Below are 948,330 nucleotides of genomic sequence, written 5' to 3'. Positions count from 1 at the left end.
ACTCTTCACGTGGAAAAGGCATGGAAGTTATTTTCAAAACGACTTCTTGGTCCTTCTCTTCATCACTCAACTGTACTATAGACGTCAACCTTGACAACCAATCCGCTGCAAAGTTCTTCACTCCTGGCTAAAACTTGACCACGTAATTGTATTCTTGTAATTGAGAAACCCATCTCCTGATTTGAGAAGGAAACTTTATCCAAACCTTTTGATATAATTATCTCTATAAGAGGTTAGGGATCAGTGTTGAACTCAAAACTTGTGCCCCAAATAAAATTCCTAAATTTCTCTGCAGACCACTTGATGGCCAGTGCTTCTTTTTATCGTAGCAAATGCCTTCTCAGCCTCCTTCAGATATCTGGATGCAAAGGCTATGAGGAATTCCTTTTCACCTTCCTCCTGTGTCACCACAGCGCCTAAACCAACGTTGTGGCATCTGTCATTACGATGTCTTGCTGCCACTTCTGAAACTCTGCAGCACAGGAGCTCTTGCCAAGGCCCTCTTAATGAACTTGAATGCTTCCTCGTATTTTTTTTTTACAGTTCATGCATGGACACAGTATGTTTCGCAAAATCACAAATGAATTTGGAGTAATAGTCTGCCATACCTAGAAAGGTTCGAACTTCTTCACGACATATAGGTTTTGGCATATTTTTAATGTCTTCTGCTTAGGATGTATCCCTTCAGCAGAGATAATATGTCCTAGGTACTCAATCTCTTGTCTATTCATTTTGCTTTTTTTTTTTACTCAATGTCATACTTGTGGCATATAGCTTCTTGAATACAATATTCAATCTTTCATTGTGAACCTTAAGATCATCTGCATGAATTAAGATGTCATCTTGAAAGCATAAAATTCCTTCATCTTCATCAAATAGTCTGTGCATAACCTTCTGGATGACTGGGGCTGCCGAAACTAGGTCGAATGGCATCCATTTGTACTGAAACAGCCCTTCAGGAATGATGAAAGCCGTTAAACACTTGGGGCCCGATTCATGGAAGTGTTTTATTATGGCGCAATCCCATAGGAAAATGTTCCATGAATCAGGCCCTAGGACTCATCATATAATCTCTATTGATGGTAGGCAGAAGTGAGATCTAAGGTTGATAAGTATTTTGCAGGACCTATAGTCGATATGATCGCTTGAAGGTTGGACAAAGTGTGTCTCTCTGGAACTACACATTTATTGAGTTCTCTCATGTCCACACTGAGTTTTCCTGTGTTTTCCCATAAAACGACTTAAGGCAATACCCATTCTGCTGCATCTATATTCTTTATGAAGTCTTGATCCTCTAATTTCTTCAGCTCTCGTTTGACTTCTTCTCTCATAGATAAAGGGACATTATGTCATTTCTGTGCAACTGGTACGCAGTTATCCTTCATTTTTATCTTATGCTCAAATCCACGTAAGCAGCCTATCTTATCCTGGAATACTTCATCTATTACTTTTTCTCCATTGTTAACATTTTCAACAGCCAGTACTGCCTCCTCTTCATTAGGATCTAGTTTTACTTTAAGTTTTCTTTGGTGTGTCCAACTCAATATGGCAGTTTTGCCCTTTTTTCGTTATGTAGACTTTTCTTTTGGCTTCTCTATTTTTTAATTTTAGAGTGGCCGAGAACCACCTAATTAACTCAATTTTTGCTCTTCCATATGCTCTGGGATTAATGTCAACTTAATTTAGATGGTCATGTCCTTGTTTTTCCCATTTATTCTGGGGTAGGAGTGTATATTTGTGTTGAAACACTGTCAACAAGCTGTGAAGCTTTAGGACTATATATTTCTTCTTGTCTTCATCTACTATAATCGATATGCATTCATCGCCCTCTTGTTCACTGTGGTCACTATCAATCCAAATGGTGGAAGGTTTCTTGCTCCTGCAACATCTTGCAAGGTGACCTTTACCCTTAGATATCCGGCAGATGATTTTGAGAGGAGATTCTGGGTTATCTGCCCAATGATCCACGCCATCACACCTGAAACATCTCCTTGGGCTGATCTGTCTTGGACTGTCCCTTCTCCTTTGTACGAAAGGTCATTCTAAATCTCTTGTCATCTCTCCATGTGGATTTCTGCATTCTCTCTCCTGTTTTCTTCCTCACATAGGTATTGTTGTTAACTGTTGATATAGCATCATTTACTTTCGGTATGGTTGCAGGCTGTGGTACAACTTCTGTCTTTAGGTTAGTGTCTTTTATTCTGTTTTCTAGGACATTTACACATTTTTCTGAGTGCTCTACTTCTTTGGCTACTCTCAGGACTTTATCTAATGGGGGGTCATCTTCAGACCATAGTTTTTCTCTGACTTTTGCACTGTAGTACTCCAGCATGAATGGATCCCTGAGGCGTTCGTCCAGTTGGTTAGTGAAATTGCATCTTCTGGCTAACTTCCTTAGTCTTATAATGTACTGCTCCACATTTTCTCCATCTTCTTGTATCTTTTTCCAAATTTGTAACGTTCTAGTATTGTGCTTAATTTCTTCTCGTAGTGTTTGCTCATCTTTTGATCGCTTTTATGTATTCATTTAGGACTTCACCCTCATTTTATGGAAGATCTGGTCGGTCTTCAAATGTTTCTTGCCCTGCAGTGCCCAGGCAATGTAGTAGCAGGGATTTCCTTCTGTCAACGCTGTAACTGGTTCCACATATTACACTAGTATAGTGCACAAATGATGTTATCCATCTCTTCCAGGGTATTGTGGGTTCCCCCATCTCTCGTAGGTAAACGGGGTAGGAAAAAGGTTGGTGGGGGAACACTACCAAACGCCATTGAAGTGGTGGAGGGAGTGATGCAGTGATGGCTAGTTGTGTTTGTAGTCACTGCATGATTGATATATTGAGGTTGGCTGAGAGAATGCTAGTTGAATAACAGGATTGCAGTTCACTTAGCTGTATTGTCCCAGTATGCAATAATAAAGAATTCTGCCTGCTGTAATGTTTGTTGTCTGTACACAGTGAGTAATACGGTAATGCTGGTTCGCAGTGAGATAATTATCGGAAGGGCATAATAGCAGTATTATGGTCATGTTCACAGTTCCTTAGTCTGATGTCCGTATACGTAGAGTAATACGGTAATGGTCCCTGAGCTCTGCAGAGTGGAGCGCGAGCTCAGCCAGTCCCTGTTCGAAGAGTGAGAGATCGCAGCACTGGCATTGCACCGTCTCATTCACTCTGAAGAGTTCAAGAAGGACTGGGAAGGGACAGTACGGCTTACCGTTCGACTCGGCTCACAGTTCAGCTCTGCTCATTGTCGTTAGCATACAATGCAGTAAGGGTGGCCGCGGGGCTCATTGTGTTCTGGACGCCTCATCGCCATATTTGTAGTGATTGAGGAACACAGAGACGAAATGTGGCGGTTTGTACAGGACTTATTTAAGTTAACAGGGTATAGAGCCCAGCCAGCCTTCGCCCTTCTCTCCGTCATCTCCCAACCATCTCCACTCGCTTCACTCGTTCTGCTCCCCGGATCCTCAGCACGTCACCTGAGGGATACACGCACAACCCTGCTGGCAGGAGCGACTCCAGTGGGATATGTGTCGAAAGTCCTCATAAATGCCCCCTGTGTGGTATCTAGTCCTCGTATTGGCCCCTCTAGTCCTGATGTGTTTCTCCTAGAGCTTCTGGGAGTGCTGCCTATAGCTGGGCTGATTTGCGGGTTTGCCATGTTTTAGGTGTATGTGGGCCATGGACAGCTCATCTGGCCACGTGTTTACTCAGATGTTCTGTACCCTTGTTGCTAGACTGCGCTCTACACGCTCTCACCTCTTGCAGAACGGCGTGTATGGTGATGCCTGTGGCCTCTGGCGTAGTACATTGATGTGCTGGGGCTATGATGCTGTAGGGCCTGCGGAGACCAGGCAGGGTCTGTGGCGTGTTGCACTCGCCTCCGTAGTCTCGGGCATGGCCGATGGAGCTTGGCAGCCGCAGTGATGTGTGTTGATGCGCACTATAATATCATACATGCCAACATTTCAACCACCTGTGAGTGAGATTTTGTCCGAAAAATCGGGAGACAAAGATTTTGCCATAGGAACGCATTTTGCACAGATTTATTTCAGGTGGGAGAATGTTAATGTTAAAGGATATTTGTACTGTGCACTATCACCACCGGAGTGGTCCCCTGGTGCTCTGAAAAAGGGTAGGAGGGGGTGAGTTAGTGGGAATAAGCTGGGAAAGTGCAAGAGAGCAGTGATGTGCTGTTGGCAGCCTCAGCCCGGTGGGTCCGTTGGCTGGGTTTGGGGTGCTTTCCGTTCGTTAGCCGTTGTGTACTGTTGTGCGAGTCTGTGTGTGTTTGTTTTGTTGTTGCAGTGTGGTGAGGTTTGTGCGGTTTGTTGTGTTATAGAGTTGTTGTGTTTGTTTGGAGTTTGAGAGGTGTATGCATCGGGGTGAAATTGTTAGTGAGTCGGCTATTGATTCATAATTGCACTAATGGTCCAGGCATGGCCGGCGAATCGAATGTCAATCATTGAATCGCATTACTATCTAGATTTCGACGCATGCTAGACTTAGGAATTCCATCTATGTGTGGCACATGCTAACATTTACAATTCTATCTATATGCGACGCAGGCTAAACTTAAGAATTCCATTTATGTGTAATAGCAATATTTTTCACGGAAAAATCGGGAGTCTCCTGCCTAAATCAGGAGGGTTGGCATGTATGTAATATGGAAGTGACTGGGCCCTGGTACGATGTTTACCCCGACCTCCAGATGACGGCGGTGAGTTCGGGGTGAAGTAATAAAGCGGCGTGCACATGCACATAGGGAGCGCAATTAAAACACGGCCACAAGTTTGCTCGTTTCACTCAGCTCTGCCCGTTTCCGGGCAGTACCGCAGTCACGTGCTTAAGTGACCCGGGATGGGTACACACACCACACCTTCCTCACTCAAAAGATGCCATATCAGCACCCTGTCTCAAGAAACCATCACTAAACCCCACACTCTGAGATCTACCGTTTTTTCGTTAATGTTAAAGAATAATATTTTCTGTAATCTTCCCTGAAAATGTAATTCGTTAACAAAAACTATAGGAGCAAAATACAGACTCTGGTACATGATTATATACTTGATCGCCAAAATTACAATTTATCTTAATACACTGGACCTGACTGCCGGTTGCCGCATAACTGGTTTCCAATGTGATGAATGCGGATTCCCCATTAAATGAAATGCTCGGCACAGGAATAGGTTTAGCCTGATGCGCACAGTGCCAACGACTTCTTCTTGCACAGAAGAACATAGCTCAAAACAGAAGAAGGATACAGAGGGGATCAGATCTAGTGAGTAAACTGTAGCATTAGTGGAAACAAAAAGAGGACAATGCAAGATGTGCCCGTAATACCTCCATTTTTAACAAGAGCAGCGGCCATTTTAAAAGATCAGTACTTCCACAATTTTGTACAAAAGAAGAAATAAACAACGTCAGTTTGCTAAACACGTTATAGAAGCATTACTGTTTTATAGTTGCCAAATCAAAGAAAATATACTATTGTATAACGGAATACGCGGAATAAAAGAGTGTTATATATTTATTCTATTTCAATAAATAATTTCTAAAACGAATGTTTTCTTTTGAACTTTGACACATCTCTTTAATGTTCTTCAATATCATTTCAGTTGCATTGTCCTTCTAATCAGACCCTAGTTCCATTCCAATGTGGCCGGCATAGACACGCTACTAAGGGACCCATTTCATCTGTCAAACGTGCGTCTCTTCCGTGGACGACAGTTCCCTGTTCTCTTTTTCGGCCCACACAATCCTCGCCTGCCTTGATTGACGGCCCTGGCCCCCCCTCCTTCCTGGCGGTGGCTGGGGGAGGAACGACTTGGCTCGGCAAACAGCAGTAGCGTTGCTGCTAGTGCAGACGTGGTGTTAGTTGCCGTAACAGAGGGAGGAGAAGGAAGGGAAGACACTGTACACCGTTGTAGAGGAGGCGCCGCAGCAGCCAGGCCCTGGCATCCGTACCATGGCTATCCGTAAAAAGACGAACAAGAATCCGCCTGTGCTCAGCCATGAGTTCATCATACAGAATCACGCAGACATAGTGTCCTGCCTAGCTATGGTCTTTCTGCTGGGACTAATGTTTGAGGTAAGTCGGGGCGATGATATTGCCTTTTTGTAGGTTGGAGTTCAGGGTAAAGAAGGAGACCGACAGTCGTGGAAACGATGGACAGAAGGTATTGGGTTGGGTGATTATAATGCCTGCAGTATCGGTGGACAACACCCCAACTCCCTGGAGACCCCATCCCAGGGGATTTCCCCTTGAGTATTATGACCTTATACGTGACAGAGAATCCTATATACACGAATTAAGATAAGATTCCAATGGACCCTCCCCAAAACACTAAGCAGAAGATGTGTGTCGACAGCACGATTAACGGTGACATGTATATCGTTTCCGCCAGGGTGATTAATTTACAAGCCAGTTTATTTATTCGCATCACTGTACATTTAGTTCTTTGAGCGCGTGTAGCGCTTCCCTTGAATATTGCCTTCACGGGGCGTAAAGTTTCTTTGCCAACTAACTACATGCACAAATGTACAGATGTGGACTTGAATTCGTCCCACCTCGACGTGTCAGTGGTGAATTTTATTGCTGGACTCGGTTCCAGCTGTAGAGGGACGAGGTGTAGTTTAGTGTCCCGATCCTATCCCCACGGTGCTTGGGTTTGCTGTGAATGAACCCCTGTTGGATAAAGGGGTGGGCGAGGAGGAATTGGGTTCTACGTGGCATGGAATGTTCAGAAAAATGAAAAGGCCTTACTATTGCCTAGTCGAGAGGTTGTGCTTTCTATTGTGTCTGCGGTACTGTATTTACTAGGTTTGCGCCATATGGAAAAAGCATTCTACATGGTCCTTGTTATCGTGCATCTCCGACAATCTTTCAGTATTGCACGGAACTAGTATACCCATGTGGCAGCTTATTCCAAAAGAATAGCTATGTTTTCAAAAGTGAGGATTCCTGGGATAGGTTCTGCTTCTAGCCAGTGACACGCTGCCTTTCCTGGGACTGTTACTCCCAGCAGGCGCCGAGGATGGACAAACATTGCCTCCAAATGGAGATGGTGAAGAATGACGTGTACCTGCAGAACGAGCCTTGTTGGCAACCTTGGCCCTTGGTTTTGGCAGCACGCGCGCACACACCGACGTTCTATTTTACAGGAGAACATACAGAACTGCCTTCTTTAGCCAATCTGTATCGGTGCCCAGAGTATGTAACTGTCGGAAGATACTGTAACTAACTGACTTAGAGATTTAACTGGCTCTGGATGTGATGTAGTGCTTTGAGGAGCCCCATCTCAACTTCCCTCTCTTCCCCCGATAGAAAAAGATGTTTACGGTCAACCGTTGCATTGACTGCTGCTGTTGGGTGGCCTCCATTGTGCTGGCCGCTTGACAGAAAAGTGCGTTCACTGCTATAGCCGACGATCGCTTCTAGTTTTTGGGGTCACAGTACCAAAAACAAAGAAGGCTGTGGTATGAAAACTATGATGAACGTTCTCCTATTGGAAGTACTCGTACCTGTAAAGTTCACCAATGTGAACATTGACTCGGGGGCGTTTGGCCGTTTAAAGGCTTAACTAGTGTTAGTATTGACATAAATAGTGGGTGAAACGCCTCATGTTATGTATTTAATTCTATGCATAACCTTGACACACTTCCAATTCCACGCATTAACACAGAGGTAATAATTTGGAAATCAATGAGACCACATATCCGAATAGTGGAAACGTTTTGTGGCTGCATACATATTTAGAATAAAACACAAATTGTGATTAAAAATCGGATCCATTATCAACCTTGCTTCAAACTGTGATGCTCTTTAGCCTTTCCTCTCCTTCCCCCAGAAGCTCATGGTCTTCAAAGCTCTGGTTCTCTCTAGGTTGAACTATTGTAACAACCTCTTTCTAAATCTACCTGCCTCTACTCTCCGCCCTCTGCAACTAATCCAAACAGGACTGCAATACTTGTCCTTGGCATCAAGCCCTTGGATCGTATCTCTCCAGTTCTGAAATCTCTCCATTGGCTCCCAAGGGATGCAAGGATTAAATTCAAAACCCTCTGCTTTCTGGTGCTTGGGTCAAAAATACCTTCAGCTATCCCTCCCTTCTCGAGCTCTTCGCTCCTCTACCGCTAACTCCCTCAGGGTATGTCTTTCAAAGACACAAGGTGGGGGTAGATCTGTCTTCGGCTGGGGCCTCCCTCTGGAACAGCCTCCCTGCCGCTCTAAAACCTGAGGAGAACCATCTCCGGTTCCGGAAGCACCTCAAGACCTTCCTCTTTCCTTCTGCCTTTGCTCCCCCTCTCCGCTGCTGATCTGTTGTCTCTTGACACCGTGCACCTGGCCACCCTCTGTCCTCTGGGCCCAGGTACCTGCTCACCCTCCCGCACTGCCTCCAGGCCACCCCTTACACTGGGGTCTGCATCTGTACCCATACAGCCCCCCCCTTTTTTTTTTTCTTCCTTCCTGTACTTGCCAAGGTCAGAGTCTGATATTGACAGGTTAAAAATCAGATGGAAGGCAGAGTTTCCAACTTTCTGTAATTGGCTGGCTGAAAATCTGCGATTCCCAAATACACGTAATTGCAGTAATCTAATTTAGAATTGACAAAGGAACTAGCAACCGTAGGGTAGAGTTTGTCAACATACAGAATAATCTTCTGAAGTAGACAGGTTATGCCAAAAATAAGTTGTTTAGTTGGGAATTCGTATCCTGCTCTTGTTGCCACTAAAGTCTAGATTGGTGTCAGTTTATTGCTGGAAATTGCTGGCGCTAGGCTGTAACCAATTGCTCAAGTACTTTTTGGTGCCAAGGAAGGCCAACCACCGTTATTCAGAACAGATGGATTCGACGCTTGCTTTGAGTAGTGGAGAATTGATTGAAGATTTCAAGGAAGTCAGAACTAAACCTTTACTTAAAGATTAATTAATACATGTGGTTTTGTGTTGCACAATTGAGTCCACAAAGTATTTAGCTGTAATATCCGGAAGAGCAGCATAATGGCGAGAGATGGTACTCCTCTCCAAAATTAATATATAAAAGAGGCAAAATAAACCTGGATTTATTCTTCAGGAGGTATTCATCTAAACCGTTTTACTATATTTGTATGGTTACCAACAGCTCTAATACAGAGGTACTCGCCTACTTCAGTTTCACATAAGTTTCATAAACTGATGGCAGCCGCCACTCCCAGCAAGTTCTTACAGTAGTAGTTTGTCACTGTCCATTTCAATAGTATTAATGTCCAAGTATTTCCTGTATCTCTTAAGCCTGTGCTGATTCCAATCACGTCATTAGTATCTTCGATGTTGCACCCTTACGCTTGTGTAGAGCTAAATAATGTACATAATAAAGAGCACAAATTCAGATCGTAATAGAATTTAAAACACATTTCCCAATTTTTCATAACTAAGGTACTTAAAACCTTGATCTTTGATCATGCTATAAACTAAAACCCCATGTTCACACATTGATGTGATGGGTAATGAATAGTTTTCATGTTCGTAGCAGGGAAAAATGTGCATTTTTGTCAATTCTTAATGTTCACATTCCTCTTTGATAGAATTAGCCTAGGCCCTACAGGTAAGGTGTGTATTGGCCACTTTTGCTCCTTAAAAATTGGCAAAGACTCCTAGAAAATAAAATTGGGAGTAAAAATGCGCCCTTACTCTCACCTGCACAGCTCCATGGAGATGTTTGGACCAGTACTGTAGGTAGTACCACACGAAGAAACTATTATTACTGCCTGATCCGAAGAGGTAAAAATGTATTCTTTAATGAGTATGAATAACTAGCTGCAAATAAATATTACAAAAACACTTCTGTTTAACAGTGCAAACATTTTTACTCGCTTATAAAATTCTCCCATTGGGAATGGGACTTTGTTACTCCCTAAAAATTACTTTATACTTAACAACTTAAAAAAAAATGAGTAAACTACTCCCACTTCAAAATCTTATCTGGAGCACTGATTAGCATTAATAAGTAAATCTTGGGAAAATTAGTTCATAATTTGTAAAAGCTCTACTTTTATGTAATGGATGAAATACAATGAAATGTAACGTTTATTTTAGGAAGTCTTAATTGATGTGTAAATTTACGATAAATGTTGCGATACACAATGTAAACATGAACTGATAAATATGAGGTTCTAATTTTATGTAATGGAACCAAGAACAAATAAAATAAAAAAATTCTTAACAAATCTGAAAAGATGGAGTCTTATTCGAATGACAAAGTTGGCTCATTGCATCAGAGTGGTCAGAATTTGGATTTTATTATGTATAGTTACATTTAAAGTTGCCATTTACTGAGTAAGGTTCTCAAACTGAAATGTCTTATTAGTAACACTGAACTAAAAATATTGTTTAGGTTCCAGTATTAAGTCTACCGTCGAAGGTAAATGTTGTCCTAAGTACTTGGGTTATGAAATATGGTTAAATTCGGTCATTTGAGTTTTTGCTCTTTTTAAAGTTTGATTGTTGGCTCTATCAGTGTTGACAGGGCCCATATTGCAAGTACGAATGATCTGTACAAGTGTGGTCTTTATAATCGACCAAGAGGAAACACTTGGCCATTAATATTATTAAATGGACATTGACGACAAACTACTGTAAGAACTCATCACTTGTAAAAGCAGCTGCCATTGGCATTGCATGTAAAATGGGAAGTGGGGGGTACTTCTCCTTTCGAATAGCTGTTGGTAACCAAGAGTATATATTGACCAATTTAATGTTGTACTTCTTTGGTTATCAATGTTCTCCTGATGATGGGGCACAAACCCTATATATATTCAAGGTTAACAATTGTTTTTACTGCCTCCGTTATGTATTGATTTTGGCTAGTTTTGAAATATAATTATCAAGATTCTGCTGAGTGCATTATTGACTACTTTATTGCATGTTCTGTATTGTTTTATTGAGGTTTATTTGGCGCTTTCACCAAGTGCAGCACATGAAAAATGATAAAATGCACTATGAAGAATGGTAGTAAGGAGCATATATCAGGATTTGAGAGAGGAAAATATGATTCAAGATGAGAGCGAAATGTAGCTAAAGAGTGAGAGGCATGAATTTAAAGGAGAGTGTTCCAGTGTTTGGGGGCCAAGAATGAAAATGAGTCGATGCGAGTTTGGGCGCAGAGGGGTTTATGGTCAGTAAAATGGAATTGAGCTTAAGAGCAAAGCGGACAAAGAGGTAGACGGCAGAAAACAAAAGTAGAGCGGTAGGGTTGTGCAAATCGATAAGTGCATTCTTACATCATGCCGAGTAAATGGGAAAGAAGCAGTCAAAAGAAAACCAGGAAATGAAAGCATGGCAAACGTTGTTAGAAGTATGAAGTGAAGGCAAAGAGAATCCTTATGGGCGAATTGTAAATGGAATATAGGGGAAAAAGTTGTCTGGCAGGGAGTCAAAGTAAAAGGATGGAGCAGTATGACAGAAGAAGCTTTGCAATACAGCTGTTGTTGTATGTGGCAGAAAAATGGGAATAAATTGAGTGTGGAGAGTCAAACCGGAATCAGAGGTTCCGAGCAGAGGAGGAAATGCAAAGGTGGGAAAAGAGAGAAAGGAGAGTGAGGAGTGCAATTAGGAAATGAGGCAGGAAAATGGAGTACTTCGGTTTTAGTTGGATTCAGGTGAAGTGAGCATTTACCCAATCCTGGATTGCAAGAAGGCAGTGTGGTGAAGCAGGACTCGTACTAGATGTTGTCATGAATCAAGTTTTATTTAAATAATTTTAAAAAAAAGCCACCCGACTAATCCCATCGCTATAAGGGAAGTTCCCTACGTAACCAGTAAAACGAAGGGTGCTCATCAAGTCGAGGTAAAGATGTCAGAATCCTGTAGCTAACTGGCCATACCACTTTAGAAAAATACATGACAAACAAGAAAAGGGAGGCTAATTCAATAGCCTTGGTTTGGACTTCTGACTGGCCCACTTGTAGATGACTTCAGTCTTAAAGTTCTTGTAGATTGTCTCCACAATTCTAGTACCAAATCCTTTTTGAAAATCAACTACTAACTTCTGTAAGAGTTTCCCCTTACCTCTGATAAGGAAACTGTTTATTTTTTTTAAATGTTACTATCCCTCCAGGGTGACTTGAAAATACACTTCTTTCCCACCTTCGTAGCGTTGGGACTTCCAAAAGTCTGTTAGCTCTTATCTCTCAGTATCCAATTTAGCTTTGGGTTGTTGCCCAGTAGAATAACACTTCTCACTGTGCTTTATGCACTATGCTGTCCGTGTTGTACAGTATTTTGCTTTCTTTTATTATGTCTCATCGTGGGACCTCTGCCTGTGGTTCCTTGACCCTTTTGATGGTTACTTCAACTTTGATATACAGTTTCTGTATCTTTTCCCACTGTTATTTAGTGAGGGCTGTGTGCCCCTCTTACTCTTACCTTGACATACTTTGTCCGCTATTCCAGCCTTGTATTACTTTGTTTATAACCCTTTTCTCTATGGATTAGAGGGGAAGGGTTTGCTCTCTGGTTCACGATGGCCATGTGCCCGTTAGATTTGTTCTACGTTACGTACCTGCATCGGTTTCTGTGATCCCAGAAACCTGCAGTTCTGTATTTAGCTCACCTACACAGGTCAGTAGCGTCTCTCTCCCTGTCAGCGCCTCTTGTGGCAGAGAAGACGCTTGTCGGCTGGAGCTCTGGATCACTGCCTCCTCTTTTCTCTCAGGCCTTGATGTTGGTTGCTGGGTGCCAGGTCACGCCACCTGGGAAGGGCGGGCGGGGGTTGTCTCGCCTTGAGCGGAGTCTGTTCCTCGGTTAAGGCACCCGCCATCCAGCCTGAGGGTTGCTTGTTCTGCTTGTCGCCACTGCCTCCGCGGTTTGATGTAGCTCCACCCCTCAAGGTCTTAGATGCTCCAGAGGCTCGCCTCTGCGTAGCACTAGCTTGCCTCCCACTGATGGAGTTCTCTCTCTCTCCATTCACAAAACGCTTACGTCTTTTACACGTCTGCCATGATTATGGCACTGAGGCAGGGCTTACTTACCATTACCTGAAGCCAATAGGGTCACAGAAGGTTCTTTGTGATTCATGGTTGTAGCAGGGAATGCAACTGTTTTTCCGACATCCATATATGCAGAAAGGATAGTTTGGACTGGGAGATCCATGCTGGAATGGGAGTGCTTGTCCCCAAGAGAGGAGTCGCTCTCGTTGAGGTCTCGCTTGCCCAGTCCCCTAGTGATGGTCATACGTAGCAGGCTCACCTCCCTAGCCCCAAAGGGGTGTCTCCCCTCTGGGGAGAAGGGGCAAATTGTCCAGATTTGTTACAGCAGGTAGAGTGAATCATGTTTATCAAAAAGAGCGAGGAAAAAGAATGAGTCTTCACCATAGATCCAGCCTCTCCCCTTTTGATCTTCAACCTTCACATGGCGTTGCTCAGAATCCTCTTGCTCCACACAATCGACACATCCACCAATACACGGATGATACACAGCCCCACCTCCAAGATATCCTCCATCAATGATGTCCCCATGCTCAAGGGATTCCTCAATGATCCAGCCCTGGCTGTCCAGTGCTTACCTGAAGCTTAAACCCTTCAGATTGAATTACAACTGCAGACCAAGAACACTGAACACCCCAAAATCCAGGTCTGGATCTCTACTGTGAACCACAAGGGCTTCACAGCTCATCTGAACACCTGAGCCAAGACCCTTTGGTTGTACATCTCCAAGACACCTCTCCTTCAAGGAGCACATAATAAGGACTATACAAACTTACTTGGTAGCAAACTTTCCTGCTGTGGAGAATTATTCATTCCAGCTACCTTGGTCCTCTCCCACCTGGATGATGGAAATTATTTCAGGCGATAATCCTTGCATTCCTGAAGGGTTTTATGCATACTGAAGCACGACTCGTAGGATTCAGTAAATTCGGCCACATCATCCTACCCCCATCAAACTGCACTGGCTCTCATTGCACACAGGCATACATCACCTTCAAATCCTGCTGCTTCTTCTCCAAGGCAGTCGCCCTCAATTCTCCAAGCTACCTGGCTGAAAATCTCTGCGTCGCCAGAGGCCTACAATCCACCAGAAGCAAGGACATTTTTATGATTTGTTATTGTGTAAAGGACAGACCTAGCAAGAGAGCAGTGGAGCGCTGCACAGGGTGAAGGAAGGCAGCACTTGCAACTGATTATTCTTTTCACCTGCTTTCAGTAATAAAGGTTTAGGAGCTTTGGTGAATGGGGTCCTAAAAATAGTAGCTTTTTCTTTCTTTGTTTTGTAAAACATTTTATTGTGCATTTAGTTTACAAAAGCAACCTTGCACAAACCGTACAATAATTAAGCCAGAAAAAGAAAATGTAAGAAATCCAGCAGAATTGTTCAAATATTTGAAGAGGCCAAAATTGGGATTGGGCAAACAGATTTAGGGACACAACTGCGGCACTGGACCTCTAAATCCACAGATCCAAATGGCGAGAATTGGACCAGTGATTCGAACTGACAGAGGGCATAAATAAAGGCAGAATGTCAAAATATTTCCTCCTAAATAGGTGAAATCCAAAAGGCCAACTGTTCTACATGACTAGTGGGCTGAGGACCTGAGCATTGAGATCAGTCCCGACTCATGAGCTTGCATAAGGGCTAGAGCGCAGAAAACCTTGAGATGCTCCATTTGAAAAGAATAAAAAAAGTTATATGCAAGATCCGTTTTCGGTGGTACCTTTGCCCACACCATCTAGATACATTTCTTTATTGGATGGAGAGGTAATTGGAATGTTGTACCATCTCTGACGGATCAAAGAACTCTGTGATATGCAAGCGCCTCTAGACCCACGAGTACTTGGCAACACAAATGAGAAAGGTACAAACCCTATAACTGGTCATCTGGCCACTAGTCACACGTTTGTTAAAGGCAGCTAGGTGGTCTACTAAAGGGGAAGTCCACTCAGAAATTGTATTGTCCAATCGATCATGCACGTACTTTGAGCATACATCCATCTATCACAAAAAATGTCCAATGCAGCTTCGCTTAATTTTTCTCACATTTACACATGCAAAACTGACGGTTCGGGTACTGCCATCTTGTCCTAAACGTAGCCGTTGATCCTTCGCCCTAAGTTCAAGTGCCCTCACGGCAGTAATTCACATCACCTGCCCCTCAAGCTGATATCACTAGTCAAAATGATATGTACCACCTATTCTCATGACGTTAGTGGATAGTGTATCCAAACGTCCCCTGTCATTACCCACTTCATAACGCTACCTAACGCACAGCCAGGAAGATTAACCAAAACGTTCACACACAGCGCAAAGTTCTTTCTTTCCATTAAAAAGAGTACATTTTGAAGAAAATAGCAGTTGGGCATGTAAAATAGTTATATTTTTTACATAACGCTAAAAATAGAAGATTACATCCACAAAAACATTGATAACATTTGCAAATACAAGTCATAGCTAAAAAACATTGCATGCTTTGAATTCTTTCTATAACTGTCGACTTCCAACAAATATATTGCTGATTGCATTGATTTAATCCCTGTATTTGCATTCTTTAGTCAAAGTTCTCTGTGGTTAAATCGAATGCGCTTCTGTTCTCCATCACCGATGTTTCATCTACGCATATGGTGTTAAGTTGGTGGGAAGAAAGGAGTCCTTTCACTTTGAAATGCAACACATTTCCATCTGCATGTATTCAGACCATAAACGCAGGCATGTTGCTCCTTACTACGGTGACTGTACATCGACAAACTTGCCGGACGATCGTCCCCAAATATTGATATTTCAGATGCGTTGTTGATGGTTACTGTCCAATGCGGGTTGAAAAACCTGGCCAGGGGAAGATAATATCCATGACAAACAAATGCACATGCTCGTATCTATGTACATTTGGGAATGCAAAAATATATTTCAGTGTCCATTTAAAAAAAGATTATATACACAGTAGATAAATGTCAAGTAACCATTTACAGTAAAATGTACACGTACGATGTCTTCTCTTTGCTTTGAATATTAATTCGGCACATTGTTAATAATCAAGCATACAGCACACATGCCAACTTTAGTCGCATAAGTATGTAAAACTATGCTTATATTTTGCTATTTTTTTCCATTGTCTCTATGTAAGGATGAGCAACAGATCTCAGTAATAGAAACCTAGCTTTCTTTTTTTAAATTTTTTTTTTAAATGTTTGTTTTTACAACATAATCCAAGCTCTTGCCACCAAGATTTCACATTTCATGTATGACTCATTCCCTCTCGTCCCTCCATAACCCCATCTCAACCCAGAACTGTAAACACGGCTAACATTTCCCAAAAGTTCTCTGGCAGTCTGTCCCATTAGTTATCCAAATTTTCTGGTGAACTCTTGATTTCTGGCCCCTTTTATTTAGGTTTACTAATTGAGATTAAGGCTTTACTAATTGAGATTAAGGCTATCTACTCAGGGGGGTTTGTCATTGGGCGAGGTGAAAAGCACATGCACTAGGGCATTCCAGGTCATTATATCATCCAAGCTTTCCCTTCTTTCCAGTTGGAGTGATTCATATCACACTACAAATTCCGCCCTGCACCATCTTTTTAGGTCCTCTCACCACCTCTTATGTGTGGTCCATCCCGTGACTTCCATGCCATTCCTATTCTTCTCTTGGCTAGTACCAGGCCAGATCTATCATCTTATTCTCTGGTTTTGATTTTTTGGGCGTGTATACACTCCAAGGAGGCATGATACTGGCGACCATTCATATCCTGTAATATCCCCCTTCAACCTTGCTTCCATTCCCAGCCAGAACCCTCTGATCATTGGGCCAGACCAGAACATGTGCCCCATACCTGCTTTTTCTGCTCCACATCTCGGACACCTTTTTACTTCGGCATCTGGAAAACGCGATACCAACTGAGGGGTCATGTATGCTCTATGGAGTGTGTAGTATTGGGTTAGTTTTAGTCTGCCATTTCTTGAAAACTTTTTGGGGTATAGCATTGCTTTCAACCACTCTCCTTCCTTGGGCTCCTTGCCTATCTCTGATTCCCATGCTCTTTTCCTTTTGAGTAGTTCATTGGGTAATGCCTCTAGCAATCCCTGGTACAGTCTTCATACTGCATGCCCACCCTCTTGACACATCGTATAGCAATCCCAATATCGTATCCCCCCCCCCCCCCCTCTTTCGGGATTTCCGGCCATCTTTTTTTTGTTTATTTTGTAATGCATGTAATAGTTTAAAATATGTTATAAACTGGCCCTTATGTATCTCAAATGTTTCCCTCTAATCGTTAGGAGCTTGTCTACGGTGTAAAGATCCCCAATTGTTACTACACACTTGACTTCCCAGTAGAGTCTACTATGTGCTAAATGTTCTCCAGTATCTGCGTATATGGCTGCCAGAGGGATCTGGGGGGAGTAAGGTTCTTTGAGTTTTAGTACCGTCTTGGTTCTAGACCATATCGAGGGTCCTCGATCCTTCTTTCTCTAAGCCACAAAACACATCTTTTAGGAAGAATGGTGCTATAACTGGTCTCATCCAGGTATGTCTTGTTCCTGAATCCGCTAACCACCCTGCCACATGTTGAAGCTTTCCTGCCAGGTAGTAGAGTAAAAAGGGCAGGAGGCGCAGCCCTCCCACTACGTACTCCCTAAATAAAACGTTGAGCTACCCTTCTTCTGCCGCCTCCCCGTATGATTCTGCCTATCAATGAGGTTAGGTCATTAAAGAAGGCCATGGGTATGAGGTATGGAATGTTTACAAAGTGGTAAAACAGGCGAGGGATGGCCACCATTTGTAAAAGTGCTATTCTGCCCATCACTGAGAGGGGCAGTTTTCCCCAGAATTTTGAGGCTTCCAACCAAGATTTCACCTTCAGTGTATATTGATAGTGCCTCTTGTGTCATAAATATCCACTCCTAGGTATCTGAAGGTGTCGACCTTTCATTTTAACCCCAGACCTGGGAATCTCGTCTCCTCCACCCCCATCCATCCCGCTAGTGGAAATAGGCAGGATTTTGTCTTGCTGATCGTGACCCCTCACAGTGCAGCAAAATTCTCCAACATCTCGAGATACAACTCGAGGTTGTCTTCGGGCTGTTTTATGTATAATAACATATCATCTGCGTATAGGGATATCGCATGATGTACCCCATCTACACAGAGCGCGTTGTCTTTGAATGTTTTGCTCATAAATACTGCTAGGGTGCCAGAATATACAGTAAGAGGGATAAGGGACAACCCTATTAAGTGGCTCTGTGGATTGGGAATTGTTCAGATTATGTATCTGTACAGTGCATACGCTCGCCGTCGGGCTTGAGTAGAGTATTTGGACCCACTTCATGAAGTTCTCCTCGATGACAAAGCTTGGTAGGAATGCAAACAGCCATTCTCACCTGACCAAGTCAAATGCTTTGATGGCATCTAGTGCCACCACTGCGCAGCCCTCCGGCCATTTCCATGTTCTATTGATAACTGCATGTAACTGCCTTAGGTTTTCTGTTGTTGCTCTGCCCAGGACAAAACCCATTTGGTCCGGTTGTATCAGTGTTGTGATCACTGTTCTCAATCTCTCGGCTAGCACTGCTGCAATGATTTTGGTGTCTTGATTAATTAGTGATATAGGCCTCTAGGATCTGCAAAATGTCCCTACTTTTCCGGGTTTCAAGATCAGAAGTATTACGGATTCTTCCATGCTATCAGGTAATTTGCCTGTTTCATATGCCTCAAGTAATTTTGGGGCCACTACATCTGCAAATTCTCTATAAAACTCTGCTGGGAGGCCGTCTTCCCCCTGGAGCTTTGCCTTTTGGGAGCGTGGCTATCACCTCTCAACTCTTCTGCTGTGAGTGGTGCATCCAGCATTTCCCTTTGCTTTGCGTTCAGTGTGGGCAGACCGATATCCGTTAGGGTCTCTGCCGTTTCCCTACCTTTGCTGTCTCCAGATTTCCCCATAGAGATTTCGGTAAAAGGACCGAAAAGTAAAATTTCTTTCTTTTGTGACCTCATCTCTCATCTCGACAATATCTTCACAAGCTCCTGTGTCTCTAGTTAGCCAAGCCAGCATCCTACCTGGCTTATCTCTCTGCCCGTGCAATTTTTCAGTGTACTTTGCATTGCTGTATCTCCCCAGAACTTCCCAGTGCTCTGAGTTCAATAAGTTTACTCTCTGATTCCATCGTCTTGGTCTTAAAACCCTTTATCTTTTTAATCTTAGATTCTGTATCTGCCAGTTGTTCCAGTTCTCTCCGAACCCTCCCTCGCCGAATTCTCCCTCGCCCTATCTTGTCTATGGCTGCGCTTCTTATCACTCACTACCTTGAAGGCGTCCCATACGGTTTGCATTCCCTTAATGCTCTCTATAGTGAAGCTGAAGTATTCTTCTATCTACCGTCTTAGTTCTTCCCTGAAGGGGCTGTCTTTTATGGTTTCTGCTCTCAATTTCCATGTGGGTATTGGGGCGGGATTGTTGCTGAGTACCCACTTAACCACTAGGGGTGAGTGATCTGAGAGAGTTCTTCCCTCATAGAAGGCATCAACAAAGTTCCCCAGCTGGTCTTTCCCTGTGAGAATGAAATCTATTCTTGTATATACTTTATGCAAACTCAAATAGAATAGAATTATTTTTTCGGTCCATGTACCCATCTCCAGATATCCTGCAGCTCCTCTATCATCATTCATTGCTCTGGTTGGGGGATGGGGGGCTTGGATAGGGCCTTGTTGTCTGACCCGTCTAGTTCCGGATCCATGTGCAATTGAAGTCTCCCCAGATCCATGGCATACCTCTAAAGGTTGCTAGTCTAGCATATAGGGAGCGGAAATGGGTGACTGTGCTATGGTTGGGTGCATAAGTATTGATCAAACAAACTTCCTTTCTGTTGAGGAACCAGTGTACCAGTACCTTTCTCCCCTCCGTATCTGTTTGAACTCCTATCCGTTGGAAAGGCACAGTGGGGGCCACCCAAATGAGGACTCGCCTTGCATAATTATAATACATCGATCCGTACCCTTTCCCTCCCCATTTTCTCAATACTTGTGATTGTTTCGCTCGTGTAAAATGCGTCTCTTGCAATAGGGTGATCTGAATCCCCTTAGGATGCAGGTATGTAGCCACTCTTATCCCCTTGACATAGAGGAGATTTTAAGTGTCTCTGCCATCGGGTGTTGCCATATCGCCCACTGCACTCCCCTTTCCCTCTGGAGAGCTCCCACCTATTCTCCTCCCCCATACAGCTGACATATGGGTTTCTGCCATGTTTTCACCTATGCGATTAATGATGCTGTGTTGAACACATTTTCCCCAACATAAACTTAATACCGCCAGCAATACCCCCGTAGAGGCCCAACCACCATTTGCCCCCTGCGCCCCTCGGGGTTTGTTGATAGAGTACAGTACTTGCAGTACTCAAACTACTCCTTGGCAGAGAAGTACAACAGAACTCCCGGACCCATTGGGTTAGGGAACAAGACGTGGAGGTGGAAATTCCAGTCACTGTACTCATCCCAATGTCAAGTAATTATCTTGATGTTACCTTTCATGTGGTTGCACCTCTGATGTCGTCTTTTCTCTCTGGCATCTGCTCCATGCAATGTTCGTCCATCCAGGCGTTCACTTCTTCCGGGGTTTCGAAAAAGAGGGATTATTAATTTGTGAATTATTCTTAAAGTTGCAGGGTACAGGAACATGTACTGTATGCCCTTTTTCTCAGAACAAATTGGCCTCTTCTCCTCTGGACCGAAATGGTATAGTCCGGTTAGATCGTCAATAATGCTAATTCCCAGCGGATCTCTGCCTCAGCCTTGGAAAAGGCCAGGATCTTCTCCTTGTCCCGGTAAATTAGAATTTTTGCTATAATGGGCAGCGGGGGTCCCCCATGGGTGGGTTTTCTCATTAGTGTCCTGGGCTCTTTCCACTGTGAACCCTTGCAATAGAGCCCCCGGACCTATTTCCTATTACCTGGAGGAGCATGTGTTCAATGTAGGTGGTGGGATATCTACCTTCCGCCCTCTCAGGCAGCCACAGCATTCAAACGTTGCTTCTCCTTGACTCCCCTCCCTCCACCTCCCTTCTGGGTCCTTGGCCCGGTCTTACAGCATCCAGACTCCTGTCTTCAAATCTTGGACTGTTTCTTGCAATTCCCTTGTGGAGACTGAGACATCCTACAGTTTCTTTTCCGTTTCACCCACTCTGCCAGCTAGGTTGCGTACATCTTGACGCAGGAGGCTCACATCACTTTCTACTTCTCCTATGTGGGTCTCCATGGATTCTCGCAGTACAGCTATTGCCTCTAGGATTTGGTTGTCTTGCTGAGGTTCCTGCTCCCTTCCCTGTAGGTGTTCGTCCAAGGCTTTGGCGTCTTTGGCGTCTAGTCTCTGGTGGTTTTTTATATATTTTTTTTTTTGTGCAAATGTTTGCATTGTGGTTTGTTTCGGCTGCGCTACTATCTTTTTCCTTCCTGCTTCCGGCATCTGACTCCCTTGTGTTTTGTCGATTGACCTGCGATTAAAATCGGATGCCGCTATTTCTTCCTCAATCCCTGGGCGCCCTTGCCATTTATAGCAGGCTTGTATGTCACCCGGCTCTGCCGTCTGCTCTGTATGTGGTTTGCCATCGCACTGGAGTGCCAGGTGGCCTCTTCCTCGAATCTGTGCCCTTAATGGGCGTTGTACTAGGGCTCCAGTCGTTGTGATGTGGAGGCAGCCTATACACTCACTTGTGCCAGCGCGTCCCGCCTAGCTTGAGAGGCTCTTCATGAGGGGCTTATTCCGCAGCTTTTCCTTCCGACGAAGTCGCGCCTGCCTTTTTGGTGGCGGCTGTCTCCATCTTGAGACTGCTGATTACTCCTCTTCCTAATGGCTAATATCCAGCGAGTGCTGCTGCTGTTGCTTAGTATCTGTGTAAAAGTTTGGGGGTTTCTGGAGTATTTGGGGCACAAAAGTACCTAGTTTCGTAGGATCAGGTGTGGAGCTCACACGGAACACGTCTTGCTCACATTGTGGCTAGCCACGCCGCCCCCAGAACCCTAGCTCTTGGATGTTCGGTTTCATTAGAGTGAATCTCATCAATTATTTGTGGATATTCAACACAGTTGGCCTCATAAGTGAGCTAGTCTGGAAACAACGGTGCTGGTAAGGTTATCGGCACTGTTGTTTCCAGACCGGCACACTACAAGTCTGCGGGAACCATCCCCCCCCGCTAGGTCAGACCTGCCGGGCGGGACGGCACCCGCCCAGAGTTCTCACGGAAGCACTGGCACCGTTAAGAATGGTGTTGGTGCTTCTGCGGTCCACATTCCCATAGTCCCATACAATTTACCAGCGCCTGACTTCCCTGGCCGCCAGGGTTGAAATCCCCTGGTGTTACCGGGAAGTCAGGCACTGGTAAATTATGGTTCCGGCGGCAACTTGCCGGTAGCACCAGCACAGTTACCGCCGGACCTGTAATGATGCCCATTGTGTCCTTCAAATTGTTAGTACGGGTGATTCAAGGACAAATAAGAAAAATACCCTTTGTGTTTTCTCGGCCTGCTAAAGGAAGGTTTAGTTTTCGGTAACAAATGCCACACAAATTAACAATATTATTTTCTACTTTCAATTGCAAGCTGTGCAGTGAAACTAATGAAATATTGAAACTATTCCACATAACACAATATTTACTTCCATTTTAACGGTCTCAAGGGGCGCTGTGCAGCACCGCATTTTGTTACTTCATCACATGCGGCTAAGGGAGGTGCGGGACACAGAGACCACAGATTGCTGTGTGCTAATGGTCACAACAAGTTATGTGCCCGGGCATGTATTTATTTTTATTTATTTTATTCAGATTTGTAGAGCACACTTCAGCCCGGGGGCATCAAGGCGCTTGTTGCAGACAAAATCTTAGTTACATAGGATACAGTAATTACATGTTATACAGAATTTACAGTAGACATGAATACATTAGCAATGCAGAATATTTACATGGATTCCTGAGAGTTTCCTAATTATTTTGTAAGGAATGAGGTTTTTAGTTTCCTGTGAAAAATGTGGAGTGAGTTTTCCGCTCTATCTGTAGGAAGCGCGTTCCAGGTTTTGGCTGCAATTTAGGGGAAGCTCAGACCTCCGGCTTTGGCTTTTTTGATGTGTGGAATGCAGATAAGGTTGGAGTATTGCGTCCTGGTGGGACGGGAGGAGGAAGGTTTGAGGATGGTTTCTGATAGATAGGACGGGGCGGAGAGAGAGAGGCATTTGTGGGCGAGGGTCAGGATTTTGAGAGTGATCCGTTCTTTGACTGGGAGCCATTGGGCTGAGTGCCTGGCCTGAGTGATATGCTCTCTTCTTGGGATACTAAGAGCGGCCCGGAGAGCATTGTTTTGTGTGACTTGTAATCTGTTTTTGGCTGAAGTGCCTGCTAGGAGTGCATTGCAGTAGTCCAGTTTGGCTCCAATGGTTGCCCTCGCTATAGAGAGGCAGTTGGGTTTAGAGAGGTAGGGCTTGATGGCGTTTGAGTTTGGTGGTGTGTGCGGATGCGGAAGTGATTGCGCTGACTTGTCTGGTCATCGAAAGTGAAGAGTCAAGGTATACTCCCGGTGTCTTTACGGCTGTGGATACGGGGATGATGGAGTTGTCAATGGAGAAGTTAGCGTAAAGTTTGTCAAGTTTGTCAAGTTTGTCTAGGGTGTTCTGTTGACCTAACATCATGATTTCAGTCTTGTCACCATTGAGGCAGAGGCCATTAACTGCCATTCATGCCTTAATGACGGAGTAGATTTTGTGGAGTGCCTTGTCGTCTTCGTTGTAGGATCCTGAAAGGGGTAGAAGTACTTGTGTGTCGTCCGCGTAGTTCGTGTATGTGATGCCGTATGAGTCAAGTTTGTCAAAGAGGGGCTTGGTGAACAAGTTATAGAGTGTGGGTGCAGTGCAGGATCCTTGAGGGACCCCGCAGTGGATTGTCGTGGGAGTGGCGTTGGCGATGTCCGAGAAGACTTTCATGGCTCTTCCCTCTAGGAAGGAAGTGATCCAGAGGGCTGCTTCTTTGGAGAAGTTGGCAGAGTTGGTGAGGTGTGAAGTGAGAGTCTTGTGATCAACCAGATCGAAAGCGGCTGAGAGATCTAAAAAGGAGCAGAAGAGCAGGCTTGCCTTTGTCCATGATTTGGGTGATCTGACTCTTCAGATCTACCAGGGCTGTTTCTGTGCCATGTCCTGTCCGGAAGCCTGATTGCCTAGTCCCGAGGATGGAGTGGGTTTCCAGAAAGTGTTGGATTTGGCAGTGTGCGGCTTTGTCCAGTAATTTCAGCAGGAAAGGCACTGTGGTTATTGGTCTGTAGTTGTTTGGTTGTGAGGGGTCGAGAGTAGGGTTTTTTTTTAGGAGGGGCCGGACCCAGGCCTCTTTGAGGTTAGCTGGGATGATGCCTGTTTTAAAGGACGCGTTGATGAATGCAGTGAAGAGCGGCGCAAGGCAGTCTGCGCAGTCTTTGATGAGTTTAGGTGGGGAAATATCGCCTTTACAGGGGGAGGGTTTGAGATTTTTTAGTAGGTTAATAACTTCTGATTCAGTGACATCTCTGAAGGAGAAGTCGGGTATGGTGGTCTTGGATGAGGTGGGTGGGGTATTAGTAGGTTTAGTTCCTGTCTGATGAGGAAGTGCTTTGCAGTGGTCTTTGATTTTCTTTTGGAGAAGGTCAATTTTGTGTAGCATGGAAGCTTGAATGCTGGTACACCAAGCTTCATCTTTGATTATTTCGTCCGGTGTATTAGGGGGGGGAGATGAGCTCATTAAAAATGGCAAAGATCTCTTTGGAGTGCGATTTGGCATTGGCGATTTGTGTGTTGAAGGCATTGGCTTTGGCATTGGTGATAGCTATCTTGTATTGGTGGGAGATTAAATTGAATTTGTTTTTGGTATTGGTGTAGGGGTCAGATTGCCAGTTTTTTAGTGCTGCTCTTTTGTGGGATCGCATTGAGTACAGTCTTCAGTAAACGATGAGTCGGTGTGTAGGGATTTCTTCTTTTTTCCATTCGAGTGGTGCGATTTCATTGATAGCTTTGGAAATGACATCTTTGTAGATGTCTGCTAGGACATTGGTGTCGTTAGTGAATGGGGCAGCTAACTCGGGGGTTTTGAGGTATGGGCGCAGGTTCTCCTTGAGTTTTTTAGAGCTTCTGATTTGTGCAGCGCAAGCAGGGGTCGGAGTTTTGTGGTTTGTGTTGATAGGAATAGAGAACTCGATGCAGTTGTGGTTAGCTCAGGCCAGTGAGGAGATAGAGGTGATAGTGGAGAGGCAGTTATGGTCTGCAATCCAGTCAAGAATGCGGCCTTTGATGTGAGTAGGGCTTTCTACTTTTTGGGTGAATCCCAGGTCAATCCCAGGTCATTGAGTTCCTTGGTGAGGGTGGCTGCAGTTTTGTCCTTAGAATCGTTGAATCCGAGATTGAGGTCTCCTAGTAGAAGGGTTTTGGTGGAGCTTTTGATATTATTGCTAAGGAAATGAATGTTGTTGTCCTGGGAGTCTGGGGTGTTGCCTGGGGGGCGGTATAGTAGGTGAATGTTGATGGTGCTGTTGGGTGACAGTGTGAGTTTGGCCGATAAGAGGTCAGAGTTGTTGGTCGAGGGGTGGCTGACAGGTTGGAGCTGGAGGTTTTCTTTGTAGATGAGGGCTACTCCGCCTCCTATTCGATCTGGCCTATCTTGTCTGAGTATGGTGAAGCCAGGTGGTAGTGCAAGTGCAACGGCAGGGCCTGATGCTTCATGTAACCATGTTTCAGTGATGGCTAATAGGTCAATGTTATTGTTGGTTATGAGGTTGTGTATATCAGATGCATGGGCTGGGAGTGATCGGACGTTGAGGAGGGCACATTTGATGTGAGGTGTGTGTGGTTTGTTTGTGGAAGTGTGAGTGGTGGTCGTATCTGATATGTTATGTGAGGTGGTATTGTGGGGTGTGGCGAGGTTAGTGGGAGGTGGACTGTGGGAGAGAAGGTATCCTGTGCGGGGGCAGCGTTTGGAAGTGGTGCGGGAATGTATGTACTGTTTGTTATAGATGCCCAGAAGGGAGGCCATCCTGCAGCAGTGTGGATGGGGTGCAGATCTGTCTGCCCATACGGTTCAGATTGGGCTAGGTGGTGGTTGCATTACTGTCGCAAGAGTTTTTACAAACACGTGGCGGTCTTTTCTTCAATTTACATTTTTTTTATTTGTATTCAGTTCCAAAAGAACTTTATACAAATTTCAAAATGACGAAATCACAGAATCCCAAAGTACCTAATACTAAATCCATCAAGTCATACTCCTGCTATACACAGGTTATCATATTTTTATTCCCTCTTGTTTAGTGACTACTGTGAGCCAACTAAACTCCATCACAATCCCATCACGGGCCCAGCGTGGTCGGGCCCAGGTAGAGGTGTGAATCCCCCATGATAGAGTAGGGAGGTGGGCCAAGACTATAAAACCACACGCCGGGCTGCACTCAGTGCTTAGCGTTTCTTCTGCTCTTTACAAGAGCAGTGTCTTGCTCACCGCTCCTGCTGTGTATCAGCAAATGCCCTTACGTGGATGGGGAGCAGTGGAAACTCACCTGAAGAAACTCTCCTGAAACGAGGATCCACGCCCCCGCGTAAAAAGACTGTCTGTGTTCGTTTTTGTTTTTGCCCAAACAGCGCACGGAGTCGTCCGGTGTGGTGGGGCTGCTCATCTTGGACATTGGTTCTCCATCGCCTGTGTCTATATTGTGGCAAGGCGGGCCACATCCTGAAAGACTGCCCTAGTAAGCCAAGTAAACAGGCCTTGGGTGCCATTGGGGAGGCAGTGACCAGTCCTGAGGATCCTGCATTGCCGTCGGAAAACTCCCGGACTCAACAAGAGTAGGGATGTACGCCCTGGAGGCTTATATTGATTGCGGGGTCATCAGCAACTACATCGATAGCTGAGTAGCTCAAAGACTGGCCATACCGGGGCAGCCAAGGGGGCAGATGGACAAAATTGTTTGTGGACAGATCTCCACTGTCATCCTGACCCGTAATGCAGTGCACAGAAGAAGTGGAACTATTGTGCAAAGACGGCCACCGAGAACGCATGACTTTCGACTTGATCAGTGCCCCAACTTTTCAAATCATATTTGGCATGCCATGGCTAGAGCAGCATAATCCCATCATTAATTGGAAAACCGTGATCTTTCCGTCCGAATGCCTGCACACCGGTTACCCGTACCTACCTCCAGTCCATAGAGCACTAAAGTTGGGGGCAGCGGCCTCGCCCAGCACGGCAGGACAATTACCCCCCCAAGAGTTCGAGGACGTGTTTCAGAAAGAATCGGCCAAAACCCTTCCACCACATAGACCATACGCTTGCCAAATTGATCGAATACCAGGGTCCCAGCCACAGTGCAGTCGCATCTACGCGCTCACAGAAAGAGAACCAACATCTGCGGGAGTATCTTCTGGCCAATGGGTTTATCCGGCCGTCCAAGTCCCTTGCATCCTCAGCCCTGTTTTTCATACCGAAGAAAAAAGGGGACCAGGATGTGCATCGACTATTGAGGGCTCAATAAAATCACAGTGAAGAACCATTACCCCTTACCGTTGATTCCCACGCTACTGGACCAAGTTAAGGACGCAAAGATATACTCCAAATTGGATCTGCGTGGGGCATACCACTTGGTCCGCATTAAAGAGGGGGACGAATGGAAGACAACCTTCCGCACGAAGTATGGACTGTTCAAATAAACTGTAATGCCCTTCAGCCTGTGCAATGCCCCGCCGGCCTTAGTTATTCATGACGGATGTGCTGCAGGAGTTATTGGACGTCTGCGCCATGGTCTATATAGAAGATGTACATGCTCCTCTTGGGTCATTAATATATCATGTTAGGGCCGTCCTAGAAAAGCTCTGCCAGCATCACTTGTATGCAAAACTGGAGAAATGCCTTTTCTACGTAACCATGGAGTTCCTCGGCTTTATACTAACCCCACATGACATCCAAATGGATAATAGGAAAGTGGAGCCAATTTTGAATTGGCCTTCGCCTACATCGCTCAAGACTGTGCAAAGCTTCCTGGGCTTCGCTAACTTCTATCGGCCGTTCATACCTGGGTTCTCGGATATTGCACAGCCTATCACCTCGTTCCTTAGGAAGCGCAAGGCCTCGGAAGCTGAGCGAGCTCGAGACGCAATTCCCGACCGCACCCATCTTGAAGCATCCAAACCCTGAGTTACCGTTTGTAGTTGAAACGGATGCCTCCAGTGTCGCGATGGAAGCAGTGTTGTCTCAAAGGGACCCGACGACCACCCACCTACATCCCCTGGCGTTTTGATCGAAAAAGTTTTCACCAGCGGAACTAAATTACTCTATAAACGACAAAGAGTTACTGGCCATCAAGGCAGTGTTGAAGGAGTTGCGCCACCATCTGTTAGGCGCGCGACATACTATCATGGTGTACACTGACCATCCGGATCTGCAGTACCTGCTAACGGCACAAGCCCAGTCCCCACGCTAACTTCGGTGGGCCCACTTTTTCTCGGAGTATGACTTTGTCATCACGTTCCGCCTGGGGGTTCAAGAATGGGAAGGCAGACGCCCTATCGCGCATTGGATGGAGCCTCGAGGGAAGAGATACCTACGCAGTTCCAGAACTCGTGTCCATCCCAGGGAGCAAGTTGCTGGGCTCGACCAGTTCTACTTTACTGCCCTTAGACCAGTTCTATCGCTGCATCCAGCAATCGAACCCAGAACAATGGCAGGAATGGGTTACCCAAGATCCGCAACGAACCATCGTGGGCGGGTTCCCTTACTACCAGGGACGGTTGTATGTCCCGAAACCCAGAATGAAAGATGAAATACTACATAACTACCATGACGTCCTGACAGCGGGTCATCGGGAATCGCCAAAACCCTAGGGAAGATTCAGCAACATTATTGGTGGCTTACATGGCAAAAGGAAGTGAGTCGCTACATCAAGACCTGTGATGTATATGCACGCAGCAAGATGCCTAAAACCAAACCTTGTTTGTTTATTTGGTAATGTGCACCGAACCCTTGGGTAGCTGGGCTCAACAGGACAAGTAAACTTAAAGCTTAGTTACAAAATACGTTGGGTGCATACATACAGAAAATATACATTTTCTGCCACTTCCAGGTTACAATAAAGTGGTGGAAGCTGGCGGTCACATATTTCATATTAGTCGACTAGTGCAGTGGGTAGCAAATACATGTATGTGGTAGAGCATAACAGTTATCAGGTAGCAAGTGCAGTCTTGGTACAGGACAGAGCGAGTTAGGAGCCATTTGTTCGTAGCCAATTTAGTATGTTGCGTCTAAATTTAGGGTTCCGTTCTGAGATGTGGGGAGTGCGTTCCAGCATTGCGCTGCGTCAACTGGGAAACTAGAGCCACCAGCTGCGGTTCGTTGGGATCTCTAGAGTGTGGGCATTGGCAGATCTCATAGGGCGTGTAGTGATTCTCCTGTTTATTCTTTCTGAGAGGTAATGGTGATGCTAAGTTGTTCAGACACTTAGGCGTGAGTGAGGCTGTTTTAAGGAGGATCCTGGTTATTTTTAACCAGTGGACATCTCTTCTAAATTTGGAGATGTGCTCTCTGTTGGGAATATTCAGGGCTGCTCTTAGGGCATTATTTTGCAGTCTTTGAATTTTGTCAGTGATGTATTTATTAGCGCCCAAGTACAAGGCATTACAAAAATCCAATCTGGACATTTAAGTGCATTGGCCAAGGTAATGCAACTAGTTTTGGAGAGAAATGGTCTGCAAGCTCAGATGAGTTTGCAGGTGTAGGCTTTTGTGGATGCTAGTGAGTTAACTTGTTTCTTAAGGGTAAGTGTGGAGTCAAGGTATAAGCCTAAAGTTTTAACTACGGGCATCACCTTGATGGAGTTATTGTTGATATTGAAGGAGGCATAACTAGGGCTATCCTAGTGCCATCCATGCCTGAATGAGGAGGTATATCGTATTTACTAACGCAGTGCCCTCGAGAAAGTTGCCCAAAAGGGGAATGAGGATCTGGGTGCCATCTGCATAATTTGTGTAGGTGACACCCAATCTGTCTAACTTGTCAAACAAAGGCTTAGTAAACATGTCGTACGTAGTAGGTGAGACACAGGATCCCTGAGGTATGGCGCAGGATGTTTGTATGGGGTCAGCGGAGGCTGAGGGTAAAAAGACTCATTTTACGGTTAGCTAGAAAGGACTGGATCCAGGTTATGGCATTACTTGAGAAATGGGCAGCCGACCTAAGGTGGTTGCATAAGACTACGTGATTCACCAGGTCGAAGCTGCAAGGAGGAGTAGCATAGCTGTTTTCCCATTATCTTTCAACTCGTCAGTTTGGGTCTTAAGGTCTATTAAGGCTGTTTCCGTGGCATGAAGAGGGCGGAAGCCAGATTCCCATGGTCCTAATAGGTGATTTAGCTTTCAAGTCGTCCTGAATTTGAAGGTAAGCTACTCTATCGATGATTTTAAGTAAGAAGGGGACTGTGGTGATTGGTCTATAGTTAGTCGGGATGGTGGGGGTCTAGTGTTTGTTTTTTAAGCAGTGGGAGGACCCAAGATTCTGAGGTTATTGGGCACTTTAAGTCTTGAAGGAGGCATTAATAATCTTAGAGATGAAAGGGGCTAGGTCTCTAGCTGCACCCTTTATAATTTGGGCTGGGCAACTGTCTCCCTTGCAATTTGAAGGTTTTAGGGAGAGTATGAGTTTCTCTTTCTCAAGGATAGAAATGTTTTTGAAGCTGAAAGGTATGGTAGTTCTGTCCAGTGTGGATTGGTGGGGTTGCTGCTCGGATGGGTGCAATGAAGCCACCTTATTGGCTATTTTGAGTTGGAGGGATGCAATTATTTTTTTTTTGGGACAAAGCATTTTTTATGTCAGTACACCATGGCTTATCTTTAGGGACATTGTCAGCCGGAGGGATCAGTGATTCCATTTCGCGAAGGATAGTGAATAGTTCCTTGGTGTCAGATTTAGCCTTTGAGATTCTATTGTTAAATGTGTTCTTTTTTTGTGCGAATTATTTCTTTTTTGTAGAGTTTGGAGTGGTCAGTTAGCTTGACTTTGTTCTCATCAGTGGGAGAGTGACGCCAAGTGTATTGGAGCTTTCTTTTTTGGAGTCTTAATTCTTTGAGCTGGGGCGTGAACTAGACATTAAGATGAGATTTCTGTCTGCCTTTACGAAGTTTGATAGGTGCAATAATGTCCAGTGCCTTAGTCATGGCATTATTGAAGACCTCCACTAGTAGGTTGGGGGTCTGTGTTGCTGTGAAGGTTATTGATGGAATGAAGGAGATGAGGGAGTAATTTTTCCGCTGTGATTTCCTTTTTCTAGTTGAGAGCGGAAGTGCCATAGCAATAGTTTTAGGGCTGAGGAGATCTAGTGTGGCGGAGAAGGTAATTAGATGGTGGTCAGTCCAGGATTGCGGGGCAATGCGTTAATGGCAATGTTGCAATTCAGATTGGCCACCCAGTCGAGGATCCTTCCTTTTGATATGGGTAGGGGTAAGGACTTTTTGTATGAGCCATAGTTGTGGGTCTATTGATCCTCGTGGTAGTTTTCGGAGTAGTGGAGGCATGTGCAGAATTCGGGTTGTTATGCCTGTTCTCCTGCGCTCGCCTAGTTGAGAGTTCATAGGCTTGGGTGGCATTCTGTATGGGAAGGCTATTTTTGCTATTTATTTTTGGTTCATAGAGACTGGGCAGTCTTGATCTCAGTCTCATGTTTCGGTCCTTAGGTGGGCATGTTGGGATAGTAGCAAGGGCCATTATAGTGAAGAGGCTGAGTTCGAGTAGGATTGACTGGTTCCTCTGGGTTTTACTCTTGTTCATGGAGTTGGCTTGGTCAGGCAGGGTAGGCTACTCAAATTGTCACGGGATAGGCTAGTTTCAAATCTGAATAGTCTATTTCAATAGACACAAAATAGGCTATTTTCAGTTCTCACAGAATAGGCTAAACACAGACTAGGCTAATTTCAGAATCTCGCAGAATAGGCTATTTTCAATAAACAGCAGAATAGGCTAATTTCACTTTTCACAGAATAGGCTAATTTCAATAAACACAGAATAGGCTATTTTCACTTTTCACAGGAATTGGCAGACTTCAACTTATATGGTGGACCTGTTTCAGTTATTCAGAGTAAACAACCTCTGATAGGATAGAGTAGGCTAGTTTCAATTATCCGTTTTCGTATCTGTTCAAAAGTATACAGACTGGAGGGCCTTAATTGGAGGCATCAAGTGGTAATGGGAACAGTAGGCTAGTGCACATCTGATCGGAAGTGTGTAATGTGCTGTTGCATTAAAGGTGTGGAGGACCAGCATCGATATGGTCCGATAGTCTAGGTTTGCAGTGATAGGAGAGCATACATTAACAAAATTACAGATGCATTAGCATTAAGACATAATATCATACCAATTAAGCAGTCTACATTCATAATATGGCGGGCACATTATAACGGCGGCCTGAACATGTTGTCTCCCAGAGTATGTGATAGCCAGTGGTTCAGTGTTGCTCCACCCCTTACCTATACTGCCAGCCTCATGGCACACCATTTCTCTGGACTTCATCACGGAATTCCCCCCGTGTAATGGGTACAATATCATCATGGTGGTCGTGGACCTGCTGACCAAGATGGCGCACTTCATAGTCCTGAAAGGCCTAACAAACGCAGGAACCCTTGCGGATACCTTTTTAACCAACATAGTGAGAGTAGATGACTTCCCTTCAGTCATAATTTCGGATAGAGGAAAGCAATTTATATCAATTTTGGAAGCTGCACCAAGGCCCAAATTGATATCCGGCTGTCCACCAGTCACCACCCGCAAACGGATGGACAGACCGAGAGAACAAACCAAACCCTGGAACAGTATTTGCAGTGTAGGTTTACTCAAGCCGACGATGGGTGGGTAGATCTTCTTTGGGCAGCAAAATATGCCTACAACAACATCCATAGTTCCACTGGGTTCTCACCTTTCTACTTCCTCTGTGGATGAAACCCACGGTCCACAGCCCTCGATCCACCCACAGATCTGGAAATGCCTGTAGTCACATTGTTACACACCAACATCCAAGAAACCTTACGAAAGGCCATCCACACTACGCAAAACAAAGAATGCCCATAAATTCCCGAGTGCCAAGTGGGCGATGGGTTTGGCGCTCTACCAAGTATATTTGGGTTTATAGTGATATTACCGAATTACATTATGTCTAAAGTCATAATGTCGAGGAAAAAAAAGGTTTTTCCATCCCAGTGCGTGGTGTGCTCACCTGCTCATTGAGTCCAGCTCTGTTCCTTCAACATCATTGAAACACTTGTGTATGGGCGCGTTATATATGCCATATCATCCTATTATATCATCCTATCATTGCGGTGTCGGCCTTCAGTCAATCAGCTCCTGTGAAGAAGAAAGACCGACATTGTAAAAGTAAGCTCAGTCACTGTATAGAACAAGTTTGCAAGCACATCAAGTTTGACACCCATGTTTAATCAAGACTTACCTGTTCACCGTTGTATCCTGTGTGTCGCAGCCGGCCTGGACCACGCACCTTTAGTGAAGTAACTGGAGGACGATATGTACACTAGGACCACGACCGTAGTCGCAAACATTACGGTGAGCAGCGCTCGCTTTGCGCCAGCCGCCAACCCATGTGCCGAAGGGGAGGGGCAGAAGGGAAGGCCCTGCACTTGTACTTACCCTGTACTTAACTTTAGGTCACCCTGACCCCAGAACGATACATCCCAAAAGTCCCAAAACCACCCAGGTCCCTCCCAACCTCCCGGTACCCTGGGAGTTGAACCCCAGTCGACCAGTGGGGGAAGGAGTGACTGGGGCGAGTGTCGGGGTGAAGGCAGCCAGCGAGGGGGCTACACATCGGTACATACCGGACCAGGGGTAAGCGTGACATATACCTACCATATCAGAAGTGCTTAATGTACATACATTGTGAATATAAAAATCTAGTAGACATAATTACCATAAAATAGACAGGAGTTAGCTCATCGCAAGCCAACCCCATAAAATCAAATCAATTAGAATTAGACAAGCGTTTTTGATGATACACCATAACCGGTACAAATCAATGTGCCCGCTTTCAGTCTCAGTATTGAGGCAGTAGTTCCAAAATGCGTCCTGCCTTATTGACTAACAGTTGTGTACCATGCTGCCCAAGGTGGTTATGTATGCGTTACCCAGAGCTGCACATTTAGTGAAAAGGTGCTTTGCTGTCTCCAATGTGCCAGGCATTTTACATATACGACAGCCCATGTCCTGGAACGGAAGCCCAAGTTGGACATCACGAAAAATGAACAATGGTAACTGGTTTATACAAAGCCAATATAACTTTCCAACTAATTAGTCTAACTTCTCTTCCAGTGCCTATGGCAAGGGCTCTGGCCAGACCCCGGCAGCAAGAGTAACCAACTTTTTCGGCTTGGTATGGATTTTCAAGTGCAAATGTCCCTGTCTGATCAACATCTGGCCCTTGAGGGAGACCAGCCCCAGCTCCAAATTGAAATATTCAAGTGTAGTAGAGGGGCTTAGCCTCAGGATGCGCTTCCAGAAGGAACCCTCAATCAAATCCAGCCAATGGAAGTACCCCATGGCCGGTACCTCTAAACCATATAAAACCATGGAGCAAAAGCATTGGCTGTATAGGGTAATTATCCCTTCCAAAGAAAACCCAGCAGTTTTTCTTGTGAAGTTACCAATCAATTGAGTTATGCGTTGTGCCTTAACCGTCTTAACAGATTTTATGTAAGGGTATGTTCTGCTGGCTCTCATTTCCACTCCTAGGTATGGGTAAGATGCCACGTAGTCTCACTTGCCAAGACTGGTAGTGAGACTGAGACACGTCACCTTTTCTTTTGGGGGACACCACCATAACCTTAGTCTTCCCCATATTAATACTCTGATCATTTTCAGCCGCGTATTTAACCAGTATGTGAAACATGGCTTTGGCTCTGCTATATGTGTCATTCTAGCATAACTAAGTCATTGGCGTAGGACATACAAAGAATGGACCTCCCACCTCTATTGGGGCCGCAGCCGATGCCTGGAACAAATCAGGCTGGGAGATCTGACCAACATCTGTAGAGCAGTGGCACAATTGTGCATCCCTGCTTCACCCCCTTTACATATCATAATTGGGGCAGACACTCCCCCGCCAACTACTCCCGTCTCCCCCCAACCCGTTCATTCAGTCGAACGCGTGCTTGAGTTTTCGAATGAAGACCCTTTAGGACATTGACAAGCCATTTCAGACACCCCCAGGATACCATTTTACAGCAGAGCTTCCGACGGTTGACCCTGTCGAAGCTACTCGCAAATCCACAAAGGTGACTTATAAGGTAGGCCCACCAGGTTCAGTCGCACCCCTAATCGGGGAGTCCAAGATCCTAAGGTTATGCAACGTGCTGCACCCTGGGCGAAAACCCATCTGCATTAATTGTCGCACTTGGGTTTCTTCCACCCATGCCTGGAGAGCCTTTGGGACAAAAGTGGTGAAAATGTTTTCCCCGTAACATCTAATAAAGACAGCAGTCTGTAGTTCTCCGGCAGCAAACAGTCGCCTTTTTTGTATACCAGGACATGGACCGACTGCTGCCATGATGCTGGTATTTTTTGTGCCGCACATAACTTGTCAAACAAAATTTTAAGTATACTGGCCCACTGATCAGGGTTCTGTTTTTAATACAACATTGGCTAAGCCATTTGGTCCTGGGGCCCTTGAATTTATAAGCTTCAGGATTGCAGGTTGGATGTCGACTTCGTCAATGGCCATAGCTACCCCCGATCATATAATCCAGTGTGACGCTCCAGTGCCTGCTCCACTGTTCCCTCTGACGTACCTCGTCCATTCCAACTCCTGTATAGGATTTAGGATACGTTTCCTACGATCCCCTTTGGCCTCAGCCAACATTCCCCATATCTTAGGGTTACTACTTCTAAGTGCCATAATCCTGCTCTGCCAGCGTGTGTTGAGGATCGAATACCTCCAGCGCCTGAGCCATCCTTTATAGTTTTTATTATACCCCTCACTCGTGAGGACAACTCGGGAGCCGACAGCCCTTGGCTGCAAAGCACTCGTAGCTCTGTGCATCTCTCTTGGCATCTCGAAGGGCACCATCGAAGGTGTGACTTTCACTACTTGAATTGACCAAGAGTGCCAAAAGAAAAAGGCAGCAAAAAATATATACATGAGCAAGGTTCCTACACAATTGGTTCTTCGCATACTGCGAAGTGTCTGACTCGATTTTCAAGTAAAGGCATTGCACAAACACAATCATGAAAGATACCACTATTCCTATACAATTGCCATGTTCCTACACAATTGGTTCTTCACATATTAAGAGGTGTCTGACTATTTACAATTGGATGCATTGTACAAACACAATCATGAAAGATACCAATATTCCAATACAATTGCCAACACGTGTTTAGACCTACTATTGGGTCCTCGTCGGGGCATGCACTAATTGATTATTGAAATACTGAATGTGAAACAACCGACAAATACTATTTGCATTGTTCAAAGATTATTGGCTCGGATGCATCATTTATTTCTTTTTCATAATATATATATATATATATATATATATATATATATATATATATATATATATGTATATATATATATATGTATATATATATATATATATATGTATATATATATATTTATTGGCATTTCTCTAAACATAAACTTCGGGACTCAACATCGTCCCCAACCCCCCTCTCCCCCTCCCCTCCCTCCTGGTGTTAGCTCTTTTTGCAGAACCTTAGTGTCCCTTGTTTGCAACAGTTCTAACTTGTGAACATATCCAGAATGCGGATGTTGTGTGGGCACCACTGTATCATATAGTAACTTTGAAGGAATTCCATTATCTCTCCCCAATCTGTTGCACATCCTTATCTGTCCCCTTGGAGGTTATATGTGATTCTCTCCATTGCTACATAGGTCCATATCCTGTGGAGCCATTCTTGTGTAGTTGGGGGAGTCTCTTTTTTTTCCAATTCTGGGCTATTGCCAGCCACGCTGCTATTAGGAGCCCCATAAAGTTACGCTTTTGCGTCTTCGAGATTGTCCTGTCTCCGGGGGCCCACATGCCACACATCCAGATTTCTTCTGCTAGATTCGTGGTTCCCTCGAACATTTCCTGCATTTGCGTTTTCACTTCCGCCCAGAACGGTTGTAGTTTTCCACAGTCCCACCATGTGTCTCCATGTGCCTATGGTGTCGCACCCCCTCCAACATTTTCCTTGAGCTGTGGGGAACATTTTGTGGAGTCTTTCTGGGGTGTAGTGCCATTGCACCATTACCTTGATCCATGCTTCCCTTGTTTGAATTGCCCGGGTCCACTTGGGGATTATTTGCCACAGATAAATCCACTGCTTCCTCGTGATTTGTTTTCCCAGAGTGGTTTCCCATTTTTTCATGTAAAGCCACGTAATGTTTTCATCTTGTGCGTTGATAAATTTATAGAGGGTTGATACGAATTTCTTTTCTCCGGATGCATCATTTTAATGAGATATCAATGCACTGAGAAAAGAACGAGGGGAGGAAAAAACAAAGAGATGCATGTTAATCTATTGGTCTGCAAGTCCATAAACATAACAAATCATTTACAATGTAAAAGCCTTGTCAATCTGTACTTGCTTTACTATTTAGCTCCCTATGACCCGTATTGTTGTATGATTGATTCATGAAACATTCAAAATATGTTGAGCAAGCGAGTTGCAGGGTGCAAGGATTAAGCTGCCCCAGGGAACCAAATGTTCTAATTTAATAAATTAACAAACATTATTCTTTAGGTATACATGACTGCTTAACCTAAACTCTGATAACAATGTGTTTCAAACGCGCATGTCGCTGTCCCCCAAGAAAATGCTGGATATGTTTGTAAACTGCGAGTTGGTAATTGTTCTCGCACAATGATAAACTAAAATACGTTGTAATGGAGCATCCAAATGTAACATTCAAACCAGACAGATGCTGGTTTTGAACTGAAAATATGAAAAGGAAAAGAAATATAGCCATCGGTTCATTTAGAGGCTGGGAGTTCAGACTTCAAACTATTCAATCATGGTGCGGTGAAACATGGTTGCTTACCAATTAGTCTTGAAAAGCAATCTTGTTCTAAACGCGTCACATTTAGGGCATGCTTGCTGTCCTGCATTTTCAAACCTAGATATCCTCTGGGGTGTCATATACGCCCTATGCGTAATATACAGTTGTATCTGTTTTAATCTCGAATTCCTCAACACCTTCATATGGTACCCCTGAACTCGTTCCCACATCCAGTCCTCCATCGGGGCTCCTAGTTCCGCTTCCCAGTCTTGTCTCAATTGTGTTACCTCCTTCCCAACCTTAGACATCATCATTTCGTATATTCTAGATATCTCATGTCCCCCTTCGTTATATAGTATATTATATCTATGGTAGCATCTGGTTCTTCCTCTAGAACAACTTCGGGCCATATTTTCTTGATTCTCTGCGCCTTTCGATATGTAATATACTGGCCCGTGTGCAACCCACTTTCCTCACCCAACACCTCAAAATCTATGATAGAGCCCTCGCCAGATATTACCTATTGTTGCTAACCCAGTTCCCAGTAACCCAGGTTCCCAGTGGTTCCTGACTATCATCCTTAGCTGCTTATCCCCCCCCCCCCCCCCCATTAGTGCGACTAGTGGTATCTGCAGGGAATATGGGGATGGGTACACCATCTGGCATGCCCTGCGCCACATCTTGCATCCAATTATCATCATCTTAGGGCGCCCTTCAATTTCTATCTTGGACAACCACATCATCTCTTTCAGGTAAAACGGGGCGCAATCATGTCCAAACAACCTGGATTCGGATGTCGCTTCATCTGAAAGCCATTTGGCAACATACTGCAGTTGGCTCGCTACATAATGGACCTCATAATTAGGCAGTTTTATCCCCCCTTTCTCATAAATGTTCTGTAGCTTCCACAGTGCCACTCTGTTTCGCGTGCCATGCCACAGGAAATCCCTACACATACTGTTCAGTTTAATGAAGAACTTCTTGGGTATCAGGTGCGGTGTAGGCCCAAAATAGTGCAGGAGCCTAGGTAGGACCACCATCTTTAGCATTGCCCCACGTCCCATCATTGCCAAGGGCAACTTCACCCAGAATCTCATGCAAATTTCAAATTCTTTTTTTTAATGGCTACCTCCGTGTTGTTCCTATGCTCCTCTTCCACTGTGTGGTATACATCTATCCCTAAATAACGAAATGCACTAACCACCCATGGTATCTGTAACACCGGTAACTGTTCCATTAGAATCCCTTTATATCCTCCCAATGTAAACGTGCTGGACTTCTGAGGGTTCACTGCTATACCAGACAACCCCGCATATCTCTCCATCACTTCTAGAATGTATTGGAGAATTTCTTCCGGGTGCCGCAAGTACAGCAGCATATCATCCGCATATAGGGAGATCAGATTTTGTTCCCCTCCCACCACAATGCCCATGTCATATTGTTGTCTCAAATATATTGCTAGGGGATCCAGGGCCAATATATAGAGAATTGGAGACCACGGACATCCTTGTCTGGTGCCTCTGCGAAGCTGCCATCTTTCCGATATCACTGCTCCCGTTTTAACTCTGGCCAGCGTTCACTATATAGCATTTTCGCCAACAGCCATGGCCACTTGACCGAGTCAAAGGCCTTTATTGCGTCCAAGGATACAATTGCCATTTCACCCTTGTTCTCGCTCCCAAACTCAATGACCCGTTGGAGTCGTCTATGATTGTTGGATATATTCCTATTCGGGACATAACCCGTCTTATCAGGGTGTATTAGTTTAACAATAACCCTCTTCAGTCTATTTGCCAAAACAGCTGTCGGTATCTTGCTGTCTTGATTCAACATCGACAAAGGTCTATAGGAACCGCAGCTATGCCCAGGCTTGTTGGGTTTGGGAAGCGGTATTATAATCGCTTCTCTAAGTGACTCTGGCAATCTTCCCAGCTCAAACGCTTCATTCTGCATTTCTAACAGTGGGGGAAGCACCTCTTCCTTATATATTTTATAAAATTCACTTGGGAGTCCATCACCCCTAGGGGCCTTACTAGTGGGCAAATGTCTCGCCACCTCTTCTAGCTCCTCCAAAGTAATCGGTGCATCCAACTCCTTTCTCTCCTCCGCGCTTATCTTTGGCAGTCCTATATCCTCCAATGTTTATCGTCGCGCGACTACTCTCCCCATCATCTCCATATAGTTGCCTATAATAGTCTGCAAACTCTTGATTAACTCCCTCTTGGGTGTCAGCTACACTACCGTCTTCCCTCGTTATTGTTCTAATCGTGGGTCTGGGGGTTTCGCTCTTATATAACCACGCCAAAAGCCTTCCTGGTTTATCCCCTCCCGCGTGCTGTCTCTCTATATATTTTTTATAGTTGAGGTTACACAGTCTTTCCCAGTGATCCACGCATTTCTGCTGTAGCCAGAGTATCAATTCCATTTCTTAGTAGTACTTCCTCCTCTCAATTCCTTTTCCAGTTCCCCTTCTGTCTCCCATCGGTCAGCCAGGATCCCCCCCTTGCAGACCTTTTAGATTTTGCTATGGCTACCCCTCGCATCACAACTTTAAAGGCTTCCCACAGTGTGCCCGCTGAGTCCACGCTGCCAGTATTCGTCTCAAAATAGGTTATAATCTTCTCCCTCATATCCTCTCTAAAAAAGGGGTCTCTCAGTGCTTCCGCTCGGAGGCGCCATGTCATAATCCTTGCTCTGGGGGGGGGGGGTTTGGGGGGGCAGTATTGGCATCTGAGGATCAAGGGCCAGTGGTCCGAAAGGACCCTTGCTTTATATTCTACTTGTGTAATCTCTGTTATTACCTCTGGTGTAGCAAAGGCACAGTCCAGCCTTGTATGTAACTGCTGCGGGGCGGAATAATGCGAGTATTGCCTTTCCTGAGAGTGTCTCATTCTCCACACATCTCCCAAACCAAAGTCATCCAGCAATGTCTGCAGCGCTTTAGCAGCTGGGGCGCATCTGTCCATCTTCCCGTCTGATGTATCTACAGTAGGGTTTAGTACACAGTTAAAGTCCCCTCCCCAGATCACCGCGCTCCCCATGCACATGCTAAGATTAGTACACAGCGTTCTGAAGTATGCCGCTGTATTCTGATTCCGGGCATACGTATTTACAATGCTTATCTCCCTATTTTCCACCAATCCCCACAGAATAACCATCCTCCCATCCCTCTCAGCTATCTCCTGCAACCGCTGAAAGGGGACATGCGGCACCACCCAGATAAGCACTCCCCTGGCATAGGCAGAATATGATGAGTACACCACCACTCCCTTCCATTTCTTAGCAATTGTCTCCATTTTATCCTGTCAGGTGGGTCTCCTGCAGCAGAGCAATGTCTATCTTTTGCCTATGCAGGTACAACATGGCATTTTTCCTCTTTAAATAACTATTAAGCCCCCAACATTCCAGGTAAGGTGGATCTCAGGCACCCCCGCATCTAGCTCTTTCTGGCAATAGCCTGTACTCGCAGCTCAGCAGGGTGAGGCCGCCCTAGTGGCTATACTACTACTACTACTACTCCTCCTCCTCCTCCTCCTCCTCCTCCTTCTCCTCCGGAGGGGCAGGGTGTCTTTGTCCTGCCGCTCCAATCCACTTCAATTCAACCACGCATTGCTACTCAATTTACTTATGTACTCGGCTTCTATATTCCAGTCCATTAGGTTCAACAAAATCAAGGATATCATAGCCCAGTATCAGAATTATCCGTCTGCACCCCTCCATCATTATCTCTATCATAGTCTCTACTGGGGTGCCCCGCTCTGTGTCAGTTCAATATACATATAATATCCCAATCACTTATCGTGCTCCTCATGGGCCTGGTCCGCATCTCGTTCCAGGCAGCCCTGTAGGTCCAGCCATGTCGCTGCTTCCTCTGGGGTGTCAAAAAAGAACTTTCTGCTTTTGTGCAACACTTTGACTTTCGCGTGGTACAGAAGCATGTATTTGATTCCGGCCACGTGTAGCCTCCTCTTAACTGCCACATAGCTGTACCGTTGCCTCTGGACTAACATTGTGTAGTCAGGATACGCCGTGATGGTGGTTGAAGCTCTTTCGATTGTTCCCCCTTTTATGAAAGTACTCCAAGATCTTCTCGCAATCTTAATAGTTCAGTATCTTCGCAATTATCGCAGTGGGAGGGGCTCCATGCTTCGGTTTCCTCATGAGGGCTCTATCTACTGTAAATCCTTGCGAGTTTGTCGGCCCCTTTTTCTTGCAGGATCATGTTCTCCACATAGTCTGTAGGGTCCTGTCCTTCTTCTCCCTCCGGCAGGCCGACCACCCGGATGTTGTTCCTTCTCGCCCTCCCTTCAGCTTCCTCCGCACGGTTCTCCAGGTTAGCCACCTGTTGCTTTAATATGTGGACCTCCTTTGCATTATTGGTGCTGGTGTCTGTGTTGGTTTTCACCGCACTCTCCAGGCTGTCATTATAGTTTAAATAATAAGCATGTTTAGAAAGATGGCTCTGTTTCAACAATTGGTTACAAACATACATTTCTGGTCCCGCAGGTAAGTTTTCCCTGCACCCTCCAGATGGTTAATGAAGTACCAATTTAGGTAACAAACATAAGGCGAATGAAAGTAATTGAATGATGCAATCTAAGGGTAAAATCCCACCTTGAAATTGCCAATCAAAGCACTCTTGGCCAGTTCAAGAGTAGCTGAGTACTACTTGAGTCAGTGTGGAACACAGTGCCCAATGGTGGTTTTCACATTATCTGTCGCAAACTATCACCAAGTGTAATAAATGTCGACACTGTTCTTCACAAAACCTTTTTCGCTTTTTCGTTCAAGAATCAGTTTGTCTGCCAATATATGTGAGGGTTTCTTTAGCGTGGGTTGGGAAATCCACTTCTAAAGCTTATTTGAGAAAGTGGGTTGGGGGAACCCAATATTCCCCATATACCGCTGCTGTAACCCACATCAAATACAGTTGCATCTTCACTCTCTTGGGCTCTAGTGCACAAAAAAATAAGTACCCCATTTTCAGCCTACTGAGCAACCGTTAACTGGAAGAAACAAGGTGAGCTTTGGGACTTAATGTTGCATCAATACTCCTCAGTATTGTTTTCTTTCTTGTCTGTCTTTTGTCCGCAGTTTTGGCTTGCTTGATTTGTTTTTGCAATTCCACGTATGAGAGAAGATTCCTTCCTTGGCAATCACTCAAATCATATCCATATGGTAGTAGTTTCTCACGTTGATAGAGAATTGAGTTTTTAATCTCGTTTGATCGCATGTGTAAAATGACCCAATCCATCTTATGCTCTTTGACAAATTCGATCACTTTGATGTCATTTGAGGATATGAATCTTAATTGTGGCACATCTTGGAACAATTTCATTATGTTGCATTGATTTTAGTATGGGAGCTTTTGAGCCATTGACAATTCGCTCTAGATGAATTTTGCACAAATCTTCTTTTTGGTTCTTTAAAGCTCACCTTGTTTCTTCCAGTTAACGGTTGCCCAGTAGGCTGAAATTTAGGAATATCAGAATGGGTTGCCCATTTTCCTTTTTGTTCAATCGTTAAGAATGTTCTATCACCACCCAGCTAACAGTGGTCAATGATCTACTTCATGGGGACCGTCAACTTCCGCACATCAAGGCGGAGATGTCCACCATACAGGGCACCCCACCATCCACCACATTATACCAGAACCTCCCCAGGTCCCCGCCACAAACTACCTCCGCACACACCGCAGTCACTTGGAGGCAGACGCATACACACAGGCTGGGGCAACAGACTAACACTGGCGCAACCACTATGGCACAACTACACGCTCTCTGAAGTGCGGAAACTCGCAATAAGGGCCCGGTGGAAGCTGGGATATCCACAATTGGGGACGTAGTGTCTGATGGTTCCATTCTCCCGTTTGAGTCGCTGCAACAAACTATTTCAGAATCCCCGAGAATGAGCGGCATCGTTATCTACAATTGAGACACGCCCTCTGTGGTCACAGGCAGGCACTCACGGACGCACCCGAGTGCACCCCCCCTGGAACGTAACCTACTTCCACAACACATCCCCAGCAAATTCACGTCAATTTTATATAAAGCCATAAAAGCATTAGCTACCCCGGAATTGGCCTGCCTTAACGCTAAATGGGAAAGGGATGTAGGTCCCATAGAACCGGAGGACTGGATTCAAGTACTTATGCACCCACGTGAGATTGCCGTAGACTCAAATCTGATTGGTACAGCTCAAAATATTGCACCAAGTCTACTACCCCCGATGGCCCTGTTCAGATGGGGGCGAGCCTCTGACCCTAACTGCCTGAGGTGCCAAGTGAGGAGGGTACCTTCTTTCATCTCCTTTGGGAATGCCTACGGATAAAAACTTTTTGGACGCAATGCTGTCAAAGTCTGACGAGGGTCTTGGGGCGCACAGTGGCACTGGAACCAGCAAGGCTGTTAGGGGTCCCAGATGATAATACTTAAATAAATGTGAGGGTATATTCCTGTCTAACGCAATGGTTTGAGAAAACATGATATTGCACAAAAATGGGGCGCCCCGGACTGTCCAACCCGGGCCCAGTAGTCCTCTGAAATGGATGCCTGCGCCGTGAAGGAACACAGAATATATACTGCACAGGGTGCCCAGCCAAGGCCACCAAGATTTGTGGGAAGAGGGTGTGAACTGAAAACCGGTGTGATGAAGTGGGCGATGAAAAGGAGAATATTCAGAAATGTAGCATTTGGTTACACAAGAAAATCAGACCGACCCGATATGGTGGCAATAAAGGGGGGGGGCAGAGGGAGATGTTCTATGTTGTATATTGTTATTAAAAGCAATAAAATGTGATATTAAAAAAATAAGAATGTTCTATCACAAGCAGTCACTTACGTTCTTCAAGGCTGGTCCGTTGTCTGCCCTTGCCATTTCAATTCGGTCACACATTTGAGTTGCCAATCTTTCAATTTCCTCCCATTCTGTTTTTGATAAATTATCCCAATGTTCATCCTCACAATCTTGTTCAATAATCTCCACTGAGTCTCTGAGACAAGTGTCATCAGCTGACTCGTCTCCCCACTGGAGAGATGGCGAGTTTCGCCACACTTGGATTCGAGTCTCCAGATTTTTCCACAATATTGAAGGATGTAGGTAGTTCTTTCCTCAGTCTCTTTCATGATTGACTCATAGCCACGGGAGGGGGTGTTCTCAAGTTCCCCAGAACAGCCTTAAACTGTTTTTCAGGGTTTGATTTTTATTTTATTTTTTTCTTTTGATTGGAGTTTTTCTTGCTGCATGTTACCTAGCTCTTTGTCCTTCCCTGAAAAAATTGAAAATACATTGATTTCTTTTTCCAGGGTCCGTATTCAGGAGCTTGATTATTTTCATTCTATGAAGCTGCTGGTTTATGTGGTGCTATGCTTTTATCATTGCCGATGTTTTCCAGGCAGCACGCATCCACTTGGAGTCTTCAAGTAATGCCTTCATTAATGTGGATTTGTCAAGAGAGATTTGGCTGTCTTCTAGCCAGGTCGCATAATCGATTTTTACCATAATGCTGATGTTTCGGCCTCTTTATTGAGCCGTGCTTACATTTTTCCTGACGGGCCCTCTAGTGACCCCAATTTGACAAGGATCGCTGATCACGTATAGAATCATTGAGCGACTCATATAATTTGGTGAAGGGTGTCAACGTAATTGACAGGGATGCCATGATTGGTCTTTGTAGCTCACTCAAATCAACATTCTTTCGTTGCCCTTGGCTCACCATACTCTGCTGCTCCCATTCCGAGTGATCCTGAGTTTCATCGGATGAGTCAGCTGTTATCCATGGTGCAGTTATAAGGGGGGGCGTTTATAGAGTGCTGACTCGGAAGTAGCGGAGGGAAGACTGTGTCTTCAGAGTCTCTAGCATCGTCCTCTTTATTTATCCCACAGTTTTCCTTGTGGGAATTGCACTAATTTAACAGATTGCAAAGGAGTTACATTTAAATCCTCCCGAGACGTATTCGCCTCTAAGGAAGACCATCTTAATTGGGATAAGGCTAACCGATGCCTTTTTTGCGAGGACATTTTTTCTGTCAATTCCTTATGGTCCTTTACCAATTGGCCCGCTATGTCTACATTTTTACAAGGGACGATTGCTGGAGAAAGAAGCATTTGTTTCTGGTTGTAATGCTAGCATTACAATGTCTGTTTTCAGGAGTGTTTAATGGGACTTGTGGAGCTATCCACTGACTCTCTGAAGGTGAGATGATATCTAAAGGTCGTATTTCCATTGCGTCCGCACTTATTGAAATTCTTTTTGCATCCCCTTCAGAGTTCGCTTCCGACAATTTCTCTTTTTTTTTTTTTGCAGTTTGAGATGGAACTCGATTCGAGTCCTCTTTCTCCAGATTTCCCCCATTCACTGCATGACTATCGTGAGCTTTGCCTACTGCATTTGATTGAGTAGTGGTTGACTCAGATGCCACTGATCCCAGTTAGTCATTGACTTGGAGGAAGCTTTGCCCAATTGGCGTGTTCTCATTGTCCTCGTTTATCAGCTTTTCACGTTTACAGGCACCCGAATTCCAATAAGCTTGGAGAATTCTGCGACCTGTCTCTGTTTAACAATGTTGGTATGCTCTTGCAATGAATAGACCCCCGCAGTGGGGCTATAAGCAGCTGAAAGTAATGATCAATAAGGGACTCCACTATCCCACACTTCACAATGCGCACAAGTCAGACCTTGTACTTGCAACGGAGTGTTCCTTCAGATATTAATATAAGTCTTGTGTGTGTGCATTTAGTTAATAACTCGCCCTTTGGGGATGATTTCACCAGCCGCTCATAATGTCATCTCCCGACGTTGGACAAGAGTGGTTGTTTCAGATTAGGTACGGCTCTTCACCTCCCAGCCAAACACGGAACACACTCTGCCAAGACACTCCGCGCAAGGGCTTTGCGTTTGCGCTGAGTTTTTGGAAGGCACTCCCTGCCTCCTGCATTAAAGGGGACTGCACGCTGCAATACTCTGTAGTGTTCATCAAGGTATATAGGATGCAGGAAATGGATCCAAACTCATGTCTTTCGGTTTTCAATTCACTCCTTCTGCCACCAGGAGTATAGTTGTCACAACCACACCGAAAAGCTTTCCACTTTCCAAAACACAGCTTCTCATCACAGAACACACTCTGCCAAAACACTCCTCGTTGGACTATTGCAATAGCCTCTTTCTAAATCTTCCTGCCTCTATCCTTCGACCTTTACAACTTATTCAGAACAGGACTGCAAGACTTGTCCTTGGCATCAAGCCCAGGGATTGTATCTCTCCAGCTCTGAAATCTCTTCAATGGCTCCCTGTGGCTGCAAGGATCAACTTCAAGAACCTCTGCATCGTCCACAAGGCTTTCTGGGGCCTGGGACCACTCTACCTCCAACTTCCTCTTCCAAAACGTCTTCCTTCTCGAGCTCTCCGCTCATCCACCTCCAACTCACTGAAGGTCAGATGCTTCTCCAAGCAGAGTTTGGGGCAGATCTATCTCCTCTGCTGTGGCCTCCCTCTGGAACAGCCTCTCTGCCGCTCTCAAACTTGACCAGAACCACCTCTGATTCCGGAAGCAACTCAAGACCTTCCTTTTTGCTTCTGATTCCGGAAGCAACTCAAGACCTTCCTTTTTGCTTCTGCTTTCTCTCTTCCTCTCCCCTGCTAATGCACCTGACTGCTCCGCGCACTGGTCACCTGGTAACCATTGGAACTCAGGCCAAGGCTCCTGGACATCCAGTTGCCCTTGCGCTGCCTCCGGGCTCCCCAGCACTTAAGGGTCTGTATCTGCAACTTTACAGTCCCTTCTCTCTGCACTTATGAGCCACTCGCTGGCTGCACTTGTGAGTTAACTGCATTTCCCCTGCCCCCTGGCACTTCTCTCATTCCCTCTTCCACGCACTTGTGCGATCTGATTGAGACAAGGTCTAGTAAGATCGTTATTTTGTCCTCCCTTTGTTTTCCCCCCCTCCATATCGTGTCGCACCTAGAATACTTGTGTGCAGGCGCGTTATAAATGCTATATCATATTACATATTGTATCAAAGGCAGCTGATATGGCCAGTAAGTAGTATGAGGGCAGATGGGTGTTGTCTGCGTTCATCTAGGCCTTCCCATATGGAGAGGAGTGCTTATTCGGTTCATCTCATGGGGTCTGTAACCAACCTGGGATTGGTCAAGTTGTCCATTGGATTCCACATGGTTGAGCATTTCTTTGTACACTTGGTTCTCCAAGTTTCACCAGGTACAGTAGGTTTGATATAGGTCTGTAATTGGCAGCCTCCTGTTTTTCCTGCTTGTATGATTTTGGTACTATTCCGTTGTTCAGAGGTTGGTTCATTAGTAGTTTGGTGTAGTTGGCCCCACAGATGAGAGCTGTATTGGCCACTTTTACTCCCCAAAAATAAAACTGAGTAATAATACTCCCAACTAAAATATGAAATTGACACATGTTTTCACCCTCATAGCTCCATGGATATCTGGATCATTAGGGTGCATGGTGCCCTTATTATTTCTGCCTGATCTAAAAAGTAAAAAATTTACCTTTTTTTTTTAAAATTTGCATGAAAAATGTGGCGCAAAGAAATATTTATTTAAAAACCTTTTGTATTTTACATTTAAAACCTATTTTTACTCTCGTTAAAAACTTCCATTGGAAATGGCACTTACCTTTTTACTCCCAAAAAAAAAAAATCATTTTACTTCCAACTTTAGAAAATGGGGAATAAAATACTCACCCCAAAATCTTATCTCGAGCACTGGGTCTAGTGGGCTGGTGTTTTATGGGTGAGTAGCTGTTTGTAGATATCTGGTGGCCATGGATCGCTGGCGGATCTGGCCGTGTGTTTCTTTTAGTAGGTTGCTGAAGGCTTCCTCGCTTATTGGTTTGAGTTGGTTGAATGTAGCGCTGATTTTTGTGGTTCTGGATGGGTGCTGCTTGTGGTCCCATTGGATGTGTCCATAGCCGTTACGTGTATTTGTGCTCTATGGTGGTCCATGATGCTGTCACATACCATTTGCGAGGGTACGGTGGGGTTCTTGCTGCAAGAGGTTTCCTTTTTTTTATTCTTTTTCTTTTCTTTCTTTTGTAATTCTGTACTTTTGTTTTGTGGATTGGATTTGTGTGGCATAGTGTGCTTTCTTTGCTTTCAAAACTGTTGAATTTGTCGTTTAGTTAATTTTGTCCAGTTGATTGTAGTCCATGTCTTTTCTAGTTTACGGTTTGTTTTCTCGAGTCCTCTGAGTTGTCTCTGAACTATCTGGCCGCTATTTGTTTCAGTGTGGATTTGAAAGTTTTTAAGGGTGCCAATTGGTCTAACGTGTCTGTTATCCAGTTGTTGAGGTTCTCTTCAACTGTGTCTGGTGTCATTTTGTTTAATTGGGAGGTATCGGGGTTTAGTGGTTCCAGTTTCTTTTGCTTGTCGTTGTTTGCTTTGTTTGTGGGTACTGTATGGGCTGGGGTTCTGACGGTGAAAGGGATCATATGAAGGTTGTTCCAGATTACTGGTCAAAGTGGGGTGGTAGTGGAGAGCCCATCCCTTCAGAAGATTGTGTCAAGGGTGTGTTTATCTCTTTGGGCGTTTCCTTTCACCATTTGTTTAAGATGGAGGGTTTCCAGGAGGGTGATGAGGGAGTTAGTTGTGGCTTTTTCTCTTTCAAACCAGATGTTGGAATCTTCCAGAACGATGCTGCCATGTATTGCGGATTGGCTAGCTATGGTACCAGTCAGTTCTGTGACATTGAAGTTGGGTGGTTTGTAGATGAGAAGCAAGAGTAAGTTTAATTGTTTGGGTTTGAGGTTGACTAAGAGTGATTTGCAGTCTTCTATGTCTGTTGAAGGTAAAAATGTGGAGCTGAGGTTTTTGTGAGGAATGGCGATTCCTCCTGTCTCCTGTGCTAGATTAGCATGAATTTAATTCTAAAAACTGATTAGTAGGTTGCTAATTAAACATTTCTTGATTAGCAAACAAACATATTCGATTTCGCCAGAGGTTATTTGTATCCAAAACATAAATTGAGCAACAATACAGCAATTTTGTACCCAAGACATTAGTGAGGCGAGTACCTATAACATGTAAAGGTTAGCTGCATAAATAAATACATATGATAAAAATGCTCTGAAAACAGTTTTCATTGCAAGGCTCTGTGCAGCTGGGTGCAGTTGGTGTTGTACAGGGCAGGGTCCAATATACTATATGCTTGTCCCATCATTTGCTGTAAATGGAGAAGTTTCATGAATCAAAAGTTCACAATGTTAAAGGAAAGTCTTTGCTGGAGAGACCAAGTGCATGGTATGATGTTGCAGCATACAGTGCAATTGTGAACTTTAGGTGGACAAAGATGGCCCTTGCCCTGTCATTGAGATCAACTGTTTTCAATATGACTTTAAATACCACTTTCGTGGGAAAGCAGGCCTGGTAACAGCACTTAAGCTCGAACCAGGCAGAGCCAAACACAGCAGTTCAGACCTTGAGTGCCCACAAAAGCATTCTTTTTCGCTATTGGCACTCTGAACACCATCTGTGGTGCTGATACTATTTGTTTTTAAGGTACCCAGGCTTTGAACAATTCATGCTTCATTTAAAAAGAAATTACAGATGTGTCTGGAATCCGAAACAACTGTTTGCTGGAGGTGGGGCCAGGATGTGCGCAGATGAGAGTGGTTTGGGGAGTTGACTGGGGCGCTCTGGTGGGGGGGGGGGGAAGGTGAGGCACTCCAGTGGAGACTTAGCCTGGGGCACCGCCTCCACGGACAATGTGAAGGCTGGGCAGAGGTGCAGCGGGCCTGCATGATATGCGGCTGGTTACTTGCGGATTCTGCTTGCGTTCCCCGCCTTCTAATTGGCCAGCTCATTCCCAAGGTGCAAATACAGGGATCGAAATTAACGCTGCATAAGCAGGAGCTAAAATAATCTCCTGGGTATCCAGCATTACACAGTGACCAAGAACTACCACTGGGGAACCAGGAGCTAGTACATAGCGCTCCTCAAATCTAACTTCAACATAAAATGCAAACGTTACATTTGCTTATTTTGATTAAACCTTATGCTTTAAATGTCATATAGATGTGTCGTAGTGCTTAGTGTCCCAAATGCATAGTTAAATTCCCATAGGTCTGTTTGGCATCAGTTGTCCTGGGGAGCCAAAAGTAGCTCCTGGTAGCTGTTGATGCCAAGCTTACCAGGCTCTTCTAAGGTAAAAGCAGGAGATAAATGGCTCCCAGCTCCCCTCTATTTCGCACCCTGTAATATACAATGCAATCGTAATCTTCGAGCAAAGTGAGTTGTTGAGACTAACTACAGTGTATGGTGTTGTAGTAGGTCTGTAGATGTATGGACTGGATGGAATGATTTGTTACTTTGCGTAAACATCTAGTTAGCTTTGTGTATTCACTTAAGAATTTGTGAGAGTGGGTAGTCGCACAGAAGAGCTTGAGGGCACAACAGTATTGTGGCAGGATAAACCCTGAGAATAGCCAATGGAGTGACATTTTCAATGTACTAACCATCCTGCTATCTCCCAACCTATTACAAGTACTATGCAGGCCCTATGGGCTTACCAAAGAAACACGCAACGTAACAAACGCTCTCATACAACAAACCATCCTAGACACTGGGCCTCACCCTTAAGGATACAACAAGCCAGTGTACGCAATCAAAACCACCAACTAATCCACACCCCAAACATACCCCCAACATAGCTAATCTTTGCATAAAACAAATATTCCCAGAGACTCGGCCTTACCCTTAAGGATGCAAGCCAGTGCATGCAATCAACCTCATTTAGGAAGCCAACACACAAAGATGTTGGTTTCTCCTGGTCCTAGCCTGTCCGTCCTGCCTCACTAACCCATCCCACCGTCAGAGCCACGTGAGCACCTGGAGACTGTGGCAGTGTTAACGGTGCACGGTACAAGACAACTTAACATAACCTGGGAAAGGAAAGGAAGTAAGACTAAGCAGAGTGGATGACGTAGCAGGCAGAGAACTCAAACTGGGTGTAATTTTGTAGTTTACGGCCAGCTCACTTTTAGGGTAGCTGGTATAAGCAAGAGGTAATAAGATGCAATGTCAACGAGTTTAGGATCAGCTTATGGGTTGAGCACCAGATGCAGATGTATACAACCAGCCGGTCAGAGGACTAGGATTTCCTTCAAAAGCATATGGTCGGGTACATTTTCAAAAGTGTTCGCTCGTCAATATGATGCACCTTCCCCAACGAAATGAAATGTAATTGACAATGAGATTTAGATAAACTAAACTTTACTGAAAAACATGGGGACAAAGCCGAGTTTTACAATGGAATTGCTGTAATTATGCATTATATAACAAACATTTTAGGAATGCAATTGCAGCTCTATCTTTTAAAAAAAAAAAGGAAAGTTAACATGTGCTGGTCTTTGCCAAACAGAATAATAATGGCTTGATATAACTACCACCCCTATTTACTTCTGGTTTGCAATTATTTGAAAAAGAATTACATTTTCTTGACTAGCACTCCCACACAGGCCTTTGGCACTAACAGTGGAGGTGATGAGCACTGTTGCACCCACTCTGCATCAGCCCCTTTTATCTTGCAGTGAAAAGAGAACTGAGGGGTAGGGAGAGCACTGAAGGCAAGAGAGTAATGTATGTATTTATTGGATATTTGTAAGGCACCTATGCAACAAATGGTGTTTCATGGCACCACAAGACAAAAAAGGGGGGGAGGGGCAGTGGCAAGGGAGAAGTTAACAATACTGGGCCTACTAGGCCTTGTGACATTCGGATCATGCAAGTGCAGTAACAAGAAGTGCATGGAAGGGGTTGAAGGGGCTAGGGGAGTGCCGGCCTACTTGAAATGCTAAGTGCTAGGGTGGGGAGTGCAGGGTGAAGAGGAGAGAGTGCAAGTGAAAAGGGAGGTGAAGGGGGGGCACAGGGGGGTAGGCGAGTGTTAAGGGGAGGACAGGAGGGCAAGTGGCAGGGATTGCAAGGGGTGACGGTCCACATGCTAAGTGTGAGGAGGGGGGGGTGAACTGAGCAGGGAGGGGCCTTGTGCCCTGTAGAACTCGGACTGAACCAGGCATCCAGTCACTACCATGGTGTTCGCAGGGGAGGGGGAAGGTAGAAGAGAATAGGAGGGCCTTGAGGAGCTTCCGGAACTTGGGCAGATCCGGCTCAAGTCTAAGAGGGGCAGGGAGACTATTCCAGATTTAAGGCTACCTGGGCTTTCATTGAAAGTGGTACATTTAAATAGCCAGCTGTGCTACACAAGTGTCAATTTAATAGACAAACCTACCAAATTAAAAAGCAAATTGCTATGCGACAATGCTTATTTTATGCCTTGAATATTAGTTGGTAGTCGCCAGGTATGGCTTCATGGGCAATAATTTTGTAGCTGTCTGGTAGCCATGTTTCTGTGAGGGAGGCCGTCGGTGCCACCTTCGCTTAGGAGGTTGTAAATTTCCGTTTTGTGCTTTGCCATGGATCTTGAGCAGGATGTAGTGTGACTTGTTCAATGCTTTCTCTGGCGGCCCGCTGGGGGTTGGATGTGTGGGTTGTTTGTCCACTATTGCATTGGGGTGGTTGTTTTTTGGGTGTGCGGCTAGATCTGTCCCTTCATTTAGGCGTTTCAGTAGGTTGTGTGATGGGTGTCTGTTTTGAATAGTCATAGGGCCTCTTTACAAGTCCGGCTGTGTTTTTTTTTTTTTTTTTCTTTTTTTTTTTTTTTTTTTTCTTCCAGCACCTTGCTCCACGGAAACACTGCTGTATTACGACCCCGGTGTTCCTGGAAGTCAGGCGCTGGAAACACGTCAATCCCCATCCCCATCCCCATTCCAATCCCCTAGGACTCAATGGAGATGACTGAAGCACCGGCACTGTTGATAACGGTGCCGGTGCTTCGCGGAAAGTCTGCGGGTGGCTACCGTCTGCAGATTCAGAGTGTGCCGGTCCGGTAACAACAGTGCCGGTAGGCTTACCGGCACCATTGTTGCTGTTGACTGTCTGAGTAGCACGTTTTCCCGTCTCTCATTATGAAAGGAGTGTTGGTGGTGGGGGGGTACCAGTTTTGCACTGATTCTTAAAGGCGTCTTTTTCGATGGAAGTTTCTGCACTGCAGGGTTGTGTGTTTGGGTGAGACATTTGTTCTGGCTAGTGTAGTAGAGCTTCCTCTAATGTCACCTGGATCCATTTTGTGGGTTGTTCGATTTCTGATCTGGCTGGTTTGTAGGTGGAGAGGTAGTGAGAAATGTGTGATGTTTTTGCTCTCGTTTAGTCCAGATTTGTAGTTTCTGGAATGGGGGTGGGTTGGTGGTTTGGAGGTGTTGTGAACTCCGATTGGTGGTTCCAGTCATTCAGTGGAAGTGTGGCGTTTTTTCCATTGCCTGCTTCGTCCATTCTTATTAGCTCTTAGTCCTGCCAAAGGGGCGATCTACCACCTAATTAAACTGCCATTAGTGTGTTTTTTTTAAAAGATCATTTCTGGCACTGTAAAGAGGTAGACGGCTATCTTTTGTATGAAGTATTTTTGTCAGCGATGGGCGACTATGAACTCGGCTTGCTCCACCAAATTACACGCTCTTACTATTTTAGGTTTGTCCTGTTTCAGTTTACCTGCCTACCTTCTCACCTTTTGTTCGTCTAAGTGGGGGAAAAAGCTGCTATATCCACCACTTTGAAATGGCGAATAAACGGGTAACGATAAAGGTAACGCTTTTTGTTGAAATATTTTAAGGGTTTCCATCCCCTTCTCAAATGTGTTTTTTGTTAAGAAATATTTATTAGAGACTGGTGGAAAACCTTACCGGCACAGTATGTCTGGCTCAGAGGGATATGTTGTTCTTGCCTCCTTTCCACCACTACTGTGTATTGTATCCTATGATTTCAATTTTTTAAATGTTTAACTGCTTCACATCCTTCGGTGACGAGCCACCCTCCACAAACAGCATTTTTCATTGAACTGTTGAGTGCTTTTATTGATGCTACAATACTGAAACGTTTCTTTTTACGAATGTTGACCATTTCAAAGTGATCACTTGTACCAACTTATTAAGATGAGCTGATGTTGTGAGCATTATTCTTTATGAAGCTGAGCATGCCCGTCATGGTAATTAGAAAGCTAATAAGGAATCGTGAGATCTATGTGAGAAAGTAGCCCCTACTGTACTTTCCCGAGTGCTTTTATTAGTTGAAAATGTATTCCCCATTACTCTACTTTCACTTTACTTGTGGCCTTTTCTTATTTGGCCACTTTACCTGTGGCCTTTTCTTATTTGGCCGTATTGAAATTTAAAAGGTCAGTTGGCTCCAATGCAGGCAAAGCTCTGTAATAAAATTCTTTCAGAAAAGTAAACTATTACTCCACATACAATAACTTTGTTGTACTGGGACAATGGTCTTTTTGACATTGCTGTTTTTCCATGTACGTCTATAGTGTACTTTTTAACACATGCTGTTAATACAATTGATTTAATAATTATTATTTTTTTCTTCCAGATTTCAGCTAAAGCAGCTGTCCTTTTTGTTACTGTTCAGTACAATGTTACTCTTCCTATCACAGGCAAGTACTCGGTGTTTTCACTGTTTAGATATCGACTGGTAACAAAATGCTAATTTGACTATAAGCACGTTTGTATGTTTGAAGACCAGTTCAGCTTTTCTTCCAGGTAGGGTCACTTAGCATATGCCGTAGTATGAAGAAAAGTCTTTATCACCACCTTTCTGTACCCACTAAAGAAGCCTAACCGTCTTTCTTTACAAGTTGAGTAATCCTGGGGATAGCTGAAGACTTGCTGCCAACCGCATCATTGGCTCCAGCTGCGCTGCTTTTCCAGATCTTGCGTTGCAAGCCAATCCTAAGGCAAATAAGGGGTTCATGCAGACACGGATGGTAAACGTGCGTGATTTGAAAGGATGGTTTTTATTGTTGCTCTCCACCCTACCTATCGGGCAAGAGAGTCTTCTATATTATATTCTAAAAGGTTATGCAGTGATCTACGTTTGTGAAATCAGTTTGCAGGGTTCGAAATTGCTGTGAGCTATTTGGCTCCTGCTTCTAGCACAGAAGAACCGGATTAGCTTGACATCAACAGCTACCTGCAGCTACATTTGGGTCACCAGCCAACTGGTGCCTTAGAAAACCTACATGTGATATTAACTTTGAGTATTTGAGAAGGTTAATGACGAATAATTAGGACACATCTAGTACACATTTAAATATAAAGGATCATGTGTAATGTGCAAAATGTTAGTTTGCTTCATCTGTAGAAGTTCGATATGCAGTGTGCTGTTTACTTGCTCCTAGTTCCCCAGTAGTAGCTCCGGCCTAGTGGGTGATACCCGACACCAGGAGCTGGTTTTAGCTCCTGCTCACTAACTTAATTTCGAACCCTGGGGTTGGTTTGTAGGTTCATGACCATACTAGTTGAATTGTTCTGTTTGCATTGATTTGTAGAACTATCTTTGCAAGTTGGGTTTGTGAGTTACAGGTGATTGATTTGAGGACCGTGTAGCAGTCAGTCGGATTCTGCAGAAGTACAGCGCTTGGACAATTACAAGATGGATGTTTCATATAAAAAAGGGCTCTGCAACCTTTAACCTTCCAGACATTTGGGACTACAACTCACATCAGCTCTTGCTAGAATAGTAATGGTGAGTGGTCATTGTTGGGAAAGATTTTCTTTTTGTACTTTTCCCTCCCTAGATTTGCATGAACCCCATTCTTTTTGTTTATTTTGAGCCGTTATGACTTTTTGGAAGTCAGTAAAGCCTTCTGCTTTACTGCCTTTGCCTGTTTTGCTTATTCTAAGGAGAAACGGTCTAGTGCCAACAACTGTCTGTACTGAGAGACTGTTTCTCTTTATGGCTTCTTGTATTTTTACAATTGCACACATGACCTTACAGTGAAGTGCAGTCAGGATACTTTGTATCATTTTAACTTTTTATAAAATGGCTGTTTGGTTATTTTGACCATGTGCATATGGCAAGTTGATGGCAGCTGAGCTTTTTAAAAAAAAAATCTATTTAGCTTTTGTGATATTTTTCTCGTGCACTTTTGCATTTATCGTGAATGGCTACTAAAGGTGGTTAGAATCTAAAAATGGCTGTGCCATGAGTTTTTTTTTTTTTTTGCTTGTTCTTCTCTGGACAGAAAATGCCTTGTATTGAAACCCTTTACTGGGGAAAGATGCTGCTTTCGCAGGGCAAGGGGGCTTTGTGTGTGAGCCAGAGGAGGGAGATGGGACTGTCTGGTCCCAGTCCTCATCCTATGGAGCCCGAAAATCTATTGGTGGACGGATGTGATGACCAGTGTGTGTGTCCATGATTGGACACCCCTGGGCTGTTTGAATATTGTAGATCGTTCCCATTGGCAGGCTTGCTCCGAGCCTGAATCTTGGATAAAAGGAGGGCTCTGACAACTGTTCATCTGGTCATAATTGGGAAACAAGACTTCTATGAAGAAGAGCAGCCCATTGACGATCCCTGCAGCTCACCAGCATAGACTTCAGTGATTAGCCCGGTGAAGCCCTGCTCCTCTGCCTGTTCTCAGAAGACCTTAGTTGGTGCTTCGACCCTTGGACTGGTGCGAACAGCCACTCTCGGACCCTGCTCAAGGATCTGTGCCTTCGGAAGCGTGCATGGACCCACCCCTTGGACTGACGAGCTCTCTCCTGTTACCTTGGTGCAACCATGGTCGTTCCGAGCATAGCCATAGAATTTAGCAGATATTCAGCTCATGCTACAAGTCTTGTGCTCCTGTATTTTCAGCTGTCTCACTTCAAGGGAACCTTGATGTAGCTGCTTCTGTGTTCGCTGCTGTGCGATTGCTTGTTGCCACCAGACCAGGGTGACCTTCGTTGGAACACCCCTTAAATCCTGTGAGGTATCCTGAGGGGGGTCTGCACAGCAGAAGTATTAATCTTTCTTCGTTTGGGGTCTTCTTCTGGAATCTGACTGGAACCGTTTGCTGTGCAATGCGTCAGACTCCCGACACGGAAAGTGACCTCTGAAGGTGCGATCTATGGGCCTTCCTCCCAAACTAATTGCAGAAGATTGGGTCTCCAAAGAAATCCGGAAGACCTGCAGTGTTATCCAGAAGAATTTGAGACAGTGGGGTAAGTTAACATACCTGTTTCTATCCCCATTTTACCCCCCCCCCCCCCCCATGACCCTTCCACAGGGTAACATTGGGCGAGAAGTCCTGACCCTAACTCACTCTGACTTGACCTGTGATGGTGGTACCCGGGTTAAGGATCATTTCCTAGGCTTAACTTGGTGAACTGGATTGAGTTGAGTACTCCTAGGAACTTTGCTAAATACTTACCTTACTTGGAAAACTGTTTTAAAATACCACCACAGCCCACTGCATCCTTTTTTTTTTTTGAATACTCGCCTGTTGAAGATCTACTTTAGGGTTGGATTTCGTTAAGATTGATTGAGGGAAATGATCTTGTGTTGATTCTGCCTATTCTTCTTGCAATTTAAGAATAATTAATATTGTTAAATGTCAACAATTGTCTCGATAATTGATCTTCCTATGGCCGGCGACTACCATCTGAAGCTTCGACAAACGTCTCCTCCTCGACGGCCGGCTGTGGCCTTCACCAAGCTTTGGCCTTGCAGCAGGGGAGAGCCAGGGGGTCCTTACATTTACATCCTTTTACTGAATTACTATTTCCACTTTCTTCTCTACTGATTCATATCTCGCTGCAGCAAAAATTATACAATATGGTACGGATGTCCTAATAATTCTATCCTTCCTGCAATAAAACATTTCCCTGGAAAGATACACACTGGCTGCGTAACAGTTGGTCTGCCACCCGAGTACGCCTTTGCGATTCCTGCAAACCGTAAGGACGGGCGCATCAAGCAGTGGGCGGCCTATGCTATGCAGGCCGAATTCCATTTCCCCCCCACAGTCGCTGTTGAATCAGCCAAGGAGGACTCTGGCAGCTACGGCTCCGTTTTGAGGCCGAAGACTTACTGGAGGAGTCGTTAGACTCCTGTGTGCCTGTCCTCAGCCCCACTAGGCAGCTCTGCTGTGGTGAAGTCTGCTTTCGAAAAGGGCGCCCACACAAAAGCACCCAACCCCAAGTCAGCGTTTATTGGGATCGTCGAAAGGAGCTTCAACAGCAACCAAACTTTCGTCTAAAGTGTCGTCAAATTCTATTGAACCCTCGTGTTCAGAGCCCGTTGAGCGTTCGCGCTTGCTACATGCATCTAAACCCAAAGAGAAATCTGTTGCCACCGATTCAGATGTGTTGAAACTGCCATCGAAACATAAGAGCAACGTGGGGGTGGGTGGGCAACATACCAAACTAACACCACAGGCACCTACGCAGTCCTCTAGGTGCCCTTTCACTACATCAGTAACCTCCTCTGCATATAGTGCAGCTACTGATACTTTATCAAAGTCCCTGCAGGGTAAAAGATCTGTAGATCCAGAGGAAGTTGCATTTCCTCTTCATAAAGCCCCTAGAACAGGTACTTGTACAAAAGAGAAGTTGGAGAAGACTATGGATAGGTTGTCTGAATGTGTGTCCTTTATGGAAAAGTACCCAATTAAACATATCTTTTCATAGATGAGGGTGAGCCACCTGCCAAGAGTCCCAGACTTCATCACTTGTCTCAAGACGCCTCAAATATTTTTCAATACATTTATACTTTATCCCAGACAAAGGGGATGATGCACTAAATATTTGGGACGGGGATGCTGATCAGGGTCTTGGCCAGCAGCTCCCACTCATGATACTCTGGATGACCCAGATGTTTTGGACGATTGCCATGAGAAGGGCTCAAGAGACGGGGGGGGGGGGGGGTGGCGGGGGATGAAGGGGAAGGGAAAGTCGGTGAAAGAAGAAGAAAGATGGGAGAAGAAGGTGGGGGAAGAGGATTTTTGCTTTCAATGTGTGGATGAGGAAACTTATTTTTGCCCTTGTTACCCAAATGAAGCAAACAAATGACTTGTGTGCCATGCCGGCATCTGCGGCTAAATGGTTGGCGGCTAATCTTCACAAATGTTGTGATGAACGGTGTAATAAGTCATTGCAGGAGGGTCCAGTCCCAAAGGCCCTGAAAAGAGCATTGGTGAGACCATTATTAAAAAACCTAATTTGGACCCAGAAACTTTAAAGCATTATGGTCCAGTCGCCAATTTGATCTGGCCAACAAAGATGCTAGAGAAGGTAGTATGTGCTCAATTCCAGGCGTTCGCGGATAAGGGAGTGCCTGCTGGATAAGCTTCAGTCTGGGTTCCCACCCAAATGGGACAGAGATGGCACTTTGTCTGCGGCCTTCAAAACAGTGGATCATCGGATTATGCTGGAACGCATTAGGAATGTGTGGAAGGCATCGGAACAGGTAGCACAATGGTTTAGATCCTTCCTGAAGGGTAGGACGCAAAGTGTGGTGCTTGAAGGTTTCACCTCGGAGATGGTGGGCCTTGACTGTGGTGTACTACAAGGTTTGTCTCTGTCCCTCTTATTTTTAATCTGTACTTCCGTCCAGTATTCAATATTTTCAGGAGGCATGGTCCACGGTTTCATTCCTATGCTGATGACACACAGATTTACATTGAGATAAAGAACATTGAGGATGTTTGAGAAAATCAATCTGTGTATGGTTGAGCTCAATAACTGGACAGCATCTAATCTGCTTCAGCTTAACGCAGCTAAAAGAGGTGATACCGGTTGGTGAAAAATGACAACAGAGAGCCAGAGGTTACCCCCCTCTGATTTTAGGGCAACAACTCCATTATGCAAAAAAAAAGTAAAAATTTGGGCTGCAATTGGCATGAGAATCTTGGTAGTCAAGCTCATTTGGGGGCCAAGGTTAAGGCAGTATTTCATGCACTCTGGTTGCTGAGGAACGTGCTCCCCTTCATCCCGGAGGAAGATCATGCAGTGGTGATGGGGGCAATGACTAACCCCCACCTGGATTACTGCAATAGCCTGTTGGCAGGGATCCCAGCTAAACAAATCACCAGATTGAAGAAGGCTCCGAATGCTGCAATCGGCTGATCAGACATCTCAGAAAGACGGAACATGTATCCACTCTACGGAGATCCTTCCACTGGCTATTGGCGGAGGACAGGAGAACATTTAAAGTGGCGTGCCTGAATCACAAATGCTTGAATGGCCTTGCGGATAAGATCGTACGGTACTGCCCGAGTAGAGATCTTCGCTCAGGGGACAAATTACTGATTTGTGTACCATGCTCCAACTTGGTCTCCAGGGGAGACAGGAGATTCGGAGTGTTTGGGCCAAACTCTGGAACCAACTCCCTTTTGAGATTAGAGATCTTTGGTACTGTTCAGATGGATCGTCCCTTTGACAGAATACATAATTAATTCATACACTGCTAATGTTTTTCAATAGTTGTCATCTGCGCCCAAATATAGTTGAATCTGTCTGGTGCGCTTTAGCAATCTTCAAAATCAACAGCAACCCTCTACAGCAGCCCACAGACTAGTCTCCTATCAACTCCTCTTTAATAATTTACTGTAAAGGGCAGCAGAGCATTTTCAGATACAAACTCTGGCAACTGTCTCTGATCCTGACGTTTGTAGTGGACATCCTAAAGGAGAAAAGGTGGTTAGCCAGTCTATCCCACCTCTTAAAACTGTCTTAAGAAAAGGATTCCATCGTCCTTTCTTACACCCTCCCTCACACACGTGTGTAGAAAATGTTCAAACCTGCTCCAACTGACCCGCTATATATCTGGGGTCATGTAACACCTGACTCACTATTAGTAGGTCACAACCACTAGGAAGCGTGCTGGAGTGCCACTTTCCAATATGAAGCTCCTCCAAACGAAGAATGTAATAGAATTTACGCTTTGGGCAAGAGGGTCACTGCTTCAGCCGCTTACTCGGCATGCATTGCCAGTAATACTAAGTTGTTGGCAAGCTACAGCGATGTTCAGTGGGGGTTGCTCCAAAATAACTTGACTGACATCATGAGCCAACCAATTCCCAATTACTTATCATTAAAGAGGGTAGGCAAGTTATCCACAATATCTTAAAGAATACCCTGGACTCTGCAGAAAGAGCAGGGAGAGTCCTTGTCCAGGGAACTTTAAAGAGGCACTCTTGGCTGCAGAACTCTGGCTTCAAACTGACTCTACTGATGGGGAAGAACCGGCTAACTCGACTCCCCTGCTACCTGCTTACTGTGTGGTTCGACACCTCTGAAGTTCCTGCAGTCCTTGAAGTTCGGAAGTCCTATTTCTGCTCCGCCTGTCCACCGAGCAAAGCCCATAAACGCACTGCGCACCATAAACACACTGGGCATGTGCGCTGTGCAAGCTGTGTTTGGTGTTCGTTGGGAGCGTGAAGGTGTGGCGGACTCCTTATTGTATTTTCTGGATCGTCCGGTGAGTTCTTTGCCACTTGGAGCTTGCCAACTACATCGCCATGTTCCTGCCCTGTGCGTTTGCTGATATCTTGATGGTATCCAGTCATTTTTTCGAAAACATTGTTTCGAATGACAAATGTTTCGAAAAACATGCATTGGAAAAAAAGCATTTTTTTTGTAGGTGGTTATTTTTTTTTTTTTTTTTTTACTAAAATGGGTGTTAAGGGGTAAAAAAAACGGGTTGGGATGGGGAACCCCCATTAAAAAAAATTAAATGGATTTTTTCGACGTATTTTAATTCAAAACTTTGCCATTCGAAACTATGGCATCCGAAAATATAACTATAAACCATCTTCATTTATGCACTACTCATTCTAACTTGCCAACGCGTAGATTGTAACTTTGTTACTGTCGGAGAGACCTCACCTTGTTTCTGCGCCAGCTAAGCCATCTCCGAGCTTGGCTGAATTGGAGTGTTTCCATATTTGTTTCAAACTGTACTTTTGCTGTGGAACTCTTCTACTTGGCTCTCGCTTGAAAAGTTGTTTACCAAGCTGCGAATACCTTTTAAGGGAACGCTAAACTAGAACCCGTGCATTGACCGTGTGTTCCAAGTAAAGTGTGGCGTAGCGACAGTGGGCCAGTGAGTCTGGGAACAACGTGTCTTCTTAGGTTGTGGTGTGACTAATTTTGGACTCCATTGTGTATGCCGCGGGAGCGGCCGAAGGCGCTTTAAGATACGATAGCAAGCCGCTTTGGAAAGAGTCTGCGACAAGAGCCAAGTTCCGCATAAGGTCTGCTATCCTGGCAGATGCAGCCTTGAAGTATTTCTCTGGACTGTAGTGCCTCTGTCTTCATCTCCACAGCTGCACTTGTCAGCTCCTGCTTGGACACAGCCTTAAGGGGTGACTGCGGGCCTTGGAGCCTTTGAACCCCAGAAGGCTGAGGAGTATCAGTCAGGTGTTTGCTATTTTGAAATCTGTATTGGCTGAAGTGTGGGCGACTGTCGGCACTCGGGCCTATGAGCCTGTATATGCAGCAAATCTTGCTCTTTTGACTTTGGCTATTTCTTTGTACCTGCTGTGTCCTAGGGGGTGACTGCAGGCTGTGGAGCCTTTGAACCCCACTAGGCTGAGGCGCTGGATAGGTGATAGCCTAACGGAGACCCCTTTTCTTGGTTGAAGTGGGGGGGTCGACTGTCAGAACCTGTGTTATTGAACTTGCGCTCCAAGTGGTTTTTGTCCACGTTTCCCTGTTTCTTTAGGGGTGACTGCGGGCCCTGAAGCCTTTGAACCCCTTTAGGCTCATGCGCACTAGTTGCGCTTGTGAACCGTAGCCTCTCTGATCCCATCACTTTTGTCCACAGGTACTGATTCCCGGTCCTTGTGATTGTTCCTCCTAAAAGTGAAGCAGGACAAGTTGGGAAGCAATTCACAAGTGCCTTAGAGAGGTCCTGTGTGTTGGAGTGCGGGTTTATTTGGTAGAAGGGGGGGTGGGGGTGTGTGTTTTGTGTTGGAGATGCCAGTTTTAGATTAATTTTATGTCTTTTTTCTTACTTTGTTGCAAAAAGGTTTTCGCAGTCTATTTTGGTCCTTTAAGTGTGAATAAGTGCTTGTAAACTTGTATGCTTCATACTTACGCTGATATTTATCACAAGCATATAGTTTGGAATTTTTCTAATCTTGATTGCTTTACATTTTGTTTGAGTTGATTTTCTATTTGTGCGCCAATAAAATTGTTCTGATCTTGCTTTTTCCCAACCTTGGTCATGAGTAGATCCCTGAGAAGTGGTAACCGTTTGTGCGAAGCTGCGAGGGGAACAACTAAGGGCATGGCTGGTAAAACAGTTAATATAACTCTTCCCCTGCTTTCACCAAGTAAAAGGTCCCTTCTTTCTATGCCAGTACTCGCACTCTCTGTCCCAGGGCCTCCAGATATAGATGTCTCGACCTTGCCACCTGCCACTTTATTGGGACATGGGCATGGAAGTTTACTTCAGAAGCCAACATTGACCAGATCTTGCCCTCCTTCTCGGTTAAAGATGCAAATTATGATGAAGGAAATCTGACTAAGCGTCTAACCGGGTTGAGTCGAGCTGCACACACAGATGTTCAGGGAGGATTTGTTTGTTTCGGACACCGCGATGCTTGCTCCGGCCATCTTGAATGAGCTGGGAAAACGCGTTCGGTTGTCCTTTGGCCCTTCCTTTCCGGCGTTCCCACACTCCCCAGGAGCAAGTTCACTTACATTTACTTACAAAGACTTCACTGTACCTGTTAGGGAGTGTTTCGGCCTGAGCTCTCATGATGCCGGACCTAGTAAACATCTCCTGCATAGGGACATTGACTCTCTTCAGCCAGAATTATTGTGGGGCAAAGAATCTTTATGCATGGCACAAATTCCAAGTGGTTCAAAATGTTCCCGAAATCTTATTCCTACAAGAAACCATGTCAATGACCGACATCTTCTTGGAAGGCTGTGCATCATTTTGTGTGCACGCTTGTCGTGCTTCCGTTGGCCGTCCTAGTGGCGGTCTTGCGATTCTTATTAGGAATAACCTAAGATTCACGGCTAAGCTATTGGACCACACGGACTTCTTTGTGATGGTTGAATTAACATTGAAGCAACGCCCATCCAGAAGATATTGCTTGTCTCAATTTACTCTAACCCGATGACAGTATCCCTAGAGATGATCTTCCAATCTTTAAATGTAGCACTGACAAATGCTACGTTGCAGCACTCCGATCATGACATTTTGATTGGGGGTGATCTTAATGCATGCTTGGATATGGAAGGAATGAGCTCAGTTTCCAAGGATGCTACAACCTATGCAAAGCAGGCAGCAGTTAAGGATAAGCTATGGTCTGACTTCTTTGAAGCCTGGGGTATTTATCCACTTCCCCTAGCAGTCCATAGCACTAAAGTCTCTTGGCAGTGTGGTACCCGATGCTCACTAATTGATTACATCTTGGCATCGAGCGAGTTATCTGGTTTCCTTGACCCGATTTTGATTACCAACTTGGGCCTCGGCAACCACAGTACTTTCAGCACCGATCTCCACTTCACTTGTAACACCTTTGATAAATCTGATGAAACTGCGCTTGTTGAGTGTGATAGATATGCCCTTTCTGTCCGCTGGAATCCAGGCACGTGCAGGAAACTTGTGTTTTGGGAAAACGGGGACATTTTGGTATGTGCTGATAACCCAACATCACCTTTCCATCTAGAAAAGGTCCCTGCCATTAATTTAAAGATGATACGTAATCATCTGATAATTCTATCCAAGTAGCCCTCTAGGCACCTGGACTCTAACTATTCTCAGAGCAGTTGTCTGATAAAGTGCTTCTGAGAAGCATAAAGAAATCGTGATCTCAGAGCTGTGAAACGTTTGTATTCAACTCCCGCACTTTAACTTCTAAAAATGAAATTTTGGCTATATACAAGAAGAAATTGAAAGAATTGCGCCATGTGTGCCATACCTTGGACAATCGGAAGATAATTGATTGCCCATGTAAGCGAAACGTAAATTGTGGCCAATCCCCAGAAACCATTCACGTCCGCCAACAAATGATTTGGTTGCTGCAATAAATGGACACACTTGACAGGAGTATTTCAAGGAGAAGTATGCGCTGCCTCCATGCCATGTGGACCAAGAGACTGATCCTCCCCTTATGACTGCATGTACATGGGTGCTGAAGGATGTAATTTGGGCGATTTCCAAATTGACTTTTTCCAAATCGGGTGGCCTTCCACCTTGCGTCATCAAGGACGATCTGCACTTTTGGGCAAAGCAATTGCTTACTCAGTTTGAATTGGTATTTCACTTCGGAGTAATTCCTCCTTCATGGTTGATGGTAATAATCCTCCCCATCCACAAAAAGGATCCCCTAGATCATCCGGCCAACTTTAGGCCCATCGCCTTAATTGATGTAGCAGCAAAAATATTTGCTAGTCTTAAATGACCTGGAAGCTTGCATAGCAACATCTGCAATTTTTCATCAAAAGCCCATGTTGGGTTTCGTAAGGCGATGGGCACTCATTTGAACGCAACCATCCTTTCACACCTACTGATGTAATCACGCAGCTCATCCAGTGGGCCCATTTATATGGCCTCACTAAATCTATCATCAGCGTTAGACAGTGTTCTTCGAACTCTATTATGGAAGAAAATGTTGGCATATGGAATTCCAGCACATTTAGGAGCGCTGATTGCGCTCCTACACAAAAACACCTCATATAGGGTACGCATCAACTCTGCCGGCCTACTGTCAGACAAAATTCCCACTAGAATTGGTGTGAAGCAGGGATGCAACCTTGCAGCGGTACCTTTCAACTTATACTTAGCAGATATTGACACCATATGGGCTGCCAATGACCTCTTCCCTGTTAAACTGGGAAAGCTTTGCTCATCTTTGTTAGCCTTTGCAGACGACGTTATCTTCTTTGACCCTACACCCTTTGGGCTGCAAAACAAGTGGGACTATTTTCACCAGTATTGCTTATTCAACAACTTGGTTGTTCAGCTAAATCGAACATCTTAGTTTTTACAGCAAAGGGGGCAACCTACCTAGATTTAGGTGGCACATCGACCCAAATAGGTCCTCGCGCTTTTTGTGATTATCAGCTTTCTAACATCAACTCGCTTAATAAATGGCAAACATTCTTGAACACCAAAGTCGTACAACTAAGAGCGCAGATGAACCTAATTTATCACTGCTACTGCAAGTTCTCCTTGCTTCCCCTGATGAACTACTATCAGTTAAAGATTGAGCCGACACTATTGTATGGACTGGGCCTTTGCCTGTTGGACATAGGCCCTACACTGAACAAAACCCAGGGAAAAGTGTGGAAAGCTGTATTGGGGTTTCCGGGATATCTTCCAAATCCCATTCTGATTCATGAACTGGGCCTTCAGGCTCTCGCTGATAGATTTAAATGGCAAATGTTAAACGATTTCATGAAGATGGTATCTCCTCCACCAAACTCTTTATATGAGGATCTTCATGCGATGTTGACCGCCGATCGCCCACTTTCACACAAGTATGAATAAGGTTCTCCTAGCTCTTAATCTAACCAAGCAAGACGCCATCGAGCGCCCAGGGTTGGTTAAAAAAAAAACGATTACATCTGAACGCTTGTGCCTGCAACTCGACCTAATACCGGGCTATGCCTCCTTTAGACATGGCCAGAAACCACACAGTCGCTACCTCTTGTTCTTTCCCGACAAAGCTCTGGTAACGTACATGAGATTTCGACTTGATCTAATTCATACTTGCTTCCGAATTAGTAAATGACACGTCCATGGTGCAGTCTAACTTGGGTCTGACTGCCGATTCTGTGCAAAATCGAATGATGCGGAATCCGTTCAGCACCAATTCTTGTACTGTCCCTTTTTCGAATGTGAAAGACAACAATGTTTAGGTGCTTACATAGGAATAGTTTCGAATCAAGCTTGTCGTACTGTCTGGATGTGTTGTATGTAGGGAAGTAGCAACCCCATAATATTGGCCACCGTACGACTTGTGGGCAAAATTGAGGCAGCTCTAAAAGTAAAAAACGTTGGCTTAATAAACTTGAAGTAGCATGTAAATATGACAGCACTGTTTGGGGAACCATAATTTGTAATGGAAAAGTTGGTGTTTTAGGCATGCCAATTTTTCATGTTTGTATTAAAGATTATTTTTCCATACATTGAAAGCGGAAGACGCTATTGGATGTTTTGACTTGGGTAGAACTTTGGGAAGATAGATCCTTTGGGCTATTCTTCCACACATCGAAAGCAGAAGGATCGACTGAATGAATCGATCCTTGGATGCTATATGAAAGCTTTCAAAGAGGTCAATGTGTGAAGTATCTGGTGTCGAGCAAAGAGACTGTGGCATAACTTGGATTGTTTTATTCTAAACCCAAGTGTTTTTAAGTTTTTATGTTTTTATATCATACGAACATCTTTTTATAATTATTGTTGAAAATGCTTTGATTGGGGAATAAACCGTGATTACTATGTAATGAACCCCTATGAGAAAAAAGGGGCAATTTGTTTTAACTGTGGTAACTAATTGTGGTATTCATAATGTGTAATTCCAGTGGTGTTGAACAAATGCAGTATGTAAATCATTGTTTAGGAACCTTCTGAATTGGCATAAATGTGAGTTTATTTGTAAAGGTGTACATTTCGTTTTTCACCCAAAAAAATAAAAAAAAATAACAGGGTTTCATTCCACCTTAATTAACAAGCCCATTGAAGAATCGTCTTGTTTGGCAAGGCTGTGGATGAGGCTTTGGAGACTGCTAAGAAGGAACACGCGTAAGACCCTTAGTCAAATTTCGAATAAGATGTCTGTCCAATGCTCAATTTTCAACACCCGTTGTTCCTTTCATAACCAAACCTTCTCCAGACCCACTCATTCAGGGTTTTATCCAGGTCGTCTTCGTTGCACACACACCAGTGTACAAAATCCACTTACCAAATGGCAAGGTTTTAGACGAGGCAAGGGTAGAGGTCGGAGTGCAGCCTCTAGAGGCTCCCCTGCTCTACCAGCAAGTGACTTTCACATCAAGTGTCCCTCCCCTGCATCTCCAGTAGGTGGTCGAGTATTATCGTTTTCCTACGCATGGGAAGAAATACCCTCAGTCCAGCGGGTACAGACTACCGTTGCAGATGACTCCAATCGAATTTCTACTAAAACCCTGTTACCATATGCCAAAGAACAGAAGGATGTCGCAAGAACATCTACTCATCCTGCAAGCAGACGTCGAGACATTACTGCAGAAAGGAGCCATAGAACCTGTCCCCTTTCTAGAGGTAACAGAGGGTATTTATTCAGTGTACTTCCTGGTGCCCAAAAAGGACTTAACCATGCACTCTGCGTCCTGCAAATATGTCAAGCCACAAAAATGTAGGATGACTACGCTGCAGGAGGTAATCCTTCTTCTCAAACAGGGATTACATGGAAAAACTAGCCACGAAAGATGCATACGTTCATATTTTGATGTTGCCAGCGCACAGGAAGTTCCTAAGGTTCACAATGTGGGAGACACTATCAGTTCAAAGTGCTTCCATTCAGCATGGCCTCAGCGGCCAGAGTGTTCACAAAGGTTCTAGCAGTGGTGGTGGTCCACCTTTGCAGAACATCCATTCCAATTTATCCTGATTTAGATGGCTGCCTAATAACAGGAGCCACCTCAATCATGTCTCAAAAAGACCCAAGATTCCATCAGCCTACTATTCCATTTAGGGTTCTCAATCAACGAGAAAACAATCAAGTCTTGTGCCCAATCAAGTAAAACAATTTCGAATGGATTGTGTCCTCCCACGTATTGATCATCTTTGATATTCGATATCCAACTTTAGCTGCTTTGGAATTTTATTTTTGGGCAGAGGGCGCTGTGCGTCGATGGCATCTGTTCTATGTCCCTCGAGGGCCTCTGTCTGGAAGATGTCATTGAAGGTATATAAAGCACGAGCAGCGGCCATTGGCTTCAGTTCAGTTTTTCCCGAATGCTATCGTTTCGAGAAATGCAGCGTGCTACTTTACTTTAAAAAGCTTAATTGCTTTTGCTTTGAAAAATGGAGTATGTCTTTGTCGACACAGACTACCCCGAATATCTGGTTCAAGAAGTGTCGAGATTGCGCGTCGAAAATGTAATTTACCAATCTTGACCGTAGATGTTTGTGGTGCCTTGGAGTGGAGCAGAACACCTCAGACTGCTCCAACTGCTGTCGATGACCGCAAAGGCCTTAAAGGAACGAAAGGGGAAATTGATGGAGGGTTGTAACCCCAAATCATCTACCCCGACCAAAAAACCTTCGACCGACCAAGTCGAGAGGCCACACTCCTCAGAGGAAGAGGTTGATATAGTGGCTCTCACCACTTCTCATCGTCCAAGAAGAGGAACCATAGGTCGCCTTCTTCGACTTTGTCTGATGCTTCCCCAGAGTGTTGATTTGGACAGAAGACAGTCTTGTCCTCCCCTCCAATGTGAGGGTCCAAAACCAGCTATTGCAAATTCCACAATAGCGGGTTGTCAGATAGCCGTACGCAAGGCAATGCGCATGCTCAGAATTATGGCGTCCTGCATTTGCCTGGTTCCTAATGCTGACCTGCACATGTGTCCAATGCAAGAGTGGCTTGCAAGACAATGGTCTCAAGCAAGCGGTCAGTGGGATGATCTAGAGGTTGTCTCACAGTCTTTAGTTATGTCCCTGCAGTGGTGGTCAGGGGAAAACCTCAAGGAGTACGGGGTCCGGTGTCCTCAGCAAAGGACAGACGAAGACTTGAAACAAAGAATAGTCTTTAAATCGCTCTGTCTTGTTCACCGGGCATAGTACCAGGCTGGTGCCGATTTCTTGTGGGATAAATTAACTCGTTATATTCCTGGCCGCCCTCTTCGGTCAAGCAGCGACTGTCTGGTCGTTGTCCCTCAATTGCGTCTTAGAATGGGCGGTCGAGCCTTTTCGGTGGCCGCAAGTAAGTTATGGAATGGTCTGCCTTTAACTTTGAGGCTGACCACGAACCACCTACACTTGTTGCTTGTTTAAAAACCCTGGTCTTTCATTAGTCCCCTAGATTGATGTTGTACTACTGTGACTATCCTCGCGCCAAGATGCCTTTGGGGGTACGTGCGAATTATAAATCAAGGACCTCACCTGTTTGTGCCTATTCGGGGCTGATGGGGCAAAGGGCCTGACCCGCTATCCTGCATTTCACCTACAAACTAATCTTTACTACAATTCACCAATGGACATCACAATGTGTCTCCTCCCTCCACAGCCCATCCCCGCTCTCACTAGGGTTAGAGTGGTCAAGTGCCCTGGCCAGCCCCGGCAAGCTACCCTAGCCTACCTAATCAATATTGTCCTTGCCCCCATCCAACACCCACGGACCACATGTGCACGCCCTCTAATGTTGATCACTGCTCGCTCAGCATGCGCTCACGCTGCAGAGATCGCGGACCTCATCTTGTAAAACAAACTTGATGCCCTGTACATCACTGAAACATGGTTTACCCCATCCTTCCCACATGTTTTCGATGACATCCTACCCCGAGGCTATTGCATCCAACATGCCGACTGGCCTGGAAGGGCAGGATGCAGTTTGGCAATAGTCTACAGGAGTGATTGGCCAGGCTCCTTCATCCTCTCTCTCATAACAAGCTTGTCTAAATCACTTGCCTGCCGGTTCCCTCTATCACACTAGGAATCTGTCACCTTCCACCTCATCTACAGATCACCTCACAGGAGTCACACTTTCATTTTAGATAGCTCAAACTTGCTCTCCTCTGCCAGATTAGCATATTCGAATATTCTATGCCAGTCTGATAGCACAGCGAGTAGAGCGCTTGCTTTGACATCTGTGCAGAGCCTAGCCTGCTGATGCAGGTTCGAATCCCGGCAGGGCCAAACTCAGCCTTTCATCCTTCCGAGGTCGATAAATAAGCACCACACACCGTGGGTAATAATAAGCAGCGCTCAGATAACTGAGGGTTTGTAGCACTATATAAATGCAAAATTATTATATTAAAATGTCTTTCTTGGTGATTTTTAACATCCCAGAGTCACAGGCTGACAACCACACTTGAAGCACGCTTTTCGCACTGACCGCTTCCATGGACCTTAAGCAAATTGTGCTCTTCCCCCGCGCACAACAAAGGCAACACCCTAGACTTAGTCTTCATATCATCCCCATGCATCACCTGTGCAGACCCTATCCCACCTGCCTTGTCTGTCCACGCTGCCATCCCATGATCAGTCTCCCACTCGAATACAGCTCACAAAGGTCAGGCTAAACGCCCCCTCTCTCAACACTGCTCATTTCAAACCTTCACAGTCAATGAGCAAGGAGCTAACTTTGCAGACTTCCTCGCCACAGGGAATAACTTGGGCATCCTGAAATTATTCAGCAACGCTATGAAATTGGTGGACACTCATGCCCCCCTAAAATCCAGCCGGGCTAAAACCAAACCATCCACCCCATGGTACACCCCTGAGCTAGCCTTCAACAAACATTCAATCAGAGTCCTAGAGAAACGGTGGCATGAAAAGCATAACTCCAGAGACCTCACTAACCTCAAATCTCTGTGCAAACAATAGGATTCTGATTACTGAGGCCAAAGCTGCTTACTACTCCACCATTGCAGCACCCTCCAATAGGAGCAAAGCCCTCTTTGAAGTAGTAAAGCATTGCAACAAACTCTCACCCGACCCAGTCGTACCAGTAACTTGGGAAATGTGCGAAGGAAATCAACTGCACCCTGGCATGCACACTGCCCCTCTGAACCGAATTCGCTCCTCTTTCCCCCAGATCTCCTGCAAATTATTTCCTCCCTCAAAACGACTTCTTACTCCGACGTTATCATTCCAGCACATGCGCTCCTCAGCATCAATGCCTCCCTCGCAGAAGGATCATTCCCAGACACCCTCAAGACTGGTCGCATACAAACTCTTTTGAAAAAAGCAACCCTAGATCAGACAACGTGGCCAGCTACAGGCCCATTACGAACCTCACTTTTTATTGGTGAAATCTTGGAAAAAATAGTTGCTACACAACTACTCGCCAGAATCTAACAACTCACCCTCCTAAATGACTGAGTCAGGGTTCTGCCCCATGTGTAGCATCGAGACAGCCAGCATCCAGGTGGTGGATGATGCTCTCCAAATCATGGATAAAGGTGACTCGTACCTCCTTGTCCTCACGACTGCATTCGAGCACTGCATCCTACTCTCCCTCCTGCTGACCGGATGGGTTTCTCTGGCACTGTCCTGAATTGTTTTACCGGCTACCTCTCGGGTAGACGCCAGGCTGTCCAGAAGAACTAGTTGCGTTCTAACCTACTCCAGGTCTCCTGCACAGTCACCCTAGGCTTCATCCGCTCACCAATCCTTTTAAACCTTTACATGGAGCCTCTGGCACTCTCCTCAAAGATTCCAATCTAGCCATCCATCAATACACAGACGATACTCTGTTGTACTACAAAGAATTATGGGGCTAAACCAAGTGGATATGGGCACTTGGGTATACAAATAAACAGAGAGAGGATCCCTCTTCATCAGGAAGGTAGTATATTCTTAGATGGCTGCAGATTCTGGCACTTCTAGGCCTAATAAATTGACAATGACAAGACATAAAATGGGTGCCGTCATCTAATGAGCTACTCTAAAAGTGTCACCTTTTCTTTGCTTGATGACCTGTTATCTTAACAAAACCTCAATCAGTCGATATCAAGATTCTTGATTTTTAATTGTCAAAAAAGAAATGTCTCAATACATGAGTTGCCATATAGTGCCGACGCGTGTTTTCAAGGCAAAGCTTAGTTTAACAGCTCCCTTCCTTATCAGTCCGACTTCAAAGTGAATAGTGTATTCCCTTTAGAAACAAATGATTCGTTTTTACTGGTTAGTCTTTAATGTTGAGAACTATCACAGAACTTGATTAACCGTCCTTAGTCCCTCTATAAATTGTCCGTCATATTTCTTATAAATCTTGTATTCATATCTCGATGAGTCCTTTCGGGTTTCCTCAATCTTAAGACCTTGCTTCGTCCGGCATCAGCATGCTTCTCGCTCTCGTACTCCGTTTTACATGGGAGTAAATAGCACACAGGACCTCATTCGTCTTCGTGATCATCTAGCCATTATCCGGTCCTGGACTCGATGCGGCTATCATACCGCCCCCCGACCGAAGTTCCAGCACATATCATATGTGCTCATCCAAGCAGAATACATGTCTATTGCAGTGCAATCATTACTCTATTTAAAGCGTCCAGCGCACTGTTCAGCATGGAGGTTGAGCTTACTGGCCACCCCCCACCGTTTCGCGTACAGCGGTTCTTATGAAATAATACATTGACGCTAGGCATTATACATATCTGGCAATTTGTGAAGTTCTGCCAAGCAGTCAGTTTCAGGACAGTCGGGCTTTATATGCCAGTTATGTGTATCACTTGGAAATGATCAATAATTTAATTCCTTAGTTGGAACAGATCAATGTATGTATTAGTATGTTTACTAACCCTCTATTCTTGCTGTGAAGCGCATCCAATATGTACGCTGTGGTTCCAATATAAACATAGTGCATTGTATTATTTCAGAACTCAAGTAGTTATTTGTGACCAACTCGAGTGAGGCGCCTGGTATGAGTGTGTTGCACCTTGTTTACCAGTCCTGGATGTTGACTGCCTACCTCAAACTAAACCCATCCAAGACTGAATTTGTCCTCATCGGCCCGCACCCTAAACAACTTATGCACCTAAAAGGATTTGATCCCCAACTCACTGTAGTGCAGGCCCTTGTGGTCCTGCACATCGATGGGGGGGCAGGGGGGGAATGCTCTCCAGACAGGGCTCCCAGCTACCCACTTGGGTCCTCTAAAAGCAGCCCACCACGCTGCAGCACGTCTTATTACAGAAACACAGAAATGTGACCGAATTATCCCCATCCTACGCGAACTACACTGGCTTCCACGCCAAGCCAGGATGCTATTCAAGACTGCATGTACCATCTACAAAGCAGTCACGAGTAGCACACAGCGTACCTGGTGGCTAATCTCCCCATATATGGTGGCACACGCTCCTCGCGCATTAAAACTACCCGGCTTGAATCGCAACTCATCTGCAAAGAGGACCTGCAAACGATCCTCCTCTTGTCATGCACCTACCATCTGGACCTCGATCCCGTTGTAGGCCCAGAATGCACCCACTATATTTTGCAAATCTCTCTATACCTGACTTCTTCAACAACACCTGACCAAGGACTAATTCCAATGGACACTCATACTGTCGCGCAGACCTCACAGTACTGCGCAACTGTTAAAAGATGCCATTCAAAATGCCGGCTACCCATACTCTGTACAGTGCTCCGCTGCTCTCGAGCTGCATCCGTGCTTTAAATAAAATAAATGTAAAAAATAATTCACCACACCAGCAATAGAGGCCACTCTTAACACAGATCTTACCTGTCAGGGTGGGGAACACATTATCCCCATCATACAGCGTACAGAGTGTGGACTCGGATAGTAGCAAACAAGCACATCAACCTATTGGAGCATGTAGCAGTGCTCAAAGCTCTATCATTTGAGACCAGCTACAAGGGAAGACAGTTCTAGTCCTAACAGACGGCATTACAGCCATGTTTTATATAAACCAACAGGGCAGGACACTCTCAGGTCTGTCCAAACTAGCCCAGTACATTGGGAACTCGGTTCTGAGACACATGTTCCTCTTGTCCCAACATGTTCCAGGGGATCACAATCGTCTAGCAATGTCCTCAGCAGAAATGTTCTACTTCCCATAGAACACAAATGGCAGTTGCATGCCGACATTTTAGTCTTCACAGAATGGGGCCATCCACATATGGACCTCTTTGCAACACTGGAGAGTGCGCAATGCCAAACTTCAGCTCTAGTTATCACCAAACGGAAAACGAGGGGAACACCCTGTGGATGAATTGGGAAGGGAAATTTGCATACGCTTTTCCCTCCGACTCCTCTTCTCAACAGGACAGTACACAAAATGCACCAGGAACAATTAGAACTTGTCCTGATGGCTCCAATGTGGGCCCGGCAGACCTGGTTCTTGCACCTATTGAGAATGCCTTTGTCCTTCAGTGATTCCATGCTTGTTCAACATGCTGTCACAAGATCAGGGATCAATGCTGTATCCATATCCTCAAACTCTGAATTTAGCAGCTTGGCTTCCCGAATTCATAGAGTTTGGGCATTTAAATCTAGCTTAAAGATGTATGGACATTCTGAAGGAGGCATGTAAATCTAATACTGACACTGCAAATTCAGTAAATGCAAACGCTTTGTCATCTGGTGTAGATCAGGTGGTTCCATGTGTTAATATCCCTGCAAAAATATCCCGATACAAAAATATCCCCATATTTTTGCTGCAATATTGACCCAAATGGACCCCACGGGGGACACCCCTGCAACCACCGCTCCCACAAAATATCCTCCCCAACAATATCGCCAATGCCGAGACAAAAGGCCGTATGTATGGTGATATTTTTGGTGGGGATATTTTGTATGGCTATCGATCAGGTAGCATCCATCCTATTGACTGCACACCTGCTCACATTGTTCTATACATACTTTGCTTTTTGGATTTAGCTGCTCTTTCTGCTTACACCACCTCTCAGAAGAATGTCTCTTGGTGGAAAGTCCCTGTCATTAAAGCCTTTATGGAAGGGGTCCAAAGATGACACCCTCCAATTTCAAATCCAACTCCTGTAAATTGTGACTTGAATATAATCCTTATTAAATTCATGGGCCCTCCTTTTGAGCCAATGCATAAAACTGGTCTTCAGTGTCTCACTTATAAGACTGCTTTTTCGTGGCCATTACATCTATGAGGGTGCGTTTACTGCAGGCGCTCTCAGTTCAAGATCCATTTGTCAGCATTCACAAGGACAACATGGTTTTACGCACACATCCATCGGTTTACGACCGATTGACATGGAACTTGGGCGATTCATTTAGGAGGGAGGGGAAGGGAGAGGGAGGCAAAGGGTGACTGACGAAAAAAAAGGGGAGAGATAGAATACAGACATACTTTGTTATTAAGCAGTATATGCCCTCTTGAATGTCTGGTTATGAAAACAAAAGGCCTCGCTCTCAGAGCCATGATTAATCACAAGGAAAATGGAAGGCTCCCTCCCACTTTCTCAGTCCACAGGGTGTTCTTCCTATGCATGCACCGAAGGGGCCGGGGGCGGGGGGGGAGAGGGGAAGGGAGAGGGAGGCAAAGGGTGAGGGAGGGAAAAGGGGAGGGATAGCTTGGGAAAGGGAGAGGAAAGGAACTGAAAATAGAATACAGACATACTTTGTTATTAAGCAGTATATGCCCTCTTGAATGTCTGCTAGATCTGTAAAACCAAACACGTGGAGGGAAGCATTTAATGAAATTTACAGCCCTTGGCAATTTTGGCTTGAAGTTGCATGTTGGCACAGTAGCAGGTTCTGTAAACTGCAGGCTGTGTGCCACTGTGCGTGATTGAGAGTTTAATCAGCCGGCAGAGGCTAACCACTCGTATAGGACACGCGATGACCACCTCTTATAATCCCATGTCCTCTGTTGGGCTGTCACAAGTCAATGCCTAATAAATGTAAAATGGGATGCTATGATATGATAGTTATTTATATAGCGCCTATACACAATGGGCCGCATTACAAGGAATGCAGTAGAGGGATAACGGCGCTGGTAGAGCTGCCGGCCCCGTTATCCCTCTACCGCCCCATCACGAGGTCTGCTGGTGGGTGCTGCTAAGGACGTCTGGTAAAACCAGGCGTCCTTAGTGGGACCCGCTAGCAGACCAGGATGCTAACAGGCCCGTTGTTGGCATTCTCCCCATTCCCATTGAGCCCTATGAGGGTTCGAATGGGGATGGTCCGGGTTCCTGGAATGGGGAAGAATGGGCCCTCCAAGGTCGGAATGGCCTGATATTTCCCCATTCCAGGAAACTGGACACGGTACCCGGTATGGGGGTCACCATGCTGCTAAAAGTGGCATGGCTACCTCTACACTCTTAATGAGGCCCAATGTGTTTCAAAGCGCTTCAAGGCAAGGGAAAAATATGACGTAAGGAAGGAAGGAATGAATCCAGGTCCAATTCTGATAGAGTAAATGCGGAGGAGATGGGAAAAGGGAGAAGGGAAAGGAGGAGAGAACAGAGTTAGCAGTCAAGAGTGGAGAAGTAAAAGGGGAGAGTGAATACAATTGCAGAAGTCCGTAGTAACACAATGTTGCAAGCCAGGGTACAAGATGAAGATGGGAACAGCATGATTCAGGGCCACCATGAGTACAAGATGCAAAGGAAGTCCAGCATGAGAGTTGAGAAAGGGTGACGCAGCATGAATGAATGAAGTCCATAAAAGTCAAATCCAGCATTGGCCACAAGACTGTGATGGTGATAGAATTCATCAGCACCGACTCCTGCAGAAGTAGGCTTGAGGGGGGATCAAGATAGAAGAATAAAGCAAAACGGGCAACACCTGTGTGCAAGAATGGTGGGGGCACAAGGAACATCACGGGGGACCAGAGGGTGTGGGGGATGGCCTGTGGGGACAGATTATATACTGTAACAAAGTTTCTCAACAAAGGTAAGTTATGGAGTAGTATTATATTGGCTTCCTTACGCCCCACAGGCTCCTTTCCAACTGACACTTGTTTTGCCATGGAGCATGGAATAAGGTGTAGTATCATGATTCCATGTTCTGTAGGATGCACAGTGAGAATGCTTCACACCCCCTTCCTTTTAAACAGAGGTGCATAACTAGCAAAATACTGTCAGTGCTGTCCAAACATTGTGTATAAAAAAAACAAAAGGGAACATACCATACTGGAGGACACAAACTTCTGCACAATTCTAAATGTGCGGGTGGACACATATAACACAAAACTCAAACAGCATACAAACATTACACTTGTGAATAACCCTGCAGAAAGTGGTTAATTCATACTGAATCAGTCAACGCTTTCCTCAAGATAGACTCCTCCTTTTCCCTTCTGGGCCTATTGGGAATCCTATTTCCATACCACCTCTCATGACACTGGTCATGTATGCTGTTCCTACCAAGAACCTCCCTGCCACCGGTTTTTGACCAAAGTGACAGCTTTTCACGTGTATTCAATCTGCCCATATTCTCCAGCATTAGATCTTTCATGGATTCACATGCTTTGAATAGTCAGGCTGTGAATCCTCAGTAACCTCAGTAATACACCACATAACGCTTGTTTAGCTCCCTTTAGTAGCCCTTCACTGTCCTTTTGGGTGTATTGTGTCCCAGCCAATGGGCTGTAGAGTATGTAGCTCCACCCAAGAGGACCGATTCTAACCGCACGTCATGCTGATGTCCTCTGAACCATTTCTCCTGTGGGAAACATTCATTTGACAACATGATTGTGACATTTGTTCTACTTTTAGCACGGAAACACTTAAAGATGGGCATAGGCACCTAGCATGTGGTTAAATGGGTGTCAATACCCCCTTCTGAGGCGGAGTGTTCCAGAAGTGTTGAGTGCCAAGATTGACAAACCCTAAGCTCCTAAGAGGGCCGGGTGAAATGTGAGATTACCATCTCTCTAAGAAGAATTAACTGTCCGGCCATCATCGATCGCATCACTGACGGGCTCGTCCATGAAGAAAACAGCCTACTGGCCACATATAACAAAAATAGAGAAAACCTCTGTCAAAGGCAGTTACCACGTCGAAGTCCCCAATATTAAAGCAGTTCGTACCGTCCATGACAACCACCGCAACGACTACCTCGCTGACCATAGGAAAAATCTTTTTGACGATGATGACTGAGGGGCACTAAGACACTATTCTATCACCCACCATTCATGGTATATCGCCGATGATACGATCGTCGATGGGACAATCAAGGACAAAGAAGATGTCTGAGAAATTGGCCTTGACGACAGCAACCTTGTCCACCACAGGCAAACGCATGGTAACCCTCCCCGACAAGAAGGCGGCTGTCAACCCCCTCTCCCCCCGACCCACTGTTGATGGACCATAAAATAATCACACACCTCTAAGAAACAGCCGTCTACGACGTTGACCAGCCAAGTACAGAGCAGGGATACCTCTCCTGCGGAATCACTAGTGATAAAGATCCCGCTAACAGCTTTACAACAGCCGGTCACCGAGCAAACCCTGACAACAAGCAAGAAATCACCACCTATTTCACCAGTCTCATAGGTGCCATCGGAACAAGTCCTTGAGCACCACATGGACTGAGCTTGGACAGGGTTATTTGCCCGAATTCTCGGAGGATGATTCAGGCCCAACCCTCTACCACCACAAAGGAAACCAATACTTCCAGTGGCACCAGCACCGCATTTGCCGACTCGACTGACCCTCCAACACTTCACTAACCAGATGCTCTCAATCCACAATCTCTTCTGACCCTTCACTGCGTGTTCTCAATGTCACTGGGCCTAGTAAGATCGTTGATTTTTTTTTCTCCCTTGCCTCGTGGCGCTCTGAAACACTTGTGTACGAGCGCGATACAAATAAAATATCATATCATGCATCATATCATAACCTTGCTGCAGTCACTAATGGAACAACTAGATAAGAGAGTACCTCTCACACAGGAGCAAAGAGGACAGGATACCATCATTAGAGGATCTTCCAGGTCTGTCGGAGTCACTGGATTTCCTATCATGGGAAATAAATGGTTTCACAGAGAGAAGAATCGGAACACAAGGGTTCAAGTCCTCCATCGGTAAAATCTCACAGGAAGTTACCTCTCAGACCGGTGGCACCTTGGTACAGGGCTGCATCAAGGAGCCGGTTAAAAGAAGCACAAGGCTCCCCAAGAAATTCACAGTGGAGGCCACCCGATGCTCCATATTGCGAACAAGGAGAATTACAAACCACAGATACAGATGGAGGCAACCCAGATACTTCTACAACCACCTAAACCCCACCTCAAGATGACTGGGATGACGGCGATGCAGGTATAGACCCATTGCTGAAGGAACCCACCAAGCAGTCTGCATCGGACGAGGTGCACTCATTCCTTGCCGTAATGGTGAAGGCGTGTGAAGAATTTTGCCTTGTACCATCCGAGCGGAAAAAGGATTGCTTACCTTTTTATCTGATGCGCAAGCTACAAAAAAGTCATGGCCACGCCTACGTAGACCACGTTTGGGAAGAAGGCTTGCTGCTGATGAAGAAGCCATTGGATGGCGCCATTGTTGGAACATCTCCCGGACGACAAACGCAAAGAAGCTATGGCCATCTTGCACGAGGGTGAGGAGGCATTAAATCATTCTATAAACATTGCTGTAGGCTTGGCAGAAACGCAATTTAAGCAGAACGACAATGGGGTGCTATTGCGGAGACCAGCATGGCTGAAGTGCGCGTACTTCGGACCGGATGGATGTACAGGCAAAAGTGATAGAAATGCCTTTGAGTGCGATCAGCATTTTGGGCCAAAAATTGAGATGCCCTAAAGGCAATCAAAACTTAAACACTGTGATAAACCTGAAGGTGCCTCACCCGCTAGAGCCCAGGGTTTGTCATCCAGGTGGCCAGGACACAGTCATCGCTATTGGATCCAGTTCCTGGGGGTGGACCAGTGCGGGAGGATCACCTGGATGGGGGTCCTCCGGAGTGGAAGTGGGACACCGAAGGTTGAGACGCAGTATCCCCTTCCTTGTGACACCTATTCCCCATCCTGCCTAGTAGGATGAGTAGAAACTCTACAACTCTGCCCACTTTTCCAATACTAGCACTTTCTCACAGCGTGAAGGACAAGAGACCAATACCCGAGCCGTTTACTTGACATGTCCTAACACAAGGGTCAGGAGGCAGAGTCGGGCAATTACCGACAACTGCACACACTTGACTACCTTTTCCCTTCCCCATAGGGATAAAAGGTGGAGCACAAGAGCACACTCCGAGCAAGGTCGAAGACATGAGGAAACAGCCATTCCATGACGGCAGTTTAAATGGAGGAGAAAGGCGGCAAGACTTGAAAGGACATCAAGGAGGGAGTTGCCCTTTTCAACCCAGACCCTCAAAGCCTCTGAAACCTAAAACTGGGAATCGCAGCTGGCAAATGGAGTGATGGATGTCAGCGGTACATGGCACCTTCCTGTACTGATAGCCAGGATGGGGAGAAGTGGTTGCCGATATCCGGTTAATTTTTCTAAAACATATTTTCAAAATGCAATTTTGTCAAACAAAATGCAGAAAAAAAATGTTCAAATGTTTTTTTTATTTTGTGTTTTGGTTTAGTTAGTAAAAATAATTGTTAATAAAAAACAGGGGTTTTGGGGGGGCCCCCCCATTTAAATTTTTTATTTATTTAAAAAAAAAAACATTCTGCTAAATTGTGTCGAGAAAATTGCATTTCCAAAATATGGCATTCAAAAAAGTCACTATAAACCAGGGTTGCCATTGTGGTACCGCCCTTGACTCCAGCGGCAAAGGAACTGCCAACAAGTTGAGCACAGCTGGTTAATCAGAACTTGGTAGTCAACTGGACTGTTAGGCTCAAGTTTACAGTGGCAACGTTCAAAGATAAATTGACAATGGGTCTTTTGTGAACAAACTCTATATCAGAGATGGAGTGGTCCGGCGCCATGTGGGCGCTCAGTCGAAGGAATCTGGCTGGTACCCCTCTACTGAACTAAGAGACTGTGTTGAACATTTGTGAGTAAAGAAACGACAAGTACTAAGAGGCCATAGGGAAGGCCGGTATACAGTGTTAAGCTGGTCGTACAAGGGTCAAGCCAAATCCCTTGTATAATCGAAAATCCTTAACACGTAGCAGGTGTTTTGTTATTTTGGAACTGGCGTTTGCGCCCGGCTGAGGGGAACTCAGTGTGTACTGTGATGGTATAAAGCCTGCGCTTGCCATAGGCTAACAGTGACCCAGCGAGACGAGATCGCCCTTCGGAAGTCTGTTTGAATTGGCAAGCGTTCTGGTTGGTCTGAGCCCGACTGATGGAGGCTGACGACGGAGAGAAGGATCGGAGCCTGGCTTAGGGCTATCCAAGGGTGAAGGGTAATCCCCGACGTAAAGGTTAACAGAAGGAACCTTGGTTTAGTTGTTTGCATGAGAAGAGATTTGGACACAGAAGGCCCTGATACTGAGAAAAGGAGCTGTAAGCTTGTGCCAGAGAAGCCCAGGAGTTTTCTGTGCTCAAGAGTCCCGCCTTGTCCCGTGCTAAAAATGTGGTGACGGGAGACCCGGCCATAACATCCTGAATTTGTGAACACTTCTTTCTTTTCTTGTGAACATTATCCCACACTTTTGTAGCATAGCGGTACGGATTGGTAATAGGTTTTTTAGTATAGGCCCTTTTTATTTCACTTGACTCCACTAGGACTGTATATTATTTGATGGCCGTAGCTTGCTCCCATCTTAGATTTTGGTTTAGGCTAGGCGTTTATCTCACCCACTTTACAGTTTAATAAAGACCCTTGAACTGTGATCACTTGTGTCGCTTACTTTATTGTCATGCCTTCCTTACAACGGGAACAGCAAGATCGCTGACTTCACTTGCGTCAAGGCGCATGTTTCGTGCCTTTTTCGGGGCTTCGTGTAGATCAGCAGCTTCGGACAGGGGGACCAGATCCTACCACAGGGGATCATCCTATTCACAAGGGTATTCCCAGGGGTACAGAAAATCGTACTCCTACAAACGAAAGGACTACAAGGTGCTGCCAACAAGGCACTGGGAACAACCTCCCAAAAGGGGAGGCAGCAGAAGCAACCCTGACTTGCAAGGTTTCCAGGCCCCCACAAGAATTCACAGAACATCTCATATCAAACAAACACAAGCGGGAGCCAATCTAAAGTTTAATGGGAACAAGTTACAAACAATAGACCTGATTAAAAAAGGTAATGTTTTGGAGTTCAATAGGAGCACCACTCCAGGTCCACCAAGCGTGCAAAAAACCTCCCACACCTGCGCGTCTTGCAAAACGAAGTGGAGTAACTGCTCATCAAGCAGGCCATAGAAAAAGTGCCAAGAAACCAATGGGGCAAGGGAACATACTCCTGCTTCTTTGTTGTGCGAAAACCAGACAAATCTTGGAGACCAATCTTAATGAAACTTCAAAATGGTCACCCTGTATGAAGTAATAAAAGCAGTACAGGAGGGCGAATTCTTAATGGCTCTCTCTAAATTTCAAAGATGCATAATTTCACACTCCAATTTACAAGGCTCACAGGTGGTTTCTAAGGTTTGTCGTGGGAAACAACCATTATCAATTCAAAGTTCTACCATTCCGGCTGCGCTCTGCACCAAGGGCATTCACAAAATGCTTGGCTCCAGTGGCAGCGTTTCTAAGGAGGGAAGGGTATTGCGTATACCCCTACCTTGACAATTTGGTTGATAAGAGCATCCTCAAAGTCATGAACACAAGACACAGTCCCTTGTGTTATTCATATCCTCACTTACCTCAGCTTCACAATCAACTCTGACAAATCCTTTATCGAGCCATCCAACAACTTGGTGTTCTGGGGGGGGGGCACAATTCAGCACACAGGGGCTGGCTCCTGTGAGGAGTCAGAAATGAAGGCCAGACACAAAGTTGTCATGTGTTTGGTTATCGACTTTTATTCAAATGAAAAGGGTTGTGCCTCTTTGACCCACTTCTAAAGATTAGTTTCCCTACCTAGTAACCAAAAATAGTGATCTGTCTTTGTCAGGATGTCCTAAATAAAAATAAAAAAACTGTCCTTGCATCCAAAACATCCTATCCTGACCTTCACCCTAAAACAAAACAAAATAAGGGAAAAGTCTACTACCTGCTATTTGCAAAAATGTGGTTTTAAATAACGGTAGCATGGCTTCAACGTAAATGTTCTCCAAGATTCAAAAGACCTTAATTCCAAATGGGGATTCCCTTCCCCTGGAGTCTTGACAGGTTTCACAAATGTCTCTGAGACTAATAGTTCTTTATGCCTTCCTTGGCCCACAACAGACCTGTTACATGAATACGCCTCCTTCAACCTGCTTCTTATTCACATTCTAAGCACCTCACATTAAGAACCGGCAAAAATGCTTGAAATATTCCAGAGTCAATCCACCTCTTCTTCCACCTCATACGTTTTGACAAACCGGGCATGTAATAAGCCCTCCCACTCTCTATTTCCTACTGGGACGTCCACCTGGTCTCATTGTCGTGCCTTTTTCCAGGCAGCCGTCTCTGCTCTGCCCCAACGAGACGGATCCCTCCACCATTCATCTATCCCCAGGCCCTTAAATGATTTCCATGCCATGCCTTTTTGGTGCGTAAAGCAACCCAGCAAACATGCACCGGGAGAGAGCACATCCAATTCCACTCCTGCCTTCACTAGCCTGCTTACTACCCCCTGCCAGAACACCCCCGCCAGTGGGCATGCCCAGAACATGTGGAGCATTCCCGCCTTCATCTCTTTACACCTAGGGCAATCTTTTGACCTGTAGAGGTGTCAGATAAGCCCTGTGTGCCACCAGCAATTGAATAAGCTGTAGTCTCACATTGTGTGACACTTTCTTGTGATATCCTAGTATCTTCACCCATTGCGACTCGGTAAAGGACACATCTAAGTTAGTAGGTCGTATATTCACGTATATTATGCCCACCCCAAGCAATATCATATAGAATGTCCACAATCGTGTGTTTCTCCGTCAGCCCGCTACATGCAGGCCACCTACTTGTAATCTCTTTTTTAAGGGTGCTATGCAACATGTATTTTTTTTTTTTATCCCCCTGTGCGCTCCCGTCTGTTGTACCATGAAGGGTATGAAAGCTGTGTCTTGCAACAAATCCCCTATGGTGGCCACCCCACTGATTTCCCAGAACTGCGTATGTTCATTCTCGCCTGGGGCGACGATGTACCCAGTGATGCCATGGCAATCTGCTATGACGCCGGGTCTGTCAACCTCATCATAGCCATGGCTCTCACACACTTACTGGCTCTCACACACTTACAACCCTAAGGACACCAAATGCGACTTCTGTCCAACCTGAGGTTTGAGCCACAGTAACTCCTTCCAGTAATAGCACCTATCAACGGCTTGTAACATCAGTGTGTCTGGGTTAGTGGGTTAGGGTCTTCAGCCAGCCAATCTACCACAAATTGCAGCTGTCGCGCCTCATAATACAATTCAAAATTTGGGACCCGAATGTCACCCTCTTCATGGGTCTATACAGTGTTGACAGTGCAATCCTACTCCTCTTATTTTGCCACAGGAAACTTCTGCAGATGCCTTCTAAGGTCTTGAAAAAGGGCCTTGTGACGGAACATTCACACAAAAGTGTAATAGTCTAGGCAGTACTACCATCTTCAACAGTGCCGCCCATTCTTCATAGAGAGGAGTAATTTAGTCCAGAACCTCATGGAACCCCTAATGCCCTCTGACGTGTTTGTGTTTGACCCCTGGTTCGTGATACACATTGACTCCCAGATATCTAAACGTGCACCCTTTCCACTGCAGAGCCAACACCGGCAGCGCTCTCTGCTCCACCTGGCATAGCCCAGCTATTGGGAACAATGGCGATTTTTATTTTATTTTTTTTCTTCTCTCCCAATGCGAAAGGTGATCTCCGATAGTTTAGCAAAAAGCGCCAGGCCTCCAACAGCAGCTCCAAATTATCCTCCGGGTTCTGGATATAATAGTGTATCATCCGTATACAGGGATATCAAGTGTCCGACCCCGTCTATTTCGATACCCATTTCCCGATATTCCGCCCCGAGTTATTGGGCAATTGGTTCCATAGCCAGAACATACAGCAACGGTGACAATGGGCAGCCCTGCTTCGTGCCTTTTTCTAGTCACCATGCCCCTGAAAGGTATCTGCCGGTCTTAACCCAGGCCATCCACCTAGTGTACACCAGTTGCACCCACTTAATGTATGCCTGTCCAAATACGAATCTGCGCAGGGTTTCATACGACCAATCCCAACTCACTGAATCAAATACTTTCACCGCATCCAGTGTAGCTATGGCGCACAGCACTACGTCCTGGAATGTACCCCATCTGATCTGTCTATACTAACTTGCAAATCACTTTTTTTCATCCTCGCTGCTAAGACAGCCGTCAAGATCTTATTATCCTGGTTCAACATCGAGAGCGGTCTATTCCGTCATTTTATGGGGCTTGAGCAAGGGAATGATTATTGACTCTCTCAGGCTAAAGGGCAGGACTCCCTCTGCGTAAGCATCATAGAGGCACTTAGCAAGTGCGGGGTTAATACTTGTGCATATTCTTTGTGAAATTCACTTGTCAGCCTGTCTGAGCAATTATTTAAAAAAAAAAGAAATTGTTTTAATACCATGAGGTAACAAAAACCGATATCATTAGAGATTGGTCAAACATATCAGAGTAATAACCACAAACGCAACCCACCCTCCTCCGACCCCCAAGACCACGGTTAGTTCACTGTTCCTCTCGAGTCCATGCCCAGGTCCGGGCAACCCTCTCCACCCAGCTCACGATCATCCACCTCAGGGTGGAGCAAGGTCACCGTTAGGGCCACCCAACAGTGTAGTTCCTCGCTGGAATCTACTCTCTGCACATGGATAGCCGTTTCCCACGCTGCGGTTTCAGCTGTAATCCACTTCGTAAGGTCTCCCCACCATATGGACATATGCATATCTCTGGGGCTTTCCCACCCCATGGCAATACGTCTTTTGGCCGTTATATATATAAGGTCTGTGCTTGGTTAGAGGTTTGTTCGTTTCGCCTATATCTGCCCAGGATACAGGCCGTAGGCTCGTCCACCTCAACTTCGATGTCTGCGCCGGCCACTTTTTCCTTCACTTGTGACCAGAATTCCCTAATCACTGGGCAGCCCCAGAACATGAGTCATTCCTGCCCTGGGCTCACTGCATTTGGGGCATAATTGGGTTCCAGCACCTGTGAATCTTGATATGGCTTCAGGTGTGAGGTACGCTCTATTGGTGATGTACAGCTGGATAAGCTGCAAGCGGGCGTTTCTGGAAACTTTCTTATGGTAGTGGGTATATCACCCCAATCTTTGTCTACTAAAACAAGGCCCAGTTCAGTTTCCCACTTACTCCTGCATTTAAGGTCACCCCTGGTCGTACCCCACAACAGGGCCTCGTAGATTCGTGAGGTTTCATGGCCCGCCTCAGCGGAGTTCAGTATCGTTTCAATGCATTAATTTTCCTCGGTCAGGTCGGCAGCGACCGGCCATCTCTTGTTCAAGGCCTGTACGACCACCCTGTGCAACAGGAACTGTCCTGCCGGAAGGCCCGTGGCCTCACAGAGTTCCGAGAAAGTTAAGATTTCCTGTTCTTGGATCAAGTCCCCAAGTGTGGCCACCCCGAGGGGCTCCCATTGTGTGCGTGTTTCAAGTTGCCCCCAAGAGTGATTAGCCATAAGTGTAGCAATGGGGATCTGTGGTGAGAACTGGTCCTCCGACCCAACCAGCTTGCAGGCCCTTTTCCAAAGCCGGATCCCGAGCTTGGCGAGGTAAGGGCAGTGTCTCATAGCACCTTCCCCTGCCCACAGTCTGTCTCTTAGTAACAACCGGGGAAGGGCCGGTTGGAGGAGGCGAGTGTCCGTCATGCTCTCATCGGCCATCCATTGCGTGACATGTCGCAGCTGGCTAGCAAGGGAGTAAGGCTCAAAATTGGGGATCTTCAGTCCGCCCCTTTCATATGGTCTTTGGAGAGTCTCCAACGCCACCCTGTGCCTACCTCCCTGCCAGAGGAAGCCCCTACAGACTTTGTTGAGATCTTTGAAGAATAAATGGGGGATGTTGAAGGGGACGTTGGTGAAATTATGTAGTAGGCGGGGAAGGGTGACCATTTTAAGGAGACCAGCCCTCCCGGCCATTGAAAGCGGGAGCCGTCCCCAGAATTCCATGGATTTCGTGAGTTTTTGGCCCTTAGGGTATTAAGGATATGTTCTGTGCCGGAGTTACGGTGTATGGTTATCCCCAAATATTTGAAAGATGTTGCCTGCCATTCGAGATCTAGAGGGGGAGGGATCTGTATTCATCACTGTAAAGTGCTGCAAGGGGGTAAAGGCAAGGTTTGCTCCTATTAATCTGGATCCCGGTGTGCTTGTGGAAGCAGTCCAGGGTTTCCAAGATGTAGGGTAGGAGGTGCTCAGGGTCTTGAAGGTACAAAAGGGTGTCATCAGCCTCCCTCCCCGTATTCCTGTCTCAGGTAGGCCGCCACTGATTCCGGGGAAAGAATGTATAACATGGGGGACAGAGGGCAACCCTGGTGGGTGCCCCTGTGTAAGGACCATTTAGCGGAAATAGGTTTTGTTGGTGTGTACTCTCGCGGTGGGGTTAGCATAAACTAGCTGGGTCCACTTTAGAAATACAGGGCCTATCCCCATTTTGGCCATGGTAGCATATAACCAGTCCCACCTCACGGAATCAAAAGCTTTGGTGGCATTTAATGATGCCACTGCAAGTTTCTGCAGCCTTCCCTCAGTACTGTAAATGACAAGATGTAACCTGCACAAGTTCTCAGTGATGGAACGCCCCGGAACATATCCAGTTTGGTCTTGATGGATCAACAGTGGGATTACTCTGCGCAGTCTATTTGCAAGCAGGGCATTAAGGATCTTGTAGTCTAAGTTTAGCATAGAGAGGGCCTGTATGAACAACAATCTGCCCTGTCCCTCCCTGGTTTGAGTAAGGGTATAATCACGCCCTCACTCATGGAGTCCGGGAGGGTACCACCCTCGAAGGACTCATTAAAAACCTGGGCCAATATTGGGGCGAGTGTTTCCTCATAGGTCTTGGAAAACTCCCCCGGGAGACCATCCAAGCCTGGGGTTTTCCCAGCTGGTAGCGATCTAATTACCACCCTGACCTCGTCGGGGGTGACGGGCTCGTCAAGGGTCTCAGCCATTTTGAAGTCTAATTTAGGTAGGTCAAGGGCGTCCTCGATCCTGGTGTCAGAGGGGGGGGCGGGGCTTCGGAGTACAGGCTATGGTAGAAGTCGGTAAAAACCAAATTTATTTCTTGTTGGGTATGCACGGCGGTGCCGTCAGGAGTGAGTATGTGGCAAATGGGTGGCCTGGGGGTCTCCCTTTTTATAGAGCCAAGCTAAGAGTTTCCCTGGCTTGTCTCCCAGAGCATGGATTCTCTCTGTGTGCTTGGTGTAGCTGTTTACCGAGGGATTCCCAATGAGTTAGACAGGTTTGTCTAAGTTCGGCAATTATTTGTAATTGGTCAGGGGATGGGTCAGCCCTTCCTTCGAGCATATTCTGGTCCCTCTCTGCGCACTCTAGCAAGGATGTAATGGATCTCTGGGCACCCCCAACAGGTGCGATCATCTCGCCGCTCATGACCACCTTGTATGCTTCCCACGTAGTGCTCAAGTATTTAACGCTATGCAAATTATTTTGCTGATCTTCCTCAGTACTATCTTTTATGCATTCCCGGAATGCAGTATCAAGTAGGGCCTCAGCCCTCAGCCTCCAGGTACAGGGGGTTTAGGCGGGAACACCTCCCAGGTTACCAATAGTGGAGAGTGATCAGACCGCACCCTAGACAGGTAGCGCGCATCAACAAATATAGACTGTTGTGTTAGGCTGAGAAAAATATAGCCCAGCCTGGTGTGTACGGCATGAGGTGAGGAGTAGAAGGAATACTTGCGTTGCTCCGGGTGCTGGACCCTCCAAAGATCACTGAGTTGCAACTGTTGGATTAGTTTGGAAAGTATTTTGGCAGGAGGGGAGGGGCGATCGTGTTTATCTGACCTTTCCAGTAGAGGGTCAAGGGTACAGTTGTGGTCACCTCCCCCCCATATCCTAATTCTGTCCATATACGGACTGAGTCGCGTATAAAGGGAATGGAAAAAGGTAGTCGCGTCATGGTTGGATGCCTAAGTGCTAACCAGGCATACCTCTTTGCCCTCGATGGAGCCGCACACCACCACCATCCTACCCTTGTTGTCTGTTTTAGTGCTAGTAAGTCTGAAAGGAACAGTGGGGGCAATCCAAATCCGAACCCCTCTGGCGTAAGAGGAGTAAGCCGAACCTATAAGGGTACCACGCCAGGTTTTGGCCAGGGCTTCCAGTTTCTTAGCAGTTAAGTGAGTCTATTGCAGCATGGCTATTCCGACCTTGCATCTCTTCGGGTAGGTTTGGACACGCCGTTGTTTAACAAAGCTGTTCAGGCCTCTGACGTTCCATGTAACGACCCTTATTGTGTCAGCCATAGGCGTTATGTGGTTTGTTGTATGTAACGGGTGGAGCTCGACGTCTTAATGGTGCTGCATTGCGTGTGCATGGTTCCCGTGGTCCCGGTATGTTGCCAACTTGTGCAGAAACTCAGATTTCCCCCCCCCCCTTAACTGTGAAATCCCCAAACATAGAACTGGCTCAGCGAGGTCACCCTCGTTATGACTGTCCCGTTTCTGCTCCGTCGGACCGTGCATTGGTCTCCAGGTGCCCTACGGGCGGGTATATATACCCAAAAGGAAGAAACATTCCAGGGGGTGGAGTGAACTTGGACTCCGGGTCTCCGCATGGAGGATCCATTCAGCTGTGTAGAGGCTCAAGAATGTATAATTCCCACCAAGATGAGAGGAGGAGTGTTATCTCGGTCTCTGCTTCTTTTCTTCAATATCAGGGATCTGTAAAGCGTCCATCCAGTCCCTGGCCTGAGCCGGAGTGTCGAACAGGTGCGCCTTATTGTTATGCAGCACTTTAAGTCTAGAAGGATACAGGAGCATATAACACAGCCCGGCGGCTTTCAATCTGGCCTTCGTGTGTATGAACTGTGCTCTGTTCATTTGGACCTGAAATGTGTCATCAGGGTAAATGGCAATTTTAGCAGAGTTCCATTGGATTTGGCCACCTGCTCTGGGAAAAGGCCAGAATACCTTCTCAATCCCTGTAGTTGAGAACTTTCGCTATCACTGGCCTGGGTGGGGCCCCAGGTGGGGGTTTCTTAGCCAGGGATCTGTGGGCCCTTTCGATGGTGAAGCCTTCGGAGAGTTTTCCTGCTCCCACCTCCTGTAGCAAGAGGTTCTCTATGTAGTTAGTGGGGTCGGAGCCTTTCGGAACCCTCTGGCAGCCCGAGGAGACGTATATTGTTCCGGCGAACCCTCCCTTCCACCTCCATGGCTCTCTCCTCCAAGTTTTTGACCCTTTGCTGAAGCTCATAGATGTCTCGAAGGAGGTGAGTTTTGGATTCTGTGTTTTCCCAGACTTGTATTTCAAGCGCCTCGGCCCTGCCGGCCAGGGATTGGACATCCTGACGCAGGAGGCCCAGGTCTGTGGCAACGGCATCGATTTTGTTTTCCATCGTTGCCTGGAAAAGCTTGATGGTTTCGAGAATCTGGATGTTACTAGGTTCTGTAGCCGCAGCTGCCGTGAGGTTAGGTTGAGCGTCCGAGGCCGCCTTGTTTGTGCCCTCGGAATTAGGGGATTTGCTGGCTGCAAAGGTGTCCTTCGTGGTCTGGCGCTGCTTGGGCCTGCCGTTTCTCCCGGACATATAGTTAGCGCAGGGCACCAGCGGGAGGCCGCCGGCTGCAGCCGCGGAGGGGTGCCTCTTGTTACCGCCGCAGGACCCACAAGGCAATGATATGAAGCTGTCCTGGTGCCTCAGGGGGCCGCTGCAGAGAAAGGAAAGGAGCCGCTGCGCTGTCTGAAGGGCGGCTGCGCCAGTCCCCGGTGGCGAGGAGAGGCAATGTGTGGTCGCCTATTTTGCAGGCTGCCCGTGGGTGCAGGCGTTCACGCTCAGGCCTTCCACCGCTCTGTGTGTGCAGGGTACCCACCACCGCGGAGAGTAATCCGTGAAGGCCCCTTGGCGCTGATTATGGACAAAGGCAGAGGCCTTGTGCATCCACGGTGCCCAGGGTGGCAGGTCAGAGAAGGTGCGCAGGACTCGCACCTCGAACTGTTGGCGCAAGCGTGCGTGAGATGCCGATGCGGGGCAGCAGGCCAATTTCGGGAAGCAAAGGGTACCTCTGTTCCAGCGGGCGCACTGTGCGACGGACGGCCCTCCCAGTTGTCGGCTGTGGAGCGGGAGACGAGCTTGGATGGTGGGGGGAGCACGGGGACTCCCTGAGTGGGCCTCGCGGTCCGCCGGAACGTCGGGCTGCAGGTAGGGGCCAGGTGTTTTCGCCTACTCAATCCCCCAATGAAGGTTCGTTCAGGCGGGGGGAAAAAAAAGCAGCCGGGGTCTCAGCACCCCAGGAAGGCAAGCCCAAGTTCTTGCGTTGCCGTCAGCGGCGAAGTCAGGTGCAGGGGGGCAGAGTAATGCGCGGCCACGGGCCCCACGCACCCAGCCACCAATGTGTATGTCCGGGCTGGTCCTCCCCCCGCGCCCGCCTACCTCCGCGGCACCGGCCGGCCGCTGCTCATGCCGGGGCCCCTCACGCCTTTTCAGAGCACTCCTCAGCCCAGTCGTGTGCCGCAGGCAGGGCGCTGTCCGGCGGGGGCGTCGGGGTCGGTCCTCTCAGTCGATGAGCGCAGCCGTTTTGCTCCCTCCTCTCGGCCCGGCACAGGTCGGCAGCACAGGATCCTTCCCACCCACCGGCGGGCAGCGTCCTCGACGGTGATGGTGTACTCCGGTCCTTCGAGGGATCAGGGCGCGTGACCCGCCATTTTGGATCTGCTCACTGGCACTTTTCGCACGCCGGGTAAAGGCGTTAGCCGTCACTTCTCCGCCTGGGAGACGGTTCGAAAGGTTGCTGAAGAGGTTCTGCGGCGGATGGTGCAACTTGTAGGGTTCCAGAGCACGTTAAAGTCACTTAAAACCGCTTATAATGGCACATCAGCACGGAGCTCTCGGGAGACACGTCCGCTCTACATGGCAGTTGGCCACGACCCCCTGTCCAAACAATTATATTGTGTATATTCTCCACTGTTATAGGTGCCTCTAGGTTATCGCTTTCCTCTTGGGACAACCCTGGTAGATCCAACTCCTCAGGCAAGGAGGAACTAGGTCCCAGGAGTCCCTCCTTGTATAATTTTTGGTAAAATTTGCAAAACGCCTCATTAAACCCTTTTTGAGTGTGGAATATTTCACATTGTCCAGTATTTATCGCGTGCATGGGGCTTAGTTGCACTCCCTCTTGTACAGTCATGCTAGTAAGCGGCTTGTCCCCTTGTATGTGCTGTCTCTGTATATTTGGCGGACTATGCTTGCCTAACCTCTCCAAGCAGTCCATACATTTCTGTTGTAACTCCCTAATCTTCTCATCCTTGTCTGTTTGCTCCGGTCAATTCCCTAGTAATATTTTCCTGGGCACTACTAGACCCCCGCTATAGCAGCCCCTCTGACCACCACTTTCAATGCTTCCCAAAATGTTCCAGCGCTGGGTACGCTACACAGATAGTGCGATACATAGTCAGAGATGCAATCCTTTAGCAATTCCAGAATGGGGGCGGGGGGGGTCCTTGAGCGCTTGACTGCTAAGTCTCCACGTGAGTATCTGGGCCCTGATAGGTGCATATTGCCACTGCAGGCTGAGCGTGGCATGATCGGACAAGGTACTTCCCTCATATTGGGCATGTGTGACATGATGTACTAGTTCCTTTCCCACAAAGAAGTAGTCAATCCTTGTCTGTACTGCATGTGGCGCTGAAAAAATGTGAGTAGTGTCGGATATCTGGGCGAAGCACTCTCCAGACATCTTCTAAAGCAAAGGATTCCAGGAGCATCTGCAACGTCCTAGCCGGCGGGTGCTGGTTTACTGTATTTAGCATCGGACCAATCTAGGCTTGGATTCAACATGCAATCAAAATCCCCCACTCCCCATACCACATTGCTATCCCTGTAAGGGCCTAGCCGTGGATACAAAGTCTGAAAAAACTCTGCAGCACCATGATTGGGGGTATACATATTCACCAGACACGTGTCCACTTGCTCTAGGAGTCGACACCTGCTTATCTGCTGTGAGATATGTTTCTTGCAACATGGCTACATCCACTCAACTCCTCCTAAGATGTTGTTACGCTCACCTGGATTCCACAGGGGCGTCGAACGAAGCTGGACTGCTGCGGTCTCCACCAGTGTGACTCGTAGCGAAGTGATGATCGACTGCACTTGCCCATTCAGTTTCGTCTGCCTGGCCCGCAGGAATATTTTCCTAAAAGCAGTAAAGGGGATTAGCCACCCATGGTAGAGAGGTTACACTAACACTATTTTCCCTGAAAACTTCCAGTATTCCCCTTCATAAAGTCTCACCTTATTGTTTGGAAGGATGAACTCTCCATCATGCGTGGAGTGCAGGGGCGTGTAGAAGTTCAGTTACTTCACTGATCCGAAGGTATTTGGCAGAGTTCCAGACAACAATGACTCCGAGGTGAGTAGTGTGTAAACCGAATGTATAGTTCTTTTAGAGTTCAAATGTCTGTTAATTCACTCTTGCTCCTTTCATATCTTTTCCCTTGCAGTGTGATCCAAGGAGTGAGTTTGCCTCGATGGATGCAGAAAGCGCTTAGGTAAAAGTCAGTTTGTACGAAGCACTGTCTAGCACATATTATTCCAAATGTAATTAACCAATAGTTCTCTACCTTCTTTGCAGTTGCGGCGCCTTGCCAAAAATGTCTCGCGTAGGATGGTGACCAGCGCTGCCTCTAGCGGTAAAATTCCGAGTAAGTATCTTGCAGTAAGTAAAAGAATGTCTTTGGCGGAACCACGCTCACCTTTTGTTTGTTCTGGTCTTTTCAGATGCTAATGTTTCGGGCGGCGATTCAACGGGTGCTCCGAAGACAGGCGAGTATGGCGTGGCGCTGCAGCTGGCAATGCAACGCAGTTTATTTTAATGTCTTTTTCCTTTATCCACAGGTGTGGCTGCTCCAGGAAAAGATGATGAACAAATGGAAATCTCCTTGTTCTAACCTTCTCTTCTTTCCTTTTCTCTAGGACCGGCTCTGGACACGACGATTGTGGCTGTAGACTGGATGTTGGACTGCAGACACAGTGAGCATTACTCTAAGATGCAGAATAACTCGAAGCGTGTGCTGCTCTTCGGGCATGGTCTAAATAGCATCAAAAAAGTAGTTCCCAGGTAAGAAGTTCCAGTACCACACCCAAGCAGCAAATAGTTCCTAAAGGAAAGTAGTCCCTTCATGGCCTCATGATGGCCTGTACATGAGTTCTTTGCAGGATGACCTGCATAGTTTAAAGTTGGCATAGGCGCCAGGACTGAACCCATATAGCCCCTAGGCGGGGTTTGGGGAATTCCTGTGTCTTCTTGGGTGCCTGTTCCCTGGACAGATGGACCTGTTCCGGATGTCTGGGGACAGGCATCGTGGCAGATATGGAAACACCCGGTTATGTTTTACAAAAGCGTTCAGCCCCCTCATGTTCCAGGTAAGTACCGTTAAAGTACCCGCCATTTTTGTTTGTCTACTCTCCCTCCACCAGCCACCCCCATTAACCCCCTTTTCGTTTCCCCATTGTAACATTTCAGTCCAGAATTCAATACCGCTGATCCCATTCAACATACTTGCAGGCAAACCTTTCCGTTTCTGAACCCACCAACTTTCCCCATTTAAAACAACTGCCCAGCATTGTGCCCTTGCACGGGCCTTCCCACTTCCCGCATTCACCCTATGCAATCCTGCATGAGGCTGTTGTACAGCAGGTGGGCACAAAAACAAGTGCCCCCAAAAAACAAAACAGAAGGTACATGGTAGACACGGCCATGGGCCTGATCTGCTCCACTTTGTCATGAGCCATTTATCAATGACCCATGGTGTTCTCTGCGATTTATACAGCAAGACAGTTGTGACTGCTGGAGCCTGATCTACACAACAAACGATAGCAGCATCCTTTTGGCTCCAGGCTATTTACATGCCTGTTTCATTGTCATGTATGGTCAGACCATTACTTGTGGACCAACTAGTCGCTGCCCCGTAGGGTCTACGACTGGGTAGAACATCCATCATGGGTCCCTCGCCCATCCTCCCCTTCACCCTATCCAGGGCCAATATTTTCCCTGTCCATCCATGCTTGTGCCTCTTCTCTGGGAGATCAAAAAAACCAGGTCTTGTTTTTGTATATAATCTTGAGTCGTGCAGGGTAAATCAACATATATTTCAGGCCAGCCCGATGGAGCCTATCCTTCGCTGATGAGAATTGTGATCTGCTCTTTTGCACCTGAAACGTATACTCCGGGTAGACCACCAGATTTGCTGAGGCCCTCTTCAGTTCTCCCCCCTTGCTGTGAAAATGGCAGGATCTTTTACCTGTCTATGTAGTTTAGGACTTTGGCGATGCTTGGTCTCGGAGGAGCCCCCAGAGGGGGCCGCCTAGTTAGTGCCCTGTGCACTCTTTCAAATGTGAAGCCCTGGGTTCCCAGGCCCGATATCCTGGAACAGCCTATTCTTTATATATGTCGTCTGGTCAGTCCCTTCCTCTCCTTCTGGCAGGCCAACAATGCATATATTATTTCTCCGGGTCCGTCCTTGTGCTTCTTGAAATTTGTTTTCTAGTGGCTGACCTTCTGTCGTAGAATATGGACGTCTACTTGTGTTTCCTGGAGTGTGCCAGAGTGCACCTTTACTTGCGTCTTTAGAGTCGTGGTTCGTTCTGCCAAGCTCTGCACATCCTGACACAGGAGACTCACATCGACTTTCACAACGTCAATTTGTCCCCCCAATGATGCTTTTAAATTATCTATTACCAACATCACCTGGTTGTGCAATTTCAGGACCCCATCTCCCCTCCCCAACTCCGGCTTCATATCCTTCTCAGGTACTTGCTTTTTTGGTTTGGTGAAGGCGTCCAAGGTTTTTATTTTTTTTATTTTTTGAAAAAAAACTGTTTATTGAACATTTAACAAACATTACAAACCAAAACTGCAGTGGATACAGTAACTTTTCACATGTACATTATTCAGCCGTGTTCACTGCTTCCCTCTTCCCACCCCCCGTTCCGAGCCTACCACTCCTAATGTTCAGTTCCTGCCTCTTGTGGTGAGGTTTCCCCTTCCGTTATATCCAAAGGGTCTTCAATTGATCCAAATAGTTCCGCTATGAGCAGTCTCCAGGCCATCAGAGTCTGTTTCCTCCCCTCCCCCCCAGTGTTACTGGCTTCCTGCCATACCATGGTTTCAGCCTCTACCCATTTCTGCAGGTCTTTCCACCACAACTCCATTCGTGGTTTGTGGCATGCCTTCCACCCCATAGCGATCCTCCGCTTTGCAAGCGCATATGCCAGATCTTTCAATTTGCCTACATGCCTAAGTTTCCGTGTCCTAGGGAACCCTCCTAACAGGCAGGCCCACACAGTGTCCACCATGAGCCTGATACCCCTTGCTTCCAGTTTGTGTGCAACCTCACCCCAAAAGCAAAGGCATCCAAGGTTGGTTGGGTAGCTTTGTTTTTGGCCGACTTGGGAGGCATTCAGCCAAATGTCTGTTCCCCTCTTCCAATCCCAAGCTCCCAGTAGGCTGCCCCTCGCCTCTGCAGGAGCCCAGAACTTGGTAGCTCCAATATGTGCTGTCTCAAGGAGCGCAAGGATCTAACCACCACTGCCCTTTTTGTGTGGGCTCAGCACAGGTAATATTTTGGAATGTAGGGCCGTTTGTGTACCGCCACAGGTGCCAGGCCTTCTGTTCTCCTTCACGCTCACAAATACGGGTGATAATCTTGCTGCATTCGTGTCTGTATCCCCTGCCACCGGCCCACAAATGCACTATGCCTCATCTGGCAGCCGCACTGCAGGCACTGTCCAGGACTGCACACAGGCTTCTCCCCATAAATCCGGTGTGCGCCATCCACCCTTCCGTGGATTCTGGCCCCTGGGTCACCTGTCCCCCACTTGACCTGGCACCTGCCGGGCCCGTTTTACCAGTGACTGGGCTTTCTAGCATGCCCGCCAGCTCAGGATTCAGTTTTCACCACACTGCCTTTTCCTGCGCCACACCTTGCTCCGGCCCGATACCGCCCAGGTCTTGCCCCCAGGATCCCCACGCGTTCCAGGGTCTTGTAGATTTTCCATCAGTCACTTCCCACTTTCTAAGCCCAACACTCTCCAGTCAACTTGGCTACTCAATTTCCCCTCTTCAACTCTTCCTGAACCATCTGCTTTCACCCCTGTGCCTGGGTTCTGGTCTTTGTCTTTCGGCCACTGCCTTGTTTCCCTTCATAAAGGGGTCAACGCACCCCCGAACGCCTGTACCTGTTAATGAAGCACCTTGTGCACTCTGCTGCATCCTGCAAATCCACGCTGCAGCTCCACGAGCTTACAATGTTCAGTTGCCGGAGGAATTCAATGACCCAGCAAGGGATCTTACTCTGTGTAGGTGCTCTACCGCCACCTTCCTGGGCCTCACCAAAGCTTGGGGAAACCGCTGGTTCACGGCGCGCCGGTCCCGGAGCTGCACTAGCCCCTCACCGAATCCTCAGAGCATGTCCTCGCTCCACATTCACTCAAGTCGGGCAAGCGGGCCAACTCCACTACACGCAAGTCCAAAGGACAACCTAGTCAACTCCACAGTGCTCGCGCCACTCCTGGACAGCACCGTTCTCAGTGCCTTCAATCGGTCACAACAGCTGTCACCACTCTCATCGCATAGTCTGCTGCACGGATCCTCCGTAGCTGTTGCTTCTTGCTATTTGTATTGCAATAGCTATAGCCATCTGCGACGCTCCGCTTCCTTCCTTGACGACTCGTCCCTCAGGGCTCCTCGCTGCAAGTTAGACAGGGCTGTCATCCCCACGGATGTCTAATATTTTCTTTTGTCCTGGTCATCTCGCATCGGCCATCTTTCTTTCGGACTGCACTGAAGGGGCGCCCAGCTTTGCCACACTTATCCCCCTTGCCTCTTTTTCATCTTACTCCACACTGCGCCCATGCTCTCCTGAGCCACTCGTGCAGCTGCTTGCGAACCTCTAAGGCTCATATATGCCTGTCTAACACGGATAAAGTCGGAACAGGCAGAAACGATCTCAAGAGCAGACCTACTCCATCGATCACCAAGCCACGCCCCCTCTTATACATCTACTTGATAAACAATCTCTGCTTTTACTTTGCTTTCCACAATCTTCAAGAAAATCTTCTGCCCTTTTATTCATACAGTTGTCTTGCCGTTTTTACTTTTGTAACTTTCCAATGTTCTAATTGCCTTCAACGTGGTCGCTGAAACGTCCTGAGGTCCCCACTCTGCTCTGGCAGACTCTTTCACTGTATCGTTTCCAGGCTTCCTTGCGCTTACAAAGCATACCATTGCTGCCGATTTCACACTCTGCGTGGCTGTCTCTCCAGGCCTCCTCGCGGCTCCACTCCTGCACGCTGGCTGCTCTCTGGCTCCCGGTAAGGACAGTGCTGCTTCTCTTGACTGCCGGAAGCCCAGGGACCCTCTTGTGGATCCTGGCTTCTCCACGTCCCGCCTCGCTCGCACCATATTTCTTTCGTTCCCCTCTGCCGGTGAGCCCTTTCACCTTGCCACACTGGCTCACCCCTGCAGCTTCTGCACGCCGACTTGTCCCTCCAGCTTCTACCCACCGGCTCATGCCTCCAGCATCTGTCCGTCTTGCCTGGAGAGATCACGTCCTCCCCTGAGCTCTGAGCTCCATCTCTCAACGCGATGACCATTTTATAAAGGTTACATGCCCCAGTGCTTTCTTATGATGCATGATTCTTAAAAGGTCTTTAATGGGCTCACATGGACGATCAGTTATACTTGAAGGAGAACTAGAACTTCAGGGGAGGGTTTTGGAGCGTTTACTTTCCAGGTTAGGCATGGAGGTTTGGCCTAAAGGGTACTGGAACAGGGTTTCCTTACTTTGCCTATAGGGGGAAACTGATGCATGGTAACGAGCCATCAGTGTCTTGGGCAACAGTTTTTTTCCTCATGGGGAAATGGAGTCCACCTTCTATCCAATGAAGCCAGGCCCTCTTCCCGGTGGCTATCTCCTGCCATGTGATCCTCTCTCATAAGGCCACCTCCAGGGTCAGGATCAGGTAGCGGCTGCCATCCCCTTGCCACATGGGAGGAGGTCACCTACGGGGAATCTGTGATAACTCCATTGGATTCATCAGAGTCAGTCCCTCTCAAAGGGCACTTCCCCCATCAGCTAACCAAGTGCTGTCCCGGAAACCGCTTTTCAGTGAGAACATGCATGCATTTGTTGGGGACAATGTCCTCCTGTATGCCGCTGTCTCCTCAATGCAGGCTTCACATGCGGCCATTGCAAGAATTTCTGGCAGACCAGTGGTCTGACAAGTGACTCATGTTAGACATGACTAGGCTAGCGCACCAGATGACATGGTGGGCAGTAGGGATGTAACGGTATAACGGTATACCGTTAAAGATACCGTGAACCACTTAATTGAACAATAATAACCGTCACATTGTTTATACCGTTAAGTGTGCTTTTCAATCTGATTTGGAAAGGCTGCAGTAAGCAATTGCTGTGCAGTCTTGGTTTTGCACTGTTGGATGTGCCGTCTACCAAGTAGTTTCAGTTGGAGCAGTTTTTAATGCCATTCCATAAACCACACGTGCCTTACACAAAATCAATATGTTAGCAATAGGAAGAATAGATAGTGCCAAGAAGGAATAGGGTTTACTTTGGGGTGGCGGCTTTGGGGTTTATATATTTATAATGGATAATATTCTCTAAACATATGGCAATGGGGGATTTCGCTGGTCTAGTCTATCATTGAATTTACATATAATAAGTCACACTGCGAAATTCACTCACCTCTGTGGGTATTCCCTGCTGCCATACCAAAGGGTAACATGTCAGTGATTACTGAACACCTTTTGGCCCGCAAGTAAACTAAAGGCTGTAACGTAAAGAGAAAGTGTGTGTGCATGTGCACAAGCGTATACTACCATCAGCCTCCATTGATCTGTGGCATGCAGGTTATCAAGATGGCAACATGTTCATCTTCACCAGTAGCCAGTGGGGAAGCAAAAAGCCTAAATGACCACTTAAGAAAAGCTATTCAGTTTGCTTTGCCAGTTGCAGCAGGCCTCCACCCCACCCCCTCCTCTACACACGTGTGTTTGTGTTTGGTGGAAGCAAGGCATTTCAGTGGAAAGTATGTTGAAAAGCCCAATTCTGGCCCTGGGTTTTGTTTGTGATGATACATCTGTCAATTTATGACCTTTTAGAAAATATTTGTTAAGATCAGTTAACTCCACCTGCTATACCGTCATTTGGCAAGAAGGTTATTGTACCGTCATAAAACGAATACCGTGACACCCCTAGTGGGCAGTAGCCTGTCACATAACCATAGGAATGCCAATTCAGGAGTTACTGGTTCAGGAAATAAGACGCATCGCTCACAGGATGGGGCCTCACTTACCACACTTATCCATCAAGGGCCTATGGAGTGTCCAAGAGTCCAAAATGCACATCAATGTCCTGTAGCTGAAAGCAGTGTTTCAGACTCTTCGATATTTCCAACCAGTACTCAAAAACAAGGTGCTGAATGTTAATAGACAACACACCACCATGTGTTACCTATGGAAATAAGGTGGCACGAAGTCGAGGGCATTATTGCAAGAAGCATAGAAATTGTGGCATTGGGTGAAACACAACCAAATAAAGCTCCAAGCCTTCCACTGTTAGGCAATGTTTGAATGCAGTACCCTTTGGGACCACTACAGACAACTGACTACAGGTGTAAGCAAAACCAACCTTTGGTATAAGTCTGTACCACACCATTTTGGTAGCAGGACTGAGTAGCCAGGCTTATCTCAAGATGGAATGTGAACTGTATTGTGACAGAGGTCTACGATCACAGGTGTTCAAATAAACTCTTACTCAAGGTTTCTTGGTTAAAAATACTTCTTACTATTTTTTTCATAACATTTTGAGTTTACAAGATAGTATATTTCGTGCAACAATACAATACTTGTCAGCTTAAGCATCAAATAGTGTCTTTATAGGCTTTTGTGGGTTGGGGGTAAGAGATGGTGGGTTGATTCCTGGCTGTGGCAGTTGGGTGGCTTGGTCCCGGGTGATTGTCCGATTCAGTTCCGGCGTGTTTGGGGGTTGATCAGGGGTCAGTAGAGGGGGCTACATTGGAGCCACCTTGTAAGCGGGGGCCTCCTGGTGAGGGTTGGGTATTTGGCCGCATAGTCCAAGAATGGGTCCCATATATTCAGAGTTCTATTTAGGGAGTCTGAACGTATTGCTGTGATTTTTTCTGATACTGCTATCGCCCACCATAGGGCGATCGAGGGGCCATTTTTGTCTTTCCATAGTCTGGCCATTGCAATTTTCGCAGCTAGTATTAGGTGGTTGCATAGGCGGGATATGTGACCTGAAATCGGGAATGCTCTGTCACCGGTTTCGCCCAGGAGGACAATTCCTGGGTCCCAAGGGATTGAGTGGCCGGAGATTTTTTTGATGTGTTTCAGCACTTCCTTCCAGTATACCTCTGCCTTTGGGCAGGCCCACACTAAGTGAAAGAGATCCGGGGGCTTGGCAGCCACGCCAACATGTCGGGAATATCCGGGTTGGCCTTATGGATTTGGGTGGGGGTGATATAGTACCTATAACACAGTTTATAACTGCCTTCCTTATTCGTGACGCACTGTGAGCTTTTGTGTAATCTGGCACATATTTTCTCCCAGTCTTCTACTGCTATTTCCCGGCCAATGTCCTTTTTCCATTCTGTCATGTATCTTTCTTTCTTTGCCGAGTCAGATCTGTCTAGGAGCCAGTATAAAGTGGATATTCTGCCTTTGCTGGTCGGAGATGATAAAGTGAGTTCCAATGCTGTTGGTTCTCTCGAGCATTTGTCTCGCGTTCTCCTGTGTGACATCCAGTGCCTGATTTGAGTGTAACGGAATCTTTCCCGTTCATCCACTCTGATTTTTATTTTGCACCTCTCAAAGGTGATGGGAGAGCCTTTTTCCAGAAAGTCGCCAGTTTTTTGCCAGACCCCCTGCTATCCAGGCATGGAAGTCCCGTGGAGGGTTTCCTGGTGTGAATTCTGGGTTGTTCCAGATGGGGGACATGGGACCCAAGGTGCCTCAAATTCCCCATTTCCGCGCTGCGGTTTTCCAGCATTGGGTCGTGACTGTCGTGGCAGATAAGGGCCCAGTGTTGGCTTGTGGTTTTAACAATGGCAGGTGTGGGAGATCGTGTAGTGGGACCGGATGTCACGAGTGGCACTCTGGAAAGAGTGGCACAGGACACCCAGGAAGGGTTTTGGGTGGTTGTGCCGAAGGAAGGAGGAGAGATAAGTACACACACAGCTGAAGGTAATGAGAACAAAGAGTAGACAAGTGTAGCAAGGAATAAGGTACAACAGAATGGATTCCCTCTAGGGGTGTATGCAGATAAAGGAAAAGAGTATTCTACGGACCTTAGGAAAAACTCTAGCCTTCTGCACAGTTTGCTATAACGGAGGCCCACGCTGTTTGCTCATGGCTTGGAACAGCTATGGGTGTCTGTAACGTAGAAACGAGACAAGGGAAGGGGCAGAGGTTGCCTGACGGAAACCAACAGACAAGCTCTGTACAAAAGGGTCTACAAACAGTACAAGAGAAGATACTAACAGACAAATCCAGGCAAAAGGAAGTCAATAGCAAACTAGCAGAAGGGAAATGAAGGGAAAGTCGTATAACAGGATTGGATAGCAGAGGACGGTAGGGAACAAGGTTGAGAGCTCAGAGGAGCAGGGAAAGCAATGAGCAAGCCCACAGGAGCAGGGCTGTAAGGTAGGGAGCCCAGAGGGAAAGGGCTTGGGGCAGCGGAGTAAAGCAGGCTGCACGGCAAGGAGCCCAGAAGGGCCCGGCAGCAAGGAGTGAGCCCAGGAGAGCAGAGCCGCTGACTGTAGAAGGCTGCAGAGGACTGTAGAGGGCTGCTAGGCTGAGAATCCAGCGGACAAACGCTGTAGGTAGCAAGCAGCGGAGCTTGAATCGGCTGCAAGTTAGGAAGCCCCGAGGACAAGGGCTGTTGGCAGCGGAGAGAAGCAGGCTGCATGGCAAGGAGCCAGAAGGACCGGCAGCGAGGAGTAAGCCCAGAGGAGCAAACTGTAAGCTGCAAGGTAGGGAGCCCAGAGGACAAGGACTGTAGGCAGCCGGAGTGAGGCAGGCTGCAGGGCAGGAGCCTGGAAGACCAGGGCGGAAGGTAGCAGCTGAGCGTGATCGGCTGCAAGGCAGAAGCCCGGAAGGGCAAAGGCGGAGGCTGGGAAGCAGCAGAGCGAGATCGGCTGCAATGTAGAGAGCCCAGCAGGGCACTGGATCCAAAGCCGGAGTAAGGAGGAACCGCATATAAGATCCGTAGCTCGAAGCAAAAGGGTGCTGGAAGGACTCTTAATGCAAGAGACTGAGCCCCTGCAGGCAGCAGCTTTTATACCGCCCTGCCCAGCACAGAGGCAGGCTAATTGGTCGCACCTGGAAAATCACACCTGCAGACAATCGGCCACCTCCCTCACTGTTCCTGAGCTGGTGGAAGCAGAGCAGATCCCTAGGGCTTCTGGAGATTGTAGTTCCGAAGGTGGCGAATAGGAATGGCCAGGAAAAGATGGTTATAGCCAAGTGCATTGTGGTAAGTGTAGTTTGTTGGGAAAAATAGAAAAGCACCTAAGTCTCGCAAATGGGAAATGGTCCATATTGATCGTAAATGTATGCGCCCATGGCGCAGGCATGACACCGGACACCAGGTCTCTTCGATTTGTCGCCATTTTGGGGGGGGTCTACTTCCTGCACCCAGGAGAATGCGTGAGATAGCTGAGCCGCAAGTGAGTATCCGGCTAGGTCAGGGACTCCCAGTCCCCCTTGTGATTTTCCTTTCTGCATAATTCGTTTGTTGATCCGGGGCTCCCCCCCAGACGAATTCCATTATTTTCTTCTGTAGAACCCGTATGGCAGGGGAAGGGATCTGTAGCGGTAGTGATGCACATTGGTATAGCCATCTGGGTATCAAGTTCATTTCGACGGCAGAAATTCGGCCAAACCAGGAGATTTCTTGTTGCTTCCACCTTTTGAGGTAATTCTGCAGAGCACTGATTAATTGTGGGATGTTATTTGAATACAAACGCATTGGGTTTTTGGCGATCTGGACTCCAAGGTATTCTATGGCCTCCTTGGCCCAGGGAATTGGTGAGAGTGGTGCGAGCGCGACCTCGTCCTGGTGGGAGAGGTTGGTGGGTAATGCTGGGGATTTGGATAGGTTGACCCTGAATCCCGATAAGGCGCCAAACACCTCGATCTCCCTCCACAGGGCCCCCAGGGAAGTTGAAAGGTTTGTCACAGTTAATAGCACATCATCGGCATAAAGTGCAATTTTATACTCGTGGTACCCCACCTGAATTCCTTTTATGCCTTCGTTTTGTCTAATTCTGGCAGCAAAGGGTTCCATGGACAAAGCGAAGACCAGGGGTGATAGGTAGCCCTGTCTGGTGCCTCTTGTGATGTGAATGTAATCAGACCTGGTGCCATCAATTCGGAGTTGTGTTGTGGGGATTTGGTAGTTGGCCATGACCCATGACCTGAAGTTGGGGCCGAAGCGTTGAAGGACCGCACGGATGTATCCCCAATCCACCCGGTCAAAGGCTTTGTGGGCATCTAGTGAGATTACTGCCATCTTTGTTTTTGATTTGTGGGCGCACTCAATTAGGTTTATCGTTCGCCGAACGTTGTCATGGGTCCCTCTATCAGCGATAAATCCTGTCTGGTCTTGGTCGATTTAAGCCTGGAAGGGTCGGGCCCAGTCTTCTGGCTAACACTTTGGCGAAGATCTTCCCGTCATTGTTCAAGAGCGATATGGGGCGATAGGAATCGGGCTGTTCGGGGTCTTTCCCGGGCTTGTGTAGCAGGATCGTGATTGATTCGGCCATGGATTTCGTGACAGATCTTGTGGATAGGAAGGAATTGAATAAGGCGGATAATTGAGGGGCCAGCACCCTGGCGAATCTTTTGTAGAAGTTTGTGGTCAGGTCGTCTTGGCCTGGAGCGGAGGATTTGAGGGCTTTGATGGATTTGATGACTTCATCTCCAATGGGAGCCTCCAGATGTTCTAGGTGAGGGGGGTTGCGGGGCGGTAGCGCCCTAATGTATTCTGGTAGGTCTTCTAGGTTGGATGGTTCGCTGGACATTATAGATGTATGATATCTCAACAGTTCATTAATTTTATCCGTCTCGGAGAGGAACAGTTTTCCATTTTCCCCTCGTAGTTTGAGTATGTTGTTCCGACTGCGGATCGCCCTTAACCTCTGCACTAGTATCCTGTTTGCTTTGTTCCCTTTAGCGTAAATACTTATTAATTTATTAACCATTCAATTATAAACCATTCAATAGGAGACAATATCATACACAAAGATTCACTTCAATACCAATTTAGAAATACTTTTCAAGAGGAGTAAAAGGCAAAGATTATTAGAACATTAAAGCTTGCAATACTCTTTAGACAGTGCAAATATTTAGAGTTCACCGGAAGGGTCAGTTCAATTCAATAGGCTAGGCCAAAGTCAATGGGCTAGAGTCTTGGATAGAACAAAGCAGTTCTGGTGGTTTAAACGGAAAAGTCTCTGCAAAAGTTCTTGGGAATAGTTTGTAGCAAGAAGAATCATATGTTGGGTCACCAGCTGATTAGGCCTGTGTGTTGGGAAAGTTTCAAGCACTTTCACCGCGAGAGGTAAGTACTCTTGTCTGGTTTTACAGTACCTTACAACGGAAGAAAGAGGCAGCTGATGACGTCTGTTCCTGGCAGTTCCTGCAGATCTCGCTGTTCCTGGGCCTCAGTCGTGGGGACAAGAGGGAGGATGTCAGACTCCTGCACTTCACTGGGACTGGTCAAAAAGCTTGCAACTGGCAAATATTCGATTCTGGTAGCTGTAGGTCAAGCACACACACTGGTGCCCCTCTCCCTGGTTAGTCGGTTTCCTGCAGCACTCTGAGGAAAATACAACCAGCTCTGAGAATGGTATCCAGGTGACTTAGTGTCGAGTTGATTGGTCCCACCAACTCAAAGGGAGAAGTCGTCATCGTGGGGACTTCTCAGTTGAGGTTAACTTGGCGATTCGGACCTGAAGCAGGGCTTCACCGGGCAAACCAAAGGTCCCGGAGTTGCAGCAGCCATCCTCTTCAAGATCGTCTTCGGTTCTTTTGTTCCAGTTGTCGACTCTGCCTTCCAAGCCAAGAGACTCGCCTTTTTATCCAGTTCTTTCCCATTCATTCCAGCCTAGTTGTCACTCACCCAGCAGGGTGGCTGTCCTTGCAGGACAGTCAGCCAGCCAATCACGCCAGAGTACATTTGGGTCTCCTTGGAGACTAAGCACAGGGAGTTTCGGGTACCTCCCTCACTTCCTGTACACCCCAGACACTTGGGCGCCAGAGGCAGTCTTCAGTCCTGAGGCCCGCCAAAGGTGAGGGACCAAAGCTGGTTTGGCACTCAGAGACAAAGTCTAGAAGGACCTTTCAAAAAAGAAATGGCGAAAAAAGAAGACTGGGACCTGTTTAAACAAAGGGGGCTCAGACGCCATCTTGAAAAACATGGCTCTCGCGATTTAAGGCTACCGGCGCTCGCGGTCAGGAAAAATCATGGTAGTTTGTTGTAAAACCACTGCCACCAGCCGCTCTGAGAGGAAAGGGTAGCATTTGACTGCTACATGAGTATCTAGACATGGGGGGGGGGGGGGGGACACTAGATAACCCCTCCAGCACTCTATTGTAAGATAGGGTGTGCTGGGTATAGGAATTTAAAACTAGTAAAGTCAATTTCACTCTACTTTCTCTGGGAAACAGTAGTTTATCCCAGAGAAGGTATTTAAACCTTGGGAAAGTCTAAAAGGCTTTGCTGTGCCACTGCACTACGGGTGCTGTGTGACACAAATGAAAAAATGCCTATGGAGTTGTCTAAAACTTCATAACCAAAGAAAACGCGAGTAAAACTCATATCAAAATATATGAGAGAGTGGAAAAAGGGTCACGCTCTCTCCAGGTAAAAAAAATAAAGTCCTCAAAGTCCAGCAAAGTTTCTGGGGGTCTCTAAGGTGAAGGGAATAAGCACGTTTTTGAGAATTTACCCTAACATCCACCTACCAGGAAAGCAAAATGAAATGGCAGATCTACTCTGCAGAACCGTCAATCAGTACCACAAATGGCAACTAGCAAACGGACAGCTCGACAGGGTATTCCAACTGTGGGGAGCTAGGGAGAACAATAAGTGTCTGCAATTCGCCAGCAGATATTCACAGAAGGGAGCGCCTTCACTTTATCATGTGAAGGAGTGTTGGCTTGCGTGTTTCCATCGATTCCGATGAGATGCAAGGTCCTGATGATAATGTACAAATGCAAGATCATGCTAATAGTACCTGCATGGCCAAGGCAGCCCTGGTTCTCGTATCTCATGCATTTGGCTCAAGATAAACCGATTCTGCCCCCCTTCCCCCCAAAATCGCCCAATAGGGAAGAATCCAGACCTGCTCTCAACGTGCAACCAACCTGTTCTGCACCACGATCCAGAGTCCCTCAACTTAAAAGCATGTCTCCTAACATCATAGAATTCAGTCATGCCCCAATTTCACAAGACTGCAGAGAGATCCTCGCAAGCAGCTGGGGCAGTCTCTACAAACAAGTCATATGGGGACAAATGGGCTTGTTTCTGTAGGTGGTGCACCCAGCAACCGCAAGATCCCCTCGACATCGCACCACATCACCTGTTGCCATATTTGTTGAAACTTGCAAAAGACAGTCTTTCACACTGGTCCATTAAAGTAAACGTGATGCCACTCTAAAGATATAACAGGAGGGAGGGTGATATCTCTCTATGGTGCAAGAATAATGAAGCATTTCATGAGGACTTTTTGCAGTTACACTCCTCCAAAAGAAAATGACTTAACAAGGTCTTCCCTGTGTGTGTGTGTGTGTGTGTGTGTGTGTGTGTGTGTGTGTGTGTGTGTGTGTTTTTGCTAAAACTGACTGCGTTTGGTGAACTTTAATTGAAATTGAAGTACTTTTGTATTTACTTGTGAGATTCCATCACGTTTTTGTGGATTGTGTGCCTGGCTGCATGTGAGGTTAGTCTACTCACAGAGGGGGACCTTATTCTAGGTGGGGACTTTAACTCAGTGGTTAACCCTCTGGTTGACAAATCCTTACCCATAACCAACAAAACATTTTTTTTATAGCGCTCCCCATGCTCCTGCACGAACACTCGCTCATAGCGACTATACTGTCGTCTCAGCCGTACACAAGGGGTTCTCTCGACTGGACATGTTTCTCATTTCTGACACTCTCATCCCACAGACAATCACTATCGAGATTCTCCTGAAAGCTTTGTCAGACTATGCCCCAGTAATGCTCTCGATCAGTGGTCAAGTGTACAAAAAGAAGTAGAGCTATGTTTCCTGCTGGTCTGCCCCTGCTCTCCACAAACCCCATTGCTGTGGCCCTCCCACATACAACCCATAGCCCCAAACAAACACCTGTTATTTAAGGGAATGTTCAGTGCAGTGCACTGAATTGCAAGCTTCAACTTCTTCCTACACTTTTATTTTAAAACTAAACCATTCCAGAACGATTTCTTTTTAAAATAAAAGTATATTGGAACAGTAAAACTTAAAAATAAAAAGTATAGGAGCACCGCTCCCGCCCACTTCGACTTCTGCTCACGATGTCCTCTCCTTGTGCGACCCCACTCCGCTCAAGCCACCTTAGCGAATGAACGAACTTCTGCTGAAAGACCCTGTAATTCGCTCCTACATCTCCGAGGCTATAAAGCTTTACTTTAGTGAGAATGACACCGGTGAGGTGGGATATGATAGTGTGGGATGCTGGGAACGTGGTTTTTCGGGCCATATTATAGATCAGGTAGTAGCGAGAGGGAAGGCCAGGAAGCAGCTTTAGGCCCAGTTGGAGGTAGAGGTCCAAAGAAAAGAGGTGATAAACGGGGGAAAAAGGATCTCGGCGCTCCCTCCGAGACCTGCTTAAATGGAAAGCTTTAGGGGCGCATCACATGGGACGAGCAGCGTACTCTCTAATGCTTATGTAGCAATATCTGGATACGAGGGGGAACAAGGCCAACAAGCCTTTTGGTGGCAAAACTGAGCCAGACGTAACCGTATAGAAAGCTTATGAGATGCTAATGGGAGGTGTGTGTCCTCAGAGAAAGGTAAACTCCTAATTGTGGAGGACTTCTTCAGGGAACATCCCCCCCCTCCCCCCACCCCCCAACACGTCGGACTGCAAGCTACTCAAGAATGTATACTTAATGCGCACCTACCACAGATTGCTCGGGGACATTGGAACTCTTTGGAAGAGCCCATATCCAATCAGGAAGTTGAACTTGCAATCTGATCCCTTCCCCTCGGAAAGGCTCCAGGTCCCGATGGTTTCACAAATAAATTCTATAAAACCTTTATCTCGGATCTGATTCCTCACCTGACGAAACTCTTAAATTCGTCTTGGTCCATCACATAATACATGGCAGAATCCGCCACTACACTGATTCTGAAACAAGGGAAAGACCCCACGGAAAGTGTGTCATATCGCCCTATTGCGTTGCTCAACACAGACGCGAAACACTACAGCAAAATAATAGCAAGATGTCTTGGGGACGTCCTCCCAACACTAATGGATAAGCACCAGACAGGCTTCATCCTAAACCGGTCAGCACACAACAATATTTGCTGCGCAATGGACCTGGTCGCCCTAGCCCCCAAATCCCGGGCAAGTTATCTCTGCTATCCCCAGATGCTCATAGAGCCTTCGATAGCATGTCCTGTGAATATCTGAAATGAGTCCTAAGGGGATTCGGCTTTGGCCCGTGGTTCTCAAAGTTAATCCTCTCCAATTTCCAAATCCTGTCGACCACGTCCAGGTCAACTCCCAATGGTCTCCCCCTGTAGTTCTGGGCAAAGGGACTAGACTGGGTTGCCCACTGTTACCCCCCCCCCCCCCCCTCCCCCTGTCAACCCCCCTCCCCAACCCCATGGTATTCACTTCGGCAATGGAGCCCCTAGCCCAGCGGATCCGCCTCCATCCAAATATCCAAGGTTTCGAATATGGGGGTCAAGGCCATAAAGTTGCACTATATGCGATGATGCGCTCTGATTTTTATGTAATGCACTTTGCTCTCTCCCAACCCTAATCGAATTATTAGTCCAATTTACAGAAGTCTCAGGGTTTGCGGTGAACTCAGCAAAATCTGTGGGCATGGGCCTGACGGAATCCCCCTCTGCTCTGGCAACCCTTCACAGAACATTCCCCTTTTGCTGGTCGACCACAGACATCCCCTATCTGGGAATACGGCTGACCGCTACATACTCTGGGTTATCGAAGGCTAATATCCCGATCTCCTGAAAGAAAGCCAGGCATGGCTTCAACAGTGGTACTCCCAGGAAACTTCATGGCTGGGACGCATCAGCACAGACAAGATGACTCTCCTTCCGAAGCTTCTGTATATCTTTCACGCCTTACCAGTGATGATTCCGGAACGGGATCTCTTCACTCTACAGAAGGCAGTGGCTAAATTTGTGTGGCAGGGCAAAAAAAAAAAACAATCCCCTACAGGCTTCTTACAAGAGGGAAAATGCTGGGTGGCCTGGGGCTCCCCTCAATCCCACGGTACTACCGAGCGGCCCAAGTCACTGCAATGCTGGGTTTGGCGGGAACAATTGAAGCTTCCAAATGGCGAGACATCGAGCAAACCGCAGCCCCCTTGCCCCTGGGTCACCTCCCATTCCTCCCTAGAGAAGCTCGTCTGCAACGAGGCACTATGCTACTTACCACCTTTAACGCTTCAGAGCTGGGATAAAGCATGCGCGCAGAGGGGATTCCAAGTCGGGCCTGGGACCACTCTCCACCATTACCCAAAATCCAGCCTTTACCCCAGGCCTTCAGGCTAAATCGTTTCGGCTCTGGACATTGGACAAACCCCTAAGACTGAGACCTATATGAGGACTGAGAACCCCTGACCTTCGTAAAATGCAAAGAGAAATTCAAGCTGCTAGAATCCAAACGATTCAGATACATACAGCTCCGCCACTGGCTGACCACCACTGTCATACGACAAGCAGCCTCTAGAGTCCCAACGGGAATAGAACTCAAAATCCTTTAAGGACAGCAGACCCATAGACTGGCCACTTTCTATAGGCTCCTGGAAAGCTCCTCGTTGGAAGCGAAACTCCCCTATATGGTGGCATGCGAGAGGGAACTGGGTTTGGAGATCTCCGGGGAGTCTTGGCAGAAGATATGGATCAAAGCCCAGAAAAGCTCCCGCTGCACCGCCCTTAAACTCTGTTTCCGTTGGTATCTATCCCCACAGCGACTACATGCGATGAATCCCGCCTACCCTGATGAATGTCGGCATGGGTGTGGGGAGCAAGTCGACTTAGCCCATAAGTGGTGGCGTTGCCCAGTCATACAACCATTGTGTTTGGAGGTTTGCTCCAAAATTAAAGCAATCACTGGCGCCTTGCTCCCGACGGACCCACGGGTTCTGCTCCTGAGAGATGTCCTGGATGACTGGTCGTTCCCGAATGCAGTTACCAGAGCTGAATTGATCTGTCATTTGCTTATAGCAGCTGGAGTAACTCGAGCACGCTTCCGGAAATATGTAAATGGACCACACACATCCTACTGGTGGGTGACGGTTTGGGAATTGCTGGGGATAGAGAAGCTCACAGCAACGGTAAAGGGGAATTTGCCCAAGTACTTGCGCATATCGAGGCCATTTTTGGACTATGTAGCAGGCAAAGAGCGGATGTATTTTCAGCCGCTACTTCTGAAACACCTTATGAAACCATGACGACTGTTACTGTTATCCCCTTTTCCCTTCTTTTGTAACTTTTGTTTTATTTTTCTACGTCTTCTGTTCTTCGTTCACTTCATTCTCTTCTTTTCTAATCCTTAAACTGCATCTATTGATCGAACAGCTGCGTTAAACAAAACCGTTAACCCAGTTGCATGTTTATAAAAATGAGATTCCAATGTCATGTTTTCCATGTGAAGTGACATGTACCTCATGCTAAAAAACAGCTTTTGGCTTTGTGCACTCTGCTTGAGCAACCTGGCCAGGGAAACTACATTTCCCTGCCGGCCCAGGCTCCTCAAATCACTTGGTCTGGCTCAACTGCACCGGCGCACCCGAGACAAGCCCATTCTTCCCCAGCTACTTAATCTGCTGTGGGGCACGCTTTCAGGTTTGTTCTTTTTTGCTTCTGTGTGTTATCTTGCTGCTGCCAAAACAGAATGTGTTTGGTGCGCTTTAATTGAAATTGAAGTACTTTTGTAATTACTTGTGTAATTCCATTACGTTCTGTGGATTGTGTGCCTGGCTGCATGTGAGGTTAGTCTACTCACTTTAAAAGCAGCATTTGGCTTTGTGCAATCTGCTTGAGCTACTTGGCCAGGGGAAAAAAAAATTTCCCAGCAGCCCCAGGCTCCTCAATTCAGTTGATCTGGCTCACCTGTTCAGTTTAAAAGTGACAAAAGGTCCTGTGTAGCCTATACCGCTCACTGGATCCACCCTTAAAGTGACCCTCAGGAGCAAGGGCGAGGAGCATCTGTTTGGCTGTGGCGAATGAGCAGCGTTTGAACATTTCTCCCTCCAAACTACGTCTGTTTCCTGGGCTTTTGCTAATCAGTTCGTGGCACCTGGAGGTGTTTGGAGGTGCGTGTGCCTTTAATCCCATCAGTGGGTTAGCCCATAGAAGGCCGCCTCCCACGCCCTTGCGGCGTAAGCCCTCGGGAGCAAGGGCGAGGAGCATCTGTTTGGTTGTTTGGCGAGTGGCGTGTGGAGTGGGTAACTTTGGAAAAGATGGAAACTGTTACACCATCTTCAAGGACTAGAGCTCAACTAAAACGAATGGCTCTACAGGACAAGCACCCAACCAAGCTGGCTCTTCGGCAACAGACAAGCCTATTCTACTCCTGTGGTTCTATAGCGGATATTGTGGAGGAACCAGAGTCGCCGGTCGTAGAAGAGGTATTTGAAATACTTCCTACATCTGCTACTGCAATATTGCCAGAACGAAACCCCCAAGAGAAGGACACGCTGGTACAAGCAGTGCTGATGCAAGACCTTCCTGCATCAGTGCAGTCGGAAACACACAAACGCACTAGTACTGTTGGGGGTGGCAAGGCTGTCCCTGCGGGGGCTGGGGCTGGCTCGCCGTGCTCGCAATGGTCTGGTGGGTGTACTGGGGACCCGCGGGACCTTGGTTTGCCGTCTGCGGGAGCTTGACTAATGAAGCCAGTGGGCTCTCCCGCGGTCGCGCCCGATGACATCGATGGGCGGGGCTGTGACGCGGATGCGTTGTGCTCTATTGAGGTAGCTGCGGCATTAGTGTCGCTTAGACTTGGAAGAGGCGCGCCAGGCTAGCCAATGAAGGGGCTTGGCCGCGGTGGCACTGTCTGCCGATGCCGCGACTGCTGTGAGCCCAGGAAGGGACGCAATCTCATCGGAGATGCCTATAGAAGGGGAACACAAGAGTGAGGTAAGCGTGACTGCTTTCCCGCAGGCAAAATCTAACACAAGCAAAATAAATAGCCCGATGATTTTACAGAAACAGGAAAATGTGCACACATTGAGCTCAGTAAAAAGCGCACCTAGTGCCTCATGTCTGACGGACTCAAATTTAAACGACACAGTATTCAATGAAGCAACAAGGGTGCAAGGTGAAATTGTGTTAGGACAAGAAGTGTACTAAAGGCAGAAGAAACACCTTAGAGGTGGTCTCATCAGTCCTACAAAATCTAATTGATTTAAATAAAGTATGTGCTAGTAAACAGACCTCTGAGAGTACTGCAGCTCCAAAAGAGATGGCAAATATATACCAGAAAAGGCAATGCCTTAATATGACTAATGTCAACCAGGACATTTGGGGATCTGCTAATTACAAAAGAGTAAGAACACTAGAGGACGGATCCTCTGACGATTCCTCAGTCATCAAGTGGGAAGGTGGTGGACTCTCAAAGGCCTGACACCCTACCACAAGTTAAATCAAGGTACTATTTTGTCACAATCAGTCCAAATGCCGTTGAATGTAAACAGTGACGACTCCACGTCCAGAGATTCCTTATTTGTAGAGCGAGATTTCCCGAAAGTCCGAAGAAAACAGTCAGCATTTAGTCACACTGCACCTGGCACGTCAAGGCTAGGTAGAGATGGGGGACATACCCTCTGTGTTCATGTGCCTTCGAATGAGCTATTAATAGCTGTGACCGCTGCAATGACTATTTCATTGGCTCCTTTTACTAAACTTTGAGTCACCAAATGAAAATGTGAAGGACGTTACAACTTTGCTGGCCTTAATGAATTCAAAACTCCTACATATAGAATCAATGCACATCTGCCAAAGCTCAAAACAAGATGATTTAACTCAGAATTTATTGGCAGGTCTGGCGTCGATTAACGATGGCAAACGTAATGACATGCTTGATAAAAAGTTGCTCGCAGAAGTAGCAAAGGAAGCTCTGTCTCTGTTTAGGAAGGTTCTGCCTGACTTAAAAGGCGGAGGGTCACCTGGAGTTGGTACTAAGTTACAAACGCCAACTAATGAGTTGACAAGTGTTGTGCCACAGGCGGTGAAAAGAGTAACGACCAAGGAGATCGGTTCACCACAAAGACAAACAGGGCACCTAGGAACGAATGTTGCTGAAACTAATGCTGATACGGAAATTGAGGAGTCCGTGCTCCCAGTGGTAATTGACGTCTAACTTTGTCGTGAAGCTGGCGAGCACAGCGAAACACTGGACACATCTTTTCACACAGCATTTATACAAGCCAGAAGTTCAACCAATCCGGCCCTGTTGGATTCCCAAAATGCGTCTGACTCATCGTCTCAATTGCCAGGTGGGGAGCAAACTCCTGGTCCAGAAGCGGCTGACAGTGTTGGCGCAAAGTCTGCAAGTTTGTTTCCAATCTTTGGAGGGCCAGATGTAGAAGCACAAAAAAGGGCAGGAGACAAAAAAGGAAAGGTTTCGCAAAGCAAAAAGCAAAATAAAATGCCAGGACGCAAGCAGAGCAAACAAAGGTGTCCGAAAATTTCTCCGCAACATTAACATGTTACAATTTGTAGATAAAGCAATCACCACTTGTCTGAAATTGAAAGAACCAACTAATGAGCCGATAAAGAGTACTGGAGAAGAACAGCACATAATTTGAAATCGGCAAGCCGTTGCCTAAGCAAAGGGGAAAAGGCAAAGCAAGATGAGCTGCTGGGCCTATCGGTGTATGAGGATTTTGTTGGGGAAGAGGAGGCTGCAGGGAACCAACCGCCTGAGGTTGCAGCAATTACAAAAGAGGTCACAATACCTTCCAGGCATGTGGAATTCACCTCTCCTAAGAATGCTGAAACAGACCAACTACATCCTAAAATGTCTGGGTTACAAGAGCCCCTGAATCAATTAAAAATTACAACATCAGAGTTAGGGGGCAGGATTTGCTCTATTGAGCAGGTAGAAACAGCGGCCGTAAATGAGTTGACTCCAAAAAGTCCAGCCTTTGCCACCTTACAAGAAAAAAGAGAACGTCTAAAATGTATTGTTGAATTAAAACATGCGGTGAGTGGATGTAAGAGCGAGTTCCTGACAAACTGTTCAAATTTTTAAGGAAATCGCTTTGAACCGGAGGTGGTCTCGAAAAAGGAGGTTGCATGTCCATCACGAAAAGCTGAGTATCAACAACCCGGAGGCCGGGCGATTACACAGAATAATAACAATAAGAATGAAACAGTTCGTCCTTTGGATGCTACTTTGATGTTCAAATTGATGTTGGCGAGGATTGAGTCAGGTGATCAATTAATTTTGAACCGCACCAATGTAATAAGATTGTTCCATCATGTACCCCGTGTAAGAGCGCTAGGTTCTAAAGACCTAAAAATAGTGGAATTTCCCGATGAAACTTGCAATGATAAGGTTATATTACATGTAGTATGCAGCATAATTGCAAATGCTATTTTAGAAGCTGGGGAAGATCTCTTGTCTTTGGGGTTTGATATCTATAAAGTAATTGATCCTCCAAACTGTGACACACGTGTGTGTATGGCAGACACAGGCAATGCCTTGCTTACTCATTACATCAATTCCAACTCCAGCAAGCTGTCATTTAAAAATAGATCATCTAATCAAACTTCGAAAGGAGAGTTGTGCGTGATAGAGGCGTCTCCCAAAACAAGCTGTGCTGCTCTGACAGGTCTTAGAGTGACGTCGGTTGACCAGAAATTGTCGCCCAGTAAAACTCCAATGGAGACTATTCAGATTACTTTAAATAACGCTATTTCAGGCAACAGGAGTGTTTCCAGTCTGGCAAACAACGCTTTGGATAGAGAAAGCAGCCAAGACTGGAATTGGCTGGCTAGTGTTTTGAACACTAAAACTTCAAGTTAATGCCCAACGAACGAGGAATCGCAGCTCTGCTCTTTTGCGTCATGGAACACACATGGCTTCATGCACTTGCTAAATAACGACTGGCTTCTCAATTTGCAATTGGTGTGTCTGCAAGAAACCTGGATGTTAGAAACACCAGTGATCTCAGACTTTGAATGTTCACTGAATCCTGCCACTAGAGCCAAAAAGGGGAGACCGATAGCTGGCCTGCTAACTATGATTAAGCGATCCTCAGGGTATTGGTTACTAAACTCAAAAAATTACACCTCTTACATTCAAGTCTCTGAGATAAGCAAATTAATCATGCAGGAAAGGAGGTAGATCTAATCCATTTAATAAACCTGTACTGGAATCATCATTGGAGAGGCTCTTACCTGTTTCTTGATCAAGTTACAATTATTGACAACCTTCTTGAAGCAAACAAAGGGGCGGGAATGATAATCTGTGGTGATCTAAACATCGATTTCTTTAAGCCACAGAATCCAGCTAAATCACAACTGGCGATAGACTGGTTGGAAGAACTGAATGTAAGAGACTTAACTATGGCAAACGGCTGCACGCATGGGGACATTCCAGCAAAGTCTACGTGGCATCGTGATGATCAATCTTCAACGATTGATTATATTTTCATTTCAGATGCTATGCATGACAGGATAAATCCTTCAAAGTTCGGGCAATTGTTCATAGTGACCATGAACTGTTAGAGCTGAAATTTCAAAACTTGATAGTTGCTCAACTACGACAATGGAGAACTAAAGTGCGGGTCTAATCTAACCGCTTAAGAGTAAGGCTGGATGAACGAGAGGTGTTAAATTTATGCAACCAATTTAAGAGCAGCCCAGAGGAGGTCGAATATGCTTCGCTACTATGTAGTTTTAAAGTAAAGAACATCGGTTTAAAACGCCTATCATTTCATAACAAACATTGCTTTGATTTAACAGTGATGCAGCGCAAAAGACGAATGCGAGCCGAAATTCGGAGTAACAACCAAGGGCCAAAGTGTGAAATAGCATCAAAAAAACAGAATTGCAAAACAAGCCTATAAAAATTGTCTAAAGCCATAAATTTCTATTACATCAGCAAGAGGCGGAGGCCATGCTGAAAACCCTAATAACCAAAAACAGTGGAGAATTTTGGCGTGTCATTAATCGCATGGAATCATCACAAGAAGCAGTGTGTCCGGTAGCCAAACTCGAGTGGGTGAAGCATTTTACAACACTTTACAACAAAGACCCGTTGTTGCAGCCGCTAACAGTGATTGACCCTACTCCATGGGACTTACATTTCCCGAGAGAAGACCTTTGCGAGGTGATCAAGAAAGCCAAAAACTCTAGGGCACCCGGTCTGACGGGTTGTCGAATGAAATGATCAAACAGTTTCCTGACCTTTGGGATGATTTATGTGTGGACTTATTTGCACGAATAATCATGTCTTGGCAGTCGCCAAGTTCCTGGAAAACAAAAAGGTGACAGAAGGTCACCTCAAAACTATCGGCCAATTGCATTGCTTGATGTTTTAGGCAAGATCTACGCAACGCGATTACAAATAAAATGGGTTCTCCAGCATGGGGTCTGGCATGGATTCACATGCTCATGAATATTCCCCGTCGTCGGGCTGGGAATCCTCGGTAAAGAAAAAACCAGTATCAGTTTCGCTTCTGATCTGTCTTTCGTAGTAATAACCAATCACTGGTCTCTGCGTCATACTGACCACAGCCAATGACTGCCCTCTACCTAAGCACCGCCTCTGGCAGCCATCTTCAGATTTTTACCGCACGTTCATGTGTTGGGATCCTCGTGCTATTGCTCTCGAGCGTTAGTGCTATTTTTTTCACGTTTATTCTCAAAAACTTCGTTTTTTTCGGTCAAAAGAGCCTCAAGCTCCACCGACTCTCCATCTGATCAACGGGGACCCGTGTCGGATTCGTCTGTGCCCCTCAAGGGTGAAGATTTCGTCGAGCTACGTTTTTGGAGGACTCCAGAAGCTTCTCAGGCCCGGACATGGCCCTGGAGAAGGGAAGCTCGACGCCCGGAAAGCTGTTCAGGGTCTGCCCTGGATGCCAGCTGCAGAACGTCTTTAAGGAGGACGAACACTCCTTTTGTCTCTACTGCTTACATGAGGACAAGACGCACGTGGAGAAGGACTGTGCGTTTTGCGGCAATATGTCGGAGCGGACCATGAAGGACCGCCATCAACGCCTCGCCAACTGGCTGGAAGGGAAGAGCCCGTCAGGCGAGAAGAAGAGGAAGAAATCCGAGCGGTCTTCTAAGACCTTTGAGGGCGCCCCGGCGACGGGGGTCCAACACAAGGCCAAGCACCGCGAGTCCGCTGGCACCGGGAGCGCCGAACGGTCGGGATCTACGGGCGCCAGGCAGGGCGCACCCTCCCCGGCACCTTCAGCCACGAGCCAACGCTCTGGGTCGGATAAGAGGAAGGGCGAGCACCCGGCGAAGCTCCTGGAGAGGCCCCGGTCGAGCTCGAAGGCCCCATCGGAGGGGGAGCGTGGCAGTGTCCCACCCCCCCCCTCAAGGATAAGGCCGTGAGCGCACCTAAGGTGGTGAAGGCCTTAATCCATCCGGCCAAGCCCTCTATCGATACTGTCGCGGCGGCCCTGGCTCAGCCTGTGGAGGCTACACCAGTGGTGGCGATCTCGGGGCTCAGAGTCTCCCTGCCACCTCGGAGGCAGTCCTCTTTTGTGCCCATCGATAGGACCCCCGTGAAATCCCCGGCGGGGAAGAAAAAGGGGGGGCAGGGCGTCGTCGTAGATTCGGCTTCAACCTCGGAGGAAGAGCTGATCGAGGTCTTAAGCCACGGCCTTGGCGTGGATGAAGACCGGCCCGTCGGGATGGATCCCGACGCAGGTGACGACGACATCGTCGAGGGTGCCGACGGGGCCCCTGATCGCCCGTCGGATTCCCCTCTGCCAGCGCCGCAAGACAACTCGGCGGCCATTTTGTTGGCTATACAGTCCTTATGCTCAGAGATAAGGACGAGACTACCGTTGCCGACGGAGGAACCTCTCCCGTCGGGGGATCCTGAACCGGGACCTTCTGGTGTTCCCCCGCCCAAGAAAAGAAGGATTCACCCTCCACCTCCTTTTCAGCCGTCGCGACCCGTCCAGCCCTCCTCCCCGTCCACCCGAGGGGATGATACGGGGACTGACACGGCAGCGACGGGTACGGACGACGAGGTATACGTCGTCACCTCCCACCAGGGCTTCTCCGCCCGACGAGATTGGATCGTTCCACTCCATGATCGCCAGGGCATCCGAGCTTTTCCAACTCTGCCCTGAGGAGAAGAAAAAGGAAGGATTCCTTTATCAACGGCGCGAGGCCAAGAGGAAGACGGTCCTCGCGGTGCCTCTACTCCACCCCCCCCCCCCCCCGTGGCCAGGAAAGAGCTTCACATCCCTCAGCTTCTCCTGGAGGTAAAGGCGATGCTCAGGAAGGGCGCCATCGAACTCGTCCCAAAGAGGCTTCGGGGCTCCGGAGTTTACTCGAGATACTTCCTCGTGAAGAAGAAGACTGGAGTATGGCGCCCCATCCTAGACCTGCGACGTCTGAACAAGTTCATCAAGGCGCAGAAGTTCTGGATGGTCAACCTCCAGCACGTCCTGGGTCAGCTGGAGGAAGGAGACTTCCTGTCGTCGTTGGATTTGGAGGATGCCTACTTCCATATTCCCATCCTAAAGGGGAACCGAAAATTCCTCAGGTTTGTGGTCCAAGGGCGTCACTACCAGTTCAAAGCCCTCCCCTTCGGACTACGGTCGGCACCCAGGGTATTCACCAAGTGCCTTGCGCCGCGAGGGGATCCACGTCTACCCCTACCTGGACGACTGGCTCATCCGAGCCAAGACGAGGGAGCTCGCCGTGGAGCACACGGCAAGGACCGTCCAACTTCTCACGGACCTGGGATTCTCCGTGAACTACGCCAAGTCCCACCTGGTACCCGCGCAAAACTCACTGTTTCTGGGAGCGAAGCTCGACAGTGTCCCTTCTGGCCTCCCCGTCGGAGGAAAGGACCAGGTCCATCCTGGGCAAGGTACAGCGGATGTTGGTTTCCGACGCGGCCAAGGTGAGGTCCATCAAGTCCCTCCTCGGAATTATGTCTTCTTGCATCTACCTCATTCCCATGTGCAGGCTCCGGATGCGCCCATTGCAGGAGTTCCTGGACGCGCGCTGGATCCAAACGACGGGCAGCTTCGAGGAGAGGATCACACTCAACGAGAGTTTCCGCCGAGCGGTCCGGTGGTGGGGCACTCGCGCGCATCTGACGGCGGGCATGGACTTCCAGACCACCAGGAGACAGTGACCACGGATGCCTACCTGGAAGGGTGGGGAGTGCACACCGAAAATCTGCACGCGAGAGGCTTTTTGCTCCCGACGGAGAAGTCCCTCCATATCAACGTCCTGGAGCTCCGTGCAGTGTTCTGGGCCCTCAGGTCCTTCCTTCCGTCCCTCAAGGGCAAGGTGGTGAGGATCTTCACCGACAACACCACCACCATGTTTTACATCAGGAAACAGGGCGGAACCAGGTCCCCAGCACTGTCCAAGGAGGCGCAGGACCTGTGGCATTGGGCCGTCGCCCAAAGGATGTTTCTGGTGCCGTTTCATCTGGCAGGGATAAAAAACACCATCACCGACTCACTCAGCAGGGAGCTGCGCTCGTGCCACGAGTGGGAACTACGGCAGGATCTAGTGGATCACCTCTTCCGACGGTGGGGCACACCCCAGATCGACCTGTTCGCGACGGCGACGAACTCCAAGTGCCGGAGCTTCGCCAGAAGGTTTCCCCAGGCGAGGAGCATGGGCGATGCTTTCTCGTTCCCCTGGGAGGGCCTGTTCCTCTACGCGTTCCCTCCTTTGCCACTGCTAATCCGGCTCGTCACCCAGCTCAAGAGGTCACGGTGCAGGATGATCCTCGTCGCACCTGCGTGGCCGAGGCAGATATGGTTCCCGGACCTTCTGGACTTGTCAGCGTCCCCGCCAATCAAGCTGCCGGTGGACGCGGATCTACTCTCCAGGGAAGGAGGCGCCAATCTCCACCATGACCCGAAATCGCTTAACTTGCAGGCCTGGCTCCTGCAGCGCTAGAGTTTGGAGGATACGACATACCGGCCGACTGCAGAGAGGTTCTTGCAAAGGCCAGGGCGTCCTCGACTCTTAAATGCTACGGACACAAATGGAAGAGGTTCTCTGTCTGGTGCCACGCACAGATGATTAACCCTCTATGGAATACGGCTCCCCAGGTACTGCCGTACCTGCTGACGCTGGCCAAAGCTGGACTGGCACACGCGTCCATCAAGATTCATCTTGCTGCGATCTCCCGATACACCAGAACCACGGGCCGGACGTCCTTGTGGTCTCATCGTCTGGTGAAAGAGTTCATGAAGGGACTGTTCAGATCGTTCCCGCCGGTGAAGGCTCCGGCCCCGGCGTGGGAGCTCAACGTGGTGCTGACCAAGCTCATGGGACCTCTGTTCGAGCCTCTGCACTCGGCCCCGTTGAAGTTTGTCGTGGAAAACAGCGTTTCTTGTGGCCATCACCTCCGCACGACGGGTGGGAGAGATCCAGGCCCTTTCCTGCAAGGCCCCGTACATGACTTTTCACGACACGAGGGTAGTGCTCAGGACGCACCCCTCCTTCATGCCCAAGGTACCGTCGGACTTCCATCTCAACGAACCCTTGGTGTTGCCTGTGTTCTTCCCGTCGCCTTCGTCGCCGGCTGAGAGGACTTTGCACTCGCTGGATGTGGCTAGAGCGCTGAGGTTCTACGTGGACCGCACAAAGTGTTTTCGGAAGACGTCACAACTCTTTGTGAACTTTGGACCTGTCAATCAGGGGAAGGCTCTCTCGAAGGCTTCCAATTCCAGATGGCTCTCCGGCTGTATCATGTACTGTCATCGGTTGGCAAACCGACCGCTGCCTGGCCGTCCGAGAGCCCATTCCACCAGAGCGATCGCAGCTACCACGGCGTTCCTTTCTGGTGTGCCCCTGCTGGACATATGCAGGGCTGCTACGTGGAGGTCGACGCACACCTTCACGAAATTCTACTGCGTCGATCGGGATTCCAGGGAGGAGTCCAGGGTCGGCCAAGCAGTGCTGCGCAACCTGTTCGCCTGAGGTGAGCCTGGTGAGGAGGTAAGATGCTTAATGTTGAGTTTGATGTGATGCTTAATGTTGAGCCTGTTGCCACCTCCCGTGGTTGTGCATGTGTGTACTGCTTTGTATTCTTTATTCATGAGCATGTGAATCCATGCCAGACCCCATGCTGGAGAAGGAACAAGTTACTTACCTGTAACTGTTGTTCTCCAGCATGGGTCTGGCATGGATTCACATGCGAACCCTCCCGCCTACCCCTCTGCGGCTCTTCACTTGGTCATACTGCCACTTCACGTGCTTCCAAATCTGAAGATGGCTGCCAGAGGGCAGTCATTGGCTGTGGTCAGTATGACGCAGAGACCAGTGATTGGTTATTACTACGAAAGACAGATCAGAAGCGAAACTGATACTGGTTTTTTCTTTACCGAGGATTCCCAGCCTGACGACGGGGAATATTCATGAGCATGTGAATCCATGCCAGACCCATGCTGGAGAACAACAGTTACAGGTAAGTAACTTGTTCCTTATTTGGGCTCAATCAGCAAAAAGGATTGATGAAAGACAAGCAGGTTTTGTCAAAAATGTTGGGTGTCCGCTGAACGTACTCATCTTGAACCTTTTAAAAATGGAAGCACAGCGCACAAACAGCAAAAATATACCTTGCGTTTGTGGACTTCTCCTGCGCCTTTGATATGATTGATCGAGAGCATCTCTGGCAAAAGTTAGTTGCATGGGGCTGCCCTGCTGGTTTATTAGCTGCCATCAAAGAACTACACACGGATACATCGATCACCATTCGTTTGGACCAGTCTGGCTCTCTATCTGCCCAGATTAAGACACATAAGGGTGTCAAACAAGGTTGCCCACTGGCAGCAGCAATTTTCAGCCTCTTCATATCAGATATTGGTGACGAAATATCATCAGTGAGGACATTTCCGCCTAAGCTCAACTCGTCGCCAATAAATTGGATGTTGTATGCTGACGATCTGGTCATCTTGGATTTGACTCCGATCGGCCTACAACGCAAACTAGAGGCCGTACAGAGGTACATGAAGCTAAACAACTTGAAAATGAATGCCACAAAGAGTGAAATACTTATATTCCTTAACTCTAGCATTACCTTGAGATCATTGGAGACCAAATTTGTGTGGAAATTTGGGCAAGACAAATTACGCATATCAAAAAGCGTGAAGTACTTGGGCATGATGGTAAATTCCAGCATTTGCGATGACCCTTGGACACGTGAATCAAAGAGGAAATGTTGTCAGTTAGCATGCCAGGGGCTTTTGATTCACAAAAAATTTGGAAGATTCTCGATGCAACCCTTGAGAAATGTTTACGAACAAAAAGTGTTGCCAATCCTTACGTACGGAGCAGAAAATGCCTTTGGATGCCCATCAAATCATTGGGCATTGCTCGAACATATGTTCTGGACTAAAGCTCTAAGTCTTCCAATTGGAATTTCAACAGCATGCATAAGATACGAACTGGCGTCAATTTTGTTGCATGCTCGGATCATATGGAACCAATTGGCTTTATACCGGAAAACTAGAGCTCAGGAAGGAATTCTGCAATTTCGGATACTCCACAACGCTACCCCGAGGGGGAACAGATATGGTTTCCTTATGGACAAAACGCTGTGAAGATCTTTTACTCGCATATATTAGCCTGGTCACTCTACATGGAAATCCCACGGCAGCAAAGGTAAAGATCTGGCAGGCAGTCTGGGAAGCCACGTGTAGTGAGCGTCTCGTAGCTAGAGCAATGAAAAACTCACCTGCAGAAGCAAGAGGATACAATGTGCTATAAAAATATCTGCACTTATTTCCGAGTCCAAAAGCCTGCAGACTTTTTCTGCTGTTTCGCTTAAACGCCTTCAAAACCAAAGAGCGATTCAGTCACTGGTCCGGCAATTCAGGAGTGAATCCTGTCTGTTGTTCTGTGAGAAGGAAGTGGAATCACTCAAACACTTGGTGTTGTTCTGTCCAGGTATAAAAGATGTTCGATCAATTCACCTGGGCCATTGGAATGACGAACATCAATTTGTGTGTGCAGAAGAATGGTGGATGAGAATGTGTAATGGTACCGACATGAAACTAATCTTGCCATCAACATCCTTTTTGGCGGCAATAGAGGAGAGGCTAAATAGGGATGTTCAGCATCAGACTGTTCAACCCCAAACAAAGCCACGTGGAGTCACACTAGCTGACTAGACGAGTAGGACGACAATGGAGTATGGGAGGGAGGTGTTTGGGGTTTTGTATTTAAGTTGATGGATCTAATTTGATTTGAGATTGTTTTTGTAATATTTTAAAGGTTTGAATTTAAACCAGTAAAATTTAAAAAAAAGAAAAAGTGACACTTCTTAACACTAGGTCACTTGGTAGTTCAGCCCTAGATGTTCATGACTTCATCCTGGACCATGCATGGATCTCTTGGCTCTAACGGAAACTTTGCTCCAAGAACACAGTGGCACCATTATTCCAGCAGCTACCCCCAGAGGCTTCACTTTCTATGTACAAAATATAGAGGCTGGCATTGGTGGAGGGGTTGCGCTTATAGCTAAGGAGGAACTCTGTTTCTTCCATACGTCTACCATATGTGAAGGCTGCGAGCTGTTGCATTCGAAAATCAACTCCTCTCCTTTTCACTGTACACATCATTTTGTGCTTTAGAACCCCCCTCCTCCCCCACCCCTCCATGAGATGCACAGTTTTAATGAGGACGTTTTGGCTATTTTATCGAATTTTAATACTGTGAATAAATCTATCCTTCTTATAGGAGATTTTAATAGGTGGAAGGGAGTCTTTTCTGTCAGGCAGAATGTCTAGAGTTTGCTGGGGCCAAGCATCCTCGGGGTCTATTGCAGTCTGTTCTGCTTACTGTAATAGAAATAGTTACGCCGCTTCACACACGCGCAGGCAGCTGCACGAGATTTCTCAGACATGCCAGAGTTGAATGCCAGTGATCTGAAAAATATTTGCTCCAGCCCAGCAGCAGACGATCCAATTTCCTGCTGTGATCAGTACACAGGGACCCCCGGGAACAAGAAAGATCAGCATTGCGCCATCTTCTGCACCCCAAATTTGAAGTGGTTTTTGAAAACACCGTGAAATTACAAGAACACGAGGGAAACGGAACCCCATTATCTAACTCTTCCTCTACGTCCTAATGAAGGCCATCCATCTCTGAGCTGAACAGATCAGCTCTTAATTGGCCGAAAGACGGTTGTGTTGACATCCCCCCTCCCTCCACCCCATGTTAAATGTCAACACTATAAATGTTGTAATGTGATTTTACTTTGTTGTTTTGTTGTGTTCAATTTGATCACCATGATCCTAAGTGACTTCGTTGTTTTTTTTAAATGTATGTCCAGGCCAAAATGCCTGGACAAAAGTATTAATGTTTCATGTTAGGATACTGTCTTCTTTAATGTATGTCCTGTCGTAATTTTGTTCTAAAACTTATGTATGCATTCAAGCATTTGGTAAAAACTAAAATTCATTTTACACAACCTCAAAGAATGGCATCCGTCATATGAATTGAATGATTATTTGAAGAAAAGACTTATACTGCATTGCCACACTCGGATTTCTTTAAATCCCCCTCAGGAATCCTCTGATGTAGGGAGACCGTTTGGGTTATTACAGTATGGAACTCAATCAGTGTCTGAAGCATTGATATCGGGGGATTCACGCATGAAGAACTTGCAAGAATTCCTTCATGAGGCTAGTGGGATAGACCCCTCTCCAAAGGTTGAATTTGGCAGAGCAGACCCTGGTGACCAAGCTGAGGTGACATACAGACAACTAATGTCAAGGGTCATGGACTACATGGGTTGGTCAAGACCTACACCAGCCTTTGAACAAGATGATCTCATAGATATTTTGGACAAGGGGCCACAGGAGGACCCAATTGTCCCCTTTCATTGAGCCTTACAGAGGCATGTTGCTAATAATTGGGACGCACCAGAGGTTTTTCTCAGTTGTAAATAAAAAACCGATGGCTAAATGCAGAGTTTCCAGCTCTGAGCCTTTTTACCTCTCCAAGCATCCAACCCCCGAAAGTCTGGTAGTTCAGGCAGCCACAATCACGAGTAGTTAAAATGCTTATCCTACGATACCTCAGGATAGAGACAAGCGTTGCGACGCCATGTCCAAAACGTTTTTATTCAGCCTGGAGTATGGCCTTCAAGTCGGCCAATGCTACATGCACACTAGCAAGGTTCACACACACCCTTTGGGAGTGCATTTCCATGGTGGCTGACCATATCCCCGAAGGCGAGGAGCGAGACGGATTCCTTAACATTGTCAAGGCCAGGAAAGATGCAATGTGTGAATCCCGCCAGACTGGTCTCGACTCTGTTGACCGCAGCAGTAGAGCTATGGTGGCTAGTACAGTTTTGCACAGATTTGCCTGGTTGAGAAAGTCAGGATTTGACCCGACGTACAATCCAGGCTGCTCAACATGCCCTTTGACGCCACTCATTTATTTGGAAACAAAGTTGATGAAAGTTTGGAGAAGCTGCAAACTTTCAAGGCAGCAGCCAAATCCCTTGGGGCTGCAAGAAGACAAACTCCAAACCACCACACGGGTACGCCCTGGAGGGGTTGGTCCTTTTGTCACTACTCCACATTTGGAAGAGGCAGAGGACATCCAACTCAAAGAGGACAGAGAAGATTCCCCCGTGGTGGACAGGGTACTAAGACCGCAACAGCAGCGGCTGCCTTACCTTCAGCCACTGCGGCAGCCGCTCCAAAACCTCTGTAAGGACTTGATACACAAGACTGCAGTAGGAGGTAGATTGTCACAGCATCTGACAGAATGGCTGGCTATTACTTCAGATGCTTGGGCATTGAAAACAGTTGGCCATGGTTACTGCCTCCCCTTTCTGCAAAAACCTCAGGGTCATCCACCGGGAAACAACTCTCTGAAAGTTCCAGAGCATGTCGGGTGAAAAGTAGAGCACTGCAGTAACAGTATGGAGAGGTAAGAGCAGTGTTGACACGTACATGAAAGGGGTAGACCTATATCTCACTGACACTGCTCAAGTGTATAACATGTGTTAGAAGCAGAAGACTAAAGTAGGTAAGGAAACGCCCGGGGAGAGCTATTTTGTCTGCTCATTAATCACCTATGACCCGAGTGCGTTCAGAATGTTCATAGCAACTGAAATACCAGCTGCAAGACCACAATGCTTTAATGTATCTCTCGATGGTGACAACTAGAGGAAGGTTTCAAGGGAAGACGGTGACATTAAGTTGGATGTCCAGAGCAACGTTCCCATATGAAGATAATTACATAAAAACATTAGACATGAACAATTATTGCCATCTAGAAGAAGCTATACAGTATATAACTGATGGGCCTGCCAAAGGCGAAACAGACCATCACCCTGAAGGAATTGCCATTTTCCTGGACTAGAGTAAAGGAGATGGGAGGAGAACCTGGCTGCTGAGAGAGACCGCAGATACTTGTGTATGGCCAAGTATACACTGAAGACGAACTGACGGACGGATGGAGTGGTGGGAAGTAAAGCACTGATAGTAGCACAATCGCCAGTAAACAAGGTACAGGAAGTGCCTGAAGGAATGGGAGGCGAGGTTGCTGACATGGGTAGAAAATGAAGCTGGACTGGTGGCAAGAATACCCCTGAAGACACAAGAAGAGGTCTGTTTGCCAGGAGGCCTTTATCATGTTTACCATTGTGAGTGTTGGCCTGTATAGCCGTGTAAAGTCCTGAGACACTGGTTCCCGACCGGGTGGACAGAGCCATGAGGCATGGCTGTGGTGGAGTCTCGTCTGGGAACAGTGGCCATCTAGCCTTAAAGGCCATTCTCATTCTGTGATATTGTAATATCTTCAACTGGTCTCTCCCCATCCCTGTTTTGAACTCTTCTAATGTTATAAATCTACTGTTGGGGAAAATGTCTCTGATTTTAAATTTTCCCTCCGGGTCCCATGTTTTCTGTACATCTGGATTGTATGTGGGTGCTATACCTGGGAAGTTCCAGAACGGGGCCTCTGGATAATATATCGTGCCTCCAATCCAAGCCTACGGTAGATCTTGGACCATGCGTGTACTGTTGTACTGACTGGATCAAATGGACATTCATCCTTGTGTTCATCTTTAAAGATGACGGCCCTTAAGTCGGCCGGATGTGCTGCGTGTTTATACAGCTGTTTGGTGAGGTATCTTGTTCATCGTACCAGTGTCTGACAAACTGGGCCTGTGCCACCAGGCAATACAATTCAAAGTCTGGGGCTGCGATGCCACCTTTATTGTAGGGTTCCACCATATTTTGCCCATTTCATTCTGCCCCCCCCCTCCGCACTAAAACTCTACAGCCATGGATCTAAGAGTATCAAAGAACTGTCTACCGGGCCATATTGGGATATTAGTAAATATATATAATAGCTTTGGTAAAATAACCATTTTCAGTATAGCGACCCGGCCGATAAGCGAAATGGGAAGCTTAGCCAATAGGCGAAGTTTAGTGGATATCGTATTTAATGAGTCATGGTTGTTCGAGTATAGGGATGCTTTGTCCCCCGACACAATAATACCCAGGTATCTTATCTTAATAGGGGACCACTGTAGGCTGTGCGTGTTGTTCGGACATCTAGTGGCAGGGGTCAGGGGAAAGATTTCACATTTGGAGCAGTTGGTTCTATATCCTGAGTATTCTGCAAACTCATGTACGGTTTCCATTGCTGGCCCCAGGTGTACGTCCGGCTCTCAGATGTAGAACAGAGTATCATCTGCGTATAGTGATATTGACTGGGTTAGGCCAGCCATCTTTATACCCCTCTGTCCCTGGTGCTCCAATTGCTGCTGCGACCGGTTCCATTGTAAGGGCAAACGGTATGGGGGAGAACGGGCAACCCTGTCTCGTACCCCTTCCCAGCCCGATCCATTCAGATATGGTGTGATTAGTCAGTACCCTGGCTCCCGGGTTAGTGTATAATAGCCTTACGCATTTTAGAAAGTATGGGCCTAGTCCAAATTTCTCATGTACCATCCATGACACCGAATCGAATGCCTTTTCGGCATCCAGGGATACGGCTACTGCCTGGGCCTCAGGTTTAATCTGGGCCATGACACCGAACAGCCTTCGGAGATTTAGTGCCGTTAACCTGGTGGGAATAAATCCACATTGGTCTGGATGCACCAACATGGACATGTTGGGTAGTTGTCTCGTGGCCAGGAGTTTTGCAAATATTTTTGCATTGCAATTTATTAAGGATAGGGGCCGGTAAGAGGACATCTCATTCGGCGGACGCTTGGACTTCAGGAGCACTGTTATTATGGCCTGTCATGGATTGTGGAAGTGTTCCTAAATCCATGGCCTCCTTCCACACACAGTAATACCGGGGCCAGCTCCTCAATGAGCTCCTTGTATAGCTTGGCTCCCAGTCCATCTGAGCCGGGTGCCCTTCTGTTAGCTAATGATTTTATTGCTTCTGTTATCTCGTCAATCGTTAGGGGCTGGTCCAGCAGCAATCCTATTCTCCATAGGCATCGTCGGGAGTGTGATATTGTCTAGATAGTCTCTAGTGTCAGTGGCTGATTTCAGGTCGTGATTAGCATATAATTCTGAATAGAAATGGGTGAATTCTCTCTGTCCTCCTCACTTGTGGTTACTGTGCCGTCCCCCGCTATTATGCTTGAGATCAGTGTATGATGTCTCTCGGCCTTTAACAGGTTGGCCAGGGTACGACCCGCCCTGTTCCCTTCGCCATATCGGCGTGCTCTGATTGGAGTTGCCATATATAGTAGTTCCCTGGTAGCTAATCTATTGAACTCTTGCAGGTTGCTATTGATATATGCCAGGGTGTTGTCTTCATGTGCGGCTGTCTATTGCGTTTCTAGCTCTCCCAACCGTTTCTCCACTTCCGCCAGTTCCACCCTTACAGACCTCAACAGCCCTGTGGATTTGGAAATCATGATCCCTCTCACCCATACCTTGAAGGTCTCCCATAGGGTTGCATATCTATTGACTGAGCCCTTGTTGGTTTCAAGGAAGTATTCTACCTCTGTATGTAGCGCGTCCGCTACTGCTGGGTCCTTAAGGATGTCAGATGGCATCCTCCATCTCCTGACCGGGGGTTTTAGGTTTCCTAATGTCATATCTAAAAGGATGGGGGAGTGATCCGATAGGGTACGGCAAAGTATTTCACTATTATCGATTTGATTCATAAGAGATGCGGACACCAGCCAGTAATCTATAGGAGATTCGGTGTCATGTACTGAGGAGTAAAACGAGTACTGTCTTTTATGCGGGTGTAGTGTTCTCTAGGCGTCCACCATTGCCAGTTGTGATAAGATGTGTTGTAGGATAACCGATGTTTTTGTGGGATTTCTGTGTTTAGAGGTGGAGCGGTCAAAAGTAATATCCAAGATGGTGTTGAAGTCTCATTCCCACGATATCTGCTAGCCCCAAGAGAAGCCTATCTCGTGTATCACATTTGTTTAGAAATCAGGGTCGTTCACATTTGGACCATATGTATTCACCAATATTAGTTCTTCCCCAGCAATACTTCCCCACACTATAACATAGCGACCCTGAGAGTCTATTTTACCTTTTTCAAATTGAAAACGAACGGAGGGGTGGATCAGGGTGAGTACTCCTCTTGCCTGTGAAGAGTATTCAGTGTAATATCTATGCTGCCCCCACCCTCTCAAGAGCTCAGTGTTGACCCTCTGGAGTGCATGCGTTTCTTGTAACATGATTATCTGGGGGTGGTGTCTGGTGACATAAGTTCCCACCTTCCTCAATTTAGCGCGGTTGTTCAGACCACGGACGTTCCATGTAAGAAGTTTTAGCTTCAGCCCTTGAGCCGTCACATTAGTTTGAGCCAGATCTGTATACCCTCATTATGTGTCTTGTTTTACTGTTGCTCATGAGTGTTCATGTGCTGCGATGCAACCACAATTTGTAACTTTTTAACTGAGTCCCAGATCTCAACACCCCCCTACCCCCATTCCCACACTGCTCAACGGAGCTGAACATCCTGTAATATTTTGGCCCCCCACCCACATCATCTCACCCCAACCTGACAATGCTGCCCTTCAGTTTTCATTCCCTTGAACTGGTGGAGCTTTCCTGAGGGTTGCCTGTTGTAGCCATCTGGCTAGCCCTCACGGAAGCTCACGGCTCGATTAACCATAAGTCTTTGTTCAGGCCATCCATGGTAGTGTACTTTTATTCTTGTGGTGGTAGGTAGATGGCATGTTTTTGTCAGTCTGTAGGGTCTTGCCTCTCATCTCTCGGTTGTGGTCTCACATTTTGGTCAGTCGCCCGATTTCCAGGAGGCAACGGATGGAAGCTTCCATATATGCCATAGCTTCTGTGGGGTTCTTGAAGAAGTGAGCTCTTCCCCAGTGTTGTATTCTCATTTTTGCCGGGAACATGAGAGCATAGGGTACATTGTGCATCCGTAGCTGTTTTTTAACCATTTCATAGGATCTCCTTTGTGTTTGTATATTAGCTGAGAAGCCCGGGTATATGTAGATTCTATTCTGTTCGTGATGTAAAGTTCCTTTCTCCCTGGGTAATCAAAGTATGGTATCTCTGTCCCTGTATTTAAGGAGTCGTGCGATTATGGTGCGATGGGGAGTTCCTGGTTTCGGAGGTGGTGCTAGGGTACAGTGGGCCCTTTCAATTAGAAAGTGTTCCGAAAAAGAGTCAGCTCCTAGGATATCTTTCAACAGAGTTTCCACTTGTCTCTCCATGGTTCCCTTACCAAAGGTCTCCGAAACCCCAACAATCCGGATGTTGGTCCTCTGGGATCTCGATTCGAGGTCCTCACACTTGTTTTGAGTTTTATGCAGTTACGTTTTAAGTTGGGCTATGTTGCGGCTGTCGTGTGAAATCGTATCCTCGTTCGTGCTTATCCTGTTTTCTGCATCCGTGATACGCACGCTCTTTCTCCACTCGTGCTTTCAGGGATCTGATTGTCGCCACTATATCATCCAGCTTTACATTCACCGCCATGAACCCATTCTGCACCAGTGTTGCCTGGTGATTTATTGGATGTCCCTCGAGCCTATCCAGTGCCCGCGGTGCCCCTCCCCGGTCGCCCCGTGTGGTTGCGAGCTGGCGAAGGTATCCATCGGGCCAGTCGTTTTCCCTCCTGTGCCCTTCTTCTCGTTGCGGCCCATGTGTTGTGTCTTGCGGTTGAGGGTGGACTGTGTTCTCCCACGTATCGCCACCAAACGCAATGTTGTACAGTAGAAGATGGGGGTGTTTCCCTTCACGCCCGCTCCTAGCTCAGGATATTTTGCACGTGCACCAGTAGTGGCTCTGTCGGTCCTTTAGTGGCCAGATCACCCCCGGTTTATCTCCAAGCCTGTTTGAATGATTGCATTGTTTGGGCGTTTATTAGCGCTTCTGGAGCAGTTGGGGATCTCACCTGCGGGGGCTATCTGGTTGTGTCTGTTTCATTTAGGATGCATTAGGGTTGCGGGCAGTTGTTCCGCGCTTGAGGATTTATATTGATTCCACTAGTCTATCAGGGTTCAGCTTGGTGTGCTGTCTGGGATCCCAGTTTCAATATATATAATGTAGGCCTCCCCCTCAGCGGCTTCTACCGTGGTTCGTGTTGAAAGGTGCACCTCCCCGGGCGTTTTACGTGTTGACGGGGCCTCCTCCCCAGGGCTCGTCTCACTTAATTGGTGAGGGGGTGGCGCCCTCCCCGCGTGTTTCTGGCTCCAGCCAGCTCTTCGCCGTGGAGCTGCGGGTGGTCGCTGTGTGGAGATGCGGGCACCCGGCGGGAGCGGCACACGGCCTCCGGATTTCCTCTCCCCTGCTTCTCTCCTCCTCCCGTCACCTTCCGCAGATCTTGAGAGGCGTCGGCCAATGTCGCTTTAGTCGCTCCAGGGCAGGATGGCCACTCGGCGTCCTTTTCCGGCCCTAGGGTGTCGCAGGCAGCGTGGCGCCCCTGCCCCCCAGCACGGCCTGCAGCTGATGTTCTCATGGAGCTGCCGGGCGGCCGCGCAGAAGCCTCCCGGCTGCCAGGAGTTTCGGAGGCAATATCTCAGCGGTGTGCACAACAGCACCCCCTTAATCGCCACTTTTTGAGTAACATTCAGTATGTAGGCCCATTCTTCCTCTGGGATTATGCTTCCAAGCATTTCTTCCCATCTTTTTGGCGCCTGAGCAAGCTGGGTTTGATTCGCTGATGAGGGCTCTGTAGATGTTTGCCACCAAATGCCCTTCTCCTTGGGCCTGGATTGTATTGTGGAGTAGTGGCAAGACTGGCAGTTGTTGTGGAAAGGTCGGGATTGCTGCCTGCAGTCTGTAATAGATGAAGGTGTCGAGGGCGTTATTGCTCCCTCTGTCTTGGGCTTGCTGGAAGGACAGAATGTACCTTCTGGGAAGGGATCATTCATGGTGCTTAGCTGTAGTTTTTCCGTCCAAAGCAGGAAGACCTTTTCTGTTGTGATGCAGATTCCTGGGATGTGTTTAATCGGGAGAAGAGGGGAGAATCTGGATGTAGCGTTGCTTTTCTTGGCAATTTTTTTTCCAGATTGAGTACGTGGTAGCGACAGTGTTCATGGATGGATGATTGCCCGGGAATTGGCCGAAGATATAGGAACGGTGGAGATTTGGTGTTACCAGCGCTCCCTATCTGAACGTGGGGTCTTATGAAATGCGTCATGTACCAATGGCTAAGGAAGTGGGCTTGAACTGCGCAGTAATAGTTCCATGTCGGGGAGGGCTAATCCGCCCTGTCGCGTTGGTAGAATTAGTGTGGTATAGGCCACTCTCGCTACCTTGCCTGCCCAGATGAGGTCGAGGACCATGCTTTTGATCCGCCGTAGGAGCTTGTGGCAGAAGTAGAGGAATGTTGGCGAAGAGGTACAAAAGTTTGGGTAGGATGATCATCTTCACTATTGATGCCCTGCCCCAGATGGTAAGTGGTAGGGATTTCCACCTGTCGATTTTGAGTTGAATAGTGTCCAATGTGGCTTCGTAGTTATCCCATATGATGTCTTTTAATCTGGACATATGAATACCGAGGTATGTTGCGTGCAATTGTTGCCAGTGGAAGCCAAAGTCGTCTGCGAATTCGGTAGTGGCAGCGGTAAGTGGGAAGATGACTGATTTGCTGCTGTTGATTCTGAGTCCCGAGAAATGGCCAAATTGGATTATTGCTCTCATGACTGGATTCAGGTTCTCATCGGCGTTCTGGAGAAACAGGGCCACGTCGTCCGCGTATAGCGAGATGATCATTTTGTGTGGCCCGAATGTGAGGCCTCTGTGGAGATGATGCATGCGCAGGTCGGAGGCCAGAGGTTCTATCCCTACGGCAAACTGAAGTGCGGAGAGTGGACACCCTTGTCTGGTCCCTCCTCTTAGATGGATTTCAGACGAACGGATACTGCCCAGGGTGATGTTCGATGTTGGTTTTTTGTAAAGCAGTGAGACCAGTTGTATGAAGCGTTTGCCCAGTCCCATCCTTTCAGAACTATGAAAAGGAAGGGGCATTCGACAGTCGACGGCCTTTTTTCGGCGTCTAATAGTACCGCCAGCGCCTGGCGTTCTGGGTCGAGGGCTTCTTTCGCTCCGAACCTTCTTCTTATCCCGTAGGATGTGTTTCTCCCCGGGATGAAGCCGGCTTCGTCGGCCAGTACCATGGCGGGCATGAGGGGCAGTAGTCTTTTAGTTAGGATCTTCACAAAGATTTTATTGCAGATTTATCAGTGATATTGGTCTGTATGAACCGCATTCTGTTGGGTCTTTGCCGGGTTTATGTAAAAGGATTATGTTGGCCATGTAGTGTGTTGGCGGCAGTTGGTTGTTGGTTAGGGCCTCGTATACTTGTAGGAGTAGTGGGGCAAGGAGGTCCGCATAGAATTTATAGATTTCTCCGGACAGGCCATCTGGACCCGGTGCTTTTGTATTCGGTAGTTCCTTGATGACTTCCTGGATTTCTTCAATGGTGATTGGAGCGTTCAGCAGTTCCCTCAGCTCGAAGTCTGTCCAGTATAGTTCGATGGTGTCTAGGTATTGTCAGTTTGGCCAGGTTTGCGGAGTAGCTTGAGTCATACAGCCTTTGGTAGAAGTTGTGGAATGCTTCTACGATGTTGGTTGCGGACAGTGTTGCCCGTGTGGTTTGTCACTGATTCAATCGATGTGGGTTTCCTGTCGGCGGCTAGGAGCCTTGCAGGAGTGCCCCGGGTTGTTGTCCCTCACCGTACTGACGAATTTTGTGGTGGTGGTTTAGGAATTTCACTTCTTTCTGCTGTGGTGTTGAACAACTCCAGTTCTTTTTTGATTGCTGCCAGAGTCTGCGGGTTATCATTGGTTCGGAGTAAGCTCTCGAGTTCTTGGAGCCTGGTTTCACTGGCGTTCAGTTCTCTTCGCAGTAATTTAAGGATTCCGCATTCTTTTGTTATGCATACTCCTCTGGTGAAGCACTTCAGTGTTTCCCACAGTGTCCCGACGGAGGTCACTGATTCTATGTTGGTGTCTAGGAAGGACTTTATCTCTGTTCTTCTGCGAAGACAGTGTCTTGGAGTGCTCTGGGTTTGAACCTCCAGCGTGGCTTGGTTTTGGTTGTTTGTGACGTGTTACATTCTAGGGTCACCATGGAGTGGTCTGACAGATCTCGGTAAGATGTGGCAGTCGCCCCACTGCAGGTGGCTGCGGGCGGACACAAGAAGGTAGTCTATTCTTGAACTGGTGTTGTGCACCCAGGAGTGAAAGGTATAGTCTTGGGTGTTCGGGTATCTATTTCTCCAGATATGGACAAGGTCGGAGGCTTTGCAGATTTCTACAATTTGCAGGCTCGCTTTGGACGGGGCCGACGTCGTATTGTGTGACTTGTCCATGGATGGGTTGAGTGTTGTGTTGAAGTCTCCGCCCCCATATGATTGTCGACCGTATGGGCGTGTTTAAGTGGGTCATCACCCATTTGAAGTTGCTGGAGCTATCTGTATTTGGGCCATATGAGTTCACTAAAATGACTTCCTCACCTTCGATTATTCTGTGCAACAGCAGTGATCTGCCTTCGGTGTCTTTTTTTTTCTCTGAAATTAGTCTGAAATTAGTTGCTTTATTAATAAGGATGGCTACTCCCCTGGCATACGACAAGAATGATGCGAAGTAGCAGTGACATCCCCAGTCTTTGGCCCATGGGTGTTCAGTCGTTGGACGTAGGTGAGTTTCTTGGATGAGAGCTGTATCTATTTTATGTCGGCGGATATATTATTTTTCTCACTTTGGCTGGCTGGTTCCCTCCTTTAATATTCCACGTAGCTACGGTGAAGGCGCTGTCTCTTTATATCTGTGTGTAAGCGAGTTTTTACACTTGGTTGCTGGGAGGAGAAGGTCGTAGGACTTGTCACTACAGTGATGGGTGGGGTGCGGTGGTCTTGCGTGCTGTACATGTAGATAGCCTTGGTTTCGGTAGAACTTGTTAACCCCCAACTTGTGTAGAGTCCCAACTGTTTCTCACGAGCAACCCCCAACTTGCTCGTCGTCCCCTTTTCCCTGAACATGTGATTCGTAAACTTGGGTAACTGTGCTGTGCAAGGGGTGCAAGGGCCTCCCAGGCTGCACGCCCTCGGAGTACATAGCTCCTATCGTTCTTCCGGTATAAAAGCTGTTCTGTACTTGCAGGACTCGTGTTTTCACTCTTGAATGGTTGGGTTTCTGTGGGATCTTTCCCTCTGTGCGCGTGGCTGATTGGGATTCGGTCTGCGGCAGCCAGCACGGTGCAGGAAATAGTTTGCCTCTTCCGGTGTCCGGACAAAGTGCGACCTGCCATCATGTTGCACCCTCAGCCAGGCAGGGAAGATCATGGAGTAGGGTATTTGATTTTCTTTGAGCCTTTGTCTGACCGATGTCAAGGATCTCCTTTGTGTCTGGACTGCAGGGGAGAAGTCAGGGGGGGGGAGAGTGTTTATCTTGTCTCCGTCGTGTTGGATTCCCCTTTTTCTCTGGCCAAGCGAAGGATGTGTCGCGATCTCTCTAGTTAAGCAGGTTGGTTATCGGCCTCGAGGGCGCGCCTGGAGCGGGTTTGGCCGATGGGACTCTGTGGGCGCTCTCCACTACGAACATGTGGGAGAATGCCTCTCTGCCAAACAGGGTGGTGCAGAGTGTCTCGCTGAAGTCTTCCATTTTGGGTTGCGTTGTCTGCTCTCGTACCCCGACAATTCTGATGTTGCATCTTCTCGACTGTCCTTCCAGGTCCTCGCATTTAGCAATGGTTGCTTTCATCTGTGTTTCTAGTTGGGCAACTTTTGCCGTAAGGGTTGTAGCCACATCGTCTAAATTGGACACTCGTTGCTCCACTTCATTCAAGCTTTCGGTGTGGGCATCCATGCGGTGCTGTAGGAGATCTACTTTGGAGCCGAGGCCGTCCATTTTATTGTTAAGCTTCCCAATGCCAGCTTTCAGATCGAGGAGGAGCGCTTTGATGTCGGTGGCATAGGCTTCTTCGTCGATTTGGTGTGACATGGCCATCGAGGGTTCCAGATCATCTTGGAGCCTGGGGGTCTTGGGGACCGTTCCAGATTCAAAGTTTAGCTTCCTTTGGGATCTGTCCATTTTACCCATTGGATACGGGTGACTGGGGGTGACCCTGTGTAATCAGTGGGTGTCTCTGCTGAAAATCGGGGCTCCAGCGGTGCCTTTATGTTGAGATGGGGTGAGGACTGCCTGGAAGGTTGTTGCTAGATGAGCCGTGGCCCTTCGGGGCACAGTGGCAGGTGGAGCGTGTTGGTCCGGCTTGTCTCGCAGGCCTATTATTTTCAAGGAGGCTCAGGACCCTGGGGTGCAGTTCTAGGCAGGGAGTACGCTGTTGTCTGGTGTGGGAGAGAGGCTCGGAGGATCTTTCCCCGTGAGGGGGGGAGGCTGGGGGCCAAGGGAGTCGCTAAGCTGCGCCTGTTATGGGGGAGGATAGCACAGCGCTGCATGACTTTATGCTGGAGCTCGCAGGTGGTTTTGGAGTCGAGTTGGCTGGGTGCTGCGGGGACTGTGCAGGAGCGCGGGGCGTGATGCCCGTGTAAAGTGTGCTTGCGCTGTACCTGTGCGCCCCTCTGCAGGGGGTGTTTGTTGTCAGGCCCCCTCGGTCTTCATGCGGCAGGTGTTTGATGGTTTTGGTCTGCGGGGGGGCCTGCGATCACCGCTCCCAGCACCTTCACGTGTGTCTCCCTCTCGCACGCGGGGAGCAGGAGAGCGCCGCGGCCAGCCCAGCTCTGCAGGCGGGAGGAGCGCAGAGGAAGGGGAGGTCTCTGGGAGGAGAGCACCGCTGCGACTCGACTCCTGTCTCACTCTGCTGCGGTTGTTGTGGTGGGGTGGGGGGGAGTTCTGTTTTGCTTGGCCTCGATCCACGGCCCGCCTGGGGCCGCTGCTCTCACTGGCCCACGGCCTCAATGCTGTCTCCGTGGGCGGGGAGGAGGGGGAGGGCGGGGGCTCAGCACCGCAGCCGCTGGAGTTCATGATCCACACCTCCTAGGAGTTAGTCGGAGGTGGGGAGGGGACGGTCTGCCAGTCGGGTCTCCGCTCTGCTCGGGACCGTAGCACGGCAACCCGCGGTTTATTGGCCTCTCTCGTCTCCGGATGGCGTTGGAGGTGGTGAATCGCGTTGGGTCCTCACTGCCCCGTTTTTGTTCCGGATTAGCAATGTGCCAGCGCTTTCCCAGCTGGGATCTTGATTATCAGGGCGAATTACGGCAGGATTTCGCAGGATTTATTACGGCCGTGCGGGAGCTCGCTAAGAAGCGGCCATCTTGGGTGGCCCTCTAGCGCCCTCGTTTCTCCAAGTTTATAATCCATTTCCTTATGCGAAGCAATACTTTGTCTAACCCTTTGGAAGTTAAGATCTCCTTTAACGGTCTGTGATCCGGTCTTGGCACAAACCTTGATCCCCATAAGAGCCGCCTGAACTTCTCCACAGCCCATTTGATTGCTAGGAGCTCCCTTCTCAATGGTCTAATAGTTCACCCCTGATTGCTTCAAAACTCTAGCCGCAAAGACCACTGTGAAATCCTGATTCCCCCCCCCCTCCCCCCCCCCCCTGGTGACAGAACTGCACCCAAACCCTTGTTGCTGGCATACATTGTCACCACATTCACCCTGGATGCATTATAATTACTCAGAACTGGCGTTTTATTGCCTTCTTGAATTCCGTCAACTCCATTTGACAAAGGCCATCCCACTCAAGTTCACTCTCTTTTTCGCTAGTTACCTTATGTGAAAAGTCTTACTCTCGAACGCCGGAGTACATTTTGCATAGTATTTGGCGATACCCAGGATTGATAATTGTTCCTTTCTGTGGGGACTTTGAAACCAACTAATACTATTTACCAACTCTGCTTTAGGCTTAATCCCCCGTTTGTAAACTTAATTTCCTAAATACTGTATGGATTCCTTATGTAACTTGCATTTTTCCTTGCTCTGTGTCATACCAGCTGTCTCAAGGATGTTTAACGCTCTCAAAAGTCTCCTGTTATGTTCCGCTAAGTTTTTCCCATACACAAGTACATCACCCTGAAAACAAATCATTCCTTGTTGATCAATGAAAATCTTATATGTCCACCTCCTGAGATTTAACCAAATGCATGCACACACATTGAAATAGGCCCGAATGCGTAATAAAAGCAGTCCGGTTCTTTGATAGGTGTAACTTAATTTAATGGTACGACTTCAAGTCCAAGGTGGAAAACCACTCCGCTTCGCCAATAGTTCCCAGCATTTCTGTGATATTGGGAAGAGGATGTTTGTCGGGCACTGCACAGCTATTAACTGCCCTCAAGTCTAGAACTCCCTGCTTCTCCATGAGTAATAATTAGTTCTGAACTTCACCCCTTAGAGCAATGGGGATGCTCTTCACCGTGTGCGCTACTAGAACAGCATTCTACTTTTATACTTATTTTGTGTGCAAAAATGTGGAGGCATCCCAACTCGTCTCTGAACATTCTGTCTCACTACTTCCTGTCCCATTCCTGATGTTGCAGCAAACCAACATTGCAACCCGGTTCACTTCCAAACGCATACGCAGCTTCTGTCCCACTCGGATTGTATTTAATGTTGAGTCTCTTCTCTGGATGACCAACGAACAAGCAGAGAGCTTCCTTTCATCCACACATATATATTTCGCCATTCCCTGAGCTTTGTTTGAACTCCATGGAAGCACAACACCATCCTATCCATTCAATGCGTTTTCCTCCATAAGCAACAGGATTTATGCCTCATCTTTTCCAATGACCCCTTTCCCTTCCGTAACCTGTCAAACATCTTCTGCGGCATGAGGGTGTACTTGTCACCGGAGTCTGACCATCTCCACTGTTATTCCTTGAAGATGTATCTGCGCCATGGGTTTCTCAGTAGCTGGATCACTGTCCTGAATTGACCTTATTACAGCCATCATTTCATCAATCATATATATGTGGATTCTTTTAATTCCTCACACAGCTCATCCAAATTGTCAATGGATTCTACTTTTTTCCTGCAACAATTTGTGAAATGATCCTTACAATCACGTTTCTTGCATAGAGCCTTCAACCCTTCACATTTGTCACTGTTGACCAAGTGAAACAAACTGTTGCACCAAAAACATTTTGTCCCGTCCACCTTAGCTTTGCGAAATGTCTTCTTCCTCACCAATGGCTTATTTTGTTCTTCTTTGCTTGAACCACGAATACTTCCGATGAGCTGAATGGTTCACTCTTCTATGGTGGGATCCTCCTCCCCCACCCCCCAGCTTCACACTTGCTAGTATGTTCCACTTCTTTAGCGACTGAACTTCATGTAAGCATGGGTTTTTCTTTGACCACAATGCTACTCTCACTTTTCCAATCTTGCATTCCAACATGAACTGATCTCATAGTCGATCCTTCAGTGTACACCCAAATTCGCATGTCATGGCAAGACCCCTGACTGCAGGTTGTTCAGTTGTCTCCCCCTGCTCCAGCACCCTTTTCCAAAATGATAGATCATAACCGACAAGTGTCATTATTTATTAATACTTTAACCAACGGATAATGGTTAGCTTAATCTTAAATTTTATACATTTAGTCTTGTTTCTGTATTTTTGACCGATTTTTCTTTTTACAACATACATAACAATCGGGGTTCAATTTCAGCAATTTCCAAGAGAAGTTTTTTTTTTTGCGTTTTAAGGAGGCTATTTCAGCATTAAATAGATCTAGGTGTCGTGTGGAGGAAATTCCAGTGCTTTTTGTGATGGAGAGTAGGTGATTTTTGATTATCAAAGCATTCCATGCCTCTCGGAGCTCCGCATTATGTCTTATGTCGCCTTCTTCAGGAACTCTCCAGACATCCCTGAGTACCAAATAAGTCAATTGTCTGCAAATCGGTGGATGCCACCCCACTGAAGTTTGAGCACGATGATCTTTATCATTTTGAGTATTGAGTTTGCTTCCAAGGGAGAAGCATATATTCTGATTGTGGCTTTTCATTACTAAGGCTGAATTAACAGCCTGCGAGTAATGACGACTAAAGTCCATTAAAGTAATTAAACTGCCACCAGCCACTCAAGGAAACTGGCAATTGTAACAAATTGTAACCAGGTAAGTAAGAAAGGGGATACATTGTATCCCTCAGCACTCCACATAAGGTGGGGTGTGGTGGCTCACTATATAAAATGGAAAAGGGTATGAAAATCCCTCCTTTGCTACTTGGGAACTGTAGTTCACCCAAGTACATGAAGGAAAACTTAACAGGGGAGCCCATAGGGGCAACCCAGCCTAAGCCCAAAAGTTGTCAAACTATAACTTCAACCATACACTATAGAGAGACATAAAGTCACCCATGAAAAGTGTAAAAGACTAGTTGAGAGGGGAAAAAGAGCCCCCTTCACCTAAGGACAAGGTAAACTAGTTACCTAGTCAAAGCAAAACGGTTCTGGGGTTGACACAGGTCAGGAAGATGTATCATTGATCTGAAAATCTTACCCAACACAAACCTTGGACGTTCCAGGTCAACATTCGAAGAGTCTTCCAACTGGGTATCAGGGGGGCCTGTCATCGAATGTCCATCTACTGAGGAGTCCTACAGTCCAACAGCAATGTGACCCATCTGTCTCCACAATTTTCTCCCTAAACACTGTCCTTCCTCCCCTCCCCAACCCCAAACAACCCACCTATTCCCAACCAACAGATTGTCATTGATGCCATCATTTGAAACATCTGGCAATCTCAGAGCCCATCTGGGGATCTGGGCACGGGGGCCGTCAACTATTAACCTCAACTAAACATTTTGCTCAGTGTGCTACTTGTTAAGTAATATTTTTAACAGTCAACCACTTGCTAGGAAGCTCAGAAAATCACCTTTACCGTTCAAACTGGTGCACAGTTCAACTACTTCGCTCAGGTCAGACCAGTCTGATCTCACAAGGGTTTTCCTTGCTTTGCCGCTCCTTCCTACTTTCATCCATGGGCGCACCCTTGCGACACTACGGTTAACTGAAGAGGTTGGCGAGTCTGTCCCAGCATGGGTCTTATAGGTCACTTGCGATAAGTTGTTAGGCATTTTACCAATTTTATCACCCAGTTGTGGTCAGAGTATGACAACAGAAGTGCCATAGGGAAGCCCAATCTGCAACAGAGCTTTCTCACAAAGCCATTCCGGAGAATTTGTTTGGCCAGTGTAACTGCTGCAAGGTCCTGATATAACGTGATTGTCACTCCCCTGAAACGTATCTCATCCAATTGCCTCACTTTCATCCATTCCCTAAGTGTGTAGAAGTGGATCCATTTGAGGACATCTGGAATAAGACCTTGCTGAGGAAGACCAGCAGGTCGTACCCGGTGGGTTCGGTCCAGCGCCACATCTTCATTTTCAGGGGAGTCAAGGATGTACTGAAAAAGGTCCTTAATATATTCCCCGAGGTCAGGATCTGCTTTAAGTACCAGGAGGCCCCTAACGCTCGCAGTGTTTTGGCATGAGCAGTTCTCTGCATCCTCCTGTCTAGATTAAAGGTTTGCTCTGGCTACTAAAGCTTCAATACCCCTGGCCCGTTAGCCAACCTTGCACGATTGCTCACTTAAGGTCGTCTCGGCCTCTTCAATTTACTGCTCAGATTCATCTGTAAGTTTATCCAGCGAGGGTAATTTTCATCAAACTTCCCTGGATTTCCGACTCGATTTCTGATAGCCAATGTTGGAGATCTGATTTTGTAGCCCATTTTTACTCTTCCATAGTCTTTTGCCTTCATGAATCTGAGCTACTGTGGTCACTTTTTATCCTGAGCCTGCAGAAGGGATGCAATGTCGGTAAGATTGTGTCCTTTTCCTGGCTTCACCATTGTGTTTCCGTCTTGGCCAATGCAAGCCCAGGAGTGCTCTAGAATAGGCTAGTTTGGCCCAGTAAGGTAGTGGTGGGAGGCCCCCACACCAAGGGTGGGGGAGAAAGAATGGCCACGCTAAAACCACTGCCAAGAGGAAAACTTGCTTCCCCGCTAGAACCACCACACCTCCGGCTCAGGCCAGATCTAGTCCCAAAAAAAAGGCCCTGCCATCCAGGGTGCCACTGTACAATCCTCCTCGGAGCAGAGCTCCACGGATGGCTTTGGGACGTGCGTCTCCCGTGCAGCCTCACCACAGCAATGCCGAGGAGGGTCCCACTTCAGCAACTAAAGGGTTGCCGGACCTCAGTTGACCTCCCATTGCTCCCAGGTTCTCACTGTTATGGTAATTCATACTTTTTTGTAGGAGGCTCCTATCCTCAATGCACTTTTTATTTCCTGCGTCAGATCGGGTATACCTCTTCAGTCCGCTCTCGATTGGTAGGAACTGGCCTGTTTTAGATCGAGGCCTGCTTAGACACTGAAGCCAGTGTTAGCAGGTATGCTGCAGTCTGAGTGGGTGGTATAGCTGTAGACCAAGTTCTGCAGTGCCCTGAAACCCCGGCTATGTCTGAGACCGCATTGTAGGGTCAGGGTAATCCTCCAAGCTCCTGGCCACTGCTGGTCTGTATATTATCGCTGCCTTCTCGTTCAATGCTGGTTACCGGTTGCTGAGCACAGCGAGTCGCAGTCCCACCAGGGCAACTTGCCTCAGCATTATGGCCGGGTTTGTACAGCCTGGTTATAGGACCATGGAAGAGGGGAAGACCAAGCTCCTCATAACTCATTTGGTGCGTGGCGTTACCCAGGGGCTCAGTCGGCATGTCCACGTCGCAGCTGGCCCCCGACCCGAGGTTGTGACCGTGCAGCAGCACCTTCATCAAAGCCTGCCACAGATCGCGAGTTGAAGTCTATGATTTCGTGTGCCGCCGCTCTGCTATTCCTGCTAACGATCAGGTCAGATGTTTAATTGAGGGTCAAACTACTTAATGCAGCCCTGTGTTGCTCGATCTTGCGGATGCAGTCAGGCAGCCATGTTGTTCCTAGGCTTGCTAGGCCAAACACCCAAAATGCTTTTTTAGGGAGTACCAGTCCTGTTTTTAACTGTAAAACAGTCATGTTTTTGTGATAAACAGTTCTTTGCGTTATTTATGCACATTTTAGCACTTTGGTTTATCGTAGTAATAGTTTATTTTTCCGACACGTTCAAACCATAATCCATGGAGCTGTCTGGGTGTGCGCCGGGGTATTGGGTCCTACCTGTGTCAATTTCCTATTTCTATGGGAGGATTTGTACCCCCCATTTTAATTTTTTAGGAGTGTTTGCCTATGTGTAGGGAGTAAAAGTGGCTGATACACCCCTTATCTATAGGGCTTTATACAGGTCTGTGCCACTTCCAAAATCTTCTGTTTCATGAGTCAGTAACACTCCCTTAAACAGCAGTTTGTAGCTTGCAGAAATCAATTTGAGAAGATTGTTACTTTAAAACATAGGTTTGTAGAACACATACTCTGATGGTGCTTCCCTTGTCCAAGACAACCGCTCTACATGCAGTCTTAAAAATGCAGACTTCAAAGATTCTCTTACAATAGTGCTGATTGCGGCACATCCAGTGTCGTCTGCAAGAAGCAGTAGTTAACTCCCTCCTGCTTGCATCCCACTGCATTATCCCTCACGCGGGTAGGTGCCTGTCCTTCATGATCGATCCTTACCTTAATCTGTGCTTCACTGATGGTGCGCATGGCTCAAACAGGGATTCTTGAAACAATCACAGGAACACCTTGCTGAAATGATTGCAGGAACGGCTCACCATATTTGCCACCATGGTAACGGACTGCACTCCACCCACTCCAGACAGCCTGGGTGAAACGCTGAACTTCCCTTCCTCATGAAACACGCAGTGGAAGCGCTGCAACTTGGGGTGCTGCCTGTTCGTGCCCGCTTGTCGCCAGTGTTAACAAAGTTGCTCCACAATGGGAAGTTAAGGAGTAGTATTTTATTAGCCTCCTTATTCCCCACCGGCTCTTTTCCAACTGACACTTGTTCTGCCATGAAACATCGAATCGGGTGTATTTAATTGTTTTATTTTTCCTCCTCGCTTCACCTACTCTATCAACCCTTATTTTCTTCCATTGTTGGTCATTTTACTTCTCTGCCCCTTCAGCTCTAGCTATTCTGGTTATCGCCCCCCCGCCACCCTCTTATTCATATGGGGCTTTTTATGATGGGTTTGATACTGTCCCCCCGTTTTTCTTTTTTCCATTCATTCCCTTATTTGTTGTTGGGTACTATAACATTCATATGCCCCAAGTGCATTGTTTGTCCTTTACTATTCAACTTTAGCTGCAATTTCTTTACTTTTTTCACCTCCGACCTAAAGGGGGAATTCTGGACTTAATTTTAACTTCTTAATTTATCTCCAATGTCTTTTATATAGACTCATGCTTTTCCTTCTGCTGATCACCTTCTAATGTCTTCTTTCAATTTATCTTATGATGTTCCTTACAGTGTTGTTCTTCGTGTACCTTTTCTTTGTCAAAACCTCTGCACTCTTGCTCCCTGTATTCTTAATGATTCTTTTTCTTACGTTTTTTTTAACTTTCTTGAAAAATCAAACATTCACATTTCATGTCACCTTCCAAATAAAAACCATAAAGTACATTTCTCGGTCTCCATCTGCATACATGTATTCTTGATATTTTTGTCTGCCCTTTTCCCTTTACCCCACCCTTCCCATCCCTCCCCCCCTCCCCCACCCACGCCCGCACTTTTCTTTCCAGTTACTGTGCATCTCACAAGTTTAAATTTAGGGTCTGCTTTGACTGGCCCTCCCTCCAACCAAACTCTATCCCATCTCCCCTCCATGGGGTAACTGTTGGGTGGTATCGCCTCAGCGTCACGGCATGTAGATTATGCTGCTAATGTGAGCGCAGATTCGTTTTTTTTTTTCTTTTTAACCAATTATTTTATTTTGTGAGACGGACCAGAGACGGCGCATTACCAATGTCAACGGCTTTCATTACATTTAAGAATTTAGTAAAGAGAGATGACGCTTAAATCCAGTAACGGGTGAGAATATATGCCAGTCCAGACAAAGGCCATGTGGGCATCCAGGGCTATAAATCCTGCTTGTAAACCAGTTACGCCGTTTCCACTAGGTCGAGGGTTTTCCTGATATTATCTTATGTGCTACGCCGGGAAATGAAAGCCATTTGATCCTGGTGGATGAGCGACGGTAAAACTGTCATAAGGCGGGTTGCCAGATGTAAAGAAGACGGGAGGCTGGAGTGCGGTAAAATGAAATGAGTCCTTTATTTTCAGGAAGCAAGTTGAAAAGGACAACATCAAACACAATACACTTAATCAGTCCTTCTTTTCAGGTTGGTTATCCCTTTTTCCAGTTAAGGATGTTTTCTCCTTTCAAACACAGCTTGAACAAGGGTCTTAATAGACCCATCAAAACCTTCCTCCTCCGGTCGGTGTGTCTGCTGCAACAATCGGAGACAGAATGACACAAAGTAACAAGTCAGCCGGTCTTTATAGTACCGGCCCATATCCCTAACCAATTAGTCCTGGCTGAGGGGTATACGTTTCTTAGCACCGCCCCCTTTTTGCACCATGCCTCCTGAGTCGTCCTCGCTAGACCGGCCAAGTGCCCTGTCGCGCGACTGTCTGTTCAGGGCAGAGAAGCCATTGTTGATCGCGGAGTATGCTGCTGCTTGGGATAAGTCGGTTCTTCCTGTCTGTTAGACGCAAGACCAACCCGGATGGTTTCCCCACCATTCATGACCAAGGGGGCTAACAGGACCAGTCTCGGGCCAAGAACCTGGGGCTCCACATGTGCAGGGGACTGCGCACCGCTCTCCCGCAGTCCATTGGTGTCCTCATGCCTCTGTTTTCGCCCCCCTCCAGCAGCAGTTCTCTGTCCCTCCTTCCCATCGGCATAGTCCTCAACCCGGACCAGCGGTATCCGGTCACAAACCCCCACGGAAGGACCCAGCCCCTCGGAAGGAAGCTGAACCATGTACAGTCTGAAAGGTAAAAGGTTGAAGTGTCAAAAACCACTGCAAAACCTGGTGATTGGAGACTTCTGGACGGACAGCTATTGTAGGGGTGTATGGTCGGTGAAGATCGTAAAAGGACGTCCCAACAGGTAATGGTGCGTCGATTCCACTGCCCACTTAATTGGCAAACACTCCTTTTTATATTGTGGAATAATCCAGCTCATGGGGAAGCAGCTTCTGGCTAATGAAGGCCACTGGCCACCATTCTTTATCGGTCCCCTGGGAGAGGACAGCTCCCAGCCCCATACCGGATGCATCCGTCTGCAAGAAGAAGTGTTGAGAAAAGTCCGATCATCACCGGGCGTGAGGAGATAATGGAGTTTAGAAAAGGTGTCCACCGCCTTAGTGTCCAGAGTCAGATCTTCGGAACGCATGGATTTAAGTGCATGCGTAAGAGGTACCGCTATGGTCGAGAATAAGGGGATCCATCCTAGGAATACCCTTATCTTTCTTTGTGGTGTGTAGTCACAACCTTAATATAGTTTCGCCTTTGTCGACTTGCGGATGGATCTCTCTGCCTCCCACAGTATATCTCAGATATTTTTGGTTGGTTTGCAGGATTTCTTTTTTCCAGATTAATGTGTAGACCACTTTCTCCCATGGTGGCAACCCGTTTACGGAGGTGCTCCAGATGTTCGGGCCATGTGCGACTGAACACAATGTCATCTAGGTAGGCAGAAGCGTAGGATGTGTATGGTACCAGTATCTTGTCCATGAAGGATTGGAAGTAGCAGCGGCTCTGTGTAGTTCGAAAGGAAGGACCATGAACTGGTATAGTCCCTGCGGACTGGAGAAGGCCCTTTTAGGCCGGTCTTCTTTCAGGAGGGGGAATCGGCCAATACCATTTGATAAAGTCTATGCTACTCAAAAAAAGTGTAGGCCCTAATCGTTCCACCAGTTCATCTATGCGGGGCATGGGGTAAGCTTGGTAAGTAGAGATAGAATTGAGCTGGCGAAAGTCCATGCAAAACCTGATGGAACAGTCTGGTTTGGGTACCAAGACAATTGGGGAACACCAGGGTCTCGGAGGGTTCGATGATGTCTAGTCTGAATATTTCATCAATTTCCATTTGTACCTCCTTTCTCTTTGCTTCAGGGATATGATATGGTCACAGATGAACGATTTTGTCATGATGCCTACCTCCAAGGAGCCAGGTCCGACCCAGCAACCCCAGAGGCAGACATCATTCCCCCCACGGAAGTGCCACCGGGCCCAAGCTGGGGCCCTTTGGACACAGTCCTGGCGCCTTAGGCGCCAGGCTCATGGTAGACCCCTGTCCTGGCGCCTTAGGCGCCAGGCTCATAAAGCTAGAGATGTGTTCAAGTGTTTTAATGTGCACTTACCTGATGCAGACCATGCTGCTACATCCAGGCCCTCTTGAGGCCTCAATGGAACTACTTTACCTGTGGGACTACTTTCCACCTGGGTGTGGTTGGGGAAGGATACATACCTGGAACTTCTTCCAAAGCTATTTAAACCACGTCTGATTAGCAACTCATGCTTCGCGTTGTTCTGCTCCTCGCAGCTGGACGCTCACCATGTCAGCTCCTGCATCTGGACTTCAGCCACGCCTGTCAGCATCCTGGGTCGCCTGCAAAGGGAGATAAAAGAGAATTGGTTGGAGAAAAAAGACCTTACCAGCTAAAGCTGCATCACGGAGACATCACACCGACGATCCTGAAAGGGAAGACATCATTTTAAAAGCATTTCGCTTCGATCGCTGCAGCGCTGCATTTCACTCACCTTTCCTGGGCGCCTCCATCTTCAGCAGCGATCATCCGGATCCGCACCCACTTCTCAGAGCCTAGAGAGAAAAAGACAAGAAAACAAGGTGAGAGAAGGAAGGGAATAGGAAAGGCTCAGTTTCCTTCTAAGACTTACCTGTTGGGTTATTCCCATTTCATTTCGGGTCCTGCTGCTTCCTGGCATTCCGGACCCCGGCCCCTATGGGGAAAAAAAGACAAGGACATTGAATGAGCGAATGCAAAGACATTACCTGAACGCTCATCCAGAACTTACCTGTCATTTACTGGAACTGCACGTTTCACTTCGGGTCGGCGCCATATCTCTGGCATTCCGAACCCCGGCCCCTAAGGGGAAAAAAGACATAAGCATTAGCGCTTGCTGCAATAAGACAATGAACATTATTATTAAGTTTGAACTTGCAACAGAACTCTTACAGCGCCTCACCTGAATAGTCAAGCTTATTTTGAACTCCCATCAAACCTCAATCCAGTGAAATAACTGGGTTTCAACGCGCCCCTGCATCGGAAGCAGGATGGAGAACTCATCCTTCCAGACCCTAAGGTGAGACTTCACGGGGAATCGTGGAAGGGTATCGTGGAGGGCTGGAAGGGAGTGGGAGGCTTGAGCATTATTCCATCAGTAGGTAATACTCCCTTTTCACGCACAGGGGAATATTCCTGCGAGCCAGAAAAGACCAGAGTAGAGGGGCCCTTCCAGTCCATCTTCAGAGTCCTGCGCTTCACCACTGAAGAAGCATCAGCACTCGAAGCCAGACCTGCGCCTCCGTGGGAATCAGGTGAGCGTGACAGATTTCCCTTGTAGGATCCATTCCACTCACGGGGAGGGGGAAAAACAACAAAGGAAGCAGCCTCTGCCTACTTCCACACCTTTAAGACACTCCACTCCTCATAAACAGACAGACAAGTCCAAGTCTTCTGCGATCACAAAGACCCCTACTCAGACCACCAAGTCTAGTCAGGATAAGTCAGAGAAACTTCCAGAAAGAGTCATCCCCAGATCTAGAGAATGGTCTACTGATGACATAGACAGGGTCATGTCAAGGATGTCGTCATTGGCAGATTTTTACGCAAAAAACCCTGAACACTTTCTCTCTTATACTCCTGACGGGTCAGCACCCTCAGGCTCTAAGGATCCTATACCTCCAAGTAAAAAGTCCCGGTTTGAAACACCAACACGGTCTTCAGACCCCTTCTATGTACAGCCCACTCTCGGTATCAAGGAGAGACATCCTTTTGTGAGGATCCAGATTTGGGTATGTTGGAAGAGCAAACTGGTAAGGGCTACTATGGGGATGATGAGGACCAAGAAGAGGATGAGGACGACCCAGAAACCTACAGAGTAGATTCCCCGGTAGAGCAGGAACCCCCGGTTACAGACTCCCCTGTCGACAACCAACCTCTCCTGAATGAAGTTCTGTCTCGAGCAGCTGAACATTTCCACATTGACACCCAGGGTGCTCAAGAGGAGAGGGACTTCGCCGAACGAGTTAGTGAGAGAAAGGAGACCTGTTGCTCAGGCCATCCCTATCCTGAAGTCTATTCAGAGGAGAATAGACCCTTCACTCATAAATCCTAACCTCACCAGAGCATTGAACCCCAGGATTGAGAAACTTTTCAGGGCAGCCCAATCAGACCCACTGTATATAAGGGGGCATCTGAAGCCGGACTCCCTGGTTGTTACAAACACCCGTAAGAGGGCTGGAACACCCTGGTCATCGTCGAAGCTCCTCCGGACAAGGAGAGCAAGAAACTGTATGGTTTGGGCAGGAAAGTAGCCTCCACTTCCGCCTACCAGGCAAGGATTGCCAACTCCACCACCCTGTTGGCCAGCTACAACTGCCATCAGTGGGAAGAAGTTGCGGCACTCATAGACTCCGCCCCAGAACCCTTAAAGAGCCAGTTGGCATGAGTTTCGGCAGAGGGAAGAGCCGTTTCCGGTTGCATTTTAAAGGCAACCTTTGATGCCGTGGATAACGCCGGCAGATTGATAGCAGAAGGAACTGTTATCAAGAGACACGCTTGGTTAAGGCAGTCTGGATTCAAAGCTGAAACCCAAGCATCATTGTTAGATAAACCGGTGGAGCCGGATCTGTGTGGTAAGGCGGTCGAGGACGCACTGAAAAATGGCAAGGACGAGTATGAAACACTCAAATCCCTAGGCCAACTAACCAATAAAACCCCTAATCACAGAGGGAATGGCAATTTTCGTCGGCCATGCGGCCAACATTCCCAGAGAGGATCTAACTATTCCCAGGGGCAGGGTACACCGTGGAGCAATGATAACCAACAGTCTACCCAGGGTTACGGCAGGGGTAATAAAAGAGGACGCGGAAAAGGTAGAGGCAGCCCCAGTAGAGGAGGTGGCACGCCTCCACCAAAACAGTGACGCTCCGTTCAGGCTCCCTTCTCACGCAACCCCAGTAGGGGCATGCATTTCCAACTTCACCCAAGCTTGGGAAGGGATCACATCAGACAGATGGGTGCTGTCCACAGTATCTGCAGGGTACTGCATAGAACTGTTGGAGCGTCCCAGAAACCATCCTCCACGACAAAAAATACATTCCTTGGACCACCAGAAGATCCTCCACGAGGAGATCGTCAATCTGCTAGCAAAGGACGCGATAGAACTCGTCCCGGGACACCAGGTAAACAAGGGTATTTATTCAACTTTCTTCCTTGTGACAAAAAAAGATTTGACAATGCGCCCAGTATTGGACTTACGGCCTGCAAACAAGTATGTCAAGCCCCAAAAGTTTCGCATGACTACTCTCCAGGAGGTAATCCAGCCTCCTAAAAAAGGGGATTACATGGCAACATTGGACATGAAAGATGCCTATTTTCATATTTCCATGTTCCCAGCGCACAGAAAGTACTTGTGCTTCAAGGTGGACAGTCGGCACTACCAGTTCAAGGTACTGCCCTTCGGGATAGCTTCGGCTCCAAGGGTATTCACCAAGGTACTGGCGGTGGCGGCAGCACACCTACGCAGGGAAGCAATCCCAGTGTACCCTTACCTGGATGACTGGCTCATCACGGGGGAGATCCCAGTAATTTGCAGAGCAAACATTCAAAGGACTATCGACTTCCTCTTCGAATTGGGCTTCTCAATAAATGAGAAAACGTCAAGTCTGGTGGCAAGCACATCCAAACAGTTCCTAGGAGCTATCCTAGACACTCAAGAGGGGTTGACCTTTCCTTCCGAGAAAGAATTCGGAATATACTGCTGCAAATTCCGCAATATCAGTCCGGTCACCAGATAACGGTACGCAAAGCAATGCGTTTGCTGGGCATGATGGCGTCCTGTATTTACCTGGTCCCTCACGTGCGCCTGCGCATGCGTCCCATGCAGGAATGGTTGGCGAAACAGTGGTCTCAGGCAAGTGGTCAGTTGGACGATCTAGTGGTCGTTTCGCCAACACTTGTACAAAGCCTTCACTGGTGGACAAGAGAGAATCTTTCCAGGGGGAAACCCTTTTACGATCCCGAGATACAGGCGGTAGTCACAACCGATGCATACCTGACTGGGTGGGGAGCTCACCATCTCCACCACACAGCTCAGGGTCTCTGGTCGCACTCAGTGGCCAAGAATCATATCAACCTGTTAGAGCTTCTGGCAGTATTCAGAGCACTTCAAGCGTTCGAGCCCTACCGGTTAAATCTGTCAGTGCAAATCCGGACGGACAGCACTACAGCCATGTTCTACCTGAACAAGCAAAAAGGGACTCGATCGCCAAATCTGTCCAAGCTTGCCCAGAAAATCTGGATATGGGCACTCAGACGGAACATCTTCCTGTCATCGCAACATGTTCCATGGGACCTCAATTCCCTAGCGGATGCTCTGCGCAGAGACCCCCTCCCAGAGGAACACGAATGGTGTCTACACAGAAGTCGTAGAAGATATCTTCTCTCAGTGGGGTTTCCCCACTATAGACCTATTCGCCACAAGCGAAAACAGACAATGCCCACAATTTGCATCCAGGTTCCCCCAACCAGACTCCCAGGGGAACGCCCTGTGGATGAACTGGTCAGGGATGTTTGCGTACGTTTTTCCACCAACTCCTCTAATCAGGAAGGTGGTCAACAAGATGAACGGAGAATCGATGACGCTCGTCCTAGTTGCTCCCATGTGGGCAAGACAACCGTGGTTCCCACACTTACGCAGATTGGCGGTGTGCGAACCCATCAAACTTCCGGGCTGGTACAACCTACTGTCCCAGCACCAAGGTCAAACAGTGCATCCTCAACCCAACTCAATGAACCTGGCAGCATGGCTCCTGAGGTCAAAGTTCGGACATCTCAATTTACCACAGAGGTGTATAGACATCCTAAAGGAATCTAGGAAACCTAACACAAGGAACTACTTTGACAAATGGAAGAGATTCGTTATCTGATGCCAGAATAAACAAATCAACCCAGTTGATTGCACTCCTTCCACTATTGTTACATACATGCGCCACCTGCTGGACGCAGGACTGGTTTTTAACTCACTGAAGGTACACCTGGCAGCCCCGTCGGCATACACCACTTCCCATAACAAGGTGTTGTGGTGGAAAGTACCAGTAGTTAAAGCCTTAATGGAAGGAGTAAAGGGACTTCACCCTCCTATTTCAAACCCACCACCAGGATGGGACCTTAACGTGGTGCTATCTAAGCTCATGGGCCTCCCATTCAAGCCCATGCACAAAAGCAGTCTCAAACACCTGACTTACAAAACGGCCTTCTTAGTAGCAATTACATCTATAAGAGGCAGTGAAATTCAGGCTCTTTCAGTGCAAGATCCCTTCTTTACTATCCATAAAGATAAACTGGTTTTATGCACACACCCTAGGTTCTCACCTAAGTTTATTTCAAAATTCCACGTGAACCAGTCGATCGAGCTTCCGGCTTTCTTCCAAGACCCACAAAGCTCGGCTGAGGTGAAACTACACACACTAGATATGCGTAGGGCGGTCCTCTAATATGTAAACAAGACCAGACCGCTAAGGAAAACGGATCAGCTGTTTGTCTCCGTAGCTACAGGCAGAGAGGGGATCGCGTCTCTAAAGGTGCCATCTCTAAGTGGATTATTAACTGTATCCAGCTGTGCTACTCACTTTCTGAAAAGACTCTGCCTTTCACGCCTAGGGCCCACTCTACAAGAGGCATTGGGGCCACTCTGGCTTTCATTGCAAATGTACCCCTTGACACCATTTGTAAAGCAGCTACTTGGAGCTCTATTCACACTTTTACTCAGCAAGACAGATACACAAGTGGGACAAGCGGTTCCAAGACCTTTATTTGCTCATGACCCTTCTCACATCCCACCTCCTTCAGGTACTGCTCACTAATCTAGGCACAGCATGTGATCTAAGCAGATTCCACAAGCCTCAGAAGGGATACATTACTCACCGTAATCGTATTTCTGATGCTTGTATCTGCTTAGATTCACATGCGACCCACCCCTCCTCCCCTCTGAGAGAAGGCACATGGATGCTTGTAGTCTTACCTTTCTATCTATCTGCTTGGATTATCTGTACTCGCGCAACTCCTCATGCTACCTCATGTCAGAAAAAATACAATCTGAGGGTCCTAGACGCATGAGGGATCATGGGTACAGTGGACGTCACACTAGGGATAGTATTACTGGCACGCCCTGTGTCGACGCCCTTTTTGAGTTTTGAAAAACAAACTGTAATACTCCGCAGCTTCCACTAGATGTCAGCCTATGCACAGCATGTGAATCTAAGCAGATACAAGCATCAGAAATACGATTACGGTGACTAATATATCCCATTCAACACAGTTCTAAAACATTCACTAGAAGGAGGCAGTCTATATCACACAAAAATATACTTTACACAGTACGGGTCTGAGGCATTTAAACTACTTAAAAGGAGGAGCAAAAAGACATAGGTTAATAAAAAGAATATTAGTTACTCTTGTACAGTGCAAATTGAGTTCACCAGAGTAGCTGACTCAATGCAATAGGCTAAGCCAAAGTCAATGGGCTAAAGTCTTGTATAGGATCAAGCAGTTCTGGTAGTTAAATGGAAAAGTCTTTGCCAAAGTTCTCAGAAGTAGTTCGTAAAAGAAAGATTCATATGTTGGGTCACAAACTGACTAGGACTGCAAGTTGCCAAAGTTCCAAGCACTTTCGCAGTGAGAGGTAAGTTCTCTCGGTCGGGTTTTCACAGTACCTTACAATGACGAAAAAGATGCAGCTGAAGACTTCTGTTCCTGCCGATCTCGCTGTTCCGGAGCCTCCGTCGTGGGGACAAGAGGGAGGACGTCGGGGACTCCTGCACTGGGACTGGGACTGGTCAAAGCTGCCACTTGTCAAATCTTCAATTCCGTTAGCTGTAGACAAGCACACAAACTGGTGTCCCTCTACCTGGCTATTCGGTTTCCTGCTGCACTCTGAGGAAAATACAACCAGCTCTGAGAATGGTATCCAGGTGGCTTAAGAGTTGATTTCTCCCTTTCAGTTGATGGGACCAGTCGACCTTGCAGGGCTACTCTGTCGAGATGAACTTAGCAATTCGGACCTGTAGCAGGGCTTCACCGGGCAAACCAACTGTCCAGGAGTTGCAGCAGCCGTCTTCAAGCTCTTCGGTTCTTTCGTTCCAGTGGTCGACTCTGCCTTCCAAGCCAAGAGACTCGCCTTTTATCCAGTTTCCTCCCATTCATTCCAGCCTAGCTGCCACTCACCCAGCAGGGTGGCTGTCCTTGCCAGTCAGCCAACCAATCACGCCAGAGTGCATTTGGGTCTCCTAGGAGACTAAGCACAGGGAGTTTTGGGCACCTCCTCACTTCCTGCCCACCCCAACACTCTGGCGCCTGAAGCGGTGTCTTCAGTCCTGAAGGCTGCCAAAGGCGATGAAACAAAGGGACCAAACCTGGATTGGCATGCAGAGCAAAACTCTAGAAGGACCTTTCCACAAAGAAATGGTGAAAAGGGGGCTCGGACGCCGTCTTGAAAAACATGGCTCCCGCGATGTAATGCTACCGGTGTTTGGGGGCAGGGAAAAAGCATGGTTCGTTGTAAAACCACTGCCACCAGCCATTTCGATAGGAAAGGGTAGCATTTGACAGCTACATGAGTATCTAGACACAGGGGATACTAGGTAACCCCTCCAGCACTCTGTTGTAAGAGAGGATGTGCTGGGTCTAGGAATTTGAAAAAAACTAGTAAAGTCAATTTCACTTTACTTTCTCTGGGAAACAGTAGTTTATCCCAGATAAGGTATTTCAACCTTGGGAAATCCTAAAAGGCTTCCCTGTGCCACTGCACTGAGGGTGCTGTGTGACACACTTGAAAAGATGCCTATGGAGTTGTCTAAAAACTCCGTAATCAAAGAACACAAGAGTAAAACACATCAAAATACATAGGAGAGTGGGAGAAAAGGGTCACACTCTCTCCAGGTAAACAAAATCAAGTCCTCAAAATCCAGCAAAGTTGCTGGGGGTCTCTAAGGTGAAGGGGAATTAGAACATTTGTGAGAATTCTCCCTAACAGTGAGGACATCATAATAGGTTTTTATAAAATTATGAGGTGAACCCATCTGGTCCGGGAGTTGTTGGAGTGTTTTGATGGCCGCCACAACTTTCGCCTCTTGCATTGGTTGTTCCAGTTGCAGAACCATTGCTGGTGGGAGGGATGGATGGAAATTTGACTTGGACGCAGGTAGTCACTCACCGCCTCCACATCTGACGGAGCAGTGGATGCAACATAGTATTTGTGAACCTAGGCCAGTTTGCGATCTTCTGCAAAATATAGGTAGCCCTCATCTTGTAAGGCTATGATATTGTTGCGTGTTCTGGTTAGCTAATTTGCGAACTAAAATTGTGTTAGCCTGGTTGCCTCTGGTGCAATAGTATTGTGTGACCGTTAATAAGGCCTGTGATGATCTTTCTGCAAGATTTATTTATTGTGCATTTGTAAGGCGCTTATACAACAAGTAAATTTGTTTTCAAGCGCCCACAAGGCAAAGGTGCACCTCAAACTTGGCTCTGGCTGTTTTTAATTGGCATCTTGTTCTGAGGGACCCAGAAGGTTTATGTGCAGTTTCCCTTATGCGAACCTCCACCTCTAGATCCTCCCTGAAGCGAGTTCTAGCTTTTGAGTAGGTAGAGGTTAGCTTCAACAGCTCCCCCATGATCACAGCCTTCATTGCGTCCCAAACTGTTTGGCGCAATATCATCTTTGTGGTTGTTTTCAAAATGTGATGATTGTAGCTTTGATTTCCTGGTTTATCACTGCATCTTTAAATATGGGGTTATACAGTGTCCAGGGTTACGACTAGGGGCTCTTAAGCCTGAGACTGACAGGGATAGTGAGACTAGGGCATGGTCCAAAGCGCTCTTGCGTGTATGGTGGCTTCAATAATTGAAGGGGCCAAGGAGGAGGAAGCCACGACAGTGTCAGTTCGTGGAACCCTCTATGAACATGGGAATGGTGAGTGTAGTTGCGTATTGCCCATATGTCTACCAGGTTCATGTCTCAAAGGATTTTCGTGAAAACCAGCGAGTTTCTAAAGTCGCCTCATGTAGCAGGCAGTGTTTTATCAGTTCTGGGGCCAGATTAAAGTCCCATTCTCCCCCCTCCCCTCCCCCCCCCCCCCCACTCACCATCCTATATTGATCCTTCTGCAAAGGTCTGGAGTCGACTCAGCAAGTCAACTAGGTCTTTTCCTTCATTAGGGGCATATAATGAGATTAATGTGAAGGTCTTCCCCATGACTATCCCTTTGACCCTTCTAGGTATCTCCCATTAGGGTCCTGTAATATTACCAAACCCACATAAGGGGGGGGGGGGGTTCTGTCAAATAGAATTGCAATACTCCTCTTCTTAACTTCACTAGAGTCAAAGAACCCAGGCGAAAAGCATCTGTGTGTGAATCTGAGTTGGTGTCCTCAGCGCAAGCCATAAGCGTTGCATATCAATGCTTTAGAACTGTCAATTCCCTCAGTTCCCTTTCTGAATTCGTAATATGCAGTCTTCCCTCCTTCCCACATGTTATCCCTCAAAAAATATAAAGTGTAGATGGGGTACCTAGTTAACGGTGCGCTGAAGGCCTCCCCTAATTACAAGCTCAAGATGTACGTTGGAAAAAGGGTCTGTATAAAATAGCTTAGTGTGGGCTACGGTACAGGTAGAAATGGTGGGATACCCCAACCCACCTTAACAGAGTAAAATGATTCAACTATTCTCCTCTTCCATGCTCTACACTCCTCTTGAAGTAGACCATGAAATAGTGCTGCAATTTTAGTTGCCTGCGAACAGTGCAATATTTTATTTCTATGGTTTCAAAACCTATTTGCTCACCTCCAATTTTGGTAAGAGACTAAGAATATATATCTTGGGAGAAATACATATGTGGAAATGTTACATAGATGACGTGTTAATATGGAACGGATCGCCAGAGAGATTTGAGCTCTTCCTACAACATCTCAATCATAACTTTGGGATCGAATTTACGGGCCAGATTCATGACTCGCACATGGTGCTTTTGGACTTCAACATATCCATTGAGCAAAATAGACTTCAAACCACCACACAGAGGAAACGCACAGTGGTGAATGCCATACTACATGCATCAAGTTGTCATGAACAACATACCTAGAGGAGAGTTCTTCCGAGCGCGCTGAAATTGTAGCACAAATGTGGCTTTTAACTTAGAATGTGAGCTAATTGGCGACAGATTCAAGGAAAAGAGGTATCCTGCCAAAACCATTACCAAGCAAGAAGCACAATCATTATTCAGATCGTGAATCACTATTGAACAAGGAGATTATTACAAAAAGTACATATCCAGAATTGGTCAACTTTATTACCAAATATTCTAGTGACAGCAGTCAAATTTATAACATGCTCAAGAAACATTGGTATATTTTGAAATTGGATAGGGATATTTCACTATATATTTCTGACAGCCCAAACATAATTTATACTAAATTACCAACACTTCGAACAAAACTAAGTCCCTCTTCCTTGATATCTGAACCCAACAAGCAGATAACCTGGCTTAGTAGCCCAAGCAAAGGAGTCCACAAATGTGGTAATTGTAATTTCTGCAAGTTTGCCTCATCACCTACAAAGATTTTTTCCTGCCATGGAGGACTACAGGTAGAAATAACAGACTTCATTAATTGTAAAACTAATTTTGTGGTGTATGGAATTGTGTGTATGTAAAAACGTATATATAGGTAGCACCATCAGGGATATCGGAGTTGGAATCTGTGAACACTTGGCAAATCTGATCAATCAAGATCCCAAACTTTCTCTGGCTGTTCATTGGCAAAGACAACACCGACAGGACAATAGTAAAGATAGATGCTTCGTGGGACTACAGCAAGCAAGACCGCCATCTACACTTATGGCAGTTAGAAGCCCACACTATTTGTAAAGTTGGATGTTTAAAACTTGGACTGAACCAGGAGCATGAGTTAAATGTCTTTCTTTAACCAAGGACGTGATATCGGGAAACTGCTTGTCTATATGCGTGGTGAAGTGCACTAATCTATGTAACATATGGATACAAAAATCAGACACTAAGGATAATGGAATGAAACTAGGAGATGTACATATTCATGCAATGTGACATTAGATCAGCATATTCTGTTGTCCAAGAGGTTGTAAGTGGTAAGGTGGTACCTAATCTGATGTGCGCAACTAATGCCACACTAAACGCAAGAGTTAATACACAAGTCAGTAATACCAGTACACCACTACTTTTTAATCAACAGTAGGTGGGGAGCAAGGTAGAGCCTCCGGTATAAGTGACTATCCATCATCGGATGTCACAATTGTATTGTGTATATGGCATTAAGCATCTATTATGTATTCAGCCAACAAACAAAAGATCAGGAGGGCTCATATTAAGTATGTATTATCCCTCCTAGGTCTGTTTCAAAAGCACCGTTCGACTTAAGGACTCAGCGTGAACTTAATTTATCTCAAATTTAAAGCGAATGATGGAACGAGATGCTGTCATCGGAATAAATAATGTTTAATATCAAACAGAGTAAATGTTGCCAGTAGGACTAAATTACTCATTTGTTGAAGCACGTTAGTGGAATCAATTAAACACATATTTAACACATTCAACCTGTACTGTTTTCAGGCAATCATTTACTAGTTGCGTTAAAACAAGGTCCGGTGATTGATCACATGACTTTATCTAAACGTATAAATTAAGGGCTCAAAGCACAGTCCTGGCTTTGCCGGAGCAGTGGCAGGATTATCGCATTTACACACAGATTTTCAATTACTTTATTGAACACTTTCAGGTAAGCGCAGCGTGAAACATTCCCTCTCAGATAATTTGGAACGTATGTTAAGCGTGAAATCTTCCGCTCACTAGCTATGGCAAATAGAACAATATCTCTTAACTTTGTTGCTGCTACGAAGCAGTGACGGGACCATCCCACTTACGTGTAGACTTCCATTTACTTTGACTACCATTCTCAGGTAAGCGTAGCGTGCAGTATCTCTTCTAGTAACTTGAAGCGTATATATCAAAGTGAAATATCCTGCTCACTAACTATGGAAAATAGAACAACATTTTTTAACTTTGTTGCAGCTATGAAGCATTGCGCACATTCTCAGACAGACTACCAAAGGCGGTGCCTTTGACAATAACGCCGCAATTTAGTGGGACAAGTAAATAATGGTCTGACTATTAACTTGCAAACATGGTCACCACGGTATCGCTTTAAAATAGGTAAGATGTTTGTCGACGCTGATTATTGACCTAGTCCTTATAAACAGAATGAATCTATTAGATACAAACAAGTGCTGTTGTACGTATCAGATGGCATAACACGGTGGCACCTTTACAAAACTAAACAGTGCCATCTTATCCAACAGAGGAAACGCCCAGCTCGAGGTAGCAAACCGTAAGCAACTATATTGCTGGTATCTTAAGGATTGCACCAGATGAAAATAGTATGCATCACGATCAGTGAGATAGTGAGACAGGTAACCTACTTACCATCTCCTTTAATCATTATTCTTTTTTTATGAAATGGCTCCACATAATGTGGTGTTTCGCTATGTCTTTAGTTACACGTAGGCTCCCTTGTGTAACCATCTGATGTTGTTTTTCAATTACTATGATGATTATTTGTGCATTCTAAGTAAACTAGGGTCATTCAGACCAGTTTTCATGTAGTTATACCATCCATGAAATACTATTGCATATTTCAAGATTGAACAAATTGATTTTTATTGGAGATTTTGCAACATTTTAATAGTTGTTTTTTCCACCTCTCCCCTAATTGACGTCGTCATTCTTGGCTGATTATCATATGACTCATGTGTTCTAGTGATTATATGGACAGTACATTAACTAAACTCAAGCGTTGCATTGTTTAAGTATGCCCTGACGAGGACCCAACGGGTCGAAACATGTGTTGGCAAATCTGTGTTCGTTATCTTATGTTCTAGTGAGATTTCCCATAACTTTGTATTAGCAAATTTAGAGAATTTCTATAGAAGATCTGACAATTTTTTGTGAATTGAATTTCCATGTTAGAACATGTAGTGATCCTTGTGCGTTTGAAACACGTTGAATTGCACCTGCAAAGAATGAATGGATCTCAATGCTATATATTCTTAGTCTCTTACTAAAATTGGAGGTGAGCAAATATGTTTTAAAACCATAGCAATAAAATATTGCACTGCTCGCAGGCAACTAAAATTGCAGCACTATTTCATTGTCTATTTCAAGAGGAATGTAGGTCGCGGAAGAGGAGAATAGTTGAATCCAAGCATATAAACCCTCACCCCACATCCCCAACCCATGAAAGCCAAACATCTAAATTAACTTCAATGTAAATAAGTAACGGGTCACTATATCACCAAGCGATAACTTCGGGGTATCCTGCGACAGGGATAAACGGGTCAATGAACATGTAGTGTAAACCATAATTGCCCTTAAATAGGCCTAACATAGTAATGAGAGCCCAGCGGCTGAGATGGTTATTCAGGCCGGCACGACCCAGACTGCCAGTAGGAGGCAACTGGGTCAGTCCAGGTCTGTGAGGTTATCACAGAGGGTCATCTTGGGTGTGCCAGCCTCTTATTGTGGCTATTACGGCATGATCGATTCTCTAAATCTTCATGTTTTGCATTGAGGAGGTTAACTTTGTCCCCTAGAGCTTCTATACGCAAAGCCCACTCACTGACCTTGTAGGACTGTTGGCATAGGGCAGTGTCAACCTCTTGGATGCGTTGCCTGGATTCACCAAGTCTTTTATCCATAGAGGCTAACTTGCTCAATATCTCAGTCAGACTTCCCTGGCTCTCCAGCTTGATCTTCGAAAGCTGCTGCTGCAGTGTCTTGAACTTGGGCCACAGTTGTGAGTGCTTTTTTTCCTCATTTCTGGATGTGCAGCAAGGAGGCGATATTGCCGGCTGTGTGCCTTCCCCGCCTTAACCATGATGTTGATCTACAAACCCAATTCGACCTTCAGAGTGAGGCTTGCAGTGTTGGAAAAATCGCCAGGTTTAGTAATCCTCTAAGTGGGAATCCTGGACCCGATTTCTGTTTCCTTTTAATACAATCTCCTCCAGGGCTTGTGTAGTGAATTGCGCAGGCACTCAGAAGCTGGGCCCCATCTCTCACCTGACCACTCCAGCACAGCCCGGTTAAATGATGCTGCACAGTAAAAGCCTCTCCCTGTGGTTGTGTGAGAAGCCACCCAACACCAGCAGCAACCTCAACCAGGTTCAGCCCAGGTCCGGCGCACCTAGCGTTGTAGTAGCCCCTAGACAATATTTAGGTTTGTTACAGCCAGCGGGACCAATCGGTCCAAACATTCACGTGTCCAGGGGGAACAGCAGGGCAGCACCCTCCCGTTAGCTGCTCTGTTTTGATACTGGGGAAAACTGGGTGTCGGGCTGCTTGGTAACGGGTACTCCCCGGGGGGGGGGAGTGGGCAGCTCCAGAGCGTACAGGAAATGGGCGACAGGAGGCTGAGGCAGCCGCCAGGGACTCAGCTCAGGAGGCTGACTTGTCCCCTTCAGCCCCACGCCGATCTCAGCGGTTGTTGCACACATCGCAGTGAGGCACAGCACCCTCTGCTGCAGCCAGCCAAGACATTGGGGCAGAGCATCCATGCCACGTCTCCAGCTCCACTCAGCAGGTGGCCCAGAGCACGCTGCTCACCACAGCTTGTCCTGGCCACCGAGCTAGATCGGAGCCCTCCCGGGGCGTCTCAGGATATTCCCCCACCTGCCACTGCAGTCGAAGAGGCGATCATGGTTCCGCAGCTGGGGCAATAAACGTATTTTATCCCCATAGTCGCAGGCAGCTGTCAGGCGGCCATGTTTCTTCACTGCTTGCCAGGCCACGCCCCTGAGCGCAGATTCTATTAATGATTTTCACTCGCCTGTCATCTTTTGATTCTCTAGCCACTATCAGCTTTTACTATGAAGGGTTCCCCACCATGTGTGTGGCTGTCCAACTCCTTTAAACATCAGCGGGACCCTTCTTCATAGATCAGAATGGAAATGGTTAAAACACTAGACTGAGGCAAAGTTTCAAGTCTATTCTTCCCATAGCGCTTTTATTTCCCCCTCTTAGTCAATTTAAAGCTAATTGTTTTCTATTTCTTATTTAGTCAGTGGTGTTCTCCTAGGTTTTTATTTTCCACTATTAACTCATCACCACCTCTACCTAATGCTTCGTTTAACATTTGATTCTGATGACTGCTAGTAGATCTTCCTTGGATCATTCCAACTCCTCTGCGGCATCTGCGACATCTTACTTGCTACTGTTTGTGATAATCCTACTTCTGAGCCACTTCCTGCTTTTTTTTATTAAATCTTTTTTATCTTGATTTTCTTCACTCTGAACTACTCTTAACAATATCCTTTAACCATCTGGGATTTTTTCTGATTCCTTTAAAGTGGCTACTGTTATCCCATTATTAAATAACCTTCTCTGGATAATACTGAGTTAGTTCATTTCCACCCCATATCTCTTTTGCCTTACTTAGCTAGGCTTTACAAATGCATTGTTCACTCTGGTCAGAACTGGTTGGCATGGCAGACTTGGTACATATTGGGGACATCTACGAGGATTGCCCTCTCCTCCTTCAAAGAGCTCTCAAAGCGAACAGAGTGCCCAAAAGGGAAATTAAAAGGCGGAAGGAAACCTATTATCAAAGCGTGAGGACCCCCAGGCTGTAGAAGGAGACATAATTTAGAAGGGCAAACTAGAGTAGGTTAGTCAACAATTAAGACTAAAGAGAGACTCACCTACCTAGTGTATTATAAGTTGCGACAAACCTAAATGATGACATGATGCCTCTCAGGACTGAGTCCATAGGTCAAAAATTCTGCATGGTGAAAATAGGCACAACAAAATTGGCAAAAGCGACGGACCTACACCTCCGAAAACATGGGCTTAGCTAAGGAAAAGCAGACGTTACAGAAGACCAACAATCCAACGATCAGAACACCCAAGAATAGAAAAATCCCCAAAAAGGAAAAACAAAGAACATCGAAAGCAAGGTACCAAGTCCACAATACGAATCAATCCAGTAAGGGTAGCGCAACTCTAGTAATCATTGCGTTGAGGCAAGAAGAGAGTTGGGGAAGAGGGAGAGAAACAACGGTAGGGGAAGAGTGAGCAAAAGTCACTGAAAGTGGGGAAGGAAGGAGCAAGGAAAACACATTGGAAGGCTGTCAGACTAAAGTATTCCAGCACAGAACCTCCAACTAGAAGGGGATCACATACTTGTTGCAGAGCGAGGGTCCCGTTGTCTGGCCGTCGGAGCGTCATTGCCGGGTCAGCTGATTGATGCGATGTTCCTTGCTGCGTGTTGGGTAGTGTAGTTCCTCCGTGCACCTAGCTGCCACAGCAAGCCCAAATGCTGTTATGTTGCTAACAGTCGGCGCGGAGCGTGCACTCTGACAACTGTCAATTTATTTCCTATTTGAGCTTGCATCATCTACTTCGGTTCCGTCTCAATCTGTTTTTCACCCAGGCCATTTGACGAAAACTGCCTTTCTTTGGGTTTCAAATTCCATCCTCCATGGCCACCATTTGAAACGGTCTTCAATATTGGTTCTGTTAGATCTCAGTGCAGAATCCACCGTTGCTTTTTAGTCCATCTTCACTGGGTAATTCTGGCATGACTCTTCAGTAGTTTTCTTCTCATTGTAGCATCTTGGAAGGGTTCATGTTCCAATCCTCTTTCCTATAGAGTTCTGCAGGGTTCTGTTATGTTGGTTCTTTTCACTCTCTACACTTCCCCTTTGGCTTCTTTCATTTCTGATAATAGCTTACATATACATTTTTACACAGATGACTCAAATCTTTTCTTTTGTTCTTTTGACGACACTGTTGATCAACTTCTTCCTGATTGTCTTCTGGCTGTTAAATCTTGTATGTTTTCACATTTCGTATGCCTTAATTCCAAGAAAATAAGTTTTCTTTCCTGTGTCTTCTAGCATTTTATCGTCTTTTATTTCTTTTCCTCTGCTATATTCACTAGTAGGTCTTTGTTCTCGTAAACTCAACTTTATTTTTGACTCTTCATTTACTTTACAGACTCGTATCTCTTGGAGTTGTATCTTTTCGCTTTCATCTTTTTAAAATCAAGAACATCTTTGAACTTTGCCTCTACGAAATTACTATTACAAACTACTGTGTTCTCATCTTAACTATTGCTCTTCTCTGTACATTGGCCTTCCTTGCTTTGCCCTTTTTCCTCTTCGTTCTGTTATTCGTTCTGCTGCTAGGTCATTGTTTGAACTTCTATATGCCCCTAATATTTCACCGTACATGATCAAATTGAGTTGGCTTCCGTTTTTAAATCTAGATGAGTTTAATTTTCTTTGCCTGGTATTAAAGTGTGGTTTTTTTTTTTTTTTTTTCCTTGTCTGGTTTAAGCATTCAAGTGTATTCACATATTGGCTCCTAGCTATTTGTTCCTTGGTTTCTCTGTATCTTCCTCCAAAGGTTTCTTCATTCTGCTTCCCAGTTCTCTCTTCCTCGTCCCCCATCTGTTTTGTTACATTAATTTATTAATGCCTACAATTTGGAATTCCCTTCCTCTGGAAATTCATTCCGGTTTTAATTTGCCACTTTTTAAGAAATGGCTCTGTTTTCACTCTGTGCTTTTTCTTGACTTTTGATTGCCATGACTTTTATTTCATTGGTTCATGATTTTAACGTTGAAGTACATTTGTACAATGCCTTGGTTAAAGGTGTTTCATAAATGTTATAAGAAATAAACAAACAAAAGGTGCAAAAGCCAAGCCTATTGTATTTGTCAATAAATGTTTAAATTGCATTCCTCCATGCTTTGCTTTAATTTGTGGTCCTTTTTTTCTTTTTGCTTTACAGAATTGGGTGAATCCATTAACCTCTATCACTATGGTGTAAAAGATGTGGCCACGGTTTTTTTCTACATGTTGGTCGCCATTATCATGCATGCCATTATTCAGGAGTATGTACTAGATGTAAGTATATATTTATTTTAATTGATATAAACCTGGCCCTGTTCCTTGCACTAAATCTTTTGAATTGGCCACGCATTGTATTGTATTGTTTATTTATAGTGCGCACCTAACCCAAAGGGTAGCAAGGCGCAAAAGTATCAAGCGTTTTGTGAAGCTTAGTTACATAGCAGCAGGAGGTGTGTTCCAGCAGAGGTTACATTGCTGGTGGCACCTGGACAATAATGGACAATCAATCAAGTATCACACAAGATGTACAGTATATACAAATATTCTAGCATGTATCCTCTAATAGGCAAAAATAGACATTAGTATGTACAATTCACAGGGGTTATGGTGAAGCACAACCTAGCGAGATATTAAGTATCGTGTTCCTTAAGCCAGTGGATAATCTTAGCTCTAAATTGTAAGTAAGTGAGGTCCTCCCTAAGTGGTGGAGGTTGTGAGTTCCAACATAGGGCTGCTTTGACGGGGAAACTGTCACCCCCCCACCCCCAGACATCATGTGTTTGAATTTGGGCACAAGGAGGATATTGGCGTTGACCTTTCTAGATGGGCGGGAGGAGATCGGTCTGGAAAATCTAGTTATTAAATATTGAGGAGCTGCCTGGTGGAGGCACTTATGCGTCAGGGAGACCGATTTAAGGAAGATTTTGTCTTTGGTTGATAGCCAGTTGACAGATCTTCTAGTATGCGAGATATGTGCTTTTTTAGGGATGCTCAGGGCAGCTCTTAGAGCGTTGTTTTGAAGGATTTGGATTTTATTGGTGATATATTTGTTGCAGCCTACATATAGGGCATTACAATAATCCAACTTGGACAGTATTAGAGCTTTAGCTAGTGTAATGCAGTTGGACGATGAGAGGAAAGGTTTAGCTGCTTGTGCGGTAAATGTTTTTGATTTACCAAATGTTGATTTTTTGTTACCATCAATTTGCACAGGAGCTGCCACCAAAGTAAGCAGTGTGGAGTGTATGAGGCAGGACCTAGGAAAAAGATGAGGAATTTGAATTGGATCTAGAGAAGTGCGCCTTGTACCGCCTTTGCTATAAAAAAAATAGTGTGACAGGGTTGTCTGTAAAGTAAAGGAATCGGTGCTTTTTTGTTTAGTTAATGACGATGACCCATCATATTCGATGAAAAGCATTTTAGGGTTATCGTCCTGAGCTATTGCTGTCGCATGAGCCCCTTGATCTTTTTGATTGATCCTATATGGCTCACCCCCCCTCCCCCCCCCCCTTTTTTTTTTTTTTCTTTTTCTACGAAGTCCTCACTAAGGATGTAACTTTTCCCAATGTGCCACCTCTCCTAGGATTTTCCGGCTAAAAGGTAACCAGTGTTTTACAAGTCTGGTAACCTAGTTGCGTGCTACATAAGATGGCGGCAGTCTGCTACTCTGGCATGCAGATCAAGTGCATTGTTGTAAAAGCTCAGTTATGCTAGCATTCATTTATAAAAAATGCTTTTTTTATTTTTAGGAAGCAAGTTACACTTTGTAAGTTGGGGAGAGTTGTTGAATGTTGCTGCCGATGCGTTGTTTATTACATGTTTGTGCTGTCTTACCTTTATGCTGCGTGGAAAAGAGATTTTATTTTTTGGGTGTTCGGGCTTGCCTTTTTTCCGCGGCTGCCACTGTTGGTCAGGTAAAATAACAAGATCAGGTGCAATTCCAAACCAGCCAGCTACTCTTTGATGCAGTGTGTTCCTTTCTTTGGGACTTTGCATATTAATTGGAGCAGTTTTTCAAATCACCATCTACGATTGGTAGGATATGCCAGTTTCTTGTGCTTGTCGCCACTCTGTGGGATTTGCTTTTTCCTCGTTTTACAAAATCTTCATCTGCAGTATCTAAATAGGTTGTAGAAATGAGTCACCTTCTCATTGTGGGCCAATCGTGTATTCGTGGCTCTTGCATTAATGGGCAGGAAAGGGACAAAATCGGGACTTGGAGATTAGGGTTGGGGGGAATTCATTGCAGTGCAACCTTACTAACCTAGGCAACCACCACAGATACAGATACTACGTATGCTCCATAAGGAGGAAAGGGGGGAAAAAAATCAGACCCCAAAAATACTCCTTGTAGGATGTTGGGAAACATGTTTCTTTTTGCAACTTTCCTTCCAATGACATCCATGAAACCCCCAGCTTTTTGCTGTGGATTGTACTCTGTCCCGATATTTTGAGATGAGGAAAATATTCAGCTCCACTTCGCTTGCTCAACTCCCCTTTTGGGGCACTCGTCAGGCCTTATGGTTATCATTGCAGGGGAACACTGTCGCTTTTGCGAGATTACTTTGTTTTACTGTAGTACACCTCACCTTACAGTGAAGTGCTACAGGAGTACTTTTCTTTTGTAATACTTTAGTTACTTTTTTGTTGTGTCCAGGTTTGTATAGTGACAGTGGATACTTTTCTACTGTTTTCTTTTTTTGAGGGTGGGGGTATGTTTCTTGCGTGCATGTTTATGCTTTACCGAATACTGCCATTTTGAATATCATCTGCTCACAATGGCCATGATATAGGTTTTCCGTCCTGTCATTTGGCAATCTTATCCCTTAGTCATCTAAACACCATATGTTGCATACACCTTTGCAGGCTCCAGCTTGGAGTTCCTGGGAAAAGTGGAGGTGTGTGCATTCTGGCTGGATATGGGGTTGGGACGGTCTTGCCCCAATCACATTCCAGCCAGGGTTTGTCTGTTGCTGGACAGCTGTGGGGACAAGTCTGTCCATAAGTGCACCGATTTTGCAGTTTGAATGGTGCTTACCTTACAATTGTTTGGCGGGGAAGCCACAGTCCACATTTGGGCTAAAAGGACAAGTCCTGCAGCAATTCCCCAGATCATCGACTATAGCCAACACTCTGAAGAAGAGGAGCATTACGCTGAATACTACCAACGTTGCCTTCGGCCAAGTCTCTGTGAAGCCCTGCCTCTTACAACAACCTAAGAAGACCAGCTTCGTTGGTGGTTTGACCCCTGGGCTGGTGAGACAAACCTTTCGGACCTCTCTACTAGAAACCTGCCACTAGCAGCCTGGGGAAAGTGTCCTGTAACCATCCTGTGGGCTGACCAGCTTCATCTAAGGCATCTCCAGTGCATCGGTTGCTGTCCGAAGTTGCAGTTTACGGCTCAGCATGTCGTCGACTTGTGGCCTAAGACCCATTGTGTATTGTATAGATATATCAAATTTGCACAACTGCGCATTTATTTTGTGTATTGTGTAGATGTATCAAATTTGCAGTTTCTATTTAACTTTCAAAATGGGAGGTTTTAGCGATACGAAAATTATTGGTTTACAAGGTGTAATTTTCTGGATGATTTATACAATTGATTAAACTGTAACAGAGATCTGGTATTAAGGTGTGTTCATTATGTGTGGCGCATTAGGGGTCTATTGTGTTATGGTATATCTTAACAAGTGCGCTTACCAGTTGGGTCCAGATTAACCCTATGCTGCCATATTTAGGAAGGATACATTTTGGTGTTTGAGTACCATTAGTATAGTGCAATTGTCAGCACAAGTTGGATCACTTGAGGGACCTGAATTAGTACTTTTTATTTGTTTCAGTATTGCTACTGTTTTAAGTATAGGTGAGATCACGTTGACCTCACCAACTGTGTATATGCTTGTTTCGAAGGGATTGTGTCCTCCGACGTATTCCTTATCTTTGATAATACGTTTCCAGCTTGCTGGCCTTGGAAATTTTTTCTGTAGAGGGCACTGCGCGTCGACGTCCGCCGAGTCGATGTCCCTCGACGGCCACCGTATCGGCGCCGACGTCACATGCCCATGAATAGCCACGCGCTGCGTCCGTTGCTCAGTTCTGTTTTTCCGCGCTTCGTGGGGCCTCGGAACGTCGTTGCTCAGTTCAGTAAGGATGATCTAGATCTACTCGAATAAATACCTACTCGTTCTCGATGGCATCTTCATCGGAACCGACAACGCCGCGATTCGGCTTCAAGAAATGTCGAAACTGCGGTAAAAAAATGTCAACGGATCCACACAGGATCTGCTTGGGAGCCGAGCACCATTGTTCGGAGTGTGAGGACTGCATGACGGCGGAAGCTTTGAAGGAGCGCAAGGGGAAGCTCGAGAGAGGTAAGTCTGTCAAAACCTCCTCGAAGGTTTCTTCGGCTGAGTCGAGGCATTTGTCTCCTCGCCGTCCAACATTACCATTCTAGATCTCGAAGTAGCTCCCACCATTCATCGAGATCAAGACATTCAAAAAAGAGACGTCGAAGATCCCCTTCCTCGTCGTCTTCTGTTTCCCCAGAAAGGGTCTCCTGTCCCACAAAACACAGCTCTCAGGCTGAGTGGGAGGAATTCATAAAGAAAATGTTCAGCGTCTTTGAGAAAGCGGCCTCGACCCCCTCGAAGACAGCTGAGGGTGATACCCCGGGTGAAAAACCCAAAAAATCAAAACGCCGTGAGTCGCAGCACCCGGCGAAACATTCCACGCGAGAGCGCCTCGAGCCATCGGGTAAGAAGGCACCATCTTCGCAGTCGTCGAAGATTCCTTCGCATGGATCGGCACCATCGACGTCGTTGTCGAAGGGTTCCTCGACGCATCGGTCGATCGACTCGACGCCGACATCGACGCCGACATCGACGCCGATGAAAGAGAAGACCAAGGCTACTCCACAGCCAACAGTGATTTCAAGGGCCTCCGGCGCGACGCCGAGACCGTCGTCAATGTCCTCGAGTAGGATCCCGATCCTCTCGAGTTCTTCGAGACCCCTTCCAGTTTTTCCGACGCCGTTCTCGGCGCCTTCGAAGCCTGTCACATCGGCGTCGACGACATCAACGTTTTCTCGCCCAATAATGATGAGTTTGGCTGCTTCAGCCTTAGAGATGGGTTTTACACCATTTCAGAGGTCGGAATACCCTGGACTATCTTCAATTTATGAAGAGGGGGAAGATTCTGACCAGGAAACATGTGGGTTACAGATGACCAGACTGCCTATTTCAGAGGATTTCACCTCTGAGGAAAACGACCTACAGGAGTCCCTAAATGAGGCAAGTGGGCTGGACACTTCCCCAGAAGTGGAATTTGTTAAGCCAGACCCAGGGGAACATGCCGAAACACCCTATAGAAGCCTTATGGCAAGAATTATTGAATTTATGGGTTGGTCTGCGCCTTTGCCTGTTTCAACAGGATGACCTAACAGACATATTAGACAAAGGTCCACAGGAGGACCCTGTGGTCCCCTTCCATGCAGCCTTCCAAAGGAAAATTACATCTAATTGGGAAACTCCTGAAGTTATCCCTGCGGTCAATAAAAAATTGTCAGCCAAGTATAGGGTAGCGGCTGCTGACCCTGAATACTTATCAAAACACCCGACTCCAGAGAGCCTGGTGGTTCAAGCGGCAACTTCATCTAGCAGTAGGACCGCTTACCCTACTGTCCCACAGGATAGAGATGACTAGGTACGATTCTATGGCGAAGAAAGTCTTCTCTGCTTGTAGTATGGCGTTGAAAACCATCAACGCCACCTGTACGCTCGCCAGGTTCAGTGTCACACTGTGGGAGTGTGCTTCATCAGCGGCTGACTGCATACCCGAAGGAGAGGAAAAGGAAGCCTTCCTTAACATTATTAAAGATGGCAAAGATGCCATGTGCGAATCACTTCAAACTGGCATCGATTCCGCTGACGGTATCAGCAGGGCCATGGCGGCAAGTACAACAATCCGCAGGCATGCGTGGTTGCGAAAGTCTGGCTTTGCTCCAGATGTACATGCCAGACATTTGAATATGCCCTTTGACGGCTCTTCACTATTCGGGAAAAAGGGTGATGACAGTCTGGAAAAGTTGCAGACTTCTAAAGCAGCAGCAAAATCTTTAGGAGCTGCTATCCGCCATACTCCTTTTCGCCCCTCAGGAACCTCTGGGAGAGAAAAGTCCTTTCGCTATTATTCCGCATTCGGGAAAGGCAGAGTACAGCCGGCTCAAAGAGGCCAAAGGAGATCCACCCGAGGTGGACGGGTCAAAGGTACTAAGGCCGCAGCAGCAGCAGGTGCCTCTTTACCTTCGGCATCTGTATCAGCCGCCCCAAACCACTCTGAGGCCTTTCCACACAATACACCTGTAGGGGGCAGGTTAACTCACCATCTGACGGAATGGCAGGCTATAACGTCAGATGATTGGGCATTGGAGATAGTTGCCCAGTGTTACTGCCTACCCTTTCTACACATCCCTCAGTCATCCACCGGGGAACAGCTCTCTAAAAGTTCCAGATCCGCTCCTCTTGCAGGAAATTATAGACCTGCTAGAGAAAGGTGCCATAGAACCGGTACCTGTAGCGGACAGGAACAAGGGCTGGTACTCCCCCTGCCCCCCCCCCTACTTTCTCATACCAAAGAAGGACGGAGGACTGAGACCCATCCTGGACTTACAAGAATTGAACAAGTTCCTCAGGAAGGACAAGTTCAAGATGGTAACTCTCTCTCAGATCCTTCAGGCCCTCCAGCTCCAGGACTGGCTGGTATCTCTGGACCTTCAGGATGCTTATTTCCATGTGCCAATCCATCTCAAACACAGGAAATACCTGAGGTTCGCAATTGGCGACTCTCATTATCAATTTCGAGTTCTGCCATTTGGGCTGACCTCCGCCCCGAGGGTCTTCACCAAGCTGATGTCGGTAGTGGCGGCGAGTCTGAGGGAAGGGATCCACGTCTACCCCTACCTGGACGATTGGCTGATCAGGGCTGTATCTTCGAAACAAGCCCAGGCCCAGCTAGATTGTCGGCCACTTCCTTCACAAACTGGGCTTCTCCGTCAATTTAAAGAAGTCACAGATGATACCATCACAGAGACTCCAGTTCATTGGAGCGATCCTGGACACTTCCCTGGGAAAAGCCTCGCCACCAGAGGTGAGGGCTCAAGATATTCTACAGATGGTCGCCAAATTTCAAAATGCCCAACGTCTCCCATCCTTCGACTTTTTGAGGTTGCTGGGCCTCATGGCATCCTGCATCTTCCTTGTGCCAGAGGCTCGCCTGAGAATGAGATCTCTTCAGTGGGCACTGAGAAGTCAGTGGTCGCAATTCTCAGGGAGAATTACAGATCTCCTCCGGATTCCGGACAGGGTAGCCCGCGACCTTCAATGGTGGGCCTATCCAGAGAACATCTTGAAAGGAGAACTGTTTTGGCAACCATGGCCGGAGATAACAGTAGTCACAGACGCCTTACTCACGGTGTGGGGAGCCCATGCCAACGACTTGACAATCGGCGGTCGTTGGTCTCCATCGGAGTCCAGACTACACATCAACCTATTGGAGCTGAGAGCGATCAGACTAGCGCTGAAAGCTTTCCTGCCATCAGTACAGGGGAGAAATGTCCTGATAATGACGGACAACACGGTGGCCATGCACTACCTCAACAAAAGAGGAGGTGTAGGATCACTGCCACTGTGCAGAGCTCTGGTTTTGGGCAATCCAAGAAGGAATCTCTCCATCGGCAGTCCACCTAGCCGGAGAGAAGAACTTGACAGCGGACGCTCTGAGCAGGCAGAGCACAGTCTCCCAAGAGTGGGAGCTAGCTCAGGAAGTCCTTCAAGAGATCTTGCCCTTTGGGGAACCCCTCAGGTGGATCTGTTCGCCACAAGCACCAACAGGAAGTGCGATCTGTTCTGTTCAAGGGAATTTCCCCCGAGAGGAGCTCTAGGGGACGCGTTCGTAGCGGACTGGGAGTTTCCACTCCTTTACGCGTTCCCACCAGTCCCTGTTATTCCTCAAATGATCAGGAGGTTGAGAAGATTCTGGAAAACCATGATCATAATTGCCCCGGATTGGGCCAGGAGAACATGGTACCCGGACCTTCTAGATATGTCCATCTGTCCTCCAATCCGTCTTCCACTCAGAGAATCTTCTCTCGCAGAAGGGAGGTCAGGTTCTCCAACCAGACACCAGAACCCTTAACCTTCACGCTTGGCTTCTGAAAGGGTGAGGTACAAGGATTGGGATCTCCCTGATGACGTCATGGAGGTGTTGCTTTCGGCCAGAAGGCCAGCCACAAAGTCTATATACCGCTGCCGTTGGAACAAATTTTGCAGCTGGTGTAGGGAAGAGAATATCGACCCTTTTTCATGTGGTACACCAAGAGTGTTATCGTTTCTACTCTACTTGGCAAACTCAGGCCTTCAAGTTGGCACTGTAAAAGGCTATCTCGCAGCGCTTTCTATTTTCAAGCGCACTGCGGAGGAACCATCGCATTTCAAACTTCCTCTAGTGATACAATTTCTCCAGCATTGGATCTTTCATGGATTCACATGCTTAGAATATTCCCCGTCGTCAGACTGGGACCCCTCGGTACACATATATAGCCTTTTCCTATAGGAAAACTTCCAACACTTTTGTGTCCTATCTACGTCCTTTTAGGACCCGCCTACGCACGCTCCGTAGGCCGTCCCAATATAAGAGGCCCGCCCCCGCGGCTCCCTTTCAGATTTCGGCCCCTCCAAAGTAGGAAGGGTTAAACTTATCAAGCAAATACATTGCATTCCGGGGAGGCTGGCGGGCGCATGCGAATCCATGAAAGATACCAATGCTGGAGAAATGGAGTTACAGGTAAGAAACTATTCCCTTCTCCAGCATTGGATCTTTCATGGATTCACATGCTTAGAATTGATTGTATAGCAGTAACACCTGAAAACGGCGGTGAGAATGTAATGTCATATACCCTCACCACAATACACAATGCATAAGTACACCAGAAATAAGTTTACTCATATAACCGTACCCCCATAAAGCATACGGTCACCAAAAGGTAGAAAAACAAAACTCTCCACAGTGTGGAGCTTACCTTATTGAAACAGATGGCGCAGCACTGCTCTTCCCATCTGCACCTTGTCCGCATGCTGCCTGGCAAGGCAGTAGTGGCGGGTAAATGTGTGGGGCACTGACCATGCCGCAGCCTGGCATATGTCCGTTAGCGGAATTCCTGCCCATAATGCTGCTGAGGAGGACGTTGATCTAGGGTGCCCTTGCAGCGGCCTTCCGGCCTTGAGTGGCAAAACGCAATCGTCGATGAGACCCATCGAGCCAATCCTTGCTTAGAGATTGCTTTCCCTCTTGTCGACGGGCCATATGCGATGAACAGTTGTCGAGTAGACCCGAGTTCCTGTGTACGATGTTGGTAAAATTTCAGGGCCCTCTTAACGTCCAAGGTATGCAGAGCTTTTTCTGCTGCCGATGATGGGGTCGCGAAGAAAGTAGGGAGAATAATGGACGAGTGTTTGTGATACACTGTAGGAACTTTTGGGACGAACGTAGGATTAGTTGCTAGGACCACCTTGTCTTTAAAGAATCTTGGGTATGGCGGGTCTACGACCAACGCTTGCAGTTCCGAGATTCTCCTAGCTGATGTGATAGCAAGAATGCTAACTTCCACGATATGAATTTCATGTCCGACGTGGCCATAGGCTCAAAGGGTGGTTTCATTAGGCCTGCCAACACTATGTTGAGAATATTCTAAGCAGGTGAATCCATGAAAGATACCAATGCTGGAGAAATGGAGTTACAGGTAAACTATTCCCTTCTCAAAACAATAATGAAAACGAGCTTGTGGGGCAGATGGCCCAATTCCGGGATGCCTGGTCACTCTACTTGGGGGGGGGGGGGGCACGGGGGGGGGGGGGGGAACGGGGGGGAGGGGACAGGGGGGGACGGGGGGCACACCACAGCTGTGTTTGTGTTGGATACGTTTTACTCTCTTGCAGAGGAGAAAACTCATTTTTACTCTCTTGAAATTGCATTTACTCTCTAATTTGAAAAAGCATGCATAAAATACTCTCACCTCAAAATCTTATCTGGAGCACTGGGAAAGACGTACACAACCTGATATGAATAGTCGCCAAAGACTATTTAAAAATGATAAATTAAGAAGTTCTTAAGATAACCAGTGCGGAAAGAACCAAGCAAGAGAAGGGAGTCTTTCTCCTGCCCTTATTTTCGTTTCTATAAGTGGTTTTGTCAGATGGTATTAGTTTCTTGGATGGTGGACTTGTTCTTTTTGGACATTCAGAGATGACTGACATGCACCTTTAGTTTGCAAAGTAGGTAGGGAACTCCCCACAGCGATAAGGAAAGATGGACCTTATTCTTATTTCTTTGTTAAAGAAAAGATAAAATGTCCTTCAAAGAGTGTGCGTCCTTCTGACCCTCCACAATACCCTTGATCCGTTTTGATTTTTGCAATAGCCTCTTTCCACTGTTTGCCACCTGGAACACTTCCACCACATACGCACCAGTTCACCAAACTCTCCAGTTAATCCTGCATAATTTGGCTTTTGGCAAGACCATCTTGTGTGCCCTAGTAGGTGTCACTTACTTCCTTGAACAGATTTTGTAAGCACATCGGTTTTATACATTTGGTTGTTTTTAATGTGGGCCAACCCTATCTAGTAGTTGTTATAACCAGAAAGCCTACCCCTGTGGAATGCCACCATCCATTAAATTGGCTAACCAGCACTCCCCCCTCCACATCCAGCCAACCCCCAACTGCTCGCCCCCTCCCCCTTCTCCCAACAAAAGTCCCTCTTCTGAAGGGGCACAGGCTTATACGTTCATCCCTGGAGAAAATGTGAGAATACCCAAAACTGCCAACAAAAAAAGCTGTCTTCCTTGCACATCCCATAACTTTGTCACTTTGCTCTAATAAAATAGAGGTTTTTCTTGAATGGAGTAAAGGTTTGTCCAGAGTTGTCTCCAGAGTTCACAAATGGTAGGGGTCCCAATGGAATGCCAATTACTCAATTTCCACCAAGTGAGCCTTGCCCCTGAGTCATCCAAGTAAAGAACAAGGGCAATATGAGCTTCCCAGAAGTACCTCCGAAGTCATGGGACTCCCAGACGCTCTAATTGAACACTTCCTTTCACTGAACCTCGCAGCCTGTGGTCAGCCCAGATGAATGTATACATCTTTTGCTGTAGCTTATTTAGTTTATTCAAGGACATTTAGATTATGAGATCCATACAGGTGTAAATGAATCGAAGAATGAGGTTAATCTTCATTGCAGCTATTTGCCCCATCCAAGAAATAACCTGCTGCTGCCTTCTTTCTAGCTCTTTAGCGAACTCTTCAAATAATGGATGAAAGTTTGCTCGAAATAGATTCTCCAGACACCGAAATGATAACCCCCCCCCCCCTCCCTAAATGCTCTTAAAGGACTATTGGACCGTTGAAATGATTCTCAATAGCTGCCATAATTTCAGAGGATTCCAAAATATCCAGACTCCTCAATATAACAATAGTAAACTTGTAAACCTACGGCTTCATCAAAGGTCTTTAGTTCAGATGTTAGCCCATCCTCGACCCCTACTGAGGGTCTCCACTTTGACGCGGACTCTGTGACAAGAGTAAGCCTACCCGACCACCTCAAGCAGTGTGTCCTCACTTCGCCCTGCTGCACCCATCGGCCCATGAAACCCAGTCACCCTTCTTGCAGGATCCGACCGCCTACACAACAGATGATCCGTGTATTCGCTGTCATTACCCATGAGGAAACCTCTAAAATGTCTGCCAACTGTTTTTCTTTATAGGTTGCTTAGCAACCTGCTCACGCCCTATTGGCGAGCTCCTTTCTTCATTTGCAGGGCCGCGGCACCGGAAGGCACGAGCCGGCTCCTCCCTAAGGCACTCTTAAGGCACACAATGCCTGTCCGTGCCTGTCCGTGCAGGTCTGTGTCCTGCCTATGTTACCTACACTACGCTGTCTCTACGACCTGCAACCGGACTGTCCCAGGTACCACGTTGCCCTAAAGGTACGTGGAACATTTCTCCACAGGTATGAGTACACCCCCCGCAATCTACTCTATTCATATAGCCTCCTTTGTCCCCAGACACTGGTCCTTTTGTCAAGGTCAATACAGATTGTACTCAACCCCCTGCGTCTGATCTTTGTCCCGCGAAAACCTTCCAACTTTGTCAATATCAACTGACTGTGCCCATTTTTGGCACCTACATTCAGCTCCTTTGGACTTCTATCCCTTATCGCTTGCACTGATTGGTGCTGTGTCTCAGCACTTGGCATACGACTACGCCCTTGGTTGTCATTTGACTTACTTTTAACTACATTACTTGCACCAGTATGCTGTGTCGTGCCTAGCTGCCAAATCTTGTCCTAGCCCTTCAAAGCTGTAGCCTTAGCTTTAACAACACTAGTACTTGATCTAGCCGACTCTGCACTGTACTGTGCAACTAGCTATTCGCTGAACTAGACCATCTTGCAATGTATTGTGCCTCATGCCTTATCAGTTGAACTAGCCCACTTTGCAATGTACTGTAACTATAAGACTGCAACCTCAAATGTTATTGTGCCATGCTTTGTGATTATATTCCCATGAAGGTGCCCCTCACGCTATACTTGGCGGCCCTGCTATGAGCGGTTATGCACTCTTTAATTACTGCTTTAGTGTTGGTCACACACACACACACGTGTGTCCCCTCTGCTTACATTGCACTTATCACACTGAGCCCATACTGATCTTGGCCTACTCTGCCTATGCTGAATCTAGTCCATTGCAGACCACTATGCCTATGTTAAACTTAGCCTACTGTGCTCATGTTGTTGAATTTAGCCTACTGTGCCTATGTTAAACCTAACTTACTGTGCGTAGGTTGCTGAATCTAGCCCACTGTGCCCACGTCGAATTCAGCCTACCCCACCGATACTGAATCTAGCCCATTGCAGACTACTGTGCCCAGGCCGAAATTAGCCAGATGTGCCTAGGTTGAACACAGACCATCGCAGCCTACCATACCTGCTCTGAACTTAGCCTATGCCAACCAGGTATTAGCTTCAGCTTACTTGATCCAGCCTGTACCAACTGCCTCAGTATGTATGTGAGCAAAACCTTGACGTTCTCCTTACTACTGCTGCTCATACAAATAATCTTCATAACCATGGGTCAAATTAAATATGCCCCGTGTCCTACACTGAACAGAAATACTAGGCTTCGAGCTGGACTCTCCTCCCTCTACGAATCTAAAATGACCAGCAATACCCACCTAAACCGCTGCACCAACTTTAAACGTACCACTATGCATATGGCGCAAGCCCACATGCAAACTACTTCAGATGCTAAAACCAAAGAACACATACCAATAACATTGATTCGAGGGGATTGAGTCCTCCGACGTATTCCATATCTATGACAGTAATGACAACAGCTGTGCTGCTTCGGAAAATCTTCGGCTCCTGCGTCAATGACGTCGATACGCCACCCTCGAGGACCTACTCCGACGGCCGACGTCACTGGATGTTATAAGTAGGACACTCGACGCCCGTAGCCTCAGTTAAGTTTTTACCACGAACGTGTTCGCTTCGGAGATCTCGGCGCGCCTCGACTCTTTGGAGTTCCTGTTCTTTCTCGGTTCTTCGAACTTGTTTCGTATTGTGACATCTTTCTTCGTGAAGATGTCTACCTCGTCTTCCACACCGTGTCCGGGCTTGTGCGGGGACTGTGGGTCCAAGATGTCGGTTACGGACTCGCACAACGCCTGCCTCTGGTGCCTCGGGGAGGCCCATGACACGGATGACTGTCAACTGCCAGTCGCTCATGTCAAAAGCCTTGCGGGAGCGCAAGAAGAAGTTATCGGTAGGTAAGGTGTCTAAGCCATGGAAGTCTAGGTCTGCGGGGCTTTCGACGGACGATTCGGGTCTCGGTCCCGAAGTCGGTCCCGCCACTCCTCTGCCTCTTCGAGGCACTCCGGAAGCCCCGTCATCGTTCGCCTTTCCCGTCCTCTTCCGAGGACTCCGCCTGTCGGTGGGTCGCTTACCCCACCAAGCATGCGACGCCGGAGGAATGGGCTTCCTTCGGGAAGAAAATGTTGGCGATTCTGGAATCGCAGGGCACTGGTCCGTCTGTGCCTCCGAGTGGGGTCGGTCGTGATCGGTCGAGAGACACTGCTTGCATGCCTTCGGGGTCCGGTGGTTGTCACGATACGTAGGAAAGGTCCCGCTCGGACAAGGGGAATCGTTCTTGGCATGTCCGTTCCAGGTCCCGGTCCTCGACGCGTTCGAGACCGTGTGAAACTGTGGTGTCTTCAAGGAAGACGTTGACGCAGGTGGCGCCGAGGTCGTCGACTGACTCTTTCGAGGCCCCGCCTTCGAAGAAGTCGTCGATGCCATTGGCGCCCGGCTGTCGAGGGACACGCTCGGGGCCCCAGCCTCGAGGACTGTCGGCGCCATCGATGCTGTCGGCGCCGCGTTCGGCGTCGATGCCGATTCACTCGACGCCTTTCGAGACTGTTTCGACGGGGATTCCCCAGGGCTCGGTGGAACCGCCAGGAAAGGCTCTGGCATTGGCCAAGCATGGCTTTGTTCGCATTCTGTGCCTTCTTTCCGCCAGCTTGAGTTTATTTTGGAGGTGGATGAGGGCTCTGATGATGGCATGGTTCCAGATACGGTACCAGACGAGATTTTCTCGGGCCATAGCCAAATTGAAGACCTGCGGCAATCCCTGCACAATGCCAGTGGGCTGGACACTTCTCCGGAGGTGGAGTTTTGTAGGCCTGAGTCTGGCACTCATGCCGATTCCTTGTACCGGTGCCTTATGTCCAGGCTCACCGAGTACTTGGGATGGTCTGCTCCCCCAGGGGATTTTCTTCAGGATGACCTTACGGATATCCTCGACCAAGGTCCACCAACTGACCCGGTACTGCCGTTCCATATGGCTCTACAGAGGAGGGTGGCGGCGCCGGCTTGGACTGCTCCGGAGAATCTCCCAGCAGTGGGCAAGTCTTTGCCGCGAAAATACCGCCCAGCCACTAGCGACCCCTGCTACTTGACCAAGCACCCCACTCCGGAGGGTTTGGTGGTGCAGGCGGCTACGGCCCCGGCAAAGCAGGCATCGTATCCTACCATCCCTCCTGATGGGGACGACAAGCGTTTTGAGGGCTGGGCGAAGAAAGTGTTTTCTTCAGGGGGTATGGCGCTTCAGGCGGCCAACTCCGTTTGTGCCTTGACACTCTGTGGAACTGTTTCCTTAGCGGCTCAACATATTCCCGTAGGGGATGAACGGGATGGTTTCCTTGCCATGGTTCAGGATGGTAAGTATGCCATGTGTGAGGCTGTTTAGTCGGGCTTGGACATGGCAGATTGCGTCAGCCGGTCCATGGCGGCGAGCACCGTGATACGCAGGTTTGCGTGGTTGCGGAAGTCGGTTTTGCTCCTGATGTGCAGGCCCGGCTCCTCAACATGCCCTTTGACGGGGAACTTCTTTTTGGCAGCAAGGCTGACAAGCGCCTTGAGAGGTTGCAAACCTCCAAAGCTACAGCAAAGTCGTTGGGCGCTGCAGTTCGCCAACCTCCACCTTTTCGTCCTGGGGGACAGCAATGGAGGGGAGGTTCCTTTCGTTATTACTCGTCCTTTGGTAAAGCGAGAGGAGCTGCCTGTCAAAGGGGCCACCGTAGGAGTGCCAGAGGTGGAAAACTAGGTACTCGAGGTGCCAAGGCCGCTCAGGCTGTTGCCTCTTTGCCCTCAGGCAACCCTGCAGCCGCTTCAGCTCAGTCATGAGGCCATGTCCCATGGTTCGCCGGTTGGGGGAAGGCTGGCGCAGGATCTTGCAGAGTGGCGCGCCATTACTTCAGATATGTGTTTTCTGGAGATCATAACCCACGGCTACTGTCTTCCTTTCCGGCAGAGGCCTCAAGACAATCCACCGGGGAATCTCTCTTTGAAGAGTCTGGATCCGCTCCTTGCGCAGGAAATTCAATCCCTGCTGGAGAAAGGCGCCATAGAACTGGTGCCTGTAGCGGAGAGGAACAAGGGATGGTATTCCCCTTATTTTTTGATTTCCAAGAAAGACTGGGGATTGAGACCCATCATTGACTTGCGCGGTTTGAACAAACTCCTCAGGAAGGACAAGTTCAAGATGGTTACTCTCTCTCAAGTCCTCCAGGCCCTTCAACTTCAGGACTGGTTGGTGTCTCTCGACCTCAAGAACGCTTATTTTCATGTGCCGATACATCCAAAGCACAAGAAGTACCTGAGGTTCGCGGTTGGCGACTCGCACTTTCAGTTTTGGGTGCTGCCGTTTGGATTGACCTCTGCCCTGAGGGTCTTCACCAAGCTCATGGTAGTGGTGGCAGCGCACCTCAGGAAGGGGGGGGAGGGATTCACGTCTAACCCTACCTGGACGATTGGTTGATCAGGGCGCGCTCTCCCGAGCAAGTCCTGGATCATCTGCCAGTCACCCGCCACTCCCTCCACAAGCTGGGCTTCTCCCTCAACTTAAAGAAGTCCCATCTGACACCAACTCAGAGGCTCCAGTACATCGGAGCAGTGCTCGACACGTCCCTGGGGCAGTGTTTTCCTCCCCAGGTGAGGGATCATCACATCCAGCAGATGGTGCACAAGTTTCAGCTTGCCCAGAGTCTCCCAGCGTTCGAGTTCTTGAGATTGCTCGGCCTCATGGCATCCTGCATTCTTTTGGTGCCAGAGGCCATGCTGCGGATGAGATCTTTGCAATGGGCACTCAAGCTCCAGTGGTCTCAGTCCTCCGGCAGGATGTCAGACCCTGTTCAGGTGCCGTCCTCAGTCGCCCAGGACCTTCTGTGGTGGGCCGTCGAAGACTTTCTGGTGAAGGGGGCTCCATTTTGGCTATCCTGGCCGGAGGTGACGATCGTGACGGAAGCATCCCTCACGGGATGGGGAGCTCATGCCAACGAGTTGATAGTCAGTAGTCAGTAGTCAGCAGTCGTTGGTCTCCGTCGGAGTCCAGACTCCATATTAATCTGTTGGAGCTGAGGGCTGTCAGGCTAGCCCTGAAGGCTTTTCTGCCGACTGTGCGAGGGAAGAATGTCCTGATCCTGACGGACAACACGGTGGCCATGCACTACCTCAACAAAAAGGGGTGGAGGCAGGGTCACTTCCTCTGTGCAGGGAGGCGATGCAGTTCTGGTTCTGGGCAATCCAGCAGGAAGTTTCGATCATGGCAGTTCATCTGGCCAGAGACGAAAACGAGACGGCGGACGCTCTGAGCAGGCAGAGCGCGATCTCTCACGAGTGGGAGTTGGCTCAGGAGATTCTCCTGGAGCTCTTCGCCATGTGGGGAACCCCTCAAGTGGATCTCTTCGCCTCCAGTGTCAACCGGAAGTGCGAGAGGTTCTGCTCGGGAATTTCCTCCAAAAGGAGCCTTAGGAGACGCGTTCGTGGTGGAGTGGTCATTCCCACTGCTGTACGCATTTCCTCCAGTCCCGGTCTTCCCGCAAGTACTGCGGAGGTTATGGAGGTTCGGTTCCCGGATGATCCTCGTTGCTCCGGCGTGGGCCCGGAGGACGTGGTACCTGGACCTTCTCGACTTGTCCATCTGCCCGCCACATCGTCTTCCCTACCGAGACGATCCCTTCTCACGGGAGGGGCGGGGGGGGGGGGGGGGGTCAGGTTCTCCATCCAGAGGTCAGATCCCTCAACCTTCCTGCTTGTTTTCTGAAAGGTTGAGGTATATGGATTGGGACCTCCCTGAAGACGTGATGGAGGTGTTGCTCTCGGCCAGACAGCCAGCAACAAAATCCCTGTATCGTTGGTGTAAGTTCTGCGACTGGTGCAGGGTTAAGAATGTGGATCCTATTGCATGTGACATTCCCATGTTTCGTGTTTTTTCTGCTTTCTTTGGCCCACAGGGGCCTGCAAGTGGGTACCGTTAAAGGTTACCTGGCGGCGCTGTCCATATTTAAGCTCTTGTCTGAAGAGTGTTCCTATTTTAAAATTCCTTTAATTTCTCAGTTTCTGAAAGGGTTCACTAATGTGTTCCCTCCGTCACCTTTCCTAGTGCCCTGTTGGGATTTGAACCTTGTTCTCAAGTTTCTGATGGGTGCTCCGTTTGAGCCTTTGCATTCATGCCCTTTGAGACTGTTAACTCTTAAAACTGTATTTTTGGTTGCGGTCACTTCCGCTCGCAGAGTGAGTGAGTTTCAGGCACTTTCAGTTAAGCCACCCTTCACTGTGTTTTATAAGGACTGGGTTGTCCTTAGAGTTCGTCCTTCCTTTCTTCTGAAGGTGCTGTCAGAATTTAATTTAAGCCAGAAGGTTGTTCTTCCGGTGTTTTTTCCTCTTCCACATCCTGGTAAGGAAGAGGAGAGGCTCCATAGGCTTGATCCTAGGAGAGCGTTAAGCTTTTATATTTCACGCATGTCCCGGGTCAGAGTGGACGATCAACTCTTCATTGGTTATGCTGGAAAGCGTTTGGGACAAGCGGTTACGAAACGGACTTTGTCTCGCTGGATTATTTTGGCTATCTCTGAGTGTTACTGTTTGGCGGGTAAGGATCCACCTGTTGGTTTACGGGCCCATTCTACCAGGGGTATGGCTGCCTCTGCTGCCCTACAGAGGGGGGGGGGGGCTCCTATTCGTAACATCTGTGATGCAGCCACCTGGGCTTCGGTACATACTTTTGTACGTCACTACTCCCTCGATTCCATCCGTGGGCAGGATTTGGCCTTTGGCAATGCGGTCCTTTACTCTGCAATTTGATTGGGCATTCTAAATTTCTGTTTTCTTAATTCTTTTCCCACCTCCTTGCATTGGTACTGCTTTGGGAGTCTGTCAGATATGGAATACGTCGGAGGACCCAATCCCCTCTAAGAACAAGTTACTCTCTTACCTGGTAACGTTCTTTCGATGGGATGGTCTGACGACGTATTCCATATCGCTCCCTCCCTACCTTCCCCGCTACAGAATTTCTTATGCGATTGCAGCTTACGTTTCCGCAAGGCTGTGTGTCAGACTGGCTGAAGACTGGTGCCACACGTTCTGGGGGAAAAAACTACAACTGAGGCTACGGGCGTCGTGCGTCCTACTTATAACATCCAGTGACGTCGGCCGTCGGAGCAGGTCCTCTAGGGCGGCGTATCGACATCATCGATGCAGGGCGCAGATTCCGAAGATTTTCCGAAGCAGCACAGCTGTGGTGATTACTGTCATAGATATTGAATACGTCGTCGGACCATCCCACCGAAAGAACGTTACCAGGTAAGAGAGTAACTTGTTCAACTCCAGAGATCACCTAATACAACTATGGTAGCTGGTGCGCTGATCAATGCCAGATCTGTTGTAGCTCACGCCACAGAAATAGCCGATATTCTAACATCCAACAACCTTGACCTCCTAGCGGTCACAGAAATCTGGCTGCATGAGGCAGCAGGCCCAGCGCTCACATTAGCGATACCAGAGGACTATCCACTCTTAAGAATGGACAGACCCAATATTAGAGGAGGTGGCTTAGCTATCATTGCTAAAGCTAACCTGGACTTCAGATTATCCACGCTACCCCACTAAAATCTTGCGAACTACTCTTGGCGAAACTGCCTATATCCCCATGTCACACTCTAACTATCTACCTTATATATAGGCCACCAAGACCTAAAGGCTCATTTGAAGAGGACATATCTAGCCTCTTAGCTAACAATTTAAAATACTCATCCCAGATAATTATCTTAGGTGACCTCAATTTAGGATTTAACGATCCGGATGACAAACAAGTACAGGCGATAGCTACCATGATCGCTGAACATAGCCTCATCCAAAGTCCTCTTCCCCACCCATGATAAATTGAGGACCCTTGACTGGGTAGCCACCTTAAACTGCCCAACTACTATCACTAAAATTACACCCCAACTTTGGACCGACCACTACCTAATTGACTTTAGCTTAACACTAAACAAACGGATAAAGTTAAAATTATGGCACCCCCCCATTCCCACCAGATCAAAGAAAAACCTCACACCAGACAACATCCTACCTCTCCTCCTTCCTACGATTAACGCCCTGCCAAGCAATTCCGACCCAGATACCCTGGTGGATTCCTATAATGACACTATGGCCAAGGTCCTAGATACCATCGCCCCACTTAAGGTATGTAAGAGTAAAAAGACTCACCTTAATACCTGGTTCACCCCTCACCTCAAAGAACTTAGATTGGAAAAAAGGAAACTAGAAACCATATGGCAACACTCCCCCACAGAAGAAAATAAACAAACTCTGTGCCAATAACTACAAGAAAGAAATTATTCAAACAAAAAGTCTTTAATGAAAGAATCTCAAAAGCATGCTCTAACACCAAGGAACTGTTTGTGATCCTTCGGGAATTAGAATCGCCCATATCCCCGCCGGATAACGTACCCAAAGACCAACAATGGTGCACTAGAATTCAAAATGCCCTAGCAAATAAAATAAGTATACTACAAACTAAAATTACAGCAAAAAAAAGCCTCTTCCCCCTTGCCGAATTACCAACCAATACCACACCCAATGACAAATCTGACTTGGCTCCATTTAAATTCTCCAAAGTTTCCATTCTGGAATCTGAAAGAATCCTTGCATCCCTAAAACCGTCAAACTGTAAAGGAGACAACTGTCCAGCCCAAATAATTAAGGATGCGGCCAGAGGTTTAGCCCCCTTCATCTCTAAACTCATTGCCTCCTTCTCATCCAATACTGTCCCAACTAGCCTAAAAGAATCCTGGGTTCCACCCCTTCTCAAAAAACACACTTTAGACCCGGCCATTCCAACAAACTACAGACCAATCACAACGGTCCCATTCCTCCTCAAGATAATAGTGGCCTATCTTCAAATTCAGACCTTGAGACCAACTAACTTCTAGGCTCCCTTTAATCGGGTTTCAGACCCCAGCATGGCACGGAGACGGCATTAATAGACCTTCAAGCGCAAATTGACGAGCTAAACGACAAAGGAAACACAGCTATGCTGCTTCTCCTTCCTGTCTGCAGCGTTCGACTTGGTGGACCATGCAGTGTTATGCAAACACTTTGCATCGGCTGCCCACTTTTCAAGCAAAGCCATAGCTTGGGTCCAGTCATTTTTAGACAACAGAAATACGCACGTCTTTTCCACTTCAGCATCGGCAGACCCAATGCATACATGTGGCATCCCACAGGGCTCCTGTGTCTCATCAACCACGTATAATATATTTACTAAGCCTTTATTTGACAATTTGGATAGACTGGGTGTCACCTACACCAATTACGCGGATGACACCCAGATCCTCATTCCCCTTTCGGGCAATTTCACTTCAGATATAGCCTTAGTAAACAAAATATATATCCTCATTCAGGCATGGATGGCAACCCATGGCCTCTGCCTGAATGACGATAAAACAGAGATCCTGATCCTTGGCTCGGCTAACAACCTAAAAAAACTACTAATACAACTATAGCACCTTCAACATTGACGGCAATATAAGTAGTCGCCAAAGAAGTGAAGACACTTGGATTCTATCTGGACTCCACACTAACCCTAAAAAAACAGGTCAACTCCTTGGCCTCTCCCACTGCCTACATTGGCACTCATTAGAGCATGTAGACCCTTCCTCTCACTAGCAAGCTGCATTATCTTCGCTAATGCTCTCATTTCATCAAAACTGGATTAATGTAATGCATTGTACTTGGGAGCTAACAAATCTCATCAACAAATTACAGAAACTGCAAAATAATGCGCTCAGAACAGCCCTGAACCTCACTACAAGAGAGCATATATCCAATGCTAGGACAAACCATCACTGGCTGAAAATGTGTGATAGGATCCTCCTTAAAACCCTTTCACTAACTTTCAAATGTCTTAATAACGCAGCCCCTCCATACCTAAGGGAAAGAATAATTAGAAAAACTTCTGTACGACCTTCCGGGACAACCAATTCCTACTGCCTTCAAGTACCCAGATTCAGACTAAAAAAAAAAAACAGGAGGCAACAGTTTCCCAGTAAAAGCGGCCCAGCAATTGAATTCACTACCAATTGAGCTCAGAAGGGATCAGTCCCATTACAGTTTCAGACGCAACACCCTCACATGGTTACACCTTAACGACCATTAAGACTAATGATCGCAGCTGTATGTATATGTGTATGCTTCCTACCTGTACCTCTCTACATCTGTAACTAAGCTTCAAGTATTCTTGTTATGTCATGCGCCCAGTTACCTAAGAGTTTGGTGTGCCTTACAAATCAATAAACAAACATTATAGCGGATGGGATCTGGCTTATGTCATACATCCAAAACAGGATGTCTGCATACAACACAATTTTAAGGAGATTCTTCAAGTCTGGTAACCCGTAAATATTATCCTGTTCTGTTTTTCTGAGAACAAAACTCCATAGAAGGAGCGGATTTGTGGGACAGAGGGTAGCTCTGGCAATTTCCCATAGATGGTCTAACTGTCCCCATAATGATCTATGTAATGTAGTCTTGGGAATCAGGACGTTTTCTAGTATATTTGATACAATGAGCGGACCAAGGCCAAAGGCTTGAAGTGTTAATCAAATATAGTGCAGATTAGCCTGTTGCATGCTTTAGTCACATCCAACACCAATAAACCTGTTGGAATTCCCAGAAAGTTCCCTGTTAGGGACTCTTATATTATAGTTTGTACACCTACAACCATAAAGCCCATCTGATCTGCGACTATTAAGGAAGGAGCATCTTGGCGTCCGTATACAATATACCTATGGGTTAATAAGAGCAACATTGTGATGGTTTCCTGTTAGGCTACAGTAGCAGATGTGACGGTCTGCCTTGATGAGTGTTGCTGTGAACGAGTGGAGTCAAAACGTTGCTTCAAAGGACCCTGAAGTTGAAGCCATATTGGCCAAAGCCTTATTTGTTTTTGGAGTCTGGAAATTGTTTAATCTGTTTCATTTATAGAAAAAGGGAGCTCAATCTCCTGCCGTTTGCTTTCCCCCAAACGGGAAATGAGACCAATTCAAGATAGAACTGTTGCTCATTCTGTGATAGGCTGCGTTTATTCATGAGGGGTGAAATAATTGTGAAAAAGTAACACCCTTCCCTTCTTTCTCTTCATACTGCATTACCATCTTACTATCTTCCAAGCAGATAATCTAATTTCTTGTGCATAGCTTTTGCAATTTGTAAGATAACAAGTGGTTGGCCTCGATTCCTTCGAAATAGTATGTATGTTTGTTTTGTTCTTAGCAAATATTAGACAGTTCTGCCAAATGAGATCCCAGGCAAGTTGTAGCAATTCCTCTCTCTGCCTACAAAGTTCCACTGCATTTGCATGCTACGAATGTCACAAGGCCTAGTAGGGCCGCTTTTGTTTTCTATTTATTCATTGTCAATTCCTTTGTTTGCTCTCGTGTTCCATTTCCTTGTGCCTTGTGGTGCTTTGAAACACTGTCTTGCTGTATAAGCGCCTTATAAGTATCCAATAAATAAATACATTTTCACTGACTCTTTTCCAGATCCTCTCTTCTTGTCGTATGTGGTAGTGCGACTTAAAAAAAAAAAATGTCCTTAAATCCACCACAAATTTCTGCCCACTCACCATTGAGGATGTAATTTTCTTAAAGTAGTTTATTTACTTGCGCAATATGGGGTCCCTAAGTATTGGGTCAACTAAAAGGTAATCGCAGAGGGCCCTCCCATTTTTATGTGGGAAAAGAAAGTGGATATGCTAATAAACCCTAGTTCACGAAGTATTCTCGCCAACACATTTTAAAAATATGCATGTGAGAGGGGCAAAGATTTGTCCACTGATGGATCTGGGAAAGAATGAATGGCCCCTTCCCTCTTCTCCAGTCAAAACCTCTCCTTCTATGAATATTGCAATCCTGAAAGATATGTCTTGAAAGATATGTAAGGAACTCATTCTGCTTCTCATGAAGGGCATAACCGAACAAAGGGTAATGAGATGCCCAAATAACCAATCCTTCCCAAACAAAAATCTTCCTCCTGGATTTTTGAAGCTATTAATCATCATAATCTGTGTCCCTCTTGAAATACGAATCGCAGTTCCACCCTTTTTGTCCCCAGCAGAAGACGCACACAGTAGTGGGAATCCTATGGGTGGTGGTGCATGGCCGTTCTTAGTTGGTGGAGTGATTTGTCTGGTTAATTCCGATAACGAACGAGACTCCTCCATGCTAACTAGTTATGCGACCCCCAGCTGGTCAGTACTCTAAATTTACGTCTGTACTGAAGCAAAATTTTAATTTCTGATTTCATTATTTATTTATGCTAAGTCCATTGAATTTTGTCATATGTAAGTTGTTTATAAATGCTTTCTTTCTCTTTTTTTGAATGTTTTTTGTTTTAATACAAACCACGTTTATTCACAGCCTTTGTTGTGAGTTTCCTTGTTCAACCCTCTTTTTCTTTCTGGACAATCCCATGGGGTTGTCCAGAAAGGACAATGGACATGGGTTACAGATTTAGAGATTTTACCTATTAGTACCTATAACACCAGGATCCCCAATACCAAGACATAGTTGTTTCATTTATTGACAAATATTGGGGACAAACCTGGTCAGTAGCAGCTCTACCTCTTTGGTTTTTGTATTTCCTATGCCCGAGTCTGCTACGCGTCACCAAGGGCATACCGAAGCTCTTTGTTTACGTGGGAATCCTATGTGGCAAATTTGAAACTCATCTCTAGGGCAGAGGTGGGTTTTCTGAAGCATGACTACAGATGCCCCCAGTTCTGATGAATGTTTCAAAATGGATTATCGTTTACCATGTGAAATGCAACAAACCTAAGCCAATAATGCGCAAGAGTCATAAAACCAGCTGTCTGTCAGAACTACTCTGGAAATGAGTCTCCACGGGTGGATACCCGTGTTTCCCATATAAGTTGCTTGTTGTATTTTAATGTATTTTCACATATGGCATTTCACATGGTGCTTTTTAATGTATTGCATGATTTTTCATCCCCCAGTTTTTTTCATCTTGCTGCCAGTTTTACAACCAGTTAATCACCTCTTCCTGTAGAACTCTTCCCCCTCCCCAGTTCCTGCCTGTGTACCCAGTTGTCCCCATCCTGTGACGGCCTCCTCCCCTTTCTGTCACTTGAACTTTCCTGCTCTCCCAAAGGGGGAGGGAGCTGCCTATGCTCTGTCTTCCACCCCTTCCTCCCTGCACTCAGAAGAGCTGTGGTCACCACAGGGGTGATTGAGGGGAGCCCTTTCGTGTCCTCCCTTTGCCTTTGTGGATGTTTGCCCACCTTTCGTTTCCTTGCCCACTTCTTCATTAGTCCATTCATCCCCCTTCCTGGGACAGCTGTGGAGGGGAGCTGTGCCTGCAGGTGTCAGCCTACCCCCCCACCATCTCCACCCTTTTTTCATGTCACTTGGGCCCTGGGAAATATTTTGACCTCCTGAGAAACTCTTCTCATCCCCTATGGAGGGGGCTGAGTGAGTGACAGCTGTGGAGAGGGGACCTGTGCCTGCATGTGTCACCCTATACCCTGTCATATTCCCTGCCCCCTCCTCTTTGGACCCTGTGGGTGGACTCTGCAGGGGTGGAACAACAGACTTGTAAGTGGCGGGAAACCAGTGCTGGGGCCCTTTCTTGACTGCAGTGGTGGATGCATGGGTGGGGGCACAGGGGCTACAGAGACCAATCAGGTACACCTTTCCCAATCTGGCTTGCTCCCTCTCGCTGGCCCGCGCTCCCTCTCGCTGGCCCGCGCTCCCTCTCGCTGGCCCGCGCTCCCTCTCGCTGGCCCGCGCTCCCTCTCGCTGGCCCGCGCTCCCTCTCGCTGGCCCGCGCTCCCTCTCGCTGGCCCGCGCTCCCTCTCGCTGGCCCGCGCTCCCTCTCGCTGGCCCGCGCTCCCTCTCGCTGGCCCGCGCTCCCTCTCGCTGGCCCGCGCTCCCTCTCGCTGGCCCGCGCTCCCTCTCGCTGGCCCGCGCTCCCTCTCGCTGGCCCGCGCTCCCTCTCGCTGGCCCGCGCTCCCTCTCGCTGGCCCGCGCTCCCTCTCGCTGGCCCGCGCTCCCTCTCGCTGGCCCGCGCTCCCTCTCGCTGGCCCGCGCTCCCTCTCGCTGGCCCGCGCTCCCTCTCGCTGGCCCGCGCTCCCTCTCGCTGGCCCGCGCTCCCTCTCGCTGGCCCGCGCTCCCTCTCGCTGGCCCGCGCTCCCTCTCGCTGGCCCGCGCTCCCTCTCGCTGGCCCGCGCTCCCTCTCGCTGGCCCGCGCTCCCTCTCGCTGGCCCGCGCTCCCTCTCGCTGGCCCGCGCTCCCTCTCGCTGGCCCGCGCTCCCTCTCGCTGGCCCGCGCTCCCTCTCGCTGGCCCGCGCTCCCTCTCGCTGGCCCGCGCTCCCTCTCGCTGGCCCGCGCTCCCTCTCGCTGGCCCGCGCTCCCTCTCGCTGGCCCGCGCTCCCTCTCGCTGGCCCGCGCTCCCTCTCGCTGGCCCGCGCTCCCTCTCGCTGGCCCGCGCTCCCTCTCGCTGGCCCGCGCTCCCTCTCGCTGGCCCGCGCTCCCTCTCGCTGGCCCGCGCTCCCTCTCGCTGGCCCGCGCTCCCTCTCGCTGGCCCGCGCTCCCTCTCGCTGGCCCGCGCTCCCTCTCGCTGGCCCGCGCTCCCTCTCGCTGGCCCGCGCTCCCTCTCGCTGGCCCGCGCTCCCTCTCGCTGGCCCGCGCTCCCTCTCGCTGGCCCGCGCTCCCTCTCGCTGGCCCGCGCTCCCTCTCGCTGGCCCGCGCTCCCTCTCGCTGGCCCGCGCTCCCTCTCGCTGGCCCGCGCTCCCTCTCGCTGGCCCGCGCTCCCTCTCGCTGGCCCGCGCTCCCTCTCGCTGGCCCGCGCTCCCTCTCGCTGGCCCGCGCTCCCTCTCGCTGGCCCGCGCTCCCTCTCGCTGGCCCGCGCTCCCTCTCGCTGGCCCGCGCTCCCTCTCGCTGGCCCGCGCTCCCTCTCGCTGGCCCGCGCTCCCTCTCGCTGGCCCGCGCTCCCTCTCGCTGGCCCGCGCTCCCTCTCGCTGGCCCGCGCTCCCTCTCGCTGGCCCGCGCTCCCTCTCGCTGGCCCGCGCTCCCTCTCGCTGGCCCGCGCTCCCTCTCGCTGGCCCGCGCTCCCTCTCGCTGGCCCGCGCTCCCTCTCGCTGGCCCGCGCTCCCTCTCGCTGGCCCGCGCTCCCTCTCGCTGGCCCGCGCTCCCTCTCGCTGGCCCGCGCTCCCTCTCGCTGGCCCGCGCTCCCTCTCGCTGGCCCGCGCTCCCTCTCGCTGGCCCGCGCTCCCTCTCGCTGGCCCGCGCTCCCTCTCGCTGGCCCGCGCTCCCTCTCGCTGGCCCGCGCTCCCTCTCGCTGGCCCGCGCTCCCTCTCGCTGGCCCGCGCTCCCTCTCGCTGGCCCGCGCTCCCTCTCGCTGGCCCGCGCTCCCTCTCGCTGGCCCGCGCTCCCTCTCGCTGGCCCGCGCTCCCTCTCGCTGGCCCGCGCTCCCTCTCGCTGGCCCGCGCTCCCTCTCGCTGGCCCGCGCTCCCTCTCGCTGGCCCGCGCTCCCTCTCGCTGGCCCGCGCTCCCTCTCGCTGGCCCGCGCTCCCTCTCGCTGGCCCGCGCTCCCTCTCGCTGGCCCGCGCTCCCTCTCGCTGGCCCGCGCTCCCTCTCGCTGGCCCGCGCTCCCTCTCGCTGGCCCGCGCTCCCTCTCGCTGGCCCGCGCTCCCTCTCGCTGGCCCGCGCTCCCTCTCGCTGGCCCGCGCTCCCTCTCGCTGGCCCGCGCTCCCTCTCGCTGGCCCGCGCTCCCTCTCGCTGGCCCGCGCTCCCTCTCGCTGGCCCGCGCTCCCTCTCGCTGGCCCGCGCTCCCTCTCGCTGGCCCGCGCTCCCTCTCGCTGGCCCGCGCTCCCTCTCGCTGGCCCGCGCTCCCTCTCGCTGGCCCGCGCTCCCTCTCGCTGGCCCGCGCTCCCTCTCGCTGGCCCGCGCTCCCTCTCGCTGGCCCGCGCTCCCTCTCGCTGGCCCGCGCTCCCTCTCGCTGGCCCGCGCTCCCTCTCGCTGGCCCGCGCTCCCTCTCGCTGGCCCGCGCTCCCTCTCGCTGGCCCGCGCTCCCTCTCGCTGGCCCGCGCTCCCTCTCGCTGGCCCGCGCTCCCTCTCGCTGGCCCGCGCTCCCTCTCGCTGGCCCGCGCTCCCTCTCGCTGGCCCGCGCTCCCTCTCGCTGGCCCGCGCTCCCTCTCGCTGGCCCGCGCTCCCTCTCGCTGGCCCGCGCTCCCTCTCGCTGGCCCGCGCTCCCTCTCGCTGGCCCGCGCTCCCTCTCGCTGGCCCGCGCTCCCTCTCGCTGGCCCGCGCTCCCTCTCGCTGGCCCGCGCTCCCTCTCGCTGGCCCGCGCTCCCTCTCGCTGGCCCGCGCTCCCTCTCGCTGGCCCGCGCTCCCTCTCGCTGGCCCGCGCTCCCTCTCGCTGGCCCGCGCTCCCTCTCGCTGGCCCGCGCTCCCTCTCGCTGGCCCGCGCTCCCTCTCGCTGGCCCGCGCTCCCTCTCGCTGGCCCGCGCTCCCTCTCGCTGGCCCGCGCTCCCTCTCGCTGGCCCGCGCTCCCTCTCGCTGGCCCGCGCTCCCTCTCGCTGGCCCGCGCTCCCTCTCGCTGGCCCGCGCTCCCTCTCGCTGGCCCGCGCTCCCTCTCGCTGGCCCGCGCTCCCTCTCGCTGGCCCGCGCTCCCTCTCGCTGGCCCGCGCTCCCTCTCGCTGGCCCGCGCTCCCTCTCGCTGGCCCGCGCTCCCTCTCGCTGGCCCGCGCTCCCTCTCGCTGGCCCGCGCTCCCTCTCGCTGGCCCGCGCTCCCTCTCGCTGGCCCGCGCTCCCTCTCGCTGGCCCGCGCTCCCTCTCGCTGGCCCGCGCTCCCTCTCGCTGGCCCGCGCTCCCTCTCGCTGGCCCGCGCTCCCTCTCGCTGGCCCGCGCTCCCTCTCGCTGGCCCGCGCTCCCTCTCGCTGGCCCGCGCTCCCTCTCGCTGGCCCGCGCTCCCTCTCGCTGGCCCGCGCTCCCTCTCGCTGGCCCGCGCTCCCTCTCGCTGGCCCGCGCTCCCTCTCGCTGGCCCGCGCTCCCTCTCGCTGGCCCGCGCTCCCTCTCGCTGGCCCGCGCTCCCTCTCGCTGGCCCGCGCTCCCTCTCGCTGGCCCGCGCTCCCTCTCGCTGGCCCGCGCTCCCTCTCGCTGGCCCGCGCTCCCTCTCGCTGGCCCGCGCTCCCTCTCGCTGGCCCGCGCTCCCTCTCGCTGGCCCGCGCTCCCTCTCGCTGGCCCGCGCTCCCTCTCGCTGGCCCGCGCTCCCTCTCGCTGGCCCGCGCTCCCTCTCGCTGGCCCGCGCTCCCTCTCGCTGGCCCGCGCTCCCTCTCGCTGGCCCGCGCTCCCTCTCGCTGGCCCGCGCTCCCTCTCGCTGGCCCGCGCTCCCTCTCGCTGGCCCGCGCTCCCTCTCGCTGGCCCGCGCTCCCTCTCGCTGGCCCGCGCTCCCTCTCGCTGGCCCGCGCTCCCTCTCGCTGGCCCGCGCTCCCTCTCGCTGGCCCGCGCTCCCTCTCGCTGGCCCGCGCTCCCTCTCGCTGGCCCGCGCTCCCTCTCGCTGGCCCGCGCTCCCTCTCGCTGGCCCGCGCTCCCTCTCGCTGGCCCGCGCTCCCTCTCGCTGGCCCGCGCTCCCTCTCGCTGGCCCGCGCTCCCTCTCGCTGGCCCGCGCTCCCTCTCGCTGGCCCGCGCTCCCTCTCGCTGGCCCGCGCTCCCTCTCGCTGGCCCGCGCTCCCTCTCGCTGGCCCGCGCTCCCTCTCGCTGGCCCGCGCTCCCTCTCGCTGGCCCGCGCTCCCTCTCGCTGGCCCGCGCTCCCTCTCGCTGGCCCGCGCTCCCTCTCGCTGGCCCGCGCTCCCTCTCGCTGGCCCGCGCTCCCTCTCGCTGGCCCGCGCTCCCTCTCGCTGGCCCGCGCTCCCTCTCGCTGGCCCGCGCTCCCTCTCGCTGGCCCGCGCTCCCTCTCGCTGGCCCGCGCTCCCTCTCGCTGGCCCGCGCTCCCTCTCGCTGGCCCGCGCTCCCTCTCGCTGGCCCGCGCTCCCTCTCGCTGGCCCGCGCTCCCTCTCGCTGGCCCGCGCTCCCTCTCGCTGGCCCGCGCTCCCTCTCGCTGGCCCGCGCTCCCTCTCGCTGGCCCGCGCTCCCTCTCGCTGGCCCGCGCTCCCTCTCGCTGGCCCGCGCTCCCTCTCGCTGGCCCGCGCTCCCTCTCGCTGGCCCGCGCTCCCTCTCGCTGGCCCGCGCTCCCTCTCGCTGGCCCGCGCTCCCTCTCGCTGGCCCGCGCTCCCTCTCGCTGGCCCGCGCTCCCTCTCGCTGGCCCGCGCTCCCTCTCGCTGGCCCGCGCTCCCTCTCCCTCAGGGATTGGCCTTCCCCATTTTGGCCTGCCTTCAACTTCCATCGTTTTCTGGTGTCTGGGACTCGGATCCAGAACTGAGTCTAGGTCCCTGATCACATGACTAGCACCTTCTCTGACTAAACTCACCCCTGTTCTGCTGCCTGCACTCATCTCCTCTGTCCATTTCCTACCTTTTAGTAACCGCCCTTTTTAGCCATGTGGCTTCCAATGTTCCCCTTTTCCAGCAATCTATGCACCAAGGCCTACTAGTCCCTGAGAAAAGGTGAAACCTGCCCTCCATTCTGCCTGCTGTACCAGAGTCTAGCTGCCTGCCTGTCGGATAGTAAGTTAAGAACTGCCACATCAGTCCCACACATTGACATTGCCAGCTTGTAGCTTGAGGGGAGGACTCCTAGTCTCTGAGGGGGATGGTAACACTGAGGGTAGATCGGTGTAACCATCCAGTTAAAACTGGTCTGACTCCCACATTAGTGGGCGCTGGCACACTGCCACTGTCAGAGGAGGACCTGCACGCCCATACATTACACAATTGTACTGCCAAATTGTTGCGTGTACCTTTCTGGAGAATCTACCCAACTAGTCATAGCATCCAAATTTCAACCCCTAATTCTATCTTGTGTTCGGGTTTAACCCTCAGAGTTCCTCAGGAGAGGGGAAGTCACCTACCCCATAACAAACTCCCCTTCTAGGCCCATACTGGAGGGTGAACAAGGGTAGCTGTGACTCATTGCTCACCTTAGGGACCGGTCCGCCTATTGCCTCGTTTCAGAGAGCGCACACTTCATGTTGCTTAAGTAAGTTTAATAGTTTGCTTGAATAGGAATACAGAGTGGTGAGGTGGCATCTTTATAGTAAGTCCTTCTGTAGATACCTTTTGTGGAGTGTGCCATGATACCCTTCTGTTTGCATGTCTTGTTGGCTGGAGCCCTCACCCCGTGGTGAGGTTGCATCTTTATGTTAAGTCCACCCTTGGCAAACTTTCTGGAGTATACCCTTGGCACCCTTCATTTTGCTTGTCTGGTGTCTGGAGCCCTCACCCCACTAAAGCATTGGGGCAGTTTACTTGTACTAGAGCTACCTAGTCTGTACCATTCTCATCTCCTAGACACTCACTAGGAGTGAACAGTGCTAGTAGAGGGCCCAACCTAACCCACTTAGAGTTTGATTGTGTCAATATCCTGGTCGTGAGAGCAGTGTATTTCTTTAGGACCATGAGAGTGTGCCTTGAGATAGTCTTTGCCTGGAACTCCTTTGTGCGGAATGCCTGTCCTGCCTGCCTGAATCCGAGTACTTTTCCAGGGATGCCTGGGAATTGAACCTGACACTCCTTTTTGGAAATGGACCAATAACTTGGCATCACTGCACCACCTGTCTTGAAACAATTCATCACCCAACCCCTGCCCTATTTTAGCGCCTGTGAGAGTGCATCTGTGAGTGCCCATGAGCGATTGTGAGTGCGTTAGAGTAACCCTGTTTGACGGACTTGGATAGTAGCTACTCAGTGGTGCTCACCTATGCCCTGTAGTGAATTAGTATTAATCAAGAAATGTTGCCCCATTTATAGGGATGGCCCCCCTGCCTGTTCCCAGTAACCACTTCTGCCCCAGAGGATGTCCTAGATTATTCTGTGCTTGGTCCCCCACCCAGCTATTTTGCTCCCTTCCCAGTCCCTGCCCTTTGGGGGTATGCCCCTGCTGCTTCAGCCCCTGTACTATCTGACCCAGATAAAACTGCCCTCCAGATGGTGCACGCATCCTATGGTGGCCAGTATGGGGCTTCTAGAGGGCAGCATGGATTTAGCATGGGGGGGAGAGGAAGAGGGGAATAATTAATCACTCCCAGATGCCCCCTCTGAACCCCCTGTACTGGGGCTGTTTGAACCCTAGGTATATGCCTCAGCATGTCCCAAGCCAGTATCCACCCCCAGCCGTGTGCTCATCCCAGTTAAGTTTCTGCGTGCATCAGGACCTATTGTAAGGAATGGGGCCACTGTTCTCTGAAGATTCAACATCAGCAGAACAAGATCACATCTGTCTGCTCAGAGCCAATCGTAGTTACCTGCAACATGCCCACCTGGTCCCATTCAGCTCCCCGCTCAGTCTAGACCCCCAGATCAGAGTGCTGGTTCATGCCCGCACCCCAGCCTGGACAACCCCAGGCTGTATACCAGACTAATGCCTCTCGTCTCCCAGCCAGTACAGCCAGGATGCCTCTTCTGGCACCACCTTGCAACCCTGGCCCCAGCAGCCAGGCCAAGGTCCCTTCAGTTTCCTCAAGCTTGACTGGAACTGGACTCCGACTAAGTGCCCTGGAACCCCACCTCCTCGCCCTAGCAATCCTCCTTCCCATCCTGCGGCTCCCTCCTCTACGTGACAGCACAGGTAAGTAACAAGCTTGCCACGATGCTGGTGGACACAGGAGCCACCCCAGTGTCTGGCCCGACTGTCATAGCTGTAGGGGATAAGAAGAGGACATCCCGTCTAAGGTGCCTGGTTTTTTGTGGTGCACTGCATTCACTGGCCTACTACAGCACTCCACTTAACCCTGTCGCTGCTGCCCTACCCTCATGTCTGTGCGCTGTTGCAAGTTTTGTGTCCCTGGTCCTTTCTCCCCATTCACCAGAACAAGATCCTGAAGCAGAACTGACAATGTTGCTGCACAAACTACAGGCTAACCTAGGGAAGAAAAAGAACACAAAGTTTAGGGAAAACAGAAAAGAATGAGGGCTACACGCTGGCAAATGTGTGTGCACAGACAGGACTAAGCTGACTAGAAGCGTTGCCCCTTGCCCTTATGCTCATGAGGTATGCCCAGCCGCTTGCTTGACTCTCTCCCTTTGAGATCATGATGGCAAGACCAATGCCCCTGCCGGCTGCTGCTCCTCCCTCTGTGAAGAGGTTGCTTTTGGCACCGACCGATGAATCGGTGCTGGCATATTTCAAACACCTTACTTCAGTCATAAGACCGGTCTGCAGATCTGCAGTGAGTCACAACCTGTGGCAGGCTAGCAAAGATTACATTTAGGGATGGAGGTAGAGCTAGGACGCCGCACCCCAGAGCCTGGACAATTCTTTCCCAAATTCTGCCCCAACACTGTACAGAAATTGTGCCGTAATGGGAACAGGGTATCTTCTCCCGTCGTCGGGATGTGACCAGTGTTTGGAATACAGCACTGGCAGAACAGTGACATTTTAATTATTATTTTTCTTTTTAATTGTTTATGGTTTCAAATAAACCTTTACATGAAATACTAAAAAATTCATTCATGGTAATCCATATTCTTTAAAATCAACAGCTCGATTTAAAGAAAATGTACACAACTATAATAATTACGTATTTCAATTAAAACATGCACTTTATCACAAATTAGAATAATTATTGAATTAATACACACATTACAATTCATCATTCAGATATTTTAAGAGAATCCAAGTAAGCCGCAACTGCTAACCTATCAGAGTTCATTGTCCCCCTAAGACAAAATCTCCATAAATTGTCGTCATTTAACCATTTTATATCAGTAAGCATTGGGGCAATATACTTCATTCTTACACTTTCCTGTGCTGTGCAATAACAAATTAGATGTTTAGTTGTTTCAATACCATCTTCAGCAGATCTAAAACGTGCTGCCTCTTTTAATGATTATTCCCCTTCTTAATAGCACACTTTTAGTCGAAAGCAGATCCCATCGGAAGCGTAAATGCCTAGAGCGATAGTGCCGATTAGGAAACACTTTACTAAGGTACCATCTTTTGTTCATGGATCAAATGTGGAAGAGAGGAATCGCTATGAAAGCTTTACACTGTAATTATCCAATCAGCATCATATAGCGTTGCCTTTACTCTAGTTGGCGTTTTTTTTAAAAATATAATTTTGTTGCCATTTTTAGGTTATTACAACAAACATATCGTTTTGATTCCATTCCCATGAAGAACATTCTAACAATAACCCTTTACCCCCGCACCCCATAGCCAGTGAACAGGTATCGATTTCAAATTTGTCTTGCAGGCTCGCATCATACATTTTCAAGTTCGGACTGTCGAATAGTCTGGTGCGCACATAGTCTTGTGCCCGACTTAGTGGCGCCCCATGAGGGGGCGTGTGCCTTGTTCAATTGGTACCTATGATGACCCCAAGCTTGTCCTGCCCTGGAACTTGGACAAGTCGGTGGGTCAAAGGTTCACCCCTCAGGCCGGATGCTCATTTTTCAAAGAAGGGGAGCCAGAGTTCCTCAATGTTAGATCTGGATTCATCCAGGACATGGGTTAGAAACTCCATGCCGTATATCGCCTGAACCTTTGTAACCCATTCCTTCTCTTCAGGCATGTGCGGGTTCTTCCATTTCTGTGCCAGGCAGCTCCTGGCTGCCACCAGCATAACCTGTAGCATGTTACCCTGGGTGTCGTCCTGATCGTCTCCTACCTCGATGCCAAAGAGAAGCAACCAGGGGCACAGGGGTCTACTGACTCAATCCAGCCCCCCTGATCCAGGACAGGACCTTTCCCCAATATGACTGCACCCTTGCACAAGACCACCACATGTACATATAGTCCCCTTTTGCCTTTCGGCATTTCCAACAGTGAGGGTCGTAGCCCGGGCCCATTCTGGCAATCAACTGCGGAGGGTAGTGCCATCTTTGTAGGACCTTTAGAGCTTGGTGTCTATACTGGGGGGAGGTTAGTTGGTGTTTTAACCAAATCTTTGTCATCATTTAACTCTTTCAGAATGCTTACACTCATCCTTTAGTTGAGTCGCACCTTTTTTTGGGCCACACTAGGGGAAGCTATCCATGTTTTTACACAGTTGCGAGTATAATGTATGCTTTATTGGAGAAACAATACTCCTAAACAAAGAAAGCAGTCGCCAAAGTATTGTCACATGTAATGACATTAGTCCCAATTAAAACCATATGGCTGCCACCGGCACTGCATTCGGGACCTGTAGAGTGTCTCCATATCATGGCTTCCATACAATTGAGTAGAACATCCTCAAACCATAATTCAATGCCACATATAATCTTCGGGACAACCTTTCTTTCATAAAAAGCAATGGCAGGCTTAACTGAAAACTTTACGAATTTACGATCAACTTTTAAGAGTTGATTAATAAGGCTACAAAGCAAAAACAAAGAGGTGATGGCTGGAAGGATTAGAATGAATCTTAATCACTGGCATTGCTCTGGGCAACCCTCAAGACTATCGTTCTTCGACTCCCAAGCCATTACAGAAGGGTAAAGACCATATGCAAATCAGGCCTGGTCCCACCCCAAGAGGGGCAGTCAAGACCGAACTGCTAGGTCATATCCCTTCTGCAAGTTACTCCTCACTGATGAGGCCCAACAAGACCGAAACATCTTTCCCCTTCTGCAATCTGTCACGCGTGCTAAAATAGTGTACATTTAAAAATGTCTTCCTGTTTTCCCCCAGAAATCTTCTCTTCCCTCGTTCTGAGTAAATCGTACACTCCCGTTAATTCTCATGTGCATCCTCTAACCCATCCCAACATCAATGCAGAGGATGTGGTCTCGCTCCTCGCGTCCAGCCAGGACCACCACCGTATGGCGATCACCAGTAAATAACATCAACATTCTTTCAAACACTTAGAGAAGTTACATTATAATCGGGGGCGTGGCTTGGAAGCCATGTGAAAGGACGTGCCTGTACGGGAGCTCCCGCTGATCCGTACATAATCCGACTGATACCGCGCAAGGACCGCTGTGATTTGGCAGAAAGTGGGAAGATTGTGAACATGAAGTCCGGCTGCACGCGAGGACACATTTTTACACTAGTCCGTGGTGCGCACGTGTACTTAAGAGCCGAATGAAGCACTGGTGGCGAGATCTCGACTGATGACAAAATGGCCGCCGCCGCTTGACGAGGGGACAAAGGAGCAGTAGATTGGGACCACAGCATACGTGCGCCCTCTCAGCGGAACGAAGGGGGCAGCGCGACCCGGCCCATCTGGGGTGAGCGCCGTACAACAGCGGTGCCTGAGGCTGTTGGGCGAGCTGGGACTCTCAACTGAGTCGTGGTGTATGGGCACGGTGCCTCCCTGGCCTGGACCGGAGCGCGGCCAGAAGGACGCTCCTGACTGGAGATATGTCGAACAAACCTCTGAGGGCGAAGAATAAGCAGCCTACGCTTGACGAATACGCCAAGACGTCGCCCGGCCTGGAAGGTGCCAGGAGCAAGGATAAAGCTCAGACCAAGGAGATGACCGCCGGGGGTGCGACCCAGGAGGTCCTCGCTGCGATCGCGGACCTGAAGGCGACGTGGGAGACCAAGCTCTAACTTGCTGTGGTTGAATTGAAAACTGCGTTGGAACTACAGGTCGGGGCGGTGCAGGAGGACGTGAACCTCCTGAGGCAGGATGTACGAGCCCTTGCTGAGCGCACGGAAACTCTGGAAAAGGAGATGGGCCCTACTGTGGTGGACTGCACTGCATATAAGCGTGATATCCATGCCCTGGTGCAGCGGGTGGGTAACTTGGAAAGTAGGGCCGAAGAGGCGGAAGGATGCGCTCGGAGAAATAACGTTCGCATCGTGGGCCTGCCGAAGGGGGCTGAAGGCCAGAACCCCACGGAGTTTATTGAGAACTTGCTGCTGCAGGAGATCACTGGGGGAGCCCTGTCGCAGGGGTTTGCGGTGGAGAGGGCGCATAGGGCCTTGAACAGAAGACCACCGCCGGGGAACCCACCTAGGCCTGTGATTGCCAAGATCCTTAACTATCGGGATCGAGAAAGGATCCTTGAGCACTTTCGTAAGGGGGGCACCATACAGCGAGGAGAGGCGACCATTACTGCTTACCCCGACTACACCCTGCAAGTGCAGCGTAGTCACATGAACTTTGGGGCGGTCAAGAGGCGATTGCGGGCAGCGGGGTACCAGTATATGTTGCTTTACCCGGCCAGATTGAAGATATTCTTTAAGACTAAGACACTGTTTTTTGACACTCCGGAGGAGGCCATGGAATGGCTCGATGCGCAAAATTGTCCTCAAGAGCCAGATGAGCGGATGGCGGATGGAACGGGAAGAGATAAGTGACGCTGCGGGCCCGGTTGGGCTATGAATATTGGGACTGGAATATAGTCGGTGGGACTTTGTTATGGTAGTGTATGCGTTAGGACTTCGAAACATGATCCATGTGCGCAGATACGGAAGTGTGGGAGGGGAGCCTCCGAGGACTGTTCTTTGTACCCCAGTTTGAGTTTAGGTTAGTCACGGTGTGTGGTGACACCCTGTCGGGTTCTCTACTTGGGTTCCAGAGAGAACCGAACACAGGGATGCCTGAGATCCAGGGATGGAGCTGGGCAGTTGGTTGGGTTAGGGGGGTGGGGTGGGTCAGTTTTTATATGAGCCTGGGAGAGAAACTGGGGATGGGGGCCCTTGCGGTAGGGGGGAGGCGAGTGGACCTGGGAGAGGGATGGGAGCCACTGATGCATCATGGGGGACCTTAGGATACTAACGTGGAACGTTAGAGGGCTTAACAGTTACCTTAAGCGTATCAAGGTCATGTTGTACCTAAAAAGACAAAAGATAGATATCGCCTTGTTACAGGAGACACATCTGACACGGGATAAACTGGAACTGGTGGGGAGAAAGTGGAGAGGGACTGTAGTTGGATCTACATATTCTGCCTATGCTAGAGGTGTGCTGATTTGGGTTGCACCACATGTCCCGTTTAAGCTACTTGGGGAGGTTGTGGAGTCTGATGGGAGGCTGGTCATGGTAAGGGGGCTTGTGGAAAATAAAGTAGTGTGCATTATAAATACCTATGCCCCCAACCGTGACACGGCGACATACTTTAGGACACTGACCACTAGACTGGGTGAAGGGATGGGGGGTCCTGTGATTTGGGGAGGGGACTTTAATTGTGTACTAAACCCCAAGGAGGACAGGTCAGATGACAGGGTGGACAGGCCCAGCCCGGCGGCTAGGGTACTGCAGGCGCTGCTGGTAGACCTTGGCCTGGCAGATGTGTGGAGGACGAGACACCCTGGCGTGAGGCAATATTCGCATTACTCGGCCCCGCACCAGTTACACACAAGGCTAGATTACTTTTTCGCCACGCCGGACGTTGTCGCGGAGTGTGACCAGATAGACTACAGGGCAAGAGTCCTTTCGGACCACTCGCCCCTGGTCATGCGTTGGCAGCTTTGTCCCCCACGAGCACGAATTCCAACATGGCGCCTTAGGGCGGAAGCGCTCAGGGACCCAGTCTTCAGAGAGGAAGTGAGGGAGGAGATAGTTGCTTACTTTGAAGCGAACACAGGCAGCGTCAAGTCGGCTGGTACTTTGTGGGAGGCCTTTAAGGTTGTAATGAGGGGGGTTGCCATTGCTAAATCCAAAGGATTAATGGGAGGAGTCCTGGCAGATCTGCGTAGAGCCGAGATTGAGTTGGAGAGAGAGCTGGGGGAGGGGGGGTCGGACACGGGGGAGGGGGGGTCGGACACGGAGGAGGTCATTAATCTGCAACAGAGGTGCGCAGAACATTGGGACAGGCTTTGTAATCTGAATTACAGGAAGTACATCGAGAGGTTGCATGCCGGGGGAGACGAGACGGGCAGGCTTCTTGCTTGGTTGTATAAGAGCGAGACCCCAAGATCCCCGATCCGATCAGTCATCACTGGAAAGGGAGTGGAGGAGGACACCCAGGAAGGGGTGAATGGAGCATTTGCGGAATATTATCAAGCATTATATGAGGATCGAGAGGGGGAAGCCGGGAGGAGATAGAGGTAGTACTTGAAGACATAGGCCTGCCCAAGATAAGTGACGAAGAGCGAGAGGAGATGGATGCTCCGATCACTCTGGAGGAGCTGCAGGAGATTGTGCGGCAGCTACCCACTTGTAAGGCCCCAGGAGCGGATGGGTTCCCCAGTGAATTTTATAAAGCGTATGGGGAGGAGGTGCTCCCGCCCATGCTGGAGATGTTTAATGAAGCGTTCGAGGTGGGGCGGCTGCCGGAATCACTCAGGGAGGCGATTATAGTACCGCTCCCCAAACCCAATAAACCGGGGCATGATTGTGGCTCCTACCGGCCCCTGTCGATGCTGAACCAGGACAGCAAGATCCTGACAGCGGTCCTGGCAGCCAGAATGCGGAGGGTAATAGGCAAGCTGATCCATCCTGACCAGACGGGCTATGTCCCGAACAGGAATATTACTCACAATCACAGACGCCTTCACAGGGTGGTGGAATGGGGGGGCAGTGAGGACAGCGAAATGGCAATAGTGGCGCTGGACGCGGTTAAAGCGTTCGACTCCGTCCGATGGCCATGGCTGCTGGCGGCTTTGGGTCAGTTCGGACTGGGACCATGCTACATGAGGTGGGCCGAGTTATTATATAGTGCGCCTCTTGCTAGGGTCCGTACGGGTGCAGTGGTGTCAGATAGATGGCAGTTAGGCAGAGGTACCAGGCAAGGGTGCCCTTGGTCCCCAATGTTGTACATACTGGCCCTCGAACCCTTAGCAGTTTACCTCCGGCAGCAGTATGATCCGGTGGGCATAGAGGTGGGAGGAGAGTGCCATCTTATATCCCTGTATGCAGACGATATGCTGTTATACCTGAAACATCCGGAAGAGAATTTGCAGTATATTTTGGAGGTATTGGAGAGGTACGCCTGGTTGTCCGGCATAGCGGTTAACCCTCAGAAATCCGTATTATTCCCGCTAGGCAGTTATGTGGGGATACCGGCGGAGTGGTTGCCGGTGCTGCGGATTCCGTGGGCAACGAGCTCCTTCCGGTACTTGGGCATTGACGTGTATCACACGACCGACGATGAACACAGGTATAATACTGAACTAGCTTTGGGGAAGATTGAGAGGTGCATGAGGTTCTGGGAAAGATTGCCTTTAGCTATGATGGGTCGCGGAGCTATGCTTAAAATGGTGGTGCTGCCCAGGCTCCTGCATTACTTTAATAACATCCCGTATATGATACCTAGGAAGTTTTTCGCTAGGTTACATAGTGTGTGCAGGAATTTCCTGTGGCACGACACGTGCAACAGGGTCGCATTATGGAAATTGCAGAACTCTTACGAGAAAGGTGGCGTGAAGCTGCCGAACTTTGAGACCTATTATATTGCGGCGCAACTGCAATATGTGGCCAGGTGGCTTTCAGATGAAGAGACCCCCGAACATAGGCTGCTAGGGAAAGACTGTTCCCCCTTCTATCTGCGGGAGGTGATCTGAGTGACTGGCTCATGGATGAGAGAGCGTCCTAAGATGCTATCCCTTGGCAGGAATATATGGCGGCGTGCCTGTCGGATGATGGGTGACCCCTTGCCGTGTATGCCGCAGTTGCCTCTGATCGCCCTGGCAAAGGAGGACGGGCAGCTGAGAACTTTTATCCGGATGTATTGGGAGTCAGTGGGATTGATCACTGGCGACATCTGGCAGGATGGGACCCTGATGGAGTTCGATGAACTGGAGGCAGGGTCGGGGCTACACAGAGGTCAATATGTAACATATCATAGGGTGGTCCGGGAGGTCCGGAGCACGTGGCCCGAAACTACTTTGGCCGATGAACCGGATGCCACGCTAGAGACGATGTATGACGCATCAGATGGTGGACACGAGGTCTCTAGGCTGTACGAGATGTTGATGACAAAGGTTGGGAAGGATTTGGGGCACCTGAGACTGGAGTGGGAAGCGGAGATGGAGGCCCCGATGTCGGATGGGATGTGGGAGCGCGCCCTGGGGTACCACAAAAAGGTATCGAGGAACGCCAGGTTCAGGCAGATACAGCTCTATATTACGCACAGGGCATATATGACCCCTCTTAGAATTTCCAAATTTCTAGGTAGTGGGCGCCAGGCGTGCCCCAAGTGTAACGAAGAGAATGCGGACATGATACATATGTTCTGGGCGTGCCCAGTGATCGCAACTTACTGGGGTGAAGTGGCGCGGAGGCTGGCAGGGAGGGGGATCACACTTAAGGTGGATTCGGCTTGGGCTTGTCTGCTGGGAGGGTATCCCAGGGCGCGTAAGCTGCGACATGTTGAGAAACTTAAAGATCTGGCCTATGTGCTTGCCAAACGTAGGATAGCCATGGAGTGGAAGAAATGTCACAAGCCACAAGTGGAGGTCTGGTGGCGGGAGCTCCAAAAGTGGGCGGATGCCGAAACGACAGCGTGGCACGATGGCAGTATGGCAGGGGATGGGGAAGAAATAGGCTCTCTCACGGCATGGAAGTTATTGTTAGCTGAGCTGTTTGGTGCGGGATCGGCCTCGGCTGGACTTGAGAGCGATGAGGCCCCACCGCACGGAACGGACACTGATGGCGGACACTCTACAGGCTCATAGGGGGGAGGGATGGGGATTGCAGTGCCTTACTTTTTGTTTGTTTGGTTTTGTTGTTTGAAGTGGTTTATTTATGTTTCGTTGTAATGTTGTTTGGTTGAGATAAAATAAAAATATATTTTAAAAAAAAAAAGTTACATTATAATCGAGCAATAACACAGCAGAGATTCCGAGGTAAACCTGCTGATTCGGTTCTGCGGTCTGGAAGCTCTCATTTCCCAATAACAGATATGCTCTTGTGCCAAAGTCCCCTCCTAAAGGACCATTGTCTGAGAAGCCGATATATCAAAGCTAAATATGAGTATATATTTAATGTCATTGGTCCGGTCTTTTCTTCCCTCCACAGGCAGTCTGCCATGAGCTCCCTTGGCCAGCATCCCCCCTACCCCCCTGACTTGGATCGTGTCCTCTCCATCCACGGTTTGTGTGAGGCCCAACAACCGATTTCCATCCTCAACAGTAAAAATCATCCGAGCCCCTTCCTAAATACACTTCAGAAATACACTCAGTTAAGTAGATACCCTTTTGGGATGACACACACACACACTTCTTACACCCTCGGGTGACTTCAATAGCTAGGAGACTGTGGATATTGATATATGATATATTGTATTTATATTGCGCCCATACACAGGCGTTTCAGAGCGCGACCAGGCAAAGGGACTGGGAGCAGGAGCGAAAAAACAAAAACAGAACAATCTTACTAGGCCCAATGACATTGAAACCGCGCAAGTGCATGGGAAGGGAAAGGGGGAAAGTGCAAAGGAAAAAGGGAGGGGGGCAAAGAAGTGCAAGGCATAGGAAAAATATAAGTTAGTGGATGAAATAAGTGAATAAATAAGGTGATGAGAGCAGTGGTTGGTGCAGCCAGTGAAGGGAGAAGTGCAGGGCAAGTCAGATAGTGTAACATCTGATAAGTGCAGGAGATGAGTGGGGGGGACCTGTAAGGGTACAGATAATGGGTCCCAGTGCAAGGGTGGCCAAGAGGCAGTGCCGGAGGATGTCCGGGAGGGCAGGTAGCTGAGTCAAGGGGGCCCTGTTGGCAGGTGAGGCAATGCTGAGAGAGAAGGCAGATCAACAGGGGAGGAGAGTGGCAAAGGCAGATGCGAAGAGGAAGGTCTTAAGGAGCATCCGAAACCGTAGATGGGTTTCCTCCAGTTTCAGGGTGGCAGGGAGGCCGTTCCAAAGGGAGGCTCTGGCCGAGGACAGAGATCTGCCACCTACACGTTTCTTAGAAAAGCGGCTGACCCTGAGGGAATTAGAGGTAGAGGAGTGAAGGGCTTGAGAAGGGAGGTATTTACGGAGGGATAGTTGAAGGTATTTTAGACCCAGGCCCAAGAAAGCCTTGTGGACAATGCAAAGGGTTTTAAATGTAATCCTTGCATCCACTAGGAGCCAATGGAGGGATTTCAGTGCTGGAGAGATACGATCCCAGGGCTTGAGGCCAAGGACAAGTCTTGCAGTTCTGTTCTGGATTAGCTGTAGAGGTTGAAAGGTGGAGGCAGGTAGCTTTAGAAAGAGGCTGTTGCAGTAGTCCAGCTTAGAGAGAATCAGAGCTTGGGAGACAGTGAGTTTCTGTGGGAAGGAGAGGAAGGGAAAGGTACCTCCTGAGCAGGTGTAGTAAGAAGTTGGATTTTTTTGAGACTTCAGAGATGTGTGAGGAGAAGGATAGTGTGGAATCAAAGATGACCCTGAGGTTCTTTCCTTCGCAGGTAGGTGCAGAGGGAGGCAGGCCAGAGAGTAAGGGGGAAGGAAGGAGAGGGTGTGCCGATGTGGAGGATCTGTTTTATTTGCATTTAAACAGAGATCGTTAGCGGTACACCAGTTTTGAATGGCGATTAGACAGTCAGTTATGAGGGAGGGAGAGGAAGTGGCAGAGGGAAGCCTGAAAATGAGTTGTGCGTCGTCAGCATAGCACTGGAAGTTTGAGCAGAAGATGGAAATGCAGTAGGCAAGGGTTGCCAAGTATTGGTTGAAAAGCCAGGGCGAGAGATTAGACCCCTGGGGAACACCACAGGTAGAGGGAGATGGAGGAGAGGAAGGATCCAAGTTGTACCTGGGAAGGTCGATTAGAGAGAAAGGAGGTAAGCCAAGCCAGAGCCCGATCAGTGATGCCAAGGTTGTCATGGAGACGGTTGAGCAGGATGGTGTGGTTGACCGTATCGAAGACGGAGGAGAGATCAAGTAAGATAAGGAGAGAGGGAGTGTTAGTCAAGGTTGGAGAGCAGATCTTCACGGATGTTCAGGAGAGCAGTTTCCGTACTTCTGGAAGCTCTGAAGCCAGATTGGTGGTCATGGAGTGAGCCGACAGTCAGAATGAAGGTTGAGATGAGGGATTGCAAGCTTTTCCAGGAGCTTACCGAGAAAGGGGGTGATGGAAATGGGGCAATAGTTAGCTGGACAGGAGGGATCAGCTGAGGGTTTCTTGAGTAGAGGATGCACAGTAGAGTGTTTCAGAGAGGAGGGGAAAGAGCCAGAGTCAAAGGAGAGGTTGCAGAAGTCTGCAAGGGCAGGTGCAAGGGTGTCCATATGGTCCTTAATGGTTTTAGAGGAACAGGGATGAACCTGTTTTGATGAGGCTTTCATTGATCTGACTTGTCTGGCAACCTCATCTGGGGAGAAAAGAGGAAAGGAGGAGAAAGAGGAAGGAGGGGAATCAGAGGGAGGATCAGCAGGCAGAGGAGGGGCTGGGGAGGGGAGGGCAGAAGGAGAGGAGGAGAGTTAGCTTTACAGATGAAGTGTGAGGCAAGGTCATTGCAAAGGGCCTGAGAGGCGAGAGGAGAGGTGGATACTGCGGCAGGGTTGGCCAGCTCCTTGCAGATTTTAAAGAGTTTGGCCGAGTTGTTAGAGGCTGCAGAAACACGGCCTTGAATATGAGCTTGCTTCTTGGTTCGTACAGAGAGGCGATACTGCCTTTGGAGCAAGCGACAGGCCAGTTTTTCGGGGGATGAGCAAGAGGCCCTCCATTTCCTCTCAGCCACCCTACACTTAGGTTTAAGTGAGGATAGGTCGGAGTCAAACCAAGTGTTGCACTTAGCTTTGGGCTTAAGGCGGATCCTCATGACTGGGGCAAGAGCGTCCAGGGTGGCAGTAATAGAGGAGTAGAGCAGGGAAAGAACTGAGTCAGAGTGAGAGTCAGTCTGAAGTGGAGGAGGGGGTGAGAAGGAGGCAGCAAAAGCTTCGACTGACGCACGCTTCATGGGTCGGATGTCCGAGATGTCCGAGTTGAGAGGTGGAGGCCAAGAGGGCTGAGGAGAGGTCAGCCCACTCTAAGACAAAAGCGGTTGACTTGGCCAGGGGGGCCGGTAGAGAGTAGCGATAGTAAAGGAGTGGCTGGGAAAGAGAGACTACAGACGAGGCATTCAAAAGAGGAATAGGTCTGAGTGGGGATGATAGAAGTAGCAATCCACTCAAGGAAGATAAGGGCAACACCCCCTCCGGGCCGGGTAGATCTGGGTGCTGAGAGGATCTTGTAACCATCGGAGAGGAGAGTGTCAAAACTCGTGACAGAGCTGGCAGTGAACCATGTCTCGGTAAGACCGAGGACATCAAGGTCAAGTTCTTCCAGAAGGTGGCAGATGTCAGAGGAGTGTTTGACAGCAGAGCGAGGGTTGAGAGTGGCAAGAGGAAGAAGGTTGCCAGCCTTGAAGACCTTACGAGGAGGGCTACAAGGCTGAGGTATGTCCTGCGTAGGTGAAGAGGGGGTGAGAGAGAGGGGAGGAGGTGGAAGAAGACATGGTAGCCGAGGGGGGGGTGGTGGGACAGCAGGAGAACAGAGGAAATTGATGCGTCAGGGGATCCGCCTGTCAGAGACGTAGGTTGGCCTTAGGGCCTTGCACCATGACAGTGCCATTTAGGTAGACATTAATGAAGACTCTGGAGGAGTCAAAGGAATCCATGCAGACTTCCCAGCGGGTGCCACCATTAATGGGAGAGGAAGCTAGAGGACAGAGCATAGAGACCATATGAGGGGTCCAAAGATCAGGTGAAGGAACGACAAAGTGGATGTCAGTGAGGGTTTGTCTGGCAGAAGCACTGGAGTAGGTATCAGCGATGGGGAGACAAGGGTTGGAAGTCAAGATGTCCTTTTTAAATTTCTTCTTGCCATATTTAGTGAGAGAGGAGGGATAGTTGATAGTAAAGCAGTTAAGAGTAGATGGGAGAGACCAAAAGCGCCATGGGGAGGGAGGGAGGGAGGGAGGAAGAGAGGGAACCCAAATTTGAGCTATTGGCGGAGAGTGGGACAGCAGATTGGTGAGATGTGGTAAGAGTACAGTTGAGTGTAGGGGGGGAAGGTTAGGTGATCGATCTTGGAGGCAGCGAAGAGGGGAGAGAGAGAGGAATATAGGGAGGAGAGACAGTCGGAGTGGTTAATTGGGGAGACTGTAGTAGACCAAGTTCAAGGCTGCGTGACCTGGAGGGCTTGTGTAGAGAGGCGAAAAGGTGGTTGTTGCTTGGCGGCATCAAGAAAATATCTCGGAAAGCGGACAGGGAGGGCCTTAGAAAACAGGCCGGCTCCCCACCTCCCGGTCCAACCAATGGGAGGTTATAGAATGGAGGAACCAATCACAAGGACTCATTCCCCCAACAGAGGGTGAATTAGGAAGTCAGGCCCCCTTCTTGGAATGGTTGCAGGGTGCTGCTAAAATGGAAGTCCAGACACACAGCAGCATTTTCTGGTGCAAAAAAACACATGCAATGCAAAGTGCTTCTCAAGCAAAGACAAAGAGCTGCTTATTAAACGTGTGCTCTAACATACAATGCCTTCTGCGCACTCAGAAAAATGATTTTGCACAAACAAAACAAAACACTAATTCTTCAGGTGAGGCAAAGGTTTTCATGTACTTCACTGTTGAGCAGCACGACTAAATCCAAATGCAAAAGGGGGGGCCAAATAGCACAAAGAAGGGGCCACAGGGCTTACCTCTGGTAGTGAGCAGCTGTTCCTGGGAGCATGATCGAGTGAGGGTAATCCACAGGTGGGATGCACACGTGAAGATCTCAGGGCTCACAGCTGAAACGAAATCAGGAAGGTGTGCTGTGCGCTGATCCGTGTGCGCGAGAAGCAGGTTTCATTTTCTTTATTTGCTTCCCCACGCACGCACAGCCTCAGAATGCCAGAGCCAAACAGCTGATCCCAGGAAACGGAGCGCGCCCGAGCGCGAAGGAGCTGCCGGTAGGCTGGAGGCAGGCCCGTGCAGCCGTGCCTGTAACAGCTGGTTTGGAGGAAGTGGAGCGTCCACGGATGCGTGAAAGCTGCAGGCCAAGAGTGGAGGCAGGCCAGTGGAGGAGGGGCCACACGGGTTGCGGGGAGAGCGAATATCACTTTGATACTTAAATGCAATACTGGAGGCAAAAAGGAAAAGGTCAGGGAAGAAAACAAAGGTGAACGGGTACGCGCTTTTTAAATCCCCCATTGAAATATAGGTTAACCCTTTCCCAGCGATACAAGTAGCTTATGTATGACTTTTTGAGGGACAGATAAACAAAGTCAAAGGGTCAGAAGAGTCTGCAAGTAGCCAGGACAGCCAATGTCAATTGAGCAAAATCTCGGGGGGGCTGAGGCACTTCTGGTAGATGGCACAAAAGTCTTGCACAATGTTATAAAGAGTTTGTAGAAAAGAATCCCTGTTGGGCCACAAGCTATAAGACTTGTGAAAAGGCAAAAATGCAAGCAACTCTGCAAAAGGCAGCTACTGCAAGTTTCCAGTGAGAACAAGCAAGCTACCAACAACAAGAGGTAAGGACCCCTAGTTAGACAGTACCTTAGGTCTGAAGAAAAGGGGTCCAGCTGGCTTCTGTTCCTGTTGCAGTCCTGCAGATCCTGTGTTCCTGGGCCTCAGTCGTGGGGACAAGAGGGAGGACGTCTGGGGACTCCAGCACTGTGGTTTGGTCGATGGCAGCAACAGGCTTACTTCAGATCAACAGCACTTTGCGGTTTCAGCTACCGGGCAATAGCACCACTGTGGTTCTTGGACACCTTGTGGGCTCCCCTTGCTTCTGCGGTCCAGCACTCTTTTGAGGTGGCTCAGGCTTGGGTCGTCCTGCTTTGAGGGAGTCCTTACAATCTTCATGGAGCTCGGGTCCGGCTTAAAGCCGATGCACTCGGTTCTGACCCCGGCACTCAGTTCCAGCAGCAGCAAGAAAGTACAGCCAGCAGGCAGAGGGGTTCCAGGCAAGTTCGTCTTAAGGTTGATTGGTCCCACCAACCCAAAGGGAGAAGCCGTCCTTTCCAGGCTTCTCTAGTCAATTTGAAATTTGGAGCTTCAGCACTGCATCAGGGCTTCACTGGGCAAACCAACGGTCCAGGAGGGTGCAGCAAGCTTCTCTTCCAGTTTCTTCTTTGGTTCCTTCATCCAGTCGTCAACTCTGCCTTCTCTCCAAGAGACGTCGCCTTTTATGCAGGTTTTTGCCATTAATTTGCAGCCTAGATGTCACTCAGACAGCAGGGTGGCTGTCCTCGAAGGACAGCTGGCCAGCCAATCACCTTTGGGTGCATTCCTGTAACCAAGGAGACTAAGCACAGGGAGTTTCGGGAACCTCCCTCGCTTCCTGCCCTGCTAGACGCGCTGGATCCAGAGGCAGGCTTTAACAGTGAACCCCTCCAAGGACAAAATGAACAAAGGAACCAAACCTGGTAGGCGCACAGAGTAAATCTTAAGGAGGAACTTGCATGCAAGAAATGGCGAGAAAGGCAGACCGGGGCCATTTTGACAAAATGGGCACCAATGGGTGCAATACTGCTGCTGAGGATTGAGCCTGCGGTAAAAATGCACAATGGTAGGAAAATTAAATCACTGCCACCAGCCATTAATTGTAGTGAGGGTAACATAAAAATCTTACATGAGAAAGTAGACAAAGGGGATACTAAGTAACCCCTCCAGCACTCCACATAAAATGGTGTGTGCTGGGTCTACAAAGGGAAAAAGGGAAGTAAAGTCACTTTCACTTTACTACTCTTGGAAAAAGTAGTTTATCCAAGAGAAGGTATTTAAACCTTAAGAAAACCCTGTCGAAGCTAGCTAAAGCAACCAAATCCTCGGACATCTCCACCATGCTGCTAGCAGCGGACAAGACAAAGAAACCGGACCCCCTCCCCTAATCTAACCCCACAGAAGGCCCCTGAGGAGCAGGGAAAACTGGCTACTAAGGAAGACATCCAGGCCTTCACGCAGGACACTAAAGCGGAGTTTCGGTCCTGCATGAAAGAGCTTTCCACGCGGATGGAACAGACAGATCGACTCACGGAAGCCGAACAGAGGCTGGGTGAGGTTGAGGATCTGACCCAGAGTCACGACGCCACACTAATAGACCTGAGACGCGAGATCCAAGCGTTGCAGAATAGGAGTGAAGTGCTGGAGTTTAAGCAGGAGGACCTAGAAAACAGGGCACGACTAAATAATCTGCGCCTTCGAGGGGTCCCATCAACGATCCAAGACAAAGGGCTGCCAGAATATATAAGCAATTTCTTCCAAGCGCTCCTCCCAAGCATGGACAAAGCCAAACTCATCCTGGACCGCACCCATAGGCTGCGCCCAAGACGAGGAGTGGACGCGATCGCTCCCCCGGATGGAATTACCAGGGTCCATTTCTATGCCACTAAAGAGGCCATCTCGGCAATAAGCCGCGCCAAGGATGAGCTCTTGTTCATGGGTACCCAGCTCCAGATATTCCAGGACTTCTCGCTGATGACCCTGCAGAAAAGAGCCCTTAACCCCTTGACCCTATTCCTGCAGAACCAGCAGATACGCTACCGATGGCTGTTCCCCCTCCACAATTCAATTCACATTCCAGGGAACCCAGCGCAAAATAAGCCATCTAGAGGATGCAGAGTCCATCCTACACCCGAACTCTCCGGAGCACTCGCCCGCCCATAGTCCACTCCGTCCGCCGGGAGAGTCGGAGCAGCTGCCTCAGACCCAGCAACAGCAGTCCTGGTCTAAAGCACAGACGCCGGAAGGTAAAATAATCCTGCCACGACAGGCGGTCGCGAAATGACCGATCCTATAACTAAAGACGAAATCAATGATGCTGCGGGTCCCGAGCGGCCCATACCCCACTCCAAGGAGTATGTCACCAACCCGCCCTTGGAGACGAACCCAATTAAGTGGTTTGATCCTAGCCCCATTGGCTGGGAGGCCCAGTTGGCCGTGGGAAGGACCGAATCGGAAAATCCGGCCCCCCGCTCAATTAGAAGTTTACCTTCCCGTTGGAGGAAATGTAAAACCCAGCCGCAGGAAAACCACGCCGAATCGAAGTCTCTAAGTCCCTAGATGATGACTGAGAACCTCCATCCTCCCCCCTCAGATCAGCTCCCCCCACCAGAGGACACCCAGGAGACTCCCCCTCCCCCACCCAGCCCCCATGCACCCACCCCCCCGTCCACACCAAAAAATTGAAATTCTTGACCATGAACGTCAGGGGTCTCAACGCCTCGCAGAAGAGGAGAGCGATACTGCGGCGCTTACAGAACGACGAGGCCCCAATAGTCTTCCTCCAGGAGACACATCTGACCCTGGCTCATTTCACCCGGCTCCGTGACCGGCAATTTCCGCTACAATTTCTGGCATCGAACGGCATGAAGGGTGGTACAGCGATACTGTTTGCCAAGGGCCTCAGGCTGCAAATCCTAGACTCCTTGCTTTGCCCAGATGACCGCTTCGTAGCTATGAAATGCCAAATTTACGGCCAACTTTACACACTGATCTCGGTGTATGCTCCTAATGATGAGCAAGAGGAATTCTATTCAGCCCTAGAAAGAGCCCTCCCACCATTTGCTGAGGGCCAGACTATCATAGGGGGAGATTTCAACCGAGTTCCTGATCCATTGACAGACAGATCACATCCTCCTGCTCGTAGAGATTTCGGCCTGGCGACAGCATTACTCAAACTATTTAGAACCTTGGATGTAGTGGACACCTGGAGAGTCCTCCATGCTGAGGTTCGAGACTACTCGTTTACTCATACGTACATAGAACGTATTCACGCATCAACCTCCTTCTGGCCTCCCCGCAAGTCTTAGCATTTACAGATGAAGTCCTCATTGGTCCTAGAATTCTCTCAGACCACGCCCTAATAATTTTAACGCTCAGGGCCCCTGACGCGGCCCCGCGACGCAGATGGTCCCTCTATGACCCGATCTTAGGAGATATGTCAACAAGAGACGTGGTGGCTAAAGCAATAAAGGAGTTCTTTAAAGAAAATAAGAATGAAGATGCCTCCCCAGCGAACACGTGGGACACAATGAAGGCGGTGGTGAGAGGGGTGTTAATCTCCCAAGGAGCAGCCTACAACAAACAAAAGCAACAGATCCGCCGAAACCTTGAGAACAAGGTGCAGGAGGCTGAGACAGCGTGTAAAGCCAGGAACTGGTACCCGATAACCTACCGAGTCTTGCAGGCAGCCCGGAAGAAGTTGGAGGCCCACTATGCAGAGGATACAGCCCAGCTTCTAGCCAAAACAAAGCTACTACGCCAGAGATAATAAAGCAAATAAATTCCTGGTGGAACAATTGGCGAGAGTCAAGAAGAGGAACATAATTCTAGGCCTGCGGGATCCCCAGGGTACAGTGCAGTTCGCTGATCGCGATAAACTGTGGATCGCAGAGGCCCACCTTGCAGATACAATGTTGGCAACCCCGAGATCCAGTCGAGAACAGCAAACCTACCTGCAGGAGGCAGCCTTAGCTCAATTCATAACCACAAGAAGGGAAGAGTTGGAAGCCCCGATCACCTGCGAGGAAGTCAACGCGGCCATTAAAAGCCTGAAATCCAGAGCCCCTGGACCAGACGGGTTCTCGTCTCGATTTTACAAACTCTTCCGGCCCCAGCGGCTGGCCCCCATGACAACGCTCTTTAATTCCTTCGCCATCTCGGGATCTATTACCCCGTCGATGCAAGAATCAATCACAGTTCTCGCTCTCAAACCAGGAAAAGACCCCAGAGATATCGCGGCATACAGACCCATCTCCCTATTAAACCTAGACGCGAAAATGTATTCGAAGGTCTTGGCAAACCGACTAGCAAAAATACTCCCGGATAGTATAGATCAAGACCAGACAGGATTCATAATGAATAGAGCAACCACAGATAACACACGCAGGGTCCTCAATCTGATCGAGATAGCTAAACGAGACTTGCGAAAAATAGCCCTGCTGGCCTTAGATGCGACCAAGGCCTTTGATAAAGTAGACTGGTCGTTCCTCCGACTCACCCTAGAATCCTTCCATCTTGGACCCTCCTTCTTGAAGCTTGTCCTAGCCAATTACCAAGCTCCGAATACCCTCCTCCGGGTGAACGGCCTACTATCCAGCTCAATCCCCCTAACATGCAGCACTAGGCAGGGGTGTCCTCTCTCCCCTCTTCTCTTCGCCCTGGTAATGGAACCCCTAGCCCAACGTATCCGCCTCAACTCCAGAATTAAAGGCCTCCAAGTAGGCCCCTCCCAACATAAGATCGCGCTATACGCGGACGACGTGATGCTGACCATAATGGACACCTCCCAGTCACTGAGGGCCGCCCTAGCAAAAATCCATAGATTTGGAAGGGTCTCGGGATTTTCCATCAATTTCGCAAAATCAACAGCCTTGGGAATAGGCCTAGAATGGGGAGACAAAGAGTCCTTTTAGATCCTATTGCTCGATCCCACTAAGCGAAAAGTCAATCCCTTACCTTGGGGTCCAGATCCCCGCCTGCCCCGAAGATACCTACCGGATAAACTTCCCGCCACTATTCAAGACCTTGGAGAAAGACCTGGATCGCTGGCTCTCACAGGAGATTTCGCTAATAGGTCGCATCGCGGACTGCAAGATGAACCTCCTACCACGATTCCCGCTTCAGCGTCTTCAGAGGAAGATATTCAGCTTCATTTGGAAAGGGGGAAAAAAGTCCCGTATCCCACAGAAAATGCTGTGTGCCCCAAACCTGGGAGGCCTCAGGGTCCCTGGCCTCCAAAGATATCAGATGGCGGCGCAGATAGCTCACACTCGAGCCTGGACCATCGCATCAGGGCGCCCCAAGTGGATGGACATAGAACAATCCAGACTACCTCTCCCCCTCCGCTTTCTGTTACACCTGCCAGCCTCCCTGCGGCGGACTTGGCCATCCATCTTATCGACCAAACGGACACTAAGGGCATGGGACTGGGCGCACAAATCCAGAGGCATCCCGAGAGACCTAAGCCAATTCCACCCAGTGTTCCACAATCCGGCCTTCTCACCCAGGATTTGTCCCTCGAACTTAAAAAACTAGATCGCCGGGGGCCTCTGCTCCCCAAGTCAGCTATTCGAAGGGACTCTGCCGCTGACTTTCGTCCAATGTAAAAGCGCCTTTGGCCTTTCGGTGACCGGCAGGTTCTCTTATATCCAAATCAGACATTGGTGCTCGCACCCCCGGACCCTCATGGCGGCCACACGGGAACTAGACTCCATCGAATTAACAGCCGCAGATCCTCCGAGGGCGAATCTCAATGCTATACAAACTATTGCAGAGGAACTTGCTTGAAGCTAAAGCAACTTGTATGTCACAGTGGAAATAGAGCTAGGACATCCGATACAAGACCAATCTTGGGCTGACATTTGGTCACGAACTCATTCGTCCTCCTTCTGTATTACCAACCGGGAATGTGTGCATAAACTCCTGTTAAGGTGGTATTACCCACCGCTTCGGCTACACCACTTCAATCAGTCCCTGAACCCGCTATGCTGGCGCCGCTGTGGCATGACGGGCATCTACCTACAAATGTGGTGGACATGCCCGATAGTGGCGAACTTCTGGTCCCAATGTATAGCCACCATAGCAGACATCACCCAGACCACGCTGCCGGAACCAATTCTACTGGGGATCCCGATCCCGATCCCGGGCATATATCTGAGAACTGGTAAGCAGGCGGCCCTCATAACACAACTGCTCCTGGCCGCTAAAATCACAGTGACCTGAACTTGGAAAACCCCGGAGGGCACCCTAATGATTCTGTGGTGGTTAAAACTTTGGGACATCTTCATAGCGGAAAAGATCATGGCGGCAAACGGAGGCCACCTTCACTGCTCCGCAAACATTTCGTCGCCACTAGACTTCGGTTTCCCTTGGAATTTACCCTTATTTTGTTTGTGGCCCTCTTTTGGATGGTTGGAATTAGAATTCTCCTTTCCCTCTTTCTTGTGCTACTTCCCCTCATCCTTTTTGTGAGTGGACCCAGAATCCTTGAGTGGCCCAGTTGGCTACCCACAAGTCCACAGCCTTTGCTAACTTCTAGGGATCAATCTCTTGTGAGTCAGCCAAATGCTGTCAGCTCAGGAGAGGAGGCATCAAAAATAGATTCTAACAAAATCAGATTTCTCATTCCTTCAAAGGTGTTCACTTTGTAACCCTTAATCCAACCATCTACATTTTTCAAACATTCACACCCCCAGGAAGCCCAAGGGGTACCAGTAGTTTTTTTTTCAGGGTCCTAAACCTGTTAAAGTACTGGGTAGGAGTTTTCCCAAATCTGGCTATTAAGGCCAGCTTCAAATGTTCATACTATTACCTCTCAAGGACATGCCAATCCGATATAGCATCATTTGCAATCTGAGGTATCCTAGACAAAAGCCAAGGAATTAAATGAAAGCTAGAAAAGCCAAACCTACAACACACAACTCCTGGTTTACATCTGACCTACAAACGTTGCGCGCAGCCAAAAGGTCTGCTGAAAGTAACTGGACGAAGTCACCAAAGTCTGAAAATAAAACAGTCTTCCATACTATTTCCAACAGTTACAAGGCAGCCATCGTCGAGGCCAAAAGTGATGTCTACAACCAAAGAATTCAGAATTCCCAATCTAACTCCAGAGAACTATTTGCCGTTCTCTGTGAGCTTGAATCCCCTGACCACTCCACCGAAGACGCACAATGATGCTCTAATGTACAAAATACATTAGCTAACAAAGTCTCTTTATTGCAAAACAAAATAGTAAAAATTCACATTCATGCCCGTGTCCATATTGGAAACCATCAATATCATCAAGGTTCTCCAGCCTGGGGTCTGGCATGGATTCACATGCTCATGAATATTCCCCGTCGTCAGGCTGGGAATCCTCGGTTAAGAAAAAAATCAGTTTGCTTCGTTTCTGAACTGTCTTTCTACTGCCCTCTTGACACACTCCTACCTGACGGTTACAAGATCCTCTCCGTGCCCAGGCCCAACCGTGCAGGGGGGGGGGGGGCGTTGCCCTGATCTTCCCTGAGTGGATTCCTGCCACTGTCACTCCTACACAGACCTATTTCTCTTTTGAATGTCTTGTCTGCCGACTCTCTCTCTCTCCTAGCCATTCCCTTACCGTGGCTATCTATCGGCCACCTGGTCAAATTTCCTCCTTCCTCTGAGTGGGCTGACCTCTCCTCCTCACTCCTGTCCTCAACCACTCAACTCCTCTTTCTTGGTGACTTCAACATCCACCTGGATGCCTCCTGTCCCACGACTGGACTCTTTCGTGACCTATGCGACTCTCTCACTCTCTATTCTCCCGTCTGGGCCGCCTCATTCTGCAGGGCACTCTTGAGGCTCTGATCTCTTCTGACCTTCCCCTCTCCGTCCCTCTCTCCACTCCTCTCTCCTGGAGTGATCACTTTCTCATATCCTCCCACCTCACCCTCCCTACCCCACAGGCAAAGCCACCCTCATCACTGCCACCCACCTTCTCGGTCATCCGACCCATGAAGCGCGTCTCAGTTGAGGCTTTCGCTGCAACCTTCTCGCCCCCCCACCCCTTCGGCTGACTCCCACCCAGACACAGCCCTCTCCATGCTCCACTCTGCTATATCTGACACTCTTGATATCCTTGCCCCCGTCATGAGAATCCGCCTGAAGCCCAAAGCCAAATGTAACTCCTGGTATGACTCGGATCTCGTCACCCTAAAACGCAAGTGCAGGGTGGCAGAGAGGAAATGGCGTGCTTCATGTTCATCCTCTGACAAACTGGCCTGCCGCCTGCTCCAAAGGCAATACCGTCTCTCCGTTCTCACCAAGAAGCGAGCCCTTATCCAAGCCCGCATCTCTGCGGCATCTAACAACTCGGCCGAACTCTTTAAAATCTGCAAGGAACTTGCCAACCCTGCTGCAGTCTCTACCTCTCCTGTCCCCTCCCAGGCCCTCTGCACTGCACTGGCCTCTCACTTCATCTCTAAAACTCAGGACATCCTGTCCTCACTCTCCTCCTATCACCTACCTCCCTCTCTTCCCAGCTCTTCCCCTGGCCCTTCTGCAGCCACCCCCCCCTCCCTCCTTCTCTGCCTTTCCCCTTTTTTCTGCTGACGATGTTTCCAGACAAGTCCGATCTATGAAAGTCTCGTCTAAACGGGTTCACCCCTGTTCCTCCAAAACTATCAAGGACCACATCGACTCCCTGGCTCCTGCCCTGGCTGACTTTTGCAACTGCTCCTTCGCCTCTGGAGTCTTCCCTTCCCCCCTCAAGCACTCCCTTGTGCACCCTCTTCTTAAACCCTCTTCCGACCCCTCCTGCCCGGCTAACTATCGCCCAATCTCCTTCACTCCCTTCCTGGGCAAGCTCCTGGAGAAACTGGCCATCTCCCAGCTTAACCTCCATGCTGAATCTGTTGGTAGTCTTCATGACCATCAATCTGGCTTCAGAGCTGCCAGAAGCACGGAAACTGCTCTCCTGAACATCCGTGAGGACCTGCTCTTGAACCTCGACTCCAACACTCCGTGTGTTCTCATTCTGCTCGATCTCTCTTCTGCCTTTGACAAGTCAACCATGCCATCCTGCTCAACCGTCTCCGTGATAACCTGGGTATCACTGGTCAGGCTCTGGCGTGGCTGACCTCTTTCCTTTCCAATCGACCCTCACAGGTCCAACTGGGGTCCTTCCTCTGACATCTTTTTCTCCACCTGTGGTGTCCCCCAGGGATCTAATCTCTCTCCCTGGCTGTTCAACCAGTATCTGGCACGCCTTGCCCACCGCATCGCCGCTCTCTGCCCCAACTTTCAGTTCTATGCGGACGATACCCAGCTAATTTTCAAGCTACCCTCAGCCTCCTCCTCTCCTTGCCTCATCTGTCCGCTATCCAGGAATGACCGCCAATGACCTCTGCCTTAATGCCAGTAAGACTGAGATTCTACTCATCGGCACACCCACTCCCTCCTTCCCTGCAGCCCTCTGGCCAGCCTCTTGGCCTTCCTCCTGCTCCTACCTGCAAGACAAAAAACCTTGGTCATCTTCGACTCCACACTCTCCTTCTCTCCTCATATATCTGACGTCTCTAAGAAGTCACACTACCAGCTGCACCTCCTCAGAGGTATTCTTACCTTCCTCTCCTTCCCCCAGAAGCTCACTGTCTCCCGAGCACTGGTTCTCTCGAAGCTGGACTACTGTAACAGCCTCTATCTTAATCTGCCTGCCTCCACTCTCCGCCCTCTGCAACTCATCCAGAACAGAACTGCGAGACTTGTCCTTGGCCTCAAGCCCAGGGACCGTATCTCTCCAGGACTGAAATCTCTACACTGGCTCCCAGTGGCTGCGAGGATTAAGTTCAAAACCCTCTGCATTGTCCACAAGGCCTTCTGGGGCCTAAATACTTTCAACTCTCTTCCTAAATATCTTCCTTCCCGAGCCCTTTGCTCATCCGTCTCCAACTCCCTCAGGGTCAGCCGCTTCTCGAAGCAACGAGCTGGGGGTAGATCTCTCTCCGCAGCAGGGGCCTCTCTCTGGAACAGCCTTCTTGCTGCCCTGAAACTTGAGGAGAACCATCTCCGGTTCCGGAAGCACCTCAAAACCTTCCTCTTTGCTTCTGCTTTCTCTCTCCCTCTCACCTGCTAAATTCTTCACTGAAACTGCACTGAATCTGCAACTGGGCCACTCTCACCGACCTCGGTCCTGGGCCCAGCCACTCTCCACTTGCACTGCCTCCCTGGCAACCCCTGCACTGCGGGACTGTCTCTGTATCCCTACAGCCCCCCCTTCCCAGCACTTGTGTGCACTTACCTTGCACTTGCTACCAGCTGGCCCTATTTATTTATCCTACTTACTTTGTACTGCACTCCCCCCCCCCCCCCCTTGCACTTTCTCCCTTCCTCCTACCCCTGCACTTGCACGATCTGAATGACACCTGGCCTAGTAGGATTGTTGTCTGTCTTCCCCTTGTCCCCCCCCCTCCTGCCTCGTCGCGCCTTGAAACACTTGTGTATAGGCGCTTTACAAATGCCATATCATATATCATATCACTAGTAACCAATCACTGGTCTCTGAGTCATACTGCCCCCAACCAATGACTGCCCTCTACCTAAGCCCCTCCTCTGGCAGCCATCTTCAGATTTTTACCGCACGTTCAAGTGTTGGGAGTCCTCGTGCTATAGCACTCAAGCTTTTACTGCATTTTGCGATTTTTTTCAAAGATTTAAACATCTTTTTTTCGGTCAATCGAGCCTCAAGCTCCACAGTTTCTACTTCCAATCAACGGGGACCCGTTTCGGAATTTTCTATGCCCCTCAAGTGCAAAGTTTTCGTCGAGTCCCGCTTCTTGGAGGAATCCATGAGGATTCTTTGAAGCCTACCCAGCGCAGACATGGCCCAGGAAAAAGGAGCACGACACCCGGATACAAGCTGTTCAGGAGCTGCCCTGGATGCGGATTGCAGAATGTTTTCAAGGAGGACTAGCATTCTAGATGCTTTCACGAAGACAAAACGCACGTGGAGAAGGACTGTGCGTTTTGCCAAAACATGTCGGAACGGGCCATGAAGGATCGGCGGATCCGCCTCACCAACTGGCTGGAGGGTGAAGTGCCCAGCAGCAGGTGAGAAGAAGAGGTCCGAGCGGTCTTCTAAGACCTTTGAGGGCACTCTGGCGACGGGGGCCCAACAAAAGGCAAAGCACCACGAGTCCGCTGGCACCGGGAGCGCCGAACGGTCGGGCTCCTCAGCTGCCAGGCAGGGTGCACTTTCACCGACGCCATAAACCACGAGCCAACGCTCTGGCTCGGGGGGGAAAAGTAAGTCGGAGAACCCGGTTAAGCTTCGGGAGAAGCCCCGGTCGATCCTGACGGAGAAAGCCAGGGGGGAAGCGGGGCGGCGACCCTCCCCCCGCAAGGTGAAGGCCTCAAGCGCGTCCAAAGTCGTCAAGGCTTTGATTCACCCGGCTAAGGCCTCTATCGAGGGTAGTCGTGGCGGCCCTGGCAAAGCCTGTGGAGGCTACCCCTGTGGAGACGACCTCGGGGCCCAGTGTTTCCCTGCCAACGTAGAGGGAATCCTCGTTTCAGCCCATCGATAAGACCCTGTGAAAACCCTGGTGAAAAAAGAGTGGCGGCGTTGGCCATCACAGACACGGACACAGCCTCTGAAGAGGAGCTGGCTGAAGTCATGAAGATCCTGGACAAGAGGTCCGAGGAGGTCCGGTCTCGCGGGAGGGAACCCGGCGAGGCCGATGAAGAAAGTAACAGTGATGCCGACGAGGTTCCTGTGTAGGCGGAGGATTCCACTCCCCAACCGTCGCGCCCGGAGGACAACTCCGGAGCAATCCTGATTGCGATCCAGGCCTTGTGTACCGAGAGAAGGACATGGTTGCCCTTACCCCCGACGGACGACCCAGCAGAGCCTGGACCGTTGGGAAGCCCTCCAAGCAAGCGGAGGAGAACTCATCCCCCCACCGCCCTTCCAGCCGGTGCGGCCCTCACAGCCTTCATCTCCTTCCCCGGATCCAAGGGATGACACGGGAACAGAGACGGCCACGACGGGGACGGATGACGACGGAGGAGACGGGATGGGCCTTCCATCATAACCACCCCCCCCTCCCCACCCTCCGGGCTTCCCCGCCCGACGAAATTGGCTCCTTCCACGACATGATCGCCAGGGCATCTGAGCTCTTTCAGCTCTGCCCTGTAGAACAGAAGGAAGGTTTCCTCTACCGGCGGGAGGCCAAGAGGAAGACGGTCCTCTCGGTCCCGTTGCTTGATGACCTCGGACGAGGGGCTGGAGCTCCTGAAGAACCCTTCCACGACCCCTGCCAAGAGACCAGTACGAGAAGAAGTACCGGGACCCGGATTCCGCCCACATGTGCCTTAGGGCGCAGCCGAACCTGGATTTGGTCGTCTCGGCGGCGGCCAAGAAGAAAGCGGCGGGGGCGACGGCTTCATCTTCGACCTCCCCACCGGACGGCGAAGGGAAGAAATTGGATGCCATGGGACGACGGGTCATCTAATCGTCGGCAGCGATGACGATTAAAGCGGCCGTTGCCCTCGCGATTGTGGCCAGCTATGACAGGGAGCTGTGGTTTAAGATCGCTCCTCTGCTGGACTTCCTCCCGGACAACAAGAGGGCCGAGGCCCTGGAGATACTGCAGGAGCGCAAGTTGGCGTCGGACCACACCATAACCGTGGCCACGAACATTGCCAACACTGGCTTCCGCAACGGTGTTTGCCTTCGCCAGCGTGGTTGGCTCAAGGCCACCGATTTCCGCCAGGACGTGCAAACCAGAGTTTTGGACATGCCTTTCGACGGAAACAACCTGTTTGGCAAGACGGTGGACGAGTCACTTCAGGCCATCAAGACCTACACAGAAACGGCTCCGGCCTTGGGAGTTTTGCAACGACGACGGCCGCCCTTTTGGAATTCTGGAGGCAAGCAAGGTGCCTCCAAAGGATTCGGCGGTGGCTACTCGACATATCGTCGCAGGAGGCCTACAGAGGACGTCGCAAGTCAGGAGGATCCCATCGTCAAGGTGGCAAGGCCACTACCAAGCAAGACTGAACCGACCGTAGCGTCGGGCCCCCACCTGAGCACCCCGGTGAGAGGCCGGCTGGCGAAGTTAGTCAGTGTGTGGGAGTCCATCTCCACCGACCGATGGGTGCTGGATACCCTGGCCCTCGGGCAAACTCTAGAGTTTCTAAAAAAAAAAAAAAAGTGCCCCCGCATTCCTCCTGTGGCGAGGAAGGAAAACCATGTTCCTCAACTGCTGCTGGAAGTAAGGGTGATGCTGAAGGAAGGAGCCATCGAGCTCGTCCCAAAGAGGCTCTGGGGCTCCGGAGTGTACTCATAATACTTCCTCGTAAGGAAGACCGGCGGCTGACGACCCATCCTGGACCTTTGTCGCTTAAACAAGTACATCAAGTTCCAGATGGTCACTCCAGCAGTGCTGGGACAGCTGGAGGAGGGCGACTTCCTATCGTCGCTGGACTTGGAGGATGCTTACTTCCACATCCCCATTCTAAAAGGACATCGAAAGTTCCTCAGATTCGTAGTCCGAGGACGGCACTACCAGTTCAAGGCCCTCCCCTTGGGATTCACCAAGTGCCTAGCACCGGTGGCGGCACAGCTGCGCCTGCAGGGGATCCAGGTCTACCCCTACCTGGACGATTGGCTCATCCGAGCAAGGACAAGAGAACTCGCCGTCGTACACACAGCGAAGACCGCCCAGCTGCTCACGGATCTGGGATTTTCCATCAACTACGCAAAATTCCACTTGGTCCCGTCACAAGTCGCACTGTTTCTGGGAGCCAAACTCGACACAGTGGCGCGATTGGCCTCTCTGTCGGAGGAAAGGACGAAGGCCATCCTGGGCAAGGTGCAACGTCTGTTGGCCATGGACGTGGCCAGGGTGAGGTCCATCAAGTCCCTGCTCGGCATGATATCCTCGTGCATCTACCTCGTGCGCCTGTGCAGGCTGCAGATGCGTTTGCTATAAGAGTTTCTTGATGCCCGTTGGATGCAAGCGGCGGGCAACTTCGAAGACAGGATCTCGCTCGAGACCTTCCGCCAAGTGATCCGGTGGTGGGGCCCCCGCGCATCTCGCGGTGGGGATGGACTTCCAGACCCCCGCACACCAGGAAGATTGTGACGACCGATGCCTCCCTGGAGGGATGGGGAGCGCACACTGGAGATCTCCACGCAAGAGGCCTTTGGCTCCTGGAGGAGAGGTCTCTACATATCAACGTACTGGAGCTCCGGGCCGTGTTCTGGGCCCTCGGGTCATTCCTTCCGTCCCTCAAGGGCAAGGTGGTGAGGATCTTCACCGACAACACCACCACGATGTTCTACATCCGGAAGCAGGGAGGTACCAGATCCCCAGCCCTATCCAAGGAGGCGCAGGATCTGTGGCGCTGGGCTGTCTCCCAAGGGATGTTTCTGGTACCCTTCCACCTGGCAGGGATAAAGAACACCATCGCCGACTCACTCAGCAGGAAGCTGCGCTCGTGCCACGAGCGCGAGCTACGGCAGGATCAAGTGGATCTGCTTATCCAACGATGGGGCAATCCCCAGATCAATCTATTCTCGACGGCGACGAACACCAAGTGTCGGAGGTTCGCCAGCAGGTTTCCCCAGTCGGGGAGCATGGCCGATGCCTTCTCATTCCCCTGGGACGGCCTGTTCCTGTATGCATTCCCACCGTTTCCATTGCTGCTGCGTCTCATCAATCAACTCAGGCGGTCCCGGTACAGGATGATCCTCGTTGCACCGGTGTGGCCGAGACAGATCTGGTTCCTGGACCTTCTGGACATGTCGGCGCCCCCTCCTCCACCCCCCAGTCAACTGCTGATGGACGCGGATCTCCTCGCCAGAGAAGGAGGCGCCATCCTCCAACACGACCCGGGGTCGCTGAACTTGCAGGCCTGGCTCCTGCAGCACTGGCATTTGGAGGGTACGATATCCCGGCAGACTGCAAGGAGGTGCTTGCAAAGGCAAGGGCGTCCTCGACTCAAGTGCTATGGACATAAGTGGAAGAGGTTGGTGCCGTGCACAGAAGATTAACCCTCTATGGATTATGGCCCCCCAGGTGCTGCTGTACCTACTGTCGCTGGCCAAGGCGGGGCTAGCCCACTCCTCCATCAAGATACTTCTAGCAGCGATCTCCCGCTAAACCAGAACTCCAGGACGATCATCTCTGTGGTCCCATCGTCTGGTGAAGGAGTTTATGAAAGGATTGTTCTGATCATTGCCGCTGGTAAAGGCTCCAGCCCCGGCGTGGGAGCTCAACGTGGTGCTGAGCAGGCTCATGGGGCTGCCATTCGAGCCTTTGCATTCGGCACCGTTGAAGTTCCTCCCGTGGAAGACTGCGTTTCTTGTGGCCATCACCTCCGCACGATGAGTGGGAGAGATCCAGAATCTCTCCTGTAAACCTCCATACCTGACTTTGCACGAGACGAGGGTGGTGCTGAGGACGCACCCCTCCTTTATGCCCAAGGTGCTGTCGGACTTCCATCTCAACGAGCCCTTGGTGTTACCTGTTTTCTTCCCGTTGCCTTTGTCGCCGGCTGACAGGACTGCCCTCGCTGGATGTAGCTAGAGCGCTGAAGTTCTACGTTGACCGCACGAAGAGTCTTATGAAGACATCACAACTGTTTGTAAACTTTGGACCTGTGAACTAAGGGAAGGCCCTCTCGAAGGCTTCCATTTCCAGATGGCTCTCCGGCTGCATCATGCACATCATGTCACCAGTTGGCAAACTGTTGCCCGGCTGTCCGAGAGCCCACTCAACCAGAGCGATCGCTGCTAACATGGCGTTCTTGTCTGGTGTACCCCTGCTGGACATCTGCAGGGCTGCTACATGGAGGTCGATGCACACCTTCACGAGATTCTACTGCGTCGACCTGGATTCCAGGAAAGAGTCTAGGGTCGGCCAGGCAGTGCTCCGCAACCTGTTTGCCTGAAGGTGGGCCTGGTGAGGAGGTAAGAGTTGCTTAATGTTGAGTTGATGAAATGCTTAATGTTGAGCCTTGCCACCTCCCGTGGTTGTGCATGTGTGTACTGCTATGTATTCTTATATTCATGAGCATGTGAATCCATGCCAGACCCCATGCTGGAGAAGGAACAAGTTACTTACCTGTAACAGTTGTTCTCCAGCATGGGTCTAGCATGGATTGACATGCGAACCCTCCCTACTGCCACTTTCTGTGCTACCAAATCTGAAGATGGCTGCCAGAGGAGGGGCTTAGGTAGAGAGCAGTAATTTGGCTGGGGGCAGTATGACCCAGAGACCAGTGATTGGTTACTAGTAGGAAGACAGTTCAGAAACGAAACTGATTTTTTCTTTACCAAGGATTCCCAGCCTGATGACTGGGAATATTCATGAGCATGTGAATCCATGCCAGACCCATCCTGGAGAACAACAGTTACAGGTAAGTAACTTGTTCCGTCTCAAACCTTCAAGGTGTAAAGGTGACACTTGTCCCGCAACCTTGATAAAAGAATGTGCCAACAAACTAGCACCATTCATAACTTGCCTCATCAATAACTCCTTTGCCACTAATACAGTACCAGTTGACCTAAAAGGAGCATCGGTACTACCTCTATTAAATAAAACCACACTAGACCCCAACATCCCCACAAATTACCATCCCATCACCACTGTTCCTTTTCTTTTAAAAGTTCTCGACTGTGCAGCCTGATCCAAAAATTCTTGGAACTCGACAATCTCCTAGGTCTGAGACCATCGGGTCACAGAACTGAAACATCGCTTTTGGAATTAAAAACACAAATTGACCAACTCCAGGACAAAGGAGACCTCTGCATTCTCCTGTTAGATTTATCAGCAGGCTTCGATTTGGTTAATCATTGAATCCTATGCCAACACCTCGAAACAGCCGATCACTTTTCACTTGCAGCAATTAAATGGATTGAATCCTTTTTGTCAAACCCGCTCCATGAGGGTCTTCTCTACCACGTCAGCAGCTCCCCCAGTCCTAGTGACATGTGGTGTACCACACGGCTCTTGCGTATCCCCTACCCTGTACAATGCTTTGACAAAGCTTTTATTTGACAAACTTGACAAAAATGGGTATCACTTATGCAAACTACGCAGATGATATTCAAATACTTATACCAATCACAAGGTGTTGCAATACAGACACAAAGAATCTTAACACCATCTACCTCGCAATCCAGGCTTGGATGGCGCAAAACAAGCTTTGCCTCAACGACATAAAAACCAAGCTAATTCTAATCTGTACTAAAGCTAAATTAAACAACCTCTTACAACAATACAAAACTTTCAACATTGATGGCATCGCTAACGAAATAAAAAACGCTAGGGGTCTACATTGACTCTACCCTCACCTTAAATGGACATGTGAATGCCATTATCTCATCCTCGACCTATAGCTGCACATTAATCTGAGTTAGTAGGCCATTCTGATCACCAGACAACAGTATCACATTAGCCAGAGCCTTGATACTATCTAGGATAGATTATTGCAACTCACTCTTTGCTGGCACCAGCAATAGAAACATTAGACAATTGCAAACTGTACAAAACAACGCCATCAGAATGGCACTAAATATACCGAAGAACGAACGTATCTCAGCCACTAGACTAAATCTCCACTGTTTCCCACTCCAAGATAGGATTAAATTCAAAATCTGCACCTTGACGCACAAATGTCTCACCAATAACTCACTGATCTACCTCAGCAACCAGTTTAGTAAAACTCAATCAAATAGGCTAACATGATCCCAGTACACCAACCTCATTAAAGTGCCCAGATGGAGAAAACCGGCGGATCAAACTTCCCTGTAGTAGCTGCTAAATCATGGAACACTCTTCCCACATACCTGAGAAATGACACTTCCCTATGGTCCTTCCGTAAAAAGCTAAAAACCTACCTGTTCATCAGAGTTCTAACAAGAATCCTAATAGGCACTTTCCCCTACCAGCAATGTCTTGCCACTCATCTTGATTTCAACTCAATGTGTTTGCCTGCTTTTGGAGCACATTAAGATCTCATGTCAAACCTTAACTGTAACCATTATTGACTAATCCAAGCGTATCATTGATGCAAAGCCTAACTTTGCAAATGTAATTATAGCTGTAGCTGCAACTGACTAATGTGACTGTATTACTGAAGCACAAACTGTAACTAAGTGTGTAACCATGTACCATGCTCTTAAAGTTATAGCGCCTAGATGCCTATGGGTTGTGTGCGCTCTATAAATGTCAAAATAAATAAATCATTCTCTGAGACCTTGTATCTCATGATTGTAATCGAAAGCACTCAACCAATCCAAAATATCAAGTTTCACATCATACATACTCGCTGCTTCTTTGGGCAGACGAGAGCTCTTGGGACTGGAAGACCTAGAGGACCCTGGGACGGGAAGCAGATTCAATAGACAATCTTTTCATATCCAGTGCATGCTGCATTGCCATTTCTCTGATTCTGATGTCTTGATGTTTGGCCTCTCTTTGAGCATCTAATCTTTTTTTGGTTTGCAATTCAATTCTCTTCATTTAAAGAGAAACATTCTCTGGGCTCAATGTTGGACCTTGTGGGGTCCCAGTGGAAAGGAGTTGAGGAAACAAGGCAGGTTGTGGCAGAATTAGATCCTCATCCTGAGACTCTTCTACTTCTCCTGACCCTATACTGTCATCCTCATACTTTTCCACATTCCCTGGGTTAGTAGGGGTTACAGGCCTACTACTCAAACTTTGGTGATTCACCAACCTTGTAATTAACTCCTTTTTCTTTCCTTTTACAGTAAGACTCTTCACTTTACACATTTATTTCAGTTGATCTACTGTTAGAATGATCGGGGCTTCCCGACTGAGGTTATCCATATTTGGCATGTTACGATTTGCTTTTTTCTTTCTGACGGAGCGTAGCCTTGTGGGGGTTTAGTTGAACACAAGCACAGAATTAATCATTGAAACAACTATACACAAATCCTCACCGCCTGCCACCAGTGTTAGTCAAGATTGTATGTAGTAACCCTGTGAGAGACTACACCAGCCTTGTCCTCTTGGCAATAGGAAACCCAACCTTTGTTATAGGCATGTACTACACAGGTTGGTAGTGACTGAGCAGCCAGGCTTATCTCAAGAGGGTTTACTGTGAGCTGTAGAGGTGCAACATAGATATTCACAATGACATTTATTCAAATAACACTTATTAAAACAATTATTTATTAATTTAAGCTTTTAAGTAAGCTTTCTTTAGAAACGGCAAGATATAACAATTACTTCAAAGATTCTCCTTCAGTTTCAGTTAAGTAGATACCCGTTTGGGATGACACACAGACACTTCCTGCAACCTCAGGTGACTTCAATAGCTAGGACACTGTGGACATTGATATATCACGTTGATATTTAAATGCAATACTGGAGTTATGGAAAAAAGGAAAAGGTTAGGGAAGGAAACAAAGGTTAAAAAGTTCTCGGAACCGGTAAGTGCTTTTCAAATCCCCCAATGAAATATAGGTTAACCCTTTCCCAGCAATACAAGTAGCTTATGTAGCACTGTTTGAGAGACAGATGAACACAAAGTCAAAGGGTCAGAAGTCTACAGGGAGCCAGGACAGCCAATGTCAGTTGAGCAAAGTCTAGGGGAGCTGAGGCACTTATGGAAGATGGCACAAAAGTCTTGCACAATGTTATAAGGAGTGTTTGTAGAAATGAATCACTGTTGGGCCACAAGCTGTAAGACTTGTGAAAAAGCAAAGATGCAAGCAACTCTGCAAAAGGCAGCTACTGCAAGTCTCCAGTGAGAACAAGCGGTATCAGGTAATAATATCGCCATATATATGGTTGCCGTAAATAAATCGCCGGGAAAATGTTGTGGCAATATTATTTAGGTGACCATATATATGGGGACAGGGAAAAAAAAATCTGGGGGTTGCGGGGGTGTCCCCTGCATGTTCCATGCAATAATGTCGCCACAAAAAACAGCCATTTTTCGCCGATATTTTTGCATGGCGAGATTTTTGTGGCGACATTATTACATGGAACCGAACAAGCAAGCTACCAACAAGAGCGAAGTACCCCTAGTTAGACTGTACCTTAAGTCTGAAGAAAAGGGGTCCAGCTGGCTTCTGTTCCTGTTCAGCACTGCAGCAGGGCTTCACCGGGCAAACCAGTGGACCAGGAGGGTGCAGCAAGCTTCGCTTCCAGTTTCATCTTTGCTTCCTTCGTCCAGTCGTCGACTCTGCCTTCTCTATGAGAGACCTCGCCTTTTATGCAGGTTTGTCCCATTCATTCACAGCACAGCTGTCGCTCACACAGCAGGGTGGCTGTCCTCCAATGACAGCCAGCCAGCCAATCACCTTTGGGTGTATTCCTGTAACCAAGGAGACTAAGCACAGGGAGTTTCAGGAATCTCCCTCGCTTCGTGCTATGCCAGACAAGCTGGAGCCAGAGGCGGGCTTCACCAGTGAACCCCGCCAAAGACAAAACGAACAAAGGGACCAAACCTTGTTTGGCGCGCAGAGTAAAACCTAAGAAGGACCTCACAAGCAAGAAATGATGGAAAAAGATTTACATTTTTGGCATGATGACTTAACAGATGCCATTACTAGATCACTTGTGGATGCTTGTAGCTCCAATGGTTATGCACAAATCGTGGAACACCCCACAGATAGCTCAGGTCATACCTTGGATTGGCTATTGGCTCACCAACTCTTTGACCTCACTAGTCATTTCCTTGTATTTGGTTGGACCATTGCTTGTTATCTTTTGATATTATCCCTCCAGCTCCCCTGGCCAAACTGAACCTTAATCCTAGGAGAGAAATCGGGATGCGTAACCTGAAAGCCCTGACACCAGAAAAGTATGCGCCTCTTCTGTCAAAGACACCGAGTCCTCTTGAGGAGTTTGAAAGCGCAGACAACCTTGCCAACCACTTAACTAAATCACTTACCGAGGTTACTAACCTGCTGGCACCTTTAAAGAGCCGTATTATTCCATCAGAAGCCATGAAAAAAACCTGGTTTAATTAGGTTATCTCCATTAGAGAGCAGAAACGTGCCACCCAGCGCGATTGCCATAAAAATCCACCTGCTCTCACGTTGGCTACATGCAAGACACTAGCTAAACAATATAAGGAGGCAATCACAAAAGCCAAGTCTGATTGTTATAATAGCAGAATTCAGAATGCCAAGTCTGACTCTGAGGAATTGTTCTCAATACTTAATGAGTTGAAAAGCAAACCTCCCCCGCATCTATCCCGGTAAACGATGAACACTTGTGTCAGGTCATTCATGATGTGTTTGCTAAAAAGGTTATCATGCATCTATATAACTGTTTTATGTTCTTATTGTATTTTTGTTTTATGATTCATGCTTTTGTTTTGTGTAAAGTCCTAATTTAGGATTATATCACAAAGTAAATATATATAGAACACTCTACAGGTTAAGGGCGCGTGCTCGCAACAGGAGATGGCAGCCGTAGCTTACAAAGCACTGAATTTCAATAAACAAACTGTCTTCCCCACAGGCCCATACTCCTCTTTTATTTTTTTTATTTATTTTACTTCATCCCTTGCTCCGAGGCATTTGTCTCAAACCATCGCGTGATGAAGCCCACATCATGTTATAGCTATGCCTGTCCAGCAAGTCTGTTCATTGAATATCGAGAAATACGAAGCATGTGGGTCACTAAATTCATTAATTGCTCCTTCATTGAAGGTAGTGTCCCACTCTTTTTAAAAGAGGCCTGGGTAACTCCCTTATTAAAAAAGGAATCTTTGGACCCCTTCACCCCAGATAATTATCGGCCTATTACAAATGTGCCGTTTCTGCTGAAGGTGTTGGACAAAGTGGCTCACTTGCAGCTTCAGAATCATGTCGAGGTCTACAACATTCTTCTCCGTCAATCTGGGTTCTGGAAAGGCTTCGGAACTGAGACGGCTATGCTGGATCTTAAGGCTAAACTACTTGAGAATCTGTATCAGGAGCTCTTATCAGCTCTGATGCTGTTGGACCTGTCCTCAGCATTTGACCTTGTAGACCATGGTCTCCTGGCCGGAAGACTTCAATCAGTTGCGGAGTGCTAGTTCAAAGAAGCTCTCTGGATCTCATCATTTCTTGACCCTCGGATCGCTCGAGTCAGTGTGGGCGATGACCCCTCCCCTCTCGCCTGCGGCGTTCCCCAGGGCTCTTGCTTCGCTCTGATGCTATTTAACATCTATATGATCCCCTTCCTGCTCCTGCTCATTAGTCTATTCGCCTGGGCGTGCTAGTGGCTATTCTGACGACACTCAAGTTTTTGTCACTCTCCGGCTCATACTCTGCAGATTCGATAATTCTGAGCACCATCTACAGGTCCATCCATGTTTGGATGGCTGCAAATTCTCTGGTATTAAACACTAGCAAAACAGAGCTTCTCATTGTCGCCATAAACTGAGATCCCTGTCGGGAGAATATGCAAGGATTATAATCATGGACACGGCCATTGTGGTACAAAAAAAGTAAAAACACTAGGAGTGATTCTTGATGCTGAACTATCCATGCAACAACATGTGACCACTGTCGGGTCCTCCTGTGGCTTGATAAACAAATTGTTACACAACATACACCTATTCCTTACTCGAGAGAACCTGGCGACCTTAGCCTTAGTTCTCGTAAATACACGGCTGGACTATTGCGACAGTTTGCTTGCAGGTTGTGCCGTTTCTGTCATAGCCACGCTTCAGGTCACGCAGAATGGCGCAGTATGGGCAGTTTCTGGCCTTGCCAGACATTCCCACGTCACTCTGGCCAGAAGGGCTCTGAACTGGCTGCCAGTGAAGCATTGCATCACCCTCAAAACATTAACCTTAACTCATAATTATGTGATAAGTGCCGCCCCGGAATACTATACCTCAAAGCGTGCATCCAGTCTTACACCCCAAGTCGCTGACTCAGATCACAACAGCACCAGAGTCGAATCCAACCAAGGTTTAAGCTGGCGACGGCAGGCCTTAAACGCTTTGCCTCACAAGGTACTTGCGCTTGGAACGCACTGCCACCCAGTATTAGACTGATTGACACACCGCTAAAGTTCAAAAAAGGTCTTGAAACCCTACTTCTTCAACCTTTCATCTGATTAGCAGTACAATACATTTGGTTGCCCTCCTGACTCTTGAGCTTTGCTACTGGCTTCTCCAGACCTTTCTATGTTCATCATTGGTCATGATTGTTGTCCGTCTTTTTTGTTTGCGCGCCCTGAGGCCTGTAGGCTTGTGGCGCGATGGACTAAGAATTTTAAATAAAATAAGTAAAATAAAAGAAGACGAGGCCATTTTGACAAAATGCGCACCCATGGGTGCAATACTGCAGCTGAGGATTCGGCCTGCGGTAAAAACATGCAAGGGTAGGAAAATTAAACCACTGCCACCAGCCATTAATTGTAGTGAGGGTAACTTTTAAGGAGAATTCTCAGACATGTGCTAATTCCCTATACCTTAGAGTCCCCCAGTAACTTTGCTGGATTTTGAGGGCTTGATTTATTTTATTTTTTTAACCTGGAGAGAGTGAGACCCTTTTTCCCACTCTCATGTAGTTTAATGTGATTTTGTACTGTTTCTTTTTGTTTTGGAGTCTGACAAACTCCATAGGCGTCATCTTCTACATTGTCACACAGCACCTTCAGTGCAGTGCCACAGGGAGTCTTTCAGATTGGCCAAAAGTTTAAATACCTTCTCTGGGGTAAACTACTGTTTCCCAGAGCAGTGAAGTGAAATTGAGTTTACTTACATTTGTAACTTGCTAGACCCAGCACACACTATCTTACCATAGGGTTCTGGAGGCTTTACTTAGTATCCCCTTTGTTTAGCTTCTCATGTAACATTTTTGTTAGCCTTTCTCCGCTGAATGGCTGGTGGTAGTGGTTTACTTTTTAGTACCATTATGGGATTTTACCGCGGGCTGCATTTGCAGCCACGGTAAAGCACCCATGGGTGCCATTTTTGGCAAAATGGGCCTGGTCTTTTTTTCTCGTCATTTCTTTGTGGAAAGGTCCTTCTTGAGATTTACTCTGCACGCCAACCCAGTTTTGGTCCCTTGTTCGTTTTGTCTTTGGTGGGCTTCACGAGTGAAACCGCCTCTGGGTTCAGGGTGTCTGGCGGGGGCAGGAAGTGAGGGAGGTGCCCGAAACTCCCTGTGCTTAGTCTCCTAGGAAACCCAAATGCACTCTGCGGTGATTGGCCGGCTGACTGTCCGGCAAGGACAGCCACCCTGCTGGGTGACTGACAGCTGGGCTGGAATGAATGGGAGCAGCTGCATAAAAGGCACAGCTTTTTGTCTTGGAAGGCAGAGTCGACCACTGGATGAAGGAATCTGAAGAAGAACTTGAAGAGGACATTTGCTGCAACTCTTGGACCATTGGTTTGCCCGGTGAAGCCCTGCTGCTGTGCTAAAACTCCAAATTTGTATTGACAGAGAAGCTCCTGCAAGGACGACTTCTCCCTTTGAGTTGGTGGGACCAATCAACTCCAAAGTAAGCCACCTGGACATCCTCTCACCGCTGGTCAAGTATCCACTGCAGTCGCTGCTGGAACCGGATAGCCAGGGAGATGAACACCAGTTTGTGTGCGTTGCTTTTAAGCTGGCCAAGAGCTCTGGGAAGATTCTCCGGACTCCAGGAAGTAGGACTGACCGAGCCTGAGCCCCATCAACAGAGTGCGACACCCCAGATGCAAGGAAAGCCCATCTCAACAGCCAGGAACCGCAGTGTTGCCATTTGCGGTAGATGCGAGGAGCTGAAACACCGAACAGCCACTTGTTTGAAGTTTGCCAGTTGCGAGCGGTGACCATCCCATTGCAGTGCAGGAGTCCCCAGACATCCTCCCTCCTGTCCCCACGACTGAGGCCCAGGAACAGCGAGATCTGCGGAGCTGCACAGGAACAGAAGTAATCTGCTGCACTTTTTATTCAACCTAAAGGTACTGTAAAGTCTAAGAAAACTTGCCTCTTGTTGTGTAGCCACTTAGAGTTGCTGTCAGCTTCTTTACTTCACAAGCCTAATCAGCTTGTGGCCCTACTTTGATTTTCTTCAATTCTAGAAAGACTTTTTAGACATTGGAAAAGACTTTCTACTTACCTGCAAGAAGTGCTTTACTCACCTTGACTTTTGCTAACTTAACATTGGCTGACCTAGGCTCCCTCAATGACTCTTCTCTCTGCTGCTTATGTGTTTTGCCTTCCTTCCAGGAAAGGATTAACTGACTTTGCATTTGGGGTTGTATTGAAAGTACTTAGCTGCTTGAGAATATCTGTGTGAATACTTGTTTCATTCTGAACTCTTCTTTTTAACACTGCTCCTTAGACTTCTGTAAATGCAACAGTTCTATATTAATGTCAACAGCACCCTAGCTATTGAAGTCACCTAAGGGGGTAGGTAGTGCCTGTGTATTATCCCAAATGGGTATTTGCTGATTAGATAACTAAGCGTGTTTATTTTTTAAGTATATTTGTGTGGTGTTTTATATTGCTCCCTTCTGAAGAAAACTTATTCTAACTGACAAATTAATAATTGTTTTAGCAAGAAACCTTGTGTAAGAGTTGATTTGAATAATTGTCACTGAGAATCTCTGTAACTCCCCTATAGCTCACATTGACCCCTCTTGAGATCAGCCTGGGTACTCGACCACACTACCAACCTGTGCAGACTTATACCAGAGGTTGGGTTTCATTGCCAGGAGGTCAGGGTTGCTGTAGTGCACCCAAAGTTTACTGCATACAATCTTGCCTAACACAAACATGGTACACGAGAAAGAAGACAAAGGGGATACTAAGGTAACCCCTCCCACATAAGATGGTGTGGGCTGGGTCTACAAAGAGAAAAAGGTAAGTAAAGTCAATTTCGCTTCACTACTCTTGGAAACAGTTTATCAAAGAGAAGGAATTGAAACCTTAAGAGAAATCCAAAGGACTTCTCTGTGATACTGCACTGAAGGTGCTGCGTGTCAATGCAGAAAGGTGATGCCTATGGAGTTTGTCAAACTGCAAAGTCATAGAAACACAGCGTTCAAATCAAAATCACATGAGTGAGAAAAGGGGCTCACTCACTCTAGGAATTTTAATTTTTAATCCTGGAGTCCAGCAAAAGAGCTGGGGTTCTCTAAGGTTGAAGGGAATTAACACAGAAATGAGAATTCGCCCTGAGAGTCCCTCCGTGACCTGCTCTCCAGGTCATCCGATTTTGACCGTAGGGACTCATTGCTGTCCTGCAAAGTGATGATTGTATCTCACATCTCTCTAATCTGAGCCTCTATTGTGATCAACCCTGTCCCCCCATCGCTCCCCGATCCTTCAGGAGTTTGGTAGCGGAGTCCATTTACTTTCTCAATTCTGCAATTTCAGAATGAAGAGTCCTTAATGTTCCACCTGAGAGCATCCAGAAATCTAACCAGAAAGTCAGACGTGATCTGCGGTACTGCAGTCAAAGGCCCCATTTCCTCCTTGCCCCCGATTTTCCTCCATATGCGAGTCCTAGATTGCTTGTGGGTCGGTGCCAGGAAGGTCTGTATACCTGCAGCTCTCTGTATTTGTGTTTCTTAGCCTTGGACATGCTGCAAATTTCTGCCAGCAAAACCAGTATGCTCCAGGACAGGTTCCCTTGAAGATAGGAAGCTGGAATTTCGGGAGATGTCGACTTGTGGCACACGCTGGCAACCACCTTAGTTCTGGGCTTTAACTCAGAAAGCAATGTTTCTGGTGAGGTAGCCCATGAGGGAGATGGTCTACTGTGCAGCCCAGGAACATATCCGAAGGCTCTAAGGGGCTGGATACTCGAAGGTGTAGTCTAGTTGGTCCCACTATTTCAAGGGCTGAAGCAATGTCGAGAGTCTTCAGGGATCAGAGGAGCAGGGCTTCACCGGGCTTGTCACTGGAGAGGTTGCTGGGCCACTGCAGAAGTAGTCCATGGGTTAACAACGGGCAGCTCTTGGATTCTTGGCTCCAATGTAGATTTGAAGACTGGCTGCAGGATTCGCCTCTTATCCAAAATCCGAGCTGAAAGAAAGTTCAATCCCACCAATGTTAAGGATCTGCACCATTCAAACAGCCAGTAGTTGTTCAAACTGGTTCCACATCCTCCACAGTAGCAGCCTTTCTGCCACCAGTGATGTGGAGTAGGACTAGACAGTCCTAGCCCCATTCCTGGGTATCACACACATGGCTCACTAGTCCGCAAAAGCAGCAGCTTTCCTGGGAAAATGCATGACCTTTATAAGGACTTTCCTGACCTGCGAAGGCAGGAAGAAGGCCAAACTACAATATGGCCAAAGAATTATTTTAGGGCATTAGCCACTTTTAGTAGCCATAAGTGATAAACAAAAATATGCGCATCAAAAATAATGTAAAAACCTAAATTTAGCTGCTGCCTCCAACATTTCTTTAGGCACATAGAAAAGTAATCAAAATCCGATGTGTTAAAAGCTAGAATGGTATAAAGTATCCCCCATTCCACTGTTTTGCATTGCTGTTTGCAATGTAAAAATTGAAGAATTTAAAAGCGAAAGTTTCCCAGTCCTGATGGTCTGAAGGAAAAATCAGTTACCTCATAATAAATTAGCAAAAGGCTTCACTTAACTTAAGTCGGGACAGGATTAAAAACAGAGCAAAAAGAATGGGCTTCCATAGGAATCTATGGAGGGAAGGTTGCGAAAAAGAAAATGTTTCTCCAGCATGGGGTCTGGCATGGATTCACATGCTCATGAATATTCCCCGTCAGGCTGGGAATCCTCGGTAAAGAAAAATCAGTATCAGTTTCGTTTCTGATCTGTCTTTCGTAGTAGTAACCAATCACTGATCTCTGCGTCATACTGACCACAGCCAATGACTGCCCTCTACCTAAGCCCCGCCTCTGGCAGCCATCTTCAGATTTTTACCGCACCTTCATGTGTTGGGATCCTCGTGCTATTGCTCTCGAGCTGTAGTGCGTTTTCGTGCTTTTTCATAGGAAAATTCTCTTTTTTCGGTCAAAAGAGCCTCAAGCTCCACCGTTTCTTTATCCGATCAACGGGGACCCGTGTCAGATTCCACTAGGCCCCTCAAGGGTGAAGATTTCATCGAGCCACGCTTTTGGAGGACTCCAGAAGTTTCTCAGGCCCATCTCGGACATGGCCCAGGAGAAGGGAAGCTCGACGCCCGGAAAGCTGTTCAGGGTCTGCCCTGGATGCCAGCTTCAGAATGTCTTTAAGGAGGACGAACACTCCCTTTGACTCTACTGCCTGCATGAGGACAAGACGCACGTGGAGAAGGACTGTGCGTTTTGCAGCAATATGTCGGAGCGGACCATGAAGGACCGCCATCTGCGTCTCGCCAACTGGCTGGAAGGGAAGAGCCCGTCAGGCGAGAAAAAGAAGTCTGAGCGGTCTTCTAAGACCTTTGAGGGTGCCCCGGCGACAGGGGCCCAACAGAAGGCCAAGCACTGCGAGTCCGCTGGCACCGGGAGCGCCGAACGGTCGGGCTCTACGGTTGCCAGGCAGAGCGCATCCTCCCCGGTGCCATCAACCACGAGCCAACACTCTGGCTCGGGTAAGAGGAAGGCCAAGCACCCGGCGAAGCTCCTGGAGAGACCTCGGTCGCGCTCAAAGGCCCCATCGGAGAGGTAGCGAGGCAGTGACCCTCCTCCCAAGGAGAAGGCGGTGAGCGCACCTAAGGTGGTGAAAGCCTTGATCCACCCTGCCAAGGCCTCTATTGAGACAGTCGCGGCGGCCCTGGCTCAGCCTGTGGAGGCTACACCAGTGGAGGCGACTTCGGGGCTCAGTCTCACTGCCACCGTGGAGGGAGTCCTCTTTCAAGCCCATCGACAGGACCCCCGTGAAACCTCCGACGGAGAAGAAAAAGGGGGGGGGGCAGGAGGTTGTGGATTCGGCCTCAACCTCTGAAGAGGAGCTGATTGAAGTCTTAAGCCACGGCATTGGCGTGGAAGAAGACCAGCCCGTCGGGAGGGACCCCGACGTAGGAGACGATGAGAACGTCGAGGGTGACGACGAGGCTCCTGACCGTCTGTCGGAATCCCCTCAACCAGTGCCGCAAGACAACTCGGCGGCCATTTTGTTGGCTATACAGTCCTTATGCTCTGAGATAAGGACGAGATTGCCGTTACAACCAACGGAGGAACCGCTCCCGACAGGGGACCCGGAGCCAGGCCCTTTTGGGAGCCCTCCTCCTAAGAGAAGGATTCATCCTCCATCTCCTTTTCAACCATCGCGCCCTGCTCAGCCCTCCTCCCCGTCCACGACCCGTGGGGATGATACAGGGACGGACACGGCCGCGACAGGTACAGACGACGAGGTTTACGACGAGGATCTTCCGTCATAACCTCCTCCCCGGGCTTCCTCACCCGACGATATTGGATCGTTTCATGCCATGATCGCCAGGGCATCCGAGCTTTTCCAGCTCTGCCCGGAAGAGAGGAAGGAAGGTTTCCTTTATTAACGGCGCGAGACCAAGAGGAAGACGGTCCTCGCTGTACCTCTACTGGACGACATCTGGGATGAGGGTCTCGCCCTCCTCAAGAACCCATGCACAACGCCTGCGAGAAGGGATCGGTACGAGACGTACCGGGTCCCGGACGCGGCCCCCTTGTGGCTTCGGGCACTGCCGACCCCGGACTCGGTCGTCTCCGCGGCAGCCAGGAAGAAAGCGGGGGGGGGCTTCGGCCTCTACGTCAACCTCCCCCCCCCCCCCCCCCAGACGGCGAGGGAAAGAAATTGGACACAATGGGACGCAGTCATCTCATCGGCAGCGACGACTATTAAGGCTGCCAACGCCTTAGCTATCGTAGCCCGCTACGACAGGGAGTTGTGGTACAAGATCGCCCCCCTGCTGGACCTCCTACCGGACGACAAGAGGGCAGAGGCCCTAGAGATCTTGCAGGAAGGAGAAGTGGCATCGGACCACGCCATTACGATAGCGACGGACATCACTGACACTGGATTTCGCCAGTTGGGCAACGGCGTGTGCCTTGGATGGCTCAAGGCAACAGACTTCCGGCAGGACGTGCAGACCAGAGTTTTGGACATGCCATTCGACGGGAGCAACCTGTTTGGGAAAACAGTGGACGATTCCCTACAAGCCATCAAGACTGACACGGAGACGGCCCGGGCTCTTGGTGTTCTCCAGCAACGACGGCCGCCCTTTCGGCGCGCCGGTAGCAAGCAGGGTGCCTCCAAAGGTTCCGGCGGCAGATATTCCACCTACCGTCAAGCGGCCCGTTCGTCGTCACAGGAAGCCTACAGGGGATGAGGCAAGTCGGGCGGACCCCGCCGTCGTCGCCAGGGAGGACAAGGCGGCAAAGCCTCGTCGAAGCAGGACTGAACCGGCCGTGGGGTTGGGCCCCCACCGAAGCATCCCGGTGGGAGGCCGGCTGGCAAACTTCGTCAGCGTGTGGGAGTCCATCTCCACCGACCGTTGGGTGCTGGACGCCCTGGCCCAGGGTCACGCGCTCGAGTTTCGAAAGAAGTGCCCGCGTCCCCCCCCCCCCCCGTGGCCAGGAAGGAACATCACGTCCCTCAACTTCTCTTGGAGGCAAAGGCGATGCTCAAGAAAGGCGCCATCAAGCTCATCCCAAAGAGGCTTCGGGGCTCCGGAGTTTACTCAAGATACTTCCTCGTGAAGAAGACAGGAGGTTGGCGTCCCATCCTGGACCTACGACGACTGAACAAATTCATCAAGGCACAGAAGTTCCGGATGGTCACCCTCCAGCACGTCCTGGGTCAGCTGGAGGAGGGCGATTTCCTGTCGTCGTTGGATTTGGAGGATGCTTACTTCCATAGCTCCATCCTAAAGGGACACCGAAAGTTTCTCAGATTCGTGGTCCAAGGGCGTCACTACCAGTTCAGAGCCCTTCCCTTCGGATTGAGGTTGGCACCCAGGGTGTTCACCAAGTGCCTCGCATCGGTGGCTGCGCGGCTGCGCCTGGAGGGGATCCACGTCTACCCCTACCTGGACGACTGGCTCATCCGAGCAAAGACAAAGGAGCTTGCCGCGGAGCACATGGCGAGGACCGTCCAACTACTCACGGACCTGGGATTCTCCATAAACTACGCAAGTCCCACCTGATGCCCGCGCAAGACGCACTGTTTTTGGGAGCGAAACTCGACACAGTGGCGCTTCTGACCTCTCCGTCGGAGGAAAGGACGCTTGCAGCGGATGCTGGTTGCGGATGCGGCCAGGGTGAGGTCCATCAAATCCCTCCTCGGAATGATGTCTTCTTGCATTTATCTCATCCGCCTGTGCAGGCTTCGGATGCGCCCGTTACAGGAGTTCCTGGACGCTCGCTGGATCCAGACGACGGGCAGCTTCGAGGACAGGATCACACTCGACGAGAGCTTCCGACGAGCGATCCGGTGGTGGGGCACCCGTGCGCATCTGACGGCGGGCATGGACTTCCAGACCCCGGGCCACCAGAAGACAGCGACCACGGATGCCTCCCTGGAAGGGTGGGGAGCGCACACCTAAAATCTGCACGTGAGGAGCCTTTGGCTGCCGATGGAGAAGTCCCTCCATATCAACGTCCTGGAGCTCCGTGCAGTGTTTTGGGCCCTCACGTCCTTTCTTCCGTCCCTCAATGGCAAGGTGGTGAGGATCTTCACTGACAATACCACCACCATGTTCTACATCAGGAAGCAGGGCGGGTCCAGATCCCCAGCCCTGTCCAAGGAGGCGCAGGATCTGTGGCATTGGGCCGTCGCCCAAGGGATATTTCTGATGCCGTTTCATCTGGCAGGAATAAAAAACACCATCGCCGACTCGCTCAGCAGAGAGCTGCGCTCGTGCCACGAGTGGGAACTACGACAGGATCTAGTGGACCGCCTCTTCCGACGGTGGGGCACACCCCAGATTGATCTGTTCGCGACGGCGACGAACTCCAAGTGCCAGAGGTTCACCAGCAGGTTTCCCCAGCCGAGGAGCGATGCTTTCTCGTTCCCCTGGGAGGGCCTGTTCCTATACGCGTTCCCTCCATTGCCGTTGCTGATCCGGCTCATCAACCAGCTCAAGAGGTCACGGTGCAAGATGAGCCTCGTCGCACCTGCGTGGCCGAGGCAGATATGGTTCCTGGAACTTCTGGACTTGTCAGCGTCCCCGTCAATCAAGCTGCCAGTGGACGTGGATCTTCTCTCCAGGGAAGGAGGCGCCATCCTCCATCACAACCCGAAGTCGCTGAACTTGCAGGCCTGGCTCCTGCAGCGTTAGAGCTTGGAGGTTACGACATACCGGCCGACTGCAGAGAGGTTCTTGCAAAGGCCAGGGCGTCCTCAACTCTTAAATGCTACGGACACAAATGGAAGAGGTTCTCTGTCTGGTGCCACGCACAGAAGATTAACCCTCTACGAATTACGGCTCCTCAAGTACTGCCGTACCTGCTGACGCTGGCCAAGGCTGGACTGGCGCACGCTTCCATCAAGATTCATCTTGCTGCGATCTCCCGATACACCAGAACCATGGAACGGACGTCTTTGTGGTCTCATCGTCTGATGAAAGAATTCATGAAGGGACTGTTCAGATCGTTCCCGCCGGTGAAGGCTCTGGCTCCGGTGTGGGAGCTCAACGTGGTGCTGACCAAGCTCATGGGACCTCCGTTCGAGCCTCTGCACTCAGCTCCGTTGAAGTTCTTGTCGTGGAAAACAGCGTTTCTTGGGGCCATCACCTCGGCACGACGGGTGGGAGAGATCCAGGCCCTTTCCTGTAAGCCCCCGTACTTGACTTTTCACGACACGAGGGTAGTGCTCAGGACGCACCCCTCCTTCATGCCCAAGGTGCCGTCGGACTTCCACCTCAACGAACCCTTGGTGTTGCCTGTTTTCTTCCCATCGCCGGCTGAAAGGACTTTGCACTCGCTGGATGTGGCTAGAGCGCTGAAGTTCTGCGTGGACCGCACAAAGAGTTTTCGGAAGACGTCACAACTTTTTGTGAACTTTGGACCTGTAAATCAGGGGAAGGCTCTCTCAAAAGCTTCCATTTCCAGATGGCTCTCCGGCTGTATCATGTACTGTCATCGGTTGGCAAACCGACCACTGCCTGGCCGTCCGAGAGCCCATTCCACCTCAGCGATCGCAACTACCACGGCGTTCCTATCTGGTGTGCCCCTGCTGGACATCTGCATGGCTGCTACGTGGAGGTCGACGCACACCTTCACGAAATTCTACTGCGTCGACCGGGATTCCAGGGAGGAGTCCAGGGTTGGCCAAGCAGTGCTGCGCAACCTGTTCGCCTAAGGTGAGCCTGGTGAGAAGGTAAGAGATGCTTAATGTTGAGTTGTGGTATTGCTTAATGTTGAGCCTGTTGCCACCTCCCGTGGTTGTGCATGTGTACTGCTGTGTATTCTTTTATTCATGAGCATGTGAATCCATGCCAGACCCCATGCTGGAGAAGGAACAAGTTACTTACCTGTAACTGTTGTTCTCTAGCATGGGTCTGGCATGGATTCACATGCGAACCCTCTGCGGCTCTTCACTTGGTCATACTGCCACTTCACGTGCTACCGCTGCCAGAGACGGGGCTTAGGGAGATGGCAGTCATTGGCTGTGGTCAGTATGATGCAGAGATCAATGATTGGTTACTACTACGAAAAACAGATCAGAAACGAAACTGATACTGATTTTTCTTTACCGAGGATTCCCGGCCTGACGACGGGGAATATTCATGAGCATGTGAATCCATGCCAGACCCATGCTGGAGAACAGTTACAGGTAAGTAACTTGTTCCTTACGAAGTCTGCCCTGCAGATGTTTTTTTCTTTTCGTCATTTGGCTGTTCTGCTGGCATCTGTCCGAAACCGATTCCTAAGCACCGGGACTGATAAAACCAAATCCTGCATCAGAGTGACCTCTGCACCCACAACTCCATGGCATTCCTCAAGTGGACCAAGCACAGAAAACCTGTCTCCAATGGAATCCAGAGCCTCAGCAGGGGTCTCTGGAGAAATTAGGCAGGAGGTGTGGAGAAATTAGTTAGGGGGTGGGAAGTTGACAAATCTGTTTCTGCCCCCTCTCCCCACCCCCATTCTCCGTATGGTTACCTGGGCATAAAGTCCTGTTCCTAAATCACTCTTTCCAGACTTTGGTCGGTGCAGACCTGGGCAAGGATCCCTTGCTAGGCCTATCCTAATGACTGGGATTGAGTGAATATACTAACCTGAATTTTAACTTGACTGGCATCGTCAATCTGTGGTAATGAACCCACCAGTGAAGTGTACTTTTGGAATTGGTGACTTTTGGGGGCACAAGACCCCAAACCATCTTAGAGATGAGTTCTATGGTTGTCTTTTCCTACTTCTAATGCATCTGCGTACTTGCAGCTTAGAGGCAATGCGTTTGTCTTGGAAGCAAGACAACGCAGAGCAACAGCGGTTCAAGTCACTGGTCCCACACTGAGACTGGTGTCTGGTGTTAAGTGAGTTATAAAATATTAATTACCTGTGTTGCGATGGTTATTGAATGAAATTCTTTCCTATATCTCCTAAGGGTGAATCAAATGTATAGATCTGGTTTCGATTTGGTACGGCAGTATGTCTAGAGGTTTTTACTTGCTTATGTGTATTTTAAAGGCATAATAAATCCTTGTATATTTTTGTACTTGGCTGTCCAGCTGGAATTCTTGGTGTCCTGTGTGGCCTCCTTGTAGCCCTCGACCATTCTCACACCCCTCCCGAGACTAAGCCGTGCCGCTCCGTTACCTACCTTGATTGGATTTGGCCAAAACCTCAGTGTCTCACTGTTCCCCATAATAGGGTGGGCTTGCAAAATCCTTCGCCAGGACTGAGTTTGTAAATCCATTTTAACAATCGGACTACTGCACAGGCAAGGGAGAGTTATGGAATGTATAGGTGTGAAGTCCACTCCCTATGGCCTGTTGGGGGTGGAAACTCCTTACTCTATTTTCAGAGGGACCACCCCTAGGGTCCTCAGACTCACACTGCCCTATTAATTCTGTCAGTTCAGGGGCTATGGGTTCAGTCATTGTTTTAGGCATAGGGTTTGGGCCTGGCTATAAAGCGCTTCTGCACTCTGGCAAGACTATTCCCAGGCAACACAGACTAATGGGCTCTGCAGGTCCCACAATGCCAGGAGACCCCAGGGCACAACAAACGGGCAGCAGTGAAGATTGCCCCAATGAAGGGGTGGCGACTAGCAGCGCTACACCCCAGTAAGGCCCCCTTTCATGGAGGGAAGCATCAACTGCAGGAGGACTGGTGTTGGGCCATACGTGGATGACATGCTGAATTCACAATTGGGTCTGGTGTACAGGAAATGCCTTGGATGAAGCTGGTCAGCCACATAATGATTCTGGGACAGTTCTGAAGGGTAACTGGACAAGTTGGTTGAAGCAGCAACAAGGGTTTTTGAAGATCAGTGTAGAAGGGCAGCACTTCTCCGGGACTGGACTGGAGGCAGTTCTGGTCATTTTATAAGTTAGTCTTTGGGATTTCAGTGGGCTTCTCCTTGTTGTAGGGGTTTTGGCTCCAAACGACTATCTGGGGAAACTGATGCAGAACTCCTCCTTTTTATACCAAATTTGAACTGGGTGCTGCCCCAGCCCACTGGCAAGGATCTGTGCCACTCAAACTGGCAAGGGCTGTCCAGTCATAGACAGTCCCTTGCCCCACATCTTCCCAGCAACAGATATCACCTAGTTGGAATGTCCCAACCCCACTTCTGGCCAGGATGCACACACCAATACTTTGCCCGGGAAACTTGAGATTTTGCCTGGGTAAGGTATTACCATTTAACATTCCCTAACCTAAGATGGCCAAAGGACAGGATGAAAAAAGCATGACACAGCTTTTTTGAGTATTTGTACTAAAAATGGAATTATGCAGTAAAGCATAAAAGTGCACCCCGTAAAAACAAGAACACCGGGTAGACATATATCCGCTGCCAGCAGCCAGTCTTGGAAACATCAAAAAATGTGACAAATAGTCTTGCAAGGAAAAAAGAAAAGGGATATGAAGTAACCCTGCAGCACTTAACGGTACGGTGATGTGTACTATGGTAAAACAACAAAGAAATCTAGCAAAGGGGGACATGAGGCCTGACCAGCGGTGCCAAGACAGATGAGCTGATCAAGGAAGGTAAAGCAAAAAGACTCTATCTGCCTCCAAAGATCCGGGACCACGTTCAAACCATAGCAAATGTTTGGGGTGGCTGCCATTGATGCCAAGGAAGGGAAACTGTAAAAAGACATTCTTTACCAACAACGACATATACAGAGAGGCCTTGCAACCTAGGTGTACCTTAAGGGTCTAGCAAAATCAAACACTTTAAAACATTCGGCTGCTACCCACTCAATGGTCTGCATATTCAAAGTTTCTGGCGTTTCTTCCGAGGCAGACGCACAGGATGTGAATTGTTTGTGACTCCAGAAACCGGGTCCCCAGTTTGGCCACATCTAGTGTTAGCTGCTAGAAGTGGTGTTCATATTGATGCCTTGGATTAGGATTTACCAGTTTGTGAACAAGTACAGAAAAAGCTAAACTGGCTTGTGCCTAAATCACGTTTAGGGCTTTCAGCCTAACATCAGTATTTGCCCCTCTTCTCTCAGTAGTCCTTTCAAGCTGCACTGTTGCACCGCTTTGTGAGTAACAGCAATAGTGGTGCTGTTGTGTGTCTGTGTCCGGCAGTTAGATCAGCACTTAAAGGACCGTCATTGTTGCAGGTCTTATGTCAATTAAACTATGCCCACCAACACCATTTATCTTGCAAGAACCTTGTCTAAGCTGAAGGCAGGGTGGACAGTCTTGTTGCATTTACTTGGAGGGTGTTCCAACTTTTATCATTACATCTACACTGGCAGTTACCCTAGGTTGAACCTGAGGCTCCCGGCGGTGCAAGTTTGAAACCTTCTGAAAAGGTGCAAGGTTGGATTGGTCTTTTGACATTCTGAGTGATTTTTAGTAATTGCCTCCCTCTAAATTTTAAGGTACTGCATCCATAACATCCCAGTTTTGTTGGCTTTGTTTAAATGAGAAGTATGTTAATTATTCAAGGGATAAAGGGTGCCTAAAAAAGGCACTGAGAATTGATTACCCCTCACTACTTCTACTCTAGAGAGGGTAGAGATTGAGTGATTATAGTCACACGCAGTTTAACATAGCACAAACATTTATCACTGAACACACAGACATGATTTTAAATTGGCAGCTGAAGGCGAACTCAACAAGGAGAAATTCATAAAAATGTAATATTAATCACATAAATGTTAAAATGAGAGATTCATACACCAATGCATCAAAAATGAGATGAACAACTGAAAGACAAAGAGAAAAAAGGAGTAATTAAATAAACCCTATTTTCAAAAAACGGTTCATGTAACTATACTGCCTATATTTAGACATTATTTGAGACATAGGGTGTCGACATGTTTTGGCCCAAAGACGAATTGGATATTTGCTCAAATGTCCATTCGAAGGTAAGTATTGTGGCCATCTTCAGGACAAGTGATTTCTTCATACTAGGTCTTGTATATGATGTAGATGAAACATCGTGGATCTAACTGATCCCTCTAGAGAGGGTGTATAACGCTCACCTGATTCCCACGGAGGCGCTGGTCCCGGCTGAACTGTTATAGTCTCTTCAATTGAGAAGCGTAGAGCTCGGATGACTCTCTGGACTGGGCTTCCTCTTATTGACCGTCTGGCTTGCAGGGTAAGGTTTCTGCAGGCAGAAGAAAAAAAGGTTAATGACCGTTTGGCTGGACTTCCTCCTCACTAATCGCCAACTCTCCGAAAGTCCAATGTCCTGGTGAGCTCTCACCTTAGGCGTATAAATACTGGGCTCTCCATCCTGCGACTTATGCAGGGGTGCGTGGGTTCCAGTTACGTCACTGGAGGTCCTCAAAGTCTTTTGTGGCCTTAGAAGTGGCACAGGTGCTGAGATGCCAGAAGGTGATGCGCCGTTACTGCACGAGCGGATGCCAGTAGGTATAAAGAGTTTATAGTCTTGAAGAGATGGGCACCTTTAATGAAGTCTTTGCATTGTCTTTTTCAGGTGCCTTGATGCTGAGGGCGTGGTCACTGAGAGCACGACACGTGCGGTTGTACGTAGGTATGGGAATTTCAATGACGCCTCAATAATGTCCCTTGTTTTCTGTTTTCAGGTCTTGAGATGTTGCGGGCGTTGTTCGTCCGTTGCCATTGCACGTGCGAAGTACGTGAGTATAATGATCTGTGACCTTATTATAGCACCTCTAACAATGTTCTTTTCTTATTTGCAGGTGTCGGGACCTTGCGGGCGTTTTCCCAGTCGCGGATGCACGTGGGGAAACACGTAAGTGTTAGGCTTTCTTGCAGTCTTTAATGGCACTTAAATAATGTCTTTTCTTGTTTTCAGGTGCCGGGCTGCTGCGGTTGAAGAGATAGTAATACGCGCACAAAAGCAGGTAAGAAAAGTAAATGCGGCCGCCTTCACCCGATTCCTACTTAACAATGTTCTTTGTCTTTACAGGTGCCGTTAGGCTGCTGAAGAGAAGGCCGCGAAGAATCCATGAAAGCACAGATGGATCAGGTAAGCGAGCGCGGCTGCGAACGTGTTGCAACTTGCTAACCTTTTTTTTTTTTTGAAAAATTTTTATTGGTTTTTCAAAACATATAACAAACAGTGCGTGGCATGGCGGTGTAATATGTGTAACACCCACACAAAAAAAAAAAAAAAAAAAAAAAAAAAAAAAAAAAAAACCCCAACAACCTCAACAATCCCTCCCCACCCGTTCCGCCCCCCTCCCCCCGAGACCACAGGTCAGTCCCCAATCATTCAATGTGCTCATGTGTCGAGCAGGGACTACCAGGACTGTTTGGAGTGCTGGCCGATGTCGCTGAACGGAGGAGCGGCTCAGTCAGTTCTACCCAGCGGAGAAGATCTGCACTGGAGTCAAGTTTTTGTACCTGGATGGCCATTTCCCAAGCCGCCGTCTCCGCGGCGACCCATCTCTTGAGATCGTACCACCAAAGGGCCTCACCAGGTCCTCGTGCGCTCTTCCAGCTCATGGCTATGCGCCTTTTTGCCGTTATGTAAATCAAGTCCAGGAGTCTATTTAGGGGCTTGTTCTTGGTGCTTCGCTTGTAAGCCCCCAGTATGCAAGCTGCTGGTTCGTGAATTTCGACTTCTATCCCGGCCAGCGCCACCCTATCTCGTACCTGGGTCCAGAACCTCAGGACCATGGGGCAGCTCCAGAACATATGGGTCATTCCTGCTTGTGGCGCATGGCACTTGGGGCATGATTGTGGCGAGGCCCCCTTGAACTTAGATATGGCGTCAGGTGTGAGGTAGGCTCGGTTCGTGATGTATAGCTGTATTAATTGGAGGCGTGCATTTCTGGAGGTCTTTTTGTGGTAGTGGGTAATCTTTTCCCATGCGTTGTCCTCGAATACAAGGCCCATTTCGCTCTCCCATCTCTTTTTGCATTTCAGTTCATTCGTTGTTGTTGCCTGTAACAGGGCCTCGTATATTCTGGAGGTTTCGTGGCCTCCCTCGGCTGTGTCCAGCAAGGTTTCGATGGTTTCATTCTCTGTAAATCGATTGTCTGCCTCAGGCCATCTCTTCCTTAAGGCCCGAGTTATTGCCCCGTGGAGCAAGAACTGCCCGATGGGCAGGCCCGTCGACTCGCAGAGGTCGGAGAATGTAGAAAGTTCGTGTTCGTGCATGAGGTCGCCCAGCGTCGCTACTCCGTGGGGCTCCCATACCGAGCGAGCCTCGGTGTGCCCCCATGAGGGTGTCGCCATGACTGCAGCGATGGGGATCTGTGGGGAGTACGGATCTCGCAGCCCCACAGCCTTACAGGCCCTCTTCCAGAGCTGGGTTCCCAACATGGCCAGGTATGGGTGACGTTGTGGAGCCCCCTTCCCGACCCACAACAAGTCTCTAAGTAGCAGTAGTGGCAGGGCCGGCTGGAGAAGTCTGGTGTCAGTGGTGGTTTCATCCGCCATCCAGTGCGTTACGTGTTTCAATTGGCTGGCCAGATAATATAGTTCGAAATTAGGGACTTTCAGTCCGCCCCTCTCGTAGGGTCTCTGGAGGATGTCAAGCCCCACCCTGTGCCTGCCTCCCTGCCACAGGAATTCTCTGCAGAGTTTGTTCAATTCTCTGAAAAAGGCTGAGGGGATGTTGTAGGGGACATTGGTGAAGCAATGCAGTAGGCGTGGGAGCGCTACCATTTTGAGGAGACCCGCCCTCCCCGCCACAGAAAGGGGAAGTTTGCCCCAGAAGGCCATGGAGTTGGTGAGTGCGTCCTTTGATCTGGCTGTGTTGAGGATGTGTTCTGTGTACGGGCTACGGTGTATGACAATGCCCAAGTATTTAAAGGACGTTACCTGCCACTGGAGAGCCAGTGGGGGCAGGGGTCCGCCCTCATTGCTGTGTAGCGCTGCGAGGGGGTAGAGACACGACTTGTCTTTGTTTATCTGGATGCCTGTGTGTTTTTGGAAGCAGTCCAGAGTCTCCAAGATGTAGGGCAGGAGATGCTCAGGGTTATTGAGGTAGAGGAGGGTGTCGTCCGCGTACATGGAGATGATGTGAGTCACTCCATCAAGTATAATGCCTCCCCCACCGTATTCCTGCCGGATGTACGCGGCCACTGGCTCAGCAGCAATGATATAGAGCATGGGAGATAAGGGACATCCCTGTCGTGTGCCTCTGTGGAGGGGCCATTTGTCAGAGTACGTCTTGTTGGTACGCACTCTAGCCTCGGGGTGTGTGTAAAGCAAATGGGTCCATTTAAGAAAGGCGGGTCCAATGCCCATCCTGGCCATGGTGGCGTACAACCATTCCCAATTAACCGAATCAAAGGCCTTGGTGGCGTCTAGTGATGCCACCGCGTATTTCTGGGTGTCATGCTCAGTGCGGTATATGATGTGGTGCAACCTGCGTAAGTTTTCAGTGATAGAGCGCCCAGGTACATAGCCAGTTTGGTCGTGGTGAATCAACAGGGGGATCACCTTGCGTAGCCTGTTGGCGAGGAGTGCCGAAAGTATTTTGCAGTCGACATTGAGCATGGAGAGAGGTCTATAGGAACCGCAATCTGTTCCATCTTTGCCGGGCTTCAGCAAGGGGATGATTACAGCTTCCCTCATGGAGTCAGGGAGTATGCCGCGTTCGAAAGCCTCATTGTACACTTGTGCCAGCAGCGGGGCGAGGGTCTCCTCATATGTCTTATAGAATTCCCCCGGGAGACCATCCATACCTGGGGCTTTCCCAGAGGGTAAAGATCTAATGGTTGCCTTGACCTCGTCTGGGGTGATTGGGTCTTCCAGGGTTGCGGCCAACTGTGGGTCTAGTTTGGGTAACTCTATGCAGTCTAGGGCGTCCTCGATCCCGGTGTCTAACGGGGGCGGGGCTTGAGAATATAAGTCCTGGTAGTATTCGGAGAAGACCATATTAATATCAGCCTGGGTGTGCACCGCAGTGCCATCTGGTCTGAGGATGTGGCAGATGGGGGTCCTAGGGGATTCCCTTTTGTACAGCCAGGCCAGGAGTTTGCCGGGCTTGTCTCCCAGGGCGTGTGTCCTTTCCGTGTGCTTGGCGTAGCTTAGTTTCCCCAGGGACTCCCAGTGTGACAGACAGGCTTGTCTCTGCGCTATTATTTCCCGTACCTGCTCGGGGGTCGGGTTCGCTCTATTCTCCAGCTCCCCCAGCTTACTTTCTGCTTTTGCCAGGGCGTTCGTGATGGCCTTTTGGGTTCCCCCTACCGCTGCCAGCATGTCCCCTCTCATGACCACCTTATACGCCTCCCAAGCGGTGCTGATGCGATCTACGCTGCCTAGATTGTGTAGCCAATATTCGTCTGTGCTGTCTTGTACGTGGTCCCTGAAGGCCGCGTCAAGCAATGCTTCTGCTCGCAGTCTCCATGTAGGGATAGGGGGTCTGGGCGGGTGTACCTCCCAAGTGACCGACAGGGGTGAGTGGTCTGATAATACTCTGGGTAAGTATTGTGCCTCGCTGAAAGTGGCTTGCTGCTCCAGGCTGACTAGCATGTAGTCCAGCCTAGTGTGGACGTTATGTGGCGGGGAGAAGAAGGAGTATTCCCGTCTCTCCGGGTTCAGTTCCCTCCACAGGTCGCTAAGGGACAGATTGGAAATCAGTTTGGATAGTATCTTGGCGGGGGGGGACGGGCGGGAGTGTTTGGTGTCTGACCTATCTTTGAGGGGGTCTAAAGTGCAGTTGTGGTCCCCGCCCCAGATCATGGTGCTGTTTGCGTGGGGGCATAGTCTAGAGCTCAAGGAGCGGAAAAAAGCTGTGGCGTCATGGTTGGGTGCGTATGTGCTAATCAGGCATAGGTCTCTTCCCTCCATGGTACCCTGCACCAGCGCCATCCTACCCTCGTTATCCGTTTTTGTGTCCGTGACTTTAAAAGGGACTGACGGGTTAATCCACACCAGGACCCCCCTAGCATATGAGGAGTAGGAGGATCCCACCAAGGTCCCCCGCCAGGTTTTGGCTAGCGCAGTCAGTTTAGCCTCCGTTAGGTGTGTCTCCTGAAGCATGGCGATCCCTACCTTGCATCGTCGCAGGTATGCTTGAATTCTTCGCTGTTTCACGTAGCTATTCATGCCTCTGACGTTCCATGTCATCACTTTCACTCTCTCAGCCATAGTCAAGGTGGTGTACTCTCACTAGTCCAGGTCCCGGTCGAGGCCTCATTGGAGGTGCTGTGGTATTGGAGGAGTCCTGCGGTCTCGGTGTGTCAACTTTAGGGATCCCAACTAGGGTGCGGATATCCGGCACCCCTTTCCCTAAGAAAAAACTTCCCCAACAAATAACTGGTCTAACAAGGTGCTCCTCGTCGTGACTGTCCCGTTTCCGCTCCCTAGGACCTGGCATGGTCTTCGGGTGCCCTACGGGTGGGTAAACGTACCCTGAAAAAACAGAAAAACACAAGCTCCTGGGGGGTTGAGGGAGCTAAAACCTCGGTGTTCCGCGTGGTAGGATCCCTTCAGCTGCTCCTGGGGTTGGATTGCAGTGTTCTTATGGTGCGGTATAATACAGTAGTCTTAGGTAGGTGTATCAGCGCGGCCTGCGCCTCTTGTCGTCTATGTCTGGTAGTTGCTGCTCGTCCATCCAGTCCCGGGCTTGTTCCGGTGTGTCGAATAGGTGGGCTCTGTTCTTGTGTATTACTTTCAACCTAGCAGGGTAAAGGAGCATGTATTTCAAACCAGCGGCCTTCAACCTGGCTTTGGTGTAGATGAACTGGGCCCTGCTCATCTGCACTTGAAAAGTGTAGTCGGGGTAGATGGCGATCCTGGCCGAATTTCTCAATATCTGGCCCCCTGACCGAGAGTACGCCAGGACGACCTCGCGGTCTCTGTAGTTTAACACTTTAGCAATCATGGGCCTGGGTGGGCCACCTGGCGGGGGCCTCTTGGCAAGCGACCTATGGGCCCTTTCGATGGAGAACCCCTGCGATAGTTTCTCTGCGCCGATTTCCTGCAGCAGGAGGTTTTCCACGTAGTTGGTGGGGTCTGGGCCTTCGATGCCCTCAGGCAGTCCGAGCAGCCGGATGTTATTCCGGCGGGCCCTCCCTTCGGCCTCTTCCACCTTGTTCTCGAGGTTTTTGACCGTTTGCTGGAGGCCTTCCATGTCATGGAGAAGTTGGGTGTTCGCTTCGGAATTCTCGCGTACTTGAGTCTCGAGTGCCTCCGTTCGATTAGCCAGGGAGCGGACGTCTTGGCGGAGGAGTCCCAGATCTATGGCCACTGCGTCGATTTTATTCACCATAGTCGTTTGGATTAGCTTGATGGCCTCCAAGAGTTGCAAGTTAGTGGGTTCAGGCGTCGCTGGAGTAGCGCTCGTGTCCCCTGCGGCAGTCGCCATGGTCGGGCACTCAGGGCTGGGGGGTTCGGGGGCTGTGTAGGCATCCAGGGTGGTCTGCCGCTGTTTAGACCTGGTCCCCCTCCCCGCTGACTTATCCGGGCAGGACATCCCCTCACCTCGCTGTGGAAGTTGCCCGCTTGATGTCCTCCGGCGCTCGGAGGGTTATGGTCCACGCTTCGGGCCCTCCCGCGGGGCGTCAAGCGCTCCGGCGCCGGTTCTCAAGGGCCTCCAGGCACCGCGGGGTGCGATACGGCCTGGCTAGGCCTGATATGGTAGTTCGTGGAAAGTCTTCGCGTTTCGGCCCGCGCTGCTTTTCTCGGTGCCCGGTGGGGGGGGGGAACTCCTTTCTGTAGCTGCCCGTTCCGAATGCCGCGGTTCCAGCACTCCGCCCCCCGTGGCGCAATTCGGGCAGGGGTGCGCAGCTCCGGTGGTATCGCCAACCGGGGCAGCGCGAGGTGGCCGGTGCACTCGCACTCGGTGTAGTGCGCGATCTCTGGGCCTCGGTTCCAGCCGGGCCTCCGTCCCCTGCGGTTCCGACAGCGGGGCCAGCAGGCGCCCTCGTCCGCCTCAGTCGATCACTCGTTTTCGGGCTTGGGGCTCCCGAGCCTACCGCAGGGGTGGCCACCGGGGGGTCAGCAGGGGCACCCCCTCGCCGTTCCGCTCGGCGGCGCAGGGCGGCCCTCTCTCGGATGGCTCAGCAGATGTGAGCCGCCATCTTGGCTGTCCGCGTCGTGGGGTGTGCGATCCTCTCAGCTCGGCTCCCGGGCTTCCACCCTCGCGTGTGAAGGGTCCAGGAGGTTCTCGTCGCCGCCGGCGGCTCTCGGGATGATTTGTAGGCGCTGAGGCCGGCTTAAATACAGGAAAAACAGCTTATCGATGGCTCATCTTGCGGAGCTTGCCGAAGTCGCGTCCGCTCTACATGGCGGTTGGCCACGCCCCCGCAACTTGCTAACCTTATGTTTCTTTTGCTTGCAGGTTCTGCCGGTGTCTGGATTCCTGGTTGGTAAGTATAGTTCTCGTGTCTTTCTTCCACAGGTTGCTGAGCTGGAGATGTCACTGGAATGCTGGAGCTGACTCAGTGAGCGTCCTGCTGCAGATGCAGAATAACGCGAAGCACGTTTTCCCAATCGGGTGTGGTTTAAATAGTGTTGGAGTGATTGGGTGTCTTCTTCCTCAGCCACGCCCAGGTAAAAGAGTTCCTGTGTTCCAGAGCTAAGGAGTGGCACCAGCCCCACCCCGGTAAGAAAGTAGTCCCAGTACAGGGAATAGTTTCTCCCAGCAGAAGGCTGGGGACTTCATCCTGCCAGCATTTGCAAAGGTGAGTATGCAGCATGGTCTGCTACAGGTAGGTCCACCCAAGCACCTTTGCAAGAATTATGAGCCTGGCGCCTCTGGCGCCGGGACTGAGGTTCCTTATGAGCCTGGCGCCAGAGGCGCCAGGACATGGTCCAAAGGGCCCCAATAGGGGTTTGCTGGAGCCGGGGACGAGGGTCGTGAGCCTGCTTCCGGGGATGCTGGGCTTGACTTGGCTTCTCGGGAGCAGTGCTCATGACAGCACCCCCCCCCCCCCCCAAGGCCCCTCCCAAACTTGTCTTCCCCGGAGGTCTTGGCCTATTGGGAAAAGTTCGGTGGAATTTTCTTACTAGACGAGGAGCATGGACGTGGTCAGAGGGTTCCCATGATCGTTCTTGAGGTCCGTAACCCTTCCAGTCGATCAGATAGTATAATTTTGACTTGATGATCTTGGAGTCCAGGATGTTTTTAACCTCAAATTCAGGTTCTCCATTTACTTGAATAGGCTCTGGAGGTTTATTCAGTCTGGTTCCAGGTTGCATAGGTTTTAGTAGAGATACGTGAAACACCAGATGTATTTTCATGTGGGATGGCAAACCCAATTTGAAAGCCACTGGGTTTATTATGGCTGTAATTGGATATGGTCCCAGATATTTTGGGTTGAAGGTGTGAGGTCCTTTAAGTGATAAATGTTTGGTGGATAACAAAACTTGATCTCCAACCTGGTATTGAGGGGCGTCTCTTCGGTGTTGGTCTGCTCCCCTTTTGTACCGTTCTTTAGCCTGTTGTAGGTGGATTGTCGCTTCTTTGAAAGCTTGTGTGATAGCATTGTGAAGTTGATCCACGGCAGGCGTTCCAAGATCTTGGGGCGGGTCGAGATTGGAGGTTCGAGGATGAATCCCATATAAAATGTAAAAGGGACTTTTTCCGGTTCCTGAATGGATCGAGTTGTTGTAAGCATATTCGGCTATCCAAAGGATATCTTTCCAATTACTTTCCTACTGCTGTAGCATACAACATAAATATTGTTCCAGAGTTTGGTTTGTCCTCCCGTCGGTCTGGGGATGATGGCTGGTTGAAAGTCTCACATTGATTTGAGCTAAACGACAGCAACTTCTCAAAGTGAGAGATAAACTGGCTCCCCCTATCTCAGATCAAAACCGAAGGGAAGCCGTGCAATCTTACAATATTTTCAAGGAATTCCCGTGCTAGAACTGAAGCTGAAGGTAAGCACTTTAGTGGAACGAAGTGGGCCATTTTAGAAAACAAATCTACAATTACTAGAATAGTGTTGTATCCGGAACAGGAGGGTAAATCGGTGATGAAGTCCATGGAGAGGGTATGCCAGGGATGTGGCGGGATGTCTAGCGGATGCAGGAGACCCACTGGTCTTTCCTTCTGACCTTTGTTTTGGGCACACACACCACAGGACATCACAAACTCCTTTATGTCTTTTCTCCATGACGGCCACCAGAAGTGTCTCTTGACTTTTTCCGAGGTTTTGGCAATGCCTGGGTGGCCCTCCATCAAGGAATCATGGTAGCAAGAGATTATCTGTTTTTGTAAATCGGCATGTGGTAGGAATAGTCGTCCCTGAAAATAAGGCAGGTCTTTTTTTATGATGAAGTCCTTTCCCTTCAGTTGCCAGTTTTGTAAGTCCGAAGGGGTCACAAGTTGTTTAACTTTTGCTTCGATATCTTCGATGGATTGTGAAGAAATCAGGCCCGGGATTCTCTGTTCTGGAATTATTGGCACAGGTTCAGGATTGACAATATTATCTCCCATTCCAATCCGGGAAAGGGCATCCGCTTTGCCATTATTGATAAGTAATTACAAAGTCAAATTCGGCAAAGAAAAGTGCCCAGTGAAGCTGTCTGGAGGACTGAGCTTTGGCGGTTTTCAGGTATTGTAGGTTTCGATGATCGGTGATTACCGTGACAGTGTGTTTGGCTCCAAGGAGATAGTGCCGCCAGGCCTTGAAAGCGGACTTAATTGCTAAAAGCTCTTTATCTGTGATGGTGTAGTTAATTTCAGGCGCCGAGAACTTGCGAGACCAGAATGCCATGGGGTGCAATTGGTTAGTTTCCGGATCTCTCTGTGATAGAACCGCCCCCATTGCTAAGCTGGAGGCGTCTGTCTCAACGATGTAAGGGAGATCTGGGCGTGGGTGTTTCAGTATGGGTGCTGAGGTGAACTTGGCTTTTAGCTCTTGAAAGGCCTGTTCTGCTTCTGTTGACCACTCGAAACGTTTGTTTTTTCTTAAGAGGACGATGATGGGCTGCACCACTCGTGAAAACTCTGGAATAAACCTGCAGTAAAAGTTGGCGAAACCTAACATGCTTTGGACACCTTTCACGGAAGTAGGTGATGGCCACTTGATGATAGCATCCACCTTTCTCGAGTCCATGTGGACTCCTTTGGGTGTCAGAATAAAGCCTAGAAATTCGACCTCCGTGACGTGAAAAACACATTTTTCGAGCTTAGCAAAAAGCTTATGTTGGCGGAGTTTTTCAAGGACGGCTCTAACATGTTTCCGATGATCTGCTTCTGAAGAGGAGTACACAAGGATGTCATCTATGTAGACTACGCAAAGATCTATGAGTTCTCTGAGGACATCATTCATAAAATACTGAAAAGCGGCTGGTGCATTGCATAGTCCGAAGGGCATCACTTGGTATTCAAATAGTCCATACTTGGTGCGAAATGCCATCTTCCATTCATCGCCTTCTTTAATCCGTACCAAGTGGTAGGCTCCCCAGAGATCTAGCTTTGTATAAATGCAGGCGTTCTTAACTTGGTCAAGGAGTTCCGGGATCAGAGGTAGGGGGTATCTGTTCTTTACCGTTATCTGGTTCAGGGCACGATAATCAATACAGGTTCTAAGGTTACCTTCTTTTTTAGGTACGAAGAACAGAGCCGAGGATGCAGGAGACTTTGATGGGCGGATAAATCCATTGGCCAGGTACTGGTCCAGATACTGTCGCAAATGAAGATTTTCAGGCTCGGTAAGCGCGTAAATTCTACTACAAGGGGGAGTGACTCCGGGTATCAGGTCTATTTGACAGTCGTAAGATCTGTGGGGAGGCAGGGTATTAGCCTGTTCCTTCTGAAAGACATCTTGGAATTCTTGATACTCTGGAGGCAATTGCGGTCCTTTGGATGTTGCTACCGCTAGGCCAATACTGGGTTGAGGATAACAAGTAGGTGCACACTCTGGGAACTGTATCGTCTTTGCTCGCCAATCAATTTGAGGATTGTGTTTCTCCAACCAAGGGATCCCCAGAATTATTTGCAACTGAGGGGCCTTGATCACATCGAACACGATTACCTCCCGATGTCCATCTTGGCCTAATAACGTCACTTCTGTGGTGGTATGGGTTACCGGTCCGGAGGCTATTTCCGTACCATCCACTGTGGTAATGACATCTTTAATTACCTTAGGACAAAGGGGTAGGTTCATCCTGGAAGCCATCTCGCGGTCTACATAATTTCCAATCGCTCCGCTATCAATGTATGCTTTAATGGCTAGCGACGATCCTGTCGTTCTGGATTTATGAGGACCATTGACATTATGAAGTGCGAGGTCAAAGAACTGGTTTTTACGCTCGGCAAGCAGACCTCTACACTTGTCGGGCGAGGTCGTTTCCCGGCTCAGGCTTTTCGGAATTCTTATCAGAAGCTCCCAGTGTCTTCTTCGGAGGTTTCACCGGGCAATCTCGGAGGAAATGTCCTGAATTTCCACAATAGAGACATAGCTGCAATTGTCTCCTGTCGCGTTCTTTCTGGGTTAGGGGACCCTTTACAACCCCTATTTGCATAGGTTCTACGGCTTAAACTCCTTTGGTGTGAGTTAGTGGCTTAGAGAATACTCGAGTTTCGAACCTGGAGCGGTCTGCCTTTCTGTTTTGCAGTCTATGATCCAATTGGACCACTAAATCAATGTACTCTGAACAATCTTGAGGGGGATTCACGACCTGGGCTAATACGTCTTTGAGTTCGCCACGCAAACCCCTGTGGAAAAGCGTGATCCTCTTGTCCTCGGGCCATCTGGTTTCTACGATTAGTCTGTTAAATGACGCAATATAAGCCACAAGATCCTGATTGCCCTGCCGTAGGGAAAGGAGTTCGTTGTCCAGGGCCTGCCCCTGGGAATGTCTTGCGAAAAGTCTTTCCATATTGGCCTGGAAGGTCTGGAAATTGCGAAGAATCGGGTCATCCTGTGTAACCAGAGGGATCGACCAATCAGCGGCGCTGCCGCTAAGATACGAAAGCACAAAGGCTACTTTAGTCTGATCAGTCGGAAAAGCAGCTGGTCTACAAAGAAAGTGCAATCGGCACTGATTTATGAACACCGCAAACCTCTTAGGGTCACCAGAGAAGCTTTCGGGCAGAGCCAAAGGCACATTTCCGGGCAGATTGATTGGAACAGGATTGGCTGAAGCCGCCGGGGTATAGGTCTCTCCTGAATTAGGTAGAGGGGTTTGCCCGGCTTGTGTTTGTAATAACTGTCTGGCGAGGTCATCAGTTCGTTCTTTGGACATAATCAATTCCCTCCTCAGGGCATTTGTTTCCTGGCGGGCAGCATGTACTTCGGCTCTTAATTCCCCTAGTAACTGGGCCAGTTGATCAGTGTCGGAAGTTTCCATAGCGCCTGGGTAGGAGGTTATTGGAGGGCTTCGCGTTCTGTAACGCTCACCTGATTCCCACGGAGGCGCTGGTCCCGGCTGAACTGTTAGTCTCTTCAATTGAGAAGCGTAGAGCTCGGATGACTCGCTGGACTGGGCTTCCGCTTATTGACCGTCTGGCTTGCAGGGTAAGGTTTCTGCAGGCGGAAGAAAAAAAGGTTAATGACCGTTTGGCTGGACTTCCTCCTCACTAATCGCCAACTCTCCGAAAGTCCAATGTCCTGGTGAGCTCTCACCTTAGGCGTATAAATGCTGGGCTCTCCATCCTGCGACTTATGCAGGGATGCGTGGGTTCCAGTTACGTCACTGGAGGTCCTCAAAGTCTTTTGTGGCCTTAGAAGTGGCACAGGTGCTGAGATGCCAGAAGGTGATGCCGCCGTTACTGCACGAGCGGATGCCAGTAGGTATAAAGAGTTTATAGTCTTGAAGAGATGGGCACCTTTAATGAAGTCTTAGCATTGTCTTTTTCAGGTGCCTGGATGCTGAGGGCGTGGTCACTGAGAGCACGACACGTGCGGTTGTACGTAGGTATGGGAATTTCAATGACACCTCAATAATGTCCCTTGTTTTCTGTTTTCAGGTCTTGAGATGTTGCGGGCATTGTTCGTCCGTTGCCGTTGCATGTGCGAAGTACGTGAGTATAATGATCTGTGACCTTATTATAGCACCTCTAACAATGTTCTTTTCTTATTTGCAGGTATCGGGACCTTGCAGGCGTTTTCCCAGTTGTGGATGCACGTGGGGAAACACGTAAGTGTTGGGCTTTCTTGCAGTCTTTAATGGCACTTAAATAATGTCTTTTCTTGTTTTCAGGTGCCGGGCTGCTGCGGTTGAAGAGATAGTAATACGCGCACAAAAGCAGGTAAGAAAAGTAAATGCGGCCGCCTTCACCCGATTCCTACTTAACAATGTTCTTTGTCTTTACAGGTGCCGTTAGGCTGCTGAAGAGAAGGCCGCGAAGAATCCGTGAAAGCACAGATGGATCAGGTAAGCGAGCGCGGCTGCGAACGTGTTGCAACTTGCTAACCTTATGTTTCTTTTGCTTGCAGGTTCTGCCGGTGTCTGGATTCCTGGATGGTAAGTATAGTTCTCGTGTCTTTCTTCCACAGGTTGCTGAGCTGAAGCTGGAGATGTCACTGGAATGCTGGAGCTGACTCGGTGAGCGCCCTGCTGCAGATGCAGAATAACGCAAAGCACATTTTCCCAATCGGGTGTGGTTTAAATAGTGTTGGAGTGATTGGGTGTCTTCTTCCTCAGCCTCGCCCAGGTAAGAGTTCCTGTGTTCCAGAGCGAAGGAATGGCACCAGCCCCACCCCGGTAAGAAAGTAGTCCCAGTTCAGGGAATAGTTCCTCCCAGCAGAAGGCTGGGGACTTCATCCTGCCAGCATTTGCAAAGGTGAGTATGCAGCATGGTCTGCTACAGGTAGGTCCACCCAAGCACCTTTGCAAGAATTATGAGCCCGGCGCCCCTGGCGCCGGGACTGAGGTTCCTTATGAGACTGGCGCCAGAGGCGCCAGGACATGGTCCAAAGGGCCCCAATAGGGGTTTGCTGGAGCCGGGGACGAGGGTCGTGAGCCTGCTTCCGGGGATGCTGGGCTTGACTTGGCTTCTCGGGAGCAGTGCTCATGACAGGGTGTGACAGTCGGTGAAGAAATCTCATCCGTCTTACAGAGTTATTTATTTGACATCCGAAGGCGTATTATCTGATTAGATCGTCAACTCAATGGCAAGGATCACCTTGTCTATGAATGACGTATTGTCCACACTAATAGATGTGTGCTGCTTGTGTACTGCTCTGTCTGCAGTTATCCCGAGGACCCACATGGGACGCTGCTAGACTCCTGACTTTAGTTGTAAAGATACAGGGGCCGTAGACTTGATTCTCTGTATTAATAAGAGAAGCTTAGAAATTTCCAGATCTGAGCTGTCAAGGAACCCTGGATAGACAGACTGCAATGGAGTGGTTCGCAGTCATGCAAAGTAAATATGCAGACCAAACTCGTACGAGGGAAAGATGAACACCTCTCAGACGGAGGAGCACCAACGTCCGCTGCATTTGGAAAAATAACACTAGCAGCACACATCTACAACTTTTTTAGATCCACAATGTTTCATCTACATCATATATAAGACCTAGTATGAAGAAATCACTTGTCCTGAAGATGGCCACAATACTCGCCTTTGAATGGACATTTGAGCAAATGTCCAATTCGCCTTTGGGCCGAAACATGTCGACACCCTATGTCTCAACTAATGTCTAAATATAGGCAGTATAGTTACATGAACTGTTTTCTGAAAATGGGGTTTATTGAATTATTCATTTTTTCTCTTGATTTGTCTTTCAGTTGTATCTCATTTTTGATGCATTGGTGTATGAATCTCTCATTTTAACATTTATATGATTAAAATTACATTTGTATGAATGTCTCCTTGTTGAGTTTGCCTTCAGCTGCCAATTTAACATCATGTCTGTGTGTTCAGTGGTTAATGTTTGTGCCATGTTAAACTGCGTGTGACTATAATCACTCAATCTCTATCCTCCCTAGAGTAGAAGTAGTGGGGGGTAATCAATTCTCAGTGCCTTTTTAGGCACCCTTTATTCCTACATATTATTTGTCTTAGTTGAGAATTGCTCCCCCTTTAACAAAAAATTGGGACTTTGCCAATCTTGTATTACTGTTAATTATTCAATACAGCTCACACCAATCCTTTTCTATCCTTTCCCATTCAGAAAATAAACAGACGTATGCACTTCTCCAAAACAAAACACAGCAAATTCAACGAATCTGGTCAGCTCAGTGCCTTCTATCTTTTCTCTTGCGTTTGGGGAGCCAGCATTATAGTATCGGTGAGTATGCTTTATTTGTGTTTTAGCATTGCATTTTCTTATTTTATATTTAATTCACTCTGCGTGCCTTCTGTTTTGCCTGAATGCAAAAGATGAGACTGCTTTACCACACCCTTCAGGTTTTACATGGAAGGCAATGTCAAGTTCTTTCATTGACGTTATTGCGTGCTTTTGAGTATATTGTCTTTTGAGTTTGGATCATTAACTTCTAATGTCTTACTACAGGAAGGGTGGACCTTGCTCTCTTGAGGATAACTTTTTCATCATAATTTGTAAAGCAGACCTTTTTTTATTTTTTATTTTTTTATTTTTTTTTTAAGTGTTTTGGTTCAGACATAAATTGTATAAACCTTTCACTCATACAAAAAAACAAAGACCGGACAATGACCAAAACACTTTTACATACAAAATTTAAAAGAAAAACATGCAAAACTTTAGTTTCCCTTCATTAAATCAGAATTCATAAGAACGTATGACATCAGTGCTTATTGTACACTGTTTTCCCGAGTAAGGTAGTGAAGACTTAGTATGCACCATCATAGTAGCAAGATTATTTTCAATAACAAGGCATGGAAGCCACATAAGGCCAAAATCAGCGACTGTCCCTGACCAGCCATTAAGCTTGTCCAGGTAAATGTATTAACACTTTCCATTCCCAGATGAGTGGCTTTCCTTTGGCAATGCTGGACAATCGGCCACCAGATGCTTGATTTTTTTTTTTTTTTTTACCGTGTTTTTACAAAATCTACAGCTCTGGCTGCTGGTGCCAAATCCCCACTTGCTTGTCCTTTCCAAAGTAGGGATCTGATTTAGCCTAAAACGTATAGTCCTACTTTTAGGACAGGGAAATATATGAATGTACCTACAAAGTTCTTCTCTTTTAGTGAGGAATTTGCTGTATTCAGTATACATTCTATATGTCCCCACCTGAACTGAGGAGATCGCCCAGTCGTATTTATGTAGCTTATTCTGGGCCATGGCCAAATTATAGGAAAGATCTTCTTTGGATGACCCTATCAAGGAAAGTGTTTCGCTCATTTCTACCTTTAACTTTGTGATGGAGGCGCCAGATTCTCTATGTTGCTCCCCCCATCCCCCAACTCTGGTAGAGAGACATAGCTAGTGGATTTAATCATTTGGCGTATTCCAGTGAAGTCCTTTTTTCAGTGACGAGACGAGCTTGGTGTTCGTAAAGTGCACCTTAGACTGTTTAAGCAACTTGGCACTAAACCAACAATACAGCACACAACTCGGAGTAGAAACAGCACAGTCTGATTGTGTACAGATATTGTTGACACTCGACTTTTTTGTCTCTCGCGTGTTTAGATTTAGATTTTCCTCTGTCACTTTTAAAGATCAGAATTTTCCTCGACGATGTCCTCGTCATCTACTCCCACAACACCCAAGACGGGGTTAAAAAAATGTCAGAAGTGTGGTAGGAAAATGTTAATAACCGACCCCCCCCCCCCATCGGAATTGCCTCTGGTGCCTCAGCCCAGACCATCAGGTTGACGAGTCCGGTTCCTGCCAGGCCATGTACAAAAAGGCTCTTGGGGGAACGTAGAGGTAAACTGGCGGGGGGAAGAAACCTATAATTCTTCCAAAAGACAAAAAGATTCGGATGAATCTAGTTGGAAATCTCAACATGAGTCGAGGAGGTCGAGCTCAAAGAGTTGCTCGGGTAAATCTTCCTAGTCTTTGACTAAAAAGTCAAAGTGACATCACAGGTCTTCCTCCTCCTCCTCCTCTTCTTCTGAGAGGAAAGTAACTTATCCATCAAAGCACGATTCCCCAGAAAAATAGGAGGCCTTTAGGGCTTCGATGCTTAAATATTAGAGAAAGCGGCCCAGACACCCTCGAAGTTGCCGCGTGGTGATCATGCCTCTACCCACTCTAAAAGTGACAGCGGGAAATCAAAATCTAAACACGCGAGAGCCGAAAGAGTCGAGTGTCATCAAGGGAAAGTTCCCCGATGCCTCGCACTAAGTCAAAACCTCTGGTGCATAAATCGGTGGTAGCGGAATCGCTGTCTAGACAAGTGGTCGACTGTAAATTGGTCGAAAGACATTTGGTCGAAAACCAAATGGTCGAATTTTTTTTAATATTTATATATGTATTTTTTAGGTTTTCGTTTAGGGAAAAAGGGTTTTTTAGAAAAAAAGGGGGTTTGGGGGGGACCCCCAAAAAAAGGTGAAAATAAAAAAAATTCGACCATTTGACTTTCGACCAAATTGGTTCGACCATTTGTCCAGTCGACCAAATTTTTTCGACCAAATGTCTGGTAACAGGCGGAATCGACATCGGCATCAAAGTCGAAACTCGAGACTAGACAGTCGACGACTACTGCGTTGAAGCCACCAATGAAAATGGCGTTGACGCCTTTAAATTTACCCAAGCCTTCTTCGACAGTATCAAAGCCACCTTCGAAAACGTTGAAGCCAGCATCATCATTATCGACTCCTTCAACGCCTTTATCGAGGCATTCATTAATCCCGATACCCAAGTTGATACCACCCTCTTTACCTGAAAGTTTTCCACCCTCAACCCAGAAAGGAATTTTCCAGATCCATGTCATCCATTTTTGAAGAACACTCCTCTGAAGAGGATGTCACTTCAGCTGGAGTTAGGTTTGGAACCAGTGAGGTCCCTGAAGAACTAGTGGACACAAATTCCAAAATAACAGATCTTTATGACTGTCTCCAAAATGCCAGTGGCCTAGACACTTCACCTGAAGTGGATTTTGAAAGGCCAGACCCTACAGTTCATGCGGATCCTAGTTATAGGAATCTTATTGGGAGGGTCATTGATGTTGTGGGTTGGAAGGCAGCTTCCCCAGATTTCAACCAGGATGACATGACAGATATCTTGAGTGAAGGTCCTCTAAAAGATCCTGTTCTTTCATTCCATAAAGCACTTCAAAAGAGGGTGATGGTAAATTGGAATACTCCCGATTCTATTTCGGCAGTAAACAAGAAATTTGTACCAAAATACAGGCCATCATTGTCAGATCTGGAATATCTATCTAAACATCCCTCCCCTGAAAGTCTAGTGGTTCAAGCTGCAACCTCCACTAGGCAATCAGCTTACCCATCAATACCATCAGACGGGGATTATAAAGATGACGCTTGGGCCCGGAAAGTTTTTACTTCGGGTAGCATGGCCCTTAAATCGACATGTCACTTGCACTTTAGCAAGATTTACATATACCCCGTGGGACTGCATGACATCAACGGTTGAACGCTTCCCGGAAGGTGACGAACGGGATGGTTTCCTGACTATAGTAAAAGATGGTAAAGAGGCTATGGAAGAATACCTTCAGTCAGGATTGGACACTGCGGATAGTGTAAGCAGGTCCATAGCATCTAGCACGGTCGTACGCAGGTTTGCATGGCTAAGGAAATCTGGCTTTGCACCTGATGTGCAGTCTAGATTACTTAATATGCCCTTTGACGGCTTGAGGTTGCTTGGCAGCAATGCAGACGAGAGCTTGGAGAAGCTGTAGACCTCAAAAGTGGCAGAAAAATCACTTAGTGCTGCTATAAGAAACACACTTACGCAGGCTCATCTTCTTGGAAGAGTCGCCCCTTTCGCTTCTACTCCTTTTGGAAAAGGGAGGGGGCAAGCCAGTCAGAGGCCAACAGAGAAAACCCTTTCGTGGTGGAAAAGGGAAAGGTGCTAGATCAGCCACAGCAGCGGCTACTACCTCCTCAGCCACTGCTGCAGCCGCTGCAAAGCCACTTTGAGGTCTTTACCCACAAAACCCAGTTGGAGGCAGAATCACTCGGTATCTGGACGAATGGCGGGCATTATGTCAGATGCCTGGGCACTAGAGTTAGTGACCCATGGTTACTGACTTCCTTTTCATCAAAGACCTAAAGATCATCCACCGGGAGCCAACTTTGTAAAAATTCCAGACCTGCTCCTTTGTGCAGGATATTTTAACCCTACTAGAGAAAGGTGCAATAGAACAGTAGCGGAGAGGAACAATGGTTGGTACTCCCCTTATTTTCTCATCCCCAAAAAGGACGGAGGATTGAGACCCATCTTGGACTTAAGAAACTTGGACAAGTTGAAGATGGTGACCCTTTCTCAGATCCTTCAGGCTCTTCAGCTTCAGGACTGGCTGGGTTCATTGGACCTTGACAAGGGGGGGTCCTGGGAGTCCCTCTGCCAGACATTAGTCCTGGTTACGAGAGACTTACCCAGAGTCTGTAGCTCACTATATTTCACAGAGAAGAAATATCCCAAACATCAGTCTTTGGCCTGCCCTGGGGCAGTCCAGCACCGAAATGCTAGGCAATTCTCCAATTCTCCTCTGAACAAGAGTACCAACAGCATCCCCAGACACGTGTTTCGGTCTGGTTGGACCTCATCAGTATGTAGGAGCTGTGCCTCTCTAAGAATAGTGAGCAAGGGTCCCACTCCATCCAAGGCCCACGACTGCAAGGCCATTTCCTGTTTCTTGCCTGTGGTCATTGCCACCCTCACAACCTAGGAGCAGGAGCTCCACGCCCAGGCCTAGCCACTGCAGGAGCAGGGGGCACCTTTCCTGCAGGCCGCTCGACCTGCACCGAATTTCTCCACCAGCCCTCTGGCCTGAGCGCCCACACCCGCGAAATCGCACCACGAGCGCCAGAGCCTCTACAAATGAAGCTACGCCGACGCATGGAGGAGGAAACAGGCTGCCGAGCCTGAAATAGTGAAAATCGCTATCTTTGTACCTGTCCTCCACTCAGGTACATTAGGACTCGCCACATTCAAAGATGGCCGCCCGCCCCTTTGTTATTAACCAAGGAGCCTAACCAGGCCCACATCAGCCACTTGCTGCAGCTGATTGGCTGCCACCTTCCTTTAACGTTCTGATTGGTAGCCGGCTGGCGTAGCTGGCCCACTCCATCCAAGGCTCACGACTGCAAGGCCATTTCCTGTTTCTTGCCTGTTGCTTGCCGGAGCTGCCGTCTGCCAGTCCCCCTGGCCCACACAGGCAGGCAAGCTCTACAGTGAAAGTGCAACGCGACATCGCTCGAGGCTACATGGTAAGCGACATACCAGCATTCTTTTTGGCACCCTCTTGATCCCATAGCCTAACGCCATCCCACGTGCTAACTCTACAACAGAAGGTCCGCAACGTTCAGTGCCCCTGGCGCAATGAGTGTATTAGTAGTGCACCCTGCGCACATTCAGTTGCCCTACACACGGTCACCATTCATGTGCGCCTCCCAAAGGCACGACCACGCAGATGCTCTCACGTGACTCTCTATCTATGAACTTGGCCCCAACGCCCCCACCTGCTCACCCCAGCGCCGCTCGCTGCACCTAACTGCATAGCTGTCTGAGTGACGTACTAATGACTTGAAAGCTAATATAACAAATCTGATTGCTTATAATATATTTATTATTACTGCCACGGAATGATATTGCTCTGTCCCTTGATCCATCCGGCATGCCCAGTCTGTGTCACCTAACTCCCTATCTACCTGCCAACCTGTGAGCACTAGAACTGTTCCTTAATGCCAGTGACCTGTATACTGCACTTGTGCCATATGCCCGCTTTTGGACCAAGTTGGATTGTTACTGCCTATCTGCATACTGCATCTGTGTTGCCCTGCTCTGACTTGAATTGCACGCGATTGAACTGCATTTTACCCTGTTTCTAGCCGCCACATTATTGATTTGCGCCCTGCCCTGAATTGAATTGCTTGTGATTGTCTTGCATTTTGCCCTGCTCTGAACGGCCATGTTACTGAATTGCCATATCGCTGAACTGCCATTTCACTGTACTGCAGTATCCCTGTGCCCTAACTGCCACACCACTGATTTGCATTATCCCCCGCTTTATTACTGCACTGCAGTACCCCCGTGATCGGATCTGCCTTGCGCTCTGAATTTAGCCATTATTGCACCTCTGAACTCCACTGATTTATAGTTGGACATTTAGACTTTCACCCTACCCTATCAGACCTGACTATCTCCTAGATAGCAGCCACATTGCTATTCCCGCTCTGCTCACATAACGCCAGCGCTGATTTGCAGAAAATGCTAACTGTATTACTTATCTTCTGTGCGAGGGCCACGCTCGCATCCTCTGATATTCCCACTCAGGATACCGACTCACGAGTCTCCCCCTTTCAGCTAGGCACCAGTCCTCCTAATGATTCCTACATAGCAAGTCATTATTCTGACCCTTCTTGCCCAAGGTATCGTCGCAGGTCAGGACTAACAACCCTTGCCTCCCAGCCTTGCCCTACCACCGAAAGAAACAACAAACTTCGCTCTAGACTCTCTAAACTATATGAGCCGCCCCGAAGACTCCTCTCTGATTCCAAATACGAATCCAAAGGTTACCATACTAGAAAAACCCATCGCCCTAAACCACCCGCATGCCACACCTACCGCAAAAGGCCCCATCATTCCCAGAACCAAGTCCAAACCAATCTCTTATACAAACATTTCGGTAAAAACGGATGAACACTCCTACAAAGGAGCCCTCCTTAATACAAGATCACTGGTCGCACATGCCCTTGATATAGCAGACCTAATTATTAAAGACAAATTAGATTTCATTGCTCTAACTGAAACCTGGCTACACAACGCAGCAGGCCCATCTCGAATGTTGGCCATCCCAGATGGCGATACCATATCCAGGCAGGACCGGGTAGGCAACCGTGGCAGCAGCGGCAGCAGCGGCTTCACCATCATTTCCAAAGAAAGTCTAGCTCTCAGACTAGCCCCCGACTCAAACCCTGCAATCATGCGAATCCCTCACTGCCAAACTCCCTATAAATAACACCCAATCCCTCACCATCCACCTGGTCTATAGACCACCTGGTCCGCTCGGGACATTCGAGGATGTTTTGCATAGCCTAGTATCTAACAATGCGAAAACTACCTCACAACTACTGCTATTAGGTGACTTCAACCTAGGGTTTAATGATCCAGCAGACATGCATGCCTCCACCATAGCCAATACTCGGACTCTCACAAAAAGTCAACCTACCCACTCACTTGAAGGTAAGAACCCTAGACTGGGTTGCTGATGCTATCAGCGGTCATCTCCTCTACCACACCATTACCTTGGACCGACCACTCCCTGGTCTCATTTAACCTACTGACCTCCAGACCACCCACCACAACTGTGTCACTGGCACCACCCTGCCTAACAGGAAAAATATAACAGTAGAAAGAATCATCCCAGCCATCCTTCCAACGCTAAACGCATTGCCAGACAATCTAGATCCCAACACATTAGTTCACGAATACAACAAAATGATGTTGAATACCATGGACAAAATTGCCCCACTCAAACTTCGCACCAGCAAGCTCAAAACCCATTTAAATAAATGGTACACACCTGAACTTAAAGCCCTCCGCCTAAAAAAGAGAAAATGTGAATCTGCTTGGAAATTATGCCCTTCCAGTGAAAACAAAGCTATACTAGATACGATTTCTCGAAAGCTGAAATCTGTTTAGCTAAACGGAACTCCTACAACAACCGCATTGCCAATTCCAATTCAAGCATGAAGGAGCACTTTTCCATATTGAAGGAACTTGAGTCAGCCATTGCCACACCCGACACCTGCACCAAGAACCAGACTTGGTGCACAGACATTCAACAGGCTTTAGCAAATAAAATAAACACCCTACAAAACAAAATTCGACTAAAAAAAGAATGCTTAAACCTCACCAACCCTCCCACACCTCCGCCCAATGCTTTATCAAGCACACATACCAATTCATTCTCCTACTCTAAAATTACCACCCTGGAGGTCGAGAAAATCATACTTTCTCTCAAACCCTCAAACTGCAAAGGCGACATCTGCCCTGCACACATAATCAAGGACGCAGCCAGAGACCTATCGCCCTTCATTTCCAAACTTATAAACTCATCCTTCTCCTCAGGTAGCATCCCCTCTAACCTAAAACAATCCTGGGTGCTCCCCCTCCTTAAAAAGCAGACGCTTGATCCTCTCATCCCCACTAACTACCGCCCAATCACCACAGTACCCTTTCTACTTAAAATTTTGGACAAAGTGGCCTACGTCCAGATCCAAAAATACCTAGAACTGCACAAATTACTAGGCTCCAGACAATCAGGTTTCCGCCCATTACACGGCACAGAAACAGCCCTCATTGACTTGAAGACCCAAATTGATGATCTGAGGGACAAGGGTAAGACAGCACTCCTCCTCCTACTTGACCTCTCCTAGACACCTGGACTCAGCCGCTCATTTCTCCCCAGAAGCCATCAGATGGATTGAATCCTTTCTGAGCGAGAGAACAATGAGTCTTCTCCCCATCAGCAGCAGCAGACCCCTCTCCTATTACTTGCGGAGTCCTGCAGGGCTCATGCGTCTCCCCCACATTATACAAAATCTTCATCAAACCTCTGTTCGACGATCTGGATCATCTGGGTGTCACCTACACCAACTACGCAGATGACACTCAGATTCTCCTCCCACTTTCAGGGGATCACAGTAAGGACAGAGTTGGTGAATAGGGTCTATCTCATCATTCAGGCATGGATGGCATCTCATGGCCTTTGCCTGAATGATGACAAGGCAGAGCTCATCATCCTGGGTACTCCCGCTAATATCAATAAATTAGGCCTTGAATATGCCGAAGTCATCATAGACGGCAACATTATCAAAGTAACCAGGGAGGTAAAAACCCTCGGCTTCTACCTGGATGCCTCTGTCATTCACTAAACAGGTCAACTCACTAGCATCTAACTCTGCGTATACCTGCAAATTAATAAGAGCAGGAAGACCATTCCTATCCAATGATAGCTGTATGATCCTGGCAAGAGCACTCATACTCTCCAGGCTCGATTATTGGAATGCCCTATACAGCGGTGCCAACAAAGCCATTACCCATAGGCTACAAATCCTACAAAATAATGCCTTGAGAGCTGCCCTCGGCATTAATAAAAGAGAACACCTCTCCACTACCAGACGCCAACACAAATTGCTCTCTACCTGCAACAAAATCAAACTAAAGTTGGCCTCCCTAACCCATAAAGCCCTCAACAATGCTGCCCCCAGTTATCTGATGGATAAAGTAAAGGGAAAGTCATCCATCAGACAAACGAGAACTATCAATTCCAACTGTCTGATAATTCCCAGATTCAAACTCTCCACCATTGGAGGCAACAGCTTCCCTGTGAAAGCTGCTACATTTTGGAATTCTCTGCCACACAACCTGAGAGCCGATTAACACTATTTGCACTTTAGAAGGAATCTCATCATTCATTTGAGCTCCAACCACACCCGTATTTAATTGTACATTTTACAACTCTGCTAGATACTGACACTTTCTGCTTGAGGCCTTTGTTCTCGCCACAAACAGCCCCTGTACATATCTGTATATTTCACTCCTTTGTATAGATATTGATATTATGTGTGAAGATTTGTACATTCCTTATTCCTGTAATCCTTAATGGCATATGTCTATAATTTTATCTCAACTGTATATTTCTGTAACATTGCAAGCCTTGCATAATCTTTCTGCCTGCTCCCTGCTGCCCCTGGGTATGGTGCACCAAATAAATAAATAAACAAACAAACTAACAAGGGGGGGCTAAAGACTCTGGGTAAGTCTCTCGTAACCAGGTCTAATGTCTGGCAGAGGGACTCCCAGGACCCCCCTTGTTAATTTGGGTTCATTGGACCTTCAGGATACACTTTAGTGTGCCAATCCATCTCAAGCACAGAAAGTAACTGAGGTTCGCAATTGGTGGTTCTCTATCAGTTTCGCGTTCTACCATTTGGGCTGACTTGCGTCCCGAGGGATTGCACCAAACTGATGGCGGTGGTGGCAGTGAGTATCGGAAGAAGGGGGATTCACGTCCACCCTTATCTGGATGATTGGCCAGTCAGGGCGAGTTCATCCGAACGAGCCCAGGAACATCTGGCCTTGGCCAGCCACTTCTTACACAGACTGGTCTTCTCCCTCAATTACAAGAAGTCACAAATGATTCCAAGCCAACGACTCCAATTCATGGGAGCAGTCCTGGACACTTCCTGAGGGAAAGCCTCGCCTCCCGGGGAGAGAGCTCACCACATTCTGCAGATAGTAACGAAGTTTCAAAATGCCCAACATCGACCGGCATTCGACTTTCTAAGGTTGCATTATGAGGTTCTGACACATGGACCAGTGCGGTATATAATTGTTTTCATTCTGCACGTTGAATTCTGAATATATTGACAATGGAACTGGTGTTTAGGTTAGATCAGATCTAGGGTTATGCCCTGATGGAGTTTTGGAACTCTGAAATGCATTGGCAATTCAACCCTATATAAATTCAAGCTAAGGCTGGCCTCTGATTCAAGATTAAATGATTATACTTTTGAAGAATTTTTTATTATTGATTGAACACAATCATTTCACTATATAACCAAAGAATATCCACAGTAAGCCCCTTGGGGGTAGAGTTTCAGCGACTGATAGCTGGATGTTTTTCATCCAGCTTCCTGCTTTGCATTAACTGGATAGAAAACAGATACATTTCAATCTGTTTGTAATGTTCCAGATTATCTTCACATGGAGGCCCAAAGGCTGCACGTTTCGCTTTGCTGTACTTCCAGTCCAAGTGTCTCTGGACTCTTTTCGTAGAAATTATGCCTACAGAATCACTCTGGTGATAAACAACTACGAATCACTTGACATGAATAGTAAAAAAACGACGTGGTGCCCACCTATCTGCATAGCTATTCTGTCCATTTAATGTCAGATTACTGTCAGAATTGGATTTTCTTTTATAAAAACTGTATAGGTTTTAATTAGTAATGTTTTGTTCTTCTTTGTTAATCTCTATAAGATGTGTGGGTTGCTTGTGTTTCTTTCGAAGGAGTGTACACTGGTAGTATTGACAAAGCAAACCCCAATATTTATAGTGCAGTCATGGGCATCCCTATATTTGGCACAATTACAAAATAAGGTATTTCACTGGCCATACTGTCTAGTAATTGTTCAGTCCTGAATCTGCCCAACTCGGGCTGCTGACAAAAAGCTAACCGCATCGGGAGGCAGCTTCAACCAAATATAAGCAGAGCAGCCTTGTTGAAGAAAAATAAAATCAAGAAAGGAATTCATGCTATCTAGAGTACTCTTGCAGAACTCCCGTAGGAGTAGAAGGTAATTGCCAAACATTTAGTGTCCAGTTGTTAACCATTTTTGAATATTTTAGCACTCCCGATGTTGGAGCGCTAACATTTTCATCCAGTAATTTTTAAATATAAATTGACAGAAGGGGGTGTTCCTGGTCACCAAACATGTTATAGATTTGACTTGGTGCATTGTAACTCTTAGGCTTTTCAGAAATTAAATCTGCGTTTTTTCTTTTCCACTGCTATTAACCCAGTCTCCCAAATATGTCATGAGTCAAGGTATTCTAACATTTCCGCTCCCACCATGGAATCCAACCTTTCTCTTTCCCCTCGCTTGTGGCAATACCATTTATTGGAGAGATCTTTCCATTTATCCTGAGGCCATTATCATCAAAGTACATTATTAACTTGTTCAACCTTCTGCAGGCCTATCACTGTCTGATCTAGGTTGACTATGTTGTATGCCTAGAGGATCTATGGGATTGGTTGACCATACATTTTTGGAGGGAACGCTTTCAGCTTGGCCTGGCTTGCCTCCATAGCCGACAAAGATTTAATATTGCTGGTGCCAGGAGGCATCCCTGTTTCAGTGCCCTTCAATCTTATCTGAGAGCAGCCCATATGTAGACGATCTAACCCTTATTCTCGTAGAAGAGTCCAGGTTCTTGATTGCCTCCATTAGATCCACAGGACAACCCCAAGCAGATAACTTCCCCATTACCTCTCCCTGCTGACACTGTCAAAGGCCTGCTCCAGATTGATGAATGCCAGATACACTCTTGAATTGGTCCTAATAGTTCTGGACTTGAACATATTGAGCAGGAAGAGGTTCAGGCTTCTTCCTACCCCTCTGACAATACCAGTTTACCTATTGTCAATTATCTCGTTATCTCTGGCCCAATTCTGCAAATGCTGCATTAAGATGGAAGCGAAGATCTTTCCCAAAGTGTTTAGAAGGGCAATTGGCCTATATTTTTAAGGATCTTGAACACTGGTACGATTTAGTGCAGTTTTCCAAGACGTCGGGATCTCACTAGTCTTCAGGATTTCGGTGAACAAGCATAACTCAGCCCATAATTTAGGATTCTGCTTCTGTATGTTATTTAAACCATCTGGTGCCGCAGCATGGGAGGAATTGAACTTCTTAATCAGATACAATATCCTCTTTGTCAAACTCATTGTTTATCCCCCATTGACAGGCCCCCAACATCTGCGTATGCAAAAGTTTGGTGAAATGACAATTTTTCTCTAGTCACTGCTGGCACCATACTCGCAGGCTGATATACTTCGTTATTATTAAGTAGGGCCCATAAGTCTCGCGTGTTTCTTGATATTCATTTTATTTCCTCTGCATCCCACTGAAGCAGTTGCACTTTAGTAGTTAGTTGACAAGTTCTATATTGCAGTTTGCTTTTTTTAATTTGGGCATTTCTATCTTCAGTCTTGCGTCGACTAAGCCTTCTCAGGTCTGCACGAAGCATGATCCTACCCTCTACTAATTCCTTATTGTAATAGTGCAGCCTTGTTCTTCCCTGTCGGGGCCAGTCCCGGGCTTCAGATGAAATCTCATTAACACCCAAGCATAATTCAGCATTGCCTCTTTTTTTAATCATGGAATATTTATATTCATTCACAATTTTAGGGACATCGCCAAGGGGGGATTCTCAATCTGTTTACCTCCTTGATTTACCTGGAGTCGTTAATTTGTATCCAGGGACTGGACTTTACCACCATCATTCCACCTCCACTCCAAAAAGTCATGGTCACTATTATCCATAGGTTTCACTGTCAACGAAGTCACCCAATTGTCTATTTTCCGGGACATAAAATTATCCAGACACGATTTATGGTTACCCCGAACCCATGTGGTTTTAGGTGGATGTCTATTTTTGTGCACCCATTTGGCATATATGTTATGTTCATTCAACTCATTTATCCATAAGCGTGCTTTTCCCTCCAGATTAATTAAGGAGATTATCCTCCCTTTCAAATCCACACATTTTAGATGAAGGTCACCACAAATTATCACATGGGGATTATTTGTACACCTCATCATTTAAGGACGTCACCGTACTAATAAAATGTCATCCCAACTGGGTTTCAATATAAATTGACTAATATTAAGGACACTGGCAGGGCATCCTTTGACCTTTCCCAGCTCAGCGTGGTCATTTGCATAAAAGGTTTGGGGCTAATAGCTTCCAATACTTTTAACACCCTTCCCAATTCTATCAAGGTCAACAACCCTGCAGAAGGATGCCCTTTTACATTCTTTTGCGCTGGATTACAAAATACCTCAAAACTATCAAATTGTGGCAGCCAAAGCCCCTCGTGTTCCAACAGACCCATGAGCCGAGTCCCAGGCATTTGGATGTTACTTGGTCTGGTCATAAACCAGCGCACCCGCCAGCCATGACCAGTCCTGAATCTTCTCTTTCAGTGCTACTTTTCCTTCCCTCTCTTCATCTTTAGAGCAGCCAACGTGACTTTTATTAGATGTATATCTCTTTTTACTAGCAAACGGTCTATGCCCTCCATTATGATCTTGTTCCAACGGAGCACCATCACCAGTATGATTCCACTTTTGCTCCAAACTGGCTACCAACCTTCTCTGAAGTGGACCAGAATACCCATCGAGGGCCTTAAAAGCGATAAATGGTTTTTCCAACATGTCAAAGCCAAATGGGAGTAAGTCTGTTGCAGCTTCAAGCAAGCTTTTCTTTTTACTTTACTTAGATGAAGGATCACTCAGTCCAGTCGACTTTCATTGACAAACTGGACTATTTTAATGTCCTCAAATTTGATGTTTTCGTTTCGGAGCACAGTGCAGCAGTCTCATTATATTACTTTGATTTAAGATTAGTTCATCTCTTGTGGGGCTCAATCTTTCAATTGCCCCTAAGCAAGTACCAGTCTCTCTTCATGAGTAACTCTGACACCACAGGATCCTTCATCTTGTACCTCATTCAAGGATCTCGCTTTATTTGGCGAGGTACTCTTTCATGTCACTTTCCCCATCAATTTTTGTGCCTTTTTTCTCTGAGTTAGGAAACATCCTGTTCCGATTTCCTGGAGTTTTCACTTCTGGAGCTGTTCTTTGAGACCACCAAATAGTCTAAACTATCCACAGGAGGCAGAGATTCAACCAAAACATCCTCTTCCTCCACATAGAGAATCATCTACTTCCTGTACTTCATAGTTTATTTTGTCCGAGTAGGTCGATAAATCCATCTCTTCAGATGCTCATTGTTCCTTTCGGCATTATGGGATGATGTTGTCTCCTTAATTTCCATTACAATAATTTTCTTCCCATTCTTTGGTCTCTTTTTCGAGCTGGAGGGGTCATCAAGTTCCGCATAAACGCTTTTGACCCATTAAATTTCGTTTTTGGAGCGAGTTGTTTGCTTTCTTCAGTTGGTTTGCATCTGTTTTTTTTGATGGTTCTTTCCATTTACCTTTCTCAAATATTTCAAAGGGTTTCATATTCCCTAGGCAATCTTTAGATCTTTGCAGCACTGGTATAGCTCTCGCCTCCTCCTGGCTCTCCATTTCTTTTCCCATTTGTAGATTACCACCCTCGACAGCCGCATTTAAACGATTCCGTTGGAAATTCTTGGCCGCCAGGCATTTAGATGCATCATTAATTTGCTGGGCCCTTTTGGGTGGCGCCAGTGGGTCCATTATTGCCTCCTCTGGAATACCAGCCTTCAGGCCATGTTCTCCTACCGAGAGATCCATACCACGTGGCACCTTTACAGTTACATTCTGCCCGTTCACAGAGCTGCTCTTTAGATTTTTTTGCGCCAACAAGTGCTAGTTATGTACTGTGCCATTTTCATGTGCCACTCTAGCCCATTTCATTGCCTCAAGAATTGAGTTCATCAGCATGTTATTTTTCGGCTTTCTCCTGTCTGGCTAGATCAAACCGCCTCCCCTGTTATTGACGGTTCCTGAAAAGGACTCCAGAAATATTAATTTGGTATGGATCATTGCCAGCATGGTTGCCTGATCTACGATTGCCTCGTTCATTGCTTCATACAATTTCAGAAAAGGATTTGGCCCCACCGCCAAGGCAGGCATTACAGTATTCTCTGTGACCCAGTGGCGGGACAGGATGGTTGAAATCCTTTGCCTTCCTATTTGAGGAATGAGATGATCCTCTTGTTGATTGCGTAATTGAAGACGGAGGGAGGAGTCCAAGATCTGAATAATCCCCTCAGCCACTGGCAGGGATATCATGGGGCAGAATTCCCAGTTCAAGGTTATCCATACTCATTTTTAGTAGAGAGAAATGCACTACTCTTCTTGGGAAGCATTTTACGAAAACCAAGACCAAAAATAATTCAGATTCTCTATGATGAATTACCCACTGGTATCTCAAAATCTGGGTCAAAAAACATCTCGACCTGTTAGTAAAAATCGGAAGCTCAGAATGGGAGCTAGAGTTCATTCCCGATAAAGTTAAGGAAAAAATGAAGATCTGGGACTGGATTGTCACCCTAGACAGAGCCAACGATTGTAAATCATCTATGGATCTTATTTGGGACTCGCATAAAGTCAACGAAACCAGAAAATATCTAAAGAAATTCCCTGATGAAGGACTGCGAACAACATTGTTGAGGGCACGATTAAATCTTATGAAAACAAATGAAATACTGTACCGGCGAAATCAAACAAAGGACAACAGCTGTCGATTCTGTGGAATTTCCACATCCACCGAAACAGTGCGCCATCTCATTACCCATTGCCCTGGGACCGCACACCTCAGACTTACTCATCATCAAACGTTTAGACATCAACTATCAACACTACCTGAAGAAACTTGGTGGCACTGGTCCATGAGTGGTGAGAACGTTTCATTGACAATAGCCACAGCTAAATTCCTTTGGGATCTAGACTTGGGAAGTAAGAAACACAAGTTTTTCTTCGATCCAAACAACGAAGAGCCCAATTTTGTAAAAATGGTCTAGTCACAATAAAAACAAAACAAAAAAAATAATAATAATTTTTAGTGTGGTTCCACTGTTATCGCGCACCCCTTGTCCTTGAACCAAGGAGTTACATTTTCTTTTCAATTAAAGTCTGCGCCTCTTCACTTCTAATTTGCCCTATTGGAGTTGAGCAGGTCTTTTACTAACATCACGGTCTTCTCTGTTCGTTCATTGTATTTTTAATATCAGCGATGTCACGCGATATATGTGCAGCCAGATTGGAGTGTTCGTGTTCTAGGCTACTGAAGTTCAGGTCGAGTAACGCACCCTGCGTAGACCTGCTGCATTCTCATGCAAGTTTATCCGTGCATATTTCAGAGAATCTGGGCATTTAAAGACCACCTCTAGGAATGTATTATCTTCCTCGAAGTCAGTAGACTTATAGGTAGGTATAAATCTCTGCTCCCTCTCCATTTCTCTTCCCTCCTTGTCCTCTATATTAGAGGGCAGTCGCACTTGATCAGGAATATCTGGTGCCAAAATAAACATATTTCTCCTGTTTCTCATGAGAGCAGGCTCTTTATTTGGCAGTTCTACTGCCACAATTGCCAGTACTCCATTCTCTGTATTCCTTGACTGCTCCAGGCTCCTTAATTTCTCTATCCCTGTATGTATTTGGCTCTTTTGTACCTAATTGTTGGGAGAGTCAATACGGTTGCTAAGAGTAATAGTTGTACCCAACGGTTCATTGGACACAGACAGCGGGGTTGGGAGAGGAGTCTGGGGAGGCGGCTGGTTGGGTTGCTCAGGGTTAATTGTTGCCTCCTCATGTTTTTCCCCTTGGAAGCGGGTACACGGGTCTTACAGCGTCAATAAGACCGCCTGCCTTCTCTAGCCGATCCACTAGTATCCAGAAGCGTTTTTTGCTCATTTCGCTCACCAACCCTTCAACCAATAGGCCGCACCTGTCGCTCAGTCAGTTTCCCTTAGATGCCCACCAGTACACCAACGGCAAGTTTTCTAGTCTAAGAGTTTCTCCAACTTCCAGCTTCACAGCCTGCATAGACTGCACCACTCAGCTGCACCACTCTGCAGTGCGCTCCGCGCTAGTACTGATGTTTTGTAGCCTCCAACTCACACCAACTCAAGGATAGTAAGTGTATACCGACTCATGTTGACTGCCAGGACTGCACCACTGCGCCCTTTTGCAGCCCACCAATGCAGGCAGAACGCAAAACAGATGCCTCACTCAGGGTGGGGAGCACATTACCTACATCAGACTGTGCACGGCTTGTGCACACAAGAAGAAAAACCTAGAATTGCTATAAGTACTCCAGGGCCTACAAGCTTTCCAACATCATTTGGCTGGCCAAACAGTTCTAGTCCTCACCGTATCATTGCCATGTTCTCTTTCCAAGTTAGCCCAAAAGATTTAGAACTGGTCTCTCCAACACATACATTTCCTACTATCTCACCACGTTCCAGGTGAACACAATTCACTTGCAGACAACTTGAGCAGAAATCTGCAGCTTCCCACAGAACACGAGTGGCACAGTCACACAGATGTTTTACACAATGTCTTCGCCCAATAGGGGCAACCAGACTTGAATCTGTTTGCAACTCAGCAAAACACATAATGCCCAGACTTCGCCTCCAGGTTCCCCCAAATAGGGTCGACCTGTGGATTAACTGATCAGGGAAATTTGCTTTTGCTTTTCCCCCCAGCAACACTCCTCAACAAAATAGTTCACACGTTGCACCAGGAACAAGTCACTCTGATCCTAATAGCACCAAAGTAGGCTCGACAACTATGGTTTCCACACCTACTTAAACTGTTTGCAAACCTATGCTGTCCCAACACCAGGGAACAACACTAAATCCATATCCTCAAACTATGAACTTGGCAGCTTGGCTCCTGAAGTCAGGGTTTGGACATTTAAACCTTCCACAAAGCTATACGACATCCTAAAAGAGACACAAAAACCCAACACAAGACACTATTTTAAAAGGCAGCGATTGGCATTTGGTGTAAATCGCGCAACATCATTCCAATTGCGTACACTATCCGCTTTACCTTTTAGACTCAGTCTCTAATTCCCTTAGAGTGCTTTTGGCAGCCCTCACTGCAAACGCCACCTCACAGAACAAAGTGTCATGGTGGAAACTTCCTGTAATTGAAGCTTTCATGGAAGGAATAAAGAGGTTATGCCCTCCAATTTAAAATCCACCTCCTGGGTAGGACCTAAATGTTGTGCTCTCAAAACACATGGGCCCACCTTTTGAACCAATCCACAAAGCTAGTCTTAGACATATAACATGCAAGAATGTCTTTCTTATAGCCATTACATCAATAAGAAGGGTCCGTGAACTACAAGCACTCTCATTTCAAGATCTACTGTGGGTATTCCTGTAGATTCAGGAAGAAGAGTGGGACAGACTCTTGGATGAAATACATGAGAAGAATATAAAGGACTTTACTTGGTTGAAGAATGGGTTGAAATATTGTGCGAAACTCCAACTGAGAACAGGGTAGACCAGTCATCCTGAATAGGAGAAGAAACATAGATACTGCTCTTTGGGTAACCCTTTCTGTTGCTCCATTGGTTTCCAGATGGTAGCCTGAGGAAAGGGCTCTTTTTATTCCCAGAGAATGACAGTGAATACTTTGATATGATAGTCTATGGTAAGCCATGCAGTCTAAAGATGTCTGTCAAAAAGAATTTAGCCATTTCGGGGGCTGTAGGAATTTTTGGTGATGGGGCGAAATGTGCCATTCTTTTTTTTTCAACATGTTTTTATTGCATTTTAAAAGGGAACACTTAGGAGTAAACTGTGGGACTCAATGTCCCTTTACCCTCCAACCCCCCCAATGCCCCCACCTCCCCCCCACCACCGGCCAATAGATGGTTATCCAGATGACGGTGTCCATTTTACCTGTTCCCTCATGTGAACATGTCCAGGATTTTGATTCTATGTGGGCACCATTGCAGCATATAGTCACTTTGGAGGTATTCTAGTACCGGCCCCCAGTCTGTTTGGAAGTTTTGTCGAGCCCCTTTTAAGTTGTATGTAATACGCTCGAGTGCTATGAGTTGCCAGACTCTCTTAAGCCATTCTATCGTGGTTGGCGGTGATTGCTGTTTCCATCTTTGGGCTATTGTTAGCCAAGCGGCAATCAGAAGGCCCATAAAATTCCTCTTCTGGGTTTTTGTCATCGTTCTATCTCGGCGGTCCCAGAAGCCACCCAACAACACCTCATTTTTGATTAATTCAGCCCCTTTGAACATCTCTTGCATTTGGGTTTTTATCTCCGACCAGAAGTCCTGCCGTTTCGGGCATCCCCACCAGATATGTCTCCAGGTGCCCACCTCATTGCAGCCTTTCGAGCATACTTTTCGTTTTGTGTTGTACATTCGGTGTAGCCTTTCGGGGGTGTAATGCCATTGGATCATTATTTTTGGCCAAATTTCTCTTTGGAGGATCGCCAGAGTCCATTTGGGGATAATTTGCTAGATGTAATCCCATTGGTTTCTCGTGATCTCTCTCCCCAGTGTTTCCCATCTTTTCATGTATTGCCATTTTGTGTCTTCTGGCCGGATGTTTATGTATTTGTATAGTATTGAAACAAATTTTTTGTCTCCTGTGTGTGACGTGACATATGTAATTCAAATGGGGTAAGATCTCTCGTGGCCGCCAGACGTATCCTTGGTGTAGAGAGACAATGATGAAGCTGGTCATATTGGAATTTGTCTTTTTCCGTGAGACCGACGAGTGAGCGGCATTCCGCGAATGTTCTGATCTGTTGGTCTTCGTACATGTCCCCTGAACTTTACTTTCCCGGTGCCGGGTTTGAACTCCGGGTTCTCGAACATCGGCATAATGGGGGCCAGATTTATGGACAGTTTCTTTTTTTTTGTCGCCATATTCCAAATGTCGAGGGTGGCGCTCATGATTTCGCTGATCCTGAGGTGTGGGTGCCTGTGTTCGGGGTTGGTCCAAAGTAGGTGTTGGGGGTTTTTCCTTGCCACTGCCCATATCTTCTGTGATGCATTGGGAATCCATTCTTTCAGGACCCACAATTGGGCCGCCTCATAGTATTTCTGGAAGTGTGGGAGTGCCATGCCTCCTCCTGACTTTGGGGCTGTGAGCGCTATGCTGGAGAGTCTCGGGGTTTTGTTTTGCCATAAATATTTGTTGATCATTTTGACTAGTGTTTTAAAGAACGTGGGCGGGATTCTGATTGGTAGAGCTGGAAAGTGGTATAAAATGCTAGGTAGTACTGTCTTTTTTATCACGGTTATTCTTCCCCACCAGGACGTCGATAGAGGGGTCCATTTGTCTAAATCTCTTCTCACTTTGTCTAGCAAGTGCGGGTAGTTCCCTGCGTATAGGCTTTTGGTAGAGTTGGTGAGGTTGACCCCCAGGTATTTGAGCCCTTCCTCCGCCACTCAAAGTTTCAGCTCACCTGCGCGATTCTGAATTGTGTGTTTCTGACTTTTGCCTGTTTATCTTCAAGCCCGAAATCCGGCCAAAATTCTTCTATTGCTTGTATTAGTGGTGGTAATGTGTCTTCCGGTTCCGCTAGGGCCATTAGCATGTCGTCCGCATAGGCAGCTGTTTTGTGGGACATGCCCCCCATTGAGATGCCTTTGATTTCGGGTGTGTTTCTTATTTTTGACAGCAGCGGCTCCAGGAAGATGGCGTACAGGAATGGGGAGAGTGGGCACCCCTGTTTTGGTACCTCTTTCATTTTTTGTGTCGGAGTTCCCCGTTCACCGCGATTCTGGCCGTTGGTGTGTTGTAGTTGGCCCTTATGTCTATGTAGGTTTCCCTGAGGTCAAATTTCTCGAGTCTGAAAGAGCATGGACCATTCCACTCGGTCAAACGCTTTTTCTGCGTCTATTGCCAGGAGGGCGGCCGGGGGGTTTGTGATCCCTGTTTTCTCAATCAGGTGGATAATTCTTCTGTTATCGTGTGGTGTTCTGTTGAGGATGAAACCTGATTGATCCTGGTGTATCAGTTTAGGGAGTAGTGGGATGAGTCTATTGGCTAATATTTTGGTGTACAGTTTGGCATCTAGGTTAATTAGTGCTATGGGACGGTATGCTCCTGTTGACTCTGGATTCCTCCCTTTCTTATGGAAGATCAAGATTTTTGCCTCGTTCATTGTCCTTGTGATGTTGGCGGAGTCTTTGAAGGAGTTGAAGAGATCTGTGAGGATTGGGCTTAAAATTCTCTCGTAGGTTTTGTAAAAGGTGGCTGTAAAGCCGCCTGGGCCCGGAGCTTTATTTTTTGGCAGCTCTCTTATCGCCTTTAAGACTTCCTCTACCGTTATCTGCACGTTGAGTACCGTTTTCTCCTCTGGAACGATAGTTGGAAGTTTCATATCTTTTAGATAGTTGATTTGGTCTATCTCTTTTGGTTTGACCGAATAATATAATTCTTGGTAGAAGTCTCTGAAGACTTTTATGTCTTTTGCTTGCGTTTTCACTTGGTCATTGTGGTCCTTCAGCGCTAGTACTGTTTGCCTTTGTTGTTTTCCTTTCAGCTGCCTCGCCAGAAGGTTTTCTGCTTTGTTAGCTTTCAAGGCGTACCAATGTTTCAAGTGTAGTAGTTGGTTCTCTGCCCTCTTGGTTCGGATCGCCTCCAGTTGTCCCTGTAGATGTCTATAAACCCTCTTTAGTTTCTGGGTTTGCTTTTGAGCTATTTCTTCTCTAATCTTCCCTAGGTTATTTTCTAGCTCCTCTTCCCATTTTCGGGATGGTCCATCTTTCTGTGCTTTTAAGGCTATCATGTGTCCCCTCATGACTGCCTTGAAGGCTTCCCATTGTGTATGCTTGGTCACTTCAGGGGTATTGTTTTGGTCAAAATACTCTATGTAGCCACTGATTGATTGCTTCATCACTGGGTTGTGCATAACTTCTCTGGGAAGGGTCCATCGCCACAGTCCGATTGTTTGCAGATGGCTGGTAAAGTAATCCAAATGGGGGCGTGATCTGAGATTGAGATGGTGCCCGTCTCTACCTCCTGTAAATCTCCCAGAAGACCCACTGACGCCCATATATAATCGATTCTGGAACTTGAACTGTGCATGTGGTAGTGATAAGTGTATCCCGGTGTCGGGCCTCTAAGTTTCCGCCATACGTCTTCTAATGCTAGATTTTGCATGGCATTCCTTAGTGCTTGTGACGGGGCGCTCTGTTGTGTGAGGTTGGGGTTTGACCTGCCCTCTCCCGTTTTCCAGGCCAAGTTGAAATCTCCTGCCAAAATGATCTCTTCATGGGAGAAATCTTCCAATTTGTGAACATTCTTCCAAGAATCCGTCGTGGGCCATATTGGCAGCGTATACTGTTACCATAGTCGGAGGACGGTTCCCTATTTGGATCTTTGTTGCTAAGTATATCCCTTGATTGTCTTCCATGGTATCTCGAATTTGGATGTTGAGAGAGTCGGCGAAGGCTATTAACACCCCCTTTTTTTTCTTTTCCCGGTCGTTTGCTTGTAATATTTTGTTATAGCCTTTCAGTTGGATTTTCCCCTTATCCTTTTTCTGTATATGCGTCTCTTGTAGCATTACAATATCTTATTTCCCCTGTCGGAGATGGTGGTCGACTTTTTTTCTTTTTACTGGGGAATTTAGTCCTCTGATGTTGTGTCAGGATTTTCAGCCCCATTCTGTTGTATGTTCATCTGAGCTTTATCAATCTTTTTGTTGGACTGCTGTGGATTCTTCTCTGCGTGCCGGTGGGTTTTGCTTTCTTCTGCAATGTTTGCGTTGCATTCTTCCCTTTTAATGGTTCCTTCCCCCCCATAAAGATCCCCAACTTCCCACCCCCCTCCCCTCCTCTTGAACTTTCCCTGAGGAGGGCCCTGGGCCCTATGATCGCTTGGGCGTGTTGCCCTTCGCGCCATGCCCTCTCAGACTCCGGGGTAACTATAGCGTGAAGAGTCCTAAACCTCACTAAACGTCTTAGGATTCGTTTGCGATGTCACCTCGCCGCGGCTACGTGTTGCCGGTGGTCGCCTTTCATTTACTGTGATGTCGGAAGTCTGGTGGTCGTTGTTTTGTCTTTCTGGTGGTTGTGGCCATTATTTTTGTCTTGTTTCTGTGGCACGTCTCGATTTTGCATTAGCAGTAGACAAGCCTTTTGGGGTCCTTTTCCCTTGTGGTGGTTCTCTGCCATTGTTCTGCGACCCCTCCTCCTCTTGTATATTCAAGATCCGCTCCCCCTCCTCACTCGTGGTGATCCTTTGCTGTTTCCCGTCCCACGTGAACAGGAGCCCAAAGGGGAACGTCCATTTATAGCTTATTTGTTTTGCAGTCAGTTCTTTTCTAATATGTGACATCTCCCTGCATTTTTGCAGGGTGGATTGTGCCAGGTCTTGATACAGTTGTATTTCTGTCCTATTCATTCTGATGTGATCCATCATCCTGGCTTTTTGTAGGATCTGCTCTTTTTGAAGGTATGAAGCCATTGCTATCAGGACGTCTCTGGGGTGGGCGCCTGGTACACCGCTGCGACGGGGGCCTACTCTGTGGATCCTATTGATCTAGATGACCGTTTCCTCCTCCTCTTCTAGTATTTCTCGGAACACCTGTTGGACTGCTTGTTTGAGATCCTTGTCTTCCACTGTCTCAGCCATATTTTTGATCCGGATGTTGGATCTGCGTGACCGATTTTCTAAGTCCTCGCATTGGGATTCTAGTTCCTGTGGAAACTCTCGCTAGCCTCTCCTGTACTTCCGCAAATTGTTGTTTCTTCATGCAAGTTCTGCACCGTCTTTTCTAGTATGTCTGTTCCTTCTTCTAGGTTCCCTATGTCTATTTTCATCTCCTGGATCGCCTGTTTGATTTCTCCTTTCATGGTCTCGAATTGGGAGTGCCTGGAGGTCATGAATTGGTCTTGGAATTCTTTGAGCCATTCCTTCAAGTCCTCTCTGGTGGTCATATCTGTGTTGTCGTCCTCACCTGAGTCACTTCCCCCTTTCTCGCTTTGGACGGTTATTTTCTGGTTCGATGACTTGTTCGTGCCCCAGAGGCAGTCAAGGTTTTGATCCGGTTTCACCTTGTTAGATGTGGCTTGTACTTGCCTGCCCCTGGATTTGGACATGTGTGCTTCTCCTGTGTTATCTTGGGTTGGATACTTTGGAGTTCCTCCAAATGTGACTAGGTCCCTTGCTGATTTACTGTTGCGTGTCTGACGCCCCATCTCCTATACTCCTTTCCGGTGCTGTTGATTTCGCCCTTCCAGTGGGAATTATCCTGCGTGGGATTGCCGCCTCTGGGCTGGAGACTTTGGGGAGAAAATGGTCACTGGCCACTGGCCTCTGGCCCCACTGCTTTGCCTCATGCTTGAGCTATTGTTGGCGTGTGCCTTGTCACCTTCCTGTGCCTGTTAGGGGAGGCTTGCCTTTGATCCTTTTCTTAACTGGATCTGTGATGTGCTGGGGGGGGGGGGGGGCTACCCCCGCGTGATTGTGAGGCGCTATGCTGGTCCTGGGTGGGTTGTATTGTGGTGCCTTGCCCCCCCGCCCCCCCCCCAAGCTGTCTGCAGGGCTATTGGTGAGGTTTGTGGGCTATGGCCTGGTTCCCTGGGGGCTTTTCATTTGCCCCTATGGCCCTCTACGCTAATCTCACAGGGATATGTTCTGCTGTGGGGGGTGGGAGGGAAGGGAGGTGCAGCTCCTCTCTGCTGTTCACCTCTCACTGGGCCCGGGCCTTCCTCATGTGCCCCTGGGGTGTTGGCAATGTTAGATGTGGGTCCCCCCTCGCCTGCCTTCTCCTCCTCTCCAGTGTTGTTGCTGGAGACTCTCGTGTGTTCCCGCGGAGCAGCGCTCAGCTCCTCACTCACTCGGTTCCCGGCGCCGTCTCTGGGGGCGAGTCTGCAGGGGCTCTCCCGGTTTTCCTGTCGGTTGTTGCAGGGCTCCCCTCAGGTTGCGGTGGTGCATCGGGATAGAGAATTCCTGTTCCGACGTCTCCGACGGCCGACGTCACTGGATGTTATAAGTAGGACGCACAACGCCCGTAGCCTCAGTTCCGTTTTTTCCGCGAACGTGTTTGCTTCGGAGATCTCGGCACGCCTCGACTCTTTGGAGTTTCTGTTCTTTCTCGGTTCTTTGAACCTGTTCGTATTGTGAAGTCTTTCTTCGTGAAGATGTGTATCTCGTCTTCCACACCGCGCCCGGGCTTTAAGAATTGCAGGGACTGTGGGTCCTAGATGTTGGTAACAGACTCGCACGACGCCTGCCTCTGGTGCCTCGGGGAGGCCCATGACACGGATGACTGTTTGCCAGTCGCTCATGTCCAAAACCTTGCGGGAGCGCAAGAAGAAGTTATCGGTAGGTAAGGTGTCCAAGCCACGGAAGTCAAGGTCTGCGGGGCTTTCGACAAATGATTCGAGGGGCAACTCTCCGCGTCGTCGGAAGTCCAGTGGATCTCGGTCCCGGAGTCGGTCCCGCCACTCCTCTGCCTCTTCGAGGCACTCCCGGAAGCGCCGTCATCGGTCGCCTTCCCCGTCCTCATCCGACGACTGCGCCCGTCGGCGGGTCGCTTACCCTCACCAAGCATGCAACGTCGGAGGAATGGGCTTCCTTCGGGAAGAAAATGTTGGTGATTATCGAATCGCAGGGCACTGGTCCGTCCGCGCCTCCGAGTGGGTTCGGTCGTGATCGGTCGAGAGACGGCGCTCGCACACTTTCGGGCTCGGGTAGTTGGCACGATTCATGGGAGAGGTCCCGCTCGGACAAGGGGAATCGTTCTCGTCATGCCCGTTCCAGGTCCTGGTCCTCGACGCGCTCGAGACCGTGTGCACCTGTGGTGTCTTCGAGGAAGACGTTGACGCCGGTGGCGCCGAGGTCGTCGACTGATTCTTTCGAGGCCCCCTCCGAAGAAGTAGTCGACGCCATCGGCGCCCAGGCTGTCGAGGGACACACTCGGGGCTCCGGCCTTTAGGACTGTCGACGCCATCGATGCGGTCGGCACCGCGTTCGACGCCGATTCATTCGACTCCTTTCGAGGCTGTTTCGACGGGGGTTCCCCGAGGCTCGGTGGAACCATCTACAAAGGCTCTGGCAAAGGTCAAGCATGGCTTTGTTCCACATTCTGTGCCTTCTTATTGCCAGCTTGAGTTTATTTCAGAGGTGGATGAGGGCTCTGATGATGGCATGGTTCCGGATACGGTGCCGGACGAGATTCTCTCGGGCCATAGCCAAATTGAGGACCTGCGGCAGTCCCTGCACGATGCCAGTGGGCTGGACACCTCTCCGGAGGTGGAGTTTTGAGGGCCTGAGCCTGGCACTCATGCCGACTCCTTGTACTGGCGCCTTCTGTCCAGAGTCACCGAGTACTTGGGATGGTCTGCTCCCCCAGGGGATTTTCTTCAGGATGACATTACGGATATCCTCGACCAAGGTCCACCAACTGACCCAGTACTGCCGTTCCATATGGCTCTACAGAGGAGGGTGGCGGCAGCTTGGACTGCTCCGCAGAGTCTCCCAGCAGTGGGCAAGTCTTTGCCGCAAAAATATCGCCCAGCCACTAGCGACCCCTGCTACTTGACCAAGCACCCCACTCCGGAGAGTTTGGTGGTGCAGACGGCTACGGCCCCGGCAAAGCGGGCGTCGTATCCTACATCCCTCCGGATAGGGACGACAAACGTTTTGACGGCTGGGCGAAGAAAGTGTTTTCTTCAGGGGGTATGGCGCTTCAGGCGGCCAACTCCGTTTGTGCCTTGACACTCTGTGGAACTGTTTCCTTAGCGGCTCAACATATTCCCGTAGGGGATGAACGGGATGGTTTCCTTGCCATGGTTCAGGATGGTAAGTACGCCATGTGTGAGGCCGTTTAGTCGGGCTTGGACATGGCAGATTGCGTCAGCCGGTCCATGGCGGCGAGCACCGTGATACGCAGGTTTGCGTGGTTGCGGAAGTCGGTTTTGCTCCTGATGTGCAGGCCCGGCTCCTCAACATGCCCTTTGACGGGGAACTTCTTTTTGGCAGCAAGGCTGACAAGCGCCTTGAGAGGTTGCAAACCTCCAAAGCTACAGCAAAGTCGTTGGGCGCTGCAGTTCGCCAACCTCCACCTTTTCGTCCTGGGGGACAGCAATGGAGGGGAGGTTCCTTTCGTTATTACTCGTCCTTTGGTAAAGCGAGAGGAGCTGCCTGTCAAAGGGGCCACCGTAGGAGTGCCAGAGGTGGAAAACTAGGTACTCGAGGTGCCAAGGCCGCTCAGGCTGTTGCCTCTTTGCCCTCAGGCAACCCTGCAGCCGCTTCAGCTCAGTCATGAGGCCATGTCCCATGGTTCGCCGGTTGGGGGAAGGCTGGCGCAGGATCTTGCAGAGTGGCGCGCCATTACTTCAGATGTGTGTTTTCTGGAGATCATAACCCACGGCTACTGTCTTCCTTTCCGGCAGAGGCCTCAAGACAATCCACCGGGGAATCTCTCTTTGAAGAGTCTGGATCCGCTCCTTGCGCAGGAAATTCAATCCCTGCTGGAGAAAGGCGCCATAGAACTGGTGCCTGTAGCAGAGAGGAACAAGGGATGGTATTCCCCTTATTTTTTGATTTCCAAGAAAGACTGGGGATTGAGACCCATCATTGACTTGCGCGGTTTGAACAAACTCCTCAGGAAGGACAAGTTCAAGATGGTTACTCTCTCTCAAGTCCTCCAGGCCCTTCAACTTCAGGACTGGTTGGTGTCTCTCGACCTCAAGAACGCTTATTTTCATGTGCCGATACATCCAAAGCACAAGAAGTACCTGAGGTTTGCGGTTGGCGACTCGCACTTTCAGTTTTGGGTGCTGCCGTTTGGATTGACCTCTGCCCTGAGGGTCTTCACCAAGCTCATGTTAGTGGTGGCAGCGCACCTCAGGAAGGGGGATTCACGTCTACCCCTACCTGGACGATTGGTTGATCAGGGCGCGCTCTCCCGAACAAGTCCGGGATCATCTGTCAGTCACCTGCCACTCCCTCTACAAGCTGGGCTTCTCCCTCACCAAGAAGTCCCATTTGACACCAACTCAGAGGCTCCAGTACATCGGAGCTGTGCTCGACACGTCCCTGGGGCAGTGTTTTCCTCCCCAGGTGAGGGCACATCACATTCAGCAGATGGTGCACAAGTTTCAGCTTGCCCACAGTCTCCCAGCGTTAGAGTTCTTGAGATTGCTCGGCCTCATGGCATCCTGCATTCGTCTGGTGCCAGAGGCCAGGTTGCGGATGAGATCTTTACAATGGGCACTCAAGTTCCAGTGGTCTGCCCTCCGGCAGCTTGTCGGACCATGTTCAGGTGCTGTCCTCGGTGCCAGGACCTTCTGTGGTGGGCCGTCGAAGGCAATCTGATGAAGGGGGCTCCATTTTGGCTACCCTGGCCGGAGGTGACGATTGTGACGGACGCATCCCTCACGGGATGGGGAGCTTATGCCAACGAGTTGATAGTCAGCGGTCGTTGGTCTCCGTCGGAGTCCAGACTCCATATTAATCTGTTGGAGCTGAGGGCCGTCAGGCTAGCCCTGAAGGCTTTTCTGCCGACTGTGCGAGGGAAGAATGTCCTGATCCTGACGGACAACACAGTGGCCATGCACTACCTCAACAAAAAGGGCGGGGGCAGGGTCACTTCCTCTGTGCAGGGAGGCGGTGCAGCTATGGTTATGGGCAATCCAGCAGGAAGTTCCGATCATGGCACGTCATCTGGCCGGAGACAAAAACGAGACGGCGGACGCTCTGAGCAGGCAGAGCGCGATCTCTCACGAGTGGGAGTTGGCTCAGGAGATTCTCTTGGAGATCTTCGCCCTTTTGGGGACCCCTCAAGTGGATCTCTTCGCCTCCAGTGTCAACCGGAAGTGCGAGAGGTTCTGCTCGCAGGAATTTCCTCCAAAAGGAGCGTAGGGAGACACGTTTGTGGTGGAGTGGGCATTCCCACTGCTGTACGCGTTTCCTCTAGTCCCCGTCATCCCACAAGTACTGCGGAGGTTCGGTTCCCGGATGATCCTCATTGCTCTGCCGTGGGTCCGGAGGACGTGATACCCGGACCTTCTCGACTTGTCCATCTGCCTTCCACGTCGTCTTCCATACCGAGACGATCTGCTCTCACGGGAGGAGGGGGTCAGGTTCTCCATCCAGAGGTCAGATCCCTCAACCTTCACGCTTGGTTTCTGGAAGGTTGAGGTATAAGGATTTCTGACCTTCCTGGAGATGTGATGGAGGTGTTGCTCTCGGCCAGACGGCCCGCAACAAAGTCCCTGTACCGTTGCTATTTGCGCAAGTTCTGCGACGGGTACATGGTTAAGAATGTGGATCCTTTTGCATGTGACATTCCCTTTTTTTGCTTTCTTTGGCCCACAGGGGCTTGCAAGTGGGTACTGTTAAAGGTTACCTGGCGGTGCTGTCCATATTTAAGCGCTCGTCTGAAGAGTGTTCCTATTTTAAAATTCCTTTAATTTCTCAGTTTCTGAATGCGCTCACTAATGTGTTCCCTCGGTCACCGTTCCAGGTGCCCGGTTGGGATTTGAACCTTGTTATCAAGTTTCTGATGGGTGCTCCGTTTGAGCCTTTGCATTCATGCCCTTTGAGACTGTTAACTCTTAAAACTGTATTTTTGGTTGCGGTCACTTCCGCTCGCAGAGTGTGAGTTACAGGCACTTTCAGTTAAGCCACTCTTCACTGTGTTTCATAAGGACAGGGTTGTCCTTAGAGTTCGTCCTTCCTTCTTCCGAAGGTGGTGTCGGAATTTCATTTAGGCCAGAAGGTTGTTCTTCCGGTGTTTTATCCTCCTCCACATCCTGGTAAGGAAGAGGAGAGGCTCCATAGGCTTGATCCCAGGAGAGCGTTCAGCTTTTATATTTCATGCATGTCCCGGGTCAGAGTGGACGATCAACTCTTCATTGGTTACGCTGGAAAGCGTTTTGGACAAGCTGCAACAAAACAGACTTTGTCTCGCTGGATTATTTTGGCTATCTGAGTGTTACCGCTTGGCGGGTAAGGACCCACCGGTCGGCTTGCTGGCCCATTTTACCAGGGGCATGGCTGCCTCTACTGCCCTGCAGAGGGGTGTTCCTGTTCGTTACATCTGTGATGCAGCCACCTGGGCTTCGGTACATACTTTTGTACGTCACTACTCCCTCGATTCCATCCGTGGGCAGGATCTGGCCTTTGGCAAGGCGGTCCTTTACTCCGCAATTTGATTGGGCATTCTGTTTTCTAAATTCTTTTCCCACCTCGTTGCATTGGTATTGCTTTGGGAGCCTGTCATAGATATGGAATACGTCGGAGGACCCAATCCCCTCGAAGAACAAGTTACTCTTACCTGGTAACCTTCTTTCGATGGGTTGGTCCGACGACGTATTCCATATCGCTCCCTCCCTGCCTTCCCCGCTACAGAATTTCTTATGCGATTGCAGTTTACGTTTCCGCAATGCTTTGTGTGTCAGACTGGCTGAAGACTGGTGCCACACGTTCTGGGGAAAAAACTACAACTGAGGCTACGGGCGTCGTGCGTCCTACTTATAACATCCAGTAACGTCGGCCGTCGGAGGAGGTCCTTGAGGGTGACATATTGACGTCCGCGACGCAGACGCCGAAGATTTTCCGAAGCAGCACAGCTGTGGTGATTACATGTCATAGAAATGGAATACGTCGTCGGACCATCCCATCGAAAGAACGTTACCAGGTAAGAGAGTAACTTGTTCTTTGATTGAAGTTGAAAAGGCAAAGGTCCATCCTTTTTACAAAAAGGTAATTTGGCAGTCTTCTGCTGAGCCTGGTTCAGGAATGGTTGTATGTAGAATAGAAATATTTTGCCTTGTTGAATGGTGGTAGGAAGTATCGTACCATCATCCAGTAAGTCGGTCCTGCGAGACAAGGCCTCTGCTAGAATGTTGGTATTTCCAAGAATATTAGAGGCGAAAATTATATTGATTGAAAAATGACACCCAATGTGCTAATCTGGTATATTTGCACTCCAAATATTGTAAGGCATGTACATTTCTATGATCCGTCTGTAATTTTACAGTAGACCTGGAGCCAAGGAGATGTTGCCACTCTCTAGGCATGCTTGTTAGTTGGCGAGCAATTCTTTTTCTAAGACAGTGTAGTTCTTTTCACGGTTCTGTAAGAACTCATGGTGGCAACAGTAAAGACCGACACAAGTGATCACAGTTCAAGGGTGTTTATTAAACTGTATAATGGGTGAGAAAAACACCAAATCTAAAGCTAAATATAAGATGGGAGCAAGCTACGACCATCAAATAATAAGGCAGTCCTAGTGGCGTCTTGTCAAATAAAAAGTGCCTATACTGAGGCCGCCAACAGCACATCACTGCTCTCTTGCACTTTTCCAGCTTACCACTAACTCACCCCCCTTCCCTTTTTTTCAGAGCCGCCAGAGCACCAGTGGACCACTTCGGTGGTGATGGTGCGCAGTACAAATATCCATTAACATATTCTAAAAATAAAAAAAAACTATTGCCAATCCTTACAACAAGTTACAAAGTGGTGTGTGATAATGTTGACAAAGAAATAATTGTTCACCAAATGTGAAGTCAGGATGGTAGAGCTGGGGTCTCCCTTCCCCACGTTTTTAGCACGGACAAGGCAGGACCTTAGAGCACAGCACACTCCTGGGCCTCACCAGCACGAGGTTACAGTTCCTTTCAAGGATGCCACGACCTTCTGGGGCCAAGTCTCTTTCCGCCAGTCTCTTGCCTTGGATGGCCTGGCGTACAATACACAAACAAAAGTTCTGTTCAAATCTTGCAAATTGGGCGATTGCTCTCTGCCCCTTTGGATTCCCCTAAGCCGGGCTCTGATCCTTTTTGCAATGTTAGCCTCCCTCAATCGGGTTCACTACAGCCTTTGACTCAAAACGCATCATTCAACAGTCTGTTTCCTTTTAAACAACTATCCATTGTGGACATCCCTCAGCCAGGTTCACACTTGTCGTCGCAATGTTCATGGGTATTTCCCTGTTTACCCTCAATTCACAGGCATCCCTCTTTGGGTTCACATTTGCCAGTTTCACAGTTCAATCAGTTTTCTCCATTGTGTCAGACGTTCGAGTATACAAGGGTTTGTGCTTGACCCTCGTAGGACCACTTCACACTGGCTTCCTCTAGGGCTTCCTGGTTCTCGTTGTTTCAACAAACACAACCCACAAAGGCTTCAGTCCGAGTCCTTCAAATGAGCGCCCTGCGGCGCCTGACCACTCTGCTTCTGAACCTTGTACTAGGGTTTCATTAAAGTTCAATTTCACAAGTTCTTTGTTAAACAAGGTTGCCGCCTGCAACCTTGGGCCCAGCACATATCAGTTTTACCATCTGTCTTCTTCGACTCACCGGCTGTGCGGAACTGTCAGTTTTATTGTCTCGGGAGTTAAGGGCAGCACCATGGCGGCAAGTGCTTCCTCCTGCTTTGGCTATCAGCACGGGGGAGCCCCGTGTGCCGTTGATACCTGTCACACCACACGCCAGCTGGACTTCGTGGTCTCATAATTTCCTTTTTCGGAGGTTTCGCGGGTCTGAGTTGAAAAGGGCAAAGGCAGTTCCCTTTTGTCGTCCCTCTGGGTCTCGCTGCATTGCTCCTCCTTTTGAACTGCCGGTCTGGTGTAGCTGTTTCCTCGTCAGTTCAACTTTGATGAACGTGTGCTCTAGTGCTGCACCTTTTAGCCCTTTGGGGAAGGGAAAGGCCGTCAGGTGTGCGTAGTTATTGTCAATCAGTGCTTAATTTGTAAAAAAATGTGCCAGTGCCCAAAAAATCTTGGCCCTCTAATGCCGGTCCGGGGGTCGGCCCATGCCGGCTCAGTGCTAGACCTAGATGCTAGACAGCCAGAAAGAGCATGCTTTCTGGCCTCACCTATCCCGCTAATAACATGTGGGATAGTGCTCCCAATTTTTGGCCCTCTAGTTTGGGTTGCTACCATTATTCGGTGGTGGAATAGAGCATCCAGAAATTGGATCTGGAGAAAGGCGACGTGTTGAGGGTGTCATTTTCAGTGTTTGTTTCAGAGCATTAAGAACAAAAAGGGGCCAGGGGCAAGGCAAATACAACATTAAGTAGATGGACGTCCGCTCGTCTCTATTCCAACAAACACCCCAAAACCCTACCCTCAAGAACTTTATATCAATGCTGTCATGGGAGGAAATAATTACCTCGAAAGTACGATCACAGGGCTCGAGTGTACCAATATATTGCTTTGACTTATGCTTAGAGTCTTGCTAGGACTTGATGCTGAGCTTAAACCACTTTGCATTCTGGTCATTTTAGTTTGACAGCACTCACGACTGCCGGAGTACAAATGGCAAAATTGCAAATCGATTTAAACTAACGACCCACACCATTACACCCACACTTTACATCTAAGCCATGTGAAGGTTCTTCTTGCTCTCAGAAATAGAAAACAGGCCCTTGTCGGGTGCATGCAGCACATCCAGACTTAACATTTTCTATGCATTCAGCTAAGGGTTCACCCATCCCTGATAAAGAGAGGGAGCAGGAGTAGCGGGGGTACAGAATATTGCATACAGAGATCCTGCCATGCGAGGTTCCCCTCTGGAAAAAGTTTCTGCCAAAGCGGCATTTCCACCATAGAGGCGACCGCCCAGATGTGTGGCAGGCACAGCTGGCCGCACTTAGAATTGGAAAGACATCTCAGCGGGTAAAGCGGCTGTTGCATCGAGCACGGTAAGCTGAAGTTTGGAATTCTGAGTGGGTACAATATTATCAATAGGTTATCGTGTAAAGCAAAAGGAAAGCTGCATGCCTGGGATCTGTACCCATATTAACATTTAAAAGGGAGAGGGGCTGTAAAACGAAAACAGCGGTGCTGTGTGAATACTGCATATGTGGGATACAAAACAGTGACGTGAAGCACTTCAGAGAGGTGCTATGCTTTTCTGTATTGCAAAAGCAAAAAAGAATGACTGTGTGCAAAGCTAGGGTGAGGCGGGGAGTAGTGCTTTTATGCACTCTGTTTCAAAAGGCAGTGTGCACAGTAGCACACAAACCCCCCCCCCCCCCCACAAGAACTAAAACTCCCGTGAAAAGTGGTGGCGTCACTTGCCGTTTCCATGGCATGATCAGGAATTTCAACGTGTGCCTTGCCAATGCACCACACGGTGCTTTATTGCCAATGCACTGCACAGCTCTTTATTGCCATGAGAGGGCAGGCGGGCACTGCCAAAGTTAATACCCGGGCCACATCACACGGGTCGAAAAAAGCACAGTTGTGTGCACGGCCTTTCCAGGCTGTTTCCTGGGAAGCGCACTGGGGAAGAGGGGGTGGGGGGTCCGCATTCCTGGTTGGAAGGAGCGCGGCACTGCAGGCCTACGCCTAGGCTTGGGAGTGGCGTATGAAGATGGGGAGGGCAAGTTGGGTTGGGAGTGAGGGGGGCTCTCGGGAGGGGGGTGGGGGAACTCACCAGAACCCATCTTTTGCGTGTAAGGGGCAGCAAATGCCGAAGGGAGGCGGGGGAGATGTCTACATGTACTGTACAAGGTTTATCACTGGGGTAAGCAGGATTTCAGCGGAGGAATGAATAGCAAAGCTGGAGACCTGGTAGCTTATTCTCCGATATAGCGCTGCTTGTAACATCCTTCACTGTTAACAGCCGCCTTTCGCGTCCGGGTCAAGGTTTTGGGGACACGTGCGATAAAGAACAGCCGCATCGCTGACAGGCTTCATGGTAAAGGGCAACACACCCCTGTGATCGTGGGCACATCTTTTCATAGGATCCCCATAATCCCATATATGACCGCCCGAAGTGGTGGACACCACCTTTCAACCTCCCGAGAGCGGTGAAATGAGTACCATTCAGTTGGCTGGTTATAACATCTACTACCACTTATACAGACAATGCATAGTTCAATGCAATGCATATGCCTGGATTATCCTGCTGTTAAAAAAAAAAAAAAAAACCTTCCTTGGACCCCAATATTCCTACCAACTACAGGCCCATTACAACGGTGCCATTTCTACTAAAAATCCTTGACCGAGCCACCTACTTACAGATCCAAGAATACCTTGAATCTAACAAACTGCTGGGACTAAGGCAATCTGGATTCTGACCACATCACGGCATGGAAACGGCCCTCATTGACCTTAAGACCCCGATGGAAGACCTTAGAGACAAGGGTAAACTTGCCCTATTACTCCTCCTTGATCTATCCTTGGCTTTCGATCTCGTCAATCACAAAATACTGTGTTGACTCCTCAAACAGGCGGCACACTTCTCAGATAAAGCCCCAGCCTGGATCAGTTCTTTCCTGGACAAAAGATCAATGCGCGTTTTCTCCCCTTCTGCAGCAGCCTCCCCCTCACCCGTCACTTGCGGGGTACCACAAGGTTCCTGTGTGTCCCCTACCCTTTATAACGTTTTTACAAAACCCTTATTCGATATTTTGGATTATCTGGGTGTCACCCACACAAGGCAACTCTTAAAGACCTCACTCTTAAGACTGCTTTCCTAGTAGCTATCACCTCCATTAGGAGAGTAAGTGAACTACAGGCTCTTTCTGTTCTAGACCCCTTCGTAACCGTTCACAAGGATAAGGTGGTTCTACGCACACACCCAAGGTTTGCACCGAAATTCATCTCGGAATTCCATGTACACCAGTCAGTAGAACTACCAACGTTCTTTCAAAACCCTTCCAACTTGGGAGAAAAAAGTCTGCATACACTGGATGTACGCAGAGTTGTCATGTTCTACATGGAAAGAACCATGCCACTGAGAAAGACTAATCAGTTCTTTGTCTCGGTGGCAGCAGGAAGAGAAGGAGATGCAGTCTTACTAAGAGAGAACTACCCTTCAAGCCAAGAGCACATTCTACTCGAGGCACTGGGGCTTCCATAGCGTTCATTGCAAATGTTCCCCTTGAGTCCATCTGCAAAGCGGCTACCTGGAGTTCTGTGCACACCTTTACAAAACACTACTGTCTAGATGCACACTCTAGATCTGACTCCCAGGTGGGACAGGCAGTATTAAGACATCTTTTCTCTTCTGTTCCTTCTCATAACCCACCGCCAACTCCGGGTACTGCTCGCTAGTCTATGCACAGCATGTGATTCTAAGCAGATTAACAAACATCAGAAGACAATGCATTACTTACCGTAAAAGCATTTCTGATGGTTGTATCTGCTTAGATTCACATGCGCCCACCCTTCCTCCCCGCTCGGATGGAAGGAACATAGACACCTTTCTACATCTCTCTCTATTTTCTGTACTCACTCACGTATAGAAGGCTCCCTCAGGGCAGAAAAAATACAAACAGAGGGACCTCGACGCGTGAGGGATTGTGGATACAACGCACGTCACTATAGGGATAGTGTTACAGACACGCCTTGTCGACGTCCCCTTTTCGACTACGAAAAACAAAATGCAATACTCCGCAGTGACCACTGGATGTCGGACCTATGCACAGCATGTGAATCTAAGCAGATACAACCATCAGACATGCTTTTACGGTAAGTAATGCATTGTCATACTTTGTCATCCAAGCCTGGATGGCGCAGCACAGACTCTGTATGAACGACGAAAAGACAGAGCTCCTCATCATCTGTTCCCCCCCCCCCCAAAAACTAACTAAACTCGACCCTGCTTTCAAATCTTTCATGATTGATGGTAATACTATCAAAGTCTCTAAAGACACACACACTTTAGGTATTTACATCGATACCACCTTATCCCTGGTCAGACAAACCAACGCTGTCGCATCTGCAGCTGCTTACACTTGTAAGCTCATCACAGCTAACCGCCCTTTCCTATCAACTGCTAACTGTATCACACTTGCTAGGACACTTGTGCTTTCCAAAATTGATTACTGCAATGCACTTTACTTGAGCACCAACACAGGTAACCTAAGTAAGCTACAAATTATCCAAAATAATGCGATCAGAGCAGTTCTCAACATCCTCAGGAACCAACGCATCTCAGACACCAGACGTAACCTACGCTGGCTCTCAGTCCCACAACGAATCTCCCTGAAAACTCTCACACTGACCCACACATTCCTTGCCAACCAAGCACCCTGCTACCTAGCTAACAATCACCCCACACAACCCCAATAGGCCCTTCAGATCCGCCCAGACTAACTCACTCTCCATACCTCGTTTCAACCTGCAGAGATCAGACGGCATCAGTTTTCCAGAACTGCCCGCCAAACTATGGAATGAACTCCCCAACTTGCTAAGAGCGGAACTCTCCTTCCATAAATTTAAAAACATGGCCAGAGTCTGGCTGTCCACCCAAGATTCACCCACTACATTGTCTAAGCTCCCCCCCCCCTGCAATTACCGCTATCCTCTCCACTGTTTTAGCTGCTCGCGTTCTGTTGCCTAGCCCGCTATGTGCCTTACAGATACTACTGTAAACTATACTGTATTGTATTATGCCTTCATACCTGTATTATATGTATATAATTGTAATTACTGTCTTGCACTTTCCTGTAACAAGATTACTATGTTGTATTAAGTTATGCGCCCGGTTGCCCCTGGTGCGCTTTACAAATAAACAAAATACAAATAGTGCTAGCGCATCCACTTATCTGTAACCAGTGCCTCACTGCTCTACTCTGACTAGCGCTTTCAAACTCATGCATGATGCCCTATTTTGGTACTATGTATGTGATTTTGAAAGTCGCCGTTCAGAAATGAATACGGGAGTGGCCATGAAGACTAAGTAGTAAGCTAGTCCTCATCGCCACTCCCGTTCGTTACCGTGCAGCTTTCAGTAGCCGGAGCACCCATTGTATTCATTTTTAGCCCTTGGAAGTCTGCGCTTAGCGCTATAACAGAATAGCCACATAGAGGCGGAGAGCGACCTACCTGAGGATTTGCAAGGCCACGCGCTGGTTCCAATCGGTGCAAGGAGTCCTGCCTCTGCTCTGCTGCACACTGGGAGGGTTGGCACCACACTGAAAGGGATTTGTTTTGGTTGGAGAGAACGGAAGGAGCAAAGGCCGCAACATGTGCATGAGCTCACACGCCCCACCCACAATTTGTTGTTGAGCGAGAGCGTGGCTGCCTCCTGCCTGGCGCCATGCAGGCGGATGGCTGGGGTACTGCCAACAAGGATTCAGCTATTGTGTTGCATTATCAAAGAAAGTTAACACTTTGTGTTAAACATTCTTTGATGAATGCCTCCATCCCTGTCCACAGAGAGCCGTGATGAAGGGAAGCTGCAAGAAAGAATGCCGGTGCCGAAAAAAACAGTGCCGGTGTTGGCCACTGCCAAACACCGGCCCAAATTGGGACATGTCAGTTAAAAGGCTCTGGTGTTAGTCCCTTGTCTTTCACGGTGTAGGAAAGTGTTTGTGTCAGAAAACAGGGTTGGGGGGTTAGAACTTCTAAGTATCCTACGGGGTACGATGGGGGGGGGGAAGGGGTTAGAAGGAGAGGGTACCACGTCTCTCATGTCTGTGTCCCAAAGACCCCCACCCTCCATCCAGGTGACCCTCCCCCACTGGTCCACCACCAGGAACTGGATCCAATAGCGATGGCTCTGTCCTGGCCACCTGTATGACAGATCTCCGGGGACTAGCTGGTGAAACGCCTTCAGGTTTCTCAGTTCTCTTACAGCCCGTTGTTTGTGAGAAACCTAAGTGTGTTCTACCGATTAGACCCTGAGAATCCCTTATTCAGGTGGCCTGGGAAGGGTTGCGCTCTCAGATCCCAGGCCTGGGGGCGGACATGCGAGGGAGTATCACCTGGGTAGGGATGCTCGGGTTATGCGAAGGGGAATATCCCAGGTGAGACGCTGTTTCACACCGGGGAAGAAAACAAGGAGGACGAAGTCCCTGAGGCTTTTATAGGCTATTCCAAATCAATTTCCCTTACCAAAAACCCCTCTGCATCTGGTGAACATATTAGGAACCCAAACCCTTTTGCAGTGGGAAACATCGCCCAGAATCCCTATTTTCCTGTTGCCTACCCGAGTACTCTCATTCTTCTCCCCGTCTACTTTGACAAAACACTACAGTCCCACAATCCCCCCTATTCATTTCACGACAATAATCCTGGTCATTCCCTCTACCAACCTCCAAACTATTTTACGCATTTTTCCCATTCATATCACAACCCCTACAATTTTCACCCTTCCGAGTTTACCAACCCCCCCTAAGGTGAGGTTTGATGAACTAGGAGGTAGATGGAATCCCCTTGAGAATACAAGGGCTATAGTTTCCTTTGAAAGCCCGCCAGGTTGTCCCAGTTTTGAGGCCATGCAGAGTCAGGAAATGGCCGATAACCACACACACCTGGCTTCCCTTTCTGTTCCCCATAGGGATAAAAGGCAGCGCATAGGAGCACACTCTGAGCAAGGCCGAACACACGAGGTAGCAGCTATTCAGGGCGGCAGCTCAAACAAAAGAGAAAGGTGGCGAGAACTGAAAGGACGTCAAGGAGGGAATTGCCCGGAGTTGCCCTTGCCCTTTTCAACCCAGTCCCGCAAAGGCTCCGACAAAAGAAACATAAGACCGGGAATCGCAGCTGGCGAATGGTGTGACTGATGTCAGCGGTACATGGTTTTGTTGCTTTTGGAATATCGGGCCCTCTGAAGCAAGAGACTTTGCATGAGAAGAGGCTTGGGCACACAAGGCCCTGATATTGAGAAAAGGAACTGTAAGTTAGTGCCAGAGAAGACCAGGAGTGTGCTGTGCTCAAGAGTCCTGCCTTATCCCGTGCTAAAAACATGGGGCAGGCAGACCCCCGGCCATAGCATCCTGACTTATCATTTTATGAACACTTTCTTGTCTTATGAACCTTATCCCACACTACATTCTAGCATATCGGTAAGGATTGGCAATAGTTGTTTTTTAGTTTAGGCCCTTTTCATTTGACTAGACTCTACTAGGACTGTTATTTTTTTATGGTCGTAACTTGCTCCCATCCTAGATTTAGATTAGGTGTTTATCTAACCTGTTTTACAGTTTAATGAACACCCTTGAATTGTAATTGTTTATTTGTAAAGCGCTTATACACAAGTAAAGTACTTTAAAGCGGGAAGGGAACAAGGGAATACAGTCGTCATTCTTAGGCCTTTAAGATTCAGAAAGATCTAACAATAACTAGCATACTAGGCCAGAAGCAATTCTACTAGTGTTAGTGTGTGACAAAGCGTGGAGGGAGAAAGGGGCGGGGGAGAGAACATACAGAACAATAAACTACTGTACTAGGCCTGGCAAAATTTCAGATTGATTGGCGGTTGATCTAATGCACCTATGCATTAGTATTTCTAGGCACAACCAAGCTAGGTAGGGGGGGGACGGGGAGCAGAGGACAGACAAACTTGCTAGCCCTAGTACATTCAAAGTCGTGCAAGTGCGCAGAAAGGAAGTGTGGGGAGGGGGGACAAGTGTGCCCAGTTCTGCAGGGGCCTGGTTTAAGTGCAGAGTGGTTGCCCCTCTCATGGAACTTACTCAAGCGCAGTAGTTCCAAGCAGAGTACAGAGGCCCGGAGGCAACTGCTGGACTGACGGGGGGGTGGGGGAGGGGTGGGGGTGTTTGAGTCGGGGACCTGTGAGACTCTGGAGATGCACCAGGCAACCAGTAAGTGAACTGAGCAGGTTTTGGGAAAGAAAATAGGAGGGTAGCAGGAGAGAAGAGAAAGAAGGTTGGCAGGGGGGAGGGAGAGAGAAAGAGGAAGAGAATAGTAAGGTTTTCAGTTTACGGAACTTAAGGAGATCCGGCTCAAGACTGAGAGAGGCGGCATGGAGACTTGAACTCTGATCACTTGTGTCTCTTACTTTGATACTATGCCTTCCTTACATATGGTGTGAGAAGTGGGATATGATTCAATTGATACTAATTGGAGAGCCCACTTATGACAAGAGACAGAATAGGCTTTTTCATGTTCTACCCACAGTATTAGAACAAGAGCGAATGAACGACACTCTCCATGGGGAATCGGAAATCTTGGAGTCCAGAGGCAAACCCAATCAAGCCGCTTTTTCGATCAATGGGGTAAGGTCTATAGAAACTGACGTAACCCTTCAAGCCCATGGAAAAGAGGATGGGAATCCAGTTTTTTTTTCCTCCCTAACCTCTCAGGCCATTTCACCTGTCCGAAAGAATGTTGAAGGCAGCACTTAAGTTTTTTGCCCTCAGAATTATTTACTACAGGAAAGGGACACAGTCTTAATCTCTTTGCGAGTAAGATATCCCTTGGGTTGGTCCTTTTTTAAATTTTACCCTGCAAGGAGGGTAAAGTGAAAAGGCTACCACTTCTTCTTTTTTTTTTTTTCTTGCAAAGTCAAATTAACCTTTTTCCTGAACTTTTCATCAAACCCCGTTAAAAAAAAAAAATATATATATATATATATATATATATATATATATATATATATATATATATATATATATATATATATATATATATATATATATATATATATATATATATATATATATATATATATATTTATATAGTAGTGGCCATGTAGTTATGGTTAAGTTGGTGTTTCCATAGGAAGAGTACTTTTTGGATGGCTTATAACTTCGCTCTCCCTGGACGAATCCTCACCAAACTTTGCAAAAAAAAGTATTTCGGTCACTCTGATTTTTATTTTTGCAAAGTTTGGTGAGGATTCGTCCAGGGGGTGCAAAGTTATAGGGGGGGGTCCCAAAACTTTATTTTCCCATAGACTGAATGGGAATTTCTTTTTGCTCGCGTCTACAGCCCAAACCGCTGGACGGATTTTCACCAAATTTGGACCAGGAGCAGCGGCTTGGCCCCGAAAGCGTGCTTTTGCAAATTTGGTGAAAATCCTTCCAGTAGATTTTTTTTAAAATGTCCAAAAAGTAGGTAAAAAGAAATTAGTGATATCTGTGTTCGGTCCGCGGACACACTTCCCTGTTCGCTCCGCGGACAGTGTCCTGATTGGCCAATCGGCTTGCATGATGTTCGCGGACATGCAACGTGTTCGCTGATTGGACAGCGTGGAGCGGGTCAGATTTTCGGTAGCGCCCGCCATCTTAGATTCGCGGTCGTCCGCGGACAACGCGGTGAAACTTTGTTCAAAATTTGTATTTAGTAGAGTGTGTTGGTGTGTAGGAGTGTTTGGGGAGGGTGAGAGGGTATGAGATAGGAAGGATGAAAGCTGTGTTTTTTTTATGTGTTAGACGTACTTTTTGTGTTCGATTTGTCTGCGGACATCACAGGTGTTCTGAAATGTTCTAAATAAACTGAATGGGGGGTGTTCTGAGGACTCAATATGTGTCCGTTTTGTTCGCAAGCAAACAAACACTCGCAGTGTCCTGAAATGTTCGCAAATAAACAAAATGGGGGTGTCCTGAGGACGCTGTCCGTATTGTTCTCTGTCAAGTTGAATGTGTTATAAGAACACTCATAATGTCCCCGGACATTCAAAGTTTCCATAGACCATAGTTGAAATGTTTGACTCTATGGATGTGATATGCTGCGGTGGTTGTTGCCAGGGCATAGAGTCTTGGGTGCATGGCCACTTGGCCATGCACCCAATGTGCCCTGGCAACAACCACCGCAGCATATCACATTCATATTTGCTTATAACTTGGGGTGAAAAACAAATGTATAAGGAACAAAGGTATTAGATACTATGGATGTGATATGCTGCTATGGTTCTCCTTATTATTGTATACTTACTGTTTGGTCTAGTAACCGGAGTACATGTATTTCTTAATTTCTGTGATAAAAGAAAATAGCATGTTAGTATTAGTATTTTGTAATGACTTATTACATTGTATAATCAATATACTTTTTTTTGTACCCTCATATTTAGTAGATTACAAATCAGAGTACTGTGCAATTTGCTCAGTTTCTGTATTTGTTGCTAAAATCATTGGGTCTGTGGGAGAAAAAAAAATCCATGTTGGATTAAAAAAAAACCTTTGTTATGCTACAGTTTGTTTGTTTTTCAGTGAACACTTGTTTCTGGCTAATGCTTTATACTTTGGCTTGTTGTATTTTTTTGGAGCAGAAACATATTATTTATTTGTTTTGATATTATAAAATTTTGGAGCAGTTGGATACCAGTTGGCGTATTCTAACTGTGTATTTTATGGTCTAATTTAGTGGTATTCATTTATCTTAGTTGTTGTAGAATCTTTGAGCAGTTAGATAGCTTTTGGAGTATTCTAACAGTTTATATTTTTTTAACACAAGTTTACTTAGGGTTTAAATACAATTTAGTTAACAAATTTTGGTTTTAAGAACATCAAATAAGTGTTTGTAAGATTTCCTGGTAATCCCTGCTTTAGAGTAATGGTACTATCATTACATTCAAACCATCCACATTTCTTTTTTTATATATGCAGTGTAGTGCCCTGAATTGGTTGTGGCTCCTGTGTGGTAGATTATACCTATTGTTGTGAAGGTTTTCTTACCAAGTGATATTTGACCATGTGTGAATCCATTCAGCTTGCAGTTGTTTTTGGTACCATCTGCATTGTAACGTAGAAGCATTAGTATTAAGTATTTACTATGTGTTTGTATTACTAACGTGGAGCGATTATCTGAATTGCAGGTAGAGCATAATCTACCATGGTTTTCATTTTGTACAAGTTGCTGAAATGGAATGGATTCACAATTTGGTATTGATATATATATATTCAGTGAAAAAACTTTGTTAAAGAGACGTTATGGTTAAGTTGCGCTACTAAAAAGCTATGAAATTCAGTGAAAAAATGTTGTTAAAGGGACGTTATGGTTCCAAGTAAAACCGAAAAACCCTTGAAATTCGCCAGTTATGATAAACTAAGCAACCATAACTCGCGCCACCACCGTGCACTGCTAAGACTAACACCCAGGACATCAAAGATGACATCACAAATGTCATTGATGACATAACTGGTGAATTTCTAGGGTTTTTCAGTTTTACTTGGAACCATAACGTCCCTTTAACAGTGTTTTCACTGAAAATATATATATATATATAGATGTATATATATGAGTAGGAATCCTAGTATATGAAACCCTTGGAAAACACCCATATATGTGAGTGTATATATGTGTGTATATATATATATATATATATATATATATATATATATATATGTGTGTGTATGTATTACATGGACACGGTAGCGTCCATGTAGCTATGGTTAAGTTGGTGTTTCCATAGGAAGAGCATTTTTTGGGTGGCTTATAACTTCGCTCCATCTGGACAAATCCTCGCCAAACTTTTCAAAAAAAGTATATGGCCCACTCAGAATTTTTCTGCAAAGTTTGGAGAGGTTTGGTCCAGGGGGGGGCAAAGTTATAGGGGGGTCCCAAAACTTTTTTTTTTCCCGTAGACCTAATGGGAAAAAATTTGCGCACACCTACAGCCCAAACCGCTGGACGGATTTACACCAAATTTGCGGCAGGATTGGGGGCTTGGTCTCAAAAGCGTGCTTTTGCTAATTTGGTGTAAATCCATCAAGTAGTTTTTTTAAAATGACCAAAATGTAAGGCAAAAAAATTAGTGATATCTCTGTTTGCTCCGCGGACGGACTTCCTGGTTCGCTCCGCGGACAGTGCTCTGATTGGCCGAGCAGCTTGCGTGATGTCCGCGGACATGCAAAGTGTTTGCTGATTGGACGGCGTGGTGCGTGAAGCGCGTCAGATTTTCTGTGGCGCCCGCCATCTTGTATTAGCGAACGACCGCGGACAGCGCGGTGAAACTTGGATTAAAAATTGTATTTAGTGAAGTGTGTTGGTGTGTAAGAGTGTTTGGGGAGGGTGGAGGAGTATGTGATGGGTTCAATGTTCTGTTTTTTTTATATGCTAGACACTTTTGGTGTGTTCGATTTGTCTGCGGACAACACGGCTGTTCTGAAATGTTCTATATAAACTAAATGGTGGGGTGTTCTAAGGACGGAGTATGTGTCCGTTTTGTTCGCAAGCAAGCTAAAATTGAGCTAAGAACACTCGCAGTGTCCTTAAATGTTCGTACATAAACAAGATGGTGGTGTCCTGAGGACGCTGCCCGTATTGTATTCTGGCAGGTTGAATGTGTTCTAAGAACACTTGCGGTGTCCTGAAATGCTCTGATTACTTACCGGTAATCTTCATTACTCCTAGTCCTACTCTTCCTCGTCACAGTACTAACGACCCTCACCCTCCCTGCGGGGAAGGTCCCATGCTCCGGCTTGGTAATATGAAACTGAGTGATGTGGATGTGGGGGAGGAGTTATAGGAATTTAAAGAAATAGAAGAAGGTCCTGTGTCGGAGGCAGGGGCCTCATGAAGTAAGTACTGGGACGAGGAAGAGTGGACGTGGAAGTTATGTTTGCAATTAAACAAAATGGGGGTGTTCTGAGAGCGTTGTTCGTATTGTTCGTTGTCAGGTTGAAAGTGTTCTAAAAACCCTCCTTATGTCCGTTGACATTACAATTTCCTATGGGCCTTACCCGACTTTTTGTCCACTAAACAAACTATAAATCAGGCTGCTGTGCGCCGACATTATGTGATAATCCTATCACTTTGCCCCATCGACCTGGCTGACCTGCTTTTGCGATCCTAATCATCTCTCCAGCCCCTAAGCCTGACATTATCAAAGCATTCATATTCCCCGTCTCTCTCCGTGACGGTACAGGGTGCGTAGCCAAACGCGCCCAGTCGTCTCCAGTCCTACACGACTTTACACAGAACCCGGAAAACACAGATCATCTCACAACACAGCGCACCACAATTCGGGATATGAAACTGTGATTTAAAAGCAAACAGCAACATTGTACATTTCGTAAAGTACTTTTATTTGACATCAAATGTTTAGAGAATATTCAGCGATTTACATTTGCTGTCGATCCGCAAAAGTTCATCTTGAGTCACGCGCTGTCCCTTTGCGGTACACAGGATGTTGGTTTATGATAAAGAAGCACTATGGTGGCACTGAAAATCGGAAGGCTGTTCCAACAACGAGGCATTAGACCACCATAATGGTTGGTATGTTGCGTCTAGCCGCTAGTACCTATTGGTCCTTGGCGATTGTCCCATAAAATGGTGAGGGTCATGAAGTTGTTTAGAAGTAGCTGCACCTGGCAGTTAAAAAATCCGTCGGCCGGGTTCTGAAAATCATGGCATTGACAGTACGGAAGGACGTACCTGTTTTAAAAAACATAAATTAGTCTCACCAGCCGATCCTCATTAAAAATATTCATTTTATTTATTAGGGTGTGAAACTATTTGCTAGCGAGGATAGTGCAACGGAGTATGTTAACTTATTCCCATTAACCCACACTCTGTCCTCTGCCTTTTTCAGAGCCCTCTAAGCGACAGGGGACCAATTCGGCGTTGATAGTGCGCGGTAGAAAACACTATGCCACATTGAACGAACAAGTACAACTGAACCGGGCTTTAACGCCACGCTATTATTATATTTCGGTATAAAATAATCTAAAGGGTTACTTATATTATATTGGCATTTTCCATTGTCTAAGCGTAGTGCAGTCCCAAAATACGACTCCGTCTGTGCCAACAATCTTTCTCAAAGTGATATTATATATAGAAGTGGTTTTGTTTCAGAAATTTCATCCTTATGTCTTACGTTTTTGCAACACTCCTTCAAAAGAAGTCTTTTAGCATGATCCCTGTCTGTCAAGGTAAAAAAACAATAGAACCTTATAGTGCGAGCCGTGGGCCTCTCCGGCACACGAGCAAAAAATGGAAGTAGCTGACCTTCACTGTAAACGACCATAAATTCTTAGTTTGCAACATTCTGTGTACAGCCATCTCTGAGAAATAGCTTTTTACACTCCATCTTTGTATATTGTTTGCGTGCTATTAAAAAACCTTTGTTAAAGGGACGTTATCGTTCCAAGTAAAACCGAAAAACCCCTGAAATTCGCCAGTTATGGTAAGCATTCTATTATGGGGTTCTATCTAGTGTACTAAGCTACTAATGCAGAAACATAGCATTGTGTGCAGCGTACAAGTTGAAGGTATAATATTCGTAATGTTAATATGTTGAATAATTAAATAATTGTTTTATTAATAGATTTTTGTGTACTGTGAAATATGTAATAAGTACCTAATAAAACCCATGTATTACATAATTGCATTACTATAGAGAAAACACAGAGACAAGAACACATACCAATGTACATAGGGTAAATGGCAGCTTTGAAACAGAGATCATCATTTATTTGCTTGAAAATAATACTGTCTTTAAAGCTTGTGTCTTCCCCTATGTATATGTGTCATATGATGTGACTGGACTCTTAAGGGAATTACTATAAGAACCTACTTAGGATACGTCTACAAATAAAATACAATTTTTAGTTTGACTGTTACTGAAGAAAACCATGTGGCCTAGATATGTCAGCAAAAGAAAAAAGTGAGTCAGAAGAACACTTGCGGTGTCCTGAAATGTTCGAAAATAAACAAAATGGGGGTGTTCTGAGGACATTCTCCGTATTGTGGGACTGCTTAGCTGTATGCAATGAGGGAATGGCACAGAGTGAAGTGGAAATGGTAGAAGGGCTGTCCAAGAGTTGGTCGGTCCGCGGACACCGCAGCGGTCTGTGGACAGGGCGTGCTACATCCGGGGTTTTCCAGCAAATCCAGCATGGAAAGAAGACTGTAGGGATCAGCCAATCAGATGTTGAGGTTGTGGATTTGTGTTGAAAGAGACTGTGTGTAGTGAAGATGGCAGAGGTGGAGAAAGTCAGGGTGTTGGTGCTCGGAGATATGTTTGTGCATGGTTTACAACAGTATGCTCAATGCAGGCATGTTGCAAATAATTTTGATGTTAAAGGAGTGGAGGTTGTGTGGAGCACTGTGCCTGATTGCAATGTACAGGGAATTGTACAAGTTTGTGAAGATATGGGCAGGATCAACAGTCCCCATGTGGTAGTTTTGCACTATGGTGCTTTCCGTTTGGGCTATGTCAGTGCCCCTACTTTGTTGGCAGATTTGGAACACTTGGTTGAAACAGTAATGAACATCCTTCCAAATGCCAAAGTAATTTTTTCTGGATTACTACCTAGGGCAATATGGGACAATAGTTCAGTTTTTTGTCCTCAGCAAAACAATGCTAGGTGTGTAATCAACCGAGGCATGTGTGCCTTCATGCTAAGAGCTGGTATGTTCTTCTGTAATAATGAGAATATTGATTCCAGTAATGCTGTTTATTTTAAAGAAGATGGCATTTCCTTATCTTTTATGGGAAATGCCATGCTGTTTTGGAATGTAAGGGTTGCTTTGGAGAAGGTTGTGTGAAGATTTTAGGAGTAAAGTAAGAAAATAAAAATACAAAATACCAGGTGTCTGTCAAGCATCTGCAAAAAAAACAAAACAAAACGCGCTCTTTTCAGAGCCAACCTCAAAGGGGAAAAGGGGCACACTATTTAAATTTACATTCACCACGCTGAAATTTTCAACAAAGTTTTTTTTTACAGAATTTGATAGGTTTTTAGTAGCGCAACTTAACCATAACGTCCCTTTTAACAAAGTTTTTTCACTGAATATATATGTGTATATATATATATATATATATATATATATATATATATATATATATATATATATATATATATATATATATATATATATATATATATATATATATATATGTGTGTGTGTGTATGTGTGAATGAGTAGGAATCCTAGTATATGAAACCCCTTGGAAAACACCCAGAGAGAACCTAATTTGAGACCTTGGGGGGAAATATCCAATAAAACATTAGGAGGAGACCTAGAGACCCCTTCTGCAGAGAATACTATCCCAGAACCTCATCCTTATTATTCTAAAGGAACATTAGGGGGCGAGTAAAAGGCAAACCCTATAATGGCAAGGAGGAACAAAAACTAAAGAACAATAATGCACTGAAATGTATTTTTATCCCCCCGACTAAGGATAGGAGAGGGATCAACATCCACTGTATCTCTAAATGAATCAGAAGCCTCTCATATAGAACAATGATTATTCTGTGGTGAGCTGGGCCATGTTATAGAGATCTGCCTTGAAAATATAGAGGTAGAGTTGATGGCAGCTCAAGAAAGGGATAAGAAGACGGAGAGGGAAAGAGAAAGGAGAGAACTCTTAAAATCGTCTCCTACACAAGCCCTGGTCAACCGGGAAAGGGTTGGAAGCCCCAGCAAAAATTATCTTTACATACTTGAGGAGACAAACCCAGTTTATATGCTGGAATGCTTGGACCAGCAGCCTGGATGTCCATGGGGAAGTCTGCAAGTGAAACACTGCCGTCCAACCAGCATGGTGGATCGGTATGTGAGAAACCTACGGGTGTTTTCCCCATTAGACCATGAGAATCACTTATTCAGGTGGCCTGCGAAGGGCTGGTGCTCTCGGATCCCAACCCTGGGGGCAGAGGAACGAGGGAGGATCACCTGGGTTGGGGAGCTTGGAGTTATGCTCGGGTGCGGGGGGGAATTCCCAAGGTGAGATGCGGCATTACACCGGGGAAGGGGACGAGGAAGACTAATTTCCTGATGCTTTTATAAGCTGTCCCAAATCAACCTCCCTTCCACCCAACTAATCTCCCTTGCCAGAATCCAACAACCCCTCCGCATCTGGTGAACCTATTAGGAACTCAAACCCTGTTGAAGTGGGAAACTACATCTCTCAGAATCCCCATTTTCCTGTTGCCTACCGAGTACCCCCAGTCATTCTTCTCCCCGTCCCTCAGATTATTATTTCCCGAACTCCAGTCTACGTTGACGAAACACTACAGTCACCACAATCTCCCCTATTCATTTCGCGACAATAATCCAGTCATTCCCTCGACCGACCTCCAAAGTATTTTTTAAGGATTTTTACCATTCTTATCACAAACTCTACAATTCGAATGGATTGTCTCTTACAATGTATTCCACATCTTTCACATGTAATGTCCACAGCTGTGTATTTTGGAAACTTTTATTCGACGGAGGGCGCCCTGCGTCGATGGCGTCGGGTCAATGTCCCTCGAAGGCCTCCGTTGAGGGCGACGTCACCATATGTTATAACTAGGACGCACGGCGCCCGTAGCGTGCCTTTTGTATTCTTTGTGAATGTCTTCAACCCCTCCGACTCTGCGGTCTGGCTTCAAGACTTGCCAGGACTGCAAGTCGAAAATGTCGATTACCGACCCGCATTGCATTTGTTTGTGGTGCTTGGGCGAGAGTCAAGACACAGACGACTGTTCCAAATGCCAGTCGCTGACTGCCAAGGCCTTGCGGGAGTGTAAGGGGAAGCTTCAGGTAGAGGAGATGACCACTGACGATTCAAGGGGCGACTCTCTGCGTCGGGAGAAGTCCCAGAGATCTCGGTCCCGAAGTGGCTCCCGCCATTCCTCGTCTCGGCATTCTAGGAAGCGCCGTCACTGGTCACCTTCCCCGTCGTCCTCAGAGGATGGAGCCACTAGGAAAGTGGCTTGCCTGACGAAGTCCTCGACTCCGAAACGTTCCAGCCCTCGGCGCCTTATCGACTGCGATGCCAAAGCCTTCGACGCCTTCGGGCCTTTTGCCCGAAATGTACCGTTTGAGATCCCCTATACTGTGGATCCTCCAAGGAAGGCTTCTTCTAAGTCTGTGAGGCTAGTGGTGGACTCCAGACACTATTCTGTCCTGAGGCAGGGCTTTCACCTCACTCGGGATGACGTATATGAGGAGGAGTTAAGGTCAGACTTTGATATGGACCCTGTTGGGCCTGATGTGGCTCTTTCTGGAGACCGTCAGAGGAGTCGAGGCAAACTCCTCATGATGCCTGTGGTTTGGACACTTCTCCGGAAGTGGAATTTGGCAGGCCTGAGCCTGGGGCTCATGCGGAGTCGTCCTACAGGAGGCTCATGACTAGAGTCACGGAGTATCTGGGCTGGTCCAGTCCTCCTGAAGCTTTTGTACAAGATGATCTAACAAATATCTTCGATCAAGTTCTGCCGGTGTTACCTTTTCATCTGACATTACAGAAAAGGGTGGCGGCTGCTTGGCAGTCCCCAGAATCTCTTCCGGCTGTTAACAAATCGTTGACCAAAAAATTCCGCACTTCCGGTAGCGACCCCAGCTACCTAGCTTCTCACCCCACTCCCGAGAGTTTGGTGGTTTTGGCAGCTACGGCCACCTCAAGGCAGGCGCCGTACCCTACCATCCCTCCTGATAGGGACGACAAGCGATTTGACGGTTTGCGGGGAGTATGACGCTTAAATCAGCCAACTCCACTTATGCCTTGGCAAGATTTTCACACACTCTGTGGAACTGTTTATCTTGCGGCTGAGCATATTCCCGAGGGGGAAGAACAGGATGGGTTCCTTGCCATCTTGTGCAAGATGGCAAAGATGTCATGTGTGAATCCCTTCAGTCGGGTTTGGACACAGCCGACAATGTTAGCCGGTCCATGGCTGCGAGCACCATTATACACAGGTTTGCATGGTTGTAGAAGTCAGGTTTTGCTCCGGATGTGCAAGCCTGTCTTTTGAACATGCTCTTTGATGGCACGCATTTGTTTGGCAGCAAGGCTGACGAGAGCCTTGAGAGGTTGCAGACCTCAAAAGCTGCAACAAAATCTGTAAGCGCAGCTGTGCGTCAGCCTCTGCCTTTTCGTCCTAGGGGACAGCAGTGGAGGGGAGGCACTTTTCATTACTACTCCTCCTTTGGTAGGACGATGGGGGCCGCCAGTCAAAGGGTTCAGTGAAAAAGTACCCGTAGTGGTCTGGGAAATAGGTGCCAAAGCTGCTCAGGCAGCTGCCTCTTTGCCTTCAGGTGCTGCCGCAGCCGCTCCTAAAGAGTCACGAGGCCATGTCCCATGGTTTGACGGTGGGGGCACACTGTCTCAGCATCTCGAAGATTGGCGAGCCATTACTTTGGATGCGTGGGTTCTGGATACAATGGGCCACAGCTACTGCTGTCCCTTTCTAAAGCGGCCTCACCACAATCCACCAGGGAATCTCTTTGAAGCTTCCGGATCCGCTCCTTGTTCAGGAAATCTTGGTCCTGCTAGAGAAAGGTGCTATAGAACTAGTGCCTGTAGCGGAGAGGAACAAGGGTTGGTATTACCCATATTTTTTTATCCTAAAGAAAGACTGGGGATTGAGACCCATCCTGGACTTGCGTTGGTTGAACAAACCTCTCAGGAAGGACAAGTTCAAGATGGTTACTCTTTCTCAAGTCCTCCAGACCCTTCAACTTCAGGATTGGTTGGTGTCTCTGGACCTACAGGATGCTTAATTTCATGTGCAGATTCATCCCAAGCACAGAGTACCTGAGATTTGCGACTGGCGACTCGCACTTTCAGTTTCGGGTCCTGCCTTTCGAATTGACCTCCACTCCGAGGGTCTTCACCAAGCTAATGGTGGTGGTGGCAGCGTACCTCAGGCGAGGCAGATACAAGTCTACCCCTACCTTGGACGACCGGCTGACCCAGGTGCGCTCTCCCGAGCGAGCGTTGGATCACCTCGGTCTCACCTGCCGCTCCCTTCACAGGCTGGGCTTCTCCCTCAATTTCAAGAAGTCACATCTGACACCTTCCCAACAGCTCCCGTACATCGGGGCTGTGTTACACGTCCTTTGGTAAGTGTTCGCCTCCCAAGGTAAGGGCTCATCACATTGTGCAGATGGTGAAAAAGTTTCAACATGCCCAGAGTGTCCTGGCTTTCCAATTCTTAAGGTTGCTCGGCCTCGTGGCATCCTGCATTTTCTGGTGCCAGAGGCAACGCTGAGGATGAGATCCCAGCAATGAGTTCTCAAGATGCAGTGGTCGCAGTTCTCAGGCAAGATGTCGGATCCTGTTCAGATTCCAATCTTGGTCTCCCAGGATTTTCTGTGGTGGGCCGACGAAGGGAACCTGATGAACAGGGAGCTGTTTTGGCAACTATGGCTGGAGGTGTCTGTAGTGACGGATGCTTCCCTCACAGAATGGGGCTAGCCCTGAAGGCGTTTCTGCCGTCTGTGCGGGGGAAGAGTGTCCTGATCATGACGGACAACACAGTGGCCATGCATTACTTCAACAAAAAAGGGGTGTGGGGTAGGGTCACTCACGTTGTGCAGAGAGGCAATGCAGCTCTGGTTCTGGGCGATCCAGCAGGGCATTTCGCTCTCTGCGGTTCAGTTGGCCGGAGACGAAAATGCGGCAGCAGACGCTCTGAGCAGGCAGAGCACGATCTCTCACGAGTGGGAGTTGGCACAGAAAGTCCTTCTGAAGATCTTCGCCCTTTGGGGAACCCCACAAGTGGGTCTCTTCACCACCAGTGCCAACCGGAAGTGTTAGAGATTCTACTCAAGGGAATTTCCTCTGAGAGGAGCCTTAGACGCATTCGTAGTGGAATGGGCATTCCCACTGCTGTATGCATTTCCTCCAGTCCCGGTCATTCCTCAAGTGCTACATAAGTTCGGCTCCCATATGATCCTCATTGCTCCGGATTGGGCCAGGAGAGCGCGGTACCTGGACCTTCTAGAAATGTCCATATGCCCTCTACCTCTACCGAGAGGATCTGCTCTCGCGAGTGGGGCGGGGGGGGGGTCAGGTTCTCCGTCCAGAGGTCAGGACTTTAAACCTTCACGCTTGGTAACTGAAAGGTTGAGGTATAAGGATTAGGACCTCACGGATAATGTGATGGAGGTGTTGCTTTCGGCCAGAAGGCCAGCAACAAAATCCCTGTACCGTTGGCGTAAGTTTTGCGACTGGTGCAGAGGACAAAATGTCCATCCTTTTTCAGTGTTCCATTCCTATGGTTTTGTCTTTCTTACTTTCTTTGGCCCACAGGGGTCTTCAAGTGGGTACCATTTAAAGGTTACCTGGCGGCACTGTCTATATTTAAGCGCTCGTCTGAAGAATGTTCTTACTTTATGATTCCTTTTGATTTCTCAATTTCTTAAAGGACTGACTAATGTATTTCCGCCGTCCCCTTTCCAGGTGCCGGTTTGGGACTTTCATTACGTTTTGAAATTTCTAATGGGTGCTCTGTTTGAACCTTTGCACTCTTGACCTTTGAGATTGTCTTTCAAGACAGTGTTCTTGGTTGCGGTTACTTTCACTCTGCGAGCGGGTGTATGGCAGGCACTTTTATCTAAGCCGCCCTTTACTGTGCTCCACAAGGACAGGGTTGTACTTGGGGTACGTCCTTCCTTTCTACCTAAGGTAGTATCAAAGTTTCATTTGAGCCAGAAAGTGGTTCTTCCTTCTTTGTATCCGCCTCCTCATCCTGATGGAAGAGGAGCGGCTACATTGATTGGACCCTAGGAGAGCTCTGAGCTTTAATATTTCTAGGATGTCCAGGGTCGGAGTGGACGATCAACTCTTTGTGGGGTATGCTGGTTATTGATTGGACCAGTCTGTGTCAAAACAGACCTTGTCCAGGTGGATTATCCTTACCATTTCTGAATGTTACCGTTTGGTGGGCAAGGACCCTCCGGAAGGGTTGCAAGCTCATTCCACTAGGGGTGTGGCTACTCCCATAGCGGGGAGTTCCTATAAGGAACATTTGTGATGCAGCCACATGGGCTTCTATCCACACCTTTGTTAAATATTACTCCCTGGATACACTCCATGGTCAAGATATCGCCCTTGGTAAGGCAGTGCTTTTTTTCTGCCATCTGATTGGGTACTCTAAATTATTTTCCCTCCTATTTTCTGTTACTGCTTTGGGAGTCTGTCAAAGATGTGGAATACGTTGGAGGACACAATCCATTTGAAGAACAAGTTGCTTACCAACTGGTAAAGTTCTTTCGATCGGATGCCAACATATTCCACATCATCCTCCCAGCCTGCCCCTGTGGAGAATTTCCTATGCGATTGCAGCTTACATTTCCGCAAGGCTATGTTCAGTCAAGCAGGCATTGGATATGTGCAGGTCACACGTTATGGAGGAAAAAACATAAACTGAGGCTACGGGCGCCGTGCGTCCTATTTATAACATCCGGTGACGTCGCCCTCGACAGAGGCCTTCGAGGGACATCGACCCGACGCCATTGACACAGGACACCCTCGGCCAAAAAAAGTTTCCGAAGTACACAGCTGTGGACATTACATGTCAAAGATGTGGAATACGTTGGAGGAACATACAATCGAAAGAACGTTACCAGTTGGTAAGTAACTTGTTCTTCTCACCCTTGAGTTTACCAACCCCCCATCCCTCTAAAGCGAGGGTTGATGAACTAAGAGGTAGAAAGAATCCTCATGGGAATACAAGAACTATAGTACCCTATGAAAGCCTGCCAGGTTGTCCCAGTTTTGAGGCCAGGCAGAGTCAGGAAATTGCTGATAACCACACACCGGACTTCCTTTCTCTTCCCTATAGGGATAAATAGCAGAGCATAGGAGCACACTTTGAGCAAGACCAAACATACGAGGAAGCAGTTATTCCTGGACAGCAGTTCAAATGTAGGAGAAAGGCGGCGAGGACTGAAAGGACGTCAAGGAGGGAGTTGCCCTTTTCAACCCAGACCCACGAAGCCTCTGACAAAAGAAACACAAGACCGGGAATCTCAGCTGGCGAATGGTGTGATGTATGTCAGCGGTACATGAGGCCCTCCGGCACTGATAGCTAGTGCGGGGAGACGCGGTTGCTATTGTGGTACCGTCTTTTTATAAAGCGCTTATACATGGGTGAAGCGCTTCAAGGCGGGAAGGGAACTAGGGATTACAGTAGTCATTTTTAGGCCTTGAATATTCCAAATGATCTTAACAACATTAACTAGCAAACTAGGACAGAGGCATATCTACTAGTGTAAGTGCATGATAGAGTGACGGGATAAGGGGGGGGGGGACAGAAAGGAACGTATAGTGCAATAAACTACAGTACTAGGCCAGGCTAGAGAGGGGAGACCGAGACCGAGGGCGGATGGATGGATGGATGGATGGATGGATGGATGGATGGATGGATGGATGGACGGACGGACGGACGGACGGACGGACAGGCAGGCTTGCTAGGCATAGTACATTTAAGGTTGTGCAAGTGCACAGAGGAAGTGCGAGGGAGGGGGGGGGGCAAGTGCGCCCAGTCCAGCAGTGCCCAGTGTTAAGTGCAGAGGAGTTGCCCCTCTAATGGAGCATAATGCAATAGTGCCTAGCAAAGTGCAGAGGCCCGGAGGCAAGTACAGGACTGGTGGGGGAGCCTGGGACGTGTAGGGCTCTGGAGGTGCACCAGGCGACCAGTCAGCAAACTGAGCATGTTGGGAAAGAGAAAGGAGGGAAGGGAGTGAGGAGGTTATCAGGGGAGAGGGAAAGAGGAAGAGAAAAGGAAGTTCTTGAGTTTCCAGAACTTGGGGAAGTCCGATTCAAGACACAGACGTAGGGAGGCTCCTGCAGAGGATAAGGATCTACCCCCAAATCTCTTTTTGGAAAAATGGCTCACCCGCAGAGGGTTGGAAGAGGCTGAGTGGAGGGCTCTAGGAGAGTATTTGGGAAGAGAGCGTTGTAGATGGTGGGGGCCATGTAGCGTCATGGTTAGGGGCATAGGTGTTAATAATGCATATTTCCCAATTCTCCAATACCCCATGGATTGGTGCCATTCTGCCTTTGTTGTCCGTTTTAGTGTTTAGAATTTTCAGCGGCATAGAGGGGGCCACCCATATTGGAACCCCTCTAGTGTATTCTGCGTATTCAGACCCAATGACCTGTCTGCCCCACTTCTGCACCAATAACGTCCTGCTTTGCCCTGGTGAGATGTCTCCTGCAGCAGCGCTATTTCTATCTAGTTACTCGCCAGGCCAGACATAACCCTATTCCTTTTTATGTAACTATTAAGACCTCGGACGGTCGTTAAACCAAGTGTCAGCTATAATACATACGAGTTCCTTCAGGGTGTTTTGCTGTCGCTGCTAGTCTATCCCCTCTAGGGCTTTACTACATGTCTCAAGTACATATGACCGTCTAGTTACTGGGACACATCATAGATAAAACAGGCCAACCTCCAAAACTAGTTAACTTCCCCCTTCCCTTCCTAGAGGAGTAACTGTGCTTCCCTCCAACCCACAAAGACCCAACAACCATCGGCTCATTCAGGCCCGTCAGCATCTCCGGTTCCCATCCCTCTCCACTGGGGCTACGTGCTGCGGTGGGTACCCTAAAACTGGAACCCCAGCAAAAAAGTCAACCTGGATGCGGGAAACCCCAGTCAATGAAGCCGAAAAATTGTGGCGCAGACGCCAAAATCCCTGAAGTTGGTTCCTGCATCTAGCGTATAGTCTATGCATGCTCGCTGCTGTTTGGGCAGTTGGCCATCTTTATCCATATCCCCCAGGTCTGTTATTCCCCCTGCCTGGGATTGGCTCCAGGCCGATGGTATTCAACCAATCATGTGCCTCCCTTTCAGAGTCTAAGGTGTGTCCTCCCATCGTGTACCACATGGAGCTTGGCCAGGTATAGTAACATGTTTTTCAGCTTCGCTAAGCGTAGCCTCTTTGGCGGGCTCAAATCGTGCTCTGCTCTGTTTCAAATGTAAAGTATAGTCCAAGCATCTCAGCCTTTCCGTCAGTTCAGTTACGTTTCACATGGTGCTCTCTATGTTCACCTTATTTTCGAGTACTGTAATCAGCCTTTCCGCAATTGCCCGTAGGCCGACGTCCACTATGAGTCTATTTTGTTTTCCAGGGAGGCCTTTAGAGCAGCAATGGCTGCCAGTATCACTCCTTCACTCTGTTTCCAGGGCCGCCATCCGCATTTCCTTTGGCTCTCCCATGCTTGGCTCAGGTGCCGGCGCCCCTTTGTAATTTTCTATAAGCGTCTGCTTGCCCTTCGCTTTGGGTGTCTGCTAGGCATGAGTGCTGCCACAGCTGGTAGAGCCCACTCTGGCTCTGTGCAGGGTTCACCCACGTCAGTGGACCCCTGCCGCCTTACCTTCCCGCCAGCTGCAATAGGACATCTTCCGTTTCAATGGGACTGGGAGAACTGCCCTTCAAGACTGCTGCCGTATGTATATATATATGTGGGGCAGGCCTGTATTTTTGCCCCCTCTTGTGCCTTCTATGGCTTGGGAGCTGATGTGCAAGCACTTAATGTATTAGTGAGGCCATTCGCCCATTGCCTGCCCAATTGCCTGGTGTTTTGAGATGCCGCAGGGCCATTGTGTGTAGCGCCTCAGGGTCCTTCCTGGGGCCTCTTCCGATCCCATTTATTTCCTCTGATCTCGTACCCCAAGGGCAGCAAGCAGTTTCCACCACCCGTGGCCCGGCACCTCTGCCGTGCCTTCCCCGATGGTTGGGGGTTTGTGAGAGATCGAGGAAGGGGGTGGCCAGTGACCTCCGCTTGTCGTTGGCTGCTGTTCCTGTTCCCCGTGGCTGGCTGGCGACAGCGGTGTCTGCGCGCCCGCCTCTCCAGCCTCTCCAGCCTCTGCAAGTTCGCCTGGTGGTTCCAGCTGCGTTTTAAGATGTCTGTGAATCGCTGTGTCAGGGGCTGGATTCTTGTCGGAAGGAGCGCCTCTGCTTTCTCTGACCCTCCTGTCCCTCACGTCTCAGGTCCCTGTATCTCTCAATTTAGCTGCCATCTTGAGGTTCTAAGGCACTGCCTCGTCCGTCTCTGCAACTCTGCAGGGAGGGCGCCTTGCGCTTCCAACTTTTCACGTCGCTGCCCCAACTCTTTCTCTCTCTGGCAACTCTGTCAGTGCTTGGATTAACAAGGATTAGTGTGTGTTTATGGTCGGATCAATGACAGATCTTGCAGGAGCTTCCAGGTTTCGCGTTTCACGTCTTCACTCCATAGCTTGTATAAGGTCAGCCAAATCAGAGTCGTACCAACAGTTGCACTTTTTGGGAGGCTTCGGTCCGACCCTCATGACAGGGACAAGGATGTCTAGAGTATTGGAGATGGAAAGGTGAGAGGGCTGTGTTAGGGTGGGAGTCAGCCGCAGGAATAGGAGGGGGGCGGTGGAGGCAAAGGCAGCCACTAACACTTTTTTTTCATTGGTTGGAAGACCTTGTAGGTGGGAGGCAGTGCAGGGTGTGCCGGTGTTAGAGAAGAAAGCTTCAAGTGATAGGATTGAAGAGTGATCAGTCCATTAAAATGAAGTAGTGAGAGGGATAGAGAGTGGGATGTCTGTGGCGATGAGAGCATCCAAGGTGTGGCCAGCCATGTGCATCAGACCAGCGGGTAGAATGGAGAGTGCGAGTCGCATAGGTTGCGGAAAGCTCCTGAAGAGTGAGGAGAGTCAAGGTGGATGTTGAGATACCCAGCAGGAGGAGTTGGGAAGAGGGGGAAAGGAGAGAAGATGCTAGGTCTGCCCATTCGGAGAGGAAGAGGGTGGACTGGCCTGGCAGCCGATAGAAGGTGGCCAGAGTAAGAGAGGAGACAGGGGAGAGAGAGCCTCAAGACCAGGCTTACGAAAGAGGAATAGGCCTGAATGGGAATGGTAGAGGCAGTGATCCACTCTGGAAAGATCAGGGCAATACACCTGACCCCCTTTCCACCCCCTCAGCCTGTTAAGCCTGGGCTCAGAGAGGATCCTGTAGCCTTCACGGAGAAGTGTCAAAACTCGTGACAGAGCCGTCCTTAAACCAGGTCTCCGTGAGAGCAGGAACATCAAGGTCCAGGTGTTGAAGCAGGTGGCAGATGTCAGAAGAGTGCTTGACTGGAGAGCAAGAGTAAGTTACAGGAGGCGTTGCAGGGGACTGAGGTCCCACTCGTAAGCAGCGCAGGCGCCGAAGATGGAGGCACAAAAAGGCAGAAGGGAGTGCAGGCAAGAGTACTAGGACAGTAATCGATGACAAGGGTGCTAGTGAAGGCGGGGCCTCAGAGGGCAAGGGAGCCCCAGATGTGCCGGTAGTTGGGTGACCAGGGCACCAACGTGGGCGAGGCTGACAAGGATGTCGGTGTAAGGCAGCCAGGATAGTAGAAAACTTACAAGGAGCCATAGTAAGAGCGGGTGTGTTTGTGACCAGGTGGAGGCAAGGAGGCCAAGGTGTGCCTATCAAGCAAGGGAGCCAGGGAGGCGTAGGTGCAGTTGGCAAGGGTGCCAGTGAGGAGGAAGGTGGAAAATTGATAAGGCGAGGGAGGAGCCTATCAAAAAGTAGGTTGGTTTGAGGCCCTTGAACCAAGACAGTACCATTATGATAGACATTTATGATGACCTTGGAGGTCGAGGAGGAGGCAAGGAGGATCTCCCCACAAGTGCCATCATTGATGTTTGAGGAGGAGTAGGGAGAGAGCAGAACAACCATATGAAGAGCCCATAGGTTGCGGTAAGGAACGACGAAGAGGATGTCGCGAGAGAGTCTCTGGCGGAAGCACTGACGTAGGTGTCCGTGATGGGAAGGCCTGGGTTGGAGCCAAGTGTGTCCTTCTTAAGTTTCTTCCTGCCCGACTTGGCAGAGAAACAGTTGGAGAAAGTAGGAGAGATGGAGAGTGCCTTAATGAGGGGGCGCAGAGAGTGCAGCACTTAACCAGACTGAGAAGCTGAGGTACATGGGAGGGAGATAACAGGAGGGCACGCGCAAACATGGAAATACAATAGGAATAGGAATGGGAACAAGGAAACACAATAGGAATGGGAAGAAACAGTGGGAGCTAAAGGTGGGTGGGTGGGTGGATGCGTGCAAGGGACAGAACAAAACAGAGTGAGGGAGTAAGTAGGATTTTAACTAGCAGAACTAGACAAATGCAGGTTGAGAGCACACCTAAAGTCCATTAATTTTGTTTAACGAACAGTCACAATCAAGCCAAGAAGAAAGCACACCTAAATTCAGCACAGCAGTACAGAAGTGTGGGCAGTGTGGTAGAAGCTCCAGAAGGAAGGAATCAATTTAAGTGGTAGATCGTCCTTATAAGGGAATTTAAGACAACCGCGATGGGGCGATGAAATGCTTGGAGGGAGGAGGGTAGAGTCCCGAAGAGTTGATACAGGCCACGAAGCAACAGTCAAAACTCACGTGATTGCAGGAGGGATGCCACAGTCCAGGGGCGCTAGGATGTAACGTTCAGCATAATCCATGTCTTTGCCAGAGGTAACAAGGAATGGGTGTCCATGCCCAGCAAGGCCCGTACATGCACAGACGGGGCCTTAGATGAGAGCCTTTGATGCTGGTGCTGGCTCCCGCCTCCCGGTGCACCCGAGTGGGTGAAAAAGGTTACTGTGGCCAATCACAGTGGCCAGGTAACCACTGAGGAAGGGCTCCACTCTGTGCAGGAATGGCCCTCTTGGCAAGTGGCACGAACAAAGGGAAACCGGCAGAGGGTCAACGAAAAAGTAATTTTTTCCAGCAACATCAGCAGGATGAATAAAACCACTAAGTGATTATGCTGCTACAGCATTTAGATTTCAGATGGTCAAGTGTTGCTCCATGTCACGCACACAATACATATAATGCACAGACTTTGGATAAAATGCAGCTTTACTGTTTAAATGCTGGAGATGCTTCCAATACTTGTCTTGGGCTCGATGGCCTTACCTTCTTGTTGATTCCATGTCGAGATAAGGGCAGGAGGCAGGGGGGGGCTGTAGAGCACACTGCTCTGCTGCTTCTTGCCGACTGATGACCATGTGGGCGCTTATCTGGAAGTCTCTGGCTGGAAACCCTGTCCTGAACAAAGAGGCTGTGTTGAAGTATTGAAACTACAAGTACCAAGAGCCCATAGGGAAGGCCGACGTGAGGTGCTGAGGTGGTCATACAAGGTTCAAGCCAAACCCCTTGTACAATCGAAAGTCCTTGACACGTTGCTGAAGTTTTGACGAATGGGAAAGTGTGAACCCGACTGAGGGAATTGTGAAACAGGTGTTTGTGCCCGGCCGAGGGGAACGCCGTGCAAACTGTGATTGTGTGAAGCCTGCACTGGTGACCCGGAGAGACGTGATCACCCTTCGGAAGTCTGTTTAAAATTGGCAAGTACTTTGGAAGGTTTGAGCCTGGATGAGGGGGACCTAACCAAAACTAGCTGGTTATTTAAAAAGACATTGAGACTTTTGAATAATACAAGTGAGGAGATTGTGATTGAAAGGCGGTAGTGAACCCCACTGAATGATGTCAAGAGCAAAGCTAAGAGAAGTGAATCCCATATTGTGAAGAAGCTAAATGAACTACATTGTGACGGCAAGTATGAACCCAACCGGGATGTCCACAGTGTTTGACGGAGCCCGACTGAGAAGGATCAGAGCCTGGCTGAAGGGGATCCAAGGGTGAAGGGTAATCACCCGACGTGGAGGTTAACAGAAGGAACCGTTTGTTTTGTTGTTTTTGTCTTATCAGGTCGTCTGAAGCAAGAGACGCATATGAAGAGGCTTGGACACAGAAGGCCCTGTTATAGAGAAAAGGAAATGTAAGTTCGTGCCAGAGAAACCCAGGCGTGTGCTGTGCTCAAGAGATCTGCCCGTGCTAGAAAACGTGGGTAATGGAGACCCCGGCCATAACCTCCTGACTTATAATTTTGTGAACACTTCTTTCTTTTCTTATGAACATTATCCCACACTACTTTGTAGCATAGCAGCACGGATTGGCAATAGTTTTTTCATAGGCCCTTTTTATTTAACTAGACTCTACTAGCACTGTATTATTTAATGGTCGTATCTTGCTCCCATCATAGATTTAGGTTTAGGCGTTCATCTCACCCATTTTACAGTTCAATAAACACCCTTGAACTGTGATCACTTTTGGCTGTCTTACTTTGATACCATGCCTTCCTTACATGTTATATCGGGGCTGTTTTACTGAACTTACGTTGATCTTATGCATACAGTGTTTTTTACCCAAAAACTTTAGCACCAGTGTTAGTGTATTTTGATGCCAGACTTGTGCATTGCCCATCAGGACGCTTTGTGGTACGAAAGACCACCAGTTCTCTGCTAGGACAGTTTGGACACTTCCGTTTGATTAATTGGGTGTACAATAGGTTTTCATTGATATGCTTTCATGTGATGCATGTTTACGGATCATCCATTTGATTTTTTACATTTATGTTGATTGTTCTTAAATGTATGAATAAAAATGCTTTTATTCTTTTGATTTATGTGTTGGAAACTAGTTGACATGTTGCCTTTTTCTTATGTGTAACCTATGTTTCGAGGGGTTTGGGTCCTCCGACATATTCTATATCTATGACGGGTAATGTCCACAGCTGTGCTGCTTCGGAAAATCTTCAGCGTCTGCATCCTGCGTCGATGACATTGATGCGCTGTCCCCGAGGACCTCCTCCGACGGCCGATGTCACCCGATGTGATAAGTAGGACGCACAACGCCCATAGCCTCAGTTCCGTTTTTTCCTCAAACGTGTTCACTTCGTGAATCTCGGTACGCCTCGACTCTTTGGAGTTTGCTGTTTTCTTCTCGGTTCGTTGAACCTGTTCGGTTTTTTGTGAAGACCTGTTCGTGGCGATGTCTACTTCATCTTCAACCCCGCATCCGGGCTTCAAGAAATGCGGGGACTGTGGGTCCAAGATGTCAGTCACGGACTCGCACAACGCCTGCCTCTGGTGCCTCGGGGAGGCCCACGATACGGACAACTGTGTCGACTGCCAGTCGCTCACAGCCAAGGCCTTGCGGGAACGCAAGAAGAAGCTGTCTTTAGGTCAGGTGTTTAAGCCCCGGAAGTCGAGGTCTATGGGGCTTTCGACGGATGACTCGAGAGGCGATTCTCCGCGTCATCGTAGGAAGTCCAGTGGGTCTCCTTCCAGGAGTCGGTCTCGCCACACCTCTGCCTCTTCGAGCCATTCCCGGAAGCGCCGGTATCGGTCGCCTTCCCCGTCCTCTTCTGAGGACTCCGCCCGTCGCTTATCCCACCATGCAAGTGACACCGGAGGAATGGGCTTCCTTCGGGAAGCAGATGCTAGCGATTCTTGAATCGCAGGGCACCTGTCCGTCCGCGCCTCCGAGTGGGGTCGAGAGACGCCGCTCGTATGCCTTCGGGCTCGGGTGGTCGGCACGGCTCGCGGGAGAGGGCTCGGACAAGGGTAGCTGTTCTCACCATGCCCGTTCCAGGTCCTGGTCCTAGACGCGCTCGAGACCGCGTGATCCTGTGCAGTCTTCAAAGAAGACGTCGACGCCTGTGGCGCAGAGGTTGTCGACGATTTCTCTCGAGGCTCCGCCTCCGAGGGGGGTCGTCGATGCTGTCGGCGCCTAGGTCGTCGAGACACGCTCGGAGCTCTGGCTTCAAGGCCTGCGTCGACGCTGTCGATGCTGGCGGCGCTGCAGCTGACGTCGACGCTGATTCCCTCGGCGCTGACTCGTTCGACGCCTTTCGAGGCGGTGGTGTCGGAGAGGCACCGTGGCATGGGGTTAGCCCCTAGAAAGGCTCTGATTTAAGGTCAGGCACAGCTTTGGTCCCCAGATGTCTTCCTCTCACCGCCTGGAGTACATTTCAGAGGGTGATGAAGGCTCTGATGAAGGCTTGGTTCCGGTTATGGTACCAGATGAGATTATCTCGGGCCATAGCCAGTTTGATGACCTGAGGCAGTCAATGCATGATGCCAGTGGACTGGACACCTCTCCGGAGGTGGAGTTTTGTAGGCCGGAGCCTGGCACTCATGCCGATTCTTCATATCGGCGCCTTATGTCTCGAGTCACCGAGTACTTGGGTTGGTAGGCTCCCCCAGGGGAGTTCGTTCAGGATGATCTCACGGACATCCTTGATCTTGGTTCCCCCACTGACCCGGTATTGCCTTTTCATATGGCTCTGCAGAGAAGGGTGGCGGCGGCTTGTACTGCTCTGGAGAGTCTCCCGGCAGTGGGCAAGTCTTTGTCGCGAAAATACCGTCCAGCCAGTAGCGACCCCTGCTACTTGTCCAGGCGCCCCACTCAGGAGAGTTTGGTGGTGCAGGCGGCTACGGCCCCAGCAAAGCAGGCGGCGTATCCTACCATCCCTCCGGATAGGGACGACAAACGTTTTGACGGCTGTGCGAAGAAAGTGTTTTCTTCAGGGGGTATGGCGCTTCAGGCGGCCAACTCCATATGTGCCTTGTCTCGTTTCACACACACTCTGTGGAACTGTGTTGCATTAGCTGCTGAACATATTCCCGAAGGGGACGAACGGGATGGTTTCCTTGCTATGGTTCAGGATGGCAAGGATGCCATGTGTGAGGCAGTTCAGTCGGGTTTGGACATGGCAGATTGTGTCAGCCGGTCTAAGGTGGCGAGCACCGTAATACGCAGGTTTGCGTGGTTGCGGAAGTCTGGGTTCGCTCCTGATGTGCAGTCCTGGCTCCTCAACATGCCCTTTGATGGTGAACATCTTTTTGGCAGCAAGGCTGAAGAGAGCCTTGAGAGGTTGCAGACCTCCAAAGTTGCAGCGAAGTCGTTGGGTGCTGCAGTTTGACAACCTCCGCCTTTTCGTCCTGGGGGACAGCAATGGAGGGGGAGGTTCCTTTCGCTATTACTCGTCCTTCAGTAAAGCGAGAGGAGCTAGCAGCCAAAGAGGCCACCGTAAGAGTGCCAGGGGTGGAAACAAGGGTACTCGATGTGCCAAGGCCGCTCGGGCAGTTGCCTCTTTGCCCTCAGGCAACTCCACAGCCGCTACCACTCAGTCATGAGGCCAGGTCCCATGGTTCGCCGGTTGGGGAAAGGCTGGCGCATCTTGTAGAGTGGCGAGCCATTACTTCAGATGTGTGGGTTCTGGAGATCATAACACACGGCTACTGTGTTCCCTTTCGGCAGAGGCCTCACGACAATCCACCTGGGAACCTCTTTGAAGAGTCCGGATCCGCTCCTTGCGCAGGAAATTCAAGCCCTATTGGAGAAAGGCGCCATAGAACTGGTGCCTGTAGCGGAGAGGAACAAGGGATGGTATTCCCCTTATTTTTTGGTTTCGAAGAAAGACTGGGGATTGTGACCCATCATAGACTTGCGCGGTTTCTCCCTCAATTTAAAGAATTCCCATTTGACACCAACGCAGCGGATCCAGTACATCGGAGCAGTGCTCAACACATCCCTGGGGCAGTGTTTTCCTCCCCAGGTGAGGGCTCTTCACATTCAGCAGATGGTGCACAAGTTTCAACTTGCCCAGAATCTCCCAGCGTCCGAGTTCTTGAGACTGCTCGGCCTCATGGCGTCCTGCATTCTTCTGGTGCCAGATGCTCGTCTGCGGATGAGATCTTTGCAGTGGGCACTCAAGCTCCAGTGGTCTCAGTCCTCCGGCAGGCTGTCGGACCCTGTTCAGGCACCGCCCTCGGTCGCCCAGGACCGTCTGTGGTGGGCTGTTGAAGGCAATCTGATGAAGGGGGCCCCATTTTGGCTGACCTGCCCGGAGGTGACGATCGTGACGGACGCATCCTTCACGGGATTGGGAGCTCATGCCAACGAGTTCAGTCAGCGGTCGTTGGTCCCCGTCGGAGTCCAGACTCCATATCAATCTGTTGGAGCTGAGGGCCGTCAGGCTTGACCTGAAGGCTTTTCTGCCGACTGTGGGAGGAAAGAGTGTCCTGATTCTAACGGACAACATGGTGGCCATGCACTACCTCAACAAAAAGGGGGGGCAGGGTCACTTCCTCTGTGCAGAGAGGCGATGCAGCTCGAGTTCTGGTCCATCCAGCTGGAAGTTTCGATCTCGGTTGTGCATCTGGCCGGAGACGACAACGAGACGGCGGACACTCTGAGCAGGCAGAGCACGATCTCTCACGAGTGGGAGCTGGCTCAGGAGATTCTCCTGGAGATCTTCGCCCTTTGGGGGACCCCTCAAGTGGATCTCTTCGCCTCGAGTGTCAACCGGAAGTGCGAAAGGTTCTGCTTGCAGGAATTTACTCCAAAAGGAGCCTTAGGAGACGCGTTCGTGGTGGAGTGGTCATTCCCACTGCTGTACGCGTTTCCTCCAGTCCCCGTCATCCCGCAAGTACTGCAGAGGTTTACGGAGGTTCGGTTCCCGGATGATCCTCATTGCTCCGGCGTGGGCCCGGAGGACATGGTACCCGGACCTTCTCGATTTGTTCATCTGCCCTCCACGTCGTCTTCCCTACCGAGACGATCTGCTCTCACGGGAGGGATGGGGGGGGGGGGATCAGGTTCTCCATCCAGAGGTCAGATCCCTCAACCTTCACGCTTGGCTTCTGAAAGGTTGAGGTATAAGGATTGGGACCTCCCACTGATTCTCCTGAAGACGCGATGGAGGTGTTGCTCTCGGCCAGGTGGCCGGCAACAAAGGGCTCACTAATGTGTTCCCTCCGTCACCTTTTCTGGTGCCCGGTTGGGATTTGAACCTTGTTCTTAAGTTTCTTATGGGTGCTCCGTTTGAGTCTTTGCATTCTTGCCCTTTGAGACTGTTAACTCTGAAAACTGTGTTTTTGGTTGCGGTTACTTCCTCTCACAGAGAGTGAGTTACAGTCACTTTCAGTTAAGCCACCCTTCACTGTGTTTCATAAGGACAGGGTTGTCCTTAGAGTTCGTCCTTCTTTTCTTCCGAAGGTGGTTTCGGAATTTCATTTGAGGCAGAAGGTTGTTCTTCTGGTGTTCTATCCACCTCCACATACTGGTAAGGAAGAGGAGATGCTCCATAGGCTTGATCCTAGGAGAGCGTTGAGCTTTTATATTTCGCGCATGTCCCGGGTCAGAGTGGACGATCAACTTTTCATTGGTTACGCTGGAAAGCGTTTGGGACAAGCTGTGACGAAACAGACTTTGTCTCGTTGGATTATTTTAGCTATCTCAGAGTGTTACCGCTTGGCGGGTAAGGACACTCTGGCTGGCTTGCGGGCCCATTCTACCAGGGGAGTGGCTGCGTCTACTGCCCTGCAGAGGGGTGTTCCTATTCGTCACATCTGTGATGCAGCCACCTGGGCTTCAGTACATTTGTACGGCACTGCTCCCTCGATTCCATCCAAGGGCAGCAGCTGGCCTTTGGCAAGGCAGTCCTTTATTCCGCAATTTGATTGGGCATGCTAAATTTGTGTTCGGAATTCTTTTCCCACCTCCTTGCTTGGTACTGCTTTGGGAGTCTGTCATAGATATGGAATACGTCGGAGGACCCAATCCCCTCGAAGAACAAGTTACTTTCTTACCTGGTAACGTTCTTTCGATGGGATGGTCCGACGATGTATTCCATATCGCTCCCTCCCCGCTGCAGAATTTCTTTTTTGTGATAGCAGCTTTCGTTCCTCAAGGCCTGTGTGTCTGACTGGCAGAAAACTGGTGGCACGCGTTCTGGGGGAAAAAAACTACAACTAAGGCTATGGGCGTCGTGCGTCCTACTTATCACATCGGGTGACGTCAGCCGCCGGAGGAGGTCCTCCGGGGACGGCGCATCGACGTCATCGACGCAGGACGCAGACGCCGAAGATTTTCCGAAGCAGCACAGCTGTGGACATTACCTGTCATAGATATGGAGCACGTCATCGGACCATCCCATCGAAAGAACGAAACCAGGTAAGAAAGTAACTTGTTTATCCCTGTTAGTAGGCGGTGTCTGAACACCTTCAATATAAGGGTGCTTCCTGTTTCAAATTGGAACCCCAAAATCACATACTCAAAAAAGAGCATGTGAGGCAGTCCCTGCTGCATGAGCTTTTGTCGTGTCACCTGCACATGCACCGCCAGTATCATTTAGTTCTTGGTAGTCTAGGCACAGCATAGTGGTACCACTGATTCTCCAGCATGGGGTCTGGCATGGATTCACATGCTCATGAATATTCCCCGTTGTCAGGCTGGGAATCCTCAGTAAAGAAAAAATCAGTATCAGTTTTGTTTCTGATCTGTCTGTAACCAATCACTGATCTCTGGGTCATACTGCCCCCAGCCAATGACTGCCCTCTCCCTAAGCCCTGCCTCTGGCAGCCATCCTCAGATTTGGTAGCACGCCAAGTGGCAGTATGACCAAGTGAAGAGCCACAGAGGGGTAGGTGGGAGGGTTCGCATGTGAATCCATGCCAGACCCATGCTGGAGAACAACAGTTACAGGTAAGTAACTTGTTCCTTCTCCAGCATGGGATCTGGCATGGATTCACATGCTCATGAATAAAAGAATACATAGCAGTATACACCTGCACAACCACGGGAGGTGGCAACAGGCTTAACATTAAGCAATACAACAACTCAACATTAAGCATCGCTTACCTCCTCACCAGGCTCACCTTAAGCGAACAGGTTGCGCAGGACTGCTTGGCCGACCCTGGACTCCTCCCTGGAGTCCCGATCGACGCAGTAGAATCTTGTGAAGGTGTGCGTCGACCTCCACACAGCAGCCCTGCAGATGTCCAGCAGGGGAACACCAGACAGGAACGCCGTGGTAGCAGCGATTGCTCTGGTCGAATGGGCTCTCGGACGGCCGGGCAGCAGTCGGTTTGCCAACCGGTGACAATGTATGATGCAGCTGGATAGCCATCTGGAAATGGAAGTCTTCGAGAGAGCCTTCCCTCGATTCACAGACCCAAAGTTCACAAACAGTTGTGACGTCTTCCGAAAACTCTTCGTGCGGTCCACGTAGAACTTCAGCGCTCTAGCTACATCCGGTGAGTTCAAAGTCCTCTCGGCCGGCGTCGAAGGGGACGGGAAGAAAACTGGTAACACCAAGGGCTCGTTGAGGTGGAGGTCCGACGGCACCTTGGGCATGAAGGAGGGGTGCGTCCTCAGCACTACCCTTGTGTCATGAAAAGTCAAGTATGGAGGCTTGCAAGATAGGGCCTGAATCTCTCTCTCACTCGTCGTGCAGAGGTGATGGCCACGAGGAACGCTGTCCTCCATGACAGGAACTTCAAAGGCGCCGTATGCATAGATTCGAATGGGGCTCCCATGAGCCTGGTCAGCACCACATTAAGCTCCCACGCCGGGGCAGGGGCCTTCACCGGCGGGAATGATTGGATTAGTCCCTTCATAAATTCCTTTACCAGGCGATGAGACCACAAGGACGCCCGTCCCGTAGTCCTGGTATATCGGGAGATATACTGATTTTTTTTCTTTACCGAGGATTCCCAGCCTGACAACGGGGAATATTCATGAGCATGTGAATCCATGCCAGACCCATGCTGGTGTTATACTTCAGGCTTCCCCGCGGGCCTCCTTGCAGAGTACGACTTCTTTACAAGCTCCTCTATGGACCAGATACAGGCTACCATGGCGTCTGTACAAACTTCGACGGACTCCGGGTCAGCTGACACGTCTTGTACGTGGAAGACGTAAGGCAAGACACGCCCCTCTTACGACTATAAAACCACCGTCTTCCAAGGGGCTCGTTGCTGCTAATTAGCATTACAAGCTACACGCTGTTTCGTTTGTTACTACTTCGTGTCTTCCTACACGATTCCTCATCTGAACTCCTGGTTTTGACCTTTGCCTGACTACTGGATTGCCGCGTCTCCGCCTTTATTCCTGTCGTGCTCGTCTGGTTGTTTGACTCGGAACGTTGCTGGATCCGGCTCCCTTCTGTCTCTTGCGGTACTTCATTCAGGTTGCCGCTTCTGAACTCTGAACCAAATTGCTGTCTACCATCTGGAACTTTTCTACAGCTACTCTGGATACATGTGTGCTCAGGTACATACTTAATTGGTTATCCCCATCTCTGCTACTATTTATCTCCATGACTTGTTTGGATATTTGTCTTCTGTTGGATTCTGGGACATTGAATGACTTTCCTGTGAGATTGTCCTTAAGTGCATATAAACGCTTTCCTGAAAACTGCACCAACCCGGCACTAGTGCGACCCTCGTGCCGTCTGGGGCTACTTCCCTATACTAACATCCCTGTTTGTTATTTTCGCCTGTCGTTGTCTTCTATTTCCTGGATTCCTTTCCTCAATATATCCTTAAGGTTAGTTGTTATCAATTCTATATATAGTATAATGAAAACGGGGGTAGGAATGCGCTTGACACTGTTAAACTAAAGTAAATCAACAGTCTTGCTGAATACAATGTTTTTAATAATAAAACTTTCTTTGAAGAACAGCCGACACGTGTTTCGACACTTAGGTCGTTTTCAAGGCTGGTTAACACACATCGTAAATAAGAATAATATAGATATTCAAAAAGATAACAAAGAAATAATCATTGAATACATAGTAGTGGAAAAATAATCGTTAAAATAAAGTACACATCGATATTCCAAAAAGGTAACGGAAATGCAAAATTAAAATAAAATGAATAAACATACCAGGAAAACAAGCAGAGGGCGAGGTACAGCAGTTGTGGATCAGTAAAAACACAGTGAAATCAAAAATGACAAGAAGAGAAACGATTTAGAAAAAGATATAGACAATGTTTAGATGAGAAATCATCCATACGTATTACAGTATTACATACGTATTACAGTTGGTACTCAAATATCATCTTAAAACTGACTGTAGCCAGCACCCCGTGGCACAACCACATGCGAGCCCAGACACCAGACAAAAACAAAGTGCTAATCACAGTCCAGAATAACCCAAAATTAAATGGAGGGATATTGTAAATACAGCATCAGCTAATATTACGTGATACTAAATGATTAAAAGATACCAATAATATAGAATAGCATAAGGATAATGCAAAATTCCTTTCGATGATGATATAATACAGAAAAGTCACTTACCACACAAAACTAAAGATCATCAATTAGCTGGTTATATCCTATTCAAAGTAAAAATATATAAAACAAAAATAGAATTCAGTACAGGAGCTATGGAATCAATTGAACAAAATGATGAGGACTAAAATAAAACACTCACCGGATCAAAATATTGAAAAAGTTCCCATCACTTGGGAAATATGGCGAAATGCAAAAGAACAAGGTACTAGTTGCCGTATTGGCCGACTGAATTATATAGCCTGAAAAGAAACCGGATCTAATAAGAAAGCTGTCGATTTCAATCAGTTAAAGGTTAAATATTCACAAAGAGGAAATTACTTACTCGATGTATCGAGTGAGAAACATATATACCAGGATAAATTCAACCGTCAATGATCGAAAGCTTCCAAAATAAAGTGTGTCGCTAAAGACGTCACAGAAGTGACGGCGACGTAAGTGGAGACGCGTTACGTCGCTCTAGTGACGTATTGTATCAACAAGGTGACGGTGGCCGTACGTGGTGCGCCCCGGTCGCAGGCTATGACGTCAGATATCAACATAGTTTCGAAAAGGTGACTTACAGTGCCCGATAATTGCCGGAAAATCCTCACCACCATTTAACGTGAACTCCATGAATATTGTATACAAACAGATTCCAAATTAGACTAAAGAGTAATATAAAATTTACTGGTGGTCGGACACGCATGAGAGGTGAGCCACGGTGATAACTGGCCACAATCAGATAGATGTTCAAAACAGTGATGCACATGCATGAAAAAAACAACCTTTCTGCTCACAAAATTCAATATTGATAAGGTAAGCCTTATTTAGAGAAAAACATGCATCTCATGATCTGAATTCAACCCACGTGTTGTGCATCTCAAAAGACAAATTAATTTGGCTTCCATCTGTCGCAATTTAAGCTGGAGATTGCCGCCTCTTTTCCCTTTATGTGCTTTCTGCAGACCAATAAAGCGCAAATCAGTGATTGAGTCCAATTGATGCTCTACTTGCCAATGAATTGCTAATGGTGATTTGGGTTCACACATCCTGAGGCTGGCCAAATGTTCCCTGATGCGTATTCGAAGCTGACGGATGGTGCTGCCCACATAGAGTTTGCCACATACACATACAATGGCATATACCACATGGGTGGATCTGCAATTAATGTAGTCCTTAATGGACACTCTAGTTCCAAATTTATCAGTGAAAATTTCACACTTGGGAAACGCCCAGGAACATTGATTGCAATTTCCACATTTACGAAAGCCCGTCAGTTGTTGTAACCAGGAAGTTTCTGTGGTTTTGTTATCAAAGAATGAAGGACTCACCCGTGATTTAATAGTTGGTGATCTTAAAAAAGTAAATTTCGGTTTAGGAGTCAGGTATGGCTCCAGATCCTTATCAAGTCTCAGGATGTGCCAATGTTTGGCAACCAATTTGTACATCATGGAAGAATCAGACGTAAATGGGGTAACAAAAGAAATATGGGGTAAAGAGTCTTTAGATTTGGCTGCCTTGTTCAAGAGGTCTGGTTGAGTGACACCAATGAATTTAGCATGTGCTTCATTGATTACAGAGGCTTTGTATCCTCTGTTCAAAAAACGTTGACTAATAATATTAGATTCTTTGTCAAAGTCGATAGGGCGTGTACAGTTCCGCCTGGCCCTGTGAAACTCACCCGTAGGGATATTATTAATAGTAGTTCGTCGATGGTTGCTCTGTGCTGCTAATATGGAATTCACCTCAGTAGGTTTCCTGTAAGTGCACGTGTAAATTTGTTGATTCTCGACAAATATATGTAAATCCAAAAAGTCAATTTGTTTACAATCAGATTTGCCAGTGAAATTGATCCCAAAGGTATTAGTATTGGCATAAATAAGAAAGTCATTGAAGGTATCCTCAGTGCCTTTCCAAATCAAAAAGATATCATCAATAAAACGTCGCCATGTAACAATGTTGGCATGATACTGATTTTGATTCAAAATATGGGTCTCCTCAAAGTATGCCATAAAGAGATTAGCCAGGGAGGGTGCAAACTTGGCTCCCATGGCTACTCCCTTCAGTTGAAGATAGAATTGGTCATTGAAAAGAAAAATATTATTGGCTAGAACAAATTTGAGAAATTGTTTAAGCATAGAGACATGTTCAATATAAGATGCCGAACAATCTTTAAAAACATAATCTAATGTAAGTGATGCCAGATGGTGATCAATATTGGTGTACAAAGCAACAACATCAATGGTAGCTAGCAAAAAGTCTGACTGCCAAGTAGTGGCAAAAAGGTCCTGAAGAATATGGGTACTATCTCTAATGTAAGAATTCATTCGTATTACATATGGTTTCAGCACTTCATCCAAATATTTAGACAAGCTCTCTGTAGCCCAATGAATACCGCTCATAATAGGTCTGACCTCAGGTAAAATCTCATAAGGTTTGTGAATTTTAGGTAAAAAATACATAGTTGGTATGGTAGGATCAGTAATTAACAAAAAATCTTTTTCATCATCAGTTAAGAATCCTTTAGAATGCCATGGGAGCCAAGTTTGCACCCTCCCTGGCTAATCTCTTTATGGCATACTTTGAGGAGACCCATATTTTGAATCAAAATCAGTATCATGCCAACATTGTTACATGGCGACGTTTTATTGATGATATCTTTTTGATTTGGAAAGGCACTGAGGATACCTTCAATGACTTTCTTATTTATGCCAATACTAATACCTTTGGGATCAATTTCACTGGCAAATCTGATTGTAAACAAATTGACTTTTTGGATTTACATATATTTGTCGAGAATCAACAAATTTACACGTGCACTTACAGGAAACCTACTGAGGTGAATTCCATATTAGCAGCACAGAGCAACCATCGACGAACTACTATTAATAATATCCCTACGGGTGAGTTTCACAGGGCCAGGCGGAACTGTACACGCCCTATCGACTTTGACAAAGAATCTAATATTATTAGTCAACGTTTTTTGAACAGAGGATACAAAGCCTCTGTAATCAATGAAGCACATGCTAAATTCATTGGTGTCACTCAACCAGACCTCTTGAACAAGGCAGCCAAATCTAAAGACTCTTTACCCCATATTTCTTTTGTTACCCCATTTACGTCTGATTCTTCCATGATGTACAAATTGGTTGCCAAACATTGGCACATCCTGAGACTTGATAAGGATCTGGAGCCATACCTGACTCCTAAACCGAAATTTACTTTTTTAAGATCACCAACTATTAAATCACGGGTGAGTCCTTCATTCTTTGATAACAAAACCACAGAAACTTCCTGGTTACAACAACTGACGGGCTTTCGTAAATGTGGAAATTGCAATCAATGTTCCTGGGCGTTTCCCAAGTGTGAAATTTTCACTGATAAATTTGGAACTAGAGTGTCCATTAAGGACTACATTAATTGCAGATCCACCCATGTGGTATATGCCATTGTATGTGTATGTGGCAAACTCTATGTGGGCAGCACCATCCGTCAGCTTCGAATACGCATCAGGGAACATTTGGCCAGCCTCAGGATGTGTGAACCCAAATCACCATTAGCAATTCATTGGCAAGTAGAGCATCAATTGGACTCAATCACTGATTTGCGCTTTATTGGTCTGCAGAAAGCACATAAAGGGAAAAGAGGCGGCAATCTCCAGCTTAAATTGCGACAGATGGAAGCCAAATTAATTTGTCTTTTGAGATGCACAACACGTGGGTTGAATTCAGATCATGAGATGCATGTTTTTCTCTAAATAAGGCTTACCTTATCAATATTGAATTTTGTGAGCAGAAAGGTTGTTTTTTTCATGCATGTGCATCACTGTTTTGAACATCTATCTGATTGTGGCCAGTTATCACCGTGGCTCACCTCTCATGCGTGTCCGACCACCAGTAAATTTTATATTACTCTTTAGTCTAATTTGGAATCTGTTTGTATACAATATTCATGGAGTTCACGTTAAATGGTGGTGAGGATTTTCCGGCAATTATCGGGCACTGTAAGTCACCTTTTCGAAACTATGTTGATATCTGACGTCATAGCCTGCGACCGGGGCGCACCACGTACGGCCACCGTCACCTTGTTGATACAATACGTCACTAGAGCGACGTAACGCGTCTCCACTTACGTCGCCGTCACTTCTGTGACGTCTTTAGCGACACACTTTATTTTGGAAGCTTTCGATCATTGACGGTTGAATTTATCCTGGTATATATGTTTCTCACTCGATACATCGAGTAAGTAATTTCCTCTTTGTGAATATTTAACCTTTAACTGATTGAAATCGACAGCTTTCTTATTAGATCCGGTTTCTTTTCAGGCTATATAATTCAGTCGGCCAATACGGCAACTAGTACCTTGTTCTTTTGCATTTCGCCATATTTCCCAAGTGATGGGAACTTTTTCAATATTTTGATCCGGTGAGTGTTTTATTTTAGTCCTCATCATTTTGTTCAATTGATTCCATAGCTCCTGTACTGAATTCTATTTTTGTTTTATATATTTTTACTTTGAATAGGATATAACCAGCTAATTGATGATCTTTAGTTTTGTGTGGTAAGTGACTTTTCTGTATTATATCATCATCGAAAGGAATTTTGCATTATCCTTATGCTATTCTATATTATTGGTATCTTTTAATCATTTAGTATCACGTAATATTAGCTGATGCTGTATTTACAATATCCCTCCATTTAATTTTGGGTTACTCTGGACTGTGATTAGCACTTTGTTTTTGTCTGGTGTCTGGGCTCGCATGTGGTTGTGCCACGGGGTGCTGGCTACAGTCAGTTTTAAGATGATATTTGAGTACCAACTGTAATACGTATGTAATACTGTAATACGTATGGATGATTTCTCATCTAAACATTGTCTATATCTTTTTCTAAATCGTTTCTCTTCTTGTCATTTTTGATTTCACTGTGTTTTTACTGATCCACAACTGCTGTACCTCGCCCTCTGCTTGTTTTCCTGGTATGTTTATTCATTTTATTTTAATTTTGCATTTCCGTTACCTTTTTGGAATATCGATGTGTACTTTATTTTAACGATTATTTTTCCACTACTATGTATTCAATGATTATTTCTTTGTTATCTTTTTGAATATCTATATTATTCTTATTTACGATGTGTGTTAACCAGCCTTGAAAACGAGAAGTGTCGAAACACGTGTCGGCTGTTCTTCAAAGAAAGTTTTATTATTAAAAACATTGTATTCAGCAAGACTGTTGATTTACTTTAGTTTAACAGTGTCAAGCGCATTCCTACCCCCGTTTTCATTATACTATTGTTAATTTTTGCCAGCCTCTGTGGATGGGTTGGTGGGTATGGAATTGCTGCTAGACACGTCTTTTCTGAATATAGTAGTGATAAATAGCGCACAAGTACTTTGTTTGTGACTCCACACATTTTCTTGTCACAATTCTATATATAGTTGGGACCAATATTGAATTAGACCATTTCCACTCATTTTGTTTTATTCCTTGTAGATCCACCCCGGGGAAGCTCCACTCCAATACCTATCTAGGTAGTTGCCCATTTAATTCAACTGTTCTAATCACTTGCATTTACCTCAACACTGTCTAATATCTTTGTATTCCTTTGCAGCATTGGTATTGGCGGTGAGTGTTCTCCCCGCTCTTTTATTCAATTGACACCTCTGTCTGTCTCAACTGAAACAGCAGAGAGGTACATTGTGCAAAAGAGCCCCTCTTTGAGGAAGCCTGAGTATTGTATTCAGGGGAACTGGGATGGAAGGCTGAATATCGATTCTTGTACCACCACCATCATCTCAAAGGTCACGTCTCTGCATCTTCGGCCTATTTCGGAGTGGTGAGTAACAGCTGGAGAACAACAGTTACAGGTAAATAACTTGTTCCATCTAAACACTCACAAGCCCCAGAATACAAATTTTACTCTGTAATAGTATGTCTGGTGATTCTATCAGTTTAGAATCCCATGCTCCCTCCCACCTCCATTTTCGGTGTGTAGGTACTCCCTCATACAATGCTCTCAATCATGTCACAGAAAACATTACTCTCATGAATTGTGTCCTCCCACAGGGGAGATATATATTTCTGAGGCTTGTGGAATCTGCTTAGATCACATGCTGTTCATAGGCCGACATCTAGTGGAAGCTGCAGAGTATTAGTTTGTTTTTCGAAACTCGAAAATGGGCGTCGACACAGGGCGTGCCAGTAATACTATCTTTAGTGTGACGTCCACTGTACCCATGATCCCTCACGCATCTAGGACCCTCAGATTGTTTTTATCCGCCATACTGATTGGAAGCATCCCGTGGAGTTCCCTGGCCTTAGCCATAATTCTTAAGAAAAATCTTAATATTTCAACATTTCTCCACCCCAACGTCGAGACACCGACTTAGACACTCGACGCCGGAGAGAAAAATCACCCGTCGACAGCTGCACGACGGACTTGGGCATCGGAAGGCCTCTGGTCTCTGCCCGGGCCTTGGAAGGCCTCTGGCCTCGGCCCTACAAGTAGGGAGAGTGGGGGGGTGGCACACATCTCTACATTATATATATATATATATATATATATATATATATATATATATATATATATATATATATATATATAGGCACTTTTCCTACACACACTAGCCCGCTGCCACAAGGTGTGTATGGAGGGTACCCCTTTCCAATGTTGGCCCAAGTGCAACTGCAAGTAACCTTGGGTTGACAGACACGCCACGTGCAACCTCTCCTTGCTGAGGGACCACCCCGAGTCAACCTGCAGAGCGTGTAGTAGGTTTAAACCGAAAACACTAAAGGACCGTTCGATCAAGTGTTGGGCCCACCACGCCAGGCGTAAAGAGGCCATGGCAGCGGAGGGCGCCTTCAGCGATGGCAGCGACACAGTGCTTTCGGACGGCGAGGGCAACGTGGCGTCGAGAGACAGCCAAGCGCAAGTCCCCGACCTCGGAAGGTCGTCCGGCAGGGTGGCTATTGGGGAAAACCCCCGGCGACACAAGCACTACCCACAGCACTTCCAACAAACACGCTAAGTCCCACCGAGACTCGGCGCGCATGTCGAGTTCTCGGAAAGAGGCACACAGAGAACGGTCCACCGAATCGGTGTCCTCTGGGCGTTCTCGATCTAGATCGCTGCATGACTCCAGGCAGCCATCCACTGTTGCCAAAAGTGCCTCGCTCCCTAAGGTAACAGAGGTTTGATCGTCGGAAGACTAAGCCGACCTCTATCCCCAGGCTGCACTCCAGGAGTCGGCGTCAGCAGACCGCGTAACGGCGGTTCCCGAGTCCCAACCTCCACACTCGAGAGATTCGGACACTACCCCAAAACTCAACGCCATACGTCGAAAAGCTCCGAAGGGGCGAAAAAACAGGGAAAACTCTTCCGTCCACGGGGAGGGGGGAAAAACAAAAAAAGAAGCATTCTCTACCTTCTTCCACACCCCAGAAGCAGTCAGAAAGGTCAGTCTTCTACTCCACAGAAACAGACCGGTCTCAGTCTTCTGTCATTTTAAAGACCCCTGCACAAACCCATGGGTCCAGTCAGGATAGTACAGGGAAACTCTCCCAGGAAAGGGTCATTCCCAGCTCGAAGGAATGGTCTAGTGACGACACAGACAGTTATGTCTAGAATGTCATCATTGGCAGACTTCTATGCCAAGAATCCTGAGCACTTCCTCTCGTATACCCCTGATGGGGCATCACCCTCAGGCTCTAGGGACCCGCTACCCCCAAGTAAGAAGTCCCGGGTTGAAACACCAACACGGTCTTCGGACCCTTTCTGTATACAGCCCTACTCTCAATATAATGAGGATCCACCTTTTATTGAGGATCCATATTTGGGCATGTTGGGAGACCAAACTGGGACGGGCTAATATGGGGATGACGAGGACCAAAAGGAGGACGAGGACGACCCAGAAACATACAGGGTAAACTCCCCAGTAGACCAAGAACCCCCGGTTACCGACTCCCCTGTCGACAACCGACCTCTCCTGAATGAATTTCTGTCCAGGGCAGGAGAACACTTCCACATTGACACCCAGGGAGCACAGGAAGAGAGGGACTTTGCCGAGCAATTAGTGGGAGAAAGGAGACCTGTTGCCCAGGCCATTCCTATCCTCAAATCTATACAAAGGAGAATAGACCCTTCCCTTGTAAATCCTAACCTCACCAGGGGGGGTAAACCCCAGGATCGAGAAACTATTCAGGGCAGCCCTATCAGACCCACTGTACATAAGGGGGAATCTGAAACCGGACTCCCTGGTAATGACAAACACCCGAATGAGGGCGGGAACGCCCCTATCCTCTTCTGAAGCTCCTCCCGACAAGGAGAGCAAAAAGATTTATGGTTTGGGTAGGAAAGTAGCCTCCACTTCCGCCTACGAGGCAAGGATTGCCAACTCCACCACCCTACTGGCGAGTTACAACTGCCACCAGTGGGAAGAAGTCGCAGCACTCATCGACTCCGCCCCAGAACCCTTAAAAAGCCAGTTGGCAAGGGTTGCGTCCGAGGGAAGAACCGTGTCCGGTTGCATCTTAGCAACATTTGATGCCGTGGACAACGCCGGCAGATTGATAGCAGAGAGCACTGTTATCAAAAGACATGCTTGGTTAAGGCAATCGGGGTTCAAACCCGAGACCCAAACATCTTTAATAGACAAACCGGTGGAGCCCGATCTACTGTTTGGCAAGGCGATAGAGGATGCGCTAAAAAATGCCAAGGATGAGTACGAGACTCTTAAATCCCTAGGCCAATTAACCAACAAACCCCCGAATCAAAGGAGAATGGCAATTTTCATCGCCCACGCGGCCAAAATTCCCTGAGAGGCTCCAATTATTCCCAGGGGCAGGGTACACCATGGAACAACAACCAGCAGTCTACCCAGGGTTACGGCAGGGGTAACAAGAGAGGTTGTGGTAGGGGTAGAGGCAGCCCCAGTAGAGGCAGCGGCACGCCTCCCCCAAAACAGGGACGTTCCGTTCAGTGTCCCTTCTCACGCATCCCCAGTAGGGGACGCATTTCCAACTTCACCCAAGCTTGGGAAGGGATCACATCAGACAGATGGGTGGTGTCCACAGTGTCCGCAGGATACTGCATAGAACTGTTAGAGCTTCCCCGAAACCACCCTCCATGACAAAAAGTACACTCATTAGACCAACAGAAGATCCTCCCCGAAGAAATCGACAAACTTCTAGCAAAGGATGCGATAGAACTCCTCCCGGGACACCAGGTAAACAAGGGTATTTATTCAACTTACTTCCTTGTGCCAAAAAAAGTTTTGACAATGCGCCCAGTATTGGACTTACGGCCTGCAAACAAGTATGTCAAGCCCCAAAAATTTCGCATGACTACTCCTAAAAAAGGGGGATTACATAGCAAATTGGACATGAAAGATGCCTATTTTCATATTTCCATGTTCCCAGCGCACAGAAGATACTTGCGCTTCAAGGTGGACCGTCAGCACTACCAGTTCAAGGTACTGCCCTTCGGCATAGCCCCGGCTCCAAGGGTATTCCCCAAGGTACTGGCGGTGGTGGCGGCACACCTACGCAGGGGGGCAATCCCAGTGTACCCTTACCTGGACGACTGGCTCATCACGGTAGAGACCCCAGTAATTTGCAGAACAAACATTCAAAGAACGATCGACCTCCTCTTCGAATTGGGTTTCTCCATAAACGAGAAAGTCAAGTCTGGTGCCAAGCACCTCCAAACAGTTCCTAGGAGCTGTCCTAAACACACGAGGGGTTGGCTTTTCCATCAGAGGAAAGAATTCGGAATATACTGCTGCAAATTCCGCAATATCAGGCCGGTCGCCAGATAACGGTACGCAAAGCTATGCGTTTGCTGGGCATGATGGCGTCATGCATTTACCTGCTACCCCACGTGCGCCTGCGTCCCATGCGTCCCATGCAGGAATGGTTGGCGAAACAGTGGTCTCAGGCAAGTGGTCAGTGGGACGGTCTAGTGGTCGTTTCGCCAACACTTGTAGAAAGCCTTCACTGGTGGACAAGAGAAAATTCTGTCCAAGGGGAAACCTTTTTACGATCCCGAGATACAGGCTGTAGTCACGACGGACGCATGCCTGTGAGGGTGGGGAGCACACCATCTCCACCACACAGCTCTCTGGTCTGACTCAGTAGCCAAGAATCAGATCAATTTGTTAGAGCATCTGGAAGTATTCAGAGCGCTTCAAGCATTCGAGCCCTACCTGTAGAATCTTTCAGTGGAGATCCGGACAGACAGCACAACAGCCATGTTTTACCTGAACAAACAAGGAGGGACTTGTTCGCCAAATCTGTCCAAGCTTGCCCAGAAAATTTGGATATGGGCACTCAGACCGAACATATTCCTGTCATCTCAACATGTTCCAGGGGATCTCAATTCTCTGGCGGACGCTTTGAGCAGAGACCCCCTCCCAGAGGAACACGAATGGTGTCTACACAGAGAAATCGCAGATCTCTTCTCTGTGGGGTTTCCCCACTATAGACCTATTCGCCACAAGCGAAAACAGACAATGCCCAGGATTCGCATCCAGGTACCCCGAAGCAGACTCCCAGGAGAACGCCCTGTGTATGAACTGGTCAGGGATGTTTGCGTATGCTTTTCCACCAACGCCTCATCAGGAAGGTGGTCAACAGATGAACAGAGAATCGATGACGCTCGTCCTAGTTGCTCCCATGTGGGCGAGACACCCGTGGTTCCCGCACTTACGCAGACTAGCGGTATGCGAACCCATCAAACTCCCGGGCTGGCACAACTTACTGTCCCAGCACCAAGGTCAGAAGGTGCATCCTCAACCCAACTCAATGAACCTGGCAGCATGGCTCCTGAGGTCATAGAGTTTGGACATCTCAATTTACCGCAGAGATGTATGGACATCCTAAGGGAATCTAGGAAGCCAAACACGAGGCACTGCTACTTTGACAAATGGAAAAGATTTGTTATCTGGTGCCAGAATAAGCAAATCAACCCAATTGATTGCACTCCTTCCACAATTGTCACATACATGCTCCACTTTCGAAAAAGAAACTGTAATACTCCACAGCTTCCACTAGATGTCGGCCTATGCACAGCATGTGAACCTAAGCAGATACAAGCATCAGAAATACGATTACGGTGAGTAATGTATTGTATATCTATCTATCTCACAAGTATTTCGACACCAGAGGGTACTGTGTGGCATTAACTTGATGTCACCCGACGGTTACCATTCCTGCATCCGGATGTGACGTTTGACAGTAAAAATAGCATGCAATGCGCCCGTTGCCTCAGTTAAGTTTTTCCACATGCACAGCTTGCTCTTGGAACGGTTCGACTCGCCACAGCGAATCTCTCGACTAAGTCTTTACTCTTTTTGAGAACATTCTTCACGATGTCTATGCCAAAAAAAGGCTTTAAGGAGATTTGCAGACTGTGATTTGAAGGTGTTGATCACTGATCTGCACAGGATTTGTTGCTGGTGCCTTTGGCGAAGAACCTGACATAATAGTGTGGCTCCTGGCAATCGATGATAAGACCTTGAAGGAAAGCATATCGAAGCTCACAGTAGGTCTGTCGGTTTTCACGTCTGTCTTCCACACCTTCGAAGAGGAAATCTTTCAAAGGTAGAAGTGCCACTGGAGTCAAATCTCCAGAAGGGCCCAAGAAACGACATTCTAAACAGTCAAGATCCAGGGGCTATTCCTGTCCTCATTCCTCTTCGTCGTCACGGAAGAAGTCAAAGAAACCCTTGTTCCTTATCCTCCATCTCCTTGCCCGACACGTTTTCCAGATAAGACTGCTTCTGTGACAGAGTGGCAAAAGTGCATAGAAAAGATGGATGTCAAAAAAGGCGGCCTCTCTTGGTCCCTCGAAAGATCCATAAAATGCTGTTGAATCCACTGTGTCTTCCAAGACAGGCAGGGAATCCAGCAAGGCTTTGACCCGCAAGCCAAAAAGCCTGAGTCTGAAGACCTCAGGCATGTTGTGTTAAATGCGTCGACCACGGAGACTTCATGGAAATAAAAAGCTTTTATGACTTCCTCCTCAAAGGGCCCTTTGACATCGGCATCAGAGGCAACTTTGAGTTTTAAACCCAAATCGAAGACCTGTTACTTCAGATCTTTTGGGTCCATCTAGGAGGAGGAAGATGACAACGTGCCCTTCAGATGGGAACATTTTGGAACTCCAAATGTTCAGAGGAATTGGTCTCGGACCAATCCAGGCTTAAACCTAGCCATTTGCCTAAAAGAAGCAAGTGGTCAGGATACCTTTCCTGAGGTTGAATTTTCTACACCAGACACTCACTTTAAAGCGCTATATAAAAAACAAATTATTATAATCAGCATTTAGGGTGGTCATGAATAGGGTGATTTTGTATTTGGGTTGAGGGCGTCCTGCAAAGGACATTAACTAGGATGGCCTTAAAGACATTTTGGATAGGGGCCTTCCAAAGGAGCCTGTGCTGCACTTCCATGTAGTGCTAAGGAACCTTATTCTGGAAAACTGTCAAAAACCTGACACCACTCCTGCTGTGAACAAGGAGTTTGAAGAAGTACAGACCTTCTGTTGACCCGGACTTCCTTTCCAGGCACCCTTTACCAGAGAGTTCGAGGTCACCTCAAAGGCCGCAGTTTATGATATGATAGGTTATTTATAACGCGCTTAATACCCAGAGGTTTCTAAGCGCGGACCCGGGGATCGAAGCTGTGTTGCTTCATGTCGTCTTGCTTCCAAGGCAAGCACGTTGCTGCTGAGCTATCCTCCCGGGCCAATCTTATCTGACCATCCCCCCAGTTTGGGATCAGAAATACTGGAAAAGCATGCTGGAAGCATGGTACTGAAAGCCATCAATGCTTCTTGTGCTCGTACATATTATGGCATGTCATTTCCCAGGCAGCAGAAAACATTCCTGAACAGGCGGCGGAGATATGGCTTCAATAATCTAATCAATGATGGTAAGGAGGCTTCCTGTCAGTCCCTTTAATCAGACCTTGATGCTTCAGACTGTGCCAGACGGTCTATGAGCTTGAGTGCAGTGATCAAGAGATTTGCGTGGTTATGCAAGTCTGGTTTTTCCCCTGACGTCCAATCATGGCTCCTACCAATGGCCTTTAGTGGATCCAACCTTTTCGGACCATAGGCAGATGACCGCATAGAAAAACTACATGCTTCAAAGGGTGCAGTGAAATCTTTATTGGCAGCCATTCGTCGACCACAAAAACACCCACCCACCTAGGCATGTTTGGAGAGGGCATTCCTTTTGCTACTACTGCTATTTTGGCCAATGGGGAAGGGTCAGGCTACCCAGAAATGGAAAAGGAGGTTCTTGCGGGTCCCCAGAGGCCATGGAGGAAAGACTGCTCAGACAGCCACCTCCTTACTGCCCTCTGCCAGAACCCCAAAACCTCTGAGCCTTGGGACTCCGGTGGGAGGCAAGTTAACCCAGCATTGCAAGAATGGCATTTCATTGCTTCAGATAAATGGGCACTACAGACAGTGGCCCGGGGGTACAGTCTCTCATTTCTATAAAGGCCCCCAGATTGTCCCCCGAGTGAACACTCTTCTGGAACTAGACCAACACAGTGGCCATGCGTTATTTCAACAAAAGAGGTGGTGTAGGTTCACTACCACTGTGCAGGGTGGCAATGCAGCTCTGGTTTTGGGCGCTACAAATCGGGATCTCTGTCAGCAGTTCACCTAGCCAGAGAAGAGAATACGGCGGCAGATTCTCTGAGCAGGTAGAGCATGATGGTGGAATTGGCTCAGGAAGTCCTTCTAGAGATCTTCACCCTTTGGAGAACACTTAAGTAGATATGTGTGCGTCAAGTATGAAACGGAAATGTGACCTGTTCTGCTCAAGGGAATTTCCTCAAAGGTCTGGGGCACGATTTCGTAGTGAACTTGGAATTTCCATTCCTGTACACGTTCCCACCAGCCCCTGTCATTCCTCATGTCATCAGGAGCTTGGGGAAGTTTTGAAAAATCCATGATCCTGATTGCTCCGGATTAGGCCAGGAGGACGTTATCAGGACCTTCTAGACATGTCCATCTGCCCCCTATTCTGTCTTCCCCAGAGAGTGGACCTACTCTCACAAGTGGGAGGCTGTCTTCTTCACCTAGGAATCAGAATTCTTAACCTTCAACCCTGGTTTCAAAGAGGTTACAATATAAAGATTGGGACCTCCCGGAAGACATGATGGAGTTGTTGTTTTCGGCTAGAAGACAGCAACAGTAGCACTACCGCTGCAGTTTTGCATCTGCTGTAGGTTTAAAATATAGATTATTTTTCTTGCAATACACTAGCATTGCTTTCTTTTTTACTGCACCTAGCCCATCAGGGGATTCAGGTGTCTGTCACCTGGCGGCGTTGTCAAATTTTTTAAAGCACGCCAGAACAAGGCTTGTACTTTAAGATGCTGATTGTCAAACAAATCCAGAAAGGGCTGACAAATACATTCCCACCGGTACCATTTCTGGTTCTATCCTGGGATTTAAACCATGTACTAACCTTTTTAATGGAAGCTCTATTTGACGTCTCCATTCTTTTCCTCTCCGACCTAGAAAAACATTTTTGGTAGCCATCACTTCTGCTCGCAGATTGAGTGAGCTTCAAGCTTTGTCATATAAACCACCATTCACTATATTCTCCAAGGAGAAGGTCGTTTTGATGGTTTGTCCCTCCCTCCTTCCTTCCCAAGGTAGTGTCTGAATTCCATCTAACACAGAAAATAACTTAACCACCTTTTTATCCACCACCTCACCCTTGTAAGGATGAAGAGGTTACACAGGCTTGACTCTAAAAGGGCTCTTAGTTTCGTTTCTAAATTTCTAGGATGGCAAATGTCAGGCAAGAGGATCAAATTATTTATTGGTTGTACCAGCCACGGGCTAGGGCAAGCCGTGCCCAAACAAACTTTATCGCGTTTGATCATCCTATGCATTTCAGAGTGCTTACTCCATTGCGGGAAAAGATGTCCCTTAGAACGTAAGAGCCCATTCCACCAGAGAGTGGCAACCACTTCACACTTCAACTCTCCAAAGAGGTGTTCCAGTGCAGGACATTTGCAATGCCGCAACTTGGTCCTCACTCAACACTTCCTCAAAGCATTATTGCTTCGACACTCTGGCTAGGACGCTCGATTTGGAAGAGGGTTTCTGCACAATATTACTCAATAAGAAAATTATACAAAAATCCACTTCTCTATCTCCAAAACTGCTATGGGAGTCTATCTAAGACTAGGAATCTATGGAAGGAAACAATCCATTAGAAGAACAAATTACTTAGCCCAGATAATGTTCTTTCGAAGTGATTGTGTCCTCCGACGTATTCCTTATCTTTGATAATTCGTCTCCAGCTTGCTGGCCTCGGAAATATTTTTTCTCGGTAGAGGGCGCTGTGCATCGACGTCCGTCGAGTTGGTGTCCCTCGACAGCCACCATATCGGCGCTGACGTCACCATTCCCATAAATAGCCACGCGCAGTGTCCGTTGCTCAGTTCCATTTTTCCGCGCTTCGTGGTGCCTCGGAATATCGTTGCTCAGTTCTTCAGTCAAATATACTTAATTATTCCTCGAATACCGACTCGTACTCGATGGCTTCCTCATCCGAACCGACGACTCCACGGTCCGGCTTCAAAAAATGCCGAGACTGTGGAAAGAAAATGTCGTTGACGCAGCCTCACAGGATCTGTTTGTGGTGCCTGGGAGTCGAGCACCATTGTTTGGAGTGCGAGGACTGCATGTCCATGACGGTGAAAGCCTTGAAGGAGCGTAAGGGGAAGCTCGAGAGAGGTAGGCAGTTAAAACTTCTTCGAAAGTTTCCTCGGCGAAGTCAAGACATTAGTCTCCTCGCCATCACAAGACATTCTGGTTCTAGGTCTCGAAGCAGTTCCCATCACTATTCGAGATCTAAGCATTCAAAAAGACGTCGAAGATCCCCTTCCTCGTCTTCTTCCCCGAAAAGGGTCTCCTACCCCACAAAACATAGCTCTCAGGCTGAGTGGGAGGAATTCAGGAAAAAGATGCTTGGCGTCTTCGAGAAAGCGGCCTCGACCCTCTCGAAGACTGCTGAGGGTGATACCCTGGGTGAAAGACCCGAAAAATCAAAACGCAGCGAGTCGCAGCACCTGGCGAAAGAAGCTACTCGAGAGCGTCACGAACCCTCGAGTAAGGGCAAAGTCGCGTCTTCGCCGTCGTCGAAGATCCCTTCGACGCATAGATCTGCGTCTTCGACGCCATTATCAAAGAGTTCTTCGACGCCATTATCGAAGGGTTCTTCGACGCACAGGTCAGTCGATTCAACGCCGTCTTGGACGCCGAGAAAGGACAAACCCACGGCCACCTCACAGCCAATGGCCATACCCAGAGCCTCGATCACGAGAATGTTGTCGACAACCTCGAGTAGAATTCGATACTCTAGAGGTTCTCGCGGTCTCTACCAATTTTCTCAACGCCTTTTTCGATGGCTTCAAAGCCTTTAACGTCCGCGTCGACGTTGTCTCAGCCAATTATGACGAATTTGGCCCCTTCTGCTCTGGAAATGGGATTTGTACCTTTTCCAAGATCTGATCATTCCAGAGCCTTAGCATCTATTTATGAAGCAGGGGAGAGTTCGGATCAGGAGAGACCTTTTGAGTTGCAGGGATCTGCAACTCCTGTTCCAGAGGAATTTACCTCTGAGGAAGGTAGGTTTTAAGGACCTCCAAGAATCCTTACATGAAGCAAGTGGTTTGGACACTTCCCCAGAAGTGGAATTTGCCAAACCAGACCCAGGGGAACATGTTGAAACCCCTTATAGAACCTTGATGGCAAGGATAATGGAGTTTATGGGGTGGTCTACACCCTCACCTGCTTTTCAGCAAGACGACCTCAGACATTTTGGTTAAAGGTCCACAGGAGGATCCTGTGGTGCCATTTCATGCGGCATTACAAAGGAAAATATTGGCAAACTGGGAAACCCCTGAGGTTATCCCGGCAGTTAACAAAAAAATATGAGCCAAGTTTAGGGTGTCTACTGCTGACCCTGAATATTTATCCAAACCAAACACCCAACTCCGGAGAGTCTGGTTGTTCAGGCAGCAACTTCATCAGGTAGTTAATCGGCTTACCCTACTGTTCCACAGAACAGGGATGACCAGAGATATGACTCTATGGCCAAAAACGTCTCTTCTGCATGTAGCATGGCGTTGAAATCCATCAATGCTACTTGTACGCTCGCAAGGTTCAGCCACACACTTTGGGAGTGTGCTTCATCAGCGGCTGACTGCTTCCCGGAGGGAGAAGAAAGGGAAGCGTTTGTGTCTTTACCATCCTTAATGATGTTTACTATGTGCGAAGATTCTGCTGACAGCATCAGCAGGGCCATGGCAGCAAGTACAACAACCCAGAGATTTGCTTGGTTGCGAAAGTCTGGTTTTGCTCCAGATGTGTAAAGCAGACACTTGAATATGCCCTTTGACGGCTCTTCTTTGTTTGGTAAGAAGGTGTATGACAGTTTAGAAAAGCTTCAAACATCAAAGGCAGCAGCAAAATCCCTGGGAGCTGCAATCCGTCAGACACCATATCGCCCTTCAGGAACCTCTTGGAGAGGTAAGTCCTTTCGCTTCTATTCCGCATTCGGAAGAGGCAGAGGACAGCCGGTTCAAAGGGGTCAGAAAAAATTCACCCGAGGTGGACGGGTTAAAAATACAAAAGCCGCAGCAGCAGGTGCCTCTTTACCCTCGGCATCTGCATCAGCCGCCTCCAAACCGCTCTGAGGACTCTCCTCACAAGACCACCAGTAGGGGGCAGGTTAACTCCACATCTGACGGAATGGCAGGCTATTACGTCAGATGCTTGGGCATTGGAGACAGTTGTCAAAGGTTACTGCCTGCCTTTTCTACGCATCCCTCAGTCATCCACCGGGGAACAGCTCTCTGAAAGTTCCAGATCCGCTCCTCTTACAGGAAATTGTAGACCTGCTAGAGAAAGGTGCCATAGAACCGGTACCTGTAGCGGAGAGGAACAAGGGCTGGTACTCCCCCCCTACTTTCTCATACCGAAGAAAGACCGAGAACTGAGACCTATCTTGGACTTAAGAGAATTGAACAAGTTCCTCAGGAAGGACAAGTTCAAGATGGTAACTCTCTCTCAGATCCTTCAGGCCCTCCAGCTCCAGGACTGGCTGGTATCTCTGGACCTCCAGGATGCTTATTTCCATGTGCCAATCCATCTCAAACACTGGAAATACCTGAGGTTCGCAATTGGCGGCTCTCATTGTCAATTTTGAGTTCTGCCATTTGAGCTGACCTCCGCCCGAGGGTCTTCACCAAGTTAATGTCGTAGTGGCGGCAAGTCTAAGGAGGGGAGGGATTCATGTCTACCCCTACCTGGACGATTGGCTGATCAGGGCTGTATCTTTGGAACAAGCTCAGATACAGCTAGATCATGTTTGCCACTTCCTTCACAAACTGGGCTTCTCCCTCAACTTGAAGTCACAGATGATACCATCAGAGAGACTTCAGTTCATCGAAGCGGTCCTGGACACTTCTCTGGGAAAAGCCTTGCTACCAGAGGTGAGGGCTCAAGATATTCTGCAGGTGGTGACCAAGTTTCAAAATGCCCAACATCTCCCAGCCTTCGACTTTTTGAGGTTGCTAGGCCTCATGGCATCCTGCATCTTCCTTGTGCCAGAGGCTCGCCTGAGAATGAGATCTCTCCAGTGGGCACTAAGAACCCAGTGGTCGCAGTTCTCAGGAAAAATGACAGATCTCCTTCGGATTACAGACAAGGTAGCCCGAGACCTTCAATGGTGGGCTTATCGAGAGAACATTTTGAAAGGAGAACTGTTTTGGCAACCATGGCCGGAGATGACAGTAGTCACGGACGCCTCACTCACGGGGTGAGGAGCCCATGCCAACGACTTGACCATCAGCGGTCGTTGGTCTCCATCGGAGTCCAGACTACACATCAACCTATTGGAGCTGACAGCTATCAGACTAGCGCTGAAAGCTTTCCTGCCATCAGTACGGGGAAAAAATGGCCTGTTAATGACGGACAATACAGTGGCCATGCACTACCTCAACAAAAGAGGAGGCGTGGGATCACTGCCACTGTGCAGAGAGGCAATGCAGCTCTGGTTTTGGGCAATTCAAGAAGGAATCTCTCTATCGGCAGTTCACCTAGCCAGAGAGAAGAACTTGACGGCGGACGTTCTGAGCTGGCAGGGCACAGTCTCCCACGAGTTGGAACTAGCTCAGGAAGTCCTTACGGAGATCTTTGCCCTTTGGGGAACCCCTCAAGTGGATCTGTTTGCCACCAGTACCAACAGGAAGTGCGATCTGTTTTGTTCAAGGGAATTTCCCCCGAGAGGAGCTCTCGGGGACGCGTTCGTAGTGGACTGGGAGTTTCCACTCCTGTACGCGTTTCCACCAGTCCCTGTCATTCCTCAAATGATCAGGAGGTTGAGAAGATTCCGGAGGACCATGATCCTAATTGCCCCAGACTGGGCCAGGAGAACGTGGTACCCAGACCTTCTGGACATGTCCATCTGCCTTCCAATCCGCCTTCTACTCAAAGAGAATCTTCTCACAAAAGGGAGGTCAGGTTCTCCATCCAGACATCAGAACCCTCAACCTTCACGCTTGGCTTCTGAAAGGTTGAGATACAAGGATTGGGACCTCCCTGATGTCATGGAGGTGTTGCTATCGGCCAGAAGGCCAGCAACAAAGTCTTTATACCGCTGCCGTTGGAACAAATTTTGCAGCTGGTGTAGAGAAGAGAATATCGACCCCTTTTCATATGGTACACCAACAGTGTTATCCTTTCTACTCTATTTGGCAAATTCAGGCCTTCAAGTTGCCACTATCAAGGGCTATCTCGCAGAGCTATCGATCTTCAAACGCACTGCAGAGGAGCCATTGTATTTCAAATTACCCGTAGTAATACAATTTCTAAAGGGATTAACTAATGTCCTCCAAAACCAAGTTCCCTTATGGGACTTAAATTTAGTCTTACATTTCCTGATGGGTACTCCTTTCGAACCACTCCACTCTTGTTCGCTAAGATTTCTCACCCTTAAAACTGTATTAGTGGCACTAACATCTGCTAGAAGGGTGAGCGAATTACAAGCTCTATCTTGTAAACCCCCCTCATACAATTTTTCATAAAGACAAAGTTGTCCTACAGGTGAATCCTAATTTCCTCCCAAAGGTGGTTTCTGAATTCCACATCACTCAGAAAATTACCTTACCTTCATGCTATCCTCCTCCCCATCTGGGGAAAGAGGAAGAAAGGCTACACAGGCTGGACCCAAGGCAGTCTTTAAGCTTTTACATCAGCAGACTTGCTAGGATTAGGCAAGCAGACCAATTGTTCGTAGGTTACTCAGGGCACAAATTGGGACTACCGATAACAAAACAGACCATTTCCAGATGGATTATTTTGGCCATTCTGGAATGTTACAAACTAGCATGGAAAGAGCCTCCTCAAAATCTTAGGGCTCATTCAACCAGGGGTATCGGAGCCTCTTCGGCCCTCCAAAGAGGGGTTCCAGTTCGAGACATATGTGCAGCTGCCACATGGTCGTCCGCACATGTCTTCACAAAATTTTACAACCTGGATTCCTCCTCTAGTCAAGAGAATAGGTTTGGCAAAGCCGTATTACATTCGGTTCATTCCTAAAGGGAAACATGACGTTTTTACTCCCACCTCCAATTACACACCACTGCTATGGGAGTCTATCAAAGATAAGGAATACGTCGGAGGACACAATCCCTTCGAAGAACAAGTTACTTCTTACCTGGTAACGTTCTTTCGATGGGATGTTCCTCCGACGTATTCCTTATCGCCCCTCCCATCCATCCCTGCAGTAATACTTCCCTTGTGGTTGCAGCTTACGCTCCTTCAAGGTCAATAACTAATTCATGCATGACTTATCTTATGCTACAAAACGGAACAGAGCAACAGACACTGCGCGTGGCTATTTATGGGCATGGTGACGTCGGCGCTGATACGGTGGCTGTCGGGGGACACCAACTCGACGGACGTTGATGCGCAGCGCCCTCTACTGAGAATTTTCCGAGGCCAGCAAGCTGGAGACGAATTATCAAAGATAAGGAATACGTCGGAGGAACATCCCATCGAAAGAATGTTACCAGGTAAAAAGTAACTTGATCTTCTACTGGATGTTCCTCCCACGGATTCCTCATCGCTCTCCCAGCCAACCCCTCTGACTGTGATGAATTTTTTAGTATACTTCTTTCAACACCGATGTGGGTTATCTATTCTCGAGACAGCTGAGCAGAAAGCCGAAAAACTATGAACTAAAGCAACGTATGCAGTGCATGCTATTTATACGGTCTTTGATGTCGCGTCCGGATGCAGGAATGGTAAACGTCAAGGGACATCGACTCGATTCTGCACAGCGCCTTCTACTGTTGAAACATTTTCGAGACTGCAAAGCAGGATATTGATCTATCTAAGATGCGGAATCTGTAGGAGGAACATCTAATAGAAAGATAATGACCAAGGCTAAGTAATTTGTTGTTCTGAGGAGGGACTCGGGGTCAGTATGGGGAACTTGCACGTGTAGGTTAGAGTAATGGGAATGCCCATGTCTACTGTTAATTCTGACGTAAACAATGTGTGGTACTCTGGACCTACCACTAAATAGCTGAATATGCCTAGCTTGCAATTCTAAACAGATACAAGCACCAAAAACACTATTACAGACTAATGCTTGTCTTATGCATTCATATATATTTCTGAGGCTTGTGGAATCTGCTTAGATCACATGCTGTGCATAGGCCGACATCTAGTGGAAGCTGCGGAGTATTAGTTTGTTTTTTTGAAACTCGAAAATGGGCGTCGACACAGGGCGTGCCAGTAATACTATCCCTAGTGTGACGTCCACTGTCCCAAGATCCCTCACGCGTCTAGGATCCTCAGATTGTTTTTTTCCGCCATACTGGTCGGAAGCAGTTTGCGGAGTCCCCTGGCCATAGCCATACTTTTGCTAAAATATTAATTTATTTACATCCTTCCCCTTCCCAACGTCGAACTTCGACACTCGACGCCGGCTGGAGAAGTAATCGACCGTCGGCTGCTGCATGACGGATTTGGGCCTCTGAAGGCCTCTGGCCTCGGCCCGGGCCTTGGAAGGCCTCTGGCCTCGGCCCTGCAAGTAAGGAGAATGGGGGGTTGTACATACTCTACACTCTTGGTATATAGGTACACCTTATACATTTCCTACACTAACAGCCCGCTGCCTCAAGGTTCGTATGGAGGGTACCCCTTTTCAATTCTGCCCCAAGTGCAATCGCAAATACCCTTGGGTCGACAGGCACGCCACGTGCAATCTCTGCTTGCCGAGGGACCACCCCGAAGCGAACTGCAGAGCGTGTAGTAGGTTTAAACCTAAGACACTTAAGGACCGTTCGACGAAGCGTTGGGTCCACCACGCCGGGCAGGCGGCCATGGCAGCGGAGGGCGCCTTCAGCGACGGCAGCAACGCCGTACTTTCGGACGGCGAGGGCATTACGGCGTCGAAAGACAGCTGAGCGCAAGTCCCCGACCTCGGAAGGTCGTCCGGCAGGGCGGCTATGGGGAAGACCCCCGGCGACACAAGCGCTTCACACACCACACACACTAAACACATGAAGTCCAACCGAGACTCGACGACGTCGAGTTCTCGGAAAGAGGCACAAACAGAACGGTCCGATTCGGTGTCTTCTGGGCGCTCTCGATCGAGATTGCCGCATGACTCCAGGCAATCATCCACTCTTACCAAGAGTGCCTCGCTCCCTAGGCTAACAGAAGTTTGATCGTCGGAAGACGAAGACGACTTCCACCCCCAGGCCGCGCTCCAGGAGTCGGAGCCCGCAGTTAAAATCAGCGAGGTCCCACGCTCGAAGGACAGGGACCCTTCCCCCGATCCTCGACGCCAGGCATCGAAAACCTCTGGAGCCACAAAAGGACAGGGAAAACATTTTTCCACTCACGGGGGGGGGGAGGGAACAGCAGAAGAAGCAGCCTTTGCACTCTTCCACACCTGAGAACCACACCACTCCCCCTAAACAGACAGACAAAACCAGGTCTGCTGATATGTCTAAAACCAGCAAATCTTCTCAAGATAAATCCGAGACTTGCTGAGTCATTCGCAGTTCCAAAAAATGGTCGAGTGAAGACATGGATAGGGTCATGTCAAGGATGTCTTCTTTGGCTGATTTTTACGATAAAAATCCAGAACATTTCCTTTCGTATGATCCACAAGGGGTGACACCCTCAGGCTCTAATGATCCTATCCCCCCGATAAGAAACCCTGGTTTGAAACACCGATGAGGTCTACAGACCCCTTCGAGGTACAACCATACTCCAGACCATACTCACTTTATCAAGGAGAGGCCTCCTTTGGTGAGGACCAAGAATTTGGCATGGTAGAAGAGCAAACCTGGACGGGCTACTATGGGGATGATGAGGACCAAGAAGAGGAAGAGGAGGACTGGAAACGTAGAGTAGATTCCCCGGTAGAAAACGAAGCCCCGGTTACCGACTCCCCTGTCGATAACCAACCCCTCCTAAACGAGGTTCTCGCACTTGCAGCAGAACATTTCCATATTGACACCCACGGTGTCCAGGAGGAGAGGGACTTCGCAGAGGAGTTAGTGGGAGAAAGGAGGCCTGTTGCCCAGACCATCCCTATCCTTAAGTCCATTCAGCGAAGAATAGACCCATCCCTGGTGAACCCGAACCTCACCAGAGCAGTCAATCCCAGGGTTGAAAAACGTTTCAGGGCAGCCCATTCTGACCCTCTCTATATAAGAGACATCTGAAGCCAGACTCCCTAGTTGTCACTAACACTCGTAAGAGGGCTGGAACACCCTTATGGGCCGAAGCCCCTCTCGACAAGGAGAGCAAAAAACTATATGGTTTCGGCAGGAAAGTAGCCTCAACGTCCGCCTATCAAGCAAGGATTGCAAACTCCACCACCCTGTTGACCAGCTACAACTGCCATCAGTGGGAAGAAGTCGCGGCACTCATAGCCTCTGCTCCTGAACCTTTAAAGGGCCAGTTAGCTCGGATTTCCTCAGAGGGTAGAGCCGTGTCTGGTTGCATTTTGAAAGCAACCTTTGACGCCGCGGACAACGCAGGCAGATTGATAGCAGAAGGCACTGTTATCAAGAGACATGCGTGGTTACGGCAGTCTGGTTTTAAAGCAGAAACCCAGGCATCATTATTGGACAAACCGGTGGAAGCCGATCTGTTTGGTAAGGCGGTCGAAGACGCACTGAAGAATGCCAAGGACGAATACGAGACACTCAAGTCCCTTGGCCAGTTAACCAATAAACCCCCTAACCAGAGAGGGAATAGTCATTTTCGTCGCCCACGCTGCCAAAATTCACAGAGGATCTAACTATTCCCAGAGGCAGGGTTCACAGTGGAACAACAGCCAACAGTCTACCCAGGGTTACGGCAGGGGTAATAGGAGAGGTCGTGGTAAAGGCAGAGGCAGCCCCAGCAAGGGAGGCGGCACGCCTCCACCAAAGCAGTGACGCTCAGTTCAGGGTCCCTTCTCAAGCAACCCCAGTAGGGGGACGCATTTCCAACTTCACCCAGGCTTGGGAAGGGATCACATCAGACAGATGGGTGCTGTCAACAGTATCCACAGGATATTGTATAGAACTACTGCAGCGTCCCCGGAACCATCCTCCATGACAAAGAGTACACTCTTTAGAACATCAGAAGATTCTCCTCGAGGAGATCGCTTTTCTGCTAGAAAAGGACGCGATTGAACTCGTCCCAGGACACCAGGTAAACAAGGGTATTTATTCAACTTACTTCCTTGTGCCAAAGAAAGATTTGACAATGCGCCCAGTATTGGACTTACGGCCTGCCAACAAGTATGTCAATCCCCAAAAGTTTCGTATGGCTACGCTACAAGAGGTAATCCCCCTCCTAAAAAAGGGGGATTGCATGGCAACCTTGGATATGAAAGATGCCTATTTTCATATTTCCATGTTCCCAGCGCACAGAAAGTACTTGCGCTTCAAGGTGGACAGTCGACACTACCAATTCAAGGTGCTGCCCTTCTGGATAGCTTCAGCACCAAGGGTATTCACCAAGGTACTGGCGGTGGCGGCTGCACACCTACGCAGGGAGGCAATCCCAGTGTACCCTTATCTGGACGACTGGCTCATAACGGGGGAAACCCCAGGAATTTGCAGGAAAAACATTCAAAGGACTATCGACCTCCTCCACGAGTTAGGCTTCTCAATCAACGAGAAAAAGTCGAGCCTAGTGCCAAGCACCTCAACAGTTCCTAGGAGCAATCCTAGATACTCAAGAGGGGTTGACCTTTCCTTCAGAAGAAAGAATTCGGAATATACTACTGCAAATTCCGCATCATCAGTCCGGTCAACAAATAACGGTACGCAAAGCAATGCGTTTACTGGGCATGATGGCGTCATGTATTTACCTGGTCCCCCACGCGCGCCTGCGTCCCATGCAGGAATGGTTGGCGAAACAGTGGTCTCAGGCAAGTGGTCAGTGGGACGATCTAGTGGTCGTTTCGCCAACACTAGTACAAAGCCTTCACTGGTGGAGAAGAGAGAATCTCGCACAGGGGAAACCCTTATACGATCCCGAAGTACAGGCAGTAGTCACTACCGATGCATGTCTGATGGGGTGTGGAGCTCACCATCTCCACCACACAGCTCAGGGTCTCTGGTCTCCCTCTGTGGCCAAAAACCACATCAATCTGCTAGAGCTTCTGGCAGTATTCAGAGCGCTTCAGGCGTTCAAGCCCCACCACTAAACCTGTCAGTGCAAATCCGGACGGACAGCACAACAGCCATGTTCTACCTGAACAAGCAAGGGGGGACTCGTTCGCCAAATCTGTCCAAGCTTGCCCAGAAAATATGGATATGGGCACTCAGACGGAACATCTTCCTGTCATCACAACATGTTCCAGGGGAGCTCAATTCCCTAGCGGATGCTCTGAGCAGAGACTCCCTCCCAGAGGAACACAAATGGGTTCTACACAGAGAGGTCGTAGAAGATATCTTCTCTCAGTGGGGTTTCCCCACTATAGACTTATTCGCCACAAGCGAAAACGGACAATGCCCAGGATTTGCATCCAGGTTCCCCCAACCAGACTCCCAGGGGAACGCCCTGTGGATGAACTGGTCAGGGATGTTTGCGTATGCTTTTCCACCAACTCCTCTCATCAGGAAAGTGGTGAACAAGATGAACAGAGAGTCGATGACACTCGTCCTAGTTGCTCCCATGTGGGCAAAGCAACCGTGGTTCCCACACCTAGGCAGGATGGCGGTGTGCAAGCCCATCAAACTTCCAGCCTGGTACAACCTACTGTCCCAGCACCAAGGTCAAACAGTGCACCAGCAACCCAACTCAATGAACCTGGCAGCATGGCTCCTGAGGTCATAGAGTTTGGACATCTCAATTTGCCTCAGAGGTGTATGGACATCCTAAAGGAATCTAGGAAACCAAACACAAGGCACTGTTACTTTGACAAGTGGAAGAGGTTCGTTATCTGGTGCCAGTAGACAAATCAACCCTGTTGATTGCACTCCTTCCACTATTGTTACATACATGCTCCACCTGCTAGATGCAGGACTGGTTTTTAACTCGCTGAAAGTACACCTGGCAGCCCTGTCAGCATACACCACTTCCCATAGCAAGATCTCGTGGTGGAAAGTACCATATAAAACGGCCTTCTTAGTAGCTATTACTTCTATAAGAAGGGTCAGTGAAATTCAGGCTCTGTCCGTGCAGGATCCCTTCTTTACTGTCCATAAAGACAAACTGGTTTTACGCACACACCCTAGGTTCTCACCTAAGTTTATATCAAAATTCCATGTAAACCAGTCCATCGAGCTTCCGGCTTTCTTCCAGGACCCACAAAGCTCGGCTGAGGTGAAACTACACACCCTAGATGTGTGTAGGGCGGTCCTCTACTATGTATATAAAACCAGACCGCTAAGAAAAACAGATCAACTGTTTGTCTCCGTAGCTAAAGGCAGAGAGGGGGATCGCGTCTCTAAAGGTGCCATCTCGAAGTGGATTATTAACTGTATCCAGCTGTGTTACTCACTCTCTGAAAGAACTCTGCCTTTCACGCCAAGAGCCCACTCTACTAGAGGCATTGGGGCCACTCTGGCTTTCATTGCAAATGTACCCCTTGACACCATTTGTAAAGCAGCTACTTGGAGCTCTATTCACACTTTTACTCAGTATTACTGCATTGACACCCATTCCAAGGCAGATACACAAGTGGGACAAGCGGTTCTAAGACACTTATTTGCTCATGACCCTTCTCACATCCCACCTCCTTCAGGTACTGCTCGCTAATCTATGCACAGCATGTGATCTAAGCAGATTCCACAAGCCTCAGAAGGGATACATTACTCACCGTAATCGTATTTCTGATGCTTGTATCTGCTTAGATTCACATGCGACCCACCCTTCCTCCCCTCTGAGAGAAGGCGCATGATTGCTTGTAGTCTTACCTTTCTGTCTATCTGCTTGGATTATCTGTACTCGCGCTACTCCTCATGCTACCTCATGTCAGAAAAAATACAATCTGAGGATCCTAGATGCGTGAGGGATCTTGGGTACAGTGGACGTCACACTAGGGATAGTATTACTGGCACTCCCTGTGTCGACGCCCATTTTCGAGTTTCGAAAAAACAAACTGTAATACTCCGCAGCTTCCACTAGATGTCGGCCTATGCACAGCATGTGAATCTAAGCAGATACAAGCATCAGAAATACGATTACGGTGAGTAATGTATCCCATATATATATTAATTACACAGCCACGTTAGTGGCCGTTTAGTTATGGTTAAGTTGCTGTTTCCATAGGAAGAGCACTTTTTTGGGCGGCTTATAACTCAGCTCCCCCTGGATGAATCCTCACCAAACTTTGCAAAAAAGTATATGGGCCACTCTGATTTTTTTTTTTTTTTGTTGCAAGTTTGGTGATGTTTGGTCCAGGAGGGGAAGAGTTATTGGGGGGGGGGGGGTCCCAAAACGTCTTTTTTTTCCCCATAGACTGAATGGGGGAAAAAGTTTGCGCATGTCTACAGCCCAAATGGCTGGACGGACTTTCACCAAATTTGCGGCAGGAGCTTGGTCCCGAAAGTGTGCTTTTGTAAATTTGGTGCCAATCCGTCCACTACTTTTCTTTAAAACTGCCAAAAAGTATGTCTGAAAAAATTAGTGCTATCTATGTCCGCTCTGCGGACACACTTCCCTTTTCGCTCCGCGGACAAGATACCGATTGGCTAATTCGTAGCATCATGTTGGCGGACATGTGGCGCATTCACTGATTGGGTGTTATGATATGATATGATATGGTATTTGTAACGCGCCTATACACAAGTGTTTCAAGGCACGACGAGGCAGGGAGGGAGGGAAAACAAGGGGAAGACAGACGAACGATCCTACTAGGCCAGGTGTCATTCAGATCGCGCAAGTGCAGAGGTAGGGGGAAAAGGAGAAAGTGCAGGGGGAGGAGGTGGGGGGGAAAGTGCAGTACACGGTAAGTGGCGTAATAAAATAATAAATAATAAATAATAAATAAAAGGGCCAGCTGGTGGCAAGTGCGAGGTAAGTGCAGAGCAAGTGCTAGGAAGGGGGCTGTAGGGATACAGTGACAGTCCCACAGTGCAGGGGGAGCCAGGGAGGCAGTGCAAGTGGAGAGTGGCTGGGCCCTGGACCGAGGTCGCTGAGAGTGGCCAAGATGCAGGTTTAGTGCAGAATTTCAGTGGGGAGTTAAGCAGGTTTAGCAGGGGAGAGGGAGAGAAAAGGCAGAAGCGAAGAGGAAGGTTTTGAGGTGCTTCCGGAGATGGTTCTCCTCAAGTTTCAGGGAGGCAGGAAGGCTGTTCCAGAGGGAGGCCCCTGCTGCGGAGAGAGATCTACCCCCAGCTCCTTGCTTCGAGAAGCGGCTGACCATGAGGGAGTTGGAGACGGATGAGCGAAGGGCTCGTGAAGGAAGATATTTAGGAAGAGAGAGTTGAAGGTATTTAGGCCCCAGGCCCCAGAAGGCCTTGTGGACAATACAGAGGGTTTTGAACTTAACCCTTGCAGCCACTGGGAGCCAGTGAAGAGATTTCAGTCCTGGAGAGATACGGACCCTGGGCTTGAGGCCAAGGACAAGTCTCGCAGTTCTGTTCTGGATAAGTTGCAGAGGGCGGAGAGTGGAGGCAGGCAGATTAAGATAGAGGCTGTTACAGTAGTCCAGCCTTGAGAGAACCAGGGCTCGGGAGACAGTGAGCTTCTGGGGGAAGGAGAGGAAGGGAAGAATACCTCTGAGGAGGTGCAGCTGGTAGTGGGACTTCTTAGAGACGTCAGATATATGAGGAGAGAAGGAGAGTGTGGAGTTGAAGATGACCCCGAGGTTTTTAGCCTTGCAGGTAGGGGCAGGAAGGGGGCCAAGGGAGGCCGGCCAGAGAGCTGCAGGGAAGGAGGGAGTGGGTGTGCCGATGAGTAGAATCTCAGTCTTACTGGCGTTAAGGCAGAGGTCATTGGCGGCACACCATTCCTGGATAGCAGACAGACAGTCGGAGATGAGGGAAGAAGAGGAGGAGGCCGAGGGTAGCCTGAAAATGAGCTGGGTATCGTCCGCATAGTACTGGAATTGGGGGCAGAGAGCGGCGATGCAGTGGGCAAGGAGTGCCAGATACTGGTTGAAAAGCCAGGGAGAGAGGTTGGATCCCTGGGGGACACCACAGGTGGAGAAAAAGATGTCGGAGAGGAAGGAGCCCATTTGGACCTGGGAGGGTCGACCGGAAAGGAAAGAGGTCAGCCATGCCAGAGCCTGACCAGTGATACCCAGGTTATCACGGAGACGGTTGAGCAGGATGGCATGTTTGACAGTGTCAAAGGCAGAGGAGAGATCGAGCAGAATGAGAACACAGGGAGTGTTGGAATCGAGGTTCAGGAGCAGGTCCTCACGGATGTTCAGGAGAGCAGTTTCCGTGCTTCTGGCCGCTCTGAAGCCGGATTGATGGTCATGAAGATTACCAACATATTCAGCATGGAGGTTAAGCTGGGAGATGGCCAGTTTCTCCAGGAGCTTGCCCAGGAAGGGAGAAATGGAGATAGGGCGATAGTTGGCCGGGCAGGAGGGGTCGGAAGAGGGTTTCTTGAGGAGGGGGTGCACAAGGGAGTGCTTGAGGGAGGATGGGAAGACTCGAGAGGCGAATGAGTGGTTGCAAAAGTCAGCCAGGGCAGGAGCCAGGGAGTCGATGTGGTCCTTGATGGTTTTGGAGGAACAGGGGTGAACCTGTTTAGACGATCTTTCATAGATCGGACTTGTCTGGAAACCTCATCAGCAGAAAAAGGTGGAAAAGCAGAGAAGGGGGGCGGAGGGGCGGCTGCAAGAGAGCAAGAGAAAGAGCCGGGAAGAGAGGGAGGGAGGGAGGTGAGAGGAGGAGAGCGAGGACAGGATGTCCTGAGTTTTTGAGATGAAGTGCGAGGCCAGTGCAGTGCAAAGGGCCTGGGAGGGGACAGGAGAGGTAGAGACTGCAGCAGGGTTGGCCAGCTCCTTGCAGATTTTAAAGAGTTCGGCCGAGTTGTTAGATGCCTCAGAGATGCGGGCTTGGATAAGGGCTCTCTTCTTGGTGAGAACGGAGAGCCGGTATTGCCTTTGGAGCAGGCGGCAGGCCAGTTTGTCAGAGGACATCGTGAAGTGCGTCAGATTCTGTCGCTGCGCCCGCCATGTTTTATTCGTGTTTTGGTGTACGCGGACATCGCCGGTAATGCATATAAAACACAACAATGCACTTGTTAAACTTATGAAATATTGTATTGGAAGGTGATGGTTAATGAGGGTGGGATGGGATGTGGAGCAGGAAGGCAAAAAGTGCTGTTTTCTTGTCATCTAAGTCATATGGTAAATAGTGTCATAGAGTTTGAAATCTGAGGCAGCCACCTGCAGTGTTTGATGGAAAGAGCGGGTTTGCAAGTGTATGGCAGTACCACTTCTCATGAATGCATTGAGACATGTTGTTGAAAAGTCAGAATGTATTTGCATTCTGAGCGAAGGTCACTTGCTTTGCTTTTGTGGTTGCGAGCTCAGTAGGCTCACGCATCCGACTGTACCCCTAACGGTCAATTGTTTTTTGACCTTGAGCGAAGGCTAAAATTAGAAGAATGCAGGGAGTGCAAGTTTGGGAAAAATAGCATTTGATAAGGTTATGTATTCAAAACGTTTGTTAAAACGTATGTAATATCAGTTGAAGATTTTTTGCTGCAAGTACTTTGCTGTCTGGGTTATAACGAAGACAATGGAGACGGTAAATATTGTGTAAGTTTACTTTTGCCCACTCTGGACCGGAACGAGTTTTCATTTATTACCAGAACAGTCATTTTGGCATTATAACTGAGGTACTATCTTTCTGTGTAGCTGTCAATTTTTTTTAACGTTATGGAGAATGCAGAAACTCACCATTTGTAGGCTATCATTAGGTTCACCCAATTGCCACGCTATTATTTCTTTAAAATCTCATGTATGACCACATCGATTTGTGTATCAGTTTCCACGTTCTTTTTTTTAAAATTTTTTTTTTTCTTTTTTTTTTTTTGCAATGGTTTGGTAAAGGTTTGGTATTGATGCATATTTTCTGTTACGTTTTCCGAACAGCTACATTCTGCCGTTCTGTGATTGCCATGGATTCCAGATGCCAAGTGATAGGTTCTTTGGACGCCAAATGCACATACTCGTGACCGGCTGCCTAACCGTGACTGTATTGTGGGACGATCGGGCCGGCCCCATTTTTTTCAATACTCTGGAGTGGCCATTAGGAGTAACATAACATCTTTTATGGTGGTCTAGTCCAAAGTTCATGCCGACATCTTGGAAATCACTGTGCGACCGAAGCGGTTGCTTTATCAAAAGCGAATACTTTGTGTATGCGAAAAGATCAATGTGTGGCTCACGATTAACATTTTTGATGACGACGTAACAAACAAAGTTAATTTTTCTTTGCAAATGGGAATATTCCGATGGTCTCGGACAGTTTATTGTGAAATTAAAGTACTTTACAAATTTTAAAATTGTTAATGTTTTCCTTTAAAAAACAGTTTATTATTTCAAAATGTAAAGTGTTACGTTCTACGTCGCTGTGTTCTCATTTGCAGGTTCTGCGTCACGGCACGTAGGTGCTTATGGGCGCATTTGGCTACGCTGAAGAGGAACGTCATCCAGAAAGGTGTTGAATATCACTAGGGTTGGTTATGTGACGAGATGTGGGAGTGTTTTCGTATTACACAAGTTTCGTAATGTAGTTAAAAAACGTCGCAGTATACGTTTGGCTAAGGGGTAGGCTGCAGCCATGGGGACTGGGCAGAATGTCGGGGTCATGGTATAAGGTCATGATCCGCACAATGTGGCTACTGGTCATGACCAGAAGGGAGAAAAGATGGGATTAGTGGCCATGTCCACCTGGGACTGGCTTTGTGGTAAAGTTGTTCGACATTACGATACATTTGAAAGGGAGGAAAAAGTGCTGGTGGTAATGTTAACAGCGTTTCCTTTGTGCTATTTGCAGGCTGCCATGGAAAGCGAAGAGGGGCCATGTATGGAACAACTGCCTTTCCTTTCTATGGTGGCCATGTTGGAAAAGGATTTTGTTTTGTATGCAATTTTTATTTATTTATTTTTTCTATTCTTAAACAGTGACGGGTAGTTCTTACAGGAACATTTAATTTGTTTATGGATGGGTTTTTTTTTTTTGGAAGGACAGCTAAGAAGGAAAGTTGCTGACGGAAATGAGCAAAGAGGCACCAAACAGTAATATGGGGGGCGAGGCCGACGGGGGAAAATATAGTGCGTGTGTTCTTTCTAAGGTAGGGGCAATGTTTCTCATGCTCCATCATTACAGCAGTGCTGCTGTTTTTTGGGGAGGAGGGATGGCTTTAGCTCATGTCGTTTTCAGATAAATAGTATTTTTGCTAAAAGTATGTACTGTGTGCTACACGGTTAATGGCTCACTATGAATAGGTGTTGGAGCTGTGCAAGGGAAATGTTCAAGGTGGCAGTTCCTACATCAGTAAAAAATGTACTTCCACACTGTCCATGCCGGATACATCTTATTGTTAAGTGTGTACAGATTCTCGGACACGTCACCGTGCTCTGTGCCAGTATATGGTCATGTGCTGGGCCGGCCTTAGGGCGAATTGGCGCTCCCCCCCCCCCCCAAGCTCCCTCCCCGTGCGCCCCTGGTCAACGGGGGCCGTGGCTACAGTTTTTTATTTTTTTATTTATTTTAGTATTTTTTTTTTTTAAATCTCCTCGCTCCGGCAAGGAGGTAATTCTATTAATGGGGTGCATTAGCACCCTATTGTTCCTAAATGCGCTCCACTGCCGCAGACGCATTGACCAACAATGAGCCGCCTGCCGCCACTATGCCAGCTCGGGTGAACCATTGAAGGACTCCCCCGAGCTGGCGTGGGGCCAACGGTCCCTTTTCTTGGTTATGGCGCCTGCGGCAGAGGGGGGAATTTTATGTCAATCGGGTGCTAAGCACCCGATAGACATTGAATGCACCCGCCTACTGCGCCTTCTGCCGCTACGCCAGCTTCACGGAGCCCTTGAAAGAGTCCCCCAAGCTGGTGTGGCGGGGGGCTAATGGCGCTCTGGGGAGTGTGGTGCGCCGGCGGCCGGTCGGCTCGCCCCCCATAGGACTATTCTGGTCATTTGGCATTCTCGGCAAGGTGTGCAATGAAGTCAGATGTTACTTTTCATTATGGTTACGTGCCACTACTGGAAACCGATGACCTTTATTAAAGAAACTTTGTTACAGGGACGTTATGGTTCAACATAAAACCGAAAAACCCTTGAAATTCGCCAGATATGGTAAAGTAAGCAACCATAACTCGCACCACCACCATGCCCTGCTAAGACTAACACCCAGGACATCAAACATGACATCACAAATGTCATTGATGACATCACTGATGACATCACATGTTTGGCTCCCCCTTTTTTCCTTTACTGACAGATCTAGGCCACATGGTTTTCTTCAGTAACAGTCAGGAATTAAAAATTGAAAAGGTACTATATTTGTAGACTTATCCTTCAAGTATGTTCTTACAGTAATTCCCTTACGGTCCAGTGAAATCATGTGAAACATATGCATAGGGTAAGTAGCAGCTTTGCAACAGAGCAATCATTTCTCTGCATAAAGGTAATGAGTTAGGTTATGAACACTTTCTGCTACTACTGCTCCTTTTTTCCTTACTTTAATTTCCTTGTATATACTCATATTTGTATGTGTTGTTGTCTCTTTGTGTTTTGTCTGTAATAATGCAATTATGCAGCAAGTGGGTTTTATTACCTACTTATTACATGTTTCACTGTATGCAAAAATCTAATAAGAAAGCAGTTATTTCATTATTAAACATGTCAAGGTTATGAATAGTGCACCTTCATCATGTATGCTACACAGAAGAGCTATGTTTCTGCATGACTAGCTTGGTATACTGGATAGAACTTCGTAATGAAATGGTTTTTGTATCAATGCATTGCTTATTGCACTGATTACTCATGATATTTATTCCAATGACCCGTGACACTTTTTTATCCACATTATAATAACAATCCCTTGTGGTGTCATCAGTGATGTCGTCAATGACATTTGTGATGTCATGTTTGTCCTGGGTGTTAGTCTTAGCAGTGCACGGTGGTCGGTTTTACGTTTAACCATAACTTCCCAGTAAGTTATTATTTTTTTTTTTTTAGTGTATTTTTTTTTGTGTGAATTTAATAGGTTTTTAGTTGCGCAACTTAACCATAATGTCCCTTTGTGTGTGTAAGGATACAAATATTGGTAATCCTTTGTGCTAAACGAGTATGGCAGTCAAAGGGTTACATTTCACTTTCATTTTTGCTGCATCGTTCTGAATGTCTATCTAAGTGCCATTGTTCTTATTTGGTCACTTTATTTTGTGTATTTCAGGAAAATTATGCATCGGATCCAACGGCTTTGTGGAAAGACTATCCTCATGTCTTGATTCCGTAAGTTGTACCTTTTTAAATAATCACACTAACCTACACAAGAACATATGTGAAAATTCTACTCTTCCTCGCATGGTAGTGACATGGTTTGGTGGTCATTAGAGGTCATCGATGGGATTCAGCATTAACAACAAACTTGCATTTACTCTGGTCATTTAAAGCAGTATTCTTTTTCTATTTCAGAATTTTGTTTTATTTAAATCCCACAAAACCTAGACACAATTGACATGCATAGAGAGATTTTCTGTGCTCCCTGCTCGCTGCTAGCAACAAATGTAGGTTAAAAAAAGACGCATGAATTAAGGCAGCTACCATGCATAATTGCTTTGTGTTTTGATGAATTGTCAGAATCGACCCTTTATACAGGGCATCCTGTTCTGATGAACAGAGAACAAGACTAATATAGCCAAACTCTATCTGGATATTATGTGTTGGGACTGATTTTCTGCACTCTGGCTTGGTGGACAGAGGTATAGAAGGCCAACCTAGTTTAGTTTCAGGGACAACTTTGGGAGCTGTAGCCAAACCAGTTCAAGGTAGGTGGACGAGTGGTCTAGGCCAAGTCTCACGAGGTGGTGAGCTTGTAAGGGGCCCTCAATGAGGAGTATTTGGGAGATATATCATTTTTATGCTTCATCCCCTCTCCTAGTGAGACCACCAGCACTTTTTGCTGGACTTCTGGAACTTTTTCTGAAATCCTGATTGGGGCCTTTTTCCACTCATTCATTCTTATGGGCTCTGTCTTTTGGAACTCTGGTCTGTGTTTTACCTGTCCCATGGAGTCTACTTTGTTCCAAACCACTTTAAGGCATCTGTATTTTACTATTGCAGCACACAGCTCCTTATGGGCAGTGTTGCTGGGGACCCTTTGGGCCCTCCTTAGAGATTTGTTTCTTTATCCTAGAGTAACTACAGTTCTTAAGGATAGAGAGAGACTTTGCATTTCTCCTTAAACTTTATATTCTGAGAGATTGGCACACACCACCTTATGTGGAGTGCCAAGGGGATACTTCGTATCCCCCTTCTCTCTGCTCCTGTGACCTTTTAGTAACATAGGAAACCTCCAAGTTATGGAGGAGTTTTCCACCCCCATGTCCTTTGTCTGCCCGAGTGCCTGAATGGGATCCGCTCACACTGGGGTTCTGGGTGTTCTGATTGGACAAGCACCCACCCCTTTCTGTAAACTGCTGAAAGATTGCAGAGGAGTGTGTGCTGGAACTGTATGAAAGGTGAGGCTCCTGGTGTGAAAAGCAAGTCGACCACTGTAAACTGAAGTAACCGAAGAAGACGATGACCAGAGACACCTGCACACCCTTTGCAACGCTGTGAAGAGACACTGGTGTCCTGACCCAGTTTTCCAAGCGACAGAGGAACCCCAAAGAGAACGATTCCTTCCCTTTGACTAGTGGGAGCAACCAGTCCCAAGACTAACTTTTAATTGAGCCATCTCCCGAGGTGCTGACTTTTTGCAGAGCCGCGGAACCCCAATACCGGAAGTCCGGCAACTCATTTTAAGTGCACTGTCGTGGAAAGGCCGAATTAGTCCGTCTTTGAGTCCTCAATGACACTCAAGAGACAGTCCAACTCGTCCAAGTCCCCTCAGCAGTGTGCAGGACTGCAGTAACTGAAGATTGACCGGGCAAATCGCATCCTTTGTTGGTGCTGCAGAAAAGGTGAAAAAACCGTAGATTGACCAGATAAGTTGATGAAAGCCATGCCAGAGGTCCTCCTTCGAGACTGCTGCTGAGAGATCCCATCCATTGTCCTGCCTTTTGTCACCAGACCAAGGAATCCAGAGGTCTGGTCCAGAGGTGCAACATTGAGGAGCATGCAGCCACAAATGTTTTCTTCTAACCAAAGGTACTTTGGGGAAAAAGTTATTGCTTACCTTATTCCAGAAAGTCGCTCCACAGCATTGGGGTGTAAGTAAAGGTGTCCAGGGCAACCCCCTCTTTAACTCCAACCGAAGCTGCTGCTTGTCCTCAGTGAGTCCTCTAACAGGGTAGCCATCGTTGGTTAAGCCTTCTTGCATATTTTATCCTAGAGACTACAAAGTATCCACAGGAACATTTGAATTGGGCTGCTGTTTAAGACTTTAAACCACTCCTAACTGCGTTTAAGCTATGGTTGCGTTTTGGACTTTAAAAGACAGGCTGTGCAAAGAAACTCCCTCTAGAACCTTAAGCTTTGATAGTGTAACACTAACCAACTATTTTCCTTTCTACAAATTCGTATCTTGTATGTCTTTGCTAACTTAATTCAATTGCTGTATTACTTTGTGGGTGCGCATTATTACCAAAATATGGTAGACTTGTCAAACTTTAACAATTGTAAGCGTTCAGCAACTACCAACCAAGTAGTGCCCTTAATTGTTTCTTTGATGTGCATTACTAACTAGGTTCAATTAGTACCTACAGCTCACATCTTGCTCTTAGGATAAGCATAACTGTGCTGCCACTTTACCAAGGTTCCTGGGTACTAGGGTTGGGGGAAATCTACAAACCACTGGGATAGCTTATTTAAGTCTTACCTCCAAGTGGGACTTTAAGAAAACTCCCCTAACAATCACCCACAGCGAAAAGCCAAGGAATACACTTAGACAATCGGTTATAAAAATTCTTATTTCTTTATGGCCATATAACAATATGAAAAATGACTGTTAGCATGTAATATTATCACACAAGACCAAATAAAAGATACCGATGTATACAATCACTGGTGTTTAGGGCAAAATAAATATTCACGCCTGTAAAGGAAGGTAAGTATTAGTATGCAGCACTACAGATCATGAGAGATGCAACACTAACTTTAGAAGTCCATCCCGAAGACGTATGGAACTTTTATGCCCAAAAGTTCACCAAAGTTGTGCACAGTTTTGTGAGACGGGGGAAAATGTGTGTAGGGCTTCTAGGATCCAATGGGAGTTCCACTGGTAGAGCACACGTTGTTCTAACTAACAAAAGTGTCCCCAATGTTCTGAGTGAGTGAGTGTGTGCGTGAGCAAGCAATGGCAAAGCCAAAATGTTGTAAAGTTTTCTAAAAGTTAACAAACTTTTTTAAAAGTGGAGATATGGGTTCGGTTAAGTATCGTAACACCCGCCCCCGTACTGAGATTCTTCTTAGGACTTGTCAGGTCTTCTGATTTGGGTCCGAGTTTGCTTTTCCTGCCGTCGGCTTCAGCACCTTGATGCCCGGGGGCTGCAGGTTCGAGCACTTCTCCGGTCGGCGACAAAAGCTGGTGTAAGGTCTTCAGGTTGGAGAATGTGTAAGAACTCAATGCAGGGCCCCTCTGAGCACAGGATTGGATATGCAGGCAAGCTGTTTCGGATGACTGCACACAATGCACAGCAATGCAGGGGGGACCCACTTGCCACAGTCAGACTTCGTCTCCTATCTCGGGTCCCTGTGATGCTGGAAACACAATTTGGCAGAGGTTAGTCTTGTAGCAAAAACTGGCGATGTCCCCAAGTTCAGGCCTCAACACGGAAAGGCGACATCTGCAGCACATTACCACAAACTCTGAGCTTGTCAGCCACTTGGCAGTCTAGGGGCATTACCGAAGGCTCTTCTTAGCAGGACTATGACCTGATGTCGAGAATGGATGTTCCCTCCAAGCCAAGAGTCACAGCCCCTTCGCAGGACTGCTGGAGATCTTTAACAAGACTGGGCTCTTCATGTTGGTCGCCAGGCCTTCTTCCAATGGGTCCACGGTCTCCTTGCAAGTCTTGCAACTGGACAGGATACTTGGCTCATTCGGTTTCTTCCAGGATCTCTCTAGAGTAAGTGCTAGATAAGAGTGAAAACTCCCACTAGCCAGTCACAGATCTGGCCTACTCCCACACCCCAGCAGTGGTCAAATCGGGACCACTGGTGGGACTAATAATAATAATAATAATCTTTTATTATTTATATTATTTTTTCTTTTTATTATATTTTTATTTTTATTAATAAAAATAATAATTTAGCATTTATATAGCGCTACAAACCCTCAGGTATCTGAGCGCTGCTTATTACCCACGGTGTGTGGTGCTCATTTATCGACCTCAGAAGGATGTAAGGCTGAGTTTGGCCCTGCCGGGATTCGAACCTGCGTCAGCAGGCTCTGCACAGGTGTCAAAGCGAGAGCTCTACTCGCTGGGCCACTTGAATACCATTCATATACACTGAAACCACTTTGTGGATTGGGGCCACACAGTCCCAGCCCACTTCCTGACAGCAAACGCACATGGCCCTGCTGTAGCCTGTGAAAAGCCTCTGCTTTCCGGGCACTGAAAGTCCATATAAGGGAAAAAGGTTTAGGGACCAGATTGCATTGTGTTGTTTAGCATTTATTAAGTGCAATATACGCCCAAAGGCACCTTGGTGCTCTGTGCAGAACAGTTCAAAGGTTCCCTATTATTCTAGATCAGATGAGTCTTCAGAGCTTTACGAAAGGCAGAATGAGCAACTGTGGCTCTAAGAGGAAGATAATTCCAAAGACCTGATGTAGCAACCGAAAAAGACCGCCCACTAATTCGGCAATACCGAATCGAGGGGATTGACAGAAGATGAGCCCCAGCCGAGCGCAAGGCACGGCAGGGGACATAAGAGTGAAATGTTGCCACAAGATATTCTGCTCCTAGGCCATAAAAAGCCTGGTGGACCAGGCAAAGGGCCTTGAAATGAATACTTTTGGCCATCAGGGGCCAATGGAGCCCTCGAAGAGGGGAAATAAGCAAGCAATGTGGGATAGAGGTTGCCAGACGGGCGGCAGAGTTCTGCAGAACTTGCAAGCTTTGCAGAACATAAGAAGGCTGGGCGAGAAAAAGGTAGTTGCAGTAGTCAAACACAGAGATACCAGAGCAGAGACTACTGGTGCCCAAAGATGTGTCGGAATGAAAGGAAGAACCCGATGGAGAAGTTTCAGTTGAAAATGGCTCTGTTGACAGAGAGTTTACCTGAAGTTCCATAGACAAGGATGACATAAGCATCACTCCAAGATATTTAACAACCAAAACTGGCATGGGAAAGGAACCTAGAGAAGCAGGTCAGAAATTGGAAGTCCAAAAAGACGCATAAGGGGGACCCACCACCAAGAACTCCATTTTTTTTTTTGCCGTTCAACTTGAGCCATTTGTTCTGCATCCATAAACCCAACGCTTCCTACGGGCATGAAAACTGGCTGCCGACTCAGGAATGTTAAGGTCGAGACGAACCAGGATTTGTGTCTCGTCCGCATAAGAGTAGCAGAGGAAGCTGTGGGAGAAGGTTTGGCCAGAGGTTGAACATAGATGTTAAAAGTGGGGAGATGGCGGACCCCTGAGGAACCTATAAGCAAAAAAGCAGTGTGTCACACCCTGCTAGACGGTTGCTCTCTCCTGTACCTCTAAAAGAGGTTACTAATGGTCGGTGAAACAAATATATATATTTGCATGTATATATGTTCATGCCATATGCAGAACAAAAGTGTATCCAAATGTGGGCTGTCTTGGCATAGTAGATATTTCTTCAATTCATAGTTAATGTACCACTGTACTTAGGTTAACCTTTTGTTGGAAGATAGCAAATAACCAAATTAGGTAGATGTAATAATGAGAGCTTTTTAATATTGCCAATGCATTTCAGAGAACATTTTCCTCCTTCGTCAGGGCTGTGCTCTTTTCACAATCAACTTTTAAATATTTAGGGTAAGTAGATTTTAACACCTCAAAATAAATAAAATGTATGTAGGAACATTTTGTAAATGCATAAGTTACAAGTTACATACCACAATTCCCATTGTTGATGCGAGAAATTGTTCAAAGTGATAGAAGGTAACAAAGGAAAAATCAAAATAGAAAAATCAGGAAATGGTTGAGCATTATCAGCGTTGCGGATTGTGTTAATCATAATTTTGAAAGTGTTTACCAATCTCAATACCTTAATAATGTCTCATGTAGAATCCAATGAACTGTCAAGTTCAAAGCACCAATTCCTAAAGCGAAATATGCTTCTGGTTAGAGGTAATACCAACAAGCCGCTTAAGCTAATTTGCTAAAATTAAAATGTGCAGCACTTACTTCAATGCTGGCGTCCCTGTCATGCACACGGTACGGTAACAATAATCTGGATGAGTTCTTAAACCCTTATAGTAAATCAACAAATGTAACGTTACGAGCATATCTATAGAGAAACCCCTAGAATGTTTCTAAAGATGGTTATAGTTAGCCCCTCTCTGGCAGAGCCTTCCACTCGCCTTCCTTATCTGTCCCGTGTTTCCAAGCTGTGAAGAACGCGCACGCGTCCTTCCAACAGCTGATTTTATACATTGCCATGGTAGCAGCTGCAGACTCCTGAGTCAGACCCACCTGTGGGTGTGTCATGACTCAGCTGTCTCGCGTCCCAGCCCCGCTCGAAGAGCAGGAGCTGGGACGTGCCGCACACCGTGAAACGTTTACTCAGTGTGCTGACTTAATAACATACTGTTATGTGCAAGCTCATTTACTCACTTCCCTGATGTTCCTTAACCCATTACTGTTATTCTGACTACGCATTACGTAATGGAAAAAGATTACCATATTGGTTACTAACGCTGAGTCTATAGCAATAGGTGACATCACGGAACGTGATGTTCAATGCTGATATATATCTGTAGAGCTTGCATAGTTTTAGCCAGTACTCTACGGGTAATGATGGAGGAGGGGGGGCTTGGGGGATGGGATTGTTGTACATTGACCTAACCCTACTTGTGTATGTAGCACAAATGTACTGCGTACTAACCGATATGAATGTATATTTCATAATGTTCGTTAAAGACAACATTATAAGACATTAATAACAACTAGTGCAAACCTATAAATCCATCTGCTAATATTAGAACATTTACAAGTAGCATTGGTAGTTAATCTCTTCATGCCGGATGGATTAAGGCATCCTAATTTATCAATCCAAAATGTTTCCCTTTGGTCTAATTTAGTGTTCACATCCTCATGTGGCTTTCTTGTTTTCACCACTTCCAGGATTTGGAATCTTATCTGTGACACATCGTGTTTATTTTCTAGCCAATGCCTCGCTACCACTGAGTTCATATTAGCATTCCTTATGCATGAGGGATGCTCGTTCCATCATGTTTTGGCCATCTTCTTGGTTTTGCCCACATAATGCATGCCACATGGGCATTTGATCAGGTAAATGATGTTCACACTGTCACATGTAGCATAGTTTTTGAGTTTAATCTGTCCAGTTTTTGAGTGACTAAGTGTCTCCTTTGGTGACAAAGTTACAGTTAGTATCTCGACTAAGAGAGTTGATTCTCTCCCATGCTTGACAGATATCACTTTCTGTATATCCCCGTGCTTGGAATTTCTTACACATCTGTGTACTGTCATATTTGGTGGGGTCGCTAATGATCCTTTTGATGCGTAACATCTGGCTAAATGGTAAATTCTTAAGTAGACTCGGTTGGTGAAAACTCACAGTGAAGTAAATTTCTGTCAGTTTCTTTACGGTATAGAGATGTATCGTATCCCGTCTTTTACTTACCAGTAAATCATGGAAATGAATCTGTGTCGTTGAACATTCGTAAGTAAACTGGATCCGCGGGTCTATTGTATTGAGATACTCAAAGAATGCATTAAGTTCCTCTACAGTTCCTGTCCAGATTCCAAAAATGTCATCTATGAATCTAGTCAATAGGTGCATCAATTTCTTCCATCTCGCATGCATCAGTATATGGTCGGTTTCAAACTTAAACATGAAGCAATTAGCATATGTGGGGGCCATAGTTGCTCCCATCACTCGGCCGGAAACGTGGAGAAAAAATAGATTTTTAAATTGAAATTAGGAATTTTCTGTTATGAACTGGAGTAGTAACAGGATGAACTCTTTCTGAGCCTGAATGTCTGGTGATAACAGTATCCATTCAATTGTTTCTTGTCCCATTCATGAGGGATTGATGTGTATAAACTTGTGGCATCTATAGTAAACAGAATGCTATCATGTCTAAACACGTTTTCCATCAGTTTCTTGAGAAAATGGGTAGTATCCTTTAGGTAAGTGTGGGTTTGTTGAATAATTGGTTGAAGAAAAAAATTAATGCATTTCCCAATGGCTGCAAGATGATACTGTCAATGCCTGCCACAATGGTTCTTCCTGGTGGGTGCAAGGCGTTCTTATGTATCTTTGGGATAGTGTAGAAATTAGGGATGCAGGGATGTTGGTACAACAAGAATTTGAAAGCATTGAGATTGATCCATTTCAATTCAAGTGCTTTATGTAAAAGTTCATGGTTGCTTTGAATACTTACTGTTGGGTCCATATCTAGTGTGGCATAAATATTAGTGTCTCTAAGTTGTCGCCAGCATTCTTCATATTTAATCGTGTCCATTATTACCAAAGCTCCTCCCTTATCCACTGGGCGTATCATGAGCTCCTTAGTGCTATATAGACTTCTGATCAATTTTAGCTCATGTGGTTTAAGATTCCTGTGGATAGATTGTTTAAAGAATTTGAGAATTTGAATTTCAGTCATTTTAAAATCTCAGCTGATGGAACAATAATGGGTGCTGTAAATAGGCTTTTGGTTTTGAATTCCTGGTAGTCGCACTCATCTTCAGTAGATGTTACTCGTTCATCCGTTTCTAATTCTTCAAAGAACACTAAGTTTCCTTATGAATCTAAATAATTCTATTTTACTATCAAACAAGGTGGTTCCACACGTAGGAACAAAACTTAGGCCTCTCTGTAAAGTGTTGGTTTCAGAGCGTGTGAGTGGGCTGCTTGAAATATTTACCACTAGATTTTCTTCTGTTGCAGCCTCGTCTGGGGACCTTCTCTTTGGCTTCCTTTTGCCCCGTCGCGTTTTTTGGCGTGCTCCTAAACTTCTGGGCGAATACTGGATTGTTCTACCCTACCAGAAGGGTGAATCCCAGTACTGGTTGTGGCTCTTGTCTTCCGTCGGATTTGGTGTATTAATTTGGTTGTGTTTCTTTTAAAGAATCAGTGTCTGAGCTAGAGGTGTTATCTGACTGGTTATGGGTGTTTGTTGTAGGCCTTGTAGTGGGTTTTGGTCCACATTTTTCCATCCACGTATAGACTTCTTAATTTAAATAGTCATATATGTCTCTTTTGAATTTACGAATCTTCTTTTGTTCCAATTCTCTTTTGTAACTTTCAAGTTTATCATTTATCTCTGTAAGTATCAAATCGTAATCTTCTTTTCCCAAGCTCTCCACCAAGAGGAACACCACAATTGAGATCCGCTGCCACAGACAAAAAAGGTAGAAGGGAGAGAATTTGGCAGCAATCTGAGAGAAAAGAACCATGCCATGATGGTCCGAGAGGCTGGTTCCTGCCAGCCGCGCCAGCAGGACCCCATGATTAATATCAAAGGCGGCTGACCAGTCCAGTAAAACCAGAGCACTGACTCCGCCTGCGTCACGGGTTTGAGCAAGGTCGTCCATGACCGACCAGGACACACTCAGTACCATGTCCTGGATGGAAGTCTGACGGCTAAGAATGGAAAAAAGAGGAATCCTCAAGAGAGGTGATGAGGAGAGGACATGGCAAAGATTTCAAAAGCTTTCTAGAAAAAAGAAGACATTTGTAAAATGTTTGCCAGAACCGGGGGGTGGTGGGGGTCAAGAGACTGCTTTTTAAGACTGCTTTTTAAGCAGTGGAGCAACACCTGCATGCTTCGAAGGGGTAGTGATCACCCCAGTAGAAAGAGGTGTTGACCGCTTCCGTCAGATGTATAACCTGGGGCAGAATATCCTGTATTATGCGTAGAGGAATAGGGTCCAGAGGGGAGTAAGATTTAAGTTTTATGGTTGCACTAGCAACCTCCTCGGCAGGGAACGGAGGACAAGATGTCACCGGAGGCGACTCCATCGGGGGTAGAGAGTGAACAGACTGGAGGAGGAACTGATGTTCAGCCGAATGCTACTAGTTTTGGCCACAAAGAAAGGGGCCAAAGAATCAGAGGTCCTGTCAGGGAGAGACTGGGACTGACGTAGTCACAGAGAGATTGCAAACAATTTTTAAAAGCTCTCTAGCTTAGAGGCGTGGCTTAGCGCTGCAGCTGATGGAAGCTTAATTTCAGAGCTCCCGCCTCAAATTTCCCTAATACTTCATTCCGAGTTTCCCACATGCTGTGCTGTGCTAAAAATACCTTTTTTCCCGTCTATTAATGTCCCAGCACCGTTTTGGGTGCAGAGAACGTTCATTTTCGTAGAACAGGAACACTTGAGAAAAATGCGAAGTTCCGGAGGTGAGGCCTGTGTGTCACCGGACTCTCTTTGAAACAGTAGCTAATGCCCAGTCAGCTGCTCGGCAGAGGTATTCTGGACGCTCCGGTCGGCCTTGGAAGCACGTTTGCTTCAACACAGTCACCGCTCCTCATAAAAAGGCTTGACAGAAAGTATTACAGCATTCTTCACTCACGGTGAGCAGTATTTTCACTGTAAAATACTTCCTCTAACAATCCTCTTGGAAATAAAATCTCTTAAACCCTTCATGGAGGCTACTGCAGCTAAACTACAAATGATTGATGACAAATGGTCAACGTTTGAAACCGGAATAAGTGAAGTGGAAAGAAGGGTGTGCAACTCTGAAGATGTTGTTGGAAGGGTGCAATCTCTAGAAAATCTCTAGAAAATAGTTGTCATTGCAGAAATCAACGGAAAACCTAGAATACAGAAATAGGAGGAACAATCTACACATTGTGGGCCTTCCCAAGACTATTGAGAAGGATAATACCACTCAATTTCTGTACCACATGCTAACTGCACTCCTATATCTTCCAGCACATCCACAGTTCAATATACAAAGAGCCCATCTGATTGGTCCCAGAAACCATGTTCGCAGTACCCCGTGAACTGATTCTTGCTATACTTGATTATACTCGCATTATGCTCATATTAGATAAAGTAAAACAAAAGAAAACCCTTACATGGGAATGCTTTAAAATCTTCATTACTCAAGATGTTTCTAACAGCACAGCAGCTAGAAGGAAAACTATTGGCATTTAGACTGGTGCTACGACAACTGAACGCCAGATATGGTGTTCTTCATCCAGCATCACTGAAAGTTACTCTTGGTGATCATTCATACACCTTTCAAGACCCCAAGGACCTACGCACCTTCATCCAAAGTCACAAAAGGGAAGAAATGGACACCACTAAACCACATATATGAAGTAGGAATTCACTTGGAATGGTTATGCTTATAAAGGAAAGTTCAGTCGAGACAGCTTGGAATGGCTCGTCTTGTTTTGGTTCCCCTCCCTCCCTACCTAATTTCTGACTGTATATGAACATGGTTTGGAGTGGCTGTTTCCAGTTAGCCACTACTTCTTCGCATGCAAGTTTTGTGATATTCAAATTACTACATTCCATGTTCTTTTTGTGCGTCCCCCCTTCCCCCTTGTGTTTTCCTCCCGTACATGTGCAACTTTCTGGTAAATCGGGCACCATGAGTGTATATATATTTCTGAGGCTTGTGGAATCTGCTTAGATTCACATGCTGTGCATAGCCCAACATCTAGTGGAAGCTGCAGAGTATTAGTTGTTTTCGAAACTCGAAAAGGGACGTTGACAGGGCGTGCCAGTAATACTATCCCTAGTGTGACGTCCACTGTACCCATGATCCCTCACGCGTCTAGGTCCCTCAGATTGTTTTTTTCCGCCATGCTAGACAGACGCGTATAGCAGAGTTCCTTTCGGCAAATTAGCCATTGACTTTGTTGATTAAGAGTTTTTCTTTCTATCCTTTCTTCGACTTCGTAATACCACGCCAAAGAATCAGAAAGAAGACTACCGTCGGAGACCATCGCGACGGACTGTACGGCCTTGGAAGGCTGCCCCGGGCCTCAGCACCCAAACACTAGGGAGAGAGGGGGGAGGCCATTGTTAGGCCATTTGTAGAATGCATATTCTCCCCTTCCTACACTTTGCTCGCCCAGCTGCCATCATCTTTACCCAGTATTATGGAGAACACCCCATTTAGTTTTGCCCTAAGTGCAATTGTAAGTTCCCCTGGGTAGAAAAACATCTCGTTTGCAACTTGTGTCCCCCTAGAGATCACGTCAAGACGTCTTGTCGAGGCTGTAGGCTCTTCAAGCCGAAGACGTTGAAGGACCGTTCCACTAAGCGCTGGGCCCACCACGCCAGGCAACTCGAGGCCATGGAGGTGGAGGGAGCCTTCAGCGATGGCAGCAACGCCACACTTTTGGATGGCGAGGGCACCGGAGTAGCTGTAGCTACGCAAGCCCCTGGCCCTGTAGGACAGGCCGGTGGCCATGTGGGGACTGCACCCGGCGGCGGTAGCACTCCAAGTACACACACCACAAAACACACAACCACCAGTTGACACTCGACAGATGAGTCGGGTACTCGCCAACGCTCGGCACCCCGTGAATGGTCCACTGAATCACGGTCCTCTGGGCAATCTCGTTCCAGATCACCGCATGACGAGACAAAGATCTCGAAAGACAGTAAAATGTTGAAAGACGGTAAGATGTCAAAAGACTGCAAGGGTGCCTTTTGCGAAAAACATCCGAGGGTCATTCGTCCGCAGACAAGACCTTGGCCCTCACACCCGAAATTCGACGTTCTTCAGCAAGCAATACGTCAGGCCCCAAAAAGTTAGTTTCACACTCCTGGGACCCAGGGTGGAGAGAAACACCATAAGACACTCTAAAACCTCCCATACAGAAGACATTCTATCCAAGGGGAGACCTAAATACTCTAGGCCTAAGCCTAGCCCACCCACTAATGAAGACATGGGCCTTCCCGACTCAGAGCCGGAAGTTGTAATTCCAAGCTCAAAAGATTGGTCCGCAGAGGACATCGGCAGGGTAATGCGTAGGATGTCCTTTATTGGGAATTTCTTTGAAAAGAATCTCACCCAGCTTATAAGCCTTCAGACCACCCCACCCACCTCAGCCCCTTCAAGCTCCCGACCCCGTCTCTCAACCCCCTTCTCAGAGGGTTCGTACTGATGTCCCAACTCGGGGCATAGTTTTAGATCTGTATGACCCTAAAGTCCATCCAGAAGAAGAACAGGAAAATCTTGTGTTTTATTGATGCATCTGATCCTCAACTTATGGATGAGGACTTTCATTCTATGATGGGGACTATGAAGAACCAGACCAGGAGGCAAACATTTACTCCTTGGATTCGCCCATTAATCAGGACCCCCCAGTATTAGACTCCCCTATAGATGACCAACCCCATCTCAACGAAGTTCTAACTAAAGCAGCACAACACTTCTGCATAAATACCCAAGAGGTGCTAGAAGACCGACTTCGCTGGGCAATTGTTGGGAGATAAAAAAAACAGTAGGACAATTTATTCCAATACTAAAGTCTGTACAACGCAGAATCCAACCTTCTTTGGAGGCACCCAACCTCACACGGGCCGTTAAAAAATGTTCATTACATATTCTTAGCAGCAAATCGTCCGCCTTTTGTCTGTCATTGGAGGCAAGGAGCAGCCACCTACCTCTGGGATTTCCTTCTGCAAGCCTAGTTTACAACCTTTTCACACGTCCATTTCCTGGCCTGGAGAATCTGCCATTGTTCAGTCCTTGGCTGCAGACAAGTCTGGCCTACCCCACAATTATCATGTCAGTGAGCATCTGCTGAGAGGAATGCCCTCCCCTTGAGTGGAAACCTGTTTTTCAACTTCTTGCAGGCCCAGCCAGCCTAAGTTAAGTTATTAATTTCTTGACCTAAAAATCAGAACAAAACAATTTGTTTTGATCTTGTTGCATCAGATAACATAGATAAATTACATTCTTAGATTTAAACCTGTGGGATCAAAATAACTGAGATCCGTGTTCCTTTCAGCAACAGTCCTTTTATATTTGCTAATCCAGCAGATCTTTAGTTTTAGACAACTTTAAGTGTAATCAGGAGAGCCCATTTGACAGGGGCTGTCACTCACAGGTAGCCCGGTGTGGCTGCACAGATTTTTGACAGGAATTGTCATTCACAGGCAATCCAGTTTTGCGGAGAAAACGTTTTGCTTTTAACATTTCAAGACCTTGTACATTCATAGTGCTTCATTAGATTAAATGGATCTTAGCGCCAAGCAAGATTTCGAGTGTTGGACAGTGTTATTTACAGGTATTTTGAAGTTTTAGCAACAAAGTAAATGTCATTTACAGGCGAATTTTGGAGTTTTGCTTGCAAAGCGCTGTTGCTAACCTCTGTACTGTTTATTTGTCATGGAGCCCACTGGCACTTTTTCTGCATCGTGTGCCATGAGTGGCAGATTGTGCAGCCATCTTTTTGTGTGTTGAAAAACACGGTTTTGGAGGTTTTGGCGCACACAAGGGTTTTGCCGCCATTTTGCTGTTTCTGCACCATAGATGGCAGAGTGAGACCACATAGTATAGCAGAGTGGGTCAATACATCCCACAGGTAGAGGATCTGCAGAGTCCCAAGGATCAACTCTGTATGATGAACGAGACAGCAACATAGCTCAATTTTTTTTTTTAATTCTTTTTATTTGTATGTGGTTTAAAAAAACTTAACAGCATCTTGCATTACATTTTAAATTAATTCATTATAAGACCATACAAAATACAACAAAGAAATTATATCAATTAATATAAGGCTAGAAGTAGAATCAAGATATGAGAACAATAAAGATGTTTTCATTAGTCCAATTATAAATTATAGAGAATTCGATTTCGAAAAAAATATGCAATTGTTAGCACATCAGACATGTTTGGTGAAATTAAGCTTCTTTGCCACAGTCGGTATTTACCCAATTTACTGAGAGGAACATTTTCCCTAAATAGTTCATGCGCTGGACATTTAAAGCCGGGCAGACTATGATTCAGTGTTTAGTTGTTTCAATGTTTTCATGAATTTGACAGAATCTACAATACTGATCATCCATTTCATTCTGTCCTCGTCTTTCTAAAATCTCACGGCTTGGAAGGAGATTCCATCGAATACCTAAAAATATTGCATTGTGAAGAATGTAGGGGAGCAAAGTAAGATATGACTAATTCCTCTTTTTTTATATTCGTGCCTCAAATGGCTCATAGACTGATAACTGTGACATTTTTCAACATCTCAACCCAGTCCAAGTCATAAGAGGGGATTTTTTACCTCTACAGGATTACCAATAAAACTGTGTCCATGTTCAACTCTTCTAGAATTAAATTGCCATAAGTGCGCGAATCGGACAAGAAATTCACCAGAGAACCACTTGGATTAAGGAGCATAGCTTTACCTAATTAATTATAAAGTGAAGGTTTCATAGGGGATAACAGTTTCAAGTACAACTGAAGGCAATCCCACTTTGAGCTCTCAAAGAGGTTAACCCCAACTCAAATCCGATAGCTGAGATTGGGACACTATTAGGAATTCCCAGTATTATCCTCCAAAGTTCAGCCTCTATTCGAGCCAACCATTTAGATACAACACCAAAATATAATTCAAGAGCATAGATTTCTGTGATGAATTTTCCTTTGTAGAATTTTAGTGCTGGTTTGATCGAGTAGCAACCAAATTTCTGGTTCACACTCGCTAATTGATTTGATAATATTAAGGTCTTTTGAGTTGGAGTTTGTTGGAGCAGAAGTGTAGATGGACTAGACGAAATGACAAAGCCCAAATAAATCATTCAAACGGAGGGTGTAAGAGTAGCCCCTTCTGCAGGCTAAGGTAACCAGGCTATTTACTTCCCTCTACCAAAATGAAGGATTTTAGTCTGTGATTAGTTAATTAAGAGGCCATTCTCGAACGCAAATTTAGAAAAAGCAGTTAGTAGCCTCCTCATGCCTACGCGTGTGTGATCGAACAACAAAAAAAATCGTCCGCGTTTGCCAGCCAGGTAATCTTCTCGGTGCCCAGCTTAGGAGAGGCCATATAGGCCTTATTTAGGTACACATGTACATCTGATACATACAAAGTAAAGAGAAAGGGGGCAAGTTTGCAGCCTTCCCTTAGGCCGGATGGAGTTGGAATAAAGTCTGACATCAGACCATCTCTAGTCAGACAAACTCTCACCCCCGAGTTCTCATGAAGGGCCATTATCAGTTTTAACATGCCCTTCGGCATACCCCAAGAATCCAGTTTTCACCATAGGCGCCTCCGATGCACTCGATCCAAGGCCCCAGAAAGATCTATAGAAGCCACATAAGTAGTAGCCGATTTATCCGACCAGGATCTTTCCTGGATAGCTCTTACCACTAGACCATTAATGTTGGTTGAGTGTCCTCTTATGAAAACCTGTTTGAAAAATAAAGAATCTGTTCACAGAATTAACCCAGGCCTCTATTTGAGGCATCAAGAGAGATGCAAATATCTTACTGTCAGAATCCAAAAGAAAGATTGGTCTATAATTGCATGGATCCGAACGTGCACCCCTCTTAAAGGGACAACAATGGCTGTATGCCAAGAAAGCGGGAGAATATTTATTTTGATTATACTATTAAAGAGAATTACCAGTGCGTTTGTCCAATTAAAGGGGTCCCCCCCCTTATGGTACGGTTAGTTAGGCCATTCGAGTTGGCTGCCCTAGAGAGGGCTTACATGATTTAATTAAAGCTCCCACCCTCTCAATATCCACAATCATTTCAAATTCTACTGATGTTCAATGATCTAGCATCTGAGGATTCTTGTTTTACATTCCCCAGAGAGTCGAGTTTTGAGAGTTGGATAACCCAGTCCTTCTCCAAAACTGTATTGGTTTGAGAGGGCAATGGTGGAGCATCAAGTTCATTGATCAATGACCAAAATGCACTCACATCTTTACTAATCGGTGCCTGGAGCATGTTTTCCGCATCCCTTTTGCAAGATCTACTTTGATTTGTTTGCAGAAATTCTTATACCTTTTTGTTTTAGTAACCCAATTCTTTCAACTAGCAGGGAAGTGGGTTGCCCATCCCCCCTCAGTATTTTAAGATCACGCCTCATCTCCTTTTGTTATAGGCAAGAGTTGTATACATGTAAATGGCGTCTAGGACACTGCCTCATCCTAATACTCCCTTCTCCTACTGAGCTTATTGTTAGGGAGAATTGGGGCGTGGCTTAGCAGCCATGGAGTAGGCTGTGTTTCCCATGAGCTCCTGACCATCCTATAATGATCCTGAATTATGGGACGATTAACCGTGACTGAGAAGTGTCCAAATAGACTGGCAGCTTTCTGAATGCAAAAGGCTTGTAACAAACCTCCTACGGTGTGCAACTGTGGGGCGGAAGAGAAGCTGTGAGACTTTCAATGAAAGACCAGATTGGCGAAAGTGGAGTCAAAATGGCGGACGCCCGAGAACAAAGTAAGGCACTGGTATGAGGAGCTGGACGTGAACGGTGCCCGCCATACAGCACCCGGCAGGACGAGTGTACCCGCTGAGGAACCGCAGCACTTTGGTGCCTGAGAATGCCTAGACTCCGGCGAGCCCTAGAGATACGAGGGCCGATACATTGTCGCATTATACTGCGGTGAGACATTGTTGCACGCAACAGACCGAACTTCAGTAAAGCCAGAGGAGAAGCTATTGCGGCATGCCGGCGGACGCCGTGCCAAAGAGCCTTGACACGCGATCCGCCTGCACACACCGCGGAGACAAAGGGCTTGGGAGCCAGACATACTGGTACGAGCGAATGAACGAACAGCTAGCCAGCGACAGTCTGTGCAGGTGGCAGACATATATAATAGGAGGCCCCTGGAACGAGGAGGCCACGGAATACTTATACATTGTTACGACACACATGAGACGACATCAGAGGTAGCGATCCGTGTGAAGAGCCAGTGCTAAGCACCAAGAAGCCTGGAAGGACAAAAGACACGTGCAGCACTGCAGATAACTAACGCAATGCACCAAACACTTGGACTGCAATGAACAAATGCCGAACTCAAGTATAATGGCCCGTGGGTGATGCCGCTATATTGAGGAGCGGTCAGCCCCGGTTGATGCCGCGAGACCGGAGTGCAGCAATGGGTAAATGTGCCATCGAACGCTACAATAACCAGAGATTCCAGATTGTGGCTGGGCATTGACGCGACTGAGGGGCGCCAGCAGCAACAAGGAGGCACTTGGCAAGTGCCCAGTGGCACAGTGGACTGGTCCTTTGTGCTGTATCCATTGATCCATGCTGCACTGTCTGAAAACACTGGCCTAAGCAGTACCACACGGGTGCAATAGAGCCCATAAACGCCTGCATCCTGATCACATATGAAAATAAGGGTGTACGAAGCGTGACGGGTGCGAGATCAAAACGCGGAGTAGGTTGCACACATGCAAGCCTGTGGGCCAGTGACCCACAAAGAACATCATTAAAAACATACAGACAGCACAGAAAATACTTAATGCGGATGCTACCAGGACAGAATAAGGGCAAGATTGCTTGTGCCACACAAAACCCAGAGTGGCCCCTCAGTGCCCTGCGCTAAATAATTACGGAGCTGCCCTTGAAGTGAACTAGGAGAAACTGGTGACCCCATGCCCCGCGGAAAGGCCCCCAAAAGTGTCATTGGTCAGGGAAGGAAACGACATGGCATAACTACAACATCAGAATGCCCACAATACGGAGGAGCACATCCTAACCCTTCCTGGCTGCGCCTTCAGTCCATGAGACAGTCAGGGTGCCATATTGCAATTGATAGAAATCAAACCCCAGCCATTCTGAACTGGAACAAACTTAGACATTGTGATGGCATCCAAACCCTCAAGATTAAAGCGAAGCAATCCACACTAGAGTAATTCACGAAGACCCCACAGCCATCGGAGGGGGCCAGGAATAAAGACAGGAATCCACAAATAGACACAACCCCAACACGCAATGATCAACAGATCCTGGACGCAATTGTGGACTTGAAAGCAACGTGGGAAACGAAACTAGAGGCAGCCATTGCCGAACTCAAGGCAACGCTGGAGCTTAAAGTGGGCGCAGTATAAGAGGATGTGAATCTACTCCGACAAGACCTACTAACAATAGCAGAATGCACAGGCGAGCTGGAGAAAGAAGTGACCACAAATACTGCTGCTCGTGCATCCCGTGCCTGGGAGATCCATGCACTGAAGCAACAAGTAACCTGGAGAATAGAGCGGAGAAAGCGGAAGGATGCGCCCGGAGGAACAACATACGCATAGTGGGTCTTCCTGAGGGCGAGGAAGGACATAACCCAACGGACTACGTCGAGACCATGCTGCTTCAGGAAATGGGAGGAGGGACACTCAATCAAGAGTTTGCAGTGGAGAGTGCACACAGAGCCCTTACAAGAAACTCCCCCCAAACCCCTGGTGCCCCTCCGAGGCCAATAATTGCCAAGATACTGAATTACCGAGACAGAGAAGATCCTGGAATACTTCCGGAACGGAGGCACAATACAAAGGGCATCCGTGTCTATCACAGTGTATCCAGATTATACACTTCTAGTGCAAGGACGGCGACTGAATTATGCAACAGTGAAGAAAAGACTGCGTGAAGCAGGCTACAGATACATGTTGATGTACCAGGCGAAATTGAAAGTGCTTCACAAAAACAGGGCCCTGTTCTTTAAGACCCCTGAGGATGCGACAGTGGTTGGATGCCAAGAATTGCCTGTTGAGAACAGCCAGCCAAAAGGAGGGCGGAACGGAAAAGTGAGGTGTGATCCCAGAAGCTGAGGTGCTGTATAAACTGTGACATTGGGACTTGAATATAAGATAGGGCAATGTAGACCTGGAAGTAACGGGCTGGGGGATGAGCATGTAGAATTGAACAAGCATAGCATAATGAGGCATAATAACAGGAGGCACAATGGACTCACTCTTATACCCCTATAGATAGTTTAGTTGGGTTGCCGATAGTGTGGCAACCCCCTACTGGGTCCCTAGTATCGGAACTGCTGAATAGGTACTAAATGCAGGAAGGCCTGAGATCGGGGATGGAGCTGGGCAACAGTTGGGTACGGGAAGGGTGGGGGGTGGTTTATAAGGGAGTTGGAGGGTGTGCTGTGGTTTTAATTGGGGAACAAGCTTACATCCATGCGCCGACTCACAAGATACAGAAGATGAAGGGGGACAAGAGCAGAACTGGGTATGGATAATGATGGGGGGGACCTTAAGAAAGTTACCTGGAATGTCGGAGGGTTAAATGAAATAAAATCGTGATGTACCTGAGGAGGCAGAAAATAGATATTGCCCTACTACAAGAAACCCACCTCACAAAAGAAAAACGAGGTGATAGGAAAGAAATGAAAAGGGACCACTGTGGGGGCAACATACTCTGCATACGCTAGAGGGGTAATCACCTGGGTGGCACTGCATGTCCCTTTTCAGCTGCTACAATCTGCGGTGGAGTCGGATGGGAGGATGGTGACATTACGGGGACTAATAGAAAACAAAAGGGTGCATAGTTAACACATATGCCCCAAACCAAGATGCTGTGGCCTACTTTAAGACCCTATATAGTAAACTAAGCCCATATTTGGGGGGTGCGGTCATATGGAGAGGTGACTTCAACTGTACGCTAAATTCCAGAATGGACAGGTCAGATGGGAAATTGGACAAACCCACCCCTGCAGCTAGAACCTTGCAGACCTTGGTGAAAGACTTTAAGCTAGAAGACATTTGGAGGTTACACCACCCATATGATGGACATTACTCGCATTACTCTGCCCCACATAATTTGTATACACGGTTAGATTACATGTTTGCCTCCCCGGAAATGATAGGAGAGATGGTACAGACTGAATACAGAGAGCGAATCCTTTCAGACCACTCACCATTGGTCTTAACATGACAGTATCAAGCCCCTAGAGCCAGAATTCCTACGTGGCGGTTGAGAGCGGTAGCATTAAAGGAAATGGTGTTTAGAGAGGACCTGAGGAGGGAGGTTGTCAAATATTTTGAAAACAATACTGGAAGCGTAAAGTCGGTTGGCACCCTATGGGAGGCATTCAAAGTGGTGATGAGGGGGGGTCAGTGATAGCTAAATCCAAAGGACTACAAGGGGGCATATAGCAAGAACTGCAGAAGGCAGAGGAGGAACTTGAGGCAGCCACGCGCAGTGGAGGTGACTCCTTAGACTAGGCGGATAATATAAACCATTTACAGCAAGTATGCGAAAGACACTGGGAGACATTTAGTATGCAACCTAAATTATAAGAAATACATAGAGAGGCAGCACGCCGGTGGAGACAAACCGGGGAGGTTGTTAGAATGGTTGTATATAAGCAAAACACCAAGACAGACTAGGGCTATACAAGGGGAGGAAGGACGGATACTCTATGCCCAGGAAGGAGTGAATGAAGGGTTCCTCGAGATTTACAAATTGTATGCAGATACAGATGAAGGAAAAGGCAGCGAGATAGTGGAAACACTAGAAGATATTTGGCCTACCCAAATTGAGTGCTTAAAGAGAAAACTTAGATACCCCTATCACACTGGAGGAATTGGAAGCAGTGATCGAGGAATTGCCCCCTTGCGAAGTCCCGGGGGCGGATGGACTCCCTAGAAAGTTCTATACAGCTTAAGACAGAAGTGCTTCCCTCACTACTGGCTATGTTAAATGAAGCTTTCGATCTTCTGAACGTTGCCAGAATACCTAAGGGAGGCGATAATCATCCCGATCCTTAAAACCAACAAGCCGAACATGGATTGCGGATTGTATAGAACGCTATCCATGCTGAACCAGGACCGCAAAATACTCACGGCTGTCCTGGCCGGGAGACTGAGACGGGTCATAAGCAAACGTATACATTCTGATCAAACTGGATACGTCCCACATAGAAGTATATCAGACAATCTTAGGAGGCTTCATCGGGTCATAGAGCAGACAGAAGGGGAGGCGCCAGAAGTCGCAATAGTTTCATTAGATGCAGTGAAGGCCTTCGACTCTGTTAAATGGCTGTGGCTGATAGCGGCTTTACAGGAATATGGTATAGGACCTGAGTACCTAAAATGGGTTAAACTGTTGTACAGTTCACCACTGGCCAGAGTTGAGACAGGAGTGGTTATCTCAGAAAGGTGGCAACTTAGAAGAGGTACCAGACAGCGGTGCCCTTGGTCCCCGATGCTATATATCCTTGCATTAGATCCCCTAGCGATCTACCTCAGACAACAGTACGAAGAAGTGGGCATCTTCACGAAAGGAGGGCCACACCTAATATCGTTGTATGCAGATGATATGTTGTTATATATAAGATACCTGGAGGAAAACCTGCAATACATCCTAGTAGTAATGGAGTGATTTGCGTCGCTCTCGGGCATCGCAGTCAACCCCAAGAAATCGTGCATCTTCCCCCTGGGAAGATATAAAGGGATCCCGCGGGAACATCTACCCATACTACAAATACCCTGGGAGACCAAAACCTTTAGATACATAGGGATAGATATCTATCACACAGTGGAGAATGAGCATACACACAACACAGAGAAGGCAATAACAAATATTGAGAATAGCATGAAATTCTGGTCTAAGCTCCCTATGGCCACGGTAGGGAGAGTGGCACTGTTGAAAATGGTTGTACTACCAAGACAGATGCACTTTTTTTGAAATATACCATACATTATACCTAAGTGATTCTTCAGAGCATATGCAGAGGCTTCATCTGGCACAACACTAGGAATAGGATAGCCCTGTGAAAACGGCAAAACACCTATGACAAAGGAGGCATAAATCTTCCCACTTTGAGATCACTGGGCCAGCCAGCTACAGTGTGTGGCCAAATGGCTATCGGAAGACCTGACAGCGGAGTCCAGACTGCTGAGGTTAGAGTGTACCCCATTCTTCTTGAAAGAATGGATATGGTTGCCCAAATCTGAGCTAAAGGGATGTCCGAGAATGTTGGCATTGGGATGGCAAATGTGGCAGAAGGCTTGTCTGGCCATGGAGAACCCAACCCCGTGCCCCCTGCAGATAGATACCACTAGTAGCACTAACCAAAGAGGACGTGCAATTGAGGAAAACGATACCCATGCACTGTGAAACGGTGGGTATTGCACCAATAGGAGACATATGGCAAGATGGGAAGATACTGGAATTTAACGCATTGGTAAGGGAAACGGGCCTACATCAATGGCAATACATAACATATACAAGACAGGTACGACGGGTGAAAGAAACATGGTCTGAAATAGTGCTGGAAGACCAACCAGATACAACCATTGAAACAATCTGACATCGCAGAGGGAGGGCATGAAGTTTACCGAATCTATGAACTACTGATGAGCATGATGGGTAAAGAGGTGACCTAGCTAAGACGGGAGTGGGAAGAGAAAGTGGGGGAATGTATGAATGATGGGCTGTGGGAGAGATTCAAAGGTACCATAAGGTGTCCAGAAATGCAAGGTTGCAACACATTCAGCTATATGTAACTCATGGAGCATACATGAACCCCAGAGGATAGCCCGATTTTTAAAAATGCAAACATACAATCATGTCCCAAATGTGGAGAACTGAATGCAGGAATGACCCACATGTTCTGGGCATGCCTGGAAATTGGTAAATTCTGGAAAGAAGTGGCACACTGCCTGACAGAAAAGGGATCACGCTAGATGAGGAATCGGTATGGGCATGTATATTGGGGGGGGGGGGGGTTCCTAGACCACGCAAGCTAAAGCATGTGAGCAAACTTAAAGGCGTGCTTACATACTGGCCAAGCACAGGGTTGCCATGGGTTGGAAAGCGTGCAACAGAGCTAAATGTGGAGGTCTGGTGGAATGACCTCAAGAAGTGGGCTGAAACCGAAATGGTGTTATGGACTGAGGCAGCCAATAGAGGAGGGGGGGAGAGGCGGATGCATTGATGGCCTAGAGGCACTTAGTGGCCACATTGTTTGGGTCCACCCAGGTATGCCTAAGCGGGATGATACCTCTCAAAGTACAGAAGAGGGAACACCCAGAGAGGATGTAATGGCGGAAGGTGAAATGGAATAGGTTCAAGTTAAGGGGGTGAGGGTAAAGGGTAGATAGCGGTATAGGCTAATATTATAATAAAGATTCAAAATGTATAACATGTACTTCTAAGTTTGTTTCTGTGTGTTGATTGGTTGTTGTAAAAGTTAATAAAAATTGTTTAAAAAAAGGAAATCCTTGCCCATTTGGTTTCTGGGTCTGATTGCTGCGCAGAGATGTTAAGTCTCCAAAGAGATCTCTCTTTTGGGCAAGTGCAGGGCAGACCATGATCAGATTGTTTCCGGTGCTTTCGGATCCAGACAAAAGCGGTCAAATTGATCAGACATAGCTATTTGTCTGGCTTTCGCTAGTCTGTATTGTGTCAGAATGATATTCAATTGGATTTTCATGTACAGGTCACAGATTTTTTGGTCTGGAAAAAGAGTCGGGTATCTTAGGGAGTTAATTGATAGCGTGAATGTCGCTATCACATTGAAGATTTGAGATATTTTGATTTCTCCTTGATTGTCTTTATCCAGTCATTCCGCAGGAACATGATTTTGGTGCGTTGTGGTAGTTGAACCAGCCTTTCAATAGAAATGTCTTAATTCATCAGTTGCTGTTTTAACTCATGTTTCCAAGCTTTCAACACAGTATTGTTCATTGCGTTAGGAATGGATTGAAGTATTTGAATGGCTGGCTTTTTTTCGTCAGACATCAATTTACAAAGTAAATCTTGTTGTTTCCATACAACAATGGATACTAATGACTGTTTAGCTACTTTGTATCCTATTCTAGCCATTGGAAAATTGTTGGGAAGTCTCAAGATTTTCCACCAAAAAGAAGCTTTGAGCCTTTGCCAATTGATGTAAGCTGCAGTAATCATTGATTCGCTTCCATAGGTTATGATGGGAATTACTTTTTGTCTGTGGTACGCGATTATGGGTTTTAGTGAGAACTTTCCATATTTTAGATGGAGGAAACAACCTTGTCTGGCAAAGGACTGCATTTTCGCTTCTAAATTGGTTACCCGTTCTTTTTCGGGCCTGGATTGGTTGATTGTTATTCCAAGGTATTTAAAGGTGCTCACTTCTAGCAATTCTTTGGCATCTAATAAGAGCTGGAGTCCACGGTTTTTCTTAGTCGGTTGGTTCTTCAGTCATGAATTTTGGTTTTTTGACATTGATTTGCAGTTCGTTGAGTAGACCAGATGTTTTTTCTAGTAACACGATCTCATCTGCGTACATCATTGAAGGGATAGGGACAGAATTAATTTTAGGAGGATTTAGAGAGTTGTCTTTGAGATGATCTTCGAAATCTGCTGTGAAGAGATTGTATAGGGTTGCGGCGAGGGGACAGCCCTGTTTCAATCCGTTCCATGTCCTTATCGGAGTGGTGGTATCTCCTGCTTTTGAAAGTCTGATGCTAATTGATGTGTTGGAATACAAAAGTTTGATTGGTTCGATAATCTCCATAGGGCACTGCCAGGCCGTTAATTTGTTCCAGTTTTTGTCTATGGCATCAAGACGTGTAGGTCAACGAAGGCTACATATACGGTGGTATTATTCCGTAAAGCTTCATGCTTGATAAGATTTAAGATGAAGAGATTCACGTTGGTACCGACATTGGCCGTGAATCACGTTTCTCGTTGCAAATCAGTTTGTTTGGCCTACTGAGTTTTTTTAGTAGAAAAGTAGCAAACAGTTTGCCTAAGGGGTCGAGGAGAGCTATGGGTCGATAGTTAGACGGCTCATCCCTGTTTCCCTGTTTAAAGCTAGGAATCAATGTGGCCATTCTCCAGGAAGTAAGGATCTGATTTAATTTGTCAATTAGGGCGAATAGTTGGTCCGCCAGGTTCACCCGGTTCTCAGGGGCCTGTTTGATGATGGCGTTAGAAAGATCATCCGGACCGGGGGCACGGGAGGCATTAAGGTTGTTGATCATCTCCAATATGTCTTGTTTTTCCCAGGATATATTCCATTTCTTCATCTGGGATATTTCAGTAGTGCTGTCATCCGAAGGTCGTGCTTTATAAGGGGTAGAAAAGTGTCAGATCCATTTATTTTCTGCAACATTTGACACAAGTTGATTCTGATACTGTGAGATGTTAAGCAGATTCCAGAGCGCTCTCAGATTGCGGTTTCTAAATGTTGCCAGGATGGCTTGTGCATCCCTTTGTTGTAATGTCATTGTATGAGGTTTTTTTTCTCCAATTTGAGTATGATTGTTGAGCTGTTTTTATTTTTTTGTCTGTATTGTTGGTTTTTCTCAACAATCGTAGAGTTTTCTGCAGAGCTTTATTTTTGTCCGCCAATTCAGGATTGTAATGGTGTTTTTGCATCATTTTTCCTCCCATGGGCCCCTTGTTTCCAGAATGGAATCAGGGGCCATTCATAGTTCCATTATTCGATGTCTTCCATGTTCGAGTTTTGAAAGAGATTAGGTAATTTGGTAGCTTGAGTTTGGCTTATTCTCAGTCTTAAATTCGTACCGTTTAATTGAAGTTGTGGAGAGGGTTGTTTATTTCTCCGGTGAGTCAAACCTGAACCATGTATTGTAAGTATATAATGATCGCTCTTCAGAATTGAAATTATTTCTGCTTTCACTACTGGATTGTTGAGTCCAGTAGACAGGTAAATGTAGTCGATCATTGCACTGGAGTTCCCATGGACCCAAGTATGTATGATATTATTTCGATCGTCTATGGTTTGACCTGTGAGGATCAGGTTTCGAATATTTACTTCTTTGATCCATCGTCCAGATTGTATTGAAAGGTCTCTCTGTTCTAAAGGTTGACCGTTTGGAGAAAACAAATGGATATTCAGATCCCCACAAATGATGAGTTCTATATTTTGATATTTGGCGACTAAGTCATCGATAGTCATGAAAACGCAGTCGAGAAAATTGTCATCGTTGATGGCCACCGGGTTCCAGTATAGATTCATAATTGATAAGAATCTGTGTTGAAATCTGCTGGAAAAGGTTTGGTTTCAATGGTAGGCATCGTTCTGGATCTTTATGATCATATTTTGGATCCATGGATTTATGTTCATGGCATCAACTAGACTGCTGTTTGGGTCAATTTTGATCATGGCGAGGAGACCAGAGGATGCTTTTCTTTGCTTTCTTTGTATAGCTGGTTTCAGAGAGGTTAGAAATCCGTCGCAACATGGTGTGTTGGTCATCCACGTTTCTTGAAAACATAAAATTTGAAATGGTTCGAGTTCTGGAGCTGGTGGATCAAACAGATGGGTATGCCCTCTGGTATTTCAAGAACAAAGAGACCAACTAATTTCAGTAATGGGTTTTGATGGCTATGAATTACAATTCATGTCATGAGTCCTATTTGTTCGGTTTAAATCATATTCTCGCTGTATGGGATGTTTGATAGAGTTGGTTCTCGTTCTATACTGTGGGCTTCCTCTCGGGGTATCTTGATCACATATTGGAAGACTCGCATCTCCCTGGGGGCTAAATGATCTATGTTGTCGATTGTTGCTCCAGCACTCTTCTGAACGTTGGGACTCTGTAATAGGATTTTTCTGTCTTCGCATTTCATGCTAATAATTCTCTGTATTTTTCCAGCATTTGAATCCTAGCTTTGATAGTTTTTCCATCAGTATAATACGGTTCATTACATCTAATTCGTAATTTATCTAGAAGATGTTCGTCGTCGAATATCGCCACCTTGATGTCCTCTGTGCGAATGGTCTTTAGTTGGGGTTTTGCATGCAGCAAACGCAGGACGTTCGTCGGTCGACTCTTGTCGAGCTGAGGGTTTAGTGTGTTCTCTGAATCAATGGGTCCACAAATATGGGTAGCTTTAGGTTGTCAGGCGCTGTAAGATTCAAGGTATCATTCTGTGATCCAAGGTGGTCCTTGTGTGTTGAATTTGGTTGGTTTCTTCCCATCGAGCTCCAATCGTCCAGCGATGAGACATCTTCATCAGACCTCGCTGTTGAAGTTCCTAAATCTCTTGATGAATAGTTACAGGACAAATCTGAGATGTCCTCACAAGTAAGGTCAGATGAGATAGATGTCTCAGAGGGTTCGCTGACGTATTAATCAATTACTATAAGCACAGTCATTCAGAAGTGTGAAAGTACCGGGCTCCTCGGGCTCTAGCGGATACATATGAGTGAATAAGTTGATTAAGTCCTCTAGTTGTAAGTAGATTTGTTCTTGAAGGGCTTTAGGGAGGTGAATTGGGGGATGCTGTGTATTGCAGGTTCTAGTCGTAGTACTCTTGTCATTTCTCTCACCTGGTTCTTGTCTCTTCTGTTGACTTTTTGAACATTCTTGTTGTGATGGCATTAAGTTCCTTAGAAAAGCTCTTGAGCCAGTTTGCTTGTTAGTCTTTTTTTTTCTTCACTTTTCCTTTAGTCAATTTAGGCACACTTGTTTTGAGAGAATATTTGAAAAGTGTCAACAGGTTTCAGCACAGGATTATTTGCTGGAGGTTTCAATATTGTTGGTTGTAGAATTGAAGGATTTAGTATGGTGTCCGGAGCAACCTGCTCGGTTCTGGTAGATTTTAGTTGCTCTCAGATTCCTGGAGAGCAGTGTGGCAAGGCATTAATGTTACCAGGGTAAATGCCATTATTGGACTGCGTGTTCGTCTGTGTTTGAGGTAAGACTTTCAACCACATCAGTTGTATTTTTCAGCTCGTTCTCCCGTCGCAATCTCAAAGTCTTGATTGCCATATTCTGGTTTGTCCGGCTTCTGTATCCAAGCGCTTCTCTGTGGTGTTAATAAAGTTCTCTATATGGATCTGCTTAGTATGGATGAATGCTAGGAGTGTTGCTTGGTCTTTGATATGATCGTCGTTGGTTTCATGAAGTTTAAGAAACTGAATCATGGATTGAGAAGTGATTGCGATGAGCATGTTTTGCAGTTCGATCATGTTTGTTTGTATTCTCTGTTGTTGGTATTCCTCGTGTCCTTCAGTCATGCATTTGTTTTCTTTATTATCATCATCATGAAACTATGTTGGTGGAGTAGCCTTCTGGTTCAGACTTTTCCATGGCGGAGAAATAAATGTCTCTTCTATTTCATAGGTGAATTGATTTGGAACTGTTTTCTTGTACTTCTTTGACTTCTGTGTTTCAGGATTAGTGTGGGATGTTAGTTTGGTATATTGAAGACTTCTATTAGAAGGGGTCGAGGTGACTTTGATGTCTTTTTGCCTTGTATGTCACCGAAAACGTCCTTCCTTTTCTCTAGACTCTTCATCAAGGATTTGATTTCCGTGATGTCTAGAGAAAGGCGGGCGGCCTTGGTGTTTGGTCGAGCGAGTAGACTGGAGGATGACTCTTCAGTGATACTCTGTGCATTATGTAATTGTTGCCATTTCCATTTGGCCAGCTTGGCTTTTTCTGTTTTTGAGATCGGCCTTGGATGATCGAGCAGTCTTACTCTGGGTAATGGAATTGGAGATTTGATGAGCAGATTCTGTCAGCAAAGCGAGATTGTCTGATATTGCCTGCTCAGTTTACTGTGCTCGTTGGAATTTCTCAGTTGTAGTAAATGGTCTGGTGTATTAACTTTGTTGAGCGCTGCTTCATGTTTAAAGAGCCTTTGCATTGTAAGTGGGTCAGAGGCATATGGTTGATAGTTCTCTGGAAGGCTGGTTGTGGAAGACTTTCGTTCATATCCTTTAACGTACTTTTCTTAGCTTTATTCTGAGTATTCAGATTTGTCTGAAACTTCTCTTTCTTGACCACGTGTAGTGTAGAAGCAGCGCTGGCTCTTAGATGGTGTGCTTCATCTTGAATAGGATGATCACACTCCACTATCAAGGAAAAAAAGGGGGTCAGAGGGGCAAGTGCTATCACATAAACTGACATCTTGAGTGGTAAGGACCTCGCCTGACAGATCTAGGTTAAGCCTCCGTGGGGATTTGGGGGGGGGGGGGGTCATCTTTATCATCGCAGCCAATTCACAACAAGGCGGCCATGGGCTGTGCATGCACCTTTACGGATGTTTGTTCATCCTGAGAGAGGCATGGCTCTGACGTACCTGTGAGTTTTGTTAAGGAAGGGGAGGGTTCCGCCAGATGGGAATTGTGCAACTCGGGCATCCTTAGTATGGATTGGTCAGTGTGTGAGCTCTGTCCAGCGGATGGATGTACACCTTTCTTGGATTTTTGTTTAAGCAATACTTTTTTGATTGTTGCGCTGCTTCATGTATGGGCAATGAGATAGTATTCATACCAAGTTTCCCACGCTGTCTTGTTCTGGGTCCTGCTGAGTTGGCCGTGTTCTTCAGATGGGTTGATGATGTAGCACTTGTCCTCGAAGTCATGACGGCGTTGTATGCGGGCGCTAGGTGGGTGTGAAGCAACCAGGCGATATCCAGCAGCAATAGCTGATCTGCTCCTATACACACATTCAGAGCTCTCAATTCTTTTTTGGATGAAGGTTGTCAAACGGGATAAACTGGGCACGCCCCTGCAGTTTCCCGTTAGCCCCCCCAGACAAAGTCGGATGTTTGTGTTGCAAGGAGGATTCACGGTAATGAGCAAGCGCACTGAAAGGGTTAACAGTTTTGGAGTCAGAATCGTGAAAGTGATCAGTTTATCAAAAGGAAAGGGAAGTTGGGGCCTTTGATCAGTGGCTTCGGTGTGCAGTCAGCGAGCTGTCGGAGCAGACACAGAGGTACTTGTTGGAGGTTAACAGATAAAGAGATTCTTACCGCTGTTGGAGGCTTTGCTCGCTCACGCGAATCAAGTGAGTGATTGTAGATATGAATATTTTTCGCAGCTGTGTCCTGTCTGCATAAGGGGGAGTGGTGCCCAAAGACCAAAAAACTCTGCAACCCGACTCTGCGGCCTGCTCCGCAGTGAGTCTGGGTATTTCAGCAGACTAGGACAATGATCCTCAAAGAGAGCAGCAGCAGTAGGCACTTCCAGGCAGTTCCATAAGACTCTGCAACCTGACTCCACGGCCCGCTCCAGTGATTCTGGGTATTTCAGCAGAATGTTAGTAGACAGGAAAATGGGACAATAATCCTCGGAGAGAGCAGCAGCAGGCACTTATAGGCAGTTCCAAAAGACTCTGCAACCTGATTGCATCCACTCTCTCCGTTGCATCCACTCTATCCCACCTAATAAAACCAACCCCATAGCACCGCTGTGCCCAACAAGAAACAAACGAAACATCACTGCAGAGGCAATCATGCCCCTAGTGATCCCCACCCTAAACTCTCTCCTGAACACCACAGACTAGTAGACACCTGCAACCTTTCATGTCCAAAGCCTTGGACGTAATTGCTCCCATGAAAATGCGCAAAGGCGCAAACCACGAGCCCACTTTAACTCCTGGTTCCCCCCAGAGCAAAAAACACTTCGATCGGAAAAAAGAAAACTCGAGTCATTATGGAAACACACCCCAACCTTGGAGAACAAAATCAACCTGGCCAACCTCTCAGCTACATACAAAGAGGAGATCATCCGCACTAAGCGTGATACCTACAATAACAGAATTAACCAAGCTGGTTCCAGCACCAAAGAGCTCTTAATCATCTTGAGAGAAATGGAGACACACAAACTCTCCTACTGACTCATGCCTAAAAGACAAGCCCTGGTGTACAAGCATCCAGAATGCTCTCACCAACAAATTTGCCACCCTGCAAACTAAAATAACAAGTGGCGCAACCTCACCAACATAGCCTCAACTACTCCACCTCAAGAGCATCTTATTCTTCGCTCCCAAGGCTTCACATTCTCAAAAGTATCTGTACCAGAAGTGCAAAAAATAATCGCCTCCCTGAAACCCACGAGATGTCAGGGAGATAGCTGCCCCCGGCAAAGATCATCAAAGATGCTGCCAGAGACCTAGCCTCCTTAACTAAATTAATCAATGTCTCCTCAACAGGCATTGTACCCAGCAATTTGAAGGCATCCTGGGTGCTCTCATTAGTTACAAAAACAAACCTTAGATCCCACTATACCCACCAATTACAGGCCTATTACAAAGGTCCAATTCTCGCTGAAGATTTTAGGGTTGCATACCTGCAAATCCAAGAATATCTAGAGACGAACCAGCTCTTGGGGACTCGACAGTCTGGCTTTAGACCTCAACATGGGACCGAAACGGCCCAGATTGACTTAAAAAGCCAGATTGATGAACTCGAGGACAAAGGAAGAATTGCAATCCTGTTCCTTCTAGACCTATCTGCCGCTTTTGACCTGGTGGACCATAGAGTAATTTGCAACCACCTCGCCACAGCAGCCCATTTCTCCCAGTCGGCAATCACATGGATCAAATCATTCCTCACCAATAGGACCATGCGAGTCTTCTCACCGACTGCAGCAGCTGACCCCATACCCATCACATGTGGCGTGCCACAGGGTTCATGCATGTCCCCCACCCTGTATAATAGCTCCACAAAGCCTCTGTTAGATGAACTGGACCATCTGGGTGTCACCTACACGAATTACGTGGATGACACCCAGATCCTCCTCCCTCTGACAGGCATCTATGACACGGATGTACGGCTTGTGAACGAAATCTACCTAATCATTCAGGCATGGATGGCCACCCATGGCCTTTGCCTGAATGATGACAAAACTGAACTTCTGCGCCTAGGTTACCCAGCCAACCTAAACAAAATTAACCCTAGCTATGAGTCTTTGAATAAAGACAGGAATAATATCCATGTAGCTAAAGAAGTAAAAAAATTAGGTTTTTACCTGGACGCCACATCCGATTTGCACAAACAAGTTAACGCGACTGCTTCTGCCACTGCCTACACGGGCAAACTAATAAGAGCATGTAGACCACTGCTCTCAACCGAAAGCTGCCTTATCCTAGCCAGAGCACTTATACTGTCCAAACAGGACTATTGTAACACTCTTTCGAGGGGATTGGGTCCTCCGACGTATTCCATATCTATGACAGTAATCACCACAGCTATGCTGCTTCGGAAAATCTTTCTGCGTCCTGCGTCGATGACGTCGATACGCTGCCTTAAAGGACCTCGGCCGACGTCACCGGATGTTATAAGTAGGGTGCACGACGCCCGTAGCCTCAGTTCCGTTTTTTCCGCGAACTTATTCGCTTCGGAGATCTCAGCGCGCCTCAACTCTTTGGAGTTTCTGTTCTTTTGGTTCTTTGAACCTGTTCGTTTGTGAGACGTTTTCGAGATGTCTTCCTCTTCTTCCACCCTGCATCCGGGCTTCAAGAAGTGTGGGAACTGCGGGTCCAAGATGTCCTCGCGCAACGCCTGCCTTTGGTGCATCGGGGAGGCCCATGACATGGATGATTGTGTGGACTGCCAGTCGCTTACGTCCAAAGCCTTGCGGGAGCGCAAGAAGAAACTGTCGGTAAGGTGTCCTAGCCACGGAAGTCGGTCCACGGGGCTTTCGACGGACGATTCGAGGGGCGACTCTCCGCATCATCATCATCGGAAGTCCAGTGGGCCTCGGTCCCGGAGTGGGTCCCGTCACTCCTCTGCCTCTTCGAGGCACTCCCGGAAGCGCAGTCATCGGTTGCCTTCCCCGTCCGAGGACTCCACCCGTCGGCAGGTCGCTTATCTCACGACTCCAGAGGAATGGGCTTCCTTCTGTAAGAAAAGGCTAGCGATTCTCGAATCGCAGGGCACTGGTTCGTCCGCGCCTCCGAGTGGGGTCGGGCGTGATCAGACTAGAGACACCGCTCGTATGCCTTTGGGCTCGGGTGGTCAGCACGATTCGCGGGAACGTTTCCGCTCGGACAAGGGCATCGTTCTAGTCATGCCCGTTCCAGGTCCCGGTCCTCGACGCGCTCGAGACTGTGTGTACCTGTGACGTCTTCGAAGAAGACGTCGACGCCGGTGGCGCCGAGGTCATCGAGGGACTCTCTCGAGGCTCCACCTCCGAGGAAGTCATCCACGCCATCGGCGCGTAGGCTGTCGAAGGACACGCTCGGGGCTACGCCCTTGAGGCCTGTGTTGACGCTGTCGACGCCGCGTTTGGCGACGACGCCGATTCACTCGATGCCTTTTGAGGCTGTTTCGACAGGGGTACCCCGGGGAACGGGGGAACCCCCTAGAAAGGCTCTGGCCAAGGCCAAGCATGGCTTTGTTCCCCATTCTGTGCCCACTTTCCACCATCTTGAGTACATTTCCGAGGTGGATGAGGGCTCTGATGAGGGCATGGTTCCTGATACGGTGCCAGATGAGATTCTCTCGGGACATAGTCAGATTGAGGACCTGCGTCAGTCCCTGCACGACGCCAGTGGTCTGGACACCTCTCCGGAGGTGGGAGTTTTGTAGGCCTGAGCCTGGCACCCATGCCAACTCCTCGTACCGGCGCCTTATGTCTACGGTCACCGATGACTTGGGGTGGTCTGCTCCCCAGGGGATTTTCTTCAGGATGACCTCACGGATATCCTCGACCAAGGTCCACCAACTGACCCGGTACTGCCGTTCCATATGGCTCTACAGAGGAGGGTGGCGGCGGCTTGGACTGCTCCGGAGAGTCTCCCGGCAGTGGGCATGTCTTTGCCGTGAAAATACAGCCCAGCCAGTAGCGACCCCTGCTACTTGACCAAGCACCCCACTCCGGAGAGTTTGGTGGTGCAGGCGGCTACGGCCCCAGCAAAGCAGGCGTCGTATCCTACCATCCCTCCTGATGGGGACGACAAGCGTTTTGATGGTTGGGCAAAGAAAGTGTTTTCTTCAGGGTGGTATGGCTCTTCAGGCTGTCAACTCCGTATGTGCCTTGTCACGTATCACGCACACTCTGTGGAACTGTTTCCTTAGCGGCTGAACATCGTCCCGAAGGGGACGAACGGGATGGTTTTCTTGCTATTGTCCAGGATGCCAAGGATGCCATGTGTGAGGCCATTCAGACGGGTTTGGATATGGCAGATTGCGTCAGGTTTGCTCCTGATGTGCAGGCCCGGCTCCTCAACATGCCCTTTGATGGTGTCCATCTTTTTGGCAGCAAGGCTGACGAGAGCATTGACAGGTTGCAGACCTCCAAAGCTGCAGCAAAGTCGTTGGGCGCTGCAGTTCGCCAACCTCTGCCTTTTCGTCCTAGGGGACAGCAATGGAGGGGAGGTTCCTTTCGTTATTACTCATCCTTTGGTAAAGCGAGAGGAGCTGCCTGTCAAAGGGGCCACCGTAGGAGTGCCAGAGGTGGAAAGCAAGGTACTCGAGGTGCCAAGGCCGCTCGGGCAGTTGCCTCTTTGCCCTCAGGCAACGCCGCAGCCGCTTCAGCTCGGTCATGAGGCCATGTCCCATGGTTCGCCGGTTGGGGGAAGGCTGGCGCAGCATCTTGTCGAATGGCGTGCCATTTCTTCAGATGTGTGGGTTCTGGAGATCGTAGCCCACGGCTGCTGTCTTCCCTTTCGGCAGAGGCCTCACGACAATCCACCGGGGAATCTCTCGTTGCAGAGTCCGGATCCACTCCTTGTGCAGGAGGTTCAAGCCCTGCTAGAGAAAGGTGCCATGGAACTGGTGCCTGTAGCGGAGAGGAACGAGGGATGGTATTCCCCTTATTTTTTGATTTCCAAGAAAGACTGGGGATTGAGACCCATCATGGACTTGCGCGGTTTGAAGAAACTCCTCAGGAAGGACAAGTTCAAGATGGTTACTCTCTCAAGTCCTCCAGGCCCTTCAATTTCAGGACTGGTTGGTGTCTCTCGACCTCAGGGACGCTTATTTTTATGTGCCGATCCATCCAAAGCACACGAAGTACCTGAGGTTCGCGGTTGGCGACTCGCACTTTCAGTTTCGGGTCTTGCCGTTCGGATTGACCTCCGCCCCGAGGGTCTTCACCAAGCTCATGGTAGTGGTGGCAGCGCATCTCAGGAAAGGGGGGGGATTCACGTCTACCCCTACATGAACGATTGGTTGATCAGGGCGCGCTCTCCCGAGTAAGTCCTGGATCATCTGTCCATCACCTGCCACTCCCTCCACAAGCTGGGCTTCTCCCTCAACTTAAATAAGTCCCACTTGACGCCAACTCAGAGGCTCCAGTACATCGTAGCAGTGCTCGACACACCCCACGGGCAGTGTTTTCCTCCTCAGGTGAGGGCTTGTCACATTCAGCAGATGGTGCTAAAGTTTCAACATGCCCAGAGTCTCCCTGCGTTCGAGTTATTGAGATTGCTCGGCCTCATGGCATCCTGCATTCTTCTGGTGCCAGAGGCCAGGTTGCGGATGAGATCTTTGCAATGGGCACTCAAGCTCCAGTGGTCGCAGTCCTCCAGCAGGATGTCGGACCCCATTCAGGTGCCGCCCTCGGTCGCCCAGGACCTTCTGTGGTGGGCCGTCGAAGGCAATCTGATGAACGGGGGGTCCATTTTGGCTACCCTGACCAGAGGTGACGATCGTGACGGACGCATCCCTCACGGGATTGGGAGCTCATGCCAACGAGTTGACAGCGGTCGTTGGTCTCCGTCGGAGTCCAGACTACATATCAATCTGTTGGAGCTGAGGGCCGTCAGGCTTGCCCTGAAGGCTTTTCTGCCGACTGTGCGAGGAAAGAATGTCCTGATCCTGAAGGACAACACAGTGGCCATGCACTACCTCAACAAAAAGGGGGGCAGGGGTCACTTCCTCTGTGCAGGGAGGCGATGCAGCTCTGGTTCTGGGCAATCCAGCAGGAAGTTTCGATCTCGGCAGTTCATCTGGCCGGAGACGAAAATGAGACGGCGCACGCTCTGAGCAGGCAGAGCGTGATCTCTCACAAGTGGGAGTTGGCTCAGGAGATTCTCCTGGAGATCTTCGCCCTTTGGGGGACCCCTCAAGTGGATCTCTTTGCCTCCGGTTTCAACCGGAAGTGCGAAAGGTTCTGCTCGTGGGAATTTCCTCCAAGAGGAGTCTTAGACGCATTTGTGGTGGAGTGGTCATTCCCACTGCTGTACGCGTTTCCTCCAGTCCCCGTCATCCCGCAAGTGCTGCGGAGGTTATGGAGGTTTGGTTCCTGGATGATCCTCATTGCTCCGGCGTGGGCCTGGAGAACGTGGTAACCGGACCTTCTTGATTTGTCCATCTGCCCTCCACGTCGGCTTCCCTACCAAGACGATCTGCTCTCACGGGAGGGGGGAGGGGGGGGGGGTCAGGTTCTCCATCCAGAGGTCAGATCCCTCAACCTTCACGCTTGGTTTCTGAAAGGTTGAGGTATAAGGATTGGGACCTCCCTGAAGACGTGATAGAGGTGTTGCTTTCGGCCAGAAGGTCCGCAAGAAAGTCCCTGTACCGTTGCCGTTGGCGGCGCTGTCCATATTTAAGCGCTCGTTTGAAGAGTGTTCTTATTTTAAAATCCCTTTAATTTCTCAGTTTCTAAAAGGGCTCACTAATGTGTTACCTCGTCACCTTTCCAGGTGCCCGGTTGGGATTTGAACCTGGTCCTCAAGTTTCTGATTGGTGCTCCGTTTGAGCCTTTGCATTCTTGCCCTTTGATACTGTTAACTCTTAAAACTGTATTTTTGGTTGTGGTCACTTCTGCTCGCAGAGTGAGTGAGTTACAGGCACTTTCAGTTAAGCCACCCTTCACTTTGTTTCATAAGGACAGGGTTGTCCTTGGAGTTCGTCCTTCCTTTCTTCCGAAGGTGGTGTCGGAATTTCATTTAGGCCAGAAGGTTATTCTTCCAGCATTCTATCCTCCTCCACATCCTGGTAAGGAAGAGGAGGGGCCTTACAGGCTGCTTCCTAGGAGAGCTTTAAGCTTTTATATTTCATGCATTTCCCCGGTCAGAGTGGACGATCAACTCTTTATTGGTTACGGTGGAAGGCGTTTGGGACAAGCGGTTACTAAGCAGACTTTATCTCGCTGGATTTTTCTGGCAATTTCTTAATTTTACCGGTTGGTGGGTAAGGACCCACCGGTCGGCTTGCGGGCCCATTCTACCAGGGGTATGGCTGCCTCTACTGCCCTACAGAGGGGTGGTCCTATTCGTAACATCTGTGATGCAGCCACCTGGGCTTCTGTCCATACTTTTGTACGTCACTACTCCTTCGATTCTATCCGTGGGCAGGATCTGGCCTTTGGCAAGGCGGTCCTTTACTCCGCAATTTGATTGGGCATTCTAAATGCCTGTATTCTAAATTCTTTTCCCATCTCCTTGCGTTGGTACTGCTTTGGAAGTCTGTCATAGATATGGAATACGTCGGAGGACCCAATCCCCTCGAAAGAACGAGTTACTCTTACCTGGTAACGGTCTTTCGATGGGATGGTCCGACAACGAATTCCATATCACTCCCTCCCTGCCTTCCCCGCTACAGAATTTCTTATGCGATTGCAGCTTACGTCTCTGCAAGGCTTTGTGTGGTCAGACTGGCCGAAGACTGGTGCCACACGTTCTGGGAAAAAAGTACAACTGAGGCTACCGGCGTCGTGCGTCCTACTCATAACATCCCGTGACGTCAGCCGTCGGAGGAGGTCCTCGAGGGCGGTGTATTGAAGTCATCGACGCAGGACACAGACGCCGAAATATTTTCTGAAGCAGCACAGCTGTGGTGATTACTGTCATAGATATGGAATACGTCGTCGGACCATCCCATCGAAAGAACGTTACCAGGTAAGAGAGTAACTTGTTCACCTGGGTGCTAGCAAGTTTGTGACCAGCAAACTACAAATATTGCAGAACAAGGTACTTAGAGCTGCCCTAAATCTACCAAGAAGAGAGCAAATTTCAGCAATAAGAAAACACAAATGGCTCTCCATAAAAAAAAATTCAGCTAAAAACCTTGTGCCTTACCTTCAAATAACTGAACCACACAGCGCCACCTTACCTAGCAGAAAAATTCACCATCAGATCTACCACTCATGCCACCAGATCAGCTCACACGCCCGGTCTACTGGTCCCTAGATAGAAACTAAAAAGATCAGGAGGGAGCAGTTTCCCCGTCATGGCGGCCCAACTATGGAACACCCTCCCACCAGCTCGCAAGACAATCCATCCATTCTCCAACTTCTGCAGAGTTGTCATTTCATGGCTGATTAGCAACAACTGACTAAGATGAGGAACTCTCACCCTCATTTCCTTACAAATGCATCGAATTGTCTACGTCATGCCTCTTGTCTAATTCAAATGTATCACCATGTTCAACTGTATCCCTGTCATATGTACGTCCACCTATGTAACCGCAATCTGCCTACTGCCTATGCCTGCAACCTTATTATTGTGACCTAATTGCGCCCAGATACCTCGGGGTCAGGTGCGCTATAGAAATAAAATAAACAAACATCCATTCCATCTACTCAATTCATTTCATCCATTCCATCCGCTCTATCCACTCTATCTATCTCATCCACTCTATCCATCTCATCTATTCCGTCCACTCCACCCAGTTCATTCCACCCACTCCATCAATTTTACCCACTCCATCCATTCCATCCACTGCATTCCACCCGCACCGCCCACTCCATCCTCTGTCAGTTCTCTCTTATATCTTCCAAGCATTCCGCCTGCATCCAGGCCATCCATTCCATCCACATGCACCCATCCATGTCATCCATCCCTTTTATCCATCTCTTGCGTCCATCCAGCATCCATTCCATCGATCCTCCATCCATTCACTCCATCCACCCATCTACTCCATCCACTCCATCCATCAGTTCTATTGATTTCGTCTAGTCTCTCTATTTCACCCACTCTATATACATACTTTCCATTCATTCCAGATGCATCTGTGCCATATGATATGATATGATATGATATGGTATTTGTAACGCGCCTATACACAAGTGTTTCAAGGCGCGACGAGGCAGGGAGGGAGGGAAACAAGGGGAAGAACAGACAAACGATCCTACTAGGCCAGGTGTCATTCAGATCGCGCAAGTGCAGAGGTAAGGGGAAAAGGAGAAAGTGCAGGGGGAGGAGGTGGGGGGGAAGTGCAGTACAAGGTAAGTAGCGTAATAAAATAATAAATAAAAAGGGCCAGCTGGTGGCAAGTGCAAGGTAAGTGCAGAGCAAGTGCTGAGAAGTGCTGGGAAGGGGGGCTGTAGGGATACAGTGACAGTCCCACAGTGCAGGGGGAGCCAGGGAGGCAGTGCAAGTGGAGAGTGGCTGGGCCCTGGACCGAGGTCGCTGAGAGTGGCCCAGATGCAGGTTTAGTGCAGAACTCAGTGGGGAGTAAGCAGGTTTAGCAGGGGAGAGGGAGAGAGAAGGCAGAAGCGAAGAGGAAGGTTTTGAGGTACTTCCGGAACCGGAGATGGTTCTCCTCAAGTTTCAGGGAGGCAGGAAGGCTGTTCCAGAGGGAGGCCCCTGCTGCGGAGAGAGATCTACCCCCAGCTCGTTGCTTCGAGAAGCGGCTGACCATGAGGGAGTTGGAGACGGATGAGCGAAGGGCTCGTGAAGGAAGATATTTAGGAAGAGAGAGTTGAAGGTATTTAGGCCCCAGGCCCCAGAAGGCCTTGTGGACAATGCAGAGGGTTTTGAACTTAATCCTCGCAGCCACTGGGAGCCAGTGAAGAGATTTCAGTCCTGGAGAGATACGGTCCCTGGGCTTGAGGCCAAGGACAAGTCTCGCAGTTCTGTTCTGGATAAGTTGCAGAGGGCGGAGAGTGGAGGCAGGCAGATTAAGATAGAGGCTGTTACAGTAGTCCAGCCTTGAGAGAACCAGGGCTCGGGAGACAGTGAGCTTCTGGGGGAAGGAGAGGAAGGGAAGAATACCTCTGAGGAGGTGCAGCTGGTAGTGTGACTTCTTAGAGACGTCAGATATATGAGGAGAGAAGGAGAGTGTGGAGTCGAAGATGACCCCGAGGTTTTTAGCCTTGCAGGTAGGGGCGGGAAGGGGGCCAAGGGAGGCCGGCCAGAGAGCTGCAGGGAAGGAGGGAGTGGGTGTGCCGATGAGTAGAATCTCAGTCTTACTGGCGTTAAGGCAGAGGTCATTGGCAGCACACCATTCCTGGATAGCAGACAGACAGTCGGAGATGAGGGAAGGAGAGGAGGAGGCCGAGGGTAGCCTGAAAATGAGCTGGGTATCGTCCGCATAGCACTGGAAGTGGGGGCAGAGAGCGGCGATGCGGTGGGCAAGGAGTGCCATTCAATCCCTTCATTTCACATGCGTCTGTCTGTTTCATTCATTCCATCTTCTCCATCCGATAGTCACTATGTCCTATATTCTTCTTTTATAGCTTTCAAATGAAGTTTTTCTACATCTCACAGCTGGCATATTGGTTTCATGCTTTTCCGGAACTGTATTTTCAAAAAACCAGGAAGGTAAGCCAAGTGTATTTCTCAGATGTGTTACACTGTTACTTTAAATAGAGGCATAAATATATTTGCTGGATCCTTGATGTTTGTAAACATAGTCTCAAGAGACCTGTTGCTATTTAGGTTGTTAGTTGTGGAAACATGTTGAATTTGCATGCTATGCTGCAGCTCAGGTGCTCAGGGATGCCACCATGCATTAAAGGTTTATTTTGGGAATTACAAAGATATTTCCATAGCGCCACATACAAATACACAATTAAAACAATGTGTGAACCTCTCCTTTCCCCTCTCATATTTTGAGCATTTTTTAATTTTTAAAAATGTAGATTTTAGCCTAGATCCTCAAAAAATGGGACATCTGAAAATAGAGCACAGGATATTCTATTTTTAGAGAACCCATTTTGGGAAATGGGCAGGTGACCTTATTCTAAAAGGTGACCTGCCCGTTTCTGCAGGGCTGAGCTGTAGTGCAAATGGGGTGTAGCCGTTGCCTTGAATACGTTGGTCTCGGAAGTGCTCTCCCAACAATGTTATACAGGCTCCCAGCGCATTTCACTGTGACAGAACCTTAAGGGGCCTCCCACTGTAAAATAAGACCCAAAAAAGGCATTTCTCTGCCGTTTGAGGAACAAAATGCAAGTGAGACAGCAGCGGCTCATACCACTGCTGTCGCACTTAAAAATCAATAAAATAAAAAAAGGTCTAGGACACTGTTAAAGGTGTTCTCGCAGCATTTTGCAGGATCGCAAAACGCTATGAGGTTGGAGGTTCTATATCAATCATTAATGTATAATGTGCACTCCTAACTCCACTGCGGAAAAAGGCACTAAAGTGCCCATTCACCCCTCACACACGCCTGGGTCGAATGATGCAGTCTGATTAAAAGATGTATTCATGCCAAAGGGCAATTCATGGATCCGAGCACTCGCCACATCTTTTCCTGATTTAACTTTTTTCGAAAGCTGTGCTCGAATCCATGAAGGCAAAAATAACCGACTCCTCTTTGACAAACAAGGGAGGAGCTATTCTAGCATATACATTCAAAGACTGTTCAGCAGTACCCTGGCCTACTCTAAACCCTAACTGGATGGGAGAAAGAATGTCATTTCCAACGGCCTAGGCTTCCAACCTTGCTAAAATAGCATGCCCAAATATATTTTGAAAGAGAATGTCAAAGATGCCACCATAACGTCCAAACCTTTGAAAATGGCCCATAACAGTAAAACTGCAAAATGGTATTTAAGGAGACTCTGTACACTGTGAAAACAAATGGAACTAGCATTGGCCCCGCCAATAGTTTATTTTGGTGGGATGTATATTGAACAGTTCTTGTTTTGCAGATATATTGAATACAAAATTGATGTAGGGAAAAGGAGCACATCAGAAGGAACCTGGGAGTGGGACAAAAGATGCTAGAAGGACAAGAAGTGCACAAAAGGCAGATTACAATATTTGCCATAGCATTTTAGCTTAAGCTATTTCTATAAGGTAAGCCCAATATTTGCTTAAAGTAATTCCTAATGGGAGCTGAGGCAGCGTAATCGGATACCATATCGCTTGTAGAAGTCTTCACTCAGTTTGCGGAGGAAGAGTTTTACCCAGAGGGCAAGGAGGAGGTCCAAGAGGAAGGGTGTACATCGTAAAGCTAAAGATTGCCTACCCTTTTTCCTTACAGGCATTTACAGGGTTTAGACCTTTATCGCGTTGACACCAGTGACGGTATATATTTTACTAAGTGTGTTTGCATCGTGTTTTTACTGTGCGTTCATTTTTCACTTGTTTATTCTTGGGCCTAATAAATTGTACATTTTCTTATACTTGTGTTTAATGGTAAATCTTGGTGTCTTATTGTGTGCTCATCAAAGACCTCTGATCACCCCCACTCTTCCTGAGACTTGACCTTGACTGCTCTCCAAGCTACTTTGAATTGGTCTGGCTATCTTCCCAAGTTTCACTAACAAGGGTGGCCTCCTAAACCCCTGTTCACCAGAGCAGAATTTAGAAATCGATTGTAACATGCATGATGAAGTTCAAAAAGGGACATCAACAGCTGTGTCTGTAATACTATACATAGTGTAACGTCCATTGTATCCGTGTTCCTTCACGCGTCTAGGTCCCTCCGATAACTTTATTTCCACCATAAGGGTCTGTAGCATGTTGCAAAGTTTGTGGCTTATATCCTTTATTCTCTTATCGCTGGAATCAATATAACATCTTATCTTCGACGAGCAACGCCGCAACAGACTTCCCAGTAGTGTTTTCGACAAAGAAGCTGTTCGACATCCATTCGGGCGACTGTCTGCTTCGGCCTATGCTAGGCTGTGGCCTGTACTTTAGGGAGAGAGGGGTTGTTGCATTGGGGTGCTTCATGCTAGATCGAAACTCTGTGTATCACTTCTCCTCCATTCAAGGGGGAAAGTCATTTTATTCTTGTTACCTGGTAACTGGGGGGCTGTCGAGGTGGGAGATGACCAGGACATGGACCACTGTTATGAAACTCTGGGCAGGGATGAAAGACTTGACTTTGAGGAGGAACGCGGGTACCATGCAGCATGGGTCTTTCTGGTGAGTTGTTTTGAAAGAAAGTCACAGATGACAGTAGAGCATAGATTTTGTATTGGCCGAGAATTGGTCTGGACATGGGCATTCTTGGTGGGGTTTCCTAGGAGAATAAATTTGTTTTTGGTAGGGTTCAGCTTCAGGTAGGTGCTTGGACATCCAGGCTTGGATGAGGGACAGACAATACTTTAGTCTATGGATGTTGTCTATGCAGTCAATCTTTAGATAAAGTTGTGTTTCACCGGCTGTATCTTCATTTCTGATGCTTGTTAATCTGCTTAGAATCGCATGCTGTGCATATGGTCATGGTCCGACATCCAGTGGTAACCGCAGAGTATTGCATCTTGTCTTTCGGGGACCGAAAGGGGACGTCGGCATAGGCATTTCTGTAACACTATCTGTATCGTGACGTGTAGTGTACCCAAAATCCCTCATGCGCCGAGATCCCTCAGATTGTTTTTTTCCACCCAGATAACTAGTCGCCCTATAGCGGAGCTCTTAATTAAGAGACATTGTTTAATATCCTAACCGACTTGTCGGTTATTTCCCCCTTAAGTCATTTCGACGCCAAGAACAACTTAGATGAAGACTACAGGGAACTTGTCTACGGCGGTGGAGTTCCGCGCCTATGATCCGGCAGCTGAAGCATCCACGTGGCTGGGCCTTCTGGCCAGCCTGTACAGTAGGGAGAGTGGGGTCGGGGTGGCCATATTTATGGTATGGCTTTCCTCTTTTCCCCCTCTTTACCGTATAGGTCTGGTCATCTTCCCCTTTGGCTATGGAAAGGACTCCTTTTAGGTTCTGTCCATAAATCTACAGATAGGACACTGTTGGTTTATTTTTTTTAAAGATTTTTCTCCCCTTAGATCACGACGAAAAGCGGTGTGCGGCTTGCAAACTCATTTGGCCTAAGACCCTTAAGGAGCACTGTGTAAAGCGGTGGGCGCGTACTGTATGTTGTGGGTGGAATCCCTCACCGCCACACCTGCCAAAAGTGACGGAGGCACCTCCGGTGACCAAACATCCGTTGCGGATGTGATAGACCTCGAGGCGGACACATCTAGGTCCGTCACACCCGTCCCTGACCCTTTAAGGCCTGACTCTGGTCTCGCTTCAGGGACAACACCCGGCGACAGGGGCGTACAAGCGCATTACATTAAGCACACAACCCCTAGACCTATTTCAACAGATACGTCGAAAAAGGTAAAAGCGCCAGCAGGGCCGTCGAAAATGTTGGCGCCGTGAATTCCTCGGATCGGTCTTTTGACTGAGCATTCCAAGACAAACAAGGGCGCTATCCGTAAATCGGGTTTACACGTCAGCGCGGAAATCGGACGCTACGCTGATTCCGAAGGCTGCGTTGGGCCCAAAAAAATCACAACTAGGCCTCACGGTGAAAAACCAACCGCTAGGCCACCTAACACCGCAGAAGGCAGTAAGTCTGCCGATAAACCTTCGGGGCGCCTAACTCACGCCGATTTGGCGGTAATCGAACAGAGCATAGGGAGAATTACTTCGGCGGTTGGGCTTAATCCCGTTCTGCCGGAAAACATGGGGCAGGCTGCGGACAAATCTTTAGATAGGTCAGGATGCCCCGATTCTCACAATACCTAATGAGGACAGTCAAGAGCCTCTTTCCAACACCCTGAGACAATTTTTGACGCCAAAGGGCGGAAGACGACGATTTTCCACACGTAGGCCCTTATGGGTCCTCTAAATGGGCTAGAGAGAAATTTGAAGGGTGTATGGATCGTCTTGAAAGAATTATCAACTTTTCTGTCCATCCTTCCCCGAAAAGATCTCTGGGTGAGCCTACCCTTCAATCTGCTTCGCATTTCTATGAAGATCAGCCTTCTGTCCCCATCCATCAGGAAGACATCGTCCAGATGGATACCGATATGGACATCTACAGTGAAGATGAAGAACCTTCCTTCCTACAGAATTACGATGAGGACCAGGCAGATGCCACGGACAATTGGGAAGAAACCCAGCAATTGGTGACGGACCCATGGACGCTTCCACATCAAGATCAGGACACTGATGTATTGTGCCTGGATTCCTCCCTGTCCACCCCGGCTCGTCAGGCCTCGCCTGTATGGATGGCCTTCAATACCATGTTAAAGAAGGCAGCTGCATAGAGATTTGAAAATGCTCAAGAGGCAGTGCCTGAGCAGGACTTTGTACAGGATATCCTTAAGGAGAAACCTCCCACTAGCCAGGCCATTTCCCTCCTTAATTCTATTAAGAGAAGATTGGCTCCTTCTCTAGTGTCACCAGCTCAAACCCAGCTCAAAACCGAGCAGTGAATCCGAGAGTAGAAGTTGTTTGCACCTCCAGATAGAGAATCCAAAAGGTTATATGCCCTAGGTAAACGGGTTACCTCGGCTGCCGCATATACTACGCGCATAGCCAATAACACTGCGCTACTGGTGAGTTATGCTGATGCTCAATGGAACCTAGTACAAGGTCTCCAAGAGGTGCTAGGGCCCATCAGGTCCAAGCTTCTCACTATTGTGGCCGAAGGCAGGCAAGTGAACCAGAATGTGATAGAACACTCTGGACCCGGCTGAAATAGCAGGCAGGTCTGTGGCCCAAGGAACCTTACTCAAAAGGCACGCTTGGGTGAGTACCTCAGGGTTTAAACCTGAAACACAAGCCTTGCTCCTTAATAAGCCAATTGAAGAAGCTAACCTCTTCGGAAAGGCCGTCGATGAGGCCCTAGAAACAGCCAAAAAGGAGCATGAGACTCTTAAGTCTCTGCAACAAATCACTCAAACACCTCCCCCCCCAGAGAGGAAATAATTCTCAGTGGTCTTTTCGAGGGCAGTCCTGTGCAAGTCAGAACAACTATGGCACGGGAAATTTCAATGCCGGACAAACATCAGGAAGCCCCTCATACTACCATCCAAGGGGTCAGCGACACGGCAAAGCCAGAGGTAAAGGCCCCAATCCTTGAGGAGCCGCAGCCTCCGGTCAGAAATGACCATCAGATCCAGGTCCCCTCCCATGTCACCCCGGTCGGGGGGCACTTAACATCTTACCTCACGGCATGGGAGGGGATAACTTCAGTCCAGTGGGCCATAAAGACAGTCGCCCACGGGTACTGCGTGGAATTCGCCCGACCTCCACAATTCAGACCACCACGCTCACAACGCCTTTCACCTGACCATCTGGAGATCCTGAATCAAGAGGTGGAAGCGCTGCTGGGAAAGGACGCAATAGAAGCCTTTCCTATTCTTCAGGTAAATGAGGGTATTTATTCAGTGTATTTCCTTGTACCCAAAAAGGACCTCGCCATGCGCCCTGTTCTAGACATGCACCTAGCGAACAAGATCATAAAACCTCAAACGTTTCGTATGATACTGCTACAAGAGGTGATCCCACTGTTGAAACAAGGGGACTAGATGGCAACATTGGACATGAAAGATGCATACTTACATATTTCAATGTTGCCAGCGCACAGAAAAATATCTAAGGTTCATGATAGAGCACAGGCATTACCAATTCAAGGTACTCCGCTTCGGCATTGCCTCGGCGCCAAGGATGTTTACGAAGGTCCTGGCAGTAGCTGCAGCACACCTGCGCAGGTTCAGTCCCGTTTTACCCTTACCTCGACGACTGGCTCATAACGGGAGACTCGTACGACACGTGTTTTTTAACGAGAAGAAATCCAGTCTAGTCACCAGCCAAATAAAGCAATTTCTGGGACCTCTAATCCGGACGAAAGACGGCCTAGTCTTCTCCCTCCAACGAGAGGGTTCAGAACATGCTTTTTCAGATCCCTCAATATGTAGCCAGTCGGGAGGTGACGGTGCACAAAGCCATTCGTTTGCTAGGAATTATGGTGTTGTGCATATACTTGGTTCACCACGCATGGCTGCGCATGCGTCCCATGCAAGAGTGGCTCAACAGCCAGTGGTGTCAGGCCAGCGGACCATGGGAAGATCTAGTAGTTCTCACCAGCCCTCGTTCTCTCTGCCGTGGTGCTCAAGAGACAACCTCTTGAAGAGGAAAACATTCACCACCCCTGCAGTGGAAGCCACTCTCACGACAGACGCATCTCTCACGGGGTGGGGGGGCCCCCCCCCCTCACTTGCTTCAGCAGACAGCACATGAAGTGTGGTCCCCTCAAGTAGTGTCCAACCATATACATTTACTGGAGCTATTGGCTGTGTTCAAGGCATTAAAGGCCTTTCAGATGCAACTACAAGGGAAGACAGTGCTGATTCTAACAGACAGCACTACAGCCATATATTACCTGAACAAACAGGGGGGCACTCACTCTCCACGGCTATCCAAGCTGTCCCAAAACATTTGGATATGGGCTCTCAAACACAAGATGTTTCTTTTGTCCCACATGTTCCAGGGGAACTCAATCTTCTGCCAGACGTGCTCAGCAGAGATTTTCCTCTGCCCGAAGAATACAAATGGCGTCTGCACGAAGACATCGTGTCCAACATCTTCGCAGAATGGGGCTTCCCAGAGATCGACCTGTTCGCAACTCAAGAGAATGCCCAATGCCAAGACTACGCCTCCAGGTACCCCCAGAACCGCTCCAAGGGGAACGACTCCCCTTATCAACAAGATGGTGCACACAATGCACCAGGAACCAGTTACCATGATACTGGTGGCCCCTATGTGGGCCCGCCAACCCTGGTTCGCTCATCTGATGGAAATGTCCCTCTCCCCACCAGTAAAACTACCCTTCCCTTACAACATGTTGTCTCGGGACAGGGGAGGAAACCCTACACCCATGCCCACAAACTTAGCAGCCTGGCTCCTGAGGTCATAGAGTTTGGACACCTACAGCTCCCTCAGAGGTGCATGGACATACTCAGGGAAGCTAGAAAGCCTAACGCACGTTATTGCTATGCCAGCAAATGGAAACTTTCTGTCATCTGGTGTAATTCCAAGGGCGTCAATCCTATTGATTGCTCACCCACACACATTGTGTTGTACCTTACCCATCTGTTAGACACTGGGTTGGTCTTCAATTCCCTAAAGGGTCATCTGGCTGCTCTCTCAGCCTACACCACATCACAACAAAAGGTGTAGTGTTGGAAGATGATTGAGGCCTTTATAGAAGGGGATAAGAGGATTTATCCTCCCATTTCTCACCCAGCTCCTGGGTGAGGACCTAAATGTGGTTTTGACCATGCTCATGGGAGCTCCCTTTGAGCCAATGCATAAAGGAAGTCTAAAAGACCCGACTTATAAAACGGCCTCCCTAGTGGCTATCACTTCTATTAGAAGGGTTAGCGAATTACAGGCACTTTCTGTTCTAGACCCCTTTGTTACAGTCCACAGGGATAAGGTAGTTCTGCGCACTCACCCCAGATTTGCGCCTAAATTCATCTCGAAGTTCCATGTGAACCAATCGATTGAACTACCTACCTTTTTCCAGAATCCTACTAGCATGGCCGAAAGAAGCCTTACATACACTAGATGTGCGCAGGGCAGTCATGCTCTACCTGGAAAGAACTAATCCACTGAGGAAAACAAACCAATTTTTCTTTTCAGTGGCAGCTGGTAGAGAAGGGGATCCTGTCTCTAAATCCACTATCTCAAGGTGGATTGTCAAATGCATCACACTGTGTTAAACTCTTGCTAGGAGAGAACTGCCTTTTAAGCCTAGAACACATTCTACTCGGGGCACTGGGGCATCCATAGCATTCATTGCAAATGTTCCCCTTGAGTCCATTTGTAAAGCAGCAACCTGGAGTTATGTACACACCTTTACAAATCCCTATTGCCTAGACACTCATTCTAGGTCTGATTCTCAGGTGGGACAAGCAGTATTAAGACCTCTTTTTGCTACTGTTCCTTCTCACAACCCACCTCCAACTCCGGGTACTGCTCTCTAGTCTATGCACAGCATGTGATTCTAAGCAGATTAACAAGCATCAGAAGACATGCATTACTTACCGTAATAGCATTTCTGATTATTGTATCTGCTTAGATTCACATGCGCCCCTCCCTACCTTCCCGCTCGGGGTGGAAGGAACATAGACATCTTACTACTTCTCTCTTCATGTACTCACTCACAATAGCCTTGGACTCCCTCATGGCAGAAAAAATACAATCGGAGGAACCTTGACGCGTGAGGGATTTTTGGTACATTACACATCACGATAGGGATAGTGTTACAGGCACGCCTATGCCGACGACCCCTTTTGGTCCCCGAAAGACGAGATGCAATACTCTGCGGTTGCCACTGGGTGTCGGACCATATGCACAGCATGTGAATATAAGCATATACAATCATCAGAAATGCTATTACTGCAAGTAATGCATGTCATTTGTGTTGAAGAGTTCCCCCAGAGGTTCCATGTAGAGGTGGAAGATGACAAGGGGCAGGATGAGCCTTGTGGAACTACACAGGTTACTGCGTGGTGCAGGGATCTGTTTGATTCCATCTTGACTAGTCTGTCTCTGTTCGAGAGGTCCGGGGTTGAATCGCATCAGAACTGATAGGTTGACACCCATGCGGGAGGCTGCATAAGTATCAAAGGCTGGGAGGTCGAGAAGGAATAAGCTGGGGTCTCCCTTTTGTCCAGGATGTATAAAGCATCATAGGTAATTTGCATGGTGGCAGTCTCTGGCTGTATTGTGGTCAGAAACCAGATTGGTACTACTGTAGGATATTGTGCTGAATGATCCTCTCGTGACAGTGGATGGAGAGTGTCTTCTCAATCATTTTGCTGAGAAAGGGTAGATGCTTGATTGGTCGATAGTTGGCCAGGTCACCTAGGTAGAGTGTGGGTTTCTTCAGCAAAGGGAGGTCCGCCCGTGGTGAATTACTTTTTCACCTCGACAGAGATGCTCCGGACAGAACGACTTCTCCCCTTGGGTTAGTCGGGCCAACTAACTCCAAGATGAACTCCACTGGACCACTATCCCCGAGTTGTGTGCCTCTCCGTTGCTTTGGAAGCCCAATGCCATGGGTCGAGTGTACGTAGTCGAGTGACATGTCTGCAGCGGTAAGAAATCCGTCCGGTAGCCTCCTAAGGTCCCTCCAGAAGCAAGACCTCCAGATCCAGAGTCCCCTCACCAGAGTGCAGGACCGAAGGAGAGAAGGAAGTCCAACCGGTATCTGTGATCTCCATTGGGGCTGTTTGCTAAGCGCTGAAACCATGAAGTGCTGCTGAACCGAAAAGAGCCCATAGCTGCCGACGACCTCCCAAGTACCGCTGCAGGAGCCCTCCCGATGTCCTCCCTCTTGTCCCCACGACTGAGGCTCAGGAACAAGGGTCTGCACCGCTGTAGCAAGACCGAATCCAGCTGGACTACTCTTATTCTAACCAGAGGTACTGTTTAAGCTTTGGGTACTTACCTCACTGCCTGTAGCCGTGCTTTACTCTTGCGTCCCTTCCCCTTTCCTCTGTGCTGTATAGGTGTCCCTTCCAAGGGACAGGAGACTGAACCTTTTTCACCAGGTAAAACCTTCTTCCTCTTTAAATTGAGGTGCGGCTCAGGGAGCACGCGCTGCCCTCCGCAGCACACCCCAGTCCCCTTTTCCGCGTCGACGAGAACGGGCCGAATTCACCAGCGCTCCTTGGTTTGGCTCCAGCCATGTAATTCCACTCGGATACTTCTTTGTCTTTTATGTCTTTTCTATCATTCAGGTACTCAGTCCTCAGACATCACGCTCCTCCCTGGCGCATGTCGACTTCTACAGGGTTCAGCAGGTGTCCATCCTGCAACAGGCTCTTCCCAACTTCAGACCCCCAAGCCCTCTGCCTATGTTGCCTTGGCCCAGACCACGGTTGGCAATCATGTTCGGCATGTGACTCTCTGTCCTTGAAGGCGCTGAAGAACAGACTAGCCAGGTTGTTAGGGAGAAATCTCTGTATAGGCTAATTTCCCAAACCTGGTGAGTCCCCCAGCAGCTTTGCTGGATTTTTGGGGTTTATTTTTTCCCCTGCTAAGAGTGAGACTCTTTTTCTCCCACTCTTAGGCATGATTTGAGAATGTCCTTTGACTTTGTAATTTGTTTTATGGGCTATGGGGTCTTTTACTCGATAGGGCTTCATGTGTTTTTGGTAAGTGTTACACAGCACCCCCAGTGCAGTAACACAGGGGTGTCATAGTGACCCCCAAACATAGACTCCATACCCTGGAACTGACTGTCTCCCAGGGTATGTAAAGTCACCATTGACTTTACTAGTCTTAAATTGTGAACAGAACCGGTACAAACCATCATATTGTGGAAGTACTGGTAGGGGTAATTAGATTGCCCCTGGGTCCGTTTTTCGAGGGGGCACTGTGCAGTCCCCCCTCATCGAGTTTCTGGCTGGTGGCAGTGGTTACCGCGCAAAATATTCCCCCAGAATATTTCCTATGGGATTTTCCCATTCATTTTAAACGCACCACTTTTTTGGTGCAATGTTAAAGATATCGCCTGGTTAGTTATTTAATATTTATTCCCCGGTTGGGTCTTTTTGCCAGGACTCGGTTTTAAAATGGCGTTTGTGTTCGCCTCTAACTCCAACCCAAGTCGAGCCCTTTGTTCCACTTTTGGCGGGCTTCTGCACAGAAGCCTCCAAAAGTGGTGCCACTCTGTCGGTCTACAGGATGTGTGGGAGGGGGTGGAATAGGCACCCTGGACTGAGTTGCCTCGGCAACTCAAGTTGCACTCTTGTGTGATTGGCCCAGTGGTGAGCCGCCCGGCTCACCACTTAGCATGTTTGAGTGACAGCTAGGACTGATGAATGGGGGTTTTCTGCATAAAAGCAGGGCTTTGGGGGGGGGCGCTGTTGCGCACGGCTAAGATGGCCGCCTAGGTGAAGAGCTCCGGCTCGAACGTAATCCTTTTTATTAATAAATCCTTCCAGGTTAGCGTTGGCCGACGCGCTACTGCAGAATATTGCTGGGGAATGCCTTTGGAAGACATCCTGCAAAGGCTGTGTGAGTGGATCTCGAGACGGCGGAGCAATCATCGATTGTATCGGCAGCGCCTGCAGAGCGGCGGCCTGGCCACTGGTGGGCTCCGGGCGATTCGCACTCGAGCCCCGGGCTTGAAACGGCTGAGCGGCCTTGTGGGGGAGGAGCAACCTGCCTGAACACGGACGCTGCCTGAGGACGGCGACGCACCACTCATCCTCCTGCTGGACCGATCGGCGGTGGGAGAGCAGACCCCCTCGCTCCGGACTTCAGGCCACAGGATAGACCGGGCGAGGAAACGCTGCGACGACGACACCAGCCCCCTGATTCCGGTCCCGCCCGCGGCAAAGCCCAGCTAGGACGTAGCTGGTGAAGTAAGTGGGCGGACCGGGGAGGTGGACGGACAGGGGGCCAGCGCCCCCCCACAGGGAACATCCGTGCCACGGGAGCGGGGGCGAACGACACAGGCGCCAGGAATAAACATCCTATTCACGGGACCCCCCCGGGAGCATACACTCCCCGCCGTTGTGGTCTTGTGGGGGTACGTGCTACGGACGGCAGCAAAATCTGCCTGGACGCCAAACGCACAGATTACCCGTGCGAAGGGACAGCCCCGTGCTCCCATACACGCTGCGATACACCTTGAACAGTGAGGCCCGCCAGGCCGCTTAATTCCAACACTCATCCGCCCCTACACGGGGACTGCGGTGTGGACGGTGGGGGCACTACATTACATCCCGGTTGAGCTGCAGGCCAGAAGTTCACCTGGATCCCCTCGATGTAAAGACAAGGCAACGGCTGAACGCCAACCTCTTGCACTCCCGACATACTCAAGGCCGAGGCTTTGCTTTATACGGGGACCGCGGAGGCCCACCACAGCACCCCGGGGACGAGATTGTATATCCCGGTGCCCACCCCCCAACCTACATCGCAACAGAACCGCTGCTGGTGGTCATTGGTGGCCGGCAGCATACAGACGTGGGAGAGCACAATTCACCCTAGAAGTTGCAACGCCACCCAATGGGCCGCACTGAGAAAAAAACTACGGGGGTGAGAAAGACCGGCCCAATGGATTCCTACACAAACTCCCAACAACAGGAGACGCCAGGAGGGGCAACACAAGCGTCTGATGCTCAAAACTCGGACCCCTTGGACCGCTTGGCTACAATTGTACAGAACGGGTTCCTGGCGGTCAATGTGAAATTAGACGACATTGTGGCGACGATCGGCTCCTTAAAAGCGCGAATGGAGAAGGAAAGCGCACGCATCTCGGAGGCAGAAAACAGGATAGGTGTAAATGAAGACGTGCTCACACAACATGGTCGTGACATAGCCTTACTCCAGACAGAACTCCGCAAGACGCAGAATAAGTGCGAGGATCTCGAATCTAGATCCCGCAGAAACAACATCCGTATTGTTGGAGTGGCAGAGTCGTTTGGCAAGGGCTCCATGGAGAGAAGGGTGGAGGAGCTATTGAAATCTGTACTAGGGGAGGATTCCCTGTCCGGCCACTTCCTTGTTGAAAGGGCCCACCGCACCCTGGCACCAACCCCCAAGCCGGGCGCCCCACCCCGAACCATCATTGCGCGTCTACTCAACTACAGGGACAGAGATGCGATCCTTCGATCAGCAAGGGAAAAGGGGACACTACACTATGAAGACAACAGAATACATATATATCCGGACTTTTCTGCAAATGTACAGGCACAACGCAGGTCCTACGAGATGGTCAAAAAGCAACTACGACTCCGCAACACACCCTATGCCTTAATATTCCCTGCAAAAATGAGAATTCAACATGGCGGTAGAGCCCACTTTTTTGAAAACCCCGTAGAGGCACTGGCATACGTCGAGGCCTCCATCCCACTGCCCCCAAGAGACCGCGCAAGAGACCCGAATGCAAGACCCTGCCCGGGTGAGGGTAGAGGCGATCCGGTGGATGGATGAGACTCCCCCCTACCAGTTGCAGTTTGTTTCTCTTTTCACTACAATGTCAGCACAGCTAAACTGAACCGAAATCCGACGTAATCGGGCCGTAGAGCCTCCCGCATGGGCGGCCAGACGGCTGAGCATTGCTTTGCGACGATGCACCCTCAGGATTGTTCCAATCAGTTACTTGGGCTCATCGTCAAGTTGGGGCAGATGATGTGGGTGGTGGGAGGGATAGGGCCAAAGGGTAAGTTCTTTTGTTGTGATCACCGCCCAGACGAGTTTCAGTTTGGGAGGGAAATGTGGGCAGTTGAAGGTTGTGGTTTGGTTGGAAAACGGTCTCACAAGTGCTGGCATCGCTCCAGTCCTGAATACATGTGCATTAACGGTTGTCGAAACTTAACACAAACCACACGCACAGATAATGGGTGATGGGTTAAAGGTTAAACTAATGACATGGAATGTCCGAGGCCTAAACAATCCAATGAAAACCAGAAAAGTAGGCAATTATGTCAGTAGGCACGGGCCCCAAATTTTAATGCTACAGGAAACGCATGCGCAGAGCACGGTTAATGATCAAATACTGGCGAAATGGGGTAAGCAGCGGTTCTCCACGAACTACTCCTCACAATCCAGGGGGGTAAGCATTCTGATTCACAAATCACTGGGGTTCATTGAAAAAGGCCACCTGTTGGACTCGATGGGTAGATATGTACTGGTCTGGGGGGAAATTGCTGGCGAACAGATAACCCTGGTAAATACCTATGGCCCTAATCTTGAGGACCCAGACTTTTACTTGCATATATTTGAAATCCTTGCTAAGCATGAGGCAACAAACATAATATGGGGAGGTGACTTCAACGCTGTGCTGGACCAGGCCCTGGACAGGTCAGCCAAGACACCTAGACCACCATCTAGGACGTCGCTAGCTCTGAAACAGATAATGCAGCAGCTGTCCCTGCTGGACGCCTGGAGGGTGCTGTATCCAACAAGCAAGCGTTACACGTTCTATTCCTCTGTGCATGACAGTGAGTCACGCATCGACTATTGGTTTATCCCCTCAGGCACTTCACACGCCTTACAGAGCTGCGAAATCCTTCCCCGTACACTGTCTGATCATTCCCCAGTGACCATGGAAATTATTATCAGGGGTGCCCCTAAGCCGGCCAGGAGGTGGAGAATGCCTACCGGTATATTAAAAGATCCAAACGTAGTAGAAAGCCTGCACACAGACATTGCCGACTTCTTCACAGACAACATTGGGTCTGTGGACCATATCTCCTCAGTCTGGGAAACATTCAAGGTGTGGGCAAGAGGGGTCCTAATATCCAAAACAACGGGCCTACTGAAAGAGGTACGCCGAGACCTGGAAAGGGTGGAAAGGGAACTAACCGTATTGGAGGAGACATATAGCCGAACACATGGTGGAGATACCCTCTCTGAAATACATAAATCTCTTAGGGAATTCGATAAATTGGCAATGAGGGAGGTTCACTATATAGCAGCCCCTTCCAGAGCCCGGAGATACGGGGAGGGGAACAAGGCTGGGAAAATGCTGGCCAATCTGGTCAAGCAGGAAAACAAAGTGGCCCCGATTGCGTCTATACTCACGGCGCAAGACGTGATGGTAACAAGTGAACAGGGAATAAATGATGAATTTGTACAGTTCTATAAAGCACTGTACGCGAACCAAGATAGGAAATCCCCTGATGAGATCAAAGCCTATTTGGCCGCCTTGGATCTCCCTAAACTCACAGAAGAAAACAGGCTCATACTGGAGCAACCAGTCACGGCAGAGGAGCTCACTGAAGCGATCAAGGGGCTCACGTCTGGTAAGGCACCGGGCTCGGATGGCCTGGGAGTGGAATTTTACAAAGAATTCCGGGAAGAACTGGTCCCAGTTCTGCTGGAGGTGTGGGGGGAGGCTCTGGGTAAACAATCCTTACCACAAACAATGCGTGAGGCCATAATAACGGTGTTGCCCAAGCCCCGCCGCCCGCCTCAAGACATGTCATCCTACAGGCCCCTGTCCCTAATAAACGTGGACGCCAAAATCTTCGCGAAAGTGCTGGCAAACCGTATGCTACCCATCACGCCAGCACTAGTACATGCCGATCAAAGCGGGTTCATTCCCCAACGGTCCACCGCCCTCAATTTGCGTAGGCTATTTGGCATAATGTCACAGATCAACCCGAACAAACAAGCGGTGGCGATATCCCTGGACGCTGAGAAAGCGTTTGACTCGGTTTCCTGGGAATATCTGTTCTCGGTGTTGGAGGCATTTGGGATTGGCCCATTTTTCATTCGGTGTGTTAAACTGCTTTACACAGCTCCATGTGCGAAAGTACACACAAACAGAACTATGTCCCAATTGTTTGAACTAGGCAGGGGTACCAGACAAGGGTGCCCCTTCTCCCCTATACTTTTTGCCTTAACAATCGAGCCCATGGCGTCGGCGATACGATTGAGACACGATAATAGAGGCATAACACTGAAGGGAGCCACCCAAATAATATCATTATATGCGGACGATACGCTACTCTATGTTCGCGAACCCGACAAAAACATTGTTCCCATCATGACAGATATTAACGAATTTACAGAATATTCTGGATACAAGGTCAACAACTCCAAGTCAGAGGTGTTCCCGCTCACCCCCTCCACAAGATGCCCGGCTCATATTTGTGGCCTTAAATGGTCTGCACACCACATCAGATACCTCGGGGTACTGGTCTCCTGCAACAAACAAACACTATACATCGACAATCACGATCAGGCGCTACACACACTTAATGTTAAATTACAGATATGGAGGCGTCTCCCAATTTCACTACACGGTAGAATTGCCATTCTTAAAATGATCGTACTGCCGAAATTGTTATACCTATTTGTAAACATCCCCATATGGCCAGGGAGAGAGTTCTTCTCTAGACTTCGTTCTATGGTGGTGTCCTTTCTGTGGGACGGGAAGACAGCCAGAATCAGCTGGGAAAAGATGACAGAACCCTACGAGAAGGGGGGAATGGCCGCACCAGACTTTGAGCTCTATTATACTGTGTCACAAGCACAATTTGCAAAGTACTGGTACGATGATTGTGACAACTCCCCTCACGCGCAAATAGAGGAATACACTACCGAGCCCACTAACATTGGATCAGTGATCTTCAACACAAGACATAAAGACTCTTGCGAGTTCGACCCTGTGAGTTGCACAGTAAAAGCCTGGGGAGCGATATATAAAAGGCTGAAAATAGAGACTCCATATAACCCTGAGGTGCCCCTGTGGAAATACCCTGGCCTCCCCCCCACGTTCGATACCGATATACAGGAAACCTGGGACCCCGGCAGGGAGATGAAAATAGGCGATATGTACCTAGAGGGGAAATTCGTGACCCTGGAGGTGTTCACCAGGGGCGTGGGAGGTGGGCAGCTCAAGACATTGCAGTACTATCGAATGAGATCAGCATATCACAGTCGCTGGCCGTCATTCCCAGACGAACCCCCTTCCCACCCGTGTGTGCAGTTGGTTACAGTGCGGGGTGGGCTGGGAATCTCCAGACTTTACAAGGCAATGCAGACTCACTCTGCAGTGGTAAGCCAGGTGAGGGAGAAATGGGAAGTGGACATGAAAATGCCAATACCAGAAGAAAAGTGGGCGAGATACTGTGCACTAACAAAGCGAGTCTCCCTCAATGCCGGGCTTCGACAAATACAATTTAAAATCCTCAACAGACTGCATTACACACCCGCCAGGATAGCTACATTCACACCAGATGACCCAGGCAAATGTCCCAAATGTGGGTCCCCGGCAGCGGGGTCTTATCATATGTACTGGGAGTGTCCAGTTGTGATGCGTTTCTGGGAGAAAGTAGCGGAAATGCTAAATGAAGTCACACAGATTCCCCCGCACCTGACCCCACAAAAATACTTATTTGGTGATATAGGTAAATGCTCCGAGAAGCGTAGAAGATTGTTCAATGTGTCGTGTGTTATAGCTAAAAGATGCATATTGAAGTTGTGGAAGAGCCCGGCTGCCCCCACCATGGACGTGTTCTTACGTGAACTAACCTACATCAATGAATGCGAGGAACAATTCGTGCTGTCCCAACCGAGCATGAGCAGGCCAAAAGACATTTGGGGCCCATTCAGGACATACCTCTGTGACATGCTTTCTGATATCGAAACAACTGTTTAAATTACTACTGTTATTTATGTATTTAACAACAATATTGTTATGCATACTACTATATATTGTGTTTGCTGGGCGCTGCTGCAATTGTCGAGACCTCAATAAAAACATGTTATAAAAAAAAAAAAAGCAGGGCTTTGGGGACTGGAACTTCAGAAGCTGCCACAGGACCTAAAGAATCCGAAGAGGTAGAAGCTGAACCGACCTGCAACGACAACACCACCGGTGGAGCCCTGCTGAACAGACTCACCACTTCCCAATGACAGAGGAGATCTTCTTCCTGGAGAGTCTTCTTCCTTTGAACTGGTGGGGTTAACCAGTTTGCCCTCTTTTCGCCTTTCTGGATCGTCTCGTGGTCGAATCACCCGTGCCAAGCACCCCGGCGGCCGGATAGCCACGCTTCACCACTACTGCGAATAAAAGGGTAGTAACTTTCAACCAGGAAACTCAACCGCTGCTTTCTTGCCTGTGCAATGACCTCCAGCTTTCCTCTACATCGAGATCTTTACTTCCCCTGGACGAAGCACCGATTTGCACCCGCTGCCAGGAACAACTGCCCCGCTGGAGCTTTCTTTCAGGTACTGTGTCCCGCCTGGTCTCCCTTGCAACAGACTGTTCAAGGTGTCCTGTAAATCCTTGACTCTCTATCCTGGGGTGACCTGCGACCTGTTAACTAACTTTTCTGAACTGATCCAACTCCTTTTTGAACTATCTGCAAAGACTTTTAAAGTGTACTTCAACTGTGTGGTCTTGGGCACATACCGCCTTGCTCTCCAAGAGTGGGCCTGGCCTATGGACTTTCTTTCTCTACAGTAGATTCTTTCTTGACTTGCTGTGGTTCTTTTAAAAGTGTTGGTATTGTGTGCTTTTGTAATTCTGCCTTTTCCCTCCCTTTTTAAATAATTATTGGAGTGCCATCTTGGTTAAGCGCTCACCTCTGTATTGATAAAAAGTGGTGTTCTTTTCCTAAGACTTGTCGAATAATTAATCGGGGAGGTGTATATATTTCTAGTGACTGTGTTTGAACTTGCTTGACATATTAGTGCCAGTGTATTTTTACAAGTGTGATTTTAATAAATAATTATATACTTTTATACCCAAGCTCTGGTCAGTGTTTGCTTGTGCTACTGTATTTTTGTACCTAATGTGTGTACTCTACATACTGCCTAACTCTTCTTGAGAGAGGTCTGACTGCTCAGCCACAGCTACCATGTAAATCTGGGTGGTAGACTGCTACCAATTGGGTTTACTGCCAACACCTGTAGTCTTAAATTTTTTGCAGTGGTCCCTAAGGGAACTGCACAGGTTTCTGCCTAACACAAATGGAGGGAGCTCTTCCAGAGGTCGCCTCCTGAGGATCTCAAGAATTTCGTGAAGCATCGAACCAGGCCCAATTTTCTCCATCGCACCCCGCAAGGGGGAGACTCCTTCCTAAGGACTCTCCCGCGCGGGAGGTACCAGTCAGGTCCTTCTACCGGCACGTGCACCAAGGCTGCTTCAGCTATTAACCTTCGGGTCGAGGGATCCTTGGATCCTCCCGGGCACAGTGTTGAGGGACCGGAAGGATTTTACCGGGTCTACACCCGAGGGGCTCTGCCCTTTAACGGCTCCATGGCCGAGGTACTACCCCTAATACCGGCAATGCGTCTGAGGGGCTATGCCCTAATACCGGCAATACGTCTCAGGGGGTGCCTAAACGCAGCTCTACCGACCCGGGCCGAGGGTGTCACACCTACCGGGCCTAGGCCCGAGGAGCAGGGTAGGCCTTGTTGATCCACATGCAAGTGTCTTGGACGAGGCCGGGCTCAGCAAGCTGAGCACCACGTCGCAGGTACGTGGCAGGCAGCTTGACAAAATGGCTGCCGCGCCAGAAAGAGGCACCACGCCCGACGCCATTCCAGGAATTCGGTGAAGAATGAGTGTCAAGGAGGGACTGGCCTCAACCAGGTACGTGGCCTACAGTCTACCCCTCAGTTGCGCAGGACGGCTTTCCTTTGCGTCCATATGGACAGGATACGCAGCAGCGCATGAAGTCCCCTAAGATGGGGGTTATCAGGGAAGTCATTTCTGCCATGCTCCGGCTCCAGAGCCAGCTCTGCAACCTCTGCTGCCTCCTCAGCCTCCGGCGGTGGTCTCTGTCCCCCAGCCTCTGGCGCCAACTACTCCTCCTCCACACGACCCTCCAGATAAGGAGGATACGGATGAGGATCATCCGGACGCGCCATCCTCAGCCAGGGCCTTCCACGAATGTCTTGCTGGTTTGGCGGAGTACCTGGGTCTCCCCCAACCTGAGGTCGAGCAGCCAGAAGAGGGGGTTCTGGCTGAAGTCCTCACGCGACGCTCCTCTGCCAAATCGGGGGTTCCTATGCAGACTGTAGTCAAACCCCACTCAGCCCAGCCGGTCAATCGACGCCAAGTACAGGCAGGTGGAGGAGGATACACTCTTGTTTCGGGCCATCCTCAGCCACACTCTTCGGTGATCGCTGCGGCATCACTATACTCCAAGCTTCAGTCGTCCTCGGCCTCTTCCTCTGCGGCACTGCGAGGCAAGGAGTAGAAGATCTTGAGGCATAGGGCAAGAAACTCTATTACAAGTCCTCTACCTCAGGCCGATGCCATGCTGGCTGCTGCCAACCAGAGATTATGGCGGGAAATCGCAGACTTCCTCCCTGAACTCCCACCCAGAGCCAATCACGCTTTAAGGCGGGGCTAGCTGAAGCCAAGCTGCTGGCGCATGACCTCATGGAATCCACAGTGGCTCATATCGATACCTCAGGTTGTGCCATCTGTATTGCCACAGACATGAGGAGAACAGCCTGGCTCCGGGTAACAAAATTCAACCATGTCCAGGAGCGCATTCTAGATCTACCATTTGGGGTTGGGGGGGGGGGGGCCCTCTTCCACTCATCTACGGACGAGGAGCTGGACAAAAAGAAGAACATCTCACAAACGGCAAAGTCTTTATCCATCCTTACAAAGACCACGCCCAAATCGTACACCCAATCTCAGCAGCGCTTGGAAAGGGGTCGTGCATATGGAGGGTGCCGCGGCTACCAGGAACGCAGATCCAGGCAGCCGGACCGCTCGCCGCCTCAGAGCCGACTCGAGCAACTAAAAGGGGGGGGGGGGTAAGGGCTTTTTCCAATCCCCCTCCTCAGCAACAGCCTCCGAGGGAAAGAAAGCATGACACGCCCCTTCAGGTCCACATGTCTCCGGTGGGGGGCAGGCTTGCCCTCCATGCACATTTCTGGCACCAGAATTTCGCGGACCCCTGGATCCTCTCCGTAGCATCCACGGGGTACCGCCTTCCTATGCCAGCCTCTCCTCTCCTCCCCTACCTCCCATAGGTTGGGATAGCAACTCTTTTGGCGGAGATCCGGTCGCTTGTAGAGAGCCAGGCAGTGGAGGAAGTCCCAGCCTCCCAGCGAGGCTTTGGCTTTTACTCCAGGATTTTCACCATTCAGAAGAAGAATCAGGTGGGCCTGAGTTGTGCTGGATATTTCCACCCTCAACCTCTCCTTACCCCTGCAAAAATTCAAAATGGTCAGCTTTTATAGCGGAGACATTGGACAGGGGAGACTGGATGTGCTCCCTGGATCTGAAGGACGCGTACCTACACGTCCCGATTTGGCAGCCCCATCATTCTTTCCTACGGCTCAGGATCATGGACTACCATTTTCAATACAAGGTCCTTCCTTTTGGCCTCAACTCGGCCCCCAGGGTCTTTACCAGACTCATGAATGCCGTGGCGGCCCTCCTCAGAGCGCAGGGTCTCCACATCTACCCATACCTCGACGACTGGCTCGTCAGGGCTACATCTCCGGAATCGGTTCACCACTCTTCCCATGCCCTTATGAACACACTGCACGATCTGGGCTTCTCGCTCAATCTCAAGAAGTTTCAGCTGCAGCCCAGGCAGACTCTGACCTTCCTAGGCCTCATCTGGTACACGTGCTCCGAGAATGTCTTCCAGTCGGAGGACAAAATCTCGGCCATCAAGAGGGCTACCGCCCACTTCCTCAGCAGAGAGGTGACCTCGGCATGGTGGTACTAACATCTCCTGGGTCTACTTGCAGCGGTCCTATTAGCCGTTCCGCACACGAGACCAAGGATGAGGAGGATTCAGCTGCAGTTTGCAACCTCATGGAACCAGGAGAGGAGACTCTCAATCTGAAATGATAAATGTCCCTCCATCTCGACACCCAGACAGAACATGGTGGTCCAGGGACTGCAACCTACGGACGGGCAAGCCCTTTCGGCTGCCCTCCCCCGCAAGCCACCATCACCACAGCCTCCTCGCTCGAGGGCTGGGGAGCCACCCTGGGCGGCCTCTCCGTCCACGGCACCTGGACTCGACAGGAGCAGGAATAACAAATCAATTGGTTGGAGCTGAACGCCATCTGGCTAGTGCTGGCTAGCTCTCAGAGCATTCCTACCACTTCTCAGGGGCAAGGTTGTCCTCCAGACAGACAACTCGACCAGCATGTACTAAGTCAACAAGCAGGGAGGCACCAGATCCCATCCTCTGTGCAGATTGGCGATCAGCATGTGGGAGTGGGCCCTAGAAAGCGACATTTACCTTGCAGCAGTCCACTGCCCAGGGGAATCCAACCTGGAAGCAGACAGCTCAGCAGGCTGGGAGCGGACAGTTAGGAGTGGCAGCAAAACAACCTCGTTCTTCAGGAGATCTTCAACAGGTGAGTCACCCCCACTTGGATCTCTTTGCCACCTGGCACAACAAGTGTCCCCAGTTTGCATCCTGGCAAGGTTAGGGCTCCGGCTCTCTGGGCGATGCATTTCACTGCCGATGGACCGGCATGAAAGCCTATGCCTTTCTGCCCACTCCCCTGATCCACAGGGTAATTTACAAAATCAACGAGTCTCGGCGGCTCCTTATTATTCTGCTAGCTCCATGGTGGCTGACCAGGCCATGGTTTTCGGAGCTTCTCAGCCTCTGAGGTGTCCCCGATTCACCTCCCGACGGGCCCAGCACATCTTCTGGCGCAGCAGGGGGGGCAGAGTCATCCACCCTGCCCCTTGGAAACTAGCCCTCACAGCGTGGTTCCTGAGCAGGTAACGCTTCGGCACCTTAGCCTCTCACAGGCCAATCTGGAGATAATACAGGGCGCCAGGAGCAAAGCCACCAAGGCCCAGTACAAAAGCAAATAGACCAGATTATGCCACTGGGCAGACTCCAGGGCATCGACCCCTTGGCGTGCACTTTGGACAATGTGCTCTCCTCGCTCATTCAGGCATGCAGGTGGACACCTGCCGCACATACCTTGCAGCCATTGGGGCTTACAGGAGCTCAGAGGAGGGCATTTTCTCCTCCAACCCCGCAGTCAAACATCTGACTGCACCCTGTGTGGGACCTTAACATAGTCTTGGGCGCCCTCGCACACAAACCATTCGAGCCAATGGCGTCCGTCGACATTGGGCTGGTCACCATCAAGACAGCCTTACTAGTCGGTCTTACCTCGGCTCGCAGAGTCAGCGAGATCCAGGCTCTAGTTGCCTCTGAACAATAAAACAATCTTTTACAAGGACATGGTAGTCATGCGGACACACCCGGCATTTCTGCCCAAGGTTCAGTCTGCGTTCCACTTGAACGAGGAAATAGTCTTCCCTACTTTTTTTCCCGATCCCAAGGATGAAGCACAGATAGTGCTGCACTGCCTGGATGTCAGGCATGCCCTATAATTCTACTTGGACAGGACCAAGGGCTTCCACAAGTCAGACACCCTGTCTGTCACTTTTGGAGGCTCAAGACCAGGCTATCGGGCCTCGAAGGCTTCCAGATCCCCCCTGGATAGTCTGTGCCATCAAAGAAGCGTACGAGGGCCAGCATAAGCCACTTCTGGCCAACATGCATGCCCACGCAGTCAGGGCCAAGGCAACGGCCATCGCATTCCAGTGCCATGTCCCTTGGCAAGTCATAAGCAGGGCGACCACTTGGGCCTCTCCCTTGGCTTTCTGTAAGCATTACTGTTTGGATACCGGCTCTAGATCGAATGCGGCCTTCGGACAGCCGGTTCTCAGGAACCTATTTGCTTAAGGAGTGTCTCCTCTCCACCCTAGTGCTACGTTCAGTTGTAATCGCCCATACAGTATGGAGGAAAGGGGACGGGACGTAAGAGTAATTAGAAGTTACTCACTGTAGTGACTAACGTACTCTTAGTCCATAGTCCCCTTTCCGCCATACGTCCCAACCTCCCACCTAATACTGGTGATACTAGTCCATGTTAAATATATTGTCGATGCGTCCATGAGGACTGAGGTGTGGCGTCGGAGGGCGGAGTCAGGGCAGCGCATGCTCCCTGGGACGCACCCGCCTCTAAATTTAAAGGGGAAGGTTTTCTTTCTGGTGAAAAAGGTTGTCTCCCGTCCCATACAGTATGGAGGAAAGGGGACTAAGAGTATATTAGTCACTACGTTGAGTAACTTATAATTTCTCACTTGGGAATTGCATTGGCTTACCTTCTTTTTGAGTTGATTGCAACTCCCTTCCAACAAGTTTACAGCGTGTGACCCTACAGTGATTTTCTTGAACCTCTTTAACTTTGTGCAAGACTTTGATCTAAGAAGTGCATCAGCTCCACAGACTGTCCCAAATGACTTTGGCTGTCCTGGCTCCCTGTAGATTCTTATAACTCCATTGACTTTGATATTGTTTGTCCCTCTTAGGTGGTAGCCTGTTGTGTACTGGTGCTGTTTGGAAAGGCTTACTAGACTACATTGGAGGATTAAGTTGTCCTCTCATTTGCAGAGAAACTGTTCTAACCTTTTTACTTCCCTGATCCTTCCCTTTCTACAAACCTCTGAATCTGCAAAGTTTACTAGTGTGATGTATAAATGCCAAATGAATAACGCATCTCCTTTGTTCAACTACCCGCCCCCATTTCCGCATTCTGCGTCGCTTCTAGACAGAATTGTGCATGTTGGCAGGTACCATATTTAGATGCAATGTGAAATTTAGCCTGCACCGAACCCAGACGGAATTGTCAATGATAGTAACTGCCCCTTAAGACTGTCACATCTAGATATTGTGCCCAAAGATACTGTGCTGCATGGCATATCCAATCTAGATGGTGCACTAAATAATTTACTGTATTATATTCGGCCTCCGAATAGTCTGCTCAAAGATGAGTGTTGTACTCTGCCTCTTAAGACTGTGTCACATCTAGATGGTGCCATCAAAGTTTACTGGAAAGTTTAATGAGCAGTATTCTACTGTGACCTGTATCACATCTAGATAGTACGCTCCATGATTCCTGTGCTGTACTCTGCCTCTTAAAACTGTCACATCTAGATATTTTACCCAAGTGATATTGGGCCTCATTACAAGTTTGGCAGTAGCCATGCCGTTATTGGCAACAGGGCTGCTGCCAAACCGGGTCCTTTACCGGGTTTCCTGAATGGGGAATTACCGGGCCGTTCCGAGGGCCCGGTAATTCCTCCCTCAGGGAACCCGCACCTTCCCCATTCCCATTGAGCCCCGATAGGGCTCAATGGGAATGGGATAGGGAGCCAACAACGGGCCGATTATGACTGGCCCGTTGTTAGCTCCCTCTTCCCCTCGCAGGACCCGGTAACAACGCCTGGTTTTACCAGGCGTCCTTACCGGGTCCCGTGAGGGGACCTCGTAATCGTGCGGAATGGTGTTAACGGGTCCGCATCCATTAGCGGAACCCGTTAACCCTTTCCGCGCGAGTGGTAATGAGGCCCATTGTGTTGCATTCCACCCTCTTAGTAAATCTCAAATCTAGATAGTGCACTGAAAGTTTACTGTGTTGAATTCCACCTAGTAAGACTGTCAGATCTAGATGGTGACCCTGACTCGCAGGTATCCACCTCACACCCATCCAGATCCCTAGAACCCCCTGCTACCTCAATCCTGCCCCCACGGCTCGCCACCCGCACACTAGCACCCTCCTTCCCGAGCCCCCCCATCATTTCTTACCCGACCACATCCGTACTAATCCCCCCGCCCACCGCACTTGAACATAACGCCACTCGACCAATCGCCTACCACCACCTTGCATCCAACTCCAAAATCAGAGCCGCACTCTGGCACGCCAACCACCTCACTCCTTGGAAGCCCATTCCCCCATGCCTTTCCAACCCAGACTCACCGTTCCCCATCCTCCCTCTGCCCACTTCTGAGAATGCCCCAATACTCCACACCATGACACCCCGCCCCCTATCAATCTCCCAAGCCAGAGGAGCCCGCTGGAGCTCCAAACAGCTCAAACACTCACCTCCTCCCACCCACCAGCAATCATCCCTCCCCTCCTTCCCCCCACCCCATACCCTGGAGTCCCACACCCGAACCCATCTCAGAACTGCCCAGCCTCCAGTCCACAACCCCCTCCTCCTCCTCACACACCCCCATCCTCCCCTCGACACCTGCCAACAACCCACCCACCATATCCCTTCCCCTCTCTAAAAGCAGCACATCTCGCACTCGCAAGAACAGTAGCTGCATCTCCCTCATCCCGCTCGACAGACCTTCAAGAGAAGGCGGCGTGGCAGTCCTCTTCAAATTTCACTTCTCTGTATCACTTGTTGATACCCTGACATGCATTCCATTATGCGAATCCCTTCTTGTTGAACTCTCTCTACCTCCGACATTCTCCCACAGCTTCCTAATCATTTACAGACTCCCTGGTTACGACACATTTCACAACCAACCTCTCTGACTCTGTAGCCACCATTCAAGTAAATCACCCCTCCCTGACTCTCGTAGGAGACTTCAATATCCGGTTGGACATTCCCACCAACCCCATGACCCATTCACTGGTCAACAGTCTTGATGCGTTCAACCTCGCCCTTCATATGAATGGTCCAACCCATTCCAAAGGGCACACCCTAGATGCTATCTTCAGCTCTCATCACCCAATACATCTAGGCCCCCCCCCCTACCACTCATCTGGTCCGACCACTTTGTCGTCCCTTTCTCCATCCTCTCCCTTGCCCCTATCCCCATCTCGCCTCACCCCTTCACTGCAAATGCTGGAACAAACAAAAGATTGTCCATGACCTAGCCGCAGCACTTCTAAGACCCCCTTCAACACCCCCACCCCCCCTTGACATATCCTTAACTATTGACTCCTTCGACTCATGGCTCAATGATTCACTAATCCCTCTCGCCCCCTCGCGCCCCTCTTCCTCATGCCTCGAACCATTTCCCAAATGGTTTACTCCCGAACTCAGGCATGCCAAAAAAACTAAATAAATCGCTGGAACGCAAATGGGAGGAGAAAAACAGTCTTGGCAGATCCACTTTCGCCTTGCATTACCGCAACTACAAAGCAGAAATCCAGAAAGCCAAAAATATCTACTATAACAATCTGATTCTCAACTGTGGAAACAGCAGCAAAGAACTCCACAGAATCATATCTGAATTTGTCCAACATACTTGCACCTCTTCACAATCCGCCCCAGCACCATCGCTCTGCTACTCTCTCTCCCTCCACTTCTACACCACCGCTCTCGACAGGATGACTTCCCTTAACATCTCTGCAGCTTTCAGAACTCTACACTGGCCTCGTCGGACGAAGGGCTACTTTCAAAACCCTGTGCATCACTCATTGTGCAGTGCACAAGACCGGGCCAATGTACCTGCAAGATGAGTTAGAACCCCATCTCCTGCGTTGCACTCTAAGATCAAGCTCTACCCTACCACTAACTATGGCCCCCGTGCTGTTGCTATGTATCCATATGCCCCCTCCTTTCACCAGAAGACCAAGCCACTGTCGCTGTGTCTCAGTATGTCTATTTTCCCTGCCATACTGTGCATTTGCCTGGTCACAGGCGCTTTAAAGATGAACCATCATACCACATCACATCACTACGCCTACTCGACTTTGCACCATCAGATAACTAGAACACCGCTATACCCCTGATAAATTCGACCTAGCTGTTCACATATGGACACTACCCCATGAACACCTGATCGCCCTAATAAAACGCAGCTTTCCCATGACATTCCGGCCCAGCTGCTCACATAAGCGTCCCTTAGGCCTAACACAGCCAAACCCAGTCTGGATGTCCACTGACCAGACTGCAAACACATTCAACTAATACCTTCAACAACACACCTAACGCTAGGATGCAGCTACCATCTGACAATTACATCAGCTACCCACATACCAGGTGTACCCACGCACCCTATGACACCAGCTCTTTCTACTGACCTGAACTACATTTCCCGAGGGTGTTCAACCTACCAGCGCTTTGAAGTCATACCAATGATATATAGAGCGCTATATAAATGCCAAGTAACATAACACAACATTACTGTCCTTGTGATTGAAGTCACCTCAGGGTGTAGGAATTGTGTAAGAAGCATATCCAAAGATTATCCACTAACTTGTTTTGATTTTGAAAAGTAATTCTAAATTCTATTTACCTTGTTACAACGAATTGCCTTTTTAATGAATGCTTATTTAAAAATTGATGTTAATTAAATAACTATTTATAACTTAAATCTTGCGTAGAAGTGTTTCTCGGTTACTTGTATTGACAAACTTCATTTGTACAGCTTTACAGCTCACTTTTACCTCTCTGAGGTAGGTCTGGCTGCTCAGTCACACTACCAACTTGGTAGTACAGACCTATACCAAAAGGTGGGTTACCAAATACCAAACAGATAGGTGTTGTGTACTCTCACACAGTGTGACTGCACCAATTCTTATCTAACAGCAACTCCTTCCCCCAGGGTTCCCACAGAGCAGAGGGGCCTGGGAAATCTTCCGGCGCACTCTGGGGGCAGATCTGAGGCCTTTTAGGCTACCAGCCCCCAAGCTGAGGTGCTCGGGGGTTCCTATAGAGCTGTGCTTGGAAGGACAATCAAGTTAGTCGTCCTCTTTGCCCCCAAGGGATAAGGGATTGTCGAGTGCCACCTCCAAGAGTCTGTCCTCGGCTCGATCCAGCATGGCTGTGGCACAGGTGCCAAGGGTGGTCATCCTACTGGAGCTCGCTCCGAGGTCGTGAGTCAGGGCGTCACGATGTCTGGCCGAGGGCTCAGTGCCTACCAGAGTGATCTGAGGTAGATGCTTCTGCTCCGGGTGCAGGACCCAAGGTGTATCCTCCCATGTCAGAGGCCTCTCTTGGCTCAGGGCCTTTGCGCCCTCCCGCCCAGACCGTGGCACAAGGCGTCACACTGGCAAGGAGGCCTGTGGCAAAGCATGCCAGGCAGGCGGCCATCTTGGATCCAACTCTGGGACCACCCATGTGCTCTGCCATTGAATGCGCTCTGCCAGAAGATCCCAGTCCCCTTCCCTCTGGAAGTAGTAGTGAATTGCACGGTACAGGCAGATGGTCTCATTGGGGGGCTGGGGGGGCATCTACCCATGGCTACATGCCTCGGGTGCCTTGGCGCTTTGACCAGGAGCGGAGACCTAGTGCCTTGGAGGGCCAGGGTCCAGGGGCAGCTTGCGAGGACTGCTTCTTTGAGCGATACCTCTTCCTCATGCGTTGCCCTCTGAGGAAGGGGCTCCTGAAGGTCATCCCTCAGGTAGCAGCTCCCCGGTTGCTCCTCTGGGTACCCTTCCCGTTCCTCCAGTGCTGCCTGTTCCAGTGCCGGTACCTCCTGGGTCCAGGCCCTACCTGTTGTTCAGACCACTCCTCCTGTTCCACCATCGCCTCCCCCTCAACAGCCTTTGGACCTGTCTTCAGCTCCGGACTTGGGGGCAGGGGAGGGCCTCGTCCGCACCCATCTCCTAGGACCTGGACTTACCTCGGCCTGTAAAGAATAAAGGGCGGGGGGTGGACGATGGGGACAATGATGTCCAGGTCGATGAACCCTCTGCATTGGTTAATGACTTTCCTGACTGCCTTCAGGGACTGGCAGAGTTCTTGGGGGGGGGGGGTTAGGGGGGGATTTGGGAGTGGAGTTCCCTCTGCCAGCATGGCCCCCCAATAGTCGGGACTGCTAGCAGAGGTTTTGGGTAAGTGTACCACGGTCCGGCATCCCCCTCCAGGTGGTGCGGAAGCTCTGAGAAACCCAGGGCAATGCCAAGATGAACAAGAAGCTGGACAGCAGGTTCCTGCTGATAGACTGAGACCCCAATCCCCCTGGTCTCCCACCCACAGCTGCATTCTTCAGTGGTGGCTGCAGCCTCATTATATTCTAAACCATAGTCTTCGTCTTCCTCCAGGGGAGCCACCTCCAGTAGTTTCAAGGAGGACAAGGTCCTCGAGTCTTTGGGAAAGCGCTGCTATTCCATCTCAGGACTGCATCTGCGGCAAGCAAACACAGATGCCCTCTTGGCTGCAGCTAACCAGAAGCTGTGGTGGTAGCTGTGGGAATTTCTGCCTGACCTCCCTTCAAGGCTTGTCTGGCAGATGCCCGGGCTATTGCGCAGGACTTCATGGAGTCTTCGGTCTCCCACATCGACACAGCTAGCAGAGGACTGTGCCTGGGTGTCGAGATGAGGACAGCGTGGATGCACGCCACGAAGTAGGTTTTCATCAGACGTGCGGGAGCGGATCCCGGATTGCCCTTCGAGGACGTTGACCTTTTTCATTAGTCAACCGATGACGAGTTGACAAAGACCTCCACTCAAATTGCAAAGTCCTTGGCCATCCTGACAAAACCTAGACAGAAATCCTTCCCTCAGTCCCAGGGCAGGACCGAGTTCAAACCCCACGCTTTCTCCGGCTTCAAGGGGTTTCTGGACCGCTGTACACAGATGCCTCACAGGTCACCCAGCGACAACAGGAGGAAGCAGCAGAGGACTTTGAGCTGGTTTTTCCGCTCCCCCTTTTCTGCCCCCAAGGGGTGTTGCCTTTATCTTCCCTGAGTGGATTCCTGCCACTGTCACTCCTACGCAGACCTACTCCTCTTTTGAATGCCTTGTCTGCCGACTCTCTCTCTCTCTCTCCTAGCCATTCCCTTACCGTGGCTACTATCTATCGGCCACCCGGTTAAATTTCCTCCTTCACCTCCGAGTGGGCGGACCTCTCCTCCTCACTCCTGTCCTCAACCACTCAACTCCTCTTTCTTGGAGACTTCAACATCCACCTAGATGCCTCCTGTCCCCCCCCCCCCCCCCCCCCCTCTGGACTCTCTTGCGACCTCTGCGACTCTCACTCTCTATTCCCCCGTCTGGGCCGACTCATTCTGCAGGGCACACTCTTGATGCTCTGATCTCTTCTGACCTTCCCCTCTCTGTACCTCTCTCCACTCCTCTCTCCTGGAGTGATCACTGTCTCCTATCCTCCCACCTCACCTGCCCTACCCCGCAGGCAAAGCCACCTTCATCACTGCCACCCTCCTTCTCGGTCATCCGACCCATGAAGCGCTTATCGGCTGACTCCCACCCTGACACAGCCCTCTCCACTCTTCTATATCTGATACTCTTGATATCCTTGCCCCTGTCATGAGAATCCGCCTGAAGCCCAAAGCCAAATGTAACCCCTGGTATGACTCTGATCTCGTCACCCTAAAACGCAAGTGCAGGGTGGCAGGGAGGAAATGGCGTGCTTCATGTTCATCCTCTGACAAACTGGCCTGCCGCCTGCTCCAAAGGCAATACCGGCTCTCCGTTCGAAGAGAGCCCTTATCCAAGCCCGCATCTCCGCGGCATCTAACAATTCAGCTGAACTCTTTAAAATCTGCAAGGAGCTGGCCAACCCTGCTGCAGTCTCTTCCTCTCCTGTACCCTCCGAGGCCCTCTGCACAGCACTGCCTCTCACTTCATTTAAAAAACTCAGGAAATCCTGTCCTCACTCTCCTCCTATCACCCCCCCCCCTCTATTCCCTACTCTTCCTCTGGCTATTCTGCAGTCATCCTCCTCCCTCCTTCTCTGCCTTTCCCCTTTTTTTTGCTGATGAGGTTTCCAGACCAGTCCGATCTATGAAAGTCTCATCAAAACAGGTTCATCCCTGTTCCTCCAAAACTATCAAGGACCACATAGACTCCCTGTCTCCTGTCCTGGCTGACTTCTGCAATCACTCCTTCGCCTCTGTAGTCTTCCCATCCCCCCTTAAGCACTCCCTTGTGCACACTCTTAAACCCTCTGCCGACCCCTCCTGCCTGGCTAACTATCTCCCAATCTCCATCACTCCCTTCCTGGGCAAGCTCCTGGAGAAACTGGCCATCTCCCAGCTTAATCTTCATGCTCAATCTGTTGGTAGTCTTCATGACCATCAGTCTGGCTTCAGAGCTGCCAGAAGCTCGGAAACTGCTCTCCTGAACATCCGTGAGGACCTGCTCTTGAACCTTGACCCTAACACACTGTGTGTTCTCATTCTGCTCGATCTCTCTTCTTCCTTTGATACTGTCAACCATGCCATCCTGCTCAACCGTCTCCGTGATAACCTGGGTATCGCTGGTCAGGCCCTGGCATGGCTGACCTCTTTCCTCTCCAATCGACCCTCCCAGGTCCAACTGGGGTCCTTCCTCTCTGACATCTATTTCTCTACCTGTGGTGTCCCCCAGGGATCTAACCTCTCTCCCTGGCTTTTCAACCAGTATCTGGCACTCCTTGCCCACCGCGTCGCCGCTCTCTGCCCCAATTTTCAGTGCTATGTGGATGAAACACAGCTCATTTTCAGGCTACCCTCAGCCTCCTCTTCTCCTTCCCTCATCTCTTGACTGTCTTTCTTCTATCCAGCAATGGTGTGCCGCCAATGACCTCTGCCTTAATGCCAGTAAGACTGAGATTCTACCCATCAGCACACCCATTCCCTCCTTCCCTGCAGCTCTCTGGCTGGCCTCTCTTGGCCCTCTTCCTGCTCCTACCTGCAAGGCAAAAAACCTCGGGGTCATCTTGGACACATTTCTGACGTTTCTAAGAAGTCACACGACCAGCTGCACCGCCTCAGAGGTATCCTTCATTTCCTCTCCTTCCCCCCAGAAGCTCACTGTCTCCAGAGCCCTGGTTCTCGCTAAGCTTGACTACTGTAACAGCCTCTATCTAAATCTGCATGCCTCTACTCTCCGCCCTCTGCAACTCATCCAGAACAGGACGGCGAGACTTGTCCTTGGCCTCAAGCCCACTGACCGTATCTCTCCCGGACTGAAATCACTACACTGGTTCCCAGTGGCTGCGAGGATTAAGTTCAAAACCCTCTGCATTGTCCACAAGGCCTTCTGGGGCCTAGGGCCAAAATACCTTCAACTCTCTCTTCCCAAATATATTCCTTCTTGAGCTCTTCGCTCATCCGCCTACAACTCCCTCAGGGTCAGCCGCTTCTCCAAGCAACGAGTTCGGGGGAGATCTCTCTCCGCAGCAGGGGCCTCCCTCTGGAACAGTCTTCCTGCCTCCCTGAAACTTGAGAACCATCTCCGGTTCCGGAGGCACCTAAAAACCTTCCTCTTTGCTTCTGCTTTCTCTCCCCCTCTCCCCTGCTAAATCACTGAATCTGCACTGAATCTGCAACTGGGCCACTCACCAAGCTCGGTCCGTGGCCCTGCCTCTCTCCTCTGCACTGCCCCCCTGGCAACCCCTGCACTACGGGATTGTCTCTGCATCCCTACGGCCCCCCTTCCCAGCCCTTGTCTGCGCTTAACTTGCACTTGCCACCAGCTGGCCCTTATTATTTATCTTGTATTTACTAACAATATACTGCACTTTCCCCTCTCCCTTTCCCCCTTGCACTTCTCCCTTTCCCTCTACCCATGCACTTGCGTGATCTGAATGACACCTGGCCTAGTAGGATCGTTGTCTGTCTCCCCCTGTTCCCGCCTCCCTGCCTTGTCGCGCCTTGAAACACTTGTGTATAGGCGTGTTACAAATGCCATATATCATACCTCTGACGCCAAGAAGCAGTGATGTCAAGATCAGGGAACACAGTTCGCCTGTGGGGGGCCATTTGGCTCTTTTCCAGGACACCTGAAAGTGTCTTCAACAACCCGTGGATGCTATCCTTAGTCTCCACAGGCTTCAGTCTTGCTCTTCCTTTCCCTCTACCATCCTCTCCTCTTCGTGAGATCAGGTCCACCGGCTTTTACGGGAGGTCCTTTCACTCTTGGAGATGCAGGCGATAGAACCGGTTCTCTCTGACGGGGGCTACGGGTAGTATTCCAGGATTTTTGCGGTACCCAAGAACAAGAAGGCTGGCCTGAGGGTTGTCCTGGACGCTCCCTTTACAGCACGCTCGCCTCAAGATGAGGCGCCTCCATCTCCACCAGGTGGCCAATTGAGATCAGGAGACAGCGTCTCAGTCGGACAGTATCCCAATCCTACTGCGCCTACTGCCCAATCTTTGCTAGTGGATGATGGGTGGCAATGTTCCAGTTGAAGCCGCCTTCACCCGACCACAGACTACCCTGGCGGTGACGCTGGACTCCTCTTTTGGGCTGAGGAGCTAATCTGGATGGCTGTGTGATTTATGGAGCATGTTCCAGGACGGAAGCCCTCCTGCATATCGATCTGTTCGAGCCCAGGCGTTTTGGCCCTCAATGACATGCCTGTTCTGGTCAAGACAGTTAAATCTACTATGTTTTACCTGAACAAGGAGGGTGGCACCTTTTCCTCCCACCTTCAGCCCCACCCCCTCCTCTGCATGGAGGCAGTATCGATCCGGGAATGGGCCCTGACAGAGGGAGTTTGGACTTCAGCAGTCCACCTTCAGGGGGACAGCAATGCAGAAGCAGACCAGCTGAGCCACTTAGGGTTCAACACCTACGAGTGGGAGTTGCACACTGACTTCTTGTTTCCCCTCTTCCAGCGTTGCAGGTTCACAGACCTGGATGTATTCGTATACCCTCTGAATTCCAAGTGCCCCCAGTTTGCTTCGTGGGCAGGACAGGGTTGGGGGTCTCTGGGAGATGCCTTTCAGATCTGTTGGCAGGGCCGCAGGTGTTGTGCGTTCCCACCCCTCTGCTCCAGTGGATCCTCTGCAAGTTCCAGGCTTCAGTGGGTTACAGCCTCATCCTGATTGCCCCCCACTGGCCTTCAAGATTTTGTTTTTTGGATCTCCTGCAGTTGGGCTCCCAGGGTCCATTCCACCATCGGATCTCCAGCCGGGGCTTCCTGACGCAGCAGGGTGGGGCAGTTGAACAGCCGCACCCAGCCACGCTGGCCCTGGCGGCCTGGTTCCTGACCAGCTGAGGCTTCAGCATGCTCAATATTTGGATGACAACTGGGACATCATTCAGCAGGTCAGGACGCTGTTGAGTCGATCCCAGTATAAAAGCAAATGGACTAGGTTCTACCATTGGGCTTGTGACAAGGGTCTGTACCCAGTCACCTGTCTTCTGGTTGATGTACTGCCTTTTACAGCACACCTGGCTCGCTCCGAGTCTAGGTGGATACTTGCCGAACTTACTTGGCAGCCATTGGGGTTTACAAGAATTCCCCTGAGCATGTTTTTTTGGCAGCCAACCCCGGTGGTCAAGGCCCACCTTAAGGGGTTGTCTATGCTGGGACTTCAATGTGGTTCTTGCATCTTTGCAGCGCAAGCCTTTCGAGCCAGTGACCTCTGTGGACATCCGCTTGGTGACACTAAAACAGTTCTACTGGTAGCTCTCGCTTCTGCGTGCAGGGTTAGTGAGCTGCACGCATTGTCTTTGTGCAAGTCCTTCACCACTTTTCACGACGACCAGGTCATCTTGCGCACTCACCCAAACTTTTTGCTGAAGTTGGTCTCCATTTCATCTGAATCAAGAGATCTACCTGCTGATGTTCTTCCCGAACCAACAGTCCGAGGCAGAGGGGGACCTATATTCCTTGGACCTCAAGAGGGTCCTCAAGTGTTCTCTCTCTCAGACAAAATGCTTGAAGAAGTCTGAGGCATTGTTTGAGACTTTTGGGGTCTCCGGCTCTCCGCCTTCCAAGGCTTCCATCGCCGTTGGATGATTAAGGCCATTTCGGAGGCATACACGGCCATGGGCAAACCATGTTCTTGAAGGGATTCAAGCACATGCAGTCACAGCGAAGGCCGCGGCTGTCACGTTTGAGACATGCTTCTAGGGATGTCATCAGCAAGGCGGCTACTTGGGCCACCCTGTCGGCCTTCTGTAAGCATTACTCGCTGACACTAGCTCCAGGCACAATGCAAAGTTTGGTGAGGCGGTTCTGAAGAACCTTTTTGCTTCATCCTATAAATGAGGCAGGTTATCACAGCTCCACCCTATGTTCTTGTTCGGTGGTATCACCCGCAAGTATGGAGGAAAGGGGACAGGACGTATGAGTACTTAGTTACTCACCGTATTGACTAGAGTACTAAGTCACCTCTCCTCCATACGTCTCACCCACCTTACCTCGCTAGTATGCAAAGGGATAATATGTACTAAGAGCAGCCGGCTATCTAAGCATCCGATGTGTTCAGAGGGGACTGAGTTAAGGCACTGGATGGCGGAGCCTCAGTGGGGCTTTGCCACACCAGAGGCCACGCACTATACAAAATTTAAAGGTGAAGCTCAATTGTTCACTGCCAAGTGTTCCGGTACCGTCCCCATGTTGGGGGACACCTACAAGGATGGAGGAAATGGGACTATGAGGACTCTAGTCACTCCGGTGAGTAACTTTAATTATTGAACCAGAAGTATGGGAACAACCCTAGCTTTCCTTGCAAATGTCACCCCTCGAGGCCATTTGCAAGGCAGCTACTTGGAATTCAGTACACACTTTCACACAACATTGTGTGGACACACAATCAGTTAGACCCACGGGTTGGTCAAGCAACATTTTCACCCCTACTCCTTCAGCTCACTTCACCTTCACGAAATACTGCTTGCTAGCCAATGTGAATCGAAGCAGATTCACAAGCTCCAGAAGACCAATGTTACTCATCAGTAATAGTCTTTGAATGTATTGTCTTCCAATGTATTCCTCATCAATATGGATTGGCCACAGCTGTGCTGCTTCGGAAATACTTTTGGCAGAGGGCGCCCTTGCGTCGATTGGTGGGTCAATATCCCTCGAGGGTCTCCGTCGAGGGTGACGACATCCGATGTTACAGGTAGGACGCACAGCACCCGTAGCCGCAGTTCGTTTTTTTTCTGCAAACGTGTTTGCTTCAAGAACTCGGCGCGCCTCGTGTCCTCAAATTCGTATTGTAAGACTGTCTTTTTCTTCCACCCTGACGACCCTGCGGTCTGGCTTCAAGAAGCGTCGGGACTGCGGGTCCAAGATGTCCATCACAGACCCGCCCTGTGTCTGCTTGTGGTGCCTGGGCGAGGACCACACCATGGACGACTGCTCGAAGTGCCAGTCATTGACTGCCAAGGCCTTGTGGGAGTGTAAATGGAAGTTAAAGGTAGGCCGTGTTTCCAAACCCCGTAAATCCACCTCGGCTGGGAGGTCGACCGAGGTGTCGAGGGAGTCTCCTCGTCGGAAGCTGTACGGCAGGTCTAGATCCCGGAGTGGTTCATGCCACGGGCTAGGCGGTCTCAGAAGCGACATAACTGTTTGTCTTCCCCGTCCTCGTCGGATGACAGATACCCAAAAAGGGTGTCGTGCCCCAGTAGGTTCTCTACCCCTGAGGAACGGGGGGCTTTTCGGGAGCAGATGTTAGATTTTCAGTCTCACGGCACAGCCCTGTCCGTACCTTCAGTTGAAGTCGGCGAGGGTCTGTCTCGGTCCGATACTCGTATGCCCTTGGGCAAGCTGTGCGAGAAACACCAGGAACCGTCGAGGTCCAATTCGGACAAGGCGTTGGGCGATCACCAGAGACATGCCAGGTCCAGGTCGTGGTCTTCGTCACCCACTAAACCTTAAAAGCCTGAGAAGCTGTCGAAGATGTTGACGCCTTCGGCGCTGTGCCCATCGATGTCTGGTCTCTCCATGGGGTCGGGCCTACGAAATCTTCAGCGCCTTTGTCGACGTCGATAGTCGGAGCCGTCGGCACCTGCTGGGCTGGAGTTGCCGTTGGATGCCCCTGTGGCTCCTGGACCTCCTATAATGGCTCTTACTAAAACTGTGTAGCCTGTTTCAAATAAGAGGTCTACTCCTCTCCCTAGGAAGGAGTTTTTCCAGTCTCTCCAGAACATTTATGAGGAAGATGATGATGAGGGAGAGGTCTAATGGTGATGTGGTGCCTTTTGGTCTGCCTTTTGGGACACTTATGTTCCAGAATGTCTCATTGATGAGGATAGTAGGATTGAGCATTTGCGTCAGTCCTTACATGATGCCAGTGGCCTCGACACCTCCCATGAGATGGAATTTGGGAAATGCGATCCGGGTAAGCATGCAGGATCCTCCTATAGGAGACTGATGTTGAGAGTTGCTGAGTACATGGGTTGGTCTAGGCCTCAGGTAGAGTATGATTAAGATGATCTTACGGACATCTTGGATCGGGGTTCGTCCACTGATCTGGTGTTGCCATGCCACGTGGCCCTACAGAAAAGGGTGGCTACTACTTGGATTTCCCCGGAATCTATTCCAGCGGTTACCAAGTCTTTGTTGAAGAAATACCTCCAATCAAGTGGCGACCCTGACTACTCATCCACCCACCCCACTCCCGAGAGTTTGGCGTTTTAGGAGGAGAAGGCTACGGCCACCTCAAAGCAAGCAGCATACCCCTCCATCCCTCCGGACAGGGACAATGAATGCATGGATGGGCACGCAAGTTATTTGCTGCTGGGACTACAGCCCTGAAATCTGCCAACTCCACCTGTGCCTTGGCGAAGTTTACGCACACTGTGTGGAATTGTATTTCACTTGCGGCTGAGCATATCCCATAGGGGAAGAAAGGGAGGGAAGAAAGGGATGGCTTTCTAGCTATTGTGCAAGATAGCAAGGATGCCATGTGTGAATCCCTTCAGTCTGGGTTGGACACTGCGGATTATGTTGTGCACTCCATGGCTACGAGCAACGTAATGCCCAGATGTGCGTGGTTGTGGAAGTCCGGTTTTGCACCCGATGTGCAGGCCCGTCTGCCCTTTGACGGGTCGCATCTTTTTGGCAGCAAGGCTGACAAGAGTCTTAAAAGTTGCAGACCTCCAAGGCGGCCGCCAAATCTTTGGGTGCGGCTGTCCATCAACCTCTGCCTTTTCGTCCTAGGGGACAACAATGGAGGGGTGGTTCCTTTCACTATTACTCCTCATTTGGAAAGGCGAAGGGGATGCCCAGTCAAAGGGGCCTCAGTAGAGACACTTGTGGTGGATGAGGTAGGGGTGCCAAAGCCGCTCGGTCATCTGCCTCTTTGCCTTCCGGCGCTGCCACTGCCGCGTCTAAGCAGCTTTGAGGCCATGACTCATCATTCTTCGGCGGTGGGCAGGCTGTCGCAGCATCTCGAAGAATGGCCAGCCATTACTTCCATGACCTCATCACCACCCTTGATCTACTCATGATCTCAGAAACCTGGCTTCACGAGGCCTCGGGCCTCGCGCTCTCCCTTGCACTGCCCTCTGGTTACTCCATCACTAGACAGGATCGACTCTCTAAAGGGGGAGGTGTAGCAATCATTGCCAAAGACGCCCTTTCGATTAGAAAGGTAGAGAAATCCCTACACAACAGCAGCAACTACCTCCAAGTCAAAATCAACATCGCTCCCCATTGTACCATTACTATTCACACTGTCTATCGCCCTCCAGGCCCAACAGGAGACTTTCAAGCCTCTCTCAACCACCTCCTCGCCGACAACCTCAAAAAACACACAAAAGCCATTCTCCTTGGGGACGTCTACCTAGGCCTCCTGGACAGCAAGGATCCAGCAGCCAAATCCCTTGACTCAGCCCTCAGGGCACTAGGATACAAAAACACCATCTTCTGCCCAACTCACACCCAGGGCAGAACTCTCGACTGGGTCGCACAGCATAACTGCCCACTCATCACTGGAAACACTCCCACCCCCTGGTCCGACCACCACATCATCTCTTTTAGCATCCTTACTACCAGCCCCTCCACTCCCGCACCACAACCCCTGCCTCCCTGCCTCGCAAGAAGCTCCCGTCAGCTCACTAAGGAAAGGCTACTGCCCTTCCTCCAAGGCCCAGCCTTCAGACCACCTTTTTCCACAGACCCAGAAACCCTCGCAACAGCCTATGATGTTGCCATCAAAGCAGCTATCAACTCCATTGCACCACTCAAACCCCGGAAATCCAAACCAACTACCCACTCCAACTCCTGGTTCACCCCAGACCGTCTCATACTCCGCAATGAGAAAAAGGCTGCACTTACGCAGTGGCATACATCCCACTCCGACAAAGATAAGCTGATCTTTAAAACCCGCTCCACCATATACAAAAAGGCAATCACCCTAGCAAAGTCCAAATCCTTTGAATCCAGAATCTCAGAAACCCAATCTAGCTCAAAAGAAATCTTCGCCATCTTCAGGGAGCTAGAGACACCCACTCCCGCCCCCCAGAACTTCACCAAAGACAAACCCTGGTGCGATGAAATACAAACGGCCATGCAAACCAAATTGAAGACTCTCCAAAGCAAAATACTGGCTACCAAACTAGCCCTGCCTAATACACACATCCCTGTCCCACCACCAGCCTCGGACCCCCCCCACCTTTTTCCTTCAAACCCATACAGGAAAAAGATATCATCAACATAATGAGGAATATCAAACCCTCTAACTGTAAAGGTGATGCATGCCCAGCCACCATCATCAAGGACTGTACTGAAGCGCTGGCTCCCTTCCTGACAGCCTTTGTCAATGCGTCCTTTGCCACAGGGAAAGTCCCTGCTTCCCTCAAGGAAGCCTGGGTCCGCCCTCTCTTAAAAAAAAAAAAAACACAACTCTTGACCCAACATCCCCTAACAACTACAGACCTATCACCACTGTCCCTTTCCTCCTCAAAATATTGGACAAAGCAGCCTACCTGCAGGTCCAGCACTTCATTGAAGAGAACAAACTCCTGGGACTCCGTCAATCTGGCTTCCGCCCCAGACACGGGACTGAAACCGCCTTACTTGACCTGAAAAACCAGATGGACGATGCCAGAGACATGGGCAAACCAACACTTCTCCTACTTCTTGACTTATCCGCGGCTTTCGATCTTGTAGATCACGACGTCCTATGCCACCACCTCTCCTCCACTGCCAAGTTCTCCCCTGACGCCACTGCATGGATCACTTCCTTCCTACAAGACAGAACCATGCAAGTATTCTCTGACCTAGCCTCCGCCTCACCCTCCTTCATACTATGTGGTGTGCCCCAAGGCTCCTGCCTCTCTCCCACCCTGTACAACATCTTCACACGGCCCCTCTTCCTCATCCTCGACGCTATGGGTATCTCGTACACCAACTATGCTGACGATACCCAGATCCTCCTTACCCTCACTGGCAACTACGACACTGACTCCTTGACCCTTAACAACCTCTACAACACCATTCAAGCCTGGATGGCAGACAATGGACTATGCCTCAATTCCGATAAGACCGAACTCCTCCTGATAGGTTCCACCGACACACTAAGATATCTAGACTCCCAATTCAGTCACTTCACCATCGACACCATCAAAATACCTGTCTCGGACTCAGTCAAAACCCTTGGAGTCTATTTGGATTCCAACCTATCCATGGAGAGACAAGTCATTGCAATAGCCTCCTCAGCTGCATATCACGCTAAACTAATCAACGCAGTCAGGCCCTTTCTCTCCAAAGAGAACTGCACAAACATAGCCAGAGCCATCACTGGCTCCAGGCTAGACTACTGCAATGTACTCTTTCTAGGAACCTCCAACTAAAATCTGGAAAGGCTACAAGTCATACAGAATAGTGCTCTCCGTGCAGCCCAAGGCATTGCTAAAAGAGAACACATCTCTGAGGCTAGAAAGCTAGCCCACTGGCTCCCAATTAAGGAAAGAATCGTCTTCAAAGCTCTTACACTGACCCACAAGTGCATTCACCTCACTGCTCCCGTTTACCTCTCGGAAAGGATCCACCCTGTCTCCTCCACAAGGCCAACCAGATCACCCTATACCAACATGCTCTATGTGCCACTAGTAAAAAGAGCCAGAGCGGGTGGTTCCAGCTTCCCATATCTTGCACCCACACACTGGAATGCCCTACCTCCCACTATCCGAGGTGAGGCCTCCCTCATCACCTTCCGTAAAGCTATGAAAACCATCCTCTTCACATAAGGTCCCTTGCATCAGCATGAATACTATACATTTGACCCACTGCATAAGCTGGAATGTAATGACCAATCGCATAAGCTGTAAGTATTGTATTATGTCTGTAATACTTATAATGTACCAACAACTGCTACCATTCCTGTACCTCTGTAACTAAGCTCTCACAAGCAACAGCGCCTCAATGCCCGTGGGCGGCTTGCGCGCTATATAAATTAAAATAAATAAATAAATACTTCAGATGCGTGGGCTCTGGGTGCATTAGCCCACGGGTACTGCCTCCCTTAACTCCGACAGCCTCATGGCAATCCACCGGGGAAACACTCTTTGAAGGTTCCGGATCCGCTTCTTGTGCAGGAGATTTTGGCCCTGCTGGAGAAAGGTGCTTTAGAACCGGTGCCTGTGGCGGAGTGGAACAAGAGTTGGTATTCCCCTTATTTTTTTCATACCCAAGAAGGACGGTGGACTGAGACCCATCTTGGACTTGCGGTACTTGAACAAGTTCCTCAGGAAGGACAAGTTCAAGATGGTCACTCTTTCTCAGATACTTCAGGCCCTCCAACTTCAGGATTGGTTGGTGTCCTTGGACCTGCAGAATGCTTATTTTCATGTGCCGATCCATCTCGAGCACAAGAAATTCCTCAGATTCGCAGTCGGAGTCCACTATCGGTCTCGGTTCCTGCCATTCGTGCTCACCTCTGCCCCAAGGGTTTTCACCAAGCTCATTGTGGTGGTGGCAGTGCATCTCAGGAGAGGGGGATTCATGTCTACCCCTACCTGGATGATTGGTTGATCAGGGCGCGTTCTCCCGAACAAGCCTTGGATCATCTTAAGCGTCGCCTGCCACTCACTTCACAAGCTGGGCTTCTCCTTCAACTTCAAGAAGTCGCATATGACACCATCCCAACAGCTCCAGTACATAGGGGCGGTTTTGGACACGTCCTTGGGGTTGTGGTCATCACCCAAGGTCGGGGCTCATGATATTCTTCAGATGGTCGCAAAGTTTAAACAAGCCCAGAGTCTTCCGGCTTTCACGTTCTTAAGGTTGTTCGGCCTCATGGCATCCTGCATTTTTCTGGTGCCAAAGGCCCGCTTGAGGATAAAATCCCTTCAGTGGGCTCTAAGGACTCAGTGGTCCTAATTCTCGGAAAGGATGTCGGATCTCCTTCATGTTCGGCCCTCGGTCTCGCAGGATCTTCTGTGGTCCGACGAGGTGAATCTCATGAGAGGGGAGCCTTTTTGGCAGCCATGGCCAGAGGTCACGGTGATGATGGATGCGTGCCAGACAGGGTGGGAAGCTCATGCCAGTGATCTGTCCATCAGCAGTTGCTGGTCTCCATCGGAGTCCAGACTTCACATCAATATTTTGGAGCTGAGGGCCATAAAACTGGCACGGAAGGCTTTCCTGCCATCTGTACGGGGGAGGAGTCTTGATAATGACGGACAACACAGTGGCAATGCATTACCTCAACAAAAGTGTGTAGGGTCACTGGCTCTGTGCAGGGAGTCAATGCAGCTCTGGTTCTGGGCGATCAACTAGGGAATGTCCCTATCGGCGGTTCATCTAGCCGGCAAGGAGAACATGCCGGCGGATTCTCTGACCAGACAGAGCGCAGTCTCCCACCAGTGGGAGCTAGCTCAGGACATCGTTCAGGAGATCTTCGCCCGTTTAAGGAGACCCACAGGTGGACCTGTTTGCAACCGAAGTGCAAAAAAGTCTGCCTGAGGGAATTTCCTCCGAGAGGAGCTCTCGGAGACGTGTTCGTAGTGGAGTGGCTCTTTCCACCACTGTACGCTTTTTCTCCAATACCCGTCATCCCTCAAGTTCTCAGGAGGTTGAGCAGATTCGGGACCTGCATGATCCTCATGGCCCCAGATTGGGCCCGGAGAGAGTGGTACCCAGACCTTCTGGACATGTCCATCTGTCCTCCAATATGTCTGCCCCTCAGAAAAGATTTTCTCTCGTGGGAGGAAGGTCGGGTTCTCCATCTGGAGGTCAAGACTCTCAACCTTCACGCATGGTTTCTGGGAGGTTGAGATATAGAGATTGGGACCTTCCGGATGATGTAATGGAGGTGTTGCTTTCGGCTAGACGGCCGGCAATGAAGTCCCTGTACCGTTGGCGTATGTTTTACGACTGGTGCAGAGGAAGGAATGTGGATCCTTTTCAGTGCTCCATTCTGGAGATTCCCTTGTCTGGGCCCACAGGGGTCTTCAGGTGGGCACCATTAAAGGTTACTTGGCAGCACTGTCTATATTTAAGCGCTCTTCAGAGGAATGCTCTCTTCCACTGATCACTCAGTTTTTGAAAGGGCTCACTAATGTGTTCCCGCCGTTTCAGGACCTTAATTTGGTTTTGAAATTTCTTTTTTATTTTTAAAAAACACACACACACACACTCACACTCTCTCTCTTTGGGCGGTGAGTGTGCTGGGAGCATTGTCAAGTATTCCTCCTCGCAGGTGAGTACGTTGAGCCATTTCTGGACGGTCGTGGGAACGGGGCTTTTCCAAGCCTGAAGTATACATTTCTTGGCTACCATACAATTTAAGTCAAGAAACTTGGCAAACCGCTTGGCGTCAGCAGATCCCCAAATTCCAAACAGGGCTTGTAACGGGCTGGGGTCAATCCCCACCTTGGTGATATCCGAGAGGGTCCTCACAATTTCTTCCCAAAAGTCCACCAGATTATGACCTGACAGAACATGTGTAAATGGTCCGCAGCCTCCTGTAACGCTCACCTGATTCCCACGGAGGCGCAGGTCTGGCTTCGAGTGCTGATGCTTCTTCAATGGTGAAGCGCAGGACTCTGAAGATGGACAGGAAAGGCCCCTCTACTCTGGCTTCTCTGGCTCGCAGGAATATTCCCCTGTGCGTGATAGAGAGTATTACCTACTGACTGAGTTATGCTCAAGCCTCCCACTCTCTTCCAACCCTCCACGATACCCTTCCACGATTCCCCGTGAAGTCTCACCTTAGGGTCAGGAAGGATGAGCTCTCCATCCTGCTTCTGATGCAGGGGCACGTTGAAACCCAGTTACTTCACTGGATTGAGGATTGATGGGAGTTCAGGTAAGCTTGACTATTCAGGTAAGGCGCTGCAAAAGTTCTGCTGCAAGTTCAAAAGTCCAAGATTAATAATAATGTACCTTGTCTTGTTGCAGCAAGCGCTAATGCTTATGTCTTTTTCCCCTTAGGGGCCGGGGTTCGGAATGCCGGAGATATGGCGCCGACCCAAAGTGAAACGTGCAGTTCCAGTAAATGACAGGTAAGTTCTGGATGAGCGCTCTGGTAATGTCCTTGCATTCACTCATTCAATGTCTTTGTCTTTTTTCCCCATAGGGACCGGGGTCCGGAAAATGCCTGGAAGCGGCAAGACCTGAAATGAAATGGGAATGACCCAACAGGTAAGTCTTAGAAGGAAACTGAGCTTTTCCTATTCCCTTCCTTCTCTCACCTTGTTCTTGTCTTTTTCTCTCTAGGCTCTGGGAAGTGGCTGTGGATCCGGATGATCGCTGCTGAAGATGGAGGCGTCCAGGATAGATGAGTGAAATACAGCGCTGCAGCGATCGTAGCGAAATGCTTTTAAAAATGTCTTCCTTTTCAGGATCGTCGGTGTGATGTCACCGTAATGCTGATTTAGCAGGTAAGGTCTTTTGTCTCCCTTTGCAGGTGACCCAGGATACTGACAGGCGTGGCTGAGGTCCAGATGCAGGAGCTGACACGGTGAGCGTCCAGCTGCGAGGAGCAGAACAACGCGAAGCGTGAGTTGCTGATCGGGTGTGGTTTAAATAGCTTCGGAAGAAGTTCCAAGTGTGTATCCTTCCACCTATCAGGTATGTATCCTTCCCCGACCACACCCGGGTGGAAAGTAGTCCCACAGGTAAAGTAGTTCCATTCAGGCCTCAAGAGGGCCTGGATGTAGCAGCATGGTCTGCATCAGGTAAGTGCACATTAAAACACTTGAACACATGTCTAGCTTTATGAGCCTGGCGCCTAAGGCGCCAGGACAGGGGTCCAACATGAGCCTGGCGCCTAAGGCGCCAGGACTGCGTCCAAAGGGCCCCAGCTTGGGCCCGCTGGCACTCCCCTGGGGGGGAAATGATGCCTGCCTCTGGGGTTGCTGGGTCGGACCTGGCTCCTTGGAGGTAGGCATCATGACACCTTCCTGCATCGGGCACACGTATGTGTATCAGTACTAGTGAACCTGGAGATTCTGCTTGCGGTCTAATAGTCTTTTAAGCAATTTAAACTGCATAACCCAGTGGTGGAAGTTAAGGGATACCCTTTTGGTATGTGCACATCTTAGATGGTCAGAAATCTCGAAGCCCACTCGGTGCGGGCCCTGGAGGGCTGGGCCGGGATACCAGTCAGTAGTAATTTGTACAATGAGGAGACAGTGCCACTGGTGCCGCTTGAGTTGGCTATAAAGGCAACCTCAAGGTTATCAGGAGGTTCGTCAGGAAAGGTGGGCCTCCTGGCCCGGAAGGCGGCACAGAGCCTGTAATACTGTAGCACCTCTAGCGCAGATCCAGATTGACCCGGTCTCAATGATTGTTGATCGATGAATTTCCCCTCAGGTAAAAAAATCTGAGATTGCATGGTAACCCAGGACTTCCCAGTGTTGAGTGAGAGCTGTATCGTATGTGGGTTCCAGCCCCGGAAACCCCCAAGATGGAAGCCACTTGTAGTATAGGCATGCATCTGTTCTGGCCCCAAGCAAGAAGGGTAGCCGCAACTGGGTCAAATGGAGAATCGGGGGCGTAATCACGCTGGAGTATTGGAGTCATAATATTGGTCTCAGCTGCAGCCAGTATCTCTAATTTAACGTGCGGTCGAGTAAGGGGGCTCGGGTATCAAGATGTTGCGTATTAGGCTTGTGCTGCCGTCCAGTATAACATAAAGTCAGGTGCTGTGAACCCTCCTCTCTCATACAGGAGCGAAGTGTATTGCCATTTCTTACAGACCGCACCCGAATGATGGAGGAATTGTGCGCATGTTTTGTGTAGTTTAGTAAAATACTGTTTCCCAGGCCAGATTGGTATATTGCTGATGACATATAGCATTTTGGGAACCATAACCATTTTGATAAGGGAAAGCTTTCCAGCCAGTGAGAGCGGAAGAGAACGCCACCTGGTCATGTTTGACTCAGCAAGGTGTGCAGCAGCGACATAATTATCTGCCAATAGGGTAGACTTGGTCAGGGACACTTGGACGCCCAAATACTTAATGCCGCCGGGGACCAGCGGAGTGGGTACTCTGAGACTGGTTGTTGGATGTTACTAGTAAGCGGGAACATTTCCGATTTGGAGTAATTGATCGTAAAGCCTGAGCAGGTGCCAATACGTGTGATGTCCCATAGGATGGGGTCAAGGTTGGTGGTGGGATCTCTAATGTACAAGAGGATGCTATCAGCGTACATGGTTATTATTTCAGGGTTATCTTTCAAGTGGATCCCTCTATGGGCATGTCAACCTCTAACGTGATCCGCCATGGGCTCTATGACAAGGGCAAACCGAATCGGGGAGAAGGGGCAGCCCTGACAGGTGCCCCTGAAAAGTGTGAAGATCGCAGAAGTCAAGGAGTTGACCCGAACCCTGGCCACCGGGGCGGTGTACAGTAGTTTAATGAATTTGATAATTTCAGGACCGATTCCCATGGTTTCCAGGATCAGCCATGTATACTTCCACGAAACAATGTCAAACGCCTTCTGGGCATCAAGTGTAACAGCGATGGCAGTAGTGTCCTGGTCCATTCTGGCTATGACATTAAAGAGCCGACAGATATTGTGGGGGAGGTAGACCTACCAGGCACAAACACCCCCTGGTCTTTGTGCACTAAGTGGGTCATGAGCGGGAGAAAATGGTTAGCTACAACTTTGGCGAAAATCTTAGTGTCGACATTCATAAGAGAAAGGGGGTCTATATGAGCCACACTCGTCTGCCAGTTTACCTGGCTTGAGCACCGTAATGACCGCCTTGCGCAGGGGAGGAGTAAGGACGGCAAGTCGGAGGGATTCGTCCCAGACCTCCAAGAGTCTGGGAGCAAGAATGGCGAGATGCCCCTGGTAGAACTCTGGGGTTAGCCCATCGGGGCCGGATACCCTACCTTTCGGAAGGAAAGCTCAGGCCCGGCCTTATCACTGGCCATCCCACCTGGATATTCCATTTTTTTAGGAAAGACCGCACCTTCCAGAGAGGTGGAGGCGTTGCCCTCATGGCCAGGGACACCCAACCGTCCTGGGGAACTACAGGCCCATCACGACTGTACCATTCCTGCTCAAAATTCTGGACAACGCAGCCTACCTGCAAGTCCAAAAGTTCCTAGAGGACAACAGTCTCCTCGGCCTGCGGCAATCTGGGTTCCACCCCCGACATGGCACTGAAACGGCCCTCCTAGACCTAAAGAACCAAATGGATGATCTCAGAGATGCAGGCAAACCTGCCATCCTACTGCTCCTGGACCTATCCGCAGCGCTCGATTTGGTTGACCACAACACCGTGTCGCCATCTAGCCACCCAAGCCGACTTCTCCCCTAAAGGTTGCCAGTGGATCACCTCCTTTCTCCAGAAAAGGGCCATGAAAGTATTTTCTGAAGTTGCCGCCGCCACCCCTAGCCTCCTCACTTGCGGTGTCCCTCAGGGAACCTGCATCGCACCCACACTCTACAATCTCTTTACTAGGCCCCTGTTCAGCATCCTGGACTCCCTTGGTATCTCATATACCAACTATGCGGATGATACGCAGGTACTCATCCCACTCACGGGCGATTACCTAGCAGACACCAACACCCTCACCTCTATTTACTCTACCATCCAATCCTGGATGGCGGAGAATTGGCTTTGCCTCAATAGCGAAAAGACCAAACTCCTCCTCATTGGGTCACCCTTCACTCTGGGTAACCTCGGAGATCAGTACGCCTCCTTCACCATTAATAACATTCGAATCAAGGTCTCGAACCATGTTAAGACACTCAGTCTACCTTGACTCCGACCTGTCGATGGATAGACAGGTCAATGCTATCGCTGCATCCTCAGCCTACTACTCCAAAGTCCTCAACGCTGCCAGGCCCTTCTTGGCCCGTCAAAGCTGCCTCACAATTGCCAGGGCAATTATCGGATCAAGATTAGACTACTGTAATGCCCTTCTAGTGGGGACATCCAACAAAAACTTGGCCAAACTGCAGCTAGCCCAAAACAATGCACTAAGGGCAGCCACCGGCACCGCAAGAAGAAACCAGATCTCCGAAATCAGAAGGCAAGTACACTGGCTCCCTGTCAAAGAGAGAATTGTCTTTAAAACTCTTGCTCTCACCCACAAATGCCTCCACAAACTTGCCCCTCCCTACCTGACTAACAGAATTACCAGGCACACGGCCACGAGACCTCTCGGATCCCTTTATGCCAACTCAATTGTCACGCCTACTACACGTAAAGTGCGCGCTGGTGGCTCCAGCTTCCCCACCCAAGCAGCCACGCACTGGAACGCTCTGCCACCTCACCTAAGACTCATTGAGTTCCACCTAGCCTTTCGTAAGGCCATCAAAACAAGACTCTTTGTCTAACTTGAATCTGTATCATCCACTGCATATATGCCTGCCAATCTGTAACTAAGAGCCCTCCTGGCACCTCTCTGTAATCTTAAGTCTGCGTATCCTCTGTAACGGCGCCTCGATGCCTGTGGGCTGCAAGTGCGCTTAACAAATGCAAATAAATTAAATAAAAAAATAAGGTCCGAGATCGCCCTGACCATCTCGTCCAGCGAGATTGGGGAATCTAATTGGTCCCTGGTGGAGTCAGAGAAGGAAGTCATGGGGATCTGTGTTGACTGCATTCCGGGGGCAGCGTGTAAAGGCGAGTGTAGAACTCTGCGAATACCCCCAGTATTTGCTGATCCGACCATTGTGATTCACCATCGGCATCTTTAATGGACACAATCTGGGTCTGAGCTCATTCCCCCCTCATCAGCCTAGCAAGGGTTTTCCTGGGCCTATCGCCCTCCCCATATTTCCATGCAGCTTGTGGACCGCTGAAGTAGCGTAACTCCCTGGTGGCATGTGTCTCAAAGACTTCAAGTTCCTCGCTAATTAGTGCAAGTTTAGTGGGATCAGGCGCAATCACGCTCCAGGTCACGCAGCCTGGACCCGGACCGGTTAAGGTTGTTTCTTATAGTCTTCAGCACCCCGGCCTCCCTGGAGATGGACATCCCCCTAACATACACTTTGAAAGCTTCCCACCGGATCCCAGCGGCAGTGTCCTGTAAGGTATTTTATTCGAAGAAGGACGCGATATCTGCCAGTATGTCCGCTTTGAATACTATATCTAAGAGGGCGGCAGACTTGAAACACCAGGTACTACATTTGGGAACACGCGATCCCAGCTCAACAGACAGGGTGGTAGGTGCATGGTCGGATAAGGTGCGAGTCAGAATCTGGGTTTCGGACACTTTTCCAATCGGATCGCTCGACAGCAAGAAGAGATCTATTCTGGATGAGCTGTTGTGTACTGTTGAGTAGTAGGTGTATTCACGTGAAAGGGGATGGTGAGCCCTCCAGACATCACAGATGTCAAGAGCGGAGCTATGTGCATGCAGTATTCGTGCCGCCTGTGACAACGTCCTGGATGCGATCCAGTTCTGTCCAACCCAACATCAAGTATAAGATTCAAATCACCTCCCCAGATGATCTGGACCCCCACATAGCCCAGTAGAATTGTGGCCACAGTATCAAAGAATTCAGGGGAATAGAGATTAGGTCCATAGGTATTCACTACAAGGTATTCCCTATTTACCAGCGTGCAATATAATATGACATACCTGTCATCTGGTTCGATGTAGCTTTTCTTAAGAGCGAATTTAATGGATTTGTGAATGAGTGTACATACACCCCTGGCCTGTGTGGAATAAGTTGTATAGAATCTGTTGGGTCCCCAGGACGGCGCAATAGTAGTTGCTAGATGGGCACGAGAATGCGTCTCCTGCAGCAGAAGTATCCCAACCCCCGTGTCTTTGGGTGTAAGCAATAATTTTGTGAGCCTTGGTATAATTGCTCAGGCCCTGGATGTTCCAGGACCTCAACTTAGTGGGCATCTTGTAGTCCTAGGGTACATCCCAACATGTGTGAATCAGTGAGTATTTTTCATAAAGAAAGTCACTGTTCTGTAAATCATGTTGTGAAATGCTCTACCACCACTGCCATTTTTCATGTAATCAACCTGAACCCATCCACCCCACCACCCAACATCCAGCGGCGGTGTCCCCATCCACCCCCACCCGAAATTGCCAACAACTCCCCCAAACCAGATGGCGGTGGACCCAACAAACCTCGGTCCAACCACTCTGTGGGCCCAACCGTGGCCAGCAGCCAAAAAACCTTCAAATTGAACCAACTGCAGTGGGGTGTGCTGTTGCCTTGCAGATGACTGGTCAGGAGAAAAGAGGTACAAAGGGCGGTTCATTGGCAGGCGTTACACATTACCAGTAAACAGTCACATCTTAATGATGTGTGTAGTGAGAAAGACAACATAGAGAATTTGAGCACATGCAGTCAATCGGTACTAGGCAACCGTTAGAGCAGGTGGTTCTACTAAGGGGCAGGGCAGTACGTTGCATCACACAAGCAAAGTAAAGCACTCAACTGAGAAGGACCGGGTCGAAGCATGCAGGCGAGGTGCGCCACATTTCCGCAGCCCACACATGAGATGTGTGGGGAGCCGATGCGGCGATTACTCCCATCAGTAGTACAGCAAGTGGATAACAATATTCGAAACATGGGACCTGCAAAAAGAGCGAGATCTCGCCCGAGTCATCCATCATATCCTCAGCAGGCTAGTGGATAGGTATTTGTGACTCTTAATAACTTTTTCCAGAACTCCGACAATCCGATTGTTATTCCTACGTGATCTGGATTCCAGGTCATCACACTTCGCTTTTATGGTCTTCATATCACGTGTGAGGGAAGCAACGGTATCCTGAAGGGTATGTGAGCCATCTTCATTAGTACTCATTCTGGATTTCACCTCAGTAATCCTGGTTCCGGCCTGGTCGATTTGAGCAATGCGACATTGGCATTGATGTCGTTGAGTTTTTCATGGAACGAGGCAAAATTCTTAGCATTGGACTCCATCGTAGCAAGGTCTGGGGCCGGCATACTCGAGTGTGACTCAGACTCTTCCTGGTTAGAGGATGTGTGGCTCGGCTCCGGCCTAGGGGTAGCCTTAGTGACCTTAAGCTGACCCTATGTGATCTTTTTGGCATCACTGTTTTGTTGAGCGCATGGGGGTACACAGGTGGTGGGCCACGCGGGCCCACTCGGTGCAAGCCAGGGTAACCAAGACCCTGCGGTCACAGCAAGAGTCGATGGGGAACCTGGGAGAGACCGGGAGAGTGGGGCTATGTCGCTACAATCCCGGATCAGGAGGTGTGCAGGTGGGAGCTCCAATGTAGCAGAGTGGCAGCATCTGTTCCCGGACCCTCGCCAGGTGGAGCCAAGAGTGATGCAGGATGTGGCTACACCAGCACAGGCAATGGGCCCAGTAGTGATGGCAAAACATAGTATAAAAGCATGAACAGGGTGATATATCCAGCTGGGAACCACTGGCAGCCGTGGAGATTGAGCTCTCTGGTAGCACTGTGAGAGCGCACTGAGGGCAGTGCGTATGAGTAAGTGAGGCCCGGTGTCACTAGTGCTTAGAACAGCATGGACGATGTAGCACCAGGAAGGAGACCTAGCAAAGAAGGGAGATGCAGCTGCTAGGGTTAATCAGGCGACTTGCAGCAGAGAGCCTCAGTTTGGCAGGCTGGCGGTGGCAATTTACCACCCCCTGATAGGTGGAGGAAGGGATGAAGAAGGCTGTGGTGCAACAAAGGTCGGTGAGGCCAGTCCCAGTAACCAGAGCAGCTTATGCGTGCACGCAAGGCACAAAGTCGAACAAGTGAGTAGCTGCAGCCATGGGGGGGTGACACTAGGAGCAATGCTGAGAGTTTGTGCGAGTGAAAGGAGCCAGCCCCACTAAAGTTCAGAGGTAGGCAGCATCGGGACTGAGTCCACCGGCCGGAGAGGGATCTCTAGCCCCAGCACAAACCGAGGGAGCAGGAGGGGATGCCAGTTGGCCTCCGCTCAGGATGCACCAGCCCCGCAGGCCAGTGCGAGGAGCGGACAAGGCGCAGTTGGTGCGCAGGATCTCACAGGCCCCGGGGGGCCATGAAGAAAAGGTGCAGGTACCCCCAAGACCACGCCCCTGGAGGCCCCAACACCCCCCACGCCGTCTCACCTGCGTGTTTGCCGGGACCGCACCAGCCGCGTTACACGACAGCAGTCAGGCGGCGGTGCACCCTCCCGAGGTACCGCACAAGGAGAGATCCGGGGCAGGCCAGCGGGGGCACACGGCTGGCCGCAGCCTGCGACAACACTGTGCCCCCCCCCCCCCCCCCCCCCTCAGCGTGTGATTGGAACAGGTCAGGTACACAGCACCGGATCCCGCATCCGCTCCAGGGCTGCAGAAGCAGCGGGATGCCAACGCTCGGCACAGTCGATGGTCTTTTTTGAATCGGGCAGTTCGGCCGACGATTAGGAGCAGGGGTGGGCCCCAAGAGGGGAAGCGGGGCAACCACAGCACCTGTAGATGTCGGCTCCCCGTGGATGGGAAGCCCAGCAGGCCGCGGCTCTGAGACGGGCGCAGGGAAGTCCCCTGTAGTTCAGGTGCACAGGCCGCAGCAGGCTCGGATAAGCAGCAAGGAAACTTCAGTCGCAATAGGGTTCTGGAGCAGCAATTCCACCCAGGATTGGGAGCGGATATGCCTCAGGATTCCAGCAGCACACAGCCGTAGGTACAATTAGAAAATATCGAGTGAAACCGCTGATGATGCCAGATTCATATCATTGCTACATGGAGCTTAAGTGATCGGCAACCATTTCCTAGGCTGCTCAACAGCGCACCCCTGGTTTTGAAATTTCTGATGGGTGCTGCATTTGACCCTTTGCACTCTTGCCCGTTGAGGCTTTTGACATTTAAAACTGTTTTCTTGGTTGCTGTTACGTCTGCTAGAAGAGGGAGTGAGTTGCAGGCACTTTCTTCTAAGCCACCCTTTACTTTGTTCCACAAGGAGAGGGTCGTACTGAGAGTTCCTCCGTCCTTTTTGCCTAAGGTTGTGTCAGAATTTAATTTGAGTCAGAAGGTTTGTACTCCCCGCTTTGTATCCTCCCCCTCATCCTAGTAAGGATGAGGAACGGCTCCATAGGTTGGATCTTAGGAGAGCTTTGAGCTTTTATCTCTCCAGAATGGCCAAGCTCAGAGTGGAGGACCAGCTCTTTGTGGGATATACTGGATACCGTTTGGGACAGACTGTTTCTAAGCAGACCCTGTCTTGGTGGATTATCCGCACTATTTAGGAATGCTACCGGTTGGCTGGTAAGGACCCTCCTGTGGGTTTGCGTGCCAACTCCACCAGAGGCATCGCCACTTCGACAGCACTCCAGAGGGGTGTGCCAGTTAAGAATATCTGTGACGCTGCAACGTAGTCTTCTATACCCATATTTGTTAAGCATTACTCCCTGGGTATGCCCCATGCTCAGGATGTTGCCTTTGGTAAGGCAGTTCTGTACTCGGTCATTTGAATTGGGTTTGTCTAAATTCTTTTCCCTCCTCCGCTCATCTTTACTGCTTTGGGAGTCTGTCATAGATGAGGAATACGTTGGAGGACACAATCCGTTTGAAGAACAAGTTACTTACCAAACTGGTAACGTTCTTTCGACTGGATGTTGTTCCAACATATTCCTCATCGCCCTACCAGCCTATCCCTCAAGAATTTCCCATGCCATTACAGCTTACGTCCTGCAAGGCTAAGTGCAGTCGGCTTCGGACTCTAGGCATGTATGCCACACTTTGTGAGAAGGGGGAAAACATAAACTGAGGCTACGGGCACTGTGCGTCCAACTTGTAACATCCAATGTCACCCTTGACGGAGACCCTCGAGAGACATCGACCCGACGCAAGGGTGCCCTCTGCCGGAAAAATTTCCAACGCAACACAGCTGTGGACGTTACATGTCATAGATGAGAAATACGTTGGAGGAACATACAGTTGAAAGAACGTTACCAGTTAAATAAGTAACTTGTTGTTGATATTGATATTTTTTTCTATTGCGCTCGTACACAAGTGTTTCAGAGCACGACAAGGCAAGGGAGGGGAACCAGGGAGAACAAAACAGCGATCTTACTAGGCCCAGTGACATTGAGAACGCGCAAGTGCATGGGAGAGTTGGAGGGGAAAAGTGCATGCAAGGGGGGAGAAGTGGAAAGTGCGAAGCAGAGGAGAAACAGATAAATAACAATAAATAAATAATAAAGGCAACAAACAGTGGTAGTGTAGCCAGCAATTTGCAAGTGCTTGGTTTAAGGCAGCAGACAGGGTAGGTCTAAGTGCAGGAAGAAAAGGGCGGGGGGCTGTATGGGTACAGATACAGACCCCCGTGCAAAGGGTGGCACGGAGGCAGGGTGGTGGGGTGACCTGGGCCCGGAGGACAGAGGGTGGCCAGGTGCACGGTGTCAAGAGAGAACAGATCAGCAGGGGAGAGGGGGAGCGAAGGCAGAAGAAAGGAGGAAGGTCTTGAGGTGCTTCCGGAACCGGAGGTGGTTCTCTTCAAGTTTGAGTGGCAGGGAGGCTGTGGGAAAGAATGGTGAAGGTGTGCTGATGAGGAGGATCTCCGTCTTGCTGGCATTCAGACAAAGATCATTGGCGGCACACCAATCTTGAATGGAGGTTAGGCAATCAGATGAGCGAGGGAGAGGAGGTGGCAGAGGGCAGCCTGAAAATGAGTGGAGTGTCAGCGTAGCACTGGAAATTTGAGCAGAAAGTGGCAATGCAGTGAGCGAGAGTTGCCAGGTAGTGGTTGAAAAGCCAACCTGCATCTTGTATGTGCCTAGAAACGCATGCACCCACCCATTCTCCTCATGCGGGAGCAGAAGGGTAATTAAAAAAATATATATACTTCACATGTCAGAAAACAATCCAAGGACGTCTATGCGTGAAGGATCATAGGTACGCGTATTGTGGGGCAAGCATTACAGGTATGCCCTGTCGACACTCGAATCTGAAAAAAATCATATGTAATAGTCTGCACCAACCACAAGATGGCGGCCTTGTAAAGCATGTGATTCTAAGCAAATGGCAAGATACAGAAAGAGGATTACTGGTAATATTGGTCTCCTGCAGATTGATCCATTTTATGTGCCTGTGCCAATTTCTGTGCTTTGCATTGGATGTGAAGGTGGGGGGTAAAACCGGAGGTGTAAAACGCTTCTAAAAGAACGCATTAAATGTGGAGTGTTTTTTATTGTTTTAGATCGGGGGGACTGCCGCCTTTTACACTCGATGTTTTGGACTACAAATCCCACCAGTCCTAGCCAGCATAGTCAATGGCAAAGGATCATGGGAATCACAGTCCAAAACATCTGCAGAGCAGCAGGTTGCAGCCCTCTGGTGTATATAATAGCATTTTTAAAATGTTGTTTACTTTATGAACGCGTGAATACACAATAGTGAATCTGAAATCCAGTGGTTGTCAGTTGATCTATTTTTTAAAGATGTGTATTTAAGGTAAGGGAGCAGTGGTTGGGAAATGGTTGTGTTTTGTCAGTGTGGGGGGGGGTTCTCTGAAGTTCAATCATACTGATTGTATTACTTCTATCCCATGTTTTTGTCTTTACACCTATTGTTTTTTCTCCAATAGGAAGATATCCTTCGACAACTTGTCTACACTGGACTTTACCTTTTTCACATTGCAGGAGCATATGTGCTAAAGTAAGTAGATTATGATTTAAATTGTGCTATTGATTTCAAGACCATTTAATAAATTAATTACTCTTTTAATATTCTATTTTATTTAGTTTAAATCGCCTGGGCCTAGTACTTCTGGTGCTGCATTATTTTGTCGAGTTTCTTTTCCACATCTCCCGTCTTTTTTACTTCAGCAATGAAAAATACCAGAAAGGGTAAGTAGTTTCCATTTTAGCTCCTACATTTCCATGTATTGCAAATTAAAATTGTGTTAGGAAACTGTCATTTGTTTTCATTGTGGAACATATTTGAGTCTGTGAAATCAAACACACTAAACAAAAAATGTTTAGAATACACATTTGGACAAAAGCTTCATCCCATTTTATTTATTTATTTTGTATTTATAATGCGCCTATACAGCAATTGTGTTTCAAGACACAACAAGACAAGGGGTGGGAACAAGGAATAACAGAAACAGTCCTCCTAGGTCTTATGAACATTCGTATTGTGCAAGTGCCGTAACAAGAAGTACAAAGAAGAGGGGGTGGGGCGCAGGGCGGGGGAGTGTGCCGGTCAGAGCGGTACACATGTTGGAGAGAATTCTCAGAAATGTGCTAATTCCCTCCACCTTAGAGACCCCAGCAACTTTGCTGGATTTTGAGGACTTGATTTTTTTAACCCAGAGAGTGAGAGACCCTTTTTCCCACTCTCTCGTATTTTAATGTGATTTTGAACTGTTTGTTTTGGTTATGGAGTCTGACAAACTCCATAGGCATCATCTTTTACATTGTGTCACACACAGTCAGTGCAGTGGCACATGGAAGTCTTCCAGATTTCCCAAATAAATACCTTAAATACCTTCTCTGGGATAAACTGTTTCCCAGAGTAGTGAAGTGAAAGTGACTTTACTTACATTTGTAACTTTCTAGGCCCAGCACACACGGTCTTACCATAGGGTGCTGGAGGGGTTACTTAGTATCCCCTTTGTCTAGCTTCTCATGTAACATTTTTGTTACCCTTTCCTCACTGAATGGCTGGTGGCAGTGGTTTACTTTTAACTACCGTGGTGTGCCTTTGCCGCAGGCTGCGTTCGCAGTTGCAGTAAAGCACCCAAGGGTGCCATTTTTGTCAAGATGGCCCCGGTCTTCTTTTTTCACCATTTCTTTGTGGAAAGGTCCTTCTTGAGATTCTCTGTGCGCCAAACCAGGTTTGGTCCCTTTGTTCGCTTTGCCTTTGGCGGGATTCACAAGTGAAGCCCGCCTTTGGCTCCAGGGTGTCTGGCGGGGGCAGAATTGAGGGAGGTGCCGAAACCCAGTGCTTAGTCTCCAAGGAGACCCAAATGCACTCTGGTGCGATTGGCCGGCTGACTGTCCGGCAAGGACAGCCACTCTCCTGGGTGACTGACAGCTAGGCTGGAATGAATGGGAGAAACCTGAATAAAATGCAAGGCTTTTGGCTTGGAAGGCAGTCGACCACTGGACGAAGGAACTGAAGAAGAACTTGGAAGAGGATGCCTTCTGCAACTCCTGGACCGTTGGTTTGCCCGGTGAAGCCCTGCTGCTGTGCTGAAAACTCCACATTCTTATCGACAGAGAATCCCCTGCAAGGACGACTTCTCCCCTGGAGTTGGTAGGACCAATCCACTCCAAAGCAAGCCACCTGGACATCTTCTCGGAGCTGGTTGAATTTCCAGAGTTGCTGCCGGAAACAGAATAGCCAGGGAGAGGAACACCAGATTGTGTGCATTTCTTTTAAGTTGACCAAGAGCTCCAGGAAGATCCTCCGGACTCACAGGAAGCAGGACCGACTGAGCCTGAGCCCCCTCAACAGTGTGTGTTAAGCTCTAAGGACTTAACTCATAGCTCCCCGCCCACATCATTTCTGAACTTGTTTTTTCGTTCTTTTTTCTAGTTGTTTTGCCCTGCCTCCGGCATGCCTCCCAGCCTGTTCCGGCCCACGCCACGTCCTATAACTGCAAGGTGCGCGCATCCGAAGTGGGTGTTACTAAGTGGCTGTTTGGGTGTGCCGGGGAGCAGGGGCAGCAGGACCTTAACCATTGATTGATTACTTTGGGGTAAGCAGTCCTCTTTCTCCTTTTTTATAAAGTTATACCTTTTGGGCAGCATGGCAACCGTGCTACGCAACGGGAAAATGTGTACAAAAGACCCCAAGCCATCCATTGACCCTGGAAAATAATCTGGTCTCTCAATGTATTGGGTCTTAGATAACATCCTTCAGGGAAACGCATGAAACCTCCCAGATGAGGGAAGGGACGGAATCACAAAAACCTGAGGTCCATCCATTGGACACCATTATACAAGAAGAGAATTTCTGGGGAGCTAATATGGAGGAAAATGAAAAAAAGATATTAAACAAGAGGTGGAATTCTCTTATATGCACACACAAAAATGGGTGCTCAATCTCTGGGGGAGGAAGATATATTCTTCGTGCCTACTGGCTTGTCCTTTGAATCTCAGATCCCAATCCAGTCGAGCTTTCTGAGTGTAAGGGAGGCACTAAAAACTAGTTGAGGAAGCAGACAACATGCCAAAGGATATAAACCTTGATGTATCTATGATGGGGCAAACAGTGAGGATGAAACTGGGGAAGCATGCTAGGCTCTCAAGGAGCCCGTCCACAGCTGTTAATGCTGCTCGAAATGGGATTGATCATGTGCACCTTTTTAATACACTTCCCCAACTGAGGCCCTTAACACCTCCTAGATAAAGGACACAAGCTTACCCATTGGGAGATGATAGACCTGAAAAGGATTGTTCTTGATACCCAACTAAAACCTAGTGAAGTGGAGGCTTTTCTCATGGGTAAAGATGATGATAGGGCCCCCCCGATTAAGACAGATATCCCACTAATACGATCAACAACCAACTCACAAGGATCCCAGACCATTGTCAATGGAAAGGAGGGCCCGAGTTTTGCAAGTGTGATATCCCTGGGAGTCGGGATAAATACGTCCCAAGGAGAAAAATGAAAATAGTGGCCAAAAATTCGAACTAGAAGGGGGAAAATATTATTATAGAGGCACTCTATGAACTATCAGCAAAAATCACTAAATTGGAACAAGGTATGCAAGTACCATCTCCACAATGCCGCTGGGACTGGTATTGCAAGTTCATGAAAAAGAAACTAAATTTAGTGACACACCGGACAGTCCATCCATCCTAATTAAAATTATGGACTCTGCTGATGTTCTAGGGGAGCGAGGAGATGTAACAAAACAACAAGAGAATGAGGTAAGTGTAGGTGGCACTGACTTTTTTCTTTCAAGGCGACAAAAACGATTGACCTGCAAGGCAAAAAAAAGGCTGATTAAGAAGGGATCGGTCCCCTCTAAGTTAGAAATCCCTAAAAAAAAAAAAAATAAAAAAAAAATAAAAGAATCTAAGGCGCCCCTGAATGAAGTTGCCCCATCTGACCTAATGCAACTAAATGAGGAAAGTAGGATGGCCCTCCAACTACATAATATTGACACTCTGAAACCAATCCAGGGAAATAACAAAAATCTGAAAAAAACAAAAAATACAAATAAGGTGCAGGAGGGAGATATGAGTCACATTGCAGGTGATGGGACAGAAGCTATTAATAATGAGAAAGCCCTGTTGCAACAAATGGGTGGGGGGGAACAAGGAAATACAACAGTTACAACTCTCCAACTTCTATAAGGTTCTAGAGAAATCGACATCTCGCCAGATATTGTCACAGGATCTCTCCAACCTTATGGCTGAACGCCCAACGACCTCAGCTGAATTTAATAGACGGGGCTTTTCTTCCATACCCGCAGCTATGACTTCTGCCCCATCACCTTCAAGGGTCTCAAAAATCCCAGGTCCAGATGTAATGGAGGGGAAAATGAAATCTAACACCGATAAGTCTGTCGGATGGGGCTGTGAGCGAGGGACCGATTCCACATTTGAAGGGAGACCTACAGCCCCCGATTGGGAATGAAGGGGGAAATTTGAGTCTTCCAGACACCATTAAAAGGATTATGATGGATGTTTTACCTGACCTGGCATTGCTTGGAAAAAAGGTCATGATGGGTGGGGGATCAGGTGAAAAGGGGAAATCCATTCTGGGCTCCCAGTGAAATGCCCACAAAATCTTTGTCTAGGGGAGTGGGCACTGAAAAAGAGCAGTTGCATGGGGACCGGTGGGGACAGAGGGAGGAACACGAGAGGGTTCCCACACAGTCCACTGATCTCCATGTAATGTCCCAACCTAAAGGTCCACAGGAAATGAGAAATGCACTACAATATGAATCGGCCAGGCCCCTTCATATTAAGGACAGTGACCTCAGGAATACAGTGTGGCGAAATGTCTCATTTCCGGAATATCCTAGTATCCTTCTCTACAACCTGTGACATTGGAGGTCCATCCTCTTTGAACAGACCTCGCGTTCTGTCACTCTTTAACGAGGTCCCCTGCCTGAGGCTGATCTCTTCTGCCGATATTTGTTTGGTGGACTTTATCCATCCGTCACGTCTTGATCATGTCCGCATTGTTCCTAACTCCCAGAAGATATTTGACACGATAATACAGGAGACGGAACAATTCAACAGAATGGGATATGATATCCTGATTTTCAGTAATGGATGGGAGAACAGAAATGCCTTCATGCACCAAAAAGTAAATTCTAACCTACTCAGGGAGGAAGTAGACAGGCTAAAGGAAAATAATATGGCTCATAAGGGGGAGGAGGTTCAAGATTGGACCTGGCTTGCCCAGTCCTTAAGCGAGTCAATTTCTCAAATCCAAAATATGAAACAAAAACTTTAGTTGTATAAAAGAAAAATCAATGGAAACTGCTTTCATGGAACTCAAGGGGCCACTTAAATTTGGTGAACTTTGGGATATAAGATGAAAAACTTAAATCATTTGACCTGTTTTGTATACAGGAGACTTGGCTCACCTTTCCTCTACAGCTAGACGGTTTTGTATGTGAACATCTTTTTGCTAAAATGGGGCTTCGTGGCCGACCGGTAGGAGGTTTACTTACTGCGGTCAAAATTGCATCCGTCACACAAGTCCTAGAATCACTGAACTTTGCTCTTGCTGTTGTATTGGAAAATGGAAGCAATTTATATCCCCTGTTGATTCTTGTGCTAAATATTTAATGGAATCCCCAGGTACCACTGGGTAATGTCACTCCACATTTGAACAATTGCATCTCTTCCATGTTGCTCAAATATGGAGGAATAGATATTATAATTGCGGGGGATCTCAATTCTGAAATTTAATACAGACAAGGCATTGGGAAAAAAGATGGGTGTGTCAGTAATTGGACCTATGCTGACCATGAAAAATGTTGAGGGTGGTCCCTTTGCAATTAAACAAAGGATAATTAATGGTGAGATCGGGAGGAATCTATTTGATTATTGGGGCCTGAGCCACATTAACGGTCTTCAACTCCTCTCTTCATGAGCATACATGGTCAAATGGTGTTCTGATCATATTTTTATGTCAAAATCCCTTTCCGCATAATGATACCAACATGAGTGACCATAGATTTCTGGAAACTAAAATGGCATTTAATACTATAACATCCAAACAAAGCTTAATTCAGATGAAATCAACAGTGTCTTGTGGCACAAATCGTATAACCTGGCATGAGGGAAATGTTAACAAATTTAACACCGTTTTTGTCCATGAATACCTTAGTATGCCATTGTCTACTAGACTTCTTTGTTTTTCTGTACCTCACTTTACAGAATATATCCAAGACATGATAGGTAGGGCAATAAAACAAAGTAAACAAGGTATTATGAAGCCCTTTCACACATATGCTTAAGATCCTTTGGTAAGGCAAAAAAAAAGTTTGCCAACCGTCAAATTAGAGCAACCCTGAAGACCAATCTGACTCAGATAGAAAAAGGGAGGCAAATTCTCCAAATCAAACAAGCTAAAAAAAACTGGATGAAAAATCTCAAAATGGTCTTGCAGAACAATGATAATTTTAACATGCTCGAAGCATTAAGGGGTTTGTCGGGACGCAAATTCTGGTGCTTAGTAAATGCATTGGAAAAACTTCAGGTTATAATCCAATCGGTAAATGTACAGGAAGATACCTGGGAAAAATATTTCTCAACCCTTTATAAAGGCAAAATGAAAATGACAAATGATTTACTAGTCATAAAAAAGGGGCTTTGGGATTTTAATTTCTCAATTGCAGACATTGAATCTCAGATTAAGAGGGCAAACACTTCAATGGCGGCTTGACCCAATGGGCTGACAAATACACTGAAGAGGAGCCCCAAACACTGGGAAAAATCGTTATCTATTCACTTGTATGACATTGTACAGTCCAGGGTAGTTCCTCAGTCTTGGAGAATATCTTATGTCGTTCCCATATATAAAAAGGGGGATAGAACCTGCCCGACTAACTACGGCCCGATCTCGGTTATGGATGCCGACTCGAAGATCTTTGCAGGGCTGGTACTACAGGGAATTGAGGAGTGGGCTGAATCTAATAAGATCTTTCTGCCCCCGAAGTTTGGCTTTCGCAAGGGGATGGGCACGGAGATAGATGGACTGATTATCTGTCTACTCTTGGAGAAGGCTTGCAAAAAACCAACTCCAATATATTTGGCGTCAGTTGATCTTTCGCTTGCCTTTAAGGTGGACAGGGTGAGACTCTGGACAAAACTTGCCCATATGGGGCTCCCTTCAGGACTACTGGCTATTCTTATCAATCTACACGAGGATTCTACAATCCAAGTAAGAATGAATATGTCAGGTGACCTCTCTAAACAATCCAAACAAATAATGGCCTTAGACAAGGGTGCTTGTTTGCCCCAACCCTTTTTAATCTCTACACTGCAGACGTAAATGTACCTCTTACAACCTTTTCCCTTGTCTCTCCTAAGATGGAGGGTATAAAAACATACGCTGACAACCTTCTACTGGTCGATAACACCCCCGTTGGCTTACAACGAAAGCTTACGGCTCTGACTTCATACGTACAGGAAAATGCACTGGTCATAAACTAAAAGACATCTGTAGTAATATCCTTCATCAGGAAGAACATACATTTTAAGTGGGTAATCGATGCATGCCCTCTAGCAAAAGTAAGATCTCTATGCTACCTGGCCTTTCCGGTTTTCGGGATTTCTTCTGCACAGTCTTACTGGAATTTCTATTTGGAGAAGGCCGACCAGCTTATCCTCCAAATGAGGAAGGTTTCCAACAAATACTGTAAATTCTGTTATTCCCCTGATCAGGTTTTATAATATGAAGGTGGTACCAAAATTACTATACGGATCGAAATTCTACCAGCGTATGGTACAGAAAATGGAATCTAAAATATGGAGGAATTATTTTTTACCTTCCCCAGAGTGTCCCCGTATCTGCAATACGATATGAGTAAGGTCTCATGTCCTTAAATATGAGAATGAAGTGGAAAAAAATATTATATTGGAATCTGGTTGTCTCTAAGAATAACTCCTTATATACCCTGTTGGGAAGTAGACTGAGAAGTGGCACCAGCGAATCGAGGTGGATGTTGAAACTACAAAAAGACTGTGTAAACCTCCTTGAGTCCATTAAGTCATTGCATGAAATGCGGATTCTCAACCCTGTGGGTGTGAGAAAAGCGGCTGCAATGGTTGGATTGGGCGAACACCACGGAAATGGTGTCCGCTTCTAAGATCTATAAACAACTAATTGCCGAGGGGAAAGAATTAGGCAGGTTGGAATCTTACCTGATTAAATTCCCAGATCCAACAAGGAGAGCAATTTATTTACGCTTCCGCTTTAATGTTCTTCCTACGGGGGAAATTCTTGAAATTAGATCTGTAACTCGTCAAAATATCCCCTGTCGTTTTTGCCATTGTAAAACGACGACTGAATCACTTGAACATCTACTTCTGTATTGTGAAACAATTGCCGCACAGCGACTAATGGCCTTTGGCAGATTTGTCCATGACCCCTCCAGGGTATTGACTGAAACATTGTTGGTATATGCTGCACGGGAAGTTAAATGCATTAAAGTTGGCAGCGGTAAGATTTCTAATGTGTTTTGGCAACTATAGGAAGATAAAGTAATACAACAGAGATTCTTCACTTGATCCCTGAAGTGTGTAGTTTGGCAACTATAGGAAGATAAAGTGATACTACAGATTTTTTTTTTCACTTGATCCCTGAACATACATGAATGTAAAGTGTGGCCTAATCTTTTCTTGTCTGGTTTTTGATCTCGTATGTTTTTTTTTAGATTTAAAAAAAGGAAATGCTGCAGAATCTATATCTGATTTCTGAACTGAGAAGAAAATAAATTGTGGCATTTTCCTTCTTTTCTCTTTTGGTTTTGATCTTATACGTTTCTCTGGTTTTAAGATGTTAAATATTTGTAATGAAATTGTATGTTTTAGTTTGGCTAAATGCTTTGAATGAAATTGTACATTGTTTTAGTTTTGTCAAATATGTTAGTTCAATTTTGTAAAGGTTTATTTTGTATAAACCAGATACAATTTTTTTTTAAAAAGTGTGCGGGACCCCAGAAACAGGGAAAGTGTATCTCGACAGCCAGAAACCGCAATGTTGCTATTTGCAGTAGTCGCAAGGAGCTGAAACGCCGAAGTGCCACTTGTTTGAAGATTGCCGGTTGCGTGCGTTGACCTCCTGTTGCAGTGCAGGAGTCCCCAGAAGTCCTCCCTCTTGTCCCCACGACTGAGGCCCAGGAACAGTGAGATCTGCAGAGCTGCACAGGAACAGAAGTAATCTGCACTTTTTCTTCAATCCAAAGATACTATAAAGTCTGAGAGAACGTACCTCTTATTGTAGAGTTGCTTGCATCTTCTACTACTCAAGTCTAAACCGCTTGTGGCCCTACATTGATTCTTCTTTTCTTCAAAGACTTCTAAAACATTGTGCAAAGACTTTTCTACTTACCTACCAGGAGTGCTTCAGCTCATATAGCCTTTAGCCCATTGAATCATTGAATTTGGCTTAACCTGTTAGACTGAATGACTGCTTGGGGGATACAAAAGTATTTGCCTGCTTAAGAATATTTGTGATCTCTTGTTTGTTCTAATAGCCTTTTCCTTTGACCAATTCCTAAGTATGTTCTAAATGCAACAGTAAGATATTAATGTCCCTAGCACCCTAGCTATTGAAGTCACCTGAGGGTGTAGGATGTGACTGTGGGCCATCCCAAAAGGGTCTTTACTGATTTAGAAACTAAGAGTGTGTAGTTTTGGAGTGTATTTGTCTGTACTTGTATATTGCTCCCTTCTGAAGAAGGCTTATTCTGACTGATAAATAACTTGTTTAATCAAGAAACCTTGTGTGTTTATTTGAATACTTGTCACTGTGAATCTCTGTGCAGCTCCCCTACAGCTCACTTTGACCCCTCTTGAGATGAGCCTGGCTGCTCAACACGCTGCCAACCTGTGTAGTACAGACTAATACCAAAGGTTGGGTTCCTATTGCCAGGAGTCCAAGGTTGTTGTAGTGTAACCAAAGGGTACTGCATACAATCTTGCCTAACCACACACTCATGCTATTTATTTATTTTAGCAGCGCCCAAGACAGTGATGCATCACGGCGCAGGTTACATTAAGTGCGATTTGACAAATGAAAGCAAGCATGCTGTGGCAAAGCTGTGCCCCATGGTAAGTGGGGCTACATCAAAATATGTAGGTACAAATAGGTAAAAAGCAACATTAGGATCGGTGCACAAATTGGGAAAGCCTCACCTCCTTTTGCAGGGAGCTATATCAAATATGCAGGTACAAGTAGGTAAAATACAACGTTAAGATGGGTGCACAAATTTGGAAAGTCTCACCTCAAAGGTAAGGGGGCTGGATCAGGCAAACAGATACATAGGTAACAAAATGTTAGTAAGTGCAAATCTGGAAAAGCCGTGCCTCATGGTACGTGGGACTACATCAGGCATTCAGATACACGAGTGACAGAATACTGGTAAATGCAGAGTCTGGCAAGACCCCATGTTGCCAGGGCTACCTCAGTTATTCAGGCAAGCAGGAGTGGCAGCGTGAGGAGGCAAGGTAAGATTAAGACAGCTAAGGCGTAGTACTAAAATGCAGCAGAGAATGGTACTAGTTGAGTTGTATGCAGGTAACGTCAATCGAAAGCAGAATGCTACATAAATGTCAGGTTGGGAACAAATAAAAGTCAAGTTGTGAGATGTGCAGCAATTTCCAGAGGAGCTGCACCCATGGGATGGTGACCAGAACGAAGGGAGGTGGTCACCGGAGGTAAGGTCCAGGGTAAATGGAAATGAGGGATTGAGGTGGAGTATAGAAAGAGGCAGGGCTAGGCAATATCGAGGTAGATTCAGGGGAATGGAAGGAGCAAGGAGACATGTCCTGTGGTTGATGCAAGATCATATGGGCTACAGGCAACGACAAAGCTTACCTAAATAGTGCAATGGGAGGCATATCGACATCAAAGGCCAGAAAGGGCAGGACAGTTTGATCCACGGTGGTAAGGATGGCTCCAGAGGAAGAGGGTAGTGAAGACTGGAAGCAAAGGGCCATCCCAAGGAGACAGTCTGGTCAGCAGCAGGCGGCTTGCCCGGTGCAGTCAGGCAGATCAAGAGTGCCTTTGGCTGTGCCTTCGCCACGGGCCGGCTTCGCCTGCTGGCATGTAGGAGGCAGGACAAAACATGAAATTGGCCAATCGAGTCATGTGGTGGTCGGCACATCTAGCCAATGAAGCTGGGTGCCGGCAATGTTGTAGGACCGGTGGTGGGGTCCTTCATCTTGAGGTGCAGCTGTGCACCTGCTTCGGTATATGCTGCATATCTACATAAAGTTTCTAGCAGGCCTCAAGAACTCCAAGAAGCCTGGTCCAGGTATTTCTTCCCAGAGGAGCCATGGTTCAAAACCCTCCCTCATTTACAAATATCCATGTTTCCTACCAGTGTGTTGTCTATAGGACGTGATGTGTAAGTACAAGGGCATTTTCCTGCTGGTTTTTTTGGGTATGGTTTCATCATGCCCAGACTCCTAATGAATAGATTCATCGGGATGTTTAAATCAGAAATGTATTCAAATTTAGCAGAGGATGATTTCTTATTTAAAAGGAGATTCCAGTAGCAGAGGCTGGAATACTGAAACGTAAGTTAGTTTATTTTCCTCTCTCGCAAATGGGTAACCTTACCATAATCCTCAGGCTATGAATCCCCAGGGGAAATAACTATTCAGGTAAGGATAGCACCAATTAAGCAGCCAGTTGACCTTTAGGCACATGTCAATCTTTTGCTAAAGCTGTGCTTTCGGCATGAATGGTGTCACTATTTAGATTTGTAGGTTTATGTAAATAGTGTTGCTGTCATATGACATACAAAAATGAGTTTTGTTTCTCTTCTTCTGCTCCCTTGTCCTATTAAGGTTTTTCTAGACCCCATGTGTTGAGTTACTGTCAAGAGGACAGCAGGGTAATGGAGAAAGGTAAAACCTGTAGTAATCCACAATAAGCGAATGGTCACAGTTTTTATGTCAAATGCTTTTAGGATAGAATTAAGGGCAGTGGCATGCAGATGCGGTTTGTTTTTTTGTAATAACAGCCGCACCGTCACTGGGCGCACAGTGAAGGCTGATTGGGAGGCTGCAACCCCCTGTAACACCTCAGTCGGGTATTTGGACACTCGTGCCGGGGAGGGTTGAGTGCCTCCTGCGGGAACGCACAGCTGAACAGATGGTGGGGGATGTGCATCAGCACCCCCCTTTGGAATAAGGTTTGGAGCTGCTGGGACGCGCTCTGACGTGGAAGGAGAAGGAGCCTTGCGAACGACCGGTATATGGTGGTGGAGGTCCGCGATGTGGCGCATACGATCCTGGGACTTTGTCTCCTCAGTGGGGCTGCGGCAAAGGAGGTGGCTGCCCCAATAAATGCCCGGTCTGAGCATAGTCTGCCTCTGATGCCAGCTTATTAACACAGAGGGCTTGTTGTGGGGCTTCGCCTTCTGTGTCAACTCGGCACTCCAGGAAGGGGTCATTGAAAGTTTTAGGCACGGATTACTTGGCATGTGGAACCTGATTGAGATTGCTGGGCACATCCATACACTCAAGATGGGGCTGTTGGCCAGGAGGTGGAGGAAAGACTAACTGTGCTGCGGCCACTGTGAATGAGGGAATGGCAAGTGCACCCTGGGAGCAGTGAGGAGACGAGCGGCTTTCTTGAGAAACACCCACAACATCAAGAGATAACTGGTGCCGTCGCGGCATATCCCAGGAACGCACAAGGAGGTGCACGCCGCAATGATCAGAAGAGGTTGCTGGAACGAAGCAGGCATACAGACCCAGAGGCAGAAACAGAGAGCTGGCAGCAGGTGGGCAGTGGCATGCGGTCCCCCGAAACTGTAGAATGGCAGCAGTCAGGCCTTATGGGTTGGGCTCACCCAAGTGGGCCCGGGCGGTGCGGCACTGTTAAGAGGAGGTACCCCTCCATGACAGAGAGATCGGAGAGACTGCAGTGCTCGACGGCTGCCCTGTTGGGGGAGTGGCAGCAGCTCCAGAGGGCAAGAGAGGAACGGCCAACTGCGCACACTCAACGGTAACAAGAAAGAGGGCTGATACACTGGCAGCAGGTGGCAGAGAAGGCACACACAACAGAGGATCTACACAGCGCAAAGCTGCTGCCCAGAACACTGTTAATCCCAACGGGAGTCCCGTGCGCCCTGGGGGACTCGGACGCCTTGCGCTGCGCTCCACATCATCTAGCGGCGCAGAGCAGGCAGAAGCCAGTGGCCTCCCAGATAAGAGGCTGCAGTGCCTGCCTGCATGAGATTGCAGAGGGCAGACACTTGGGAGGGAGGGCTGCGCATTAGGGCCAAGGGATCGACGGAGAAGGGAACAGTTGGGGCACACTCATAAAAGACTTACCTAGCACTGCATCAATATCCCAGATAACCGACGCCTGCAGGAGGTCCGCACATCCTGTGGAATCCGGATACAACGGCCAAAATCTGGCCCCAAACCTTGCCAGCTGAACTCCGGGTACAACATTTGAGGACCAGCAACATGGAGCCCTGCTGATCAAATGCTTCCTAAACCTGGTAAGATGAAAGCCAGACAATCGTCCATAGAAAATTATGCTGAAGTAATGCAACAGGACCCAAAAGGAGATCTAGAGCCCCTGCAGGCGACCATTGGAGACACTATGGAGCTGCACAACCAAGTCGTACATGCTATTTTATTTTTAAAGTATTTTATTGGCATTTAACTTTTATTAATATTTACACAATCTGTTAAAGCTTAATTTTCTTAAGAGGGAGGGAAGTGGGGGATACAAAAAGAAATTGGAAAGGGAGAAAAGCAAATACACAAAAGTCAATAAACTAAGTAATACAGGCTATTGCGGACCTCAAGACTTCGTAAGGGGGCGCGGATAGAGGTTTTACAGCTGGATGTGGGTCTACTGCGTCAAGATTTGTGTTGCCTTGCAGAACGCACCACTATGCTAGATGCTCAGGTGAAGAACACCACAGACGAGCTCCAAGAGACGCATACCAATATCTACGTTTTGCAACAGAAGGTCAGCCTCTTGGAAAACTGGGTAGAGGAAGCAGAAGACAGGGCCCGGAGGTACAATATCCGTATAGTGGGGCTGCCAGAGGGAGAAGGCGCGGACCCCACCGCATATATAGAAAATGTTACTCAAGGAAATTGGGCCCTGCAACCTCACGCACGGTTTACTATTGAGAGGGCACATAGTGCACTAACTAGACGTCTGCCTCCTGGAGCGCCTCCAGGCCAATAATTGCGAAGGTCCTGAACTACAAAGATGGAGAAGATACTGGCCTACTCCAGACAAGGAGGGGAACTGAGGAGAGCCTCAACTGATCTGGCGGTTTACCAGGACTATACATTCCAGATGCAGAAAAGCCGGGAACAATTCAGGGCAGCCAAAGCCAGACTCAGGGCTGCGAGTCTAAAATATAAGCTCATAACCACAGCTAGATTGAAAGTCCTACATAAAAACGGGGCCTGGTTCTTACTCACATTACTCTGCACCACATGCGGTGCGCACTAGACTACCTCTTGTGCAGGAAATAGCCCATCTTATTGCTGAGCGCAATATGAAGGGAGGGTTCTGTTGGATCACGCTTTGCTTTCTCTACTATGGCAGCTAGGGCTCAATTAACCACATGGAGAATTAGGGAGGAATCCCTGCAGGACCGCCCCATTTAGGGAAGATGTTCGGGCAAGCATAGTGGACTATGTCGCACACAATGTGGGAAGTGTAGCCAGCGCAGGAAAATTCTGTGATGCCCTGAAGGTAGTGGTTAGAGTGGCCGCCATAGCTGGCACTGGGAACACACAGGCTTGCATCAATAGGGAGTTAACCTCACTGGAGGAATAACAACCAGTACTGGAACAGTCCACCACAGGATTGAGAGGGGAAGCGGCGAAGATAGTCGCACTAAAACAGAAATGTATCGAATGCTGGGAGCGGCAGGGCACGCACAGTTACTCTAAATATATCGAGAGGCAACACTGGGAAGGGGACAAAACGGGCCTTCTACTGGCATGGTTGTATAAAAAAAAGAAGCTGGACCAATTCATTCGATTTGTACGACAATGGGAGGCCTCTGCAGTACCCAAATTGGAGTCGAGGACCCCTGATACTGCAGGAGCACTTGGATGAAGTGCTAGATGAGCTAGACATCCCCCAATTGGACCAAGAGACCATGAACAATCTGGAGGAACCTATCACTTTAGAAGAAATTCTGGAGACGATCAGGTCCCTGCCGACAGGGAAGACATCAGGCACAGATGGACTGCCGGGTGAATTCTATTAGGAATATGCACAGGAGTTGGCCCCGCACCTGCTTAACACCTTCACTGACTACTGAGGCAGCTGTCCTTCCCGCAAACCTTAGGGAATCTGTTATTATACCCCCCCTCAAACCTCATAAGCTAGCGATATGATATGATAGTTTATTTATATAGCGCCTATACAGAATGTGTTTCAAAGCGCTTCAAGGCAAGGGAGGGAAAAAGGGGAAAATACATTCTTACAGGCCTTGAACAGGAAGGATGTGAAATTAACTATCGTACTCGGCTTGACGACATTTCAGATAGTGCAAGCGCTAAGACATGGATAAGGAAGGGAGGGGGGAAGGAAATGGAAACAGGCAGGCAACTACTAGGCCTGGCGACATTTCTGGTATCGCCAGAGAAAACAAAAGGTGAGGGAGAGTGGTGCAGAAAGGGAGAGGAGGAACATAACAAGTGACCGTCGTACTAGCCTGACAACATTTCAGTTAGTGCTGGAAGGGGTTGGGGGGGGTTAGTGGGGGGGAAACAAGTAAGGGGAGGGGGAGGAGACAGACGAGGTTGCTATCATACTAAGTCCAGTGACCATTCTGATAAAGTAAGTGAATAGAAGAAAGTAAGGGGAGGAGACGGGGAAAAGGGAGAGGAGGAGAGAACCGAGAGTAAGCAGTCAAAAAGAGTGGAGAAGCAAGAGGGGAGAGCGAATACAAATGCAGAAGTCAGTAGTTACACATAATATTGCAAGCCTGGATACAAGATGAAGATGGGAACAGCATGATTCAAGGCCACCATGAGAAATGGTGACTCACCGTGACCAGAGGGGTGGGGATGGCCTGTGGTGACAGAGGGAGTAAACACATGTTGCATGCTTACTTGCTGTCTGAGCAGGGACTCGGGTCCTGGATCCTTCTGGTCCGAACAGATCCAAACAGGAATTGCCCTTTTCTTTGTCTGCCCTGGTGACCAAGATCCACTTGCACCTGCTCCCCATATAGGCCTTTATCTATGCTTAACCAGGATAATAAGATTCTGCCGTCTATACTTGCAGGAACAATGAAGAGAGTAATACGTACACTGGTGCAGCCGGACCAGACCGGCTGTGCCAGGCCCTAATATGTCCTGGAATTTGAGGCGGTTGCACTATGTGATAGCACAACAACCTGGGAGACCCCATACGCCATAGCCTCGCTGGATGCAGTGAAGGCATTTAACTCTGTGAGATGGGACTGGCTGTGTGCAATACTGCGCAGGTTTGGATTTGGGGAGGCATACATTAGGTAGGTTAAGCTAGTGTACACTAGACCGAACGCAAGAGTGAAGACAGGCAGATGTATCTGAGGCATGGAAACTGGGTAAGGGTACCAGGCAGGGCTGCCCACTATCTCCCCTGCTTTATATCCTCGCTATGGAACCAATTGCGCAGTACCTCAGGAGGGAATACAAGGGGGCAGGTATTGAAATAGATGGAGTTACGCATCTGGTATTGCTATACGCTGATAATACGTTGTATATACAGAACCCTGAAGACAATTTGGAGTTATTATTGGAGGCGTTAGAACGGTTTGTGGGATTATCAGGGATCACGATCAGCACTGTCAGGTCCGCGCTGTTCCCACTGGGAAGACTGTGTATGGTAGGGAGGGAGGTGCTCCCCGTTTTGGCATTGCTAATGAAAGAACCCACTTTCAGATACTTGGTGGTCAATATATATCATGACCCAGGAATAGAACATAAGCAAGAGAGTAGGGCAGAAGAGCCCAGTAGGACACTGCGCTCGCAAAGTAAATTGGTACAGAAGAGGCAGCAAGTGGCTGGAGATTGTGGGTACATTGCCCTAGTACTCCACAGGATTAACAAAATTTGGCAATTGTTCCAGCCTCACTGCACCAACACACAAAGGAGTTAAAGATACTGCTTGAGTTGCAGGATTATTTATTTAGAACATATGCAGCCTGACTCGTGTTTCAAGCAGTCCTTGCTCTTCCTCTGAAGTTTATATTGAAAAGTCTGGTGTAGTAGGACGTATTATTGAATGTTATAGCTTGTTGTTCATCGCGGATGTGGAATGCATATTACCGGTGGTCTGCTGCAAATGCAACTGGTCCCTACTCGGTGTAGGGACCAGTTTCATTTGCAGCAGACCACCAGACTGCTCGAAACACGACTGCTCAAAACACGTGTCAGGCTGCATATGTTCTAATGAAATAATCCTGCAACTCCTACAATATCTGTAACTCCTTTGTGCGGAGGCTGGAACAATTGTCAAATACAGTAATAGAACATGTACATAATACACAGACGGTCCTAGAGGGTATCCAAAGCTCCATGAAATTCTGGACTAAGCTGCCCCTCTCCTTGATGGGGAGAGCAGCATTACTGAAAATGGTGGTGCTGCCTCGACTCTTGCACTTCTTCGTGAACGTCCCATATTAAATACCCAAGTCCTTTTTTTGGGAAGCTCGATGGTGTATGCAGAAGCTTTTTGTGGAAGTGGGAGGAATAGTATACCACTCTCCACGTTACAAGGGCAGTGTGATGAGGGTGGTATCAGGGTCCCGCATTTTGACCTATACTTTAATAGCAGGACAGCTGCAATTTGTGGTTGACGGGCTTGCAGACGACCCAACTAACGACACATTGCTGTTGCAACCCAGGGAGTCCCTGTTTTACCTAAAGGAACTGGCGTGGAAGCCTAAGGGAAAATACGGGTCGCACCTAGTGACCCTAGGGGTAAGAATGTGGGATGGAGCATTAGGGGTGATGGGGCTCACAGACCCATTCTCTGAGCAGATCCCCCCCCCACCCCAAACCCCCCCTTTTGGTTGCGGTAATGGCTGCCTCGACGCAAGCATGCCAGATGATATGCGTGCACTGGGAGCCCCAAGGAGTGGCTATGGTTGGAGACCTATTGCGGGACACCTCATTCATACTCTTTGTAGAATTGGTTGAACATCCGCGCCTGCATAAGGGCCAATACATATTGCACAACACTATTAGGAGAGAAATAATGCAGCAGTGGCCGGCATATAGTGAGTTGAAAGAACAGCATGCCATGGTGGACATTTTGTATGATGTATCTGAGGGAGGCCACACCATAGCCTGGATATATAGTGTTAGGGAGAATTCTCATAAATGTGCTCATTCCTTTCTACCTTAGAGACCCCCAGCTCTTTTTTCTGGACTTTAGGACTTAACTGGAGAGAGTGGGACATTTTTCCCACTCCCTCATGTATTTTTCTGTGATTTTGACTCTTTACTTTGGAGTCTATCAAACTCCATAGGCATCATCTTTACATTGCAACACACAGCACATTCAGTGCAGTGACACTGGGAAGTCTCTTAGATGTCCGAACGTTTTAAATACCTTCTCTTGGCAAAACTACTGTTTCCAAGAGCAGTAAAGTGAAATTGACTTTACTTACATTTTGTAATTTTCTAGAACCAGCATACACAATCTTAAAATAGGGTGCTGGAGGGGATACTTAGTGTCCCCTGTGTCTAGTTTCTCATGTAACATGTTTATGTTAACCTTTCTACAATTAATGGCTGGTGGCAGTGGTTTACCTTTTCCTACCGGTGTGTGTTTTTACCACAGGCTGCAATTGCAGCTGCAGTAATGCACTCATGAGTTCCCATTTTGTCAAAATGGCCCGGTCTTTTTTTGCCATTTCTTGTTGGAAAGGTCCTTCTTGAGACTTACTCTGTGCACCAAACCAGTTTTTGGTCCCTTTGTTCGTTTTGTCTTTGGCGGGATTCACTGGTGAAACCCGCCTCTGGCTCCAGCGTGTCTGCCAGGGCAGGAAGTGAGGGAGGTCCCAAAACTCCCTGTGCTTAATCCCCTTGGTTACAGGAATGCACACAAAGGGTGATTGGCCTTGGAGAACAGCCAGCCTGATGTGTGAGTGACAGCTAGGCTGCGAATGAAGGGGAGAAACCTGAATAAAAGGTGAGGCTTTTGATTAGGAAGGCAGAGTCGACCACTGGACGAAGGAATCCCAAGAACTGGGAAGAGACGCTTGCTGCAACTCCTGGACCGTTGGTTTGCCCGGTGAAGCCCTGTTGGATTGCTGAAGCTCCGATTTCACCTCAACTAGAGAAGCCCTGCAACGGACGACTTCTCCCCTTGGGTTGGTGGGACCAATCATCCCCAAAACCAACTCGTTCGGACATCCGCTCGGAGCTGGCTGTACCTCCATTGCTGCTGCAGGAACCGATTGCCAGGGAGAGGAATACCAGAATCGAGTGTCTTGTTTTTAAGTCTGACCCGAGCTCCGGGAAGATCCTCCGGACTCCCATGAAGCAGGACTGACTAGACCTGAGCCACCTCAACAGAGTGCTGGACCCCAAATGCGAGGACATTCCATAAAGGTATCCGATAATTGCAGTGGTGCTGTTTGCGAGAACCGCAAGGAACTGAAACAGCCAAGTGCTGCTGATCTGAAGTTTGCCTATGCTGCCCCTGACCTTCAATTCATAGTGCAGGAGTCCCCAGACTTGCTCTGTCTAATCCCCACGATTGAGGCCAAGGAACAGCAGCAGTATCTGCAGACCTACACAGGAACAGAAGCCAGCTGGAACCAATTTCTTCAAACCAAAGGTACTGTAAAGTTAAGGGGACTTGCCTCTTGTTGGGTAGCCTTGCTAGCTCTCAGCTGATAGTTGTCTTGGTTGCTTTTGCAGAGTTGCTTGCAGCTTTGCCCCTCACAAGCCTCCCAGCTTGTGGCCCTTCATTTTCTCCAACGACTTCTAAAACATTGTGCAAGACTTTTTATCTACCTACAAGATGTGCTTCAGCTCACCTAGACGTTTGCTCAACTAACATTGACTGTCCTGGCTCCCTGAAAGGCTCTACTTACTGCTGACTTGGTACTTTAACTATTCCACAGGGAAGGATTAATTTACTTTGCATTGGAGGGTTAAAAAAGTACTTACCTGTTTAAGAATATTTGTTAAACATTGTTGTATTCCCTCTTTTCCTTTTGACACTAAACTCAGTATTGCTCTAAATGTATCAGTGATATATTAATGTCCAGTAGTTATTTGTCACCTTTGGTTGTAGGAAGTGTTGGGTTTCTATTGATTTATTGAAACAGTGTGTACTTTTTAAGTATATCATTGTTACATATTATTCCCCCTTCTAAAGAAGGCTTATTCAACTGACTGTTAAATTAATAAATAATTGTTAAACCAAGAAACCTTGAGAAAGTGTTTATTTAGATACTTGTCACTGTGAATCTGTGTCATAGCCATACAGCTCACATTGACCCCTCTTGAAATAAGCCTGGCTGCTCGGTCACTCTACCAACTTGTGTAGTACATGCTTATACCAAAGGGTGGGTTAACTATTGCCAAGAGGACAAGGCTGGTGTAGTCTCCCACGGGGTACTGCATACAATCATGCCTAACATATGACTTCCTGCTAACTAACAGGACAACTACCCCCTTGGTAATAAGGAGTTAATGGGAGGACCTAGAGGTCCCATTCACTGACTCACAATGGACAGGGGTACTGGGATATCATAGAAAGTGTCACGGAACACAAGGTTGCAATTGATACAGTTGTTGATTGCACACAGAGCATACATGACACCCCAAAGAATTTCTGGGTTCCCAGGTGCAGTACCACAGTTATACCCCAAGTGCAAAGGTAGAGAAGCGGGCCTGTTCCATATGTTTTGGACTTGTCCAATAGTGGAGACATACTAGCGGGAGGTGGCGAGGAAATTGAACAAAGGGGGCTTGGAGTTGAATGCGAGTTCCCCAGTAACTTGCCTTCTGGGCCTTTTTCCGCGTCCCACTGGCATGAAACACATTGCCAAATTGAAGGATTTGGCGTATATACTGGCCAAACGCAGGATAGCCATGGCATGAAGTTCCCCAGGGTTCCAGATGTGGAGAAGTGGTGGCGGGAAATGAAGAACTGGCCAATGGCCGAGACAGCAGTGTGGAGAGCGGCACTGCAACTTCAACATGGCGAGCGTGCAACGGGTATCATGGAATGGGAGATTTTATTACAGGCCCTGTTCGATGCAGAGACCATTCAAGCAGAGAGGGGATTTAAACCGTGATAACGCTTGGAGGCAATGCATTTTCATGAGTAAGAATGGCATTGACACCAAGAGGGGGTGCTGGACTTTAGGCTGGGAAGGAACAGGGTGGGAAGGGGGAGGGAACGGGGAGGGAACAGTTGGGAGTTGGATTTATGAACATTGTGATTTGAACACTGCAAACACTGTATGAGACAGAGTGGTGGAGTTGTTTTTTGTTATCTTCTTTGTCTATGCAAAAACGAATAACTAGTGGGATTTATTGATAATGAAGGATCTATTCTGATACATAACTTGTAGCGGCAGCCATCTTGCATTAATGACACCACACAGGCCCTCTGCCCCAAATACAGACAAAACCCCATTGTAATACAGGATTATGTGCTTCATTTACAATGCACCCTTCGTATTAATAACTTCCCATGATTCAAAATCCCACAATTACATATGCCAATCAACTAATAGGTGAGTGATGCAAGTGTCCAATGTGGGAGCCAGTGTGTGGGCTTCGCAGTGTTAAGTTAACACTTTTTACGATGTCCTTCCAACAACATTGTGAACTAGGCAACGGATCAGGCAGCTTCAGAGAAAACCACATACAAAGATCACTAATGTGGTACTGCCCCGTGAATAGTGCCAACCTTGCCTAGTTCTTTGGTTTTTGTAATCCCATGTATGCCTGCAGATATGATTGCATCCCTTTTTGACATGCTAACTAGTAAACTTTCTTTTTCTCATCAGATTTTCACTGTGGGCTGTTCTTTTCGTTTTGGGGCGACTGCTTACCCTGATTCTCTCTGTTCTTACTGTTGGTTTCGGCCTTGCCAGAGCAGATAATCAAGTCTTCGATATCAGCCTTGGGAACTTTAATGTGTTGCCTGTCAGGTACTTGTTTAATAAAGTGTTTGTTTGAGTCTGCGAAATACATTGTTTTGAAATTTAAATCAAACCTCCTCTTCATAAAGATGAGATCTTTTGTTTTAGAGCTCCGACTGGGGAAGGGATTCAGTACTCAAATTTGGTTTTGTGGACTGATTTGTAATGCTTAATGGCCTTTAATTTGAATGTTTGGCTCTGGATTATGTGAACATAGTTGAAATTGTGATATCCTCTAATATATAATGTGTATCCGCATTAGACTACGTACGCTTACATGAAAAAGGTTAATATGAAACCTCATACACATTTTTCTCTGGTACTTTTAATTTTGTGGCTGTAACAAAAAATGTAATCCAATGAGGTAAATTTGCTTTGCAGAATAAGTGTATTGGCATCTATATGCATAACCCAGGCCTTCATCATGTGGAAGTTCATCAACTTTCAGCTTCGGAGGTGGAGGGAACATACTTCTACGCAGGCACAATCTACAAAGAAGAAGTCGGTCACAGCAAAAGGCAAACCCTCCAGAAAAGAAAAAGGTTTGTTGTTTACAGTATTTAACATTGCCATTTTTAAAAAGTTATATATTTTTTTAATTGCTGGTCATCAATGCTTTCATTCGTGGACCCACTTACTGATTGTGAGCCTCATTACAAGTTGGGCGGTATTCTGGCAGTTAATCTGTTGGAAATACCACCCAACAGAATTACCATTACCGCCACTTTGTTGGGCGGAATTACTGCCGGATTACAAGTGACAGTGGCACAGTGAATCCCCATTTTTATAGGGTCCATTGCACTCTATGGGGCATTTTTAGCGTAATTACTGCTGCCGTAATTCTGCCAAATTTGGTGATTTTTGGCATAAAGGGGGTGGATTTAGGTAAATCCCTTACTCCAGGGCCATAGCCGTAGTATAGCGGTGCAGGAAAAGTGGTGGTAATTCCGTTACTGCTAATTTATTCCTGCACTACCATACTTGTAATGAAGGCCTGTGTGTGGACATTTTATAAAATATCTTTCTTTTAAAAGAAAAAAACTTTGCTCAGATCCATTTTCTTATGATGCACTCTGTGTGAACAGTGAAATTATTGCAAATTTCAGCGAGGCACGTTAAAATGAACTTTCAGCATCAACCCTGGGGGTGGACTCTGAAAGGCCAACTTATTATGGTTAGCAGAAAAGATACTGCAATCTAGCCAAAGCCAGTTAAGGTAGGGAAGCGGAGTGATCCGTTTTAGACTCGGTAGGGTGTGGTAGTGATCTAGGGCTACAATGAGACAAATGGAGCACTCCCAATAATTCCAGTTGGAGAAGTATACAATATACGGTTCCATGTGTTTATCCCTGCAAAAATATTGCCAGACTAAAATATTGGCATATGTTTGCGGCGATTTTAAGGCATGGAACCTGCGAGGGACACCCCCGCAACCCTTGCATTATTTTTAAAGAAGCAGGGGGACACTCCTGCAGCCCCTGCTCCCAAAAATGACCCCCCTCCCCCCTGACCAAAATATCGCCCATGGCCGTTCCAGACAACCATATATATGGCAATATTTTTGGTGGGGATAATATGTAGTGATACCAAATATACTACTAGGCCTTTGAATGCACTCTAAACATATGACAACTTTTGAGATAGTTAACAGCATAATCATAAACAATACTTTCAGTAACTGTGAGTGGTAAAGCAAGGCAAGTTAGACAAACAGTTGATATAAAACCAGTAGAGACAGGTAAGTACTCAAGAAGAAAGATGTAGTAAAACACTTCTGAGCAATCCTAGAATGAGATACCTTTACTTAACTCTAGCCCTGATAGTGCCCAAACGTCACCAGTTTCACAAATTATACTTTTCAGGTAGATTTACTGTTGGATTTCAGCAATGCCAGTGGTTCAGTGGTTACGGTTAAGATTGCCTGAAATCAGGAAAAGTTCATGTGATTGTCCATACCAGTCGCACCACACTATCGGTTTGAGGGAGGTCCAGGGGTAACGAGTGCAGTCAGTTCCAGCGTCTGTATTGGGTCTGGCTAGTACCCTGTTTAGGCTCCGGTGATAGTTCTGAAGACTGGGCAGCTGGACATCCTTGCAGACTTCTATGAGAGAGGTGACAACAGGAGACCTCCAGGGCATGTAGAAAGCAGGATTTGGCATAAGTCGCCACAATCGGGCGGCATCGGGCAATCTTCGATTGGTGAACAAAGTAGCAGGCCTTGCATGGCTTCAGTTTAGACTTAAAGGCTAAAAATTTAACAGCAGGCGACTTGTAGCACAAGTTGAAGATACTCGAAGTGCCAAGGATGCACTTGGAACAATGGCTACTGCAACGAGCTAGCCCAGGAGAGAGCTGGTCAGGCCCCAGGTTGTCCAGGGACACTTCCTAAGGCTCAGTAGGTATGGATCCTCAGGCATTGATCAGGACTGGTTGTTCCCACCGTACCAGGGGTCAAAACACTGAGTAGGGCCTTCTGGAGATCAGGACATAGGAGCAGAGCTTCAAAGGGACTTCACTGCTGTTGATGCTGGTCAGCTGCAATGGTTGTCCAAGGGTCTTTAGCTGGCTGCACTTCAAAGGGTTTTGGTTCCATCGATCTGTTGAATGGCTGCAGGAGTCCTCCTTTGATCCAGGATTTGGACACGTTGTCTCCAGGTCCACCAATGGGTCTGGATCATTCAGACCGGCAGGGGCTGTGCAAAGTGTTTGGCCAGTTGCTTTTGTAAGGGTGTAGGAGTAAGAGATCAACACAATGGTGGCATTGTTGATTGCTGAGGGTTGGAAAATGCTTAACTATCCCTGATACTAAGAGGGGCCTTCCTGCCTCAAAGGAATAACTAAGAGGGTCTGTCAGGATGTCCAAAGAAAGAAAGGTCCACTGTCATTTTTTTTTAAAAGAACTTTATTTTGATTTTAAACTGTTATACAACAATTACGCCCACATTAGGGCGTGTTCATCGTGCAATTAACCCAGACCCCCCCAAACTCTCCTCTCTCTGTTCATTAAGTTATAATGCTTAATTCGTCCTCCTTGTATATCAATTAGCGTGCTGGCTTGAGTGCTAGGAAAGGTCAGACTCAGCATCCTGAGAGCTGTGGTGTTCCGTTGAAGAAGCCTGGTCTTCGTCTGCTTTTTTTTATTAGAAATGCAATCACTGGGCCCCATATGTCAGGGGTGGAGGGGGTGCATGTTGGAAGTAGTGTCTTGATGAAATCTGATTCTATGTCTTGACAGTAGAGAAGGTCTTTCCGCCAGTTTGTGACCGTGGCGACTCTTCTGCACGCTAGGGTTAACAGAAGCCCAGCCAGTTTCCTCACAGCTGGTGCTAGTCGGTTAGTCAGGCCTAGCAAGGCTATCACTGGAATCGGTCGTGTTTCCTTTCCTATGATTGATGTTGTCATTTGAAGGACCCGAGTCCAGAACGGTGTCAGTTTCGGGCAGTCACATGCCAGATGCATGAAATCCGCTGTACGGCATCCACAGCTTTCACATTTTGCGGGGGTTTCTGGTTCTTGTTTGTTCTTTTTAGCGGGGGTGATGTACGTTTGGTGGAGGAAATTAAAGTGGATTTGCTTGAAGCGAGAATTGAGGGCGATTTGTGTGTTTGACGTAGAATAAATGTCCAGTCTTAATCTGGGAGTGTGAGTTGGAGGGCGTTTTCCCATCTTGCTTTTGTGCGTGGGTTAGCTGGCACAGTGTCTGTTAGGATGGATTTGTAGATAGATTAGTCTGCCCTCGCCTTGTGCTTGGATCACTCTGTGTAGTAGTTGCCAAGTCGGGGGTTGCTGCGGAAATGAGGGGAATAGTGCTTGGAGCGTGTATCGAGTTCTGAAGTATAGGAACTTGTCTAGGGGGATGTTGCCGCCTTTTTCTGTTGCTTGTTGGGTAGTGATGAAGGATCCTCCACTGAACAGGTCGTCTAGGGTGTTTATCTGCAAGTTTTCTACCCATTGATGGAATACTTTTTTCAGAGGTCAGAGGAATCCCTGGTATGAATTTTACTGGGAGGTGGGGTGAGTATCTTATTTGGATTTCGTATTTTTGTGCGAGTTTCCTCCAGATCCCGTAGGTCGCGAGGACCACGTTCATGGTGTTGTAGGGTACCGGGAGCTGAATTATAATTACTGCCCTCAATAGGTTAGGGGTTGCTAAGGCGCTTTAAATCTGTAAGTGTGGTCTAATGAAATGTGTTGCGTACCAGTGGCTGAGGAACTGCCCCTGGGCAGCCCTGGAATAGCGTTCAATGACTGGGAGAGCTAGACCTCTGCTGGATACTAGGAGTGTGAGTATGCGACTTTGGCCGGTTTGCCTGCCCATATTAACTAGAAGACTAGGCTTTTGACTTTCTTTATAAAGGATTTGGGGATCGAAATGGGGATGTTGGTGAAGAGGTATAGTAGTTTTGGCAGAATCACCATTTTGACAAGTGAGGCTCTACCCCACAGTATAAGCGGGAGCGCTTGCCAGCGGTGAGCTTTCTCTTGTAGTGTTTTTAATACCCCCTCGTAGTTGTCTCAGAATATCTCGAGGTAGCTCAGTGACATTAGTATACCCAGATATCGTACCCGAGAGGTCTCCCATGTGAAGTGATAGTCATCAGTAAATGCTCTGGTTTCTGGCGTGAGTGAGAAGATAATGGATTTAGACTGACTGATTTTTAGCCCGGATACTGCTCCAAACTTAATCACCTCCCTCATCACTGGGTTTAGGTTTTCGTTGGTATTACGGATGAATAATGCTATATCGTCCGCATAAAGGGATGTGATCAGCCTGTGAGGGCCGAAACTGAGCCCTCTGTGGAGTTGTCGGGCTCGGAGGTTCCATTATCAATGCGAAAATCAGTGCCGACAGTGGACACCCCTGTCTGGTACCTCGTTGCAACTGAATTGTGGAGGATCTTGCAGAGCCCACGAGTATGTTTGCTTGGGGTTTTTTATATAACAGCAAGACTAATCTGATGAATCGTGCACAAAGCCCCATCTGAGTGAGCACTGCGAATAGGAAGGGCCATTCCACCGAATCAAAGGCCTTTTCGGCATCTAGCAGTACCGCAACGGCCTGATGAGGCGGGTGGGGGGGGTCAAGGGCTCTGATAATTCCAAATAGCCTTCTGATGCCAAATGTTGTATTGCGGCCAGGCACAAATCCTGACTGATCTGCAAACATGAGGGCGGGCATCAGTGGTAGCAATCTATTCGTAAGTATTTTTGCTAGAATCTTGTTGTCAAGATTTAGAAGTGATATGGGCCTGTAAGAAGCGCAGTCCTCTGGGGGTTCGCCCGCTTTGTGTAATATTATATTCGCCTCGCGGGAGGACTGTGGAAGGCAGCCTGTGTCCAGTGCCTCAGCGTACACCTCTGCTAGAAGGGGGGCCAGGTGTGGGCAAATGCTTTATAAAATTCTCCCGTTAGGCCGTCGGGCCCTGGAGCTTTTGTGTTTGGAAGGGTTTTGATAGCTTCAATTATCTCGTCAGGGGTGATGGATTCATTAAGGGGTTCGCGCAGCTCACTGACTACCCAGAATAGTTCAGTATCATCGAGGTAGCTTTTTAAGGTGTCGATGTCGGAGTTATGTTGCGAGGAGTACAGGTTTTGGTAAAAGATTTTGAATTCGTTTGCTATGTCTTCATCAGTGTGCACCAGGGTGCCCTGACTGGTCTGTATTCTTTCGACTGTTGTCTGTTTCCTGTCGGCGTTCAGAAGCCTTGCGAAGAGTGCACCAGGCTTTTGGCCTTCCCCGCATTGACAGACTTGGCTGTTCCTTCTTGAGAATTTCACCTCCCATTCAGCCACGGCTCTAAATGTTTCTAGCTCCTCCCTGAGTGCTGCCTGAGAGCGTGGGTCGTTTACATTTGAGATTTTGAGTTTGAGGTGTTTTAGTCGTTCTTTGCTGGAGGATAGTTCAGTTCGAATCAGTTTGACGATGCCGTTTTTTTTAGCCAGGCAGATTCCTCTTACAAAGCATTTAATTGTTTCCCAGATTGTGCTAATCGAGTTTACGGTGCCTAGATTTGTTTCCAAGAAAGCTCTAATTTCATCTCGGTGCTCCGAGGCGAACACCTGATCTTGCAGTGACCCGGGTTTGAAGCGCCAATGCAGTAGGTGTGATTTGATGATTGCCGGGTTGCAGACCAGGGTTACCGGGGAGTGATCTGAGAGCGTCCAAGGAAGGATTTGACATGGCCCCCATTGGAGTGGGCCCTTGGCTGAGATGAATAAGTAATCAAGCCTAGAGCTAGCATTATGTACTGCTGAGTGGAGCGTGAAGTCGCGCAACTCCCAGTTGCTGTGTCTCCATGGTCCACGTGATCGTAGGCTCTGCATATTTCGTGTACCTGGCAGCTGGCTTTGGACCTGGTTGGCGACGAGGCCTGCGACTTATCCTTTAAGGGGTCCAGGGTTGTATTCATGTCGCCTCCCCCAGATGATCGTTGTGAAGGTGTGTAGCGATAGGTTTGTGAGCACCTAGTCGAAGTTGTTGTCTCCCTCTACATTGGGGCCATAGGAGTTGACTAGGGTGATATCTTTACCATCTATGATACCCCTCACCAGGAGTGATCTGCCGTCAGTGTCTTTGGCGGTGTTTATAAGCCTGAAGCCAGTTTTACGGTTGATTAGTATCGCCACTCCCCTGGCATATGACGAATGAGGAGAAATCTCTGTGGCAGCCCCAGAGCCGAGCCCATTGGTGTTCTTTTTCTGGTAAAAGGTGTTTCTTGGAGCATGGCCACATCAATGCTATGCCGTTTCAGGTACTGAAGGATCTTCCTGGTTTTTGAAGGGAGGTTGCCTCCCCTAATGTTCCATGTAGCGACTTTGAATTATTCGCCTGGCTTGTGAGCTAGAGCTGGTGTGAATGCCTTTGAGTGGTGAGTACGCTGGGCGACGGTGCCAGTATCTACGCTTGAGTATGGGAGGTTTCTATAGTGTTCTAGAGAGAGGGCATTGCATTGCCTGAAGTCTGGGGTGTCGGTGCGTGTAGGCGGTCCGGGGGTGCATGCCCGTCCCCCTTCAACTTCCTTCCTGCCACGGGCAACCCCTACCTTGCCCGTTTGTTTGCTTGAACAGAGCAAGGACCGCAACAGTGCGAGTCCGGTACTTGTAATCCCACCCATTAACTGTTAGCAACTGAGGTAACTTTTGCTGTGTAAGGGGCCCTCCCAGGCTGCACGTCCTTGGAGTACATGACTCCTGTGGTTATTCCGGTATGGTGGCTGCATGTGGTTCATAGGATGTGAGCCTTCAATTTCAGATCAATTCTATTGGGTTCCTGTGGAATCTTTCCCTCTGCGTGCGTGGCCGAGTGGGGTTTGGTCCGGGGCAGCCTGCGCGGTCTAGGAAGTACTTTGCCTCTTCTGGTGTCGGAAAAAAGTGTACTCTACCCTCATGTTGCACTCACAGCCGGGCAGGGAAGAGCATGGAGTAGGTTATTTGGTTGTCTTTAAGCCTTTGTCTGACCGAGGTGAAGGATCTTCTTTGTGATTGGACCGCCGGGGAGAAGTGTATTTTATCCCCATCGTGATGTATTTTGCCTTTTTCTCTGGCCAGGCGGAGGATGGTGTTGCGGTCTTTATAGTTAAGTAATTCCGCTATTATTGGCCTTGAAGGCATGCCTGGGGTGGGTTTGGAGGATGGAATCCTATGGGCTCTCTCCACCACGAACATATAAGAAAGTGCTTCTTTGCCAAACAGGGTGGTGCAGAGCGCCTCGATAAAATCTTCCATTTTGGATTGCATGGTGTGCTCTCTCTCCGACAATTCTGATGTTGTTTCTTCTTGACCAGCCTTCCGAGTCCTCGCATTTGGTATTAGCTACTTTCATTTGTGTTTCAAGTTGGGCAACTCTTGCCGCCAGGGTCACCGCGCCGTCATCTAGATTTGATAAACGTTGTTCGACTTCGTTCAGGCGTTTGTTATGGGTGTCGATGCGGTGCTGCAGGAGATCCACTTTGGAAGAGAGACCGTCCATTTTATTGTTTAGGTTCCCGATCCCTGCTTTCAGCTCGAGGAGGAATCCTTTGATGTCGGTGGCGGAGGTTTCCTCAACCGTTGGGTGTGAGTTAGCCATTGGAGGTTCAGGCTCCTCCTGGAGCCTGGGGGCCTTGGGAGCTGTCCCTGTCTCAAAGGTGAGCTTCCTTTGGGATCTGTCTGTTTTACCCATTGAATTTGCACAGCTAGGAGTGGCCTTGTGTGGCGGTTGGGGTTTGCCTCTGAGTATTGGGCGCTAGTGGTGCCTCTGTGTCCAATGGGGTGTGGACTGGACGGTTTGTTGCTGCCAGTAGAGCTGAATCTCTTCGGTGTTAGGTGGTAGGGTGCTGTTTGTAATTCAGGATTGATCCTTATGTCTGCAGTTCTCAACGGGGCTCGAGGCCTTAGGGTGACGTTCCAAGTAAGAGGCACGTTGTCATAGAGGGAGAGGCGGGGTGGGGGCTGGGGAGCCTCGCAGCTTCGCCTACTGTGGGTGCAGATGGTTCAATACTTTATGGCGTGGTGACCCTGCCGCACCCTGTGGGGGGCTAGTTAACGCGTGGACGATGGCTCTGAGGGGGAAGGCTGCTGGCTAGCCGGTTGATTGCTGCTAGTATAGTTGAGCCCCTTTGGAGTGGATGGCAGGGTGCTGCTGTTAAGTCAAGACTGGCCTTGTGGCCTTTATTTCCCAGAGGGGCTCAGCTGTGGAGCAAGGATCTATGCAGGAGGCAGGAGGCACTGTACTTGGAAAGGAGACCGGGGGGGTGAGGGAATCTTTGTGCCTGTTCCCGGTGCGGGTGGTCCAACTTTGCGCAGTCTAGTGTTGTAACAGGACCCTGTGATGGGTAGGTTGAGGCATGAGAGGTGACTCCAGGGAGGAAGGTTGCATGGGTGGAACGGGGTTGTTGCAGGGGTGCAGGGCGCCAGGCCAGTATAGTGCCAAAAAAGCACGCTGTACCTGTCTCGTGTTGCAGGGGTATCCACCGCCAGGCTTCTCCGGCTCACAAAGGGCGATCACTCGATGTTAGGCCTGGGGAGGGGGCTTCCGCTCCCCTCCGCACCTCTTTTCACACACGCGCGGTGGGCGGGGAGCGCCTCTGACCAAGTACTGCAGGCAGGGGGAAGCGCAGTGAGAGGGGAGTCCTTGGGGAGGAGTGCACCGCTGCGACTCGACCCCCGCCTCCCTCCGCTGTTGTTGTTGGCGGGGGTCCGCTTCTCACCAACACGGGGTCACCGTCCTCACGGATTTGGGAGTTGGCTGCGGTGATGTCGCTGCAAGGGGGGGATGATAAGGTGGGCTTGCTTCTTCGGGCCCAGGGTCGCTCAACCCGCACTCACGCGGGAGTCTGCCGTGAGCAGGCGGGGCTCCACCAGTAGTCTGGGCTGCTGCGCGGCCTCGGCGACCCCTCGCTGGTGCCGGAGCAGTGCCGACCCCTCGGATCTGGGCTGCTGGCTGCGGTGATGTTGCTGCAAGGGGGGCAGTAGGGTGGGCTTGTTTCTCTGGCCCAGAGCCGCTCGGCCTGCTCTCCTGCGGGTGTCCGCCGGGAGCAGGCGGGGCTCCACCAGTCGGGCCTGGGCTGCTGCGCGGCCTCGCCGGTCCCTCATTGGCGCTGGAGCACGATGGTTGTGTTGGGGGACGTTGCTTCACCGATTTGGCCCCAAATTTCACATGAGTGGGGGACAGGCACTCCCCTGCTAAGATGCTGTTGTTTAAGGCAGTATGTTACTGGGATATGGAGGATTTGTCAGGATTTAGGCCGGCCGTGCGGGAGCTCGCTACGAAGCGGCCATCTTGGGTGGCCTTCTAGCACCCTCCAGAAAGGTCCACCGTCATGTCAAAAACATATTTCCAACACTTAACTAGGAACTCATACTAAAGTGAATGGGGATCTTCTTCTGGATGTCATGCAAACCTTCTCCAGTTCGTAAAAGTAAAGTTCATTACCTGGTGCAAAAATAAACTTCTGAATGACAAAGAGAATGTCTCCCTTCTCCTGGTCGTTTTATAGGATTCACCAACACCAGGGGGAATGACTCTCCTGGCTTCTTTTCAACTCCTTCAAAGTGCCAAGAGAATGCCTCCCTTCTCTTAGCTTCTTTATGGGTCCCAGACTCGCACTCTCTTCCTTCTGTATTTTAGTCCACCTGATACACTAGCCTGTTAGGTATTGTGACTGCAATGGTTGCTTGAGGGGCCTTGACTGTTTTTATGGGTGCAGTTCCCAGACTGGCACTTGTTTCCTTTTGTCTTTAGTCTACCTGGTATACTAGCCTGCCAGGTACTGTGACTATGATGATTACACTGGAGGCCTAAATTGCCTTCCCTACTGCTTCCACTTTTATAGGTAGGGTCCCTGACCCTTAGCTTCTACTCCCTTTGTTGCACCCCAGATCTACAGCATTGCTTTGGGGCCTCTGCACCTCCCATCGCACCTGCGTTGCTTTTTCCTCGATCCGTGGTGCTCAGGGCTCTTATGATACTTCCAGGCTGTCGGAATTACTTTCTCGCAGGTCAGTGCTTCCATGCGGTGGCTTTGCAAGGAAACTGGTGTTCGGCTGGGGTGTGTTCTGCTTCTGGCTACCGGGGACACAGGAACTTTGCATTCTGCCTTCCTGGAGCAGTCTCTCCACGCTGGACCCACCTTGCGGTGGCGTGTTCCTGTCCGGCGTCCTGGTCTGCCTTCTCTTGGCTTCCTGCTTCCACGACCTCACAGTTGTTAGGAAGATATATCATTGTTATTCTTCTTCCCCTCTCCTAGTGAGACACCCAGCACTTTTTGCTGGACTTCTGGACCTTTTTCTTTAATCCTGAATGAGTGGAGCCTTTTTCCGCTCATTCATTCTTATGGGTTCTGTCTTTCGGAACTCTATTTTCTCCAGCATGGGGTCTGGCAAGGATGCACATGCTCATGAATATTCCCAGTCGTCAGGCCGGGAATCCTCGGTATAGGAAGAAATCAGTATCCGTATCCGTTTCGTTTCTGATCTGTCTTTCTTAGTAGTAACCAATCACTGGTCTCTGGGTCCTACTGCCCCCCCTAGCCAATGACTGCCCTCTCCCTAAGCCCCGCCTCTGGCAGCCATCCTCAGATTTTTACCGCACGCTCAAGTGTTGGGAGTCATCGTGCTTTAGCTCTCGAGTTTTTTGCTGCGTTTTCGCGCTTTTTCAGGAGATTTTCTCATTTTTTCGGTTTAATCGAGCCTCAAGCTCCACCGTTTCTACTTCCGACAACGGGGACCAGTTTCGGGATTCTTCTACGCCCCTCAAGGGTGAAGTTTTCGTTGTGTTTACACTTCTTGGAGTATTCCGGAAGATCTGCGGCCTACCTCAACGGACATGGCCCAGGACAAGGGAAGCTCGACACCCGGATCCAAGCTGTTCAGGTGCTGCCCTGGATGCGGATTGCAAAACGTTTTCAAGGACGACTAGCATTCGCGATGTCTCTATTGCCTTCATGAGGATAAGACGCACGTGGAGAAGGACTGTGCGTTCTGCAAGAACCTTTCGGAACGGACCAAACAAGATCGTCGTTCCCGCCTTGCCGCCTGGCTGGAGAAGGGCACAGCAGGTGAGAAGGCGAAGAAAAAGTCTGAGCGGGCTTCTAAGTCCTATAAGGGCGCCCTGGCGACGGGGGCCCAACAGAAGGCCAAGCACCGGGAGCGCCGAAAGTTCGGTCTCTTCAGCTGCCAGGCAGGACGCTACTTCCCCGGCACGTTCGACGACGAGCCAGCGCTCTGGTTCGGGGAAGAGGAAGTCCGAGAACCCGGGTAAGCCACTAGAGCAGACCCGGTCGATCTCGAAGGGGGAGCGAGGCACTGACCCTCCCCCAAGGCGAAGGCCCAGAACGCACCTAAGGTGGTGAGTGTCATGATGCCTACCCCCGGGCATCCGGATCGAGTCCATCAGCCCCCTGCACAGAAGATTAACCCTCTGCGGATTACGGCCCCTCAAGTACTGCCATACCTATTGTCGCTGGCCATAGCTGGACTGGCTCACACCTCCATCAAAATACATATGGCTGCCATCTCCCAATATACCAGGACTACGGGACGGGCGTCCTTGTGGCCTCATCGCCTGGTGAAGGAATTTATGAAGGGACTATTCCGATCATTCCCGCCGGTGAAGGCTCCTGCCCCGGCGTGGTGGGAGTGTAATGTGGTGCTGACAAGGCTCATGGGGGCCCTATTCGAGCCTATGCATTCGGCGCCTTTGAAGTTCCTGTCATGGAAGACAGCGTTCCTCGTGGCCATCACCTCCGCACGACGAGTGGGAGAGATCCAGGCCCTATCTTGCAAGCCTCCATACTTGACTTTTCATGACACGAGGGTGGTGCTGAGGACGCACCCCTCCTTCATGCCCAAGGTGCCGTCAGACTTCCACCTCAACGAGCCCTTGGTGTTACCAGTTTTCTTCCCGCCGCCTTCGACGCCGGCCGAGAGGACTTTGCACTCGCTGGATGTAGCTAAAGCGCTGAAGTTCTACGTGTACCACACGAAGAGTTTTCGGAAGACGTCACAACTGTTTGTGAACTTTGGGTCTGTGAATCGAGGGAAGGCTCTCTCGAAGACTTCTATTTCCAGATGGCTCTCCGGCTGCATCATGCACTGTCACCGGTTGGCAAACCGACCGCTGCCTGGCCGTCCGAGAGCCCATTCGACCAGAGCGATCGCTGCTAACACGGTGGTCCTGTCTGGTGTTCCCCTGCTGGACATCTGCAGGACTGCTACGTGGAGGTCGACGCACACCTTCACAAGATTCCACTGCGTAGATCGGGACTCCAGGGTCGGCCAAGCAGTGCTGCGCAACCTGTTCGCCTAAGGTGAGCCTGGTGAGGAGGTAAGAATTGCTTAATGTTGAGTTTTGGATGTTATGCTTAATGTTTAGCCTTTGCCACCTCCCGTGGTTGTGCATGTGTATACTGCTATGTATTCTTTTATTCATGAGCATGTGAATCCATGCCAGACCCCATGCTGGAGAAGGAACAAGTTACTTACCTGTACCTGTAACTGTTGTTCTCCAGCATGGGTCTGGCATGGATTCACATGCGAACCCTCCCACCTACCCCTCTGCGGCTCTTCACTTGGTCATACTGCCACTTGGCGTGCTACCAAATCTGAGGATGGCTGCCAGAGGCGGGGCTTAGGGAGAGGGCAGTCATTGGCTGGGGGCTGTATGACCCAGAGATCAGTGATTGGTTACTACTAAGAAAGACAGATCAGAAACAAAACTGATACTGATTTTTTCTTTACCGAGGATTCCCGGCCTGACGGGGAATATTCATGAGCATGTGAATCCATGCCAGACCCATGCTGGAGAACAACAAGTAGTTTACCTGTACTATGGAGTCTATTTTCCTCCAGAACTCTTGCAAGCATCTGTATTTTACTATTGCAGGACACTGCTCCCTGTGGGCAGTGTTGCTGGGGACCCTTAGGGTCCTCCTTTCAGGTTCTTTCTTTATCCTAGAGTAACTACAGTTCTTAAGGAAGGATAGAGAAATACTTAGTATCTCTCCTAAAACGTTAGTCTGAGAGATTGGCGCACTCCACCTTAAGTGGAGTGCCAAAAGGGATACTTAGTATCCCCCTTCTCACTGCTCCTGTGACTTTTTAGTCACATAGACCATCTTCTAGTTCTGGCTGGTGGCAATGGCCATGTTCTGCCAACTCTTGTGTAATTGTTGTACCGCAGACTATGACCATAGCCTCGGTAGTGCACAATAGAGGCACCTAAGTACCAACTTGGGGCCTCCCTTCTTTTTTCATCACTAGCGTGGTTGCTCTTTGTAGCCCTTATTCTGCCATTCTGGGAGGGAGCGTCCCCGCCTATGCTCCAGAGTCTCTGGGCAGGCAGCAAGTGAAGGAATTCCCTTCCCCCGAACCCCCCTGGCCTTTGTCTGCCAGAGTGCCTGAATAGAACCAGTTCCGACTGGGTGTATGGCTGTCCTGATTGGACAGCCAAACGCTCCTTTCTATAAATTGCTGTGAGAGATTGCAGAATAGTGTGTGCTAGAACTGTATAAATGGTGCAGCTCCTGGAGTGAAGAGCGAGTCGACCACTGGAAGCTGAAGTAACCGAAGATGACCCGAGACGCCGGCAGACCCTTTGCAACACTGAAGCAACCACTTCTGTCCTGACCCATTTTCTATGCGACAGAAGTTCAGAAGAGGACGATTCCTTTCCTTTGACTGGTGGGAACAACCAGTTCCAAGACTAACTTTGATATGAGCCATCTCCCGAGGTCCTGAGTTTCCAGAGTTGCAGAACCCTAATACCAGGAGACCTGCTGCCCATTTCAAGTGCATCGTTGTGGAAAGGCTGAATCTGTCCAAATCTTTGCTGAACCCTCAAGGACACTCCAGAGATCCAACCAATCCAGACCCTCATCAGTGTGCAGGACTGCAGGAAGCAGAGAAGATTGACTGGGTGAATCACATGGTTTGTTGGTGCTGCATAAAAGGTACAGAGTGACCAGAGAAGTTGCTGAAGTCGTGCCAGAGAGACCCCTCGAGACTGCTACTGAGTGGATGACACCCCTGCAACTCCCCCCACTCCATAGATTATCGCCACCAATAATATCACCTATGGCTGTTCCATGTATATCGATATTATTGGAGGGGATAATATTACCTGATACTGTAAAACAGACAAGAGTACAGAGACTTATGTAACACGTGCCGAGGGGTAAAAAGATGAGCATTCAGGCACGGCCAGTCCCGCTCACTCAAACCACAAAAAACCTGATAAAAAAGAACTGTGGGCATTGAGCCAGGGGACCCCCTGTTGGGGAGAATTCTAATTTCTGTGCTAATTCCCTTCAACCTTAGAGACCTTGAGCTCTTTTGCTGGACTTTATGATTTTTTTATCCTGGAGTGCGTGAGACCTTTTTCTCTCTCATGTATTTCTGATTTGACCTTTGTTTCTATGATTTTGGAGTCTGACAAACTCCATAGGCATCACCTTTTGTATTGTAACGTGACACACAGCACCTTCAGTGCAGTGCCATAGAAGCCCTTTGTATTTCTCTTAAGGGTCAAATACCTTCTCTTGCATAAACTACTGTTCCCAAGAGTAGTAAAGTGAAATTGACTTTATTTACCTTTTTCGCTTTGTAAACCCAGCACACGCCATTTTATGTGGAGTGTGGGGTGGTTACTTATTACACCCTTTGTCTACTTTCTCATGTAACATTTTTATGTTACCCTCACTACAATTAATGGTCGGTGACAGTGGTTTAATTTTCCGACCATTGTGCGTTTTTACCGCAGACTGAATCCTCAGCTGCAGTATTGCACCCAGGGGTGCCCATTTTGTCAAAATGGCCGATCTTCTTTTTTGTCATTTCTTGCTTCTGAGGTCTTTCTTGGGTTTTACTCTGCGCGCCAAACCAGATTTGGTCCCTTTGTTCATTTTGTCTTTGGCGGGCTTCAGTGCTGAAACCCACCTCTGGCTCCAGCGTGTCTATAAGGGCAGGAATCGAGGGAGGTCCCCGAAACTCCCTGTGCTTAGTCTTCTTGGGTACAGGAATGCACCCAAAGGTGATTGGCCGGCTGGCTGTCCTTTCGGGACAGCCACCCTGCTCTGTGAGCGACTGCTAGGCTGCGAATGAATGGGAGAAACCTGCATAAAGGTCGAGGTCTTTTGGACAGAAGGCAGTCAACCACTGGACAAAGAATCCGAAGGCGAAACAGGAAGAGAAGCTTGCTGCACCCTCCTGGACCGTTGAAGCCCTGCTGCAGTGCTAAAGCTCCAAATTTCATATCGACTAGAGAAGCCCGGAACGGACGACTTCTCCCCTTGGGTTGGTGGGACCAATCAACCCCAAGACTAACTTGCCTAGAACCCCTCTCCCTGCTGGCTGTACTTCCTTGCTGCTGCTGGAACTGAGTGCCAAGGGTCAAACACCAGAAACGAGTGCATTGTTTTTAAGATGGAACTGAGCTCCAGGGAGATCCTAAGGACCCTCTCGAAGAGTGCTGGACTCCAGAGGCAAAGGGAGCCCATAAGGGGTCCAAGAACTGCAGTGGTGCTATTGACCGGTTGCTGAAACCGCAAATTGCAGCAGATTTGAAAAGAGCCCTTTGCTGCCGCCGACCTTCAAACCTCAGTGCAGGAGTCCCCAGACGTCTTCCCTCTTGTCTCCACGACTGAGGCCCAGGAACACCGGATCTGCAGGACTGCAACAGGAACAGAAGCCAGCTGAAATCTCTTCTTCTAACCTAAGGTACTGTGTTAACTGAAAGGTTACTTATCTTTTTGGTGTGTAGCTTGTCTGTCTCACTGGAGACTTACAGAAGTTGCTTTTTCTGTAGAGTTGCTTGCAGCTTTGCTTTCCTAAGTCTTACAGCTGGTGCCCCAACAGTGATTCTTTTCTACAAACTCGATATAACATTGTGCAAGACTTTTGTGCGATCTTCAAGAAGTGCCTCAGCTCTCAGACGTTGGCTGCCCTGTCTTCCTGCAGACTCTTTTTCCAAATTGACGTTTTGTTTAACTGTCCCTCATAGGTGGTACAGAGGTTTTTTGTATTGCTCGGCCAAAGTTATCCTATACTTCATTGGGGGATTGTAAAGTACTTACCTGTTCAGAGAACTTGCTAACCTTTGTTTCCTTCCCTAACCTTTGCCTTTTCCACAAACTCAGTATTGCATTGAAGTGTCAAAAGTGATATATCAATGTCCACATTGTCCTTGCCATTGAAGTCACCTCAGGGTGTAGGAAGTGTCGGTGTCATCCCAAAACGGTATCTACTTAACTTTAATCTGAGGAAGTGTATTTTATTGTTGCATCTTGCCCTTTCTAAAGAAAGCTTATTTTGAAACTTACTGTTCAATATATCATTTTTTTACTAGACAATCTTGAGTATAAGTGTTATTTGGATACTTATCTCTGTGAATCTCTGTGAATCTCTGTGAATCTCTGTGAATCTCTGTGAATCTCTGTGAATCTCTGTGAATCTCTGTGAATCTCTGTGAATCTCTGTGAATCTCTGTGAATCTCTGTGAATCTCTGTGAATCTCTGTGAATCTCTGTGAATCTCTGTGAATCTCCGTTACATCTCTACAGCTCACAATTACCCCTTTTGAGAAGTCTGGCTGCTCAGTCACTCTACCAACTTGTGTAGTACAGACCTATACCAACAGTTGGGTATCTATTGCCAAGAGGACAAGGCTGGTGCAGTTACTACATACAATCTTTCCCAACACCCCCTCTGACGAAAATATACTGACAGCGGATCCTTGTTAAGCGCCTGCTGAGTTCATTAGTCTCACTACAGAAATGGCTGCCTCTACAGAAGATTTTGCAGCAAGTTTTCTCGAGTTTCCGGACAAGTTTAATGCCTCCTTTCAACAACGGTTTACCTCCTTTACCACAGAAATTAGGCAGTCACTATCTGACTTTTTCAAAGATAGAGCGTCCCTCACGGAACGTGTCAATACCAACGAGCAGGCAATCCAGGAATTAACACAGGATAACAAACTGTTGGATATTGCCCTAGAAGAACTAGCCAGGCTGAAACACAATATGGAAATACAATGTGAACATCTTAAGAATAGATCAAGACAGTCGAACATTCAGATTCGCAATTTACCGGAAACAATCTTGGATCCAGAACTAAAAGACACAGGTCTCGGGTCTAATTTCAGGTGAAGGAGCCACTGTACTGCTAGACTGGGTGCATAGGACTAGACCGACAAGAAATGATCCTGGAGCCCGCCCACCCGATGTTTTGGCAGCCTGCACATCATTTCCACAAAGAGCAAATTCCCAGGGACGCAAGGGCATCTTCGCCAAGCACTTATAATGGCAGCGAGATTCAACTTTATCAATATCTCTCGCGGAAAACCTTGCAGAAACATTGAGTGTGAGATGCAACCGGTCATGAAAACGTTAGAACTGCGAAATATCTAATATTGGTGGACATTTCCTTTTGGACTGGTTTCCTCTCTGGAGGGGAGACCGCATAGGATCACTTTCCGACCAGCAGGAATGTTCTTGTTGCGAATCGAAGATGACATGGCGTGTCCTACGCAGACCGCTGCAGATTGTGCGGATCAACAATCTAAACCCTGGGAATGGACAACTATAACTCGGCGTGGTAGAAGGGATAAGCTAAAACTGAAGAAGATTGGAAGGCACGTCTCATGTGCCCAAACTTTAAAAAAAACAGCATAAGGAAGCACAGGAGAAGGCGAACACAGGAGTAAAGTTTAAGAACTGATATTTACTTGCTCATTTCATTCAGACGGAACACACCATCTTGGAATAATCTGTTCAGGTAACTGATGAGGGTTAGGGGGGGGGTGTAATACGATCCCCTGCACATTGCTCTGGGGTTAGTTAATCAACATCTGGGGTTAGATATCCTGGGTTATGTTTGGTACCGTGGCTCACACCAGGGGACAATGTTTGGGTAATTTGTTGGGTTAGTTAGATTTGGGTTGGGGGATTATAGATGGGGACTGGGTGAACGTTGTAGGGGGTGGGAGTTACGATGCATGGTTTTTGACTACGTCAACAAACATTCCTGTTTGTGCAAGATTGCCATGATGTGTTTTTTCAATAAGAAAATTCAAATGCCTAACATTAAATATTCGAGGTCTCAATGCTCCAGCGAAGCGTTGGAAGTTGGAATCTCTCCTGGTGTGGCCCCAACCAGACTTGGTGGTGCTCCAAGAGACACATATATGTTTAGCTGACCGATCCAAGCTCCGACTACGACGATTCTCGGTTGTATTGCAGGCTAACGCAGTGGGCAAAGTAGCTAGGGCACTGTTGGCATTTGGGACTAGTCTACACACCAAGGTGCTTCGAACCAAAATTCACAAAAGGTTGTTTTTGCTACCTTAAAGATGGGCATACAGAAGATTACAGTGGCATCAATATATGCACCCAACACTGGCCAAGAGGGCTTGAAATCAATTCTTACACTACTAGAATCTTTCACTAAAGGGGAGATTATTCTTCTGGGAGATTTTAATATGGTCTGGGACCCTATCGAAGCACTGTTTCCTGCTTTACGCAATCTCTGCCATACAAATTACTCGAACAAAAATGACCTTTGTTGACATTGGTAGATGTTTGGCCAGCACTTAAAGGATCAGAAAAAGGATTTACCTTCTACTCACACGTCCACGGATCCTTTTCCCGTATCGACTACGCTCGGGTCTCAAAGACTCTATTAGGTAAACTCAAATTGCATGGCAGGCAATCACACTTTCAGACCACGCGCTGCTTATTATAGACCTGGAAATTGACGCAGGGACTCTGGGCTTGGCGCTTTCCGTCTGAATTCATGGCAGACCCAGTACTGAGAGGGAAAATTGAAGGGAAGATGGAGTTCTTTGAAATTAATCCGTTGCAAGGGATCGCAACTAATGTGACATGGGATGCATTTACAGCAACCCTTCCCGGTGAATTAACAGCAGAAGCTGCTAATAGATTTAAACAAAAAATCGCATTAGAGTTAGAGCTGAAAAATTAGTTGCAAAGAGCAATGGAGAAAATGGCAGCACAAGTGGGTCCAGCTATCCAAAGAATACAGAGCAGTGAGGGGTAAATTTAGTTTACTTCAGGCTCAAAAAGCAGAAAAATCCTTATAATGCCTCCAGCTAAAATATTATGTTAAAGCCAACAAAGTGGACCACTTATTGGCCAGACAATTACGCCAAAGAACAGCATCACAAACTATCCAGAGGATAATTACCCTGCGGGGCAAAAGCCACAGAAACTTCGCAAATCACCTCCGTTTTATTTATTCTTTTCAGATCTCTATAGTTCGGAATACAGAAGCACAGGCTACATAAGGATGGTTGATCGCCCCTGAATAGATCCAGAGGAGGGGGACCTGCTTGAACCAGACATTACTCAAGAGGAAGTACTAAGGGTCATGAACGCTCTTCCTTTGAATAAATCACCAGGCCCAGACTGATTCCTAAACCTACAACCTATATAATTCATTCAGTCAGGCCGCATATCTGTTACCATGGAAGAGGCTAAGATCGTGTTATTCCCAAAATATGGAAAAGATACTAGTAGATGCGGATCATATCACCCCATAGCCCTTATAAATTTGGACGCTAAAATGTATACAAAAATATTAGCCATAGAATGGAAGATCTCCTCCCCACAGTTATCCATCCAGACCAATCCGATTTTTATAAAACGCCAGCAAACACACGTCAATATTAGGCGTCATTGCCACATTTTAGAAAATGTGGAAATCAAGATATCTTGGCAGTCTTGCTTTCTCTTGATGCAGAGAAAGCTTTTGATCGGGTCGTGTGGTCCTTCCTCTTTCTGGTTCTGGCGAAATTGGGCTTTGCCCGAAATGTATAGATAAAATTAGGGCAAATTACAGACCGCTGTGCACAAGGCTGCTGATAAATGGACAACTTGCGCCTTCTATCTCTCTGTAACGTTGGAGGACATTCATGGAATAGACTTTAAAGGGGTACCACACAAAATCATGGCATATGCTGATGTCATGCTATTGTTTCCGATCCAATAAATACCTCGCTAGCGGTGGAAACCGAGTTAGTGAAGTATGGCTCTGTAGCACATACAAAATCAGATATTTTGATTCTTTCCCTTCCACCGAACACTGTGTAATCCCTGAGACTACATACACAATTTGGTTGGGCACAAGAAATTAACTGTTGGGCATTACTATAACACCCACGGTGGCCGCGAAATATGGAGCAAACTACCCTCTACTGCTGAAGGAAATCATGGGGAAAATAGTCAAATGGGGTCTGCTAACTATCTTGGTTAGGTCGAATCAATACGATAAAAATGGTTATCCTCCCTAAATAACTTTACTTCTTTCAGGCATTACCAATCCGGATACCAACCTCCTTTTAGAAAGAATTACATAAGAGCAATGTTTGATTTTGTATGGAATAATAACCCCCCACGTGTGGCATTGGATGTTTAAATGAAACCTACAAACAAGGGAGGCTTTGGTCTGCCAAATTTTCGTAAATGTTATCGAGCAGTACAAATGCGCATAGTAAAAGACTGGTGGTGTGCAGACACTGGAATGCAATGGCTTCAGATGGAACGTGCAATAGGGGGGGCGCACAACTTGGACACTCTGTGGCTGCCTAAATGTGATCGCTCTCCGAACATTCATAAGCAAAATCACAAGCTTAGTAGATGTTTTGGGACACAGCGGTTAAGCAATATCATTTCACTAAGTTTCCCCTCACCATTCACGCCCTTATTCTCTAATCCACGATTTACTCCAGGTCTTGACTCACGGGCATTTAGTAAATGGAAATGGGCTGATGCACAAAGCTACGGGACCTCTTTCAGTGCATAGATCCCAAACCTTTCACCCAATGTAAGCAAGATCTAGGGTTAAACGAATTAGCACGATTCCAATATTTTCAGGTTGGGCACTGGACTTTAGCCCACCCGAATAAACAGGCCCCGATTAGGGGCTTAACTAAGTTTGAAAAATATATCATCTCTAACCCTGGGAATAAGGCTCTTATTTCAAACCTGTATAAAAGGATAGCGGAAGCTACCCCCAGCACCTCACCACATTACAAGCAACGTTGGCATTTTACATTGGGAGAACAGCTTCCGCAGACAGAATGAGAGGCTGTTAGAGAGCAGAAATGTGCTAATTCCCTTCTACCTTAGAGACCCCCAGCACTTTTTGCTGGACTTTAGGACGTTTAATTTGTAACCTGGAGAGTGAGCCTTTTTTCCCACTCACATATTTTTCTGTGATTTGGACTGTTTCTTTTGACTTTGCAGTCTGACAAACTCCATAGGCATCATCTTTACATTGTGACACACTGCACCTTCAGTGCAGTGACACAGGGAAGTCTCTTGGATTTCCCAAAGGTTTAAATACCTTCTCTTGGTGAAACTACTGTTTCCAGGAGCAGTGAAGTGAAATTGACTTTACTTACATTTTGTAACTTTCTAGACCCAGCACAAACCATCTTACAATAGGGTGCTGGGGGCGATACTTAGTATCCCCTTTCTCTAGTTTTTCATGTAACATTTTTGTTACCTTTTCTATAATGAATGGCTGGTGGCAGTGGTTTACTTTTTCCTACCATTGTGTTTTTACCGCAGGCTGCAATTGCAGCTGCAGTAAGACACCCATGGGTGCCCATTTTGTCAAAATGGCCCGGTCTTTTTTTGTCATTTCTTGTTGGAAAGGTCCTTCTTGAGATTTACTCTGCTTGGCAAACCAGGTTTGGTCCCTTTGTTCGTTTCGTCTTTGGCGGGATTCATTAGTGAAGCCCGCCTTTGGCTCCAGCGTGTCTGGCAGGGGCACGAAGTGAGGGGGGTGCCTGAAACTCCCTGTACTTAATCCCCTTGGTTACAGGAATGCACGCAGAAGTGATTGGCCGGCTGGCTGTCCTCGGAGGACAGCCACCCTGCTGTGTGAGTGTGAGATAGGCTGCGAATGAATGGGAGAAACCTGGAAGAGACGCCTGCTGCAACTCCTGGACCTCCGATTTCACTTCGACTAGAGAAGCCCTGCAACGGACGACTTCTCCCCTTGGGTTGGTGAGACCAATCAACCCCAAAGTGAACTCGTCGGGACATCCTCTCGGAGCTGGCTGTACTTCCATTGCTGCAGCAGGAACTGATTGTCAGGGAGAGGAACAACAGATCGGGTGAACCGTTCTTGAGTCGGACCCGAGCTCCAGGAAGATCCTCCGGACTCCCATGAAGCAGCACTGACCAAGCCTGAGCCACCTCAACAGAGTACTGGACCCCAGAGAGGAGGAAAGTCCATTAATGTATCCGAGAACAGCAGTGGTGCTATTTGCGAGAGACGCAAGGAGCTGAAACCACGAAGTGCCGCTGACGTTAGCCCATTGCTGCAGCCAACTTTCCATTTGTAGTGCAGGAGTCCCCAGATATCCTCCCTCTTGTCCCCACGACTGAGACCCAGGATCTGCAGACCTACAACTGGAACCGAAGCCAGCTGGGAACCAATTTCTTCAAACCTAAGGTACTGTAAAACTAAGGGGTTGCTTACCTCTTGTTGTGCAGCTTTGCTAGCTCTTAGTTGAGACTTGTCTTGGTTGCTTTTGTGTAGAGTTGCTTGCAGCTTTGCCCCACACAAGCCTCCCAGATTGTGGCCCTACAGTGATTTCATTTTCTACAAAGATTTCTAATATATTGTGCAAGACTCTTTTTACCTACTTGCAAGAAGTGCTTCAGCTCACCTTGACTTTGCTCAATTGACATTGGCTGTCCTGGCTCCCTGAAAGACTCTTCCTACATATGACTTTGTGCTTTAACTATCCCTCAACAAAAGTCACACATTAGATAACCCTTTCCCAGCTACACAAGTTAATTTACTTGCATTGGAGGGTTCAAAAAGTACTTACCTGCTGAAGAATGTGTTAACCATTGTTTTATTCCCTCATATTTTCCTTTTGACACCAACCTCAGGATTGCTCTAAATGTGCCAGTGATATATCGATGTCCAGTGTCCTAGTTATTTAAGTCACCTCAGGGTGTAGAAGGTGTCTGTGTACTGTCCCAAATGGGTATCTACTGATTTATTGAAGCTGAGTGTGTAGTGTTGAAGTATGTTACACATGTTTGCTCCCTTCTAAAGAAGGCTTATTCAACTGACTGTTAAATTAATAAATAAATATTTAATCAAGAAAATCAAGTAAGTATTTATTTGGATACTTGTCACTGTGAATCTGTGTGTAATAACCCTACAGCTCACATTGTCCCCTCTTGAGATAAGTCTGGCTGCTCAGTCACTCTACCGACTTGTGTAGTACCTGCTTATACCAAAGGTTGGGTTAACTATTGCCAACAGGACAATGCTGGTGCAGTCTTCTACAGTGTACTGCATACAATGTTGCCCAACAGTGGTCGTTTTTTCGCCTGGCTTGGCCAGGTCCATGCACTGTTATCGGAGTCTATCATAAATGATGAATCAATGGGAGGAAGGAAGTCCTTAGAATATAAAAATTACATGTTATTAATTTATTTGTTTTCGTTTTTTGCTTTTTGGTTTTACAAAGGAAAACCTATACAAAATGAGTAAACAATTACTTGAGTACAGAATGAGTATTGATACAATATAAATAGTAAACAATTTCTTAAATAGAAAATACATTTTTTATATTTATTTCAGCGATATACTGCAAAAACCAACACAAATAATTAAACATACAAATAACCAAATAAGAACATACTTCATATCTTTGCAGAGCAATATTATAGAAGCCAGGTGCAGAAAGCATACATTATCCTGCTCTAGCCACAATATGAAGATGTTCTCTTAATCACACTAGTTCAGGAGGTACCATTAAAGGGTTTCAAATGCACAAGGCCACATATATCTGCCAGGAACCGAACAATTGCGATCTTAAGCCCCACTGAGGTCCCATGTAGCATATCCCACCATACAGAGGCCAGAAAAAAACTCCCCGGGTCTGGGACAAATTTTGCAAAGCTTGCAGTACGTTGGAGACTAATGGAAGGTGTCTAAGAGTTTTCTCTTCTTTCTCACTTCTGCAGAATCTACACAAGAAGGGTCCACCCTCTTTACCAACTCTGACCTTCATTATTTCTCCGTTTAATAGCCCATTAAAACGGAATCTTAAATATGCATTCCTCCACATAGGAGCCGGAAAACGGACAAAGTAGATTTCTGGGGTGCTTAATCTCTTGAAATGTGACACCAATTGATTGTATAGTTTAGATTTGTTGACCAGTTCCATAGTTGGAGCCCAGTCTGATTATTACATTAGTTTCACACGCATAGGAATTTTTACAAGGCTGTTTGACCCAATTTTCACAAGAGCATTTAGGCAATTTTCATTTAAGCGAACAATTAAATCCATCTCCTGATTTCCAAGTTTCGTAGTAATACCCAATTTTATGTACAGAGTGCTCCCAGTCTCCAGCATAAGTTTCCTGTAAAGGGTCATACTTTTCTAGTCCACCGCACTAGCTAAGATTGGAGGCCCAGCTTGTATCTTAAGGTTGTTAATGGCACACATTTCGGGAGACAAATGAGAATTGATGGCCAAATTTATGCCTCTACCCTGTGCATATCAATCTGCATACTTACAGGAAATAATTCCAACCCATAGCATAGTTTTGGTATCACCTTTAGCTTATAGAAACGTATTAGTGGAGACAAGCAGTATCTACGGTACTTCCCCACAACATTTCTCATTTGAGATATAAGACAACCGGCCTTCTCCAATATAAAGTATAGATAAGAGTGCTTCCTGGGGTTCTCAAACAGGGAATCCCAGGTATGGCATTGATGAATGGATTGCCAGTCTTACCTTATTCAAGGACCAACTGTATTTGTTGTTTTTTTGCGAAAGCTCAGACACATTATCACTGATTTTTTCGCATTTATTACAAGACCTATCAAGGTCATATAGTTTGAGAAGGTCGTTAAGAGATGCAGTAGGCCATGAGGTGTACAATCAATTAACAGGAAATCGTCTGCATAGGCACACCAGCATATTTTAAGGTCCCCTATTTTTGGAGAAATAAACGCTCCGTTTTTCCAATTTCGAGCCAACATCTGAAACATAGAGGTTGAATAGGGTTGGAGGGAATATACAGCCCCCACGCAATCCATTGAATGTTTCTATAGGGCAAGATAAAAGACCCTCTCTATTCAGACATACTTGTATCTTGGAACATTCATGCAAGTGGATCAAAATAGTAAGAATTTCATCAGGAATTCCCCCACGATGATCATTTGAACCATAACAATAAGCAATCGACCAAGAAAGGTCCATGGCTGCTATAAATATTGGAGTGGCATTTTTGGTCCACGCTCTCGCTTGCATTAGAGACAATCCTCCCAGCTCAGTGCCTGCTTCTTTGCGTAAACCAAACTGATTGGTCTATAGTATGGCATTTGTTTCTACCCACTCATTAAGTTTCTCCAATATAAGACCAGCAAAGATTTTGGAATCTGCATCTAATAATGCAATGGCCCGATAGTTAACATAATCCATTCAACTCATAGGTCATATTTCTTAGGGCATACAAGTTTATGAAATACCCTGCCCAAATTTCCTCCTCTATTGAATTGGTCAGTAGTTTGGGGCAATTCTATATGATTAATCAGCTGCCAAAATTTGCGTGTGGATCCCGCCTTCAACGATGACATTGCTTCATTATCTTCCTGAAGCATAGAGGTCTTATATCATATTAGCCCGTTTTTTAACCATTGTTTGTTTTGAGCCTTTGAGATGCTGCTCTTCAGCAATCTCCTAATCTCCCTTTTACATTTTTGTAATATTTGACTCTCGCCTCGTAGACTTGTTTATGAGGGGCCCTCAAAGATTTTCTATTTGGGTATTTTATAGTTTGGTCTGTAAATAAGTTGTGAAGTTTATGAGTAAAGATTCCCCGCCTCAATTCAAGGGAGTTGTGATGAAAATTAGATACAAATACCTTGTTTACTCTTTGTATATTATCATTGCGCCAAATAATACTCATTTTTGAAACGTTTAATTCTAAATTTTGTAGGGGAGCACAGAGAGTAGAGAGATATAGCCACTTCTAGAAGACGGTGATCGCTCAGACTGGTAGGCTGAATATTGAACGAGTGACTACATTAAGAGTGACTGAGACAGAAAAATATAGTCAATAATAGAAGCATGATGGCCATCAGTCCAAGTGTTCGGATCCAAGTGTGGTTCTAGGGTCGAGTTTACTGAGAAGACCCCAATTTGTAAATAAAGAATGCCAAATCTGACCCTGCAAATATTTCCTGGGGCCCCCCATAGGGCCACCTATTATTTGCATATTCCCTTCCATATATGGAATAAGAATGCTGAGATCCGATATACTTTGAGCGGGGGGTGGGGGGGTTGTGCAGTAAAAGGGATATCCACATTTGTCGCTCAATATCACAATCTGCAGTCCATCATATTTTAACATTTCAGCCATGATCAATGCATTGATGTTCGCAATCATAGCTTGCAAATTTAAAAGCGGCCTTCTGTAAATATTTACTAGGAGGGTGACAAAAGATCGACTGGCTGCATTTATCTTTATAGTTACTGCCAGGGCACTCAGAGGGAAGGGGGTGTCCTGTTTTACCCTTTCTAGCGGGTAGTTGACGGAACTCAAAGCCATCCAAATGGAAAGCCTCAGTCATCCAAGTTTCTTGTATACAAATGATGCTACCCTTATTTAGTCTTTCACAGAATGCTGGATAAGAGGAAAGATGAGCATGACCGCGTGAATTCCATGATATTTGGATGTCCAGAGGTTTGTTAAAGACTTGATTGTAAAGATTTCAACTGGGGGATGGAATCGCGCAGTGATAATGTTAACCATCTCCAACTGATCTGATCTTCCACCTCTTTCAGTCCACCAGGTGAAGCTCTCATGGGGTCCGCCCACCCTAGAGTGTCAATCACTGTCCCCCTCGCTACCTCTTCCTGATTGAAGACCCTCAAACCCAGACAAAAAATTAGCACGTCATGCCCCAACCGATTGAATTGTGAAATCTCTGCCAGAATTGCTTCTTACACTACTCTAGAATTGAAAACCAATCTCATAGTCATAGCGGTCGGGGTGAAGGAAGTCCACCAGTTTTAAGTTGGCCGATGACAAAAGTCTCAATACAGGAATCTCGTTAAACAGAGCAAGAAACCTTGTCCTATTTAGAGAGGAGGGACCACCGCTGTCAAACAGATGGTATTACAGTGTAGTACACTGGGATTGTCGGGGAAAGGAAAGAGGCCTCCACTGGACATTTCTATGATCACTCTGGGCTACTGAATTGGGAATATTTTTAGGTTGCTCTTTACTGCGTGGAAGGTTGGCCAAGCAATCTGGAAGGTTGCTCTCTGAGCACACATTTCCCGGTATATCACTGTGAGAGGCTGGAGCCGCCTCACTCGCCAACATTTTGCCTTGCACAGATCTACCTTTACAGGCTGTGAGCCATAAGCGCTCAGCACTATTTCAGTCGAAGGCCTGCTCCCCCTGACAGTTTTGTTTCGTGAAATAGATGCTGGCCTACTTTGTCTAGTGTCAAGCATCTGAGACACTGTGGATCTAATAGGAGCTTGTAATTGGAAGGTATTTTGAGGGCCAGCATCATGCTTTTCACTGATTAACAAGGGTGCATTCTGAGCGTTACATATAACCGCTGGAACAGTAGATAAAGCCATTGCCCTCGATTCCCTCTGACCTTTAACTTCCCTGCAGAGAAGGACCCTTCTGGCTTGCCCCTCTATCAGTTGTAAGTGCTTTCTTCAGAGGTTCTGATTGTTTTATCTTTGCTACGCTCAGATCCCCTACTGGACTAATCACAATGGCACTCGATGTTACAGCTTCCTTATCAATCAAGGGCAAAGGGGCAATTTTTTTATTCTTTTTGAAAAAATCTGGTACATCCTTATAGGGACAGCATGATTATTTAGCTTTTCGGAAGATATGGCGGTGCTCGCTTTATTGGGACTTGAAGGATTTGTGACAGCCTTGTTTGAGCTGTTTTTTTTTTTTTTTTTTAAGTACCCTTATATTTCATTTCGTCTGTAAGAGTAATTTCCGCGCTGCAGCCCCCGCCCCTGTCTCGTATTGATTCATTGGCAGAGTCAGTATCCATGCCATATGCCAAATTTCTGGAGACCGCCATTTCCTCTGTTATTATCTTACACCAATGATTGCGGGAGGGTTTGTTTAAAGCTCTGGCCCCATTTGATTTTAAAATTGCATGCGTGTTTCTGGTTTCTTTTTTTAGTTTTATTGTTCTTTTTACTCTGAGAAATCTCATCTGATGGAATACACGCCTTCCCCAGAGTCTCAGAATTTACTTCCCCAGACTGAGATGGGTAGGTTGGCGTAACTGGGGGTAACAGTACCTTCTCAAGCAACCCACCCTGATTATACCCAGTTTCCTGTTCTCTAATTGGGGATTTAAGTGTCGGGCGGTGATTTGCCAATAAATTCACGGCAGCAGTGAGATCGGCCAAATACTTTATTATGGTATTCAAACAGATGGTATGCTCCTTTAGCTCAAGTGCAATCCCCATGGCGGAACTCTGCCCCCCCCTTAGCATACTCCTGAGATAGAGCAGGTTGAGCAAATGGTAAAGCTTTCTCCTCTCCTCCTCATGCCTCAGTGGATATTGCGAGAGTTCTAGCAGGCGGGCGTCCTCCGCACTGAAAGCCAGAGGCATATCGAGAATAGAATGTTCTAAATGTACACCATCATGTCCGATTTTCTTTCTAATTTACCTGAAAGTAGCAATGCTATTGAAGAGGGAAGTAAACGGCAAGAGCACCTGGCCCCCTTCCACCGGCAAACAGGCACTCCTCGTGGCGTGCGTGCCTCACTATTTGTATAAAGGGGTGGAGTAAGGGGCGTCAGCAACCGCCAGTCGTCATACAGTCAGAGGCGCACTCTGGCTCAAGAGTCAGCAGGTCACATGTTATTAATGTTCTTTCTGATCACTGTTCCTTTCATGGATTCCTCGTAGCCCTCCCTACCTGACCCTCTTGACGGATAGCTTGTACGCCTTTTCGCTTCTACGGTTCCTCGGCTGCTGAGTGCTAGCGAGAAAGGCGGAACTGAGGACATGGGGTACAGTGCCTCAATGTATACTAGCCCTGACGTCTGGTTCGGCGTGGGGTGCATTGAGGGGAGCCAATGCAAAGTCATGCTCCTCCCCCTGGTGGCACCAGCATTTCCAAATATCAGCTGTGCGGGAGATAGAATATCAAAGATGAGGAATCTGTGGAAAGAACATTCATCAGCAAGAACATTACTGAGAGGTACGTAATATGTTCTACTGTGGTAAACTACTTCACTCAAGGTTTCTCAGAGGTTTTTCATTGTAGAAGTTTGACATTCGTTTTGGTATTTTTGGATCAATTGCTTGTCCTAACTTATCTAAATGGCTTTCCAGGGTATTGGCTATTTGCCTTAGGGCTATTCTCTTGCTTTTTTCCCCTCTGCTTATATTCCCACTGGTCATTGTCCGCTCAAATGTTTTCACTCTTAAGTCTTGGCCCTTTGCGTGTTCTTTTCATCACCCTCTGCTTTCTTCCCATTACTCTGACTTGACCCATTATAGATGCATTTTTCTGTCCTGCCTGTTCCTGCTATGTATTTTACTCTGCCCTCTTTCCCTCCCATATCTCATTATATTGAACTTCATTTCCCCACACTGCTTCGTTTCTGACTTACTCAATATGCCTGATTCAATTATGTCTTTGCATTAAAGTCTTCAAACAATGATTTGGAAGGAAACGCGTATGTTTTTTTTTGTAAGGTTGTACACATTGACCTCTGTGCTCTGCATTGTTCGCTGAAACAAGATGGACAATTCTGTATACAGACAACATTCACTGTGTGTATAACACAACTGATGGCGTGTTTCCTTTGGTTTCAGAAAACGGAGTAAATGGAGCAGTAACATCTAATGGAGCAGACTCTCCTCGTAGCAAGAAAGAAAAATCCTCCTAAACGTTGCTACGTTTACCTGAACCAATGTTCCCAAAGAAATTTGCTTTTTGCTCTATAAAATGAAAAGTCCCTTCTGTGCAGATTCTTTACTTTTATGAGTGATGTAAAATTCACTTTTCCAAGGCTGGTTGGTTGCATAATTTCAACTCTTGGATCCTTATGACAGAGGTGCTGCATCTCACAGAACAAAATTGTCACACAAAAATACTTGGAAAACATTTTTTTAAGCTGGTTACTTGGGTTGTAATGCCTGTCTATGAGAAAAGATCGTTCGTGGACGACATTTTAAATTTCTCTTTACCCTCTGTTTCTTTTAGATTCTTACTGTACGTGTCAGGAAATGTCCATACTAAAGTTTACTGTTCCATAAACAAAATAGCCCTCTCCTCTTCAACATATATTCTTTTCATGTTAAGGTACAGCCATGAAAAGAATGACTTTTCTTTAAATGTTTAATATCCATTTTAGATGTAGGTCTATAGCTTTGATTGGAGTTAGAGCATAGCCATTGGAACTATTCAAACCACTAAACGCCTGAGTTGCTTTATTGGCTGGTGAATATTACCTTATGATTGCCAATATTTGTCTTAAACAGACACACCAAATCTGACATGTTTAAATGTTACGCAGAATTGTTACTGCCAAAAAAGAGTAGGGTGTCCTTTTCCAAATGTACAAGTTGCCTGTAAAGAAGCATACTTCTTGATGCATGCCTTACATGTATGAAAAATGGAATACCGAGAATAAACTGTGTCTGTTGGGCAAAGTAGTCTGATTTACAAGGTGATGAGTTACTGAGCATAAGTGGCTCAGGCAGACTGTTTTCAGTGTGAGAAAAAATGTAAAGCACCACAAGTGCACATTCTTGCTGCATAGCACCGTTCTAGTTATAAGGTGCGTTGGGAGATGTGCCAAACTTTTTGATTGGCATGTGACGGCACATATTTGACGATGATGGCTAGCATGTACAAATATTTGCTCTGGAGAGCATTGGAGATGTTCAGGGGAGGTTATTTAGGTCACTCGATACCTGAGGGCCACTTAATTTCCAAAGTCTGCTAGTTATCCACCAAACCAAAAATGTAGCAAATTCACTGATTCATGGTTATAATTTTAGGATGTTTGGCCTCCTGGCCAAGAAACCAAGAGATCATGTATCACCCTGCTGTGTCACCTTCAACAGGTACTTGCGCAAAAAACATTTCTTATGGCCAAACTGGTCGTGGTTTATCTATGTAGATGCTCTGGGCATCACCAAAGAGTCTTCAGAGCAAATTCCATTGCCCTTAATGAGATTTACATCATGGATCGAACTAGATGCACAACACATTTTGCCCACAAGCTTTATTTCTTGACTATGGCATCGAAGCGTTGGGACACATTTATATCTACAACGGTGGACATGGAGAGAAATAGACTGGTGAGAGGGTTCCGGGCGGTGGGGAGGGATTGGGGTCCTGGAGAGCGGGGGGCAGGATGAAGTGATAATTGTGACCTTTGTAGTTTCCTATACATTGGAGCTACTGCTTTATCTCCATCTTTAATTGTGAAACATGAAATAGGATTCGCTATACACAGCATATATATTTTTGGATAAAAATAATATATATTTATATCTTTACTAATAAAAGCTTGAAAAGCTTTTTTTAAAAATAAATGTTGATCTACTATGCTGTAATTATGACAAGTGTGTTATCCTTTGAAAAGCATTAAGTATTTGATGTAGATTGAATTTATTTTACTTGTTTGGGACCAGTTCACAATGTAAGTTTGCTTGAACAATAAACCTTGTGTTCTACATTGGGTATGTTGGGAATTAAATGGATTTGATGCTTTCAGGGGGTGGGTGGGTGGTGGTGTTTGTCATGATGTCCTTGTTTAAAAACAAATCTTTCTTGCTCTCTCCAGTCCCCAATATTGTCTGCCGCCAACACTTACACCTTAACACATGCAGTTATGTAATTACAGTGTTGCAAAAATATTTCTTGTAACAAGTGTGACCTCCAGTTTTAAACAAGCGCAAACATGGTATGTGAAATGTGATTGACAACTGTAGATATATAGAACAAATATATATGAAAGGATATCAAGCCAAAATAAACATTTTTTACTTGTATGTTGTATTATTCTGTTATGCTAGTTAGCGGCTGAGTTCTATTCTCAAATTCTTGTTGTTCAGTGAGCAAATAGGATATGGTTGCTCATTGGAGAAATTTGCCGGAAATTACTGAGAATAGGGGATAATGTTACAGAAGCGCTCCTGTTGACGTCCCCTTTTTGAATTCGAACCAAGCATTGAATGGTGACCTATGCAAAGCGTGGAATTCTAAGCAGATACAAACCATAGAAAGGTTACTGGGGAAGTAATGTGTGTGTGAATTAATACTCGGATCTTTAGAGTAATACTTGTTGTTCGGGACTGTTCATCGTCGGAGATCACTCGACAGCTCCTACTACTTGCCTGAGACGGTCCATCAGTAGTGGGCCTTGTGGTTGCGGAGTATTGTCAGTTGACGGTCAGCAGTGTCTCCAGGCCTTTTTCGTCCTACACAGTAGGGAGGGTGGGGGGGGACATAAACCTTTGTTTTATATTGAAGCATGTCTCCATTTTATTCCCCTTTAATTTGCAAAGTCTCCCTGTCCACCAGCTTCAACAATGGGAAATATTCCATTAACATTTTCCCCACATGGCAATAAAAAAAAAATCCCCTGGAAGGATACCCACAGAGTGTTTAACTATTGTCTCTGTAAAGATCACCAGGAGGAGAAGTGCTGAGCCTACAAGCTCTTCAAACCGAAAGACACTTCAAGATCTGCGGTTGAAATGCCAGCCGGCCTACGCAATATGGGCTGTGGCATCCTCTGAAATCCCTGCCAAGGTGGAGCAGGACAGGCCCGGTTACATTAGCGACACTGAGGAGATATCCGATGGGTAACCTTCAGATTCTCCCATGAGCCAGTCGTCTGCTCCGAATGGCAGGAGTCAAGCACGGTTATGGAGATGAGGCCAAACCCTATAAAACATTCTCACAGGGACATGCTGGGATCGGCGTCTAACATCAGTACACCGATCAAGTCGGAACACACCGACGCACAAAAACACTCGACTCCCGTTTCGACTCATCATCTCCAAATTGAAATACTCAAACCCGAGTGGTTCTCACTCGACTCCCATTTTGAAAGTCGCAGCCACTGAAAATGACGACCCTGCTCCAAAATTAGCTATTCACACTGTAAAACTGAAAACTCAAGCACCGAAATCAACAGTTTAGAGGCCAGTTTCTAAAATTTAAAAAGTCCACTCACACAGTCACACTTCCATTACAGAGTCTTTAAAAAATGAAAAGTCATCTCAAAGTGAGGAGTAGCAGGATCGGGTGGAAGAGGGGATCTTGCCACCTACATTATCTTCCACTTCATGGACAAAGAACAGGTTTGGGCAGACCATGAACAAAATGTCATCCTTTATGGACTTTTTTGGCTCAACATCCAATTAAGAGAAATCACATTATTTCTATGGAGGTTGCACCAGAGGAAAAGGCAAAACGAGACCCCCTCTCCTACATAGGAGGACACCATTGAGGTGGAGGAATTTACAGAAGATGAGGACACTTTTGTGGACGATGCAGGGACTGACCCTAATGACTTCCCTGTTCCGTTTCATCCTCCCCCATGGATGACCATGTTCTATACAACAACCTGAGGCAGCAGGCTACTTCAAAGTAGAAACACATGAATCTGAGGAAGATGGGGGATTTTGTGGATGAAATACTTATAGAAAAGAAACAAATGGGGCAATATATACCCCTATTGCAGTCAGTCAAGAGAAGACATATTCCCTCTCACTGCTATTACACTTACAAAAGAGGTTAACCTCTACATAGAGAAGAGGTTTAAACCCGCTCCAACAGACCCCTTTTTACATCAGCGGGCATCTGAAACCAGACTCGCGATTTGTCACCACTACCCTTAAGAGGACAGGAACACCTTCAGCCTCTTCTGAAGCACCACCAGTCAACAAGAGCAAAAACAATATGCTCTAGGTAAGAAGGTTGCTACATCAGCAGCATACCACCCTATCCCCCTCCTTCTCTTGCCTCCCTTGGCCCCCCTCTCCTTCCCTAAACTCTCTTTTTTCACTCCCATTGGACCAGAGATCTCTCGAGTTGCCCGCTCTATGAAAGTCTCCTCTAAACAGGTTCTCACCTGCTCCTCCAGAACTATCAAGGAGAAACATCACTTCTCACCCCAGCTTTGGCTGACCTCTGTAACCACTCATTAGCCACTGGCTCCTTCCCTCAACCCCTCTCCTAAAAAAGCTGACTGCTGACCCTTCTTGCCCGGCTAACTATCGCCCCATCTCTATCGTTCCTTTATTGGGCAAACTCGTGGAGAAGCTGGTCATCCACCAACTGACCCTCCACGCTGAAGTGGCTGGCTGCATTTGTGAGCACCAGTCAAGGCTGTCTGTGGCCTGGGACCTCTTTACATCCAGCTTTCCCCTCCCTAAATACCTCCCGGCCATAGTCCTTTGGTCCTCTAGCTCTGCCTCTCTGCAAGTTAAACGTTTCTCCAAGCAGAGAGTGGGAGGTAGATCCCTTTCCTCGGCTGGCTCCTCCCTCTGGAACGGTCTCCCTTCCAGGCTTGTAGCTGAGGCAACCCTTGTCAAGAGACATGCCTAGTTAAGAGATTCTGGTTTCAGACCTGAAACTCAAGCCACCCTTTTAAAGCTGCCAATTGAGTAGAGTCTTGTTTGGCAAGACAGTGGATGTGTGTTTTTGTTTGTGCCACTGTCGGCGCCCTGATGCGCCCAGACTCGTTTGTGTCTTGCACAATAGACCTATTGAATAAAAAATAAAAGTGATGCCTTACAAACAACCAAAAAAAAAGGGCTTGAAACTCTGATTTTAGAACAGATTACAATTAAAACTTATCAACACAGGAGTTAGGCTTCTAACCAGTGTTGGCTTTGTTCCCAAAGCTTCCCCAAAACTTCTACTCAGCCAGTCTACACCTTGGGTGCAGGGTCAAGCTCTTGGTTTACCTAAGGTCAACAGAGTGTATCACAGTTTACCTTTCAACGACAATTCAGCATAGGTAGAAATCAAGGAAGAGGCCAAACCTCTAGAGAAGGCGCTGCTGCCTCTTAACGATGACAATTCTGATTTAGGTTCCCTCCAATGTCACCCTGGTAGGGGGGGACTGATAGCCTCTTATTTGACCCATGAATCTGAGAAAATAACCTCTGACAAGTGATCAGAAGTGGGTATTTCATGGAGTTTATAGAAAACTATGCTCTATACCTCCAAAACACAGAAGGGTGCTGCATGAACACCTGCAAATTCTACAAGCAGCAATACATGACCTGTTAAAGAAGCCATAAAATAAGTCCCGCCATCACATGTGAAACAGGATATTTATTCTGTGTACTTCCTTATTCTAAAGAAAGACCAAACCAAGAGTACAGTGCTCGGCCTGAGGCCAGCAAATACGTAAGCTAAGCCTCAAAAGTTCAAGATGACGATGCTACAAGAAGTCATTGCACTGCTCAAACAGGGATTTCATGGCAAAACTGGAAATTAAAGATGCCTACTTTCATATTTCAATGATGTCTTACACATTGGAAGTACCTAAGGCTCAAACTGTGTCCTCATCACTAGCCATTCAAGGTACTGTTTTGGGATTGCATCAGCCCTACAAGTTGTTCACAAAGGTGCTGGCTGTCGTAGCAGCACACCGCTCAAGGGACTGAATGCCAGCATACCCTTATCTGGACGACTGATAAATAATAGCAAAGAAACCAGAATTAAGCTGACAAATTCTCAACCTGTACATCAAGTGGGCTTTTCCATCAACTAAAAAAAATCCAGCTTAAAACGGAGTCAGCAAAAGCCATTTCTGGGAGCTATTATCGAAAAACCGAACACTCTCGTGTCCCCCTCCAAAGAGGGGGTACCATATCTAAATCTAATTCCCTTTTGCGTGCCTGTCGCCGGATAAGTCAGGAAGGTTTTGCGGCTGCACGACATGATGGCACCCTGTATTTTCATTGTGCAACACACCCTGCTAACGTGCATCTAGTACAAGAGTGGTTAGCGGATCAGTGGTCTGAAGCAGAGGGAAATTGGGACGATCTAGGGGACGTTTCGCCCACACTGGGGGCTTTAAATGGTGAACAAAAGATAACATGTTAAAAAGGAAAGCCGTTTGTGAACCCGCCAACTCCTCTCAAGATCACAACAGACTCATCACGAACCAGGTAAGGGAGTCCATTACCTACACCTCACAGCGAAGGGTACATGGTCAATCCCACTAGCAAAACACATACATGTTTTGGAACATTTAGCAGTTTACAAAACTTCATGCTTTCCAACAAACACATCAATGGGAAAACAATTGGCTAATTACAACAGACCGCACAACAGATGTTTTTCAACAAACAGGGCGGAACACACTTCCCAAAGCGAAGCTAGCTCAGAAAATATGGAGGCTTCTCTGGCAAATACATCACCAGGACCAACATGTTCCAGGAGAACACAATTTGTTTTTGTATTCATTTGTAATGTGCCAAGGAGCCTTAGGCGTTAAGGCACACATAAACCAGAGAAAAGAACAAACATAAATAAAAACTGGAGAAACGCTCCAAAAGCAAATTCATAAACCAGAAACTGAAACTGGCATGCAGAAAGTCAGGGACTGGCCATTAAAGTAGTATTAAAGGTCAGACTAGAGTTTAAATAAGACTTTTCCCATACAGGCATTTATGGGCAAGAGTCGGAACTCTAAAGGAAAAACGCTCCTTCGCTGGCAACCAGTGTAGGGCGCGGTAAACCTCTAACATGATCCCTACGTTTGATTTGATTCTTTATGCTGACTGCACTGTTTTGATGTGTCTGCAGCGTAGTAATATTGTCTTGTGTAGTGCCGTGCAAAAGGCTGCCACAGTAATCTATCTCTGCACCAACTATGGCCCAGGACAGGAAAGCGCAATTCTCCTTGGACAGGAAGTGGTGAATATGGCACAACAGTTCTAAAAGAAAATGAGATTGTAGAGACGACATTGTTCGTGTAGGCTTTCATCGTAAGGGAGGCATCAAGATAAACTCCTAATTTTTTAACCTTTGTTGCCACTAGAATGACACAACCAGCAATGGTAAACTCTATCAAGTCAGCAGAGAGCTTTGGTAGTCTTTGTTGGGTGCCGACAATAAACAGCTCAGTTTTGGAGTCATTCAGTGCTAATCCATTAAAAGCCATCCAAGTTTTGACGGTATTAAAAATCTTGTTAATATTATCTGAATCCTGTTAATAATCTCCTGTAACATGCAGGAAAATCTGGGTGTCACTGGCATAGTTGGTATATAACACGCCAAGATCATCAAGCAAGGGTTTTGTGAATTCATTATATAAGGTGGGGGAAAGACAAGTCCCCTACGGGACACCACAGATCAAGCTTACAAGGGGGGCGGGTGCAGATTCACTTAACTCCTGCAGTGTGTTCAGACAGAAAAGAGAGAACCCAGGCTCTGGCCTCAGACTACAGTCTTCTGCTAGTTTGTCCCCCATTTACCAATATGTTATAATCTACCTGATCGAATCGCTGCAGATAGATCCATAAGCAGAGCTACCCCACCCGTGTACATAATCTGGAGCATGTTAGATTTAAGGTCTAATAGGGCAGTATCTGTCCCATTTGCTGCCCTAAAGCTGGACTGCCTAACACCAAGTAAGACTGTATTTGTAGGCCTGCTACTCGATCGATAATCTTTAGTAAGAAAGGAACATTAGTTATTGGTCAGTAGTTGGTAGCCATACTAGCGTCTAGGGTGGACTTCTTAAGCGAATAATCCACGCCTGCTTGATGGTAGAAGGTACAGTAGCTGAATTAAAGGCAACATTGATCAACGTAGTGATCGGAGAGTGTAAACAGTCTTCGCAATGACAGCTGGCCATGGATCTCCTTTGCACACTGGGTTTAAGGGAATGGATAAGCTGCATTCCTCCTGTTCAGCAAAATTAGACAATATAAATGATGGCAAGGCGACTGGGCAGTAGCTTGATTTTGTGCGAAAGTTACCTTAAGACTTTGAACCTTATTCATCAAGGCATCCTGTATAGCAATGCACCATGCTTCATCCTTGATGATAACATCTTGTGGTCTCACATCAGGGCACTGCAATTCTCTAAGAACTCTAAGCAGTTCTTTAGAATCTGATTTAGCTGCACTGATGTGTGAATCAGTGTTCCTAAATGCATTAAGTAAGGCTCCCTTAGATGTGTTTGCTGCAGGGAGATACACTTCCTTGTCTTCAGAGGAAAGAGTTTTTGTGACATTTATTTTTGTAAGATCATTATGTAAATTGAGCATAAACCAAGATTGTTTGTTAGAAGTGACACAGATCTTACGATTTCTTAAAGGAGCAATCTCATCTATGGCCAAGGTCAGTGAGTGCTGACAATAGTCGACAATGTCTTGAGCAGATGTTAGCAGCAGAGGAAGCAAATCTGTTGTAGCTTTGCGCAGATTACGCTTGGTGGCAATGATATTAACAGGATGCACATGCGGCTTGAAATTAGGGGAAGGCAGACAGAATTTAACAAAATAATGATCCGACCGCTGACCAGGTGAGATGGTGAGCCCATTAATCTTAATTTCATAGGTACAGATCCAATCCAGTTTGTGACTTTTGTAAGGAGCTCATGGTGGAAACAGTAAAGACAGACACAATTGATCAGTATATTAAACGTAAATGTAGGGTGGAAAAATGCCTAACCTAAGATGGGAGCAAGCATCGACCATCAAATGGAAAAATAAGGCTGTCCTTGTGGCGTGTTGTCAAAGTAAAAAGGTCTATACTAAAAAAAAAACTATTGCCAAATCCTAACAACGAATTACAGAAAGAGTGTGGGATAGGGTTTTCACTAAAGAAAGAAGTGTTCACAAATAATAAGTCAGGATGTGATTGCCACCGGTCTCCCTTCCCCACGTTTTCAGCGCAGGACAAGGTTGGGTCTGCTGAGCACAGCACACTCGTGCTTTCCTAGCACAAGCCCACAATTCTGCTCCAGCTATCGAGTTCTTCGATGGTTAGTCTCTTTTCAATAAAAAGTATCTTGCCCTCGAGGGCCTGATAGCTTCAATAAACAAACACAAACGTTCTGTTCCTGGTATGGCTTTGGGTGACTCCTTCACCTCTGGGCCCCCCTCTTCCGGGCGCAGACCCCTCAGTCGTACTGAAAAACTTAATTAACAGTTTCTTTAATATGATAGATAGCGTGATGACTTTCCACCCCTGGATCTCCCTTCTTTGGGTTCGGACCCCTTTTCAGTTAGCCGGCCTCCCTCGTTTGGGTTCACTCCTGTCAACGCAATGTTCATGGAACTTCAGATTTCATCCCTTCTTGTTAGCATCCCTTTGCCGGGTTCACTCCTGCCAACCTTTACAACGCACTATTCATGCAGTGTTTTTACCATGCGGTATTGGTTTCCTTTTAGTTTCCCAATCATCTGCCGGTCTGACTTTTTGCTGTAGGGAGGATTTGACAAGACCCATGTATGACCACTTTGACCCTCTTCCGCCTTTTCCTAAGGCCTTCTGCTTACTGTAGTTCAACACCAGGGTAATCACCTAGCGTTTCTCAAGGGAACACCCATGTCGTGTTTGATTCTGTTATACTTGCTTTCCCCTTTCCTTGTATCAATAGTTCTTTGTTAATTCAAAGTTCAATTAGCTGCTTGCTACTTTTGTTCAACACAGTTTGGTTTCTTTTTCTGCTTTCCCCTCGACTCACCAGCAATGATGAACTGCTTTGCTTTCTTGTCTGTAGAGTCAAGGCCGGTACCACTGCGCCATGCATCTCTCCTTAGCTTGGCTGTCGGCGGAGGAAGTGCCCGGGTACAGTTGACGTCTTCTGCAACACATGATGGCTTTTGTCTGCGGTTTTACAATTCTTTCTCTCAAGGCTTCACAGGTCTGTCGATAAGGGCAAGGTCACTCCTCCACTTGGTATCCTCTCGACTTGCGCCGTCTTTCGCCTGCTCTTGAACTGCTGTGCTGAGTTAGCTCTCACGTCGTGCATTCTGCCTTGCTTATCCTGTGCTCTTGTGCTCCACCTTTTATGCCTGTGAGAAAAGGAAAGGGCCGTCTGGTGTGTGTGATTCTGGTCAATTGCCTGTCTCTGCCTGGCCCTTGGTTTACGACTGTCAGGTAAACCGTTTTGGATTTAGTGCATCGTTTTCCATGTTGTAAGAAAGTGTTTGGGTCAGAAGAGAGGTGGTGTAGAGTGTCAGAGTATCCTACGGGATAGATAGGAAGAGGTGTTGTATGGGATTGTTATCCTCATACTATAGGGGTTTGTGGTGATCTCGGAAAGAAGATTTTTGTAGGGGTTGTGGGAGCTGTAGTTAACGGTCATATTCGACTGGGCGTTAGGAAAATGACAATCAGAGGGGCGGGATTGGTAGGGTTTATGAAGCAAACTGGAATGGCTGGGATCGTGAACTGAACAAAGGGGATGGTGGGAACGGTAGTGTTTTGTCAAGGTGGATTGGCTGTTTGGGAAAGAATAATCATAGGGACGTGAATGAGAATGACTGGGAGTATTCAGGTATTTAACCGAAAGACACTGATCCTGGGAAATGTAGTTTCTCACAGCACTGGGATTTGGGTTCTTAAAGGGTTTACCGTAGGTGGATGGTTGGTTTTGTATAGGGGAGATTTATTGGGAGGAAGGGGGTAAATTTGGAATAACCAAAGAAAATCTTAAGGACTATGTCCTTGTCCTCTCCTTTTCAGTTGTAGTACCACGTCTCACCTGGGGCATTTCCGCGAGCATAACCTCAGGCTCCCCTACCCAGGTGATCCTCGCTTGTCCACCCCCAGTGTTGGGATCTGCGAGCACCAGCCCTCCCTTGGCCACCTGAATAAGGGATTCTCGAGGCATAGTCGGGAGAATACCCTCAGGTTTCTCACACTTTGCCAATGGGTGGAGGCCATAACATGCTGCTGAAAGCCAAGATCAATAAGAGCTTAAGTGAAGCAGCAGCAAGATCTGTGCCATCATTAAACCAATAATTAAAATCGCCCATCAATAAAATATTGGAAGAAGGTTTAATCATTAGCTGGAGACTAGAGATAAACCGTCTCAAAATGCACATTTCATTAAGGGGTCTATACAGTATAAAGAAATTGTATGTTACACAAGGGTTAACAAGATGTTTACCCATCAATAGTTTGAGCTCCAAGGGACCTCCATGGTAACCTCATGAATATTAAAGTTCTTTCTAAAAATGATGGTGGCACCACCTCCCTTGCCAGAGAGTCTGTCTTTGGTAATTGCCAAATAACCATCTTGCACAGCAAGTGCAAGGTCTGGTCCAGAGGTACCAGAAAACCAAGTTTCAGTGATGGTAATGATGTCTACGTTGGTGACATAGAATTGGCTGTTTTGCAAGAATGTTTAACTAATGACCACGTGTTTATAAGGACACAATTTAGGTCGCCATTTTGCACTGCGTTCAGCAACGTTAACAAAGGACCATCGTCACAGCTACTCTGCTGCTATTGGATATAAAGCCACAACCTGTATCTGGGGTAGCAAACCGTATCCGCAAGATTGGGATCTATGCTTGACGCTACAGGCCTAGCAATAGCGTTAATAGTATCGGGAACAACATCAGTAAGATTGGGATCTATGCTTGATATTGCAGGCCTAGCAACAACATCAACATTACCATCCGCCAGATTGGTATCTAACTGCATACAGGTACAGGCATGGTCAACAAGGAGCCCCTCCCATGTATCGTACAGCGACAGGTCTTGCTTTGTAACTAACTGGCCTTAGCAGACGCCCTAAGCACATCTCCACTCCTAGAACACAAATGGGAATTCCATTCAGACATTCTGAAGCACATTTTTACAGAATGGGGTTAGCTAAACAGATCTTTTTGCAACAGCAAAAAAAGCAAAATGCCAAAATTACACATCCAGATTCTCACAGAAGGGACCCCTGGGGAATGTACTATGGATTAATTGGTCAGATATTTGCTTGTTTTTCCACCGAACCCACTCTTGTTCCTGCTGCATTTCCTTGATCACCTTGTTCATCTAACAATGATACTCGTAGCACCAATGTGGGCATACCAAGTGTGGTACTCTTACCTTTTCAATGTGTCGCAGTGCCCGCCAAAGAAGTTGGTTCCAACTCTCAACTTGCTGTCTGGGTCAAATCCTAAACCCTCCACCTCATACAGCCAATTTAGCAGCTTGGCTCCCGAGTTCATGAAATTCGGACACCTCAATTTACCTGGCGGTTGCATGGACATATTAAGTTTTAAGAGAGGCACGCAGGCCTAAAATTGGACACTGCAATTTGTAGAAGCGGCAGAAATTTGTTGTGTGTTTATAGAAATGTTAACCACAATCCAACTGATTGTTCACCATCTCACATTTTGCATTATCTGTTGCATTTACTGGTCTCGGGCTGGTCTTCAATTCATTGCAGGTTCATTTAGCGGCACTATCTGCATATACTACATCTCAGAACAAAGTTTTCTGGTGGAAAATTCTAGTAGTCAAAGCAGTCATAGAAGGAGTAAAACGATGAAATCCTCCAGTTGCTAACCCTTAACCAGGATGGGATTTAAATGTGGTACTAAGCAAGGTCATAGGTCTCCCTCTTTGAGCCAATGCAGAAAGCATCCCTTAAAGACCTCACCTGCAAGGTGGCCTTTCTAATAGCCATCACTTCAATTTGTAGAATCAGCAAGCTTCAAGCGTTCTGTTACTGAGCACTTTGTTACAGTACATAAAAAACAAGGTGGTCCTAAGAACACACCAAATATTTCTCCTAAATACATTTCTTAAATTTCATTTAAACCAATCCATTCAATTACCAGCATTCTTTCAAAACACAGGAGTAAGAGCTCTTCACACACTAAATGTATGCAGGGCGGTCATGTACTACTTAATAAAACTAAACCATTAAGGAAAACAGATCAGCTTTTTGTTTCGCTGATGGCCGGAAGAGATGGGGACCCTGTCTCAAAGGGTACCATCGCCAGGTGGATTGTTGGGTGTATCCAACAATGTTACAGCCTATCAAACAAAACACTTCCCTTTACACCTAGTGCACACTCTACACGTAGCACAGGAGCTGCCTTAGCTTTCACTGCAAATGTACTATTGGAAGCTATTTGTTCAGCATCTACATTGAGTTAATTTCCCACTTTAACACATCATTATTGTGTTGACACATCTCGGGAGTGATTCACAGATGGGGCAAGTGGTCTAAAACATGTTTTTTTCTGTTCCTTAAATCTATCCACCTCCTTCATTGGCTACTGCTTGCTAATCTATGCAAATCATGTGATTCTCAGCACATCCACAAGCCTCAGAAGACTAACATTTCCTTCCAGTAATCCTCTTTCTGGTGCTTGTATCTGCTTAGATTCACATACGGACCCCCATACCCTCCACTCTGGGAGTTGAAGGTATTGCAAACAACATGTAGGAAAACATTAGTTACTTTTTTCAGCTCCCTCAGTTACACTATACACTTCAAGCATCCTCAGGTCAGAACAAATATAACAATCGGAGGACCTTGATGTGTGACGAATCCTGGGTACTCTACATTTCACAGTATTACAGGAACGCCCCGTCAACGTCCTATTTTTGACTTCGAAAAGAAATAGTATAATACTCTGCAGCAACCACTAGATGTCAACTGATGCAAAGCATGAGAATCTAAGCAGATACAAGCTTAAAGATGATTACTGGAAAGTAATGTTTGTCATTAATACACACACTGCAAAATGTGCACCCGCTACTAGCCATCAACTAGTGATATTTGAATTTTGGTGAGTGATAAATGGTATGCTGTGTGTGTATTACACAGCCACAGTCCCATAGGAAGAGCACTTTTTGGGTGGCTTATAACTTTGCTCCCCCTGGACGAATCCTCACCACACTTTGCAAAAGAAGTATATGGCCCAATCTGAATCTTGCAAAGTCTGGTGAGAGCAAAGTTATAAGCGGGGTCCCAACAATTCTTTTTTTCCCATAGACTGAATGGGGAAAAAACGTTGTTCACGCCTACAGCCCAAACTGCTGAACTGATTTTCACCAAATTTGCGGCAGGAGCAGCGGCTTGGTCCCAAACGTGTGCTTTTGTAAATTTGTTTAAAATTCGTTCAGTAGTTTTTTAAAAATGACCAAAAAGTAGGTCACAAAAAAATGAGTATCTATGTCCGCTCCGCTGACGCATTTCCCTGTTTGCTCCGCGGACAGGACACCGATTGGCTAATCGACTTGGGTCATGTCCGCGGACATGTGACGTATTCGCTGATTGGCTGGAATGAAGCGTGAGGTGCGTCGTATTGTTTCGATGCGCCCGCCATCTTGGATCCGCGGACATCTGCAGACAGCGCAGTGACAAACAGGGAGAAATACAACTTTGGCAAGTGTTTTGATGTGTAAGAGTGTTTGGGGAGGGTGGGGGAGTAAGAGATGGGTGAAATGCTGTATTTATTTAGGTGGCAGGCACCCCCGATGTGTGTGTCATGTCCGCAGACAGCTGCGCTGCCGCAGACATAAACAAATGAATGCAGTAGCCCATATAGCCAGTTAAAATGTTTGATTCTATGGGTGTGATATGCTGTGGTGATTGTGGCCAGGGCCTAGAGTTTTGTGTGCATGGCTGTTTGATTTTATGTGTATGATCTATGGGTGTGATATGCTGCGGTGGTGGTGGCCAGGGCCTAGAGTCTTGCGTGCATGGCCGAAGATCACATCCATAGAATTGAATATCTATGAAATATTTGCAAATCTACAATTTATGTACTGTTTGATTTGTATAGTTTGTATGTGAGGTTTTGGCTACGTCATTTCATTAAAATTGTAGAGTTTGGTAACAAGCACTTCAGTATAACATATCCATGGAAGTAATCATTTTGTATTGTGGTGTATGGTTACATGTTTGCTTCAATGGTTGTTATGGAGCAGTATTTATGAGTTGTATTTACTCTAATATACTTACTGTTTGGTAACTGGAGCAGATATATTTTGTCAATTTCTGTGATAAAAGAAAAGATCATGTTTATAAAGACTGATAACATTGAATAATAGACATTTCTGATTCATTTCGACCCTCATATTTAGTAGTTTACAAACCAGTGTACTGTGCAATTTGCTCAGTTTCTGTGCGTTTAAATCATCGGGTGTGTGGGAAAAAAATAATCCATGTTGGATTAAAAAATACCTTTTTTTTTGTTTTGGTACAGTACATTTATTTCTGTGTTTTCAGCGTTTACTTGTTTCTGGCTAATGTTCTATATGTTGGGTTGTTGCAGATTCTTGGGGCAGTTAGATACCTGTTGACGTATTCCAACTGTTTATTTCGTCTTATAATTTAGTGGTATTGATTTATCTGTTTGGTTGTTGCAGAATCTTGGGGCAGTTAGATACCTGTTGGCGTATTCTAACTGTTTATAGTTTTCTAATTGAAGTTTTATTAATGTTTATGCACAGATTAGTTATTAAATTTTGGTTTTAAGAATATTAAATAAGCATTTATACGATTTGCTGGTAATATTTGCTTTAAAGCAATGGTACTATCATTACATTCGAACCATCCACAATTCTTTATATATGCAGTGTAGTGACCTGCATTGGTTGTGGTTCCTGCATGGTAGATTATACCTATGGTTGTGAAGGTTTCTTACCAAGTGATACTTGATCATGTGTGAATCCAGTCAGCTTGCAGTTGTTTTTGGTACCATTTGCATTGTAACGTAGAAGCATTAGTATTACGTATTTACTATGTGTTCGTATTTGTAAGGTGGAGCGATTATCTGAACTGCAGGTAGTTCACAATCTGCCATGGCTTGCATTTTGTACAAGTTGCTGAAATGGAACGGATTCACAGTTCGGTATGGGTATATACACACAACTTTCATTAGGGATTTGTTTGTGTTGCATATTGTTGCACAGAGTGCATGTATGTTTCCACGTGTATGAAATAGGGAAGATTTCATTTATAGATATGTTTTTGTTTTCCAGTAATTGTAGTAAGTACATTAGAAATTCTTGTGGATCTTCTTGTGATTTTTTTTTTTTTTTAGGGATTTTCACCATTCCAGCACAGTTGTCCAATTCTTGTTTTATTCCATGAAAACTATGTGTTGTCAGGATTGTTGCTTGCATTTCTATGATGGACTAACATTTGCAAGCACAATTGGTCTGTACTGTGTAAGTAAATGTTGTCAACAATTGGTGGCAATTGAAATAGAATATTTATTGCTACATTTGCGGAGCAATTTACACCAGTTATATTTGAAAATGTGAATGGACCAGATAGTTCTGTGTCCAAGTCATTTCTTCAGAGTCTGTGTTGCTGCTTTGAAGAAGTACCCGAGTTACTTTGGGTATTAGGTTCTTTTGGTTGTGGTAATTGATGAAGTATTAGCTGTTTTTACTCTCTTTGGAGGATTTGCAGTGAAATCCTGTTGCATTTCTGTTTGAAGTAGTTTTCTTTTACAACGTTTTGCCGTTTTGCTTTTTGTGGAACAGGATAGGTTTTTAGATGGGGGTGTATAGTGAACGTAGTCTATTGTATTCTAAAATGCAAGGAATATCGGCGTTTAGTTTACTTGCATCAAAGTTGATTAGAAATAGACCGTCAAGTGTACGTAAGCGTGATAGTGCTACATAGCTCATGCCTTCTTTAAAGACTGTTCCCAATATCTATCAATGCTTTATCTGGGGTAAAACCTTGTGATTTGTGAATAGTGACTGCGTATGCTAGTGTTGGAGAAAACTGTTCTCTGCGTACATACATGTCTTTGAAAAGAAGTAATCGAGCTGTTGCGCGCCCTATCCGTTTTACTTCTGAAAGTTTGTCAAAGAGAATATTCACAAACCGAATGTTGTCATGTGGGTATGTTTGAAAGCCAACAACTGTACCCAGTGCTCCATTAACTAGTCCGTGCTCCATGTCAAGGTTACGTTTAAGCATTACTCAGTTTAAAGATAATTTTAATATTTTCTCCAAACCAGCTGTGTTGGAGATAAAATTTTCTAAGGTATTTAGTCTTGTTGTGGCTTGTTGACACATGGGTAGTGTCATAGCATGTACGTCCAGTTTGTCTGTGGAGCAAATTTCAATTATTGGTTGCATTTCTTTTTTCAACATTGTTTCATTGAATTTGGAACAGCTTGCAAGAGTTAGCATCAAGGACATACAATTGACTTTTTTGTGTGCTAATTGTTCCATGACATCAATAGCGCATGTGTTATGGCCATAAAGTGCAGGGGTGTGCTGGGTTTTTAATATTGCTTGTACTTCTTGAGATAGTACACCAACTCTAATACTTTTTTAAATGTTGGCGTAGGTGAGGTCTGCTGACTGGCGCATGTTTTCTGTTAATTCTCTGTATTGGAAATGTTGCCAAAGGTTGACATTTCCTATTCTGCCAACAATTTTAAGGCAGTTTGTGTCCTAAGGTTTTAAAAATAGGTTCACCTTTCACTGGTGTCAATTGAAGATCTCCAAAAACAATGTGTTTTCCTCCAAAGAGCTCTTCGTAGTTTGTTTTAAGTACTTCTTGTAATCTGAGGTGAATCAAAGCCAACATTAGGTTAGAGACCATGCTCACTTCATCTATTAGTAACATTTTCATTTGTTTTAACACTCTGCGTAGTTCCAGTAGAAAGTGTGTAATATTCTAATTTGTTTTGGTGTTGTACTGGAAGGAGTAGTAATCTGTGTAAAGTGACACCGCCTGTGTTGTAGGCAGCTAAACCGGTGGGGGCAGTTACAACAGCTGACAGTTTGTCAATTGTTGAAGGAACTTGCTGATGATTTTTATTAAGAATGTTTTTCCTGAACCAGCTTCACCACTGACTTATAGTAGTGTAGGTTTGTAATTTTGTCAGGTACATTCTTTATTTTCATGTTGTACACCATGTGCAATTTCATTTGTTAGTTCTTGAAAAACGGTACGTTGCTCTTCATTTTTGATTGTAGTACAGTTAAGTCTTCTGTATCTTCTTCATAGTGACACATGGTGTTTTCTACTTCTTTCATAGCTAATTCTGCCTCATTTGCTATTAGCGAATGTCCCATTGGTTCTTGGCTTCCTGTTACAGAAGGTTGACTACTGTCAGGAGTGTCCTTATCTAGTTGGGCCTAGAGTTCTTTTGTTTCTGTTCATTGTGCAACATTGCTTTGTACTGTGTAAAATTTACATCGTTTATAGTGCTTTCATTTGCTTTCAAAGCATCTTCATAGGAATCATAAATATCTAGTGTATCTCCTTCTTTTCTCCATGGTTTAAAAAGTTGTAGCAGGGACATGTTATATAGTCATTTGTGTTGAGGAGTTTTTAATGACAATTTGATATGATTAAGCTTGGTTTGGTAAGTTTCACTAAGCTGCCTTCACAATTTGTCACTCTTTTTTTTCATCGGGTTTTAGATTTTTGTATGTGAAGTTTTGGGCTATGTGGTATAGACACATGGTTTCCAAAGTGGTACTCCTGTTTGGGTAGTATGTGTCTAGTAAATTGATTTTCAAAATGTCTTGGCTGTTGGGATCTTTCTTGTCTATTGTTTCTATGTCGTCATATGATTTGAGAACTCTTTCTCCAGCATTGGATCTTTCATGGATTCACATGCTTAGAATATTCCTCGTCGTCAGGCTGGGAATCCTCGGTAAATTATATAGACCTTTTCCATAGGAAAAATGTCAACACCTTTGTGTCCTATCTACGTCGTTTTGGGCCGCGTATGCCTGCGCCACTAGGACGTAGAGGTAGAAGTAGCCTGCCCCCACGGCTCCCTCAGATTTCAATCGTCTTGTGCGTTCTTCTTCAACTTCCTTTGAAAATGTCTGGAAAGGCTTTGTTTCGTCCGTGTGCTACATGCGGTCTTAAAGTGTATGAAGGTGATGGGCATATGGACTGTATTTACTGTCTTCACCCTCCTCATTCGGCCGAAACGTGAGTGATCTGTCAAGGCTTCTCCCAGAAGACCCTGAAGGACCGAAACAGACGCCTGGTGACTTGGCTCAATGACGGGGCGGGTGCGTACCCTGCATCGGAGGTAGGCTCTACTGCCTCGAGATCTAAATCTCCGGTGCCCCCTCGTCGCTCTGTGTCGGCAGAGCCCCCGACAAAGAAACCACGTTAATCGGAAAAAAAACCCTCTGCTAAACTTCCTGCGAGGGACTCTTCGTCAAAGAAAACGTCCTCTTCTTCCTCCTCATCAAAAAAGAAGAAATTGAAATCCTCCTCGGAAGACTGTCATGGCTCTACCTCGAGTAGAGTGTCGTCGACCCACAAGCCGAGTTCAAAACCGGCGAGTGCACCACAAGGCTCTGCGGCAAAAACTTCATTGACGACGGTCAGATCGTCAATGTCTTCTTTGCCATCTGTGCCTGCTCTTCCCGCGATCACTACGGCGGGTCAAACAGCGGTTATGGAGAAAATGTCGTCGTTGACGGTGGCACCTTCGGTGGGTTGGCTGCCGGAAGTTTTCAACCCGATCTTGCCTGAGGCCTTGTTGCAGCCAGACACAGCCCTTTCCGTCTCGTCGGCAGAAGGACCGTGGTCCGATCGTACAGCCGACTGATCTGGGGTTACGTGCAATCAGTTTGAGTGGGAGTGCCATCCCAACCACCTCTTCCTTGCTGAATCCCCAGTCTCTATTGTCCCTGGAGGTGTTGAACACGTTACAGAAGCTGTTACGTCTGGACATGCAGTTGCCTCACACTGGTGTCCCGACGGTACCGCAGGCTACGCCGGTCGTCGCCAAACCAGGCCCGGCTCCTCGCTCGACGACCAGAATACCTACAACTTGCCCGGAGGAGGATTGTTCTTGCCCACACTCGGAGGAGGGAGAACTGCCGGAGTCAGAGCGTGAAGGGTCCCTTTCAGACGTCTCATTATTATCCCCCTCAAGGGACCCCACATGGGAGTCGGATGCGGAGATGGAAACTCCAAAGAGCCGGGCGCAACCATCACCGCCGGATGACATCGGGCCTTCCATGCAATGATAGGAAAAGCGTGTGCGGAATTTGGCCTGGCGCCGGAAGAAGTGAAGAAAGATTGCTTTCTCTTCGATCATATGGGCAAGAGAAGAAAATCGATGTTTGCTATCCCCATTTTGGACCATGTCTGGCAAGAGGGGTTGAGGACCATGCGTCATCCTTTCTCAGAACCGGCGATAAAAGGACGGTTAGAAAAGAAATTCAAGGTTCCGGAGTCAACCCCCAAATGCTTGACGTCTCAACCTTCGCTGGATTCGGTGGTGTCCGCTGCTGCGGCCAGAAAAGCGAGGTTGCAACACAAATGCACGACCCCGCGGACAACGATGCCAGGAGACGAGATGCGTTTGGAAAGAAGGTATTGTCAGTCAGTGCGACTACAGTGAAAGCAGCCAACTCCCTGGCCATTATGGCACGGTATAATAGGGATGTGGCATCGTTTGGCTCCTATCTTAGACCATCTGCCAGAGGAACACAGGAAGTCCGCTATGCTACTAGTACGTGAAGGGGAAGAGGCTTCCAATCACTCCATAAATATCGCTGTTGATCTGGCGGAGGCCGGTTTTAAACAAATCAATAACGGCGTAGTGTTAAGGAGGCAAGCCTGGCTTAAGTGAACGACTTTTAGACCAGAGGTGCAATACAAGGTGCTGGACATGCCGTGCGAAGGGGAACAACTGTTTGGCGAGAAAGTGGATGAAGCCTTGAAGGGCATGAAAGAAGACTCCGACACTGCTCGGTCACTCGGAGCCCTCCAAAGTGGCAGAAATGTTCTTTCCTTTCGTCCTTTCAGAGGTGCTTCCGGAAACTCCCGGTTTCGATCACCTAGAGACTGAGGTTTCAGTCGGCCCTCCTACTCTTCCCAAGGCTACAGACGAGCAGCCCAAGCTACTCGTAGAGGCAGAGATTACCATTCCTCAAGAAGGAGAGGCTCCTACTCATCGTCAGCGAAGGATCGACCGGCAAAAACCCAGCAATGACATGTTTCGAGACGTCCTGGGGGGCAGAGTGTCGCGTCGACGAGTGGGAGCGCATAACAACGGACCAATGGGTTTTGGACACGATACGTCTGGGTCACTTCCTACAGTTCAAGGACAAGCCACCACACATTCCGCCAGTGTTCTCGCCGCAATCCCATCTTCAGGTACTGGTGCAGGAAGTGATGCTTATGCTGCAGAAAGGGGCTATAGAACTGGTCCCGGTGGCAGAAAGAGGAAAGGGAGTGTACTCCCGTTACTTCGTGGTCAAGAAACCCAATGGAAAATGGCATCCCATTCTTGATCTACGGGCTCTCAACAAGATGCTAAAGAATCTAAAGTTCAAAATGCTTACTCTGCAAGAGGTTATCCGATCGATACAACCGGGAGATTCTTTGCCGTCGCTAGACCTTCAAGACGCGTACTTTCATATCCCGATGCGTCAACGACATAAAAAGATTTCTGCGGTTTGTCATCGGGTGAACCCACTATCAGTTCAAGGTCCTCCCATTCGGACTAAAATCGTCTCCCAGGACGTTCACGAAATGTTTGGCACCAGTGGCAGCCTGGTTACGGAAGGAAGGTCACCATGTGTACCCATATCTGGACGATTGGTAGGTAAGGGGATTATCTCTGGAAAGGGCACAGGAAAGTCTGAATGCCACCATGTCCCTCCTACAGCGCTTGGGCTTCGCAATAAACTTTGAAAAGTCCTCCTTAACGCCATCAAGGACCTTGGTTTTTCTGGGGGCGGAGTTCCAGACGCAGTCAGGATTGGTAAAACCATCCATCGAAAGAGTTCTGAAACTACGACACAAGGCATCGGAATGGGAAGTCAACACCAGAGTGTCGGTGAGAAGGTACATGTCCCTGCTGGGGACCATGGCGTCCTGTATACCTTTGATCAACAATTGTCGTCTCTTCATGAGGCCCTTTCAGGTCGTAGGTCGTTGGTCGGACAAATTGACCATCAACAGCAAGCTCGTACAGGCACTTCAGTGGTGGAGAATCGCCAAAAAACTAACAAGAAGAGTGCCCTTACTGGAACCTGTGTTCCAGATGACTGTGGTGACAGATGCTTCTCTGACTGGATGGGGAGCTCATCTGGATTCCCTTCAAGTTCAAGGTCGGTGGTCATCGCAGGAGTCCAACCTTCACATCAATGTGCTGGAGTTAAGGGCAGTGTGGTGGGCCCTGAAGTCCTTTCTGCCACGCATAAAGGGATCCGTTGTACGGATAATGACAGACAACACGACAACAATGTTTTACCTGAGAAAACAGGGGGGTACTCGCTCCAGGACTCTGTCGACCGAAGCCCAGGAGATCTGGCATTGGGCCCTCTGCCACAGGATATATCTATTGGCGTTCCACTTACCAGGAGTCAAAAATGTGCAAGCAGACTCTCTCAGCAGAGAGATGAATCGGCTACACAAATGGGAATTGAACGACCAACAACTACACCGTCTCTTTGAAAAGTGGGGTCGTCCGGCTCCAGATCTCTTCGCGATGAGAGAACAGGAAGTGCTTACAATACGCAAGCAGGTGGCCACAGCAAGACTCACTGGGGGAAGCATTCTCCTTCCTGTGGACGAACAAGTTTTTGTATGCGTTCCCCCCCCGTTTCCACTCATACGTCCGACGCTGCAATGGATTCACAGATATCCATGTCGGGTGATCCTGGTGGCCCCGTACTGGGCGAGACAAGTGTGGTTCTCCGATCTACTCCATCTTTCAGCAGCGGAGCCCATGAGGTTCCAGAGGATCCCGAACCTTCTGTCTCAGGACAAAGGGGCGGTTTGGCACCACGACCCGGACAGCCTCAGTCCGACAGCCTGGCTCCTGATTTCTCCGAGTTTGGTACGTTAGCAATTCCACCGGACTGTCGTCTCATTTTGCAAGCTGCAAGGGCGCCGTCCACGAACGCTTCGTATACATACAAATGGAAGAGATTCTGTATTTGGTGCGGGGATCAGCCATGTTTACGTCCACTTCACATCACACCGGAGCAGCTTCTTCCATACTTGCTACTGGCTCAAAAGTTTGTCTTTCATCGATAAAAGTACATCTGGCGGCCATTTCGAGATTTACTCGGAAGAGTCATTCAACTCCATTATTTAGTGACCGGTTGATTAAACATTTCATGAAAGGATTGTTCCGAACTTTTCCTCCAGTCTTAACCTGGTTCTAGCAGCACTAATGAAGGCTCCTTTTGAGCCAATGTCATCGTCGTCATTGAAATTCCTATCATGGAAACTGGCTTTTCTGGTGGCTGTCAGAAATGCAAGCGTTAGTGATCGATCCACCATATTTGAGGTTTTTCAAAAATAGTCGTGTTGGCTACTAATCCTCATTTCATTCCTAAAGTCCCTACCATGTTCCATAAGCACTCTTCTATGGTGCTACTGACGTTTTTTCCAACACCTTCGTCTGCTGCGGAGAGGACTCTCCATACGTTGGACGTGAGAAGGGCTCTGAAATTTTACCTCCATCGCACTCAAAATCTCAGGGACATAAGACAGCTATTTGTGGCCTACGGCCCTTCGGCTAAAGGTAAAGCAATCTCAAAACAAGGACTGTCCCGCTGGGTGTCATCTACCATTTCTTTTCGCCACTCAAAAGCTGGGAAACCGCTAGAAAGACGTCCACGAGCCCATTTGATGAAATCTGCTTCGTCGTCGGCAGCATTGTGGTCTGGGATTCCGCTGGGAGATATGTCAGGCGGCTTCCTGGTCGGTACCACATACGTTTACCCGGCATTATTGCCTCGAACAACAACATGCTGAGGATACACAGATGGGTCATGCAGTCCTGCAGCACCTGTTTCAATAAGGTAGGCCCCAATAAAGGGGGTGTATCCTTCGGCTAATGTACTTTAAAGTGTTGTTTTTTAGCTGTTCATGTACTATGATTTGAAGTTTAGCCATGGCGAATATGCATTCATGGTTAGTGTTATTGGTTTGCATACACACCTCCAACTAGGGGGATACTGCTGTACAATCTATTCTAAGCATGTGAATCCATGAAAGATCCAATGCTGGAGAAGGGAATAGTTTCTTACCTGTAACTCCATTTCTCCAGCATTGGTATCTTTCATGGATTCACATGCGCCCGCCGGCCTCCCCTGGCATGCAAACCAGATGTCCCCCCATACTACTTTGGGGGTTCGAAATCTGAGGGAGCCGCGGGGGCGGGGCTACTTATACCTCTACGTCCTAGTGGCACAGGCGTACGCGACCCAAAACGACGTAAATAGGACACAAAAAAGTGTCGAAATTTTTCCTATGGAAAAGGTCTATATAATTTACCGAGGATTCCCAGCCTGACGACGGGGAATATTCTAAGCATGTGAATCCATGAAAGATACCAATGCTGGAGAAATGAAGTTACAGGTAAGAAACTATTCCCTTCTAGATTTAGCAGGACCTATACTTAGCCATACTATATTTTCAGATTTTCCATACAAAGCAGTACCGGTTAAACGATCTGCAGCTTCATAGCAGCCACATTCTCTGAGAGCATTTTTATGCCTAAACTGTACAATTTCTGAGACAGTGTTTTGTGCAATGATAGGTCATTCCAGAGGTCCTGAAGCTCTGTTTTTTCTGCTTTGGTTAAGTAGGCTGTAACATATTGTGCAACTGCAGTGGAATTGTCTGCAATGTTCTGCAAATCTATGTTTGCATTCCATAAGAGGGCAATGATTACATTGTAATCATTGATATATTTTGCTTCTTCTGTTCTTTTTATGTAATATGTGTTCTTAGGTGATTTACCTTTAACACTGTCTAACTGAAGACATGAAGTTGTTCACTTCACCTGTTTCTGTAACTTGTCTAGGGAAACCAAAGCGGCTTTTGGTGTAGTAGTTCCCTTTGTTTTTGTATTTGCGACAACAATATTTCCCACATTTGTGTCTTTGAAATTGTACAATTTGTGCATGAAGATCACTATTTATTGCTTCTGATGGCATTTCACAAGTGACATATTTTTCGATAAACTGTAAAACAATGGCATCACTGTCTTGACCAAATTTAAGAGCATCTTTAATCCATAAAAGCATGTGGATATGTGGTGCTCCTCTGGCTTGGTATTCTTTTCTCCAAAAGAAGTGTTGCACTTCTCCAAGGGGAGGAACAGTTTTATTACAAATAAAGTGTAGCATAGCAATGAAGCGATGATGGAAATATCTTGAAACATTAACAGGATCGAAAGAGCAAAGTTCTCCAGGTGTTAGTATATCTGTTTGTTTTGTTTTTGTTTGATATGCGTAGGAAATCATGTAAATCTTCCCATTCATATTCTGCACAACATAATTTAACAAACCAAGTGGGTGGGCCAAGGTTTCTTATCATACAACGTACATCTCTGTGACGTCTGAACCAGTACTCTTTAGTACCACTATGTTTGCTAACATATTTGTAATGCTTGATTGTAAAACCTCATCTTTTTCTTGCACTTTTTGTAGTAATTGCGTAGCTGACATATTTTGAAAGTGCGTTCCTGATTTCAATGTGTGTGCAACTCCGTAACATAAAGTTGCTAGTTCACTTTCAAAGAGTAGGTGGAATATGTATTCCGAGATTTAGACAAAATGTGGATTTTCAGAATATATTCGTAACAAGCCGTATTCTGATGCTGTTATCTGAATGGGTCTATCATCGTACCTTCCTCCTTTCCCAGTAGGAAAGAGTAGAGGAAAAGCACGTGCTTCTATACTTTTTTCCCATATGCTGATTGGTGATCCTTTGATTTGTCGCATTTGGTACGTTTCTAGTGCATCATCTATGGTGTCACTAGAGTGGAATTGTATAATGGTCTAAATATTGGATACTGTAGCAGGATCTAGAAGTTCAAATTGACCAGTTTCTGGGGACACTTGGATTATTTCAGTTGTTTCCCTTAAGTTTTCTACAATATTCATTTCTTTGTAGTATTCATTATTGTCTTTTAGATATTGCAAGGCTTGTCTAACTTTATGTAAGTCTACAATGCTTTGTCTTTTGTAAGCACACCATTTACTAAGACAATTAAAGATTTCTCTATTGGACGTTGTACTCCCAGAGTGTGCACATTTTCTTTTAGATCTAATGGTTAATAAACTACTTTGCCACAAATGCCTTTCACTAATTCAGAGGGAGGTAATGTTGCTGTTTTTGGTTGAAGGTGTATTATTGCTTGAAATTGGTGCACTGTTTGAATTATGATGCTCTCATATAAATTGAGTTGTTGCAGGGGTTTTGGTAGTGGGAATAATTCCAAGTTATTTGTGATAGCACGTGAAGGAGTTTGGTTGTTAAGTTTTGTGGTGCAGTAACTGCAAATTATTAAGGGGTCAGTTGTTTCATATTTGTTTTCTGCTATAAGGTAGAGAGCTAATTCAAACCATTTGGAATCTTCATTGTCTTCTATTTTGTATGTTACGTCTATAGTTTGTTTTATAAAAAGTTATGTGGCAACACACACACGGTTTGGTACTTCAGCGGATGTACTTTAAAATTTTAGTATTTCTTTTTTGTATGTGTAGTAGAAGGTTGCCATCTGTACAATTGTTGCTAGTCTGTTGTAAAGTTATTGCATTTTGTAAGTGGCTTTCAATTCCATAATATTTTCTCTGGATATGCTCTATTTCTTCGAGTAGGTCTTTGGCTCTATCATGTAGAAGATTGTTATTTAAATTGGCTAGTGCTAAAGCAGGACTTTTAGCATAGTACAGTTTATAGACTAGATTTCTTATAGTTGAATGATGTGTTGATATCATTTTTATATGATGGAAGGTGCTTTTGCAAGTGTAGTTGCGTACTGGACAGGTATCCATATTTTATAGCAGTTTCATTTTAATTTTGTCTTTGCCTTTCACATACTGATTGAGGAACTGCCGTAAAGATTTGAAAGATTTTTGCCAATTTTACACATTGACGTGCATGGCCGTTTGTATACTGGGCATTCTGGTTCATTCGAATGGAAAGGTGATAATGAGTTTTCTGGGGATATTTTTGTAAGCAGTATTTCTTGTTGCATTTTGGTATTAAGTTTTTCATAACCTCGTCCACTGCTATGTATGGCAATTGTGTTTGTTTGCTTTTGTTTGTATGCTTCTTCATTGAAATATGGTTCTGTGCTCGTGGTGTGACTCCATTCACCGCCACAGATATTTAAGAAGTGATTTTTGTTTACATTCCGTTTATTGAGAATTCTTTTTTATAGTTTAGTAGTTAGTTTTGTTAGTGGTTTCATTCTGTTTAACACTAAAATAACTTCCTTTTGAGAAGGATTGCACTGTCTATCAAAGCTTCTAAGGTTAATTTTCTACGGTATGTTTTAAGGGTTGTGCATGATTTGTCTCCTGTTTTTATAAGATTCTGAAGGACTATGTGGTGCAACATTTTTGCTAAAATACTTTTTTTTGGTATGGTTACTTGCCACTAGATCAAGATTAATAGGATCAGTGTTAGCAGTAGTGGTAGCTGAATTCTTGTTAATCACTTTGTTTCGTTTTACATTTTGATAGAGGAGGCAATGTTTCTGTACTCAAAGCTTATTTTGTTTCGCTTAATGACTGTATTAGCTGTTTTGTTTGAACTAAAATTCTGCTAGAGATGGATGCTTATTTTGGACACTTTTATTGTCATTTGCTCTATTTCTGTGTTGCTTTCTACAGACTTGCTTTTTGGTAGGCAACGTATGGGTTGGGCTGTTCTGCAATGTATGTGTGCTGTTTGCATGTGTGTCTGAGTATGATGGTAAGGATGTATATGGTGAGATTGTGCATTGGGCAGCTACAATTAGTTGGGAAGGCTATTCTTCTATTTGTGTTACTATACTGCGGTTCAGATGACAGTAGAAAATGAGCTAGTGGTGAGGAGAAGCACGAATAGTTAATTTAAGGGTATAAAATTAAAACCGTTCTTTGTTTTGTAATACTAACTTTCTAGGGGCGGAGTTATGTTATTTGTGTTCCGAAAAACTGGGATTTGTGTGCCATTCTGCCTGCTAATCACTGTTTAATAAATGGGGATTTGTGGGCAGAATGGTGCACAAATCTGTTTTTTCTTGGTGCACAAATTACATGAATCAAACGCACAGTGTGTTTGAGTAACAGTAAGAATATTATGGTAGTATTGTACTTACTCTTTTTTATTTTTCTGGATTGAGCAGGTTTCTTCTGAGTTGTTTGTCGTTCAGATGCTGCTGCTTTTCAGGAGAGTGGTCTTCACTGCAATTGTAAAAGAAAGAAGTTAGTAAATTTTGTGTTTATAACACTGATAATTTAGACGTTGATTTTTATGTTTTTTGTAGTAGTATTCTTGTTTGATAGCTGAACATAGTTTATGCATGCAGTTTCATTTGGCTATGTGCAGCCTTTATATTTTATTTACAATATATTAGTTCAACATGCTTTGCAAATGAGTAGAATATTAAGTGTTTGAAACTCACTTGTATTTTTTTTTAAAGTTGTGTTATAGAATGTTAGGAGAAAGAAGAAATAATATATTTATTTTGCAATTTTTATAAGGTAAATGGCAGAAACTGTATAGAAAAGCATGGAATGTATGCATTTGTGAAGGTGTGGGTAAGAAAGCAGAAGGATGTGATTTACAGGCAGTGGTGTTATTGCAGCTGGGAGCTTTTCAATGATAGTGTTTATATGTGTGAGTGTATGAAGATGCATGACCTTTTCATGGCTGTATGTAATTTTATAATACACTACTAAGTGTGTTTCCACAAGTATACTGTTATTTCTCCCATCTTCTAATATTATAATCTTTTAGATAGGTGTGTGTAAAAAAAAAAAAACATGAATATAATTAGATGGTAGACCGGTTTGGAAGTAACAGTTGATTATAGCAGATGGGGGGTAACAATTACAGTAAGTTCATTTTATAGGTTGCACAGGTTAAGTGGCATTACTGTTTATATGCATTCATAAGAGTTGTACATGTACTCTGAATAAAATATGCATACCTGTAGTGTGTATTCATGCATGTGGATATGCATGCAGCTGTAAATAGAAATCTTGGAGACTAGTAGTTTTTGTAGTAGGTGCTTTCCAATGATATGAGACTTGTATTCGGAGTGATCAACAGTACATTTGAAGTTCTGAACTCTGATGATGGAGTTAGATGTAGAGGTCTTGGATGTGATTGGTAGATGGTTGTGTGACTGCTTAGCTGTATCCAATGAGGGAATGGCAGAGAGATTGAAGTGGAAAGGGTAGAAGGGCTGTCCAAGAGTTACGCGGTCTGCGGACACCGTGGCTGTCAGCGGACAGGGCGTGCCACATCTAGGGTTTTCCTCAAATCCAGCATGGAAAGGTGGCTCTAGGGATCAGCCATGTTGAGGTTGTGGATTTTTTTTTAAAGAGACTGTAGTGAAGATGGTAGAGGTGGGGAAAGTCTGCGTGTTGGTGCTTGGAGACATGTTTGTGCATGGTTTACAGCAGTATGCTCAATGCAGGCATGTGGCAAACAATTTTGATGTTAAAGGAGTAGAGGCGGTGTGGGGCACTGGGCCTGATTGTAATGTACAGGGGATTGTACAAGTTTGTGAAGATATGGGCAGGATGAACAGTCCCCATGTGGTAGTTTTGCATTATGGTGCTTTCCATTTGGGCTATGTCAGTGCCCCTACTTTGTTGGCAGATTTGGAACACTTGGTTCAAGCAGTAATGAACATCCTTCCAAATGCCAAAGTAATTTTTTCTGGATTAGTACCTAGGGCAATATGGGACAATAGTTCTGTTTTTTGTCCTCAGCAAAACATTGCTAGGTGTGCAATCAACCGAGGCTTGTGTGCTTTCATGCTTAGGGCTGGTATGTTGTTCTGTAATACTGAGAATATTGATTCCAGTAATGCTATTTATTTTAAAGAAGATGGTATTTTCTTATCTTTTATGGGAAATGCCATGCTGTTTTGGAATGCAAGGGCTGCTTTGGAGAAGGTTATGTGAAGGTTTTAGGAGTAAAGTAAGAACCCCTCCCCCACCCCAAAAAATATATAACAGGTGTCTGTCAAGCAAAGGGGAAATGGGGTACACTATTTAAATTTACATTCACCATGCTCAGATTTTTCGATATGTCCGCGGACATGGCGGTAGTCCGTGGACACCGCGTACTACATATGGGGATTTTGGGGTGGAGAGGCTTGCAAATGAGAATGAGCCGAGCAAGGGATTGGTCAGTAAAGTTACTGGGTGTGTTTTGTTGTGTAAGAGTTTGTCAGAAAGTCTTTTTCCTGAGAGAAGAACAGATGGCTATGGCTGTGTGTTTTAGAAAACAGATTATCTGGATTTTGAGAGACCCATGGATACATTGGTTGGAGGTGCATGCAGAACGCTGTGGAGTAGCTGCAGATCTTGGATTCCCTCATGTGGAAGTGCACTGGCATGGAGTGTGTGGAATGAAGTGGCTGGACTTGGTACCTCTCTGTGCTAGTTTGGAGACAGAGCATCATCCAGACATAATTATAATTCTTTGTGGAGGGAACAGTTTAGGACATGTGTCTGGAATTTCTTTCCAATTTGCAATGAAAGAAGGACTTGGGAAGGTCATGGACATGTTTCCAAATTCCCAAGTAATTTGTTCTCGTATTGCGTAGAGACAAATGTGGCTGCGTTCTTATTCATTTGGTGCACAAATGGAGAAAGCGAGGCACAATGTCAACTAGGCTGTTTGTGCCTTTCTAAGAGATGTTGGCATGTCCTCTTTTCACAATGAAAATATTATGTTTCGTAGCGCATACATTTTTCGCAGAGTTGGAGTCCATCTTACTTATGCTGGCAATCAAATTTTTCTGAGAAATGTACAAAATGCATTGCAACCTTTTTTGGAATTACAGCCATCCATTTTGCAGTAAGTGTTGACCATTTCAGGTTTTTCAAACCCAAAAACACACCACCAAAAGGCTCTTTTCAGGGCCACCACTTCCTCCCAGAGAAAAGTACAATGGTTTTGCTAGGGCAGCACCCCAAAATTTTAAATGTCTGCGGACTTCTAAAAATGAACAGGGCCCTGCTCCATTTATTTGTCACTTCTATTTTTAAACTGTGAAAGGCAGCTCTGAAAAGAGCCTTTTTTTAAAATATTTTTTTGGTTTTTTTTTACACACGACACACTAGGAGAGGAGGGGTAAGGAAGGGACACCAACCATGGGGATAAGAAAGGGCAGGTGGAGAGAGGAAGATGTAGGGTGGACCTTCCTTAGGTAGGTAGCAGGTCTTCTGGTGCTCTGTGACCGCAGTCTCGAAAGCACTTCAAAGACTGTCCCCCCTGCAGAGCACTGCGTCGCAGTACATACACAATATTGTGACCTTCGAAAGGTAAGTGTCAACAGCATTGTGAATGGCCTGTGAGGCAGCTGGAGGGATGCGCTCTCCCACAGGAGTGTTTCTTGTGGTTAGAGGAAACAGAGGATGTGGTAGAGGAACACAACCTACTACGTTGATCACCTGGTACAACCTTGCGAATGGCCCCACCGAGGAACGATCTTGGGTGTCGCTTCATAGATGTCGTACCAAAGCTGTACGAACCAGGTCTCCCATGACTAGGCACCATTTTCCACTGGTTGCAGGTGACCTTGTTCGCACGTGCTTTTGGTAAGTCACCATGAATGGTAAATATCTGCCACACCCAAGACTCACGGTGAGTGCTGGTAGTAGGGACTTCCACTACCTCATCCTCTTCATCCTCCTCTACATCCTCACACCTGTTCCCCCCTCTTCAGGCCCTTGGGGTGGTGGTGGTGGTGGTGGTGGAGGGGTTGGGGGTGGTGCTGAGGCAGATGTACCACGTGGAAGAACAGCAGCCATGGATGCCATCAGGTTTCAGCAAAGGCAGGTTATCTTCAATAGTAGGAAGACACAATAAAGATTAGCTCTGGGATGTGGCCTTTTATAGGGGTGCTGATGTGCGCTTCGTGGACACCCGCGCTGTCCACGGACAGATCAACCACCCCAAAAAGGCTCAAAGTTCCAAGAAGTATGTAGAAAGTCAGGGTCATTGTCTGGGACATGTGCAGTGGTGAGCTTTTACTGTAAAATACTTTGGATTGTCTGAAAAAGTACTTTTAAAATGTTTGAGGACCTGGATACTGTCTGCAATTCAGGACACACGCTCAGGGTGGGTGCGGTCACATGACACTGCGAACACGCCCGAGAAGAGAACGGGTGTCCGCAGGGCACCAAATGCACAGGAACGGTTGTGCGCCTGCGCACAGGTGTTACTACGGACAGTGTTCAGGTCCTGAAACTAATTAAAAGTGTGACACAAGTGAGACAGACAGTTACGGACAGGTGCGATGTTCGTAGGACTTTTGGGTGTGGTGTGCATGTGCGTAGATGTTCTACAGACAGTACGGACAGGGATAGTGTCCTTGGGACACCTCCATTTTGGCTAATTACGGACATCCCGGACAGGCGCGGTGTCCGAGGACACCTCAACTGCCTTTAAAAAAAAAAAAAAAAAGACAAAGGACTGAATTAAAACGCACAATTTTTTTTATTATAAACAGATATAAGATTTAGGAAAGAGGGGGGGGAGCAGAAACTGACACAAACACAGGGGAATCGGGGTTTGGATAGGATGGATGGGAGGGTATGAAGCATAACATTTTTCTTGGTGTTGAGGGTTTGTGGATAGTTGACTGGGACATGGAGAGGGCGGACAGGTACATGTGGGACAACGATATTTAATTTATTTCTTTTATGTGGTCCTCCACAAAATGTTTCAAAAGAGTGAAATTTTCCATGAGCATGTCATTTTTTTTTCCATTGCTGCAGAGTATTTTCTAATGTCTCTTTTGGTGTATTATTTTCAATGTTTGTATGGTCTGTTAAAAAATATATGTTAAGTGCACATAAAGTAATAATAATTAATTTGGTTATATAGAGAAGTGTCTACCATTAGTATCACTGTCTTCAGACATTTCCTCACGTGGGACATTTTCCTCAAGCCGTTCCAAAGTACTGGACATTTCTGTATAAATAAATAAATAAATAAATACTTTTAGTGTACCTAATACAGAAGGTTTAGAAATATATAAGAAAAATGAACTTTACTTACTAGTTTCTGGTAAATTGTGTTCTTACTGTTCTGTAGTTCTGCTGTTGCTCCTAGTTGTGCAGTTTTTGTGAGGTAATTATGTTGGAAGCATATCTTTTTTGTTTTGGTATATTCCATTTTAGTACATATGGTATTTAAATGGATGGTTGATGTGTTACATATATCGGTTCCACTTCTTATTTATTATTACATATAATGTGTTTATGTGCTGCTTGTTGAACTTGTGCAGTGTTTATATGGCATGATAGAACAACTTAAGATACCCCCTGAGTTTTTGGGTAGTGTTGATGTTGTCCACGGACATATGCACAGTCCGCGGACATCAAAATCACTAGCAGGGGGTTCAGTATATTCTGTTACATGTATGTAAAGTAAGGGAATCCCCATATCAAATTCACACTATGTATATTCAGTAAAAAAAAAACTGTTAAAGGGACGTTATGGTTCAAAGTAAAACCGAAAACCCCCTGAAATTCGCTAGTTATGGTAAACTAAGCAACCATAACTCGCGCCACCACCGTGCATTGCTAAGGCTAACATCCAGGACATCAAAGATGACATCACAAATGTCATTGATGACATCACTGATGAAATCACATGTCTGACTCACTCTTTTTTCCTTTAGTGATATATCTTGGCCAGTAATAGTTAGGACAAAACATTCTAAAAGTACTATATTTGTAGACTTATACTTCAAATATGTTCCTACAATAATTCACTTAGGGTCCACTCACAGCATATGAAACATATACAATACACACTTGAAAGACAGCAATGCTTTCTGTGTATGAAGACAATCAGTAAGGTTATCAACACTTTCTTATTCTGCTGTTTTTTTTATTACTGTACTTTCTCTGGATATGCTCATATTTGTATTCGCATTACTTTCTTCTGGGTGCAGTCACATCATGTGATAGTTATACATAGGGAAGTAGTAGGTTTGAAGCAGAGCAATCATTTCTGTGCATTAAGATAATCAGTTGGGTTATGAACACTTTCTGGTTCTACTGCTGCTTTTTTGCATACTTCACTTTCCCTTTATATACTCATATTTGTATGTGTTCTGTTTTTGTGTTTTGTAAGTAATAATGAAATAATGTAGTAAGTGGGTTTTATTAGCTACTTATTACACAATGCATAGTACTCAAAACTCTAATAAGAAAGCATTTATCATTTCACTATTCAACATGGGAAGATTGAGTATTGCACCTCCATCACGTATGCTGCACACAATGCTTATGTTTATACATGAGTAGCTTACTATACTGTCAAGAACTTCATAATAGAATGCTATTTATATCAATGCATTGCTTGATGCACTACATAGCTCATGATATTTATTCCAAAGATCCTTGACACTTTTTGGTCAACATTATAATAAGAATCCCTTGTACAGAATTTTCATGAAAAGTAAATGCACATGTGATGTCATCAGTGATGTCAGTTTTGATGTCCTGGGTGTTAGTCTTAGCAATGCACGGTGGTGGCGCGAGTTATGGTTGCTTAGGCTTACCATAACTAGCAAATTTATGGGGGTTTCGGTTTTACTTTGAACCATAACGTCCCTTTAAAAAGCGCACTCCAAACAAGAGGTACTGCAATCCCAAAAAATAAAAAATAAACCAACTCGAATCTAAATAAAGAAAACAAGTTTAATGTTGGTAAAAAATGGCAAAGCACATACAACAAACAAAGCAGGACGCCAAGGCAGTGTCCTGAACGACGTGTTTTGCGCTTCTCTGAGCGCTTGATCACGTTAGGGGCCTGGAAAAATGATCACCATACATATTACAGTGTAGTCCTTCTCCCATTTTGCCTATCTCCATAAATCAGCAGCTATTCCTGCGATTCCAGGGCGGCCATATTGGACTAGAGTAGAGTCCCACATATACCCATAGAGAAAAAGGTAGGTTATAACAGTATAATACATTGCACATTGAAATAATTCAGGAAGCATGTTTAAAATGTCACAAAAATGAGAGGTAAGCATAATTGAGATGGTATGAATGGCGCACTGTCAAAGGAAATTGGCAGTACATAGCTGCAACATAAAGTGCAAGTGTATTTCCATGTAAACATATCGACATAGCAGCAATCTGCAACTACAGTCCAGGAATAACATGCCAATATCGCTAAATAACGTCTAATGACAATTAAAAATAAATGCAACCAGTCAATAAATGCAACCCTCAAATTAAAACATGTTTCACGCAAAGCTCAAAAAGTGCTAATGCAGTAATCAGATCTTATGAGACCACCAACCCATGGTTGCAGTGCAAAGGACAAATGCATCTCAATATGGACATATCGGCATAACAGCAATAGGTAATCACAAGGGATCAGTAAGCATAAAGTGCAAGTGCATTAATTATGAGATCTTTCTATCATAAAATGACATATTCCAATACAGATATGCTGCAGATTGAAGTACACATGAGCATTATTTACCCTAAAATCTAGCAAAACAATATGATATGTATGTTCGAGTGCCCACATGTTGGGGAGCAAGTATACCGGAACAAAATAAACTAGACAGTACTGCACCTGGTAGAATAACAAATGCGGAGAAAGGACAAAAATGGGAAGAACGACGCAATATCTGTGGCAAAAAATAAAGTGGTGAAATTAAGATAAACATATTCTATTTTAAGCATAGAATCACATTCCCCTAATAGATCAGGATGGCAAAACAGCCATGGAGCCAAAAAGAAAATATATCAAATTGAATAACAAAGATAATAGAATTAAAATAAATGGGGCATACCCAGGCCAGTGCTATAGATCATATTGATAACTAAGAGAAGCAAAGTTGAGTAATCGGGAACCAAAGTCAAATGAACAAAAAAGGAAGACAAGGTAAGACAAAGGAACAAGATTATCAAATTCCCATAAAAGTATGCAGCTCCTCATCAACATTGTGACCATTAGGGTATTTGGTGTCAAAGTCTAAAATGAATCTGGTTTCCAATTGTCTGTCTCAGGGTTCGGCACCTCCTCTCGGGTGGGTCGGAACATGGGCCACAGCAAAAAAACGTAAGAAGTTGAACATCACTGTCATGTTCCTGCCTGAAATGTTTAGCCATCGGGTACGTAGGGTCAAAGTTCTTAATAGCTCTAAGGTGCTGTAAGATTCTGAGCTTCAATATACATGTGGTAGACCCTACGTACCATTTCCGGCAAGGACATGCAAGGACGTACACTACAAAGGGGGTGTCACAGTTGATGAAAAATGTATAAATGATTTACAGGTAGTAGCATGAGGGCAAGCCTTGCATTTTTGACATTTAATGAAGCCTTTTGGCAGACCTGGTAGCCAATTGGTCATGGTAGGATTTTTTTGAACAGGAGATAAGTAACTTGAAACCAATCTGTCCTTTAACGAAGGTGCTTGTTTGTACGTTAATATAGGGCATTTAGGTAGTACCGGGCCAAGATCTTTGTCAAGCATAAGGATGCGCCAGTGTCTCATAATAATTTTCCGGACAGCATATGATGCATTATTGAATGTGACAATAAGGCGTGGATCATCATGGTCCTTGTTTTTCTTGCTGTTTGGACTGTGCAATAACCTTTCCCTTGAAAGTGCACATGCTTTACCAAAGGCCATCTCAATGATCTTTTTGCGGTAACCCTGTTGTAAAAAACCAACGGCAGCCAAACTGCAACACCTGTCAAATTCATTAATGTCTGTGAAGTTGCGCCGAAAGCGAATGAATTCGCCATAAGGGATACTGTTCTTACACGAGGGCGGATGGCAACTTGTGGCATGTAAAGGAAGGCCCGTGTTGGTGGGTTTTTTGTACAAGGAAGTATGAATACCTAGGTTGTCGAGACTTGCATTGACATCCAAATATACAATCTTGGTGGAGCTGTGACATTCGGTAAATCTCAGATTAACAGCATTGTTGTTGATACTGTCCACAAAAGATCCCCAATCCTTTTCATTTCCTTTCCAAATTATAAAAACATCATCAATAATAACGCCACCAACTAATGATTTGTGTAGGAAAACTAGATGAAAGTAAATCGGACAAAAAAGTAGCCTCCCACCACCCCATGGTCAAATTAGCGTATGACGGAGCAAAGGTACTGCCCATAGCAGTACCTCTAACCTGATGATAGAAGGAGCCCTCGAAAAGAAAAACATTGTGGGTTAAACAAAAACAAAAGCATATCCAAAATCATACAACTGTGCCCCAAGAAATTCAGAGATCGAGTGTCCAAAAAATACTTGCAAGTTGTCAACCCAGTCGTGTGATCAATAGAGGTATAAAGAGAAACAACATCAAGAGTTGCTAACATTAGTCCCCCCCTCCCAAGGTATATCAGAAATGTGACTTAAAAAGTCCTTAGTATCACGTAGATATGACGGTAAGACTGACACCCGCGGGAACAGAGTCTCATCAATGAACTGGGCCATATATTCTAGGAGGGAACCACATAAGGTGACAATGGGCCTGCCTGGCGGATGAGTAAGGGACTTATGTGTCTTAGGCAGGAAGTATATTGTAGGGATAGTATGACTGACAGGGACGAGAAATTTGGCCAGCTCATCCTCAATGAGGCCTTTATCGGCCCACTTGGTACATAAAGAGGTGAGCTCCAACTGTATTTCGGCAAATGGATTTTTAGTCAGCCTGGAGTAACACCGATCCCGTAGTTGACAATTTGCTTCAGCCACATAACATTCCCTGTCCTGGATGACAATATTGGACCCTTTGTCGGCCGGTTTTATCACAATACTGGGCACATTCTGTATTTCGCTCAGGGCCGAACGTTGAGATAGTTAAATTTTGTTTGTTGTTAAAAGGTTTCTTCCGTAGTTTGCGAAGATCATTTACGCAAAGATCATGAAATGCCTCAATGCAACCCCCCCCACAGAAAATTGAGGATTGAACCTGATCTTATTTTTCAGTTTGGTGCGTATATCCCAATTGGGATCAATCTCAAAGTCAACTGGGTCGAAAGTGGAGGGATCAAAAAGTTCATTGAGACAAGCCAGATCAGTCAAAATAGGAATGCCAGAAATGCAAAGATCAGTTTGGCCGGTACGAGGCACAGATGGTTTAGCCTGCGGTGGATTCATGGAAAATAATTTTTTGAGTCTGACCTTACATAAAAATTTGTCAAAGTGCAAACGTGACTGAACGTAGTCAAACTTGGTGGTGGGGCAGAAATTCAAGCCCAGTGAGAGGAGTGACAATTGCGAGCCCGTGAGTGTGTGGGAAGACACAATTTGATGGATATTCATGTTCTCCATTATAGCTATTTGGTTCCAGAGCGCATTGACCTGCCCTGTTGATATACATCGGAGCAGTTTCCCACGACAGCCTCAACAGGTTTTTTTCCTTTCGCAATTTTTGTTTGTTTCCTCTCCCTCTTCCTCTGCTCTTGCCACGGCCTCTGCCTCTCTTTTGTTTTTTTCCGTCTTGGCACAAGAGTCTCATTTCGTCTAAAAAATTCAATTTGATTGGCATTTCATCATTTTCTGAAACAGAGACATCCGACTCTGAAGAAATAGCCTCAGCTTCACCCAGTTGTTTTGGCAATGGTTGTATTGTCAAACTTTTGCGCAATGAATCAAACCGTTTTGCAAAGGTAAAGATCCGTCCTGATTCATAGCCTGTTTTGTCTCTAATGAATTTATATATATTTCTCAGACTTGTGAAATCTGCTTCGATCACATGCTGTGCATTGGCCGACATCTAGTGGAAGCTGCAGAGTATTACAGTTGTTGTTTTCGAAACTCGAAAAGGGACGTCGACAGGACGTGCCAGTAATACTACCCCTAGTGTGATGTCCACTGTACCCATGATCCCTCACGCGCCTGGTTCCCTCAGATAGTTTTTTTCCGCCATTCTAGACGGACCTGTATAGCGGAGTTCCTTTCGGCGTAAAGCCATTGACTATTTACAATTAGCGATAGTATTTCTTTCTATCCTTTCACCAACCTCTGAAACAACATGCTGTTGAAGACAGAGAAACTGCCCGCTGTAGACTACCGCGGCAGACCCTTTGGCCTTGGAAGGCCACCCTGGGCCTCAGCACAGAGAGCAGGGAGAGGGGGAGGCCATTTTAGGATGTATATACTCCCTTCCTACACTTGGTTCGCCCATCTGCAATAGCCTATAATTATGGAAAATAAACTTAATAAATTCTGCCCCAAGTGTAATTGCGAATTCCCGTGGGTAGACAAACATTTAGTTTGTAACTTGTGTCTCCCAAGAGACCATGTCGAAACGTCTTGTCGAGCGTGCAGGCTCTTCAAGCCAAAGCCGTTAAAGGAGCGCTCCACGAAACGCTGGGCCCACTACGCCAGGCAGCTCGAGGCCATGGAGGTAGAAGGCACCTTTAGCAATGGCAGTGATGCTGCACTTTTGGAGGGTGACGGGGTAGCTACAGCTACCCAAGCACATGCCTCCCACCCCGTAGGACAGGCTGGCGGTCATGTTGTGGGGACTACACCCGGCGGCAGTAGCGCTACAAAGACACACACCACTAAGCATATAAGCCAAGGTCGAGACTCAACACATGGGTCGAGTGATCGACAGTGTTCCACACCCAGGGAAAGGTCTGCGGAGTCCCGGTCCTCTGGGCAATCTCGCTCGAGATCGCCACACAACAGGGCCCAACCGTCAAAAGATGGCAAGTGTGTCGCTCATAAAACTCCCTCCGAAGGTCGATCGTCCACGGACTAAGCCTCGGCCCTTCCCGCATCCTAAAGTCGCCGCTCAGTGTCAGATATAGTAGTAGGCCCCAAAAAGGTAGTTAAACACACCTCTGGGTCCCAGGAAGGGGGAAATCATCACAAAAAATCCTCTAAAACTCATCCTAGGGACAAGAGCCCTCCTAGGGATAAAACCCATCAGAAGGAAAAACCTAAGTAATCCTGGCCCATAGAGAAACCTAGAGAATCTAGACCAATATCTCAGAAGGAAAAATCTAAGGTGGTACCTCCCACAGATGAGGACCTAGGACTTTCCCCTCAACCTGTGGTTATCCCAAGTTCCAAAGAATGGTCTTCTCAAGACATAGACAGAGTGATGAGAAGAATGACTTTATGGCCAATTTTATTTCAAGAAGAACCCTGATTACTTTCAGAGTTTCCAATCCACTCCCCCACCTGAGCTCCCTCCGGTTCCCAAGCCTCTGCTCTACCTTCTCAACCCCCTTCTAAGGGGTCTCATACTAATGTTCCTTTACAAAGGACAGTCGTAGGTCTCTATGACCCAGAATCAGACCACGAAGAAGATCTCTCCTTTTGTAGAGGCAACTGACCCTCAATTTGACGAGGATACAGCAAACCCTTATTTTGGGAATGACTAAGACCAAGAGGCTGAAAAAGGAGCCAATATGTACTCGACACTCCAGTTGTCGATTCTCCTACTGATAATCAACCCCTCCTCAATGAAGTACTAGCCAAAGCGGCTGAGCACTTTCTGATTGACGCCCAGGAGGTACAGGAGGATAAAGACTTTGCAGAACAAATCCTTGGGGACAAAAAGACAATGGCCCAGTTTATCCCGCTACTGAAATCAGTGCAGCGCAGAATACAGCCATCTTTAGAAGCCCCTAATCTCACACGGGCAGTAAACCCACGTGTAGAGAAATTTAGACCCGCACCTTCAGACCCATTATATATTAGAGGGCAACTGAAACCAGACTCCTTAGTTGTGACTACAACTAGAAAGAGAGCGGGCACACCCCTTGCTTCCTCTGAGGCTCCACCCGATAAAGAGAGCAAGAAGATTAACGCCATAGGCAGAAAGGTCGCCTTCTCTGCGGCCTATCATACCAGAATAGCGAACAATGTAACACTCTTGGCTAGTTACAACTGCCACAAATGGGAGGAAATGTCTGCTTTACTTTTGTCTGCCCCAGAGCCACTCAAATCTCAACTAGCACAGGTGGCTGCAGATGGGAGAGCAGTGTCTAGCTGTCTTCTTAAAACCAATTTTGGCGCGGCGGACAATGCCGGAAGAGTCATTGTGCAGGGGACCGTTAAGAGGCATGCATGGCTGCGACAGTCAGATTTTAGACCAGAGACGCAGGCCACTCTAATAAACATGCCCGTTGAACCTAACATGCTCTTTGGTAAGGCCATAGAAGATGCCCTTAAAACAGCAAAGGGTGACTATGACATGCTAAAATCTCTAGGTCAACTTACCAACAAGACTTCTGGGCAAAGGGGAATGGCAATTTTTGCCATTTTCGAGGCCAAAACTTGCAACGAGGATACAGCTACAGTCAAGATTCCTCCTGGGGAAATAATCAAGGTCAATCCTTCCAGGGCTATCCGAGAGAACACAGAGGTCGTGGTCAGGGACGAGGCCCTGCTCGAGGGGGCACAACACCTCAGCAAGTGACATTCCGCTTCAGGTGCTCGCCCATGCTTCTCCACTAGGAGGACGCATTTCCAGCTTCACCCATGCATGGCAGTGAATCACCTCAGACAGATGGGTGCTGTACACAGTAGCAGGCAGATACTGTATAGAACTACTCCAACGTCCCCAAGACCACCCCGCACGACAGAAGATACACTCAGAAGAACACCAGTGTATCCTTCTCGAAGAGATAGCCACACTTCTGTTAAAGGACGCCTTCAAAGTCGTCCCGGCCAACCAGGTAAGCAGGTGTATTTATTCAACTTACTTCCTTGTGCCAAAGAAAGATCTAACAATGAGCGCAGTATTATAAGGGGGCACAAAAGACACAATGGAAGCCTGGCCACGTGAAACCTCATCCAGGGGGAGCCCCTGCACTCGCTACATCCAAAGAGAGGCAGTGATCTAAAAAGGGGGGAAAAGAGAACAGCCCCTAAAAGACCTGTGACAACCACACCAGGTAGCTTCAACTGGATCAAGGATCCCCTCCCAACGCGGGACACAAGAACAATAAGGGAGCCGGAGTGGATCCGTATCGGCCCCGGTAACTGGTTTACACAGAACATTGGAGTGGTAAAAAAGTTGCCAGATTAGTAGAAATGGTAGACACTAATTCAGATCATAACACTGCGCCCTATTAATTACAAGGTGCTCCTCTGTTACACGGCTCTAGACAATACGCCCTGGGCTTGATTGGTGGGGGCTACAGGTGTGTCAACAGCAGAACACTCGTCAGAAGTGGAAGGGGCAACGCCCCAGGACAAAAAGTGAACCATAACAGTGCTCCCAAGCTCCTCTAACTTCCAAAGGTGCTGGCGATTTCCAAGTCTAGTAAAGGAAACCAGCAACAATCCAAATTGCACTTCAACTCACCCTCCCAGTCGAAAACCAATCAATCAATGGAGGACCCCCCAGAGAGACAGACCCAAGCAGTACCCCAAGACCCAGCTGGAGCGTTTCAGGACATTAAAGCAATGTTTAATCAGCTGCATGCCAGCATACAGTCTTTGTACCGGAAAATGGACACCCACACCTATAAGGTCGACCACATGCAGGTCCACCTGGACAAGGACAGAGAGCGATTATATGAGGTAGAGGGGAGGGGGTCCGGTGTGTTAAGACAAGTCCGCATCGGTGGCCAGGGATATGTTGCTGGGGAAGCAGGTGTTAAAGGTGCTTGCCGACAAGCAGGATGACTTGGAGTCAAGGTCACGAAGGAACAATCTACGAATAACCGGAGTTCCGGAGTCGGTGGAGCAGAGAAATATGGAACCTCTAGTGGAAGAGATGCTATGGGAGGCGCTGGGGCCGGAGGAATTCTCAGCGGTATATATAGAGGAGAGCACACGGGATACCTAGTGGGAAGAGACCAATTCCGGGGGCACCAACACGCCCGATTGTAGCCTGCATGTTAAATTAGCAGAACAGGGACACTGCTCTTCACAAAGCCTGAGAAAAGGGGACGGTGACCTACAAAGAAGATACGTTTACACTCTTTCCAGACTTCTTCAACAAGGTGCAGACTTCCAGGAGGACATACACGGAAGTCAAGAAACAGCTATGTGATTGGGGTATTCCATATGCTATGCTGTTTCTGGCTAAGTTGTGCCGCATAGAACATGAAGGACAAGCAATCTCCTTTCATGCCCCTTAGGCGGCCAATGCCTTTTTGGAACTTTAGCCAAGAAACCCCAGGCAACGGGTGACGACACGCACAGTGACACATATCCTTTACCAATGCATGACGCTGGAATCAGAATAAGACTGAATCTGAGAGTGTCGGGTTGTAATCACAAAGCTACTTAGGTGTGCCGGGGGTGGGTGGGGGCTGGATTCCTAGCCATCCCTCAAGCGAAAGCTCAAGTTCTGTGTTCTGTTGGGGGGGGATAAGCGGGGGATGCGGCTGATGAGTTGGGGGAGGGGTGAGTTCAGTGGAGGGGGGGGAGTGGTGAGCCAAGAAACTGTTGAACTGGGGGTTTTGGGGAGGGGGAAAGGGGGGGTGGGCTTGCAGCGTACTGACAAATTGGGGCTGTCGATGGGGGTGGGAGAAGGGGATGAGACCGGTACCAGTTCCATACTATGCACGAAGCAAAGGTGGGAAGGGCAAAAGGTCTAAGAGCTCAAACTCCTGGAGATGTCTATGCTCTAAAAAAGGTTGATGGCAACACTTAGCTTTATTACCTGGAACGTCAGGGGGTTGAACTGCATATCAGTGTGTCGGAAGGTTTTACTGTATATGCAGCGGCATCAGGTGGGGGTAGCTGTTTTACAAGAGACCCACTTAACACCGGAGGTGGAGTCTAAATTTGGAAAGAACTGGGTCTGCCACAGATTTTTCATCATACTCCTCATATGCAAGGGGAGTGGTCACCCTCATACACTGAGCTGCTGGGTTCCGTCAGGCCAATGTTGTCAAAGACTGGGAGGGTAGGGCCCTTGTGGTGCAGGGCACTATTCAGGGGAAACTGTACACATTAATTACTACGGCCCAAATCAAGACACGGTAGATACGCTAGATTGGATAGAACAGCAGTTGGGTAAATTACCGCCAGGGGAGATAGTCTGGGCCGGTGACTTCAACGCAGTCATGAGACCTGCACACGACCAAACTGGCGATGGACACAGTCCATGGGGTAGGTAGACAAGTAGACTATGGGGCATGAGCCTCACAATGGAAGCTATGTTTGGAGGGTAAGAAACCAAAATAAGCGGCAATATACATGTCATTCTGTGCCTCATAATTTGGCATTGTGGCTAGACTTTTTTCTGGTGTCAGTCATTGCTGGAACAAGAGAGGCTGAAATCCTCGCTCGCACCCTGTCTGCTCATGCCCCTGTATTACTGACCATTGATCTGTATGGCCCAGTGAAGGGGAAACTTACCTGGTGATTCAAAAGTGAGGGTCTCATGGACAGTGTTTTGGGAGAGCTTAACAACGGCCATAGATACCTTTTTAGAAATTAACACGGGTTCAGTGAGTTTGGCGGGGAAACTGTGGGAATGCTTCAAGTGTGTGATAACAGGGGAATGCAAGTCCAATGACTCGGGGATACAAAAGCAAATCAGAAGGGAACTGGCTGCTAAGAAAATTAATAAACGAGCAATGCAAATGGCTGTGCCTACCCCAACGAACCGAGAATAAGCAGAGATTTTGCAACCGTTGGAGGATTTCCAGACACTGGCACTTTGAGAGGCCAAATATATTAGGGGGCCGGTGGCAATATGTCAGCATGGGGAAGGGCAAGAGCCGGGAAGGACATTGGCAAGGGCAACTAAAATGGAAAATTTTAGAGGCAGAATCCCAGCGATAGCGGATGATAAGGCGGTGGATCGATTTGAGGATAAGGATATAGTACAACAGTTCTTTGGGTTTTATGATCAGTTATACTTCCCAACCTGGGCCTCCCAGGTGGAGATAGATGGGTATCTGGACCAGGTAGCCTTACTTTGGTGCATGGACAAACAAAGGGAACGGCTGAACTGCCCACTTACACTGGCGGAAGTGATAAATGCTATCAAATCCCTATCAAACGGGAAGTCACCGGGACCCGACGGGTTTACGTCGGAATTTTACAAACATTATGCTGACAGTCTTGACCCCCATTTGCTAAAGATGTTTCAGCACAGCTTGGCATCTGCCAGAATCCCTGAGGGAGGCAATGGTAGTGGTATTGTTAAAGCCGAATAAGCCCTGTAATGATTGCTCCTCCTATCGCCCAATATCACTTAGCAACATAGACAACAAAATCTTAGCAAAACTCCTAGCGGCCTGACTATCGCCCATGATGGTAACAATGGTGAGGGGGGGGGAAACCAGGCGGGCTTCATACCAGGGAGTTCTACCTCATATGGGCTCAGGAGAATGTTTGGGTTGATCGTGGCGGTGCAACCAGAGGACTCAATAGTGGCAGCCCTAATTGATGCCACTAAGGCGTTTGATTCGATTGAGTGGCCATTTCTGTTTTCCGTGCTGCGGCGTATGGAGATGTCGGAGCAGTTTATAGCCATGGTCTCCTTATTATACACACACCCAGTAGCCAAGATAAGGGTGAATGACCAACTAACACCCACTATAGCATTGTGAAGGGGGTCATGACAAGTTTGCCCCCTCTCACCTTTGCTTTTCGCCCTGGCAATAGAGCCGTTAGTGGAAAGAATAAGAGAAATGCACCTGCACGTTCAACTGCATATTCATAGAGTAGTGATATCACTGTATGCAGATGATATGGTGCTGTTTATCAAGGACCCTAGTACTAACCTGGACCAAATTATGCAGGATGTGCAGCAATTTTGGGATCTCTCTGGGTTGAAGGTAAACGCCACTAAATTGGTCCTTTTCACATTGACAAATAGGGTTGAGCAGTATCAAGATGGGTTGGGATTCCAGTGGCATATGGTCTAAACCCGCTATTTAGGGATCAACATAGCCAGGGACAGTAAGGTTGTATATAACAGTAATTATGTGAGTCCGGTTCCATGTAATAATGTCGCCACAAAAATATCGCCGGAAAATGGCTGTTTTTTGTGGCGACATTATTGCATAGAAAATGCGGGGGTCACCCCCGATTTATTTTTTTATTTATGTTTGCCCCTGTCCCCATATATATGGTCACCCATATAATATCGCCACAACCTTTTCCTGGCGATATTATTTACGGCGCCCATATATATGGGGATAATATTACTTGATACCGTGAGTCCTGGAGCAGGCAAAAGAGGCTATGTCTAGATGGAAGAACCTCCCGCTGAATCTATACGGAAGGATATCTGTGATTAAAATGATATGATATGATAGGTTACTTATAACACGTCTAATACCCAGAGGTTTCTAAGCGCGGACCCAGGTATTGAGCCTGTGGTGCTCTGTGTCATCTTGCTTCCAAGGCAAGCATGTTGCCTCTGAGCTATACTCTGAGACGTTGCTCCCCAGGTTCCGGTATGTTGTTTTGAATGCCCCAATAATGGTATGTGGGGAATACTTCAAAGAACTGAAATCCGCAGTACTACAGTTTTTAGGGGCAGGTAAAGCAGCCAGGGTCTTCTGGGACAATCTTGCAGCGCCTATACAGGAGTGGGGCTGGCTCTACCTGAATTCGAAAACTTCTATGTGACACAGGCAGGGTTTCTCCGTTATTGGTTTGAACTACAGGGAGACCGAAGAAATGTCGAGGTAGAGTGTGCAATGCGCAATCGCGGCACCGTCCCTACTGCAGCCCGTCATTCTTACAGCACTGGATAGAGTACAACAAGCACACAATATGGTAGATTAACCTGTAGAGCTTCGACCAGCATAGAACACAAGACCAGGCGGGAGGCGCTCTATCCCCCTCCCCCCCAAGCTCCCTGTAATGCACATTCCAGGGGTCACTCATCAGCGAGGTGGGGTTTATGGCTCTGATGAAGAGATTGTGAGTAATGCACTTAGGGGACCTTTTCCCCAGCGGGATGTTTATAACATTGGATATGTTGTAGAAAGGGGAACTATCGGCTCTGGATATATTCTTATATTATAGATTGAAGGTATCCCTGCGCCAGCTGTTTACTACCTTCCCTGTGCAGTCACAGGTCTTGTGCACTCTAGATAGATTGCTTCAGGGAGGGCTAGGTAGTAGGGTAACATCAGGACTGCATGCTATGAGTCTCAAATCTGGGGAGGTGGTGAGGGCCTCACCTTGGAGGAAATGGGAGGGGACTCTGGGACGGGAGATTTCGGAAGAAATGTGGAAATGTTGTTGCGAAATGACTAGAAAGGGGGCCATCAATGTGAGCTTTAAATTAATCCACTTCAAATACCTACAACAATTCTACTACACGCCGGCCAAACTGAAGGAATACTTCCCGGACACTCCGGGTAGGTGCACCAGATGTAACCATATGCTGGGGGACTTTCTCCACATGGCTTGAGGCTGTTCAGTCATTTCGGCAATTTTGGGAGCAGGTATTTGTGACGGTCAGTGGTATCACAGGACAGGAGATAGATCCGTATCTGCTGATGGCTCTGTTGGGTTAAACTAAATTGGTGCCTAAACACACTCGAAAATTGGTTGGGTGGCTCCTAATACTGGCTAAGCGACAGGTAGCATAGCACGGGAGTTTGGGGGGGAGTAACGGACCCAAAGATATCTCAATGGAGGGCAGATATTCTATATTGTAACAATATGGAAAAAAGATGGTGATAAATGACCCGTAACCAGTGTGGTGATAGGAGCATGTGGGATACTTACACACAAACCGATGATGGGGAGGTGGGAACCTCTACGCCCTAGCCTAAACCACAGACCAATGAGGTGAATAGATCACAGATGGACTGTATGTACGAACTCCCACAACGCGCAATCGGCATCTGTCTTTCGAGAATGTTGGACCAAATGCAGTATTGTATAACATAAATACAATACAGGACACAGTGAACAAAATGTACTATACGAAATGTGGGGTAGTACCAGGGGGGCGGGGAGGTTGCTGTTTTTGTTGGCACATGGTGCTGGTTATATCTTAAATGCCAATAAAAAAGTTTTAAAAAAGTAATTCAAGGGCAGCAGACCCTATTGGTCATAATCTTAGTGTTCTTCAGTTACAGAATCACTTAATTAGACCAACACTTTTACAAGAATATCTTGCAACATATGTAACTTTCTTCCGTTAAGAATGGATACAGTTGGGGGCGCTGTTGCGCACGACCAAGATGGCCGCCTGAAGTGAGAGCTCCGGCCCGACAGAAATCCGAATTATATTTGAATCCTGTTTCGGAGCCACCAGCGGATAGTGGAGTCGAGCAGAGGGTGCACCTTGACCCAGTCCACACCCGACTGAAATCCTGAGAGCGGCAGACTAAAACTCAGAGATATCGGCTTTGGCGGGGTGAGTGGAAGAAGGCCTGGGAGTGAGCCGCGAGGGACGTCCGGCTGATCTGCGCCCCGCGCCGCTGACGCTCTGGCCAGAGAGGCATAGAGAGGTGGAGCTGCTGTGCCACGGTCGTGGAGCTGGACCCGTGGGCACTGCGGATCGACTGAGGTGGCTCCCCCCTGGGTCCCGTACATGTGGCTGTACAGGCGAGTGTTGCTGGCTCGTGAGCCCTGCTCTGGACCGGCGGCGAGGTGTGACCGGGGGAGCCCGGTGGGGCCCTGCCTTCTCAGTTATTGAGGCGATCCTGTTGGGCGAGAGCTGGAGCTCCCCGCCGCGACGCGGCAGGTGCTGGGAAGCGGGCTGTCGTCAGACGGTGTGATATCCTTTCCCCCTCGACCTGAGCCGTGACCGAAGGAGCGACTCCATTTTCTGGCCTGTGGCCGGGACGCACCGCGCGTGCTATATTTCCTGCAAGTTGGCGGCAGAGACGGCGCAGGGCGTGGTGCTGCTGAGACGGTGAGTTGTGCGGCATTCAGCGGTTGGGGCGCAGCTCCTTTCTACGTGGGAGGGACACAGTCCATTGTAAGTGGGTGAATTAACAAGTTACCACTGGTGCCTGGACATTGATGGCTCCATGAAACACTATTTTTGCGGTACCACGGCCTGAACAAGACCACTCGACAAATAATATCCTACGCGGCACGGGCGGCCTGCCCCCGTGGTATAGTCCCACAGGATCCATTGCCCCTGTCGGGCCGTGGTGGTGACCCGGCTGGTGTGGCGGACATGGGTAACACGAGGAAACAGGAAAAAGTGGCAGAGGGGGTGACCGGGAAAAAGAAAGGCCTGATGGACTTGTTCACCAGTAGCCAGGCAGTCGGCCACAAACCAGATCTGTCGACAACATCAACGGCTGAACCTGGCGTGGACAGCGGCGACAGGCTTGATCGCCTTACCACGATAGTGCAGAATGGCTTCCTATCCCTAAATGTGAAGCTAGATGACATTGTCAACACTATAGGAGCACTGAAAACCAGAGTTGACAAGGAGAGCCTAAGAATCACTGAGGCTGAAGACAGAATTGGTACAAACGAAGACACCATTGTGCGACAGGATCACGACATAGTGCAGCTTAAAGCAGGCATGAACGTGTTGCAAAGTAAATGCAAGCACCTAGAATCCAGATCCCGAAGGAACAACATTCGGGTTGTGGGGGTTTCTGAAAAGTTCGGGAAAGGCGCAATGGAACAGCAAGTGGAAAACCTTAACTCTTTATGGGACAGAATCCTTTTCAAGCCAATTCCTGGTTGAGCGAGCACATCGCACTCTGGCCCCGTGCCGAAACCCGGAGCCCCGCCGCGCACCATCATTGCCAGACTGTTGAATTACAGAGACAGAGATACAATACTTAGAAAGATTAGAGAAATTGGGACACTACAACATGAGGTGAACCGCATACAGGTTTATCCGGACTTTGCTGTGGGAGTACAGGCTAGCAGGCGATCATATGAGCCGGTCAAGCGGCTACTGAGGGCATATCAGGTTCCATATGCGTTAATATTCCCGGCCAAAATGCGAATCCAGTATGGAGGAAGAGCACACTTTTTTGAGACCCCGGCCGCTGCTCTGGCGTATGTGGAAGCAACTATTCTCCAGCATGGGGTCTGGCATGGATTCACATGCTCATGAATAATATTCCCTGTCGTCAGGCTGGGAATCCTCGGTAAAGAAAAATCAGTATTAGTTTCGTTTCTGATCTGTCTTTCGTAGTAGTAACCAATCACTGATCTCTGCGTCATACTGACCACAGGCAATGACTGCCATCTCCCTAAGCCCGCCCTCTGGCAGCCATCTTCAGATTTTTACCGCGTGTTCAAGTGTTGGGAGTCATCGTGCTTAGCTCTCGAGCTTTTGCTGCGTTTTCGCGCTTTTTCAGGTGTATTTTCACATTTTTCGGTTTTGTGGGATTTTCCTACGCCCTCAAGGGTGAAGATGTCGTCGAATCAACCTTTTGGAGGATTCCAGAAGATTTGCGGCCTACTTCGAGATGGCCCAGGACGCGAGTTCGTCATCCGGACCCAAGCTGTTTCGCAGCTGCCCTGGATGCGGGCTGCAGAATGTGTTTAAGGAGGACGAGCATTCGCAATGCCTCTACTGTCTTCATGGGGACAAGACTCATGTAGAGAAGGACTGCCAGTTCTGCAAGAACTTGTCGGAGCGGACCATGAGGGACCGTTGATCCCGTCTCGCCAGCTGGTTGGAGAAGGGCTCAACGGGTGAGAAGAAAGGGTCAGAGCGGGCTTCTAAGTCCTGTGCGGGCGCCCCGGCGACGGGCCCCAACACCAGGCCAAGCGCCGCGAGTCCGCTGACTCTGGGAGCGCCGAAAGGTCGGGCTCTTCGGTCGCCAGGCAGGGCGCACCTTCCCCGGCACCGTCAACCACAAGCCAGCGCTCCGGTTCGGGGAAGATGAAGTCCGAGACCCCGGGTAAGCTTCGGGAGAAGCCCCGTCCGATCTCGGGAGAGGGGGAGCGAGGCGTCGCCCCTCCCCCTAAGGAGAAGGCCCGGGACGCACCTAGGGTGGTGAAGGCCCCTACCCAGCAGCAAAGGCCTCTATCGCGGCGACTCTGGCCAAGCCGGCAGAGACCCCGCCAGCGGAGACTGCCTCCGGGACTAGAGTTTCCCTGCCGCCAAGGAGGGAATCCTCTTTTCAGCTCATCGTCATGGCCACCATGATGGAAGAAGCGAGGGGGGGCACGGTAGCCTCCTCGAGCTCGGAGTCAGCCTCGGAGGAGGAACTGACAGAGGCCGTGAGGAATCTCGAAGTCCAATTCGAGAAGGTTCGATCCCGTAAGGAAAATCCTTGGGACATAACCGAGGAAGACGACGATGGCGAGGAAGAGCAGCCTTCCCTTCCGGCGCAGCCGGAACCTAGGCCTCAGGATAGCTCGGCAGCCATTTTGTCTGCGATCCAGTCCTTATGCTCTGAGATAAGGATGAGATTACCACAGCCCAGGCTGGAGGACCCGCAACCTGGCCTGTCGGGAAGTACTCAGAACAAACGACGGAGGACCCAACCCTCTCCTCCACTCGCCCCCGTAAGGCCTACAGTTCCCTCCTCATCCTCCCACGAGTCAGGAGATGACGGTGCTGTGGGCTCAACGACGGGTTCTGAGGGCGACGACGGAACGGGTCTCCCGTCTCCCATCGCACGGTCCTCTCCGCCCGACGAGATTGGCTCATTCCACGCCATGATCGCCAGGGCGTCCGAATTGTTCCAGCTCTGCCCGTAGGAACAGAAAAAGGAAGGTTTCCTCTATCAGCGCCGGGAGGCCAAGAGGAAGACTGTCGTTGCGGTGCCTCTAATTGATGACATCTGGGAGGAGGGCCTGTCGGTACTCAAGAACCCCTCCACGGCACCAGCCAAACGGGACCGGTACGAGAAGAAGTACTGGGTCCCCGAGACCGCTCCCCTGTGCCTCAGGGCCCAGCCAACTGCAGACTCGGTCGTCTCGGCGGCGGCGAAGAAGAAAACGGTGGGGTCAGGAGCCTCAACGTCGAATTCCCCTCCGGACGGCGAGGGTAGGAAGTTGGACGCCGTGGGGCGACGGGTCATTTCGTCGGTGGCGACGACGATCAAAGCGGCCAACGCCCTGGCGATCGTGGCCCGTTACGACAGGGAGCTCTGGTTTAAGCTGGCCCCCATATTGGACTTCCTACCGGACGACAAGAGGTCCGAGGCCCTGGAAATACTTCAAGAAGGCGAGGTGGCGTCGGACCACGCCATAACGGTGGCAACTGATATTGCCGATAACGGGTTCCGCCAGCTGGGCAACGGAGTTTGCCTACGACGATGGGGTTGGCTCCGGGCGACCGATTTCTGTCAGGACGTCCAGACCAGGGTGTTGGACATGCCGTTCGACAGCAGAAACTTGTTCGGGAAGGCGGTGGACGAATCCCTCCAAGCCATAAAGACGGAGACGGCCCATGCCCTAGGAGCCCTTCAGCAACGACGGCCCTTTCGGAGCTCCGGAGGCAGACAGGGGGCCTCCAAGGGATCCAGTGGTGGCTCGTCGTCCTACCGCCAGGTGGCACGCTCCTCGTCTCAGGAGGCCTACAGGGGTCGCGGGAAGCAGGGAGCGCCTCGCCGCCGTCAGCAAGGTGGCCAGGGCGGCAAGGCCACCACCTCCAAGCAGGACTGAACCAGCCATGGCCTCGGGCCCCCACCGAAGCACCCCGGTGGGAGGCCGGCTGACGAATTTCGTCGGCGTGTGGAAGTCCATCTCCACCGACCGTTGGGTGCTGGATACCCTGGCAAGAGGACACTCTATCGAATTCCTGAAGAAGTGCCCTCACGTTCCACCTGTGGCCAGGAAGGAAAATCACGTCCCGCAACTGCTGTTGGAAGTACGGGTGATGCTCAGGAAAGGCGCCATCGAGCTCGTTCCGAAGAGGCTCCGGGGCTCCGGGGTGTACTCAAAGTAAGTACTTCCTCGTCAGGAAGAAGACGGGCGGCTGGCGCCCCATCCTGGACCTTTGTCGTTTGAACAAATACATCAGGTCTCAAAAGTTCAGGATGGTCACCCTCCAGCACGTGCTGGGACAGCTGGAGGAAGGCGAATTTCTATCGTCGCTGGACCTGGAGGATGCATACTTCCACGTTCCCATCCTCAAAAGTCACTGAAAGTTCCTCAGGTTCGTCGTCCAGGGACGCCACTACCAATTCAGAGCACTGCCGTTCGGATTGAAGTCGGCCCCCAGGGTCTTTACCAAGTGCCTAGCACCTGTGGCGGCGCGCCTGCAGGGGATCCACGTCTATCCCTACCTGGACGACTGGCTCATCCGCTCAAGGACGAGGGAACTCGCCGTCGAACACACTGCGAGGACCGTCCAGCTACTCACAGACCTGGGATTCGCAATAAATGACCCAAAGTCCCACCTGGTGCTGTCGCAGGTGGCCCTGTTTCTGGGAGCGAAGCTCGATACAGTGAGGCGCCTGGCGGCACCGTCGGACGAAAGGACGAAGACCATTCTGGGCAAAGTGCAGCGCCTGCTAGCCACGGACGTGGCCAGGGTGAGGTCCATCAAGTCCCTCCTGGGGATGATGTCCTCTTGCATCTACCTGGTGCGCCTCTGCAGACTACGGATGCGCCCTCTTCAAGAATTTCTCGACGCCCGTTGGATGCAGGCGACGGGCACCTTCGAAGACAGGGTCCCCCTCAACGAAGTGTTCCGGCGGGCGATTCAGTGGTGGGGCGTTCGAGCGCACCTCACGGCGGGCAAGGACTTTCAGACGCCAGCGTACCAGGAGACAGTGACGACCGACGCTTCCCTGGAAGGTTGGGGCGCCCACACCGGAGATCTCCACGCAAGAGGCCTCTGGCTCCTGGAGGAGAAGCTCCTGCATATCAACATCCTGGAACTCCGAGCCGTGTTCTGGGCTCTCAAATCGTTCCTCCTGTCGCTCAAGGGCAAGGTGGTGCGGATCTTCACGGACAACACCACGGCAATGTTTTACATACGGATGCAGGGAGGCACCAGATCCCCAGCCCTATCCAAGGAGGCACAGGATCTGTGGCACTGGGCGGTCGCCCAGGGGATGTTCCTGGTTCCCTTCCACCTGGCAGGAGAAAGAAACACCATCGCCGACTCGCTCAGCAGGGAGCTGCGCGCGTGTCACGAGTGGGAGCTGCGCCAGGATCAGGTGGATCAACTCTTCCGACGATGGGGCAAACCCCAAATCGACCTGTTCGCAACAGCAACGAACTCGAAGTGCTAGAGGTTCGCCAGCAGGTTTCCCCAGCCGAGAAGCATGGGCAATGCGTTCTCGTTCCCCTGGGACGATCTATACCTGTATGTGTTCCCTCCGTTGCCGTTGCTGCTTCGACTCATCAACCAGCTCAAGAGGTCCTGGTGCAGGATGATCCTCGTCGCACCGGCGTGGCAGAGACAGATCTGGTTCCCAGACCTTCTGGACTTGTCAACGTCCCCACCCATCAAGCTGTCGGCGTACGCGGATCTTCTCTCCAGAGAAGGAGGCGCCATCTTCCACCACGACCCGGCGTCGCTGAACCTGCAGGCTTGGCTCCTGCAGCGCTAGAGTTTGGAGGGTACGATATACCGGCCGACTGCAGAGAGGTTTTTGCAAAGGCTAGGGCGTCCTCGACTCTCAAATGCTATGGTCACAAGTGGAAGAGGTTCTCTATCTGGTGCCGAGCACAGAAGATCAACCCCCTACGGATTACGGCCCCTCAAGTGCTGCCGTACCTGCTATCGCTGGCAAAGGCTGGGCTAGCCCATGCCTCCATTAGGATTCATCTGGCGGCGATCTCCAGATATACCAGAACCACAGGACGGACGTCCCTGTGCTCCCATCGACTGGTAAGAGTTTATGAAAGGACTGTTCCCGCCGGTGAAGGCCCCGGCCCTGGCGTGGGAACTTAACGTGGTGCTGACCAGGCTCATGGGGCCCCCATTCGAGCCGATGCACTCCGCACCGATGAAGTTTGTGTCGTGGAAGACTGCATTCCTGGTGGCCATTACCTCCGCACGACGAGTGGGAGAGATCCAGGCCCTATCCTGCAAAGCACCGTACTTGACTTTCCATGCCTCGAGGGTGGTGCTTAGGACGCACCCCTCTTTTATGCCCAAGGTGCCGTCGGCCTTCCATTTTAACGAGCCCCTGGTGTTACCTGTTTTCTTCCCGTCTCCTTCGTCGTCGGCGGAGAAGACTTTGCACTCGCTGGATGTGGCTAGAGTGCTGAAGTTCTACGTGGACCGCACGAAGAGTTTTCAGAGGACATCACAGCTGTTTGTGAACTTTGGACCTGTGAATCAAGGGAAGGCTCTCTCGAAGTCTTCTATTTCCAGATGGCTCTCCGGCTGCATCATGCACTGCCAACGGTTGGCTAACCGACCGCTGCCAGGCCGTCCGAGAGCCCATTCGACCAGAGCGATCGCTGCTACTATGGCGTTCCTATCTGGTGTGCCCCTGCTGGACATCTGCAGGGCTGCTACGTGGAGGTCGACGCACACCTTCACGAGATTCTACTGCGTCGATCGGGATTCCAGGGAGGAGTCCAGGGTCGGCCAAGCAGTGCTGCGCAACCTGTTCGCTTAAGGTGAGCCTGGTGAGGAGGTAAGAGATGCTTAATGTTGAGTTGTTGTATTGCTTAATGTTGAGCCTTTTGCCACCTCCCGTGGTTGTGTACATGTGTGTACTGCTATGTATTCTTATATTCATGAACATGTGAATCCATGCCAGACCCCATGCCGGAGAAGGAACAAGTTACTTACCTGTAACTGTTGTTCTCCAGCATGGGTCTGGCATGGATTCCCATGCGAACCCTCCCGCCTACCCCTCTGCGGCTCTTCACTTGGTCATACTGCCACTTCACGTGCTACCAAATCTGAAGATTGCTGCCAGAGGCAGGGCTTAGGGAGATGGCAGTCATTGGCTGTGGTCAGTATGACGCAGAGATCAGTGATTGGTTACTACTACGAAAGACAGATCAGAAACTAAACTGATACTGATTTTTCTTTACCGAGGATTCCCAGCCTGACGACGGGGAATATTCATGAGCATGTGAATCCATGCCAGGCCCATGCTGGAGAACAACAGTTACAGGTAAGTAACTTGTTCCTACCCCTACCACCTAGAGGCCGTGGGCCGGACCCGAACGGAAGATCACGTCCGGGAGGGGGAGACCGGGGCCCTGTTGATTGAACCTGGTTGCACACACATCCTCTGTTGCTGCTTTGTTGATGTGTAACGGAATTCTGCTCCCGCTGGGGGGCTCTGAGTAACCTTCGAAGCGGGTCATGAGCCCGCTCTGGTGGCCCTGTGACGACAACGTGGCACCCACAGGAAAGTTCCTGAAAGGTTTAAGGGTACATCGGCAAGTTGGGGCGGATGATGAGGGTGGGGTTGGTGAAATCGGGAAGTTACAGAATGTTATTGCTGCCAGGGCATGTTAGGGACCTGGGGTGTGATAGGTTTAATTTCAGTTCCAGGTTGGTTGAAATCAGGTCTGGCGGGTGCACGATTCGCCAACATCAGGTAAACACATGGTATGGTGGAAGCAATGGCACGGCTTGGATTCTATGTATGGGGGAACGGGTGACGGGGTGAAGATGGCTTTATTGTTTGGAATGTCCGGGGGCTAAACAACCCGATGAAAGCCAGGAAGGTAGGGAACTATGTCACCAGGCACGGTCCTCAGATCCTAATGCTCCAGGAGACGCACGCTCAGGGAGCGGTTAACCAAAGCATAATGGCTAAATAGGGCAAGCTTCGTTATTATACAGAATATTCCTCACAATCCGGGGGGGGGGGGGTCATAACACTCATACATCCTGCGTTGGGATTCCGTACTGAGGGGCACGAGGCAGATCCAATGGGAAGATGTGTTGGTGTGGGGGGAAATGGCCGGCAGACAAGTAACCCTGGTTAACACCTATGGCCCTAACATAGATGACCCAGATTTCTATCTGAAAATATTCGACACTCTTAACAAGCACGACACAACAACTATTATATGGGGCGGTGATTTTAATGTTGCACTCGACCCCATGTTGGACAGGTCAACTAATGTGGTGAGGGCGCCCACGAAAATGGCGGTAACCCTGAACCAACTCCTTCCGCAGTTGTCACTGATAGACGCTTGGCGGGTGTTGCACCCGGATAATCGGCAATCTACATACTACTCATCAGTGAATCGCGTATAGACTACTGGTTCATATCCTCGGACATCTCGAAGACGCTGCGACTCTGCACGATCTTCCCCCGCATGCTTTCCGATCACTCTCCGGTCTTACTGAGCCTCGTGTTCCAGGATGTTCCCAGACAGGCTAGAAGGTGGAGGATGCCGGAGGGATTGCTGGGAGATGCAAACATGGCCGAGACACTACATGAGGAGATAACCAACTTCTTTGTAGACAACCTGGGGATGGTAGATCGGATATCCACGGTTTGGGAAACCTTCAAGGTTTGGGTTAGAGGGATCCTTATGTCCAAATCAACGGGACTCTTGAAGGGGGTGCGACGGGACCTCGAGGTGATGGAACGGGAACTGAAAGAGCTGGAGGAGATATACAGCCGCACTCATGATAGGGACACCCTTGCTGGAATTCATAAACTCCTTAGGAACTTTGACAATTTAGCCACGAGGGAGGTACGATGCATCGCGGCCCCCATGCGGGCGCGTCGCTACGGAGAGGGGAATAAGGCGGGAAAAAAGCTGGCCAACATGATCAAGAATGAAACAAATAACGTCCCGATAGCCGCTATTCAAACAGCTCCAACTGTAATGGTCACAAGCGATAAAGGTATTAATGATGAATTTGTTGAATTCTACAAAACACTGTATGCGAATAGAGACCGGAAAACCCCCACTGAGATAAAAGAATACCTGGTCTCACTGGGTCTTCCGACACTCCCAGACGAAAATAGATTGGCTTTGGAGCTACCTGTCACAATAGAAGAGATCACTGAAGCGATCAAGGATCTCACGTCGGGTAAAGCCCCGGCTTCTGATGGACTGGGGGCTGAATTCTATAAGGAGTTCCATGAGGAGCTGGCCCCTATTCTACTCAGAACTTGGGAGGAGGCCCTCGAACAGCACATATTGCCCCCTACAATGAAGGAAGCTATTGTTACGGTGCTCCTCAAGCCCAGACGCCCACCCCAGGATATGTCCTCTTACAGACCCCTCTCGCTCATAAATACTGACGCAAAAATGTTCGCAAAGGTCATGTCCAATCATATGTTACCCATAGTTCCAGCACTGGTCCACCCGGACCAAAACGGGTTTATTCCCCAGAGGTCTACTGCGTTGAACCTACGCAGGCTGTTTGGGATCATGGCACAAATTGATGCAGGCGGTCGCGGTGTCCCTCGACGCTGAGAAAGCATTTGACTCTGTCTCATGGGAGTACCTCTTCTCGGTGTTGAAGGCGTTCGGGGTGGGACCCAATTTTATCAGATATGTCCGTCTGCTCTATACAAAGCCCGGGGCTAGAGTCTGTACTAACAGAACCATGTCCGACATGTTCGAACTGGGGAGGGGCACAAGACAGGGGTGCCCGTCCTCGCCAATCCTATTTTCTCTAACAATAGAGCCCAGGGCTGCTGCAGTTAGATTGCGACATAAAGATAAAGGCATAGTGATGAAGGGCTCCAATCAGCTGATCTCACTTTATGCGGATGACACGCTGTTATATATCCGTGAACCCGACAAAAACCTTGCGCCCATAATGGCAGATATACACGAATTTGCTGATTACTCTGGTTACACCGTAAACAACTCTAAATCCGAAATGTTCCCACTCACCCCTTGTACTAAATGCCCGGAAATGACGAATGGCCTTAAATGGTCGGAGGGATATGTTAGATATTTAGGTGTTCTGGTCTCCAGGAGCAGACAATCTTTATTTACCGACAACTACGAAGGGGCACTACAGCCAATTAATGCGAAACTAGCGATATGGAGGCACCTCCCTATCTCACTGCATGGCAGGATAGCAGTACTAAAAATGACCGTCCTTCCTAAGCTACTATATCTGTTTGTGAATATCCCGATATGGCCAGGCAGGGAATTCTTCTCCAGGCTGCGTTCGATGGTGACCACATTTCTCTGGAACGGGAAGACTGCTAGAATGGGATGGGAGAAAATGGTGGAACCATATAGTTCCGGAGGCATAGCTGCCCCGGACTTTGAACTTTATTATTTAGTTGCACAGGCGCAATTCGCGAGATATTGGTATGAGACGGCAGAAGAAGCACCTCGCGCATGGGTAGAGACACACACAGTTGCACCCTCTGATGTGAGATCAATTATTTTCGACCCACGACATAGAGACATGTGTGAATATGATCCAGCGAGCTGCACTGTCCGGGCCTGGGGGGCAATATATCGGAGACTTAAAATTGAAAAACCTTATAACCCGCAAATTCCCTTGTGGAACTTTCCCGGCATTCCTCCCACGTTTGATACGGACATGCAGGAAGCATGGGACCCTAATGGGGAAATGGTGGTGGGGGACATGTTCATAGAGGGGAAATTCGTTAACTTAACAGATATTTTAAGGGCACTGGGGAGAGGACCGCTTCGGACACTCCAGTATTACCGAATGAGATCAGCATTCCAGGCTAGATGGCCCCTATTTCCTGATGAGCCACTTTCGCACCCATGTTTATAATTGATCACAACTCAGGGGGTCTGGGAGTCTCCAAATTATATGCATCGGTGCACGCCCACACCCCCACAACGAACAATGTGCAACTAAAATGGGAAACAGATTTGCAGATGCCCATTCCTGACGAGAAATGGGTAAAGTATTGTTCACTCACTAAAAAAGTTTCGCTCAATGCAGGACTGCGCCAGATACAATTTAAAATTCTTAATAGGCTGCACCACACGCCGGCCACAGTGGCGAGGTTTGTGCCAGACTCCTTGAGCGAATGCCCTAAGTGCGGCACCCCACAAGCAGGGTCCTTCCACATGTATTGGGACTGTCCTGAGCTGCAGCGGTTCTGGGGGAGGGTGGCTGAGTTGCTGGCGGAAATCACACAAATATCCCCATTCCTATCTCCACAAAAATACCTGTTTGGTGATATTGGGAAGTGCTCTGAGAGAACTAGAAGACTCTTTAATGTTTCTTGCGCAGTTGCTAAAAAATGTATCCTCCAGGCTTGGAAAAGCCCTACACCTCCGAGCATGAACACCTTTCTACGAGAATTGACATATGTGAATGAGAACGAGGATCAATATGTCCTGACTCAGTCGAGAATGAGCCGACCGAAGGACATCTGGGGCCCGTTCAGGACATACTTATGTGAACTACCGTCGGACAATGAAGACCCTATGTGAATATACATCACCTGTGAAAATGCAAAATGTGCCATTGTATGATATTCTTGTTATGTTGTTGGAGTGAGTTGTGTACCTGCTACTACCTCAATAAAAAGATGTTTAAAAAAAAATGGATACAGTTACACTACCACTATTACTTTTAAGAACACAGTTCAAAGCTAGTGAAATAACTAATGTACTTTCTAGAAGGGCATTCAGCTATTCAGGGATATGTCTGAACACAGTAAACTAATTTAGAAGTGCACTAAAGCAATACAGGGAAAACTCAACCCAGAAGGATGTTTTAGCTATTCAAGATAAGTAAAACATATTGGTATATGTCTCCAACTCTATTCAGCAGCTATACCAAAGATATGTTTCAGTTGTATAGGGTACAATTCTAAGATCAGTAAGAACTCTAGCAGACTTTTGAAAGTCAATCAGCAGTTCAAGGTAAGGACCTATATACTTTTTAGAGGGGCAGTATGCAACTCTTAAGACGAGTAAGAACTTGGAGACTGTTTTAGAAATGCACTAAAGCAGATCAGGGAAAGCAAACCCCAATGGTACACATTAAGAAGAGCCGTATGCTATTCAAGGTGAGTAAAACCCTATTGGTAAACTTTTACACTCATTCACTTTGAGAATAATAAAACAATACCAATTCAATTACTTTCTAGAAGAGTGAAACTCTATTTCAAGGTAAGTAAAATGCCCATTATACTTTTAGGAATCGCATTCAGCTACTCAGTTAAGTAAGAACACTAAACTTTTTTAATAGGTAAGTACTTTATAACTTGTTGTCCTTTCAAGACAGATGCTTATACTTTTAACGTCCTTCCCTATTCTAGGGAATGAGTTATATCGGAGGCAGAAGAGGGACCCTAGTGGTCTAGGCGCCAGCAGTAGGTAGGTCAAGATGATGCTCAGATGCAGGAAGGTCCGAGTTCCAGAGGATTTCTTGTCCAACAGGTAAGTACAGGCTTCAAAGTCAGTAGAAAGTGTTCAGGGACTTTACAGAAGGGTTCCTATAGGTGTTCCAATGTTGGGCCTTTGGGGGTGTTATGGGCAAACTCCCAAACACGAATCACCCACTCAGCCATGCAGGACTGACACAAGACTTAAGGTAAGTATTACCCAAGCCAACACAGTACCTCAGCTAAGAAGAAGAGTTTCTGGATGGTTGTCTTCATGATGCAGCAGCACAGGAACCAGACCCTGGAATCTTGTTCTGGCGATGAAAGAAACAAACCCTGAATGGGTGCTTGCAGCAACAGTCGTCAGAAAAGGCCAGTGGATTTGGCGCCCTTTTACAGGAACCAGATGAAGAATGAATATTGCTGGTTGGTTTCTCTTTCTCTTGGTCCTGCACTCTGGTGAGGGGACTTTAGGGATTTGAATCATGGCCCTGGAGATCCAGCAGGAGTCCACCAAAGTTTCAGCAGGAATCGGACTTCAGAAGACGTTGCACTGCCCTCAGGCTCGCCGTCCCCTGGTATTAGCGGTTTGCAGCCCAGCAAGGTCACAGCTCATCGAGGGATGGCTCATTTTGCATATCTTATTGAGACTAGTGGGTCTCACCAGCCTCTTGGTAAGAGTCATTGTTTTCCGGGCCCCCAGGTCGATCGCTCGAATTCGTTACAGCTGTCTTTTCATCTTCCTCCTTCAGATTTGGTTCCAGTGGATGACTTGTCAGCCGCTTCCAGGATCGGAATACAGCACAACCTCTGCAAACTCTCCCTGAAGATAACAGAAAGGGGCGGCTGTCTATCCAATCATGGCAGCCAGTTCCCCAGTAGGAACTGGTTCCTTTCAGGCAAGCTGGAAGAGCTGCAGAGTTGTTGACTCCCCCCTCACTTCCTGCCTTCACAGACACTCTTGGCTGGAAACGCAAAGGGTTCTCCCCCCACATCTCTGAAGACAAAACTTCAACCAGGACCTCCCCTGCCTGGGATGGCAGAAGATCTAAGAAACAACAAGGATACGTAAAATGGCAAAAAAAGAAGCCCACCATTCTAACAGAATGGTGACCCTTCTGTGAATTGCCACAACTGATTTGACAGAGTGCTAGTAATATGACTAAACAGTCATCAACTTATAACCACTACCATTAAAGTTATCTTGCTATTGTAAAAAAAATGTTACCAGGTAAATGAGAAAGGGGATACATTGTATCTCTCCAGCACTCCACATAAGGTGGGGTGTGCTGGCTTGCTATATGAAATGTAAAGGGGATGGGAATCCCAGTTTACTCTTGGGAACAGTAGTTCACCCAAGACAGCAAGAGAAATAGGAGAGGGAAGCCCAAAGGCAACCCTGCACCACTGCTTTTTAAGTGCTGTGAGCTGAAGTAATGAAATGCATAGAGCCCAAAAGTTAAAGGGAACTATACATCCATACACACTAAGGAGGGACATAAAAAGGTCACTCATAAAAAGAGTAAAAGACTAGGTGAGAGGGGAAAAAGATTCCCACTCACCTAGGAATGAGGGAAAAATAATCAACAAGTCCAGCAAAAGGTTCTGGAGCTGACATGGTTCAGGAAGATTTATCACAAATATGTAAAATTTACCCAACACACACATACATTTTTTCAGTCTAAAAAAAACAGAGTTAAGGTGATCAAATGTGTCACAACCAACCCCTTGACATTCTGCAGGTGTGCGAAGTTATGGCTATCTTACCTCTGTGCCCACCATGACGTAATTTTGTATCTCATTTTTAATTCCTTCTCTGATATCGTATGCTCAGGGACTTTGCAACAGGGTCCACGCTGAATTAAGTATAAATTACTCACCATGGTAACCAACATACTCTTGGTCCCCTTTCCTCCATACTGCATGGGTGTCCCTTCCCAGGGACGGGAGATAGAACCTTTTTCACCAGAAGAAACCTTCCCCTTTAAATTTAGAGGTGCGCGCGGTTGTGTCCCTGGGAACATGTGCTGCCCCGACTCCGCCGTCGCACCTCATTCCCCACAGAAACTTCGACAATAGATTAACATTGTCTAATGACATCAGTTTTATTAGGGGGGAGGATGGTGGGATTTATGGAGGAAAGGGGACTAAGAGTACGTTAGTCACCACAGTGAGTAACTTATAATTACTCTTATGTCCCATCCCCTTTCCTCCATACTGCATGGGCGATTACAACTGAGTGTAGCCCCAGGGTGGAAAGGAGACCCTCCTTAAGCAAACCGGTTTCTAAGAACCGCCTGTCCGAAAGCCGTGTCTCATCTAGAGCCGGCGTCCAAACAGTAGTGCTTGCAGAAAGCAGAAGGGATGGCCCATGTGGCTGCCCTGCTTATGACTTGCCAGGGGACATGCCGCTGGAATGCAATGTGCGTTGCTTTGGCTCTGACCGTGTGGGCATGCATGTTGGGCGGCAGTGGCCTATGCTGTCTCTCGTAATCTTCCTTGATGGCCGAGACCATCCAACGGGCTAGAGAAGCCTTGGAGACCTGATATCCCGGTCTGAATCTACCAAAGGTGACAAAGAGCGTCTGACTTGCGGAAGCCCTTGGTCCTGTCCAAGTAGAATTTCAGGGCACGCCCAACATCGAGGCAGTGCAGAACTCTCTGTGCCTCGTCTTTAGGCTCGGCAAAAAACATAGGCAGCACTATTTCTCCGTTCTGATGGAATGTGGAAGGCACCTTATGTAGGAATGCAGGGTGTGTCCGCAAGACTACTTTATCCTTGTGAAATGTAGTATAGGGCTCCGAGGTGACCATCTGGATTTTCGCTGATCCTGCGAGCCGAGTTGAGGTGACTAGCAAGGCCGTCTTGATGGTGACCAGCCTGATGTCTGCGGACACCATAGCCTCGATTGGTTTGTGCGCCAGGACACCCAAAACTATGTTGAGGTCCCACACCGGGTGTGGCCGCTTGATGAACGGGTAGAGTCTGGCGAGCCCTGTCAAATGCATCTCGACAATCGGGTTGGAAGAGAACACCTCTTCCTCTGAGTTTCTGTAGGCCCCAATGGCTGCCAAATAAGTGCAGCAAGTGTCAACCTGCACACCATAGTGGCCGAGGTGCACCGAAAAGGAGAGCATGTCGTCCAATGTACATGCCAGGGTATTGATATTCTTGGAGTCTGCCCAGTGGCAGAACCTGGTCCACTTGCTCTTATACTGCGTCCTGGTAGCTTTGCTCCTAGCGCCCTGTATCATCTCTTGATTAGCCTGTGACAGGCTGAAGTGCCCTAGTGTGACCTGCTCAGGAACCACACTGTGAGGGCTAGCGTTTGTGGCACGGGGAGAATGACCCTGCCCCCCTGCTGCACCAGAAGATGTGCTGGGCCTGTCGGAAGGTGAATGGGAGGTCTCTCGGAGGCTGAGCAGCTCAGAGAACCATGGCCTGGCTGGCCACCATCGAGCTCTTAGAATGACTCTGAGGTGGCCAGAATCCTTGATCTTGCATATCCCCCTGTGTATCAGCAGCGTGGGCTGGAGGCGTATGCTGTCATGCTGTTCCACTGAATCTGAAATGCGTTGCCCAGGGAGCTGGGACCCTATCTCTGCCAGGAGGCGTACTGTTGGCACTCCCTGTTGTCCCAGGAGGGAAAGAGGTCCACCTGGGGGTGTCCCCATCTGCTCAAGATCTCCTCCAGTACGAGGTAGTTCAGTTGCCACTCTTATTTGTCCGCTCCCAGTCTTTTGAGCCTGTCCACCTCCAGGTTGGATTCCCCCGGAAGGTGGACGGCGGTGAGATAGCATGTGGGAATGGGCCCTGGAGAACAACATCTGACTGCCAGTCTGCACAGTGGAGGGGATCTGGTACCTCCCTGCTTGTTGACGTAGAACATGCTGGTTGAGTTGTATGTCTGAAGGAGGACGACCTTGCCCACGATAACCGGGAGGAAGGCTCCGAGCGCCAGCCAGAAAGCCTTCAGTTCCAGCCAATAGGTGTGGTGCGCCTGCTGGGTCCAGGTGCCATGGACGCAGTGGTTTTCCAGGGTGGTCCCCCATCCCTCGAGAGAGGAGTCCGTAGTGATGACCTGTGGGGTAGGTTGCTGGAAAGGCTTGCCCGTTCGCAGGTTGCAGTCTCTGGACCACCATGTGAGGTCTGGGTGAAGAGAAGGAGGAACGTTGATCATCTCTGTCTGAGAGCCCTGCTCCTGGTTCCATGATGCTGCAAAGTGCAGCTGTATCCTCCTCATCGTGAGTCTCATGTGGGGGACGGCCAATAGTACCGCTGCCATGAGACCCAGTAGGTGTTGGTACCACCAGGCAGATGTCACTTCTCTGCTGAGGAAGTGCGCTTTGGCCTTCTTGATGGCTGTGATCTTGTCCTCCGAAGGAAAAACTCTCTCGGAGCACGTGTCCCAGATGAGGCCCAAGAATGTCACTCTGAGTAGGCTGCAGATTCGACTTCTTGAGATTGAGCAAAAAGCCCAGATCGTGCAGTATGTTCATGAGAGCTTTGGAGGTGCGGTGCACTGCTTCTGGAGATGAAACCCTGATGAGCCAGTCGTCGAGGTACGGGTGGATGTAGTGGCCCTGAGCCCTGAGGGGGGCCACCACTGTATTCATCAACCTGGTAAAGACTGTTGGGGGCCTAGTTGAGGCCGAAAGGAAGCACCTTGTATTAGAAATGGCAGTCCATGATCCTGAATCGTAGAAATGAACGATGAGTTTGCCAAATCGGGACTTTTAAGTACGTGTCTTTCAGATCCAGGGAGCGCATCCAGTCTCCCTTGCACAATGTCTCAGCTATTAAAGCTGGCGTAACCATCTTGAATTTTTGTAGAGGTAGGGAGAGGTTGAGGGTGGAAAGGTCCGGCACAACTCTCAGGCCCGCCTGGTTCTTTTTCTGAATGGCGAAAATCCTTGAGTAAAAGCCTAAGCCTCGCTGGGAGGCTGGGACTTCCTCCGCTGCCTGGCTCTCGACGAGCGACCGGATCTCTGCCAAAAGAGTTGCTCTCCCAATCTGTGGGAGTGGAATGGAGGGGAGGAGGAAGGTGAGGCTGCAATGTGTAAGTGGTACCCCATGGATACTACGGAGAATATCCAGGGGTCCACAATATTCTGGCGCCAAAAGTGTGCATGGAGAGCAAGCCTGCCCCCCACTGGCGACACGTGGACCCGGAGGGGCGTATCATGCCTTCTTTCCCTCTGAGGCTGTTGCGGAGGAGGCAGACTGGAAAAAGCCCTCCCCCCTGTTTTTGTTGCTTGTGCCGATGCTGAGTCAGCAAACGGTCCAGATGCCTGGACCCCCTCTGCTCTTGGAAGCTGCGGAACCCTCTGTATGTACGTCCCTTGTCTGAGCGCTGCTGTGACTGGGTGTACGTTTTGGGTGTGGTCTTTGTAAGGATGGATAAAGACTTTGCCAATTGTGAGCTGTTTTTCTTTTTATCCAGCTCTTCATCCGACATGGTGTGAAAGAGGTCACCCCCCTCGAACAGCAGGTCTAAGAGGCGTTCTTGGACATCCGTGTTGAATTTAGTAGCATGTAGCCAGGCCGTTCTTCAAATGTCCGTGGCAATGCAGATGGCCCAGCCAGAGGTGTCCATGTGGACCACAGTGGACTCCATGATGTCCTGTGCCATCAACTTGCCCTCTGCCAGTCCAGCCTTGAGTCGTGATTGGCTCTTCGGCAGAAGCTTGGGGAGGAAATCCGCAATTTCCTGCCAAATCCTCTGGTTAGCGGCTGCCAGCATGGCATTTGCGTTGGATTGACGAAGATGTAGAGACGCGTTGGAATACAACTTCTTCCTGTACGCCTCAACAATGATCTCCTCCTTGCCTAGCAGTGCCGTAGACGAGGAGGCCGAGGATGACTGAGGCTTTGAGTATAGTGGTGTTGCAGCAATCATAGAGGAGTGCAGCTGAGGATGGGCCGAATGTATCCCCCTCCATCTGCCTGTACTTGGTGTCCAGGTGTCGATTGACTGGCTGGACCGAGTGGGATTTGAGCCAGCCCTTTTTGGCCAAGGCAACAATGTCCTTCTGCATCAGGATCCCAGTTCTAGCTGTGGAACATAGCGTGAGGAATGTGGTGAGGACCCCCCTTCGCTGGTTGCTGGACCTCGGGTTGAGGAAGGCCCAGGTACCCTGCCAGCCCTGCAAGACGTTCGTGGAAGGCCTTGGCTGACGACGATGTGTTGGGGTCCTCCTGGTCTATGTCCACCTGGGGGTTCGGTTGGACCGGCACCGGTGGAGGAGTGTTGGGAGCGGAAGGCTGAGGTGTGGAGACCGGAGCCAGAGGCTGCAGCAGAGGATGGTACGGAACTGCTTGGACTATCGGTTGAGGGGCCGGAGTGGGTAGCAGCGGCTGCACAGGGGCCTGCGGTGCCAGTACTGGGGCCTGCGGCACTGGAGTCATTGGCGGGAGCACGTCCCTGATGGCATCCCTGAGGATGTCCCCCATCCGAGGAGATTTCATAAGCCTGAGGAACCTTTCAAAGAATCTGTCCTCACAGGCCGGAGTGGTCTGAGGTGATATTGATGGGGTAGTGGGCGGCTGCTTGAGCCATTGCGTGCCCTGCCCACACGGATGCAGTGGAAACCTACCCTGCACAAAAGGATAGGCTGTAGGCCACATACCTGGTTGACACCAGTGCCACCTTGGCATTCGTTCCTCCACCTGCTCCCTTCCTTGGTGCGGTATTGGGCGGGTGTCTAATGTCTGGCACGGCGGCCATCTTGTCGAGCTGCCATCCACGTGCCTGCGTCGTGTTGCTTGCCTCACTGGGCCCAGACTCATCCAGGACTCTTGAGTGTGGATCATGAGGCCTACCCTGTTCCTCAGGCTGAGGCCTGGTAGGCGGTTTGCCCTCGGCAGATCTGCCAGTAGAACTGCATATAGGCGCACCCTTGGGCATGTTGCTGGTACTACGGCATGGCTCCTCGGGTAACGACCCTGTAAAAGAACCTTCCGGTCCCTCAGCACGGTCAACGGGAGGATCAACTGACCCCTCGGCCTGCCGGCCGGTATCTAATATAGCCTTGGTACTCGTGCTGGTATGAGGACCTGAGCGGTCCCTCCCACGCAGGCTAGTCCTTGGGCTTGGATCGATGATAGACCAAGTCCTTTAGGTCCTCTGGAGGAGATCTCTGGAAGAGCTCCCTGCGCCTGGCTAGTCTGTTCTTCAGAGACCTCCAGGAGAGTGTGTCGCACGCGGTACAAGCTTGCCAGTCGTGGTCTGGGCCAAGGCAAAGTAGGCAGAGGGTGTGGGAGTCTTTAGTTGGAAAGAACCCGTCGCAGGATGGACACCTGCTGAACCCTGTAGAAGGGAGTAGCGTGACGCCTGAGGACCGAGTACCTGAATGATAAAGGGGGCAAAAAAGACAGAAGAGAAGAAGTATCCGCGCATGAAATTACATGGCCAAAGCCAAACCCAGGTTTGCTGGTGAATTCGGCCATGGCTAGTGGACCCTCAGGACGCAGATGGCCTTTGCCGGGGGCCTCGGATCCATTGGCCATGGCAGTGTCCACTGTACATGTTGCATCAATTATTCCTAAAGATCAACCCATACTTGGATGTGAACTGTGCAGGTGTTTAAAGACTTTCCCAGTTCCCCCCCATCCCTCTTCCTTTCCCGGTATCAGTTTCTCATAAACATCCTGTCCCATCGATCATTTCCCCAGTAATCCTGAATTTGCAGATTCCTGCAGCCAGGTAACATTGGCTGATTGCAGCAGTAACTGAAAAAGGCAACATAATATGTTTTCCTTGTCCTCCCTGGAACTGGTCATGTGTGTCCCCGTCTTTTATTGGTCCCACCCCTTCTCCATTGAGTTTTCCCTCCCGAGCCCTCTCCCGTTACCCCATTTACTTTTCGTTTTGTGTGACACGTTGTCTTTTCCAAGGCCGTCTTCAGATGTTACCAGGAGAAACTTGCAAGATTCCCTGGAAAAGTGGAACATTTTCTTCCACAAGCGGGTTAGCCAGGCTGCCCCAAAATGCTCCACTGCATATGTTCGCTTTAACCCTTCCTGCCTCCTGCCAGATGTAAATGCACCCCTGTTCCTCCTCCAAATAGTATTTTCAGTGCTTTTCATTTTCGACTTTCCTTGGTATTTCCACCGGAATCGCTTGCAAAGAGCAAATAAAATGGAGCCTTTTCATTTCTAAAAATCCTCTCTTCTGCAAAGCATCATGGCAGATATTATGTATTTTTTGTTTTAACCATGCTTGTGGGGCAGGGGCTATACTGTCTGACTGAAATTCCCAGCCATCTAGTCATTAACATGGGCGCCTAGTGTAATGCATTTGATATATTAGAACAATAAGTAGGATTCACGATTAAATGCAGAAAATAACATTGGGCTTGGATTTCTTGGCTCCAACCCAGAATTTTTCTTTATTATGGTATTTGTGGGTACATCGAGTAAACAAAGTCACTAACTGTATTCTCTATTTTCTGTGAATGGTTTCAAGTGCCTCGGTTATAGTAAATAAAACTGAAATAGCAATAACTCAAAGTATTACAGCACCTCCGGCAAGATCTTTAGTTGTCATGTGATATGACAGTGGCTTGTATAACTGGGTAAAAGTTTTCATCAGTCCACATTGGCCTTGCTCTCAACATAAACAAGCATGTTACTTCTCTGAAAAGATGCTGAACACTGATACTGGTCCGGTGAGCTGAACAGCTTTTTGGACCTATGGTCTAAACCGCTTTTTGCTTCTGTTAGATATTATGCTAATGAAGGAAGTTGACTGCTTATTCTCTGAGAAGTATACAAGGGATAACTTCGGAAAGGCAGGGCAGGAGATTAGCTGTGACTGAGTTGGCAGAGGAAGACAGGCGGCAGACGGAAGGCTGGAACGACAGTCCAAAGGGAGAAGCACTGGGGCCATTATCTTCTATGAATAAGGCAGGGGGCCAAGTTCCTCCATTTTTCATGCCTACCTTTTGAAGCCACTAAATTGTATCTTTTTCTTTTTGGAGGAATTTGAGTCCCCAAAGGACTCTGGCTATTAGTTTTTGAGCAGAACTATTCTTTTTAGCTGAGCTGTATGGGGAATATCTTTATATTTCCAGCAAAGCCAAAGCAGCTAACCACCTACTGATAGATCTTGTTCTTAATTGGCTAATGCTGACACCATAGTTTATCCCAATTGTCATTTGTCTGCTTTTTGATAAAAAGATCATGTTGATTTGATAGGTGGTTTTTTATATTTATGGGCATTTTTCTTTGATTGTGCAGACCGCTCCAGTCATCCAGTCTTCTCCAGGCCTCTTCTCCCTACCTTATACAGATAGTATGAGAGGTTTTGCACATCATTGAAATCACATTGAGAAATGTCTTGAAAGGGCAGGTGCTTCGGTGAAGATTGCTTAGCAAGAATTGATGAGGTTTCCTAGTGAGACCTGATGAGGGAAGTAATTGTTTTTAAGGTGGCTATGATATCTCAGAGAAGGTTGATTAATCTTGGTCTTGAGTAGACACAGAGGCAAAGACAATGATTGCTGCATATTCATTGTTGACTTTTTGTATTTTAAGTGTGCTGTGTGTAGTGATCATAATGGCAGCAATATTTCTTAATTACATATTTTTCATTAAAAGATTTACATTATAGATGAGTTTAAGAAGCATTAATTGAGTGTTCATTACTAAGTGTTTTGTCGGAAGTATTTGAACATGAACATTATATGTGGGGCATCTATTTGAAGTGTTGTGTATTGATATGTTTTAAATGGTGCATGGCTTTAATACACACATAAAGGCTTGCTGGAAGGTATGAGCAGTCGGCTATCGGCGCAATATAATGAGACATTGATAAGCCTCTCCTGTGCTGATCAGAGTTGTTGCTCCCTGCAGGGGTTGTTGCATACTCGCTTTGCTGATGCGGAGTGACCAGAATATGCTTTTCCCTATCTCTATGCCTCTCACAGCCCCTGCTGGGATAGGGACTTTGGACACTCCCTTGGGCTAGGAGGGAGCGCTCTGGAAGTAGGGGTGATGAGAATCACGTCATTTTGGCGACTGCGGCAGGACTCTGCTCACCCTCTACTACACCCTAAAAATAGTCTCTCTACTTAGCTGCTGAAGAGGGGCCAAGCTGGTTGCTAAGAATAATATACACTAGTGAAGAGTAGGGTGTAGAATAAAAAGTTTCAAGCACACTCTAGTGAAGAGCAGGGTGTCTATTCATGCAAGCACTGTTAACCGCTATCTAGCTAAGAGATATTAGAATGGCTAACCCACATGTTGATGTACCTATACCTGTACACACTCCGTCGGGCAGTAACAGGGTGGTTACAGGAAGGAGGTGTTAGATGTCAGCACCAACTTTGCAGTGGCAGTAACTGTGCCTGGAGGACTGTCGGGGGACACCCTATTCACATATATGAAGACACCTGTTGTCCAGCCAGATGACTTGTTTGAAGCTACACGCATTAGGATGAACCTAGACAAAATACAGTACACACCCTGTGGGTATCCCAAGTCAGCATTGCAACAGGTAGACCACCAGAACTGGTTTCAAGGGGATTTCCCACTACAAGTGCTAGATATGACCCTTTGGCTATAGAAGAGTTAAACTTGGAACACACCCTTAGGTTCCACCCAAATAGGGAGGCAAATGACCCATATACTAGGGAGCACTATGACATTATGGTGAGACATTTTGACACTGTCCGCGCTCAAGCTGTAGAATATAGAGCCTTGGGGGCTGCACCGGCAGCACCCAGGCCAGTAATAGCAGGGGAGGAAGGAACACTTCCATTCCAGACCCTCAAAGCCTTATTGGGCACCTGCCCACAAGGCAGGAGTAAATCCCTCGATGGTATTTCAATAAACTGAGCCAGCTGGATGCAACCTACCCTCAACTCACTCCTCAGCAGAGACTGAGGGCTTCAGCAATTATAATGCCAACAGGTTGTAATCCACCTATGGAACACTGCGATAGTTGGTTTTCTGTTTATAGTTGGTTTTACCTTCATTTAATTGGGACTCCTTCAATTACAGCACTAACCTCCATTCTGGGAGGGATATTGAACTCCCAGGGAGCAGAAGCAGCATACTCGTATGTCCCGTCCCCTTTCGTCCATCCTTGTGGGTGTCCCCACAACATGGGGACGCTACTGGAACCATTGCCTGCGACAAATTGAGCTTCCCTTTTAAATTTAGTATAGCGCCTCACCTCCGTCCCTTTTTCCGCATGGACGGTGTCGGAACTGGCAGCCAGTGCAGAGACTTTTTTAGCTTTCCGCTTGCTCCCCGGTTGTTTTTTCAATTCTTATTTCACTTCCCTTTGGTACCTCGCCTCCCTGGTGCATGTTGGCCGCAGGAGGATTCACAAGATGGTCCTCATGCGACCGCTCGTTCCCGGCCATGAACCTCCATGCACTCTGTCTTGAGTGTTTGGTGCCTGACACCACTGGGACTCATGTTCGTACGGCTGCACTCTTGGTCACAGGGCATTGAAGAAGTGGTAGTTGCGGTGGAAGGAGATCTTCCACTCTTCTCCTGCAGCCCACCTTAAGGAATTCATCTCCAGGAGCTCTCATCAAGACAAGGTAGTCCCTCTTTTCAGCATGGCTCCAGAGCGCAGCAACTCCTTCCCCGGGGTTCCCACGGATCGAGGTTCCTCGGATTCAGGTTCTGGCAGGCCAAAGACCTCTAAGGCTACTGGCTCCCAAGCTGAGGATCCTAGGGGCTCTTCTGGGCACTCAGGGGACAGTCCGGAGGCCTTCCAGGCTGCCGTCTCCCAAGCTGAGGGGCTCAGGGGCCCTACAGGCTGTCCTCGCAGGGGCAATCAAGTTCGTCGTCCTCTACCACAGGGGGTAAGGGATCATCGAGTGCCACCTCCAAGAGTCTGTCCTCTGCTAGATCAAGCGCGGCTACCGGCACAGGTGCAGAGGGCTTCCAGCCTACCAGCGCTCGCTCTGAGGTCATGAGTCAGGGTGTTGCGATTACTGGCCTTCCGGCTGAGTCTCTTCCTCATGCGCTCCCCTCAGAAGAAGGGACTCCTGAAGGACATTGTGAAGAAGGTTATCCCGCAGGTCTCGCCGCCCCCTCCTCCTAGGTGGTACTCCCGTTCCTCCTGCACTTGCGGTGCCAGTACCTCCACCGGCTCAGGCCCTACCGGTCATTGTAACCCCTCCACCTCTTCCTGTACCACCAACGCCTCCCCCTCAACAGTTGTTGAACCTGTCTGTGGCTCTGGCCCTGGGGGGGACTCCGCCGGCACCTGTGCCCAGGGCCCGGATTCCCCTCGGTCTATGAAAAAGGAGGGGTGGGGACAAGGACGTCCAGGACGATCAGCACTTGGCATCCATTAAGGCCTTTCATAACCACCTTCAGGACCTGGTGGAGTTCTTGGGGTGAGGATCCCTCTTCCCGAGGAAGCCCCCCATGAGTCAGGTGTGCTAGCAGAGGTCTTGGGGAAATGCACCACAATTTGGTATGGCATTCCCCCTCCAGAAGGATGTCCTGCAGGTGGCCCGAAAGGTCTTGGAGAAGCCCCGGGCCAACACCCAGATGAAAAAGGAGTTAGTAGGTTTAGGCTGACAGACGGGTAGCCAATCCTCCTTGCTTCCCACCCACAGCCCCATTCCTCTGTGGTGGCTGCAGCCTCATTGTATTCTAAATCATCGTCTTTGTCTTCTAACTCCATGGGAACCACCTCCAGTTGCCTCTCCAAGGACGTCAAAGTCCATGAGTCCTTGGGACAGCGCTGTTACTCCATCTCAGGAATGCACCTGCTGCAAGATAATGCAATGCAGATACCCTCTTGGCTGCGGCTAACCAGAAACTGTGGTGGGAGCTCAGGGAATTTCTGCCTGACCTCCCTTCAGACAATCAAGCCCCCTTCAATGCCTGTCTGGCAGATACCCAGCCCACTGCGCAGGACCTAATGGAGTCTTCAGTCTCCCACATTGACAAAGCTAGCAGAGGGCTGTGCCTTTGGGTTTGGGTGAGAAGGGCGGCATGGATGCCCACCACAAAGTTTTCATCTGATGCTCAGGAGCGGATCCTGGATCTGCCCTTTGAGGGCGTCAACCTTTTTCATTCGTTGACCAATGATGAGTTGACAGAAGAAAACCTCCACTCAAACCACCAAGTCCTTGGCCATCCTGACAAAACCAGGTCAGAAATTCTTCAATTCTTCCCTCAGTCCCAGGTGTGAGGCTGGTGTGATATCTCAAGTAAGGACACAGACATATGTTTGACTGGGGTTGGAGATTTTCTAACTGGCCCTACTTCTATAATGGGAGTAGTCTCGACCATCTAAGTAAAATAAAATGGTCCAAGTCAGTCAAAACAGGAAAAAGCCTTTGTCATAAACCTATACTTGCCCTCACATTTCACAAAAACAAATTGTGGAAAAATTGATTAAAAATAAAGTGTATTAAAAGAATGTCAGAATAGCAATGAAAGTGGCTCACCACTCCCTTCCCCAAGTTCACTTCAATGGGTTTCTTACAAAGTTTCTTCACAATGGATAGTATGCACAGTTCAAAGATTCACAGTTCTCATCAACAGATTCTTGCGGGCTTCCCTCACTCGGTTTCTCAATTGTCAACAAACAGATATTCACAAAGTTCCTTCTTAGTTACTTTCACAGGCTGCCCTTGCCTGTCTACAAGCACTTAAACATGGCAGAAACACTTTCCAGCTAAACAGCTCCACTTCTCAGAGCTCTGGAAGAACTCCCTTCCCCAACATTTGCACTTCTCTTTCACAATTTCCACCTGTCGGAGACCTTTGCAACCGCATAGTATTATCACCCTCATGCGTGACCACTCTGGCAGCAGGGTCCTTCTTATTATCGCTTTGCCAGAGACCTTCGCAACTGCACATTATTCTCACCCCTATGCGTGACCACTCTGACAATAGGGTTGGTTTCTTAATCTTTGTGCCTCTTGCACTTGGTTTTGCAGAACGGGCCCTCAACCACTTTCATAAAAACATATAGTTCATTAGGATGGGCCAAGGGCCACTCTGTTCCTCGTTTCACATTAATTGACATTCACTTTTGCATTAGCCTTTCAGGATCTCTGCACAATCTTTCCCTCGTGCCCTTCCCTTCTATGGCTTTCAACATTTTGTTTTCATTATTCACTGTTCTGGGATCTTTCAAGAAGCGTACAACAACATGTCTTCTCACACGGCACCGCTCCGTTACTTTGTTTCTAGTCAGCTAAATACATTCAAGCTTCCCATTCAATGTCTTTATTCTTCAACGTGTAACCTCGGGTGTAACACTGTAGCGTACCACAATTGCACGTTTCACAAACCAGGCTCTCCCTTTCTTTGAACCCGGCTGTTATTGCTTTAGCGAATCCTATTTTCAACTCGTCGAGGTCAGTCTTGCCCACCTGGCCCTCACACTCCCGGGCGGCCTCTTGGCCCAGGGGAGGAAACAAGCAGTCTGCTGGTGCATGGAGGAAAGGCACCAGCCGGCCCCTCGGCTCCCTTCTCTGATCTCTCCCAGCTTCTTGGAGACACGGTTCCCTCGCCACGCTTTCTCCTGCTGCCTCGACTCGCAGTCTCTTAACAGACTGTGTCCTGTTTCCCTGTCCTGGTTCTAAGAGGCTCTCTCTTAGCTGCTCCTCCACCTCACCATCCAGCTTTCCTTCCTTCTTGGCCCCTGCCTTCCTCTCCATGTCTATCTGTGCTCCACCTTTTATAGTTTGAAAGAGTCCATGAGTTTTAGGGGTGTGTAATTTGTGACTGAGTGCCTGACCTTATTAGCGGGACAAGGCCAGTGTATGCTACTAGTGGTAATCTTCCTAGTCTGTCTTCCTCTTCTTCGTCTCAGTAGTTGGGCTGATTGGAAAAGGAGGGGAGCATGGGAATTTTAGTGCCCAATAAAGGTAGAGAGAATGTGAGGGAAATAACTGTTAGGAAATGGGGGGATACCATGCCTCAACTTCTGGTGTCTCCTTCCCACTCCCCCAGGACCCCAAACCCAGGTGATCATCCCTTGCTTGTCGGTATCCAATAGCAATGGCCTTTCCCTGGCCACCCGAATAAGGGATCCCCTGTGACTGAGTTGTGAAACACCTTCAGGTTTTTCAAACAGGGTAGGACTGATTTCATGTCCCACGCTTTCTACGGCTTCAAGGGGTTCCTGGACTGTGGTATACAGAGGCCTGACAGGTCGCCCAGTGACAATAGAAGGAAGCAGCAGAGGGCGTTGCACAGGTTTTTCCTCTTCCCCCTCCTCTGCCCCCTCCTCTGACACCAAGAAGCAGTGATATCAAGGTCGGGCAGCTCAGTTTGCCTGTGGGGGAGCCGGTTGGCTCTGTTCCAGGACACGTGGAGGCATCTTTTCAACAACCTGTGGATCCTATCCGTAGTCTCCACAGACTTCAGTCTTCCTCTTCCTTTGCCTCCACCATCCTTTCCTCCTCTTTGTCAGATCGGGTCCTCTTTTATGGGAGGTGCTTTCGCTCTTGGAGATGTAGGCGATAGAACCGGTTCTTCTTGTGTTCAGGGGCTTTTTTTTTTTTTTTACTATTCCAGGATTTTTGCAGTACCCAAGAACAAGAAGGCTGGCCTGAAGGTATTCCTGGACCTGTCATTTCTAAATTGGTCTTTACCGCTGGAACGCTTCAAGATGATTACTCCCGCGCACATAGCCGAGCCTCTGTGTGCAGGGGACTGGATGTTTTGCCTGGACCTCATCAATGCATACCGACATGTACCCATCTATCAACCGCATCAGAAGTTTCTGCGGTTCATGATTAAGTCATACCACTTTCAGTACAAGGTGCTGCCCTTCAGCCTGAACTCTTGTCTTCACAAAGTTGATGAACGCAGTGGCAGGCTTTCTCCACTTAGAGGGCCATCATCTTGTTTGGACGACTGGCTGGTGAGGGTGGGGTCACCCGAAGGGGTGGTGCACCCCTGCCAGAGATTGGCAGAGAGACTTCATCAGCTGGAGTTCCGCCTCAACCAAAGGAAGTCCCAGTTGTGCCCATCTCAGGAACAAGTCTTCCTCTGGGTGGGTTGGACCATTACGGTTCAACAGGTGTTTCCTACGCCTTAGAGGCTTCTGTCCCTTCGCAAGGCAGTGGGGCTCTTTCTGGCCAACACGACCACCTCGGCATAATGGTTCCAGCACCTTCTGGCCCTGATTGCCTCCTGTGTGCTCACTGTACAGCACGTTTGTCTCAAGAGGAGGGGCCTCCAGCTCCACATCGCAGCCAATTGGGATAAGGAGAAGGGTCTCAGTCAGACAGGATACCAATTTCCCCGCTCCTACTGCCCGATCTTCACTGGTAGCTGTTGGATGGCAATGTTTCAGTGAGACAAAGCAGCAGAACAAACAAGGTGACACCACCTTATTAGAACTGGCGCTCACAGTTAGCCCCCAAACATAGGAGCTGCAAAGTTCAAATATCTTGTTCAATTGTAAATCCTTGTAAGCAAATACTGACTTGTTGAATGTATATCTAGAAATGTTTTATTCACACTTCTGATGTGCGCGCTTAATATAGCACTTATTATTATTTTTTTTAAATGAAGCTGGGCAATCATTGCAGTAAGCCTAAAGTGTACATTTGCCAATGCATTTTCAGAAAAACCTTCGTCAGGGCTGTACATAGGCAATTTATCTTTCACTCAATTTGGCTAGTTAGATGCTTATCACTGTACAAATAAGCTAATCGTTATATGCATAGAAGTATGGTTATAGGCAAAATTAGCAAATCATATATTTTCGTTTAAGCAAGAATACAGAGATGCACATACCATCAATTGTAGTATCAGCTGATTCATCCCAACATGGAAATAATAGACATAAAGAGAGTGTGTTTCAGTTTTAAATGCATTTGAGACCTCGGTACCTGTGTATTGAGGAATGTTCCGTATACTCATCATACCTAATTAGATGTTAATATGATTTTCGAATACGTGTAGAGGCACGTGTAGAACGCAGCCCCTGCTAAGAGAAAAGCAAACCCTCAGCCCGTGTTTCTCTTAAAAATCTTCTCTGTAAATGCACTTTCGCCGTGACCGGAGCACTCACCTCTTGTACGTATTGCTATCCAGCTGCTGCCGGAGGGAGCAGCGGGGACGCTTGCTCGCGCAGATTGGAGGCCTCTTTAAACGTTGCCATGGAGACTGTGCGAGGTGTCGTGATCCAGCTGGAGGGCTGGAGCACGTACGCCTCGCGCCCCACCCCCGATTGTACACCCAGGGGCGGGATGTCCCCATGGTGACGGTGTGTCTTTTCAGGGTTACTTGAATGCGGACCATTAAAGAAACGTTAAGTATGATGGTCAGCAGGAGATGTGAGATACTTTTATAAATGTGTGGCATGCATTTCTGCGAGTGTGAATACTAATGGAAGGTTAAAAGAAATAAATACAAATGACCACGCAAATCGCGTTGTGAGGGAGAATACCAAATATATGATAACATGGTTGCCAGAAGCTGCCCATAGTTTGTCCTACTACGGAGCGTGTTGCGAGTGGTGTAACGTCAAATTCAAAGAGTAAAAAAAGAGAAAACATGTAAGAACCCTCTCATATTGGAAGAGGTCAGCTTGTCTGGATAGAACTAATGAAGCAAATAGAGTAAATAAAACCACAATGTGAAAAACACAAAATGCAAAAGTGCACGATCCTCTCAAACGCAACAAAGTTAATCAAAAGATATGAATGTAGCGTTGTGCAATAAATTCATAGTCAAAAGTGTTCAGATGGATCTGGGCAATCGGCAGCATTTATAGAAAACACATATAGTTGATCTCCTCATTTAACCCTTTTGGTGTCAAGGAGCTGGCCGGTCAATCCAAAAGGTTTCACGTTGGTCCAATCTCTTCTGAAGGTTCTCATGCTGATCTCTTCTTTGTACTACCTCCAAAATTACAAATTTGATCTAGGCCAAATTGTGATGTCTTTCATGCCAGTGCCTGGCTACTGCCGAATTTTTGTTTTGGTTCTGTATGCAGGATCTATGCTCATTCCACCTGGCCTTGGCCACCCTTTGCGTCTGGCCAACGTAATATAGGCCGGAAGGGCATTTGATTGCATATATCACATTATGAGAGTCACGCGTAGCGTATCTTTTCAATCTGATTGTCTCTCCAGTATGCGGGTGGTTGAGTGAATCACCTTTCATTATGTAACCACAATTGCTACCATTTAAACAAGGGAAAGTGCCTATTCGATCCGTGGCTTTCTTTTTCAGTGCCGGTCTTGTTTTGCCAAGTCTGTCTTTGAGGTTTCGACTGCGTTGGTAGGCAAATGTGGGGACCTCTTTGAATAAACGTTCGACCCGCTGGTCACATGTCACTGTGTTCCAGTGTTTCTTGATTATGACCTTAATACGGTCACTTTAACTTGAATATTTGGACACGAACACCAACGGTGGTGTGGTTTCCATCTGAGTTTTTGGCTTCAACAAATCATCTCTATTTTGAGTTGCTGCACGTATTTCTGCCGTTGTAACTTCTTCCTTTGTGTATCCTCAATCTGAAAACATCTTTCCCATTTCTTTGACTTCATTGTCTTAGTCAGTTGGATCACTCTGGCGGTAGGGCAAATTTTTGTTAAGACTAGGTTGATGGAAACTAAGTCTTTGAAGCAGGTTATTGTGGTCTGTGGGTCTACGGAAAATAGTTGTCTGATATTTGGTATTTGTTATGTTGATCTTGGTATCCAGGAAATGAATACTTTCCCTGGAGTGCCCATGCGTGAACTGGATCCTGGCGTCTATGCTGTTCAAATATGCAAAGAATTCTAGTAATTCCAATTCTGTGCTTTTCCATACTCCGAAGAAATCATCTATGTATCTAATCCAAATGCTTAGACCTTGTTGCCAGGGTTGGTTAAGGAGTACATCCTCTGTCTCAAACTTATGCATAAGTGCATTAGCATAAGATGGAGCCATGGTCGCCCACCATTGCTGTGCCTGCTACTTGGAGATATTTGTATTTGTAGAGGAAATATGAATTATTACTTATGAATTCCAAGAGTGCCATAATGAATTCTTTCTCTGCTGGTACGTCTTCTTCCTTTAGCAGCATCCTTTCAACAGCCTCCCTTCCTAAAACGTGAGGAACAGAAGTATATAAACTCTTGACGTCTATTGTGAAACAGATGTTGTTAGGGTCAAATGGTATTGAGTTCAAATATTGTAGAAAATGGGTCGAATCCTTAATGTATGTGCTGGTTTTTTGGATGAGTGGTTGTAGGAAATAATCTATATATTTACCAAGGGCTTCCAAAATGCTATTCGTTCCTGCTACAATCGGTCTACCCGGTGGTTTCACCAGGTCTTTGTGCACCTTTGGAAGTGTGTAGAAATGTGGTGTCTGAGGATACAAGTTTGTCGGAAATTTCTTTGTGTTATGGTTAATCTATTTATGTTCCTCGGCTTTGTTGAGAAGTTCTTCCAAATTACATTTAATCTCTGATGTAGGGTCGTTCATGAGTAGAGCACAAGTGTTCATATCACCAAGTTGTCTCTCACACTCTTCTTCATAGTCTGTTGTGTTCAAGAGTACTAGGCCGCCTCCCTTGTCGGCTGATCTTATAGTTACTGACTCATCTCCATACAAGTCTTGTATCAATTTCAGTTCATGTGGTTTCATATTGCGCTTTATGCTGTGTTTAATACGTATTTTCTCCAAGTCTCTTGTTACTTGTTTTTGAAAAATGTCTACTGAAGGTATTTTTATCAGTGGAATGGATGTGCTCTTGCTCCTAAACTCTTTAAGATCTTCCTCGTTGGTATCTTGTGCTACTTCTTGTGCGAGTTCACTAAAGAACACTTTCAACTTCATTTTTCTGACAAGTTTATACAGTTCTATCTTTGAGTGAAGTAGTGTGCTGTCGTATGTAGGCACAAAGCTGAGACCTTTCTGTAATGTTTGTGTTTCTTGGGCTATAAGCATTCTTGTAGACAGATTAATTACTATGTTTTCTTTTGCTGTAATCTCGTGTTTGGTTTTTTTCTTTATTTTTCTCTTCCCCCTTCTTGTTCCCTTCTTCCTTTCTCTAAAAAAAACAGCTTTGAAAAATGTTTCAGTGAGAGCCCCCTTCACACGACTGGAGTGTACTCTGGTGGTGACGACAGACTCCTCTCTTTCGTTCTGGAGGGCTGCATGATTCATGGAGCATGGTCTGGCACGGAAGCCCTCCTGCATATCGATATGCTCGAGCTCAGAGCAGTGGGCCTGGCCCTCAAGTTGTTTTGGCCCCTCATCAGGGACAAGTTTATTGTGGTCAGGACGGACAATTCTACTACAATGTTTTACCTGAACAAGCAGGGTGGCACCTGTCTTCTTCCCCTCCCCCCGCCGCCTTTTGTATGGAGGCGGTATTGATCTGGGAATGGGCCCTGATGGAGGGCATTTGGATTTCAGCAGTCCACCTCCCAGGGGACAGCAATGCAGAAGCGGATCAGCTGTGCCGCCTGGAGTTCAACATCTATGAGTGGGAGTTGCACACCGACTCCTTGTTGCCCCTGTTCCAGCGGTGGTTTGTGGATCTGGATTTGTTCGTCTCCCCTCTGAATTTGAAGTGTCCCCACTTCATGTTTAATTGGCAGGACGGGGTCGGGGGTCTCTGGGACATGCCTTCCAGATCTGTTGGCACAGCCGCAGGTGTTACGTGTTCCCTCCTACCCCTCTGCTCCAATGGACCCTTCACAAGTTTAGGGCTTCAGTGGCCTAAGAGACCCTGATTTTCAGATCTGCTGCAATTGTGCTCCAATGGTCCGGTCCACCTTTTGATCTCCAGCAGGGTATTCCTGATACAGCAGGGTGGGGCAGTGCACCGGCCGGACCTGGCCAAGCTGGCACTGACGGCCTGTTCCTGACCAGCCGAGGCTTCAGCACTCTCAATTTCCAGATGACAACTTGGACATCATTCAGCAGGACAGGAGACCCTCGTATCGGTCCCAGTATAAGAGTAAATGGACTAGGTTCTGCCCGTGCGCTACTGACAAGGGTCTGGACCCTGTCACCTGTCCCTTGGATGACGTACTGGCTTTTTCAGCACACCTCTCTGTCTGGAGATTTGGTGGATACATGCTGCACTTATTTGACAGCCATTGGGGCTTACAAGAATTCCCCTGAGCATGTTTATTCTGTGTCTAACCCAGTGGTTAAGGACCACCTTAAGGGGCTGTCTAGGCTTTTTCCCCCCAGTGCATAGGCCGCACCTGGTCTGGAATCTCGAAATAGTTCTTGGAGCTTTGTAGTGCAAGCCCGTCGACATCCGCGTGGTGACACTAAATACAGTTTTACTGGTGGCTCTCACCTCTGCACACAGGGTTAGTGAGCTGCAGGCGTTGTGCTCGTGTGAGCCTTTCACCACGTTTCACAACGACAAGATAATCCTGCGCACTCACCCAAACTTTTTGCCCAAGGTATTCTCTCCATTTCATCTGAATCAAGTAATCTGCCTGCCGGTGTTCTTCCCGCATTCGGAGGCAGAGAGGGCCCTGCATTCCTTAGACCTCAAGAGGGTCCTTAAGTTTTATTTCTCTCAAACGAAACCCTTCAGGAAGTCTGATGCATTGTTTCTGAATTTTGGGGGCTCCTCTGTCTCCCAGGGTTCCAGGGCTCCCATCGCCCATTGAATGGTTCAAGCCATCACAGAGGTATACACAGCCTTGGGCAAATCTGTTCCTGAAGGGATTCGTGCCATTGCGGTCAGAGCCAAGGCCACCGCCATCGCGTTTCAGAGACATGCTTCTTTGGATGTCATCCCCAAAGCGGGTACTTGGGCTACTCTGTCGGCCTTCTGTAAGCACTACTCACTGGACACCAGCTCCAGTCACGATGCAGAGTTTGGTCAGGTGGTTCTGAAAAACCTTTTTGCTTCATCCTAGTTATGAGGCAGGTTATAACGGCTCCACCCTATGTTCTTGTTCGGTGGAATCACCCACAAGGATGGAGGAAAGGGGGCAGGTTGTATGAGTAATTAAAGTTACTCACTGTAGTGACTAGAGTACCCCTAGTCCATAGTCCCTTTTCCTCCATACATCACGCCCGCCTTCCCCCACTGGAATGTCATGGGCGAATATGTACTAAGAGTAGCCAGGTATCTAAGTGCCTGATGTGTTCAAAGGGTGAGGTGCTTGGTGGGGCGTTCCATGCCTGAGGCCCTATACTAAATTTAAAGGGGAAGCTCAATTTTTCACGGCCAAAGATTTTGGTACTGTCCCCATGTTGGGGGACGCCCACAATGATGCAGGAAAGGGTACTATAGACTATGAGTATTCTAGTCACTACGTTGAGTGACTTTAAAATGTGTTTAGGACTAACTGGGGGCAATTATTCTGTGATAGAGTACTCATGCCCCTCATAAAAGGTGAATCAGTGACACTAGAAATCTTCAGACGCCTAGCAGTATTGCCCATTGACCAGGAAAGGAAACTCCAGTTTGGCCAAATTGAGACAGCTACTTACAGGTACCTAGGCAGAGATCACCTAGGTAGATTCCCCGGGGAAGGGCAAAGGAAGGAATTTGGTGAGAATAAGCACTGTAAAAAGGCACCACCTACTACTACTATTGGTATCAGACAGAAATGCCCGTAGCAGGAGAATTTCTGTAGAAAGAGACGGTACACGCCCCAGGCAAGAAGCTGGTTGGGGTAGGAGACCCTACAAGGGCAGACATTGAGAAAAGAGTACCAATCAGTTAAGGGATAGGACACAGTTTAGGCAACCACAAAGACACAGGGCCTCATTACAACCCTGGCGTTAAGAGGTTAACGGCGCCGTAAAAGGCTGCGGCGCCGTTAAACCCTTAACGCCCGATTCACACTTTAACACCTGCTTTTTGCAGGCGTTAAAGTCCAACCCGCTAAGTGACCTTGGTGCTAATTACGGCACTGTAATTTACGGTGCCGTAATTAGCGCCTTGCCCATTCCCATTGAGCGCTATGGGCCAAAAATGGGAATCAGGAAGGGGCCATGGTGAATGGGAATTTACCGCCCATTGCGGAATCCGGCATGGACCATGGTGCTCATCGCACCATGGTCCAACGCCAGGGTTGTAATGAGGCCCACAGAGATGAATATTATCCTTCTTCAGAGAAAGAGAAATAGACAGGGCTTGCCACCCAAGGGATAGAAGCCGGCCAGGAGGGAGGAGAAGAAAGGAGAAAGGAAGCAAACTCCAGCTTTAAGAGTGGACAATGGCAGAAACTCTTAAACAGACTCGGTGGATAATGCCAGTGATTAAAGAGCCAACGGATTGGCTAGGAGCACAATTGTATTCTGGCACAAGTCTTCATATTTAAAGAAGGACACAAGCTTTTACATCACATTTCTACTAATCAAAACATAGAGGTTATTACACCCACATGAGAAGTGGTTGAGGACAATAATGTCTAGATAGTTACAATTCAACTTGTAGCAGAACATCCAAAGGAAATAGACACTATTTTACATCTAACACAAGATGTCCTTTTAGCAGAACATGATTGGCCCAGGATATATGTTGGGGATGGAAGAAGTAATTAAGCTTTTTCAGAGGATGTTTGGGAAAATGCAGTCAACTCCTATGCAGCCTCATGGGCTGTTTTAGGTGCAGCGCAGTCAGACAAGAATTATGTAGGGCATGCCAGACTGCCCTCCACATAAAATGCCAGTGTTTGCAACACCAAAGCCTCAGAGACGATATCCAATCAAAGCGGTGGCTATACCACATTTATTATGGATCAGTTATTAGACCAAGGGCTTCTGATACAACAGGTAAGCCCCTACAATACAGCGTTACTTCCAGTGTCTAAGCCAGGTGGTTCATAACAGCTGGTAATTGACTTCAGGATTTTAAATGCCAATACACGCACAGAGGCTGTACAGAACATGGATAATTCAGGCGTTCTGAGTAACATACAGAGATACAAATATAAGACTGTATTGGTTTTATGAATCGATTCTTTGCACACACTTTGGATTCAGGGAGTTATACATACACAGCTATAATATTTAGGGGTAAACTGTTATGCTTCACAAAACTCCCACAGGGGTACAAAAACAGTCCTGGGCTATTCTCTAGTAGAATACAATCCCTCTTAGAAGGCATACAAACATGCTGGATATATGTAGATGACATATACTGCACAGATGATCACTTAAATGTACACTTAGAGAAGATGACTTCATTATTTATTTATGTAGCGCCGAAGCCCGCAGGCATCGGGGCGCATTACATAAAGACAAGGACAACAGGAAAGTGACGGGACAGCAGAGCAGGAATACTGTTCCTGATTATAAGAACACTAGCAGCTGAAGGCTACATTTTGAATTTCAGGAAGTCTAAAATAGCCCATAGAGAAATCATATTTTGAATGGTTTGTGTCCTCCCACGTTTTCCTCATGTTATGATAGCGTCTTCCAGCATCAGCTGCTTCAGAAAAAGAATTCTCGGGAGAGGGTGGCATGCGTCGTCGACTCAATGTCCTTCGATGGACTCTGTCTGCTCTCGAGACTGACATCACCGACAGTATATATAGCACACACTGCGCCAGTTACTTCAGTTCTGTTTTCCCACTGGCTGTTGGCTTCGGATACAGTGCGATTTTTGTTGATCTTAGACTATTACTTTGTGATAATGTTGACTCCTAAGACAGGATTTAGAAAGTGTGTTGATTGTGGGGTCAAGATGTCGATCACGGACTTGCAACTCGTCTGCCTCCCAATACAAGGGTCAGGCAAAGTTAGGCAATTGATCAGAATCACACACACCTGATGGCCCTTTCCCTTCCCCACAGGGATAAAAGGTGGAGCAAGAGAGCACAGTACGATCAAGGCAGACCACACGAGACAGCTATCCAGGTCCGGCGGTTCAAGAGGAGAAAGGTGTTGAATATCGAGAGGCTGACAAGGAGAGACACGACCATGCCTTTTCCACGAAACTTCTGCATCCGCAAAGTGAATCGTAAGACCGAGGACAATAGCCCAAGTGTGCTGCAACAGATGTCAACAGAGCGTATCGACGCTGATAAGTGGGAGTGAGGGAAACTCCTGCTACTGTGGTACCGGCCTTGACTCCAGTTACGAAGAAAGCCAAGCGGTTCATCACGACCAGTGAGTCGAGGGGAGAGCCGAAAATAGCCGGGTTGTGGTGGATGAAAGACGCAAAGTGGCAAAATGAACGGAGTTTAAAAGACCTGTAAAAGTGTTGAGGGGAGACCAGTTGCAGAGGGAACTGGCACCACATGGGTGATAACTCGAGAGACTCTGGTTGGTCCCTGTGTGAATGAAACTACAGAAACCCGAAGGCCGTAAGAGAGACGTCAAGTTAGGTCAAAGTGGTCATACAGGAGGTCAAGCAAAATCCCTGTACAATCGAAAGCCTTTGATCTACGAACTTGAGAAAGCAAGGGAAGTTAATCCCGCAAATGAATGTGAATGTGAAGTTGGCAAGGGAAAACCCAGAAAAGGGATGCTGACAAGAAGGGGGCAAAGTCTAAAGTCCCAGGAACCAGTGTATTGACAAACGTGAACCCGGCCGAGGGATGTCCACTTAGAACTGTTTGAAAAGACGTTAGGAAGACAAGGAAAAGTGCACTGTCCCGCTTGTCATTTGGGGTCCGAGCCCGACCGTCGGAGAAACCAAGAGACAGTATAAGGCAAAGAGAAGTACTATCCCGCTTGTCAATTTAGAGGTCCGAACCCGGCCAAGGGAGACCCAAGAGTGGAAAGTCACCACCCATAATTAATTGAGAAAAGAACTGTCATACAATTTGTGGAGTACAATTTGTGAAAGGGTCAGTGCCCAGAAGAGGGGGACCCAGTGGTGAATCTATCACTGAGAAATAAGTAGACCAGAACTGTGTGTTTGTTTATTCTTTTTCTTGAAAATCCTATCAGTCCCACAGGTTCAGAAAATCACAACCCCAAAGGCCTTGATATCGATAAGAACTGTTATAGGATCTAAAACGGGAAGAGGGCGATCCAAGGGGTGAAAACCGATCACCGAAGACACCAAGGAACAAGGGTGAGCCCCAGAAGAGGGGGACTCACGGGCGAAGAATCCTCATCCAAAGCAAAAGCAGAAAACAAACTTTCATTTTGTTGAAGGAACTTTTTTTGTTTGTTATTTGGACATCTCAGGCCCTCAAAGGAAAGAGACTCTCAAGGAGACGAGGCTTGGCCATCGACGGTACTCATAGCTGCGAGGGATACTGTTGACTCGTGCTGGGAAAGCTTGAGTGTGTTCTGTGCTCCAAGATCCCACCTTGCCCCATGCTCAATACGTGGGGAAGAAAGAACCAAGCTACCGCATCCGAAAATATTATTTGAGAACACTTCTATCTTTTCTTGAAAACCATTCCACACCCTTTTTTGTATTAGCTGTAAGGTTTGGCAATAGGTTTCTTAGTATGGGCCCTTTTTATTTTGACACAGCGTCACAAGGACTGCATTATTATCATTTGATGGTCGACGCTTGCTCCCATCTTAGATTTAGGTTTAGATTAGGCATTTTTCCACCCAGCATTAATTGTTGAATAAACACCCTTGACCTGTGATCACTTGTATCTGTCTTACTTGTTTCCACCATAGGTTCCTTGCAGGACACTCCACCATTTGGCCTAGAATATATATGGGACACCAAATGTTCCGGAGGCTCTGGTGTCTGAAGAATCTAGAATGGATAATCTATATGTCCACTTTAAGAGTGCAAGTGGTGTGGACACCTCCCTTAAATTAGATTTTGCTTCACCTGTCCCAGCTGAAAATGCTGAAGCATCATATAGACAGCTGATGAATAAGGTCAGGGAATACCTTGGGTGGGGGGACACCTGCTACAGTATATCAGCAGGACGACCTGACTGTTATATTGAACTAGGGTCTGCAAAGGGATCCCATCTTACCTTTCCATTCTGCATTGCAAAGGAGAGTTATGGCAAACTGGGAGACTCCCTACACCAACCGAACTGTCAAATTCCAGACAAAAAAAAATATAAACCCTCTAGTATTGACCCTGACTTTCTCTCAAAGCACCCAACACCTGAGAGTTTAGTGGTACAAGGTTCCACGTCTAGAGCAGCTGCTTATCCTACTATCCCTCCTGATAGGGATTAGTGTTTTGACACCCTAGCAAAAAGGTGTTTGTCGACCAGCGGCCCCTAAGTCAATAAATACCACATGCGCTCTTTCCAAATGTATGCACACTTTGTGGGATGTAATAGCGATGGCAGCTTACCATATTCCACAGGGTGAGGAAAGACATGGCTTCCTTAATATAATGAAGGATGGAAAAGACGGAATGTGTGAGTCCCTGAGTCGGGACTTGACTCCGCTGATGGGGTCAGTAGAACCATGGCGGCTAGCACGGTAACACGCAGGTTTGTGTGGTGACTTAAATCTGGTTTTGCACCAGATGTTCAGTCCAGGCTTCTAAACATGCCTTTTCATGGCGCACATCTTTTTGGTAATAAGGCTGGTGAAAGTTTAGAGAAACTTCAGATTTCAAAAGTGGCAGCCAAGTCATTAAGTGCCACAATAATGCAGTTTCAGCCACCCCATCCGGCTTCCTAGAGATGGAGAGGATAGTCCTTTTGCTACTACACTTCCTTTGGAAGGGTGGGGAGTGAAGCAGGTCAGAGGCCAAAGGAAGTTCCCTCAAGGTGGACGAGGTCGAGGTGCGAAAACCATCCAAGCAGCATCTAACTTACCCTTGTCCGCTGTCACAGCTGCCCCAAAACCACTCTGAGGCCTCAGTCCACAGGACTGTGGTCAGGGGCAGGCTCAGTCAGCATTTGGAAGAATGGCTGGGCATTATTTCTGATGCTTGAGCCTTGCAATCAGTAGCCCAGGGTTACTGCCTCCCTTTCTTAAAAAGGCTTCCTGATCGTTCACCAGGGAGCCACTCCCTTAAAACTCTGTATCTGCTCCTCTTGCATGAGGTCTCCATCCTGCTGGAGAAAGGTGCCATAGAGCCAGTACCTGTGGCTAAGAGGAACCAGGGGTGGTACTCCCCTTATTTTTGGATGCCCAAAAAGTACAGAGGATCGAGACACAATTTTGGACTTGAGATACTTGAACAAGTTCCTCAGGAAGGACAACTTCAAAATGGTTACTCTTTCTCAGATGCTTCAGGCCCTCCAGCTGCAGGATTGGAGGGTATCATTGCACCTTCAGGATGCCTATTCTTTGCAAGCTCAGGAAGTACCTGAGGTTCGCTGTTGGCAGTTTTTATTATTGGTTTCAAGTTCTGCCATTTGGGCTCACCTCCCTCCCAAGGGCTTTCACCAAGTTAATGGTGGTGGTGGTGGCAGCAAGTCTCAGGAGGGTACGGATTCACATCAACTTCTACATGGACGATTGGCTGATAAGCGCTTGTTTACCCAAACAGGTTCTGGAACATCTCAGCATCATCTTTCCACAGACTGAGCTTCTCCCTCATCTCAGAAGCTCCAATTCATCAGAGCAGTCCTAGATGCTTCATCTGGGAATGCCTCGCCACCAGATTTGAGGACTCCACACATTCAGCAGATGGTTGTCAAATTCCCGAATGCCCAGCGTCTTCCCACCTTTTTGAGGTTCCTCAGCCTCATGACATCCTAAATTTTTCTGGTGCCAGAGGTTCGCCTGAGAATTAGATCCCTCCAATGGGCCCTCAGATCCCAGTGGTCTCAGGTTTCAGGCAGGATGACTGACCTACTGCAGGTCCCGTGCAAAGTCACACAGGATCTCCTGTGGTTTGCCTGCAAAGAGAGTGTTCTGAAAGGGGAACCTTTCTGGTAACCATGGCCAAAGATAACAGTAGTTACGTGTGCCTCGCTCACAGGTTGGGCGCCAACAATCTGACCATCAGCGGTCGTAAGTCTCCTTAGGAGTCCAAACTAAACATCAACCTTTTGGAGCTGAAGGCAATAAGACTAGCACTGATGGCCTTTCTGCCATCTGTACGGGGAAATAATGTCCTGATAATGATAGGCAGCACAGAGGCAATGTACTACCTCTACAAGAAGTGTTGCAGAAGTGTTCTGATGTGTTCGCTGTCTGCGGAAAGCTGCGTTGGAGCGGAGTGTCTTTCTCTTATTTTCACTTTGCTTGCTGGCTGGTGCAATCAACGTGCTGGACTGCGCACTGCACTTTTAAGGGGGAAGTCCATAAAAACTCCAAGCTATGTGAAGCGTTCTGCTATGTTCAGCGGGATCAGGCGGGGAACCGGCATACCAGACGTAAACACTGCAAATCTCGAAGAAGTGTTCAGGGCTGTTGAGCACGCTGGGGCCTGTGGATAATAAGAAAATGACGAGGCCTGAGTTAGACCCACAGAATGAAGATCCTGCTTCAATTTTGCAATGGACGTCTCCTCGGATGGGGATACATCAGGAGCTACCGGAGCTGCCTCAGAGTCACCTCAAATCGAGCGAAGTGAGCGAGGTGAGTGTAAACCCTACAGTGCCAAATAGTGGGGCCATTTCCCTGGCTCCAGACTCTGACTCCGATTTGAGGGTTCACCCTGCCTCCACTTCCCGGATGCTGGAACTCAATGTATCGGGGAACTGTGAGTGAGAGGGGGGACCTTGTTGGCGAGTGCTCCTAGCCACTGGTCATGTACGTTTGATGTGGAAGTCCAGATAACGGCATATACAGCACATCATGAACATACGGCAGAAGCTTCTGGTCATTTGGGGGGCAATGACATACCAATCACAGATCAACGGCTGCTTACCGTAGCCTCCAATGACTGCATCCATGTGGATTCTATTTCTCTGCGGGAGGATAAACCCCCTGCTGTTCGGAGGCCATCGAATCTGGGGCCCAAACCGGTGGTGCAACCCTTGCCTCTACGGTCTGCATTGGGATCTCCAGGTGATGTGGCGGAACCGAATGGAGTGAATCAAACACTGAATATTGAACAGGACACTAGATGTGATGTGAACCCTAATTTTAATGTGATAGAGAAAGTGCCTGACTGCGCAGAGACGGCACCTCTGTAGGTGAGGGTTGGTCAATGCTCGAAATCTTTGCAGGGAATTACTTAGTTAAAGGTGCCTAATTCCAATATTGGTCCTCTGCAGGCTTCTCAAACTATAAACGTGAACAACGCCACCAAAACGTTTTTGTTTAGTGATAGCAGAAAGGCACACCAGCTCTCCTCTTAATTTGGTGAAAAGAGCTTGACTTTTAGCGGGACAAATGCATTCAGGTGTATGTTAGAAAACAAGGCGGTGGAAAGCAATGTTTCCAGTGGTAGTGATTCCAATGGGAAAATGAATCCGACTAAAGAAACTTTCCAAACCAGAAGATACTGCACTACCAATGAGTCAACCTGGCAGCCCTCTGGACTCACTTCAAGTAACCTGTTAGCAAACCAGAATTTCTTTAACAGGAAATCGCCCCAGAGGATTAATCCCAATAGCTCACATCCTAATCATCATGCAAAGGATGTGAGTGAGGTATCGGATTGTGCAATACTCGAGAGTGTTGCAAATATGGAGGTGGATACTTTGATTACGTCGAAGTCTCCTAAGAGTAGTTCTAAAGGATGCCACATTGATGTATGTGGAAGATGATATATCCTCCACTATTATGGGAACGAGAAACATCAAAGAGACTTCTCTTCCTGAGGAGGCTATGGAAGACATGGGCTGCCAAAAAACATTGGTTTGTACCTCACCCTGGAACAATAGCAAGTGCCCTTGTTTGTGTTCCACTTCCGGGGATGAGAGGAGGGTTTTGTGCATGGAAGAGGATTTACAACCGACTAATGAGTCCGGCCCTGGTCTGGTAAAGATGTCTGAAGTTGTGGATGACTCATCCTCGAAAGTCGTCGATGAATCGTCTTCAGGTCTCGACAGCAACATGAATGATAGTGGCTCCATCAATCACCATGGCCCTTTTCGTGAAGCTGTATGAGACTGTGAGTGATCAATTGAAAGGCAACACTACGGTTCTTGGTATGCTGCATTCCAAGATTATCTTTGTTGAAGGCTTTAGTACAGCTATCCAAGATAATCTGGATAAGCATTCGGTGCAGACGGCTAATATCCTCCATAGTATTTTGGACCCTATCATCCAAGCAAAAGACAACTGGAAAGACTGTCAACCTCTATGGCACCATTGCATGAACTTCTTGTGAATAGGAACATGAAAGGTCCAACGGGTGCATTTTTTGACAAACCTGTACTAAAAGTCATTTCCGTGAATGCAGTGAAAAAAAACTGATTATAAAGAAATCTAGTGCTGCTACCTTGGCCACCCCTGGGCTCTTTCTTGGGGAAAATCCAATGGGATATATGAATTGTCAGAATGATCTCGAGGTGAGACATGATCAAACACCAACTGAAATGACAATTGAGACTATTCAAGATGTTGACGATGACCGGCTTGAAGCGGAGAACACACCACGCTGGATCCAGAAGCTGTGTAATCAGTTTTTGAACGGACCCCCATATCTGTTCCCATAGCATCCTCCAAAAAGACAAAGACCTATCATCTGTTTGCGAAGGTATCTTAAGTAAACAAACAAAGGTTGGATGAATCATTAGTACTGACCTCTGATGTGACTATAACAAAGAGGAGTGAGCCTATAAAAATATCAAAGGCAAAAGAGCAACTAAGGAAGAAACCTAAGAATGTAAAACCTCTATCTAAATTAAGATCTAATATTAGCAAGTATTTTGTTAAAAGGCAGTTGATAGTGGCAAGAATGCGACCTTGAGATCTATACCCCCTAGTCTGCCTTCAAAGACGGTTGAACCGTGCCTTATTGATGACGACATAGAGTCTTCGTTACCTGGCAGCCCAGACACAATTGAGGACCTGATGACTTTATCAACTTACTCTATATCTTGCAACGAGGAATCTGAGGAGATAAATATCAGACATATGGCCATCACTGGCCCTGTATTGGATGATGCGATCGGGAGACTGGTTAAGATTTATGGGCAAGTACAGTTTCCTTAATCACTAAAGGCCTTAAAACCAAAGGAGGTGACATTGCCTAAAGTGAATAATCAAGAAAGAGAAACAGAACAAAAGAAAGCAAATCCTTTGCTTGATTTACAACAGAATATCGGCCGCAGTCCACACCCTGTCATGACAGATGTATTACCTGCCAGAATTGTGACAAATCGCATGTATCCTTTAAGGATCAAGAGCAGAAGGGAGATTTGGAACCCTCTAAAATTGGAACCCCTTTTTTTAAAAGTTGTTTTTACTCCATACAGATGGAGATAATATTTTCAGAGAAAAGAATACATCTCATTGTCAGAGTTTAAACCTTTTTCAACAGTTCTAAATTTGCAAATCATTCTGGCTTCTTCTTGTCGTAATTTCAGCTCCAAATTTCCTCCTCTTGGTCCTAAGGTTATTCTTTTTAGACCCAAAAATTTTAAAAGTCTTTTTTCATCGCACTGATGCTCTTTTTGCCAATGCTGTGCTAATGGTGAGTTAGAATTAGGATTCCCTATTCCTGAAAGGTGTTCTCTTATTCTAATCCTTAATTCTCTTATCGTACTTCCTATGTACATTTTGTGACATAAACATATAATGACATATATAACATATTTACTTCTGCAATTGATGTGTTCCAAAATTTGCTGCTTAATGCCATATGTATCCTGAAAACTTGCAGTATTGTCTATGGTGTATTTGCACATTGTGCAAGTCCCACATCTTCTGAAACCTTGTGTTTGTTTAGGTAACCAAGTATTCGAACTCCCAATTTCTAGTATAGGGAGCAGAGATGGACTCAATACATTTTTTATGGTTTTGGCTCGTTTGAAGATTATAGTCGGGTTGTCCTTAATGTAGTTCCTGACGTGTGGGTCCAATTGTAGCAAATGCCAATTCCTTTTTAGGATCTTCCTTAAAATTCCATTATTCTTACAGTAAGTCGTAATGAAAGTCACTTCCTCTGTTTGGTTGTTGATTCTGGTTTTCGTAGTTAGGGTGTCTGCTCTGTTAAGAGCTTTGGCTTTCCTTTGTGCTTTGGCAATAATCTTAGTTCCATATCCTCTGGCCTTAAATCTTCTTGAAAGCAGTTGACATTCTTGCTCAAAAGTTTTTTGTTCCGAACAGTTTCGCCGAGCTCTGATGTATTCTCCACTAGGGATGTTCCTTACAACCGAAGAATGATGACAGCTGGTTGCAAATAAAGTTGAATTAGCCTCTGTAGGCTTCCTGAAGGTCCTAGTCAACAGTTGATTATTTTTCACATAGATATTTAGATCCAGAAAATCTATTTGTTCTTTGCTGGTAATCCCAGTAAATTCAATCCCCATAAGGTTATTGTTGGCTCTAGTCTTGAATTGTTCTAACTCCTCTTGTTCACCTTTCCAGATAAGTAACACATCGTCGATATAGCGGGTCCAAAGAATCACATGATCCTGATATATTTCATCTCCATAGATGTGTTTATCCTCATACATTGCCATTGTGAGGTTGGCGAGTGCGGGGGCAAATTTTACTCCCATCGCCACTCCTCTTGTTTGCTGATAAAATTCTCCATTGAAAATGAACACGTTATTTTGCAAAGTTAAAAGTATCATTTCCTTGAGCATGTTAACTGATTGAAATTTTGATGCAGTTTGATTGGAAAATATATAATCTATTGTCTCAAGTGCCGTGTCATGCCTGATGGATGTGTATAATGCCTTTACATCCCATGTGGCTAATATATAATCAAATTCCCATTTGATGGATGCCAATTTATTGATTACAGAAGTTGTGTCCTTCAAAAAAGCTTTGGTCTCAGTGACAATGGGGCTAAGTATATGGTCAATATACTGTGCCATGTTCATTGTTGCCCAATCAATTCCACTCAGGATAGGTCTTCCTTCTGGTACTTTTTCAAAAGCCTTGTGAATTTTTGGCAAAAAATATATTGTGGGTAATGTTGGTTGCTGCATATCTAAAAATGATCTTTCTTCATCTGTGATTAGCCCTTTTCTATGCCAGTTTGTTATGGATTCCCGCAACTCATTTAAGATCTTCTGTTTTGGGTTCCCTTCAAGTTTGTGATAACAAAAAGGAGTATTTAGATGGTTCTCGGCCATTGTTACATAGTCTGCCCTGTTCATAACCACAATTTTTCCTCCTTTATCAGCAGCTTTTATAGTCAAATTTTGATTCTGTTTCAATTCCACCAAAGCTTTTCTTTCTCCTTTGGTCAAATTATCATAATCTTGTTTACACGTCAGGAACTACATTAAGGACAACCCGACTATAATCTTCAAACGAGCCAAAACCATAAAAAATGTATTGAGTCCATCTCTGCTCCCTATACTAGAAATTGGGAGTTCGAATACTTGGTTACCTAAACAAACACAAGGTTTCAGAAGATGTGGGACTTGCACAATGTGCAAATACACCATAGACAATACTGCAAGTTTTCAGGATACATATGGCATTAAGCAGCAAATTTTGGAACACATCAATTGCAGAAGTAAATATGTTATATATGTCATTATATGTTTATGTCACAAAATGTACATAGGAAGTACGATAAGAGAATTAAGGATTAGAATAAGAGAACACCTTTCAGGAATAGGGAATCCTAATTCTAACTCACCATTAGCACAGCATTGGCAAAAAGAGCATCAGTGCGATGAAAAAAGACTTTTAAAATTTTTGGGTCTAAAAAGAATAACCTTAGGACCAAGAGGAGGAAATTTGGAGCTGAAATTACGACAAGAAGAAGCCAGAATGATTTGCAAATTTAGAACTGTTGAAAAAGGTTTAAACTCTGACAATGAGATGTATTCTTTTCTCTGAAAATATTATCTCCATCTGTATGGAGTAAAAACAACTTGGGCGCATGAGCAACACATAAGGGTAACACTTTGTGTTATGGTCTTTTCCTAGTGGAGTAGAGGAATCATAGGACTCCACGGTTACCCTAATTACACATGCGACCTTAACTGTATGAACATAAAAGATAAAAAGGGCGCAGAGTTCTTCGACATTAGTACCAAAAAATAGATTCCTCACTTTTTTGTTGTTTGTATCGAGGTACTTCAGAACCTGCTGACCAGGAACAATCAGCTATTAGCCATAATGGCAGAATATTTAGAAACAAGAGAAGAGGATGCTGTTAATCTTTTTGCCCCGAAGGGCAGTAATGTGCATGCTTTCGCATCAAACCTGCCCAAACCCAGAGAGGATTTACGTTACAAATTTGTTAAATTGGAACGAGCTTCTAAGAAAGAAGTGGACAAATACTGGGAGATAATTTCTTTGAAAAATTATGTAACCAAAAAACAAATACCTAGAGGCCTAAGGATCTTAATTTTTCCGGACCTTACTAAAGATGAAGACAAGGATTTAGCAGACTCATGGGAAAAAAACCTCAATCAAAGCTCCAACATCATGTTAGAAATTTTAATAGAACACGCATCAAGGGAACATAAGAGAATCACCGACCAAATAGAAATAATTAAGAAAGAAATTTCAGAAACTAAAGCCTTGGAAGCAACAAAAGAAAAAAACTACCAGAAAATGTTTGAAATTTTGAAAGACTACCAAGACGAAATCAAATTAAGAAAAATGCGTAAATTCCATCGTGATAATAGGGATTATCAGGATGATAGAGTTTACACTTTTCAAGAGAAATATAGACAAATCAATAAATCGATATCAAGAGAGAGTACACCAAATACATCTCCGGGCAGCTCAGATGCAGAATCAGAAGGAGATAACATTAAGGAAACAGCAACGACAGAAACATCAGAAAAAACATTTGATGGACAAGGTTTTCTAAATCAGATAAGAAGGTACAAGAAAAGCAACAAAATCACTTTGCAAAAACAGGTCCGTTTTTTATTACCTCAGCAGATCAATGTACAAACACAGAATACAGGAGGAGGGGCAAGAGAGGGGGCAGTGGATACAGGCCACCCAGACGTTCTAGAAAATTTCAGACGTTTGACAAGAGCAGGAGCAAGAGAAGCAGCCAAGAAGAACAAACAGACACCTTAATTTTGAACCTGTCAGAATATCACTTAAAAACAGAAGATATAGCACTTCTAAACAAAGGTTTCTCTTTTGCTCCATCCACCAACTTTGACCAAATTAACGTGCACATAGACTTGTTTAAATTTGTTAGAAAATTGAAACTCAAGAAATTTTTTGCAACACAAGTTCCGATGTTTCATGCCAAAGAACCCGACATTGAGGATAGTGACTATACCATTAAAGATATAAGGAACATTCACCTCTTAAGTTCATTACAAGATACCACAGATCGACCGATTCATGAAACCATACAGAATCTCAAGATACAACAAACTGGTCTCCAAACGAGGGATCTCAAACTGAAATCTAAGTTTACTCCACAACTAACCACAGACAACCTGGTCGACACCTTCTACAAGGCAGTAACTAAAGAACTGAACGACATCATAGACAAAAAGAAACATAAAAGACCAAGTAAACAAGATTATGATAATTTGACCAAAGGAGAAAGAAAAGCTTTGGTGGAATTGAAACAGAATCAAAATTTGACTATAAAAGCTGCTGATAAAGGAGGAAAAATTGTGGTTATGAACAGGGCAGACTATGTAACAATGGCCGAGAACCATCTAAATACTCCTTTTTGTTATCACAAACTTGAAGGGAACCCAAAACAGAAGATCTTAAATGAGTTGCGGGAATCCATAACAAACTGGCATAGAAAAGGGCTAATCACAGATGAAGAAAGATCATTTTTAGATATGCAGCAACCAACATTACCCACAATATATTTTTTGCCAAAAATTCACAAGGCTTTTGAAAAAGTACCAGAAGGAAGACCTATCCTGAGTGGAATTGATTGGGCAACAATGAACATGGCACAGTATATTGACCATATACTTAGCCCCATTGTCACTGAGACCAAAGCTTTTTTGAAGGACACAACTTCTGTAATCAATAAATTGGCATCCATCAAATGGGAATTTGATTATATATTAGCCACATGGGATGTAAAGGCATTATACACATCCATCAGGCATGACACGGCACTTGAGACAATAGATTATATATTTTCCAATCAAACTGCATCAAAATTTCAATCAGTTAACATGCTCAAGGAAATGATACTTTTAACTTTGCAAAATAACGTGTTCATTTTCAATGGAGAATTTTATCAGCAAACAAGAGGAGTGGCGATGGGAGTAAAATTTGCCCCCGCACTCGCCAACCTCACAATGGCAATGTATGAGGATAAACACATCTATGGAGATGAAATATATCAGGATCATGTGATTCTTTGGACCCGCTATATCGACGATGTGTTACTTATCTGGAAAGGTGAACAAGAGGAGTTAGAACAATTCAAGACTAGAGCCAACAATAACCTTATGGGGATTGAATTTACTGGGATTACCAGCAAAGAACAAATAGATTTTCTGGATCTAAATATCTATGTGAAAAATAATCAACTGTTGACTAGGACCTTCAGGAAGCCTACAGAGGCTAATTCAACTTTATTTGCAACCAGCTGTCATCATTCTTCGGTTGTAAGGAACATCCCTAGTGGAGAATACATCAGAGCTCGGCGAAACTGTTCGGAACAAAAAACTTTTGAGCAAGAATGTCAACTGCTTTCAAGAAGATTTAAGGCCAGAGGATATGGAACTAAGATTATTGCCAAAGCACAAAGGAAAGCCAAAGCTCTTAACAGAGCAGACACCCTAACTACGAAAACCAGAATCAACAACCAAACAGAGGAAGTGACTTTCATTACGACTTACTGTAAGAATAATGGAATTTTAAGGAAGATCCTAAAAAGGAATTGGCATTTGCTACAATTGGACCCACACGTCAGGAACTACATTAAGGACAACCCGACTATAATCTTCAAACGAGCCAAAACCATAAAAAATGTATTGAGTCCATCTCTGCTCCCTATACTAGAAATTGGGAGTTCGAATACTTGGTTACCTAAACAAACACAAGGTTTCAGAAGATGTGGGACTTGCACAATGTGCAAATACACCATAGACAATACTGCAAGTTTTCAGGATACATATGGCATTAAGCAGCAAATTTTGGAACACATCAATTGCAGAAGTAAATATGTTATATATGTCATTATATGTTTATGTCACAAAATGTACATAGGAAGTACGATAAGAGAATTAAGGATTAGAATAAGAGAACACCTTTCAGGAATAGGGAATCCTAATTCTAACTCACCATTAGCACAGCATTGGCAAAAAGAGCATCAGTGCGATGAAAAAAGACTTTTAAAATTTTTGGGTCTAAAAAGAATAACCTTAGGACCAAGAGGAGGAAATTTGGAGCTGAAATTACGACAAGAAGAAGCCAGAATGATTTGCAAATTTAGAACTGTTGAAAAAGGTTTAAACTCTGACAATGAGATGTATTCTTTTCTCTGAAAATATTATCTCCATCTGTATGGAGTAAAAACAACTTGGGCGCATGAGCAACACATAAGGGTAACACTTTGTGTTATGGTCTTTTCCTAGTGGAGTAGAGGAATCATAGGACTCCACGGTTACCCTAATTACACATGCGACCTTAACTGTATGAACATAAAAGATAAAAAGGGCGCAGAGTTCTTCGACATTAGTACCAAAAAATAGATTCCTCACTTTTTTGTTGTTTGTATCGAGGTACTTCAGAACCTGCTGACCAGGAACAATCAGCTATTAGCCATAATGGCAGAATATTTAGAAACAAGAGAAGAGGATGCTGTTAATCTTTTTGCCCCGAAGGGCAGTAATGTGCATGCTTTCGCATCAAACCTGCCCAAACCCAGAGAGGATTTACGTTACAAATTTGTTAAATTGGAACGAGCTTCTAAGAAAGAAGTGGACAAATACTGGGAGATCATTTCTTTGAAAAATTATGTAACCAAAAAACAAATACCTAGAGGCCTAAGGATCTTAATTTTTCCGGACCTTACTAAAGATGAAGACAAGGATTTAGCAGACTCATGGGAAAAAAACCTCAATCAAAGCTCCAACATCATGTTAGAAATTTTAATAGAACACGCATCAAGGGAACATAAGAGAATCACCGACCAAATAGAAATAATTAAGAAAGAAATTTCAGAAACTAAAGCCTTGGAAGCAACAAAAGAAAAAAACTACCAGAAAATGTTTGAAATTTTGAAAGACTACCAAGACGAAATCAAATTAAGAAAAATGCGTAAATTCCATCGTGATAATAGGGATTATCAGGATGATAGAGTTTACACTTTTCAAGAGAAATATAGACAAATCAATAAATCGATATCAAGAGAGAGTACACCAAATACATCTCCGGGCAGCTCAGATGCAGAATCAGAAGGAGATAACATTAAGGAAACAGCAACGACAGAAACATCAGAAAAAACATTTGATGGACAAGGTTTTCTAAATCAGATAAGAAGGTACAAGAAAAGCAACAAAATCACTTTGCAAAAACAGGTCCGTTTTTTATTACCTCAGCAGATCAATGTACAAACACAGAATACAGGAGGAGGGGCAAGAGAGGGGGCAGTGGATACAGGCCACCCAGACGTTCTAGAAAATTTCAGACGTTTGACAAGAGCAGGAGCAAGAGAAGCAGCCAAGAAGAACAAACAGACACCTTAATTTTGAACCTGTCAGAATATCACTTAAAAACAGAAGATATAGCACTTCTAAACAAAGGTTTCTCTTTTGCTCCATCCACCAACTTTGACCAAATTAACGTGCACATAGACTTGTTTAAATTTGTTAGAAAATTGAAACTCAAGAAATTTTTTGCAACACAAGTTCCGATGTTTCATGCCAAAGAACCCGACATTGAGGATAGTGACTATACCATTAAAGATATAAGGAACATTCACCTCTTAAGTTCATTACAAGATACCACAGATCGACCGATTCATGAAACCATACAGAATCTCAAGATACAACAAACTGGTCTCCAAACGAGGGATCTCAAACTGAAATCTAAGTTTACTCCACAACTAACCACAGACAACCTGGTCGACACCTTCTACAAGGCAGTAACTAAAGAACTGAACGACATCATAGACAAAAAGAAACATAAAAGACCAAGTAAACAAGATTATGATAATTTGACCAAAGGAGAAAGAAAAGCTTTGGTGGAATTGAAACAGAATCAAAATTTGACTATAAAAGCTGCTGATAAAGGAGGAAAAATTGTGGTTATGAACAGGGCAGACTATGTAACAATGGCCGAGAACCATCTAAATACTCCTTTTTGTTATCACAAACTTGAAGGGAACCCAAAACAGAAGATCTTAAATGAGTTGCGGGAATCCATAACAAACTGGCATAGAAAAGGGCTAATCACAGATGAAGAAAGATCATTTTTAGATATGCAGCAACCAACATTACCCACAATATATTTTTTGCCAAAAATTCACAAGGCTTTTGAAAAAGTACCAGAAGGAAGACCTATCCTGAGTGGAATTGATTGGGCAACAATGAACATGGCACAGTATATTGACCATATACTTAGCCCCATTGTCACTGAGACCAAAGCTTTTTTGAAGGACACAACTTCTGTAATCAATAAATTGGCATCCATCAAATGGGAATTTGATTATATATTAGCCACATGGGATGTAAAGGCATTATACACATCCATCAGGCATGACACGGCACTTGAGACAATAGATTATATATTTTCCAATCAAACTGCATCAAAATTTCAATCAGTTAACATGCTCAAGGAAATGATACTTTTAACTTTGCAAAATAACGTGTTCATTTTCAATGGAGAATTTTATCAGCAAACAAGAGGAGTGGCGATGGGAGTAAAATTTGCCCCCGCACTCGCCAACCTCACAATGGCAATGTATGAGGATAAACACATCTATGGAGATGAAATATATCAGGATCATGTGATTCTTTGGACCCGCTATATCGACGATGTGTTACTTATCTGGAAAGGTGAACAAGAGGAGTTAGAACAATTCAAGACTAGAGCCAACAATAACCTTATGGGGATTGAATTTACTGGGATTACCAGCAAAGAACAAATAGATTTTCTGGATCTAAATATCTATGTGAAAAATAATCAACTGTTGACTAGGACCTTCAGGAAGCCTACAGAGGCTAATTCAACTTTATTTGCAACCAGCTGTCATCATTCTTCGGTTGTAAGGAACATCCCTAGTGGAGAATACATCAGAGCTCGGCGAAACTGTTCGGAACAAAAAACTTTTGAGCAAGAATGTCAACTGCTTTCAAGAAGATTTAAGGCCAGAGGATATGGAACTAAGATTATTGCCAAAGCACAAAGGAAAGCCAAAGCTCTTAACAGAGCAGACACCCTAACTACGAAAACCAGAATCAACAACCAAACAGAGGAAGTGACTTTCATTACGACTTACTGTAAGAATAATGGAATTTTAAGGAAGATCCTAAAAAGGAATTGGCATTTGCTACAATTGGACCCACACGTCAGGAACTACATTAAGGACAACCCGACTATAATCTTCAAACGAGCCAAAACCATAAAAAATGTATTGAGTCCATCTCTGCTCCCTATACTAGAAATTGGGAGTTCGAATACTTGGTTACCTAAACAAACACAAGGTTTCAGAAGATGTGGGACTTGCACAATGTGCAAATACACCATAGACAATACTGCAAGTTTTCAGGATACATATGGCATTAAGCAGCAAATTTTGGAACACATCAATTGCAGAAGTAAATATGTTATATATGTCATTATATGTTTATGTCACAAAATGTACATAGGAAGTACGATAAGAGAATTAAGGATTAGAATAAGAGAACACCTTTCAGGAATAGGGAATCCTAATTCTAACTCACCATTAGCACAGCATTGGCAAAAAGAGCATCAGTGCGATGAAAAAAGACTTTTAAAATTTTTGGGTCTAAAAAGAATAACCTTAGGACCAAGAGGAGGAAATTTGGAGCTGAAATTACGACAAGAAGAAGCCAGAATGATTTGCAAATTTAGAACTGTTGAAAAAGGTTTAAACTCTGACAATGAGATGTATTCTTTTCTCTGAAAATATTATCTCCATCTGTATGGAGTAAAAACAACTTGGGCGCATGAGCAACACATAAGGGTAACACTTTGTGTTATGGTCTTTTCCTAGTGGAGTAGAGGAATCATAGGACTCCACGGTTACCCTAATTACACATGCGACCTTAACTGTATGAACATAAAAGATAAAAAGGGCGCAGAGTTCTTCGACATTAGTACCAAAAAATAGATTCCTCACTTTTTTGCCCTTTTTTTAAAACATTGGAGGAACGGAGAAGATCACTCATTCAGGCAGAAGAAAACCAGAGAATAGCAGCACCTAACAAAAGAAATCCCTTGGTTACACAATACCGAGACAAAAGCAGCAAGTCTAGCTCCAAACCTCGAGAAGAGTTCAGCTTGCTTTTGGAAAGGCTGTTTCATATAAACGATGGATTGATTATGAATCGGGCAAATGTCTTGAGGCTGTTACATCATTTTCCAAATCTAAAAGCAACTTGAGCCCAAGACCCTAGTCATAGGATGTTGGAACACGAGGGGGTTTAAACATCTGTTTGGCCGGGGGGGACATTGATCTTGATGGCTATGACATTATTTGTCTTCAGGAGACGTGGATGAGGAGGGCGCCTATATTTGAAGGTCCTACTGTTTACTTTAATCCTGCTGTGAAAGAAGAGAAAGGGAGGCCTATGGCTGGCCTACTTGTTGCTGTCAAGCAGGATGCCAATTTGGAAGTCTTGTCGGCTGTGAACATCAATTCCTACATTCAGATGCTCACGATGGTGATCAGGGGAGGCCAGTTGACCTCCTCGAAAAAACGGATCCTATTTAACCTATATTGGAACATCTCTGCCCTTGAGGCACTGGGAACTTGGTCACACCCTTATATTATAATCTGTGGAAATGTATACACTGCTTCGACAAACAGAAATGCCTGATTGGAGATGCTACTCTGGCTATAACCGATGCTGAACTTAGAGGCCTACGGTGGCGTGAAGATCTGCTGCTAAGGAACATCCATATGCTCAACGTAAGCACCAAGGGTGATAGTCCACAAGGTGTCACTTGGGGCAAGGGTCCGGACAAAAAAACTCTAGACTATTTCTTTTCCTCTGATAATATGTTGGGTCGATTGCAACAGCTAACAGTTGTAACTACGAATCAGTGATCATAGGATGCTGAAATTAGTCTGTCTGGTCCAGGCCACAGAAGTTTCTGTCCACTATCCAATGCCTCTGAACGTAACTACGGGCACAAAATCGACTGGTTATCAATGCGGAAAGAATTTACCTCTTGACCAGGAGATTGGAAAATCAAGGGTACAGAGACTGATCCTTGTCCATGGAGCCTGCTATGGACTACTTTCAATTGATGTGGGATTTTGTTTAACACAAAAAGGAAATCACAAGAAGATCATTCACGTTTGTACACAGTTTCGACAAAATAGTAGCCACCAAGAAGAAATGCTTGAACGATAATCTGAGGAGATTAAAAAAAACAGTCTCCCTTGAAGCACTCGCAAGCTACAGGAAAACTGAGTCCTTGCACATAAACATGTGCTCATGCAGCGAGATGCTGACAATATGCTTTAGAACATTGAGGCTAAAAACACGTCCCAGATCTGGCAGTGGATAAATGGTGTTAACTCTCCCCAGGAGGCGCTTATCTCAAATCTAATATCGGCCACTACCTGGGAAGATCATTTTATAGCCCCGTTTCAGACTGCAAAGCCTACTCTGGATGATAGATGTTCCCTAAAGAGTGGAAGTTGGACCTTTCCAACAACAAGAGAGGAGATCCCCTGTCTCATTAACAAAGCTACCAACTCTAGGGCCCCGGGCCCTGATGGGCTGTCTAACGTTATGTTTAAAAGGAATCTGAAGCTGTGGGCCTCCTTTCTCTGGGTCCTTTTTGATCAAATCAAAAAAGTTAAGAAAGTATCGGCCTTGTGGAAAACATCCCTTATTGTCCCCATTTTTAAAAAGGGAGACAGGACTATTCCCTCCAACTAAAGGCTGATTGCCCTACTAGATGTGGCGGGGAAGATCTTTGCCTCTTTAATATTGCAAGGTCTTACAAATTGGATTAGGGAAGTGGGACAGTACGACATCAGACAATCTGGCTCCGTGAAAGGAGTGGGCACGGCTCTTAATGTTTTTTTGTTAAACACTCTAAAAAACTGTATAGAATAGAAGAAAGGAACCAAGTTCTATCTAGCCTTCATAGACCTTGCCCAGGCCTTTGACACAATTGAACGTAACAAATTATGGTCTCAATTGGAGAAATGGAAGTGTCCGGAAGATCTGTTAGAAGCCATCAAAGATCTCTACTCAGAGACTTCTCTGTGAGTAAAATTGAATGGAAAAGGCTTGCTTTCTAACCCAATTCCAACTATGAAGGGACTTAAGCAAGGCTGTTCCCTAGCCCTTGCGCTCTCCAACCTGTTTATTTCTGACATCAATAAGGCGTTAATGAGCGCAAGAAGGTTTCCTCCGAAATTAGCTGGCTTTTCCTTGGATAGGCTTCTTTACGCGGACAACCTGCTTCTTATTGACCAGACCCAGGTCGGTTTGCAGAGACAATTGCATCCTCTGCAAGCCTATGTACATGAAAATGGGTTGAAGATCAATCCTAAAAAATCTTGCATTCTGATTTTGGAATCAGGTGGTCCTAGAGGACAGAAGGAAAGCACCTGGTATATGAATGGTGTAAAGCTGTCACAGGTGAGTTTGATTACTTACTTGGGGATGTGCGTTAATAACAGTCTCATGTACGCTCCTAGAATGTCAATCTTGAGGAGCAAGATGAAGATGTTAGCTTCACAGGCCAGGATCATCAAGAAAAAAATATTGTAAATTCACTCTGAGCCCCCTAGTACAATTTTACAGATGAAGGTGGTACCGATAATCACCTTTGGTGCTGAACCCTTCTTTGTCCTCCCAGCAACAGCCTGGTCGTGTCTGGAGGGCCTATTTTGGAAAAGGGTCCTCAACATGCAGCGGGCTATGTCCATTCAAGCAGTGAGAATGGAGTTGGGACTAAATTCCCTCTACTCAATGCTGGTGTGGAAATCTCTTGCACTTTTTCAAAAGTGTAGAACAGCTTCACCGCTGTGAGATTTTGAGTTATTGCAGAAGGCGATTATGGATGGAAATGAAGGTGTACTACGGTAATGGGCGAATATCTGCATGGAAATTCTAAAGAGCCTTGATGCCATGGAAGAATTGCTAATCACCGATCTGTGTAAAGTAAAACGGAAGTTGTGGGCTATGGATTGGATCCAAACTCCGTATGAAAGATCAGCACACAAGCGCTATGAGAAAGCTCTTTTGGAAGCAGGAGCACTCAACTCATTGCCCAAATACCTGGTCAAATTCCCGAGCAGTTATCATCGCACCCAGTTTATGCTTTTCCGTCCAAATACTTTTTCAACCAGGGAAATTCTGACTGCTTGGAGGGTTAAGGATGGAAGTGAGGCAGACCTTACTTACAGACTCTGTACTACCAAATCAACAATCGAAACGCTGCAACATTTGGTCCTCACTTGTCCAGCAATAACAGAAATGAGAACGAAATGGCTGGCCCCTTTGATCCACGACTTTCCTCCGCTGTCGAAGAACCAATGGTGGGATCGACTGATTGTAGGGGGGAAGTTTGTCGTTAACCTTGGCATTATTAAACTTCCTTAAAGAAGTCTTTTTCCTACTGGGAACTATGAAATCTGGCATTTCTGTATAATGGCAGTCTAGAGCCTGTGATTATTTAGCTGGATGGGAACTGATGCTTCTGATTGCGTATTTGATTTTTCTCTGTGATCCTGAACTGAGCATATCAGATTGGAACTTTTGACTGATTTTGACTTGAAACGGAATTCTGGATTTGGTGATCAATTGTATTAATTCTGCTATACTGAATTTTTATGAGAATGATTGGTTGTTGTTGACATAGATGTATTTGGTAAAAGGTTACATTTTAATTGAATACTAATAAAAATAAATAAACTACCTCAACAAGAGAGGAGTTGTAGGGTCACTGCCACTGTGCAGAGAGACAATGCAGCTCTGGTTCTGGGCAATTCAAGAAGGAATATTCCTATTGTCAGTTCACCTAGCTGGAGAGGAGAACACGGCAGCAGACGCTCTGAGCAGGCAGAGCACAGTTTCCCACGAGTGGGAACTAGCTCGGGAAGTCCTTCAAGAGATTTTCACCCTTTGGGGAACCCCTCAAGTAGATTTGTTCATGTCCAGTGTCAACAAGAAGTGTGAACTGTTCTGCTCCAGGGAATTTCCCCCGAGAGGAGCTCTAGGGGGTGCATTCGCAGTGGACTAGGAGTTTACACTCCTGTACGTGTTTCATCCAGTCCCCATCATTCCTCATGTCATCAGAAGGCCGAGGAAGTTTGGGAAATCCTTGATACTGATTGCTCCGCATTGGGCCAGTAGGACGTGGTACCCAACCTTCTGAATATGTCCATCTGTACTCCAATAGATCTTCTGCAAAGAGCGGACCTTCTCTCACAAGAGGGGTGTCAGGTTCCCCATCCAGAGACTGACACTCCCAACCTTCACACTCCCAACCTTCACACCTGGTTTCTGAGAAGTTGAGATATAAGGATTGGGACCTCCTGGAAGACATAATGGAAGTGTTGCTTTTGGCAACAAAGTCTCTGTACCGCTGCCGTTGGAATACATTTTGCAGCTGGTGCAGAGATAAGAATGTAGATCCTTTTCTGTGCGACACACCTATGGTGTTATCGTTTTTGTTGCATCTAGCCAATAAGGGGCTACAGGTTGGTACTGTGAAAGGATGCTTGGCGGGTCTCTCCATTTATAAGCGCATGCCTGAGTAGGCCTCTTATTTCAAAATTCCTTTTGTTGTACAATTTTTGAAAGGGCTCACTGTGTTCCCTCCTGTCCCCTTTGTTGGCCCCATTTTGGATTGGAACATGGTTCTGAAATACCTTGTGTGCTCCTTTTGAGTCGCTTCATTCTTGTGCTTTAAGGATGTTAACTTTGAAGATAGTTTTCCTTACGGACATAACATCCGCATGCAGAGAGTGTGAATTGCAGGCTCTGTCGTGCAAACTGCAGTTTAGCTCCTTCTTCAAGGAGAAAGTCGTCTTTAGGGTACGTCCCACATTCCTCCCAAAGTTGGTATCGAAATTTCACCTTTCTCAGAAAATAGCCCTACCAACGTTTTATGGAGGAGAGACTTCATTGTCTTGGCCCCAAAAGGGCTTTAAGCTTTTACATCTCTAGAATGGCAAATTTGAGGCAGGACAACCAGTTGTTTATTGGGTACAGTGGACGCAGACTAGGACTGGCAGTAACTAAACAAACTTTATCCCGATAGTTAATTCTTTGCATCACTGAATGCTATAACTTAGTCAGAAAGGACATTCCTGTGGGCATGCGAGCGCATTCGACAACGGGTGTGGTGACTTCATCCGCTTTGCAGAGAGGGGTGCCGTTACAGGATATTTGTGTGGCAGCGACTTGGGCCTCCTTGCATACTTTCACAAAACATTACTGTCTGGACTCTGTGTCGAGACAGGAAGCAGGATTTGGGAAAGATGTGCTTCACAGTATTAATCACCAATACAATTTTTATTCCCACCTCCATCACAATACTGCTTTGGCAGTGTATCATTCGATAAGGAATAGGTGGGAGGACAAAATCCATTCGAAGAACAAATTACTTACCTCTCGTAATGTTCTTTCAACTGGATGTTCCTCCTACATATTCCTCTTCGACCCTCCTATCCTATCACTCAGTAGAATGTGTGTATTACATCTTCCTTTCTTAAGTGCCTGGTCTTTTAACCTCGCAAATGCCTTTGATCTGATACCAGAGCAGGAAAAAGCAAGGAACTGACGTAACGGGTGTTGTGCATGCTATATATACATACTGTTGGTGACATCATGCTCGAGAGTGGACGGCGGCTGTCGTTTGTTCTTCTGGGGCTTTCATTATCTAATGAGGGAAGGGAACTTGCAACACAATTCTGAGAGAAATGTATACATTTGCAAATCCCACATAAACTTAAGCATTTGCAGGCAATACTTGGCCTTTTAAATGTTGAGCGATCATATGTTGCAGACTATGTAGTATTAGTGAAACCACTATATGACTTGTTGAAGACCAACTTCCGTCCAACAGACTGTAAGTGAGAGCACAAATGCATCCTGCACCATGCCTACCAACAGATGACTCAAAGTTTTCCTCTTCGGGACAGAAACACACATATGGACTTAGAAGTGACACTTTTTCCTATTCCAAAAGCTTTTACATATGTAGTATGTAACCATGGGAAGACAAACCCCATAGCATACCATTCCCCTGTCTATATAATTCCAGGGCTAAAATTTGCGCATGAAGAAAAGATTCTAGCTGTGGTACAAATGATAAAGCAGAAGGAATGCACCTTAGCTGCAAACAAAATTATGCACATAAACACAGTTAGTAGCAGCTACATGCACCAGTATTGTAAATGCATAGGCATTACACTCCAGATGGGTTAAACAGGCCTTGACTTAGGCAACACAAGACATAAGATATCTCTATAAACCAGAAGTACTTAAAATCTGTAAACTTGCATTGTCTCTACAAACAGAAGCAGATGCGGCAGTACCGGGCATCCCACTTTTGATGTCTGCAAATGTACTTTTTTTTTTTTTGATTTAACTGAATAATCAACTTTACAAAAAAATTCTTTATAGCAATCATATTACACACAATAGGAAAAACACAAAAGAAAAAAGAAAGAAGGAGGAAAGGGCAGTTTTTTTTTTAAATATCTCTAATAAAATATACAACTTGTTTTTCCAGTCAATTCATGTTACTCTTTTAAAATGAGAAGAGAGGCCAAGATATTAGCTTAATATATACATTCCAATTTCAGTCCATATAAAAAGTTTAAAACTGCAATTCGTGACATTTCCCACAATTCTGCTCTCATCACAGTTTGCTGACAAGAAAAGAATTTCTTAAAATATGATAAGCGGAGATCCTCAAGCACAGGATATATGACCAAAACATGTCGTAGCGTTTTTTTGGGATCTTACACTCTTACAAAAGCAGCATACATTTTCACAATTCTGAATCTTTTCCCTTTGATTTAAAATATCTTTAGTTATCCACAAATTGAACCTGAATTTCATAAAATCTCTTCTATGTTGAGCTGACGGTGACTTTTGTAAATATTTCTCTAGCATGCCATATTTTTTCACTTGAAAAGGATTGGCTCTATAGTCTTTATAATTTAGACATTTCTCTCGGGTACAAATCTAGTCCATTTCAAATCATTTCGTTTTTACTCTATCAGGATTTTCTACCAGAGTCTGAATAGTTACATCCATCTCACAGAGGGAGAGAATGGTCATATCTCTCCATCTGCTCACAAATGTATGTGCTGTTGTAAACATATGCTTTGATAGAATGCTCAACACCTTATTCGATTCTGGAACCAATTTACATTTCCTAAAGAAAGCAATCATAAACCACTTATATCTCGTAAATAATGAGATTAGACCACATTCATGACATATCCGAACCCCTGGAGTACAATTAGGCAAACGCAGAATAGTTCTCCAATACCGACTCTCCAACTTTGACATCAACTCCTCACTCATTGTGATCTTTGTCTCGGCACCATACAAAAGAATCGGAGTGACTTTTTGCTTAAAATACGTAATAATAGGTTCAAGAGGAAACTTCCCATATTTTGCTATCATCATTCTTGATTGGGATACTGCTACTTGCAATTTCAAATCTAGGTTTACAAAATATTCCTTATTAGCAATCTTATTGCTAATGATCACACCAAGATATGTATACTGACATACATTTTCTAAAATTACGTTCCGCAAGGACCATCTTTTAGTTACATTAGTTTGTCTTTTTCCCTTACATGTGATTACTTTTGTCTTATTCAAATTTATTGTAAGGGCATTCCACTCAACATAAAAATCTAGTAATCGCTGAACACCTTGCACAGTTTTAGACATTAATCTAAGGTCATCAGCATAAAAATGAGCCAGTGTCATTCAGTTTTGGAGCATCATGCACTACATTTTCAAAGTCTCTTGACATGTCTGCAATAAAGAAATTAAATAGGGTTGAGGCAAGGATACATCCCTGCCTCAACCCACGAAATGTTGGTATTGCTGCAGTCGGGTCTCATTGTAAGGAGGTCCGTATTCTAATCATTGTGTCAGTGTGTAGTGCTTCAATAAGGTCACACAGATTATTAGGACACTTAGCTTTCTTCAATTTGTAGAATAGAATTTCTCGGGAAACAGAATCGAATGTGGCCTGAAAATCCACGAAGGCCATGTATAAAGGTAAACCAGAGTTAAAATGACACTGCTGAATCGCAGCAATAGTAAACAGGTTGACAAGAGGTTCCCAATCCTCGGACAAACCCAGTTTGAAAACTATTTCTTTGTTCGCACTCGATAGCCTAGAGGTTAAATTCCTGCAAAATGATTCTTGAAAAAATCTTTCCTGGGGCATCAAGAAGGGCGATCAGTCTATAATTTGCCAGACAAGACCGATCGCGCTTCTTGAATATAGGTACAATTATCGACTGTCGCCATGACTGAGGAAGCAAACCAGAGCTCAATAGTGATATACAAATATTATACAGTATTCTAGCCCACTCAAGTGGATTGTCTTTCAACATCCTATTATTCAGGCCATCAGGGCCAGTAGCCTGAGAATTGCTTGATTTAACAATATAATAAAGATTGCCCACGCTAACAGCTCAGGAAGTCTTCATTCTATTAAAGACAAGGAGGCGATCATTATGCTTTTCTTTCTTTAATACTGCCATAATAGCATTTAAAAAAACATGACTTTTTAAACTTTAGCATTTGTGCTTTTCTGTCACAACAAAGAAATAGCCAAGCTGAGGTTTTAAAAGTCCAACTATAGTGTCCATTTCTTCAAGATGACCATAAAACTAAAACTCCCATGACACTTATGGGGTGTTGTAGTCCTGACCCTAACTCCTGCTCCAATCAGCTCATAGGTCAGTCTATAAGAACCTTGCTCCCCAGGTCCTTTCCTCTTTCTTTTGCGATCCAACTCTCCGGTAACGAACTCAACAGTCTTAGGAACAATCAACTCAGGATTTCCAATCTAACTGTGCCCAGTGTCCATGAACTGTAACTCTTTGCAACTCTTGGGCGAATATAACTTGACTCCGCTCTGAAGATTCAGTGCTCGTGATCAGGCTGCTTTCTGGTCGTCTCCTAGGGGAAAACGGAGAACCAATTATGAGGGTGGGTATCACGACAAGTTGAACATCCTAAATAAATCTCACATCAGTTCAAAAGTTGTCTACACTTCGGGTGGGATATAATGCTCGCCTCCTTGTCTTTAATAGAATGAAGACTTCCTGAGCTGTTAGCGTGGGCAATATTTATTCTATGACAAGACAGGAGGCTCGCATTATGCTTATTCAAAGCTCGCTACCACTCTATCAGGTATATCGGATACAGGTTTAAAATAAAATGTCTTAAAGGTCGATTCAGATGACCAATCTGCTGCTTTCATTATATCTTGGAGTGGCACTCCGGCGGAGAAAGCTCTAGAAGCCATTGCGCCCCTCGCAGAATGTGCACCAAACAGGGATAAGTCAATTCCTGCCCACTGCATGACCTCGCGCACCCATCTAGCTATTGTCGCTGTCGTAACTGCATGATAAGGCTTCCTACGCGCTATTAGCAGCTGTGTAACACCTAACGGTCTCGTAATCTTTGATACATTGCGCTACACATAATTTTTTGTTTCCCGTAAAATAGGGGTATGAGATAACACGTGAATCTGATTTCGTTCGCTTGGTTATTGTAAAGGCCACTCCTTCGGGATAGAATATTTTCCTATCTATTTCTAATGCCTTAACGTCCGATACTCTTCGGCATGCTGTAAGACACAATAACATTGCAAGCTTGCATGACAGCTGGGATCGGGATAAACTACCATTGTCTGGCCATTCCAGGAAAAGTCGGAAGACCTCTTTAACATCCCACAGGGTTGTGTATCTCGATTCTGGAGGCTTTTTCAACTTCATACCTCTCAGGAGTCGCAGCACCGTGGGGTGTTCGCCAATGGCGTTACCCTCTACCTGATCATGCCCTGCTGATATCGCGGATCGTAATACTCCTATTGTTCTAAAGGCGTTGCCTTCCTGAAATCTCATTGCTAAAAAGTTTAGCAGTTGCACTAAAGGGGCAGAAACGGGACCCACACTCTGTTCTGCACACCAGTGCACCCAACCGTTCCATGCGGCGTTATAGCTCTTAATGGTGGAAGGCGCCCATGAATCTCTGATGTAGTCTGCAGCGAGTCGTGAAATGCCAGGCAATTCCCATTTTCTCCTGAAACCCTGCAGGCCATCAGTCGTAGAGTGCCCGCTAAGATCAGCGGATGCGCTCTCCCGGTCGGGTCGAGTAGAAGATCCGGCTGGTGCGGAACTATCCTCGGAAAATCCGTAGAAAGTTCCCTCACTACTGGAAACCACGGCTGAGATTTCCAGATAGGGAGCACCACTATTAGGTCTGCTTGCTCTCTGCGTACCTTCGCTAGAGTCCTCGTGATCATAAGAAACGGAGGGAAGGCATAATGAAGCACTCCTTTCCATGATTGGAGAAACGCGTCTGTGCCAGCTGCACCTTGGTCTATCCTCCAACTGAAATATGTCTGTGTCTGAGCGTTCAGTCTGGACGCAAACAGATCTATGTGTACTGGACCCCAAAGGTCTGTTAACGTTCTGAACACCCTGGGATGCAGTCTCCAATCGCTGGAATCCACCAGATATCGTGAGTTCCAGTCCGCTACTTCGTTCAGATTCCCTGGTAGGTATTATGCTGTAACTGTTATCTGATTCTGCAGGCAATAATGCCAGAAATCTTTTGCTAACTCTGCTAGCATCTGGGATCTCGTTCCTCCCAGTTTGTTTATGTAACGCACTGCTGAGATGTTGTCCATCTTCAGCAGCACGCAGCATTGCACTTTGTCCTTCGTAAAGGCACGCACTGTGAACAATCCCACTAGTAGTTCGAGACAGTTTATGTGTAGTTGTAACTCTTGTTCTGACCATTTTCCTCCTGTCTCTACGTTTTCGCATCTCGCCCCCCATCCGGATCTGCTGGCGTCTGATTCTATAATGATGTCTGGAATGTCTCCGAAAATTGCTCTGCCATTCCAGGCTTCCATGTTGAGAAGCCACCACTGAAGCTCCGAAAGCGCTTCCTGATCCAGGGTTATCAGCTGGTGATAGCCGAGTCCTCCCTGTCGATGCTTTATTTTGAGCCTCTGTAATGCTCGATAATGTAGTGGGGCTGGAAAAATTGCTTGAATCGAGGCTGCTAGGAGGCCTACTACTCTCGCCAGAGCTCGAAGAGAGATCATCTCCTTTGCTATCAGTACTCTGATCTCTTTCTTTATCGCTCTTACTTTGTGGTGTGGAAGCTCGGGTGTAGCTTAAAAAAAAAGTGTGGCTTTGATTGTGTCTATGTTGAACCCTAGGAATCCTTATTATGCACGTTCTTGGATAGCGAGGTTTTGTCTGACCCTCGGACTAGAATGTCGTTCAGGTAGACGATCATACGAATTCCTCTTTCCCGAATAGCCGCTGCTACGGGCCTCTTGATTTTAGTGAAGGCCCAAGGCGCTGATGCTAGGCCGAACGGGAGACATGTGAACCGCCAGATTTCCCCGCACCAGCGGAACCGTAGATATCTCCGATTCTTCTGGGCTATCGGAATCGTGAGGTAAGCGTCTTTGAGATCTAATCTCGCTAACCAGTCTCCTGTTCGGAGGAGGTCTCGAAGTAAATGGATGCCTTCCATCTTGAAATGGTTGTAAACAACCCATTCGTTCAATCTTTTTAAATTTATCACCGGACGAGTTTTGTCCCCTCGTGAACCAGAAACATATTGCTGAGGAATCCTGGTCCCCCTTTGCGTATCTTTTTCTATTGCATTCTTGTCTGCTAGGCTGAGCAACTCTGTGTAATAACATTTCTTCTCCCCGGGACACCTGGATGGGACGGGGTTCTGAGCTCTGTATGGGATCCTGTATGAATTCTAGCTGTAATCCCGCTACTGCCTGTAATACCCATGCATCGCGCAATAACGCCTGCCATGCGCTCAGAAATTGAAGGGTTCTCCCTCCTACTTTCACGCATATTACACTCTGGGGAAACTGGCTCTGGACGGGAAGAAGGTGTCCTGTTGCTTCCCTTCCCAGTATTGGGCGCGCGGCCCTTGGGGTCTACAGGAATAATTGAAGCGACCGGACGTACGACCCCTGTAACGTCCGGTCCCGGAAAAAACTTGTCCAGGGAAGATCTTCTTGATTGCGCTTTGCGCCCTTTCCAGCGCTGAATACGTGCCTATAAATTGCGACATTTCCTTTGCAATAGACCTCTGGCTCCTTCACCAGCCTCATACGAGGCCAAGTCACTTAGTTTATTATCTATTTTCCGAAGAACGCCTCTCCTACGTTCCGAAGACATAGCGCAGTTAGCGTTGCCCATGAGACAGACAGCTCTTTGCGCCCAGTTAGCCAGAGCTGAAGCGTCTACTGGTGTTCCTGTGTCCTTGGCTTTTTCCGCCAGGTCCATTATTTTTGCTAAGGGACCTGCAATGTCAAGAAGCTTATCTTGGCATCCTCGCCAGGCCCGGTCGATTCCTTTTCGGATATCTCGCGCTGTTTTTGTCACGAAAGTGACCATCTTGGAGTCAAGCTCCGGTGTCTCCGCCAGTTTGAATGGCAACTCTGGTCGAGGGCATTCTGACCACATCCTGGACCTTACCTCCCTGTCCAGAGGTTTCCTAATATGCTGCGCCATATAGGCTGCTACTCTGGGCGACGGGACCCAATCTGAAGATTTTGGGTGTCTGATCGCTTCTGGGTCAAACATATCGGTGGTACTGTCTATCTCCTCTGCATGTTGCGCGGAGTCAACGTCGTCTCCACCTTCGTCATCTGGCATATAGCCTTCATCATTGTCCCCTAGATTGTTCACCCCTGGGGTAGGGGGTCTGTCCTGGCTTTGCTTTTTCTTTTCCAGGAAGGCTCTTTTCAGCCTAGCGACAGGGTCGTCTGGTCTTTGGGGAGCCGCATCCTCCCTATCAAGATTGCTCGGGGGGGTCAAGATATGTTTAGTTTTCCGAGCTGCTTTCCGCCCCTTATGTTCAATCCCTTCAGAGGGATGTCTGGCTGACAGCTGATCAACTGATTTTTCTGCTTTCCTCTTATTGGCAAGCTGAGCTTGCTGTTCTTGAATCATGGCTTCTAGTACTTCAAGCCTCTGCGCAATAGGCTGCACACCTTGCGATACCGCTTTCGATAATGAATCCCCTAATACCATCTTAAAACTCTGTGAGAGATCAGTGTCCTGTTGGTACGGGCTCTCTCCCCACTCTTCCTCAGACCACTCCGGAGAGGTGGAAGGTGGAGCACCGGGGCTGTTGGATTGTGCCATCTCTAGTGTTGGTAATACCAACTTCTGGGCTGTCAGCAGGGAAAAAAAGCAGCTAGGCCCCTGTTCCACAGAGATATGTGTATTGCGGGGTTGTGCAGAGCTGCTTCAACAAAGCATAAAAAGAAGCGTCAGAACTTCCTGCTATAGCTGTCCCCTAAATAGCGCTCCGGTGAAATACGAGTTTTTTTTTTTTTTTTTTAATAGCCGGTATTAGGTCGTTGTTTCCTCACCGCTCGCTGCGAACGCCTGAAATCACTTGCGCGCGAGCGAGGAAAGGCCCCGAGGGAATGCCGGGAGACTGTTCTTCCTTCCGCTTCCCCTGGGTCCTACCGCCCGACTTGTTTGTCGGCGCGGTACCTCGAGGAGCGGGGCCGGGTGCCAGAGGCGAGCGCGTTCGCTCGCGGCGCCGGCCCCGCCTCCTCGGAACCTGAACAATGCAACGCCGCGGAACAACGACGAGTGAAATAATATTCGGAACGTCAGAGCGACGCGGATTACTTCTATATTTTCTTCAATTGTAAATATTACATTATATATATGCTCTAATGTCAATGAAGGACACACTCCTACATATAAGCGTTCTATATACGCTGCACTGGGGATTATGAACATACGCACACAATTATTCTAAAGAGAGATAACGTGAGGTACTTATCTTTGGCAGCAAAAAAGAAAGAGGAAAGGACCTGGGGAGCAAGGTTCTTATAGACTGACCTATGAGCTGATTCGAGCAGGAGTTAGGGTCAGGACTAAAACACCCCATAGGTGTCATGGGAGTTTTAGTTTTATGGTCATCTTGAAGAAATGGACACTATAGTTGGACTTTTAAAACCTCAGTTTGGCTATTTCTTTGTTGTGACAGAAAAGCACAAATGCTAAAGTTTAAAAAGTCATGTTTTTTTTAAATGCTATTATGGCAGTATTAAAGAAAGAAAAGCATAATGCGAGCCTCCTGTCTTGTCATAGAATTCATAATATTTTCTTCAATTATTTCAAGATGAAAGTCTGAACTGCGAGTTTGATTACTACATCTGTTTGCATCCCCTGGCTGTGCATATAAATCAGTATAGTATTGTATCCAGCTTTCGTTCGAAACTCCATTTATTTGCACGGGAAGCTGGGTAGAATGTATCGCTAAATTAAGATGCCCCCAGATTTGAGCTGAGTTTTTTTCTCTAATCGCATTTAACATTGCTTCACCATCTGCTTGAAATAATTCAACTCTCCTAGCACAAATCCAGTTATTATTCTGGCACTTCAACCTTTTTAACAAGCCTGCTCTTAGATGGGTCGGTTGTTTTAGAGCCAATACTTTGTTGCCTCCACTCTCTCTTCCGCTCTCTAATCGCTATGTCAGGACAGTGTATATTTTTATAATTAAAACCAACCTTGACTTTCGTATGGATCTGAAATATCTTTAACGCATTCACATATATATCATTTGTCCTCGCTACCTGTTTGTCAACATGAGGAAGATATGAAGTAAATTCTCATTAAGATGATCTAATCTTCTATTTTCCATTTAAAGCGTGTCCTAGCATTATTAACTTGCAAATGGCCATGATATTGTTAGTTTTTTTCTTCTTGTTTGCTTTTCTGAGCCCACTGGATTGATAGCAAATTGTGATCACCATGACTTTGTGATAGTATCTCAAACTTTCTAATTTGTGTAAAAGTGTGTGGATCTACATATACGTAATCTATGATAGAACTACTTGTTCCTCGCCCCCAAGTGGAGGCAGCCGGGACATCACCAATAACGCTTCGTTAAGCATGTGTAGTTGATACATATCAATAAGGGCTGTCTACCTAGTCAATGCTGTACAACTCTTATTCTTGGATTTGCTCAAACATTGTAAATTAATGTCCCCTGCTACAATTATGTTAGTAATCTCATTGGTTCCATAAACAATGTTTAAGAGTTTCTCCAGATCACTAAAAAATGTATTGTCAGTCTTAGACATAGGATTTCTATTTGTTACATACTGCAATTGTACCTTCCACTCCCAGAATTTTAACTAATTGAATATGATTATTCGGTGCAGTCCAGGCATGTAGTGCCAGTCCTTTACCACTTTTGATGGCTATCATAAGCCCTGAGGTAGGTCAGCCTTTGTTTTTTTTTTATAGCCGGAATGAGATGAGTTTCAGGGTTATTCCACGCAGGTTGTTCCAACAACCAATTTTCCTGAAATATCACAATGTCAAAAGATTCAATCAACTCGGCACTCTCGCTAATCAAGTGGGCAAACCCCTGTTTGTTCCAACATTCAACCCTTATCAGTCTGCCTGTCTTACATATCTCTAGTTAATGGTTCATCCTAGCATTCCTGTTCTCAAAGGACTGTTTATCTAATTTTACATTGTTAAAGTTTCCACCTCTAGACTCATTGTCAAACCTATGATATTGAACTCTTTCTCTCTCATTTGACTGGTTACCAATATTAGCAGTTGGATTGAATAGCGCTGGATCCTGAGCTATAATGAAACACAACACATATGGAATAGCTCCATTTTAGCCAGCCAGATGGTATTCCTTACAACACCTGACCGTATCCACAGCCTCACCATTGATAAATCTTGGTCATTTAAAAACTCCACCCGTTCTATGTCAACCGTAGAAACATTTTCTTATTTTTGAACTTCAGAGAAGATATTTAAAATACTAGAGTGACATAGATCAAAGGTGGTAAACGGGGCTGGCCTACACTTCATTATCAAGCGATGGCATTGATTTGCAGTTTGTACTTCTAGACAATCCCTTGTAACCATTCATCACAACTCTAGGAATCCTGTCCAGTTCTTGCTGACTACGCCCCAAATGCTTAGAGCAGGTGAGCGCTTCATTACAATCTTGCTGCTGCACTTGTACACGTGTATTTTCAGTTTTGTTCTGCTGGTATGATATTCTGAATCTGTAGAGGTGCTATGTGCTGGATTTTTGCTTGTAAATATTCATCAATTGATTCATATATGTCCTCTCTTAATTGTGGCAACCAAGTATCTTTCATCTCAATAATCCCTTTTTCGTTATTAATCACCATTTTTTTTTTTTAATAGTGTCTTTTTTTGCTTTTTGTTGTAACCGAGTCGTTACCTTTTCCTGAGATTGTTCCTTTTCAATAAAATTGACTAATTCATCTAATGGGAGAGGAGGAGCCAGAGTTTTAGAACCAGAACTAGGTTTCCTTTGCTTAACAGTCAACATAGCTTTGTATTTTGCTACCACCACCGCACTTGCAATTTTAACTTGCGGTTTAGGAATATGTATTTTGCTCACAAATGGTTTAACTTGCGATGATGTTGTTACTTGAGTTATGTTCTCATTCTTCGTTTTTTTTCTTTTTGGAAACTAATTCAATTTGGTCTTGTTTCCTTTCTTTTTTTATTGATTTCTTTAACTTTAGAAAAAAAACAAATGAGGTTTCAACATTTGTGTTGGTTCGTCTTTATTTAAATTTCCATTTTCATCAGAGTTAGTGTTTTGCCCCATTTTTTCTGCAGCACTAGAATGTAATACCAGACCCACTGATTCTTCTGAAATAATGTGCGGTATACTCGGTAGAGCACAGCTAATCCCACTCTTTAACTCTTTTGAGACATGAGGGGCTGATTTCTGGCACAGCTCACACGGAATCAACGCCCTTGCTACACAAGTTCTATTACTTTTTTCTATCAGCTCTCTCCAAGACAATAACTGTTCTATCTGGAGGGCTTGTTTTGAGATTTTATGATCCATGATGTCAACTAATTTGAGTACAGACTGTATCGTTGATGCATCGCCATCAGTGTAATTTCAATAAGAGCAGGTTGGCCTACTATGTCTTGATTTTGCTTATTTACAGATATTGCCACGTTTGCGACAGGTTTATTTCTGCGTGGTGTTGGTTCAATGAAGGAGGCTACTAGTGAGTTGCATTTGGACAATTGAAATATATCCGGCGAGTGTAAGAGAGCATTTGACATCTGACTCGCATTACTACCACACGGCGAAGCAAACATGGCAAGTTTCCTAACAATGGTTGTGTTATCTTGCTGAGACAACTGTGTTTCTACTAACTGATTTGTCTGTGTTGGTAGATCGGGTATATCTATGATTTCTAATTCATTTGTCAGAAAAACATCTTGAATATCGCTTTCACTGACTACAATTGTTTGAGCAATTTCTTCAACCACTATAGCGGCTGTCTTAATTACACTAGATGTAGTAGTGGTATTAATTATGCCGGCCAAAATGATTGAGTCGGTAATTGACGTGCACACACACACACACATCTGTCAATTTTCATCAATCTGGGTGGAACACAAGGCCGCCGGGTCCCGACCCTTGGGAGTGCTAAAACATTTATTCTCTGATATGTCGGAGTTAATTGCATTTCGAACAATATAGAATTCACGAATGTGTACTTTCGCAGGCTTCGTTTTTAGTATCTCCTGCATTTTTTGGGTTTTTATTTTAGCCGACAAAGTCGCGGGCGACATTTTTGTTGCACCGCTCTTAGGAATTGCAAATGCTCTTGTAACAACTGAGCGTACTGACATATTGATTATTTAGTATAGTCAATGATGGGTTACAGACGAGTATACACCTTAACAGCAAGGGTGCGTTAACAGGTTTACTACCAACCGTGATAGTACAGATTATCAATGAATTTACTATCTCTGCCTGCGTGCTGCTCGCGGCGCAGCAAAGCAGCCTACCTCAGACAGGCAATCAGCAACACGGGAGAGCCTTCTCTAAAATCAAGTGAAAGCAAGATAGAATCAGCTTAGGTCACGACAATGTCTCACTTCATAGGGATTTCTTCACCCCAAAAGCCATGTCAGCATACATGTCCATCGAGCACATCACGAGAACCAACGTTCCAAGCAGCAAAGCAGCCTACCTTAGACTTCCTCCTGACTTCACGAATGCACGCAAGCAAGTGAAAGTTATAGGAAGTGAGGTAGGCGAGGCTGTCCACCACAGGGAGGAGATTCCAATGGAAAAAATGTGCCTGATTCACTTTCAAAAGCACAGGAAAGCGTGTCAGTAGTTCAGGCAATCAGCAACACGGGAGAGCGTTCTCTCCGACTTCCTCCTGACTTCACGAATCCAAATGTACTACATACATGCCAACCCTCCCGATTTAGGGAGGAGAGTCCCAATTTTCCAGTGAATAATATTGCTATTTTTGACTGTCGCCCGCCTAAAATAACCGTAGCCCAGATGCATTCCTATGGGAAAATGCATGTCTCCCGATTTCCTTGGGGAAATCTCCCTCCTAGGTACGTCGCAATGTTGACGTGTATGGCACTATACTGTGATGGAAGTGCTGTTCCGGGATACGCTGTAAGTATTCTGCTGCCTATGTTGCTGTAAAAGGGTGATTCCACAATAACAATGAGTTTGAACGAAGGGGCGTGGCCAGCAGCCATGCAGAGAGGCTGATTTCATCTGTAGCTCCTGCATGTGCCTTCTAAACAAGGGTTATAACACTGCTCATTATGTTTAATTTGCTTTCAAAACTGCTGCAGTCGGATGCAGAGTGGGCTGGGAGTGGCAGAACAGGCGGAGGAGCTGAGTACGAGGAGACACAGGGCAAGAACACCGCTCTACAAATGGTGTCCGTGACCACTGAGGCGGCATGTATGAGAGACTAACCCTGTGCTGGGGGGGAGATCTGACTGATTATCCATGGCAGGTGCATGAAGGAATGCATCTTGCTCGGAGGTGGCTGAGGACTGGAGCGGTGCAGAGACTGCAGGTCGGAGAGGGGCCAGAATTAGCAGATGGGCCAGTGAGGCCCTTGTGCACACAGTGCAGCCGGCACTGGGCTCTGTATAGGAACAAGCGATAGTGCTGAACATCCAGCCAGAGCAGAGGCGATGGTCATTGTGGGCTGCTGAGCACTACCACGGCAGACCGCGGGTGGTGGAACACAAGGCGCCACAAAGCAGCCTGATGGGGCTGGCAGCAGAGGGGCAAGTTTAGGATGTACACAAGGCCACGTGGGCAGTTGGATGGACAAATCCCTCATATTCGGTGCTCTGGAGGTCAGCACATGCCTGGCAAGTGGGGCTGCACTATGTCACGCAGAAGGTCGTGCTTGGGGCACCTCTGGTGGAGTGCCTGTTCTGGGTATGAGTGTTTGAGACCAAGGGACAGGGCCTGGGGGTGCTTATGCATCCCAGAGGGAGAACAGGGTGATTACAGAGTGGAGGAGGATGCCACAGACAAGTCCCTGACTCCGCAGTGGCATGGCTGGTGGTCCCATTTTACCTGCAGCAGGAAGTTAAGGCCAGCAGACGTAGGCTGGGTGCTTGCTCCTGAGGATGGGTGAGCCGCATCTGCTGGGTCTGGAGGCTGGGGATGTACTGGGCAGCTAGCTGTTGGGGGGCCTTGACTTGCTCTTGAGTTGCTGTGCTACGCCTAGATGCCGAGAAGAGACATAAGAACGAGCAGGTAAACGTTCATGGAGGCTTATACCAGGAATGAGGGGGACCGCACAAGCCAACATGGGACTGCGGTGGAAGAGGCAACCCTGCCGCAGGTGAGCTCACAAGAGGAGGGTCTGATTTTGGAAGTGATGGAGCACAAGATTGATACCGTCATAGTGGGCGTGGGCCTGCTGCAACAAGATGTTAGGGAACTTGCGGGAAGCCTGGGAACGGCTTAACTGCGGGTGCAGGATAACATGGCTACCATCGCGGATACCCAGACAAATGTTGGGGACTTGATCTACAAAGTGAAGAGCCTGGAACAGCACAGGGAAGATGCAGAGTGGAGAGCCAGCAGGAACAACATTCAGATCCTTATCCTCCAGGAGGGATAAGGCAGAGACGTGACAGCATTTGTGGAGACATTGCTTTTGCAGGAAGTGGGGCCTGGCACATTGATGTAGGGATTCGCAGTGGAGCACGCTCACAGATTACTGGCAAACAGACCTCGACCCGGCGCTCCCCCGAGGCCGATAATAGCGAAGATCAAGAACTATAAGAGCAGGGAGTGGATGCTTGCCTTCTCCAGGGAGAGTGGAACCATTACCAAGGAGCTATCCCAAATTGGCGACATACTCAGATTACATGGCCCTGGTACAGCACAGCAGAGCAATGTTTGGGCCAACTAAAGAAAGGCTTTGGAAGGCCAACCTGCGATATATGCTGCTCTGCCCTGTTAAACTGAAAATACCACATAAAGGCTGATCGCATTTCTTCGAGACTACTGCGGAAGCACAAACCTGGATGGACACACAGGGTATCCCGCAGCTTCCGACCAGACACAATGATGCACTGTGACCCTGCACGACTGGATGCTGAGGCGGTGAGGCCCCTGGCTACATGAGAGTGATAAGTATTGAATGCGCGAGCACATGGGACAGGGACAACGGGAGAGGAGGACCGGTGCCCTGATGGCAGTCACTGTGGGTGGCTGTCACATACAACAGTTGTTTCTTCCGATGCTAGTTTCATAGCATTGAGCTGCTGCTCGCTACTTAGTAGGGGGGGTGCGACAAAGGTGGCAGGGCCTGAGCGGACAAATTGCTGCTGGGCTGTTGTTGTTGGATTGGGCGGGGAGTTGGGGCGTTGTTTCTTTTTTAGTTCAAGGGGGTGGCGGGAGAGTTTATGGGGCCTGCACCTGTTGCAGAGTATTGGACTATCGCTCTGTTGTAAAGGGGGGAACAACACGCTGGGGTCCACTTCTTTGGGGATGGGAGGGGTGAATACAGTTAGTATCTTCCCTCTCGAGGGAGGGGGCAATTTTGGTGTTAGTTGTTTATGGGTTCAGAGGAATTTTGGGGGCATTTGAGAGGAACTGACACTGGTCATGGCAAGCATTATTTAATTTGTTGAGAGTGGGCTGGCAGGCAGGAAGGGTGGAATAGGGGATTGTGCGAATGCATCATATGTGGTTGGGGCTGATGGGAATTACAACGGCCGATGGTGGAAACTCTATGACGATGGACCTTAATATAATTACTTGGAATGTTAGGGGCCCACAGGTTATATCAAGAGACTCAGAGTGCAGACCTACCTGAAAAGGAAAAACATACAGGTGGCATTGTTACAAGAGACACACCTAACCTCATACAAGCAGAAAGTGATCAGCAAGAAATGGAGGGGGGGACATCATATGGCTCTCCTTATTTGAGGTGTGCTAGGGGAGTGTTAATATGGATAGCGCCAGAGGTTCCCTTAAGATTGGTACAAGCTAAGCATGATGTTGAAGGAAGGATGGTCCTGGCACAAGGTTTCATCGGGAGCAGGGAAATATGCATGATCAGCACCTACGCACCCTATGCTGATGCTACAGCCTTTTTCAGGTCCCTGGGCCTCATTACGGCTTTGGCGGTAGCCATGCTGCTATTAGGGGCATGGCTGCCACCACAACCTTGGTCCGGGTTCCCTGAATGGGGAATTATCGGGCCCTTCCAGGTTTTGAGGGCTCGGTAATTCCTCCTACAGGGAACCCGGGCCCGGACCTTCCCCATTCCCATTTGAGCCCCCATAGGGCTCAATGGGAATGGGAGCGGGAGCTAACAATGGGCCGATTACGATCGGCCCGTTGTTAGCTCCCTGGTACCCTCGCGGGACCCGGTAAGGACGCCTGGTTTTACCAGGCTTCCTTACCGGGTCCCGCGTTGGGACCTCGTAATGAGGCGGAATGGGTTTAACAGGTCCACATCCATTTGCGACACCCGTTAACCCATTCCGCCAAGGTTATAATGAGGCCCCCTGTATCTTAGGTTGGTGGAGTTTCATTGCACCGTGTAGGTGTAGGGAGGGGATTTCAACTGCACACTGATTCCTCTTGTGGATAGTGCACACACACACATTTGTCAATTTTCATCAATCTGAGTGGAACACAAGACCACCGGGTCAGATAACAAGTATACAAAATCCTCCCCACCTGCAAAGGCAGTTGGCGCTATATTAAAGGACTTGGAATTGGTGGATATATAGAGGGGCATCCATGGAGAGGAAAGGATTTACTTGCATTATGATGCTCTGTTCGGGGTTTACACCCATTTGGATTACTTATTCACAGGGCAAACCACTGCTGGGGATTTCGTGGGGACGGAATACAAACCCATGGTCCTATCTGAATACGCCCCATTGATAGTGAACTGGAGAACTTCCAGCCCTTTAAGACAGGTTAGCAATACATTTGAGAGGAATGGGGATGCAGAGGTTACTCAAACATCAATAAACAAAACGACTCAGGAAGTTGGCAAAAAGATAACTGTTTTAAAATCAATTATCTAAAACAGGGAGTACAACACACGTCATCAGACGTATCATAGCAAGGTCTCAATGAACTTTATAAAAAAAGCACACTTTTATACTAAAATCTCATAAGTGATGTAAATCTGCGTATTACTAACGTCATCCTACGTGGCAAACTACAAAAACCTACTGAAGAGAGTGATAGGGTCTAAGGGAATATCTAAGTTTATAATCCATACTCGTCTAAAGGCGTGAGAAAGGTGATAGGTTTCTTAACATCAGGTGGGGCAACTAATCCATTCCCTCAAAGCAGGTCACTATGAACATCACTAAATACACAACGTCCTATTGCCTACGAAATTATAGGACCCCCAATCATGTGATCCTCTATCACTGGTTGGCTTCTAATCTCTGTCAGCATCCTTCAGCCCATGCTAGCTGCACGCAGGCCAAGCGTCCAGGGGCTGGTGAGTTAGTCTTAAACATCCGCTTCCCACCAATTAGAACGTCATCCATCATCACCTCAGTGGTCGGTTGTCAATTAGGGCCTTTGAACTCGTCCTTGGGAGTGTTCTTTTGCTCTTGAAGATACAGGGGAGTAGAGGCGCGCTTTGCCGTTGTGCATAGGTGTGAACTTCCTGCTCGTCCAACCCCTTCTCCCCACGTAGCTGAAGACCACAAAATTGAGCTTTCAGTGTATTAATGAGCCTCTGATGTTTTCTTTGTTCTCTCCAAGCTTCTGAACAGGAGGTTCATTCCTTCACAAGATTGTAACTAATTTCTGTTCTTCTCAGCCGAATACGACCATGGCTTCTTGGCTTGTTCAACCTCGCCTTTCTGAACTTCGCTTGTAATCCATTTGTTTTCTAACTGTGCCATGCTGAAAAAAAGTGGCCTTTCTCCTTTAGCTCGTTTCAATTGTTCTGCATTTGTCACATACTCTGGTATGTCACATACTCTGGTTTCCAACATATAGGCATTCTGGGTAAAGTGGTTGAGGTGGGGGTACTTAGCTCCTTCTCTACACTGCCCCTGATGGGCGATTCATCGCCATTTTTCCTTTCTCCTTCATATCCAAACATCCTAGTCTGAATAAATGCTTTTTAGGGACCCATATCTTTATGCCCCCGTCAGACATCCAGCTGTCTTCACATACTCATCCTTGTTCCAGGTCATAAGCATGCACTGTCCACTTGGACTGCAGTAGATCTATCTTCCCACATACTTTGTATGGTCCTTTGGATACAGGAATTTCGTTCCCTCAGGTGCATGAATACTGGTCTTTACAAAGTTTCTGATTTCTTCATCTGTCAAGTCCTTAGTCTTCCATCCTGACTCGACATCGATAATTATCTTCATCCCTATGGCTTTCTTTGCTGTCTTCCTGCATTGTGAGATTATTATCTTGATCACACAGAATCCTAGCAACACTAGCAAGATCCGTGCTCCAGGAAACAATATCTCCTACTTCCTCTATCATCTGGCCGTGCAGTTTTGTCAGCATGTCTATGGCCTCTGTCAAGGTGCCATTCTCGTCATCATGAGAAGGTATGAATGTGCAACATGATTCTTCAATGTTTGCAGAAACACCTCCATCCATAGCTGTAATCATATCCAGGACATATCCCATCTGGTAATCTGCAGCCATTTGGTACTTGCTTCAACCTGGATTCTTGGCATGAATATCAATGTGAATACTGACGAAGTCTGGCTGAACAGTCTGTGCTCATAAGGAATAGAGTCAAAAGCTTATGTTGATTTAGCAGAAAAATAGTTCTCCCTCTTCATTCTACTTATCAGCTCTACAGATCTCTTCTTCCTCAGGTGAGCGTCTGCTTTCGGGAGACTGTCAATGTTCAAATCACTTTTTGGAATCACTAATGCTGGAACATGAACATTCACCAGTGAACACTTTCCTCCCCAATCCTTCGGTAGCTTCAAGTAAGCCTTGGCTCTGGATGCCCAATAGTGATCCATGATCACTGCTGTCCCAATTGTCATTCCTGGTACATCAAAGATTCTCCCACAGTTCTGATTCTCTCCACCATTTCATGTGCCATTGTTTCTGAAACACAGTTTTGACTTTTCCAGAGGCACTACCTGTAAGGGTCCTCCCTGTCTTCGACTCAGGTCAGTAGTTTAGCAAGTCTTGGCCATAATGGCTTGCATCCATTTTGCACTATGTCAACGACTGGCTCATAACAACCAATGATCACCCAGGCTCTGCAAATAACCACTCCTTCTTCCCATCCATCTGGAGATAGCACTGATCCCCAAATCTGCATCTGCCCTCTGTTCTACCATCTACAACTAATGTAGATTTCCCTGAAACCTCAAGTTTTTTTGTTTGCTTCTCATCTGATTTCTGCTCCTTTCATTCCAGGATTTTCGTATCTGATCACACGGTTCTTCGTCTGTGCCTTATTTATTGTCTTTGTGTCTTGCCCATAGTCATCTTCATTTGGATCTGTTCATTCAGTTGCCCATTTGAGATAGGCACCTCGGCCCATGAACTGGCCACTTGTTCTGCAGAGCGCTATGTGTGACCGACAATGAGCTGTCTGAACATCTATTTCAATAGCTATGAAGATCTTGGACTTCCCCATACTATAGGGCAGGAGTGCACATACAAAGCATTCCTCCTTTCATGTTCTTCTTCCTACTTCCTTCATATGCTGATACCAAATGTTATTCCCCGAATGCGATGTACTGTCCAGATAGTTATTCAGCACATAATCATGCTCCTTGGCATTTCTTTTTGGTCTTGCTTTTTCCATATGGGCTTCTATTATCAAATCAGGTAGCATTTCAGTATAACCCTTCTTTCGTGGACCAATTAATGGAGCATGTGTCAGTGGACTGGGTGCATTCACATGTGCTATCTGTATAGGGGAATGTGCAAAAAGCCTCTCCCTATCCTGCTGTTTTTGTCTAGCAGCAGCAAATGATGGCCACATAAGGTCTGCAAAAACGTCCATACGTGACCTCTCTACAAACAGAATTAAGTGCTCTCGTGGGTAACTTTAGAGTGGGAAAAATCACATGAGGTTTCTGCTGCATAGTAGTTGACACGTTTGCATCCTCTTTCTCTCTACAGGAGGATACACCAGAGTTTTTACTTCATTCGTCTCGATATAATATGCTGTGCGTACCGCAAGTGACAGCAGTACCACTATGAATAAAATACAAGTGTAGATGACACACATGTATGAAAGACAACAACAGCTTTTCACACATCGTGGACGTCTCTCATGATACTCCGTGATAAAGTTGCTTCTGATGCTGCCCATTATGCGCTACTAAGGAAGGAAAAGACCTTTTACTGAGGCAACATCATGCAATACGACCCGGAATCTGCTAAATAGGCTCAAAAAGTTCCTTAAACAACTTCAGCTGGCTGGTTATTTCAACGATGTACACCAGTTCCCAATGAACACCTCGAATTTGTCTAATATCAGACGACATGAAGATATTTTTCAGCATGAAACAAAGTTCCTAAATCAGCTGACTATTGGCTCTTCTCCTTCGACAGGTTTCATTCGATACTCCTTGGTATCTCAGAATACACATTCACTTTGGTTATGACGTCTCTCAAGAATTGCAACAGTACTGTATTGTTTCTCGGGTCTCTCAAGAATATTCTGACGTCTGTCCATCTTCCAACAGCATATGGAAATTCCTCAATTATCAAGAAGAATATTTGAAGAATCAGTATAAGCGCTTTATCCGATTGCAGGGGCATTTTCGTTTCCCCACTAACTCAGGAAGCGTCAGAATCTTTTCAGTGACTGCTGCAGCTATTTCTCATTTTTGACCATTCTCATGACTCTGCAGGAATTTTCGATCGCCAAAGTTCTTCTCTTCTTTAATGAAAGATGAGCGCACAAAATGAACAGAAAACCTTGCTTGAATGTTCACTACAATGTTTTCATTGGGCACCACGATAGGCACCTCCAAAAAGAATTTCAGTGAAAAAAGAATCAGGATACTGCTCCCTTTTCCAATTATAGAAACAGATCTCCATATCTGGCCTCCTTACCTTCATGATCGAGACTTAAGCATCTCTCAGTCCAATGTCAAGCTCCTCTGTAGCTCAAGATCCTATAACTTGCATTAGCTCTCTTATTTTTCAGTGACTAAAAGAGTGTCTTGAAACAAGCCACAGTCCAATGAGCTCCTTGTCTTTACTTGACTGCTTCTGCATCCTTCTTCCTCATCATACATCTAGTCTGCACGTGCTGAGGTTCTTCCCCGATGCTTGCTTCCGATCGTTGCTTTCACTGGGGTGGGTGTGAAGGGGATTCTTTAATGGATGTCTTTACGTCTTTACGGATGACTAGCACTGTGCGTTTGTCTTACACCTCGGCTGCAGGCGAAGTCACGTCCCTCCCTAATGGACAGTTATTTGAAGCGAAGATCGCTCCTCTTCTTAGTGAGGTTTTGCAAAGTTCATAACCTAATGTCTGGTGAAAAATTTGGGAAGACAAAGTCGTTTAATTCCGTTTGTTGAAGCATCTCCTTCGGTTTTCTGTGCTGCCCCACACCTCTGTCGCTGGAGCTAATCTGAAATGACAAGTATACTTGAGGTTATACACATAAGGAACGCACATAGCTCCTTTCCTAACAATTCTATTGCTCCTTGGGCATCACTTCTAAGTCTAGATGGAGGTGCGAGGGACGTCCTCCTTCGCCTCCCTTTCTCTCTCTCTCCTTGCGAGATAGGATAGTGGTCCATACCTGGCCAATTCCTCATCTCATACAATGCCAGTGATAGACAATGCAACCCATCCTTTCTTTCGTAATCAATTCCTATTTCGCTATTCTCTTCTTAAGCAGGCTGTTGAGTTTCTTTCTAACTCTGTCTGCTTGGGACACGCCAATGAAACCTTGTTGTATACTGAACAACAAGCTGATCCATTCAAAGGCTTCATTTAATAAAAAATTAGGGCCATGATCTTGCTTCACTACTTTACATAATTCTTATCTTTGAAGACTTTGTGAACATCTAATTTCACTACACAGGTGGCATCTGGGCATGTATATACGATCCATCTTTAGTCCACCCTGAGAAAGTACATACTTCTATTAATCATATACCCAGGTTTATCTATCGCTTTTGCAATATAGGCATGGATACTAAAAAAAGGTTCCCTATCATTTCAAAAAATAAATCTCCGAACAGTGCACGACGTGTGCCCAGCAGTAAACATGTTGACATACTGTGCACTTTACCATACAAAATGCAACGTGTTCTACTTTATTCGAACTGAACCATTCCTCGCACTCGTTGCAGTGTGGTTCTTTTCTATTGACGTGCACAAGGCAGTGTAGCTATCCTATCACCATCCTTAATTAGGCTACAGGCATCACGGGTGTACCTGTGCTGTCTTATTGCCACAATGCTTCGGAAAGGCTTAAAAACACTCTGTCCGCATTCACCAATCCTTTTCATCTAGGCGCTTTTCCTTCTAAATTTCTACTGTTTAAATCTTCACCTTTTTTAACATAACAATTTTTCAACTATATTCATTTATCATTACCAGCCTTTTATTCATATCCATCCTGTCCACACAATCATAACAAAGCTCCCAATCATACCATTCACTTTGCTTCCTTATTTTTACTTTATAATACTAAACATGAAATTAAATCTGCTCCTTTCAGCGTGAGCCACGCATTTCATCCTACTGCAATGGCTACTGGGAGTCGTAGTGGTCGCTCCTGTGGGTCTATTCGCTAAAGCTGATATGATATGGCATTTATAACGCGCCTATACACAAGTGTTTCAAGGCGCGACAAGGCAAGGGAGAGGAACAGAGGGAAGACAGACAACTATCCTTCTAGGCCAGGTGTCATTCACATCGCGCAAGGGAAGGGTGAAAAGGGGAAGTGCAGGTGTAAAGGGGAGGGGACAGTGCAGTACATGGGATATAATAGAATAAATAACAAATAAATAACAAAAAGTAAAAGTACGGCAGAAGGTGGCAAGTGCCGGGGTAAATGCAGAAAACAGGTGTCAAGTGCTGGTAGTGGGACTGTAGGGAAACAGAAAAACAGTCACCAAGTGTGGGGGTTGCCAGGAAGGCAGTGCAGATGTGGGACAGGTGGGGGAGGGGACCTGGGCCTGAGATCAGAGGGTGGCCAGGTAGGTAACCAGTGCAGAATTATTTTCAGCCAGGAAGTCAGCAGGGGAGAGGAGGAGAAAAAGCAGAAGCAAAGAGAAAGGTTTTGAGGTGCTTTCCGGAACCGGAGATGATTCTCCTCAAGTATCAGGGTGGCAGGGAGGCTGTTCCAAGAGGGAGGCCCCGCCCGAGGAAAGAGATCTACCACCAGCGTGATGCTTGGAGAAGCGAATGACCCTGAGGGAGCTGGAGGCAGAAGAGCGTAGAGGCTGAGAAGGAAGATATTTAGGAAGAGAGAGTTGAGGGTATTAAGGCCCCAGAAGGCCTTGTGGACAATGCAGAGGGTTTTGAACGTAATCCTCGCAGCCACTGAAATGCTAGTGCAGAGATTTCAGTCGAGCTGCGTACTGCACTGGGGTGCTGCCTGCTCGGAGGCCGTCCCTACTTTTCCAACATGCTTAGTTCTGCGTGCACTGTCAACATCACGTAGGCGGAGTCACTGTTCACCGTTACTTCCTGGTCTGAACAATTTCTCCTACTGTGACTATCAGCGCCACTAATTAAGCAACTTGTGCCGACAAGTGAGACGGTAGTCATACACTTGTTAATACTTCAACCCCTCTTCATTCGTCGTGTGCTTTACCCCAGCGGCACCTGTGTCTCTAAGTCTATTACCCTGATCGATTCTCGAAGAACCGTCAATAAAGAGAATCTCCCCCATTGCCAATATCTCTTCCTTTACCTTTGCAGGTTCATCATAAAATTTCTCAAAATACAATCAACCATGAGCCTACTCAGTTTCTGCCAGTGTTTTCCGCTGCACCCATGGCAGAATTCTCTTTTCTATGTCTGGCTATTTGATCGCTAGTTTTAACACAACCCTCTCATTGGCAGTAGCCTTGGAGACACCCACATACCCTCAGATCTTCCTAAACAGAAAAACCACTGCATGTTCAATACATTACATCACAACATCATATTTATCACCATACTGTCAGCACTCATAATGGCATAATCGACAGCTGTCATCTGTAGTCGCAAGGGGAGTGACCCATGGGGTCCAAAAATCCCTCTGTGATGCGCACGAGGCCCACCCTAATATGAGTCTCTATATGGGCACATTTTTATCGTATCAGTTGCATTTGCATATGGAAAAAAGGACATTCCTCAATATAGTTTAATCATCCTTGAACTGGAGTTTACTCACTGTTCCTTCTTTCATTCATCCAAGCCCCTCTTTTATTCTTCTCAGCTTTTACTCAACAAGTCTTTGTCCATAGTAAATCTGGCATTCTCCATCATGTCTCAATCAAAATATTCCGGGTGCTCTCATGCGAGCATCATTTGCCCAAGGACACTCATGTTTACCTGCTCCCATCCACTTAAACAATACTTATCCCAAGATTGCTTCGCCATCCTTTTCATAATCTTTTAAACAATTCCTTATTAATAACTTCAGTCAATCTGTCACCCTCTCTAATGGCAATAATCATGCCCCATTGACTGTCATTTCAGTCAACTTCTATCCCACATGACTAATCCCATTTATACTATAGCCGTGTGTAACCTTAAAAGGAAAAAAGGCTCGACCTTCTCTCTTAATCATAAATACCGTTTATCTTAATACAAAACTATTAGTTATTCTCGCAACCTTACCCATTAAGACCTGTCAATCATGTTAACGACAAAATGCACACTTCATAATAAAAAACGTCCTGTTTTTTAAAGACATCCCTTGCGTGCCCACTTGTCCCATAAATGCCATAATAAAACTCACTCATGCTCAATCAATATATTCCTGATATAAAAACACACCATACTCTAATTAATAAACTAAAATCATCATGTTCAACTTTTCCGTTACTAAATCTCAATCTATAATACTTATAAGTGTCTATCTTGATGATACCCGTGGCACAGACATGTCACCCTCTCATATAGAGACTGGCAATTCTTCAGTAAATGGAACTCTTTTTACCGCTCCTATGAAGTCTTAAGTATCTGTTAAATTTCCAACCATCAAAATGTTCCCTCTTGTGTACATGTGCGCATTGCATCAGTGTCTTTCTTAAAAAGAACTAAAAAGTGTTAACCTCCCAAGTCAACGGTGACACCCCCTTATTCTAAGAATCATTAACTGTCCTGCATGGGTGACTGCCGTGGCTACCTTTATAGCGACGTCATCGCCATCTGTCTTTTCTAAAGCCTTGTAGCATCCTCAGCACTCGTTTTTGCTGCACTGTCGAGCCCTGAGAAAACCCATTTCCATTTCTGCTGCGAATATGCATACAGGCTTGTCGTCCCCCCTCTGACCATATGGTTGCCCTTTTTAGATTGATCCAGCCACGTCAAAGATCTTTGACGCCTGAGAGATAGGGAGGCCTGGACTCAATCACCTAGCTTCCTTGTTTTTCCCAAAAAAACACCTTCAGAACCCCCTGTATTTTCTTCCTTTTCCTAACAGAAGGCTTTCATATCTTCGCCTCACTCATCCTATCTTTTAGTTAGTGCGACTTGCCTCCTCTTCGTTTTTCTTCAGAGTCAGTCTGTCTAGAGACAGCTCTCTGGGCTCAAAACTGTATGAGCCTCCCCTTCTATCGCACAACTGTGTACCTTTAAAACGATCATTCGTATCCTTCCCTTTGTCCCCCTTCCTTAAATGTTGTTGTCATCGAGTGTTTGAGCACAATCTGACCACCCCTCATCCACCCTGTATGGGCGCTGACCTATCAGTCTTGATACCTTGTTTTCTTCTATCTCTTTATTTCTCATCTCACGTCTGAGAATACTCTTGTCCTATCGCTCTTCTCCTTATCGTGTCTTTCCCTGTCCTTTAAGATCTTGGTGATTACATCTTTTTCAGGAGCTTTGTCTGTTCTCTCATCGCCGCTTTACGCAGGCGACTCATGTGCCAGGTCACTTATACCTTGTTGCTACCTTAAGCCTTCTCAATGGGCACAGCCCTTCATCTTTCTTACTATCGCCGTCTACGTCGGGCATGGCAGGCGGAGCAGAAGGCTCTTCACCCCCCTTTTTGCATATGTTAAGTATCCCATCCATGGGAGGCGGCACTTCTCTCTCCTCCTCGTTCATTCTTCCCAGAGTTCTAAGCTTGCTAGTCGCTTATCTAACTTTGTCCCGTACATGCAGCATGCAACCATATTGTCATGTGCTGCAAAACCCCTTTTAAATCCCTCTTATGATCACGGCATGATCATTCTGTCCATGGCCTCTTTACCCTTTATACACTACACTATTTAATCTCGAGTGTACGGTTGCAGCAATGCTCCTCATGTTGACTCGTCATCCTTTACAGTCAATACTCACCTTTACACTTTGCAATTTCATAAAAATAATGCGTTTTTCAAAAATAACTTAATATGAGCTTGCATCACTTGTTGCATGCTTCAATCCTTTCTACGTTACATATTCTCTTTTTACTTGGTTGCCACTATGCACCATCAATGCAATTTCATAAATAAACAGTTTTAATTCACTTTCTCGTGTTCTAATTTCCTTATCTATCAATGTCTCCATTAATTTTTCACCATTTACATACTCACATAAAACGAACAGACAGACATACTTGACCGGTCACATATATCAGTCTATATTTCAAGACTCAACTTCTTCATACCCCTAAAAAATACTATGGTTGAGTGGAAAACTGGGCATAACCCACTGTGACGATCCTCATCTCACAGGGTTTGTTGATTGACGCTCATCGTCTCAAGTCAACCTTTTTAAATTACTCGACGCTCCTATCGTCTCGAGTCAATTATCCCCATTATACTCGACGTTCATCGTCTCGAGTTGACCATCCCTTTCCAACCCACTGTTACTTATTTTTCCCTTTATCACTCTCCTTTCCCACTGCCCATTCATCCATTTTTGCCATCTTGCACAGTTTGTTCTCATCATTTGTACGTTCGGCTTCCGACCCTCGGGATCGCAACGCCTCCTCCTGCGGCCACACCAACCTTCTGTGCGTTCAGCTTCCTGTATTTGCCGGGAGGGTTTATCGTGGAAACCGGGGAACCCATCACAACCAAGCTTGTACAAGCCTTCACTTATTCTAAAACCGCTATCCACAGGGAGCTTCACGTCCTTTCAGCCGAATGGCAGAGGTTGTTCGATATTGCCAGGGACCCTAAAGCTTACCTATCTCGATGGAAATCAAACCATCCTCTCCGCTTCCACGTGAACTGGAGAACTTCCAGCCCTTTAAGACGGGTCAGTAATACATTTGAGAGGAATGGGGATGCAGAGAATACTTAAACATCAATAAATGAAACGACTCAGGAAGTTGGCAAAAAAATAGTTGTTTTAATATCAATTATCTAAAACAGGGAGTACAACGAACGTCATCGGATGTATCATAGCAAGGTCTCAACAAACTTTTTTTATTTAAAACACACTTTTATACTAAAATCTCATCATCAGTGATGTACAACCTGTGTATTACTAACGTCATCCTAAGTGGCAAACTACAAAAACCTACTGAAGAGAGTGATAGGGTCTAAGGGAATATCTAAGTATATAATCCATACTCATCTAATGGTCGTGAGAAAGGTGATAGGTTTTTAACATCAGGTGGGGGCAACTAAGCCCTTCCCTCAAAACAGGTCACTAAATACACAACGTCCTATTGGCTACAAAATGGGACCCCCAATCATGCAATCCTCTATCATAGGTTGGCTTCTAACCTCCGTCAGCATCCATCAGCCCACGCTAGCTGCAAACAGGCCAAGCGTCCAGGTGCTGGCGAGTTAGTCTTAAACATCCGCTTCCCACCAATTAGAACATCATCCATCATCACCTCAGTTGACAGTTGTCAATTAGGGCCTGTGAACTCGTCATTGGGAGTGTTCTTTTGCTCTGGAAGATACAGGGGAGTAGGGGCGCGCTCTGCCCTCGTGCATAAGTGTGACCATCCTGCTTGTCTAACTCCTTCTCCCCACGTGACTGAAGACCACAAAATTGAGCTTTCAGTGTATTAAAAAGACTATTTTCCAATGAGCCTCAGATGTCTTCTTTGTTCCCTCCAAGCTTCTGAATAGGAGGTTCATTCCTTCACAAGATTGTAACTAATTTCTGTTCTTCTCAGCCAAATACGACCTTGGCTTCTTGGCTCGTTCAACCACACTTTTCTGAACTTCGCTTGTAATCCATTTGTTTTTGCGCAATGCTGAAAAAAGTGGCCTTTCTCCTTTAGCTCAGCTCTGCTTATATTTTGAAGTGGAACCATCCATTCTTTCCTCATTCCTATGTATCGATACATTGGCGCTTGCCGCAATCTATTCACTGTAAAGCTAGCCTCATGAAAACTGTATCAGCTCGCGGTACTTTGCGTTTGTACACGTGTGAACTGGCTTAATATCTTCATCATTTCTGTAGCACATGCCTCTTCATCTGGAGCCCAAGATGTTGCTTATCTTTTATACTTTCTTGATGCCTTATAGAATACCCGCATTCTCTTGTCTCTGCATCTCTTCTATGTATGTCAGCTGGACTCTTGCATGATGTCACCAATCTGCTTCGTCAGTCAGGTGTCCTGGTTCTTCTGGGATTTCATTTAAGCAGCCATCATACTGTCTTGAATTAAGGTATGGAGTAAATAGTTTGTTTTTTGTTAGCACTTACAACCCTTTATCTAACAAAATCAACAAGATCCATAAAAGAATTTGGCACATCCTTTCCAAAAGCACAAACACAGTTTCCGATCCCTATTTGTGCCTTCAAGAGAGGGAAAAATCTGAAAAAATTGCAGACCACCAATGACATTTCCAATACATCTACCCAACAGCTCAGCTCACGATTACGGAACAATGGGGTCTTAGAAAACCAGAGGGGCATGCCCCGTGTGGCATGTGCAGATGCTGCCCTCAGACCCTGAGACTACGAGTGCAGACACTGGTTTAGCGAAGGCATGGCAACAGAATTCGTTCATAAATTGCAACACCAGTGGGGTAGTTTATGCAATTTGGTGCCCTTGCCGGAAACTTTATATAGGGAACACAGAACGAAAAATCAGAATCAGTGAGCATAAAAGCTGCATCAGAAATAGAGTGATGACAGCACCTATCGTGGGACATTTTGTCTCTAACATACATGCCAACATTCAGACACAGCTGGGAGGGAGATTTCCAAAGGGAAATCGGGAGACCAACATTTCCCCATAGGAATGCATTAGGGCTACAGCTATTTCAGGCGGGAGACAGTGAAAAATAGCCCGATTTTTCGCTGAAAAAGGGAGTCTCCCGCTTAAATCGGGAGGGTTGGCATATATAGACTCTAATGACCACAAATGTGATGAACTTATATGGTCAGTACTCAAAAAAGTTTGTTCTATCAACAATACTAATAGAGATAAGAAAATATTGATAAGGGAGAAGATGAGGCTAATTTCTTTAACCAAAAGCCATCTCATAGGTCTAAATGGACAGCTTGAGATTGGCATATTGACGCCAGCTGAAGCAGAAGGATAAGTGTGACGATTTTTGGGAAATTACGGAATCAGAGTATAATGGTGGCTACTGATTTTGAATCTGCCACGTTTGCCAATATTGATGGGAATTCAAAATAATGAGGAGGTTCTAGGGCATTATTTTATTTTATTTTTATATGATGATCTATAGCTTTTTTGTTATCTCCCAATTGGCGTTGATGACTGAAGTGTCAAAGACACGGCAGTAACCCGCTGACTTTGTAATACTTTCCTTTAGTAGCAGTGTAAGAATAATGCATATTGTTGTAGGTGGTCAAAGATGGCCGCCACGGTTACATTGACTACCAGAACCCATGCTGATAGAGGTAGGACTACTACTTAATGGACGTCTGTAGTCCGTCCTCTAAGTTTCGGTGGAGAGAATCATTACGTACTGGCATGCAGATGTGAACGTTGCCAATTATACTAATGGTGAGTGCTTTTGAGGGATGGAACCACGCTGAATTAATTTTCATGTATAGCGGTCATGATGAATGCAGTTCACGAGCCTAAGAGGTTACCGTTATGGTTGATACTAGTTCCCATCTGAGAAACGGCCCATCGGTTGTTAGGGCCATTTCTGAGATAGGAAATAGCTGCTTTCCCATCTCAGAAATGGCATAGAGAAGGCTAGTTCCCATTAGAGAAATGGCCCTTTTGCCCCTAGTGGCCAAGTCCTGCATAATAATGGGAACTACCCATTAGACAAATGGCCCTTTTTGCCCTTAGTGGCCAAGTCCTGCATAATAATGGGAACTAGCCCACTCACACCGAGAAGGCTAGTTCCCATTCGAGAAATTGCCCTTTTTGCCCCTAGTGGCCAATCCTGCTATTTCCCATTAGAGAAATTGCCCTTTTTGGCCCTAGTGGCCAAGTCCTGTATAATAATGGGATCTAGCCCACTCACACAGAAAAGGCTAGTTCCCATTAGAGAAATGGCACCTTTTGCTCCCCTAGTGGCCAAGTCCTACATAATAATGGGAACTAGCTCACTCACAATGAGGAGGCTAGTTCCCATTAGAGAAATGGCCCTTTTTGCCCCCTAGTGGCCAAGTCCTGCATAATAATGGGAACTAGCCGCCTCACACTGACAAGGCTAGTTCCCATTAGAGAAATGGCCATTTTTGCTCCCCTGGTGGCCAACTGCTGCATAATAATGGGAACTAGCCTACCCACACTGAGAAGGCTAGTTCCCATTAGAGAAATTGCCCTTTTTGCCCCTAGTGGCCAAGTCCTGCATAATAATCGGAACTAGCCCACTCAGACTGAAGCAGCTATTTCCGATTAGAGAAACGGCCTTCTGACCTGGAAAGGCAGAAAGGTCCTCTCGTCTAATGGGAACTAGCCCACTCACACTGAAGCAGCTATTTCCCATTAGAGAAACGGCCCTCTGACCTGGAAAGGCAAAAAGGTCCTCTTGTCTAAAGGGAACTAGCTCATTCAAACTGAAGCAGCTATTTCCCATTAGAGAAGCGGCCACCTGACCTGCAGAGGCAGAAAGGTCCTCTTGTCTAATGGGAACTAGCCCACTCACACTGAAGCAGCTATTTCCCATTAGAGAAACGGTCCTCCGACCTGCAGAGGCAGAAAGGTCCTCTCGTCTAATGGGAACTAGCCCATTCACACTGAAGCAGCTATTTCCCATTAGAGAAACGGTCCTCCGACCTGCAGAGGCAGAAAGGTCCTCTCGTCTAATGGGAACTAGCCCATTCACACTGAAGCAGCTATTTCCCATTAGAGAAGCGGCCCTCCGACATGCAGAGGCAGAAAGGTCCTCTCGTCTAATGGGAACTAGCCCATTCACACTGAAGCAGCTATTTCTCATTAGAGAAACGGCCCTCCGACCTGGAAAGGCAAAAAGGTCCTCTCATCTAATGGGAACTAGCCCATTCACACTGAAGCGGCTATTTCCCATTAGAGAAACGGCCCTCTGACCTGGAAAGGCAAAAAGGTCCTCTCGTCTAATGGGAAGTAGCCCATTCACACTGAAGCAGCTCTTTCCCATTAGAGAAGCGGCCCCCGACCTGCAGAGGCAGAAAGGTCCTCTCGTCTAATGGGAACTAGTCCATTCACACTGAAGCAGCTATTTCCATTAGAGAACCGGCCCTCCGACCTGGAAAGGCAAAAAGGCCCTCTCGTCTAATGGGAACTAGCCCATTCACACTGAAGCAGCTATTTCCCATTAGAGAAGCGGCCCCCCGACCTGCAGCGGCAGAAAGGCCCTCTCGTCTGATGGGAACTAGCCCATTCACACTGAAGCAGCTATTTCCCATTAGAGAAACGGCCCTCTGACCAGGAAAGGCAAAAAGGTCCTCTTGTCTAATGGGAACTAGCCCACTCACACTGAAGCAGCTATTTCCCATTATGGAAACGGCCCTCCGACCAGGAAAGGCAAAAAGATCCTCTCGTCTAATGGGAACTAGCCCATTCACACTGAAGCAGCTATTTCCCATTAGAGAAACGGCCCTCCGACCTGGAAAGGCAAAAAGGTCCTCTCGTCTAATGGGAACTAGCCCATTCACACTGAAGCAGCTCTTTCCCATTAGAGAAGCGGCCCCCCGACCTGCAGAGGCAGAAAGGTCCTCTCGTCTAATGGGAACTAGCCCATTCACACTGAAGCAGCTATTTCCCATTAGAGAAACGTCCCTCCGACCTGGAAAGGCAAAAAAGTCCTCTCGTCTAATGGGAACTAGCCCATTCACACTGAAGCAGCTCTTTCCCATTAGAGAAGCCGCCCCCTGACCTGCAGAGGCAGAAAGGTCCTCTCGTCTAATGGGAACTAGCCCACTCAGACTGAAGCAGCTATTTCCCATCAGAGAAGCGGCCCTCTGACCTGGAAAGGCAGAAAGGTCCTCTCGTCTAATGGGAACTAGCCCACTCACACTGAAGCAGCTATTTCCCATTAGAGAAACGGCCCTCCGACCTGGAAAGGCAAAAAGGTCCTCTTGTCTAATGGGAACTAGCCCATTCACACTGAAGCAGCTATTTCCCATTAGAGAAACGGCCTTCCGACCTGGAAAGGCAAAAAGGTCCTCTCGTATAATGGGAACTAGCCCATTCACACTGAAGCAGCTATTTCCCATTAGAGAAACGGCCCTCCAACCTGGAAAGGCAAAAAGGTCCTCTCGTCTAATGGGAACTAGCCCATTCACACTGAGGCAGCTATTTCCTATTGGAGAAACGGCCCTCCGACCTGGAAAGGCAAAAAGGTCCTCTCGTCTAATGGGAACTAGCCCATTCACACTGAAGCAGCTCTTTCCCATTAGAGAAGCGCCCCCCCGACCTGCACAGGCAGAAAGGTCCTCTCGTCTAATGGGAACTAGCCCATTCACACTGAAGCAGCTATTTCCCATTAGAGAAACGGCCTTCCGACCTGGAAAGGCAAAAAGGTCCTCTCGTATAATGGGAACTAGCCCATTCACACTGAAGCAGCTATTTCCCATTAGAGAAACGGCCCTCCAACCTGGAAAGGCAAAAAGGTCCTCTCGTCTAATGGGAACTAGCCCATTCACACTGAGGCAGCTATTTCCTATTGGAGAAACGGCCCTCCGACCTGGAAAGGCAAAAAGGTCCTCTCGTCTAATGGGAACTAGCCCATTCACACTGAAGCAGCTCTTTCCCATTAGAGAAGCGCCCCCCCGACCTGCACAGGCAGAAAGGTCCTCTCGTCTAATGGGAACTAGCCCATTCACACTGAAGCAGCAATCTCCTATTAGAGAAATGGCCCTCCGACCTGGAAAGGCAGAAAGGTCCTCTCGTCTAATGGGAACTAGCCCATTCACACTGAAGCAGCTATTTCCCATTAGAGAAACGGCCCTCCGACCTGGAAAGGCAAAAAGGCCCTCTCGTCTAATGGGAACTAGCCCATTCACACTAAAGCAGCTATTTCCCATTAGAGAAGCGGCCCCCCGACCTGCAGAGGCAGAAAGGCCCTCTCGTCTAATGGGAACTAGCCCATTCACACTGAAGCAGCTATTTCCCATTAGAGAAACGGCCCTCTGACCAGGAAAGGCAAAAAGATCCTCTTGTCTAATGGGAATTAGCCCATTCACACTGAAGCAGCTATTTCCCATTAGAGAAACGGCCCTCCGACCTGGAAAGGCAAAAAGGTCTTCTTGTCTAATGGGAACTAGCCCATTCACACTGAAGCAGCTCTTTCCCATTAGAGAAGCGGCCCCCCCGACCTGCAGAGGCAGAAAGGTCCTCTCGTCTAATGGGAACTAGCCCATTCACACTGAAGCAGCTATTTCCCATTAAAGAAACGTCCCTCCGACCTGGAAAGGCAAAAAGGCCCTCTCGTCTAATGGGAACTAGCCCATTCACACTGAAGCAGCTCTTTCCCATTAGAGAAGCGGCCCCCTGACCTGCAGAGGCAGAAAGGTCCTCTCGTCTAATGGGAACTAGCCCACTCAGACTGAAGCAGCTATTTCCCATTAGAGAAGCGGCCCTCTGACCTGGAAAGGCAGAAAGGTCCTCTCGTCTAATGGGAACTAGCCCACTCACACTGAAGCAGCTATTTCCCATTAGAGAAACGGCCCTCTGACCTGGAAAGGCAAAAAGGTCCTCTTGTCTAATGGGAACTAGCCCATTCACACTGAAGCAGCAATCTCCCATTAGAGAAATGGCCCTCCGACCTGGAAAGGCAGAAAGGTCCTCTCGTCTAATGGGAACTAGCCCATTCACACTGAAGCAGCTCTTTCCCATTAGAGAAGCGCCCCCCGACCTGCAGAGGCAGAAAGGTCCTCTCGTCTAATGGGAACTAGCCCATTCACACCAAAGCAGCTATTTCCCATTAGAGAAATGGCCCTCCGACCTGGAAAGGCAGAAAGATCCTCTCGTCTAATGGGAACTAGCCCACTCAGACTGAAGCAGCTATTTCCCATTAGAGAAGCGGCCCCCCGACCTGCAGAGGCAGAAAGGTCCTCTTGTCTAATGGAAACTGCCCATTCACACTGAAGCAGCTATTTCCCATTAGAGAAAAGGCCCTCCGACCTGGAAAGGCAAAAAGGTCCTCTCGTCTAATGGGAACTAGCCCATTCACACTGAAGCAGCTCTTTCCCATTAGAGAAGCGGCCCCCCAACCTGCAGAGGCAGAAAGGTCCTCTCGTCTAATGGGAATTAGCCCATTCACACTGAAGCAGCTATTACCCATTAGAGAAACGGCCCTCTGACCTGAAGCAGCTATTTGTGCCTCTCCAGGTCGGAGGGTCGTTTCTCTAATGGGAAAAAGCTGCTTAAGTGTGAGTGGGCTAGCTCCCATTAGACGAGGGGACCTCTTGATCTCCTGTTGATCATCAACTTGTGCAGAATGTACTCTTTCTGATAATGTTCAAAACAACACTTTATAGCCAGCCCTCACAGTGCTGTAACAAACTCCTCAGTGGTCTCACAATATTTCTGTTGTCTGATGGCAAATTGATAACAAGCAAAAATGTTATTCCCCTTCACCTCGTAATTCTTGTCCATCTTGGCTTTGCATATATACAACTGGTTGCCCATCTTGATGCATTCAGCTAGTTTTAAGAAATTGTTGTCCAGCCCGACCTCAACAATGAAACAGTGCCTCTTTCTTTTTACTCAAATAATCAGGAACATATGCTGCCACATATACTTCTGGAATCTTTCTTTGCATTTAATAATCTCGGAATAACCCAGTGCCTGGTATATTTGCCATAATCTTTACATTCGTTTCTGTTGCTTCCCTATTTTCGTGCTCTTGGTATTTGCCACATTGTAATCTCCCTTTTAAGGTGCAATGAAAAAAACCCTTTCAGAGTAACAGCCAATTGTGCTACTGCATTCTCCCTTTATGTGTGCAAGTAATTCTTTCAGTCACTACACTGCATGTGGGACGGGCACAGCACAGAGCACAGGGCCCACAGTGAAGGCCTTCAGCTTGTTACATAGCTATGCAACAGACATGTCAACTCCTTATCATGTCTAAAATTACCAGGTAACAACTTGCAACACTGGACAATGCGCCCTGGATCACGTGTTCTGTCGTGTGCATGCACGGCTATGCTGCTAGGGTGCTTCATGTGTCCTCATAGGCTCACGCACAGCCCAGATACTCCCCAATACATGCCTGAAGAGTGAGCCACTATTCGACTGTGCAACTAACCCTGTACCTGCTCAACCAGGGCAACCACAATCTATGGCAAGTGCAGGCTCTTTGTCATTGCTGCAACTGATCCCCAGTTAAGGAAGTGAACCTGAACACAACCAGTATGTGTGACTTAATTTCCTCTAAGTTCATCTTTATGCTGTAACAACTCTCTCTGTCCTCACCCTTACACCAACCACCGTACAACTTGCCTTGCATTCTCTACTAGTGTTCTCTGTTCACATTCCACACCCATAACATTCCCTCTGCTGACATTCCTAAAACCGTAAGGCGTCCCCCTTTCTTCTAGAGGACTTTATTCCCATGGCCACTTTCCGTATTCTAATATTACTCAACTAGTGTTGTATTGCCAAGTGTGAATAGTTCAGTTAGTCCCCCTCTAGTGCTCTATATGAGCATGGGTTGACCCTCCTAGGATTGATGACGCATTGGCTCTATTAGGCATGAAGATTTGTTTGCTCTCATTGCCAGAAAGGCTGTTTGTCTGTCCTGGGCTTGAAGACAAAGATAGGCCCTTCCAGGGGCTAGAAACTGAGGATGTGATGCATTGGCAGGGCCAGAAACCGAAGAGAGGCCCACTCAGCTTGGTGTTGAGAGTTAAACCATGGTCAAGTTGGTTTACCCAAGGTACTGCACTCGTCCTAGTCTTTCCACTACCCCTCTCTACTTTTGATGGGCTAGTTTTTAGGTTAAGATGTGCAACCGGGTGCCAGCCAGCATACTTCTTAATGGACACAGGCCTTCTCCCACAGTATTTACCTTATTTTCAGGGTCCACCTTCTCCACTTCTTCCTTCCTCCACCTTCCTTTTCTTCCTCAGTACCTCTCCCAAAATGTTCCACCATCGGTGGCCCTCATCTTCCTACACCGATTTTGTCAGTACCTTTTAAACTGTTCTCCAAGTAATTTACTCCTTTCTCTTGTGTCTCACCTTCCATCTCTCCTTTTCCCCCTTGCTAGTTTTCCCCTCTTCACACTGCTCTCCCCTTTCCCTTCTTTTGACGCATCTTCACCATCCTCTCCCATCCACCTCAAGTCTTACTCTCCTTCCACCCCCTTCGCCTTCCTGCTTCCTCTTTTACTCCACTCTTTACTGCAACACTTGTTTGCAAACTCCCATACTAGGCATTCTACCAAAGCCTCCCTGTATAGTCCTGCCCCTTTTGATACTGGAAAAGGAAGGGTGTTAATGAATGTGCCCAAGTCCTTGTGTGTACGTGATTGGCTCTTTTGAGTAACTCACCATCTTCAGATCTAGCGATTTGTATCAGTTATAAATTGTCAGCTGCCAATTTGAAGTCAAGCAGCGCTGTCATGGTAGCTGCCTGACCCCCACCATGGTGCCTCCTGCCGGCAGCTGCACAATAACTGTGCCAACCTTGAACCTCATCTGCCAACTTCATTGCATACCCATGCTCAAGTAGGTCTTTTCCACAGTCCACCTTGCAGACTGTGTATTCAAATGTACTTTTAGTGGTATCAAAGACAATACCCTCAGATCTTTTGGCCTTCTAATGCAGAGTTGTTCATTCTTCAAAAAACTACCAGGTCTTGAATTACAGACTGGTACCTGGCAAAGGATAAAGTGGATAGGGTAGATGCCTTGGGAATACCTTATATGCAGGCTATTATCTTTTTAAAGGTACAGCCTCCCCCCACGGTCTCGTAGCTCCATTCCTATGTGTCCACCTAGAAACATGGTCAAAGTTCTCTCATTTTTCTATGCCGTCACTTAGCTCATTGTACTCGGTATGTAATTCTTTTGACAGTTTCATATTTTCAGTCATGTATATTCCATGAAAGTATATTGTTAAAGTAGGCCTTATTTTCATTTATTATATTACTAGAGTTATCAGTTCATGTTTTAAGATTTATTATAGCCATTTAATTGGACCAAAGTGATCATAGCCGTTGGCATAATTATGGATCTGTGTGTTCAAATTGAACCTGAACTAGTTCAATTTTTTCCAAATGTTTTGTACTGAAGTTTTTTTAATGTCAGATTTTGGGGTAGGTCGCCCCGCCACCATCTTACACAATCCAATATGGCCTGACCCCAACCCACCATCTACCTTCGGTGGTTTAAAAAATGTAAAGAAAATGAGGGGAGGGGGCAGGGGATTTTCAACCAGTTGGGAGGCGGCGTGGGGGACAGTCGACCAAAATCCATAAACCTATAATTATACGGTTAAATTGTGTTATGGTCACTAATAGTCTTAATAAAAATCGGCCCCTAGGAAGGAGCAAATGTGTTTTTACTGGGGTGCGAGGGTCACTAGACCACCAGGGATGGTTTGAAAGGGGGCGGTGATCAGAGCGTGATAGTTATGATTTGTTTTTGCTGGGCTGAACATAGGCTATGAATGTTTTTTGTTTTGTTTGCAAGTTTCTTTACGAAAGGAGCTCCAACGTTATGCAAGTAGTTTTTTTATTCTACGGGATTGGGCAGTCTGGGAGGTATTTTGGTGGGCTGGGACACAAATGCAGGGTCAGGCCACAAATTCCCCCCATGCCAGCAAAACATTGGTGTTTCCATGGGAGCGGCTTTCTCCCATGTGGGTTGACTGTCTGCAAGCCCAGGCTGCACCTCTGGCTGTGCTGCATTACAGATTTCGTCTCCGGGGAGGAATGGAGACCCTGCGGGGCACCCCAGAACTACAGCTGGAGTTGGGGACAGTCAACCCACATGGGAGACAGCCACTCAAGGCCAGGAGCATCACCCCCACCTTCCTGGAGCTCTGGCTGGCCTGCATTACAGCTTCTCCCTCTGGGAAAGGAAAGGGACCCTGCCAGAGCTCTCTGGGACAGCCGCTGTGCTCGAGTATGGTAGACCCACATGCGAAACGAATGCCTAAGGCCAGGGACAGCACTCCCAACCATGCTGGAGCTCTGGCTGGGTTTCGTTACAGCTTCACCCTCTGGGAAGGACGTGGACCCTGCAGAGGCTCCCTGGAACCCCTGCTGGGTTTGTGGACAGTCAAACCACACGAGGGACAGCCACCCAAAGCCCGGGACAGCACCCCTGACCATCCTGGAGCTATGGTTTGACTTGCATTATACAATTTCTCTCTGTGAAGGGGACCCTGCCGGGCCCCCTTCGGCTGCCACTGCACTTGGGGATGGTGGACTCACATGGGAGACAGATGCCGAAGGCCAGGGACATCACCTCCAGCCGTCCTGGAGTTTTGGCTGGGCTGCATGACAGCTTTTCCTTTTATTTGAGGTATTGGCACCCTGCCAGGGCTCTCTGGTGGGGGATAGCTGTAACAGAGGCCAGCCAGAGCTCCAAGATGGTTGGAGGTGATGTCCCCGGCCTTGGGCAGCTGTCTCCCATGTGGGTTGAATGTCCCGCAGTTCAGCAGCGGTTCCAGGAAGAGTCCCACTCCCTTAGGGAAGGGGACCCTGTCAGGGCTCCCTGGGACAGCCGCTGCACTTTGGAGATGGTCCAGGAACATTACCCTCAACTATCCTGGAGCTCTGGCTGGCCTGTTACAGCTTCTCCCTCCGGGAAAGGTTGGGAACCCTGCCGGGGCTCCCTGGGAGTGCAGCTGCGCTTGGGGATGGTGGACTCGCATGGTAGAGTCGTCCAAGGCCAATCCTCCCGACCGTCCTGGAGCTCTGGCTAGGCAGCATTACATAATTCCCCCTCAGAGAACAAATGGAGACCCTGCTGGTGCTCCTTGATACTGCCGTTGGACTTGGGTACAGTCAACACTTTCTTTTTCACCCAAGTAAGTACACCCACACATGAGGTAATGTTTTCACCCAGGCATCTGTGGGAAGGTAGGACATGTGCTGTTGGCGGTATGGTTCATTAGTTTCCAGGTTGGAAATGTCTGAAAATTGTGTTTTTTTCCCCTAAATTTCAGACTTTGCCAGGCTTTTGGGTAATAAAATCTAGGGCAATGTGCACAAGACAGACCTCTATGGGTTCCTACGGGAGTCTGCTCTCCTGAAACACTTTGGTTACCAGTGTTTTAGCCTTTTCCATTTGCACCAAGGTAGGTGCACCCACACATTAGGTACAGTTTTCATCGGGACACATGTGGGAATGTAGAATATTTGTTGTTTTCTCTTGGTTTTCATAACATTTTCATACATTTGCTACTGCACCTTGTTACGCAACCCTTTACTTTCCCAAATGTTAACTACATGTATTTGCTGATTTAGGCACTGTATGCTTTTTTAACGTGCTCAAGTCACCTACCCTTCATAAGGTCTGCCTGTGCTCTATCAAAAATTGAATGCTTGCCTTTCCTCACATTTATTTTCCTTATTTACACATGCTAAGTATGTCTGTTTAGGCCGTCAGCATAAACTTCCTGTGTACTATGGCTTAGTTTGTGGCTTGTAATATTGCTTGTTTTGTGAAACAATACAAAAAATATGCGATTTCCTAACTGGAAAAGTCAGGGGAATGTAGCAGGGCATTGCTTTCCTCACATTACCTTACAGGTTGAACCATGTCCAGCACATACCTTTTTTCTTAACTGTTAGTTTTTAAATCTTTCCCCAAACTATGGGCATTTTCCCTACAAAGATGTAGCCTGACCTGCACAAATCACCCTTTCCTAAACTTGGAATTTGGTCGTCTTTTCAGAAATGTATGCCTTGGTCTTCCCTTTCAGCTTTCCTACCCTCCTCTTCCATTCCGTCCACACATGGACTATTGGGGGGGAAAAATGGGGTAAACTCGCATAGCTCTCAGATGGTAACTTTATAAAAATGTTTTTTTTTGGGTTTCCACTCAACCTGTTCCTGAAAGCCTGGAAAATGGCAAATTCAGCACAGCAAACCATTTCTTCCTAGCTCTTACAAGGAAACAACCACAGGCTTCTTTGTACATCATTTTATTGGACTTTTCTGAAAAAACACAAAATTTGCTCCCTTTTTGGTTATTTTCTCTCACCCCCATACAGCAAACTAGGATTCCTAGGTGGCGTTACGACCACCTACATGTGGGAAGAAAGGGGGCCAAATGTGGGTGAGATATCACATGTAAAATAAAAAGTTACAAGGAATTGAATGGCGACATACTGAAACCACCAAAAAAGGGCTTGGCATGGGGGGGGGGGGCATTGGCAGCTAAGGGGTTAAAAACAAAACACATTAGCTTAAAGAAATAAATAGACAATTGGGTAATTGCAGTGTTTTTATTATACCACATGCTTACACTGTAAAGCAACAAATAATACGTATACATGTGTAAACCACCAAAGATCAAATTGGTGGAGCCATATGGAGTGAACCTGCTTTACCTGGGGTGATTGGAAGAAAAAGAAGCCGAACAGTGAAACATTGATGGAAAAACAGTTCTCATAACTGCACATGCAAGAATTGGATAACAGAAAAAGTAAACTTTATTATTGCAAATGTTCACAATCTTTTGTCACAATATTTCCTGTAAGAGCTCAACAGATATCACGACTTCACACCTTCAGCAGGGGCATGCTGATACACAGTGCCGGAGGTTTGTGACGCAATTATCGATCTATACATTATTTGCTTTTCATAATGGTGCTGTAGTGTGAACAAGTACAGGCAAACTATAGATAACTAAAGATCTTAGAAAGAACATTTCCAAGCTAACAATGTCACTAAAAATATGGATTTATAGGACAGTGAGCTAAAATAACATGAAAATCAACTTGCACTGCCTAAAATTAAAAATGCAATTAGACTGGAGCAAACTCAGAAACACTTGACACTTTTCTGAAGCACACCTGGCACTTTTTGAATCCGTTATACTCTGTGCACTTTAGTCTGGCATTTCCAATAGTTACGATTTGCCTTGAAGTAATATGGTTCTGCTTTGACTTTATGATGCATTTTGCACACAACACTTTTATATGGATGTATAATAGATTTATATGTACAAGGCAGTTTTGTCAGTATTTAACATCAGGCATTTACCAAGCGGAGTGGCCGAGCAGGAGTGTACAAACAGAATTTGGCCTGTAGATATTCTGCCCCCATTCCATAAAAGGCATGATGAACTAGACATTAGGCCTTGACCGAAATGGGCTTGGCCATGGGTAGCCAATGAAGATGGTACACAAATGGAGTAATGTGAGCACAACTAGGTGTGTAAGTGGCTACTCTGGCTGCAGAGTTCTGCAGGACCTGTAGGTGCCATAGGAAGTAGACTGTTTGTGCCAGAAATAGGGCATTGCATTGGTCCATGGAGGACATAACAAGTAAGGACACCACAGGGGGCATATAACTGAAAAAGGAGTAATAGCAGAACCTTACTATGGGGTTTTCAGTTGAAGATCGCCCCTTTGACATACTGGACTTGTCAGAGATTCCGCAGACAGAAAAGACAATATATTTACCCCCCTAAAGATGGCCAAAAAGAGGAGGTCTAAAAGACATAGGAAGGAGGGCCCAACACCAACACCTCAAATGTTTCCCCTGAACCAGCTATTACACATCCATGCACCCACAGCTTCCAGACAGGCCCTAAACCTGGTTTCTGTCTCGACAAGAGAGATCTAAATGGACCAGGATCTGTGTCATCTGTTAAGAATAACATTGGAAGCCGTGAGGGCAAATAAGCTTGGTAAGAGGTTTCATGTACATGTTAAACAAAACCTGGAAGATGGAGGAAACCTGAGGGACTCCACATCTCAAGGCAGACGGCACAGAGTGGAAAGGGGGGATGGAAATCGACCGTTCGGTTAAAGAGAAAGAAAGAAAACCAGGAAAGAACAGCACCAGAAAGGCTGGCCCAGATGACCATGGTCAACCGTATCAAAGGCGGCAGATAAGTCAAGTAATAAGCACCAACGCTGCCCAAGTTGTGCAACCAAGCCACATCGTCAACGTTGGAGACCAGCACCCCCTCTGTGCCATGTCCTGGATGAAAAATTGATTGAGAAGTGAGGAAGAAGAAAGATTACTCAAGAAAGGGCAGGCGAAGGATTCAAAAAGCTTCATAAGAAGATTCCAGGAGGGCCCCCGTGGCCACTCCACCATGAGGAGTGCGCTCCTCCCCAGCTACCCGAAAAAGGAGCAATAAGCAGCGTTAAAAACAAGACCCCAGGGCAGCGAAAGCAAAGGGGACGACCCGAATGGTCCTCAAGAAAACTCCACCTGGAGCGTTTGGGGGCAGAGTGAGCGGACCTGAGGCCGCCAGCAGCGATGCCTGTGTGGGGACTGGCAGTCGAGCTGGAGGAGATCAGAGAGAACCCACGTGGGTGGTGCAGAAGACGCAGGGTGCCCATTCAGTCACAGCAACATAGGCGAGACTGGGAGTGTGAGCGGACCACCGCGGATCCCCAGCGGCTGACCTGGGGGAGACAAAGCTGCCGGACCAGAACGCCCGCCGGGACGCAATGGCGCAAGAACAATGCGGAAGTCCAGCAGAGCCGGCGCTGCACGGACACCCAGCTACAAATGCAAGGGAGCGGTTAGTATTCCCCTGAAATCCTGTGCCTGCCTCTGCCCCATACAGCAAGCCCGGCTCCACGCGGCACAGGGCCTCCACAAGCCACGCGGCGCAGGGCCCCCCAAGAGCTGTGATGCGCCCCAGCTGGCGTATGGTAAGCAGGCATAATTAAGGGAGTTGGCAGACATGAAGCAGGCACACGCAAGACGCTCCCCTCCAAAACAACGGACATGAAGGTTTATGAAAGCATCTGCCCTAGCGCACCATAACTTACGCTTGGAAGGGGACCCCCTACGGCAGGAGACCCGCAGCATACCGGACCCAGGCAAAGGCCCAAGCCCATACCATTCAGCAACATCAAAGTCAAACTGCAGTAATAGAAGGGTGACAGCACTAAGTCTCCTGCAGCACCCCCCCACTAACGGGCAGGGAAGGAACCCTGGTGGGGATACATAGGATGCAATGGTTACAAAAGCAAATATCATGTCCTACCCATCTCCGTTCACTCTCCTATTCCGCAACCCACAGTTTACCCCAGGGCTAGAGAAGGAAGCATATGCCAGGTGGGAAAAAGCAGGCAGCATTCGCGCAAGGGACATGATGGAGGGACAGGAGGTTAAGTCATTCCAGCTCTGCAAACAAACCATGTGTTTGCGGGAGAATAGGGACTGCTATGCTCAACTGCGGCACTGCCTCGCTTCTCGAGATATGAAACAATCCACTACCAGAGAATTCACTCCGCTAGAAAGGTACTTGCTAACACATTTTGGTGATAGACAAATGATTAGTAAAATGTACAAATTATTCACAATGCCAGAGGCACAGGTCCAGTGGCCCTATATGAAACAATGGGCAGACACGCTGCCCCTCCCGATCTCTGAAGAACAGTGGTGGGAAGTGTGGCAGCGAATCCCCAAATTGATGAGAGGGATGCAGATCAGTGAAATGTAGACCAGGATACTGGTGCAGTGGCACCTAATAACGAAGAAGCTACATAAAATATACCCCTCAGTATCACAGATGTGTTGGCGTGGCTGCAAAGAAGTAGGCATGTGGCTCCATGTCTGGTGGTCTTGGCCCATCCTTAAACTGTTCTGAGAAGTGGTCAACAAAGAAATGAAAGCCATCTTTAGTCCCCAAATATGGAGAGAACATGGAGAAGCTATGCTGAGCCCGAGTGTCGTGCTGAACACACTCCTGACTAAACCAGAGGAAAGCATATGGTCCTAGCTGGTGGCCCTCTCCCTAATTGTGCAAAAGTGGAAACAAACCACAATCCCCAGCGAACAGGAATGGATAGCAAAAATGTGACATTTCACTTCACTGGAATGGGTAACATACACTAGAAAAGGGGATTACGCTAAATTCAAGAACGAGTGGGACACTGTCCTGAACTTCCTGCACAAAGACTACCGTGAACAAAGGTGTCCTCAGAGAGTAAGACTATTAGATATACTATAGTCTATGGCCCGTTATACCCTGTACATTCGCCTCAGAAGATATGCAGCGCAGTGATCTAGAGGGGAAGGGGGGGGATGGGGACAGGGGAGGTCGTCGGCAAGGGGTTTGTTAATGTTAAAAACTTTAAAATGCAATACAAATAATGTAAAAAAAACTTCATACGGAATTGAAGAAGCAAAATGGGATGAAAATTTGCTAGGACAAGAGGCCAGGGAGGAGGCTGTGCCGCCTGTCCTACCCGCGGCGAGACAGCTCAGCGCCCCGTCTAGCTTTCCCACTTGGGAGTTGGCCGAGACCATCAGGGATTTGAAAACAAACCAAACAAAAAAAATCCAAGATCTCAGCCCGGGAAGCCTGCCCGCCGCCTGCAGCAGCACGGTTTCCCATGGGGACAGAGGCAGGCCGCACCGACGCCGGTCCACCCGGCCCAATCCCGCTCATCCTTCTCCAACCCCCTCCGCTGCCCCCCTTTCAGGGGCTGGACGGAGAGGCGGGCCAGAGACAGCACATGCAGGGGAGTGTGGGGGAAATCGCTATAGTCTTCAAACCCCAGCCCGGCCGCATGGGGCTGATCTCCAGGTACCTGGGCAACTGGGAAGGTCGCCCGCTGTGCCGGCGGGCCTGGCCATTGCTCGCCCACGGACATGGGGGGCCGGAACCTCAACGCCCACATGCAACATGGCTCAGGGCTCGCCCGGAGTGCCGGGCCCCTGTCCACCTGGGGTGGTGTCCCTTGAGGACGGCTGGGCTTCCCTCTGCTCCCAGCTGCTCCCACTTGCGACTTCACTGCCGACCGGGATGCGCTCACCAACGCCCGCCTGCTGGTGTTTCAGGACAGAGGAGTGTGCCCCTGCCTGGCACTGCGGCTCAGGGGCCAGCTCGGTGAAGGAGCCGCTAAGGACTGCCTCTCTCCGGTGGGGGGGACGTCCCCGGCAGGCTAACCCAACCCATATGACTTTTACTTCCTCTAGATAGTCAAATTTGATAGTCTTCTCGCCGCTGCGCCAGGGCCGTTGCCGACCCCGGAGGGCCGATCCAAGGACCTCAATAAACCATCCAATCGGTAGTAATGACAGGCAGTGTGTACAAAGGGCAGGGACTTAACGCAAGTTTATGACCCGCACTTACTGGAAATTCCTTGTTCATGGGAAATCATTTCAATCCCCAATCCCTATCACAAACGGGGTTCAGCGGGTTAGCTGCACCTGTCTGCAATGGGTAGACAAATGATGATTGGTTCAGTGTAGCGCGCGTGCAGCCCCGGACATCTAAGGGCATCCTGTTATTGATCAATCTAGTGTGAAACGCCACTAGTCCCTCTAAGAAGTTGAACGCTGACCGCTGGGGCGAGGGGACGGGGGGGTCGCATAACTAGTTAGCATGGAGGAGTCTCGTTCGTTATCGGAATTAACCAGACAAATCGCTCCACCAGCTAAGAACGGCCATGCTCCACCACCCACAGAATCGAGAAAGAACTATCAATCTGTCAATCCTTTCCGTGTCCGGGTGAGGTTTCCTGGTGGTGCCCTTTCATCAATTCCTTTAAGTTTCAGCTTTGCAACCATACTCTCCCGGAACCCAAAGAAGCTGCTCAGCAGGTCATGGGAAAAATGCAGCCAGATCGCTAGTCTGCATAGTTTATGGTTGGAGCTACAAAGGATCTTCGAACCTCAGACTTTCATTCTTGATTAATGAAAACATTCTTGGCTAATGCTTTCGCTTTGGTTCGTCTTGCACCGGTCTAAGAATTTCACCTGCAGTGGCACAATACGAGTGCCCCTGGCCGTCTCACGGCCCCAGTTCTGAAAACCAACAAAATAGAGCCAGAGTCCTATTCCATTATTCCTAGCTGAAGTATTCAGGCGACCAGCCTGCTTTGAACACTCACATTATTTCAAAGTAAACGCTTCGGAATCCCTAGGACACTCGGGCAAGAGCTTCATGGGGGCGCCACGGGGCAGGGGCTGGGACAGGCGGTAGCTCACCTCGCGGCGACCGCCAGCTGGATCCCAAGATTCAACTATGAGTTTTTTAACTGCAGCAACTTTAATATACGCTATTGGAGCTGGAATTACCGTGGCTGCTGGCATCAGACTTGCCCTCCAATGCGTACTCATTAAAGGATTTAAAGTGAACTCATTCCAATTACAGTGCCTTGAAAGAGTCCTGTATTGTTATTTTTCGTCACTACCTCCCGGAGTCGAGAGTGGGTAATTTGCGCGCTTGCTGCCTTCCTTTTCTCAGGCTCCCTCTCCAGAATCGAACACCGATTCCCCATTACCCGTGGTCACCATGGTAGGCACAGAATTACCATCGAAAGTTGACTGGGCACACATCCGAATGCATCGTCGTTGTCATGGGGACGTGCGATCAGCCCAAGGTTATCTAGCATCACCAAAGGGGCTGGCAAGCCGGTCTGATAAATGCACGCATACTGGAAGGTCTGCGCTCGTCGGCATGTATTAGCTTTAGAATTACCACAGTTATCCAAGTAACAAATGGGGCGATCAAAGGAACCATAACTGATTTAATGAGCCATTTGCAGTTTCGCTGTACCGGCCGTGTGTACGTGCATGGCTTAATCTTTGAGACAAGCATATGCTACTGGCAGGATCAACCAGGTAGCCGCACCTGCTGGAGAGTTGCAATGGGGGGGGGGCCTCACGCCCGCCTCAGAGCCGACCTTCGCACCCTCTGGGTCTATATGCAGGACCAGAGCATCAAAGAGCGTCCCCAAACGCATGCGGGTCGGGTGGACACGTCAGTCACACGGGTGCCGGCGGCACGGCCTGCTCTGCCACGTGGTGGGTGGGTGGGACGAGGCCAGGCTCAGGCACAACTTGAAGTGGTAGGGGGTTCGGCGACAGAGGGGGTCAGCACCCCACAGAAGGTGCGTTCTGACCGCTGGAGAAACATGCTTGGTGGAGGAGGGGACGCGTTGTGGCTTGCAGGGGGACCCCATCCACTCTGATCTGACCACTTGGGAGATGCCAGGCTGGTCTGACCACTGGGGAGCTGCCGGGCTGCTCGGCCTTTGCTCTGCTCAGTGGGGAGAGCCGCCCACCCGAGGGGGCCCTCCCCGAGGGGGGCATACCATTGCCATAGTCCCAAGGCAGGTGGAAGCGAATTGCTTGAAACAGCCGAGGATGGCCAAGCAGTCCAACACTAGACGGACCAAGTGCGCAAAATTGATCCAATGGAGTGCTCAGAAGAGTGCCCCAGCAGGACAGTTTCTGCTGGAGGTACGGTAGTTTCGCCACAGCCCCCCGGTCGGGCAGCGAGAATGAAGAGGAGCACAGACAGGTCCCCCTGACCCAGTCTATTCGTAATCCGGAGTAAGGTGACAAAGCTTTCTTGTAACCTGTGTATCCAGAGTCACAGAGTGGGACCTCTCCCTGAAAGCATCCGGGCTCCTTATAGACCCAACTGGAGAACATTTATAAATTGACCTCCATCAGGACTTCCAGAGCAGCCCGGCCATCTTGTCCTTGCAGTAATTTCTATTGCCAACGACCAGATGGCCGGGCTAGGAGAGCGGCCATCTGGTAGGGCAATGCATTTCAATGGGCCTGGATGGGAAGGGCCTTTGGCCCCCCTGCCTGACAAAGGATCAGCAGGTCCCCAAGGGCATGGGGCAGCACCAATCGTCATCCTCGAGGCCTGGCCAGGACACCTTAGAGCTTTCCCCCTCCACATAAGAGGTTTCTCACCCGCCTTGGAGCTTATCCCTCCGGTGAGGGACAGTCGACCCACACGAGAGAAAGGCGCCCAAGGCCGGGGGGCAGCACTCTCCCGGGGCTCTGGCCAGGCCCCCCCTTTGAGCTTCTCCCACCCCATTAGAGCCTTTCCCTCTGGGACTAACCCACAAACACTTTGGAACTCAAGGCCAGCAATTGTGAGTGCATTTACCCCAACATGGAGGAAAGGGACCTGTTAAAGGCACCCCGTCTTGGACTGGACCCTGTTATGGTTGAGCTAAAACATGGCTCAGGTGCGCACTGCATTCTGGGGGCACTCAGAGCCATAATGGATATTTATTCCATGCCTCAGTGAAAAGCTGTACTTACTTTGCTGAGAGCTGAATTTGCTTTGCTGAAAAAAAACATGCTTTCCAAACCTGGTATGCAGCCAGTCAAGGACATTCTGCTGGGAAAGCTGGTTTTGTTATGTCTTGCTATGAGTTATGGAACTGTTTTCCGTGGCGTTTGTTCTTAGGAGAGGAGGGAAGCGCTTTGCTCCTTGAGGTTACTGTCGGTTGACCCAGCTGGCAACCAACGGTCACTTATCAATGCGCAAGCGCATTCCTAGAAGGTTCCAGAAATTGCCACCCCTGTTTGAGGAGTGCATATATGCGGAACCCCTCAGCGGTCAGACGAGATAAGCAGAAAGACCTCAGCCGGAAGGGGGACCCCTTTGTCCGACATACATGTGGGCTGTTGTGCTCTCGGCCTGGCTGTTACCTGGGTCTTCCAGCCGCTTCTGGCGAGGTGAGGGATTCAGTTACGCCCACAGTGATGTATTTTGTTTTGAATTCTCTGTCTTTTCTGTGATTTATTTCTCTGTTATCACTTGTTGCTTCCAAGCTATGAATAAATAGCCGTATAAGTGCTCATTATTTTCTAAGCGTGCGTGTGGTTGTAAGTCATTGCGTCGTCTAACTGCGTTCAAAGCATTGGCTCTGCAACTGCCCTGGTGATTAATGACGGTCCGTGCACTCTGGGCGAGCAATACAGACCCTTGGCTGTGGTTTCTAGGTAGGGACAGTGGGAATCTAGTTCATTCATTCATGCGCGTCACTTATTAGATGACAAGGCATTTGGCTACCTTAAGAGAGTCATAGTTACTCTTGCCTTTACCTGCGCTTCATTGAATTTCTTCACTTTGACATTCAGAGCACTGGGCAGACATCACATTGCGTCAACACCCACCTCAGGCTTTCGCAATGCTTCATTTTAAATAAACAGTTGGATTCTCCTGGTCCACACCAGTTCTAAGTCAGCTGCTAGGCATCAGCCTAGGCAGAACGTCAGGCCCGAACCCTGGGAGGGGAACGGAGAGAGGCGACCACTGCAGCTGTGGCAATCCACAGGCAGGGCCTGGCTTGCAACCAGAGTCGGTGCCGCCCCCGGGGGGAGGGGAATGAGACGCCTCCTCCAGCCGCGGCATACGGCCTGCCCCGCTACCCAGCCCGACCGACCCAGCCATCAGAGCCAATCCTTATCCCGCAGTTACAGATCTGACTTGATAAATTCCCTTACCTACATTGTTCCAACATGCCAGAGGCTGTTCACCATGGAGACCTGCTGCGGATATGGGTACGGCCCTGCACACGATTTACAACATCTCCCCCGGATTTTCAAGGACCAGCGAGAGCCCGCCGCACGCCGCCGGAACCGCAATGCTTACCAAGGTTCGGGCCCCCCTCTCAGGGCGAACCCAGTCCAGGGTGCCCTGCCCTTCACAAAGAAAAGAGAACTCTCCTTAGCGGATTCCGATTTCCATATATCAAACAACACCTTTACTGGGGTCTGATAAGCATCGGCATTGGGCACCTTAACTCGGCATTCGGTTCATCCTGCAGCACCAGTTCTGCTTAACAAAGTTGCCCACTGGGCACTTGCATTCAATGCCTGGCTCCACGCCAGCGAGACGGGCTTCATACACATTAGGTTGAAATCATTTTTGCCCCAAGAGCTCTAATCATTCCCTTTACCAGATAAAACTGTGGTTTCCGTGTGCCAGCTGTCCTGAGGGGAAACTCCAGTGGGAACCAGCTACTAGATGGTTCGATTAGTCTTTTGCCCCTATACCCAGGTCAGACGACCGATTTACACATCAGGACCGCTACGGACATCCACCAGGTCTAGATCACCATCTTTCGGGTCCTATCACAGATGCTCATGCTCCATCTCCCTGAGAGCGGACGAGACGGGTCAGTGGTGCGCCCACTGCGACAGGATCCCACTGCAATCGGCACGCGCTGGCCATCACCTTCTTTGCACTACAGGGTTTCATTCGGCCCTCCAACTTGTGCACATGTTAAGACTCCTCAGAACCCTGGCACCCTTTGTGGGTCTCCCCACCCAGCAGCACAACGTGGTTGGTGCACACTGAGGACAGTCCACCACAGTCGCATCGGGAGCCCTGTCTCCCGTCGCCGCACCAGCGACCCCGAAGAGGGGCCAGGACGGTTGCCGGAGAAGGGCACGGCAGCGGTCAATCTCCCTCGGCCCAGCAGACGCAGCAAAACTGCTGTCAGGGGGCTGTAACACTCTCTGCCGGAGCAGAGAGCCACCTGCCCCCTGGGGCCTTCCCAGCCTGCCGTGGTGCACCGCCACAGAGGAAATGCGCTCTGCAGGGGCCGGGTCTGCCCGGGCCACAGTCCCGCAATGGCATCCACCGTTTCAGGTGACCGACCTGCCTGCCATGTTGAATCCTGTGGGTGGACTGCACAGACCCCACCAGTTTACCCCTCTATGGTTTCACGCCCTCTTGAACTCTCTCTTCAAAGTTATCAACTTTCCCTTGCGGTACTTGTTAACCATCTGTCTCGCACATGTGTTTAGCCTTAGATGGAGTTTACCACAGGCTTTGGGATGCATTCCCAAGCAACCTGACTCCAAAAAGACCTGATCCTGGCATGCCAAAGTCAGCTACTGGCCTAACACTGTCCGCGGGGTGAGACTCGATCAGAAGGACTTGCGTCCCCTGAGCGATGGCGGGGAGTCGATCTTCTGTACGCCACATCTCCCACACCTGCCGTTGAACGCGGATTCGGCGCTGTGCTCTTCCATTTTCACTGGTCGTTACTGAGGGAATCCTGGTTAGTTTTTTTTCCTCCTCTTAGTAATAAATTCAGCGGGTCACCACATCTCTTCTGAGGCCGTAGTCTGGGGGAGCACAAAGCTCAGGGCAGCTGGCCTGAGGCCTGTACGAGGGGGTATTCCCCAGCCCTGTGCCTCTGGCGCAGCAGAGTGTGCGCTGTCCCGACCTGCGGCCAAAGCCCACATGGTCGCAAGGCCCGTGCTCCATGGCCATCCTGCGCCAGTAGTCGCTGGACACCAAAGACAGCCACACACAGCATGGCCAGGTGCAGGAGAGGCAGTCTGTGGTGAGACAGCCCAATGCCCTGTCCAGCTCAGCCGAGACCATTGTGGTTTAACCTCGATGCCTGTTGTGTAAGCCTGCTGCGCTATGGCTCAGGGCACGCGCCTGGCGTGCTGGGCCCCTGTCTGCCTGGGGAAGCGCCCTTCGAGAGAAGTTAGGTTTCTCTCGGCTCCCGGCTGCCCCCATTCGGGGATTCCCTGCTGACCGGGGTGCGCCCACCAATGCCCACCCACTGGCGGGTCAGAAAGTGGAGTGCATGGCCCCGGCCAGCACAGTGGCCTGCTTGGTGACGAGATGGGGCCGCACAGGGCTTCCTTTCCGGTGCATGGTTGGGGACATCTCCAGCAGGTTAACCCAACCCTGCCAGGTGTCCCCATCCATCTGTTGGGTTGCAGTCCCCCCAATGGTGGAAGGGAATCCCCGCTCGCCGGCGCCTGGTTGCCCACGCACCCCGGACCTCTCTGAGAGAGGTGCCCCGGGCTGTGTGAGTGCACGTCTGGGATGCAACAGAGGTCGGGCCGCGGCTCTCCCTCCGGCTGCTCCGCTGTTCATGTTCCTTCATGCCCCCACTCACAAGCAGATACCCCAGCCCTACATGTCCCAGTGTAACGCTCACCTGATTCCCGTAGAGGCGCCGGTCTTGACTGGGCGTATACCGTATCTTCAAAGGTGATGTGTAACACACGGCTGGCTCTTTGGGCTGGACCTCTGTGCACTGTATGTCTGACTCGAAGGGTAAGATGTCTGCAGATAGAAAATATGGGATTAATGAACTGGGTTATTGAATGTCTCTCTCTTCTTCCCTTTCTCCTCTCCTGTAGAACCCCGAAGGTTAACGCTCTCACCTTAGGTAAGTGAACGCCGTGCTCTCCATCTGCCTCGGAGCAGGGTGCTGTAACCAGTTTCTTCACTGGATAAGGGGAGCAGGCCTCTTGACTTCAGAGGACTGCTGTCCGTCGTTTACTGCACGAACGGTAAGTTTCGAGTAATTCTAATGTCTTTAAAGTCTTTAGTAATGATGTCTCTTGTTTTGCAGGGTTCCGGCGATGGTGGATGACGGGCTGAAGTGAGTTGAAGATGGAGCCCGTGTGATGAATAGAAGCGCCTGGAAGCACATAAGTAAGCGCTTGTTGCCTGCTTCACGATGCGCTCTAACTGTCTTTTTATTTTGCAGGTACAAGTTCGGAGCGGCTGCAGGGTGCCGGAATACCCACTGGGTTAGATGTGGAAAGGAGTAATGGCACGTGAGTATTAAAGTTCCCCAATGTCTTTAAACGCACCTTGTTTTGTCTTTCAGATGCGGGATGCAGCGCCGAAGGCCTCCGGAGCGTGCGAAGAGTTGGTAAGCTTTTGTCTTTCAGATGCCGGAATGCAGTGTGAAGACCTCCGGAGCGCACGAAGAGTAGGTAAGCCTTTGTCTTTCAGATGTCGGAATGCAGCGCAAGGCGTTGGTGACAGCCGATGGACCAGGTAAGTGAAGAGCTGTCACTGAAGACCGTAATGCTAACCTGTTCTTTCTTGTCTTTATAGGTGTTGCTGAAGACTGGATTCAGGATGGTAAGCCTTTTTCCTTAGGCCCAGGATCAGATGCAGAAGACACGTTGAGCGTTCTGCTGCAGAGGATGCAGAATAACGCAAAGCAAGATTCATCCATCGGGTGTGGTTTAAATAGCCTCCTGTTGTGCTTAGGTGTCTCCTTCCACAGCCACGCCTAGGTAAGAAAAGAGTTCCTGCTTTCCAGAAGAGTTCCAGTGTTCTGAACCTAGGGAGTGGCTCCTGCCCCACCCAACAGGAAAAGTAGTTCCAAACAGAAGAGGATCAGAGGCTCAACTGGCAGGCAAGTAAGCAGCATGGTCTGCTGCAGGTAAGTCCACCCAAGCATTATGAGCCCGGCGCTTCCAGCGCTGGGACTGGGCATATTTATGAGCCTGGTGCCACTGGCGCCAGGACTGGGTCCAAAAGGTCCCAATTGGGACTGGTTGGCACTCGGAACCTGGGTTATGGATATGCTTCCAAGGGAGTTGGGAAAACCCTGACCTTTTGGAAGCAGAGATCATGACACCCAGTCCCGCATGTCCCAATTCACACTCAAATGCCCCATTTCTCCTTCCAAACACATTTTCAAGATTCAAATGCCACCTCTCTCCCTACGAACCCACAGAAAGACACCAACATGCGTCCCTCCATACCTACACCAAGAAGCTCCACCTCTCAGAGCCACACCCATATGCTTCACCCTCTACCTCGAGACTCACCCAGATGGCACCATCCACCCTCTCTCTATACCCACACCCGATTACCCCATCCCTTCAACATACACATGCTCCCACCCCTTCCATAAACCAACATCCTTCAATCGACATACATGCCCCATCCCTCCATTCAAACCCAGATGCCCCCCTTCCTTCCCAACAGAGTGCTCCATCCCTCACTCAGACCCAAATGCTCCATCATTCCCTGACATGCCCCCATCATATGCCCTGTCCCCCCATTCCAGATCAACAATGCCCCCTTTCTATTCCAGACTCCACCAAGATACCCAATCCCTTCAAGACCCATACAATGATGCCTCAACCTCCCTCCTCACAGCAAGATGCCCCATCCCTCCCCTGACCAATGAGCACCCATCCCTCCCTCTAGACCCACACTAATGTGTCCTATACCGCCCGTCACACCCACAACAATGTCCTCATTCCTCACGACCCACACCCATATGCCCCATCCCTCCCTCCAGATACACACCATGTCCCTATCCCTCTCTCCAGACCCGCACCACTGTATGCCAACCCTCCCTCTAGACACACACCACTGTACGCCACCCTCCCTCCAGACCCACACCGCTGTGTCCCTATCCCACCCTCCAGACCCACACCAGTGTCCCTACCCCACCCTCCAGACCTGCACCACTGTGTCCCTACCCCTCCCTCCAGACCTGCACCACTGTGTCCCTACCCCTCGCTCCAGACCCACACCAATGTGTCCCTATACCTCTCTCCAGACCCGCACCACTGTGTCTCTATGCCTCCCTCCAGACACGCACCAAAGTGTCCCTATCCCTCCCTCCAGACCGATACCACTGTGTCCCTATGCCTCTCTCCAGACCCGCACCACTGTGTCCCTATCCCTCCCTCCAGACATGCACCACTGTGTCCCTATCCCTCGCTCCAGACCCACACCAGTGTCCCTATTCCTCCCTCCCCACACCACTGTGCCCCTATCCCTCCCTCCACACCACTGTGCCCCTATCCCTCCCTCCCTACTGTGCCCCTATCTCTCCTAACACCACTGTGTCCATATCCCCCTTACACCACTGTGTCCATATCGCTCCCTCCAGACCCACACCACAGTTTCCCTATTCCTCCCTCCAGACCCACACAACTGTGTCCCTATCTCTCCCTCCAGACCCACACCACTGTGTCCCCAACCCTCCCTCCAGACCCGCACCACTATGTCCCTATCCCTGTTAAGCTCACCTGGTTCCCACAGGGGTGTCAGGCAGAACTGGACAGCCACAGTCTCCACCAACGTGATGCGTAGTGCAGAGATGACTGACTGGACTGGCCCACCTAGCTTCGTCTGCTTGACCCGTAGAAGTAGTCTCCAACAGGCGGAGAAAGGGAATTAGCCACCCGTGGTTTTCAGTAATAGTCCCTCACTGCGTCTCCATTTATCACCTCTGATATTCCTGTTCACAAAGCTCACCTTATAGTTTTGAATGATGAGCTCACCATCCTGCGAGGAACGCAGGGGCGCGTTGATGGCCAGTTACTTCACTGGCTTGAGGATATTGGAAGAGTTCTAGACAAATCCTGGCTCCAAAACTCGTGGCAAAGGACCGTAAGTATATAGTTCTTAAGAGTTCAAAAATGTCTGAATAATCACTCTTGTCCAATTCCTTTGTTTGTCTTGCAGCTTAGACCCAAAAGAAGATAGTCCTGTGGCAGCTGAAAGAGTCCAGGTAAGAGTCTGTGCTATCCCACACTGTCCGTTAAATGATGCCAAAGTTTAACTTGCTGCTTTCTCTTTTCTTACAGGTGCGGCGTAAGAAGATTTGGCATGCTGGTGAATGATACCTCCGGCGGTAAAATCAGGTAAGTATATGGTGGCAAGAGATTGTCCTTGCTTGTTTTCCCTTCGGCTCACCTTGTTGTTTTTCTTGTCCCCCTTAGGTGCTGGAATGCAGCAACATAATGATGGAGACAGCGCCGGATCGTAGAGATGCTGCGAGGAACGGTGAGTATGGTGGAGCACTGCTGCTGGCGATGCGACGTGTTTAAAATAAAGTATTTTTCTCGTTCAAAGGTGCGATGAATCCGGAATCAGGTAAGAAACCCAATGATGTTCTTGTTCTAACCTTTCTTCTTTCCCTTCTTTCTAGGCGCTCTGGACTCGAGGCGGGTGTGGCACATATGCTTCTCCCATCCCTATTCGGGATAAGGCGTCTGCCTTGCCATTTTTACAGCCTGGTCGATATGTGATCACGAAATAGAACTCGGCAAAGAACAATACCCATCGAAGTTGGCGTGACGATTGGGCCTTGGCTGTTTTTAAATACTGCAAGTTCCGGTGAGCGGTGATTACAGTAATGGTATGCCTGGCACCAAGAAGAAAGTGCCGCCAAGCCTCGAAGGCGGATTTGATGACTAATAAATCTTTATCGGTAACCGCATAGTTTAACTCGGGTGCCGAGAACTTTCTGGACCAAAACGCTACTGGGTGAAGTTGAGCAGTTTCAGGATCCTTCTGGGACAGGACAGCTCCCATGGCTAAACTGGATGCATCAGTTTCAACATGTATGGAAGTTCAGGGCGTGGGTGCTTTAATACAGGTGCAGACGTGAATTTCGCTTTCAACTCTTGGAAGGCGTTTTCAGCTTCTTCGGTCCACAAGAAACGTTTGTTTTTTCACAAGAGTGCTGTGATAGGGTGTACAACACGTGAGAAATCTGGAATGAATCTGCGGTAGAAATTAGCAAATCCGAGCATGCTTTGTACTCCTTTAACTGAACTGGGTGATGGCCACTTGAGAATTGCGTCCACCTTTCGAGAGTCCATTCGGACTACTTTTGGAGTCGGGATAAATCCAAGGAATTCAACTTCCGTAGCATGAAAAATGCATTTTTCCAATTTTGCATATAACTTGTGCTGGCGTAGTTTCTCTAGGACTGCACAAAAGTGCTTCACATGGTCTGATTCTGAAGAGGAGTACACTAGAATATCGTCTATGTATACAACAACACAGACATCAATAAGTTCACGAAGGACATCGTTCATAAAATACTGGAAGGCTGCTGGTGCATTGCACAACCCGAAGGGCATCACCTGGTATTCGACTAACCCGTACTTAGTGCGAAAAGCAGTCTTCCATTCGTCACCTTTCTTCACACGTACCAGATGATATGCCCCTCGGAGATCTAATTTAGTGTAGATGCAAGTGTCCTTTACTTGGTCTAGTAGTTCGGGGATCAGAGGCAATGGGTATCGGTTCTTAACCGTGATCTGATTCAATGCGCGGTAGTCTGTGCACGTTCTGAGGTCACCTTCCTTTTTTGGCACGAAGAACAAAGCTGAAGATGCAGGGGACTTGGATGGACGAATGAAGCCATTGGCAAGATATTGGTCCAAGTATTGTCGTAGGTGAAGGTTTTCAGGTTCAGTAAGGGCGTAGATCCTATTACATGGAGGTTGTGCGCCGGTATGAGATCGATTTGACAATCGTATGATCTGTGAGGTGGTAAGGTGTTTGCCTGTTCTTTTTGGAAAACATCCTAGAATTCTTGATATTCCTGAGGTAACTGCACGACTGGAGTAGCTACTGCAGCCAGGCCTTCGTTCAAGGGTTTTTTCGGGTAATAAGTATGTGCACAATCCGGGAAGGTTATTCTCTTCTCTCACCAGTCAATACAAGGATTATGTGTTTCCAACCAAGGTATCCCCAGTATTATTTGGAACTGCGGGGCTTTGATTAAATCAAACACAATAGTCTCTCGATGGCCATCCTGACCCAATAGTGTCATCTCTGTGGTGGAATGAGTTACAGGCCCAGAGGCAATTTCAGTTCCATCGACTGTGGTGATGACATCCGAAGTGGTCTTTCTGCAGAGAGGTAGATTCATCCTAGAAGCCAATTCGTGGTCCACATAGTTTCCTATGGCCCCGCTATCAATGTATGCCCTTACTGCGTGCATACGTGATGGTTGCCTTGGATCTATAAGGACCATTGGTATGATGAAGTGCGAGGTCTGAGTATCCTTCTTCAAGCTCGGCAAGTGGACCTCTACGCTTGTCGGGCCTGGTCGTTTCCCGAGTCAGACTCCATATGGCTTTTATCAGCAGCTCCTACCACTTTCTTGGGTGGTTTTACAGGGCAAACCCGTAGAAAATGTCCCGAAGTTCCACAGTATAGACACAATTGCATTTGCCGTCTCCTTTATCTTTCCTTCTGAGTCAAGGGTCCTTTAACCCCTCCGATTTGCATGGGTTCTGAGGCATCTGCTCCTATGGGGGTAGCGTTGGGTTTAACCAACACCCGGTTCTCGAACTTGGCTCGGTCGGCCTTTCTGTTCTGAAGTCTGTGATCTAACTGGACCACTAAGTCTATATATTCAGAACAGTCTTGAGGTGGGTTCACAACTTGAGCCAAAACATCTTTGAGTTCTCCTCGAAGTCCTCGATGAAATAACGTAATCCGTTTTACCTCGGGCCATCCAGTTTCCACCACCAACCTATTGAAGGTTGCGATGTAGGTTAGAAGGTCCTGGTTACCCTGTCGTAGGGACAAAAGTTTGTTATCCAGGGCCTGTCCTTGGGAGTGCCGGGCAAATAGTCTTTCCATGCTCATTTAAAAACCCTGAAAATCCCGAAGAATAGGGTCATCCTGATTGACTAGTGGAATTGACCAATCCGCTGCATTGCCGCTGAGATATGATAATACAAAGGCTACTTTGGCTTGATCGTTTGGAAAGGCTCCAGGTCTGCATAAAAAGTGCAAGCGGCATTGGTTCATAAACACGGCAAACTTTTTCGGGTCCCCAGCAAAACATTCCGGCGGGGCTAAAGGAATGCTCCCTGGTAGAACCACTTGTACAGGATTGCTCGATGAAACAGGAGTTGAATTCCCCCCTAGTCTAGGTAATGGTGTTTGCCCAGCTTGGTTTTGCAATAATTGTCTAGCAAGATCATCAGTGCGTTCCTTAGAAACAATCAGTTCTCTCCTGAGGGTATTAGTTTCTTGGCGAGCGGCATGTACTTCAGCCCAAAGTTCCCCTAAAAATAGGGCCAATTGGTCAGTTTCTGAGGTGTCCATGACACCCGGGTGAGGATTTGTAGAAATGCTTTGCGTTCTGTTACGCTCACCTGGTTCCCACAAGGATGTCGGGCAGAACGGGACAGCCACGGTCTCCACCAACGTGATGCGTAGTGCAGAGATGACTGACTGGACTGGCCCACCTAGCTTCGTCTGCTTGACCCGTAGAAGTAGTCTCCTACAGGCGGAGAAAGGGAATTAGCCACCTGTGGATTTGAGTAATAGCCCCTCACTGCGTCCCCATTTATCACCTCTGATATTCCCGTTCACAAAGCTCACCTTATAGTTTTGAATGATGAGCTCTCCATCCTGCGAGGAACGCAGGGCTGCGTTGATGGCCAGTTACTTCACTGGCTTGAGGATATTTGAAGAGTTCTAGACAAATCCTGGCTCCAAAACTCCTGGCGAAGGACCGTAAGTATATAGTTCTTAAGAGTTCAAAAATTTCTGAATAATCACTCTTGCCCAATTCCTTTGTTTGTCTTGCAGCTTAGACCCAAAAGAAGATAGTCCTGTGGCAGCTGAAAGAGTTCAGGTAAGAGTCTGTGCTATCCCACACTGTCCGTTAAATGATGCCAAAGTTTAACTCGCTGCTTTCTCTTTTCTTACAGGTGCGGCGTAAGAAGATTTGGCGTGCTGGTGAATGATACCTCCGGTGGTAAAATCAGGTAAGTATATGGTGGCAAGAGATTGTCCTTGTTTGTTTTCCCCTCGGCTCACCTTGTTGTTTTTCTTGTCCCCCTTAGGTGCTGGAATGCGGCAACATAATGATGGAGACAGCGCCGGATCGTAGAGATGCTGCGAGGAACAGTGAGTATGGTGCGGCGCTGCTGCTGGTGATTCGACCTGTTTTAAAATAGTCTTTTTCTCGTTCAAACGTGCGATGAATCCGGAATCAGGTAAGAAACCCAATAATGTTCTTGTTCTAACCTTTCTTCTTCTTTCCCTTCTTTCTAGGCGCTCTGGACTCGAGGCGGGCGTGGCACGAGGCTGGGTGCTGACTGCAGGCACGGTGAGCGTTACGCTGCAGGATGCAGAATAACGCGAAGTGTGTGCTGCTCTTCGGGCGTGGTTTAAATAGCCTCCAAAGTAGTCCCAGGTAAGTATTCCTCCACAACCACCTCCGAGTAACAAAATAGTCCCTAGGTAAAGTAGTCCCTTCCAAGCCTCACATGGGCTTGGATCTCTTGCAGCATGGTCTGCATCAGGTACGATTTAACATATGAGCCTGGCGCCTATGGCGCCTATGGCGCCAGGACTTTTTCCCCATATGAGCCTGGCGCCATAGACGCCAGGACTGTACCCATATAGTCCCTAACAGGGGTTGCTGGGATTTCTCTGGGTAACATGATGCCTGCTTCTGGGGTTGCTGGACTTGGTCTGGATGCCCGGGGGTAGGCATCCTGACAATCCCTCCCTTCAGACCCACCCCTACACCCGCACTACTGCGGCCCAACCGTCCCTGTTCCCAGACCCGCACCACTGTGCCCCAACCCTCCCTGTCCCCAGACCTGCACCACTGTGCCCCAAGCCTTCCCAGTACCCGGACCTGCACCAATGTGCCCCAACCCTCCCTCCAGACTCGCACCATTGTACCCTAACCATCCCTCCAGACTCACACCACTGTTTCCATATCCCTCCCTCCAGACCCACACAACTGTGTCCCTATCTCTCTCTCCAGACCCACACCACTGTGTCTCCAACCCACACTCCAGACCCACACCAGTGTCCCCAACCCTCCTTCCAGACCCACACCATGTCCCTATCCCTCCCTCCAGACCCACCAATGTGCCCCAAACCTGTCCCTAGACCCGCACTACTGTGCCCCAAGCCTCCCTGTCCCCAGATCACACCACTGTGCCCCAACCCTCCCACTCTCCAGACCCGCACCACTGCACCCCAACCCTCCCTGTCCCCAGACCCACACCAGTGTCCCTACCCCTCCCTCCAGACCCGCATCACTATGTACCTATCCCTCCCTCCAGACACGAACCACTGTGTCCCTATCCCTCGCTCCAGACCCACACCACTGTGTCCCTATGCCTCTCTCCAGACACACACCACTGTGTCCCTATGCCTCTCTCCAGACCCACACCACTGTGTCCCTATGCCTCCCTCCAGACACGCACCACTGTGTCCCTATCCCTCGCTCCAGACCTGCACCACTGTGTCCCTATCTCTCCCTCCAGACCCACTATGCCCCATCCCTACCATCAAGCCCAAACCAATGTGCCCCCACCATCTCCCTCCAGAGCCACACCAATATGCCATCCCAACCCACACCTAGATGACCCATGCCACCGTCCAGTCCCAATGTGCCCCATCCCTCATATCAAACCCACACAAATGTGCCCCCATCCCCTCCCTCCAGAGCCACACCAATATGCCATCCTACCCTCCCATACCACCCTCCAGACCCACTGTGCCCATCCCTCTCCCAGACCCACACCAATGCACCCCAAACCCACACCACTGTCCCTATCCCTCCACCCAGACCCACACCACTATGTTCCTATCCCTCCCTCCAGACCCACACCAATGTGCTCCTTCCTCCAGACCCAAACCAGTGTGCCCCATCCCGCCAGACCCACACCAGTGTCCCCCTCTCCATCCATTCAGACCCCACCAAGATGCCCCATCCCTCCCTCTAGACCAATACCACAATGCTCCATCCTCCCTCCACATAGCAAGATGGCCCATCCCCTTGCAACAGATGAATCACACGCAGATAGCCCCAGTCAACCCCTCTAAAACCACCCATCCTAGTATGCCCCATCCTCCAGACCCACACCAATGTGCCACATCCCCTCCTTCCAGACCCACACCAATAAGACCAATGTCCCCGTCCCTCCCATCAAACCCACACCAATGTGGTCCCGCCCCCTCCCTCCAGAGCCACACCAAGATGCCGCCAACCCCCACCCTCCCAACCCACACCTAGATGACCCATGCCACCCTCCAGACCCACTGTGCCCATTTCTCCCTCAGAAAACACACCCATGTGCCACATCCCTCCCCTAAACCCACACCAATGTGCCCCCACCCCCTCCCTCCAGAGCCACACCAAGATGCCCCATCCTACCCTCCCAACCAACACCTAGATGAGCCATGCCACCCTCCAGATGACTGTGCCCCATCTCTCCCTCCAGACCCACACCCATGTCCCCCATACCTCCCCCACCCACACCAATGTGCCCCATCCTGCCAGACCCACACCAGCGTGCCCCTATCCATCCATTCAGACCCCACCAAGATGCCCCAGCCCTCCCTCTAGACCAATACCACAATGCCCCATCCCCCCTTCACATAGCAAGATGCCCCTTCCCTTGCAACAGATACCCATGTACCGATCCTGAATCACACGCAGATAGCCAGCCAACCCCCTCTAAAACCACACACCCTAGTATGCCCCATCCCCCAGACACATACCAATGTGCCACATCCCCTCCTTCCAGACCCACACCAATATGCAGCCATCCTTCCCGAGACCAATGTCCCTGTCCCTCCCAAACCCACACCAATGTGCCCCGCCCCCACTTCAAATTCACACCAATGTGCCCCCAGACCGACACCAATGTGCCCCTATCCATTGCAGACCCCAAGATGCCACCATCCCCCATCCACACAGCAAGATGCCCCCATCCCGCCCTCCAGACCCACACCTAGATGGACCACCCATCCCCCAGTCCCACAATGTGCCCCTATCCCTCCCCAGACACATCAATGTGCCCCATCCCCTCCCTCCAGAGCCACATCAAGATGCCCCATCCCACCCTTCCAACCCACACCTAGATGACCCATGCCACCGTCCAGACCCACTGTGCCCCATCTCTCCCTCCAGAAACACACTCATGTGCCCCATCCCTCCCAAACACACACTGATGTGCCCCCACCACCTCCCTCCAGAGCCACACCAAGATGCCCTATCCCACAATCCCAACCCACACCTAGATGACACATGGCCACCCTCCAGACACACTGTGTCCCATCTCTCCCTCAGGAAACACACCCATGTGCCACATCCCTCCCCCCAGACCCACACCAATGTGCCTCATCCCTCCCATCAAACCCACACCAATGTGCCCCGCCTCCATATCAAACCAGACCAATGTGCCCCCAGACCAACACCAATGTGCCCCTATGCATTGCAGATCCCACCAAGATGCCACCATCCCTCCATCCATTCAGCAAGATGCCCTCATTCCGCCCTCCAGACCCACACCTAGATGAACCATCCCTCCCCCAGTTGCACAATGTGCCCCCATCACTTCCCTCCAAAGCCACACCAAGATGCCCCGTCCCACCCCACACCTAGGTGACCCATGCCACCCTCCAGACCCACTGTGCCCCATCTCTCCCTCCGGAAACACACCAATGTGCCCCATCCCTCCCCTAGACCCACACCAATGTGGTCCCACCCCATCCCTCCAGAGCCACACCAAGATGCCCCATCCCACCCTCCCAACCCACACCTAGATGACCCATGCCACACTCCAGACCCACTGTGCCCCATCTCTCCCTCCGGAAACACATCCACGTGCCACATCCCTCCCCCTAAACCCACACCAATGTGCCCCATCCCTCCCATCAAACCCACACCAATGTGGTCCCACCCCCTCCCTCCTGAGCCACACCAAGATGCCCCAACCCACCCTCCCAACCCACACCTAGATGACCCATGCCACCATCCAGACCCACTGTGCCCCATCTCTCCCTCCAGAAACACGCCCATGTGCCCCATCCCGACCCCTAAACCCACACCAATGTGCCCCCACCCCCTCCCTCCAGAGCCACACCAAGATGCCCCATCCCACCCTCCCAACCCTCACCTATGCCACCATCCAGACCCACTGTGCCCCATCTCTCCATCCGGAAACACGCCCATGTGCCCCATCCCTCCCATCAAACCCACATGAATGTGCCCCCACCCCCTCCCTCCAGAGCCACACCAAGATGCCCCATCCCACCCTCCCAACCCTCACCTATGCCACCCTCCAGACCCACTGTGACCCATTTCTCCCTCCAGACCCACACCCATGTCCCCCATCCATCCCCCTAAACCCACACCAATGTGCCCCATCCCTCCAATCAAACCCATACCAATATGCCCCCACCAACTCTCTCCAGAGCCACACCAAGATGCCCCATCCCACTCTCCCAACCCAAACCTAGATGTCCTATGACACCCTCCAGACACACTGAGCCCCATCTCTCCCTCCAGACCCACACCCATGTCCCCCATCCCTCCCCCAGACCCACACCAATGTGCCCCATCCCTCCAATCAAACCCATACCAATATGCCCCCACCAACTCTCTTCAGAGCCACACCAAGATGCCCCATCCCACTCTCCCAACCCAAACCTAGATGTCCTATGACACCCTCCAGACACACTGAGCCCCATCTCTCCCTCCAGACCCACACCCATGTCCCCCATCCCTCCCCCAGACCCACACCAATGTACCCCAAACCCACACTACTGTCCCTATCCCTCCGCTCAGACCCATACCATGTTCCTATCCCTCCCTCTAGCCCTACACCAATGTGCCCATTCCGCCAGACCCACACCAGCATGCCCCTATCCATCCATTCAGACCCCGAAAAGATGCCCCATCCCTCCCTCTATACCAATACTGTAATGTCCCATCCTCCCTACACATAGCAAGATGCCCCTTCCCCTTGCAACAGATGGCCATGTGCCGATCCTGAATCACACGCAGATAGCCCCAGCCAACCCCTTCTAAAACCACCCATCCTAGTATGCCCCAGACCAATGTGCCCCATCCTCTCCTTCCAGACCCACACCAATATGCAGCCATCCCTCCCCAGACCAATGTCCCCATCCCTCCCATCAAACCCAAAACAATGTGCCCAGTCCCACATCAAACCCACACCAATGTGCCACAAGACCAACCCCAATGTGCCCCTATGCATTGCAGACCCCACCAAGATGCCACCATCCCTCCATTCACACAGCAAGATGCCCCCATCCTGCCCTCCAGACCTACACCTAGATGAACCACCCCCCAGTCCCACAAAGTGCCCCCATCCAAAGCCACACCAAGATGCCCCATCCAACCCCCTCCCAACCCACACCTAGATGACCCATGCCACCCTCCAGAACCACTGTGCCCCATGTCTCCCTCCGGAAACATACCCATGTGCCCCATCCCTCCCCCAGACCCACACTAATGTTCCCCATCCCACCAGACCTACACCAGCGTTCCCTATCCAACCATTCATGCCCCACCAAGATGTCCCATCCCTCTAGTCTAGACCAATACCATAATGCCCCATCCTCCCTCCATAACAAGATGCCCCTTCCCCTTGCAACAGATGCTCAGCCCCAGTAGACCCCTCTACAACCACCCATCCTAAACACACCCTCATGAAAGATTAAATTACTCTATTAGCCCCCTTTGATCAGTTAAACACCACCATCCACTGTCTCCCTGTTCCTTTTCTTAGCCCTCCATACCTTTCATAATGAATAGCTGAACGTGATTTTTAAAATAAAAGTAATTTCCCGCTTCCCCATGGAAATTGGTAGTTTGCAGAAAAGTTCACAGTATCTCGGAAGAAAATGCTAATTGTATTTGCAGCCAGCTAAGAGCACACGGATTGCAGCTGCTCCTGCAGCCTGGCAGCCAGAGTCTTGCCCAGACAAGACGAAGTCGGACGCTCCAGGATTTCGTAGAAATGTTCTGGTATTCAAAATAAAATGCCCACCGCAACCACTACAAGCCAAAGGCAGTCAGTGCACTTGCACCGGCAGCCGCAGCCTTCCCACTTCCCGAGCACTGAAAGTGCCCCGGAGGCCGGAACTGCTTCATTGTGTAGTAGTTGCTCGCGCTTCCGCGAGCCTTTGTTAAAGGTTCCAAAGTGTGGAATGTTCATGAGTTCCACGCTCGGGGTGGCGGTTGGTTTTGAAAGGAAGGAGCTGGGAGGAGATGGTGGTTTACGGTGTTCGGGTTTGAATAATAATAAATATATAACTTCCACTTACCGGTGTTCCTTACGTTATTACACTGGCGACGAGGATCTTCAAACCCGACCCACGCGCCTTGCCTATGCCGTAATCATCATCAGGAGCCTCAGCTGGTTTTACGGGCTGCGCTCCCGGACGTGGTCGAGCGCAGCCCCGGCGTGATTGATGTCAGCTGGGCTAGCGTTACCTTCGCTTCAGTGACCGGCCGAGCCGCGCTCCCAGAGGAGGTCGAGCGCGGCACAAGGCGGGGCAGTGCAGCTGTGTCTGCGGCTGAGCGGCTGTTGTTCCTACGCAGCGCAGAAGATTCTGCCGAGCCGCGCTCCCGGAGGAGGTCGTGCGCGGCACACGGCGGGGAGTGCAGCCGTGCCTGCTGCTGGGCGGCCGCTGTTCCTACGCAGCGCAGAGGATACTGCCGAGCCGCGCTCCCGGAGGAGGTCGAGCGCGGCTTGAGGGAGAGTGCGGCTGCCGCCTAGCAGAAAAAAAAATAAGGGGGACTGAAGAGCCCTGCAGGTGAGAGGTGGACCCTGGGTGGGGGCACAGCCCTGCGCTCTTCGTAGCCGGGAAAGCCGCGCTTATAGACCACGGGTGTCACGTTGTTCGGCTCCACCCACTAAATGAGGAAGAGAGCAGAAGGCTTCCTATTTGTTGTTGGGTGTGTCTGCACTACATGAACTGCAAGGAGAGGAGGGTTAACTCCTTCAGTGCGGATGTTAAAGGAACTGCACGTCTGTTGGCCACGTTTGTTCACAGAGGAGGGAAGTGAATAGAGCCTGTTTGGGTAACCATTTGTGCAACCCATTCCACGTATTCTCTGCCAGTAAAGGGTTTTGTGTGGAGTAATTCATTGCTAGTCTGCTGTTAGGCCAAGGTGCACGTGATAGCATATTATTATTCAAGGAAGTGCGCAGACATTTTCACCTGTTCCATTGCATTGACCTTTGTCGGTGGCTATGTCAGTTCCATTGACCATGCAGCATAGCAATGCTCGCCCTCCCCCAGCCTTCCTCCCCAATCCGGGGGAGCCCCCCATTGCATGGGAGCTTTGGGTGGACACTTTCAAGGTATACCTGAGAGCGTCAGGTGGTTCCAGAATGTCTGATGATGACAAGGAAGCGACTCTACTCAATTGCCTTGGTACGGAGGGTTTGAGGGTGTTCAGGCACCTTCCGGGCCAGGATGTTTTGGCTTTGTCTTCAGGCGAAGGAGATGCAGAAGGTGGGCAGGCAGTGATTTTGGCATTTGAGACTGCTCTTAAAAAGCTAGAGACACGCTTTGGCAAAAGAGCTAACATTGTGCTTGAGAGGTATCATTTCTTTTCAAGGGCACAAGGTCCTGGCGAGAACATTGATTCGTATGTGACGGCACTACGCACCCTCATTTCTACGTGTAAGTTCACGGGCATGGCGGATGAATACATTCGTGACCAGATCACGATGAGGACTAGTGACTCAAAAGTTAGGGAGAGATTGTGGACAGAGAAGGATCCTCCGTTAGAGAAAGTGATAGAAATAGCACGTAGAATCGTCAGAGTGGTTAGCCCCGGTTGTATTGGCACGTAAATCCGATGGAGGTATGAAGATGTGCGTTGACCTAAGAGATTTGAATTCAAGCATCTGGATAGACAGGCATCCCTTACCGAATATATACACGAAATGCTTTCACTTGTGGGAGGGGCATCTTGTTTCTCCACCTTAGATTTGTCCTCTGCATATCACCAGGTGGATCTACATGTCGAATCACGCCCTCTTACTTCGTTCATTACGCCATTTGGAGCCTTCCGTTTCCGGCGTATGACGTTTGGTTTGGCATCTGCCTCTGCTGTTTTCCAGCGAGTGATGCAAAAGTTGTTTTGTGGAGTGGATGGTGTAGAGTATTTCCAGGACGATATCTTGGTGTGGGGCAGGTCACGTGAGGAACACCGGTAAGTGCCCTGGAGGAGTCAAGGAAGAGCGTCAAGGAAGTGACGGAGAAGGCGGACATTGTACACATGGTTCAGCCACGCAAGAATGAAGATCGGGCCAGGGACAAGGATCAAAGAGTGATGCCGAATAGCAGAGATTTTTGCAAGAAATGTGGTTGGAGGGGTCATGTTGCTGGAGCTAGGGAGTGTCCTGCTTCCGCTGTTGTGTGCAGAAAATGCAAGGGGAGAGGACATTTTGCCCGGATGTGTAAGGCTACTCCACAGAGGGAAGTGGTGCGGATGGTGGACCCTGAAGAAAATGATAGTAATGTAACGGTTGTAGGATATGTTAGTCCCTCTGCTATGGCGGATGTGCTTCCAAAAGAAGGTGCGCTGTTGAGTGTGGGACCGTCAAAAAAAAGTGCGTGGGCTATCCTTAATGTGAATGGAGTTCCCCTCAGTGTGTTGGTCGACACGGATTCTCCTTACACTATGATTTCTCCTGAGATGTACAAATCTAAGTTCCATAAGGAGGTGTCTAGTTTGAATACATCTGACATTAATCCATGTGCGTATGGGCGTGTTCCGATAAAAGTATTGGGATACGAGTGGGTTGATATTGAATTTCATGGCCGGAAAACCAGAGGAAAACTGTATGTAGCTTGTAAGGGTGATCCAGTTATTGGGTGGGATGAGCAGGCTGCCCTGGAAATGGAGGTTCGCCCTGGCAAAGCTGTCCCTGTTTTGTGTGTGAGCAAGGGAAGAGAAGGTGGTTTGAGTGAAGGGTGTGCGTTGACAGCCGATACTCTCCAAAAGAGGTTTCCGTCAGTTTTCTCCTCTGTCCTGGGCAAATTGCGGGGTTTCTCACACAAGATTGTGCTCAAGAGGAATGCTGTTCCCGTGGTGCACAGAGTTAGGCGTGTACCCATCATGGCACGTGAAAGTCTCCAGACAGAACTTAAAAAGCTGATGGAAGCTGGTGTAATAGAGGAGGTAGAATCGTCAGAGTGGTTAGCCCCGGTTGTATTGGCATGTAAATCCGATGGAGGTATGAGGATGTGCGTTGACCTAAGAGATTTGAATTCAAGCATCTGGATAGACAGGCATCCCTTACCGAATATACACAAAATGCTTTCACTTGTGGGAGGGGCATCTTGTTTCTCCACCTTAGATTTGTCCTCTGCATATCACCAGGTGGATCTACATGTCGAATCACGCCCTCTTACTTCGTTCATTACGCCATTTGGAGCCTTCCGTTTCCGGCGTATGCCGTTTGGTTTGGCATCTGCCTCTGCTGTTTTCCAGCGAGTGATGCAAAAGTTGTTTTGTGGAGTGGATGGTGTAGAGTATTTCCAGGACGATATCTTGGTGTGGGGCAGGTCACGTGAGGAACACAATGAGAGGATTCTACGAGTTTTGGGCATTTTGGAGAAGAGTGGTCTGACGGTCAAATTGAGTAAGTGTAAGATAGGAGTGGAGAGTGTGACTTATTTAGGACACACACTGGATGCCAAAGGAATACATCCCAAGGCTGAATTGGTGAAGGCGTTATGTGAAGTGTCTCCACCCACCAGTAAAGACCAGTTACGATCGTTTTTGGGATTGGCTGAATATTATAGCAGGTTTATTCCCACGTACTCCGACAAGACAGTGGCCATGAGAGCATTGCTCAAAAAGGGTGTACGTTTTGAGTGGTCAGAGTCATGCCAACTTGAATTTGAAGGATTGAAGGTTCAGGTGGACCAAGCTCCATCGTTAGCTTCCTTTTCTCCATCAAGGAAGACAGTTTTGACAGTGGATGCTAGTGAATATGGGGTAGGGGCTGTTCTCGAGCAGTGTTTTGATGGATCGTACCGCCCCATTGCTTTTGCGTCTAGAGTTCTTAGTGAGGCAGAACGTAGATATGCTGTCATAGAGCGGGAGGCTTTGGCTGCTATCTGGGCATCCAAACATTTTAGAACATTCTTGTGGGGAGTGGAATACAATATACGCACTGATCATAAACCCCTGGTGCATGTATTGACATCTAAGGGTTTGTTCCAGGCATCCTCTAGGGTGATGCGCTGGATGGCAGACATGCTTGAGTATAATTTTAAGGTGGAGTATATACCTGGCACTAAAAACATGGTTGCGGATGGTCTCTCTCGTTTTCCCCGCCATGATGTAAGTGTGGAAGACTCAACACAGGCTGTGATGAGTGATGAATATGTGTTGGTGGCCAAGGTGTTTCCGGCCGTCAATGAGCAGGAATGGGGTAGAGAGTGTGCAATGGATCCTGTGTTGAACAACATCAAGGCTGCTCTCGCTACCGGTGCTGGCATGGATGAATTGGATAAATCATTCGGACAAGTATGGTCTGAACTCTCTGTGGGTCCGTGGGGCATTTCCAGGGGTACCAGGTTAATACCACCTGAATCTCTTAAGGCCAAGTTGGTGGAGTTGGCTCATGAAGGGCACATCGGTAGATCTATGACGAAGAGAAGGCTTAGAGAGGGGTATTGGTGGCCCAAGATGGATGAGGAGGTTGAGAAAGTGGTAAAAGATTGTGTGGCTTGTTCAGTCAGTGATAAGAGTAGGAGAACATCGCCCCAACCCGTCCAGCCTTTGGAAGTGCCGCAAGACGTGTGGTCAAAGGTGGCCGTAGACATTATGGGTCCCCTGGACACTTTGGGTGGAGGTTTCAGATATTTTGTGGTGTTGGTTGACTACACCTCTAGGTGGGTGGAGGCCACGGCCTTATCCTCGATCACCACTGAGAAGGTGATTGACTTTTTGTCGGCGGTGTTTGACAGGGAGGGGGTTCCTGCTGGAGTAGTCACCGATAATGGTCCCCAATTTGTGTCAGTAGCCATGCAAGAGTTCTTCTCCAAACTAGGAATTCGTCACCATAGGGTGGCTTTGTACAACCCAGAGGCCAATGGATTAGTTGAGCGGATGAACAGGTTCGTGAAAGGGGCGGTTCAGTTGGCCCTTGCAAATGGTTTGCCGTGGTGCAGCGTAGTGACTGAGGCCCTAAAGGCTTATAGGGTTACCCCTTCATCATTTACTGGTGTGTCTCCGTTTGAGTTAATGAGAGGTAGGAAACCAGGGTCTAAACTCCGGGTAGCCGCTCTTGGGGGTGGTGTGCAAAGTTGCATCAACATGCAGGAAGTTCTTGACAAGGTGCGCATTAAACAATCCCGTTTTTGGGAATCTCAGCTTGCCAAAAGGAAACCCCTGCGTGTGCAAGTTGGTGATCTAGTGGTAGTGAAAAATCCAAGATTTGTAGCCAAGGGTTTGTCTAAATTTATGAAGCCATGTGTTGTGACCAAAGTAGGTCATGGATATGTTAAACTGCAAGATGGTACCAGATGGAGTTTCAGGAGGGTGGTCCTTGTTAAAGGAAAAGGGGCGGATAATAAGGACCAATGTTGTGAGGGAGGTGGTGCTACAGTTGGAAATGGTCCCGAGTGTGCGTCTGAGAGTGTGGTTCCTCTACAGAGTGATAGGGTTGTGGCAGTTCCTGGGCAGGCTACTCTGGTGGGGCGTGGAAGTATGGAGATGCCTGTCTCGGGGAGTGATGACATTACGCCATTAGATGGAGCACCTTGTGCAAAGGGGGCGGATGAATCTTCTGAGTGTGATTCTGACAAATGTGATCTTGGCCCGACTGGGGTGGAAACAAGGGTTGCAGAGGAGTCTTCGGTGCTTGTGTCAGACAATTCGGTCTTGGTTCCACACGGAAGGGGACTATGTGAGGACTCTTCCGTAGCGGAAGCCTCCAACAAGGTGAATAATCGCCCGACCAGAATAAAGAAGATTCCAGCAAAGTACAAGGATTTTGTTTTAGAATTTGCAGATGATTAATTCTTGGACTGTAGATAATTTGCAATATTATATATATGTCTTTTACGGCATATTACTTTGTTTCTTCCTAATTTCCCAATTTCCTTATTTGATGTTCATATTGAATGAACTTTCATTTTGTTGAGGTTTACAGGGGGAGATGTGTAGTAGTTGCTCGCGCTTCCGCGAGCCTTTGTTAAAGGTTCCAAAGTGTGGAATGTTCATGAGTTCCACGCTCGGGGTGGCGGTTGGTTTTGAAAGGAAGGAGCTGGGAGGAGATGGTGGTTTACGGTGTTCGGGTTTGAATAATAATAAATATATAACTTCCACTTACCGGTGTTCCTTACGTTATTACACATTGCTCCGGCTGAAATCACACGGATGACATCACAGAGCACGTGAGGAAGAGTGTGCGGGCTGTTGCTATGGTCCTTTTCTCGGATGGAAACTAGTCGCTAGCTCACCTTTATCGGTAGCTTGAAGTATTGTATTATAAGTGCTGTACAGTTTCGGAACCTACATTTCACTACAAACGTGTTGGTTAATACAACATCATATTGTAATAACATTTGGAATACTTGAAATTACGAATCACTCTCGAAGTGATTCATGATATGTTGGTCGAATGACGGCATAGAAGTTAAGCTTAATGACACTCTACCATCATTGACGATAAGTGAATGTCGTAATCTATTAAGAAAATGAGCAAATCCAACAGATGGTCACATATGATGAGAGGTTTTGTAGACCAGGAGGTATACTGATGAGGAACAGTCATTACATATATGAGAGCCATTTAAATTATCGATTGGTTTAACCTCAAGCCCTGTGAGAATATTCATAACGAATAGGATTGATCCTGTGCTTGCGAGTGATAGTCCACACTCTCTTTTTTACACTTTGCAGCTTTGATGAAGCTATAGTTAAAACGGGCCCATAAGAAAAGATTAATCACCTTTTTCTGTGAGCGACGGGAGCCACGTAGACTGATTTTTGACATCAAGAGACCTATTAATAAATAAACTGTATCCATTATGTCATTAGTGATGCTTTATTGCAGAGATGATTCTGATTTCATGGGTTGAGACCATGAGAATGATAGATGTTTGATTCCATCTGTCTACAGGGTTGGTCAACAGAGATATGTGCCCATGATGGTTGATGACCTCACCAGCACAGGCTTGGGTGTGTGCACGTTGAACCACATGGAATCTGTAATAATGAATATAGTTTCACCTGTGATGATTAAGGTGTAAGTACTTAGATTTGACTTTAGGACATGATTAGTTTTCATGTGGCATTTCTAAAACATAATTGCCCTCTTAAACTTCACAATAATTGTTTCCTCTCGCCTCTCTTCCTGTCTTGTCCTCTTGTGTTCCCTTTTTGTCTTTTGGTCTTTGTGATGGAGTTTCGGCTCAATGAGGAAATTGATATTCCTGCTTAATCACTTGATTGATTAAATTATTGTTAATAGCGTAAGTCTCTTTCTCTTTTTTTGGTCTAAATTTATTTTGACCTGCACATGGCTCATTTTTTATGTCACGTCTAGTACTTTGAACTATGAATTATACGAGTTCATTAAATTTGTGCATCTTTATGTGCAGGTGAACCCAAGCAGCATAACTCTACCATTGAATAATTGTTATGAAATTACATACCAACAAGACTACCAACGCTATTAAACCTGATCATAAGCTACGAGGAAGACGGGAGGCTGACGTAGGAAGGGAACTCACGGTGCAGAATAGTTACGTGCACTAGGGTATGCTAAGTGGGTGTCAAGGAGCACCAGATTTAACCGAATTCAGCTGTACGTGCTGCTTAGGAACTACCTGACACCACACAACGTTTCACAGTTCTCAGGTGCACGAGCCTCTACCTGTCCTAGATGTTCACACGAGATAGCTGACATCAGCCACATGTTCTGGTCATGTCCAGTGATGGACCGATTTTGCAGGCAGTAGCATCCAGTGCTGATGCAGGAGGGATAGAGATGCAAACGTGGCCCCATGAGGCGTATATGCTTGGCTTGTACTCTGTTAGGAGCAGACATGAGAGGCATATTGTTGGAATAAAGGACCTCATTTGTATATTAGCCAAGAGACAAATAGTGATGGCCTGGAAGTTGCCAGGGGAACCCAGTGTGGGAGCCTGGCAAGCTGATCTGAGAAAGTGGGTACTGGCCGAGTCTGCCGTCTGGTGCAGGGCGGTACAGAGAGTGCCTGGAGAGGGATATGTAGATGTTACTGCTTAGGATGCGCTTGTGCATGCAATGTTCCCCCATCGGACGAGCTCCTACCATAGGCCATTGATTATTAACGGGCATAAGGAAGATGTGTTAAAATGCCGCTGGAGTGTTAGGAGAGTGAAGACATGAGGGGGAGGATGCACCTCGTTGCATATTTTTGAGGGGATCATAGCCCTGATCGGACCCCTGAGGTGCTTGCAAGTGTCCCCTGACTTAGGAGCCAAGCCTAAATTCTAGAGAGACTGGCACCATGCCCGTCACTTAACAAGACGATAGTACGTTTACAGTAACAGCTGATGTGGGTTGATGGGGAATCTGACTGGTGCAAGACTGTCAAATGCATAGTACAGGGGCCAGTGCCACTGAACGGCTGAACGAAATGGAATGTTAGGTTGCAACCGCAAAAAAGTGTTGAATCGTACTGACCTGTATGCAGGTTTTCTCTCTTTCTCTTCTGGTGTTGTTTGTTTTTTTTCTGTACTTCAGAGTGTTGGTTTATTAAATGCCAATAAAAAAGTTAAAACACATAAGTATATAAACAATGAGTTTGAACACAAGGATACCCAACCAAAACATTTAGGGGATACATCACCTCAGGTTGGTGAGTTATAAGGCCTCCACCTTGCTCTGAAAGAAAGTGATCCACATAAGGCCACTCTAATGGTGTCTTATTCAGGCTATGTAGTACAAGGATATAAGTATAACCTTCAATGATGGCGGGCCAACTCATTCAGAGATTCTAAAGGCAAATCAATATTGCTAAAATAAATTTGGAAAAAAGTATGGGACATCAAAAAGGCTAGACCCCTCATCTGGGTTATGCATACAAAAGCACACAGAAAATATTCTGTGCACAGTGCAAGCAATGCGCTTGCCATCAGTCTGCAAGACAGCCGACTGTACAAAAAGTGGTAGCGGCATTAACACGCTGTGCCACATGCATAGATGAGGACATAATAGCATGTTGGGATGCAAACAGTCCTAACCAACAAGGGTTCCCCACTACATATAACTATGCTGTAAAAGAGAATACAGTGATAGTCATGATACCCAAGTCAAAAGGAGGACCTTTTGACAGGTTACTACCAAAAACACAGGGTAGATAAAAATGTATCTCTGCAGCACCTGCAAATGTAGCACTCCAAGCTAAAAATGGGCCAGCCTTTTCAGGCATAGCCTTAAAAGAGGCCCTGTCAAGCTGGGGTTGTATTCTGCATTTCTCTAACCCGTTTTGCAGACAAGTTAATGGAGTCATTGAGGGAGCAAATGGTATAGTAAAGCAAGCCTTGACTAAATGCATCCTTTCTTCGGTAGTTATTGGGTGAATCATATACCCATAGTGCAGCATAGCATAAATAACCTACCTAGCTATTCTCAATGTGGGGGTAAAACACCTTATGAGTTGCTGGTTGGCTCTCCTATGTATATGCCTGACTTACACAATCCTTGTATTTCTCTTACCATGCCAGACCAGACTAGACCAGCTGCTTCACATGAATCTCCTGAGACTCCATCCATGGTGAAGAAGCATTTCCACAGCATCAAGACAAAGACAAGTCACATACTACCTTGAAATCTGGCGACAACGTCCTGGAAAAGATTCATGACAGAACAGTAGTCCTACCAGCCCTGCCTCCAAAGAAAGTTACTTGTCAAGTGGCCGTCCACCATCTTAAGCCACCTCCAGATGGCTGTGCGCCTGTTCGCGAGGGAGGAGAATCTCTATCTTGAACAACCTGATGCAAGCCAGTCAGATAGTACAGCGAATAGAGCTCTAGCTTTGACATCCGTGCAGGTTCAAATCCCGGCAGGGTCAAACTCAGCCTTTCATCCTTTCCGAGGTTGATAAATGAGCACCACACACCATGGGTAATAATGCATCGGTCAGATGCCTGAGGGTTCGTAGTGCTATATAAATGCGAAATATGATTGATTATGAGCATGCAAGAATAGACGAAAATGTGGTGTTGTTGAGAACTCCAGAAACCTATGAGAAAATGTTTATTTTTCTGCGAACAGGTGAGCCAAAAACAAGGCTAGAATTAAAGCAAAGCGCAAGGTCCATCTGAAGGATTTTTGACCATCAAAAGTGCACCAAGAACTGTAAACATTTTGTTGGAGCAGTAATCCTGTTCTATACTTTGCTGTGGTACTAAATCATCTCACCTTTTTTGTCTTATTGACTTCAGGCCATTTTTGTATCCCAATCAAGATCCTAATGATCAGCTTACAGTTGAACATTTCAACTTCAGATGTAGCACATTCACAATACCAATACACAAGAGGAAGTGCGGGCAGCTGATGTGGGAGGAGTCTCAACACAAATAAGTATGCAACTCCGGATACATACACTATCAGGGATAGACTCATCTAGGATAGTGTCTCCTAAGACATATGTATTAGACACCCATAGGAACCTGTTGAGAACCAAGACAGAAGCTTTTGCCCAAAGAGCACCGTTGGATCCTGAAGATATTTTAGACAAGTTAGATGACACGGCAGACCAGGTAGGTTTTGTGCCATTTTTTTTATCACCTTTCAGTTTTACAAACAAAAGCCAGTACAGTGGCCAGGCCATACTCGCTCGGACCACTGCCCTGTTCCACTTCTTAACTCTCTACCATAGTTATAATGCACAATTCTCTCACATACTACCACTCTCATTGAAAGGTGAGTTTGTAGAGATGAACCACTATATATTTCTCCCACATCCTGCAAATGACCAGTATGTGTGGTCTACACATTCTTTGGTGTATGATAAAACCTTCTATGCCACAATGACAGAGAATACATGGCAAGATACAGTCCCTCTTAAGACGTCATTGGGGCAGGAGGGTCACCTTTGGCAAGCATATGGAACAGACACTTTGGATTTAGCATGTTGGAATCTACATTTAATGTGCTTCCTCTATTACATTCATTATGAGGTGAGGTGTAGTTCATATATCCTATTCACATATCCAGATTTGGAAGCTAAAGTGGGTAAAGTGTGGTTGACAACTGCACAGCTTAAGAAAGCTATGTTAGAAAACAGATACGAGCATATGGCAAATGCCTCAGGCATTCCAGTAGGCTGGAACCTCGGTGGCACAAATGTATAGGCGTAGGTCCCTTTGCAGCTTATGCTTCACCAAACATTTCACAAAACTATACCATTTCCTTAGGCAAAGCATGTCAATTAACGGCAAAACAAGCACCTTTAAATAAGGTAGTTAGTGAAATAGATACATGAGGAAGGTCAGGTAATTGGTCAGCAATCCTAGACCGGATAGGTCAACTAGAAAGGATTAGGACCAAAAGAGAAGCAAAATGTACAGACTACTCCAACACCTGGAAAGATGCTGTACTGAATATTCAAAGACTGGCATACCATTCACTAGTGCAGAGCATGTAAATCGCTGATAACTTTGTTGCATTGCAGCAGGGAATCTACAAGTTGAGAAATGTGGTAGTGGACATTGTCAAGATCATCCAATAAGACTTGGAAACATTACAAGATAAATAACAAGCAATGGTTGAACTTCTGAAAGTCACAGAATTCTTGGACACACTAATTACAGGTGTTCCAGACAGGACTACCATCACAAGGCCAGAGAAACTGACAAAACTGATCCTATCAAGATCGGCTCAAGATGTCTTGAAGGTGGTAAAATGTTGTGACATTATCCTTCATCCTCCAGTGCAGACTGAACAGGTGCTATTAAATTGGCCTGAAGGTACGCTTTCACCTCTGAAGTTCCTGTAGTTATCATTGAAACTGGCATATGAAGGTACATATCACCAGCACCACAGAAACCTTTATGGAAGCATCAAACAGGGCACTGCAATTGGCCAAAAATCTACTTGAGAGAACACCAGACTAGGCAAAGGGGATTCAACCCCTACTGAAAAGCTCCACTCCAACAAATGGGAGCCCCATCCTGGGATCCATTACTGACTGGCTGATGAAAACAGTATTTTCTTTGAACCCATTGAAAAGCACATTGGACTTCTTTCTCCCGGGGATCACACCTGTCTTCTACGTTTTTGCAGCTGGGTTTACCCTGATCATCTTTTTATTTCGTCAAAGAACTTGTTCAAGGCACTAAAGCTGTAGCCTGATTTCCAGATGGGAACTGTTTGGAACAGTTTTGTGTGACGATTATCTACTCATCTCTGTGATCATCAGCGACTGGTAGTTGTCTACTGTCTATCTCCTGCTGCAGCTGGCTTTTCTCAAGAAGATAAGTTTATGCGTTAATATTTAGTACCCAGTGAAGATCCTGAGTGAACAATTTTTTGCTACTAAGTAGTATGTGATGTTCTTCATGTTATTTTGTCTATTCACTCTTATTTCCATGACTCTTAAGATGCCTCCATGGCTCATTTTATGACTCGGGGGTGGGGGGGCATTTATTTTTAGTTTTAAGCATGCTTGGGGTATACTGTCTGACCATAATCCCCAGCCATGTAGTCATTAACATGTACAGGGTAATTCATAGATTCCAGCGCACAAGTAGCGCACGCGGCTGGCGCACAGCGTGCGCCTGCGATAGTCTGCGCCAGGCACGTGCGCTAAAACTGATTTCCGCGCACAGCGTATTCATGGATTTCATGCTCCCAAACCAGCCATGGCGCAGAGAATCGCAGCGAGCCTGCAGCAGCGCCAGTAACGCCCCCAAGAACGCCCTCGCGCAAGGAAAAGCCATCAAAATCGCTAAATCATCGCTAAGGGCTGCGCTAACCCTGGACCACTTCACAGGGCAGGCAAACAAGGAAAGCAAAGCGGGCAATCTTCAAATCAGGAGTACGCGGGAAGTTCTACACGCGACTAGGCAGGGAACGTGAATTACAGGGGTACGCGGGAATTATCACACGCGAACAGCCAGGGAATGCGTATTACAGGGGTACGCGTGAAGTAGAACACGCGATAGGCCAGGGAACGTGTATTACAGGGGTACGCGTGAAGTAGAACACGCGATAGGCCAGGGAACGTGTATTACAGGGGTACGCGGGAATTATCACACGCGAACAGCCAGGGTGCGTGTATTACAGGGGTAGCGGGAAGTTCAACACGCGATTGGCCAGGGAACGTGTATTACAGGGGTACGCGTGAAGTAGAACACGCGACAGGCCAGGGAACGTGTATTACAGGGGTATGCGGGAATCATCACACGCGAACAGCCAGGGTGCGTGTATTACAGGGGTAGCGGGAAGTTCAACACGCGATTGACCAGGGTACGTGTATTACAGGGGTACGCGTGAAGTAGAACACGCGATAGGCCAGGGAACGTGTATTACAGGGGTACGCGGGAATTATCACACGCGAATAGGCTGGGTGGGCCCTCACAGGTGTACCCTGTACACCCTCCACGGCCCCTGCAGGCAGCCCACAAAACAGGGGACTACCCTGCACACCTGATCATGTCCCCCTGCACCCCCATCCACCAGGGGCACCCTCCACCAGGCCCCCACCCATGTCTCCCACCACCCCCACCCCCCAGCAGTGCAGGGGCACCTGCCAGCAGGCCCCCACCCATGTCTCCCACCACCCCCACCCCCCATCCACCAGGGGCACCCTCCACCAGGCCCCCACCCATGTCTCCCACCACCCCCACCCACCAGCACTGTGGGGCACGTGGCCAGCAGGCAGTCAGGCAGCAGCAGATGGCAGGTGGGAGCGTGCTCAGGGCTCTGGGGGACTGTAATTTGGCCTCCTGGCCAGGAGCGTGGTCTTTCGTGTTTGAACGCGTGGACAGCCTGATAGGGAGTGATTTTGCACGTGAAAATCCCACACTCAGCGAATCGCGCGAAAACCCGTCACCAGCATATGTGCGTCTATAGTTACCTGCACGTGCAGTGTCAAAGCGTGTGATTGGTGAAAATGGATCTACACGCAGGAGTGACAAAGCGTGTGATTGGTGAAAATGGATCTACACGCAGGAGTGACAAAGCGTGTGATTGGTGAAAATGGATCTACACGCAGGAGTGACAAAGCGTGTGATTGGTGAAAAGTGAGCTACACGCAGGAGTGTCAAAGCGTGTGATTGGTGAAAAAGGATCCACACGCAGAAGTGACAAAGCGTGTGATTGGTGAACATGGGCCAAGCACGTACACGCCGTAAGTGACGCTGTACGTGTGGGCCTGTATATAAGGTAGTGTAGAACACCATTTCCTTGTACGTGCTTTTCGTGGAGAGCGAGTGGGTGAATTCTGTACTTCTTGTCGTTTCACACGCGATTTACTTCACGGCGTTTCCAGTTCGTACTCCCTGTTACCTCTGACAGCTTTTTCTCTTTTTCCTCTTGTACTGGTTTACCTGGGCCTGTTCCCTCAAACAGTGTCCCCTTCTACTGTTGTCCTGTCTCCTCAGACAGCGTACACATCTTCTTTTGGCGGGGGTGTTGCCAACCAAACGCGCTCATTTTTCACGCTCTTTTACCTGGCAGACGGTGAGTCACGCACGTATCTAACTTCTGTGCTTGCCCCGTGTGTAGCCTACCCCTTCAGAGGTCATTCTAGGCTGCGTGTGACACGCATACGTTCATTTAAGTGTTACTGGATGCCACAGCGTAGTGCAGGGTTTTCCATCAGCACACGTGGTCTAGGAGGGGTATTGTGCACGTTCCTTAACTTTTTTGGGGTGCCTGTGCGTTACGTGACCCGTCATCTTTCCCCAGGGGTGTCATATAGCCTTGCCACTGCACTAGGGTACGAATACCATCTGGTACCCAACCCCTTTGACACCCAATTGCCCAGGACAATTGTGCACACCGACTCCCATACGCACAATAACATCAGTGCCATGGTTGGGAGGCGTGCAAGCCGTAAGGGTGGCAAAGGTGGCCGAGCCACACTTGGTGGCCGTGGAGGATCCACTAGGGGACGTGGTTGTGACTTGCAGGGTGCCCCTGTCCCCCCCAGTCTGGAGGACCAGTCAGGGACACCCATGCCCCCCCCCCCCAGTTGAGGGTCATGTGGCTGATACCAACCCTGATCAGCCCTTGTCGGACCAGCCCATTGTGGCACCAGACCTGTCCGAGGGTGATCCCATCGCTGACATCCAGGTCAGCAGGTCCACTGCACGTGCACCAGTGCACATTGGTGTCATCAGGGCACGCGCATCTATGCCAGATAGGTCATCTGCTGGCCCCCGTAGCCAGGGTGTGGCTCCATCCACCCCACCTCTCATACACCCTGCCAAGACTGTGTCGGTCCTAGTTCATGCACCTCAGATCAGGCCTGACCCCATCCCTCTACCCCCAATGCCTGCACCTACTCCCATGCTGAGTGTGCAATCCCACACACCCAGTACTGAGTCCACCACGGCTCCTGCCCCTAGTGTCCACAGCGGCGTAGGACACTCTGGATCCCCACCCCCTTCCAAGCGCAAGAGGAAGAGTGCACGTCCGGCACAGGCTGATGCCCCAGGCACGGCTGCACAGTCCGGCCCATCAAGGAAGCCAAGCTTCACAGACGCCGAACTGAATGCACTTGTTCAGTATGTGTCAGATCATGATAGGGAAATGGTTATCGTTGCAGGGTCCAAGACCACACATGCCAGACGCCAGGCACACTGGCAGACCATTGCTGACAGAATAAGTGCCCTTGGAGTAGTGAGGCGCACAGCTAGTGATTGCCAGAAGCGCTGGAATGACCTTAAGCGCAGGGCAAAGGATAAGCTGGCCTCAAGTCATGCCGCAACCTTGGTGACTGGAGGTGGGTCCCCAGCACAGGAAATAGAACTCACACCACACGAGTCCGTAGCTGGATCCTACGTCACCGAAGTACAACTCCAAGGTGTGGGAGATCTCCCTGATTACGAGGCATCATCCGGTGAGTGCACTTGCATGTGTGTATTATCCATGTGCATGGTGTGTGTGTGAAGCATTCATGTTGGGTGCCTGTCAAGGGGGTGTGTGGCAGAGTTGATAGTGGCACCCATGTGCCTCATCCAGTATGTTCAGTGCAACACCATCTGCCCACAGCACTATCCCTACTGGCAACAGTGCACATATGGCCCTACACCATGGAAGTTGCCCTTGAATTGTCATTTTGTCACTACATTGTTGCTCATACTCCCCTGTCTATTCATCTGATGTCTTACATACCATTCCTATACTTTCCCCCAGCCATTCAAGTTTCATCTTCACATGCCTGACATGCAATGATACCACATGCTAATGCGTCCTCTGTATATAAATGCCAACCAACATGCTGTCATACTGTGGATGTTGCCTTGACATCCACCTCCTACCTGTGTGCTTTGGTACCGTCTGGTTTCGAGCCCCATTCCCTCACACTCCATGCTGCTCTTCATGGTCTATCTTCCCTGACTCCTACAGTTCAGACCATCGTGCCCTACTCACGACACCTGCTTGCTAACAGTCAAATGAGGGCACCCTGCCCTCCAATGCGACCCACCCTATTGCTGACAAGTGCATCTGAGCCTACTCAAAGCTAACTCTCACTGACATCTGCTCATACATGCCTTTGCCTGTCCCATAGACCCTTCACATGGTCCCTGTCCTCTCTCCTTGCTCCTCTTCCACCATCAATGGTGGGACCCGTTGGGGTGTACTCCTGGCCTCCTTCCAATCCTCAGAGGCCACAATTGATGTGCATGGTAATGGGAGCATCTCAGTCCAAGGCCCTTAGGCCAACCTCATTCTCCTTGAGAAATGCTACCCACATCTCATCAACTTCCTTTCCTCTCCTGCTGTCCCCCCTCCTCTCTCCTCATCAATCCTGCACTGCCTCCCTGCACCCTCCCATGATCCTTCTCCGCCTCCCACTCCAACTCCTACACATGCTGCACCTCTGATCTCTAGCACTCCCCGTAAGTCCTACAAGGCTGTCAACCTCCTCCACAATTACACTCCTTTCACTGCGGCTGCATCAGGCATTCCTCCGACATCTGTCACTTACATGAGGTTATGCACCTTGACATCCTTGGTCTCATGGAAACATGTCTGACGGCCAGCTCTGTCTGCATCCTTCACACACTCCTACCTGATGTTCAGGAGACCCTCTCCTTGGCCCGCCACTACTGTGCAGGGGGGGTGTGCCCTTGGCTTCCCTGAGGGTATTCCTGCCACTGTCACTCCTACTTAGACCTACTCCACTCTGGAATGGCTTGTGTGACGTCTCTCTCTACCACACCTTGACATTCACAAACTGTGCGTACTGTGTCTGGGAAAACTGGTCAAATGTACTACTTCCTTTCTGAGTGTCCTCACCTCTCCTCCTCACTCATGTCCCCAGACACAGAAATCCTCTTCCTTGGTGCTGTACGCATCCACCTGCATGCTTGTTGACCCCCCCACGTGACCTTTCTGTGACCTCAGCAACTCCCTCTCACCCTCTAGACTCCCGTCTGTCCCTACTCATTCTGCAGGGCACACTCTTGATGCTCTGATCTCATCTGACTTTCCCCTCTCCGTCCATCTCTGCACTCCTCTCTCCTGGAGTGATCACATTCTCCTCTCCTCCCAGCTCACCCTCACCACCCCACAGGCAAAGCCACCCTCACCACTGTCACACACCTTCTTGGTATTCCAACCCATGAAGTGTGTGTCAGTCGAGGCTTATGCTGCCAAAATCTCCCCCCCATCCAGCTCCCCCTTAGGCTCACTCCCATCCTGACAGGGCCCACTCCATGCTCCACTCTATGTCAGGTACACTGGATGTCTTTGCCACGGTCATGACCACCTGTCTGAAGCCCCATGCCAATGCAGAGTCCTGGCATGACTCGTATCTTGTGAACCCAAACCACAGGTGCCGGGTGGCAGAGAGGGAATGTCCTGCATCATGCTCATCCTCTGGCAAACTGGCCTGCCACATGCTCCAAAGGCAATAGCGCCTCACCCTTTTCACCAAGATGAGATCCCCAATCCAAGGGCACATATCTGCGGCATGTGACAACTCTGCAGGACACATAGAAATCTGCAAGGACCTTGCCGAGCCAGATGCAGTGTGTACCTCCCCTGTCCCCTCCGAGCCCACAGCACTGCATGATTGTCTCTGTACCCCTATAGGCCACCCCCCCCAGCACTTGTCTGCGCCTAACACCATCTGCCCTTGACGTTAAGTCCTACTTACCTTGTACAGCACTTCCAGCCGCCACTTCCCCTTGCACTTCATTGTGCCACCCACCCCTGCACTTGCGTGACATGAATGACACCAGCACCAGTAGGATTGTTGACTGGCATCCCCTTCTGCCCCACCACGCCTCAGTGCTCCGCTGTACCTTCATACATTTCTGGACCGGTGCTTCACGAATGCTATATGATTCCTGTACAGGTGATGGGGAGGTGGAATCTCATTGTTTACTGCATTTTGTTGATGTAGACAAGGCACTGTGCATCGTGGCCAATTTGGACTAGCAGATCCATGTACAACATGTTAACTTATTGATGTGATGATGCAATGTCAGGACCAGAGTGGTTGAAATCCAAAAAAGTTGCCCTCCTCTCCCTCTTCACTTGGTGGCTATGTCACATGCCATGTGTGTGATGGCATGTGCCTTTGACATGGCAATCACCGGCCAATGTGTGATGGCAGTGCTAGGCAGCATGGTGAGCAGGCGTTGCTCTCCAATCTGTACATTGTATGCCCTGAGCCTCCCCTACAGACCCAGTGATGGTGAATGCATAGGAGGTCTCCCAGTCATGTGGGACATGTGTCGTAGAACTACTGCCTCTGTTGTTCATCAGCCCTTGTTGCATGCCATGGTGCTAATGCCTGTTTCCATTTTTCTCTTTCATGTCTTTGCAGGGGACGAAGCACTTGTTGATGCTGGGGATGTGGTGGTTGAGCCGTCCCAGGAGGGCAACCCGGGCCGACCTTCCACAAGTGAGGGACGTGGTGTGTTTGTGGGTGAAAACCCACAAGTGCTGCAGGTCGTGCTGTCGAGGGGTGTCTCTGGGGGTTCCTCCCCCGAGCAGTATTCAGGTGTAGACTCGGAGGATGACACCTATGTGCAGTCGCAGGTGAGTGTTCTTGGGAGAGAATCTCCTCTGTCCGACCCACCTGCAGCCGGGCCATTGCCCTCAATGGGGATGTCAGTGTCGGCAGCTCAGCCTCCGGTGGTTACGGATGCAGGGCCACACCACACAATCTCTGATCCTGTTCCTGGGGCTGCAGATCAGAGAGGGAATGCAGTCCTGCAGCCTGAGGCCTTGCCGGCACAGCAAGGCGCAGTCCGCCTTGCCCCAGGCAGGTGTGGTGCCCGTCAACGTGGTGGCCGTATGCCACCTGGCAATACCGCTTGGGAGCAATCCATCTACGGTATGGCCACCCAACAGGCAGCATCATCCGAGATGATTGCACAGGCCATGGATAGGGTGGCCACTTCCATTGTCCCCCCAGAAAGGCTGATGGAGCGACTGGAGCAGGCTACAGAGTCCATCTGCCAGGCACACAGGGAGGACATGTTGGCGTCCAACATGGACAGGCGGGCGGCACTGGCGACTCTGCGGGAATCACTTTCCATGGAGTCCCAGCGCCACAGGGAAGGCCTGAGGGAAGAATTCCATCACCTCAGGTCGACCCTGTTAGAGCTTGAGGCTTCATCCCATAGAAGGACAGAGGAGCAGCTGGAGCGTCTGACACGGACGCTCTCGGCCGAGATGCAGGCAACTCGTGCGGAGGTCAGGTCATCCCGGACGTTTCTGCATGGGGACCTCCGCATGATTATAACCCAGAACCAGAACTACCAGACCCGCCTGCTTGCAGCCATGGAGGAGCAAACTCGTGCTTTGCGTGGGCTGCCTCCCATTGTCACACCATCTTCTGAGGCAGCTCCCCCACCTCCTGAGTCAGCTGCAGGGTCTGGCCAGAGCGATAGCGACTCATCTCCCACAACAGAGTAGCCGTGTGGGCCACGAGCCTATGGGGTGTTTTAGTTTCCCATGATCCACACAGGTGGATTGTGGCGTGCATCCTGTCCTCGGACCTCATAGGTGGCCCCCCCCCCCGCCGGCCCTTTCATGGCCATTTTTTCTCAATTTTTTTTTCTTTTCCAAGAGTGTTGCCTTGTGTGGGTACCTGGGCATACACTGTATTGTGGCTGGGCACATGCAGGCTTGTCCTGAGTTTGGTTACGATGCTTGGGTACCAGACATCCACACCCCTCCTGCTTCCGTTTCCATGGGCTTGCAAAGGGTGTGCCCAAGTGACAGCAAATTACACGGTGACATTGGACTCCCATAAGCTGTTGGCCAGTCCATAGTCAATACTGTGTAGACATTCATAGTGTACATTGTTGTTGCACCTAACTATGCATGATGGTTTGATATGTGCCTCTACTTACATATGTTGCTCATGTTTTGCAGGTATTTCACACAGTTATTCACACGGGCATACTCTCTGGAGTCAGACTACATGTCGGTAGATGTGCACTGACACTTTTGCGTGGCGCCATCACTGTACATCTGGACGGTGAGGACATACCAGCAGAATCAGGTAATGAGACTACCATTGTTTACATGCATTGTGTCTTGTTTGGGTGGGCTTCAGGGTGGGTTGGTGTGTAATTTGATTGAAATTACTCTTACACAGGTGTGTAGTAGTGGCTCCAGCGCGGTTAGCTGTTCAAGTGCGGCTATGTTCCATTTGGGGCACTGCTATTTGTGACACCGGTGTCATGTTGTGATGGCCAGTTTGTTTGCTCTCACATACCATGACATGGTGTCCTCAGTGGCGGGACTGTGAAGGGAATGGGTGACATGGCAATGTTGTAATGTAGTGAATCGCCTGTGGCAATGCATATTTGATTGATGGAGTTGTGTCTTTTCGTTGTGATGCATTGCTGGTGTATGTGTAGGTAGGGGTGCACACATAGTGACACTTCCATGTTAACAATCTCAGGCTGATGTGTATCTGACAGTTTATTGTCAAGTAATTTTGTGACATTGTCAGGTAGTGTCATCATTGATTGTCAGATGGTATGTGCCAGAGCAGTGTGCACTAGCCAGCACTGTGATTCCTAGGTGAAGAAGTTGGCCACCAGTTGCGTACGGGCTGCCTCCCCCCGTGCCCTTTCCCCTCCCATGCGCAGCGGGCGTGCATGTGGTTGTGGATGTGGGGGCACCACCATGTCCACGGGCAGGCCCCGGCGTGTTGCAACGTTGTGCAGGACACATGCTGCCACTATGATCCTGCACACTATTCGGGGAGCATATAACAGCTGCCCGCCAGAACGGTCAAGGGAGCGAAAGCGTGACTTCAGCACTCCGAATGTGCGCTCCACTATGCCCCGTGTTGCAATGTGGGCTGTGTTGTACCTTACCTCGGGTGGCGTGGTGGGGTTCCGGATTGGGGTCATCATGTGGGGGCTGATAGGGTAGGCACTGTCCCCTGCGGAGGTGGTGATGGGTATCATTAGTGGTGTTGTGTCATGACCCAGTATCTGACATGCATGCATGTGCAGTGGCATTCATGCTCACCAAGCAGCCATGTATCTCCATGCTGGCCAGCCTCTAGGTCCCGGCATAGGGTAGACATTCTGTAGATGAAGCTGTCGTGGGTGGACCCGGGATAGTTGGCATATACTGATGTGATTATTCCCTTGGCATTGCATACAACTTGCACGTTGATGGAATGCCAGTGCTTGCGGTTTCTATAGATGTGCTCTGTTGCCCTGGGTGGACGTAGAGCCACATGTGTGCAGTCAATTGCACCAAGCACTTTGGGGAATTGAGCCACACCATAGAATTCCTGGATGCACGTCCGCCTTTCTGCATGAGTCCTGGGGAGATATATGTGCCTGCGGACTGATGGCCGTGCAGTGATGATGTTCAAGACCTGGTGTAGGCAGCGTGACTGCGTGGCCTGTGACACACCACCCACTATGGCACTTGTCCGCTGAAAGGATCCAGTGGCCAAGAAGTGCAGTACATTCAGGACCTTCTGCAGGGGGCTGAGTGCTTGGGAGCACAGGGTGGGTGATGTGAGGTCATCCTCCCACTCACTGACCAGGTCCAGTATGATGTGTGCTGGAAACCTGTACCTCCCATACACCTGGTCATCAGGCATCCCGAATAGGCTGGTTCTGGGTGTTAATATTCTGGCCCTGACTCTCCTCCTCCTCCTCCTTTGGTAGCCCACTGCCACTGCTGCTAGGAACGGTATGTTCATCCTGGCATCTGGCTTGTTTATTGATAAGTGCGCAAATTAATGCCTTGCGCGTGTTCTAGGCGAGCGTGTGACCCTCGCACCCCTGGAATCTAGTTCCCACTCCAATAGCGTGTGGAAATTCCCACGCAGCAGGCATACAGGTGCGCTGACGTACTTGCGTGTGTAAGTGCCCGCGCACCCCTGAAATACACGTACATAGGCCAATGGCGTGTACGCGCACTTTTGGCCAATTACACGCGATGACACTCTGACGTGCAGTATTTCCACGTGTGCTCCGTCATCACGTGCTGAGTGGGGAACGCCCGTGCGGATCACGTCAGACGCGCTTACGCGGTGAGGGACTCTGGTCCAATAGAATCGCGTATGCGTGCTGACGCACTTACGCGCTAAGGGCCTTTCCTCTGATTTCACGCTGACGTGCAGGAATTTCACGTGCCAAATCACTCCGTATCAAGCTGGCCACCCGAAAACACATGGAACACCACGCTCCTGCCCAGAAGGCCGAGTTACTGCCCCCCAGTGCCCTGAGCAGCCTCCCACGTGCTATCTGCTGCTGCCTGCCTGCCTGCCTGCCTGCTGCCACCGTGCCCTGCCATTTGGTGCCTGCACATCAGCCATCTGCAGGGGTCCAGTTGCTGTGTCCACCCCTGCTGGAACTGAAGACTCCCAACTGGGATTACATCGCTCCACAGCCCAGCCCCAGGACCCAGTTGCCCACCCACACCTGCCTCTGGGGTTGCCATGTCGGGCACTTCCACATCTGGCACCAGTGGCAACCCCAGGCCAGAGGGGCAGAGGGGCACCAGCTTCACTGCCACCGAAGTTGGTGTCCTGGTGGAGCATGTCCTGGGGCAGTATGATGCCCTCTTTGGATCGTCCCGCGCCAGCAAGGAAGGACGGGAGAGGATCTGGGCCGACTGTGTGGTTGCCATCAACGCGGAGGGGGTGGCAACCCGCAACGTCCAGAAGATCAAGAAGCGCTGGGAGGACTTGAGGTCCAGGACCCTTGTGAAGGCCCGGCGCCTCGTGGAGGGGGGCCGGGGCCGCATGAGTTCCATCCAGAAGAGGGTCCTGGAACGCGTACGCCCAGCGCTCCACGCCCAGGTCCTTGAGAGGGAGGCCCGTCTGGAGTTGAGCGGTAAGTGTGCAAGCATTACTGTGTGAGACAGGGCATGTTGCGGTGTGCTGGTTCTATGATACTTGCCTGTATGTGTGCCATGGGCCATGTATGCATGTATGTGTGCAGGGACATCATGGTAATGCATGTGCGACCAGTGATGTGTGACCCACATGGTTGTTGCATGTGTTGAAATGCGGCATGGGGAGCCCTATGCAGATTTATGACATGAGAGCATGCCAGTCTCTGTACCTGGACATGGATGGGGGTGAAGGATGGGTGCTGATGCCAGGTACATATATGGTAGCCATGTCTGTGTGCCTGACCTGCGTGTCTGTGACTTGTGCATGCCATGGATGCATGACACATGTGTGTGACAATGCACAGATTCAGTGACGCACCCAACTTACCCTTGTTTCGCCTGTGTTCGTAGTGTTTGGGGCCAGATGGATGTAACTGAGGTGAAGTGTGTGCATGTGATATGCATGAGCCATGATGCATGTGAGTTACATATCATTGAATGTTTCAAGAGTCAATTGGACATGCATGGAAATGTGCATGGCATGCACCATGCCTGTTACTGTGTGTGTTTTGCCTGGACTGACCCATGTGTTGTGGAGGGACATGATGGAAGTGTACTTTGACAGGGGTGCTCATCTGCTATTGCTTCCTGTCTAGGGGACCAATTTACAGTAGCCTGATGCTTGTGTCCTTTGTCTCCCTCTACGCAGCGGCTAGTGAAGAAGAGGGCGGAGACGGCGCTGTGGAGCAAGGCGGCGGGGATGCCCCCACGGCTGCAGCGGAAGGGGTGGGTGAGCCCCCACAGGGGCCTGCTACGGCGGAAGACGGTGAGGAGCCATCCAGGTTGGTGGTTTGCACAGAGGAGGAGGAGGCCGACACTGGTGCACACATGGGGCCTGGTGGGAGCATCCCTGCTGGTGCAAGTGGTGCAGTCCAGGGCCAGGGGCAGGAGACAGCACAGGTCACCGTGGAGGTGCCTGTGCATGTCGCTGTCCCTGACCCTGTGAGTGCACCACCATGCACCAGCAGGGATGCCCCGTCCCAGGCCCGTCCGCAGGTAGAGGGGATGTCCATGTCAACTGACTCCCCTCCACCTGCGGCCGTGGGAACCCCTGGCCGCGTGGAGCAGGTCCTGATTGGGGTCGCGATGCGCACGGCTGTGATTCGTGATGCCGTGCGTGCTTCCCGGGAGGAGCACGCACGTCATCACGAAGTGCACCGTGCCGACGTGGCCCAATTGGGATCGGCCATGTTCGGGGGGTTCCTGCATGTGTTGGCCAATCTGACGGCCCTCTCCTCCTCTGTGCAGGCTATCCACCGGTCGTTCTCCTTGCCGTCTTCCAGCCCAGATGCCACCATGGCCCCCTGTGGACCTGCCCCGACCAATGCAGCCAGCTCGGTGGGGATCCCATCCCTGCCACAGTTGGGAGTCGGAGGTCCAGCAGGGGTGGACAACACAGCAAGTGGACCCCAGCAGATGGAAGATGTGCCGGCATCATCGGGCAGGGCACGTGCACGACGGCGTCGGTGGTTACCATCAGCCTGGATGCCGTCGTGCTGGCAGAGGCAGTGGCGTCGGAGGCAGCAGCGGGCTCGACGTGGGAGGCATCATGGCTCAGGGCCATCAAGATCAGAGGGGCAGGCATCGGCCGGAGGGCAGGGCAACCCTGGCATGGCGGTGTGTTCCGTGTGGGAGGAGTTTGGCCAGCGGATAGGTGCGTAGCGGCAGCGGGCGGAAGAGGAGCGGCTCGCCATGGCCAGGGCGGAGATCTCCATGCGTCGGGCATTGAGGCGGGCTGAGTGCCTCGAGGAGGCTCGCAGGGATTTTGGTGAGCACATGGGGTTGTCCCTGCGAGACCTCGGGGCCAGGACAGAGTCCCGCCTCCAGGACATTGACATGGAGTTCGAGGATGCCCTGGCCAGCATCACCAAGTGAGCCGCAGGACTAGCCCGCTGCCTTTGTATATAGTTTTTTAGTTAGTTAGTGCTAGGTTTCCTTTATTTATTTTTATTATTTTGGACCGCTCGGACAATGGCCACTTTTTTGTACATATTTTTTTTATTAGTTAGTATTAGGTTTCATTTGTGGTGTTGGGCTCATGGACCCTGGAACATTCCTGTATATATTGTTATTTTTTGGGAGATACATTTTTTTATTTTCTTATTGTTTACACCATGACGTAATGGTTTTTCTTTGATTTCCTACTACATGGTTTTGCTTTGGACAAATTCTATTGATTTTTTAATCCTTTGTTTTTTGGTTTATCATTTTTGTTCTCGGACATGGACCTTTTATTTACTTTGCCACATAGTTGTATGTTTTATTGGTTTACTTAATTTTTGTTTTTAATACATTTTTATATTATCTTACACTTGTGTTATTTTCTCTTTGGTTTCTTACATGTCATGATATGGGTTTTGACATTCACTTGCACCCATTGTGTATGTGTGTGTGACGGACATGTGTTCTTTTGCATACTTGCCTTTGGGGTTGTGTCATGTGATTGCATTCACTATGTGGGTGCATGCAATCCTTGCCTGGGTGTTTGTGCTGGGTATGCTGGCCATTACTGCCATGATTGTGTATCGTCAGGACCTGGGGCCAGGGGGACATGGGTGGGGGCCTGCTGGCAGGTTCCCCACAGTGCTGGGGGTGGTGGGAGACATGGGTGGGGGCCTGGTGGAGGGTGCCCCTGTGGGGTGGGGGGTGGGGGTGGTGGGAGACATGGGTGGGGGCCTGGTGGAGGGTGTCCCTGGGGGGTGGGGGGTGGGGGTGGTGGGAGACATGGGTGGGGGCCTGGTGGAGGGTGTCCCTGGTGGATGGGGGGTGGGGGTGGTGGGAGACATGGGTGGGGGCCTGGTGGAGGGTGTCCCTGGGGGGTGGGGGGTGGGGGTGGTGGGAGACATGGGTGGGGGCCTGGTGGAGGGTGTCCCTGGTGGATGGGGGGTGGGGGTGGTGGGAGACATGGGTGGGGGCCTGGTGGAGGGTGTCCCTGGGGGGTGGGGGGTGGGGGTGGTGGGAGACATGGGTGGGGGCCTGGTGGAGGGTGTCCCTGGTGGATGGGGGGTGGGGGTGGTGGGAGACATGGGTGGGGGCCTGGTGGAGGGTGTCCCTGGTGGATGGGGGGTGGGGGTGGTGGGAGACATGGGTGGGGGCCTGGTGGAGGGTGTCCCTGGGGGGTGGGGGGTGGGGGTGGTGGGAGACATGGGTGGGGGCCTGGTGGAGGGTGTCCCTGGTGGATGGGGGGTGGGGGTGGTGGGAGACATGGGTTGGACATGGGTGGGGGCCTGCTGGCAGGTTCCCCACAGTGCTGGGGGTGGGGGTGGTGGGAGACATGGGTGGGGGCCTGGTGGAGGGTGTCCCTGGGGGGTGGGGGGTGGGGGTGGTGGGAGACATGGGTGGGGGCCTGGTGGAGGGTGTCCCTGGTGGATGGGGGGTGGGGGTGGTGGGAGACATGGGTGGGGGCCTGGTGGAGGGTGCCCCTGGTGGATGGGGGGTGGGGGTGGTGGGAGACATGGGTTGGACATGGGTGGGGGCCTGCTGGCAGGTTCCCCACAGTTTTGGGGGTGGGGGTGGTGGGAGACATGGGTGGGGGCCTGGTGGAGGGTGTCCCTGGTGGATGGGGGGTGGGGGTGGTGGGAGACATGGGTGGGGGCCTGGTGGAGGGTGTCCCTGGGGGGTGGGGGGTGGGGGTGGTGGGAGACATGGGTGGGGGCCTGGTGGAGGGTGTCCCTGGTGGATGGGGGGTGGGGGTGGTGGGAGACATGGGTGGGGGCCTGGTGGAGGGTGTCCCTGGTGGATGGGGGGTGGGGGTGGTGGGAGACATGGGTGGGGGCCTGGTGGAGGGTGTCCCTGGGGGTGGGGGGTGGGGGTGGTGGGAGACATGGGTGGGGGCCTGGTGGAGGGTGTCCCTGGTGGATGGGGGGTGGGGGTGGTGGGAGACATGGGTTGGACATGGGTGGGGGCCTGCTGGCAGGTTCCCCACAGTGCTGGGGGTGGAGGTGGTGGGAGACATGGGTGGGGGCCTGGTGGAGGGTGTCCCTGGTGGATGGGGGGTGGGGGTGGTGGGAGACATGGGTGGGGGCCTGGTGGAGGGTGCCCCTGGTGGATGGGGGGTGGGGGTGGTGGGAGACATGGGTTGGACATGGGTGGGGGCCTGCTGGCAGGTTCCCCACAGTTTTGGGGGTGGGGGTGGTGGGAGACATGGGTGGGGGCCTGGTGGAGGGTGTCCCTGGTGGATGGGGGGTGGGGGTGGTGGGAGACATGGGTGGGGGCCTGGTGGAGGGTGTCCCTGGGGGGTGGGGGTGGGGGTGGTGGGAGCCATGGGTGGGGGCCTGGTGGAGGGTGTCCCTGGTGGATGGGGGGTGGGGGTGGTGGGAGACATGGATGGGGGCCTGGTGGAGGGTGTCCCTGGTGGATGGGGGGTGGGGGTGGTGGGAGACATGGGTGGGGGCCTGGTGGAGGGTGTCCCTGGGGGGTGGGGGGTGGGGGTGGTGGGAGACATGGGTGGGGGCCTGGTGGAGGGTGTCCCTGGTGGATGGGGGGTGGGGGTGGTGGGAGACATGGGTTGGACATGGGTGGGGGCCTGCTGGCAGGTTCCCCACAGTGCTGGGGGTGGGGGTGGTGGGAGACATGGGTGGGGGCCTGGTGGAGGGTGTCCCTGGGGGGTGGGGGTGGGGGTGGTGGGAGACATGGGTGGGGGCCTGGTGGAGGGTGTCCCTGGTGGATGGGGGGTGGGGGTGGTGGGAGACATGGGTTGGACATGGGTGGGGGCCTGCTGGCAGGTTCCCCACAGTGCTGGGGGTGGGGGTGGTAGGAGACATGGGTGGGGGCCTGGTGGAGGGTGTCCCTGGTGGATGGGGGGTGGGGGGGGGTGGGAGACATGGGTTGGACATGGGTGGGGGCCTGCTGGCAGGTTCCCCACAGTGCTGGGGGTGGGGGTGGTGGGAGACATGGGTGGGGGCCTGGTGGAGGGTGTCCCTGGTGGATGGGGGGTGGGGGTGGTGGGAGACATGAGCAGGTGTGCAGGGTAGTTCCCTGTGGTGTGTGCTGCCTGCAGGGGCCGTGGAGGGTGTACAGGTAATGCCTGGGAGCACACAGCCAATTCGCGTGTGGAACTTCCCGCGCACCCCTGAAATCCACGTACCCGGCCATATCGCGTGTGGAACTTCCCGCGCACCCATTAAATCCACGTACCCTGACTATTCGCGTGTGGAACTTCCCGCGCACCCCTGAAATCCACGTACCCTGACTATTCGCGTGTGGAACTTCCCGCGCACCCCTGAAATCCACGTAGCCAGCCATATCGCGTGTGGAACTTCCCGCGCACCCCTGCAATCCACGTACCCTGCCATATCGCATGTGGAACTTCCCGCGCACCCCTGAAATCCACGTACCCGGCCATATCGCATGTGGAACTTCCCGCGCACCCCTGAAATCCACGTAGCCGGCCATATCGCGTGTGGAACTTCCCGCGCACCCCTGAAATCCACGTACCCTGCCATATCGCGTGTGGAACTTCCCGCGCACCCCTGAAATCCACGTACCCGGCCATATCGCGTGTGGAACTTCCCGCGCACCCCTGAAATCCACGTACCCGGCCATATCGCGTGTGCAACTTCCCGCGCACCCCTGAAATCCACGTACCCGGCCATATCGCGTGTGCAACTTCCCGCGCACCCCTGCAATCCACGTACCCTGACTAATCGCGTGTGGAACTTCCCGCGCACCCCTGAAATCCACGTACCCGGCCATATCGCGTGTGGAACTTCCCGCTCACCCCTGCAATCCACGTACCCTGACTAATCGCTTGTGGAACTTACCGCGCACCCCTGAAATCCACGTACCCGGCCATATCGCGTGTGGAACTTCCCGCGCACCCCTGCAATCCACGTACCCTGACTAATCGCGTGTGGAACTTCCCGCGCACCCCTGAAATCCACGTACCAGGCCATATCGCGTGTGGAACTTCCCGCGCACCCCTGCAATCCACGTACCCTGACTAATCGCGTGTGGAACTTCCCGCGCACCCCTGAAATCCACGTACCCGGCCATATCGCGTGTGGAACTTCCCGCACACCCCTGCAATCCACGTACCCTGACTAATCGCGTGTGGAACTTCCCGCGCACCCCTGAAATCCACGTACCCGGCCATATCGCGTGTGCAACTTCCCGCGCACCCCGGTATACACGCACACGTTTATTTTTTCTCTCAGCGCGTGTCTGTGTTTGTGGGTACCCCTTTGTACGTCATTTGTCCTGGAGGGCCACAGTATTGGACATTGATCATGTCTGTATATAGGTGCTATTTGTTGGCGCACCTTTTAGCGCACATTTCTTGCAGGCGCAGAGACGCTACCGCCTGCTTTCTTGTGGCGGTCGTGTTTGTGCCTGTTTGTGCCTGTGCGCTGCTTTGAGCGTGCGCTTTTTGGCCCTATTCTATTCCATGAATACGTGTTGTATGCGAGCGTGTGGGCGTTCCACGCACTTGCCTCCTAAACTTTCCCCGTGCCGCCCACATTCTTCCCCATTCCGAGTGTTGTGCCCCATTTTATTCCCCATTCCGAGTGTCCCGCCCTGTGTTCCGCCTACTTTAGAGCTGTGCGCTGCGCTCGGAGTGATAGCGCAGTGGCCGTGGCGCACGACGTTGGTTGACCTGTGCGCCGGCCTGCGCCGCGCGCTTTTTCAGCGCACGTCCTCTGCTTTTCTTGCGCACGGACTTCCATGAATCGACGTGCGCTGGTTTCCCTGCGCTTTTCGCTAATTTTCGGCGCAGCGCACGTATTGGCCCCTCTGCGCCGGGATTTTCGGCGCACATTTGTTCCATGAATCGGCCTGGTAGTGTGATGGATCTGATATATTCAGGCAAAGGATTCATGATTAAATGCAGAAAATAATATTGGGTTTGGATTTCTGGGCTCCACGCTAGACCTTATCTTTATTATGGTACTTGTGGGTACATCGTGTAAAATAATTAACTGACTGTATTCCCGACTTTCTGGGAAGTGTTCCAAGTGCCTGGGTTATAGTAATTAAAACTGAAACGGAGGAAAGCATTGGAGCAGCGCGCTGGTCTTGGAAGCAAGACCATGCAGAGCAATAGAGGTTCGAATCCCGGATCCGTGCTTAGAAACCTAACTCAGGTATGGTATTGGGGGCATTATAAAAAACAATTAAAATAAATAGCAATAACTGAAAGAACTACAGGAACTACAGCACTTCCTGCAAAGCTAATGTAATTAATGATGTCAACGGTGAAGTGATCTTTGATGTTATCAGTGGTCATAGTCTGTGCAACAGGGGGCACAAAGTTAAAGTGGCTTTAGCTGAATACCCAGGGTTTTGGTGCATTAAGTTCTCCACCTTATGTCCCTGCAACTAGTCTTTTTCTTTTATATATATATATATATATCAGTGAAAAAACGTTGTTAAAGGGACGTTCTGTTTAAGTTGCACTACTAAAAACCTACCAAATTCAGTGAAAAAACGTTGGTAAAGGGACGTTATGGTTCAGTTACCCTAAGAAAAGCCAATCAAATTCAGTGCAAAAACGTTTTTAAAGGGAGGTTATAGTTACTTTGCACTAATAACCACCTATCCATATTGTGGCTATAAGTAAAACCGAAAGCCCCCCAGAAATGTATCAGTTATGGTAAGATAAGCAACCATAACTCCCACCACCACTGTGTACTGCTACGACTAACACCCATGACATCAAAGATGACATCACAAATGTCATTGACGACATCACATTTCTGGCTCCCTCTTTTTTTCTTTACTGACATATCTACGCCACATGGTTTGTTCAGTAACTCTCAGGAACTAAAAATTCAAAAGGTACTATATTTATAGACTTATGAGGAAGGGAGGCCACACAAAATAAACAGTTTAAGTGTTTATTACACGGAGCTCGCCGGTCGCCCCTCTCACTCCAATCCGCCTTTCATCTCACGCCAACTGCCTCACCCGCTGCGGTCATGCGACTCTCATTATAAACAAAGCACGAGAGCGCGCGTGACCGCCGCGAGACACTATGCATTCTCTACACATCTTCCCCCTCAAACAGAGCAAATATACTTTCAATAATGCTTATAACTGTAATGCAAAACTTAACAACTATACTTAACATTAATCAGAAAATTTGTCTGAACCAGAATATAATAGAAAGTCGACAGAATTGTATAGCTTGCGCATGACCTAGGACCCTCTGTGTCCATTTACATTATGGATACCTTAAGCATTACTTGAGCACTTCAATGTCAAGTCTCGTAATCCCTCATCCACACCGGCTTATACCTAGCCCTATGTAAAGAATCCTCTTTGACCTTTGACCTTTGACCTTTGAATGTCATCTTCCCTGACCTTTCCACCTGTCTTTTCCATGTTCTCTTCTGGCACCCCTCCTCTCACCTTCTCATCCGATCTATTATTATCCTCCTCCACCTTTCTCAACTGTTCCTCACCATCACTCCTTTCCTCATCACCCGCCTTCGCCAATCTTCCTTTCGACCAAACTTCACCACCTTCCAGAACTACCACATTACTTTTTACTGCACATATCTTCTTAGGACCCAGAAATCTACTTTCCACACACTTGTTCACTAGTCTAGGATTTTTGACATACACTTTTTCCCCAACCTTCCAATCACGTTCCATCACCCTCATCCTGTCATCAAACAGTTCCTTATTTCTTTCCTGACTCAATGCAATAAGTTTCATAATCTGATTACGGTCAACATTAACCACTTTGGCCATACCTAGCCATCCTGGACAAAGCCTTGTCCCAGGCTCCCTTCCCTTCATCGAAACAAATGGGGATACCCCCGTCACTGAATGAGGCGTAGTGACATAATTCCATGTCAGCATCCTTAATACTTCCCTCCATGGTTGCCTCGATTTCATGGCCATCTGCAGGCCCCCCTTTATGTACCTGTTAACTCTTTCAACAAGTCCATTTGCTTTAGGATTATACAGAGCAGTCCTTGTGTGTTTTATACTGTATCCTGCAAGAAACGTCTTCATTGCCCCAGACACAAATTGCACCCCATTATCTGAGACAATTTCCACCGGCACCCCCTCCTTAAGAAATACTTTTTCTAAGAAACCAATCAGCTCCCTTGCCGTGACCTCCCTTACAGCCTCCCACTCAAACCATTTGGAATGAAAATCCACTACAACAAACACAAACTTTAAACCATCTCCCAGACCTGCCACCGGACCCATTATGTCCACTGCTAACTTGCTCCAAGGCTGGTCCGGTACCACATTTGGAATCATCGGAGCCTCTCTCACCACTCTGCATTTGTCACTCGTTTGGCAACTTATACAATCCTTGACATACCTTTCCGCACACCTGTCAATTCCCGGCCACCAATAATTCTGCCTCAATTTCCTCTTCATAGCCGCTTCTCCAGGATGTCCCTGATGAGCCAGCTCAACTAGTGCCGACCTAAGGGAATGAGGAGGAACAATGCACCTCCCTCTCCTTAACCTATCCTCACATAGGTTTAACTCATTTTTTACTTCCCACCAAGTATTGAACTTACAATCCAAATTTTTCCTTTCTGGCCAACCAGTCACCGTCCAACTTTTGACTAACTTGAGGTCATTATCAGAATCCTCTTCCTTCGCCCATTCCTCCTTACTGACTGCACTTTTTACCTCTGCTACCACTAACTCCTCCTCTGTCACTCTGTCCTCCATAGGTTCCCCACTAAGAGGCAGTCTGGAAAGGCAGTCTGCCACAACATTCCGCTTCCCTGGTAAATAGCTCACCTCAAAGTTAAAGTTTTGGAGCCCCAGACCCCATCTGCTTATTCTTGGAGAACCCATGGCCCACCTGCCACTCTCAAACATCTGAACCAGGGGTTTGTGGTCCGACCTGACCACAAATCCTCTTCCCCACAAGAAGAACTTAAAATGATTTACTGCCCAAAACATGGCCAACGTTTCTCTTTCAATGACAGAATATTTGCTCTCTGCCCCTCTCAGCGTCCTAGATGCAAATGCTATCACTCTATCAATATTGTCCTTGTTGTATTGCACTATCGTCGCGCCCAGTCCCAACATGCTGGCATCTACTACCAAAACCGTTTTGTCCTTAGGGTCAAACCTACCTATGGATGGCGCCTCACCCACTGCTTGCTTAATGCACTCAAAAGCCACATCACATTCCGTAGACCATTCAAACCTCACTCCTTTTTTTAGCAACATTCTGAGGGGCACTGATACCTTGGCAAAATTCTTTACAAACCTATGATAATATTCGGCCAAACCGAGGAATGATTTCACCTGCTCTTTATCTTTGGGTACAGGTGCACACCTTACTGCATCCACTAAGTTCTTTTTTGGCCTCACACATTGCTCATCTATATCATGTCCCAGATATTCCACCCTATTTACCGCAATCTTACACTTGCTCCTCTTCACCGTCAACCCTGCCTCACTCAATCTGCTTAACACTTGTCTCAACACTTCATCATGTTCTTCAGTAGAACTAGCATATATTAACACATCCTCCTGGAAAACAATAATGTTTTTTACTCCACTCAACACCGTCTCCATGACCCTTTGGAATACGGCTGCCGCGGATGCAAGCCCAAATGGCATCCTACAGTATTTAAATGAACCAAACACCGTGATAAATGCTGTCAGGTGTTGACAATCCTCCTACAACGGAATCTGATGGTAAGCTTGTGAGAGATCAATAACCGAAAACACTTTGGCATTGTTCAGTACTGATAGCTGATCACGTATTATTGGTAGGGGATGTCTATCCACTAATATGTTTCTGTTTAGATCTCTCAGATCCACACATAACCGAATGTCTCCATTGGCCTTGGCTGCTACTACTACCGACGATAGCCATTCCGAGCTTTCACTCTTCTCTATTATTCCTCTTTGGAGTAACGACTCCACTTCATCTTTGAGTTTCTCATTCAATCCATGAGGTACTGGTCTCACCCTGTGCACCTTCGGACTGGCCCCTGCCTTTAATTGAATTTCATGTTCAAAACCCTTCAACAATCCCAGTTCCTCCTGAAACACCATGGGATACTCCTTTTCCCATTTATCCTTCAGTTCAGCCACATCAACTGGTCTCTCCGCGTTCGCCTGTATCCTAATTCCCAATTTCCACTGTTCTTCCCATCCCAGAAGTGAAGAACCTTCTTGGGTAACGTATATATCTCTGCTTCACAGCTCCTCCCTTTATACTTGATGGAAGCTTGGAACATCCCTATAATTCCAATTCTAACATTTCCATATGCATATGGCTCTATATTATACTTCTTCAATTTTGTCACGTCTCCTTGCATGCAACTCAGGAATGTCGCCTTGGACATTAATGTCCATGGTGAGCAACTGTCCACCTTCATTGTCACCACCCTTCCATCGACCATGAATACATCGGTAGGTGCACCTCCCTTGCTTGATACTTCTGTGACTTCCAATACATGCTTTGTTTGGTTGCTCCTTCCCATTTCTAAATCTTCACTTTGTTCCGACATTCTTCCACCTGCTTCAATGCTCTGCACCATCCCTGATTCACGACAAACTCTCGCAAAATGCCCTTTCTTTTTGCACTTTAAACACAAGATATTTCTGGCTGGAAAAAACATGCTTGTGGAAATATGACGGTTACTACCGCACTTGTAGCACTTGATTTCTTTGTTGAAGCTAGTCTTGCGAAATCCCTTCACAGCAGCCACTTCTCCTTCCGTTTTGTCTCCCTTCATAGTGGTCATATATTTATGGGTCTGTTCCATACTCCTTGCCATGTCTATGGCCAACTCCAGTGATGCATCCTTAGATAGCAACCTCTCTTGTATCTTTATGTTATTTGTGCAACAAACTAATTGGTCCCTTATAAGAGAGTCAGTGAGTAGCCCAAATTCGCACGTATGACTAAGAGACCTCAACGCTGCAATGAAGTTCTCCACCGGCTCTTGCGGATCTTGCATTCTTTGGAAGAACTTGTGCCTCTCAAATGTTATATTTTTCTTGGCTTCGAAATGAACTTCCAACTTCTTTTCTGCTATGGAATACTGGTCCATCTCTCCCTGGCCTTCATGTGGAGGATCCGGTAATCCATCGTACACACTTCTGCCTTCGGTTCCCAGATTGTGCAGCAGGATTGCCTCTTTTCTTGCTGCTGCAAACTTATCCCCTCCAATAGCAATCAGGTACGTGTCAAACAGCTTCTTCCACCTATCCCACCTTATAGGTGGAGCACCAGGTTCTGACAGGAACGGTGGCGGAGGTGACATACTAGCCGCAGCCATTTTCTTATAATTAGTGGCTTATTTACCAATTATCACCCCTTGTGTTACTTTGCCTTTATCTTCAATCCTTTTTTAATTTAGTTATCCTTATCTTCTACTATTTGCAAGTCTAATGAGCTTGCCCTCTAGGCGATTCTTATGTATGAAGTACACAGGTTCACTGTATTACAGTATTCCTTTGGCACACCGTATTGTGTGAAGACTATGCAGTAAGTTTACTGTCCTCTGGAAAGCATTCTTCTTGCCACTACTGCAATGACAATATTATCCACAAGGAGCGCACATTTACATCGCTTCACTGTGTCCTCTGGGAGGCAGTCTTCCTCTGCACACTGCAAGCCACTGGGGTTTCACTTCTGCTGCAGGTTTAATGTCCTGAACACACCCCTCTTATGGTGGCTTCATTTACCCTGAATTTCACTCCACTGTACTTCCTCCCTGGCTATGCCCCCAGCCCCCCCTCTCCCTGCTCCTCACCTTCGTGTCCAATGAGAGGGGGAGTGGGCGGCACCCACCAGGACAAACAGCCTTTCCTCGTGTGGCCGTTCGAGTGAGAGTGAGGAGAATGTCCCCCTGCAGCGCCACGCTCCGAGGCGCCGCGGAGACAGTTGCTTTCCAAGCCCCCACCTCTCCACAGGCTTCCTCCTGTCTCCGGATTACGGCACGTTCCGCTTCAAAGGAACCGTCGCTGGGCTCCTCGGCAAGCTCCGTGTGCCCCCTCATCGCCACTTGAGGAAGGGAGGCCACACAAAATAAACAGTTTAAGTGTTTATTACACGGAGCTCGCCGGTCGCCCCTCTCACTCCAATCCGCCTTTCATCTCACGCCAACTGCCTGACCGGCTGCGGTCACGCGACTCTCATTATAAACAAAGCACGAGAGCGCGCGTGACCGCCGCGAGACACTATGCATTCTCTACAACTTACCCTTCAAATATATTCTTACACTACTGTTCCTTAGGGTCCAGTCACAGCATTTGATACATATACATAGGGGAATAAGCAGGTTTAAAACACAGCAATCATTTCTGTTCATGAAGGTGAATAGTAAAGTTGTGAACGCTTTCTGGTACTACTGCTGTTTTTTTCTTTCTTTATTTTCCCTGTATATGCTCACATTTGCATGCGTTGTGGTTTCTTTATATTTTGTCTGCATTAATACAATTATGTATTAAGTGAGGCTTTATTATCTACTTATTATATGTTTCACACTACGCACAACTTGAATACGAAAACATTTATCATGTCACTATCCAACATGTCAAGATTATGAACATTGCACCTCTATCGTGTATGCTACACACAATGGCAATGTTTCTACATGAGTAGATTCGTATACTTGAAAGACCTCCATAATATAGTAGTATTTATAGCAATGCATTCCTTAATGAACTACGTAGCTCATGATATTTATCCCAATGGCCCCTGACATTTTTTTGCCAACGTTACAATAACAATCCCTTATACAGACATTTCATGAAAAGTAAATGCACATGTGATGTCATCAGTGATATCATCAATGACATTTGTGGTCATCTTTGATGCCATGGGTGTTAGTCGTAGCAGTGCACGGTGGCGGCGCGAGTTATGGTTGCTTAGCTTACCATAAGTGCCGAATTTCCGGGGGTTTGGGTTTTACTAATATCCATATTATAAAAATAGTTTGTTATTAGTGCAAAGTAACAATAATGTCCCTTGAAAAAAGTTTTTTCACTGAATTTGATAGGTTTTTAGTAGCACAACTTAACTATAACGTCCCTTTAACAAAGTGTTTTCACTGAATTCTATAGCTTGTTGCCAAGATACCTATAATTTGTATAGATATATCATACAACATACGGAACCCCCTGGTCCCATGTTGATGACCACAGGGTCCGCGGACTATGCGACCGTCCGCAGACCTTAAGTAGCATCTACACTGCCCAAAAGCTCAGGGGTTCTCTTATATTGCTGTAGCGTGCAGCAAAGAGACTAGGGTAGAGATAAGGTATGCAACATAATGGAATTCACCAAGAACAAAAATAACCTGTGCCTCCAGCAGAATTACCTCACTGCTGCTTTACACAGAAACTGCAAACCAACTGTCAACAGCATACCTGCAAAGCACTAACAGCACAACTGAACTACAAACTGGTGAGTGCACTACATTGTTTCCTATAACTACGCAGTTTGTTCATTATTTTACACTAAAAAATTATTTCTCTTTTTTTACACAGAAATGGCTAGCACCCTGGAGCGGCTTGAAGAAAATGTGAAGTGAGTGAAGACAGTTATACTATTGGTACACAGTGCAGTTTGTAAAGCAAGCCAATTAATACACATTGCTTCACACGTACATGACAAATTTATTTTCTTTAACAGTACATGCAGAAAATAAAGGGAATGCCTCAGAAGCAGTAGATCATCCACAAGTCCATGACCACATAGAACAGCCCAGTGCTTTGAAGAAAAAATGGATCAATTAATGAACACTTTTGCTGATTTAAAGATTTTGTACAAAGACATATCATGGAGAATATTAAATATCACTGCCCCACCTGCACCTGCACTCCTCCCTGTCCCAGCCAACCATCCCCACAAATTCCCCATCACCAAAGATGTTATGATGAGACCTCAATCCCTTCCTCCCTTAATGCCCAACTTCAAGAAAACCCCAATTCCCCTGTATATGTCTCAATTTCTGCTTCCCCCTTCTCTTTCGTAATTTGTATATTTATGTGTGTAAATAAAGTTATATATGAATATATACTGTTGCTGTATGTGTCTGTGTTTTATTTTTTTAAACCCTGCTAGGAGTCCGCAGACAGCACGACTGTATGGATTGTCCATAATTAATCAAAATGGAGGTGTCCTACGGGCAATTAACCTGTCCGGGATGCCCGTAATCAAAATGGAGGTGTCCGTAGAACACTGCGCATGTCTGAATGTCCGAAAAGTTGTGAAGCACATTTAATTAGTTCGCGGACCCTAGCCCTGTCTGGCGGACACCTGGACGCATGCACATCCCACCTTCGAGGTCCTACGAACAAGGTGACCATCCGGAATGTCCGGAATTAATTAAAATGGAGGTGTCCTATGGACACTGTACCTGTCCGGGCTGACCGCAATCAAAATGGAGGTGTCCATAGAACACCACACCTGACTGCATGTCCGCAAAGTTGTGACACACCTCTAATTAGTTCAGGGGCCCCACCCCTGTCCAGGAGACACCTGCGCACACGCACATCCCACCTTCAGGGTCCTACGAACATTGCACCTGTCCGGAACTGTCTGCCGCACTTTTAATTAGCCCGGGGAACCCAACCCTGTCCGTAGGACACCTATGCGCATGTGCACAATGGATCCCGCGCCGTAGGTATCCTACGGACACCCGTCCCATTCGTGAACGTCTGCTGTGTCACCATATGACTGCACCCATGCTCATCATAGGCCCTTGTCCGTGGGCACTGTCTGGGCCCCCGAACACCAGAAAAGTGCATTCTGGAGCAATCCAAAGTGTTTTACTGTGAAACCTTACCCTTGCACAGGTCCCAGACCCTTCCCCGGGTGATCTGGACAATTTCTGGAGCATTTTGAGCCCGCTTTGGGGTCCAAAATGTCTGTGGAGTGCACAGCTGCCCACACACTGCTCCCCAGCACCCCTATAAAAGGTCACACCGCAGAGCTGCACCTCATTCTGTTTTTGGATACCAAGGACTACTGAGCTCTGCCACAGCTTGCTGTTTGCTATTTCCTGTTTGCAGATTGCTGACTTCCTGGTTCCTGACAAATTTGGTGATGGCATCCATGGCTGCTGCTACTGCTGCTGCATTTGCCTCAGCACCAACCCCATTTCCTCCACCACCACCACCTTTCCAAGGGCATGGGGAGGGGAACAGGCGTGGTTGTTACGCTCACCTGGACCCCACAGGGGTGTCGATCGGACCCGGACAGCTGCGGTCAACGTGATGCGTAGTGCAGAGATGACTGTCTGGACTGGCCCGCCTAGTCTTGTCTGTTGGACCCGAAGAAGTATTTTCCTGCAAGTGGAGACAGGGATTAGCCACCTGTGGGTTTTAGGGATGGCCTCCCAACTGTTCTCGCTCTCCCCCACTAATCACCTCTGATATCCCCTTAGTAACCTCACCTTATGTTTGTAAAAGATGAGCTCTCCATTCTGTGTGTCTTGCAGGGGCGCGTAGATGCCAGTTACTTCACTGGTTTGAAGGCGTTGGGAGAGTTCCGGTAAGCATTGACTCTGAAGTCCCAGGCGGGATTGGTAAGTATCAAGTTCAAAGAGTTCAATGTGCCCGATGTTCACTCTTGTCCCCTTCCTTCCTTCAGTTGCAACTGAGTTTGTGAGAAGAAGGTCTCGTAGCTGCTGCTGGCGTTCAGGTAAGAGTCTGTGTTACGCAACGCTGTCCGGTAACTATTGCATGCGTTAACGTGTTGTTTTTCTCCCTCTTTACTGATGCGGCATATGAAGATATGGAGAATAATACCACCGGTGGTAAATCAGGTAAATCTATGGTGGTAAGAGGTATTTGTTGATTCCCTTGGCTCACCTTGTTATTCTTGAGCCCCAGGTGCCGTAGTACGGCGAAGAAATGATGGAGACAGTGCCGGAGCAAAAGATGCTGTGAGAACTGGTGAGTATGGCGCCGTGCTGGAGCTGGCGAAGCGACGCGTGCAGGACTGATGTACTTTCCAGGTCGGGAGATGAAATGGATCTGGAATCAGGTGAGGAATTTGAAATAAGTTAGTTTTCTAACCTTGTCCTTTTCTTCCTCTTTATTCTAGGAGCTCCGGATTCGAGGCGGACGTGGCAGAAGACTGGATGCTGGCTGCAGGCATGCGGGCGTGGCAGAAGACTGGATGCTGGCTGCAGGCACGGTGAGAGTCACGCTGCTGGATGCAGAATAACACGAAGCATGTGCTGCTGTTCGGGGCATGGTTTAAATAGCCTCCAAAGTAGTCCCAGGAAAGAAGTTCCCCAGGACCACACCTGAGTAAAAAATAGTCCCTGTAGTAAAATAGTCCCATCCAGGCCTCACGTTGGCTTGGATTTATTTGCAGCATGGTCTGCATGAGGTAAGTAAAGTCTATGAGCCTGGCGCCTATGGCGCCAGGACTGATTTTTATTATGAGCCTGGTGCCTACGGCGCCAGGACTGAACCCAGATAGCCCCTAGCTGGGGCTGCTGGGGTTTTTGTAAATGTCTGGATGCCTGCTCCCGGGGCTGATGGGCTTGATCCGGATGCCCGGGGGTAGGCATCATGACAGTGGTGATGTAGAGAGGGATCAAGAGGAGAATGATGTAGTGGAAGTCCCCACTACTGCCGGCCAGCGTGAGTCTTGGGGGTGGAAGCTCTTTACCACCGTTGGAGGGGTACCCAAGGCATGTGCAGATTAGGTGCGCTGCAATGAGTGCAAAACTGTGCTCAGTCACAGCAAACCTGGCCTGTGTAGCTACAGGACCACCTCCATGCGGCGACACCCGAGGTTGAACCACAAGGTGACAGTTCAGAGGGTCATCCCCTTTGAACAAAGTAGTAGGTTGAGTTCCTCTACAACATCCTCTGTATCTGTTCCTGCCACCACAAGGGACACCCGGTGGGGCATCGGATCCCTGAACTAGCCTTGCTGGTCAACACGGCAGATCCTTACAATTCGAGGGTCACTGTATTGTGCATGTACTGCGACACGGTGCAGGGGGGAGCAATTTGGAAGTGCTTTTGAGGCTTCGGTCCGGGAGCATGAGAAAGACTGCCCCCTACTTAAGTGAGGCCCACCCAACATTTTCCTCTGTCTACTTGCCCTTTCTTATCCCTTTGGTTGGTGTCCCTTCCCTACCCTCCGTTCCCGTCCATTCCTTTCCTTATGTGTCATTTATAAAAAACAAAAAAAATACAAAACAAAAAACAAAAGGCTCTTTTCAGAGCCACCCTTCACAGTTTAAAAATAGAAGAGCCCGGACAGTCCACAGACATAAAAAAAATGAAGGGGGTGGCACTTTCAAAAACATTGAACTCTTTTCCAGAGGAAGTGGTGGCTCTGAAAAGAGCATTTTTGTGGGGGGTTTTTGTTTTTGGAAGGGTGGAAGAAGCCAACACCTACTAGAAAAATGTTTCATATACTTGTAAAAAAGGCTGCAATGCATTTTCAATAATATTTTCATTGTGGAAGGATGACATGCCAACATCTCTTAAAAAGGCGCAAAATGCCTTGTTGACATTGCACCTCGCTTTCTCCAGTTGCGGACCAAATGAAGAAGAGAAAAGCCACGTCTGTCTCTGCGCAATGCAAGAAAAAATGACTTGGGAGTTTGGAAACATGTCCATGACTTTCACAACTGCCACCTTCATCACAAAAAACTGCAGTGAGATTCCGGTAACATTTCCTAAACTGTTCCGTCCACAATGAATAATAATAAAGTCTGGATGATGGTGCATCACCAAAGTGGCCCAAAGTGGAACCAAATCCAGCCACCTCATTCCACACACTCCATACCAGGGCACATCCACATGATGGAATCCAAAATGTGCAGCCACTCCACAGTGCTTTGCATACACCTGCAACCAATGTATCCAAGAATCTTCCAAAATCCAGACACTCTGCCTCCTGAAAGACGCAGCCATAGCCATAGCCATCAGGACTCCTCACAGCAAACAGAACTTCTGCCACAGTCACACCTTGCACACCACACCCAGGAAACTTTAATGACCAATCCCCTGGCCTCCAGAGTCCCTTTTCCATGCCTGCCATCCTCAAAAGCCCCGGGTGTGGCGCATGCGATCCGCGGACTACCACGGTTCCACTGACATATCGTGCATTGCACAGGGGTGGGGGAACACATTTCAACCAGGGTAGGGGATTTCCTCTTTAGTGGTGGCTCTGAAAAGAGCCTTTTTTTGTTTTTCTTAAAGGTCTTTAAAAAACAAACTTTTATTTTGTATTTTATTTTTATTTATTTTTATCTTCCTTTCCGCCGTATATAAGCCTCTAACAGCATCCCTCAGATTCTGGAAAAACAGAATTCCCTATATTGTACAATGAAACTCCATCAGCATTAAAAAAAACTTCACATTAAGGCAGTCAATGTTGTCATTGGAGAAAACCAACATATTTGCACACCGCATAACTACACCCATGTCGTTATTCACAAGACACCTTCCAATATTTTGCTTAGGGTTAAACACATTTGGTTGGTTCCATTGTGCTCTTGGTAACATTTCTGAAAACACCACCTTTGCACATGGGAAAATGTGCATTAGTCTCTCCACGAAGGACTTCAACACAGGAATCAAACTTGGGGCACTGATGTACCCCAAATGTTCTCCTCCACAGTGCACCAACAAGATATCTGGACTACCAAAAGTAGACTTGCTTCTCCAAAGAGAAACCAGTTTCTCCAAATTGCGACAGGCTTACTCCACCACAAAACCTCCATACATGGAAACCCAAAATCTGTAGAAACACCTCTTGGTTTTGCATATCTCTCCAGATCAGCAACAGACCTATCACCAAGTACCCAGACACAATATCCTGCCATCTTCACCACACAACCTACACAGCAATGAAAAAAGGTCGAACCCTCCCTTCCTGTAAATAACACCCTTATCACCTGATTGGATAATCCCCATAATACAGTCCAATTTCCATGCCAAGCATGCTGACAAGGCCCGGATGCATCACGTGTGATCCACGACAACCGCAGTGTCCATAGATCTCGTAACACAGGGGCAGCCCTTCTTCCCTTTCCACTTACACTTTACAGCACTATCTCACTGGCTACTGATAAGCAGTCACACACCCATCCACCAATCCCAGGTGGATTTGTTATGGTAGACTTCGTGTTCTGTTACGCTCACCTGGTATCCACAGGGACGCCACCCAGCCGGGTTACTCGCTGGTATGCTTCTCAGCTTTGCCCTGATGTGGTCTGCGGGGAAGGTTCTGCCTTGTGGTAGAATTAGGCGTGCTCTCCGTCCTGCCTTCTTTGCAGGGGCACGTTGTCTTTCATGGGCGAGTGCGGTCCAGTTACTTCACTGACGCCGGCCCGTTTGATATTGTTCAGGTAGGTCTTATTGCTGCTCTTTAGTTTTGTTGCTATCTTGCATGCCTTTCTTTGTTTAAAATGTCTCTTTTTTCTCCCTTAGGTATGCATAGCTTCAGCACGGCGAACTGGCTTGGTTGAGCCCCGCTGGTAAATGATGGCGCATTAAGAGCACTATGATGCGGTAAGTAAGCGCTATGCGCAGCACTGCAAAGTCTTTCCTTTGCTAACCTGTGTTTTCCTTCCTTGTAGGTCGCAGTGTTCTTCAGCGCGAGAGGAATGTCCGGAGTGGTGCCAGCCGAGAGGCGACCAGCCAGGTAAGCCTTTTGAGCAGTTCGTAATTTGTAAATGTATCTTCTGCTTTCTTTAATGTTGTCTCTATCTTCCTCTTTCAGGTCGTTCTGTCCGGGAGGCGTGCAGATTCGAGAAAGCTGTTCTCTGTAGCTGCGATGTGTTTAAAGATGAAGACTGCAGGTAAGATGCTGCTGCTAATGATGTTCCTTTTGTCTGGCCGGTTTCCGGGTCTCTCTGTGAAAGGACAGCCCCCATTGCGAGACTGGACGCATCAGTTTCAACGACATAAGGGAGGTCTGGACGAGGATGTCGCAGGACTGGAGCAGAGGTAAACCTTTTTTTTAAGTTCCTGATAGGCTTCTTCTGCTTCTTTTTATAGTTTTTTCGTAATAGTACTGTGATTGGGTGCACAACCTGAGAGAAGTCTTGGATGAACCGGCGGTAGAAGTTCGCAAAGCCAAGCATGCTGTGTACCCCTTTCAGAGACGTCAGTGAAGGCCATTTCAGAATGGCATCTACCTTGTGCACGTCCATTCTGATGCCTCCTGGAGTAAGGATAAAACCAAGAAATTCTACTTCGGTGACGTGAAAAAAGCATTTTTCAAGCATTTTTCAAGCTTTGCAAACAAGCGATGTTGACGGAGCTTGGTGAGGACTGAACGAGGCTGAGTATACTAAGATGTCGTCTATGTACACTAAGGCGCACACATCAATTAACTCCCTTAAGACGTCATTCATGAAATATTGGAATGCCGCAGGAGTGTTGCATAACCCGAAGGGCATGACTTGATAATCAAACAAGCCGTACTTAGTACGGAAGGAGGTTTTCCATTCATCTCCTTTTCTGACTCGGACCAGGTGGTGCGCTCCTCGAAGGTCCAATTTGGTATAAATTTGGCCATCTTTAACTTGGTCTAGCATTTTTGGGATAAGTGGCAAGGGGTAGCGGTTCTTCACAGTGATCTGGTTCAAAGCGCGGTAGTCAATACAGGTTCTCAAGTCTCCTTCCTTTTTCGGTACGAAGAACAAAGGACTGGCTGCGGGGGACTTCGAAGGACGGATAAATCCATTTGCAAGGTACTGGTCTAAATAGGATTTCAAATGAAGATTTTCTGGTTCTGTGAGAGCGTAGATCCTGCCACAAGGGATTTGTGCACCAGGAACAAGGTCGATTTGACAGTCATAGGGCCTGTGCGGCGACAATGTATTGGCTTCGTCCTTTCGGAAGACATCCTGGAAATCATGGTGTTCACTTGGCAATGTATTAGTTGCTCCCAGGGTTGATACTGTCGCTCCGGGAGTGATGGGGATACAGACTTCAGGTTTCTCCTCTTGGTAATAGCAGGCAGGGGAGCAGTCACCGGGGAAGGTTAATTTTCGTGCCTGCCAGTCTATCAAAGGGTTGTGAGAAACCAACCATGGCATCCCTAGTATTTGCCTGAACTGATGTGCCTTGTTGAGATCGAATGAAATAGACTCCAGATGTCCGTCCTGGCACAGCAAGGTTACACTGGCTGTGCACTGTGTTACTGGTCCGGAAGCGATTTCTGTCCCATCCACGGTGGTTACCTTGTCCATAGTTGTCTTAGAACACAAAGGAAGCCCCATCTCTGCTGCCAGTTCTTGATCAATTTAATTTCCAACTGCTCTGCTATTGATGTATGCTTCAACGGCATGCATTCTTGATGACTGTTGGTGGTTAATTAAGATCACTGGTATTGCAAAGTGCGAAGTCAGTAACTCTTTCTTCTCACTCGACAAACTGACCTCCACGTTTGCCGAGCTTGGTAGTTTTCTGATTCCTTAGCTTCAACCTTCTCTGTGGCCCCGACTGTTCTTCTTGGGGGTTTTACTGGACAGTCCTTCAGGAAATGTCCTGGTTTCCCACAATACAAACAAAGCTGTTGTTGTCTTCTTTTGTCCCGCTCTTGTTTTGTTAATGGAGGCCGTATCCCTCCAATCTGCATGGGTTCTACAGCATTTTCAGGTACAAAGAAAATGAAGGCGGCACTGATTGTTGAATGCCGCATACTTCCGTGGGTCGCCTGAGAACCTTTCTGGTGGTGCCAGGGGCACTGTTCCAGGTAACGTGCTCTGTACCGAAGTGGGTGGTATGGCGGGGTTTTGCATCATTGGATTGCTTCCAGGTAGAGGCGTCTGTCCTGCCTGTGATTGCAAGTATTGCCTGCTAATCTCTTCAGTGCATTCTTTGGTCACTATTAGGTCTCTCCAAAGGGCATTAGTCTCTTGTCGGACAGAATGAACCTCAGCAAGAAGCTCTCCTAGTAATTGGGCCAATTGATCCATTTCTGGTGTCTTCATGGCGTCCAGGTGGATTTTTTATGGTAGGCGTCACGTTCTGTTATGCTCACCTGGTATCCACAGGGACGCCACCCAGCCGAGTTACTCACTGGTATGCTTCTCAGCTTTGCCCTGATGTGGTCTGTGGGGAAGGTTCTGCCTTGTGGTAGAATTAGGCGTGCTCTCCATCCTGCCTTCTTTGCAGGGGCGCGTTGTCTTTCAGGGGCGAGTGCGGTCCAGTTACTTCACTGACGCCGGCCCGTTTGATATTGTTCAGGTAGGTCTTATTGCTGTTCTTTAGTTTTGTTGCTATCCTGCATGCCTTTCTTTGTTTAAAATGTCTCTTTTTTCTCCCTTAGGTATGCAGAGCTTCAGCGCGGCAAACTGGCTTGGTTGAGCCCCGCTGGTAAATGATGGTGCATTAAGAACGCTATGATGTGGTAAGTAAGCGCTATGCGCAGCGCTGCAAAGTCTTGCCTTTGCTAACCTGTGTTTTCCTTCCTTGTAGGTCGCAGTGTTCTTCAGCGCAAGTGGAATGTCCGGAGTGGTGACAGCCGAGAGGCGACCAGCCAGGTAAGTCTTTTGAGCAGTTTGTAATGTCTCTACTACTTTCTTTAATGTTGCCTCTATCTTCCTCTTTCAGGTCGTTCTGTCCGGGAGGCGTGCAGATTCGAGGAAGCTGTTCTCAGTAGCTGCGAGTGTTTAAAGATGAAGACTGCAGGTAACATGCTGCTGCTAATGATGTTCCTTTTGTCTCCTTGCAGGTTCTGCTTCTCCGAGGTTCGAGGGAATAGCTGGACACGGTGAGCGTCACGTTGCAAGCTGCAAAGTAACGCGAAGCGTGTTGTCTTGCTCGGGTATGGTTTAAATAGCCCCAACAAAATAGTCCAGGTAAAGTAGTCCCTATGCTACCACACCCAAAACACTAGACCGCATAGCTTGGTTCTTAGGAACCAATCTATATGGATGCCTCCATGTTGGCTGACAATACAATAAAGTAGTTCCCAAGCACATTGTTTTTCATGGTGTGTGAGCCTGGCGCCATAGGTGCCAGGACTGGCCCCATGAGGGCTTTCGTAGAGGATGCCAGGCTCTAGAGGCCCAAGTCCTGACTCCACCTGGCCAATGGGTTTTCCAGAGGGGGTTTTGGGCGAGGGTCGTGACATGTGTGCTTTCAAAGTTTTCTTTTTATGCCCACTTGCACAACAGCTGCAAACCACATATTTTAATTTTAGCAGCACTCTCTGATTTTATTTCTAAAGGCAAACATTGGGAACATTTGTACAACAAGTTCAGGTACCACATCCTATGTGAAACTGCAATGTATTACCACAACATTCATGCTTTCCCCTATCACTCACTCTAATGTGCAAACTGTTACTTTCATCTTTTCTTCTGTCACTTTTACAATCACTTCTCCCACTAACACACCTGCTGTAAAATGACCTGAATGCACATAGAAAATAAAAACTGCATTTATCTTACCAAAGCATAGCAAGTACATATTTTTCATACATATAAAAAGTGTGCCTGCCACTTGCACTGTATAACCTACCAAGTAATCATACTGTCATTTCTACCATCTCCTTACATCAACTGACAGTTACTTACAATGCTAATTGCTTCCACAGTTTCCTTGTACTGCCCACCAGCATAACAGCTGCAAACCACATATTTCAATTTCACCACCACTGTATGTGATATTTATATAGAACACCACATTAAGAACATTTCCACACCACATGCAAGAGCCAGATCCTATGTCAAATGGCCAGAATGTACACAAAAAAGGAAAACTGCATGTATATTAGGACAGCATGCCAAGCACATACATTGCACAATTGACAAAATGCACCATGGGAAAGAAAGCAAAGACTTGCATATGTACGTTGGAAACAATGCTATCTGTAAATGTACATACATAAATGCAACAAATGAAAAGAATTTCTGTACTCATATAGAAAACATATTTGTCAGAAACATAATGAAACTCAACATACAGTAACATTCTCCTTTTCAATCTCTACATCTTGATGCCCTTTTTCTCACTCTACTACAACTTCCACTACTCCATTTTCAAAAAAAATAGTGCAGAAACATGTCACACACTTCACAAAAACACAGCCCCATAGGCCACAGTTATCACTGTAGTACTGGTCCCCATACCAACAATGCTAATGCTCCCAAGTCCCCACACAACAATGTTTTCTGCTACTGCTATTAGTATACGATTAACACACATACCCATTAACTTTCCTCTTTTGCAATTGCAGTGAATAACTGCCTGCTGAAATCCAGTGACATCTGTGCTAGAAGATACAATACAGAAGAAACATACTTTTCACACCCAAAGAAGTAAGTGCAGTACTGTTGTAGTGTTTTGCCTGTCACTCAGACAGTGCAGTGTTGTAGTATTGTAGCCTAGACAATGTTATGTAAGGCCACAACAGTCGTTTCACCCTTACTCATTGCACCTTACCAGGTGCACAGTTTCTATTATCATCAAAACACCATGCACACTAAAACAGACCTTTCCTACAAGAACACACACATAGCACTACAACCTTCCCAACCAAAATGAACAACCATATGCACAATTACACTCCTCTATATATACCTATGCTCATATTCAAAAACTCATCCACAGTACACACAAACACATAGCACAACTTCCAAACCCACCCTTTCCTTTTTTCTCCAACAGACACAAGACAATGCCTACTAAAAGTCAACTCTGTAGAAAACAACGCAGAAACAGACTACAGAAAACTCAAGCCAAGCAAAATGCCCATCCACCTCTAGCAGACCTTGTACAAAATGTTCAAACAATACAGCTAATACAGTCCTTAAACAAAGCAGAAGCAGGAAGCAGGAAAAAAAGTGTGACTACTCTTTCAAAATCTAAACCTAAAACTAAATGTATTAACAACAATGTAACTACCAGTAGTGCAAACAGTCATCTACCAACAGTAACGTAGCCACAAGTAAACATTGCAAAAAATGTATGTTCCGCCATGGAATCCTTCAGAACCTTATAAAAACAGGGGAGAAAGCACGCTCCACCCTTAAAACTTACCGCAGAAAACTGATCCTGGAAGCCTTCATAGACAGTGCAATGCTTCTCAAAAGGAAATTATTTATATTAGTTTTAAACATAATTAAACCACTAACAAAATTGATTTGTAAACTACGAAAAGTACTTCACAACAGACGCAATATCAGTATAGATACCTTTGCAAACATCTGTGCAGGGGAGTGGATTCACACCACCAGCACTGAGCCATTGTTCAATGAAGAGGCATACAAACAAGAGCAAACAAACCCAATTGCTATACATAGCAGTGGGCAAGGGTATGAAAAGGGAGAAAATACAATTATGGAAGAAGAAACACTGCTTGCAAGAATATCCCCAACAAACTTTGAATCAACTCTCCATTCCAACGAACCAATACGTCCCGTCTACAAATGGATGTGCACATCAATGTGTAATGTGCGCAAGCAATCTTTCAAAACTTTGCAGCAGTTCCTCAATCAGTATGTAAAAGCCAAAAACAAATTAAACATGTAAATATTACAAACTATGGACTCCTGTCCAGTGCGCAAATACACAGGCCTACGAGGACATTCAGTTGCCTGCATTTCTGGAACTGCTTGCAAAAGCACCTTCCACCACCTCAAAATGTCAGCAACACACCATTCTATTGTATGAAAACTCATTCAGATACTATACTATGCAAAAGTCCTGCTTTAGCACTGGAGCATTTAAAAAACAAACTCCTACATGGTACAGCCAAAGAACTACTCGAAGAAATAGACCACATTCAAAGGAAATATTTTGGAACTGAAGAACACTTACAAACTGCAGTAACTTTAGAAAAGACTACTGACAACTTTGCAGATGTCAACCTTCTATTACACACATACAAAAAGAAATAGCAAAGTTTAAAAGCACATCTGCAGAAGTACCAAACCAAGCATGTGTATGTTGCCACAGAACTTTTTATACAAAGAGCACCAAAACGATAGATATAACATACAAAATAGAAGACAATGAGGAGTCCCAGTGATTCCAATTAGCTCTCTATCTTATAGCAGAAAAAAATATGAAATTACTAACCCCTCAATACTTTGCAAATACGGCACTGCAAAACTTGACAATAACCAAATGCCTTCACGGGCTATCACTAATAACTTGGGAATATGCCCACTGCCAAAACCACTCCAACAACTTAACTTGTATGAAAGCATTATAATCCAAACAGTGCACCCATTTCAAGCGATAAAATGCCTTCAACCGAAATCAGCAAAACTGCCTCGTCCTGAATTACTGAAAGGCATTCATGGCCAAGTAGTTTATTTGCCATTAGATCTCAAAGAAACTATAGACACTCTAGGAGTGCAACGGCCAATAGATCAATCTTTGATTATCCTAGTGAATGGTGTACCTACAAAAGACAAATAAATTTGGCAGCAACTAGTGGATTTAAATAAAGTTAAATAAGTCCTGCAATATCTTAAAGACAACAATGAATACTACAAAGAAATAAACATTGAAGGATTGAGGGAAACCACCGAAATAATTCAGGACTCCTCAGCAACTGGCAATTTGAACTTCTAGATCCTACTACAGCCTCCAATATTTTAGACCACTATACAATTCACCCACTGCACTCCAAAGACACCATAGACGATGCACTAGAAATATATCAAATGCGGTAAGCCAAAGGCTCTCCAATCAGCATATGGGAAAAAAGTGTAGAAGCACAAGCCTTTCCTCTACTTTTTCCTACTGTAAAAGGTGGAAGGCATGATGAAAGATGCATCAGAATGCCGCTCTTTACGAATGTATTCTGAAGACCCCAGATTCAGTCAAAACGTTGAATACATATCCCACCTCCTCTTTGAAAGTGAACTAGCAACTCTTTGTTATGGAGTTTCACACACATTGAAAACAGGTTCCAATTTCCAAAACATGTCTGCTATGCAGCTACTTCAAAAGGTGCAAGAGAAAGATTAACAGGGTAATTCATAGAATTCAGCGCACAAGTAGCGCACGCGGCTGGCGCACAGCGTGCGCGTGCGATAGTCTGCGCCAGCCGCGTGCGCCAAAACCGAATCCGGCGCACAGCGTATTCATGGATTTTAGCTTCCCCAGGCAGCCGTGGCGCACAGTGGCGCAGCGACTCGCTGCAGCGCCAGTTACGCCCCCAGGAACGCCCCTTGCGCTGGGAAATCTCATAAAAATCACAAACCAGCGCAAGGGGCTGCGCTAACCCTGGACCATCACGGCAACGGCCCATGCGATTTTCAAGGGTGCGCGGGAAGTTTCACACGTCAAATCCCAGGCTACGTCCATTTCAGGGGTGCGCAGGAAGTTTCACACGCGAAAAGCTAGGCTACTTCCATTTTAGGGGTGCGCGGGAAGTTTCACACGCGAAAAGCTAGGCTAGGGGAATACCAGGGGTGCGCGGGAAGTCCCACACGCGAAAAGCCAGGGTACGTCCATTACAGGGGTGTGCGGGAAGTTTCACACGCGAAAAGCTAGGCTACGGGAATTGCAGGGGTGCGCGGGAAGTCCCACACGCGAAAAGCCAGGGTATGTCCATTACAGGGGTTCGCAGGAAGTTTCACACGCGAAAAGCTAGGCTACGGGAATTGCAGGGGTGCGCGGGAAGTCCCACACGCGAAAAGCCAGGGTACGTCCATTTCAGGGGTTCGCGGGAAGTTTCACACGCGAAAAGCTAGGCTACGGGAATTGCAGGGGTGCGCGGGAAGTCCCACACGCGAAAAGACAGGGTACGTCCATTACAGGGGTTCGCGGGAAGTTTCACAGGCGAAAAGCTAGGCTACGGGAATTGCAGGGGTGCGCGGGAAGTCCCACACGCGAAAAGCCAGGGTACGTCCATTTCAGGGGTGCGCGGGGAAGTTTCACACGCGAAATCCCAGGCTACTTCCATTTCAGGGGTGCGCGGGAACGTTTCACACGCGAAAAGCTAGGCTACGGGAATTGCAGGGGTGCGCGGGAAGTCCCACACGCGAAAAGCCAGGGTACGTCCATTACAGGGGTGCGCGGGAAGTTTCACACGCGAAAAGCTAGGCTACGGGAATTCCAGGGGTGCGCGGGAAGTCCCACACGCGAAAAGCCAGGGTACGTCCATTACAGGGGTTCGCGGGAAGTTTCACACGCGAAAAGCTAGGCTACGGGAATTGCAGGGGTGCGCGGGAAGTCCCACACGCGAAAAGCCAGGGTACGTCCATTACAGGGGTGCGCGGGAAGTTTCACACGCGAAAAGCTAGGCTACGGGAATTCCAGGGGTGCGCGGGAAGTCCCACACGCGAAAAGCCAGGGTACGTCCATTTCAGGGGTGCGCGGGGAAGTTTCACACGCGAAATCCCAGGCTACTTCCATTTCAGGGGTGCGCGGGAACGTTTCACACGCGAAATCCCAGGCTACGTCCATTTCAGGGGGGCGTGGATAGTTGAACACGCTACTCCGATCGTTGGGTCTTCACAGGTCTTCCCTGTACAGCCTCCACGTCCCCTGCATGCAGTCCACACCACAGGGGATTACCCTGCACACCTGCTCATGACTCCCACCCCCCAGCAGTCATGGGGCACCCTCCACCAGGCCCCCACCCATGTCCCACTCATGCCTCCCACCACCCCCACCCCCCAGCACTGTGGGGCACCTGCCAGCAGGCCCCCACTTATGTCCCACTCATGCCTCCCACCACACCCACCCCCCAGCACTGTGGGGCACCTGCCAGCAGGCCCCCACTTATGTCCCACTCATGCCTCCCACCACCCCCACCCCCCAGCACTGTGGGGCACCTGCCAGCAGGCCCCCACTTATGTCCCACTCATGCCTCCCACCACCCCCACCCCCCAGCACTGTGGGGCACCTGCCAGCAGGCCCCCACTTATGTCCCACTCATGCCTCCCACCACACCCACCCCCCAGCACTGTGGGGCACCTGCCAGCAGGCCCCCACTCATGTCCCAATCATGCCTCCCACCACACCCACCCCCCAGCACTGTGGGGCACCTGCCAGCAGGCTCCCACTCATGTCCCACTCATGCCTCCCACCACACCCACCCCCCAGCACTGTGGGGCACCTGCCAGCAGGCCCCCACTTATGTCCCACTCATGTCTCCCACCAACCCCACCCCCCAGCAGTCATGGGGCACCCTCCACCAGGCCCACACAGATGTTCCCCTACCAATAGGAAATCACAATACAGATCCCAGGATCCCATGGGCAACCACATCCCACCCCATGTCACCCCAGTCCATACACACATCCAAGGTACACATCCATTCAAAAATCAAATACCCATTACATGATACATAACCAATGAGCAGTATGCGCATGAGTCCAAGTCCGTCAGACTCACACAATGGCAACACATGACTGTGAAAACCCAGATTGTGACAGTCAACAAACCAATGAGAGAAGTCCACACAATAGAATCAAAAGAACAATGTATTAAAATGTAAGAAGGAAAAAAAAAAGAAACACCTAAATGAATACACAAAGTAACAGGAAAAAAAAAAAAAAAAACTAATGAAAGGTGAAATCCAAAAGAACGGGTGCAAAGTCAATCAAAATGGAAATCAAAAACAAACACATTGCCCCATGGTCCAAATAATAAAATCGAAAATATCCACAAACTATGTACAAAGATGATTGTCCGGGTCCAATATCCCTAAAAACCATAAAATGAAACCTACCCAAAACCTAACTAATGCTAACTATATACAAAAAACGTGGGCCATTGTCCAATCAACCCAAATAATAAATAAAAATAAAGGAAACCTACTATCTACATAACTATATACAAAGGCGGCGGGCCAGTCCTGCGGCTCACTGAGAGATGTTATGGGCCAGGGCATCATCGAACTCCCTTTCTATCTCCCCTAGGCGTTCCTCCTCAATGGCCCCGAGGGCCCGCAGGGCTGACGCAGTGTCCACCTCCAAGCCCCTGCGGATCTCCTCGAGGCACTCGGCACGCCTCAGGGCCCTCTGCATGGAGTCCACCGCCCTGACCATAGCGAGCCGCCCCTCTTCTGCCCGCCGCCTCTCCGCATCTATTGCGTGGCCTAACCGCTGCCACACGGAAGACACATTCTGTCCAGGGTCCTCCTGCCCTCCAGCCGATGGCTGCCCCTCCGATGTTGATGGCCCTGAGCCATGACGCCTCCCACGTCGCTGCCGCTGCCTCTGCAGCCACTGCCTCTGCCAGCACGACGGCATCCAGGCTGATGGTATCCACCGACGCCGTCGTGCACGTGCCCTGCCTGATGATGCCGGCACATCCTCCACCTGCAGGGGTCCAGTTGCCATGGTGTCCACACCAGCTGGACCACCGACTCCCGATTGTGGCAGGGATGGGATCCCCACTGAGCCGGCTGCATTGGTCGGGGCAGATCCACAGGGGGCCCTGGTGTCAACTGGGCCGGAAGACGGCAAGGAGAACGACCGGCGCATACTTTCCACAGAGGAGGAGATGCCCGACACATTGGCCATCACCTGCAGAAAACCTGCGCCAATGGCAGATCCCAACTGGGCCACGTCGGCACGGTGCTCTTCGTGATGATGTGCGTGCTCCTCCCGGGAAGCACGCACGTCATCACGAATGACCCCCGTGCGCAACGCAACCCCAATCAGGACCTTTTCCATGCGCCCACGGGTCCCCTCGTCCGCAGGTGGAGGGGAGTCAGATGACATAGACACCCCCTCCACCTGCGGACGGGCCTGAGACGGGGCATCCATGCTGGTGCATGGTGGTGCACTCACAGGGTCAGGGACAGCGACATGCACAGGCACCTCCACGGCGACCTGTGCTGCCTCCTGCCCCTGGCCCTGGACTGCACCACTTGCACCAGCAGGGATGCCCCCACCAGGCCTCAGGTGTGCCTCAGTCTCGGCCGCCTCCTCCTCTGTAGAAACCACCAACCTGGATGGCTCCTTGCCCTCTTCCGCTGTAGCTGGCCCCTGTGGGGGCTCACCCACCCCTTCCGCCGCAGCCGTGGGGGCATCCCCGCCGTCTACCTCCACAGCGCCGTCTCCGCCCTCTCCATCACTAGCCGCTGCATAGAGGGAGACATAGAACACAAGCATCAGGGCACTGTACAATGGTCCCCTACACAGGAAGCAATATCAGATGACTGGCAATGGTAAAGTACACTTCTATCATGTCCCTCCACAACACATGGGTCAGGCAATACACACACGCAACACCCATGGTCCATGGCATGCACATCAACATACATGTCCACTGCACTCTTCTAAAGTACGATGTCATGGAACTCACATGCATCATTGGTCATGCAAATCACACGCACACACTTCACCTCTGTCACATCCATGTGGCCTCGTACATCACAAACACAGTGGATACAAGGATGATTAGGCAGCATCAGTGAATCTGTACAGTGTCACAGACATGTGTCATGCATCCATGCCATTCAAAAGTCACAGACATGCAGGTCAAGCACACCGACCTCGACACCATACATGTACCTGGCATCAGCATCCATCCCTCACCCACACCCATGTCCACGAACATACACTTGCATGCTCACATGTGTCCAATCTGCATAGGCCTCCTCAGGTTGCATAGCAACACATACAACAACCATGTGATCCACAAATTACTGGTCGCACATGCATCGCCATGACAACACTGCACACATACATGCCTACAAGGCCCATTCCACACATACAGCATCACACAACCAGCACACTGCAACATGCACTGTCTCACACAGCAATGCCTGCACACTTACCGCTCAACTCCAGACGGGTCTCCCTCTCAAGGACCTGGGAGTGGAGCGCTGGGTGTATGCGTGCCAGGACCCTCATTTGGATCGAACTCATGTGGCCCCGGCCCCCCTCCACGAGGCGCCGGGCCTTTGAGAGGGTCCTGGACCTGCAGTCCTCCCAACGCTTCCTGACATGTGGGTTGTCGCGGACTGCCACCCCCTCCGCGTTGATGGCAGTCACGATGTCGTCCCAGATCCGAGTCCGTCCTTCATAGTTGGCGCGGCTACTTCCGAAGAGGGCATCATACTGCCCCAGGACTCGCTCCACCAGGACCCCAACCTCGGTGACACTGAAGCTGGGGCCCCTCTGCCTCTCTGGCTGGGGGTTGCCAGTGGTGCCAGATGTTTCAGTGCCCGACATGGCAACCCCAGAGGCAGGAGTGGGTGGGCAACTTGGTCCTGGGGCTGGGCTGTGGAGTGGTGTTCTTCCAGTCGGGAGTCTTCAGTTCCAGCAGGGGTGGACACAGCAACTGTACGCCTGCAGATGGCTGATGTGCAGGCACCAAATGGCAGGGCACGGTGGCAGCAGGCAGGCAGGCAGGCAGGCAGGCAGCAGCAGATGGCACGTGGGAGGCTGCTCGGGGCACTGGGGGGCAGTAACTCGGCCTTCTGGGCAGGAGCGTGGTCTTCCGTGTGTGAACGCGTGGCCAGCTTGATACGGAGTGAATTGGCACGTGAAAATCATGCACGTCTGCGTGGAATCCGAGGAAAGGCCCTCAGCGCGTAAGCACGTCAGCACGCGTACGCGATTTCATTGGTCCAAAGGGCCAGGCGCGTAAGCGCGCCTATGACGCACGGGTGTTTCCCAACACGCGTGATTGGTCCAAAGGGCCAGGCGCGTAAGCGCGTCTATAACGCACGGCCGTTTCCCAACACGCGTGAAAGAAACACAAGCCAGTGTCAATGCGTGTGATTGGAGGCTGGCCCTTCAGCGCCTACACGCGGAAGTGACGCAGGACCTGTGGCCCTGCATAAAAGGTACATGTAGAACGCCATTTCATTGTACGTGCTTTTCGTGGAGAGCGAGTTGGTGTATTCTGTACTTCTTGTCAGTTGACACGCGATTTACTTCACGGCGTTCAAAGGTCGTACTCCCTGTTACCTCTGACAGCTTTTTCTCTTTTGCTCTTTTTCCTGGGCCTGTTTCCTCACACAGCGTTCCCTTCTACTGTTGTCCTGTCTCCTCAGACAGCGTCCCATTCTTCTTTTGGCGGGGGTGTTGCCAACGCGCACACGCGCGTCTTTTTGACGCATTTCTCCCTGGCAGACGGTGAGTTGCGCACGCATCTATCATCTGTGCTTGCCCCGTGTGTCATGCATACGTTCATTACTGTGTTACTGGATGCCACAGCGTAGTGCAGGGTTTTTTATACGCACACGTGGTCTAGGAGGGGTATCGTGCACGTTCCTTAACTTTTTTGGGGTGCCTGTGCGTTGCGTGACCCGTCATCTTTCCCCAGGGGTGTCATATAGCCTTGCCACTGCACTAGGGTACGAATACCATCTGGTACCCAACCCCTTTGACACCCAATTGCCCAGGACAATTGTGCACACCCACTCCCATACGCACAATAACATCAGTGCCATGGTTGGGAGGCGTGCAAGCCGTAAGGGTGGCAAAGGTGGCCGAGCCACACGTGGTGGCCATGGAGGATCCACTAGGGGACGTGGTTGTGACTTGCAGGGTGCCCCTGTCCCCCCCAGTCTGGAGGACCAGTCAGGGACACCCATGCCACCCCCCTCCCCCCCAGGTTGAGGGTCATGTGGCTGATACCAACCCTGATCAGCCCTTGTTGGACCAGCCCATTGTGGCACCAGACCTGTCCGAGGGTGACTCCATCGCTGACATCCAGGTCAGCAGGTCCACTGCACGTGCACCGGTGCACATTGGTGTCATCAGGACACGCGCATCTGCTGCCCCCCGTGGGCAGGGTGTGGCTCCATCCACCCCACCTCTCATACACCCTGCCAAGACTGTGTCGGTCCTAGTTCATGCACCTCAGATCAGGCCTGACCCTATCCCTCTACCCCCAATGCCTGCACCTACTCCCATGCTGAGTGTGCAATCCCACACACCCAGTACTGAGTCCACCACGGCTCCTGCCCCTAGTGTCCACAGCGGCGTAGGACACTCTGGATCCCCACCCCCTTCCAAGCGGAAGAGGAAGAGTGCACGTCCGGCACAGGCTGATGCCCCAGGCACGGCTGCACGTCCGGCCCATCAAGGAAGCCCAGCTTCACAGACGCCGAACTGAATGCACTTGTTCAGTATGTGTCAGACCATGATAGGGAAATGGTCATCGTTGCAGGGTCCAAGACCACACATGCCAGACGCCAGGCACACTGGCAGACCATTGCTGACAAAATAAGTGCCCTTGGAGTAGTGAGGCGCACAGCTAGTGATTGCCAGAAGCGCTGGAATGACCTTAAGCGCAGGGCAAAGGATAAGCTGGCCTCAAGTCATGCCGCAACCTTGGTGACTGGAGGTGGGTCCCCAGCACAGGAAATAGAACTCACACCTCACGAGTCCGTAGCTGGATCCTACGTCACCGAGGGACAACTCCAAGGTGTGGGAGATCTCCCTGATTACGAGGCATCATCCGGTGAGTGCACATGCATGTGTGTTATATCCATGTGCATGGTGTGTGTGCGAAGCCTTCATGTTGTGTGCCTGTCAAGGGGGTGTGTGGCAGAGTTGATAGTGTCACCCATGTGCCTCATCCAGTATGTCCAGTGCAACACCATGTGCCCACACCACTATCCCTACTGCCAACAGTGCACATATGGCCCTACACCATGGAAGTTCCCCTTGAATTGTCATTTTGTCACGACATTGTTGCTCATTCTCCCCTGTCTATTCATCTTATGTCTTAACTACCATTCCTACACTTTCCCCCAGCCATTCAAGTTCCATCGTCACATGCCTGACATGCAATGATACCACATGCTAATGCGTCCTCTGTATATACATGGCACTCAACATGCTGTCATACTCTGCAATTTGCCTTGACACCCACCTCCTACCTGTGTGCTCTTGTTCCGTCTGGTTTCAAGCCCCATTCCCTCACACTCCATGCTGCTCTTCATGGTCTATCTTCCCTGACTTCTACTGTTCAGACCATCGTGCCCTACTCACGACACCTGCTTGCAAACAGTCAAATGAGGGCACCCTGCCCTCCAATGCGACCCACCCTATTGCTGACAAGTACATCTGAGCCTACTCAAGGTTAACTCTCACTGACATCTGCTCATACATGCCTTTGCCTGTCCCATGGACCCTTCACATGGTCCCAGTCCTCTCTCCTTGCTCCTCTTCCACCATCAATGGTGTGACCCGTTGGGGTGTACTCTTGGCCTCCTTCCAATCTTCAGAGGCCACAATTGATGTGTATGGTAATGGGAGCATCTCAGTCCAAGGCCCTCAGGCCAACCTTATTCTCCTTGACAAATGCTACCCACATCTCATCAACTTCCTTTCCTCTCCTGCTGTCCCCCCTCCTCTCTCCTCATCTATCCTGCACTGCCTCCCTGCACCCTCCCATGATCCTTCTCCGCCTCCCACTCCAACTCCTACACATGCTGCACCTCTGATCTGTAGCACTCCCCGTAAGTCCTACAAGGCTGTCAACCTCCTCCACATTTACACTCCTTACTCTGCCGCTGCATCAGGCATTCCTCCAATATATGTCACTTACATGAGGTAATGCACCTTGACATCCTTGGTCTCATGGAAACATGTCTGACGGCCAGCTCTGTCTGCATCTTTGACACACTCCTACCTGACGTTCCGGAGATCCTCTCCTTGGCCCGGCACTACTGTGCAGGGGGGGGTGTGCCCTTGCCTTCCCTGAGGGTATTCCTGCCACTGTCACTCCTACGTAGACCTACTCCCCTCTGGAATGGCTTGTGTGACGTCTCTCTCCATCTCACCTCGACATTCACAAACTGTGCGTACTGTGTATTGGAAAAATGGTCAAATGTACTACTTCCTTTCTGAGTGGCCTCACCTCTCCTCCTCACTCATGTCCCCAGACACTGAAATCCTCTTCCTTGGTGATGTACGCATCCACCTGCATGCTTGTTGTCCCCCCCACGTGACTTTTCCGTGACCTCAGCAACTCCCTATCACCCTCTAAACTCCCGTCTGTCCCTACTCATTCTGCAGGGCACACTCTTGATGCTCTGATCTCATCTGACCTTCCCCTCTCCATCCCTCTCTGCACTCCTCTCTCCTGGAGTGATCACTTTCTCCTCTCCTCCCACCTCACCCTCACCACCCCACAGGCAAAGCCACCCTCACCACTGTCACACACCTTCTTGGTATTCCAACCCATGAAGTGTGTGTCAGTCGAGGCTTATGCTGCCAAAATCTCCCCCCCATCCAGCTCCCCCTTAGGCTCACTCCCATCCTGACAGGGCCCACTCCATGCTCCACTCTATGTCAGGTACACTGGATGTCTTTGCCACGGTCATGACAATCCGCCTGAAGCCCCATGCCAATGCTGACTCCTGGCATGACTCGGATCTTGTGAACCCAAAACACAGGTGCCGGGTGGCAGAGAGGAAATGGCCTGCATCATGCTCATCCTCTGGCAAACTGGCCTGCCGCCTGCTCAAAAGGCAATAGCGTCTCACCCTTCTCACCAAGATGAGAGCCCCAATCCAAGGGCACATATCTGCGGCATCTGACAACTCTGCAGGACACATTGAAATCTGCAAGGACCTTGCCGAGCCAGATGCAGTGTGTACCTCCCCTGTCCCCTCTGAGCCCACAGCACTGCATGACTGTCTCTGTACCCCTATAGGCCACCCCCCCAGCACTTGTCTGCGCCTACCACCATCTGCCCTCGACGTTAAGTCCTACTTACCTTGTACAGCACTTCCAGCCGCAACTTCCCCTTGCACTTCATTGTGCCACCCACCTCTGCACTTGCGTTACATGAATGACACCAGCACCAGTAGGATTGTTGAATGGCATCCCCTTCTGCCCCACCACCCCTCAGTGCTCCGCTGTACCTTCATACATTTCTGTACAGGTGCTTCACGAATGCTATATGATTCCATTACAGGTGATGGGGAGGTGGAATCTCATTGTTTACTGCATTCTGTTAATGTTGACAAGGCACTGTGCATCGTGGCCAATTGGGACTAGCAGATCCATGTCCAACATGTTAACTTCTTGATGTGATGAAGCAATGTCAGGACCAGAGTGGCCAAAATCAAAATTAGTTGCCCTCCTCTCCCTCTTCACTTGGTGGCTATGTCACATGCCATGTGTGTGATGGCATGTGCATTTGACATGGCAATCACCGGCCAATGTGTGATGCCAGTGCTAGGCAGCATGGGGAGCAGGCGTTGCTCTCCATTCTCTGTGTCATCATTGTGTGCCCTGAGCCTCCCCTCCAGACCCAGTGATGGTGAATGCATAGGAGGTTTCCCAGTCATGTGGGACATGTGTCATTGAACTACTGGCTCTGTTGTTCATCAGCCCTTGTTGTATGCCATGGTGCTAATGCCTGTTTCCATTTCTCTCTTTCATGTCTTTGCAGGGGACGACGCACTTGTTGATGCTGGGGATGTGGTGGTGGAGCCGTCCCAGGAGGGCAACCCGGGCCGACCTTCCACAAGTGAGGGACGTGGTGTGTTTGTGGGTGAAAACCCACAAGTGCTGCAGGTCGTGCTGTCGAGGGGTGTCTCTGGGGGTTCCTCCCCCGAGCAGTATTCAGGTGTAGACTCGGAGGATGACACCTATGTGCAGTCGCAGGTGAGTGTTCTTGGGAGAGAATCTCCTCTGTCCGACCCACCTGCAGCCGGGTTATTGCCCTCAATGGGGATGTCAGTGTCGGCAGCTCAGCCTCCGGTGGTTACGGATGCAGGGCCACACCACACAATCTCTGATCCTGTTCCTGGGGCTGCAGATCAGAGAGGGAATGCAGTCCTGCAGCCTGAGGCTTTGCCGGCACAGCAAGGCGCAGTCCGCCTTGCCCCAGGCAGGTGTGGTGCCCGCCAACGTGGTGGCCGTATGCCACCTGGCAATACCGCTTGGGAGCAATCCATCTACGGTATGGCCACCCAACAGGCAGCATCATCCGAGATGATTGCACAGGCCATGGATAGGGTGGCCACTTCCATTGTCCCCCCAGAAAGGCTGATGGAGCGACTGGAGCAGGCTACAGAGTCCATCTGCCAGGCACACAGGGAGGACATGTTGGCGTCCAACATGGACAGGCGGGCAGGACTGGCGACTCTGCGGGAATCACTTTCCATGGAGTCCCAGCGCCACAGGGAAGGCCTGAGGGAAGAATTCCATCACCTCAGGTCGACCCTGTCAGAGCTTGAGGCTTCATCCCATAGAAGGACAGAGGAGCAGCAGTAGCGTCTGACACGGACGCTCTCGGCCGAGATGCAGGCAACTCGTGCGGAGGTCAGGTCATCCCGGAAGTTACTGCATGGGGACCTCCGCATGATTATAATCCAGAACCAGACCTTCCAGACCCGCCTGCTTGCAGCCATGGAGGAGCAAACTCGGGCTTTGCGTGGGCTGCCTCCCATTGTCACACCATCTTCTGAGGCAGCTCCCCCACCTCCTGAGTCAGCTGCAGGGTCTGGCCAGGGCGATAGCGACTCATCTCCCACAACAGAGTAGCCGTGTGGGCCACGAGCCTATGGGGTGTTTTTACTTCCCATGATCCACACAGGTGGATTGTGGCGTGCATCCTGTCCTCGGACCTCATAGGTGGCCCCCCCCTCCCCGTCGGCCCTTTCATGGCCATTTTTTCTTATCATATTTTTCTTTTTCAAGTGTGTTGCCTTGTGTGGGTACCTGGGCATACACTGTATTGTGGCTGGGCACATGCAGGCTTGTCCTGAGTTTGGTTTCGATGCTTGGGTACCTGGCATCCACACCCCTCCTGCTTCCGTTTCCATGGGCTTGCAAAGGGTGTGCCCAAGTGACAGCAAATTACACGGTGACATTGGACTCCCATGAGCTGTTGGGCAGTCCATAGTCAATACTGTGTAGACATTCATGGTGTACATTGTTGTTGCACCTAACTATGCATGATGGTTTGATATGTGCCTCAACTTACATATGTTACTCATGTTTTGCAGGTATTTCACACAGTTCTTCACACGGGCATACTCTCTGGAGTCAGACTACATGTCGGTAGATGTGCAGTGACACTTTTGCGTGGCGCCATCACTGTACATCTGGACGGTGAGGACATACCAGCACAATCAGGTATTGAGACTACCATTGATTACATGCATTGTGTCTTGTTTTGGTGGGCTTCAGGGTGGGTTGGTGTGTAATTTGATTGAAATGACTCTTACACAGGTGTGTAGTAGTGCCTCCATCACGGTTAGCTGTTCAAGTGCGGCTATGTACCATTTGGGGCACTGCAATTTGTGACACCGGTGTCATGTTGTGAGGGTCAGTTTGTTTGCTCTCACATACCATGACATGGTGTCCTCTGTGGCGGGACTGTGAAGGGATTGGGTGACATGGCAATGTTGTCATGTAGCAATTCGCCTGTGTCAATGCATTTTTGATGAATGGAGTTGTGTCTTTTCATAGTTATGCATTGCTGGTGTATGTGTAGGTAGGGGTGCACACATAGTGACACTTCCATGTTAACAATCTCAGGCTGATGTGTTTCTGACAGTTTATTGCCAAGAAATTTTGTGACATTGGCCCTCATTACGACCCTGGCGGAAAGCGACTGACCGGAGCGCCACAGCGTAAATAGCGTTTCCGCCATTGCACGAAGGAGCAAAGTGCGGCCCATTCCGACCCATCGGGCACGAGCACCACGGCATGGCGGAAGTGCAAAGTCCGCGATGGCGGAAATGACCCCAAAACGGCCCACACCGCCGCCGTACGGCGCCCCAGGTGCAATACCGCCACCCCTCTTAGCGGTCATCGCAGTGTGCGCCTACCGGAAAGTACGGTGGCCAGAAATATACGGAAACGGAAGTTAAAACATGGGCCCGGAACGGGAAACATCCCGGCGTACACCTATAAATACACTAAAACCACACAACCACTAAAATCACTACCCTGAAACACACCCCAACCCGTCAACCACCCTAGCGAAACCAAGAAAAATGGGAAAAGTAGCGAAGAAAGCGTGCGACCGCAAGCGGCAGGTCCACTTCTCCCGTGAGGAACTCACCGTGCTAACAGAGACCCTCCAGGAGAATGCTGCCGTCGTCTTCTGCACGCAAATGACCAGGACGGCACTTGCAAACAAGAAGGCCATATGGGCTCTGGTGGCACAGCGGGTAAGTGCGGTGGGGACCGCACCCCGCACCCCACAGCAATGCCGCAAGCGATGGGACGACCTGCGGATACGCGTCCGCAGCATACTCTCTGCCAACCGCAACATTGCCACAGCCACCGGGGGAGGTCCTGAATCACCCATCAAGTTGACCCCCTGGGAAGAAATCTGTGCCTCCACCATCGGAATGGAGAGCATAGAGGGAGTCGGAGGGATGGAGAAAGGAGTGCAGACATCCGAAGATTCAGGTAGGTGGGCCAGATAAAACAATGCCAAATCCACACAGTCCATCCATGTGAAGTACCATGCGTCCACATAGTGCAACAGAAACACATGTCCAGGAGAACGTCCGCACACATCGGCCTGCAAGCGCACGTTAAAACCCACAATAAATACATAAATAATTAAAAACCCCTAATACACGCACTACACGTGCAGCAGGCACACCCTAACTGCAGGCTGCCAGACAACTGCACCCTCACTCCACACACAAATCAAAGCACCTCCAAGGCCCCGACCCAAATCACCCTCAGGTACCACCCCAATGCATGTGATACAATGCCATTCCAATTCCCACAGACCCATCAATAACCCTCGCCCTCCTTTACTCCACCACAGGGTCCGATCCAAACGACGAGCTACAGGACACCCCTACCAGCACACCTGCAAAGAGGGCCAAGACCAACGGCCAGAGACCCTCCACCTCAGCTGCACGCATCAAGACACGGCAGCAGCACAAATCAGGTGGCAGCACAGAGGAGGGAACATCAAAAGGCACCCCAGCAGCCAGCATGCCCACAACACCACCACCACAGGTCCCCCCAATGGATGCCACAGAAGGCACTGCCTCTGGTGGCAGCAGCACCATAGGTGACACCCCATTGATGGCAGCATGCTCGGACACAGAAAACGGGGATGCCGAAGTCAGATCCATCCATGACCTGTCCCAATCCCCCTGTCTGTTCCATCCCGTACAACATGAGGATACCACGCAGGGGCACCCACCAGACGACGACTGGCCATCCCCCACAAGCCCTGTGGCAAGGCAACATGAGGACAACAGCCCCTCTGTGACACCCCCGCAAATGGCCATGGCCCAGCAGAGGCAACAGTCCCTCGACCAGTTGATCGAACAACAGCAGCAACTGGCCACACTCCTCAAGGACCATGCCGATGAATGTGGGGGCACTAAGGCAGACATAGAAACATCAACTGAGACACTTAGGGCAGAAATGGAGAGAGGTACAGAGACGCTAAGGGCACAAATTGAGAGAAGCACCGAGAGCCTGAGGGGGGAACTGCATGCGACGTCCAAAGACGTATGTGCCGAACTTGCCGCAGTGCGCCATGTGCTCACTGAGCTCTCGCAAACCCTTAGGGACATGCATGGACGTGAGCAGGCAGACACATCATCCGTTGCAAGTTCCGTCCAGGGCAGCCCCCAACGTAGATCTGGGAGGAACCTGCGTTCCACAGGCAGGGGTGCCCCTGATACCCGCAGAGGGGGCATGCAATAGCGACAGCCCACTTACAATGAGCATCTTTGGACACTGGTGTTCGGGGGGGAGGTAGGAGGGTGGAGGGGGTGTGTTGGGCTCACTTGGGTGGCGGGTCGATAGGGTGTTCAACATGATATCACATATGCCATAAAAAGTGCACGATCAACCAATGAGAAGTGTGGACATTGATCTTTGTGTACTAGGCCATCATAGGCGTACAGTCCATATTGTGCATGTCCCAGACACACGCAGTGCCACGAGTCCCGTGTCCATGTATCAGCCACCAGGCGTGAGTGCTAGAAGCATACATCAATGAGATGCTGACGAATGTCACGGGCCTCCTGTGCCTCGCAGACTCCATGAGGTGCTGCCACATCCCCACCCTCATCATGACCATCATCAGGTGCTTGCAGTTCTGCGTCAGGGGGCATGGGCACATTTCTACGTACGCACATGTTGTGGAGCATGACACATGCCATCACCATCTTTGCAACCTTCTCATGGCGGTACAGGAGTGCCCCGCCAGACCTGCTGAGGCAGCGGAAACGGGTCTTCAGTAGGCCGAATGCCTGTTCAATGACTACACAGGTACGTGAGTGGGCATGGTTGTAGTCCTCCTCATGCTGGTCCCGTGGGTTCCGGACTGGTGTGAGGAGCCATCTCTTCAGTGGATATCCAGCATCACCTGTATGTGGACGAGAAACGTATGATGTGGAATGCCATTGATACGTACGCACACCCCCCCCCCTTCCTGGCAGGTCAATGCCAATTCACATACCCCACATCATCATGCATGTAATGAGACTCACCGAGTAGCCAGGATCTGTTCCCTGCGTGTCGCTCCATGTAGCGTGGTATTGTAGAGTTCCTCAAGACCATCGAATCATGGGTTGATCCAGGGAATCGGGCACAACAATGTGTAATGATCCTGTTGGAGTCACACACCATCTGTACATTCAGGGAATGAAATTGTTTTCGGTTGCGGTACTGGGCCTCCATGGCATGTGGGACGACCAATTCAACATGGGTGCAGTCGATGGCACCAATGCAACCCGGTATGCCGGCAAGTGCATGGAATCCCACTTTTGTGTTGGTTATTTCCTGCTCCGAGCGTGGTAGAGAGATGTAGTCGTCTGCGTGCTTCAGGAGGGCATCGAGCACTTGCAATAGTGTCCGTGAGAACAGTGGCTGAGAAATGCCATGCAACTGTCCGACTGTGTGCTGGTAGGTGCCTGTGGCCAGGAAGTGGAGTACAGACACCACCTTCAGTAGGGGTGGGATGGCGGTTGGGCTATCTATCATGCTGACAAGGTCAGCCTGTGTCATGTCCACAATGGCGGTTATGGTGTCCCGGTCCAGACGGTAGAGGGTGTGGATCTGCTCATCAGTGAGGTTGAACGGATGTGCTCGGAGGCGTGGGATTGTGGGCTGCCTGCGTGGTGGTAGTGGCTGTGCTGGCAGCCCTTGCTGGCCCTGCCTTGGCCTCCTCCTCCTCCTGCGTCTCCTCCGTGCGGCTGGTTGTAGTTGGTGTTCGTCTTCTTCTTGGAGTCGGAGCGCTTGCAGTGCTATCAGGTCCCCCAGGGCCAACATCGCGAGTCCTGCCGGTAGCATTTCGGTGTGGTTGTGGGAGGAGACTGGCTGTGCAATTTATGTGTTTTCAGGCTGTATGGCCTCCACCTGTGGTGATTGATTCCACCTGTGCAAACTGCTCTCCCCTTTGGCCGAGCACGTCCCGCGCACAACGCTGCAATTCGGGGAATTGTATCTTGCTATTGCAATCATGTATTTGTACCCGATGGCCGTGTAAGATTGGTTGATATGTTCATTCTGCTGTGGTCCCATTGTTTCACATACTATCTGTGCAGTCGCGAACTGACTTGTGAGGGGTCAGTGGAACGTAGTACTCGAGTAACGGTGGACCCTCATGCATCACTGCACCGAGGTTCAACGACGGGCGGGGCGTCCCATTCGTGGGTGAAGGCAGTTGCCATTTTCACACACAGCCGCACTCGATGGAATAATTAGTGATTTCAAACGGCCACAGATGCATTTTCGACGTGATGTTGCAAATGAGGAATTCGAGGGGCGGCGCTTTCGGTTTCCAGCTAGCGGCGAGGAGATGCCCACAGGTCTGACTGCAAATGTAACGTTCTATTGTTCTATGTCCTTGAGACAGGGCCCATGGCGAGGGAGCAATGATTGATATGAATAGTTTGGGATGCGCAATAGCTACGTGGGTGATGAGGCCGTCCGTTCCCAAAAACATGTTACTTCACAACACTGGAATTACGGGCTGGGGCACTGTGGATTTAGCAGGCTGCATAACGCACGGACTCAATGGATGTTTCTAATGTTATGTGAGTAAATATTCTGGCGGTTTAATACCGGGATGAGGGAATGATGAATGGATGCATGGGCAGGTGATTTGATACAGAGTTTGCCATGTACAGGGCTTCTTGGGATCTATCCGCCTCCCCTACGCTATGTGATGCAGGGCTGCCATTGTGGGACCATCGTCCATCTGGCCTTGTTGAGCCCTCCCTGTCTCGAGGCGCCCTCAGACACTTGTGTCCATGCACGTTAACATTCCCATCTGATGGAATCTGTTTTGACAGACGCATGCACAGGTACACTCGTTTGTGATGGTGTTTGCACCTCGATATAGATGGTTATGAGTCGCAAGTGGTTTTGGGGTGGTGATGATCCTTTTGGTTGGGCTAGCATGCATATGGCTGTGGATTTCGTGTGATCATTGAAGTGAGTAGTTGGAATGTAGTTCTGATGGCCATTCTGTTCTTTTTCTTTTCTTTTGGTTGACAGGTATCTCCTCCCCTTTTGCCACTGCCATCTGTATGCCACTCCTGCAGATGGATTTTACTCCCGACACCTGCTGCTTCGTGTTAATCAGTGGAGCAGCATTATGATCTTATGGGACGATCGCCAATGGGCCACATGCCCTTACGCAGTACTGGTGGCTCGGAGCAACATTTCGGCCTTTCAGCTGGACTAGTGCCTCCCCATTGGGACGGGCCTGCGGTTCTGTGCGCTTCCATGTTGCCTTTTCGTACGTGATTGTGGCTCTGTGTACCATGGGGGAACAGGGCGACACACAGGTAGTGGCTGGTCATTTCTTGCGGAAGCAGCCCACAATGGTGATTGGTGTTTTGGAGTTCATGGCCTGATGGCTGTATGGGCTTGGTGATTTTGATGTGCATTAAATTTCTATTCGGATTTGGCCCGTGTAGCGTTTTTCTTTGCAAGTGATGTGGCATATGCCAAATTGGGGGGCGATGTATTGTGAGGAGATCTGCATCGGGTTCCGGCTTCGGGGTTTAGTTGCGTGGTACTGTACTGGCCGCGTTTGCCTACGAAGCCCAGTGAGGTCAGGGATGGGGGCTGCCAATATGACAGTTTGAATGTTGTCATGCTCAGGGGCGGGGGATTGGGTTTTGTGTGACAGATGCCGGTCAGCCAGGTGGACTGGTGGAATGATGTGATTTTTGGAATATTGCTGGTCACAGGTGCCTGTGTTTGCGTGCGTTTCTTGGTGGGGGACTGTGGTCATGTCCATTGGGATGGCTTCTGTATTAGTGCTATCTGTGCCCTGCAGCTCCCATTGGCCCCTGTTGTGTTTCTTTTGTTCGTTGGCATGCATGGGTGACTTGTACATTTCAATGGTTGCATTGTGGCTTCATTGCACCTACGGGGAGTTGTACTTTGTGGGCAGGGAGCGGTGTACAGGCACTCAGTGGGGCCGTTTACGGTTGATTCGCGATGCCGTACTTCTCGCCATGGCGGAATGGTACATTACGCCATGCCTGATGGCGTTAGGTACATGTCCGCTAGGGTCGGAATTGGCGTACCGTTGCACCATGGTGGTGTTTGCGGTTTGGCATGGCGCGCGCGCGCGTGCTTGGTGCAGTTAGCGTTGGCGTTCACTACGGTGTCGCTAATGGCTTCGTACTTTGCGGTGACGGGTCATAGTCGCACCGAGCGCTATTCGATGGCGGTATTGCATTTCCGCCATCGTTTTTCGATTTCCGCCAGGGTCGTAATGAGGGCCATTGTCAGGTAGTGTCATCATTGATCCTCAGATGGTATGTGCCAGAGCAGTGTGCACTAGCCAGCACTGTGATTCCTAGGTGAAGAAGTTGTCCACCAGTTGCGTACGGGCTGCCTCCCCCCGTGCCCTTTCCCCTCCCATGCGCAGCGGGCGTGCATGTGGTTGTGGATGTGGGGGCACCACCATGTCCACGGGCAGGCCCCGGCGTGTTGCAACGTTGTGCAGGACACATGCTGCCACTATGATCCTGCACACTAGTGGGGGAGCATATAACAGCTGCCCGCCAGAACGGTCAAGGGAGCGAAAGCGTGACTTCAGCACTCCGAATGTGCGCTCCACTATGCCCCGTGTTGCAATGTGGGCTGCGTTGTACCTTACCTCGGGTGGCGTGGTGGGGTTCCGGATTGGGGTCATCATGTGGGGGCTGATAGGGTAGGCACTGTCCCCTGCGGAGGTGGTGATGGGTATCATTAGTGGTGTTGTGACATGACCCTGTATCTGACATGCATGCATGTGCAGTGGCATTCATGCTCACCAAGCAGCCATGTATCTCCATGCCGGCCAGCCTCTAGGTCCCGGCTTAGGGTAGACATTCTGTAGATGAAGCTGTCGTGGGTGGACCCGGGATAGTTGGCATATACTGATGTGATGATTCCCTTGGCATTGCATACAACTTGCACGTTGATGGAATGCCAGTGCTTGCGGTTTCTATAGATGTGCTCTGTTGCCCTGGGGGGACGTAGAGCCACATGGGTGCAGTCAATTGCACCAAGCACTTTGGGGAATTGAGCCACACCATAGAATTCCTGGATGCACGCCCGCCTTTCTGCAGGAGTCCTGGGGAGATATATGTGCCTGCGGACTGATGGCCGTGCAGTGATGATGTTCAAGACCTGGTGTAGACAGCGTGACTGCGTGGCCTGTGACACACCACCCACTATGGCACTTGTCCGCTGAAAAGATCCAGTGCCCAAGAAGTGCAGTACATTCAGGACCTTCTGCAGGGGGCTGAGTGCTTGGGAGCACAGGGTGGGTGATGTGAGGTCATCCTCCCACTCACTGACCAGGTCCAGTATGATGTGTGCTGGAAACCTGTACCTCCCATACACCTGGTCATCAGGCATCCCGAATAGGCTGGTTCTGGGTGAGAAAATTCTGGCCCTGACTCTCCTCCTCCTCCTCCTTTGGTAACCCACAGCCACTGCTGCTAGGAACGGTATGTTCATCTTTGCACTGAGCTTGTAGGATGTTTTCACGTGAATATTTAGACGTGCCGGGTCACGTACGCCTGCTTCCTGCAGGCGTACGTCTTTCCGTATTGCCTGTTGTAATTTTGCACGTGTCGTGGCCGAGCGTGTGTGACTACATGCTCGAGGTTTACCAGGTTAAATGTACGTTATTAATATTGTAATTGTATTCAGATGTAAATGGTAACCGGGCGTTTTTCACGCGCGCTGTTGAATATGCGATTACTCACTGTGTGCCTTTGGACCAATGAAATCGGGTACGCGTGCTGACGCGCTCGCGCGGCACGTGTATTTTTTTCACGTGGGTTGGGAAACACCCGTGCGTCATAGGCGCGCTTACGCGCCTGGCCCTTTGGACCAATGCAATCGGGTACGCGTGCTGACGCGCTCGCGCGCCACGTGTATTTTTTTCACGTGGGTTGGGAAACACCCGTGCGTCATAGGCGCGCTTACGCGCCTGGCCCTTTGGACCAATCACGCGGGTTGGGAAACGGCCGTGCGTTATAGACGCGCTTACGCGCCTGGCCCTTTGGACCAATCACGCGGGTTGGGAAACGGCCGTGCGTTATAGACGCGCTTACGCGCCTGGCCCTTTGGACCAATCACGCGGGTTGGGAAACGGCCGTGCGTTATAGACGCGCTTACGCGCCTGGCCCTTTGGACCAATGAAATCGCGTACGCGTGCTGACGTGCTTACGCGGCCTTTCCTCGGATTCCACGCAGACGTGCATGATTTTCACGTGCCAATTCACTCCGTATCAAGCTGGCCACGCGTTCACACACGGAAGACCACGCTCCTGCCTCTAAGGCCGGAATCCTGCCCCCCAGAGCCCCGAGCACGCTCCCACCTGCCATCTGCTGCTGCCTGACTGCCTGCTGCCCACGTGCCCTGCTGTTTGCTGCCTGCACATCAGCCAGGGGTGCAGTTGCTGTGACCACCCCTGCTGGAACCAAAGACTCCCGACAGCCGTACCATCGCTCCACAGCCCAGCCCCAGGACCCAGTTGGCCACCCACTCCTGCCTCTGGGGTTGCCATGTCAGGGAGCACAAAATCTGGCACGACTGGCAACCCCCGGCCAGGGAGGCAGAGGGGCACCAGCTTCAGTGCCACCGAAGTTGGTGTCCTGGTGGAGCGAGTCCTGGGGCATTATGATGCCCTCTACGGACGGATGCGCCTCGACAAGGAAGGACGGACCAGGATCTGGACGGACATTGTGACTGCCATCAACGCAGAGGGGGTGGCAGTCCGAGAATTCCATCAAGTCAAGAAGCGCTGGGAGGACTACAGGTCCAGGACCCTGAACAAGGCCCGGCGCCTCGTGAAGGCAGTGGATGCCAAGGGGCGGCGGGGCCACTTGTCGCAAGATGAACTTCGGGTCCTGGAACGCATATCCCCAGCGCTCCATGTCCAGGTCCTTGGGAGGCAGACCCGTCTGGAGTCGAGCGGTGAGTGTACATGCATACTGATTGTAAGCTGTGTGTGGGGTGGTGTGCCAGGAGTGTGCATGTTGCACATGTCTTTGTGTGGCCATGTATAAATGTGTGTGTGCAGGGCTGTGAGACAAGCACATGTGTGCCTGTGATGTGTGAGACAAGGATGGTGCATGTGTGTGTGTGTGTGTGCTTGCAGTGCAAATGCTTGTGTGTGGGCACATGTGTTTGACTGTGCATGTGAGTTGGCATGCTTGTGGTGTGACACATGGATGTTGATTCCAGGTGCATTAGTCTGCAGCGTGTGCGTGTGTGTAGTTGTGAAGGGTGCAACAGTGTTGCTACATGGATGCAGGTGACACTGTCATGTTGGAGAGTGAATTGCAAATGTGACATGGATGTTCATCTCATGACTGACAGTTTGCGGAGTGGTACACATGCTTGGATGTGTGCTTTGCATGTGTGCATGTGTATTTGAGTCCGTGTGTATCATGTGATGTGTGGCTCACCTTTGTCTGCTCATGCTGCTGTATGTGAATGTATGTAGCGGGCTGTAGCAATATGGCTGTTGAATGACTCATGTGTGTGCGTTGAGGAGACAAGTGTGTTGGGGATTGTGATGCCAGTTCTGGAGTATGACAATGCCACTCTTGTACAACTGTTATGTGTGTGAGTCAATTGTACAGTGTCCTGATGCCTGTCTCCTGTCTCTCCCTGCCTGCAGCGTCATCTGATGTGGAGGGCGGAGAAGGTGCTGTGGAGCACAGCAGCAGGGATGCCACCGCCAGCCGGAGACGCAAGGCCCGGCTCCCCTCCCCTGTTGTCATCTCGTCGGGGAGTGAGGAGTCCGGTGCTGTGTCCCAGGTCGCAGCTGCCGAGGGGAGGTCCAGGAGGCGCAGGAGGAAGTTGGACTCCTGGGCAGCAGAAGGGGCAGCTGAGACCCCACAGGGTTCCGCGGCGGAAGATGGCAGGGAGTCATCCAGGTTGGTGGTGGGTTTGGTGGAGGAGGAGGCCGTGCAAGGGACTGAGATGGGGTCTGGAGGTGGCCATTCCACTGGTGCTAGTGGTGCAGCACAGGGGCAGGGACAGGAGGCAGCACAGGCCGCCGCGGAGGTGCCTGTGTGTAATCCTGTCCCCGGTCCTGTGTCTGCATCATCTTGCACCAGCAGGGTTGCCCACGTCCGGACCCATTCTCAGGGAGACCAGGCTGTGTTCCTCCATACACTGGGCCTTGTTCCGACCCCCTCCTCACCTGAACCCCCTATGCGCCAGTCGTCCTCCGTGCCATCTTCCTACCCACCTGTCACCTGGGTGCCCTGTGGAGCTGCCTCTGACGATGGGGCCAGGCTGGTGGAGGACACATCCCTGCCCCAGTCGGGAGTCGTGAGTCCAGCAGGGGTGGCCACCGCAACAACAGCACCCCAAACAATGGAGGATGTGCAGGCAGCAGGTGTCAGGGCACCGGCACCAGCACGTCAGCAGCAGGAGGAAGAAGGTGGGAGCCTTGATGGCTCGGGGCCATCACCATCAGAGGGGCAGGCATCAGCCGGAGGGCAGGAGGACCCTGGACGTCAAGTGTCTTCCGTGTGGCAGCGGTTGGGCCATGCCATAGATGCGGAGCGGCGGCGGGCGGAAGAGGCGCGGCTCGCTATGGTCAGGGCGGAGAACTCCATGCGGAGGGCCCTGAGGCGGGCCGAGTGCCTCGAGGCCATCCGCAGGGAGTTGGAGGTGGGTACATCGGCGTCCCTGCGGACCCTCGGGGCTGTGGAACGGGGCCGCCTCCGGGACATCGAGCGGGAGTTCGATGATGCCCTGGCCCGGGACAACAATCAGTGAGCCGCAGGACTTGCCCGCCGCCTTTGTATATAGTTCTGTAGTTTAGTTGTAGTTAGGTTTCCTTTGTTTTAATGTTATTATTTGGTTGCCAAAGGACAATGCACCACATTTTTGTATATAGACATTTTCTTACTTAGTGTAAATAGTTAGGTTTCATTTATTAGGGCTCATGGACCCGGATCATCATGTTGATAGTTTGAGGGATGTTAATATTTGTTTGAATTTTTCACATGAGGCAATGTGTTTCTTCTTTCATTTGTACTTGGATTTAATTTTGGACTTTGACTTTGGACCCCTATTTTACTTTATTTTTGTTAATTAGTGTTCCTGATTTTTTTGGTTGTGCTTTTTTATTATTTAGTTTGCATTGCATGTTTATTGTTATTTTTTATTTTTACCATCCTTGTTTATTTTTAATACATTTTCATTTGATCCTTCAATGTGTTGTATCATCTCATTGCTTTCATGCATGACATGTGGGGTGTTTGGACATTCACTTGCAACATCTGTATGTGACAGACATGTGTTCATTCATATGATTTACATTGGGTGTGTCACATGTCATTGTGTTTGATATGTGGGTGGATGGGATAGTTGTTTGGGAATACTTGCAGGGCAGACTGTCCATTACGGTCATGATTGTGTGGGGCTGTGACCCAGGTGAAGGTGGACATGGATGGTACATGGGTGGGGGCCTTCTGGTAGGTGCCCCTGACTGCGGGGGGTGGTAGACATGGGTGGGGGCCTTCTGGCAGGTGCCCCTGACTGCGGGGGGGGGTGGGGGGGTGGTAGACATGGGTGGGGGCCTGCTGGAAGGTGCCCCTGACTGCTGGGGGGGTGGGGGTGGTGGTAGACATGGGTGGGGGCCTGCTGGAAGGTGCCCCTGACTGCTGGAGGGGTGGGGGTGGTGGTAGACATGGGTGGGGGCCTGCTGGAAGGTGCCCCTGACTGCTGGGGGGGTGGGGGTGGTGGTAGACATGGGTGGGGGCCTGCTGGAAGGTGCCCCTGATTGCGGGGGGGGTGGGGGTGGTGGTAGACATGGGTGGGGGCCTTCTGGCAGGTGCCCCTGACTGCTGGGGGGGTGGGGGTGGTGGTAGACATGGGTGGAGGCCTGCTGGAAGGTGCCCCTGACTGCTGGGGGGGTGGGGGTGGTGGGAGGCATGAGCAGGTGTGCAGGGTAGTCCCCTGTGGTGTGGGTTGCATGCAGGGGACGTGGAGGGTGTGAATGGAACACCTGTGAGGACCCACCCAGCAGAGCCGCGTGTGAAACTTCCCGCGCACCCCTGTAAATGACGTACCCTAGTTTTTCGCGTGTAGGATTTCACGCGCACCCCTGGAATTCCCGTAGCCTAGCTTTTCGCGTGTGAAACTTCCCGCGCACCCCTGTAATTGACGTACCCTGGCTTTTCGCGTGTGGAACTTCACACGCACCCCTGATATCGACGTGGCCAGGGCAATCGCGTGTGGGACTTCCCCGCACCCTGGGATACACGTACCCAGGGCAATCGCGCGAGTGACTTCTCGCGCAACCCGTTGTACACACGCGCGCAAATTTTTGAACAGTGGGTGTCCGTGTTAATGGCGTACACCTTTGCACATCATTTGTCCTTTGGGGTCACGGTATGGCCCATTGCTGTATGTGGGTGGTATTTGTTGGCGCAGGTTTTGGCGCACTTTCGTTAAGTGCGTCGGGACGCTACCGCCTGCTTACTTGTGGCGTACGTTTTTGGGCCTGTGCGCTGGTTTGATCGAGCGCTGTTTTGCCCTGTTCGAATACATGAATACGTGTTGCCGGAGAGCGTGTGGGCGTTCTGCGCACTTGCCTCCTGTACTTCCCCGTGCCGCCCACATTCTTCCCCATTCCGAGTGTTGTGCCCCATTTTATTCCCCATTCCGAGTGTCCCGCCCTGTGTTCCGCCTACTTTAGAGCTGTGCGCTGCGCTCGGAGTGATAGCGCAGTGGCCGTGGCGCACGCCGTTGGTTGACCTGTGCGCCGGCGTGCGCCGCGCACTTTTTCAGCGCACGTCCTATGCTTTTCTTACGCGCGGACTTCCATGAATCGACGTGCGCTGGTTTCCCTGCGCTTTTCGCTATTTTTCGGCGCAGCGCACGTATAGGCCCCTCTGCGCCGGAATTTTCGGCGCACATTTATTCCATGAATCGGCCTGTAAGTTTTATAGACAAGTATAACAAATCTCTTGGCAAACATGTGTGGTACGAAAGAATTCTGGTGCCGATGTCATGCAGATGTATGGTGTATGATACGCAGCCTTGGCCCTCCCACATGCTTTTTCACTTAAGTTGTGCAGAGTATGTATGGGAAGACTTGCACAAATTCCTACGCATAGCAAGCGAAAACAAAGCAGATATAGACATGAAAACACCAGGAGAACTCTGCTCTCTTGATCCTGTAAATGTATCAAGATACTTCCATCATCTCTTTATTGCCATGCTGCACTTCATTTAGAATGAAACACTTCCTCTCCTCGCAGAAGTGGAATACTTCTTTTGGAGAAAAGAATATCAAGCCAGTGGAGCACCACACATTCACATGCTTTTGTGGATTAAACATGCTCCTAAATTTGGTCAGGACAGTGATGCAACTGTTTTGCAGTTTATTCACAAATATGTCACTTGCGAAATCCCTTCATAAAGTATACATAGCGACCTACATGCACATATTTTGCAGTTTCAAAGACACAAGTGTGGCAAGTATTGTCGGCGCAAACATAAAAACAAAGGCAAATACTACACCAAATGTTGCCTTGATTTCCCTAGACCGATTTTAGCAACAGGACAAGTAAATAGCTTCATGTCTTCGGTTAGACACAGGGCCTCATCACGAGTTGGGCGGTAACGCCGGCGCTGTTAGCGCCGGCGCTAATAGCCCTTCTCCCAAATCCCCAGCGATATTAGCACTGAATCACGGGTTTGGGGGAATGGTTATTGCCCATTCCCCATTGGGCCCATTCGGGAATTCCTCATTCCCCATTGGGCCCAATGGGGAAAATTAGCGCTATTACCGCCGGCGGGTTTCCCGCCGGCGGTAAATGTGCCGAAAATCTGCAAATTTGCCACAGATTTCCCCCAAGCTCAGAGCTGGGGGGAAATCCACCAAGGTCATGATCTCATGGACCCTTAAATGCAGTGGTAATAGCGCTACCACCCCATTTAAGGGTTACCGCCAGACTCGTGATGAGGCCCACAGTGTGAAAGGCAAATCACCAAAGAACACATAATACATAAAAAGAACCAAAGTATCAAAGTACATTAATAATTACAATGCAATCATTGCCCTCCTATGGAATGCAAATGTAGATGTGCAGTACATTGCAGACAATTCCACTGCAGTTGCATGAAATGTCACAGCCTACTTAACCAAAGCAGAGAAAACAGAGCTGAAAGACCTCTGGTATGACATAACATCTGCCAAAACACTGTCACAGAAATTGTACAGCTTTGGCATAAAAATGCTCTCCTACAGAGAATGTGGCCCTGCATTGTATGGGAAATCTGAAAACATAGTGTGGCTAAGCCTTGGTCCTGTTGTATCCAGAAAAAGAGTTCTCAAATCATACCAAGACATAGAAACATTAGCTAAAAATGATCCCAACAGCCAGGACATTTTGAAAAACAACTTATTGAACGCATACTACCCAAACAGGAGTACTACTTCGGAAACCATGTGCCTATACCACATAGCCCAAAACATCTCATACTAAAATAATATTAAACCAGATGAGAACAAAGGTAAATACATAGTCAAAGTTTGTGAGGGCAGCCTGGTTAAACTTATCAAACACAGCCTGACTATTAGACACCCATGCCTCCTATGAAGATACTTTCAATGCAAGTGAAAGCACTATAATATATATAAACTTTACTCAGTACAAAAAAAAGTTGGACAATGAACGCCAACAAGAAGAAGAACTGCAAGCACAACTGAATATAGACACTCCTGAGAGCAGTTAACCTTCTCTGACAGGAAGCCAAGAACCACTTGGACAGCCACTCATAGCAAATGAGGCAGAATTAGCCATGACTGAAGTAGAAAACACCATGTGTCAGTATAAACAATCTGCAGAGGACTTTGTGCTACTGATATCACAAATAAACAATGAGCAGCTTAGCATTTCCATAGAAGTAACTAAAGAAATTGAACATGGTATGCAGCACAAAACTAAAATGTGTACCTGTCAACACTATAAACCTGTACTGCTGTATGTAAGTGGTCAAGCTGGCTCAGGCAAAACATTCTTAATAAACATCATCAGCAAGTTCCTCCAACAATTAACAAACAACAAGCTTTCAGCTGTTGTAACTGCCCCCACAGGTTTAGCTGCCTACAACATAGGTGGTGCCACTTTACACTGATTGCTACTCTTTCCAGTAGAACACGAAAACAAATTAAACTGCTACAAACTTTCAACAGAAACTACTATGGAGCTACTCAGAGTTTTGAAACAAATGAAAATGCTCCTAATAGATGAGGTGAGCACGGTCTCCAACCTAATGTTGGCATTGATTCACCTCAGATTGCAAGAAGTCCTTAAAACAGACTACGAAGAACTCTTTGGAGGAAAACATATTATTGTTTTGTGAGATCTTCTTCAATTAACACCAGCAAACGGTGAACCTATTTTTAAAACCTTAGGACTCAAACTGTGCCGTAAAGCTCTTGGCAGCATAGGAAATGTAAATCTCTGGCAACATTTCCAATACAGAGAACTAACTGAAAACACGCATCAGTCTGCAGACCTCACCTATGCCAACATTTTGAAAAGCATTCAGATAAGTATACTTTCTAGGGAAGCAAAGTCCAGGTAAATAGCAGACACATCCATGAGCTATACGGGCATAACACATTTGCTACTGTTGTCATGGGACAATTAGCACACACATATGTAAACTGTATGTCCTTAATGGCAACTCTAGCAAGCTGTGCACAATTCAATGAAACAATGTTGAAAAAACAAATGCAACCACTAGTGCAAATTTACTCCAAGGACAAACTAGACGTGAACGGCATGACAGTACCTATGTGTCAACAAGCCACAGCACAACTAAATACCTTAGAGAACTCTATCTCTAACACAGCTGGGAGTGCTGACATTGTGTTTAAACTATAGAGTTATGCTAAAGCATAACATTGACGTGGAGCAAGGTTTAGTTAATGGAACACCTGGTACAGTAGTTGGCTTTCAGACATACCCACATGACAACAGCATTCAGTTTGTCAATATTCACTTTGACAAACTTTCAGAAATAAAAAGGATAGGACGCTCAACAACCCGAATACTTCTTTCCAAAGACATACATGTACGCAGAGAACAGTTTTCTCTGTCTCTAGCATACGCAGTCACCATCCATAAATCACAAGGTCTAACCCTAGATCAAGCATTGACTGGTATTGGCAGCACAGTCTTTAAAGAAGGCATGAGTTACGTAGCACTGTCATGCCTATGTACACTTGAAGGACTATTTCTAGTCAATTTTGATGCAAATAAAGTCACTGCTGACATTCCTTGGATTGTACAATAGACTACGTGCAATCTACACACCCCATCTCAAAATGTACCCTGTTCCACAAAACGCATACTTTGTAAAGGAAAACTAGTGCAAACTCAACTTATATATGATCCCGCAACAATACCACCAAAGAAATTGAAACCAGCTGGTACTTCATCAATTACCACAACCAAAGAAGGATGTACTGAGAAGACAAATGCATACCCAACTTCACAAACAAGGTCAACTACCTCTTCAAAGAAACTTCTTGTACTTCCATCAAATGAGCCAGACACAGAACTGTCTGGTCCATTCATATTTTCCAATACTACTGGTGTAAATCGCTATACAAATGTAGCAATCAATGTTCTATTCCAGTTGCCACCAATTGTTGAAAACATTTACTTAAACGGTGCAGACCAATTGTGTTTGCAAATGTTATTCCTTCACAGAAATGCAACAAACAATCCTGACAACACTTATAGTGTTTCTGGAATAAGGCAGGAATTGGACTACTGTGCAGGAATGGTGAGATTCACTATAAACACACAAAAAGATCCACAATAATGTCTAATGTACTTACTACAAGTAATGGAAAACAAAACATACCTATAAATGAAATCTTCCAGATTTGATACATGTGGAGACATACATGCACTCTCTGCAGCCATATCATACACGACCAAATCCCTAACGAACGCTTTGTGTAGGTATCTATACCTAACTGTCAATCCATTCCATTTCAACAGCTCATACAAAATGCAAACCACGGCATGTTATGCACTACTTGCAATTCCGATAAGCGCTCCATCTTACAGGTACCAAAAACAACTGCAAGCTTACTGGCTTCACACATGGACAAGTATCACTTGGCAAGAAAACCTTCACAACAGTAGGCATTATCTACCACACGGGTGCCACAACCATTGCAGGTCACTATACTGCTTACATTACAAAGAAATGTAGGTGGTTTGAATGCAATTATACTTCCATTACTCTGAAGCAGAGATTACCAGCAAATCTTGCAAATGCCTACTTAATATTCTTGAAACCAAAATGTACTCACTGATCTGAGTATGATCTTCTGCAAATTGTCCTCAATAACCTTTGAAACCACCAACTGTTAGAATAAGGCAACAGCTATCTAACAGTGCCCATACCAATGCAAGGAATACACATCCACTGTAACTACACCTAAACTGCTGCAAAAGCACTTCACAAGAGTGAAAAATGTAAATCCACTAACAAAAATGAACTTGCTTGAAGACATACCCTACAAAAGTGAGAAACTGTAAACAGTTAGAATACGCCAGCTGGTATCTGACTGCAACCATAATACTATAATATAACTTCCCATTACTACACAATGTGAAATCCACCAGCAAAAATCAAAGTTCTTCTGAGGACACCCTTCAACACTTATTACGTGTAAACATACCCTCAACAACTTTGAAACTAACAACAGTTAGAATACGCCAACAGGTATCTATCTGCCCCCACAATTATGCAATATTACTCTGCAATATCACAGTACTTAGAAAACATCAACAACAACCAAGCACATACAGAAAATACTGCTAAAAGGCGGAAACAAATAAATAGTTATAATACACCAACTGCTATCTAACTGCAACCATAGTACCACCACTTCCAAAATGAAAATCATACACCATTACAATTTCTCCTATTACAACAGACCACCTTAAACATTGCTATAATTAGTGCACATGTCACTAAAACAGACTGTGCCACATAACAACAAATAAACGTATAAAATATGTTTTGATTATGCGAACAAACACCGGAACTGAGCACATTGCACAGTACACTTGTTTGAAGCATAGTACTTGTGAAGTACTAATTGTGAGGGTCCACAAAGTACAGAAATGTCTGCAAACACATTACAAAGTACCTACCCTAACATGTTATGCTTTCTTTTATTACAGAGAATGGAAAGACAATTTCTGCTGCATTTCCACATACCATGCAAAGAACTTCATAGAGCATAAACAATACAAACAGTAAGTATACAATGATTGGTGTCATACCTCTTTGTAGTGTACAAATTTCATTCTGTACACATATTTGTACAAACCATACACCAGTATCTCAATGTTCAGTGCATACCTGTATTATGCTGCGGTAGTTGTAGGCACACCCTACACTCTTGGATGTAAGGCCTACGGCCTACAGCCTCCAGCCATGCACCCAATAGTGTAGAGCCTGGCCACAACCACCGCAGCATAATACAGTCTTGCATGCAAACATCTATCCACTGACCACAACTCACACACATAACACAGCCACTTGAAACCTTTCCACTTTAGTTCACATACTCATACTGTTGCAATACTTCCAGCCAGTGGACAGACTCTTGGCTGCACACACAAGACTCTACTAACTGCCCATAACCAATACAGCATAGTACAGTGAAGTACCCAAGAATCTGCCCAGCGGCCACAACCCAAACACATAACTCATCCACCTAAACCCCTGTCCACTTCACTTCAGATACTATAACATTACTCCCACCCACTGCCCAGTCTATGATACACCCATAAAACGCAGAGCACTCCAACAAACCACTTGCAACACAACCTATCCACTTCTGTACATATACTATTTTACTACTTGAAACCACTGAAAAGACTCTTGTGTGCATGGCCTCCGGCCATTCACCCGAGTCTACTAGCTGACACAATCACCACACCATAATACAATCATGCACCCAAAAATCTGTACACTGGCCACAACCCACACACATAAGGAAACTGCCTGAGGCCCTATCCACTTCTATCCACATAGTATTACAATACATGCAACCAGTCACCACACTTTTGGATGCAGTAAGCAAGCCACCTGAGGCCTTGCCACTTTTCGACACATACCATTACAGTACTACAATCAGTGGCCAGACTCTACGACTCTTGGGTGCATTCCACAAACACTATAGTAACTGGCCACAATGACCTCCCACTGCATAGAATATCATACACCCAACAATCTCAAGACAGTCCAACAAACCACATGCCACCCACCCTGTCCACTTACACTACTTGCAGCCAGTGGACAGGCTCTTGGGTACATGGCCTCCTATGCGATCCATATGCCACTGTCAAAATGTTTACATGCATGGCTGTATAATTCTGCAGTGGTTGTGGCCAGGGCCTAGAGTCTTAGTTACATTGCCAATGGCCTTAGGCCTACGGCCATGCACCCAAGACCATAGGCCTTAATACAGCCATGCATTCAAACATCTGCCCACTTACCACAACCCACACACATAACACAGCCACCTCTGGACCTATCGACTTTGCTTGACATACTATTACAGTACTTGTAGCCAGTGGACAAACTCTTGAATGCATGGCCTCTCCACCCAATACTCTACTAACTGCCCACAACCAATATATCATAATATAATAAAATACCCAACAATCTGCCCAGTAGCCACAACCCAAACACATAAGGAATCCACTTGAAGTCCTGTCTACTACTGTACACATAGCATTCCAGTACGTGCAACTAGTCAGAACACTCTTCAGTCCAATAAATCAGCCGACTGAGGCCCTCCCCAATTTTCTAAACATGCCATTATAGTACTTTAACGAGTGGCCACAGTACTGGACTCTTCAGTGCATCACCTTCAGCCATCCAAGACTCTAGTTGCTGGTCACAATGAACACAGGATAACACACCCTTGCATCCACTGCACTGTAGAAAAGTCAGAGATCCAGAGGATTCTTCTGTAACAAGTACAAAGCTTATGTAGGTAAAATTGGGTTTACGGAAGCTGGCAGGCTCCCCCTAAATGCGCATATGCATAAGGACTGGGTGAACGTGTATAGGCGAACACCCAAACGCACAAATCACCACCCCAGCAACACCTTAGTGGCAGAACGACTCTGGGTAATAGTCTCACAGTACCTCAGCAGTGAAGATGATGATGCAAGCGGACACCGTCACGATGCAGTAGCTACAGGACCTGGTCACCGAATTCTTGGTCCTGTGACAAACAAAGGGATTTTGCTGCAGCAGTTGAGTGGAAAGGCTCCCAGCAAAGGATTCTTCATAGCTTGTCATGGCTCTGTAGTTTTGGCACACATTTCAAAACACCAGCTGAAGAACAGCTACTGGCCTGTCGATTTACCTTGATTTTTCGGCCCAGCACTCTGGTGAGGGAACTTCATGGAGTGGAATCTTGCCCCTGGAGGTCCAGAAGGAGTCCACCGAAGTTTCAGGATGATTTTATCTTCTGAAGACGTTGCACTGCACAATCCTTGCAGGTCCCTGGGGGTTTACAGGCAAGGAAGGTTGCAGGGTATCATGGGATGGGTCAAAATGCAGGTTGTCTCAAGACTGATTATGCCCACCAGCCTAAAAGAAGGAGTCATCCTCTTTGGAGCTCCTCTGTTGCATGGAAGAAAGGGTCAGCACAGCAGCGGTCACTCAGCAGACATCTCCAGTAACTTGAAGTAGCTGCAGGCATCTTCTCTTCGGATTTAGTTCCAGGGGTCAACTTTGTCTGTGCACCAGGAATCCAGCCTCTTATCTAGGAATCCAGCCACTCAGCATTCATGCCACATTCAAACTTTGGCCTCCCAGTTTGATCTGGTTCCAGGCAGGCAGGCATGCTAGAAGACTAAGACCAGCAGAGTTTCGAGAACCTCTCCTGTTTCCTGTCTTCACAGACACACTATTCTATTCTATTTGGTTTTTGTAAAGCATTAGCTCAACGGCAGGCCTCAGAGCGCTGACAGACAGTGCATAACAAATGAAAACAGTAGGCATATCAAGATGAGGGAGCTGTTAAATCCCTGGTTCCAGTAGAAAAGTCAGAGTGGGTGAGCTATACGCCTCTCCCATCAAACAAGCTGATTTTGATGGGCTTTCTAAATTGGTTGTAAGATGGCAGTTGCCTAAAGGAGCGAGGAAGGCCATTCCAATACTTTGGACCCCACGCATTGAAGTTGAGATCACCGTATGTTTTTAGTTTAAAGCGTGGTTGTTGCAGATAGTCCTTTTCATTAGAACAAAGGGTTTGTCTAAGGGGCATTCTTTTAATGCGATCTTGTAGGTACAGAGGTGCAGTACAAGCAAGTCAAGTATAAACCAGTCAGCGGGCCTTGAACAAGATCCTTTGAGAAACAGGGTGCCAATGCAGCTTCCTCTGGGCAGTAGTCACATGAACTCTTTGCCCCATACCGCAGACAGCCCGAACTGCTCCATTTTGGATAATTTGGTATTTCTTTATATTTGATGTTTAAGTACCTGCCAATAATCAATTGCAATAATCCAACTTTGAGTTAATAGTGGCAGTAGCTATTAAAGCTCAATTTGCTTCTGAGAGATATGGTCTGATCTGCCATAGCAGATGGATAGTATAGATGCAACTAGAGCTAATGAATGCAACATGTTTGTCAAGGTTGAGGTTGCAGTCAAAGACTACTCCTAGGGTCTTGACATGGCTGGAAACCTAGACAGTGGCTCCTCCGACTTGAAAAGCTCCAAATTGAGGATCAAGAGACTTAAGCTTGGCCACGCTGTCCACAAGCAGAATCTCAGTTTTTTTTATCATTAAGAGCTAGGAAGTTGTCTGTCATCCAGGCTTTAAGTGCATCAAAGACTCTGGAGAACAACAAGGAGTCTGCCTCATAGAAACCTGTAAGTTCCAGGACAATCTGCGTATCGTCAATGAAATTTGCATAATTAACTCCCATGCTATCCAAAAGATCGAAGAAAAGTTTGGAATAGATATTATAAAGTAATGGGGATACGCTAGAGCCCTGAAGCACTCCACAGTCGAGAACAGCCTTCTCTGACTTAAACTCTCCATGGGCTACCCTGGCCCTCCTGCGTTCAAGAAGGATCTAAACCAATCAACGGCTGGTTTGGAATATCTACCCACCTCATTTCATCTACTAAGATCTGCCTAAAGGAAAAAACCTCATCCTTATTTATCTCATCAACACTAACGGTCATGATCTCTGCTGCAGAAGAAAACCGGATCACTGGGGTTTCAGAAGAGTTTGACACGATAGTTCCCTGGTCTTATCTGACCCTACGTGTGAAACAGTCATGAATTGTTTGATACCATGCGTCATTCACCTGTATAGGAGGTTCCTGGCTTTTCCCCTTTAACTCTCCTAAGATGTTGAAGAGCTCTCTGGTGCAGGATCGAGCTCCCAAGATACACTCCTCCAATGTTACTTTTTTGTCTTCTAGTATAGTGTTCTTATAAAATTTAGCTGCCTCCTTGTAGCGGGACAAATTATTTTTGTTAGGGAACCTCCGCAAGCCTCTTTCAGCAGCTCGTTTGGTACGTCGGGCTGCTAGGACATCAGTAGAAAACCAGTGACTTGAACTTGGGTGAATATCCTTTCTTTCAACACTGGCACTTTGGTGGCAGAAGGACCAAGAAAGGACAAGCAACCAAGAAATGGCAAAAAAAGAAAACAGTCGCTGTATTGGGTCAATGGTGACCCTTCTCTGCTTTAAAGCGGCTCTGAGCACAGCCTGTGAGTACAAATTACACAAGTCAGTAGAACATGTCCACTGCCACAGGCCATTCAAGTATGCTTGCCATTGTAACAGAAATGTGACAGGAGAAGTGAGAAAAGGCATAGATTGTTAATACCTCAGCACTCCACATAAGGTGGTGTGTGCTGATCTCATAATAGAAAATGTAGAAAGGATAAAAGGTATCCCCCTACCCTTGGGAACTTGTTCTTAAAGGGGGAGTAATATAAAATAAAAAGGGAATCCCAAGGGGCTCCCCAGCAATACTGCACAGAAACTGCTGTGTGCTGCAAAAGGCAATTTACAGATGCCTATAAAGTTGGAGGAAAGCATGATTCCAAAATTAAAGTATGGAGGGACACATACATGGCTCCCATCGCCAGAGTTAAAGAAAGAGTGTGGGGGGGTGGGGGCAAGGTTCCCACTCATACAGGAACATAGACACAAAATCCACAAGTCCAGCAAAAAGTGCTGGAGGTCTCACTGGTGAAGATTTGGCATAACAATGGAAAATCTACCTAACAGTAAGAAGCATTCATTGAGTGTTCATTACTGAGCATTTGTCAGAAGTATTTGAAGATGAACATTATATGTGGGGCATCTATTTGAAGTATTGTGTATTGCTGTGTTATAAATTGTGCATGTCTTTAATACACATATAAAGGGTTACTGGAAGGTATGAGCAGTGGACTATCAATAAAATATAATTTGACATTAGCCTCTCCTGTGTTCATGAATGAAATTAGTCGCTCACTGCAGGGTGTGTTTCTTACTCTCTTTGCTGATGCACAGTGACAGGTATATGCTTTTCCCTTTCTCTATTCCTAACACAGCCCCTGCTGGGGGGCCTTGGACGCTCCCCTGGGGGGTGGAGGGATGGTTCTGGAGGTAGAGGGGATCAGAATCATATAGTCATGTTTATTTCGGAAATATACAAGGCATTCCAATAGAAAAGTATAAAAAATGCATATCAATTCAGATAACAAATGCTTTGTAGTATAAAGTGCTGATATCAGATAGCTTAGAAGAGACCTTCCCACCCGTGGAGATTCAGCCCATAGTAAATAGATCAAGGCAGGCCGACAATGGGCAAAACCCAGTTCACGAAGCAAAGGTTGGAACACAGAGCCTCTTACTCTCGAGTATGCAGGACAAAAAAATAACAAGTGGGCAAGGTCCTTATGTAAAGCATTGCACAGAGGGCAAGACTGATATGCCCAATCCCCAGACCATGTTGCTACCACTGCCTGTAGCAAAACAGTCAAACCGTGCCCTTGTTATAAGAACACGCTCCGCTGGGGACTCGGCCCACGGTAAATAATTCTGTATACCAGAGGACATAATAGTAATTAACCCTCTGTTTTTTGGTTTCCACATCTCAATGCTTGCTCTCTTTGACGCAACATGCATAAAATCGACTGGTTAACACTCTTAATTCGCCTCGAGATAAAACATTAGGGGGAGGAATCAGATGTATGATGTTTAGTTTCACTTTTGTTTCCTAATGTAGCACAGCCACAGGACCTGTCCTCCAATATCTTTGGCAATCATAAAGTTGATCAACTCATGGGTAAGGTCTGCTTTCTCGAACCCCATAACCTGAGCAATTGAAGAGCGGTCTGCAAAGAGATCACATCGCTAATCGGTCTACAATCCAATTCTAGGTGTAGACCAAAATTCAGAGCTGAAGATGGCAAATCCAAAATGTTCTTAAAAACGTGATTCGAATGGATTTTGTCCTCCCACGTATTCCTCATCTTGTGATATCTTTGTTTCCAGCTTCAGCTGCTTCGGAGGGCGCTGTGTGGCGAGACGGTCAACTTGATGTCCCTCAAGGGCTTCCATCTCAGCTGACGTCATCGTCGAGTACATATACCACGCGCAGCGCCCGTTGGATTCAGCTTCATTTTTCTGCAAATGCGATTGCTTTGAGAATTACAGCACGCTTCAGTTTTCTTTGAAAAAAGTTTAAAAAATGGCCTCGTCTTCAGCTCCGAATACACTGAAGACGGGCCTCCAAAAGTGCCTAAAATGAGGCACCAAGATGTCCATCATAGACCCGCATAAAATATGCATCTGGTGCTGTAAGTCGATGACAGGTAAGCCCTTAAAAGAGCACAAAGCTAAACTATCGGTGGGTAGAAATGTCCCAAAATACCTGTCCACTCCTTTGAAGTTTGGGTCATCCCACAAGTCGAGAGATTCCTCTCCTCACAAAAAAAGATCCCGCTTGAGGAGCAGACACTTGTCCTTATAGTAAAAAAATCAAAGAGAAGGCATAGATCACCTTTTCTTTCCTCTTCTTCTTCCTCAGATGAAAGGAGCCTAGTCTGCCCGTCTAAATCCTCCTCCAAAGATGAGTGGGAACTCTTGAGGAAGAAAATGTTCAAAATCTAAAAGGATCAGGCCCCATCCTCCTTGAAACATGAGAAAAGTGGCCATACTACGGTCGATGACAAGCATGAGGCCAGGCGATACCCTGCATGCCCTTGCACCCGGGTCATAAGCCTAAGACTACTCGAGAGTCTTCGAGTTCTCAACAAGACTAGAAAACGTCAAAGAAGCTGTTGAGTCGACTGTGAAGTCCTTCAAAGCACAAGAACAAAGTCAAGTCGTCGACACCGTTGACGCCACTGACGTCAATGCCATCACAAAAAATATCAATGCCGACTGTACATTCTTCGACGTTTTTACCACAAAGAAAGCCAAGAAAAGGTTTATAAACCTTTACCTAAAAAGGATTTTTTTAGCTGCTTAACATCTATTTTTGAGAGCTATAAAACCTCGGGCGATACCCCTCCATGTGGTCTCCAATTTGATACCCCTAGTATTAAAATAAATACTAATGTACCTCAATGTTTTATTTTAGAAGAGACCAGGGTTAGGGAGCTGCATGACACCCTACAGACAGCCAGTGGGGTAGACACCTCCCCAGAACTATATTTTGGGAAACCGGACCCGGCTGATCATGCAGATGCATCATACAGAAGCCTAATGTCCAGAGTGGTAGAATTCCTGGGTTGGAGTAGACCAACTCCTGCATTTCAACAAGACGACCTAACTGACGTATTGGACAAAGGTCCTCAATATGACCCTATACTACCATTTCATGTGGCACTTCAAAAAAGGGTTGCAGCAAATTGGGAGGCTCCAGAGTCCAGCCCTGCAGTAAACAAAAATATGAAGAAAAAAAATACAGGCCATCCAGTAGCGACCCTAGCTACCTGTCAATACATCTAACTCCAGAAAGCCTAGTAGTACAAGCAGCTATATCTGCCTCCAAGCAATCTGCATACCCAACCATACCCCCTAATAGGGATGACAAACACATTGGGCCTCATCACGAGTTTGGCGGTAACCCTTAAATGTGGCGGTAACGCTATTACTGCCGCATTTAAGGGTCCGCCAAATCACGGGCTTGGTGGATTTTCCCCCAGCTCTGAGCTGGGGGCAAATCCGCTGCAATTTTGCCAATTTTCGGTGCTATTACCGCCAGCGGTATAGCGCTGAACATTCCCCATTGGGCCCAATGGGGAATAGGGAATTCACGAATGGGCCCAATGGGGAATGGGGACTTACTGTTCTGCCAAACGGGATCCATGTGTTAATATCCCCACAAAAATATCACAATACAAAAATATTGCCATATTTTTGCGGCGATATTGACCCATGGACCCTGCGGGGGACACCCCCCGCAACCCCTGCATTATTTTAAAATGTGCAGGGGACACCCCCACAACCCCGCTCCCACAAAATATCCTCCCCAAAAATATCGCCTAAGGCGAGACAAACGGCCATGTGTATGGTGATATTTTTGGTGCCAATATTTTGTAGGGATACCGCCAAACCTGTGATCCGGCGCTAATTGTGCTGGGTGGGTTTGGCGGTAGGGCTAATAGCCCCAGCAGTAATACCGCCGGGTTTAGCGCCCAACTCGTGATGAGGCCCATTGACTCTGCTAATTCTACATGTGCCCTTGCAAAGTTCACATTCACCCTGTGGGACTGAATAGCATTGGTGGCTGATCACATCCCTGAGGGTGAGGAAAGAGAAGGCTTAATGAACCTGTTAAGGGATGGCAAGGAGGCCTTGTGTGAGTCTCTGCAATCAGATCTGGACACTGCTGACAGCGTCAGCAGGGCCACAGTGGCAAGGTACGACCCCCGGGTCAGCGCTTAGAAACCTCTGGGTATTAAGCGCGCTATAAATAACCAATCAATCATATCAGGATTTGCACCTGATGTACAATCCAGACTCCTTAACATGCCCTTTGACGGCTCCTATTTATTTGGAAATAAGGCTGATGAAAGCCTTGAAAAGCTGCAGACCTCAAAGGCAGCAGCCAAGTCCTTAAGTTCCCCCCTCAGACAGCCACCGCCTTTTCACCCCAGTGGATCCTCTTAGAGGGGCAAGTCTTTTCGCTACTGCTCCTCAGTTGTAAAAGCGAGAGGGCAGGCTGGTCAAAAAGAACAGAGAAGATTCCCTCGTGGTGGACGAGGGAGAGGTGCAAAGCCCGCCCAAACAGCGGCATCTTTGCCATTAGCCGCTGCTTCAGCCACCACCTCAAAACCACTCTGAGGTCTTGACCCATGACACCCCAGTAGGAGGCAGACTGTCACAGCATCTGAAAGAATGGCGAGGTATTACTTCGGATGCATGGCCACTGGAAACAGTAGCCCAAGGTTACTGCCTCCCCATTTATACAGAGACCTCTGGATCATCCACCAGGAAACCATTCGCTAAATGTTTCAAATTCATTCATGTTGCAGCAAATGTTAACGCTGCTAGAGAAAGGTGCTATAGAACCAGTACCTGTGATGGAGAGGAACAGAGGATGTTATTCTCCATATTTCCTAATCCCCAAGAAGGACGGAGGACTGAGACCTATCTTGGTCTTGAGATACTAGAAAACATTCCTCAGGAAGGACAAGTTCAAGATAGTCACACTTTCTCAGATCCTTCAGGCCCTCCAACTCCAGGACTGGATGGTATCGTTGGACCTGCAGGATGCTTACTTTCATGTGCCAATCTATCATAAGCAGAGGAAGTACCTGAGGTTCACCATTGGTTGTTCTCGTTATCAGTTTCGAGTTATGCCATTAGCGCTGACCTCCTCTCCAAGGGTTTTCACCAAGTTAATGGCAGTGGTAACAGTGAGTCTCAGCAGAGGGGGGATTCATGTCTACCCCTACCTAGACGATTGGCTGATCAGGACACGTTCTCCCAAACAGGCCCAGGAACATCTCAGTATCACCTGCCACTCCCTCCACAGACTGGGCTTCTCACTCAATTACAAGAAGTCCCACTGGATACCATCTCAGAGACTGCAGTTCATTGCAGCAGTCTTGGAAGCATCCTTGGGAAAAGCCTCACAGCTGAGGTGAGGGCTCAAGACATTCTGCAGATGGTCACCAAGTTTCAGAGGCCCTAGCGTCTTCGGGTCTTTAACTTTTTGCAGTTGCTCTGCCTCACGGCATCCTGCATTTTTCTGGTGCTAGAGGCTCATCTGAGAATGAGATCTCTTCATTGCGCCTTCAGGACATAGTGGTCTCAAATCTCAGGCAGGATGCCAGACCTCCTTCAGATTCTGAGCAGAGTCGCACACGACCTCCTGTGGTGGGCCTGCGAGGACAACATTTTGAAAGGAGAACCTTTTTGGCAACCACAGCCGGAAATAACACGAGTGACGTACGTCTCACTCATGGGGTGGGCAGCCCACGCCAATGATCTGACAATCCGCTGTCGTTGTTCTCCATCAGAGTCCAAACTACATGTCAACCTTTTGGTGCTAAGGGTAATCAGACTAGCGCTGAAGGCCTTTCTGCCCTCTGTACGGAGGAAGAATGTCCTGATAATGACAGACAACACAGTGGCAATGTACTACCTCATCAAGAGAGGAGGCGTAAGGTTACCACCTTTGTGCAGAGAAGCAATGCCACTCTGGCTCTGGGCAATTCAAGAAGGAATCAGCGTAAAGCGCTATATATAAATTGTAATAAATACGAATACAAATACCTATCTGGAGAGGAGAACACAGCGGCGGATCCTCTGAGCAGGCAGAGCACAGTCTCCCACGAGTGGGAACTGGCTCAGGAAGTTCTTCAAGGGGTCTTCACCCTTTGGGGAATGCCTCAAGTGGATCTGTTCTTGACGAGTGTCAACCGGAAGTGCAAACTGTTTTGCTCCAGGAAATTTCCTTCAAGAGGAGCTCTAGGGGGCACGTTCGTAGGGGACTGGGAGTTTCCACTGTCTTTCCTCACGTGATCAGGCGGTTGAGAACGTTTGGGAAATCCATGATCCTAATTGCCCCGGATTGGGCCAGAAGGACGTGGTACCCAGACCTTCTGGACATGTCCATCTGCCCTCCAATACGTCTTCCACAAAGAGAGAACCTTTTTCCGCGAGAGGAGGGTTGGGTTCTCCACCCAGAGGTCAAGACACTCAGCCTTCACGCATGGTTTCTGAGAGGTTGAGGTACAAGGATTGGGACCTCCCGGGTGACATAATGGAAATTGTGCTTTCGGCCAGAAGGACAGCAACAAAATCCTTATACCGCTGCTGTTGGAACAACTTCTGCAGCTGGTGTAGGGAAAATGATGTGGACCCTTTTCAATGCGATACATCTACAGTGTTATCGCTTCTACTACATTTGGCAAATCTGGGGCTCCAATTTGGAACAGTCAAGGGTTATCTAGTAGCACTACCCCTATTCAAGCGCACCTCAGAAGTGGCATCCTACTTCAAAATACCCTTAATAATTCTATTTATTAAAGGACTCACAAACGTATTTCCTCCCACACCATTCCAAATACCAACTTGGGATCTTAACTTGGTTTAAAAGTTTTTGACATGTGCTCCTTTCGAGCCACTCCATTCCTGATCTTTAAGGCCGCTAACTTGCAAAACTATTAGGTTAGTAACAATAACATCAGCCCACAGGGTGAGTGAGTTGCAGGCATTATCCTGTAAACCTCTGTTTACCACCTTTTACAAGGATATGGTTGTCCTTAAGGTTAAACCCTCTTTTCTACTTAAGATTGTATCGGATTACCATTTAGCACATAAAATTGTGCTTCCGGCCTTCTATCCTCACCCTCATCCTGGCAAGGAAGAGGAAAGACTTCACAGACTCGATCCGAGGAGAGCTCTAAGCTTTCATGTTTCAAGGATGGCAAAGAGGCGACAGCACGGCCAACTTTTCATTTGTTATACAGGACACAAACTAGGTCTGTCAGTTACCAAACAAACTCTATCCAGATGTATCATACTGGCTATTTCAGAGTACTACAGAGTACCTGGGGAAGATCCACCAGAAGGTTTAAGTGCTCATTCCACTAGGGGCATTTGGGAGTCTATCAAAAGATGAGGAATACATGGGAGGACACAATCTATTAGAAGAATAAGTTACTTACCCCAGGTAACGTTATTTTGACCGGATGTTCCGGTTCCATGTCATTTCATCGCTAGAATGTTCAAAGTCTGGCATTTCAACGTGGAAATGTGCATCAAAACCCCCTCCCCACCTATTTTACCTATTCCCTAACCCCCCAAACCCTTATCTGCCCTTTCCCACCCCCCCTAAAAGATTCAGTGAATATTAGTGCATGTTGAAGTGGCAGGCTTTGAAAAATCTGGCGATGAAAGGACGTCATACCAATGTTCCCCCCACGTACTCCTCATCGCCCTACCAACCTACCCCACTGTATAATTTCCGAGCTTCAGACCTTGCGCTCTTTTAGGGTCTGATAAATTAAAAGCACTTATCAAGGGCGATCATTCTGCATATGGGTGGCGAAAAAACAGAACTGAATCCAACGGGCGCTGCGTGTGGTATATGTACTTGACAATTATGTCAGCCAAGATGGAAGCCCTCGAGGGACATCAAGTTGACCGTCTTGACGCACAGCGCATCCTGCCTACAGAACATTTTCTTTCCGAAGCAACTGAAGCTGGAAACAAAGATTTCATACGGTGAGGAATATGTGGGAGGAACATCCAGTCGAAAGAACGTTACCAGGGGTAAGTAACTTGTTCTTCTCCACTACTTGGATGGAATTAACATTGGTGCATCAGAATCATGTCAATATATAAAGGTTTTTCGGGAGAAGGGGGATCGCCATCTCTGACTATTTTAGAAACTATTAGATGGATTTACCCCAAACTAACAAAGGGCACATCTGGTGAGCTTTAGTGTCCAAGTTGTTTCTTAATTTGTGGAAATCTGTCCAGCGGTTTTTGCATAATGGTTGTTCAATGGGTGCTCTTTTTCTGTATGGTAAAAACATGTATGGGAGTAGGCCCTAATCTAATTTTCTTAAGAATTTTTTCACCTTTTTTTTATGAATTTCCCCAAAAATTCCAGTTTGGAGGGGACTTTAGTTTGGACGCTTTGATCCAAATTTGTCCAGTGAATCTAAAGTTATTAGCAACAGATAGTTTTCAATTTGGGACAACTCAGTCAGAAGTGCAACACACCACATCCCCACCACAATCACACTAGCACAGGTTAGATTGCCCAGGATACCATTTGTGAGATTTATACGGGTTTCTGCACCAATTGAACATAATATTGTAATTTGCCTCAATCAATTGCTTATTCCCATATTGTTTGTGTAAATCGTTGCAGATTTGAGACCATTCCGTTAGGACAGATTTCGTCAGCATACTTTCCCAGTGTGTCATATACCCCATTAAGTCTGCATTATGCCTTTTTCAATGTTTTGTTTAGGAGGGACATTTTCCCACGTTTTGCTTCATGTGTGACAGTAACCTTCTCAAAACCTGTGAGGTTGTGAAGCTTCCTCCCTGCTTGGCCACTGATGTGTCCAATATGTAAGCTGAAAATGGATCATTCTATCTGTTTCTTTAACATGAGTCTTCCTTACATTGAGTCATTTAGAAACCTGATGAAGAGGTGCCTGCATATTCCTTGCAGCCACCTTTTTACACCTTTTTACCTTTTTATTACCACCAGGGGGCGCAGAATCTCGGCTGCCTGTGCCGGCGTCTCCTCTACTCAGGCCGAATCTTTCAGAAAATAAAACAATTCAAACAGCAATTCTGCCACTTACCTTTGTTCGTTCCTGCTGCCCTGCTCTTGGGGTCCCTCCAGCTCCGACCTCTGCCAAAATCAGACCTGCTTTCTGCCGCTGCTGCATCGGCTCCGGGTGAGGCCTCCTCCTGCTTTGCCATCTGCCCGGTTCTCGCGGTGATCCTTCCGGTGCTGTGGTCGGCTGGGATGGCACCGTACACGGTTTACCTCCGGGTGTCACCAGCACCTGCAGATCGATCCTGGAGCCTGCTGCGGCATTGGCCACCCCGAGTCTTTGCTGACTTACGACCGCCTGGATCCCTGCTGACATCTCTGGCCCATCTCCTTCCCAGATCTCTGGATAGTGACTGTACGCCGCCATCTTGGTTCCCCCTGTCTCCGGAGGCCCCCGTCATTTGTGTGGGGACCCTGCTGCTTGCGCCCACCGACATCTATTGACCCGTCCTGACCACCAGCTGGGTACCGACTGCCTGGATCCCTTCTGTCATCCATGAGCCGTCCCCATCACGGATCTCTGGGTCCCGTCTGGATAGGAACTCGTCGGCATCCAAATGGTTCCTTCGACACTCCGTTGTCCTGTGGGGAGTTGTCCTGCATCCGCGGACTTGCGCTGCTTCCTCCTGCCGGCACTTGACTGGTCCCTCCGGTGCTCTGTGGTCCTGTGGGGGATTGTGCTGCTTCCTCCCGCTGGCAACTGACTGTTCCCTCCAGCGCTCAGCGGTCCTGTGGGGGATTGTGCTGCTTCGTCCCGCTGGCAACTGACTGGTCCTTCCGGCGCTCTGTGGACCTGTGGGGGATTGTGCTGCTTCCACCCGCCGTCTTCTTTCTAGCCCCTCTGGTCCTCCATTGACCTGTGGAGGACTGTCCCGGCACCCGAACATCGACTTGGTACCTAGCTTGCTGTGGGCTGCACCTACGTGGGGTCCACCACCCTGGCGTCGGCCATGCTCGGTCACCCCCAACAGACATCAAACGCCTGAGTCAGCCTGTCTCCTCCTCTGTCTTTCCGTGGGGCTGCACCTACTTGCGAGTCTAGCACCCTGGCGTCGGCCGTCTTCAACCACCTACAGCCGACATCGCCCGCTTGAGTCAGCCTATCTCCTCTGGCAGTCCATGGTCCTTCTGTGACTTCTCCCTGTTGCACGTGTCCTACCCTGGTACCTGCCTTCCCACAGTACTGTGTCTACTGTAGTGACCAACATCCCGACTTTGGCCGGCATCAGCCTGCTACGGCCTGCGGGAGTAGATTGCCAGGGCTCCCTCCACTCTGATCCTGGTCCTCTCTCTCTACATGCTGACTCTCTGGGCTCTGCAGGGGTACGTCTGCTCCGAGTGCCTCATAGCTGCCCTGACCCTCTGTCTCCGGCCCACCCCATCTGGATTTGAGAGCGACGGCACGGGTCCACCTTCTCCTGCCTCACCCTCCTGGCCGACCGCTCACAGTCCCTCCCCAGCTCTACCACCTCTGCCTGATGCCCCGCCTGAGTGACAGCTCATAACACCTGCCTCTGCCCAGGTCCACAGCCTAGAACTCTCCCCACTCTAGCCTGGACCTCCCACAGAATGCCACAGACTCTCCTTTGGCATCTGGACTTGAGAACGGCGGTGCGGGTCCTCCGTCTCCTGTCTGACCCTCCTGGCTGTCCGCTCACAGTCCCTCCCAAGCTCTATCACCTCTGCCTGATGCCTCACCAGAGTGTCTGCTTATAACACCTGCTTCAGCCCCGGTCCACCGCTTACAACTCTCCCCGCTCTGACCTGGGCCTCCTTCAGAACACTGCAGACTCTCCTTTGCCACCCTACCACCTCTGCTGCCTGAAGCCCTCCCAGTGTTACTGTTCAAGAGCCCAACTACAGCCTGCACTGTGGGTATACTACTGGTGCCTCCACTCCACTCCTGCCTTCGCCTCCTATGATCCTCACCTCCCAGTAGAGAGAGCAACTGTCCAAGGTCCCCATACCTGCCCATTCCCACCTTTACTACCCCATTCCCTCCTCTGTGGCCCCTACACTGCCCCTGATACCTCTACCCTGTCCTCGGTTTACTGACCCATCGCGATACTTCCACACTGGTCTCTGTCCTCACCTTCACAAGTGTCTGCTGCTATGGACCTCCTGACCCGCCTTAGTTCTGAGCCCCTGTTATGCAATCCTCCAAATCTTCTTTTCGCCCTCCTTTTTCCCCTCCCCCTTTCCCCACTCCCACTTTCTCCTTTCCCTCCTTCTCTCCTTTTCCCTCCTCCTTATGCCCCATCCTCTCTCCTATCCCCCCCAATACCCCTCCTGCACCTCACCTTCCCTCACTCACCGCCCTAATCTTCTTTACCCCCCTCTCGCCCACCATTAAAGTCACATGAACATGGCACTCTGGAACGCCAGATCCATCTGCAACAAAACCGCAGCAATTCTTGACTTATTCTTTCGCCTCAACCTCCACTTTCTATGCTTAACGGAAACCTGGATCCCCCCATAACACTTCTGTCCCAGCTTCCTTAACCACCTCCTCCTCCTCCTTCTCTCATACCCCTCGTGCTACTGGCCGTGGCGGAGGTGTTGGCCTCCTCTACCACCCCAAGTTTATCTCCTCCCTCTCCTCTCCAGCTCTCGCCGCTTTCCCTTCCTTTGAATTCCTTTACAAATCCTTCTCCTCTCCCCACCCTATTTCTCTGGCCTTCTTTCTTCCTTCTATGAAGACCTGGATCACCTCCTCTCGCTAATCTCTCCCTCCCCCTCTCCTCTGTCAGTACTTGGCGACTTTAATCTACATCTCCCTTCTTCCCCTCCATCCTCTCCCCTCCTCTCTATCCTCGATTCCTACCTCCTTTCCCCTCTCCCCTCCTCTCCTACACACTCCTCTGGTTCTACCCTTGACCTCATCTTTAACTCTTCCTACCTCCATCACCTGTCTCTACCCTTCCTGTCTATCTCTCTGACCATGCACTACTCTCATTTTCCCTTTCTCCTCTCCCTCACTCCTTCTCTCCTTCCCCTCCAGTCTACTAAAGGCGTTATTTCCGCAACTTTGACCCCTCCCTCTTCACCGACACTTGCACTTCTCTTCTCCCATCTCTCCATGACTACTCCTTATTATCGGCGAATGATGCTCTTTCCTCCCTTTCCTCTGCTATTTCATCCTCCCTTGATTATCTCTACCCTGTTTCCTCCTTCAGCCCTACCGGGAAACCCTCTCAACCTTGGCTCACTCGTCATCTCCTCTCTATGAGACGCCTTCTCAGACGTATCGAGAGACTATGGCTCAAAACTCTCTCGCTGTCTAACCAAACCTCTTACTTCTCTTATCACTCCATCTATGACTCTTGTCTGACCTCAGCTAAATCCTCTTACTTCTCTAACCTACTTCAATCTCAAGCGACTCACCCCCGCCGTATCTTCCAAACTCTCTCTCAACTTCTCTCTCCCCTCACTCCTGATCCCTCCTCCAATTCGTCACTCTCTCCTTCAGACTTCGCTAACTTCTTCTCTTCTAAGATTGTTTCCCTTCGACAAAAAATTATTACCCCCACCTCTGATTTCCCTTCTTCTTCTCCCCCCTCCTCCCTCCTGCATGTCCTTCTTCTCTCCCGTCTCCCCCTCTGAAGTCTTCACCCTCCTATCCAAAGCTCACCCCACGTCTGCCCCTACTGACCCTCTCCCTTCCCTTCTCATCCCTAAGATTTACCCTCTTCTTGTCCCCTACCTCACTTCGTTCTTCAACATCTGTCTCTCCTCCGCTACCTTTCCCTCTGCCTTTAATCCTGCCACGATCATCCCCATACTAAAGAAGCCTTCTGCTGACCCACGTCTCACCTCGAATTTCAGACCTATCTCTCTTCTCACTTTCCTCTCCAAGCTTCTCGTACGCCTTGCATACTCTCAACTTTTATCCTTTGTCACTAATTCCTCTCTCCTACCATCCTTCCAATCAAGCTTTCGTCCTAAACACTCCACTGAAACCGCTCTCACCTCTATTCTGAACTCCCTTCTTACTGCCCGCCATGCTAAACAATCCGGTTACCAGACATTTCGTTGAAAAAAAAAGGTTGACAGGACAAATGGTCGACACCATTTGGTCGAAAACCAAATGGTCGAATTTTGGTTTTTTTGTATTTTCACTTTTTTTTTTTTGGGGAGGTACCCCCAAGCCCCTTTTTTTCTAAAAAAACCTTCTTTCCCTAAACAAAAACCTAAAAAATACATATATAAATAAAAAAAAAAATTCGACCATTTGGTTTTCGACCAAATGGTGTCGACCATTTGTCCTGTCAACCTTTTTTTTTCGACGAAATGTCCGGACACCAAACAATCCTCTATCCTTATTCTCCTTGATCTCTCTGCAGCCTTTGACACTGTCGATCACCCCCTCCTCCTTCACACTCTCTCCTCCTTTGGCTTTAAGGGCTCTGTACTCAACTGGTTATCCTCTCACCTCTCTTACCGCTCCTTTACAGTGTCCTGGGGTGGCCGGTACTCTCCTAACTATCCTCTTGAATATGGCGTACCCCAAGGCTCTCTGCTAGGCCCTTTCCTCTTCTCTCTGTACACCTCCCTCATTGCTCCTGTCATCTCCTCGTTTGTCATTTCCCACCACTTGTATGCCAACAACACTCAACTCTTCCTCTCCTTCTCCTCCTTCTCAACTGACCTCCACCTACAACTCTCTTCCTGACTTACTGCCATCAAGAACTGGATGTCTTCCCGATTTCTCTCTCTCAACACCGACAAGACAGAAGTCATATTTTTTCCCTCTAACTCTCTTCCCCCTACCTCTCCTCTCCCTTTCATTCACTTCCCTCCCTCCAACCTCCCTATCTCTTCTCAGGCTGGCAACTTAGGCGTTCTCTTTGACTCCTCTCTCTCCTTCTCCCAACACATCTCCCTCACTTCTAGCTCCTACCGCTACCACCTCTTCAACATTCGCAAAATCCATCCCTCTCTCACTTTACACGCTACTAAACTCTTAATCTCCTCCCTTATCTTCTCCCGCCTCTTCTGGATGCGAGGTAGATGCAGGTGTCTTCTACTTCTCTTCCTTACTCTTTGGACTTCCTACTTCTTACCTTGCCCCTCTTAAGATCCATCTACCACTCTGCTGTTCGCACCCTCTGTCTCCTTACCTCCCGTGATTTCACCTCTTCCTCTCTCTCCTACCTTGGCTGGCTTCCTTTTCACTCCCAACTTAAATTTCAATTTCTCTGTCTTGTCTTCAAATCCCTCCATGGTCTTGCCCCCCCCCATATCTCTCCTCCCTTCTCTCCTTCTACTCCCCCTCCTGTCCCCTTCGGTCCACTGACCATTTCCTTCTCACTTCAACCCCTCCCCCCGTGCCTCCTCCCGTTTTTGCTCCTTCCAGCTCTTAGCTCCTCTACACTGGAACTCCCTTCCTCTTGCTATCTCTTCTTCGCCCACCTTCACTTCTTTCCGCACTTCCCTTAAATCTCTCCTTCTCCATCCTTCTTCTTGAATCCCCTTCCCCTTCTACTTTCCTCTTCTTGTCTCTTCCCTTACTCTCTACCCTCCCCTCCACTAACCCCCTCTTCTACCCTCCCTTCCCCCTCCTGCCCTCCTCCTTCACTCCCCACTAACTTGTCCCATCTCCCTTCCTCCCTCCCCTTCAGTTAATTGCTCTTTCCACTGTTTTGTTGTTTGATTGATTCATATTGTAATGCTTCAACAGTTTTACCATTCATGTTTTATGTATTATGTTGTTCTATGCACAGCGCTTTGGCGTAAGGCGCTTTATAAATCAATAAAAATACAAATACAAAATACAGGTAAACCCTGCAATGCTGGGGTAAAGTCTGGATTTCTATGCAGTGATGTAATTGGGGATGGGAAGGATTTTGGGTGCAATCTCATGTCTAGGCCATTCCCATCCACACCACGTTGAGCCTGTTACCTTGGAGATGTAGGCATGGAGCAGTTGAGTCACTTTGCTAAACCATAAAATATCCCATAAGGGCTGACTTACTATAGGGTGGCACATTATCACCAATTCCTTTTTTAGTGATTTCAAAAAGATGTGCAGTTGTGCAGCGTTAAAATATGCCTGCATATCTAGGTATCCTAAACTTTAAGCTTTGGGGCATCCACTAATTTCCTAGGTACAGCGGCGGCACAGAAGCAGGCCTGAACTGGCCGTAGCCTCGGGCCCCACCTATGCACCCCGTTGGGAGGCCGACTGGCAAAGATCCTCGCTATGTGGGAGAAGATCACCAGGCACAGATGGGTGCTGGACGCTCTCGGACAGGGGCACACCTTGGAGTTATAACGCAGGTGTCCTCATATTTCTCCAATTCAGCGACAAGAACAACATGGACCACAGCTTCTGCAGGAGGTGCGGGCCATGTTACAGAAGGGGCAATAGAACCCATCCCCCAGCATCTCCAGGGCTCCTGAGTATACTCCATATACTTTCTGGTTTGAAAGAAAATGGGCGGGTGGAGGCCGATCCTGGATCTTTGTCACCTCAACAAGTACTTGAAGTTCCAAAAGTTCTGGATGGTCAAGTTGCAACATGCTCAGCCAGCTGGAGCAAGGATATTTTCTGACGTTGTTGGACCTGGAAGAGGCCTAGTTCCACATCCCCATTCACAAGAAACACTGCAAGTTCCTACGGTTCATAGTTCAAGGTCAGCATTCCCAGTTCAAGGCTCAGCCATTCGGCCTGAAATCGGTCTTGAGGGTGTTACCAAAATACCTGGCCCCGGTGGTGGTGCATCGTCAACAAGGCATCCACGTATACCCCTACCTGGAAACCTGACTGGTGCGTTCCCGCTCACGTGCTCTGGCGTGGTGAACACACATCGAAGACTGTACATCTGCTGACGGAGTTGGGGTTCTCCATAAACTATCCAAAGTCTTGCTGGATGCCATCTCAGGACATGCTGGTTCTAGGTGCCCGACTCAACAAAGTGACGTGTTTGGGGTCTCCTTTGGAGGATAGTGTCAGAGCCATACACGGCAAAGTACAGCGCTTGTCGACGGTGCAGACAGCGACGGTTCGGTCCATCAAGTCACTGCTGGGCATGATGTCTTCCTGCATCAGCCTCGTTCACCTGTGCAGATTTCACATGAGACCTCTCCGAGAGTTCCTGGATGTGAGGTAGATGCAGGTGTCTGGGAACTTTGCGGACAGGATCTCGCTCAACGAGGGGTTCCGTGAGGCGATTCCGTGGTGGGGCATTTCGCCACATCTCATCCAGGGAGTTCCATTTCATGTTCCTCCTTACCAGGAGACGGTCACCACGGATGTCTCTCTAGAAGGATGGGGAGCCCACAGCGGACAGTTGCACACTAGAGGCCTCCAGCAACCGTAGAAGGACCTACACATCAATGGCCTGGAACTTCTGGCTGTATTCTGGGCCCTCAAGTCTTTTCTCTCGTCGTTGAATGATAAGGTGAGGAGGATCTTCACAGAAAACACCACCACCATGTTATACATTCAGAAACCAGGGGGGTCCCACTCACCAGCGATGTCCAAGTAGGCCCAGGATCTGTGGCACTGGGCTGTTCATCAAGGCATGTTCGTCATTCAGTTTCACCGAGCGGGATTCAAGAACACTATCGCAAACTCGCTCAGCAGGGAACTGCGTTCTTGCCACGAGTGGGGACTTCGCCAGGACTAGGTTGATTTCCTGGTTGGCAAATGGGGCTAGCCCCAGATTGACCTCTTCGCAACAGAGGCGAACACCAGGTTCACCAGCAGGTTCCCTCAACTGAGGAGCACAGGGGACGTGTTCTCGTTACCGTGGTAGGGACGGTTCCTGTATGCCTTCCCGCCGTTTCCATTCCCCTTACGTGTGATCAACACACTCGGACAGTGCCATTGCAGGATAATAATCGTTGCTCCGGTGTGGCTGAGGCAAATTTGGTATCTGGACTTACTACGTCTGCCGCTGTCCCCGGACCTTCTAACCAGAGAAAGGGGGGGGTGATTCTGCATCAAGACCCAAAGTCTCGGAACCTGAGGGCATGGCTCCTGCAGCCCTAGAGTTTGGAGGTTATGCTTTACCTGCGGAAGGTAAGGACATCCTGGCCAGGGCCAGAGCTTCGGCGACATTGAAGTGCTACGGACATACATGTAAACTCTTCTCCATGTGGTGTGGGACTCAGAAGATTACCCCTCTGTGTGTCACGGCTCCACAACTTCTAGCTTACTTTTTATTTATTTTATTAGTCCATTACAAACTTTTAAAATACAGATTTTGAATTACAGGAATTCCACAGTAAAAAAAAATCCACAGTAAAAAAATCCTCAGTAAAAAAGACAAACAAAGAGGAATAAAAAACAAAAGAAAGTAAAAGAAGACAAGCGAACTTAGAGAAAGAATGAATATGGGTGGTTGTTCCGCTTAATCTAAAATAGAAAGATGAAAAGTCGTACTATTTCAAATGGTCCAAGAAGCTAATTTTAGGATGAACAAAGACGGTAGATGAAATGGCACCCTTCGTCCAGATTCACATGTTATTTCCCTTCGTTGTTTAGGCACTTTTCCAAATTCTCTAAAAAGAATGTTAGTGCAAAAGTTACTTGTTTGATGTCTCCTTGATGGAGCAGACTCCACACTATTTCTGCGCTTCGGCATGTTGCCAAGACATTTACCTTTTTAAGAATGGCTTGCCTTAGTCCGTCAAACTTTGGACATATCAGGACGAGATGTTTCAGGGTTTCTTTGTCTTTTTTACAAAACCGACATTCATCATCGGTTATTACTGATTTGTTCCAGATGTTTGTTTTTTTCTTAGTGCGGTACAAATTTAGGCGAAACAGCTTAAAAGTTCTTCTTTTATGATTAGAAGGGAAGAGTTCCAAATATTTAGGAAGTTTCAAGGGTTGTCGAGCTTCTATGGGCGCGTTCTTCATGCAACTATGTGCTCTTCTCAGTTCCGACGTTTCAGTCCAATCTTGATCCCATAGTTTTTTTTTTAATATTGTTTGGGTTGTTAATGAGTGTATGTAGATCTGTTGCCAGATCACTTACTTGCTTTCCCTGGGCAAAGCGGGGCTGGCTCACACCTCTATCCAGGTAGACCAGGTCCCCAGGCAGGCCTTCGCTGTGGTCTCACAGGTTCGTCAAGGAGTTCCTCAAGGGACTTTTCAGGACTTTCCCGCTGGTGAAGGCCCCCGCCCCAGCTTGGGAGCTCAATGTTGTGCTACATAAGCTCATCGGAGCGCCCTTCCTATGCATCAGGCCCTGCTCAAGTTTCTCTCGTGGTAGAAGGCTTTCCTCGTAGCTATCACCTCGGCCAGGTGGGTCGGGAGATCCAGGCCTTGTCTTGTAGGCAGCCTTACTTGTCTTTCCACGCTTCGAAGTTGGTATCGCGTACACACCCCACCTTTGTGCCAAAGGTGCAGTCAGAATTCACCCTCAACGAACCTTTGGTGTTGCCTGTCTTCTTTCCGAATCTGTCGTCGGCAGTGAAAAGGGCCATGCATTCGCTGGACGTTGCTCATGCTTTGAAGTTCTATGTGCCATGAACGAAGAATTTTTGTAAGACTTCTCAGTTGTTTGTCAACTTTTGACCTTTAAATCAAGTAAAGTCCTTGTCGAAGGCCTCCATCACAATGGTGCTCTCCGGCTGCATCATGCACGGTCATCCACTGGCTAGCAGGCCACTGCCAGGCCGGCCAAGAGCCCCCATCCACCAGAGCCATCACAGCAACTACAGCGTTTCTCTCTGGTGTGCCCGTGCTCGACATTTGCAGGTCTGCTACGTCAGCAAAGCGGTGCTACGCAACCTATTTGTTTGAGGTGAGTCTGTTACAGAGGTGAGTGTTTATTGCTTCGGTTGAGCCTTGCCACCTCACGTCATTGTGTATATGAACTGCTGTGTAATCGTTATTCATGAGCATGTGAATTCACGCCAGACCCCATGCTGAAGAAGGTTTAAGTTACTTACCTGTAACTATTCTTGTCGAGCATGGGTCTGGCATGGATTCACATGCAAACCCTACCCCCTTCCCCGCTGTGGCTCTTCTTGGCTCATATTGCCACATTACGTCCTTACCAAATCTGAAGATGCCCACCGGGGTTGAGCTAAGGGAGAGGACTGTCATTGGATGGGGGCAGTATGACCCATAGGACAGTGATTGGTTTAGAGGAGAAATATAGTTTTTAAGTGAAAGTGAAACAGTTTTTTCTTTTACCAAGGATTACCAGCCTGATGACAGGGAATATTCATGAGCATGTGAATCCATGCCAGACCCATGCTGGAGAACAATAGTTACAGGTAAGTAACTTAAACCTTTTTTTGCCTATTTGAGTGAAGACCGTGATTTGATGGTGGCTTCCACTTGCAGAATTACAAATAATGTATTTGATTTGAGGTTAATTTTGAAACCCTTTATTGAATTCTATCTGTTGTGCTCCTCCAAATAGTGTGAGAGTACTGACTGAATATGCCAGGGTTATTGGTATGTCACCCACAAACATGCAGAGTTTATATTCCTTCCCCGCAAAACAAAGCCTTCATAGTTGCAAATTATGTCTAATTCTATCTGTAAGGAGTTTGAGATTAAGCAGTTGGAAGAAGGGGACATCCTCGCTTCTTGCCTCTTGTGTTCCCAATGTTATCTCAACGGATCCTGTTCACTAGAATTTGTGCATACCATTTTCATAATGTTGTCCCCAAAATAAATGTTGTACATCTTGGCAAACATAATTGACCCGTCAACAGTTAAATGTTTTTTCAGTGTTGCGTGAGACCAATATATTAGGCAAGCATGTTCTTTGTTTTTTCTGAGATGGGTCATTCTTAAAACACTATCATAAGTGTGTCAACATTGTACAAAGACTGCTTGGCCATTCACCACTAACTGCTACAAACATGGCTAGGCTTTTCAATAATTCTTTTGCATCAAACTTTACCAGTGCTGTGGGTCTACGTAGATCCACTCTGCCTGGTTTAGGAATAATAGTAACCTTTGCCTTGGACATTGTAGTAGTTCTGATTCCCGTTAAGATGGATTTTTATGATAATGGCAGCAACTTTTTTAGGCGTAATAGTTTCAAAGCTGAACATTCTGTGAAACAAGCACCATCTAATCACTCAAGTGAGCCTTCACTGAGTGCCAATCATATTTTACCATTGCTGCCATCAATTGTTCAAATACATTTTCGGAATCTGCCCTGTGGACAGATTCTGAGAGATCTGACGAAATGCAGGTATTCGTCCCTTCTCCCCTAAGGGCAAACTCGGGAGATGGCCCGCTCCACAAGACTCTCCCTAGGGGTCAAGGCAAATGGGACCTCAACAGGAGAGACTCCACATTTGGGGACAAGAACTCCCATTCCTGTGAGGAACTCCCTGAAGGAACTACCATAGCCGTGTATATGGGACTGTCTTCCATGGGGAATATTATGGGGGCTTCATGTTTGGCTGAAGGCAATGTAAGAAGACATCCATCTGAAGAAAATAAGGAAAATATCCCTTTAACTCAAGATGTCTATTTAACTGTGACGAGTCAGAGCAGAAGGAGAAGAGGAGAGCCCAATACGCCGGGGAAGCCCCATGACACCTCACCACACGTTGTGGAGGTTGAGTCAAGGTAGATCACAGAGCCTGTGAGTTTCAAAGAAGCAGAGCAGCAGATTGTGAGGAGCCAGAATCCTGGTGTACAGGACAACAAGGACAGTGGTACAGACCAGAAGAGAATGAGAAGGTACTTAGTAGTGGTGCGACCATGCATGCAGTGTGGTGGGCAGAACGCCTGAAAAACAGTGCTGAGACTACTGCGACAGGAAGTTTGAACACCTTCCGAGCACCAACCTATGCAGATGGTAGACGTCTGATGCTGAGCCGAGAACGAGAGACTGAGGAACAGCGAAGAGCTAGAAGCCATACCCGAGCAAGAGCCCTGCAACCCTTCCCCATATTACAAGAGGTACCAGGGCAATAGGGAAAAGCAGGAGGCGGCAGGGAAATCTTTACTTACGTGAAGCAACTCGTCCCAGTCTTAAGGATGAAACCATAACCTGAAAGATGAATAGTTGGACCTGTGAAAATCAAAAGGAACATATAATACATTATCAGGTCAAGAAAGACCAGGAGTACGTGGATAGAGAAACCCGTCCAAGTCCCGAGATCAAAATGTTGTGGAAGAGCCCAGCTAAGAAATTAAGTAAACCACAAGTGATAATAGAGGCATTTAAATAACCGAGGCGGGGAACTAAGAGAGGCTGGAAACAGAAACCCTGCGGAAATGGGCAAGAACACTATATGTGCAAAGTTGAAGCAGATAAGAAGGAAAAGCCTAAAACACATAATGAGAAAGGAAAGATAAGTCTCACAGTTGAGGATAGAAGAACCCCAAGTCCCAGAGAGAGTAACATTGAAAAAGAAAGCCGAAGAGGGAATAGAAATAAAGATACTTGGCAAAAGCATCAACAGAAAGATTGTGAAGAACGTGTATGTGATACCAATAAAAAGAGAAATGTTTGTTGGGAAAACAACTACAGAGAGAAGGCCAATAGAACAGGCAAGAAACAAAAGTTGTCTTGAAGAAATACAAGACCTAATAAGAAAGACTATGAAAATGGACTATACTAAGAAATATGTAGTATAAACAGAAACTTGGATAAAGGTAGACGAAGGGAAGAAGAGACATTTGCTTGGACTATTTTTCTTTAGTTCTATTTAGTGGTAGGGTAAGAGGGAGCTAGCTTGGACGGATGACAGAGTTACTTTGGACTTTTGGGGGTCCCTCGGGCAATGATGGTAAAGGTCAATTGGACCCAGCTGGGACCAGTAACAGGGATGTCCCTGTCCATGAAATATCATTACTGACTAATCCAGCCCTGCATATATCTGGGGTGGGGTTACAAAACAAACATGATCTGTCAAAGATCATTAAAAAAACTATACTGGAATTATTGCCCAACCTTTCACGGCTTAGACATTCAGGGTTCCCTGACAACTCCCATGAAAGAAATGAAGTCTCTCCTCCGTTGTGGGTGGAGGGCTCGAGTCTAATGAATGATCTGGTTGGGAGGAGTCAAAGACAACATATACCTGCAGGCCAGTCGGGGGTCGGGAATGAACCTGAAAGGGACCATCCATGATTTCTCGAGTCATAACCCAAACAAATGAACTAAAGGATGGTGTGGCTCAGGTAGCTCAAGAGCGCGGCATGCCAGCCCATATTAAGGACAGTGATTTACATAATGTAAAGTGGCAGAAAATAGCCTTTCCTCACTACCCGAGTATTTTGCTTTATAATTTGTGTGACATTGGAGGTCCATCCTCCCTCCATAGATCACGCATTTTGTCACTGTTCAATGAGGTTCCGAGATTGAGGCTGATCTATTCAGCAGATATCTGTCTGGTGGACTTTGTTCACCCAACAAGACTTGACCATGTGCAAATTGTTCCAAACTCACAGAAGATCTTTGATCTTATTTTACAAGAGAGTGAGCAATTCAACAGGATGGGGTATGACACTGATCTTTAGCAATGGGTGGGAGCAAGGAAGGGATCACATGGACCAGCTGCATAATGTGCACCCGGCAGGGGTTGATGGACTGGAACACAAGCCTGCCAATATGTCATCAAAGGGGGAGGACAATCAGGATTGGAGATGGCTGGCGCTATCTCTGAGGGAGTCTCGCAAATACACAAATTGCATCAGAAACATTAGTCGCCCGAATGCCACTCAATATTGGCGACTTTTATCTTGGAACTCTAGGGGCCACTCGAATTTACTGACTTCTGGAGCTCTATGTACCAAATTTAAATCCCTGGATTTGATATGCATCCAAGAATCATGGATGACAGTCTCCCTCCAATTGGATGGCTTTGAATGCAGACATCAATTTGCTAAGTCGGCGCCACGAGGAAGGCCCGCTGGTGGTCTTCTCATAGATGTCAAAATAGCGATTGGCACGAAAACTTTGGAAGCAATTACAATTGTGAGTGGGGTACTGGCTGTGGTTCTGGAATTTGTGAATACCCACTACTCGTCCTTCATATTGGTGTTGAACATTTATTGGAACCCCCAAAAATCTCTAGGTAATGTAATAATGTGCTTAAACACCTGCCTATCGACCATGATGCTCAAATATAGAGGATTAAATATAATAGTAGCCAGTGATCTCAATTCAGAAAGTAAATATGGATTAGGGATGAATAAAAAGATGGGCTCCTCCTCTTCTAGATCTATGGTGAACTCGGGGCGATTGAAAGGGCGCCATTTGCAGCCACACGTAAATTGACCAATGGGCTGATTAGGCACAAGCTATTTGAGTCTTGGGGCCTTACCCATATGAACGTCCTTACTAACTCCTCTGAAAATGAGCATACATGGTCGAATGGGTTATCCAAATCCACCATTGATCACATATTCGTGTCAAACAGCCTCTCAGCTGCATGTGTGGAATTCTCAGTGGCTGATTCCAACATGAGTGACCACAGATTTCTAGAGGCCAAATTAGCGTGGAATTTTAGCACATACAATCAAGGAAAATTTCCCGTGGCCACAACCGTCTCGTGTCGAGACAACTGAATAAAATGGCACAACGGCAATATAGGCAAACTGAATGCAGTGTTTGTACATGAATATCAGTGTACCTCCTTGCCGATCAGATCGCTTCTATTCGCTGTACTTTTTTTTCAGATTATGTCGGCTGTCTGATGGATAGTTCTGTGAAGCCCACAAATAATGGGGGCCCTCACACATCCTTGTATACATGTCTATGATCCTTTGGAAAGTGCAAAAAAACCTCACAAATCAAAGTATCCGTGCAATTGTTAATTCTAATTTAGATCAGGAAACAAAATTGAAGCAAATTCGCTCAACTAAACAAGGAAAAGAAAACTGGCTAAGAAACCATAAGATGGCCATGTTAGAAAAAGACAACATCTCCATGTTAACAGCTTTAAGAGATGTATCTGGTCACCAGTTCTGGTCCCTAATACATTCTTTTGAGAATTCGCAGGTGGCGGTGCAATCTGTTTGTGTACAGGAGGATGTATCGGCAATGCACTTTTCCGCGCTTTATACGGGGAAATTCGTGCTGACAAACTTACTTGTTGAAATTAAAAATGGGCTTGGGAATGTGATTTCTCAATTACTAATAATGAAAAACAGATCACGACTGCCAATAATTCAAGGGCAGCGGGCCCCAACGGGCTCACTAATAGCACTTTTAAGAGAAAATATTTGCAGGAATTGTGCTGAGGCATATTGTGGAATGGGCATAGATAAATCACATCTTGTCAGATAGACAGTTTGGTTTCCGCAAGTGCATGGGCACTGAAATAGGAGGGCTACTTTTCACCCTCTTACTCGAAAAGGCTTGTAGGAAATCAGCAAGTCCTATTTATCTTGCTTCCATTGACCTCTCCCTTGCTTTTGACAAGGTAGACGGGATTAGATTATGGATGAAGTTGGTAGTGTTGGGAATTCCATCTGGACTCCTGACTATTCTTATTCACCTACATTAGGAATCGGCCATTTAGATCAGGTTAAACATGGCTGGCGACCACTCACGACAAATCCAAACTTGTAACGGATTGAGACAAGGGTGTCTGTTTGCACCAACGCTTTTTAATTTATACATTTCTGATGTGGATGGGCCGTTGACACTTGCCTCTCTGATTTCTCCCAAGGTAGAAGGGATAAAAATCGGTTGGAGTGCCTATGTTGATGACTTCTTCTCATTGATGGCACCCCGATCGGACTTCAGCAAAAATTGGCGGCTCTATCAACCTATTCTGAGGTAAACGGGCTAGTCATCAATGCAAAGAAATCTGTTATAATCTGTTTTAGAAATAAGAAAAAAATATCTACCTTTAAATGTAAAGTTAATGCCTGTACTCTAACTAAGGTAAGATCTCTAAGCTACTTGGGCTTTCCGGTATTTAATGGAACCACAATCCATATGTACTGGAATTACTATCTGGACAAAGCGGATAAACTGATTTATCAAATGAAAAAGGTGTCCTCCAAATATTGTAAATCTTCAGTTACTCCTTTAATCAGGTTTTATAACATGAAAGTAGAGCCAAAACTTTTTTATGGTCTAGAAATATTACATTTTGTAACCCTAAGACTGGTAGAAAAGTTGGAGTCGAAAATATGGTGAAAAATCCTCTATTATTTATCGCAGGGGGTTCCTATGAGTGCCATACGTTTTGAACTGGGCCTTCTATCTCTGCATTGTAGAGTTAGTTGGAGAAGACTGGCGCTTTATCACAACTTAATTATGTCCAGAGAACACTCCTTCTATGCCCTTATGGGTAGTAGATTAAGTAACGGCACGTCGGTATCCAAGTGGTTGCTGAGACGTCAAATGGATTGTGTGAAATATCTGGATACTGTTAGTCTTACACATGAAACTCTCCTTTGCAATCCAGAGAGGGTGAAGTCTAGGTTGCAAGCTGTGGATTGGATGAAATCTACGGAGATTGTAAGAGCATCTAGGATATATCATCATCTCTTTTATGAGGGGAAGAAAATGGGTGTTCCTGAATTGTATCTTGTTAAGTTCCCTGACCCTACTAGAAGGGCCTTATATTTGAGATTTCGTTTCAATGTTCTACTCACGAGGGAAATACTGTAAATTCGTTCAGGAGCCATACAAACAAATCCCTTGTCGCTTCTGTCTTTGTAGTAAAACCTCAGAATCATTAAAACCCCTATTGCTAGAATGCGATGTACTGATATCTCAACTCTTAGCAGCCTTTGATTGATTTTTTCATGATTCATCAAGGGTCGACATTGAGGATCTTTGGTGGAACATGCTACATGGGAAGCTGAATGCATTAAAATTGGCTGTAGTTAACATTCCATTAGCAGTCTGGGAACTTCCAGCATCACGAGAATATAATGGTGTGGTCTTCAACCACGCTGTGAGGCCAAGTTGAAGGGTGGAGGACTATGGTGTGTCTATCTGTTGAAACCCCAAATTGGGGGGGAGAGACATGTTTTTTTTGTAAAATCACATGCTTGAAGAAATGCTATCGGTGTGGAACTGCTGAATCATTTGCCTTTCGTGTCTAGTCTGTCTGTTAAAATTGTGGTCATGTAAATAATGATTGTGAATTAGGTTTTATATTTTCCTTTTATCATTGATGAGTTTTTATGTAGCTTCTTTCTTTTCCTGTAAAAAAACCTTGATTTTTGTAAAGGTTTATTGTGTGTAAACCAAATACAATAAAACAATAAAAAGAAATAACCGCATGTAGAAAAATTGAGATAAATAGTTTGTCTGATGCTTTAACAAGTTGAACCAGTTCGTAGTTGGAGGCTGAATCCAATCTGAATCTGTATGAAAAAGCAGATACGAGAATTCTACATTGGACGCCCCTTCAAAATAGGGGAAAGGCCAGTGCCTGATATCCGTAGTTTGCAAAATAATACACTAAACAAACTTGAATGGAAATACCACATTTCTCTTACCCTATGCCATGTATCGTTTGACTCCAACTAATGTTGCAGATGTAGGTGTGTGATAGGAACAATTCTGGTTTAAATCCCTACAAAGATAATAGATGGGTTTATCTGTAAAATCCATCATGAAAAAGTTCTGTCGTCTCTAAAGACAAAGAATAGTAATTAAGGAAGGAGAATTAGTCCTTGAACCATATGGCTTACCTAAGTATCAGAATAAGAGACCCAGGCATGGGACGACATTCCGTGCATTTTTGCCAGTGCGAGCACCATTGTTAAGGTCAGTGAAAATCTACATCATGAACGTGTGACGTCACGTACCCCACTTTACGGTGCGTGTGGCATCACACATTATCTATGTGATGTCATTTGTTTACATTTTGAGTTGCACATGCGTATTTCATTATCCACGTGATAGACTAGTATCAATGTCAAAACAAGTGTACATTACAAAGTCACTGAAACCATTTAAATAGTGTGATAAACTAATGAAAAGTAAAGCCCTAATTCGGCAGATGTTACACTGTCGATGATATCCGAACTACATAAGTTGGAAGGGATCACCTAAGTCTGAGAGTAAAATACTGAAACTCAATGAGAAAAATGACTGAAACGCTAGTGTAGATTCTAACAACCACAATGTAAGGATATGAGTTATAAATAACCTAGTTAAAGAGCTCCAGCAAAAATTGTGACACAATGAGGAAAAAGTCTGACACGATAGTCTTGGTTCTAAATAAACACAGTGTAGGGAAATTAGTTATGAATAGCCTACTTAGAGCGCTCCAGCAAAGTAGGATGGTGTAGGGTATGCTTGGCAAAGTGGGAAGATGCAAAACAACCACGCCACCCGAAGATCGGTTCATAACTTTATTAACATTGAGGAATGAGCTAGCACAAAAAACAACAGATACAACTAGCCTGTATATTTTAGTTTAACATAGAAAGACACTAATTTCATGGTCTGTATTGAAACCTCTTTCAATATAGCGAAAAAAGCATATACATTTGTTCAAGTTGTAAATCTCTACCCCTTTTTCCTCTTTTGGCTCTCATTAGTCTGACAAATTTGATTTCCGATTTATTAGATAGTTGGTGAAATTTCTGCCCGTGTACTGCAAGTGGTACTATTTGGTCCTGGCTACTGAAACTGGAGAGGTGTTCTCTAATCCTAATTCGGAGCTGATGAATCGTACTGCCCACATAGATCATGCCACAGACATAAATTATTGCATATGCTACATATGTAGTCCTGTAATTGATAAATTCCTTAATTACACCTGTAGTGCCAAATGAGTCTTAAAAACGTGTACAATCTGAATGTGCATCGTGCATGTGCCACATTTATGAAAACCCACTTTGGGTGTGAGCCAATTGGAGCTAGCAGGTCCTCACTGAATTTGTGTCCAGTATTGTTTGCCAGGATGACTATTTACTTGCTACACTGGATGTTGTTGCTCTTTACACTAATATCGAATATGATCTTGCATTACGGGTAGAGGACTATACATTCAGAAGCTCTTGGGCATCTTACTGCAGACATATTGAGATGAGATGTTTCTCAATTTTACCTTGAGGAATAATGCTTGTACATTTAATGACACATGTTACATGCAGACTAAGGAGGTAGCCATGTGGGCTAAAATTGCTCCTTCACTTGCCAAGCTACGTATGTCCTTCTTTGAAGAAACTCATGCCTTGAACAATGTAACTTTCCCCAAAAATGTAGTCTCATGGAGACGATATATTGATGATGTTTTGATCATCTGGCAGGGTACTACGGATGTCTTTGAAGACTTTGTATCTTATGTCAATGACAATACTTTTGGGAGTCAACTCACAGGCTATTGTGACCCACTCAGTATTGATTTCCTTGACCTCAGTATTACTATTCAAAACGGCAACATTGAGGCTAAAACCTTCCGGAAATCTACTGAGGTCAATTCCTTTTTGCATGCCAAGAGCTGCCACTTACGGTCCACAATTGACAATATATCAGGAGGGGAATTCTAAAGAGCCAGGCGTAATTGCAGCATTGTAGATGACTTTAATCAGGAATATGTTCTATTGAATGATAGATTTTTGAATAGAGGTTATCAACCAAAGATCATTGATAAAGATTTTGACAAATACAAGAGTTTGGACAGAATCAATTTGCTCAAACACCTTTCAATCCAAGTATGACAATATGGTATCTAAATCCAGAGGGAACACACCTAATATTACACCCAACACTACCCCAGGTGTTTCCGATCCTGAGTCAGAAGAAGAAGCTTCAACTACTACCGAGGGTAAGGCATCTGTTTCTGAGCGTATCCCTAAATCTAGTGGGTGTTTTCTAGGCCAAGTTTGACACTACCGAAAGGGTACCGCACTGCATTACCAGCAGGTTTGGTTTCAAAAAACCCTTATTACCAATATTGCAATACCACACATCATATCAGGGGCAGGAGGTGGAGGAAGCGGAAGCGGGAGCTCAGACGAGGATTTAGGTACAACAGGGCTCTCTAACCTGCTCCAATGCGAAAAAGATATTGGCAAAATAATGGAGGTTGACTTAGTCATTAACATCTCAGACAAAGTCTTATAAAAACCTGAACATGATCTATTGAACAAAGGTTTATCTTTTGCACCAACCACACAGACTAATTTCATAGAATTTGAAATAGATGTATTTAAGTTTGTACAGAAACTTAAATAAAAAAAATTCTTCGCAACACAAGTGTCAACTGTTGTGCCTAAACCTATCTTCAATCCTTTAAGTACACAAACTATTAAAGATTTGGAAGAAATGAATCTTCTTTTATCCTTGAACAATGATGTGCAACATGATCCCTTACAATTGTGCTCAGAACTAGGGATTCATGCAAGACATTTGGATCTGGAAGAATTAAAAACACAATCCAAATTTACACCGAATTTGGGTAATGAGAACGAGATTGTCACGCTCACCTGAAAACTCTGCAGGAGTGTTGGATTCTCTCGGCCTCTGCTCTCCTATCTGAATTCTGTTCTCTCTCTCTCTCGCCTGGGGTTCTTTCTGTAAAGGTAGGTAAAGAGCAGGTTAAATACTATATCAGGACCCGACAACAACCCACACCCAGCTCCCTGAGTGAGTGCAGTGTTTTGGAGCTCACCTCCTAATGTAGTAAGGCTGGCTCTCCGTCCTGGCTCAGCAGGGGTGCTATGGTGCGGGGCCGGATGGCTGTTGTGCTGTATGGGATGCTGTCCCCGTTTTGTGAGTGTTGCGGCGGAAGACCGCCTCTTCGATTCTTTGTTGTTCCGAAGATCTGGGAATTAGTCCAAGGGCAGTTTATTCACTGACCCTTCAATGGCTGTCCAATGCCCAAGTGTCCGCCGAGGCCTAATTACTTCACTAGGCGCATGTAAGGATGAGGCCCAGTTACTTCACTAGGCGCAGGTAAGGAGAAAAGAAGTATGTCCTTGGGTTTTTAGTACCAGAATTGTCTATAGTGACTAATCCGCTTTTTTTTGTCTTTTCCCCAACAGGTTTGTCAAGAAGTACCTCTGCAGAAAGGAAATCCGGATGAACTGCAGGAGCCAGATGGTCTGCGTGATGAAGATCGAACTGGAAGGACGATCGGACCGTCGAAGAACAGGTGAGTAGAAAAACAAAGCTTACTAATGCTTTCTGTTGTTTTCCTTCTTGCAGGTGCGAAGCTCGAGGACGCGAGGATGTCATCCGGACAAGGATCGGGACTGCAGCAAGCCGCAGTATGGCTCCGGAGACTGGACCAGGTAAGCGCGTTCTCACTGCTACAGAGAAAACACGCGAAGCAAGTTCTGCTCTTTGGGCGTGGCCTTTTATAGGAAGCCTCGCCCAAAGACTAGAACGTTGCATCCGATCCAGGTTGGCACAAAGGAAGTCATGTAAAATGAACAGGAAGTTCCTCACTATTCTATGGGGGTAAGCGGTTTCTAAATGGAATCATGGATATTAACCTGACCTTGCCCTCTAACCTCTTATCCATACTGCTCCCGCCTGATTCCTCCTCGTGTTACCATGAGCTAGGTATGAAATCGACTGGCCTGTTTGACCTAACCTAGTACCCATGACAGTCCTCCCCCTCAAGACCCCTCCCAAGGATGTGTTTCCCGGACCAGGCTTACTGGGATTATTCTTATGGAACTTGTGTAATAACCGAGGAGCATGAATATTCTCACTTGGTTCCCATGACCTGTCTTGAGGACCATACCCCTTCCAGTCCACCAAATAATACAAGGTCTTTCCTACAACCTTCGAGTCTAGTATTTGTTTGACCTCAAATCCTCTCATGTAAATTCTCTATGGCTGGCATTTCGATGGCTTCTGGTGGGTCATATGCTGAGGTTCTCGGGTTTCGGCCATACAGAGTGTAAAATGGTGTCATGCGGGTGGAGGCATTTATTGAATTATTATAAGCGTATTCGGCTATCCATAAGATCTCTTCCCAAGAGCGTTCTGTCTGATGTAATAAACAATGGAGGTACTGCTCTAAGGTCTGGTTGGTACGCTCAGTCTGGCCATCTGTTTGAGGATGGTGACTGGTAGACAACTGGATTTCAATCCCGGCTAGAGAACAGCAACTCTTCCAGAACCGAGATACAAATTGGCTCCCCCTATCTGAGATGAATATGGATGGAAACCCATGCAGCCTCACAATGTGATAGAGGAATTCTCTTGCCAAGACCTGGGCTGACGGAATTCCTTTAAGAGCGATAAAGTGGGCCATGTTAGTGAATAAATCCACCACCACAAGGATGGTGCTGAATCCGGAACTAGAAGGTAAGTCTGTGATAAAGTCCATAGAGACTGTATGCCAAGGTGTGGGTGGTGTAACCAGTGGTTGCAACAAGCCGGCAGGTCTTTGCTTTGAGGCCTTGTTTTGGGCACATGTCCCACATGAGTTGACAAAATCTTGAACATCCTTGCGCCAGTTTGGCCACCAGTAGGATCTCCCTATCTTTTCAGTAGTCTTACTCACTCCTGGGTGGCCTTCCATTGGAGAGTTGTGATAGTTTTCAAGCATTTCTTCCTGTAGGGTACGTGTTGGAAGGTACAGACGGTCCCAATAGTACGGTAGCCCGTCCTAGACGGAAATGTTATCTCCTTTCTCTTCCCATGTCTCAACTTCCTTTACGGGCAGGATGTCTCTTACCTTCTGTTTGACTTCTTCCCACGAAGAATGATTTCCACACAGACCGAGGATCTTGTCCCCAGGGATGATGTCCACCGGATCAGGGATTCTGTAAGCTTGTTCCCCTTTGCCTATCCGCGATAAAGCATCGCTTTCCCATTTTTAACTCCAGGCCGATAGGTAATCACAAAATCATATTCTGATAGGAACACAGCCCAACAGAGCTGTCTAGATGATTGTGCCTTAGCGGAGCCCATATACTGGAGATTCCGATGATCTGTTATAATGGTAATGGTATGTTTAGTTCCAAGCAAGTAATGTCTCCATTCCTTGAGGGCTTCTTTTATGGCAAGCAGTTCTTTATCCGTAACCGCATAATTTAGTTCTGCTGGTGAGAATTTTTTCAACCAGAAAGCCACGGGGTGAAGTTGGCCAGTGTCTGTATTTCGTTGGGACAGGACCGCTCCCATTACCACGCTTGATGCATCAGTCTCTACAATGTAAGGGAGATCTGGCTGCGGGTGTTGTAGTACTGGGGCGGATGTGAATCGGCTCTTCAGAGCACAAAATGCATCCTCAGCTGCCGGGGTCCATTCAAATTTCCGATGCTTGCATAGGAGAGCGGTAATAGGATGCACCAAATGCGAGAATCCGAGTATAAAGCGTCTGTAGAAATTTGCAAAACCCAGGAAGCTCTGCACTCCCTTTAGAGACGAAGGTGATGGCCAAGTGAGTATCGCCTCTACCTTCCTGTTGTCCATACGGATGCCTTGTGGCGACAAGATGAATCCTAAAAACTCAACTTTGGTGACATGGAAGGAACACTTTTCAAGCTTGGCATAGAGGTGGTTGTCGCGCAATTTGTGAAGAACCGCCCTTACATGAGATACATGTTCTTGTACTGAAGCCGAATAGATGAGGGTATCGTCTATGTACACCACGGCAGACACATCGAGCAGTTCTCGTAGGACATCATTCATGAAGTGTTGAAAAGCCGCCGGCGCGTTGCATAACCCGAACGGCATAACCTGGTATTCGTAGAGGCCATACCTGGTGTGAAACGCGGTCTTCCATTTGTCGCCCTCTTTAACACACACCAGGTGATAGGCCCCTCGAAGATCCAATTTCGTGAACACTTGCGCATGGCGCACTTGATCGAGCAATACGGGTATCAAAGGTAACGGGTACCGGTTTTTTACTGTGACCTGATTTAATGCGCGATAGTCTATGCACGTCCTTAGATCCCCCTCCTTCTTAGGGATGAAGAAGAGGGGAGACGCCGCGAGGGATTTGGAGGGGCGGATAAAACCGTTTGCAAGGTATTGGTCCAGGTATGCCTTTAGGCGAGCGTTTTCCCCTTCTGTCAAAGTATATATGCGGCTGCACGGAACCTTTGCCCCTGGGACCAGGTCAATTTGACAGTCATTTTTTATTTTCAAATTTGTTTATTGGCATTTGTTATTTGTTACAGCCACAAGGCAATAAACACGTCTGCAATTAAAGGATAAAGCACGTTGCATCTTAAAACAATAACAACTTAACATTACAACATTAACTGTCTCCAAGTGTTTTTTTTCCGATAAGCCAGTGTTGCTTGGCGGTACAGTGGGGGTTAGGTCAATCGGGGGGAAGGGGAAGGGGGTCTCCTGAACTTCCGATTTAGTTCTTAGGTCCGCCTTCAGTGGATTTGTCCTAGCTCATGGGGGCTTTTCATCAGAGGGGTAGAACAGGGGGTCTGTGAGTTCTTTCCAGGCCTCTAAGGTCATACTCGAGGCGTCAGTAGATCTGGCCACACTCTCTTCCCAGGCCTTCGTTTCCGCTTGTACCCAGCATTTCAGTTCACTGTGCCAAATTTTCTGTCGAGGCCCAGCTGGTTTCTTCCAGGACATCGCAATTGTCCTCTTTGCCAGTATGCACATGATATCCATTAATCTAGCGAGGTGTTTAAGTTTGGCCGGTCTGGGATATGTGCCCAGTAGGCATTCCACGGGAGTCCATTTGTATCTGGTCAACACCAGATTATCACTTGTCTGTTGTATGGTGGTCCACAGGGGCTGTGTCTTGGCACACAACCAGAATACGTGGATCAAGTCTGCATTGTCCATTCCACACCATGTACAGTTGGAGCGCTGAGTTTTATTAAATTTAGCCAGCCTGGATGGGGTTAAGTATGTCCGATGTAAAAGGTTCAGTTGTATTTGTCTAAATCTATGGTTTCTGGAGACTGTTTTCGGATATGTCAGAGCCCTTTCCCATTCTCCATCCGCTATTTCCCGACCCAAATCTGCTTCCCATCTGATTTTCAAATCAGCACTACATGAGTTTGGGGTGTCACTTAGGTGGCTGTAGATCTGAGACACCGGCCTCCATCCTTCTCCCAGTTCATACAATAACATGATCAAGGAGTTTGATTCTGGTTCCTCTGGCCATGTCGTCCACTTGGTTCGTGCTGTGGTTCTTTTCTTTTGATACCACAGGAACTGGCCTCTATGGACACCGTTTTCTTCCTGAAGCATTTCAAATTCTTTAAACTCCCCCTCTGTATATAGGTCCCCCCATGAATATATCCCTTTCTGTTCCCAGTGTCTGAGGTGTTGTAGATCTTCAGGGGATCTGCATAGGTCCGAGATCAATGGTATGTTCGGGGAGTACTGGTGTTTTGCATGGGCGAGGGTTTCCGTCCTGTGCCAAATTTTTCATCCTAGGGTGGCCATGAAGGAGGCATCACGTAACAGGTGGGTGGGGGCCCAGGTAAGTTCTCTCATATACAACGGGGAGATCAGGGGCTGCAAGAGTGGCGTCTCAGATGTGGCATCGTCTGCTAGCCACTTGGTGATAAAGCTAAGCTGTGCTGCCAAATAATATTTTTCAAAGTTTGGGAGTTGGATTCCCCCCTGGGTGTACAGCAGTGTCAAAGTGGCGAGTGCTATTTTGCGTCTTCCTTTCCCCCACAGGAAATCCCTAAGTATTCCTTCTAATAGACGGAAGAAAGGCGCTTTGATGTGGAAGTGTACATTTTGGAACCCATACAAGAATCTAGGAAGGACAATCATTTTAATTATTGAGAGGCCCTGCCCATTATGGATAGGGGAAGTTTCGCCCAGAAGGTCATGGATTTCCTTAAGGCAGGAAGAGCGGCGTTGGTGTTGTGCTCGTGCATTTGTCCAGGGGAATGCATTATGTGTATCCCTAAGTATTTAAACAAGGTCCGTTCCCACTGTATTCCCACCGAGGGAAGTTCTGTTACATCCTTCTCCTTGAGGACTGCTAGAGGGAAGAGGCAGGACTTTGCCCTGCTGCATTGTATGCCTGAAACCTGTGCGAAATTGTCTAAGACGTCCAGCATCTTGGGCACATTGTTGTGTGGGTCCCTGACGTACAATAGTACATCATCCGCATAGAGAGAGATAATATGGTCTAATCCGCCCAGCCGGATCCCAGCGTCAAAGAATTGTTTTAGAAAATAGATAGCAATAGGTTCCAGTCCTAGTACGTAGAGCATGGGGGAGAGAGGACATCCCTGTCTGGTACCTCTGCGTATGTTCCAGACCTCTGATATATATTTCCCGGTTTTTACTCTGGCCCTAGGTTTTGTGTATAGTATCTTGATCCACCTAATGAACCCGGGGCCGAAGCCGAACCCTTCCAGAACCGCCACTAGCCACTCCCAAAATATCGAATCAAACGCCTTAATGGCATCAAGTGACAGCAGTGTGTATGCCTCCGTGTAGATCTCAGTTTGAGCGATAACATGTTGCACTCTGCGTAAGTTCATGGTTGTGTTCCGGGCCGGTATGAAGCCACACTGATCTTCGTGCACTACTTCCCCTATGATTCTGGCCAATCTGTTTGCTAACACTGTTGTCAATATTTTCACATCATAATTGAGCATTGCTATTGGACAGTAAGAGTGGCATTTGTCGGAGGGTTTATTGGGCTTGATGATCGGGATCAGAAGGGTCTCCCTCATGCTATCAGGTAATATCCCTCTTTTGTGCGCTTCTTGAAAAACCTTGTGTAGTAGGGGTGTTAGGGTGGACTCGTAAACTTTATAGAACTCGGTGGGTAGCCCATTGCTCCCTGAAGTCTTACCGGTGGCCAGTGACTTAATTGCCTCCGTAATATCCTCAGTTGTGATATCTGCTTCTAGGGCCTCAGATTGTTCAGGGGTTATCTTGGGGAGTCCTATCTCTTCCAGAGTGTCCATGATTTGCTCTAGGGGAACCTGGTCATCGTGAGAGTAAAGGTGTTCGTAAAAGCCCTTGAAGGTTTCATTTGTCTCATGCTGTGTTTGCACTACCTCACCGTCTTCAGTCTGTATCCCAGTGATTGTGTGCCTGGGGTGTTCTTTCTTGCAGAGCCAAGCCAGCATTCTGCCTGGTTTGTCTGCCTCTGTGTGTATTCTATTAGTTTTGGTTGCATAGTCAAATTTGGCGAGCCTATCCCATGCTGAAGCACATTTAGTTCTAAGTTCTTTGAGGTTGTCCTCCCTTTGGTCAGTAGCCACCGGGGGCTGCCTCAAGTTGTTCAATCTGCTGCTCTCGTTGGTTCAGTTCACCCCTCAGTTGTTTCCTAATGCCCCATGCCTTCGCTATGATTTCCCCTCTCGTCACTACTTTTAGGGCGTCCCACATCGTGCTCAAATGGTCAACACTTCCAGTGTTTCTCTCAATGAAGATGTCTATAAATTCGTGTAGCTCTTCCCTGAACGCCAGGTCGCCGAGGGCGTCTATCGGCATTCTCCACATTGGAATAGGGGGTTTGGGGCCGGCGTGATTCCATTCTATTAGGAGTGGCGAGTGGTGAGAGATGGTTCTACCTAGGTATTGAGCCTCTTCTACTTGTGACAGATGTTCTTTACTTATGAAAACATAGTCTAGTCTCGTGTGGAGATCGTGCGGAGAGGAGAAATATGAGTAACCCCGGGCATCAGGATGACGCTCTCTCCAGGTGTCGGCCAGATGCAACCTGTCTGTTAATAGGGACAGGGCTGTCGTTGCCGCCGAGGGCCCTTTTTCGGGTCATGGACACAGTTGAAGTCTCCCCCCCAGAAGACGATGCCGTGTCTGTATGGTGCAATTTTGGCATACATTGAGTTTAGGTGCGTTGGAATGTTGGTGTTGGGGAGGTAGGAATTTACTATGCATAGCTCTTCCTGTTCCAACCGGCCCCATAGTATTACAAAGCTGCCTTCTGGGTCCGTCTCGGACTTGATTAAGTGGAATGGAAGTTGTGGGTGGATCCAAGTATATACCCCTCTTGCATATCTAGAGTACGGCGTTCCAACACCCTGCCCTTCCCAGTGTTCTCCCAGTCTCGCCAGGGAGTCCGCCGTGCAGTGTGTCTCCTGCAACAGTGCAATTTGCACTCTCTTTCTGTTCAGATAGGACTTGATTCTATTCCGACATAAGTAAGATCCCAGGCCCCTCACATTCCAGGTCATTATCTTTATATTAGAGTTAGATGCCATAACGGAGCAATTGGGTTTCAGCCGCCTTTGTCCGGCCCCTGCTGGCGTCATTTGCTCGTTCACCATATCTTAGCCTTCTCCCCTCCTGTCCGCTTTTCACGGCTTCAATCTTTTCGCTGGTTGGAGATTTTTTAACTTGAGTAACTCCCATTGTGTTAAATGTGGAAAAACCAAACAAAACTACTCAAACTGTCCCTAGCAGTTGCTTTTAACTTGCAGCGCTCAGTGGATCCTGAGCCTTCCAGGCCACTCCTGGCCTACACCTTTTCTGGTGGGGTGGGTTGCTTTACTGTCGCTCGTGTGTTCCTCCAAGCTCTCGTCCGATGTGGCTTACTTTGCAATAGGACGCCTTCCAGGCCACTCCTGGCCTACACCTTTTCTGGTGGGGTGGGTTGCTTTACTGTCGCTCGTGTGTTCCTCCAAGCTCTCGTCCGATGTGGCTTACTTTGCAATAGGACTTCATTGTGGTACGTTTGCCTGCTGTTCGTTTTTATTTTCCCCCCTTCAAGGGGACAGCCCATTTCTTGCGCTCACCGGGAGGTGTGTGGTCAACCTCGGTCTGAATTCTTCTTTGTCGTCGGCCAGATTATTATGTTCGAGCCACATGTCAGCTGTGGCTGGGGTCTCTAGCAATGTCGCCTTTCCTTTATAGAGTATCTTGAGGCATGACGGATAGAGCAGCATGTATTTTAAGTTGAGTTTTCTCAGCCGGGCTTTTATCGGAATATAGGAGTTTCTCGCTCGTTGCACTGCAGGGGTATAGTCTGGGTATATAACTATTGTTGAATCTTTCCTTTTTATCTCCCCACCTTCCCTGGAGTACCGTAGTATAGTTTCCCGGTCCCGGAAGTTCAGAATTTTGGCTATGATTGGTCGTGGGTGAGATCCGGGCGGAGGACGTTTCTGGAGAGATCTGTGGGCTCTTTCCACGGAGAACCCCTGGGAGAGATTCCCCGGCCCTATTTCCTGTTGCAGCAGTGTTTCAATAAAGACCGTCGGGTCTGGGCCTTCTAGGTCCTCAGGGACCCCCAGTATTTGAATGTTATTACGGCGAGCTCGTCCTTCGGCGTCTTCAGAACGGGCCTCCAGTCTTGCCACTTTCTGTTCCAAGTCTCAAACCGTTATCTTTAGGTATCGGGTGTCCTCTATGCTTTCTTGCAGGGCGGTTTCCGTCACCGTGACCCGTTCAGTTACGTTGCGGGCGTCCTGGCGCATGAGTTGCATGTCTGATTTCACCTCTTCCAACCTTCCTTCAAGTGATGTGCGGAGGGCAGCTATTGCTTGCAGGACATGCGTGTGTTTGAGGTCCTCCTCCTGTTGGGGCAATTCTTCAGGGGGTTCCCGATCTAGTTGTGACTGTCTTTGGGGTCTGACTGTCGTGAAGGAGTCCATTGTGACCAGTTTCGGTTTACTCTTGGGGGAAACATCCCCTGCTTTGAAATCTGTAGGTTCTGTTCCCTGCAGAGTGCGGATCTGTCCTTTGACCCCAGTTACGTGTTTCCATGTGGGCTTCAGGGGATCGTTGGTCCCAGGGATCCAACCCCAGCACCGCCGCTATATCTAGCAACGAGCGTCCCCCGGGTCAATCTTTGTTCTTTTTACCAGAGACTGTGGACGTAGGTTGTTTTAAGGGCTCTGGTCATAGAGGCGTTGTGCCGTGGACCAGTCTGGGACTGTAAGCTATGATCAGGTAGCTCCTGGCTCCTGCCTGCGCTGTCGATGGGCTGCCGGCGGGTTGGTGTTGTCCCGCCGCTTATGAGTTGGACTTCTTGGGGTTTCCGCTCTCTTCAAAGCTTTTTCCCCCCCGGGGGGCTCCGGTTGTAGTGTTGTGGGCGGTTCCCCAGAACACCCCCGCCACTCTAGAGGCTTTCTTCTTCGCGTGGGCCTTTTGTGCTTTTTGGGCAGTCTCTTCCTTCACTCCCCAATCCAAGGGCGATAGGGGCCACAGATCTGGGTTGGCCCCCCGCTCAGGAGTTAGTCCAGGATAACGGGGTTGTCTTCTCTTTTGCGCCCTCAGGCCGGGCGATGCCGGGCAATATGCGGGGGGGGATCACTCCAGTCTTCCACCTCCTCACCTATTTCTGTGTGTGTCTGCCAGCCGCCCTCAAGGCTTCCACGGCCTCCTTCTCCGCTTCTCTATATCGCAAGTTTCAGGCGTCCTCGTCTGTTCCAGTTCCTGCCTTGTGACGCCGGTGCTTCATGCTGGCCTTCCGCACTATAGTCGCGGAGGGCCAGTCCCTGACTCCGCGGCTCCTTACTGCAACCGGTGTCCGGGTGGAGCCGGGTATCGGGTGGGCCGATTCCCAGCCCCTGTGCTGAAGCGCATTCGCGGGGTTGCGTGCTATTTTCCCCGCTCTGCAGCCGCGGGGGATCACTCCCAGACCCCGCAGCCTCCCTCTGTAACCGGAGATTGGGCGAAGCCGGGGATCAAGTGGTCCGGCCCCCCAACCGCTGCGCAAAAGCGCATTTGCGGGGCTGCAGGCCACTCCACTTCGCAGGATTCAAGCGATCTGTGTCTGCTCCCGCCTCGCAGGGGCTGCGCCTTCCCTCTCGTCCATTGCGCAGGGCTCGCCGGCGTTCGCGGTGCTCCGTACTGTTGTCCTTCACTTAGCAGCCGGAGCTTGGGTGGAGCCGTGGATCGGGTGGTCTGATCGACCGGCCGTTGCGCAGAAACGCGTCCTCTGCTGTGGGGCTCCACAGGGTGTTCCGAATCGGCCGCAGCGTTAGTCTCAGTGCGCAGCAGGCGGCGCCATCTTGCGGGTCCCAGGGGCTCAACTTTAGGCTTTGCGTTTTCTGTCTTCGCTGTTCCGATTCGGCTCAAGAGTCGGGTCGAGTGTTGGGAAGTAGTTCCCCTACAATAATATGCAGGCAATTCTCGGTTTGCAGGGCTATTCAAGCAATATTATTTCCATGTAGAAGGATCTCGGATGGAGCTCCATGGGAGCTTGTCTTTACGGCATGCGTGCAAGCCACGCCTCCAATTTGACAGTCATAAGGACGGTGCGGGACAGAACATTGGCTTGTTCCTTGGCGAATAGGTCTCGGAATTCCTGGTATTTGGGACGCAAGACTCCCAACATCCCCAACCCTGGGAACATTGTCTGTGATGCTGTTATTGGATGCTCTGATGCCACACCTGACTTGTAACAGTGTCTGAAATCTTTGGGGAAGGTTAAGGATCTATGACGCCAATCTATGAGTGGGTTATGTTTCTCGAGCCAGAGTATGCCAAAGATCATCTGGAACTGCGGGGCCGAAATCAGATCAAATGAAATTTCCTCCTTGTGCCCATCTTGACAGAGCATGATGACCTTGGCGGTACAACGGGTAACTGGTCCTGATAGTAGTTAAGTTCCGTCGACAGCGGTTACATTGTCAACGGTCTCCTTTGAACAAATTGGTAAGCCGATCTTGTTGGCCTTTTCGAGGTCCAGATAGTTCCCTATAGCTCCACAATCCACAAAAGCTTCTAGTGCATGTAAACTAATGGGTAGGCGCTGGTCCACGATGGTAACTGGAATGGTAAAATGAGAGGTCTGGGGAGTTCTTCTTGCGCTCGACAAACCGACCTCTAAGTTTGCCGGGCATTGGAGTTTTCCGCCTCAGTTACCTCCTTTACCCCATCTATGGCACCTACAGTCTTTCAGGCGGTTTGACCGGACAATTGCGAAGAAAATGGCCGGATTGCCCACAATATAAGCATAATTGTTCTTGCCGCCTTTTATCACGTTCAGCCTTGGAGAGGGGGCCTCGGACTCCCCCAAGTTGCATGGGTTTGGGTGTGTGTCCGTGGGCTGACGAACTGCTGTGTCTTTGCGCCGCATGTAAAATGTTCTGCTCTCTGAGCGTGAGCGATCGGCCCTCCGGGTCTGCAAACGATGATCGAGTTGAAGAGCAAGGTCTATGTACTCTGTGCACCCATCGGGGGGATTAACCACTTGTGCCAGGACGTCTTTAAGCCCTCAATAAAAAAGGGTTGTCCTCTTTTCCTCGGGCCAGTTTGTTTCAGCTACCATGCGGTTGAAGGATGACACGTAGGCCAAAAGATCTTGATTCCCTTGTCGCAAGGATAACAACTCGTCGTCCAAAGCCTGCCCTTGTGTGCTACGGGCAAAAAGCTTTTCCAACTTGCGTTGAAAACCTGCAAAATTCCGAAGCAAGGGGTCATCCCGGTTGACTAACAGTACTGACCATTCCGCAGCATGTCCCCCCAAATATGACAGCACGAAGGTTACTTTGGACTGGTCTGAGGGAAATAACCCCGGTTTACACAGAAAATGTAGACGGCACTGGTTCATGAATGTACTGAATTTTTTGGGTTCCCCCGTGTATCTTTCCGGGGGCGCCAGGGGTATATTGCCAGGAAGGACTACTTGTACTGGAGCTGCTATGGGCTGGGTTGGTGCATTTGGTGTGGCCGTGGCTCCCCCAGGTAATGGGTCCATCCCTGCTTGAGTCTGAAGCAAATGGCGGGCTATCTCATCTGTCTTATCTCGGTTCACTGCGAATTCACGCCTCAAGGCGTTGGTCTCTGAACGAGCTGCGTGTACCTCTGCCCTCAGCTCCCCCAATAACTGTGACAGTTGGTCTACATCCGAGGTCTCCATCGCTCAGGCGGAGACGTTTTAAGGTTGGCTTTGTGTTCTGTCACGCTCACCTGAAAACTCCGCAGGAGCAATGGATTCTCTCGGCCTCTGCTCTCCTATCTGAATTCTGTTCTCTCTCTCTCTCTCCCCTGGGATTCTTTCTTTAAGGGTAGGTAAAGAGCGGGTTAAATACTATACCAGGACCCGATAACAACCCCCTCCCAGCTCCCTGAGTGAGTGCCGTGTTTTGGGCCTCACCTCCTAATATGGTAAGGCGGGCTCTCCGTCCTGGCTCAGCAGGGGCGCTATGGTGCGGGCTGGATGGCTGTTGTGCTTTATGGGATGCTGTCCCCGTTTTGTGAGTGTTGCGGCGGAAGACCGCCTCTTCGAATCTTTGTTGTTCCGGAGATCCGGGAATTAGTCCAAGAGCAGTTTATTCACTGACACTTCAATGGCTGTCCAATGCCCAAGTGTCCGCCGAGGCCTAGTTACTTCACTAGGCGCAGGTAAGGATGAGGCCCAGTTACTTCACTAGGCGCAGGTAAGGAGAAAAGAAGTATGTCCTTGGGGTTTTTGTACCAGAATTGTCTATAGTGACTAATCCGCTTTTCTTTTGTCTTTTCCCCAACAATTTTGTCAAGAAGTACCTCTGCAGAAAGGAAATCCGGATGAACTGCAGAAGCAAGATGGTCCGCGTGATGAAGATCGAACTGGAAGGACGATCGGACCGCCGAAGAACAGGTGAGTAGAAAAACGAAGCTTACTAATGCTTTCTGTTGTTTTCCTTCTTGCAGGTGCGAAGCTCGAGGACGCGAGGATGTCGTCCGGACAAGGATTGGGACTGCAGGAAGCCGCAGAATGGCTCCGGAGACTGGACCAGGTAAGCGCGTGCTCACTGCTACAGAGAAAACACACAAAGCAAGTTCTGCTCTTTGGTCGTGGCCTTTTATAGGAAGCCTCGCCCAAAGACTAGAGCGTTGCATCTGATCCAGATTGGCACAAAGGAAGTCATGTAAAATGAACAGGAAGTCCCTAATTATTCTATGGGGGTAAGCGGTTTCTAAATGGAATCATGGATATTAACCTGACCTTGCCCTCCAAGCTCTTACCCATATTGCTCCCGCCTGATTCCTTCTCGTGTTACCATGAGCTAGGTATGAAATCGACTGGCCTGTTTGACCTAACCTAGTACCCATGACAGTGATTGAGACTTTTCATCAGGCTCTGATCAATGATATACACAAACATCTAGACCATAGACCTTCAGGTACAACTATCAAAGAATTTCCTAACAACCTGATGAAAGATGAAATGAAATCACTTAAAAATGTGGAGCAGACCCATTGATGACTATCAAAGAAGCTGATGAAGGGAGCAATGTAGTTGTCTTAAACACGCATGACTACATCGCTATGGGAGAGAAACATTTTGTAACCCCTGGTTGCTATGAGAAACTTACTGGTAACCGCGCTAAAAGGGTAGTGCAAGACCTAATCACATTGGTCAATGAATGGTACTATCTGGGGTATCTCACTGAAAATGAAAAAACATTTCTATGCAAGAATGAACCTTTCATGTCTACCCTGTATTTCTTGCCCAAAGTACATAAACCCTTCACCACATTAACAGAGATAAGACCTATACTAAGTGGTATAGGATGGGCCACTGAAGGCATTTCTCATGATAATGCCTTTAAGCAACATGTGCTCAAAATGCCATCATATATCAGGGATAGCACTCATGTACTTGAATGTTTGTCCAGTATTGCTTGGCGGGATGACTATTTACTTGCTACCCTGGATGTTGTTGCTCTTTACCCTAATATCGAATATGATCTTGCATTACAGGCAGTGGACTATACATTCAGAAACTCTTCTGCATCTTACTGCAGACATATTGAGATGATTAAGATGTTTCTCAATTTTACCTTGATGAATAATGCTTGTACATTTAATGACACATATTACATGCAGACTAAGGGGGTAGCCATGGGGGCTACATTTGCTCCTTCACTTGCTAACCTATTTATGTCCTTCTTTGAAGAAACACATGCCTTGAACAATGTAACTTTCTCCAAAAACGTAGTCTCATGGAGATGATATATTGATGATGTTTTGATCATCTGGCAGGGTACTACAGATTTTTTAGAAGACTTTGTATCTTATGTCAATAACAATACATTTTGGGATTCAGCTCACAGGCTATTGTGACCCACTCAGTTTCGATTTCCTTGACCTCAATATTACTATTCAAAACCGCAAAATTGAGACTAAAACCTTTCGGAAACCTACTGTGGTCAATTTCAATTTGAATGCCAAGAGCTGCCACTTACGGTCCACAATTAACAATATAACATGTGGGGAATTTTACAGAGGCAGTGGTAATTGCAGCATTGTAGATGACTTAAATCAGGAATGTGTTCTATTGAATGATAGGTTTTTGAATAGAGGTTATCATTGATAAAGCTTTTGACAAATACAAGAGTTTGGAGAAAACCAATTTGCTCACTACACTCACAAAGAAAAGGCAACAAGTTCAAAAATTGAGTATTATAACCAAATATTCATCAGACACACGGTTACTCTACAAATTGGTTTCCAAACATTGGCATATCCTGCATTTGGATAAAAATGTGTCTCCTTTCCTATCGGACCAACCCAAATTTGTGTACTTTAGAGCACAAGCTATTAAGAATCACCTTTGTCCTTCATATCTGGACACTTCCAGGCAGACAGGACCTGATAGCACCAATTGGCTCAACCCCAAAGTGGGTTTTCATAAATGTGGCACATGCACGATGTGCAAATTTGCACATCCAGATTGTACATGTTTTTCTGACTCATTTGGCACTACAGTTGCAATTAAGGAATGTATCAATTGCAGGACTACATATGTAGTATATGCAACAATATGTGTCTGTGACATGATCTATGTGGGCAGTACGATTCGTCAGCTCCAAATTAGGATTAGAGAACACCTCTCCACTCTCAGTAGCCAGGACCAACTAGTACCACTTGCAGTACACTGGCAAAAATGTCACCAACTATCTAATAAATCGGAAATCAAATTTGTCAGACTAATGAGAGCCAAAAGAGGAAAAGGGGTGGAGATTTACAACTTAAACTAAGACAGATGGAGAGCAAATGTATATGTTTTTTTCACTGTATTGAAAAAGGTTTGAATACAGATCATGAAATGAGTGTGTTTCTATGTTAAACTAAAATATACAGTCTAGTTGTATCTTTTGTTGTTTGTGCTAGCTCATTCCTCAATGTTAATCAAGTTATGAACCCATCTTGGGGTGGGGTCAGGGTCAGATTGGCCCCTAGGCCTTTCGGCCCGTGGCTAGGCCAAAATTGTCCCTGGGGGGGTGGGGGCCGGTCTGGCCATGCCTGGGCCTGTTTGGAAGTTAAAGAAATTGGGTTTTTTTCAACTTTTTTTTTTTCAAAAAGCCTTTCATCCTTCTTAGGTCGATAAATGAGTACCAACACAGGTTGGGGGATTTTGTATGCATATTTGTTCTATAAAAATGAGCTTAAGCGTAAGTGCTATACAATAACATTATCATTTGGCCTTGGACGTCTGCTTGGATTCACAGCAATTTAGTATACTTAGGAACAATCCTATTTAATGCCACTTCCTGTTTTGTCAAGGGGTGAAAGGTTGCGTTTCATCGCTTCCCGGGATGTCACTTTGGGGTGGGGGTCAAATGACATCACTTCCGGTGATGTCATCAGCGGTCAAGGATCGTGAGGCGACGGGTGGCCCACTATTTTGAGGCGAGGGGTGGCCCACTTTTTTTGGGGTGACCGGGCCTATTTCCTGTCCCAGTCCGGTTGTTTTGCATCTTTCCACTTTGCCAAGCATACCCTGCACCATCCTTAATTGCTGGAGCCCTCTAAGAAGGCTATTCATAACTCATTTCCTTACACTGCGTTTGTTTAGAACCAAGACTATCGTGTCGGACATTTTCCTCATTGAGTCATAATATTTTCTGTAGCTCTATAACTAGGTTATTTATAGCTCATATCCTTACATTGGGGTTGCCTAGAATCTACACTAGCGTGTCAGTCATTTTCTCATTGAGTTTCAGTATTTTACTCTCAGACTTAATGTGACTGTTGTCTTCAAACATTTTGTTTTCATCGGCTTTAGGTGACCCTTCCAACTTATGCAGTACGAATATGATCGACAGTGTAACATCTGCCGAATTAGGGCTTTACTTTTCATTTGTTTATCACACCATTTAAATGATTTCATTAACTTTGTTTGTACACTTGTTTTGACATTAATACTAGTCTATCACGTAGATATTGAAATACGCATTTGAGGCTCAAAATGTAAAGAAGGGACATCGCACAGATAACGTGTGATGCTGCGCGCACCGCAACGATGTAGATTTTCACTGACCTTAACAATGGTCCTCGCGCTGGCAAACACGTGGGGAACACCATCTCATACCTGGGACTCTTATTCTGATACTTAGGTAAGCCATATGGTGCAAGGACTAATGCTCCTTCCTTAATTACTATTCTTTGTCTTTAGAGACGACAGAACTTTTTCATGATGGATTTTACAGATAAACCTATCTATTATCATTGTAGGGATTTAACCCAGAAATATGGTATTTCCATTCAAGTTTGTTTAGTGTATTATGTTGCAAACTACGGATATCAGGCACTCGCCTTTCCCCTATTGTGAAGCGACATCTAATGTAGAATACCCGTATCTGATTTTTCATACAGATTCGGATTTGATTCAGCCTCAAACTGCGAACTGGTTCAACTTGTTAAAGGATCAGACAAACTATTTATCTCAATTTTTCTACATGCGTTTATTGAACCATGTACTTTTACTAGTATACTCTGGCTATCCTATTTGAATTAATTTGTACCGACATATATTGATTGTCTTTTACATATTTGCTCATAGGATTCGGAATACAGACTGAACTGGTGAGCTCACTTGTAGAGACCATATGAATTGAATATCCTTTACACATTTTCAGGGTTTTGGCACTCAGTATTTCAAGTCTTCTTTCACTCTTATTCTCATTTCACACGTTGTATATAGCTGTGATATGGCACCACAGATGTAACACATAACTAGTTACTCACTTTCCGGAGATGGTTAGGCTATGTTTGGCCAAGGAGGTGCATACCCCTCACCCACCTAACTGCTATTTTAGCATGATGCTGCTGTACCACACACCATCCTAATTATATTTTTTATTAACTTTGAGAGTTTCACTAATTTATCTCAGAAACTAACTGTAGCACCTCTAACAATGATACCTATGTTCTTGTTTTGTTTTTGCCCCCTTCTGCAAATACCTCTCTGTTGACAATTGCCAATTGGTATGTATTTTGAATGATTATTGTTTTCCTTTGTATCACTTATTTCACCACATAACATTGTGTGAATCCATCATACATTGCTGATTTTTTTCTTATTTGTGGGCATATTTCTTGCGCCGTTTGGTTTTGCCTATTTTGTGCTTAAATTCATGTATAGTAACAGCCTTGAAAACGACCCGGAGTGGGTCGAAACATGTGTCGACTGAGCAACATCGGCAATGGGACAATTAAATATTATGGAAATATAATATATTGCTGACAGCTGTTTTCATTTTGATGATTATTTACTTGGAAGTAATTTTCACTACAAGATTTTTAGGATAAAAACCAGGGTAGAGCACTGACATCCAAGACCCAGCTCCATTCTCTTTTTCCAGCTCCAGGACCACCTTGCCAACCCACACCTGCCTCAGGGGTTTCCATGCCTGCACCATCATCATCAGACCAAAAACGGCAACCACTTGGCAGCGAGGCAGAGGGCTGTCAACTTCACCACCAGGGAAGTTGACATCCTGGTGGCAAAGGTCTTGGAGCATTATGATGCCCTCTTTGACCCTGTGATGCAATGCGGCAAGGAAGGACGTCAGCAGATCTCTGACGGGATCACGGATGCCATCAACGTGGAGGGGCTGGCAGTCCACTCCTTCAAGACCATGCACAAGCACTGGGAGGATCTTAAATCCTGGACACATGGCAAGGTACTGAGATTCATCCAGGCCGATGCTACTGTGGAGGTGCACCGTGTGCGAAGGTGCCGGATGTCGGGGAACAACATCCAGGACTTGGAGAGGTTCTACCCAGCCCTGCACACCCAGGTCTGCGAATTACAGGAACATCTGGAATCGACTGGTGAGTAGCCATGTGGTGCACTGCTGTACGGTGCATGTGTGTTGTGCATGTGTTTCACATCATCCCTCCCAGTTCTGGGAGGATTGTTCAGGGGCAATGTGCTCGCCTTGGAAGTAAGACAACACAGAGCACCACAGGTTCAATCCCCAGGTCCGTGCTTAGAAACCTTTGAGTATTAAGCGCAGTATAAATAACCTATCACATCATATCATGTGCCAGCATGTGGGCTTGCAGCAAGTATGCTTCTGAGACGTATATCTGCATGCATGCCCCTGACATCACTCTCCATCTGTGAATTGAGACATCTCTTATATTCAAATGTGCTCTTACTTGCATTGTGTGTTGTAGTGCTGTCTTGCAGACCGTGCACATGCAATGTTACTTCTGTCTGCAGTGTTCCAGGATGGCAAGTGTACCAGTTAAGGTAGTGTTGCCCACATCATGATGCTCATGTGTATGTGCAATTGATGCATGTTTGTATGGCATATGCAATCGATTGATTGCGACAGTGGCCTGTAGTTTGATGTGATCGTGTGGGGTGATGGCCAGGCAGGTGTCTGCATGGATGTGGATTGCATGTCCTTGTGTATGGGTGTGGAGGTTTATGGTTGTTCCATTGACAAGTCGTGTTCCTGTGAAGGTTGAGGTTACCACGTTGGCTTTGGTGCAGGGTACTGATGTTGCTGTTCTGTGTCTCCTTTTCCACAGTTGCATCTGATGAAGAGGGCGGAAGCAGTGCTGTGGAGCAGGGATGCAAGGATGCCTCCACCGGGCAGAGGTACAGGCCACAGCCAAGCACCCATGACCGCTCATCTTCGGGGAGCGATGTGGCTGTGGCAGCACCAGTGACCAGGGGAGTTGCTAGTTCTGGAAAAGACCCGGGGCTAAGCTGATGTCAGAACTGTTGGGACTGGGGGCTAGCTAGTCTTTTGGCTGTAGCTCCTGAGATTCTATCCGGGGCTACAACCAAAAGATCAGGGGCTATAGCCCCCCTTAGCCCCCCCCTAGCAACGCCCCTGCCAGTGACATCCGGCTTGGCTGCTGGGGGTAAGTCAAAGAGGGTGAAGGTGGGAGTGGCCACACAGAGGCCATCCATGGTGAAAGACGCCCCATAGCCATCCAGGTTGGCAGAGGGGAAGTTGGTGGAGGTGGCTGTTGAAGCACAGTCCATGGGGTCAGGTGGGGGTGTTGACATGGGCGTGTGTACTGCAGTCCTGGCCGAGGGGAATGAGGCTGTGCAGGCCAACGTGGAGGTGCCTGTGAAATATACAGTGCCAGTGCCATCAATTGCAGCAGTGTGCGCCTGCCAGGATGCCCCCACCCAGACACATCCCCCATTGTCGGCTTGTGTGTCCACCCAGACCAACACCCCATTACCATGCGATATGTACATCTAGGATTATGTGCTACCCCTGCTGGCCGGATTGACAAGGCGTCATTGTCATTTGTGATGATCTGCAGGCTCCTCTTAGACTACTTGCACATCATTACGGTGAGCTATAACGCCTAGTGTCATGGCTCGCAGCATGCCTGTTCTGTGTTGTACTCCATGGGATGTTCCCTGATGCGATCACCTCCTCAACTTCCTCTGTGCGCCAGTCATCCTACAAGGGGGCCTTCCGGCCCAGGTACCAGCAGGGCCCCCTGTACACCCGTCTGGTGGACCTCACATCCCTGCCCATGTTGGGAGTCCAAGGCACAGCAGCTGAGGTGGCCACTGTGCCTACTCAGGCACCCACAAGGGCATAGGCAATGGAGGGACAGCAGGCACCCATGGGCAGAGCACGTGCCGTACAACCCCGGGTATCATCATCAGCTTGGAGGGCTGTAAGAGGATTCAATTCAACACTACAGCTAAGTCAACGCCTAGTCTATAATACTGCATGAAAACCCTTATTGATATATCTTTATGTCCAGTTCATGCGTTCTGGATGACTACCCCTATATAACACCCCTCTCTTGGAATCCTCCTGACCCCACTGAGCCAAGAAGTAGTTCTGTTTTGCAAGTTAAAAGGTTTATTTGATAATTTAAACAATAGATATAGATATCACGCTTTATAGTAAATTAATAATTGAATATCACACTTAATCTGATATGATAAATATTAACAACGGAGAATCTGGCACTAGCACACTTCTTTATAATCACTAATGAGTTGACATGAAATGGATAAGATAGCACACTGGTAAATAGGAACAAAAGAAGAAGGTGGTAAAGAATGCTTTATGTAAGCTCAGGTGGATGCACTATTCAATGAATGCAGTACAGAAAATACTCAATATGATTTCAACCAAACAATGTAATCACTTTTCTCTGGCTATTCACTCCCCCCCTCTTTATGCAATGCAAGGAAATGGGAGAAAAGCACACAGTTCTCAGAAATGCAATCAATGTAATTCAGTTCAATCCCCCCCAAGCACGCTTAAAGAAAACAGATAGGAGTTTTGAAAACACAGGCAAAATGCTTTTATATGTGCTAGCAATGGATGAGAAATATGCTGGAAATGCTTTTAATTCCCTTTCAGAGGTTCAGGGTGAGTGATAGCTACTCTCTATGAATTCAGGATCACCTTAACAATGCTTTAGTAGTAACTAGCAGGTAACAAAGTTTTTGGCAAGGAAAAACAAAACTGCTGTCTTTTTACACGTGGAGAAATTTGCAAATCGCGGTAAAATTCGCGAATGCGCCGAGCGCTATTACAGAGGAACTACAAGGACTACCACTATCGTTTTGGGGTCCTAGGAAAGCCTAGGATCTCAGCTTCCAGATGAAAGTTACTGCAAGTCTCTAGCACAAACGGTCACGGAGATATGAGCGATTAAATAAAGGTCGTTTTTCAGATTTGAAATTTTAAAAGCTCAAAAAGACAAGTGCAGCTTGCAACTAGAAAATGACAAGTGACAGCTTTACAAATGACAGGTGACAGTTAGGAGACAATTCTACTTAGATTAAACTAGATTGAATTATATTATTTTAACTAGGAGATTGGTTCTGCACAGTTTTGCTAGGTACTCACACTATATTCTTGAGTGAAATGGACCACGCCACGGATCTGGTCAGGTTTTAGACTCGCCTCTGGTCTCTGCACTTCACAGTGATCTGGGTCTGCTCTCTCTCTGGATTCTGAAGATTGAAGTCTCTAGTTTGGCTCTCTGGAGGTTTGATGGAGGCAAGGTATGGATTTTCCCGGCAGAGCTTCCAGCTGCAAATGGATTTGAAGGTCTCTATCTGTCCTGTCTGTCTGCTTTTATGTGTTTAGAATGTGGGTGTGTTCTAGCATCACTGACCCTACCTCTCTCTCAGCTTCTAATTGGTCAAACTTCCATTTCTCATTTGATTGGGGGAGCTAAGTTGTGTCAGAGTGATGTCATTTTACAGCCTGCAGAGAGTCCACTCCTCCTGTCAACTTGCACACATTCTATATTTAATAACAAAAGACATATTTGCACAGGTAAACATTGGTTTAAAATTACATGCACACATCACATATCACAGGAGATATACCCTGTCCAAACTTTGCTCTTCCTGGGGGCTTGCATTCAGAAATGGCACATATTTCACTTTTTAACTGATTTTGCAATTCCGGACATTGACCCAAATTTACACACATGTGCGCAAGGAGTATGGACATTAGTTGATGAAGTGTCAGATTTTTCACATGCACACATTTTGAGTAATATCCTCTTTTCCGCTAAAACCCCCCTGAACATGCCACCGGTTCTAACAACCTCTTAAAATGTGGGCAGAAAAATCACAAGAATTATGGTGTCATTTATACAATTTTCACATGTCCGCTCTATGAGTTATTAATCTTTTTCTAAAACCATATTCTGGCTATAGAGGTGTGTCTTTTCAGGTCACATGGTACAGAAACCAGTCTTTCCAGTTTCTGCCAAGCTCAGAGACCCTGCCCCTCCCAGCTTCTGCCAAGAGGAAGCACCATTTACGACTCCCGCCAATAAAACATTTGCCTGAGCCAGGACAGGGCTTTGTTCAATTTCCTGCAGAGCCCAGGTAATTCAATCAGGGAAGTGTCATATCCCTTTTGGTGTGAGCAGCAAAAGGGCAGCTAGGCCTGGGAACACAGCTGTGACTCAAGTTTCACTCCTGATGGGGGTAGTTGCCAGGCAAAGTCCAGTTCCTTAAGCCAAGTTTCAGATAAAATGTCACTTTTTGTTCCCCAGTTTTCTGCATTCAAATAAAACTGAACATTTTTACATATGCAGCTAGAATGCTGATTCTAAGTTTAAAACTATGACATTTAAACAATTGCAACCTATGTGACACTCAAAGTAGGTCACTCATTTCTTTTAAACATTTAGATTTGTAGTGTCTTTCAGTCCAAATTTACTTAAACTGCTGAAATCCACAGCTCAACCAGTCTTGTTATAAACCTTCAAGTCACTTCAGAATATAACTTTACATTGTATCCACCTCTCAGTAAGTCTTTCTTTGGCTTGCTTTGGGTTCATCTATTCAGTTTTCTACAAAAAAGTAAAATCTGGTGGTTTTAAAACGCCGGCTTTTGGATAGTGGTGAGTACTGGTACTGCACCCCTTTTTGGGATTTAAGCAAATGAATTCCCAACAGTTATGGGTTTGCTTTTGGCAATCAGCATTGCCATTCCCAATGGTTTCAGACTACTGTGTGGGTAGTCCAATGGTGGTTTTAGGCAGTGTCCTTCTGTGCCCATAACATCGGCAACAATGAGTGGCAGCCTATTCTTCATGCATTTCCCTGTGCATTTTCTGGGAAGCTCTGGCCATCATGATGTTTTCCATGTCAGTACTGCACAGTTTTGAGGTATGGCTCGGATGCATGGGTAAATACATCCCACAAGCCCCCCTCTTGCGATGGCCATTCTATTTCACGAATGGGACTCGCAAGACCTGGGATGTTTCCTCATCTTCTTCCAATAGATGGCACAGTTCAGCATCTTTTCCTCCATCCGGTACTGATCGATCGGTTCTCCTCGCCGGTCCTGATGAGAATATTGGGCGGTACACAGGGCCCATTGCGTCTCTGCTCCCGGTCTCCGGATCGTCCTCCTTGGCCAGTCTCAAGGTATTCTTTCTCCTAGGACGGCAAAGGAAGAGCGGCAATACCTACTCATAGACATTTTTCCACCACTGTTGAGATAGTGGGGCAGCATATGCATTTCATCATAACGAAACATTACATTCTTATTTTGAAAAAAACAAAAAAAACAGTATAACTAAGAGACAGTTTCATGCGAATCACAATATTTAAGAGACTAGATGTGGTATGTTTTATGGTTGGAACTGAATTAGTCTGAGACAGTACCCGCTAGGATTCCAGAGGATTCCTCCAGTTGTTGCAGAGTGTGCCTGGGATGGCAACACTTCAACTGGTTTATGTGGACCCACTTGTCTTCCCCCGCTGCCAAAGGACCTTTGGGATGTGGATTTTGTAGGCCACAGGGGAGATCTTGTCAATGATCTCAAAGGGTCCTTTCCATGTAGGCAAAAATTTGCGCTGCTTGGCCTGGTTCCTTTGGAAGTTGTATAGATAGACCCGGTCTCCCACCTGATATTCCTTCCTGGAAGCTTTCAGGTCATAATGGGTCTTCATGCTATCAGCTGATCTTTCTAGATTCCGCTGAGCATAAGCAAAAGCATGTTGGAGGTGTTTCCTTAAATTCTCCACATACTCATGAGTAGTGGAGGCATTTATCAGTGTCTGCTCTTGGGTCCTGTAGAGCAAATGCTGCGGAAGCACCATCTTGCGCCCAGTCATCAACTCAAATGGTGACATTTTGGTTGCAGATGAAGGGGTAGATCTGATGGCCATTAGGACCAGAGGTAATCGGATATCCCAACTTGGCCCAGAATCTGCCACAAACTTCTTTAATATGCTCACAATTGTCCGGTTATATCTCTCTACTGCCCCAGAAGAAGCTGGCCTGTAAGCAATGTGTAGCTTTCTCTTGACCCCCAGTATCTCCCACATCTTTGTCATTACTTCACTGGTGAAGTGGCTACCCCTGTCTGACTCAATCCTTTGAGGTAGACCAAAACGGGAAAAGATGTGGTTAATCATCAAGGCAGCTGCAGTTTCTGCCTTGCAATTTGGGGCTGGGAGACATTCCACCCACTTGGTAAACAAGCATGTGACGGTCAACATGTACTTATTCCCCCTAGCAGAGCGAATCACGGGGCCTACAAAGTCGATTTGTAAATCTGACCATGGCAGTGTCATCCCCCTCTTTTGGAGAGGCGCACTGTGCGTGAGGGAGGATGGCTGAAATTGTGCACACACAAGACACCCCTTCAAGTATTGGTCGAGGTCCTGCCCCATGTGTGCCCAGTATGCAACCTCTCTTAAGATTTCCAGTGTTGTGTGAAACCCCCTATGACCGGCGGTGGCCGCATCATGGGCGTGACTTAACATCAGGCTTCGGAATGAGGTAGGAACCACCCACTGATCGTGGCCAGCTTTGGATTTCCTTACCAGCAAACCGTCTTGGATCCGGAACATTTTTGGACATTTCATCAACACTCTTAGGTCCTCTTTCCCAATATAATCGGTATCCGTCAGGGGAAAGTTCTCAGGGTCCTCAAGGTGCTGGTAAAATTTACCAATTATTGGATCCCCCTTCTGAGCAGTAATCAAATCAGCATCAGGGGTCTCCTTACTCCATTGTGCAATTGAAAGGTCATTGTGAGCATTTGTCTGGGACCTAGTGATGGCAGTGACCTGGATTTCCCCCAACAGGGACTCAATCTCAATTAGCTCCCCTTGGATGGCCCCGGTTTTGGCCAGCTGATCAGCTAAGTCATTTCCAGTTTTGTCTGGTCCCTCTACTTTGGAATGACCCTTGATCTTCTTCCAATAGATGGTCATTCCCTTCGAGGTGACCAGATCATCAATGTTTTGGATCAACTTCCCATGTTTCAAGGGTTTGTTGTTAGCACATAACATGCCTCTGGTTTTCCAATTAACCAGGTGCTCCACGAACCCGTTCCGTACATAATCCGAATCTGTGATTATGACCAGTTCGTGGAGTTGATGCTGGACAGCAGTGAGGATGGCCTGATGCACAGCCATCAATTCTGCCACCTGACTACTTCGGGGACCAATTTTGTATCCAGCGGAGGGTTCTGGGGACTCATTCACCCATGCATTCCCTACGCCGGCCACCAGTTCTTTCTCCCCGTTGTTGTCAACATGGTAAGAGCATCCATCCACATACACAGTGGGCATTCCCTCACACTTGTCCTCTTCAAAGACTTTGTGGGGGGAATTAAGGTATGCCTCCATGTTGTCCTTGATTTTCAGACTTTCGTCCTCGAGACAGTTTTCTCTGGCACAATCATGCAAGTCAGCCAGACCTTGCGCGAGGGGACTCTTCTTGTTTTGGCCATATCTGACCTCCACAGGAAAGCCTTGCATTGACAGAATCCAGGAAGTAATTCGGGAATTACTCACATTTCCGGCCCGGATTCTGTCACTTTGGAGATATTGCAGAGGCTGGTGTGGAGTCTCCACTATGATGTGTTCCCCCTGGATAAACGGGCGGTAATTCTTCAATGCCCACACCGTTGCCAGGAGTGCCTTCTCACAATCGTTGAATTTTTCCTCCACAGAGGATAAAGTTTTGCTCGCATAGGAGATTACTTTATTGACCTTGCCATGCTTTTGGTATAATACTGCCGTCAAGCACGTATTAGAGAACCCTGTCTCCAGGAAGAACTCCTTGTTTCTGACAGGGTAAGCTGGGCAAGGCGCTTGTGAGAGGCTTCTTTTGAGTTGTTTTACCGCCTCGGCTTGTCCTGGACCCCATTCCCACTTGACCCCCCCCTTCAGGAGATGAATCAGGGGTCTGGTGATCTCTGCGTAGCCCTCAATGAACTTTCTGCTGTAATTAGTCAGTCCAAGGAGGCTCCTTAGTTCCCGCAGAGTTGTGGGGTCTTTCAGTTTCTGAAGTGCTTCCACTTTCTTTTCCTGGGGACAGAGACCCTGAGGAGTAATCTCATGCCCCAAGAAATTAACACGGGTTCTACACCACTGTGCTTTCTGAAAGGAAAGTTTTGCTCCGGCGGCCCTCAACTGCGTCAGAACATAACGGATCTCCGCTATGTGTTCCTCCACAGATGAACTTTTGATGAGGACATCATCTACATAAGCCAGGTTACCCCTCGCACCCAGGTCGGGCATGGCCTTATGTAGGAAAATGTTGAATTCATTGCCGGAGTTGAGGTATCCGAAGGGAGTCCGGGTCCATGTGTACTGCTGGCCCCCAAAGGTGAAAGCCAGTTTGTATTGGTCCTCCCTACTGACAGGCACGGTCCAGTACCCATTGGTCAGGTCTATTGCAGTGAATACCTGTGACCCCTGGATCTGGGCCAGCCCTTGGTCAATGTAGGGCAGAGGCCATCGGGAAGTATGGACCCGTTTGTTGAGCTCCCTGAGGTCGGCGCAGAGTCTCCACTGGCCGTTTGGCTTCAATATTCCCAGCACCGGATTATTGAAGGTGCTGTGGACTGGACGGATTATTCCCCTGGACTCAAGGTTCTTAATTATTTCAGTAAGGGACTCCATTGATGCGAGAGGCAAGCGATATTGCTTCACAAACACAGGAGTCATGCCAGGGTCCGTGGGGATTGTTGTGGTGTGGATGTCGGTGCGACCACAGTCATATGAGTCTACCGCAAAGAGATCTTGTAAATCCAAGAAAACTTGTTTCAACTTTTGCTTTTGTTCCAGAGTCACACAGGCACCAGCTAGGTTGACTCTCTGTTCCACCATCTGCCTGAAGCCTGGAAAGACTTCTGGTTTGGCTATTTCAGCGGCCTCCTCCAGCTGGGTGGAGAAGTCCCTGGTCAGAGTGCTGATTTGGACTGGAGGCTTCAGGTGGGAAAGGCAGCCCTCATGGACCTGGAAAATCACCTCATCCCCCCTGAAGTCACAAGTCACATCTTCCTTACCATAGGGGCATGAAGTGTACACCAGGAAGTTCCCCCCATGCCGGGTAAAAATCCTGTCTGGTGTTGTGTTGTCATCACTGTCACTGTCAAAGCAGTCCTTGGGGATTGGCCCTAACAGTTCATTTCCAAGATCAATGGAGAAATGTCGGTCATCAACCGCCATTCCAATAATGGTGCCTGCGGCTAGAGTAATACTCTTTAAGTCGCTGTTATCCACCTCTATTGGAATGGTGTCATGTTCTATGTTGACTAATGGAGTTGGGTTTACCCCCAACCCTTGCTGTTGGAGAGAAGCGTTTAGATGTATGTAAGCATCAGGGTTTTTCAAATGTTGTCCTCTTTTAACTTTCACTTCCAGGGAGAATTGTCGGGTCCTTTCTGGGATGGTGACCTCCTCTTTAATCTGGATTTCAACTGCATAAGGTAGCAATTGAGCTGACCTAAATGCTTTTTCTGGATCATCAAAGCCCATGGGATTATCCGCTAATCGGGACCAAGCTTTGAAGTTTATTAGGTACAAACTAATGGCAAAGCGATTGAGAATGTCACTGCCTAAGTAAAAGGCGGCAGTGACGTCTCGCACGACCCAACAATTATGGACTATGCTCTTGTTGCCAATGGAGATTTTGAGCATACACCTGCTTGGCAGGAGATGTTTGGAATTAGGCGCTTCCAGGTCCATTTCCCATTTGTCTATCAGTTTGAATGTGGGAATGGCTGGATCTTTTGGGAGTTGGCGGAACATGGCTTCGCTGATGAAGCTCTTACCGTTGTTCACACACACTCGAGCGAGAACAGAGTCCTTCCCATCATTTAACTGAACAGGGATGAACAACTGCTCTCCAATTTGCTGAATATCAGCCAGGCTCTGAGCTGATTTCACATCTTTCTGGACTATAGGAGTGGGAGTTTCTGATTGTGGATTAGTATAGAATTTCAGAGTGTTTCCTTCCAGCGTGGAATACCACCTTAAACTGGAAGGAAGGTTGATTTTCAGAAATAGAGAGGACCCCCCATCACCAGTCTGTTGTCCTACTGCTATTACTGTCACGTCTGGAATCTGGTTGTTCTGGAAGTGAAATTCTACTTGGTCAGATTTTTGTTCAACCATGTGGCAGGTGCCGTTTAAACTAACATGGTTAACACTCTGTTTTAATTTTATTGGTCGGCTAGTCTGGGTCCAGAGGACCTTGTTTACGCAATCTATTAGGGGTGACAACCTTCTCAGGAGGTCATTCCCTAGTAAACAAGGGGTGCCCTCTGGGGTCACAACTATGACCGGGTGTTTCAACTTATGTCACCCAATTTTAATGTCCAAGTCTGCCGTCCCCTCAACGGGAATTTCCTTCCCGTCAAAGTTCTGGAGTTGTCCAGGAAGTGAGGTGAGAGGAATTTGGTAATTCCCTCCCCTTCCTGCATTCAGTTCATCAAAGGCCCTTCTGGACAGAAGGGTAGCTTGAGATCCAGTGTCCACCAGCGCTGAAATCGTACCCTGCCCCTGTACTTGTACCAGGGCATAATATCTTCCCTCCTTCTCCTCAAGGGGGCACAGATAATGCACATTTTTGGACAACTGGTGGGCTAACTTTCTGGTTTTGGACATCGCTAGCGAAGAGATTTGGGCAGAATTCTGTGGAGAGCCTTGGGAATCTGAAAGAAAAAGTTGGCAACTGGAGATCAGAGCCGTTGTGGGTTCCCCTGGCTCCGGTTCCGGGCCGCCCCCCCTTTTTGGAGGCAGTCACCAGGATGGATTTGAACCAGGGGATTTTCTTGTTGTTGGTTCTGGGATGAGATGGTGGGCGGCGGTAGCTCAGTCTCCACATCTCCCCAGTCTGGACTTGCTTCCCTAGGGACCCATTTTTCTTTGGGAGGAGTTCCCCCCTCTCTGAAGGAGAAGATCCTTTTCCCAGGATCCTCTGAGGAGCCCTCTCCCTCAAGTTGGAAGATCTGTACCTCCTCCTCAAACTGAGTCTGTTTGTGTCTTTTGTTTCTCCTACCCCCCCTCTGCTCCTTAGGAGGCAGACTTTCAGGGGCAAGAGATTTTGTTTCCGGTTCCTGGGTTTCCAGGGGCTGTTTACAAGTGAGGAAGGAAGCTTCCTCCAAGGCTTTACACCCCCCTTCCCTTTGTGCCTCCTCCCTGGGAACCGGTGAGTTATCGGGGTGCTGCCCCCGTCATTGTTCTGGAGCACCAGGTCCAGAGTTGGGTGCGTTCTGCGCCGGCATGCTGATCTGAGGGTTCTGCTGAGCCCTCAGTATGTGACCCATATCCCGCGCCATGTTTTGAACCTGGCGCTCTAACTGGGAAACCCGCTCAGGCTGATACGGGGCCCTGTTTTCTCCCCTGGGCTGATCCCGGGAAGGGTAGCTGTCCCTCCTCTGGTAATACCCCGGGTTGGGAAGATTTGGGTACCCCTCCACCCTTGGCCTCCCCTCTCCCGGATTCAGTGCTCTGGGCTCAGGGAATTGGGGAAAGAAGGATGGATGGTTTTGGGGCTGAAAGTCGGGTGGATATCTGGGGAAAAAGTTCTGCCCAGGGTTTGGTAAATTTCTGCCCTCCTGTGGGAAGTTTGGAGGGAAGTTCCCTGGGTTTGGTGCTTGGCTGGATCCCCCCCCTTGGGCTGGAGGAGTCCACACATAACCCAGGATGGGTCGATTTCCCTTGTAACGGGGACTTACATAATCAGGAGAGCGAGGGACCCCATTTGTGGGGCTGCCTCCTTGGCTCCCTGTCTGTGACTGACCCGAGGACCTCCTGGGCCTAGCATTATTAGGTGCAGGTAGGTTTTTAGGCCCCCCATCTCCAAATCCAAAACGGGGGTGACCTTTACCTCTGCCACCTTGGCAGCAGCAGGGGTGCTGTTGGCTTTGGGGTTTTTCTGGGCATTACTTTTGCTATCTACCAGTTTCTGCACCTCATAGATCCGGGTAGCCTGTTCAATGACCCAGTCTAAAGATCTTTTCTCGTGAAAATCCCTCACGAGCTGGGTCATGATATATTTGGGCAAGGCATGGAAAAACGTATTAATAAATTCTCTGCTATCCGTGCGCACCCTTCTTGTGGTCTGTGCAAAAGCACGCTTTAACTCCTGCACAAATTCTTTTGGGGCCTGATCCTCCCCACATTGCAAATTGTAGGCTGCCTTGCGAGCCTCTTGAGGATTTCTGTGAACAGAAAAATGTTTCAAGATGGCCGCCTTATAGGTGGACCATCTTAAATGATTTTGGTCCTCCAGCCCCGCAAAGAAACTGGAGTATTCCGGGGAGAAGGTCCACTTTACATATTGAATGCAGCTTTGGCCGTCCTTCAAATGGAAAGTCTCCATCATTTGCTCAAACAGCTCTAAGTGCTCCCAAACAGAATACTTAGCGTTCTTATGGTAAAGCGTGATGACGCTCCTGATTGCCTTAATCTGTTTTAAGGGGTCCTTAAGCAAGGCCCTTTTTGCCTTATTGGCCTTTTTGGTTCGGGTAACCCTTGTCCATTCGTCCTCGGACTCAGAGGCACTGCTCCCAGAGGTTCCCGTCTGTTCTTCCAGGTTTTCCCGGATTCTGCGAGCCTGGGAATGGCTGGCAGAATGTGGGGACCTGGTCTCCTGTGTCCTGCGCAGTTCAGAGGAGTCTTCAGATTCCTCCTTGCTGCCAGGATTTGCTGGGTACCCCCCCCACTGACCTAACTGGGCAGAGGTTTTCAGGATGCCCTTAATGGGCCTATTCTCCCGGGGTTCCCCACTGAATTGCACCATGCTTGGGTGCCCATGCCCAGATGCCCGCCCATCCATTCCTGGGAGGTACTGGCCTATGAGCCCCATGCTTCTGGCTGGATAGTAATCTGCCATCCCTGTGGCCCGGTGCTCATGTGCGCCAGGGGGCATGGGGGTGGCAGAGTCCAGGGACTGAGAAAGATAAAGGCCTCTGGTATTAGGGCTCCTGAGGTTATGCTCCTGAGTTTCCCTTTCCCAGCGAACCTGGTCTCTATCCGCCTCTGCTCCCTGTTGCAATGCAAGAGCCTGCATTTGTGCCTTCAGTTCCTCAGTTAAGGCCTTACTAGACTCTATCAGTCTCTCCTGCATCGCTACCTGTTGTTGGAGTCTATCATTGCGCTGGCAGAGAGCCTCATTCTCTCTCTGTGTTTCCTGATTGGTCCTGGAGCACTGGGCCAGTCTTTGCTGCAGGAGGGTTACCTCCTGAGCTGTGTCCCTATTGGCCTGCTCCTTTCTTGCTAGAGCATCCTCCACCCTCCTGGTGTGCTCTAACAAGTTCTGGTGTTCTTTTTGGAGGTCACCCAGTCCCTGGTGGGCCAGGTGATTTTCTTCCATTTTCCTTTTTAAATGGCAGACTTCCTGGCCTAAGGCGTCTCTTTCCTGACTAAGAGCCTGCATTTGTGCCGCCAGGTCATCCCTCTGCCTTTGAAAGGCACCAGCTTTCTGGCGTTCTTCATCAAACTCTGCCTGGGTATCCAGGTCTTTCAAAATCAGCTTGTTGCTCTCTACCTTCACTCTATCTAGATGACTTTGCAGGGTGGCTACCTGCTCCGTGCATGCCCTGTTAAAGTCTAATTGTTGCTCCAGCTTTTTCTGGCTCTGCAGTAAGGAGTCCAAACTGTCTTGGTGCTCCTTCTGCAGGGCCAGAAATCTAGTATCCTGGTCAGCCTTTTCCTGTTGCAGTATATCCATTTCCTCCTTTATTTTAGTGATGTACTGTCTGGTCTCATTTTCTGACTCCTGGCTTCTGTGCAGCCTTTGCTCAGAAGAGTCCAGATCAGATTGGGCCTTCTCTAACGCCATCTGTTGCCTTTTTGCCAGAGCATGGCCTTCAGCACATTCATTCTGTATGGCTCCCATATATAAATATAAATATGCCGCTATCCTAACAATCTTGTCGTGTTCATCTTTGGCCTTAGGAGCCATATATAGTTCACTCAGGGCCACATGTAATGGACCCTGATCTCTCCATAAGTCTGACCCTGTTTCAGTGACCTGTCGCGTGATGGCCTGCAACCAGGCATCCTGGCCCTGCTCAGCCCATTCACCTCTCACAAATAGTTTATGTAAGAAGTGCTCTCTGGCTATTTTCATATCTACCAAGGTCGTCATTCTAGAGATTGGTCTCTGTCCTGACTTACAGAAGTTAGTATTTTATTTTTGCAGAACAGAACTTTTCTTGGAGTGTCCCTTTTGAGGAATGCTTCACAGCGTAATGCAGCGTGGTGATCCGACTGGATGTATGTATCCCGTCAGTTAGCACACTGTATTAAGCTGCACAAGTGGTATTCTAACCCAGACGTCCGGCACGAGCCCCCAATTTGTAAGAGGATTCAATTCAACACTACAGCTAAGTCAACGCCTAGTCTATAATACTGCATGAAAACCCTTATTGATATATCTTTATGTCCAGTTCATGCGTTCTGGATGACTACCCCTATATAACACCCCTCTCTTGGAATCCTCCTGACCCCACTGAGCCAAGAAGTAGTTCTGTTTTGCAAGTTAAAAGGTTTATTTGATAATTTAAACAATAGATATAGATATCACGCTTTATAGTAAATTAATAATTGAATATCACACTTAATCTGATATGATAAATATTAACAACGGAGAATCTGGCACTAGCACACTTCTTTATAATCACTAATGAGTTGACATGAAATGGATAAGATAGCACACTGGTAAATAGGAACAAAAGAAGAAGGTGGTAAAGAATGCTTTATGTAAGCTCAGGTGGATGCACTATTCAATGAATGCAGTACAGAAAATACTCAATATGATTTCAACCAAACAATGTAATCACTTTTCTCTGGCTATTCACTCCCCCCCTCTTTATGCAATGCAAGGAAATGGGAGAAAAGCACACAGTTCTCAGAAATGCAATCAATGTAATTCAGTTCAATCCCCCCCAAGCACGCTTAAAGAAAACAGATAGGAGTTTTGAAAACACAGGCAAAATGCTTTTATATGTGCTAGCAATGGATGAGAAATATGCTGGAAATGCTTTTAATTCCCTTTCAGAGGTTCAGGGTGAGTGATAGCTACTCTCTATGAATTCAGGATCACCTTAACAATGCTTTAGTAGTAACTAGCAGGTAACAAAGTTTTTGGCAAGGAAAAACAAAACTGCTGTCTTTTTACACGTGGAGAAATTTGCAAATCGCGGTAAAATTCGCGAATGCGCCAAGCGCTATTACAGAGGAACTACAAGGACTACCACTATCGTTCTGGGGTCCTAAGAAAGCCTAGGATCTCAGCTTCCAGATGAAAGTTACTGCAAGTCTCTAGCACAAACGGTCACGGAGATATGAGCGATTAAATAAAGGTCGTTTTTCAGATTTGAAATTTTAAAAGCTCAAAAAGGCAAGTGCAGCTTGCAACTAGAAAATGACAAGTGACAGCTTTACAAATGACAGGTGACAGTTAGGAGACAATTCTACTTAGATTAAACTAGATTGAATTATATTATTTTAACTAGGAGATTGGTTCTGCACAGTTTTGCTAGGTACTCACACTATATTCTTGAGTGAAATGGACCACGCCACGGATCTGGTCAGGTTTTAGACTCGCCTCTGGTCTCTGCACTTCACAGTGATCTGGGTCTGCTCTCTCTCTGGATTCTGAAGATTGAAGTCTATAGTTTGGCTCTCTGGAGGTTTGATGGAGGCAAGGTATGGATTTTCCCGGCAGAGCTTCCAGCTGCAAATGGATTTGAAGGTCTCTATCTGTCCTGTCTGTCTGCTTTTATGTGTTTAGAATGTGGGTGTGTTCTAGCATCACTGACCCTACCTCTCTCTCAGCTTCTAATTGGTCAAACTTCCATTTCTCATTTGATTGGGGGAGCTAAGTTGTGTCAGAGTGATGTCATTTTACAGCCTGCAGAGAGTCCACTCCTCCTGTCAACTTGCACACATTCTATATTTAATAACAAAAGACATATTTGCACAGGTAAACATTGGTTTAAAATTACATGCACACATCACATATCACAGGAGATATACCCTGTCCAAACTTTGCTCTTCCTGGGGGCTTGCATTCAGAAATGGCACATATTTCACTTTTTAACTGATTTTGCAATTCCGGACATTGACCCAAATTTACACACATGTGCGCAAGGAGTATGGACATTAGTTGATGAAGTGTCAGATTTTTCACATGCACACATTTTGAGTAATATCCTCTTTTCCGCTAAAACCCCCCTGAACATGCCACCGGTTCTAACAACCTCTTAAAATGTGGGCAGAAAAATCACAAGAATTATGGTGTCATTTATACAATTTTCACATGTCCGCTCTATGAGTTATTCATCTTTTTCTAAAACCATATTCTGGCTATAGAGGTGTGTCTTTTCAGGTCACATGGTACAGAAACCAGTCTTTCCAGTTTCTGCCAAGCTCAGAGACCCTGCCCCTCCCAGCTTCTGCCAAGAGGAAGCTCCATTTACGACTCCCGCCAATAAAACATTTGCCTGAGTCAGGACAGGGCTTTGTTCAATTTCCTGCAGAGCCCAGGTAATTCAATCAGGGAAGTGTCATATCCCTTTTGGTGTGAGCAGCAAAAGGGCAGCTAGGCCTGGGAACACAGCTGTGACTCAAGTTTCACTCCTGATGGGGGTAGTTGCCAGGCAAAGTCCAGTTCCTTAAGCCAAGTTTCAGATAAAATGTCACTTTTTGTTCCCCATTTTTCTGCATTCAAATAAAACTGAACATTTTTACATATGCAGCTAGAATGCTGATTCTAAGTTTAAAACTATGACATTTAAACAATTGCAACCTATGTGACACTCAAAGTAGGTCACTCATTTCTTTTAAACATTTAGATTTGTAGTGTCTTTCAGTCCAAATTTACTTAAACTGCTGAAATCCACAGCTCAACCAGTCTTGTTATAAACCTTCAAGTCACTTCAGAATATAACTTTACATTGTATCCACCTCTCAGTAAGTCTTTCTTTGGCTTGCTTTGGGTTCATCTATTCAGTTTTCTACAAAAAAGTAAAATCTGGTGGTTTTAAAACGCCGGCTTTTGGATAGTGGTGAGTACTGGTACTGCACCCCTTTTTGGGATTTAAGCAAATGAATTCCCAACAGTTATGGGTTTGCTTTTGGCAATCAGCATTGCCATTCCCAATGGTTTCAGACTACTGTGTGGGTAGTCCAATGGTGGTTTTAGGCAGTGTCCTTCTGTGCCCATAACATCGGCAACAATGAGTGGCAGCCTATTCTTCATGCATTTCCCTGTGCATTTTCTGGGAAGCTCTGGCCATCATGATGTTTTCCATGTCAGTACTGCACAGTTTTGAGGTATGGCTCGGATGCATGGGTAAATACATCCCACAGGGCGTACCAATGTAGCAAGCACTGGGGACTGAAACAGCAGCGGGAAATAAAATGACGATTTTTGACAGGGCAGACCACCCAAAGGAGGCAGGTGGCAAGAGTGAGGCAGGGGGCACACCTCAGGCACAGATTGTCTTCCGTGTTCAAATGTTATGACAGGCAGATCGTGGCAGAGTGGCAGCGGGAACAGGAAGCAGGAGTGGTGATGGCCAGGCCTGGGATTGCACTACGTCATGCAAGGAGGCGGGCTGCCATCCTGCAAACAACTTGCAGGGAGGCGGCGGTGATGGATACACAGATGCTGGACGACCTGCAAGCCCTCCAGGCAAGAACGGAGGCCCACCTGAGGGCGGGAAGACGTGGCGTGGGACCCAGCCCTGGGTGGATTAAGATCTGGAAGGAGGACTAGCCCGCTGCCTATGTAAATAGTTATTTAGATGTAGGTTTCCTTTTTTATTTATTATTTTCCCCGGACTTGCCAGGCTTTCCTTCCCAGTTTTTCATGTATATAGTTAGTTAGGCGTAGGGTTTTTCTTTCTTTTCTTTTTTTCCTCTGGACTGCTTTCAACTTCGTTCCCCGTTTTTATTGGAAATATTTCTATGCAATACATATTTTATTTGGTTACATTCCACGCTTCATGCAGGTAATTTTTGTGTGTGCAACTTTGATACTTCACGTTTCAGCAGTCCATCTCCATCTCGCCATTGCAAGTCATGTGTATTGTGGCATGCGTGTGTGCGTGCGTGCATGCATGCATGTGTGTTGTTGTTGCTTTTATGATTGCGGCTGCAAGGAAGCACATGTGCCTGACATGTGGGGGTGGGTTCGTCAGATGGCAGTGTCTGCACTCCATATTTTCATTTGATTTTAGCTGTGCAGCATCACTGTGTGCTTGCCATCAGTGTGGTTGGTATGGAGGTAGGTGGGCTCACTGTGGAGGTGTTTCATGGTCCTGTTAATGGCACTTTTGTTTGTCATTGCTCTTGATAAGCTCATGTCATGCAAACATGCCCACCAGCATGTGCAGTTGCACACTGCCTTCTCTCATGTGTTGCTCCACCTCGGACACTGGAATGCAGTAGTGTGCAATGTTTGCTATTTTGCAGTGGCATCACAATTTTCCAGTCTCTGTGACTCTTGCACTCTCTTATTGCCCTCCATCACCCATGCATGGCCCTGTCATTTTATTGTTCCATGTCGGGTAATTTGACGCACCTTCCACCCAAGTCACTGATGCTCAGGCGGTGACGCACATGGGCATTGTGTATTTTTCATTTTTATTAGTATGTTTACTTCTGCCGTGGGCCCACATTCAGTTAGTGTGCTTTGATGTGTTGGCAATGTGCCATGGCCAACATGCACATGCCACTTGCCATTGCATTCATTTGCCACATGTGTATGGGGTGGGCTGGTTAAAGTCTTGAGGTGTGTTTCAGCAGTTGCTCCAGTCCTGTATGGATCCCCGGTGCTTCCAGTTGATCATGTTTGTGGCTGACATATTGGTGTTACACTTCATGTAGCTGGCAGACCACAGAGGTTCAGGTAAGCTTCAGACATGCATTGCACTGGTATTGTGGAAGACTGTTGGGGTGCTGCCTGGGGGCTGTTCAGTCTGGAGTGGGATGCCTGGGGGGGGTGTCCAGTGTTGAGTGGGATGCCTGGGTGGGTGTCCAGTCTGGAGTGGGCTGGCTTGGGGGTGTCCAGTCTGGAGGGGGATGCCTTGGGGGGGGGGGGTACAGTCTTGAGGGAGCTACCTAGGAGGGGGTCCAGTCTGGAGTGTTATGCCTGGGGGGGTGTCCAGTCTGGAGAGGGTGTCCGGTCTGGAGTGGGATGCCTGGGGGGTCTCTGGATGAGAAAGGTGTTCCTACCTTTTTCATCCAGCTGACTTAGAACTGTGCCTATACCTGTATTTGAAGCATCTGTCTGCACATTAAGGTTTGGTTATAGTCAGGAGCTCTTAGGACTGGAGCTTGACAAAGGTCTTTCTTTAGGCCTTCAAATGCTTGAGTGCACTCCTCATTCCACCTGACCTTTTTAGGGAATTTGGGAGAGGAGACCACATTCAAGGGAGAAGCATAGTTCCCATAGTTCTCTATGAAGTTCCTATAGTAACCAGTGAGGCCTAGGAAGGCGCTCACTTGGGTTTGAGTAGTAGGGGTTGCCCAGTTTTATACAGCTTGTACTTTGCTAGGCAATGGCCCGATTTCACCTCCTCCTACCTCATGTCCAAGGTAGACCACTTTACTCTGACCAATTTGACATTTGCTAGCCTTTATGGTCAGATGGGCCTGCTCAAGAGCCTGCAAAACATATCCAAAGTGGTCAACATGTACTTTCCAAGTAGGGCTGAACACTGCAATGTCATCCAAGTATGCCATGCAGAAGTCCTCCATCCAATTCAGAACCTGGTTAACCATCCTTTAGAATATAGCAGGTGCATTCTTTAGTCCAAAAGGCATTACCGTAAACTGGCAGAGGCCTGCTGGGGTTGAGAATGCAGTTTTCTCCTTGGCATGGTCTGTCAGTACTATTTGCCAATAGCCTGAAGTGAGATCAAATGTACTGAGGTACTTGGCTGAACCAAGTTTGTCCACCAATTCATCTGTTCTTGGTAAAGGGTGGGCATGAGTCTTGGTGACTGCATTAAAAGCTCTGTAGTCCACACAGAATCTGGACTCCTTGGATCCTGCCTTTGGTACTAGAACAACTGGACTAGACCATGGACTGGTAGAGGGCTCTATTACCCCGAGATCAAGCATCCTGTTGACCCCCCTCCTTTATGGGGGATCTTACATGGTCTGACATCCTGTAACCTCTGCTTTTAACAGGTAAACAGTCACCAGTTTGCATATCATGCTGGCCCAAAGGGGTCAAGCCTGGTGATAGTGAAAACAGGGAGGCAAACTGATTTAATAGAAACGTGCACTCCTCCTGTTGTTCAGGTGTCAAATTAGAAGAGAGATTAACTTCTATTTTCTCATCTAAAGGCTGGCCTCTGAGTAAGTCAGGTAGAGGTTCACTTTCCGCTTCCTCTTGAGCTGAAGCTAGAAGCAAAGCTCCTACTTCTGGTCTTAAAACATAAGCTTTTAGACAGTTGGTGTGAAAGACTCTGGGAGCCTCCTTAGGATTGCCTAAGTCCACCAGTAGGTACCATAACTAGAACTAGCTGGTCTTGAGAAAACTCAACCATGCTGGCCTTCTGGGCATGCCAATGCTTTACCAGAGCCTGACATGCTTTCAAGTTATCTGAGGCTTCTGCCATCATGTGTGACATTCTCCTCCGGAGACCTATCACATAGTCAGTGACTCTCACTGGCTTGGGGGAAGGAGCACTCTCCAACCCCTCCTTAATCAGGGCAAAGGGGCCTCTAACTGGATGGCCATAGAGAAGTTCAAAGGGACTAAATCCAACTCCCTCCTGAGGGACTTCTCTATAAGCAAATAGAAGGCATGGCAGTAGAAGATCCCACTTTCGTCTAAGGGGTTCCTCTAAAGCACCTATCATGCTCTTCAATGTACAGTTGAACCTCTCTACCAATCCATTTGTCTGAGGATGGTAGGCAGTTGAGAATTTGTAAGTTACTCCACAGTTTTTCCACATGGCCTGCATGTAGTGGGACATAAAATTGGATCCCCTGTCAGAGATAACTTCCTTAGGAAAACCTACCCTGGTAAAAATACCAAGTAGGGACTTAGCTACAGCCTGAGCTGTAACAGATCTCATAGGTTTGGCTTCCGGATACCTAGTAGCATGGTCTACTACAACCAGTATAAACCTGTTTCCTGAAGATGTTGGAGGGTCTAAGGGACCAACAATGTCGACTCCTACCCTCTCAAAAGGGACTCCCACCACTGGGCGAGGCAGCAAGGGTGCCACATTCTTGGCTCCATTCTTGCCAGAGGTTTGGCAAGTGTGACAGCTCCTACAGAATCTACATCAGACCCCTGCTTACGCCAGTAGAACTATAAAGAGAGCCTTTCCTTGGACTTCTTAAAACTTAAGTGACCAGCCAAAGGTATCTCATGGGCTAACTGTAGCAACTGGAGCCTGCTTTCATGAGGCACTGGGCACTGAGTCTATCCCCTGGGATAGACTCAGTTGTTCACTGTAGAAGAGGCCATCTTCCCAGTACAACCTATGCTTCCCTGGCTCTTGCCCATCCAGCTGGGAAGCTGCCTGTTGGCAAAGACCTTCAAGAGTAGGACACTCTCTTTGACCTCTGCCCTGCAGGGTCCACCTTCTGCCAGTAAAGACTGCAGCTCAGGATGGTCTGCAGGATCCAGCAGGAGCAAGGTCCTCTTCCAGCTCTGATTCCTCACCAGCTGATTCAACCACACATGGTTGTTCCACAAACTCAGCCTCAGCTGGTGGAGGAGTCACAGGTGTGACTTTGGACAGTCCTCTCGGGGATGTCCTTGTTGGTAGCACAGGAATGCTGGCTGGTTTCTTCCTGGAGGTTTTAGGTTTCCCCTTTTCCACCATCTTCTTTGAAATTGCAGTCAGTAAGTCCTGTGGACTGGGAGTTTTAGTTTCCTCTATAATCTCCTCTTGAGAGGCCCTTGAGGTACTTTCTCTGGCTTCGTAGTCTGCTGCTGTTTCCTTTTGCTGGGAGCCCTGAGGGTGCGTGATACAACTCCAAGAGTTTCTAAGTCATTCCCCAACAGGACTCTCCCTTGTACTTCACTCTGCACACTTAAAGGTATCTTGACAGTCATGTCATTGCACTGGATGAGAGTTGGTAACTGTGGAAGCATTTGGACAGGGCCTCCAGCAAGCTTAGTTAGGAATTTGGGTGCCTTAGCAACATCCTCTTCCTTGAAAAATGATTCATCAACTACAGTTATGCTGGCCCCAGTGTCTCTAATGGCAGGGGTCTCCTGATCATTCACATGAACACTGTCTTTGTAATACTCTTTAGTATTGTTTGGAATGGAATTATAGACATCTAAGTGTCATGATGTCTACCCCCGGGCATCAGGACCGAGGCCCTCAGCTCCGGGAGCAGGTATCCAGACATTTGTTTAAACATCAGCAGCCCCGGCTAGGGGCTGTCTGGGTTCAGTTCTGGTGCCTTAGGCGCCAGGCTCATCATAGAAATCAGTCCTGGCGCCATAGGCGCCAGGCTCATAGACTTTACTTACCTGATGCAGACCATGCTGCAAAAAAGTCCAAGCCTACATGAGGCCTGGATGGGACTATTTTGTTACAGGGACTATTTTTTACTCGGGCGTGGCTCTAGGGAACTTCTTACCTGGAACTACTTTGGAGGCTATTTAAACCACACCCGAACAGCAGCACATACTTCGCGTTATTCTGCATCCAGCAGTTTGACGCTCACCGTGCCTGCAGCCAGCGTACAGTCTTCTGCCACGCCCGCATGCCTGCAGCCAGCATCCAGTCTTCTGCCACGCCCGCCTCGAATCTGGAGCTCCTAGAATAAAGAAGAAGAAAAGGACAAGGTTAGAAATCAAACTTATTTCAAATTCCGCACCTAATTCCGGAACCATTTCATCTCCGGACCTGGAAAGTACATCAGTCCTGCACGCGTCGCTTCGCCAGCTCCAGCACGGCGCCATACTCACCAGTTCTCACAGCATCTTTCGATCCGGCACTGTCTCCATCATTTCTTTGCTGTAATCCGGCACCTAGAGGACACAAGAAAAAACAAGGTGAGCCAAGGGAATCAACAAATACAATCTCTTACCACCATAGACTTACCTGATTTACCACCGGCGGTATTATTCCATAACTCTCAACATTTTCATATGCCGCATCTGTAAAGAGGGAGAAAAACAACACGTTAACGCATGCAATAGTTACTGGACAGCGTTGGGTAACACAGACTCTTACCTGAACGCCAGCAGCAGCTACGAGACCTTCTTCTCACGAACTCAGTTGCAACTTAAGGAAGGAAGGGGACAAGAGTGAACATCGGGCACATTGAACTCTTTGAACTTGATACTTACCAATCCCGCCAGGGACTTCAGAGTCAATACTTACCGGAACTCTCCCAACGCCTTCAAACCAGTGAAGTAACTGGTATCTACGCGCCCCTGCAAGACACGCAGGATGGAGAGCTCATCTTTTACGAACATACGGTGAGGTTACTAAGGGGATATCGGAGGTGATTAGTGGAGGAGAGCGAGAATAGTTGTGAGGCCATCACTAAAACCCACAGGTGGTTAATCCCTGTCTCCACTTGCAGGAAAATACTTCTTCGGGTCCAGCAGACAAGACTAGACGGGCCAGTCCAGACAGTCATCTCTGCACTACGCATCACGTTGACGGAGACCGCAGCTGTCCGGGTCCGATCGACGCCCCTGTGGGGTCCAGGTGAGCGTAACACTAAGTTCTGTTGTTCCCACAGACTCAGGGATACTAAAGAAACACTGGCTTAGACGTTCATGGGTTCCTCAGCCTGGTACTTCATCCTCTGGGGAGAAGGCTAAGGAGACAGTGTGGACCCCTGAAGGTTTACCCTTACACCTGGGATCCCCTTTGGCATGGTCAGTTGACCCACAAGCATTACATTTACCAAATGTCTTTATGAATGGGGGTTTGTTCTGACCTCCTACTGGTTTGGCACCAGGAGGTACACTAGCCTGATTTGGTTTACCTTGTTGCTTACCCTTGTTATGTTTGTGGCCCTCTTTTGGAGTGGAAGTATTATAATTCTCTTTGGTATCTTTCTTGTGATGCTTCTTCTGGGTTACCCCAGAATCCTTGTGAGTAGCCCTGTTGGCAACCCACAAGTCAACCGCCCTTGCTAACTTCTTTGGATCAATTTCCTTAGAGTCAGCCAAGTGCTGCCTCAGCTCAGGAGAGCCGGCATCATAAATAGATTCCAACATAAACAGATTTCTCAAACCTTCATAAGTGTTAACTCTGTAACCCTTAACCCATCCAAGTGTTTCAAGCATTCAGTCACCCAGCTAGCCCAAGGGATACCATCATACTTTTTGAGGGTTCTAAACCTCCTAATATACTGAAAAGGGGTCTTCCCAAATCCAGCTCTCAAAGCTAGCTTCACAGTTTCATACTCCTTTTTGTTTATATCCCCCAACTGAATTTCCTCATCAGTTGCAACAGGGGCAACCTAGAAAAAAGCCATGGAATCAACTGATTCCCTGTAATGTCTTGAATCCCATGGTTATATTCAAAAGCAGCCAACCAATCCAAAATATCAAGCCTAACCTCATACATACTAACTGCATCTTTGGGCATGTAAGGCCTCCTAGGACTGGAAGTCCCAGAGGACCCTGGGAGAGAACTAGTTTCAAGAGACAACGTTTTCATTTCAAGTGCATGATTCAACTCCATTTCTCTGAGTTTAAGTTCCTGGTGTTTACTTCAGATTGAACTTGGATTCTTTTAAACTCTAACTCAAGTCTCATTTTTTCTAAAGAGGCACATTCAGGAGGTAGTGTTGGACCTGATGGGGTCCCTGTGGTCAAAGGTTGAGGAATATGAGCAGGTAGAGCTAAAACAGGGCCTACATTGTGAGACTCTTCTGCCTCATCTAACTCATCCATAACATTAGAGATGGGCTCTGACATATTATCATGCTCATCAACATTTTCCAAATTTGCTGCTGGGGTAGGGGTTTCAGACCCACTCCTCAGACTTTGGCATTTTAACAATTTTTCTATCAATTCAACCTTTTTTGACTTTTACATTGAGATTACTAGCTTTACACATATCTCTCAATTGATCAACTGTGAAAGTGACTACGGTCTCCTGTCTGTAGCTTTCCATATCAGTCATGATATAACAATTGCTTCTCTAGTGTTGATTAGCCTTGTGAGGATTATTTGAACAAAGGTAAAAGTAGCACTCTAAATGTAACAAGTATACTTTATCCTCCCCACTGCACACCAGTGTTATGCAGAATCATGTGCAGTACCCTTTGGGAACACTACACACAATTAAGACTACAAGTGTAAATACAATTTCACCTTTGGTACAAGCCTGTACTACACAGTAAAGTGGTAGTGATGGCTGAGCAGCCAGACTTATCTCAAGAGTAAAGTGAGCAGTAGAACAAGTTATACAAAGGACCAACAATTACAGTAATTCAAACAAACACTTACTCAAGGTTTCTTGATAAAAGAATATGCATTTATTTACACAGTCAGTTTGAAAACAATACACTAGCAAAAGCAGCTCCATATCACACACAAATAAACCACAAATACACAACCGATAAGTAAATGAACAAGTTCAGCTCCCCTGAAGTGGGAGCAAAATGGCACTTCAGATACTTTAAAAAGGGGTTAAAAGACAAGGTTATAAGAAAAGACAGAACAAATACTTGCATAGGCAGGCCAAAGGGTTTTAGTTAACTACAACCAGCAATTCTTCTCATAGGCCTGGGCCAAAGTCAATGGTTCAGAGTCTTTGTATAGGATAGCACAGTTCTGGTAGATAACGGTTAAGTCTTTGCCACAGAGTTTAGAAGAATTTGGCTAGGTGAATACTTTGATGAATATTTAGGGAAGGACAAGCCTTCGAAGTTGAGAAGGTTTCCACAAACTTTTACAATGGGCGAAAAGATTTCCAGACTGCGTTCGCACAGTACCTTTGTATTGAAGAAGAGTTGTAGATGAGGCAGTTGTTCCTGGCAGTTCAAGCAGTTCTCGCTGTTCCTGACCTTCAGTCATGGGGACAAGAAGGAAGACGTCGGGAGGTTTGTGCACTGGCCACGGATGAGGCCAAAAGTTTAGCAAGAAGTCGGTTTAAGGTGCAAGTGCCTTAAAGTCCACCAGCTGGTTTCCTTCTGTCTGGCTATCCAGTTTTCAACAGCACTCTGATGAAAATTCGACCAGATGTGGACAGTGTCCAGGTGGCTTACGAGTTGGTTGTTCCCACCAAACTCAAGGGAAGAAGTTAACCTTGGAGGGCTTCGCTGTCGATGGAGTTTCAGGCAATTTGGCCCTGCAGCAGGGCTTCACCGGTCGTCCAGGAGTTGCAGTAGTCCTTTTCCCTCAACTCGTCTTTGGTTCTTTCGTTCCAGTGGTCGACTCTGCTTTCCAAGTCTCAGACACCTGCATTTAAACAGTTTTTCCCCATTCATGCCAGCTTGGCTGTCACTCACACAGCTGGGTGGCTGTCCTTGCCGGACAGCCAGCCAGCCAATCATGCCAGAGTGCATTCAGGTCTCCTAGGAGACTAAGCACAGGGAGTTTCGGTCACCTTCCTCACATCCTGTCTACCCCAGACACTCAGACGCCAGAGGACGGCTTCAGCACTGAAGCCCGCCAAAGGCCAACGAACAAAGGGACCAAACCTGATTTGGCGCGCAGAGACAAATACAAGAAGGACCTTTCCTAAAAGAAATGGCGAAAAAAGTCGACCGGAGTCTGTTTTTACAGATAGGTCTTGGGCGCCATTTTGAAAAACATGGCTGACCCGATTTTTAGCTACCGTTGTTAGCGGTCGGGAAAAATCACAGTAGTTTATCTAAACCACTGACACCAGCCATTTAAAGTAGGGAAGGTTAACATTTGACTGTTACATGAGTGTTTTGACTCAGGGGAAGCTAAGCTTCCTCTCCAGCACTCTATAGGAATATAGTGTGTGCTGGGTCAGTAAATATAAAGAGACTAGTAAAATCAATTTAACTTTCCATGCTCTGGGAGACAGTAGTCAGTCCGAGAGAAGGTATTTAAACCTTGGGAAGTCTGAAAGACATCCCTGTCCCACTGCAATGAGGGTGCTGTGTGACACACAGAAAAAGATGATGCCTATGGAGTTGTTTTAAAACTCCATAACCGAAGAACACAAAAGTAAAACACACCTCAAAATACATGAAAGAGTGGGAAAATAAGGCTCAGACTCTTCCCAGGTAGAAAAATCAAATCCTAGAAATCCAGTAAAGTTGATGGGGGTTTCAAAAGGTAATGGAAATTAGCACATTTTGAGAATTCTCCCTAACAGCGTTCCTTGCGCAGCTTATTATTACTGGCACGACAGCTAGTAATACGTCCTTAAATCCATGAATACCCAATATTTTTTCTGTGCCACGGCTCGTGCAGCGTCCTTCTATGCGCGCTGACCTTGTGCCATTTCTGCGCCCCATTCCATGAATCGGGCCCAGAGTGCATTCTCCACCAAATATAGCCTGCAGTGGGTTTTGTGCTCTCAAAGGGCAAGTTCACTCAGGAATTTTACTGGCCCAATCGATTGGGCATGTATTTTTGAGCATACATCGATCGATCCCCTAAAATATTCCAATGCTTCTTACCTTTGGTTTTCTTACATTTACACACTCATGGGTCAGACACTGCCATCTAGCGCTAATCTTATCCGTTGATTCATTGCCCTAAGTTCAAGTGCCCTTGCAGCAGTAAATCAAATCACCCACCCTTCAAGTTGACAGTGATATGTCAAAATGATATGCTCCACCTATTCTCATGACATTTGTGGACAGCGTAGCCAAACATACCCTGTCATCACCTACGCCATCACGTTACCTAACACACATCCAGGAAGTTCCACACACACGTCCACAAACAGCGTAAAAGTTAACTTTCTTTTCACAAAAAGAAGAAAACAACATATACCTTTAAGAAAATACTAATAGTCAGGAATGTAACAAGTCGTTATATTTTTTACATGAAACTCAAAACAGAAGATTACATCCCCAGAATCATTGAAAACTTTTGCGAACAAAACTGATTGCAAGAAAGCATTGTTTACCACATGGCATGCTTTTTTTCAGAAACTGACAACTTCCATCAAATCTTGCCGATTGCCTCCATCAATCTGTTAATCCCTGTATTTGCATTGCGAAATCAAAGTTCTGTGTGGGTAAATCTAATGCACTGATGTTCTCCGATGTTTGATTGACGCACATGGCGTTCCGTTTGTGAGAACAAAGGACTCCTTTCACGTCGAAATGCAACACTTTGCGATCCGCATGTATTCATAGCATAAAGGCTTCGATGTTGCTCTGTATCACTGCCAGGCCAAATGGACAAACTGGTGCCTGACGATCGTCCCAGAATATGAAATTACTGTTCCATTATTGATGGTTATTGTCCAGTTTTGGTTAAAATAAACCATACATGGGAAGATTTCATCCATGACAAACGCACATCCCAACGGCTTTGCTGTGTAAATTTCGGAAGGCAAAAATATATTTTACAGTGCCCATTTTCAAAAATAAAATACACTGTATATAAATATGTTAAATAACAATGTTCATTAAAATGTACATTTACGATGTCTAGCCTTTGCGTCAACTTGAACATCAATGCGGCACATAGTTAAACATCAAGCATACAGCACACATGCCAACATCAGTCGCATACAAATTATTTAAACGTTTTCTTACAATTTTTGCTGATTCCATTCTCTCTATGTAAAGTTGAGGCACTGTCTCGATCAACAGCTCTTAACTTCCTTATGTTAGGTTTCAGTATAGTGAATCTTATCAATTCTTTGTGGTTATTCACAACATTGCGTCATGCAAAGTGTCAGTACGAGGGATTCAAGGACAAATAACAAAGAGACCTTGTATTGTATGTTCACATTGCCAATTTGTTTTCGGGAACCAATACCACACAAATTAACAATATTATCTTCCACTTTCAATTGCAAGCTATGCTGTGAAAACAAAGAAATATTTCAACTTTTCCAAACAAGGAAATATTTACTTTGTTCTTTACTATAAACATACCCATTCTCAATGTAACCTTTTTTAAATTATTTTTATAATTTTAACATCCAAGAATACATGCAGAAAAATCAAGTGTTCATCTGGTCAGCTATTTTATCAATGCAAATACATAATAAAATGTGTCTTCCAAAGCAATTTTCCTTTGGTGCAATCAATAACTACTAACTTATTTCCACCCATTTCTAAAATGTCCTACAGGAAGAAAGACAATTATATGCACAGCTTCTTGGGAAATTCAGCAGGAGCTGACCACAAACAAGTGTCCATGTTAGGTTATGTTATTGTGATTTATACTGCACACCAATGCTTCCATTTTAATGTGCTCAGGGTGCCCTGTCCCACTCCGCTATGGAATCGTGCAGCACCTGCAGTCTGGAGCGCTGCGGGACACGGACCCTGCACATTGCTTTGTGCTCAGAGCCACCACCAGGCATGTGCACGTTGTGTGTTTATGACAATTGCCACTTGGCCATAGGGGCAGTGCAGGCACCTACTGCAAGTTGTCTGTCTGCCTGCTAACTGTGGCATGAGTTTTTCTTCTGGGCATGTATGATACGGTGTGCTATAGATGCCCACAAGGGAGGCCATCCCGCAGCAGTCGGGGGTGGATGGCAGATATGTCTTTTATGGTGCTTTTAAGGCAAGCATAGTGTGTATTGTTGCTTGGCTGTAGTGCTGTTAGTGGATGCCATTTCACATTTTCTAGCAGTGTCCTCATGTCTTCTCTTTTAGGCACCCTCTCCAGGACAGCAGTGTTGCCATGTATTCCTGCTCAGCCTGGCTGCCTGTGCAACAGCAGACAGGACAGGGCAGCACCGTGGCCGTATACTCCTGCTCGGCACCCCCCATGCACAATGGGTGGCAGAGCAGGAGCACGGATCATGTCACACTTTGAAACGTCAATAGCACTGCATGCCCTACATGGGGCAGAGACAGATGCAGTTCATGAGCACAGATACATTTTTGATGCATTTTCCATCAGGGCATAGTTTGTCCTAGTGCTTACACTATTCCATATTAGCTCTAGGGCAAACTTTGCCCTGGTGCAAAAATGCAGTGAAAAGGCATCTTTTCTGCACTACAGACATTTTTGCCCTAGTGCTTACAATATGCCAAACTGCATTTGTCATGATTCAATGGTTTTCTAATGTATCCCCGTGTTTTTAAAAGCAGGGCACACTTTGCCCTATTGCTCACACCATACAACTTTGGACTTGCACTGGTGCAAAGTTTCTGTAATCTGGCTCCAGTAAAACAAGCTACAAAGCCACCCAACCCAGCCTACTTCCTCCACCCTCCCTGTGACCCAGTCCCACCTCCCCCACCCCAGAGTTTCCCCCAACTAGAAGCACCTGTCCCCCAAACCCCATGCCAACATGACATGAGAACACCAAATGAAACATGAACAGGGTCATTGTGAAAGCAGCCAGAGCCTTCTCAACCCCCTGCATGGGGCACGCCATAAACAATAACTTCAATTGCAGGAGTTGTAAAGCTGAAGCAATCAGCAGGTTGCATTCCATGATGTCAGTAGGGAAAGGGTGACCACCCCTTCTTCTTCACCCAGTGCCTGTCAGTGCCAGAGCAGAGAGATAACAGTTTCTTGAAGTTTAAGGATTTGTGGGCTTGCTGTACCTCCCTTGTATAGTGCGGAAAGAACATGATCCGCTTCCCGTTATATGTGACCAGTCCTGTGGCTCTTGCCATGTGAAGGAGGGTGTTGCGGTCAGTGCAATTAAGGAGCCATGCAATAATAGTGCACAGAGGCACTCTGTGAACACCCCGCCCCGTCGGGACCTAATGGGCCTGCTCTATAGAAAAGAAGTTTGACAGTTTCCTCGGTCGGCATCAGGTCCATTAGCCATTGTTCCAGGAAAAGTTCCACTCTAGGCCCTTCCTCGTTTAGCAGCCCAAGGACACTGAGGTTATTCCGCCATGATCAGCCTTCACTGTCCTGCGCCCTGCTCTCCAGTGCATTGAGCTTTTAAGAGATGGTCGCCTTACTCTTGACCGTGTCCAAGATTCGCTGTTCCACCTCACCCGCTCGCAAAGATAAATTGCGAAAATCTTGCAGCAAAAAGGACACCTTTGATGCCAGACCGTCAACCGTCAAATGGCAGCACTCATTACATCCATAACAGAAATATGGAGTTCGCCGCGCCGCCCACTGCCCCACGGCTGGTCGCTAGAGGTTCCTGCATCGCCGGGGGGGTGGTACTAACTGTGTAATATCAATTATTTTCTGGGGGGCTGCTTTCTGCGGTTTATACTTTGCTATCCTGTATATGTGTCACTCTGCAGATCTGTCTAGCCGCAGGTGTACAGTCAGGCCACAAAGCCAGACGGCCCCAGGCGGGCCGCACTCGTAGTCAATGCGGGGTCCCCAATGAAGACCCGCATCGCCCTCACACACAATCATGTGGGCAACAATGCGCCGTAGCCGGTCAAGTCCAGGGGTTACTCCTCCACCTGGCATTCAACGCCCACAGGGCCACTGCAGCCAGCCATTCCAGCATGGACTTTCCTGGATCACCAGAGGGCCCACACCTCTCCAGCACCTCACCACAGCTTGGGCACGTATAAGCCCCTGAATACTGTGCTGATCACTCCTCCAGGGTTACTGCCCTTCCAGCTCATGCCATTAATGGGCCCCATAGGCGTTACCTGAGGGCCTACAGTCCAATAGATGCCCTTAACAGAACGAAAGGGGGTACGTCAGATGAGCCACGATCCAGTCCATGTAAGAAAAGTAAATATAGTTCCAGACGTCCTGCAAGGTGCCCTGGACCTTCAAGGATAGCAGCAATAGGCACCAGTGAGGCCCAGCACCCACTGGTGGGTCGGTTCTCTGGTACAACGTCCTTTCATCGCAGGATATTTTTTCGCTGGGTTTTGTATGGCGATTTCTTTGCCAGAAAAAACTCATCTAATTTTTTTGGGGGGGTTAGAAAAATATATATATTTGGTGTGGGTGTACGGAAATATATAAAAAAATTAAAGGGGATGTGGAGATTGGGGGGGAACCCTCAAAAATAAAAATAAATAAATGCGATTCGTTTTTTCGTTAAAAAATCTGCGGTAAAAAAGCATGCGAAAAAACTTCCCGTGATTAAATGACATGAAACCAGTTCTCCCTCCTGGATGGGGCCCTTGAGTGCCCACGTGCATCACTGCGACTCCTCCTCCGTGCCTGCTGTGAATCCTGCAGGCTGCTTCCAGATCGCCTGCCGAGTGCTCATTCCGTTGCTGATCGGCAGCACTGTAGGGCACGGAAAACATGTCGAGGCTGCTCCCCAGCCCGCGCTGGAACAGCAGGCCTTTCAAGGGCACAACAGCCTGCCGAGCTGCAGCTCCGATCTTGGCAGCACACACACAGCCGTCAATGGGTACGCTCCTCTGTTGAGGGGCTCGCGGGGCAGGAGCCAAGCAGATGTCAATGCCCTGATTTCCGCCGCACTATTCAGGGACTGTTACAGCCCAGGAGTCTCTGCAGCCCACCGTCCACAAGGCTGCTGCCGAATGTGCCCTGTCCAAAATGGCGCCCACTCACAGATCCGACTTCAGGCACGTCAGATCAGGTCTTCCCGGGTCCAAATCCATAGCTCTCAACCTTTTTCGATGCAAAGGCGGGTGAAATCACCCGATTTTGTGTTTGGCGGGTGAGAGGCCCATTGAAATGAATGGGCGTGCACGAGGCTTGGCGGGTGACTCACCTGTTTACAAGGCGGGTGAGACCCGCCAAAAGCGGGTGAGTTGAGAGCTATGCCAAATCCATCCAAGAAGCAGACAGAATGCAGCCAGGGCAGTCTGCCACAGATCACCACATAATCCACCAGATCGAGTAAGTTTAACAGGACATTGCCATTAGGATGTTGGTGGCCACGGCAGAGCTTGTGAGACTCACCTCTCTATGTGCCGGCTGCTCAACAGCACCCCTAGATAGATTAAATTGATGTAGCATGATGTAATGTTCATATAGAGACGTGCAAAAACAGATGTACAAGGACAGACATAGAGAGATGTCTATCTACAGCGCAATATACAGATGCATGAATATTGATGGAAAGGGGTGGGTGAATATATCGAGACGGACACATATGGATTAAGATCACGACATTTAAAAATGAAGACTTTTTGTTTAGCCATAGACGGGTCAGTCAGTCGTACAATATGAATGCCATGTCTTTGCAATGTGACAGAGAAGTAATGGTCTTCATCTTTACAATTAAATGCATCTTTGTTGCATGATACAATCCATAAAGCCTCTTTGCTCGGCATTGTGCAAGGCCAGACCATAATGCACAATTACTATCAGTCACACAACTAATTTTTCTTTTTATGTCACTCCATGTTTTGTGGGCAATATAAATCATAATGTGATTATGGCCCATGGTAGCAATTTGACTACACAGGTTTGGAATGTAGGGTTTTCCGTCTTATTCCATTGCAATCTCTCCATCTTCAACACTATGTTATGTTATGTTCACTTATACCACGCACTGCAACCACCCAAGGGTAGTCTCCAGGCGCTCACGTGGCTCTGCAAGAAGAGGACAGTGTTGGTTAGTGAGGGATAGGATAGGTCCAGAACCAGTAGAAGCTGCCATCTGTGGGTGTTGGGTTGCATATGGTTTGATTACGTGCACTGAGAACATAGGTATCCGTTGCCCTACACGTCCAGTGGTAGAGAGGACAAAATCCACTGAAAACAAAAACATCGGGAGCCTTCCACCGGGGTAAAGGAAAGAACCATTTGTCAAGTAATTTGAATCTGATTCTTCTAGATTGGGGTTTTATTTTCATTATCCATTCATCATCATTGAACATGTAAAACACTCTCGACACGCAAGGAGGAAGATCAAATGTGTGTTTGTTTTATTTTGTATTTATGATTGTCATTTCTTAAAGAAAATAAAAGTACATCTGGAAGGTAAAACCAAGAGTGCACGGAAAGACCATGTTGTGTGTAAAATCAACATAACAGTATAAACAATATATACATTTATTCATGTAACAACATTTCACATGGTAAAATAGCGAAATACATGGGTAAAGAGTAATATAATGGGTGAGGGAGACCTGAACAGAAGGAAACCGTTAGGAGAATAAATAGGAAAGAACAGAGGTATAGACCCAAGTGGGTCTGGGGGTCAATAATATTGTTCCATATTGCCATCTTTTTGAGAAACGTAAATAGAAGGGTTTAAATGGCGGTGAAAACACAAGGTAGTGTTTTCAACCTCTAAAGGTTTGAAATCCCTTTATTGTGGTTTATTTTATTCAGTCCATTACCTAACAAGACATCGGGTTATCCTGCACCAGCCTATTTGTCTCTTAGTAAAAAGAAAACAGAGCACAAAAGAATGGTATGCATAAAACATTTCCGAAGAGTCTGCGTTATGACCTCTACATGGTTGACATCTTTTTGCTGTGGTTTCTTTCTTTTGAACCACTACCTATGTCACTCCATGTTCTGTGGGCAATTTAAATCATAATGTGATCATGGCGCATGGTAGCAGTTTGACTACAGTTGTTTTGGAAGTTTGGAATGTAGGGTTTTCCATCTAATTCCATTGCAGTCTCTCTATCTTCAACACTATGTTATGTTATGTTGACTTATACTCTACCACCCTGGAGCAGTCTCCAGGCGCTCATGTGGCTCTGCAAGAAAGAGGTCGGGGCTGGTTAGTGAGGGTAGACGGATAGGATATGTCCAAAACCAGGAGAAGCTGCTGTATATAGTTGTGCGCACTGGCTTGTTGTTGTGACAATCCTACATACATGGCACCTAGCACTGCAACATGTGCGCATTCAGCAATTCTGTTTATGGCATAATTGTGCAGTTAAAACCTACAAACTGCCTCTGCATTGATTTACTTGTTTTACCAATGCAGTTTTGGACTATTCTAATTTCATGTTCCATTCTGGGTTTTGGGTTAAACCAGCAGATGCATTCTGGTACATGTATGCTGTTCAAGAGGCAAAGGGCTGGAGGAGGCATACTAAGTACATTTGTTTGCAGCAAGCTACTAAGAGCTGGAGAGGCCCTGATTGCATTCGCCTGTTCCAAGCCACTGGAGGTTAGGCTTCTGAGAGCTAAAGAGACTTAATTTGTATGCCTCCTCCAGCCATTTGCCCTTTGGACAGCAGGGAATGGGCTTAATTGAACACAGCTGCCTGAGAATGCAATGAGCTCCGCCATGTTGGGCTGTTGGCTGGGAGGGCCTTTATAAGCTCACTTTGAACATAAGCAGTTGTTCAGTCAACTGCTTCCACCGGGAGTTCGTTCTGTGCTCCTGTGACAAGTTATTGAACCTTTCCTGAATACCGTGATTTTGGCTTTCAAATCCTGTTTGTTGTTGCTGCCTTGCAGCACCCTTTCCAGTCTGCCTGTTTTTGAACAGTCCCTTGATTTTTCAGCGTTTGACTTCTGAAACCTTGCCTGCCTTTGCTGCTGTGTTACAGCACCTGTCCAGTTTTGCTATTAAGGCCATCCAGTTCTGTTCCGATATCTCTACGGCCTTTATAACTTTCTGCAAACACCCTGTTTTCTGTAAGCATTTCTGCTTCACAGACTGGTCCTGTTTCTGCCTAGCTTTTCTCTCTTTCTCTCTGCAATTCCAGTCTCTTGATGTTTTCCTGTTTGTTCCTTGTTTGTGATATTCCCAGACTTGAGTCCATTGTTCTAGTGTCTGTTCTTAAGTACTCTGAGTTTCCTGAACCACTCATATTCACTGTGTTGGTAGCAACCTATCTTTCCTGAGTCTTTTGAATTGTGTTTCCTGATATTCCAGTCTCTGCTTTGTACTTTGTTTCTCTACCTGTCCTGTACCTAGTTATTTCTTTCTATTCTGCTTGCCACCTGTATTAAATCTTGGTCCACTGTTGTGCGTCTGCTCAATATCAGTTTACAGTGTGATCTCTGGGTTGGTCTCTGTTCAGACCAGATAAGGGAAAGATTTATGTTGCACAGAGCCTTCATCTAATCCGTTGGAGTCTTACCTGCCTCAGTATATGGTCTCCAGTTTCACCCTTTCACTGCGTACAATAGTCTCTTCGGCACGCCTAACTCATGACGCTGCTGTATGACAGTTGTTAAGAGTAATCTGCTGGTACCGATCCCAAGGTATTTTCCTTATCCTTGGAAACCCCTTATCAGTGCACCCTTCATTCTGATCAATCCGTAAAGCCCAGTATATTTGCTTGCCTTTGCTTTTTCTGTGTCTCTTTACTTACAAACAGTTCCTGCCTCTTTGGGAATACCTGTCTCAAATCAGATCAGCTTGGTATGTACCCTGTTTCTGTTATATGCTAGCATTGCCACAGATATCTACCCTAATATACAGTGCATACTATGAGATATAGCATCTGCCCTGTGCTCTCTGGCCAAACTCCTGACAGTTGTGTCCATAGGGGTGCAGTCCAGTGCCTGGGATTGTTGTTGTATGCAAGTGTTAGTTATATTGGGTGTTTGTTTGTGTGTAGTTTTCCTAGCCCATGGGCATGTGTAGTACAAGAGATGTGTTTAGGAGGGGAGCAGGAGCGAGGTGATTAGTACATTGGGTACTCTCAAAGTTGTTTTGGGTGGCAAATCTACACAATTCTCTCTAAATGTGATGCATGGCTAATCTTTACAAATTCTATCCAAGTGTGACACATGACTTATCTTCACAAATCTATCTAAATGTGAAGCAAGGCTAATCTTCAACTTTCTGTCTAAAAGTGACACAAGCTAGTATTCACAGTTCTCTCTAGAAGTGGCGCATGCTAATATTTGCAAATCTGTCTAGATATGATGCAGGCTAATCTTCACAGTTCTGTCTAGAAGTGACACAAGCTAATATTCACAAATTTGTCTAGATGTGACACAAGCTAATATTCACAAATCTGTCTAGAGGTGACGCAGGCTAACCTTTACAGTTCTGTCTAGATTTGACGCAGGCTAGTCTTCACAGTTCTGTGAGGTATGGTTAGTTAAACACAGTAAAGTTAAAATGCAAGATATGGCTAACTAGCGACAGTCAGGCTAAGTGCGGATAGAGGGAGAGTGACCCAATACGAGGGCACTATAGTGAACGCAGTAGTTCTTAAAAATCGATGTTTTTTTTACAGTAAACAAGCTAAATATGTGATAGGTGCAACAGACTACTTACTCTTAGATAATATTATAATAAGATAATAAGATGGGTCGGACAGTCTAGTGGGGAGCAGTAATTGTGGCTCCTCCTGTCCAGACCTTGTAATAGCCACCATTTAAAAGCAATATAAGGTTTCACCTGGCTATGTGGTATCAATAGTCACATATTTATGGTTATGTAATGAAATGTCGGTTACTGATAACTACTCTGTTGTTGTAACCACTATTTTGAAATTCCTAAAAACAAATTTAATATCACATCTGGCACCTATCTGACTGTAAAGTTTCAATTTTGCCAATGCATTACTTTCCATGGATGTGCCGTTTCTAGTAAATAAAATTTTAATATGACCTTATAGAATTTTGAAAAATGTATAAACATATGTATATTGAATTTTGACAATCAAAAAAGACTTGTCCTTGATTTTTCAAAAAAGACAGTCTTAAAATAATCACATTTTCATTTATTGTTATATCGATCAATGTTATTGAGGCAAAAAATAAATAAAGAAAAGGTCATGTAAAAAACATTTCTTAATACATATAATCTACGATTACATCGAAAGAAATTCTGAAATATTTACATTTCAATTATTTAATAATTACATTATTTGTGTGGTCGCTACAGTTTCCAAACATTACAGAAATTATTGAAACTTGATAACATTTTGAAAGCCACAACACATCATTCAAATCTTGAGGCCAATCTTTCAACAAGTTCCAAGGTTTGGAGGACAAACCACATTAGCAATGTTCTGTGATATAGACTGGACCCCGGAAACATAATCTGGTGCCAGTCTGTGCGTTTGTATAGCAAGTACAGCCAACGTCAGATCTTCAACAAAATCAAATTCCATCTGCTATTATATTGGCTTTGCCACCAATTGTTTGTTTCTTTTTGGAAATGCCATGGTGTAATATGAAGCATCCCGAAAGTGCCTGCAGCTGTAGCTTGTTCCCTACCAATGTTCTCATTGTGTGCAAGTACAGTCAGTCTTGTTCTGGCCTCCATACCATCTAAGCTGAAATGCAACCTTTTAGGCCTATAATTTAGGCACATACTATGGAACACCTCCAAATCTCCATTGTGCCAGAATTCTGTGTCTCTGGTAAGCATTTTGTCACACACAATCTTAGCGAGTGCTGTATGAGGAGGCGAGTCTGGCATCAACCACCTTTTATTACTCTCCTGCTCCTTACTCAAAGGTCCATGAACACATTCTCATCATCATGCTTAGTTCGGATATGTGTGAGCAATCCAGAAAAACAGTGCAAAATACAAAAATATCTAACAATTAAAACTCAATGAGACATGCATTCATATAAAGCCACAGCCAAAAATAACAGCTACAAAGGATTACAAGTACAATTCATTGGATGGTGTGTGTGAGCTCATTTCAAGGCAGTATACTCAACAAATGTTTCCTTTGTTGCAATGCTGTTTTCAGAAATGAGAGTAGGGACCAGCCCACATGTGGAGAGTCTACCCACAACAAATATATTAGCGCAGGCCAATACTGTGCAAAGCCCTGTTCCTGTAATAAGGGTTGTATGAGCTGTCTTCTGGCTGGTGCGTAAACAGGGCAAAAAAGATCAGGTGAGCTAGGTCCTCATAAGAAGCATCACATACTGGACAAGATTTGTCCACTTCCCCCCTCTCCCGCTAGACCATGCTGCCCCCACGGCCCTTAGGTGGATGCCATTAAACCTTGCCCTAGATATGAGGACACGATCAGCAGGAAATTCTGCCAGAGCAAATACGATGGACACCCAGAGACATTATGGTCATCAGGCAGCCATTCTTAGGTTTCATGGTTTCTGAGCTTTCTCTGTCCAAACTCACAGATTCAAACAGGGAGAGTAAACTGCTCGGAGGGTACAAGTGCACAATATTGATTCCCCTCAGTTGTTTCTTAATATGGAGCATAATGGAATCTTATCACCTAGATCCTTGTCTAACAGAAAGATAATCAATTTGTGCGTTAATGAAGCGCAACCGTTACCCCATAACCTGAGCCAATGTAATACTGGTTGCAGGGAAATCATATCATCAATTGGTGTGCAGCCCAACTCCATGTGTACTCAGTAATTTGGGGCTGAGGTAGGCAACACCCACAAATTCCTGAGGAATTGGTTCTCCAGAGTCTGACCGCACCAACATTTGAGTGACCCCACAATTCCATCCCAAATCTAGCCAACAATGCTGTCTTTACCCTATACAACTGCAGCAATGGGGCAATAGGTTTGCCTTTAAACATAGACATCCTCGTTGAGAACCCACCCAAGGCCTCCTTGAACTACAATGCCTGCTTAGATATGTGGGCTGTGGCACCAACATTTGTGGAAAATCTGACCCCCAAGTAGTCAAATGAGTAGACCCTGTGGATAACAGTGTTCCTGCAATGCACAGTCCTAAAACTGATCCTCCTTCTCCCCGTTCAGCAGGCCATCACTGCTGATTTGAATGCATTAACTACCAGATCCAGCCCCTCCATGAAAATGGCATACTTCAAAATGAGTGCCTGCAAAGCTCTTGGTGTGCGGGCCATAAGGATAGACTCGTCCGCATACACTAGAGGTGGTAGCAGCCGACCACCCATTTATGGGACATCAGGAGAAGCCTTTAGGAAGTGGTTGTGGAGCCCATTTATATATAAACAAAAGAGCAGGGGCGCCTACATAAATCCCAGGCAAAAACCCAATTCAACTGAAAAGGAACCTGTACATTGCACATTAACACCACTCCTGACACATGCTTGCGTATGGCCATGCAGCCTGGCCCAGAGGTTTACCAGGGGTCCCGGGTCGTTCATGGACCTAAGCATGTCCCACAACTTGGTGCGGTTGACTTTGTCAAATGCCGTGCTCACGTCCATGAATGGCAGGTATATTGGGTCTTCCTTCAGATAGAGGGAATGCGCTGTTACCAGGTAAAGTGTGAGTACCTGCTCCGTTGTAACCAGACCCGGCATGAAACCTAGCTGTACTGAGAAAAGGATTCTGCTACTCACAACCCAATCCTCCAATCGGCCCAGAATGGCACGACCTAGTATTTTGAACAGTGAGTCCAAAAGAGATATAGGTCTGCATGAAGCAGGTGAAGCCCAATAACTCTTTTTATAAATTGGTTGAATAACTGCCATAAGCCAAGATGGAGGAATGGGCCTGCCTGCCCATATTGCATTAAACCCTTGGGTTAATACGGGTGCCCACAGGTCTGGAGCCATGACAAATTAATCAGCCGGGACATTGTCCGGGCCTGGAGCTCGGTTACAATGCTGTCGGCCGAGGGCCTTCTTGATTTCGTCCACTGAGAAGGCGATGATTGCTCAGTGCCCATCCCATCACTACATCCCATACTGACCGTAGACGCTGATCCTTCTACATCAGCCATGTGCCTTGCACTGTGAAGGGTTGAGAAATGGGTCATGCAGGCCTTTTCTGGGACATTATTGACCTGGGTGGCCATGTTATATTTATAGTACGGGCCCTTCTGGGTAATCTCCCAGAATAGTTTGGAATCATTGTTCCTTGCAGCTACCACCTAGGCTTCCCATGCTTCTTCAATTGCCCGTTTTCTATTATCCAAGGTTTTCTTATAGTGGGATCTAGCCCATATAATGGCAGTTTTGGAAATTCCCATGCTCCCCAAGGCAAGCAAAAGGTTTTTCTTGGGTCTCGAGCAGTCAGAGTCAAACTACCCCCAACTTCTTTTCCCACCTCGTTTGCCTAGTTCACGAGAGAACAGCTGTGAGAGTTTGGTCAGCAACCTTCCAAACTCCTCCAATATATGTACACTTTCTGTGTTCCCCGACAGCAGATTCTCAAGTTCCCATGAACTTGATAATACTGCCTTTCTGAGTAATTCATCCTTCTTGTCCTCCTTCCATTTAAGCCTACGCTGCGAGGTGTCCAGGGATACCTCTGATGAGTAAACTTGGTTCAACCTGTCCACCCTAGGCGCTGACTCAATCTCTAGTTTAATGGGGAAGTGGCCACTACATATGTTGTCCAACAGACCAAACCCCTTTATAAGACCCCACTGCTCAACTGATACACAGAAGTAATCAATCGTTGAGCTATCCATTGTCAAGTGATTTTGCCGGGAATATCCCCACACAACCGCCCATTTTTTACCATAGTGTCCATTCATGTAAATAGTGCAAGAGACGCAGCCCCTCCGCACGAAGCCAGTTTTGCATTAAAATCTCCTCCCACAACCAAGCACACATTACCCATTTGGAAACTGGCGGAAAGCTCTGATAGGGCTAGAGTCAACCCACCCAGACAGTTTTTTCCATACTGTTTGTAGGGGCTGTTGTAGAAATGTACTACTAGGAGCTCCGCCTGGCCCAGTCTGAGGATTTTAATAACCGGTATGAATTGCAAGGGGGTTATCACAGTCACCTATGTGCTCTCCAGGTGGGTTTTGACCAGAGTGCACAGCCCACCATAACTTCTCCCTCACTTGTTTCTCACTGTCATACACTGGTATGAGACAAAGCCATCAAAATGTAGATCATCCTGGGACCATGTTTCCTGGAGCATTATAACATCTACCTCGCTCAGTACATTCTGTGTCTCTGAGTGGGCCAACCTTGTTCTGATTCCAGCCACATTCCATGACAGTAGAGACAAGTTATCCCCCTCACTCAAGATCCCCACTTCGGGGAGGCCCATGACAGCACCCAGTGCCACCTCCTGCAGCTGTTTAAGGGCCACCCCGGATGCTCACATCATTCGATGTCATCCATATCGGACAGGCAGACATGTTGATTCCGGGTCAATACCGAGACAGATAAACTGCCCTTTGGGCCAGACACACTCTCCCTCCTAGTGCTCCCGCCATATGGCTGTGACGAGATCCGGCATGGCACCAAAGGCAATTCTTTTTTTTGTTTAATTTCTTTTATTGATTTTATGCAAACAAAACAACAAAAACCAAACAAGCAGCATAATCATAATAGTTCAATTACACATCAAGTTATCGTAATCACTGCTCCCCACCAAAGGCAATTCTTCATGGACATGACCCAGCTCCCTTATGGGTGCCCCTCCATTTGACCTGTCCGGGGGTAAGAAAAACTTAACAGGATCAACCAGACCTTACGTTTATGACTAGGCGTGCCCAGGTTGTACTCTACCAGAAACCTGGTCTCCTGTGTGCTCTTAAAGGTTACCACCACACAATCCCCCGCAATTGAGTTTGTCATGGAGCTCACCCACGATACTCTGTGGGCCATTAGGATCAAACAGAGATCTATGAGACTCCGCTGGATATGTGAATTGAACCATTGATCTGATTTATTAATCAAAGCCCCACAATCCTCACTGCACGCAGTTCCCAAGGGTGGTACATTTGGTATTACACCTATCAGTAGCAAAGCTTTCGGTAGCAACTGGAGGAGGGAACAACTTGAATCTGCCTTGCCTTGTATCAGCAGTTGTACCCCCCCTTGGGTAACTGTTGGTTTCCACCGCTGGGGTAAAGGCTGCAATCGTTCTAATGTCGGGTGGCACATGCTGGCTAGGAGGGTGGTTGGAAGGAGCATGCATTTCCACGAGGCCTAATTCTTGACTCATTGCTTTCTCCCCACTCACACCTGTACCACTTCCCTGAATTATGGACCGCACTACAGGGGAGTTTCGGGCTCCCTGTACAGTCCCCTTCCATCGGGGGGTCACAAGTCAGACAAAACCTGAATGTTGACTTAATGCCTCAACCTATTTTTTTAAGGATCTCACCTGGTCGTCCAGGATCAACAAGGTGTTCATAGTACCTGTTTTGAAGCTCATCAGGAATTTCATCAGGGGCAACATTACTTCTCTGTTTAGCCCTTCAGCACTCCCTCCTCCCAACAAGCCCTGTGGGTCCATTATCAGAGAGGGAGGACCGCTGTTGTCCTCCTGGGGGACATTATGCCAGTTTGCCTGGACAGAAGCATCCATCACAAGTGGTGGGGAGGGGGCTGCTGATACAACATCCGGGCCAGACAGCATGCAGGGGACAGCCACAGGACATAGGCTGTCCCCCACCCCAAGTACAGGGCTGTCTGTCTCTTGGGGATTTGCCCGCCTCCCTGTGGAAGCAATCACCTGCTCAGCCACCCTAATCTGCTGATCAAGACGTATGACTTTTTGTAAGTAGGAATCCAGATACTCCTCGCCCACTTTCAGACCCTGTGGCACCCCAGGTGCCCCCTATACTAATGCCACCCTGTACTCTAGTTGGGGGGATTTTTCCATGTCCTTTACTTTTCTGACATTCTTGGGGCATGGGTAGCAAGGAGGCTAGTGGTCGCTTTGTGTTTTACCATAATTAACCCATACAGGACCCCAGCCACGCAATAGGTCCTTGATTTACCATAAGGTACGGAGGGGGGAATGGAGTGAGAATAATAATCAGTTCCGAATGTGATTAAGAGAGAATTCTATTCATATTTATTAAAAAGTGAGTGAAAAAATCATTAAAATAGATGATGAGTGTAAAGATGGTATTAAAATAGAATGATAATGAGATAACATCGATAAAAATGACTAAAAGACAAAAAGGTGTCAACGAATTAGTTCACCCATTAGTTTACAAAATAGTTCTTTCGGGTTGCCAGCTTAAATTGACAGTAACTGGTCAGATTCTTCAGTGTTAGATTTCTCTCTATGGGTACAGGGAACAGTACATCAAGAATCTCAGTCTCAGGTCTCAGGTTCACACGGATTTGCCCCAATCACCAGGTCACAATGCCCGATTGCCCACCAGCCAGCCACATTGAGGGGGAGCACGCTTGCAGCCCTCAGGAGCCCCCGGTGGCAGATCAATCAAAGTGTTGATATGACAATTCGGGCCAGCATAGTAACAAAGCTGGGGGCACTAAATAGGGATGCTATACCTCTCCCCTTCACTTCCTCTGTTGTTAGGTTGAGCTTTTGCACTGTGCGTGAGACAAGTTTCACAGTCTGTCGCAATCTGGGAGACAGAGAATGCCTGACAGCTTATGCAGCTGCCGTAGTCTGTCTCTCTCCCCCTGCCCTCCACAGAGGTGAGGTAGATAGATGTTGTGCCCGCTTTCAGCGATCGCAGGTCAGCAATACGTTTACACAGCTTGGGCACTCAACAGTTCAAGGTTCAAAGTGTGTGGGTCAATAATGGGCAAACCAAATCTCTATGCATCGTTCAATACTGGATGATATAAGAGCGGAAATAAAAAAATGCACTTATGCTCTCAATATCATTTGGACAATACGCTCACCTCATGGTCCCTTTGTGTACTCCACTACATGCCAGTACAACCAGCACAGAAAGCAGGAGACAGCGTCGCCTTCAATTCCGTCGGGCTCACACCACAAGGGCTCAAAGGAGGAGGTTGTAACTCCTCCTCGTCCCCTGCTTCCTCCCTTGATGTTAGGGTGAGTGTCCTTGACCAATGGACCACCGGCAACGGCAACAGTGTTACGCTCACCTGGTATCCACGGGGACGCCACCCAGCCGTAGGGACTCTGGTATCCTTCGCTGCGGTTCCCAGGTGTGACCAGCGGGGAAGTTCTGCCTGGAATACAGGTGGGCAATGTTCAAGACTGGGCAACTGGGGTAAGCAGCCCCCCACCACCCCGTATGCCCGCAGCCCCTCTGGACCTCTCCTCACCTTGTTGTTAATTCAGGTGTGCTCTCCGTCCTGCCTTCTTGGCATGGGCGCGTTGTCCTTTGTGGGCGAATGCAATCTAGTTACTTCACTGATGCTGGCCCACTTTGAGTCTTTCAGGTAGGTCTTATTGCTGTTGTATATTGTTGTTATTCTTGCATGCCTTTCTTGGTTTAATAAATGTCTCTTTCTCTTCCTTAGGTGCGCGAAAGTCCAATGTGATGCATTGGCTGAATTGGGTCTCGCCGGTAAATGATGGCGTATAAAGAGCGCTATGATGCACTAAGTAGGCGCTATGCACAGCGCTATGATGCCTTGCCTTTGCTAACCTGTTGTCTTTTCTTTCCCATAGATTGCGGTGCTCACCCGGTGTATGAAATCCCGAGGCGATGCTGGTCGAGGGGCGACTTGCGAGGTAAGCTTTTCGGCACAGTTTGTTATGTTGTAAAAGTGTCTAATGTCTTGTTTCTTCCTTTTTTGCAGATCTGTCGGTCCGGGAGACGCGCTGATCCTAGGATGCTATTCGCAGGAGCTGTGGGCCGCTAACGATGAAAATTACAGGTAAGCTGCTGCTGCTAACAATGTCCTTTTGTCTCTTTACAGATGCTATTCTTCCGAGGTCCGCGGGTACTACTGAACTCGATGAGCATCACGTTGCAGGATTGCAAAGTAACGCGAAGCGTGTTATCCAAGTCGGGTGTGGTTTAAATAGCTTCAAGAAAGTATTCCAGGTAAAGTAGTTCCTAGGGTACAACACCCAAAACACTATACCGCATAGCATGGTTCCAAGGAGCCAAGCTATGTGGATGCCTCCATGTTGGCTGGCACTTGAAATAAAGTAGTTCCCTACACACAAGTCTTTATTAAGTATGAGCCTGGCGCCAAAGGCGCCAGGACTGGCCCCATGAGGGCCTAGGCAAAGGATGCCTAAGTTTGTTGGAGACCCGAGCCAAGACCCCTCCTGGCCCATGGGCTTGCCAGGGGGGTTTCTGGATGTGGGTCGTGACAAACAGGGCTGGGAGTAGACAACAGGAGACAGCGTTGCCCTCAACTCCATTGGGCTCGCGCCGCAAGGGCTCACAGGAGGAGGTTTGAACCCCTCCTCCTCCCCTGCTGCCTCCTTCGATGTAAGGGGGCGTGTCCTTGACCCAGGGAGCACCGTCAATGACAACGGGGTTGGCAGTAGACAGCAGGAGACAGCGTCACCCTCAACTCCATTGGGCTCTTGCCACAAGGGCTCACAGGAGGAAGTTGTAACCCCTCCTCTTCCTCTGCTTCCTCCCTCGATGTTAGGGGGCATGTCCTTGACCCAGGGAGCACTGGCAACGGGGCTGGTAGTAGATAGCAGGAGACAGCGTCGCCCTCACCTCCGTCGGGCTCACATTCCTGAAGATGCTTGTTTTCTTCACAAGAGTGCATGTTTGAGCAATTGTGCAGTATTGAACATCACTTTTCAAGAAGAATATCTACATATCCCTCACAAGTTTCTGAGCTCCACCAAAGATGGTTGCTGATAGACTATGACCATTTCCAAATGTCTTCTGTAACCTTTTTATTTTTACCAGAAGCTGGTATATTTTTATTGATTTTGCCATGTGCCATACATCAAATTGATGCTTTATGTGTGGGAACTGCTCTAACATGGCCTTTGCTATTCCAACGTGCCTGTCAGTGGCTATCAGTTCTATTTGCATTACCCTTGATTACAGAAGATCAATGGATTTAATGAAACCATATTTCTCCATGGCAACAGAAGATGTACATTCAGACACTTGAACCATGACAGAACTCGCCAGCTTTTGGGATTCCATGTCCTGAAAGTGGTAAGTGCAGTATTTTGCAGAAATACTAGGACTGTCGCCCTGTCCATCACAGATCTGCGTGAAATGACTGAGTTTAAAAGTCTGACCACCAAAAGTCTGATTCCCCCCCTTTTGTTTGCATATACATATGTGGGGGGAGACCCCCAGATCCCCCACCTCACGCCTATACATTTTCTATTACCTTTACCCCACCACATATATCTATGCAAACAAATGGGGGTCGGACATTTGGTGCTCAGACCTTTTAACCTCAGCCATTTTGGCCTAGCCCGTGCATCAACAGCAAGCCTGAGCCTTTTGCCTGCAAGAGCATTGTCCATGGATATCTGTTTGAGATTCCAGACCTGACTAGTAGTGGGGAACAAGACATTTCTCTCATATTTGTAGCATGCGGTTTTAGCAAGGAACTCAAGTCCTAAAAATGTATAGAAACTTGAAATCTTACTGAACGTTGATCCACAAAACAACAGAGCAGAAGAGCAAAGTTCATTTCCAGCAGGCAGTTTCCCAAGGATAGGTTGAACAGACCATGAAAATGTGTTATGTTGGTGGACACAGCTACCCTTGATCTTCAGGTTGGTACCTTTGACTATACGAGTAAACTTCACCAATGCCTCCCCACAAATCCTCCTACGTGAGTTATGTTTGCATTTGATCCTTTGAATAATCTGTAGCAGACAGCAGTCAAACACAATGTACATTGGCTCCCTTAACAGCTAATCGTCCTGCAGTACAGTGGTATATGATTCTATGCTGGTGGATAAGTCCTCCACAATAGGAAGAGTAAAGTCCGGCACCTGAACATAGTCGTCAATTAATTTCAGAGATGCTTCAGTGATTTCCATCTGTGATATTTTGGATTTTCAGAATGTATTGGGGAAACATGGAACATAATGGGCCTCATTCCGAGTATGGAGTTAATCATGGCGCTATTTGCGCCATGACTACCTCCAATACCGGTACCGAGTCTGCCCTGGTTCAATGGGGACTTACCGGTCTATTCCAACCTTTGCGGGACCGGTACATCCCCATTGAAAAAGCCATTTCCCATTCCCATTTGAGCCCCCATAGGGCTCAATGGGAAGGGGGAAGGCGCAAATTGCGGTACCGTTATTAGCTCTAAAGTCCCTTAACGGGTCCCGTCCATAACGCCTGGTAAAACCAGGCGTTAAGGAAGGGACCCGGTAAGGGAACTCGGAATATGGCGCAAAGGGATTACCGGCACCGGTGTCCTTACCAGTGCCTGGTATCCCTTTGAGCCCAACTCGTAATGAGGGCCCATGTCTTTCTTTGACTGAAATTGGTTAGAGGATATGGATTGGGTGAGCAGGTCTACAAGTAATGAAGAAACATTTTCTGTGTTGTCTGTCACTGATCCATTGTTACTTTCTATGGTTCCCTGGTGACATCCAGTTTACATTCTGGCCATTGGACATCTGCATCCCAACTCTGAAACTTGAGACGAGCAAGCCGAACCTCAAACATTAGTAGCTCCGAAGTGACATTGGTTTGGCTAGCGACATCACTATATAGTGGTGTGGTTTGAGTCTTTCTGCTCTTCTTCTTCCTACGCCTCTGATCAATTAAAAAAAACATAATTTATTGCACACTTACTAAATTTATGAATTTCAACCTCGAAATGTAATATCAATTAACCAATTTCTAAACAACCCCGTTTAAAAAAAAAACTCAATAGTATTTACCCTAGTTTTCCTAGTGTAATTTGATACAGCCAATCTTGATTTGCCAACGTCATCAACAAACTGAAAAAGAGTATTTGCAAAATGTTGAAGCCAAGCATTTTACTCTTCCATTTCAAGAAACATATATACAATTACAAATAGAACACGATTTCTGTATGAAAAACCCTTCTCACATAATCAAAAATACATGAAAAGAAAAATAGATTATAAATTATCTTTTTCAGTATTATCTGTTGTGAAGGCATCATGAAGTAAGATACAGGCAACAGATGAACATTTTCTAAAATCAAGGATGTATTTCTTTTTTGTCAGGATGGAGTAAGGCCTAACTTTCCCTATGCTTAGGTGGGATTAGAAACTAAGGATATTCTGTGTCCTTTAGTTCAGCTTAACAGTCTGTCTATGTCCAAAACCTATACTTGCCCTCACAGCTAAATATATACAATGTGTACGGATGTCAGCAACCAAAGAAATAGTGTTCAAAATAAAGTTCTGAGCTTCTTCTGGCTCCTTGGCTTGTGTTAAAGCCCCTTCCCCAAGTTCAAAACAGTTCCACACAAAAGACTTCAGGGTTCCCTTCCCCAAGTTGAACACAGTTTCAAAAAGGCCTCATGGACCTCTTGACGAAGTTACACACAGTTCAAAAAAGGGCTCAGGGTTTCCTTCCCCAGGTTCAACACATTTCCAAAAATGCCTTGGCGTTTCCTTCCCAAGGAATACAGCTCTTTTAGCTGCAAAATCACAGTCAGTTCTCTTGGCTTTCAATAAGTGTTCCAAACCAACTTTGCAACCTTTCAGGCTTTTCAATAGTTCACTTAGCTTGCTCTTTTCTTGAACTACTTTAATATTTGACAGGCACAACAGCTTCAGTATCTTAACTTTTCTTGGTTCACTACAAGTAGGGGTTTCTCGGTCTAGGCGCAGTTGTCAGGCCATGCGGTCCACCCACTACAGGTCACGCAACCGATAACCCTTGGCACTTTGTTATATTCTCTTGCTCTCATTGGACTTCCTTGCCAATACCAGCTCCCTCTTTAAACCTGTGTCAATTGTCCACTTGCAGTTCTTTTTCTCCTTGGCAGTTGTCTTGCCTGTGCCACAACATGACTTTCACAACATTCACTTTGTGGGGTGCTTACCTTGTCCCCAGCCTGCTTTCGCACTTCACAATAGTGCTTATCACTTGCTTTCCAAAATCCTTGTTACTGGCTTTCCTTTGATTCATATTTTCATATTGTCCATCAATGGCTTTGACTTGCTTTCACTGTATTCGAAATTGCGTATTGTAATGTTGCAGTCCGTGGCCCGAGGGATGACCCAGTATGAGTGTGCACCATGCTGCGCATGGATTAAGGAGATGGAGCCCTGATGCTCTTTAACATGTCTTTATTGTTTTACCTTCTCGAACATACTGATCCTTACCCCGCCCCACACCTTGCCACTTTCCTCTCCACCTCGGTACCCCTGGAACATAACTGTCAACATGACATCCCCGGCCAAATTAAACAGTTGCCCTGCTGGGCCTTAACATGAACTGGGACTGATCAACCCATTTCTTCAATGAGTCGACGAGGTCTGATCCTCACTCTCTGAGGTGTGGAGTTTGCGGTCTCTGGAGGACTCCTTTTCTCTGATCGTCCTCTGTCCTCTGCACCCAATGTGTCGGCATATTCGAGATCACCTTGATAAGGATCGTCTGACAGATTTTCATCTATCTGCTCCTTTTTGTCTTTCCAGTATTTATCATCTCCCGACTCTTGCTCTTTGGTTTGGTCTGGTCTCTTGGTCTGTGCTGTGATGGGGCCGTCGCCAGCGATGCCTGTGATGTTGTGAGAAGAGTTCTCGGCCTGTACCGAGTTGTAGCTTCTCTCCCTCTGTCTCGCCCTCTTTCTCTGGCTAAACGACACACCACCTTGAAATGTCCTTCGTCCCCACAAGCAGCGCACCTCTGTCCTATGGCTGGACAGGCTCCATCATGCGGATTCACATACCCACACCTATAGCAAAAGGGTTCCTCCTGCCTCCAGTTGTTCTGCAGCCTTTATATAGACTCTGCCTGTGCGTTTATGTTGAAACTTTCAACCTGTGTGTCAACCTCCAGTGCAGCCCTGGCCAGTGTTAGGATCTCATTAAGAGTCTGGGCCTTCTGGAGTAATTTTCGCAGCCCACAATGATTTGGGACCGTAGGGCTTCCGTGTTCGAATAGTTGGCGAAATCACAGTGCTAAATTTTGATACGCAGGCACATGACGTATGCCTCCATGGTCTCGCCCTTGGCCTGCTTTGTGCTATGAAATAGATGGCATTCCTAGTCTACAGTAGTATGCGGGGTAAAGTAAGCTGATAGTGCACCTTTGAGATCTTGAATGGCGTCAATAGAGGTTGCTGGCATCTCATCAATATCTCTCATCGCAGGCCCCACTGCCAGCTTGAGTAAGCATTTCTGTCTCTCTTCACCCACTCTCCCCATGGCCACCATGTACAAGTCAAAGTCCCTGATCCATTTGGCCCATCTTGGGCCGATATTACTTGTGTCAGACACAACGAAAGCTCCTGGTAGCTGTGCTGCAAATGAGTCGGGAAGCCTATAGGGAGTAGCAGCCTGTTGAGGATTCTGGCCTTGTGCATGTATGTCCTGGTTAGCTGCCTGGGGGCCCTCTTGATCAGACATGCTACTAATTATGTATTCTGCATGCACTGGCCCTTTAAACTACTGATATCTGCCCAAGTCCTCAACACGGCTGCCTGATAAGGCACAAGCACCGTGGGAATCCCTCTCTGCCATCGGAGGGCTCCCTGGAGAAGAAGCTGTGGAGGGGTGGCCCCCATGAGGCACAAGCACCTTCCCTTTCACCTCCTCCCCTTTTCTCACTCACCGCCTGCTAATGGCATGACACCGCCACAGCCCGGTCCGTTTCTGACCTCCTGCTGCCTTCTAGATGAGGGTGGGGCACCGCTTTCACAACCGCGGCCCTGGCGACTTCACTGCCCTCTGTCCTGGGCACCCTCGTTATGCCATTGCCGCCTGAATCCTTGTGCGCTTCGCCCGCGCCTCGACGCCAGTGTAATGTTGCAGTCTCTAGCCTGAGGGATGACCCGGTATGAGTGCGCACCACGCTGCGCATGGAATAAGGAGACGGAGCCCTGATGTTCTTTAACACGTCTTTATTCCTTTACCTTCTCAAACGTACTGACCCTTCCCCCGCCACGCATCCTGTCACTTCCCTCCCCGCCTCCGTGCCCCGGCACATAACTGTCAACATGACACATATCACTTTCATTTCACTCGTGCCGTACTTTCAATAATGCAAGCAATGCTTTGCAGCACGTTTGATTTTCACAAATCTTTCCTTCGGTCTCCTATCCCTTTTTCAGCTGATCAACATCACCGTGTGCCAAACCCAAGTCCCTCAAGCACACCGGTGTGTCTTTCCCTCTCTGTCACTCACTGTCACTGTCAGGAGCTTCGACGAGCAGCGCTTGCCTCTTCCGAACTTTCCTGCTGCTTCTGGCGGCTTCCTGGAGTCTTCCGTATCCATCAGATCTAGCGCGGGACACACGGCAGTGGATTCTGCAGGGCTTCTGACCTTCTCACAGCACGTTTGGGCAGCAGCGTCTCTCTCGCTTTCCTGCAGTGCTCGGCATCCTTTACACCGAGCGTGTTCCTTACTCCAAACGGGATGCCTTCTCCAAACAGGACTCTTCCTCGCAACTGGGCTCTTACTCCAGATGGGCCTCTCCTTGCCTCTGACTTTTTTCTCCTTATATAGACCTTTCACCTTTCATCTGACTGTAGGTGTAAGTCCTTTGCCTGACCCCAATTAGTGGGACTTGCCTGACCATGGTAATGATGTTTCACAGTCCTATTCTTTGTCTCAGTACCAGAGTGGTGTGCACAACTGGAAGTGTGCATTGCTCCTAGTTGCTATCGTTCAAAGACCATGGCCTTGAAGCCAGCGGTGCGGGCTGCACACCTTTGTCCACTACTATGTGGATTCTTTAAGTTTGTAGTAGGTGTATATCCAAGGTATAAAAGATCACATACTCAATTAGTTTTATATGATGTTGCCAAATATTTATTCATAGTAATCTGAGATTCAGAATCTCTATTCATGCAGGTGCCATAAGGACGGCCAATGCATTTTGGAAAAAACTTCCTTCATCAGGGCCTTGAAATACTCTAATTTCTGTTGAGAGGTTGCTGCACGTGTACAAAGATGCTGGGGATTCTCCATGCACTGAAAAGTGCATTCGTAGGCTAAGGACATGATCACTAATGTAGATCTGATGTCTTGTAGTAACTCGCTTCTACTCGCCGTGAAACCGTTTGCTCCTAGTTGCCTCTTCTTTGTCCCAGTCTTAAAGAGATATGAATGTGGGACTGTGTGTGGATGTAAAAGAGGAGAGGCAGTCTGAGAATTTCATACAAAAGTTGGGGGAGGACAGTGCGTATTCTGTTAACGGAAAGAGGGATACCATGCCTCTTCTGAAGACATCCTCTCCCAACGCCCCAAGGTCCCTCCACCCAGGTGATCCTCCCTTGCATATCCACCCCCAGGGTCAGGATCCAAACGCAATGGTCATTCCCTGCCCACCTGAGAAGAAGATCTAAGGGGATTAGATGGGAGTATGCCCTCAGGTTCCTCACACTGTATACATGTGGTCCATGTGGCTCTTCCATTTTGACCGCTTCAGTAGTACACCCCTTGAACATAACACGTTCAACAAAAATAGGATAATAGTTAAAAACAAGATAATGTTAAATTCTTTGATCACAAAGATTACATTTTCAGAATGTAGGTTTTATGATTGTCGACTTTCCAACCTAACTTATCCATAGAACACAGAGACGGTTAAATCCCTTGAAGACATTTTTAGCAAACACTTTTTAAAACTTTATTTTTTAAGAAGCTAAAGTCGAACACTGTATGTAGATCTAATATTTAAAAAATAAAATATTTGACATTGTACCTGTAGAACTTTAAAGATGTCACAGGGAATTGATGTGAGATTTAGCACTACACTGTCATCCTGCAAAAAATGGAATACATTATTGCCACTGAAACTATGCTGTATTATGTTATTTTTCATCTATTGAGCTTTAGGTAGGCAGCGACAGTATATTAACATATACATAGACCATTCTGAGAATGAAAGATGCCATGTAATTCTTCTACGATTAAACTTTTTGGGATGTATTACTGTCATTGTTTATTTATTTATTGTGCATTTGTAAGACGCTTATACATCAAGTAATGTGTGTTTCAAAGCACCCACAGGGGCGGCTCCAGACTTGGCGGATTGGGGGTCCCAGACCTTCGGAAGTACCAGATAGCAGCATAACTAGCCCACGTCCAGGCTTAGGTCATTACCTCTGGGCGCCCAAAATGGGTGGAGATAGAACAGTCCCACCTGCCCCTCCCCCTGCGTTTTCTCCCATATATTCCACCTCCACTGCGCCGGACGTGTCTTTCACCAAACATAGCGTGAACACTTGGGACTGGGCCCTGAAATATAAGGGCATCCCAAGAGGTCTAGACCCCTCCTCCCAAATTTTCCATAACCTGGCCTTCTTACCGGGATACTGCCCCTCGAATTTTTGTAACTGGGTCGCAGGAGGTCTTGAATCCCTGGGTCAATTCTTCGAGGAAGGCCATCCGCGCCTCTTCAAGCAATGCCAAGCAGCCTTCCAACTAGCAGAAACAGGTTTACCTGCTCGCAACTCCGACAATGGTGCTCCCATCCATTGACCCGATCGGCTGCGCTACGCGCCCCCAGTCCCCTTACACTTACCATGAAAGACTTACCATCACGTAGGAAAATCTCTAGCCTCTACAAGTTACTGCAAGAAAAACCTCTCACCACTAGGGCTCCCTATATGTCACAATGGGAAGCGGACCTGGGGCACCCCATAGAGGACCAGTCCTGAAGACGTCTGGTCGAGGACACATGCTTCCTCCCTTTGCATCACCAACCGAGAATGTGCCCACAAGTTGATTCTACGATGGTACTACACCCTGCTTCGTTTGCACCACTTTCGCCGGGCCCTGGACACCCTATGTTGGCGCCATTGTGGTCTCCCAGGATCCTACTTTCACATGTGCCCGACAGTGAGGGAGTTCTGGTCCCAATGTATTGCCACAATAAAAGACATCACCCAAGTGGTGATTCCGATGGATCCTGAACCAATCCTCCTGGGAGTTCCGATCCCGGGCATCTATCCGAGAGCCAGCAGAAGGGCTGCCCTTATAACGGCAGCAAAGATCACAGTGATGCGCACTTGGAAATCTACGGAAGGCCCCTTGATGACCCTTTGGTGGCTAAAACTCTGGGACATTTTAATAGTGGAGAAAATCATTGCAGCCAAGGCTGGCTTTCTTCACCGCTTCTTGAACACTTGGGCGTCCCTCCTAGACTATGACCAGAATTTCCCGACGCTAATCCACAAACCGCGGCTGAATGCAAGGGCCCTCCACTCGAACTGCGAACAGCCAGTCCCTAGCCATGCTCAACTGGATTGCGATGAAGCCTGATCCAGGAAGAGGGGAGGGAGGGGCTAGAAAAATGCTCATCTTTTGTATTGACGGTTATATTTTGTCAACTGTTACTGAGTATGCTGTCATCTGTGTGCTGGTTTAAAATAAACTTGTTTAAACAAAAACAAAAAAGCGCCCACAGGGCAACGGGGAGGGAACGTATGATGAAAGGCAAATATAATAATGAAAGAGAGAGGTGGTCCTACTAGGCTTTGTGAGCATTCCGGACGTGCAAGTGAGAGAGAAGGGATGGGGATAGCAGGGAGGTAAGTGGTAGGATTACCATGGAGGGAAGTGCTAGTGAGTAAGGTGTTCCATAGGAGGGAGCCAGCCGAGGAAAGAGATTGGCCACCAGACTTCTGTTTAGCAAAATGCTTGACAAGCAAAGTTGGTGCCGGAGGAATGTAAGATCTGGAGGGAGAGTATATAGTAGGAGCCATGTGTAGATAGTATGGTCTCCTGGACCCAGACAACCTTATGGATGATGAAGAGGGATTTGAATTTGATACTTGCAGCAACCGGGAGCCAGTGGAGAGTTTTTAGGGCTGGAGAGATGCGGTCCCTAGGCTTGAGGCCAAGGATAAGCCTTGCAGCCCTATTCTGGATCAGCTGGAAGGGACGTAGAGAGGAAGAGGGTAGATTAAGGAAGCGGCTTTTGCAGTAGTCTAGCCTAGAGAGAACCAGAGCTCTAGAGACATTGAGCTTCTGGGGGAAAGTGGAGCTTTGAGGAGGTGGAGTTGAAAGTGGGCCTTCTTGGCAAGGTCCTAGATGTGAGGGAGGAAATAAAATAGAGGAGTCAAAGATGACTCCAACTGTTATGGCTTCAAATGAAGGAGAAGGGGGGGGACCCACAGAGGGGGCCAGAGGGAGGGGAAAAAAGAGGGAGCAGGGGTCCCAATGGGAAGGAACTCGGTGTTGCTGGCACTGAGGAAGAGATCATTGGAGGCACACCAGGACTGGATGGCAGATAGGCAGTCAGGAATGTTGGAGGACGTAAGGAGAGGATCATGGGGGAGTTTGAAGAAGAGTTGTGTGTCATCTGCATAACACTGGAAGTAAGGGGAGAAGGTGAAAATTAGGTGTGCAAGCGGAGCAAGATAGATGTTAAAGATCCAGGGAGAAAGTTTGGAGCCCTGGGGGGTGCCACAGGTGGAGATAGAGGTGGGAGAGGAGAAGGAGCCCAGGACAACCTGGGAGAGACAGTCATTGAGGAAGGAGGTCAGCCAGTCCAGTGCCTGCTCTGAGATGCCTAGGTTATTGTGAAGCCGTTTATGAGGATTGAGTGGTTGACCGTGTCAAATGCAGAGGAGGGATCAAATAGATTGAGAACAGCTGGAGTGTTACAATCAAGAGATGCAAGCAATTCTTCACGGGTGTCCAGAAGGGCAGTTTCCGTGACTCTGGATTCTCGGAATCCAGATTGATGGTCGCGTAGACAACCAACAAGCTCAGTATGCTGGGTCTGACGGGGAAGACCAGCTTCTCCAAGAGTTTCAGGAGGGCACACAAGAGAGTTCTTGAGGGAAGAGGGGACAGAACCAGTAGCAAAAGAGTGATTGCAGAAATCAGCAAGTGCAGGGGCAAGAGAGACATGTTGTCCTTAATAGTCTCAAAGAACAGGGGGAGACCTGTTTGGAGGAGAGCTTCGTAGAGCAAACAAATCTAGTGACCTACCCAGATGTGATAGGAGAGAAGGAGGAGAGAAAAGTGGAGGGGGGATGGGACGTCATAGGTGGCAGCCGGATGGGTGAAGGGGAGGGGGAAAGGGAAGCGAGGGTGCTCAGGATGTCCTGAGTTTTTGCAGTGATGTGTGTGGCCAGTGCATTGCAGAGGGCCTGGGAGGGAAGAGGTGAGGTGGAGACTACGGAAGGGTTGGCTAGTTCCTTGCAGATTTGTTGTATGTGGGCAGATGAATGACACAAGATTGTTGATTAAATGCCTTCTGATTTCTCAAAATTGTTAATTATAAATAAATTCTCTTTTTTGTTAATCAACAATCATTAATATCATTCAATAAAGTATCATGTCTCGTACCTCATCTTCCTGACCAGTTGCAATAGAAGAATAGAATGTTGTTGAAGTTCCTGCATCCCCCTGTGTCTAAATTGTTGTTATAATAATAAAAGCAATGTTTGAGAAATATAGCAAACAAATTACATGAAAAAGAGAATAGATACTGTGATAAGATCCCACATGAAAATGTACATCAATAACAAATACAATCAATTACAATGATCAATATGTTTAAAGTTGAACTTTACCTTATACATATATTGTATAGTCGCATCTAAATGAATAGTATACAAAAATATTACTTGAAAGAGGAGTGAGGTTGATGGTGATTTCTCAATGTAAATATTCATAACAGTGTTCAAAAATGAGTTTGCCATAAAAATGGTACAGTTTCATACACTGCAAATAAGTTTATGTCCATGTCAGTCAGTTGGGCTCCTCATTTGGATATTTGAGCTGTCTGTCGCTTCCTCCATGGTAACAGTCTGGACTTCCATCTGTGTGGTCTACGAAACGGCAAACGTGGTAATCATCATATTTACCAAAATAACCATTTTTCAGATCACCCTTTCAAAGTTTTTAGAAAGGCTCACATGCACTGAACTGTTTGTGTATCCCTAAAGTAGGGATTAAATCAAGAAGAAAGTGTGAAATGTAGAAAATACTTCACATTGTGTCACTATGCAAAATTGCCCAATAAAATATCGATACCAATATTACACAAAAACTCCAAACCTTTCATCCTGTTACCTTTTGACACACTACTTCAATAATGAGTGTGATAATTTTGACGAAATATATGCATACACAAATTGTGCACATATGAACATACATAAATCTTTCAATATTCCCTACTCACCTCACTCAGTGTGTGCTGAAATAGAGTTGGAACTGCATTGGGAAGTAATTTGCGAAGGAGTCTATGGCGACGCTATTTAGTGTACTTTGATGTTCGTACATAACTTCAGAGAATTGCTTGCTGCAGACGCAGAGTCAATTGCCCCTCAAGTCCTCCAAAACATCCAGGGCTCTGCTGCCAATCTTGGATACTGGAAATCCACATTTCAACAACCATGTTCTTATCAACTTTATATCCTTTGGAAAAATATGCATAACTGTCCCTGGAGTTTTGACATGGCTGATATTAGGGCACCCCAAAACAATACATAAAGACATTGTTTGATTGCCCAGAAGATCTATAAAAAAATATAAATAACGTGTGACGTGTGCGTTCCCATCCACTCAGCCTCCCTGTGAGCGCACGGTCACAGGTGCGAACACTCATTGATACCTGAGGGGGGATGGATGAGGTGAGCGCAATAGGCCCGGAACCTAGTCAAAGGACACATACATATGTTGATTGCAGGGACGGGGGTCTTCAAAGCGGAGTCTGGAGACACTGTGTCTGGGGTGGCCATGTGGCCAATGGTCCCCATGTGAAAGACCCCTTTGAGGTGGACATTGTATTTGGCACCTTGTTCTTTCCCATCCATCCATCCCCCTTTTGAGCGCACGGTCACAGGTGCAAACTTCCATTGATACTTGAGGGGGGGGTGAATGTGGATGAGGCTAGCGGAATAGGCCCGGAACCTAGTCAAAGGACACAGACATATGTTCATTGCCGGGACGGGGGTCTTCAATGCAGAGTCTGGAGACACTGTGTCTCGAATGGCCAGGTGCCCACCCAATGGTCCCCATGCCAAAGACCCCTTTGAGGTGTACATTGTATTTGGCACCTTGTTCTTTCCCATCCATCCATCCCCCTTTTGAGCGCATGGTCACATGTGCGAACTGCCATTAATACCTGAGGGGGGATGGATGTGGATGAGGCAAGTGCAATAGGCCCGGAACCTAGTCAAAGGACACAGACATATGTTGATTGCAGGGAGGCGGTCTTCAAAGCAGAGTCTGGAGACACTATTTCTGGGGTGGCCATGTGGCCAATCGTCCCCATGTGAAAGACCCCTTTGAGATGTGCACTGTATTTGGCACCTTGTTCTTTTCTATCCATCTATCCCCCTTGTGAGTGCACTGTCACAGGTGAGAACTGCCATCGATGCCTGTGGGGGGATCGATGTGGATGGGACAAGTGCAATAGGCCCAACCTAGTCACAGGACAAAGATATATGTTAATTTCATGGATGGGGTCTTCAAAGGGGAGTATGGAGACACTGTGTCTGGGGTGGCCAATGGTCGCCATGCGAAAGAGCCATTTTGCGGTGTACATAGTATTCAGCACCTTGTGCATTCCCATCTACGAGTGAGTGCATGGGCCCAGGTTACAACTGCCTTTGGTACGGGAGGGGAGATGGATAAGGATAAAACTAGTGCAATGTGCCAGTGACATTGTTAAAGGACACTGAGATATGTTCACCTCTGGGACGTCGACTTGTAAGGTGGGTCTGTATACAACAAGTCCTAGGTGGACAATTGTCGGTAGAGGTTAGTACATGTAGAGTAGTACATTCACTTAGACTATGTTGCGCCTGATGGCCAAAATACCAAAACAAAATTGAAAACGCAAGTTTATTATGAAGGGATAATTGTTTGGTTAGTGTATGATATACACAGAATGATATTTAAAAATTGTTCCTGGAAGTAACAGTACTCTTTCATAATCTTAATGGTATAGCATACATTTTTTAATATTATATGCTTGGAGTTGTTGGTGGCTTACAATTTTGTTTTAATCACTTGACATATTACCTCATTGATTTTATTTAGTGTGACAGGGAATGTGTGACGATTGTTAATTGTTATTGAAAGAGTAGTTAATTCAGAAATAGAATGTAATGTAATATAGAGTACATGAAGGCAAAAAGAAACACATTGGTGATAAAATTATGATTTTCAATTGCCCTTTAAATGCAAGTACCTTTTATTCACTGTAGCATTTGTGCCTTGTTGTATGTTGATGGTGACAGTTTTAGATTAGAAAGACAAAATTGACACTTTAAATGAAACACATACTCAATTGAAATCATTTAAAAAATACAATGTACAATTATTATATACATATATTTTGACAGAATGTGTGTAAAAGCCATTTTTTTAGGATAAGGTTGATGGCATATACAAACTACAAATTATGCTGCTGTGTTTGAAGTACTGTCTGTATAAATGACTTGTATTGTCCAGAGTCAATGGGGAATTTTTCACGAATGGCTCGAGCCACATTGGCAGGTATTACTCGTTGAACGCGGAATCCATGAATCCACTCGATAGGCCACCAACCTGTACCATCTTCATAAAAATACATGAATATTTTACTTGAAATAATCCAATAATTGCATTTATCTTGTTTGGACTGTCTCTTAAAATAGAAGGCATTGGTATGCTTAAAAAAGTACCTTTGTCCGTCGAACACACTACAGCAAATGTTCACCGACATGGCACTGAAGGATTTCTGGAGAGTGAAAAAACTGAGTGAGGTGGGATATACCTGTTTCTCCCACATACACCATACATTTTCCAGGATAGACTATGATTGGGGGACCCCGGAGTGCTGGGGGTCACTAATTGAAATATAGGTACGCCCAATATCTCTGTCTGATTATGCTCCCATTAGAGTTAAGTTAAGAGTAGGGACAAGGGGTAGCCCATTGTGGTCATGGAGGATGCCAAGGGAAATTCTATATGACACAGTCATTCAAGAAAAGCTGAGGGAGAAAACCAGAGATTACTTTGAAATAAACAATACACAGGGCTCATGCCTGGACAATCTATGGGATGCCTATAAGGCGGTGCTCAGAGAGGAAATAATCTCAATAATCTCACTCAAAGCACAGAGGTCCAAAGAACGGGATAGATTTGAAAAGGATGTAGAGGCCCAATTGCCAGATGCTCAAAGAGAATTAGCAGCAAATAAGAACAGGGAATATTATAAAAATATAAAAAACCTCAATAGACAGTTAGTTGGATTTGCTATGGACAGGCAGGGCAGAGAAAACATTATTCAACTTAAAACACTGATACTAGAATTAAGGAGAACAAGGCTGATGGACTATTTGCGAGACTATTGAAACAACAAACCTCAAAGCATAACATGTACAGAATAAGGCAAATGGATCGCAGAGTGTCCAAAGAAACAGAGGACATCATACGTTCCTTCTTGGCTTATCATAAAAAATTATACTCCACAGAGTGTCCGGTCCAACAAACAATACAGGAATACCTAGACAAGCTACAGATGCCAAAGGTTACCCCGGAAGATAGGGAGATTCTAGAAGGCGAAATAACAGAGGAGGAGGTGGAAAGGATGAAAAGGCAACTCCCGAAAGATAAAGCGCCGGGCCCAGATGGATATCTGGCAGCTTTTTACAAAATGCTAAGAAAAGACATTACACCGTTTCTAACGAAACTATACAACTCGTTCCGGCACAAGGAAAGCATAAAACGCTCAGTGTTTGAGGAAAAGGTGATACTCTTTGGGAAGCCAAATAAAGTTTTAACAAATTGTATCTCCTATAGGCCCATAACATTATTGAATATAGATGCCAAAAATACCCAGGGATCTTGGCAGCGAGGTGGAAGGATATACTCCCCTATGTGATAGATCAAAATCAGTCAGGCTTTATCTCAGGTCGACAAACCTGGGATAATACTTGAAGGGTCGTGCACATTATATTTAACAGATCCCAGTGACAATTATATCCCTAGATGCGGAAAAGGCACTTGATAGGGTAGAATGGCCATACTTGTTCACGGGAATGAAACATGTGGGGTTTGGACCTCATTTTATACAAATGGTAGAAGCAAATTATAATATGTCTATCTATCAACGCACAACTATTCAATACAATACAAATAGAATGGGGACAAGGCAAGGATATTCCTTATCTCCCGCGCTATATGTGATCTACTTAGAACCAATATTAGCTGCAATCAGACAAGATCAAAATATAAAAACATGTAGACGATATGCCGATGACGTTAGTGGAGCCAGAAACATCAATCCCAGCACTGGTACAATTACTGAGGGTACAGGAAAGAATCTGAGGGCTGGAAATAAACATAGCTCAGTCAGAAATGCTAGAACTGGGGCTACAAAGGTAGCAATCATTTTCTCCTCAAAATTATTCCCTCTTTAGAACCACTGGAGGTAGCATCGCATACCTAGGGGTAGAAACTACCAGTAAGATCGCACTTCTATACAAAGCAAACTAACTACCCACACCTAATAAAGAAAGCACAAGATGACTTCACAAAATGGACTCCCCTCTGAATGTCGTGGCTTGGACATAAAACAATGGTTAAGATGGTGACTCTCCCCAGACTTCTATATACATTTCAAGCCCTTCCAATTGCGGTTGAGCTATCTAATATGAGGGGATAGGACTATCTAATATGATCAGATATTACGAGGCAGCGCAGTTGAGAGTGGTGAGAGAATGGTTATCAGATAGCCGGGAAAATATCTTGGCCCGTATGGCCAGCGCAGTGGCGGGTGGACCCCTAGCAGGGTTATTATGGCTACCAGGGAAGGATAGGCCCCAGAGTGCTAGATGGCGCACAGTGCTCCGGACAATGTGTGACATATTGGACAGATGGATAACGAAAGGCCACCTATCAACACGCCCCTCTCCTTTTACACCCATATTTGGGAATCCCAGCCTCTCCCCGGGTGTAGAAAAGGGCAAATTCAGTCGAAGACGGGAACAGGGGTGCATGAAGATTGTGTGGGATGTGGAGATAACAATGTTGGAACAGATACATTTGAATACACACAGCTGAGACACTGGCTAAGACAACCAAAGATACGGCATGCAGCAACAAGGCAATTGACGAGATTTGAAACATATATAACTACATATATAACTACGCACATAAGCGCGCATTTGTGAAGTGCAGTTGTGAAAGTGTGGTTGCTGCTGTCTCGCTACTCGCTCCACTATCCATTTGGGTTTGGATTTGGAAATTCTCCAGACCCGCCTCTGGATAACTACAGGAGGACGCTCATTGGTCTACATTCAGGAAACATCCAGGAAACTTGCTCCGCCTCTTCCTCCGGGCAACCTTATCACCGCCACACCCGCGCATTTGTGCGCGCGCATTTGTGAAGTGCAGTTGTGGAAGTGTGGTTGCTGCTGTCTCGCTGCTCGCTCCACTATCCATTTGGGTTTGGGTTTGGATTTGGAATTTTCCAAGACCCGCCTCTGGATAACTACAGGAGGACGCTCATTGCTCTACATTCAGGAAACATCCAGGGTACGCATTACGCTGACATTTTACTTGGACTGTGTGTGCACAGGGACAGTGATACGTGCTAATGTTTTAACGTTAGCTACGAACGTTCGTGCCTTCATGCAATAATCAATGCATTTTTTCACTCTATTTTCTGTTGTTTTCTTTTTTTTTTTAGAAACTTGCTCCACCTCTTCCTTCCGGCAACCTTATCACCCCTGAAATCGCGCATTTGTGCACGCGCATTTGTGAAGTGCGGTTGTGGAAGTGTGGTTGCTGCTGTCTCGCTGTCTAGCCGGATAGACGGGAGTGCGGGTCTTTCTAGCTATTTTTTTTTATTTATTCTTCCTTCTGGCCTCCTGATGCAAATATCCAGTGAAGGTAATAATTGTGTTGCATATATAAGAGTGAATCTTAAGCCGATGTTTTAATACAAATCTAAAGCTTTGTGTGTGTTTAAACCTAATATTGAATCATATGGTGCAAGGTTGAAGGTATCATCAGATTGTAAAGTGTACATTACGTCATGGTGGTCTAATTGAGTGCTAGCGTTTCATAGTTCAACACAGTATCAACTTCAGCAGAGTTGACGGCAGCACATATTGTTGATTAAAACTGGTATAAGTGTAGTTCATACTACATCTTGTAACTGTCTATTGTGACCTACTTGAGTATTTATAGCTCGTAGTTGAACGCATTGTCGACCCAGTAGAGATTACAAGTAACACATATTGGTGGCCAAAATTTGTTAAAGCGCAACCTCTCATTGCAAAACTTCCTTATTAAAAAAAAAAAAAAAAGACGTGAGAATGGAAAAGGCACCGTTTACCTTGAAAACTGGTATGCCTGCTATTAATGTGGCGTTATTCAAAGAAGGAGGTTCTATGTCACCAAAAAGTATGTTAGTAAATTCCAACACGCCAACACAACAACAAAAAAGAAATGTATTGGCTCACCTAGGTGACAAGAAAATAGTGCAAAAAACCAGAAATCATTCGATATCAAAAGGATCTGACATTCGACATTACTACAGTTATGGGGTTGGCTTGGGGAATGAGAAAAGGAAAATTGAGCTGACCAAAGATAGCCATGTTAAACAAGATAAACTTTTTGAACTAAACACACAACTTGATATAGAAGTGGCTGCTATTAAAATCAATATGCCAACTATGAGAAGTGCTAAAAGTGGAAATACGTTATCGGACACAACGATGGAGAATGGGAGTAAACGCTGTGACGATAACATACTAGTAACGCATAAAACCCTTGGAATGATTCATGAGAGTCCCGCAAAATTATGCTCTGTGGAATCTTAACAAAGTCTAAGGGAGGCCTATCAAACTATGCACATTATAGGGCAAGTGGATGAAGAGGCACTCAACTTCATGAACTTGAGCACGGCGTCAGCTCTTGAAGAAGAAGTTGTATTCATTCACTCTAACACAGGGGACCTAATGCAGGTAGATGATCTTCAAAGGCAAAATTCAAGTATTCAGAGTTTGACTAAGAGAACTAAAGAGGCCAGTGAATCCAAAACCCTAGATAATAAAGGATCTAAAACAACCTCAAATATATCGGCATGTGAAGATGAAGAAGCTTCTATAAATTCATTGTCCTTTGTGCCTCCAACTCCAAGGCAACCGAACATTCCCTGGGATAGGAATAGGTCCCCGCGGTCTGATAATGTTTACACGGAAGACATTTTATCGCAAGTAGACATGAGTACAACACTATTGTCAATGAATACAGTGTTATTATCCTTGGCCAAATTGTATGAGGCAATGGATCAAAAGACCAATTACCAAATGATATTGCTGACAAAACTAACAAATCAAAGTATTGAAGGAGGGGCCGTGGGTGAAATAAGAGAGTGTGAACCGCAGTACGAGATCTTTAGACACTGCAGTGTAAGAGATTCAGAGTCGCAAACGGAAACCCTACAATATGTTGGAAATAGGGGGATATTACAATTTAAACAATTCACCTTCTGTGGGGCAACAGGTATAAAAGAATTGGCTAAAGATCTAGAACCTAAAGTACAGGAGGATCTATGCAACGAGGGTGGTAAGAAACCTAAAACCCACCATGATACACTGAAAAGGCTGATGAGACTAATAGAGACAAATGTCAACAGAAAATGCCCTTTATAGCTGCAAAAGTGAATTTAGGAAAAAATAATTCTAACAAAGGGGCAAGGGCCCCCAGAAATAAGCCAAAAAGGGCTCCTGCCAGTCAGTCAGCTAATAACGCATGTGTGAAGACAAGACGTTTCTTGAAGATAACAAATATTGTTAAAGCTAATAATGACAAAAAGCAGGGGAACGTTGGAAGTATGGGTCAATTGTTAAAACGAGTTGAGAAGGACCTTTGACTTGAGTTATAAACCATTAGATGATCTAGTGGCAGAGAATGGTGTTATGATGGAGAAAGAAAGAAAAAGTTCATTTGCAGGGATCCTCCGGTGATTCACCTTCCCTTGAACAAACGGGGCTGAGATCGGGTGGGCTGATGGATGCCCAGATGAGGGAAGAAATAAATAAAACTGTAGAGTGCTACATTGTCGAGAGACAAAAGGTGAAATCTCAAAGTGAAACTGCACAGGTTTCCCAAAAAATTTGGAGGCCCAATTCTGAATTGCGTACCACTCAGTCCACCTCGACTAATTCTGGGGGAAAGTTGACAGATGGAGGAAATTTGGTTCCTTCTGTGCAGTGGAAGGCAAATACAAACTCAGTTAAAGATCATACACCCAAGTCAAGAGCACTGGTGCTAAATAATCATCACTGCTTTATTTTGGAATGCAGAGATCGCCCGTTCGCTCAGCTTGATCTAAATCGATCCAGTGTCCTAAACATCTGCAAGGAAATATCTGAATTGAGAAATATAACATCATCAGATATCGATAGAGTTGAATTCTTGAATGAACAAGATCTTTCAAGATCTAGGATCTCTATTCGATTGACTGTCCTGGCTGATATTGTGTGGGATGCAAGAGACACCTGTTTGCATTTGGGCTTTAACTTACACAAGGAGTAAGTGCAGGGACTAGGAGGTGACAGGCTGTGCTCCAGAAAATGGGTTCCACGCATTTATGGTACTAATAATAAGGGCCAAGGCAATGTGGGAAGGGAACAGATAGATTGTGCATAACAATCCATAACAAAAGAAAAAGTTCGATTTATATGCTGGAACACTCGTGGATTTACTCATTTTACTAATACACCAAGTACTGAGCCTAATGGATTCGATATTGTGGTACTGCAGAAAACTTGGCTGGTAGAGGCCCCCATATGGGATGGTTACGAAATAGTTGTAGAACCGGCCTTGTTCTTGCCTAGGGGAAGACCTATGGCAGGCCTTATCATAGCAATAACAAAATCCCAGGAGCTTAGAGTTACAATGTATGACTTGCGTACACCTTTTATCCAATCCATTAAGCTAACCAGTGAAGCATATTCGATCATAAGTGTCAATATCTACTGGGGTAGGGCTCATCTATCTCAGACTGTTTCTTCGACTTTCTTGAAGAAATCTTTAATAGAATTGCATCGGAAAAGCACATTGATTATGTGCTAGTCATGGGTGACATTAATCTTCACCTTTTGTCGAAAGGCAAAAGTAAAATCACAGTTGAAGAACAAGGGTGGTGCCAAATCATGGAAAACATGCAACTACTAATGGTAAATTGATCGGTAGAAGGTGACACGCCGGCTGCCAATACATGGCACAATGGTTTATTTGAAGCAACTATTGACTATATTTTTGTGAATAGAGCTATGATGAACATAATCCAATCCCTGAATGTAAGACCTAGCGGTAAAAGTGACCATAACCAGCTCTGTTTAGTTTGGGAACTGGAGAAAAGTCAGCCTATAAAAAGCTGTAAGAAACATACAGGCATTATAACTACAAATAACATGAGAAATCGAATAAAATGGTCTAATTCTTCATTGATCACTTTTGATAGACAACTCTCTTTAAATTCAGGGAGGTTATGTTTCAGCTATGCAAAGATGTGTGTTGGTAAAGGAATTTGCACAAGGCCTTAGCTATAAACACTCGCACAATTTTGATATGGATGTAAACATTTTAAAATCTGAGCAAAGGCAACAAATATATATGATAATATATCTCCCAGCCGAAGAAAAAGTGCTTCAAACTAAACACCTACGCACAGTGTATAAAAATTGGCAAAGAGGAAGGAAGGCATTTTGCTACCAGAGGGATAGCGAACACATGTTAAAAAAATCTCCTCTAAATCATCTGCTGAAATTTGGGGCGTGCTAAATGAGGCAATTTATAAAGATCAAAACTCGGTGCAGGTAAATTCCATTGCAGCAAAAACCTGGTGTACTTATTTCTACCGAATATACCAGACACCAATATTAAATAAACATTTAGACATTAAGAGTGAAAACTGGGATCACCAAATACCATTTGACTAAGATGATGTATTATTCTATATATCAAAACTTAGTAGATCCCGGGCTCTTGGCCCGGATGGGGTTGACAATAGAATGCTCAAAGAAAGTCCAGAGATTTGGTCTAATATATTAATGAAAATATTCGAGGAAGTGATGCACACTGGGAATTTGCCTTGGTCCTGGAAAAAGTCCATACTTATCCCTTTGTACAAGAAAGGAAACAGATTAGACCCGGCGTTCTATAGGCCCATTGCTCTATTGGATTGTCCGGGGAAGATATGTGCCTGTTTATTGCTCTGCGAGTTCAATTGGTGGTTGGACAGTAAGAATTTAAGAGATCCATGGCAGACGGGATTCCTAAAAGGTCTAGGCACAGGTATCAATTTGTTGTATACAAATGCGATTATTGTTAAACAAGCTAGGATGAAGTTACCCTTGTATGTCGCATTTGTCGATTTCAAAACAGCATTTGACTTCATCCTAAGGGAACTCCTGGTCATGAAACTAATGAAAAATGACTGTCCGTGGAACATCCTCAAGTGGATTATTGATTTTCATGAACAAACCTCATTGCAGATAAGACTGGACAATGATGGCACCTTGTCAGATCCTATTGTTACTTCCAGAGGTCTTAAACAATGGTGCATACTTGCCTCATCAATCTTTAACTTCTGTATTCTCGATTTGGGTAAGGAGTTTGATAATATTGTAACTGACTCACCGAAAATGGGGCAAAAAGTAGTTAAATGGTTGTTGTATGCTGACAACCTCCTCTTGGTATCCAAAACACTGATGGGCCTACGTAATAGGCTACGAGCTTTAGAGAATTATGCAAATTGCAACAAAATGACCATAAATATCAAAAAGACACAGGTAATCCAATTTGGCAATTGCAAACAACGAAATAAGAAGCTTGGATGGCAATTAAATGGTCAAGAGGTGGAATCAGTGTGTGAATACACATACTTGGGTATAAATATTAACATTGATCCTAATGATATCCCATATGAGACCAGCTTAATGTTGAAATGGAAGAGCTTGATATCCCAGTCTAGAATCATCAGTGGCAAATATTGTAAATTTACTATTGCCCCTCTAATGATCTACTACAAACAAAAGGCTTTACCAATATTACTATATGGTGCAGAAACAAAATCTATTAAGCTTAGTTGTTTCTGGAACAAAAAAGAAGGGGCATATTGGAGAACAATATTAAATCTTCCTATATCTACTTCGATCGCCCTTTTAAGGGATGAATTGGGGCTAATATCTATATATGCCATATATAAATGGAAGGTTTGCATGCTGTATAGGAAATGTGTTTTGGATAAACACCAGAATGGGTTGATCATACAGCTGGCAAATTATGTGAAAACATAAAAAAACGCATTTATTGACCGATGGAAACTTCAAGCGCAGGAGTTCATGCAAGAAGCAGACATAACTGATAACTTACTCTTGCAAAACCCAGATAAGGCCAAGCATAAAATGTGGGAAATTGATTGGATTGGGACCAGAGAAACATGCTACAACTATAAATGTTTTAAACAAAATCCTTATGCCCTGAAGGCTTATGGGACTCCTGAGGCGTATCTATTGAAATCGCCTAATGTCATGCATCGAGCAGGACTTCTGCGCTTAAGATTAAATCTGTGGAAAACTAGAGAAGTAACAGTGAAATGGGCTAAAGACAATAAAGCAATTAACATCTGTCGATTCTGTAACACCAAATAGAATCCCTTGAACATATAACTACTGAATATGCCGAACTGGAGAGCATGAGAAGCAAACATTTTAAAAACTTGTTTGAACACATGACACATATGGAGTCTAAAGGCTTATGGAAATATATATATCATGTGTACTCAAGAACAGTCGGCTATGCCACAATTAACTTTTTGAATGAGTTGAAACTAGATAACGACACGATTAATGCGAGAAACATTACTGAATAACTAGAACATGTTGTAACCTGACAATTTTGAAGAATTTAGTAATTTTCTAATTTTAAATGTGTCCAAATGTAGCTATATCTAATCCTCTTTTATTTTTCCTGCCTTTTCTATACAATTTATTGTTTTTTTGATGTAGTAGCTAATTGATTAAATTCGAAATGTTTGATTTTTATGAATTTATTTAAATGAAGGCAATTGTTTTTTTTATTTGTAAACTAGTTTTATATTGAAAGGTTGAGTTTCTCAGCCAAACCAATAAAAAGTGTATATGTGTGTATATATATATATATATATATATATAACTACACACTTTGGAGACAAACAACTAGTCTAAAATATGTATTCACTCCTACAGGAAGGTACAACCCATAAACGCTTGGGAGGGGACAATAGGTGAAGCTATCCCACGGGAGTACTGGGGAGGGCTATGGAGGAACATTCCAAAGTTGACTAGGTCTATACAATTACGAGAGGCTTGGTACAAGATGATGTTACAATGCCACTACACCCCTCAAAAACTACATATTGTCAAGGAGTTCCCCCCTTCTCACCTGAATCCGTTCTTTACCGCTGTCCTTGGATGCTGCCTTCTTTCGGATGGATCGGGTTTTGAAGAAGGCGGCCCGTGTCTATGCTGAATCCAGAATACGTTCAGTTTTCCAGGAGGCCGAATCCAGGAATCCAGGAGGCAAGGTAAATTCGCTAGAACTACAATCCAGGAGGAAGAAGAAGGGGGGGTTCGAGGAAGGGAAAGCGGAGTGGAAAGGAGAAGAACCGCGAGCTACGGAGCACATGTCTGGTCGCTACTTCGCAATAGCATTGAAACGCGCGGAGCCGTGGAAGGCGTGATATAGATATAGAGAAAGGTTACGTCCAACGCATGGAGCGAGAAGGGAATGCGTTGGACGGCCATATTGGAGGTATTAATGTGTATAAACCCGTTGTGACAGGGACCATGAGGCCCAAAAGGGGCGCAACCTGCGATTCATGACAGCCTGCCTCCTCCGAAGACCCTTCCCTCCTGGTTTGCCCGGGTGGATGAGGTGGAACCTTCTGAACAGTCGTGGGGCCTTGATGTTTGAGAGAGGTTCCCAGGTTCTTTCGCTAGGAGGATATCCTTTCCATTCAACCAGGTAGTGAAGCTGGCCCCTTCTATACCTGGAATCACAAATCCGAGATACCTCATATTCCAATTGGTCATCGACCAGTATAGGAGGAGGTCTGGAGGGTTTTTGGGAGGATAGATAGTAGGCTTTCAATAAAGATGTGTGAAAGACTTGGTGTATCTTCTTCCAGGATTCAGGCAACTCGATCCGATAAGAAACAGGATTTATAATTTCTTTAATGGAAAATGGACCATAGTACCGAGGGGCCAGTTTACTAGGCCGTAGATGTCGGGGTAGTAACTTGAGGACAACCAGATCTGATCTCCAACTGCATAAGAAGGGCCAGGTCTTCTTCTGGAATCTGCATATTTCTTGGTCTGTTTCCTGACCTTCTCCAAAAATTCCTTGCTTCTTTATGTATGTTGACAAGGGTTTCGATCCAGGCATCAACTGTAGGTACTGGTGTAGATTGGGGAAGAACAGAAGGTAGGACGGACGGATGAAAACCTTGACTGCAATAAAAGGGGCTGATCTTAAGTGCCGAATGGTCAGAATTATTGTAAGCGAATTCAGCCACGGGTATCAGGAGCGACCAGTCATCCTGGACATTGGTGGCGAAGCATTGAAGATATTGTTCCAGGGTTTGATTGACACGTTCTGTGATTCCGTTGGTTTGAGGGTGGTAACCTGACGAAAGGGCACGTTGGATGCCTAAGCATTGACAGAGATGTTTCCAGAATTGTGAGATGTATTGAGGTCCGTGATCCGAAATGATCTTGGAAGGGAGTCCATGCAAACGGAAAATGTGTTGCAGGAAGATTCCTGCTAGCTCAGAAGAGGATGGTAATTTACGCAGGGGCGTAAAATGAGCCATATGAGTGAACAAGTCTATGGTAACCATGATGGTGGTATGCCCACGGGAGGGTGGCAGTTCCACAATGAAGTCCGTAGCGATAATCTCCCAAGGCGTAGTTGGCAATGTAGGTTGTAGTAGAAGGCCCGCTGGTTTCTTGTTATTGTGTTTATTTTGACTGCAGACAACACAGGATTGAATGTACTGCCGTACGTCGGGTCTCATCCTAGGCCACCAGAATTGCCTTTGTATCAGACGGAGGGTATTGGTGACACCACGATGTCCGGAGTGTAGGGTATCGTGACAGAGATTCATTATTCTCTGTTGTAGTCTTTTTGTAGGGATGACCAATAGATTGTCTTTGAACAAATAACCTTCCCGGACCTTTACATTCCAAGGATTTCTTTTGGATTTGTCCTTCCACAGATCAGAGGATTGGGTTTGGGCTTGGATTTCTTCGAGGAGGTTCACTGCCTGGGCCACAAAGATCGTGGGGGAAAACATCTGAGGATATGCCTTGTCTTCAGTGGGCTCGTAGTCAGGTCTTCGAGAGAAGGCGTCGGCGATCAGGTTTTGTGATCCAGGAACGTGAGTGATATGGAACTGGGACTGGGCAAAGAAATATGCCCAACGCGCCTGACGACTGTTCCTACACTCCAAAGACTGTCGAATCTGGAGGTTCCGGTGGTCAGTACGGACCTGAACTGGATGTTTAGCTCCCAAAAGTAGATGTCGCCATTCAGTGAAGGCTTGGCGGATGGCTAACAATTCTTTTTCCAGGACTGAATAATGTGTTTCACTAGGAGTCAGAGTTCGTGAGAGGTAAGCAATTGGGTGTTCCAGTTTATCTCCTAATTCTTGTTTCAGGACTGCGCCAATGGCATAATTTGAAGCGTCCGTTTCTACCAGGAAAGGACGGCTAGTGTCGGGTTGAGCCAAGATAGGAGCTTGCGTAAACTCTGTCTTTAAACGCTGGAACGCCATATCTTGTGGTGTTGACCAGAGGAAAGGAGTGTCTTTCTTCAGGAGAGCAACAATCGGTTGAACTATCTCGGAGAAATTAGATATGAATTTCCGGTAGAAATTGGCAAGTCCCAGGAAAGATTGAATTTGTTTCACGGAAGTAGGAGCAGGCCAGATCAATATGGCTTCTACCTTTGAAGGGTCCATACCGATTCCTTCTGGGGTAAGAATAAACCCTAGGTAGTTAACGGCGGTCACATGAAACAAACATTTTTCAGGTTTTGCCAGGAGTTCATGATCTCAGAGTCTCTGCAAAACTGTCTTCACATGCTCTTCATGTTGTTTAGGATCCTTGGAAAAGATCAGTATGTCATCCAGATATACAATAACAAAGAGAAACAGCATGTCAGAGAACACCCTATCCATAAAGCGTTGGAAAATTGCCGGGGCGTTAGCCAATCCGAAGGGCATGACTAGGTACTCAAAATGATCAAAGGGTGTTGTGAAGGCGGTCTTCCATTCGTTTCCTTCCCTGACACAGATCAAATGATAGGCGCCCTGAGATCCAACTTGGTGAATATCACTGCGCCTCTCACGGCTTCCAGGATATCCGAAATCAGGGGTAATGGGTACCGATCCTTGAGGGTACATTGATTTAGCCCGCGATAATCAAGGCAGGGTCTGAGTTCCTTGGTATCCTTCTTGGGAACAAAGAATAGAGAAGCACCAGCAGGAGATTTCGAAGGTCTTATGGTGCCATTTTGAAGGTTAGTATCCAGGTATTCTCTTAGGGCCTTCTTCTCGGGTTCGGAAAGAATGAATATCCTGCCAAAGGGAATCACTGCAGAGGGTTCCGTATCTATTGCGCAGTCTTCAGGTCTGTGTGGGGGTAAGGCCTGGACAATGGCAGTCGAAAACACATCAGTATAAGTTTGGTAGACTTCAGGAACTTACATGACATTGGATACCATTAGTGGTGTCTGTTGTTCCTTTGTTGGTTCCTTTGGGTGTGTTAATGGAGGTTCTAGGGATAGACAATGAGACATGCAAAACTCCGAGCCTAGGAACAGGGAACCCGCAGACCAGTTGATATATGGGTTGTGTTTCTGTAGCCACGGCATGCCCAATACCAAGGGTAATGAGCTGACTTAATAATGTCAAACCTGATCAGCTCTCGAACGTGATTTATTGAAAGCTGGATTCCCTTGTCTGAAGGCTTATGGGTCCTTATGTGAGGGGTCTTCCGTCGATAGCCTCCACAGGCTGCATGGTGCTTTGTGTTTCGTAGGGAATCTGATGTTTATCAACCCACTCATGATCGATGAATATTCCCATAGCTCTGCAGTCTACCAGGGCCAAAATGGAATAGTTTGTATTCTTGGATGGTGATAAAAAGGCCTGTCGTACCACCAAATTGTTTTGTCCAGGAGAGTTCAAGGATGGAATGGATGTGGAGCAAACATCTCTCTACCGAAGCTCTGCTCCATCTAGGATCGGGAGCTGGCGTTTCCCGAACGCCGAGGGGGTGCTAAAGGACACTCCCTAACCAAATGCTTATCTGAGGCGCAGTACATGCACAAGCCCGTATGAATTCTCCTCATTCTCTCTTGTGGAGATATCGGTCCACGAAAGGCCCCAATCTGCATGGGCTCGGATTCTGAAACTGGGCTTGGGTTGATTTCCAGTCTGGCGGTACCCTCAAATGATACCTTGGAAGGAGTTCCCCTGGATTTCTTCTTTTCTGACTTCCTTTCCTGGATACGGAAGTCAATCTGCATGGCAAGATCCATTAATGCCTGGAATTAACTTGGTCGTGCCACTCTGGCCAGCTCATCCTTAATTTCTTCGTTCAATCTTCTCCTGAACAGGGTAAAACTCGCCTCAGTGGACCAGTCAGCTTCCTTTGCCAGTTGTTTAAATCGGGTCACATACGTGAGCATATCCTGGGCCCCTTGCTGACAGTCTAACAAGCGTTCTTGTGCGCTGTAGACCTGCTCAGGGCGGTTAAATATGTCTTTTAGGGCCCTTATAAACCCATCATAATCGTCCAGGAGGGCATCACTAGAGTTAACGAGGGGAGTGGCCCAAGTCAAGGCATTCCCGGAAAGGTGAGAGATTATGAAACCCACCTTGGCCCTGGGGGTCGCAAAATAGTAAGCCTTGAAGGTAAAGTGAACCAAGCACGAATCCAGGAATGCACGAAGGGTCTTTGCTGAGCCGTCGTATTTATCCACGACTCCACCCAGTATAACACTCTCTTTTGTAGCAGAATCCTGGGATAGGACCAATTGTTTGAGAGCGGCGTTCTTCGCTTTCAGATTCTGTACCTCGGTTGATAGTTCCTGCATTCGACGCATCAAGTTCTGCACGGCAGCCTCCATGTCGATATTGCTTTCGATTGGGTGGCGTCTCAAACTGTCAAGGAGTTCCCCCCTTCTTACCTGAATCCGTTCTTTACCGGTGTCCTTGGATGCTGCCTTCTTTCGGATGGATCGGGTTTTGAAGAAGGCGGCCCGTGTCTCTGTCGAATCCAGAATGTGTTCAGTTTTCCAGGAGGCCGAATCCAGGAATCCAGGAGGCAAGGTAAGTTCGCTAGAACTACAATCCAGGAGGAAGAAGAAGGGGGGGTTCGAGGAAGGGAAAGCGGAGTGGAAAGGAGAAGAACCGCGGGCTACGGAGCACACGTCTGGTCGCTACTTAGCAATAGCATTGAGACACGCAGAGCTGCGGAAGGCGTGGTCTAGATATAGAGAAAGGTTACGTCCAACGCATGGAGCGAGAAGGGAATGCGTTGGACGGCCATATTGGAGGTATTAATGTGTATAAGCCCGTTGTGACAGGGACCATGAGGCCCAAAAGGGGCGCCCCCTGCGATTCATGACACATATAATGTATAACACAGTCTTCCAGGGATGTTAGAGGGGATTTATGGGGAAGGGAATTGGAAGCATATATGGTGGGACTGCCCCAAGGTCAAAGGATATTGGGACAACATTATGGAGCAGATAAAATGCATAATACTGGAACTGCACACCCTCTCTTTGGGAGAAATCTTGTGTGGACTTTTAGACCCGGAAGAGCATGTTAACTTCAAAACCACTAAAGAGAGCCTTGATGACGATGCAAATAGCAGGATGGCAGGTGATAGCCAGAAACTGGAACCAAACGGACCCACTGAGGGTAACATACTGGCTACATAGCTTTGGGACATAGTGGCTATAGAATGGATCAAATACCGAATACAGGGAGAAGCAGAGAAATTCAGGAGCGATTGGGAAGAAGTAACAGAATATCTGAAGAGCGATTGCATGCAACAATGGTGCCCGCAAAACATCGGAATACTAGATATAAAGTGACAATACACAGAAATCAATCAGGGCCTCCTTGGGGCCTAAGAAACGCTTACGCCAATTGGGACCTTTAGGCAAAGACACTGCGTGAACCCAGGGTGAGGGAGGGAGGGATATGGGGTGGGGGTAGATTAGATGTTTAAGAATTGCCAATAAAATACTTAAAAAATAAAACGTACCTTTGCGAGCAAAGTACTGAGAGTACTATTGATTTGGATGATATAAAGATGTGAACGCCCTTTCGGGCAATAATAGTTGGGAACAAAGTGAAATATTTTTGTTAACTTTATAGTAAAAGAAATATTATTGTTAGGTCGTTAAATATAATGTTGAATACTTTGGCTTGAGCTAAGGACTAGACCTTTTTTCAAATATAACAACAATTCTTTTGTCAGTGAGCCATCAAAGTTACAATGGAGTAGGAGAACAACATGAAATGTTAGCATTCTAGGTTGTCATAAATCCAAACAGGAAATGTACTTATTACTTGGATTACGATGGCAAACTGTTGCTCTAAGTTCGGAAATTAAGACCATCATCATTTGCAACACAGATCTTGTAAGGCAGGCTGCCTTGAAATCATGCAGCTGGGTAATGCATAGTGGTGGTGTGTCTTCTTCAGCTATTTAGGTCAAGCAGTCAGACTTTTCTCTGCAACAGCAGTTCTCCACCAAAGTTGGCATCATCTCACATCGATGAGAGATTCACCATGTGGAAACGTCTTCCATTCAGGATCCGGTGATGGATCGTCAGGACTTTCATCAGATTCCCCATCATTTCAGCTTCTTTCTCTCTCAACCATGTTCTCTTCTGTATACTTCAGCTCGTACAGGTGGGGCTGAATTGTTGCCATAATTCCTGGGTAATGAAAAAGTATAAAAATCAACAGTGAGACATTTTTTTTAAAGTTCTTGTTTGGCTAAATCACGAAATTAGGTTTACTTTAAAATGCAATTTAAAAGAAAAATAAGAGAAGAAACAGACATGTTACAAAAACCCATTGAACAAGCACAAAAGGAATAGGCCCAAACTTTGAAATTTAGCATTTGCACATGTAAAAAAGAAGTTGTGTAAATATATACTTTTTTTTATATATACAAAGGCTTACACAGTTAATTTGTTAGAGGTAGTGTGTTAGAGGTACTGTAAGTACCTGTTCTCAATACGTTGTTCTTGTAGATAGCTGAACAGAGCAAAAAAAACTTGTGTAGGCTTGGAATGAAATACACCGACACTAAGGAAGAAGAAACTTCAATGTTGTCTGATCAGACAGGGTTTGTTGATACATATCGAGGAAAGAGCTGTCTTGACATTTCCATGGAGACATGTCAATAGATTGTGCACAGAGGACATTGACATGAGATGTGCATTGGGGTTGTGACAAGGGGCGTAAGCATCTAGTGATGTCAGTTTGAGGGGCAGGTGATCTGATTTACTGCCAGGAGGGCACTTCAACTTAGGGCAATGAATCAACGGATAACATTACCACAAGATGGCGGTTTCTGATCTATGTGTTTCGCATGTGTAAATGTGGGAACACCAACGGTCAGATGCACTGGAAAAATTACTCACATCGATGTATGCTAAAAAATACATGCCTGATCGATTGGACCAATACAATTCCTGAGAGAACGTCTCCTTTAATGCAATGCATGCTGGGACGTGTAGAGTGTTATATGTGTGCCCACAGCGAGTTTTGAGCTCATTCTCTAACTTTGACACAGTAGTAATGATCAATTCTGTTCATACTGTTACATTCATCAAAGCCTGAAATGACATGTTTTTTTGTCCACAGGATTTGCCCAATGATCCGTGATGTCAACAAAGAAGAGTGGGTTGCCCATGTTAAGGCCTTGCTGGAGACAGGAGACTTCGAGGACATCCTTTTCAAAGATTAGACTTCTGTAGCCCTGCAAGGTTTAATCAAATGGCATTCATGAGGAAAGGACATTCCTCCAGCAAAGCTTCTGCAAAGCACCCTGTGAAGATACATGTTTGGGTTCGACATCTTCAAGAAGAGGCCAGGGCAAGTGATGTGTTTTGTGTGGATAATGGGCACTGGCTTTTTCAAATAAAACATTATAAGGTGATGACTCTTGCTGTAAGTGAAATGCTTTTATTCTGAGGGCACCCACAAATGATGGGTTTTTCAGGATAAAAACCTCTACACCAGCTATCTTTATGGCAGAACAAAAACTCAACTGGGAGAAACCCTGCCCGAATCTCCAGACGTACACCCCATTGAGATGCTCTGGTCCAATTTCAAGGGATGCATGAAACATGTCTATTAGCCCCCACCTCCCCCCTGATAAGGCAGAACATATTCACTGGATCACTAGGTTTTGATGCAAAGTACTGACACCTGTTTGCTGATTTCAGAAAACGTCCAGAAGGCCCTACCTGTCATGCTTGAGTTGAATTGTGGAGCAACAAACATGTAAATGGAGTAGTGTTTGTGGTTTATGCACCCTGAGGGGCAATTTTATAAAAGATACTGTATATCAGTGACACTCTTTATATGCAGTACTTTAAGTGGGATTATAAATCAGTCGATGGGCCTTAATGAGTCATGAAAAATTATTTATTTTGAGGTATGAGGTAGGGAGTGTCGGGCATGGTCTAAGAATTGTTATAATGCAATATAATAATCATATATTTCACTATTTACCAAGGAGAGTTCCATGGCTCTCGAGAGATGCTGCCAATTTGTGAGTCAAAAAAACAATTCAGTTTGTGTAGCGCCCTCTATAGTACGCAGTAAGTGGTTCCTAATACACAGCCTCTCACTCACAGTAAACCCGTATAAAGGCAGTTCTGGGGTTCCAAGAGTGCAACGAGCTCACACGTTTGCTCCACTTCATCAGTGACTCATCAGCTAGAGGAAATATACATATGGGTTGCAGAAGCACTTTGTACAGGAACACACCAACCCACTGTGCTCTAATTATGGAGCAACACTATAGTCTATTGTATAATTCGTGACTGAGGCTTTTTGGTAAAAGTGCATTCTTCCATCTGAAACACGTTCAAGTTGTCCCGATTTTGGCATACTCCATAAAGAAAATAAGGCAGCGTGAGGTAAATTATTTGCTTTGCAACATATAATTTGGTCTCGGGGAGGGGTGTGCACGGGGTGCGGCTGATACTGTGGCAAACAGTACTGCAACCGGTTTATCTGGATCACCTAATTTATTATGCACTTACTGAATTGATTAAGGAACAGTAGCCTCGAAACCTTGCTCCCAAATCTGTTGCAGGGAGCAAGGCAGCCTTGACTCAAAGCCACCATTGTCACACAGTCTGACACAGAGGGGTGGGCTTCTGAACACCTGGGTGATTGAATGGATGACTACGTTACACTCACCTCCTACTACTCTCACCACCCTTGGGGCCAGCTCGTGAATGCATAGGCGCTTGGGCACCATTCAATAATAACGCGCGACCTAGTGGTGAAATGTGAAACAGCATCGCTACATGTTGAATAGGCCTGCCCATCAATGGATAGGCGCGAAATCGTCATCGAAAGAGGTGCCTACCGCAGCCTTTTCAGGCTATAAAAACAGCAAGATTATAAGAAATGAATGACGCCAGCGTTATACGGTCACACCTCAGGATGGCAATCAGCCAATCAAGCAGTTACCAATGAGTGAAGAACATCTTTGCGGGTCGTTTTTATTTCAATCGTAAATTGCACAGGGAGAACCACATCTGTTTATCACCGCCATGTTTTTCATATATCTCCAAACACTTAATATGGCCCATACTCTTCCAGCTTATTTCCCAACTTGGCAACTCTGAGTGACTTGGGAGATGGCAACAGGAAAAGATACCACCAGTTTATGATGAGTTCAAAAAATGAACCTGTCCTGCAGGAATACTGACAACAAGTACTCCGTTTCCCGGACACATGCCAGGAATTCCCATTCCAAAACCAAATATGTGCCTTCAGTTTTGGTTCTAGCAGCGGGCAGAATGAAAATGGTCGTAGCCAGCCCTTGTTTCTGAGAAAGAGGGCCAATCCTCAAATTACTTTGACCTAAAGTAGTTCCAGGTTGTAAAGGTCCTTTTTGGTTCCAGAAGAAGCATTTCAAGCGTGATCCTCGGGGTTGGAAAGTGGAAACCCTTAAGTTTCCCAGTGGTCCCAGAGTCCACTTGTGGATGTGGAAACATTTTCACTTCAGATATCTTGTGAACACCCGATGTTTGCAGGTCAGCTTGTATCACCAAACCTTTTGCTGTTGTGGCGTCACCGCTGCACTCATGTCACGTGAGGTGTACCAGGGGGCAGAGGGAAGGGGAGAAGCCACGAAAGGGAAAGGAGCCAGTTCCTGGCGGCCACTGGAGGAATAAAGAGGTGTTGCACCCCAGCTCCGTGTCGGCCTCCTTCTTGTAGAAAAATACTAAAGTGAGACAACTGGCTATCCCACTCTATGTCCAACCAGGGCAGGCGTGGTGATCTACAGAATTATTGTGGAAATTGCTTACACCTTCAACTTAAGTAAGCCAAGTTCATACAAGACATATCTCATACTTTGTGAAAGGGAATGGAACCCTCCCGCTCAAATAACACACATTACAGCATAACTATTCTTAAATAAGTCCACGTCAATTTATTAAGTGTTAAGACCAATTTAGAAAAATTAAAAAAGAGAGAGACAAAGAACAGCAGCATATATATAAATCATAGTACATCACAAAAGACATATTCTTCTCGCTCAATTCTTAAAAACAGTGTACTTTGTATGGGATTCGTTGTCTTAATAACAACCACTATGTTCTCTTCAGTAGTTTGCAGATGCAAGACTATATCATTTGGCTAGTCTATTGTAAAGTGTCGACATGTTTCGGCCTTTTTTGGAGATGAAACACTATCCCTAGTGTCTCTGCGACCAAAGTGTTTTTACGGCCTTCTTCAGGACAGAAATTTCTTTCAAGATGGTGGGCACCTCTTTCAAATCCCCCGTAACAGGTAAAGTACAATATCCTGGTTGGACCTGAGCTTTACGCTAGCTTAATCCTAGTCGTGGCAGGGCTTGATTTCTACCCCCGAATGTTCGGAAGCTTTCACGAGTTGACGCCGGAGCTTTAAACAAGAATTAAGGATACCGAGTGAGAAGCATCTACATACACGTTCGGTTTGACGTTGCGGAGTTAGAGCTGTGAAGCTTTATTGTCTTGTGGAGTGTTCCCTGCATAGGGAAGCACCTCGATTTGAACACTTGGGTTTTGTGAAGGTTCACATCCAGTAGGAATTAAGTTCCTAACACAGTCTGGAATTTCGGAATTAACCAGAGTTGATCCGTGAATATTCGGGGGTAGAAATCAAGCCCTGCCACGAGAAGAATATGTCTTTTGTGATTTACTATGATTAATATATATGCTGCTGTTCATTCTCTCTCTCTTTTTTAATTTTTCTAAATTGGTCTTAACACTTAATAAATTGACGTGGACTTATTTAAGAATAGTTATGCTGGTAATGTGTGTTATTTGAGCGGGAACGGGAGGGTTCCATTCCCTTTCACAAAGTATGAGATATGTCTTGTATGAACTTGGCTTACTTAAGTTGAAGGTGTAAGCAATTTCCACAATAATTCTGTAGATCACCACGCCTGCCCTGGTTGGACATAGAGTGGGGTAGCCAGTTGTCTCACTTTAGTATTTTTCTGACAGTGTGTCTCCCGTTTTGAGATACTGGCCCCCCCGAAAACAAAAATTGTGAGAGATTACCTTTGTAGAGGTAAACCGCCTCCTTCTTGTATACATGACGAGAGGCTGAGTATGCATGCAGCGTGAGGCGGTCCCCTCCACAGATATTACAGCTGTGTCCTCGCTATTAGGAGCTAATTTAGATCAAACATTCTCGGTTCCCACCAGTTTCGTTTACCAACTCGTGCTAATGGCCATTCCTTGTGTTCTGCCTTAATTGGTGTGTGGTAAATACTGTTTATATTCTTGAGGCATTGAATCTGTTCTATGCTCCCGTGCATAGAAGGTTTGAAGGGGGCTGAAAGGTTGGGGCAGCTTTCTCATTTGAGACGGTTTTTGGTGTGCTTTCTTTTAATAAACCGTCCTTATATATGCATAGTACACAGGGTTGGACTAGGGCATACGATTGACTCACGCACCAATGAAAAAGTGGGCCACAGTTGCAAATGGCAATTCATTCCTTTTGTGACAGACTGTTTGAATAGTACACAATGGGGAGTTATTCTGATCAAATGTGATGTAAAAAAACTGGCCTACACCAGCATTTTGTGTTTTTGGTTCAGGCATTGCCATATTGCCCTATAGGCCAGTTTGAGCCTGATAGTACCACCAACCTTACCTCCTCTGCAGTGATGCATTGTATTATAAGCACACCATTGCTGCACTAGCTAAGGCGTGGAAGGTGTTGATAGAGGAATTGGTGTGAAGACAGTTTAAGGTTTACACTGAGGCACTGCTGGAGTGAATCATTCCTGTTCTGTTTGCTGCCAGTTGAACACCTATACCAGAATGGTTCATTGGCAAGGGCCAATGGAGAGAACGTGTGGCACAGGATAGTTCCATGGTGCAAGCATACAATCTAAGGGAGCCCTGTGGCTCCTTGGCTTTCGGCAGTGACTCTAGGCTGTGGAAGCAGTCCACTACACCCATCACCCAACGCTCTGAAATTGCACCAAGCACTGCACAGTGGAGCGCTTGACAGCAAAGTGCATTCTAAAGTGCAACAAAAGTGTTATCTGCAGTACAACAAGCTATAGATTCCACTGGCAGTAACGCACTTGGCATGAGTGTCAGGGTGTCAATAGAAAATGTGCCGCAGACCACCAAATGGACACGAGTCACAGTGGTTCAGCTCTTCCAGGCAAAGCTAATGAAGGCAAATTAATGTGTCTCCCAAAGTAAGAGAAGGTTTATAAATTGTCTGTAAGCAATAAAGTGCATGTGCCGGTATTTAACTGTGCGCCCTCCCCACCAGCACAGTATAGTGCAGTGTTTTTACAACTATGTGCCAGAACAAATAATCATTTAATCAGAGTGCCTACTTGGTTCCAAAACACCTATACAATGTTGCCACTGCCTAGTTTCTTGTTTACACCAGGAGAACCACCCATGACATGGATGAAATGGATAGACATTGTTTGGTTTCACCAGAGAGAGGCTGGTGGTAAGAGATTCATGGATGGTCGTTAAAAGGCAGCACTTTGGAATAGTTTGTGAGCTAAAAATGTTGACTTTTCATACATTTTCAAGGGGAAGCAGTGCTCCAAGAAGGGAGTGATAGGGAAAGATGTGATGCAGCCTTGTACAAAGTTCAAAAACATATTACACAAATTGTGTTGCAGCAATATAGGTTTTATTCAAGCACTCACACTGAATTGCTGGTGTAAAGTTGCATGAGTAACTGATAAATAAATGCACGATCAATGGATGAGTATTGCAGATATCAAGATTTAAAAACGTTTTTGGTGAGCTAGAAATTCTGCATTCCATGACCGAATTGAGTTAGCCCATTCGATGGAGTTACCCAGTAAATATGTCAAAATGAATTGTATATTCATTTGAAGTTTTAGAACTCACTAAATTGCAGTATGTTAGGAAAGATGTAACTCTTGGAAACTTTCCCTCTATAGTTTCTGTGGACACCCATGCTTTTGCCTTGTTTTTTAACCTGTTCTGACGTTTAAAAGGTAGGTGAGGCCTTCAGCTTCACTTCCCTTGCCTTTTGCTAATTTGTTATGGGGAAACTGATCAGCCCTTCACACTATCAGTACTAGGAAACTGCCTCCCTTTTATCTTTATTTTATTTTGTTGCCATTCACATTTTATTGGTTATGTTGAGCATACAATATTATATGCTGTTATACAAATAAAATTTAAATACTGTAACAATATTCAAATCTCTTCATAAATCGAATGGCAACTTGAATTGCTAATCAACCTCTAATGAAATTCCAAGGCACTCACTCTTTTTTTTAAAATTTTTTATTGATATAGCTGAAATTTACAACTTTTCAATATAATGAGTTAAAATATACAATTTACAAAAAAAGAAGAAACAAAATTATATAAAATTAACTCAAACTGTAAAAAACGAACATTTGTGAAAAAGAGATTATTAAAACAAAGTAACATTGGACACATAATAACACAACGGCAACAAGATCAACAACTACATCTTGCATTGATATTTACTCACTAATTCAGTAAAGGCTTTATCTTTACATGCAACCAATCAGATTCTATGCAGTGCTCACCAGATCCCCTTCCCTTCCAAATTACAGCAGCGTGCAGGCCCCCAAATCTTGAGGTTTATGATGCACCCCTGGATAATCATGTAGTTGGACAAACTGAAAAAAAAGGATTCCAAGTCTCCAAATATCTCTGCATTTTACCCTTGAGGGATGCCCCAATTTTACTCATTGCGGCCTCAAACCAGATTCTTGCCCACCATTCTCGGATATCCAGTGTGACATTTGTTTTCCAGTTCCAAGCTTCTTTGACCGGGCCCCCACCAGTAAGTGTGTAAGCAATTTGGAATTTCTCAAGGTCAGCTTATTTTGGCCCCTTGGACTTTCTTTACACAGTAAAACTACCAGTGGGCCCAGTGGAAAACCTGACCTGGATAATGTTTTAATTTGGAAGAGCACCGCCTTCCAATATGGTTGGCTAAGGATGCATGACCACCATATATGGAAGAGCATGCCTTGAGCCTGTGCACACCTCCAACAAGCAGAGGGAACTGTCGGGTTGATCTTATGGAGCCTCTCTGGGGTAAGATACCTTCAATACATTAGTTTATTGCTATTTTATTTTCAGTTGAACACAATTCGATGTGTTGCAGCCCTAGTCCAACTATGATACCATAACGTCTCGTCAAGAGGGAATCCCACCTCCTCCAACCATTTAGCCATTATAAGGGTGCAGAAAGAGGGGACTGTCACACGGGTGGCATGATGATTGCTGTAGACTGTTGTTTAGCCAGGAAAATAAAGAGAAAACCTAACTTTCCCTATTTCTAAAGGGAAATTCCCTGCCTCAACTAAAACACTAAGGGTTCTGTCAGAATGTCTGTGTAAATCAATAGTCCACCGTCCTCTGACAATCACCCTACTTCTCTCCCTTACACTTAAAAATAAACTAGAGATAAAGTAGAACTTCTTGGTCCAGAAGAATGACTCCCTTCTTCTAGACTGGGAATAAAAGTTCACTTCTTTCAGAGTTCGAAACAACCAGGGGGAATGACTCAGTTCCACTGGTCTCTTTCCACTTGGTTGTACAGTTCAACTCGGCCAGGGGGAATGACTCCTTTCCCTGGCCTTGCTTCTACTTTGATAACACAGTTCAACAACTTATGGGTATATGGTTCCCTTCCCCTGGCTTTTCTCTCATGTCCACAGGGCACAACACCATGGGGAATGACTGCCTTCCCCAGGCGTTACTTTCACTTGGTTTCACAACTTCACCATACCAGGGGCAAGGACTCAGTTCCTCTAGCCTCTGGGCTACCAGGAGAATGACACCCTTCTCCTGGTATTTCAGCTTCACAGGTCAACAGAACCAGGGGGAATGACTCCCTTCCCCTGGCCTTTCTTTAACTTGGATTTGGGCCAACTTGGTTCACTCTCCTGCCAAGCCAGGACCGAGTAAAGTAATAGGCAAGTCTCCCTTGTGTTACATGCGGCTCCCAGACCAGTATTCCTATGCTTCTCATGATGGGCAGTCTTGGTTTACTAGCCTGCCAAGTGCTGCCACAAGAAGGATTATAGATGACTATTCCTTGGTTCTCTTTCATTGGGGGGGGGGGGGTTCAAGATTCCCCTTAATTATAAAATATCCGCTTTTTGAACGTATTGTTTGTGAGGGGGGTCTAATGTTGCCCCAGATTTGTGTGTTTTTCTTCTTGGTGCCCCTCTGCAGTTGCCAAGACCCTCTTCTGCCCCATCAGCCAGCCCATTCACTCCTGTACCTTTTAGCTTTTTATTCTCAGGGACGGCATCCTCTTTTCTCATGTCTCTCGTGGCTTCTGCGGGTTTCCCCCTCCCTACAGCATCTCCTCAGCTTGTGGATCTCTTGTCTCAGTCTCTCGTGGCTCCTGCTCCTCAGTGTTTGTTTCTTTGCAGTACGCCTACCCATTCCAGACAGTGCGGTCCACCTCTTTTTTGTGGTCGGGTTACTGCCTTGCCATTTTTTTTTCAGATTTCGGACGCCATAGAAACACGTCTTCCTGCTTGACAGCGTCTTGTTCTGTAGGGGTTCAAATTTCCCATGCCGAACAGATCCTGCACCCTCTGTTCACCCAGGGACGGCTTGACAGCCTACTTGATGAGGTATTGAGTCCTTTTTCACTTTTTATGTTAGTTGTTGAAACAGTTTCACATGAATGACTAGAATGTTCATTTGCGTTTCGCAGAGCATTCTTCATTACTCTGCACCTCCTTCTCGTCTCAGTATTTCCCAAGCAAGTCTCCACTGGGTAGTCCCAGCTCTTCCTCGTCTCAGTGGATGTCACACTGATTGCCCTACGCATATACGAGGGTTGGTTGAGTATATTCTTGGGGTGTACCAGAGGTGTAGGTTGAGGAGGGATAATTGGGAGGGGGTCATACCGCGTTCTCCCCAGATGTCTGTCCCTGTTCCCAAAGGTGGAGTCTCTCCCTGGGAGATCCTCCTGCTGTGTACCACTCCTAGGGGGACTAACGGGTAGCAGCCTCACCTCCCTGAACTCAGGTGGAGGGGTTCCCCCTCATGTGAAAGTGACAACATCTAGGGATTTGTCAAACTGTGTATGTATGTGGAGGTTTGAATCAACTCACGTTGAGGACCTTATATAGCGATGAAACCTTTCTGGCCGGTGCATCTCCCAGAAATGGGTCCTCTGCTAGCATTTCGAGTCACCCTGAAACACTAATCCAATGCCTAAGCTGTATGTACCCACACTTGGCAGCCTCTGATAATAGAAATGCCAATTTGCAACCATCGAAAGGTAACAATGTTCCCCCCTCAAATAGTTGGCCCAAGCAGTTTAGACACCCTTCACACCAATGGTTATATCGTCTAGGATGTAGCCCCACTGGGAAGTTCGGATTCCTCCAAATTGAAGTGAGAGATGATGGGAACGTTGTGAAAGCATATTTTCTCACTGCCCCATCCCAATATGCCATTGTTGCCGTAATCGTCAGGAGCATTTTGATACGGCCACATAAAGCCCCTAGAGAGTGCCAACACCACACATGTAGGGGAACCCCTAATCTCGTTTGTTCCATCACCGCCAAATGTTTGCCTCCCTGACAAAACGTTTTACTTTCTAGAAGTGGAGCCAGTTGCATAGCAAATAAATAGCTCTCCAATCCGGGACTCCCAGACCACCGTTCACTCTGGCGACTACCATTGTGTGTCGAGAAACTCTAAGAAACCTTTTGGTTTATTACATTTCAAAATGTGTCCCTGCAGATCCTGTTTATTCGTCTTTGGAATCATTATTGACAGAGCCTATAGAACATAAAACAATCTCAGCAAAAGGGTTATTGTCACTGATACTACTCTCCCCAACCATGACATTTCAGCTTTTCCCCCAACGTGACAGATCTTCCTTGAGACTCCTAAATAACCCCAGGATATTGTGCTGATATAACAGATCATATTTTGGAGTAAGGTGAACCCCTAAGTACTTCAAAGAATCTGGAGTCCATTGAAAGTTAAAGTTTGTCTGCAGAACGTTGACTATTCTGGGCAGCTCCAATACACTGAGTATGTGTGATTTCATGTCATTTATTTCAAAACCAGGTACACTGTGAAATGATTCCAAAAGGGATACTATGGGCCTCATTCCGACCCTGCTGATTCCTGGAGGCAGAGACAGAGCCACCAGGGTAATGGCAAATGTGGATACCGTTTCCAGCAACCAGACCGGCAGCATTGCCGCCGGATTACGGAAGCCGGCGGAGCGGTGTTGATCCCCATTCATGGAGTCCTAGAGGACTCCATGACCGAACTTGCCATCTTTACCACCACCAGCAATGTCAGTGGCAGTAACCAGGGCTTTTTTGGCCATTAAGGTACCTGGCTTACCTCCAGCATTTAGTTGGAGGTTACCCAGGTGCCCCGCGGGCACTACTGTAATCAGGCGGTACGGTAAACTGGCATCCTAAGTGAGTCAAGGAACGTAAGTTCGAAAGCATTCCATTTAGTTTTATTCTCATGCAAGTGTGCACAAAGTTAGCCAAACCCATTTTGATGAAGGTAACCCCAAAACCGAACCCTGCAATACTTCTTTGAGATAGAACCAGTTGATACAGTCAAACGCTTTCTCTGTGTCAACCAATATCCTACCATGCCCATTCAATAACGCTAATTGCCCTGTGGGTATTTCCTTGAGCCTGCCTACCAGGACTGACAAAGACTTTAGAATAAACCCGGGCATCACAATTAAGTACTGCGATCCGTCTATATAGTTCGCACTTAGTGGCATCTTTACCATGTTTTCCCAGGAGCATAACATGGATTCACCTATGGTGAGAGTGATAGTCTAGAAGTTACAAAACGATTAAATAGAGTGCCCGATTGCAGCATCAAAACTGTGCAATTTGTTTATAGAAAAGCCAGAGAACCCATCCAAACCCGGTGCCTTATTATTAGAAAACAATTTTATTATTATAACTTGAGAAACCCCTTCCGCCAATATCGGGGCCTCTGATCCTGGCCTGTCCAGTTCTGAGATTCTTGGGAAGTTTGCCTCTTGGACAAAGGCCTGCTGGTCTATTAAATCTAGATGTTCCTCTGTAAACAGTGCAGAGCAGTAACGTGTAAGGATGTCCTTTTTAGCGGGTTCAGCTTCATGTGTCTGACCACCTTCGTCTTGAAGCACCCCTATCGTGTTTCTAGTATGTTGTGTTTTGAGTTTATATGCCATTTGCCGCAAAGCATTATTAGGAGTCCTAAAATAGAATTGTTTTATTTTCAATAACTTATGGGATATGGCGAAGCCCACGTTGCTTCATCTCAGCCCTTGCTGTTTGTAATTGCCTAAACAATCTCTGCGATCCCACTGCCTTGCATTACAATTCTTACTTGTGCACCATTTTCTCAATTTCCAATCTTTTTCGCAGTTAATACCTTTCTCTGTGCCAAGGCCAGGCTGATAAATTCTCCCCTTAATGTGAACTTAAAGGCCTCCCAACTCGTTTGAAAAGAGGTGTCTTTCCTAGTACTCTCCTGGAAGTACTGCAAAATCCTCTAATGGAGTGATAAATCTCATCTACTAGGAGGGAGTTATTTATTTTCCATAACACTAACCTCCTCGGGTGGCCACTGTGAACCTCAATCCACATTGTAATGAGAGCAGAATCCGAGACCAATATAAATTCTATGTTGGGGGTTCAGACTGATGGCAACAGCAATAGATAAGAAAACCAGGCTAATTGTGATTGCACATGCGCGAGAGGTGTACACTGAGGTGTTCTTCTTCGCGCATGTGCAGTTGACTTCAATATGAGACTCTATGTTCCGATTACACAGAAACGTGGGTTTATTGCCCGCGCCTTCAGCAATACGCATGCGCAGGAGAGCAGTAGCCGGCCTGACACGTTGGCCCTGCTCACCTTGCGCAGGCACCTCTAGGCTTTACTTCAGTATAAAAAGTTTAAACCGGGCTAACCGTCATTTGTACATGTGCGAAGGGTGTACACTGTGGTGTTCTCCTTTGCGCAAGCGAAGTTGAATTTAATATGGGACTCAGTGTCCCGAATACACAGACGCGTGGATGCAGTACACGCGCAATCAGTAATACGCACGCGCAGGAGAGCAGTAGCCGGCTCTACACGTCGGCACACCACTCACCTTGCGCATGATCAACAAGTCTTTACTTCAGCACAAAAAGCTTCGAGTCCAGGGAGGTGACATTCTCTCCCACGCCGGATGCAAGGAGCTTCGCTTGGGAGATCTAACGCTGACGAATGGGTAAGAATTGATCCTCATGTTGAGAACTTCGACTTTTAGGTAATCACGGGTAGATATCCATAAATAGCTAGAGCGGCAGGGTTATATTTATCTAGTATATTTAGAGGGATTGATGACTATGTATGCCCATTTTACTATTTTGTTCATTGACTGAACACCTCACCTATTCTAGTGTAGGAGAGGAGGTTAACCATTACACATTGTGTCTACAAATATATTACTTGTTAACAGGATTAGGAAGTGGGGATGGCTCATAAATTGATATGCACAAAGTATATGCAGTATAACTCCAGGGCCTATTGTATTATACTATAAGGAGTTAATATAATTAAACTAATTGAAACTAAATTAGATTAATGTTCGCCTTTACTTTAGAACCAACTGCTTCTGAATGGACCAGGTTTGGGAGTGTGATAACGGCGCCCTCTTGGATACGGATGCAGTGACATCATTTACAGCAGGGTCTGCCATTAAGCGTGAGATTTTAGATCCCACCAACAAAATTCACGAGGTGGGTTATCAGTAATTTACCTATTATAAATTAAAGTACTATTATTGACTACAACCCACTCTTTATATTCCGCCTTAGGTCTTGAAAGTGCGAGTGAACAGATGTTCTGAAACCAATGGTATCATGTGCCCTGAAGAAGGACTGATTGATAGTCCGAAATGCGTTGGCAACAAATTAATCACATAGACTTGGTACTTTTTGGGATTGACAAACCTCAATCTGTAGAATTTTTGTACTCACATTGATGGTCAGATACACGGTGTCCTGGAGACAACAGGACCCTACACCAATAATCAGCCAAAGAAAAGCGAGTTGCACTGTGATTCATGTGATACTCCAAGGAATTGTCCTTTGAATTCTGACAGTGTGCTGCTTTTGGTAACACTAATGGTGTACTTGTTTTGTTATATAAATGTTAAGTTATTTTGATTGTCCTAATATATCTATAAAGATTAGTGTTTAACGCTTTTCCGAAATCTAAAAATACCAGTAAAAGGTTATTTTTAATTTTTCAAAGAATTGTTTTTTTTGGATTTCTTTATTGACAACATTGAAAGTATTTACTGAATTATGCAATTGGAATTATGTAAATTAGACAACCTACGTTAACTACTTGCTAAACGAATAGACTGAGGGGTTTTCTTCTCCCATAGGAGTGCATTGTGGGCAGACAGGTAGCAATACATGTCTCTTTTCCTCTTCAGTTCCCTCACTCTCACATCCCCGGCGGCCCTTCCCGCGCTCGTATGTTTGCATTTGTTAATTGGCGGCCTTCGCGCGATCCATTAAACTCCATGAACCTCCAAATATTTCCCAGTACCCAGTCGACTGTTCGTCTCACTACCCCAAGACCCTAAATGGGTGCCCGTGAAGTAGTGAGGGGAAGATAGAGAGCGCAGTTGGGTCAACTTCCTGTTTATCAGAAAAAATACATACAACTGAAAAGAGACACAAGTTGCATCTGCACGATTAATGACTACTGGAAAAAATAGAGCACAGCCAAGTGGAGAAATTGACCTAGCAATGGGGTGATGGCGGAGGGAGATGGAGGTATCTATGGTGGGAGTCCAGCAGATGGAAGGAGGAAGGTAACATCAGATGTGTGCAATGTTGGCACGTAGATCCCTGGGTTAAGCTAAGGTGGGCAGGGGGTGTGCTGTGCCTGTTTGACGTATGTATGGGTGCAAGATGGGGGCGGGGCTAATTGATCCTGAGATGCGCTGAAGCTCTGTGGGTCTCAGTATCGAACTAGGTATGAGTTGTGGACGGTCTGCATGGCGTGTTTGTTCAGGGCTGTGCAAGGGTGTACACAGGCTATGCACTGGTCTGTGGACTATGCAGAGGTGGGCAACAGGGACCTGCATGCCGGACGGACCTCCGGGCCCGGCGGGCCGGCCCAATCACAATCAGCACTTCACCTCAGGCTAACTTACCTCCTGCTTTCTCTGGAGTCGGTGGGGAGCAGGTGACTGCGTCTCTCTACTCAGGTCGGGACTGCCGGCCTGGCCAAAATGTAAAAAGAGCAGGGCTCACTACTGAGGGAAGCAACAACTCGGCTGCACAGCACCACACATGCTGGGCTGGCAGGCTCTCTCACACGACACGACTCGTCGCCACGCCCTATCACAGCAACAGCAACTCGTGAAGTGAAGGTGGCGCCTCACTGCCTGCCACAACAGCACCCACGTGACCCACACCCACACTCACCATATGTTATTTCATTGGGCCAGAAGAACAGCCAATGAAAACTGTATGTTCTGTGTTACTAATTAAGCAAATACTGCTTAGTAACAACAGAATATTAGTTTTCATTGGCTGTTTTCATTGCTGTAGTCCCAGGCCCAGCCAGCCATGGCCTGCGACCGCAAAGAGGGCACGCACAAGATAGAGATCAGATCGAACTCTATACAAACAAAACAATTATACTCCCCGCGGCCTGCATCAATTAGTGTTCCGGTCCCCAAAAAAGAGTGCCGGTGTTGGCCACTGGCAAACACCGGCACAAATTAAGCACTGGCTTGAAACCAGTGAACTGTTTGTATTATAATGCTATCATACAAGTTAAGTAGTTGGAGAACTTTTGGAAGTGGGAAGATTTCTAAATTGTTAGAAATAGCACGTGGTGGCATTTGGTTATTGTCATGCTTTGTATTGCAGTACATGCAAACTATTGATAGGTCAGTTATTCTGTATTTATTGTCTGTTGTTAGAGATAAAGCTAATTGGAACCATTGTGATTCCTCATTGTCTTCTATTTTGTAGGCCACATCTACTATTTTGATGCTCTTTTTATAAAAAAAAGATCAGCGAAAACAGGCACATACTTGGTCTGCTATTTCAGCAGATGTGTTTTGAAACATAGCTATTTCTTTTTTGTATGTGTTTGTTAGGAGGTTAGTGTTTGTGAGGCTTTCGCTAATGTGTTCTGAAGTTACTGAATTTTCTAAGTCAACTTCAGTTCCAAAATATTTACTTTGGATGTGCTCTATTTCACGAAGGAGTTCTTTGGCTGTTCCATGTAGGAGAGTGTTATTTACATTTTGGAGTTTTAGAGCAGGACTTTTTGCAGAGTACAGTCTATGCACAAAATTTTGTATAGCGGAATGGTGTATTGCTAACATTTTGATGTGGTGTAAGGTACTTTTGCAAGCAGTTCCTGAAATGCAGTCTAATGAATGTCCTTGCAGTCCAGTGTGGCTGCGCACTGGGCAGGAGTCTATGGTTTGTAAGGTTTTCATTTTACTTTTGTCTTTTAATTTCACATAGTGATTGAGGTCTTGTCATAATGTCCATTTGTACACTAGACGGTTTGTTTGGGCAAAAGGAACATATGGTTGAAGGTATGTTGGGGATGTTCTTTCTATAAGGGTCTCTTTTGCCCTAATGGTGTCTCCTACCATTTCATGCCCTCAGCCATTACTGTCGCTGGCAAGTTTTTTTTGTTGTTCTTGTTTCAAGCCTATTCATTGAAATATGGTTATGTCTGCTTGTGTGAATCCATTCACCTTCACAGAAGTTTGAGAAGGTACCTATTCTACTACTTCTGACCCTTCCACAAACTCTCCCCTCTCTCCCTCTGACTTTGCCAACTTCTTCTAATCCAAAATTATCTCTCTACACCAAAACATCCTTTCCGCTCCTTCCTTCACCCCTCCTTCCCCCTCCTCCTCTTCCATCTCTGCTAACATGTCCAACTTCTCTCCTATTACCCCAGCCTGTGTCTCCCATCTCCTGTCCAAAACTCAGCCTACCGCTGCCCCCTCTGATCCCATACCCACCTCCCTCATCCCCAACATCTACCCTCTCCTCATCCCCTACATAACCACATTCTTCAACACCTGTCTCTCCTCTGCTACCTTTTCCTCAGCTTTCAAACACGCCACTATCATCCCTATCCTGAAGAAACCTTCCGCTAGCCCTCTTCTTGCTTCCAACTTCAGACCAATCTCCCTTCTCTCCTTCATCTCAAATCTCCTTTAGCGCCTAGCCTACTAGCCTACTCTCAACTCTCAGCTTTCGTATCCTCTCACTCCCACCTTCCTGCCTCGCAGTCTGGCTTCCGCCCTAAACACTCCACTGAGACTACTCTCACTTATGTACTTAATTCTCTCCTCACTGCTCGCAAAGCTAAGCAATCCTCAATTCTCATCCTCCTTGACTTCTCGGCAGCTTTTGATACAGTAGATCACCCCTTACTTCTTAGCACTCTGTCCTCTTTCGGCTTCAAAGGCTCTGTCCTCTCATGATTCTCCTCTTACCTCTCCAATCAATCCTTCACTGTCTCTTGGAGTGGCCGCTCTGCCTCCAACTTCCCCTTGAACTATGGTGTTCCCCAGGGATCCATACTTGGACCCTTTCTTTTCTCTCTTTATACCTCCCTTCTCTGATGAAACCCAACTCTTTCTCTCCTTCTCTTCTTTCACTCCCGACCTCCATCACACTCTCAGTTCCTGCCTTACGGCCATAAAAAAACTGGATGTCATCCCATTTTCTTTCCCTCAACACTGACAAGACTGAAGTGTTTTTCTTCCCTCCTAACACTATTTCCCCTTCCCCCTCCTTTCATCCACTTTCCCCCCTTCCAATCACCCCATCTCAACTCATACACGCAACCTTGGCCTCCGCATTGACTCCTCCCTCTCCTTCTCCAACCACATCTCTCTAACCCCTCGTGCCTGTCGACACCACCTCTTCAACATCCGTAAAATCTGCTCCTCTCTCACCTTTCACGCTTCAAAACTCTTAATCTCCTCCCTTATTTTCTCCTGCCTCTTCTACTGCTCCTCTCCCCTCTTTGGATTCCCTGTCTCTCACCTGACTCCCCTACAATCCATCTACCACTCCTCTATCTGTACTCTATGTCTTTTTGGCCCTAGAGACTCTATTTCTACCTCACTCTCTCAACTCGGCTGGCTTCCCTTCCTCTCACAACAAAAATTTAAATTCCTCTGTCTTGTCTACAAATCTCTCCATGATCTCGCCCCCCATCTCTCTTCCCTCCTCTCATTTTACTCTCCTTCCCGCCCTCTCCACTCAGCTGATCTCTACCTACTCACTGTTCTCCCAACCCCATGTGCCTCCTCCCATTTCCGCTCCATTCAACTCTTCGCCCCCCTTCACTGGAACTCCCTACCTCTTTCTATCCGTTCCTCCTCCACCTACTCATCCTTCCGCTCCTCTCTGAAAGCCCTTCTTCTCCACTCCCCCAGCTCTCCTTCCCTACCTCTCTCCCCCAAACCCCTTGCCCCCCACTTCCCTTCCCCTCCCTCCTTCCTCCTCCTCCCGCTGACCTCAAATCCGACATTGAAACCACCAAGGACACTAGGAGGTCACCAGGGGGCTCCCCCTTCCCTCCTTCCCCCCTCTCCTCCCGCTGACCCCAAAAAAGACATTGAAACCTTACTTACCTACCTCCTCTTTCCCCCCTCTTCCCCTCCTTTTAAGTAAATTGTTCTGCATACTGTATCACTGGTTTGTTTCATGTTTGTAAATGTGCTTCTCTCATTATTGTACCTTGTTGTTATACTGTAAAGCGCTTTGGATTAAAGCGCTATATAAACTCAAAAAGCATGTTTAGAAGTATTTTTTGCAATGTATTGATTCATTTAGTTAGTGCTTTAATTCTGTTTAAATCATGGCTTTTTAGCTGTTTTTATAAGATTGTGAAGAACTCTACAGTGGAAAGTTTTTTGTAAAATGTATTTTTTGGAATGCTTTACTGTGGCTACGTTAGCATTGGTAGATATAGGGCCTCATTCCGAGATTGGTGGCAGTCATGGTGCTATTTGCGTCATGACTGCCACCAGTAACGGGTCAGGGACCGGTGTAGTTCAAAGGGGACTTACCTGTCTAGTCCGACCCTAGCGGGACCAGTAAATCCCCATTGAACATGCCATTCCCCATTCCCATTTCAGCCCCCATAGGGCTCAATGGGAATGGGGAGGGCGCTAATAACGGGCTCGTGACGTGCAAGCCCGTTATTAGTGCCCCGGTCCCTTAGCGGGACCCGTAAGGGACATGTGGTCTGACCACGCATTCCTTACGGTCCCCGCCAAGGGACCTCGGAATAGGGCGGTAGGGGATTACCCTTACCGCCCTACTCGTAATGAGGCCCATAGTGTTAGGTTCAGTAGTAGGTCTGCTAAGAGGAGCCTTACTTTTTTAGTGGTGGCTGGTTCCGTTTTGTAGTATGGAGTATGTTTACTAGCTGTTTTGTTTTAATGTTTTCAATAAATTGTTTTAGAGGTGGATGACTATATGGATTGCTTGTATTCTTATCTGCTCTATTTTTTCTTTCTTTTCTACAGAGTTGCTTTTTAGTAGGCATTTTGTTCTGTCTGTTGGGTAAAAAGAAAGTTTGGGTTTCAAAGTTGTGGAATGTATGTGCCTGTATTGTGCATGGGTGGGTGTGATTGTAGAGATTAATAGAGTGCTGTGTGATTGTGTAGTGGGATGATAGGTGTGATTGGGAAGGTTGTAAGAGTAAGAGTTTGTAGAGGTGTGATGGACTTGAGTTAGTGAGTAAGGGAGTGGTGTTGTGATTGAATAAGTAGGGACATTAAGATGTTTTGAGGAAAACAGTGGATGTTATAATGGTGGTGTTTGGATGAGGATAGAAAGAGTGTGGATGTTGTAATATAATGAGTAACGGTTAAATAAATAGTGCTGATTGGAAAAGAACACTCTAGGCTAATATATGGTGAAAGTACATTGTTACAATTTGAGACATATACATGCTATATTAATGTACTTACTTTGTAGGATGTGAAGAGTGTTCTTTTTTCAGTAGTTGTCGTCAGCAACCTTCTTTCCTGTAATTGTAAAAGAAAGTTAGTAGGTATATGTGCTAATAGTGAAGTACTGTTAGTAAAGGGAATTGTTATTTATGAAGGTAGGAGGATTGTTGGGAAAAAGAGTAAATGGTGTTGTGTTGTGGGTGGGTGGTTTACTAAAGTGTGTTAAGTATGTTGTTAGAACAATTGAAGTATGAGTAGTGCTGTTTGGCACATTAGCAGAAACAGAGCAAAAATGCGTGTCATAAAAAGGTGCATATGTAGGTTAATTTTGTGCTGCTGACTTTAATGAAAGGTGTGCTGCGTTTGTGGTGTAATGTACTTGTAATGTGTTGCAGTGTTTTTAAAGAATAGGGACACTGTGGCTTAGTGGTAATGCAATGGCAGAAAGTTGTTGCAGCAGCGTTTGGTGTCTTATAGTAGAAGTTGGGAAACAAGAGTACTTTATATGTAAGGTGTAGTGTTGTACATAGATACTTTTGCGGTATACAGATGTGTGTAAGCAGGTGGCGAATGGTGGCAGTGTAAGGGAGGTAATGAGTGACATTTATATGGAATGAAAAATGGAAAATGCTGACCGTTTAAAAACATTTCTTTCATGAGCATTTTCACAAAAGTAAAAAACAAAATGCATACGTGCATTTATAGCAGGACGGTGTGAAACCTTTTTGTAAAAGGAAAGAAAAGCAGATGGAAAAGATCTGTAGAACATTTTTAAGTGGCACTTGGTGTGTGGAAGTTTAATATGTTGGCAGTACATACATACTTGCCAATATGATCCATTCCAATATGTAGGTGCATATTAAGTCTTGTTTTTGTTGCACTTTTTGTATTACAAAATGTGGACTACACATCCCAGAATTAAGAGAAACAACTAGGACTGGATAAGCACCTACACATTGGAACGGGTCATGTTAGCAAATATGTATATACTGCCAAGGTATTAAACTTACACACATTAAGTGGCACTTAAAATTGATTGTTGTACAAATGTTTTGCATCTGCTTTATTTTTGTTTTATAAATACGTTACACACAGTGCTGCTATAAATGGATATATGCATTTCTTAAGTTTAATGAAAATGCTCCTAGAAATAAACATTTTTAAATGCACAGCATTTTCCATTTTGTATTCCATATAAATGTCACACTTTCGAATCTTCTAGTACAGTCTTGTTTTTTATTTGCATTCTGGGCCTTGTAGTGTGAGTTGTGTAATGGAAGAAGTGGTATTACAAGTCACAGAATGCAAGAAAAAGAAAACAAGACTTGATAAGCACCTATAGATTGGAATGGGTCATGTTGGTTATACATGTACTGCCAACATATTAAACATCCACCCGCCAAGAGCCATTCAAACATGCTGTACAAATATTTTCAATCTGCTTTTCCTTTCTTTTAGCAAAAAGTTACACACAGTGCTGCTATAAATGCACATATACTTGTTTTTTTTACTTTCATGAAAATGCTCCTAAAAAGAAACATTTTTAAACACACAGCATTTTAAATACCTGCCACTTGATGTGAGAAGGTGCCGAATGCTGCAATGCATGGCATTTGCTAGAGTGGTTAAAAAAGAGAATATGCTTATTGAGAAGCTTATTACAGGGTAAGTGACAGGAACCCTGTTTATATACTTTTGTAAAATAGTTGAAAAAAATACTTTAAAACATATAAGCATACCTGTACGATGTCTTGTTAAATGCAGATGTTGTTGAATCTGCAAACAAATATTTTGGACAGTTTACAGTCGTTTTTGATGTAGGTGGTTGTGAGTAACAGGAGACATGTGCAAACATGAAAGCAGAAAGGGTAGAAGAGCTGCCCTGTGCAACGGTGTCCGCAGACGCCGTGATATTCCACGGATCCACACGTGCCATCCATGCCTGGCATGGAAAGGGGACTGAAGAGACCACAGACAGTCGTGGATATCCGCGGACATTGGGGGATCAGCCAATCAGGTTTCCTGGTTGTGGTGTACAAGAAGAGAGTGTAGCTGCAGTTTTGTTTGGTGCATGCAAATAGATGGCTACCTCAGAGGAAGCAGAGTGTAGGGATTCTGGGAGATTCTTGGATCCATTGGCTAAACGTGTATTCTGAAAACTGTGGATTGTCTGAGAATCTTGGATTAGATGAATTTCAAGTTTCATGGTATGGAGTTCGAGAAATGAAGTGGGCGGAATTCCTCCTGTTTTGTGAGAATATGGTTCACATGAGGTATCTGGACATCATTGTAGATCACTGTGGAGGCAACAGTTTGGGCTATGTTATGGGAATTTCATTACGGAGTGCGTCTGACTGATGTGGGCAATCAGATTTTTCTTGAAAACATTCAAAATGCATTGAAGCAGTTTGTGTGAAAATCCAAAATATGGATTCAAGTATTTTTCAGTAGTTGAAGTAAACAAAAAGGAAAAACACTAAACAAAATTAGAAACACTTTTTGTTAAAGTTACAAAAAATAATTAAGTTCAGTAGAACATTTGTTAGTTCAGTACATAAAACCAAATACTCAAAAAATGTATAAAAGCCAAAAATAGAAAAAAAGGTTCTTTTAAGAGCCACCATTTTTGAACAAAAAACAATGAAAATGATTTTCATTCCCCCACCCCGCCCCAGGTGTCCGCGGACTACCAAACTGTCCGTGGACTATGCAGGCCGCAAAGGGTCCGGTGATATTTTAAAGTTCTATTTATTTAACTGTGAAAGGTGGCTCCTAAAGGAACCATTTATTTTTTTTGTATTTTGTATTTTATTTGGCTTTTTTGGGTTTTACAGGAGAGGCAAGGTAGGGTGGCCGAGGGAAGGAAGGAAGGGAATGGGCACCAACCACAGAGACGGACGGGCAGGTGGACAGGGGAAGATGTTAGGTGGGCCTTAAATTTAAGGTAGGTGGCAGTGTTTCTCATGCTCCTTGACTGCGGCCTCAAAAGTACTACGAAACTGCTCCCCCCTGAAAATCGGTACATTGCTGTACAAACATAGTACTCTGACCTTTGAAAGTTAAGAGTCAAAAGCATTCTGTATGGCCTACGAGGCAGCCACTGGGATCCTCTGCCCCACAGGAGTAGCCTGTGTGGTGACAGGAGTAGTTGAGGAAGATGGGGTAGAGGCCGTCAACCTGCTTCTCCCTGAGAACGGAACAGCCTTTCTCAGAGCACCATAGTGGTTGATCTGGTGTGGCAGTGCATGGAGGTGGTCCCGTAGGAGTACAGCCCAGGTTTTCCGCGACAACAGTGCATCGGCCCGAGCCTTCGGTACATCCCCAAAGGTGGTGAAAAACCAACACACCCATGACTCCCTTCGGGCGCTGGAGGTAGGCATTTCCTCTACCTCATCTTGCTCTTCCACTTCATCCTCTTCATCTCCACGCCTGTTCCCCTTTCCAGGACCTCCAGGTTGTTCTAGTGGTGGTGGTGGTGGCTGGTGAAAAGAATGGCGATTCGAGATGCCATTTTGAAGGTAAGTCCAAGCAGGAACTCAGAAACTGCAAACAGGTGCTATGTCCTGAATAGCCAGATTTAGAATGACTAAAAGTAACGGGTGAGTCCTTTCACAGGAAGCGTCCACGGACTTCAGAACTGTCTGTGGACTACCGCATCAAAAATAGACCTTGAAAAGTTGTATAAAGTTGACGGATCAACAAAGAATTGGTCTAGGAGCCCTGCAAGGGTAGACTTTCTGCTTGAAACATCCTAATTTGGCCAAAAATGCGGTTCCAAACTGTCTGCAGTGACGGACACTGCTCGTGGACACACCGTCACGCTGCATGGGTGCAGTCACGTGATGACATCCCTGGACGTCTGCGGTGCAGACGGCTATCCGCAGACACCATTAGGGATGAGACCGAAAGGTGCATGTCCATGGCTGTCCGCAAACTGGTGCCCTGTCCGCGGACTAATTAAAAATATGTAATGCGAGAACGGACATGTCCGGACACGGCGTGCGGACACCCTATTTCGTAAACCAGACACCCTGAAAAGTCATATAGTCTACAGACTATTAATTGGCATTTAAAAAAAAAATGACGTAAGAACATTCTAAAAGATATTTATAGTATAAAAAAATTAATGTATTTATGAAAGGGGTGGGGTATCGGGATGGGAAACATATATGGAAGAGTTTGGAATTTCTGTACCATGATCCTCAGGGAAGGGAGGGAGTAAAGTTTCATCAAAGCGTCTTTCATTTATATTTAACTTCTACATTTTCAAATTATGGTGTTGTACAAAAAGGTATATTTCAGTGTAGTAAATATAAGTAATGTTGTTTTGTGTATATGTGTTTGCTGGTTGAAGGTTAGAACATTGGTTGGTCTCCCTGTGCTTCTGGGCTTTGTGAATGCTACCTGATGTCCGCAGACCTTCGTGCTGTCCGCGGACTCTGGAGCTGCTACATTGTCGCTGAATATAATATAAGGAACTGGTAGCAAATTAAGGTTCAACTGGTAAAAACCTATGAAGTTCAGTGAAGAAACATTGCTAAAGGGATGTTATAGTTAAATTGCACTAATAAAAACCTTTGAAATTCAGTGAAAAAACATTGTTAAAGGAACGTTATGGTTACAAGTAAAATCGAAAAACCCCAGAAATTCGCCATTAACTCCGCCACCAGCATGCACTGCTAGGACTAACACACAGGACATCAAAAATTACATCAAAAGCTATCCATCAATTAGACTATATATGTTGTACGCAAGTCCACGCCATCTGCAAGCTACTAAATGTATATATTACCTTAGTCACAATTTGTGAGAGTCAAAGGGGTCATGATTAATCATGCATTTAACCAAGGTGCTAGTCCACTTCTGGATACATTTGAATGTGTGATTATCTGGTCACAGTACTAAATGAAACCAGACTTAAAGTCAACAGAGGAAGATGTACATACGCATTGATGCCCACAATGTCTGGTGTAACTCAGAATGCATTAATAGAAGTATTTTAATTTAGATTGCTGTTCTGATACATTGTGCCATATTACAGTATGACCACAAGATGGCAGCATTGACTAAGGATTCGCCACATTTTGAGCTATAAGACTCCGAAATATTTCCCCAAGCGTGTGATCTATTTTGACTTGTCCAAGCCGACACAGCTATTCCTGAGTAAAACCACGAGGATCACAGCACGTTGGCATACCACAGAAAATACAACATTAAACAGCGCAATGTTGTTATGCAATATGCAGCCAGTGCTTTAAGTGTGAGGCTTTCTTTTTTCTTTCTTTCAATTATAAAACGAGGGCGGAGGCTCTATTTAGGGAGCGTGGCCTGAGTGTGGGCAGGCGTATTTAGGTCACGCCCCCTAACTACAGCCCGCCTGTGTGGGGTGTGGGATGGGGGCCTGGTAAGAGCAGGAGAGCTCCTTACGAGTGTGAGATTGAGCAGGCTAAACAGAGGGATTTTCAGTCTGTGATGTAATCATAGCTTCGAGTTGTAACTTTGATACAATCGATGTTAACAAATGCAGTTCCTATTTGTATCCTGAGAGAATGTCTTTGTGAACGCCTGGTGAGAGATCATCAGACAGCTATGCATATGTGACGAAGAGTATCTCTATTTTGTAGCCGCTGAGAGATTGCAGATGTCGGAGGAGTGTTTGGCAATTGATCGGGCATTGATGAGTAGACATCTAGTGGCAAAAGGAAGGTTGGTTTGTGCATTGTTTGTAGTAACTTCGTCCAAGGACACTTGTGTTTGCTTTCCTCCACGAGGTTTCTTCTGGGTGTGCAATGGTCTTCCTGGTTGCCGGTTGACAGCAAGTTTGGTGAAAGTTGTGCACATGTTGTTTGTTATAAAAAAGGAGTGATGTTACAAAGTCATGCGCGTTGGCTGGGTTGGCCCAAGCCGTCGGGGACCCGTACAGATTACACCTGTGTCAGCGTTGTTCTTCAGGTACGGGGGGCTGGGCCTGAGTACAGAGGGGTCTCGAGGCTAACACCAACTTGCAACAGCAGGAAGGGGATACTGTGAGATGCTTTTCCATGATGTAAGGCATAATCAACAATGGCCCCATAGTGGTGACGTTCTTGAAGTCTAGTCAGGCGAATGTGTAGATCTTACAGTAAACAGGGGGCTTGTGTGGGGGTTTGTGCGGTCATTATTGTTTCCAGTTGGTCCCTCGTGGACTGTATGCTCGTGTGTGGTGACAGATGTTTGATTGATGTCTGGGCTGGTAGTTTTTTGAGGAAGCTTCTGGAGATGAATGTAGTTATGCACGTTTTTGGCGGATGGAGAGGAAGAAGTCTGCCTCCTGTATCCCACGGTGGTCCAACTGTGGGTGTTGTTAGAGTGGACCCCCTAGCTTTTATTCTTCTTTCTTTAGCTCTGAGCCTTCTGCTTTGTTCTAGGCATGGTTCAGTCGAGATCAGTGTCAGGAGCCAGTCACTACAATGTTTCTGCGAGGGAAGCTGTTGTGCGGTTCCCTGGGTAGTGTAGTCCCGGCACTTATGGGCATAAGTTAAATGTTGACAGGCGGGCAAGGTTGGCAATGCAACAGGTTATTTCATTCGGCAACAAGTATACCAAGCAGTGAAGGAACCACTGGTCATGCAGAGGTTATCCTGCTGTGTTGAGCAAATAGATTGGGCCATGTTGTGATTTAATTAGATGATTAACACTGCAAATGATCCATACTATGCATGGGTCTGGCTATTTAGCAACTGCCTCGGGAAAGACTGCAAGTATGCTTGACTATGCAGTAAGTAGACTGGCTGTGCAATTCCGAGATTGCTTACCATGTTTCTTCATTACTCCTAGTCCTACTCTTCCTCCGTGCAGTAATTACTTATGAGGCACTAGTCACCATGACAGGAACCCTTTTCTAATATTTGCTTTGCTGATCCCACCCCCTCTCCTCTGGGAGTATAAAACAACTCCACCAGATGCACAAAGCACCATTTATAAGTTCCCAATCACATTATGGACTCATGCAGACTCTCTGCAAGGAAGTGGTGGGTCGTAAGTACTTAAAAGAGGAAGGGTAGGGCTAGGAGCAACAAAGACTACCTGTAGCTAATGTCTACACTATCTCCATGTCCCTCTTCCTCCTCCCAATACTTGCTTGTGTGGTATACCAAAGATTCATAGCTGGATGACTACAGTAAAAACTCTGACAAGACTGTTGCCAATACTGAAACACTTGTGTATGAGCGCGATACAAATAAAATATCATATAATACAGCCTATCACCAGTTTATTCAGATGTTTTAAATATTACTGCCGGCCTTCAACACTCCAGTGCCAAATGGCATGGAATTGCGATCCTGAGTATTCAGAAGAAGATGGCGATAAAGATATTTCGGTTAGCCCATGCATGTTCCAGCCCCACAGATGTCCCCAATGGGAATCCCCAAGATCTCTGACAAGGATGCTGACAGTCCCCAGTGGACCTTCCCTAAATCACTCAGGGCAGGGCTTTTACTTTGGCTGCTGCATAGGCATCTGTGATAGACCGTCAAATCCATGTGCTAGTGGATGGCTTTCCTGCCTGGATCCTTTCCCCCAATTAGACTGTCTCATTTTCTGAACAACTCTGTTCTGTCTAAACATGTTAGTACTGGTATGTCTGCATCCAATATATACCATTTATTTTATTCCAGGAATGCAGGATTCTCAAAATATAACAAAAGAACCACTGCTCCTTACTGGTGACATTTTGGTGTCCAAAGGAGAGTTCCTGTCTCCCCATCCTCCTGGCAGAAGTAACAGCTACCGTGCATACTCATGTCATGGTCGGGTTTTAGATTAATAGTTTCAAGAGATAGAAGGGAGGAACCTGTAACTCTCTTAGTACTGGAGGTTAAACTCAGGCTGGCATCCCTGCACAGGCGTTTGGATGTGATTGACTTCTTACTATCTTTGCCACTAAGGCTACCCTACATAACTTGGCTCTGTGGCTCCCTAAAGGCGGTAATGGCTGCCCACTGTGGCATTAGTGCTAACATGGCTAACCCGAGCTTGAATCCTTCGTGCAGAAATGTTAGAACAAAGGGAAGTTAGTCTGCAAAATGTTTCCAGTGCCTTTCATAAGTCCTTTGTGTGGATGGCCTTCTAGTACCGTGTACGGCTTTTTCCAGTTATGATGCTAAACCCTGTTACTGTCAGCCATGCCTCTCAGTCGCCAGTCCCCATTGGGAGACACTGTGGACTCAGCTCCCCATCAGCTTTGGGATCGGATACAGGAAGGAAAACAATGGAAACATTGGGGCTTTCGCTAGTTCTTTGAGAGCGGAGTACCATGACCTTCCCTGCCATACTACCAGACTAGAATCCAAAGCCGAATACCTGATCCTGACTAATGACATTGGAAGATGAGGGCGAGGGGGGAAGGCGTAAAACAGATCCCCTGGCCATTTGGCATGGCCATGGCATCTACCCCCATGGCTCCTCCACTTGAACAAAAGGTTGGGAAACTTTGCATTGAACAGGGAGGCGAATATGACCAAAACTGGAGTTCTGAATCTCCTGCAGATCGGGTGGAAAACATGTGGATGCAGATGATACAATAATGAGGGAAACACTCTGCCCAGAAGGTCTGCTTCCACAATGTCCAAGCCTTGCTGTGCACTGCTTTGAGGGAAATAGGGTTATGCTCTGCATAATCCCCTATCACATTTAGGGAATTTGAGTGGGTGTTTCCCTGCCTGTTAACCCATGATGAACCTATCCCTAAACACAGGAATAGTACCAAAAAGCTTCACATCAGCATGCATCAAGGCCCTCCTAAAAAACAATACGGGAAGTGCGGAAGACCCCACCAACTACAGACATATATATCAAATCTACCTTACCCAGCAAAACTACTGGAAAACCATACCTACAAAATTCTACTCAACCATGTAGAAACCGACGGAACACTTGACCACACCCAGGTTGGCTTCAGACCCATGAGAGGAACGTAATCAGCACTAATATATATATATGGGACGACAAAAAAATAAACACTGACAAAAGCACCCTACTGATACTACTAGACATATAAGCTGCCTTTGACACAATCAGACACACAACACTAATCCAAAGACTAGAGGAATGAAGCATAAAATAGTGCTCTACAATGGCTAAAATCCTTCCTCACCAACTGAACGGAAATAACATACTTACCGACATTTACATCTAACACCAAAAACATCACCTGCGGTGCACCACAAGGATCTAGCCTCTTCCCACTCCTCTTCAACATCTACATGTCCCCTCTAATAAAACTCATTCAAACCCATGGACTGACTGCCTACAACTATGCAGACGATACCCAACTCATCTTCAAGATCACCTCAACCCAAAACCCAAACAACAACCTAATGCAATGCCTCACAGACATATACACCTCGATGACAATGAACAATCAAACTAAATCCAACCAAAACAGAAATGATGATCTCCCCCAGTGGATTACGTAACACCCACACCTGAACTGGCACCCCATGTATGGGAACCTAATCGAAGGCAACCGGCGTGATAAAAAACCTGTGAATATTAATTGACAATGGACTCTCACTAGAACCACAAGTCGAAGCGATAGCAAAGAAATGCTTCTACCTCCCGTGTCTAATTAGAAGGAAACTCCCCTACACAGAAAAGGAATCGAATTCCTCCAAGCCAAAATCAACTGCTAGCAACTGGGATGAAACCTAAGATCGAGCAATGACCTCCAATTCGAAATGAAACACTACGAGTAAAGGAAATTCGGAGGATCCGCATTTTCCCATTTGATAGCCAAACTATGGAACTCAATCCGGAAGGAAATAAGAGGAATAGAAGATCACCTAACCTTAAGAAAACAACTGAAAACCTGGCTATTCAACTTACTGAGACTACCATAAAACAGGCACCTCCCACAACTCTTACCTCAGACCCAAGGCATGCAGGGGACAGTAGGGAGCCTGGAACCAACAATTTAAAAAAAAACAAAAAAAGACTACATCAAACTACTAACCACCTCTGCTCCTCGCTCCTCTCCAGCATACTTCCCACATATCACACACACCCTATTGGGCCAGCCTAACTACACACAAAACAGATCTGCCAAAAGAGCAAGCTGCTGCAAACAAACAACCCAGACACTGGTTGTTGCCTGTCCGGACACAATAACCCCAGTGCACACAATCCAAGCACACTCAGAAAGATGACACATATGGAAGTTAGTTTCTCCTGATTTTGCAAGCACCAACAGAAGAGCACAACCTGTATCGTATCCCTCTTCCCTCACTCACTTACCCACCCACTTTCTTACAGAGCCATTTGAGCACCTCGAGACCATGCAAATAGTATCAGTGCTTCGTATAAATCAACATAACATACCATGCTACTACTGAAGTGTTGTCTGTTCTCACTATCACAGATTACCCCTAGATGAATGGGGAAAAGACCTGGAGTGCTCTGAAAATGGCTTTTAGTTCTAGCCAATTGGATGATCTGATTGCTTCCTGCTGGATCCATTAGTCATGCCATCCATTCTGTCCTAGGGTACTTCCCACTGCCCGAACCCCAAGTCAAGCAACTGGCATCTGCTGTAAGTATCCACTGTCTGTTCACCTTGCACACCGTTATTTTAGTTGCTTCAAAATTTCAGAATGATTTAAATTAGCACCCTAGTGCTTTTGATAAATTCAAGGTGCAGGGGAGATGACAATCAACCCTGGCATCTGGATTGTGAAATATACGTGAACAAGATCAGTTCCTGATGGAGGAACTCCCGTCCCCTGCACACTTTCACAAGCTCATAGATAAGCTAAACATTTAAGAGGATTTTTAGGAGTGAATTTCAAATTCATACATTCAAATATGTTTGTTGACATGCAAGCATATTTTATCTTCAAATAATTAATCTCATAGATGAGGATATTTCTTCAGAAGATGTTTTTATCGTTCATCCACAACATAAATACCTGTATCCATATTCATCCACTCTGACTTAACTTAGTCAAGGATAACTAAACGCAACATTTAATTACTTTCTGGGAAACTTGTAGCTTTAAGAATATTCTATAACTAACAGCAAGCCCTCATGACTTACTGAAGGTACCATGCCCCAATAAATATATAAGTGTATACTCCCTGTACAAACTCCGTGGATCTATTTTTTGAAAATGGCACTAACAGATCACCCTCAGCCATGAGTTTATTGTTTTAATTATGGTTTTTAGACTAAGGGTCTACTGTAGACCGTGTTGAACTTGAAAAAATCCGTTGTAGATTCCAATATGTATCAACAAAGTTAATGTTGTATTTATGAGTTCTCATCTCTAGCATGACATAGCAACTGAATATGAAGCTATAATTACTTATTTTCCTTATGAACACAATAATGTTATGATTATATATGTAAACAGATACAAATAGTACTCTACTATAAATATAATTATGTTTTTTGAAATTTTCCTATAGATGTGTTACACAATGTTGAATATACCCCTGAAGAAGAGATATTTATCTTAAAACGCGTTGGGCCACCTATGAACTTTTGAACAATAAAAACATCTTCTGAAGAAATATCCTCATCTATGAGATTAATTATTTGAAGATACAATATGCTTGCATGTCAACAAACATATTTGAATGTATGAATTTGAAATTCACTCCTAAAAATCATCTTAAATGTTTAGCTTATCTATGAGCTTGTGAAAGTGTGCAGGGGGCGGGGGTTCCTCCATCAGGAACTGATCTTGTTCACATCTGCTGTAAGTATGACCTATGAGTGCTATGTTAGAGGGAACCCCATTAACACGTTTCGTCCATCCAACCAGCAAAGGAGACTGTCCTACAAAGCCTGTGATATAACAACTTATGACTTGAAGTCCTGCCTCTCTAGGTTCCTATAAGTGAGAGGGTGGTCTACCAGAGGTCTCATATGCAACCTGTCCGACAGGACTACTAATACACTGTCTGCCTTATGACACTGCACCTGAAGGATCTTCCCTTTAGCAGAGCAGAGAATAGCTCCTGAAGTCTCTGTGCTCAGTCCTCCGGCATCAGCACTCAACCCCTGGATATCCAGAATCTGGCCCTGATCAAGTGTAGTCCTTGGGAGGGCAAAAAGTGATATGTCTGCTGGATCATCAATAGTCTTTGAAGTGTTCCACCAGCTGCTTCCTGGAAGATACTTGCATCAGCTAATCAAATAGTTAGGGAAAGGTGTGTGCCTTGGCCCTGTGCAAGCAGGTTATTAGCAGACATAATACTTTGGTGAATTCCTCTCTCACCCACTGGTCACCTGTGCATAGCCTGCCATCCTCTGCTTCTCACATTGTCTGTGCCTCGGACACCCTACGCTTCCTCCTCCGAGCCCACCAACTGCAAGGTGAAAGCCCAGACATTAGGCCTGAAACAGCTAGTGACCTCCCCCTGGCGAGCACAGCAGCTCCACTGCACACCACAATCTTACTTGTGTTCAGCCCGCATCCTCCTCTCCTCAAAACTCTGCCCACTGCTGCTATGTCTACTCCCAGGCTCCATCCAACCGTGGCCTGCCTTCTCCTCATCTTCAATAGCCATTCACTCAGGCACAGGGCCTAGGTCTGCCCGGCCTCCCTCATCACCACCTTGAAGACCCTCCGCTCTCAGCCGCAGGCCTCTAGGCTGTGCCTCTGCCACCGCTACTGACTTAATTGCCTCGATAGGGTGTGATTTCGGCCCCCCCCTCTACCCCAAGTAGGGCTGTGTGAAGTGGGCAGGGAATCAAAAGTAATATTTTATGGTACGGGCGCCCCAGGAGTTCGGTCTAGCGCTTGGACAGTCACCTGAGTGTTCGCACCCCTTTACATACTTGACATAATAAAGCCAGGAAAATGTTATGAAGTTCTTTTGGACTCATCGAGACATCATTCTGAAGCATTACACAAAAATATGAAACTGACACATGAAAGTAGCAAGTTAATATATTTCATATCACTTCTATTTTCTGCGAGCTCTAATTCTCAGTGCACCTGCTATGGAAGCAGCAATTATAACATAGCATATTGCCATACATATGAAGAGCGTTATTGTATAAGCTAAGAGCATGATTTACTTTTAATAAAGAACAAGTACAATTAATAATTTTAAGATACCAGCTTGAGCAACATGGAGTTCATGTTATGTTGGTCTATACTAAGCTATGGTATGATCGGGAGTGGTGTAACATACCAATGCCTGCAGTCTCACAAAATGCATACAGTTTGACTTCCACATTTAAACTCACTCTTTAGAGCTTGCTGGGCTGCATACGAATTGACCACAGCTTCCTGTCAGTCGGGCCTGCTTGCGCCTCTGCTTGAGGACCTGAGATTGTTGTACCCTCCCAGCCCCCCAGGGTTCGAGTTTTCCTGCAGCGCTGTGTGTGTCTGTACCCCGTCAGCCTGTGCCTTTTATCTTAAGACAGGCTTTGGACTGCCTATCACGTGTGTGTCATTTCCGCCACCTGGAAAGTTAAACTCTAGAGCTTAAAACTGTTCCTGTGCTTTGCTTTGCATTGAACACATGATATACCTATGTGCAAACTGAAGAAAAAGGAGCTGTCTTTGACCCTTGGTAGTTTCCCTTAGAGTGGATGGGCTTCTGCTTGGGGGAAGAGTAAAGCGTGTCATTTGCTCCTAGACAACTTCAACCTCCATTATAGTAACTGAGCTTTTGAAGAGATAAAGAGCAACATTTGTTTTCACACACTTCTTAACTGTGTGCATGCATTAGGTGTCTATTGGTGCTTCCTGTCTTATCAGATGTAGCTGGTGTAAAAAAAAGAAAGGCATCTCTTGAACTTGCTATTTGCTGTTTGAGGCAGGAAGCTGACCCTCAGTGGTTAAGGTTTATTCGAAAGAGGAAGCTAGTTCATCGCTTTTTGCTAAAACCAAGCAACAGGCTATTCATGTGTTTTTCTAAACCCACATGCGTTATTCATTCAAGGCACTATATTTTTCTACAGCAAGTGTCTACATCCGTCTCTTGACACTAGCCGTTGCCTTATGTGGAACCGTATACATTGTATTCAATGCACATTAGTGGTCTCTCGCTGTTGCCATTACTGAAGTTGCCTGATCTGTGACTAACTGTCTTAGCTCGTTCGTCCATCATCCATAATAATTCATAACACTACTCTGACCACTGTCAGATCCTCTCTGGCCGCCAGGGCAGGCCTCGTACCCACCTCTGCTCTGAGCCGCTCGGCCAAAGGATTCTGCTTTACTTCTCTCACTTGGGGCTGTCAACTCACCCCCTCTCCGGAGCCGGCTCTCTCACGGCACAGGGGTGAAGCTGCTGTATTGCTCCCAACAGTGCCCAGTTCTGGCAGAGAACTCTCCTGTATGGTCTCCAGATGCTCCTTCGCCTGTCACCTTCACACAAGCCTCACTCAAGAGCTGGCAGAGACTGCTATACCCTCCATTATGTGCACTGGTTTCGGAGCCCTTCACTCATGTAGCCATATCGCTCAGTGCCCCCTGGTGGTCTCTCAGGAAGCACCTTTAATCGGAGATGACACCCTGCTATTGAAATGTCAGGAATTTTCAATGAGCCCTCTGTATGGGAACAAGTAAGTATGCGTTCAACATAGCTATTGAAGCTAAAATGTCCTGGTCTCTGAACATTGGAATTATTAATTGTAAGCTCTCCATCTTGAATTGTCTTGCAGAAGGATATGCATTGAGCATCTTGAGATCCAGAACTGAATAATATACTTCCCATTCAGGTTTGGAACCAAGAATATGGCTTTCATGCCCGCTGTGGGGGGCGGACATGGCCTTTAACAGATCGCCAGCCCGAGCCATGTTAGGCCCGAGCTGGGGGGTGTTAAAGGCCATCCCCAGACCCCACAGCGGGCATGAAAGCCATTCGCACCCTGGGGTTCCACCAGGGTGCGAATGGCTAATTCATTGTTCTGGATATTCACACTGCTTGTGCAGCCGATCTCCAGAGGGAAACAAAAAAATAAAAGATGTCCGCCGCCATTTGGAAAAGGAACCAAGTCCCTTTTCCATGTCTATCGCGGACAGGAGATGGGAGGAGCTCCGGGACCGGGACACAAAGCTGTGGTCCTGTAGGTAAGTGGGGAGGCAGAGAGGATCAGAGCATTTTGGAGGGAGGGGTGGGGAGACAACAGTCTCTCCACATTAAATAAAAAATTAAACAATGGCTCCCTCCACCCAGGGAAGGGCCTCGGGTGGCTGGAAGCAGTGGGCAAAGAATGTCTATTCCCACCCGTTGTTCCAGCCGCCTGATTGGCTAATGGCCCTTCCCCAGGTGCGAATATGGAATAGAATCTGAGGCTCCTTTCACTCTGGGAACTCAGGAAATCCCATTCTTCGTCCAGAGCTCTTCTATAGCTGTGACCATTGCTTTCCTTTTACTCTTGCCTCTAGGTAGTGCAGTTTTTACTTGTTCCGATGGTCTCGGGAGAACTGAGTATTCAATTCTGTAGCCACACTGTACGATGCTGTTTAGTCATCTGTCTGGAGAAGGTCTTTCAATGCATTGAAGAACCAACAGAGCCTAGCTCCCACTGGACTGGTGCCAGGACTTCTGGCTGGTGGTATGTGGGAATGGTTTCCCTTTCTTCTGTCGCCCCTGGGCTTGCGCATACCTGTTTTGGTCTGCTGAATGTGTCCTAGTTTGCGCCCTTGTTTGAGAAGATCTATATGATGATGTTGTACCTGATGTTCTGCCTAATTTATCTGCATGCTTGTCTGCTTTGAACACTTTATGGACCCTGTATTCCAGTGAGTCTCTGAACAACATTAGATCTTCAAATGGAATTGTCCTCAATGCACCCATTTAGTGATTGCGTGCCAGTCTCCTAAATACAAGGGTTGTCTGCCTGCCACTGTTGCCCCCCCTGGGGAGGACTGATGCTTTATGCTTGTATGCTAAGAGCTCCACCTGCGATTATAGATTGGCTAGTATGGAACCACAATCAGTACCTTCTCCAATGGCACTTGCCAGCCATAAGAAACTCCCTAATGCCATGTCTGCAGTGTGGGAGGTATATATCTGTCCTGAGTGACAGATGCACCCCTGCAATATGTTTTCTATAAAGTAGACTCTCCTTTCTTGTCTACTGTATCCTTTACTGCTGCTTTGTCTGGGTTCATAGGGGATTGACCCACCAAGGTTGGCAGGATGCCATCAATGCGGACAGCCTGGTGTAAAGACTTCTCTTTTCCTGAAGACGATGCAGTTTTCCCATAAATCTAGGGACATTAACTCTATCGAGCTCTGTCCCCCTCTTCAGGATCACCTCTTTGAATTCTACAATTAGAGAAAGCCCTATTTTTACTGAATATCTAAATTGTCTTGTGGAGGGTACTTTCCCTGATTCCCTGAAGTAGATGCTGTCTCTTGCTGAAAATCCAGGTATTCAGCCACCCGATTAACCACCTCAGTTGGCCTATTTGTCCAGGTTCTTGCCTCTTTCTTCTGATGAGGACAAGGATGGAGAGATGGATCTTGGTAGATGAAGAAGTGGGAGACGCTGTTTTTCTCTGCGTTTTCTTTTTTCTAGTCTCCTCATTTAGGGCTTTTTTTGAAAAATTGCATATGTTATGAATCTTCTTCTCTGATGATCTCTTTTTTCCTGAGAAGAGGAGGAAGGGATAGAACACTGTGAAACAGATTCTCAAAACCTTTTTGGGCAGAAGTGATGAGAAGCGCTAGTACATCTCATGACTTGTGACAACAAACTGTGCAGTCCAATTCACAAAGGGTATTTGAATGGGCACATCTTAGAAACGCACGTTCAGATTTCCTTGTTCAATCTTTTGTGCAAATCAGAGGACGTCCCTGTGCATTTTAGAGGGGTGTCACACACGGTAAGAAATGCTTTTTTCTTTTCCTTGTATTTCAGAGTGACAGGCCCTTTAGGCGCCTGTCTCTGAACTTTGCTCCTTGCAGTCACGAGTATGCTAGTGGCCAGTCATAAATTTGTGTCAGGAATGGGCTTCTCACAATCCTGTATACAAGTGGCTGCTTTTTTTCATTTGTGTTCATGTTTGTAAATCTGCCTGTGTCCTCCACATGCTTCTTTTTATGTGAGGCTTTTCTGAAGGTCCTTCTATAGGACTGCAGTACATGCCAGGAATGACATTAATGTTTGTCTAATTGTACCTGTGAACTCACATTTGTTAGAGAATGTGGAACTTCCCAACTAATATGGCTGCTTCATTGTTGCTTTATTGTTAGGGTGACTTTTGTTTATTAAAAAAAAGGAAACTCGTACCAAACCCAGCGTGCTTTAGGTATTTAGTGATAGAGTCATGCAAAGCTCACAGACATATATGACAGATATAAAGCTATTTGGTTTTTCACATCGTCCCAAAATGCTCTTTAATATGAAAAACAGTCAAAACATCATTGGTTTCATTGGTGCCCCTTCACATTATCTTTGGAGTTCTTTCTAATCAATACACACATACACTGTGTTAAGCAATCACTTTTATATTCAAATACACAACATGCATTTTTTAAACCGTTGCAAAAATGAGGGTTTACCCCTTCAGAAAAGTAAAGTTTAAAAATGATGATTACAAACGCATGCCTATGCTTAAGTCAAGCACAGAGTTCCCACAGGTGGCACTAAAATGATGTTTAGAAGCAAGCACTAATTTCCCTCCTCTGCCCCACATTTCAGAGGTCTGTGGCCCCCCAAAAGGTGCAAGCATGAACTATTTCATAGAGAAGTTAAAAAGGCGAAGAGTAAATCTGAGTGTGCAACTGCATCAAGAAACCTGTGAAAGGATACCCAAAGCTATACAATTTTGAAGCGTTGTTTCACAGTAAAAGTCCTACCTTGTATTTAAAATATAATGAATGTAAAGATTACTCAAAAGCATTGTGTGACAGACTTTGCAGTTAGTCGTCACATGATAAACCCAGCAGGGATGCCATTTGCCTGCTTAGCACTGAGCAGATTCTCTAAAGATGGCTGAATGGATATCTTTATGGGACACCTTTACAGCTGTGAAACAGTGTGTACCTTTAGCACACAGTATGATTGAAAAGACAAGCATGCCCTCTCCTAACCCAAGAGAGTAGCAGTTGGTTTGTGTTCATTACTCAACATGATTGCCTAATCCTCTCATTTGAGTTATGCAGTGGTATAGAGATACTAGACCAATCGCGTTCTGAAGAATGCATTGTACTGACAGGTTATATCCAGCATACTACTTTTCTAGCACAGGCTGCATCTTCCCTCAGAGTGATGTTAAGTTTGTGATCTTTGACCGGAAAGGCTCTCACAAGTCTCATAGAGGGAGGAAGTCTGATTCCTATACATATCGTCCCCTAATGAAAGAAGTGTTGGCACTTCTCTCAGCAGAGTTTCAGTAGTCTATCTTGATTTTAAATGTATGAGGACAAGATCAATTCTATTGTCTTCAACAAATTCAATCTGATCAATGTCTACAGAGTCAGTGGTTCGCAATCGTGTAATGTCTTGAAATAGGTGTAGCACGTTCTGTCTATTTAGAGGAATATTTTCGCCAAAGTTAAACAGACATTCCAAGTAGACGCTGTGCGGGATTTAGTTCTTTTTGAGAATAAAACAGGTTTGGAATCACAGGCTTTAGGAATAAAAGTCACTAGAGAAGGTTTTGATATTGTTTTTTGCTTTGCTTCTAAAATCATGAAAATGATTTTAGATTCTAAGTCCATGTCTGTGACTTTGTGTTGGTCGCCCACTCCGTTGTCATTAAGTGACGGATCTTGAGGGGCATCGTTGCTTCAAATCGAAAGATTGTCCAGACTATTTAACTCATTTGATGACTGAGGAAGAGGGACAAGTGGTTTCAAAAAATGCATAATTGTGTCACTGTAGGATGGTCGAGATGGCATGGCATAGAGGATGATTTGTAATATAATTTTGAAGGATCAGATTCTACTTGTAATTTAAAAAAGATGTTGAGGTGGGCTTCTTCATACATTGTGAGGGATGTTAGTGCATTTCCAGAAGACTGCTTTAATTTCCTTCAAAATGTTCTCAATCCTGTATTCTTGGTTGTCGTATTTTTCATGATTTCACTTTTTTTAGATTTCTTATTCGCCTTTACAGACTCTTTAGTTTGCTTAGTGATCACTACTCTGAATCACTGTGGAAGGGGAACTATAGGACTGATCGCACAGTTAAGTGTACAAGTGTGAACA

The 948,330-nt window shown here is 47.5% G+C and overlaps 1 protein-coding gene across 1 annotated transcript; it reads left to right on the top strand.

Annotated features, from left to right (window-relative positions):
• The first annotated feature begins 5,708 nt into the window (after positions 1-5,708).
• On the top strand, positions 5,709-524,777 carry TRAM1 (translocation associated membrane protein 1). The gene is made up of 11 exons (XM_069621183.1): positions 5,709-6,093; positions 55,442-55,505; positions 168,607-168,722; positions 268,239-268,355; positions 374,578-374,636; positions 415,505-415,589; positions 471,851-471,921; positions 472,008-472,112; positions 493,442-493,585; positions 493,958-494,118; positions 523,938-524,777. The coding sequence occupies exons 1-11, from the start codon at positions 5,971-5,973 to the stop codon at positions 524,009-524,011; spliced, it is 1,119 nt and encodes a 372-aa protein (XP_069477284.1). The 5' UTR covers positions 5,709-5,970; the 3' UTR covers positions 524,012-524,777.
• The last annotated feature ends 423,553 nt before the right edge of the window (positions 524,778-948,330 follow it).

Source organism: Ambystoma mexicanum, chromosome 5q, assembly GCF_040938575.1.
Source record: "Ambystoma mexicanum isolate Mex_15411 chromosome 5q, UKY_AmexF1_1, whole genome shotgun sequence".
NCBI lineage: Eukaryota > Metazoa > Chordata > Amphibia > Caudata > Ambystomatidae > Ambystoma > Ambystoma mexicanum.
This window is presented reverse-complemented; position numbering and strand designations above follow the sequence as displayed.

Excerpts from the sequence above, each read along its gene's own strand:
- TRAM1 (XM_069621183.1), top strand. The coding sequence starts at position 5,971 with ATGGCTATCCGTAAAAAGACGAACAAGAATCCGCCTGTGCTCAGCCAT. Across the intron at positions 168,723-268,238 it reads TTCAGGAGTATGTACTAGAT|AAAATAAACAGACGTATGCA; the intron begins GTAAGTATATAT and ends TTTCCCATTCAG. Across the intron at positions 472,113-493,441 it reads AATGAAAAATACCAGAAAGG|ATTTTCACTGTGGGCTGTTC; the intron begins GTAAGTAGTTTC and ends TTTTCTCATCAG.